Below are 1,115,076 nucleotides of genomic sequence, written 5' to 3'. Positions count from 1 at the left end.
TTAATCCGCCTCTGATAACGAATACAGAAAAGCTAAGTAACTAATTCACAGGTACCTTAGAATTTGAAAATTCTTCTAAGTATAACCATTATTTTGTTCTTTTTTCCTATTGCAAGGTTTGGAATTCTTTTATTGAAGTCAGAGGTCCAGATCTCTTCATAAAATGCTAGACTTTGTACTCAAAAGAGCATTGACGAAAGTATCACTGTTAGCTACTGTAGGAGTTCAGTTGACAACCTTAGTGGAGAGCAAGACAGCTTCCAGAACGTGGTACCAATACATCCTGTTATAGAATGGGTGAGTTCTGGCTGGAGAATTAAATTTGGTATGTGGGACTGAATGCTGTTCAAATCTTTGTATCAGTGAGAGAAGCCCCTTAAAATGTTGCTCCTCTTAAGCATCTGTCTTGTCTAATTGACATTTTTTATTGTTTTGTTTTTGTTTTTAAAAGGCCAGTGGACAAACCATATACAAATGCATTTAAATTAAAAAACAAGATGCGAGTGAGATCCATGATGTTTAGAGGCCATCTTGCTTCAATGATGCTATGATCTGAGTAGAAAATCCTACCATGTAAGCTTATAAACGCAGCCTGCCGTTACTGTATTTTAAGCCTTTGTGTGATTCTGCAAGTCCAGAACCCACTGTATGAAGTGGGTGTAAACATAAGGCCCCCAAAAGACAGAATGACCGTGGCTTTCCAGATGATTATTTTGCACAGTTATTATGTGTAATTTTTTAAAATGTGGTAATAACCATCATATTTGTTATAAGGGTTATAAAATCCTTAGGATACAATTATTTTAATATAGTTGGGTTTCTTAGCTTTGCATAAATAAGGCATTTCCAAAGACTCAGAAGGTGGCAGTTCTACACATTGATATACAGTAGTGCTATAAAAAACACTACTTTTTAAAGACGTTAATTGCAATGTGTAAGCCAATGTGTGCGCTTAAGTACATACAATTTATACTAGTACAAGCCTCCTTTCGCCCTGTTTTTGTATGAAAATATTTTGGTTTTTGGGCTCATGGTTTGATTGGGAATGAGCTCTAAGCTGGGTAGTGAGATGCTATGGGACAAATGCTGATAAAGAACTTAACAAATTTAAGAGGTAGAACTTGGGTATATTAAGTGTGACCTTTTTCTATTGCGAGCTGTATTAATTTATTTTATTAATGTTTTTTACAGTTTGAGTTGTATTTCATGAGGATATCCCTAAGTCTTGTTTACACAGTGATTTATGTTTCCTGAGAATCCATTCCAAATTCATTGAAAGCTACACTTCAAGGTAGGGTTACACAATCACAAGCAGTTGAATTAGATGAGAGGTAGGTAGTTGACTATTACTTAGTGTTTTTTTTTTTTTTTCTTTCTCCACCCCTGCTTTGTGTGCTGCCCCTTAAACTCAGAATTAGTGTTTTAGTGCTAAGGATGTGAATTTTTCTTTGTCTTAACTTCGTGTTTATAAATTGGGGAAGAAGTCAATGTGCGTTCTTTTGGGTTTAACTATAGATGATGCGAGAAAACTTGAGCTTTAAGAAAATGCAGGTAACCCTGAAATGTATTTGTACATGTAATGTTCTTTGATGCATAGTGTAGAAAAATATTCCAGGTTTTCAGAACAAAAACGGATGAAAAAACAGCCTTCTGGAAAACCATTGACCAGGTACCTTCAAACTTTGGGATGTGCAGGTGTTTCAAGGAAATTGAATCAAGGAAATTCAGTTTCCTTGAGATAATTTCCTTGAAACAGCTCTTTTCTTTTTTTTTTAAGCTTAGCTGCTGTGTCATCTTTCTGGTCATAGATACGTTTCATGCTATTCTTAACTAAAACAAAACCAAAAATATAAAAACCACCACCAAAAACAAACAAACAAACAAAAACAGGAAGATGAAAAGAGAAGTTGCCATTAGCTTGAGATAGAAGCATCTCTAAGTTCCCAGAGCAGGAGACCTGATACAGAAATGGGTTGGAGCTGACCCATCCTCCCAGCCTTGTTTTCCCTTTCACAGCCACCCTGCAGTGTTTGTCTCCACCGTTTAGAAACCTGAACTTCTTTGCACCCCTGTTTTTTGCATAGTGCAGCCACACTGTTGGGGCTTCGTTCTGCTGCTTTCCCTGGTCCAAAGGGGAATCTCTTCCCTATAACTTAGCTTGGCAGTGTCTGGGGGCTCTGAGCACTTCTAAATTCAGAACCAGGATTTCAGGCAATTGCTAGAGCGCACTGTGCTTTGTGAGGTGCAAAGACATGAAGAAAGGGGGAAAGGGTAACTGCTAGTAAAGAATATTTCTAGCAATCTTTAGAATCTCTTAAGCTTGCTGTAGTGGCTCTAGTTAGGAGGAAAGCTTTCAAAAATAATAAGGAGGTTAAGCTTTCTGAAGCTCTAAGTAAATGTGAAAGAACAGCTGTGTATTAAGATTAGGAATCCAAAGTGTAGATATGCTGGGACAAAGTGAGGGGGAAGATCTCAATGTTGTCAGTCTCACTGAATTTGTAAAGAAAAGTTATGTAGCATAGACTGACGTGTATCATGAACACTTTAGGGTGTGGGCAGTGGAGAGAGCAGCCAGATGTACCTTCTGAGCCAGCTGTAGCTAGCTGATAAGCCCTTCCAGAAGAGTTCTGCTAGGAGGAAATAGCAGTAATCACAGTTTGTGGTTACGAGATCATGGATCATCGCCGGGAAGCTAGAAGGATAAACAGTGGATCAGCATCCTTGGTATTAAGAAAACACAACAAAACAGAAGAGGTCTTAAAAAATCCACAAGTTCAGATTGCCACCGGGATATTTCCTAAACAATCAGTGACTTCTCAGCAATGCCGTGGGTTTTTCATGTCTGTGTTAAGCTGTCCACTGTTAACTGTCAAAGTGGACAACAGCAGGGAGAAGCTTGGCTGCACCCTTCTGTCCTCCAAGTTTCACCTCCGGGGCTGTGAGCAAGTAGGGAGGCCTCAGAAGGGAGTGATGAGAAAAATTGTAGTTATTTTTGAACTTGCTAGGCATACTGAACTACTTATTAGTCTAAATTGCCTAAATAACTTATGAGTTTTTTATTGTGGGTGGGGGTTTGTTTGTTTTTTAGTTTGTTTGCTTTTAACACTTAAAGTGTCTCTGGTGTGAGTGAAGTTCCTCAGGGCATAGTTCCAGGCCTTGAAAACTGCATTTGTCAACATGGCCACTGCTGATGAAACCATATTCAAAAAATTCTGAGAGAATCGGTGTAATAGAACAGTGGGTCCACTTCACTTTTATTGACAGATAAATTTTCAAGATGATTTTGCATCTTAAACCTTTAAAGATGAAGAAATTTTGTAAGTGCTTAATAACCTTTTGGAATCATGACAGTTTTCTGTCATGAAGAAGCGTTTTAAGCTTACCTTTGGAAATTACTGTTTGCTGAATGCTCTTTATTTTGCTAGCATGTAAAAAGTGCCAAAAACTTAAGTGTCTGGTCACTCTTTAACTCATTAATAATTAAAATTTGAATTACCTTCAGAATATAGTGGAACTTCTGTGAAGCGAGACATCAAAATGCATGCTGAATATTTATTTACAGGGGTTATATTAAAGTTATGGTGTGGCATTCCTCACTTCAGTCGGGCTATACCACTTTACGCTGGCTGAAAATCTTTGCGCTTGTGGAATCAATCTCAGAGGAGTACAGGCAGTGATCTCTCGTGTTTTTCAGATCATCACAGGTTGCAGTCGCCTTTGCACCTATCTATAGTCCTAGGGGTGAGAACAGACAGCTCTTCCATGCAGCTGCAACTCTTGTGGCAGCTATGAAAGACAGTGGATTATTTGGATCCACTGGGCCGAGAATTTCCCTGTGAACAAAACGAGCATGAGCTGTATCTTAACAGCTCCGCTACCTGAAGAGAAGAGGGCCCTTCTTTCACCCAGGGCTGAGCTGAACAGACAAGGTTCTTTACAAATTCCTCTTTACCGTGCTTATAGCCATAAAGCTACTGCCTGCCTTCCCACTTCCAGTGCAAGTATCAAAATACTCTTTAACCTTTTGAATAGTAGCAAATCAAGAAATTTGTAGTCAAAGACAGTACTTATTCTCTTTTTTTTTGCTGTGGTAGTCTTAAGCCTTGCTTCCTTTTTGTTTAAAAATTAAAATAAAATACGTGTATCACTTTTCTATAGGTGGGCATGTATAGTGTTTTTTTTATGTATTGAAACATTTTTAAAAAAACAGAGCCCATAGTAAAGTATGTCTGCTTGGTTAACATGTGTGAGTCAATTTTTGTAATTCTTATGCCTCAAATATTTGTGCCGGTGCAGTGAGTGATGTGGTATGTAGCATCCTGAACTGCACAGGAATGTAGTTCCTTTACATTAAGGGGTTTGCACTGGAATTGTTTAGATGAGTGAAGATTTTTCATAGGTAGGCAGCAGGTTCTTAGGATTTTGCTGTTGCCCAAGTGGGACGTGAGTTCATTCAGCAGGGACTTCCTTGGTGAAGAAGTCTAGCAAGTCTCCTAGATGCTAAATCATTGTTTCAGGAGGGGGAAGAAGTGACTCTGGAGCACCAGCAGTTTTCAGTAAAGTTATTTTGCATGTTCCTGGGGGCTTGTGGAAATGAATGGGAGGAGCGGGTCCTAATGAGTTCTGTGGTGCTGCTGACGCAGGTGTGTTACCCCCATTTGAGTCTGAGAAACCGAGGTCCTGACCTGGTCTGTCTTTAAATCCATTTAAGTTTACTCATCCAGTTTATCGGCTATAAATTTTTTGTTGACATCCTCATAATATTCACCTGCAAGGAAAACATCCATTAAAACAGCAGGATGGATGTGCCTTTCATATTTTAGTGTAATCGGTTTGGTATGTCCTGCGCTCAGCTGGCAAGATGCCAGGCGAAGCACACCACATCAGTAAAACTCTGAAGCCTCTCAAACTTCCGTCATGGGAGAAACAGTTTGTTACCTCTGACACCGACATTTTGAGGGATTTAATTGCAGGTGTTTAGGGACGAGTCATATGTTGTAGTGTGGTTACAGGTGACTAGTTTGAGACCTCTGAGAAAGGCAAAGCAAGCTGTTTTGTACTGTTGTCCCCGTATGTACTACTGTTTTCCTCTAAATGCCAGAGAATCAGTTTTGTTTCCAGATAACTTTTCAGTAAGTTGTAATGACAGTTCACAGGTAGCTTGGACAGCACCGTGCCTAGTCTTCAGACGGTAACTTTCTGCTCATGAGACGGGGTGAATGGCAATGGTCAGTGTTATATAATCTTATAAATAGATTAAGATTGCCTCAAAATTGTTCATAAACCAAAGAGAATAAAAGCTGGGAGAATTCCATCTTCTAAGGAGGCTGTTGTTAGAAACCTGATCATGCTGGCTTTTAAGATCCTTACACCTTTTGTGCCCGTGCCCTGGAAGGTGGTACTCTGAAACCCGAGTCCTTTGGTTTGATCCCATCTCAAAGCAAGATGCTGTGTAGAGGTAGAAATACAGCTTTTTCCCTGGCATACCTGATCAAATTTAAGGCGATAGTCAAGGTATTGGCTGCCTTTCTGCATATGCAATTTTAAAATTCTTATTACCTTTTTTTTTTTTCTGTTTCCCCTCCATATAGCATTTGCCTGGAGCAGTAGCTTCGCTTCCACATACTTACCTTGAATTGCACATGATTATTAGGGCTGAGTAATTTTGTTTGCTGAGGAAATACCCTTGCAGTGACTTACAGATTTTAAAATAATTATAAAAGAAACTTAAGGCCTGTCACTTAAGTTGGCATTTTGTATTTTGCTCATGATAACCCAGTAAAACATTCTCTTCTAGTGATGTATTAACAGTGTCCTCATCTAAAAGCAATGTTAATTTATTTCCTCATTTTATTTTCAGCATCCTTTTGGGATGGAATTCAAGATAAACATAAAATAACGCTTGAAATCTGTTCTGTCTGTCCATCCTTTACAAATCCATAGCCGTAAGGCTCCCTGCACCGTATTTCCTTTACGCCCGCTGAAAAAGTAACTATTTTGCATAGCAGTTCTCTGTTTTGTAGAGGCAGTGATGAAGCAGAGGATGTGCGTTATGTTGAGGAGCTGCACATAAGCTTTCATGCAGATGTGCTGCACCGTCAGAAGGGATATATGATGATCCAAACACCAGTCCTGTTCTACACCAGTATTTATTCAACAGGTCTGCATCAGTGTTGCTGCATCAATGCAGAACTCCCCAGAGTAGGTGACCCTTCGGTTGTTTTGCTGCTTTGACAAACTGCTGGTGGTGGTGGTGTCTGCAGTGGCGTACAAAAGACCGCAAGCTCCAGCATGGACTGGTGTGAACACAAGTCCTATTTTGCTTCAGAGGTGGTAACCTTCAGCAGAAGAATGATACAGGGTGGACAGGTGGGGGCAGTAAGATCTTAAAGTACCGCAGCCAAATCTGTGAGAACCTGTTTGTTTAAAACCTTTGTGTGAACTCACTGAACTTGAATTTGAAAGAGAAAGCATCTACAGCCTGTCATGATGATAGAGATTGCATAGCAATTGGAAACAAAAGACTTTTGGATTAACACGGCAGAATTTGAGCAGCTTCAATGGAACTACTCTGAATTTATTCTAATATAGCCAAAGGCATGGTTTTATGCTCAGCTTTTTGTCTTAGTTGATAAAGAATATCTGCTTGCAGTCGTGTAAAGTAAGAATCGTAGTAACCTCCTAAATTTGTGGCATTTCAGAAAGATGGAATATGGTACACAATAAAAGAAAGCTGCACAAAAGATCTTGCTGTGTGTCTTAGAAGTTTAACACAGCTTTTCAGACTGTAGTATCTTTAAACGGTAAAAATGTCATTTGCTTAAAAATACCCTCAAACAAATAAACAAAAAAAAAACCCAAACCCTATAACTGAGACATGAAAATGAGACATGATTTAACTTAATTATAAGCCTTGAACAAGGAAGCAGCATGTTCTCAGAATACTTAATTACAGCATTGTTTTTAGTGTTTTTTTGTGTGTTGCCTCAGTCAGTCTTCGGCAGAAAAATAAAAGGCAAAGAAAACCCGGAAGTACAGTAAACATCTTGAAATGCAGTTTCCTTCTTACTGGGAAGATATCACATGACTTGCTGAAAAAGCTTTAAAAAGGGGGGGTGGGGGAGGAAGGAAAAAAGCCAGCTTGCAGTTGTTCTTCAGTAGCATTAAAACTTAATCCTCTATAAATCTGCTTCTTGAGAAATAACATCCCAGAAGATCTCTCAGGCAGCACCACAGTCTTCAAATGCTTTTAGTGTTGTATGAGTGAATTTAAAGAAAATACACTGAATTTCGTGACAGTCCCAAAAGCTGATTTGCATTACTCGTTGACAGATGAGGGCAGAAACAGAACAAGACTTTGTACTGTTGATGTATAATGGATTTATAGTCTGAACTTTTAAAGGTGAGAAGACAGTTATTTATTTTGACTGAATTCTACAACGTGTGAAGCCAGCTGAGGTAACTCAATCTTCTACGACAGTAGTCTTTTTTGCCTATCTTACTAAAAGATGGCTGGGAGTTCAGCTCAAATGGGACCTGGATTTCAATTAGCCAATATATTGAACGCGGATTACTCGGTCTTAAAAGTGCACACAGAGTAACTGTTCTCATAGTTAGATTTCTGCACAGACTCTGTTGTCAGTGTGGGCTCTAGCCGTTCCTTTTCGAAGTTGGTAGCAGAGGGTTTTCAGAGTGACAAAATGAGAATCAGCTGCTGTTTCTTGGACCAGTATTTATTAGAACTGTGCTCTGAAAAAAAATCACCCATGGTTATATTGTATATTTTATACAGGAGATATATGGAAGGGCTGGCATTTTTCTCTTAAATTGAAATGAAGGGTTGTCAGCCCAAGAGGATGTTCTAAATCTTCTAAGGACATATCTAGGGTGGATTCTTAAGGTGTGCTAAATTAGTTGTGTGAAAGCCAGCAGCTAAAACAAATGAACAAACCAACAAAACCCTGGTTATTCCTATTCTTGTCTGTAGTTCGCTCTTAGGCTCCATGCTGTGTGCCAGGAGCAGCAGCATGTTTTCACGCGTCACTCATACTTCATTCTTATGTGACTTGGAATATGAAGCGTATATACGTTGTTGAAGTAATTAACTCAAGCATCCCAAGGTGCTTTACGTATCCCTTCCTCTAATTTTACAGTCCATAATTATAGACAATAAGGAAACATAAGGCTGGAAATGGAAAAACAGAATAGAGATAAAACCCCACAGTTAGCTGAGGTTCCTTTGAATGATATTGGTTAGTTGCATTTCTGTGCAGAATCACACGTATGAACCTACGTGCATTTAGTAGTTTTGCTTGCTTTGGATGCACAATGACCTGACTATTCTGTTTTAAAGAGGGGAAAAAATCATACAGTAACAGGAAGTTGTGATGCTAATGGTAATGTTATGACTTTAGAGCATTTTGCGTGGTTTTCTGTTTTTAAACACATTTCACCTTCTCACTTGAGTGTATTGTGAAACAGCAAGTAACCTACCTGCCTGAGATTCTAACATTGCTCATACATGGAGTAAAAATTGTATAAATGAAAATGCATGGGCAACGTTGGGCTTATTCACATCAGTAGATTTCTGGAAGTTTCATTTAATCAGCTGTGCTTTAAGAAACAACAATAACAACAAACACCCCGAATGCCACAAGGAGTAATCTAAGGCCATGGAGTGGTGGCTGAAAAAAGCATTTTAAATTTCATGTTGAGCTGCGTGAGGGGAATAAAACCATTTGCATCCAAAGAAAAGCAAAACTGCTTTCTAGCCTGCTCACGGCTAAACAGGCCTAGGGGGGAATTAATAATGAAGGTTCATAGGTACTCTATGTTGTTTTGTGGTGCCACAACACTATTTCTAGCAGATAGTACTGGAGTTGGTGATTCTTGCAATTGCAGGGGCTCACTTTTCTATATCCATAAACACGAGATGCAGGGAACTGCACAGCTGCCATCCGCTTACAGTACAGCTTCAGCTGGGGGAAGAGCTCGACAAAGTGCAAATGTTTGGTGGTGCAAAGCATCTCCAAGTCATGGAGGCGAAACGCAGTGTGGGGCAGGCCAGCCTGAGAATTACTGGCACTGTGTGCTTTTTGGTCCCTCCGCTCACGCTTTAATTTATGTTTTTGAGCTGTGACGGAAGGGCCTGAGGTAGTGAGGGCCCGCAGGAAGCCTGCAGTGCGGTTTGGGGAGGGTGTCCGCGTTGTTTCCGTGGAGCTTGCCCTTTTGCTCCTTTGTGGATGACTGTACTCGGCTTTTATAAACAAAACCCACAGCAACCGCCCTGGCACCTCTCCGTGAGAACCCAGAGCGCTCTTTCACGAGCCTTCTGCTTTTCTACCCCTCTGCCATTTTACAGTTAAAAGAGGCGGCAGCTGGGGGCCGCGTAAAACCGGGTGCCCCGTCTCTCGCTGTCAGGGCGGCAGGGGAAAAGCCCTCAGCCCTCCCGCCTCCTCCGCAGCGCCATCTTTCCCCCTCGGCCCCGTTAACGGCCGGCGGGAGGAGCCCGAGGCGCCGCCCCGGGCCTGGCGCCGACGTGGCCGGGCGGCCCCGCTCCGTCCCCCCGGCGGCCATGGGCCGCGCCGCCATCTTCTTGCTGCCGGTGCCGGTGCTGCTGGCGGCGGCGTGGGGCGGCCCCGAGGTGCGCAGCCTGCGGGGCGGCTGGCGGCTGGGCAACGGCAACGGCTCGGTGCGGCTCCCGGCGGAGGTGCCGGGCTGCGTGCACACCGCCCTGCACCGCCGGGGCCTCATCCAGGTACGGTGGGCAGCCGCCAGGGGCTCCGTGCCCGCAGCGGTGGGGAAAGGCCCCGAGTCGGGCCGGGGTGCCCGAGATCCCCTGGTTTGACGCCTGGTAGCCATCGCAGGGCACGAGTCGTGTGTACCTGCAGCGTGGCCCCAAAAGGATGAGTTCCTGAGGGTCCCCTGTTGAAGTTGGACTTGTTGATGCAAGAAGTCCAGGGATCTCAGGCATTGCAGTCCGTTAAAAATCGCTTTCCGTACCTGCAGAGCACGTCAGAAGGGTTGAGATCGCACGTTCCCATGCTGTCTCCAGGAATTATATTCCGAACCACGAGGAAGTTCCGTTGAATAGACTTGTTCCTGACATAAATAACACTTTCCAGAAGCTTTGCCTTTTCTGCTTACCACTGCCTCTTTCAGTTTTTAGCTTTATGAAAACGTAGTGACCGCTCTCCCTGACAAGTGATCAGAACTGCAGTTGTAGATTGGTAGCAGAGTTTCTTCAGATATCAGCATCCTGATATCGTGACTCAGCACGGCAAGGAGCGTGGCACTGAGTCTGGGTCGTCATCGAGATGCCTTTTTATGAGGATTTGTGTAGACGCTAAGTGAAACAAAAGGCATAGAGCACGGTGAATTTAACGGGATCATTTATAAAACTGATAAATAAGCTGCCGTACTAAAAAATCCAAAATAGCATCCTGTTGTCCAAGTGTATCAGACATAACTATATATCATATTTATTAAGGGCCCAGTGTTGCATTTCCTGTACAGTATTTATTTAATCAATACTTTCTGGATGCGTGAATTTTATGTTTTCTATTCTGTAATTGTGATCCTTCGGATTACCATCCTGCTCTGCTCAGACTAAAGTTAGGTGTAAAGGGAAAGGTGTAACAATGGCTTTTCAAAGCAAGTTTCAAAAAATGCAGCGGGCAGGTAGAGAATACGTGGAGGATCAGCGACGAGGGCTGCGCCCCTTCATGCCGTGCAAAGCGCATAAGATAAGCTGAATGTCTCAGATGCTTGGCTGTGCTGTGAGGCATTGCTCTAATAAGTGTGAATAATCATCCGGGAGAAACTGTGACCAATGCACTGACTCATGCACACAAGTTAATGACGTTGTGAAAGACTCACATTTAACTACTCGCACATTAAGTGCTCTTACGAAGTGAGAAAATGTGATTGCTAATTTAGCTGCACTGCTGTAAACCGACTGGTAATTTCAGTCATTTCAAGCAGCAGTATGGTATTTGGAAATGAGGCTGCGATCATGAACTCTGGTGTGCCTGGGCAGGATCCCGAGTCTGCACACAGGTAGGAGAGCTTAGTCAGCCTGCAGCACACCTCTTGTGAATAGGAAGACGGGCACGAGGCTAATTAAATCGACGATGGTTATTTGTGGGCGATTACAACATGTTTACGTGCGTGCAAGTATGGGCTTGCTCCAGGCACGTGCTGGTAGGGCCAGCTGTGAAACCGCAGTGGCGTGGAAGCCGGTGCTCAGCTGGTGGCATTAGGGTTAGCGTGCTCTGCGCGGGAGCCGAGGGGACCGACGTGCCTCGCCAGCAGCGAACCTGGGTTGTTTGGAGGGAGCTGGTGACAAAATTCTTTGTTGCCTTCCTGCTGCAAAAAAGTACAGCTCAGTTGTTCGTCCTGAGTTTTTTTCGTTGTGGTGAAAATGCTTACGGCCAAACATTTTGAATGCAGCTGCCTAAAATCATATTTTTGTATTTATACAAAAGCGTGTACACAGTCTGAATTTTAGGGAGAGGTTGCCCCGTTTCATCAGTGCTTATTATCTCTAGAAATCAGACCGTTTTGGGGTTGTGTCAAGTGTAGAATTAGGAGTTTTATTGCAGTTGTCCAAGTACAAAAGCTTTGGTCCTATTTTTTTTTTCCATTTGCTCCTTTCGCTCCCTGCCATGGAGTGTAGAGCTTTTGTTCATCCCACTGAAAATGTTACTAGGACAGCAATCCAGAATCTTTCTGTTTGTAATCAAAGTGAAGATTGTTCTCAAAAGCTGTACCAGAAAACAGGAGAACAAAACTGGTGGGAATTAAATTCTTCTGCATAGCAAGACCCATATGTTTAGGGGCCCAGTGAGGTCTATTTGCTGTTCTCCTGTGTGGTTTGCACGTGGCAAATAGCACTGCATCCTTTGCTTCCTTAGCCTTGGGATTTTTTCATGGGTGAGCACCCAAAACACAAGGGTAAAATTAATAAGTCTTGGGAATGCCTACACCCATCAGAGGAGCCTGGTGGGTGCCCCACAAATGAGGGGGAGCAAGGCATCAAAAAAAAGCTGCTGGTTTCTAAGCCTGCAAAACGTGGTTTGGATTGCAAGAGTAGGCTGCGAGCAGCTTACTTGCCAATGTGCGGTTTGTTTCAAATTTAGGTTGAGGCGCAAAGTGTTTTTGCCCAGGGATGCTGTAGCTGGTTGCACGTCTGTAGCTTCATGTGAATCGGCTGTGCAGGCTATACATTTGAGTTGAAAGAAAGCTCTGGCACCGAGGGTTTGTTACTCATCCCTCAGGATCCTCTTAGGATTCCTTCTAGAGATGTTGGTACTCTTTGGCTCATAAAATTTGCATTGAATGAACCCGTCTTTTTGAAAGCACCAAATGTACGTATCTTAGAAAACGCTCTTGGAGAAGATGCTTCCAAGGTTCCTACTGAAGTATTATTTTCTTTCTGCATTCAAACAACGTATTTCAGATGCTAGACTAACTGATAAAAGCTCCAAGAGTAGGAGATAGCTTCAGACATGTGTTGAGCTGTATTGTTTTAATAAGATTTCATTAAGAATCAGTAGCTCTTATTACTGTTTACGTGTAAAATTAAAAAAAGGAGAAATGCATTTAAACAAGGGTAGTAGTCACTTGAGTGAAGCCAGTGCAAAGCTTCTGAACATAAGTGCAGACATTTCACCAATTTGCAGCAAACCTACTGCTATCCCCAGATCACTGAAAAAAGATTGGAAGATTTAATTTTTAACTGTGCTGCCAGCCTAGTATTTTCTTTCAGGCACAGTTCTGATAAGCGAGACGTATCAGCAGGTAACTTGTGCATTAAATCTTTGTGCTAGAAATAATAGTCCTCCTGCGTGTACTGTCCAAGTGCTGCTTGATGCCGTTCCTGCTGGCAGGTGACTCCTATAAAGTTTCACTCCTGATGAATATGGCTATTGTAGCTGGATTTTCTCATCTGCCAGCCATTTGCATTCATACAGAAAGGGTGTTTTGTCTTATTAGCTGTCACTTTGATTTGTAAAGAACTATTATAGGGGGTGTGCAACTGTGATGCTAATACAGGGGCTGGATAACAGGGCAGCTTGTGCCCCATTATACGACGAGGGCGTGCACTTGACACAGAAGGTTACGGTGGTCTCGGTCCTACTTGTGTATTAAAAGATATTAGAAGAGACAGAAGCTTACGTATCTCAAGTGGTATTTCTGCAGTTCTGTAAAGCAGCGCGTATTTTCTGTAGCTTCTCCTGCATTCATATGAAATATTATGTTGTGTGTTTTCTGGCACTTCTTCATAGCCCAGATTTTTCAGATCATGCCAGGTAACAATTGGGTTTGTTATCATACGGTTCTAACGGGTTAAATGGCAGTCATTGATGAAATAGTTCATTAATATAAATATATTTTTCGTTGAAATGTTCGTACCCTGGTGAGCAGTGTGAGCATACGTGGAAACGTCCAAAAACCTTGGTGAGACTTAGGATGAGCAGGAGTTCTTTCAAATGCCTGTGAAGTTATAGTAGGTAAAAGTTGTAGCAGCCTTTTAAGTGCAACAAAGTGTTCAAAGAATATTAAGAAATGGCTATTAGCATCTTATCAGTTATCCTAATACTAGTCTTGTAGCTTGACTCTGCCGTAATGTTTGGCTGTGTTCAGCTGTATCACATCTTGACCATGAGGTGACATTCAGTAACAGCTTTGGCAGAGTAAGTATTGAAAACAAGTGGCCGTGGGACAGACTTCCAAAAGGCATGGTCCACGAGCATGGGTCACTCCTCGCTGCCGCTAGGCTCAGCTTCGCTTCAAGCTGGGCTCGGTGAAGAACGGGTACCGTAGCTTGAGGTACTAAGGCGTTGGGGGGTATAGGTGAGCGTCCTAACTGTTCTGCTTCTAGTCTGAAGTTGGCAACGGCAAAATCATTAAATATCTCCTGAAAGTTTTATTTTGCTGTTCTGTGACTTCAGCAGGATTCTCTTAATGGTGTACGTTATAAACTGTCAGCAGAAGTGATTTATGAGAGGAGCTTGCAAGGCAGTTTCAATCTGGATCATAATAACGGTAGGATAACGCAGGAGAATCTGGTTTTTTATTCCTGTTCTTTCATTTCATTTTATGACAAGCTGATCTGCCTGGTGTGGCCTTCAGGTCTTCGTGTCATGCCCCCTGAAGCCAGTCCTGCGCGGGGCCGGTGCGTGCCTGGCACCGCACACGCTGGCTTTGAGCCTCCCTTGAGGTGTGTCCGTGTCTCCTCCGTTTCCTGCCAAACGCAGAGGTTCGTGGCTCGTATGACCGCAGCTTTTCCATATCCCCTTAAGGTCATTGCAAGGAGGAGCTTACATCAGAAACCCTTGGCTGTTTCATACTGCCGGCGCTTTTCATGTCCTGCTACCTGAAGGGAAAATTGCTTCCTTTCACTGCTCTCCAGCAGGGCTTCATCTCGGCGGGCTGTTTGCTGCTTGCTTACAGCGCTGAGGTTGGGAGTAGAGAACAATCAAGCAGGGAGCTTGAGCAGATGAGCATTTTTCCCAAAATTGCAAGGAGCAGGAAAACGCAAGGCTGTCACGTTCGGTGGGCTCTAAAAATAGCTGTAGCTGGCTCCACCCCGTCACGGCTTGCTTCCAGGAACATGTTGAGCTAATGAATGTGAAGTGTGTTTAATACATGTGCAGCCTATTGCTTACCATCTTTCCAGTTCTGCCAGTGCCTTACGAGAGTCTTAAATTTGTCTTTTTCTTCATCCGGTTTTCTGAAATGAACCTTGAATTTTAATGGGAGCTGATGTAATGCGGGAGGAAATTCTATTTCAAATAAATCCAACCAGTTTGACTTGTATAGATACATCTGCCAGCACTCAAAACCAGTTTCTTTGAGTAATGAAGATGCCGATAATCTCATGAGTTTATTGGAGAAGTCATTGTTCTTTGTTGTGGTCCATTTTCCCCAAACCTTGAGAGGATTTGTACACTTCTGTAAGAGCCCATCTGAGGACGTAATTTCTGCCTCTGATGAAACTCTCCTACGTGTCTGTCTGCTGCTAGATGAACAGTTTTGTGTTCTCCAGATGTCAGCTCTGTCTTCTTTGACATCTTTAACATCCAGGCTTCTTGACGCTGGTAAGAGATTGTGGCAGGAGGTTTGACTGATAGAACACAGCATGAGGCAAGGCTACAACTTGCCCTCTCTATGGGCTCAAGGACTGGCATTTATACTGCTGCAGGACTCAGAAGAGATTATGCTGCTGAGAAAAGACACTTAAATGCTGTAATTCCATATTTTTTTTTTGTAATTTTGCTCTGCTGTATAAATAGGCTTGTGTCTGTATTGCAGAGCCTGCCCCTATCACTTGTAAAACAAGTGTGAGATATAAACCAACGTTTTTCAGAAGGATTCAAATCCAGAAGTGTCGTCAGTATTTATATTGACTCCTGAAATGGGAAGAAAAATTGAGTTCCAGCAAAAAAAAGAAAGAAGTGGACAGATTTTCTTCAGCACGGATGTGGATATTTGGAGCAGGTGGTGAGGTGTGCTGGTGCTGCAGAGGACCCTTCCCGAAGCGACCCTTAATGCAGCCCTGCTCTCTCTTCGTAGCTGGGTTTGAGTCCTGTAGTCCAGAGGAGGTTGGTCTTTGTTTGGGGAAGGCAGTTCGGCCGTGCTGCTGCTGCCGAGGATGGGACCGAGCTGTCGGTGGCTGACCCAGGTCCCCACACACGTAGCACATCACCTCTCCTCGCCCTGGTGTGAGGTGTGCGGCAGCAGCCGATACCTTCAGCTGAGGTGAGGAGCGCTGTGACCCGCCACAAGGTAATAATAACACGGCATGAAGCCAGGAAGGCTGAGCACGTAGCTTGTACCAGCTGTGCCTTTATTCTTCCTGAGTGGTGTGACTAAAGGGGAAAGAACACATTCAGTATAAATGCAGCATTATTCTCTAAAGGTAATCATTTAATTTTATGCAACAAACCAAACTGCGATGTTTCTTTTTGCTCTCTCCCTCCTTCCAAACAAACCAATGTCACTTAGTCTTACCACATCAGCACAGGTTGACACGAAACAACTCGAGTATTTGCTATTATTTTAAACTGTAAGATTTGTTCACAGCTGTCCCCAGCGGCCTAAAATGCTGTTTTTTTGCCTCTTTAAAATCCTTTTAATCTTACTTTCTCCATCGTTATAACGGCCATCATGTTTCTATTCCTCTCGTTAAGTCACAAGCTGTCTTGATTTATTTTTTTTTTTTTAATTTCCAGCCCAGTCATTTCTTATATAAAGACAAATCCTGCACCTTCTATTTTCAGTATGAATGATTATGGCAAACAGGATATGACCTATATAGTTAAAGCCAAATATTGCCAGAGCTTTGCTTTCACGTGTTATTTCAAAGGTAAAAAGGAATATCAGAACTAGGTGCGTTTTGCATTTGCAGGCTGTCCGAATTAAGAAGAGCTTTTCTAATGAACATACATGTAGTAACACTATCACTAAATAAGTCATGTCATTTTCTTTTTTTGGTCTGTTATTAGGATCCATATTATAGATTTAATGATGTGATGTACAGGTGGATCTCTCTGGATAACTGGACTTACAGCAGGACGTTCAAAACTCCTTTTGACGTCAGGTATGCAATAAGGCTATGTCTAAAATAGTTTTACAGTATCTTTCATGCAGAATTGCTGGTTAATCCATCAGCTCAAAATCTACATGCTACTTTTGTATCTAATAAATTATGCAATAATGTACAGCTGCAAAGCTGTTGCTAAAGGACGCTGCAGGAGTTGCTTTTTCGCATTTTTTTCTCCATTGTTAAAAATTACTTATGAATTGCTGACTGAGGAAGAAAAATACTTAGGCTAATTGGAAGCCAGCCCATCTGATACTTCGTGGCTGTGCGAACATGCTGTGTTGCAGACTTGAGACACTTCAGCTGTCATCTTAATTTGACTATTGAAAGATATAAAGTAGCCACACTGAGTCAAACATTTTTGGATATAGTTGAGACAACTGCCGCTAACAGTAGTGGGAATGTACATTTTTAAATTATGTGTTTTCTGTTTGCTGCTAGCTGTAGGTATTCTAACAGTTTCGTATGTGTATGTTGTCTTTTGTAGAAAGTGGCAGAAAATTAATTTGGTTTTTGAAGGAGTAGATACAGTAGCACACATCTTGATCAACAATGTCACTCTTGGGACAACAGAGAACATGTTCAACAGATACGTAAGTAATGTGTTCAGTTCTGAAAGTGCTTCTGTTTTTCATTCAAAGGCCTTTTGTGCTGAACACTTTCATTTTTCAAGTACACATGAAACGAGGTGCTTGGTCGCAGAAACTGTTGACCTGAGGGCTGCACAGGGAATCAGAGAAGTGTTGGAAAGAGAACTCGTACTTCCCTTTCAGTAGCAACAGGGTCAGAACTAGAGGTAAGTGTGTCTTGTTCAGAACAAGTGAACCCATGGAAGAGGATCAGTTCAGCTAATAATATAAGTCTTGCTTCTTGGGACCTGTCACAGCTCCAAGAAAACGTAAGCTTAAATCAGTTATATTAGCTGTAAATCTGCTTACTAATTGGTATTAGAATGGTTTACATTTGAATACTGAAATAAAAATGCACATGGTGCAAAGCCCTTACAAGTGTTTCCATACCTTTTGTTATATTGTTTTTGATTTTTGATATTGGGCTTTTGATAACATAGGCTGAGTCCAAAGATGTAAGACTGTGTCAGGATGAGAGTACTCATCATAGAATGATCTGGAGAGTGGCAAGAACATTAAAACTAATTCTGTAGTTTTAAAGTGTAAAATTGTTCTGGGTACTTGCCTTTTTCTTAAAGGAATCCAAAAAAGGAAAAGTCAAAAGAAGAATATCAGTGGAGTCACTGAGTGAAAAAGTAAATCCTGTGTCTTCGTATCTCAGCGTTTACCATTCTGGCAGGTTTTATTGCAGAGGTACTGGACTGAGACATGAGAACTAGATTCTGCCTCCTGGGTCTGTGTGATCTGGGACAAATCACTCAGTTTCTCTGTGACTTAGTTTTGCCATCTGTGAAATAAGAAATTTCACAGGGCTCTTATGAAATTGTAATTATTTAATATTTGGAGAGTATTTAAAGGATTACTGGTAGCAGGCTCTGTAGAATTGGGAAGTGCTATTAGTTTGTTCTTATTTCTGCAACTTCATTCTGTCTCAGATTGTAACAGTTCATGAAATGGCCTTCAGGGTAAAACCAGAGTGAACTGTATTAGATTGAGTCGAGAATTGCTGTGACCCAGACTTCTGCTTTGTTCACAATGTTCCGCGATAACTATGTCTGCAGGAAAGCCTCTATGAAGGCTCTGTAAGGGGATGCTGTTTCCTTTGCAATTTTCTGCTGAATGCTATCGAATCGAAGTGAGTGATGCTAGCTGGGCTGCTCACAAGTTGGAAAAAGTTGCCAAGATTTGGCTTGTCACAAATGAACGCTCTGAAGAAGAAACAGTTTTTAGGTGTTGGGACCCTATTGTCTTGATAGAACAAGACAATTCTGAAACTTAGATGTTTATCCCTCTGTCCAGCCACACTGGCGGTTTTGTGAGCCAATGAGGAAGCCCCCAAATGCTTTGTGTGGTGCAGACACGAATGTGTATCTCTACATTTTAGGCATGGGAGTGGAAGCAGCATGAAATACAGCCTTGCTGCATTCATGCAAAAGGCAGCTCAGTGCTTTGTGGTAGAGAAGCTGGCAGCACAGCATGAGTTGGAAGGACTCCTGTATAGACCGGCTTTCTGAGTTGGAACAAAGTGCCTTTCTAAACATGTAGATGAGCTCTGAGTGAGGAAGGAAGGTAAAGATCCCCTTGCCATCCTCCTCCTTCAAGCAGTTCTGTGTGCAAGCAGACCGCTGCAGCCGGCAGTGGGGGCTCAGTATGGGCAAAGTGGTTTGCCCAGAAAGATCTCCTTCTATCTAGAGTCTTACTGTGTATTTTGTTTTCCAGCTTAAGAAATAACCTTAATTTTCTTTTCCTTCAAAAGCAGACCCTGTTGAGGCTTCAGTTCAAATGCTTTTGAATAACATACGTATGGTATTAAAGCCTCAATGTGACAGCGATTATAGGTCTCATAAATAAGTGTCAGTGCTGTAATGATTTTGTTTTGTTTTCTTGACCTAGAGCTTTGATATTACCAGCGTGATCAAGGAGGTCAATTTTGTTGAAGTCCGTTTCTTATCAGCAATTTCATACGCTGCAGAGCAGAGCAGATGTCACACAGCGTACAGCATCCCCCCGGCGTGCCCTCCACCTGTGCAGAAAGGAGAGTGCCATGCCAATTTCATCAGAAAGGTAGGGGCAGAATCATCTGACTCCGGCTTCGGGCTCAAAAATAGGAATGCACCACGGACTGTCCTTACAGATGTATTCTGAAACCTGCAATGTCATTTTATTAGCAGGGCATAGTTTTCATTGTGTTTCCCTTCTCCTGCATCCCCAAGAAACCTGTAATCCAGCATGCCGATAATACAAGAGGCATGTGAAGGCCAGGCTGAGCATACCTAGCTGATAAGAATGTTTGAAAGGCTGGCTTTTTCAGGGAGTGCAAGGAGATTGGCTGCTAAGAGAGCAGGCTAGCACTGGGAAATGTGTGATCATTACATTTTGATCCACTGGGTGGGTTTAGCAATGTGTACTGACAATAGAGTTCACTATGACAAATACCAGTTTATATTGCCAGAGCTGTAAAAATCTCCGCCAGGCAGCTTTGTGAGTGTTTGCTGTTGCTCGTGTACTGTGCTATTTATACTGGGAAGCTCTGGCAGGTCCTGAGAAGTGTTACCTAACAGAGGACCTGTTCTCATCTTATTATGGTGTTGTGAAGTATGACTTCAGAATGTACGCATTCAGTGAAGCCAACAATGTAATACACAAAGAATTAAACTCAGATTTAAGACATGGCATCGTTGCTGCTAAAACTTCCTCTGTGTAAACTGTCATTCGTGTAGCATCTCATGTATTTCTGACACCTTTGCAGCAGCTAGAAAGTGGCTAGGTGAACTTCTTTGGAATTGCTATTTTTATTTTTGTTTTTTATTTTTCACGTTTGTCTCCACTTAAATGCCTTTCTTGTTAATGAATTTGGATCTTTTTAAGAAAGTCCTTTAGAGGCTTCTCAAAAAACCAAGGTGAATCTTGTTAATCTATACCTAGGTGTAATTTGCTCTAAAACACATTAATGGAAAGGAAGGTAGACTTCATGTTGCCCTGGGAACATCCATCAGTATAAGATGTTGCCTTTTTGACTAGATGCTGCTTTTATTTTTATTACATTTTAGAAAGTTAATTAATTCTTCTGAGTCTATGTGCTGTCTCCATTGTGCTTCTTAGAAATCAGAGCAGGGAGAAACTTAAAGAGAAGAAGGCACTTGAACAGCTGTAGTCTTATTTATAGAGCAAAAATGGCCAGGAATGATTTTATGCTTTACTGAACGATACCTTTAAATTTGTAAGTACCTTAGTTCATTTTCTCAAAGGAATTGCTTGACTGTGCTTGGAAACTTGCTTCAGACTTTTCCAGAAAAATTTTTAGGTCCAAGTACGTGGCAAAAACAGCAGCAATGTCACATTTAAAAGTAAACAAACACACTAGGGCATTGCTAAAGTAAGCTGGCTGCTTATCGTCATACAATAATGGAGAGCTGTACACATGTTTGAGGTTCAGTGTTACATGCAGTAAATGTACCTAAATCTTAATAAGAATTTGTGGCGAAACGCAAACCTTTCACTGGTAATGTACATCAGTGATACGAGTGTATTGTTCTTATGATGTTACTTCTGATAGTCTCTGCAGTGTTATTAGTGAAATCTGACAATCTGTCAGTGATTCATTTATTTATCTTTTATAAAGGGAAAATGACTTTCTATCTGATCTGTTTTCTAAGAATGTATTGTCCCTGTTTTTGCACTTGAAATAGGTGCAGCGCTTGCTTCCTGGAAGGCTCTTTTGCAACTTGATAGGCAGGCTGGCTGACTCCAGCGATGCAAGGGATAGGCCAGACTTGTGCAATGTGGTTTGCCAAAATTAGTATGCCTCGGCTGTAAGTTATTAGTCTCTAAATTTAGAACTGTAGGTCACTGTACAAGACTTTAAGGAGATCTATTGTATTTGCTTTGGGGGCTGGGGCTGTGTGTGAAGCTTGGAGGGCAGCTGAATAGATGTCTTCAAGGGATTTGTTAACTAGAGGTCTGTCCAGGTTTGAAAACAGCTAAATGGAAAGCAGTACTTCTCTGCCTGAGCAGCATTTTATAATTCTGACAGTTTTTCTGATGTTAGAACCAGAACAAAGATATTCCTCGACTGTACTTCTGTTCCCTTTGTTTTTGTATGAAAGAGTCATAAAAAGGGAGAAACAGTGAACAAGACTGAACTACACAATTGCACCAGACATGTGCATCTCTTTCCTTGTACTAATCTATGGTGTTAAAACAAAAAAACAGGGTAAAATATTTTAGATATGCCCACGATGCTTAATTTGATGTCATTCTTTTACAGTACTTCTCTTTAACATTTGTAACCATCAGCTTTCTGCTTACTTTGTCTTTTAGGTATAAAATTAAATACTGGCCTTACAAACTAAGATAATTCAGAGCTGAATTGAAAGTAACCTTCTGGCTTTTTTTTTTTTTTTAACTTTTTTAATGTTGGAGCAGGTGCTGTTTTGCTCTCGCTAATATTAAGTTTTAATATACTTGGATATTTAATACAAATTTGTATAGTTATATAAAGTAGTGGCAGCAGAGTTTTGTTCAAGAAGTAAGAGAAAAGGTATTGTAGGCTATTCTGGGTTGATGGAAATTGGAAAAATTCTTCCAGTGCATGGCAGTATTTCATGTCTAGATAGCAAATCATTTTTATTTCTGGCACAGCATCAATTTCTGTGTGAAAAGTAGGCACTTGTAACATAATCGCTTTGTATTCCAGGAGCAGTGTTCATTTAGTTGGGACTGGGGCCCTTCTTTTCCCACTCAAGGAATCTGGAAAGATGTTAGGATTGAGGCCTATAACTATTATCACCTGATTTACTTTTCTTTAACTCCTTTCTTTGGTAAGTCATGTTACTATCTTTTATTGTTGTTTTACCTTTGGAATACAAACCATTTTATTGTTAAGCTAAATTAACTGTCCATTTAGGAAAGGTCCTGTTGTTTTATGGTGACTTTGTGTGTACTGCTTAGCACAGCACACCGGTTTTGGTCTTGAAACAGTACTTCAGTACAAACAACAGCGATTAAAATGTTAGAACCCAGAATCTTTTTTTACTTGAAGATCCCAGAATGAAAATATGAAATATATATATAGTATATATAAGAAAATGTGAAATACAACTGAGGTTAGCTCCTGTTCTCTTGTTTCAGAAAAAGTTTTTTTGTTGGCACATATTTTTACCAAGACTACCAGTAAATAATTCTCACTTTTGTCTCACCTCCATTTAAAACAAAGGTAAAGCTGCTCTGGGAATTTAGTTCTGTGTTGGGAAGGCAGCTGCAGAGTAAGCAGAGTTTCAAGAGCACCAAATTTTCGGGACACAACACGAAGTCTGAGACAGAAGAGCAGCTATGCTATGCAAGGATAATTTGTTAAGGCTGCAATTTGAGAGGACAGCCTTCTGCATTCCTGCTACCTAACTTACCTAACCGGTTTCTTCCCTTGACATGGCCTTTGATTTTCCTCTCCTTTGTCTAGAAGATCATTGCAGCTGAGCAAAAGTAGTTAATTTTCCTGTTGAAACTTTCTGTAAAAGGTAATATGTGCCTTTGTAGACCACCCGCGTGCTTTCTTTCTCTGCCTGTTGAGCCCAGTCTTCGGTGGAGTAAAGGCTAGCACGTGAGTCCTCCGCACTGGGTTGAATTTCAGCCCTTGGGAACAGAGTTGCTGTGTATGAATAAAATAGGAAGACGTCACTCCCTGGATGCTTTTAAAGCTTCCTGAAATAGCTGCAGGTCTTAGCTAGAATTAACGTGACTGGAATTTCCATGGAAAGCCCCAGCACAGACTCTGCTCTCTAAAATTTAGCTACAGTAAAAATCTTTTCTGGTCCCTCCCACATTCCCACAACTCCACCTTCTGGTAGGTAAAGTCTTAGTCTCTGGATAAGCAGAGAGAGGAAACCTCTTTCATTCAGCAGAGAGTGCTTGTGCTTTGGAACCAGAGCCAGAGCTTTTTAGTATTCAAACATAATAACATTTGAAAAATAAAGAATAAATGAACAACTTGAATTTAAACTACATATGCGCTTACATTGCTCATCAGATTTGGTGTCATAGCTTTTTGACCACTGAGTCTGTGAAAGATGAATTGTTCTTGATTTCTGTGCCTAGGCCCACAGGTCATGCGGTTAAGGAGTGGGCTGGAATTTATTTAGTCCCATAGAGGGGAGGGAAAATGCTCTGTAATGACTGACCCTTCGTGTAGGTTGTTTTTTTCAACCCCATTAACATTTCTGAAAATTGGTCTTGCCTGGATAATGTCGTGAGTAATATAAACTTGCAAACCCCTTTGGTGCTCTTAATTCTGTAAGAGGAGTGAAATCAGGCCAGGACTGAACGTAATTCTTAGTTTTGGAGGGAGCTCTCTTTTTGTCTTGGAAGGAGAGCTAGAATATACATGTGAAAAGAGAAAGTAAGTGGTGAGCAGCTTATGTATACAGGATGTGTCTTAGTTCTAGTTTTCCTTGTTTTCTGTTTAAGTTGCTTTTGCTTGGATAGATGTTCATCTGTAACATGTGAATTACAGGATTACCCAGGCTGTGCTTCTAGATAGATAACTTAATTGCTGAAGTTAGTGGGAAATGTAAACATCAGTCTTGAGTACCCTTGACCCTGTCTTGCCTTATTCAGTAAGTTGTTCTGTAAAGGAGAGGAATCGCAGGTAGCTTTGGGATGTCTCAGGCAAGTAATTAACTTGTTTCCTCCATCGCATTTTGGTGGCAAAAGGGGCATAACGGTACAACCCATCAAGTCTAGACACAATGGGCCCGATTCATCCCCAGCATAACTCCACTCATATTGTGTAGTGACTCTGGGATGAATTGGGCTCGTTTTCTGTTAATACTGTTTTTGTTTCATAGACAAAAGTGGTTGTACTGCCCTGTGATTACGATCTTTCCCAAAGAGTACCATGTTCATATGAGTGCTGACGAAAGGCAAATATAATGTCCGTGGGAGCTGGTGGGAAAAAAAACCCTTTCTAATAATAAAGAGTGACTAGTGCCATGTTCTGACTTTTGTACAGGACTCTGTAAAAGGCCTGGATGGCTTTGGAATGAAAAAAAAGTGAGGTATAAAAGAAAAATCACATTGCATAGTTCCTCTCAAGTCAGCAAATGTAAACACAGATGTCAAATGCACTAAGCAAGATTAACCCTATAGGTCTGGCTCAAACACGGCCCAAAACCTGTTAAATTTAATCTGAGGTATTTAAATTGTTTCTTTGATGGGCGATCATGTTTACTAATAGGTGTATAAACACAATTTCTATATTCCCATTTCTTCTCCCCTTTCACTTAGTAAAGAGCACTCAGCAGTGGAGTCTTGAAATCGAGTCCATCTTTGATGTAGTCAGCTCCAAGCCAATTGCAGGTCTTGTGACTGTGAACATTCCCAAGCTGCAAACACAGCAAACATACAATGTGAAGCTTCAACCTGGAGAAGGCAGCATTGTGCTGCTTGTAAACATCAACAAGGTAAGGAGGTTCGCGTGGAGCACTAACCAAACGCAAACTGTTTTGCCTGGTTTCCAATGGGTCCTTCTGCCTCCATATCAGCTACAGGCCCACCTCCCCTTTCTTTCTTTATTCCTGACTTTAACAACAGTTCTGTACCCCTTGGAGAATAGGAGAGGATTTTTTTCCTCTGTTAAAATTGGTTTCTGTGGAGCTACGTAGTTCAGTGTTAAAAGAGATGGTGAAGCCTTTCCCTTATTACAAAGATCACATCATCACTGGCCACTGTAAGAAAAGCTGCTAAGGCAGATAACTTTTGGATACCATGTGTCACGTCACTTTTTTGTCAATAGGTATCTTGTCTCCTATGCTGTTGTTTACCAGGTTGATTGGGACTAGAATATACTGCAGTATTCATGACTCTCACAGGAAAGAGAGGAAACATTCCCCAAACCTCTCGGTAGATGCCCTTTCAGGTAAATAAACACAAAAGAACCCTGTTAAGGACTTGACTGGCAGTAAAGCTGGTGGAAATTTTGTTGAGTAGTACTTCTTACATTGGCTTTTAGTCCGTTAGGTAGACAAATTTCAGAGGTAAAGGATGCTCTAATGAGGAAATAATCCAACTGAAAAACAATGAATTTGGTATACTCCCCCAGTGATGGAAAAGGGAAGAATTGGTCTGTTCACCTTCAGAGAGTGCTGGGAAATGATCTGGTAGAAGGCTTAATTCACCAACACTTATATCACTTGTAGAGTTTTTGTTTGTGCTTTCTTAGAAACTGTGCTGAGTTTTATAGGTATAATTAAGAAAAGATGCCTAGGCTTGAGAGATGGTGAAGAAAACCAGAGTTATCTGTTTGTGCTAACAAATAGGTGGGTGCCTTGAATTAGCCAGTGAGCCCAGTGCAGTGGTAAGAAGCATGAACTTGACCTTCCTGCTCGAAAGTGAGGCCCTGGTGGAGCTGACAATGCGGAGCTGAGCCTGAGAGCAGCTGAGCCTGCTCCATCGGAGCCAAGCAGCTAAGGGAGCTGCGGTCAGCTTCACTGCCCCAGGGCACGGTTAGGTTTATGGGTGAGGGCTGTGTTGTGAGTGGAAATCTGGGGGCTGTCCTGGCAGGTAATAACATCTGAGGCTCTTCGGTGACCTCTGTATGTTATGCTGGCCTTTATTTTTATTTTTTTTTTTGCTGTGTAACTCTGCATTTGTTTCCCCAGTTTGAATGTGTTGTGCGTGTATTCTCAAGTTCTCGTCAGTTGTTTGAGTGGAGAAAGAGCGTGTTAAAGACGAGCAGGATATTTGTGTCTTAGAATGCATGCTCAGTGACTTGCATACTGATGACTTGGTTTTATTTCGACATGAAAGCATAAAGACATGCAAACATATGATTTTTGTTACTGTTGTCATCAGATGTGCAAGTTACATGAGTAATTACAAATACCCAATTTTATTTCAAACGATCATTAGTCTTTCCAGGGGTTACATTAAGCAGGCACTACAATATGAAACTGCAAAAATGATTTTGGTTTATTTAACCACCCTGTCCCCAACTTCAGAAGAAATCTGTAAGTGGGGTACACGTGCAAGTTTGTGAGGAAGCATATCCTTCAGAGCGGAGGCAACAGCGTTTTATTATTCTTTGTACACAAAGGGCTTTGCTGCGTGAATTCACAGCAGCTGATTTTACAAGAAGCCCTGCAATGTGTTCCTACGTATTGGTGCGCCTAACGGAGCCCTTGCTCTGTGCAACGGCCCCGTGCGGTGCATGTTAAATAGCGAGACCTCGCCAGAAATGTGCTGAGAGTTCATTGCAGATTGCGTTGCAAAGCCAGCAGATGCTCGAGTGGTGCCTGTCAGCTGAGAGGAGTAGCGGGTCTTCCTGCAGTTGCCTCGCAGAGCGCCGTGCTGCTGACATGCCAGCGTTTTGCTGATCAGCTAACGGTGAGCGTGGGGGTGACATCACTCGTGGCCAATGCTCGGCGGCTGCAAACGCGCCCTCACTGCTGGGGCACACGCTGATTTTGTGCTTCCTCCTGCCCCCCTGCCACACAGAGATCGGTACTTCAGCACATGCGGTTATGATAACTCCAGATCAAGGAAGCCGAAATGTTAGGAGATACGTTAATGATTACGTCCAAGTGTGGCTACAGCAAAACGTATTGTTGGGCTGCTCTCTGGCCTCGTTTTATTTGAAAAGATTGAGGCACTCCTTTCATGACTCTATTCAGTGCTGATCCCTCCATTGTACGGTTGCATGCATTATTGCTTTCTTTCCACTGTTTTTGTGTTGTGCATTCAACTGGGAAATGTTGGCAGTAGGACTGAGCAGCAGAAGTAGGCTACTGGAATGAAAATAGAAAGAAGCATAGGAAATTCTTTAGATAAATATTACCCTCAGTGGCTAGAAGAATGGGAAAATTAAATCGTTCTGTCATCTTAGAAGTAGTTTTTTATGTTTGTGAAAATCATGGAGTACCACTGAAGTGATCAGGAAGCACAGAGAAAAAGCAGAAAGCACTGAAAAGGGAACGAAACTTCTAATTTGACTGAAAAGCTTAACATAAATGAAACAGCCTGGTCACAACTGAAAGGTGTCACTTCTGTGTATCAGATGTTACATACAGTAGGTAAAAGGGCCGGTTAGAGGAGAGGCAGAATACAGAGGCTAGTGAGCAGTGTCTACTCCTGAGACTTAGATGTTTGAGTTTTGGAGGAATGTTCTGTCAGTGTACCTCAGCTGAAGGTTAGTGGGTAGATGTGTGTGTGCGTGTTTGTTCTCATGGCCCGTTGTGGACTTAAGGTGAAGTGATAGCCTGGATTTGAGTGGTAGAAATCACACGTTGAATTCTTTTCACCTGAGTGCTGCAGCTGGAGGGATCCCAGTTACCATGGCTCAGCTGAGGCACATAAACTCATGAGGCTTGTAGTAATTCACTCAAAGGCAGCTGTGCTCCTGGGTGCATGTTATGCCTCCAACTCATATGCAACTTTTTGACTTTTCTTCTTCTGTATTCAAGAGTTCTACAGTGGAAGCTTGGTGGCCGAATGGACATGGAAACCAAACTGGATATAACGTGACAACAACTTTCATCATGGAGGCAGGATACCAGATTGAGAAATTTTCAAAGGTGAGCCCTTCGGCTTGGTTCTAGCTGGCATTGCACTGTGAGAACATCTGCTCTGCATATCATGTATCTATAGCTTTAAATTATTTTACTGGATTTTAATATACATATGGAAGCAGTAATGAGAAACAAGAGCTTTTTAATGTCACAGTATATGTTTACCTCTTTTCTGGTAGCATTAGCCCATATGGGTGCCTTCACTTGCATTCGGATTGGAAAACGCCTCACAGTTAGTTGGAGACCTCAGAAAACAAAAGATGTTTACTTATGTTCTCTACCTCTGAAAAAGGCTCTTTTAAACATGATATATCACCGTGATATTGTTGTGTCATGCGTAGAAAAGCCCGTTTAGATTTCTATAGATGATGTGAAGAGGAAGGTTTGTTACCAAGTTTTTTTTTGTTAATTCTTTTTTTTTTTTTTTTTAATTTGCAGAATAGGTATATTCTTAAAAAGCTAACATACGTTCACTTATTAGAATGTGATAGATGTGCTTCAGGTTGTAGAAAAGACAACATTTTAAATGTGACCACGAAAGTAATATTCAGGGATATTTGCATAAGGTTTCCTGCAACGCACTGGCTGCATAATTATCTGATTGTTGTTACTAAGAAGCCTAGAAGAAGTATTTTTCAACCATCTATTGATTAAAAAAAAAAGTCACATAAATTAAACTGGGTCCCTTATGCTATCAACATGTGGAAACAATGACATAAATGTACGTGTTTATTAGGTGGTTCTGATGTGCATTGTTTCACTAAAAGCTGATCTGGTCACCAGGCACCTAAAGCTGCTATTCACTGTCACATTTGTTGATGTGAAAAATCTTACAAAAAACAGTAGCTTCTGGAGTCATGGTCTTTATAGGGCGACTTTGATTATGAAGTCCTAATAGTAGTTCTTTGCTATTATTGGCAAGATAATTTTGAAGCAATTGAAAAAACACACTAAATAAACACAGTGCATTGTGCTTGGGAAAACAGGTTGTAGGAAATATAGCTCTAAAGCCTGTAGAAAGGGAAGCAGTGTTGTTATTGTGTGAAACCTGCACAGTGATAGGGAAATGAATTGATTCCACTAGGGTAATTGCATCAGGGTATTTCATAGAGCCCTGTGGCATATGGCCACAAGGACTTCATGGTCTACAAAAGATACTCAAAAGCCTCTTCTTTTTTTCTCCTTAAAGGGAAAGAGGGGAAGAAAAAAGGCAAATGCACCACACAGCGTGCATTATAAATTAAGCAGCCTATGAAGTGTTTATAGATTTGTAGTGCAAAGTCTGGTCATCCTTCGTGTGTTCTGCGAAGCTCTGTCTTGGATTCTGACACTCCCCTGCTGCAAGCTATATGAGTGGAAAATGGCTCCATAAGCATTTTTTTTTCATTTTCTAGCTCAATTTGCTCTCATGTCAGCAGGACTAGCAATGTTTATATAGCTTAATAAGAACTTGGAGTAGTTTAGGAGATAATAAGCCAGGGATAGAGATTCCTGAAAATTCTTGTGAGATTACTGTTGGTGACCTAGTGCTGTGTTCTAGTGAGATATGTTTTTTTCCCCCCTCTTTTTAAAAAGGCAAATAATAGGGATGCAATGTTTCTCAAGGGGGATGTCTCTGGATGAGTTCTGAGTATCTGTATACCTTTGGACAGGCAAACACTAAAGAGCTGTATGTGCAAGAACATGCAGTGTGAAGTCTTATGTCAGATTCAGCTATCCTTAGCAGGAACTGCTGTCTGGTTTCTGATGTTAGAGTAACCTCAAAACATTAGCAAATCCTTTGGGAAAACTTCTGGGAAGCCTCCCAGTTTGTACTCGTAGAGATCTCTAAGGCTTTAGCCAGCTCTGCCAGGAATCTCTGACTGAGGAAGTACCTACTTACTGTCGTTGGGAGTGGCGGAAAGCCAAAATAGAATAAAGCCAATACCCAGGACAAGGTTGGTTTTTGTTTTGGTTTTCCATTTGAATACTTTGGTTTGGAGTTTGTTTCTCAGAATAATGTGAGACAAAGTCATAGCCAGAAATGACCTTAACGTGAAATGGGTTTTCTTGAGAGAGTTCTAGTTCTGTTTGCTGTTGGTAAGTTCCTTGATGTAGGCACAGCAAGAAGAAAAGCAACTTAATACCTCTTTCGTTGCCTCTTGAGGCATTTATTTGCTTTTGGATTCAGTTTCTTCATCTTTCTGTATGCTTATTTCTACAACACTGCGATCAGAGTTTTTTATTTCATGATGCTATTTTCAGAACTTGAATCTTAACCTTCAGCCATCGTTCCTTCCTTCCCTCTACGCCCTTATCTCCCTCAGGCCTTTTAACATGACTTCCAGAAGTCTTTTAATTTGACTTGGTAGTTTTCATACTGCTTTCATGCTGCTTGCTAATTTATTAGATCACTGAGGCATTCTCTGATCTTATTACAGCTCTGGGCATCTTCATCCCTGTTACTTTTCCGGTTGCTAAATCTGAGAGTGCCAAATGTGATCTACAGGCCACTAGGGTACAAAGCTTTCGTATGTGACTTAAAAAGACGGGTATCCGTCTCTTAATAGTGCAGAGAACCAGCTGATTGCATGGTCTTTGGTGGCTGGAAAGCCTCTCTTGCATGCTCCAAGACTAGGAGAAACATTCAGTCCTTGGGGATCAAAATATGTCACCCAGATTGCAAAGTTGCCAGCCAGAAAGGCACGTGCTCAAGCACGCCAGATCCTACTCGTCTCCCTCTGTCCTTTTTACGCCACGTGGCAGAAGGAGGCTGCAGCAGGAAGAGGTGCTGCGTGACCAGGTGGGTCCCCGGGGAGCAATGGAGCGAGAGCACAAAGGCACTGAGTTCTGGCAGTGTGAGATGGGGTTGAGGAACTTTTCCCTGTGCTTGTGCTGTCCGGGTGGTCCTGCCTGGGTCTTTCAGCCTTTCAAATTGCCTCTGGTTTGGCCAGTTGCTTGAGTTCCACTTGAGCATGAGTAAAACAGTATCACGTTATTTCTGGTAGTAATATAAATGCTCCATTACAAATGTACTCTGAGGCAATCCCAGCCTGTTTGATGACATCCATTAAGAGGACATCCCAAATACTTTGGGAGCCCCAGCTATAAATCCCATTCCATTTTGTGTCACAAAAAAAAAAAAATGCACTGGAGACTAAGGAGTTTTTTTCACAAGTAATTTAATTCGCTGGAAGAAGGTCAGAGATTTTTAGCTAATGCGGTACTCATAATGTAGTTTTTCTTTTGTAGTGTTCGGTAGTTAGGGGAAATGTGAGAGTTGCATGATTATTATTTTTTTTTAATTCAACTTCTCATGTTAAAATAAATACGTGAAATTCTATGAATAGGTGCAAGATTCCTGTCCCAGAGCTCAGTTCAGCGTGCTGGTCTGTATTCAGCTGACCCGGTATGCAACAGGAACGCGGTAAAGATAAGGCAGGACACACTGTGTGCTTTTTCTACGTGCACAGAAATATTGGTCAGGTAGTCAGAAGTGTCCTCTCAGTGGTCTGATTTTGTAGGTTTTCTGTAGGGCAGTGCTGAAGAACACTGCAGGGCTTGGGCAAGTCCCCCCCTTCTTTTTTTTCCATTTAAGTTTCTGGGTTTTGGTCACTGCCATGATGCGGAGGTGTTCAGTTTGAGGTAAGAGATCTGTGGTTTTCACTCATGCTTGTAGTTTGCATTGCATCTGTCCAGGGGGTTAATTAATTATTGTTCAGTTGACTAAGAGGCACCAGAGGAAGGAAAAAAAAAGCAGTGTTTTTTTTTTGTGTGTGTGTTTCTTTCCTGCCACTGGAAATAATTTTCTGTCTATCTGCATGATTTTTAGTAAGCTGCAAACTTAATAGTCACACGGTGGGATTAGTCACTCCCTTGTTGAATTGCAGAATTGTTTGGTGTGTGAAACAAATAATTACATTTTGTCCTAAAGACAGGTATATCAGTTGCACTTAACTAGGTTAATTTTAGCCGGGTGTACTGACAGATACTTGTCTCAACTGTAGCCTATGGCAGAGACAGAACAGCCTGTGCTCTGCGAGTTGACCTTTTGAAAAGGTATAGCAAATAGTCATTTGAGGAAGAAGTGGTTGTTAGCTCAGGGGTAGCCTAGGAAAAAAACCACTCAGGTTCCTGCCCTGATGACCCAGGCTTGTTGCTTAGCGTGTGTGTTGGCTGAAATTTGCTATTTGCTTTCCTTCACTTCATTTAATTTCCCAGCCCTCTCCCTGTGGCAATGAGCAACGGGTACCAGAAGAGAAGAGTTTTATTTCTGGTCTAGATAAGTTGAAGTGCAAGAAGGATGTGGGAGAAGAACTCTTAAACTCTTCCTGAAAGAGAGGTATTCTGTGAAACTTTGCAACTGCTCGGGACCCCAGCACGGCAGGTGCTCTGCACGTGCCCCGTGGCAGGTAGGGAAGACACCTCTGCAAGTAAGGGCTCAGTACAAGGTATTAAAGCAGTCCAGTAAATGTTGTGTCATGACTGCAGTGTTATCTATACGTTGGGACAATAGGCATACCCAACAGAGCCGCACCATCAGTTGGGCTGAAATAAAGTCCCCTAAAATGCCCAGAATGACTTCCTGAGAACTTTTCTTCCACTTGCAGGAAGAAGGAATGATTTTTAGTTTTTAATTGTCTGCAGTGCGCAGTCCCAGATATTAGGCTGAAAGGGCAGCTGTAAAGGATGTGCTTTTATCTGGAATGACCTTTAATACCTTACACGGAGCTAGTGGTGGTTTAGCTGAACTGGTCTCTCTGAAACCTTGTAGCTGAGCATGCTGTTCAAATATACGGCTGTGATGGCCAGAGAGGCCTTCACTTCCAAACCAGTATTTGTATTTGCATGTCTTTTTCTGTTTAATTGCCATACCTTTTAAAAGCTCTCATTTCAGAGCAACAAAAGAAGATGATTTTGCTTTTATTGCATGAACCTGAATAATGCTGTTCAGGGACAAGACCTACAGCTGAGCTCCTGCAGTTTTCTTCCGTAAAGAGAAAATTGCAGATTAAATGGTGTGTCTGATCTAATGCAACCGCTGTATTCCTTTCAGTGGTCCCCAGCTGGAATTTTGACTGAATTTTGCAGGAAGCAAATATGCGTCTGTCTCAAACATGCACACAAATACATGCACACACGCTTGTGTGCATTTGTGTACTCTCTTTCCGTCTCCAGCCTCCTACTTCTCTTTATATGATAGTAACTTTCAGAAGTGAATAGGTTTATCAGAAGAATTCTTTCTAGCCATGCCACAGTGCGTTGCAAGCAGGAATTTAGAGACAAGACCATGTCTTTTGACTTCTTGACAAATTCTTAGTTGTTATTATTCAGCTAAATCACTTTTCTCATAGTTTTCTCGATTTATTTTATTTTTGTCTGCTTTAAACCTAAATTTCATGTCTTTACAGGCATATTTTCGGACAGTAGAACTCGTTCAGGAGCCTATTCCTGGGTCACCAGGTCTGAGTTTCTACTTCAGAATCAATGGCCGACCCATTTTCATCAAGGGCTCAAATTGGATTCCAGCAGATTCTTTCCAGGACAGAGTGACCTATGACAAGTAAGCCACGTTTGATGTTTTCTTAGGATAAAGGGTCATCTTTTCCTCCTTGTGATTCTCTATCAAAGAGTGGTGTGGAGGGCCGGGACTCCTTTGGTAGGACAAATTGTTGCGGGTCAGGGAACTCAGAATTAAGGGTTAATTAACACTGAAGGATTGGAATGATGTCCAAGGTATGGAGGTGCAACAGCTGCTGGGAAGGTTTTTTTTTTTACTGTCTACAGGATACTGGCCTTTCTGTTATTTTTAAGGATAATTCTCAGGCTCTCTGATCCTGTTGCCTGGGACATGTTCATTGGCACTCAGAGGAGGTGCACTTCAGCCATGTCCCACCCCTTCTAGTACAGGGAGAGAGAAATGCACAAACAGCCTCTTGCTCTTCCCATATCTGGTGGAGGCTTCTTGGATTTCACAGACGTGGCACGCCAGAGGTAGGGTGGAGGCCACAGTGTACTTTTGACTAGCTTTGTTCTGGGCAGTTGGAGCACCTGGATGACAGGGCATGCCTCAGCACACTGTGTATCCACATGTAATTTAGAGGCTGCCCGCATGAATAAGGAAAATTAACAGGCCCTGAATCCCTTATAATGAGATTCAGAGCCTCAGTCTTTCTGTTCTCCCCCTTCTCATAATGCATTGTGGACCTTAAGAGGAGAATATAGATTTCCAAACACGTTTAAAAGAGATTTCAACTCAAATGATAGATATTTAAAGCAAGTAATATCTAAGAAGAAGAGAGCAACCTGATCAATAATGGACATTTCCAAATCTGCTTCTGCCACTACTTTTGTAAAAGCACTTTCTTATATGTACCACTCCATCTATTTTGGCTATTAGTTAACAGGACCAAGTAACTTTTTCTACACAAAAAAATTGGTTTTTGAGATCTCTCTCCTAATATACAGGATTAGAAGGTATCAAAACAGTCTGGTTTCTATCAGAGTTATAAATCTTAGATTGCCTGCTAATGATGTACTTTTTTTTTTGTAGAAACTCCTAAGTGATACACTTTCACAAAACATGTATAAATCTTTTTGTATTTGACAGATTATGGCTACTCTTGAAGTCTGCAGCAGATGCTAACATGAATGCACTTCGGGTTTGGGGAGGAGGAGTATACGAGCAAGATGATTTTTACGATATTTGCGATGAACTAGGAATAATGGTAAAACAAAAATACAGACCACGTATTTGAAAATGGACAAGAACTAGCAAATTAAAGTCTACTCTAAATGAACAAAATAGGAGAATTAATGCTTAAGTTCTAGCCATCTTTCCAAAGGATGCATAGATTACCAGCCTGATAGATACATATGTGTGTACATAAATAATTTAAAAGATTTTTTTAAATATATATAAATAGCTCATTAGTGAGGCTGTCTGTTGAAACTGGAAGTGATATAGTAATATTTTGGAGTCTATATTAGAACCCCAACTTGTATTTTCTCTTCTAATTAAGGCTACAACTCTATGTTCCTCACTTTTCCCCACCACCCTTCCCAGCCCAGAACCTCAGTTTCCCATTTTCCCTTCCTTTTCTCTCTACTGTCTTTTTCCTGCACTCTTACATTTTCCAAAATCAGAGCTAGAGGCTTGTGCCTTTAGCTCTTTGTCTTCTATCTCTTCTCAGGCCAAAACCATCATCTATCTATATTGTACCTCTCCACAGTTCTACATTTCCTACTCTCTTGGGAAAGACTGAGAGGAAATAATGAACATCTGAGGGACTGGTACAAGTGATGTCACTTAATGCAGGATGTTGATGTTTGCACTGTGTTGATGAGCATGAAAGAAGAACTTCTGTGGATTATAGGCCTGGAGTAAGCAGCAACAGGGACTTGAAATAGTTGTGAAACAGATAGTGCGTGGGAGGGGGTTATTGACAAGCTCAACTAATATTTTTTGCACTGCAGCCAGACTCTGGGGCCTTTTGGCTGTGTTTAGTACTTACTTGTGTGAGAATAGCCCTACTGAAAAATCTGAGCACTTCAGTATATGCCCCAGGTTGAGAGCAAAGGCCTTGGAATCTGACCTCAGTGAGGATTTAAGTTTTGCACAATTTGACTTCTGTGCTTAAAGCTACCTCTCAGTAATCAAAACACCATGGAAGGTACTCATGTTTTTCCCTGCTGGGGAAATGAATTTTATTTCTTTAAAAAGTATTTTCTCTTTCACAAGGGTAGTCAAGATAAATATATATATTGTACTCAAACTTCTTAAGAAAAAAAAAGTTTCATTTGGTTGTACACCGAGCATGGAAGGCCTTATCTAAAGGACCATTTTTGAACAAGCTATAATTGAGTATAAATGTAGCTGTAAGGGGAACACCTATGGCAAACGTATATAATCCTAGATGAGTACCTTTGATTATATGAGCTTGGAGGCACATGTTAATAAGCTTTGATGAAATAGGGACTGGATGAGTGAAGGCTGAGATGCATCTGGTATTAAAATCCCAAGAAATGTTTATGGTCTTTATCTACAGCATATTAAAAAAAAAAAAAAAGGAAAACAGAATTGACACCTTGCTGCCTTCTCCTGGGTGTGCATGGCAAAAAAAAAAAAATAGTAGTTACATCTATTTTAGTCATCTGAATGAATGCCCTGCTTTTTTCAGGGCTTCTGAGCACTTGCAGTTCTTTCATTTTTGACACTGTGCATCTAAGTAGGCCACGTAGATCTGTGCCTGGGCAGTGCTCAATGCAAGATTTAGATCTTATTTAGCAGCCGGAATAGCAAGTAGATGCGGAAAATCAGACCCTTATTCTGGAGCGGAGCGGTGCTGGAGGCTTTTGGTTTTATTCCTTCTGATGGTCTTGCAAAGGCTTAAAAGAGCATTAGAGTCAAGCTGTGTTTAAGGAAAACCAGTAATAGCTCACCGAGGGAAGTAGTGAAAGAAAGAGTTTAATTTGGTACCGAGAGCTTTGACTCCACACAGTCACTGAAGGATTCTGAGTAGTTTTTCAGCAGTAGCTTTGTTTTTTCTTAGAGTGTGGGACTGTAACAATTATGGATGCATTACATACATACACCCTGCCTTCTTCCATATCTCCAGGTTTTCTGGGGTATGGTACACTGAAAAAGTCATGGAAAAGCATGTTGCCACTGCAAGGAAATCACGACTGTATGAGGAGCTGAGCTGGATCTCTTCATTATATATGTAGTATGGTGTGCAGAAAAGTGTAGTCCGTTGGGAAGGACTCCCTCCTTTAGGTTAATGCACTCCTTCAAGAGATTTTTCCATTAACATTTCAGATAGACAGTACAGAGTTAGGGCATTAAAAAAAAAAGAGGTAAAACAAGAAATCCTACCCATCCCTTTGGGCTTCTTCCTTTCCACTTTTTTGTAATCTCCTTCAAGGTACAAATGACAGAGTTCATTGTTGAATTGAAAGGCTTGCTGTTTTCTGCCAGGGTCTACTTGATCTTTCTTTGAAGAGAAAGAGAAGCATGCTGTTAAAGTTTGTTTCTGCCCCTCTTACTGAGTAAGATTTGCTCTTTTTAAGATCAGTTTGTGCATTTGGTGTGGAAGTGTTTTGTTAAGCAGTACACTTGAAGCATGCATGATACCTCATCAGAAGAATTACTCTCTTCTTTTAACAAGTAATGGGGTTTTAATGTTACATATGCAAAGCATTAAATACAAAATTGCTCTGTTTAGCTGGAGACTGCCCCGTATTAATGTTTGAGCAATGCATGGGTTCTACTTATTCCACAGAAACCTATTGAAGTACATCTTACTGAGAAATATTCTGCTGATCAGTGAAGGCTGTCAGGCTCTAGTTCCTAAGAGTAAATATTTTGTAACTCTTTATATTGAGAAAAAACACGGTACAGTATGCACATGCCGAATGCCATAGGGAATGCGATTGTTTTGGTGATGCTTTCCAAAACTAACGAATACAGCATTTCAGTTTAATTTTCTTTGATATAAATAACTTCTGTTTGAACAAAGTATTGTGTATCCAAATAAACATCTATTTTCTCAAGCATGGAAAATTATTTGCTAACAGATTTTTTTTTTATTTCCTATTTCTCATAGATTTGGCAGGATTTTATGTTTGCATGTGCGCTGTATCCAACTGACCAGAATTACTTGGAATCAGTAAGAGCAGAAGTTTCTCATCAGGTATTTTGTCCATGTGATTTATTTCGCATAACTTGGCTTTGTTTGAGTGTCTGCATAATTTAGTTTCCCAGAAATGCTCACTTGAAAGTATTTGTTAATTTAGGTAGCTGAAACAAAAGGTAATCTTGGTAAATCCTCTTTAACTTACTTGCGGGAGTAGTAGGTGAAGCAGAGGTCCAGGCCTTCCTCACGTGCAAACTGCTCTCTTCTCAAGGATATTAAAGAGCATCCACTGAGAGAGTGAGCTCTCACAGTAGTAACGTGCCTTAGCACAGAATTTACCCTTCACATGTGGCTGAGTAGAAGCGGTTGGAGCTACACGTGTGTGTATAATGAATGTGTGTCGGCATACTAAAAGTTTATGCAAGCATACAAAAGTTTAAGCCTGATCTGGAGCTGGGGGAATAGTGAAGTGTGGATAAAAACATGTGAGTGTAGACTCAGAATATGTAAAATATGCAAGTGGACTTGTAATTCAAGTAATAACAAAGTGATTTTTTTTATTACTTCTAAGAGTTGTATTTTGCTTAACCACTGAAACTGAATTGTATTTCAGGTAAGGCGGTTAAAATCCCATCCATCAATTATTCTGTGGAGTGGTAACAATGAAAATGAAGCAGCAATTGCAAGTGACTGGTTCTCCATACCACGTGCTGACAGAGAAGTCTATATCAAAGATTACGTGCTGCTGTATGTGAAGAACATCCGAGAAATAGTTCTTGCTGTAAGTAATCTCAAGAAACCAGGGGGGAATGTGGCTTGGCAAAAGATTTTAATGTTTGTAATTTAAGCATTTTTTTTTTTTTTAATTCTCTTTGGAAATGAAAAACAGCACATTATTGAGGGATTGTACTTTCCAAGCTTGTGTAAACAACTCTAAACTCAAGGGTCATCTACAAAACAAAACAAAAAAATGACTCTGTGATATGTTAAAGAAGACCTGAAAGTGTAGACAGTCTTGACTCTTTCCTATTTTATTTGCTCCACAAAATGCCTTCACTTGCAATGGACAAAAATCAGCTTGCCCATTAATTGATCTAGATGATGATCAATTTCCGTTATCCTGATTTTATTGAAGCATACTGTATGATGGATTTAACAACCCTAAGCTTTTCAACTGTAGTTGAAAAAATTCATGAAAATACTATTTGTCCAGTGTGCACTTCTAGTACTTGACTGAAGTGTTTGGCTTAAGTATGTTAAACAAAAGCTACACCAAACATTGTCCTTTCCATGCCATTTGGTCATTATATTGTTTTTTGTGATGTGTGGTTTTGTTTTGTTTTAAACAGGCTAATGATGTTTTACAGTATATGAAAGCAAAATAAAATGTTTGAGATAAGACTTAAACTGTGAGCGTGCAAACCAGAAATACCTGAAATCTGTGATGATGCCTACTGTGATTCGGCACTACTCAGCACAGTTCTTGTAGCTTTATTTCTTCCTTCTTGGAAGTATTGCAGTTCTTCATTACGTTGTAGAATCTACTTTTAACTAACTTTTTTTTTGCATATGCAGAGTGAAATTGATTTGAAAGTGCCAAATTGATGTTGCATATGTAAGGACTTATAAACAATGCTTGAACCCAAGTGATATTCTTAGCTCTCCTTTTGGCTAAGAGATGTGTAGAATGACAAAATATTGCAAGTGTTTTGTGTAGTTAGAAATTCCCTTTTCAATAAGAGAGCATGAGGTTTTGTTAACCTAAAAATGTTAGTGGCCTTTTTTTAACCCAGTTATCCCTTGTACAGCTTGATGTTACTGACTTCAGGGTATGATAATACTCCAGGTTGATGGTAACCTCTGTCATTTTGATGATGAGATGCATTTTATGTTTTGGGGCTCATGACCTGATGCTTCCTTTGCACTAAGGCAGGCAAACAGTATGTAGGTGATAGCAATGTTATTGCTTGTTAGAGGCTACTGGCATTGTCAGAGTAGCTGTACTCTGAGAACTCATAGTACCTTTCTACTGGAAAGACAGAGATACAGGGAAATAATAAAAACAAGGGATGGGTTTGAAAGAACCTGCTGAAAAGGATCCTGCTCTGAGAAGTTATGCATGCTGAGTGTTAGTTGCTTCTTAGAATCAAGGTGTCTATCAGGAATGTAGATGCCTGTATTTCAGGTAGTTTCTTTGCACTGAGTGGCCTGTACAGGTATACTGTGGTGTTTCAGTGGCTGGCTGAACAGTTTGGATGGCCAGTGCATGTTTCACAAAGTGAGGTGTTCTGGCTTGATACTGTTTGTCAGTTACAGTCCACTTGTGCATTGTCGCTGTCCAGCAGGGAGCGTTTTTTATTTTAAACACATAGATTAACTATCTTGAGTGCCAGGAAGAACCATACAGTGATGTAATTTCAGGTCCTGTATAATACAAACCAGCTGAGGAAACCCTTAACTACTAGCAGAACTGAACTGTATCACTTAAAGACTTTGGGGAACCTAGAATATCCTGTAATAAATTGTTTTAGTTAATTGTCAATTACTCATATTCAAAAAAAAAAAAAGCACCGGGGTGGTGAGGAGCAGGGCTACTCTTTCTTGAAATGAATTACATGTCTAAGTGCTGTGCTGCGTTAGAGCCAATTGCAGTATGTTGTGACTGGTAATTCAGGCCTCTGTCTTACCAGTAGAGGGATAAATGAATTATACCTGCAGAAGGATTCCTTCGGTACTTTGTAGGGTACTGAGGATAGTGATAGAAGATTTATTATAGCAAATCTGCTGAGGCTATAAATAAAGGCCACTCTGAATAATTTGAAATGTAACCCCTTATATAGTGTCATCTACCTTGACGTGCAGAGCCAGCCAAAATGACAATAACCTGCAATGCTACCATGCAGGCATTAGTAGCAGAATACCTTGGGTTTGTTGAGACTAAATACAGGTAACTGCTTAATAACAAAGGGAAAAGATCATGGCCTTGCTGCTGCAAAAACACTACAAAAGTAATGATTTTACATAAAGGAAAGAAGTTACGGTACTCAAATATTAATGTTCCTTGAGTTTATTTTTCATGAGACGCACTTTAAATAGGTTTCATTAAGAATTTAGAAGCATATAAAGATAGAAAATCTCTTGATGTGAGGAGAAAATTCTTTAGAACAGCAGAGCAAGCAATATCATGCCTAACTGTGTTCCAGGAACAGGAATAAGAAGCTAATTAAGCTAGTAAAGATGATGAATGTCAGGACACAAAAAAGAATGTTTCCTAGGTGGTGACTCAGAATTTTGGAAAAGGCATGTTCTTCCCCTGCATCCCCCTCCCTTTTCAAAATGCATTCTAGATATTTAGACGATAAAAGCCAATCACTTTAAGAGGGGTTGTGGGTTGTTGTTTTTCTTTTCTCTAATCCCAGGAAGATAAGAGTCGTCCTTTTGTTGCATCCAGTCCTACCAATGGCGTGGAGTCAGTTAAAGAAGGCTGGCTCTCCCAGAATCCTTATGATACCCATTATGGTGACACTCACTTTTACGACTACAGCAGTGACTGCTGGAACTGGACAGTGTATCCTAAAACTCGTTTTGCTTCAGAATATGGATTTCAATCCTGGCCATCCTTCAGTACACTGGAAAAGGTAAGGCTGGGCTTCCAAACTTTATTGTTCCCTCTGCCGTCATTTAGTGAGGGCAGTGGGTCTCGTCCCAACAAACTAGAGCATCACAACTGCTGCTGGATTGATACAGTGTTAGGTCTGGTAAGTGGCAGGTGGGATAGAAGTGTGTAGTGGTGAGGAGGAAGGGGATGAAACTGGACTTGGATCCCTCCTCAGTGGTTAGTATATTTGCCTTGATGTTGTAAGAGGAACCAGCTTTAATACAATCAGTTGTTTTATTAGAGTTGCTATTACAGGAACGCCAAAGAAAAGTCATATTTTTTTTCTAATTATCTGAGTTTTAAAAATATCTTTTCCTTTCTTAATGAGTAAGTGACACTTTTTTATGATCTCTTCAGATGGAGAAGCTTGTATTGATTGAAATGTTAAGGCACTGCTTGACCCTGGCTACTAGCTTAATTCCAGATTTACTTGTTTTATGGCTCTTCTTCCATTGGATGTGAACTATAAAAGATAAGCAATATTGTGACTTAGTAATAAAAAGTCAGGTGGCTGTGCCTGGTAGATGAGAGAATGTTAAAGACTATTAATTTTAATATCAATTCTATTTAATATATAGCTTAGTAATGATAGCCTGGCATCTGTTTTCAGTGGCTGTGTTGAAAGATTCTGTGTCAATTAGACACAGAAGAAACTCAACCAATGCTGAATTGTGCTGAACTCTAAAAAGTATTGATTTTTATTCTTTTTTACCTTTTTATTTACCTTTTATTTTTATTTACCTTTTATTCTTTTTTCAAGTTATTTGCTTATATGCAATACATAAAGAAAAAATTAAGAAGATTTGTTTTTGTCTCCTATTAAATCAAGGTACTGTGTATTCTATCTTATTTTTGTAGTTCAAGCAGAGATACATGATGCTGTTTGCCCATTTGTTCGGAGAGAGATATATATAATGTTGATACCTGTGCATGTGTCTAAAAGTTCAGAATGTTCCTTTCAGTTTGCTGGACAAAAAATATTGTCTGGGGCATAATCAGTACAATCATCCAAATTAATGACAATGAAAATTTTTCAATCTATCCAGCCTAAGATGAATGAATTTAAATAAAAGATTTTATAGAGATGGTAATTACAATGAAAGCTTAACAGTCGTAGCTGTGTGACCTATACTGCATTGTTGTTGTTCTTAGTTGGAAAAAAACCAAACCTGTTTCATGATCATTTGTTTCCAGAGGCAGATTGTTGTAGCAGGTTTTGAATGCGTATTATTAGAATTTATAGTCCTCCTAGCTTCTGATATTTATTAAACCTGGAAAGAATGCAGGTTCCTTCCTTCTAAGACACCAAACATGCCTAGATATATTTGACTAGAGTACATGCTTTCATCTTAATGTATGGTGTTTCTGATTTGATACAAACCCAAGGAAATCTTTTGGGGTCCCTCGGTCAAACTCAACCAAAGAACAAATAAACTTCATGTGTAGCCAGTAAGCTACACATTACTCTTGCAGGTTCAACAGCAGTGTCTGTTTTCATGTGTTTGTACGAAGAGTGTTAGCAAAAGGTGTTACTTACTCAAAATTTCTGCATGGCTGCAATACGGAAATGTATTACCAATGGTAAAGGTTTTGGATGACGTCAGCAGAGTGTAATAGAACACCTTTCCTGAATATCTTGTCAGTCATTAATTGCAAAATGTGAATTCAATGCATGTTTTCATTCAGGTATATTACTTTTGTGTTTTTAAAAGGTTTCCTCCTCTGAGGACTGGTCCTACACAAGCAATTTTTCTCTCCATCGACAGCACCATGAAAATGGCAATGACCAGATGCTTCAACAGACTGGATATCATTTCAAGCTTCCCCAGACCACAGATCCCATAAAAAAGTTCAAAGATACGATCTATCTCACTCAGGTAACAGTGATATCTTCAATATAAGGAGCTGTTTGTACTTGTTCCTGTAGATACTGTCAGTGGCTGAAACTGGACCATGGCAGGGGGGTTGGAACTGGGTGATCTTTAAGGTCCCTTCCAACCCGAACCATTCCGTGATTCTTTGATTTTGTGCTGTTACACAATGTTCAGTCACGCAGAAACATTCTGCATTGAACCATTGGAGAGTCCAGTTTAATTTGGAACTAGCTTGTCTCTCCAACAAATGAGAGACTGCAATTTTCATGACAGAAGGGCTGGGATACTTCATGGGGAATTTCCCAGAAATGAGCTCAGTCAGGAGAAAGCCTGGCTGCATGTGCTACTTTGTTCCCTGTCCTCAGGAGGGCACATGCAGGGATGTGTTGGACTTTTCTTGGAACACAATTCTTCCTGGGGCTACTCTGTTTTATTCCCTGTTGTAGACAGGGTATGTTTTGCTTTTCATGTGGCCCCAGTAAGCTTATTATTTCCAATTTTGCCAGAAGAAATACATTAGCTTTCGAAACAAAATTATTTGTAGAGAATGCAGTTGTCTGTGAATGCGACCATTGGTAGCTTTTGTTTTGTTATGAACTCTAATATTTATGTTTTAGAGAATCTACTTCGTTTTTTTCATAAGTAGGTTATATGTTGGTCTTCATCTGAAGTAAGCTTGCCTCATGCTTCTTCTTTCTTTGTGATTTTTATGTGACTAATAAATAACGTTAAGTAACTTTTCAATGTTGCTAAGCAAGATTAAAGTGCTATTAGTTTTTTGTTGTGTTCCAAGAATTTCAGAAACACTCTTGCTGGGAATAACTGCACATTCACTATGTTTTTGATGTTTGAGAGCTGCTGTCAGCAAGTTTTATATAAAAACAAAACAGCTGGGGAACTTTAAGCACTGATGACAGGAGAACAAGGATAGATGATGCTGTGAAATTGAAAACAGGGGTAAACTTGCACTGTGAGGTCTTGACTCAGAACGCTATGAGAGCTTCTGCAGGGTTAAGTCTGTTGAGGCCTCATTAACAGGCTAAACAATTTAAGAATACCAGAATGATGATAGCAAAACAGATAAGGAGAGTAAACTTGGCTCTAATTGTTAACTTAGAAGCGTTCTTTTCTTCTTTAGGAAAGCTCAAAGGTACTTTTTCTCTTCATTTTGAGACTTCCTTTAGTACCTCCTCGGACTAGTAACATTCTTTGTGAAGAAAATAACAGGTTATTTGGCTTCTGTCGAGAAGGTCGCCAATGCAAAATTACAGAAGATGTTTTATTAAAGATGAAGTGGGGAGGCAGGACAGAAGTGGAAGTGCAAGTGAGAAGAGGTTGCTCTTTGGGTGCAGAATGTTGAATGTATACTGGAACCGTGTATTGCGTGTGTTTGAAGTTATGTGCCGTTGCTGCGACGCCTGTTTTATAAGTCAATATATACACATATGCTTTGAAAGTAAAGCACACTAAAAATAACTATTTTTAAAATGTATTTCTTGACCAAGGTGATGCAGGCTCAGTGTATAAAGACAGAAACTGAATTCTATCGTTTTAGTCAAAGTGAAATAATTGGCGGAGAAGGTCACACAATGGGTGCTCTGTATTGGCAACTCAATGACATCTGGCAAGCACCTTCGTGGGCTTCCTTGGGTAAGTTTTGCAACAGTCTGATGAAATGCACCGTCAGTCTTTGTTTTGCTCAACTGGAAATGTCAGGATAAGAAGGAAGGCTCTGCGCTCTCTCTCTGGTGACTTTGCACAATTTAAGCATGTGTCTGTCCATCGTTGAGAAATGCTTTCCAGAAAAGTGTTTTACGCAGGATCATCCTAATAGTCTGTGGAAGAGGGTAATGAAAAAAGCAATTATTTTCCTACGGAAGTTTTGCTCTTTAGGTTCAGATTTGGCAGCCAGCAACTCATAACAATGTTTTCGAAAGGTTTGGTGTAGAGAAGTTAAAATTATATTTAATTCTTAATTCCTGAAAATATGTTTGTCATTTAAGTGGTATTCTGATTTCTCCAAAGAAAATAAGGAGATGATTGAAGAAGGATAAAGCTGCCTACTAGGAAGCAGCAATGGTTAAGAATGAGAGCACAACCCCATTTTCCAGAGAAATTTTGTATTTATTTTTTGCAAAAATTCTTTTAAAATTGGAAATTTCTAAGAAATTTTATTTCCAGAAGGGCCTAGAAATCCCTGATTATAGTAGTTGGCTCAGCTATACTGGTGCATGTGAGCACCTAGCCACCCTGAATGAGAATGGACAGAAAGACAGCTAGTGAGATAAGATAAGGAGCACCTATGCATAAAATAATGACTTCCATAATAATCCGAACAAATTTGGTGATACTGTGTCCCCTGAGGTAAAACGATCAAAACAACTCCCTTCAGTGGCAGTAGCATGTTGTCCAAAACCTATGGAACTGTGATCCTGTTCGAAGCAGGGTGGGATTTATGATCTGATGGTGTCCTTAGCTGTCTCATAAGTGGGATGAAGTTATCTTCTCAATGCACAATTTGATTTTCACCAGAACTTTGTATGATGCCTCTCACCCAGCATAGCTTCTGAGAAACTCTTTATAGGCAAGATGACTAGCTGAGATTTGGTGTCTAACTTAGTGTCAGGTGAGGTGAATCACTCTTTGTGGCTAAATTATTTTGCTAATATGCTATTTAGCTAAACTGCACGTGATATCTCCTTTTATTCTTTTTATATATGTTATTTTCAGAGCACCAAAATGGAGGAAGCAGATATATGAAGAAAGAACTTGCTTAGGCAATAAGAAATAGGAGAGGAATGTGTGGTATGAAGGAAGTGGCTGTGTTTCATGTTTTGTACACTTTAACTCTTAGTGACTTCCAGATAGTGTTAAGTTCTGGATCTTTCCTTATTACAAAATGCCATTTGGTCTTGTTTTAGAAACTTAGCTTGCCCTACCCTACCTGTCTTCCTTTTTAGTTCTCTGAGAGTCATTTGTCCTTCTCTCATTTTTTCTCCATTTATCCAAGCAAAACAGCGGGCACCAAGAAAGGAAAACAAAGTAGTAGAAGTAACAGGCTATTTTATTTAAACATTAAGACAGTGGTCCAGCTATAATGGTCATGTTCCTGGACTTTCTGTTCTCGTACTTGTAGTCCAAGTATCCCAATGTTTATTTTTATGATTCTAGCAGTTACCGATGATCTTGGGCTTTCAGTGCCTCAGAAGAAAAAGATACTTGGAAAAATGCCTCTTTGTAAAGACAGGTGTATTGATAGATGAAGTGATTGTGAAGACCATAAATGTCTTTTTAAGTACAGTGCTGATGTCATTGTAGAAAATACATCAAATACTTGAATTATTCATATGTTGTTGAAGTTAGTTTGCAGAAAAGAAGCTGAGCAGAGATGCAGCTGTCCCTTTGTTTCATTCTGTTCCCTCAGTGGAATGAGGAAAGGTTTAATATTCATTTAATTAGGCACTGTGGTAGAGGGATTTTTGAAATGCTAATGGCTGAAATTATGCAAAACTTCAGGGAAATTAGTTCTACTTGCACTTCAAAAACATGGTTCTGCGTCTTGTTAGATGGCACAGTAGTATCACCAAAGCTGTTCTTATTTAAATCTGTTACTTCACAGGGACCCATGGAGGGGCTTGCATAATTTCCTGTACCAAGCGGAAGTGTTTCCTCATGAAATGGGGAGGGAAAATGATAGCAAATACATCTCACTAACTTATCTTTAAAATGTTAGCTTGGAATTGAATGAAAAGACAGCACAGTACTTCTGCCTTCGGTTCAGAACGAAACATGTTTCACCACAACTGGGATTTTGATTGTTAGCAGCTGGTTATGAAGCCAGTTGTGTTTTAGCATCCATGTAGTGTGTTTTGGGAAGTGCTGCGATGCACGTGGCAATTTATCACCCTCCCACACAACGTCACCTCGAGGTGCCAAACTGGTTGTCATGAGATTCCCTGGAAGAGATAACTAGCTTTTATTGCAGGTTCAATATTCAAACCCCCGGTGAGCTGAAACCACAGGATATTATGGAGAATAATAGATTTGAATTCATGAGGCTGATGTGAGGAAAGAGCTAGCAGCATGTTTCTCAGGTTGCATTTAATGATTTCAAGTGATTAATTTAAAATCCATACCAGGGAGAAGAACAGTTTGTTCTCACTCCTGCTATGAGTGTAAAAGGCTTCGGGGAACAGCCAGAAAAGAGCGTACTAGGGTCTCTTTTCAAACCTAATTTTAGTTTCCTGTTATGAAGTTTGTTATTACAAAGAATACAGACCCCATCTTACTATCAGGAAAAAAATGGGGAACTTGGATTTCTTCAATAATTTGTTTAAATATGTGGGGAGGAGGAAACCACCTCAGGTCTGTTTCAAATAACTTTGGACTGTTGCTTTTGGGTATGCTGGCCTGTTACAGGAAAGTTTAAACCCAGAAATATCTCATGATAACTACTTGATCTCCACATTTCTTGCATCCATTTTAGGGGTGGGGAGAGTATTTTATGTGCAAATTGCCTAGTTTTTAAATCAAGAAATATGACTGATCTTAAGGAAATGAAGGCAACAGATGAGCTGAAAAATATGACTTTTGTAATCAGTGAACTTCAGTCCTCTGTGCTGACTGAAATTACTTTGACAATTATGTTACCAAGATCCTGTTGCTGGAAAAGTTATCTTTGGAAGTCCCTTCCTGTGTGAAACTGCTCCAGCAGTTGAACTTTGTTCTTCAAAGGGGCTGCAGGCTTTTGGGGAAGGGGAATGCCAACCTTAAAAAGCTGATTTCAGGTAAACAGACTAGCGATGTTGTAAACATCCCAGAACAATAGCTGTAGTAGTTGAACCCTAGAATGAGTTTTGAAATGGTAAAAACTTTTAAGTGTGCGGTTTGTTTGCTCTTGTTTGTTTCCTGAGTTCCTTGTTTGGTTGTTTTTTCTGTGTGAAAGTATGTTGCCAAGTTTACTCTGAATGGTTTCCTCCACTGGGCAAGTTTCTTGAGGATCTCTGTATTTGCTGCGGAGGTAGAAAAGCTGTCTTTCCTTCCAGCAGCTGTTGTAATGTGATTATGGAAACCAGTCAGAAACGAAGGCACAGGGAAAACTGAGGGTAGGACCCATTAAAAGAGAAATGGGACTCCACACTACTCTTAGTGACAGAAACTGCTCTACTTCAATTGCGTTGTTCACCTTAGTATTTAAGACAGTAAAAGACTAGATTTTCATCATGTAAATAAAGCTGAGAAAAAAATTCGAGTCGGCAGGCACTGGAACCTCAGCCCATATTGGGTGTCCTGTCTGCAGTCATGGTGGGCTCTGTCTGAGGCCTGCAGCGAGCAGCATCTATTGCCCTGACGACTCAAATTCCTGACAGTCCTGTGGCAGTCCTGAGGGCTTCAGAAAGTTCAGCCTCTCCCAAAGCCTGAGCTTGGGCACAGTGCTTGTTTCTCATACAAGGACTGTTGCTTATAGTTTTTAGATCGGATACAGCCCCACGGTTTGGCATGTTTCAGAGAAGCCATCCCCAGTCCAAATTTCTCATCTTCTCAAATTTTGTGGCCCTGAAAAATAACTGGTTAGCACTCCCTTGTTTTTGGAGTTGTTGTCCTTTAGACCACCAGTGCTTTGTACCAGAAGTTGTCCTTGGAGTGCAACAGCATGGCTTTGTTCGTGTGCTGAACAGCACCAACGTGCGATGTTCATCAGTTTAGCAAACTGTTTTGAAGAAACTCTGCAGCCTCTCCTGAAGTATTCTTTCCGACTTCATCTCTTCAGTTTGCTTCAGTACAGTTAGCTTGAATGCCAGTGTTGTTTTGTTGGCAGCAGTCTGATCTTGTAGCCCAGTTCAATTTTGTACGGGTTGTCCAGGCAGACACAAGCTTTTCTTGTCTGTTCACCCATCTGGCTGTTTGTTAGTGAGCTTGCTTAAAACAAGGTGATGTGCAGGGTGCTGAGCTGGAGCTAATGTGCTTTGTTCTCCATAAAGTTCATTCATGTCTGTGTGCAGTGCAGGCTGAGCATGTTCAGGTCTGCCTGTTGAAAGCCACAAACACACCCTTTAAAGACCTGCATCACTCTGGATATGAAGTCCTTAATTATGAAGTGTTTGAAAGTGCAGAGAGCTCTGTACAAGCACCAAAACAGCAAGGTAATTGGTTCCAACAAAAGCGCGTTACTGGAAATCTTTTTTCAGCATCCCTGAACTCTAAACCTGTTGTGTAAAACAAAGAGCCAGAAACAAAACTGAAGCTGGTATCTAAGTTTTCTTTCCTTGTGAGGTTGTGCAGCTGGCTTGCTGCTTCTTTTTAGTGCTGTTTCAATGACGAGATAACGGCCAAGCAGAGGGTGAAAAGGCTGACAGTGGGTGCTAAGTGCAAAATGAAAAGAGAAAGGAATGGAAATGGTTCCTCTTTCAAAATGTCTGTATGGAAGTGTGGTATCTGGCAAAATTGCCTTTTTTTTTTTTTTTTTGAAGAGGAGACAAGGTTTCCTGCTTTTCCAGCTTGTTATTGACAGACTATCAGGTATTAAAAATAATGAGGTACTGTTTCCCATTAAATAAGCAGAGCAAACTGTTTGGCATGTCTGCAACATGTGCTTAACTAAATCCCATACAGTAAGCATTGTCTCTAGACTTCAGTAAATTAATTTTGCCTAACTTAGAGCTGCCCTTGTTTGAGAACTTGGGCTTCATTGCTCCTGATGTTCTAAGGAAGAACTGAAAGAAAACTGTTGAAAGGGGGAGAGAGATTAGTCAGACTATTGTCCCTTTCTTTACAGTGGTGGGAGTTGGTGGCAGTGCCACCAATGCCTTTGTGTTTGTCCAGATGCTCTAACTGCTTGTTCGCCATGTAGTACGCTGCGTCAGTTCTGTTAACGTCACTTGTGTTGAAGGCTTCCTTAAATTGGATAACAGAATATCAGTGATAGGGCTGAAACTTAAAAAATGTGACTTTTTGGTGAAGACGAAAAAAAGCTTGGAAGAGTATCAAATTCCTTCCAGAGGAGAGCCTTGTCTGGAAGGAAACAAGATTAACTTCAGTTGTTCTCTGCACCTGGTAGAGGTGAAAAAGGGTGGTGATGACATGGTGTTGCTATAGCAGAACTTGAGAGCACAGGAAGGGATACTGTGCCAAGGCAGTGTTGGATTCATCTGAGTCTTTCTGGTCTTTTTCTATCCCTTTCCAGAGTATGGTGGTAAGTGGAAACTGCTCCATTATTTTGCCCAGCACTTCTTTGCCCCACTGCTGCCTGTGGCCTATGAAGACAAAGGTGTGTTGTACATCTACGGTGTCTCAGATCTTCACATGGACTACAAGCTGACTCTGAAGGTAAGGGACACTCCTCCAACTGCCCTTGTGTCCCTCCCTGTAGAACGTCAGCTACTGAATGAACAAAACTGAAATGAGCACATCTTCATATAGACAAACTTCAGTAAATCCATTCCCAAACACAATGGGATGCAATTCATGTCTGTAATATTCTTAGGGGCAATATCGCACTTTGTTGTTACAGTACTGTGCACTGTTTCACAGAACAAGGAACTAAGTGCCTGTAGGTACAGGCCTGAAGCTAACTATTCTGTTGCAATCTTGTAGGGATTTATGGTTAAAAAAACAGTCTGTAAAATGGTACCTCATTACTTAATCTGTTCCTTGGGTGTTAGAACTAGATTGATGAGCTGAAGTAGGGGAAAAAAGGTTCACACCTTCACTTGACAGCACTTAAACTACACTGCTTTGGGAAAATAACTATTTTTTTTTTGCATGCGTGAAATATCAAGAAAACATCTAGGTATACTTTAACTGCAAGGTCACCTATGCAATGTCACCATTTTACAGTTGATGCCTTTACTGTGTTTTCCAACACTGCTATAGAAAGTGGTAGGTTTTATTAGATAGTATTTGGGCTGCTGAGTTGTCTTGTAGAACACAGTCTTTCTTTTCAGTTTCCTAAGTTTTATTGCTGTTAATTATATGAAAACCAGACTCCAAGTAAAAGTAGTCACCATTATGCATTGCAAGATACAGTTCCTGACATAAAGAGCTTCCCGTGTGAAAAAGCTGAGAAGGATAGAAAAAGAGCCCTAGAGATAAGGAGTGACTCACTAGTCAGTTCAGAACTAATATTCTGAGTATGTCTGTTCCTCTTTCACTGCTCTGTCTGGTAGGTTTTGGTGAATTTTCAGATTTATAAGTTTAGTAGGTTTTGTTTGTTTTCAATAAAAATTAAAAAAAAAAAATCAGCTCATATTTCTGTTCTGGAGAGGTTTTTGGCAACAGACAGCCTCCAATATGGAAAATGGTTGACATTCTGGATTGTCAGTTTTTAAATTAGGATTGCAATTAATGGAATTGTTTATTTCTGATCTGAGTTATTGTCACAGACTTAAATTAACATTTTCTGATAAAATCAGAGAAGCATTGGCAATAGGCTAGTTCCAGTGAATATTGCATTTAGCACTTCAAGAGAATTTAGAATGTCAAACTTTTGAGTCAAACTTTGGAGTCAAGATGTGTTTCTTACTGCAGAACTGTGTTAAGGTCCAAAACCAACCTAAAATATTTAAAGAGAGAATTTTGTCATTCTCATTAAGTGCCTGTCTTCCAAATTATGCATTTTGAAATGTAAGGGTGTATTCATAATGCATGTGTGATCTCTGGGAATGTATATTTTACTGTCTTAATAAAACTTCTGAAGTCCCTTTTAAGATGATGCAGCCTGCTTCTGTTTAACAGTGATTGTGCAGAAGCCCTAGATTACCCAGTTGGGTTACATCAAATAACACTGAGCAATTTCAAGAAAATCCTTTGTTTCACTTTTTTAATCAGGTAGAGGAGGAAAAAGAGCCAAGTAATTCCATTTTCCAGCACGCCCTTGAGAGGAACTGTCAATGCCCTCCTCTCAAGGAGCCTGGAGAAAACAAAAAGCCTTGCAGATCAGAAAGAGTAGCAGATCCAGGTTGTTTGAAACAGACTTGCAGTTAGGTTTATATAATGATCTAATTATTATTCAGTATTGATTGTTTAAATCTTTGTGAAGTTTCTTTGTATTACAGTTGAAAATTGGCTGGTACTGTCAGGAGAACATCTCTTCCTATGAGTGATGGGAAACCTAGGGTGCTGGGTTGTTTTCACAGATGTAATTTCTCTTCTGCTAAGCTTTGTGCTCTCTCAAGTACTCTTTGTGCCTGATAGGTCACTGTGCACTCGTGGAGTTCTCTGGAGCCAGTATGCACCCTTGCCAAAGACGCCGTGACTGTTAAAGCACAAAGTGCTGTCCCCATCTACAAGGAGTCCGTGAACGACTTGCTGGAAAGATGCAGAAATTGCACGAGGAAAAGCTGTGTTTTTACTTTTTATCTTGTGGGAGAAGGTGGGCTCCGGAGTCCCACAAATCATCACTTCCTTTCATCCCTGAAGGATGCTGTCGGATTGGAAAAGGCACGACTTAGTGTAAGCGTCAGTCATGCTAAATTGCAGCATTTGGTTCTGCTAATCTCAGTATTTTGAGTTGCTTGCCTGCTGTGTATTCAGTGCCTGCTTTCACTCAGTGTTCTGTCTCTTTAGCTGTGGCAAGTTTAGATTCCATGTAGAGGAGTTCTAAATCGTGCTGTTTTTTTTCCCTCTGTGCCATGATATGCATATCCGAATAACACTTTTTTAATGTATGAAGTTTTTTTTTTTGTTTTTTTTTAAATAATGAAGTCTCCCGTTCATTTGTTTTCACTCTGTCGCCTTACTGCTGCAGCATTGCTCCCTTCATTCTTTTTGTCTCTAGGTAGCAAATACCATTATATCAAGTGCTTTTGCTTTGCAAACAGTAGTGTAGGTCAGTACTAGGTGATGTGGAGTACATTATTGTCAACGGTATTTCTTCCTGAAGTGCTCAGACTCTGAGATCAGTGTACCATTGCTAACATGCAATATTGCATGCTCATTTCCTTCTTCTGCAAATCCCTGCCCTCCAGCGAAGGGGTTCTGATTTGCATAATAGCGATTATTTCATAATATCTGTGAAGTGTGGCAGTCCTCTGAACAGGCACAAAAAGCACCAAAGGGTTGTGTAACATTCACTTATTCCATTTGCTGCTTTTCCTTAGATTTCTTCCATTTCTTGCAGCCATGCTTTATATACATATGTGCAAGCATGCTCTGTGTATGTGTACAGACACATTTGGTTAAGCTTCACTTTTTGTTTGTAAATCTTACTGCAAAATTCTTAATCAGCAGAGTGTCCGGATGGCGACCTGTGCGTTCTCACATGAGGTTTCCAAACTGCAGCTTTGCTTTTTAGAGCTAAACTAAACAAGGGGGGAATAGAGGTCTTTAATCTCTTTAAATCTGGACCAGCATAATTGATTTACAAAAAGAAAATGGGCTAGATTTTCCCCTCTTATCTCTTTCATGGCAGCATGGCCTGCCTCCTCAGTATACAAAGGAAAGAAATCAGCCTGTTTTTTATTTTTTTTCAGCTGGTGGCACAATCTGGAGTCTGAGTCATGCAGGGTTTTTTGTGGATGACATCACCAATAATAAAAGCTCTGCAACTGGAGCACCGTTGGGAGATTTCTCTCCTTTTTCCCATGGCTGTGTTGTCTCTGCAGTAGTAACTAATAAGGATAGCTAGCAAGGATAAATGCAGAGTAGTTATTTTAAGAACATATGCAGCTGTGATTTAAAAAAATAATTCTGTTTCCTGAGAAGCTGGCACTTCTATACATAGTTACTAACAATCTAACTAGACTTTCAGATATATTCCTCATCCAAGTGCTACTTTTCACAGCATTGCTTTAGTGTTTCTTCAGAAAGCACAAAATGCAAAGCACGTGTGTTTTTTTTTTCTTAAAAGTTAATAGTATTGTTTTTCTTTCAAGCAGGATGTGTTTTCTGCACTTGTTTGCTTTCTACATGTAGTCACAGAGTATTTGAAAATGATGTAGCATAATGTTTAATGATGGGGAATGGAGACTGCTCCTTGAAAATGCATCCTGGTTGTGCTTCTAAACCTCAGAGAGATTAACTACTCATAGAACTTAATATAAAGCATTAAACCTTGTCCTGGTATTTTACAACATAGCTGCCTTCTAAACGCAGCATAGTTTTCACTGCCCTGTTCCATTAAGATGAGGTGACTGCCTTTGTTACTGTGACTTTTATCATCTTTTGCATCTATGTGCTTCTGTTACTGATATAATCAGAAAGACCAACTACTTTAGAGTGTGAATTTATAGGTTATGGGTGAAGTACGTTGGCAAAAGGGCAAACCTCTATCACCGCGGTAAGTATAGGATACAAGTACTAGGTACAAATCAGATTACCTTTTATTTGGTTATTTTCAAAAGAAAACAGTGAAGTGATAACAGCTCATGGCATTTTTCCACAATCTGTAGTATTCTGTAGGAAGGCTATAACCAATGTTTGCAGGTTTTGCATGATTCTTATATATTAAACCTGTTGGCTTGACCTGTTGTTCCAGAATATATTTTAATAAGAGAAGTCGAAGAGAAAAATAATTTTGATAAACTTTTGTTTTTTTTGCAGTCTGTTTTACTGACATATAGCCCTTTCCCACTTTGGGAGTAATTGGTTGTTCTTACTTAATGTGTGTGTGTGTGTGTGTGTATATATATAAATATATACATATTTCATTTTTTCTTTCTTCCAGGCTGCTGTATCCCAACAAGATGACATTTATGTATTTGATCTCCAGACCACTGCAATTGCTCCTTTTGTGACTCTGGATGTAGGGAGTATAAAAGGCAGATTTAGTGACAACGGTTTCCTCATGATTGAAAAGAAGAAAGCGGTTGTGTTTTATCCTTGGGAGCCTACCAGTGCTGAAGAGCTAGAAAAGTCGCTCACCTTGACATCTCTGATGGACGTTGCCTGAGGATTTCTTTCTAGTGTGAAAGAAAGAAGTGAAACAGGAGGAGGAAAAACTGAGAAGAATTTGACTCAAGTAGAAGTGATGTATGAGACGAGTTGACTGGAGAATATAATGTCTGTTTCTGTCATGTGTGAATTTTAACTGTTGGTTCAATGTAAACCAGCAACAAAACTTGATTATAATATATGTATGATGCATTGAAAGTAAGGCTTTCTCAGGTAACTGGAAAAATATGTCCCACATAAAATGGGTGGGGTCAGCTGATGCAAGACAGCTAGCTTGAGTCCTCCAATTCCCTTGAGAGGAATCATTAGGTTGTGAATATCTCATAAGTAAGAGGCAGGACAAATACGTACGTCCACACCCTGTTTGTAAAAACCCTTATTTTTTTCCAGTTTCAGTATACTCAGAAGTGAATTTCATGGTAGGATAACCACAAGGTATCCTGGGGGTAAGGAGGAAGGACAGGGAGTGAAGCTGAGACCACCTCCACCGGCATACGAAAGGAGTTGGATGATGCCTTTTTGCCTTTTTTCACCCTTTTCCCCCTTGATTCATCCCTGCTAGTCCTGTCCCTTCGGATCTATGGCAGTCACTCGGGGCAGGTGTTCTGCCTGCCTCCTGCAAGGTAGGCGTCCAGCTAGGCCTGGCATCTGGGCTGCCTGGTCAGACATCAGCAGGATCTGTTCCCGCTTTCCAAAGGGGAATCAAATATAAGGCTTGTTTTCTTCTCTCTTCTCATGCAACATTGACCAATAACCTTGAGAGCTCTGCATCTTGCTTTGTCTGTGACTGCAGCTGTCAGGGAAGAGACTCTGCTGTTGTGTGGGATCCTGGATAATGTGGCGTGGTACGAGGCGTGCCTGGCTGTGGGAAAAGGGAGAGGAGAAGAGTTGGCCAAAAGTGCAAAGAGAAAGGAGGCAGTAGAGAGAAGAAATGGTCATGTGGGAGGATCACAGAGTTATAAATGGCTCCCTTTTCTCTACGACAGGCACAGTGCAGGGGCTGCTGTTGTCACTCACACATCGCTGCACAGCTGTTGTGTTACCTCCTAGTATCCCTCATGTGTGGCCTGTGACTCACGCTGATCCTCCTCTCCTTCCAGAGGGGTTGGCTTCGTTTCATTTATCAAGCAAATTGTGTCATAATTTGGTTTTATGTTTTGTTCTGCGTTCTTTAACCTCTTGTGTGTGTGTTACCTTTAAAATATGATACAGATATCATCAAAGGGAAACCTGAATATCTTAAATATCTCAGTGTGTGGGTTCCCAGTAGAAGACAGTATTTACTCATGATGAGATCTGGTGGCATGTTATGCTCCTTAGGCCATGCAGAGTAACAGTGCTTCACCCTTTACTCTGGTTTTGAACAAGTTGTTTTTTAAATGTTTTGATTTCCTATGGAAATGGGCATTTGATACAAAGAAAATGTGCTTCAGGGTAGGGGGCTGCAGCAGTCTGTGCAGCCAAAAGCTGGAGATGTGGCTGTCATGAAGTCCAGGCTGTGGAGCTGTGCCGCAGGCAGGTTGCTGAACGTTGGCCTTGTGTGTCTGACGTGGTTTGAAATGCAGCTGGGATCTTGCTGGGGTTCCACGGGGAACCTGCCACAGTGCAGCCGCGTTGTCCTGCACAGCACCGAGCAGAATCAGCACTTCAGAACAGAAAGTGCTTGACCAAACTGTGCTGGGGATGTCCGCCGTCGCAGTGAAAGCTCCGTGTGGGTGACGTGTGCTGCTCATGCTGGAGTCTGGAGCAAGTGTGAGGAGGGTGCTTGTGTGTCCCATTTGTTGGTCTGTCCAAAAATCTGAAATGAAGAGCTGCTTTGTTGCAGTGACTGCAGTTTTAATGGCAAACAGATGAGCGTGTTGACTGATGCTTGGTAATCTGTGGCTGTTTTTGGATGGTTCATTAACCAAAACTGACCTAGTCCTGAGCAAGGGGGAAAAACTTGGACATAAAAGGGAAATGATGAATGGAAGTTCTTACAAATGCTTTTCTAGGTAATCAGAACAGCTAAGGAGAGCTTTTCTGATTAAAGAGTTGTTCTAGTTAAAAGAAGACACAAAAGTAATTAAAATGTGCATGTGTGTATGTGCCAGTATTTATGGATTATATAAAATAAATAGGGAAAATGATAGCTGTGAATAAAACAGAACAGTTAGAAAATGCACACACACAATGACAGCACTTAAAGGTTACCCGAGAGGCATCTTGGGCCAACAGTATAAGAAAAATACATAGTTTTTGCAGTGTCCTGGGATCAAGTGGGATCCAAACAACAACAGAGTCCGGATAAGGTAAGGATGGAAGAATGCAGCCACTGTGCAGAAAAGACGGAATAAATATTATTAATAAATATTACTGCAGAGTATTAGGAAAAGAACAGGTTGGTCAATGTCTTTGTCTTGCATTGATGTAGAAATGTCTCCAGGAAATCTAGCTGGAGTTTGAAAATGACACTTAATAGTGTCAAACAAATAAATCTGACAGAATTACTTCAAAGGATATTGAAAGGACTATCTTTAGACCAATGATACTTGTTCTGAGTGCATCTTGGAATAAAAAAAGTTTCAGAGTCATAATAAAGATCTTTCAGATCTGTAGAAGCTGTCAAGGAATTTGGATAGCTGTGAACTTGTTTAACCTGCCATGAATTTCAGGTAAAATCATGAAAGAACATGATGTGGTTCTTCAGCACTGAATGAAGTGGCTGTGCCCATCAGCAATGGTATACAGAAGAGCGTTCTTCTGTAAGATGCTTTTTGCTATTTTTGTTTTCAGTTACTGTATTGGCATAAAAAGGTTAAGAGAATTTTTTATTTGCTATTATTTTTGAAGGTCAGAGGCTCGCTAAAGCCTGTGCCCTTTCTTTCTCACTAGAAAACTTGAATTCACACTGTAATCAAAGGTTTGTGATTGCTTAAGCCAAATTCCTGGTCTGAAAGCAGAATCAATGGGGGAGGTTCCCTTCCATTATTGTCTTAATATCTTTAATATACTCCTTTGGTTTAACGGTGTAGCAGCAGGTTTGCATTTACAGGTGCTATTTCCTTTCTCCCCAGCACAGCAGTGGCTGTAACATCTACCTTGGTTGTCCATTTCCCCTCAGTACTTTTGCTGTTCCATACTGTGACGTACTTAATTACATTGTTCTGCCTTTGTCTCAGGTCAGGGCAAAGACAGGAATGCAACAATGAGGAGATCTTCAGAGTATCCATCATATCTCACATCACCCGTAGCCACCTGAGTGCTGTTGCTGCTGCTCAGCTGTGCTTGTATGGCCAGGTGTATCTGATGGGCTGGGGATCGTCAGCAGGAGGACTAGGAAACACGTCTGGTAAGTGCCATGGTGCTTGTCCTCAGTGTCCTTAGAATATTGGTGGCAACAGTAGAGGGGAATAGCCTAATAGCCTCATTAGTATTCTTTGAAGATGCAGTCTTGCGGTTCTTTGTTCAAGGGGTTGCTGGGTTAGCTCGTGCTGATGGATTTTGCTAATGGACAAAAGGGTGGAAGCTTTTTGCCCACCAGGCTCCCTCTGGGCTGTTCTCTGCAAATGACAAAAGCAGCAGTCAGAGTCCCCTTCAGCAGGAACAAATACCCTTCCACAACACAACTTGAGACAGGTTTTGGTAGAAAGCTCTATGATGCTGATCAGTTCATTGTCCCAAAACTGGTCTCTGGCACTGATTTTGCTCTGAACCCATTCAGGACCTGCAGAAAAGGTCTGTCTGATGGTCAGAGAGCTGCAGAAGGCACCTCTCTGCTGATAATTTCTGCCACACAAGAAGATTTATTTTGCTCTGGTTTACCACAAACACTTGTTTGGAAGCTTTTCTGGATTTTCTGCAACGGGTTTCCAAGAAAGAAGTGTGTATCTAGAATTCCTCCCTAAGTGCAGAGCTCTTAGTCTGTGGTGTTACCTGCTGTTTGCTTAGCTTGGGGCCTGGATGGGTTTTCTGCTTTAGAGGCATGTTTTTCTTCAGCATGTTTTTTTCTTGTAGTGCCCCTTTTGCCTTTGGAGATTTGTAGCAGAGCCACTTCAGTTATCTTCAGTCTGCTCTGGACTTGGAAACTGATCTTGAAATTGCTCTCACTGAGCCCATCAAGAAAAGTGCAGTAGTGCTCTTCCTTTGTGTAGATTTTTACGTCGTGGCTGGCTGGTGACCTGACCTACTGTCAGGAAGTGGCTGTGGTAGAAGGGACGTTACCGCAGGGTAGAAGGGTTGTAGATCTGGGCTGGTGAGTGGCTGGGTGATCCAGCACAGGAGCTCCAAATAACGTAGAGCTGTTGGCCTGGTGGAAGCGTGCTGTTGAGATACCGGTGCTGAAACTTTCTTTAGAGTGGTGAGAAGTCAAAACCTGAAGTGCTGGCCTCTGATAGCTCCTTGCAGACATTGTAATCTTGGGGCTTTTGCCAGCATTGCAGCTTGTCTCTGTTCATTCTTTATAGCGATCCCACGGTAAACAGTTACAGCTAAGCAGTAATGCTCTGGCATGCTGGGCACGCTGCCCCACTGATTTTGTCCGCTAGCACGTGAGTGTACCAGGATTTAAGCACTCGGCCTTGCAGGCTTCAGCTCACTTCCCCAACAGCTGTAAAGGAGCAGCGGTGTGAGCCAGCCCCCAGGTGGTTTCCTGTGAAAGAGCTCCTGGAGAGCTGGATCTCCTGCTAGGAGCTGTTCCGCGTTCGTGGTAGGGCAGGGGGCGGCTGCAGGGGCTGCCTGGCCGGGTGGCTGCTGAGGCGCTGAAGACAGCAGAGGAGCTTCCCGGAGGCAAGCCCAGTGCTCAGGACAGCGATGTGCTGTGCGTCGTGTACCGAGCTGCCTGCTGCTCAGCTGGGAGGCGTTCTGGCCACAGCACCCGGTTTGTGCTGTGGCCAAACGTGTTTCTCGCCTGGGATGGTGAAGACAAAAAGATAGTAAGGTGATCGCACATCTGAAGGAGAAGAGAATCGTTAGTCATGCTCCCGTCTTTCTGGCAAACAGTAGCTGCTAACCAGAGCGTACCAGAAGGGGGTGGAGTGTGTGTGTGTGCGTGCTGATTCACCTGGAGTGTTGGCAGCTGCTGCTCTAGGCCATGGGTAGCTGATGTTGTCAGTCTCAAGTGTTTGCAGGGTGCAGTGGTCCACAAATCTGCCCGCACTCCTCTGTATTGTGAAAGCAGTGAGGGTAAATGGATGGCTGAACGTTTTTTACAGCATTTGGTTTTCTCATTGACTCATTTAAAAGCTCTACAGGCTTTGTACATACTGCAGCATAGCTCTAAGTGGGGCATCAGACTACTTCATAACCCTAAATACAGAAAAGCATCTTCTGGGATTAACTTGTACTGTTTTTGCTTGTAGCAGTAGGAATCTTCTGAATCCAGCAAAAATTTGGACAAAGCCTTTGTTGGTCACTCCAGAACTGCTCTACTTTAACACGAGTGTGCTCCAGAAGAGCTGGAAGCTGTTGGGTGAGTGTTAATCATTGTATCTTGAGCTAATGAATGGTCATCATTGTTTTTGTCACTCCAAGGGAGGGAGAGTTGCTCTTTTTCCTTGAACACAGGTAAACAGCACTTCATGGGCCAAGAGAAGGGAGAAAAGATGCTTCCTATACCACTACATGCAAGTAAGATCCTCTCCACAGTCTACAGAATCTCTGAATGTTGCCTATAACTTTCCACTATCACATTTAGCTTTCAAGTCTCTGAATACATCATAAGACGACACTGGAAACTTACAGCTGTGGCAGTGACTCTAAAAAATAAAGGTCAGTTGTACTTTCTGAATAGTCCTTTATACACCAAACGCAGAGAAGATGTGTAGAGTTCTGTTGTCAGTTTATTTTTGCTCCATTCCACAAGTTTCTGGTGTCTGTTACTGTAGTACAGTAGCAAAATGATGTACCAGATCCCAATTACCACAAGTGCAGATTGTTTAGAATTATTTCCGATTTTGATCCTCACTGTAATTTATTTATACGTTAATAATAAACTTGATTGAGGATGCCCAAAGGTCATGTCTCCCTATGGACCAGGAGAAAAAGCTTAATTAATTAGTCTTTTTTTGGTATTGATCCCTTAGAGCATTGCAAGCATTTCCAGATCAATCTCTGCATTCTCTGCCAAGGAGAAGTGTGACTAGCACTCAGAGGGACAAAACGGCGATGCAGGCTTGTTAGGATCTGTTTGAAGTTGTTGGTTGATGCGTTTTGGCCATACCTCTGGTGTTTTATTTGTGCACAGCAGGCTTCCTGCACAGTGATGTTAGAAGAGAGCTCTGCGGTGTGGGCCTTGTTTCTGTAGCCCAGAACCTCTTGTTTCCTCAGAGGTAATATGGAGTAGATGGGGACAACACCTAGGCCTGCGGGGTGTAGTGAGGTCCACACTTGAACTTACTGTGCCGAGTGAGACAGGTTTCTGTATAACCCAGTTCTAGACAGGAGCACTTGGGCAGTGAGCTCCCGGGCTCTTGCAGGCCTGTTTTTTTGGTTTATTTTGTCACACTTGGGAAACAGGAGTAGCACTTCTTTCTGCTCCAGATGTAAGGATAAATCTGTGTCTGAGGGGAGCGAATGAGGCATATCAGTCTCTCGTAGTAGTTAATTATTATGAGGAACACAGCAGCTTTACATGTTTCTGTTAAGACTTGTCTGCACTGCTTGTACTTTCTCTCGCAGAGCGCGGTTCTTCTGTGTGCTTGCTTCTTCCTCACGGCTGCAAGGAGGCAGCAGGGTGCTCTGGCACTCCCACCCTGGTGTGGTGCTGGCCTCCTTCCAGGTGCCAGCAGCACAAGGCAGCGTGCCCCGTACAGGCTGACCACCTACCAACAGGGATAAAGGTAAGGCAGAAAGCACAAAGCTGCGTGTATGGGCATTTTCTGTTAACTGAGCTGCTTGAGGTAAACAGTGGGCGCTCTGCTAAGTTCCCTCTGCCAGACTGGAACGACACAAAAAGAAACAAATGTGTCTCCTACTAGGTGTCAGGACACTTAGTGTGCCCTGTGCTTGCTGGTGGCTTCTGCCTCCTGCTCTTGCCTGCTCCTGACAAACTGCATGGCTGCAGCACATACGTAAAGTGCCTCCGGTTAAAGGAGATGGGAAAAGCTGCTGTATTATGTGACCTTACTCTGTCACAGAGAAGTTTAGTGTTCCTGTTTGAGTTAGTGAGAATGATTTTAAATTAATATTTTTCTATAGCTAAACCAAAAACAAAAAAAAGGTCTGAAGCCTGTTTTGTTAAATAGACTGAAACAGAGTTGCTTCAAAGGGACTGCAAGGAAAGAAACTAGCATGTCATTTACAGTATGTGAATATAGGGGGCCTCAGACAGCTCTCCTGCTGTTCGTTGCATGATCACTCACCTGATGAATAACAGTTATGCAGCATTTGGCCATGAAGTACGTAAGAAAATACAGACCCAAGCATCTTCTGCTGGTTTAAAAGCAGAGCAGGGCCAGAAGTAAGGCAAAAGGTGCTCATCACCAGACAGCTTGCCCTGGGGACCTGCAAGGTTGTAGAAACCTCGATGGAAGTCTCTGCCGCCCCCCCGAGCTGTGCTGGAAATAACGTGACAGTAGAAGGTACATTGACTCAGAAACTCTGATAGGGCTGAAAAAGCTTTTCCAGTCCCAGGACATGAGATCTTTTACTGTTTCTGCATAAAAAAATAGTTGCAGTTGGAATGCAACAGACAACTACATTCATTGAACAAAAATCCACCCACCTATGACACTGCATCTGTAGGTTATACAGATGGCAATTGAAAGAAAGCATGGTTTTTTCTGCTGTTCTGCATCCTGTTTGTCTGGATGTAATTCAGCTGAATATGAAATTATTTCACAAGTTTTTTTTTCACTGACCATGGCTTAATTCATTACAGCAAATACTGATAAGTAAAAATTCTCAAGGCTTATTTTGATTACTTTTCTCAGGAACTACACCAGGTTACTGAAGACTGCTGTGAACCAAGAACACCACTGTCAGCGCTCCACCTCTGTGTCAAAACAGCTGACTACAAGTAAGTGGTACGGTATAACGGTGCTTTGCATTCTCATAATGAAATCTGATGCCTGTTCTGTATGCTTAGTAGGGCCAACATCTGTAAGCATTACTCACCACCTCACTCACCGCAATTACCATGAAACAAAAAGAAACACTGCTCAGGAACACAGTCATAGAAGAGTTTTTAGATAGCCCAAGGAAGAACCATCGCTATGGTTTTGTTGAGATGCTCCAAAGTTGGTTTCAGTATAAATGGCTCTGTGCTGCCATAATTACGCGAAGAGATCTAACCAAGACCACAAACAGAGGCTTAGTTCCAAAGCACAGATGCTCAGCAGTAGCTGATGCTCCTGGTCTCACCCTGTAAAAGATACTCAAGCTTGAAGACAAGTGGCTTTCTACCCTTCATTTATTTCAGTACTGTGAAATCAGCTTATTTTTATATCAATTCCTAAAACTGAAATGCTAAATCTTCAGTAACTCAATTTGAAAGATGTAAAAATGACAGCAAGTGTAGACAAGGGATTTCATTTTGGGTTTTTATTATAAAAGTAAAATAAAAATAAGCTTTTAAAAAGCACACTTTTTTTTTTGAAAGGAACTGATATAAAAAACTATTTACAAGTAGGAAAATGCCAAACTTGATTTTTTTTTTGAATAAGAGGCACAAAAGTTAGGTTTAAATACATTATTTGAACTATACAAGATTCTTTGCTTTAGCATTCTCTTTTCTCTCTGAGTTGTCATTGCTGCAATTGAAGTCATGATTTTTCTTTGCCAGTCATTCTATGAGTTTTTTTTCAGACAAGTGTGCTGCAAAAATTATGAAGGGAGCAGCTAGAAACTATCCTTTGATTGCTCTGTGTGCCTTACCTCTTTGTGTTAAGTGAGTTGCTATTATGCTTTAACAAGGAGTGACTTTCATCTATAAAAGAAAATCCTCACATGCCAGGAGAGCTCCGTCAGTCATTCAGTGTCTGGTCCCGTGTATTGGTGTGGCAGTAGAGCCCTGGTTCTGGTACGTGGCTTGTTAAGTGGATAAAATTAAATGCACTTGAGGAAGGAAGCAATGGCCAGGCGTTGCACACTGAAGTTCCCATTGGTTCAGATTCGTGTGTGGTTCCTCCAGAGTGTTTTTGGTTGTGAATTTACTTCCCTCTGGCTGGGATGGTGCCGGTGTAATTCTAAATGTCACGTTTGTTCTTGTGTCTGCATATTGCTAATTGAGTATTGCTAGTTAGCTATATAATTGCTTTGCACTGAGCTTTCATGTCCATAGCCGAGGTTGATTTTGCTGAGTGTTATTGATGACTTGCTGTTCAGAGAGTCTGAGTAAGTAAAGCTCAGTTTGCGGAAGGAGGTCTCCACACCACTGTCGCATGTGCTTTCATTGTCTTGAAATTTGCTATTATAAACTTCACCTGAAAGAGACAGAGAGAGAAGGGAAATGCATTACTGTTTGCTTTGCTTCAGCAATGTCCTGAAAAAACAGAGGAATACAACCCACTAGGTTAAAGCTCTTGTATAGGAAAATAACTGTAGCTTTAGATATAGCAATAGGAAAAGCTGAGCTGGATGTTTTTAGTTGACCAGAGCATGTGATCAGCAGCAGCAGTCATTTGTGCAAGATCCCCAAAAGGAGCGTCTGACTGCAAGAGAGCCCTATCCAAGCTGAAGGTGTGATGAGGTCTCGGTATGACTCAAACAGTGGTCACCATATTACAGAGTTCAGTAGTATTTTTCAAAACAGCTGTTTAAAAAAAAAAAAAAATGCAATCCATTCATGTTGCAAAGCAGCAGAACCCCTCTTTAAGGGGTTAAAGAGTCTAAGGGGTAAAATTAAGCTAAAGAGGCAAATATGTACAAGCACAGTTCTGAAAGGTGTGAACATTCATTCCATGACTGAACAAACAATGTTCTATAAAGCGTAAGGTTAGACTAGGATGGAGTTACTGTGTTTGCTTTTTTCCACCAGAACTATCTACAGTATTTGCATGTAGCGTGAATGTCTACATTAGGGTGCTGGCAGCAGAACTGGCCTTTGAACAGGGCATCAGGAGGAAACAAATGTTTTCGTTACTTAACATGGCCAGGCAGGGCGAGAAAAAATGGTTTGAAACTCGTGATGTTTTGCTGTCAATTTTACCTGTGTCCCTCTTTGCAAAGGTGGGTGGAGATGATGAAAGAAGAGCTTCTATGGTGTTGTCCTCCTGGTGAGGCTGCCTTTGCGAGATGGATTGTGCGTTCTGAATGATTTCAATGGCTTCCGTGTGATCCATCTGTCTCAAAGCAGCACTCAGCTCTTCAATTGTACCACCAGAAACCTAAGAGAAGACAACAGCAGATGCTCAGCACCACCCAGGCTAGCTAAAACCAACGGGCCGCACTGTCGCGCTGTGGAGGAGGATGACGCTCAGCACACAGCAGTGTGTTCTTTATAACCTGTAACAGCCACATTACCTCATAGTTATCTAGCAGAGTTCTTGATGGGGAAGGGCACAACCTGAAGGCGTTACAAAGTATGCCAAGACCCAGCTTTTGTGCTAGAGTAAACCAGTTTTTGCTTGGGTCACGTCCTTCCAATACTTTGCAAAGCTGCATCTTGATGCTTTCATTCAGCTCTCTTATATGTCCTGGGGAACAGAGAAATATGTTTATTATTTATACGAATCATGCACCAGTTCATTTCTAAGCAGAAACAAAGCCAAATTAAAGAGCATCTATTTTAGTGTCCATTGGGGTTTACTAATATATTGGTATAATCTTGAAAATTTAGTACCTTGTGTCCTTGTGACCTACCTCTTTACAGAATCATGCTCATTCTAAGGATGTGTGTACGGGGAAGGGTATCCCTCTTCTCCCTCCCCAGCTCACTTACAAGGAATGGTGGGGTTATTTCTTCTGCAAATATGCTTTCAGTACTCAGCTGTTAACTTAACAATATCCCTCTAGTAATTATCTTTACAGATGATACCTTGTGTCAGTAAGTCCTTCGAAACTGCTGCTGCTGGTTTGTAAGGCTTGTCATTTAATATGTCGTACACCTAAGAGAATACATTAAAGTCAGTATTTAGCAAAACCTGGTTATTTGTCCATTATCTTGACAAGTCACAGTGTATTGTTTATACAATCCTGTTCAACAAAAGTAGTCTGCAAAGTGGGGCTTTCTTCCAGTACAATCCCAGTAGTATTTCATTTTTTATTTTCATTTTTATTATTTTCATATTTTATTTTTTTTTGTGGCTCAGTAAGTTTATTTTTGATGTCAATTCAGGTGTTCCCATAGTTTGTAAACATTTAAATGACTGTGGAAGAAATTAAAGGAATTGTGGGGGGGAGAGCTGAACTATCATCTAATACTTAAAAAAAGCAAAACAAAACAACAGAGGAAAGATCACATACCTCACAATTGGACGCCATATCCAGTGGTGTTGTCCCAGGTACTATTCCTTCATCATCATCATCATCTTTCATATCCTCTAGATCAAACAGTGGCTCAAAGTTCTCAATGTGAGGATCTGCACCTGGAAAACAAGTGTGCAAGAAACTCCTAAGAAAATGCTTCAATACTTAAAACATGTATTCTAAGTTTTGAATTGCAAATCTGCTAATTTAGCTACTCAAGCTAAACACAGTTTAAGTCAGCAAACAATGTTTTCAATCAGCTGAAGTTAAATACTATCTCATCCCTGTAAAAATGCTACTTTCTGTTAAACAGATAGGAAAAAAATGGCAAGCAGCATGTTAAGGCCCAAAGAAAGATTTTGATTATATAAACTGACTTCCAGTCCTGTTCTTGGCTCAGGACTGTGTACGTCCTGAAGCAGTGTTGTGATGCTTCTTTTTGTAGTGTCAGAGATAAGTATGAATATTATTAAAAGACCAAGCACACAGTTAGAGCAGTGGGAGGCTTGGACTTCTGCGTCAAAGGAGAAAACTCAGGTATTAAGGGTCTAAAGAGAACTGAAAAAATGCTCCACTAGATATTCAAAATAACTCTACCACAGTGATATGAAATAGAAGACACTAACAAACTTATGTTTCAGTAATCTCTTTCTGTCTTTAAAGCAGTCCAGCCCATATCCCAACTATGTAACAAGGTCTCTGCTTCTTCAGATAGAAAAAAAAGTACACAAGACATGCTTGAAAGCTTTCAAGAGTGCTTGGGAGGTTTTTTTTTTTCCATGACTAACTAATTTGCCTTTTTCAGCCATTAGATGGTGCTAAAGAGTAGCAGAGGACCTGAAAGTAGGACTTCCCCGTGGAGAAACAAACCTCCGTCTTTAATATCTGTCTTCTGCTCTGAGCTCGTTCTTTTCTGTGTGCAGCCTCCTACCCTGAACTGCCACAGTTAAACAAAATGCTCCTGCAAATATCTGATTCCATACCTGCTGCTTTGAGAACTGCTGCCAATTTTGTAGAGCCCCTTCCAGCTGCTATGTGAAGAGGTGTTGTCCCATCATATGTAGTGCTGTTCACGTCTACATCAGTCTAAGTTGTTGTTGCAAGAGAAAAAGAAAAGTGCTATTCATTTATACAATACACTTGCAGAGACTCGTGTCTCCATAAACATTGCTACTGTGCAAATAAGCACCATTCCACACCTGTTTGCATAAAAACTCTAATCATTGTCTGAAAAGAAGGAATTAGAAAGTAACTACAACTCTCTGCACACAAGAATAGATGGTGGTTGTACACTTAGAACTATGGCAGGAGACACGGCGTATCAACCCAAATAGGTCGGGTAGATAAAATTCAAAAGCCACTTTGCATCCTGTAATAATAATCAGATAATAAAACTATTATCTGATTACCTGCAACATTTGGAGGTCGCCGAACTCTGCCTTCCCACTGCCCTTCAGGAGAAGAGCAGACAGGCCAGTAGCAGCACATCTGTGCAGATACTCAGGAGAGCTACCGTGGTGAGCGGTGGGTGTGCACAATTAAACGCACTAAGCTCAAGGTGTTAAAGAGATGAGACAAATATTTATGGATACACACAGCTATCTCTCTGTGCACATCTGTATACGCATTCCACTTGGCAATGCTAAGTGATTCACTTGTTCCTGAGTGGGTTCGTGGGCTGCTGGGGTTACGCAGTGCAAATTAAACATGGCACATGCAGTCAGGTCAGGGTCACAAACTGCATTCCTCAACTTACGCAAAAGGTTCATCGGCAGTGCTCAACAAGTAATAATAACGTCAGCAATAATTTTGCCATTATCCCAATTTAGGCACTCACGTCAATAAACAGAGAAAAGCATTGCTTCTGGTCCACAGAAACACTGGCATATTTTTGTGACTTTTAAAATACATAACTGAAAAGACCTGGGAGAAAGAAATTCTGCCCTCACCTCAAGCAACAGGTAGCCCGCCAAAGGGATGTTCTCTAGTTCAACAGCTAAATGCAATGCAGTTCGTCCAGATTTTTGTTCCTGAGCGTTGACATTAACTCCAGCAGCAATCAGTTGTTTGAGACAGGACATGCTGTTTGCCATCACCACCATGTGAATTGCACAGAGACCTACACAACGCAAAACCCATTCGTCGTGTGCATTAATATTTGACAAGTACAGAAATGTCAGAATTATCAGATTTTAAGTGGTTGCATACCTTAAGAGTCTGTAACATGACCGAGAGTTACTGTAGCTACCTGAGCACAAGTGACTTACTTTGCTTGTCTATGTACTAAAGATGGTGTTAATAAAAATGTTCTTTGTGCATAAACTGGAACTAGTTGTGTTGCTGATGGTGACTCAATGCCATACACAAAAAAAAAAGCAAATCGGAAGGTGGAACAGAAGGGGGGAACTGAAGAGCTCACCTAGACCATCTTTTTGCCTTAAAGGAGATTAAATCCCGTCGAGAAATATTCTGGGGAATAACTGATGCTTCTGTAAGGTCAGACAGCCCTATCACCTCATAATCAACCGTGGTGGCTCAAAAAGAGAATAATAAAGCCTTATATTAAAAAAAAAAAAAAAAAGTAAAAATAAATAACCCTTCTGAGGAACTTAACACAGGTTTTTTTTAAATCACATAATGACACTCTACGTCAGACATCTTACCATCTAGTGCAAGAGTACTAATTTGAAATGACCTGTGCCATTGAGAAGTGGGAGACTTGGGTCTTTGTGGGTATTTTATAAGCTCTAATTCTGCATGGTCAAAAAGTGCTAGGTGTGAAACTTGACACTAGTCCAGAAATTATTTTTGAGGGGATTTCATTCGCTAGAGAGGAGGAACCACTTCTTTTTTGGGGGGCAGGGGGAGGATGTTTAAGCAGTGCTTATATAAGGCATGCCAGAAGGAACACAGTGCTTGAAACTCTGTGAGATTAAAATATTCACAGTAACAAAAAGTTCAAATCCATACTGTATAATATGGACATTATCAATCATTATGTTCTGTGTAACCAGAAAACCTATACATCTCTGTTCTCTCATCTGTGACTGCAGGCATATAAAAGCAAAGGTTACTGTGTGCACAAAGGGGGAAGGTGCTATTTTCAAGCACCGTTCTCAGAAATGGTGGTGTGCTCGTCTAGTAGGTAAGCGTAAAACACAGCTGTCATCCTTCACCTACCTTCACCATTGAAAAGGTCGACCATCGAAGGTATCTTCTTATGCTTGAGGAGTAGACTCAAAATCTTGTCGTCTCCTTCAGCAGCAGCTAAATGTAGGGCAGAATTACCGTGGCGATCCAGAAGGCTGACATCTGCTCCAGCCTTCAGCAAGTCTTCCACCATCTCTGCCTGCTTTGTGATTACTGCCAGGTGCAAGGGGGTCTGGAAGTGACAGAAGTGAGCCATGAGAGGATGAGCAGCAGCCACAACACTGACCAGAGATCTCTTAACCCAACAAAAGCTCCTTGTGTGAGATGTTACTCCACTTTAAAGCTCACACAGGTGAAAAGTTTGTGCACGTACTTTTTTCTACTGTACACTACAGATAGGGTTTTTATTTGAAATAAAAGCCACCTTGCTGCCATCAGCACTCAGACTTTGGGAGGAAGAAAGACGTTGCCTACTCTCTAAGACCAGGGGACTGACCTGGCCCTTAGGGAGTTGCGGTGCAAAGGACTTGGGAAATGTCCCAGGGATAATCCCTGTACCCAGGTGCTGTAACCCTGCTTCCAGCTGCCCTATAGCCAAGCTCCTACTACAGAGGAAGTCCACGTGCTTTCTAGAACCTCTTAAAGTCTGCCTTTCTCACTAAACCATGCTCTAATTTTGTTCCTAAAAAGCAGGTTCTGAGACATGGGTTTAGGATCTCCGTATCCCTTAAAATGACTCTAGACAGAAACTCTTGCTGTTCTGTGCATTTGTCAAAGTGCAGATTACACAGCATCTTGCCTAGCTAGCTGATTCTATTTGCAGGTTTTCCATTTTTGCACAAAGACACCTGCAGCACAGAGAGGATCTCAGGCTGAGAGGTTTCAAGTATTTCCAAATGTTGATTGTATACTGCATTCTTGACCAACTTGCCAGTAAACATCATCATGGGTAACACTGTCAAAGATGTATGTATTTAACAGTAAGGCATTCCAGTGAGGTTTGGGAAATCATATTCCTAACACTAATATAATCTGAAAAAACGCACGAGATTCCATCTCTGTCCTATTATTCTGACATTAACAGATATGCCTAATAAAAAGGACTAATTCCAGCTTCGTACAATAAGCTTGTGTTTGTTAACAGAATTGCCAGCACATTTGCAATTACTGAATTTACAGGATACGTGTAGGATTCATCTTTCAGAATATCTGTAGAGAAGAAAAATCCTGGCTTAAACCTACATTTCCTCCCATCACTGGCCTAAGGTTTAAGTAGAAATAGAACAGCTGTAGAGGTCCTGGCAGTTAGATTTATGTCTTGCATGGAGCACAGCTTTGCTTCCTATTTCTGTTAAACAGAGGGCACACAGAATTCAATTGAGAATCTTCTTGCTTTCATTGCCTTCCATATTTCAAACTTCCTTTATGTGAACATAAAAATGAAATGTGAAAGAGAACAAAAAAGTCAAAATAAACCCTCTGGGATTATCTGTGTAGCATAAAGTCCTGGCTTTGCCATTTACAGCTTGGAGCTGAACAGAAGGAAACGGCACAAATGTCAGGAGTGCTGCCATGCAAAGTCCAGCTGGCTCCCTTTGGGACAACTGAATGGTGCACACACTTGAAAAGAGTTTCTTTTACAGGCAGGTTTCCACAGCTCTTTTTAAAGCCCATCTGAGTTAAAATACAAAAAACTCGGACTGTGTCCTAGATCAAGTTGAGAGAGAACTGTGCCAGGCTGCTAAAAGGTCTTTTTCTACTAGGTAAAAGGTATGGGGATGTTTTCCTTTGTTTTCTGATACACTGTGAACCAAGAAATGAAAGGGAAATGTTGGTGCTCATATGATGGGCACAGGTACCACCCGGGCTACAGGAAGGGCAGAGTTTGTTACAGCTTTCACAGCAACCGACAACTCATCCTGACTTATCCTATGTTGAAAAGTTTAAAAGAGCCCGGAGTTGTCTGTAATCTGTACCACTGGTTTAATAACAGAGAAGCCAAATAATGAAGACATAGTCTGAAGAACTTAGTATTTGGGGTCTACCCTAAAATAAACACATGGAGATGTTTCTCTCAACATCAAGGGGAGTTATGAATTAAAACAGTGAAAACATGCTCCTGTTCTTCCACCACCTTACAACGTGTCACTGTGTTCCTCTGTGAATTTCTCAGCTGGTTTGCGTTACAGTCTGACCTGGGCTCACTCCAATAAACAGAAGAAAAATAAGACGGCAAGTAGCACAATTATTGCTGGCAGAACAATCAACATCACCTATCCCACCACAACAGCATACCTGATAAAGGTCATTCCTCATGTTGATAATGTCGTTATAATTCAAATCTGGGATCACGTCCAAGAGGTTTTTAACCAGTTCTGTATGAAGGTGGATAATTGCTAAATGAAGGACACTGAAACAAAAAAAAAAACAAACAGATTATTTTCAGATATTTAACAGATTATTTAAGTATTTTCAAATGTATTCTATAAAATCTAAGATTTTGTTGTACATCTGACTGAATTCTGATAGAAACATTTGACTATTAGAAGTCCTGAATCCAGCACTAAAAAGCAGCACCTAAAATGAATCCTAATATTAAAAAAGGCTAATCAGATCATAGCTGTGTTTAACCCTTCAATCACAAAAGCAGAATCAGGTTGGATTTTGCGGGTCCTGAGTATGACTTTACTAGTCTAATAAGTAAAATCTTTTTATCATGTAAGAAGAATTGTCTCAGAACTTGTTTGAAATCCCCAGTTTTTGTGCCTTTTTTTTTTTTCTTCATGTTTTGAATTACACAGCGCATGAACATCTCTTACTGTCAAAACCTTCCTCCAGAATTTCCACAAGTCTCTACCACCCAAGCAGATTTTCCCTTGGGGGTTTCCCCAGCTCTGTGGGTTTTTCTTTTCTTCCTTTTCAAACAGAAAATGACTAGGGCCTTGGGCCCGGTGACTAACAGCCACAGGATTTGCAGCAGTGGCCAGAGATGTCATGTTGAAGGAAAAAACTGTTTTAGGACGTGAGTTACTCTGCATAGCAAGGCTCCACTTCTACTGGGCTGACGCAGCAGCCTTTCCTGTTTTCTGCTCTAGAGCCAGCTCCAGCCAGAGTGGCTGGCCATGCAAAACACCGCCAGGAGAAAAGCAGGTTGTGAATCTCATCGCCCCTCTACACAAGAGCTCGATTTGTCTCGTTCCCTTGAGATGTCATTTCAAAGCCATGCTCTTTGTTTTGAAACATACCTTACCAAGCTCTCCCTTATCTGATGTGGCCAGCCTCTAGATTCTTTTTAGCGTAGTGCTGGAGACACGCAACATCAGCACAGGACATCTCACCTTAGAAACAATTTGCTCTTCTGTTGCCTTTACTTCTCTTTCCTGAAGCAAATATTTTAATTTAGCCCCGTGGAGGCAAAGTGTCATAATGCCCTCGGACTTCACGAGATCGGTGGTACTGGTACGAACGCAGTAACAGCGGGTGAGTGCTGCTGCGTGCTCACTGCAAATATATGCTAATCACAGGCTAATGTATTTTGTCTCAGAGCCATAAAACACAACACAGGGTCCCAATGAAGGTATTTTCATTCCCTCAAGACTACTCTGATGAAAGATCAGCAAAACTGTTGTCAGCAACATTTCTTTAATGGCTTAAGCAAAAAATTTATAGTCTTTGCCACAAAATTTTAATGACTAAAATGAATGTTTGGCAGAACTGATTTATGAAATTTGGCTTTTTTTTTTTAACAGCTCCTGTGAGAGAGCTGCAAAGCAATCACCAAAACTTTTTGTTTTGTTAAATAGCTGCAGAATAATTTATATGTATTACGTGCTCATAGACTAAACTCCTTCCCAGGAGAAATGTCACATGAGCTTGAGCCTCGCATACTTGCAGGTACATCTTGAAACTATTTATCATCACGATTAAGTACTTTGACTTTGTTGAAATGCCCTGCAAATCCAAATCTGGGTAGCACCTTACTGATGTTTAAATGTAGGTCCTGCTTGCTAGGACTGAGATCAATACTCCTTCCCCTCCAAAAAACAAATAAAAAAACAAAAACAAACACACACAGAAGCTGTATTGTCCCAAGTGCTAGCAGGCTTTGTTGCTAGCACCTGCCTCATCTATATTGCTGCTTTCCTCAAAGCAGACATTAGGTTGCCAATTGGGAAGCAAAGCAAGTAGCTAGCTGTGATTTTGCACTATTTATGTATGCTGTTTATCAGTAATCTGAGGCCTGTTTTCACCGAAAGCAGAGTGAAAGTAGTAGCCTCTCACAGCATAATCAAACAGTAGGGTAGGCCTGTTTCAGTCACTTATAATTTTCCGTCTAGTTAGAGACCTTAAGGCTTACAGGGCTTCTACTGTACAAAATACTGCAATTTAAGGAAACATAAGAGATTGCACAGGGGCTGCTCAAAGCCTGCCAGCTAAAACAGTGACAATGTGAAAATGTCACTTGCTTACCCAAGAGAGGTTATCTTTGTTTGTGTTCAGAATCACTTCCATTGAATTTGCTTTTAAATAACTACTAATAATCTGATCCTTGCTGTATTTCAGTTCGAGTCCCACAAAATGTGCATAGCTGTAGAGCAGCAAAATGGATTTCTACTCCAGCTCATGTTATCGAAGGACTGGTCAGGAAATATTAGCAGCAAAGCACCCCCCGAACATCCATGCAATCTCGTGGAAGACAACAGTACACTACAGACACAAGCAAGAACAAAATACAGTCCTCTGGGAAGAAACTGGTGTCAGTGGGAGAAAAGCAGCAAGGACCCACTAGCTATTACTTCTACATCTCCCAGCACATCTGCAACTTAAAATTCCCTATGAAAAGTTAAGGATTTGCATGGAATAAAAAGCAGGCCACTCTCCTTCAGCACAAAGCTGATGATCCCCATCAGCTGTGTCTCATGATGTGAGCACAGCACTTCACACTGCGATGACTGGAAGTAAAAAGAAGGCAGGCAGACTCACAACATCTTTGACACACACTGATACTCAGGTTATTTTCTGAGGGGTACAGGATGAACAAACTTTGTGATGGAAGCAACTTTTCTGCAAAAGCAGCACAGATTTCTAAGTTGCAACTGTACCTCTCCCAAACAGCAGAAAGGGGAATGATGTTCATTTGATTGATGTTCATTTGAGTGGTGCTGTAATCCACAACCAGCACCCACAGGAGATGGGACAAACTGACTGCCATCAAAGAGGTGATTTTCAGGCCAGCAAGCAGAGGTCCTTGCCAGCAATGACTTACTTGTCTCCGTTATCATCCTGGACAACGGTGAGATGGCGCTGAACAGCCAACAGCATCTTCACATCTCCAGTTATAGCGTAATCAAAGAGAGCATTGCAATGGCGCTTGGCAAGCTGCATTGCCTTCTCCAGGAAGGGACCATCTGCAAGGCAAAGTTTTATCTTCATCAGCTCGGTTGTCTTCCCTGCAAAACCTCCCTCTTTTGGCAGGGGTTTGTGCTGCCACAGAAATACAAAGTGCAAACCAGAAACATTATTTGCTGATTCACTGAGACAGGTTGTTAACTACTGCTGAGAGGACAGGACAGAGGGAATGAGTCTCTGGGAAGGAAAAGGAGGTGCACTCTGAGCATTCAGGCAGTAGGAACCCTGGGAATGGTGCAACTCTGGAAGCCACCTTCAGTTTGAATGGCACTGAATTCATTCCATTTACATGCATTTGTGTGCAATGAAACAAAAGGAGCAGAAACTTGGATCTTAGATATAAGCAACAGCTAAGGACTCTTGTCCATAGAACACTTAAAAGGTCACCCTAGCTGCTCTGCCAATACCTTTGTGGTTCTGTATTGTCAAGAAACTAGCGAAAATGAAACAGATGAACTTTCAAACCACAGTCGTCATTCTGGGAAGTAGTATTATCCGAAACCAGCCTGTATTCTCAACAGTTTCATGTTTCTATAAAACCATGTAAGGTTCGAAATCACTAACAGCAAACAAGTAAAACAGATGTTGTCATTTAAAGCACATGTAGGGAGGGAATACCCAGGATTTCCAGCTACACATAACCAGGGATTTAGTCTCAGATGCGTATCCCTGGTGAGAATGAACACATCATTTCTGTAAGCCAACAGCTTACTCGGCTATCCATGAAGCTTATTGTTCTGGGCCATAGATCACTGTGGTTCCTATGCTATGTGCCTAGACTGATATATTGTTATTTGCTGTTTACCTCTTAACACTATTAAACACTAATAAATAGATGTTCACCACATATCCAAGGTAAAGGGTGTTAAGCAATTCTGTCTTTTCTCATAAAATATGCATGTCCAAAAAAATTGGATGCTGAACCTCTGCTTTCGCATGGCAAGCACATAGAAAAAATATCCTTCAAAATACCAGAAGATAGCATCTTTTAGTCTAAAAACTATGATGTTCTAACCTGCAGCAGCCATTTCACGGAGCCTGTTCTTTTGCATCTATTCTTTACGTAATCTGGAAACTGAAATTGTCTCCTTTCAAGCAATTACAATAGATAAGGAAAAGTAATAGCCAGCTGCCTGCCTACACAATGTACATTACTCAGGAACAACACTCTCTTTGGTGACTCCTAAAGTGAAATTATTTTACTTCACATATCAGCCAAAGATTTTGCTCTTTGAATCAGTCACAGAATTCATCACAACCAGAACCACAAGCAGAAAGTTCTTCACCTTTTCTCTAGAGCACCATCAACTCCTCAGACCACAAGAAGCTACACCTTGGAGGTTTTTACAAATACAACCCATCTACTATGCAGCTCTGGTTTCCCAAGCCACAGTCTGCAGGGCTGTTAATAGCAAGTGCCACAGAGGACTGATACCCAAAAGATAACATGCTCTCTCCCTGACCAAGGACAGAACAACAGAAGTGGTCTTGATCACGTTGCACTTGCTGAAAGCAAACAAAAAAAAATCCTTACCACTCAATTCTTACCACTACCACGTCTCTCTAGAAGTTCAATCGTTTTTTTTTTTTTTTTTTTTTTTTGAAGGTTTTTTTTTTTTTAATGTGATGAGAAGCATGGTTACTCAAGGCCTTTAAAAAAGTGATTAGCAACTCTTTAGAAAAAAATAGCCTGTAGATGTGCAGGAAAAGGAAGTCTTGCTGCCTGTGAAAGGGTGATTTGTAGTTTTCACTTATTTAAAATCTACTTCTAAACTGTTCTTACTAACTACTCCTGCCTTCCTCCCCTTTTGTTCGCTGGTTTGATGCATAAAAGGTTTGCTACCAAACTGTTATTTTACTGTGTACTCGTTGCATGAAAACAAATACGGTTTACATTTTAAATTTAAACCTTTCATGCTACTTCGCATGCAATTTAACAGCAGAATTACAATGAAGGACTACACAGAAATCACACAGACATTCTTTATACTCATCCATTAAAGCCTGTCAAACATCAAAAGCCAAGTCAACCCGTGAATAGTATTCCAAGTACTGACACTGTTTTCAGTGAACCTCAGACAGCGTTATTACAATGCAGTGTTAAATATGCCCAGCAGGCTAAGCTATCTCATCTCCTTGCACGGCAAGCCGAAGCTCAGTTGGCCAGTGACAGTACAAAGCAAAGGTGGAGGACTATCTACCCAACCATGTGTGGGGAGGGACCTGAGATCTGGGGGAACTGTTTCCTCAAAGAAGAATTATCATATTTTGAAAACAGCAGCAGACGTTATGAAGTTTCCAGGCCTTTAACACGAGCTTTGCTCCCTTTGGCAGTCTGATCTACCCTAAATATATTTACTTGTTCACTTACCGTGCCACCTGCAATCTGCTTCATTTACTTCACCTCTACAGGATGAAGCATCCTCCTCCTTCTCCTCATTAACACCAGAGGTTCTGCACTCATTCCTCTCCGTAGTTTCCATTTTCACGTCATGCTCCATGTTGCATTTGTCACTTGGTTTATCAGACCTCTTCCTATCTTTTTCAGCTGTGCAATTTGACAGTCCTTCAAACAGAAATTAATACCATTAGTGTTCAATACTACTGCTTTTTTATGCAAATGAAAGCTCAGCTAGCCAGAAACAAACCCTGAAGAACTGTGCATAAAATTTACTTTGATATAGGTGTTATCAGTAAACACTCATGAATCATAATACTCCAGATGCCAACTCACAGGGACGGATGGAGCAATGTGACTTGCTCTAAAGTGATTATGTCTTTCCCAGCCTCTGCTTTACAGATAAATTTTTATATACCCACAACAGGAATACCTCTTCTCTGAAAGTACAACAATCCAAGTCTGAAGTATTCCCTGGAAATCTAGCAAAATAATCAGATATACTTTTGCTTTTCTGACAGCAAATTCATCCCTCAGAATTTAGAAATAACTACAGAATATTCAACAAGTAGATTTCATGTGGGTCTCTATTTTAGGAAGACAGGGACATCCTTGTTATTAACTTAACCTTTCCATTGATTCTTATGTTATTTCTTCTGGCTACTGTGTAGCACCAGACTGGCAACAAAGGAAGATACCATTTATCTGGTCTAGTACTTGGGTCATCCCCTAATCAGCACATTCAAGCAAGAGAAAGGGCTGGTGCTTGAAGCATACACTGAATATATAAAGCATGCTGAGGGGTTTTGGTGACTGCTTCTCAGGGGTTAGCAGTAAAAAGGAAAATGCACACAGTGTTTAAGGTGGACTTCGACACAACTGAAAAGAAGCAGAGCAATATAATGTATACAAGCCTCTGTGCTACCAGAAGTTCTAGGAGTGGCTCTAGGGAAAAAGCTAACCTTCCACAGCACGCTTAAGTTAAACATGCATCACAGCACATTGTTAAACACGCATAACCTCAGCTCATACTGTAAAAGAAAAAGACGGTCAAACTCAATTAAACTGTTGCAAGAATGACATCTTTACCATTGCCATGTTTCATTCCAGCATTGGACTTTGTTGTGCCAGGGTGGAAATGCATCCCTCCAAAAGCTGAGTAACCGTACGAAGGATAACTGAACCCTAAAGAAAGGAAAAAGATTAAGAATTAATAGAATGACACCCTAAAACAATGAAAATGCAATCTAGAAGAGCACTGAGACTAAAGAGATGAAATTTTATTTTCTACACATTTTGTGGTTTATTCCATCCATTTCAAACAAATTTTCCAAACTGAAGGTGCACTCTGCCACCCCCCTTCAAAAACCCAGAGAAATTCTAGATGGCTGACTAGTGACATTCTCAGTCCCCAAATCCCTAAGACCTCACACATGTAATATCGCTAGTACGCCGCATTTAAAACTCAACTGAAACCTCACAAGTTGTCTCCATTCTTGTAAATCACTGTGATTACAACAGATTTGTATTTTGGTGTTATGTTGTACATGTGCTGCTAGCAATGCATGTAACGATTTGAAAACTACTGCTCTGCACCCTTCTCTGAAGAAAGGGCTACTTGTATTGTAGTTCAGATGGCATTTGCTGATCTATAGCTCATCAGTGCTCTGCTGCAAGAAATCAGAGCATTGCTCTTATATCCTGCATCTCAGATATGCTCAGGTTTCAATAGATAGAGCACAGCAAGAAATTTACTATAAAGCATCGCTAATTTTATAATAATGCTTTGCAGTAACAGGGTTAATATGCTAAATTCCTCTAGGAATTACTCCTTTATACCAGGTATAAAGATAGGAGAGTCAGATCTCATCTCACTAGAAGTTGATGAATTCCTCATTTCATTTTTATAATCAGAATAATTATCTGCAGGCTCTCAAAGCAGAACCCCTTTCCCTCTTCCCCACAAACCACTGTCTTACCAGAGCCAGCACCGCCGCCTCCCCCGCCATACATGCCACCTCCTCCTGCACTGCTGCCTCCGCCGTAGCCATCTGAGAAGTTTGGCATGAGCTTCTGTCGTTTTCTTTGCACTTCTTCTTTATCTGCGTTTCAGGTGAGAAGGAACAGATGGAAAAAGGAGTCACTCTTAGTAGCAGCCATGCACAGAAAAGGATGAGTATTCACAAATTACTAGTAAAAATTACTAGTTTGTAAGGGAAAATGAGGAGTGCTGTAGAAGAGTAAACTCACTTCTAGCCTCAAACAGAACAATCTTGTACATAATGGAGCAGTGAGAATCAAGCTATCGCTAAGACCCCAGCCAGACTGACAGCATCATTCAGGCCTGCATGGCCTCTGCTGTTCTGTCAGGTGCCTTATGCCCACACTGGGAGGGACACATGCAGAAATGTCCTGGGAGGCTCAGAGCTTCCTTCAACAGCAGCTCCTGTCCAGTGGCCTGCAAATTCTTCAATGTCTACGCGAAGTCATGAATCAGCACAAGTGCCTTGAACCAAATACTTGCTCAAGAAAATTCATCTTTGGGGAATACAGGCACAGGTTCCTCCACTAAACAAATTCACTTCAGAAACAGACACTTATCAAAAAGGGTCAGCAAATCACAAGACACTGATCTCCAACAGCTCAGAGCACCTGCAGTGCCCTTTAAACTTTTGTTTAAGGTTAAGGATGGTGAGAAATGTTGAAAAGAATGTTTGATTGAAATGATTTACTTAAATTAACAGAAAGGCCAACAGAATAAAGACAGCTTATTTTCAGGCAGGATATAATACTGTCAAACCATGCAGAGCAGCAGTAGGCAAAAAAAACTAAGAATTTTATCGTGTAAGTAAAAAATAATCCTTAGATCTACTGGAAAGCAAAACACAAAGGTTTAGAAAAAGTATCCCAGTGACTGGGGAAAGTGAAAATGGCACGACAAGAACTATCTGTATAGGGATACAAAGATTACAAGGTTAAAACCCACTAAAACTGTTAAGAGAAGAATATACAAAACCACCTTCAATAAACGATCTATTAGTTTTCAACAAACATACAACAAAAAGAAATTACATGCACAGCCACATCAGTCAGTGCATCAAACTGGACAGCAAACATGGAACAGTACACTGAAAAGTAGAAGTGCATTATTTCCAGGCATACATGATCTGTAAGTATGTATGCATGCAAGCACCAGGCATACTCACACTGACGAGGAGAGAAAACTCTAGAGAGCAATCTAGTCAGAGAAACAAACAAAAAATCCACAGACACGCGTCTAAGTTCATGTGAACACTTGCAACAGGGGAAAAATACAGACCCTAAATGGTAATTTTATGATTAGACTGTATAGGGCATCCTAAAATGCACATAATATTGAATTAATTTTACTTGAGAGGTTCATAAAAAAAAGTTTGCTTCACATTTGGCAACTTTGTTCTGTAGTTAGACATTTCATCTCCATGAAACTTGGGCAAGAGATTCCTTAAATCATTACTGATACAAGATCTAGCTACTCTGGAAGATTTTGAAAAGGCATGCCTTCTGCTATTTTATTATAATAAGTGTAAAATAGATTCAGCTGTACAACTACCACCTCCCCTCTCCTCAGCTTAGTCCATTAGCACTGATGCACGCACATTTCAGAGTTTGACAGGGTACTGATTTCAGCATGGCTCCAAATTAGGTACTGCAAACTTGCAAGATTAGGACTTAACAGCACAAACTGCAGGCAGGTTAACTGTTAAGGAGATAGACTATTAGTGCAACAAAACACTAATTCTGACTGGGACCTCAAGGTATTTCCGTATCTTTAACATTATTAATACTTAAAAACATACTGATGCTGTCTTTCACATCAAGCTCATTTGAAATGTAGAAGAGTTTTTAATGGGCACAGACTTGCTGGTTAGACTTCTCACTAACAACTCAGAAAGCAGGTCTGATGCCAGCTGTTCTACCTCAGCTAGCTAACATTTTACCCTAAGAGGTTGAAACAGCACTTTCCCTACTCTTACAAAAAGGGTCTTGGGCTCGTTAGGCAGGATAAGCAATTGGAAAATTGAAAAACATCAGAGAAATTGTGAGGCATGATGGTGAAAGGAGAGAACTAGAAAATATGTACTTTTTCCACCAGATACCAACCAATCTTTTGTGTAAGGTTTCAACTGAAAGTACTGACAACAAAATGTCCTCAGATATTATTTTGCAGAAACTCAAAGAAGAGAGTGCCATCTACTGTATGAACAGGCATATAGGAAACTTACCCGGAGTAAACCTCAGTAGAAAGACATAGATTTTCTGCTTACCAGTCCAACAACAACAAAAACCAATAAGCCATAACAGAGGTAACAGTTTTCCTATTAGCTCTGCACAAAACAAGGCGGCAATTATCCTGTTTTCTAAAAATAATAACTACAAAGAATGTTTCACTCAACACATGTCCTATCCTATTAAAAGTATTCCTAGGGACCTTGCAGTTTCTGTTTCTGGGATACAAAGTGGGTTTAATGAATTACCTTTGATTTCCGGATAGTAAAGAAAAGGCTTTGGTTCACTTGTTTCCAGATCAGATTTCCGACGCAGTTGTACAAATACAGAGGCTGGCTTTGTGATATTGACATCTCGATACTTGGGTGTTTTAAACACAATAGCAAACTGTGAAGGAAACAATGATAAGCACATTTGTCACGGACAGTGGTTTTTGGCAACTCTGCATGTACATTTGTGTTATTTTTGTGGGAGTTGGTTCATTACTAGGGAGTCAAAAATTTGCGAAAGGCTTCTACCACAACAAACTTCCATTTTAGTTTTCAGCTGTACCTTTGAGTTAGAGTCCTAAAGTCTTTTGTGAAAGACAGAACCACCAGGAATCACCATGCCATGTATGTCAGTACCACACTGCTTCTCCCCTCATCGCTGAGCATCTACGCTGTGGCTTTCTCAGCATCCTCATAGAAGCTGTGAGAGTTTTCTATATATCCTATCCCAATTTGCACTGGTGTATGTTTAAAGCAAGTGATCTCTCTCCTGCTTTCCTAGAGCTACATTCCTAACTTAGATCTTAGAAGAACAGTTAAGATTCTATTATTATTAGGAAGTAGCCAACAAAAGACAGGGACTGAAGAGGTTAGTATGGGATATATAGGTTCTCACCTAATTTTCTAGTTTTAATATAATCCTGGTTTCTTAAGATCGGAAAACCATTAACAAATGGCAAATGCTCTGTTACTTACCTGCCTATGTACATCTGTAGGAGAAAAGTCTCCAAAGCCTTCCCACATACCACCATTCTCATCCTCCTCATAGAAACGTATTTGAATATCATCTGCAAAGAGTGAAAGAAACAATAACTTTGGGATGTTTGTGCATTCGTTTAACCTTTGGCTAAGTTTATTTCAGATAAAAATCAACACGGTTACTTTTTAGCTGGGTGATAATATTACATGAATAATGCATGAATCATCGTTATCCGTGTTATGAAAACAACATAGATAACCCATTTTTGACATCAATTTTAGATCAGCCTGATTCTAATGACTTGACTGATGTTACTCTGTTTCCTGAGCAGTAAAAGGAGAATTAGGTTCACTACCTCTTCCTATTCAAGGGCTAGCAAACATTCCAGAGGAGCTTTATTTGGAACAAGCGTGTAGGGAGGGGAGAACTTGAAGCGTGAACTGTAGAAACCACCCCCTCTCCTCCAGCAGTTTCAGTTCAAAAAACTGTAGCAAAACCCGAAGTGCCACAGTTCAAGTTCCGCTTGCTGCTGGCAGAGCGCCATTCGGAGCTGCGGCTCAGCGAGACGGCAGAGGTGTGAGCGAGCAGCTTGTCAGCAGCGATCCCTCACCCCCCAAACACAGCACAGGCCACACCATAAACGTGAGATTTGGCTTCTGCTCCTCTAAACAACTTTTCTTTCGTTCTCTATTTGGTTACTTATTAATATATATTTTTAGGAGAGCTTGGGAAATACCACACTCGCATATTCCTTCCCCAGCACCTCTGAGGAGAAAAAACAATAGCAAAACTATTTTCTCGTGAGGTGACTGAAGCAGGACATGCTTTTGGAGCAGGCAGACTGCTTCCTCTGATCCACCACCTGCTAGTCTCAAGATTGCGAACCACCACTTCCAGTCCTGCTGTCCTGCATGCTCAAGTTCCTTCAGGCAGGAGGTTTCTGAGAGCAGTGAGGTCAGGGGAAACCCCACTAGGGCTGAGGGGAAACCCCACCTTGGGGCTTCCACTGAGTCAGACTTTTATTTATTTATTTTGTGCACAAGATTTATGTTTCATCTCAGTTCTCCTGAAAGCAGAAGGTATACACACTACTGAAGAAAACAGTTTTTTCAAAGCCTCCAAAGTGCTCTCTCTTTTCTGATAAACTGGTAGAAGAACATGGCAAGGAAGAGAGGTGGAAGAGGATAGCCTGCATTAATGGAAAACAGCAACACGATTTTAACAACATGAGCAGAGACTCATTGCAAACAGGTGAGAACTGGGCACTTGCTCTGCCATCCAATCTATGCCAGGGAGTCCCAGGTATCACCTATAGCTGAAAAATGCAAAGGATTTACCCCACTCCTTGTTTATTTTTTTCTTTTTAGTTCAGCCCAAATACTACAAACAACCACATAAACCATTAAGAGCCCAATCCTGACACATTCATAGCCACGAGCGGAGATTCCTAAAACAAGTGTGTAAGAAGTATCAGTTTACCCTGAGTAATCTCTACCATTAGCATATACGCAAAAATGAAGTTATTAGCAGCAGCACTGAAAACATTCAGTTCCCATTGGTGATTAATACTGAATGCTCATACCCACCCTTTATAGTCAGAAACTTAATAATAAATCAGAAACTTTAGAATAATTCAGAGCAGGTGTGAGATAATGGAATCAAAGATCACCCAGAACCCATTACCCAAAAAAAAAAATAAAAATAGAACATGGGAAGGGCAGAAATTTGAGAAGAACAAAGTTGATCACATGGTCTCTGGGGAGGCAACATACGCTGAATTTGCTTTGCAAGCCTATTTTGATTTATTCATTTTCTGGACTGCTGGCCTGGCTTCCAGAAAGGCTGAGCACTTACACATCCTGCTGCGCCATCAGAACAGGAGAATAGTAAGGCAGGCCAGCAGGCCTCATGTGTTACTCCGGATGAACCCCCTGGTGTGCCTTACAATACCCAGGACGCTTACCTTTCTGAACCTTGTCACAGAGAAGGTAAATCTCTTCCCCTCCTGTTACGCACCCTGCTGTTCTGTCCATTCTTACAATTTTTAAGTTGGAGGCATTGGGAGCTTCTATTGAAAGGAAAAGATTTTAAAAATGTTTAACTTCACAACAATTTTAGATTACATGAAGTGAAAATAAAAATACACAAATGCCACAGAAAGACAAGCCACCAATTCAACCCACTTAAATTTGTCTATGACTTTTAAAAAGGATGAATCAACAGTTTTTCATCTTATGGGTGTAATCTTGTGTACTCTAAGCTCTGAGTGAACTGTTAACTATAAAATAAGGCCCTGGCCATTCCTGCACAATTACAGCACTAGTACAAAAACAGAGCAGTGAACTGCATCCTGCATTAGCACTAACTTTATGACAAGAGTGCATTACAAGAGAACATTTTCTTTCCTGTTTTCTTTGCAATGTGACACTGCTGAAGGCTGTTACCTTTAAGTCACTAGGCTAATGCAATATGCAATGCTTGCTCTGCACTGTGGCTTACTTGAAAGCAACCTCAGTCCCTGACCAACATACCAGACTGCGATCAAAAAGCTCACCTCCACAGATCTTAGCAGAGGCATCAATGGACACCTATGGGTTCTTGAGATAGAGCTATCAACTCATAATTAAATCATGTGTGATAGACAATTATGCGACAAATTGTGTCCTCTCTGTGGAAAAGACTTGGATGGTTCAAAAAAGGACATTAGGAAAAAAAAAAAAGGGAAAAATCTTTTGGAATCAACAGATAAGAGTTTACCTTGGGAGCTAAAAATCTAGCAAATGAAAGCTATGTAGCAACTTAAACAGCAGAAACATGCATATTTTCCCTTTCTATTATTCTCCTTAGCTGGAGTTAAAATTTTGATGGTCAGATTCGTAAGGATAGGATAACTTCAATAGTTTTTCTATATGGCTTGATAAACACTCTGCCTCTGTTGATGCTCTGTCCTCCTCTTCCTCTTTGCTTTACCAATACTCGCTATCATTATGTACTTAAGAGTAAGAAAACAAATGGAATCTGTAATGGCTAGTATTGAAAATCAGTATTCCTTAAAGACACTATTAGGCAAATCACCTCAACCTGCAGATGAAAAAACTGTCTTCTCATCCAGAAAATAAGGGACACATGTGCCATACGAATATCAGACATCATGTTTTCTCACACAGTGAACAAATACAAAGTAGGCCTGCATTCTCCACCTAATAGCAGGCAACACTCTACAGAAGCTTTAGAACAGCTGCATTTAATACCTTTTCATCCAGACTCTGTCCATATAAATTGACGACCATTGCACAAAGAAAGAAAATGGTACTTTTTCTGACTCATTGAATAATGATTATCAGGAACGTGGCAACCCACAGGTACAGGGAGGAAAACTCAGGAGGAAAACTCAGGCAGCAGAAAGGGTTCAGATGAAATGAGTAAGTATAATCCAAAGGCACAAGGAGAAACAAAGTGAAAAGTTTCACTTAGAGAAGTGAAAATAGAGAGATGTAACACAAGTATAAAAATACTGACGGGTCCAGAGGAAATAAATGGATCAAAAACTCTGGTTGTTTTAGTCTCAGAAAACAAGGGCAAGCAGATGGCCAGCAAAACTGAAAAGTGTGTAATTCTCAAGAAAGACTGAAGTAAAGTTAAGTTTTTCCTCACATCTTGTGTGACAAGGCTTTGCCACAGACAGCAACTGAAAACAAGAAGACAAGTCTGCAAAATTCAAACACAATGTAGGAAGAATTTACAGAATCCTCACAATACAGATGGCAGGATTAAACATGCTAACAGCAAAATAAAAACTTCCTTTAGGGTTACATCAATATCTATTAAAAACAGAATGATACCATGTGTACTTGGATAGACATGGGGCCAATATCCATGGGCTACCTAGCTATAGCAGTATCTACATATCATTTTTGTATGTAAAAAAGCTTGCCCCTTATTGAAAAGGTAATTAAAGCCAAATACACTTACTGCTGTCATATATTGCATCTGATATAACAGGATCAAGTTTCCGTGTGAAACTGCCATTGCTGTCGGGGAGAAAGGCTGTAAACATAAGACGCACCACACTGAGATCCATTTCTTTAGTCTGCTGTACTGCTGCCTGACGAATAATTTCTCTTTCTCGTTCTGGAACCAACAAATAGCACACACAAATTAACACAAAGGGTGGGGGACTGTGCATTTTCCAAACATTACTACCAAAAAGCACCAATAGCAAGGAAACATTTTCATTTAGTATCCATCAGCTTCTATCTTTTTATTCAGAGAGGAGGAGCTGTTCACAATATACTGTATTCATCTTGCAGTTTGTGAGTAAGATATTATTTAAGATAAGGTATATAATTAAGAGACATACAGAAAATGACTATTTTCTGCTCTCAATTTAAAAAGGTTGTGAAAAGGACAGAGGCTGCCCCTAAGGACATTTGAATGCCAGGTATTAAAGTGATAAAGAGTAGGCTGGCCCCTTTATATGATTCCTGAAAGCAATGTAGACCACAGGTTTTACAGGGAGCACAGCTGAACTAAACAGGTATCCTCAAAGAAAGTCTCCATGGTTACTTAAGGATATTGTGTGTCCGGTTCTGGGCTCCCCGATACAAAAAAGACAGGGATCTCCTGGAAAGAGTCCAGCGGAGGGCCACAAAGATGATATGTGCCCTGGAGCATCTTCCCTATGAAGAAAGGCTGAGAGACCTGGGTCTGTTCAGCCTGGAGAAAAGAAGACTGAGAGGGGATATTATCAATATTTATAAATACCTGAAGTGTGGGAGACAGAGGGATTTGGCCATCCTCTTTTCAGTGGTTTGTGGGGAAAGGACAAGGGGTAATGGCCACAAAATTGAGCACAGGAAGTTCCACACCAACATGCGAAAGAACTTCTTCACGATGAGGGTGACCGAGCACTGGAACAGGCTGCCCAGGGAGGTTGTGGAGTCTCCTTCTCTGGAGATATTCAAGGCCCGTCTGGATGCCTACCTGGGCAGCCTGCTCTAAGGACCCTGCTTTGGCAGGGGGGTTGGACCCGATGATCTTTCGAGGTCCTTTCCAACCCCTACAATCTGTGATTCTGTGATATCATGTTGCACAGCGATAACACAAAATGACTCTATTTATAAACTTACTAAACAGGAAAAGAGCAATGAAATACAGGTGTCGAGGAGGGTACAGGCAGCTACGGAAGAAATTTGTTCTGTACTCATGTGCATGTTAACAGCAAAAACTTTCAGATTTCCTAAAACACAGCAACAATACACAACAAGCACGTAGCCATAGGCTGTTTTCCTACCCAGGACCTTTTTCTGGCTAAGAATCTGCATTTTCAGAAGCTAAGTCTGGTTTTTAGTACAAGACCTATTAAAACCAGGCCACCGTTTCCACATACCAGTTAGCTGTCTGTCTCCACATCCTTCTGCCTGCAGATAGCCAAGTTCAGGATGCACCAAGAGTCCTGGGTTGTATCCTTTTTTGCAAGCATCTATCATGCGTGTTTCCAGAGTTTCAAACACCTTCTTCTTTGTGACATGAAGTATTCCAAGGTTTGCAAACCTGACAAATTTTGATTGAGAGAAATATTTTCTTAATGTCTTATGCCAAACCTGCAGCAGGCAGTCTCTCTTACCAGAGGAAGCTGCTCCACTGAACTCCAGCATGAAAATTTCAGCCAACCTTGAAAAGCATGTAAAACGTGTACCATCATATGGCAACGATCATATGGCTGCACAGGACTTTCCCATGGCATAAGAGGTAATCTATTAGTTTTCAGACTTACACTGTGGAAGCAACTAAGAAAACCTTTGAAAATCTGCTTGTCACACTTTGTTTGCTCTGTCATTAATATGTAATTTTATGGCTGTTACGCAAAGCAAACAATTGATCAGAAGAAGTTTGGTCAGTTCAAACTGACTTAGAGAGCAAGCTAAAAACAGTGTAAGTTTTCCAAAGAAAATGTTTTAGGCTGGGCTCTGGGCTTTCAGCGAGACACTTCAGGTATCTCTGAATGAAAATTTCCATAATACAAAATATGCTTTTGTAAAAATCTCCTGGCACATTCAAAAATCAATTAGATCTGGAAGTATGAAAACAAGACAATAACTCAATTTTCATACGGGTCAATTGAGGATACGAAAGCTGTTTCTAAACATCTGATGAAAAACAAGACAGGTTAGGAAATGAGCCAAACTTTTCAAGATGAAAAGGAGCATTTCAAATAAAGCTATTTAAATTGCCGTGCTTGGTAAAGTTAGTGCGCTGGGCTTGGACATCAAAAGTTACAGTTTAAAAGAATCTCTCTCTTCCAACCTCCTCAGCTTTTTAAACTTCTTCTTCTTCACCAACAAAGACATTCTTGAGATCACAGAACTAAAACTCACAGCCAGCATGAAACCTGATCTAAGCCTGAAAACGTAGACAGGAGCCTGAGTTCCATTTACTGATATAAACAATTATTCTTTTAAATTAAACAAGAACAGACCAACTACAATTTCACTATAATCTTACTGCTTTAAACTTAAAAAGTTTGACTCATTTAGTATTTTCATGTTTATACCTGTCTTGCATTAATTTCAAATTTACTAACTTCATTTTCTTAATGCTTTTCTCTTCGCTACATTCCTATTGGTGTATTTCAGTGATGGTAAAATATTGATCAAAAACGTAACAAAAACTTTTGTTCAGTAACATTACGGTCCGGTCTTTCCAAAAAAACCTACTTACATTTTAAAGAATGAGCTTGCAGTACAAATTTGGATTGCACATCGAGAGACCAAAATTCTACAAATTCTAACTGAAAATTATTTGCTCTAATCTATTTGGCCTGCCTAGGCCATATTCTAAAGAGGTAAAACAGAAACCTAGTCTATTTTTCTGTTTAACATACAAAGCACACATTAGAGCATGAAGACTAGCGCTCCACTTAGCTGCTTATTAGTAGAAATTTTGTATTGCTTCTTATAGTGTTTCTAATTGATTCTCTCTACCTTAGTTCAGTTTTACAAATATATTTGACAGACTTACCCTACAACCATATCTTTAGGTCCTGCATTAACTGTGCATACTCCATCTTCACAAAATTTACCCACCAAGCTGTGAGCATGCAAGTGGACGTATTTCCCGTTAGTAACTAACTGGACAATTACTTTTGCAGGTCCAACATAATTGCAAATCTGTAAATAAAGATTAAATCGTTATTATTTTTTTAAAGATGGAACAAGCAATGATTCCAGTTGAGTGTTTTCTGTCAGCTAAGTACAATCAAGCTTACATAGGAGAAATGTGAATGTGTCTTCTCATGAATTCCAAGTGACAAAATAACAGCAACAGACCATCACAAAGTCAACACTTTTTTTGTAATTCAAGTTAATGTACAAATGGCAACAGTGGTGACAAAAAAGTTAAGAAATAAAACAAATGTAAGGGAGAGCGACCTGTTTCCCAAATCATGAACACCAGTTTTACATTCTAGCCAGTTATGCTACATTGCTTTCCTTAAACTTCAATTAGTACATTAAATTCACAATAGACATTGTTAGTCAGTTATGATAAACTGAGTGCCTTAGGAGGCACTCTGGAGGACTATGAAGCTTTTTTTCCTTCATTATAGTTTCTAATCATCATACATTTTTAATAGCTTTTAAAATTGTGATGTCAAGTAATGCTTCAAAAAAACCCCTAAAATTACTAACAATATATCATTTTGGTAAGTTAGTTGCTTTACATATGTTATTCAAACATTATTTTCTTTCCTCATAAGTAATACTCTTCAACTCGGTTATCGGTTATGCATCATTTTCAAATTATGCCAAATATAAAATTATCTCACTTTAAAAAGCAAACATTACCTTCCCTTCCAATTCACTTAATTAACCCTTTTATCAATGTTGTTTTTTTCCCTCCTCCTCTAATTTTTCTTCTAATGTGCCCGAGGCAAAGTTCTTTGTATTACAGCAGCTTATAGATCTAATCAACCAAGGTATTAAAGGATCACGATAAACATTAAAGTGATGAATCGGTGATGAACTGAATACTTAAGGTTATACTGTTGATAAAATGCAGATAACCGGGGATTGCCACGATTTCACCACATTACTAAGTCCTGCCACCTTCCTTCACTCCATTTAACCCCTCTCTTGAATCCCTTCCATCATAGTTGAAACACTCTGCATATATACAACGTGTGCCTTCACCGTCTTCCTATTCGCTGCTACAAGCAAAAAAAAAAAAACAAAACCACCCAAACTATGAAAAAGGTGTTCCAGGAGGAACAGGTGTGCAAAAGTATTCTCATTACTCACTGCCTGCAAGGTAACTGTATAATACTGTATTAATGTGGATTTTGCAAGTGTTGCTTTCTGAAATATGAAGCACAGGGTACTCATGCTTTCTCCTGTTCCCAAATTCTAACCTCTCCTGGACTGAAACTGCACAAAGACACCGAATAATCACTCCTTCACCATTTCCCCAATTATCAGCAGTGAGAAAATGCAAGAATCCCTGTGCAACTTTCACAAAGTGACGTGAAAATAAAAATGATTATGTTTTATGCCACATATCACCTTCATTACTACAATTAAGGCTGAGAGAGGGGCTTTTTAAAAAATATTTTCTTTTCTTCCCTCACTAAACAAGCCTCTCCCTGCTATAAAGTTCCCAGCACATCTATAGTGTTATATTCATTATGAGTAACACGCATGTTCTTGTATCACATCAGAAAAGTTCAAGACAATCCTTCATCAGCTGTAGAAACCACAGTGAAACTGTAGGTAGGACTGCTGCACGTCAAGGACTTTCCAGCCTCTGAAAGCAGAACATATAACTGCAGTGGTAACCAGATTGCAATCTCCCCCTGTTACTCAGCTCAGCATGATCTTTGTAGTCTCTCTCAGGGGAAAAACAAAAGAGTTCTTAAAACGTAATACCTTATATAGGTCATTAGACAAGAAAGGACTATTTTCGTCATCTAGTCTGACATCCTATGCTGCAGAGGCTATAGGATGTCCTTGAACTGTTTCCTACCTGTATGTCTTACAGACAGTATTTCCTACTTGATTTTGAGATATCCAGCTTATCTCAGTGGCCAGCGAAATAGTCCCATTGGTTAACCAGCCTTATATAACATAAACTAAGCCTGAAATCATTTTTGGGTCCTTGAATCATTGATACCACAACTTCAGAATAACCTATTTTTTTCCTGCTATTAAGATATATTAATAACTATCACCTTTTCCTTCATGTAAAGGTGTTAGAAGGTAGAGAGTATATTACAGTGATGAATACCCATACAGAAACCCAATGATTATGGTGTTGACAGGAAAACACATACACAATATGAGGAGATAGCGTTTGGGAGCTGTATCACTCGAAATCAGACCTGTGATCTGAAAAACTAGCTACTGAACACCAAATTAAAGATTGGGAAAAAAAAAGAAAATAAGGAGTTCCTGGGAAGAGCATAGCTGTAATACGTGATTACATCCTGTACTGAAGCAGCATTCAATTGATCTAATCTGATAAAGTTAAAATGCTGCAGGCTCACATTTATCTGCTGTTCCTGTTTGAGAGAGATTTGTCTGAGAGATTAAGAGGACCCTGTGAACTTGAAATTGAGTCAATTTCAAAACAAGAGTTGAAAGGTTTTTCAGTTATTTCACATCTTCCTGAGATCCAGACCCCAACCAGTTTTTTATACTTTCTAAAACTTAGAAAAAAACTTGTAGAAAAACATTTTTCTACTTGAAAGATGTTTTTTTGAGTTACTCGTACAAGCAAGAAGTGAAACCAAGCAGTTAACTAAAGAAAGCAAATGATGGAAAGGACCATGTCAAACATACAAAACCAGCAATGATAAAAATATCTATTTCTCTTTCTAATCACTTTGTTATAGCAGCTACATCCCCAATCCTGCCTGACCTTTTGAGTATGACCAGTGCTGCCTTAAATACTCACATACAAAAAGTGTTCCACAGATGAGGCATCACTCACTCTTCATAAATGCCATGTTTTCAGAGAACAGCATTATTTTTTTTTTTTCAATTGCCAGTTTAAGACAAGACATTTCAGGCTTGTTAGGAACTGTTTAGGCAACTGAATACTTACATAGACCCAAGACCTTTAGGCCACCTAAGAACAAACAATGTAAAGTAACTTAAATCAATGGGAGTTGTAGATCTTTTGATCCTCTGAATCTGAGGTCGCTCTTACACCAAAAATACGGACTTTGGTGCACTGCCTTAGGAGCCCAAGCACAGGGCCCCAGTACTCCATATTCAGCCAAACTAGCCACGGCAGTAAAAAGCACAAATCTCCCTGAATTTAGCTTCGGTTGAATTGGTTCAGTGCAGGTTTTTAAGAGGCATTAAAGATTTATAACAAAAAATCTGCTCGTTTTTGACTAGTGATTATTTCTTTTCTTGGCCATTGAATGAATTAATCTTTAACCCCTAATCAGTGATCTATCACTCCACAAGTTAATTCCTATAGGGAAAAAAAAAGCAAGTATGTTGCTCTTCTCTTCAACAAGAAAGTTCATCAAGTAAATAACTTGCCTAATTTTCCAGATTTTCCTCCTGAACTTGAAGTAGGTGCTGAAATCCCCCTGATTTCAATAAAAAAGCTTATCTCCAAATTGAGGCATAATTTAGGATATAGCCCAAGGACATGTCTGGATGGGCAGTGCTCCTGTATGGGCGCCTGGGCTCGGGACTGCCTAACTGGTACTCGGCTTTGATTCACAAGCTGAACTGCACTATGTCCAGACTCATCGGCAGAAAGACAGTGCTCATTAGCTTGGGCACATCTCTGAGCAACAGTGGTAACCCAGCCTCTGGGCTGGAACTCATTTACATCCAGCTCACAGAATAGGCAACGTGAATTTGTTTGCAGCCACCCATGTAGATTTGCCCCCAAGGAGATGAAAACTCAGGACATTTCCTTCACACCGCTATTTTCAGCAAATTATTTTCACACCCAAAACTGGATCAAGCACTTCAGTGTCAAACATGAATACACTAACATCAGTATGCAAGATCAGGACATACATAGTAAATGTGTAAAAAGGTGAGTGGAAATATTCTATGGAAGTTGTCTGGCAGTTTTCCAAATGCATAAAAACAAGCAACTTATTCAGTGAGCTGCTGATAATATCAGACAATCCAGTTTTGTTCTTTTGGTGGTTCTCTTTTTTTTGTTGTTGTTGTTCTAAAACTCTTTAGAGAGCTTTGGGAGAGCAAATCTGTTGTTATTTAGATATACAATAACTATATCCAACTACAGAAATACAACTGTTTTTTACCTGGACAACAAGCAAATGATGAGGAAACAGCTCAAAAGCTTTAATTTCAGCTGTTCTAGATGGTATTTTAGATAGACTCAATTTTCTAGTGTTACTTTCATCAAGCAGACAGAAATGAAATTTAAACCGGAGAATTTTAGGTGGCTTGCCATGAAATCTTCCTTCATTATAGTATGTTCAATATCTGCAGCTCCTCTGCAAAGTTATATAAAATTCACTAAATCCTCTAAAAACACAACATGTTTTGTACATAACATTAAGACTACTATTAGCAAAGACGGCAGTAAACAAAGGAATACAAGGCCCTAAAGTATGAAGTTGAATGAATCCTATTTTTGATATTACAGGAAATATACTACTGGTAAGCGGACTCCATTTGCTATGACTGTGCTACTGTGTTGTTAAAACAAGAGTTTTTAAATCAATTCCAAGTTGCCAGCCAGTACAGATTTGTCTCAAGTGCAAAGACTCGCTGGCACTGTAGAACTGCTGCACTAACTCCTGGTGTATACCATCTCCTAATATGCTCTACAGGAGGTGGTTAAATATGTAATTAACTACCAAAACATCTTGCTTAGAGACATGGCAAAGTCTTCAGCACTGGAAATGAAAGACACATCTCTATGCTTTCCAGCTCAGCTGGAAGTTAGGGAGTAGGTGCAGGAAAAAAAAAAGGGTGAGGTTCAATAGTCCACATTATGCAAGCAGTCATATCAGATACATGTTTTTCTTTAGGCTTTTAACCCATAATACTAACAAAAGTGGGTAGGGAGACTGCAGTGCTTTTTAGTGCACTGAAGACGTGTATTTTCAGAACATCCCATGGGGGCTACTGGTAAATTGCATCAGCTTCCTGTGCAGAGCTGGCCAAGCACAAGAGAGACCCTGGTGCGAGCTGCACTGACCACCCACCCCATGGCCAAGGTTTAAAGATCTGTCACAAAGCCTCCTTTTTACAGAACAGCCAATGCTCACACTACTGCCCTTTTGCATCACCATGATCAACAAATGGAGGTTTACAGTGAAAGCCTTGACATAATTGTAAAAATAAAATAAAATACAGTAATCTTCAACTGTGCTTGCCTCATTTACAACAAGGTGAGCACCCTTTGACAAAACACAGGAGAGACTTACAGGAAAAGGTGTGAAACGGTTCTGTCTTTACTGGCACCACTTGAATCGAGAACAAGCACTAACAAGCAATGGCCTTGAGGAATTTACTTGTTGTGTTCCTTTGCCAGCCTCTCCCAGCAGGTGTTGCCATGTGGGGATTTGTACTAGAAAAAAACCAGATGCGCACAGTAGGACGAGAGGAAGGGAGGGGAAGGGACACGTGTGTGTTGGGGGAGCTTTAGATGAAATTAAAATCTGATGATCAATGAAACCAGGTTTGATGGAAAGCCAAAGAACATTTTGCTTTCTAGTTTTTCCACAGAGAAATTCCATTCCCTATAGAACTCCTCATTGCTTATCTCGTTGTGCTATTTTGTGTCCCATCACACCTTTGGGAAATACAATAACATAACAAGTATCATCAATAACAACTGATAATTATTTGTATTAATCATCAATACAGATGGAATTGGAATCCAAAGATCTGGCTCAACAACTGAGGTACATTCTTTTTATTTGAAAATACCAGTAAAATTTTATTCAATGGTTCATCATTATCGTCACAATAGGAAAGGGAAAAGCAAGTAGATTCTTTGCCTGGGCTGGTAATTTTTCATAACAGTTTTGCAAGGCTACATGAAATCAGCTTTTTCAGCCTCTTCTCAATTTGCCAGACTAACACCCCCTAGGCTAACTCAGCCAATGCTGATTATTTTCCGTTGAGTCATGCTCATACTGATTCATTATGGACATGCAACTGTTCCAAACTCTACTCTTTCTCAAGAACTGCAAAAGAACTACACGCATACAACAGGGAAAGCTAATGAGTGGCACACATCAAGGCCTAGTCCAGATGCTAACTGCTAACTGCTTGCCAGCCTTCCATGCCTTTATCTCCCTGTAATGGAGTAAAATACAACACCAGAATTAAAAAATATTAACCCTGCTCCTCATGAGACAATCTCTAGCGCAATAAGTTCATCAAAGACATAACACAGCGACATGACTGAGAGTTCATTAAGTTCAAAAAAATGCAGAAAACACGATGCATCTTTTCCCCACTTCTATGCAGAAAGAATTTGCTGCAAGAACCTTAGGCAAAGAAAGTTCATCCCTAATCCTAGAATGATTAATCATCACTGTTATAATCTCCATATTGTGCTAGCACAGAATGTTTCTTTGATTAACATGCTTGAATTTTTCCTGGAATAAAAGAAAGAGATTCAGCGAACTCCTGAACACAATGCTGCTCCTGTTAAAATGACAAAATTTCTGTTGATTTTCAAGTAATCTTGATGAAGTCCTTAAGAACTTAAGGACTCAATACCCTAGAGTAAGGAGTAACATGAATAGAAAAGGAAGGAAAACTTGGTAAATAGCATTTTAGACTGAACTGGAATAAGTGACTGGACTCTAGCATTGTGCTGGTAGTGGTGTGACTGACCATCTTAGGCCTTACATTATACTGAAACTGCACCTTTCAGAAGAGCTCCATTGGTGTGCACAAGGACAGTGAGGTGGTAGATGTAGGAAAGCTTACTGCTTAACTGCTAGCAAATAAGTATGGTGCCAAAGTATCTCCACAAATCTGAAAACTACTTGCTTTTTAAAATCAATTTCACTTTTAAAGTGGGAATTGAAGTGCAGCCAGGCAGAGTAATTTCATACAAAAGTGTGTTGATTTGCAGTAAGGTCCTACATGCACTTGCATTCAGCTTGCAAAATATTAAAGTTTTATGTTCTTACTTTGACTTGAGGGAATGATTTTTTGTTCTTTTCACTGGAAGCACCAGGAAGTCCGCCATGTGAAGGCCCTTCGCATACGTATCGGAATCGAAAACCCCTCTGTGGAAATAAAGGAAAAGAAACTTGAAAGCTCTTTAAAAACAAAACTGAAAAAAGACAGCACATGCACATGTGCATGCATACACACACACACACACGACTTGCCCACAAACAGTAGTTACAACTGCTCATCCCATAAATGTTGTCTGAGCAATGGTTGACAAAGCACCACTGAACTGTAGCTCCAGAGAAATTGTCCTATTCTCACTCTTACACATTAGCAACAACCAGATATTCTTCTTTCAGTAAGTGCAGATATTTTGAGGCAGAGATCTATTTATACTCTCAAAACAAGATAAAAATTAAAAGACAGAATGTAAGAACTGTTGCTCTTTCTCCCACAATAGCTGCTAGGTAGAGAGGGTTGCAACCAATCAGGGAAGTACACAGCACCACAGAAAAAAGAGCATGGATGAAACAGAAATCCTTCCTCCTTGTAGGAAAAGCATGGGAAAGCTGTATCCCTGAGAAGAGTCCAGAGGCAGCACAAAAGATTCAGGGGACATTGAATGACCAAGTAGCAACCGCTCTAGAGTACAAACGTCCATGGATGTCTTTGTTATTACAGGAAATTATATTCCCTTTGCTTTACTAAGTATTCTACACTGTACAGAAGATGCAACTCTTAAGCAAATGTACTTGGTAACTCTACTTAGCTATGCTGTTTTATATGGCCCCCACCTTTGAATACTTTCAGACCTACTCCACAGTCCTGCAATTTCTGGCAAAGTCCCTGTCTTATACAGGCCTCCCGATGTGTCTGTTCAAATAGCACCAGGTAAGTGTTGTATCCTTCAAGGATCATTCGGACTGCAATAGTAGGCAGCTCTGAATTTGAAGTCTGTATTAGCTGACAGTGAACGTCTCAAAAAATTACTCTGTAATCATTAGCTTCAATATCTATCTCACTAAACAAAGCCTTTTCAGTTTAAGAACATATCTCCCAAGCAAATGGAAAGGTCTGTCTTTTGTTCAGATGCTGATCAGACAGTGTAATTAATCCTAAATCATATATTTGCCTTCCTATGGTGACCAAGTGACCAAGTGTATTGCAAGTGAAGTGCCCAACTATGATGAGCTTGTACTCAAGTCGTCCAGAAGGAAAAGCAAATTCCACAGTCATGATGCCAGGGACAACCCAGTCTCTCTTCACCTCTTATGCGTTACGCCCAACAGGTACAGCAGACATCCGAGTGGCCTTCCCCAGCCTATTGCCCTTCCTATGGCAGCTGTGTTTTGACACATACAGTCCTACTCTCCCCCACTGTCTCTTTGCTCCTAAAAAGAACACGGTCACAGCACCGCCTATGGATCACCCTCATTACCCTGTTATAAACCATCGCTCAGCTTGCCACATGCCATTCCACTAAAGAGCTGCTTGTGGAGATGTCATGTATGGAAAAGGGTGGTTTCTCTTTAGGCACTGCACACTATAGGCTCTGCCATGCAAAGACGTGGCCTAATTTGTGATAATCTAAAACAAGGAAGAGGCAGCATATTCTTCCAAGTGTTCACAGTACATTGCTGTTTCACATAAGACACTTAAGTGTCGCCTGTTCCCATAGGGATGCTCAAGTATAAAAATGTCCTTAGTGTGTGCCTGAAACAGATGTTCTCTACAGTCCCCTAGAAGAGTGACTGGATTGTGACATGCGTTTGCAGAAGACCAAGCAGAGGACAGAATGGCTTCTAGACAACCATCTACTTAACAGCTGCATAATGTAGGATTTTATGCAACTACGTGGGAGAGGCAAAAAAAAGGACTTTGTACTGTAACAGCTTAAGGAGGAATACTTGTAATTGCTGATGCCACCAGCCAGAATTACTTTGTACTTCAGTTGCATGAATAATAACCAGTACATTAGGATGAAACTGACACTATCAGAGCAGCATAAGTGAACGTTCGCTACTGAGTCACCAAAAAAAGTTACTTTCAAGTATTTATCTTCATTTGTCTTGGGTTATTCAGAAAAGCCAACTGTGATAAAAGGAATCTCAAAGGACAACAGGATTTCTTCATGATGACAAAACACAAGTCAAAACTTCCTGTAACTTCTGGGAACGGAATGAAATGTTTGGATTTTTTTCTTTCACATCTTTCAAGAAACATGAAACAAATTATAAAAAACTCCCATGATTGGTCTACGAATTTACGTTTCAAAATCCTGGGGTACTATAACACTCATTTCTAAGATGACAAGTCTATATTTAGCAAGACATTTTTTAAAACCCTCCATTTTTTTTTTGTCTTATGACACTTCCAAAGAGACACAGAGATGAAGACAGAACAAAACAGGAAACGATTTAACTACAAAAGTGAGAGGAAAAACTGCTCATGGTTAAATGCCATATTTGTTATTAAGTTTAACCTCTTCAACCCTTCTCTCTCATCTTAAGTCATAGCTTTATTCAAAGCTGAACATAGTGACATAGCTATCCTAAAGATTTTCAAAATGTAGTGTTCTTACCTGTTTTGGCTGCTCAATGATTTGAAGATAAGGTCCGTCTGCTAACATAAAAGAAAGAAGAAATGTCATAATGCAAATTATATTCCTATTACAATGAAACATAAGTTACAGGGATAAAATGGATATCCTTGAATGTCTTGAAATTTTTTGAAAGCACCCACGTATCTTCAGAACTTAAGTAAAATTCTAATAACTAATTTATCAGTTGGGAGTCTACCATTTGTAACCTTTACCAAGACCACTGGAGTAAGAAGGGATTGATTAAATAACAAAAGCTACTTTTAGCTCAGAGGACCTAAAGGAGTAATTCAGATCACCCAGTTAAGACTCTGAGCAGTGAGTAAAAATTGGATCCTCTCCTTGCCACAGATGAGCTGCCTGGCCTTCTTGAGCTAAGGTTAACTTTTGTATTTAAACCCCTTGGGCTCTAAAGACTATATTCACAAGCCTTGGCCCTGGGGCTTCCTACCAACTAGGTGCTTTTGAAAGTTGAGAGCCAATCGGTAGCTCTGAGGTATGGGAATATAGGAGGAATTCAAGCTGTCTCAACATGTCCTAACAGTCAGAGCTGCTTTAAAAAATGGAACTGAGGAGACTAAACCATTTACATTCTTTCGATAATTTCAAATGTACTTCTAAATATACTGCTCTGCTGTGCCTCTAAAACATTGAGCACACTCTATTTGACTATATGCAGACTCTTTAATGAAATCCATCTTTGTGCATGTTGCTGACACACTGGGTTATGTTCTAAGAAATTCTGATTGTTTTTTCAAAGAAGGCTTATTAGCTTCAACAACTTGAAACCTTGCACTATTCCCTGAATCTTAGCTAACTTCACAACACAAACCTCATTCAAAACGCACCAGTTTAAATAGCCTTCGAGCAGACCCTAAATCCAATGAGAACTCGGTGCCACCAGAGCTCAGAATTAATCACCTCGTCAAAGGAAGCTCCAACTCTGATCAATTGGATTATTTACACAGAGAGGAGGAAAGCTCTCTAGGTGGATGGGTGTGAAACGCCTCTTCAAATGCAAGCTATTCCTGAGGCTGAAAACAACAGTTCTGTGAGGTATAATTTCCTTCCTGTCTCTTGACAAGCAAAGAAGAGGATTTGGGTTTCAATGCTAAAAAATCAGTTGTTATCAAAGCAGACCCCAAATGACAGCTTCACTGTGAATACCTGCACAATATATTGCCAGCTATATTCCTGTTGAGTTTATGCATCATCACTTATACCCTACTGAAGCTATTCATGCTGAGGAATCTAGCAAGCTCACTGGGACACATGAAACCTCCAGAAGAGACAAGCTACATCTATACGGCAGGGCCTGCAAGCAAAAAAAAGCATATTGTGCCTTGCCAGCATCCACGAAAAGGTATGGTCAGCCTCTGAACATCTGTACCACCTGCAAGTACCATGCTATCCAGCTACCTCAACCAGGTAGTACTTGGCTTGAGCACAGAACGACATGTTTGCTTCAACTTCAGTGTCCACTGATAATTAAAAATGGCAGAGGATTAATTCATTTACAATTTGCAGTATCACTGTGTGTCCTCTGCTCCTCAATACAACTTTAATAAAAGAGACCTTCACGTCCTCAGACAACACAGTTCGTAACTGATTACTCTCAAAATGAAAAGTTTTGATAAATATGCTAACAGATAGAATTATTATTTTGCTGTCAAAGTCAGCAAAACTGAATTAACTTCATGCTAAAGCTCCATTGCAAATGCCAGTCACAACAATTTCACATAAAAAGATAATTTAGTTCCCAAATCCAACACTCTTCCTGTGAAAAAGTAAACAGTGCTACAATTAAAATCTTTAAAGTCATGTAAAGCAACTGCTTCAAGACCATACACACGTTACTTTACACTAGAAATCAGGAAAAACATTTTGGGCTTTAGAAAGTTTAAAAGACGTAGATTAATTAATTAGTTTTAGTGTGGTTTTATGCTCTTTTTTCTGACTGTAACATGGAGTCAAGATGAGTAAAGTTGAGTTTAAGCATGATACTGGCACTTGAATGTAAGACCGCTGTTCACAGATCTCTAACTCTCCCCATGCATTAGGCACCTAACATTTTATACTTTAACAATCCAGAGGCCTTGTATCTTCTGGGCACTGGCAGAAGCAATTCACTTTAAATACAACCGCGTAGCTCAACTCTCAACCAAGCCTCCAGGTCAGGGCCTGCCAAGCAGTTGTTCTTCGGCTGTCTTCCCCTTAGGAATTCACTTTCAAGGCATATACTTGTGATTAGAATCGGCACAAAACCTTACTGCTCCCTCTTAAGCATGAGCCAGAAAAACTAAGTGCTCTTTTATACAAAAGCTACTACGTGGTTCCAGCAGTCCCCCAGGATGCAGCAGACCCAGGTTCAAGACTTTCCTCCGCATGAGGGAGTTCAAAATCCTAAGAGAGGGATTTCCATTATATTGGCCTAGTGGAAAGCTCAAGGGGAATTGTTTGTACTACTGAGACGGTTTCACCTTGCATGGCATTTGTGAAAACTCTGGAAAATGGAAAACTTAGGACAGTAGTACTAATGCCCCCTTGGGAAAAAAACTTCTAAAAAGCATACAGATATATTAAAAAATAAAGTATTTTACATACCAATACTAAGAAAGTGCAAAAAAGGGTGCAGTCTGCTATCACTAATCAGTGGTAATAGACATTAACTGATCATATACCCATGTATTAAAGACAAAGCTTTGCAAGGTCTTATTTTAGCCTTTGGATTTTATGAATAAACATTTTCTCTTTTCTTACGACTAAGTAATTCTCTGGTACAGCATTTGAAGCAGATCTGAGTAAGTGGACAGAGAAGGCACACTAATACAAGGCACTTGATTATATCAGAAATGCTATCTAGAAATAAAGCAGAAATATTAAAGGTAACTTTCAAGCCTAAGTGACATATTATTTTGACTATGAAATGGATTTTGCTTCGCAAAGGTCTCATCCAGCTGTCTTCCCTAAGCTCTGAATACTTTCCAGAAGTACGTTAGACAGACAGCCTAACATTTGCTGTGTGGTCCCTTCTCTGTCTCTTCCTCTCCCTCTCTCAAATCTTTTCCCCAGGAGGGGGAATGTGAAATAAACCAAGGTGTTTTGCACAGGGAAGTTTTTAATAGTTGATTTCTATTAGTAGGCATGTCTGGTCTAAGCAGATGGCAGGAAGCTGAAGATGTACACCTTGTAAATGGCACGTATAATGACGAGGTTTGTGACGACCTTTTGCACCTCTGTTCTAGGCTGGTCAAGTTGTTGGTGAGGAACCCCCCTTTAAGAGTTACACAAGCAGAAGGAGGAACACTACTAAACACACAGCTTGAGCTCCACGTTTGCCCCAGAGAGGCTGAAGCAGCATACAGTCACGCAGTTGGCCTCCACACAGGGATGACTCCCACAGCTGCCAAGAGCCGAGTTTTGACATGAGACTGCTCACGACTTGCCTGGCACTGCTGCACAACCAGGAGGGCTATGAACGGCAACTCGGTCATGCAGTCCTCCAGCCTGGAGGGGGTTTGGTGCAGAATGCCACATCCTGATACTCTTCAATGCTTCCTTTTCTGTCTTCTCGCCTCGCTTGCCACAGGCCAGCTCACATCCCGCTGCCTCCCCTCCAGCCTGACTCACAGTCGCACTTCCCCACATCTTCTCCAACTGCTACATTTCTTCATTTTCCTTCCTGTCTGAGTCAGAGGCCCTCCTGCATCTTGACACTCCCACCGCTTACATTCTTTCTTCCTCTTGACAGGCCTCACCCTGCGCACACAATTCCCAAAGGAGCACCCACTGAGGTGTGCTCTCTCCACCACAGCCAAGTCAAGAGTTTGTGAGGTTGGGAGGATATAGGCAGCTGTATTGCATCCTGCCCTTGTAATTGCGTGCTGTTTTACCCAGTGGATATGGATGAAACCACTCTCAGCCTCTAGGTCTTGGTTATAAAAACCCAATACCAACTCTCTTGTGTCCATCCTGGAAGTGGTACCTTGCTGCTAAAACCTCAGACTCCAGATCTCTTATCCTTCCTTAAGGCCTGTTGTAGACATAGACCTGTTAGAGCAGGTCTATGGCAGAGGAGAGCCACAAGGATGATCAGAGGGCTAGAGCACCTCTCCTGTGAAGGCAGGCTGAGGGAGCTGGGGTTGTTCAGCCTGTAGAAGAGAAGGCCCTGGGGAGACCTCACGGCAGCCTGCCAGTACCTAAAGGGGATCTCCAGGAAAGCTGGGGAGGAACTCTTTGTCAAGGTGACAGTGATAAGACAAGGGTGAATGGTTTTAAACTAGAAGTGGGGATATTTAGATTAGATATTAGGAAAAAAATCTTTACTCAAAGGGTGTGAGGCACTGGAACAGGCTGCCCATAGAAGTTGGGGATGCACCGTGTGGCTTAACCCAGCAGGCAGCTAAGCACCACACAGCCATTCTCTCACTCCCCCGAGCGTCATCAGGGAGAGTACAAGGAAAAAGTACAAGAACTCGTGGGTTGAGATAAGAACAGTTTAATAAGAAAGGAAGAAGAAAAAAAAAAAAAAGAATTAAAATCCCAAGTGATGCACAACGCAATTGCTCACCAGCTGCCAACTGATGCCCAGCCAGTCTATGAGCAGCATCCGCCTCCCCCCAGCCATTTCCCCCAGTTTTATTTTCAACATGATGCTACGTGGAACGGGACATCCCTTTGGTCACCACGGATCAGCTGTCCTGGCTTTGTCCCGTCCCAGCTTCTTGTGCTCCTCGTTGGCAGGGCAGTATGAGAAGCCAAAAATCCTTGACTCAGTGTAAGCACTGCTCAGCAACAGCTAAAAACATTGATGTGTTATCAGCATTATTCTCATCCTAAATCCAAAACATAGCAACATATCAGCTACTAGGAAGATTAGGAAAATTAACTCTATACCAGCCAAAACCAGGACACCCCATCCCTGGAAGCGTTTAAGGCCAGGCTGGATGGGGCTTTGAGCAACCTGGTCTGATGGGAGGTGTCCCTGCCCACGGCAGGGGGTTGGAACTAGATGGTTTTTAAGGTTCCTGCCAACCCAAACCATTCTGTGATTCATAAGTCCTCCCCCTCAGGGATCTACCCTTACAGGAAGGCTCTGCAAAATTTAAAGTGTGATATTTAAAGCAAGATGTTTAAAGCAAGCAGCACATGGGCTTTGCTTAACCTGTTTCCTCCCCCATTTCACTCTCCAGAAGATTTAGAAAAAAACACCAAAAGCTGTAGGCAATTCTGCCCATGCTTATGGACTAGGGCTGCTGCCGTGGGACCAGGAAATGAACACCCATCTCATTTTTGCTGATGGTCAGGCTTCCCTGAATCTCCCACTAAGAATAACTGTCTCTTTGAGAAAATATGAAATAAAGCTTCTCTCTCTTTTTTTTTTTTTTAAAGGGCATGCTTTATTCTTCTATACCTTTCCTGGTTCTCAACAGCAAGCATTGCAGAATGTTGGGCAGAGGAGGTTAAATAATACAAGAAAATGTAATTTGAGCAGCCTTTTCAGCTGCTGATGGTCCTGCTTCAACTTCACAGGCTTAGTCTGACTGGAAAAAAATTAAAAAAAAGAAAAAAAGGAAAAAACAAACAAACAACAACTGAGAGCCAATGGCTAGTTAGATGAGAGCCCCTAATAAACAAAATAAGTGACCAGTTCCCCCAAACACCCCTCTCTCTCTCCCCCCACCTGAGTACTCTGCAATACGGTTATAGATGGTCTTGTATAATCAGGAGTAAGAAAGAAACACCTAAAATTATAAAATACTTTGCTAAGAGTTCTGCCAATGTCCTCTCCAATTTCAGGCACCACTTTATCCCTCCACTACACAGTGGACATCAGACTGCTGCATATCTGCTTTTACACTGCCTTAATACCTGCTGCAGATAATTCTCTTTCCATCCCCTACATCATCAAGGGTTAGTACCTGACTCTCAAAGGCAGGATGCTTCCTAAGGAGCCAAAGAACCTGCTGACTTCATGCTACACCATGCCTGCTACTGGGGGTATTTTAAACGCACAGCTTGGTCCTACAGCTTGTGCTGTTACCGTAGTTGTTATAAATATAACCTTTTTTCACCCAAGGTACACAGAGACCACTTCTCCTTCTAGTTTTAAATGTAAATGTAAAACTTGAACCAAGTAACTACCTACTACAGGTTTAGAGCCAAAATAACCAAGCACTGACTGTAATTTTTACTTAAAACTGATATACGTGAGACAGAAAAACGTGGGTAGAGAGATCTGAGCACTGACAAATGCAAAGAGAAAATCCTTGCCCCGTCGCCTCAAAGGTTTTCCAGTATTACTGTAAATATTAATGTAACAGCAGAACATCTATCATTAGAAAGTCCCCAAATTCCCCAGCTATTTGTTGAATCACCTACACTGGCATGATAAGGCAATTCAGTTATACATTGAAACTGCCTGCCAGTGTAATACGTCTGACAATGCGCATTTATGAACGTAGAGATTGAAAGATGTAGGCACCACACCAAATCATGAGCAATAATTAATGTCCTTGGATCTTTGTGTTTAAATCATCCAATTGTACTAAACAAAAATCCTTTTTAGAACACTTATTTCACCTTCTCTGTATCTTGACTGGAAGTACTTTTGGAAAATCCCACTTGAATTTGTAACTGGTCTTCTTGTATAGAAAGAAATAACTAGTTCCTGCTTAGAAACAACCAGAACGTAATATATAAATTATTATATTACATTATAACTAAAAAGCTAGCTATCAATACACCATAGTTTCAAGCAGGGGAGGAAGTAAGTATTATAGTGATAGTACTCAAGAAACAAAATCATTAGATAGCATTGAATTGACAACCTTTTCTGAAATTTATGATTGAGCTTTTGTTTGTAATAATTTGAAATCCACACTTCTTAATTAAATCCCATTTTGTACACGGGGAATGTGCCACCTATATTTCAGCAGTAGACAAGAGCAGTGCCGTAAAAAAAAAAAAAGAAAGAAAGAAAGAAAAAAGGACAGTTTCTAAGTAATTTTGCGAATAAAGGATACAGCTAGACTTAGACTTGAAAGAGTTTTCTGTGATTCTAGATCTCAGTGAATTCTTGACTCCCTGACGTGATTTTAAAAACAGCTGTTTTCTAGTTTAGACAGGACATAGATATCTGAAAATCAGTTTTATATATCTGAATAATTTGTATGGAATGAACCTGGCATGAAGAGTACAAAGTAAGCTTAAATAGTAATGTGTAAAAAAGATATAATTCTGGGGAAATCAAAATTCCAATAACCTTATTCGTTCCTTAGAAACTCTGGGAGAACAGTGAAAAAAGAAGCCCTTGGTATATAACTTACAAGCCCTTTAATCTTACACAGACGAATCTTACTGTATAATTATACTGCCTTAATAAAAACAGTGCAAACAAATGATTGCAACATTCATTTGCTGGATGCCTGTCCATATTTGTCAAGAGCTTTGCTCATCGGAACATTTTATCTTGAAACAAAATTATCTGTACCATATGTGTTTCTTGATCCTTCCTCGCTAATATTCAGTCAAGAGAACTTGAAGTATGGTTTAAACCAGGAAGCACTGAAACAGTAAACATGCCTTTATTTTTCAATCAGCATTTATTTTTACGTTAAAGTGGAATTTTACCTATGAAGTAAAAGGCTAATACTGTTTATTTCATTCTATCCTTTACACCTTTGCTGCTGTCAAGTGTATCAAATATATAAAAAAAAAGCAAAAACACAAAGGGGATTTGCTCTTTCAACAAAACAAAGCCATCTGTGATATAGAAGATACTACCTACATCCTTACACAACCAACTCAAACAGATCAAATCAACAAGAGAAAGTTGCCATGTTAAAAGACATTAATAACTATACTGGAGATGGTAAATCAAGAAAAAACTCATATAGTTAAATAGATTTTTAATTCCCACCTCCTTTCCAATCAGCCATTTTAATAAATTAAGCAGGAGAAACATAGGATTTTCTAAATTCAAGCAAAATTAATAAAGAAATTTAATATGCAAAACCAGACCTAAATTGATCAAGCAGCTAATACTGGCTGACATATAACACACACATTTGATATTCTTGTTCTGGAACCATACTGGAAGAACTGCATATCAGGCTTTTGCAGAACACTATTTGGTTATTTTCAGTGTTCGGTTGCAAAATTTGACTCTGAACTTTCAAACTGGTGTTATTATTCAGGAAGTTGTCAGGTACTTTTAATACCAGACAGCCACAGTACAGGAAACAGCGAAGTCACTGAGAAGGAAAAACACATTCGAATGATACAGGAAGTTGAATACACTCTACTTTTTATTAGTGAAAAACAAGCACCTTAAGAATTATTACAACAAATGTTCAAGAGAAAAAAAAAAAGTACATATTGTACTCTGCAAACTGGCAATACAAACATTAGAGGTCACTGATGATGCAAATTAAAAAAATAAATTAAGAAGAGGTCACTCAAAGCTCTTTGGTCACTCAAATCATTTAACTGATTGAAACTTTCAGTTTCTGTACAAGTCAAATGAAAATCACTTTGTCTCACTCTTGAAACTTTCATGAGGTTAAATATGAAGTCAGTCCAACATTAGTCTAGTTGACAACTTTGTATATAGTATTAAGAAATACAATAGTGTAAACAAAACAATCGCTGACAAGAATTTCACACAAAAGAAAAACAAAACTGGAAGAAACAGCATGAAAATAGCACAATCCGATAGCAACAGTTCCTACCTGTTCGTAGTGGTAAGTCTGAAGTGATGTAACCTGTATTATTAAATATTGTATTCATTCCCATGAACTGGTCCATTGCAAACATCTGTATTGAAAAAGAGTATACTCTTCATTACTACACACATAAATAGTTTCATAAAGTAACTTTCAGCAAAGAACTTCAGAGTTCTCTGCAAATATTCAGGCTCCAATAAGTAAACATTTTGTATCTAGTTTATTTCTGCTGGCAACAGCAATGCCAGCAAAGTTGATGGTAGGGACAAAATTTCACGAATCTTACATGACTGCACTGAGCTCAGCACAATTTCTAAGCACGCATTTTGCTTACAGACAGTAACAGCTGTTTGTTCAAAAGATCTTAGAGGCCAAATTCTGAAAATGTGACCTTAGATGTCTTGCACAAGGCCTTGTTGAGAGCCATGTGAGTTTTCATTTCAACTTCTGTGATAAAACCCCACCAGACTACATTCCTTATTCAAATACATTTACAAGCTCTAATGCAAAAAAACGGTATGCCCTGGTTAAATTGCAATTTTTGTTTTGAACATAGACATGTCTTAATCCATTGAAATGTTGTCAAGTATGAATCTTCTAAAGTGGAGCAAGCACAAAAGAGAAAATCATCTATTTTTGGAAATTAAAGTGAGTAGAAATGATCTGTTCTTCATTCAGATAAAATTCTCACAATTAAATCATAAAATGACCTAATGAGATCTGGAAGAGTGGCTGAAGAGCCAGACCTTTTGATCTGTGTAAGTGAAGGGACGTTTTAGTCATCTGTATGAATGCAAATCTCACCAAAAATGACATAAAGTGGCCTTTTAGGGCATAAGGGGCCTCTTTTTCAGATCATGTCCAATGCCCACAACAGAAAGAATTTCAGAGCAAGTGTCCCAGGCAGATAGGGCATAAAAATGAGTATGGTTTTCAACTGCTTCTTGCAAACAGGCCTGGCTTTCCTTCTCACTTTAGCCATTTCACCGGTGGTGAGGTACTTCACAGATCATGTAAAGACCAGCTTAGGGAAAAAAATAAAAGCTAGATTCCCCTCAAATTTGATTTCTGCCAATAGCTGAATGCATTTAAATTTGCATGTTTTGGGGTCTAGGAAATGACAGGACAGCACAACAGGAAGGCAACACAGAGAGCTAGAATAGAATACAGGGATATTGAAAATACACAAATATAATACACTTACTTGGGGATCTGACACTCCCATAATATAGGGATCTTCTCCTGCCATTTTAAGTCCTGAAACACAAGAAGAATTATCAGAACTCTCATTTTTTTTCAGAGTAGAGCAATTGAGAAGGATGAAAACTGTTGGAGCTAAAAGGTTCATCTCTGACCCATCCTGATTTACCTACGACGTTAATGATTTCTAAAACACCCCTAAAATTCCCCAGTATTTGCAAGGGTTAGGGACAGGAGATGCTACAGAGAGGGTCTTCCATTGCCTGCTCCCAAGCAACTCAAAACTCCTGACATTAAAGTCCTGAAGTCAACATTTACTGCAACTTCATTTAAATTAGGAATTAATTTGTTTCTGTCTTTACCCTGGCTATTCTGTTGTTGGAGTTCAGGCAGAATCATCATCATAGTTCAGCAAAGACAGCACTCCGCATTTTCATACAATAAGACAGCATCAGGGCATTAATGAATTAATTGTTTCTTGTAAAGTACTGCTAAATACAAGATTAGGATCCCCAAGAAAGAACATTCAATACCTTTTTCTTTAAATAAAAAAAAAGAGTCAAACATCGACTAACTTTAACGCCTTTATTTCCTGAGGTCCACAAGTGGTTGGCACCAAAAAAATCTTTAGCGCTGACAGTGATATACGACTGTACAACGTACGTAACCCCCTCTCACGGGTCTTGCTGGACCAGTGGGAAATTGTAGCCTGCCTTACGCAGGGGACATAATGGCAAGCCAGTAGCAGAACCTGGAATTTTTCTTAGGAATTGTTTAGGTCTATTATAAAAGATAAGTGTTATTTCCCTGTGTGTAAATATTATTGAAAGAATTACAATTTCATTTGTGTTGATCTTACTGAAAAGGGCTCTCCAAGGGCATATCTGAAAATAACCATAGTGACGATTTCAGGAGACTCATGTCTGCGTACATGCAGACACCCTAAATAAGGGTAATAAGTAATAAAAGATACAAATGTGTTGCTAGCTCTCATATTCCACTACAGTGAACATGAACCACGTTTTCCAGCAAAGCAAAGCAACCTGTGAAAACCTACAGCCCTACGGAAGAGAGTAGCAAGCAAGCAGTAAACCAGTACAGAAAAACTGAGTCACCACGTACCTTCTACAGGAATTAGAAAGGCAACTATCAAGAAGACAACTGGAATACTTAGGTACTTCACTTTGACAGAGACAAAGCTCCAAAGACAACATACAGCCACCCATCCCACACAAGCAGAAAATGGAAGAAAATTTTAAATGGTGAAATAGGAGGCACTTAATACACAGATGACTTCTAGCAAAGAGGTCTGTGAAGGTAAAAGTATTTTTGAACCTAGAATATACAAGCGTTTGGTCATGTATAATTCAAGTTTAGACAGAAATATCTACTAGATAATACTCAGTTGCAGTATTTGAGTAAATATTAAATATTTGGTCATAAGATTTCAGCCAAAAATGGGTAGCAGATATAACGAGCAGCCACACTCACCCATGCTGTACCTCATTACCTAATACATCAGGACTTCAGCAATATAAACACCAGTCAACCACCTTGCTTCAGAAGCACATTATGCACAGCATTATTTTCATGAATAATTTGCTATTATTACCAATCTTTATAGAAAAAAATTAACATCCAAGGCATTTGTAATGAAACCTGCAGTATAGAATGAACTTTACTAATATGTGTTTCATTGACATCTCAGTTCCATAAGAGAAACAAACAAATATATTGCTTATCACCAAGTGACAAGTTATTGAAATCACTGAATCTGTAATTCAGTTTTTGGCAAACACTTCCCGATTAAAGCTGTAGGTGTTATGGTAAATAACCTGAGGACCTCAACAGCCAACATTTCTTAGGAAGTGTCAGGGTATACCCACTGATGCACACTGATTAGGCAACAAGAGTGCAAATGCCGGATCTCTTCTGCACAAGAGAATAAAAACTGGCCCCAAAAGCCTTGTTTTGTGATCTCTTATATTTAATTGCTGTTTCATGGGTCACATAAGCAAAATTGTTTCAAAATACCTAAAATACCTAGATAACAGTAATTACACGTGTTCAGGAAACAAAGCTTCTGAGGAGCCAAGATCAACAGCATCTGCCCACTTCCCAGATTGCTGATTGCATGTTTCTTTGCAAAACTTTCAAACAAAGCATCTCCCAGCTTTAACTTTAAGCCTAACACGATAGATTTCACAACATATGCCACCATCTTTGCCCTATTCTGGTTTCTTGGACTGCCTCGCTCCCGGTCCAGCAGAACCCTGTGGAGGAAGGTTTGCACACCTGCTCTGCTTCCTGGTTACATTTACAACGATGTGCTACGTGACTTCAAAGTGGAAAAATACCGCAGAGGCAGTATTTCTGAAAATTTTTCATTTAAAGACCCCTGATACCAAAATTCAGGCAGAAATGACAGCTTTGTCTGTCAGAACCTGTCCTTCAAAATTCACCTGATCAAAACCGTCTTTTCTGCTTTTTTGGCTAATGCAGTGAACAACAACGTCCCAAGAGCAAAACTGCAGTCACTGGAGATGAGAAGCAGCAGTTAGGTACCTGCACAGTGCCCAGCTGCTGTAGATATGTAGTGAGGAGTTTGTAACGAGATATTAAGCCCAATCTCTCTGGCACCAAAAGCACAGGTGTCTCTTAAGCTCGTTTGTGTTCAGCAGTCAGCTGCAATGCTTCGGGGAAAGGTTAAAGACATTCTCCCTGGCATGACTGCTAAGCCAGTTTAATATAAACATGAGATGATTTAGATGTGCAAATATATGGCTTTGTGTATGTAAACTGACACTCGAGTGCCGTTGCAGGGCCTAGACAAAAATTAACCCAGCAGTTTAAAATGACCCGTCTAAATGACTGAGAGCACTCTCGGTTTCATTACATGCTTTGTCCTCTTTGAAAGCCAAATGACAAAAAAGTTCCAGGAGTACTACTTCCAAATTAGCATTTTTTTTTGCTTCAGATTTATTTAGTTATCAAATCTCTAACCTTCCTCTTCTCGGAAAAAAAATAAAATAAAAATCTAGGAAGGGTCAATAACATGACAAAAAAGAAAGAGAATCAGACCCAAGCATTAAAGACAGAGCTCAGCACACATAGTATAGCTTTCAATTGCCCTCTTCCCTTACTGTGTGAATTTCTACACACCTGCATGAAGTGATAAGATTAGCATCTGCCATGAGTAGCTGTGTTCACTCTCCTTATACAGAGAGCTACACGGGCTGTACTGTGGCTCAGAGATGGTTTTTATCCAAGCTATATGCACCTCAGAAAAGTCAGGTCAAAACCACATCTCTCTCATTTGAAGATGACCCAGATTAAAATTGTTTTGTGGAAGTTCATCTTGTCATATATGCCTGGTCCCCACATAATCTCCTGTTCCCCGAAGCTACACTGCGAACTCGAATCTACATTACGAAAAATACCCCTCCACCTGCAGACCACAACCAACCACAACATTCTCCACCCTGGAGATCCTCTCAAGTCTTTCAGATAATGGGGCCCAGGAAACTAGATGTTTCAACTCACTGTATTTTTAGTGTGACTATTCAACGATGGGTAAAGGAACCTCAGGTAGCCCCTAGCACGATGGGAAACCCTAATATCCAGCTAAATTTGTTCAAAACCACACAGCTGGGCTTGCGGAGAGAATTTAAGTATGTGTAGGCATATGCGTGCACTTTTCCTTTCTCCCTACAGTGGCTCTTTTTCTTGTGAAAAAGGTTAGAAAAAGAGAAATTAATAATAATAAAACAACAAAAACCAGGAAGATATATGTACACACACATGTATGGAAGCTGATGGGATTGCACCGATCTAACCAACCGACCAGGAGAACATAGCGGCAGCTACTTGGCCTCACTGCTCCTCATTAATAACTGCATAACACCAGGCACAAGTAGCCACAGTTGGCAGAACACGAGTTCATTTACTGTTTTCTGAATATTTGTTTTAAAGCCTCATATTGATCAGGCATTTAAATTGGAAATACCATAATTCATGTGGGAACGCTCTCATCCAGGAATGTGATTCCTCATTTCTATTTATCTCCATCATTTGATTTCAGGGCCCTTCTCTGCTGTTCTCCAACGTCCACTGTGTTTAACTACCTTTTTTCCCCAAATAAATAAATAAAGAAAGATAGGCTTCTCAACCAACTTTTGTTAGCACCCTGATTATTTGCAGGCCAGGTCTTTCCCTCTGTTGTTTCTCTTCAACTTTCCAGCCTGAATTTTCCAATAAGGTAAACCATTTTCCTCTTTGATGCCAATACCCAACCTACAAACACAGAACGGGACATTTCCCCTACTACCTTTGCACAGACAAGCATAACCCAATGCAAAATTCTTGGTCAATGAGGAATAAAACTCCAGTGTCTGATCCAGATACTAACAGTCCAGTTATTTCAGAAAACATTTCCACTCATCTCACCCGGCAGCTGCACGCCTGTTAAAAAACTGAGACTTCAGATCTCATTCTTTTTTCTTTCTTTGATCTCCTAACACTAGCTGGGATAAAACTTGAACAGTCTATACACTAACAGTTTGGGATGACTTCTTATTCCTCCCAACAGGAAATAAAATCATTTGAATATTACCCTAAATACCTGCAACACCCCCTGGCTCCCAGCCCCGAAGGAAACTTGAGGTTTAGTCTCCCAAATCTGAACAGTTGTATTTTGAAGTGTGCTAGTGAACTTACACTTGAAGCTAACACTTCGTATGGGACCAGAAAAAAAAAGAGAGATGCTTCCTTTCCCAGACCTTCAAAGAGACATGGTAAGCAGGTCTCTACTTTTCACCTATCTTCTTTGAGTCTGAATTTATTTTTTCTTTAATCAGTTTGCAGAAACAAAGGATGAAGTTTCACCAATATGTCTATCCTACAAAGACTTGCCTTATCATAAGAGGGTGATGGCTGGTGAAAACTCTTAACAACCACTCAGCTCTTAAATTCTCTGTACTTAGAGCCAACCAAACAAAATAAAAGCATAAAAACTGATGTGACGTAATACCCATTATAACCTCAGAAAATGAACGCAAAAGACTAGCATTAAGGTATTTGCCTGATGTGTTTTAAAATACAAAGCATCAACTCATTCTTTCTAAAACTTGCCCTTTATTTTTTTAATTAGTTCATCATCAAGACTGAGTTCAGGACAGATTAATATTCCATGGAAGAGGGTTTGGTTATAGCACTGATCAGATTAACAGGGCAGGAGTTAATAAGACAGTCTGTAAAAGGCAGACTGAGGATGTGTGTGTTAGTGGATCATGATCTTTAATACTCAGAGATTGTTACAGTCCTGAACTGGAATTGGCCTGACAGTGTAAAGAAACTTCTATGTTGAAGAACACCTATCTCCTAGGAGAAATTTTTACGTACAAGATCTACCTCTTCTCACCTTTTAAGGCTGGGATTCAGAAGGCAAAAGCAGCCTCAAAACAAGAGAAACTCAACTATTACACTTAACTGACTTGATATATCGAAAGCACAGTTCTTTCTGCATGTTTTCTAGCAGTGTGTTTTTTCTCTTTAATTTGGCTTTCATTGTAATTTACCTGTTAAAAATAAACTTCAACTGGACACAATGAAAATTCACTGTGGTTATGCTCTTAGCCTGTTTATTTTGTTTATGCAAAATAGAGAAAAATAAGGATGAAGGAGAGGCAAAGACCTTTGTGTTTTATGTGTATTATGCCATGAGTATATTTGTGCTACACCAGGGCGATGAAACACAGCAGACAATGATGGCAGAGAACTGTATTTTTATGAGGCCTCAAGTTTTCTGAAATCTTGTAGCAGCTCTGAAATACTGAGGTAGAAACACTAACAACACTAACCACCTTACTACACATTCTCTACAACATGTTTCACCTGGTATTGTTCACCTCTCTATTTCTTTCTTTTAGTAGTAACTACCCATCCTTGAGCCTCACTTTTCTATCAGCTGCAAACCAATCTGCATTCAGACCCGCATTTCCCGAACAGAGACGTAGGGAATGTATTGCACAATACAGACACTGCAAGCTGCTGGGCGAGGGCTGGAACCGGGACAAGAGCTGCAGTGAGATGATTTTGGCTAGAGCAAGAGCAGGCTGCTCGGACAGACCAGAGATACTGATCTCAAGCCTTCATCGCTGCAGTGCCTTAGAGCAGGGGCGCTGCCTCCTCCAAGCTCCTGGACACCTCCTCCTAGCTTATTTCCCTTGTAACCCAGTATTTTCCCCCAAAATACAGCCCCCAGGGGCACAGCTCAAGGGCAAAAGCCTTTGGGGTAGAACATAGTCTTAGAGAAGCACGGGGTGGGGAGGGGGAAAGGAAGTTTGAGACCTGCTGTCTTCTGCCTCTGCCCAAAATTGTGGCCTGTACATATACACAGGTCTTATAACGCTTCTGAGAGCGGGGCCATGACCCTGCAACAGTTATGTGAACAAGCTTTATTTTCCATAGCTTAAGCCATGTATGTTCTTCTAATCACTTTAAACCTCTAAGGCTGAATAAAATATGTTTTTCTTAACAAATATGGGATTTATTTCTGCTAAAAGCGATGTAACAACAGCAGGAATATTGTACAGGCGGGATTCCAAGCAGTTGCTGGCATTTTGAACGCGTATTGTCCAAACCTGCTTAAAGCAGGTCTACACAGCTAGGCTCCGACAGCTGTTAGCTACCAGCATCTCGCACTTCCATCACTGCTGCCGTGAGCGGAGCCTGCTGCAGAAAAAGTTTCCAAGGGGTGAATGTGGGGGAGCTGGGGAGGGAGAGAAAAAGAAGGGGGGAAAAGCCCCTCCCAATAAAGCAAAACCTTAATACAAAAAAGGTTTTATCAATGGTTATTTTATTTACATTCTCAACTACTTGTTTTGTTTGCCTCCATGATAATAAATTATACTGTTCCTGAAGTCCCTGGGCAAAGGTTAAGACTGGACCAAATATTTATCATTTAGATGAATAATGTCTTGAGGCACATGCATGAAAAATTGGGAAAATGCAAGCTGTAGACATGTACACATTTTTCCAAAGGAGGAAAAAAAAAAAGAAAAAAGAAGTGTGCTACAGAAAAGCAATCCCCTGGATTATTCAAAACCATGGGTGATTAACAGCTACAGTGTTCTGCAACATGCCAAGGAAACAGAACCAAAATACTATGGGAACATCAGGCTTACTTTCACTCACATTATTGGTATAGATGTCAGACAGACAAGAAAGAAAAAGCCTTTTAAAACCTGTGAAAGTAATTGCTGGCTTGCTTGAGTTGACAAGAAGCCCAAACAATTAATTTTATTTATTTTTTAATGGATTTTAAGTCAACAAAATGGACTTAAATTTGAAGTTTGCTTTTAATGTTACAAAATTACTAATATTTCTTTATTTCTTCTCCCACCTATGGCTTCAATAGCGGGGGCAGGCAGGCTGTTCTGAGGAAACTGTTCTCAGTGTAAAAATCATCAATGCTCATCAATTTCCACCAAAGCAGCATATGTAAGCTGTATTTCTTATTTCCCTTCAGCTAATACAGAGAGGTATAAGCCAGGAATACGGATTTCAGTATAAGCTGTCAGTAGTGAGAAAAGGTTTGTGCAGAGGCTTTTTGCTTTGTTGTTACTCACAGACACTACTTTCCTCTGCGGATTTATCTGCAGACTGCTGCAGCAACACTACCTAACGCAAAAGGACACTACAGGACCTGTGGTTTTCTTCCGCTAGTATACCAGCACACATTGCCTCCTCTTGTTATTAATTAGGTCTGCTTATTATTTCCTGTTCCTTATTATTTCCTGGGTGGGACCTGGGAGTTGTGTACATTTTCTCAATTAAAAACTGTTAAATTTTTAAAATATTTTCAAAGATGTATTACTGGGCAACAGTATAAAAACTGCCAAACGCTCAGGAAATGAAAATGAACACAGGAATTAAAGAGATTTCAAATGAGTGTGATGCTTTGAATCAGAAAACTTTGGTGCATAATTAGTGTAGGAAATCTTGAGTGAGAATTATTGACTCAGCTGACCACTATATTTAAAGAAAAAAGGATAGTGTGAGGAAATGTATTTGGCAAATACTAACTGGTCTATGTGAATGGCTCTTTTATTAAGTATATTTATGACTGATTTTTTTTTTTCCATAAGTATTTTAATCATTTACTTTAATAGCAAACTAACATGACAAGAGGAAACAATGATACCCTAAACACAAACTGTTTTTTTTCAGGACACTGTTAGAATAACATTTAAATGTTTTTATTAAAACATATTCAAAGCAATTTAAACCAAAGGAATAAACAGTATTCAAATACAGCAGAGTTTGTTTGTCACATATGTATAATGCTAAGTATATGTAAAACCAGTGAGGTTCAACACAAAACAACTCTACCTACACCGTATTTCAGCCACACGGGGTGGTAAAGTTACTTGAACTAACCTAAAAATCATGTTAAAATGCTGTTACTGTTTGCTACAGATTAAAAAGAACCACTGAATGTTCTGTAGAAATAACTCTAGTGCATACAAAACTGTTCACCTAAGTCGAATTCTAACTTAAAGAGCACATACGCACCCACTTCATAAGCCTTAAGTGCAATGAATCATCAGTATTGAAGGGCAAACCTTTTCCTTTCTGGGGAGAGGAGAGCAGTGTTTCTCAGAAGCTAGGTAACCAGTAAAGCCAGGATTTCAGAGGTCTGGTTCACAGAAGGTTTGCAGCATCACCAGATATTTTCATATGGGTTCTGGCGTCTTACTGAAGACACAGTCCCACATTTAAAGACCAACAGCTGCAAAAGAGAGCTCAGAAAATAGCATGGGCTGTTACCACTGCAGTTACCAAAACAAGTTAAGGGATTCTCAGCATCCCTTTGGTTACGAACAGCCCCTGAAAACACACCACGGCAGAAATGGTCCATGAACTAAGCGACACAGCAGGCAGAACCACCGAGGTAAAACCGAGGGCAGCACCACTGCAGTTATGCCCGAGAGCCCTGCCTTGGAAAGGTCCCAATTCTGCTTTCCTTTTGGCTTGAATCTCCAGCTGCAAAGTGGTCACTAAGGCTTATCAGGTTTGTGTGTTACAAAGAAATAAAACTCCTTCAGTCTTCATTTTTTACAGTAGGCTATAATGTAACAACAACAACAAGACTAAACTAATGAGACTTGAAAAAGTCTGCTCACTTTGTTTTTGTCATTTGTGCTAAAATTTGTCCATAAGTGTGCAAGCACAAATAAATACAATCTTCAAAGCAAAGAAACCAAAAACACGAACACGCACACACCCCAGACCTATTTCATCTGCAATACTGGTACAGATTGCTTTAAGGACTGAACGAAATACACAAGTATTTTAGCTTAGCTAATTCTGTGTTTTAAACGAAGGAAAAAAAAAAAGTCTGGCACTACTTTTCAAAAGAACATAAAAGTTGAAAGGGGAAAAAATGCTAGTAGTAGCAACAGTAACTTCCTCCCCACACATGGTCTGTCAGCTCCACCTAAATCCTACACAAAGGATTTTACCTTGAGACCAGAATCATTTGAAACATCTTTCAAGGCCTTACTTCTAAAACTGTCAACAGTGTTTCAGCAGAATATCTGCTTAGATGAATTCACTGCCGACGATCCACTGGATTATTTCTACACTCAAAATTAGATGCTAACTTAGTGCCTGGCTGACCTAAAGGCACAATTAATGACAGCTGTAATTATGATGTTATCAGTGCAGAACTTTATAAAAGAGTCACAGTTTGTTTACTGGACATCAAATCACAACTTCCGCTTGTAAAAATCCTGTGCCAGCCAGAAGTGACCAAGACCTGAAATTCTTTTTCACCGTTTAACCTGAAATTTTCTCTCCTCTTTGCTTTATAATAGCTGTGTTACCTTGTGCCTGAGAGCCAATAAAAAAGCTACCACTTTGTTGAAAAAAATATCTAAACCAACTTTAGGCTTTCCTTTAGTTGCTTAAGAAAATGAATTTCCTAAACTGAGACTTATTTGTCTGACAAAAGAGTTGGCAAACATTTACAGCACCAAAAGGTAGGAAGATTTTAGGGAGTATTGAAGAGATCCATGAAAACACAAAACAATTAACCAGAATCTCTGAAAACTGCAGAAAGTTCTGAACAACAGCTGCACCAGAAAGCCTACTGTAAGTTAGTAAATATATACATATATTGTTTTTCCACTCTATCTTCACAGCTTCAATGCAACATTTACCATGCATGCATGTAACTATTAAGGGAGACTTGAGCTTTCTAGTCAGCAGAGAGAATCCCTGACAGTGAAGACTCATGGGCCTGCAGACGTGGTTCCTCTCCTTCCAGTGTCACCGGTGATGATAAGAAGGTAACATGAATCCCTAGCTGCACTCATTTTTGGACCCTGCATGTATTCCTGAGACAGCGGCATGGGAGGGTTTTGGGAAAAGGCAGTGATGAGGAAGAGGAACTTTATTTTTTCATGAAAAACCCCCAAAATATCTATTAATCAGCAAAGTTGAATCAGTGGCATTTATTTGTAGGTGCCCACTACTCGAATCACCTAATGCCACCTCAAAAAGGAAGTACATTTACAATTATCATTAAAATGTATTTTAAAAGTGAAATACATAGTAGCATTGAGAACAATTGCTATTTTTCAGTAAGTGAGGCAGAAAATTTTAGAACGTGCATAAAAATGAAGTACTGCTCTCTGCTTTCCCCCCCTCTCGCCCTCTCCCAAGATTAACTTTTTTCCTCTCCCGGCACACTTTTACAGCAAAGTTTCTGATTCCAGAATACAAACTGCAAAAACATCACGAAGACGCTGACTGAACTGAGCATCTACAGCTATGAAGTTTATCTGCTACAACATCATTTTTTTTTAAAAGACACCCAACGTGACATGAAATGAAACAAAGCCATTCAGTTTTACAACCTTAACTCTATTCAAAGCGCTCTCATTACTCACAAGAGGAAACAATTTCATTTTAATGACTGCACTGTTGATTGACGTTTCTTTCTCGAAAAAAAGGGACAGAGGGTGGAAGAAAGAAGAAGGATTTTCTCCTTTCTGCTTCAAAGAATTTAACCTGAAATACTAGCAGGTCTGGCATGTATCTCAGCACTGAGATTCCTTGAAATCTCTACAGCAACCTCTTGAAAACACTCCGCGGCAGATCCTGACAGCAGCATTTCAGCAGGTGTGTCGGTCCAATTAGCGAGCCACAAAAGTTTACAGAACAGAGGGCCTGCCTCTGGATCGCTACAGGCTTCTTTTTCCTCTTTCATTTTCTCAATTAAACTGTAGTCATTTCTGTAGATTACAAAACACTGCAGACAGGATGACGTCTTTGGATGACGTCTGGGCTAATGCTTTCCTCGAATGGGCAGCTACACTCTCTTTTGAAATAATGGGATACTTTGACTAAAATATTATTGCAAAAGCTTCCCAGTGCACGGCCTATGGACTCAACATGAATAAAAATGAAGAGCTGTTAAGACTAAGTATTTTCAACCCTGCTCTTTGAGTTTGACAGCGGTGGCGTAGCACCTTAAATGCTGCACAGCATAGGGCGGTGAGGGAGAGTTAATCCACTTAATATTAAGTTTCTCTCTGAAAAGAGGACTTCTGAAGCATGAAACTAAACATGCCAAAGATGACAGGCTCCTTAAAGTTTTAAAATCGATATTTCTTTCAAAACACGGTCCTTTAGCAGAGACTTGGGGCATTTTTAGACAGGAAAGTGAAACGCGGTGCCAAGCTACGAGGCTCTCCAGCCTACGAAGCCTTACCCAGCGAACGCTTAGGGGCGACTCCTGCTTATTCGCATACAATTACCTAGCAGTGCAGTGATAGCGGCCAAGCAGCCAGCAGCTCATCTCTCGGGGAACAAAGCTCCGTTTCAGGCGAGCACGAAGGAAGCCGAGAGCTCTTCGCTACAAGCACGCCGCACCGGCCGCTCCGCCGCCCTACAACCCCCTCAGCCCGTACCTCCCGAGGCGGACAAGGCTCCTCGGAGGTCTCCCACCCCACACCAACCACTTACCGGGCTGCCGCCTTCCCGATCCGGCGCAGGCACGGCGAGGGCCGGCGCCCTGGGCAGGAACTCCGCCGCAGGAAGCGGGAGGTGCCTCCGGCCCCCGCCTTCCCCTTTCGCCCCGGGGCGGCGGCGACCCCGCTCCGTGAAGGGAAAAGGGTCCCTCAGCGCCGCGCCATGGATCCTCCGCCCCCCCCCGGTTCCCCGGACTTTCCCCCCGCCCCAGCGGCGAGGGCAGCCGAGCGGCACCGGCCCGAGCGGCCGCAGCCTCCCCGCCCCTGCCCGCCGGGCTTCCTGGCTGGAAATTCCCGCTGACGCTCACGGGGAGGGAGGAGCGGGGCGGCCGTTGGGCGGGAGCGGCCGTTGGGGGCGGCCGTTGCTGAGGGGCGGCCGGTGGGGGTGCTGCTTGCCCGCCACCTGCCCGCAGGAGGGAGCTGGGAGCGTAGCCTGCGGTTTGTTTTTTGTTTGTTTGTTTGTTTTTAGGGATTCGTGTAGTTTTCTGGCGGAGCAGGCGTCCTCGTCGGTTAAAGTCCGTGAAATGGCACCCACAGTCAGTAACGTGCTAGTTTTAGTAGCGCGTAGCCGGGTCTCCCAGACGAATCTCGCCATGGTTGAAGAAAGGCAGCCAGCGCCGCGTTTAACTGCTCACAGACATTATGCGAAATAATCCAAACATCCTTTCACTGAGTCTTAAGCCTCCCATTTGCTAAGGGTGAAGAGCATCTCAGATCAACAGCCAGCGTGGCTCACCTGAGGTAAGTTAGTCCAAAAATTCATCAGCACACCAGAGAAGCACCTGTGAGGGGCTCCTGTTATGCCAGGGCCACATAAGATGAGACCTCACCAGTTATTTACCTCAGAATTCAATTAGACTAACAAAGAAAAAATCATAAATGATGAGAAAAGTTAAAAAACAACAAAAATACATACATACAAGAAAAGCAACACTATAAATGAGATGATGCAACTATTTCTTGTATTGAAATACGGGACTTCCATCCAGAACAAAAATGGAGTCAAAAGAAACAAGGTGAAATCATAAGAAACCTGTTGACTGAGTTGAGACAAAAAAGTGTTTTTTTTTATTATTATTATTATTTAAACCAGGGAGTTATTACATGCTTATCTTTAACACCATATATATAATTCAGTCATGTCACAAATGGAGACCGTGCTGCTGACCACCTCCTCTCTGTCCACATGTTAGCTGATTTCACCAGTGGCAAAGGAGTAAATTCAGATGTCAATGCTGTGCACTATATCTCTGGGTAGGAATGGAGACATGCTTGTTTGAAATTGGTACTAAGGCTACAGAAAGAAGCTTAGAAACACATAGGATTTTCTCTGCCTCTGAATAAAAGAACTGAAGTCTCATACAGGTTATACACACATACATATGCAGAGACCCATTTCCTGCATTTGTTGCTCTGTGATGTAGGTCTAAAGATGCATTTGCCCATTCCGTTCCAAGTCCAGGTTTTCATGACTTAGCACTTCTGAATGAAATGTTTTTCCTTTTTAAATGCAATACTTCCTGTACTCTTAAGACCTAACATTAATCAGCTCTATGGAAACAAGTACATTGAAGTAAGCAAAGCAAGTGAGAAGAGAACTGGGCACCAAAGCTTTATAAGAAGGAAGTCTAGATGGATTTAAAACACAAGAATCATTTCAAAATAACATTAGTTTAGAAGAAAAGATGCCATGTCACAGCTAGTTACAGGCATGCTCACAGAGCAAGACCTGTACAAACAAGTACCAGGAAGTCAGACAAGGTGGAAAAGCTCCAAAACTTAAACAGACTTACTTAGTAGATTTATTTTAAAAGGTCACATTATCAAGTACACAGGCTCAGGTTTCCCTGTGAGATCTGAATCAGCTTCCCCAAACATCTAGATTCCTAAAGAAAAGCCTCTTTCTAAATTATATTTAAAATATAAGTTTGTCTTCCTTATAACTCAATATCATAACAGAAATGTTATTGCTATTGAAACTCACAATAGGGTCAGGACCATAAGTCCCCAGACCGCTCTAGATATATAAATTGTTTTAAAGCACATGATTCTCACCTGAAAAGCCAAGTAAGCAATTAGCTTTCAAATCCTGGTTCTACTAGGGGAACTAGACAGAAAACATGGACTCAGGTGTGAGCAGTTTGCAATGGTAGACAATGTGGTCGCTTTCCTGGAGAACACAGGGCTGCACCTGGACAAGATCAGCTCACAGATGAAGAGCAGGTGGTTAAAGCTCAACCTAAAGGAGGACACACTTTCATTCTTGAGCTGAGGGAAATGTTAAGAACCATTTCTAGCTACAGTATAGTACGGTCTCTGGTAAGTGGGGAAGTAGGTCAGAGGTAAGGCTTCCTAATTATGTAGTCACTTAGGCTATCTCACTTAATGAGATTGTATATATTTAAGTTTCTTGATATGGTTTAAAAAAAAAAAGGAGCATCTAGGAGTTGTGTCTTGTCTTAGGTTACTACACTTTCTCTGTGAGTACATATCCTTTTACAAGGTCAGGTGTCTTTGGCCTTGGATTTTTTTAATCCTGTAATTAATACTGTTTCTTCTTAGGAACAAAGCATTATCTCTGAAAACTAGGCTTTTTATTTTTCTTCCTCTAGGGATATCTGAAAACAGATATGCACCCAAGAGCAGCAGAGGCTTTTAAAGTAATTGTTTTTCACTTTAGTTGGTATGCCCAAATTAGAAAAAAAAAAAAAGTCAAAGTTTCCTGCTTTATTTGCTCTGTTTCTGAGGTACTTATTGGAAATGAGGCAGGATCTTTTTGTTCCTTTTGACCTTATATCTGCGGTCCTGAAACAGGAAGAGATGAGGGAAAATCTAAAATAGCTGCTGAGAGATGCTTCCTTTTAAAATGTTTAGCTGCCTGTCTTTATTGGCCTGTTAGGCCATGATATCCAGATCCTTTCCTGGTTAATCCACTTTTTATTTTTGACCCAGAAGTTCCAACTTTAAAGCTGATTTGCCTTGGATAGTAGCCAGTGATTATCCAGCACATGCTCCTGTCCTCAGAGAAAGTTATCAGGATTTAGTTAATGTTTGCTGTGAGCTGTGCCATTATCTCCTGTAATTTGAATCCACAAGGAACATAAAAGGACAATACAGTTAAAAATTGTATGTATATATATATATGTATTTTTTAAATGGTGCTATCATTCTAAGACAAAATATATGCTGAGATCTAACAAGTAGGCAATAGAAATAGTATAAAAATATCTAAATAGCCAAGGTACATATGCAAAGCCAACCAATTTGAAATGCGGCAAGAGCAGTGCGTGGAGTTAAGTGATGCTGCTAAACCTGCACGTGGCAGCATCCACAGAAATACTTAATGTCATCTGCACTACTTTGTTCTGGTGGATGATGATCTGGCCTCAATTCATCATGTATTTCATCAGCACTTAGATGGGCACGAGCAATACCTTGCAAAATTCAAAACAGCATGGTGTCTCCTGCAGTTACACAAGCCACGTCCCAAATATACTTTTTGCTTTATTCCTGCACAGCTGTGACTCAGATTTGAGGTCTCATATTGCCTCCAAAGTGCTTAAGATCTGTAGCTGTGCTAAGACTGATGTTCCAGTGTGGTTTGGCTTAAAGTGATAGAACTGTAGGAGGAGAAAATTTCAGTAGTGAAAAGCTGGAAGGAGGATTTACAGAGTCATCTAGGTTGGAAGAGACCTCCAAGATCACCTAGTCCAACCTACAATTTAGCAGATTTTAGTATGAGAACCATGAGGCTGTAGACATGGCCGATGATGAACATAATTCACAGAGAAAGGGGGACTTCAAGAGAGAGTTACAGGGTAAAAAAAAAAAAGGAAGATTTAAAAGTACAGCAATAATTGTGAAACCTTGAATAGGGTGTTACTAAGCATTTACTTATAAGCACTAATCTGAATAGAAGTGAGAATGAACCTGTATTTCTACGTGAAAGCTAACTTTTGTGCATGAGATACAGATAGAGTTAAATAACTTCACAGGTTAGCTTGGTCTTACACTCAGTAATGGGAAGAAGATCGTCATCCTGAGCAGCTGGGAGTTTAACAGTTTGCGTCTTCTATATTTTCTCTTCCAGGATCCTATAGTTTTCTTGCATTAGTAGCTGATAGACACAGCTATTTTTCATCTTCCATGAAGTAAGCCTGCTAATTTGCTTAGAAAATTAATTTAGTTATAAACACATTAGGTGTTATGGTTACAATCTTAGTTCTGACATCTTCTGCTTTGTTTTAATGTACATCTGTTCAGTACTTCATCTAACGCTATTATACAGCTAGATCGCTTATCATCACTTACCTTCTCTGCTCGGTTCTTTCTGTGTCTGTATGTGATTTTACCTACATCATTTTTAGAATCGTTGGCCTAGCTGCTTGTCGGTATGGCTAAGTAACGCCAGGCCTCCTTCCTTTCTTCTCTCCTATGCAGCCTAATAGCAAGGAGCATTTCACAGCAAACCTCTCAGTTACTCTAAAAATGGTGGCTTGTACGTTCTGTGTGGCAAGGTAGCAGCTCTCAATGGGGAGCTACACAGAGCACTCTAAAAAATTGCCGGTTGGCTGGATTGCCTGGGCCCTGAAGCTGCTTCCTGCAAAAGGTACGGGCCGCTCTGAAAGCATTGCCTGGGCTGATGATAATTATTTGTCTAGGTCAGAGGCTGAGCTGCATAAGAGTGGTGTACAGCAGTACTTATGTACATGTATTCTCAGAACATAAATGGTTGTTTATAGAAATTATTTACGGTGCTGTGCAATGGCGTAATAACGTAAAGGACACTAGTTATCAGAGCCTACAGCAAGGAGAGTCATAGTTAAGAGTTGTGATTTCTGGTAACAGATCTAGTCCGTTCTTCAGAATCCAGACCTAGTACAGATTGTGGTTAATCTACTCTTTTATCACTCAGCTATCTTGGCCAGCCCCTGAAAGCAGAAGGATTTTTTTTTTTGGCCATTTGATTTCAGTGACAGCACGTTCTTACCAGTCCAATGCACTCACTCCCATCTCTTCCCACCTACCCTCCCCATGTTATGAATAATACTGTTCTATGCTCAGTACTTCCTACGTGAGTGGGTCTGGTTTCTCTTCATAGTCTTTTGCATATTGAATGATATATGTTGCTAACCTTTACGTGATTATACCTATCAGAACACAGTTCTGGGGCCCTACTGCCTTTCCAAGAAGTGTAGGTTCTTCCCGTTACGTGACTGCAGCTTTGGAACCTCAGCCACATCTCATGCAACTAGCTAATGCAAACGAGAACAGCTATTTGGTTCTTGTTGCCTTTGTTGCTTTTTATTACTAGTTACTCTCATTAAATATGTGCTGAGTTTGATTTATGAGGTCTTTTTGGGTTGGGTGTACTGAATAGGACTGATTTTAACTCTGTAGAGATAGCAGAATTTAGCCAAGTTGACTTTTTATTACTGCTGTCTTATGCTGTAGCAGCTCTTTAAGGCCACAGTAGAGGAAAGAGGTTCCAGACAGCTAAGGTCTATACAAATACATAGGGAAGAGATTTCCTCTGCCACAGAGCTTTCTCCATCTAAATATATAACAGAAAACAGATTATGGAAGCACAAAGTGGCCCCTTCGGTGCTATTTGAGCTTGTGCAGCAATTTGCTCAAATCTTCCGCTCAACTGTTGGTAGAAAGTAAGTTCTGATTTCCTGAACTGTTCTGGTTACAGACTTTAAGCCTCTACCGTAATTTGTGATATTCTTAAAATTCTGATCTTAGAGTCTCTGGATATGTGGAAAGCTTTCTCTCTACTTTTGATGAAAACTGAAGTTTTACTTTTTTTTTTTTTAAAGTATCAGTATTCAAAAGACGCATTTTTAAAAATCTTGTGATTTACTTTAGGCAAATTCTGTGGTGTTAGCAGACCTTGTAATTTGGTAATGTTGGGGGGATTAAAAACAGTGAGTGGTGAGTCAAGACAAGTCACTAGTGTAATGGATCAGGCCTCTTAAAAATGCGAGATTATAAAAGAAAATTTGGAGGGTAGTAGGAAAAGCAAGTTGTCTCATGGATTTGGTGCCATAAAAGCTCTTTTTCTCAGCCTTTTCTCCAGAGCCATGAGGGCTAGAAAGCTTTTTAAAGAATGTATCCTGTATGTAAAACAGCAACATCTGAAACAGTACCAGTGCTATCTGCGTTTGTGATGAGATGCAACAAGCTGATGAAAAGCAAGAGGATGTGCTATAACAAGAAAAGGAGTGCTGTGATAGAGCAGGGTTTTGGGAAAAGAGGGGAACCTCAGTCTATTTTCTACTCTGCACAAGAAAAGCAATGAGTGGTAGTAGTGGAGGAAGCAAAGTGTTCTCCATATTCTAGTTTCTTTCTCAGTTCCTCTCTTGATTTCCTGATTGGAAGCTGAAACCGAAGGGGTCTGAGTGATGATGGGACAGAGTCTTTTATTCTTTCTTTTTCTCTTATGCTTTTTAAAAGCATGGTGCAGAGGACTCTAAGCTATAAATAAACATCCCAGAAACAAAGCCACAAGTGATGTGACCAAGTAATCGTGTTGCTGTTTCCTGGCACGTTGGCTTGGACACTGTTGTGCTTGCATAGCCTGCCCTGCTCTTAAGGTTAAGGAACCCTGCGCAGTGCTATGACACTGGTGTGTGTACTTGTACAGGCTCAGGGTCCCAGCACTGTGCACTTACAGATCAGGTCTCCATGTGAGTTTTCTGACCTGAGGGTAGGGAAATAGAATTGCAAAGTCTCCAAATGCGTCTATTTACCTAGACATCCAAATAAGAATATGAGACTACTGTTTAAGCCCTTGGGTGTATTTACAGCAACTCTTACCAACTTTTAGTGCTGTGCTGCCAACAATTGGCTGCACCCAAAGACACTCCCTTAGATAGCGCAGTGAAAACTCAGTTCTGCTTGCATTCACATCAAGGGCAAACTCTTGTTGACCTACCTGGGTGCAGGGCTGGCGGCTGAGGAAGGATCTCTGCTTTCCCTGCAAGTTCGGAAAACATCCTAATAGTGGGCCCATGTGGCTGCAAATAGTAAGTCTGCACAGCATTTGCACAACTCTTCAAATATTTCTTGAAGCAAGACTTAGCTTTGCAAGCTGTATATAGGTCTGCAAGAAGGTAAAATGGGAGTCATGGTGATTTCATGAATGCTTCTGGGGAGGTCCAGCTGAGCCTGCTGGAGTCTGACTGTGGTCTAGCCAGGTTAGAAAAATGCTCTCCTTGTGACAAAGATGCTGTTCTTATTCTAAGGATATAGAACAAAAGTCTGGAGAAATGTTGATCAAAGATATGAATGTTAGATTCTCTGTGTCTCAGATTCTTCCTAATTTTTCCCACAGTTTTTATCTCGAGAGATGAATGTGCCCACACTATAACTTAAGATCAATCTGTATGTGCCCTACTTGGACAATTTCTATGGCCCTGCCTCCTATGTCTTGCTCTATCCCATAACAATACTTGGAGGAGGTGGTCGTGCAACTAGAAGACTCACCTGCTATTTGATACAGCAGGTCCTACAGGGCCTGCCCAACTAGAAATGTTGGACACACTGGTATAGTACTTTCTTTTTTTTTCAGATTTGCCCTCATTGACTTCTGTTGCAGATATGAGTACTTTCAGCACTTCTGCAATCAGGCTTCAGTGTCCAAGTCAAGCAACTAGAAAATGAGGAACACAGACTACCTGTGAAAAGTTTGGTTTAAGTGATGTGCCCAGAATCATAGAAGAACTCTGGCACAGCAGAGGAGGCATAACAGCACATCTGGGCAGAATTAAGGAGAAAATCCTCTCTCTTCCAGAGTTACTTGCTTTAATTGCTATAATCCTCCCAGCTGATGCTGGGAAAGTCATGGGAGCCCTATGGAAAGCACTCTCTTGAACATGCAGTTCTTTTCTAGACCATCCCTGTCCTAACAATTCAGATGCCATGGAGTGGCAACTTCCATACAAAACAAAGGAATTTTGGTGAAGTTATGAGCTGAAAATAATCACCTATCAATAAGAAGTGCTCATCAATAGATTGTTAATACTAGCAATATAATCAGCCCCCTTCATAATATAAAAACAAACTTATTGTTAGAGCAAAAGTCTCAGAATCTGGGTTCTATATGTAGATTTCCAGTATAACTTAGAAACTCTGCTCTTTTAAGTCAAAGACTGGAGAAAGAGTCAGAAAAGCTAAAATAAAGGCAATAGCTGGTGACCAATTCCTGTTTAGCAGCACATGTAACCTTTAGTCTTTCCTACTTTGCAAACAAACAAGCAATGTGTCAAGCACACAAGTCTCCAAACAGTGGTTTTGATTGACATAGACAGAAAAACACTTAATCTTATTTTGATCCTTCAATAACATGCAGTAAGTAGTATGTTTTTTCTTTTTTTTTTTCTGGTTGTATGAAATACTGCAACATGTATAAAGATGAAAACTGAATAGCTGCCACAGGTCAGTCTCCTGATCTACCAATAGTTTAATTAAGCTGTGGCTTTAAAACCTTGAAAGAGCATTGAATAAACTTGAAACTGGAAAAGATGAGATTTGATCAAATTACATATGACTCATCTTCTACATTTTCTCAATATTTTATGTGACAAAGTAGCGTCATTAGCCGAAAAATGCTGTCTCCCTAAAACTAGAGCTAGTGATTCCCTCTCTAGAAAATGTTCTGCTGTGAGCTGTACAAACTGAAACAGAAATGCTGAGCAGGAAGGTAACCTGCAAAGTAGATTACTGCACTATAAAACTGATGCCTTTTATCACTGTGACCTACATTTTAAAAAAAGAAATCCACTTCTTCTAACTTTCATCCAATATGACCTCAAACTGTCAGGCACCACTGCATCTCAGATGCTTATTAGTTCTTGATGTGAATAAATCCTATCCTCAGCTTTTTTAAGGGAAAAATATTGCGAAAGTAATTGATGGTCTTTATTTTCCCCCCCCCCCCATAAACATATAACTCCTTACTTGTGACAAAATACTGTAAACGTAAAGTCATAAAATGTTCAGGTAGTACCACAAATGAGGACATTATCATCTCAAGCCACCAGGAACGTTGTGATTTTTCTGAGGACTGCAGCAGAGTTTCTCACTTAGACTGTGATTCATGTTTGTACCAGAACGGGTCAGAGATTTCAGCAGAGAAGCCTGATCACGTGAAGTGCATGTCCAAACCTGTTACAGTTCTTTACCCAGGGGCCAAAACCAACCACGAGTCTTTCTTTTCCATCACGTTACCTCTTAGCAGAAAAACAGCTATTTAGATTTATTATGTTTGTTATTAAGTTGTCTTAATAGCTATGCAAAGTGCCCTTTTTCCATGCATATATCAAAGCCATATCATCATGGAAAAAACACAGTCTGCCTCCTTTTAACTCCTGCATGTGCCCTGCATGTGCTTCAGTGCCAAGACTGCTGTAAGGGCCTCCTCTGGATTCTGTTTAGAATGTGTGCAATCAACAGAATACTTTGCCAAATGCTCGCTGGTCATTTCTATTAAGGGAAGCTCCCACTGGCTTTGATTGCTAAATCTTTTCCATTTTGGCTTGCGTGGAAATGCTTGAAAGAGGCATTACAGAACAGACACAATGGATATAAAATATGTAAGACAGTGGTGTATTTCTGATCTAATTAAAGGAAATCACCCCAAAATTAATCCTGCCCCCAAATCCATAAAGAAAATAGTTGTGTTGTTTTTAACATCTAGCTTAAAAAGGCATATGACAACTTGAACAATTTCCAAAATTTCCAGATTTGGTAATGCTCACAAGTCAGATTTATGTTAGTCAAGTACTTCTCCCGAACTATGAACAGCAGCTCTGGAATCTCCAGACTTGCTAAAATATGTCTTAAAAAAAAGAGGGCAGTGTGTCAGACTTCCTTCATTAATCTAAACTTGTTTAATGAGGACCAGAGAGGTAAAAATAGAGAGGAAATTCTGAGTAAATGGAGTCAGTATTTATCAGTGTCTGTCTTGGCCACATAAGAAAAGAGACAAACTTGATAGAGAACAAACAGAAAAAGCCCCAGTGGATTTCCATCTAATCCATCCCATTAAACACTAACCCACACAGACAACTGGGTACGGTGTGCTGCTTGCCACAGCGTGAAGGGTTTCCACAACAAAACTAAATGCCAAAGAATTGTAGTACACCAGAAGGTCACAGAGCTAAGGAAATGACTCTTAAAATAACAGCTTTCTAAACATTATATAGATTACCACAGAGAAGAAACCGTGTGTTTGAGGATACCAGTAAAAGCACATTGGCACTGCAGTCACCTGATGAAGATCCCATCACCTGATAGGAGGCTAATTAAGATGTCTCATGACAGCCTGAAGAGCCCCAACAGGAGCTGAAAGTTTAGTTTCTCTAGAGCTGCCATAGTGCATGGTTTATGAGGAATATACTAGCAGAAAATATCCTACTTATTTTTTCATTGCATATGGAATTTCTGAGATACTTAACAGCAGGGTGAGTTTAAGTGCTTTTAAGATGCCATGTTTTTTTTTTCACCCCCCTTTTCCTGAGCTCTAAATGTTTTTTATTCAGAGTAGAAGTGTGGAGTGATGAGAAATCTTTCAGAAAACCTTTCTATTTTTGAAGAACTCATGTACTTTGTGATCCTGTGGCAAGGAATCTGGTTCAGCTTCCTGAGGGATGTAGGGCTTAGTTCTGCAGAGAAAATGTTGTGAGCCTGTCTCCTGGTAGAGACGGTCTGTACCCTCTGAGTGTTTTTAGGCTATGCCTTAACAGGATTCACCAAAAGTGGCAGAACTGTGGCACTGTTGATGAGCACTGCAAGCTTGTGATCAAGGAAAGCCCCAGCGTGAAAAACGAGTAGAAGGAGTGAACTAGCAGAAGTTGAGCTGCAGAATGTTATAGATGCTCTGCTTGCCAAGGCAAATGGATAACTGGCTGTGAGAGTCTGGAAAAGACTATTATAAATTGTCTGCAGGGGGTGAAGGCAGGGGCTCTTGTTTCCAGCTATATGGAGGGGCTTTTGAGAAATGCTAGAGAGGAACTGACTCTGTGGTGAAACGGGTAAGAGTGACACGGGGAGGTTCTGCAGACAAGTTTAGGCTGTGACATAGAAAACCAGAAAGCAGAACCTCCAAACATCATTTTCCAAAACGTGCTTAATGCTACATGCAGCGTCCATCAGAGTTGGAGAGTTAGCTTCAAAATCCAGCTGAGAAAATGATGTCAGGAGGAAGAGTTGAAAGTCACTGGGAAGTGGGCACACAAAATGTGAGAGGTTCTACAGCAAGGTGCACACCATGCCTAGGGATCTTGGTCCTCCAATTACTTCAACTGAGGACTGCCTACAGAAACCAATATGCCAGAGGCTGAAAGATTGTGATCTTTCATTTGCTATGGGGTCAGGACGCTTTAGGATGTGATCCACCATGCACAGATTGGGCTGTAGCCAGAGATGTACCAATGGATTTCCTTCGTAAATTTATACAGAGACACTCTTAAGCTCCAACTTTGAGAAGGTGAAGGACACTGAGTTGTTCTTGTATAGCTCTTCCAAGGAAGTTTACCTTTTTCAATTGATCTGAAATGAATATTTATCATCAAACTAAAATAATACTGGTAAAGAGATCTAAAATTATTCTAACATTTGTTACCACTTACAGAACCTGAAATGTAGCGGTTTATATTGAGATCTGCAATCCCATGATTGGATTCACTCTTTAATCGTATAAGTCAAATAGTAGGAAATAATTCACTTAGATAAAATTGGTGCTGAGGGTAAAGAGAGTCAGAGATTGTTTTCCTTACTGAAGCCTGCCTAGTCTGGGGCCAGATTTCCAGGTCTCAGAGCTAGCTTCAGTGCTGAATGCTGTAGTGGGTTCATTACAGTGTGATGCAAACCATTTCACTTTTGGCAGTACTGATACAGATCATCAAGTCCAGCACTACTGACCTGACTGTTGTTTTCTTTGTGATAACTTTGACTGATGCTTTGCTTTTTCCTTTTGTTTTAATACAAAATTTGTTTTAACAGCAGAACTCTCCTTAAGGCCATGCTCTCAAGGTTGTTTTGTTGTTAAGGACTGAATCTAATAATGTCTCCTTAAAGGACATCAATGCTAAGGCTAACCGATACTTAAAAAACAAACAAAAAGCCACCAACAACAGATAGTCAGGACTCTAGTGTATAGGTGGGAGGAAGCCTTGGCTGCTGAAGTATTAGGACTACAAGTAGCTGAGAGGCTGTAACTTTCAACTTTGTTGCGCCTTGACAGTGTTCTCTGGCAGGGGAGGACCAACTCAAAAGGTGATTGTGAAGCTGCATTTATAATCTTAATTTTGTTTGTTTGTTTTTATTGTAGGTATGAGTAACATTAAAAAAAGCAATGGGCACATCAACAACATGCCTCCACCCCCAATGTTACTACGTTTCACCGAACAAGATACAGGAATACATGTGCAGCAAGGAAAATAGAACAAGATACCACTGCTCATCTGGCAAACAGGGACTTGGAGGGGTGAATAAAAGATAATATAATGTAAGTAAAGATAGTCATGGTGTATTTTGGGTAGGGTACGGGTGTTGGTACATAAAATAAAGATATACTACCTACATGAACACTGATGTAGTGTTGCTGAGCCTGATACCACAGTCATAATATTCTTTGTATAACTGCATGCACAAAAATATATCAATTTTTAGTCACTTGTGATGTTTGGGTTACACCTTAACTGTATCAGGTTCATTAAGGAGCTTAGGAAGGATTTGAATTTAGTTTGCTCTTACTAGCTCCAACCCTGTGGAAGCCAGGCCAAATTTGTTCAACTCAGCAGAGAAACAGTTCTATTTCTAGAGCGCTCACCTGTACATGCTATCTAGATTTTACCACTAATCTGGATTTCTCACTGTTTTCACACTGAATATTGAATCACAATCCATAAAACTGAATCTTATGGTTCTAAGTGAATTTTTTTAACCGCCTACTTCAGCTTCTGCCACGTGTCCAGTATTTATCAAACACAAAAGAGAATGATATACTTTTGAAGAAAACCGTACGGTATTGCTTCTAGATATCGAAATATGCCCAGGCGGCCATGAATTCTGTTCTGAAAAAATACAGTGCATCTCCCTTCCCTGAGAAAGATGACTTAGTACACCCCAAAGAGAATTGACTCTACTCTCTTAGACCCAGAGCATGATCAAATTCCAGGGGGTTGGGTATAAAAAACAAACAAACAAACCACCATCCCTTTGGAAACAAGAACATTTTACATCTTAGTGTTCTGACAACCAGAGAGAGAATGCTGCTTTTTTCTCTTCATTCTGACTGTACTCCCACAACCTAGTTTCACAAGAGGCAAAATAAATAACTGTAGAACTGCTGCCACCTACAGTCTGGCTGTAAAAATGTCAGCTTTGGGAAGAACACAGAGGTAGTAGTGATAACAGGGTGTTAGTCACCCACCCAGAGTGATATAATATAATGTAAATAATTTAAGGTACAGTTAGGATTCACATAAGGATCCTGAAGTGCCTTTCTGAAGGATACCTTAATCATCACCTGTTTGCCTAGCTTGCATTACAAGAGTTGATTTTTCTTGCAAATGCTAACAATTCACACCCTAAAATTTCCTCACTTTCTTTTACCTACATTATGCAGTGAACCATTTTTAGAGACACCAGATGTAAGGATGAATGATGTTACTGCTGGTACCCCAGAGGAGAACGTTGTTGCACCAGCTAAGCTGAGGTGAGGCATGCCTTGGGAAGCGGGAGGATTCCAAAAGACTTGGTTTCAGAGAGATCGTGCTCACTCTGCAGTAGCTCTCTGTTCTCCTTGACACCAGGAAAGCTAAAAGTTGAAGCAAGAGGTGAACCAGAAGAGGAGTCCCAATATCATGCAGATAAAAACTACATAGAGTGAGAATTCAAAGCTGTACTCTTTGGGAAGTTCCTTATTGCTGCCAGTAAAGAACATTTTTTTCTCCTCCCTCTGGCCAATGTTTTTTTCTGGTGGACATCATCCAATATTTAAAGGATTTAGTCTTAAGAAGTCAGGAAACAGCATGTCTTTTGGGAAACCATCATCCAACTTAAGGGAGAAGAAGATTCTGAAAACCACTCAGATCGGTTGCAGGATGTATTTTCCTCCTTCCTCCCCTCTTTAACCAGCCAATGGGGTGACGATGTGTTCAAGTGGCTGTATTTGTATTGTATATCACTTCTGAAAGTAACACAGGCACTTAGCTTTTTGCAAAGCCTCTTTATAAAACATGTATTTAACATGCTTTTTCACAACCTGTTTTTTTTTTAAGCTTTAGACTACAGTAACAGTATGTTTAACTCCACGTGATGGCGATATAAATATAAAAAGTATGGGGCTAGTTTTATTCTGTTAATTATATTAGCTCTAGCTTTAGCTGTTTTAAAAGCTTGTCAGACTATAGCCTTCTTTTCAGGTATTTATAAGCATTCAATCAAGTTTGACTCAGGTGGTCCTAAATGGTCAAGGAGGCTTAAATTTTTCACTGGATTTGGAAAATGCTCACTTGCATGCCTGTATTTTTTTTTTTGCAAAATGAAGACCTTTCACGTAATCAGAGCATACAAATTAGAAATTGAAGGTAAGCCAACAGGACAATGTATACACTCTTCTGGCAGCTGCTGCTATTGCCATCATCTAGGAACAGATGCTGTAGGCTTGTGGCTGACTGTAAGTGAAGGAAATTCAAGCTGTGAGCAAGTCTGGCATTGATGGGTGAGATATCCATTGCACTGAAGTGTCTTATTATGGCTCTGTTTTTAATAATAAGTTATATGCTCAGAGAAGGCAGTATTAATTGGGAATTTGGGATGCTTCAGGACTGGATATTCAACCCACATCCTCTCTCCTCTTCTGGTAATTAAATAATTGTAGAGGTTATACATACAAACACAAGGGTGATTACTGCTACAGAACTTGGACAGCATGTGCTACAGTTCTTAACTGTGACAGTGTGTGTGACACGAAGTGTGCAGGCCAAGGCCGATAAAAGGGCTTAGATGAATAATTCTTATGGGAGTGTAATGGATGCTAGACACTTGCATTTCATTGCAGATTTGTCCTTTAATCCATTTGTGTCCATTTACTTTGTCTGAAATAAGGGTGGTATTTCTCTCCCATGCTAGCAGTTTTGCTTTTTTTTTTTTTTAAGCTCTTCATTAAGGCCTTTTTTTCGCCAAGATGTGGAGTGACCAGTAGTATCCTAGTCTAAATGGACAGTAAGATAATTCACAATAATCTGTAGCAGTAGTGATAATCACCACCCCCAGCCACAGAAGAGTGTAAAGATAAGAGCTTTCTCTTCTATGATCGAAACACATTTATTTCACTGACAGGGAGCGGAGGAGAAACTAGACTTACAAGCCTTTCCCAGAAAACACAGGGTTCCCATTACAAACCTGTTGTAGCTTCTGATGGTGGTCTTAGGTGTCTAAGTTCTCTGTGTCTATCAAACAGTAAATGATTGGGGGGAAACAAACTGGAAATGTTTTTGAATTCATATGACTCAAACTCAAATGCAAATAACTTTGGAGTTTGGATTTTAGTGTTTGATATAGTGAATAGGTCACTCACGACAATTTTACTGCATCAGTTCTATGCAAAAAGTAAATAGTAATCATGTCCAGATGTCTTATCTTATTTCATAACTTCTATTTTTTTTCCTGATTAAAAAGTAAAAAGTTAGAGGGAATAGGTCCTGCAGAAAGCTTAAATCTCAGTTAAGTATAATTTGTGAATTTAAGGCATGTTCTTTCTGTCCCTTGTATGATATCAGAAAGATACAGGGAAAAAAAAAAAAAGCTCTGTATTTAAATGTGTCCAGGAAGGAAAAAGCAAAGCTAGACAAAACATCCAAAATAAAACATTTTTCAAATATTGTACCTACTTAACCAAGCAATGAATAAAGAAAAGTACAGTAGTTAACTTGTATCCACTTGGTGAAACTCTTCAAATATTTCAGTAACCATGTAATGAGGATTTAGGGAAATACATACAGTTGATGTGAAACTGCTTACATCAACTGTAGCGTTCTTCAATATTTAGCTTTTGTAATTAGGCAAGCAAGCCACAGTTTTACCAATATTAAAATTACTGATTTTTAAGTATGATTTTTTTTTCCTTCTGATTGGGGAAATTTACCATAAGATACCGTAAGAGAGATCTTAATCTGGCCTCTCATGCAATAGCTCAGTAGCAACTTGGTGGCTTCTTTACTTCTCTCTAGGTAATGTTTTACTTTTAAAAATGAAGGCTTCAGAGACTCAACTGGAAATGGAAACTATATTCCATAACCACCAGTTAGCATGCTTGAGACAGTAGCAGGCTGCTGTACCAGCTCATAGAGGTGATTTTTTCCTCAAATGTGAAAGGAAAAAAGCATGCACAGAGCCTTCAAGTTCTACAGCTTCTGAGTAAAAACCATTGAGTCATTCCACTGTTTGTCTGGTCTACACAGATTACATGGCTTAGAGTAATTAGTGTCCTAGTGCATATTGGTCATCTTACTGGCATCTCTGTTCTTAACTGGTTTCTCTGAAGGCTACTGAAAACAAGCTAAGAAAATCGACTGCTTATTTTTGTTTGAATTCAGAACTTAGATTTGCTACAAACCTGTGAATGAGAACCAGTACATGAGGAGCTTTGCTGAGCTGAGTTCTGAACCTGACCTGTTGCAGCTGTTCTTTGGGAATATGGTTTGTGGCTCCTCTTCTGAACCCCTTGAGGAGGCAGGAAGGGATACATGTTTTAGGTAGTACTATAAAACAGTTGGAAATCGTGCCTACTACAGCTTCCCTGTTACTGACAAAGCAAACATTTCATGCGTAGACTCCATTCTGTCTAATTTTAATCTATTATAATAGGTTACAGACTAGTAACCTTTTACAGAACAGAAGTCTACACGTTAATCCCCTCTACAGACCTGCATCAGTTTTACTCCTTCAATTCCTTCAAGTGTTATATCTCATCATAGCTTCACCATGATTAGACACAGACTCAGATCAACTGGAAAAGTGGTCAAGAATTGTCTCTCTGTGGCAGTTTTGATGCTGCCAATTGGTTTAATGCATGCTCCTCAATGAACAGTTCATGTAAAAAATGGCTACAATTCTCAAACTAGTGCAGGGCTGCAAGCTTACATCGAGGGGTTCTTGGATTTTCATCCTAATCAATTTTAGGAGGTGAACGGACAGGATGAATGGCAGAAAGCAAGTATTGTAACTTGGGTTATAGAAACTCCAGAAACGTCAAAGTGAATGTTACTGGATATAGGAATCTTCTAGAAGGGACCTTGCTTTCATGTAGGAGGCTCATGCTATCCCATAGGCTTTTCTTTGTGAGAAACTTTCTTGAATGTTCAGAAAACACTTGGTGGAGAAACTGAGTCTTCTAAGCTGGGGAGGGTGATTTTTTTAAAAAAAAAAAAAAAAAAAAAAAAAGGGAATCTGAGCGTAACCTAACTAAAGGGCTGCAAGTGCTCTTATTCCTTAGGATTATGTCTCTGATGTACAAAAACTGACAAGCTGTAAGAGTTCGTATGGTGCCGTAGGTTGATGCAGGACTTGATGGAAGTTGGAGTTTGAAACAATGCAGAAAAGTGAAACTGGTGCCGTTTTATTTTCACGGGCTGTCTGTAAACTGCAGTAGTTCAGGTCACTGCTTTATGAGCAGCTTGGCTCTCTACGTTGCAGGCTGTTTGGCAAGATCAAGAGAATCCTGGGGTAGGGTACAGCTGTGCTTTTCTCATCATGCGTTCATATCAGTAAGAGCCCTCTGCACCCCCTCAAGACTGCTGCTGGTCCTTCCAAGCGCTATGAGAAACCAGAATCTGGACTCAGCACAGGATGACTTAGGCTGGTGTGTGCTGGTATCTGGGGACTTCTGTGTGTTTGTCCTATATTTATTTTGCAAGTGCAGCTACCATCCATAATTCAAATGTGATTTTTAGGGTATGGACTGGCCTTGCTCTGTCCACCTTCCAGTTTAATGGGGTCCTGCTCTGGGGTTTTCATATTACTATTACAGTCTTATACAGCACTATTCTGAAGTAAGACAAATCCAGTGACAAAGCTGAAAAAAAAGTAGAATACTTATCATTAGTGAAGTTGAAAATGGGACATTTATTTTAGTGAATAGTTGAACTATTGTGGTGCAGCCACATTTTGGTCAGTGCTCCCAATGTTGATAAAAAGCCACATTTAATATCACTGCACTTACAGCTAGACTGTGACTTCAATTATCCTTGCATTTCAAACCTGGTGTAGCTTGTGATGAAAGTATAACTATGAAATAGAGATGTTAAGAGCAACAGGACCATAAGAAACACTATCTCGCTATCTTTATCTAACCTAATTATTTTCAGCAAACTTCTTCCACGACGACATGAATGTTTTATGGGAAGTTTGTGTCGGGGAAATGCATGCTATTGTTTTAATGCAAATCTAATTAGTCTGTGGGACATCTCACATGCTTAGCAAGTCCTCGTCCAAGGACGATTGCCTCAGCTCTTTAGCAACTCTAACTTTTGGGCATAATGCAGAGCAACTGTTACTGCTGCTTAAGTTAGAATGCTCCCTGATGTAAAGCTGCCAATCCAGCACTATAATTGAGCTTTGATTTGAACAAAAAATGATGGAAATGGCAACAAAACTGTAGGCTCCTGGTATAAAGATGGCTAGTCTCTTGCAGGCGTCAGAGGTAGTCAGAGGTGGTGCTAGCAGAGGTCAGTTAGACAAGGCAACAGGTACCCCTTCTGCCTCCTCTTGGCTTTGCAAAAAATATTTACTGAGCATTATGAATGTCCAAATCCTTTTTTACATGCTGCAAATTATTTGTACCAATGTGTTATGTAGTTATTTGGCTACATACAGCCCTGCTAGTTGCATATTAATCACTGTATTGGTTATTGGGTTTGCAAAATAGATTAGCAAGAGCAAACACAGTTGGCAGTGCTAAAGTGCATGTGCTTGTACTATTCTTTACAGTTCATGGTACCATTCAGAATTATTGAATTTCTTACAGTTGGTGAGAGGAATAAAATGTGATGCGTGTTGCCATGGGATGATAGGAAGATAAAGCACTTGAAATCAGTGAAACGGTGGTAAAACAAAGATAAGGTAAGAGCTCTCTAAGCAGAAAAAGTAATTATCTGAAATATTTCCCATCTTCCAAGTAATTTCCTTACCTCCAGAAAGTATCTGGAAGTTTCTTTCTCCTGAAGCTTAAGATCCCCAACTCAGTAAACCACTTGAGGATATGCTAGGTGCTCTGAAGAACAGGGATGGCATAAACCTGAGTGGTCTGACACCTGCCACATCTCAGGACACATGATGCTACCAAGATTACAATATTAATCCGTAACATTGGTTTTAAAATATTAGCTGTGATTTTAAGGATAATCAACACTTTTGATACTAAATTTTCAGAACAAGACTTAGGTGAAATTTTCTCTGCAGTATCTATTCAAGTATCCCAAATATATTCTGAACTGCAGAAGTGACCATCGAGGTGAAAGTTGTTTTTTTTTTTTTTGTGCAATGTGACCAAATTAAAGATAGAAAATTAGTACCTAGATGGGGCACGTGTTCTTCAGCTGTCTCTGCTTGCTTTAAAAAAATAAGAAGCTAGAAGACTTCTTGTATTTGCTAATGTGGGACTGGCTTAGCTGAAGTGAAGACCTTCAGTGCTTTAAGATATAATCATTTATGTAAAACTATTTTGTGAACAAAAAATTTAACTATTTCACTTACAGAAAAAAAAAGATGGTTAGTTGGATTCAGTTATATTGTCCTTTCTATGAAGCAGAAAGTAATAATGCCAGGATATATATATATTAAAAAAAAAAAAAAGACTAAAGCTATATAATCTCTTGGAATTCTTGCAGAAATTCCTAGAGGGGTAAAACAGGTATGATGAATAAGCAGTAAGAGAAATATCATTGCTGATAGCAAAGACATTTTCAAAGTATATTGCTTAGACTTTGATTTGCTCCAAATTCCATCTTTAAACATCTGTGAAACTTCACAAGTTTCTAAATTGAAGTTAGCTTGTGTCAAAACTCTTGTAGTCCAGTCTTCAGTAGATCTTATAAAATGCCTACTTTGCTGTGCTGAAATGCAAACACATCCTAATAATCTTATAAATTAACTGTTAGCATTTCTGCGGTACTTATATTGTGCATCCACTTATGATCATTATTCTAAATTCAAGGTAATCAAGGTAGTCGTGCAACTTAGCAAACAACAGACACTTTTACTTGCCAGGAAACGTCTCCCCAGTTCATAGATCAGAAAACCTTTGATCATATGTCCTGTTGAAGGCCACTATTATACAAGGTAACTACTTCAATCATTGGGCGGTCTGATGTTTGAACAGGTCAGGGAGTTCTTGGGGAGGAAGCTGTTTTTCTGACGTCTTCCTTAGCAAATCATTAGTCTCACTAGCATGAGTAGATTAGTGCTACTTGCCCCTTTTGGGGCATTTGGGAAGACAAAGGGAATAAAGAGACATTGATCATTTAAATATTTATACAGGTAAGAATATTATGATGTAGTAACGCACAGCTTTTTCCTCGTGACTTCTTATATCTCCTATTTGATCAGGTTGTGATGGTTCTTTGGTTTTGAGGGTCATATCCTAAAAATATTAGTGTTTGTTGTTTGGCAAACAAACATCAAAAAATACTTATGGACTCTCGATCTGCACTGTCTGATTACTAGTTGACAGTATTTTCCACCTAGGAACATGTAAAGGGTTAGCCTGTTTCCTCATGGAAATACTGCTGTTCAGTATTCAAGTTGTTAGAGGAGCCAGCTATGGGTTTCACAGGACATTAAGTGGTTTCATCACTGAAAAGTCTGTTCTTTTCCAAAACTAGAGTAGGTAGATATGTCTGTTCTGAAATAGTGAAGAGGTAAAACGTTGCTTTAAGGTACCTTCCAACCCAGAGCATTCTTTGAAAAGGCTTGAGGGCGAGTGCTGGTGGTAGCAGAGCAAAAGATAAACAGTTTACGACCTCTCTCCCTTCTGCTGCTGCTTCAGTGCTGCTGCTTTGAAGGTTTGTTAGGCACATACATCTCTCAGGGTAAGGGCAATGTAGAGCTGGCAAGCTGTCTGGTTGTTTATAGACTGGAGAAAATCAGAAATTAGGATCCTGTATCTCAGTGCAGGGCAGTGGCTTTAGTAGGACAATCTAATGCTTAGTCCTTGAACTGGGGAGATGCATCAGAAAGAGAAGCTAGATCTTTAAACTGACTGGGAATGGAGAATCTCTTGTGCTGAAATTCTTTGGAAAGCTTCTTACCAGTAACAGCAACTGTTCTGTTGACTGCACATGTGAGCCGGTGTATTCCGTCTGTCCCTTTAAGTCACTACTGGTATCTAGCAGTTGATCTGATCATTTTGGGTTTTAAGTAGTCATTCTGTAGTTCAGTACAATGCTGTTTACAATATCTATATGTGAAAGCAGGGAAAACAGGAAAGTTGTATTGTGTTTGCAGATAAGTCCGTTGTGACCTTGTGGTATAAAATCAAGGAGCACAAGGTGACCCAACCCTTTGTTGTAGGAAGACAGTGGTGAGATACAAAGTGCCTGGACCTCTCTCTCACTGTCAATGGAGAGAAGAAGAAAGATCTGAAGATGAACTAGCATGTTCAGTGTCTGCTGCTTACTTTTCCATGTTTTTGTAGTTGGTTGTCTACTTTGCCTACAACACAAAATGCAGAAAAGTACTGTTTCCCAGAGCTGGTGTATGTGAGGTGCATATCTAGCATTATCATCATCACTTGCAAAAAAGCCTGGAAACACCAACACCTTGTAGCGGTACCTCTCTGAAGCTAAGCTTTCCGCCAAGGTTTAGTTTGAGTGCAGTTGTAGTGACAGTATGGCTGGTGAAAGCTTATGTAGTAACTGCTGAATGCCTACTTAAGCCAGCAAAGCAGTATACCACAGTAGGTATCTCTACTTGAAAATCCAGAAGCAAAATGTCAGGTTCATTTACCTTAACCTGGTAGGAATGCTTTCTAAACCTAGGCATCCATAGAATTCATCTGGAAGTTATGCTTATGCAAGCTGCAAAATATTTCCCAATGATGATGAGGCTTAATCACATCACAGGTGAGGCAGTCATGGCTCAGAGCCCATATGCACAAGTCCTGGCATACCTTTACTGGTTTCTGCAACTAGCAGAACAGCTTGAAGGCACCTCAGAAGCTGTCGACTGAGTCTTCTTGGGATGTCAGTTTTGGTCCCAGCACCCACAGTGTTAGAGTTGGAGGACTGAAGCAACAGCAGAGGAGAAAGAGGTAGCGCTAAGCAGAAGAGACAACAGAAGCCCTGTTTAGGTTGGTAAAGAATGTAGAAGAGTCAGAAAGGGAAAGGAGATGGGCTGAAGGATAGGGTGCTGGGGAGTAGGATGAGAGGAAGCAGAACACTGCCAAATTTATTGAGTAAATCTTCACAACAAAACCAAAATGCATGTTTCATAGTGTTTGTTGAAATCGTTTTCTGCTCCCTGAGAGTTGCTGTGTTTGTGCAGAGAGAAGGCCGTACCAGGGATAGCCAAGTTCTCAGTTGTCCAAACAATTTGAGAAGTTTCAAATTGTCCTTTTAACAGCATGTTTCTGTGGTTTCTTATAAAACATTGAGCACAGTGACATTGTATCACTAAAAACAAATGTACAGTCAGGCATAAAGCTGGAGGGTTAGTTACAGTTCTGGTTTATCAAGAACAACAATACTTTTACCAGAGCTGAGAGAACTGAAATACTCTAGCACTTGGATACATGGTAATTAATGGCTCCTTAATAAGTACTTGTTGAAAGGCTGACGTACTGGGTGTTCCCAGTAAATAACTGAAAGACATATTGCTGGTGTGGCAGAAACTTGGGTCTGAATTCATAGCTGAATTCTTTCTTTACATCCTCGGTTCCTTAGCAAATGTAGTTGTCCCGTGCCTTGCTAGTGTTCGTGTGCATAGTTAACTGTGCCTAACAGAGGATAAAATGATAATGCAGAGGCCGCCTTTATCCTACATGCCAGTATCTGAAGTGTTTTGGAAGTACAGATTTTCTCTCTAACACACTGATGTGAATGTGTGTGCTGTACTTGTGCTTTTTAGAGCCTGGGTTGGGATTAACTTCTTAAAATCAGTTGTAAAAATAAATCAGTGCTCCCCTTCAGAGGCACTCATATGCTGGATTCTAACTTTTATAGCATGGTTACTGGCTAACCAGGGATAGCTTTCTGTGGATTAGAAACTGTGCCATGCCTAACCACAGTGTCAATGAGATACATTAGCTCTTGCCCCAGCAAAGGTGGAATAACTGTTTTTGTGTATGTTTAAATTAAAAAAGAAACCTAACATTTGACGTCTATACTAGTAAAAATAAATAAATAATATGATAGCAATCTGTCTATCTTTACCCCGATTTCTGTTACAGTTCTGCCCCATATACAGTTTTATGTCTCTGAAGTAACTTTAGTATACCATATGGAGTCTCAGGTTGTTGTAGTCAACAAGTTCCATTTCTACTGTCATAAACCTTGCGTAGTTCCATGTTTGTGCAAATTGCATGTACAATTTTGGAATAAAAGCATCCACATTGATCTTAGATCTCTTTGTATTAGACAAGTCTTTCTGCTTTGAATCTTGAAATTTTCAAGTAGCTGCCAATGATCTAATGTGGCTCTGACCTAAGAAGCATGCAGTGCTGTTGCTGGCAGCAATGTGCCAGTTCCTTATAATGCCAATTTTCTACACTTAAGCTCTGCCCAAACAGGCAAAGCTCTGATTCAGAGTAGGATGACAGCACTGGGATTTTTAGGGTGACTTTTGAGAAGCATCATCTCTATGGTTTGGTAGGCTACATGCACAGGTCTCCTGATAATGTATACATATACATATAATCTCCTGATAATATAACTCTTTCTCAGTGTAAGCTGAATAATCAGGGATAGCATCAATTGGTGTGTTAAAAATAGATAAAGTTGGCTGAGGATGCATGAAGTAAGTTCTTAGTCTTTCTCCCTGACTATGGCAACCACACTCTGAGCATTTCTACATATATGTAATCAAGAAAATGAGTTAATAAGCTGACATACAAAAGGATTTAAATGGGTACTACCTTTTCTTGCTTAAGTTTATCCCAAACTCACTGAGGACTGCTCTCATGCTAGCGTTCTGAAAATGTGTGAACAGAGAGGGGGAGGGAGAAGGAAGAATAATTTGTCCTTCTGCTTTGCGTGCTGCTTACGCATGGAATCCTCAACGTTTAAGTGCAATGAACTGTAATAAAACTCAGTTTTGCAAGTGGATTGTCTTTAGCTTTGATAGCAGCTTCAAAGGAGTCCTACCTGGTGATGCAGCACTGACGGCTGTAGGGTCACAGCTGTTAAACAATGGAAACCAAACAGCACTTGCAATTCCAGAAGAACATGAAGGGTCAGATATTGGAGGCTGGAGGGGCTGGACATCATTTAGGGGAAAGACTATAGGTCTGTTGCCTTAAGCCAGACTTGGAGTTGCAAGTAATCCACACAGCATGATTTGGGTAGCTTGAATAATGTGGTCTGTTGTAAGCTGGAAGATGATGAAGGGATATCCTTCTAGGTTTTCTGGTAAATTTCTGGTAAATATTTGGCTGTGCTTAATTTCAAATGATTTTTTTTTCTTATTTATGTTCTAGCTTCTGTAAAAGTGCCTGCAACTACTGGCAGCCAGCATAGTTTAGAGCAGCCTGTGGCAGTTTCAGGACTGTGAAAACACAAAAGGGGTTTAACACCTTTGCATCCTCCAGATCCTTCCATGCTTTGCATGAGCTGGCTTTCTGACTTTCAGCCAAGTCTTCATCTCTCTGCAACTGCCTGTTTGCTGGGAATGCTGCCAAACGCCAGCACCTGTCAGAGCAGAACAAACTGCATGGGCACAACCCGTGCTGTTGATCAGTAGGGCACTGGGATTCAAGGATGGGGGCAGGCCAAGAGGACAGCTGTGAATCTCCTCCTCTTGACAGGAGCTGTGCCATGTAGTCCCTGATGACACCGTGGGTTTGTTGTAACTGGACTAAAAGGCAATGCCCTAACAAAGCAAACAAATGACTTATAGATTAAAGGAAAAATGCAATAGAGTCATGAGCCATCACTGCATGAAATGTTGGATTTCATACCATTTGCTGAGGAAAAAGTGACAATGCTATTTAAGGTAACATCACATCGATTTTCTCAGGGCAATTCTAGTTTCCTGCTCAGAAACACATTTGTTTATTGGATCTTTCATTGATGTATGCCCCTGACTTTCCTCTCTGTCCCTTTTTCTTCTTTTTAGAAGACTGCCAATGACTGCAGTGTCCATATCTGTGCCAGTCCTCTATCTGTGCATCTCTTAGAAATGATGAAACTGATTTCAGCCCTTATACTGCAACTCTGGCCCTTTGTTTTCTAAACAATTTTATTTCTCTTTATAAATTAAAGAGAGAGAGAGAGAAAGCACCTCTTCCTCATCTTGTCCTTATAAGATGAGCTAGAAATCCTGTCACTTCTGAAGACAGGAAGAGTTTTTCTTTGGTTTTAGTGAGGCAAAAACTTACTCTGTTCAGGGTTATAAACAGCTAGGAAAATAGTGTGAGAAGAATATTGATTACTGTAAGCAAACACAGGGCTATAGCTTGTTAAAAGCTAAACACACATTGATAGGATTTGGGGAACCTGGTTATAATGTAGCCATTCCCAGGCATAGTCATGTACTAGTGTAGACTGTGAGGAGTTTACGTTCATCTCCAGCCACCTTGTTGCTGTATGTATTATTTTGTGATTTAAAATATAAATACTCTTCCCCACTTTTTAACAGAATAATTGGCATCCCTGTGAGAGCTGTGCCTTTTTACATTACTGTCTTCTTTTCCTCAGTTGGTATAAAAAAGTAAATTAGGTCTTGTGAGTGTTACATTTCATGTATCTTTAAAACTTGGTACTTCATAGGTCTAGAATTCCTCTTCAACCAAGGCAGCCACATGAGCCACTAATGTAATGCCATCCATTTATGTTAAAAACAACTAAAACCAGTAAATAGCTTTTTTTTTTTTTTAAAAGTATGATCCAGGTTCAGATACTGCTCTAAAAATTTGCCAGAATCCAGAAAAGCAGTGCTGGAGTCCATGGCTTTGCAGTGCAGATCAGGAGTGATGAAGTTTTCTTGCAAAGTTCCCTTCCTCCAACTTCTTTTGATGTCTATTCGGCTTTTTTGCTTCCATTGTTTAACTTTGTTGGTCTGACAACCAGCAAAGCTGATCTGCTTCTGAATGATGCTGTTCTCTAAAGAAGGAATAACGAGGAATCTTTCCTGGCAGCAGTTTGAAAGGGATTCATACAAATGTCGTTAGTGATATCAAATTAAAATAATATAAAATCTGAAGTTTCAATTCAGGAATGCAAAATGATTTTAAAACCAGAGCAACTGATCATTTCTAAGAACTAACATAAATGTTCATGGTAGTTTCCTGATGGAAATTTATTTTGGATAAATCATTTGGAATCATTTCGGTTGTTTAACAGTCTTTTTTGAGTATTGGCAGTTGTTTTCATGTGTATGGAAATAACTTCACATTTAATATTAAGTTATTCTATTCCTTGAGTCTGGTGGCAGGAGATGAAGATTCTTCTCTCTATTTTAACATTATGGCCAAATCCTGTGTGCTTCTGATTTGTGTACGGGAACCATTTCCTTGCCAGATATTTCATAATCAAGAGTCAAGCAAGTCCTATCACTTCCTTAAAAAGGCTAAAAGGGAAATTGTGTGAAATGTGCAATTGAATATAAGAACCTTTGCCTGGCAACATTAGTAACCATTGCACTTGAATAGTGTTAGGGCAGGTGTTAGTCATTGCATTCTTCTGTCATAAGGCTAACACCTCTTTCCTATGCTTGTAAGTGCTATCAAAGTGTCTCAGAAGTCTAATTTCTTTTTCTTAATATAAACAACAGAGTAACTTTCAGCTTTCAGTCCGCTCACCAGAAAGCTCCATAACAAAGTATGGACAAAGAGCTGGAGACAAGGGACCCAGGAATGGCTGTCCTTGGATGACCTCCTTAGTGTCCTCTCCTTTGGCTTTTATCAAAGGGGGGTGGCATAAGGCACTAAGAACAACTTATTTGTCTAGTTGCATCTTCCTCCGCCCCTTGTACTCTCAGGACAAGGAGGTTTTGTTTGCATTTCAAACACTCTCATGTTACTACTGAGTCAAGGACAGAGAGGGGAAGTTTTACGTTATAAACAGCAAGGCAAATAGTATGCCTGAGAAGATATTGAGATGCAAGTATAAGTACATAGTCACAATATTTATGTAGCTGACATTGTGACAGAATCTCTTCTCTATAAACAAAGGTATGTATACTGATCACTAAATGATCTGCGTTTTGTTTGTTTTTGATCACTTAGGTATAAGTGAATCCGTTTTGAACTTGTGTTGTACATTTATTAACTGGTATTGAATTATAGCATTTTTTCATCACAACAAAATCTTTTAAACATCTCAGTGAAGAAAAACTATGATGCTAAATGCCAAAAAAAAATATCTCCTACAGTTTGAGGCATTGCACGTTTGGCATTGTATGGCAGCGTAAGGGTTTAGGCCTCGGAAATTCTTAAAATGTCGTAAAATTGGTAATTTTACAATGCAAAACTCATGTTTTCTTGGGTCTTTAATGATATATTGCGAGGTACTTTAACAATATTGATCAAAGTCTCTAAAAGTTTACAACATATAAGTGCTAGAAGATATATAAGGAAATTAATCTGTTCATAATAATGCTCTCTGTACATTTTAACACCATGTACTACCTTATTCTACTGAGCTTACCAGCCCAGAGCTGACATCTATAATGGGCGCTGTAGGAATAATTTGTCTGGTCTTGCCCTCTTAAACACTTCTGTTTGGGAGCTTCTGATGTTACTGGTCTGTATAACATCATTTTAGATTTCTAAAATACTATCTGAGAGGTTGAGTCTCTGTATTATTATATTTCTTACTGCAGTAAGTATGTTGGAGATGCTAAAAGCATGAAAAAGTTAAAACGTAGGACCACATTTGAGATCCATTATTTAATTTTTGATTCCTCTTGCAATGTAGTTAGAGATTCCTCTTCCCTGTGTCCTCCCACCCCTAAATAGAAATAGTAATCTCATGCTTTCCAAGTCCTTCCCTTCCTATTCCTTCCATGCTGTGAAATCCAGAGATCATGTTCTAATGCTCTGCTTCAGCTGGTCTGTGGAAGAAACCTTGTTTGGCCTTTTGGCAGTTGCTGCTTGACCTGTTAACAGCTATTTCAGTTACGTATCAGCTTTTCCTCATATCAAATCCTTTGCCTGTCATTTATCTCACAGGTGTCAGTGATGAATGTTTCCCTACAAAAGAGATCAGCTATAAGTCTGGAACTGTTATAGAGGGGCATCTCTTGCCAGTTAAGTGATGTGTTGCTGGAAATAGGAGGTTCTAATGCTTCTTCCACATTATTGTTGATTCTATTGTCAACCAATATTTAACCTTGCTTCCTCATCCACAAGCAACAAAACTACAGCACATCCTTAAATGACAGGGTTTTCTGTGTCCTGAGGTGATTTTTTTAAATTATTTTTTTAAAAAACAATCTTGGTAAGGTGCTTAGCGTACTTCTCAAATTTGGGGCTTACTCTTTCTGTTTCTCTCATTTAGGAATTTAATCCTATGCACTGCCTTGCCCTTGCTGAATAGTGTTTCTACAATGCTCTCCTACAGAGTAGGAGAAAGGGTGTGTGAAGTAGGAGCGAAAAGTGGATTCCATTCACTTGTTTGTATTTAAATAATTGAACTTAATTATTTCTAAGTTGCCCTTTCCCAATCTGTAAATATGAATTTTGCCTTTACCCCCACAGAGGTTTTGGGAAGATCAGATCGTTAAACTCAGTGTTCTTGAGATTCTTGGATGAAGGTCACATTTGAGGTGTCTGCTGCTGTTAAACTATTACTTCATTTGCCCTTTTGTGAGGTCTGAAACTGTGTTTACTTACAGGGATTAGATGGTGAATCTTTCCTTCCCAAAGAATCATAAGCAACAGCCAGCAGCTATGTTAGGAATTTCAACGACTCTGGTGTCAAGCAGTAAACTGATAATTGTTTACTTATGAAGCTTTCTCACTGGTTGTACTGTGCTCTTCTGTCTTGCGGTGGTCTACACCCACCCCACAAAATGAACCATAGCTAGGGCAGTTGCATAAGGCTATTTTTAAAATTAGGTTCTCTTACACCTATGGGTATTTGCTCATGAAGTTCTTCCTGTATGTGTGCTAAAAAATTCTTCACCACCCGTTGAATCTTATCATCAGTTCACGCTGGTATAATTTGACAGCTATACAGGTGGATATAGAGAGGCCATTTCCTCATCTATTGCAATTTACTGTCTGCTTCTAAAGTCTGGATCTGGGAAACATGCTGTATGCACACATTTGCCTTACAAGCTGGAAGCAGGCTGACCTAAACTCTTACGTTTTTCCTCTGCTGGATTTGCTTGAGAGGTTGCCTTTTCGTAGGCCCAGCAAATAGTGTGGGACTCTCTTGATTCTCCACCTATAAATTGTGATTCTAATTCATCCTCTGTTCTGCTTTGCCAGGGAGACTCTTTTCTGATTTCTACCAGAATAGCATAAATTGACACAATGGACTTACTGTATTTGGTCTTCAAAGACCTTTGAAAGTATTAAATAACTGTAAATCCTCTACATGGTTTTAGGGTTAGAATAAGGAACCAACATGTGAATTGAGTTGTAAAATTATCAATTATTGAATGCTTCTTCAGCCATCTTCCCTAGAGTTGCAAATCCCCGAGACTTTCCCCACTTTTTTTTTTTAATTTATTTTTTAAATGTGTAACTTGCTCAGGAAATGTTCTCTACCAGATGTTTGTATTGTGTTATCCTTTAGCCATATTAACACTCTCTGTTCCACAGCAGGTAGTGAATATATTTTGAAGGCTGTGGTGGTGTTTTTGTTTGTTTGTGGTGCCTTAGTTTTTTTAAGGTTTGAGTTTCTCATTTCCATGTTTGAGTTTTGATAAACAAAACCAATGGTTCCATGGAGACCCACATGCTGTAACACCCATCTCTAGCACTAAAAACTCTTTAAAACAAGTGTGCCATGACAAAGTTACAAGTGACATTAGAAATTCTGACCTAAACAGTAAGCATTGGTGGGGTGTAGAACAAGCTGGTACATAAGTAAAATCTATTTATTGATTTACACATGTGACTGAAACAGGCATTTGCTCTGTGCTTCTGTTCAAATTGCTGAAGGAAAACCTAGTGTGAGCATTATCCTTTGGCAGGGCTTACTCCTCTCCAGTGATTTCTTGCACACGGGCCTAGGCTCAGTTAAATCCCTGAAGTCAGATGCATTCATGCCCTAAGAGAAAGCATACAGGACATGAAAAACAGTAAGAGCTCTACGAGTTTCACTGAGATGTGTATATCTGCCCTTAAGGGACTAGCATTTTGAAATAATGGCAGTATATGAGTTACTAATAGCTTTCAGGTTCCTGAGATAACTTTTCAAAAAAATATGCAAATTCTATTTACAATAATACAGAGTATAATTATCTTATCTTTTCTTTACTAGATACTGCAGACACCAGGTTTCAAGAGTTGTGCATAGCCTATGAGTGTCCTTGTACCTCTGGCTGTGTATGTTAAAGACTTAACCTATAAATTATCTAGTTGTAGAATATTCTAAATACCTCTCGTGTTTACGTACACTTGTATTTAGTGAAATGAGCATGGAAATGGATTCTGCCATTGTGTGAACTAAGTCCGTAGTAATTCATACACATAATGCTTCAGATTTGAATAACCTAAAGGTGAAATAGGAACTGCCTGGGGTTGATTCAGTGTGTTCCTTCTATGGTATTAGAGGCTTCACCTTGGCATGTGTGAAATCCAAAATTAGATCCAAAACGTATACCTACTGTTATATCTAAGAGTTTGTACCCCTTCCTGTTTCACTTTATAACATCTTGGCTAACGTACCTGAATATTTTGACCATCAATATGAGTATTCAATGCTGTTTTGTTCTTACCTAGCCTCAAAGGCATTCTGTGGCTTTGAATTCTACAGAGCAATTATGAGTCGTTTGCTAATACTTTTCAACAACACTTGTTTTCATGCCAGGCAGGATTCAGGCTTCAAATATTAATTCAGGCTAGAAATACTTATTACAAGTTCCTGAAAACACAAGGAGTTCAAAAGTTGTCATGAAAAACATGCAACTCTGGTGCTCTCTTGTGATAATGTTGCTGGTCTTGCAACAGCATGATATAAAATATCTTTCAAGTGATGATAATGCACTTTGTTACTTGCAGATATCTACACTTAGACGCTGAAGTATATTCAGGATGCAGTTATAACTTGGATGCTTTCTGCTCTCCAGCAGTATACCCCAAGTAGGTGGACTAAAATTTGACTGAGAGCCATATCTCAAATTTTAAAACGGAAGTTGTTTGGGGGATTATTATATGAACAGATTAAAGCACCATGCTTTTAAGTATATTTTGAATTTAAATTTGGCATTGTGACAGTACATACTTAAGAATTCATCCAGGCTTGAGTGTTGTCATCTGTTAATCAAAACTTTAAAAATTTCGGTGTTAGGCAAGTGTGTGGAAGAGAACTAAGTGCCTGGAGGCAGAAAAGGCCTGATTTCTATATGATAAAACACTGCATCCCAAACTAAGAAAGCGTTAGCTGCAACTGTAATTTTCCTCTGAATTAACATCTCCTCTACCCTCCAGCACCTTTTTTTCTCTCTCCCATATTGCTAGCTTAAAAATAAGGCTGGATTCAACACGTGTTTGCCAGTCTCAAGTGCCTGTACAGCACCTGTTCTGGAGACAAGCGAAGCATACTGACATAGTTTGCAAACTCAACAGAGATGAGTTTTCATATTTTCAGAAAGAACTCGCTTATTCAAGCATGTTTAGCAGCTGTACTTACAAGAAATGAAGGAAGGGACAAGTGTGTTGAAGGTCACTGGTCTAGAAAAGTTTCCAGAACAAATAGTTTTCCTCCCAGGTCCTGTAATGGAAACTGGTAACACTGTTATGGTCCCTCTTCAGAAACCCTACTAACTTTTTCCACCTTACTGAATTGTGAGGGGGAAAAAAAATCTAAACGATTCTTGCAGCTGCTTTAGCATTGCTCTCTCACAGGGTTAATTTTGATCCCTGCAGGATCCAGCCTGTAAAATACAACGCCAGCATGTTGTGTCTCAGACATCCTGCTGACACTACTCTGCTTATCTAATCGTACTAATATTGACATATGACTGCTTCTCCTTTATTCTGTGGTAACCCTTGTTCTTTAGATACATACAATTCAGTGCAGATATGTTAATGTAATCTGGACTTGTAGCTTTTAGTCATGTACTGCCCCTCCCCGGGGTCCTTTGGTGAATTTAAAGGCCTTCAGCAGGTAAGAGGTCCCTACTAGACATGTTCCTACAAAACGTGAACACATGAAAACTTTCCTACAAAACATCATTGATTTTAACACTTTATAGTTTTTTGATTTTTTTAACCTAATTTTAGAATAATAGAGAACTTAAATTTAAAAGTATTTTTAAAAGACTTGGGGGAACTAGCTGAAATATTTGTTTGAATTTGTAAATGTAAAAATTCTTTTTTATAATGACGGTTCAGAATAAGTTGAAGAGCTGTAAGTTGAAAAAAAAAATCCAAACTTCTGAACTTCTTTTCTTACAAAATGTTTAACTGATAAGAATGTGTAGTGGCTTTTTGCTTCCAAAAAATAAAAAAATAAAAAAAATAAAAATACCGTATAAAACCTGTATTTTTTCAGAAGATGGCTCTTCTGGCACAGATCATTTGGGCAATGCAAGGCATTGTCACGGTGAACAGTGCTCTCTTTTAAGAATGTTTATTACTTCCTATATTTTTGTGCACACATCTTGGGTGCTTTGAGTCATGATGCGCAGCTGCTATAGGCTGGCTCAGCTCTCCAGGCACTGTCTCACTTCTTACTGTCTGAAGCTGTAGCCCAACAGCTACTGGATTTGTAAGTTAGAGGTCTGTGCCTACCAGCTGAAAATGAGAGATGGCACTTGGCCAAAACATTAGGCTCAAAAAAACTTCGAGCTTTGACACTAGAAATATTATCTATTATTCTATTCTTATATCTCCATACTATCAAATAGTCATGACCCTATGCAAACAAGTTGGGAACAGATAATATATCTCAAGTGTCAGTGGAATTTTATTAAGCTCAGTTTTCCAACGAACAGCTGTGGACTGAAGATCGTTTCGTCTGTGTATCTCTACTAAAAAGAACTCATTCTGGTTGTGGTTAAAGATCCTTAAATATCTCTATATATTGGTATTTGAAAATAAAAGCAGTAAAGCTTTTCATCTTATGTGGTTTATTACAGAGATGTTGTTTCTGAAGATACTTGCTTAAGTAATATTTAATCTCAGGGAGGATGTATCCTACCTCTCTCTTATCAGAAGCAGGGTATTCTACAGTTTTGCAGAGAGAGAGCTAATAAGCTGGCTATAGTGGAAGGCTGTAAAACGGGTAGTGCCTCTAGCTGGGTGAAATATATTGCGTAAAGCTAATCTGTTGTATGAGCTAAGCTTCTCAGGGTGGTAAACAATATAGAAATGTTACCGATAGTGCAGCCTCACCAAAGAAGCAAGTTTTGATTGATTTACCCTAGCAATGCCGTTATACCTCTCATGGTTTGAGGTCCTCATCATGCCTCAGACACTTGTAATTCACTATTAAACCATTAAATTACAGAATGAAAATCTGCAAATCTTGAGACCCCAGTTTTCCCTTTGAATTCATTTTCAGTACTTGCAAGAGCCCAGAATTCATGAGGAAGATTCCTGAGCTGGCAGTATTGAAAACTATCTGAGCATCTACCTTAGCATGCTATTAAGCTGTGATGCACTGGAAGTTAAGATATAGTTGCTGTGAGTATTGTAGTCTGCCTAGCCAAGTTAAAAAATGAACAAAGAGAGCTGCTGGGAGTTCACTTAGTAAAGAGAAATACGTTGCGGGGGGGGGGGGGGGGGAATATGTTTGAGGTGTCAGTCTAATATTTTTACATACCTACTTAGATACTTTCCCCTAGAAACATCTATTGGCTATACATCATTTCATTCACGAGTGTGTAATTACAGGTTATCATTTTTAATCCTATTAAAGTAGTTAATCCAACAAAGAGCTGGGAGAAAAAGCATGCAAATAGTAAGAATGCAAGGGATGGGTGTGTCAGTCTTACTTGCCAAAATACAGGGTTATGATATGATTGTTATTTTCAAATAGATAATTTCAATTAGTTTGAATGAAGGTAGATGCAGAGGGTGCCTCTGACTTTGAGATAAGTAAATAACAAAATTACAAATCATTCTGGCTGTGATGTAAGTAGCTACAGTTTCACCGAATTCCTTAAGGGAAACCCAATTCAGGGAGGGTATGGCCCTTCAGGAGATCAGAGAAGCTGATTTACGTCATCTTGCCCCCACTGTCAGTCACCACCTGGTGTGCTGGCACCTGACAGTGACTTAAATGTGACAGTAACATTACACAGGTGTGAATAAAGCAGGAAACAAAACAATAGCGAATCAGGACCATGAAGTACTATTGGGAAATATTTGGTTTACGGTGTGCAAACAGGTTGTTCTTTCAGTTTGAGAAAGAATTTTGCTCTGTAAGTGTTGGCTAGGCTTTATCAGACTTGAGATGAACCAAGACCACACCTGATGGATCTGTACGTATGTCACAAGGGTATACACAACATCTAAAGTAGTCCTTCCAGTGCTATATATACAGTTGGAAAGGTACATGACCTCCCGTCTCGTTTGATGCCCTTCTGGCTCTTGTGGTCTTTTTCAGCAAGAAACAGTTTAGAAACTTCTTTTAAAGTAGAGCAGTATGAATGCATCACTCCTTGAGGAGAAGTTTTGGCTGTGTCTCAAAAATAGAGTAGGATTTTCATTCTGTAGAGGATTGGCAAAAGAGAGTAATTCTTAATGGAATTATTCAGGAATTCCTTGAACTTTTCGGCATTATGCAAATATAGGCCTAAGATCTAATGCAAATATGAGTTTGCTTAATTACACTAATTTAAATCATCCTTTATATTTATGTTTCTGATTAAAAAGGAAGTCCTTAAAAAATAGTTTTGAAATTAACTCTTTGGCCCTGTACTACAGAGCACTGACAAATCTTTTTGATGCACCAGCAGCCTGTTTTGATTTAACTGTTTTAGCCAGTTTGTGTTGTTTCCAATTTATCTACTGGTCGTAAGGAACTCTTCAAATATACAGACTTTTTCAAATTTCAGAATGCCTTCACGTAATCGACTGTGAGCAGAGCTGTGTTTAGAAATAGGCATGCTCAGTACAGGAGGCCCCAGTTCCGCTACTGGAAGAAATATGTTGTGATTCTGTCAGTAGCAGCAGAAAACTTGCATTGGTTTTTCTTGAAGAGACCAAAAATGCCCATGTAAATAGAGACGTGGGGAGGGTGGAACGTCTTCAGGCGCCGCTGTTGAACTAGGGTGATGGGGTCCATCACTGGGAACAACTGGCAGCTAGGTTGTGCCAGGGGCTGCTTAAGCCTCCACCAACCAAGTACCCGGGAAGCATGAAAGTACCTCAGCCATTCAGGCTCTAAGTCAGAGTTTAGTTCCTTCAGCAGCAGAATTTATGGGATTGCAGTGCTCTGGATTTTTCTGGTAGTTGGTTAATACTGATGGCGCCTTTTTTTGCTTGATGCTTTGTGCACTGTGGTATGAAATCTCTTTATGTGCAGTTTATCCGAACAAGTGTCACTGCTTGTGAAGTGACGGTGCCTCCATCGTGGTGCCGATACCCAGACCGCATGGCACACGGCGTAAATTCTGCTTTCAGAAGATTTGGGATTGAGGAGCACTTCTGCTCCTCTCCTTCAGCATAGTTTCATAGAGGTCTGAATAAGAATGTTTAAATCATGTTGTGTTAAAATATATATTTCTGTAGCGGGTGGTATCCATTTGGAGACAGGTTAAGAAATGTTGTAAGGGGCAGCTGGGGAGTAACTTGTAGCGCTGTCTCCTGAGGGGCAAGTGCTGCTCCTGAAGCGAGGGAGCTGTTGCCTGGGGTCAGTCACACACTTCCCCGCTTGCTTATTAAAAAGGCCGGGTGAAATCCCCCACGCTTCTGGGCTGGATTAAACTCCCCGGGGCGGCCTCACGGGCGGCTCCTGGCGGGACCGCGGCGGGGCCGGGGCCTTTCGGGGGCGGCGTGCGGGGCCCGGCAGGTGCTCGGCGGGGCCGGGCCGGAGCCCGGTGCCGCCTTCGCGCAGCCGCCCCCCGGGGAGGGGCCGCCCGCCTCCCCCGCCCCGCCGAGCCCCGGCCGGAGGGGCCGCGCTCCCGGCCGCACTCGCCCGCTCCTCGGAGATGCTCCCAAACGCGGCCGCCGCCTTCGCCGCCGACGTGCTCCGCGCCTTCGGCACCAACGGGAGCCTGTCGGCCGCCCAGCTCTCCGCCCTGCTCGGCCGCCCGGCCGCCGCGTCGCCGTCCCAGCTCCTGCCCCAGCCGCACCACAACCAGGTAGCGCCGAGGGCCGGCACGCGGGGAGCGAGGAGACGGGGCCAAGGTCCGCGGTGCCCCCGGGCAAAGGTAGCGGCGGGCGGGAGCTGCTCGCGGCCGGGGAGCGGGTTGACCTGCTCGCCCTGCCGGAGCTTCCCTCCGAGAGGTGTACGGGCAGATCTTCGGGGAAAGCGACACCTGGGAGCGGAGGCTTGGCCGCTGCGGGCGTGGAGGAACTTCCACAGTTGTTCACGTCTTTCCCGTAATTGAGCGCTGAGTGTCCCTTCGTCAATTCATCCAGTAAAAGCTTTTTAAAGTGTTTAATTCGCTGACTAAATCTGACCAGAATACCGCTCATTTTTTCATGAAACTGTTTTGCTCTGTCTAGTGTCTCCAAAGAAAACTCAGACCTCGTTGCTATTTTTAAATGCTATATCATTTCGTATCTCCGGAGCATCTTAGAGTGCCTTCCTTTCCCTGAATGGGAGTTCTAAGGCTGGCAGAAATTTCCCTATGCTAAGTCCTGTCAGCCGTGAAAATGAAAGGAAAACAGGGATGATTGCTGTGGTTTGGTTCAACTCCTCGAGAAACAGAGGAGGCATGCTTCTAGGGGCCATGAGGCGCTTTTTATTTACTTATTTATTTATTTATTTATTTATTTATTTATTTATTTTAACGTTTGGAGCAGTAGCTCTTCATCAGTAATGTAGACAAACCTTGGATAAACTGCGTTTGTTTCAGAAACAGTGTGATTCTGGTGTCTGTACCTTGACCAGGGGCTTAATTTGGAGTTAATGCCACCAAAATCAATGTAGTATTCAGTATAAGCGCAGCAATATTTCCCAGAGTCACTGCTTCTCTTTCAAATTTCACAAACTGAACACTGTTCCAACACAGTGTATTTAAAAAACATTTATATACAAACATTTCCTGCCGCACACACTAAATACAAGTTTGCAGTGTTGAATATGGTTATGAAAAGAATCTTTCTTTAAAGGGGCTTAGAAATGAGCAGATTCCTCAGTCCTTCAGCTTCTACCTATGTAAAAGCACGTAGCCCTCGTACACAGGCTGCAGAGGAAAAGAAATGCTCATTTTAATTACTGCCAATGCGTATTCCTCATAAATAATTTGAAATTTAACTGAAACATTTTTATTTTTTTAACAGGCCTGTTTTAGTTGTGTCCTTTTGGAAAAATATCTAGGGTACCATACTGAAACACGTACCTTTTTTGTTGAGTTACTTGTATGTCTTAAAATTGACTTTACAGCTGCTCTATCATCTAGTACCATTTAAGCAAGTGCTCTTAACCTGCAGGCTCTCAATCCCTTGTAGGTGTTAAGTATATCAATGACTTTGGGCAGGTGCTACACGCTAATGTGTACTCATACTAAGTAAGTTGGGTGGCTGTTTTCAAACACTGACTCATGCTTTGCGCTTACAAGCTCATAATTTAGAGGATCCACTGGTTATGGAAAAAAAGATGTAAAGTGGCCTAATCTAATTTTTTATGTTGTAAGGCATCGGAGGCCTGAACTCTGCTAAATCTTAATGGAGAAAAATAAATACCTCGTGTGTTTTTCAGGTAGGCTGGATCATCCATTGAGGCTGCACAGATATATGACTGTAGGAGGAAACAAGGTTTATCTCAGACTTTCAGTTCCTAACTTCATTGTCCAGAGCTAGTGGGATGACTCCAAGCCCTTTCTTCCAGCGAAGATAACACGTCCCTGCTCTATCAAGAGTCCCTCATCCAAGCCTGAAGCCGTTTTAGTGCAGAGCTGATCTGTAAGGGACAGGTGATAGTGCCCTTCAAAAACCAGCAGGAAGGAACAGTCTCTGTTAGTGTTGTCCCAGCACTGGTCTTTAGTGTAAGTGTTTCACTCAGATAAAAATTTCAGTAACCTTACTTATCTCCAAAGATCCACTAGAAGCTGATCCATTTTCTTAAAAATTGAAAGTTTGGATGCGTAAGTCAGAAGGAGAGGAATGTCTGATTTCTGTTTTCCTTTGATACCGAGGTTGACTTGAAAAGATAAGGCCGAAGAAAAAATGCTTTAATTTGTTCATGATGGTGTTTGAACATATACTTGTATAAAATTTGACAGGCGTTTGTGGTAACTTAAATTGTATGATGTCCATGAAGACATGTGTGTGTGTCTTACAGGACAAAAAATAACCAACGATATTTTTGAGTTTTAGAATTCTTGGCTGAGCTGTCTGCATTTCTTATGTTTTAGCTTTCTTTTTTCTTTCATCGTGCATTTTTTTAATTCTCTGTGTTTTGTGTTTGCATTTTCTTTGCTCTTCACTTTTTTTTTTTTTTCTGTTTTCGCCTTTCCTTAATGCATAAGCTAAGACTTCTTTTCAGGGAAATAATAGTAACTGAGGAAACTCAAATAGTAGTCACTGATGTTTTTTCACACTTCACTATGGAATTCCAACACGTTTTAGTTCTACAAATTTGTATAGAACTACTAACAATTTAATGCTTAATGTAATAGATGATGGCATGTTTACTCACTGTTCTACATTATTAGCAAGATGTAAAAACAAAACTATATTTGATCTTCTGTCATCACGTTCATTGTGGTATGATATCAATACATGTGTATGCTGGAGGTTTAAACTACGTGCTCAGAAGTTTTAGTCAAAAAATGCATGGAAAGTAAGTGGGCGTTGGAAAGAAAGCCTGTTAATGTTGCCTTTATTTTATGCTTTGGGGTAGTCAGAAGGTGCTAAAATCATACTCCAGTTTCTTTCTTTGACTTTTCTAAAACTATATTTATGCTGAGCCTTCATGTTATGCCTGAATACTGTCTTAATGTAACGTATTTCGGTTTTTATATCAAACATTTGGACAAAACAAAGTGAAAGTTTTAGCGATCAGCTATCACGCGTTTTCACGTCACGATGAGTCAAAACAGTAACTTTGGTGGTTTGGATGAACTAGAACTAGGCTAGTATCTGCTTTGATTTTTATTTATTTGTTTGGATGTTTTGGTAGTGTTTCACTAGTTCACTAGTGCTTCTTAGAAGAAGGATGAATGGCCTGACAGTGTGTGGCTTATGGTCTTGATCCAGCACCATGAGCTGACATTGCCAGGTCAGTGAGAAGATAAATAGGCTTTTCTGTTCTACCCCCAAAGTAGTGTCTTATTGCTACAATGTCTTCAGTGAGTTTCAGCATTTATGGACATTTTTCAGCTCCCCACATCAGGCTGCCTTGAACATGTTGGGGTGTGTATGTGACATCCCTAAAGCACACAAAGGTGTTCAAGCAGCTTTACATGCTTGGACTCTTTCTCGTAAAGTGCTGCTTATTGAATGCGTGGTTGTCTCCTAGTACCCAGTCCACACCTGGATAAGTGAAAAAAAAAGTATCACTGAATCAGCATTAAATGCTTTGATTTGTTACAAGTAAGTTGGGGAAGACATTAATTTGTCTTTATTTTGCCTCATCCAGCCTCAGGTTAAGTCAAAAAAAAAATATTCATGGTATTCCTTCTTTGCTGTTGTTACTGTGTGACCCACTGCTCAGCCCTGGTGTGGGCTAGGATAGGATTTAATCTGGCAACATCTAGAAACCACAGTGACAGGTTGCTTTTGGTATTTCAGTGCTTCACATGTGCAATGCTACAGATAAAACAGAGGTAGAGCAAAGATAAGAATGTGGCAGAAGGTCAGAAAAGGGAATGAAATGTTTACAAGATGGTTGGTACCATAGCATTTGTTATTAATTTTCTTGTTAGAGGTCTCCTTGCATTATTTTTGTCTGAGCAAGTTATCCCATCCTTTCCTGGAAAGAATGTGGTGAGCTTGGCATATGCTTTTCATTTATATAGATATGTGATACTTGTGTGAAGAGAATCGAGATAGTTGGGCATCGCTTTATTTCATTTACAATCTTAAAAGAAAATCCCATATTGGTCAATCATTTTTTGGCAGCAGCTTACCATGAGAAAAGTAAACGTTTAATTGAGTAACCTAGTTGATGGTTTATTTATTTTTTTTTGTCTGAATACGTTGCAATGCTGTGAATTCTAGTGATTGAAGTCCTCTTTAATTGTGATAAAAGCATTTATTTATGATTTTTTTTAAGTTCAGAGACATGGTCAGTTATATCTTCTTTGAAGATAGGAGTTAAACACTGGGTAACAGTCACGTTGTGGCCAGGTCCAGTCCCTTCACCTTGAGCACCGTGACAAGGCTTACTGAATAGCAAGGGACAGACGGGATGGTAGACTTAATGAGCCAGGACGTCATTCTCAGTCCCCTGTTCCATGACGCTAGATTACCTTTTGGCTGAGGTTATCTGTCAGTCTTACAAAATAAATAGCTTGTGTTTTTACAGAAGTGTGGTTGTCTTAATGTATTTATCCTGCAAAGATAAGTACAGAGTTTTTCAGTGTGCAAACATGAGTTGTTCCAATCCAAGGCTTCTAATAGATTGAATCTTTTAATTAATCCCTTAATTGTGCCAGTGAACTCACACAAGGTTGCTTTTCAGCACATGGATGCATGTAGGAGTTGCTGAGAGGATGAGGTGACTTAAAACAATGAATCATTTTAGGAATTGTTATCCTCTGGGTTTGTCCCCGATCTAAATAATAGTAGTAATTAAATAAAATGCTGTTCCTTGTCCTCATATAAAAGCTCTCTTGTCCGATGGTATTTCTAACATATTTGTTTGTATATAGCCAAAGCTGTAAGTCTCAAGTTTTCTAATTCATGCTGTGCCTGAGTAATATTTTCACTCCATAATCGGTTCTTTTTTTCAACCTACAATGTGGTTTGTGTTTTTGTAAACTAATATTAATTTGTTAGTATTTTAAATTACTTGTCATCCATTCTATATTTCTAGGGAAGAGATGTTAAAGATCAGTTCTCTTAGAGATAGCCATGTTATGAATCTCAGTGCGTACTGGCTTGTTTTTCTATCAGCTTTTCACTGCAGACCTTTAGAAATGGCTGTGGGCCAGTAATGCAAGAAGCATGGTATAGGAACTATTCCTATAGACCACAACTATCCTCTCTTTTTGTTTCATACTGGAAATATTAGCTACATATTTTGCATTATTTCATAATGCAGAGTTAATGGTAAAATGATGAGGCACAGAACCAGTTTAGAAAAGCTCCAGAAGTTCATGTATTGGGCTGTAAAAAAACCTCTCTTCAGTGATGATTTCTTTGTGCACTACTTCCACTGAGATTAAATGGGTCAACATGCTTTAAAACAAAAACAATAATTGTTGCTATCAAGCTATATTTATTTTAAATAAATATATTTTTTAAAGATATATTGAGGCTTTGACATCAGTGTTGATACTGAAAGATGATTCTATATCCACACTGCTTCTAAACTTCTGTTCAGGAAAACTTTTCAGTATATATTTCGGTCTTCAAGGTCTCATGGCCTCAACAAAATTTAGACATTTGTTTAAGTTCAGGTGTGTACGTGAGTGCTCTCCTAGACTGGGTCATTCAAGAAGAAGGGCAGGAGCATTCTGGATGTAATTTGGCTGAAGCCACTCGTATTGGCCTGAAAGCTCTTTTCCTCCAAGCTAAATAAGAAATAGTCAAGTTAAAATGGTATGTGCATGCCTTTCACCTTGTAGACAGTAATATTTATTAGTGGAGATGGAGGCAGCTCTGAAATAAATGACTTGCAGTTGCTTTGGCTTATCTCTAGAAGGAATATACTTTATAAATAATAATCCTGAATTATTGGAGGAGTGCTATGGAATCTGAAGGTAAAACTGAAAAGAACAGGGAGTGACCATTTGTTTGCAATTTGTTAAGGCTTCCAGTGCTCTACTCCTGCAATCACACTGAGACTCGCTACAGTGAATGTCTCGTGCTAAAAGCTTTTCTTCTTTTCTTGAGACTCATCCCTGGTGTGTGTTGTACATCAACAAGCCAAACCACTTTTGTGTGCAGCCAAGAAAGAACACTATTTGCTTATTGATCGTTATAGGAAAACATGAATGTGAATAAATGGAAAGCATTAGATGAAAGACCTCTGTGATATGGAACATTTCATATAAAAGTACTCAATTTTTCTGTGGAGAGATAGTTTAATATATTTTATAGTTCAAGTATTTTGTTTTTTTGGTTGAAAATAACCAAGAGAGCAACCAGCCCTGTTCCCAGCCCGGTTTAGCACTGCTGTGTACATTTGTCCTTGACCCATTAGGTACTGACCCTGAGCTGAAGGCAAAGTGAAGATCCGAAGTAAGAGTGTCTCACAGGAATTTGGGATGGTCTTACAAAATAATCCTTGTTGCTAATAATTTTTGCCATAAAATGAATGAAAAAATGTTGAATGCTGCCATTTGGACAATTTATGAACAGCTAGTTTGAGGAAATATGCAGCATTACTGTGGAGTAGAAGCAGTCATATGAATGAGCAGTCATGGAATTAACAGTCTTTTTCTGATGCTACTCTGACACTAAGATTTTAAGTGTATCTGGTCTGTTCTTAAATGTAATTATTTTGTAATTACATGGGAATTTAACTACTTTGAAGCTATTTTTCCAAATATTTGACTGTCCCGGTTCATGGGGCAGAGGATTTGGAGATGTCAATGTAAAACATGTTTCATTTATTTGTGAGTTATCTTAAAATACTTAAAATCACTTCTGCCTCACATTAAACAATCACCAGGTTTTCACATGCAGTGTACAAACAGTGTGTATACTTCCTTGAAAATGTGTTACAGCATTTCCGTGTTATAAATCTTGTGTTTCTCAGTGTGTGACTTGTTTTTTGTTTTGTTTTGTATTATTGTATTAAGTTGGCAAAAAACCCCTTTTTGTTCCAGTGCTTGACTGGGGAGGAAATCTTTTCTTTGCATGGAATACCGAACAACAGTCGTATATCAAATTCAGACTTCTCTACAATATGTCCTGCTGTTTTGCAACAGCTAATTTTTCACCCGTGTGATCATCAGGAAAATTTTGTGGATACATCTAAACCGCATTCTTTACAAGGTCAGTTATATTATTTCATTGATACTGTGATTAGTGTGCGGGTTTCTTAGCTAAATAGTAACTATTTATCTATACGTAATAGGAATGCCTTGTTTAAGGGGATATAGTTATAAAGTGGGAACATAAGAGGGTGCTTCAGGTCACCAGGGTACATAAACAAATATCCTCTCTCTTGACAGTGATCTTTTCAAAATGTTTTAGGGAAAGGCCAGTAGATAGTTATGGAGTAATTTGTTCATTAAAGAAAAAGTCTTTCTGACCTGTTTTGTTTGCACAGTAGTTTGTGCCCTGAGGCATAAGAGCTCTCACTAATAGCTGGTTAATAGGAGAGAAGGTGGAAGCAGGAAAAAGTTTGTGCAGATGATTTGCAATGGGATGTCAGACTCAGTGGGGTGTGCAAGCATCAGGCTAACTCATGGTAAAATTGCTAGGAGGCTGCATTTAAGTGGAATTATTTGCAATTGGATGTCAGGACACCAAGGAGGCCCGTGACTGCTGTTTTCCTGAGGGAAAGACTCATATTTTTCTGAACTCCCACTCTTGCCTTCTTGCCATCTTCTGTGCTGCTCCCTCTACATGGAACATCATCACATGCCTGAATAACCTTAATCTTCCTTCCTCCTATTTTTCTCATTGTTATTTTTATATTTATTGTGCACAGAACTGTACAGTGCAATAGAAAATATAGGACAGGGATGAATCAGCTGGTTAATGAAGTTACTTGTTCCATTGATAAAGATCAAATTTGTATATTATTTATTTATTTGACTCAGTATTCCAAATTAATTCATTATTCCCAGGGATTCAACTGACTTAAAGTTAAAAACTGGGATATTGGATGAGCAGATTCCCAATGGTAGTATTTATTAGCAAAGGTACTGCAGTGTTTTTTGTAACTTTTGAAATTTTAGAATTAATAGCACCCTGATTGTTGTAAGTGAGAGTAGTCACTAAGAATTACACATCATTCCTAAAACTTACCTGTGCCACTGAATAATTAAAAATATATTTGATTAATCACAACCATGGCATCAATTTACCATGATTGTTTATACCATATGAAGGCACATATTTTCAAGAAATTTACAATACCTACACTACAATGTAAGATCTGTCTTTTTTTGTTGTTGTTTGCTTGTTTGGTTTTGTTCTGGAGGGGGTGTGTGTGTTTAAGTACGGTGATGTGGAAAGCTTGCTCTGTAGTTGATTGCCTAAGCTATTTAGACCACCCCTCCTATTTTTCTTTTATCCTGCCAGCTCAGAAGCAGTGTCCAGTAGCCAGATAAGCAAGGCAGTCTTTTCTCTGCCCCTCCCTTGGCTGCAGCATGAGAAATCTGCGAGGCCCATGCTTAGGGTATTTTAAACCCCAAGCATATGAGGCTGTGACACACAGTGGTATCTGTTTTGAAGGGAGATTCACAGAAATGTCCCGTGCCAAATGAAGGCTTTACTGCAAATGTATCCTGCTGTTAATTTATGTGTTGTCCCCCTCCCCCTGCCCCATCACCAAGTGAATCAATATTGTGGCAGCTTTGGGACCGGCTGATTTCAGTTATTGCCCATGATGCAAAATCCTCAGTGCATGTTTCCAGCTCGGCCGATGTGAGTTTTCTGCTCAGGGACTCCCACACATTTAAGCTCTAAGTCCCTGTTCTCCAAAACATGAACAGACAAGACATAAAGAAGAATTTAATACAGTGAGCTTTACGGGGCAGCTGCTTGCAATAATAATAATAAAAAAATGTTGTGGAAGCAGAGTAAAAGTTAAATGACAGCGGATAGAATGTCTTTTTTCCCTGGGTGTTGTATATGCTGTATATCAAATATCTAACCTAGCTGTCCTTAGGGGCACACTCATGTCCTTCCCTTTCTTGCTTCTCTGCAATGTAATAGGGAGTAGTATAAAGCGGCATGAAATAGCTGGAAATGCCCAGTGGCATTTCTTCTGTCCGAGGCAAACAGAGTCTGTGTGGTCTGCTTGGCTTTTTCAGCAAGGTTTTAACACCCTGATTTCTTCTTCATTCCAGGAAGGGGCTTAGGAGGAGCCTGAGCCTGTCTCAGGAAGGCCCAGAGCAGTGGTCCCCACTTCTTGTGAGGAACAATACTGATCAGTGGTGCCCTGAGGTGGACTTGCTCTCCTGCCATTTATTTTTTGGATTTATCAAGCTTTGGCATCTTGGTGGTCTCTTTGTTGGGGCCAGAGTTGTAGAGACAGGAAGAATAATGGTTGTTGGCAAAAGCCATCCATGCCACCAGCCTCCGGGTAGGCTGTGTGTCAGTGCTTGGCTCTGGTACATGAAGTCAGCCTGGCCAGCTCTCTGGGGTGGATGCACTCAGGGAAAACTTAGTGGGGATGGAGCCCTAGTGAATAAACCCAATTTTAAGACAGCAGTGCGCACATGGTATTGTGACATACAGTCCATAATGCAGCAATGAAGCAACTTTGGCAGCATTGGTTATCTTGGAATTCTATCACTTTCGCTTGTTTGTTTGTTTTCTATTTGTGGTATTTTTCTTGCAGCACCAATTCCCCTAATTGTATAATTGGGGTAATCTTTTTTAAACATTGTTATTTGCAATTGCAGTTCAGGTCAACAACACCTTCCTGGGGAACATATAAGGAAGATCTTAGGTTTATTTTATTCCTTTAAAAGATTTATTAGTTTAAACTAGTCCCCATACTACTGAGGCTCACTGCAGGGCCTGTGGAATGCCTAGGACGGAGAACAATTTATTCCTTCATTATCTGATGTTATTTGATTATGTAGTTTAGTTCTTCCTTTTTCTTCCACTTTGGGTAAATAAATAAGAAATAAAATATCAGTATGCAAAATCCCAAGGACTGAGCCATCCAGATTAGATCAGATTTTTAAAAATAAAATGCATCTGCCTTCTGGCCTCACTTATCTCTGGTAAATTAGGAAGAAGAAAGGCTTTTTTGTTGCTGCTGTTGTGACAAAAGTGGGTACTACATACCAGTGGATTACATCTTTATTTGCAAACATAGGTCCTTTAGTACACTGGGACATGTTCCACTGCATTAAGCATACAAAATGATGAAAGGTGTATCATTTGTAGCACGTACTTCAATTTAAGTGTCCCAGTACATGCTGCTCTTCTGAACAAAGAGTACCGGCATGAATGTTACACCGTTGTTAGTAAAGCAAGTACTATTGTGAGAATTTCTCTCGGCATTTGGCAATAACCTGTTTTTCTGTGCTTGCTTTAAAGCTCCATTCTGCTATCATTTTTGTCACCCACTGATTTATATGTACCATTTGCGAATTTGTCCTCTTTGTCTTTTGTTGTAGAAAGTAATAGTAGTAGGGGTTTTTAATCATAATTTTTGAAATTTGTTCTAATTTCCTGTGTCTGTGGCAAGGTAATTTGGGCTTATACACTAAATATTATATATATATATATATATATGTATATATACACACACACATATGTATTTTAACTCAATTTCAAACGTGTATTTTGCACAGGATAAATGTGTAGGAGTTATCTGTATGTTAAACTGAGAGCCTCCTGCTTCTATGGTAATCCCAAACTACAAACAGCCTCTGTGACTCATGATGACGCTGGAACCCCATTTGTTTACTGTAGACTTGATTTCAAAAATGCATTCACAAGCGTAATTATCTTTTATTGTAATGGAAGTTATGCTCCTGTGTAGCTTAGTGAATCTAACCATATCTAGTTGTATGTTTTTCTTCCTCTCTCTGTCTCTCAGAAATGGCAAGTGAATGTTTTGGTTGGCATTGACACACCTCTTGCAAATGCTTTAAATGCTTCTAATGCTTTCTGTTCTTCCTGTTCTTGACACAATATAAAATTCATCACAAACGAAAATTGTGTCCCTGTGCAAACAAAGCATAGCAATCCCAGTTGCAGGTGATGAATCTGGTTTAGCGTGTTTGCTGACAACGTGTTACAGGAAAGTTGGGCTGCAGATTGCAATCTGATCCGTTTCTGTTACGCAGAAAGGAATTTACGGTAACTTCTCTATGTACATATGGCAAAACTGATAATGAGGCTATTACATGGATGCAACTTTTTGGATTATACCAAACTGTTCTCATATATCCAACACTGTTGGCTTTGGTTTTAATTTGTGTTGGATTTTTATAGACAACCTGTCTATGTGGATATCTTTGTGATTCTGTGGCCTCACTTGAGGCAGTGTTGTAGACTTTTTCAGTGCAACCTTTAAAGCTTTTTTGTACTTACAGGGATTTGAGATGTAACTGGGTAAAACAGTGGACGTGCACAGAGGCAAAACTTTTTGATGCTTGTGAACAGCAAAAACAAAACTCTCAGAACCTGTAGTTCAGATGCCAGAATAATTACGATATGGCTTCATATAAATCCTGGTGTCTGAACTCTGAAAATCTGGGACAATGCTTATGGTGAAAGAAGCTAAATTATGGCCAAACTAGGTGCATATGCCACTTCTTAAATAAATAAATAAATAAATAAAAATGTTCCTCCTTTGTGCCCATCTTTTTGAACCCAGAACCTCTCTTATGTATGTTTTCATTTCTCTGCTGTAGTAGTCTCTACTGTGAGCTATCTTCCACCTCATAAGTGTGATAAGTAGTGATGGGCAGTGTTTTCAACAAAGCAGAAGTACTTTGAACTGTAGGAAGAGGAGGAGTGATAGGAACAGAAAGTTACCACCTCAAGATGATTTGAAGGAGTCATCCTTTATCAGGAAGGATTTTTGGGTGTAGGACAGCCAAGACAGCAAACTTTGTGTCTAGGAGTTGCTCAGGAGTAAATGACAATTGGACCTGCAACCCTGAGATCGGTAACAAGATTTGTCTTAAGCCTAAGCTATAGCTACCTTCATGAATGTTGGCTTAAGCTTTAGTTTTCAATCTTCACTGACTGTAGAGAGAGTTGATTTATACTATCAGCAGATAGACTATCTGAGATATTAAAAACTGAAACTGGGCTTGTATGTGGTCCCAAACAGTATTCCTGCAAATTTCCCCTCTGTGAGTATGTGTCTTAAATATCAGTGCGTATTTAAGGTTTTATATTTGTAAAGTATAATTTCAAGTAAGGAAAAAAGTATTTTTCTCAATTCCATGCCAATTCAGATGTTAGAAAAATCAAAAGCAGCCTTAAGTGGATTTTATACTAAAATATTTTATATTTCTGTTTGTTTATCCACAGTTTGGGGATTTGGGTTCCTGGCAGTGACTATCATTAACTTGGCATCACTCCTGGGATTGATTTTAACTCCTCTCTTAAAAAAGTCATATTTCCCCAAGATTCTAACCTACTTTGTGGGCTTGGCCATCGGTACTCTCTTTTCTAATGCAATTTTCCAGCTCATTCCAGAGGTAAGCAACGGGAATCATTATTTGTTTTGTAAAATAGTTTCTAAAGTGTATTAATTCTAGAAGCTTGCTCCAGTGGATATCTGAGTGTGTGGGTTGTAATCCCCAAAGAATTGTAGGTGGCCACTAGTGCCACTAGCTGCCACCTCTTTCTGTCTGGGTGAGCTGAGTGAGCTACAAGTTCCATGTGTAGCTGTGAGATGGGAAAGGCTAAGGGCTATTTTGCCTCTAGACAGAAAGAGGAACACATTGGGTAAAATTCTAGTGAGTTTTAATGGGCTACAGTGTAGACTTTCTGCTTTGCAATAATTACTATGTTCTGCATGTAAAATTCTACTGTATTAAAACACTGCTGACATTTAATTTAAGTTAAAAAAAGAAACAAATCTGTCAGGGTCAGGATCTTTCATAACTTCAGCCTCATTGAAACTCCTGGCTGGTAGACAGTCCGTACTTTTGAGGAGCATTTGTGTGTGGTCAGGGAATTTGTTTTTATGGAAATGTACTAAGATTACAGACTAATTCACATTGCTTTTGTCTTCAATGTTAGGCGTTTGGATTTGACCCCAAAGTAGATAACTATATCGAGAAAGCCGTTGCTGTGTTTGGTGGATTCTATATTCTCTTCTTTGTGGAAAGGATTCTGAAAGTGATATTGAAGATCTATAACCAGGTAATGAAAGGTGTCACTAACAGTACAAGCCTTTCCATAAAGTACCTGATACCTTTTATGAGATTCTTGATAGTTTAATAAAATGTTGGATTTTTTTTTTCTGAGGATTTCAGCCTTACCATGTGTTCTGATACATCTGTTTAAAATCCATATGGAGAGGGAAAGCAATTTCACTTTTTTGAGGGAGTTACAGGCAGAGCTGGGAATAGAATCCAGATGTGAGTGTGGTCTGCTGTCACTGGCATATGCTCTAGCTGCTCTCAAGGGCCGAATCTTCCCTGTGCTAGCTAAACATATCAGAAAAAAGTGGAAATATGTAAAAGCTGAAGAGAATGGGAGTCTGCCACTGAAGCTCCTATATGGACAGGAGAAATTTATGTGACATGTATATCTTCTTACTTATCTGTAAAGTGTAATTTACCAGGACTGACAGTGCCCAAATCTCACCTGCAGTAACTAGCGCTTTGTTTCCCCATGCTCTGGTACACAGACCTGCTTTAGTGACCCTGCAATTATCCATATTGCGCAATATGGATAATTGGCTCTGCTTAAGCCAGGACCCATACGTCAGAGGACTTTTTTGCGGTGTGCTCACATGAGTGAGACTGAATTTGTCTCAGACAAAGGCCTCTCAAACTTTCTGGAACTCTCTACTCTTGTCTTGCCAAGAAAACTGTCCTGTGTTCCTACTCTTATCTCACTTAGCTGGTCTCTTACCTCACTTAGCTGGACCCTCCCAAGCTGGTCCTCGTATTGAAGCTTATGAAGATTCAACTGTTCTATAGAAAGGTATAAAAATGGAAAATCCCAACAAGTATTCTAATCAGCTGAAAGGAAGAGATGCTTAGATAGGAGGGGAACTTAGATAACTTTGAAGTTCATTTAAAAATTTAAGTATTAAAATGTTTATTGGTATTTAAACATTTACTTGGTGTTGAAAGAAATGCAACATGAATATGACACTCCCTGCATTTTCCTTTTTGGTCTGTATTTCTTATTTTTATTTATTTATTTATTTATTATTTTGCTTTTGCTTTAATGAGCTACTTGTTTGTTTATTTGTCGCCTAGACTGGCCATAATGACTTAGGAAATGGTGAACAGAATCAATGTCAGGATAAGGCTAACCCACACAAACCACCATCATCCAGCAATGGGGTGACCTGTTACGCAAACTCAGCCGTCATAGAGAACAATGGAAATCTTGGTTTTGACAGCATCAGTGTGGTCTCAGCACAGGTATGAAACTTGTGTCTGTTTGTTCATTTTATTCCTGCCTATTATATTAAGCATATCTGGGGAAGGGTTAATATGAATTTTTATTACTTTTGTCAAGTTTTTGTAAATTTGCTTGAGCCCTATGAAAAAATGTGTTACTTTTGGGCAAGCTTACAAAATCTGAATGCTGGATTCGATTACTGAACGACTATACGAGCTAGTAAATATCAGCGTAGGGATGGGGAGGACAGAGATAAATATTTAATCTATTAATTTTGATTTTGTTGTTATTGTTTTGTTTAAAGGGTGTGATAGTGTGTTTTAATGTTACATGATCCATATTGTGTTCCTGACTACATCCAGCCTTAAGTTGGAGAACCTGGTTCCTTTGAATCTATGAGTAATGAGGAAAACTGATACAGTAAGCAATATATTGTGATCACTGGTTGTGCTAGTCCAATGTACTTGGACATGGTGGGAATTACAAAAGTAATAGGTTGAGACAGTGGCTGTTCCTCCTGGTTTAAGTAATATCCTCTTTCCAATTTGTTCTCTGTATTTGTGTTTATTGCTCTACTATAAATACGACCTCCTTCTGTCAGAAAAGAAAATGGAAACGGGAAGAAAAAGTTGGTGTGCTTCTTTACTCTTTTCCCTGTCCCTTATTTAAAAACAACAAACAAACAAAAACAAAATGGAAAAACATAGAAATAATTATCTGATGGCTAAGGAAGATTTTTCGCAGTAAAGATTTCTGTTTTACTACCTGTGCTCTTCACCCAGAAAGTTGTTTGTGGGGGAGCATTGAGGAACAGGAGAGGAAGCAGGACAAAGGCCCTAATTCTCAAACAGAGAATATGGGAGTTCTGCATTGACCCTGCAGGCTCACAGGACACTTGATACACACAGTTTCAAGTACCAAAATTGTACTTGTCCTTACTTTAGATATGTTACGGAGTGCAGTGAATACTGGTTGTTGTAAAGATTAGGAGAAACAGGGGTGATAGCTAAAATTGGATGGGCACCGAAAGGAAAATTGCATTTTAAGTATCCATAAACTGTATTTTGTAGGTTTAGAACACGTACACACATACAAAACCTCCACTGTCTGTGGAGACGGTCCTTTCTAGTAGCACAGGTATTATATTTCTGCCCTGTTTACCGGAAGTTTTATCTGGACTTGTTCCATTATTGCATTTTGGCCAGCCATGTCCTTACATGTAACGTAAAGATAACACAATCATATCACATATATTATAATAATAAAGTGTGGCTATCTAGTATTTATTTATAGCAACTAGGTTACTTATAGTGCTCGTGATCATAAATTATGTAGGTCATTCCAAGATCCTTTGTGGAATACTCATATATTTCCTTTTGCGTGCAGTCTTGATTTTAAGAACTTAAAATTTCACAATGGTTCTTCCTCTATAAGTATTGCATTTATGAAAATTCATGCTTTCCATTCTTTCTTGCTTTCCATTTCTCCAGAGCTAGAAAGAGAATATGTTATATTAAAATCTTCAGAATGTAGCACAGTAAAATTCACTCTGGAGCCAAGAGTGGCTGGAAGGAAGATGGCTGTAGAATAAATCCCAGTGTGGCAGATAACCCACTGTTGATATGGGAGGTAGCAAAGAAAAGCTGTCATTACATTTTTTCCTCCTTCAGTCAGGTTTAAAGGGGCCAGCATACCCTTCAGAGTCATCAGAGAGGAGCTAGGGTAGTGCTAAGAGGGTAGGTATGAATTAAGTTTTACACACATTTGATATTTATGAGGGATCCATTTGGGGTTAGTCAAGATATACATAATAGAATTTTAACGTGTGCTCATAATTTAAAGCTCAGTAAAGAGGGCAACAACAGTGAAGACAGAAAGCATCATGTAGGCTTTAAGGGTGGAGGCTGGAGTCCGTGCAAGTGTGTGCTAGCTGTTTTCAACCATGGAGATGCGATCTTCTTTTCTCTTTGAATGCCTGCTAGAGTAAATGTAAATGTTTAATTAGTTGCATACTTTTAAATTTCACTTGCAGCAGTAATTGCAACCTTGGAAACCCCTTTTGTGCTGACCCAGAATTTGTACCTACTACACGTTAAAATTAAACAGCTTGACAACAGTAACTTTTAAGAAAAGTTACTTCAGAGACAAATTGCTGAAAATGCCTGTAGTCCCAAGCACACAATGTTAGAGTTGTATAATAAAACTTCATGGTGGCCTTTATTCATGCCCTAGGGGCAGTGTCAGGGTTCCTTCTTGTTCCTGGGGACATTCCCAGAGAACACCAAAAGACGCTTTTTTATCTTTCTGTTTTTTCAAGAGCAAAACTTTCATTCCAGTGCTCACTCTTTTGCCTGTATGAAGGAAAATGTTATGAACAGGGTGGAGTTGCTCTGTCCTAACTCCTATTGGGTTTTCCACTGATGTGCAGAATATAAACTTTCTTCTCTGCAAGCATTTAACAGATTGGGGTGCTTGTTCTTTTCTGAGGGAGTCACAGATGCATTAGGAAGAGCAACGGTACCCTGAGGTAATAACATAAGATGAAATAAGAGAAGTCTCTCTATCATTTCTCTTACATTTGGGAACAAAGGAGAAGCCATTGCTTTTAAAGAAAAAATTATGTTCAGAAGAGCAAAAATACCAAGGTTATCTTTGTTTTACCATCAATTGTTGTGATGCAAATAATACAGGACTGTAGTAGTAATTAATAAAAATCTGACCTGATAGACCACTTGAGTGTTCCAGAACTGCTTAGCTGGCATCTCTCCTGTAACATCTCCTGAAGTACCTGTGGTGGTTTCACACTGATGGCCAACTGAACTCCACCACGTCACTCTCGCACTCCCTCTTCTCAAAGGATGAGAAAAAAAGGCTCACAAGTTGAGATAAGGATAATTTAATTTAAGGGAAAAGAAAGAGGCAGAAGGAAAAAAAGAAAAGCTGTGTGGAAGCAAAGACAGAGAAAACAATTATTTTCTGCTTCCCATTAGTAGGCGATGTTCAGCCACATCTTGGGAAGCAGGCCTCAGTACATGTTGCAGTTTTTTGGGAGCACAGACCTTTTCATAATGAAAGCCCACCCCTTCTACTTTCCCTTTCCCAGCTTTTATTGACGAGTGTTAACACCATGGGGTGTGGAACATCCCTTTGGTCGATTTAGGTCAGATGCCTGGTGGTGTCCCCTCCCCACCTACTGACTTTGGGGGGGTTGGAGAAAGTCTTGATGCTGTGCCAACACTGCTCAGCAATAGACAAAACATTGGTGTGCTATCAGGGCTGTTCTAGCTACAAGTGCAGAGCACAATGTTTTATTCCAGCCAGACCCAGTACAGTACCATGACAAAGAGGAAACAGTCCAGTAGAGCCAGGCATTGTTCATTTTTGCCTCAGAATTCTGTATATTTGTAAGGTAAATTTATCAGTAGTCTGCCTTATCTTGAGCATTAAGAATATGTATTAGTCATTCATCTACTTCTGTTGGGCATATGATCTAGTAAAGTTCAGAATGTAAACACAGACAAACAATGTCCTTGTACTTTATATGATTTCCAAAAGAAGTCACAACGTTATCTAAGGTAGATTACAGGGAAGAATTATTTATTATACCTTAAAGCTACACAGTAAATGGCTGTTAGATGTGTATACATATAATAGAAGCCTCTCAGAATCTGATTCCTAGTTTTTAAGCTACAATTTTCTCTAAAGTTTGAAATACTGTATCAAGAAAGTAGTTTTAGAAGTAAATCAATACTGTTTTCCTTATTTAATTGCAGTTACTTAAAAACAAAAACAACACAACAAACCAACAACCAAAACCATAGATAACCCAAACCTAATCTGGTCAGTTCTGATCTTGATGAGTTCAACAGATACTTCGTAACATCATCTTCTTACTCAATCTTAATTTTCTTCATAGAGACATGGAAGGCTCAACATGCATATTTGTAAATTATTTATTTAAACAAAAAAATCCTTGATTGGATTTTTATCTTTGTCATACATATGCAATGATTCGGAGTTTCACTGGAATGCTCGCCTGTGCAACTGGTAGAAGAAAATGAGTCCTTTACATAATTCTATGACTAAGCCTGTTATGCCTTTATAGCACTCAGAAAAATGCAGGTATACATATCATTTCCACTGTGTTTGAACTTGCAGGGAAACTCTGAATGTTTTTATGACATTTTAAATATAAAATCATAGAAGTACAAATCTATGACTTCTTATGTACTTAATAGGAATTATAACTGTGTTTTACGGCAATTGTGCCACTACTTAACCATGGATTTACTAGCTACAGATTCCAAGTAACGTAATAGACTTCAGACTGGGAAACCCCTAATGTGAACTTTTGTCCTGTACCAAGGCAGCTCCAACATACAAGTATATATTATGTCAGATAAGAGTCCGGTGAGCAAAGCGTGAGACGGATCTCGTTGCTCTGTCATTACAGATTTTGTAACCGTTTATTAATCGTTATATTTCCTTAAAGTTCAAACTTCAGTTGTTTGGTAGCATTTGCATTTGATATGACGAAGCTAAAGCCATTTCTGGTGTTCCTTGGAAAATTTTATTGGAATTATCTTTTTGACCCATTGATAGAAAGGAAAGAGGTATTCCTCTACACCCTTCTCTTACAAGAAGAAAGGTGTTTAAATATGTCTGGGTAAACAGATATATATTACTATTTATGTATTCTGGTAGTAAACAGTAGTTAATGCCTTATATGCAAATCCTTTTTTGTATTTTTTTTCCCAATGCTATTATGCTTGCAAATATAATCTAACTACAATGTATGTGTGTACAGAAATTTATCAGAATGGAACATTAGGATTTTTATAGTGGAAATTAGTTTGTACTCCCAGCTGAAATGACAGTTCCTTTTATCTTTGTCAAATTTCTCATTATTTCATGACACCGGATGTATAAATTATTTCCACGTCTGGTAGGAATTATTGAGAGCCTTGGCATGATTGTGCATTGCAGTTTTATATTAGCCAGTTCTAGTTGTGCTCTGAGCCCTCAACTCCCACAGTCAGAACTAGCCACTGCTGTTCTTCTTAAACATGCACTTTGTAAAAACTGATTTCACTAGCTGGACTTAACTGTCACTGCTCAAAATAAGAAATAAAATTAGAGGACTACCTGGATGTGTGTCTGGATTCCCATGTAGGTGTCTGTTGCTGTGGTGGTGGCTGTGTCTTTACGAGCATGATGTACATACAGGCAGCAAGTAATTTATCCAGGTCTGTTTCAGGTAGGAAGTACAGATGCTGTCAATCATAATGATCAAATCCTCCCCACTGTACATGCTTAATAGAGGTGGCTGAGGAGGCTGTGAGGAGCCTTATCAATCCTTGGCAGTCTCTTAATGTGGGGGAGAGACTGCCAGAGAGACATTCAGACATTGTGGTCTGAATTGCTTTCTGTCCCAGCTGAAGGGTATTCAGATAAAGCTTTGTAGTGAGAAGGTGACTGGGCCCTTCACTTTTCAGTTGTTGAAACAGAAAATATTTGCTGCTGCTACCTGTGCCTTCTGCCTCTTGGACCAAGCAATTTGTTTTCTTCATGTAATTGTGCTTTATTTTATACTCAGCATTTGATTAAAGCCAGAATAGTGTTTCATTGACTTCTTTATTCAGTGTTTTATGTAATTGCTTTATTGTATTGTTTTTCCAGGAGGAAGCAACCCAAGGCAACTTATGTAAATGTCTCGGTGGGCACCCACTCTCAAAGATCGGAACTATTGCTTGGATGATAACACTGAGTGATGCCGTACATAATTTCATAGATGGTTTGGCAATTGGTGCTTCTTTCACTTTGTCTCTGTTTCAAGGGCTGAGTACCTCCATAGCCATCTTGTGTGAAGAGTTTCCTCATGAGCTGGGTAAGGAACTTAATTCAACGTGTTGTTTTTGATAGAAATTACTGCTGTAGGAGGTTATGCTTGCAGAAACTTGGCATGGATTGAAAAGAAGTTTAGACTAATAGAAAAAGCACTCATCAAAAAGTTATCAAGTACCATAATACACATCTAGCCCAAGAAGTTCCTGAGTGCAGATGGATGGAAACTAGGAATGTATATTAGATAGGTATTAATTGCCCTGTTCATACATGCCTTTGTATGTGTTTTTTTAATTAAATTTTGCTCATTATGGGTAGTCCTGTGTTCTCAAGCTCTTAGCTATGTTGTGCATCACCTACTTGCTTTAGAATGTTTCAGTTACCTTATTGTTGAAGGGAAATGCTCATCATTTACTTGAATGAAGAAAACGAGCAGTGGGATATAAGCTGTATACAAATAATGTCTTTTTCTTTAGACTTCCATTGAAATCAAAAAATAATCATACTATCATTTGCCGAAGATGGCTTTCTCATTTTTTCTTTCTCTTTTTTCTCTTTTTAGGGGATTTTGTCATCTTGCTTAGTGCAGGAATGAGTACTCGGCAGGCTCTGTTCTTCAACTTTCTGTCTGCGTGTTCCTGTTATATTGGGATGGCTTTCGGTATATTAGTAGGCAACAACTTCGCTCCTAACATCATCTTTGCAGTAGCTGGTGGAATGTTCCTGTATATCTCTCTGGCAGATATGGTGAGAAGGAATTTCATTTTCAATTAGTTTTCTGCAAGAAAGTAAAGACTGCAGTAACAGTCTCTCTGGTGGAATTTAATATTTTTCTCCCTCTCCTGCCAGAGTCATCTACGTCTTATTATTAGATGTTAAATAATCAATTATAACCTTAATGAAGGTGCACAAGTAATTATGCTTATTCATTAAATGTGAAAGCCTTTGATTTCACGACTAGGGCTGGTCAGATTATTGCTGAAAATGAGTTTTAAAGAAAGAGAAGCTTTTCATGAGTTTGGGCTGGTTTCACTGAAGAGTGAAAAGTGTTTAAATACTTTGTTTCAGCATTTTAAAAAGTGACAGAGCATCTCACATTATTGTTATTAAATGAATCATTTGTCTTTTCAAAAATCATCTTCTAAAAGAAAAGCAGAAAAAGTAAGTAAATAAATTAAACTAAATATTCTTTAAGAGTTGAATGGAATATGTTATGTAACTTCAGCAATAATTTTGGAGTTGTTTAGGTGAAAACCCTGACTTAAACTCCAATACTGTTTAAATTAAACAGTACCAGCCCCAGTTTCTTTGTCCAGACTTTTTTTTTTTTAAGTGATCTGTTGAACGCTATTCAAAACAGAATATTTTTTTTTGAAAGTATATTAGAAAACATAAGGCAAAGAAATAGTGCTAAGTTCTAGATCAGGTTTAGATGTTGGGAGTTTAATCTGGCTTCACCAGGCAGTCAGCAATATTCTATAAATTCCTTACAATGATGTTTTATCTCAAAATGAAAGAGAATTTACGAGAGTTTAAAGCTTTATTATGTTTAATTCAAGTGTTGTAAGAGCAGATAAATCTGTAAAAAAAATGTTTCCATCTGTCATATTAGAATCCATCTGAGTGTAGAACCAGAGTGAGGCCTGAATTTGAAAAGATTTGAGACCCCAGTTTGGTTCTACATGCATTTAAGAACTCTTACATGGTTATAAGGACTATAACATTAAATACTAATGTAGTTGAGGTAATAACATAGGATTTCATAAGTAGTAATCTTAGAGTTAAATGAACAATATAAATAGCTTCTTTTACAAATTTGCAGTACCTTAATTGCTAATGCTGTTCATTTGCTTTCACTCTCTTATAATGAATAGTAGTGCACTCAACTATGATGTGCAAAACTCATGGCATAAATTTAGAGTGGCTCATCGTAAAATTGTTCTAATTAAATCCGTCAAAGTAGGTAACATTCTTTTCTTTGTATCTGTTGTTCTGCACTCTCTCTCCCCTCCCTTCCACCATCTGTCTCCTCTCCCTGCATCCCTCTCTTTTTCTAGGTTTTTTGATTGAATCAGCTACCTGTCTCAACTTTTCTCCCCCTGAGAAGTCTGAAATAGGGTATGCAAGTGCTCTGTACAGAGATTTGCCTTTCCACTTTCTGTTACGATTTTCACGTGCTTCTGGTCTGCTTGTAGAAGCAGGTAGGATTAATTAGAATGTCCTTTCCCTTTTCCTTTCTTTTCTTTTTGCTGTTCTTTTCCCTCCCTTTTTCTTCTGGACTCCTGGTGCAGTCCAGCCTCCGTGTCAGTAAGATAACCATGTGATGAGGCTGTGGGTATGCGAGAATATGTACACTGAGGTGTGTGAGCACACATGAGCCTTGCTGTATGGCATGAAGCTAATCTGGTTTGTTGTTGTCTTTGTCTCTTGTGCAAGAGGATCACAGAGCTGTGGAATGATTTCTGGGAAGATTTGGCCACTTCCCACTTATCTTAATCTGTTCTTCAAGAATTGCATTGGCTTCAACAGTTCTTTTTGTCTTATGAGATCAAAGATAAAGCTTCTGAGTCATTCAGACAGAAGGCTTCTAAACTGAGACTGAACTTTAGAGTCTTTGTTGCACACTGGCTATACTACTCTCGCCATAACAGGAGAAGAGTTTAAAGCTTGCTTATGTTTGTCAAAGTCAACTACAGTTGACTTTATCTGCCACAAACACATACCCTGAATTGCCCCATACTAATGGGCACTTTTATCACCAGTGCTCATCTGCCACCACCTCCATTGGCTCTCAGAGGAAGTATCTTTGTTCCTGCAATTAACAGTTATCCTTTGCTATTATGGTGCCATTATGACACCTGTTATGGAACGAAGAATCCCTTCATCACACCCTAACGTAATATTGCATGTATTGCTACCAGTTTCACAATATTCCTATTCTTTCTTCCTTGCTTTATCACTACCTCATCAGCCCAACAGACCTCCTATTTGTAACAGGTTTCTTATTTTTGAGGGGCTGTTTGTGTTTTCAGCTTCACCTCTTTTACTTATAAATAAAGTGGAAGAATCCTAATCTTACATTTCCTGATTGAGGATTTCTCTGTCTGTGTTAGTGAAGAAAGAAACACAATATTTAGCAATACAAGGGCAGCTGCTCCTAGCAACATACAGACTGACAATTGGACCCAAATCAAAAAGAGGAAATCTGCATGAGTGCCAAAAAGGTGATATCACAGCAGAGGAAAGCAAAACACCGTTTCAATTTTTCGTTCTTGATGAAATAGTTTTCAGGATAACTAGGGTGACTTGTTCTGTGACTGCCTTCACCCTCTGTTAGTTCTAATACTCGGTTCAAAGCAGCAACGTTTGTTGTTAAATACTATAAGTTACACACGCTTCCACAAGATGGCAATACTTACCTAAAATTATGCCTTTTTCCAGTTCCCAGAGATGAATGATATGCTGAGAGAGAAAGTGACAGGAAGAAAGATGGATCTTACATTCTTCCTTATTCAGAATGCTGGTTTACTAACGGGGTTTGCTGCTATACTGTTGATTACCTTGTACGCAGGAAATATTCAGCTGTGATAATGGAAGTGAAAATGGAATCGGTATTGAAGGCATCAAATAAACTACGAATGGAAGACACTTGAAATCCATAAAGGGACATTCATTCAATCTTCTTGGTTTTGAAACATTGACAAGTCTTATTTCCCCATTCCAAATGCAGGAAATTCTTTTAGGACTTTCAATTAATCCAAATACTATGAGCTGTTGACTTTTATACTCTACTAAGGAACCGATTCTCATATTTGTGTTTCTACTTAAAATTATCAGACATACCTGAACTGTTATAGAGAAAGGGTGTTACTTGGCCAGTAGAAGTAGGCAGTACATGCAAGTACATGCAACTCAGACCAAATGAAAGCTGAGGTCTTCAAGGAAGATTCTCATTTAAAAGAAAATAATGAAGTCTCTTTTTAAACTGTGATGAAAGCAAGCAGTTTCAAAGCTGGTTAATTTTCATGACTTCTGTTGCAGGATTTGCCTGTGTAATATTCCCTTCCCCCATCAGAAAAAAAATAATCAAACTATTTCAAAGTAGGTACTAATGAAGCTAAGATTTTTAATTACTAATTAACACTGGAAGGAAAGATACCAGTTACTGCTTTTGATCTTTTCTCTTTATGTGTGCACTAGGGAATTGTTGATTTATTTTGAGAACCACTTTTTTTAATTAGAGGGAACCTGTGTTAAAATTATGAGAATTTATCAACTCCATAATGTTTTAGAAACATTGAGTATTTAAAAATTTTTCAAGTATTTTATATTCTATGAAAATAATCTTCTTTTATATACAAGTTCCACAGATATTCCTCTTAAAAAATCAGTATTTTGGGTTAAAATTTTGAAAGAATGTATTGTTAGTTGTACAAAGTGGAACTTAGAGGAAAAACTGCTAAAATCAACATTCCAGGAAGCTTTTTTTTGTAATTTCAATAGTTTTCTTGTGTGCAGTTGGGTGAAAGTTAAGCATTACTAAAATATACAAACTTTTATTGCAGTCTGTTGCATATGAACTTTCTGAAGTCATGCTTATATGTTTGAATTCTTCTGAAATAAACAATTTAGCTACTCTGCTGTTGTAAGATGTGTGCAAGGAAATTCATGCAAATATGTCCTATTTCAGTCACTGCTAAGTTTTGAAAGAAGTGTTACTATTCTGTAGTCAATTACTTTTATTTGCATTGTTTTTTATGGAAGCTTTACAACTTCAAGGAAAATACAGTTTCTTAACGTATTTCTTGCCAGTCAAAAGGGACAAAGCCTTTATTTTTTATTTCACTATTAAAATATATTTTCTATAAGGTAAATGATTTATTTAAATTTTTATTTGAATCTTATCTGTAATTATGTTAGAAAAAATAACTTTCTAAGTGCCTTGATTAAAAAAAGGCATTTTTTAAAGGCAAACTACACAGGAATAGTAAATGATTCTTAATTTAAAATGTGTTATAATCTTTAATATGTAATTATAGTAATCTATGTTATTTACTATATGCAAAAAGATTTATTAGTCACCTTATGCCGTCTGAGTTTCTGTGAAGAAGAGTCCACACACTCCATATTCTTTCCTTCAATCCTTTCTTTTGTTGATCCCTTGGATATAAGCTGCTTGTAAATACTACTCATGTGTCCCAAGAATGTATTGTAGTAACTATGAATGTTCAGTAGCTTTTAAAAGTTATTTGATTATTCCTAGTTCATCAGGTTATTATAATAATATGTTGGCATGGAACGTTTAAACCTTAAATCCAAAAATTTGCAAGGGAGACTTGATTTTTATCATCTCCCTAAGAAAGGAAAAATGAGAAAAACATATCATTGCAATAAATACTTTTAGATCATAGAGCAGATTAGAGATGGAACAACCCCTGATATTCAGGCTAGTGTTTTAGTTACAAACCAAAATGCTGCTCCTGCTAGTGGAATATTTAGTAGATAAGAAAGCTTTTTGATTTCTCTAAAACCTGGTTTGTCTGTGTGAACTTCAGTAAAATGTTTGTCCAGTACATATAAAATGAATCAATTCCAATTCTAGGCCTGCCAGTGATTTCCTCAATTTTGCTGTTGCATTCAGGGAGGAAGAAGCATGAGCAAATACTCAAAACATTGCTGTTTGGTGACAGATAAGACTGCAGTAAGTTACTCCCTAAAAGTTTGGAAATCAGTTGAGAGAGAGATTTTGATATTCCTTTTAATGTTGATGTAATATGTAACACTGTTCATCTTATGTTCTGCCATCTCTTCAGCCTTCTTTTCAACAGTGGTGCAAATTCAGTATATAATGTACTTCAGAGGGCTCTCATCTGCTTTCATATTTGTTGTTTCCATAGATCTAATTATCTGGCTAACATACACTTGGGAAACTATTCTCTGTTAGCACTTCTTAGATCACTGTCATATTTTTCTGTCTTTTTCATGATGTGGATCATGACTCAAGACACAATTTAGTAAATTTCACTAAAGCCAGGAAAAAAACAACAACACACCTATAAAACAGTCTAAGGAGGGAATAGCAATTGATTTTGGAGCAAAAAGTGTATAAAGAGCAACAATATGGATGAAGGATAAACCCTAGAGCACCTCTGGTTGTTTGAAGAAAATAAATGCAGAAAAGTGAAATGGTCTGTGGGATAACCTGTCAAAAATGTAATACGTGATTACTGTCTATGGTTTCAGGAAAAATGAATTGAAAAACTAAATTGGTACTTAAAGTTTAGGGTTATTGCTTTTGACATTTCAATGAGATCTTTACTGAGTAAAGATTTAAAGTTCCTCTTAAACTGAAAATTTGCTCTCAAATTTTCAGCTAAATTAAATATCAGCCCCATTCTAAGAGTAGTCTGGAACTCATTGTGGTCTTCTATGTGTTGAAATATTTACCGTGCTGCTCCATCTAGATTTGCATCCGGCTTGAAGCTTTGTGTTACTTTAGTTAAAAGATCTACCGAACCAAATGTACATAGTTTACAGATGACTTAAACATGCAAAAGTTACATTCAATTATGCTAATGACAGCAGTGTAAATGTCTCCTATTTTATGCACATAGAGAATCAAATGTGTGCTAATTTCTGTATTGTCTTTTGTAAACATTCTTTTAAAATCTTTTTAAGAAATCACTGATTTTACCTGAAGATAGGTGAAGGGATTTACATATTTGCATGTTGTTTTGCATTTTATTGTAGAGTCTTGATAATGTAAATTTAAAGAAGACTGAGATCCAGGGAGAAAAGTCTTAAGTGACTGTTTTTCTACTACATGCAATTCTAATGAAGCTACTTACAGAGGCAAAGAGTGTTGAGCCAAGTTTAACTCTTCCAAACATGCAACTTGTAGGAAAATTGAGAATATGGATTGAGTTTGTTCTTCTTTTAACTCTAGACAATAATGCCAAGGAGTAGAATTTGAGAAGTCTTTCAGATTCCTTTAAATTAAAAAAATAATAATTCAACTACCAGTATAAGCCAGGTGAAAATTGCTTAGACAGAAGTCTAAGAACAAAAGCTTATAACAAGAGAAAGTGTCTTCCCCTCCCCTCTACAGTTATGTGAAGTAGTCAGCTGTAGTTGATCCCTTAAGAGTGTTGCGCCAGCTTCAGGTGTCTGAGTTTTCAGCCCAAGTGATAGGTGCAAGAAGACATGCATGTTCATTTCCAAAAGGATCAAAATTGCTCAGAATTCCCCCGATGGAAGCTCGAATAAGAGAAAATAAGATAGAGAAATGCTGTCTCTAGAAACACGTGTTTATTTCAGATGCCCGAAATACACAAGGAGAAGGACACTAACTTTGTAAACAATCTGTAAGTATTGGTGGGTGTCAGCAACAGCACACCATTTCACGTGTGCATATGCACCCAATGCATATTTTAGCTCTTGACTTTTACAATATCAAATATCCCAGAGTTTCCAGGAACACTGTAGCTGGCTTATCAGTTCTTACAATACTTGATGCACAAGTTATCTCTCTGATATTCTAGAAGAAACTCCCCTCTCCCTATCTTGCAGTTCAACTCAAAATGTACTGGTGTGATAAGTTGACAAAGGTTGTTAAGATGAAAACTAGACAGAAAGCCACGTCTGCTAGCGGTAGATAGAACACATCTGTCAAAGACAGACAGGGTTACGTTGTATTTTTAGGGTTTAATCCATAATACATTTCTTTTGTACCTGATATATTGTCCTCTTTTTTTTTTTTTTTCCAACCTAATATTTTTGAAGAAGATAGTGTAGTTACATGTTTTGTAGCCCCTATTACGGTCACTATGCTTTCTTCTAAGTTTATCAACCCACCCAGTTTCTACATCTTTTTTTTTTCCATTTTAAAATGCAGTTAGAATCATAGAATATCCCGAGTTGGAAGGGACCCATAAGGATCATCAAGTCCAACTCTTGGCACCGCACAGGTCTACCCAAAATTTTAGACCATGTGACTAAGTGCACAGTCCAATCGCTTCTTAATTCAGACAGGCTTGGTGCAGTGACCACTGGGGAGCCTGTTCCAGTGTGCGACCACCCTCTCGGTGAAGAACCTCTTCCTGATGTCCAGCCTAAACTTCCCCTGCCTCAGCTTAACACCATTCCCGCAGGTCCTGTCACTGGTGATAACAGAGAATAGGTCTCCTGCCTCTCCACTCCCCCTATCGAGGAAGTTGTAGATTGCAATGAGGTCCCCCCTCAGCCTCCTCTTCTCCAGGCTGAACAGGCCCAGTGACCTCAGCTGCTCCTCATACGTCTTCCCCTCTAGGCCCTTCACCATCTTCGTCGCCCATATAGATAGTTACATCTATCCCATTCTAAATTACTGTTTTATCATCTTAGTAAGTGCTGAGGAGGAGCCCATCATGATTCTGTTTGCTGAGAAAATACAGTTGGGCTGACAAAGTTGCCAGAATTAGTCACGTGTTTGGTCTTGGCAACGCCCTAGTTATTAAAAAGAAAATAATATCTACTAATCATTTTCAATAAAAGCATTTAGTTATTATAACAGCTTTTTAATTATTTAGAATAGTAGCAGTATAGACAATCATAGACAAAAAAAATCTATATTTATATCTAGCTAATGCTAGCCAGTTGGAGAGAGAGCAGTAGTCATTTCTGAATAGACTGGTTCTTGAGAAGAGACCATGCACAGTGGCATTCCTCTATCACTAAATGGTGAGAAAACCAATCTAATTACAAGAAACATGAAATGAGCTGATATGAGTCAAACATAGTTAGAAAATACCAAATATTTTTATGTCTTTGGCCTTAAAGATACAGAAACTGCACTAAAATCCGCTCTTCCAATTCATTGGTGAAAACCTAATAGAGTTTTTGTCTCAGTAAATACAACAATAAAATACTGTCTAGAAAATGTTAAATCATCTTCAAGTTGTAAGACAAAATGTTACTGCTGCATCACTGATTTGTACTTCTTTGTCTTTGCCATGAATTCCACTAAGCTGACTTAATTGTAATGAAAACCTTTTTAGAGTGTTTCTTTTATATTTGTGATAATCAAATTTGTGTGTGATACTGAGATGTTGAAATTGTTTCTCAGGTTTTCATATACTGAAAACAATTACTTCAAGTAAAGATTATTACAGAATTTGTACCGTCTCTTTTAATCTCTAACTTTCCATATACTTCTTACAGTCTATAGGAAGCTCTTGACCATTTTAATAAGCTGTTAGTTAGATAATACAGATCCCCTCTTGGCCGTAAAAATGTTGGTAGTGATTTGCAATAGTTAAGTGTTCATTAAAAGTAAGTTATGGTGTGATTTGCTTGAAATTTCCTATTACAAACAGCAGACCCGAGTGCAAAAAATGATTTTATCATGATTAATGTTCTTGTGTTTAAAAAAACATGGTTCTCTGTGCCAACAAAGAAATTGTCCTCCATTCACTAGAGATTTTGCGATTTCTCACCTGATTGGTACGTTAGTGAAATCAAAGCTGCAAGTTCTGCTGAATTAGTAAGTAATTAGATGAGGTATATTATGTTACCTGTCCTTTTTCTTCTTTCTCCTTTCTTTTTTTTTTTTTTTAAATCAGTCCATAAAAATTACTTCTCCATTTTTTGCATTTTATTGCTCTTCAAATCATAGCTAAATCTATGGTTGCTTGTCTCAGCATATCAGAGTAATGCCTTTTATTGATGATAAAGCAGGATCTTGTTCATTGAAGTACTTAAATTTCTTCTGTACTTCAGAGGGAGCTTGAGGTATGCAAGGGGCACGAAACAGATTTTGAAATATAACTATACCATATTTTGTACTTGAAAACACATGTTTTTGATTCTGTCTTCTGCAAGTTTGTTTTATGCTCTTACAAACCAATGTGGCACCGTCAGACTTGCACTGTGTGTAACGTCTTGCTTGTTGAAAAGGCGCTGCAGAATGAAGAGTGGTACAGAGAGAGATCTGTGCTAGCTAGCTCAGGTAAATAGAGCGGTATATATTCTTAAATAATGTATGCAGGAAAAAGGGCAGCCATATTGGTGAGGTAGTCAACCCTGATAAGGAAGGGTCATGAGGTGGTATGTCTTCTTGACTTAGTGATAGGGTATCTTCATGAAGTGATAGTATTACACGTTTGCACAGTAAGTATCAGACATAGGATTTGCTGTGTTAAATGTACATAGTCCTGGAGTTGACTGCTACAGACATTTGCTCTGTCATAACTGTGTTCTAACACATTTGGGATAACAGCTGCCTATAGACCAACATCTTCACTCTTTAGTTCAATTTAGCACACTCATCTTTTTATTTTCTTTCAGAGTAGAATGTGCAGCTACAAGGTAGTATGAAACGGTTCTACCAAACAGTGAAAAAGGATGACACGAGGAACTTTTGCTTGTTCATTGAGAGTAAAGCTCCTATCTTTTGAAAGGCTAATGATGATCACAGCAAGCAGAACCTGCATTTTGTATAATATATGAAGCATAATATTTGGTACTCCAGCACCGTGATGTAATATTGATTCAACATACTCTCTGCAAACCTTGAGTCATAATTCTTGAAGACTTTTTAATCCCTTGCTGGATTGCAGCATCACTTCTTAGTTGGTCGTACATCAAATGTGAGACTTAGCAGAGAAGCTTACAAGCTTATGTCCTATTTCCTAGTCTACTTGGCTGTGCTGGGGAGAAAGCTCATAGAGTAAAACGCAGCAGAGAGCTGTCAATCCATTTATAAGGCAGATCTCACCGGTGCAACTTAAGAGTACTTCTTAGCTGGTAACCAGATGCACTTCTGGATATATCTTGACGCCATACTGGGATGAGACCTAGGTAAGTGACACTTGTCCTCCATCCTCTTATCTTTTTGTGTCCACTCCAATTTCCACTGGCAAGAAAGTAGTTCTCCAGCAAATCCATAATTGTTTGCTTTAAGCTACTGGGGTACCTGAGACTGTGACTTACTCTCCAGGACATACTTGCCCTGGGGCTTAGACAAAAGCATAGGTACCAACAGATCTATAGAGCAACAATTGGAACTGTAACCACATTTGACATTTTACTTGTCCTGTGTGCATGTGAAATGCCCACCAAGTTCCTAGCCCGGAGGGCTCAGAGAATATGCTGTGTGTTCATGCTGGGTCTTGAAAGTGAATTCCTGTTTGCAGTTCATGAGAAACTTGAAAATATTGGAGTTGGTAGGAAGTTTAGCCCATAACTACATAATAGAAGACACTCCATGCACCACAAATCCTGCTTTTCCCCCAGCTATATCTACTCTTTTTGTCTCCTGAACAACATACTAAACACGATTAGTGAAGCTGTATTAGCAGATCAGGACAGGATAGTTTTGGCCAGTTGCTGGTAGGTGATGAAATGCTGGTTGTGAGGAGTGCTGCTACAAACTACAGTAAATTAACTTTCCCATTCTTTTTCCCTCTGAAGGAGGAGAAAAAGTATTTAAAGACTAGCCAATACCAGAAATTAAAGTAAGAGCAATCATGATTAGAGAAGGCGTGATTAATAACATAATTGCACCACAGTAACAATAATAATTATAATTACTTTTATTTACATAAATTTAATTGCAGCAGTTAGTCCAGATTTACTGTTATGAACACTCAGTGATTTGTGGCTTGTGAGGTGAAAGATGATTCAAGTAGAGCTTTCCCCTTGCGCTGTGAGTAGTGACTTCCTTTTTGAGGCTAAGAAATGATGTACCTTTATACTTCAAATAACAACAATCAATTTCTTTAAGAAAGCCAGCCAAGGATGGGAGCGGATGGAAGGCACTAGCTCCTCTGGGCACTGTTTGGTATTCACTGAGAGCAAAGGAGATGGAAGCCTGCTCAGCTGATCATCTGAAGTCTCACTGGTTGATGCATCAACAGGAGTCTTCACATAACGTGGCTCCCAGGACCGACAGGCTCAGCTCAGAGTCTGCAAGGTAAAGTCCCCATCAGTGGGTGCAAGGAAGGGAAGATGATGAAATTTCAGTATGGGAAGGGGATGGCACAGCACCTACTGCTTCTGTTGTGGAGGGAACTGAGGAGTTGCTACTTGTTACAGAGAATTGGAGGCTGCCAGAGGGTGAATCCTGGAGCAACTGGTGAGAAACTAATGAAGAGATGCCAGGGCCTGGGGCTGAGAGTGTGGTTGCTAGGAAGATGGAAGTATTTCTTAAGGAAGAGTCAGCTGGAAGGTTTGGGGGCAGGTATACTGAGAAAGCAGGGATAACGTGGCAGTTGGATGATGCCTTGGTAGAAGAAAAAATGGAAAAAGTGTTGATGTTTTATCTAGACTGGAAAAGGGCAAATATAATAGGTGGGTGACTAACGTCTGTCATGCCTGCCCTCTGATTTCTGGTAAACCCACATAGGTTTGGAGTGCACACGGTAAAGAATTGGAAGAAAGTAGCATAAAATATCCCCGATAGTGCGGGAAAGACGGGCTCAGGCACATGACAGACTTACCAAGTTGGAGTATGTCTGTGGGGTGAGGTAATTAAAAACGTATATGCTGCAGCATGTGTTGTAAACATGTAAGCTGTAGCAAATGTGAACTATAACTCGATGAAAGCAGCTCATGTTGGTGTGAACTGTGAGCATAAGCCTAGGCAGTGCCCCCAGCCCAGGTGGTGTGCATGAAACTGTTAGCTGTAGAAATTACCTTCACAGCTTCTCCCAGCTGGGTTCAGGTGGCTAACAGGGCTGTGTGAGGTTGTTGCAGGGCCAGGCAAAAACCTGCTTTAAAAATTGTAATTTATATAGCTGATGAAGATATGCACTAAATAGATTAAAGAAGTACTCTTAAGGGTGTTTATAACAGAACAGCTGGTTCTTACTGGCATCCTGTAGCCACTCATGCTTCCACTGGGGTTAAAGGCAAGTATGAGAGAGACTTGCTAGCCAAAAGCTTTTGAAGGAACACAATGCCTGATTCTAAAAAGGGAGTGACTGTATCGTGTATCACACTGGGAAGCCTCAGAGAGGAGGTTGAACTGCTTTGCTCTTCTGTGTGGATGTGAGCTGAGGAAGGAGGTAAGAGGGGTATTGTTGTGCAGGGTGAGCGATGGGCTAGGGAAGCTGAGGAGCCTCTTGACAGTGGGTGGTATGGAACTGGGTTGTGTTTTTCTGCTTTTCCCAACCTGCACTGGCTGATGCTTTTGTTTCTGAAGTGAAGTGCTGAGGCTGCCAGCCAGAGAGCTGTGCTCCAGCCCAGCATGTGGAAATCCCAAGGGCAAAGGGGCTGCAGTGGCAGGTTTCTCCAGGAAGGAGTACACTGTAGTGGTAGCTGCAGCACAGTGTTTCTAAAGGTCTCGTATAACAAGCTCTTTATAGAATTTTGTTCTGAGTTATTGCAAAAAGAGCTGGAAGATGCATAATTGCTCTGGAGTATAATTTGTGGGCACCATAAAAATGATGGCAGGGGAAGTAGATCCAGGTCACTTGTATTTGTCCGGGTCATGTGTTCAGCTGTATATCAGTGTACAGCTGACTACAGCAAGATGTTGGGTACCTGACACCAATTCTTTAAGAGTTTTCCAGGGACTGTAGGAGGTAGAGAGCAAAGGGCAGAAAAAAATGAAATGTGCATCCCTGCACATACTATGTATCACCTACGTAAAAGAACTTGGAGCAGATCCAAAATATCCTTGGAGCAGAACATTGTGCAGAAGCAGGCACTATTATTATTGCTACTGTATATGCTATTTGTGAGCTGCAGACAACTGTCTAACTAAGCATAATAGCTTTAGTGGTATGCAGCTATTAAACAAACAAGCCCCAAGCACTTTATATATATATATATATATAGTGGACTAGGATGTTCATTAAAAACTGGCCTTTTCTTAAAGCTCTAGCTTCAAACTGCTGGTGTGAATTGGTTTTCCTTAGGATATGCATACCATCATTTCAGTAAGGGCTCAGTTCCTCAGATTTCCAGGCCCTGCTCTGTTACCGTGCTTGCTACGGCTGTACCTGGTGCAGGGCAGAGTTACTCAGCAGAGCACGGGCTGTGTGCATGTAATGCAGCCCGTTTGCTGCTTGAGCTGTCTCAGGAATGGTAAGTGAAATAGCGGGGTTGACATGCTGCTCTGCCTGAGCCAATTAAAGCAAATTGTTTATAGCTTACAAATTCCTATCTTTGTTTTGCTGTTGGGGCTTGTTATTTTTAAGGGTGTGTGAACTGTGATTTCTGAGAAGTGTTAATGAGTTCTCTTGGTTGCTTTCATCTGGGAATACAAAATTTTACTAAAATGTCATTCTTTCTCTTTTAAATGGTTCTGTTCTGTTAGGTGTCCAAACTGTGGTGGTGTTTTTTTTTTTTCTCTTTTTTTCCCCCCTTTGGTTTTGTTTTTAATGCTTTTCTAATGAGGATGATATTCTTTAAGCTGCTGAGTGTTTTCTGTGGGGTTCTAAGCCCCTGGAGGCTGTGGGCATTGAAGGGTGCCTGATATCTTAAACAGCTAGGTCCCTTTTAATGTTAGCATTTTTGCTTACTTTTAATGAATGAGGGTGGATCTTCTTGGAGGTGAAGGTGTAGGAACCAATTTTGATCACTTCCTCTATGCTCGCTACTAAGGGAAGGGGGAAGCAAATCATTCAAAATTAATTAAAAGAAGAAAAGGAAAAGTAAGGAATATACTGTGTTTAAGATGGGGGAAGCAAGGAATGTTGAAAGTTCTCTGCTTTGTGCTTTTGATCTGTAAGACAAAAACTTACTGTCTGTCAGAAGCGGTATAAGCAAAATTCATCAACGTGTATGTGGTATGTTGACTGCTATGCAGAAGATCATACATAACATTTAAATTTAACAATTTCAACAAGTTCTTTTTGTTCTCTTCTGAAAAATATGGGGTTAAGGAGTAAGACTGTGTGACTTGCTGACTACAGATAAATATTTCGATCAGCTTGTAGTAATCCCTGAATGGAGTCATTGGGGAACACAGTACAGAGATGTCCAAGTTCCCTGGGTCTGCAACAGCATGTGTCCAGAATGAGGCTGGCTGTATTTGTGTGATAACATGTTCAGTGCCTACTTAAATGGAGTATGAATTCATATGAATATGGCTATGCTACTTCTGAAATCGCAGTGGTGGGTCCACGTGGCGGTTTGTGATGCAGCTTGCAGATTTGTGGGCTTTTAGACAAAGGCAGAATGAGGTTTTCAAGATGGGTCTGAAAGTCCAACTTAGTTTTCTTTAGCTGCTGCTGTGGTTTTGTGTGGATCACTTAAATCTACCTTTTCCCTTTAGTTCTCCATTTCCCCTGCCTCCCTCAAATGGCAGTAATGGTCCATCTTGTCTATCAACTGAGAGCATTGCTAATTGCAAACTGTTAATGTTTATAAACCACTTCAAAAATGAATAGTCATCTTGGGTGAGATCAAATTGCCACTCTGTTCTCACCATGGAAATAAAAGCACATTGGTGTCTACTTGCCTCAGATCTACTTGTGACCCCCAGGCCTGACAACACCGAGGCCGGTGTCTGGGGAGGCTGTTCGTGACTCATATAGGGGCAGCAGAGCTATTTGCTGTCTATTCTTCAAAAATACATGAGGCGAGGGAAAGCGTTTCAAACCTTGGAGGTAGAACAATGCTTTGCTTCTGTGTTACTCTCGGTAGGTAGTGAGTATCAACAATTGTCTGTTGAAATTCACAAATCTGACTTCCTACAGCTCTTCCTAGCTACTCCAGGCAGGATATTCCTTTCCGCAGATGTGGCACAGTTCCGCAAGTCAGAACCCGATGTTCAGTGAGCAGTCCTAACTAAATCTTGGGTCATCTCACAAGGATTTGGCATGGCTGACTGCTGCTATTAACATTAATTTTCCTGGCAAACTAACTAGAAGTGTCTTTCCTAGTTCCAACTTGACAAGGTGGCAACTATCTAGTCATGCAAGTAAAATGATTAGCTTAGGCTGAATTTTTAAGCTTTCAATTCTTTCAAATAAGGTAAACAGAATATAGAAACACTCTCCCCATGAATAGACAGCTGCAGAAATCCTATCTGGCTGAACAAAATTGTAAGGATGTCTGATCTGTGTAGGTCCATCTCCAGACTGATGCTTTGGTTCATATCATGGTCAGTGGAAATTATATGGCCCTGCTAACAGGAACATTACCAGGATATTTCATAGATGAATCCAGTCAAGGTAAAAATCCACATGTTTAAGTTGAAGGCTGGGATTAAGGTGTCTCCTGCAGGACCTGTAAGAATATACATGGTGTATCTTCTACAGCAATTTCTGTTGGCTTCCTTGAACACCTCCTGTTCACAGAGTAGACCAGATCTCTGTGATGCCCTTTCTAAGTAAAACAAAGTTGGAGGCCCAGACTTTGCGAGTGGCTGTCAACATTTGCAGACTGACTGGGACAGTGTGATGAGCCAAGCCCTTGGCAGCACAGCCTGGCCAGGTTTGCGTGCGTGGGCAGCAGGTCAGAGCAGCTTCTAAGCACTGAGCTGAGATACTAAATGCTAGTGGGAATGCAGGTGTGGGAGAAATGCGTGCCGAATCACACAGCAGTGGGTAGGTGAGGAAGTGATGAGCACGACTTATAAGCTGTGGGATAAAACAGAAAGCTCAGATCCCAGCAAAGATTTGTGCACTGGGAGATTTGTGATAAGGGACCTGAAAAGGCAGTCTGGACCGAAATAGAGCAGACAACATTAGACTGCAGTACTCCCAGCTGAGAGCTCAAACTCTCTTTTAAAGTCTGTACCAATTGATTGTAGAGACAGCTAGTTGGAAGAATGGTGTAGAGTCTCGCAGACACTGGAAGCTCAAAGCAGGGAGACATTTGACTGCTCGTTTGCTGCTGGTATGCTCGTAGTTGCTTGGGCTAGTTGTTTTTTTTTTTTTTTTTGGGTGGGGGGGAGGCTGTGGGTACGAAGTGACAACTCTTCCTCTTTTGCAGCTGGGTGCAACCATGCTTTCCTACAGAATGAACTGAGGATATGGTGAAGCTCAGCCATATGACATCAATTCGGTACTTAAGCCTAACAAAAATATTGCAACCTGCCTTTCTTTTCCTTATTAGCTCCCAAAGCTGTACTGAAATTTTGCAAAATAAATGGGAGCAGAGAAAACTGGAACAGGCAACCTCTTGCTGAAGACAGATGTAGTATGACTTTGCATTCTGGTACCCTTAAGCTGCTAATGTCACTTCCCCCTTTGGTAAATTCAACCCATATTTTTGTTCACTATTTATTGGTTTGTTCCCTCTGTGGGAACTGTTTGATCTCAGCATTGGTACAAAAAGTTTTGTTGAAGTCAACAGTTTATTCTTAAATTTGAACCATGTGCTTTTTGCTTGGAATTAAGATTAAAAAACTTCATCCACCATGGGAATGAATTTTTAGGTCAGGCAACAGTACCATGTGCTGTAACTTCTTGGTGCCAGCTGAAGCTCATGAAATTCTTGTCTGTGGTATGGGCACGCAAATAATGGAGTCTTCAGAAGCCCAAATGTAGTTGAGAGGAATGACAGGAACATTTTAGGGATTTTTTTCTATTCAAGATGTCTGTCCTAAAGCTCTTCCTGGATAGGAGCATCCAGGTGTTCTTCTCAAATACCAAGGTGTGTTTTTGAAAGGCAAGTCCAGTGATAATGTTCCCTATAACCCAGTAGCAACAGGGAAAGTAAAGAACCAAATTTTGCTTATGATGGCAAACTGATTCATTTAGCTCTCGGTCTTCCTTTGGTAAACTCAAGGTGAAAATTCCCTGCTCGTGAGACAGTCTCCAGCTCAGTAGCATAGGAAATGCAGCGCGATACTATGGATTTTTTTTTCTCCCACAGTTGGCCATTCAGTTGTGGTTTCCAAAAGAGGTCAAGAGGCAAGGAGCTGTTATCAACTGTGGTTGAAGCCCTTCTGATCTTGCCTGGCTGCTATTAGTGGCTGGAGAAATGAGTTTCTTAGTCTTGAACTTCCTCTTTGCGATTTTCCCATCTTTGCTACTAACAAAGAATAATGCTTGTCTGTGTTACAGATCAGCTGCTGCTTTTGTAATTTCCTTAGTGTTTTCATTGCCTTTAGTGCTGCTGGCAGCATTTCATGGCAGAATTGCCACTGAAATACCTGGTTAGTGTCTGCAACATCTGCTTGGTTTGGATTTACATATGAGATATTTTATAGAAAGTTAATGCTGATTACACAACTGTGCATAATATACAGGCTGAGGGGAGGAGAGCTCCTCAGTTGGCTTAAATCAGCCTCAGTCTCAAAGCTGTTGTGAAGTTTTGTGGTGTCCCTCCTATAAATACTGCCGGTAATGGAGAAAACACCTAACACCTTCCTCTCAACTGCACCACCCCAGTTCTTAGTCACAAGTGTGTTTTGTAAACTGAGGCTGAGGGATTTTGTGGATCAGAGCAGTGTTCTTCATCCTTCTTGTCCGACTGCTGTCTCCACGGGGCTGTGAGGTAAAGGCCACTTTCCTTCTTCCCTTGGCAAATTCCATCTTTAGTGACTGTCTGCTCACTTCTAAAGGAAATCACATACTGAAACAGAAATTCATTATCCTCACAGGTATGATGAGCTCCTGTTAAGGCACTCTTGAAAAATACCCTTTGGAAATAACTGAAAATGGATTTGTTGTTGTAATTTGCACCACCTTGCAAAATTTGAGCAGGGAATTTGCCAGCAATTAAAACAATGGCTAGATACGACAGAGAAAACAGTTTTTCATTTGGTAGCCTGCAGATATTGGGTGCATATACATGCTGGCTGTTCCTGGTGTTTGGAAATGATCTTCCCCTCTATTGTGAGAGAATTAATAGCAAGAGATAGACTACAGGACTCGGAAGGTGCTTTAGGTTATTGGAAGGCAAAACCAGGTCCGTGAGCTGTCGGATACTTAGCAGTTGTTACCTGTGTCACTTTCTGTCTCAGCATAGCTGCACTGCTGTTATATGGCTCCTGTTGCACAAAACCTGCTTATTTATAGCTTGTATAATTGCACATTTGAATAGCGAGGTAGCAAACCAGTTGCTAGTGGTTAGCTGCTTTCTTCAACGGAAAAAATTATCCCACGGTCCAGGGCAGCAGACCATTGAGACACTGAAAGAAGCTAACTGCAGGGGACCGTGGTGGAAAAATGCTGAGGGAGTTTTAGGGTGCAAAGCAAGGCCTGGCTGCTCATGCTGCTTGCTCTTACAACGCGCGCGTGCAGTGCAATGCTGGCCTACCGTAATTCCCTTCTGGCACATCCCTGCTTTGTGCACACAGTTTGTAACAGAGAATTGGTTTCGGGGCTGCCGGTGGGTGCTCACTTGCGATGACTGAGAGAGATTGCCATGCAGCACGGCTTTAGAGCTGGATTGTTCGACGTAGGAGAAGTGACAGGATTGCAAAGCCTTTGCTGAGCAGCTCCTTTCAAATAAGCCCCGTGAGTTCCTACCTGGCTAGCTCGGTTGTGTCTGTACTTTTCATGTGACATGGATGTTTCAGGAAGTTCGTTATGCTAGGGAGGAAAAGCTTGAAATTTCTTGCAAATCTGAAGCATTTTTGCTCCGATTAGGTGGGAGGAAATCACAGTTTGAGCTGAATTGAAGTAAAATTCCTTTGAAGTGCTGCATAAATAGCATCAACCTTCAGAAGGAAGAAAACTGACAATGCCTGAACTTTACTGACATGTAGAAGACATGTTCTTAGCTACTGGAGAAAAGATGGTGCATGTTTGTTTGTTTTTAATTTCTGCTCTCATCCCTTTCTTCAGACTCCATGTTGCCATGGCCTTTAAGTTTTTTTTTGTATGATTATAAGTGTTTTGACTTCTGTAATTGGACACCATGCAGCCAAATCATTCTGCGCAAGCCTTAGAAAACTTAGCAGAAATACTTGGATGGACTTTGATCTTCAGTCTACCAATAAGTTAAAGAAGACTGCTCAAATAAGTGGAGGCACCACTAGCAATGACTATTGCTACAGTAAATAATTTAAAACTCTTGTACAGCTGCATTTATTTCTCCTTTTCTAATTCCTGAAGCATAGTGTAGAGTATAGAAAAAAAGGCACTTTTATATATCAGGACTGTATAATAAAGTATGGTAAAATACAGGATCTAGAAAAAAAAATCTGCATGTATGTGTGGGCAAACCTTAATTTTGCCTAAAGAATGTAACTTGCTGCTTTTTAATTTGTGGTGCGGATACAGCAAATCTGCAATTAAGCCTTCTAGCAGGTCTGTAGGATTGGTAATTGTTTTGTAATCCTTCTTTGGAACACAATAAATGCAAACAGTAATCACAGGTTTAATGAGTATAATCTATCATAAAACACCTAACAAAACAGTATGTGCAATATTATCTTCTGGTTCGTGCTTCAAATATTCCAGCTGTATTAAAGGAGTGCAGCAGTTCCTTAGTACCTATCTAGGCAGGAAGGGGAGAGAACAGACTTCTAAATAAGTAAACAGTATGCATCTGTATGATAAACAAGAAGGCTTATTCAAAATTCATTTTGCTCTTGTAGAGGTGAGTGGAAGGTTCTTACGGATTGCAGGCGCACACTATCCTGCTGCTCTAAGGTCTAGTTTATCTAAAACCTATTTTGAGAGGTCACACTGAATGTACAACAGGTTATTTAGAAAGGGTTGCTGAATCATGAACTGTAAGACTCGATATTTTCCTTAACTGCACACGTGCAGAAATTCTTATCCATGTCTTCATTCCCTTATGCCATAATCATTTCAGGTTTCTCACCTATGCCTTTAACCTCTCAAAAAATATACAGAATACCCAGTTTTTGACTTCATAGAAATCAAGGGAGAATTACTAAAACTAACCTGCTTTTACACTCCTGTAAGAAACACATCTTGGACCAGTGCTTGAGAAACTGCCTTCCTAGCTCATCATAGTCTTTCCATGTGCATAGGTTATCTGACGTGATCCCATGAACGTTCCCAGCAAACTTTGCCTTTTGACTTCAGTGAATGCTAATTCACAGACTGTGTCTGCAAGAATCTGAAATTAAAAATCTAGCTGTGTGATTCTTGGTGAGGAAACTAGGGAAGCTATTGGCACTACATGACGCTGCACTTGTTTTAAACTGAAGTTTCTGGCCAGAGTTACTGAAAGGGTCAAAACGTGTAAACTTTGAAATCAGGGAAACCTTTTCAGCATGAGATTAAATTGAACCTGGCACTGCACGTGCCTTCAGTCAGACCTTGCTACTTTTAGGTTAACTTAACTGTGTTGCTTAACTGCTCACCACCTTGAAAATTTAGAAGAATTTGTTGCTTGAGAAGCAGTCAGTTGAAAATATAATCCAAATGTGAATCTTGAGGGATTAATACTTTCTCCCAGGACAAATGCATAAACTTAACCTATTTTACTAGTCTCTTCCTGAGCCTAATGAGGAGTTATGCTATGAGTGAAGTTTCTTGCCTGGGTAGCCAGCTGACTTCTGTGTATAAACAGTTTCTACAGACCAACTGCTGTAGTGAGCACTGTGTTTTCTGCAGCATCTGCTGCTGCCACCAGCAAGAAGTGCCCCCTATTCCAAACACACATGTAGCAATCGCTGCTGGTAGTCTCTTAGTCTTTCCTGTGGTGTATGGCAGTGAAATCCATCGTGGAGTCAAGGAAGTGGCTGTTCTAAAGGCTTAATCAGGTTTTATTTCAGCTGGCCCGCAACGCAGCGTTGTTTCCGAGTGATGTTCCAGTCTGACATAGTACTGAATAGAGTATCGCACCTCCTGGACCGACCATCTGATTCATTGTGACTTTTTTTCCCTCTAATGTCTAAAGTTGTAATTGAGAGAGGAAAGTGTGGAAGAGAGAATAAAAATCAAGAGATAAAATAAGAAATGGGCTTGGGAAAGCAAGGAAAGCACTTTGTAATTCACTACTATGAGGAATGTGGGAGCAGTGTTAATGCACATGTAGTTGTATGTCCTGGTTAAAAACAAAAACATTTTGCTTAAATCTGGACAGTTTTTAAGACTTTTTTTTTCTCATATGCTGCTAGAAATTTGGTGAATCAAGTAGTGAGAGGAATAGTGCTCCTTTCAATTTCAGTGGATTAAAAACTCCAGTATGACTCTGTGTGTGTGTGTGTTAGATGTGCCGAGCTGCAAGTGGAAAAGGGGCTGAGTGTCCCAACGCCCTGAGCCTGTACAACCCCAAATCTACATTTTTTTTTAGCCTGAGCTGCCTTCAGTTAGAATAAATTTGGGAGTGATGTCTGCCACAAGTTAGTCCATGTTTTGTAGTAACAGGGCATAAGTTAGCACTTGTTACAGACAGATTTTTTTGAATAATTTGGCTCACCAACAAGCAGTGTTGGTAGATTCAGTTTCATTAGACTAAAGGTTAATTTGGCTCTCAAAACTAATAATTTCTTGGCAACTGTGGCACAAAGAACTTTTGAACACTGAAGCGAACCATTCCCTATAAAAATCCAAGTGAAGGTGTTGAAGACTTCAGTTTATCATCCGTTATGGTTGTATTTTATTTACAGCTATTCAGACTGAAGAATCCTCATGTGGAGGAGAGTAAGTAGGTTGGGGAAGAAGTGATGGGAGATTGCTGGTAGGCAATAGTTTTGCATCCTATAGCTTTACATAAGGCAACAATATGCTGTTGAATGAACTAATTTGGCTTTTTATGGCAGCTGTGGTTTGTATCAGAGGTATTTAAACCTGTTGATCCCTACAGCAGTAGATTCAGTCACTATGTTCCCATCCCTGTCTGGCATGACTCAGACCCAATGGCGACAGGATGACTTTAAATCATAACTAGTGTATGAAAGTGTATGAAATTCCCCTCTCCAGTTCCTAAGCGTTCAGAACAAAGTCATTTACCAAGTATAGCGCCTTTCTTGATAAGAAAGTTTGACATGGGGACTCTGTCTTCAGTAAAGTCCTTGTTAAAAGCCAGTTGGGGTATCCCGTACTCTTATTTTTCTGTCTTGTGCTCTTATTTGGCTGTGTGAGGAAGGCTGGGCTGAATGTCACCCCAGACAGGTCCATACTGTTTCCTAGAACAAACGTGGACAGCAGTGAGCAAACCTGTTGGAGCCATGCCAAGAGCTATGCTGCTGGGGAATCAGCTATATTCTCACAGTATTCCGACTGTCATTCTTCATCCAAGCTAGTTTAGACAGCTTTTCAAAGCATCGTCTTCTACTGTATGACCTTGCTTTTTGAAAGGATACTAAATACTGTGGGTCGCGGTGCTTGAAGCAGGTTGTGGAGTAATCAAGGTTAAGGTTATCAAGGTTTACTCCCTGATAACCTTACCAGAGTTGGATACCTTTCCCTTTGAGCAGAGCTGTGTAGACAACCCAGTCCTAGACTGCAAACTAGGGTGGTGGTGCTGTTTTCAGTGGTCATGGTGCCATGAGCTAACACACAGAGGCAAAGATGCTGTGAATGAGAACTATGAGGAATTTGGTTTCAAGTCTTTCATTCCTACTCCCCTTTTGCTCAGGGGTGCCTAGCAAGCAGGGAGAAGAACTTTTCTTTGAGACCAGTGCTTGTACTGTGACGTGGCATCTTCCGGATCCAGGCTGGTCCAAATCTCTGAAACACAGCCAGCAAATCTCCTGCCGCTGAGAGGATGGCTGTGAAACAACTTTAGATTTGCAGCACGTTGGCTGTTGCTTGGTAATTATTCTGTGTGGGTTTTACTGCTTGGCAAATGAAAGATCACTTGTTTCTCGGTTACTGCTGGGTAAGAGCTGGCACACAGCAAGTACTGTGGCTTTGGCTGAAGGGCTCTGAATCTCGATGGGAGATGGTTGCACCCTGGGCTACATAGCACCAAGGAGTGCTCTGCCTACCTCTGTGCCAGGGTTTGCAGTCAGCAGATGCCTTAAAGATACAAATGTTCAATTCAAGGAGCGTTGTCTCACCTATATGTTTCATTCCTAATATCCTTTGTTCCCCTCCAAACAGGTTGCTTTCATTTAAAGCTCTAATCTCAAACAAGTGAGGCACATCCATATGATAAAGGCATTTTCCTGTGTTTCTGGTCAGGGATCTTTACACTGAATAAAATTTACTATCGGTTATGCTTCCTCTGCAGAGAGATTGACGGTTCCCCTAATGGGACATTAGGTGTGCTTGATTTTAAATCCACTGTGGCCTTGCTTCTTACTGTGTGAAACAACAAATTGTGAAAGAAAAGGCAAACTGGTTGCAAAATCAAATACATATTGAAAATGAAGTTAAGCCTCTAACCAAAGAAACATAAAGCATACTGTGGGAGTCCATATCTACTTTTGTTGAAATAGTCTGTGTTCTGATTATTGCTTATATTATATAAATAAATGGTGTGCTTCCCTTTCTCATGTTGCTCACCTTTTTTCCTGAAGGTAGCTTATGGGACTACAGAACTTCCTTTCTCCCTTGCAAACTGCTTTAGGCACAGATAATCGTGGTCTGGACCCTGACTTTGTTTAGTATAGTCTGATCACAATACTAACGCTTCTGTAGTACAAACAACTATTTTTATATCAAATATGTCACTTATAGAATGATGCTGAGACTTTAGTCACTTGTTAAGGTCATAAAACAACTTCTAAAGGAGGGTTGAAGATAAATCTATGTCTTTGGCAGGTTATTCCAGAAGAACCCTCTGAGTCCTTTACTAACACAGTAATGACAAGTAGCTGAATGGTTTTTGAACTGGAAAAGGTGGACTTGAGGTCTGGACCATTTCAACAGGGCTGATTTTGCTCTTGTTGGATGTTTTGCTTTTTCAAGAGAACCTCAAGATATTTTTTGTCTTCCGAGGGTAATGACAGGATATCATGGGAAATGTTTGTTCACTGATTTGCACAGTGGAACGTGCTGAAAAATATATATTTTTTTTCTTTATGGAGTGGACACAAGAATAAGATGGCTTCTCAGTTCATGCACAGCTGTAGCAGATACAGCATTCCTATAGAAACACATCCCAGCTCTTTGTAAAATGAGGACTGTAGCTCTTCTTGCAACCAGCCTAACTGCCTTTCCGTAATCCCTGGCAATTCACTGAGCTGATTTTTGGGGCATGGAAGAAGAAAAGGAAGAGAAGAGGAAAGTAAGGAAACCATATGCTTTCTTTCTCACCTAAAGCATGGCTCCAAGGGGTGGGAAGGACAGGAATTCCAATGGCAAGGAATCAACCAAACCCCTGTACCACCCTGTATAGTTAAGATTTTTTTTCCCCAATTTCATGCGACTCTAAATTATAATAAATATTGCCCATATTCCATCCTATCACATGATATTCCTGCTTCTCAGGGTAAGTTAAATTGCTGTTCTCTGTAGATAATAACTTATGACAGCAGCAGCACAATTGCTTTCAGTGAAATTGGTGAAACTAGTTATATCATATTTCCAAAGCAACCCTGAGGTAGAGTAACAGAATGTGCCTGTGCTTTTGGAGTGGAAGCCTCTTATCCAGGTAGCATTTCATGCTAATAGTGTTAAATGGTAGGGTGGCTTTTTTTCTCCCACTTCTCCGCAAAAAGTTTTGAAAAGTGTGCCTACAAAAATGCACCGTGTTTTGAATTGACAGGTGAGTGAATGGGAAAAAGTAATTCAGTATTGGAAAAGAGGGCTGGGAAGGGGGCGTAGGAGAAGCAGGCAGAGGTTATAGTATCGTCTCTGTACTTGGTGAGACCTGATTCCTCACCAATTCAAGCAGCAGTTAGGAATAGTGAGTCTGCTTAGGAGAAGCACAGCAGCCACTTGCTGTGAGCTGCATTTCCAGCAAGCAGCTATAGGTAGTGTGAAACACCTCCTGGTAGTCCCTGGAGCTCTTTTGAATTTCCTTGTTGTCAAAGTCAAATGTTGCCGTACAATGCCTTTACAAACCTCATACTGAAGTTCATAATCACCACTAAAATTAGGCAAATTCTTCTGGCTTGTTGCCTTCATTTGAAAAGCAAAAAAATGCCAGTGCCTCACTGTTCATATGCAACAGTAAAAAGAAAGAAAATCACAGCAATATTTTTTTTTGCCAGGCTCCACAACTATGAATCACTATCCAAAATGCAGGATGGAGAGGTTTACAAGTAAGGTTCCACTTAGATGCTTTCATGTGTGTACCAGCTAGTGCTTTCAGAGCCCTTTATAAGGAAAACATGCTTGCAATGTGTCTTCTAGGAGTGATATTATTTTGTCATAAGACATAAGTAATAAACGTAACATCAGGGTAATTCAGAAGGCAGGGACTGCAGATATGCTAGAAATAATCTAGTTGCAAAAGCTCAATGGAAGGAACAAAAAGAAAATGTGAGAGTGAGACAGGTAAACAATTTTATATGACAAAAATCATGCAAACAGGACTTGACTATAAAAGCAGGTGGATGATGCATTTCTACATGTATATTGCATCATTTAAAAAACAAATAAACAAAAACCCACAACCCTTTATCAAAAGATGACAAAATGAATATGAATTACCTCAAGTTTTACTGAAACCACCTTTACACAAATAGCATCACATTCTTGTATACAAAGAACTGGATTCTGTGCTGTAAGGTTACTGACCTGACCTGACTTCCTACTGAGGATTTTGTAGGCCTCTTGATGTTGAGAAAATGTGGGGATGTAGAGTGAAACAGTGAATTTCTTCAATGCTTCCTGACTACAATAAATGGCACTAATTTGGTGGCTTATTCTATGTATAATAAATTATTTGGAAGATCAGTCAAGTTCCTGTGTGTGTATACATCTTTAACCATGATCATAAAAAAAACCAAACAATACCACAATACCCCAAAACCTTAATAAAACTCTAATAGCAGTTGAAGTAGAAGGAAACGACAGTTTTGTCATAAAGGACAGCTATTTGGATCCATCTACTGTTCTTGAAATGAAAACAATAAAAAGTTTCCCTTTGTTTTAATGGAGGAAGTGGGATCTAGATGAAGAGTGTCAAAGCAAACAGAACGTATCAACCACAATTGCAATTTTACTCCTAGTAAATATTCCTTTTCCAAACTTGCTTAATTCTGAGGGATATGTGGCATGGGTACAGATTCCCGAAGTCATGTACTACTGGAGAACAGGTTGGGAGGGATGAGTAAGAGCGCATCACTTAACAAATGCTTAAAGTCAATTTGGAAGAACCTGAAGCCTTAATAGTTAGCACTACTCCTTGTAGCTCTTAACAAGTTTGCTTCACTGCAATAATTTGTTGATTTTTTTTGCTTCTGGGGCATAATGCAAAATGTTAGATGGCAAAGAAATCCCAACGTACGTGTCTTCTGACCATCTGCATATCTGGATTTGCTTTGAATGGGATCTGCTTGTGGGGCTCTGCTAAGCCTTTTCTTTGACTTCCTCTTGGTTAGTACCCAGTGCATTATTTCCAAAGTGCAGAGGTGGGTGCTGTGCAGCCCTTCATGGAATAATGCCACCATGGTGCCCGTTCAGCAGGAACAGCTTGCTGTTCATGCTAGGGCTGTACCGGGAGGAAGGAGATGACCTATGGCCCTCAACTCCTGCTGGTTTTAAAATGTCACTCCCAGCACCGGTATCAAAGCCGTATGTTGCTTCTTACTTTCCAATGGATTTCAAAAGGGCATATGAATGCTTGTGTTCATTACCATGGCTCACAGTGTATGTTTTTTTTTTAGTTAAAACTACAAATGCTGTGTTTCCCTTATCTTTAAGAAATTAGGCTGAAATATGTACACCATAAATAAAACTGTGGATGAGTTTAAACAATGTTTGGGATTCCTTACATTTAAGTGTTTTCTTGGCTACATCTGGTTCCAGAATAAAACGAGAACAGAGTACAGTAGTGGTAACAGGATGAGGGGCGTTTTGGTACCATTAGCTGGGGGTCAGTATGCTGTGTGAGGTGGGAAGAGAACCAGAGGCTAATCTCATGTTTGCTGTAAAGAATAGGCAAGAACACACGAATTGTGATGGAAATAGGTATAAAATATCCATTATAGATGTTTTTTTTCCCTGAGTCCGGTGACTAGCTCATGTCCTGAGGTACGTTTTATGAATGTGTAAATCTAATTAACTATGTGTGTCAAATATCCTTTTACATAAGGGAATTCTCGGCTTCAGCTATATTTTTGGGAAGACTTTCAGTGGCTAATATATAGGTATTTTCTTTCCGTTGCTTCTTAAACTTGCCTTTTGGGTTCACTCTTTTGTATTATGAAGGTACAGTTAATAGGTTTTTCAATTCTATTCTTTCTGTATCTTTACACATGTTCCAGTGTTATCCTTTCTTACTTGGCTTTCTGATCTTAACCCCCCTGGTCTTACACACTTATCCCATAGTGCAAAAGATGGAAGAGAACAACAGATTTGAAGATTGGGTAGGTGGAGGCAGTTTAAAGCATGTTATCTAAAGAGGAAACAACTAAATTTTTAGAAATAGCAATGTGTTTTCACCTTTATCCTCCATCAGTTTCTTACTTCAATATAGATGTCTGTGGATGCTTTAGCAACCATTGCAGATTCAGCAGAATTTCTCATTGAACTAATCAAAGTGATTGCTAAATGCTTCTTCCAAGTTTCTCATCCAGGCTCCTGCAGAATATATGTTTTATTTCAACTGGAAAGAAAAATGTGCCTGATACAAGAATGTGAACTCAGGCTGGCATCTCGTCGCCTTGTGACTTCAGCCCTCCTGAAGCTTGTCACAATTTTTTTTTTCTAGGCTTACTGAGAGGTTTGCTTTATCAACACATCACACCTCAGTGGTGCTCGGATATTATCTGAGCTGTTTGGAGCTCTGGAATCAGTGCTTGCAGGCTGCCCCAAGCGGTCTTAATTAACCCTACCCATGTTTAATGTAGGTTGAATGTTACATTTAATGTGTTTGGTTTGCCACACTTACCTGAGCTGGGACCTGGACTGGCAAGGGAGCGTCTGTAGCATGGTTTTGCATTTTAGGCATGCATTGCAAGCACTTTGAAGAAGAGTTGTAACTGAAGGAGCTCTCCATCACAGCACAAATCTGAAAAGAAGCTGAAGGTACGCTGTGACGCCAAGTAGAAAGTTGGCTATTAGCAAGAATGCTATTGATCAAAAACAATTTGCCAAAATTTAAAAAGAATTTTGGGTGGATATATTAGAGCAGAAGTCAGATTCTGGATGAATGCTAAGACTAGCAAAGAATGTATCAGCTAAAATGTGAATTACAAATGATGCTTTCACCTCCAGTGTTGGGACTGACAAGTGCAGTTTTATTTGCTGAGTTGAACCTTCTCCATTTCTTTATAATGTATTTTCTGGGCTTCAGTTTAGAGGCCTTAAGACTGGGAGGACTTCTTGTATCATCCATCCTCTTTCTCCCCACACCCCACTGCTGAGTACTGGAGCACTGACTCCCCAACTTCTTAGTAAGTTTAAAATAAAAGAACAAAACAAAACAAAAACCAAAGAAACTGCCTGAATCTTTCATAAGTCTGAAATTTCCTGATAAAATCATTAAAATGGCCTTCGACAACACAGATGATGATGATGAGACACAAGTCTCGGCCAGTTTCACTACCATGTAGTTGCCTGAATATGGGGAAGAGAAAGCAGAGGGTGTTTCTGACAATATGATTAATTACAAAATAATTTGCTAGCAGAGCTACTGATTTTGCTCTGTTAAATCCCACTCGGCGGTGAGTACAATGAGAAGCCATTCCATTTAATGCAAGGTACTAATTTAAAGCCTGCCATCCTTAGGTTGTGGATATCTGAAAAAAACGATTCCATTTATGTTGGACCTCTAGGCTACTGTGTCCTAGAGTAACTTAATGAAAATTCAGTTTAGAAATTAAGAACAAACAGTGTAGGTTAATGTAATGTTTCTTTGTCTGCCCAAAGAGATTATCGCAAGGCTGAGTTGTTAGGACATGTTAATCATTGGCAACAGTGGTTCCAAAATAAATGGCTTTTAAGCCTCATTTATTTAAATATCTTAAAGCATCTGAAGAGTGTTCCCCCCATTATTTACTTCCCCTGCTGCTACTAATAAATGTCTTATGTTTGCTAGATGCCTTTCACAGTGAAGTTAGTCTCCAGGAGGCTTGCAGCGGTTACGGGTAACATGAATTCACCCATCCCTGCAATGCAGCCAGCTGTAGAGCTGAAAAAGCACCACACATTTCGACAACAAGTAAACATTTTCAGATAAAATAGCCAAAAAGGGAACTTTTAGGCACCTTGCTCAAGCTCTCTTGTATTCTCTGTCCTGGACAAGACACCAGCATGTGGTATAATGCTGTCTTACGCCTTAGCCTTGGAAATGTATGCTTTCTGTGTTAGCAGCTTTATGCTTTTTGAAGTTAGAGGAAAACTGCTAATTGCCTAGGAAGACCTGAGAAGGCTGGATGGCTGAATGAGCACAGGTTTTATGAGACAGCATGGAGCTTCTAGGTGTTGTGTCCCTAATTCCTTTCAAGTGGGTGTTTGATCCTCCAGAGTTCGGTGTCCCAGAACGGGGCTCAGTTGCTGCTCTGTGGCCAGACCACCCGAGGGAGGCAGCGCACAGCCCTGTCCTCCGGGCTCCAAGTGCCATGAGTAGATTTGGGGTGAATCTCAGAGCTTAACCCCCTCATCCCCTGCAGGAGCTCTAATCACAAGAACAAAACCTTCCTGGGTGCTACGTGCATATGCCTGCGGCAGGGTGGTGACGCTCCTGGAGAAGTGCAGTGGGTGGCTTACAACAGCAACACGGAATTAAGCTGTGGTGGTAACTGCTGCGCTGGGACAATGGGCCTAAATCCCGGCTGGCGCATGAATAGTGAGAGCATCCCTCTCTTTCCTCCTCATTTCTTTTAAAATGAGAGTGAAGTCTGCGATATAGCCCTAGCAGGTAGTCACCACGTTTGAGACTGGCATATTTATTTAATGGCCTGTATAATTTAGAAGCTTGGTTTCACATGTTCAGGGCTGAAAGACTTCCCTTGATAATTATTTTTTCGTGGTTTGCATATCTTGTTGCTATACAGTCTTTTGTGTTTGCTGCTGGTTATCTAGCCGAGTTGTAACCCAGTCCGTCTGCTCCACCGAGACACAGTTCATAAGCAACCCATACCTACCCGAAAACCAAATAGATTAAAATGGCAGTTTCAATCTGCAGCAGCAATGGGGGTTGTTACAGTCTGGTTTGCTGGAGAATTTACTGCAGCCTGTGCCACTGCAATCAGCTGAGCACATCAGCTGATAAGAGATTGTGGGTTTCATCCTGAAGAGATGGTGAACTGTCAAATAATGAAGATAAAGTGAGGGAATTATGCTGTTCCTGCTACTGTGCTCTGTGTCTGTGCCACATTGCGTCTTCCCTTTGCTATTGCGTATATCATGTCATGCTGGTAACACCCAGGTTCATCAAGTGGGCTTCTGAGAGCCTGAAATACTGCTTGCAGGACCGTTTGTATAGCTTGCCGCTGGGCCACGCTGGGCTCTTTGCTTTGTGAGGCAAAACTGTAGCCTGGTAGCTTGTCTTGAACCCTGGGGGAAGAGGGACAAATGCTTCTGGAAAAATGTGAGGAAAAAAGAGTGGGTTGGGATGTGCCCAGGTGTCCTAGTTCTGATGGTGCCTGTAGGAGGTGACTGTTTCATTTCCTAAAACTTTGTTGTATGGAATTTCTTCAGTAATGATCCTTTATTATGATGTGGAGTGCATGGTGAGGGGAATGTCCAGGCCTCCTTCTTTTTAGTGACATGTTTTTTTTTTTTTTCTTTCTGAATAGAGGGAGAGGCGGATAAATCTGTTCCAGATGGGAGAAGAGCTGGACAGTGTGACACAAGAGGCAGTGCTTGACTCATGTCTCTCATCCCCGTCTGATCAAGCGTGGTGGTGTCAGCTCTCTCGCTTGAGGACCCAGCAGCAACCAACAGCGTCTCCAGGTTTGGTCTGTGTCATGGTTCAGGAGCCATTTTGTCTCAGGTGATGGGATGGGGGCTATCACAGAGAAAACATGCAGCAGGAGAAGAGTTGGCACATCCTAGCTCATGCATTCGGGCTGTAGCTGACCCACTGTTAAGGCAATCCCCACAGCCGGGGTGGAAGCACTGCTGGCAGAAGAACAAGCTGCTCAGCACGGGTCGCTGGGCCTGGCAGTGAGAGGCTCATGCTCTGTGTGCTGCTGCTGAGGCCACGAGCTGCGTTGGCCTGCTGCTGGGCATGCAGCACCTATTTGGCCCTGCAAGGGACAGTGTGAGCTGTCCCTGCGCTCCCAGGCGTTGTGGGGCTGCCTCCAGCCTGGGGGCTGCACTGGGGAGCTGCCTTTTCCGTGGCTGTTAAGGCAGAACTCTTCAAGCAGGCCGAGAAGAAGCAGGCATCTAATTCTCGCTGAATTTCAGCTGCCTTCAGCTTCTTTGAAAACTCCACTTCCCATGTTTGATGGTTACTGAGGCTGCCACCGATCTAAAATTAGCAAGTACTTGCTCTTGCAAAGAGCCCCTGGGGGCTGTTTCAGCGGCTTTGCATCAGTTAGCTCGAGCACTGGCACATTACACGAGCGTGTGATGTAAACCTGCAGCGGCCCATGCTGCACAGCCTTTCAGAGCCTGCTCTCTCCTCTGCTTTTCTTCTCTCAATACCAGAATCACAAAAGCAGTTACTGTAGTTCTGAATGCATACGTGCAGCTGGGCTGTCAGCAAGGAATAGATGTGGGCGAGTGGCTGAGGGAGCATGAATGACTGATTGAACAGAGGTAAATGCAACAAAAGCTGTGGGTGGAAAGAGAAGGCTTGGAACTGGCTCACCCACCATTTTAATATATTCTTTACAATGATGTATACAAGCAAGAAGAGGATCGAGAGGTCCTTACTCCCCCAGCCATTTGAATTCGATTTGGTTTTGTCTTGGGTGTAGTTTTGTTTCTACGCTCTCTTCAGGAGTGGGGAAAATACCTTGGATGCTGGCGCTCTTAAAAGCATGCTTGAATTTCCTGAACCAGTAGGCTGCAGCTCCTGTGAGCCCAGGGAATCTCGCTTAACTTACTGCTCCACAGAAAGCTGCTAGATAAGGAGAGCTTGGCTGTGTGAGACTGAGCAACTGACTGACTGAGGGATTTTCTGATACCCTAAAACCTGAAGTGTTTAGCAAACAGATTAGGTCAGTGAAGCAAAACAGACGTGCAGTCATTTCATTAGCCTGTTCAATTTGATGGTATCTGTGACCTGTTCATGGAAAAAGGGAACCTTTCCATCACTGAGATGGCTTTTGTCTCGTAGTTCGGCTGTAGCTGGTTATGTAGAAAAGCAAGGGAGGAATAAACACAAAACAATATGAACAAAAATGCTCAATGCCTGCGTTAGCAGGCATGTTGTGGAGCAAAACATGTCCTTTATGGCCTGCTGGGTCGGCGACCAAGCGGGAGGGAAGCGCGTGGGCAGGATATCTACTGGCTTTCCTTCCTTCAGGCATGTACTGAGCTGAGATGGGAGGAATCAAGGGAAGAGCGGGTGGCAGGCCAAGCTGTTCACAAGGATGCAGTAAGCGTTGGAGCAAGGAACACCAGGAGAGGAACAAGTGTTATTGTCTGGCTTCTCCTGGGGCTGGGGGGTTCGCCTGCTTTCCCGTAGGTGAGGCTGTGGAACTTGCACTAGCCCTGTCTGATCTCCTTAGCTTTGGTTTTCATTTGTGCTAATTTGGTGTCCTGTGGAAAACACCAAACCGCCTACTGTCCACTGCTTGTGGGGAAATGAAAGAACAAAACAAGCCCCCCGAAGCCTTGTACTCTTGGCTGTGGCTTGCTTTGTTGCCTTTGAGTTTTTGGGCAGGACAATGAGCTACAGCAGCGCCCTGCCCTTGGCCAAGCAGCCTCTTTCCAACCTGCTGCTGGTTCTTCTGCGAGCAACCAAATCCATGTGCCTCATCAGGCACACCATCGCATTTTGTACTGCTGCCTTGCTGAGATGTAAGTGGGCTGCTTAAATTAGCTCAGAGAAGTGGAGCCTGCCGTAACTGTACATAATTTGGTTGGACTTTGCTTTGACTTCATTTGGACAGTGGCTAGATGGGCTGTGCAGGTCAAACTTCTGCTTTTCTTCAGAAGGACCATAAACACTTGAAATTACACGCTTTTGCAATCCTAACTATTAATCTGGGTTATTTGGTGCAAGTCAGACATCTCTCATTCAAAGGTGAGCTACGGACTAGTTCCCCTGTACAATTAATAATCTTAGGGCTGTAATGACTGTCAGGCCTGGATAGCTCACCATCACTGCTGTGGCTGTGGCCGTAGCATTTGGAAGAGTCAAATCTTGTGTCTGAAATCTTAGTTCATCTGTGTTGCAAGCAGGCAGCTACCTTTTTCCTGTCACTTAAAACATCAGGAATCTGTCACTGTATTTCAACCTTCATGCAATTAACCCTGCTCCTAACTGGGGACTAATGGCCGCTCGGTCACTGCTCTGGAGGAGCTGGAAAAGGAATACTGGGAGGGAAGATCCCAGCACAAGGGATATTTATGCGCTGAGCCTCACACAGTGGTTAAGCCATCTTGTCTCATTCAGGAGGGGGAAGGAAGCCTGCCTTGCATCCACCAAACGACTGACTGACCTTCTCTGATAAAATAATGCTACCCCTGTTGTCCTTACAAGGCGAAATAGTCAGTGTTTTGCAGCACCGGGCTGTAGGAAGTGTTACTTACTATTTCAAAATAGCTGTTGCTTGCTGGCGTAGGGATGGCAGAAGCAGAAGTGTAGCTTTCTCTGAGATTATATGGGGAAACCAACCCATACTTTAGAGAGCTCGTTTTGTTAGAGTCGTGATCTCAGCTTAATTTTGCAAACACTACGTGCTTTTACTCTGAAATGCCTCCAGTGAGCAGTTTTGTTTATATTACGTATTTTTGCAAGGCATACAATTGGACACAAATCTGACATCCAGTATGTGAAATTGGTAAAAGAAACAGGACCAGTGTTCAGATCAACTGTCGGAATGCAGGATGTTGTTAATAACACTTCTGAAAATAATAATAAAAACAAGGTAATGCATACTGTGTGATGGCAAGTGAGTTCAGCGTTCACCCTCACTTAGCAGGGCATACTAACAAAAAGTATCCAGATAATAAATACCCCCGCCTGAGGAATTTTATTATGCATCTTTTCTCCAAGACTTGTTTTGCAATGTTCACATCTTGTAAACTTCTACTTTAGGTGGGCAGGAGAAAATAAGAAATGATGTGACAGAGCTCAAATGGCACAGAAACGATCAGAACAGAAGAATGTTGCCTCCTCCTTCTTCCCTTTCTTTCTACTCCTACCCCAGGCATGTAATGCTGAAATAGAAAAATACCTCAGTTGTTTTACCACAAGAGGTGAGTTATGCTGGTGTGATTTAGCCTCGTTTTAATAAATTGAGGCAAGTTAAGGTATGGCGTAACGGCAAGGTAAAAGCTGTTAGATGGATCAAGTAGAGAAGAACCCTCTGCAGAGCTGAGGTGGAAGTTTCTTTGGTATCGCCACTTTTCGGTCAGCCTTGCTTACCAGAGCTCTGGTACCACAGATTGACTGAATCCACCTTAAAATCTAAGACTAACGTAGGTTGGTGGCTGTATTGGCTGTGATGGGCTTTTTGAGGGCACACTTTGACAAAGGCAGACAAAGGCTCCCCCCTTGCACTAGTGCTGCAATTTACCCCTTGCCTAACCATTTCTCTTTCTCCATCTCCTTCCACCAGAGCAGGGTGTGTCTCCACACTGCCTTCATGTGCTGTGACCATGACAGCCAACGTGGGCTCCATTTTGCAGCTAGCCAGCTTCTGGTATTTGCTTCTCTGGTTGAAGGCAGGTGGGGAACGGCAGGCTAGGCTGCAGCTTGCATTCGTGGCATAACCACTGGTTCTTGCACGGCTCTTGAATTTTATCATGCTGGAGCGCCCTGCCATTTGTATTGCAGTTGGCTTCAGGACAGCTCTGTGGCACAGGGGAGGTAGGGAGGGTGCCCTGAAGCACCCCCATGTGTGTAAAGAGGCTGTGATACTGCAGTGTTGCGTGCCACATGCCACACTTTCAGGTATCCATTTCCAACAGCTTTCACAAGCTCGTCTGAGTGCCTTGGGTGTCCAGGATCAGAGCTGATTTTGGGTCCAGCTCTGCAGGTCAGTGCCCTGGGGTGAAATGTTCTGGCCTGCCTTGTGCCCGGAGTGAGCCTGCTGGTTCACGAAGAGTCACCTTGGTATTGTAATTTATGAACGTGAATACTGGCAGATTTAAAAACAAACAAAGCAAAACAAAACCCAGCCACATTTGTGTTTTTTCACCTTTTGGCTTTTTCTTTTTCCCCTTCTTTGTGTATCACCAGGTAGGTGATCTGTATAGATGGCTACAATAAATTTTTTTACTGGTAAAAGTTCTCCATGCATGGTTTTATCTGTTCAGACAACTAATGTGGCTTACATATCCTGTATGAGCATGTTTCTTATTTAACGTGCATCTGCAAACAACTGCAGCTAATATATGCATTTTTTACTTTTTAATTCTGGTGCTCTCTTCCAGTGGTTTTGCTGCCCGTGTTGAACGCCTGCTGTCCGTGTGCTACAGGGTCTTTGCAGAGGTGAGCACTGAGACCTGGGTGCTCTGCTCCTGGGTGTCGTTTTCTGTAAGAAGAGGCTCATCCAAGCTTTTGTCGCCACTGTTGACAGCTGGCAGCAATGCTGGATTAGGCCTTCCACTTCCTTGTCGTAGCAGTCCAGCCCAAGGTGACTGCCACTTCCCTGGGACAATCTTCTGTCTCCATTCAGCTCTTTCCTGCCCTTCTCATGCAGTTCTTGGTTTCAGTTACTACAGCCTGATGTGCCTAGAGTGGTGCGAGACAGAGCACGTCCCCCTGCCTCGCTTCTGGGTGGCTTGGGGCCTGCTTCTGGAGTGATTCACTTCAGGGTCGCTTCCGTGATGCTGAAGCTTGTCAGGCCCAATGTTGGTCACGGCGAATGAAGGGGATGAGCAGTCGGTCTGCATGGTCCTGCCTCCCTGCATTAACACCCCCTCGAGGAATGTCAGGGTAGGTCTTGTCATTTGGCTCCTGCTCTTGTCACAGGAGCGATTTCCTACCAGGACTGAAATGAATCTCCCGCATCACTTAAATTCCTGCAAGGACTGTAGGTTCTTTAATAACATGAAGGCAGAACATCAGTTTAATTCTTATTCTGCTGTATATTACACTATTGTTGTTGCACTACAAATATTTTTTCATAGCATCCAGCAAGGGCATACTGCACCCTCAAGGACAACCAGCTACGTCTGAACCGTGAGTTGCCTCAGCAAAAAGTGGAAAGTATTTGAGCATTGACAATTCTGTGCAACCTCCCCTGTAACAAGGCTCATCCAGGCAGAACCGTCCGTGTACCCTTTGAGGTCAGCAGCCTGACATGAGCTGTGGCTTGCTGGTAACTGCAGTCACTGAACTTGCCTGTGGTGCTTGCTTTCTCTTCAATGTTACCAGGTTTAAAATACTCATTTTGGAATGGATTATCATGGATTATCAATGGAATATGTGCTGATAGCTGGAGGGGTAGAGTGGTGGTGGTTTGCTGGTTGGTCAGTTAGTGAATCTTTTAGCTTACAATTTTGATAACGTTGTAGAGCACCTACAACAGGGATCTTGTGTCAGCTAGGCTTTTCATGGTTTACTTAATTGTTCATGCAGTGCTGAAGTGAGACTTGTTGCTGTTTCCTCTCGGTAATGCACATTTGGTTAGCAAAACTTCAGGACTTTCTGCAGAATGTCTGCTTATAAACTTTTCTGAAGCTTTGTGACACACCTTGGGAAGCACATGGAAATCCTGCAGCAGCAAACAGTGTGAACACAAGAGAGGAGAAGGGAACATATGCTTTTATTTTTGAAGAAGTACAATAATTTTACTTGTAGCTTACACATAATTAACTACACCAAAATTCAGAAATTTTCTTTGAAGGAGGTGGGGGGGAAGCATCTGTCCCATCCCTTCATTCCTGCTCTCAGGCCTCAGCTGTCTGCCTCAGAGCAGGGGTGGGGGGGAATTCAAACAAAACCCAAATGAACAAAAGCCCTGTTTTCAACTTGTTGCTTGGAATTTCATACCATAGAAGCCACATTATCATGAATTACATACAATTTAAACAAAAGAAAAAAGAAAAAAAAGATTTTGTACACCAGCACCAATTGATCTGAGATATAGGACATGAAAGATACTGAGTTTTTTTTCTCTTCTACATTAAAATACCAGCAGTCAGAGGAGACATTGGACTATTTGTGTCAAATACTCCCTCAGTTGAAGATCAGAGTGATAAAGGCAAGCAAATCTCTGGTGCTGCAAGTATTTCTTCACTAAAGTGGCACTGTGTGTCTTCCCCATTGATTTCTTGGATCCTTTTGAGACTAGTCTGCACTCTGTAGGATAGCAGTACTTCTGTGACAGTGGCAAAAGTAGCCGTCCCAGCTGCAGGAGCTGGAAATACTATTGCTTTTTGCACATCAGGGCTCAAGATTAAAGTTGTTCCAGTGACAGCTTTAGCTGTTTTAAATATTTACTATTATTATACTTCTGTTGTGCAACAGTGAGACATTGTGCCTGTCAAATGCTGTGTGCACTTGCTGCCTGAAAGAATGATACAGCCTCAGGAAACTGTGGGGAGACTGAAAAAGAAGAAAAGAGTTTGTGTTGGCTGGAAGGGCTAGCCTGAAATTTGTCAGTGTCTTCAGTGGCTAAAGCTTGCTTGTGAAAATTCCCTACTAAGAGAATGCTGCATTGATTAAAAATATGAGGGGGCTCTGACTGTCTTCTGCTGTCCGTCCTGTTCAAGGATTCCTGAAGCTTTTTGTTTTTTAAATCTCACTGATGTTGCTGGGGCTTGTGCTTGTTTTTTTTTTTGAGGGCTGACTTTGGCCTTTGTATTTCCATAAACTTCTTTGCTCTTATTACTATGTAATGATCGTTTCTTCTGTGCTTAAACTTTTAGCAAAAGGGAATTCCCTGGTTGTATTCCCAACTGGAGCTGAAGCTAGGCTTGGAACAGGAACCTACCTGTCATACCTGCTGTACTTGGTGCACCTGGGCACGTGAGTGAAGCAGCAAAAACAGAGAACGTGAGTTGCTTTGTTTATGGGTTAGCCTAAACCACCCTGGGTTGAAGATTGTGGAGTATCATGTACCACCCGTCATAGATCTAAATACTTGTACATAGAACACTTTTACATAGAATACTTGTGCATAGAACTCTGGGGGAATTGCTGGCTTCTAGTTTGGATCTGGAACAGTTGCTAAATTGTTAGAGAGACAAACACGCACACACCCTTAGTAAGCCTAAAACATTTCCTTGATGTAAGTTTCTGTGCTCTGTTTTTTGAAAGTTCTAGTTTTGTTAGTTTCTTACTATTGACCTGAAATCGCACCATTTTCATGGTGCCCTCTTACAGAGGCAAATGAGTCGCTGGGCCACTGCCTCTCACCTGGCAGCCCAGAGAGGAGCTGGATCCGGCCTGGAGGTCCGTGAGGACTGACCCTGGAAAGGTCCTGTCATCGCCTTCACTACAGAAGCAAACTCCAGGTACCCAGTTGAAGAAATTGTTCGTGATTTGTATTATTTTCTTCAGTGTATATTTGGCCTCCTTGGGAATGATTGCCAGGGGACACACTGACTAGCTCGGTTTATAAGAATATATGCTTTTTGGGGGGGGGTGGGAGGATGGGGAATTTCTTAAAAGAAAAAGTATCGCCTTATACACATCTAGATTTTCAAATAATTTTGCCCAGTCCTTTTCTACATGGCCAGTTAAGTCTAAAACCTCAGAGTTCTGCCCCTATAAAGCCTGAAAATCTCAAGTCCCTCAGTTCGCAGGCACTGACTCTATTTCCAGATCTGGGAGACATTATACATTTCAAGGACTTTGCTCTGGCTCAAATAGCTCGAGAGAAGCCTTTGTATGGAATACAAAGCTGTGTTGCCACATTAATACAGCAGTCACTGAATATTTATAACTTCATAGCAATACATCTGCAGTATTTGTGGGAGTGTTTCTAACAGAAATGGGAGGTTTCCCCAGAGAATAGATAATTTCCTGAAAATGTTTAATCAGCCCATTTAAAATAGAATTTTAATTAGCCTAAAACCATATGTGGACGCTAACTCTCCTGTACAAGGTTCTCTCATTATTATAAAATCCCAATATTGTCTCTGGCTTATTTTTATTTGTAATGGGTCTTGGCACAATGAGTTATTGAAATTGAGGAAATGTGACCCTCAGTGCTCATAAGCCTGAACATCAAATCCCGCCTCCCCCCCCCCCCCCCCCCCCCTTCCAAATTAACAGGTAGTTCGGGAGCAAGATTTGTGCATATTTTCAAGGTTTCTGATTATAAAGGAGTTTTCAGTTTTTCCTAACTGAAGTGTAAGTGCAAGCGTCTCTTAGTACATGTGAAGCAGAGATTCAGAGTACTGAGAGCTTGAGGGGAGGCTCGCTATGACCAGCTCCGGTTCCTAAAGATGTCAGTGAACAACATACTACTAATGGACTAGCAAAGACTGATCTCTGTGGGGCTTCTTTGGACAACACTATGCTTACCTGTATTTTAGGACTGTTTTCACAAAGCTCGGATAATGAAGGGGGGAGATGTCTCTTTAAGCTACTGCTTATCTGAAATTTAAAGTATTCTTTTACCCTCTGCAAGTTGCATATGTGATCTTTTTCTCCTTTTTTGTGTATAAGCGAGCCTTCTTGCATCCTCCTTGTATCATCACATGTTCACTTAAATGTTGGAATATAGCACTGTGTGAACGCAGGCTATTATACCCATTAATTGTAGTTTATTCCTTTATTTATAATGTGTAAATGCAATAGAGAGGTTTTTTTGTTCCATTCTGGGTATCATTTATCTTAGGCAACTTATTAAACAAAGCACAGTTTCCTTTAAACACACTTCTTGTAATCACTTTAATGCGGTAGTATATAATTAGTACTGATTTACATTTTTAATTTATACAGTTTGACTTTAGAAATTAGCTTCACTTTGAACATAATTCTTTAAACTTAAGATGGAGTACAATTATTAGTATTATGAAAGACAAATTTATATACAAAGTTTATACAGAAATGTATTAATGAAAAGTAAAAACTAAATTTTGTGTATTATAACTTCATAATCTTTGTAACTTTTCATATTCTTCCTCTTTTGTGCATAAAAATCTCCTTTTAAACAACTCTTGAACATTATTGAAAAACTGAAATGAGTTTATAAACAATTAACCAAAGCACATAATATATCTTCATATATATCTTCAGCTGTCAACCTGGAGAGAAAAATCAGCAAAGAAAGGGTGTTGAATTAGTGGTGACTTTACAAGGAGTCTTACTAATTTGTTCTTGTGATACTGGATTTCTTCCAGAGATGGCCCAGGTGCGTGATTCCGAGACACTGGAAGTGTGATGGGCGCAGCGTTACTTGCTGGAGGCTGAGCTTCTCTGGGGTGCACAGCACTTGGAGACATGGGGATTGCCAAACAGAGGAAAGCTGGAGATTTGCACTGTAAGAAATGATGAGAAATGTTACTGAATGGGCTGTTTGTGGTGTTTTAGACAGATCAAACACAGTATTTGTTGAAATGAGCATGAGGGACTCGCAACAAGAGTCTGCTTCAGATCCACCTGCTGACTATCAGCTCCAGTATTCTCCTCTCTCCTTGCACAAGAAAGTATGGTGATCTGTGGATAGGTGCAATCAACATAGCCCAGAAGTTCTGAGCTGGAGTTGTTTGCAGAACGATGATATTACCAATAGAAATGTAGTATTTGCATGTTTTAGCTGTGTTTTTTTTCTTTTTAATAACCAAACACAAAAATTTCCATACAACTTCTTGTAAGGAAATACAGCAGTATGAAGTTGTTTGTACTGGACTTTCACCAGACTCTTTTTTCTTTAAAATTCTTTATCTGTTCAGGAAATGTCCTGTCCTCCTAAGTGCTGTACGCAGATTGTATTTCATTGCTTTGTCAAAGAATACTGAAGTATTAGGTTTCTACTAAAACCATGAATTTCAAACATGCAGTTTCTCAGAGAATTTTAGACTTTCACCTTAAATGCATATTTTTGGTGTATGCAAATGAACATTTCCTTTCAAACCTTGTTATTTTTCTATTAATACGATATTTCTGTAAGTGGTTTAAAAGAGGGAGGGGAAAAAAATAACCCCCAAACCACCAAGCTTTTTAAATCTTGCCAGGGCTATTCTGCTGCTTTACAGTTATGGCACAGGTGGCTCTATAAGGCTTTGCTTTTCAAAAGTATCTTTAATGCTATTGTATTGTAACTCCTCTGAACCAATCTGGAGACAAAAAAAAACAGCAAGAAAGCTATAGAGAGGCCATATTTTGCAGAAAGGAGGTTCTCTGAATTTGGCGTGGATAATTCACAAGCAATTTATAGAATGTGCTGGATAAATTGTGTTTTGCAAGTTCTCCCACATTTAATTCACCTTCTGTCTCCCACATGATGGTTTTTAAAAGTGACAGAAATCACCTATTCTAACCCCAGGGGTAGTTCCCCCTCCCCCCTTGAACGATTCATCTCACTTTAGCCATCTGCAATTTAGAAGCACCTCTGCTATTACTAAGTTTTTCATCAAAACAGTTCTTTCCAGCTTCAGGGCTGTTAGCCTTCGGAGCTTTTTTAGCTATTTGGTGTAGGTGACTTCAGCCCCACTCAAGGAAAGAGCAGTTAGGAAATCCCATGTAGGAGCAGAGCTGCCTGTTGAAAAGGGAGGGAGTAGATTTTTTTTTCATTTTCAGGTCATGCCAGAGAACTAGGTTTTTTTTTTTCAGTTTTGTAAGAATTTTGGAGAGGCCTGAACAGATTTAGAAGATAAGCAGCAGGAATGGAGGTACCTGTGTTATGGTGCAGGCACTGTACTCCAGTGAGCAGAAGAGCATCAGGCTCCAGTGATGAGACATGGGAATACAGTTCTCATAGGGAGAAATTGCCCTCCCCTCTTACATGAGAGAAGTGCAGCAGCAAAGACCTCACTGAAGCTTATCCATTTTCAGTGCCACAAAAATAATGCTACACCAGCATAATGTGCTGTTCTGCAGACTTGGAAAAGCTGGAGAAGCAAATTGAATCAAAATAACTTAGCTAACAAGCCTTTCTTATATTCGCCTTCAGGGATAAGTTGTATCATTTTGTTGTTGTGAACAAATCCTATTTAGTTCCTTTTATAACTCTAATAGTGAAAAATTCAAAATACTACTCACTGCTACAATTTCCATTTTTAAAGTTTCAGTATCCCTATCAGGGCCTAAACTCATCTAAAGGAAAGGAAGATGAAGAAATATAACTGACTTTAGGAGCTACTCAGTCCAGACTATTCTTGCAGAGATCAACAAACCGAAGAAATTCAGTGCTTATTCAGGTACTATTCAAGGTATCATAAATTTGGTAAAGATCTCAAGGACAAGATTTGCGCATACACTAACAGGATGCAGACATCCTTGTTCTTGGCCTTAAACTTTTAATGGCAATCATCCTTCTATACAAAAGAAAGTTTGTGTGCTCCTTCATTTTCAGAGGGATTATCAAGGTAAATTTTCCAGGTGATTATTTCACTATAGCCAATGCTCAGAATGAATGCAAGGTAATTCACGAGGTCTGTAACCTCAGCTGGTGATCTAAGTTCAGTTCCTGGTAACCTGGTTCTCAGCACAGAGGCTGAAAACAGAATTGATTAAAATATACAAACAATAAACAAGCAAAAATAATAAATGCTGTAAAATATTTATTTACTTTTACTTCTTAGCAGCAAGCCTAATGATGTATTTTCAATGAATGGCAGACATGTAGTTTTAAAACTGCTATGCGATTATATGTGGAAGGACACAGGCAGCAAATAGTAATGAAACTATTAGAGATCTCATTAGGTGCCCGAAAGCAAGACAGTCAAAATCACTAACAAACACCAGAAAATTCTGCTGTTCATGGAGACTGTATCACCACCAGTAAGTTTTCAAGCACTTAAATGACCACTGTCTCTGGGTTAATCAGCGTTTCTGTACAGGTCTATATAACTTCTTTGCATCTGTACAACTTTATTTAAATATTCAGTGTGTTTGATACTGCTAGTGTTCTGTATGTAGGACTACGCTCTAATATAGCTTTTATTTGTAAGCCTTTTAGTGGAGTGTCTAACTGCTTGCAAATTTGCCCTGCGGTATCAAGAATAGGTTGAAGCCTGACAAAAGTAAGTTCTAATATAAACCAGAATGTCTGCTGGTTATGTTTATCTTGTGAAATCAGACCTCTGATTGAGATGCTCTTCTATTCTATTATGTGAATGCACTCTGATGAAAAGTACTTCCACAAGCATTAGTTTCCATGACGAATAATGTCTGTGTGTGTTTGTATACATGCTCTTACCTCTGTTAATTAGGCATCTGTTCCTTGTCTGTTGGGGTCCTTGTCGGACACTAAAAAGAAAGAGATGCAATTAATGAATAGTCATGTATATATCAGTGATAAATTAGGCCAGTACAGAATGTCTTTCAAAGTTGAATAATTCTCAAAACACATACCTAGGGTGAGTCGCCTGTTTTGTGTTTTCCTTCAAATGTGAATACAGCACACGTCCCTGGGAACAGAGGGGTAAGAGAGCAGCCACAAAAATAGGTGAGTGTTGTGTGGGAGAATGACATGAGGTGGGCTTTGTACTTTTAACAGCATGGCTGGCCTCTTTTGGTGGTGTAAAGATGTGCATTTGTGATGGTGAAGTAAATTAGCAAGGCCTGAGGAGTAAGTACATGGAATACCCAGTTGTCTTTCTGAATTCCTTAGCTAACGGTTTGACTGTGGGCTTTGCCTTGTGAAGGCCTGATTTGGTGACAAATGGGCAGGAAACTGATTTTTTTTTTTTTTAAACTGTGAGCATCATATGAAGCTAAAAAATACTTAAGAAAGTGGAAATAAACCAGGCGAAAGATGTCGCTTCACAAGTCCAATGGACAGCATCATAAACTGACAACAAATACATATTTACAAGACTGGCAGCCCTGTTGAGGTCATAAAATAAAAAAAAAAAACTTTTTATGACTTCCACACACTCCAGTGCCGTATTACAAAAGTTAATATATGCTTGAGGACGCTGAGTTATTTCAACTTGGCTAACAGAGTTCAGTAAGGAAGTTTGAGTTCCCATGCATGGCTCCAGATGTCAAAATCAGGGTCTGTCACTGCTCATCTTCCTATTGGCCACCGGGCTCCAGATTAAGTGCTGCTTCGGGGAAATGTCTCCTTAGATGCCACCTGCAAGCTGGAGCGATGTCAACTGATGAATAAGCACTCTGCAGCAACTTGGACTAAAAGCAAGGTGCTGATGAGGGGTTGAGGAATGAAGCCAGACATTGGGGGATAGTGAAGCTAATCAATAAACTGACAGTTTGTGAAAGCTACATAGTGCTCTTCTAGGTGGTTTTTGGATGAGGCTGAGGAAGAGATTTGGTCTTTGGCAGCTGGTTGAGCAAACTTAATTAAACTTTACTGTCTGCTTTACAATCATAGGCATCTACAAATGTGGATATCAGAATCTGTAAGAAGTTCTGTTGGAGGTTGCTTTTACGGCAGGGGATGACCTGGCTGTGCACAGTGCCTTACGGGAGCGGGTCTGTACTCAACAGTCCACAGCAGCAGGCAGGGCAGTGAAGTTGTTCTTCTGGGTATGAAGGCCACTCTCAGTGACAGAGAGACACCAGTAATGACCAAGTGTGTAAGTACCTACTGATCAACAGCTAACAGCTCAGCTATGAAATAAATTGTTTTCACTTCTGTTCCCTGTGAAAAACTCATTGGAAGAAGCTCCTTGCCTTCCACAGCAGACCAGCTACCCTGCCAGTCTTGACAAGGATCCCAAGACTGGAACAGCTGCAGAGTCTGAATGGCCTGTTTGTCCCACAGGTGTATTTGTCACTGAAGGTCTATGCATCTGACATGCCTAACAAGGCCTGCCTTTATTTAAAACGATTAGGTTGCTGACTACTGTATATTTTTTTTAAAGGCCGAGCTTAATATTTGCATAATGTAGTATTAGTTTTCTAAAGTCCATCTGAGTTATCGTTTGCCTTCTGTGGCCTTTGCCTTGCTCATTACCCAGCAGTGAAGCAGTTCTTGCTGCTGTGCTGAGTGGAGAGCAGCTTATCAGTTATTCCCAGTTTTGATGGGGAATCTTATACAATGCAAATCAGTATCCCTAAAACAAGACCTAGTTCCAGGTTCCACAGAGATCAGCTACGAGGGGATAACTATGTACAGGCAATTCAAAGCATCTTATGTAGTTTCTGCAATTTTGTATTTATTTTTAGATGCTGGATGACTAAATCTGTGGGATGTGGCACATAAGGAGCCATAATGTAACTGCGCTAGAAGGCAGATTTTTAAATCTCATTTTCAGAAACAGCTAAGTGAGATTCGTACAGGTAATTCAAATGTCTAAAAGATTCAGGTAGGCACTGTGTAGGTTTTTTAAAAATACGTGTGTGTTACGAATATAGACACAGCATGCATGTAAAAGCTACGCTCTTTTAGGACTTTAAAGGAAACTTGTCTCATCATCCTCATGTAGATGTTATTTATGCTGCTGCCATTTGTTCTGTTCAGGGACAAGCACAAACCCATGCAACTAGAGTTTCGCTTTATGCTTAAGGGCAAGGAATCCGTTACCACGGAGCAAGCTCAAGTCTAACCATGTTTGGACGCTTGTCCTGCCCTTGTGGGACCCTACAGCAGCAGGATGCATCCACCATGCTGTGAGAGCCTTCTGGCTTTCTTGGTTCAGTAACCTGCCTGCCACAGGAGACCTATGGGGACTTCAAATGCTGAGACATAGATCATCAGTTCAACTGTTTCAGTCCTGTTATCCTCTCTCGTCTTTCTTGTCCCGCGGTATTTCACGGTTGGAAAAGTGGCTTTCCAAGTCATGTACGTGCCTAACTTACAGATAGTTTCCCATAGGCAGTAGACTACTTCTAGTTCAGCACTACAGTGGTTTCAGGAAAGGTGCCAAGAGAAACCTTAAATGTCTGAAAAAAAATCTAAGTTGTTCACATTTGAAAATGGAGCTTTGGTCCCCAAATCATTTATGTATTCCCATGAAATTTTACTAAAAATTTGTTGTTGCTGTTGTTCTGTTGGCTGGTTTACATCTCTTCTTGGCAAAAAAAAAAAGATAAGGTATTATCAATGCCTATAGATTAGACCATGTATTTATTATATAGTAGTGAGATAAATTATTGCCTGTCTGTACTTTTCCACAAATGAACATTCTATATGCTTAGTCCTTATAGAGTTGTTCTTAAAATAGTTATTGTTGCCTTTTTTTTTTGGTAGATATTTCACTTCAAGAGTGACAGAATTTCCTTTTGCTTTGCAGTCTTTTTGTATGTGTGTGTTAGGTAGTCCTATATTAAACTGTTGCAAAATGAGATATAGACTTCAGGATAGTATCAAATGTTATAATGGAAGACTAAAATGACTGCTTCTCCCATTAATAGCTTTCATTACAGTGGAAGCAAGATCAAACTTATCAAGAAACTAAAAATTATGTTCCTTATAGCAGAAATTTTCTTCTCTCATTAAAATACAAATCAAATTCCTTTTCTAACAGGCTTTTGCTAGGATCTGTTTAAATGCTAAATCAAGTCTTCAAAACAGCCTAGGACAATGGATCTCCAAATCCTGATTTCAAACATGGAACTTGGAGGTAGTCCCATGTTTTTAAACGTACAGCTGGGGAGTCTGTGTACAGAGGTAAGAACTAGAATTTGTTAAACAAATCTGAACTCCTAGCTATCGTGCATACAGTTCCATTAAATGGCATGTGGTACAAAAAGTCTCTGCAATGAATGCTTTCAGGTCTGCTTTCCTTAGGAATTATTGAAGAGAAAAGAATGCAATTGTTATTTTTGTTTCAGGCAATTTATTTTTGTCTGGACTTAGGTATTGCTTTTCTGAGATCTTTCTTTACTCTTGTCATTAATATCCCTCTAGCTGTAGAGTTCCATCTGTTAAAAGTTCTTAGGTTCAAGAATTTAAATCTCTGATAATACGTGTACTGTTGGACAGGAGAGGGGCCTACATAATTATTCTTCCCATTGTATTTCTGCTTTATATTATATTTCTGCTTTATATTCATCACAGGAAATAAAACAGCATAACAGAGAGGGCAGGGAGGTTAGGATCAGAAAGGAACATAGTGATCATTATCTGAGTTACTGGATAATACAAGCATTATTGTTACAGAAAAATTTAAATTCTGGTGTTGATACTACATTTCTGCTGGTATGATTCACTAACTAACTGGATTCTGGAGAGAGAGGACAGCACCAGCAACAAGATTGATGTGGCCTTAAAATAAAACCCTACAGCCAAATGGTTTCCAACAATCACCCTCGTGTCATGGCAAGCTTTGCTTTGCCTACACAAAACAGCTTTTAGGAACAGATGTGGCAATCCCAGGTCCTGAGGCTCTGAGTGCCTTGTGATGGCTGACGGACTCGGCCCACTCATGATGCTGGGCCCCTACAGACCACGGAGGACTTGGATTAAAGCTGAAATAAATATAAACAGTCTGAACTGCAACTCTGCCACTGGGCCAGCAAGAGTTTCCCTTAATTACAGTATCTAAACTATCAAGTCTATGTAAATACAACACTGCCTAATAGAATAATGAAAGCAGTCCTGTGGATTAGTTTTTGCTCTTGCAGTAAGGAAATAACATTTTTAGCTGGTTATTTAAATAGAAAGGTTGTACTAAGTCCAACGTAAAAAAAGAAACACTACACTTCCCCTCCAAGAACTTGCACATATTAAAGTTTACAGAATTCAAAGGCCTAAAGCCAATGCCATCTAATATTTCAAAATAATAAGAGAAAATCATTTGCAGGAAATACAGGTGATTTATACTGCGCCTCACAAAGGGGAGAAAAAAACCATCTTAAATGACCAATGGCATAACTTTTACTAACGAGTCACAATTGTGAACTGCTGTAGCAATAGAAAGCTCATCAAGAATGTGCAAGTGCAAATTGATAGCTGATTTACAAATAAAATATTGAAGTCATCAAGTAAATTGTCATAAAGAAATCATCTACTCTAATATGACAAAGCAGCAGGAAATAGCAACTACAGAAAAGCTGAGCCACGAAGACTTGTTAAATTTTCTGCCCCATTAACTCTCACTGAGCTCATCTTTGGGATGAAATCTTGACCCTGCTGAAGGACCGATTACACTAAAATAACTTAAATGTGGAAAGATGCAGAATATGCACATTACAAATCCCATGCCTGATCCAAAAGTCTGCCTATGCTTTGGATCAGACCTCTGCAGTGTACTTATTAACAGCTCAAGTCTTTGGTGTTTTGAAAGCCAAAAGAAAGTGTAACTTAACATGCAAGTTTTCCTTTCCAAGTCTGTTTCCAATACTGATGTCTCTAAGGTGGCGCATTGTTTCCTTTAAAAAACAAACAGCAGAAATCAATAACAGAAGTTTGCTGTAGAAATAAGGAGTAACTATAACAAGCTGGACTCTAACATTCCAAACACCAAACTTCTCTCTCCAGAAAAATCATTTTAAAAGGCAGAAAAATATCTACTACGTGCTACAAGTAGATGTTAATTTTAGCATTTATTCCCAAGAGTCTTGTGGAGATTTTTTTCCCCATCAGTGAGTTATATTGATTCTGGGGTTAGATTACAGAGTTTTGGGTTTTTATTTTTTGCTTTGGACAAGTGATTTTTTTCCCCTCAAAATCCCAGTGAAGACCAGACTACTACAGTGCTAGCATGAAGTAAATTCATTATGTTCACACTGGGGTAACGGTGAAAGAGTTTTCTATGGTACCAAACAAACTAAAAGTCAGACATGCAACCGAGGGTATAAACCACGCTTTTTCCCTTAAGCAGTGAAACCAAGCCAAGTAAATCTTCCCTTCAAATACAGGCATCTTCAGGTTAAAAAATAAATAAATAAATATTTGCACAGATTAGACCTCCCCAGGTAACCCCCTGGACTGACAGCGCACTGCCGCAGGTAGACCCAGAAGGGGCCACCCCCGTACCCTTGCACTGCCGCCAAACAGCTCGTGTTGTGCTGCTGGTGCGCAGTCTGGGCGCTGCGCTCCCAGGCTGTTCCAGGGCCCTGCACTTTTGCTATTAAGTGTTCCACTGCACTGACAAAGCTCGTATGATTTCTTCAGTAAATGCAAACAAAAAGGGCATTTAATCTCTCCTTGCAAGCAGCGTCTGATAGCTCTCCCACTCCACTGAGCAGCAGACTAGCTTTGGTTTTTCTTTTTCTACTAATGTACTTAAAAGACAACAAGAAAATATTTTTGTTAATGCATGGCCTCATATAAAATGAGGGCATAACCTCTTCTTCCAGCTGTCTTGTTAGAAGTAATTAACAAAGCTCCTCACTGTGTCTTTCTCCTTAAGCATAGTCTAGCTTTGATGCAATTCTCTCAGTGACTCACTGTGTGGGCTTTTGTAAATCTTGTTTTTGTGCACCTTCATTGACTCCATACATTGACTATAAAGGAGCTGAAGAGCATTTCTGAGAACTGTGAATTTCACCAAGTAGATTCAACACTTTCAGACGGGCATACAGAGTGCTGGAGTTAATATATATTAGCAAAGTATGTTTGAAGTAGTTATGTTTCTGTTAGCTGACACTATTCAATAGCACATTTGTTTTGTTCAGCTACAGAAAGTTGGTGGTTTCATAAAAGATGCATAGACCTATGCATCACTTAACAGCATAAAATAAAAGCCTTAGGAGAACAGATTTAACTCGGGATTTTAACCAAATGCAGCAGCACCTACATTTAGGCAAAATAATGCCAGGAAGCCTCTCGAATAATCAAGTAATAGTGGAAACAGGTATCTCCAAGATTCAGAACCATAAGCAACAAGAGCCTTGGGAGTTGATGGGCATGTCACTCATAACACCAGAAATCACAACCTCCATTTTTGACCTCATATATAGGAGCCAAAATTCATTAGATTGTTTTCCAAACTGATCAAGATTCCCATCAAGAAACCTAAATGTTCAGATTCATACCTGTAGAGTGGACTGTAGTCTCTGGTTTTCATTCTGCCACCGTTTAAATTTGTCAAGGGCTTCATCCACAGAAATTGCCCCCTTTTTCACTTGTTTCTGCAAATGGATAAGTTCTTCCTGTTCAGCAGGGATGTTGTGTTTCACAGTGCTATAAGCTACTGTCTCGCTGGGGCGTCTGTGTGCTGCTACAAAATGTAAAAAGATATATATTAGTAACTCATTTCATTCCTTTCTATTCTTTCTGATCTGATATCAATTAAAATCACACCATCTATAGGGTGGTTTTCCCTGCCCCTTTCTCTCTCTTTCTCCCTCTTTTTTTTTTTTTTTGGCAATGAGGGAAATACAATGAATCAATGAGGTATCTACCATTAGTCATTGGCAGCAGAGTAGCATCTTAAACATTTAATTCCTTACTATTGCCCTGATCCACAGATCCATTAACGTCAGGTCATACAAGAATTTCCTTCCAGTGCTAAAGCTATAGCCCAGACACTTTAAAGGAAATCATTGACATGTTAAGACACGACATTTCCACAATGCCCCCACTCCTTCTTCCCCAACTTCAACCATTACATTTCTCAAATGCTGGGGTTGAAATTTGGTCAGAAAGCATCATGAAATTTCACATGATTTTTTTTTTCTTCCCAAATATAATTACTGGATACACTGCAGTGACAAGAAGCTGTTCCAACCTAGTCCTCCTACAGATTATGATGCAGGTGCACAACTGAAGGGAAACGTCAGGAAGAGGTGCGTTATCAGACGCACAGCTCGGTCCAGGGAGGTGTAGCACCATGTCTATCTCCAGGACATCGCTACGAAATGGCTTCGACAGCACACATCTCTGTATGAAGATGTTGCAAAGGTAACATAAAGCACTTGTTTCAAACTGCACAGAGAGCGCAGCCAGGCTGCGTGTTTAAACCACAGTTATTAATTGGGTCAGTTTTTCTGCTGTGTTGTGCACCGATATCTTTAAGTGAAGAAGGACCAGGCAAAGAAAAATACATTAAGGAAATAAAAAAAACCAGCTACTGTGACTTCTACTCCCTCCTTTTGATCACATACCATACTAAGACAAATTAGGTGTGAGTCTCTATTTTTTTTCCATCTCTGCTAGTTGTTTCTATATGACAGAGGGATAACCCCAATGACGTGCATCTGATACGATAATTTGGAGATCAGACCAGTTTAAGTAAAATTGCATTTTTCTTACCAGCAAAATGATGGGAGTTACTGCGGGGTTCCTCAGACCCATAAAATTTATTCTGTTTTATGTACATATATATAATTTTAGCTGAGGTATGCTACCTATACTCTGTTACTAAAAATTATAGAAATGCAGTAAGACCTAGAAGGTCCTGCACTCTTTTCCTCAGTGGCTTAGTGTTCATGGTAAGTGATGTCAGTAGCATGGGAAACTCCAGTTCCCTTTTGCAGAACTTTATAGGCGATTGCATGCTGCTCTTCATGCTTTAATCCTCATAAGCTACTTGTTGAAAGAAGAGGTAAGAAAAATATTCACTCAGCGTTCATTCATTTTGTCTGTAACATTGTTAGTTATTTTAGGGAACCATTAAAGGAATTTGGTAGCAACGTTTTGATGTGCAACAACTAAATAACAACCAGGCTGCCACCAGTAATTCGTTCTACATAGATCTTGGGGCACCCAGGAGAGAACTTGTGCTCCACTCACTGCTGCTTTTCCATAGCTGGAATTAAGTGAGCGCAGCTGAGCCCTCCAGTCCTTCCTTTTCTTGCTTTTAATCACAATGGAGAAAGCAAACAGAACGGCATAAAGTAACTCTAGCTGTACAAATCTTTCCCAAAAGACTGTAACTTTTATTTTTCTTTATTTAATTTAATCTCTTCATGCTGCAGTAGCATTAAGGATATAAATCACGTGCAGGAAAATAGATGCTAAATCAGTCAAAATCAAGTCACAGCAATTCTCTACTAGTTCTACTGAAAAACATCAAGGTAGTTAAAGAGCTAAATTAAATTCTGTACCGTGCTTCCTGACATTGCAGTACATCTTGTTGTAGTCACTGGGCATCTGAGTGGCCTTTTGCTGAAACACTACAAAGTTAAGAACATAAGGAAGTTAACCGAAACTGTTAATAGAAGACATCACACATTCTGAAAGAAGGATGGAGGCTCATGAAAGCAGGCTGGAATAAATTTCTTATTCTAGCCTTGGGGTACTTCTCAACCCGCTCATCAGTCTAATGTTAATTACTTGAAAAATTGTTCTGTTGCACAGAATGGCAGGATTATTGATATTACAAGATACCATGACAAGAAGCTTTGAAGAAAATAAAATAAAATTATTGCATTAACATTACTTGTTTAGAAAAAACAAAACAAAACAACACGTAATCTTAGAGTTCTTCACATGGTATGGACACGTACTATAGTCTGTATCTTATTTAGGGGAAAAGCTAAGGCAGGAAAAACAATAGTACCAGGCAAGAATAATGACAATGCTTAAGTAAGAATACACACGTGTGTTTCTCTTGCTCATACAGGCACCAAGAACAGCAAGGCCTGCTTACCTGCTCCCTTACCCTCGCCCACCACTCCCCTGCTGTCAGGTGCCTTGAGTACAGACAGCTTGGATTTGCCCTGGAATCTGCTGCTGTCAAACTTTTGCTGGCAACGAAAATAAAACCCAGATGGCTGGAACTGCTTCATTTCTGACTTACCTACTGTCATATATGCCTTGCCCTCTTAAGTCTCAGTTTTGATTTTAGCTAAAAAAAAAACAAAACAACAAACTGATAATGTAGAGTAACTCCTTGCAGTGAAGTTACCTTACTGACAAACGTGCCAGTTCAGTGCAGCAAGTATTTGTTTTGGGACCAAGGCATGGTACAACAGAGCCGTGTGCACGGCACGCTCTGCACACACCCTGCCGTCCCGGCTGCTTGCTCACGCAGAGCACGGAAACCCAGCAGAGCTCAGTTTGTTCCTTGCCTGCCTGCTCAGGCTGCCACGTACGATTCTTCAGTGTCTTTCACGAAACTTGCGAAATGGCGGATTGAGGCCATTCAAACTCTGCGCTTGCTACACAGAGAGGTGGGAAGGAACAATTCCTGAGAGCGTTTTCTAAATGACAGAATGAAGTCTTCAGGCCAACCCTGAGTAGGGAGTATGGGAGGTGATGATGAATGACAACAGCTGGGGACTTCACGTTCCTGAAAATGTTATCAGATGGGTTAAATGGATAGCGTAAAAGAACGAGACAGGCAGCACAATCTGTCGATGTTATGGCCCTAGTTTCAGCCTAACACTGATAGATTTTAACATTTATAATACTCCTCTCTATAATTCCCAAAGAATCCTGCTAAATGTGGCCGCAGTGTTTTCTTCTACACTTGAAATAGTATCCTCTTGTAAGAGAGGAAATTAAAGTACACTGAGGTGATGCCAGCAGCCTCAATTTGTCTGCATAAGGAAGAGGAGGGATACACTCAACAATGTCCCTGATTGGGAAGTACTTTAATTGATAGGCTTTGAAAAATCTGCTGAGTTTTGCAGTGTCAGAGTAATCAGAAATGGAATTACTCTTCCAGTTGTTCAAAGTAAAATTGTTAAAGCCACTTTACGTGCTGAAATGATTTTAGCTGGCAGCAAGTACTCAGTGTGGGTGAAGTAAATGAAAACAAATTATTCCTGTTTCTGGAATGCCTGGCGTATGCACACGCTGCTGTACCACTGCCACAGGTTTAGGGAAGACTCTAGCAATTTACTCCTTCATTCCCACATTCTCTTCTGTCAGCTTTAAGCTGCTGGAATACAGTAAGTGGAATGAAAGAAATGGATAGTTTTGTACAGAGACACATTCTGTTCTTACGGAAGGTAAGAGTGACTATTCCTTCAGTAAAACAATATTAATATAGCAGTTTTTTAGGTGGCAGAATGCCATAGTCCTTCAAATGAACAAGTAGATATATATATTTATATTTTAGAGCCTCTGCTATAGAAAATCTGATTAAAAAATCACAGAACTGCTATTATGCTTTTTTTCTTTCTTTTTTTTAAAAAAAAACACTTAACAAGCACCTTCGATAATATTTGTAAGACTTGTTTTAAATTTTTCATCAGATTGTGACTGGACAAAATACCCGTACATGTTTATATGTCAAACCTAGAAGTTCAGTATCTCCCCCTTTAGTTGCTACAGGACACAGATGAAGTCCTTTGCATGCCCTAAATACATTTTGATGTCTTAGGTAGCAAGAACACTTTTTAGGAATGTAATGCAACCTCAGTTTCTCCAGGAAAGCACAATGAGTAAGGAACTACTGCACTATTTTCCAGTAGGATATGAAACCAGAAAACGGTGTTCATTTTTTTTAAATCTCAGTGAGACTGGTTACTGATGCTGATTCAGGCTGTACGCACATGCAGGTAAATAACACTGTGAGGCTTGAAATGCGATTAATAATTTTATGGTTATCCCCACAAATAGAAGGACTAGAAATATTTGAAATCTAAGCCTCTTGTGCATAATTCTATATCAAGAAGAACATTTTATAATGACACAACTGTACAAGAAACTATGATGACTGTAAAGCACCTAGAAAGAGAGAATGCAAATTTTTACAATAGCCGCAGGTAGACAAAAAGAACAGGAATTTGATTTTCAGAATTGATTGATTCTAACACAGAGCTGTAACGATAAGAATTTATAGATGCACAATGACATTAAAAAAAATGCTTGGTGATGGGCCAGTCAGAAGTACGATAATTAAAAACACAGGCAATCAAAAAAAGTTACATTATGAGAGCAGGCAACTCCTATCAGTAAGAGGCACAGATATGGTTTCTAATTTAGATTTTACTTTACCTGTCTGAACTATGAAGGATGTTTCCCAATTAGCAACGTTGCCTCTCAAACCCAAACAACAGTTCGGCACCTTACACAGGCGATTCAAGTAAAGCCACGCTGATGAACCGACCCCCTCTGGAAGAACACTGAGCTTATCATGCCATCAGCCTAATCCTACTTCCTCAACACTTTCAGCAGAACAAATGCAACAGAGAAGAGAGACAGCAAAACAACCAGTAACTATCACTAATTTGAATTCAGTTTGCTACGGGAAATTCAAGATGCAGCTATTCATCAGCCTCATTCAGCTGGTGTTCCAAACTGAATTATCTATTGCCATGACCGTTTTGTTTAGGAAACATTCAAAATTAAAATCCAGGGGGAACAAAATCTTCATAGAAACACAAGGCAAATTAATTAATACACTAGGGTTGCACTTATTAACAGATCTCAACTCAGTTGCAAATTACAGCGAGTTTGTAAAGCTTCCAGCTTTAGTAGGTTTTTGCTTCACTCATTTTAGAGTTGCCACGCAATTACCTGTCATGATCATGGGAAGAACGCAAAAAGGAGGGCACAGCTGCTAGCTGGGGTACATTGCTGGGAGAGACTCTATCTTTGCCCACTCCATTTTTTTAAACATCTTAACATTTAAACTGTGTGTGCAGAGTACCTAGACAAATAAAACTCACAGATTTGATATAGGTTAGATTGTAAATTGGATGTAGCACAGTGAGAGATGACAAATACATGGAGAATACCATGGAAGGAATATAATGGAATGATGCTTATTATTCATGAGATGACAAGTATGCAGATGTTGGTTCACATCCTTTTAGATCTCACTTTTGTTTTGTCTGTTTTGTTTGCTAACATGGAGCATCACTCAGCAAGAGTCCTAAAGATGCAACACTGAGATGATTAAGGAGCACTCCTAAAACGTACCCAAAATAGTTCACATATTTAAGATTAAAACGAAAAACTCTGGTGATTCATAGCATGAAATCAGCTAAGGCGATGGGACACTAAGTAGCATGGCCTTTTGTATTTTTCAGCACAGCTGAGCACCGAACAGAAGCACGGCAGCACGCCTTATGACCGGCCCAGTCAGGAACACGTGCCGTGGAGAAGGGCAGTGCCTTACCCGTGCCGGGCAGGGTAACGAAGGGGGCTCAGGTCCCAGGTGCTGTCCTGTCATGGGGGCACAGGCGTCCGAATGCACTTACACCATCAGGAGGTGAGGGGAAAAGACTTTTAACTGCAGTGGTGTGGGAAAACCAGGACATAAACTTGTACAGAAGCTCTGATCTGTTCTAAACACATCGGCTGACATTGTGACGACATCTGTAAGGGCACGCAGCAGTCACTGCACCAGAACACAGACTAAGCAACGTCAACAACACTCATGGAAATACCGCACTGCCAGGCTGCTCCATTAATTACAGGCCCAAGGCACGCCGCCTGAGTTTTGCAGTTGCAGCTCCAGATCTGCTCATCACAGCTCATACACAGGCTGTTTGCTGTCAGCCTCTACCTTCCACAGCCGCATAATTAGGAAGTCAAGACTGAGAAACCCAATTTCTCAGATCAAACGTAAAATGACTTTAAAAAGAATCACCATGTAATGACAATGTGAAAGTAACACAAAAAATAAACACATTCACCAGCAATTTTCTTCCCAATTCACAGTCAGATTCTGATTCTGCCGAACACGAGCCCAAAGCTGCTAGAATCACACCTTGGTCAGGGAGGGACCTCCAGAGACTATGCAGAGGCAGCTGTTCCCCTACACTGAGGCAAGACAACCAAAGTAACACTGGAACGCTGTTTACCAAAAGGGTAAAGAGTGAGTGAAAAGGCGGCAGTGGTCAGAACTTGGTGTCGGTGTCCTTGCTGTCCCATACACGGTGAAGAGAACGCTCCCATGCTCCCACTCTTGCTCTTCTCATCATTTTAACTTGGTGGACTATGGAAGGTGGAAGAAGTCTAGCAATATACTCAAGAACATTTGCTCCACTACGTAAAGCATGAATATATTTCTGCAGTCCCATTTTTCTTCAGCAGAGTCAAGCAAAAAGGAGAAGACTACCTGGCTTGACCAAAACCATGCTATTCAGAATGGGTTGCTTTTCAGTCAGGCTGCATCCTAGAAATATTTCCTCTCTGTGTGCTTTATTCAGTACATATTATAATCTACTGGAGTTAGGATACCAAAAAATCTGACTGAATCACCATGACAGATGAAGCCCATATAATAGTTCCTAAACAGATCTTTAAAGTCTAAGGTGTTCTAAGATAGCTGAACAGTGGTTCCTAGTATTTTTTTTTCCATGGAAAAACATCCTTAAGTTGGGGATACATAATGAAATTCATCTGCAGTGCAGTACTTTATCCTCACCATAGGAAAGTACTAGAAAAACCCTCTCTGGGACATAAAGGTTTTGCAGTTTGCATAGGCTCTGAGGCTTCACTTTGGGAACCCCTGCTTCAGAGCATTTAAACCATCTGCATAATAAGAACTTTAAATTCAGGATGTGATCGCTATAGTTCCCAGTAATCAGCCTGATAACTTTCCAAGACACTAGCAATTCTGCAATGGAGATTTTTTTTCCATTGCATTTGGGTTTATGTTGTTCCCATCTGCATACAAAATAGTCTGCCTCCTTAAAAATATCCATTGCCTGCTACTTCCTGTATGCCCAGTGATTTTGATGAGCAACGAAAACGGTATTCTCTTCTGGAACAGTAAATGGGAAACACTTTTTCCACGTCTTCTAACCCAGGTGTGAAGTCCCACAGACAGCTAACATGGTAAAACGTTTCCCGTGCACAGAGGGAAAATGCACTGCTGCAGGGATTTGTGACAGGTTTGTAAAGGACCAAAGGCTGTAGCACATGAAGTTTTATTTCTGCTGCTGTAGGGCAGGTGTCCACGTTGTGGAGAACCCCTCTGGTACTGGTGGTCTCTGACAAGAGGTAAAAGAACAAGCCAGGACAGTAACGTAACCCTCACACCATAGGGTACTCCTGGTAGGTGAGACTTCAGAAATGGTCCCCAGGTGTTACAGATGCTCACGCTTCTGTCCTGAGAACATACTGCGGACTTCGGTTTGCAGCACAGTCAATGTGGTATCAATAGGGAGTATTTAAACTTCACTGTAAACTGAAAGCACAACACCTTCATACATTTATTTAACAGCTGTTTTGGCAGAACACCACTGGAAAAAAAAAACCACTGAAATAACCTCCAAAGCAACACTAAGCACTTAAGGAATGGAAAGTGGGCATGCGAAGAGTGCGCACCATCTGGACAGCAAGCTATTTGGCACCAATGTGCAGCTCCATCGGTTGATGAGCCTTTTCTACATAAAACAAAATTCTTGCAGTGGTCTAAACAACAACTGTACCCACTGTTTGTTAAAGACGCAGTTTGTTGAGCAGTGTCCACTACAGCGATTTGCACATTCATTAAAATTTAAAACAGAATAAATGAAACCACCTCGAACTTATTAGAACACTTATGTTTTACATCTTTCAGCTCACTCAGAGCCTGATTCTTACAGAAATATGCTTTAACAGAACCTGTTTCTTACAGAAATATTCTTTGGTTTAGAATTTAAAAGGTATTTAGTCAATGCGCGGTGGGAAAGGATGCCTCTGGTTGAGTAACTTGAAGTTGCTCTGTGGAACAGGGTTTCTCCCTCCAATAAAGCCCCAGCGTAACTCCAGACAAGTCGTTTAACCCAGCAATCAGGCTCACGAGTCCCTGATACCAGGATGCTATTAGACACACTGAGGAATTTGAAGTTCTAACTACTCCTAGCAGCCACTGAAAACAACGGGATTTCTGCTCTGAGTGAGTAATGTGCTATATGATGGTGCTCGCCTGAAGCACGGCACCCCACAGGTACTTCATACTGGGCACCCAAGACCTCAGTGGACACAGAACAAATCAGAGGGCGTATCACAAGGGGGTCTGAAGCAACACACTGTACCTAGGGGAGGCAGGAATCACGTTTTAAGCAAAAATGGGACTGAACAACACTGAAGAGTTTTGCGTCTTATGCTCACCCACTTTACATACTAGATGAAACAAAGCAGCTGGGATAAATAGCAGCACACAGTTTTATAGTTAAGGATCGTATCGTAATGTTTGTGGCAGGAAGAAAGAAGTAAAACTGCAAAACTCCCTTAATTTCTAACTTTTTCATTGTTTGACTTTGTGTCCTCAGAAATGCTCTTTTTTAACATAATATATCAAAAGAAAACCTGAAACTATCATAAATTTATTTGAGGAATGGAAAACATCTACATGCACTAACCAAAGTGGTTTTATTTTACGCCCAATAAATTAAATGATAAAGCAATGGATGCGAACACATGCAGATTCTAAGGATGGGCTGGAATTAAATTTTCTGGTTCTTACAGATGAAACCATCTTTTCTTTTCTGATTATAAGAAATTTTAATACAATAAACCAGAAACTGGGATATTGCTAGACTGGGTGAATATTTTTTTAACCACTGTGGAGGACAAAAATTGCCAAGACAAGTAGCAAGAGAAATTTTTTGGCTGAATGTACACCACTCCTGTCTAAAATTTCACTACCTTGGGAATGCCTGCACGAAACAGGAGAGTGAGAAACCCCAGCCCTGGAACTAGCATGATGGCCGGGGAAGCAGAGGCCTGAGTGGTCAAAGTGAATCTTTCTTGAAGTGCTTCCACTTTTGTCATTTACTGTCTAAGTAAATGAACTTGAGACAGAGACTGATGTCACAGAACAAGAGGAAAGTCATTTGTCTACCCCCTACTCGCATACAAAAGCAAATCTTAAAACCTTGGGTTAGTATATAAGGTGTAAAAGAACCACGGCCCCATCAAAGCATAGTTTCTTCCTTAGTGAACAGCTAGGGCAGACAAAGCAGAAACACTCTAGTGCAATAACAGTCAGTAAAAGCAGTCTTCCAAATAATGCATCTTCACAGTAACAGCTTTCGAGTCACTGGCACATCTATGATGGAGGACCAAGATCTGAGGTGCTGCTCTAACAATCTCAGTAAAAGTAGCTATTTCAAGACTTTTGTAGTTGTACCAGGCCTCCTATATCCATCCCTTCTTGCCTTATTCTCTAACTACTGTAATGATTCATCCTTACGCTTCCTGAACATGCTGAAGAAACAGCAACTAAATGATGAAGACAATAGCCCGCATATTCTGGGCCTCACCTGGAGTTATACAGCCTGGAGCTAGCTAGGAAGAATAAATCACTGACTGAAAAAGGCATGGCAAAGGAGGTGCTTCTCTGTATGGTAGGATGATTTGGGTCGTATCAGTCCTGTTTTAATGCACGCACTGGATGGAGTAAGTAATCTTCTAGTGTAAGTAATCCGGTGTCCTTCTCAACTTGTTTTTCTACCATTTATTCTTATGCACATTCTTATACAATTGTGAGGTTCTTGTAGAGGAGAGTGGAAATGCAGACTGTATGCATTTTGGAGCTTACACCGAGAGATCCCTGCACCAAGCTCACAGGAATTCCTTCTGTTATTCTGAAATTTGGCTTCAATATGAATTGGTCTAAAAGACACCTGGAAGCTCTTCCAGCATTACATTTCCATGAATAAGCTCAAAAAGGTCCATCAATTTTCAGAGAAATGGTAAAAGGATATAGTCCCTCCCCAGATGGCAATTTCTAGCATCAGAGAAAGGAGATTAGAAAGAGGAGTCTCCACATAGGCATTTCTCCCTACTGCTCTCATCAGGAAAACAGAATATGGCTGAAACCTCTACTCTCAGAATTAAGAAAAAACAGTTTGATAAAGAAACTGAAAGAAAAAGCTACTCAAATAGCACATTCTGTATCATTCCATTGAAATAAATGCACTCACAGCTAGCCCAGTGATTCTTCATCTTCCATCAGATTGTCATATTTTTTGTAAAATTAAACCAAAAAAGTGATGTTATCGTAGATGCAAATTGAAAATTATTAGTCAGAGATGTTCTCAGCTCATTTGAAAAGTGAGAACAGGTAAACTGAATCAACAGGTTTGTTGGTTTGAAAGCAACTGAACAAAGATCTTAGTCTTTAAAAAAAACACAACAAAACTGTTCATCAAAAGGAACAAACACGTCCATATTCTATCAGCAAGTATTCTCAAAGAAGCAAGCACTGACCTTGTACTATGTAGGGAGTGTTCTCATTTCTGGCAGGCGAACATACAGGACGAGGGGCAGGGGCTGGAGGCCTGTTTGTGATAAACGACCTGCGTTCTTTCCTCTTCTCCTCCTCCTTCTCAGCCAGTATCAAATCGTACAGAGATTCATCCAATTTCGCAAAAGTGTATGGGTGCTCCTCCTTGTCATCTTCCTCATATGTATCTTGGTCTTCTCTGTAGCATGCTGTTAGGAGTCCATCACCATATTCTCTGTCACTTCTGTCCTCCACAAAATTCCTTTCTGAAAAAGCACGGAATTGTGTTCCGTAGGTGGGGTAAAGAAAGGAGATCAAGACTTAACTTTAGGCTTTAGATTTTTCTAATGTAAAGAGGAGACCTAATTTCAGTTCTAAACTTAGACATTCTGATTCTCATTGGTTTCTGATCATCTACGTCAGCAGAGAGGATATCCTAAAGGTATAATTTCAGCTTCAGGGCCTCCTCATGATTTCACATCAGATTATCAAAATTAGATGCTAATATATTGGCACAAAGTAAATACTCTTATTTAAAAGCAATGCTGCATACCCCGGTTGCTCCAACAAGAGTCATACGAACACATTCCTTAATGGTGAAGCCAAGCAAGTGGTACCTGTAGTCCTTGGCATTTTGGCAAATCAGGCTATTTGTTAGCTGTTGCAACAATGACTTAAGGAATTAAACTTATTTTAGAAAATGTTGGATTTTGTCTTTCCAACATCTTCAATGTCCCATTTGTCTTTGAGCATTTTACTACAATGTACTGTAGGGAAAAGTGGAAAAAAAATTAAAAGCCCCTTAAAGGATAAATGAAATTTATGACCTCTTATTATCTACGCTAAGACTATCCTAAACCCCACACCCAAATGACTTTGCTGGGTCTCTACTCCCCATGTTTCACCGTACATCTAATCAGAACTTGCTTTCCTTTAGCTTTTACATTTTACAGCTTTTCCTAATGTTGTAATGAACTGCATGTAAATGTGCATTCACTGAGCTAGGCTTTGGTCACTACTGGAGTTTTAAATGCTTTGGTTGCTATTTACAGTAAATTAAACAATTGTTGTATCTGTTTATGGGTTCAGAGGAGCTTTACAATCTTTATGATACATTTGTAAATGGGATGTGTCATTTATAAATGGGCTGTATTATTAATACATATTATCAATATGTATTCTGGCTCAGATATAATTTTAAAAAAAAAAAACAACAAGCGTGATTAATACAGCTGCCATATTTAATATGAAAAGTATTTTGTTTCCATGCCACTATAAAAGTTCCGTTTCTTTCTCTGTAGGATTTTCTTTCTTTTAACTCCCACAGGGGGCACTCTCATGCCACTGCCAAAAGAAAGACTTCAAGAAGAAGGGACTTGCCTTTTAGGTCTTCCATAGCAATAGCTAAACTAAGTGGCTAACTAAAAACACGTAGCAGTGACTCATTAGAGCTTTTTGAAAGCAAATACCATGCCAATTTAGGGAATTCTGATACCCCCATCCCCAGCCCCAAAATAAAGTGAAACGAAACCAAGCCTAGGACTTCAGGAAAATTCACGGCATGTCTTAAGTGACTGATTCACACAGATGCATTCCTAAATGCATTGGTCTTATCAGCACCACACAGCAGAGAAGTTTCCTCTTCTGGGATCCACGTACAGGTAACGGGCATTTGGCAGAGAGGGACACATTGCTACCTGACGGTGTAGCCATGAGAGCGGTCCCAATACAGGCATTTATATCAGACCTATGCTAACAAATCCCGTATGCCAAACCTGTCCCCTCATTTGTGTACATACATACATACCTACATTGAGTATGGCATAGCAAGCAAAGTGCATTTGCAATAGTGGTTTTATTCTGCCCCTCTTCCTTTTGGAATCTGTGACCTGCTGTACGTAGCCAGTTTTTTCTTTCACAGCAGAAAACAGGAAGAAAACCTATCTAAAGCAGGCTATAAGGCTGAACAGCTATTTCTGTGCACTTACATGAACATCAAAGTGCTTGGTGATGGTAATTTAGGCCTCTAATGGGTTATGCCACATTTGAAAAGAGAGTTAACAGTAATAAGCTGTGGAGCAAACTCACAGGCAATTTGTGCACACGCTTATCAGTAGTGTCCATGACAAAAGTTTTTTTTTCTACAAGATTTTTTAAAACTGGTATTTAAGCTTGAATTCTTTTGCATATTTACTTTTTGCCAATGAGAAAAAAAATATAATCACTCCTTTTGAAATAGATGCAAATGGTATTTTGGACTTCTCAACTACAACACTAAATTTTAGATTTTTACTCTGGAGCTGAAATATTTAAAAAAAAATAAAGAAAAGCATTTCCTTAAAGGTCACAATCTCTCTCTCTCTCTTTTCTATTTGTAACACAATGTAGTGTTTTATTTCTAACCACAACATTGGCTAAAACATAATAAAATACTGTTACTTCTCTCCACACAGTCACTTTTGTATTAATTCTACCTGTGAAATTATAAACTGCATTAAATCAAGATAGTATTTAATATTTTTAAATGTAAATATTTAAATCAACTTGAGAAAAATACAAGCTTAGTGCTTTGTTTTAGGCCTCTCTTGTAAAACAAGTATTTTATGTATTAGTTGGTAGCATTCTGAGATGGACAGAGTGAGAAAAACCTGAAACTGTAACCCAGCAGCCCACACCTCTGTATTAGCTGATACACCTGGTTGTGAAGACCTTCATGCAGGTCACAGGCACATGTTTGCTGTGCAGAATTAGGGCCATGCTGTCTAGCTACTACTATTAGAAGTGAGCATACATAATTTCTGCAGCAGCACCTAATCTGAGTTTACATGTGTGTTTGTATCTGGGGTTCTTTTCCTCCCAAGATCATACCTTGTGATAAATTGTGCAGCTCATCCTGCCTTACGGTGCCAGGCAGATTTCGAGGGGGAGGAGGAGGTGGCCTCTTGTAGAAAAATAAGTCTCTTCTGGTCTTTACTGAATCATCAGGTATACTGGCATATAAATTGTTAGGACTGTTGACAAGGGTGTAGGTATCTTCCCCTTCTCGATCTTCATCTTTAGTTTCCTCTCTGCTGTCTTCTACATCATCTTCCTCTTCCTCATCCACCTCAGCTATTTGTTGGCATCTTGATCCAATTCCATATTGATCTCCCAGGTTCAGCTTGGCATTTAATGCTAAAGAATGCATTATTCCATTTAAAATTTGCCATCTGGAAACATTTCCTGTTTCAAGGATCCCCACAGAAGCAATGCAGTGGCTAATAAAACTTTTATGAACTAATACAGTGGAGGAAGGCTGTCAAATACACACCGTCAGTGAACAGCTTTTAAAATATTTACCAGATCAGCAGTGGAAGTTTTTATTATGTCTTGCTACTCTGATATACAACATCCTCGTGCAGACGGTACGTTCAGCTTTTCTGGAGCTCTTGTCAGAATGCAATCACACACACTTACCATACCTCCGTAATTTGTGTTACTTGATTTTCAGTGGAGCACGGTGCACTACTAGGAAAATAAAGCCCTAGCTCACCCATCTGTGTAACTTGTTTTTATACAATGGATTTTGGGTGCCTATTTGGATCTCTCTAAAATAAAATACACATTGCCCTTGGGAGACATGGCTGGACTCCTGTGGAAATCTGGGGTGGTTTTTAATGGCCCACAGACCACAGGTATGTAAAATGATAAATTTTCAACACCGTACAGCATCAAGATTTGGGGGGTGCATGTAAGTGACATAACAGAATAAGCTACGCAGGTAGCTTCTGAGCTACCCTTTGGTGAAGTCTTTCTTCCACCACAGATTAAAATGGGAGGTTAGAGCATGTAGGTGACTACCACGGCCATCTGTTACGATTCACATTCTTCCTCCATGTGCCCACCCCGATGTACTCCATATATAGTGGAAAGGTGACAGAGACAGTGGAAGCGTGTCACGGCTAACCGGATTTCTAGCTCACATTTTCACAGTGTCTATTGTATACCTAGATGTGCCAAAAAGCAGCAGGCTTAAACATTGCAAATAAGAAATATCATGTTCATACAGAATATGAGACAGTTGGAAAGACAAAATTGTCAACAAACAGATAAGATGGAAACAGGATGAAGTTTAGCTTTATAAACTCATGATACTGCAAAATATATGTAACTAAAGAAACTGTCATCAGTAAATGCAAACAAGCAGCTCTGCAGTTTTCAAGAGGAATGCATTTGACCACACAGATTAGCAACAAACTTGTGATCAATACATGCTTAGGTGCATAAAGATCAAGCTGCAAAATGTCTACCCTCTGTGCCTCCACACAGGAACTGCCCACACCTGTAGCCAGGGTCTCCTCTTATATGAAGGCTCTCCTCGAGATCTGGAGCAGAGATCACAACTTTGTAGAATTTACCAGGAGCGCTGGTTGCACCACGGTCTGTCTTACTGAGCAAGACTTTGTTATCACGACTGAATCCCTTGCCTGCCTCCCCTGTCCCCTAGGACACCTGCCTCCTCAGAAGTTGCAGTAACGTGGAAATTGGAAGTATTAAAATAATTTGGCCCCTGTGTTTGTCCATAATCCCACACAACACAGCTTATGATGTGCCGCTGATAAACAACATGACTTACTCATGGCTGGTTGAGTTTCCAAGCCTACCATAACCACGTAAGTGTCGTCATCTTCTGCTTCCTCCTCATGATCGGTGAAGTTATCTGTCATTTCATTCTACAAAGAAAAACAGAGTAGGGTATTGGTTTTGGTAACGTCATGCCCCAACAAAGCCAGGCAAGGTCAATGACGAAACGGTTATCTGGAGGAGAAACAGACACGTTTTCTTCTTCTGGTTCTGTCCAAAAACTGTGCGTGTTTTGCAGAGATTTCTACCTGCACACTCCGCTATTCATATAATTTTTAACATTTTACTAAGGGGAAATCAGAGAGAGAAATGTAATATGTTCACAACTATGTAGTGGTACAGGTACCTGCTACAGACAGAAGGAATGCACGTGTCTGGGTACATAAAAAGGACACGAGGTACTGCCATGAAGTGATACCAAGTTTGCACCAAAAGGATTCAAGCTAACTCATCTCTGCTCAGCACTGCAGCGGGCTGTTCAGACAGTTCCCACCTCTGCTCCCAGCTACGAAGCACTCGTAGGTAATGAGAAAATCTGTAGCAGAAAAACAGAAAGTCTACAGGATGTTACTGAACAGCTCGAGGGTGCAAAAAGTGCAAGCAATCTCTGGAGAAGTCATTATAGCCAGTTCCCCCGTCGTAGTGCTTGGTACCAAAAGCCACATGTGCACTGAAAAATCAGAACCAGGACTGCAAAGCGCGCTAGCATTTTCACTTCAATGCCCAAATGTGGCAAAGCATTGTTTCTTGTTCCTCTAGAAAGCTGTTATATTCACACAGCGCTATTCAAAATTAGGTTTAGGAGGGTCAGAACGATTGGTTCTCTAAAATGTTCTCACTGCGTTTCTCCAAGCAGAAGAAGTACAAACTTGTGCTCAGCCCCAGCCACTAAGAGCAGATTTGTAACTACAGACAGTTCTGTTGTCTTAAAACACACAAAACCCACTTGTTAATTGCTGATTTTCAGAAATAACTGAAATCTTTTTTCAAGGAACCCAGCAGTACCTTGACTCCTGTGGGAGTGCAATACAAAACTACCCTGCATAGGCACAGCTGAGTCCTCAGTAATTATTTAGGAATTCTGAACCACAAAATGTTACCTCTGGGGGGTTGAGTGTACCACCCCAAAAGAGAGTAGGGAAACAGCACGCTCCATATATCATCCAGTCTGCAAGGTTAATTATAAGCAGATTAGTAGACAGAGGAGTCAAGAGGGACACTGGTGGCACCCTTTCACACGGTGCAGACACTGATTCCCATGATCTCGTGCCCGACACTCAAGAAGTTTGTTCCCAGGATCCTGCTACTCCTGGCAGCTACAGCCACTATCCCAGGGACACAGGTCCCAGGCCTTAGATTCATATCATGGCATGAAAGGGGAAAACAATTGGAGAAACTGCTTTTTTTTTTTTTTCTGGGGAACCGAGAATGCTTTCTTCCCTGCTGCTCTTTGCCATCTCACAAGTGCCAGTTCTACAATGTGCAGCCACCAGATGCGCATCAGGAGCATTCCCTGCCCACTTTGCTTTGCTTCTTCAAGAACATTGCCAGGTTCTCCACTGAGCTACACCTGCCCCCCAGCAACCAAGTACTAACCTCTGTCTCCTATGCCCATACAGAGAGTCCCCGGTTCTACCTGAGCTTCCCCATAGTTTATCTGGTTCCCCTATTCTTCACAGAAACAGGATATCTCTAAAAGCCCTGAAGTTGGGAGCTTTTCAACATACTTGTTTTCAGAAGATTTAGGTCTGTATGTGCTAAATGTAGCCGTACATTGGGAAAAAAAAAGGTCTCCTGTCAAGTTCTGTATTTCTTGTGTGACACCGAAGATCCATGCAGAAGAAATCAAGCAAGCGGAGCTCTAGATTTAATCTCTCCCACTATTACAGTGGAAGACCATATCAGAAAAATTCTTCCAAGGTGTTTACTTCTACCTTTGCAAACACAAAGCATGCGTGTTTATATAGTAGTAAATGAGGTCAAAAGGGAGACGAAGAGTGGAGCTGATTATAAGCCTTACTAGTTTTGGTGACCATCCCTGGTAAGTGGAGGAAACAAATGGCACTTTCTGATTTTCTCACTTGATACAGCTATTTCTCAGCTGGAGGAAACCTGCTGACTCACAGAAAACCAACAGAACAGATATGATTAATGGGCATCTTTAAAACCTGAATGTTTCAGAAGACTGAAGGTCAACCTGCCCCACTAGCTTAGCGGCTTCTCTGAAAATGCTGAATTCATTTTGACAATGAATTGCTGAAAACTTGCCTCATAAAAACATTTTTTATTACTTCTGATTTCTCTTGCTAGCTGCGTTTCATTTTGTGCTTTGGTCTTTCTCATAATGTCCTTAAAGTGCCTCTGCTACACTTCCCTGCTTGTCCCTCATTACTTGATAGTTTCCACTTCCTTTGGACCTCATTCTCCTACCTGGGGTTTGTCTCTTACTACACTTCCACTCTTTCCTCCACAAAGAGGTAAGTTAGCACTTTTTTGAAGTCTACCACTATTATTTCCTTTCTCATTCCCATCATAAAAACTGTATAACACATCCTCGACTCCTCTCAATTTTACCTTCTGTCTGGACACCCTCAATGAGTTTCTTCTGTTTGTTTTCAAAGAAAAGAATCCTCTACTTTCTCTTAAATATCAAATCTCACCAATGCATTTAATACCTTGCTGGATAATGCCTCCTGCTGGGTCCCTTTCCAGGCAGATGCTGGTGTTATCCAAATCATTACGATAGCTAAATCCTGTGCTTTTGATGGCCCTGCGAGTTAGCTGCTCACAAAGCCCTCCTCCCCGACGTTTGATGGTCTCTACAGCACACAACCCAGGACACCATCAGTCTGCTTTTCCACTTCAGTGGCCCCCAGGGATGCCCAGCAAGTCTGTCAGACCCTCTCCATGATCTGGACCTCAAAGCAAGCCTATGCATTGCTGGTACACAAACAGCATTTTTTTTCTCTTCCCCTTTTTGTGCTTCATTTCTCTAAATGAAACTGCAAATAAACTTGTGTCTTTCCAGCTTGTAGACCTATACAGATCACTACTAACTGGTATTTGAGATTCTAGAAGAGGGAGATAGCGTAAGAAACCCCCCAAGTCTTGACGTATTTTTGAGAAAAACAAGCTCCCATATGATCATGAGAAGTTCTCTACTCCCATAGCAAAATGGATGGTTTTCATCGATTCTACATCCTCTCTAGAGCAAGGTAGAAACTTTTCTAGACAATTTAAAGAGAAAACTATGAACCTGTTTCCCTAAGTGTCATAACTTTTCAATAATTTCCTTTCCTTTCCTGTGTGGCTTCCTGACCTAACGGAAACCTTATTGATCTCTTCACAAATGGCACAACTGAAAACCATGATTGCCTCTGATAATTTCCAATGGTTAATCCATAGAAAAAGCTCAGCTGATCTTCCCGCAGAATCTACTTTCACGTATGCTGACCCAAACCGCAGAGATGTACAAACAGATTAAACATATTCAAAGTACTGCTACATGTCACGTTCCGTGCCCTATGGTGGTGGTGTTTCTGATCTCAGGAGCACAAAAATATTTTCTTACATGATTCCATCAGTTTGTGTTTCATTGCTGAATCACTTGTTGGTTTTAACCCTAATGGGCTTATCTGAAAACTCAGTTCTCTTCTTTATCTAACCTTAAAGCCTAATTATATTTCTTACCCTTACACTGCTTCCAGGTGCCTTCTACGCAGCCAACTTTGACTGCATTTTAATGTCACCTGGTTCTGGATAGGTGATATTTGATTTACAGGACTAAGTTCTGCAAAAAGAGGACTAAATTCCTATATCTAAGCACCACTAGAATTATGCTTTTAAAGCTAACTTAATTTTGGGGTAATTTTATGGGTTATTTCGGGACAAACATTTTTGACAGCGAAGCCAGCCTTGCCTCCCAGTGAGAAGTGTACCAGGATCAGAGAGGAGAGCCCTTCTCAAAACTCAGAGCTGTCCTGGCCTGCGTGCAAGAGTGGTTGATCACTGCTACATCGCACCAAGCGCTGCTTTCCTCCAGCACCAGCAGCTGAGTGACACAGTCGGCAGGTTAGTTACTCCCACAGGAGGTGAACCTACCAAACCCAAGTGCTCTCTGCCCTCCAGCCCCAGCAGGGTGCTGGCTGCCTCTTAGTGGGATGTTTCCTCCATCTCTCTATCAGGGATGTACCAGGCTTGCTTTCTAATTTGTTTATTCTTGCTTTTAGGATGGAGAAACCGGAACAAAACACAGCAGCTGGATTTTCCATTTTTTTTTCCATTTTTTTTCCATTTGCCCCCTCTGTACCTCTTGAAACGCACGCAGTTTGGCAAACACTTTCCTTCATTCAGTACCACCTGTATCCATGAGCTATAGCCTAGTGACCAACCACTCTGGCTATAAAAATTTTTCTAACTCTCAAGTTTGCATTAAAGCTACTAATATTCACATATTCTACAATGTAAAATATTCATCTAAGTACTGGAAGTGTTTAAGTATTTATTACTTATTTTTCCCAGGGCCCTATAGGAGCACCTGGAGAAATGACTGAAGAAGCCAGCTTCATAAAATTGATTGCATGCACGAGGACAGACCCAACGCTGCTGTTCATTAGCTTTATTAATGCTAAGCGCTTTCACTGCTCTATTGCCTTGCCTGATAACTCACACTTGCAAAAAACAACAGATGATGAGATAACACAGGTTTCTCTAACTCATGAGCTCAGTGAAATGCATTCAGCACAGTGCTACAATCAAAGACAAAAAACACTTGGGAATTAATCTGGTTTTAAAGCCCTGGATTTGCTGGGCAGGTGGGAAGAGAGGGGGCGGAGAGGAGTTTTGCTGCGCACGCTCTGCCATGAAACGCTGAAACAGAGAGCGGTTTTACAGCAGTGTGGGCTGAGTAGCCCGGGGGCTGGATCCAGCCCTTGAAACACTTGAACTTGGCCTCCTGGCCTCAGCGAGGCTTGTCTCAGAGAAAGCCAAGACAGCACAGATTATCCCACCAGCCAAAGCTGCTGCCTTCTCCTGCCTGCTGCCCACCTGATGGAGCAAGCGGTGCGGCAGGCCAGGAACCAGCCTGCTCTGAGAGCACGGCCAGCCCCGATGCATGCTGTGCTGCTGTGCAAGGCGGGCCCTCAGCCCCCTTCTGAAAGGATTTTTTCCATCGATGCTAACGGATGCTATGTTTTCTGTGGTTTCCTTTCAGCTATCCACGCCTTCTCGAGGCTCTGCGATACCAATACAGTGCGACCGCATCCACAGTGCCAGTAGCACCCTGAGCGAGAAGTGGCCAGCCCAGACCCGTGCCACAGAAAGTCAGAGAGCAAAAAGCCCCGGCATTTAAGACCAGTAACTCTATTTTTGACTAAAGCTGCTCATTCTATGAACAAAAGGCAGTGATTACTCCATTACTCAAAACGACTTTCCCAGATCAGCAATCACCATTTATTGCAACCCCATCACGCCTTTCCAGTTTCTCATGCAGCTGTTTACACCACGTGGATTTTGTCAGGTGATTGGACACCAAAAAATGCAGCAGTGCTGTCACTTTCTTAAATATATGACCCCTACCTCAGCAGTACACACAATTTTCTACCAAAGGCACGTTCCTGCTGCGTAAGACTGCAGCACTGTCTTTCCCAGAGCCCAGATTTCTCTTTTTGGGTCATGCATGTGTATAATTTATTTATCTATGTGGATTTCAGCTTACCTGGCCAGTTTTCTGTTTTGCTCATGTTAGTTCAAATCAGGGCTACTACCTGATCTAATGAGCAAGGATATTTATGTGCTGACCAAACTAATCCTAACAAGTAAGAACAAAACAACACACACTAAATTAGGTAGAAAAGCAAGTAGGGAAACAGAGTGACAGTAAAAATGTCAGTAAAAAAAATAATATTGTGACATTCACATTAATTTGTAAAATTCCTTCTGCATGTAGTTTGCCAGAAGCCCCAACAGCTACCATATTTTCTGCAATCCTAAAAGATAATGAAGTGTTAGAATCTCATGTCAATGTGCTGGAAGTATATTAATGCACACGACTGTCAAAGATGCACGATTACATAGAATAAAAGAAATGAGACATGAAACACTCCACTGCCAAAATCTAATGATTTTTGGGATCAGCTTGAAGGAAATGTATGACTCAGATGATTTGCAGCATATTAAGAAAATAAACCAAACAAAAACATCAATGGGTACCCAACTTTGGGCTCGGATATTTTAATACGAGCAAAAAGAATTGCTTCATTTGAAATAATGCATTGTAATCTTATGTAATAGCCTTCTGGGCTTTCTTACTAAACCATTTCATTTGCACGTCTGCCGTTAGCCTCACTACAAGATGATTTACTGCACTGCGTATCAGCCAGCTAGCATCCCCGAACTGATCCTTATTTGCATCATTATTCCGTGTAACTTCACACTTACTTTTGTATGCCTGTCTATCAAATCATAGTAAACTTTCTGCATTTTTTTTTTTTTTTTAGTTCCTCCTTTTAACTGAATTTCTGGAAAAGAAAGCCCTCCCTTTGTACAACTTCACCATCATGGAGAAACAGCCAATAAAGAAAATAAACCAAAGTAAAAGTCGGTGTGTATACCTCTATAACTGCATACCTCTTAGTGTTTTAAATGCCTAGTTATTGTTATAAGGCCTTCAGACGTATGGATTTGAAAGAAAAACACTGCTGCAGGAGAAAGAAAAAGGGACTTCTAATCGTTGAACTTAATTTACTGCTATACACAAAAATGCTTTTTTAAATCAAATCACTGCACTCTCCGTGTGAAGAACTTGTGCCCACTTTCTCTCTTCTAAGCATTTATGCTGTTCTCTAATCTAACTACTGAGTGCCAAGGGATTTTTCTTCTGAGCATTCAAAAATAAAATTCCTCCTCAGCCTCATTTTAGCTCATTTCTCCTTTAACAACAATTCTTGTTACTTCACTTTTCACACACCCACACGACTCTCTGAAAGACTTTCAAATCTTGTAGAGTACTGATTCTGCTGAACAAAATATCCACTGCTGTTTGACAGGCTGTGTAATCACCGCTAGCTCCACAAAAGCACTCCCATCTCACCAACAGGTTAATTTTTCAGTCTAGCAGGAGAAGAATTTTAAGAATTTTTTGTGCTTTTTTTTTTTTTTTTTCCCTGGGCAAAATAATAACCGTTCTCCAAAGAGCTTCTCTTCTACTTGATGACAATCGTGCTTTTGAACTTTCAGTGTAGTTGCTCAATTACTGCTCCCTTACCTGACCAACCGGCAGCAGAGGGAGGAGGTAGGAGGTTCATTAATTACAAGGGGTTACGTACGCTGCGAGGTGAAGGGCCCTTTCCATACGGAAATCTGAACGGGCCGTGCGAATGTGAATATGCTGGGTCTGGCTGGGATGGAGTTAGCTTTCTTCAGAGCACGGTGCTGTGGTTTAGGTTTGTTTTAGATCATGTCATGCTCAGCAGTAAAGACGGACGGAGGAAGAAAAGGGTGGGCTTCCTTGCAAGGTGGCTGCTGTTTGGAGACTGGCTGGGCATCGATCTGCCCGTGGGAGGTGGTGAACGATTTCCTTTGCTTTGCTTGTATTTTTTCCCCTCTTCCTTTCACCTACTGAGCTGCATGCATCTTGACCCACGAGTTTTCTCACTTTTGCTCTCCCTGTTCTCTCCCTCATCCCACCGGAGGCAGGGCAGAGCAGGGTGAGGGGCTGTGTGGGTGCTCAGCTCCTGGCTACGGCCAACCCACCACATTAGCTAAGTATACCCCTCTAAAAAGGGACACACGTGGCATAATCTTCATCTCTACAGCTTTTTCAGGCTATGTCAACATTAGTATCAGCCACCATGCAGTGAATGCTTCCCTCCATCGGTTCATGGCAATTTGCAGAGAACTGCTGTCCAGCCGAACACAGCTCTGGCACAGCTGCATCCAGACCTCTCCCACCTCCAAACCTCACTCCATGATGGAACAAAAAGCTATGCCTACTCTGGAGGTCCCTCTAAAGCTGAAGAGACAGAGAGCTTTTGCAGTGCCTGATTGAGAAGGAGCAAGACAGACTTTTAGGTCTCATACCTATTTATTTCTGCTTTCACCTAGACTGCACATGCATAGATTTTATTATTATTATTTTTATCTCCAAAGCAAGAAAAGCTCATCAGCTCTGAAGAGCTCCTTGATTCTCCTCTGCAACAATCGTATGGAAAGATAAGAATTTGGGCTTTGTAAAGCATAGTATCAACTAGGGGTGCAAAATACTACAGGGGTCCAGCAGCTAAATACTGAGTAGATAGAAATGCATCCGAAATGGCAATCAGCCAGTGGAAGAGCAACACTTGTGGAAACCTTAAGGGTAGCACAACTGAAGAGCTTAATGCTTAAAAGGGAAACAACCTGGTATTTAGAGCAAGGCTTTGGACCAGTGACTCCCCCTGGAAGGAAATGATGGGGCTGGGGAGGGCACAAAGCAGATGCATCAAGCACAGAGCCCGTGAGCCCTTCAAACCCTTTCTACAGCATCAGTAAATTATTCCTCATTTTCTGCCCTGTATTCTAAATATATGCTGCATGGTGTTACTCTACAGTGTTAAGCAGATGCTGAATCAGAAGAATTACATTTCAGAGGCCGATAAAGCCACAGTATTGCTTTTGTTTTGCGTTCAAGCAACAGAATTTTCTAAGCTCTCTGACGGTTTCCAAGATTCAGCTCTTTCCCCTTGATCCTGCTGCATGCCTGGAAATTTTTCTCCTTTCACAGAAACCAGCGGGAGTTTTGCTCTGTCTAGCCAATATTTTTTTTTTTAGCACTGAATTTAAGGGGAGTGGGATAAAGGGCCCAAATCTGTGAAATGCCATGGTATTTCTAGAATATGTTCCACATACATGTGCTATCAATAGCCAGAGTTTTCAGATACAGGCGTTTATATTCAGGTGGTTAAAATCTTCTTTACATTCCCGAACAATAGCTAAGATGAAGAACGAGAACTCTCATTGAAATAGCAGTTATTATCTGTACTGCGCTCAACTGTGTCAATTAAAAAGCTACTGTTTCCGGCCCGTGCATGTACACACCAGCGAAAATTATCTAGTGAAACATTTCTTCTGTGGGGAAAACATTGGTACAGCATGTGGTAAAATTAGGCGCTTTATGAGAAACAAAAGCAGGAAATAAGGTAAAACATAGTTCTCCCTCCGAAACACGTATCATGTAAATTATACCTCTAGTCAATCAGACAAATTATTAGCCTCTGTAGAATTTAGTTTTCAAAGGCCAACCAAGGTCCTCTCTTATTTTTGCTTAACTCTGAATGGATCCAAACTTGGTGCATATAATTGCCTTTCCGAATTATCATACTATTAGAAAACTGTTGCTAATTCCCTGGTGATTCTTTGTTATTGTTTTAGTTCAGGGACATCTTCATGCATAAACTGAAGGGCAATGACACCGTGGTCAAAAAAGCAAATCAGGAGACAGGAGACAGCCTCTGCTTGCGACTTCGTCTCTTCTTTTTGTAAAATGGCGGTGATAATTTACTCACTCTGTAAGCAAGTTTTGGGTCAAAAGAGGCAAAAAATCCAGTCTAACTCAGGTCAGTTTTGCATACAGTACACAACCAGTATGAATTTCATCTTCATGGCTTCCACCACCCCTCTGGTGTTCAAGGGGAGGTTGGACCTAGTGCTTAGGGACATGGTCTAGCGGGTGACATTGGTGGTAGGGGGATGGTTGGACCAGATGATCTTGGAGGTCTTCTCCAACCTTAATGATTCTGTGATTCCAAAGAAGATAACTTAACGAACCCAAATTCTTTACAATGATTTGCTATGTGAAGTAAGAGTAACATACTATTTCACTTGAATGTTTTTGTGGAGAGGAACTCTGATGTTTGAACAGTAAGTGACACCATATGGTATCTGAGTTTAACAGAAATACCACTGGAAGATATACAGGTTTATTTGTCGTAATTTCGTACGTTATTTCTCTCTGACATGCTCCCATATCTTAAGGAACATATCTAGTTGTCTTATCTTTGTTCTAAGAAGAGCAACAAACCAGCAGCGTGCCGTCCTCCCTGCTTTTTTCAGAGAGGAGACCACAGTGGTTTGTACCAGTGGCCATTTGTAGCTTGACTCTTAGTGACCTATTGCAAAATCTGCCACGGTCTGCGGTCTCCACATCAAGACAAGAGCATCCTTCTTGATCTACAGCGATGCAGTTCCTCCATTTTTCCTTCTACCACAGCCTGCTGCCAACTGAAATGCTCCTTTCCATATAAAACCAATCAGCATTTAAATATATCTGCTACATGCACTACTGCATCCCCTCTGAATTTTCTATGAAAAAATAGGGGTTGAACAGCATAATGCATTGAATTGTCTGCACTATACCATGAAATCTGACATAGCTGAAGAAAGGTTAAACACATATAATAGTTTAGCATGAATGTGAAATAAATATAACCCCTGCCTGATGACTGAAATACAATTAGATGCTGCTTGCAGGAAGCAACTGGCTACCTGCTCGAAACCATAAAAATGACACTTAATGGCATGACATGCGTTGACGCCTATTTATACTTCCGGAGGACAAGAGAGAAGCGAAGACAAATTACAGCTTCAAGACACTGATATATGTAATTTCTATAAAAAATCTAATATTTCTTTTTAATTTAAGGGGGAAGAACTGATCACGTGGGTAATCAGCCTTCTTTTATGCTAATGACATCAGCACTAGAAAATGCTTAGCAAGCACAGCTCACCAAAAATGTGTTTGACAGCCATTTTAAAGGCAGCTGCTACTAGATTGGAACTTGATATGAATATGGATCTCCAGTGTTACCTTTTCAGTGAGCACTTTGAGTTCTCAAGACCAGAAAGAAGGCGCTAACAACAAAAGAAAAGCAGAGGAAGACAGAGCCTACAAAAAGAGAGAAAGAAAAAGGGGAAAGCAACTTACATTTGACACTCAGCATGTGGCTTCCCACAGCACCACATCCTTATTTAAAACCAGTAGTGTTAAGTCTACTGCAATTAGCTTTGCTGTCACTTACATTTTTCTAATTCACAGTCAGGATGCAGAAGCACAGTTACTCAGCTTTATAATTTAGAGCAGTGGGCCAAGTTTTGCATTTGGCAGACATACCTGCTGCATTAGAGTAAAACAAGATGCTAATGAACCTGGGATGCAATACATTAGTGGATTGTTTTTTCCTGCTCCCATCTATTTCTCAGACACCTTGCAGCCTCTACTATGAATAATATAACATTGTATAGTAGAAAAGAGTATGAGCAAACGGATATACTAGTGTTAAGAGCAGCTGGATTCAACCTTTTTGACTTTATATATATATTTTTTAAAGTGAATTACTGTTTTTCCTAACAGGATACATATATAATTACTTATTTTTTAAACTCTTTCCAATCCTCCTCTTCCTTTCCTCCAGCACCACACAGGTCAGTAGCAATCAAGTGTAAAGTCTGGGTACCTTCACAGGAGCTCAGGAGCTGGAGGGACCTCGGAGCAGATGGCAAGAGGAAGAACAGTAACAACCAGTTAGAAAAGGGGTCCCACGTTGGTCTTTGCCCTGGGGCCTCTGCCAACCGTGCTGTACACACTTTGCTGCAACATGTGCATGCAGCATAATGCTCTTGGGGCAAATCTTCATGTGCAGTAAAGTGTCTCGCAGCCTCAGGGGAGTTATAATGTTTTATGTGAAACTCTCAAGCCTACGTTTTGTCTAAATACACGTAGCAGGGTAGGAAGAACATCTGAACATAGAGGTCTATAAAACACACCTATAAAAGCTGTTCTGTGGGAATAAAATAAGTTCCAGACAAAGGGACTATACTGCTGCTACCAGCTTACCACTTCAAGGTCACTTGTCACAGCTGACCTCCTGTTAAACGCGGTTATCCTGGCAGGCAGGAGTGACAAAGCAGGACAGAGATGGCACTGCATGAACTGTTCCCCGTAGCACCCTGGTACTGTCTTTCAAAGGACTGCTGAGAGCCTTGCCCTGTCTTCTTGTTTCTCTGTTACAGTGTGATCTCCCTGTTGTGGAAATCTAGTAACGCATATCAACTCTGACACACAATTCTGTGATGGGCAGTCTTTGACATTTGTGTTTCACCGCACAAACTCACAATACATGTAACTTGACACAGCAGCACATGATGCTGAGAAAACTTAGAAATGGGATTTCGTGTGGAGGGTGAAAACTATCTTCAAATAATCTTGAATACTGAAGACAGGCCATTCATTGTCACAGCAGGCAATTGTGGAGCATTAAGAGATACAACTCTGCTGATCTAACAGGAATGGATGAATAGAAAACCTTAAAATTCAATATATTTTTGAATTCAAAACCTTTAGCAGACACCATAAAGAAAAGACAATGCTATTGCAGAGGAATTGTGGTGTAAAGAGTATGAAAAACACCACTACCCAAGTGTATCCCATATCGGTATTTCCATTCCTGCCTGCTGTCCTTGAAGGGTTCATTTCCCCATAACTGCCAGACAAACCGTTGTGCTGTTGAGTGCTGAGGAAGCCAAAAAGTAACCAAAAAAAACAAGCAGCATACCTGGGGCACGAGAGGTACATGACCAAACATCTAGCTTTAACAAACTGGTTAAAAATACCCAAGCACTCCCAAAAAACAGGCAGTCACATGATAGATTAATATGATACTGCAGTTTTGTTCCTTTCCCAGCCTGTTTCTACTTAGCAGCTAGGCTGATAGGGTAGACTGATAGAGATTGATAAGATGAACAAGGAAATGGGGGGCCTGAGTCATGAATTCATTGACTTACTACACTGTGGAGCACCAGGCTCTAGCTAACTGTCACTGAGACAGCGAGCAGCAAAAAGCACACGGGAACAGATAGCATCAGATATCAGGTATTGCTCAATACAGAAGATACAGAGCTTTTACACTTGGTCATGCCCGCGGTGTCCTGTGGGTTACTTGCTGTTAACGCCTCCTACCTCTGGGTGGTTACGGACTATCGCACTCATGTTTATTGTACCTTAGATGTGCTCAGGTTTAAGAAATGAAAAACAGCTCACCAGTACCGAGCAGACCCCAGCTGATTTCATTATTTCTTTACCACCAATTCAGATGGGATGCCTTCCCTTCAGCACAGCAGGTTCTGCAGTCGTACAAGCGCTTTATATGACTGATGCGATGGCAGTACCAAAGGAATACGAGCGCTACCTGCATTTTCCAGCAGAAAGATAAGACAAGTAAAGTCTTGACGCTTCACTGAAAACATTTCACTAATGATGATGGTGGTTTAGCACATCTGGAAGGAAGGGAAACAGAAATGAAACACAAGCAGATTCTCTTGCTTTGGATCTTCTTCCCAAGATCTGTCCAAGATTACTAACCCCCTGCCTTGCTGCCAGAAAACAAATCATGAACTGGAGTCTGTAGCCCAAGGGATGCACCCCTTGCATCATTTTTCCTTCCCATAAGATGACAAAGTAGGAAGAAGTTAAAAAATATATATATAAATAAATCATCCGCTCTGCCGTGCAGTTCAGGTGCACAGTTTTGGAAACCATGGGGTCCTCTGTGCCCTAGATTTGTCTTTCAAGTGAGCGAGCAGAGAAGACGCAATAAAATGTTTAAGAGAAGGCAGAGAGAACAGATGAACACACACTACCAAACTCCCTGTCTAATAACAAATGATTAAACACAAGAGACTAAATTGAGGTTTCATACTTCAGCAGTCCTCCAGTGTAGAAACTCAGTACGGTTATTTATTGACTCAATTAAAATCTTAATAGATGAATGACAACCTTATTTCTGTGACAAGGCACTGGTGTTTCTAGGGAGAGGAAGTTTCAGTACCTAAAGTAATACCACTTTTACATTGTAGCAGATCAAAGGAACTACCAAAGCTTACACAAAAGACTCATATTTTAGGCAAAGGTTACCTGAAGAGATTATTTCAAGGAAATATTACAGTGTTTTTCATCAGAGCCTATGTCCACATACTGAAATAGTGACTAAGACTTTTCATCCTAATTTAGCCTAACAGGCAATTTATAACTTTCAGGGACAACTTCCATGCATGTTTTTAATATTTCACTTTGTTTTACTGAACATGTTTGCTTGTTTAGCCATTCCGGACATTTAGATTTCCTTTTTTTTCCTTTTTTTCTAAATTTCCATTTAACTTTTTGATCATCACACCTAATAAAAGACTGTCAATGTTTAACTGTTCCAGATAAAAAAAAGTGCAGCCTCCACATTGCTAATATAAGAAAAACAAATACAAACCCATGAAAACTAGAGCTTTGCAGAATCCACTAGCACAGGAAGGGCTCATGCAGAGTCCTGTGCCTCCAGACAGCTTAGAGAATTTGTCCTCACCGCACAGGATTGCAGATCCCAAGCTACCAACCAGCGTCCTTGCCTTGCAAGGTAAACTCATGCCAGACAATGCACCCAATGGATTAAAAACCTGGCAGGTAACTAGGAGAAACCTATTAAGATTAACTTATTATGATGGAACAGCAAGAAATTTTAGGGAATGAGCTCACTCTTCTCTTGTGTTTAATAGTCTGAAGGTCCCCTATCTGATCAACTTATCAGAAGATCATTTACCAGGCTAGATTTTAGGCAATGCCCTATATAGTCACAAAAGAAAAACTGGTCAGATAAATTCTCTGTACAAACATTTTTCATTGTAGTTTTCTTGTCAAATTAATCCACCTGAATATGGGTATTACAGTCTAAAATATTGTCCATCTTCAGACATACCCCAAAATAACAGATGGCATGTACTAATGCAACATATTTACAGCAGTTCACCTACATGGGAACGTCCTGAGGAAGACCTGAGTCACACCCAAATCTTTGTAGGGTATATTTGCAAATAGGCTTTCATTGAATTACAAGGCAGAAATTAATGAAGCAGCCTAATTCTCTTCCATTTACAGTAGCAAAGGTGTCACTGTTATCAATTCTTGGTATGTTTAAGTGCAGAATTCCATACTTCAAAGGCATTTTCAAAAAAAGTGAGCATAACCAAAAAAATTAAGTACAAATAATCCATATGTAACTATTTATAAAAAAAGAAAAACCTGCCAAGGATGCCTTTAACTTATATTATAGTAAAGGAATGATTTGTGAAGCTATATCAGACAGAAAAGACAGAATTACCTGCAAAAGCATAAGATACCCAGATTTGTTAAAATTGTAGAGTCTGCTTGTAGTGTAGTACTGGACTTGCTTTTTTCCTCAAAAACCCTTAATAAGGCTTCCCCTCCCTCCTTCAAGGTTCACTTTTGCATTTATAAAGAAAAGGGGAGAACCTTGCATTTTTAAATGCCATGCCATTTTCTTTTTAACTAAAATTCCATGAATGCCAAATGCTGCCATTCTGAGGTCACAGTAATTGGTACATAAAGAAATGGAAGTGTTTGCACGGGAATGGAGAAAATCTGCATCTCTAAAGCAATGTATTTTGTACCCACTGAGGAGGTAAAACAGAGATTAGAAATGATGGTTTTATACCTGATCAGTATACCCCTTATCCACACAATGCTGCCACTCGAACGGCACACTCAGCCTACAAGGAAAGACTCTCTAGATGTAAAATTAACAAAGCATGAATATTATCTTGGTCTCCCAGACAGTCAGAGTATTACGCCTCCTCTCTTTAGGCAGAAGAGATGACTCTCATAACTCAAAATCAGCAAATATTTAATATTTTTCATATTAAAAGACAGTTTAGTATGTACACACACTACTTAAGATACCACTTTGGATTCGTGGCTGAAGGTGAACAGCTGCTAGATTACCTGCAGTACTTCACAAATGTCCCAATTCCTTTACCCTCAGTGGAGCAGCATGAACGTCTCCAGTCTTTAACACTCAGCAGACCCATCTGAGGACAAGGTTTTTGTTTCTTTCATGGGGTTCAAAGAAAAAAAGATATTGAGATTTACTGAAGACAGTAAATTGAGATTTACTGCAACGACTCTTGTAAAACACCTGGAAACAACAGGAATGAAAAGGTCCTCTGGGAGCTCCAGTGACTGAGCAGAAGAGGAACCAAACTGATGTACTGACCAAATTTGATGCACAAGAGCAATACTGTGCCTGCAAAGGACGGGTAGCAGCTGGTCTTTCTTGACCAATAAAATGTGCAGTGGTGTACAGGCCGGGAGGCAACCTCCTGCTGAGACACAGAAGTGCAAGCCACGACCCAGTGCTCATTTAAGTAAACAAGTTTTACAGTGGCTTCAATGGATCTGATTGCACTGATGACATTTTTTACCTTCTGTCAACCACAAACGCCATTTAAACACCCTTCTTAAAACCCACCAAATAGCACTGGACACCTTCTGTAGTGGTAAAGACAAGCACCACTGCTATCTGCTACTCAGACTCTCAGCATACAGAACATCTTGCTGTGTTTTTATCAGCAGACCTGTAGAAAAAGATTCTGGGAAATTGGGAAATATGGACATAAAATGGCTTTTTCTACACCTCTTGTCGTTTAAGACTAAAAAAAAGAAAGAAAGAAGCAGAAATGTATGCTTTTAAGAACAGAAATCATATTAAACTTCTTTTCTGGAAGCTAGAACTCAGGTATCTGTACAAGGTGCTATATGGCCTTGATTACATCCTGCCTACTGACCGCCTGTATCTCTGCTTCGGTGCTCTACAGCACTTTTACTGTTTGCTTTCATTTTTTTCTCAGATCTCTGCAAAAACTCCTGTTCCTTTCTCTAGTGCTTTTGCTGGTTACTGTGAGTTCCCAGGAGTGCAGTACGAGGGCTACAGGAGCAGCGCTGCCTCCTAACACCCTGCAGTTCCTTCGGCGTTCATTTGTCCAGAGCTCCAACCCTGTGCGTAGTCCCAGAGGAGAGTCAAAGCAAAGACAGCCTCTACATTTTTCAAGGGGCCCAGACTCTTAACCTTAAGCAGCAACGTAAGGAATACCTGTAACACAGGAGACGCTCCCATGCCCCACCACACTTCAAATTCCTTGCCATATTTCAGCACTCCTCAGGTTTAGGTCAGAGGTTCAATGCATGGTGTTTCTTGAGAAAAGGGAACCAGCTTCCCCTTTGTAAAGCAGCCTGCTGTCTTTTCTTCCCCTCTGCAAAGCTTGCTATTGCAAGCACCTTTGTTTTAAAATCCCCCCTCGCCTTCACCTGGGGACTCCTCCATCAGCCTCCTTAGGTGATCCGAGCCCCGCCAGCCGCTCTGTTGCTTAGTTACTATTCCGCTGTGTTTCAACTCAAAAAATGATCTGTCTGGGGCAATAGCCAACTTTCTGTAAAATAACTATTTAAATACATGTTAATTGTGGTTAAAATGACCTGTTATTTTTGCTTTCTGGCATTGCAAAAACTCTCCTTCTTCTCCCTGGTTCATTTTATAACAATACAGGGGCAGAGGCTGCCAAGAAAGAAACCAGGCTCTGTTTTCTACGCGGGGCTTGCAGCTTGATGCAGACTCAGTTTCCAGCACTGACGTCCCATAGTGAAGAGAAAAAAATAAGAAAAAGCATTTTGATAGCATCTGACAAAGCTGGAGAACACACTCAAAATACTAGGTTTTGTTTTATGTCGAGCTAATTGTGCCAGCTCTGGGCTGCTGTAGTTAGCGTGCACTTAGAAGATGCTAGCACTGTGCTGCTAGGTGATGTATGAGCTTGTTCTGCTGTTTCCATCAGAACTCAAAGCCGCTGTAATTCTGCTTTCTTACACAGCAACTCACAAAATTCCTCAGATCTCTTTCTTTTCCCTCCCTCAAAATCTGCAGCTATAGACCTGATTCGTGTATGTCAGTTGTTAGCTGTAAGCCACACTGATTCCCCCAGCCTCAGCTGAATTATTCCAGATTCCCTAAGCAGCCATGAGGGGAGAATCAAGAAACAAAAAACGAGAGAAAAAGTTTTTCCCCTCCTCAATTCCTGTAGGCAAACAACTGTCTGTCTGCAACATGAGATCTGATTAGCACCAGGCTCAGTCGCAGCCTGTGTTCTTGGGGAGGTTGTTAGTGGTTATAAAATGTGATATAACACTTCTCCAAACCCTCCGTATGCCCCCAAATGGCTCCTTCCAGCCATGAATTTCGCAAGTGCCATACAAAATATTGGCTTGCTTTGTTTTTGCATTCCCTAACTCTTTTTTTTCCCCAATGAGAACAGCACTGGCCAGTAACAGGGTGGGGTTTATCTCGCAGGTAGACCACCCTCACACTGCACATGCCTCAAAAGTCTCTGCCTCCTGTTCTACAGCTCCACACACAGAAATCTTATGAAAGACAGACAGAGGCTACTTGTGGGAGGCATACTGATGGAGATTTATGGCAAAATCTTGCTTCTGGCCCCAGCTACCAAATAAGTTACGGGGAAGACTTCCTCTGTCTTCAGCGGAAATTTGATGCCACTCTTCCAGCACTGGGAGCTGAGCTTTGGAGACGATTTAGGGAAGAAATAACAACATCAGGGCCTTACATAAAAATGTCAATTTAAACGCCAGGAAAAGAAAATGAATTTAGCAGGCAGCTGGGCCACAGTGTTAGTGCAAGGTTCAATAATGGGGTTATGTTCACTGCAGGAGTGAACCATCTCCAACAACCTTATTTTCGTTAGATAGCGTTATGTTTCTGTATTTTACACTGCAAGTGCTTGCAAGATAAAGGACTACTGACGGCGAATAACGGCATGAAAGCTCTGCCTTCAAGAGTGGAGAAAATCATCTAGCTGATAAAGATTCACAAAAGCAAATTAAAATAGCCCGAAAGCTGGAAGCACATGGAGCAAGCAAGCTTAGCCAGGTAATTGTTGATGCCTTCAAAGTGGCAGAAGAGGTTCAGGCCCGCAGGTTGGTCCGTGGCCCAGAAGCGAAGGGTGTGCTGCATGCACCCAGGCCTGCCGCCACTGGTGCGAGCTGGAGCCGCGTGCCAGGCTGGAACTCGAGGCTACGATCTGCTTCCCCAGCAGTGCTGCTGACATACTCAGAGATCAAGGTGATCACACGTTAAAAGGGCAGGAGGATGCAACAAATCACGAAACTCAGCTTATGCTTAGTACAAAAGTCGCTCTCCTTCCAAAACCAACCAAATTGCCTTTTGTATTTATATTGCACTTATGGCATTTGACACATCTGCATTATGTCTCTGTTGTAGCTGGGCTTCCACTCCACCAAAACCCACCTCACTTTTTTTCATCATTATTGTGAAACAGTAACAAAATTGAAATAAAACACTAAAATGAATTATCAAGATTTTCTCTGAAAAAAAATACGAGTTTCACAAAGGACCTTACTATTAATTCTTTTTTTAATTCTTATTGAAAGCAGGAAGGCAATACGGTAAGGAGTGATGCTATATAAACCTAAAATAGAAAGCTCCCTCTAAGCAACACTTACAGCTTAAAGATTTGGAATATTTGTGACTGACCCCACAACCCTTGACTGCATTATATTCTTGGGACAGATCCTCAGATAGCAATTTGGAGTCATGAAATCGATTTCTGCCAGCTGAGGAGCTCTCTTGTGAGAATCTGAAGCTTAGACTAAATTGAGAATATTTTATTTACTTATTTAGTTCTGTAAATCAGAGGTCCGATAGGGGTCCGTTTATTATTCATGCAATTTATTGGACTATATTCATGTTCAGTGTGCAGTTTTAACTGTTCTTATACTGTATGCATGCCACTTCTACCAGCAGCTGCACAACCCCCTGTTCCAACGCATTATTATTTTCTCAGCTGGTTACATTAATCCCCTGATACACACACGGACTGCTAATTCTGAAATAGCGGAATCATGTTCCCATTGCCATTACGATTTTCTGTTCCCCAAGAAAAACACAGTTTTATCCTGAGTTACTTTCTCTATTAGAGAAAACAAGGAGAACAAATGCACCTTCCCCATGAGATGCCCACGTGTACCTTCTCAGGCAGGTCTCAGAGCTGCAGTCAAGTGCATGCCTCGTGTTTAGTTTCTACAAGCCACTTCTGTAGGTTTTGACAACAAAAGTCATTTCAATGCCCAGAAGAGAATGTATACAGAACTCAGATTTTCTTTGCATTCAGCCTATGTATCAAACTATAATACATACACACGGTCCCTTCTCAGAAAAACAATCATCGAGTGTACTGGAAGGAAAAGCGGCATCCCAGCTGAAGCACGAGAGTAGCAATATTATCTTTTCCTCTCGGTATTTGCAGTTTCTTTAAATGTTATCTCCCACGTGACATTAAAAAAAGGTATTATTGTGTTCTTGCTTTGTCCACAACGAGACCACTTAGAACTCCAAAATCAATGCAAAGTAACCACATACATGCACAGACGTACCACTCCTGCACAGAAACACCCAGATCAGCTCAGTAGAGGCTCATACACAGCACACTCCCAAACACACACCCAGTGCACTGTTCCAGACCAACACAGCACTCCTGAAGCTGTGCAAATATAGGATGAGGTTTGCCTCATCCCCCTAAAACGGGGCTGCCTCTCTTCCCTAAAAAGATTACAGTCTGAAGAAGGCTAAAATCCAGATAAGGGTAGACAAACTTCAAAGACTGAAGCCCTACAGGGAAAAATTTGGGGACTGTTAAAAGAAGAAATGGGAAAAAGCTCTTGTCTCGTTTTGAGCTTAGGAGAGAGGAAATTGCAGTTGTCCAGACCGCTCCACCTGCCTGGGTGCCCACTTTGATGTGAAAGGGGAGCTGTGTTTCCCACCTCTTGCATGGGCTGAGGTACTTTGTATTCAACACGCAATAGTCCACAATACAGGTTTGCTAAAGCTGCTGAAAAAAAAAACAGTAAATCTTAAGAGGTACACACGCATGTGTCAAGCACACACACGTATTTTGCGGTGACAGGAAGCGCAGACCTGCACCCACACTACATTGCCACCAGCTCTTTAAAATAAAGCTCTCCACGCTCTGAACAATGTCCCTTTGTTAACCAGCGATTCAGCAGTTACTGGACCCGGGTTTCATGATTTCCCCATTAAAATGCAAATCTCTACCTTGACATAATGAGACCCAAACTGAAATTCTCTACAAGTAATGGAAAAGCACAGAGCTTCTATCATCGACTGATAACAACTACTTCTGCAATTATTCTAATTGCTTTCATGTTTATAATTTATACGCATTCATTTCCTTAAGGAGAGAATAATTTTCAATATAAAGTTACCAAGAAAGACTAAAAGATGTGAGCTTAAATTAAGTTTTCTGATCTCACGCAATAAATTCCCTGAGAAATTAACAGAACCGATAAAACAAGTAGCAAAAGGAGATTAAGAATAGCAGGATTCTAGCTGAAGTAGGCTTTTTATTCTGTGTGTCTGACAGTTTCAAAAAATAGCAGATGAGAAGAAATAATGGCCGTCATGATCACAATAATTGTAACCTAATAAACAATGTTTTTCAAAGAAAGGTAATGCTGTGAGTGGAATTTTGTACCAACATTTCTTGAGCAAGAAATGGGCTGCCTATATAGTTATCTTTCGCTTCTTGTTCTGGTATGCATGCAAATGAGAAAAGCCACAGACCATAAAACTGAGAGCAAACAGGTCCAGTCAGAGAAGTGACGGAGCCCCCAAACAGCCGTGAGAAACGTTAACCAGGGGAGACCATAAACATAGTAGGCTGTGAAACTCCACAACCAGCACTCACTCTGAGATCTAAATCTTGTTAAGTCCCTCTCCTTCTTTTCAGTTTGGGGATCAAGTGGTCACCTTTGTGAAGGTAAAACTATTCAGGCAAGTTCTGCTGTCCGAGCACGTGAAACGTGCCGTATCAGTGAGTCTGCTCTATTGGAAAGCACTGCAAGTGAGTGCTGCTCTGTCAGAGCGCATTGCCACATTAGCCACTACTGCTGCTTACCTACTCACCCGGAATCCCGGGGCAAACAAACTGCCTCACAACATTTCATTCCACTAGAAAATTAAAAAGAATATTCTGGGTCAAATCAATGCTCCAGCCAACCCAGTTCCAGCAGCAGACATGAGGAAAAATCCCTTTGACTTTCTCATTATCAACTATTCTCAGCTCCAGAGATTCCCTGAGCCAAGTATGTCTTCCCTATACTTACTAACCCTCCGTGATTTTTTCTTCCAAGTGCTAACCCCACAACTCTTTGACCTTAGAGATTTGCTTTTGAAGTCTGAGCATTCACAACACCCTGTGGCAAGGATCTCCAGGGATATACTGCCTGTTCTGCAGAAAATAATCTGTCTTGGACTCAGCTCTTGCCAGTTTCACCCAGCGTTGGCTGGCTCTCGCACCAGAACAGATGCTGGCGGAGGGAGACCTACCTCCCCACGCCAGGCCCCTCGAGATGCCTCTATCCCTCCTTCTCACCGTCCCCAGCAACTCAGGCATTGCTGAAGAACATGATTTATAAGTTCTTCAATTAGCATATATTCTGATAGATCTGCATCAGTTTGGGCCCAAGCCTGATCAAGGAATTCTAATTTTACCGACACTGTTTTTATTGTGATTAAACATTATTTAAAAGATGTCTCAGTGCTCATGTAATAGCATCTCCTTTTCCAAAGCAAGCTATCACCAAGTTAGCTGATATAAACATCCTGCCCTGAGAGCTGCTCCTTTCCCAAGTATATTGCACCAAGCAAATTGTGGATCTGTAAAAATACTTCCACTGCTACAACTTCTTCTTGACAGAATTGTCAAGTTCCTGACAGAAGTTGTATTTTATCCTTCTGAACTTCAAAATTGTGTCGTAAGAATCCTTCTGGCAGTTTCTGAATTATAAAATACAAAAATGCAAACAGTGTTTTCCAGTTCTATCCATGTTAAAAATTCTTGTTCAAAAGATAGTTAATACAATACTTTCCTGGGACTAGGATTATAAAGTATTATTATTTTTTTTTTAACAGTTATAAGATCACAGAGTAACTTTTGTCAACACGGCAGACTTTGGTCACAAACTTTCACCTTCCTGAAAATTTTCTCATAACACGCAGCACTAAGTCTGTCACTTTATGCCATACACTCCTGAGAAAATGCTACGTCTTATTTTAACACGGTGATATGGGAAAATACAGACAAAACACCATTACATTGGTTGCCTTGCCCTTGCAGCCCCTACCTTGAATCTGTATCTTGGTGTTTTCACAGCAGTGGTGAAATTGAGGTTCCAAACAAGAAAAGCCTTTTAAATGCTCCTGCCATTATTCATAGGTCTCAAATCATCATTTTAATGTTCCTCTGCAACTAATGCGTTGCAGATTTCACTTGCTTATATTATTATAGACAAAACGTGTGGCTTTATCTTGTCTGTGTTTTTTTTTCAGCCTGATTCGTAGCTGATTTACACACTGGATAAATCAGAAGCAATTCCACTGCAGACCAAGGAGTTGTAATGAAATCAATACCGGGCCCTAACTATTCACATCATTGGGCTGTCATATCGTATTGATTTTTGCTTCATCACCTTCAAAAGTCCAGAAAGTGTTGAAAACTCTCTAGGCCTGGTTTTCCCCATGAATTAAAACTGAGTAAATCAGGAATATCACTACCACAGTCACCATCATTATGTGTAAGAATCAAAGGACTAACCCTCTAACTCAACTCTTAAAATTCTTCAGTTACTTTTGAAGGCAAAGTGATTCAGATTTCATTCTTATCAGCAAAAAAGAATAAGGTTACAGATCAGCCATCGTGATGCAGTTGGGGAAAGCCTTTCAAACACACTATCATCCCACGAATTTAGATATCCAAATCCCATCAAAATAGCTTAGCATGGTTAGAGTCACAGTTGCTTTTACAAATCCACTGCGTTCAACTAGGCACGAGTTTATGCATTTTGCATGACTCGTGTTAAATTCCAGCAGTCTGTGCTGCAGGGAACTTGGGAGAGACCCTCTGCTGAGTCAGGGTTCATCATTTTGCAGGAAGACGTCCTTTTAGAGCTACCAGTAAGCAATGTACTATAAATTCATTTAAATGAACGCTATTTATCTTGTTCCAAGTATCATAAAAACTGAAACATTAAGTTGACCAGCTGCCTCCTGTGTCAAATCAAGGTTTTGAGAGCAAGAAATTCAAACGTTCCTGACAATCAGAAGGTTGCAAATGAGCTCAGTGAAAGCTCACAATCATATTTTCATTTTCTCATATAGCACCGTCTACACTTTTGTTATCTACCTCATCAAAAACCTGCCACACCAAGGCCTGCTGTGACCCTTAGACAATGCAAGTGAGCTCCATTATTAATAAATACTGTGTGCAATGCAGCTGCTTTTTGGTGCTAGCATGCTCCCAATTCATTTTTCTCCTGAAGCACACAAACAGTATTAAGTATCATTCTACAAGAATAGAGAGCTGCATTAATTTTGCATTTTATTGCGAAATCACATCCAGCGAGAATAAATTTCTTACATTTTTGCCCAGGACAGCAGAACAATGAGCAAATGGATTTCACGGCTGAGACTTCCCTGAATCCAGAAAAGCAGCACCCTGAGTTCTGCCACCCTTCAGTGAAGTCGAGCGCTATGACAGATATACAGTGAGGTCAGAAATCAACACAAGAAAGGAAGCTAGAGCAAGTATTGTGAGGAGTGGAAAGACAAGGAGCTTTCAGAGCCAGTCCCCGTCTAGAATTTGTATATATATATAGACACACACATTATATATAGATAAAATCTTTGATAATGACCTTCATTTTTGAAACAGAATGATCATGTGGCTTTTGACTAATCAGACTGGAGTGTATTCTCAGGAAAAGAGTATAATGAAAAAAATCTTAACTGCATTAAAGTGGTGGTGATTCTGAATGTTAATTCCTAATTATTATGCATTATGGTCTATTAACCATTCCCATTGCATTATTTCGCAGGACATCATATCGATAAAGTAACTCTATAAGAACTGGGAGTGAACTGTTCAAAGCTTTTCCATCTGTTTCATAATTTTCTGATAGACTTAACAGACTAAGGGTAAAAATACCGCTTCAGACTGAAAACAGTCAACACGATCACAACACCTGACAGATTTTGCCATCTGAATTAATCTTTTGCCTTGAGATATCAATGTTTGACTCTTCAATTTTTTGTTTTATTTGCCTGGGCCCTATCGGAAATCAGTTCAGAAGCATTACAATTGCAACCTGGTTCTGACACGAACTTAGTTTTTAAGCATGGTAATTTCACTACCTAGATTTGAAGATGCACCTAATTTGATCCACTCTGCAGAAGGGTTAAGGTCCAGTGAAAGAAACTTTTTAAAAATAACTGGGCTGAATTCACTATTGCTATAAATAATGATTGCAACTAAGTAGAAAAATAGGTGTGAGATGAGGAATCTTGAGCTGACAACGTTCAGAGGGCAGGAAGGAAAAGAGGAGATGAGCTGCACGTGTGCATTTTTGGGCTTTCAGTATTTGTGACCAAACTCCATGTTTGTATCGCCCATTCACTTCCCACTTTAGAGCTGGAGTGTGATTCCCCACCTACGGTACTGCCTTTGCACATGCAAGCTAAATGCAAAAATTAGTTCTAGTCACATTGCCCTCCTGTTGCATTGGTTTTGGCCAACTCAGACCCAATTAACAACTCAAACCATTCACTGACCTGCCCCAACGTTTGTTTTCTCTTACCTTCACATCTAAATTTTGCTCCACTGAAAATTTGCATATGACTACCTCCGTCATACTAGTGGAAATGGATTTAGTTGTGCTCTCTGCTCCTAAAGGCATTGCTTATCACACCAATAGTAAGCCTGCAACAGAACTGGCCACACATCACAGAAAACAGAGAAATCTGGAACAAGGAGTGAACTTTCTGGTACGGTCAAACTTCAAGCAACGTTTTCTCAGCATCAGTGTGTAACAACTTGTGAGAGTGCTGAGTAACAGGGCATGAGCTCACACAGGCTGTTTTCCTCCCTGAGCTCAACCCCAAGGCAATCTGCTTCATATTTGTCATCTCTTCTTACAAAATCTGCAGAAAGCAAACATGTTTAAAAGGCAACGATAGCTAAATTCCTTTATATCAATACTAAGCCTTTTGCCCTTAGTGAATTGCAAATGGGTTTATAAAACCTAAGCCTAGGTTTATTTTTACAGTTATGGCAAAACTCATGTTGAAAAGATTATGCTTATGCATTTATGGGGGATTAACAAAACTATGGAAACTATTGCAAACAATCAGAAAAAAAGACTTTGTACTGAACATCCTGAAGACCCTTAAGAAATGTACATAATACAGCAATGAAAAAGGTTTTAATACATTATTGTTTCCATCTGATTGCAGTAAGGTTCCTAAAATACATATTCTCTGATATTACCTTACGATATTGTGACTAAAATCAACAACTTACACTAAGTACTTGCTGTGCAAGCTTCACAACTTCCCGACCTATCGTATAGCTCGGTTGTTTTAAGTACTTTTTCTAAACAAATGTCTTGAATATGGTGGTATTGTGCAATAACAGTGTGACATGCAAGTCTCTGCACGTAAAAGCGGTTTTAGTTGCAGGTCATTTTCCACACTTCTTCAGCTTTGCCTTTTATAAAAGGAGAAAACCCTTCTCATGCTATCAAGGCAAGTAACGCATGCGATGTCGGCTTTCTGCTGTCACAACTGGTTATGCGCACCGCAACGCTCCTCCAAGCAGCTAGGCACAAAGGAACACGTCACAGCAGTGACTTCGTCTGCAGGTGTTGTGTTCACCATTTATTCTGACACGGAAAACTACCACTCTGTGCGCCGTGTCAGAAATTAATTCACAATGCTGACACTATGGGTGTATTAAAAAGGCAGAAGCAGTTCTAACATTACAACCTTTGCACTGGTCATCGTTGTTTCTCAATTTATAGCTTCATTACACAAGTCCTAAAGATTGTCTATCATTTTTTACTTGCTCTCGTGATATTAAGCCAAGATAGAATTGCTCTTTTTTCCTAAAAATTGTACAACGGAACTGCTTGTGAAGTAAATGTAAAACCTGTAAGTAGTAATTTTGTTACAAAGTCTAGCTTTTTTAGATTATATAACACCAGAGAAGCAGAGAACTTCTTTTTAAACAAGTTTAACACCTTAAGGATTTGACTTTCTACATAACAATCACAAAAACAGTTCTAAGAAAATCCATCTATAGATCCTATTTTCCTTGTGATCTGAAAGCTTGCTATTCTTGTACAATACATATTCTTTGGAACATGTCATTAAAAACACTTGTTTGAACCTCCCAAGACTTTATTCTTCTGTCTTTCAGATTCCAAGTAAGCCACGTAGCTACTTCGGTAAGCACTAAGCACCTGACACAGGAAACTAGCTCCACTGGAAACCAAACAGGTATTTGTACTTATGGGGAAAAAAAGATGTTGAATGCTTAAATCTTTTTTACATCTTTCAAGTACGTCTCACCTAAAATATGTTGGTAGGTCAAGGCCTTACAACAGTGCAATTAAAGTAACAGCAGAGATGCTGCTATCACCCACTAAGCAGAGCAAAAGGAGGATTGGTCAATGATAAACACGTGGGTTTCATGTTGGGTTGCTTTCCACACAGCCTCCAACTAAATTCTACACTTCAAATCTTAGAAGATCCATCACTCATCAATAACATGCAAAGGTTAAAACCCAAAGAATGCAGTTTTAGCAATGGACAAATATCTCAAAGTTACCTTTTCTTCTCCTACTAGAGAGACGTAGGACAGACAGATTATGCTCATCAAATATCGGCACCTGCCTCAACAACACTCAGCAAACACACCTTTCAGAGAGTTACAAACAAAAATACAAATCACAACATGGTGTTCAAAATACAACTCTAGGAGGAAGCGTCCTCCTTACATTAGCAGCTCCCTTACTGCTAGCTACTGCATACAAGTCAAAGGAACTATCTATAAACTGTAGAAGTCCAAGCCAAATGGATCTGTGGTCTCCAGGATGTTCTTGAATGAGCCCTTAACACAGATTCTGAGAAAAGATAGCATGTGTTCTGTGAATGGTTAAATTTTAAATTTATGGTTAATTCATTTTATGATAATTCAAAGTGCTTCATGTTATGTTAGAACATAACTCACAGAAGGAATCTAAAAAAAAAAGAACAAGTAGATGACAAATGGTGAACTCATAATTATACATATTCATGCATTTTTCTTTCTCTTTACAAAACATACCTTGTTCTGACCTATCACACAGGTAATTATCATCCTAGACAAAGGAACAGGATGCAAGGGAGCAAAAGTCCAAGCCCAAAAGCCAAATCTATGTTGTTCTGCATACTAAGCACTGTTGTTATGAATATATGTTTTTTTATTAATCAACCACCCGAACTTTGTTTCCTGTTTTCAGTATTTCTCTTTTTACCAGCCCTCTTTTTACTTTTTTTCCATGTTACCTTTGAGACAACAGTAAAAAGCCAGTACTGGCCTCCATTGGGATTGCCAGAGCACTTTGTTTACACACAGTCAACTTCACATTTTTACCATTAGCAGTATAGCAGTTCAGCTGACATAAACAATACAGACTAAAGACAGAACAGAAAACCAAAAATATTAAATCAATGTAATCAAACCCAATGCTGCGTGTAGAACTATGACATACAAAAAGTTTGTTGGTCAGTGAATAAGAACAATAGGAATAGCCAGTTTCTAGCAGCCTACTTATTGTTCAGTGCTTGTGCATGAAATCAATGCCCCAAAGCCTTCCAAATATGTGGAAGAGAAAATTAAAGACAAGCCTGACATTTAAATCCCAGTGGTATCTAAGTGAAATGTATCATCCTGAAATCTGACTCATGCCCTTTTCATTTGAAGAACATTAGTTTTGGTATGTTAAAACACACTAGTATAACTAATATAAAGTTTGCTAGACACAATAAAATGCTGGAATCATTGTATCATCGTCATTTTGTCAAGCAGCAGTAGTTTGGGGGGATTCTAGAGTAGAAAAGACAAATCCGGTAAGCTGCATTCATTCCCAATGCCAAAAGCAACAGTTTTTAAACAAACTTTGGTCTCAAATTTTGTTCCCTTATCCTATTTGTCAGTTGATGCTTTAAATTGTTCTAAGCCTGCTTTTCTTAACCTAGTGGATGGTGTCAATATTAGTCTTCTTTTGATTGTTTTACAACACCAAGCAAGCTCTGAACATGTCTTACTACAACCAGTGTCAGCTAGAACCAGTTCATCTAACCACCTCCATCTGGAGATGATGGGAACAGAGAAACACACAAGTGCCATTCGGGTGCAGTTGTATCAGTCAGCACCCATGGCGTTTTTCAGGGAGGGGCCCTTCCAATGAAGTTTTGTACTGAATCCTTACTGGAATAATTCATGAGGACCATCTGCCCGTACAGAATTATACTCTATATTGAAGTCATCTAATTATGGTCTTCACAATAGCACACTGAGCATGGCAGTCAGTCCAAATTTTGATGCCACTGCTATCCCTTTTTTCATGATTGCCAAATTAACAATAATCGTCTCTTGGGATGCGTCAGTCTCCCTCCTCTGGCACGTGTTTCAAAAAACCATAGGTATAAAAACTCCTTACCTGCTGCTTCTTACCCCTCCACCAATGACACGAAACTTTCACTTCCTGTTTTGTAAACGTGAACCCATGTTGTGGCTGTTATACGCTTTTTTTTCTTTTAATTATTACTATTGATTTAGTATATCTCAAGACCATTTATAAGGAGAAGTGTATACAGCTGTGGATCATCTTTATGAAAATGAAGGTTCCAAACTACTACAGAAATTTCTAGTCAAGAAAATCAAAAATGGGAGGAAAGATCTTTTCTGCCATCCATTAGGGACTGAACAGTAAGAATCTCAATAAAACTAGCAAAAAATCAAACTGTTAACATGCATTACTGCAAAGCCCTCATCTTGGACAAGAATTCAACGTTCCACATACCGTCACACAGACTAAGGCATTTCTCTGCTCTTGAATCCATTGGTCCACATGGGGTTATTTCTTCAGCTTAGTGCTGCCTCCCAGATTTCCCAACAGTTCTGTAATAGGACTGCATTTTTTCTTTCAGTCAAGTTGCAAGGCAGTTAACGTTCTACCAAATCTGCTCTATGCTTTCTGGGAGAAAAGAATAATTACAGTATCCCATTGTAGCTTTGCCTGTAATCTATTCAAGCATTCTGATGGGTATCAAAATTAAGTATCAGATTAAAGAGTTGTAGGCTTTACTCTTTTTACAAAAAAAATCCAGTGTATTTCTCATTAAGATGGTGAATTACTAGCTGAAAACTGATTTATTTGTTTGTTTAGCTAGGAGAGAGAACCAGTACAGATTTCTCACTCTGCTCTGCCTATAAACTCTGCCTCGGAAGTCCATCATCCAAGAGAATGTGCTTTGGCCTTTCCACTGAGATGTTCAACAAAGATGTCAAGTAACTGTAGTGGTGGTAGTATTCTACAGAAGTAAAGCAAAGGGCAAGAGTTAAAATAAATTTGTTGCTGCCACACTTCAGTCTGTGCTAATATGGGCAAGATTTGAATGGCCATTAGAGAGTCAGCATAGCAGAGAGGAACCACTTAGTTTCCATACAACAAAGATGGATTTCCACACAAGTTTACTTAACATGAAGTAAATTGCTGAAGAACTTGCTGTTTGTACAATAGCACTTGTTTTCCTTCTAGTTTAATTAGGCAAGAAAATGAAACGCCTTGCAATGCAGATATTCTCCTGTAACAGGGTAAAAGGATGGCTTAAACACAGAGCAGCTTAACCCCTTGGGTAACGCACAGCCAATTTCTATTAAAAGTAAGGAGTTTGTTAGCTTTTCAGAAAGTAGGAATAGCTCCCACATTTGGTGGAGTACATCCTCCTGGTGAGATACGTGCTATTCTAGTAATCATTTGTCCACCCCCATCTCTGCTGCTGTCAACACTAGTGATGAATGCCCAGCACTGTGCTGTATAGCTTAGCTAGCACGGAGATTTGAGCTGCTGCTGTCCATCATCTGTTCCTTCTCCTCCTACAAACTCCAAAGTGAAGGAGAAAAAGAAACTTCCTGCCAGCATCCATTTTCAGACTTCAGAGGAAAGAAATCTGAAAATTTCCAAAGCGGCTACGATGCCTTTTTGTGCCCCACCCTTATTCTTGTGGATCTTCTGAGTTTAGATGATTTCCTTTCTGACACAGCTGGAAATTAATCAGTTCTCTATGGGACTCAGGAGAGGAGAAGGGGAATAAATACATAGTTTCATAAAACCTCGATCTTCCTTTTACCCACAGGCTCTATGGGAAGTACTGGCTTAGCACAATTTTTATTTTTTTAAACACAATTGAATTTGGAGAAAGTATATTGCCTTAAACCCTGGGGGCCATATCACTTCCAGAACTAAAAGGTCAGCACAGCAGCACTAATGTAGGATGTATAAACAATGCCGGCTACTTATATAATGAACTCTATCTCTTCTGACCTTCAAATGTGAACTCGGGCTGTACGGTCATATCAATAAAACCCTCTACCACTTAAACCATGAAGTTACTGCATTAACTGGATGTTGTATTACACTTCTATCCACTGAAAAAAATAATTTAGAACAGTCCCCTCCTTTTCTACAGCAAATTGCATACGTTTCCCTGATGGTTAAAACTGGTTCAAGGCCAGGTTGTGTGAGTCTTTGGACAACATACTCTACTGGGAGGTGTCTCTGCCCATGGCAGGGGCGTGGAGCTGGATGGTGTTTAAGGTCCCTTCCAACCCAAACCATTCTGTGATCCTAAATCAATGTTTTCTGTAAAGTATTGGCATCTAAACCAGAAGATGAGCCATACACTCCTGAAGGCAGAACATCATGAACTAGGCTGAATAGCCCACAAGCCCATGGCCAGAAGTCACACATCCACTTCTGCCTTAGCGTTTACACAGAGGCTCAAAAGAACTGTGCTATAGCCCGATGGATGCATGAGTCTGAACCTAACTAGCATCTGATTCCAAATGGTGAAGGATATCTATCCTCTCTTCCCTATATTATCTAAACAGCTCCTACTCCTGGGTCTAATGCCATCAAACAAACTATTTTTTTCTGGAGACAGACCATCTCTAGCCTTTACTTTTTGGCATTCTTGTAGCAGATAGAGAATGTAAAGTGGTGTACAACTTGGCTCTCTCCAACTGTATGCATTGCTATAAACAGAAGTACCATACTAAATACTGAGCAAACATGATGCATGCCTACCTCCTCAGCCATGTTTACAGCATATTTATAGCAAAACCATAGATACATCTATATAAAGAGGACCCAGTTTAATCAGATGAGACATAAAGAGGGTAAGATGCTATCTGTATTCCAGTATTGTATTATGTATGTATTAGAATTCTGAAAGTTTTTTTTTTTTTTCTTCCATACTGCAACTTGTGCAGAGGTTAGAGGAAACTGTCTTATTACTCAGATAAATTCTGACACAGGTCAGGAACTTCCTCATCTCCAAATGAAAAATATCTTCAGCTGATGTTGAAAGTTCCTATGCCATTCTTTCATTTCTAAAAATAGGAGAAATGTAATAAGGGCACTGCTTTACTAGAACAATAATAAAAAATGAGTGCAGAAAATGGTAGTCTCTTAGCTTGTCTGATGGAATGAAAATAACTGCATTATCAGCATTAATCCCACAAAGTAGGATCAAACTAATCAACAATTGAGCTGCAAAAAGAAACGCTTATTTTCAGTAAATTATAATAATGAAATTAAAAAAAATGAAAAAGGGCTTAAAGTTTTGTGAAATCAGCACTAAGTATACAAGGTAAAATGACAACATTTTCTCAGACAAATTTTAACATACATTTTTCCCAATTTTTCTATTATTTTAAAAATACACAAGTAGGGGGAAGTGATAAAAACAACAGATGACAGATGTCTTCTGCCACGTGTCAAGTCAAATTAAATCTATGCTCTAAAATATACTTCAGCCATGAATACTGATGGCTAAATACTGACCTGCTGTCATACCCATCTCTAGAACAATCATGCTGGAGACATTCTGACAAAACTGCTTCCCACATACATATGTCATCAACATATTTGCACCAGTTCAGACTGCACCGCTAGAACTAAGATCAATAGTATTATAAAAACTGGAAACATCTGCTTAGAAAACATCATCAAGTCCTGCAAAATCAGGCTCTGTCCTTCAGCAGTATTTTAACAGTCAGCATCAAATATTTTTAGCTTAAGTCTTCTTCAAAATCATGGTTAATACAGCATTTTAGGCATGTACAAGAAGGCACAGAACTGTAAATAAGAAACTGCTCAAATCATTAAGAGCATTTCAAAACTGTCAAATAGCTTTAAAATTCGAATATCCCCGAGTTCTCTGCTAGCTTGTCTATTCCTCACAAGCTCACCTGTATCTCTGCTTTTGTTTTATTTTAGCCCTACAATGTTTTCCTCAAAGCTTGAGACAAATAAATATGCAAAAGTTAAACAACCATACAAGTCTGGGGAGTGATGTTTCTCAGCTACGAATGGCAATTATTAGTCTCCAGAGAAAGGCTATTCTCTTAAAGAAGATACAGAGTGAGAAAAGGGCTTTACAGAGAACACACTTCTGCTACTCGTGTTTGCCTTGGCTGTAATCTCTCATATGGGTCTAAATGAGGGTCTCTCATGAAGGTCCCATAGCAAATCACGCTGATGATCCCATCACTTTGTGGTTTTCCCGTAACTGTGGAAGTATTACTGTGCTTGAATCCCAACCCTGCTATTTCTGATGTTTATGCATTTTCTGGAATACTCACAGAAAAGGAAAAATAAAAAAGGAGAAAACACAAAACGCTTCATGAAGAACCACAGTAAAAACCTTTTGTGAATACTGATTTCAGTTTTGTATGTTTTTAAAAATGTATATCTATCAGGTTGTCACGTCTAACAGTTCAGCTCTCTCAAAAAGTATCTTCTAAATAGGAAGTTGTCTGCTAATAAGTAAACCTCATGGAAAAGCAAAAAACACTAAGTCTTTACTGAGAAGCCTAATCTCTGTGCTTACCTCCTGCACACAGTGGGCTAAAGACGGACTAACTCCTGGAGTATGGCCAATGAAATTAAAAGAATCACCCAAGGGATTAATTTGTTGAATAACGAATCAGAAGGATAATACATTATCACCGTCACTAATGTCAGAGCGAATTACCAACGACTGGCCATAATACGGTGCTATACTAGTTAAAATTATTGTGGGTTAAGAACTAAAACTCGGTAATTCTTACCATTAGGCTAAAAAAATAATAATTTGCATTTAAAAATCACATTTGTCAAGGCTTCTTTTTCCTTCAGCCTCTTCAACTCCAAACCATTAAGTGGTGCAGATTTTTCCCCAAGCAATTGAATTAGAGACAACCAGCAGCACGCTCTGTGCCATCTAACTCTGCAGAACCTCCGTTGCGATTTAGTTCCCCTTCCAGCTCTAAAAGTGTCTCAACAGACTCACAAACAGAGCGTGACTCCTCTCTGTTTGGGGAACGGGTAACCCAGAACAGAGTGGGGAATCCTAAATCCCAAATAGAGATTAACAAATTCAGACTGGCGTTGGTCTCAAAACTGGATTTAAAACACACATACCGGCATGCAAAAATGAAGCCAGAAAATGCCTCCTGCACTTCTGATACTAACAAACTACACGTTATCATTCCAAAACCCTCAGTAAACACCTGTGTATCAATCTGTGAGTTTTTCCAAACTGTTGTAGTATAAAAATCATGATTTGAGTTGTGCAATTTACTGTGTCAGAAGAGGGTGGTAAAAATCCCATGGGTTTGTCTGTGGGCACCCTTTAGTTTCTCTCGATGGCTGAGTGCAGGCCTTTCGCTGGGACCCCACAACAAGAAGGAGGTTGTGAGCGTGCACCACAGCATAAGGGGAGCTGGGTAGGGCAGCTCCGCAAGGACCAACAGCAAGCCATTCCTCCCCTCAGACTTGAGCAGGAAAATTACAGGGAGACTTTTCTGTCCATTGCTTCATTCACCGGAGACATGGCAGATCCAAAATACTGGAAATTTGAAGTGAAGACACTCCTTAAAGTCCAAAAGGCCTTATCTGGTAGTTTCACCAAAAAGACAACTCCCGCATCCCTTACAAATCTTCAACTCCTACTGCATGACTCCCTGCCAAACTTAATTTGCCTGTTTTGTATGAAGTGTATAAATGATACAGTAACACTTACTGAAACAGCTGGGGATGAATCATCAGCTACAGTAAACACCATTTAGAAAGTCCCAATCAAAACATGTTGGTAATACTGTGAGTTTTGGGAACTGCAAGCACAGGACTAGACTGTCCCTAGACTTACACCGTCTGCTGCTTTCTGGATCCTCCAAAATCTCCCTGAAGAGGAAGAAAGGAGAGGGAAGATGGATAAAATAGTGTCAGGGAAAGCAGCTCCTTTCCTTCGCCTTCAGTTTTCCCTCTGTACAACTCTTCTGTACCAGGGAGATCGGGGAGCAATAGCAGATGTACCATCTCTCCTCAAGCTCCTCGGATGCCGCCTGCCTTCACGAAAGCCCTTGCCATCTCAGCGCGTACATGGCACAGCACACTGTCCACTTCCCCCAGCTTTTTGAAGAACAGCCTACAGTTCCTTATGAAAACGAGAGGTGAGATAACATGCACGAGCCAATTTTGGACATGACTCAAAGGCCAAAAAAAGCACAAGCCTTTCACTACCTTCTTTACTGAGTACATTTTATTGGCGACAGCAGCACAAAACCCAAGCAGGAGCCTTGTCACGTTGATGCCATGGTACGTCAAGTATAGCTTCCAGGACTCATTTTCGTCTGAAGAGTTTCCTTCTGATATTCTGTCCGACTGATTTTTCTGCCCCCCCTCCCCTTTTTTTTTAATAGATTGCTGCTGTTTTTCATCACCTAAATCTAGCTATTCATGGTTACTAGAGAACGACTTGGCAATTACAGAATATACGATGAATCATCTAAATACAAACAGAGGGATAACATACCCCAGTTGTCACTGGATTTTATTAAATCAGTTGCCAATTTCAGTACTGTACACTTAGCAGCAGAATCCATCTACAAAGTGCTTTCGAACTACCACTGCAATACACAGCAGCAGCAGCTCCTTCTACAGGTCCTTCACCCACTTAAATGTCCACAGACATTAGGGCGAAGCACAAAGGGAAACCGCATCATGCCGAACACACTAAGCAAACCCAAAAGTCTGTCTAAACTTTTTCTAAGATCCCAAATGAATTTTACTTCTATTGAAACAGATTTTATTTCTTCAGTCCTTCTCACTTAAAAGTTTGCAACTTTCCTTCTCTCTGGGCCTATCTGTACATGCATTTTCTTAACACAGTTGATCTGCAGACAGAGGTTTACCTAAATGTTTCACCTGAATTCATCTCTAGCTGTTCATCTCCAGCCTACTAGCAGGCTTACAGCAGGACTAAGATCTCAAAGCTCTTAAAAATGTTTAAACTCTTCCTGTCTGCCAGCTTTTAATATTGCAGATTTATCTAAAGTACTTACAATTCATTTTCTGCTTTGTCACTAAGTGCTTAAACTTTTTAAAGGAAGAGTACACACATAGGAATACCTTGCACTTTCACCGGCAACGGAAGCGATCACATGATTGAGGATATTATGTTTATTCAGCTAATTCAGGATGTGAAGATACAGGCCTTCACTGGCAAATCTGTATGTGGAACACTTATTAACCATCCAGAACACTATCGGTTTCACTCACAAGACCAGTATGATCAAAGAAATGCAAGTCTGTATACCACAAGGAACAAGATTCTTCCAAAAAAGGAATTTTTTTTTTGGTGTGAATACTCAGGAAAATAACTACAGTTGACTTTAAATACTGAATTAAAATACTGAATTAAATACTGAATTTAGCAGTCATCTCTCCCTCTTTAAAATGAAGTTGGTTAATCTTGCCAGTCATTTTCTTGTAGGACTCATTCATTTGCTTGGAGAATGCATACAGTTGCTTATTTTTTTTTTAAACAACAACAACAACTGCCACACTGGCATATAAAGCTGCCACAAAATGCTCTTAACTTCTATGTCCTATTAATCTCACCTGTTGTCCACTATTAACCTCAGGATCCCTAATCGTCCTTCTTTTCCAGGCAAGCTGCATTATTCTCCCGCAGCATTATCTGCTCTTCTCTCCCCAGGAAGACAGACACGGCAGGCATCAAGCAGACAAATTTCTTCTCTCTTCAGAACTAACGCTCTAACCTGCACCACTCTCCAATTAGATTATGGCCTAGGTCGAGCCTCCTGAGTTCCCAAAACTATCAGGTCTCTGTTTCTGATCCAAAGATCAAAAACTTGACTGTTTTACATTCCTCCAAATGCAAAAAAGAGACAAAAATATAGCTGTTCTTGTGTAGGAGATCACTGTGGCACGTTGTCACTGAAAATGCCAGACAAAGCTATGCTCAAACCTTTGCTCCAGCCATTTTCTCTTCTCTTCTTTTTGCATGCTGATTAGCAGCACAAGCAATATCGAACAAGGTAGCCTGTAATTTTCAAGAGGCAGACTCGCTGGCTTTCTTCCAGACCTAGAAGCTATTCAGGGGTACTGTACATGGGTTTCGCCATTTACATGTACTCTGTACATCATTTACATGCCCCACTTAGGGCAAGAAATGGAATTGCAAAGGGAAAGAGAAAGAGAAGTCAGAGACGCATATCTTAAGACTTTTCTGATGTAAAGGTGAAAAAAATTGGTCTATGTGGAATAAGAACATAAGGCTGAACAACTCCTCTATCATGTTCCAGGTCCACTGGTCAGCATCCTACCAGCTAAGAGAAAATTAACACTAGACTAGAAGAGCATTACACCCTCTTAACAGATCACCTCATATATAATTAATCCACAAGCCTATTATACAAGCACCATAATTTTATTAGCATACATAATTTAGGCAGCACTAAACAAAAAGCCTATATGCATTATAACAAACAACAAAACCCACACATATATATACAACAGAATTTCCTGAGTTCTCTTCCCTTTATCTTTCTCTAACCATATAAAACATCCTCCTCCTACTGCTGTGTGAAAAATAAAACCTGACAACCCCAATGGCATTCATCTTTTTCCTAACGAGTCTTGTATTTCTCTGATCAATAGAAGAAGGAACATAATTTTGACCAAGGTAAGAGGTGAAATGACAGTGAAAGCACCTGAACACGTCTACAGAGGACACAGAACTATGGAACAAAGTCACAAGCAAAGTGCAACAGCTGTGAATAAATCCATAAACTGAATAGATATTAAAAAATAACCAAATAAATGGTTTACAATGAAAATACCAACCAGTTCTAGCAAGAAATGATTCACTTACACTAATATAACACTTCTGCATTGCTGGTTTATGGAATAGCTTCTAGTAACACTTGCAATTTAGATTTTAGTAATTGTGAAGATACTGTATAAATCACACCTGTTAATTGGTCTGAAAACACATCATTTTAGATGAGTCATTGTAAACTTATTCTACAAATAAAGGAGATAAATGCATCACCAGCCTTGGTGCCACTGAAAGCTTTATGCCTGATGGAAGACACAGGTTCAGAAAGTCACATATTTTCTGTCTCGTTGGGAGGTTTGTACATCTCCCAAGGATAATACCCAGACTCTTCAAAACAGACTCATAAATTAAAGTAACAAATGCAGGTTGATTTTTTTTTTCTGATACTTGCAAATTTTCTGGCTTGCAAAATTCCAGACTTATAAGTGATGCCATTTTTAACATCAGCTCAGAAATTCTGGCTTCATGCTGTTGTACGAAGGCCTTATCTGTAAAGATGAAAAACTGCAACAGGCTGTGAAAGTCAAATTCAACAGCTGTTAAAGCCACATGCACTGAAAGGTGTTACATGCATTTTGCAACAACATTATTCCAAGGTTTAAGGTAGCTATAATAAAAAGCATTTCAGAAAATCATCCAAGTCAATGACAGCAAGTTCTCAAAACACTGCTGCCTACAGAAAATTTAGTGAGCATCATATCTGATCAATAATGCTGCAACATCTGAATAAACTATTAGCCAGATACCTTCACCTACATTAAAAAAAAAAAAAAAGAAAAAAAGGACAAAGCATACAAAATCCCATTTTAAGGAAAAATTATGCAAGATTAAATCTAATAAAGTGTGCCATAATTAATAACACAATTTAAGAGTCTCTGCTTTTGCTAATTACTTGATTTTTCTACCTTTAGCATGCTTTTCATGACTATAGCTCCTTTGGAGCACTGATACACTCAAAGCCTCCATTAATTACATATGAAGGCTGGAATCAAATTCCCCAAGATGCAAACAGGAAAAACAAATCAGCGTTATCTTTCATAAATTTATATTCAACTGGGGGGCTGATTCTTTACCTCCTGAATTCCCTGGGAGAGAATCACCTACTCAGTCCAAAGGACGTCAGCTCACGTCAAGAGCTACTTGTCGCACTGTCACTTACCATAGCTGCAAAGAATTGGGAACACGCCCACAAATTCATCTCAATTACATTAGCCACTTCAGGATGAAGTACTAGAAATTTCGGTATGAGGAAAACAAAACAAACAAAGGGATACCCAAAGGGGGCCTCAGTACCTAAAGGGGGGTACCTTACAGGAAAACAGGAAAAGGTCTCTATCACAGAGTGTAGCAATAGGTCACGGATTAACGGCTTTAAACTAAAAGAGGGTTTAGATGAAATATAAATAAGCTCTCTGTTCTGTTCTGAAGTTCTGAGGGTGGTGAGGCAGTGGAACAGGTTGCCCAGAGAAGCTGTGGTGCCCCATCCGTGGAGGTGTTTAAAGCCAGGTTGGATGGGGCTTTCACCTCTGTGATTCTATGAGATGAACAGTCCCGATTTTACAAATACAGCATGTAATTTCTGCTCTCAGCTAAAACGTGAAACAATACGTGTAAAATCCGTAACTCAAATAATTTGTCTCTATCCCTCATTCCTATTCAGATACAGGATACAAGCTTGATGGGTCAGAGGTAATGAGTCTGTAGGGATTTCTGAACTTAACCTCCAGGGATTTTTGCAGTTCATTCCAGATGATGGAAACAGAAGGGGTCTAATCTGTATAATACATGCATCCACCAAGGAAACTTCAAGCTTAGCTTCTTGAAAAAAGTGAGCACACTCTGTGCATGCAATGCTTACAACATTTTGGAGCTGGACCAAAAATTAAGAATACAGTTTGGTAGTTAGTTGCTGATATATAGGCCAACAAATACTGGCAGTATTTTGTAATTGTAGATAATTCTAGTTTTTATTCACAATAATGCATGTTAATACATGATGTTTTGTGTGTCTGGGCTCTAGGAAACATCACCCTGTACTTTTATATACAAGCTGTACTGATACACATTACATCTACTGCTTAAAGGGTATACTTAAAGGATATAATCAAAAACAGCTTTTAAATTGCAAAATGTTTCACTAAAAGCATATAACTGCAAATTTTATGAGCCAAGGACTAGAATCAGTTTGTTAAATCGCACTATTGACGCTAATTTAGAGATAGGGACGTTCATATACATTTCTTCTCAATGCTGGGACCAAAAATTGAAGAATTCAGTAACCATGGAAGCATTTACTCCCCAAACCACTCAGGGACAATTCTTAACCACGTTCCTATCCTATCTACTAGCAGGCCATGAGCCCGATGCAGTACTGATAAAATCAATAATAGCTATAACACCATTAACATCATTTGTGTACCAATCTAACACAAAACTTCCTCCAATCAGAAAATATCTGCAAATTCATCTAGAGCTATTATCTAAACAAACTAGCAGTATTCAATTAACATTTCACTGCTAACTGAATTATAATGAACACAATAAAATTTCCCAACTATTAAGTATTTGAAATGGAAATATCTGTTAACTAGACAAATCCAAAAGAAAGGTCAAATTACAATTCTGAATATCATAAATGACTCACGAACTTATTGAGGCTGTGATGAATTCAAGTCTCACAAAATATCAGGGAAAATGTTTGAAATGAGCATCATGAAGCTGGGGTTCTTTGCAATTAAAATTCTTACAATCAGTTTATTAACTAAACAACCTAGTAGCATTCAAGTAGTCCACGTCATCCCCTGTAAATGTCAGTAGATTTCCACGTCTTCTAAAATATGCCAATATCACCGCTGTCAGGTATCAACAACCCGCTGCTTCTGTATGGATCAGATCCTGCAGCTGATGCCTCAGCTTTTCATGGTAATCTCCTGCTAGTCTGCAAAATAGTCCACTACTTTTAGTGAAAACACTAATACCTGCAATCACCGAGACTACTCTAAATACATAATTTTGCAGAGAGCTGCTGGACCACAAATTCTGGTGGGTTCTGACTGCTCTCTATTGCTGTAGCCCTTCACCTCTACAGCAACTGTCCTCTGATACCAACAGCACAACTTTCTGGGTTACGGAAGATGACATTCCATAATTCATTTGCATTATTCTGCCAACTTACAGGATTTAATACAGATACAAGTATAAGCCTACCACCACGTCAGCCTGTACCTGCTGTTTAAAATGATTTCTTTCACTGGCCTTCTGAGAATGAAAATAATGAGTAGCAGCACTCATTTTTAAAACCTGTACCTAATTGCAAAGCATGTCTCTCTTGCCCACATAAATACGGTCGATTTTCAGATATTATCAGGTGAAGTATTTTGTTATTCAGCAAAAGCAAATTTGATATAGTATATATTTTTTGCGTGTGTGTATATATATACACACACATATATATATGAAATATATAGTTGATCTACATTTTCTATGAGAGCTATTGAAAGATCTTTTGAAGCTCTCTTAGGGAAATGAGAACAAAAATACCGAACACACGATTCCCCCTGCCCCCGGCAATATAAACAAATCTGTGCCTACTTTTTCTCTAGGGAGCCAATTCTTCATGAACTATCAACAATGAATCTTCTCTCTTGACCTGGCCTATATTTTTGACATGCATGAAAAGCCTTAGCTGAGGCTCCAATCATATGGTTCATTTAAAGCAAATATAAAATGTTCCTGCCTCCCCCGCCATAGATTTTTCTGTTCTTAAATGCATTCCTATCTTTGCTTTGTAATATATTCACCCAAAACAGTTTAAAAGTTTCCAGTCTCATCTTGTTAAAGGAGAGAGAAAAAATACCAACTTTACAGCAGAAATTCTTTTCATTATAGTAATAATTGGGAATATGCAACCTCTGTTGTTTTGTGCTACTGTCATTTCCACAAACCCTCTGCAGCTCTTTGTGCAGCAGTTCACAAAGGTCACTTTCACCAAAACCAATATATATATTTTTCAATTTGTCCTTTGTAACCCGACTGCCATGTACAATGCTCAGACAGCGAACCTACTGCTGGCCTTCCCTTGAGTCCTCATGGACAGTAGAAAAGCACTGTATGATGCACTTCATTTAATACAAAACTTCTCAATAGGATAATAATCTTTTAAAATTTTAGAAATCCTACTAAATCCTCATTTTCTTGGTATAATGGCCTTTTTTGCTAGTGGCCACATTGCTTAAGCCAGAAGCGTCAAATTTTGCAATATGTTTATGAGGGCATGGTGCCACACAGTAAGTATAACTTAGTTTTATAGTCAGTCATAGTACCTCTGAACTTCAGACACTGCAGTGATCATCTTTAGCTTCTTTGTCTCTACTTAAATCAGCATACCTTGTGCAACGTGTATCTTCATTCCCAGTGATCTCCAGTTACTGCTGGAAACAGCCAGATTAGAAAAAATTCCCTAAGAACAAGTTCCCCATTCCAAATAATTCCAAATCCCTGAACAGTCTTCTGTTCTAAATCTCTTGACTTTTTTTTAGCTCTACTCTGGTAGGTGGATTAAAACTTCAGCTCCGATAAAGGTTTCGTTTTGTTCATTTATGCCCTGGGTATGTTATTTCTGCTCCGTGGAATGGATATTTTCATTTAGCCCAGCAGTTCTGCAGTCTTCCAAGGTTGCTGTAAGCCTCTACACATGCACTTCTACCACGTCCTTTTTGTTGGCACCCACTCTTTGCGGACAGAGTTAAAACCCTATCCAGATCTTGACCACTTTTCTGAAGAATTTCACCTATAATAAGTCTTCTAACAACTCTTCCTAGTTGTGTTGCCTGAAAAATGGGCTGCATTTTGCTTCTAACCCTGTGCATTATTTGTTCTTCAGTAATTATTCAGTCATGTATCTGAACGAAGCCTGTTTCAGAGTACCTGAGTTTTAACTAAACGTCGTATTTCACGAGCCACAGGAAAACACAATGCAGTCCAAAGAACTGTGTATGTTTGCTCACCATTTTTTGCTTCTTAGTCATTTAATTTACTAAAAAACTAGTGAGAAGTAACATCCTTCGTCTTGTATTACATGAGCGCACTTAATGGGTGCAGAGAACAAGAACATTAAAATAACACGTTATACTTTATTTAATAATCTGGAAAAAGAAGGAGGTGAGCAGTTCTCACTAACAAGCTCAGTCATGTTTGCTTTCAGAATTCTGAAGTGATCTTTTTTTTGGATATTTCCAGGAGGTTTTCTTCTTGTTCTGTGTGCTCATGGCTAGCTCAGGCCTGCACCTAGGTTTGTCTCGTTTAACTTTTCTGGAGAAGCAAAGAAATCTATTCAAATCGCTACTTTTTTTCTGCTATAATTCTACTGGCTATGTTGTCAATGATGATAGGTGTCCCTAGGACAAGCTGGCCAGAGTTTCCTGCAGATCTATACACCAGCACTAGATTTTGTCACCTTTAACCTCTTTCCCTTGCAAAACAAGGCTTTAATTAATTTGAAAAGCACCTTGGAGTTATACACAGTCTCCATGGAAACTTTTGTTCAATTCTTTGACCCATTTACATAAGACAGTACACGCTATCAACTGGCAGCAGTTTCCTTAAAATATATCTCATTAAAATCAAACTTTCAAAGATCTTTTAAGTGATCCTGTTAGGAATCACACGTACAACTATATTACTTCCGGGTCTGGTACAGATACTGATTTCTGTGTTTTCCTATGTAACCTGAAAGGAACTTGCTAGCGTCTTCCATGTGGCAGGAGGCTCTCTGGCTTTCTGGAAAGTGGTATTCATTAAGAGCAGATGTACTCAGCTGGAATTCAGAAGGCCACAGGTGGCCAACCACAGGTCTTAAGCAATTCTCTAATATTTAAAGGATGGTTCCCAGATCACCCCTGTGACCATGCAGGAGCAGATAAATAACCAAAATCTCAGGAGTAAGTAATATCATACGACTGGCACCATCAGAGAGCACTGAGATCCAGGCACATGCCTCACGCTTGCAGGAAGAGCTGCAGAGAGCCGTTCACTTCTGCTGCCTGAGGAAAAACTGCCAAACCTCTGATATGCATACACTGCTGCTACCAGACACAAAGATTTTGGCATTTAGCTCATGGGGTTGAGGAAGGCTGCCTACGCCTGTTCCAGACAGCATTATAATGACTGCAATGGTTATTAAGCATGTATTATTAAAGGAATCTATTAACATATTGACATCCACCATGAAAGCAAACATATATGTCAATTGCTGCATCCTCTTTGGAGTTTGGTAGAGTATGGGAACCCAGAAACCAGTTTTAAGTTTGTATCAAATAGAAGACAAGCAAATGAATACTGCTAGGTACCCTAGAGTCTTGGTAATGAAATACTGAATCATTTATTGTAGAACAATATATGTGGGTGGGAAGAGAAGGCAAAACAACGAGCGTGCCTTCTGTGCAGACTCCTCAGAATTATAAATGGAGATTTGCATGGCTGTGTTAAACAGAACTAGCAATATGCAGGGCAGGAATGGATTTTTTAAAGCAGTTTTATATAATGGGCTTGGTAGCTTTGAGAAATGCCTTTCCCCAGTGGTCATTCTATTGATGTAGAACCTAAAGACAATTTTTCTAATTAAGCAATAAATTACAGCTGTAGGAAAGTCTCGTAAGTCACTATTAGAGCTGTGCAGAGCTCTGAACCTTCAGACTGCTAAGGACATGGCAAGTCTCGTACCTAACTTTATTCATTAATTCTTCCTTCTCCCCCCAGTTTTTCTTTGGGTTTTGAGATCAAAAATCTCCCTTCGGACCTCACAATATCATTCAAAAGGTAGGTATTCCTGGCACACAATCTATATTACCACAATAACTAACAGCTCCCTTCCTCTTCTATTTTCCCTTCACAAAACTGAAATCCCCTTTACCATAGTTTTGCTCTTTGCGTGCTCTTTGTTTCTGGTTTTCCCCTTCTGAGGGGCTGCAGAAAGGTGACATTGATACGCTTGCTTTCTTTCTGCTCACCAACTTGTAAGATGTGACAGATGTTTGACTCCTTCCCAGATCACTGGGAGGCAGCCGAAGGGCATACTCCACATAGTCTCACTGAGATCATACACTATTTCAAAGTATATTTGCTTTTTGACAGCTAAACACATACCTTCAAATTACTTCATCCAACAGAGGCAATACCCTAAACTTGCTTCTGGTCTTTACATTGGTATGCCCCAGCACTCATTCCTTGTTTACTAAACCTGGAGTTAGCAGACGAGTTGAAATCATTTCACCTTTTCCTTTGCATTGTAAGGGTGTCTGAGATGTCTGTATTTGAAAAAGAAATAGTAGGAAGAAAGAACATGCTCACATAACAATAGAGTTTTTAGAACAGCACAGGAAAGGTGCAAGGAACAATTGCTCTAATGGACAACTATGGAGTAGCTTCTTCCTGGGAAAGCTTCTTCTTTAACTCCTGCAACTGGTTGTAAACCTTGGGTAGAGGATTCTTACTCTCACAATGGAAACAAAGCATTACATACAGTGACAAAAACTTTTCGACATCCACTAAAACGTCTAGCCTTTTAAATCCTTCATATGCTTTTGGCTCCAGTAGTATCTTAACCAGCTGAACAGAGAAATTACATCTCACAGTGAATAGCATTTCATGTCAAATTTGTTTGTTCTCTTATGACAGAGGTTAAGCAGAAGTGGCTTGTTTACTTTGAAAACAGTCATTATTCTGTGCATCTTTACCATGTACCTTCTAACACCTCCTCAGGCTAGTACAGAGTCTCTACCAAAACATATTTATTTCCATCCTTCTTTAAAGATACAGAGGACAGGTTTGGCATAGCATGCCACTGATTTCTATGACAACTTAACATGGTCACTTTTGTTTTCTCTTATTTCTATAAAACACTGTATTTGTATTTTTCTTTAACATAAACAAGTTTGTCTGAATCTTTTTCACATGTTCAAGCAAATTCAGAGCCTAATAATGCAGATGGAATGATTGGGGTGACTCTTTTCAGCCTAGAAACTACTTCTGAAAAAACAAACAAAACCCCCCAAACAACATAACAAAATCCCCTAGCTAAGCATCTTTACTGATGTTGCCCTGTCACAAAACAATCAGCAGGACTCTGGCGATCCCTTGGTTCTGCAGTCATAAATACATTTAAGAACAGAAGGGTTGTTACAGAACCCTTTTTCATTTTTCCTGTTTCCAATTCACAAGCATTTTGCCTAGTAATTCCATTAGTATTCAAGTTGCCCTTAAAAATTGTGAAGGCTTTTTGAATCACTGAATTGCAAACAACTGACTTCCACTGTGCCACTGTTATAACTGCCAAATATCAGAAGATTAGACAAAATACCAGATAATTCTTCGGAGAAACCATCCTAGTTCATTTTAAATTATACAAAAAATGCAATAAGCATCTCATATAGAAAGCTTCCAACTCTGCAGCTCTATTTATCATTCTTTCCAGTGACGACAGAAGACTTGATCCCCGTTAAGGTGCAAGGTTCTAGCCTGAATGAAAGTCTACACGGAAACCTTAAAAATGTGTTTAGTTTCACGTCTTTGATTTTTTTTAAAGAAGAAATCGAGCTTTTTCTCCTTAAAGCGAAGCTTTTCTATGTTCAGTCAGTACCTTATCTTTTCACTAAAACACAAATCGTCAAGTCTGACCGCAGAAGGCAGTATGTGCCAGCAAGTTATTATTACAGAGATCATGTCCCTCTGAGAGTATGTGAAAAGGAAACCTTGCCAGCTAGTAAAATAAAAATAATACCCCCAACCACATCCCATACGACTCCAAGTACTGACAATACAAAACTTCTCCACAAGCAATTTTATGAAAAAAAAAGAGGTCCCTATGAACAAACACCTCACTGAAATCATAGGATGTCATCTGCCTATCATCTGGCAGAAGTTCATAGATTCCTCAGCTCAAATTCCTCAAGAAGTTTAAGAATTTGATTTCATTGCCACGGGTTTGTGAATATCCAGTCACTACAACATATCAAAGAATATATTCAGTTGTTCTTCTCAGTTAAGTAACTTCCAGAATATCAAAGGATGCATGTAACCAACATTTCCGAACATTAAAATACTATTGAAAGAATATTATCCCAGCAGGCTTCACAGAGGAATCACTAGTGGATTAGCACAAATTTTAGAAACCAGATTAATCCCCTTCTCTCTTGCATCCTCTTCCAGCTATTTGAAAGTAATGAGCAATGGCCCAGTGCAACACTATAGTAGCATTTAAAGTAATTAAACAAATACTGATAGCAATCAGATTCATTTCATTTAAGGTTCTTTAATATATATCCACTTCATCTTTCGACATGTGGTCCTTGCCCAGCAGAACGTTAATAGCTCTGGAAGAGATTGCAACCAGATTTGAAAACGTAATAGTTTCATGCTGGGGAGCTCTGCCTTTTCATTCAGCCGTTTCCAGAAACACAAAGCCAAACACTGATGTAAGAATAATAGTTCTGTGTTTGTGAAAGCTAATTCTTGATGACCTGCTAGAATTCGCTATCAAGTATGAGAATCCTTGTTGAAAGAATACCTGCCATCTAAAGATTCATTGCCATTTGGAGATGGCAGCTATGATGCCAGGTAAGATTCTGTTTGCCTAAAACAGTGGAGGAAAAAACTGCCCTCAAGTTCCACAATACAGCATTTCTGTAGATCATTTTCTGTTTTACCAAGTTGAAGACACTTGAAGAAATTCTGGATTCTGGTCCAACCATTTACTTCAAAAAGACAGGCGTGAGAGGGGTGAAATGTACATCGATGAATTATTTGCCAGCCTACACACCTGCCCATCCAGCTCACAAAGATTTATGAAAATACAGCTTGTAATTTCAGGAAGACTTTTCCCAACACAACGCTTATCCAACACGCTTCTTCCATAAAATGGGTTCTGAGGCACTGTCCCAATCTACCTAAATTCACAGGAATTTCACTAAAATCTGCAGAATTAAATGCCTATTATATTTTCAAAAAGAGGTGTCAGGCACCTAAGAGGTGCCTGAAACAGCCAGACATGGAAAATTAAATGAAACGAGAAACCCAGACAGGGTTTTGTTAGTGGCAAGAAGACGACTTTTCCACCTGTCTATTGTTTAGATATGGACTGTCACAGGCCTGGCCAGTGACAGTTGGACAGTTAGGTCTTGGGCAGGTTAAAAACAAACCTGTATTTTCTGCCTCAAATTTTAGGCAACCAATTCAGAAATTTTAGAAGGTATTTTAGAACTCAAAATGAATTTGTGCTGTCTTGACTGTGTGGTGGAACATGAAACAACTATTTCAATTTTTGTATTTAAACGACATTCATGTCACCCCTAGGAATCTGCTTTAAAGGCCAAAGCCAACAATCAGAAGTTATTTGCAATAACAAGCGATAAAACGCCTTCTGAATTGTATTTTTCTTAGAAATGGTGATGTATACTACAAGTGGCACACAGTAATCTTCCTGACTGACCCATTCAGTAGCACAGAAAAGGAAGGGAGAAATTAGCACCAAAGTGCTGGAACAAGGAATTACGCCCATAGCAAAGCTTAAATGCCTAGACTGGCTATCAGTGCGACCTCCAGTTTTAAGCAGTTAGGTCACAAATTGAATATACTCCCCTCATTAGTCACTTAATGCCTGGAAATTTTCTCTCCTCTATTTTTTGAAGTCTTCCTTTGTGTGCTGGATTAGAGCTTCATTTAAGAGATTTCCTTATTTTCTGTAGGCAGAACTTTTATGCAGGCCTGAAAGACCACAGCTGGTAACAAGAACAGGAACCTGGTGTCAAAACGGCTTTCAGAGACAGAGCATGCACAGCAGACAAACATCTGAAGGAGGGCCCCGATATCTGAGCAGACTGCTCTGGCTTAACAAGGTACTTACCTGTCACAGGTACGTAACACCTGACTGCAGACGTGCTTTGAGCCTATGGCTAAAGGGAAGCGAAAGTACTTCAGCCATTCTTAGTGGAGTTTGAGCCATCAGCTGGACCAACCAAGCTCAAAAGGTTCATCGTTTCTCCTCTTCAGATACTCTGAGATGAGGACTCCTGCCAGCATTCCTACTGAATGGCTCTTACTAGTTCTACATTCACACACTTGATTTATGCGATTCAACCTAAAAGTAATTACGGAAAACATTCAAGTACTTGGTTCTATTGAGGATGAAAGTCACAAGACAAAGTGACAACTCAGGATGTTATCGCAGAATGTTAAGCAATATTCCTCCTTTATATTACAGAAGAGAGAATTGAACTTCATTTAACACGAATGAAAATGCCTTGGAATTGGAAATGAGTGTCCATTTACGTGGCTTTGTGCTAAAATGCAGGAAAAATACAATCTGCTTAATAAACTACTGGTATGTCTGAAACTCAGCTTTATCATAATCCCCATTAAACAGATTGTTTCAGGGCTGGCTCCATCAGTTTAGTACCTTTAACACAAACGGATCGAGCCTTGCAATGTTCCCTTCTCGCAAGGGAGATATTTTCAATGAGCTTTTGAAATGCAGGAGTCTGAGAGACAAGGCAGACACTTCTGGTTGTGGGAACATGCATTTATACAGCTTATTAAAGGGTGTGATGTTTTAGCATTTAATGGCCCTGCATGTAACAGTGGTACTAAAAGGTAAAAATCTCTTCCCAACTCCCCCATCCATACAGCTGTAACAACAGAAGCAGGCTACATGCTATGTGAGCCTTCCCTCGTGCTTTGTTTTCACACAAATGAGGAGATCAGCTCCTGGCGTGCCAGCCGAGCCCTCCCGATCTGCCTTCTGTGGCTGTAACGCTCCCCGCATCAACGCCGTTAGTATCCAGCTCCAGAAAGGAGGTTTTTCCTTTTAACAATGACAGGGCACTTGTGCCATAGATGAACCAGTGTGCAAATTAGGTCCTACAGCTCGCTTTGGCCAGAAGAGCCCAGAGCACACATCTGCTGACCACCCACCAGAGAGGGCTGCACGGCAAAGCCCCGGGTTTGAAGGCAGAAATAGCAGCCACGGTGTCGCCCCTTCTCCTTCTGCTGCCTCCTCTCCCTAACCACCTCAGGAAATTCTTATTCCCCAAAGGGCTCCCCAGCACAAAGGCATATGAAAGGCACTTTCAGGTTTTTGGACAAATTGAACATACATCTAATACACTCATTTTTCTGGAACTCTATTGCTCTTTAAGATAGAAGTGATGGATTACTGTGAATATTTTGAGGCTATTCCTTAAAGGAAAGGCAAAACACAGGTACCAATTTTAAAACAGTGAGAGGTATGGCGAGTACAAAAGTACTTCTGTTGTAATAATGAGCAATTTCAATGCTCCAACTGTAACGGGAAGTTCCTGGATCGTGGTTAAACTAAATTCTGCTTGGCTCAGAGCCACACAAATATTTCTTTTCCACATTCCCATCAATTACAGAAGTACAGTAAGTGTTTTTGTTCTTAAGTGCACTATTACAGGCGACACAAATAAGCCATTTTTCTTCCTGGGGTTGGAGCTAACATTTCTAAAATACCATATTACACATTTGGCAGGCTTGAAGCATACTCCAGTTTTCACTTGTGTCGCATTAGTAAGCCATGCCCTTTGAATCAGCTGAAAATTGGAGGTACACTACTTATCCTAACCAGATGTCTTATTCTTACGATGGTAGTAGAGTTGGTTATATTTCAGTCCTGGTACAAGGATTCAGACTTGGGAAAACAGTCCTCATGAGGCAAGAAGTATTATCATCAACAATTTATATGTAAACAATAGCCGACACATACCATGTAGAGACCACTTCAGTGAAAGATTACATTGTATAAAATCAGATTTACCGTTAAAAATCCATGTTATAGATTGATAATTTTATACCAAGGAACCATAAGATGGTTAACTACCCAACTAAAAATGAAAAGTTAATCTGAGATATGCACATATCCTGTTAGGAAAAATTTAGAATTTTAGAGTGAAATCTATCACCCTCACAAACACTGCCTTCCATCACTGACAAAACCTACTGAAATACAAAAAGGCTCACGTAGCACAATGCAATCTCTCAATGTGTATCACTTGTAGTCTGTCTGTACCATACGTGCTTATATCTTCTCTTTCAGTCACCCCAAACTATACCATTATGTCAAATATGAGTGTATTTCTAAGAAGAAAAAGGAAAGGATTCATTTTTCGGAGCCTCCAGTCCTGTGTGGGGTGCACAACAAAGACACACGTCTGAAATGCAGGAGGGAGTATTTCTACAATTTCAGGATAAAAAATAGATGTCCTACAGAATTAACCATTATCATTAACCATGACTAATTAACCATGGCTAACCACGGTTTCCATGGTTAATTTATCAGTGCTCAACTCTTTGACCAACATGACCGCCTTAGCAAAGAAACACAGGTATCTCACAGAGAGTTAGGTATTAACTTATTCATGTTCTGCCTAGTTTTACTAATCCTTTACATACAGTACTGGGGGCACATGAACTTACAAAGAGGACATCTGGCAGTTCTATTCTCTTCAAAGCAAACTGGTAAGCTCCAAAACCTAGAGGGCCTGACCTTGTACATCACACTGCTACTCGCAGGGGCTCTCTGACCAGTGCAAGGTTGACTGTCAGACAACTACAGCAATTAGAAATTGTTAAATGCAAAATTACTAACATGTTAACCCATGAATTTGTCTGCTTTTGTCTGGTTTCATGGACAGCTTTATGCTGGATGGTAAGGAAGATCACATTTTCTTTAGATGAATCTGATCTTAGCTATGGTATCAAAACAGAGGTAAACGCATCATGTCTGTAGTACAATACTCTTTTGCATTACCAGCAGAAAAAGCTCTGCAGTGCTTTTGAGATCAGATCCATTGCCCTGTAAACATAGGGAAATATTCCCTGTCAATTCTGAAAAGACACCAGATCACGTTCTCCACTAGATAGGAACTTCTTGCTTTGTAGATATTTTCCCTCCCCCAGCTTTTTAACGCCTATATCAACAGCCGTTTAACAACAACAAAAAGGTAAATAAAACATTCTCATTCAGCATCTTGATCACTGCCAAAATGTCTTTCTTTCAGGCAGTAGGGGCTGCAATATTTCCCCTGAACTCATTTTAATAAGATCAGCTCTTAACGCATTCCTAAGGTCACCTTTAAGATTCAGCACTGACCACAATAAACTTTTATTCAGTTTTCCCAATGCCTTTCCTTCACCTTTACATTAGATGCCAGCTGTATCAAGTAAAAAAAAAAATGAATCAATCGCTGTGTCCTTGCTCTACTATTTTAATAACTAACGTGATTCAGTGTTTCCATTCTTTACTATATCTTTTTCTATTTTAAATCACCCTTACGTTTCTTGCACTTTCTTCATCAGTTGTGTTAAAAATCCTCCCCTACATAACCTACATAGCTATTATCTTATACTTCTTCAATCCCATCTTTGGTCTTATGTCTATCCATGGTTACATCAAGATGACTGATAATGAACAAATGAACCTTCTGGCTTTCTCACTCTTTCCATTTCTTCTCTTCAGTGACTGTTGTGAACACTTGTCCATGAACATGGAATCCAACACAAAAAAAATAATCACACCATCAGTAAAACTGCACCATGCCTACACAACACAGCCAACTTCCATATCCTGTCCTGATATACAATTTACCTGATTTGTGCTCTAGGCTTTAAAACCTCTGGGGCAAGGCTTATCACCTCATATTACAGTTATCACAGCAAGCACTTAAAATAGGTTAAAGCTCTCAAGTGTCACTACGGTATATTACTTTTTATAACATGAATTCTGTTACATTTTACTGGCAATAGCTTGCTTGCTAGAATGGACAGCATTTCTCTATTATTATCTTTCATGTGGAAGGGCAACTACTGCCCAACCTCCCCTCCTGCATATCCATCTGAAGAAAGATTTAGTCCATCTAACAAAGGGTAGGAAAATTTCATCTTCCTTCACAATGGAGTGGACAGCCAAGGCAGGGCAAGCAATCTCTTTGTCAAATGCTGAAGCAAGACAATGATGAGTTCAAGAAATCATTTTTGAAGTGACTTCTGATTAAGTCTTTATCTCCTACTCTAGATGGTTAGGGTAGACCATTTACAATATAACTACTGGTAAGAGCTGAAAGCACAGACCTAGCTAGGCCATGTGAGGTATTTCTTTTTCACTCTTCTTCTATTACATGCCTAAAAGTCAGGCAACACAGAAACACTTATCTTCATTAAAATAGTGCAGACAAAGTGGTGGAACCCCATCTTGACCCCTCCTTCTGAGACAGCAAGAGTACAGTAATATTTTAAGACAGAAGGACTGTGATGTACTAGGCTTTACAAGAGGAGACAGTATGTTACCCAGTAGTAAAAACATCACGGTGCCCAGGTTATTGATGGCATATGAAAAAGCATATGAACTTACTGACAATTCTTTGATTAATTTTCTTAGTTCCTTGTGTCCATGCTTCTCAGCAAGACTTGCTGGATCATCTCCGTGTGTGTTGGCTATCCTACAAGCCCATGTGGCCTCTGGACACTTGAGTAGAAGAGCTGCAAGGTTCTTTAATCCAAATCTGGCTGCACAGTGAAGGAGAGTGGGAAATTCTTCCAAATGGCTATCTGTATAAGGAAACAAAGTTTTCATAAAGAACAGTCCTGCTCTTATAAAGTATCTGCTACCTTTATTTATTTTAATAAAAGTCTTTTGAATATTAGCACTACTGAATCACAGTTATCAAGCTACCAGTACATAACTGTCCCTGAAAGAACAATTCATCCAAGCAAAAGTTTTACAAATCACATAAATATTTTAATAAAGGACCTTTCAGCATAACTAAGAAATCTCTCACTTTTTTTTTAAGAGGGATTTTAAAGCACTTTAGTTCCATTGAGAAATGTTTCATTGCAAAAGGAAGAAAATTCTACAGCCAAGACATGCTTTTACCTAGGTGTATATTATATAATGCTTTAGAAATATTTTAATCTGAGAAATTTGAAATTCATAGGTTTATGATGCTATGTTTTCATATTACATTTCTGAAAATTTACATGACTGCCAAAGACTTGCAAAAATTTGCTTATCACCTTAAAGAAAAATCAGTGTTAAAAGACAGATGCATCTGATAAAGGTTTCTAGGATTTATCTGAAATAGCACAATATTTATTTGTATCACAGGTTGTATTTTTCACCTTAGAGAACCGGGACAAAGCTAAACAGAGATAAGATTATAATTCCCAGCACTTAGACCTATATTATAACTGCAAGTTACATGTAGAAAAATGAGAAATCAAGTATAAATAGCATTTCCCTCTGCCTTCTTACTCTGCTTTCTAATCGCCTGTGGTTTGTTGTGTTGTGATTTGTCTACACATCAGCACACAATGTCTCTCTTTTCCAAGTATGCATCCAGACTGCCCCAGGGCACCATCAACTTCTTGCACCCTCAGGGTCTTTTGGCAGCGTCTTTAATACTCACTGTGTGAAGTGCATCCTCTGCTCTGTTTTACACCTGGCTCCTGCTAGGTTCAATTGATAGCCCCCCAATTCATTTTATTCTCCATCTCTATCTGCCCCGTCTGCACTTTTAATGACTTACTCATTCCCAGAATTTAGTTCCTAAAGAGCTCCAGTCTACTTAATTGTGCCTTATGGAAAATAAACTCCATCACCCTCACTGCTCTTTTCTGAACCTTTTCCAGCATTAATATAACTATTCTGAGATGATGGGAGAAGAACTGCACATGATACTCAACTTGTAGGTGAACCATGTAATTTAGGCATTGTCCTAATTATGTCCTCTGTTTTGTTCTCTATTCCTTTTCTAATAATTCCTAATTTCATTTGCTTTTTGATCTGCTGCCTAGCAACAAGTTGGCATTATCATGGAACTGCGTGGTCTCACTCCTGAGTGCTAATAGCCTGCCTAAAGCCTTTCGTTTTGTATGACAACACAGGACTCCTTTCTCCACTTGCATCACTTTGTTTTTACCTACACTAAATATCATCTGTCATTTTATTGCATAATTACTAAATCCCATAAGGCCTTTCCCAGGTAGTTCCCAATCAGCCCTCTTCTCTACTACCCTGAATACTTTGTATCAGTAGCTAAGTTTAACTTCAAACAATTACTGACCTGATGAGGTTTGCAGATTCTTACAAATAACCTAGTTAGACTCCACGGTACAGATTTAATATCTTATTACAGCTTATTAATTTGTCTGGCGGAGATAACACATTAACCTGCTTGCAGTACTCAAGGTCAGGTCCCTACCTAGAGAAATTGGGTTTTGGCATCATATTTACAGCTTTTTAGTACTGCAGAACTGAAAAATTGCATACTGTTGTTAGAAATCCCACTACCTTATTCTTAAATTCCCTCAGAGCTCTTCATGAATACTAGTTAGCCCTGATCATTCCCAGTCTTGCCCATTTTTGCTACAACTTCATGACTCTTTCAACTCGACAGTCCCTTTTCACGTGTCTCCCAACCAGGACTACAGCTTGAGAATCTACACAGATCCTTCTAAAGCAAACACTGATACAAATATTTCATTTTATTTCTCTCTATTTTAACTTTCAGTTATTTTTCTTGAGTTCTCCTTTACATCCCAGTTATCAGTTGTCCTAAAGATTATGCAGCATATTTTCGGGCCTTCATGCGCTGGAAGAAAGATTTAATAATAGTTCTGATTCCTTCTGGAAGTCTCTTAGTTGCCACTTCATCTTGTTTTAAACAAACCTTCTGATTTTTACATACTTCCCATATTAAAATTTGGCACAGCAGTGGTGAATTTAGTTACCTTTCCCCCTGCCTCTCTCCTTTTTGCTCCCGCAGAATGTTAACGTGGAAAAGGAGTAAAATCCCACCTCATCATTAGATACAAGGATTCAAGGAACTTGCATTCAGTTCTTGCAGTAGGCATAATGAAGTTATGACTGAACAGAAAAATTGTTAGGACAAATTCTTGACTGCTTTTTGGATGAAGAATATTCCATCACTACTCCACACCAGTATTGTTTTGACACAACATATTTTAGATGAAAGCCACATTAACAAACCTAAATTGATTTTTAAATTGAGTGTTGCCTGACTTTTATTTCCATCAGGCAACCAAGAAACTGTAAATGCACAGCATTTGTGTAAATCAAGTCGCTTATTTTAGGAGTCTTGGCAGACTGAGCTTTTATCAACAAGGGTATGTGTTTGAGCTTATACTAGTTCATATTTGCAGCATGCTTTACAATACTTTGAGTTCTCCTGCTAAGTTAAAGAATTATAATAAGCCATCTTAAAACTGTAATAGCAGCTAAGGTTCTTCAGAGGAATATTTGCTGCACAACGTCTTCAATCCTGACTGCTCAACATTTTGACTGAAGTTCCACAAACTGGACTTGACATCACTAGAAGAATTAGGAATGTTATCCTAAGGTACAGCCATCTGACTTCTTACTCTTGTCTCTACTTCACCATCTTCAAGAAAACAAAACAAAACGTGACAACAATCGTACATATACACTGACTTAAGGCGACATCGCACCAGCAGTAAATGAATATGGAAGTAATTTTAAGGCTTGGACAACAACATCCAAGCTAACTGTACTGTTGCATATTACACAGAATTCTCTTAAAAAAAGTCCAAATGCAAGCTTTTTATCAAAAAACATCCATAGATGTCCGATATCTTAATTCTTTTGCTTTATTTTTTTTTGAGATGTCCAGCAATGAAATAGATGTCAATAAGTAATTTTTAAAAAGAGCAAATAACATGAACTCTAACCAATAGCATGCATCCTGTTAGCAGATTCTAAAAGGTCAAATAGCGTCAGCAAAAAGAGCCTTACCAGAGTATAAAAAGCATACTCTAAGGAGAATTTCCACTCCATGTTAATGAAACCTGAGAAATCTACTAACAGTTATAATTAATAATTTCATCTTTTCTATCTTTACTGCTTCAAAAACCAGCATAAAAGGTAATTTCTGTTTACAGAGTAATTCAAACTGCTTCCTTTCAGAGTATGAATTTCCATTTCATGCTTACACCGGGTACAACGGAGAAGACTGCCATCAAAAGACCCAAGCCTATAGAGAACAAGTAATATAAATTGTATTGTGATTGCACAATTACTGTAACCTATCTCCTGATTTCATTCACAAAATGAGCATCTACTGTTACAAAGACATTTAAATGCTTTGGTGAAATCGATGTCTATAACAAATACGGTTTTACTATCTTTAAACAAACAAATAACTGACCCTGGAATTGAATGTCCTTTAGCACGGCAAAAAGTGATGGAAAATGGCAATTTTAACAGCAATTGCAGCTCTGGAAAAAAATTGCTTTTATACCACTATTGGTATACTCCTAATAAGGAGTAAAATTGGCTGCCTGAAATATTTTATATTGCTAAATATGTAGTTTGTGCTATGACCAGACTTCTTCAGCCATGAACTTCACATGAAATTGAACACAGTTCATCTCCGGTAACATAACTATATGAATTCTTGTGCAAGAAATCTGAACTACACAAGCCTCATACAGTAGGGTGGCTGTATGGATGTTTTCTAGATAAAATGCACATTAGCTGAGCAGGACCATGGTTTCTGGGGCATGCTACTGTACAGATGCATTAAAAGCAAAAAGCTGTCTGAACCTAGCATAGCGCTCGCACACAAGACCTACCAAAGATAGGTCTCTGCTTTGGGCTTCCTTTTGGGCACGACGCTATTCCACCTCCAGCCTAGGCTGGGTACTAACAAAGTTGGTATCAGAAGCAGAAAAAGCTCTGTTCAGACTTCTTTTCCCTTGCCCTCAATGAATTAACGCTTTGCATGGGATTGACCCAGTTGCTTTCTGTGAGGAAGCTGTTGCAGAGTTAGAGATTCAGTGAGGACCAATGTAGGAGGTTAAAGCTTACAGCCACCACGACTGCAGGCTGCCGTGAGGGGTTTCAGACATCATACTGCACTGGCTGCTCCCTCCCACAGATGGTTCACATACCCCATGGGGTGGGGAGGGAGGGAGCCACACAATCACCGGAAATTTATGGGGAAAGCACGTATGAGACTGTCTATTTGTCCTGGGCTTTTAGATTCCCTTTAATTTAATTATCACAACTCTTTTAGGACCATGAGAGTATCTTCATGTTTGAGATAGACAGATGTGAATTGTTTGTTTTCTTTAGATAAGTAGATCAGGTAGGATTAGGACACCCCTGACTTGTCACAAGTTATTGTGGGAACCATCAGATGATCTTAATGAGCTTCACTGATTTGGAACAACTTTTAACACACTGCTTTGCAAAGTCTTTTTAGGCAGCCCCTGATATGATCCCTCTCTTGGAAAATGCTTTTACCAACAGTCCCCATGGCTGCTGTTCCCTTTAGCCACCTCTGCATCACTTTAATGTCCATTTCTGCGGGCAGCTGTGGTACCAGCAGACAATCTTTGCCCTGTATAAGCTAATGGCTTTGCCACCCGTGAAGCAAAGGAGACATTTTTAGACCTGATCTCTCAGAAAATCCTTCCCTAAGCCTGTATTTACCTTAAAAGTATAGTAAGGTTAATGACCTCAGAAAAAATGAGTGAAAGCTCCTGCTATTTTTTTGCCCTCATTCTGAAGAGGCACAAATGGCCATTTAAATGCCTCCCAAGTCGCCTGCTAAAGGTGAAGTGATCTCTTTCTTAGCAACTAAAGCAAAAGCCAATGACAACTGTGGGTACCATTGTCAAAACAACCAATTATGAATAACCCACTGCGAGATCTATTTTTTAAATTATAATTGTTCACTTAATTGCCAGTTCAAAGTTTAGCAAGCTCTTAAGACAAATTAGAAGTTCTACTGTAAATATATTTCTACCACACTGTGTTTAACTCCTTTACCTGAAGCTTTGCATTATACACAGTAGCAAGATGCTGTAACCTTGTGAAAGGACACATGACTTCAGCACGAAAGCATTCAGGAACTTGCAAGCTCATCACACTGAATTTGGGAAAATTACTGGAACTTTTATCAGCTGTGAAATTTGAACAACTGATATATTTCAGTTAAATATATACACAACTGAAGAAAAGTAGTAGTTAACGGGGGTAAGTAGAAGTGCACAGTTTGTAACCAGCAGCAGTCTTTTGATGAAGAACATTAAGGGAGAAAAGCTGCTGTAGTTTTGCAACTACCCTGGGAACTAGATAGCTGGTGATCATAAACAGGAAGGAAACAGTACAGAGACCATGACCAAGTGGCTTATTTTTAAGTGCATGAAGGCAACTTCTTCATCTTTCCACTAACTTTGAAACCATTGCTTGCTCTTAAAAGCTTTAGCTGACACACACAAGGTGAAGAGGGGGTTGCTGTTTTGTCCTGTCAAAGTCCCTTCTCCACTCTTCTCTGCAGGGCATTCTGCAACACCTCAGCTATAGAACAGAGCACAAAATCTATTATTGCTGCATTGTAGCACTGCCTTAGCCTGCGGGAATTTTCATAAAATTGCAGCAAGCAAGCAGAACACCTACAGTTATATTTCTGTAGGTTTTTTAAGGCGTCCTTCTTTTATTTCTGAAATTACTGATACAGGACATTACTTCTTTTAGCAATTTAAACAGACATTTAGCATGATTTCTACAGTGTCAATATCAATTAAACAAAAAAGCGCTTATAGCTCCTCTTGTTTCCCCTCTCCCAGTCTGTCTTTCCTCCTGTTGTTTTACTAGCAGCTGGAAACCCAATACCATTCTTTTGGGACTGATGTTTCTGCTTGAAAGAAAGAATTAGAGAAATCAGGATACAATTTGTTATGTTGCTAGCACTGTTAGGAGACAAAAAAACCAACACTATTTTCTACAAAATAATTCAGGATTTTTCATAAGCCTCAATATATGGGTTTAATCAGAACAATGGTAACAGATGACTTAAAACAAAAAAAATCAAGGAAAATTCACCAGTAGAGGAAAAAGACACACAGGTTTTCCTCAGTTAAGTTGTCTTCTTTGACCTCAGAAATCAACACATCAAGAACTCCCAAACTGAGAATTCAAGAATAGATTCAGAGCTTCACCAGCTCAAGAAGAGCTTTGATCAGTTACTATGTTTTGTCTGGAGTCTTTTACCACACTGTAGAGGAATAATATACATACAAGGTACGCTGAAAGCAGTTTAACACGTAATGTGCAATATTCAGGACAGTACCTCCAGCTTCCACAAGAGATGGAGGACGAGTTACCTCATTGTTCTCATCACCAGCACAAAAAATCCCACATGCCTTGGCTCTGTCTTTCAGTTAACGCTGTGATGTTAAACACAATGCTGTTCCAGTGGCTTCTGCTCAGTCTATTAGCTTTCTCAGCTGATTGGGCTTCTGATATTCTCCTTCAGAGGACTACAGAATAATCTCTTTGAATATCACTCATTCCTAAAACACTCTTCTTCTTGATAAGCTGAAAAAGTCTTTATCTTAATTCTTCTATACCGCTAGGAAGTAATATCCATGCATAATCCTAAATATATTTTGACAATGTTCTTTTGAACATTGTACAATCTATCATTTTAACTTTAGATGTTTTTCAGCTGAACAAAACATATACAACAAAAAAACTAAATTAAAACAAGAAAGGCACAGTTCAAGTCTGAAATGTGCACTTCATTTCTGACAAGCTTTTACACATACAGCAGTTCCAACAATATTCTGCTGGTAGAGACTCCTGCTTTACTTTTTGGATACTACAGTAACTATTAAAATAGGATGCTTCATCAAAGCAACCAACTGAAACCCATCTTATCCGTGGGTTATCATTGGAGATCCTGGTCTGTTAAAAAAAACAAACGAAAAAACCCAAACAACACTAAAACCACCATATACACCATGAATTCCCTCCTCCAATCTTTCAAAAATCAATTTCATTTTAATAATACTGACAAGCTTAAAAGCAGGTCAAACAACAACTAAAGATAGTGTCGTCATTGCCTCCATGTAGGCTGAGATGCAATTTTCTTCCTGCAAGTAATCCAGCAAGTCAGCTTCCACACAGGAAGAACATTACATACAAGTTAAAGTGCTTGCAGGACTACAGCCCTAGGTTTTCATATTACAAGGGACTCCATAAGGTGTGATGTGTTGCTCAAAAAATTCTCTTTACTTAGATGTCATGAAATTCAAGTTTCTAGATAGAATATGTATTTGTGATCCATGACGTCATCTGAAAAACGTCCCTTATCAGAAATCATTATATCCCATGATATACCTGTCTTAAGGAGGTGGAGTTGTTCTGTTAGATATTATGGTCACACAGCAATTTTGTCATGACACCTTGCTTTTTGATTAGGATTTCAAAAAAGACAGGAATAAGAAAAATGTTCTAGTTGAGTTTACCCCGGGGAAATAACAATGGATGATTTTATCCTAAGCATGTGTTTTTTACAGGCATGTTTGCATGTGTGTGTTACTATAAAGACAGGTAACCATACACATTAGTGCGATATATTACATTGATATAACATATGTTAAAAAATACATATGTTAATATGTTAAAAATACATAACATACATTGACAAATCATGTTAAACAAGGGAGTACACATAGGGCCTCTCATAAAGTGCTCCAACTGAAGTTAAGTCTCCAACTTAATTTGAACAAATGGAAGCTGAAAGACAAGTAAGCAGCCTCAGAATTTGCAAGAAAGAAATTCTATAAATATAATAATGTATGCACATAGTAGGAAATATGCAGTAAGAGCTACAGTAACATCATGTACATACTTCGGTTCTCATCACCTGGAAGGATGAAGCTGTATGTTCCGTGGAGAGCTTTTGTACAGAATAAAAATTTGTGTCGTTGTAAGGCAATCTGAAACTACGCATTGAAGAACGAATTCTAGAGTGAATTCTAAAAGATTTTTAGTTGAGAGAATTATTCAGGCATATTTGTAATAGAGGTACTGAAAGTAAAATAGTGAAGGAGTTGATCTTTTGCACCCTTACTGTCCGTCTTTACCTTGCCAGCCTAGACACCAAGCTCTCACAAGTACTGACATTCATCATACTAAAAAGAATTGTTAAACAGCCATTCTGGGAAAAAAAAAGGGGGGGGGGGGGGCAGGGGGGGAAGGAGTGTTCTTGGAAAAATTGTGTAAGCAAACATACATCTGTTGATTTCACGTTCTAAACTACCATTAATACAGCCAAGAATCCCAAAAAGAAACATGCACTCCTCCTATTGGATTTTATATTTAGCTTTGTAGTCCTAAATTTTTTAATCACACAGCTGTACACTTTGTGAGAAGTCAAACCAAGCAATTCTTCAGTTATCCAATAAAACTAATCGTGTTATCTTCATTAGTTGTTCACTGAGTTCATACTGAGAACTCTCAAGCACAGCGATTTATCAGCTGTATCACAGTGTGCTATCTCTGAAGTTAAAATAAAGCATCAAAGTAAAACCAGAGCGGAAAAGGCTTCTCTTATTTGTGCCTCATGGGGCGAGTTTGGCATTCTGTAGTCACACCAACAACTGGAGAGATGAAAAGGCCTCCTAAGGATATGGCTAAAAAAAATGCATGTTTGTTATAGTGTTTAGGTTGAAAGGAATGTATCTGTACTTTGAAAGCATCTAGCTTCCAAGCAGCGCATCTTTGGGTAAAGGCATTATTATTAAGCTAGAGGTCTTACATTATTATTAAGCTAGAGGAAAGTCAGATTAAGTACAGTCCATCAGATGACAGATTCACAAAAAGCTGTCACAAGCTTTTGGAGGAAAATTACATAGTTCATCAAGCTTTATGAACTAAGTGTTTGATACCAAATCTAATCAGAAGCTCTACTTATTGAGTTCAACAGGCTTTGAAGCCTTCAGAAGCAAAGCCTGGAAGTCGGCGAGAACCCTACAAGAATCACTTACAGGCAGTCACTGAGATGTTAAGTATTGGTGTCTGTATTCTGATGTGTCAACGTGCCTCTATTCAACTAAGTACGTCTCAATGCAAAGCGTCTTTCCCCTGAAAATTGACAACTGGAATTCTGGCCTGTTTTGACCACTAGGGGAAAAAGCTGAAAATACAGCAATTATGAAATTAGGACCAATTCTTCTGCCTATCAGAGAGATAAGAATAATTTATCTCAGTGCTAAAGAGCTTTTTGTCAATAGCTTCAATTCCTCCACAGAAGTATTTAATTAGTTTTCATTCTTTGACTTTTTCTCTCTGAAAGAATAAACATAAAAAATGGTACTTGGAAAAAAATGCTATAAAAACAGTAGAAAAATGAGATGCTAGTCCTCTACTAGACATGAACATGTTTAATGCCTGCTTGGCATGCTCTCACAGGGAATCAAAGACGTGCATTTAAATAGCTTTCAGGCAGAAGGGGGGATCAGAGCCCTAGGCCTCCTACACTGAGTATTTCCAGCTCTGCAACCACAACCTCCTTTTATCAAGGATCTAAGCATCCAGCTCCGTACTTTGTTACACCACACATCAAACCAGTTCATTTTAGGAAGGTCCCTATCTGGCTCAAGCTCACAAGCAGTCAGCTTGCTCTTGAACTGCACAGGCCTTTTGGCAAGGGATTACAGGTTGGTAAGCATTATTCCCAGTATTCAAAGATGTGCCTAGATCTAACGAGTTCCCAGAGAAGCAGAAAAATCTTTTGTTCCTCAGAAGAAACACTTCACATTGGGAATGATGCTCTAATATGTCCTATACATCCCTTCCCCTGCAGCCCTGCACAGGAGCATGTCAAGGACAGGTGGCTCAGTTAACACCCTACTTCTTTGCTTCCACCAACCCAGACTCACATTTAAGCTCACTTTTAGAATGCATGAGAAGAGAAATCATGTTTATCTGCTACAGAGGGATGAATTTCATCATAAAAGAAACCTTACTCAAAATGAAAGGAAGCATGATAGTGGTCACAGTAGAGATTACCTTGAAAATTTGTTCTGTTTGGTTATGAGAAGTGTTACATTATACTTGAACACAGTGAGTTTATTTTCTCTCAAAACCACAGTCCGGTTACACAAAACCCGAGTCAGCCAACAACTTGAACACTTCTTTCTTAACTATTTCAGAAGGGAAACATACAGTTTCTTGGTAAAGCTGAGGTCCAACACACATCTGGAATAACATCATAATGATGTTTTCAAAACACAAACTAAATAATCAAACTTGATTTACTGCAATACAATCTGAACCCTTAATGAGTGGCTAATTCAAACAAGACCTTCCACTAAATGGTGGCTTATGGTGGTACGCTACTGGATTGCGCACACCGTGCCCCTACTTCATAGCCAAATCCTATTTTAACTCACTATAATTATACTGTTAGGTATAGATATATATATACACACACACACGAAGAAAGTAATGAAAATCATTAAGCAGAGTTACTAAAATGAATGTAGATGCTTTGTTTTGTTATTTCAAACTTGGAGAGCACAAAGTTTGAGAGTCTTGCAACAAGATTGATTAGTAAAAATATATGCAAATATACACAGATAATGTACAGGCATCATGTATGTCTCTTATTGTGTTTTCTCCATGAGTATAAATCTGCTGAGCTGAGAAGTTGTTAATTTGTGTTTAATCCAAAGCTGATTAAAAACATTCAGATAGACAACTCTAAATACATAGTATTGACTCAAGAAGTTATGTTTTACAGATTTTTTTTCTCCAGTTTTTTGTTTCTTGGTTATGCTGTCCTTATCATGGACTCCTGCATTTCACCAGTGGTCTTAAATATTTAAAGATTGTCATATTAACATTTATAAGTAATGACCAAAGCAGCAGCAACAAAATGAATGCATAGAAGAAGGGACTCACTAGCTTGTTGATAGTGCTGCTCTTCACTCTGGGATATGTGGAATTCAGATGTAATTATTTTGCTTTCCAATAACAGAGTCAGAACACTGTCCAGCTTCTCCACAGAAGAAAATCTAAAAGCCTGTTCAAAAGACAAATAAATAAAGTCAGCACATGTGTTGCATATGTATTTTTAACTTTATCCTCAGGTTGCTAGTGAATCAAATTATTCAGGCAGCATTATTACAAACTCAGTAAGACCAGCATAGTTTCTGAAAGTTACAGAAGAGATATTATGATATACAAGGACCGGGATAACACGATACAATTGAAAAGAAACAGATATTATAATTTACAAAGTTCAGCTGTGACTAAAAATTTCTGAAGGACAGGTAAGGACAGGAAGATTTGTATTTATCTATTCTTGATTTGGATATGACAATGCTGTCTAATAATCAGGAGCTGTTCTAACAGATGCCAGGTACCAAAAAAATCCAAGGTCTCATTACAGCAGTAATTCAGGATGAGTTTAAAGAATACAGTAGCACTGTTACTGGAAAGCTTTATATTAAGATCGTGCACTTTGCTAGGTAGGAAACAGCATCAATTCCATCAGCCATTGGCCTGACACTGCTGCCAGATTAAGAAACTGATAGCAAGCAACCAGTTAGATGAGCTTCCTACCGAGTACTTAGTCTTTAGACAAGGGAAATCCTCACTGACTTCTATGAGATCATTTTTTGACTGCCTAATTCTGCCTGGACAAAAGGCCAAGATTCATTCCTAACGACTCTCAGGGCAGCCATAATTAAGTACTTTTTTCCTTGGTGTGACGAGAGGTATGACTACAGGGATTTGAACGGGTAAGGACGTTTTACACTAAGCACTATAAAGATAGTCTGTGTTGCTCTGGGCACCAGAAGAAACTCAGCAGCAGCAGCAGAACACTCAGGAGTTGGTTTACACTTGACACAACAATAATCCTGGAAGCGTTTAAAGCCAGGTTGGATGGGGCTTTGGGGAACCCAATCTAGTGGGAGGTGTCCCTGCCCATGGCACTGAGGTTTGTGACAGATGATCTTCCAGCCCAAACCGTTCTGTGATAAGTAATGACTTAGGAACAAGCTCAAATGAGTGCATATGCAGAAGCTGTGCCACGATGAAAGAGGCTCAAACCCACTGGTATTCACTGAAACAACCGTATAGCAGAAATTCCCCTATACAGAGGGTAAATACATAGGCTGGCTGCTAAATGAACTAGATCTGAACTAATATTTTAAATTTCCTCTAAAGTGGCAAGGACATCCCATACACACTTTGCTTCCTATCTAGCCCTCACTGTTCAAAATAAAAATGAACAAAAACAAACAAACAAACATAGCAACACCTGTCTCTTACTATCTGTCGAGAAATACCTGAGGAACAGTTTCACAGAGACCAATTCAGACTGTCTTGTATTACAAAAGCCAAATAAATACTCCACAGGCTCCTTTCAGCAAGCGCTCAAGCTAACCTGGCCTTCCAAGGTTCTCTGGAAAAAACAAGAGCAGAGGCAGGAACCTTTCCTTCCCCTTTTCATTTAGGCAGAAATCTGGGGGAGAAGTACCTTGGGAATGTATAGCTCTTACTTTGCACTTAAACAACCAAAGTGATGTGAAATAAAGCAATATTTCTCAGTCTGAGACAGAGCAAGTTCTTGAAATGAGAAGGGCACACAATTTCGTGAACTTGCAGCAAAATTTTCAAGGTCGCAAACAGTTGCATGTTTAACCACATCAAGCTGGTCAGTTTTTACAAGAGGTAAAACAAAAGGTCAGTTTTTACAATACAGGCCAATTTCTGTCTCAGTGTCTGACTTCCCAAAGGGAGCAAATTGAATTAGAGTTAGATTTGTCATGCTTTAACAGGTCTGCCTTCCGAAGACCAGCCCATCCATTCCTAGGAATTTGAAGGCAGGCACAATGTGCTTCTGATACAGTTTTCACAGTGAGATTTGCTTCAAGTTTTCTGTCTCATTTTTTTTCCCTCTTTCTACATGGATCTGAAACCTGAAGGCTCAAACACATGATTTAACAAGCGATCCTGTAAATGAAACCTTAATGACTAGCTTTTCTCTACTACTCTACAACAAAGGCATGCTAAGAAAATACAGTTTAACTATTAAAAATATACCTACATTGATGCCTTTCAGCTCATACACAGGAAAGCCTGTTCCACTAGTTATGTGAAGGTATTAGCCGAAATAAGACTGACACAGAACCAGCAACAGGAATAGTCTGCACTCTCCAGCTAGCAGGAAAGAGCTCCATACCAACACAAAGGTGATCTCCTCCAGGAAGGAATTCACTTTAGAGACATTTACTTTACTGCCCCTTTCTGTTGCAGAATGCTCTCAGACGAAGCACAGTGCATTTATGTATTCTGATACACCCTATACAGATCTCTATAGGCCTGTGGGAACTTGCTGAGAAACCCCACCACCACCACACACCTCAAATTCATGCTGAAAAGCCAACAGGAATAGGACAGTATTTAAAGTTAAGCACGCTGCAAGGAAACGCTGAACCAGTGAGAAGTTTGTGAGAGCCCACGTTTTCTCTGAGAAAAAAAGATTTAAAACCTGACAGAAAAGAAGTAAAAGCATGACTTCCTGCCCATGTCCCTGTAGGCAAGTTCTTCGTTCCAGAAACCATTCAGAATTAAGCCAGTAAGTTTCCAGGCAATACTTCTCCATCCACTCTGCTCTCCCCTTCAATCTTAGTCCTTCTGCAAGTATTGCAAACTACCCCAGAGCTCATCCCCAGAAGCAAGCCCTTGTTCCCTACCTCCTCCCCAGGTATAAGCACCATCTCCCCTCCCTGCCTCCTCTTCAGAGCAGCAGGACACAGAAGTGAGCAACAGAGAAGCCCCAGGTGCTGGCTATCCATCGCACCTGGGCATCACAACAATAACACTCATAAAAAGGAAAAGCCCAAGCACATATTTTGCTACTTTCGTGAATGAGATGACCTACATTCTTTCGTAACTGCTAACAAAGCCCTGAAAATGTGTGCCACTGAAGCAGCACACAGACACTAAATTAACATACTTCTCACTGGCTTTAGCAGTACTAACAAGGTTACATTTACATAAAGATGAACTACTTCAGTAGTTTTTATGTATCAGATACTACTTGATATGCACTTCCATAGCTAGATTACTTCTGCCACACAGTATGGGCTAAGGTTGAAAAAAAAAAATCACGTAGGCATTTCTTACAACTTTAGCCACTGGTGGAATATGGAGAGATTTCATATTTAGGGGAAAAGAAGGAAACATTTTAAAATAAGAGTTGCTAATGTGGCTTAGAAGATTGAAATATTAAAAACAGTTTCAAAGGAAGTATCTTAGGGGACCAGGTGAAGGCGCATACATAATACCTCCCCATAAGGCATATAGCTATTTCTCAGAAGTTTTCACAGAAAAGGCTGCAGTTTATTTTCATTCTTCTTTTTTTTTTCAATATACTCTGTAACTGAAATCCTGTTTGATGACTATGATATAAAAAAATCTCAAAAATCCTCAGAATCACATTATTCAACCCAAGTTTGTCACAAAAACTTTTTGACTCTCTCTGGATACTCTAAGTCACTCAAACTAACAGGAACCTATCGATTTCAGTAATAAGGATATGACCCTACTTTCCACTTTTCTGAAATCCTAAAAAATGTGTACCAAGAAACCCCAACACTAAAAAATTGAATCAATAGTTGCATTTAGTAGAAAGTCTGAGAGAAAAATCAATACAACATGTAAATCCAGGGGAATGTTGAAATGAAAAGTTGATGAGAAGTGAAAAAAAAAATATATATATATATGAAAAGTTTACTTGTGCATTATAAAAACTTTAAAATCAGTCAGGTTACTACTTACAAGACTTTCTTTAATGCAGAACTGTATGAAAGCGAGAGAACAAAAAATGAATGGCCTTTACCCCATGTTCAGCCCTATATGTTCTGACAGCAAGTTTGTTCAGAATTATAATACAGTTGTTATAATCGCAACTCTTCCTACTTTAATATAAATTTTCAGATTGTATTCCTTCAAAAATTTGGGAAAGAAACTCAATTAGTTTTTATTCTATTTATTTTCTTACTCTGTAAATATTTGCTTGGTTTCTTAAAATGTCTTGATAATGTTGCTAAATGCTTTTAGAAATGCAGACAAATACAGAACAGAAAATGATCTCAGAGATGCAGCAAAGAATTTCATCCAAAACCATGATTTGTGAAAATCTTAGAATGCATTTACTCTAAACTATAGCTAGTGTTAATCTTTAATTCCTCTCTAAAAATAAAAAGAGGAATGTATAGGTGCAGGAGTCCCATGCTTTGCTGGCCTCCCATTAATGCCTATGAATTGACCTGACCATCAGTGAAAGGAATGGATAGCTGTAAGCCTATTTATTCGTTGGGTTTGGTTTATCTGTTTGGGTTTGCTGGGGGACAAAGCAGAGAAGGGGACAATAGTCTTCGTGTTGATATCATCTCCAAGTTGCCACAAAGGCCATCAACATGATATAAAATATAATGAAAGCATTTTACCAAAGCATTGTATCTTTGGTATGCATTACTGTAGCAATTTCCTTTCATCAGAGAATTTTAATAAGGATTGCAAGCATTTGTGAAAATCTTGAACTTTTCTTTGAACCACAGAATGATATTGCTTTGATCAATAATTGCTGTAAGCTTTTCTATTTTACTTTAATTTTGTTTTCCATTGTGTTTGATTGTTACTTTGCATAGATAAACCACTGTTGCCCCAGGATACTTTTGCAAATAAGCTGATAGTCTCAAAGGTTTTAATTATCCTGGTTAAATAAAAGTTACTACTACTCCTGCTACTTGATGGGAATTCTAATTAGTACCAAGGCTGTTCTGTTTTTCTTCGTGTGAACAAATTTAAGATTAAGTTAAATCATGTTCTGTAAATTGTATTTTTACAATATATCTTACTGCCATTAAATCAGGTTCACATGAAAGCTTAAAGTATTTTAAAAGTTTGTGGAAATGGCTCAGCTACCTAGCCAGTTAACATACCTCACTCCCTGGCCCAGTAGGTATCATTAAATGCAATGACAAATCTTCCAACCCATGCACGCTTACAAAAGGGTTACCATCAGTATACTTTCTTACACAGCAGTCATCATATTGTGTGGATTGTAAAGCTTGCTTGACTATGAAAATTTTCTCACGACTGATTTTCCAGTTGCCAACACAATAACATTAAGTTCACGGCATAGAGTACCTACTCATTTAAAAGCTTGCTTATTACCCAGATGAGTAAAGGCAAGCAAACTGTTAAACACAGCTGATAGTCATAACACTACAGCTGTATTTCCTGGTGCTACTGCTCTGCACAGAAATATTTTTGCATTTGTATATAATTTGAATCGCATGTGTCTTACTAAATATTAAGCATGCTGGTTAAATGAAGGGTCAGACTCCTGAATAACACAAAGAGATCTCCATTATAAATAGCAGGTGTGTCGTAGGTATCTAGGTTACGACATTAGTTATATTTTTTAATCATAATACATTTCCTATGCATAACATTTTAAATAAAACCTGTTAGAAACTTACGTCCAAGTCCTTCTAATGATGGATATTACAGAGATTTTAAGAATTCACTTGTATTTAAAGTTACACTATTTTTTCTTGTGCAACGGCTTGTTTGCTTAGAACAAAAGTGAAATGTATTTGGAAACAATCTACCCCCATCCTGAACTGAATACAAATAACACAATACATCATTTTTTATTAATCCTTTTTTTTATGTTTATAATGCCTTAGGTGGTAGATAAGGTAGATTTGTCACAGGAAAATGAGACTGTCTGCGCTGGAAACAGAGACTATTATTTTTGTTCTGGCTTTGCAATTACAATATAGACATCATGACAAGTCTGCTCTGGCTACCCACCATTCAACAAATGATACTTGAGGTTCTGTTCTTTCTTAATAAATGTTTTCTTTTCTTACTATTTTGTATGTGCCATCGGCAAACGATTTTGCAGAGTACTGCAGTCTGCTGTGCTGATTTGAAATCCAGCTCAAAATCTGAATTCTTCTAAATATATGCAAAGAATCCGCATGGCAACCAGCAAACCACATGAATGATAATTCAGCAGCTGTAAATGGACTCTGCATGAATAGCAACCTGCCTTTTTCTGTACCAGCTATGCCAAAAAAAAGATCCCATTTACTGGTGAATGAATAATAATCTTCCAAATACAATGTGACTTAAGATTACTTGTTTCTATTGGCTTTAGAACATACTCAAAGGAAGGCTTTCAAGGGAGAGAGACATCGCTACTATTTGTTATTATTTTCATCCTCTGTAATGTAGGATGTTGTTCATTGGGCATATACAGCACCAAGGATGTTTATATCACTCTAAATGAAAACAAAAAAAGGAGAGAAAATCTGTTTTCACTTGCCTGACTTGCTCACAACTAGGTATCTCAAAGACGGGCCTCTTTAATCCTAAGCCTATTATTGAGCCATTATTCATTACTACGCAATCAAAATAAAGTCTTTACAGCACGGTGTATGTTTTCTTAGCTCATATTGGCACTTACATTCTATTTTTTTCATTAACTTAATGCAGAAGTCAACTTACCTGACAAGCAAAAGCTATTGGGTCAGCCACTTTCTGAAACACGCGCTCAATCTCTTCTAGTGCAGTATAATACTCGATCTGTGCTGTGGTCTTAATGACTCCCCCACAGTAGACATTTATATATACAGGGCCAGCAGGAAAATCTTATAAAACACAAATCAGAACAGTAGCTGAAAATATTTTGCAATCCCAGACCAGACATCTCAGGGAATGAGTAAAAGAGCAGAGGAAAATACCACAGAAAATACATAAGATGTGATGAATTGATTGGATTTGCATTTCACAGATGATTTTGTGTAGGCAGTTCTGTATGCAGGCCTTTCAATCTAACATTAAAAAGCTGACAAAAGAAAATACATATCTGCAAATCCGTATGAAACAAAGCTACTGTATTGCTTCACGTTAGAAAGGAGATGAAAACTGTATACTTCCAATTTCCGACTTCCCTTTGATGGACTGATGACCTATAATCAGCTCCCTTATGTCTACAAATTAAGGAAAAGTTCATTTATTGCAAATTGCTATTCATCTTTTGAAACATTTTCTTAATTGCAGGCAAGGTTCTCAAAATTGGACTTGAACTAGACTGCAGAAATTGCAGTATAATTACTTCCATTCCAGTTGTTTACCTAGTAAAAGCAAAGGAAAGAGGCATTTGTACAGTCTGTTACTTAAGTATGACTTGCTCTGTGTATGCAGCAAGAGCCCTCTCTATGAGCTCATTTTATAATTCATTAGTATTCATTGTGCCCGGCATCCTGCTGTACCATACCAGCACTAGCACAGTTTTCTTACAATTCTAACTCTGCCCACTACAGAATGATAAAAATGCGCAACCCTGCAAATGGAGAAGAGTAATAGGGCCAAAGAAACTACATGAACAGAACATTAACTGAAATGGAAAGCTGCCCAAACTTTTTTTTCCCCATTTTTCTTATAATGTTAGATCAGCTAGATCCTTATTATTAAAAGCTATTCCCAAACTTCAACTTCTCCAGTTTTTGTAACAAAGATTATAGAGAAATGTTTTAAAAACAAAAACATTTCAGAAATAAAATTAAACTGCAGCTCTCTACCACATTTTTCATCATATTTCATTTACTTTTCCCAATTTATTTCTGCATCCATTATTGGAACCTCCCTGTGATTAACAATGATCTTATAGAATCATTCTGTAAGAATCCTTTAAGACCTGAGAACAAGGATTTAAGCTTTCCTCTTCTGAAATCCAGTTACTGATGAAAATTTCCTGTTGGCGATGTATTTCCCATTCATGTCTCTAAAAACAGACTCTCTGCACCATCACAGCAGTAAAGAACAGGGCACATGGACAGTGGTCAGCATTAAAAATCAGGCCACAGAGCTACCCAAAAATAGTGCCAAGAAGCCTGTAGCTCGAAGAAAACTGTAGCCTACATATATATTTTTCTTCATACTGTAGCCTAAATATATATTTTTCTTCCTACCTAATGTTGCATTGCAATGGTCATAAAATAAAATATTATGTAAGTTCCTTTGGGAATATACAGCATGCAACAGAGTGGCAAGCTACACTCTGAATGCCTAGGTCGTAACTGTTTTAACTTGTAACTCTCATTAAGTGCATGGGGACAAGCGTGACCTTTAAATTGGCACTGTAGATCTCCTAAGATAAAATGTTGTGGTTTTTTTCCTTTGTTTGTCATGTTCCAGGCAAAATAGGAAAATATGGCAAGTACAATTATGTATGGAACAGTTGAAAAAAATCATTATAAACCAGCAGATCTGAGTGACACAGAGAAATGGCATGAACATGAAAAAAAGAACAGAGAAAAAATATTTCCTATGTCAGTAAGAATTATAGAGAGGAATATAACCAAAGTTACTGCATTAGATATAAAATGAAACATTTTAGTAATAGGGTAATAAGAAAAGAATATTAGCTTTCCATTTTATGGCAGTGTTTTTGAAGAATGTTAATCTGTGACTAATCAATGACATTTTAAGACTGCCACATGCCATTTAACCACACAAAAATAATCTAATAGAGCCTAGTTTCCCATAAATCACACGGCCTTGCTTCTCTGCATTATTAATAAATGTTCTGTATGCAAAACCCATGTACAGGAAACACCTACAAAGCAGTGGGAAGTGAAACTACTTATCAGAAAAAGTGAAGGGAGTTCAAAATTTTCTCCTTACTTAAAGGTAATGATTTTTTTTCTTACCTAAGGCTTTCATATACTTGACCTTCTTACTCCAAGAGGCTGGCTGTGTCCTAATTCGTTGATTATCTGCTATGAATTCAATTTCAAAAGTTTCATCATCTATTTCATCTTTCAACAAAATGAATATTTCACCAGGGTTCTATAAAATTAAAATATGTTCCCATTAGTCAGTCTTTCATAAAATTATACTGAAAGCATAAAATGCAAATTAAAACATAAGTTGGAAGGAAAGTTCCTTTACCAATACGTTCATACAAAAAACAGCACAACACCAAAACATGATGCCATCTCAGTGTTATCCTTCAGTATTTTACAAACAATAAATGACAAAATTAATGTAGCATTTAAAATTCAGCTTACCTACCAATGTTCTAAAGCAGTATTTTAAATGCATATGTAGGTGTAGTGCTACTTCTTCTACAGCTATTCTACTGTACAGTCTAGAAAAACAACGTTCAAGCATGTAAGAAGAACCTACAATACTTAAGACTCGTTTAAACTCTTACAATGAGCTGACAGTAAAGTAAGACAGAAGCAGCAAGTAACCTGAGACAACAGCCCTCCTGAACTGAAGTGACTTGCACTAAAGTGTTGTTATCGTATGTATAGGATATGGCATAAATGGTACATATCAAAATAAAACATCTCTCTTATTACTTGATATTCAGCTGGTAATCTGCCCCCAAGGGCTAACATATGGGCCAGCTCGCTGAAATACAGCAAGCAAAATATGTGACATTTCAACTGCAACCTCCATATCTGACCACAGCCACCCAATTACATGAAGGAATGCAGCACTGGATAATGTATTTCCTCTGTTTACATTTTCACATATTTTCTCACAGCAACCCTGATCAAAACCAAACACACATGAACATTTGTGTCCACTGGACGTGCATGCAGATATGTATACAAAAATATTTCTGATTTCAATTTAAAATTAGGCAAGGCACATGCTCATACGATTGCTCATTGTGTAACTCCTGCGGTACGGGTACATATGTATGTGCCCATTGTGGATTCTTCACAAGAGACTCTCTGTATCTCCAGAAGTCGCTGACTATATGCTCCCTCTAAACTACAAGGTCCTTGTGACAGTAACATCTCTACCCAAGCTGACAAATAATTCTCATAGAAACACAATCCCTCGGAGGCTGTCTCAAAACTATTTTACTTGCAAATCTTCTGGCTGCAGTATGGATGTGACACAAAGACAAAATAAATCCGATTGCAGTCTTCATACACTCTCATTTTGGCCCCTTATCTGAGATTTGTTTTCAAAACTGATACAGTATGAATGAGACTGCAGCAGGAAACGAAGAACACTGACTGTTATCCCGAAGATTTTAGCATCCAAAAACCTTACCTCACATGATATTCTTTCTGGAAGCACCAATACCGACTGCTCATTAACTTCTAATGTTTCAGACAGTACTTCTGGTTCAAAACAGAGATCTGTTTTTTCTGGAGCTCCCCTGGTATCTGGTAAGTTAAAATCATAGTTGGTCTGGTCATCTGAAATAAATAAGGTGAAGTGAGGACACTGTTAATCACTCCAGATCAATAAAACATGGCAATGATTTGGTTTAAAACATACTTGAGAACTTGCATAGCATTTGGAGTCACATTAAGGGCACTGCATGAAAGCTTGGCAAAATTCCCTTTAATTTAAATAAGGTGAGGTTTTCCCCTCTGATAAAGAGCTTGCCTCTGCTTCTGGTCCTGCAACCTTTATTTACATGAACAGGTTCTACTCATATGCTTCATCTCACTAGAGTCAAAGCAGACACGGCCTTTAGACCAAAGTCACCGCGACCAACGAGGTTGCAGAGAAGAGCCCATTTTGCTGTCTCAGTAAAAGAAACTCTCTTGCTGTTAGCATTCACTGGGAGAAACTGTGATTTTTACCACTGCTGCTTTGCTTGTATTTAAAGAAGGACATGCTATGCTCTTAGAACCTCAGCCCGCCTGTCTGCAGGAAGGATTGGTGAGGACAGGGATGCATGGGACCATAAAACCACAACAGTAGACACACATTTCCTTGACACTGAGGCTCCGTAGCCTTTGCCCTCCTTCACGAACAAAAAGATGGCCCCAAAGGCTTACATATTTTTTGTAGGACAGTCTGGGTTTGGATGTGCTACACCAATCATACAGGCAGCTTGTGACCAATTTCTTTTCCGTTTCCACCGTACCAGGAAAGGCCCAAGAGCCACAGTGAATCCTTCACCAAATCACAGAGTTTTAATGAGGAAATATAAAAGAATTGACAACTGTATCTGCAGAGCTCTGACTAAGCCTGTGTTTTAGCAAGGCTATTCCTCACACCTGCTGCTTCTCAGCTGTATCATTACTGCTCGGCTCCAGACACTCTATTACCCTGTACAAAACACTCTTGCCACCCATCTCAAAGGACTGCAGCAGCTCTTCATCACGCAAGATTACCCGGCATATTGCAGACACCTAGTTAGATTAATGACAACATCCCAAGCAGCTCAGAGTTAAAAATCCTGACTGGCTGGTGAGACAATATCCTGAGAGATATCAACAGTATCTTGTATTACTCTAAATTATGGAACATCCACAGCCAATTACATTCTGGGACACAAATAACTTCTTGGGCACATCTTCGCCTTTTAAATAGATGTAGAATGAATATAAATTTGTGATGGGCAGCATACAGAACAGTAGCAATTTGCCTCTGCTCAAACAAATACCAAAGGCATTTTTACTTCTTTCCAGAAGTGCTCAAGTCACTGAGGTACACAAACCACACAGCACTCCTGAGCAGCACAGAACTCTTTCCATTCAGCATCAGTACTGGTAATTTACAATTAGTTTTCCCAGTTCTTGCTTGCCTTTATTTCCCCAGATATATCAGTCTCTCTGATATAGAACGTTCCCTCTCCTTACCAACCTTGCTTTGCTTCTGAAGGCACGGATTTTAATAAATTTCTTCTATAATAAATGCAACCGCTAAGCGAAGTTATGCTGGAGAATGTAGTACAGAAACTTTGGTATGCAGTGCCTGATGGAGAATGCATTTTGGAGATGTGTTTTGATTTCTAAAGAGGTCTCAGAAAAACAAAAAAAACAAAAAAAACACCTATCATTTGTCCACGCTTTGTTGAGGAAGCTAAAGGTTCTGTGAACATCTATGGTGGGCGGGGTACAGTGCTCATCACCAGCTATTAAAATTTCCCCAGCCTACTCCTGTTTATATCATCATGCCTTTAATGCAAACTAATTCGCAATGTAAGTGATGAATTCAGTGCAGACTGGTAAAATTACACTGAGCCTATGTGTAGACGTACTTTCCTGAATTGAAGTAGTTCTCATTCCCTTTGCTTTGGTTTATTTTGAAAGTCAAATAAACTAAACTGAGTAAAGACTATACTGAAAGAGAATCCATGCAGTTTAACTAATCCAGCTGAAAAAGTAAGTTAATTTCTCTGATTATCATGGTAAAGACTAGACTTTATTCAGCACTGCCTTTCAGGAAAGGAAGGGCCTGAACCCTTGCAGGGGAGAACAGTTTTAGCTTTGTGTGCCTAGGATGCTGTATACCCACAGCATGTACTTCAGGAATATTCTATGTTCAGATTTTAAGTCACTCATAAATCTTATGCTAAAGCACACAGAATTTGCTTCAGAAGGCAGCTCATATGAGGTGCATGCTTCTTCTGAAAAATCTTCTGCCACTTTATGCAAAGGAGCCTTGCAAAGACAAGAAACGTTTCATTATCAGCCAGACAGAATGAAAGGACAGAATAATAAATCTGGTAGGCACTGGATTCATAGGTGCCAGCTTCCTGTCATTTATCATTCTTCAAGGATTGTGTGGACACATTCTAATCTATGTGAAGTTCATGATAACTGTATTTCTACAGCCTGCACTCTACTTATCAAAGGTGATGGCCGTTGCTTCCTCGTTTTAATGTCTGCAATAATTCATCTAGTGAGGTCAATACTAGTGCTATCAATTTGATTCAAATTAGGATAATGTTTTCCTCCTACATTAACTGCTCTTCATATTTTTATTATGCGTAGTGACATACATTATCAGGACTCCAGCCCAGCCAAAATTAGGACTGCATTGCTCTACAGTTTACACAAATTATTAAGAAATGTGGCTCTTACATCACAGACTGATATTTAATAGAATGAGGGATTCCCCTGTTGACTGTGAAAAGTGGTTAGCAATTTATTAGCTAAAAATGATCAAGCAAGACCTCTTCCAGTAAATGTCAGGTCTATACTATATATATATATATCAATGAAAGTGATCTACAGCAGTCTAAGAATAAGAGTGATTTATATCATCACTACCCTATATTTAGTGAGCAAACTCTAGAACCACCATTTCCAGCACTCAGACTCCTACCAGCAGTTGCATACTATATATCCTAAAATGGCGTGGAACAAGGAACAACCAAGTGAAGTGTTAGTTACAGATGCTGAACAAGCAATACACCAGGAATTAAGCAAACTATGGACTGGTGGCAGTAGCTAAAGCAATACGGTTCATAAGGGTTTAATATCACAGTAATAATACTCTGTTACAACAGATGGAGCATATGTATAGACATCTTTTGTGTTTACTGTGGGCAGAAGGTGTTATTTGCTACATTCAAATTTTGGACATCTTCAACGTTAATCCTCTTCAGGGTCTTGCATTTAACCAGAAAGTGATGGCTAGGGAACCTCATCAATTGTTAAGGCTTTAAGAAAAAAAAAATAATCATTTAACAAGAATTTAGAACTGGAGGTGAAGATCATCTTAAAAGAAACATAAAAGGAACATCATTATAATCCTGAAATATATAAGAGAGTGGATACATTAAAGGGTAGGTGTAGCTTGGTGAATGTGTTCTTTTAACTTTTTACATTAGTGACCTATCTGTGAGGTTCTTAAAATGTAGCAGTAATGATTAAAATAATGGATGACTAAAAACAGATCCTTTCTTGTAGGGTCAAAATACAAAAAGTTATTAACAATAACTAATGATGCTTAGACAGCACTATGAGCTAGAAGCTAAAAAGAAACCAAAACCTACAATAGTCTTCCATTGACTATTCGGGGTACTCCTGCTGGGAATTATAATTTATTATAGAGAGCAATGCTCCATCTCCTTCAGGCTGTTTTTGTTGGCTTGCTTTTGACGAATATCTATCACTGATCACAACACAGAAAAGACTGATCTTAATTTGAAGATCGTATTTAAATAATCAAATATTTTACCTCAAATTACTGCGACAGATATTCATTTAATTGGGCGGGGTGCTGATGTTTTCAGTTTTACCTCAATCTTTTCTCTTAAGTCGCATAACTTCAAAACATCAGTTTGGTATATTTTACACAAAAAATTTTGGATAGCATTATTGCTTTCAATTCCATGTTTTTATCTGAATTCATGAAATAACTTTGAAATTGCATTCCTCTGCATGAACTGCAATTTTCATGAAGCCCTTTTAGTCTCTTGTGCATTCAACAACTAATGCCTAGCCGAGGCTTCTGAACAACTTCCACATCACATCCGACCTCCTCCAAAAAAAGAATTGTAAATATCCTCTTTAGCTTTTCCTATTGCAGTCTACATGTGGGTTATAAATTGTCTGTCTTTGATTACTTGCTACATGTTTTGAGTCAACAATGTGTGCGACAGATTTGGGGTAATAAAATTAGCAGAAAACAAACTTATAAAAGATTTATGTGTTTTCTAAGGTTACTCATGGATTGAGTTTCACAGCCAAAATTTAGTTGGCTTTACGAAAGCAAAAAACCTGCTACCTTTATGATTTTCAGTCCTCCTTTAGGTCTTGCTAAAGCAATGCCAGCTGAAGAAAAGAAACTGCCTTGAAAAAGGTCCTCATGTATCCTCATGTATCCTAAATCACACAACAAACAAGAGGAGGGAAAATAAGGGGCAAATCAGCTCAGACATGACAAGGAATGGAAAGGTGATTAAGCACATGTGGCCAACTTGCCACGCAAAAGAAAAGACAGGATGTTGCAGTGTCAAAAGATTAAGTGAAGACGACGACGGAAGAGCATTTCGGTCAGATTCAGCAAATTGTTGAGGCATGATCACAGTGGGATCGCTCCCTTGCATGATGTGAGGTATGGGCAGTGGTCATCCTACTTCGTTCTGTGAGGTATAACTAAAGAGAGGCTCATGTAAAACTGGCTTCCTTTCAGTTCAAAAGCTTGAAGCCAAACACATATGAGCACTCATCAGAGATGAGGACTGAAAGTAGAGCCAAACACACACACAAAAAGGCAACCTCCTAAATGTAGAAAAATCAGGAAAAGGACTTAGGCACATCACATTCTCCCTGCAGTTCACCATACGTTTATCATAGATGATCATGAAAGTTAATCCTCTTGAAGTGTGGCTGTTTCTAAATGCTGTATGACCTCTGCAGAGAGTTGCAGCAGAGTGGCAATCAAAGCCAGCTTCTAACCGCAAGGATCACTCTAGAGAAGACCTCAGAAAGGCTGTAAGAAACATGGCAGCAGCAAACATCCACCATGCTGGCCTTGCCATTCAGTGAATCTATCTTACTCAGCATGAACTTGGGATTTATTCATCTTTACTATAAATCTTTGCCAAGATATAATTTCAAAGCAAATCTCCTTTTCTACTCTGTTGAAAAGTCTTCTTTTACTGATGGTGAGGGAGGCCTTGGGAACTGAAAGGTTTCTAAAATCACAGAAAATGATTAAACAAGCTCAAACATACAAACATCTGACTTAATTTCTTCCATTTGTTTTCTGTCATGTATAAATTCCAGACCAAGGTAAATGCATTCATTATTGAACAAGTGTTAAATAACATTTCTCTCTACGCTGAATCATATATCTTTTGTAAAATACTTTGGCGGTTATCTTTGTTTTTCTCAACATCATTCTCAGTCCCAGTTTCTGCTTCCATGGTTGAGTTCTTCTGTCAAAAACAGTAGCTTTCTGTGAGTTGGCCTATTTTGCCCATGTCTCCAAAATGGTTGTTACTTTATTTATAGTGAACAATTTTTCTTGCAAATAAGCATCAAACTGACAGCTTCCTTAAAAGCTACGAGGAACAGCATTTTCTCTTCTGAGAATTCAGACTTGATGTTCATGTTATATTAGCAACGGATGGTGCTGCAATTTTCATTCACGCCTATTTCTCCCCCACAGCATAGTAATCCCCCCACATCTATTGTTTTCTGCTTCACTATGTACATGCAGGCAAAGACTGATTTGATTGCAAAGGTGCGTACCCACCTTTTTTGTATTAATCAGGTATGGTTTTGTACATAATTTACCACTCTGATATAGTTGTAGCCTAATGGAGCCAGCATAAAAGCATCTAAACAACATAAAAGTCATCGTATGTGTATACAAATTGGAAGAGGGGTACAAACAAAAAAATCTTGCCTTCAAAAAAACCTAGAACAACAAAAAGCAATTTACTATGAATTTCTCAATACTTCTTACTTAAGAAGTAATTTGCATGAAATTGCAGGTGTTTGTTCCAATACATACTTTCATATGACTTTAACTGTATATTCAGAGGCAATCCAGAGCTACAACAACTAACTAGCTCCCAACTTGTCTGTGGCCTGGAAAAAAAGATTTGGTAAACTCATTAATCCGTGTTTTGATTCCAACGTATACATTTAGATTAGAGGTTTTTGGGGAGTAAGTCTCTCTCTGCCTGTATATCACATTTTGTGTTTCTTTTTACTGCAATCAAATCCATGATATTCAGTTGTAGCAGTAGCACTAAGAATATGACCACTCTGCTTAGCTTTAGACACACAGAAAGACTTTCCCGAAGTTTCTAAGCTATTAGTCACGCCAATTAGTTTGGAAATCGTAACTACTTGCCTGAGATCATTCAGGTGTGGAGCAGAACTGCTGATGGAACCCAAGCCTGTTATTTCCAGTTTCTACATTGCAGGTACTTCCTTCCTGAGTCTTCTCCTGGGATACGCAAACTGAAGCCTGGCCCTCCGTGAGCACCAGCAGTTCTCAGATATTAAAGCCTAATGTTATTAAATTAATTAATAATCCTTTAATGTTATTAAAGAACCCATCCACCTACTTCAGGGTTACTGGAGTTCTACCACAGTAAGAACATGGGCTTTTTGTTCCATTTCTCTATGGTATCAGCACACACCTTTTTTTTACTTCAGTAAAGGATGATACAGCACCAAACACGACCCCAAATCTGAGACAGTTACAACAAGAATGACAGAGATGTGTTACTCTCCAGCTGCTGACTCAAATTGCCTCTGGAGACGAGAGGACTGTTAGCAGGGGCCTCCAGGGTTGGGAGTAGACCTCCAAAACCTGTTTGTCTCATAAGATGGCCCTGCAACTTTGCTATTATTCTTAAGGGGTTACCTTCAGCTGCCTACTGGCCCTATTATTCCTAAACTACAATCTAAGCCTCATATACTTTGGCCTGGTCCAATCTGCGTGCTGCATTTGGACACAGAAGTGGCACGTGGCTACATTTTGAATGACACAGATATAAAAGAACACAGCTAGAGGAGAGCATTTTCAAACTAACTCATACTTGAGGGAAGCACACCTGGCAGGCAGGCCAAAAGCTCAGATTTCAGGCTGAATCTTAAAGATTTTGCAAACACCATCCCCAAGGAACTACTAGTGAGCAGCCAAACTTTCCCCTTTTGACCATGTCAGAAGCTATTCTCCTGACGAAGAATATCCTTTACAGTCATCAAAATTCAATGACAAGGCAGAAAGGCCATGAAGTTTGACGTAACTGAATAGTCCTTTAACAACTGCATTGGGAGAGATAGAGGGGAGAGACACTGGTAGCTGGCATCCTCAGCCTTCGACCTACTCAAAGTACAGGATATGTATCATGAACAGTATCCAAACACTGACACAAGACAATGTGCTCCACATCACAGCACCCCTTAAATCAATCAGGTAACGGAAGCTAGCCTGGACGGCAGCAACTCATTTATCAAATAGCATAACTTGCTCTGAGTATGACAGCAGAGCTCCAATACCTGTACAGGGCTCTTACCAGTCCCTGAATGAAATTTATGATACTTTTCTTGACCTGTACAGATCTAAGTTATATGGGATATGCCTGTCTAAGAGACCATGCGTCTCCCCATGCCATGCTGCCACAGTTTCAGTCAGCAGAAAGATTCCTACCAGACACATTTGTTAATAAAGAAGAAAAAAAAAGTGATTTGTCAGCAAGACCAGCTCACCAGGAGACAGGCTGCTTTGCAATTTATTCCCGCCTCTGGTTTGAAATAGCTAAAATCTATTGACCCTTAAGGTAGACTAAACAGCACACTGATTTCTCAGGAACACCATAAAGAGCAGTATTTTAGACATGTATGCTTGGTTTCTAACTCTTGATTATTTTCCCTTTTGTTAGATTTATGAATATGAAAGTAAATCTGAGGCCTTTACCTGTTAAGGTACCATCCTTGGACCCAACACCCAGGTGCCAGAATACACAGATTCTACTAAAACAGGATTTCAGACAGCATTATAAGAACTAACAGCAGAGTGGAAGTGCTCTGATAGCCCCTTTACCTCTGGAAGGGATGCCATCTACTTTGCTACCAAGTGCCGGCCTTTCTTGAGTTCAGTATGGTTAAGGATATAGCTAGCAGTGTGCACATATGTTAGTTTGAAAAAAACTCTGGGCAGGACCAAAAGATGTCTGCTAGTAAACTTCATGGGTAGACAGCTATTACACGTTCACATCATATTTCTGTGCTCGGACTGCCCACCCCTAATTAATTCAGTTAAATAGTACAGGATATAAACCTTAAAGGCAAATGTTAAGAAAGACAAAGCTGTTTCACAGAAGGGATCAGCCTTTCTGAAGGTGAGTATCAGCTAATGGGTATTTAAATTTTAGGCTAGTCGTACTTTGCAGGTAAATTAATGAATGCAACTCAACAATAAGGCATTTAAATTTTTTAGCTATATGGTTACAAGACTGCATACCCTGATCCTAGTAAGATTGCTTCACTTCTCCAACCTCAGTACAAATTATAAATAATGAGTCTTTGGAGAGCAGAAAATTTCCTGAGGAACCACAAGGGAATCTCTCAAAATGCAGCTTTCTAGTAATAAATATAAGACTACTTTTCTTATACAGAAACCAGAAATAAAGTAAATACATAACAGTTGTGAGTGGCTAAGGAACTGACTTGTTCAGCTATCACCTACAGGAATGAGCCCTCATAAATTTGTAACATGGTGATTAGCATTCCACAACTGGATCTTTTCCATCACTGGCAGGTACTAGCAAATCAATTGTTTTCACATCTGCTTGTAGCTCGTATTTCCCCAAAGGATCGCAGTGATCATATTGTTTTTCCATCTTCCAGTGTACTCTCTGACCTTTTCCCCCAAGGCCTTGCACAATTCACTTTAGTCAATCACTTCTTATTGATTGTTAGTGCTTGCTCATTCCCCATCTATCTTTGCTTTATTGGATATATTGTTTGTTTTCTTTTTTTGTGTGCGTCTTATCATCCACTCACTGCTCTTTCCACCCTTGTTGCTTAAGATTTCTTATTTTGGTGTTACATTTCTGATCTGTTCAACTTTCATTCCAGTTCAAGTCTAAATTCCATCTTCCCTCAGCTTGTCCCTACTTTTGTGCAATGCCTGTACACTAAAAACACATTTCAGCTTTCAGCATGCCAGTCTGCACCTTACATAAAATGTTGTTGTAGGAAAAATTCTTTCTTGATTTGTAATTTCTCCAGTGATCCTGTGTACTGAATTTAGGCAGCAAGGTTTTAGTAGTGGAGGGCTGCAGGGGTGGCTTGTGTGAGCAGAGCCCAGCAGCTGCCCCATGTTCCATCAAAACCAGCTCCAAAAGGGACCCTGCTGCTGGCCAGAGCTGAGCCAGTGGGCGACGTTGGTTGGGCCTCTGTGAGAGCAGATCGGAGAAAGGAAGAAATTGCACAACAGCAGCTGGGAGAGAGGAGTGAGGAAAACGTAGAGGAAAAACAGCCCTGCAGCCCCCAAGGTGAGTGCAGCAGGAGGGCAGGAGGTGCTCCATGCACGTCGCAGCAGTTCCCCTGCGGCCTGTGGAAAGGCCCCTGGTGGAGCAGGCTGTTCCCCGGCAGCCCATGGGGTGAACAATCTTCCTGTCCTCTCTCAGCCCTTGAGCCCTTTCTCACTGTATTTTCACCCCTCTTCCTTTGTGGAAGGGGTAGAAAGAAAACGGTTGTGGGGGAGTTTAGCTGCCCAGCAGAGCGAAACCACCACAAACCGCCGCTTTTGTTTTGTGTCATCCATACAATTCAGGACTGCATATATTCACTCTTCTTATCAGAGAGAAGCATTTTTCACAACTCATCCAAAGTCAAATCCTGCCCAGCCACCTGAAGGTTCACATACTTTCTGCAGGGCACTAACACTGCTTCATTTGCAGCTGCCATCTTAGTTCCTTGGCTTTGAAAAGACTGACATGCTGAATCGTGGAAACTGCAATCACTTCTCTTCTGGGGGTACTTCTCCCTTTGAAGTTTTGCAGCAGCAGCAGGTAACTGCTCCCCATTGCACCACCAAGAAGAAATCTCGACCAGGCATTTCCTTGTAGTCATTCAGGAGTCAGTCTTAACCACACATACATGAGACTATTACTGGGAATCCCTTTTTTCTAGTCAGCTCTTTTCACTCATCACATCAGCAGAGAATCGATCTGGTCCTCTTAGCGATACCCAGACATCATTAACCAGCAGATACTACAGTTGAGATTACATGGCATCCACTTGGGATCCCGCAGAACTTCTTAGCCATGAGCAGGAAGGCAGCTGCAGTGGGAAGGGAAGAATAATGTAATGCCTATTTTAATGGCATGGTACACGAACCTCCCAAGCGGTGAGAAGGAAGGCAAGTTTGCCATGGAAGATGACAAGTTTTCAGATCTTTCCTTCTTAAGTGCTTCAATACAATCAGTGCTATCAAGGTAGCTGCCAAAAGCTGACCGAAAACTGCAGTCCAGACTGTTCCAGCAAAGATTTCAAGCAAAATTTTTTGCTTTTGATGCAAGTCTTCCTTAGCTGGAAAATCCTCAATTCATTACAACGTCAACCACTCAGCTGATGGGAAACTTGGACTCGAAGCTGCTCTTCAAGTCTCCGTATAAAAGTAGAAAAGGATTCACATGAAAAAAAGGGTCAGGGTTTAAAGGAGGACTTAGAGCTTGGAGGAACATCTCCTCAGTCTTTTCTTTTCTTAGAATTCTGTTTTCCCTAACCATTCCCTCTTTTACTGTCCTTTTTGGGTATCACAAACGTGAACGTAAGGAACAGTGATGCCAGCTTATTGAGCAACTTGGTGATGAGCCAGTAATGACAAAAAGCCATCTTTATACCAGCAAACTTCTTCAATGCACTAAGCCATGGTCCATTCAGCACAGGACCAAAAGAGACATCCTTAGAAACCTTCACAATAGGGCTGTAGGGATAAACAGTGTCACTTTACAGCGGTTTGCTGCTTGAGATCATACCACTACACCTGCAATGCCAAGACAATCCTTGTTGGAGGGGAGGTGGGACTAATAGGAGAAGGTTTAGTAGGAAGAAATGCTTGGTGCTAAATACTCACTTCCATACTACACACATTTCAAAGGGGCTTATTTCCAGCTAGTTCTAGTCTGGACCTGTAAGATGCACTCCTGCTAGTGTCTGAAGTGTGCCGAGCGAGCTTATTGAGTGCACTTGTCATTTTAGTTTTATCTCGGAAGTATCCAGTACATGTGCCCCAAGACTGTTACGCATTGTGAACTAAAGCACGGTAAGCATTTAAAAGCATGTAAGTTAACGTAATGTTTTGAAATTACCTTAAGAAGCTAAAATCCTAAACTCCATAGGTCACCGACATATATAAATATAATTCATGCCAGTAAAGAAGAACCAGTGAGCTGGCAGCATCCTTCAGCCCTGACACCTTGCCAGGGAGACAGACCTACTGGGACAGGAACCTCAGAGTCCAGCAGCACTGAGCTCCTACACGGGGAATTCCACAGTAACTCTCGGCCTCACAAAGCCTTTTTCAGGCAGCACACTGGTGGTGTTAAACCGATCACTTCACAAAGGTGTCAACCCAGAAATAAGTCTGTTTAAGTAAGACGTGGGGACAGGAAATACATTACACAGCTCTTTACTAAGAGTAAGTGGAGATTTTACCCTCCTGTTTTCCCCAGTAAGACTTTTTATGGGCTTTTACAAATGCAAATACACCAGAATGGCAGATGCCAACAGGAGCTGAAGTCTGGATGCAGGGCTTCTCCCAGCCACTGGCTGACAGTGACTGATGCTGCAAGTATGATGTGAGTAGGACTGCTCTCTTTTCTCCACAAGCAAAACTCCATATTTTGGGAACAGAAAAAAAGAAATCTTTTCAGGGTCTTCCTTTTTTCTCTACTCTGAAATTCAAGGAAAAAGGAAATGGCCCTGTTGAATCTCTTCTTCTTTTTACATTCCTCACAAAAACACATGGTATAGATGCGTGGGTGGATGTCTGAGAACAAGGCATGTTCCTCTACACAGCTGTATGCTATGGTAAGATCAGTTTATTGCCTTTCATGTCTGACAAGATGCAAGGAAACAAATTTCATTTACTTGAATAGAGCCACTACTCTTCAGAAAATGCAAGGGGAGTTCAAACTCACCATCTGCAAGAACGGCTTCATATATGTAAGAAAAAGAGGCTCCAGGACTTTCATTCTGTGGCTTACCTAAGAAAGAGAGTAATTCTTTAATGGGTATCTCTTTCAAAACATCTTTAAATTGTCATCAACTTAGGATAGTAATCATCACTGTTGTCAAATTTATTGTTTCACTGAATCTTTATTTTGCCCTAAGGAAGACCTTAGCATTAGAAAACAATCAAAACATTGGCACAGGAAAACAGTTAACAAATGGACAAGCAACTTAGAGCCTCAGAAAAAAGGAAATGTCAATACATTTATTTGAATATTTTTTTTTTGTAAGATGAAATTTTGGATGTTATTCTAAATGGATAATAAAGCTATCTTAAAGCTACAGTTTTTCAGATAGGGAGAAAAAAATCCAAAAGCGAGTGGAAAGAACAAGCCTAGAGACAGATTTAGATGGAACTGCATTTACCCCTTTTCCGCAAACCACCCCATGACTGATCTTTTCACTTTATTTAGATTGCATGAAACCTAACACTCAAAAGCAGTCTCTCTCCGTTGTGGTATACTGCTGGCTATTTCTTTTAAACCGATCTGTACTGGGAGCAGTGCACAAGACAGACCTACTCTGGCACTGACTGGTGGTTTTGCACTAAAAGATGGTGCTGTTTACTTTACTCTGATTCAGTTATTCTTTTAATAACAGGAGTCCAGTGAATGTGGAGGGGATTCCAGTGAGAGGAAAAGGCTAGTGATATCTGCTGACTCCTGCTCCAGAGAATTTAAATAATTTCCTGTTCCAATCCTGGAGTTTTAAGGCAAAAAAGGTAGCAAGCCTTTTAAAACATGGTTTTGAGAAGTTCTCATTAGTTTTATATTCCTCTTTTCTTTGAAAGGCTTTACAGATGACCTGCAGATGTCTGACCAGTCACACAACTGATCTGAAAGTAAAGGGAGTTTGAACCTGGACATGCAAAGTACTGTATGGTGGCAAGTGTTACAAAAAGCCATGCCTCAAAGTAGAACCAGAAGAACTGCTTCACCTTAATCTTGCTAAATACTAGTATGTAAAACGGTGACCAAACCCACCGTTGGGATAGCACTCATAATACAGAAATGAGCTCTACAGAACAGCACATTAGCAAATTGACAATTCTGTTTTCTCAACAGGATTTGAATGGCGTTCAAATGCCATTCAAATGGCATAAGTAATGCAACCACAAACTCAAACACAAAACAAAGTATCAAATAACTGCTAATTAACTGAGTACTACTTATCCTGTGTGCTAATGAGGCCAGCTTCTTGAGAGGGAGAAAAAAAGTATGCACTTACGTAATTAAAGGCAATCAGTGCATATGAACAAGGGGCCTAATTAAAATCTAATAGGCTACTTTGTATCTGCAGCATTCTGACTTTTGAATACTTACGATTGTAACTGTAACAACATTTTTCCGACCAAGCTCTGTCCTCAAAGCCATTTGAGTCAGTACAGGGAAACCCTACCAAGATAGAAATCTGATTCTATATCAAAAAGTTTATTTTTTTCCTATCCTAATGTTAATTTTATTCAGCATGAACTTATATAGGTGTTATACTACTTTGTCAGTGATTTATTTATTTATTAAATTAGGAAAACATAACCCTTATTTTATCTTACTTTCAAGAAATTGACACTGACATAATAGAAATACATTGTGGTGAAACTACAAAGAGCACTTCTGTTATAGTAACCTCTGCATGCCAGAAAATACACAAAGAATGCACTTCCAGAGAACTTCCTTAGATGCCTTCCAATAATAACTTTTCCACAATTGTTACTGGTAACCACAGTATAAAAACTAGAGGGGAGTCAATAATACATTATTTTAAGGACATAAGACTACAGATTCTTGTGCGATAAACAACAAAAATGTGGATAGTGTCCACAAACAACCTTGAAAGAGCAGACTAATGATGATAAAACGATTAATTCCTTTTTAAAATAAAAAAATGCGTAACCTAAATAAACAACAGTAAAATCACAGTACATTAATTTAAAGTAGTACATGCTGTGGCAGCAATGCTTATGTTCTATTAGTTTGACTTTTATTAATAAAAAAGCTTCATGAATTTGTCCTACAGTGAATGTCTTTTAATGGCATTTAAGGTATCTGTACATTCACTTTCCCAGGCGTAAGCAGTTTTCATCCAATTAGCATTAAAAAACAGAGGAAAAATATCACGTACACGATGCACACTTCAGTATCCAAGCATACGGGTCACCTCGATTAGCCAGACAGATCAAAAAATGAGCTGCTGAAAAATCTGACATGATGACTAAGACTGCTTTGGATTTTGCAGGAGTAAGACATGAAGGAACATAGAAATCAAAAAGTTTAAGTAGCAGGGGCAGGCAGTCTCAACAGCAGATCCATGGCTGCCAACAGCAGGCTGTTACTTATGTTTCTCTTCTGGTTTGAAATAGCCAGGAACGGGTGCCTTATGAAACAAGCTAGTGACATTAAACCTGTTTTTTTTTGGTGTAGCAGTCCCGCTCCCAAGCCCCTATCACTGCACTGCCATTCCAGCAGTCATTCTGCAAGGCGGTGGAGAAACACACCTCAAGAAGATGTTGGAGAAGGCGGAAAGAGGGGCAACTGTGTGGTCTCATCTACTGCAACCTCCTCTGGCAGTAAGCAAAGCCAGAACCACCTCTTACCTCCATTTACTCAATCTTGGGCGTCCACGCAAGAAGCTTTACAACCCTGGCTTTAGCTCCTGCACGTACAAAATCACACTGCATTCACTATTCACAAACAAACTCAAAGACCAGGGATTTTGTTTCCTCTTGAACTCTGCTTCTTGCTAGTGCTTAGTAGACTCCAAGTCAACGTTGAAATCTAGGTGAAATACTACTATTTTCTTCAAAGGGGAAAAGTTCCCACTTAAATGAGGGGTTTACTCCATCAGCACAAGTTCTGCTGGCAGCCTAAGAAAACTCACGTTGTCATTAGTTACTTCTATTTGAGTACCAATGTGAATAGGATTTTACAGGAGAAAAACAAAGCACTGGACTCAAAATATGAAGTATTACTCCAGTATTCAAATATTGTACCCAAACTCATGGTACAATTCCAATAAAACAAAACAGGAGACAGATACCATAAAAGCTTGTTTCTCTTTTCTATGACCCACACAATGGAAACTACACCCATATTTGAAGTGGCCTAGAAATTTATCTATGTTAAGACCTTTTTTTAAAGTTCCTAGCCTGTTTGTCCTGCATGAACTAATTAGAGACAAATACAAAATGCTAGTATCTCATTACTCCAGAGTTATACTTTACTACTAGTTGCAAAATCAATTTTCTTAACATTACTCTTCTTGGTGATTAAAACTGTGGGGTGGCACACTGAATACTTATTTGTTAATAGCCAGAAATTAATGGCATGCCGCTGTCTCAGGTGAAAGTATTCCTCCTGAGAATCCTTCCCAGGCCATCAGGGACTCTGAATTCAGCTTTTTTGGGTTGTGCTAATTAACGTACCTTTTCCCACTTTTTGAGACAAGAGCAGATATGAATGGCTACATGTAGGTTTGTTGAGCAGTTCTCAACTACTCATTTTTATAGTGGCAGATTCTCTTCATATGGCAGAAAAGAGCCAACCACTTGCTAGGGGGAAGGCTAGAAATAACAAGAGCTGTTACGTTTTCTTTGAGCTGTAAACAATCAAATCAAATTTTAAAAAGCGAGCAGACTAATAGATACTTACACTCCTGAGCTATACTGAGAGGTCCCACCAAAAAAAAAATCTCAAAAATGTCAACATACTTTAGAAATAGTGACACAGAAAGGTATCTGTATTAGATGAGACCTGTCCTCCTTTCTGCATCATCAATACTGAGGCACAAATAACTGCAGGAGGAATTTAGGACATTTAGAGATCTAATTAACTACTTCTAGCTGCAACTATCCATCTATAAATCACTTGCTCAAGCATATGAATAGCCTGAACTTGAAATACAAGTATTTCAGGACTACACACACAAAAAAAAACAACAACCCACAACTATATCTAGGCTAAAAAAAACAGGGTATTGGATTAATACACTGAAAGTACAACAATTCAATATAAAAAGGGTACACTGTTCAGCAGACCAAAGAGGAATGATAGAAAGAAAAAGGGAAAGGAAAGGATAAATGCAAAGAAAGTGTTTGCTGACCCTACTTTCAGGAATATTACACAGAGCTGTTGAAAAGAGAAGTAAGACTACTAGATCACACTGGGCCATCTTAAAATAACAGAACATAGAATAACAACATTTCTAAATGTTCTAATCTCAGAGATTTATCTTTTAATGACAACAGTCACAGAAAATTCAAAAACAACTCTAAATCTGAACCTAAGAGAGTCAGATAGCATCGCTGTGAAGTATTTTGTGAACAAGTCCTGTTAAAGGAATCTTTTGACAGCAGCAAAAATATTTGCATTCTTCTTCCTGCCTAAGGTGAATATAATAAAACCTTTCACCAACCAGGAAGCATGTCAGAAAGGTCAGCTTCCATACATCTCAGTTCTCCATTCGCTCTCCCAAGATGTTCTCCATTTGCTCCATTCCAACAGGGATGACAAACCCTTCATATTTTGCCTTTGAATTACACTGCAGGGGGAACAAGCTCCCTACTGGATACAAAAACCCCTCGCCCTTGCATTTCAGTTAGTTTTACTAAGCATTTTCATTATGATTATTTGCCTGGAATTTTTGGTACACGTACTAGGAGAGAGGCAGAAGGAAGTTCTAACACTGCTTGCTCCAACAGGATGAAATTGGCACCATCTGGTAGGTGAAACGCTGTTTCAAAATAATTGGTAGGGGCAATACAAAATTACCTTCAGTTTGTACTCTTTCTATATCACCCTGTTCAAATAGTGCAAAGAGATGGCATCTAAGACAGGAAGGACAGCTGAGAACTTACCTTGCCTATGAAGTTTATAGAGCATGGAGAAAGCTGCAGGAGGATGGTGGCTGCTAGCACCTAACCCACACCATTATTAATTCTCTTCAGAACTGTGACAACCTGATTTGGTATCCATATTCAGCGGTTATAACTACTACCAGCCACCCCTGAAACATAGAAACAGTCAGACCTAACACCTCAACAGCCCACTGTCCTTAGGGATTAACAGAATTGAGCTGTGGTGGTGAACAGCGGCGTGGTGCCATGCAATCATTGTCGTTAGAGCACGCTGCTAAATTTTTTAGATTTTGGTAGAGTGACGGCTCTTTATTAACACTGAGGAGACAAGATGACAAGTGTATGGAGGAACAAATTAACACTAATGGATGTTTGGGAAGGAAAAGGAAGGGAAAACGATGGAGAACATACACCACTGTGTTTTCACTGCTATCTCTAAAAGCAGAAATATAAGGGACAAGAGATAAGCACTGAAAACAATTAAAAGAGATAGGACTTTCCTTCTCTTTCCATATGGGTCATCTTCTGAGTGCACAATCCTGAAGAAAGCATTAAAAAAAAAAAAGCTTCAAAGGAGAAGCAATTCAAGTATGCTTAATAACCCCTTAGCAAGCCATTTTAAACCCAAAGGCAAAATGTCTTTCCCAAATGTGTAATCTCTCAAAATTTCCGCCAGAGATATCAAAGTCTAAGAGCTAATACGGTTCTACAAAAGAATGTCATAAATGTGGACATCGCAGCCACCATTATCTTTAAGCAAAGGTAAATTATAAGCAAGGCACACCCTTATTCCTCGGAGCCCAGGTGACGGCATCTCACACTCACAGCTCTTGCACGGCGCACCAGAGAGCGGTGCCTAGCTCTCCTTGCAAGCAGTGACCTGAGCTGGCCTGCCTGATGGCCGAGGCACACCAGGACAGAAAAACCAGGGCCAGAGCAGTTCTCAGCTGTGTGCACGAAGGAGGGCTTACACCCCAAAGCACCAGGCAGCAACACTGCTCCCGGTCCTGGATCTAGTTCAGGTAACAGATCTTGTCTGATCCCAGTCTATCAGGGCAGCCCTGTTAGAGACGTACGCAGTGCGACAGAGGTTTTGGACTCATTAGTTCTTCTTTGTACTGGCATCTGAAGCTTCTAATACTGGGCAACTGCCAAAGGAATGGTGATTTGAGCACCTATTGGGCACCTGACATTGAAGTAAGCAAAGTAAAAAGTAAAAGTAAGTAAAATCCTGAGGGCAGATGCAATAAATATTTCTGTGAACACACAGACCTAAGTAAAGATCTGTCATCTGTCTTCTAGTGAACTGTTTATCTTTTCAGAAAAAGTTTGCAATTTCCTGTGCGTGAGTCAACTGGCTGTCCCGGAGCACAGTTCCTTCCTATACACACACATAGATGGTATAGATTCAGTTTTCATTTCACAGAGAAGATGCCAAGGAACTTCTCTGAAGCTAAATATTAGGCACAGTCAAAAATTTCAACCATTACCTCCTGAAACCATAGCAGGCAACTGTAAATAGCTCCGAAACCTGAAGCCTGAGAGATGCTCAGAAGATATAGCGAGGAAAAGGTTAAAAAATAACAGCAAGAAATGTTAGAATGAGAGATTGTTGGGCAGGAAGAGCCTAAGATTTAGTTTAGCCAGACCGTATCATCACAGCATGTGTGTGCAGAGACATTCAGGGCAGGTTTGAAAGCTGTACAGCATCCTGAAATGTATTTGCTCAAGCACAAGGCAGCAGGGACACCCAGATAGGTCACGCCCCCAGTGTTCAAAAGAATATTGTCATTTGTTCATTTGCATGAACAAATACTTCTGGAGACAGGTTCATTTCAAAGTAAAACTCCCAAACTGCAGGATGTCTTTCTCAAGCACAAGCTCCCATGCCAGAAAAATGGCACCTTGCAGATAAAGACAGAAGCACAACGTTCGGCTTAGCACACACAAAATAAACAACAGAACAGCAGGAGCTGAAAGAAGGCAGGAGACCTAGAGACTACAGAGAACACCCAGACATATACCTGAAACTGATGCACAACCTACGCCATCCTTCCAAAGTGAGCAATGCATGTCTTTCTAAAGCTATTGCTTGGTAACATTTGTGCAGCCTGGCACAAAGAGGTTAAACTTAATGTACACGGACTTTGCCATTTCAGTACCTCTAACCCTCCAGAGGATTGTTCTTACATTCCAGAAGTGCTAATTTTAACATGAGCTCGTCTTTGTTGCTTCCATGGATGTGCAAACACACACAGACTTAGCAATTTTAGACCTTTCAGCACAGGCTGGTTACTTCAGTTTGTAAAAGGGGAAGAGAACTACTGCTTTTACAGCTTGTGTGTGCCACACTGGGAATTATGCCATCCGTGAAACCGGGTCTTGGCCTGTGATCATTTCTCATTGCCAGGTTTACCTGAAGAGATATACATACGTTATCACGTTAAAGCATTTTGAAAGAGATTAAAGAAACCCATAGTTTTGTACTATTTCTGAGATTTGCAAACCCAGGAAAGAGTGAAGCAAGTGTATGCCAGCTCTTCAACCACGAAGCAGTGATGGTAGGCTCAGAAGTGCCAGATTTTGGCAGGCAGATTTTGGCAGGCAGATTTTGGGCCTTCCAAAGCTGCTTTCTTGTGAACCTGAAGCTGTATTGAATGTATGACAGTACTCCCGTAAGTCAGTAGGAAATAATACTGAAGTCACTAAGACTTCAACAACCAACGCATCAAAACATTTTTGCAATACGTCATTTCTAGAGAAAATTCAAATGCTCGCTCTTCTCTCTTTCAAACGGTATTGATGCAGATAGAAAACTCTTAATAATCATACAATGTTTACATTTTAAAATTACCTGGTTGAATAATTCCAGTAACAATTGAGAGATATTCCTCAGGTTCCTGATCAGTGGAGATCTCTCTGATCCTTCCACCTAAGGTCAGTACCTCGTAAAGAATCTCTGAATTCTCCACCCCACAAAGGAGAATCACCACATCATCTGGAGGCTGAAGAACATACTCCAGAAAGCAGCACCTCTCTTGATTTAGGCATTTAAGAAGTCCACACGAGAGTATCAGCAGTTTACATTTATAGCAGTGTAAAGAGAATGACTCCAGGTGCTTGAAAGACAAAGTCTCCAGATTGTAGAGTAAGACTCCTTCTTCATTCAGTATGTGTCCAAACAGAGATTTTAAATACACAGCCCACTCTTCTGCTTCTTGTTCGTATATCACAAGAATATCCTTCATATGTTCTAGAGAAGAAAACATTAAAAAAGAAAATCATTTCAAATCCATTATAAATATCTGAAGCCAGAACGTTAATTTCCCTCCCATCCCACCCCCAAGGACTTGTGATGCTCAAGAAACAGGGCAGGTCATCAGCTTGAAATGACAACCATCTGCTTATTTCTAACCCACGGCAGAAAGATTGTCCACAGAACTGCTAGTAAAACTGCTCAGAATATTCTACATTTAGAATAGATTCAACTAGTATTTCAGGATAAATACTGAAATTTGAGTGTAGAAAGCAGAATGCATTCACATACTCAGCTCGCTCGTATTTTTGATGAATAGTTGATGCTATTCAAAATGCAACAGCTAGCTTTTAATGGGCAGCAGTAAAGAATTGATCAAAACAATTTTGATCAATTGATCAAAACAAGAAACAGGGCCGGTACATTTAGGATATTTTGGCAGCACAGTATTAGGACAGTTGTTAGTGATCTTTCTTTGCGGTCCTTTTTCTAACAAAATCTCTTTTGAACTTAACAAAAATAAATCTAGAACAACACTTACTATCTGCTTTCTCTTTAAGACATGAAATGATGCTAAGACCAATACGCTTCTGTGGTATTTTGCCAACCAACACAATATAGCCTAAAAGGCTAGGCTAGTTTAATAACACAGATCTCCAGAATTCAGGATTATTCCGTTAACTCTTGGACTTTCCCTCTTTTATGCAGAAGTTACTCCTAACCTTCGTTCATTATTTCCTGAGGAGAGATGTCAAAGCTTACCCAGGTGAAGGCAGACTAAGACTTGTACACCAGGGATGCCACAGCCTAGCATCCTGCATTCACTACATGTCTCGAAACTGCTTGGAGGGCAGCTACCCTCTGCTGAAGACCAGTCAATACTCATCCTTTCAAAAGTTTTCTGTCCCAAGAAATCAGACAGGGCTGTGCTCAGTATGGTGACGGATGACATTCCAGGATGACTGAACTCGAGTGTAAAATTTGTCAAAATATATTTGGAACGGTGACTGTTACATTTTCAATGGTAAAACTGCCCCTTTCTGCTTAAATGCTAAAATTTAATTGTAGAAATAACTATTAGTGTATTCCTCAACTAACTTGGAGCAAAATTGTGTGTTTTATGACACTAGGACAAGAAACTGACTTGTGATTTTACAGCACTTAGCTGCAAAAGTATTTGTTATCAGAATCTCACTTGGTTTTCTTCAACTCTTGCAGCAAAAGCAAAGAGCTCTGGAGCTTGCTACCCAGCTTGAGAAGAAGAAACAACATTCACAGAGTCGAAGCTCTTTCAGTCTGGCCAGACTCTGTGATACCACAGGAAGTAGCACCACCAACCAACTTCTATTTTCAGGCCTTAATTTCTAAGAGGACCGTAGTGGCCCCTTAAGGAGGATGCTTAATCCATGAAGAAGACTTAAGAATTTGCTACTTACACTGCATTTAAATTTGCTTAGTTCCATCTTACAAACACAGAATACTTTATCTTTTTTTTTTCCCCCCCCCCTTGCAAGACTTCAGACTCTTAGCCTTGCCTCAGTTACAGGTCAAACTGGGCTTATTATACTTCCCCCTACAAAAGGGGATTTTGTAGAACTCCTACCTCTCTTTCTGCACTTTCGTGAACTCTTCTGGCTTTTCAAAACGCTTTTTGAGGAACCCAAAACTGCATTACAGGCTGGGAGTTCCTTCATATAGTACATGGGGAGAATAAAATATTAATCTCACTTGAGATTACCTTGGTTATGCAGACACAGTTCACACTCAGTCTTTAAATTAAAAGGTCTCATTTTAAGTTCATGCTCAGCTACATTTTCCTATTATAATGTGCTTGGGTAAGGACAAAGCTAAGTGGAATTGCAGGGAGGGATAAGAGAGGTTGGGTGCTGAAAGCATGTGCCAGCTGAAGGGTTAAAAACCTTTCTTATTGCTTCCAGAATCACGGTGTCCTGATTGTGCAGAAGTGGGATCTGCTGGCATCTGCCACAGCACCCCCTGGGCCCAGAGGCTGCGTCCTCTCCCTGTATTCCTATGCGAGGAATGGTGCCCAACTGCACCGCATCCCCACGCAGACTCGGAGCACCCGAAAGGCACTGCCAGACCCTGGATCAGGATGGAATTCCTGGAGCCAAGCTTCCAGGCCCAGCTGCAGAGCTCCCTGTGTGCTGGGTGTGGAGGAGCAGTTCCTTGGGCAGAAATATTTGTAAAGAGCTGGCATTATATAATAATCATAATGAAAGTACACCCAAGGTATCAAGTTCACCCTTGTGCAAATGGACGATACGGGGCTCGAGTACGCAAGAAACTCTAAAGATAAAAGTGAGGAAGTTGCATCGAAATGATAAAAGCGGATGAAGTAACTCTTTTTCCACGTTCTGTATCTGCACCTAAGCCCGCAGCTTTGATCTTAGCTAAGTGTGAATGAGAAAGAATTTTTAAGATGTTTATCGAAGGCTCAATTGCACTTCTTTTAACCAATATTGATTTTTATATGAGAAATGAGAAAGAATGCTTTATTTGTATAAAAGAGAGTGAAATATATCTAATACCACACTTGATGGAAGAAAGGCTCTACAACATCTCATAAAACTTTAATACAGCTGCCATATTTCATTTGTCTTTTCTACCTATATAAAGGGAAGAGTCATACTGCTGAGGAAAGCTTCATACAAGGCATTTTTTTTACTGCAGTTTGGCACAAAGCTTACTGGTCTGAAAACTGCAACTAGTGCTATTAAATTACCCCTGGCAAACCGAATGTGGGTTTGTTTTGAATTATACGCACGAATATTTTTCTGGCCACTGATCTGTTATTATCCAAGGTATCTTTTGAGACTGAGAGTAAACTTTGATACTAAGGAATGCAAGAACTACAGACTACTTCCCCAAAATTGTATTAAAAAAGCAAAATATCACTATTTTAAAATGTCAGCATGATTTTAAATGTAGTCAGAGTTTCTGCTAAGAATGGTTACAAAGTTCCCTACCTAAAATCTACTCCACATGCCTTAAACTTTCCCGTTACGCAATGTTTTGCCTTAAGAAATTTTACTAAAATGTAAATGCTTGAACACTACTTACCTGAAAATCACAGCCCACCCAAAACTCCATCTTCAAAGCACTATCGTTTTTATGTGAAACAACAAAAGCTGAAATCTAGCCTTAATGCAGCACTACCCAGTACGGAATACGCAGTAACACTGCTTAACTTTTCAACCAGAGCTTTTTCCCCTTCATTATTTTCATCTCTCACTGAATATTTCTTTGAAGCTACTGCACTTGGAATATAATGCAAGTTGAGATGAATTTTGTTCCCTTGCAAGTTAATGTAATGGAAACTATCATATCCTGACAAAATTAAGCCATGCTTCAACTACTCCTACTTGGAAACTGACTCAAAGGTAGAAATAAAGTGTATTATTAGTTCAGCAATGAGAAACAGTAAGAGACTTTATGCAGTCATCCATAACATGAAAAGGTTCTTCTGACAAGCAAAACTATTCTCTAGTTACTGATGTGTGGCTGACCAAAAACCTCACATCTCTTGAAACATGCTATCTGCAGCTTTCCTTGAAAAGACCTGCTGAATTTTACGAGAACCAAAAGAGATGAGTGTCTTTGCACACTAGTGCAACCAAAGGAGTCAAGAACTTGCACACACACAAGGCATAAAAAAAACCCTTTTTCTAACAACAACTGAAAAATACATCATGGATGGGGGGGGGGGGTTGGTCTATTCTCCCATGCGCCTGGTGACAGGACGAGGAGGAATGGGTTAAAGTTGTGCCAGGGGAGGTTTAGGTTGGATATTAGGAAGAACTTCTTTACTGAAAGGGTTGTTAGACATTGGAATGGGCTGCCCAGGGAGGTGGTTGAGTCACCATCCCTGGAGGTCTTTAAAAGACATTTAGATGTTGAGCTTAGTGATATGGTTTAGTGGAGGACTTGGTAGTGTTAGGTCAGAGGTTGGACTGGGTGATCTTGGAGGTCTCTTCCAACCTAGACGATTCTGTGAGGAAAAAAAAAGGCAAGTATAGTTTGAAAGCGAAAGGAAATGTATGGAATTTTGCCATGCATTAAACATGTTAGGAAAGCAAAGGAAAGGAAGCAAAGATCTGGGGCTTGTGGCTACTTTTACACATCTACCTCAGTTTATGAATCTAAAGAAAGTCTTGCAATCTTGTAAAACAGATTCTGTTTGCTTAGAACTGAGCAAGATTCAGAAAAGTAAGTCTGGGGTTTAAAAATTGTCTCTACAGCCAACAGAGCCCAAAATTGGCTCTACTGCCTCAGGATACTTTGGTAAGAGGAACTGTCACTCGATCATCGACTCGTACCCAAGCTTCGACTGAAAGATGCATCCCCACAGATCTCAGACCACACACAACACTCTCCAGTTGCAGTACTGGTGAAAGCCATGCCCAGCTGCTCAGACAGCTGGCCAGGAATTCATGAAACCACACAAGCAGCTGATCACAGTCAACCTGATCAAAAAAGTAATTCAAGTCTGTCTGCAATGCTTGCCTCAACCACATCAGCTTTTGATATCTAAGTGAACCCATTCTCAACCACTACGTTGAGAAAACAGGGGATCAATTGCTACAGAAAGAATAAAATTCATCCCTTTTATCTCTTCCTGGAGTGGATGTCCTCACCTGGGGACAGGGAGGTGTTTTTTCTTTTGTTCCTTTTTTTAGTTTGTTGTTGTTTTTTCTAAATGGCAGTCTTATAGACATTTGAGAAAGAAGTGCATGATTTCTGTTAGTATGTAACGAGCTACTGTCCATTAGTAAAAACTCGTTAAAATATGTAGAAGTGCTCTGTGCCTCAAAAGGGAAGTAGAATAGCACAGAGTGAAAATTCTGACTTTCTTCATTGATTAAAACTTAGGGCAACATAAGCAATACTGAAGGACACCTGTGACATCCTTAATTCCTTTGTGAATTGCACACCCCACACCCCGGGATTACCGTGAGTCCCTTCCCATGCTAAAAACTTCCACAAAAAGCACCATTTTTTTAAAGGCAGGAAGGGCCCAGGTAGGGAAATTTAAGAGCCTTGATACCAACCGCACTTATCTGATTGGATTTTTATGCATCTCAAGCTTTTAGTTTCTCTGTCAAAATTGAGCGTCACCCACAGCAAACGCGTAACACTCTCCCATGAGGTCCCATTCCAGGGAACCTTGCCCTTGTCATCTGCAGAGCCTGAAGCCCATGGTTTTCAGACACTTTTCAACCCCCAGGAGTTTTGTTTCCCCCTCCCAAGGCATCTCCTCTCCTTCCCCTCCTCTCCCCACTCCATTCCTTTCAAAATGCAGGCTAAAACTATGGGTATAAGCAAGGGTCATACACAATGACAAAAACACAGCATGTGAAGCAAGAGCATAAGAGGTCCAGACTCCCATATTTGCACAGTGATTTACAAAACATTTCTTGTAATCCCAGGAAAACTCATTTCCATTTGGGCTGCATGTAGGGTGGGAACGAGGAGCATACCTACTAAGTAGCTCTAGCTCAAATGAGACTCCAGAAGCAAAAGATATTTAGACTCTTGGCTCCTATGCAATCTTTTCACCAAGATGCAACCATTCATCTCTTCATGCTGCTTGCTCTGATCACTTAAAATGATATAAGGAAATACAGAAGAACACTTTGCCTAGCACTCTAAACAACTCCTGCAATTCAACATTTGGAAGCAGACTAAGACCATTTAATTCAGTGCTAATCGGCAGCCTTGGCATAGTGAGCTGCCCCTCACCCATCCTGAATGCATCGATTTTCCCAGTCAGCACACCTGACACAAATCCAGTAAACGCATCTCAAAATGCACCTCGAGCCCTGGGTTGCTGGAATTCTGCAAGGCAAATCCCCCGCAGCAAGCCAAAATGGATCCATCGTGGGAAGGACAGCGCAGAGCACTTTAGAAATACTTGCAGATAATGGAAAACATTTTCAAGTAAGTCATGTTGCTTCTCAGAGACTTTCCACTAATGGAAATGAAAATTATAAAAGCTTGCTTGTAAACTTTAGAGCGAGATTGTGAAATAGCTAAATTGCTGCAGCATTGTGGCACACCTGTTTCAATTAAAGCAATTATCTTAAAGCATGGGACATTCCTGCTGTCACTGCATCATCCAGCAGAGTGGCTGCACGTCTATTCTCAAATGCCCATTTAGCTAGAACGCAGTAAGAACATTTCCATCATTTATGCACCTTCCAGTGCTAATTGCTAAATTGTTTGTGAGAACAAGTACTTGCTCTATCAGTACAACATCAGGCCTCTTGTCTTCATCACTCTCCTCATTAAGCTCAGTGAGTCCTGGAGAGGGCAAAATGAAGTTCAAGACAGCAAACAAGTTTCCTACAAATTGAATGGGACAAACTTTGGTGTGATCTTGTAGGCTTTCTCTCTAAAGAAATTCCTTTGACCTTCCCTGCAGTGACAGTGGGAACATGGAGCCAGGCAGGTTCCTGATGCCTTGGGAATACGAACGTGAGGATAATGGCTACCGCTGTATCCTCCCCTGTGGGAGCCTTGTCCATCCACAGCTGAGTATCTCCTGAGGGACAGGTGCTCTCATTTCTAGGGAATGAGACTTAACAAAAACATGGGCTGTAGAAGTCAGAGCTCAATCCTCTGCTTCAGGGTACATCTCCTCTGCTATTACCGCCCCACTGAGTCAAAATTTTGTGTCATTACAGGCACTTCCTTGAGAGCAAATCGCACCATTTGTAGGTTTTAGCAGAACGTAATCAGGTAACTCAGAACTGCTTTAGACAGTAACAAATCACAAAGAGAAAAATATACCATAATGCAGTACAAAGAGCTGAACTAATGCACTACTTTTTTTTTCTGGGGGCTGTGAAGCAAGTCTTTAAGGCTAGACGAAAAGCTGGACAAGCTGCATCAGGTTTGCTTTAACTGATGCTATTGCTACCAGAAACAACCACCACTATCAAGAGTTGTCCTTTCATTCGTTTTAATTCTTTTCCATTGCCAGCGTTCCTTTTATCACCCATCAGGATCTCTCTAGATGTTCCTACCTTGGCTTCCCCCACTGATTTTTGGATTAATGGTCACATTTAAACTCTCCTCATTCAAATTAAATGTCTTTGCTTTTTCTTCTGACTTCTGTTGCTTTTTTTTTCCCCTCTGCCACATTAATTCCATTGTTTCTTTCAAATCCCTGTCTCTAATTAGTTCCAAATAAGAAAATGGGAATTTTGTTCCATTCTTTCAAATAAGAAAATGGGAATTTTCTAATTCATTGAATCAGCCAAAGATTAGCCCAACAGTTCCTAAATCACAGATTAACATTGCCACAGGAAATCTGCTTGGTAAAAACCTCTCTCAGATCACTCAAAGCCCACATTGGTTTAGGTTTTTAAGACTGTATGTTTCCTTTGCCACAAGTCAGCAGAGAATCCGGGGAGGGGTCCTAAGACCCCATAAATCAAACAGCTTGATCTTCTGTTTTTGCAGACAGGTTTTAAATCTATTTTTACACATCTCATTTAGGTAAGTGTTCATCCAGAAATTAGATAAGCTGTGAGAAGCCGTTTCTATTAAATGTATAACATGTTTAAGCTTTTGAGCCATAGTTGAGAGTGTCCCCTGGTTTCAGCTCATTTCTTTTGTCCCTTTCTGAGAAATGTGACAGTCACCAAGCAACAAAGCAAACAAACTAATAAACAACCCCAAACCACCCACAACCCAAGACAAATGTCTAATCGGTGTTGGACAAACACTTTACACTTTTCTATTGGCCTTTTAAATGGCATTCATAGTAATGATGCACACAGAAGGAAATAAGTGAAATAGAAATTAATTCCCTAAATGGGTAGCTTCATAGAATGAGCACCCACAAAACTAACAGTGAGTTAGACCAAGATAAATTAAACAACTTCTGATACGTTCAGCAACAACCTCAATAGAAAGCTGACTTCTCTATATTAAACCTCCCTCAGCTTCCCCTCTGTTGCCTTAAGACAAAAATTCTAGACACCAGCTATATAACAAAGCACTTTTATTTCTGCCCATCAGACAGAATGAAATTGAATCAGTCACATGAGTGCAAGCCTGCCTTTGCACAATTCCTCCACAGTACAGCAAAATTAACTGCAATGCCAAATACTGGTAAAGCTTACTTGAGATTCTAAAGACATTTTCCAGCAAGCTTATCTTCTCAGTGTATGTTTAACACATGCAATTGTGTTTTCCCCTTGCAAAATACAGGTTCTCAATTTTTACCGGTCCTAAAATAAGACCCATTTGGGAAGTTCTCGATTTTGGGTCCTCCCCAAAAAGGACAGCCTTCACAGAAATACTTAACATGTCTGCGGCTGCCTTCTGGAAGTGAACCAGTTGGAAGTTCTGCATGTTCGAGTTCTTGTAAATGGATTTTGCATACCTTACATGCACACCTTACTTCACTGTCACTGACATGCATCCTCAGTGTTGGACAGAAACAGGCAAGCTGCCTACATCGTTACGTAAATTGGAAGAAAAGTATCGCACTGGCAGTTTCAGCTTTTCAAGCACACTATCTTCCATGCCTAGCTAGAAAGGTACAGAAAAGAAAAAAAATGCTTCTTGAACTATTTCTGAAATCAAATTAAACTGTAACTCATTACAGTCAGAGAGTCTGTGTTGTTCATATATAGTAAAACTCAGAAGGCTGAGTGGGATAGGACGGGACCAAGCAATTATGAAGATCGAGCCTCTTATGGTTTTACAAAATCTATACATACAAAACCTACCTATATGACCAATTTTTTATATTTTTCTTGAATATCTAGAAAAAAAAATCTTAAAAGAAAACAGCTTGATGCTGTTATAGATTATCCCTCTTCTTTGTACGGATACTGCATTAACATCTAATCTAAGACTCAACGTACCAGTTTAACACACCACCCATGCCAGCTGCTCAGCAATACCCGGCTGCGTGTTTAATACAGATGTGAAATAGCGTGCAGTCTTACATTCCCTTCTCTGAATTTTATACTGACCATCCTTCACCTTCCACTTACTGCAGGTAACTTCTGTAACTGCAGAAAGGAACACAAAAATTTTACAGCTACCAAAAGCAGCAGCCCTTCACATCTCTACCACACAGCTGTTTATAGACATTGCAGCAACTTATTCACCACTCTGATCAATTCCCCAGCCTGCTTTGCCTTACAGTTGCCTAAACACATCTGTTGACACAAAGGAGAACGAAGCACGGGCTAAACCCAAGCCTCTGAAGTTAAGGTGTAGGGATGACTGCTACTTGCAGCAACAGCTATGGCTTAGAGTGAGTTTATGTTAATATTTATCTTCACTTACCATGCTTTGCTTCATCTCACCAACTGGCCCAGGAGCACAAAAACCTCTCAGATTAAACTAAAGCAGAACACATGCTTCAGGATCACACCCAATGTGCTCCACCTGCTAATGCCACAATAAGCCTGCTGTCAGTGTAAGCTGCGTGGCTCTCAGGTTCCTAATACCCACCACTGGCCTCTACAACCCCCTTTCTGTCGGGAGCACTACTTACCACCGTGGACATCCGCAACAGTACGGCCTGAGAATGCCCACCAGTTTGGTCGCTGCCACTCAGCACTAAACCTGCAGCTGCAGAGCGTGCATCTGAGCTCCCCCTCCCTTGCACAGTTGTACCAAAGCAGGCGGCTCAAGCAATGCTTGTGAACACAGCCACTTCCACTGAAGTCGTAGCTGGTGCAGATGGCTGGGGGGCGGTATCCGACTCACTTGCAGGTATCCAAGTTGGCTATCTAGGACTACAACCAAACAAAACACAGAACTAAATGCTTATTATGACATGAAAATTGAGTGAATAGGGCTTTCAAACTACACTAAGAATGGAATCATGCAGGAAGAAACGTGTCCAAGATTCATTTTCAAAAAAATGACCATCTTTAAATCTCTTGTGAAACGTTTCATTAATCTGATATTCCAGGAGGAAACACAGGGCTTTTACGAGAGAGGAATTCAAGTTTATAAACACTCATCTAAAGAATCCTACTTCTTTAATAAAGACTTAGATTCGTAACTATCATCAGTACCACTATATTAACTACTAGGGTGTTAAAACTTTGCTCTTGTCAGTATAACTAAGCAAAACCAACTGTTTGGGATAGAGTTTGTATATTTTTTGTACAATTTAAATTTTGCAATGGCCATATGTGATGTAATTGTGATGAGAGAGAAAATAGTACAATTTACTTCTAGAATATCTTAAATATGGTTAGTGTTCAACCCTTTATTTCCAATAAAAAAGGATTAGCTTTTCATTTAAGGCTCTGAAACATTAAATCCAATGAGTTTGCTGTCACAGCTTCAGAGTACGTTTCTGCCTTTTTAGGTTGTTGTTAAGGCATGATTTAAAGAAGAGACTGTACAAATTTAATAATGATGATTATACATGTCATCCACAATGAACAGTATGGACTTAGTAGCATGTGGGAGTACAAAATTTATGGTACACGTGATCTGTTTGCAAGCTAAAATCCAGGAATATGGATTGCCTTTTTAATGAATTCTCTAAACTTCTTCAGCATTGAAATATAGGCTGCCACTTTGCCGATGAAACAGCTGTTTTTAAGCTTTTGTAGAAAACCACCTGACACTAATTTGGCAAGAGTGCTACAAGAAAATTAAAATGCATCTGTCCTGAACATACCCTGTAAGCAGACAACACTTCTTTCCAAAATGAAAAATGTAGGATCTGCCTTAAACTTCCACATACAGTATTTTTCCCCTGATTCAGTTACTGCAGAATCTGTTTCATGCATTCAAGCCCAAATTAGATTTGGCCTCCTCTAAAATGGTTAATCTTGAACAGGGAACAAAATTAACAAAGGAGAGAAACAAATCTGGAAGTTTTGATGATAAGATTACAAAGTTACAAAAACAGAATGCAAGTACGATAACCTTAAAACCAGTTGTGATCAAAAATCACTGGCAAAATTCCCTTCCACGGTGTGTATCAAAAAGGCTTCACTGATTAAATGGAGCTACTGTGCCATGCACTAGCTGGGCACTGGCCTTACATTCTTACAGGGAAGAGGTCTAGAGCAACTGGAGAGTCCCTGAAGTGCTCTAGTAGCAGACTAGAGGGTAAAAAAAAAAAAAGGGGGAGGGGGGCTATTGAATTTTATGCATTTTATTAGATTACATTTGTAGATACTATTAAACATCTTTTCCAATCAAGACTTTTTTTTTTGTTCTTTGATTTGATCTTTATTAAGTTTTGTTCATGTAGCCCTACCTTTTAAAATCACTATTTAAGAGTCAGATAAATTTGAAATGTAAATTATCTTCAGGCACTAAAAATTAAGATTAAGTTGCTAGAAATGATGTTCTGGACATAGCTAAAACCATTTAGGGACCCATAAAAAACTCTTGTGGTCTATTTGGTTTCCTTAAAGGCCTAAGCGACTTGCTTTGAAGTAAACGCAGGTCTCGATTCAAATCACACGCATTGCTTATTTCAGTTCCCTTGAACAAAGAAACAGTATTTTAAAAATGATGATTATCAATCAGCTATTTTTCAGAGGACCTTTATTTTTTTCCTTTTTTGTTGTTGTTTGTTTGTTTTTTTTTAAAGTCACCTGTAAAGGTGCAACCACCTTAGACGTGATTCAGCCAGCTCCTCTTTAATTGCTCAGCAAAACCGAGTTTGTAAAGGGAAGAACTGCTCTAGGAGGGTGTAAGCCTGCTGTTGGGCTGTTAGCTGCATTGGCCACCCACTGAGGATCTTCCATACACGTAACTCAAGCACGTACTCCTGGCTGCTGTTACAGGCTTAGCAGTCAAAGCTGATTTGAATGCTATTGCACACACTTTGAAAAATTCTTAGTCACAAAACCTTAGATAAAACACTTACACAAAGGATTTCATACTGCATATCTACCAGTTTCTTATTATATATCATATGTCAAAAGGAAGCTAATCAAAACGGGAAGATACCTGTTTTGCTGTTCATATTGTTTGTTAATTAAAACAGATTTCTGTCACTCACACAAATTACAGCTTATCAAAGAGCAAGTGACTACAATGACTTCTGAATTACAAATCTTAAAATCCAAGGACCAGCAGCATAGATGTGACTTGTGACAAAAGTACTGCTTGTTTTCTTTTACTGCCTACTATCAGTTCAGCATTAAACTGCTTCGAAGCCTGTGCTGTATTTAGCCTTTCCCCCCCCTCACCAAGACACTAGCTTTACTTAAGAGGGGGGCTCTCATTTTCCATCCTCAAATTGCTCTAAATTGTTCTTGTTTGATTCACTCCAGGCAGACGATTAGTTTTTCACTTCAGTTATTTAAATTGTAAATGTTTCATGAATAAATGAAAAGGATGAATAATAAAAGGGTGTACCATATGAAAATATGTTTAACATATATATTGTTCTATTTCTTAGAAGTTCAATTTGTAAACACCATTCAATACATCTTTCAGTGTTTTTCCAAAGGCTGCCATTAGAAAATAAATAACACTATTTCAATCATACCTCTCATCTTATATTAAAAAAAAAGAGAAAGAAAACACACACACACAAAAACCCTTTTCATTGCATACAGTAAAAAAAACCTCCAGTTATTCATTCTCCATGTGTTAACATTCCCCCTGTGCTGTGGACAACAACTTAAAAAAAAGTACTGCTCAGTGTTTTTATTATTTGGAAGAAAGTATAATGATCAATGGCAAGTGAAAATATCATTACTTCATTACATTTTGACAGGAAAATAGCTTGCTTTGTTCAAGAGACTGAACACAGGCACATTTCCACACTGAGAAACTTGAAGGGTAAAGTACAGCAAGGCACCAAGTGCTCCGTGCGTGTATTCTCAGAGAGACTTGAATGCGTTGGAGAGCCTTGACAGCATCTCAGTCAGGCTGGGGGGGCAAAAGGAGGTGGTGTTATCTTTCAGTGGGATGCTATCTTTATTTCTCATAAGAAGACTCTCATCTGGTGAATATAATATGTCTAAAACAGGGGATTTAGGATGAGGTCTTCACTCCTAGGTCTGGCTACGCTATCATCTAGTGGCATCTTAACCTGGTATCAAGGCAACACTTGGGCAGCCATGAACATCTCTTTCCCTTTCCACCTCTGATGTTGTCCAGAGAAGGAAAACAAAAACCAACCAACCAACCAACCAAAGAAAACAAACCAAAACCAAATCAAAACCACCAGGAATGTGAACTGAACAGAAGCCACAGGAGGACATCAGCAGAAAGACAAGACAGCCATAAAAGTCTCTTAGCTGATGACACGCATGCTTTCCTAGCAATTTTAAGAAGTTTTGCTAAATAGAATAAGATGGAGAACGTTAGACCTAAAAATACAGTCTCCTTCCAAATTCCTTACCCCAAAGTCATGTGCAAAACCTGGAGACTGCTAGAGCATGTTTCACGACAGCAAAGAGAAAAGCAAGACATGTATCCAGGAGCTACGGACTTCAAAGGCAGCAGAAGTTTTCTTATTAGCTGGAGGAATTAAGAAATATCAGCTTCTACTAAGACATTCAAGTGGAAAAGCAGAAAATACTTGCAATTCTTTTTTCAGCTATGAAAATCCGCAAAATTCAGGAACTCACTGGAAGCAGTTCCCAGTGGTTTCCCAGTAGTAGGTAAAAGGGTATAAAATAAGAAATTTGACAAAGGCACTGCATTTCAACTTCATAGCCTTACACAAATTGTCACTAGACCTTAAACACACGCTTAAAAATCCCTATTCCCTTTTTCTACAGGATGCACTTAAGTATAAGCACACTTTTGCACAAATACATGCACATCACACTTACCAGATGCAAAGGAGTATTTAAAATGCCAATAGATAACCAGAAAAAATTTACCACTTTACCCATTTTATTCCATTCGCTTTTTTGTTTTGCTTTTGCCTCCCAACAATAACATTGTACTTATCAATAACCACATTGAAACACTGCTGTATGAATCAGTACTCGAGATAAACACAGATCTGAACTGTAGAAATAAAATCATGGGGTAGCACAGCAACAGAGCTGGATATGCTCAAGACACTTTCCAAGAAAAATCCACTGCTCTTAAGATCTGTTTCGAAAAAGGTGCTGCTGCATCAGCCCCAGGGAAGGCAGAATGTGTGCTTGTGGAGCCGTCTCCACTCCGACCCCAGCATCCCCACAGTGCATCTCAGGAGAGGAAAGCATCACACGCTGCACGGCAGCCCCTGCCCAGTTCTGCACAGATGCTCAAAAAGACTGCAGAAATTTGGATAGGCTTTGAAATGATTTTGCAGTTAAAAGCAATCATTACTATCTCACTATTAGTGCTATTATAACTTTATCCTATTTTTTCTTACTTAGAGGTGCGAGTTTGGAGTTTGTAACATTAAGGCACTCATATTCTGGACATCCTTCCTAGTTTTCTATGTGATCTCAAACAAGCCATTTAATTTAGCACATCGTACTCCCTTTATTTTTAATATTATCATAGTCTTAAAATGAGTCATTCAACATCAAGATCCCACAGTAAGTTTGAGTGAGCTACCATAACCACTGAAAAAAACACAAGCTTGTGCAGCATCCCACCCAAGGGAACTCCTGTTGCTAGAACTACCATGTTCTTTCTCTAGATTTAGGTTGGGTCTATCTGCACAGCAAAGAATCGCTCTATAAAGACATACCTTCTGCTTTTTTCACATTATTACAGCACCCTGAATACTTGACTTTTTCTGCCCTTCTCGGAATTGCATTATATTTGCTTGACACAGTTTGAGACCTGTACTTAGGTTTATTTGTACAAATTTTTGTCTGATTCGACAGAAGTCAGATGCATTTTCTACATCTCCCTGAACATTAACAATAATTTTCCAGCACTTCTCTTATAAATAAGATACTACTAAGGACCAAGTTCAAGTAAATTTCATAAATAGGCAGCAGAAGCAAGTCATACCAATACAGAAATAAATAGATTTGGGTTTAATGCTTATTTTCCCTCCAAGTTGATAGATACTGCCCTGAAAGCTCCCATGCTGATGATCAGTTAACATTTAGGATGACTGCAGACCTGCACATTTTCGGTACCCACATCAACCAACCAACGCCTGACTTCAAGAAGACTGAGTACTCACAAATCCACCCAAGTTAAAGCATGACAGCAATTCCTAAGCATTTTGAAAGAAATCAAGTATTTCAAGCAAGGCAACCAAATAGGATCTTTAAAAACGCAGACATTTAAAAAAATCTGTGAACAGTCCATCCCAGATTTTCAAACGAAGCTTACCTCCCCAAAGTAATGGCAACTACCTGGCACTGTGAGCTTTTGAAAAACCGTAGCATTTTGTTTAACACTTGTCATTTACTCATGGTTCCCATATACGCTGGTACTGTCTTCATGAGCAAGAAGAAAGGAGAAGAAAGTTTGCTTTCCTGTTCTATTCACAGCACACATTACTGTGTTCTTCAGGTTTTGAATGCTCTCTCAATGCTCAGTCAGCACAGCTGGGTGACAGGTCTCTGAGGAAAGTATCTAGCTGGGTATCACTGAAGGGTGACAGGCAAAACAGGCTACAGTTAGGCAAAAACTCTGAGTAGTTCTTATGATAAATGAAAACTCGCAAAAGACCCCTAAAAGTGATTTCAAGATATTGCTAAAGTAAGTTGTACGTACTGTTGTAGATTTGTTGTAATTAATATTTGGCAATAACAAATAGTTATCAGTTGGCAATGGGCTGTATAAAATGTAAGCTTGGGGTGCTGAGCAAAGACACGAAGCAGTGAACCACAACCACAAACTGTAGCTATTTTATCTGGATAAAGTTTCGAGTCATTTACATCTGTTAAGCATCTGATGTGAAAGCAAAAGCATGCTTTCCAAACTCAGTTATACCTTTGCTTGAACTATATCAAACACATAAATCTTATCTTAATTGTACACACAGAAATATTGAAAAACAGAGTAATGATGGGAGTACTGTAATGATCAGAGACCTGTTTACTTAAGCGTCAGCCCTGTGATAGCATAAATTATACTCTGTGGAGTTAACACAAAGCCTTGCTTTCTTACTATGCAGGGAGCCAATGGACACTAAATAATAATCAATGATTATTGCATGCCATAGACCCCAGTTTAAAGTTTAGATTATATTTGTGATTTCTGTCTTAACTTCAAGGCAGTTTCAGCATGCCTAGATATTTAAAATATCGTTTTGAACCTACTACAACTTTTGTTTACGTTGAGTAAAACCTAGCTGCTTATTACAGATCATATTTTAATTGCCTGATTTTAATTTACACAAGAGGTCAGGGAAATTTCATTTTCTTCATGATAGCCAGAAATGACTGGACCTCCCAGGAATATATAATTATATATCACAATCTATTGCTGCTGTTTGCACTGTGGCACTCGTGCTTATTGCCTTCTAGAGGAGGTAAAATGTTCTTTACTGCCTACAAGCCAGTAACAGCGTATGTAAACTAAATAAATGCTCAAAGATCAGCTCCAAGAGAGACACTGAAAAGGAAACGGTGACACTGTAGTTCTCCAGTCCCTGGACATAAACCTTCTTCTTTTCAGAAGCTGAGATAATTGCTCTTTCTCTCACCTTTACTGTGGCATCAGTGATACACTCTTTCAAATGTGGGTGGTCAATTGCTTATATGTAAGCTTCAGTAATCAGTGCTTGCAAGAGAAGGGAGGCTGAAGAGGATTCACATAGAGAAACATCTTGTTAGGATCAACTTTTGAACCTGAATCAGCTACCCAACACTTCTGAGGGTCAACAACTGCTTTGTGTTAGTTATTCACAAGGTTCTTGAGTACCAAAGCGTAACAGCAGCTGCTTTTCTTCTTCCTCATTCAGTATCTTTTTAAAACTTTGTATTCCAATTCCTAGCCAACAGACTCATCTGTAAATGTTGCATCTGGAGTACACATCAGAATAACTTCTTTATCACAGTGAAGATTTCCATTTCTAGCTTTTAAGGAGTCAAATTTCAGCTTTAAAGTATCTGAACATTATATTTGTTTCTTTCTGCAGAAATATCAAAATATTTCATCAACAAAATAGGAACTTCCCTTCTAATTAAGACTGTAAATGGAAGACAGCAGTTTCTCCAGTACTTGCTTCTTTGATACTCAGATTGCTAAGACGTTACTATTAGTGTTAGTAATTGACATTATGTTATTGGTGAATCTACTTCAAACCTCTGCCACTAGACCCCTCATATTTTTGAATGATGTCATAGCCTGATGACTATTTTGTCCCTAAAAGCACAGGTCTTTAAAAAACTTTAAGGCTACTACAAATGAGGCCATTCCCAATTCTTAAGAAAAACAAAAATCAAGTATTATTTGTATTTATTCACCATCTAGATTCCCTTGCAGAACACCTGTCATGTAAATACTGTCCCAGAAACAGCTGGAGGCACAGAAATGCACATTGGATACATAAAGAGTGCACGATGGCATATCTCAGTGGTGCCACTCATTTTCATGAGCATGGAGGGAGTGATAACTCAAACATGACACAGCCACTAGCAAGTTATCCTGTCAGTACCTCTCATCTCAAGTGAAGACAGGTGTCATCAAGGATCAGGCATTACGGATGTTTTACCTTTACTAGGTACAGCATGTTCAACTGAATTTGTATGAAGAAGTTCATCTAGACTACGGTTTCCTACAAAATACTGACAAGCAACAAGACTGTCTCACCCACAGTGCACTCCGAAGAGTTTTCAGATTCAAGTGTGACTAAGCCATGGGCAATCCACTCAAAGCAACTTGTACCTCACAGCCAGTAAGTCCATCAGGGAAAAAAAAAAAAAGAAAAGATGTCTTTTCAGTGTGGTATGAAAGCTTTGGTGCTGTCGTAAAGCTGCAAGGGAGAGATCTATGTATGGCCGTCCCAGGTGGAGTATGAGGCTTGTGCAGAGCAATACAAGAAAAAACAAGAGACAAATGACAGCAGAGTAGAAGTCCACCATATCCACTGCTGGCTGAGCCTACAGCTACTTGTTTCCCGGCCAATGTCGATGTGTGGAACTGGCTGCAAGCAGCTGGGAAACCTGCCATGCCTCTGTGGTGCTCTGATGTATTTGCTCAGCAATTATTGCAGCAATTTCACATGCATACCTAGGATCTGACTGCCTTTATTCATCAAAAGCCAAACCTTAAACTGTACATCCCCAGGTCATGCACAATTGTACACTGTCATTTATATACAGCGACCACTAAGAATGTGTGTATGATTATCAGAATATAACTGATCATTACCACCCAGAAATAACTGCCTAATAACTAGGACAGTAAAATGCATTATTTAGAAATGCTATTAAAGATGTATTTTTGCTCATGCATGCTACTTTTTTCTTTAAAATAAGCTTGCAATGCTGCAAGTAGAGTCTAGATAAAAAATCCTATTTATCAAAGGCCAGATCCTAGTAAAACAACTATATCCATTTTACAGCCAGCTTTGAGTAGCGATCAAAGCAGTCCTGAATTCTGGTATTTTATCTACAACTGACTTATTATACAACAGGTTGGAAAGTCACTTCACCTTTCTTCCCATGTGTTTTCATCTGTATAATAAGCATAGTAGGTAGCAACAGCTTGCACTGCTAATATCACTTGAACGTTGCACTTGATAATTAATAAATAATAGGGTTACTTTGATATTATGATACAAAATCTAAGGTACTCTGAAGAAACTGTCTTGACATTTAAAGCACTCATTTAAAAAGGTGAGCCAGAACAGTAAACCAAAGTATTGAGTCACTTTTGCAGAGTCAGGCCTTCAGATCTCTTTCTTGATTCCTCATTCATAAAATTAGGATAAAATATAGTCCTGAGTTGCAAAGATAAAGCCGAACTCCCTGCCACAAGCAAGTCAACTGAGCCAAACCTCTGGCATCTGGCTACACATCTTTCATTTCCCCTCTGAGAGCCCAGCTTTGCTGCCGCTGGTTTGATTTAAGTGTTGCTGAGCCTTGCAAATTTATCTGAAGAAAATGGGAGCAGTAAGCACACAGCATTTCTGTGAATAAGGAAACATGACTGGGAAGAATGAACAGAGGAACTGGGAGCCAGGGGCTCCTGATTCCTGTTCAGGCCTGCCACTGGTTTACGTGTGACATTTGTAAATCATTTGATCTTTTTATCAGCTTTTTCCACTTGTAAATGGAACGGTAACACACTGTCATCTACCAAGGGAGTGACAAAATATACGCTAGCAGTTTTGAGGCACAAAGATAATGTGAAAAACCACTGAAAACATAAATAAGGAAATTAATATTTCTGTGTAAGGCATACCAGGTATTTGCCGTACAGCTTTATACGGCTAGGTACTATAGTGACTGCTGAGAGACTAAAAAAGAGCAATCAATTTTTAAATTAATAACATAGCATGATGTTAGCTAATTAAGACTCTATCCCAGCACGGCCATACATGTAGGACAGAATAAGGGTTGCCCACACAACATTTATTCTGTCATCTCCTAACTTCTTGGTGCTAGACTTCCCGCTCTTCGGAGAAGCTGCATTATGTACTGCAAGACAATAATGGGCACACTGAGGAGTATTTTCAGGGATAAGGTGTCTAAAAGAGGTACTAAGAGCAGCCTCCTCAATAAAAACTTTCACATAATTTGTCAGGAAAACGTACGTATAATTAGCATCAATCATTGGAAATATTCAAAGGGGGAAAAAAATGGTGGGGACTAGCCATATTAACAGGGTATGTAGCAACTATGCACCCACTTTTATCAAGAAAGATCAGGGATGACCTCTCCACTTGCCAAAACAACATGGAAAACGAAGACACCAAGTGCCTCCAGGAGAGCGGCATCTTGTACCACAGAAACCTCACCACAGCCGCCACCTTCACACCCTGCCAACAGCTGCCCACGCCCTCACGGACGACGCTGGGGGAAACCCACAGCTAAGCCCTCCTTTGCACTGGGCAAAGAAAGAAAGAAAGAAAAGAAAAAAAAAAAAAAGGAAAAAAAAAAACCCAACTCCACTCTCCCCCCATGCCCGCGGCTTCACCCGGCAGCCCCACGCTGCCTCCCCTTGCCCCCCGGCCACAAGATGGCGGCCGCAGCGGGGCAGCCTCGTGCCCCCCGAGCCCTCCCGTCGCCAGGCGCTGACCCCAGCCGGTCCCTGCCCCGACCTGCTGGCCGCATGGTGCCGTGGCCGCCTCCGCTCCCTCCCTGGCTGGCTAGCTGGCTGGCTCCGTCGCTTTCCCTCAGGGCACAAGGCGCTGCCCCGACCGCCGAGGTCGCCGCCGGCGGCCCGGAAGCGTGGGGCCGCCCCAGGCTCCACCCGACCGCGGGGCTCCGCAGCCCGCCCCGGCGGCTGGAGCGTGAGGGGAGCCCTCGCTGAAACTTCCCTCCTTCACCCGCTCCCTGTCACCCCAGGGATACACCACCCTGCGTGGAAACTGCCCTGAGGATGGAGATTTCCCATCCCCAGGAAGGTGTTCTGGCCCAGGGTGCTTGAACACCTCCTTTGAATTAACGATATTAACTTTTTGATGTTCGAAGATCAAAAGTTAAAAAAGTGAGACAAAGCAGCTCGTGAGAGAGCTGACCTTCAGACTCAGTCAGGAACCACTGATCAACGCGGCATTTTTCAAGTTTAAAATGAAGGCTAGACCCACCAGGAGTTGCCTCTAAAATGAGATTACAGAAAAGCTGAAAATACCTTCTGGAAAAAAAGAAAAAAAAAGAAAAAAAAGGTTTTTCAAAGAAAGCAAAGTTTTGACTGCGCTTCACCCATGGGTATGTCCTTCTCACTCATCTGAACCTCTGCGTTCCCCTGCCCCACCAGAACTGTAACGCCTCGTGGCTGATATCTGAAAAATTCGTCAAAGGTTTTAAAGATCTTCAAAGGTGAATTTGCTTGGTATTGGTTTCAGGAATGCGGGTGGCCAAAGTGTAGGAGATAAATGCTCGGCACAGCCTGAAGTGAAGGAAATGCAGCAAAGTGAATTCAAGCAGTTAGAGAAAGAAAAATTCACATCCATGAACAGTCTTTATAGATGCCTCAGCACAGCAAAACCTTCACAGTTTGCAATCAACCACAAACCACAAATCTGCAGGAGGCTGGACTTAAAGAACTATTTCTTTAAAGCCTTTGCATGCTGCAGTCCGCAGGTCTACCTGAAATATCTGAAAAACTGAATCATCGTGAGCTGTTCCTGTTTCTGTCATCACACAGGTAGGAATTTGGTTTTTAGTGGGTTGGGGGTTTTTGTTTGTTTGTTTCCGACTGTGTGCTTTTGCTAATGAGTGGGTGCTTTCAGTGAACTTCTGGCCTGTCCTGGCCTACCACATAGAGGAAACCTCTAGCTACATTTGCAAAAGAAAAATCCAGACTTCAGGCCTGTCAGGCTAGATGCACATCAGGATGAGCCTGGAATACTGCCCGTTGTACTTTTATGCTCATTTTTCACTTCAGGTTTTATTTAAGTGACAGGTGTCTAGGTAATACTGCATTCCAGCACTGTATTTATGGACACACAACACTAGAGTGTCAGTGCTCTTGAGTAGGGAGCAGGAAGAATAGGAAGGAGATATCTGATAATGGAGGAAGAGACATGTCAAAGATCAAACATTTAGAAATGTGGTATCTGAGTGTTTTGCCAAGGCAGCACTGCTTGCTGCTCCTAAAAGGTGGGTTAGATGATGAGGGTGGATGTGGTTGGGATATTTTAGCAGTCTGAGCCATGACAATGATCATCATGGTAGAAAGAAAACTTCATAAAAGAAAAAAAAAAAGAAGGTGTGAATATATTTAAATATAAAAATAACCGAAGTGGAACTTGGCACTCTGTCATTACCATAAAATATAAAACAACACAAAAAAAAACACAAAACAAATTAAAGATGGGACACTTGATTAAACCCATTTTAATTCCTACAGTAATATCTGATATCGAAATGAAGTATTTGTGTGCATAGGTAGATACACTAACATGACTACAATGGGAGTCTAAAAAACTGGGTACATAATGCTGAGGGAATTACAATAGTACATTTATTTCCATTTTGAGAGAAAAAATAAGCCTGCACAGTGGAAATTAGTCCTAAAAGGAAAGACTTGCTGTACTCAGAGTTTAACCCAAACAACAGGCAGGCTTCTACTAGTTGTAGAAAGGTACAGCTAGTACCTAGTTGTAGAAAGGTAGAACTAGTACCTCAGCTGAGTCCCAAAGCAAGAAGCTCTACTCCACGTGGAGGCCTCGCTGGACTCAATGCAGGTTGCACGTGTGAAGGCTGGCGATGGTATGGGTGGAAGGTGGGGTCTCATCTGGGGTGAAACAAGAAGGATGATGCTAAGTGTAGGGTGATCAGGGTAAGGCGGTAAGGCTGGAAACAGTCCAGCAGGGAAAGGTTGCTGAGAACATGAAGACAGGGAACGTAACACAAAAGTTGCCTTCTCTGAGGACTCTGCAGCTCTCAGAGGGGCCGCTTGGTGTAACGCAGACCATTTGGCAGGGGGTGGGTGCCTTAACCCCTGCTTGGTGACAGACAGAGTACGTTGGGGCTATGCTTTTAGTTAAACCTGCTTGAGCTTTTGCCACTGTGCCGAGCTGTTGTTGTCTGAATGCTGAGTTTTTCTGGGCCGTGTTGCTGCCATCACAGTTTTTGAGACCGTGGTTCTGGCCTGCCTAGGACAACGATGTACTCAACAGGGGTAACAGGGAGCGTGGTGCTGGGCTCTGACTCATTGCAACTCCAGACGGCCCGGTCATGAAGGTTATCTCTGGTGAGAGGTACTGTGTGCATGTGAGTGGATATTCCTGCCCATGCCAATTCTAGCTAAGACTCCTGCTGGCAAATGAAGTTTGCTATGAAGCCTCTCATGCTGAGGACCTCTCTACAAGCCCAGAAGATGAATCAGGTTTCCCTAGTTCTTTGACTTGGTAATGGCCATGCTTTGTATATACCATAAAGTGAAGGAATTTAACATTCATGCTGGAGATGTATGAACAGTCACTGTTTCTAAGCAAGGAAAACCTAGTTAAATTATTAAGCAAGTTTAGCACTTGTCATGAAGCAGTGCTATCTTAGAGGGAAAACAAACCAAAAAAAAAAATCCATGCTGAAACATGAAAATCATGCCACTGGCATGGTGTCAAGTGTTGTGTTCAGGTTGCCTGGGTGCACTCAATATGAATTTTGAACTTCAATTTCATTAAATTTACTTCAAGTATAAGCTTCCCTCAAAACATCCTAGATTTATAACACTCATTTGGGGATAATTATATGTTTCTGTAATGTTTTTTAGCTTTACTTACTCAGTAATCTTCTTAAAGCTAATTTCTTGCTAATACTGTTTTTGTTTTTCCTTTTCTGTATATACTGCTATTGTTGGAATAGTGGCTTCTTGTTTGGATATAATTGATGTTCAGTCCATTGCCAGTGTATCTTGCTGCATATATTCCATGTTTGTTTCCTACAGGTCTGCTAAGGTTTGAACAACTTTTCAGCTGTTAAAGAGCTTGAAGTGCTCTTGAAAGATTTATTCGCAGTTCATTATTAACACTTCATTTACTCACAGCTTTCATTGTAAATCTCCCTGATAATACTGTTAGGGTATCTTACAGTACAGACAGTATTGCTCTAATGGCTGGTGTAAGCAGTTGGGAGTATTGCATTTCAGCTGATGTGGTTTGTTTTTGCATCTTAGTAGGAGCTTGTATTTATGTGGAGTTTTTTAGATTCCTATTGTAGTTATGTTAGTGTATCTACCTGTGCACATGAATACTTCATTTTGATATCAGATATTACTGTAGGAATTAAAATGGATTTAGCTGACTGTCCATTCTTCTTGTTTAGTAGAGAAAAGGAGAAACTAAGTGCATGATTTATTTCTAAATATTGGTTAAATCTTATGAAGAGATATCAAAGAATTAGGAGAGTGCTAATCAGTTTGTATGATAGCTTTCAAGGAAGCAAGAAAATAGTGCTGGGGAACATCCTTTTGTTACTTAAGTTCATACTTGCTAAAATAATAAAGAAAATGTAGGAGGAAACATGTGAGTCCGAAGGAAAAAGTTGGTCTACACGATGTCTGTCAGTTAAGGAGAAAAACAGGTCATGTGAGGCAAATCGAATAGCTTCCTCCTCTAGTACCACTATGATTAAATTGGTTAATGACAGAGATGAAATATAAGTGAATATAAATATAGGTGGCCTGAAACATAAAAGCACTGCCAGTATGTCACAAGAATGATTTGTAACGATCTTTCATTTCATTGTTATATTAAAAAAGTCTGTTTCCTCCCAGAGTGTTCTTGGTGGTCACAGAAGAGTTTTATATAGTTTTGAAGAAACTTCAGATACACTATAACACATGTGTAGATTAAAAAAAACTCACTGAACAGATATAACTGAGAGCAAGAATGAATTTTTTTAAAGTTTTTTTTTTCTTTTTTCCTCATCTATGCGATACAGTTTTTATTATTGTGATTTAGCTTTTAACATGCATGTGCAGGTAACATTAAACCTCAACATTTTGCTTAAAATTCTACGAGTTGCTTGACATTTAAGTCTTGTAGCAACAAACTGAATTTATCATGCTGTGATTAGAAACAAGTGCAAATGCAGTTTATAGCATAAGAAAGTCAACACCACAATGTAATGCCATGCAGCAGGCTACTTTTACATACTTGTAAAGGTAATACCTGATGTGTCCTGTCTGCGTCTTATGGTAATTGCTGGTAAATATGAATTTTTAATGCTGCCATCATGGTTGTTTTATGCCTTTATTTGAAAATCTGTCTTGAAGAACTACACTGCTAATAAATCATTTGATGCAGTGCCCAACAGGATGTTCTTAGAAAAAATTAGATTGAATTGATTTCAACTCAAATCCCATTAAATAGACAAAGCAGTGGCTGATGGATTATAAGAAAAGCTTGGTCATAAATGAACTGCTGGTTTGTATTCCCCATCTGCAACCCACAAGCAAAGTGATGACCAGAAAGACAAAAAGTTGTTGTTCGAGCCAGTTCAGACCCCCAAGAGCAGAATACCACCTTTCATTCCCTTCACTGAAAGCCTCACTGGATGCAGATGTGCTGGCTTTGTTACACCTAGGTTACTCACTGTCTTTGGGCTGTATTCTTGGCTGATGAAAGTCAAGTTTATCCCTTCTTCACTCTCCTCAAAGTCCGTGGACATACCTTGATATATATATATATATGTATATAAATACATTACTGTTTTTTACTTTGTATGATACAGTATGTTCTTTTCAAAGTGTCAGAATGTCTGCCAGTATGTCTAGCAAAGTAGTGACTGCTTGAAGCACACAGAAGTAATGATTGGGTCATTTATAAAAAAACATTTATTTAGAATGGTCTGGAAGATAAAGGAAGGGGATACTTGAGCCGTGTTCTTGAAAAACAGTGAATGTACGTGTTGCAAACAGAGAAGGACAAATTTAAGACAACTTTGTAGGATTGTGGCAGCATCTGGTGATTTAGAGCTAATGAGGCTATTTACCTCAATGTTTGGGTTTGCAACAGGAGATATCCAGGTTTGTAATGAAATGAGCGTGAAAGTGATGTACGTCCCTAACCAACAGCCAGCAGCCGCTTCTCTTTGACTGAATGTGCCTGGGAGACTGGGGTGGCATTGTTTTCATCTCAGTAGCCATGTAACGTGATTCAGTCCTGACATTTGATTTGTTGGGGACTATATGTAATCATTCAAAGCATACTTATTGGACTGTAATGGCTTCTTAAAACAGTGATGATTTGCAGCCTCCTCCTGTTAATTTAGTAATGAGCACAGAGTTAATCTAGTCCAGATTATGGTCGGTATTCTTCAAGTAAAAAGAATCCTTTTCAGATACGACTCAAGCAGAGGAAACCAATAATGTGCCTATTAAGGAGTATTTTCTACTAACTTGAAGTTTAAGCACTTCGTGGTACAGTTTTCAAAGACAACTTGTCAGGTGGCAAAGGAATTATAAAGCACCTTTCACCGGAATGATCTTATTCACTTTTTAATTGGAGCTACTCAAAACCAGGTTGTACAAAACACTTCAAAATGAACAGCTCAGTCCTGTCAGAACAGAAGAAATAGACCATGCGACCTAAGAGTTTTGCTAAAATTATAGTCTAATTTGCCAATATTTTACTTTTCAACTAATGAGAAAATCTAACAGTTCCTGTTGCAGAAGCAGTTTAGGCATATATCACGTTGCCATTTACCCACAGGTAACTACTTGCAAAGATAGATTTCATATTTGCCTCTGCCTGTGATATTTGCAGGGCTTTTCTTGAGCTTTTTTTAGAATGGCTGATAAACATGATAAAATTGTTGTTATTGTTGTGTCCTGTCCTCCCCCGTCTCTTTTTTACTCTCATTGATTTCATTTCAGAGAAAAAACAAGTTTGTAGCATCAGCCGCCCAGCAAAGAACTGACATTAGAGTCCCATGAAGGAAAACATATGAGATTATTTAAAATAGCCAGTGGTGCAAATTTACAGAACAGAAACAAAGGATTGCTAGCAGGGATAGAAATAATCAGAACCTGTTAACTCCCAAGAGTGGATGGTTTGCACAATTAAAGAATAATATTTCAAAACTCAAGGAGAGGTGGATTTGGGTTGCTGCATTTCGAAGTTCTGTCCCTGCTAAACATACACTGTAATATGCTAAAATTTCATTAAACCGAGACACAGATGATTATGCAGAAATTCATTGGGGTGTAATTACTGTAATCTTCAAAATAACTGCCACGAGTCGGTTGGCAATCCTAGTTATTGAACTACAAATTGTGAAGGGAAAATATGCTATGATTTGAGACTGGCCACGCCGAATGTTCTGTCTGATAACACCTCAGTCTGCTGCTAATAATGTCCCTCAAAAGCCCTTCCATCCTCAAATTGCAGTGCTGAGAGGTAATAATGGGTATTTTGTGGAACGGGAGAGGTAGGTTCAGCCCAGAAATATTTGTGACCAGTCTGTATTTCCACCCCCAACAAACCTGTGGGAGCAGCTTAATGCTTGGCTCTGCTCATAAAGGGAAGAATTGGAGTCTGAAGGAATATTGCTTCTCTTCTTGATTGTTTGCCTATAGGTCGCGTGGAACTGTTTTGCTTTGTTTTCTCCAAAAAAATGTTTTCTCCAAACTCAAATGGCAACTTTCCTGAAGGTCGGCTTGCGAATCTCCGACCTCAGTGCCTCCCTACACACAAATCATCGCACATCCTGCTGCATCCCAGGTATTAGTTAGGTGATGCCCATCTGGAGTTGGAAAACACTGTTGCAGCAGCTGGATTATCTCAGTATTCTGGGGGAAAATAAATAAATAAAGCTAATTTAGGTGCACAGAACATGGAAGAGGGGCAGGTCAGAAGAAGCCACAGCTGGTACCTAAGTTAGTGCTGCATCCAGTGGGGCAGAGCTGCAGGGGCGCGGGCGGCAATGTGACTGGGGAGAAAGGAGAAGAAAATACAGCACCGAAGGCAACTTTAAAGAGTTGCTTGTTCAGCATACATTTTTTATTTTTAGTTTTAGTTTTTTAAGCGCCCATATGTAGGCGGATGCTTTGAAAATAGGACAGTGTGATGAGAATGACTGTTAATATTAAACGTATTAGGTAATAGCTTTGCATAAAGTTGAATTTGAAAAATGACTTTTTTTTCTGCCTTTATTTTGCAAGAGTCTTGTGATATATTATCATGATTGGTTTCAGTTAAGTACAGTTTGGAAACCCCTTATTGTTAAATCATTTCCTTCCCTTTTTATAGACTTCTTTTTCTCACATCACCTGCCTCTCTGCGGGTAAATTCGCACGTAGCCAAGAAATGGTCCCGTCATTTTTAAAAGCCCTTCAGGAGGGAGGGAGAGCTAGAGAGAGATGCTCAGTCGGGAATGCTTTTGCACATTCAGCCTCTTCTGGCAGGTGGAACCCGCGGAACCTGACGTTTTCGAGAGCTGTGAAGCTCTGGGTAGCACTGATCCATTTTGTAGGGTACGTAATAACATCTTAATATACTTTCTGTTGGAAAATAAAAGCAGGAGAATTTTTCTGTCTGAATATATAATGTATGAATGACTGCTTTTGAGACACTGATACATAAATTATAGATAGCCTTTCAGATTCCGCACTATGTATTATTAATTAAAAACTAAAGATCTTCATCTACACCCAAGTTACACCCGGATATTTAGGCCACTGGAGAACATATTGCAGTGTTGCAGACTATGTAGCCCAGGCAGAACGCAATAAAATGCTGCCTTTTTGTCATTTATGGGTAGTGGTTCAGTACACAACATGCCCTGAACCTTCTCCTACTGGAGTGGACAGCAGAGCTTTTGCTTTATGAAGAGGAGGCATGAACAAGAATTAACGGATGTTGTATTTTCTTTAAAATAGTAATAAAGAAAGAAATATTTATATCATGCTTTGCCTAGATTATATAATTTCCCACATGGCACGGTGTGCTCCAGGAGATCTCTTTCTCTCTCCCTTTCCCTCCCTCTCTCTCTTCCCACCCCCTCTTTACGATAGATTTTAATGTTATTTGATGGGTGCTGTACTTGCCTGTTAGATTCTTTCTCACTTGGAGGCTTAGAGAGTAAATGGTGAAGACAATCAAAATTGTCTGATATTCCTAATAGCCGAGGCTCTGAAGTAAAATCAAAGAGATAAGAAAGCACGTAATCCCAGCAAGCCACAGTCTGTGGCGATTCCTTTTACGTTAAAACACAAACAGCCTATCATAGATGACTAAAATGTTGGCTAGCAATTATAGATTCATATTAAAGAACGTATTTAGGGAATGTCCAGTGCTTGTGGGGTTTCTTGTAACCCGAAGAGGATGTGCTATAATTGACAAATAGTCTCAAATTCATCATGTAAGGCAAAATGTAATAAAAGCTGTTATCCAGCATGTCTACAGTCACAAATTTAACAGCTATCAGAATGTCTGCCCAAGTCTGCATGACACTTGAAAACATTTTTTTAACTTGTTTTGTGTGGAGACCTACAGACAGTTGTGTGTTTGTTTACGTTGTATGAAGCAGTGATAAATTCTACAGTAATGTATGTTTTTGTGGTTTTTCACTTTTTCTGGCAGAATTGCTCATGCTGGGACCATTACACAGAAAAGGTACAAATGTCATACAAAAGGAACAGAACACAAATAAAGATAAATGCAAGCTACAAAACACAGCCTAGAATGAGAGCTTCACACATCCTGTAGCTCTTGCAGTGGAAACAGAGAAATTGTTCGAGGAGTGGAGCCCCTTCAAAACCTGTACAGATCTGAGGTGCTTATTGTCTCACGAACCAGATCTTGTCACAGCCTCCTTAAGCAAAATTTCCAAAGACTCCAGGGGAGTTACCACAGCCAGACATAACTCCCTGAAGTGCATACATGTTAAATTAAAATTAGATTTGGAAGAAGATTCAGTGTGAGGGCTGGCAGGTTCAATCATTATTTCTTGTGTATGAAAAGTTTACGTTAATTAAAAGATTTTCTTTAAGGGATTTCACAGCACTGTAGAAATACCCAAATTTAATTTAAGGACAATGACAGAGTTTTTCAATCAACTTACGGAACAGAAGGAAAAGATCTTTCTGCAGTGTTTCTGACAACTGAACTTAGTGATAAAGGTTTTCAAAAGTCAATCTAAAAAAGAAAAGGGAAAGTTATGCATTAGCAAAATAAAAATCATCAGTAATCTCGGAGTACAGCTTGTGAATGTAAGTCTACATCCTCAGTGCACATTGATGTCTTTAAGGATTTCACCTAGGGAACTGGTCTCGGGCAGTGAGAGTACCATCCACTTGTTTCCTTTTAGAGATGAGCAGGTAAGTGCCATGTGCTGGTGACCCAATCAAAGAACATTTCCTCCATTGTCTTTCTTGGAAGCAGCTGCCTTCCTGAGCTCCTCCTTATATGCAAGCATCTTGTTTTGAACTGGAGTCCACGTGGCAAACAGCCCTCAAGTGAATATTTGAATGAGTTTTTCTTTTTTCCTGCTGAATAATCCTGTGCATCCCTTGCAGAGATGAATGAAAACAAGAATGAAAACAGAAGGAGGGATTTGGGGCATGATGCTCTGTCAGCCTGCAGGGGGATGGCTGCTGGGACTTGTAGGTTGCCTAGCACTGCACCCATGTATTTGGCCAGTTGACAGCTGTTGGAACAGAAGGGCCCTAACTGGGCAAAACAAGCGGGTTTCTGAGGCCTGTCTCACCACCCAGCCCAAGCACAGCGGCTGCCTCCATCCCTCGAGGCTCTTCTCCCTTGTGCGTCACCTCCTTCGCTGCAGCCTCCTTCCCCGCCTCCCATACCAGCCATAGGGAAGAGGGCAAGGGGTGGGCTGTGCCAAGGTGAAAAACGATGTGGCATTGTAGGGGATTGAAAAGCACTGGCCCTTTTTCCGTTTCCACGCTCTGGGAAGCCCACCTCACCAGAAGCTGTTCTGGTCGTACCCTGTGAGGAACCCTCAGGGGCACAGTGATTCAGAGCCACACCACTGAGTCATAGTTCAGCGAAAGTGACTTTCACGAAATACTTCTTGTGCATTTTCTAGCTAAGCAGGATGGCAGCAAGGTCAAAAGTTATGCTGATCCAAAGATTAATGGAAACACATCTGAAGTTCCAGTACTTAGAAGCAAGAAGTTTGGAAATGAGATTGAATCTGGGGCATTGAGTTTAGGACAAGACCTCAGATGCAGAGGATGGAAGGTACCTTTCACCTTTATTTTGAACCTCTGATGTCGTCAGGGACAATATTCTGGATGTTGAAAAAATCAAATTCAAAATTACAGTGCCTTTCTTTCCTGCTTCCCTGTGCTCCAGGGGAGAACAAAAGTTAGCTTTCCTCCTCTACCAGTCACAAATCATACCTTCTTCTATCACTTCATACATGCAGGAATGCACACAAGTACTCCTGCATGTGAGAGCAATGGATACATATCTCTCACCTACCTATTTTAGTATCCTGTAAGCAAACAGATTATTCTATTTTCAGTCTCCTGTGCAGAGTTTTATGGTGCATGTGCAGATATGAAATCAAAGGATTCAGGCAATGCTGACATTCCCATCATGTTCCCACGCCTCAGAATAAATTGTTGTGGTTTTTGTTAGCACACTGCAGTTCTGTGGGGCTTGCCTTTTGAATATACTGCTTCAAAGCAGGTTTTTGGAAATAGCTATTGTGGCAGCAGGATGCTGAGTGGTGTGTGGGCTGTGTGAAAGTGGCTCAGATGTGGAACTCCAGCATCATGGCTCACAGGGATTATCAAGCACCAAGCAAGCAATGCAATAAAAGCTGCAAAGTGAAGGCAGACACTCTCTGACTTCCACGGAGCAGAAAACCAACACTTGTTCCTCTGAGCCTTGTCACCCGTCACATTGTACAGAATAGGGAAGATGAGCTGTGGTGCACGGCAACTGTGTACAGTGATGTATATTTGAAAATCCTCAAGGGTAGAGCCAGGTTGTTGTCACCAAAATGAGAATTATGGTGCACACGGAGCAGCCGTTTAGTCGTGTGTTTTTGTCTCTGGTTGTGGTGAGGGCTGCTTTAAGAGGAAGAATAGTGTCGAGGCAGACAGCCTAGGTGAAAGCCATGGTGCAATGTCTGTTTCCTAGTGTTTAACGAAAGCAGCTAGAAACGGAAGGTTTAGCTTCAAAAGCCAGGCAAAAGTAAACCTAAAACCAATGGCATACTTGTATTCCAGACAGCTGCTCTTTCTGGAATTTTGTAGTGTTTTATTGATCTTTTCTCTCTTTTTGAAACCAGTGTAGTTAATCAAGTCCACTGAAACCAGTGGGAAGATTCTTATCAGCATTAGTGGATATAGGATCAGTCCTTTAGACATGGAGCTAGCTTTAGATGTAGAAGGATGCAAAATTCAATGTGGAAATATAGAAATATATTTATATGTATGTACTTAAAGTGTTTATACACAGAGATATATGTGTATATATAAGCTTAAAACATTTCTGAAGCAATCGCGTAGAGTGAATGCTATTTGCAGGACAGTGTATTTCATGGCAGTCATTTATTATGCCTTAATTGCTGTCCTGTTTGTGAGTAATTTGGTACCTTTCTTGCTGTCTAACCCGGTGTGACACCACATATGCTACCTATTTCATATCCAGGCCACAGATATTCAGGTGTGTATACCTCGAAGGTATTGTAGAGCCTTGTAACAAAGTGTTTTCCTCCTCTGTCTTTGATTAACTAAAATCTGGGCAGCTCAGGTTTGAAATACAGTAGAGGTTGTTTTTGTTGGTGGTGGTGGTGGTGGCTTTTTGTTTGTTTGTTTGTCGATTTTGCTTTAATTGACTCATTCCAAGGAAGTTTATATATTTATTTATTCCCTTGTGGGTGTAGAAAGTTGACACCATGTACGTAGATGTATGTATGTGTCTGTGGATACTACGCACAGGATTTTGTTACGCATACTGGTTGTATGTCTCTCTCCTGTTTATTCTTGAAAAATTGAAGAGGAAAGTGGTTTTGGGTTAAGCGGTTAGAATTATGTATATGGTAGACAATTATGTTTAAGCAGAGATCTAAAAATGAGATTGCAGGAAAGCTATAAATATTGGCCATATTTTGAAGTGAATAGACATAGCACTCCTTCCCACATCCAAAGCTGCCACTTTATATTTGGAAAGAAAAGTGATACCTTTATGCAGCACACGCACGCGTTTCCTTTGCTGAGTTACCTCCTTGTTCAGTGAAGACAGTAGTCTCGCAACTGTCCGTGCGGATTAAACTGAATGGAAAAACTCCTGTATTTTTTAAATAGAGCAGGCCTGTTCCCATTATCAGGATGTTGCAATGGAGCCCAGCAGATGTTCTGCCAACAGAACAGTGCAGCTCACTTGGACATTCTTGTATGAACACCAAAAATACATTCGATACATATGCATACTACCATTTGATATTAAAACATAACACATTGAACTATTTAGTCTGCAGGTGGTGCAAAGGTTTTCTCTTGTCTGAGGAGTCAGAAACTCCTACAGAAACTCCAGGCCGAGTCCTGAGCCACCGACACAATTTGTAACGTGAACCTACTGCAGGCCTCGGGAGACTAATCTGATTATTCAGACAGAGCAGGTACGAAAGAATATGAAATTGAAGCTCCAAGTTAATACATTTTTCAATTAACTTCTTGCTGTTTTTTTCCTTTTTGAGCAGCATTGCTTTTTATTTGAGTGAGTTGTATGTCCACAGGAAGGCAGATGGGTACAGATCCTGACCTATGTTATACGGTAGGTGGGACACCGTGAGATGACATTTCAGTGCCTTATTTAGTGCAGGGCAGAGGACAAAAAGACCTTGTAACACATGGTAACCTTGCAAAGAAGAGTCTGGGTGAAGAGTCACAGATGCCTCACTGCAAAGTAGCCATGATGCCAGCTCCAAAATGCGTGGGCTTGTACTCAGGTGATTTAGGGCCCTTAAAATACCTCCTTTCATCATCACGTTTTTCTGAGTACTTTCATTACATGGATTAGGACAGTAAGAGCTGAAGTTACCACAGACTTCTCTGAATCAAGTCTTTTGTCTGATCTAAACAATAAAAGGTCTTCCGATGGAGCAAGTGAAATGCTCACTGCAAAGCCCCTACCTGCTTTTTGTTTTCTGTGAAGTTTTTGAGTGCTTTTCCTCCGTTTGTGCCTGGGACACTTGAAATGTCCATCAGAAAAGTCAGGAACTTCTGTTTCTTTAGAAATGAGAACTGAGATTCTCACTGAATGTACTGACTGCAGTGCCTGAACCACAAGAAAAAATATCAAATACTATGAGATTTTCCAATAACACAGCGAATTGGCTAAGTTGCAGAAGCAATTAAAGAGAGGCACTGCATAAGGGATGTCCTACAGTTAATATGAGGTAATATAGGGCTTTTTTGTTTTTATTTTTATTTTTTTTTTGTAATAGAAGAATCTTAGCTCTCTGCACTACTCCTTATGCCAATCTATGCTGTTGTAGGTGGTGAGAAAATGAAGAATTATGCTTGAAATTACCATTTCCTAACAGATTGAAACTCATAACTGGCAAACTTGCCCATTCATAGCAGCTATTTCTTCAAAAGTGTAGGAATGAGAAACCAAACCTTTCAATTTTTTATGACCTGTGGCAATTTTTCAAATTACATGAGACAGTCATAGTGCAGGATGACATTGGGGAAGATACATAAAGGACAAGAGCACTTATCAAAATAGTGCAAGCAAGCACAATTTCATGGCAGCCTACCAGCAGCTGGAGTCAAAGGTGTAAGTGAAGACACTTGACTCTAAAATGCCCCAGTACTTTCATCCCCACTAATTGTCAGGCCCAAGATCAACATCTTTTGACTCCTGCCACGTGTACAATGGCTGTCGGACAGAGCAGAGACCATAGCCTGGCTGTAGGGCTCATTAGAGCTTAATTGTCCTCTCCGGAAAGCAGGGAGGCAGCACATGGCCCTATGTTCGTTTGCATCTGTTTGCATCTGTTGCATCTGTTGCAGCCAGGAAGCATAACCCTATGGGCACCAAAGCTGTAGTTCGAGAAGCCAGCAGGCCTCCCTGTTGAGGTGTCAGAAGCCACCAATAATTTCACCAGCAGAAGCTGTGCAATTGTTGAACTCAAGATGCAGACATCTCGCATACACATTATCCCCACTGTTTCTTTTTTCACCACTGCACTTAGTTTCTGATCAGTCTGATTACCTGGAGTAGATGGATTCTGTTCCTGACCCCCTGACATTTGCTTCTCTTTCCCTTTCATCCTTCATCTCTTGCCCATCTTCCCCACTTTCCTTTTGATCTTTTTTAATTTGCAGGTCTTGCAGGAAAATACACAGTTACCACCATAACAACATCAATATTATTAGAGAGAGGTGTCTTTGATCTTTTTTCCAATAAAGTCAACGCAGAAAACTTCTAATTTGTGCTGAAGGGGTGTTCCACACATCTTGCCACTTTAATGAACTTCAACTCGGCGTTTTACAGTCTTGTTTAAGAGATCACTGAATACATTTCGAATGCTACCACTACAAAAACAAGGTATCAGAAAGGACAGCGCTCTTCAGAGGGACAAATCCAAGCAGTGGCTGGTGAAAGTTGCAAATTTGTTCTCAGGGCATGTTCAGTTCTCCTACCGTTAGAATAATCAGAAGTATTTGCTGTCGTTCATAAAGACATTTGTTGAAGCAATATCAAATATTTGGAGAAGCACAAGTACAGAAGGTCTGTTGCTTTATTTCATATTAATTATAGCCACATTGTCTATATTTGTGCAAACACAAAATGAGAAAATTCCTTTTCTGAAATGACTTCTGCTGTAAGCAGATTAGGTCCCACACAGACAGAACAGAAACAGGAATATAATGGAATAAATGTTATAAATTATTGTTTTCCTATTTTACTCTTGTTTTATATAAATCTTAACTAGTTAGCTATTTACTGTCCCCTTTCCCATGTTATTACTGCAACCTTTTTCAATGTCTTCATTCCCTTTGAATATCTTCCTATCTTTTCAACAGCAAAGCATCAAACTAATGTCACATTAAGCCTGGTTTCTATGTGAAATGTTTCTGTGAAATCTTATAAAGACTTCACTTATCCTCTTTAGTCCCTGTATAAATAGCATAGCCATTTTTTCCTTTGTCAATCTTATAGTCTTTCTGCAATTTTTGAAGCTGTGCAGGCTCCCTCTGGTGGTCAACTGCCACTGGCAAGCTCAGAAATATTTTCGGTAACGGGGAGGTAGATTGTAGGAGTTTAATAGGGAGATTAATTCTTACATTTTGCTCTTTATTTATGTGGATTATCATTAACAATGTAAGTTAATATAAACATAGAAATATAGTTGTATTAAGTAATAAGTATACATAAATATAGAAGTATAAAACTAAATTTGTCATGATACTCTAACAGTCTTCTAAGTAAAGACTACTATTTCATTTACAAATATTTTGGTACCTTAGTTGCTAACGTGCAAACCAAGCACTGTTTCTTCCTTTCAAAGACTGCAAGATAAGGAAAGTTCCTTTTAGCAGAATTTATCATCAGGCAATGATATCAGGGCTGAATAAGAAACAATCGTCTTGCCCCCGTTTCCATCTTTCCAGATGCTGTTCTCACTTCTTTTCCATTTGTGATTTAGTCCTCCAAGGCTGGAATGGTTAGAGAGTTTGGCCATTCATCCGTCATATCAGCAGGTTTGAGCTTTTGTCATTCCCTGTATTGCAGCTGTGTGGATCACATGCAAACCTTTCTTCTCTTCCCTTCTTGGGGGGGCAGTTTGCAGTACATATAAGACACGCATCATAAAGCCAAGCATAGCTGTGTTGCCCATTTTCCTGATAAAGATATCAGGCTTTGTTTATTAAAAAAAAAAAAAAAAAGCGCATCTTGAATGCTTTTATTTCTATAAGGCATTTTTCAATATTTTGTTATTTTTATCTTGAGTTATGTGAGTTTTAACAGCACAGTTCAAAGACTGAATGTGAACTGTGAACCATTTCTTCAGTTATTTTTTTAGGCTAATCCAGTGCCAACTAAAATCAGTGAAAGCCATGGACTTCATCAGAGGTAAATCTTGCTCTTAATTTACTTGCATTCAGAACATAAAAGATAAAAAATCACCTCTCTTCATGGCCTGAGCGGGCCAAGTGTACCTCAAAACAGACCTTCGCACAGAAAAGATGTGTTTGATGGTTCCTCAGTGGAATAACACCACTCATGGCTCAGCCATGGAAACAAGTCTGTAGGGACTGGATGGCAGAAGAAACCCAACTAGATGCTCTTTACAAAACATCCCGGTTTTAAGCCAACAGCCGTGTTCTTCACCCCACTCTCCCTGTCTACTGTGTGTTGCAAAGCCATGTTGCAATGTCTTCAGAAGCAGGCCATTCGACCAAAACCACTGCGGCCACAGCTGCAAGCATGCACTGCCAAACAGGACACATGAGCTCTATCCATTTGCCATTATTTTGCTGGCGTATGCCTGTCAGTGGCAAATGCATAGCCGGGCAGGGCTGCAATACCACACTTCATTCTGAGGCAGCTGAAGAACAGTCAGAGCCACCCTCCACCTTGCGAAGCCTTCCTGAGAAGGAAATAGGGGGTCTTGTGTGTTCTCTCTGCACGCTGGGAGACAGCTGGGGTCAAGCAGGGAGAGTCACTGCAACAACTCAGCAACTTGGTCATCGTTTATTTAGATGATCAGGGACTTAGGGCTTGCTTGGATGCGCGAAGGTAGAAAGATTTCTTCCATGCTGCATCCCCTGCACATGAATATACTTGGCAGACAAGGACATTTGAAGTACCTCTCTATGGATTTGACACAACTTGGCCCTACAGCCAGAAGAAAAGTTGTTGTTTCAACTACAGGGAACAGTGCACACTGTTTGGGAAGGCAAATTCAGCTGACTGTACACATAATCCCACTGGTTTTGGCCACTGTGCCCCTTCAGCAAGAGATAGGATTGAAGGAGACACTATACCGTCATCTAGAAAAGTGAAAGACAAAAAAAAGTGCCAATTGCCTCTTTGCAATTATCTAGTATAGGGCATAAAATCCTTAATTTCTTACACTGTATTACACAAGTGATCTGAAAGCACATTTTGCCTTTGTATACATTGATACTTCACCGAGTTCATTGGTGAAATGATGCCAAAATTCTGACTGTGGCTAATCAAACTGAGCTAAGAACTGATCATAAGCCAGACTGAGCAATTCTGAGGTTTTCTGAAGTATTCTTGAAAAGAAATCCCAGGAAAAAATAATTGACAGAATATATCTGACATTTTCTTTGAGTATGTGCATGCTGTACTGTTTCTGTAATGTGTCTAGATATTCCTTATGAAAATTCTGCTTAGCTCCCAGACTCCTTTTGAATTAAGCAGGGAGAATTAAAGAGGCAGACCTAGAACTATATTGTTTTTAGAATTCTGATTCGTATTTAAGCATGGGAAATATTTTTTTTGGTTTACAAGGATGCAATAACATTGCTAAAGATCTTAGCATATGTTGACTGAGATTTTTTTTTTTTGTTTCTGAGCATGTTAAAAGGTCTCTGGTCAGTTCCCCGACTACTTTGAAAAGAGAAGATTCTATGAAGCCAATAAGGCTCCAGTGCGTCCAGCCATGTCGAGAATGAAGGAAAAACTTCCCTTAAAACAAAGGAGGCAACTACTGTTTGTGGCAAAGGACCATCTTTGACATTCATGAACATGTTCCTATACCCATGGGAAGTCTGATCCACATGTCTAAATCATTCAGGTGACTTCTTCCAATTATTTCAACAGCATTTGGATAGATCCTCAATTTCCTCAATGGACTTTACATTTTCACAGTAACAGATCCCCAGGCTTTCAATAGTCTATTGGGAAAAGTATAATCTAATATATTTACTTCAATTTGCAAAAGGTTCAAAGAAACAGGCTATGAACTCTGGAAAACTATTGAGCTAAGGACCACCTGTATTCTGTTTGTAGCTCCTAGGTCCACAAAATTTCATCTTGTAGGAAAATGAGCTGTTTGCCATAGCCAAACTATTGGAATCTGAATATGGTCCACAGACCTTAGCCAATTCAGAAGTGAATATACCCAGTAAACTTGAAAGTCTCTTCCACATGCCAACAGGAAAAAGAGATCACAGTGAAGGATTTTATCTAATTCATACTGTTTATGAGAGTGAATGCTGTAAGTTCCAGCTCAGCGAGGTGCGGTAACTTATCTTACCTCTCTTGCAACGCACATCAAATTCAAATCAGAGTCTAGGTAGAGTGGGCATGTCTTCTCTGATAATCTAATATAAAGGTAGTTCTCAGTGGAGATTAGAAAACCTATATACAATTTATAGAGAAGGATATCTCTCTTCTTATCTAAACTATATAAAAACCTTTCTTAAGGAAACCCTGTGTGTGGCCATAGTTGTTCACTCTGCGAGCAGAGATGTAGAAAGAAGAAAGCAGGGGAAGTCACATCAAAAACATCAGGAACAGCAGGAGAACTGAGACAGTTTTTGAAACTAGTTTCGTACACTCATTTCTTTTTTAATTGCTTTGATCTTTTGAAAAGTCCATGTTATGCACTGAGAAAGTGGAAGACAGAACACTCACATTGCTGCATGAATTCAGCTGCTGTACTGGAGCTGAAATAGATGAACATTTTTTTTTTTTGGTGTGCAGACTTTATTAAACAGAAGAGCAAGAAAAAGTAGATTTTAATATATTTTTATTAGAACATTAGAACATTAGATATTGCGTTTTAGGCGGTGTCATGAAAGGTGATTTTTCTGACTACTTTTGTGATCGGTTAGGAATATGGGCTGTTTGGGAATATAAGAGCGGGGATGAGAAAGGGATATAAATGCTATGCTGTACTGGCCCAGTAGTATTTTCTCAGTCAGTGTACCGTAAGAGCACCAGCTGGCTGTTAGTGGCATGTGGAAAAGCACCTCTGGGTGCTGCACAGTCTCTGGATTGGTGCAGGAGAACACTTGGTTGAGCAGCTTTTGGTTGAGAGTATTTCTGTGGAGGGACTGAGCTGATGTATGGAAACTCCAAAACATCATTTACCAAAAATAATTGCTCTCGGGGTGATTTGATGCTTGTTTGCTCTGCTTTTTCCTATAGCCAGGACTTCATCCTTCCCTGAATGAACATGGTATGACAGGAAGGAAAAGGTGTCACCTATGAGGCAGAGCAATGTTTATTGTAGGGAAGGGAGGCTCCTTTATTATTGGTCCCCTTTATTATAGGGAAAGGAAGGGACCAGGGCTCTAGTCCCTCTGCCCAGAATTCTGTATTATCTAATAGCTGTTGTATAGAAAACTGCAAAAATGGTCTTTTCAGCATGGACTGGGCCTGTAACTGCTGTGGGATTGCATTTGGTCTATGTTCTCTTTCTGTATTTTGGAGACGTAGCACCACGCAGAAAGTAGTTGACAGCACAAGTGCCAGGAGCTGACAACAGCACGGTAGTCAGGGCACTCTTAGGAGATGGGGACATCTGACAAACATTTCAGGCACATTCAGCAGCACTTGTGTCAAAATAATGTAGAAGACAATCACTACATTTCCCACGCACAATAAGACAAAGGTGGGAGAGAAGGCTGAAGAGGTGTGTACCATTCAGTGATGACGGGCTTTGGCATTTTCATAAAGGAGAGCTTTTGGCACTGACAGCGCTGAAAGGTCAAAGGCTCTGGAGTTTGTTGACAGACAGCTAGGTTTCAGGACTGTGGTTTTAGCTATATGCTCCTAAATTCTGTTTATAGGCACCTTAGTCAACTAAATCTCTTTTATTTGGTATACAACCCTTTCTCTCCTTTGGCTTCCTGCGATGTCTACCCTCTCCTTCCATGCTGAAAGAGACGTTGCTTACTTACTCCCTGGAAAACACACTGGCATGGCAGCAGGGACAGTAACTAGCCAGGTAGTCATAAAGGAATGTAACATAAAAGCTCTCTGATTATGGCATCTCTATGCCCACAGTAGGCAGTTTAATTTTTTGAATGGTGTGTCCTAGGAGTTTAAGGCAATGGACTTGAATTAATGTCAATAAAAGCCTAGAAATTTGAGTAGAAGTATCAGGCAGATGGTACTTTGTCAAGACTCATCATAATAGCCTTACAGCACGCTTCATACAGAAATTAATAATCATTGAAAATCTTTATCCCACTGCCCTGATGTGAAGACATTTCTGCATCAGCTGAAAAACTGCTGTTTTCAAATGCCGAGCACTGGCTGAAATAATATAACCGTTCAACATATTTTTAGGTTGTTGCAGGGACCCGTAAATCACAGCTCATGGATCATGTGGATTTCTTACTAGAATCACAACCTTTTCACTTGATATAAATCCTCCAACCACATGGTTCCTGGCCAAAGCCACAGAGAACGCGTGAGCCAGGCTTAACATGCAAAAGTTATGAAGGATCCAGTTTCTCTCTTTAGGGAATAAATGAATAAGCGGAGAAAACGACTCAGGAGGTCTCAGGAGAGCAGATCCCGCAAGGAGTGTTACCACCTGTCAGCAGACATCTTGGCTCCCAGTTAGAAGTTGTAGTATATGTGCAAGATCAGCATCGGTAAGCCAGCCTGGAGACCACTTCGTTCTCTGTCAGCAATTAGATCACTTGATTAGCACAAGTAATTTAGCAAGAGTATTTAAAAGGATTAAGAAAACCCTTAGAGGAGCCTTGGATTAGGAGGAAAACAAGGTGAAATGGTGCTTTTATGTGGATTTTAGGCAAAGTACTAAAGGTGTCTTAGCCTGCAAGGTGTACCATATGGAATATGCGCGCTTTGGAGGCCAAATAAGTTGCATAAAAGGAATAATCCCACAGGGAGCAGACTTTCCTCCAGAGGAATGAGGAGGTAAGGACAAAACAGGGTTTCCGAAGTGGTATAGAATAGTTTTCTTATGAAGAAATAAACCCAAAGATCTGACAACACCTCAGGCTGATGTATAAATTTGTGAGACTGCTTGCAGAATATGCAAGAGCATGAGCTAGCAAGAAAAAGAAGCCTTTCTGTGGAAAGGATGCCTTCCTGGGTGTGCCCAACCCCCTCATGAATCTGGAAGCAGTAAGGGGGAGAACTGCTGCTGCCTGCTGCAGGTGGGAAAGGGTCAGTAAGCCTGGGTGTCTCAGTGTTGTTTCCCAATGGCAGGCTTTTCTTACCTCTTCTTTTGTTTGGCTGGGGCAGGATTAGCTATGGAGGCTTCTCCTTGGGCTTGTGCTGGAAATATTTTAGAGCAGAGAATGAAATACTTGTGTTAGCTCAAGTTTTTGGAGGGCTTGAGTGTTTTTTTTTGTTTGTTTGTTTGTTTGTTTTTTAAACTCTGTAACCCAGGCTCTGGTGAAGAGTTTTGGTTCAAGCTACACTGAGGAGGTAACGCTGCAAGCTGGAAGGTGCATGGTGCAGAGGGCTGCGGAGAGATGCCTTTCCCCTGTTAGATAGAGTATGGGACAGGACCTCCCCTGGCTTTAAGGATACAGAGTGGGAGTTCGCACCCTGCTGGATGGCATGGAGGTGTTCCTACCATTTCCCAAGCACTTGTACAAAGAGCAGCCTCTGGGGTAGGCAGAAACATTATGAAGGGTGCAGGTGATGAAAGAATAATCCCATTCATTATGGTTATTCACTCAGGATAGTTCTTTGGTCAGATTTAGTGGTTGTATTTCCAGGTTTGGGAAGGTAATTAAAACTGCAGCCTAGCTAGGCCTAGGTTCCCATATCTTCCAACTTTCTTTGGCACAAGAGATTAGCGATATTAATTAGTTCCAAACAAGGTAAATGTCCTTTGCTTTTTGTGCACTTGGGCAGATCCTGGCTGGCTGCAGGCACTGAGCCTTCACAGCAGCACACACAAAATGTATAGAAGCAGCCCAGGGGGGTTTGTCTTTCTACTCGCCCATGCACTGCAGGATCCTACCGCACACTCTTGTATCATTTTAGATAGATTAGCATGCAGTGCACGGTTTCATCCTGTAAAGAAACAGAGAGGAACAGTTCCTTATATGTAGTTTTAACTATCTTGGTTAATGGTTCACAAAAAGAGAGGAAAGAAATGAAGACTAAATTGAACTGGGGAGAACTTCTTCATATTTGGTTATTAAAAAGGAAAAATTAAAAAGCATTCTTTCTGCAAATGGGTAAAATGATGTTGTAATTTACCACTCATTATTAGGCTGCAGAACAACTTTTATTATAATAAACTTCATAAAGTAGTCCTACTGGAATTCTGCCACTGTTTTAATTAACAAACTCATCGTACATTTTGGTCATTTATGTCTGTTTTATAGATAAAGAAAAATGGGTTTCATATCAAGTTGCATAACTAATGGTTGTTCTGTATAATGATTTGTAGTTAAAACAAGTAGCAGGTAGCTGCACTCTGTTATTACTGTAAATCAAATTATTTCAGCTTGCACACCTTTTGTTCTTGATGGGCTGAAGATGTTTTGGTGTTTTTTTTTTGTTTGTTTTTTTTTTTCTTTCCCCAAAGTGATTTCCAAAAGATCAGATCAGGGGAGGACACGAAACAATAACCTCAGCTGCCTACAGTTACAAAGTAATGTTGTTAAACGTAAAGGAGAAATTCACGTGCGTTTAAGCTGAGCAGTGATTGCAGTTTGCAAAACAAGGACAGGAATTCTTAAGCAAGTTTATAAAAGGCCTTGTTCACTCCTATGGCTTTATAGATACATCCTACTCTGAGGTCAGGATGTTTGCTGACAGAGGTTACTCAAAATCTGTAATATTAGGAAGATATTTTTTTTTTTATGTTCTGGGGCTTTCAAGAAGCTAATAACAGTTGTAAATAAACATAGTATTGCTTATGCAATATTAAAGAGTGAGAGATCATTTCAGATAAATATTCCAATTCTATTATAATGTGCAGATAAAATTTAGACTTGTCCAAAGCTACAATTAAGCTCATGAAGCAAGGAGATGCAAAGCAGAGCCATGATCTTGCCAAGGATTCAGCCAGGCCAAACAGCCTTACAGACGTAAGCATGGGGACCTCTTAAGAATTGTCAAAAATGTGAGCGTTTCTTGCAGGCTTGAATGTGACTTATTTCAATCTCTGCAATTTAAAGCAATCGAGGCTGGCCGAGGCTAGAGGAAAGGGTAGTGTTTCTTAAATGAGAGCGTCTCCAGAGATGCTGAGACCAAGAGTAAAAAGCAGACCTACAAGTCAGTGGCAGTCAGGCTGCAAAAGGTTTCCTAGGGAAGCCATTTCCCTTTCTTCCTCCTGCTTGTCCTCCTGCTCCCTCCCTCACTTCACCCAGGCCTGTTCTGTTGGCACGGCTTAGAAAACCCCACAGCTTACCTGTCCTGAGTGGCGTTGGGCTGTATATGTTTGTTGTATGTCTGTGGTCAAAGGTAAGCATGGGGATGTGATGACAGGTAGAAAATAGACGTATCAGCATGTACAACCTTTGAAGGAAAGGCGGTTTCCTCGGCGGATAAAGATAAAAAGCTGGCATCAACACTGTGCACACTCCTCGGCAAATCGACCATGGTTTATTTGTTTATTTTACTGGAGCTAAAGGGGTATTGAAGAACTGAATACAGCGAAAAGATGGTTTCCCCAGCAACTGTGCCTCCATAAAAGGTTTTGGCTTGTTCCCATGCTTGTGTATTTCACTGTATGCAACCAAATGATCTCACTGGTAGGAAACCTTCCTAGTGCTCTCCAGCGGGCGTCCCGTTGGTGCGAGCAGCTGTGTGAATTCAGGAGGCAAACCCAAAAGTCCTGTTGGAAGCACTGATTCCAGCTCAGCTCAGGTTGTGCAAGCCGACTGCCTGAACCAAAGAGCATGAGCCGGGAAGGACAGATTGTCCATCTCCTTCAGGCCTCAGAGAGCACAGCCCTGGATGCTCCAAAGGGCCCAGTCCACCGAGCGCCACGGTCAGGGTTCAAGGTGAGGGAAATGCAAGCCCTGATGAAGTGTTTTCTTCTGTAGCACTGTGAGTCAGCCTTAGTGGTTTGCTTTAGTTAGGGGAAGCTCTCTAACAGTAGCACTGTGATACAATCTAGGAGATAGAAACCCTAGAGCATTTACATTCTGAGTTAAGTATTTGGGGCAAATGTGACTGTTCACTGAAACACTGAATATCTGCTAAGCCAGAGAGAGAGAGAGAGAGAGAATTGAGGATTATTGAAATAATAGAGAGATTTCCACGCTGTTAGTGTATTGATCTAGGCTACTGAGTTAGCAGCCCAGGCAGAATTGTCTGACTTTACAGACCGGATGTATTTCTAGATTAAAGTGTTAAATGAGAATGAAAGAAACTACACGCTCTGTCATTGTAAATTGACTAAGGGCAGGCTACTGTAAACAGATTGCAGGTATGTCATGCTGCTCGACTAGTCAGGTGAGGAGCTGCTTTTTCAGAGGTTGTGACCTTGGATGCACAGAGTTGGTAAGGACCTATTGGTAACAGCAAATAAAAACATCTTCAGTCTGTTAAGGTAGTTCTTCCAAACACAGTCTGATCGATGCATCTTTAATTCCTAGGCGAGAGCACAGTTTTCTAGTCACATGACTGTACTATCATACCAATAAAACTATCAAACCTCAGTAATGCATGTGACAGGCAGAAGATTGATTATTTATCACCAAGCAGATTGCCAGGCCTGCTGATCTGGGGTTCTGGTTTCCAGCATAGCGGCAGACAATGAAATCTAAAATCTCACTATTGATCCTATTTATTTAAATTGTCTGTACCCACGCTGCCCCAAGCTTCCTCTAGCCATGACATAAGGAAGCACAAAACTAAGCGATGGAGTGAAACAGGGATGTGCGTGTATCGCAGTGGTTTCTGCAAAGGACGTGATAGCCTTCTGTACTGCCTCCAGGGCAAATGCTTGGCCTCTGTAACAACCTTCTCGTGACCATGAGCTGTACTGAAGACACAGGAAAAGGAAGAACTCTTGTGGAAAATGTTCTGGTTCAGCCACCTATTCATCACTGAAAAAGGGAAGAGTCCCTGGGTGGTACACCTAATTTGATCTGATTCTAACAAATCCAGTTCACCACCACAGGAAAACACTTCAAATACCTCCAAGTTTAACCCCTGTACGTGCAGATGCTCAGACCAAGGCAGCCACTGCCATTTTATACATCTGGGTAGGTGACCATTATGTTGCAATCCCTACAAGGGCTCTGTGCCTTTCTAGAATGACAGCTAGAGGCTAGGGGGAATGGATATCCTACAGCATCTAATGTAAAAGGTATCTTTATACAGATCCTTAAATCTCACCCTAGTGATTGGGAAGCTTGACTAGATCATCTGAATCAATGAACACAGAATTGTTACTTATTTTGTGTAATATGTTTTTCCAGTGTTCTCCCACTCCCAAATATGTTTGTTTGTTTGTTTGTTTGTTTGTTTATTTATTTATTTTTAGAGTTAGCATTAACAAATTGTATTTCCAGAGCTTCCCGGAAAAACTGGCTCTTTGGAAGTGCTAATGGCCTTTCCACTCCCTGACTATTTGTTAGAATCAGGAGTGTCAAGGTCTTTCTTCTGAAAGATAGTTTCACACTCTGCAGATGCTGATTTCTGAACCTCTTTCCAGTTAGTGCATATAAGTCAGAAGTACATGGGAAATACTGGACCTCTCTGAGAAATGTGCTCTGCTCTGCTTCCTTCGGAAAACATTTTCTGCTCTGTTCAATCAAGAAGACAGCAGGGTGGAAAGGAATGGTGGGACTGACTTTGCTGTAGTCCTCAGAGCTATAAACTCACGTCTGTAAGTCAGAGAAATCAGAGTTGTCCTCGGAATCTCTATTACGTTGGTGTACAGATAACCCCTTCTTATTCTCCCTTGTGTCAAAGCCTTTTTTAAGACAGGTCTAATTCCAAAGTATAACTCTGTAGTAAGGAGTAAACTACTTGGTAAAATTAACGTCTGTTAATTTGTGAAATGTTCAGGGCTCTGATTATATAAAGTTGTTTAAATGCCACTTGATTTGCATAGAACAGACAGCTGTGTCTCTGAAAACCTTTGCAGTACAGGCTAAAGTGTAATTCTATGAAGGGTGTAGCTATTATATTCTTTCCCTTTTGATTATGCATACATTGAGAGTGTCATTCTTTGTGTCATTTACTGGTTTTTGTTCGTTACAGCCTTAGCACAATTATTGACCTTTTGTGGCTCTGAATCTATAAGACTAGCCCTTGTTAGTTGTGTAGTCCAGTTATAATCTAGATGGTAGGTTTTCTGTTCTGTTGTTGATGTTTTAACAGAGTTAGTCATGTATGCATGACTGAATCCATCTCGTTTCAGGTTAAATGCAACTGATATCACATGAAGGAACTGATTAACATCCCTAGTGAGGGAAAAAATGAGGAATTCAACTCTTTAATAGAATTTCTCTGTAATACACTGAAATTCAAGATAACCCCTTTCAATCAAGTTACATTTGAACAGATCTTTTTCTGCAAATCAGTAGGCGAGTTCTTTATAAGAATTGCATATTTATTTGTCCCATTTAAAAGAAACTAATTTTAACACTGCATGTGTTTATGCTTCGCTGGCCTAGTAAGCATTATTATCTTGCAGTTCAGTGACTTTCAGATGTGTGTTACTCTAGGACACTTAATGGTAGATTTTTGTTCAGTGAACTGTTAGTCCTTTATAAAACTTGCACACATATCCTTATAACTGTCTCGCATCACACACGTCAAGGAAAAGTGGAACATCTTTATGGAAATGGATATTACATACACCCATGGAGTTCTGCAAGAACGGCCAAGAGAAATTAATGTCTGTAATTACTGCTTAGCTATCTGTGGCTTGATATATGGATGGGATACAGGATGGGTCATTTTGTGTTTGTGCTGGTACATGGTTTGCTAGCTGCATGTGCCTGTAGTTTGAAGATGACCATCAAGGGGATGCTGGTGTATATGCCCAGTACAGGCCATATTTGTATTTGGCACTCCATCTAAATTCTCACTGGAAATGGCTCTGGGGCTGTGTTAGCACCTTAAACATCCCTGGATGTGCTTAGAACAACGGAAGCTGGTGCAGGCCAAATCCATGCCAGGGGCAGTTTTAGTAACTCAAACATAGAGACGAGAGAGTGCCAAGCTTGGTAACATACTCATACTAAGCACTGCTTAGTTCATTACCATAGACCTAATTTGGTAACTTGCTCATTGGCCTGACAGGAAGATTATGGAATTGTTGTTCCCCCAAAGAAACCCAGCCTTCTCCACCAGTTTATGGGATGCCTCAGAGAGTCGTGGGAAGATGCATCCCCAACTCATTCTCATTCTTCTTTGTCTTTTTTGATTAACTTGTTGGGCTGACTTGATGAACTGTTTTAGCGTGTACAGCATATGCAGTATAACAGCTAGTTAATCTGAAAAGTTAAGGTGCAACAACAGTTACAAGAGTTAGCCAAGTTGTTCCAAATCTTTATCAATAACTCAAATACTTTTTATCCAGGTAAGGTCACTTGTGTTATGCTGTCTTTTCTATTTCCTTCCCCTTCTCTCCATCAATCAGAAGATAAAGATAGTGGGTTTCTTCCTTCACATTCTGAATTGATTTTTGCAGTCTTATAGGATAGACAGTCTAACAGAGAAACAAGCAAATAAAAAAAAGGAGTGCAATCTTCTTTAAGCTATTTGTAAAACTTATTATTCCACAGCTATAAAAAAGTAAAGCAGTTGTTTAAAATTAGGTGAAACTCTATAAGAAAGTTTATAAAAATACGAAGTAGTTAATATATTTAACCATTAATTCCTTAGGCAACAAACACAGCTACAAGTCTTTTATTTGTTTGTAAAGTGCATACCAAGTAACTTCCCCTAAAATTTTAGGGAAAAAAAGTAAACAAGAATGTTATTCTCTTTGGATAAATTTACAAGAGAAAAGGTCTAATAGTAATAATTTGACCATTTGCCTACTGTGGAACTATTATAAATTCTGTTCAGTTTTGCCCAGGAAGTTAACATTAAAATGTTTTTCATCTGTTCCAGCTTCCTCATTATCTCTGTTCCTACCATTCCCTAAACCATATCTTTTTTTTTTTCTTTTTCTTCATAACAAGAACTGTAGTTTTATGGATGTACCGATATGTCTAAAACTTGTGCTGGGTATCAATTCTGGATGCCATTATTTTTTGTTGTATGGATGTTTCGTATCTTTAATTGGGTACAGTATCTTCCATGCTTTCTCCTATAATGGGATGCTTGACTTGATCACCAGTAGCCTCGGAGTTCTCTCTCTTCTCATTTCTCAGAGATTTATAGGAAGGAATAATGAAGCAAATCTAGGGCTGACAGCTCACAGGGGAAAGCTGGGCAGGAACATAAGCTTGCTCCCTTGTATAACTAGCAGGTCTGAAGGGATACCGTACATTGTTCAGGTACAGACAGATGGACAGTGCCAGGCTTTTTCAGAAATACATGGTTCTGTAGAGAACCAAGTGAAGTATCCATCTCTGCCATCTCTACTCTGTTCCTTTCAGTACATGTATTTGCCCTTTGCTCATAGATCTGGCATTGAAAGCTGAGGTATTTCAGTACCACCTGTGTTATCTGGTTTTCACAAGGCTGTGAGAATCTGTACAGTTGTTGTTTCCTGGCCTTTTTCTGTCTCTGAAAACCAGTAGAGGTCTGAAGGAATGAACAGTTGAACCTCACATTATTTCTGCGTGTGAGGAAGTGAAATACATGCAGCACGGCTATGTGCTGCATGAGGCATGTAAATGACCCCACGCAGGTTTCAGAACAATTGTTAAAAATACTGCATACATACTCCTCATCCATCTCATGGTATTTAAACAGTCATTAGAGGATGTACATGAAAGTCTCTGATAGATTCCAGCCTCCTATTATTGCCAGTTCTGTCTTACAGAAGTTTAGGATAAACGTCCATGTAGTGGGCACCTGAAACAAAGTGGGAAGAAAAGGCATTTTGCAATGCCATCGATTGCAGGTCTCCTTTAAATGTGTAATTATTAATCCTTCCAACATCTGGAGTTCCTGTAACTTACATATGGAGATGGGGTTGTTCTATCACATTAGTAAAGAAGGCTTTTCATTCCAAATCTCAAAAGAATGTTTTTAAATCATACATTTGTTGTTGTTGTTGTCTTTAAATGCTCCAAGAAACTGAGAATGTCCGAAATGTCAAGACCGTAAAGGATGCCATTGTATCATTTTAGGCAAGGGGTTCCCAAATACATTCGCAACGATTGCAAATGGGTTCCTGAAGCAAAAGTTGAAGTCCTGCCATACTTATGCATGTAGTCCCAACCCCACTGGGTACTTATGCAAGAGTGCCAAGTTGAGGAAGGGTGACGAAATCTGGCCTTTGATGGTTATGATTCAATATTGCAACCAGCTCATCCAAGACAGGTTGCATCCTGATCCCACAGTGATGCTCAAGAATGTGCTCAGCTCAGAAAATGGCATTCCAACCTTGCAACTTGACCCAGAGCAATTCTTAAATCATGTGAATCAACGGCAGGGGGAGGCACAAATAAAACTTGAGAAATGTTGATGAAGAGAAATAGTTCTTATCAGAAAAATATTCCTAAACTTTATTGATTTTTCCTTGGTCACCTAGGCTTTAACAGGAATTCAGCACTTGTCAAATTGTAGGGTTTCGTATGGCCTTTAGATTTTCTTATCTACAAAACAACTTAAAACAATCCTCTTCAGAGCAGCCCCTTGAAATAGCGTAGTCAAACCAAGAGGGAGCCTCTCGGGAATTTAAGCTAAGCGACTTTCTCTGTTCAGATTCTTATGACAATATTTTAATATACTAAAAATGCCCAAATGCCCAAATTAAGAGTTATTGGAATAGATGGCTCATAGCTGAGGTAACATTTCTTAAGACCTTTAGATGGAAAATTAAAGCATAAATTAGTCGCATTGCTGGTGAAGTTATTCCTTGTCACTGAGCAGAGCCTTTCCGTTTCTCTTCTCCTCTAAACCACTAATGAACAGTCCAGCTACAGAAGGAGCACAAACATTGTGCTCCCTTGTTCGTGCTTTTGGCGGTTTGCAATATATCAGTGTCTGCGCTGTCAGATTCTGCTTCAGATCAGATGGCCACAGATCTGGCACCAAGAAAAATATGTTCAAGTCTCACACAGGCCAGAGAAGTGGGGAAGTCTCTCCAGGTTTAGGTATGAATACAGCCCTTTCTTCTGCCAGGTGTTTTGGAATTAGAAGGTTTCACTAAAATTACTGGCATAATCCCCGCTGCAAATAGTCTCTGTTTCCTCTCTGTGCTGGTAAGGTGCTACTCCCCGTGTATAAACAGGCAGTGATTCATTAGCACAATGACATAGAACAACAGATGACCTTGCATATTATGAATGGGTTATTCTTCCGCTTCAGTTGTGGTAATGAATCATTTCCCTCTTGTGCTCCTCCCATCACTTCTAATAGCATACATTTTTTATTATTCAGAATTAACTTCTTCAACAAACACTTGGCTGTCCCGGGAGATCGAGAGGGGAAGGATCCTTACTCACAGCAAGCATGGAGGAGCGCAACTCCACCGACTTAACAGGCAGCCTTCAGGTTATCAGTGCCTCTATTCGTGCGTTACATTGGGCCTGTTAACACTTAGTATCCTCCTGACATAGGGTGTGTTTTATGTGCACAAGTGTGTGCTGCACGTGGCAATTCTTATCCCTTCTGTGGGGATCTCTTTGAAATTTGGAAACTAGATGCTAGGAGAATTCTGGGTAAAAGCTCTGAGATTGTTCGTTGGTAAATCCATTAGAATAAATCTTTTTTGTCAGTATTTAGAAAGCAGTAGGCATGTTTCAGTTTTCTTACTCTCCAGCCCACTTGAATATAGAGAAGCCTTGTTCTGGACTTGCTACCCCCACAAGCTCTTCGTGTTTCTTAAAATACTTCAGCATGCAGATTTGCTGAAGGGCTTCCACAAACCAATATTTAGGAATCTCTGGATATGATTTTTTTTTTCCTGCAATTTTGTTGCTTAGGTAAATCTTACAGCAATAATCTCCCATTTAAATGGTCCTTTTGGCACGTGGCCATGCGTCCCTGTTGCATATCAATGGTAACCAGCTGAGCTGGCTGACTTTTGCATGCAAAAACATTGTGTTCTAGCTGGAGCTGTTAATGAAAAGCCTGCTGAAAGACTGTTGGTGGAAGCTGGCAATTGCAACAGTCCTGTTCCTAGAGGTACAATGTCTGTTATTAACAATGGCTTTGTGGGTCTGAACACTCCCTTTAGCACAGGGATATGTGCAGTATACCACCCAGCAAAGTCATGTCTGAAGCGTGGGTTTACACACCTAACCTGTTTGCATACTGCTTACACTTGAGGAGAGTGGAGGCTCACTTGCATTTTTCAAATGCTTAATAACTTTATGCAAAAAGCAATATTTCCATGCCCATAGTGCATATGACAAAAGTAACAGGCTCAAACTGTAAAAGAGGTTTAAACTGGACAGCAGAAGAGAAAAACCCACAACCCTTCCTGATGATAAAGATGAATTAATCATAGAAATAGACTGCCTAGAGGTTTTAGAGCCCGGGTCATTGAAAGTTTTTTGAGAGCAGTTAGACAAACCTTGGCGGAGATACAGCTGATCCTGCCTCTGGGCAGATAGATGGACTTTATGACCTCCTGGGCTCTTTCCTAGGCCTAAGCTCTGTAATTCCATCACTGCTCCAAGTCACACCAGAGCTGTGTGGCAAAGCAGGGAACTGCACTTTCTGCACCAAATGCTGCTACCTTTACAGCTAAATCATCCTTGCTTCGATCAAGATCTGGTGTCCTTGCTTACTCCTAGTGCTTGCATTTCCCCTGGGCAGAAAGTGACTTTTAGTCAACAGGCCAACATGATCTGCTGCTCATACCCTTCAGAGGGTCTTTGCAGCCAAAATCAGGAATGGTACATCTGCATGGTAAAGGCAAACACCCTTCCTGCTGCCACGGAGTGTGCCAGTTATAAGCTGCAGGAGCAATAGGCAGAGAGAAAGGTGTGATCTGCTGACAAATTGCCAGCTGGCCAACTTAAAAAACAAACAAACAACAACAACAACAAAAAGAAAACCACCACTTTAGATTTTTAATAAAATGGTTATCCTGACTTTTTGCTAGTGGACTCTTCTCAAAGCACATAATAATGTGTCTGTACAAACTTAGTTCTGTAAGATTTGACTGTGCTGCAGCTACACTCAAACTTCCCAAACATAGGATCCAGCCAGGGGGTTGATATGAGTTTTTCACTGATCCTCATTCATATTTTTGCATTTCTATTTACTGAATATTGATTTTTATAATACTGCAAGTGCAAGCATGCAGACCCTGAGAAGAATGACGTGCATTTGAAATTAAATTCTTTTTTTTTTTTTTAATTTTAATTTCTGGTATCAAAATTATAATGATTTATTGTAACTGTGGGTGAGTATCTGTCTGTAAAAGATCATAATTACCTACTATAATGCAAAAAACAGAAGGGAAAAAATAGTTCCTCTTCTCTACATTTCGTAAGTCATAAGTAAAGATTATGGATTTATGTTGTACATATTGAAAACGTTTCTCCAGAGTACCAGGATATCATTCTAAGCAGTTTAAATATGTGGCTGTATAAATCCATGAAATTCTTCTGAGAGAAGATTAGTTGTAAAAATGTTTTACTTTTCAAATCTAATGTGCACTCCTTCCAAGTAAAAGAATCTGTGTAAAAAAAAATGGGACTTCCTGAAGTACAGGATTGCTCTGGAGAGAGGTTCCTGAAGAACCCGACGAACATAGACTAAACAAATACTCCTTTGAGTGCCGACACCAGGTCCAACTTCGTGTTGTAATGGTTTTGTCATCATCTAAAGGTGTCTGTGATCGCATGGAGAGCCTCTAGGCAGCTGCTGAACCTGAGATGTGTGACAGAGACACCAGTGGGTGGGCTCAGTCAGCAGAGTCTTTTTCTGGTGATACGTATATTCCTAGAATACCTGCGTCACAGTGTGGAGTTCACAAATCTTTAAGAGAGAAAATCTAATGTGTTCAGGTAAACAGAACAAAGAGGACCATCTGTCCTAATGACATCTCATATTGATCAATAAAATGCAGCTTTTGACCCTGTCATTCGTCTGTTTATTTGTTTGTTTTTCCACAATGAAGAAAAAAATTACAAACTGGACTGAAAGTCCACCATGGTTTTTCTGCAAGGTCATATGGACAAGTATCTAAATGAAGAAGAAATTGAGTAAAAAAGATGAATATGAGAGAAGTGCTGAAGATGAAGCTATTATAATGAGGAACACAGTGCAAAATTATGAAGAGAACACAGAAGTATCCCCAGTTCTGCTTTGATTTGCAACCCAAAAATTGATTTAGTGGAAACATGAGTGGCAGGTTTGTCCTTAGAACTAAAATTTATTTCAACACAGAGAAACACGTTCGAAATACTGTGTAAGCATTCAAGAAAGAATAGGAAGATTTTTTTTCCCTTAAGTTGCCGTTTTGTGCTCTGCAGCAAAGGAGTACCTTCAAAAGAGGAACATGCTCCAACAAGCATGGAATCAATTTAAAAATGAACTTGAGTCATAGCTCCAGCTTTAATAGGGTTCTGATTTAAAATAATTTGACATTTGCTGTGTTTCCAGATTAAATCTAAAAATTTGAGATGCAAAAGAAGATTAACCTTAGGTGCCGCGAGCAGATCTGCACATTTTGGAGGTTTCGCAGTGCTTACCCACTCCTTCTTACAGCTAAGCAACATTTACTACGTGTGTTCCTTTGAGTAACTTGTTCAAAATTCAGACTCTCCCTTTGGTTTTCAAATGCTCTGTAGTTTCTCCAACTGCTGTGACCCACTCCATCAGGTCCCAAACCCATATTTTCATCTGTTTTGTACTTTTCATTTTCATTGCTTTTTTGTGGACCAAAGTCACCGAGTCACCTGGCTTTTGACAGACAAGGAGTTCATTACTGGTAGGATCGGTAGCATATGCAAACTCCAAATGCTGACCATGGCTCAGGTAACTGGAAAACTTCCAGAGGTGCACATGAGTGGGTAGGTGATGACTGGAGAGGGTGCTGGATTAGGAAAATAAGGTGGCAGAGGAATGGCCAGCAGATCTGTCCTCTTATCTTTCTCACATGATGGAATGGAAGACACTATATTTCAGAAGAAGTTCTGGTCATACGGAGTACTTGTGGCTCTATCAAACATCCAGGAATATTCTCCCTGTTGATAATACCACCAATCCTTTGCAGACCAAGCATTAATGTAGGAACAAGAAATGCATGGAAAAAAAAAGCTCATTGTTATGACAAAAGAATTGGAAAAATCTGAAGTAGATAAATATAGCCTCAGTGCTGTGGTGGAATAATAGGTGTCATTCTGGGATGATGAACAGCTACTCGGGGTGCTGCTTAAGATCAGAAAAATTAAAAGAAGCTTGCATTGTGTTTGTCATATCCAAGAGGAGATCAAAGTATATGCTTGGATGTAATCCAACGAGCAATAAAATCATTACAGTTCTTTTTCAAGCAAATCCAGTCAATATGTCGATCAAACAGATTAACACTCCTACGATAGCAGATGACAAAGATGCAGTTGATGAGTTCTATCAACAGCTTGAAGAGACATTCATTAAAAATGAGGCAAAGCTATCACCCCTGCAACTAGGGGCCTAACTGTGGAAGTTTGACTGTCGGATGCATAAGCTCACCAAAAGAAGTAATGGGAAATGACTACTCATCTGGGTTTACTGAATGAAAGAGGCAGTTGGTTGAACTTTGCTGCTTTCGTGTTCTTTCGTTCTTCATTTAAGTTCAAAATTGAATGTCCAAGATATTTATACAAATGGGTTTGACATGATGACTCAGAGCCAAGTGATACTGAAGGATGAACATATTGAGTCGAAAGATCAATTGTTGACTTTTAGAACTTCAAAAGACAGATATTCAGCAGTCCACCGCTTCTTGACCAGCAGCAGAAAAATCTATGGGATGTCTATCCAAAAGAGGTTTGTGGTATTGGCATGGAGAGATAGACAGTGAGCCCAAATGGGCTACGGGATAAAACTGCGAAGTGCAAGGCACCAATGAACACATCCTGGTAACACAGTATTGGGCTCCCAGCATCTCTGAACGGCAGCAGGCAACCATGAATTGTGTTTTTTTTTTTTTATATATATATATATATATTTCATTAAACAGTGTGTGAAACAGTAACGTGGGCTGCCCAGAATTTTTCAGTGGTTATAGAGAATTTGCTAAGTGGTTATAGAGGATTTGCCCTGGCAGGGTTTTTGAACCAAAAAGGAATGGAAGGTCCCTAGACACCCTGCCCTCCCCCCGCCTGGGAAACAAGTCAGATGGGGCGCTGAGATAACAAGGAGAGCTGCAGGCACAGATAATAGGCAGCAAATGCTGGAGTGAGTGAAAACGACAGTAAGGACCTTCATGTGGGAGGGAATGAAATGCCTGTACACTGACTCAGTTACCGCAGATATGATGCAAGCGAACATCACCTAGTGATCAACTGCAGAAGCAATAGATAAATTCAGTTATCTGGAAACCATTATATCCAACCACAGAGATACTGTGAGGGAAGTGAAGGCAGAATTCAGCTGTACCTTCTTGCAGAGAAAAGCACGAGAAACCCTAGAAACATTTAAAAATGTAAAAAACGTTCAACAGGTGAAAAGCTTAATTTTTTTTACATACTGGCTTGTAGAAACAAACTGAGCCTGGTCACAGAAAGAATGGTGAGATGCGAGAACTAGGCTTCAGGCATATTATAGATAGAGAATAATTGAAAAGCTTGCTAGAAATATTGCAAGTTAAAAGTGATCTTTTGTAAGAAATCAGCGGGAGTAACTAAGGTTTGTTGTTGCTTAAGACACAAAGAAGAGAGACTGAGAGATGTACAAAGGAGGGAATGACTGTGCTTTGTACCAGATGGGAACAACTAGGATGATACAGAAAGATGGGGAGTACTGTGCTCTGCTCTGCACTGCAGTCTCTAAAGAAGGCTTCTGAAAAAGTCTGTCAGAAATGTTTCCAGCCAAATCCATTGTGTTTTTTTTTTTTTTTTTTTTTTTTTTGGACCCATCCTGAATTCTCTTGCATTTCTTGTGAGCCCCTCAGTGGCTTACTTTAAATACTACCTTAAAAACTGCTCTTTACTGATGACTCTGAGGAAGAAATTTGGTAATATAGACCATATAGTGGTCTGTAAACCAGTGAATATATATATAAAAAAAAAACAACGTATTGCAACTTTGGTCTTTTGGAACAATAAGAGATTAGTGCTTGTTCTATTTAAGATTTTTTTCAACACATTTTAAGTCCAAGTTAATGAAGAAAAGAACGCAAATACAGGTTTGTTCTTCACCTAATTTTCTTCCCTTTGTACAAGGATCAATACTTCGTTAGCTTAGCCTGTGTTCCAGGCATATCTTCTACAACATCAGCAAAAGCATCGCCACCAGCAGTATCTGCACATCATTTATGTAGATCTCATTCCAAATTACCTAGGCTGATACTGGAAGGAAGTATTAATGTCAGCAGCGTGCAGTATTCACCTCTTGGCAAGTGTCATCCCTAAGTTCAGTTCTGTTCTGTGCTACATGATTAGTGTAGTGCTGGGAGACAAACAGTAGTTAGCCTTAATGTGGAAAAATTCTGTGATTTTAGATCCCTAAGTTCAGTTCTGTTCTGTGCTACATGATTAGTGTAGTGCTGGGAGACAAACAGTAGTTAGCCTTAATGTGGAAAAATTCTGTGATTTTAGATCTTTGGAATCCAGTTGTTCTGTGTTTTTTACCTCAGTGCTTTCACAGCCTTTCTATATTGCTCACTTGTATTTTTCTGAGTCATACCTACAGTAATTGAAAACTAGCTTCACTTATTTGGTGGAAAAACTAGGCAGCTTGAAATACAGCACATTGTGCCTCTGCTCTTAGGTCCAAACTTTGAACAACAGCCATGCAGTTTATCATGCCCATTACATTTTATTATATCTACTGCCATCCAGTTCTTTCCCTTCAAGACTTATTATTTCAGAAGAAAATGTAGGTTATCTAATGTGCCACTTGCAAATACGAATTTCCAAAATGCTCTACATAAGTGCAAGTAGCCACAAAGATCTCTGAACTCAGAACAAGCGATTCTGTAGGATATCTGGACTTCTAGCCCTGTTTTGTTGTTGTTGTTCAAAAATAAAACCCCCAAACCACCTGTCTAGTTTCTGACCGCTGCAGTCTTTCCACCCACCCATTCTCTCTTGCATGTATTTGGTTATACTGTTTCACTCCTTTTGATGCACAGAGAGATCGAATTAAACTAGTCCACATGGAATCAAGGTAGTGTTGGACCTTCTTTTATATGTTTCAGGTAGTGCTGACTCCATATGCATTGCCTGAGGTATGGTTTAGATCATCATTGTTATATTTCTTTAATACAAACTAGGTTTTCATGCTGCAAGGAAAGGAGTTGGAGATTGGCATCCTCCCTCCCAGTCTTCGTTTGGTACATTTTAAGTAGCAGGCTTTGTGCTGATATGACAGGAATAGTTGGAGAGGCTTCATGGTTTCCAGGACCTAATGCTGGAGATTAATTCTCTGCCCATTTATAATTTTTGCAGTCTGTGAAATACAGTGCAGCTTTGCAGTCATGCTGATGCTGTTCAGCCTACCCTCCTGTGTATTTTCTAGAAAAAACAAACAAACAAAAAAACACAAACACAACAAAACACTAAAAACACTTTTTTTTTTTTCCGGATTTATTCTTAAACAGCTAAGTTGAGAATAAGACCAGAAAAGGGGGGAGAAAAAAAAAAAGATGGTGTTTGATGAATAGATCAAATGCGCAAGATGATAACTTGGGGTTTATTCAAAGGACATTTTCCTTTACCCAGACATGCCTTTTCTCCTTGTTGCTGTCATGATTGATTAGCGAAGCACCAAACAATCTATGTAATTATTCACCAACTGCAGTCCATCTGGAGATAGGACTTTGCAGTCTCTTTCTAGAAATGTGTCTTCACTGGGTTTGCTGTACGCTTATGAGCCTAGTACTTAATCACCACATGTGGGAGGTGTTAACTAGGGAATTGCCTTTCCAGTCTAACTGCATTATCATTTATATTGTGCTGTAAATGTCTAACATTTAAGATGCTTTACAAAGGGTTAGGAGTGCACCGCACATAACAGCTCGTACCCCAAAGAGCATGGAGTTGAAGTGCACAAGTGGGCACCATAAAATAAAAGGCAAATGATGAGGGGAGGGTGGCTTCAAGAGAGGTAGGGGAACAGATGTCAGAAATCTTTTGGAGGAGGAAGTGAGTGAGGAGGAGGGAAGCTGTTCCCATGTGAAAGATGATCTAAAATGGGGAGTGGGCGAAGGAAACAATTTGGAGTTTCTTACAAGTATGTCTGCTGTCCTATCAAGAAGTGTTTGCGCTTTTGAAAGCATAGCTAAATTTGACAGGAAAAATACAACCTTTTCAACATACTAGCATAAAAAGAAACGTAAAAACCCTGCCCGTTGAATATTCTAGACATATTATGCACTAAAAAAGTAGCTCTGTCCCCCATATAACGCATGTCTTACAACCAGAATCTCTCCCAAAATCTCAAAATAAATTTCATATCTTCTCCTCCAGAGAGCAAGCAAAACAGCTCAGCCTGCAGAGAGACCTGAAGGTCACCAGCTTGGACAGGAAGGTCGGCAGCCCAGCTTTGTGGACATGAGGCGGGCAGGTAGGAGGCTTGATCCCCAGCTGGGGATAACACACGGAGTGCCAGATCCTGGCCACCTTGTAGCTAAACCTGGGGCTGCCCACACTTTTCACTGCGGTGCTTCACATCTGCCTAGGGATGACTGGGGCTGACATACATACCCGAGGGATTTGGTCTTTCTGGTTAAGGCTTCAGCAATGTATTGTTTGAATATCTAGCAGGGACAGCTCTATCATTACTGTTGAAGCTACAAATAATTGCTCTTAAGGAATCATTAAATATGAAAAGATATCTATGTCTGGGATAATGTTTCCTGGCTGGGGGAACATCCACAGTGCTTCATACACTAGTTAGTTTCTGCAGACCTGGTTTCTACTGTTCTCACGACACGCATAGCGAAGTTACTTTCTATATAGTATGGTAGTAGTGAGGCTATTGTCTATATAGTCTGAACTAACAAAAATCAGCTTGTTTGTCATTATTATTTCTGTACATTATCTGGCCCTCCTTCCAAGACACAACATCCCCTTTATTTTAAAAAGATGGGCAGTGGAAGATTATTGTCCTGTGTGGTTTTTGTACAAAGGCATGTCACAATGCAAACGTATGGCCTGAATCTCTTTATGCTGATAAACATGTTAATGCCAGGGGCTGTTCTCTGGCAGAGGCATATGAGAGCTCATAGTTGTGTGACTAAGGTCTCCTTCTGGTATAATCTGTCCTTGCTACTTACAGAAAATGGATCTTGTGCTACTGCTCCTCCATACAGTGGCATAGTCTGGGGGAGCACTCATTGGTGTGGACCAGATTGCACAAGGCAGCATGCTAGCTATTGAACTGTGTATATGTGGTCATGATCTAGTGCTGAAGTCCGTGCCCTGTTTAGACATTCTTTACTCTTGTACAGACATAATACCAGCATCTAGCTAATTAGACAGTCTAGACATTTTTAGACACCAGGAAGACTATAAACACACCTGACTTTCTCTGTTTTCTCATGAACTATACCCAAGGAATTGGTGCCACTGAGCAGGCATCTCCATCCCCTGTTGTGATGTCAGCTACTACCCATTACTTGTCCTACCGATTGTGTCTGGTTCCCTCTGTGATAGACTTTAATCTGCTCCTTAAATCATGTGTTATCTGTTCGTGGCTTATAGCATCTTAAGTTTGTTCAATACAGTCTCCATCCTGAACCAAATTAATTAAAACTACTCATTAATACCAACCTCAGAACCGATCCCTCTGGAATTAGTCTTGATGTTGGGCTACAGATAACACTGAGTTGATTTTTGTAACCAATTGCATATGGCAAATGAAAGGCCAGGAAAATTAGGTGAGGAATGATTCTCTCAACTGATCCTGTAATTGAGAAAAGGTGAGAAGCAGTAAATATCACCAAAGTTGTCATATAGACTTAGCAATGTTTTGCATTCTATCACACTTATTCCCATTCTGTCTCTCTGAGCAGGCAGCTGCTAGACTTAACTACAGTAAGATAATGTCAGAAAACAGAAGCAAAATATTTTGATCTGGGGACTGCAGAGCTGTGGGTGGTGTAAACTGTGGCCTCCTTGTAGATCAGAGACGAATCAGAAGAACTTATAGAAAAGTGAGATGCTAAACTGTGCTGTTACCAAATTAACGTACTATCCTTGTTTAAGTCAATGGGACATTCAACATAGTCTCCAGTGGAGTCAGGATTTCCTTCTATACTTAAAATTCTACCTGGTTATCAGAAAATAACTCAAAAAACCCCACGTGCGCTACATTTTTGGAGACCATATACATATAGGTGGTGTATCCCACATAGCCACATCCCAGCTGCCTATTGGGATAAGACTTGAGTGTTCATTCATCTCTCCACGACTCGGCACCTTCATTCAAACTAGGTGGGAACCCTGGCATGTGGAATGGATGGAAATCTGGGCTTGTTTCTAGTCTAGGTCATCACAGCACACCCTTATTATGAGAAAACAGATTTTATAACCCACCCTACCAAAAACTTGTTATAGAGGAGGCTGGGAAAAACCTTCATTACAAATAAATGAGGTAATGAGGGGGAAATGCCATCATGTTTTCCTGAAACAACCAGTGCAGTCCTTACAGCAAATCCCATATTCTTACTCAAATTTGTACAGGAGAACTTCTCTTCCCTGCACACAGTAGTATCCCTGGGAAGAAAGAAGAGTTTGTAATCTGACCTAGAGTCTGTAGGTCTGTACTGCATGCCTTGAATACCCCGTGAGCTACATGGGCACCTCACAAAGCCGTGATGTAGCTATATGACCACTGGTGTTTTGTCTGTGCAGTCTCTTAGAGGAGTCTGTAGTTTTCTGTGTCTTCCTGGTCCAGGCACATCAGAGATTGTCATGAATAAGGGAGCAAAGAAGGTAAGAAAAGGTTTTTAAATTGGGACATTTTCCTGCTGCAGTCTGAACCAAGACTAGTTATCAAATTAATTCATAAACACCACCAGTCACTGACAGTTCTTCGCCTTTTCCAGATTAAACAGAATTCAGACCAGTGATCAAGCAGCGAAGGGTCTCTCACTCATTAGCAAACCCCTGAGCCATCACTTTCCCAAGAGCAGTAGGTTGTTAGGAATGTCAGGAAATATGCAGTAGTTGTGGTGTAAAGTATGCTTAAAATGTTAATGACCTTTCTAGCTTAAATATCTTTGAGCTACCGTAATTAGACAGCAGAAGAGTTTTTTAAGATGCTGTCTCGGAGCAAGCTAAGCATTGTTTCCATTACATGTCATTCATCAAAGACAGCACCTGAAATACATATGTGCAGCGTAGCATCTGAACTCTGCTTCATTTACCCCTGACTTCACTGTAGCAGCCTTCTCTGAATTTAATAAGGCTTCATTAGAATGTGCCGTGCCCAGGGTAACCTGAGTCAATGAACAGCAATTTAATTTAGTGTATGGAAGAGGCACACTGTGTCTCTCCCTTCTTTCCCTCCAAATGTAGATTAAATGAAAATCTTTCTTATATATTGAGTGAATGCTTTCTAGGGTTGTGTATCATACTGTGATCTCTACAAAAGCTGGTGTAAATTTGTGTATTTGGGTCACGGTGTATTTGGTCTAAGATGCGAAGATGAACTGAGCATACATGAATGCACTTCTCTATACATACATGAGGACAACTATTTAATTTGCTGAGATCCAATAATAAGAACAAAATAGCTGAGGCACAACTGGTACAAACGGGAAGGCTGTGATAGTCTGTGTATAAATGCATTGCTTTTGTTGTTTGCAGTTCAGTAACACCTCTGATGGCATACATACAGGCCACACACTAGGAAATGCTCTCTCTTACTACACCGTGGAGTTTTGCTCTTTGGTGACATGGTGCAAAGAAATATCCAGGGCTAGTGTCCAAAAGTCGAAAAGGGCTATGTCCTCTGCCATGTGCTGATTTGGATTTCACACTGATGCCAAGGGCCAGTGTATGTGATGCGTTACATGTTGGTAAAGTGCGAGGCAACTGGCGTCCCTGAAATATCCCCATCTCTCCAGCCAAAGATTTTGACCTCGTTAGCCCACAGAAGAAAACTTTGAAAAGATTTCTGCATCCAGGACCAGAGTCAAGATAGATACATGACATGTTCTGCCTGGAGGCTGTCAAGCGTATCCCTTAACTAGTGCTTCGCAAAGCCAGCATGGGACGAGTCCTCTTTGCATTTTTTTAATTTAGGTTCAGTTTCACCTTGTGGAGGATCATCTCTCTCCACTGACTGTAGACAGAGTCTTGGGAGAGACATAGAAAGGGAGAGAAATATCAGAGGCCGAAAGCGTTCTGTGCCTGATGGTAAGCAGTGTAATACCTCTCAATCTACCTCAGTGAGCTCCCCAGATAGAGAAGTGGTGCAATAAAGCTTGACCACAATAACTTCACTTGTTTTGTTTTCTGTCCACAAGAGTGTGGCTATATGGAGAGCAGGCTGATACATACTGCAGCCATTAGTTATGGCTTACGATTGCCTCCAGTTGCTTTGCTGTGTGCTTTAGTGTAACAGCAAATAGAGCCTCTGAATACTGTGCATTAATCAAGACCACCAAGGATGGGGCTCTCCATCACCATGTGGGGATACGGCACAGCGCGTATCGGTGTTCACAGAGTGTTCGCAGAGGTCACTAACAGAAAACATCCTTTGCCACAGGTACAGAAGCTGTGTGTTTTAGTCTCCTTTGAACTGTAAATACTCAGAAACACCACCATGATGTGTGTTGCACTTTTATTTTGTTTGTATTTGATCTCGTCTTTCATGTTTATTTCATATACTCTGTTTTTCACATTAAGCTTTCTGCTAGCAGCTTGGATCTTTTTGAGGCGTAGATGTTAAAACTGAGCGCTTGAATGGGGAGGTCAGTGATTGTTATTCTCTGCTTTGAACTGTATGTGTTAACATTTAACAGCAAAACTTAAGTGCACAGGATGCTGCACTAAGAGTTTTAGTTTTTCTGGCCTAGAGGGCATCTGTACTTCATCTTTCGCTACCAAGGCAACAGTTTAGCTTCAGGCAACAACTCATAAAGTAACTGTATATGCTTAAAAGAGATCAAGCCTCATCAGAAAATAAAACTGTCACCCTGTGATTAGATGTAAGAATGAATTAATACCAGAATTGCAAAGCTAAACATAATCTCTGTAACACCAAATTTACTTCTGCCTCCGATAAACTGAGTTCATGTTTGAGAGACATTAACATCCAACAGGCTTAACTTCTCTTGCGGTAGAGAAAAGGTCAGGAGGAAAGTGAGATTTATTCAAACAGATGTCCATACTCTCCTTACAAGTAGGCTTAGAGGGACAATATATCACAACTGTATTCAGTGTTTGTTTAACAGGAATTATCTCACAATTAAGAGTACATAATTCCAGATGTTGCTAACATCTGTACATACTATAAACATCTAATAGATAGTTTAATGATACCTTCTGCTGTTTGGAATTGTTATGGACTCGGTTTGATCAGCCATGTTGGAAGACATACAAGTTTTCATGCATCGGTTATGCCTGGCCTGATTCTCTATTCTGTTGTGAAACTCAGATAGAAAATGGCAAAAAAAAAAAAAAAAAAAAAAAAAAAAAAAAAGGGGCAGGAGTACTGCACTGAGCATGGAGAATATAACAGTACTATCAACAGTGGTGGTGTGGTGATGGTGGTGGGATGGGTCTGCTTGTTGTTGTGAGATGTGGAAGGATCCTGGTGCAACGGTAACACCCAGGCAGCGTGCTGATGGGGAGTATGAGCCAGTGCTGTGTGCTAGCTGGATTTACAGAATCGCTTGGGTTGGAAAAGACCTTCCAGTTCATAAAGTCCAACCATCAGCCTGACCTACTGTGTCCCATCACTAAACCATGTCCCTCAGAGCCACACCCACATCTCTTTTAAGTACCTCCAGGGTTGTGTACTCCACCACTTCCCCGGACAGCCCGTTTCAAGGCTTGACCACCCTCTCCATGAAGAAGTCCTTCCTGCTATCCAATCTAAACCTCCGCTGGTGCAACTTGAGGTTGTTGCCTCATGTCCTCTCACTTGTCACCTGAGAAAAGAAACAGACGACCTCCTTGCAGCAACCTCTTCTCAGGTAGTTGTAGGGGGCAATGAGGTCTCCCCTCAGCCTCCTCTTGTCCAGACTAAACAACCCTGGTTCCCTCAGCCGCACCTAATAAGTCTCGTTTCCTGGTCCCTTCAGCAGCTTCGCTGCTTATCTCTGCACACCTGTGAGGACAGGAGGATGGAGCGAGCGGGCACAGCAGGGCTGTGGGCCGTGCAAGACCGCTGGGAGGCTGGACTGCAAGGAATGGGGAAATACAGCTGAGAGGTAGCCCTACGGTTGGTCTGTAGAAAGGTACTTGAAAATCCTGTTTGGTTCTCATAAAGGAAAGTATTTCCCCACCCTGCTTTAAAGAGTGTATTTCCATGGCTAGACAGAAGCATTAACGAAGAGCTTTCAAATTTCTGAAGCCTAGTTATGCCATCCTGATAGCCATCAAGGGTTATATGAGCAGCTGTTCTGTGGGAAGAAGCGACTCTCGGTAAGAGAAGGCCGTAGTACAAACCTACTCGCATCCACCCTGGATTATACATGAGCAGAGCAGTGACATCCTCTTAGCATTAGTAAGTACCTCGAAGTTGGAAAGCTTCTTGGGAGTGCAGATTTGTTAGAGCTTCCCCTGAAAATGGTCCTTCAGCAGTGCTAAGTGAGATGGTACAGTCATGTCCCAAGTCAACAACTCCCTGGACTCTTACACAAAAATCACAGTGCTGTGGCCGCCTTCTGTACTACCTCAGCTGCTGCTTCCTTATTTTGTAAGCTTCTGCCTGCATACTCCGTGGAAGAAAGTCTGTGACTTGTAATTTTCATATGCTATTTCAGATAGAGCAAAGAAAGTCATCAAATGAAAGAACACTGTGGTATATACATGTGTATGTGCTTATAATACAAACTTTTATTTTTAGAATCTCTTTATCAAGCTACTGTAGTCTAGAACTAGTACTCAGCTTAATGGTTCCTCTCCTCTTTTACTTTGTCCCATATTTTCTGCAATAAAAAAGCATATTCTTTCAGAAGCAAGCAATACTCCCATCAGTAAAACAACTGGGACAACTCTTCAGTATTGCCAATTCATATCCTGGTTTTCTATCCACTGGGGAAAAAACAAAAAACAAACAAACAAACAAAAACAACAACAGGGTCATACACTTTGGAGCTCATTTTCCATCCTGTTTTACCCAAGAAACCTGAGAAAACTTTGTAGGAGTAGGTAGACAAAAATAATAAAACCTGATAGCACAGATACAATATGAATAGATTGACAACAAAAAAAAAAAGAGGAAGCCAACTTCTGAAAATATACTTGAAATTTGTAATTACTTTAACCAGCATCTCAGCGTTCATACCATCCTTGGAGCCCTACCATTACTTTCTGAGTAATTGTCCTTCTCAGCCTGGCCTATACTGAACAAACCCTGAATAATTCACCTTTCCTCCACCTGAGAGGCTGTGTTAATGTTTTCATCAGTGTGTTTATATGAGAACATGTGTACAGAAGACCCACTGCTCTTCTCAGCTGGGATTTCCCATGCAGAAGCATCTTTAGTCAATCCAGTTCACGTTCATGTTTTCCAACTCAGTATCAGAAGCCTGTCCCGATTTGATTTGTTTCTTTCTGGTCCAAGAACAGTTTTAGCAGAGATTCAGCAAAGACTCTGCACCAAATACTGTCTCCATGCCATCAGATGCAACCCTGTGGACCATACTATACATAAAAAGGTTTTTTTTTGTTTGTTTGTTTCAGATTCCCTTGTCTCTCCTTCAAACCTTTCCTTATTTTGCAAGAAGGACTGGTACGAGTTTTTTAAGCACCACAATTCATAAGTACTCCATGAAGTCCTAGATGTGCTCAGCTTACTGCGGTCAGCAGAAAGCCTTCCACTTTTTAGTCCTTGGAATGAGTCCAACAACACCTCAGGTACCATTTTACCGTATTTACGAGACAAAAAATTGTTAAGGATCTTCGACTTCATAGGCTTTCATTATTTTTGGAAGTACGGTTTCCTGTGAAATCATGAAGTTGGTTTTCAACTAAATGTGCAAGGATTCCAATTTCACTGCAAACGTTGATCCTGCACACAGCAGGAAAAATATAAAAGCAGGGAGGCTGTGTATTCTAATTCATTTTCATTGTTTTTTGCAATCTTATTTTTAGCTTTTATTAAAATATATGGTCTTAGACTGTACACACACTAACTTATGATTCCCTTTTGGAAAAGTCAGTTTTGCAGGTTTTTTTTAAGGCTTCTGAAAAGCATACATAATTGACAACACTAGTTGATCTATGTACATTGTAGATAATTTGTTAAAAGCAAAAACACCATTTAGAGAGGCAAATTGTTTGCAAATTGATCCTGACTACTTTTGAAGTATTTGTCCATGCTATGCAAGCAGCTTAAGTGAATAATTTTCAGCGTGAGTTTGTGACTTACTTGTTTTGGGTATTCCTTGTGTTTTGTGTGACTGAGACGGGGCACCAAAAACTGGAAACTTAGATAAAGCAGCCCAAATCTTTGTCACACAGAAGCAAATGATAGGAAATTTCTAGGAGTCTTAGAGTTCATTCTTCTAAAAATTCTCATAATCACATTATTTTCCTGAGTCCTACACGAAATTCTAACAGGAAGCACGTGACTAGGATAATTTACACTGCCCTTTGGTCCTTGACAAAAAAAGACTACAGTAGAAAGAATATCGAAACATTTGCCAGTGTTTTCTTCTATTTTACCCCTCAGTAATTAGATTAGAGGAATTTGTCTTCCTTGTTAGATCCATCTCTGTAGCCAAATCAGTTGTTCCAGATACGACTGCTCTGAGGATCATAAGCAATGATTCAATTAACCTTCCTTTGAAAAGTTTGTTGATAGCATTAGAAATTAATCTCTAACAGCTAAATTAGTATTTCTCTTCATTCTATTCTAGTTTTGACTTCTAATGAGTCAGAAGTGGCTCTCCTAAATAAATCTATGGATTCTGGATGAAGAAAATATTAAAGTATTTGTTTTTCCTCTTTTGGGGAAGGACATATTTCACTCACTTCTTATCACAAATCTTTTGCTAAAAAAAAAAAGCATTCTCTCTTTTTGGTAGGAGAAAGAAAATGGCTTCAAAGAAGGGCTAAGAAGCTGAATTCCAGAAGAAAGATAATTATTGAAATAAACAAACAAACAAAAGTCCTCATTCAGAAGCCAGAGGTTGTTTTAATAAGCTCTGCTGGGTAGGCTTGGCTTGGGGTTTTATGTTTGTTTTCTCTGTCTTGATTCCAAGACTCTGGACAGTATGTGTATGTTATATATGATGTTGGGAATGAAGGGGAATAATCTTCCTTGTTCATACAGCATGAGGGGAAATGATCTTCCTCATTTAGTTATTTATGTGTATAGTCCTGGTAATATAAGATTTTCTGTGATATGTATCTGTGGTTTTTCTTTTTCCTTTCAAGAATTTAAATTTCCCTCGATGTTAAGCAAGTATGTTAGTCATTTTTTGCATCAGTGTCTGGTTCAGAATTGCACCAACACTGAGAAGTCCTGTTTAGAGATGAGAAGAGTGTCAGACTTTGGACACGAAGGTTTTAGTAATTGCAGTTGCTACTGATTTGCATGCAGAGACAAGATTACTAGAGAAATGAAAACTTGACATTTATCTGTTCATATAAACAGAATGATTTATTCTTTAAATCAAAGTAACCTACTTTAGTTATTTTTAAAGCTTTTTTTTCCATTTTTTTTATTTAGCATCTGATTGAGTCTTTATTTCTTTAGCAAACGAATTTTAATTTTAGCAAGTTCAAATTTACTCAGTCCTGACCTTAGAAACTGCAATTTCTGCCTAGAAAGTTATATTTCTGAAAATCAAGGTTGACTGCCAGTGGAAACCATGGGTAAATCTTAACAGATGGCAGTACATGCTGCGATTTTATGAAATTCCTGCCCGTGACTGTATATACAACTTATCCTGCATAGTTGGTGGGATCTCTGCATTTTAGTATAAATATATATTATGTGGTATTAGTTCTGCCCGAAGAGAAGAGCTTGTGTGGCCTGACATGGTGACACAAATGAATGCTTTCTTGCACGTGCCTCAGCCTTGGACAAAATTGCATTAAGGATGATATTCAATACAAGGGGTGTAAGTTGTACAATGCTTCCTGACATGGCCCGAGCGATAGCGGCTGACACGTCTCTGAGATGATTCACGTACACATGTACATGATCTGAGCCTGTTGCAAAGGTCATTTGTCCTGAGATATATATACAGATGGACAGAAGCATCTGTGCAAAATTTGGTTAACAAGAGAGCAAGTAAAGACCGAGGGATAATTTGGTACTGAGCTATTTGCCCTTTTTAAGGAATGCGACTTGTTCTGTACCGGTAGGATTCTGTTATGTTCTGTGTCCCCAGCAAAAGGTTGGGGTAATGTAAAATTAACTTACATTTCCTCTGCAAAGATTTCTTGGCAACATCTCTGCTGCCCACTTCATTGGCAAGATCCTACTCTACCAGGTATTGCAGCAGATCGACCAGAACGACCGTGTTTCACTCTCTTTTGTTCTTTGGGAACGATTTCTGGCTGGCCACAGAAAGGGTTGGATCTGACTTGCCAAGCTGAACAACTAATCAGTCTTGAACTCCAGAGGCAGCTCGGGTGGATTTTCACAATAGTCTCAATTCAGCTGAACCAAGTGTGTCAAGCTTTTTTTGGTTAGTGAAATATGAGGGAACACTGAATGCAGAAAAGAGGTATTAGGTTGAAAATGGCATGAAAATTCAAATGTGTCCAGGAGAAAAGGCTTTTGTCACCCCTCTGCAAACTAAATAGTTGCTGACCAGCATAAAAGAGTTAATTGCAGCTTGCTTTCCAGTAAGTAAGACCTTTCTAATACCTGCAGGTGTCCAGTGGATTCTTTTGTACCCACCAGCCATAAGGGATAACACGATCCTCCACCATTTCCTTTTTGAGTGGAAGTCTACACAGTTTGTAAGGTAACAGGGAAGATGAATAGCTAGATCTCTGTTGAAAAGAAATTGAACACCGTACCGAAACGCCTTTCAACTTTTTGGAAGTTCAGACTGGGCTCCAGCAGGGCTCTAATCTGCCTCCGAACTCAAACTGAAGCACTCAAATCCGAGCCGCTTTGTACGTTTGGATCATCGCTTTACAGCTGAGTTTCAGCCCCGTCCTGTTGGAAACCCCTGTGCCCCGGTGCTCTCTGCCTGGCAAGGTCAGGCACAGGATCCTGGCTGCCAGGTACAGTAATCAACCTTTTTCTGGCAGCTCTCACAAAAGCTGGCTACCAGCTGTTTCCTGTGACTGAACGAAGCCCATGCTTGCTGCTGCTTTCTTTTTGGCTTTCCTAGCTTTTATCAAGAGGTTTCTTTTCATTAAAAAGACGGTTATAGCAGCGCACATAAAAAATTCAGAAAGCTTTCAGCAAGGAAGAGACTTCAAATGCTCGGTGTCTTGGTGTCGTAATGAGGACAACAACGGCCCGTGCATTCAAAGGCTACTCGAGGGCGATGCTTTCGGTGTTGTACACCCATGAAAGAGTTTGCAGGGGACTCTGCTGGGTCCTCCCTTAGGCTTATGGAGAAAGGAGGGGCTGGTGAAAGAAGTCCTCCTCCCACTCAGTTTGGCTTTTTACGCCAACATTTCTGACCACAAGAAGCTATTCTTGAATCTTCAAATGTCAAACGTTCATAGAAAATGGGTTAATAGCACAAACTAAAACGTGGCCTGTACGCTTTGATTCAAATATGTATTCAGATACAGCTTTACTAAATGGGACTCAGTTGGAGAGTTTGCTATCTGCAAATGGCTTGCTATAGAAATCACGGACCTAAAAAGCTACAAAAAGTAATTTTATCAGTCATTAAGCACTTCTAGGAAGTGATCACATAACAAAAAGCTTACCATTGCTAGGCTGGTCATTCTACATAACAGTGCAGAAAATTATTAAATTTCTTCCTTAGGAAAAGTGGAATCTGAAAGCCTAAAAGAGGGCTGCTTTTTGACTCTGTGTGTCTGCTATCCTTTTGCACTGTTTTTTCAGCCTTTGTAATCTTACAGGGTAAGACATTGTAGTCATTGTGTCTTATCTGTATATACTGAAATACAGATGCTTGCAGAAGCATTTTGTAAAATGTAACATTTTATTTAATTAGTAAGCCAGATTGACTTATATGTACCAATGCTATGTGTATTTTTAGCCTTTGCAAAATGCTTCAGCAAAAATGGGACCAATAATCAAAACCCCAGGCATATTCTCTATGTTGACCCAAATAGCTGCCATGAAAAACCTCCAGACAACTCTATAGCGATGCTTCTCTCTTTAAATGTTGAGGTGCCATCCAAAGACAGGAAACCTGTGAGTAGCCAGGACCTGATCCACAGAAGGCATCTAAACAAGCAGTCATGCAAAGATCTGGTTGTTTCTTCAAAGTAAATGCCAAGATCCAAAGACGACAACATCAGAAGTGGTCACTGAGACTCCAGTTTGTCTTCCCTCTAAAAAACAAAGTCTTAGAACTTCCCCAAAATAATTGCTGTTAGCACTGAAACATGATTTTATGAAAGCCTCAGCTCCTTTTTCAAGAACTGCCAACCATGGAGAATTCAGCACAGCCCTTGGCAAGTTGTTCCAGTGCTTAGCCATCCTCGCTTACAGAAAAAGCACTTTGTTCCCCATCTAGACTGGTCTATCTGCACCTTTTAGACAGTCACACTCAGTCTGCGAATCCCAGGGACCTTTTGCTCCTTATGGAAATACTCAAAGAGAAAGGATAAATTTCTTCTCTTCCATTGTAAGCTAAATGGGCTAAACTTTTACTTTTGGACTGATGCAGGACTTTTCACAACCCTTTAAGCATTCTCATGGCTCTTCTCTACGTGCCTTGCATCATTTTCACTCTCCTCCTGGAGCTGTCAATACCAGAACTGGAGATTAGCATCCCATAGCAGCAGCAGGAATGCCAAATGAAGGGGTTATGCAAACCTTCTGCTCCCACCAGGTTCTCCTCTTTATGTATCCATTAATGCTGGTGTTTTTTAACAGAGCAAGGTTAGAGTTACAAAGCTTTGTGTTTCTGGCTGGAAGATGTCCCTCCTCCATGTAAACTGAAAGCTCTCAACATCTGAGCCTCTGTTCCTTAGCACCATGCCCTTTGCTCGTAAAACGAGGCAGTGAGCCGTAGACTTTGGCAAATGGAAGCGACGCGCACACAGAAGGACCTAACTCTGGCATGCTTTACAGAAAGAGTTATCCAGGGTCTGGAAGGCCATCTTTTCCTCCTCCCAACAAAAAGCTTGATGACAAACATGCATCCGGGCACCCAAGCACCCGCTGGAGCTTTGAGGCCTCAGCATCGCAGCAAATGATGTGTTGTGCTGATGCGAGAGATCGAGCTTGAAAGCGGGGGGGGGAGAAAAAGTGCTGGGGCCACCCTGCTTGATCCCACCACACCAGGTGGCATGGGGCAGGCATGCCAGACCCCGACCTCCATCCCACCTGCAGTGCAGGGAGCTTGCCATGGGGCGCACCGCTGGCTTCAGCCCCAGCTGAAGGAGCATGAGTCAAACCAAGTCCTAAACACACATCCCACATGCACAAGCGCATAGTAGTGCTGATGAAAAGTCTGTGGCTAATAGCAGGTAAACCTCACACATTTATTAATGAGGATAACGGACCCATACCTGTGCCTTGAAAGGAGGCAGTGGGAAACTAAACAAAAGATGGAATAAAGTAGATTTTTTGGTTCTGTTGGCTGGTTTATTTTTGTCTGTTAGTTGGTTCACCCTTTTTTCTCCATCCCTTTTGCCATAGTTACTTTTTTATGCCTCCCACAGTGCAATATCTTCACAAACATAAAAATATATAAAGATAACACAGCAAAATACTCATTTTGTAGCATACATGCATGCGTACGTAACAAGGGATATAAATATATGTGCCTCTGTGTGTGTGTGTGTGGTCTCAAACAAGTTCCGGCATCTTACTTTTAACTTCCCTTCTATCGTTTTCTGTAAAAGCACACTTATTTTAGCAATATTTGGAAAACGTTAACTCGGGAAGAAGCCACGAAAACAGTCTGACGTATTTAAAGGGTAAATAGGAAGTCTAGTACTCCTCTACAGTTAGACTGGGGTGAGGTGACAGTCTGAGAATAAGAGTTAGGAACCCGGTGGGGACACAAGAGGATGTGTCATCCCTGCAGTGAACGTAAATAACGCTCAGTCTGGGGAATAAGGCTGGAACAAAAACCAGAGGATAGGGCCAGTCTCCGAAGAGGGTAGTGCTCAGGAGCTGAAATTAATTCAAACAAACCGATCAGGTTTGATTAATTAAAAAGAGATACCACTCATAATTCAGGAGGGTTGTGGCTGTATAAGCAATTTTGAAGTTTCTGTTTCTCTTTCTGAGAGAGAGGGGATGGGTGAAACTGGCAAGAGAATTGCTAGAATAAAGCCATTTGGAAAAGAAAAGATACAAAAATCATCCTCTGGCCTTTACCAGAGGAATTGGCAAAACGTCTGGGAAAGTGTCATTGTAAATAACCTGAAAGCTCCCAAGTAGATTGTTTTTTTCTTACAGGCTTATGGATTTCAGAATTTCCTTTCATCCTTTCAGTTCTTGGTCACCCCATAAGCACTCAGGTTTCTGGTTTCCCTATGACGACATTCTCACAGTGGCCAAGAAGTAGATTTTAATAATCAGTTTTCTCTTGAATGGTGCAAAGATGGTCTTTGAAGTAAAATAATCCATGAAAGCTGCCCATGTGCATAAAACCCCTGTGCACTGCTCGTGCAGGCGCCTCATGGCCAGCCTGGGGGGGCTCTCATGGCCGAGCTGCTGCCTCCATCCCTGCTGCTTGGGCCATCCCCACGGGTGTTCTCCAGTACTTTCCAACCCAAAGCCCTGTGTCTGGGTCTAAAAATTACATGGAATTAAATGCAATCAGATCCCAGTCCTGCACAAAATATACCCCCTCACAATTACAGCACGAACAGTTCCAGATGTATATAAAGGTTGGTTTGAATTGGCTATAACTTCGGGAAAGTTGATATGGTTTGATTTGTTATGTTATTTTAGAAAACAAATGCAAAATGTTTATTTAACTTTAAGCAGCTCTGAAACTTGCCTACTGTAACCCATAATCCTCTGATATTTTTAGATAAATGTTTTTAGACCAGACACCACGAATGCAACAGATTTTACATAGCCTTCTGTGGTTTCTTCGCACAAAAATAGTCTGGGACCAAACAAACACACAGAAGAAAAACCCAAAACAACAAAACAAAAAACTCATCCAGAAGAGAACTATTTCTACAACATGAAGAATTGTGTCATATCTTTAAAAAAAGTTCATGCTTTCATTTGTATTTGTCATAGGAAACTTTTCTTAGCAAGGATCATCTAACACTACCAGAACTAATGTGCCATCTTGCCTGTAGGATATGAAAATATCTCTGGGTAGCTAAGTACAGCTGCTTCTCACAAAGATTCACACTAAAAAAACAAGAGGATACTTTATCCAGCTTGCATTGAAAAGAGGCTGGACGTGCTCCCTTGAATACCAAGAAGAATATCTAGCAAAATAGGACAAAAACTTATGAAAACACTTCTCACTGCTTGCAGTGCCAAAAATCTGGAGATTCCATCAATAACTCTGTCATCACTGACATGAATCAACAATTCAGAATATTAAAAGATATATTTTATGTATTTCTCATCATCAGTCTTCTGTGCCCTATTACATATATATATATATATTTGAAGTTATTTGTTCTTTGTCCCCTGCTTTGCAGCTCTCAGAAACAAACCAGTCATTATAACATGCACCTTTTTTGTTTTTTGTTTTGTTTTGTTTCGTTTTGTTTTGTTTTCCCCAAAACTTACATTTCTACCACAAGTCTTCTGGATTCCTGTACCTGTATAATTAACTGGAAGTCTCTTTTTTCATTTAGAAAAACAAAGTGTTTCTGCTCATTATGGTTGCTAGAGACATCTTAAAAATATAAATCCGAAAGGCTGTGAGTGTAAGAATATGAAAAGAAAAACCCAATGTACTTTAAGAACTCATATTTTTAAGCGAACCTTGTGATGGTAGGCACCTTTTTTCTCATGTTTTGAATGTTCATATTTAGCGGTACTGCACTCTGTGAAATTAGAGGTTATCAGAGTAGCAGCTCTATGAATAAATGTTAAAAAAAATAAAATAAAAGGAATGCAGAAATATAAACTAGGGCTGTACCAGCCCTGGGATCTGGAATGGGCTTTCTTTTGTTCTACAGATTTGTTTCAGAATCTCTATCCTCCAGGAAGAACAGGTGTAGAAACAGAAGGCACTCTACCCAGAAGAAATTGCTGTCTAACCTAATACATTTATTTATTTCTAGTGAATTTAAAAGATGAGGATCTGTACATATTAATCCAAAAGGAAATCCAGTAAATACATGCTCCAAAAGGGAGAGGAAAGCTTTCCTTTGAAAATACAAAATATGAACAACTTGATCCAATACGTAGAACTGGGGAATTGTTTTCTTACTGTCTCCTCGCAGCATATTTTCATGGCATAATATGCATCTATAAATAACCTCACTTATACTGCTATTGTATATTGCCTATTTATGTTGTAATATCCCTGGAATAGCCACACAATTTTTCTGCCTCGCTGCCCAAACCATACATGATTTCTTCTTTCATTAGCACTCACTGGAAACGCACATTTTCCGTATAAAATGGGCCTGATGTACCTCTTCCGTGCACGCAAGAAGAGTCCAGTTACAGAGTTCAAGTCTACCATATGAAAGAGTGAAACAGTTTAATTTCAAGTAAAATAAGTGGGAATGCAGTTGTAAAACAGCTGTAAATGCACATTGAAGGTGTACAGAAAAATTGTAGGTGATCCAATGATACAGTAGCATGTCTCAGTGTTTACATGGGCACAACCTGTTCCTGGTGTGATTAGCCAAAGCCTGTAACTTGCTAGCTGATTAAGCTGCCAATATTTCACTTCCGTACTGTGTCTTGCATTCCCAGAACCTGTAAGGTACTTCACAAGTTGCTAAGTTTCAAAAACCCAAGGAAATACACTTGCCCCTGGCAGAAGAGAAGGCAGTGAAAGGCCGTGCAGCACATGCACAGCATTTCTCATTCCGGTGCTTACAATACTGCGCACAAAGTCAAAAGGACTTCATTTTGATTTCCCTGGCACAATTATTTTTCCTCATAATTAACTCCACTGGCTATTTGAAAGTTTAGCTCGATTTCCTCTGGCGCGGGACCAGATTCAACACAGATCTGACTGAACAGTCACTCCCTTAGTTACCCAGCTGGATTACAGCAAAGCGAAGCAGCAGCCGAAGATGGATCAATACCATACCCAAGTCCTGTCCGAGCCCCAGCCTGACGACACGATGTATTGATTGAGCAGGAAGCACAGCCAGAATAAAGCAATTCGTTAGCTGAAATCTTGGGATACAATTTCCAGTGTCTTTTCTCTCATCGCTCTCAGACAACTCACTCGTGCTTCTTTTCCGTGGTACACACTCAGATTCTCCACAGTGTTTAGCTGCCAAAGTCTTCGTGAAAAAATACAGCAGGGCTCTGGTCCCTGGAGCTCTCCCCTGAGCTCTTCCTATCCATAACCAAGCATCTATGCACATAACATTAGAAACCCAAATAAAATACTTTTAGTAGTCATGTTTTGGTTATGCCTGACTGAAAATGTACCATTCTAGGTTTGATCAGCAGGGCCAAAGTGCAGCTCTTGTCAGGTCAGCCTTTGATTTATGTATTATTTTTTCAATGGGATGTTTGCATCAAGTTCTTGAGTGGCTTGAAGGAGTAGCAGAGGAATTGCAGCACTCTCTGGAACACTGGTGAGGCATGCCAGTGTCATTAGTGATGCTGTTCCACTTATGCAACGTACTATACTTATAGTCAAAAGAACATGCAAATAAATCATGTTAGTTTACTATGAAATTACTTGTTGAGAAAGTACATAATCGTGACATTTCTGACCTTATTTTTTATCTCAACTGATCACAGAATTCACATCCTTAGAGTTTGAAATGGCTCACAAGATTGTCCCAAAGTGTTTAACACTGTTTAAAAGGCAGTGAAAAGAAAGGGCACAAGACTTGATATGACACTTATTATGTGATTACTTCTAATACTCATCTGTCTTCCAAGAAACAAGGAAATCAGTCAATCACAAGTTGGAGAGGGCGATGTAGGCGAAGCCCACCCTCAGTATCTCTTAAGATTCGACCAAATACTCCCAGCTCAACTGGCGTTACTTGCCTTTGGCTGCACTGGGTTCAAAGAGCAGGCTGTGCTGTCCTGCCCTGCCCTGCCTGGTGGCCCTGCCTCCCTCCCCGCGCTTCCTGAATGACCAAAAAGCTATTAGAAAAGGATGATAATTAAAGCTATTGGACCCTCTTCTGATACTGAGAGATTATAATGGCCTAAAGACAAAGAAACTCCTCATGGACACCTTCCCATGGTGTGGTGGCAAATTTGCTGCCTCTAGAAGTGGTCAGGCAGCTCTGGGTTGTGGAGTTCTTTGAAGCAGTATTTTACGGTCTCTCTTGAAATACGTATAGAAACCTATATAGAGATCGTACAGAAGTCTTGTTCCTTTTGTTATAATAATTTAAGTGCTAAAATTAGCAGTCCCCCCTCTCCCAAATGCAATGTGACTCACATTGATGTGATGATGCCTACAGCCCATCAGACAGACCAATGCACTCAGATGCTCTGCATGAAGAATTCCTTGGCCACTGACACTTCTATAATTACTGCCCTGCTGTAAAACGAGACGGTGCACACCTGTCTAACACGTGAGCCACACACAATCTTTGACTTTTCTAAGCCCTGAGAGACACATACTGCTACTGTTCCCATATCTAAAGGAGTATTGAGGTTATTTAATGTTACACAAGTTATGATTGACCTGGAAAAGTGTCATAAGCATTAGATACATCCCTTTATTTTGCATGAAACAAGGTAGGGCAGGAGTCTTGCTTGTGTTTACAGATATTATTTTTATTCTGTTGGAAATTTTATTTTGGTTGGAAATGCATTGATGTGACAGAAAAAAAAAAAAAAAAAGAAAAAAAAAGAAAAAAAAAGGAAAGTCCTGGCCTCATTAACTGTTGTAGCGTGGTTGTCTTCTTTATGAAAAGGAGGTGACTAACAGAGATATGACACAGGTCTCTAAAACTGTAGATGGTTTGGAGAAAGCAGGTAGGCAGAGATTACTCATTAGTCCTTGCAGTACAAGGCTTGCTCTACACTTCACACTATCAAGCTATTTCAAAACAGACAAAAAGAGATAGTTGTGGTGCTCATGCGTAGTGAATTGATGCATCTTGTGAATTCAGTGTATCATGAAAGCAAAGCACTGAGAGCGCCAAAAAAAGGATTAAACATTCCTATGGGGGACAGGTCGGTCAGTGGCTAGCAAAAGTGTTTTTCAGGTGTAGTCTTCATCTCAGGGTGTTCGTTCTTAAGTAGCTAGTTAGGAAGGTGGCTGAGTATTTCAAGGAATGGATAATTTCATAACTATCCTTGCATTTCTTCCCTGTGTAAGTGCTAATGGCCACCGGCAAAGAGTGCATAGTGGAGCTAGAGGGATTTACACTTTGATCAAATTTAACTGCTTTTATGTCCCTTTTTCCTGAACTTTGCCATTTTCCATAACATAAACCATTCATAACTGTAAAACTACTAATTTTTGTGGCATTTTCTTGGCTTTTGCCAGCTAATGGGATTTGTATTTAGAACAGCACATGGGTTCTCATTTTGCCTAAGCATTGGCACTTGTGATGAGGCAGGGTGGCTGTCCTGTCAAAGTTACTCTTACCTGGACTGCTGGACACCTGCAGTTCCAGACGAAGTCTTCTCATAGAGCAAGAGCTGCGTTTAGTAGCAGGCTCAGATTAAAAAGGGCCACCAGAAATGGACTCAAGCACCAAACTTTCTGTGGATTTTTAAGGTTGTTCTATAAACTGGAGTCATTTCCTTGTCAATTCTAAACCAGGAAGGACTTGAGGACATTCTCTACCTTTTGTGGTGAACCCTTAGTGATGGATACATTTTCTAATGCTACAGCTACATTGCTAGAGTGGGTGGAAAGTTCATCCCCACGTCTAAGGACAGCTCCATTTGCAGCTTAGGGAACCTGCTGAAAATTATCTGAATCACTTGGTAGTTAATAATAGCTTGGCAAGAGGTAGTTTTTAGAGTGAGCAATGGCAGGAAAAATGATGGGAAGCTTGTTGTCACCTGTAGGACTCCTGCTCCAGGCTCCTTCATTGAGGTACAGCAAAATAAATGCTGACTGACTGTGTATGAGATAAATATTGGGTGCAGGCTGGACAGAAAATGCGTTAAGTACTCACTTCCTGGAAAGCTGATTTTTAGTCACTATGCGTGCTTAAATATGAAACACGTGGCTGACCTTCTTCAAAGCTCCAAGTGCAGCTCTGGACACATTTATCAGGAACAAGTTCCCTCGGCTTTGGGATTTAACGCGAGCCCTGCAAATGCTAAATCTGTGTAGTTGCATCAGGTATGTGTGGCCATTAGGCATGAAATGGATACAAGTGACTATAATGCATTGGCTGCCCAATTTATACACCCTGCATACAAAATCTCACTGCATTTATGTCACCACTGAATTTCTCCAAGCTTATGCTTATATTTCACCGCTTTCAACAACGTGACGATAGATCAGAGCAGAGCAGAATCGTAGCTGGTATCATGCCTGAAAGTCTGAAGACACGGTATTAGAAAGCCATAGAATAAAATCAGTTCTGTGGTCAGTAACAATACGCTATAGATTAATTGGGGCCGGAGGCAAGGGTTTAAGCACAGCACAATCCTTTATGCAGTTTAGAGATTCTGATTGCAAACGCAGTTGTAAATTCTCTAAGTGCTCAAAGGTGAAGGTCATGTTGTACGGCGTTGGTGACGCTTGTTTTTCCCCCAGAATTTCAGAGGGGACTCAAATTTCTCTCAGTCTCTGTAAGTAACAAGGTACTTGGGACACTGTGGCCATGTGAACGAAACCTTTAATATTGCCTGTGCTGCTGTGATGTAGAACAGCATGTCATTTGTTTGGTCGTTTGCTTCAGATTGGCAATTACATTTTAGATATTGTTTTCCCCAGATTTATGTCATGATAAATCCTTGTTGTCAATGCGCAGACTCCTTATGAGGGAACCTTTGCCAGCTGGAGTAAGTTCTGCATTATTACTTGTCTATGTGACTTCCTATGGTAATTAGAAAAGTAGTTCTAATTAAGTAGGACCAAAAGTGACAGAGGGATTGATTTGGTTCTGCCTTGAACTGTAATCAGCATAATTTCTGCCTCTGCACCCTACAAGGAATCTCCCACTCTCATCGTGTTGCTCAGATGCAGCCTGCACACCTGCAGTGTTGCAGTTCAATGATCAGTAATATTTTTAATTAACGTGTCAAACTTTTGAGGTTAGAAGCTTTTTAAAATAATAATTAAAAAAAAACAGTTGAAGACTTTTCCCAACTTCCTGCCAGAAATAGTCCCTTTGAAGCAGCGCTCTGTCGGCAGAGCAGCCATCGTTAGAGTACAGAAAAGCATCTACTGTGAGAACCCAAACCAGTGAATGAAAATTCTGATAAAGCAAGTAAAATCCAAGCTGAAAGCACACGGCAAAACCTTCAGTTTCGTGATCATCTTCGTTTCATGGAGAACACCAGCTGCTGCAAATCTAGACGCTGATTGTTATGGCAAACTGAAGGGCATCAAGTCATCTACTGGTATGATCTCAACACAACTAGGAGTAACTCCTTTTTGGTGCTGTGAATGTTAAGTGAATGTTGTGTTCACTGTTGCCCTGAAAGTCATAAATCTCAAAGCAAATGTGAATCCTTAATACTTGCAATGCAGCTTCCCAAAATTGTGTTCTCTGCTGAAGGTTTTCCATAGTCTTTGAAGCAAGACCTCTGATCTGCAGGACTTTTGCTATCAGCACATAGCTGTGCAACTTCAGAGCATTGCGTATCCTCCAGATGAAGTAGAAGCACTTTTATCTTTACACATCCCACATCTACTATAGCTCCAAAATATCTCTCAGTTTACAGGGTTTCTGTAACTATTACTCTTTGTGCAGTGGTTTACAGGTCAAACAGTTCTTTCCAAATAATAAATTAGTTCTATTTTGGTCGAACAGTTATTCATGACCTAGTCTCAGTGTCCTCTGATTCTTTTTGCACTATTTGTAATGCTTATCCAGATATTCCCACTACAAAACTGTGGTTTGTTTGTGAATCACTGTCTTTATCCGTGCATTTTTATTTGTTATCGTAGCTAGTCACCTAAATCTCATGGGATTCTTTCTGTTTTCTGATGAGGTGACTGCAACTTTTTAAGCAAGGGCTTCACAAATGAGCTCTGCTGTGAAAGATGGAGTTATAATTACGCCACCATAACTATGGGGAGGCTAATATTCACAAGCATTTAATTAGCATCCACAAGGATCTCAAGTGCTTCAAAATAACTAATTACTGCATGGCTTACTCCAAACAAAAATTGTTCTTTTGTTAAAAATGCATCAGCATATTGGGATGAGAGTTTTGCTTTTGGGGGGAGGTTAGGGTTGTCAGCCAGACCTGTGACAGACACTGGTACCACAACATCACGGGGTTGCCCAGCGATATCTGAGGACAATGCAGAGAGCACTGAACAAATTGTACCTGCAGCGCAGAAGGTGCCAGAAACCACTCTCAACATAACTGAGTGCATCAAACCAGATTTTTTGGATATACGGGAAAGGAGCAGCATAAATAAAATGTTATTTCCTAAGAGAAAACGTGGAATACATCAAACTCAGAGTGAGAATATAATAATCATACTGCAGTCTCTCCCAGGAAAAGGAAGGGAATTTAGCTGCCCAAGATTGTTGCAGTATACGGCGTTAAACTTTTGTTAGGGTACATTGTTTTCCCCAGTTCTCTTGACGAGTGAAGCAGCTCCCTGGCTCCTTAGAAGCCAGCCTGACTGATGTAGAAATACCCGTCCCTTGCTCCCTGTCTTGCTTTGTTACACAGCACACCTAGTAGCAGTCACCTTTGCTTGCAGGGACTCACTGGAGATCGAGCACCATCCACAGCCCTCAGGGGGCTGATTCCTGTGTGTGGCAATTTGGTCCTACAGACTTCCCTGTCCCATTCACAGTCTGCGATGCTGGAAGTGTGACCAGCTCTCCGTCCCTCTGCCTGTCCTGCCTGAAGCCACCAAGAAGCCTCCACGCTGCAGAATGAACTTTGGTGTGCCCCATTAAAACACTTCACCGGTCCCTTCGTGGCCAGGGGCACAGCTTTCTCCTGGGTCTGTCCCCAGCCTCAATAACCTGAGTGCATGTGTGTCTGGACTCTGTGTGAGGCTTAAAGGGTTTGTGCTGTTCCCAATAGGGCCCGGGGCCCTATTATACTATGGCAAACAAATTTCGCAATGTTAGGGACTTGTCGGAAGTGTGAGAGAGACCTGATTTGCATGTTCATCCACAAAAATGTGCACGCCTTCTCTACTTGCTTGAACAATAATTGGTACAGTAAAATTAAAGCTATTTAGTGGCTTCCTTTGGAAGGTACCATCTGCTTCAATGCAATATTTAACATTCAGGACTCTATTTATAAACAGGAAGAGGTGTAGACTTCAAAGCTGGATTTGCTCATCCCAGCATGATGGCCACCTCACAAGCTATATATACATTTAACATGATACAGACTACAGACCAAGCCCTGCTTAAGTGAAGGAACAGAATGTGAAAGTGAAGGATTAGCCACCCTCCTCCCCAAGCTTAAACTAGAAGCAGTCAGTGGGCGATAATTCTTCTTATCATTCTCCTTTCATTAAATAATCACCAGCACGTGAAAATATATTGGAGAAATAGAAATTGCGTAACTGCTTTGCCATGATACAGATGTATTTATAAATAGATCCTGCAGAAGAATACCTTTTGTATTGATCTAAGAGCTTAGCTTTAGTCTCGCCTTTTAAAATTGTCCTTTGCTGGTCAATAGATAAAATTGGTTGTCCATGAATGGTGTTTGGATTCGATCCAGTTTCTGCCTTAACCAAGCAACCAAACCCTGGTGTATAAAGGAGCGAAAGAACAGTGCAGAGAGGTCTGCGGCTGTCGGAGCTGCCCAAGAGCACCTGAGCAAGACCCGTGAGGCTAAGCAAGCCAGGGTTTGTCTCCTTCCTACAGTGAAGGCAAGCGGGAAAACCCCTTGCTGTTAAAGCCAATGCTTATCAGTTGAGTAGTTCTGCTTTTGTATTTTGCCTTTGTATTTAAATGATAAATTGTTCTATGAAGCAAGGACCTTGAAAGGACACAGTCGTGGTGTTTGCTTCCCCGCTTTGGGACACAGCCTGCCAGGTTACAAGGTGTTTTCAAGTTAAAGGCAGGTTAACATATCCACCCAAATAGCAAATTGTTCTTTTTTTTTTTTTTTTGGTAATAATAATTTCTCAGCATCTTTTCTTTTTCTACAGTAGCTTTGAGTTGGAAAACATGACTACAGATTGATGTTTCATATATGTTCCAAAGAAAAAAGAGTAATTTGTAAGATAGATTTACAAATTAAAAGTTGAATCTTTCATAACCGTGCTCTCACGGTTGTCAGGAGCATCATCTCCATTCCTCTGCCTGCAGTATTGATTTCAGCCATCTTTGGTCAAACACGGCTCCTGGATCCATTTGAATGGCTCAAGCAGTCTTAGTTGTAGTCTTAGTTATATGTTCAAATGGGTTGCAGGTGTGAAAAAACAAACAACAGCAAAAAGAACCCACCTCTTCTATAAACCCAGAAATAAACTTGAGCGGAAATCTGAGCATGAACAACTGCAGTACTTTTTGTGTTAGAGAATATAAAAGCACAACCATCTGAATTGCAAATGGATTTATTTTCAGAACTTATGTTTGACATTCTGGACTGACAATGAAAAGTCATTCTGACATTTCACACTGAAAGGCTACCTTCACTCCGTGCCATGGTCGGCTTCCACTGCCATCGGCGCGTGCTGCAGGAGGCAAGGTACCATGCAGACCTGCTGCTCCAAACCTCCTTCTCATTAGACCCACGGATACCTTTATTTGGATTTTGGACAGGGAATGACACAGAATTTCTTTGTTAAAATACCTTAGTTTGGTGAGTGTCTCAAAGTCTCTGCCATTGAATCAGTGAGAGGGAATTCTTTCCTCTCTTGGAATTTGCTCAGGGTGTTGCCGATCCTAACAGCACAGATATTAAGTTGTGTTCAACTCCACAGGTGTATTAAGTCTGTAGATACATTGGCTGAGGAATAAACCTTTGCACAGGTTGTTTTTCATTTGTCTGGTGATAGATGTTAGCGAGACAAGGCAGGCAGTTGACTGGGTTATTACCAATAATTTCTGAAGCAGACTTGAGACTGCTGAGAGAGAACTGGGTAAAGAAATTGAGCTTACGGTTTGGGAAGAACATTCTGCGCATTATACAGAATTTGGGGGAGGTTATAAATGCTCTTTTATTGAAAGAAGTGAAAAGCAGCAAAGAAAATGTTGTTTGCATTTGGACAAGGCATTTGTACTGCCCTTGCCTTGCTGTTGTTCGAACCAGTGGAGAGAAAGAATGGTCAGCCTTGAAACATTTGTACTAGAGAGCAAACAAATGCATGGATGTATAATTAACAAGAAGGGGGGAAAAAAATAAAAGGTCTACAGAAGGAAGAACTTAATTTACCTGGCCGAGGGTTGAGCAGGGTTTGTTGTAACTGAAAAATGCTAAACTGATGGAAAGGCTGGTCTTTCCATGTAAATGTTTAGTCTATTGGCTTCTGGGAGTCCTGGTGGACAACAGGTTAACCGTGAGCCAGCAAAGGGCCCTTGTGGCCAAGAAGGCCGGTGGGATCCTGCCCCTCTTCTCAGCCCTGGAGAGGCCACATCTGGAGCGCCGTGTCCAGTGCTGGGCTCCCCAGTACGAGAGAGACCTGGAGCTCCTGGAGAGAGCCCAGCAGAAGGCTACAAAGATGGTTAGGGGACTGGAGCGTGTCTCTTATGAGGAAAGGCTGAGGGAGTTGAGCTTGTTTAGCCTGGAGAAGAGAAGGCTGAGAAGGGATCTTATCACTGTATGTAAATATCTGAAGGGAGGGTGTCAAGAGGATGTGGCCAGACTCTTTTCAGTGGTGACCAGCCGTAGGACAAGAAGCAACGAGCACAAACTGAAACACAGGAAACTCCATTTGAGTATGAGGAAAAAATTTACTGTGAGGTTTACGAAGCGCTGGAACAGGTTGCCCAGAGAGGTCGTGGAGTTTCCCACTCTGGAGATGTTCAAAACTCACCTGGATGTGATCCTGAGCAACGTGCTCTAGGTGACCCTGCTTGAGCAAGGGTTGGACTAGATGATCTCCAGAGCTCCCTTCCAACCTCAACCACTCCGTGATTCTGTGATTCAGTAGGAGAAGCTATATTTGGGATCAGCATCTTTATTTGGGTACAGAAGAGAATCTTATTATGTATATAGAAAACAAATATATCCAGAGTTACAGTATTAAATGCACAGAAAGTACATAACATACTCTCAAATTTCAGAGAACAAATGGATTGCAAACAACTAAATATTAGGAGGAAATTTTCTCTGGAGACATGTCTCATAGACTGTCTACTGTATGCTTTTTTTTTATTTTATTTTTTTTGCCTGTATTAATAGCAAAATACTGGACTAGATGCAAAAAAATATGGCTAGATTTCTTTTGGGCCATTGTTTTGAAGTAGATAGGTGCCTTAATGTTTGAAGTCCTTATAAGCCTAAGACTCCTGTGAGATTTTCTTTAAGTGCTGGTGCCTCCAATTAATGCCATCATCAACAAACAGAGAAAGGGATTGTTTCCTGATGATCTTAATATTATGCCTCTGTCCGGAATACCTAAAAATCAGATTAACAGCTGATGTAAATTACTAAAATACTGTAATTTGGACACGATTCCTGCAAGAGCTTACTAATTACTATTGTTTGCTCATGTTCCTATTGTATCTAGGTTTAAGCCAAAGGTATCCACATCCATACAAATATGATGTGTCATCTTACTTGATTCAGCACTTTTCAAATGCTGCATGAAATTCTTTCCCCTTTCTGAAGCCCAGGGAAACCCTCTGACACCAGGAGAGAAGGAATTTACCTTGTTCACTAGTACAGGATGGCAACCGAATGTATAATCTGTTATAAAAAAGTAGCTAATTTAACCTCACCATGGAGAACGCTTCATTCATCTAGCCTGTAAACTTAAACCAGGGCAAAACTTAAAGGACAGAAAGTCCAGTTTCCTTAGGAAACTAGGAAGAAATTGTTACCCAGATAAAATTCTGGGTTCTAGGGACTGTGTTGATGCTGTTTCCTTCCCCAGTGCTGCTGCCACAGTGAGTCCTGCTGCCTTCTGCTCTTAAGCATATACTTGCAGACACAGGTGTCACACATAGGTAGAGATGCGTGCAGATATTTTTTTTTTTGCATAATTTGTTTGTATACCCAGCCTTGTCTCTTTTAAATAAATCCTATGTGAGCTATGCTTGATCATGAGGCAGATGTTGTAAAAGTCGTGTTTGTCAACAGTGGTATATTCACTCAGTTCCACGATGATTACACTTTTAGGGTCAATGTACAGAAAGCACATATAATTTCTCTCCATACACCTTGCATGTGTAGCCTTTTTTTCAGGTTTTGGCAGCTGGGTAGCATCACAGAATAATACCAACCTATTTTTACTCTCTATGCAGCAATTCAAAGTGAGGACTAAGAAGGAATTCCATGTACAAAGAGAACTCGAGTAGAGATTGAGACCTGCAACACAAGCAGAGGATGGATGATTCTGGCTCTTTCTAATTTCTGATCCTGGAGCAAAATTCACTTCCTAATTCAGTTCGACCTAATAGGCACAATCTTGCGTGCCTTATACACCCCTCAGATGTGAGATGTGCAATTTGAGTAGGAATGAAGGGAGGTAGGATCAAATTCCAGGTGAGATATTGCACAGTGCTTCAGCCCATCCATTCCTGAAAGAGATCGTCATGGGCCTTCGACTGAATAACATGGATTTGTGAACACTCTGTACTTGGATGCATAATCTTATTCATATGGTTACAGATCATATTAATTAACGAACATATTTATGAATGATACTAATTGATAAAAACATTTCCTTAGGACAATGTTATTTGCTCCGTCATGTAGCATGCTCAGCTCCTGCTCGTGGTTTATTTGATCAGTTGACAGTCAGTAGCCTGGGAGGGGGCTGTGGCAGATGCACATTTAGTTTAGTTTTAGAGCTGAATGCTCTTTGATACACAATTGGTGAATCTCCATTAAAAAGTCCTGATTGCTAAAGTTATAATACCATCTGATCCTGACAATTATTTTTGCAAACGCTGGCCCTCGAAGCCAGTCAGCCTCCTCTGTCCTATGCTTTCTGGCTGCCAAGTCCCCGTTCTTTACAAAATGTTGACAAAACACTGGTGCTACTGAGTGTCTATTTAATTTTTGACTGATTTTCCTGCTGCATGAGATCACTGGCAACTGCTAGAACACACTCTTGCTTTCCCAAACTTTGTGTTTATTTCCCTGAAGATCTTGCCATCTGCTGTGCTCAGCTGCCCAAATAAGTAAAATTTTCCATGTCTTATATTTTTTTTCCTGAAAACATTATCTGTTCCCTCAATCTTTCCAGCTTTCATCAGGTTCTTTACGATCAGTTCGTCTCATGTATCATAACGCGCCGTGTTACCACAAACAGAAGTATTGACTTTGGCAGTGAGACTGAGGTTACTGAAGCAATGTTCATTAAGTAGCATTCCAGATACTACTCAGAGGTCAGCCAACGTGGACGACACAACCATATATGATGCTCTTTGTGCTGTGCATATTTTGTTGGCCTTACTTATCATTTACACCTCATTTGTTCCAAGTTGCTCACTGTTGCCAATCCTGAGTGTTCAAAATCATGAAATTGGCTCACAAGCGATAACGCTTTGAGCAATAATACGTTTAGAAGTTCTTACGGCTTTTTAACCAGAGTGCTTGCATTTTCAAGCTTTTTCCTGTAGCTAGCAGGAAACATGCTTTCTTGTGGGGAGGGCAGAAGTGACAGCAGATATTCACACAAAGCATTGTGACCCCTCTGAGCTGAGAAAACATCAGATATCTCACTTTTGAGAACTCCTTCGTGCCGGCTGAGTGGCTGAACTACTCTTGGTTTAAACCAGCACGAATAAAAGAGAATACAGCATAAATAACTCGTAAAATGACTCTGTGCAACAAAATCCATGTATTTTTTCACCTGTTAGAACTTACGTGATCAGGGTCCCTCTCTACCTGTTCTGTCTTATTTCTCTTTAAGAATCAAGTGAAGAAAAGCTCTTGGAGATGGAAGGGCATGGCATGCAGTTAGAGAACTGAAGCAGACCGGCTAGTTCTCATGCTGATCTGGTTGTGCCCATCGTCTCTGCCAGTCTGTGGCATCACAGGATCAGTCTGAGCATACTTCGGGTCAATCTGAGCCTTGCTAGAAGTCACTGCATTAGCAAGTGGGAACTGGGCCTGATTATACAAACATACTCTGTTCCTTTGCCTTGAAACGTGTTCAGAAACAGAAATATGGCCAGGCAGAAAACCACCCCAAAAGCCTGAATACCTCACAGTCAGCTGTCTGAAAACTAGAGCTGGGACACAGAGCAGAGATTCTTTGTGAATTTTATCTCCAAATCTATTTTGTCTATTGCTTCACCAAGCAAGCTCTTCACGTTCCTGTACCCTAGACCTCATTTTGTTTTCTCTCTTAGGTGATTTCTAGTGGCATGAGAGCAGGAGGCTGAGGGAAAGAGCAGAATGAAGAATAAACATTTCTTGCACGTCGATCTTGGGGACTCCCATAAAATCTAAAAAAGAAACAGAGAAGGAGGATGTGGCTTGCTGCTGAAATGTTCTGTGGGCTACATCCTGCCTGTGGCTAGGGCAGAACCTGCACAACCTTTTTCCTTCTTTCTTTTTTTTTCTCTTCTGTGTGTCTGTGTATGTTCTAGGCCTTTAAGGATGCCTGCCACTGTGATGCATGTATCTGATATAAAAAGGGAGCCCATGCCTTGGCATCACATCCTTACTGTAGGTAGGCTGATAGTGCGCATGCTTGCTTTGTTAATTATCTGCTTCGTGCAGCTCGGAAGCGAACGTGAACTATCGCAATGTTACGAGGATGAGCTCTCCCCGTGGGAACTCTGTTTTTTATTTCTCTCCAACGCAATCTGAATTTTTGTCCCACAGTGCAGTGTTTTCCCCCAGCTCTGTAAAACTTTTCTGAAATGCCTTTATATCACTTCGTGTAGTTCAGCAGAGTGTAAAATAACCTCTTGGCATTTGCTTTAGTTCTGTCATATTCTGTTTACAAATTCAAAAGGACCTAACATAAATAGCTGTCAACACTTACATATTACTGTGATTCACTGACTTCACCACAAGAATTTTGGTACAGCGGCAGAAAGAGCATCAGTATAAAAATCTTATCTTGAAAGCCATTGCAGTTGTTCAGCTCTTTCAGGGAGCACGAACAGTGAGTCTAATTTGCTACTTAAGATGTAATTACACCGAACAGGACATCCACACAGTACCTCAGCATTAGCATGTGGGCCTGAACCACCTAGAGTAAAGGGCTTGCTTCCACTTGTATGGCTGCGATAGGCACTGCTTTGATCCGCTGGATTTAAAACTCAGGTTAGTAGGGGAAAAGGGGATAAAAGAGAAAAAATAGAAGACATCAGTAAAAACAAAGAATGTATGTTTTTTCTTCTTCTCTAAGTTTGGTTACACATACATCAAATTTTCCTGAAATTCTGCTGATTTTTTTTTTTGGGGGGGGGGGGGATGAATTCTGACAGAATCCTGCTAAGCAGTTTTCAGACCTGAGGAGTTCAGCTTTCAGGAAAGACTACTTGGGGTCTCCAGCTTGTTCCACCTATTTGATACCTAACCACAGACCAGGAAAAACTCGCCGCGGTGATAGCTAGCTAGCGACCCATGGTCCTGTGATCTCTGACATGTCAGGGCTTTCAGGTGAAAAGCCATCAACACACAGCAAACATCACAGGCTAGGATTTAAATCATGCCTGCCGTGGCATGGGAAGGGAAAAGCAGCGAGACTTGTTGATCCACTCTTACACAACCGTGTGGTGGATAAATAGGCTGCTGGCACCTATCACATTTTGAAAAATCACAGAGCTCCGGGCTTTCCTTCACAATTCTTGAGCTGAAAAATGCAGAAACACTGAAGGAGAGTTTGCAATTCAAAATGACAACCAACTCATTTGTGGCTACAGGACTGGGCTGTCTCCAGCTGGTTCGGTTTAGTCCTATTGTCTGGAAATGCAGTTGCAGGGATGCCAGCTTGACGTCTCATCTGAGAGGCCTGGTTTCTCTGAGACCACCACCTCACTTCGCTTTGGTGCGGGCTCAGAGGGCTCTGGATTGCATGGTGACTGATCTGGGCAGTAAAAGGATCCTAGGAGACATATTTAGCTCTTGTGGAGGCTTGTGGAGCTTCACTGAAATAAATGGACTAATTGAGGAGTGAGGCAAAACCGCTGCCTTTAGTGGTTTTCATGCACAGGCTGAACGGGCCGAGTGTCGTCTTATTTTTTTTTTTTTTCCAACCCTAAACAAGGTAAATTTCAGCCCACAGTTCTGGCTAAAATATTCCATATACCTAGTCCAGTTGATGAAATTTATCTGGCAATTGAATAGCTGAATTGAATTTATCTGGCATCTGGATGACTGGCTAAAGTTAAGAAAAGCCACGACAGACTGTGAGCAGTAACTGGGACTAGTAGCACTAGAAAGATGTCACACCGTGTCAGGGCTGTGAAACAGTCACATTAGGGACTTTGTCACTGAGCTGCGAGGAAAAACAGTCTGGTGTTTTCATGCACGTCCTATTTTGCTTTCCTACAGGTACTCGGTGTGCGGTATTTTGTAAAAAGAGCCACCTAGTCAGCAGGCTGGGTTGAAGAATTTGCTGGCATAAAATGCCATAAAGAACGTTTGGAGTTAATTGGAGGTGGCAGGAGGACACGGGACATCCAGCATTCAAATACACAGTTCCTAGGAAGGAGAAGCTGCCGTGGGTTCTGGCTCTCTGGCTAGAAGCCAAATGTTTATGCAAACCAACAAGGCGTGGGCTGTGAGGCTTCATGGCCTTCGTGCTGCCTGGTCTGGGTGACCAGCGCTCCGAGGGAAAGCTCCAGCTGTAGAGGCCGAAGCTCCTTTCTGTTAATTGCTGGTGAGGGCTGGGTGGAGTTTTTCTGTTTACTCTCTCCTACCAGGATTTTGCTTTGCAGGGGGCTAAAGCTGCCAGACAGAACTGTAATTACGCTGAGCTTGACTGTGGCTTATACAAATTAAATGATGAAGACATACAGGTGTATCAGAGGAAATCCAAATTGCAGTGCCTTGGGAGCCTCAGCAGCTTGGTCTTGGCCAATGCAGGGCTACACGGGGTGACTTTGGTGAACTTCTGCCCTTCAGTTCTCCAGCTGCAGCCCATCGGTGTACTGCTGCTTCTGGAGAGCATTTCTTCACTTTCAGGCTATTAAAAAGAACTGAGTAGGAAAAAGAATACAAGAACAAAAGTGTGCAGACACAGGCTTTACATTTTATGGGAATTTTGCCTTGGTTGCACCTTAAGCCGTGCTGTCTCCCAGTTGTACACTTTCTGGTGTGTATGTTGTATATTCTGGTATGAGTTGTGCGGATACCCACAGAAAGCTCATTTGAAGTTCAAGTGCTTGAAATACTCAGCGAAGTGAATTCATAAATAGCGTGTATTACCAGCATTTGTGCAAACTGTGTTTTACATTTGACTGTGTTTCTGTATTTGTTTCCTAGCCACTAAAGCCCTAGGGACTGTCTAGTCTAACCTTCTGCATAACAAGGCCAGAGGTTCCTGCACCAAGCTCAGTATCTTGCAGTCGAAGCGGTCGGCATCTTTTTGTAGACATCCAGCCTTGATGGGAGAGCTCCAAGTGTCAAAGCACGTTCCAGGGCAAACAATTCCAATGGTTAATTACCCACACTGTTAAAGACGTGTGTCTTGTCCCCAGTTTGAATTTTGCTGCGTTTGGCTTCCAGGCACTGCATTTTTGAATGTGAAATGTGAAGCTCTCTTGCTGCCGATTACTTACGTATATCTGTGCAAGGAAAGGAAACGATGCTCTGTGGTTGGTGAGTAAGGTAGAAAGAAGGGTGTTAGTGTTCCTGCCCTTCTGCATAAGCAATTATGGAAGATGCCAAATGGTAGCTTTTAGAGCACTAAAAGGATAAATCCTACCAGGAAGTCGCAGGAATGAAAGGAGATGCCCTGAATTATAATAAATATATACTCTTAGTCTAATATAAAGTAAACAAAAGGCTCAAAAACATCTCTATGCTGCTGAATGCAAGAAATTATAAGCCTCTTTTTCCTCCTTCACTTGGGCATTCAGCATACTCTTAGGAGAAAGTAAATTTAATTTTTTGAGCATTTATTCATAAGAGCTTTCCTATATGATCTTCACATAGCATGAGCATTATGTATGAATGATATATTCTTATATAACATGAAAATATTAACATCATATAGATGAATAGGCTCTCTCTGACGACCAGCAAAATACGCAGAGCTTCAGAGTAAAAAAGGCTGCTGTCTGTCACCGGTGGGTCAGCAGCTGCTTCTCCCTCACTTTTGTGCTCGTATCTGTTCCACTGGCCTGCCCGATTAACTTTATCCAACGCTTCTGCAGTGTCTCCCCACCAATCTTTTGATTATTGCCAAGGCTTAGCAGTTTCTGGAGCGATACCGTACAGCTTGTCTGGGAAATCTCAATGCAGATGGAAGCTGGCTGCTATGTGTGTTACTGTTGGCAGTGACTATGTATTTAGAGCAGTATTAGCAATTTCTTCCTTTTTTTTTTTTTTTTTTAACGGCGAAACAATAGATTTATTAAGCTTCCCCTCTGTTTGTGAGCTATGTGGTCGGATTTTACCTGCAAATGTATTTTGGTAGATACTTCAAAAACATTGGCCAAAGAAAGCCTGAAATCATTCAAAGTACACGGGAGATGGGGAGAAATTGGAGATCACTTGCAGTAATGGAGTTTAAGATTAAGAGTCTCCAGAATACTTTGGAAAGTGTTTCTGGACACTATGAGAGTATATTCTGGGAATGCTGTGAAATGGCTCCTTCCTGGGAAAGAATCTCTGGAAAATGTCACAGTAGGGCCTTCTTCATCCTTCCCTATCACTGCCTGCCAGGGGCTGTAACAGAGCTAAGAAGATGAGGGGAAAGACAAAAAGAAAGGAAGGGAGGGAAAGAAGGAAAAGAGAGAGAGAGAAGGAGAGAGAAAGAAAAAGAGAAGGAGAAAATGAGAGAAAAGGGAAGGCAGAAAAGGCCCAGCAGCCCTAATTGGCCATTACAAAGATTCTTCCAGGAGCAAAGGATTGTGTGTGCACGGTGCAATCTGCATTATTAAGAGGAATCATGCTGTTAGAAAGCTTGTCTGAAATACTCTTCCAGGTACTTCTGAAATGGGGGGATGGGAAATAATAATAATAATTAATAACAATAATAAGAAGAAAAACAATGAAAGGAAAGAAAAAGAAGAAAGGAAAACAAAGGAGGGAGATTTTGAGGACACAGAAATGGAAGGAGGTGGACCAATCATTTCCCACTGCATATTCTCCATCTGAGCCCATGAATATGCAAGTGAATATCTGAGCAAACATTATCACTGACACAGATTCCCTTCCACAGCATATTTGTGTTGCCATGCGTATGAATAATTGCATTAGCAAGGCAGAAGGTCTGGTTCCCATATTTTACATGCATCTATATTTTATCTGTGGCCATGCTTTGCACTCTAATTATATGGTGCTGGAAACATCCATTTGTCTCGCTTCTTTCCAGAAGGAACAAGACCTTTTTTCCAGCTGACCCAACACCTAGAAGAAATCGAAGCAAGAATAAAAAGTGTCAGCTCAAGCAAAGTCTGGACAAGACGGGGCAAAAGGCAAGCATTTTAGTGAAGTGATGGAGGTCATGACCCACTCCTCAGGCCATCTGCTGTCTGGTAGGATCTCAGTGTATTGGTAGACCACATTTAATTGTTTACCTGCATCGCAGCAATCACTTTTTTCTGACTCATCTCCTGCCCCGTGCTCTTTAATGTAAACCTGTGGCCTGCAACGGGTGTATGTGTGGACGGGACATGGCTGCTCTCTCTACACCCTGCTCCCCAGCGAGGGAGAACAGGACCCAGGCACGTGGTGCTAGCGCTCCCTGTTCGGCACCAGCCACAGCGTCAGCACTGCTCCTGGCCTTTGAGTCTCCAGGGACTGCTGTGCTGCAACGACGTCCAGATCCTCCAGCGGGATGGCTGTGATCCTGCTGACATGCTCAAGTGGGAAACTTACGAGAATCGGGCAGGGCCTGCGTCTCCTGGGCTACTCGCTGGGATCTTGGAGCTGGCCTCACCGGTCCCCACACTGAGGCCAGGCTAAGCCCTTGCTAGTTTTTAACTCAGAGCAAACCCATCTTTGCAGATATGAGATGAATTCGCTACCGAGCAGAAGGCCGGTGCTGGAGTACTTAAATATCACTTAGGCCTTATCTGAAGATTTTAATGGGACTTATTTGGTATATGATCTTGGCCTGGCCACGGCTCAAGGGTTATTTTCACCCGAAATGAACTACTGAGGGGCTGACAACATCCTTTGGAAGACAACCAGCAAGAAGTCATTACTCTTGGGATAACTGTGAACTCCAGGAGAGTTAGAGAAATATTTCCTTCTTAGGCAGAACGCAGTGTCATACAAAGCAACTAACACAAGTGCTAGCTTTATTGGCAATGTTAAGATGGCGAGAATAACTGAAAAATATTTACTTACACTCAATAAGCAACATCTTCATAGTTTTGAATAACGTTAATGTCTGTTCCTGGCTTACGGTTTAAATTATTTTCACAAACCATTAAAGTCAAGATGATGAAATTGCCCTATCCTGTAGGGCACATCTATTTATAGAATGGATGTGCCCTGTACCAATAAGGATATTTTAAAAGGAAAATATATTATCTGAGTGCTTTTCAACTGCCTTCCCCAGTCCTGTGCACTTGATTGTCATCATCTAGAGCTATACCAGCCTCTCGGTAACACTTTTTTAGCAATTCAGAAGATTTATGTGTCTGTTGCTGTGCTGAATGCCATTCTTTGAGTAAGCACAGAGCACTGAAACTTTCTTTTGAGGAGTGAGGGAGGAGGAGGAAAGATTAAAGCAGCTCATGTGATTCTTACATAAAACTTGAGAAGCTGAAAAGCAATTTTGATTAAAATATGATTGAAAGGATGTTCTGTGGCGTGCCCGAGGTTGATGTTTTTAAATGACGCAGGTGCACGTGGGAGAAGGGGGGTGCTTGGTTGTTGACTTTGCTGCTGCTGTTTAAGGATATTAACACCTGATCCTGCAGGCTGCCCTGCAGGAAAGCCGTGGGGGACCAGCAGGGCACCGGTGCGGTGCGGGAGTCCCCTTGCAGCAGTTGGTTAAGCCCGCAGCCCTGAACGTGCAGCGCTGGTTGAGAATGTTGGTAGTCAATTAGAAACCTGGTTCTGCCTTACATTAGGGCTGCTCTTCATCACCCCGGGAATATAAAATGGATTTTAAGTGAGTGCAAGTGTAACTTATAACCATTATAAAGCAGCTTTGCATCTTACAGCAATTTAAAGCCTTGGGGTAAGTGGGAGTCTGGATTCTCAGTGTATAAATTATGACCAGTCTGACTGAAAATTAATTGAAGATTTTTATATTTTGTAATGCTGCCACTAAACCAATCTGAATAAGTCAGCTACATTTAATTCAAGACAACAACTGTATTCATTAGAGCTCCTTAAACTGTACGGTAATCTCCAGGTTTCAGTGTTTTGCTTTGTAAATATTTGGGAATTTTATGGACACACGTTCAGAGATCAGGTTGTTCTGTCCTTTCTTTCCATTACAAACTTCCTAGGAAAAGGCATAGCACAGGAGGCCAGTACAGAAAACACGTTCTAGTCTGTTGTTCCTTTTCATATTCACCACGCTGCTTTAAATAATACATCACAAGCCGCTTTATATTCTGGGAGTTTTTGGCAATTAAATTGAATTTTTCAGTGTTTGTTTCTTGGGTATTAACTTATTAGTGATCTCACCCCTAGCACCAGTCATGGTCTGCTTGCTACCACCGAGCCCTCGGTTGGCACCGATGGCACTTGAATAAATCATTTACTCCAGGATGTGTCCCATGCATGTTACCTTTACAGGAGCAGGGCTTTAGCCTGTACTGCTTTCTGGCAGCAGAAGACAGCAAAAATAAATAATAAACCATGGCACCTTTATGAAAACAAATAAGGCTCTACTCCTGCAAAAACAACTACATGCATTCCTCCTCGTCCTTTTGTCTCTGACAACAGCATTGCTCCTGAAAAAGGAGGCAGAAAGGCATCCTGGGTATTACACAGGCTGAGCATCCCATTTTGCTTCAGAATCTCGTCAGCTGCTCCTACGGCTGGTAGTTTTTAATTCCACGCCATAGTTAAATTAACCAGATAGGGGATGACTATAACACAAACTGAACGTGTGTCTCGTTACTTTGCTGTTCCCATTTCCTTCAAATGCTGCTCCCTTCTCTCTAAGCAGGCATCTGTCTGTCGTGATGTTTGCTGCTGCAAGTACATCTTAAAAAATGAATGAGCTTTTCTTCCATTCCTTTCTTAATTTATATATATATATATTATTTTTTTTTCTGGGAGATTTTAATATTCACGGGGATAACATCTTAAGGCCCAATGTGAAATTCTGTATTCTGTAGCCTCCCATTAAGAGCAGCACCTAATTAAGAACCAGAGCCTGCAGGATGAACTCCCTGGGAGCAAATGACTAATTCTTGATAGCAGGACTGTGGTTTTAAGCCGTTGCCAGCATCTTGAGAACGGTTTGATGTTGGAGGCTGCTCCCAAGGGTCCCCTCCTGCAGCTTCTCCAAGTGCTGGCACAGGCGAGGCAGAGGAGGCGGCTGCTCCCAGGCACTCTGCTCCTGGATGCGCAGGCCAGCAGGGGGAGACGAGGGGATGTCTTTCCACTTTTGGGAACCTTGGCACTGCTGCCTGCCATCAAATACATCTATTGCTTCTGCACTAAGCCCTTTCCAATGCACAAACTTGCAGCGTTTAATTAAAGCTATAATTTTAAAGACATTTCGGTGAATCAGGGCAGCGGATTTGCACTGGATACATACACCGAGTTGAATCTGCTGCTTGCACCAGTAAATTTATAGGGACGAGCTACTCCTGCAGGTCCAACTTTAAGCTGGTACACATTTGTCCACACTGTCGGGCTCTGCCTGGGCTACCGTCCCTGCAGCTGGATGCAGTAGGGCGACCGGGACTGTGGCCCAGCTGTGCAGGAGCTAAGGCTTGGCTAATTTCCTCTAACAGCAGATGTGTCAGGCAACTCCACCGGTTGCTCTTGGCAGTCTGCAGTGCCACTTGGCTGTAGTTTTGCTTCTGTCTCTCCTGCTTTTCATTCCTGTTTGCTTAGTCTTGATCCCTGGTTCCTGTCTCCTTTGTGTTAGTCTCCTAGACCTCACCTTGTTCCAGCCCTGACTTATCTTAGAACAGAGATTTTCAAACTTCTGGCTCTATGGCTTTCTGACCATGCTCCTCAGTTTGGTAGACTCTCTGCTTCTCCAGTCTCCTGACTTATTCTTATGCTGGCTTCAGTATTTAGCCCCAAACTTAATTCTAACTTGGTCTTCACCTTTGAGCTTAATACAGTAGTTAGCCCGCTGAAGATATGGGCCTCTTAAGAAATCTGAAACTGCAGGGTAAGAAACCTGCATTACCTGATGTGTCTGCAGTGTTGGAAAGGGGGCAGATGGAAGACCTTGGCATGATTTGTCTCGGGTCTGCATGCTGCTTGGGATGACAGGCACAGCTTGTGGATCTGTTTTGCACCAGAGGCTGAATCCAAATGCAGATTTTCATTCGCAGCCTTGGATGACCATAGCTGTGCTTCTTTTATATTGAAACCTACTGCAAGCAGGCTAGTTTTTGCAGGGGGTATGACTGTTTCCAGGGCTCAAAGTTGTTATCTTTCACTTGTGTTCTTTTTTATTACTATCTGTTGACTCTTTCTAAATGTCAGTTAGGCTCTGTATAATTGCTCATAGCACCATTTGTTACTGTTTTCCATGCAGATTCATCATCTTGGAATTTGGAGCTAACCTGCCTTCCCTCTCCAGCATTCCTGATGCCACTGCTTATATTTTATTCCAGCACGATTCATTTTGGTAGCATCCCCTCTATGACTCTGTAAAATTGTCTATTTTTCTTTGCTTTCTAAACCGGGCACAGTATCGTTAACAGCGTGTATAAATTCTGCTGATAGCTTCAGGACCAAATCCAGAACCTATAGAAACAGCTGAGCCAAATGCCTAACAGATGCGTGCAAGGGGAAAACATGCAAAGCTCCAGAGAGGCTGACCATGCGACACGTTAAGTGCCTGCACTGGATGCATGAGGATCACACACGGGGAACCCAAAGAATGCATTAAGTGATGGATTACGTGACTGCGTTTTGCCATCTGAACTTGCCATCTCTTTGCAAGCTGGGCAGAACGTGTTTAGATGAAACAAAGAACTGTTACCTGCTACAGGCCCTTTATCTAGCTCCCTCTTGTGTATTGAGGTAGAAGAAGTGTGGGAAACCATTTGTCAAGAACACCATCGGATGGTGCCCCTTGGCCCTTTTAAGAGTGATCTACATTGCTGTAAAGGCTCTCTACACCGGCGTGAATTTCCTCTGTTGGACGTAACAGAACCAAATGGCACCAGTAAGTTATATTGGCCTTCCAAGGCACTTGGTGTCAAATTTACTTTTGTCAGATGTAGATGAACGTTGGCCTTTTGGAAGTTTTAGGTGCTTGTAGTCAGCACTGTGAAGTTCAGCCTTGGGTTCTGCATATCTCCTAGAAATGCCCTGTCAACACAGGCTAGTTACAGTTTTAATCTTGTGGACAACTGTGTTGTAGACATTATGGCCTATGCAATAGACTTCGATACACAGGTGTTAAGAATCCCATCACTTTTTATAGTGCAGGGAAGTAAACTGAAACAATTACAAATCTCTCTTATTTAAAAAAATAATCAGGAAAATAATCAGTTAAGGCAACACTGGTATCCAGACTAACCTCGCTGCACATATTTTCCATGCAGCCATCATAATATTCAAGCACACTCTCGTAGTTCCCTTTACTTCCAAGATACTGCCCAAGTTACATTTATCATATGTGAAGCCAGAACTTCCAGGGGCTAAAGCTAATGTGTGAAGGACAGACTCCCTGCAGTTAGAACAGTTTTTCTCTAATAATAATGATTAAAATTTAAAATGCTATCTCTTACAATCAATACTTTTAAACAGGATCTTAATTGGTTGAGTCAGTGTGCAAACATATGGTTACATTTCTAGAGAATAATCTTCAGCTTGCTGCTGAAATAAAGTCCAGGCAACTTGACCACTGATTTTTCATGGGACACATGACAAGGTTTGGAGTCTATTAGCCCGTACATCATCATGAAACACTTGACCTAAAACGACTGCCTTCTCATTGCGTGGTCATTTATTCCTCCTTCCACTTCAGGTGGGTGCTGCTGCTTTCTGGAGCTGCTGTGTGCTTAAAAGAATTGTCACATCTCTGCTAAAATGGAAAAGAATTGCTCATATGAGGCGAAGAGGTAGGGACTGGCTTATTTCAGACTTGAAAAAAATCCCTCTTCCCCTTCTCTGCCCCACCCCCAGCTCTCACAGACCTTGTCTCCAAAACCTGTGATCAGAAGATCAGAGCTTCCAGTTTGTAATGCTGGGCTTGCATTCTACTAGGGGACGAAATGACTAACAGTGCTACTAAGGTTTCCTGATGTGAGAAGTCAAATGTGTTAGAATTTGCCCAGAAATCCACGGACCATGTTGTTTCCATTCAAAGAGGTATCTCCATGTTCTCCTCCTGTTAAATGAAATAAAGGAATCCAACAGAACTCAGATCCCATGAAAAAGAAATCCCTCTATGGTAAAGCAGGTCTTTGTGAGAAAAAGATGAAGGAAGAAGCTGTGCAGATGGGGGGAAAAGAAACATTTAAGTAGTAAGGAAGTTACACAACCTTTACTACTAACATGGATCCGAAATACAGAATTTTTCAACTTTGTTACCATTACAAGAGAACAAAGAAGGCGTTCTGTGATTTTTGTCTCTCTCTTTCCTTCCCTCATGGCAAGGATAAGGAATTTACAAATGCTCCTGAAACAAGTCATGAGGTTAAGACTGCACCAGACCTAGACAAAGTGGTGATGAGGTCTTTTACCTGTGATCTGAATCTTAACTATACCATGTATTGCAGAGGAATGATATGCGGTCCTTGGCAGTGGTACTCATCTTTGTCTTATGTAAACTTATCTGAAAACTTGTTATGAAGAAAATACCTGCAATGGGGATTCTACCTTGGAAAAGAAGACTAAATGCAACAAATGCATAAACAAGACCCTCCCTCCACAAGATAAAATGAGAGAACCTCACCTGGCCTGGATGGCATATTATAACTAAAAACTTTGAAGCAAAGGAGAAATGCTAAAAGAAGCTCTAGATGGCCTTCAGAATTCCTAGGAAGGTGCCGGAGTTGTGACACTAAATGTCCTTATATAGCTGCAACAATAGTCATAATTACTTGCTGAAAAAAAATCGGAGCTGAAGTCTTGTCCTGTGACTAATGGGGGAGCAAGTGTAAGCTGGAGACCCAGAGTCTCTGTTATTGCAGTCTATCAAGAATCCAAATGACTCATGCAAACAGCCTGCAGTCACAGAAGAACGGATCCAAACTGGTCCTCTGCGTCTCATGAAGTTGTGGCCCACAAGGCGTATGCAATACCTGAATTTACTGGCCATACTGCATTCCTGACGTGCTGCTTCTCCTTCTGCGTCCAAGTGCCGCTAAGCAGTGCCTCCCAGCAGCCAGGATGAAGGTGTGGGGCATTTCTGCCCGGGCTCTTCTGTGCGCTTGGTGCTTCACAAAGTATGCTTAGCATCTGGGGAGCTTTATACGTACCTGATGTGGGCTCTGGGGTTTATTTGGGTGTACAGGAAATACCTTGCTTGAACACTGGATTTGTTTCTTATTGTTGTGTTACCGCTGTGAGAGGAATCGCAGATGGGTGCCTTGTTCTCATGTTCATGGGACCAGAGGATGGTGGCACCACAAGGAGCTCACCACGGCTGTTGGAACAAGACTCACGCCGTCGTACTGAAGGCCAGTCACGTACGATGCCTTCTCATGTTCTGGGAAAATACCACAAGGACGGCCAACCAAACATCCCCTAGAACTGCCAGGCAAATCAAAGCTGAGAATATGTGTCATAACTGCCATGTTATTTTCTTTGTGGCTTTCTGAAGCAATAATATCTGCTAACCAAGCAACTCGAACGGCACCCCGGAGGGAAACGGGGAGCCGGGCAAGGTGTCTCTGGCTTCTTGGCTCACCTACACAGGCGTTGTTCAACAAGAGCTCTCTAAACACCCCTCTCCCCGAAGAGGCGCGCCCCGTTTTTCCTCTGTAATTAAACCCCACAGCGCAAAAACCCAACCGGAACCGCTCAGCCCCAAAAACGAGCTCCTCCTCGCCAAACACGCACCAACAAGCCCTACGCGGCGCCCACCGCGGGGCTGGGGGCTGCCGGCAGAGGCACGAAGCCTGCCTTCGGGGCACCCACAGGGACGAGGGGCGGCGGGGTCCCCCCCCCACACACCGAGCCCCCAGAGGCCCCGCTGCGGGGCGCTGCGGCAGGGCCCTGAGGCGGCGGCGGCCCCGGCCGGGGCGCACCTGGGCGGCCCCGCGGTGGGCGGGCGGGAGGCGCTACCTGACAGTGACTGGCGGCGGGGCGCGGCCAATGGCGGCGCGGAGGGGAGCGGGGCCGGGAGGGCGGCGCGGAGCCGGCAGCGGGGCCGGGGCCGGGGCCGGGGCCGGAGCGGAGGGGCCGGGGGGAGCGGAGGAGCGGGGCTGCGGGGAGCGGAGAGGCTGAGCGGGGAGAGCCTGCGGGGCGGGCGGGCGGGCGGGGGGGGGAGGGAGGGGAGACGGATCCTGACCTTAAGGAGGAGGAGGAGGAGGAGGAGGAGCCGGCGCTGCGCCGCGGAGGAAGGAAGCGCAGGGCTGCTGCGTTTGCAACCTGGCCGCCGCCGCCGGCTCGGGGCTCTGCCTGGTGCCGCTGGTGCCTGCTGACACTTGCCTGGTTCTGCGCGGGGGGAGAAGCCGGCCGCCTCCAGCAGCGGGGAGCGGGGGATAATCCGCCGCCGGAGGTCGGAGGAGGAGGAGGAGGAGGAGGAGGAGGAGGGAGGAAGGCAGCGCCGACCCAGCGGGACGCGGCAACTTCGGGCCACCTCGGAGGAGCCGGAGCCCTGCCCGCAGCGGCGGCCGCCGCCCGGCCGACATGTCGGAGCACAAGGCCACCGACCCCAAGCTGTCGACGACGGACAGGGTGGTGAAAGGTGGGTGCCGCGACGGGGTATCGCCCTCCCCGCCGCTCGGGGGGGCTCGCCGCGGGGGTCGGGGGCGTGTGGGGGGGCTCACCCCGCGGGTTGGGGTCGGGGGAGGGGGCTCAGCACGGCGTTTGGGGCCGGGGGGGTCCCCCCCCCGCTGCAGCGCGGCTCCCCCCCCTCTCCTCGCCCAGGCTGCGCAGGGCTGGCTGCAGAGCGAGGGGGAGCTCCGCCGGGTATCCCCCTTCCTCCTCCTCCTCCTCCTCCTCCTCCTCCTCCCGGTGCGGCCACCGAGGGCTCCTCGACGAGGGCACCCCCCGGTGCCGGGCGGCCCGCAGCCCCCGGCAGCCCGCAGCCTCCCCCGGCCCGCGGGGCTGCAGGGGAAGGCGGCCCCGGCACATCGGCGCTTCCCCATTTCCACGAGCCGAAGCCAAACCTTCCATGTAGACGTTATTTACCGTGTTATTATTTGGAGGTTTATATTTACGCTTCCTATTGCCGTTTTCCCCCCTTTTATTATTTTTTTTTACCCTTTTTCCTCCAAATGGAATTGCAGATGTCGTAAGAAATGCAATTGCAACCATGACACGTTTTTTTTTTTTTTTTTTTAAAGTGGCTTGGAAATTTATCTTCCAATACCCGGAATATTTATAACAAGCACTTATATCATGCCAGAAGCAGGCTTCAGAGACCTGAAGCAGCTCTGTTTAGCTGATGCATATCCTCTCTAGGTACAACAAACCCTATTGGGGAGGCTTCGTCGCCGTTATGGGGTGGCTGCCTTCTTTTTTTTTTTTTTTTTGGACTTGCTTTAAAATCTGCCTTGTTCCTGACACATGACCAAACGTCCTGATCGCGTGTGTGACAGAACTTCCTTTGACTAAAGTAGGTGTTCAGCATGAGTAAGAATTGCTGCAGAATTGGAACTGCTATCTCCATATTGACAAACCCCCCCAGTGGTTTGCATCTTAATGGGTTTTGTCAGCAACCACTCTTTTGCATTTTTTTTTTTTTTACACACGCTAATATGTTCGTAATATCTCAAAGCACCATTTTCTTAGAAAACTCAGCAGTATTGCACGAATAATTTTATAATGCAATTAGAAATCGACTTTGTTAAACTGAGAAAGTATTGAACAAAACCGAAATGCTGCTTGGGTGTCTCTTCATCTCCGCTGGTAACTGTTGTCTTGTGTCACTGTGTCACACGAAGATTTGTTTAACCGGTTCATTTTTTTATTAGATAGTGAGTTCTTCTCAAGGTCTTAAAATAGTACCTGAAGAGGGTAGCACACAGTAAACTGATTTCTTAATAGGATTATTCTTTGCTGTATCATAGGCACTCCACACTGCCTTCATATAGACTGTAAGGAAATCTAGTAAGAAAACAATTGGTGGTGATAATGGGGATAGGAAGAGGTTGCCTTGTTTCTTTTCCATGGGATGTCACTTGTGCTTTCTTGAGGTGAGCAGCTGGAATGGGCTTACAATGTTAAAATGAATAAGAAATAATAATAATAAAGGAAATAACACCTTGTTAGCACCTATGCAAATAGCCAGAGAGCCCTGATACTGTAGAAGGCAGACCAGGTTTTCTGATGGTGCTGAGGTAGAACCGTGAAAACAACTTTATTTTTATTTTTTTTTAAGGTTTCATTTCATGTGATATTTTAACTTAATTTGGAAAGGAGATGTTTGTGGCATATGGATGTAAGCTCTGGCTTAAGCTCTTCTCCGCCTGCATGCGTGCGGTTGGTTGTTTTGTTGTTGTTATTTGGCTTGTTCATTTTATTTATTTATGTGTGTGTGTGTGCGTTAAGCCCTTTCGATTTGCTGGTGCATGACAGGAGATGTCTCCTTCTAACAACAGTTCTGAGCTGGCCGGTGAAAGCCCCGGCCAGGCAGCGTTACGCAACGATGGGTGCGCTCGGGGAGGTTCCAGCTCCAGCAGCTGCCTGCAGGTTGCTCGTGGCTGCGTGCTGCCTCTTAGATGGGCTCTTGTGGGCTCCTTGGCTTTTTCTCTGCCCGAAACAATCAAGCATACCGAGGAGTGGGATATTTCTGTAGGCGAGAACTGCATCTCACACTCATTTTGCATTGCTTATTGAATTTTCTGAACTGTGCTTAGACTGATTGCAGTCCAAAATAAAACGTGCTTTTGGGAGAAGGGGAAGACGGCTGAGGAGTCCCTAATGCTTATAAGGTTTTGGTCTTCTCTCTCCTCTGTTATGCCGTTGGTGCACGATTACATCTGACAGTTTGAGTGAAATGTGCAGATCTGGGATGGTTGTGCAATGAGGGGTGCAAAGAAGAAATTCAAGTCTGTGTGTCATGTTAAGTTTTCAGAAGCAAATTAACTCTTGGTAAAGCTGGCAAAATTGTATTCTTTGGAGTTAAAGGGAAAGAGGTTCCTGTATGTGAATCTGCAGCATGCAGTTACAGTTCGAGTAGTACTTTTTTTTTTTGATTTATTTTTGTGCTCTCCTTAATGTAATATGTACTTTGTCATGAAAATTAGACAAATCATCTTTCATCTGTGGATTTATTTTTATTTTTTTCTCCTGTAGAGGAGCAATGCTTACTTGTAGTTATCAGACCATTCAAAGATGACCTGTACATTCAAATGCTTGCAGGATCAAGGCTCAGGACAACATAGTGTTGCAGCAAATGCTGACCTGGCATGTTTACAGATTGAAATTCCTTTCTTTTTTGTTAGAGGTATGATGCAGCCTTCACCCGGACAGAGCTGTTTACAAGTTCTAGTTCTCTTTCAGGATTGGGAAAGCTACTCCTTATCTACACTGCTTTAAACTCCTGAGACCTGCTAGCCAGAGCGTGGGCTCGGTTGCGCTAGTGAAGGTGGGGATACCTGTCCAGGAAAAACTGGACTGAGAATACTAGCTCATTCCTCGTGGGTCACAGAACAGCTGTCTGATGTCAACAGCTTTTGGTCACTACTGACATTAGCGAGATATGAACCCCACTGACCTGGAGGGAAAAGCTGCGTATCAGGTTACTTGACCTCCTCAAAATATTCAGTGTTGCGTTACTGCCTTCTAGAAATACTGCTCTAAAGCAGAGTAATCCTAAATCAAAACTTCAAAAGTGAGCCGTAATCGTCATACGAAGAAATAAAAGCAGTATTTCCTGGAAATCTTTCTGTTAGCTAGGTACAGTGATTGATTCTTCTTTGCAGGTCAGATGGTTGTGTGCTTTTGATTTTGATTTTTTTTTTCCTTCCCCTTTGAAGGAAAGTAGAGTTTTAATGGAATCCGTCCATCTCAGCTCTTCAGATGGGCTGCTGCCATGGCTCTTGATCCTTGGTGTTGGCAATCTCGTTGTGCATTGTGTGCTTAGGTGCACGCAGTTATATCAAGAACTGACACCCCCCAAAACGCCGGACAGCAGCCTCTGCTATCTCTGAATTTCCAACCGTGTCATTGTTAACGATCTCCTAACGTTCAGGCTGTCAGTTGTTTGTAATATAATATGAATGTCAGTTCCCAATCGATATGTTAGCCATCAGTGTTAACTTCAGATTCATGAAAGATAAAACTGGTGTTTATTGCCGTCAATAATAGGAATTAACCATGAAGTTTAGGGTTTCCATTAGTCCAGGGGAGACCTGTATGCGCTCTCCAAAGGCTGGTGTACCAGGCTGGTCTTTATAGGAGTACTGTAGAAGCCTGCCTCTGTCTTCCCGTGAATCAAATACATTTTTCTCCCACCATGCACGTACCCTGCAAGTGCTGGGCTGTCCTGTGTTTTTTGGGTAGTTCCGTGCCATGACCTGAACGTCAGTAGTGCTGGTGCATGTGGTATGTGTTCTGGTGTGAATCTAAGTATCAGGAAATCTCTGCTGAGGACCGGTGCTACTTGGATAGTTAGAGCTGTCCAGTGGCAGGAGATGGAACTGTTTTGTGCCCCTTCTCTGAGGGTGCTGAAAGTTCAATATCTGCCTGATCCTCGTGAGGGAAAGGAGGGAGTTGCGTTGTAGTGGTTTCTATTGGCATAGGAACGCTGACTCTATTTTTGTTTTAATTAATTCAATTTATCCTTGTAATGCTTAAGAATGCACTCAGAGGGAGCCTGCATCTGGGTTTAAGGGATGTTACTGAGTGGAGAACCCACCTTGAGCTGTGTGCTCCCCATCCCCTTTTACCACTCTTCCTAGGGTGGTCCCCCCCTTGGCTTTGCCGCCTTTGTAAGCAAGGACCCCCAGTACATTCGTGAAACAAGCTGTAGGAGAAGCAGTTGAGGGCAGAAAACAAGTGGATGTGCTCGCATAGTCCTTATCTTACAGGTATTTAGAAAAGAAAACAAGGCTGGCTTATTTTCTTACATGTAACTGCTGTGTTCTTGTGTCTCACGGTCAAAACTCAGTTAATGCTTATAAAACCGATGGCTTCTGTCAGCTGGACGCTGCTTAGGTATGGCAGTCTGCGTGTGTCTGACACCTTGTGAACCTGTGTACGTGTGACTAATGTACAGCACTCGTCGTAAAGGATTGTGAACGTAGTAATGAGAAACCTAAATAAAAGCAAAGTACAGCGCTTGACAGTTACGCTTGTGTAATTAAACTGGTGATTTATTTTGATTTGTGAACTCTCTGTACCTCTTACTCATTAAGATAATTTTGTAAATAAGACTGTACTGAAACAAGTCTTTTACTGCATAAGGAAAAACCATGCGTGCACTGGAAGACACCTTTCTTACGCAATTCGCGTTGCACTGCATAGGTGGGAGACTTTCCTCGTGCTTTGGACTGATACGAGGCGAGGGGGGAAACAAACTGCCTTATCTGTGTGTTTAAAACCTTTATGTTTCTGAATTCCGTGTTGGCTAAAGCTGTCTTCTGTTACGTGTTCTTTCTGGCTGAGCCCAGGGAGAGGACTGGTGCTTTTGATACCGGTGGTGGTGGTGGTGGTGAGAAACTTGAAAGAGGAGTTCATGCTGGATGTTATCAGTGTTTAACTTAAGTGGAAAATATGAGCCAGCTGAGGTAATTTTCCATAGGGGAATGTTGTACAGGGCAGTTGTTTCCTCCCTGCTATCTATTCCCAAATTCAACGGTATCTACTTCCATTGCATGCATCCCACTTAGAGATGAGAGATTCCACACGGTTACGCTCGCTTTTCTGTGCGGGTTGTGGCAGGAAGATAAAATACAAAATGTATTTATCTCTGAGTATACAACCTGATACTCTTTCTTATTCTTTGTAGTTCCATGTCTTCCGGAACTCTCATGATTCTTCTCGCCTGGTATTTCTTAAGGAAATTTATCTTGGGCAGTGTTAATACCTCAGCTTGTTGTTTATTTGTTTATTGTAGCTTGTATGCTCCAAATGCATCCTTTTTCTTCAGCTCTTCTGTTTTGCTGAGCAGCTCCTACTTAAAGTACAGAAGAAACACAATTTAGGTTTGGTACTCCATTAAGTATGAATGTTAGTTCATTTAAGGCTTCCCAGTGATGTTGAAGCAGCAGGGTGTGGGGGATAGTTCCTCCTTTATAGCTTTAAAGAATATGGAGAAAAGCACTCCCTTAAGAGTATTTTAAGACACAAAGATACTGTTTTACACTTTTTTTTTTATTTTCTCAAGTATGCCATAAAAGAAGCCACAAGTTTCTGAAGTAAAAGCCACTTCAAATCACCTTCATGAAAAGGTGCCTTCTGATATTGTTTTATATGTGGTTTCACGAGTCAAATGCAAGTTGCTATTACATATCATTTCTTCTGCTGAATGCTTAAATCATTTCCTGTTCTGATAATCAGTCATTTACCTTGACTTTACCCCATAAAAGATCGTTTTATGGCTTCTCAGTCGATAATGGTGAAATGCATCATCCCAGTTCTAAAAAACACTGTAGCGTACGTGTGGCCTAGTTTGTGTAGGAGCGGGGCTCGGTGAATAATCTGCTGCTTGGCTTCCAGATGCAAACGTAGCAGTGTTGTGCCCCGGGTATGTCCTCCTGGTTATTTATTCCTCGCATGGAGGAGGAGATGGAAGAGCCGATGTGGAGAAACAGGGACAATAGATTCTGCGGTGGTAAATTTTATTTTTAAAGATAAAAATCCCAACTACTTTACTCCCCCACCAGAAAGCCAATACTGTTGAAGTAACACCCCCAGAGTAGGATCTCTTTGACAGTCATTTCCATGTGTTTTAAGCTGAGTATGAGACCTATTTTTATTAGCGAGGTTAGGCATGTTAACGTTGATATGGCAACACTGGTGTATGAGGAGAACATGACTGTCTTATTTAAGATTTTAATTATGATGCCAACACAATTTGCAAGTTGATAGCGCTTGTATTTGGAGCTGGAAAGGAGAAATAGTGGAGTGGAAAGGCACCAGAGGTCAAAAGTGATATTTTTATTTAGGAGTTAATTCCTGGGTGTTTCTGGGTGGGGTGTCCACGTTGCACATGCTAAAGGTGTAGATTTTTATAGGGTTTTTCATGAAGCTTTGGAAAACATTTTGCTTAACAGTAATCTTAACAATTAAACCTCTTTGTGCTTAGAAATCAAGGTGTGCTATACTGAACTTCCACTGCAGCTTTCCTTTGTTTTCAGTCTTTTTTTTAATACTTTCTCCCTCTTAAGTTTCAATATGCTCCTTCTTTTCCTGTTCATACTCTGTCCTTATATTCTTTTTAACTTTATTTTTTCTTCCCATTGCACCGTATGTTGAGCAGCTGAAGTGCTGCCTGTTTGCGGTTGGGATGCACTTTACCTAACGTAAGAGGTTCACTGGGTACAGCGTATTGCCTTTGATCCATCTGTAGGTGCCTGGGGAAGCACGTGAGAACAGGGGAAGTATATTATGACTCTTCCTCTGACTTCTGTTGTAATTCTGCAGCCAGCTGCTGACTCTGTGGCTTTCTTTTCAGGGACTAGCTCCACACACCACATCAGTGTGCTACTCAAGCTCTACCCAAGTTGTCCCAGAAGGATGTCTGTATTTTGCAGTTCAGCAGCTGCTTGCAGGTTGCTTAGCAGTAACATTGAAAGCTCCCAGCATGACTCCTGGTTTTAACTCATGTAGCTTGCAAAACGTTATGTGAGGGCTAGTGTGGTCATTGGTGGTTTTAGTTAATTTGGGAAGAGAGGCAGTGTAAGTACTTATGCTTTGGTGTCTCTGCAGCCTGACACAGAAATTAATTAGCAAGGGAAGGTAAGATTTGATGAAGGTGGTAATACTTGCTTGAAAAAAAAAATGAAGTTCATCACGGATGAGTGAACTTCAAAGCCTCCACCTTAAAGTCAAAGTGTTAAAGGTATAGAACCTAGTCTGTATAGAGATTAATCCTCTATGGCAAAATCTCTGTGGCAAAGAAGAAGAAAAAAACTCTTCTAAAATATAGTTGCATTAAGCCTTAGCAGTATTGATATATGCTTATCTGAAAAATGGAAAAACAGATAAAATAATTGAAGTTTGCATTTTGGGGTTTTCCAAATCAAGAAGTTCCCCAATGGGATGAAGCGGGTATTGGTATGAAAATGCTAGTATTCTACACCATACTCTTTTTCTCCAGGCAGTCTTTTAGATACATGCAGCTTAGGAGTTCTGTTGCACCATATTCTTGTTGGCCTTGAGTTGTCCTAGCTCTCACACAGTGTAGAGTTGATGGACTGGAGGGGAAAAAAAGGCAACAGATTTAACCAGAGAATTTATTCAGAATCCTAAAGCCAAGTTACCTCTTCGTGGTGGTGAAGTTCTCACCAACAAAATCAGTATAACTAACCTCCTGCAGAGCAAACTGTGCTATACTGTTGGCTCTGATTCTTGCCAATTACACAAAAATATCAAGCCTGCACAGTGTTGCCACAAGAAAGGAAGTGCACTTTGACCTTGTGATTGGAATGGTGAAAATAACAGGTATTAATAATGGGTTATGCAGATGCGATGTTGCAGACAGTCTTTAGCACTCACTCTGGGCATTGTTCAATAGACTTAATTAATAGAATCCCAACTACAGCTTTCTGGCCTAATTTAGTGTGACTAGGGCTTAATTTTTAATTTAAGCATTTGTGAGTGTCCTTGTGAAGGTAGGTTATACACAGTTGTTTTTTTTTCTTGCAGATAGTGACAGCCAAGTAATTGTGTGGCCAGATAAAAGCTAAGTTCCTGAGTTGTTCGTGTTTTGGACTACCCATCATTTTGAAATAAATCTTTAGTGGTCCAGATAAATAGCTCAAGGGGAGAAGAAGAGGCTCAGCTCCTTGTCTCCTTGGTTTTCCTGTTCTTGAGCTTTCTATGTTTCTTTGCTGGGGCTGTATGTTACTTGTTATAATGTCCCAGATCAGTTCCTATGGAGAAGGATATACGCCATGTATGGTTGTGTGGTAGTCTTTCTGAAGTGTTTGGAGTTCTTCTGGAATTGTTTCTGACATGGAAAACCTGCTGGTGAAGTGAATGCTGGTTTTCTTCAATAAATCAGTGTTTTTATTAGTAACAAGGAAAAAAAGCAGCACAGGGCAAAAAAGGAGCTTGGGATGTGTTTCTGGTCTATAATCCTATATGGGTGATTTTGGAGGGGAAAGCACATGGCTAGAGAGAAACATATGCTGATGTATTTTCTCTGGAAATTACATGAAATTGCTTGAAATAGTATATTCCAGGTTCTGCAGAGGATTTTTTTTTTATTTTTTTTTGTGGGCATACATACTTTTCCCCTAGCTTTCTCTCCATCTGTCAAGGAATAATGTTCCAGTAGAGATGTCTCTGAAAATTCTTTCTTCATCTCTCTCTTTTTTTTTCTATTTTCACATTTTCTTTGCATGTGTGTTTGAATCCTTATGGAAAACTTGATTTGGTTCACATATACAGTTAACAAAACAATTCAAAGCTTCTAGATGGGGAAACCCACCCTCTTGCTGGCCTTGGAGAGAAGATGTTTCATCATCCGCTTTGGACTTGAGATATTGTTCTACTCGGCAAATTTGGAACAAATTTGGAAATTTCTGGCTCATTCCTGCTTTTATTACTGCAGAGACAATTTTAATAATTAAATACCTTTCATTTACAGTGATTTTTTTTTAAGGAATTTAAAATAATGGACAATTTGAATGCAGAGCCATTCAGACAAAAATTCAGAGCCATTCCCCCAAACGCGCACACAGAAAAACAACCGAAAAACCCACAACCAAAACTAAAACATCAAACGCAGCAATTTAAATAATTTTTTTGGTCTTTTTTTTTTCCGTGATGTTTGCCAAGTTTCAGTTTGATGTAGATTACAATGGTCATACTGTGTTACAATCTTTGAAAAAGTGCAACTGGTCATTAGCTACAATGACACGAACAGCTGTAGTATTTTATGATAACAGCTGGGAACAATCTAGTTCTCTTCAATAACTTTTTTTATTGTTCCTTTCATGCCATTTTAAAATGAGAAAGCGAGATTATTGTATTTGTTCTCTACTTTACACCAGGGATTTCTTCGTAGGCAATGGTGGCAATTAGGTATCAAAATATCGCATTGCTGTTTGTGACTTGGAACGTTTCCCTTTGCAGGACCTGTTTCATAACCCGCTGAAATCTGCAGGAGTTGGAATCTTTTCATTAACTTGAGTAAACTGTGAATCAAGTAGTCAGCCTGTGACTTACAGTTTTGCTTTTGCTCTTCCTTTTCAGTGCCTGATTTTTGTCCACTGTAAACTGTGTTGTTATATCCGACCTGATGTGGCTTAGGCAGGACAGCGTTGTCTCTTATTTTCACACTGAGCAAAGCACGCTCCTGTTTGCAGTGCTGTCATCTAGCAAGCAAAAAGTGAGTTGTCTGTGTGGCTCTTCAGCTAAAGCAATAGTTTGTTTTGTTGCTGTGTCTTCAGAAATTGTCTAAAATGTTTTCCGTACATGTATGAATGTTTTTATCACTGAAAAAACACATAGGAGCCATTCTTATATATAAGTTTTTTTTGCCTGTGTTCTGCTCACTTGAAAACGAGTTTTCTTTAGTAGTGAATGCATCTGGGTTGCCTTAAGTAAAAGGTAGTCTGCTTTGCTTAACAATTTTTCCGGCACAATAGAGTATGTCCTAATATTAAAATCACAGTGGTAGTACTGAAGATGGACGTAGCAGATGTGTGTAAGAGCGTAATTTTCCTCATTGGGAGACCTGTAGTTCTGTGCTGCACAAAAATAAGGATATTATGGGGGTGAGAAGAGGGAAGCAGGGTGGCGGTGGCTGGTGTGAGCAGCTGCCTCCCTAGGAAGGAGGCCAGCAGCCTAATCAGGTGTGTTGGACGTGTGGCTGGGGAGACGGGGGAGCAGAAATGAACAGTGCAGTGGGCGAGGGCAGCGTTTTCAGGGCAGCAAAGCATTACGTAGGGAGTCCTAGCTTGCTCAGAAATCGAAAGCACGGAGCTGTTTTAGGAGTGCTTTGCCTAATGAGTTGTTTTGGCTCAGGTGAGTATCTTGGATTTTCAGAGGTGTTTGTGTGCAGCAGGGCGGGAAGCTGTGCGGTAACCACAAGGGAGCTGGGCTGAATCAACAAGGGGAGAACTGGCAAAGGCACTTGGTGAAACTTTTTTAGTGACTCGGATACTTTGTGTGTGCAGCCCTAAATTAGGTTTAAATTATCTGCAAATGGTCTTTGTGTGTGCATGTGGTTTTTTTTCCTCTTAAGAAAAGTTTCCTGAGATAGTGTTTATAGATTTGGTTACAGCTTTTAAGCTGTTTGTCCATACTGTTATCAGTAATAAAGAGGGGAAAGTGACTTTAAGGTGGTGTCTTTTGAGTGTACAAGATGAGGTTACTTTTGGTGGAGGAGAAGGAACAGTGAACTACAAAAAAAAACAAAAAAAAAAACTTTTTTCTTTGCAAATGGGGATGAGGCTGCATTCATTTCAGTTGAGGGACTAGCTTTAGCTTATGGGTGGTCTTCTACTTTAGCAGGTGTGAGTGTATGGTGTTTTTTGGTAACAAGATATCCTTAATTTTAACAATTTATCCTTCATATCAAAGTTCTTTTCTCAGTCACTTGCAACTTAATGGCATGAGCTTTGACAACTTCAGAGTCCCAGGATGGTTGAGGCTGGAAGGGCCCTCTGGGGGTCATCTTGTCCAAGCCCCTGCTGAAGCACATAGGCCCACTTGCCCAGGACCATATCCAGTATCTCCAAGGAGGGAGACTCCAGAACTTGTCTGGGCAACCTATGCCATTGCTTGGTCTGGGGAGCCCAGAGCTGGACACGTGGTGCAGGACTACGCTATTTCACTCACCATTTGATTTTTGAAATGTCAAAGCAGGCAGTTCCTGTGTGAAATTTAAATGTAAATGCAAGCGAATTTATACACGTAAAGCTCTTGCACATGAGAGAATAGCATGTCCTCATACTTTCTAACAAGACACTGTTGCTTCTCCAGAGCTATGAATCCCAGGTGGCACCAATCTCACGCGTAAACAGTACCTGTTTACCACACACACCATATCACAAGAGGAGGGATAGCACCCTTATTAACCAAAGTTTTAACTGTGTGTAACTTTTTGTACAAAATGTTAACTTCACGTCTTGTATCCTATTTTCACAGACAATACTTCACTGTAGGATATTGTTTGTTTAACCTAGGCTAGCTGTAGAAGTACTGCCAGTCAGAAAGTTACTCCACAGATATCTTTTTGGTTATAATCCAGTTGCTATGGTTTCTGAATATGTATTAGACTTCTTTTTTTCCCCTGGCTTTGTGGGAGTTGAAATAGATGGATTTTTTTTAATAAGTAATCTTTGAGAATTTTCCAACAGCCTTCTGGGTTGCATTAGGAGGCATGTTGCCAACAGGTCAAGGAGGTGATCCTTCCCTTTACTCAGCATGGGTGAGGCCTCACCTGGAGTACTGGATCCTGTTCTGGGCTCCCCAGTACACCAGCGACGTGGAGCTACTGGAGAGAGTCCAGCAATGGGCCGTGAGGATGACTGAGGGACTGGAGCATCTCCATCCTGAGGAAAGGCTGAGAGAGCTGGGGCTGTCCGGCCTGGAGAAAAAAAAAACAAGGCTCAGGGGGAACCCAAGAAAACATTTTTGAGTTACTGAGAGGGTTGTCAAACATAGAAACAGGTTGCCTGGAGAGGCTATAGAGTCTCCATCCTTGGTGATATTCAAAAGCTGTCTGGATGTGGTCCTGGGTGGCTTCCTGAAGGTGGCCTTGCTTCAGCAGAGGGCTTGGACCAGATGACCTCCAGAGGCCCCTTCCACCCGAAATGATCCTGTGATCGTCTTCCAGTGAACTCTTTTAAATGGGTAGTTGAAGCACAGTTTATGAGTTCACAGTCCTTTTGACCAGACATGAGATACAGAAATCTTTCTTCCTTTAAAAATGAACAGCTGTGTCTGATAATGAGATCTTCTACAGGAAGAATGCTTTGAGTGATTATGAGGATCCACCATAAAACACTTACTTTGAAATAACACCACGATACGATGTATCGGGGAATCATATATTTTATTTTCATATTTCTACAGAAATTGACACATCCATATGTAGATGGTAGTGTTGCTGGCAAAACACTTGCATAGACCACTTTTGATGAGTTTCAGAACTTTCTAAGCATTGACAGCTCCAACATTTTGTGTAACTTAAAAGGGGGAGCAGGAAGTATGCCCACTGTAGTTTGCTTTGGGCAGCTCTAAGAAGAGTTGGAAAAAGCTTTTATGTGAATTTTTCGTAGTCATTACCAAGGCTTCTGACGTGATGGCCAGAAAGGTCCGTTTTCTTTCAATTACCGGATGGAAGTTGTTATCTTTTACTAGTCTTTGGTTCATCTGATCTTTTCATAATGGCATGAGGATTAAAACTGAGATTGCTGTCAATCAGTTAAAAAGCTTTGAAAATTGTAATAATGAAAAAGGCTTTGTCTTTCAGATCTGAAGTTCTCTTTGCTGCTTTCTCATGCTTTTTTATTTCCCTGTGAAGGTACATGTTGCCATGCAGGGCTAGTTAGGAAACACCTGAGTACTGTATGTATAAACGTAAAATCAAACCTGTGATAAGTGAAGTTCCTGGTACTACCCTTGTAGAAGTTCTGAGCAAGTTCTCTATGTGGAATCACCTTCGCAGATAATTAATCTGGATAATGGCTTTTTTTTTTTTAGTGAAAACGTGGCTTTCTTGCATTCAGTTGACTAGATAGATATATTGGAAGAAAATGATAGGCATTCAAATATTGTAATTTGAAATGAGAATTGCCTCAGTGCTCATATAGATCGTACTGTATAATAAGACACGGGACAACATGTGAAAGAAGTTTAAATACATTTGCTGTCTTTGCAACATGCAGAACAAGAACCAGCAAAGGATTTGCTTGTTCAGCTAATGTGTCTTTGGCCTAGGAATCTGTTATTAGAAAAGTGTATGTCAGAAGAGTCATTGCTATGGGGAATCTTCTGGTCTCCAAAGAAGGATTCAGGATGTTAAGAGTTGCCGTAAAGGTACTTGTTGAGCAAATCAAAAAGGCAACAGGTTGAACACAGGTACTGCAACCTGGAAGGATCTTCCTGGCAACTGAACACCCAAGAAGAGCTGAGGAGGTGCTTTGAATAGGTGGAAATGAAGAGCAAAACAAAAAGCCCAACAACCATCAGGTGCTGTTAATAGTATATACACGTTTACCGTAAGCATGGATGGATATTCCAGTAGTCTTTCTTCTAGCCATGCTGCAAGGCATTTCTTCCTAAATTGCTTTGACAGTTATGCCCTCTTCTTTTGTTGAGGTAGAGGCACGCCAAGAGAAGGCTTGTTATCAAAGTGGGCACCTGTCATAGTCACAAATATTTTACTGGAGGAAATTGTTTCTGTGGGTTATAATCATGAAAAACTTCTCAAGAGTGAACTGATCTGTATCCTGATGCAGTGATATATATATATTGGGCAAGATTAAAAGGTGACTTCAACTTGTGCCCTTTTTAATCTGAAACTATAAAGCAACTCCCTCAGATAAATAATTTTATCAGCAAGTATTAAAAATTCACCAGAGTTTTGCAGGGCTTCCAAAATTGTTGCCTGAAGTGTTAACATAACAAAGTTGTGCAAAGATAAACCCCGGTTCCATAGTGATTCCCCAAAAATAAAGGGCTGTGTGAGGGCAGGGGATTCTTCCTGTGCCTTGATACAGGGCTAGGATTTTAACTGCCTCCCTAAAGGTTTAGCAGAGAAAAACCTGGTCTTCAAAGATGTAAGATTTTGTCTTTGTGCAAAGAAAATAGTTGGTGGCAGTAATAACGCTTCCAATGCGCACAGCAGCTGAGTGAACGTGAAAAGTCAGTGAGATCAGATGGCGTGTCTAGCCAGACAGTGCTATAAGATCCTTTCACAACTGCGTTTTAACTACAGAATGAATTACCTTAGTCTGAATTTTTTAATCTAGTGTCATGGATTATTTTGGTGAAAACTGTTCATTTCAAGGTGTTCACCTTGCCTCCTGAGCATCAGTTTTTAAAAAAAAGCTTTTCTTATTTAAAAAAAAAAATCATCATGGTGCATTTCTAAACAGTAGTCTATAAACATGGGAATAATATATAGCAACCATTTCATTGCAGGAGTCCTTGTTGAAAGAAATGCATTTTTTTCTTTGCACCTTCTGGACCTGCAAAATCGTATTTGTTGTTGAGCATCTGCCAAGATTTGTCAGACTCATTTACTGAGGGATGAGTCTTCTGGAAGTTTCGGTAGGCTGGGGATCCAGGGAAGAGCAGGCTGGATTAGTTCTGAAACTTTGAGTGCTGTAGGAGGCTGGAAAAGAGCAGGCTGAATTTATTGCTGGCGCAGTGCTCAGCAGCGGTCAGAGAGGATACCGCTCAGAGCTAGGGAAAAACACAAGTGGCGTTTGAATTACCTTCCCTTGTCTTCATCGGCCCTTGTCACAAGGTTATCCTTATGCCTTCCATCTGCGAATGCTAATAACATTGTAAATATTTCCTGCAAGCCTAGGAGACTCTGCTTTTGCATATTTTGAATTAAAAAAAGAAGAAAGTTACTTCTGTACTGGCTCACCCCGGAACGCTCTAGTTTGGAACTGTGCTATTTAGAGGCAACTTTACGTGTGAGTAGTTCAAAGGAGAAATCTTTTCATTTGATGTGACCTTCGCTAGTGAGGAGTGCTGAGTATGATAAATGGACTGGAGAGCAGGGTTATTTATTCATGTGTGCGCATCTATATTGCATTGTAGAAGTCTCTGAGTGGCTGGTTTCTACCGAAAGATACCCGAAGAAGAAAACGGGTCCACATAGGTTATGTGTTTGTACCTGGCAGTACTGTAGTACAGTACAAAGCTGTTACTGATATTAGCAGGTGATTCAGACCTTTACTTCAGAACTGGAAATAGCAAACATCCAAACAGTTCCTACCGAGCTGCAAATACCGTCACGTTACTGGTGTGTTTCTGGTAGAACAGCATCCTAGGTCAGTACACGTGAATGCACTTCTCATGTACTGGTGGTGTAGTGAGAGGAGCAGGTGCTCTTAACCAGAACCAAACCAGTGTGTAAGGGAGAGGTAAGTGCTAAAGGCTTTCTGCTGATAACCCACCAGTTCTCTTTTCAGCCTTTGACTTCCAGTTTAGATGGGGAAATGATGGGGGTAGTTGTGTGGCCTGGGAGGTCTCACAGAGGCAACAGCATTAATGCTTTGTGCTGTATACTAGCTAGACTTTGACCTTAACACTTCAGAAAAATACTTGCCATTTTCACCTTAGAAAAGACTCAGGTCTCAGGCTGCTAAATCCTACTGAAAATGAATGATTTTGTTCCCAAGTTAACCAAAATGAATGCCTTTGGTTCCTTTTAACAACAAAAACAAAGCAATCTAAAACCAACCAAACAAAATTGTGTACAGCTGTACAGGATCTCTTTTCTTTGTATGCAAATTTGGACTTGATGAAAAAGAGGATGTTTTCTTGCTTTAGTGACCTTGCTGATATAAAGCCTCTGTTAATATGGCCTGTCTAATGTCGTAACCTTCTTCTTGAACAAGAAAACTGATGACTGGAATGCATGTTGTCAACTTCTGTAATCAGGGTACTTGAAATATTTACAGTACCGTGATTACTGTAAGACTTCTTACATATACACACGCTGTAGCATTCTTAAATATTTTTGCCTTTCAAGTCTACTTCCTGGTTTGTCTCTTACAGTAGATTTTTTTTTTTTTTTTACCTAAGGTGTTTGGCAAAACGAATCAAATACAAACTCCTTGACCTCCTGGCTAAGGTTTACCATGTAGACACTTAAGAGATTTCCTGCTGAAGTAGGTGGGAGGAAGGAGCAACTGTGCAAAGCCTGAAGCTTTCTTACAGGCCTCAAACCCCCTCAAGCACCTACTGAAGCTGCCAAGCTCTGTACCAGGGAGTTCCCTGTCAAGAGATTCAAACCTTTTTTTGTGGATCCAATGAAGGGCATTGAGCAGCAGGGGGATAAATCCTGCTTTGCTGGGGAGGACTCTGTGCTCGGACAGCCACCTCAGGTGGCTGGGGCGACCTATGGGTGACTGCCCGGCTGCGTTACTTCCAGTAGGAGCGGGATGCAGAGGAATTTCAGTGCGGGGCTTGGCAGAGCGATACGTCTCCTTTCCATTGTGTCTGAGCTGCGAACAGTTGGTGTCGTACCTGACTGAAAAAGCTTCGTTCACAGAAGCAGCTTAAGCTGCTTGTTTCAGACCCTGATAGTCAGTCCGACGGGAAGTAATAATGTAGCCCAAAACTATTACAGCTGTAATCTCTCTTGCCTGCAGGGCAAAGTTCACAGAAAAACCTTCTAAAACCTGGCTACAAACTCATTTAATTGAATCTCATATTTTAAACTGGGCATATCTTGGAGTGAGTCCAGGGCATGAAACTGGAGAGGATTTGGTGGCAGTAATAGATGATGTTCTCCTGTAACTGGATTGCCAGGCATCTGTTTTCTGCCCCGGAGGAGGCAGCGTGAAAGAATGTGCCCACCCAGCGATAGGCAAAACTTTGCTCTTGGATTGCTCCTTGCTGGGGATCTTTTAGACACTGCTGGAGTGTCTAGCTCTGAAATGAGGCTTTTGGAAGTGGTTTTAGTCCTCTGGCACAAGAGGAGTACCCACAGCAAAAAGATACGGATTTGCTTTTTTTTTTTTCCTAGTCTGAAATTGTGGAGCCAAGTCCCTCTTTTTCCACTGGAATTAAGGGTGGTCCTAGATGTTATGCTCTGTGTTATCTGTGTAAGACATGTTTATCTTTGACTTTCCCTTCTCTCATGTAATCTAGCAATTTTCTTTATAAAATCTAGGTGCTTTGGTATAACTCCTACCCAAATGAAGCATGCTTTTTGCTTGCCGCTCCCTCTGTGGAAAGGCCAAGAGTTTAGATATCAGTTTGCAGATGCTGATTGTTGTTTAATTCAGCTCAGGTTTTATGGCAAGAAGGATGATGCAAGAAGAAGAAACAGTGAAGAGAAGATAAGTATAAATAGAAACAAGTCATGCCTGGATATACAGTGATCTAACTTCTGTCTTCCTTCAGAGATTCTCTGTTCACGTCTGCCTTGGTCACCTGGTCTTCGCTGCCTGACTGTGGAGTCGGTCTTCCCGAACAGTTTTTCACCTCTGTCTGAGAAATTTCCATTTTTCAGTTTTTTATTTAGCAGTCTAGTCCCTTCTCCAAAACATCTCTTGATGGTGATGTACATAAACTACCTCAAGGTTTTCTTAAAGAATAGTGGAAGCAAGCCCACTAGTTCTCCCAGGAGGAAATCTCAGTGAGGTCAGTCATATTCCTTTAGCTTCTCTTCTGGTTTTGTTCCTTCCTATGCCTTGTTAAACAGTCAGGAAGATTTATCATAAATCACTTTTAATTTCCTCTTGTGCAGAATACAATCCAATATGGACTTTTATTTTTCTTACGATAAATCTACCAGAAATTGTTGTAAGGGTTTAAAAAAAAAAAAAAAAAGCCAGGTGTTACAAACATATCTGATGTTTAACCTCACTCAGACATTTTGTTATTGGTCTTTCATTTGCTTGATCCCTGTGTGGTTAAGTTATTGGCTCATGGAATAGGTAATTAGGGTTCACCTTACCTGTATAGCCATTGGTTATTTTGACCTGATTTAAAATATTATAAATTCAAATACATATTTAATTAACTCTTGCGAGCATCTTTCTTTGTATCTGTTTATGGAGTATTATTCAGGTTTTCAGGCATTTTAGGGTTTTACTGGGGGGACCATGAGATTAACAGAAGTGCTGCATGGAGAGAGAACCTTCAGAAAGGGGGAAGAGGAGAAAGAATAGACAATACAATGTTTTGTTCTCTACCAATTTATTTTTTGTTTTCATTTTAAGCCCAGCAAGAACGGGGAAAGTTATATTTTTCTGTTTCTAGCTACTCTGTTACATGTTGGCATCCTCCTTCTGTTCTCGATACAAGTTACTGAAAGGAGAAATGGATCAGGGGGCCTCAGTGGGAGTAACACGTGCTGGGATCCACAGCAAATTCTGAAAACGCGATGTTAGTTGCTGGAGTTTGTTGTGTGACATTGCACATCAAAGGAAATGACAACATAAATTGTGTTTTGCTATGCTGGTACTCTTGCTAATATGCAGGCTGTTTTTTGTTTTTTGTTTTTTTTCCTTTACCTTCTCTGAAACACAGAAGAAATTCTTATATCTCCAAGTCCACACGTGCTCGGTGGCTTTCCCGTGGTCTTGCAGGGAAACCAGCAGCATTTTGGCCTCCTGAGTTGCAGCCCAGTGCCCCAATCTGTTGTGTCAACGCTGCTCAAAATAGTGGTGTCTGGTGCTACCTGTGTGACAGAACAGTTTGGTCTGGCACACACCCGCTTTGCCTCTTGCCTAAGTCGAAGCACGTATTTTATCCTCTAGGAACACAGTCCTGCTCTCCCCAGCTGGGATTCCAGAACGGAAACAAGGATTGATCTTTAAATGAGAGTCTGAATCATTACAGCAAAGCCTGGACTTTAAATACATTCAGGTGTCCTTGTGTTTTCAGTAGCAAATCTCTTTTCCAGAATGGTCACAGTTAATTTTTATTCCAATTAAAAAAAAAAAAAAAGGAAACTTGCTACTTTTTTAACTTTACTTGACATTTTAGGATGGAAAGCAGTTAAGCTGCTCACAGCGCAGTATTTGAAGATTTACAATGTATATTTAGAGTCTGTTGCTTTTTTTTTTCCACAGCAGCTTTTGTTTTTGATGTCTCTAACTTGGTCCAAATCCAGTCTCTCTGGCACTGGGAAGTAGGTTTGAACGGCAGAGTGTCTCCTTCAGGCAGTGGCTCAGGTGAGCAGTCACTTAACTCCCCGAAGGCTTTCCTGTATCTTAAGGCTGTGTGCATCACTGTCATTTCCTCAGACCTTGAATGTGTTCTTAGGCATTCAGCCAAACACGGAGTATCGCGGCCCTTGAAAACTGGTTAGATCCCAGTATAGTTTGCAGTCTTTCGTAGGTACTTTGTTTTTATCTAGCAGTGACTAATTACAGCAAATGCCGTCTGAAAAGGCTCTTAAAATTTGAGAGAAATCTTTTTTAAAATATAGATTTTTCCTAAGGCAAAGTGATTATTCTGTAGAACCTGACTCGCTTGTGGAGATTTTTCTCCCTTAAGAAAATCTACAATAAATTCATAGAAGAGCTGTGCATAGAGCATATATTGCTCTCTGCTCCTCTAAGGGAGAAATTATTGTTATGATTTGTAAATGCAATCAATTTACAGCATTAAGGAGGACAACTAATAAATGACTTTTTTTTCTAATGCTTTCCTTGGGAGGTGGTGACAACAATTTAGAAAAAGGAGTTTTACTTTTCAAGCAGAAGTTGAAATTGCTATTTGTAAAGTATGTGACTTCTGAAAAGGGATACCAAGATTCAGTGGGTCTGTTCGCAGAAAAAATCATGCTGTGGGTTGGAGATGCTGGCTTGGAGGAGTGGCACTGTCCAGAGAAGAAACCTTGTCCTATTTTATCTTTCTGTCCACTTTGTCTCTCACTTTTTTTTTCATTCTTAACTGAACAGTGTTGATTTGTGACATGATCTGAAACACAATGAAAACAAAGTGCGTTGACAGGTTGGCATTCACTGAGCTTTGATGCCAGGAGGCTTTTGGAAAAACACCTAGTCCTAACACGTACAAAAAGTCAGATCAAATACTGTATGGGAGACTGCTTGCATTTTGGTCACTGCAAAATAGGGACGAGTTGTTATGGGTGTTGTAGCTGAGGTGGGCTGTCGGTAGTATTGTCCTTCTGGGGACGTGGGTATGCTAAAGTGGAAAGGGCTGATTGTGTAGTTGTAGGGTGGGATTCTCTCTCTCTCTCTGCATTGCTGTTAAATTGCAATCATTTTGTGCATTAACCAGCATTTTGTGTGAACTTACTTTCAGATGACTGTAAGCTGAAGGGGATATTTGTGGGTATTTGTGTAAATCACTCCTATGGAGGTTTTGCAGTATTTCATGCAGGAGCAGTATTCCTGAGTGTTAGCATCCTGGATTGGCCATGCATGGAAACAGACCTTCCTTCACTCTTGTCTAATAAAGTATTTGCTTCCGCTGTGCAGAGACCGCTGTGCTCTTAATTCGACTAAGAGCTGATGAGAGCTCTCCAACAGGTAGCAGTGGAAGAAGAAACAGCCTGGCCACGCAACAGGGCAGAGCAATGCCTGCTAAGTACGATGGTGTAGCGCAGCCCCAGCAGTCCATGTGGGCTTCTTGCAAGAAAGCCTCCTCCCTGATAGATGACGAGCTTGCTGTCGAGTCTTCCCAGCCCATAGGCTTGTTATCGAGTCAGCTTATCAAAATGGCAGCTGCAACCTTGTATTTCTTTTCTTTTGTTACTCGCTAACGCTGGCTCCTGGTGTGGCTCTGGAGCCCCTTCCGTACGACGTGCCACGCGGGAGTTTGCTGTGTTGCCCTCCGTATCGGTAGGCAGCCCTGTCTTAATGTATCGGGTAAGCATAACAGTTTACAGAGGGCTGAGGAAATTCACTTAAGGACTGGTAAATATTGTTTGCCTTATCTCTGTTAACCTAAACAATTCCTCTAAATGGCTGCTGGTAAATGATCTCGGCTAGGTTCTATGAAAATGAAGTATTTGATTTTAAATGGGTTTAAGAGGCCAGCCAGGGTTTACTTCGCTGTGATGGCAAGTTCTCAAATAAATCACAAAATCGTGCATGGGTGGTCTCGAGTCAGGCTAATTAACTATATTTGGACTCTTAAACTCTGTGATGCCATGACTTCTCTTCCTTATTTTTGTTCCTAAAGTCTTAGTTATTTTTCCAGAAGTGTATGATCTGATGGCTTACAGAAGCTAGCAGGGATTGTAAGAGTTTTAGCATCCCCTCAGAACAATTTAAGCGCAGTGCTTTTGCAAACATCTGCAAAAGGTTGAAGTATGTTACATTGTCATTTCACAGGAGCAGGGCTGGACCAGAAGTTTTTTTCCTGCTGATGTCTCATTTGCTGCTCCGTGGTCTGCTGAGAGGGTAATTAAGAGATGTGGGGTCTTGGCCGTGAGGAAGATACAGCCCTCGACACATTCTTGCAAAGGCTAGAAGATGGCTTGTTTTCTCAGGGTCTTGCCTAAAGCCAAGTATAAAGTGCTTGTTCAGCAACTTAATGATGTGTTTCTGGTAGTGTTGCCAGGTCTTGTTCAGCTCGTGAAGTCTTGTTGATTATAAAAGAGTTACAGTTCTTTTTATTTTGATTTTAAATCTGTCATCCTCTTGCTTAATCTTTCTCCTATAAAACGCCAGGAACATTGCTAGCCATTTTCTTGCTTTGCTTGATTTGTGACATCCTTCTGTTTTATGATAACTTGTTAGAAGCATGTTTTAAACCTGAAGCCACCTGCCCTTCTGCAGGGATAACAGGTGGCTGCCCAGCATTTCTGAAAGACTTGATACCAGTCACCTGCTAGCCAAGGAAGTCTGAGGTGCTGTTGACCTGATATAGGAGGAAGAGATGCTGCCGGTGGCTTGCTTCCTTCTGTGGTCACCCACCGTTCAGATGGAGCAGCTTCAGCATTTCTGGTGCTGTCGCCATGTCCTCTGTTACAGATTGCAGGCCAGATGAGTTCTCACTTGAGGGTGGGAATGGCCTGGACTCCTCTGTGCTGTAGGGTTCTTCAAAGCCTCTCTGCCAGTTTGAAATCCTCCTGGAGGAAGAGGAGTGAGAAGAGGAGCTGGGTCTTCTGAGCTTCCTCCTCATTTCCAACAAGAAGCAGCTTGCTAGCTGATTGCCCAGACTTGCAGCAGTTGTATCCGTGATGCCAGGCAAAAGTCACAATAACTACTACTCTTAAATATTTATCCTAAAATGAGGGATTTTGAGTCTTATTAGAATATTCGAGATCAAATCTGGAAATCTGGAGCTCCTAAAGTATAGGGCTCTATTTGCTATGGATGTGCTATTTCTTGTCCCTTTTAGTGGTTTTTGTGTATTTGAAAATCTTCAGTAATTTCTTCAAAAAGATTTCATTGGGTTGAACTTTTCAGCTTTAACTCACCAAGCACAATGTATGAAATTTAATGTTCTCCAAAGATGAAGTATATGAAAGAAGTGGTAAGGGTTTCCTAAAATCACTGAAGAAATAAATCTAAATACAATATTTTGCCTTTTTTAAAATTTTATTCCTGCAAAACCTCCCCACTATGCTGGAAAGTCCTGATGTGATGCAAAGCTGTGCTTGCACAGCATCAGTTGTCTCTAGGTAGGGAAGTTGCCTTACAAATCCTTCTTACAGTGTTGTTGTAGCAGAATTTTTCTCTAGCCATGTGCAGAGCATAGGCTATTGTGACTTTTAAAAACAATTCTTACTGCTTATGAATGCAGCAGTAAAAATGAGGGCTCTGGAAACAGATCCAAATCCATGTTTGTGGGTGGGAACACATTTTTCTTTTTTTTAAATCTGGAGTCTTGAGACAAGCAGCTGCAGTGCCTATAGCATGGCTCAAAGGGCTGCAAAATTGAATTAGGCAGAAATGCTTCTCTTACTGATATTTAGAAGCCAACGGCTTCCCAAATGCTTTTTGCCTTACCCAGGGAAGTTTTTTTCCAGCTTATTAAGGGCTGGAGCATTTGGTCCCTTTGTTCCTGGGAATCTTCTGTAATCTTGAAGACGTCTGATTTAGAGGTTGAAGAGTGGACATTTCCTTCCTGCCTCAACTTTTGTTATCTGCTGTTTTCCTAGGAAGAAGAAAAAAATTATGTGGTCACTGAAAAGTGTACAAACAAGGAAGTCTGACAGTTTCACGATAATAGTCTAGATGTTTGCTTGTTTTATTCGTGCAAGTTACAGGTGGAAAAAGCTTCAGTATTGAAGAGTCTGTCCCTGGTTGCAGTTAGTAAAATGGGTAGAGACAGAAACTAACCACTTTAGCACATTGCAATTTCCCCCTAAAGTTTTGAGCAAAAACAGCCAATAGAGTTCTTAAACGCATGTGAAGGTTTGTACACGAAGTTCTCTTAGTTCTGATTTTCAGGAATGCAGACCTGTCCTTCCAGGCTGAGCTTTTTTGCATCGAATTCTCTTCTTAGGGTTCCAAATGACTCAGGCTGAACAAAAGTTACATTAGCCCTAGTGATTTGTACCTCATTAGAATTAGTTTTAATATAGAGCCTATACATAATTCGTATATTTGAAACGATGCATAGGAATGTATGAAATCCCTAAGTTGATGAAACAAAAATGAAGATACTTGGCTATTCACAAGGCAGCTGACCAAAAGTGCTGTTTTCTACTGGATTTACAGTGGTGTGAGAACCTCTCATATTCTGTTCTTTAGTCACTGACTTTCCTTTGAAGTACAAAACAATAATGATAGAGCTTGTGATGTCTACTAGTGCAGTATGAATACATTTCAGATGGTGTTTTAAAGTCTGCTAGGTTTTCTGTGGTAACTTGTCGGGTTGGTGGTGGTCAGGTTTTTCTTGACACTATAGAAAGAAGTATGGATGAAATGCCTGTCTTATTCCTTCACCTGTTTTTGTGTCTGATTGTTAAGTGATCCCTTGGGGTGTGATAACAGCAAAACTACCCAGCTGCCGCCAGGCATCGAGTGGGGCGCGCTGCGGTGCTGGGATGGATGCTCGTGCAGACAGCAGGCTGGTTCGAGGCTCTTCTCACCTGCTTCTGGATGGCGCCTCAGTAGAGCTCCTTGCTTCCTTTATTCTAGGCGTAGAGATATTTGGCAAGGTCACAGAGCTGGAAGGAGGAGATTGTGGCTCTTGGTATGCAGCCCCCTGCCTTGGCTGTGTGTTGGCCCTCACTTACGGCAGGGGAGCAAGAGGAGAGGAGGAAGAGCTGGGGTACAAATGTGGTGCCACGTCTCAGATTGGTGAAATCCTTCTGCTTGGTGTGTTTTAACGTGTGCATTTCATGATTGTGTGCAAAGACCAGGCTCTCGAAGTGACATCCTGAGGGAGCCTTTGCATGAAGCACGTAATGAATGAGAAGCTTGGCTTCATCCTAAAGGTAGAGTTTGCATTTCTTTCAGGATGCCTCTCTTGTTGTTCAGTCTGCATAAATACCAGATCTTGTCTTTGCCGTGCTCAATAAAATCTGAATAATTCATGCAATTCTAACTAGTGGTTGACAAGAAGAAGCAGTGCTCTTGTGATTTTTGTGATTGCTAAGATGACTACTTGCAAAGAATTGAAATGAAGCTTTTGAAAACTGGGAGTAGAAAAAATATTTCAACTAGAAGCATGCTGTTGTTAGCTTTCTTTTTTGCAAGTGGACTTTCAAACCTTGTTAAGCAGAAGTGTAGCGATAAGAAATAAAAACCATTGAAAAGGAAGACAGTATTCATGTGTTTCCTGTTTTATCATTATTCTGAGTTTAACTCAATTTAGCAGTGGCAAGATTCACGTGACCTAAAAACATCCTTTTGAAATAAATTTGCCAACTCACATGACCGTGTTTAGTAGTTCTGCCTCTTGAAGAAATCCGGAGTGCATTTGCTAAGAAGCTTACTTTCATTATGATGCGTTGCATTGCAAATATATCAAATGTTGCTTTAGTCCACTTACGGGAAATGAAGCCTGAATGACCTTAAGTTATTTAGTAGGTGGTCCTTGTATGTTTTGGTGTATAATTTATAGAAAAAGCAATATGTGAACTGTGCAGGGGAAATGTACATTTCTCTTCCTCTATGAATAAAAGCAAGGTTTTAATTGCTGTCCTAAGGAGTAGGGTTTATTTTACAAATGTATTGCTCGCTTTAGAATGTAACAGCTCTATTACTATTTTGTCTCCCTTGGTACTCTTGAATGAAAGAGGGGGAAACTGCACAAAATTTTATTTAAATTATAAAATAAGTATATTGTACAAAGGTTGTTAAAAATACTGGTGTGACTCTTCCAAAGATCGAGGCTGCTTCCTAGGCCTGCATCTGCCTTCTAGTTACACCGTGACTCTGTCTCGGGACAAGACATGACACCTAGCATCTTTTCCCGTGCCGGGGCTCAGTTTTGTTGTGTTTTCCAACACAAAGCAAAGCTCATGGGTGGCGTTGGCAGGGTGCCTGGGTGCCTGCAGCTTGCCCTAGGGTGCGTGGCCAGCAGTGCCACCCGGCTGGGCTTCCCCGCGGGCTCCCCTGGGTGAAGGAGAGGAGCCCAAATGTGTCCTCTGCAGGGAATCACAGAGAGGGGGATACTGAGGGAAGGGCCTGAGCCCACCTTATTCTTGTTTTGAACACAGAAACAAATCCAGGGCATTGTAGAGGTAAGAAATAGTGCCAGTAATAGGCATTGGGGGAAAAAAAGAGCTGAGCGTTCATGTGCAGAATAGAGCAACAGGAAGATATGCTTAGCTTCTGAAAAGGCTGGCACTTGTCCTACTGAAGTGATCTGTATAATGTTACAGTAGCCTGCTGACGCTACAGAATTTTGGTAGATTAAACTGCAGTTTGTTTATATAGATTTTTTTTTTCCTCTAAGGTTCAGTAATTCCAGTTGAAGGTGTAGGTCTTTAATTAAATAAAATCATTTTCATCACTGTTTACGAAGCATGCATGGTGTTCAGGCTGAAGATCAGTTGCTATTTTTGGTCTTAAACAGTAAGTTGTTTTTTGACTAACTTCACAAATATGAAATAGCTCCACAGTCAAGAGAATAGGCTACAAATCTACACAGATGTGCTCTGGCTTTATTTCAAGTGCACGGATCCTTTAGCATAATTTTATTACCTGTGTCTTTTGTGTATTTGGGGCGGTTTTTCTCCCCCCTCCCCTCTGTCCCATCTGGGGGAGCGCATGGTTTCAGGAGAGTTGCCTTACATCTGAAAACTTGGCAAGGAGCCTGCAGCTCACGTCGTCGGTTCCATTCCTAAATAGGGACTTCTCCAGATATCTTTTTGGTTTCTGCTTAATTACCGACTTGCGGCCGCAAGGATGTTTTTAGGACAGTAAATAGGCACACGCATTTAAAAATATGCCCTGTTCAAACTCTGACCACTGAAGTAATGCTGGCATTCAGGAGTGTATCAACAAACTCGGCGAGGGAAAGAAGTGCTCACAGTGACAGGATGAGACCAGCTTGGTGAGGCAGCCGCTGAAGAAATGATTTCTTTCCATTGCCTGCATGATGGCAGGCAACGCACAGTCCACCGAGAAATGAGTCTGAAAGGTTGAGCTAAGCTCAGTAGTTTGCTGTCAGACTATTAAGTTAATTCCTGAAGGAGGCTGGCCCAGGTTGTTTACTAGTCAATATTGTCATTATCGTCCATTTGTTACTGTCAACGGGGATAATTTGAGCATTTTTGGAAGACAAAGCTGGAAGGGATTATAAACAGTTAAGAGGACAGATTGAGAATTTAAGATGATGAATTGGAAAAATGGTCTGAAATCGATGAGATGCAATTTAATAAAGACAACTGTAAAGTGTTACGCTTAGGAGAAATCAAATGCACAAATATAAATGGGCAAGGCAGCATCCTGGCCAGGAAGGACCCAGGAATTGCAGTGGATCAAAGACTGAGTTTGTTAGGGGTGGTGTGTATAGCACTGAGATTTCATTAGTGCTGTGTAGCTGATAAACATGTCAGATAAATAGCTGAGGAGATAACTATTCTATTGTGCTTAGCGCTGTGTGTTTGCTCTCCGTTTTAGACTTAATAAAGAAGTATGTGGTAGACAGAGGGGGCAGGGTTTCAGTGGCAGCAATGAGGATAGGATAAGAGACTTGAAAAACTCAGCCTTTGGGGAAAATTTGAAAGCTCTGAGTTTCTTTAACCTAGAAAACTGAAAGCTTGGGGAACGCCTAAATCTTCAGTGATGTGAAAAGATGGTGTAAGGAAGATAGAGATCAACTCTATTCCTCATTTCTGTTGAGGCTGAGACGAAAACAAATTGTTTTAATTTGCAGTGGAGGTGATTTAGATTATGCAGAACCGAAATTTTCCAGCACTGAAAATGTTTTTAGGACTGAAGGACGTTCTCCAGAGCCTCGCAGATGGATGCATTGACACTATTGCAAAGATGTACAAATTAAAGCTGACCTAAATAGGTAGCAGCCCCTCACTCCCCCCGCCATGGTACGGCGTAGGAAAGGAGATCTCAGCTGGACTCGGAACAGCAGAGGGGTGAGTTAACCCCATTAAGAGCCTGTGCTCTCAGCCTCAGAGCTGCGCTGACGTAGCCAGGGATATCTGGTTCTGTCGATGTAGCTGCCCTGGGTGCTTCTGCTGAGGGCTCTGCTGAGAGTTACGGAGGTGCCCTAAAGATGCCAGAGTCTGCTCTGGGGGCAGGGGCTGGTATATTCAGGGCTTCTCAGCCTTTCTAGTCCATACGCAGCTTTTTGTATTAAAAATTCTTGTCTTGTTATAATGCGTGCTTCCTAGAGTGAGGAAGGGTCTTCGTGCTTCACTTGTCTCCTGCGGTGCTGCGGCAGTGAAGTACACCTTGCAAGTTGGGAGGAACAGGCTTAGACGACTGCCGGAGGGTATTCTGGAGTTCTGGGTTTCTGTCGTTCTGTGTTAAAATGATCAGCTGCGGTTTTCTCTTTGTATAACTCAAGACTGTTTGCAACTGACTGAATCTGAAACCTTAAATCTAGCTCTTTCATTTTTTTTTAATGTTCATGCAGTAGCTTCTTTCAGGGCAGCATCTTTCATCTACCTAGCATTAGCATTAGTAATATTGCTTTTAAGATGTTATTAACATTTATTATATGTTTGTATACAAAGACTATTATTCTCACTTTTTTCTCCAGTGTCTTATGAACTGTGTTTGATAAGCTAATGTGATGCACACTCAAACAGCTCCATATTCATTGTGGTCAATCTAGTATTGAATTTATCATTAAAAAAATATGCTTCTTTTCTACCTCTTTCTTTCTTTCTTATTATACAGATTCTTCGGTCTTGGGATTTAAGGTTATTGGGATTTGTGTTGTCCCTTTAGCTTTGGTAAAGCTGTGTCCAACTAGGCTATGAATTGAAGTTCTGCAGCAAGTGGTAGTTTTATTGCTTCCTTTTTTATTTCTGAAGAGTACAGCATGTACTTCTGGATTCTGTGTGTGTGTGAATGCTTTAATTGGATAGTTTTCATATTCTCTAAATAGTACTGAGTGATTATTTCTTGGATGTTTTTCAGTTTTATCTAAAGGTGCATTTCAAAGTTAGGAAAATGACTATATGAGGATTAGCTTGCGGCTTTAAAACAAGTCTTAGATTCATAAGAAGCGTTTAGTTTACCAACCTAAAGGAAGTAAAACAGTAGAGCAGGCTGTAGTGTACCCATCTGAGTCAATGCGGAGTTAGCTCCTTGGCTAGGTAAATTTGCCTAAATGAGACTTGGCGCTACAATGGCTAAATTACTTCTTGTGCCTGACCTAGCACATTGAGAATTGGCTTGTGTGTCTCCGTAGGGTTGACCTACCTGAGTCTTGGGCATGTTCCCCAGCCCTGCAGCTGCTGTATGGAGAAAAAGGCAGTCTTTCCTTTGATCTGTGCTTGGCAGGATTGCTTCTTTCAGCCAGCCTATGCTAACTAGTGTCTTTGGAGAATTAGGTGGTACCTGGAATCGCAGTGCTTTTTCTTTTCCTGTCCACATCTGTCCAGCTGCGTGGAATACTGGACACAGATAAACTATTTACTCCCTTTTTGCTGTGACTTGTACTAGGAGCTGCTTGCACTGATGAATAAGAGATGGTTTTTCTTTCTTTTTCCCCCCACTGGCCTTAAGCAACAGAGCAGTAGATTAAAGCATTAGTTATGTTTGAACATCACAGGAAATAAAATTCCTGATTATAGATCCTAATGACTTTTGCTTTTTAAATATAGTTGCTATTTTTGAAATGAATGTCTCATCTCTTGCACACAAAAGGGAGGATAAGACAATTTCAGGGAAAATGAGATGAGCTGTTCTATAGAAGCTGTAGAGCTGTATTTTTTTTTACCAAAAAAAAAAAAAAAAACAAAAAACAAACAAGTTTTACTAGAGATTAGCTTTTGATTTCAGTGAAGTCGCTTTCAACTTAGGTGCTTTTTCAAAAAGAGAAAGTAAGTTAAGGAGGGAAGATTAATCTGAGTCTTGTGTGAAGTGATTTTATATCCTTGGGGATGGAGGAAAGTGCATAAAAGTGAAATGATGATACTTAAACTCATTCAGACAACAAATTGGCTTTTTAACTGATTGTGTAACGTGCAGAAGCTAACATTTTGAAACACTTGTATTCATACAAATTTTTCACATGATAAGGGCCTAACTTTCAAAATGTTCTACATACAAAATTTGTGTCTTTCTACAGCACTTGATAATGCCCATGTGTACAAAATCAAAACATTGGCTTTCAATGTTGAGGCCGTTGATCATTTGCGTCGGTCTCAAGGAAATCAAGTTAAAAGGCCTCATGCATAAGGGACGAGCATTCCAAATGATTAATAGGAGGTTGTTATTATAAACTAGCAGTGTCATTTCTAGGCTGCTATCATTAATTCCTCATTCAGGTGCTACTTGAGGAGAAAGGTGAATCTTGTTTGGAAAACGATGTTTTGAACAATTACTTGTAGTGGTATTCAGGCTGCTGATTTGTTTGCATTGTGGTATCTGGGTTGGTTCTCTCTGTGTCTCTTTGCTTCTCTCCTACTCCTGTAGCACATCTTTTTAACCAAAATTTGCCTAACCTTGATCAAACTCAATTAGACCCTGTGCACAAAGGCCTTCCAGTGCATGTTTTATTACTTGTCGTTGATCATGACTTGTCTGTATGACTTGTTGGCACGAAATGAGAAGTAGGCTCAATGCCTCTATTTTCTCTTTAGTGGGGCTTCTGTATCTCCGCTGTGGATGCGATTCAATGCTTCTTGCAGCTGCCTCTTCAACTGATTTAAAGATTATGTTGGAAGTCTATCTCGCTGCTAGGAGTAAAATTAATAGTGGAAAGGTTTTTCCAGATAGTCCCTAGATCTGTTTTGTGACAGTCATCGAGATGAAGCTTAAATGATAAAGTGACAGGAGGCCTCTAATGAGCTGTTTCAGTGCAGTTTGTCAGTAGTAAGGCCGGTTTCAGCAGACCTGACTACTTCATTTAGCGACTTGCATTAGCCTACTGCGTTTTAATTTCATTTCCTTCCTTGACAGAATACCTACACAAGTTTATCAGGCACTTTTCATCAAGTGGAAATAGCTTTGTTAATTTGTTAACGTCACCATTAGGGTTCCCTTTGGTTCTGGTCAGTCCTTCAGTGTGTGAAAGTATTAGCTTTGCTGTTCATGATAGTATCTAAATATTTTTTCAGAAAAACTCAAATATTTAGACAGCTGTTTCCTCTATTCAGTACAGCACTAAAGAGGATATTTTTACTATCCTGACACTGTGCTCTTAAACTAACTCATTAATTCATTTGGCTTGTTATTCTTCCTTCTCTGCGCTAAGACAATTGGTTTATGATAGTCTGTTCTTTATTTCCCCGCACCGCGCTCTGCTTTCGCTGTGTGAGGCACAGCAGGTATTTCACCAAGGGATTTGGCGTGTGTAATATCAGATGGTGTTGGAGATGGGACTTGACTTCCCTGAAAACCCGAAGTAATAATGTTCAGTGTTGTAAATTCGGGCTCTGTACATATTTTGTATGCATCTGAAAGATGCATAAAAGACTGTTGCACTGAAGTGCGAGCAGTGTGCTCTTACCAGCATAGGCAGAGCTTAGTGTTGGGTTTTGCACGCCAACGCTACTGCAAATCCCTCCCAGAGCACACCGCATGCTCTCCATGTTAAGTGAAGGGCATTTGTTCACGTCCAATAGGATTTTACATACCGGCAGTACTTGCTACTCTTGCAAGGTGTAAATAGACTACTTAAATATGGTATATACTACATTATACCTATTTAAATATGATACGTACTTCAGACATGCTTTGTGTCTTCAGCTGGTGCGTCCTTGCACATCCAAGCCCTAGGTGCTCCTGGTCGAGGTTTGCTTGATCTTCTTTGAGAGAAGCACTTGCTGCCAGTCCCACTGTGAACATTGCGTGCTTAATGACAACGTGTAGTCACCAAAGGAGTTACATGGGAGGATTTTTTAACCTCTGATTCTATGTAGGCCAAATAATTCTCTGCAGCATGTGTCCTAAGTTCTCTGAATTGTTAAAACCTTTCGCCGCTTGCAGTTCCATGGAGCTTTCAAAATGTTCTTTAAAGCACGCAAAGCTAGAGTGTGAAATGTATGCAATGGTAGGACATCAGTACAGGGCCCTCCAAAACAAGGCCTTCATGGTTAGAAATCTTTATGTTGCGAGGTTGTGAAGCATGGGTTAATGTTACTTGGCATGCAATATCTGTGTTTGCCAGAGATTTGTTTTTGATAGCAGATCTCTATGATAGAAGCACGTTTATATGAATCTGGCCTTGTATCTGCTCATCTTCTCTTCCCCTTCAGATAACTTCAGGAATGGTAGCAAATCTGGGTGCTGGGCTTTGTAGAGTTATCATATGGCAGAGGCGTTCTCCTGGTGGTTATCTCCTTTTGATAAGAATCTGAAAACATCTGACGTGCAAAGATGACGAAACACTATGTTGGCAGGTTTCTTCTGAGCAAACTGGTGTAAAGCAGTCTCTCTCCTTACCTGCATTTTTTTCCTTTTTTTTAGAGGGGTTCACTGAAAATATATTTTTTTTAAGCCTTCCTCGTTTTATTGTTTTCCTCAGAATTCCTTAACTGCCCGTGTTTTCCCCAGGTGCCTATTTATAGCCAGCGTCTCAGTTACTGGGAAGACTCAGCTGGCAGGGCTTGGGGGGGATTCCTGGAGCTGACATCACCCGCTCGGCAAATCAGCCTCCTGCTGGCATGGCGAGGAGGGAGAAACCCTTCCCTGCAGACGAGATGAGAGTGCTTGCAAAATAAAGAGAATACGTGCAAAGGTGGAACATCTTACCTGCTTCTCACTTCCTGAAGAAATAATGTCTCAAAACTCCCGTTGCAGGCTTGGTCTTGAATTTTCAAACTGTCCACCTACTCCTCCTTTCTTCCTGAAGACTCCTTTGTATTCCTTTTCAAGTGGAACTTAAAAGCTTTTTTTGAAGTGAGGGGAGAATAGATTTTCATTTCCTTGTCTTCCAAGCGGTGGCACATGAAGTGGATGGAACTCGAGACGCTTCATGCTGGCAATAGATGTGCATTCAGTGGCAGGTAGGGCTGAGGGAGATATGGGTGGTGGTGTTGTCTTGTCCTCCTGGATGCTCGCTGCTCCCAGGCTGCCCCTGCCCCTCACATCCTATGGCTAGAGAGTATCATCAGAGGAGATGTACATGAGGCACTTAGGTAGCTTACTTGACATGCATATTTTTATATACAAGGAAGGGAAATGCTTTTTATGGGGAAAGAGGGAAATAAGCATTTTCTCCTATTCATGGACCTTGTTGTCTGGGAAAGTCCAAGTACTGGAGGAGGGAGGATAACCTTGTCCCATCTTGCAGATATGGATTTAGAGTGCATAGAGGCGTGTTGTTTTCTCTTCTTTTTAAAAAATAATTCTCAAACCCAAAACGGAATGGGATCCAGCTTTCTGCATTTGCGGTTTGTCTTTGCTGAAGCCCTGGGTGCAGATAAGTGAGCTAAGTAGAGGGGCAGTGACCGCATAGCAAAAGCAGCACTTGGGCTCCCCAGGATGAATCTTGATTGCAGTGTGGCAGGATTGGAGCAGCAGCTGATGAGCTGATGAAACCTGAGCAGCTGTATCCCCACTTCTTCACTTGCTTGAGTGTCAGAGGACTTGAACTCCAACCCATCTTCCCCCTCCTTGTCCCCCAGTGGTCCAGCAAGCTCAAGTTTAAGGTAGTGCTGCTTGCTGTAGAGATGTCAGTTGTGGTGAGTCAGGTGATGGACAAAGCTGTAGCTAAAATGCAGAGAAAACTATCACTTAAAAATAATATGCCCACAGTGATATGTGCATTTCAGGAATGTTTGTGCAAGAAGAACGGAGTTTGGAATAGACGTTCTAAAGGAAAAAAAACCTGATGTGATAGATATTAGGGTGTTTATTTTTTCTGGCAGGACTATAAGAGTAGATGGTATATATAATCAAATGGGGGTATTTTGGAGGTTATTTACAGTTGCAAGTATGACTTTGCTTCCCTCCCTGATTTGATTATGTACTGAGGCATGATGTCTTAGGCTTAGGTAGGCAAAAAAAATATTAGGGGTATTTCAAGACTTGAAAATACTGACTATATTAGTGTTTGTCATCTTTAAAATTACCAATTCTTGCATTTAATTTCTTGTGCAAGTCTCCAAAACTGTCTGCTGTCTGTGGAGGGGAAGAGGTGTTGCCTGCAGTAGCCTAAGGACTTCCTGCTCCCGTCATTCCTTTTATAAAACCAAGGTGAGGGGAGCGAAAAAGCCAATTTCTTAGCCAAAAAATACATCCTGCCCTAGGAGAGGCCGCTGGCGCCTCACCACGCTTAATGGTGGTGTGGTACCTTCAGCTGGACTGGGTAGCAGCCAGGGGGAGAGGAAAGGGGTGAGGTGTGCTGTTAAGTCCTATTCCACGTGAGCTTGTGCCCAAGGAGGCTGGCTGGCAGCTGAGAGGCTGTAGAAGGAAGGAAATCCCAATCCATGGGTGATACCACTTCACAGAGTAACTTCCATATCCTTTAAATATATATATGTGTGTGTGTGTGTATACATATATATATTTAAATGCCAATAAAAATGGTGCTCTGCTCCTTTTTAAACTCCTTGAAATAAGCCAATTTATTTAGTTGCATAAGGTGATGTATGTGCTCAGGCTCTCGTACTGCCAGTCCTGATTAATTGTCCTCTCTTCGCTTGCTAATTGCTTCAAAGAACATATTAATTCCCATCAAATGTTAGCAGAGGCCTATCACCGTGTGCTCCTAATTTACTTGTTTTCAGGACTGCAGTGGGAGGGAGGGAGAGGCGCCACATCAGTAGGACTTTTGTTATTGTCGCTTGTGTGTTGGCCATTTAAGTCAGTCAAGTGGAATTGGAAATGTATCGCATGCCCTGCGCGCTCTCTGACAGTAATCCCGAGGAAGGAAAACAATTAGTTCCTCTTCGTATCACTGGGCCTTGAGTGCGTGCTTGGGGCTGAGCGCAAGCTGGAATGCTTTCTTCAGCCGGGGCCATTAGTCATACTGTGCAGTTCAGTAATTTGCTCTGTGAAGAACTGATGTTTTCATGAGCCTTAAAATAAAGGAAATAATGCCTGCGTACAGCGTAGCCTCTTAGAATTTTTTTCGTGTAGGCTTTTATCCTATTTCTGCGAGAAGAGGTAGAGAAGCCAAGAGGGATCAGACCGATGAAACTGCCCAAAGCACAGCTTTTGTTGGCACTGGTGCCAGCGCTCCCTAGCTGTGCCTTGTGAGGGAACCTGTTACTATTCCTTTTAGGTAAAACAAAGATCTCCATCTGTGTATCCCTCCATCTGTCTGTGTGGTCCCTCTCTTTGTGTCTCTGTTTCAAAACCGGACCTCAATGGATGTATGTTAATAGATCTGAAATCTTTGCTTCGTGAGCAGATCCTGCTAGGGGCCCCGTAGCCCTCGATGGCAATTCGGTTGATTCAAGATCTTGTGGGTTTGACCAACTTGAAAACAACATGAGCGTAAGGCAGAAGAGAAATGCGCTTGTCAATTAGAAAATGAAAAATATTTTCAACACCCAGTAAAGGTTGCTTTTCACTGCAGCGACTTGATGTTAATGAGGGCGTTGTGCAGGGAGGGTAAAGCAGCTCGTGTTGGTGTCCAAGTGCAAGCTGCTGGGCTGGGACTCCTCACAGTTCAGTCCTGATATGGCATTCGTTTCTGTTCAGAGGGCAGATCCCGAGTTTGGAGATGGCTAATAGGAGGACTTAAATTTCCCAGAATGGTGTGGGTTTTTTTGGGTTTGCTGCTCCCCCTCCTCCACCTTTGCTCTGCTCCTTTTTGTGTGTGTGTGATGTTAGGGGACTGTGTGATGATGGGGAGAACAGGATAAAACAGATAATTCTCAGCTCACCTAACCATTGATGAGATTTTTTTTTCCTTTCTAAATGAAAGCAAATATGAACTCTTACACAAAAACTGATAGAGCGAAGAAAAAACAAGCTTCTGCATGGTGCCAGGACTTCAGGATCGTGCTTTGTGGCTGGGCAGTATGTTGCAGGCAGCAGCTCAGATGTTGTGCTTGTTTGGTAGTCCTGCTTCCTTTGTTTTGGTTGGCTTTTCTGGTTAGCTGCCAGGCTGTGACAGCATGGAAATGAACAGAGAACAGTTCGGGTTAAGTTAAGGCTGGCAGTCCTCTGGCCCCTCAGGTTGCCATGACTCCGATAAGCGCGTTCAGCCTCCTGAACGCTGAGATGCTCAAGTGTCCAGCGCAGTGTAGACGAGGCTGTGGCAGAGGTTGATTTGCAGCATCAGAAAGCTGTCGGCTGCAGAACAAATTGTGAAGGTTTTACCAGCATTCTTAAAGCGCGTGTACTCCAACGATTGTGGAAAGCCTATGTCAGTGGGCTTTGGATTTCCTTCTTGGAGTTGTCCTTTCCATACAACCTGGCTTCTCCAAAGTCAATTTGTTCATGATAATTCCCAGCAGGCCCACACCCCATGGCCTTCAACTCTCCTCCTGCCAGGAGCCTGTGGCAGGGTGGTAGGTGTGAGGGGAGATGCTCTGCCAAGATCACTTCAAGACAGGCAGTCAGTGGTTGCATTTAGACTTCTCTTCCAAGCAGCTCTGGCTTGTCTCAACCCCAAGAGCAAAATTCAGGAATAGAAAGTAATTGAGCCTGTGAAGTTCAAGAGGCTGAGAACAAAGTCCTAATAGAGTATCTCCTTCAGTCACTCAGGAGCTGCCATTTCCTTCTGTGGAAGTCGGATGCCATGCCTGATATCTAATGTGTCTTTTTGTGGGAGGTGGGGGGGAATCCTTGGGTGACCCAGCCTGCTGCATCCACATCATTTGCAACTCTAATTTCCATCTCCACAGAGGTATTGTGTCATGAGGTCTGTATGGCTCCAAATTTAGTGTTTGTGACTACTCCAAATTCTTTGTGCATAGCACAGCACTGAAAACCTGTAATCGGTAGAAGTGTTATATTTTGACATCATTTTTCAACTTCCTCTCCATCCTCTTTCTTTGAAAAGAAAGGGATGCTTTTTCAGCAGAGCTGTTGATTATGCTTACAAAATTGTATAACGTGGTGGATACAAATAGTTAATGGCACTACATAAGCTTTTGAACATTATTCTTAAATGTGTTATGCTGTTTATACTGTTTGCAATAATGAAATACAGCAGCTGACTTCTGACCCTCACACATCTTTGTAGAGTTGGATTTTTTTTTTTGCCATGAGTCAAATTTGCTTTTAGTCAAATAATAGCTGTATTTGAAGTTCTGTAGTCATTATCTTAGCATTGGCTTCTAAGTTTCTACATTTATCCTGTAATATTACATAACTTTACTATTCTTGCTGGGAGGTGAAGAATCTACATGAAACTTGGGGTAATTATTAGCCCACACATTTGGTCAGTCAGGAGTGGTCTTCTTCAGTAAGTGTATTACTAGGATTTTTGCGCATATTGCTGAGCATGTACTAATTTGTAAAGACTATTATTCTAAGTAATTGCTACTAATGTATCTGTATTTAGGTAGTTTGTTTTTATTCTATAATGAGTTTTGCTTTGTATGGTATCTGGCCAAGTTCAATGATTAGCAGTTGACATGTCTTAATGAGCACAACAACACATAATGAGTATTTCCTCTCTATTTAGCTGGGCAAAATGGACTTCTGAGTGCAGACATGGCAAAGTTGGGAGTGCCTGTGTAACACTGATAATGCATGTGGTCCTTCAGACAGCAGATCTTTAGGATGGTCTGGGCAGCTGCTGTATTGACTGAAAAAAATCATGGAGCGATGTTGGAATTCCAGTATGACTGTTATGTATTTGAGGATTTGTAAATTTAGTGCTATACACCTACAGTACTCAAAGAAAAAAAAAAATACTTTGTGGAATTTTTGGCAAGTGCATGGTTTCATGTCTTCTGAGGAAGAGGTGCTATTTTGGTGTGTGCCGCAGTGAGAAAGAGGCCGTCGGAGAGCAACGCTGCTGCTGCTTGCAACAGCATCCTTGAAAAGCTGCACAGCTGAACTCCCAGCAGTTAAAAACCTGTGGTTGTGGGGGGAGAGGGAGCATATCGCTTCCCCTGCGAAGGAAGCGAAGATTGTCTAACAGTGCCACCCAGTGATGCCTGCCATAACAGCACACCAGGGCAAGGTGCTCTGTGTGCATCTGGGAGGGAACCCAGGGCCATGGGGCACCCAGCTGCAGGCATGATCCGCTTTGCATGGGCTAAAGCTGCCTAAAGAGTTGGGTGTGTGAGAGGAAGGAAGCAAAGCTACCTGTTGGCAAGGTGCATCTACCTGCAGCTTGAAGGGGGTATCCCATTTAAATATGTGTGTATGTGATTAAGCTTTGTAACTAGGTTTTGGGAGAGATGATTCTCAGCGAAGGAAATGCATTTTGTTTCATGTCTTACTCATGCTAGTGATATTAAACTGTCAGCGCAGTCCTGTCGCCGTACGTGCAGTAAGCACTCAGTCGAGCTCTTTGACTTGCACTATGTACCCAGAGCACAGTCATTCTGAGACTGGGCTCGGTGGACAAATATGGCAGTAATTGAACACAACGGGGCTGCTGAATCAAATCTCCACTAAGTGCTCCTTCCTGATCTCACCTACCGAGCAGTCTTTTGCAAGCACATTTATCTTTTGTGTTCAAAAATCACCTTCTAGATTTTTTTTTTGAAGTGTTATGAGAAAGAAGAGAGCCTGCGTAATTTCCTCTTTAGCTGGCATCAGTCCTTCTCTTGCCTCTTGCTTTGCCTTCCCAGATACAGTGGTGGAGAACAGCAAATCTAAAAAGTTAGATTTCAACTTGCAAATGCTGAGTCCAGAATTGGAATTAGACCGAATTGTAATTGTTAACCTCTGAAAGCCACCTGGAGAGGTGGAAAGATGCCTGGACTCTGCATGGGGGGGGAGAGGTTGCATTTTAAGACTGTAACAGCTGTCATGACCTGTTTTAGAAAGGTAATGCAAACAAGCTAGAGTGTTTTCACAGACTTGAAACCATTGAGCAGATTACATGAAATAAAAGACTAAAGCATATTTAAAAGAAAAAGGTTCTTAGCAGTGTGCTTGTGGTCTGAAAACTGAAAAGGATGCTTGTTATTATTCATACTATTGATGTACAGTCAGTAAAAGTCTCTCTAAGGCTATGGAAAGATGATCAGTCTCCTATTATTATTTACACTTTTTAATACTGTGACAAACTTTTTTTAAAAAAAAAAAGGTGAAGAAAGCAGTCTGTATACTGATGGTATCATAGGTAGGTTCTGTTGCTTTGCATAATGTAAAATCTGAATTTTATTATTTCAAACTGTGAAAGGTTAAAATGCATTTTAGTATCACAAAGAAGAGCTGAATACTCATGTACAGTGCTTCCTAGACATGTTAAGGAGAGGAGGGATAAGGTAGACACTTTACCACTAGCCTCTGGAGAAAGGTTAAGCTACCAGTAAGGATGTATATGAGCAGTTTTGTTTCAGATTTTTTTTTTTTGAGAGAGAGAGGGTTGGGGAGCAGGCTTGCATGTTGGTAATGTTAAAATAAATAAAACATACTCTGGAAAAAGGGATTTATTTTTTTTTGGCTTGACAATACATATAGAGTTCTTTAAAAATCTTCAGAACCGGAGTCCTAAGGCAGGTGCCTTTACGTAGATCAGGCTTTTTTGTGGTGCACCCTGGAAACGCCCGCACTGGTACCCAACCTGTAAACACTGCTTCCTTGTAAGACAGGGTTAAATCCTCAATTTTGTTTGGTAAGCCACGTGAGTGAAAGTAAAAATTGCTTGTAAGCCCTTTTTAGTCTCCCACCTTTTCAATTTTTTGATAGTGGTCAAGACCTGAAGGGATGTCTTTCACACTACTGCCTTTGAAAATCTACGGGTATAAACTGAGTTTGGCTTTTGTGCTGTCTACTTGGAATTTGCCGAGTCCATTGATAATATTTTTAGACTCTATTTAAGAGAGTCTCCTGCAGTTTCTCCTGCAGCTCACTCAGTTTCCTTGAAGCTGTTTTGTCTACTTAAATTTTTGCAGTAGATGTAGCAGAGTGTATTTAGGTATGCCTTGTGCTTGCTGATTATCATCACTTTAAACATCAGGAAAAAAATCATAAATGCTTAAAAGGGACTGATAGGACAACAAAACCTTTAGAATGATCAGGAACGTTAAAGAAAAGATGCTAAAAGATGAGTACAGTCACTATAGCCTGTCATAGTGGAATGTGGTACGAATTATGGTTTGTTTGATGGATGCAGACACCGTAGTAGGTGGGAGGCTATCGGGAGTCTTGTCTGTATTTCATGGGTCTCGCTTTGTTTTGCTTTTTCTCTTGCTTTCATAGTACAGGGATGCTTTATATTTGTGTTTTTCTGCCTTAGGAGTGGTGGAGTTGGAGCATGTATGTCCATGAACTCCTTGTGTGTTCATCGGAGTGCTGGTAGCAGGGAGGAAGCTCCTGAATTGGATGGGTTTAAAGCTGTGCCTTGAATTCACTGGCTGCTGGGGTGCCTGATCTCCTGGAGTGTGCGAGGGGCCTGGCTTTGTTGTACTTGGAGAGCTTTTCTATACCTGCGTGTACTAACGTAGGCAGTATTTGACAATTTTCCTTTAGTGCTCTGCTTTTGCCTGTAGCTGTGTTAGGGTAGAAGGGAAGGAAGAGCAGTAAGATTATTTATTGCTTGGAAATCCAAAGGGATAAATGAGAGTGGCTCTTGAGTTTGGGTCTTGGCTATGCAATTTCTTCTTTATGAAATAAAATCTTCATTGAAGTGTTATCTGAATTCTTTTCTGTGTAAGCCACTTTACTGGGGATGAAATGAAGTGGAGTGATTACTAACTATTCTAGATGTTAAAACTTTCAGATTATTCACTTTTTTTTTTTTAACTTGGACAGTATGACTTTATGTAATTACTGGTAGTACTGCTAAACTTTGCAATTTGACCTAATTTTGATAACAGCACTCTTCTTAACCCCATTAAGCTTGGCAGTGGCTCCAAGAACAGGTTTTTGTGGTTCATTCGGTGGTTTTCATTTACTTTAATGAAATTAATGAAGAAGTGTCTCAACTTTGCCTTTCAATAATCACCTTCCAAAAAAAGCCCCATGCTGAGCATTTTTGGGATGATGTGATCTCCTCTATATCAATATCAATAGTTCCTCTTGACCTACACATTGATTTCTAATGATTGTCTATGTTGAATCTTGTGTTTGGATATACTGTGGTTTCTGGCATTAGCAAAGTCTGAGAAACATGCCATGCAGAACAAATTGGCAGTCTCCCCACTCCATGTCAAAACATTTGGGCCTCTTGCTTGCAAAGGAAGATGCACTGGGCCACCTGCATTCAGATCCTGTGTGGCTGTCAGGACACCCAGCACGGAGCTCGTCCTTTGGCACAGCTGTTTGCGTGTGGATTTCAGTAGTAACGGCTGCTAAGAGGAAAAAATCTCTTGGTTGTCTCTTGGTAATGAGTGTGTTTTTAATAGAATAATTTTCACAGAATCCAACTTTTAGATTTGCTTGGTCTCACTTTCTGAATTCTAATGCTGAGACTTATTTTGGCATTTGTTCTAATATGTTCCATAACTCAAGTCAACTGATTTTTTTTTTTTCTTTTTTCCCTCTGGTTTCTTAATGTCAGATTTGCAGTAACATGCTGTGCATGTACCAGGACATGAGTGTGTGTAGGTGTTTTGGTCTGTGTTAGTTCTTTACTCAGATAATTGTTAGCACTATTTAAGTATTTGCTTTCCTCGCTTGGATTTGCTTGTTCCTGTTGCGTTGGAAAAAAGTAGTGTGGTGCCATCTGTTAGTTTCAGACTGCTGCATAGCTCGACCTTTGGAGTCCTGGGAAGATGCAGCACAGTGCCTTCTTGGCTGGGAAACATTAACAAGGCAGGTTTCTGCTCCACCCGCCATTTAAAAACTCAACTGGATGACTTTATTGTTTGGGGGTTAATTATTATATATTTTTGGAAAGGCTTTTCCTACCAAAGAGACCTGATTGGTGCATAGGCTCCAAAATTACATCCTGCTCACTGTTTTCTGCTGCACGCAGGCCATCATTTTGTTCTGCCATTTGTTTTAGTTCACTAGATCATTTAAAATATTAGGATATAGGGGAAATCTTATTCGGTTTGTTCTGCAGCAGTACCGTTTGTTTTCCTTTCTTAAATTGGTAAAATGTTAACCTTTCAACACAGGGCACAAAACCTGGAAAAACTTAATAAAAGTCTGCATGTAGTTTTCCTACTGGAAAGGGAGGACAAAAAGGCACTATGGGAATATGTGAATTGTGTAAATACCAAAATTCTCAATTTTGATTGTTTTCTCTATTGCTATCTTATTAACAGACTGATTTCAAGTCTCCTTGAAAGCTCCATCAAAATTTTAGCTGAAAGTGAATTTTCAAATCAGTCTGTGGTGCAGTTTCAAATAGATGCTGCCATTTCAATACTTAGTTTTACTTAGAATTATTTCTGTTATCTATGATGATGATACTGCAATAGCTAAGAAATAAATAAAAAGAAATAAATAAGTCTTGAGATGCCTGCATATTCCGAGAGGAAGGTAGGTGGTGTTTGGGTAATAGTCTTGTTCATGGACAAAAGGTCAGTCTTGAAATAGTTGATAAAGCTGTTCCCTGAACCAAAGGTGTTCAGCATGCTCCAAGCTGTTTAATACATCTCAGCGATAAAAAGAGGAAGACCTGTCTAAGCGGTGTTGCTACCTGAGGACTGCGCAGTTAGCTGCTGGGTGATGCACCGAGGTGAGGACTGCACGCTGCTGCCTGCGGGATGCACAGAGGTGTCAAACCCGACCCACGTTCACATGTGGTCTGATCAACTGATAGATAGTCCTGCCAAGTCATAACACATCAGTTGGTGGCTTTGGTTGGAATAAACAAAACCAGGCTTACGAGTATCTTAACAGTAACTTTACTTTTATCTTTTTTTTCCTCCCCCAAGAATGTAGAGCAGGTTGTCTTGAATTATGGGAAGGAAAATTTTCCTTCACTTTAAAAAAAAATAATAATAATAATAATAAAATACTCTGTAAACCCAACTGCTCTGTCAGAATCATGACTATATGTTTTTCTGTCCAGTTCAGAGCTCTCCATCCTTTCGAGAGAAACACTAGAGCATTGGATGGATTTCTTTTTAAGATTTTAAGCACGCATCTGTTAAAATGGTCATCTTCTTTCAGAGCTAAGTTTTCTTATTTTTTTCAATACTTGTTAAATTACCACATTTCTTTCAGTAATTGAGCTGGGAGATACCAAGCCTCTCAGTTAATTGTGCATTTCTAAGCAAATATATAAGTTTTTGACTAGTAATTAGGTCCTTCACTATTAGTTTATTTTGGATAAATTAGGTTGGGTAAATGATGTGGTAATTTTAGTTGCTGATCTGCTTGTCAGAAATGTGCTGACCTGTGTGTAAGTTAATCAAATTGTTTGGCACATTAACTGGAGAAGTTGACTAATTAATAATTTAGAAATTCTTATGCATCAAGTATTTGAAGTCTTAATGACATTTGAAACGTGTCTATATGCATTATATTTCATAGAGGCCTGAGGAATACTTCTATATATGGGGATTAACCAAGGTGATGTTTTCCTTGTGTGTGAATACATTAAATCTGGTCTTGGTGGAAGAAGAAAGAATTCCCAAAATGCAGTCTTAAAGGTGGAAGCAGTCTAGTTTTATAGATAAACATCTGTAGAAAAATGCTGATCTTAAGACGATAGACGCTTCCTGCCTCTGTGTGTTAAAACTCAGAAATAATCGACTGGATAAAATGAAAGTAACGATTCTCCTCCTGCTAAGCCAAATGAACTTTGTGAATGGTGCCTAATATATAGCAGGATTTCATAATGGAAGCAGTTGCAAGAGGTTCTCAGAGGGTAATATGTTATCAATGGAACAAAAATGGCAGTAATTAGAAAAAATATTTAGCCGATGAGTTACTGCTGGCTGAAAAAGCAAGAGCCTTACTTGGTAAAATGGATTCACTTACATGATGCATTGCACGAGAAGTGGAAAGGTACACAGGGCATGATGTTATTTAAAGCCACATCATACAATTATTCATGGCTTTATACCTAATATTAGGAATTTTTTATGTATTGCAGTGGAACCATATTTTGCAATAGTATTTTCCTAAATATTTATCTGGAGCGACTTTTGAATGGGAACATTTATGTTTTATTTACACATGCAATGTCTATTGTGTATGTAGTACACACATAATAAAATTTGAAGTCATATAAATATGTATAAAGCTATATTAAAATATTTTATTACAGTGGTCACTGGATGAGATCAGACTTGACCAGGCAGTATGGCAGAAATCTGACCCATAAATGCAAATCTGATCTCTGAAGAAAGCCCTGCCTCAAAGCCGGGAGCTGCTGCCCTCTCCCCGCCTTGCCGTTCATCATCAGGGCTCTTCCCTGCGTTTGTGAATATGCAAACTCTTGGTTGATGATGAACTAGCAGTTGCTGCTCAAGGAAATGCAGCATCGTTTCTGCTCTCGGGAGGACAATGCCAAGTGTTGTGCGCTTGAAATGGCTTCCTCTGGGAAGCCGTGGATGTGAACCCTGTGGCTTGATTGAAAAGGCAACCAGCATCTGCATGGCACAGCTGACAGAGCGGAGGAACGTGCCCAGTAGTGATGGCAACCGACCAAGAACCTGGAGGGGGTATACAGTAAATCTCAAAACGAGGAGGTACAGGATATGTGGGCATGGGGAAGACCTCTCCTGGAGCACTGAATCCTCTCACCTGTCACCCTCCAGTGTTCTTGGAAAATTATTTCCAAGAATTGCTCACGCTCCACTTTAACGCTGTTGAGATCTGTTTCCCCATTTGCTGTGTTCAAAGACTAAATAAGAGCTTTTCATGATTCACGTTTGTAAAGTTTATCATTGGCCAGACTTATACCCCCTTCTCTGGTCAGCGTTGCCCACCAATTTATCCCTAGCTCATCTTTCCCCCCTGCTGGATCTGAATTATTTATAGCAGGCAGTCGTCTTTCCCCCTTCCCCCCCTTCCATTTTGCGTAGCAGAACAACGCAAACTCTTGCAGCTTCTCATAAAACAGACCCAGGGCTGCTGTGATCATCTCCCCAGCCCTGCTCTGCACCTGTCAGGAGATGAGATTTTCCTGAACACAGGTGGCCAGAGCTGTACTTGGTGCTCGCGGCCATCTCTCACCAGAGCCCTCCTAATTACTGCATCTCGAACCTGCCTCATGCATCCCAGGGTTGTGCATGGTAAATAACTTGTGCTGTTCTTCCCTCTCCTTTAAATGTATTTAGAGACAAAGACAACGCATGTTGTTTGCAAGGGGCAAGCTGACAGCGAGCTTATAGGACCAGGACGCGTTTTGAAAATACGAAGCTGAAGAAATAGAAACATAAAACTTGGACTAATGAAATGAAAAAACGTGGAGTCTTGCGGGGGAAAAAAGCAAAAGACCCTCAAACCTCCACTAGCCAACAGATATCAGTGACAAGAGCAGTGCAAAATGATATTGCTTAATATTTGTCAAGTCAAACTGCAAAATGTCCTAAATTTACAAATAGGAACAAAATCCTGCCCTGTCAGGAGAACGCTCGGGGTGATGCAATCAGCATTTCCTTTTTTAACCTCTATTTCTGCAATATACCATTGATATTCACTTCAGAAAATCATGTACAGAAGCAGTCTGAAATAAATACTGCAGTGGAAACAGCCTAAAAACTTTCTTGGATGTGATGCACCAAGTCTCTAAGTGCAGTAAGCAGCTTGAGGGGAACTATCAGCTGGATTTTTGCACATCAAAAACCTGCTGTATTGCAGATTTCGGTGTTCAGGATGTAGCACTGGAGACCTGGAGTGCTTGCATTTGGTACTGGGGGAATACACACCTCATTTTTTTTGTCAAGCTGTTGTTTCCTTCTCCTTTTTTTTGTGTGTGGGGGGGGGAGTAGGGGGAGGGGCACAGTTTGAAAGCAAACAAATTTTTCAATTTTTAAGAATTGCTGTGGTCACAAAAGAACAGTCATCACAAATTTCAAAGTAACTCTGGCCTTCTGAAGGCAAAGCCTAGCAAAGATTTGCCTCGACCCTATATAATTGCTGTCATTGTGGATGAGATGCGGTTACTTTTATATAAAACATGATTTTTTTATTTTATTTTTTTAACCTCATTTAACTCAAAAAGCCTCACATCTTAGTCTTAGTTGTTCAAAATTCCTCTGTCGTATTGGTAGCTGTAAGCATTGCTTACAGAAATCTCTTGAGCTTGGTGTGAACTCTTACAGGTGAGAGGGAAAAATCGAGTAGCAAAGCAAACGTTGGTAAAATGAGGTAATAGCCCAGGTTACACAGGTAGCAAGTAGATAGGAACCCCTTGTGTGGCAACACCTGAACCTCTGATCCCAAAACTGGGGGAAGGACTGGGGGACACACAACTGTGCTGTTGGCTGAATTGTTGTGGATGCTCGTGTAGGGTTGGGACTACGAAAACCGCTTTTGACCGCTCCGTTGGAAATAGCATCCTGCTCAAACCTCGCGAGGGTCTCCCGCTGCTGCTGTGGGCTGCGTGTGGTGGGGGCTGTGGCATGCCTGCAGGGCTGAGTCTGAGGAGTTCCTTGCAGTGAAACGGCACGAGGCATTCGTATCTGCCTACATCGTTTCCAAAGAATCGGTTTAGGTACAAGAACTAGAAAATGACCTAGTTTTTTTTCTTCATCTAAGTCCTCACACTGCGACTCCGTGATTTCAACGCAGAATTTACATTGGCAGCAATTCTACTTCGTAAGTGGTGGCAAATCTACTTCTAATTAATCTAGATATTTTTCTCTGGGGGTGAATAAGTCATTCATAGTTAGCGTAGTAGAAGGTTTGCTTGGCAGTTCAGTTCTTTGCAGAATATTATGTCCACAATGAATGCTTCTTGGGAACTTCTCTTGCGTAGCAAGCAAATGTGAAATACACAGGGCCAAAAACTGTATTGCGTGTGTAAATTGAGTTGTGCTTTGCAGTTAGGAGCTGTAGGTTCACAACACGCCCGTGTGTCTACTTTTGACAGGTAATACCCTTCAGCTAAGGAATCATTTAAAGAAATCTGAGAGACTTTTGCAGCTTCCTCGCATAGAGGTTTTTCACCATGAGTGAGTCATTCTGGCTGTGTGGTTCCTCCCCGCCATGGGACCACTGAAAATCTTGGGTTTGGTCTAAACCTTAACGAAATGTGTCAGAATTCCTTCCTTCCTTTTCCTCTTCACCCCCTGAAACTCTGAGCTCAGCACTCTGAGCTAATGGGGGCTGGAACTGGGCAGAGCTTTCAGTTGGTGCTTGCAGCCAAAAATGCAGTTTTAGAAACACTAAAATATTTCTGGAATTAATTTTGATTTTGTGCAGTGGTTTATCTCTTGCAGGGAGATGACATTTCAAAAGTTGAGGGAAACCTAACCTTGACATTTAGAAAGAAATATTTTGATGTACATTTTTCATTGGTTCAACTTCTCTTAGCCTCAACAAAATAAGCTCCACAAATGCTTTGTTTGACCCGTTTCCTGTGTAACAATCCTGTAGGAGCTAAGCTTCAATGAAGTGCTAGTGAACCAGAGCTTGTTTGCTGCCATAATGCTCTCACAGCGAGTTCTCAAATTTTTTATTGCTGGGAAAAAGAGCAGGAGAAAGCAGGAAGACTGATGTTTTCTTGGGACGGGCTTTTGATGGAATTTAATTAAAAAAAAAAAAGTTGGCAATCGACAGAAGTAATCTGTTCCTGGTGTAATTACTGTTCAGTAATTACTTCTCTACCCATCAGCAGCTTCTGTTTGATGGGGAGAGGGGGAGGAGTTTTCCATTTTTCAGCTCATAGACCTCGCTTGTAGACCTCTCCTGCTTTCTCCCTGCAGCTCCCCATCCCTGAATAACTTCTGTGCCCACCTGGCCCACAGCAGTGGGGCTGTGATGTTTGTACCGATGGGTCTCTGGTGACTGAGGAGCCCCTAGCTCCATTGGGGTTGCTCTGATTGCCCAAAGCGAGACAATGGCAGCAGCACCGTGCAGGTCTTGGCCTTGGCACACTGGGGAAGCAGAGCGATGCTCGCAGACCAGCTGGAGGGAGCAAGCTTGGTTTCTGCTCACTGACACAGAGCAGGAACCATCGCTTTGTGCACCTGAATCAGCATCTTGCAAGGACCTGCACCCTTCCAGTTGGTGCTCTTTTGTTCCTCCTTCCCAGCCCTGATGGAGTGGGTGCAGTGAATGGGGGAGACAACTGAAGCAAGGCTGTGGAGGAGAGGGGCTGGGGGCCCGGAGGAGGGAGGGAGATGCTCAAAATGGGCTGGCTCTGGAGAAGGGATGTAGGAGATGTAGGCTGGAAGGCAAGGAGGCAGCCTGCCATCAAGATAGCGATGGAAGAGAGCTGTCACAACCACCTCGCTCTTCATTCACCCTTAGATGTCACTTGCTTAGATCCCTGTGTAATGGAATAGGAAAATTGTTGCAAGCTGACTAAAAATCCTCTCCAGCTAGGATTTTCTCCAACCCCTCCTACAAGGGGTTTTCATTTATAATTCTGTTCCTTGCTGTGGTAGATGTGTTCCTCTTTTCTCCTGCATGCAGCCATGGTATCCTGTTGTGATGGTGGCGTGCTAACAAAGCCGATGTGATTTTTAGTGCCCCGTTATTGTTTCCAGTAGAAGATACACAGGTATATTACGAATGCAAGTTGCGTTGCCCTTGCGATGCTGCAGATTTACGATTGTATTGGAGTGAGTCAGAACCAGCTACCAAAATTATTTATTTACAGTCATAACAGTAAAGAAGATGGCTCTTTGCTTCAACAGTATCGGTCCCTGTCTTTAATCTTTAATTAACTCTCTGAATTTGACTAGATCTGCAAATAGCAGATGGTGAAGTGCTGCCAAATTGCCGCTCATCATCTGCTCCTCACATACATAATTTGTAAGAATATAAGTATAAAGAAAATATATCAAAAGTCCTCAATACAGTATTCCACGATAACAGGGGGATTTGTCCTTTTTTTCTTTTTGCAATAAAGTTTAACAGCAAGCAAGAGATAAAATAAAGCATTTGCACAAAGGAACACTTTTATGATAGATCTTGAGACCAAGCAAATGTGTTGCTACTCTAAAACTCTGCATTGTTCTAAAGCAAGTGAATAATTGATCTTTGAACTGTATAATGTTTGAATGAGATGGGTAGTGACCTACAGATGAAGTATGTTGCTTATTTCTGGTGCTAATAAATAACACCTTCTTGTTACTTGCAGTGATACTTCATAACTTTGTCTGGATTTAGTAGTTTAACACGAAAAGGGAAAGAAGGGTTCATTAAATGCAGGAGTCCCTATTGGGGGCTGGGGGGAGAATTGTGACTAATTTTACCCAGTAAAAATATCCAATATTTCTCCCTTCAGCTCTGAGGAAAACTGGAGACGTAGACTGTTGTCTTGGCAGCATCTTTAAAAGCTCTCCTTGATTACTGAATATCTGCTATTTCCTTTAAAAAAAAAAAACTATAAACATAAATTTAAAAGTAAAATTGAAATGTGGAGAAAAAATGCTGCTTGCCCAGGCACTCATCTCTCAATTTAATGTTATTTCATATGCAAGGCTGGTTTTGCTTTATGTTTTCAAGGCTTTTGTCTGTGGACAGTGCAGTCCTTGCTTGAATTACGGCAAGCGTAACATGAAAATGGGATTGTAGCTGTGGGGTTATGTTTTCAGGTCATACTAAGGAGGTGACTTGAAGCTTAACGGTGTTGGCTTGCCCATATTGCTTCTAAGGATGGCCTCTCCATCCTCTCAGTTGGGGGTTATTTAGAGTCCTGCAGCTGGTGGATGCCTATGTGAAAACTTGCAAGATGGGGTAAAAAATCACTTCTGCCCTTTACAAATTGATTTGGTTGTGGAAGAAGGTACTACCCTAGATTTTTATCTCAGGGGCAGAGCCTTGCTGCATTTAAGCAGTTTAACAAATGGACAACTGAGTAAAATATGTCTGTACAAGCAGCACGGAAAGGCTTGGGGGAAGGAGGGAGGAAAAAATGAGTAGTGGTTTTTTTTTTTTAATCCATTATCTGTACTTTTTGGCAATATTTTATTAATGTTTTTTTATGGCTTCTTAACTTTTCAATTCCATTCTAATTAAGTTTGCATTTAGAGTGTACCCATTACCTCTAACTGATATTTCTCATGCTGTCAGGGCTTTATACTTATTTTTGCTGTCTAGTAATAGACATGTGGAAAGCTACATCTTGAGTATATAGGCTGGAAATGAAGGCATTAATTTTTCCTTCTTCACAGTTCAGTCTGTCAAGTCAATTAAAAAATCTGTTTCAAGAAGAGAGCATTGCTCAGTTACTAGATAACGTGCCCGTAGTAGAGGGAAGAAGGAATTCCTGAAAGAGAAAAGGTAAAATATGTTTTGAGTGTGGTTCAGGAGGTAGGTAGACTTGAATCAGATCGTCTCAGAGCTGAGATGGTGTCAGCTGTGTTCGTGGAGGCTGACTCTCTCCTGTGTTAGGAATTATGCATGCGGGTAGCGTGGCTGCCATCTTCTTCAAAAGAAATTCACAGAAAGAAATGTAGATATATGATAAAAACCTTCTCATTCGTCATTACTTGTCATGTAAGGATTCAAACCAGATGGGCCAGCAGCCCAGCTTTTAGATCTAGAGGTTTACATCTACATCTGCCACATTGTATGTAACCAGAGGGTGGGCCGTGACTGGGGGATTTTTCTTCTTCTCCACCGACTTAAATCTTTTAAATGTGTGGTGGTAGCAGGTAGAGGCCTTAGCTGAAAAGGAGACTGTTTTAAGGGGTGTGTATAGAGACTTAGGGCTGGATTCATCTTGCCCTGTGACTCCATCTCAGCTACTCACTTCCTCCTCTTCTCTAGGTGCTCAGGTGGTCTGGCAGTGGAAATCTCTGTTCTGGGAGCATGTTTTTGCTTTAGGACAGCATCTCAGCATTTGTCACATTAATGGAGAATTCCAGGGGGCTTGAAAAGTGTTTAGTGCAGTTGTGTCTGAGATGGTCATTGAGGTGGTTTTATGATCTGTGTTCACATTTTTTAGGTCAAAATGCAATGTGGGCAAGCAAAGAGTACAGGAAAGCAGCAATATTTGCTTAGAGTCACGGAGCAGGTTCATGACAGAGCCAAGAAAAACGTACCTGACAAGGGACGTCGTCCTGTGGACAGAACCGTTAGGTTCATCTAGCAAAGCATGAATAAATAGGTTGGTCTTGCTTTGATATTCCGTATGCTAGGTCATATCTGTAAGTATAAGTGTGACCTAACCATAATTTTATAACTGGGTCAGGCAGAGCTTTTTGATCCTCGTTTTGACATACTGAGTGTTATGAGGCCTTCAGTAAAATAAGGGAGATCCACCATGTTGAGGATGAAACCATGGATGGGGTGGGATGGGAAACCATTCCCTTAACCCTCTTTTCTAAGTTAAAAACAAACAAAACCCACAACTTAGAATGAAACACAACTTTCTCTATTTTGTATTTTACTTGGAAATGAACGTATCTGAGTGTTTCAGCTGCTTTCTCCTGCATGCTGTGAAAAGATGGATATGCTGCTTATGCTAATGTGTAGATTAGATGCATAATGTCCTATATTTTGTCTCCCAACAGAGGAAAAAAAATGACACTTGCAACTGATAGATGTAAACCAAAACTGGAAACCCACTTTTGCAAGTAAATAACGGGGACAGCAACAAGCTAAATAGATTTACAGTGACAAAAGCATACTGAAACCTATGTGCACCTGTAATTTTTAAAACCTGGCGTTTAATTTCTGCTTTGTAAATTCCTGCCCTTAATGGTGGATAACGAGATTTAAAGCTAGGAAGACTTCTTGGTTGCAGATTCAGTCATAATTAGGGTTTGGGCTAAAGCCTCATTGTCTCTTTGTTTGCTTTTTATTCCAATTCCAAAAAAAATCTGTCAAGGAAAAAGAAAAGTGAAAAAATATGGCTGGAGTTAACAGCATGTTTGTGCTTTTGTGATTTGTTATGTGTTGTAAAGGTAGTTTTGCGTGAGAACATTTAAGAGCAGTTGATGAAGCTGTCCTAGTACCTTGTATGTGCAAGCATTGCAGAAGCGCCTAGGAGGGGAAGAGAGCCCCTGGCCGAGTCATGGCCTGGCGTCAGGGTGCAGGAGGTAGGAGACGGGTCTGTCTGCACAGCAGAATCCTGTAAACAATCGGAGATTATCTGCTTCTCTTCCTCCTCATCCCTCTTCTTCAAAACCCCAAGACTATTTTCATATTTTGACCAACATAATAGCCTTAGAGTTAGAGGAGAGAGGTGGATAATAAGTCTATTGCTGTTCGTGTTACCTTGTAAGCTTGCTGGTGTATGTTTGTGACCATGCTGGGCTGCACGCAATGGCTTTATCTTGGCAACTGCTTTGTTTGCTGTAAGGCAGATAAAAAGCTGTATAACCCTTGTGGCTGGTACTTCCAGGAGACTTTAAAAGCGGATGTGAAGTTGCCGCTCAGGTGAGTGCTGCTGTCCCATGGTGCTAGCAGCACGTTCTCCCCTTCCATGGCTGCTGTGTTCAGGATGGGAGGTGGACGCTTGATGCCTCGGTCTCACAGTGATTTCGGATGGTACCCAAATGAATGGCATGCGCAGGTCTTGGCTGTGAACGAGCAACCTGCTTGGAATTTGTTCGTCTTCCTTTGCCCCTTTTTCCAGTGACAGCAATGTCAGTGTTCAAAGGAATGAAGTTTCTAATGGCTTCTTGCAGCTGCCTCTTCCATTTACAGACATCCATGGCATATGGAGAGCAATATTAAATATGAATAGGAATGCCAGTGATTGTAACTGTTGAAGAGCAAGGACATCAGACGGGCCAAGTACGTAAAGGCCTAGGTATTCAAGTGGTAAAGTCAATCTGTCATGTGTGCGAAGAAATTAGGGCAGCAGTGAATGTGGCTCAGTGAAAGGTGTATTTGTTTTTGCTCTAATTGATTGCAAAAGATGCATTAAAACAGAGAATGAGAAATGCTGACTGGCCTTATTCTAGAGGTAGTAGTATCAGACCTGAAACCTGTCATTAGCCTATTTATATTTCCAAGAACATGCTTGCATACATATTTTAAGAATAACACAGTCCCCACTCCACTCTTCTGTAGGGATACTTAAATCAAAACTTGTGGGCGGTTTTGGTGTGTGTTTGTTTTGTTTATTTTCTTAGAAGAACAAAGGCAGTTTATCATGACTAGGGAAAGCTGCAGAGTGATTTCTCCCTTTCCATCATATGCTAGGCATAAAAAAGATACTGTACAAATCGACAACCAGTTGATCAACATGTGTGCCCTATCTGGTTTGGCTGTTAATATTATGCTCTTTTTTTTTGGTCCTCTTGGAACGAGAGCACAGTAAGCTCTAATCAAAATTTGCTGATGTTTCCTGTTGTTGTAAGTTATTGAAAAAATAGGAACACAGTCACATCTGAGGATTGCACAAACCAAGCACTACTGCTGCTTAAGTTTTTTTTGGGTTGCAGGTTTTTCTATGTTAGTTAACTCCCAATGAGATGTAACATCAAGCTGTGTCGTAAAAGAAACGCCTGATTAGCTTCTGATACTAATCAGGCTGTGCTGCTGCTTTTGTGTACTTGCCCTATATGATGGGGCGGGTAACCTTTCTCAATGTTTTATTCCAGTCAATAACAGACTAGTACTTTTTTTGCAATGGGTGTAGGTATTGCTTTTCCTGCTCTTTTAAGATTGTTTCCTGTGGTCTAATAAATAGTGAGGCCACAGTAGTTCTAGTTTTATTGCTAAGTTTGTGTGTGCATGTTATTTGATGTTTTAGCTATGTGTTGAGTGAAATGACAACCATGAGATTGAATCTACAACTTCGTTTAGCCCTTACTGACAGTAAGTAATACCTTTTGTGACAAAAGAGACTTTAGGTGCTTAGAGGTGAGAATTTTTTTAATAACATTAGAAAACTTTATTTGTAACAATATACCAACAGATGCTTTTTAAAGCGTGAATAATCATGACTGAGTTCTGCTTTCAGAGACTCTCTAGAACAAACTTGCTCAGTCTGAAGGTAAAAATATGATGTTTCTCAGCTTGTAATTGCCAACTCTTCAGTCCTAGCCTAGAGCATGAAAATGGAAGAAAGAAATATTTTTAGCAGATACATTATTTCTGTTGAGTAGAAGTTCTGCAATTAAATTTAAAGAGATCTTTTGATGATGCATGAGTCAGAAGAGAATCCAGCACCTATTTCTATAGGTTTCACTTGCTAATTCTGTATTGTTAGTAAGAATAGTAGGACACAGTTTTGTCTCAAAGCAGGTCATGTAAAATCGGTAGAAAACATTAAAGCTTACAGACCAAGCATTCCTAAAGTGGGAATACTCGTTCAGCTGCTGTTTGCATATGCATCGCGGTACAATCACAACGTCCGTTGTGTGATCACAACTGAATTTCCCGAGATCTTTTTTCAGTCTGCCCTTGTCTCAGTTTCTCGTGTCCTTTGTGATTCACTTTCCCTTTGCCTCTGAATATTAGCTCCTGTTTGTGTGCCATCGAGTAAGGAAGATATTGTTTTACACAGTTGACTTCTTGTAGCTACTCTGCTTTTTATTAAGAAAGTTATAAATGTTCCTTATTGACAGATTTCCTTTGGCAAGCAATTCTCAATGTCAGCAGATCTGTCTTTGTGCGTGTCAGAATATGAGCTGAGGTAGTCAGTTGAGTCAGAGTGCAAATGGATATTCTGGTTAGCCAGAGCGTAGCAAATTCAAACTTAAATCCCTGTTTGTAACTCAGATTTTTGTGCTTTTGGTCACTTCTTGACCAATTCTACTAACTTTCAGGGGGAAACTTCAGTTTGTTGTCTCAGTCTGTGATGACAGTATTCTATTAGAGTGATATTAATTACTACAGGCCAGCAGTACGTCAGATCACTCTGTGCTGTAGGACAACCTATAGTGATTCAGACATATGCTCATTATTAAATATCAACGGGTGTCTTTGTACAAGGTGTGAAACACAGATGCATCTCCACCAGGGGAATAAAGAAAGCAGAGCCAGGTTCTTGTCACTGGTGGCCACTGACAGGACAAGAGGCAGTGGGCACAAAGTGAAACGCTGAAAGTTTGTTTTGAAGTGGTTTGAAGAAATCATTTGACTGTGGTGGTTGTCAAACACTGGCACAGGTTTCTCAGAGAGGCTGTGCAGTCTTCATCCTTTGAGATGCTCAGAAATGACTGGACAAGTTTGTCTGCTTCAGCACTTTTCCTTCTGTGAGAATCTGACAATGGAAATGGAAAACAATGCAGGATTAACGTAAATGTTAAAGGTAGTAAGTTTGGAAAATGACGGTAGTATAGTTTTCTGCTTTAGGTGAAATCATTTAGTCGCATTTACCAGTTCTTGCTATTGCACTGGCTTTTCTGCAGCCACTTGACTTGGGCTGATGGAGGCTGTGGAGCACAGGCTGCCTGCCGCCTCCTCAGCTTTTGTCTTTGCTCCTCCGTTTGACCTCCTTGTGTCCTCCACTGCAGTTCCCTTTGCCATCTTCCCCTTGTTACTGGACGAAAGTGGTGTAATCTTGTCATAACGTCTGTCACAATCCCCGTGCAAGCTAACCACATTAGTGGCTGACCGTCAGAGGCCGTGTGCTTCCAGAGCACCCAGAGAAGTGCTCAGGCACCGCACCTCAGACAGGCCACGGTCTGGATACCCCGTGCTACTCATACCCTTTGTGACAAATGCTCGCAGTTCGTAAAGCCACTCTTGTTCAGGATGTGCCTGAGGACACCTTTAAAGACCAGACGCACAGATTCTGCTCTTCCAGGATACTTGTGTGGTATGTTTTAAAGGAAATGCAAGCAAACTTGGCCTGTGCACGGAAAGCGGCGCCCTGAGCTGAAGCACACGCTCTGCTTAAGCAGGACATTAGAGCAGGTGCCATCCACGAGTGGTTACACGCCTTCCACACGACAGGGCTAATTCACGTCTCACTATGCGTTATCTTACGCATGTCCCACAGACGTGGATATCATCTTCATCTCCATAACTAACTCCACATTGCATCTGTTGCGAGTCTTCTGTTCTCCTTTTCCTTCCTCTGTGCCAAATTATGAAATCTAGGAAGTGAAGCTAACATTTAGAATTTAAGAAAATGATTTCTTCTCCTGTCCTCTTATTACTGAAGTTATGAAAATAAACTACCTAGGAGAATATGCTACCACTGAAAAATTGGAAGAGTGATGTATGAAGAGATTATAAATGATACCATCATGAACCACGATTTAATGGGTTGAAAAGTCAGTAAGATAAATATTTGGGCAGCCAAATGTTTTATGCAGACCTTTAAAATGCTCACGAGTAAGAGAATGAATGAGGAACAAGGTTAAGGAAAAAAGGTACAAGGGTATGGCACCGGTTCTCCCTTTCTGTAATAAGGTAGGGGTAGAGGGAGACAAAAGGAAGTAAAGATTAATTGTGTGGAGAACCCAGACCAAAAACTATCTACCATTTGAAGTGCAGAGTTGCAAAAGGAAAGTAAGTCTTCCCCAAATGCGGTGTTTTAGTTTCTAATTGAGCTCTTGCTCCATGTCTCTTGCATTCTGCTACAATCAGTATTTTCTGTTAAAATCAGAATAGAAAGAGAAAACTGAGAAAGCACTAAGTAAATCACAGAATGAAGACATTTTTCAGAAAATCATTTTTCAGAAAATAAAAGCAACAACAAAAAGTTAGCTTCCAGCTCACACTTGTTCCTGCTGTTTGGTTGCCTCTATTCTGATGAATGATACGATATGGCTACAGTACAGAGCTAGTGTTATGAAATACAAAAAATTAAAAATAAAATATATATAATATAAAAATTAAAAAATAAAAAATAAAAATAAAGAAATATAAAAACTAAAAATTCGTGTTTCTCTGTTTAAGCCAGTTTCTAGCCAGTGTCTAGCTACTAGAGGTGAAGAGCAGTGGTACGGTTAGACCCCAGCCCCCTCCAGTGTAGGCCTCTAGTATTTTCTTCTGAAATGTTTGATAACATCTAGTGTTGAAGAGACTAGGGTAACATGCCAGCATCAGGAACAGCCAGGATATTTCACTGCATAGGGGAATAATCACTCTTGATTTCTTTTGTGTGCTTTGTAATCCCAGACACATGTAGATACCTAGTAAGGCGTTTATTCATGGGCCCAAAACTTGCTTTCACTCAGACGACTGGAGACCTCCTTTTCTCCTGGCTCAGATGCTACAGCACTTAATAAATGACTTTTGATTGTGTGCATCAGGAAGACCTCTTACTGCTACATGGATTGCCAATCCACCACTATGTTTGTGATGAAACACAAGTTTTTTGTTTGTACCTGTTCTTTATTACTTAAAAAAAAACAAAAACAACACAACTATCAGCTGCTGAAATTGATGGGCACAGAGTAAAATCCATTATTAGTTTTACCTATATATTGCATGAAAGCAAGACGTGGCTGAGCAGAAGTTTTATTGGTGGCTTCTGTAGCTGCTGATTTCATCTTCATCTGCTAGGTCTTGCACATAAATCCAAGCCTCAACCAGGTACTTCAAGTGTATGAGATTCCTCCTTTATTAATGTATTAATTCCTGTATAGTCTGCGAATTAGATATGTGCTGCTAAGTTAGATTTCTTTTTGAGTGTAGGCAACCATTTGACTGCTTTTCCTCTCTAATCTTACCAACTACCTTGCTCAAGTGTGAGATATCTCACCCTTTTCGCCAGTCTTGTGTTTTGTTAACTGTTTTCAAAATTAATCCATGTATTTCCCGGGTCACTGGGGGAGGAGGCCCACTTGATTGTTAGTGCATCTTGCAGTGAAATTTCAGTAGCTACTATCTTGAAGCTACTATCTTGAAATTTCATGAAATGGGACTGAGGATCTGTTAGCAAAAGCTAAAGTATTTATTGTAAGCTTGGAAAAAGCTTTTTCTTGTGCTGAAATGACATTTGAACAATCTTATTCTAGTTTTGCAGGGAGCATGGCTTAGCGTACTTAGCCTGAAGTTGGAGTTGCTTGTTTTGCATTCCCTTTGAGCCAAGTCCCTGATAATAGATCAAACTGTCATTCTTAATGGAGTCAAGAGCAATAAAAGGAGGACGAAGTGCAATGTGTTGTAACAGTGTGAAACTGGAATCAGGTCTGTTACTGTGAGACATAATGGCATATAGCTCATTCCTGCATGCAGGCTGCATCATCTCAGGATAATGATCTCCGTGATGAGACAAAGTGTTTCTGAGAGAGACTGCCAAAAATGAAGAGTATGAGTAAGACAGTGGGTTTTTTTCCCTGCAGAAAAGCACTGTGTTCCATAGCCCTAAATGTCAAATTAAACGGTAACTTCCAAGTATAAATACACTTTATAATAGGCACTATCAACTGTGCTTTGGAAAGCTGGAAATCTTGCAATATATATTGGAAAAATGAGACATAATTTCTGCTTACTTTATCATTGGCCATATAAATGATCTGGAAGAGCAAGTGAACAGTGAGGTAATGAAGTCCTAATTCGGTCAGAGTATTTAAGAGCCAGCTCTGAAGAATTGTGCAACTACCCTACAGTGCTGCTTAACTAAGCCACAAAACTGTAAATGGTACTTGATGTAGAGAAAAGTAAGTGCAAGTGTGCACGTAGGAATGGGAAGCATCAAGACATTACAGCTCTGCTGGGGTGGGCTCTGGCTCGTACCACTTTATGCTTACTGTGGGATCATCTTCCTATAGGTGGCTCTGGGAAAGCATGAGCTCTGTGCTCAGTAGCACGTAGTGGTAGTACAAGTCAAATAGAACACCAGGTGTTAGTAGGGGAAAGATGAAGAACAAATGATGAGACGACATTGCACAGCGCTGTGCCAACATCTTAAATATTGAGAGCAGTTCTGGGCTATTCCATCGGAATGGATGTGTAAAAATGGAGTAAAATAACAGGATCAGATGTGTGAAACAGCACCCGTGCACAGGGGAAGCGCATCGTCGGGATCCCCAAGCCTGGGAAAAGATGACTGCAGACAGATAAAAGTCAGCACATGATGAGCACAGTCAAAGGGAACTTCAAATCCCTGTTGCTTCACTTAGCCCCCTGGTGCTGGGGTGGCTTGCCAGAACAAAGACCATGGGGCTAGTTGGGCTGCTGGCTGCGGTTAAGCCTTTTTTTTTTTCGAGTCCTTTTTACAGAGTAGATTGGAAGGGTAATATTTCATTTTATTTAGGGTAGATTGTGTTAGGTGGGTATTTATGTGTAGGTGTATATGTGACTTATTTCCTTGGCTCTGAGCTCTTTTCTTTGTATAGAAGGCACAAACCTCTGTCCTCTCAAGGCTCATTGTAGACTTGATTTTCTTCATTTGTGTTTTGTTGTTTAAGAGGATGTTTTTTCTCCCTCTGAGATGGAGGGGAAGGGGAAAAGAGAACCATTCCAAAGTATAGGTTTCTATTTAAAAAAGTTTTGGTTTGTTTTATTTCTCCTAATAGCAAGTAGTCGATTTCATGTTCTGGATGAAGATAAAATAGCTCTGAATATTGTTTGTGTTTTGGGTGGATCTCAAAAGCCCTGGAACAGAAACAATTGTAGAAATAAAAGCTTAGTTGGGGTGGGGGGAGGAAAACACTTCTAAATTTTTTTTTTTCTTTCCCCAACATTGAGTATGAAATCAGTCACTCAAGCTGTTTTCTGTGTTTAGGGCAAGGAGAAAAGTTACTTTGCTTTGGTTGCTCTAGCCTTTTGTGTGTGCCTGCAATTTGTTTTTTTTTTTTCCCCCCTCCATCTCACCTTCCCTCCCAATTTTCATGTGCATGCAGACACAATCTTTTCCTTAGTTTTCCGTGAGGATCCTAAATTGAGCTTTCCATTTTCCCAACCACGTGTAGCAGTGAGACCAGGAAGGCCCTGTGAGATTGTGCATAGTGAAGTTTGGGCTTTGTAAACCAGAATTTGGAAGGGATCTAGCCTCAGTGGGTCTGCATCTGTGTTTCCCTTCCTCTTTTTAAGAGTAGGTGTTAATCCTAATCTAACAAGAAGCGTGGTTGTCCTGGTATTATGCTGCTGCTGCTTGTTTATATAAATGTGATGAGATTGGTTTGATACCTGGTTTGATCATTAAGAAAGGAAAAGAAAAAAACTGTACCCACACCATGATGGCTATAAAGCCCTGCAGAATGATGCACCATGTTACAAATACTTCTTTCCCTCTTAGGAACAAATGTGCTGATTGGAAACCGTTATATTAGGGAGGAGAAAATTGTTAGGAATTTTCTTGGCGAAGTCTCCAAGCATGAATGTTGCCTCACTTTTGTGGCAAACCTTGGAGTGCTGAGGTAATGCAAGCTGCCAGATGTTGAGGGAGTATTTTCAATTTTGGAAAAGATTAAGCCTTTCCTTGGGCTCTAAGGCTTCCTGCAAAGGAAGTAGGTGAAGGAAAAACATCAATAGCCTACAAAGGAATGCAATGCAGCCTTCTGTTTGAAAGAAGGACTTGCATGTGCGTTAGGTATAAATTTATCTTCAAAGAGCTCTTCAGTACTTAGACCACAATAACTGTTTGGAAATAGCGTGTTGCCTACAGGAGAGGTTACTTCTCGTTTCTGAATGTAGTCTTATTTTGTCTTGTATTTTGAACCAACTGTATCCGCCTGTTTTCAGAGAAACACGTAGGCCCCTGTTCTGTCCTTGCCTCATAGATGCATTTATTCTGTGCGTTGTGGTTTGCCATTAAGGTTTTCTAATCTAAATTTCTGAATGCGGAAAGATGAGGGATAGAGTGCTTTTCAAATATGGTTTGAAACATCATTTCTCAAGTAATCAGGTAGAGTTAAATGGCCTTGATGGCAGCAGACTGTTTCTTAGTGTTTCAAAAAGAGAAGATAGCAGTGTGATTGCATGTCTTGGTTTATTTTGAATTCCAGAGGGAAGGATTCAAAGTTGTCTCCATCAACATATGTATGTATAAGCATATATTTTGCTTTTTCATAGTCATTTTTTCCCCTGTGGCAAGATTTTTGCAATGAATACATCTTCAGCATGCTTCTATATTATGTGTTGTTTTTTTTTTCTTTCTGGAAAATGTGAAAATTAGTGTTACTACCAGTTGGTAGACCTGGTAGACTGGAAAGCAAGCCTTTTGCAGTTGTGCTGAGATGTCTACCTGTAACCCAAGCAAGTTAGGTTTAATTGATTTGTAAGTTGCTGTGTGAGCCTTGCTGGATTTGTGAGTTCAGTATGTTCACTAGGTTAATAGGGAATCCCACAGATGAGAGCACAATTGAATGCAGTCCAATGTGCATCACAAAAATTTCAGGGTGAAGCTTAAAGAGGGACTGCTGTAGAAACTAGTTCAGTTTCTTTTTGCAGGATCTCTGCCAAGGTCATTCCTTTGTAAGAAAAGGCATAATCTGTTTTGTCTACACTTGTGCATTATAAAATATATAATGCACAGCCCTCACATGGAAAAGATGGATATGCAATGTTTTCTTTCTGCTTTCTGGGAGTCTGTGAACCTCAGAAAACACCTTAATCCATTCTCTTGCTTGCATTTGTTGTGAGGAACAACATTTTCTTCTTGCTTACTGGATTAGTCCAAACAATTCTTTCTTCTTCTTGAAAACATAGCTCAATATATAGCTTCCAGCCAGGAAGCATTCTGGGATTCCATTTGGAAGGTCTTAGGCAGGGGGGAGAATCGACAAACAACTTAGCTTGCTGACATCTGCTGCTAAAGTTGATGTGCGTGAATGTGTCAGATCATTTTGGCTGCCTGCGGAATAGGGAAATACTAAAACTGTAAATTCAGTAACGTTTTGTTTGTCCTGTCAGACGAGGTCGCAGATTCAAGCGATGACTGCTGGTTGAGAATTTGGGATGCAGTTTAACAAATCTCCCTGCATATCTGCCCCCGACTATAGGCAGGGTGGATTCTAACAGTGATACTACCAACATATGAAGTATAAGTGTAGGACACAAGTAATTTAGAGCATTTTTGTAAAGCTGAGAATTAAATAGCTTTTTTTCCCCAAAAGGAGTTAAATCAGAAGACATTAACTTTGACCATTAAAGTTTTAAATGAAGAATTTATCCTTTTTGAATTTGCCATTAAGAATTTATTTTAATATTTAAATATTTCAAATGATTAGGACAGTGACATGGATCTTTTAAGATCTTCAGATAATGAAAAAAGAATGGATATCCGTGTACTGTGATTCTTTAAAGCATCCTGCCGGGTACAACCATGAAACAGGTCTGAGTTTGACTTGAAGTCCTTAAAAGTGTGCTAACTGCCCTCCTGTTGTGGATTCCCTTGTTTTGGGGGTTTTTAGGCTTTCTATAAGAGTAAGTCCATGAAAGGTAGTACCCAAGTATGGCTTTGGGTGATGATGGGGTATTTGCCAAAGCATGCAATGTGACGGTGCCTCAGGTGGAAAATGGCAACAAGGCAGAAGTCAAAAGTTAATATTACTAAAAGTTAAACCTTAGAGGCTAAATCATATTATTTCTGACATGCTATACTGGACTAGTATGAGTATGGATGGAATCTATAACCTTACTTGCACCTAGGGAAGGACAGGGTAGTTTATGACGAGTCTTCTAGAACCATGTTATTTTTGGATGATGGTACAGTCAGTCCAGCGATCTTTGAGATTATTGTTCAGACTACTTCTTAAACAAAGGAAGATCTGAAATTTATAACATGGAAATGATGTGATCAACAATGATAATGTGAGACGTTTGAGTTTGCTGGCTTACCTGAATTTGGATAAGAAATGGATTCTCTGCTGCTTTGGGAAATTCCCAGAGGAGGTCTTGGACTTTGTTAACAGACATTCAAGAAATTAAGCATAAAAGATTTTGTTTGTGTCATAAACCCTACTTAGTAAACATTGTAACTTTATGTTCTTAATGCTAAGATAATATTAGGCTTAGAAAAGCCTTTGTGTCATGCAAATGTAATATGTAATAAATACTTGCCTTTCACTTGAGTGACAGAAGGGTAGGATTTTCTACTCTTTATCAAGTTGCCAAGCAATTTGAGACTGCTTCATTCTGCAGAAAATGATTCAGTTGAAGTGCACTTAATTTAATCTCCTCTGTTTCACTGAGTATTTGATAAAAGATAATTGAAAATGCCTCAACTTGTGCTTCAGAAAGTTGTAGTTAAACCAGGCTTTGGTTTGCTCTTTTGTTTTTTGCTCCCTCCTAAAGGTCAGTGGATCTTACTTGTAATGTGAACTGTGCTGGCAAACGAAGCCATTGATGGGCTCGATCCGGAGCTGATGGAGCAGCCAGTTAAACGCGCTTCTAAAACATATTTGTTGCATTATTCACTCTCCTGTGTGTGAACATTGAATTAGTAATTCGTGGAAGTTGTCGCTGGCTATGAGGTGGCTAATAGTTGATTTGTTACCTGGCGATTTCTAGATTTTCATAGCAAATCTCTTTTTGTTCATTTATGAAAGCAATTTGAAAAGGATGTGCGAAGGGAACGTGTAAATGGCTGGGACTGTTTCTGCTGCTTTCTTCACAGATATTGGTTTGCCTGAAGGTCGATCAGGGTGCTGGTTCTGTAACATGAGTTCCCAGCCAGTTGTCATCTAAGTCATTGCAATTGTCTTGATACTGCCGAGAGTGTCTCACTTGCATGCCCCCAGTGCTGCCTTTTCAGCAGAGAGAAACAAGTATCTTGTCCTTTCTTTTTTCCTTATAAAGTTTAGGGTGTTCTGTACTTTCCCCCAGAAGGCAATGCTAGAAATATTACCCCATCCTCAACAGAGCAAATTTTGTCCCTGACCTTCACCATCCTCTTTGTTAAAAAATAGTTGTCTCCCTGTTGTCTAACAAAATGGTGATGGTTTGAAGTCTGTTCTTTAAAGATATTCAGGAAAACAAAATGTCTGATAAAAACAATCAGATATGGTTTATGAACAGAACAGTCTATGAGATTAATAATGTTTGAGGGAGATAAGGGAAGGGTAAAACTTTTAAGCAAATAATGACTGTAATTAACCTACTATTTTTTAGTTTAAATGAAATCTAAAATAACTTCTCAGTTGTGAGGTGAGAGATGTTCCTTCCACAGTCGGTGCTATATTGCTGCTACTGTGCATTGCTTTCGGGGGCATTGACTAAGAAGTAATATAGGAGATAAATGTGGGTTTTCACTTAAAGACAGAGGGAAGTCCAGGGTTGCATGCCATAAACCCTTGTCAATTCAAGCATTCATTTAAAATTATTCAGAAAATGGTTCAAGAAGCTTGAGCCTACCAACCCTGGTCAGGAATTTGAGACAGTGCACTGCAGAGCTTCTCTGTCAAGGGGTTTCCACAGGTCTTGTCTGGTCCCTGTGCCCAACAAAGCAAGTCATGTAAAGATCGTGAGGCTCAGGCAGGGCTAAAATCATCCTAACAGTGCCTTCTCTTTGCTTGCTGCACTGATTCAAGAGGTCACGTAGCAACATTAGCATCATTCATGAAGACCTTGGGGGTAAGCATGTTGGAAAAGGCACGTGGGCTGTTATGCTGGGGGAAGACTGCTGGACAAGCTTTTGCCACGGCTTGTACCAGAGCACAGTCACCTTTCCGAGCAGGGATGAACACGAACAGAGGCTCTGTGCAGGCGGTGGGAGGCATGAGTGGTTAAATGTGCTACTTTCAGCTGGAGTATGCTGGGTTGTGCATTGTTTTCCTGCGGTGGAGACCTCCTTACTGCTTCTGCTGGCTGTGGTAGAAGGAAATCAGCTGTGGTAAAAAAGAAGAGCGAAAACGCAGACTCTCTGGAGCTTAAATATACACTGAGCTGAACTGCAGTACTTAAGTATTCAAAGATGGATTAATTCTTGGATATACTTCTACAGGCAGAAAACCAATAGAAAAACTTGTGTCACAGACGCCAGGAGGCTACCTGGCCACCTGTGGGCGGTAGGCCAGGAGGCACAGAATGAGTTACGCTCGGAGAGGAGGCTGGATTTCCCTCCTGGCTGCCCACCGAGGAGTAGTTTGTTGCACTGTAATAAAAAAGACACAAATTAGACTTCAGTGTCCCGAAGTATACATCAGTGATGTGTTTTCAAGACAAAATTATATGCCAGTCAGCTAGGCCTTTGCAGCTTCTGTTAAGATTTTGCAGGTGTTTGATGACAGGAATTAGTTCAGTTAAGTAAGTCTTGTGCTATACAGTATAAGCATTGTGAAAATTAGTTTTATCCTACGGTAACATGTAATCGAGATTGTGTGTGTGTTTGTGTGTGTATGGGATAGAGGGAGATTCTGCAGTCTTTTTTAGACATGTGCTACTGGAAGCCATTCATAAATGTGAGGTACATAGTAAAATATGTGCTTTCTTGCATGTCAGGACTGGAACCAGATTAATGGACTGGGAGCATTCTGGTCTGGAGCACAGTTCTTTTGATGTTGTTGTTCCAACTTCTACTATGTAGTCTAAAAGAGTGTGATTCTACCAAGTATAGAAAAACGCTGTTGTCTCCAGTCATAACGTGCTCTAGGGGAAGAACAAAGTTATTCCTAATGCAAAGATGGTTATTGAACTCTATCAACTCTATTTATAAATTTATTTCTCCTTAAGCATTTTTTTTATACTGGATTATTTTATCCTTTTGGTAATGTGCATATGATGCGTTGATAATGACAACCGGTGGTTTTGTCTGGTCATACCAGACATTCAGAACAGCTGCATTTCTAAGGAAATAGTGTAGGCCATTAGAAAAAGCTGCCGCTTAGTCATGAAAACCAGACAGTCTACTGTGCCTAGTGTCTCTTATGTTACAAATATGAAGAGACTATAAAAAGGTGTGAAGGCAAATTTAAATAGTGTTTCAGCTCTCCAGTGGCACTCCAGAAGTCCAATTAGCAGAATGGAAGAGCTGGGGGCTGCTATCACCATACTAATTTGTTTTGCCTTGGAGAATTTATTTTAGAAATCAATTTTATTTTAAAATTGGAAATGGGGGTATTCAGTACCTTTTTGATTGTATTTTGAGACCTTCATAACAGGGCTAAAACCTTATCGCTGATCTAAAATTACTCCCAAGGGTGAGGAGGAGACAAGCATCTGTCCCTCAGCCGAGCACTTACCTGCAGTGTATGACTGGTTTAGCTTGTTTGTACAGGCACTTTTTGTGAAATGGAGGCCCTCGAAAGACTCACCTTCTCCCTAGGGCCCTAGAGTTTTCTGGTGGTAAAAGAGGGTACTTCAAACCTGGAGCTACCCACTGGCTGCCCATGGAACGTGAGAGACTCTTCTGTGCGTTCCTCTCAAAGTAATATTGCTTGTGGAGATAATGGATTTCCTTAAGATGCTCTTTGAACAGAGACAAGGCTGTTGGAGTGATTTGGGTCAAAATGAAGGTAGCTGGTACTGAGAAATTCCTTTCAGTATGCACTTTGGGTGTAGTACCCGTTATTTTAGAAGGATCTGAAGGATCCAAATTGCCTGGGGTACTCACAGCTCCAGGGTACATTTCTTTTTTTACATCTTCACTTGAAAACTTGTTCAAATGGAATAGGAATTTCTGGTGGTAATGTGCATTTGGGAGTTTGTGCTTGAATTCGCATCGATTGGAAGTTAGTACTGTTTAGAAGGCTTACAGCTGTTCATTTTGTTTGCTAGTTATGATCCTTGAAGCTTTTGGGAGCATGTGGAGTAGTGTCCATTGCCCTTCGAATTCAGATGGAGTATCTCATTTGAAGTGGTGAGACTTTGACGTATACTTCCCTCAAACTTTTAAAAAAAATTGGTTTAATTTTGGCCCATTTGAACTGGGGCCCCCAGCACAAGGAGGATGTGGGGCTGTTAAAGCGGGTCCAGAGGAGGACCACAAAGATGATCAGAGGGCTGGAGCACTCCTACGAAGACAGGCTGAGAGGGCTGGGGATGTTCTCTTCTTTAGGCTGAAGGCTCTGGGATGACCTCACTGCAGCTTTTCAATACTTAAAGGGGGCTTATAGAAAGGATGGGAGCAACTCTTTGCTGAATCAGGTAATGACAGGACAAGGGGGAAAGGTTTTAAACTAAAAGAGGGGAAATATAGATTAGATGTTGGGAGGAAATTGTTTACTCTGAGGGTGGTGAGGAACTGGCACAGGTTGCCCGGAGAAGCTGTGGATGCCCTGGAAGTGTTCAAGGCCAGGCTGGATGGGGCTTTGGGCAACCTGGTCTGGTGGGAGGTGTCCCTGCCCATGGCAGGAGGGGTCGAACTGAATGACCCTTGAGGTCCCTTCCACCCCAAACCGTTCTGCGATTGATTCTAAGAAATTCTTAGAGTGTCAGTCTCAGAAGTGACCAGTTCATGACGTTACCGTCAGCAAACCTAGAGAAGTGCTCTTGATTTATCAGCTATGTGTGGTGTGATTTTAATTTTTGTGTGTGTGTGTGAAAAGGAACTAAAAGTTGTTATAGGTGCTGGAACTTTTCTCTACATGTGTATAGATAGATTACAGATTCTATCTATTTATCTATATAGGTTTTGTGTGAATGAAAACACAAATACAGGTGTATGAATGCATTATTTCTGTAGTCATAATTCCTTCCTTTGTTACTAGACATGCGAGTGTTAGAAGAGCATAGGCAGTATGTCTTGATACCACTGTGGTATAGATTTTCTTTCTTCAATAGATTGTTATATTTTACATTTAATAATGTTTTATTTAGAATAATTGTGTAGAGTATTCTAAATATTTCATGTCCAGGTGCAGTCTGTGTCCACCTGATAGGTACTTCTGTGGATTGCAGATGGTGCAGGATAACAGAAGTTAAAAGCAGAGAAGTCATTCTAAGAGACATAATCACTGTAATTTTTGCAAATGTTTTAATATTGCAAAGCTGGAAGTATATCTTTATATAGAACCCTGCTGATTTTGAAAATGTAGGGTGAATTACTGGCTGTGGAATATCACTGTAATTTTTAAAGGTGCCTCCTTTTATCACTCCATCCGCTATAGTAACTGTTACTTTGGCCATATCGTATCCAGAGAAATGGGTTTGAGGTACTGGCTGTGTAATTCTTCGCATACCTTTCTAAGGTCTTTCAACTGTATCTTCCAGTTAATGATATTGTGGATATTGTGTCATTTCTGGAATGTCATTCGTGTGCACGTTCAAAGCTAGAAGGGGTTTGTCTCTTCTCTGAACAAACCGCCTTTGCAAAAGCCTTTGTTCTCTTACCTAGGAGAAAACTACAGCAAGCCGCGACAGAGATGGTTTAGAGTGCTTGTGTTGTGCGTAAATATCAGACATCTGCAGGATCCACGGTAGAGGCTCAGCTGAGAGATGAGGCAAATATTTTGTGTTTTACGTGATGTGTTCACCTAGTCTAGTCTGGCTTGCATCAGGGTGTTAGAATGCAGCATTGTCGCAGACATTTTGCTGCATTTATCAAACTTTTTCCTACGTTTTATCCTGCTTGTTCTCCCCCTACTTGTTCAGGCTGTGAATTTTTCTTTCTCCCGGAGTGTCTCTGATCTTCCTGCTGCTGCTGCCGCCTCTCTTGCGCGGGGCTGGAGATCTGCATAAAGCAACAGCCAGTGAATCCTCTTGCATTGTGCCTTATTGTTCCCCCTTGTTCGAGCTGTGAAGTATGCCTTTCATCTGTGGTCTTTATTATACACTTAATGCAAAGCCGTTTTTCAATGATAAAGATAACTGCGGTCTTGGAAGGATGCTTCTTTCATTCACTAGTAGCAGGAACTAGCCCCTTGATATTTGAATAAAAGCACTAACAGCTCCATGTTCCACTTAAGTCAAAGTTGGTTTTTGTGACTCAAGATGATATGCAGAAATGAAGTAACGTATCTAACAAAGTAGAACAGCACAGTACTATCTCTCAGAGGAGGAGAAAAAAAAAAAAACAGCTCGCACATTTGTGATTGTATGTGCTGGGTCACTTCTCGGTGCTAGGCTTTGAAAAAGGCTTGCTGCATTGCTTTATATCGGTAATAGTGTAATAGACCAGCTCTATTATTTAGATCAGTAGTATCAGCTATATATAATTTTGGATAAAAGTCCTGTTTCTTGCTAAGGTCATCTATTCAAAAAAAAATTCTGGTAAACCTTTAGAGGTGAGCTCGTATCTTGGTAACGCAGCGAACGAATAATTTTGAGAGATTAAGAACCAGTGCAAATGTGTAGGCTAGTTTTATTGTTTGCCATCCATTGGTGAATGGATCTGTTGTTGTTATTTCCATGACAACATCATCTGTGGCTTCTCTGCTGGCTAATGATGATTACTTTCATGCATTAGCAGAAATATTACAGAAAACCTGACTTGAGAGCTTTGTTACAACCCTTGAGTCCTATTTGCTGCTTTTGGTTTTGCTGTTCTCTATGTGAAAAACATGTTCATTTTATATCTGTTCTAACGTTCATTATTAATAATTATTTTTATAAATGTGCACACACTGCAAGCCTATCCTGCTGCACCATCAACTTGCACAATTGTCCACCCCTTCTTCTCCTCCTCTCCCTCCCCCCAATTCATCCTGTAGCCATAGCTGCATCCCAAGTTAATTAAAGCTCATCAGTTTAAAGAGGAGTAAAACTTCCACTTCCAGGGAAGGTGCACTAGCACTCTATCTCTTCCTGGAGGAAAAGACAATTTCTTCAGCTTAAAGAAGCTGAAGAAGCTTGAAAATTTAATGCTTGGTGGGGGGTGGGAGCCCAAAAGACCCCAGTCAGCTAAGGACTGGAGACAAGTTCTTTGTGCAGGAGAGGAGCCCACCTTCCTGGCCCTAGAACAGATGAACCCGTTTTTTCTCCAGCAACTCCTGAGCGTTAAATACGGGACAGGCTTTGGAGCAGACGGTGTAAGTTCAGCTTCGTCTCTGCCTGGGGACTGCGCCTGCCTAGGCTGCAGCAGCACGGTTCCTCTCTCCCCGGCTCCCTCTCTCTCTCGTAGCTTTGCTGTCTTGGTGAGCACATTGGGAGTCCCCTTCTGCTGTGCTGATCTCTCCCGGGGCATCCTTCACGCAGCCACGTGCCTGACGCACGCCTGCAGGATGCAGAAGCGAGCACCCCAGTGCTGAGGTCTCTGGATGTAGTCATTGGCAAGTGAAGATTAAATTGCTTGTACATGACAGAGCTAGGAGTGAAGCACACGTCTCCTCCTCTCTCATAGCCTAATAAAGCTGCTTTTTCAAACTCGAACGCTCTGCTTAAGAACAGAATGTTTCACTGAGTATCAGCAAAATGATAAGTTTAGACAGATTTATTTTTATCCAACATGTTTATTACATGGCGATTGAGATTTGAGGGGAGATACGGTTTACAAAAATATAAAAGCATCTTTAGGACAAAAAAGGAGGATTTGGCTTCAATATCCTTTTAAATACGGGACTAGAGGCTTATACCGAGGGCTTTGAAACTGTCTCTGTTTCTGCCACGTATGCCCAGATAAAACACAGCTGAACAACAGTTTAAAAAACAAAACAAAACAAAAAAAAACCACAAAATCCTTTTTTATTTACATCCTGCATGCGTTTTCCCAAGATTTTTTTTAAACTAAAAGCAGCTTTTTACAGCAGTCCAGGTTAGCTGATGGAAATAAATATGGATGCTGAGAGGTGCTACTTTGGAGACGATTCCAGGGGAAAATTTCTGTGTTGACACGCGGTGGTGTAACTGCCAGTAGAGCCGAGCCATGAAAACAGAACAAAAATACCAGGGCTGATTCATGGCCACATTACTTCAGATTAGTGCCAGCGTAACTCAATTTGGTTTGGTAAGTTTTATTTAGACATCTCGAGCAGGCTGAACCCTGTTTCAAAGCTTGCAGCATGATCTGCTAAGGCTGGATTAGAAAGACCATTTGTTTAATGGAATTACAGCGGCATAACACAGTGATGAATGTGGTCCGTAATCTTTAGCACTGATCTATGTGAACTGCAGTAACATCACAAGAAAATTAGTTCTCAAGTATGTTGAAGGAAGAACAAGGAGTTGTTGGGAATTGGTTCATACAATATATTGGAATAGTTTCAATTCTTTTCGTCAGGAGTGAAAGGCACTATTGTTTACAGGGCCAGTGGAGGACTTGTGTACCCTTTCCATTCTTCTTGTACCCTTTCTGAAAATGCTGTGCCGAATTCCCTTAGTGAAGGTTCTCGTAGGTCTTGAATAGACTTTCATAGTGGGGGTATTAGTTTGAACTAGCAAGCAGTATCTCTGCTATCAGGCAAGACAGAACAAATTGTGTTGAGCGTGTGGTGAGTTGATTAAAGTTCAGTTCCAGGAGAAGCCAGTCATTTGAACTGTATTTGAGTATTCAAAGCATCAGCCAGTATGAGTCCATACAGATACACTTTTATGCTGATTTAAAATCTCTGTCAAAGGCAAAAAATGCTACTAAAGCAAAGCCATTTGGGTCCGAATAAATAAATAATCCATCAACTGCAGTTTCCGACTACATTTTAAGGTTAATTTGGCTCTTGGTGCACTTAGGCCAGGCACGTACCTATGGTTGTAAGCCTTTACTCTTTATACAGCTTTGGCCTTGTCTGACTAATGTGAAAAGTGATGTTGTAGATCTACTTTCTGCATTTCTCGTGACCAGCAAAGTAATAAACCATATTGCCATTTATGAATCAACATGATTTTTTTTATTTAGTTCACATGGAGTAGTTCAGACATTAATGTTATAATGTTTTTCATGTCCTGAAAGTTACTGGCTCAGGTAAGGTGTGCTGCTTTTTTTTTTCCTTTTATTCTTTTTCTTTTTTTTTGCCCTGAAGGTTTTGAGGAGAGGGGGATGGATAAATCAAAATTTGAACAATTCAGACGTGCTACTTGAGGGTGGCATTGGTCAGCACTAGTGGCTTAGAGCCTGGAAGAAGCAGTCAGACTAACACCAAGATCTGTTAGTGTTCCTATCCCAGTGTCTTTGTGCTGTTGGCTGCAGGCTCTTTGGGCAATGTGTTGATTGCTAGATGCCAAAACATCCTAAATTTGAAATGTGACAACATAAAGGTACTTTTTTTTTTTTTTAAGGGATTACTTTGCAAGGATAGCAGGAAATTCTATTTCTTCTGCTTGGTAAATAGCTTCACGATTTTCATGTAACAGGGATAGGTGAGCTACTGTTTTGTGTTCCAGGAAGTGACTTTTGTAGTATGATGTTTAACCAAAGCAACTTCTGCAATAAAACATTTAACCATAAATGTTATAACTTCTTCATCTTTCTGTCTAAGACCCTTTTTAACAACTTTATGGACTAATGTGAGATAATGCACAGTGGTCAGTGTTTGCATGCTGAAACTTCCTTGTAGTTGAGCCTTGTCCTGATTGAACAACTTTGGAAAGGAAAAGATGTGTGCTTTGCTTCCCCTTTGCATGGCGCACAGCAGGCTTTCACCTGAACTAAGCTGATTTCTGGCCGGACTTGGTTATGGTACCTCATGGTGCCCAAAATCTGTGAGAGGGACCGAACTAAGATTTTGGTTTCTAGGTGAGGAATTGTCAGCAGTGCTTCTTCTATATGTGTTGCCAGATACGAGACTGAGATAGATTTGTTAGTGTCTATGGACTGAAATGGGTTGAACAAGAAATTCAGAGCAAAACAGTTCCATAATCTGTGTTGATACCTGTAGGTTATTCAGGTCCAAGAATTGATATTTTTTTTCCAATATATTTAAATAATTTCAGTTATTACCCACATGCGATTGCTTCTTAATTGCTTCCAATTGGGAACAATAGTTCAGTCTTACCATAGAAGAGAAGTTATCCATCACTCAAGTATCTTGGGGGATGGAGGAGTACGCCTGATTCCTTATCTGAGTCTTGGAAGATCTTTGGTATTTTCCATTGTTACAGGGCTTTTTTTCCTCTGACTTTGTTTTCTCCAAATGAATTGTTCCTATAAAGGAATTTAAACTGTGGATAATGATTGTTCTCTGTTCCAAAAGCTAATAAAAACAAAGCTCAACAGTATGCAGTTGGAGGCCTATGGAAAAACTTGGGTGTAACACAAAGTAGAAAAACAAACTTTGCTGATGAGGCCAGGAAGCTACAATCACATTTTCCAGTTTTAGCTGTATGTTTTGGTCCTAATTGGAAAGGTTTCCTGAAAAAGTTAATTTTTCCTCTCTCTTTTACTTTGTAGTTGTTTTTTATCCATAAACTGTGGACAGGAGGGAACATTAAATGTCAAAAATATTCATGTATGATCTTGAACATAGGGAAAGGATGTATTTTTATAATATTTTACAGGAACACATGTTGTTTTGTGCTCAGTAAGACTGTTAGGATTTGTTTGTTTATTCCAACAGTTGGCCAAAAGATACTTTGGGAATGCTGTTGCTAAATAACCACACACCCTACAATTTTATATTTCAAACAAACCCAGTTCTTTGACTTTTGAAACGTTCCTTTAAGGCAGCTTTTAAAAAGTGTACCTCTTTCCCTTCCCCTTTCCAATGTGTACTTTTTCCTACGTTCCCAGGGTGTTCTGTGTGATGCGTATGTTGCCTGTAGATGCCTTTCTGTGCCTTTTTAGATTTTTTTCTTGAGAAAATATTTTTTTTTTATTGCTGATTGATAATGATTGTGGAGGCAAGATTCGAGTTAGATTTGGCTTGTAATGATTCCAGTCTAAAAACTCCTTCGCTTCAACTAGCAGCAATGAAAATTTATATTTGTTACTGATACGAAGAATGTTCAGAGCAGTTGGGATGGATACATGTCAATCACTTCATCAGACTAAAATTAAACAACCAAAGCAGTTTTCTGTGTTTATCCAGGTCTTGGTATGTTTTATTACTCTTGATTAGAGCTCTGAGTAAGAATAATGTTTCACTGCTCTAACCTCTTTAAAGAACCCCTATATCTGAATTCATCTATATGGCTTTTAAGGTTTCCCACATTGAATATAAATTATACCCAGTTCTGTACTGGTGGGTGGTTCTGTTTTGTTTTTAATGACTATTTCTTTGTGGTGGCTTAAATTGGAATAGCTACTTATGGTTGTTCTTAAGTAAGATTTTTATGAGGAGTTTATGAAGGCATTGGTTATTTTGTCTTTATTCTTTTGAAGAATTGAAGACAAGGGTTGCTATGTACTTGGTTTATTGTTAGGTCTGGAAGAGGCCAATAATTTGATGAAAAGACCAGACCGATTCTTGAAATTGTGGAAGGGGGTAGCACTGTGACATTTAATCGTCTTGCCTGATAGCTATGAGAATGGGTAGCTTTAATGGAAAGACTGACAGTAATTCAGATCTGAAGTTGCTGAAAATAATCTCTTAGCTGAGCCAAATAATTCAACAGAAATGACAGAATTTCAGCCCTGTTCTGTGGGTTCCAAGCTAATGGGGACTTCTGGTGTCCTTTCTGTCCACTGTGTCACAAATATGCTTGCAGCAGGGGCCATTTGTGCCTATTCAAATAACAGAGGTAGTTGAGACAAGATTATCCTGTCCAAAATGTAGCCTCATCATTGAGAGGTGACAAAAAAGTACAGTCCCTGCTTTGCAGCTGGTGGGATGCGACTTTCTCCTGTAAAGTAGCGAGGGTTAGGTGTTATGGGGGGAGAATGGGTCATTCCTTTGCAAGCTTGAGGGTCATATCCTGCAGAAGTGCTTTGTGTCAAGGATTGTCTTCCTATGTGTATCACAGAGCTATGCTGCATGAGGACTGCTTGTGGTGTGCTCGGGCAGATTGACTTAAGTAGGGCAATGCAAGTGAGGGGTGAGGAGGTGATGTGTACTGGCTAGAGGTGGATGGAGGAGCTTGCACTGCCCCTGTTCCTGTGGCTAGGGATTCCAGTTCATCCTGTTTACAGGATGTGCCACGTGGCCTTCTGGCTCCTGAGCTCACACGTAGCTTCCAACCTCAAGGTGAAAAGTTGCCCAAGTAGTGGAGGTGAAGGAACTGCCAGCGATTTAGTTCAGGGATCAATCTTCTGCAAAAGTGCAATTATTCCAAGTGAAACTGATAACTTAATTCAGAAAAGCACGTAGAGAAAGTGCACAACTCAGCATTTTAATTAGGTGGCCGCTTCAAGAGCCTTCGCGTCTGGAAACAACTTGGCGCTAGGTTGAGGGCGCTGCGTGACGGACTCAGGCCTTCCTTTTACAAACACCTTCCCAGCACAGCCTCCATCCAGAGCTAGGCAAGCTGGTCGGGGGCACTCCCATCGTCGCTGTTGTGTTCTCTAGTTGTGATTGAAATGTCAAAAGGTATTAAAAATAGCGAGCTAACTCCTCAGAGCTGTAATACTTGATGAAGTGTCTTGGCTAGTTATTTCTTTTTTTTTATTTTATTTTTTTTTTTTCTGAGCCTACAGATATTGAGAAATGCTGCTAGCACAACTCATCTCTGTCTGTTTTGTGCAGCAACTTCCGTGCCAACTCGTAGTACCTTTTGGTGATGATATAAGTGACTAAAACTGGTTAACCTCTTCAACAACAATAAAGCAACCCTGCCGTGGTGGGTTTTGTACACGTGTTATGTTAAAAGGACTATGAGTTGACTATTTTTAACACAACTGACTGCTCACTCTACTGGTGGTGGTTAATTTTGTGCTGCAGGTATTATCGCCTCTTCTCAAGTGCCCCACTTTCCATGCTGCCAAATGAGACAGCTGTTTAACGTATCTGTCGAAGGAACTCTCTTCTTCCTATTTTTCTCGTAAGTTCAGTATATGTGGGCTTGACTGGGGAATGACCCTTCCGTCTGCTTCCTGATTTGGTTTGCAGATGCTGTTACTCTGAGGTGACTTCATGTAGCAGCACCTTCTTTTTGATGGACTGTTTCTTGATAGGTTATTGACTAGCTCGCCCCTGGTAACAGGCAGCTTTCTGTGAAGTAGCATGCCTTGTTCTCTGGGAGATTGATCTAATTACATCTTTAAACAAATACATCTGTGCCGAGCACTTCCAACTATGCTGCAAGAACTTCTTGGCCATGGGAAAATTGATGCTAAATTTCTGTAGATAATTTGTAATCCTCATAGTTTATTTTATACTGTAGATACATTTTCCAGACTTCAGTTTCTGCTGTTTTCACCGTATTGGCAATTATTTAGTTTAGTCAAACTGTTTTTGTGAAAATCTGATGAACGTGTTTAGTAAAATAAATAAAGTAGTAGTCCTCAGGTACATAATGTCTTAAAACGGCGCATTAGAGTTGGATCTTTTAGAGATGTGTTGCTAATTCCAGTGATGTTTCAGAGTCAGTAATAGCTTCAAGGTAGGGTTTGCATCAGCTGTGCCTAGCCTTAATGAAACTAGCTATTGTAAGGTGAAACCCGAGAGTTCTTCAAAAATAGCAGAATGAGTTGCACTTGTAGTTCCTCTGAGAAAATTTTATTCTGAGTTGAGTTTTTCACTCTCATACGAATATTTGGATTTTTACCAGTTAATGACATTTTTACTCTCAACTCAAATGGACAAAAAAAAAAAAACAAGAACTTGCATATGTTAAAAGTGCTATTGTACAAAATTTTATATTTAAAGAAATGATGTCTTCTAAGTAACTCACTCTCCTGTTTATTGCTCCTTAAAATACCTGCTAGGAAAATGTGCAGGTTAAGAGAAGATCACAGTGATCTGGTTGGATTGAATGGCTAATCTGTCACTGGATAACTTGTATGTGGAGATAAAAACATCATCCATCTATATGCTGCCTGAGGAAATCTGTGGAAAGGGACGTTTGTCATGTGGCAATTCTGCGCACTTTCTATACGTGTCAGCATTAAGAGAGATTTTGGCAGTGCTTTTTCCCCCCTTTCCCTGCTTTGGTGAGCTCTGTGCTGCCTGGGAGGCTTCGCTCTGTTCCTCTGTCAGCTATCAGTGACAGTGACTCATTCTCTAGCTCCTATCTGTCACCTGAAGTAAGTCGTGGAAAAAAATATTTACTTCGTTCTTTCCCTTTTGGTTCACAGAAACCTTGTAAGCCAGAAATTCACAGGTAAATGTATAAGAACATAGACAATCAGATCACAAAATGTTAAAAGTAGGTCGAAAGGTGATCCGTCTGCTGCTTTATGTATTGGCCAGCGTGACCGTGCACAGTGTATGTGAAATGGGGGTAGACTTTCAAAGTCAGCCTGAAAAAAGTATTTAGGTAGCTATTAAAAATGTTACTGTCCTTGGAAAACGCGGTTTTGTTGGAGTTTCTGAGGTGGCAGGGAGACATTGCATGTATCTGGGTCCAAAGATTATGAATAAGTAGATGGGAGTGGGGTGGGGAAAGCTGCAGCAACCCTTTTGTGAGCTTTTCTTCTGCGTGTGGAGGAAGCATCGACCTGTTCACGAACCCGTGCTGTCACCACTGCTGCTGTGCCAATGTTTCTTGAAGTGCAGAATTGCAAATTGCCATCAAACAAAGGCAATATATTGTAATACTGAGATGATGGTAGGCACTGGTGTGTTTCCCCTACAAATGAAGAAGAAAGCATTTACTTATTTCCCATAGAAGTCCGTCATGCTCTAGCCATAGTTACAAATAGACATACAGCATTAGTTGTATGAAATTACAGGACAAAGTTTGTTACAGAGGGGAGATAAAATGCAAGGAACTTGGATATTGATGAAAGATAGTTTTTCTTACGGGCAGCCTCCTCTGAGAGTATTAATATAGTGTACAGCTTCATTTAGAAATGAATAATATATAAACACAATAATGCATTCTTTGCCGCGTGCTTGTATTTTATTTATGTGTGCGCACATGTTCAACACTAATTAAGCACAGCTCTTTATGGTTTATTTATTTGTTCTGGAGAGGCTGCTTAATATTTGAGAGAAGCAGTAACAATGTGTCTGACCTTTACCGTGGCTGTGTTATCAGTAAGATGGGTTCTGCAGGAGTCTGCAAGAACAGGAAAATAGCAGGTTGATCTTTTTCTCCATTTGCTGGAACACGTTCAAGAGACCGGGAAGCACAAGAAAAACAACTGCCACCACCACCAAAAAAAACAGCGAGTGGCTCAACAGTTTTCTTGTGTTTTCAGGTCTTGGGAGGATGCTGCTGACACGGTGAGGTAAAGGGTTAAAAATCTGTTTCATTGCTTTTTGCTATGGTCTGTGTTTTATTACCACATCCTGGTGATAGTATTTCATATGGCGAGCAGTTTTTCTTGTTTAATGCCACTACCAGGAAACAAATGGTGTGCCTTTAAAAGGTTTCAAACAACTATAAATGGAGGTAGTGACCAGGCCTTATATTTTCCAGAGTATGGATAGCGTGCATGACTTCTTTGTTTAGTGTTCTTGTGGGATTTGTCATCAAACTTCTTCAAAACGTATTTGCTATATGCACACATGTTTTATGGCCTCTCCCTTTTCTTCATCTGAGGTTGCATCCCCATCTTTGTGCGGCAGAGGCCCCAACTCTCGTTACAGAAGCACCCACCGGGGCAGTGCCAGCAGCTCTAAGCAGCCATCACCTCCTTGGGCTCTTCTCCAGGGCTCCTCCAGCAAAGCCTTTGCCAGCCACCCAGTCCTGGCTCTGCTCTCCCCAGCCTCTGCCTCCAGCATTTTCCCTCCCAGGGTTTTTTCCTGCTAACACAGGGGCTGCTGCAGTATTTTTCCTCACCTCTAGATAATCAGAGTATCTAGCAGAGAATTATTCAAGTACCAGAAGATTTTGCTTCACAAAGAGATCAAAACTTAGGTCATTTTTTTTGTAAAGAGGGGAAAAAAGGTTGCAACTGATTTTTTTTTTTTTTTTTTTTGTCTTAGCTACATACTCTTCCCTATTGTGCATGCTGTGTGCACAGTTGCCGTCTGGTTAGGCTCTCAGTTTTATTTCTGACAAATACAAAACCACTGGGGGAGAGAGAGTTATTTGTTGCTTGCACTAATATCATAGGTTTAAGGAAAAGTAGAAAAAGCAAGCAGGTGTGGAGAAGCTGATAGATGTCTGTGTATTTGGATGGTAACGCTGTATAAAGCAATGGAAACTAAATGTTTGTTATATTTATAAGAGGACTGTGATTGATCCTGGCATTTGTTGGCGATTCCAGTAATGAACTCTGTTTAACTGATTTCCCCATGAACATGACCATTTCTTATGTTGTTCTGTGGAAGCGCTGTGTATGTGTATATACAAAATTAATATTCTCATAATGGAAGATGCAATTTGTGCTCTATTCAGTCGCTCATGTTTGTGCTAATTAATCATTAATCATCCGCTGTTGGAACAGTATCTTTTTTTCTTTAATTAGCCACTGGTACATGTTTGTTAGAAATCTGCCTGCAGAGCTTTTCCAGTGCTGCAGTGTGGGCCATATTTTTCTGTTAATCAGTAGGTAACATCTTATAGCTTGCTTTGTTTGTGTGCTTGCTTGCTTGTTTGTTTTGCTCTCTGTCTTTATAAATGTAAAAATCTCCTCGTGGCATGCATTTGTATATGGCGGTTACCTCCAAGAAGCAATATGCTGCATAGGTTTTTATACCGCGATCCCTTAGGGGAAGAAGAGAGGCTGCTGTCTTGCCAAGGAATGCAAGCTAATGGTAGCGCTTCTTCCAGCCACGTGGACTGGAGATAAGCAACAACTTTCTCCTCTCCTTCCCCCATTCAGGAAGGATGAAGGATTATTATAACTAGCTGGCCTTTTATTTAAGTTCTTCTCCAGCAGGACGATAAAGACGTGGAGAACTGCTGAGTTCTCCCTCACCTTCATTTATCTCACAATGATTTGTTTTTTTTTTCCGTGTTGTGTAACGAATTGTACATAGCCTGTGTAGATCGTTGACTTGCTTTTGAGGAATTGAGGCCTACGGTGGGTATACCTGAAAGAGACGCAAAGCACAAAACCTCCTGATTTTTGTGAGTGTCGTGGGCTACGCCTAACCACAGTAGTTGCAGAAAGTAAAATGAGGTTTTGGTCTTTACCAGTTTAACTCTAATTATAGAAGTAGCAGTCAAAGCATGAACTAATTTAAAGCAGTTTAGGAGTTCTTGTAGATTGCGTGAGAAAACTGTAACGGATCTGGGGAAGGCCCTTCTGAAACCAAGGGCTGCGTTTCAACTTCGTTGTTCACTGCACACATGAATCCAGGTGGGGTCTGGGGCTTGACAGCACTTCACCTCTTCCCGATTTTGTTCCCTTTTCGGTCTGTTCTCCGGTTTCAGTGAATTTCATAGACCCGTATTCGTTAGTCCACACCAGAGTATTTCAGTGCATGGACTACTGGAGTCAGGGCAGCAAAAAGTTGAGACAAAAAAAGAAAGTGTTTTCTGAAGGCATGTGTGTTTCAAGTATCAGTGGAAAACAACTGCACAGAATGAAATTGTTTATTATCTGCTCCGCTACTTCTGGTAGAAGTTCTTGGGTCAGGCTTTAAACGATGTGTGTGATCTGTGGGCTGCTTCCAACGCACAGGGATCGTGAAATGTAAAGAAAATTGAAACCAACAGACATACTGGTCTGCTGTGTCTCGTTTCTCACAGTGTAGCAGAGCTCCCAGGAAGAGGCTCGGCAGGGGACAAAGGCCCTTGGCAGGGCCCAGGTTGCTCAGGGGATGCAGGGCCGAGCTCAGCCCTGCAGCTGCCTCTTCCCTCTCGGAGCTCCCCTATAATCTGACTGTCCTGCAGCTGTGGCGGGGAGCAGTGCAATTACCCTGCAGCAGGCAGTGCCTAATGCTGCTCTGACCGAACCGTGAGGGAAAGGGGGTTAAGCTGGGATAACGCTCCAGCCTCATCCTGGCGGCCGACGGCACCACCTCGGAGCCTTCTCGCTCCAGCTGGCTTCGGGAGAGGGGAGGCGTGAGCGTCTGAAGTTTGCTCTAAGGCCGAGCCCGTACGTGACGGCAGTGCGCAGATTGCTAGTCGTTGCCGTGTTGCTAGGGCAACCAGCTGATTTATTAATTTATTTAAAACTCCAGGCCGATGCAGCTTTTGCTGGAGTGGTCTGCTTTGCGTGCAGGTGTGCTTTGGTGGTGGTGGAATGCGTCTCGTGTAACTGATCTGGAGAAGACATCTTCTACCTCCTCCCAAGTCATTACAGAGAGGACAGTCTTGGAGTTCAGCATTTTAATTGGAGTGTATCTGTGCATGTCTGTGCACAGAAATTAAATATCACACTGGTTTGTGCATCCATGTCGATGCTTTGCAGTGCTACCAGAGCACTGGAAGCTCCACTCCCTTCTTTCCCTGAAATCCCCATGCCTTTTTTTGTTTTGCTTGCACATATCTATCTGTAAATGTGGCATAAGTCTTCCTTTCAATTTTGTTATAAACACAAAACAGTTATTCTCGTATGCGTGGATAACTCAGTCTGCAGAATACGTATGCTTCAGTGATATCTTCATTTATGTACCCTTTAACCCACAAGATATAAGAGGCAGTAGAAAATTCATTCCAGTACTGTTCAGCAGTAGAGATGACTCTTTTTTTGAAATGTGTCATGATTAGTAATAGAGGCTTTACTGTAAAAAGTGATGACACTTTTTTTTTCTTCATGCAGCTGTCCCATTTCCTCCAAGTCACCGGCTCACAGCTAAGGAAGTGTTTGATAATGATGGAAAACCCCGTGTGGATATCTTAAAGGCACACCTTATGAAAGAAGGGAGACTGGAAGAAAGCGTTGCTTTGAGAATAATAACAGAGGGAGCTTCAATTCTTCGTCAGGAAAAAAATTTGCTGGACATAGATGCACCAGTCACAGGTTAGTATGGAGTTATGATGGTGGAGGTGATGGTTGTTGTTTTAGGACGCGTTAAATAATACACTAGTGGATGCAGCTTCCTAAGGAGCTGAAAGGAAGCTTGAAAATAACTTACGCTCTTCAATTCTTTATACTCTCTTTGACTCTTAGCGCTAAGATAATGGAGGCCATCAAGCAGCTTGTAAGAGAGGAGATGATCATATCTGCTGAACTCCCAATGTTTCTAAATCAGACAATGTTTTTAGCCTGTATGAGATGATTAGAAGAACTTTCTTAAACTTGAAAAAGGTGTCTGGCCTTTTGTACCAGGAATTAATCCAAAAATGTTATAGATGTCCTTTACCGTAGTGGCACTATTCAGACATACACAGTTTGGCTCTGAAGGAACGATGGTGGTACAGTAAATGGAAATTTTAATTAAAAGTTGAGGAAAATAATGAGTACAGCAAAAAGGAAAAAAATTAACAGAGTCCCAGTTTGTGTTGCCTGGGGAATTAATGAATTGTGCTGGCTTCAGAACCCATTCTGCCCTTGACTATCAAATACTACCACCCACTCATTAATCCTCAGGAAATGCCTTATATTTTGAATTTCCTTCTCTAATTGTCTCCTGCCTCGACTACATTCTGAACGTATGAATGCATTTGCTTGTTCTAATGTGCCTCCTCCCCTGTTTTGTTGCTGTTTTCAGATATTAATACATTTTTGGCACGAGATCTATCTGTGGCACAGAAAGTTAGTTGTGGGGCAAAAGATAACTAATTTTAGTCAGCTTAAACTGTGAAACCAAACCATAAACTTGGTTTAAAAAGGCAAGTCTTTTTGTCACTTGTTTTGTTCCTGGGGAGGCCCCCTCACCTCCCCAAGCAAACAAACAAAAGTCAAAGAAATATTTTCTTTATTCTTTCTAACCTAGAAGGGTTAGCGGTATTTGTCTTGTACTGGTAGCATTCACAAAAACATACATAGAAATAGAAAGCCTTCATTTTCAGGAAAACTTTTCTTCTCACCAAAGAGCATAGTGTCTGGACTAGAATGATGCAGAAGTTATTAAAGCCTATAATTTTTAAAATGACATCCAAATAAGGGATTCTGGGCTGACCTGGAGAGGTAATGTATATCATCTCTTATGTAATAATTAGCTTGTCACGCTGCCTTACAATTCTGATGGAAAAGATGTCAATCATATTGCAGCTCAAGGATGAATAAAGGGAATAGGATGAATAAAAGGATCCCCTGAGTAGACTGAGAATAGTGTTCAACAGACATTTTCTTTGAAGGGAGAATACAGGCTGTTCAGGATGTTAAATGGAATAAGTTGTGGAGAGGCAGTACCGTTGTCCGTAACTGTGTGGCAGACGTGCAGAAATTCTGCCTGCTCTTCTGTGGAATATTTAACCTACTGAGAGACAGAGACTGTGGGATAGGTCTGCTGTGTCCTGACTCATTTCCATAAGTCCATACTTGAAAACAAACAAAAAAAGAACATTAATTTTATTGCTTCTTAAATGCTTTTGAAGGTGTGTGGCTTGTTTTGAATTGCATTTTGGCGATTAATCTCCTGAAGGTTACCCGATTGTATATCACTGGTATAATTTAAGTCTTTGATTCTTTTTTCAGTTTAGCCTACGTCTTGCTTTTGAAATTATTCTTATGCGATGATTGTGGTACTGCAGCATTCTTCAGGGTAGCTGATAGGTATTCTCTTTTAAGCTAGCGTAGGAAGGCTGGACTCCTAATGCTTGTTAGTGGGGTAGCTGAGAAGTGCTAATGTTCTGTATGAACAAACATGAAAGCTGGAGTTGTGAAAGTGATCATCAAAAGAAATAAAAAATATGAAGGGAGGTTGGCAAAGCTTGTGAGACATTGCAAGCCTGACAATTTGCTTTGTATGAATAGCATGACAGCAGATGACTGGCTAATGAGAATATCAGTTGACCGATGGCGTGGTGGAAGTGCAAGGTATACAGGCAATCAAGAAATAACTATGGAATGGAGGAAGGCTTTTTTCAAGCATACAGAAAAATAAAATCACTGATATAGTGGAGAAGAGAATAAATTTATAGATTTTAGACATGGCAGGCAGTCTTGTTGAAGAGTGTCAGTCATTAATCATTAATATGAGATTCTTTGTGGGAGATGCATTCATCTTTTAGAAACATATCCCTGTAGCTGGTTGATGAGATGATGATCATCAAAAAGGGAAGGGGGAGAGAGAAAACTAACTCTTGAAATAAGAGCATTGTGGATTAGTGCAATTGGATACTTGTTAAAAAACATGAAAAGTTTATTTTTCTTGAAGCCTTGTGCAGCTATCCCTTAGCTTGAAATGTCTCTTTTTGTTCATTTTGAGGGGCGAGATAATATTCCTCAGAAAAAATATCATAGTTCTGCTTATAAGTAGTAATATGAGATAGAGGGTACATAGAAGACCCTGATTGGAGGGTGAAGATGATTTGTATAATTAGGGGATGGGGCAGAGGTTCTGCGAAGAGTCTTAATGTGGAATGCATAATCCATTATTTTGTATCTGTGTAAAACTTATTCTGATTCAGTGGTGAGCTGGAAGTACCAATATGATTGTCATTTTGAGTTAATATATTTTATTTTCAAATTTGTCAGGGCTTTCCAAATTCTCCTGATTTTGAGACTTTAGCTCAAATTCCTACCGTTTGCTACACGCAAACTATGCATGTATGTATGTTACAGCTCTGGCTTATAACCAAGGTGAAGTATCCCGCAGTTGTTCCTCAGGGCTGCTGTTTGCTGGTATGAGTCTGACCAGAGCCTGAGCTAAGAAGAGACTCCAAGTCCATGCTTTCAGGGATCTCTTTTTACATCTGGAAAGCATTTAGGCAACTTTGTTTTGACTTTTGAAGGTGAGTTTGGAAGGATGGAGAGAATTGCATCAAAATAATAAAAGCTATGTAGAGGGGAAGGCTGAAAGTAAGTATTAAAAATGGTCCCAAGGACTGCTCAGAAGAGAGCAGGGAAATGGTTGAGACTGGCCACTTGTCTTGGCCGAGAACGTGATGGAGGTGGAAAGCTTGGGAGATGAGGGGAATGAGGAGCCAAGAGCGCTGAGGCAGCAGGCGATGGCTGGTGGCTGTGCAGGCCAAGCAGGAGGCTGGCGGGGTACTGGGGTAGCTGGGCAAGGCACCTGGGCTGGGAGGCGGAGGGGGCACATGGTGGTGTGGGCCTGGCTGCGGTGGCAGCTGCCTGTGGTAGGAGCAGTTACCAGCACAGACCTGTCTCGTGGGCTCCACAAGGGTTGTGGGGGCTTCTAGATCCCTAGCCTGGGGAAGAAGCGAGCCAGGCACCCTGGGCTACCAGGATGCTGTCTGGTGCCTGCAGCACCTTGGAAGTAAGTATCCCTGCCAGCCTTCATCCCCAGGGGAGTGGGCAGCCAGCAAGGGAACGGGGATGCTGCCACCTTCCATGGCTTTGAATTGTTTGACTTCATCTACACCATCTTCTCTTGGAGGCATGTGGTCTTTTTCTTAAGCTCATGGGCTCGATGAGGTTGATGTACCACTAGCCTACAGCTGTTCAGTGTTCAGATGCAAGATGTCTGTATAGCAGCCTTAGAATTCCCCATCCTATATTATGTACTTAGCAATATAATGGCTTGTGGTGAAATTAGCTCCTTTTTAATTGGTTCTTTCAAAAGGCTAAAAGGAAGCATAACTCTGAACCTCCCTGATGGCAATATTACTGGAGTGACACCGAAGAACACTTGGGGATGCCAGATTTAGGATTGCCTGAATAGTTTTATATGGCCTTATTATATGCGTTTCATTGAACGCTCCTACCTGCGTGCTGAGCACTTGCCTCTTTGACTTCAGTGCACAAGTGTATGTGTCGACTTCTGTGGCATTATCTATAAAATGGTAATTTTGGGGAGTTTTGAATGTGTTCAGTCAGGAAAAAAAAACAACTGTAGGTAGAGGCTTCGAAGGGAATGTTGTCTTGCGTAGTCCCAAGCTGTAAAACAGACCCCTTGGCTCGCTTGTGTTGCAAAGACAGTAAGTCATGCGTGTCTTTTTGAAGTAATGAGATACTGTTATGCTGAGTGGTGTTGAAAGGATGTGAGCAAGTTGACCATGCTGTCTTCAGACCAGGGTTTATCAAAGTTTTGTAACTAAAGCATACTTCATGCAAGTGAAGAGACCACAACTTGGAAATTGGTCACTGTCAATGGTTTATTCTGTCCACTGCATTGAAAAAGGTGGAAAGTGACAATATGATGAAGGAATTTGTAGCATATGCGAGAGAGGTTGTACTTGAAACCTTAATTTTGTCACATCCTACATATGGAGGGTTTTTTCTCCTCATCATATTTGTAGTGTTCTCTTTAATTACTTGGTGTATGATTTATTGTCATTAGTGGGCCTCAATTCACAGGTCCTTTTCAGAGCAACAAAACCTTTTGAAACACGATATATTGTTGTTTTCCTACATCTGCAAAAATCTCTACAAAAGGTTAAATGGTGTTATTCCATCCCCTCCAGATTAATAAAACAGAAGAAGTGAACGGTCATATTGCAGGATTTTATTTCAACAGTAAAGTAACTGATGGCAACAGCCAATTCTAACTTTAAAGCTGGATCTAATTTTGAAATTGGCTCAGTTTTGAGTCTAGTGTGTTGCACTTGATGACCTTCCAACCTTAACATTTCTGTGATTCAAATTTATACCTTCTTAAACGACATCAACTCCAGAGTAGACCTAGAACTTGAGTGGTTTGTCTAATATATTTCATTGTGCATCTTTTTCACCTTTTGAGTTGTTTCTTGAAGACGTTGTTAGTTTTACAGATACTGAAAGGAAATACCATATCTTTTGTATATATGATAGCACAAGTGAATAAATTTGTAAGAGATTTGTGTTGGGGTTTTTAAGGTAAGTCTGTTTTTCCTGTTTAAATATTTTAAAATAAATTAGCATGTACTCCATTTATTCCTGTAACATGTGGCATCTCTCATTGTATACTCGGTGTATGCACCTTTTGCTTAGTCTCTGCCCATCATTGCTAAGAAAAGTTTCCTCTAGTGAACTAAGAACACAAAAATCTAAGTCATACATATCTTTATAAACCTGTGCATTTTTGCACATGGTGCTTATATGTAATACACCCACATTACACAGGCAGCTAGCTGCCTGTGTACAGATATTCTCAATTCTGTTTGCCTGGGTACCATCACCAGCAGTAGCAATGACAGCAGTTTCTGGCATGGTGACAGTAGCCAGGCCACGTGCAGGCATGGCGTGGAGCTAGCATCTCTCAGTCTCTCGTTTAGAAGAACAGGAAAATAGAACCAGATCATATATTTGTTTTACCTAAACTTTCACATCCTTTGTTGAGAATGCACTTACCGTGTGCTATCCTGCGTGCAAAGCTTTCTGAAATAGTCTGTTCCTTGGCTATGTTGTTTGCCTCTACAAGTGCTAGTTTTTGGAGTTTGCATGTTTGTAGATGTTGTAGACACACAGAAAACACTGTTGCTTGCAGAGCCTTCCTTGTTATTTGCATTGCATAATTTAAGGTCGGTAAATACACATTTCCAATAGGCATATAAGTATGTTAAAGGATAACGCACACACTTGCAGTTTCATTGTACTGTCTTTGGGAGAGGGCGCACAATTTCATTGGGTTGGTTGAATGTCAGAATGGTACAGAAATATAACTTAAATACTTGTTTTGCTTGCTATGTTTGTATTGTACTGAGGACACAGAGTTTCAGCAATTTGAATGAGAAACTGATTGGCTGGGGGGAGGCTGTAGGCATCTGAGAATGGCCCATGTGGGAACAACCGCAGCAGCTCTGGTGACCGTCAGAATCATTTGTTGGATTGTAGGCTCATAAAAACTATAGAGGGAAAGCCCTTTCCTGCCAGCATGTGCCTTTGTGATCTTTGAGGCTTCTGGATATTCCCCAGAGGCATTATTCCATGGGATGGTCAGGCCTCCTGGGCCTGAATGTTTCCTCATGTTCCACGTACATTTCTCCTTTAAACTGCATCAGTTAGAACTTTAGCTAGAAGCTTTCTACGCTTACACAGTGATGAATGCTAAGATGAGCTAATAAAAGTATTTATGCCCACGTTATAGTAAAAAGGCAATAATGCTTAAAATGGCCTCAAACTGTAGCACACATTTAAATGATCTGATGCAATTGAAGAGCTGAACTAAAACAATTCTTTCTGTTTTTTACGTTTGAAGCAGTTTGAGATAGAATTCCAGCATGGAAAATAAACAAGATCGCTTATTAGCGGCCTACAAGTAATGTAAAGTCTGTCTATATTAGCACAACATCAAAGTTTGTCTGAAATTAACATTTCAGTAAAAGCAATTTTAGTTAAAACTTTTCTATTTCACACTTCAGTAATTTAATTTATACTCTAAACCTAACATACCGTGATTACTGTTGAGGACGCTATTGGATTTCCAGGACACTGTTATAACTAAAATATTTACTTGTCTCGAAGAAAACCATTTGCATGGTCAAATCCTAAAACTTCCTCCCAAGTAGCTGGTGTTTTCAGACGCCAAGCCTAAATGCTTTAATGCTAGTCGGAAGTCTGGATGCTTGCTGCTTCTGAGGGTAAGTGTTAATCACAAGAATTTTTATTTTCCCATCTTTGCCATATCGCATTCATTAAAATTATCTTTAAAGGCTGTCTTTAATGTTGTTTGTGGTGCTATCACAGGGGTCTGCACCCTGAGCAGGGTGCTGGGGGTCCCATGTAACGTCGTTTTCTGTACCTCAGCCAAGTAGTGGTATCTTTCACTTGTGAGTAACTTCAGCTGCTTTAACTGTATTGTACGCTTGCATCCTTATTTAAAACAAATGATGCTACACTGCTTTTACATGGCTGTGTAAGGCAGTTCTTTGACTCAATAAATAAACCAGACGTTATGAAGACGTATTTGCTATAATTTTTGAAGTGGTTAGGTTTACTCTCAGTGTATGCATGAGTGCAGTTTACTATTGTAGCAGTTATTTACCTTTACATATCACTGTTGAAAATGTTATTAGAATAGAGAACCTCCATGTTAAACTTCTGTTAAAAAATAATTTGATATAAACATACTGTTGAACAGCTAAAGTGAACTTGATTAAATCCTTTAATTGGCTTGCTGATTAAAGCTGACACTGCTCCAGCTATTTTGCATGCTTTATTGAGAACTCATAATAAGTCGAATCACTCGCGGCTTAAAAACTGAGACTTCTGAAACAAGGTGAAGATGTAAGGCTGTATGTATTGCAGTTTTTTGATCTGTTCCTTCGCTAAATGCTTCTGTCAGTTCCAGATATGGATTGAAATATGCCTGCCTGCATCCCTGGTAGAACAAAGTGATTGCGTCTTGTAGCTTAATTGAGCTGCCTCAGACATTAGCATCTGACATTTTGGCAGAGCTGATGTTTTCTAGTAGCAGCTGCCTAAATCTATCATTATTGCCAAGGCAGTGGATACTACAGACAGTATTCTTTACAACTACCTCACTTGTTCTTATAAATAATCCATTCATAGTTAACTTGCTGTGGTGCAGAAATCATAGTCAAATAATCCAAAGTGAAATCGTGGAGTCGTAGATTCCCTTCAGGTATGAAGCTTAATTTGAGGCTGTGAAATGGAGGATCAAATCTGTACTGGGCTTCAAGTCAGCACAGAAGTTGTATTGATTTTAAAAATAGGCACCAGTGAAAATACAAAAAACAAAACCAAAAAAAAAACCTGCTTGCAAATACCTAGCCCTTTTAGGCCTTCGTTCTGACCGTTTAACTTTTATTTTAGTGTAGGGATGCTTCTTCATCATGTAAATGCCAATGACTCAATATAGCATGTTGGCGTTTCTTCTAGGGCTACTTCATGAAGACACAGAACAGCACATTATTTATTTTGTTTCTCAAAGATATATTTATTTTGAAACTTGCATATTTGTTTTATGATCATTTGATCAGTGGCACAACTGGGGTTAGCACTCGGTAGTTCTGTAGTTTTACTCCTTGGGTTTCTTTTCAAAAACAAGCATGATGTTTGCACTGTGTAGTGCCTGTTAGAGATAAAGAGATCCTTTGTTCTTGCCTTTTGTGCTTTCTTCACTTCGCCTAGTTATCTCTCCTTTTGATTCTGGCCTCAGGTTAATTTAGCTCCATCTTAGGTCGTAGTTTATATTGGAAGGAGGTGTGGGAATCCAGTGGGATTGCTGCTGAAATCACAGCCACCCACGTTCCCTCCTCCTCCCCCAGTTTGGATTGCAGAGCTGCTGAAATGAGTAAGACAGAAGGGAGTAGAGGGAAATTCCAGCATACGTTTGCCTTTTAGTCCTTCGCCCCCAGCCAACCCAAAATCTAACAGTCGTGCACGAACTGGAGTGTCCCCCCCCTTTGTGCATGTGTGTGTGTACGTGCACGTGAGGAAAAAATAGAGGATAAGGATTTATACATAAGGGAAGGGAAAGGGAATTGATTGTGTTATTCACACCATACCTGCAACTGTAGAGCAGCCAGGGTATAGAAATCAAGCTGGGAACAGTTAAGAGAGAGAAGAAAAGGAACTGGAGGAGTGTGAGGGGGTGGACTAATAGCAAGACAGAGACAAACAGCATTTGTGTTAGCTGATCATTGCCACTTGGAGACTATATCCTGATGAGATAAACCACTACGTTTATCTGATTTGGGAGCTGCTGTGCAGATGCGTGCCCCTATTGCTTAGAATGCTGTTGCATTTTCGGAGCTAACACAAGCTGTCTCCTGTTTTCATCTGTGCTTGATGGTTGTGCAGCTAGCCTTTCACCAAAGCCTGGAAAGTGCAAAGGAGATCACTGGCAGGCTCTTTCTTAAGAGATACTATAAATATTACCTGCCTTCACTTAGGAAGAGCATGACTCCGAGAGCATTAGTATTGGAAGTGATGCTTGTAGAAGGATGTTATTCTGGGCTGGGTTCTTTTTCTGCTTCTCCCTGCCTTTAGACGCTTTTTCATTAGCATTTAAATCATTAAAAAAAAAAATGCTATCAGAGCTGAGATGGATACTTTCTCTATTTGGTTTTCTGCAATTTATCAAGATAAAACATTTATAGAATAATTTCCAAGTGTATATAATATTCTCTGTGAAGATTTTGCCTTTTAAATGGAAAATCTGCTATAGTTCAAAACATTTTAATTAGTTTAAAAGAATCTAGTAGTTCTAAATTGCCTTTAAACTCTGTAAAATCCGTGCTCTTTACATAAATGCACCAATTGTGAAGATTCATTGTGCTGAACAGGAGCATGTTTTCAATCTGCAGTTGATTTCAGAGAATCTTGGCAAGTGTCACTGGTAGGATTGTGGCAGTAGTGTATGTGATTTGTGCTGGTGGTGTGTCCAGCCATATAGTCTTCCGCTGTCTCTAAGGGTCATTATCTGCCTTTTTAGGGTACCAAACTATTAAAGGGTGAATGAGTTTCAAATCGTTCCTTGTTGCTTTTTTTTTTCTTTGCATCCAAATCTAGTTGAAATTTATGCATTGATACCATTCAGGATGCTAATTACTTTGTGAAAATATTCTTGATAAGTGAGGAGCATCTTGTTCCTGGTCCTGAAGCAGGAAGTCCTATGCTATTTGGTTACTGCCTTTCTTTATTGTGTAAGTAATACCTGGAGCTTAGCAGTTGTATTGAACCTCGTGCATCACTTGCTCTGAGTGTTGTGGCTTTCTGTGAGGTTTTTTGAATCCAGCTTGCACAGTCACCTTTAAAAGAGGCAACCTAAGGCAACAACAGCAGTGGAGTAAGCTCCGCTTAAGAGCCTGTGACTAAATTATCTAAAATATTCTTCTGGTGCTTAGCTCAAGGGAAGGCACTACAGAAAGTCCTTCTGGCTTGTTAGGTACATCAGTATCATTGCTTTCAGAGGTTATGTCTGAAAATTGCTATGTTGATTACTGGGTAGAGACTTTTCCCCTCTGCTCCTTCTCAAATCTACCTCCATATGAAATTCTACTTTTACAGGTGGAAAACACCATGAAAAGATTGTTCCAATCAAAAGGCACAGAACTCTGAAACCCAAATGAATTGCTCATGAGAATTCACTGCAGGGGTTTATTCAGCCAGATCAAAAATTATTGTCTGAATAATGAAGGAGATAGAATTGAGTGAACTGTCAGATTTATTCTTTATTAACCCATATTAATAAAGAAAACTTTCAAGTATCATTTTAAATGTTGAAACTTAAAAACCAAGCCAAGCACATTTCAGCTCATCTTTCATGCGTGTTCTCCTGTGTTCCGTGCCCTCTGTACAGCAGTCTGAGAACTGCAGGGTGGCAGCATGGGTGGGAGGCACTGCCGGTGGTCACAGAAATCAATCCTGTGACTTCATCCTTTGGCAAAGTGGCAATGCAAAAACACTTCTATTTTCTTTCTGCTTGGCTTACTTTCTGTCACAGGCAATAGTCGGGGTTGTCTAAAACAATAAATTATGAAAGTTAATGTTGCTTCTTTGTTCCACTTCATTTCATTTTTATTTTTTTTATCGGCTTAGGAGAGAAAAGGCTAGCCTCAATGCAGATAACACAATTAAAAATAAAGAAAAAAAGACTGGAGAGCTGTTTGTGAGGTTAGCCTACATACTTAAAACTTGAGTATATTTTTTCCCTAAAGAAATTCAACAACTGTGGTTGAAAGGGTAAAATACTTTTGAGAATCTTGCCTTCTTTAGATTTTGAACAAATGAGAAAATGTATATTGCTATTAATTATTAGAGCCTAAGACAGGTGATAGCCATTTAACCAAAATTTTACCTGCAATGAGATTAGCATGATAAGCCAGTGTTGAAATGAGAGTAGGCTGCTCTTTAATTATAGCTAATACAATCATTGTTAAGAATTTGAAGGTGGTTTGTATGTGATGCTTGTTATTTTAATGATGGATTGCAGCAGATTAAAAATAGGTTTGTAGTCTGCTGGTACTCTTAGAATCACTTCTTGTTTGTTTTTGTTTTCATTAAGGTAACTACTACTGGAAATAGAGTTTCTAATTACAGAATAAAAACCCAACAAAAACAACAGCTTAATTTCTAAATGCATATAGCAGTTACTTAGGGCCAAAAATGCCTCTTAATATAAAGGATCAGAATCAAACAAATTAAATCCTTTGTAAGTCAGTAGTCCCTCCGTGGCAATCCAGTGGCAATGCACCTATTTTTTTTTTTTGTAAAATTAAAGAGGAAGCACTAAGGACGTGTGGGGAGAAGTCACCAGCGAAGCATGGTGTAGACTATTTGTATCGCTCCCTGAATTCTTGTTAAGGGAACAGATCTATCTATCCTCAGTAAACTGATGACTTTAGCAATACAAAATGACTTGTGACCACTGCCTCTAGTCTAGGCATGTGTAAGTGCCTCTGCTTTTTGTAGTTTAGAGGCTTGAGGCTGCAAAATATGGAGACTATGTCAAATGCAAGATCTTCTGAAGCTACTAGCTGTTTCAAGTGTAACTGATTGCAGATGTCATCTGGTGGTATGCGTTTGGTACATCGGGCTGCCTCCATCAAGGCCATATATTCCTCCATACGCATGAGAGCAGGAATAGCCACAGCCATTATGGTAAGTCCGGAACACAAAGGTCTCTGGCTGTTGGTGCAGTCATAGGCTGGAAAACTCCGACAAGCGTGCGTGAGAATATGAGTATAAACACTTAATGCAAGTCAGCCTTTTATTTTTGAAGTGCAATTTCCTTTTTCAAATTGCGCATTTCAGAGAAGTTTTGGTTATCTTAATGGCACAGGCAGGGACAAACTGGGTTTGTGTTGGATAGAGGTGGCAATGACATGACGAAAATCTGCCACCTTTGCTTGGCACACATTTTTATTGCAGAAGGAAATTTGTTTCAATCGCCTAAGTGGAAATTTTAAGTTTTGACTTTAGTTGATCAAACCTTGTTGCCTCTGAGTGTGTTGTAGTACCTCAAGGGCTGTATTTTTAAAAATCAGTAAGAATATCAGGAATATATCATCTTTCCTGATTTTTATATAAAGCGTTTTTTCTTTGAGAAGTGGTCTTAAAGTCTAATATTAATTGAATGAGTAAAGGTTAAAACGTTGCAGCAGTAGCAGTTCTTCACTGTGCTTTTGAAGCTAAATTACTCACTTAAGCTAGTTTAAACAAAATCAAAGCATTAGTCTGCCGAAAGACATCTATCTTCTGTCACATTTGCAGGTTCTTTTGTTCTCATTTCATCACATGCTTTCCCCAGGCATCATTGACTTATTCTCTAAACTAAGTCTTTATTTTCAGCATGGGATTTTGTTCAGTAATGAAAATGATAATGTTTTTTTATGTTCTTGCTACACAAGCCCTTTCCTTAAAATCACAAAATAATTTAGGTTGGAAGGTGCTTTGGAAGGCATCTGGTCCAGTCCCTTGCTCGAAGCAGGGCCAGCTTCAAAGTTAGGTCAGGGCTAAGCTCTGCTGCTTTGTTTCTCAGCTCCCGTCTTCCGACTTGCATGCATTCCTTCTTCTGACACCATGTTTCTGAACAGACATCCTACTGTTCCAACTGTATAACGAGGGAAGGAATCATATTCTTTAAGCATCAAGCCTATCCTGTGTTATCAATTATCCACATTGTCTGTTTTGCTCCACGAACCGCAGTGACTCATTCTGAGCTCAGACCGTTTCACACTAAGCCTATGAAACATTTCTTTGACTCTTTGGACAAGGAGGACTAATATTCAGTACCCCCACTCTTCTCCCCCCCATCCCCCTACCCCTTGTTTTTTTGTCTTTTCCCTATCCTTGAAAAAGTCTGGCCATGGACAAGTAATTTTTTTCAGCGCGCTGGCTCGTCTTTCTCTTCTGAAGACCAAGTTCTTTCACATGTGCTTGCTGGGGCAGGCAGTGCTGACACTTAAACCGTTGTTAATAGCTACCGCTTTGCAGTGCCTGACTGATGATTATTCACCATTAAGCGTACAGAAGGGTTTAGAGGAGAGCATGTTATTCAGAAAGACAGTCGTGAGTTTCTGTAGCTGTCTTGTCTGTACCTTCCTTGAGTAGCTGCCTCCTCTGTCTGCTTTTGGAGTTGTAAAGCATTGCTTGTAGCAGACTTTGAAGATATTTTAATAACAAAGAGAATGCACCTCTCCGGTTTTCCACAGAAATTCACTATTTCTCTTTTAATAACAAAGAGAATCCACCTGACGGGTCGTTGTTCTAACTGAAACCTTGGCCTCGCTAACAGATAATATTTAAAATTTGAGTTTCGTGTCCTGAGGTGTACTTGGATATGGAATCTGACTTGCAAAAAATCTGACTCATCCCTTTTTTTTTTTTTTATGTTTTAAGGTCATGGCCTAAATCTTTTGAACCTTTGGAAGTGAAGTGTTAGGTTCAACTCCTGTTAGCAGGTTGGGTTATAGGGGTATAAAAACAAGTTGTCTCCTCAAAGTGTGTGTCTACAGGAACAGTATGGGGAGAAGTATTTAAGAAGGGCATGTTTCTAGTTGCAAGAAATGAATTCACGTTGAGAAGTTTGTGGAAAATATAGATGCTAATGTTAGAATTTTTGGTTCCGTGTCCATCCTGTTCCATTTCTTCCTGGTGAACTGGAAGCCTTCTTCCAGTAAATAAGTATTTATATTTACAGGGCATACTATATGTGATCTCAAAGCACGATTATTGTAACTGATGAATGTGCTGTGTGGGTGCTGTATCAGTTGTGAGGCTCTGGTGTATTTGCATGCATACAGGGAATCATGTAATTAACCACATTAAACTGAATAATACACAGCCTCCCCATTGTTCCTCTTTATGGGTGTAATTAGATGCTGAGAGAACTATAGCAGGAAATAGGAACAGTTTCCTCCTGCCACCCCTCAAACAAGTTTTCAGTTCCAATTAAAATAAATTACATTTTCAACCAGAAGAGATTACTCACATGATATCTATGTCATTTAGAAACAGGCACAGAAAGCCTGGTGCAAAGGTAAATATTAGAAAAAAGAAAGCGGAGGAGAACAATTTAGAAATTATAACCAAGAGGAATTCCAAAGCTGACTCTCTGAATTGCTCAGTACTCTCCAATATGAAATTTCTACTAGAGGTTGAATAATGGGGTGGGAAGCCTCGTCATGAAACTTTGGGTACTAGAGATTCCTTTTGGTAAACTGGGTGTTGTGCTTTGATGCTTTGATTGAAGAGTAAAGTTTTATAGGTTAGTATATTTAAAAAACAAAAACAAACAAAAAAAAAGACAACAACAAAAACTTTATTTTGTGAAACTAAGTAAGGAAGAAATAATATATGACACTTTGTGCCCCAAACCCTCCTATTTTGGTCCATCAGATACACCAAGAGTGCATTGTTTCCTGCGCTGCTGCAGCAAGAAGACTTGTAAAACAAACAGAAGAAAACCCTTCACTATGATGCAGTTAGATGAAAGAATGTTTTATTATTACCATTTTTTTTGCCGAGGCATCACATTTCATGTCACAAATAAAGCAGATGTTTGGTTTAAAAGCATAAATAAGAAATGAGAGGGAAAAACACAGTGAAAATCATATGAAAGAGGAAAAGCCTAGTCTTCGGGCTAATAAGCTATGCAAGGGAAAACAGCTGTCTACTTAAGCGTTTTCCAGTGCAGGTAATTTTATTCCTTTTCATGAGGATAAAAGGATGGGTAAGATGGTGCGAGAAGGAAGTTTTGGGAGATTCATAATTCTCTAGTATCATCATGTATTTTCAGTGACTTTTAAATTTTTTGATGGAAGTCATGGCAAATGATGGTAGTCCCTTTTAGTTTAAACGTGCAGGAAAACTAGCACTAAACTGCAGGAAAACAACTGCCGTCTCCTGTCCTTTCCTTAAGTATTGTGGCTGTATAAGATGGTTTAATTATGTATAATTAGTATATTAATCTCATTGGCTTGTGTATGTGGAAGATGGCTCCCTAGGCTGTGTCTTCATGGTACCAGCTACCTACAGTACTTCCACGTGCTGATCATAATGTGAACAGAATGTGGTTTGGGGGAGATTCTTGGGCCAAACAGAAGGGAGCAGATATATATGTGTTTTTATTATCACGCTGCTGTATATTTTTCAGCACTTTCTTAGCCTGCAGATGCAGTCAACCTGTGTTTGTGTCTCTGTTGGAGGATGCTATCTGTTATCTGTCCTTTCTTCTTAAGTATGTTTTTGAAGCTATGCGTGTAATGCATCTTACAGTCCAAATTCAGCAGCATCGGAGGATTCTTGCAGGTGAGAGAGCTCCACTGTCAAAAAACAAACAAACAAAAACAAAAAACAAACCATGATCTGAAGCCTGACTAGTAGAGTACAGTCTTTCAGAGGTTATAGCTGAGTATCTTGATAAAAAACGAAAAAATAGAAGTGTTACCTGGTTAATTGTTGTATGGAAAAAGCAGGGAGCTGGAGAACCTGGCCAGTCAAGCCATGCTTGTTACATTTGGGTTAGGAGCAACCTCACCTTGTTTCTGTGAATGTTCAGCATGGCTTATCTTGTGAAATTTATTATAAAGATAGTTTAGATCTGGACTGAAAATCTGAGCTGCATTTGCAAGATTGGGTAGCAGTTCATGTTTCTGCAGTTGTGTGGTAAACTCTGAAGTACAAGCATTGCTATGACAGTTCAATTGGAAAACTAGCAGCACAGTATGGAAGATAGCTCATTCTCCTCCCACTTCTTCCCCATCTTTTCATCTACAAAAATAGTCTAATTCCTGGCAATCTTCGTATTTTCTCTGCAATTTTCCAGTGTCCTTGATGATATTGGAAAAAGTACAAGGCTTAATTGCTTCCTTTTTTTGAGATATATGAAGAGATTGCTCTTCATATTTTTTTTTTCAATGAATACTGTTACTTTTTTAGGTTTAAAGTTAAAATGCTGAGACAGTTTTGTGAAATTGGCTGTAATAGTAAGTTCCGCTCATTACATAAGGAATTTAGAGCATGTTCTGGTGCAATCCCCACTGCTAGTTTGCCAGCTGCATAACTACAACTCTCCTTTTTGGTCTGATGCAATCCTGGAGCTATTCTAACAACATTATACCTGTTGTTGGTTGAAGGGTGAAACAAGTCCTTCAGAAGCTGCTTCCTCAGGTTAACAGGACTGAGCATCCTGAGGCCTTCATTTTCCCTCATCTGCTGAGGAACTGATGAGCCCGTGTAAGTGACATTTCCTCCAGTGTGGTGGTGACCCCTGGAGCTGAGGTTGCTGCCACCTTGGCTTTCTGGCTCATTTGTGTGGCAGCAGCCTGACCTACCTGCTGGCTGTCGGGGCTCCCCAGGCTCTGGAGCACCTCTGAACCCGTCTGCAGCTATTTCAGTGCGCTAAGCCCGCTGAGACCTAACCTGGCAAAAATTACATAATTAAATATAGCGACTGACTTTTTGTCCTTGAGCTGTGCTGAAATGGTTCATTCTGCTCAAGGGTGGTTGGGTTCAGGAGCCGGAGCAAGGGGGACTACGGTGGCCAAGGGCATGATGAGCTGAGACTGCCACAAAACCTCAGGCTGAAATTACTTTTACTTATTAGGGAAGCTAAAGCTACTGTGTTTCTTTGAAATAAGGTGTTTTCCTGAATGCTTAGGAAAGAATAAATACCAGTACCTCAAATGTGCAAGAAAGTCAAATATATAATCGAGGCTTGTTTAATATGCATAGCCGAAGTGTGTAATGCTTTTCTCATTTTCTTATGGTATGATATTTAAATTATAGGAGAGATTCAGTACTTCTTGAAAAGTAATTTGCTATGGTCCTGTGTTGCTGAAGTATTGCTATTATATGGAAAATCTGCTGATATTTTTCTGACTGTTGTAGAATTATCCTAGACTCAATATTTGAGTCATCCTGTTTCAAATGAGCTGTGATGCTTTTGTCATCAAGGAATTCAGTACAGCATGATGCTTCTTCACAATGATTTCTATCTGGTAAATATGCTGAAATTATACTCGTGAAATTTGCTCAAAAGATGAAAAGGTTGCATTTGGTTTCGCTGAAATAATTCTCTGTGGAACCAATGTAATGGAGGTCAACTCTTCACTTGTAGGCTTAAAGAAAATCTGAAATCAGTATGGGTAGATGAACACACGAGACAGAATTTATTTTGGCCTGGGTTTCATGCAATTGTGTGTGTAAGCACACACACATTACACTTTATCCTAGTGAGGCATCAGAATATATATTTTATCTTTTTTTAAAGATATGTGACGTATTGAAAGTAAATAAGCCTGCATTCGTCTTCAAAAGTAGCAGAGTCACTTGTGCAAGTGCTCGAAATTATGGCTTGGCTTGCAATTGTTTGTAACTTGTATTCTAAATACCAGATAATTATATACTAGATGTATCTTTTGCTGCAGTCTTCCTGGGGTTTTGAATTCTATCCTTGCAAGTTTCATTTTGTTGTACTACAAGGAATATCAATGAGAAAGTAATTTCCGATAGCTTAGCATCCATTCACTACTTTTTCTTGTTTTCAGTCATGAAGTCTGTTTATAGAGATTTTTTGTCTCTGGTGATAAATGATCTACTTCCTCTTGGCTGTGTTGTCTCTACGATGTCCTTAAAGAAGCCAGCTATAACCTTGTGTAAGGTTAGGAATGCCAACACGTAGTTAACTCTGCAATTAGTTCCGGCAGGAAGCTTTTAGCTAGATTCTTCATGTAGGCTGTGGTGACCTGAAGTGGAGATTTTTTGATGTTATCTCCTCCCCTGTGTTTTCCATTTTTGCTGAGTATAAGTAGGTTGATCTCATGCTTGTGTCCTTTTAGGGGCAGGCACCTGGCATTTCATCTTTTCTATTGCATGCTTGGGTGGAGGCTGCTTGAATACTGGGGCCAAGAACTACTCAAGTCTAATTTAATTTTTTGTCCCATTTTGTTTCATCAGAACCTTTTGCTGAAAGCATGGGAAAAAAAAAAAAAAATCTCATGTTGGGGAGAACTTTGCACACTCTCTCATGTGTTCTCTTAAATTAAAAAGCAGCCCCTTTCAAACAAGAAAATCTAAATCACCCAGAAATGTCTGCTTCTTACTGCATTTTGCAAAAACAACTTGTCTTGCTAATTCTTCTTGTTGAAATTACAATGCCTTTGTTTGTCAAAAGCCCGGTGCAAGTTCTCTTCCAGTCATCTTTCCTCAGTTCTCCTGTGAGAGTTTTCAAAGCTCTCTCTGACCTTCTGCTCGCTTCTGTTTTCTCAGCGCATCTGGTCTTGGCTCTTCTCATTGTTTCTTTTTCGCTATCTGAAGCCCGCTTCCTCTCAGTCACATCCTTCCGCAGAGACACGTGAGATCGGTGCAAGTGTTCACTTTATTTTGGCTGTCGTTTACATGCTGTGGCCAAAGGCTGGTATGTGGATTATGTACAACTTCGTTTGAAATTCTTTATCTTAGTGAAACCAAGCCGCACCTTTCTAGGACTAGTATGTCAGTTCTTCATCGGCTGTTGCGGTTCATGTATGAAGTTCAACAGCCTTCTTCCTTCATTTTCAAGGCAATTGCTTGCTTTTTGGTTTGGAGTGTGTGTTTGGTGGTGGTTTTTGTTGTTGTTGAATTTGGTGTGTGTGCCAAGTCCCATTATAAACAGAGCTGAAAGGACTTGCATCTTAAAAACAAAGAAAACCCATTCTAGTTCTGTCTTTAATCCTGATCACTTCAGCAGTCTCATTTACACTCAATCTCATTGAGTTGCCTTGGCACATTGTATTTTCTGCACACAAATATTCAACAAGTTTGTCTGGTACAGTTTGAAAACAAGCTGTATAACTTGCCTCCTGTGTGAGGAAATGTGGAGATGGATTAGTTAATATCGAGTATGTTTGTTAACAGATTTTAGGAAATTCTGGAGAAAGATGCAATGTTGCCTTTAAAAAAAAAAAGCAAAATCTTAATGTAAATAAGCGTCTCTGCTTCTATCTTCTTCAAGGAAAATGGGTTATGCTTTAGATGTCTCTAAGCAGGAGGTGAGGAGGGGGAATTGTGCTTAAAAATAAAAAAATAAATTAAAAAAATTTCTTTGTGAAGGAGTTTGAGTTTATTATAGTTATCTCAGACTTTTCTTACAAGATGAGCAGCTATGACAACTATGGTATTTAAACAGGTTTTAGGTCATTTTTTTCTTCATATCCCATAGTATGAAATACATTTTGTCTGCATGTGGTAATGGTAGTAGTAATAATTCAGCTAGCACTGAAATACTGCTATGGAGCCATTTGGGATGTTATATCCATGTTATATTGCAGTAGTAGATGTGACATTCCTAAAGTACCTAGTACGATATCTCATTTAAAGGGATATTAAATGGCCTTTGTACTTCCGGAATCAGACATTATCAGGCCTCTTTTTCTCTGGAATCGGGCATGAGTGTTCTCTGCTCCCAGCTTAAAAAGAATAAACTTCTAATTCATTTACTGAGAGCTGCTTTTGAAATAAGAATTGCAGCGAGCACTGTTTGTGGCAGTTCTCAAAGGACATGTAAAGCTTGGCTCTCTCTCTCTAATGGATGACTGCTGTTAATCCTGAGTGATGATTCTTGCTGTAGTTAATATTTCATAACCAGGCAGCGTGTTTGCTGAAGGGAGTTTTAATATAGCGGGCCCTGGTTTTGGGAATAGCTTAAGGGCTCTGTACCCGTGTGTGTTCTGACAGGGCAGAGCACACGTTTTCTCTTCTGTGTCACTGCTCGTGTTTGCAGAGCTTTCAGCTGTGCTTTTATTTACTTACTAAGATTTTATTCCAAGTAGTTCATCTTGCAGGCACCTTTTAGGTGCCTCCTAATTTTGTCATAGTGGAGCTGCAGGCAAGGTTGAAGCAGGTAATCTGAAGGTTAATTGCTGTCCCAAGGTACTGCACGGCCTTCCACTTGTGGTGCTTCTAGCAGCAGGAGAAAACTGTACTGAGTTCTGTTTCTTCTTTTTCCATGAGATAGCTAACACAGTATATAGCAATAAATGTCACAGAACTATGAATTAATACTACTTTGATTCCTGCGTTGGTAGCAATTTTTTTCTGGAATCTAATGTTCCTTTTCCATTCCTTATTTTATTTGTTAGCTCATTATATACTGCTTGGGCAGACTGATTGCTCTTGGCAGCTCTTTGCTGTTCTTAGCACAGGCAGCTCACAGGCAGCCACTTTGTTGGGTTTGGGTTTTCTTGGGTAGTAACAATATTGACTATGGAAGCGACCACTCACATTATTGGTGCCTGACATGATTCAGGGCTAGCTGTAGTTCTACTGAGTGTCCTGCTTGCGATGACATCTCACTCACTGGATTTTCTCCAGAAGAAGAAAAAACCAGTTATTTCTGACAGGCTGAGTTAACTCTGCGGTAGCAGGATGGAGCTGTAAGCCCCGAACCCCAGAGGTTGCAGGGGCTGCAGTGTCCAACCGCTGCTGGGACAGTGCTAAGGCACCTTCATGCAGCGGTGTCTGGAGAGGGGCAAAAGAGTGGGCACGGGAGGGCCCTACTGCAGAGCGGTCACTGGGAAACTTAGTGTATTGATCAATAAACTAACTGGGAATTCTTGAAGGAAAGCCTCTTCTAAAGATAAAAACGTTACTTTATTTATTCCGTCGACCTGGGAAGAACACAAGTCCATGTGCTTATTCCTTGGTGTAAACATTCCTGGAGATATTTCTTTTGTGGTTGCTATTACCCTTAACATTTGAATGAAGCATAGTCAGTGATTGCATGTAATATTTTTACAAGGTTCAGTATAGTTGTCTCAGAACAGATGAACCCTAAATGGTATTTAAGCACTGTTCTTAATCATGCCTGTTATGCTACATACACATCTCTCTATATGTATTGATTTTTTTTAATTAGATCTGTTCATTTGGACTGCTGCCTCATCCCAACAGAGATGAGGAGGTGCTAAAGAATGATCTGGTTTAGATGCTCCAATGGAAAATGAATTTGAAAGAGACAGCAGAATGTGTGTACTGTACAGAGTGGCCAGGTGTATTGCTCTAAGCTTTGTGCCAAAGACTTAGGCGCGTGCTATTAAAAAAACAAAACAAAACACCAAGAAAACCAACCACCAGCACCAGAAAAAAAAAAAAAAAAAAAAACTTGCAAGTTGCAGGGTATGGCCTTTTGTGTTCTCTTAGAGTATGTTTTGTTCTTTGGAAAGGCACATTAACTTGATGTTCATCAAAAAGCTTTTGTCAGTAGGTGACTCACATGGAGTACCCCATAAATGTGTGATGGAAAGAGGACACTGAGAAGGCGTGCATTTTGCTTAGTTGTTGTTCAGAGGAGCACAGTATCAAATGGGCAATGCACGTAATAATGGTAACATTCTGGAAAATAGAATATTCTAGGAGTGAAAAAGGCAAAATTGAATGGATTTTGAGCTCTCAGGGAACAGCACTCAAGAAAATGCTGGGATTTGTAGACTGAGTTAATTTTCTTGTGCCTTTTTTCCCTGAGGACTTGTGTATAATGATGTATACAGCAGGTTGTCTGTAGCCAAAGGCTTTTAGAAAGTACTCTGCCTAGGTCTTTGTTTCATCCTACTGAAATGGAAAAGGATTTCCAAGGGACAGAATCAGGCAGATGTTGAAAGGTTTTGAAAAGCTCCCTGTTCCTACATGCTGACTGGATTAACGAGGCGCTTCTCAGCTCAGAGCATAATTGTATATGCTGTTTATCTTTTTCAACTTAAAAAAAGAAATCCTTTTGTTATTACTAGTCTTTGATATAACTATTCCATTTACCTGTCCAAGCTTCATTTTTGACTATTCCTTCCAAATTTTAAATGAATATAGAACCTTCACATACATTTTCTAGATATCTGCCCTGATGAAAAGACAGGAGGGCTGATCTGAAAGAATCCATCAAATTCTGCAGAAGGTTATTGCACTGCTCAAAAATACCCTAAATTGAAACAAAGCAATAAAACCAAGAACTCATTAAATACATGCTATAGTAACTAGGAAGTTAGTATATATATTTAAAAATTATGTATATGTAATGTATTTTAATATACTATTGTATGTGTAATGTATTTTTAAAAATACAGAGAGTATGTTACAGATGTACATCCTAGGTAAGGGGAAGTATGGTGCAGAAGTACTTTTTCCTTTTCTTTTCCTTTTTTTTTTCTTTAATGAAGTTGCTTCCACCCAGGTGGTCAGCATCTTAAACCTGTGGAGCAGATGGTTCTCGCCAGGAGAGTGAAATGCAGAAATGCAGAGTGCAATCTAATGGTGCCAGACCATGCAGGACAATCTGTTGCCTAAGCTTGCCTTAAAAGCAGAACAGGAACAACCCAGAATTCACAGATGAAAAACAGTCACAGTCTAAAGTGGGACAGAATAAAATTTAATGGAGTATTTCCTGGGGAACACAAAGAAATGCTTGAATAGCAGTAGTAGAGAATGGATTTTAAATGTATAATCGTATTTGAATTTATTTCCCTGCTTTTACCTACTTTACCTACTGAGTGGCCAAACTGTACAGTGAGGAAAGATTACTTTTAAGAGCTGTCACCCCCTTTCCTGTGATGAGCCCATAAACACGTGCTTTGCTGACCATCTCGCACATAAATAGATGTAGAAGGAATCCTTCCATTCTTGGCCATATAGTAAGCCCTGCAAAAATCTTGTGTTTTACACTTTCTCCCCTTCTCTGAAAGCAAAGTCAAGTCCTTTTTGCAGTCATGCATTTGTTTATTTGAGGGGCTACATTCCTCTCCTTTCTGTTATGCTCTTTAAATTGCAGAATTTCTTGCAGATAATGTAACTATACCTTGTATCAAAATGGTGGTGCTTCCCATCTCACCATGGAAGCATCTTTTTTTTTATTTTACTTGGCTTTCAATCACATTTTATGTCTCTTTAGCAGGTGCGCAAGCAGAGTTTGAAAGGCCTCTGCATTAGAAATGTGGGCTTGCTCATACTAGCTTTTCTCATCTTCTTCAGTGCATCTGCATCATGTTTGCCTTTGGGAGGCTCATGATGTCCTGTCTGAGAGATGGGGTGGGTTTGCATCTCAGAGAGCAGGCTCTCAAGGCAGGCCAGTGTTAATTTAATGTCTTTGTAGCAAGTAGGTAGGTTTGATGAAAATCAGGCAGCAGATGGAAACTCAACTAGGAATGGAAGTGAGAAGGAATGCAGCTTGCAGCATTGCTAGCTGGAGTGGTTTCTTGAAGTGGTGCATTGTGTTGTTTTTCAACTGATTAATATCTGTTGTTCTGTCTTAAAACTTAAGATAAGTGTGAGGCGTTTTTCCTTTCAATTTAATTCTGTTTGCAGCAACCAAGAATTCTGGGGTGTAACAGTGCTTTGATCTATGCAGTAGTCCTTCCTAAGCAGCTGATGGTTGAAAGAATATAATTAATTTACAAGCACATGCTGCTTCCTACTTGGGGCATATTTTGCTTTTGTACTTCCTTTTGCTGACATACGTGTAAGCGTGAGACTGTCAAAAAGAAGTACAAGGTTTTGTTGTCTTGTTTAGAATAAAAGACTTCTCCCTCGCCCTTGGGCTGAAAGATCCAGGAGACAGCAGGTACTGATATGTGTCTGTCCAGGGAGAGCTCGCGGACCTCTCTGCTGTACGTCAGCGTTCCCTTGGACTCTGGGCCAAGCTCTGCCGATGGTGTCCTGTTCACCTGCCCGTAATGGCTCTGTTTGGCGTAAGGCAAGTGGCTGTGGGGCTAAATACGATACGGAAACACAGGCATCTAACACGGGGGCTTCTTGTACGTGCCCTTAGCCTGCTGCTTTCTCCCGTTGACAAGACTTTTCCTCGTGCAGAGCAGCGGGTCCGCGCCGCCCAGCCCCTGAGGCGGGCCTGTCAGCCACACATCCAGGCAGGAAGCAGCGGTGCGCGTGAAGGAGAGGACAGCTTGGGCTGTCGTCCTGGCCTCATTTCAGCTGCATATCCACTGCCAAGATGGGTTTTTGCTAGGTGTGTGGGTGTGTCAGTACTTGAGCGAGGCAGCAGGCGTGGAGACAAAGCCATAGGGGTCAGCGTCCCTGCTGCGACGTATACATACAGGTGACGTGGAGCAGTTAATTTGGAGAGGGAGGGTCCTGACGATCGGTTAACATACATGCTTGAATCTCTCTGAGAAATCAGATTTGGTCATGTATTTAGCACCCCCTGAACTTACTGCAATATTGAATTATTTTAATCTCTACCGTCTGAGGGTTCATTACTGTAAATTATTATTTAATAAAAGTAGTAGTGAGCCATGCTAATCAGATTGCAGCACCATTATGCCGAGCTGTCTGCAGTCATCTAGAAAAAGGCAATTTCTGCTTCACAAATAGATCACTTTCCCACTCATTCTTGTCCCCTCTGTTTTTGTTTGCCTGCTTGCTTTTGCTTATGTGCTAAGGTGCTAACTGGTGCTAAGGAGTCAAGGTAAAAATTTGAGCTAACCAGCATTTGGAGCAAACTTCATGTGCTGTTACCCGGCACGTTTTTTTTTCAGAGGTACATTGGATGGAGGGAAACGATTGGTGTTTTCCAGTTTTTCATTACCAGCTGAGAGTGAAAATATTCTTTTTTGATCCAAACAATATTTTAAGGCACTGTATAATCCTTTATTTAGAAAGCCTTTAAAGTCTTCTCTTTTATCCTGTGTTGCTCTTGAACCTTTCCTGATGCGATTTTTAAAGTGACATTGGCCTTTGCTTTGAACTCATCATTGTGTGGGCATTGGGGAAGTAGTGTTGAACGGTGTGCCTTTGCTCCTTCCAAAGGAGAGTAAGAAGGTTTATCATTTTGTATGACTTGACATCTTTTATCAGAGTATAAAGAGAAGGGAGAGAGAGATGAGGAATGGAACAGGAAAAGAGTCAGGGTGAAGCACACGTGCCTGATACACACAGTTTCTCTCAGTGTTTCTAGAGAAGCAACAGAAATTGTGTTTTGAAAATCACCATGGAAAAGAAAAGTGGGTTCAAGCTTTAATTTTTTTCTGTGGCTTTCATTTCCATTAAATAACTGTTGTTGGTGATGTTTTGTTCTACAAGCAGAGAACCAAGTCTGTGTGTCACTTGGTAGGTCCAGTCTCAGGAAGACCCCAAGTTGTCTTCCACCCCTCTGAGAGCAGCACCTGTGCATCAGCTGAGTCCTGCCAGCTTTGGGCTGCAGCCATGGCTGGGATGTCAGTGCCCAGGAGGTCAGGCAGAGCACTGAGGGGCTGTTTGGCTCAGCTGGGCATACTGCTTTTGTATTCTGCTAGATACATCTCTAGAGCCTTAATAATTGAGCAAATTTATTCAAATTTAGCCGTGAGTCGGTAGGAATGTATGGTGCATGACACAGAAGAGGATGCTCTGCTTTTAGATAGTTGCATGAAAGAGAAGGATAAACATGCATTAGTATGGAGCCAGAGAAGAGGCAAATATTTAGCACATATGTGACAGTTTAATTTCATGTTTTCTATAAAATACTTTAAGCAATTTTTCCATGGTTTTTGCAATTTCCTTGATTTACAAATATTTCCATTCTCTCAGATTTTAAGTCTGGAGGTTCAGTATGGGTAGTATCAGCTACATGATGTGGAGTTTGGCAACCTTACGACCATTTTGGCTCTACAGATATGTGAGGCAGCTTTTGCAAGTTAGGCTGATACAACTGATTCAGCCCAAGAAGTGAAGAGGGAGATTTGTGAAGGGAGACGAGGTCAGAGAACTACATGTGGGAATTATAGAAATCTTAAAAATTGAATTGAAGGAAAAAATATTTCCAGCTCTTTATCCCCAGGTATATACTGTACTAGGAAGCTATTGAAACTACTGACAGTGTAGAATTAAGCCTCCCAGTTATAATGTGCATCTACAAGCATTATTTTATTTTTTACTAGAGGCCATTGGTGAAGATGGTGGTTTCTACTTACATCCAGATAGGTTAGATTTGTGTAGGGAAATCCAGCAGCTGCAAACTAGGTTGTGAGAAACAAAAGCATAGAGCAAGTTTAGTTTTATTTCTATATAAAATATAATACAACATTAAGTATATGTGAATAAAAGGGGATGAGGAATTGCTTAAATTCAGATTCAGATTTTTATTGTCTAAATGGGATTCTTGATATAGACTGAGTGTTCTTTTAATTATTTTTTTAATGGAGGGAGGAATGGGGAATGAATTTAACCATGATCTCTCTCAATAAAATGAATATATTTAAAATTGACAGTGTGAATTTCTGAATTTAATGGAAAAGTAGGCTTGCTCTTCCTGGAGTATTACTTTACATTACATTCTCTTATGCTAATCACTACTGTGCAGTGTGAATATGTGCACCAAGTTTTGACTGGTCTTGAAATTGAAACAGTAAAAGATGCTGTCTTGGAAAGCTGTCTAAGGAGCATACGAATGGTTGATCGGCTGTTGCTAATGCACGCTTTAAGGGGTAAGTTTTAGTTCCTGGACATGTAGCTGTGATTGCAGGGACATCAGCATTGCTCACATCGGCAGCAGCTTGTTGCCAGGGCAGGGTGCTTTACCTGGTACAGTTAAAGGTGAGGGGTTTCTGGAGACAGGCACTCAATTTACTGAGAGCAGTAACTGAAATGCCAGCAGAATAATCCCTCATCCGTGCATTCACCCGTGGTAAAGCTCTGTTACATACAGTTGCACGCTCCCCAGCAATGTGTTTCCAAGTCTGGCTGAACAACAGGGTTTCAAATAGCATCGTGTTAGCTACAGAAGGGTGTTTTTTCCACAGGAGTGTTGCAGTGGCTTTGTACTAAATGGTATGAAGCAGGGGCCTCGTGTAAATTCTTTATTGCAATGCAAGTTAGTTAGTTTGGGGAAGGGTTAAAATTCTTTCAGAGAGTGAGCTCAGTGGTGTGGGTGGATGGCCCATGCTGCTCACCACCGCCGCTCGATTGTGTGCGCCGGGGGTTGTTCTCGCCGTGGGAGGTGGAGCGCAGAGAGGAGGTGAACAGAAAGTCTCTGCAATTCCTTGCCTGGGTGTCGATGTCAAGAAAAAACAAGCCAACCCTTAATTCCTTTCTTGAGTCGCCTACGGAGGTGTCTGACTCACGTTGCGTAGCTGATGCTTTTGTCAAATAGGTAACGGATCGCTCCCGGCAAACGGTGCTCCCCCTTGCCATGCTAATACCAGGCAGTACTCGGCTGCTGTGCAGACGTTTGCCCCCTTCATATGTGATGGCTGTCTTGTGCCCGCCAGCTGATGTGCTGCGGTAATGTCTGCAGCCTTGCCGTTTGTCTGAAGTTGCACCAAAAAGAGAATGAGGATAAAAGAAACAACCAGCTCTTGAGGCCTGTAGTCAGCTTGCTGCGCAAAGCCTCTCCTCTGCACTGTGTGCTGACAGGATGTTTCATCCTGGGATGCTCTGAAACACTTGGAGACAAACACCTGGGACGGTGGGGGACTGTTCCCCGCAGTTGCTGAAGGTGCCTGCCCTGAGAGGCTGCAGCAGCCTGCAGGCAGGAGACCTCCTTTGAGGTGTTTGGAAGGATGTGGCTTTAGCTGTCCATCTGGACAGCTGAACTTTGGCCATCCTACACACCGTTCCCTGATGGTGGATGCATAGCGAGGCTTCGGGAGGAGCTTTGTCCTCGTGCTAAGAGGGTGCTGTCAGTGCATCTTTCAGAGCTTGCCAGTTTTTCAAGATACAATCAGTGATTTTTGCATGTGGTTTCTATCAGTGCAGCTGAGGTAAAGCAGGTTGCTAGTGTTTTCTGAGATTGTGGATAAAATTTGCAGCAGGCGTATAAGAAGAAAGGTGAACTCTGTTGTACTTCAATGGAGCTGTTTCAGTTCACCAGAATCATACAAGCTGCTAAAGTTTTCCTGAGGTTTGCTTGATATCCCTTTCCCCCAACATAGAAAAAATACACTTAGTCTGTGGTACTGTAGCTCTTGAAGGGATTTGTTGAGCCAAGCTGGGATGACAGCATGGTGTTTTGGGAGACAAAGGGAACCGATGGTCAGTAACTAGACGGCTGCCAGTTGTTACATAGCTCACGTATTACAGCTGTACGATGTTTCTCCATTTGCACTCCCTTGTGCGTTTCTCTGTCCCTTTTCAGATCTTGCAAATGTCCTGCCTCTTGTGTTGAGAAATGGGAGGATGGAGAAATTACCTACTGTCCTGGGAGTTACACAAAGATAGCAAATGCTTACTTTGGGTTATTTTCCCTCTGTTCCTAGTTTTGAAGGCCCTGGATGTGCTTTTAACTGAGAGAAGCAGCAAGCAGTTACTCTGTTGTTGTTTTAATTGTTCTGCATTTTATACAGAAAATATGAACATATATATTACAAATACATTGCCTTTGTCCCAGTTTTTTCTGTCCTCATCCACAGGACTTCTTCCTAAGCATGGGAGATGCTGAAACTTGAAAGTCCTCTCACCACAAGTGATGGAATCTTCTACCATTTTAGAAATCATTTATTTTAAGTTTTATATTTTGTGTCATGGTGTGTAGTTGTTCTTTTTGACTGCGTTCACATTTCTGGATTTAAGGCTGTAATTTAGGGCACAGTGTTTGATTAGAAAACATATTCAGTGCTGCAGACAGTGCCAATAGAGTTCTGCAGCCCTGACCTGCAGGACCAAGCGACATGGATGGAAGAAAGCCAAATGAAGCCAAGTCATGCACAGGCACATCACCATGGGCACGGTCAGCTGTGTTGTGTTGTGTGACTGGAGGACCTTGGCACCTAAAAGGAACAAGGAAGGAGGCAAACCTGTCTTGTAATGCCCTGCAAAAGCAATTTATGCGTCTGAAATTCCATCTTATACTCCCTGTGGTATGATTATAGCTGGCTGTGCATTGACAGTTTTTCATGGTGATGTTAGGTACTGGAGGCTAATCACATTTGAGGCTTGTAAATAGCTGTGTGAATTGCAAGTGCCTTAGCTAGAGTTTCAGAACTGTTGTATTGCTACCTCTTGTGGGTTTTATCCTGATGATCAGTTCTTATTAAGGTATGTACTGAGGAGAGGATAACCCAGCTGTTTTTCACTGCCTACCTGATTGTATTTTCTACTTTCAGTGAACGTGTGAATGATCTGATTTATCTTCTGTTGTTGGACACAGTGGGCATTGCAGCCAAGGATGGTACTGAGGGCAATGTTGGTCACAGATCAGAGGGTCGGGGGAAAGGTATGTGAGTAGGAGTCCGACTGTCAGGTTGCTCCATCACAAAGGTGGCTGCAGCATTCCTGCTGAGGATGATGTGGTCAACCTCTGAATGTGCAACAGGGAGATGCAAGGAAGCTGGTCAGAAAGAAGGGGCCAGACTAATAAAAAACAGAAAAAGGAAGAAAAAAAGTGAGCAGGTACAGTGGCTGATGGGTTGCATTTTGCCACATTGCCTGCTCCATTTTCTCCCAATGGAGCTGCAGCTGCCAGCCTGCATGCGCAGGTGCTGGTGAGGGGAGGTAGCTCTGAGGAAGGGGAAGGGGAATAAGACAAGCTGCTAGGTCACATCCTTCCGAGCTGGAATTTAGCACCAGGGATAAAAGATGAATGCCAGGTGAGTATCACAAGATACCAGAACTTAAGGTAAAGATTTAGTGATTGTAATATTGCAGTCAGTTTGCTCTATGACTGACTGGCCGCGTGAGAGTTTCGGTGTAGGCTGGGCATTGAGTTCATCTGGTCATCAGGCTTGTGATTCTCACTAAAACTCTGTCAGCCTTGTAATGAGGAGATGAGGTGGTATGAGAACTGTTGAAGCAGAAATGCCTCTTTCCAGAAGGCTCAGAGGTTTATCAAGAGACAACTTATGTATAATATTTTCATTGATTATCTTGGCATAAGAAAGAGGGAATGTGCTAATAAAATCTGCAGGGGGACACATTGTGGGAGGCACTGTCAAATAGAGAAGGATTGGAAATGAGGGAAGAACTGGAATGTATGAAAGGTTGCAGTAGTAGGAAAGGGATGAAATTCTTTGGTTTCATAGCATGAAGCTGAGAGTATCTGCTGCGAGCAGGTTGTTCCTCAGCTTGTCTGTGGGGGAGAAAGTCCTGGGTTTGGTGGCTAATGGCAGGATCGTTGTAATTGCGAGAAAGGTGAATTCTGTCCTATCTGGAAAAAACATTTCCAATAAACACAGACGTGTTAAGCTGATTTTCATCTGTGTGTGTGTGTGTGTGTGTGTGGTTCAAAGCTCTGGTGAAACCCTGTCTGGAGTGAAGCACAGAGTTCTGATTTGTTTGTGTTCAAGGTAAAGTTAAGCAGAAGCAGGAATAGTGAAAAGGCCACAAGGACAAATGATGGGGGACTGATGGAACAGGCGAGTCCGAAAACAAAAGGTTAAGGGAAGATGACCTGCTTTATTTAAAAGACAGTGTTGGTACAAGAACTGGTGGTCACCTATTAATAAAGATAACAACTGAGCTGCGAGTGGGAAGAAATGTTCCTCATCTTCACAGCAAAAATGTTCTGGAGTGATTCCATTAGAATTAGTAGAAACAAAAAACGAATTAGTTTAAAAAAATGGACTTGGTTAGTTTTTGGTTTTTGTTTTTTAAACAGATTTTTGAACGCAAAAGGTGTTTGTGAGGTCTGTGGGCTTTGACCATCTCAATCCTATATTGCAGTGCCTATAAGAGTCATAACTGAGTGCTCACGTATATTTAACAAGTCTTGACTGATTAAAGATTGTTTGTTTTTAAATATTTAATCTATGTATGTGCTTGTGGCTTAAACTGGACTGCTGTAGGTAGGCAGCTGAATTCTGACATGCGTAGATCGTCAACTGATTTGTTCTCAGTGCTCAAATGAATTCTTCTCACAATATCGTATCACTGGAAGATCTTTTAATTTTTTTCCTCAGAAAGCAATCTTAGGGGAGAAGTAGCCACATGGTAGTGTGTGGTTTTTTTTTTTAAATTTAGTAGCACATGAGGCAGAATTCCTGTTGGTGGTTCTTGTTAAGATTTCATATTGCAGTATAAAAAATGAAAAAGTATGCAGATTATGAAAAATAAGCTCAAAAGACTTCAGAGTAGCTTTAGTGAGGAAAGAACCTGTTGAAGAACAACAGCAAATAATCTTGAAAGGAAATAAAAATTGCTTCAGAAAAGAAAGAACAGAGAATTATCTACAAAATTTAGAAGCATGAGTCTATTGTAAACACTTATAGTTGTAGCTGCTGGTGGGAATCTGATTTACAGGGGTTCACTGGACACTGAACAGAATTAAAAAGAGGAATGGAAGAATGAAAGAGCTATCTACTTAATCAGTGTTTCCATTTCAAAACATTGCTGGCATACTTAGAGGTTTGAAATCTTATGTATCGTAGTTTAAGATGTTGGAGATGATATGGCAGAAGTCCAAAAGGAATTCTGTCGGGTTTTGCAGCGTGGAGGCTGTAAAGATCACCAGACGGTTCTCACTATATTTAATCTCTGCAGTACAGCATTGGTAGAAGTACCAGGGATGTTAACTTACGGCATCTGGGCTAACTTTAGCTGTAGAGAGAGCTTTAGGCTTCATTACCTCATTCTAATTTCACATGTGTAGCATGAATGAGGGAGCCCCCACTAACACTGTTAAAATGTTGATGTAGACAAGGTACGTGACCATGGCTTTGCTTGTACTTGTAAGAGTTGTGATTCAAAGGCATCCCAAAAGAAAGGACACAAGCAGACGAACAAGTCACTGCAAGGTAATCATGAAGATGTGAGGTTTTCATAGTGCCTCTGCTGTTACTGAAATCTTCCTGTCTGCCCAGGCAGAGCAGAGCAGCCTGCCTGTTGGTGCAGACCAGGTATTTTACAGCTGGCTCTTCATTAGATTTTTGTCTCATTTTGTGGGCTCCCAAGTTGAAACCCTGGGTTTTGATTTTGCTGAATTGCTGGTTAATCATTTCTGCACATGAAGTTGTTAGGGAGTGTGCTTGAGTTCATCAAGGCCTGAATGTTTGTGGTTGTTTTTCGTTTGTTTTCCTTCTAAGAGTTTGAGTTAGCCTTGCAAATATATCAAGTTGATGTGTAGAACTGATAGGTTTTTTGTCAGGAATCCACCTGAAGCCCCCCTTGTGTCTGTTGCTGCACACATTAGGAAGAATCTCTGAGGAAAATGACCACTTCACTGCTTGAATCCTGGTGTGAGAGTGCAAAGCTTCAGCATGGACCCGTGTGTTGCAGTAGGAGAAAAACAGAACATTGCTCTTTGAAACGAGCACGGTCCATCCTTTGCACTCCATGGGGCAAGATGCCTGGGGAGGAAAGGAGATGATACCCTTGTCTCCGATAATGCATGCAAAGACGACTGAACTCTGCTGAATACTTTACTTTGCATTTTTGAAATGTTCTTTTAACTCTTATACAGTGCCTACAATTTAGGACTATTATTTGGGTTAATGCAGACAAGGATTTTAAAAAAATAAAAATCATGAAGTTCCATACTTTCACTTCAAACAGAAGGGGGAAAATTAATATCAAAAGAAGAGGTCAACTGCAGAGAATAAGCCCCAAAATGAAGGTTTCGAGCGCTGTGTGACTCCTTCTGTGGATTAAAAGGAGTTCTTTAAGCTGAAATAGCCACTTTGAAAAGGGGTGGGGAAGCTTAAGCTTCATGCAAAGGAGGATATAAGTTCAGAGGCAGGGGCACCACAACTCCTTTATCTAAGATGGTAAGGAAATTCTTTAAGTCAGACAAAATGTCCAGTATACAGCTAGACAAAAACATCTTATGATGGGTGAATAACTGGCTGACGGGTAGGGCTCAAAGGGTTATGGTAAATGGGGCTGCATCAGGCTGGCAGCCGGTCACCACTGGGGTCCCCCCCAAGGCTCCATTTTAGGGCCAGTTCTCCTCAATGTTTTGATAAACAATGTAGGATGTAGGACTAGAAGGTGTTTTGAGCAAATTTGCCGATGACACTAAACTTGGAGGAGTTGTGGACTTGGATGAGGGTGGAAAGGCCTTGCAGAGAGATCTGGACAGATGGGGGAGCTGGGTGATCGCCAACAGCATGAAGTTTAACAAGAGCAAGTGCCGGGTCCTGCACCTGGGACGGGGCAACCCTGGCTGTACGTGCAGACTGGGCGACGAGACGCTGGAGAGCAGCCCCGCAGAGTGGGATCTGGGGGCTGTGGTTGACAGCAAGCTGAACATGAGCCAGCAGTGTGCCCTGGCAGCCAGGAGGGCCAACCGTACCCTGGGGTGCATCAAGCACGGCATTGCTAGTCGGCCTAGGGAAGTGATTGTCCCGCTCTGCTCCGCACTGGTGCGGCCTCACCTCGAGTGCAGTTCTGGGCACCACAATACGAAAAGAATGTGAAACTGTTGGAGAGTGTCCAGAGGAGGGCTACAAAGATGGTGAAGGGCCTAGAGGGAAAGACATACGAGGAGCGGCTGAGGTCACTTGGCCTGTTCAGGCTGGAAAAGAGGAGGCTGAGGGGGGACCTCATCATGGCCTACAGCTTCCTCACGAGGGGGAGTGGAGGGGCAGATGCTGATCTATTCTCTTTAGTGGCAAGTGGTAGGATCCAAGGGAATGGAGTCAAGCTGTGACAGGGGAGGTTCAGGCTGGATATCAGGAAGAGGTTCTTCACCGAGAGGGTTGTCGCGCACTGGAACAGGCTCCCCAGGGACACAGTCACGGCACCAAGCCTGTCGGAGTTCAAGAAGTGTTTGGACTGTGCACTTAGTCACATGGTCTGAATTTTTGGGTAGACCCGTGTGGTGCCAGGAGTTGGACTCGATGATCCTTATGGGTCCCTTCCAACTCGGGATATTCTATGATTTGAAGTCTCCAGAGTCCGTACTGATGGCCTTTGTAAAAATATGCTGCTCTGATTTTCAGCAAATGATCCCTTTCTGGTCTTTGCTATGCATTTAATTATGGTGGTGTAATATTAGAGGTGCAAGAGAATGTGTACGAAGTTGAATGTTGTATGTTTATCTAAAGCATTTTGGTGATATCTTACTGCGTGCACTAGGGAAGTGGTATCTTCCTTATTTGAGGCAGGGAACAGAGACAGAGATACTAGTGCTCAAGTTGCATTAAACAAGCAGAGATAAATTTCAGTTTGATTTCATGAGAACTGCTCTAGTTCTTTAAGTGTGAATATGGCTGTGAACTTAAGTGGTCTGATAGTGATCGCGCAGAGATCTCTAACAGGGCCAGGAAATAAACCCATAGCCCAATGCCTTACATGTGACATGCTGTGAGGGAATCGCAGCTTTGTGAAGGAGCTGGTGTTACACGCTTAACTGTTCAATGTAACTAGCTTTGGACAACGCATACTTGTTTGTTCATTTTTTGTGTCCTCTTGGGGTGTGTGTGGTCTTGCTTGTGTTATTTTTATTTACTTTTCTATCCTGTGGCATACTAGTGCATCATCAGCAGAAATTTCAAGGAAAGCAGCCTGAACATCCCAAGTCACCAATATTTGGCACCTGTGACACGGCTGAGCAGGCCAGATAACTGCAGTGGGCACTCTGCAAATTGAGCACATGGGTAGTCGTGCTGGCAGCCAAACCTCTATCCCATCGCTTAGGAATATCAAATAGGTTTGGAAGAGGAGGCTGGGGTGAGGGGACAGGAGACTCTGTTGGGAACGTCCATCTGTTCTCCCTGTTGACAAGGCTATGTGCCTGTGATTTCTTGGCTGGAGAAACTTGAGTAAATAAATAATAATAATAATAAAAAGCTTATGTGACTAATAACAATACTTGTGCCAGAAGAGGATGCTATCAGTCTGGGTGGGAGGAAGGAGATAGAGATTAAAGATGTCTGTCCTGGGGATCACTCAGCATCCGTGGGAAACTCAGTTTTTGGTTTTTACCCGTTAAAATCTTTTAACACTTTATCTTATTCAAACCAATAATCGCATGTTTTGGATCTGCTAATGCACTTGTTCTTAGAGCTGCCCTTCCCATGTGGGAAATGCAGTGCTATTAACACAGCCTCCCGCTGAGGATATAAACCTTGCTATTACGTGTTGGAGGACAGGATTGCAGGGAGCCAATTTGGAGGAGATATAGATTCATTTCTGCAAAACTGTACTGTGCTCTTATTTATTTTAGCACCAAATGTCTGGCATGACCAAAAAGATGCAAAGTTGTCATAGCTGGCAAGGCAGACAGCTTTTTGCAAGTCATGTAGCATTACGCAAGGAGTAAATTACACTTCTGGTAGCTAATTTGGTGAGTTGAGTTCAGTAAGATGGAAGACGGGACAGATTCTGTTATGAGATTGCTTACCTGAAATTATTGAGAAGGGAAGTAAGAAGAGGGACACTGATATTTCTGCCTTTTCATGAATTTAATATCATGCATGTTTTTAGGCTCTCTGAAAGTTATTGAAAATATTTTTAAGTTATTTTTTCTTCCTGTGATTATCAACATCATATGGTCACAGAGAGTTTTTTACACTAACGTTAGGGAAACAGAGATTTTCTTTCGTGCTTGTATTTTTCTACTTGCTTTTAGTGGCCTGTCTAGTCATCTGTTTGAAGTCACAAGGCAACATACCATCTTTTGTGACCTTGCAGTGGATGTTCTAGCTTATGCTTTGGAAGGCAGGCAGAGCCTACCCAGTCTTCTCTACAAATCCATCCAGAAGTCATTTGTTGCACAAAGACTTGGGTTAGGTCATGCAGCTTAACAAGGAACTGCTGAAATTTCTATCAGGTGAGGAATAGCTTCTGCTGCCTTTTTTTTTTTTTTTTTAAACTTTAATACAGGTTTCTAAAGAGAAACGAAGGCAAATTATAATTTGTATTGTGTGAATGTCTGCTTAAGTTTTGGCATGATCCACATGATAGAGAGATGTCAATATCTGTAGCATCCGGTGATTTAATCATTTCCTTTCCTGAGAGAGGACATAAACACTCTTAAAGAAAAAACTCTCCTGCAACATACCATACAGTTACTTTACTTGTCTGTATATGTCCAGAACGTGTGGAGGCTTTTAATTATCAGAACCATTTGTTATTATTATTTCATTTGCTGTCAAGGAAAATAGAAAGAAAAAAAGTAAAAAGAAACAAAAAAACACAAACAACCCTTCTTGGAAAACCAAAAGCTTTTTAGACTTGTTTTGTGGTTGACGTTTCATGCTTGTTAACTCCAGGATTTGATTTCAAAACCTTTTTAATAGAGATGCTAATGGACTTCTCCATCTTGCAAAATATGTGGAGAGCTTTTGTGTAAGAGGAACATAAGCTGCAAAAGGTGATACACCATCCAGTAACAGTGTCCAGATTTCCATACAGCTGGTGCTACTGGGATTGGATGGACACCTAAGGCAGAGGAGGTTACTCCCCGTGAACTCTCCGTTTAGTTGTAGTCTCCTGGTCCCTCTCCAGCTTCTAACAGCTCGTGTTGGTTAGTACTTAATCCGATGTGGCCAGTGATGATGTTACGGTTTTACTTGCCGTGTTTGAAAATACAGCCTTACCTTATGGGTCTTTCATTTCCTTTATTTTAAATCTATAGGTGCTGTTACTTAGTGTCTCCTTTCTGGAGTTTTAGTCATCCCAAGGGTAAGAGTTACTAGACCAAGCAAAGCAAACCGATGTTCTAAGGTTAGTTTATTATGTCACGCAGTAGATTTTATTTTGAGCTGTGGATTTCTGCTCTTTAAACAAAAGTTGACTGAAGTGACTATAAGCTCGGATTTGTTTCCTTGTGCTGTCGCTCTGCCAAATGTAACCCCTTGAGATGAATAGGTGAGGTGAGGGATAAGGATCTAATGATAGTTGTTGAAAATTAGTTGTAAAAAGAGGGTGTACTCTGGATGTCTTCCTTAATTCCTGTTCATGTCTAGGCAGTTTAAAAACAGGTTTTGTTTGGATTTTGTGATTTCTGGTTTACATTGTTTCTTTTCAACCAGGAATCCTATAAAGCCTTTTCAAATAATGTATCTGACTATCAAATGTGTTCCCATATCAACATCAGGCACACCCTTTGTACACTTAATAAAACAGAAACTGTTTCCCCTGAAGGTGCAGAGAAACAGAATTAGGTTTGAATGGAAAATCAAATAAAGCAGAATTGAAAAGGAGAGAGAAAGAAAACACATGAATTTCTGAGGTGAGGGTTGAGTGTATTGTATTGTAGGCTGTAAAACTGCTTAATACAGTGACTAATGTAACTGCGGCTACTCAGCATAGCATGGTGCCTACCCCTGCACTCTATTGACATTGTCCTTTACAGTCCTTAAAAATGAATTTGAAGTGCTGCCAGCAGATATTACCTGACTTTATTGTAGGCTATCCACCTAATGTGCCACAGCTGTTCTGCACTGAGTGCTGTGCACTGAGAAACTAACTGCACGAAATCTTTCCAAAGAACTACTTCGCCAGAAGTGCTTTTATTATCTCAAACAAAAACTAAGGAGGGTGCAGATGATTCCTGGGAACAAATGCCACCAACCAACCTAAGCCTCCTTTCCTTGCTTGGCCTGGCAACACGAGGCAGGATGCTCTGGTGCCACACCATGTGGTGCAGGGCCACGGTTCATTTATCACTTGTGATGTTACTTTTGCAGAAGGAGGCTGCAGTGTAAAAGGATGTGGAAGTGGGGGGTGATGTCTTCGTGGTGACGAGACCTTCATACTGAGTCGTACTTAGGAAGTTTGACGACTACCAAACCGGAGTCTGAGCTGATGCAGCTATTTGTGATAGGTAAACTTATGGAAATTAGAGGACCCCAGCAGAGCTTAAAGGCCTGAAGAGATGATAAAACTTTAATGATGTTTTGCAGCTTCATCTGCATTTCTGTATTTTGAAGCTGCTAATTTCCACTTTGTTTTCTTGATGGTTTTCAAGGGAAACAATGAAATGCTTCTTTTGTATTGTTTTCTGCTGAAATAAGCTTCTGTCTAATAATAAGAGGAAAGCCATGAGGGAGAACTGGTTTTATCTGGGATGCAAGATCTGTGTATGACTCATGCCTACGGGTAGCATTAGACTGTTGATTGCAGAAGACATGTTTTCTCTAAAAATGCATTGAACTAAGCATGAAACTTGATATCGAATATAGCTTGAATATATACTTATTTTGTTTGCTCAGTTCCTTTCAGGATAAAGTATGTCTTCCTGGCTTACAGCATTTTAAAAAATAATGGTAGTGCATAGTAGTGGATTATTAGATAATGGTTGTTGTCTCAGGCTTTTTTTTTTTTCAGAAAACCATTTTTTTTTCACTTCTGTGCTTCATTTACTCTTGGCCTTCCACTTAAGTATGGACCTGTTCCCGTCCTGAGATGATGCGAATCAATTCTGGTTGACCCAGATTTTGATGCAGTCCAAGTTTCGGTGCAAACAGGAGCCTTGAAAGGTGCACTCTTTTCCTTCCCTCCTGCAGTAGCACTTTCATCGTTGTCCAGATGAGTTGAAAAATAGGGCAAAAAAAAAAAGCACAAGGGAAAGAACAAAATAATAAGAGTGGGAATTAAAACAGTTGTAAAGCCTTGTCTTTAGATCAATTTTAACATTGTGCTTGTACTTCATTTTGAAAGTGTATCAATACTTTGCGGTCTTGTGTGAAATCGCTCTCTGCTTCTTACAATGGCTAACAGAATGACTTGATGCTGGCTAGCAACTCAAAAACCGTGTCAGTCAGTAATGAATATAAGAATACTGTGTGTAAGAATGATGAGAAACTTAAAATGAGGATACAGGGAGTAAAATATTATATTCTCAAACAGAAATGGCCTTTTAAGGTACCCAATAAACTCTTTTACTGTTGCAATTTTCAATGTAGAAATATTTCTTGATTAACCAGTAAAGTGAAGTAGAAAAACAGACTGGTGTGGATTCTTCTATTACATTCCTGATTCAGCGGAAAAGACGAGTTTTACCATGTACTTGCGTTGTCACTAATTGAGTTTTAAATGTTGCACTCTATTTCCTGTTGTAATAATGATTTATATCTTTGCAGTTAATGAACCCAGGTCGTTAGTGCATCCGTGTTTAATGGCTGCCTAGAAAAGTGCAGCTGTTGTACAGCCCATTCAAAAAGTTATCATATATGATGGCTCCTTACCCTCTTACCTAAAAGAAACTTCCCAGAAGTGGTGTGATTTGTAGGTGGCAAATAGAACCTCTGGCAGTGACAGGACCTCAGTTTGAAGTATTTTGGCTACTCAGATATGAAATGATAGCACAAATTGTAACTATGAGTGCTCTACAGAAAGAATGCAGGGCTAGTCCAGTTCATGGCTGCATCTTGTAGTGCTTCTTCAGTGGTGCTAGACTCTTCAAGTTTCACAACCTCGCCTTCTATGCCTAAGGGACACTGTGATTAAAGAGAGGCAAGTAAGTTGGTCATATTTACTAGCTGTAACTACCAAAAGCAACAAACCAACCAAGCAAAAACAGAAAAGAAGCAGTAAATGTTTGTTTTGGTGGTTTTTTTTCCCTCTTTGGCAAGTATTTCTGGAGATTTTTTCTGAACTGACAGTAGTCTAAGCGAGACCTGTGTGAGTCAGATATTTTTGTAAGTGGATAAAGACTTTCCTTTGAAGGGAATGCTGAACCCTATTTAGTTTCTTGTGTATAAACTACACAGTAATTTTTTTTAATGACAAAAAAATATGTTCTTTAGATGAGACAGTTTTATTTGTATTCAGCTATATACAGCAAGCCGGGCAGCAATCTTGAGAGAAGTTCAGTGAATATTAACAATCATTGATCCAATACAAATCACATTTGTTCCTTATTGTTTACCAGTGTTACTGATGGCTTGCTAAGAACATGCAATTTAAACAGTTTGTTTTTAGCTGAGATATCATGAATAGCTGCAGTAGAACTTCATTTCTACAGGAGAACAAGTGAAAACTGCTTTCTTGACTCCTGTGAGATTTGTTTAATGTCTGGTACCGAAGACTTGCTACACAGCAGAAGCCCACTGGACAAAGTTTCGGGCTTTGGTCTTCCATTGCCTTATTGCTGCTGTTGGCTTGTAAGGATCGGTGGACGACATGGGTTGAAAGGAAGCTGTGATGAAGGTCGGGACTAGAAGCTGCTCCTTTTAGTGGGTGACATTGATAGCAGGGTGACGGTTGGACCAGATCATCTTGGAGGTCTTTCCTAACCCTCATGATCCTGTGATTCCTTGTTCAGCTTGGGAGGGACAGCTCAGGCTGTCTGTATGTTGGAGGAGGATCTTCTAGACTGTCCAGACCATGAGATCCCTTCTAGCTCTGTGTTTGCTTTCTCAGTCCTTGATGGAATGGTTTATAGCAAAGTAGTCCACAGGAGGTTTCTAATCCTCTGACCTCTTAGAGAAGTTGTCTAAACAGCTCTAGAGTTTTAGATTTTGTCATTTGGTCCATTTTCACAGTGTCTTTTAAATAAGAGTTTAATCAAAGCTGAAGACGTGTGTGACATGAACCAAGAGAACTTTTTTCATGTATTTAGCTCTTAGTCTTTTAGACTTAAATAATTCTTAAACAAAGTACTAACATTTATGAAAGGTGGCATTGTCTCTTCTTCTTAGCAGTGGTTGTGGAGATTCGTTTGTAGTCTTGATAAAATGCTATGCCAAGGAATGTGTACTCGTCTTCTATATTGATATTTTCATACTTAACTGGCTCTCTGTTATATAGCTTTTTACTTTGATGAAAAAACTCAAGTATTTCCTAGATCTACATGCTTTCTTTTGAGTTAAAAGAATATTTATTTTTGGATTGTATTTAGAAATCGTGTGTTGTCTGAGACTGCATAAAAAGGAAGGAAAAAAAAAAAAAAGGATTGAAAGCCTATTCTTCCTGAATTGTATTTTTTCATAGCAGATTCATCAACTGAGCTTCCTGTGATTAGAGACTCCCGTGTTCTCTTACACACCAGAAAGACACACCCACAATTACATTCTTTAGTGGGTGATGATCTTCTGAGACCCAATTACCTTACCTGCATGTTTTCTGAAGATAAGATCCTATCTGTATTGGCTCATGTTTTTAAACATGACTATGCGTCCTGCTTTTTTTTTTTTTATATATATGAAGTTTTTGTTTTGGTGGCTCTTTTTCCCCTCCTGATCCACATGCTCTTGAGCTTTCTAGCAAGCTATGTGCAGCAGCAGATCAAACGTTGTCAGTCTAAGGTCTTTAATGATTTTTGTGTACAAAACTTGGTAACAAATATTTCAATTCAAAATGTATATACAGGAAAATCATTAAAATTTCCATGAAAGTATAGGTTGTAAAACCTTTGGAGTCCATGAAAACATTTGGGTGTAATAAATACAGGTTTATGATCCAGGAGGTGGTATTTTTTTATTACCTGGCCGGATAAGAGGCTAAAAAAGAGACTGCCAAGCAATATCTAAAGTTTCAGTTAAGTGCAGACAATCTTTAACAAACATATGAATACATTAGAATTTTATTATTTTTATGTGCCTGTAAGGTTTCTGCTTTGCAGTCACTTCAAATAACCTTGCTATCGCAATCCAGGGGGAGTAGTCTGAAAAGCCACTGAAGTGCAAAGAGTGCATTTTTTTTTCTTAGCACACATTTTTCACTTGACAGTAACAAATCCACGAGAGAATGGCTTCCCTTGAATTGCTGGACTGCTGAGAGCCAAATTTGACCAATCAGTCGTGCTAACTAATACGGCGGAGACGCAGCAGCAGAAACAGTGCTTCATAGAGGAATGTATAATGCGGGCAAAAGATTGCATAAAATCAAGACAGCGTGTTCTTGGGAATAAAATCTCTTGCTTGCTTATTACATCTAGGACTGCAGTAGCTAGAAACATACGTAAAAGATGAGCATAGACAATTTCCATCCTAAAAATGTGTTGTCAATGTAGAAGATAGCAGGTCAGCTTTTTTTTTTTTTTTCCTGTAAGGGAGCAGGTTAGTTAAGGTACATACGCATTGTAGAAAATAAACAAGGCAGATAAAGGAACTAATGAATAAATGAGTAAACAAAGGAAATTTGGTTGGACCTAGTTTTTGTAGTGAAAGCCTATTGAGCTCATCTTGGAGCTCTGATTTCTTACTAGATGCTGAAGCCTGGGCTTCCTGACTTATACTGCGTGGATGGGGATATTGTTCTTAAAACCATGGCTTTACAGACAATAACCACCAGTTTCAACACTTGAAAACATTCCTTGATTTTTTTTTTTCAGCAGTAGTAGCAGTAGTCCTAAAACTTAAGCCTCTGGAAGTTTCAATATACCAAGAAAGGCTTGTAAACATGAGGCAGATGAGGGGGGGGAGCAAAAACATTGTTTCTTGAAAAGATGATGGAGCTTTGTTTGTCGACTGCTTTCCTTGCTAGTGACAGGAGTTTTATTGCACGAGAAATGGTACAGATGCGGGATTAAGTATATTTTTCCTGAATGCATGAGAAAGTTGGCTCTCTTCATTTGGCTTTTTTTTTGCTTGTAGTTTTTGTTTCCTAGTGAACGTTCAGCTCCCCGTAATAATTCACCGTTCTAGTGAGTGATATCGTAGTCTGAGTGGAGGGTGCACTTTTTTGTGGTTTTGCTTGGAGTTGACCAGGTTAGCACAGCTTGATTTTTTTAATCATTTTTTATTCGTCTGTTTATGTGTGCAGGACAAAAGTGAAGCAAACTACAAGCAGGGTTTGGGGTTAGTATTGTAGTAGTTGTAGTTGAAAAGAACATTTTTGGAATGAACTGAAGTGATAATATTATGTTTTATCTTAGCCAGAAGTAGACAATGTTTTTTTCTGAAAAATGAGTCACTCTACAGAGGAACAGAGTTTAAATATATATATATATATATATAAAATAATAATAATGAAAAATAAAAAGAAGAAAAACCTTCTAATGAAAGAAGGGCTCGACTTCTTCAGTCACTGCATTGTGTTGGGTTAACAAACGACCAGTACATAACTTGCATGGAGTAGAAGCAGAAGAATGGTCATCTTTTTATTGCCCCATTAAGACACTGTTTTCTTGTATGCTGTGATAGAACAGTATTACATAAAATATTCAAAGGAGTATATGCATTGTGGTCTGAAATAATGATCACAGAGCACACTTAGCTTTAGTTATTCTAGTGTGTTGTGGAAATACGGCAGATATTAACCCAGCAAGGTTCTGAACGGTAAGCATCTCCTGCTAAAATACGGATTTGTCTTATTGCACTGGGAGTAGTAGTCTTGTAGCAGTACTGTACTCCTTAAATACGTAATGTCTTACAAGAGCTGGAGTATTTTGCTTGTGTCTAGTATCAGTTCGTGCACCATCCTCCAAGAAGAACAAGCACAAGGGACACGTTCAGAAATTATTTCAGTAAGTCAAGAAAAAAAAAAGTTTTCCTTGGCTGACATATTTTAAGTTTACCCGTAATTTCATTATTAAAACCAACAGGTGTAAGAGATTGGAACTTGTCCCTGAACTGGGAAGAGCTGAACTAAGGTTTAGCTTGTTTATACTGTCGCAGTGCTGAGAGGACAACGTGACTTATGGCACTAATACTGACCGGTACATCTGGAAAAAGACAGGGCAGTAGGTAATTCCCAAACTTTTGGAAGCAGTCAAGCAACTTTAATGGCAATCTTTCTCTTGGCAAGCTTTCCCTTGGTCGATATGACTTGACAAAATGAAAATTTAGGAAGTAAGCTGTGTATCTACTCCGATGTAGTTTAGAAATCCCTGTAACAGATGACAGGGTTGTATTGATCAAGTGATCAAGTGGAGCAGAAACTAATTTGGCCTGTGCAGCTGTTGGAAATCAATGCCGGTGGGTGCAGGGTGAAGCTGTGTGTCTTCACATCCCTGAAGTCCACTCTCAAAGATAAGAAAGCAGCAAGGAAATGGGCATTTTGTAGCATTAAGTTGGCCCAAATACTTTCTGGTTTGGGTATTACAGCAGTCAGCAGGGCAGCAGTATGCAGTGCTAGGCACTTCTCTGTAATGTGACATCGATAAAAGGCTTTATTTTGCATTGCTATGGCAGCCTTTTGGTATGGCCATACAGGTCTGGCCACTGCCATCAGGAACACGCAGCTACAATTGCAGTGTAGTTTTAGTTTGCAAAAATCTATATTTGAGGGGTTTCATGCATTTTTTATTTTTTTTTTTGTCAGCAACTTTGAATATTTTTGCTGTAAAGGGTGGTAATTGTTTCTTCTGATGCATAGTGCAGTTAGTTTCTGCTTCTTTCACGTTTACTGTTGGAATTGCTCTCAGAAAAGAGCTGGTGTCTGAGGGAATCGGTTGCTGGTCTCTTGCATTTTCTTTTGTATTTTCTGCTAAAAGCATGTGCTTCTGAATGTTGCTTTAAGAAGGAAAGCATTGTATTATCAGATACTTCCTTTATTGTAAAGGCTTCATTAAAAAGGTTATACATGATATTGGGAAAAAAAATCATAAGGTCATGTAAATACTGTTTCATATTTAGATTATATGTGCCCAGGATTTTGTTCTTTGTAACTAGATAGTCTGGGAAGTGCTATGGAAGAAATAATCACGTAGCTCCTATCAGAATTAATAAACTCTGAACTGCCTGAAAATCACATTGTTGCAATATACAGCATTACAAAAGCTGACTCAGGAGTTTATTTGCTCTCTGTACATACATTTTTTTTATTAAAATACCAAGTCTGTGAGATGATTTTTCTTATGTGGCGCTGTGTTTGGGGGAGTTTTCAGGCCATATGTGTTGTTATTGCCTATTTACATACATGTGATCTGTTCACGTGAGGCTAATTGAAGCAGGCCTTGATCCTGCAAGTCCGAAGAGTAAGATGATGGAGATCCTTGGACAGAGATGCTTAATTCGCATACACTTGATTCGCATGCAGTGTTTATCCTAATCAAATGCCAGTGAAATCCTGTTTGACTGATTGGTAAGATATTTAAACATTTACCTCTATTTGGAATGCTTGGTCTATAATTCTTAAAAATGCATCTGATAACTCTACATCAGAAACCTGAAAAGATCTCACATTTGAAATTACTGATAAGACTACAGACCATAAAGACCAATTCAGTATAATAATTGAGTATTTTTCACCCAATATTCTCTTTGCAAAGTATTTTTGATGGTGACTTTGTCTTCTTTCCTCTGTTTATGAACAGCAGTACTCTGCTCCCTCCCAGAACAGCTTACTGTATAGGGTGTGGTTGGCTGCTATTTGCAAAAAAAAAATACTTCTTCCCTCTGACTGACATACATACATACATATTTATTTTTTCTTCCTCAGCCAGTTCGATATAGTGGGAGTGGCAGCCTAGTTTGCTTGAGGAGCAAGGCACAAGACCTAGCCCAAATCTGCCTGGCTGCCACCCCAAATACTACCGAGTGCTGCTGAGATTGTGTCCACTCTTATATCCTTAATAGCAAGGTTATAGGAAGAAATGTAGTTAAGGTGGCTAATTTGTTCATCAGCCTCGCTTTTTTGGAGGGGCTCATTTTCATAATTGTCATTAAGTAATAAGTTTTTTTATGGGCTAATTTTTTTCAGTGCTATGTTTAAGATGATATATATATATATTTACTATATCATTTGTTTTTAAAGATCATTTCAGGAAAGCTGAAAAATCCAGCTATTACATAATTTTGCTCTTCATCAGTTTCAAATCCATTTGCACAATTTTGTCCGTGCTCATACCAGTCTGCCATAAAGCGTAACATGTCTTTCCTTAATCAGTGTTAGCTTTTTGGAAACAAACAACCTATTTAACATAGTCATGTTGAATTAGAATCAGCATATGAATTTCACCACCTACTCAAGATCATGTTTAGGCATATGTTTTCAGCAAGAAGAAATTAATGTGGTCAACTCTTCTTTTCAATAATTGTAAGATGAGCTTTTACCAGGATAGAAATTAAATTCTGAGAAAAGAGAAAGCTCTCCACAGTAATCTTTTTTTCACAGAGGATTACATTTTCTCAGCATAGTGCAACATCAGTACTTCCTGGATAACATAAGTACTCTATAATCTCTAATAAATGGTTAATTTTATTTGAGTTTTGTATAAGATTTTGGTTGTGGAATTTGGATTCTGTAATTCGAAAAGGCCATCTTATGTGGCTTGAGTTAAAAATGTGAAAATATTTGCTTTCCTTAACCCTATGCAGTCACTGTCCTGGAAGTAGCCTCTTAGCGTATGAACACCTGTAGTACAAAACTGTTGGAATAAAATAATAGTTGGAGCCCGTTAAAGACATGGGTGCACAAGCTGAGGTTAAAGCTCAGTAGGCCCTCACTGCCTGTTCTTTTCTCCCATGGCTCTCAATACAGGTCATTAAATCCGAATGCTGAATTTCACAGCATTCCTTAGAAATTAGTCGTGCTGTCTCCTACCAGAAAGGGTGCATACGAGTATCATATTGATACTGCCAGTTGCTTATTAAAAGCCCAGGAATATGAGAGACGCTATTTTTGTTTTCCTTTAACGGCTGTTTTCTGTGAAACGCAGGCAGAGTGCTACAGATCTAAAGGCAATAAACAAATGCATTGGTTCATGTCGAGCAAATGTTCACCTCCCATTGATAAGACAAACTGTCGTGCTGAAGGAAGAAGGATGCTTTTTGTCACAGAATACTGCTTCTGATTCTTAATGAAACACCAAGTTGGGGGTGGGATGGAGCATAAAGCAAATTTGTTATGGTTTAGAATAAAGAGACTGTGACAACACAATATTCTCTGGTAAAAATGGAAAATACTTATTACAAGCCAACGTGAACATCACTTTTTTTTTTGTGGTTAGGTTTTTAGATGCCAGGCATTGATATATTGAAGCTTGACATGCTAATGCTGCTACCTTTAAAATCTTGTAAATACTTGGGTGCTTGGAAGGTAATTAGATCACAATCTGCTAGGGAAATAATGCTCTGAAATTCTACTTTAAGAAGATCAAACGAGCATATCAGAGCTTTTCTTTTTTCAAAAGCCCTTTCCCCTATTCTGCCTTCCCCTCTGTTTCATTTGGAGCACTGTGCAAGGCTAGTCTGTGCCTGCTTCTTGTGCAGGACCTTCCTCCTCTACAGAAAGGTCCCCATTGCTCTGGTGAGACTGGGTGAAGCACTCTGAGGATGCATTATTCCCTTTCTGGCTATCCCTGCTCTTCCGCTGACTGAGCTTGTGACCTTATAAATTATTAAGCTTCTTCAGGCCTTTGCTTTTCACGTCTGTAAAACTGGGGATAAGAGAATTTCCCTACTGCTATAAATAACCTTGGTCTAAGGATATGAACTGGGAATCCTAGCCCATACACCAGTGAAGCACTTTCCTCGCAAGTCATCCTTTTGATGAGGTTATTCGGGGAATAAGCATTGCTTGCTGATACTGAGGATGCATTAACAAGAGACGATGACAGTGTGCTTGCTTTTCCATTTGCTGTGGAAGGTGCTCAGGGGCAGTGCTGACCTTGGAGGGTGGCAGGGAAAGAGCCAGTAGTTTTTGATGCACATGGGAGTGAATGCTGTTTGCTCCCACCTTGTTTTGTTCCTCTCCCCACAGCCTGATTCAGCATCTTCTGGTGTGTGAGTGAGAGGACCTTTCCCCACTGATTTTACAGCAGTTGGGTGTGGGCTGGGGGAATTCACTAGACTGACATCCCATGTCTACTGCTACATTGCTTTGACTGGGAACTGAAAGTCTCTGTTTGCCACCTCACTGCTGTGGTACCTGCTTGCTCTCCTGAAAAATGCAGGTCGGGTAGGAGTTGGGGCCGAGGGGATTCTTCTCTGCTGGTGTAGGTTTTACAGCAGTTGGTAGAGGGCTGTTTATTGAGAACTGCTGTTTCTGGTGATCTCCTGAGTATAGAAAGGAGCTCTGCTTGCCAGGTTTGTATACCTTTGTTGTTGTTGTTTTGGGACATTGCAAGTAATTTTATGATGCAAATGGGAAAGTAGTTTTGCAGAGCTATTTTTAAAAACTTCTTGCTGAAGATATTTTTGTAGCCTTAACATCTGAAGAGTTTGCTGCAGTGTGTCTTGGGTTTTTGCTTTCTCCTTCCCTAGAGAATGTTACCGACTGCTGTCCTGAAGGTCTTTTCTGATGCAATGTTTTCCCTTCCCCACTCTCTTTCACTCTACCTTCCCAAATCAAGTGTCATTAATTTGTTCTAGCCTTCAGGGGATGGTGGGAGAAAGCTAACTCCTATTACCAAGAGCGAGTGTGGGTTGATCTTTATAGGCACTAGCATTTCAGTTGTTCACAGACCAGAATGTGGTACAGCATCCTCCTCTGTTGCACAGAAAACAGCTTTTCCCAAGGCACTTGGTTTTGCTCAGTACAAAGAAGGAAAGATGGCAACCAAACAGCGTTGTCAACTGCAACATCGATGGTCCATTTGCAGTTTCCTTTGCTGCACTGTAGGGTCTAATGGTTTCTGGCATTATCTTCAATAAGGCAGGCCTCTTTTTAAAAATATTTAATTGCAGTTTTTTTTATTAACGCCATTTCTCCCCAGTAGGATCAACTCATCAGTTTGCATGAAGTGAAAGAAAAAGGTGCACGAAAGCCTATTATAACCGTGTAAGATAAGCAGATAGGGATATGAATGAAATCATGGTTCCTTTGGAAATACAGAGCTATGCTGTTACATACACTTAGTATAACAAACATTCATATGAAAGACCATTGTGTCAAGTCTAGTAGATGTTTTCTTAGGATGATATGTTACCTAGTGAGCTGTCTAAATGCTTCTGACTCAAATTAAAGAACTTGCAGACTTCATTACTTACACATAAAGAGAAATAAAAGTGTGTGACTGTAAAGCAATACAATGTAACCACTGGGCTTGTCTTGAGTATTGCTACAATGAGCAGCTACTGCTCAAAATTTTTGGAGTTCCTTCCTTTATTTTGTACTTTTCCTCATTCTCCAAAAAGTAAAGAAAAATCTCTCAGTCTTTAGCAATAAGAAAATTGCGTGGAACAAATCTGTGGCATTTAAAACATTTCATACTGCTGTGGCAACATAAAATGTTTCTCTGAAGTAGGTACACTTGGAAATGAAGTTCTTTCAAGCTCAAAGATTGTGTTATGAAGGGCACGTGACTTCTATAGAAGTCTTTGTTCTTAAATCTTGGGAAAAATGAGAGCCTTCTGGTTAGCAGTTGAACCCATCAGCAGCAATGCAGTACTTTTCCTTGAAGCAGTGTTTTTGACAATTTAATGCATATAGCTCTTGCAGGTGTTTTTCCTCATATTTATCGGTCGGCTAAGCTGAGTCTTTCACTTCTTTCTCTTCATCTATTTGTTTTTGCTTTCCTTTTGTGTGTCCACTCTTGCTCGTACATGCTCCTTTCTCACTTGGCTTTTCCATTCAGCCTTCAGTAACTTTTTATTGCTACAGACTCCTTCCCTGGAGAAGTGGATGGGGGCATACTCCTCATTGGGGTGTGCAGCCTCTTTACCACGTTATCCAGCAGCCCTGGATGAATGCAGTAGGTTTTCAGAACATCCACAGAGTCAGCTCAGAGATGTGCAGGTTTACAGTGTGCTCGTCCCTTTGTCGGTAAGGCCTTGTAGGTCCTTGGAAAATGGGAAGCTCTTGGAAGCATGTACTGAGTAGTGGAACCATAAGTAGCTACACAGTTCTTGAGCAGTGTATGAAGAAAACCCGTTTGCAGTCTGCATTCTGCAGTGTAACTCAATAGGGTGGTTTTCTCCCTCTAGATTTAAAGAATTGCACGCTTCTTTGCTGAAGCACAATCTCTTTGAGCTCTGTGCAAAGACATTCCTGGCTTAGTGAACAAAAATAAGTTTTCAAGCAATGCATAATACTCCCTACACAGTGCTAGTTTCAAATTTAAAAGGTAGCTTTGTTTCATTATTGTTAATTGTTATAACGATATGAATTTGCAGATGTTGCTTCTGACGCTGATGATGGCATGTTACATATCTGCTGCTAATCCCTGATGCTATTTGAAGAGGCAACATAATCTTGTGGTACATGGAATGTGAATTCATTTGAAATACTAATAGTGTCTTACTATTGGACCATAATTCATACCAATTAAATAATTACATGATAAATGTGAAAAAAAGTGCAGTATATCCAAGCTCGTACATACAGAAAAATTTTGAATTGAACGCGTTCAATGTACTATGAATATACATTCTGTTCTTAATTTTCAACTGCAGTGGGAAACTGCACATAATTGTCTCTGGACTGAGATTGTATGTAGCGAAGAGCATTATTTCTGTGAACTAAGACATCTGAAGAGCATTTGCAGACTTTTATTTGTTCCAATAATAATGCAATCTAAATTGCTACTCTGCCACTTTCTTCTCCAAATAGCGTGGCAATACAACTGCTGAGCTTTGGGCTTCCTCCACTGCTAGTGCAGCTTTAACTCACTGGTTGCCGTTCACTATTGTTGTTCCTTTGACATAATTCAGAGGGACATCCTCTCTGTGAAGCCATCCAAAACATAAATTTATTTGTATTAGGATGACAATTTCTTACAAGAAAAAAAGAGAATCCCTTCTCTCCCTTGTGTCCAATCCCTGTTTTTATATTAAATTGGTATTACGCACCATTTCACTGGACAAGTTCTGGTGGTATAGTGCAAGAAAGCGTAGTGTATTAAAGGACTCATTGTAACAAGTAGGAGACAGCGCCAGTAATGGCATGGACAGTCCTGTACCCCTGGATCTTTTGGAGGGGCCCATTTTATCTGTGAAAACTTCCTCAACAAAGGTAAATTTCTAATGAGTCCCCGAATAAACAGTGTTTCTTAAACCTTTTTATTGCCTCAATGAAGTCAGTAGATGACTGTAAAACTATTTAAAATTAGTTTTCTTCATGTAGCTTGTAGTGCACTTGTGGGCTTGGTGCCACGAGAGGTTAGGTAGGTAGACACTATCAGATTATCCAGATATACAAATTCATGGTTAACAAGCTTGGGGCCAGAACTGAAGCTTGGTGCTGAGAATGGTAAATTGGAGGAAGCGTTGCTTTGTTGTTAGAAAAACTGCTGTTGTGCAGGTGGTAATGGAAGGGCACAAAGAAGGTTGTAAAGCACTTGGTGAATGAAAAAGTCCCTTTTGGGGAGGGTTTAAAAAAAAAAAAGGCACTCAGATTATTTAGTTACAAACTGATGAACATAAAAATCAATTTAGTGTCATGACATGATGGCACTTTCAGGAATCCAGTAATACAGGAAAACATGGGCAGTCCTAATAGAAGACATACCATATACAGTATTCCTCCTTTTGAGGAATTTGTTTTTGTATAAACACAGCTGCTTCTAATGTTAATTCCACTCACACACACACACAAACTGTGTTTTATGTCCCCCGTGTTCGTACTTTAAATCCATAAGTACATTGATCCTGGAGATTTTCATTAAAAATTGAATTTCCTGCTTCACTGTGCTGTTGGAGTGCAGAGGCTTTATTTTGTTATCATTTAATGGAAAAAACGTTCATATTTTGCAGAATAGGTTGTTCAATAGCTAGTGTTCCAATACCAAAAGAGTATACAAAGGGAAGTTTTCAGTAAAACTGAAAGGAACCAGAGGTCCAGTGGTAAGGCTTGTCCAAGAATAAACACAGACCCACAGCAATCACTGGGCTTTCAAAATTTTCGTCTGTAACATGAAGGGGGAAGGTGGTGTGGATGTGGACCTCTGCTGTAGGCTGTTAGTTGGACTGTGCTGCAAGAGTGCGAGCGATCAGAAGCTCGAAGACCTGAAGGGACACAGCAGAGCTATGGCTGATGGATGTTTCTGCCTTTATGAATGGAAATACAATGCTGGACCTCTTCTGTCCCCACCTAAGGAAAGATAAAGTATCGATTCAGCTGCCTGGGAAATCTTCCAAATAGGAGATTTGTATGGGTTTAGAGTTGGAAAAGAAAGAAGGCAAAACTATAGCTTTAAAGCAGTTGATTTCAAACTACATACAGTTCTTAAGAAATCGCTCTTAAATTTATTTCCGAATAAGACCACCCATCAGAACGTGGGTACCCAGACTTCACAGTCAAAGGACGTTTCAGGTCTGTACATTCAGACCTGGAAAGTGTAAGATCCTTAAAGTACTTCACGCTGTTCCAAAGCAAAATATTGGCTTGGGTTGCCTGTATGTAACACTGTGGTCTTTCAGTAGGAATTCTGGGATCTCACTGAAAATTAAATCTGTGTTAACTCTTAATTTTGAGCATCTTCTCTTGCTCCCACTGCTTTTACCTACTGATGTTATGCTTCTATTTTGGAACTACTGCAATTGCTTGGCAAGACTGAGCTCGAGGGCTTTTTAGCTTTCTCTTTTTTTTTTTTTTCTTGGATGTATTTCTGGATCTGTTGTCAAGTCTGGAAAGAATAGGCTGCTGTGTGTAAAACGTCTGGAGTTCCCATCAGCTATTGATTCTCCAGTCCGATTCAGAATTTTTGCAAGCTGTGGGGTTGCAAGGCTCTGTGGTTTTTATTTCTGTCCTCTTCACCGGTTTGCTCTCTGCTTTTCTGACTCGTGACAGGCTCGTGGACGTATAGCTACTTGGAGAAAGCTTTTTAACCTTGCTGGTTTCTCTGTAATGGCCTCGGTGTACTTACCTGTCCACGTACAGAGCAATAAATAAATAACTAGCCTTTTTCTTCGTGGTTTTGGGAAAGAGCAAAAGTTGAATCCATCTAAAATCTTTCAGTCTCGTTCAACTTCAGTTTTTTTTTTATGGTTGGAGCAAATGGGGGCGGGCGATAATTGGGAGAACTGTACAGTTATATAACTAAAAGCTTTTCTGCTGGAAGTTAGGAGAGCAGATTGCCTGGCCATCAATGCGCGACACGTGTTCGTAATCTTCCCACAGTGTCCATGCAGAGGAGTACAGTCAGGCACTGTGCTTTGGTTTCGTGGATGAACATGTTCAAATGAAGACACGATAAAAATATTTTTCCTTTTGGGGTACACATTTTATTTTATTTTTTTAAAGAAATAGGAGTGGTTTTGTACTACTTGAGGATTTAAATAGTATTTATGTTGCATAAATGATGGCAGTTATTATTCTTAGCTAGAAATTCTAGCTGTTGATGGCTTCAACATGAAGGCTGTCATCTAAAACTCATGGGGAAAAAATCGACTTCAAAAAAGAGATTATGCAATGTAATTCAGTGATGATAAGAGCATTTTGAAAATACCCAGTTGCTCTCACGGAGAACTGCTCAGCTAGCCAGCAGTCGTGAATTGTCACCCATTTCACATAAATATTCATGAAAACAGCGACTGCAAGATCAATAAATTTTTTCTGTTTTGTTGATTTTATTTAGTTAGGTTTTGGATGGTATGATAATGTTACATCAGTCCTATTGTTGATGTAGGCATTCAGAGAAAAGTGATGGAAGTTAACAATATAATGCGAAAATGAACTGCAGTGAAAGACAAAGCATGGAGACTGCGCTGCACTGCAAGGCTGTTGTATTTGGTGTTACAACTGTTGCTCTATATCGCCTATACTGTTCTATTGTATCTATGTGGAGATGTGACTTCAGCTTCTCCATGGCATGAAATAAATTTGAGGTTTATTCATCTGTGATGGTACAAGACCTCAGTATTGACTTCCAAATAAAAGCTCAAATACGAGTACTGCTTGAATACAAAAAATAAAAAAAAATGAAAGAAAGCATCTGAAGTCTTCTGAATTTATAGTTAGCAGTAAACTAGTTGTATTGCTGTTGCAAGATAAGGTCCATCTTTGACCCTTGCTTTATTCGGTCTCTTTGTAACCACCCTTCCAGTTGGCAAATCAGAATATTTAGAGTCGCTGAAGGGAGACCCAGTCTAAAAGCGGGAGGAATGAGATTCATGCAGGTGTCTTTGTTTTTACCAAAAAGGCCTGGAGAAGGGGAAGCCACTTTGCTTCAGAAGCTAGTGAAAATCCCCAGAAGAAGCCAATGGTAACAAACCAGTTTTGTTAAACCACGACATGTTGTTCACCTTCGAAATAGAACAGCATTGGAGGAAAGACTTAATCAGGAGCAGCCCAAAATTGGTCTGGATATTGCCATACCTAAGGCTGGTGTTTGACAGACGTTCTTAGGCTAAACTCCTTTGCATCCACTCTCCTGGGGGACCAAGCTGCAGTGCTTCTCCTTCCATCCCTTATCTCTTTCAGTTTCAGGCCTTAAGGCTGTTAACATTTTTCTTTTTTAAAGCTTGTTGCCTGAAAAGGCCTGGGCTTGGCCCTAAACTGGGGCCAAGTTGTTTTGTTTTGTTTTTTTCTCCCCTTCCCTTGGGTAGAGGAAACAAAACAAACCAGGTTTTGACGCAGCATTGTTAGTTAAGCTTCCATGGGGGACTCCAAAAGCTTTGCCTTCCTTCCTGCAGATGTTTGAAATCACCCACCAGTGAGTATGAGATTTCACAAGAAAGCAGAGTCAATCTATTGAGTCTGAGACACAAAAAGAGGCATCTCTGCTTAGCCCTGGCTGCACATCGCTTGTGCTCTGCCTGGCGTCCTGGGAGCTGCTCTTTTTAGAGGTGCTGCTGGTTAGGTTGACTTCATTGTAATGAAGTGAAACAAATCATAATTATGCAAGGTTACATAAAGTGGTAAAGGTTAAAGCATGAAAAATCTGTGTCGTCTTGACTAAGACATGCTTTAGAGAAGCAAGCAGGCTATTTTTTGTATGGTTTCTTCCAGTTCTAAAGGAACCTTAAGTCCAAAATTTGTCAGTTACGAAGCAGTAGCATACACAGGACTGGCATGTTTCATCTTTCCCAGAAAGCTTGACCTTGTTCATCTGGGGCTGAGACAAATAGAGGCATGATGGTGAAAAAGAGTAAATTTGCTTCAGCGTTTTCTTTTTCAGGCCTTCTTTAGCTCATTTTATTCCTATTGCCAGTATTGTGTGCTCTGCTGGGCAGCGGAAGGTGCGGATAGATATCTGTGGAAATAAATATTGGTCAGGTTTGCTTGATAGCTCTCCTCTAATTAGTTGGTAGCATCTTGCACACTTAGGTGGATGCACGTCATAGAAAAACTGCTTCTGCTGAACAGCTGCCAGCTCTCACTGATCATTTAACTAGAGGACGGTGCACAAATTGCCATAACATGTTTCTTATAAGAGACACTGACTTCAGAATGTGGGTGCCTAAGATGATTGTAGCATGGTGAAACTGAATACAGCTCTTTCTTTTCTTTTTCTTCCAGTTTGTGGAGACATCCATGGCCAATTCTTTGACTTGATGAAACTATTTGAAGTGGGAGGTTCTCCTGCCAACACGCGGTACCTCTTCCTGGGGGACTATGTGGACAGAGGGTACTTCAGCATTGAAGTAAGTTTCTTATTTCTTTTTTTGGCTGTGAAACTGCTTGCAGCCTGTTGTGTGTATTTGACATAGTAATTTAACCACTTCAGGAATAGAGGCTCTTTGCGGATACCACTGTGAGCAAAAGAGGTCCGTGTTAAATGTCACTGTTGGGGTTTTCATAGAGGCTGTTTGGTATCCAGCCAAATCCTACTACATCTATGCAAGAGAGCTGATGAAGAACAGTCCTAGGAAGTTATAGCGACCATCCAAATATAGCGCAGAAGGCAGTCTGCTCTGCAGCTTAAGTTAAATAGGATTAATAGACATGAGCTATTAGAAAAGAGATATAGAGGAATAAAGTGACACACAATTTGACTTACTGACTTAGTTGATCTGAGCCTCCTGTATGCAAAATTTTTATGAAGTGGAAGGACTAGATAGAGAGAGAGAGATGATAAAAAAAGCCAGCAACATAACATGCTGTGCTGGAGAGAATGAATGAGTTCTGTTTAAATCTGGGTTGCAGCAGTGCGTGATCTCCGGCACTTGAATCCACAGAGCAGTGATGGGCATGTGCCCTGTTGAAAGTGCTGAGACCCAGTGCAGACGCGAGTGTTAGGATGTAGAATGCGGAGGTCAAACGGTAGCATTTTTAGCTGGCTTGTGAAGGAAAATCTGTGAAGAAAACTGTCCTGCCCAACATACCTACCTTTGACTAGAAGAAAGTCAAATACCAGGCACAAATGCATTGTTAGAGTGCTCATAAAACAAACTGGATTTTTTTTACTTGTTTTGTTGCTTGGTTTTGCAAACTGACAATTGAGGTGCACAGTTACCAAATAAAATCTAATCTAGATTTGCTCATCCAGATCATAGCTGATCTGGATCTCATCTGATTGACCACTCAATGGTCCGTCAGAAACCCTTGCAGCAGCTTTTGAGCTATAGTTTGAGTCTTTCCTTTGAAGAGTTCAGACTTGAACTCCCTCTAAGCCAAGGGAGTTATGTTAGAAACAACATAGGTCCTATGATACATGGTTGTGTAGCAGTGACTAGTTAAGATGGCAGCATACACTGCTGTTTCGTTTTACAAATGACATCTTAGTACACTTCTGTCACATTGATATAAAAACATGTAGTCCCAAACAGCTGAGTTACTTGCAATGTGTTTGTAAAATGGGTCAGTGCATTATCTTGCCAGTTCTATATTTACACTATGCAGAGAAGTTTTTTAAAAATAAGATTCTATAAAACTACTTATGCTTTATTGGCTGACTTTTTAAAAACTTACTTCTAAGTGTTAACAGCATCTTTGGGAGGTGATACATTCTACAAGTAGAAATACACTGCTTCAAGTGCAAAATTGCAAGGTTCTTTAGCCCACATACCATAAATGTTTAATATAGTCAGGATTTAGTCTTACACTAAAGTCAATGCTGCGATCAGGCTTTTTGTTGTACCATGCGTCTGCTTTCTCCCTTCCCTGGTCTTTGGTGAGCTGTGGGCTAAATCATCACTGTGTGGATTGCTGTACGGGACTGCTGGAAGAAGGGTGGGAATGTGGAAGATGCCTTTGCAGGCTTACGTTGCTGTGTGACTGAATCTTGCACTACCGTTTTTCACTTGTGATAGCCTGAGGTTTATCTCATGAAGACTTTGACTGAAGCGAGTTGTATCTGGAAGATTAGAGTTTTGTCTCCATTTCCTTATACCTTTTATTAGAAGAGACTGAACAAGTGATTTGCTTCAGCTTTCAAGCGCCTGTCTGACAGTTTGCCAAAATCTGCTTTAGGGCTATTGCTGGTTACAGACAAGAGGAAGCCATATAACATGGCAAAATAGCTTATGGGTGGGGAACCAGCCCCTTAAAATAATTCATTTTGCAATCTGCACATACACATTTAGCAAGTTATATTCTGCATTTAGACTTTTCCGTTCTGGAACACCGCTTTTTCACTGGAAGCTGCGCTGGCTTCTTCTAGAGCAAAGGAAATACCTGAACTGTCCCTTATATTATTCCTTTTTGTACGTAGGATGCTCAAAGTACTACTTTTCTGGTGCATAACTGATTGTCCCCACCTGTCACCTTGATTAAACAATGCCTTTGAAAGAAGAGGAAGGTTTCTCTTTCATAACTGTGTTCGGATTTACAGCTATGCATTCAGGCATGAACTCAGCAGAATAAGTAGTGACAAGGAGAGGAAAATGGAGAGGCACGCACTTTGGCAGGCTGGGGGGATGCTTTTGGTGGAGAAGGGGTCCTGAGCACGTCTAGCAGGCGCCAGCTCTTGCCAGGACTTTGTGCTGGTGTAGAAGTCATGGTGGAAAACAACCCAGCCTGGCCTCAGTATGTATTTCCACCATGGCAGTCACCCCATGATCTTTATTCCATCTATCTGTTGGCTCTCCTTTCTGCCAATGTAGACGTGACACAATCGCAGTTTTGGGGTCTTTCCAAAAGAATTAAGTAGGTGGTCCAAGGTACTAATCACGAGTAATACGAGCTTTTTAAAAATCCCTTCAACTGCGGTGAGCTATCTAGCGTAAAAGTGACACCATTGAGCCTAAACCTAGCTGAGTTCTGGCAGTGGGCGAGATAATCCCCGTCTGTGGGCTGCAAAGCATTTGGGATTCTTCTGGATGAAAGGTACTATATAATGTAAGCTATTATCATTAAAAACAGAAGAAGAAATTGCATAAGGTAGGTGGAAGGCATTTGATAATGCAAAGGGAAAAAGAGAAAAGTATTTGTATAAGGCACTCAGCAGAAATGACAGTCCTTGCCCCACAGAGCTTTTGATCTAAGGGCTCAATCCTTCACATGTGTGCTCCATTTTTACCATGCAGAGTTAGCTCCATTGCTTGTAGAGGGTGTTTTATGCCTGTAAAATTACTTCTAAGCACAGTGTTGCAGGATGAAAGACTAGTAAAGAAACTACAATAGCTAAAAAAAAAAAATTAAAAAATGCAAAACTGTAGATACAATGAGACAAGCTTTCTTGGCACCAAATCTTTATCCCTTAGCTGCACTCTTTTCCATTTGACCTTTTGGCAGAGCCTGAGCGTTTCTTCTCGCGTTTCTTCTCTTAGAAAAACAGACTTCTGCAACTTGCAGTATCTGATGTGGTGCACTTGTTTCCTCAGCTCTGTAACTGATAACATTTCCAGGCTGTGCTTGTGCACTGTTCCAGGGTTTTGACTCCAGAGTAGAAACCCCTCACTTCTCCCTTTAAAACAAGTTTATGGTCATGGATAAAAGAAATCCAAATGATCAAAACAGAGGGCTATTCTTAAATCCAAAGAACAGTTAGATCGTAAGTGTTTCTGCAGGAATGGATTGTAAGGAAGAACAACTGGTCTTTACCTGAGTCTGAAAACTCTTTTGAAAGTCAGGACATAAATGCAATGCAGCGCAAAGGAGTATGCGTGTAGACTGCTTTTCATCAGTGTTTGAAAAATGACAATCACAGTAAGTGCCAAATGTAATGCATTAATATCACGTAAAGGAACTGTTGGAATTCTCTTCCTGCTCAATCCCACATAAAAACACACAGGCTTAAATTTTAATTGCACACCCTTCTGATCATTTTTGACAGAGCAGACAGTTGAGATATGTACAATTAAACAAAAGTTCAAAACGAACAGAAATGGAGATGTGCTTAATTAAGGTTCAAAATATGTATACTTGTTCACTTCCCAAATACAAAGACTGACATTTCAAAAGGAGAAACTGCTTTTGTGGTGTTTCTGGCAAGAGCGAAGGGAGGTGTTTGGAGTAAGTCTGAAGATCAGGAATTTGACCATCAGACCTTAGTTCAGTTAAAAAAAAATAAAAATAAAAAGCACCTGGCACTTTAGATGCTTACGAACGCTCAGCTTTTAGAATTTGACTGATCTCTCCCAAGAAAAGAGTTGCATATAATAAATTCATGTTAGTAAGCTGTGGGTGAAGTGAATGCTGGCGAAGTCATGCGTTTACCATCTCTCAAGTCTTCATGCACTTCTGAGGGCTTTATTGGAGGAATAAGCACCTTTTTCTCCATAGCTCTAGAATATTAATGTTTCCTAATAAAAAGCTTGAAATATTTTTGGTCAGTCAGAAGTTCATTGAAGTCAATTGTTTTGTTTACTTCTTTCAGAGCAAATCAAGTCCTAGGAACTTCATTATCCTAAATTCCCTTGCCCTTTTCTTTTTTCTGGCAGTACTAGATATGTTTCTGTGTATCAAGAGTTTGCATCTTGTAAGATCTTGTTTTTGCTGGGCAATAATTCTCAGAACCTTGAATATTCAGTAATTCAGCAAATTCAAGTTATTTTTCTCTATATCAGATGCCCAGATTAGAACACCTGTTTGTGTCAGGACTGTCCTCCCAGCTAGCAGCCTGCATCAGCTCTTCCAGAGTGAGCCACCAGCGTACCAAGGACACATTTGGGATGCAGGGAGAGAGCGCAGGACGGTGCTGTGAAGGTCACTTGCACTGTTTTCCCCTCGTTTCTTCCATATCTCTCTGGGACTTTTTTCCACAGAAAACAGCTTGGGCCAAGACACGAGGTCCAATAAAGAGAGCTAGGAGCCAGCACTTAGGTTTTTGTTTAGGAGGTACTACTTATAAGAATTAGTGGAACATTAAAAACAAAAATTATCTGCTCACCTTTTTGGTATAAACTGAAATCCTTCCAAAAGGCTGAAATGGGTGTAATGTGTTTTAAACACTAGAAAAGAGTATAAGGCAAGTAGCGATGTTTTGCATGTGATCATTTTTAATAAAACCATCTGGGAGACCAGCTAGAAGAGTGTGTTTCAGTAATTAAAATCTAGAGGTGCTAAAGTACCGTGCAAGTGTCAAAACAAGCTCCCAAAGCAGCTTGGGAATATTCAGCAGATGTTTAAAAACAATAAATTAAACAAAGGTTGAATGATCAGAACTGAATTCTTCAACAACATTTTGGAACCAGCTGAGACCCTGACCGCAAGGAATGGTTTCACTGTTAGTCCATGAGAAGTAGATTTCCACGGCAGTAGCCTTTTTAATTTTTAAACATGCAACCTCTACGTTTTTGAGCACTTCTTTTTGAAACACAAAGAACTGGCAAAATAAGAGCACGTTGGCAAAGAAGACTTGAGGCAAGAACTGTAAGTTGTCACTGAAGGTGTGGTTGATGTAGGTAGTTCAGAAAAGTATTTGCATCAGTGGCATGTGTATTGGTTACAGATGCAACCTGTCTTTGTCTCTGAAATAATGCCCCAATGAATGGTACTGGTAGTGTGAGTGCAGTTGTGTGTAAAAAAAAAAAAAGGCACATAGTTTCCTTCGGGATAACTATTCCATTTTAGAAAGCTGCATCTGTACTAGGTACTGCAATGATATAATTACTGCAGTGCAGTTAAAATAATGCAATTTTTATATTTAGATGAGGTGTGTGTTAGGTAGAGTGAAGGAGCTGTGCTAAAATACTGTTCAGAGAGCGCCAGTAGAGATCTTCGTAACGTATGGCTCAAATTATCTTTTTGAGTATGAGTTACCTTGTGTTTATTCACATTGAACTTCTTGTGCTGGGGGAGTGCCCAATGGCATCGGTCATTTGGGGGAAGAGTTCATCTTTTGGTACACATACAAAGCTGTAGAGCTAGCAGTGAGCTACAGCTTTTTCTTCTTGGCATCATCAGTGAAAGAGCACACAGGTGGCAGAGGGCTGTGTTGCTGTGGTTGCAATCTAGTGGCAACGGTGACTTTTTCAAGGTTACTTGCTTTGAGCACTTAATGTGAGATTTGTGGAAGGAGGTCTGGGATTCTTGTTTTTCCTTTTCAGAAGGAGCTGAGACTTATAATGGTGAGAAGGCTCCAACTCAGCATGCAACAATGGAGTTAAATCCCTAGCCCATTTTGAAAATATGCTTCTTTGGCTTACATAGCACTTAATTGCGTAGACCTTTTTTCCTGGTGGTGAGGCTGCCAGAGCCTCAGCAGGAAAACAGCTTGACTACTGTAGGAGCTGGGAGCTGGGCAGATCACCTCTTTGTTCTTACCTTAGGGACGTCTGGGTTGCAAAGTCACTCCTGTACATTTTATGGAGAGCCACAGCAAAGATGACGTGTAGTATATTATTAATAATAACAAAACTTGGAGAAAAGAAGAGATTTTAAAGTTTTGCTACTGGGAAGCAACACTACCAAATAACCAGAGATTATAAACTCAGATTTTCAACAGCAAATTGACTTCAGTAAATGTTCATTTTTTTTTGTTCATTTGTTTTAAACGAGTTTGCTTATGCTTTCTGGACTTTACTTTTTTGTATGTAAATGATTAAGTTGAAAAGCCATGAAAAACTGTCACCTTCGTATTTGTTGTTCAGTTTGCAAGGAAAAAAAATCTGCTAATTAGCTCTTGTTTATTCTTACGATATTACGTCAGTGGACTTCTGAACAGAAAAGGGAGACAATTAAAGGAAATATCTAAAGAAAATAAGCCTTAAATATGATAGTACTGAAAACTACACAAATTGTGAAGGCTGAGCTTATGTTACTTGAGGAGTAGCTTTGAAATATGGTATTTTCTGGACTGTGTTGCTTCCACCTTATCTTCTCTAGTTCTCTTGAATGCTTCAAAGAGAACATGGAAAAATAAAAGTATGATAAGCAAACATAAAGTGATCTAACTATAAGCAAGTACCAAATGCAAAAAAAGATAAAAATTAGTTTTCCGTATTTGCCTTGCTTCCTAGACCTGGATGATATTTTAAGTATTTTGTGCTCATTTCAATCTTGCCAAGGCGTTATGAATTTGAAAAACTTAAAAGGAAAATATAACCAACTCTACTTTTTTTCTTAATGAAGCTTTTCATCTAAGCACTAAATGTTGTGCTTTCCTAAATTATAAAGCGATTTGGCAGAACTAGAAGCCCTAGGGTAGCTTCAATGCAACTTTTTTTTATGGTTGGAACTTTTTTTGGATGAATGGAGGTGTCACTTTAATCATCTTGTCTCGCAGCATTTACCTCAAATTTTTGCATTAAACTATAAGTTAAAAGAATTGAATTCTTGGAAAAATGATGAAACCGAGCAGTCATCGTCAGATTTGGAGAATTTTGCTGGTAACGTGGAGAGTCCAGGCTTTCTTGCCTATTGAAGTGAAATCCTCAAAGCCAAGTCTTCCCTGTCTATGCAGCCTTCCCTAGGCACACCCCTCATGATTGTTTTGAGCCACAGCACGTCATTCATAGACTCATCTAGGTTGGAAATGACCTTCAAGTTCGTCAAGGCCAACCATCAGCCTGACCTGCCGCGTCCCATCGCTAAACCATGTCCCTCAGAGCCATGTCCACACCTCTCTTAAGTACCTCCAGGGATGGGGACTCCACCACTTCCCTGGGCAGCCCGTTCCAAGGCTTGACCGCCTTCTCCCTGAAGAAATTCCTCCTAATACCAATCTAAACATCTCCTGGCACAACCTGAGGCCGTTGAAGTCTGCAACCCAACAGCATAATTTCCCACTGGATTAGGTCAACATGATGTGCGTAGTGTTTGGACATTTCTTCTTGCTGCCTGGGGTGGCAGTAACGCCTGGTAGGTGGAGGAGGCAACGTGCAACGTGAGCCTGGGAGCCCTTCCTTACCTTCCCAAGTGGGAGGATTGATTTTTATTTATTTATATATATATTTCAAGTACTGGAGGGGTGCTGCCTGTATCTTCTCTACTTTTTAACCTACCTCTAAAGCTTCTGAATAAACAAACAAATTATGGAGTCCAGACAGAGCATCTAGATGTTTACGCACAATAAATTCAAGACAAAGTGCAGCATTGTAAAACCCCTGCTGCTGTGTAATTATCTACAGATAGTGTGAATTTCAGCATAAATGGAAAAATGCGGCATTATGTTTTCTTTAAGATGATGACTGTAAAGCAAATGAGAGTAGAGATCAAAATGTTCAGATATGATTAACATAAATCTTCTATTCCTTTTTATGAAGACATTCTGAATCATAGAAGGGAATTCATACTGTTCATATTTAGAGGCATGAAACTGACAAAAATGCTGGGTTTCCCCTAGGCAGAAACCACTATTAGAAGTACATTTCCAGATTCCAGGCTGTTGGTTATTAAGGTAACTAAACTCCCCGACAGAATGAAGGGAGGTAATTAGGGGATGGTTGCAAATGAAAGTGTTGAATTTTGACACCTTTTGTTTCTTGTGCAACGATCGCGCAGTTGGTGGGTACTTACGAAAGGAAGGGCTGGAGGAGAAATCGTTCAGACAGTTTTGCAGCTCACTTTTCCCTAGGCCATCATGGTCCTTGCCACGTTCTTCTGAACAGTGGGCTCATCAGCTTGGCAGCAGTGGGAAGGCTGAGCGCATCCAGCAGTCTCGTGGGATGAGATGGGACGTGTCTCGTTTCCATTGGCTTCCCTGGAGCTGCCAGCTTGTCAGCCAGGTACCTGGCCAGGGCCGTCATGCAAGGGATAAATATTCTGTGAAGGTTGCAAATTTATTCATCTGTCAGGAGTTTCTTAATGCTTTGACGTTGGTGCCATGTCAATTTTGTTTCAAAACAACTATTTTGTTCAGATGTTCTCGAGAGGTCTCAGCACAGACTGCCCCTCCAAGTCTTCTTTTCTACCTTTTAAAAACATGTCTGCAAGAAATGTCATCTCAAATCGAAGTCTGGAAAGACAAAAGGCTTTACCTGAAGCTTCGTAGTAACTGCATTTAATGCAAGAGCTTTGTGGATTTTTCTTTCTCGTCCGTTTGTGCGGAACAGCATAAAGCGAATAACAAGCAAGAGTTTGTTACAAGTATTCCTGTAGAAATTCTGTAATACTGGAAGCTAAGGTATTTCCTGAAGTGTGGGTTAAATTGTTCTAGGGCAGCAGCCTTTCTTCAGGCAGGATACGCAGATCTTCCGGTGAAATGGTTTCCAGAGCAGATTTCTGCCTGGCCTTCCAGGTGGAGCGTACATGTTTAGGAGATGCATGGCATTCCTGATAGCTGTAACAACTGAAGGCTGAGCAGGGATTCATTTAGCCCAAGTCAGAGACTTTGATATCAGAGAACACTGATACTAGCTTCTGCCAGTCCGGGTTTCACCAAAGAGAGATGTTTGCACGCAATAAATACACGAACGATGAAGTTTAAGTGTTGAAAACATGTTTCATGCAGAGTACTTTTTCTGCTGCTGCTTCTTTTTGGTGTTGGGGGGGAACATAGTGGTTGAATTTTGTAATGAATTATAAATTATGTTTCTCTTTCTTGTTTCTGCTTTGCAGTGTGTGCTGTACTTGTGGGCCTTGAAAATCCTTTACCCCAAAACACTGTTTTTACTTCGTGGGAATCATGAATGTAGACATTTAACAGAGTATTTCACATTTAAGCAAGAATGTAAGTGTACCTTATAGCCTGTCTTGTCTTTAATCCCTGTTCAACAGCTTCGTTTTGTTATTTTGTATTTGATACTTGCTTTGACTATCAGTAATTTTTATGGTACTCCTAATGTTTACTCTGAGCAATTTTCAATTGCCATCCCTGTTCCCCGAGCGGGCTGTCATGCTGCAGGGGTTGGGGAGGGTGTCTCGGTGGTGGAGAAGGGAGGGGATTAGTCTCTGAGCTAACTTCTGATCAGAAGTGCAATTCACTCTAAGCCAATTTACAGGGCAACGCTTCTTGGTATGCTCTTTTTATAGGAATTCCTTTCTGCATTGCAAGAAAGGATGCAGTGACACACAAAAGCTCATTAGGTGTAGACCTTCACTTGCACAATGAAACTTTTTTCTGTGGCACTGTAAACTGAAGCTATTGCCATACTCCTCTGTTGCCTTTTTAGCAGCGGGTATAAAGGAAATGTTAATTGGCTCAAAGGCTTCATGGTTTTCTGACTTTAATATGCACATTGGTAAATTAACATTTCAGCTTCATTGTACCACCTCATTCATTTCGTAATGGTCTTTCGGTAGATAATTAATTGTAAGGGACTGGGCTAAAGTTCTGATTACTTCGTAGAGAGCTTTGAGTGAAAATGTAGTAGCTGATTACCGTTCAGCAGACTTTTTAAGCCTTGCTGTATAGGTTTCATGGGAGACAACAATGGCATATTAAATTGGTTATTTACAGTTTTTAAGAAAAGTTTAATGAACTTTGCAGAACTTCTGTTAGTTTCACCTCAAACAGTAAATGAAGAATTTTTCCACCAATGAATAACAGTAGCCTTAAAGGTTTTTTTTTGCATGAAGCAAGCTTTGCTGTAGTTCTCAGTGCAAGAGAGAGCAGTGACAGCAAGATTAGGGTTAAGTAGCATTCTATTGCTGTTTTCCTCTTAGGCGTTGGTTGCACTTTTTGATACCATTTTAATCTTTAAAAGGTAAAATCAAATATTCAGAACGAGTATACGATGCCTGCATGGATGCCTTCGACTGCCTTCCCTTGGCTGCTCTGATGAACCAACAATTCCTGTGTGTACATGGTGGCTTGTCTCCAGAGATCAACACCTTAGATGACATCAGAAAAGTAAGTCTGAGTAGTGCTTAGGTCTAATGAGAGAATGGTTAATCACCGATAACTAGAAATTGAATCCTTTCTCGCTTTCATTTGTGTAAGATGCTTGTATGTCATTTTGACATTCACATTGACATTATCGCCTTTTAAAGGTCTTTCTAAATAGAATGTAAGAGGAATTGCTGCAATTAGTGGTGTTTTACTGAGGTGAAGAAATCACCAGCATCCAGTATAACGCAGGATTTATCATCTTTGTGTTCTGAAAAAAAAAATTGCATTAGGAAAATCAGTATTTAGGAACGAATGAACACAGCATTAATTTCTTGTAAGTAAAATCTATTGTCACATTGTGAGCATACCACCTGATGATTCCTTGCACCTTGTTAGGCATTCTGCACTCTTGGAGAGAAGTTAAAAAAATATATATATGTATATATATATATTTCTAGAAAAATCTCACAATACCTAAATAATATAATAAAAAATGTGATATGATAGCAATAATTTATAGTCAAAACATTATTACTTAAAAAAAAAAAGTCAAGAACTTCATTGTCAAAATTTTCTGCCATGGTTTTAATAGTACTGCACTTCGGTGTGCAGTGCTTATAAGAAACTTTTCATAACACAAGAGTATAATATAAGCACCAATTTACTGAGCCCCACTTAGACAATATCAAACAGTATCTTTATGCACTCCAGTGTTGTTGCATGCTATCAAGGATTAATTCTTTTCATGTGTTTTGGTAAAAGAGATATTTAACCCATTCGTTTTTAGTGTTTCTAGCAGTAAAGATTTCATATTTCTTGCATGCAGTTTGAAACTTGTAAATATGGGTATACGCTTCTGAAACTTACAGATACTGAAAGATGAATTGTATTCTAAGGTTAATTTTTAGCCTACTAAGAAATAAATATTGTTTAAAAATATAATTCTTAAACCAGTAATTACATATTCTGATTTAAATGCAATTAGATTAAGATATTGACAGCACTTTCAAAAATTACTGAATACAAAGTTTGGTTTCTGAGTTAAAGGTTCACTATCTCATTAAGCTAAAATATTCTCTGCCTGAAAATTAGCTGGCTTTGCAACAGTGTAATAGCAGAGCAACAGTGTTTAGTGCTTAGATTCTAGATTAGGATCATTAACATCTTCACTTCACCCCCCCCATCATCCCTCCTTCCCCAGCAGGTTTATTCATCTTTGGCAATCAGTAGGAATTGTTTTTGCATATTTATGAATTGTTATTTAATTTAAATGAGTTACAGTTACAAAAGCATTAATTGCTTAGAGGGTTGAAATAAGTTAGAAGTGTAGGCATGCTATGAATATTTCATAATGAGGATGCAAAGATAAAATTGTGGTGGTCTCATTAAGACTTTTTAACTTGGTGTTGCAAACAGGTAAGACCACTTCTTTCTGGTTGAAAATTACTTTTTTTTTTTTTTTTATAATTAACAAATCATCACTTGATCTTTCTGGAGAGAAAGATCCTTTTTCTTTCTAGAGAATGTTTTGGACTGCTGGCTTCACTCTTACAGTCATCTTAACAAGGACTGTTTTTGTATTAAAGGGTACTTACAGAGGAATACTGCTTTTTAATATTTTCATATTTTGTTATACTCTTATATGCAGTGTGATTCTATATAATTTAAATTTTTAATGCCAGTGGTCTTTTAATACCAGGCAGAAACAGTAATTTTTAGCTGCTTAATTAGAGCTAGTATTATGGGAACAACAGGAATACCATGGCAAGATGCTGTAATGCAGAAATGTTTATATATATATATATATGAATGTATTGAAATTAAAATGGGAACTAGCTTTGAAATAACTTGTATTTTTTTCTTGAATTGTCTCAATCACATTAATCAAGTGCAATGATATTTGAAAAATCACAAAATACAGAATTACTATCTTTTCTCTTTTCCATATTCACAAAGAACATTAAAAGAAAAAAAATCACATTGAATGGGAATCCACTGTATCTCTTCATTTTTCATCTATATCTATTACTGCTTCTCTTCGTCAGTGTTAGCAAGGAACATTTTACTGTTATTCAAAATCCAGTGCTTTAAAGCTGAGAGTAACCCAAAGCTGAAAAGTGGTTGGCTTTGGGTGTTAGTTTGGCAACTTATGGAATGAAAAAAATAATACCTTTGCTTCAGTGTTTCTATTGAAAGAAGTTAGTATTTCTTTGTCTCCTATTTTTCTTAGTTAGATCGATTCAAGGAACCACCTGCATACGGACCTATGTGTGACATCCTGTGGTCAGATCCATTAGAGGACTTTGGAAATGAGAAGACTCAGGAACACTTTACTCACAACACAGTCAGGGGGTGCTCGTACTTCTACAGGTGAACGTTACTTCTTTGATTTAATGGATTTCTCTGTGTCAACTTGTTCTGGTTTGGTATAAATGTTTGCTTGAAGTTTACAGTGCTTCTTAGATAATTGGGTTGTGAAGAGGTCTGGCCCTTTTTTTTTTTTCCCTGCAGGCTGGGCTTACTTTCAGGTAAATTCGTCGTTTATTTGTGTCTTGCCTTCTTCACACAACTGTAAAAACCTAAATGACTTAATTTTATTCACCAAAGCCCATGTTTTTCATTTATTTTTCTCCTTGTAAGTTAGGGAATGAACTTGACTCTTTTAAAAAGGGGTAGTTAACTACATTTCTAGTTTGAAACTTAAAAGTTAATTTTGAATGAAAAATACTAGTGTCGGAAGACTCACTACCTATTGCTCTACAGGGTAGGTAAAAATTGATTTCTCCCCACAGGCACGTTTTTTCCAGGTCTATTGAACTTCTGCTTAAATTTGGGACTAGTTCTTCCCATGAAATTTAGTATTTGAACAGTACTGGTTAAATTGGACTTGCTAAGAGCTGAAATGTAGACAACTTGCCTGTAATGTTCTTGCAGAAACATGTATGGATTTAAATGCAAGGACATCAAATTATAATTATCTTTAAGTGATTTCTTTTTATATGTGTTAAAAATAAACCTGAGAATATTACCGAAAAGTAATAGTAGTGGGTATAGATGCAAATCTAAGAAGAAATCTGCGGGTCAGTTTCTGACTGTTTAAAGGAAGCTTTCTGTTTCTTTTCTGCTTAGTAGTTATTGTAAAATTCTATCCTTTAAGCATGGTTTTTATGTGTCTCTATCAGTGTAAAGAGTCGGGAGACTCTAACTACTGTACATTGAAGCAGTGCCTTTCTTTGGGTGCTGGGGAATGTGCCCTTGACAGCACACAGGGAAACCAAAGCAATCAACCAGTTCCCTTTTCTCAGTTTGGTCTGACGGGAAGCTGGTTGCTGCCTTTTTCCATTCCCAGTGGTAGGTTTCTTGGTTTCTGGAGTCCTGTGGACACCAGGCAGTAGAAACCCTGCAGGTGTGCTTGAGCTGCTGGTGAAGAACTACTCAAGTGCTGCTTCCGTTCTCCCTTCATCATAAGAAGAGTCTGCGTTACCTTATGAACAGTGGTGGTGATTTTGAAGTGTACACTGTAGGGGTTTTGAGGGCTTTTTGTTGTTGTTAGGGTAGTTCAGGCAAGCTTGCAAGGAAAAGAGTGGAATGGAACTGACAGAGGGGGAGGTTGAGTGGCAGAATGAGAAATGTATTCAGTGAAATCTTTATTTTAAAAAAAAAAAAAGGGATTCAGTCAAAATGTTAAGAGGTTGTTGAATCTTCTGAAGGGATTAGTTCTACTTCAGTCCATGCTAGCGATATGCAGGTCTAAGTTTTCCAAAAGACATCAGCAGAAATGAGGAATCCAGCTTTTTTAGTGATCTCAGGAGACCTCACCTGGAACGTAGCTGACCCTTAGCTGTTTAGTAACATGTAGAAAGAAATCAATGACTTCCACCAGTAACCAGGAGACAGAGCTGCTGGAATCGGACCCCTAGTTGGTAATGTTAGCAGAAAGGTAACTGATGGGTTGACCTATAGAAATTAGTTTACCTACTCCTTTCTCTGAGCTGTAATTGCTCCAGCATGGGATGGGCTGAGAACAAAGCAGTTTGTACCGCAGCCTGTGCTGTCCACACACACCTTTTGTGGATAAGTAATACCACAGCGCTCAGATCAATAAAGCCTGGAATGTGCTCAATAAATGTGTTTGGTCTCATTATGAAAGAAGGTGTCAAACTGTTGCAAACAATTGATCTGGGGAGAAATGGGCTTATGACTCCGAGGGCTAAAATCATTCCTCTTCCTTTGAATAACACTGAACACTGCGCTTGACGCATGCCTAGGACTCCCAGGCACTGTTCACTACAAGCAATGAGTAATAGCAGTTTCCTCTCATGAACCTCTCTTGAAATGTGAAAAGCCTTGCAGACATGCCTTGTGCTCAGATGCTTGTTATGTACTTCTTCAGAGCACCTTTTAGATTTTAGGGTTGTTTTCCAGGGTTGTTTCTCAAAATTACCCTAAAATTCCCCTAAAGTATATATCCATTTTTCTCCTGAAAATGTGAGATATCAGATCTAGTCTGTATTCTGTTTCGTATTCAGAAAAGTGCATATTCAGGAAAAGATGAAATATTTGCAAGATGCCTAGTGGTGAGGTAACGTGTGAGGGGAAATGGAACTGCGTAACGACGCTAGCAGATGCCTAGCTTGGTGCCAACTTTATCCGAGATTATATAAAAGCAAGTGTTACTCTAAAAAGAAGTACCTAATTGTTTTTAAGTTCACTAATTGCTTACCTAATGATAATTCATGGCAAAAAATAATAATAATAAAAAAAATCCATGATTACACTGTGCAGCATCTAGTTTTGCTTGCCTTTTCTAGTTAGCTCCTAAGAAAAGGAGCATGTTTTCCTAAACTGCAGCTCAGCTTGTAAAGAAATGACTCAATTAGGCAGTCCTTCCTCAAGGCTGTCTGTTGATAGAATGGACTTTGTTTATTCTTTGATAAATAAAAGTTCTTAGCCATTTCCAGAATGGAAAGTTAAAAGATAGCAGTGGGCATTTTGTGGGAAGGTCAGAAAGATTTCAGAGACATGCAAGCCAGAAAAATGATTTCTAGATGATTAAGATCTCTTAATGACAGGAAGAATCAGTAATAAATAGTTGTCATTTTATCAGACATGTTCATGACCATGGCAAATTCCAAGTGACTTTTAAAGTGATTTTAGAGTTATAACAAAGTGCTATGAGAAAGATGCGTTCAACAGTAATGCAGCTTTCCAGTTGTGTACATGCAATGTGTTAATTGGGCTTTCCAGCTCAGTAGTACATTCAGTCTTCTCTATTCATCCACAACTCGTTTGTGAACTGTTGAGCCATTTGTATGAGCTAAATATATATGAGAAATTATAAAGAATGTAGTTTACATTAATCTGACAATCTTTTCACTACTTTCATTAGGTGATCTCTCACAGTCTATTGAATTTCAAACTGATCAAGGTTTTCTTCAAGAAATTTCCTTTTGTATAACAGTCCTTGAAGCTAGTATGGCTAGCACTGTAAAATCTCAGTTCTGGAAATTACAGGCCTAACCTGTCATTTAGAGATGTAAAGAATAGCTTAATTTTCAAGGGTGCTAAGAGTGAGCACTTAATAAATGTCTTTTGTGTCCAGCAACAATTCACACTGTAGATTGCCAAAATCTGTCCGTCCTGGGAAATAGCAGTAACACAATGCTAGAGAAAAAAGTAATTTTTGGAAATGTATTTAATTTCTTTGTACCTTAAAGTAAACAAAGAACAACAGTGATGAGATTTCATTTCCCTTTTCTGAAATAAAAGCTCATATGACCTTTACAGTTTTGGTCATGTTAGTTGATGCAATTTCTTGAAGGAGTAAAAAATAATTAATGGGGTGATAGTTGTGTAAATTAGTTTTTAATTATTAAAGCAAAACTTTTCTTCCATCCTAACCCATAGAAAATTACTTTGTATTCAGGAAATGTTACAAACAAAGGAAGTAATTTTTCCTTGAGTGTGTTGTTTTTGTCTTTTTTTTTTTAACAGATTTTTCAGCCGATTGCCAGTAAAGGTGTTTCCTTTTTGTTTATCAGAGTATGTAGTTTTGCTTTGTATTTATTTAGTGTATATTTATTTGTGCTTGGCTGGTTGCACTGATCTTGCCAATGACCCATTGCACTTACTTCATGGAGAAGGGTTACAGTAACTTGAGCATTTCTGTGAGAAATGCATCTAACGTGACAAGGTATACTGCTACTTACATTGAGAATGGCTTCTGTCACTGAACGGAAAGTTGAAGAAGTCAGCTAGACTTTTTTTCCCCTCAGAAAAATAATACTAACTTAAGGAGAGACAGCCAGTAAGTGGGTTTAGGCAATTGTGAGGCAGGAGGGAAAACTCTCCTTTCCAAACCATACTAGGATCATGAACGTCATTGTTCCCAGGAGATTTATGGGACGGATGAAGAATTAAAATATTCTTGCATCACATTTAGACAAAGTTACTATGAGCATATGTAGTCCTAACCGTGAAAATCGCAATTGGATCTGAGCCCAGCTTGTTTAATTTCCTTTGTGTCAAAGCTCTGGTAAAGAATTTCAGGAGTTTGGTTACACCACTGAGGTAATTAACTGTGTCTTGTCCTGTGGAAAGGGCTTCCTATCAGGAGTAAGCACATGCAGAAGCTTAACACTCGCTTTCTGGGATTGATTTATGTGTATGAGACTTGGTTAATTAATAACTGTTAACAAGAGCACAAGAGTGGCACGAGCCCGGCCCAAGCCAACAGATGGACTTAGAACTAGAGCAACTACTTGGAAATTTTCTGCAGGTATTGCACTCCAGGTTCATGGGTCTTGTTAGTGAGCTTCATATTAGTTCTTAGGGGATGCTGAGATATATAAAGGTATTTGGCTGTTGATTACATTGTTATATTTTTAAAAAGGAATAAAAAAAGGAAGGCAGAGATGTTTAGTGGTAGCAAAGAGTGGCTGGCATTGCAGACCCCTCAACGTTCTTCATTTGCTAGCCTTGGGCAAAAGTGAAATGACTTGGCCTTACAGATGCTGTGGGTTAGAATAATAATTCTAGCCCTGCCAGCACATCATTTCAGTGGCTTACTTTACACATATTTTAAGTTTGTGAGTATGCAAGCACTAGATAAATGTGTGCTAAAAAGCTTTTGAAGATTGTAGCACCTTTCACCTTAAGGTGTGAGGCATAGTTACACGAATGTTTTTGAGCTGTAGCAGCATTTTGAACAGATTATTTTGCCCACCTTTTCATTCTGCCATCTCCAAGGCCAGAAGTCTTATGCTGCCTTCATATTATGCAATCAGCTGTATTAGTAGGATTGCTCATGTACTTCATCAGATCTGGGAACACATCCAGTCTTAAAAAGAATGACTTTGCAGAAAAAAAATATGTATTTATGTGTTCTAATCCAGTGCAGCTCCCTAGTCCATTTCTCAGTGCAGACAGCACGATGAAGGGCAAGAGAAAACAGGCAGAAAGAGCTGTGATAGCAGCTGCCTAGGACTGCAGAGTAGCAAAAGCATTTGCTTCTGACTTCGGCCTTTGATGACTGAAGTGCAAGGTCAATCAGTTTTGATGAAAACCTTTTTTATACCTGCATCTAATCTTATGAAGCTGTTGGGCTAAATTTGAATGCCTTCTTTTTAAGGAAATGTTCACATCTCCTTATTATTGGTATGGTGAAGGATATGAAGAAAGATATTTTTTTGGTACTGGTTCACAGTGGGAGATCAAGCCTATTTCCAAGGCCATGTGTTCCTAAGAAATACTTGATTTACTACTTACTCATCTTTTCCTCTGATGCTTCCAAAGTTTCTTGTGCTTGGCAAAGATTTGTCTTTTCAGTTATTATCGTGTAACACTAAAAGAAAAGAACATGTAAATGGTGTACAACTTTGTAATTATTTGTAACTGTTAAAACTGCATACACAGTTATTTGGCTGACCAGTAGTAAAAATCTGCTGGATGTCATGAGTATAAAAGGGAAAAACAAGATTATCTTAATTAGGATGGGGAATTTTGTCATTATCATTCCTTTAAGAAATTCATTCTGTCTCATACTGAAAAGAGCTTTCATGATTAAACCTTTAATCAAAAGAGCAATTTGTGAATATGTTAACATATATTATCAAGCTCTGAAGTTACCACTATGACACTAGTCACCTGTCCAAGTTGCATTTAGCAAGGTGCACATAGCAGGGTTAAAGGCAGGTTAGTGAAGAGCAGAAAAGTTGCCAGAATGTTCTGCTGTTGTCCTGCTATGTCTGCTTCTACAGCTTCCAAAAAGTCATCTGGGGGCGAACGTGGGGGGAAGAAAGCCAACTGTCTTGGTACATCTTTGTCATTTCCTCCTACCTTCTAGAAAACCAGTATGTGTAGATACCCTCTTTTGTTTGTTTTATGTTACAAACATTTCAAAATATATTTAAAGCGTCGTTATCGAATGTATGACTCATTTTCTGTCCTGTCCATGTCAGATAGGTTGCTTAGCTCTATCTTCACATTTCCTCTAATCCTAGATCTAGCTGAGGGCTCTAGTTGTGCCTGGCTGAAACCTTTAAATTATGCCTGCTAGGAACTGACCCGTCAGGCCATGCGGGAGGTGGAGATCACTGGGCTCTTGGAGCGTAGCATCATTCACTGTAATTTGGGGAGATCTAAAAGAGGCTGAGATGGAAGCTGTTCTTCTTATGTACTGTTGGTATTTTTGTAACTTTGAAAGGCTTCCTGAAGAGTTAGTGCCTTCAGGATATGATGTTGATGCAGAATGAAGGAGAACCATGCTCCCAAGGTGCCTGTGCCTGTTGTCTTAAAGTGTAAGAACATTTCTGGATTCAAAATAAACTTTGTTCAAATAATAATACAGAATCACAGAATGGTTAAGGTTCGAAGGGACCTCTGGAGATCATCTAGTCCAACCCCCCTGTCAGGCAGGGTCACCTAGAGCACATTGCACAGGATCAGATCCAGGTGGGTTCTGAGTATCTCCAGAGAAGGAGACTCCACAACCTCCTGGGGCAACCTGTTCCAGTGCTCTGTCACCCTCACAGTAAAGAAGTGCCCTCCCATATTCAAGTGGAACTTCCTGTGTTGCAGTTTGCGCCTCTTGTTCTGTTCCTGGGCACCACTGAAGAGAGTCTGTCCTCATCCTGTTGACACCCTCCCTTCAGATATTTATACATAGGGATTAGATCCCCTCTCAGCCTTCTCTTTTCCAGCCTAAACAAGCTCAACTCCCTCAGCCTTTCCTCAAAAGAGACATGCTCCAGTCCCCTAACCATCTTTGCAGCCCTCTGCTGGGCTCTCTCCAGGAGCTCCAGGTCTCTCTTGTACTGGGGAGCCCAGCACTGGACACGGCACTCCAGATGTGGCCTCTCCAGGGCTGAGAAGTGGGGCAGGATCCCACGGGCCTTCTTCGCCCCAGGGGCCCTTTGCTGGCTCACGGTTAACCTGTCATCTACCAGGACTTCCAGATCGTTCTCCACAGGGCTGCTTTCCAGCAGGCCAGCCCCCAACCTGCCCTGGTGCTGGACCCTGCATTCGCCTCTGCTGAGCTTCATGGGGTTCCCCTCAGCCCAACTCTCCAGCCTGTCCAGGTCTCTCTGAATGGCAGCACAGCCTTGTGGTGGATCAGCCAATCCTCCTGGTTTTGTGTCAACAGCAGCCTTGGTGCGGGTGTGCTCTGTCCTTCAGCCAGGTTGCTGATGAAGAAGCTGAACAGGGCTGGGCCCAGTAGTGACCCCCTGAGGACACCGCTAGCTACAGGCTAGCTACAGGCTTCCAACTAGACTGTGCCGCTGAACACAACCCTATGAGCTCTGCCAGCCAGCCAGTTCTCAGCCTACCTCACTGTCTCCTGTCATTAATTTTCAAAATAGTTTAGTGTTTTGCTGTATTATTGCAAACATTTATTTTTCTACTCTTATATATGCATTTGTATTCATGCACATGATTTCTGTGAGAAGGGTTGGGTGTTCCCTGACAAAATAAAACCCAAAGCACACGAGTAGAAATTATCGAGGTATACATGTAGCTGAGTGTGCTTGCTGTGCAGTCCATTCAATTTTTTCAGCTGTTGGAAGACCAGCTTGACAGTATCTAACATTTTGGTTCACGTTAGCAAAGTATTGTTTCTATTTCACAATTGTACAGAAGAAATGGATCGTGCAAAAGATACCTCCGAACTAGTAAAATATGCATGAGAAATTTTAATGAAAAAGGGGTGCAGAAGGAAGGAATAACACACACAGTCCATGGAGAATAACATCTCTAGTTTAGCACTGGGGTATTTTGTTTTCTCTGTGAGTCACTGCTCTTCTGTGATTCAGCATGACACATGAAGCGCAGGCAGAGCGGTAGGTTGTTCTGGAAAAGCCTGTTGCGTGGGGGGGGGTCTGTTTGTTTGTTTTCTCTCTTGGCCAACTGTTTTATTTCTGGCTCAGCTGAATTACAGCCTGGGCTCTGCAAAGCAGGGCAAGGAGGAGAGGCTTTCTGGAAGGGTAGCAATCATGAAAAAAAGTTGGGAATTTGCTTACAGGAGGACCGTTTTGATAAGAAAGATTTGAAAATCCAGCAATTTTAATTAGGAAAAAAAATCAAGAATCCAAGTAGAAATTTTCTTCTGTAGAAGCTTGTTTCTATTAACCTTTGCCATAATCTTTGGTTGTTTGGCAGTTTCCAGGGCTTGCTGCTGTTTGTCTGGAGGCTGTGAGATCCTGTCCTCCCAAGGCCCAGAACTTCGGGATTTCATATTTTATATCTCTGGATTTGCTTCTCTAGATTACTGTAGAATGTTTTTCTATATTTTGTGTTGAAGGCTATTATTTAACATGAAATCACATTTAGGCAGGAGCAAGCTCATATTTACAAAGTGCTGAAAATTAAAGTCCTGTATTTGTCAAACTGGTAAAGCATATGTAACAGCTGCATACAGCTGAAAACTTTGCTTCTCCCCAGCCCGCACTTCAGCAAGCAGCTAAAGAAAAAATAAGTCAGAGTTGCTTTGCATTTTTTTTAACTAAAATATTCAGATAGGCTGCTCATCTGCTGAGGTTTGGTAATAGGAGTATTATGCTTCACTTGCAGGAAAAGATGGCAGCCCGATTTTCCTCCATGTGCATGGAGCACTATTTGGCCTCTCTGTCCTTCTAGGTAGTGGGCCCTATAGAATCTGAAAAAGAGCCAAATCCTGCTAATAGAAGTCTATTTTCCATGGTTGTATAAAGAATAAGATAAAGATTTTTTTTAAAAAAAGAACTTTTCTGCTTTGAAATGGAAAGAAGAACCTATTTAGAAGCATTTTTTTTACCACTTCGTTATATCTTCTTTAAAAGCAGTACTTAACACTGGATGAAAAGAATACCATAGAAAAAAAAATAATAGTCTAGACATTTTGAGCAGCTGCACTGATAATGAACATAATCAACTGTCTATCAGATTTTTCATTATAGACCCCAGTTTTCAGAAGTTAATGTAAAAATTTCTAAACAAAATGTACCATAAGTCTACATTTAGTCACAATTAATTATGAAGAGAAATGTATGCAAATTAGATCTCATTTGCCAATGGTTTGAATGGCAGCCTGTCAGCATTTGAGATCACTGCAGTTGCCAAAACCATATCCTATCTAATCTGAGAGTTTAAGTTATTTTATAACTTCTAGTCTTTTTAGACAATTCCATATACCATACCTGTGTCTGAGAATATACAGGAGGTGGGCCATATCTGGAACCAGCAATATATCCTTTGAGTGGGTTTGTAGGCTCTAGCTGCAGAGAACATTTCAGCTTCAAAATGTGCAGGAAGGTTGGAAGAGAAACAGTAGCATTTCCCTTGGATAAACCAAAGAAAGATGATGCATTAGATTATGCTTTTTTTTTTCATGAATTTTCATCTGTTTCGTGCATGTAGCGAGAAATGGATGGAGCTGTTAAGTGGTTGTAAGTAGGCTCTGAAGGTGGCCCGTGAAATCATGGCTGGGACAGCAGGTCTTTTTTATAATTTTTGGTTGAGATATTTTTTTTAAAACTTGGTCATAATATTTAACAACAGTTTTTACTTATGTATTTTGCTTAACCGTGCTACTACTGTATGACTGCATCTTGTCCCTAAGGTTCTGCAAAATAGTGTACTCGTACTAGTCTCTTCGATACTACGTACAGCCCCATAACATAATACCTGTGTGTGAGTTACACGTAGAGATTCAGAGACTCTGCAGGTTGGTTTGTGTTACTTACAGGCATGCCGTGAGCCCATGTGCTGCAGAGCCAGCACTGCAGAGCCAGCACAGAAGTGATCGCGGAGATGCCTTGGTGTCTTCCCCGACACCTTGTATTTCCTCTTTTAAACCTTTCCGCCTGTTCTATTATTCGAACTACAGGAGACGTTGAATCAATACTGGAAAATAACATGGTGAATGGATGTTAATGCAGGGTCTGTTCTGCTTTTTCTTCAGCCATCAGGTGAAATTTCAGAGCTGTTTTGTGAAGTTTACACCATTTGTCATCAGCTTTTTTTTTTTTGCAGCAGGTTTGATTTTTGTTCTCCAGCTTGTCCAGCAGTGAGGCGAGGGAATTGTAACATCTGTGTGCCATATCCTGGGCCTCCATTCCAGGAAAATATGTCTCCTGGATATATCTGCTGCCTGATAATGGCAAGCTGGAAGAATCTCTGGCCTTGATTCCACAAATGGCTCGTCTGCTGGTGCTGAGAAGCACTGCTGAGGGCAGGACAACACAGCACACTAGCACTCTTATCTGGTTATTATGGTATTTTGTCTTTATGTGAGCGTTAATCAAACAGAAGCAAGTGACAGGAGGTGGTAACACTTGCCGTCTCCCCAGGATTAATGTTTTAAATGCGACTTCTTTAGGCTCCTGTGAGCATGGGGCCAGTACCGTGCTGGATCTTTGCCAACGAGGAAGGCTAAATTCAGAAGTGCCTTTCAGACGTAGGGTCACCAGGTGCCGGGATTTGGAATGAGGCTGTCTGCTACCTCGTGGGGTGCCCACTTCCCTGCCAGGATGAACGATCGTGAAAGATACAGCATTTTAACTTAATGATTGCTGGGCTTCAAGGGTGGCAAATAAATCTGCACAAAGCAAAACAAATTGCATAGAATTGACCTGAAGGGGGGAAAAAAGAGAAGAGCCTCTAGATGTCATCTGGATAAAGTCTTTCCCATCCTAGATGCCTTTAATAGGCCTGATAAGGATTTGTCAGATCTGTGAAGCATATTTTTAATTCCATTGCTACTTCTACTTTACGCATTTACAAGCATGTTCTTAGTCCTGTTTTGTTCTTGCTATAGTTGGCTTTTGACAGGGGAAGCCAGGACAGTTCTGCATTAAATTACTAGTGATAGGAGAAGAGATGTTTTGCTTCCTGACTTGAGGTGATAGATGGCCATCATGCTGGTTGTCCTTGAACATGGAAAGTCATCAGTGATTTAAAAGCAAGAAGAAGACAGTCGTTACAGAAGTAAACAACTTATTTTAGAAAGCAGCAATATGGAGTAATTTCAATTTCTGTAACATTTATTTAGGTATAATTTTAAATAAATATCTAAAATAATATTTCGCACTTGGGCTGTCAAAACTGCATACAGGTTGTTTTGTGTTTTTGTTGCACATGCTTTTCATTCATGGTCAGTGTCTTTAATGGTACGAAGGGGTTTCATGGTGCAGAGGTGGTGACAAAAGGCTCTTAATTTTTCTTTGAAAGCAACACTGTTCATGTGCAGTGAAAATGATCATGACAGAGGAATTTGTACATTTCATCTAATGATTTTGTTTACATCCGTGCAGCAGAACAGGCCTTGTGAGGATGTATTTGATGGGCATGCTTTGGGGGTTTTCAGAAGTCATACAATTTACATTTGAAGTTGCTAAGGGGAAAGATAATTCTTGTTTACCAGGGAGATGATGTTCAGAAGATCACAAATCTGTAATTTGGAAGCAGTTCTGCCTTTCTTCGTTCTTTCTCCTACTCTTCTCACATACCACATTGTCTGGTGTCCGTAAGCAGCCTGTGTATGCTGCAGTTAGTGTGTGCAAGGTTGTTTGTTGCAAGCAACCATTGTATTGCTTTTTTTTCTTTTTCTGAGCTCATTGAATCGTAAAGCACAGTGGAAGAAATTTCCCACAAGCTACAAGGTGATTACTGTAATGAATTGCAGCTTTACAGTATTCCTCTCCATGCAATTACGGGGTGGAGGAAAAAAGTACTGCTTCTAGTGTTGTCTCTACAGAAATCTGCCAGCAGAGCAGGGGCTGATTTCATGAATGATGCATTTTGGATGAAACATTTTTTGAAAGCTAGAACTAAATGTGGTGTTTCTGATAATACCATAACAGGTGCTGTTATTTTCTTCCAACAGTTACCCTGCTGTATGTGAATTCCTCCAGCACAATAACTTGTTATCTATACTTCGAGCTCATGAAGCCCAGGATGCTGGGTAAGTGCATGTGGAGAGGGAGAGGGGGCACTAATAATGAATAATGGCTCGTTGTTGTCAGACATGGCAAGGAAAGAAAGAATAACTGAGTGAGAGTGAACTGGAAAACTTAATTTTAATTTGCAACAGCTCTTGCTTTTCATTAAAGATACAAAAGCATACACTGGCATTAGAATGTGCAGTCTTTTACATGATTGCTACTGAGTTACGGGACTTAATGAATCCTCATATATCCCACTTAGCCTTAGCAATTTTAAGTGGCATACAGTGACCCGAAGTGATTTGGTTGCCAAGTGTTGGAGGGAAAACTAATTCAGCTCAGCAAAAGAAATTTTGCAAGTGTGGCTGAGACTTCTGACACACAGACTGCCACAATGCCTAGGAAGAGATTTGGCTTCTGATGGTCAGAACTGTTTTCTCTCAATACGTACATGAATGAAACTTCTGGGCCTACTGGTTTTACATTTTAGCAAGAAAATAATCTAAGGGAACTCAAAATGGCCACAAATTATTTTTGTGCAAGAGTATCAGTAACGAATTTAAGGAGTCTTATTAAAGATACTGTGTGCAAAAACAATCCAGGTCAGGTACTGGGTATTGTTGATAGTTTGGTCATGAAACTATTGCCAGTGTAAAGACAGCATTTCTTTCTGCCACTTCAAAAAAAAAAAAAGAAAAATCAAAAAATTTTCTCTTTGGGGAAATGTACCATACTTGTGAGATTATAATGAAGGATTGGTACCTGAATAAATAGTTTTGCATATCTTGCATAAATTACTAATGTGTTTATTGTGTTTATTTGGAGGTAGAAACTTCAGCCAATCAGAAGAGTAATGAAAGATAAAGTAACAAGTTTATAGGAATGAGGTCGATACTCACTGCGCATATAAAAAGCTGTTCTGAATGCTTGAATTATCACATACTTAAAAACCTCAATGCAATTAAAAGCAATCTATTACTCTGCCAAAAATAACTGGCATAAAATACCCAAGGGTAATGAAATTTCATTTTTATTGTATTGCTTTCCAATAAATGGTGAAAAATAAAATTTTGTAGAAGGGATTGCACTGAGACTGTACAATGGTTTCAGTGCAACTATTGTGGATGGTTGCCAGACTCTTCAGTTTCTTGTCACTGAGGACTAAAGAGGAGTATTTAGTGTTACTTGTCTCTAAGTAAGACAAAAGTACTTCTTGGTTGGTTTGCTTCCAGTTACTTGCAGGTTTAATGCTTGACCGATTGTATGTTGCTCTGTTGGACCAGTAAGCCTTTTATTTTACAAAAGGCAGCAAGGTTAAGTAATGAAAATATGCAAGCATTAATAAGGTGGCTAATAGACCAAATTAGATTAGACATAGCACCGAAAATATCTGACCCTTTGTTTCCCCGTCCTTTCTCATGCTTTCTACCCTGGCCTTGCCTTCACTTGCACGTGCAGGGGGGCAAGCAGCTGGGAGGTCATGGGAGGACGTGCCCTTCCCTTCGGTACAGTCACCTCTGAGGCACATGCTGGTGCTAGCCTTTACTCGCAGTCCTGTGGAAGGCAAAGCCCTGGGAGCATCCCAGGGCGTGCACATGTGCAGGCCACCTGACTCCGGAGATGGGCACTGAGCAAATCCGTAACAAAAAAACAACCTCTGCCATGCTAAATTGCAGACAGAGGTGTACTTTTGAGTATGGTGTGGTTCCCTCACCACCCCAAGTGGAAATAATGAATAAATCTGCAGGAAGAATCTTTTTTCTTGTGATTTTAAAAAGCATATATGCATGCTTTCTGTCTTGGCATTTGTAAAACCCAGTGCAGTAATTTACCAGTTTTTTTTGCACTGCGTTTGGTCAGTGACAAGTGCACTTTCAACACAGGACACTAATACCTTCTCTTTCCTTTAGGTATCGTATGTACAGGAAAAGCCAAACAACAGGCTTCCCTTCACTAATCACAATTTTTTCAGCACCAAACTATCTAGACGTATACAATAACAAAGGTAAGATTTAATTCCTGTTAATATACAGTAGACTGTACTTCTCTTTACTCAAATGTTTTACATTGTTTTTCCTTTTCTTTCTCTTTATTACTTCATGTCCATTTCTTTCCTCTATTTATTAGTTCATGCCCATTCAATTTATTACATAATGCAAATCTAATTAAATTTATTACAGGCAGATGTACGCCTCTGAATATACTGTAGATTCTAATATGCCTTAGGATATTTCTGTATTTTGACTGCAAGTTATTAAGTAAACGTTATACAGGAAACAAAATTAAAAACAGCTCTATTAACTAAGAGAAGTATATTATGAAATGCTGTGGTTGAGGTGTTTGGAGACCAGTGCTCCTTATAATTAATTGTTTGTCCCTTTGCTCCTCCCCTTAAAATTAATGGGGTTTGTACACACAAACCCTCTACCCAGCTAACAAACATTGACAGAGCATCAGTGGATAAGGAGTGGAATACCTGTGTTTTGTTTATTAATCATTTGAAAACTATTATGTAGGAAATAAAATATCATTAGCCAAAAATAAGTTGTTGCATGAATTAGCAGGTCACTGGTCACTCTGTAAAGAGTCCATTAAATACAAGTGCTTGCAGCTAATCTCAAAATCTTCTCTAACGAACTGGAAAAAAAAAAATCGTGTTTCTAAAAATAACACTTTCTAATAAATCTGTCCTCCTATATCTTGAAATGAGCAATAATATCTCCTTTCTCCTATTCCTAGTAAAGCTAACGTTATTGTGTTTGTGAGAAAAGGAAAATATTTTTTTCCCAGTGGTATTATTGAAAGCAGTTTCATTGCAGAGAGATCAATCTTTCTTGAACAGAGACATTTTTAATTTGGATACTTGCCTGCAAAGGGAGTAAGCTTTTTTTTTTTTTCTCCCAAAAGAAAGCTTCCTCAGGCATAATTTTGTATTATAAAACCTTTAACCTAAAAGGTGTTATTCCGCGAACTGTGTGCATGGGGAGAAAACAGTTCAGATAATTCACTGTTAGGTAATGGGTTTTGTACACTTAGTTCTCAAAACGTATGTTAACTTGTGGAAAAAATAATGAGAGTATTCTGTAAAAACAACAACAAAAAAAAACAACAAAAAACACTATCCAAGTAGAGCTTTCAGTAGCTATTTTTGTAAAAGTAAATAGTATAGGGACTTGTTAGCAACACAAGAAGAGCAGAATGAAACAAGGAATGTGTTAACTTTCTTGGCAGCATCGTTGTTCTTGGTGGAAAAGTGTTTGCTTTCTGAGTTGGCTGCTTTGGGTAGAGCACAGGCCGATGACAGGTCTGTAGAAGTAATCTGACATAAAGCATTTGCCTCTTGTTTCATAATACGTGAAGGCAGTTCTATGCACATGAAGGCAATGAGTGAACAACATGAGATTTTGTCATGTCAGCAAATGTTAATTATAAAGTAATGATTTATAATACTCAAAATCTTGAATTTTAAACCACAAAGTTTGGGTGGTAAAAAGAGCTGCCTTTCTGTTATCTCTGCTTCAGAGCAGAGTCATTTCACTTGTCTCGGGTTCTCTGCTGTGGCGGGCAGGCTTTAAAACTGGTGGAAAGTTTTTTCTGGTAAGACGCTGAAGGCCAGCTTCTGAGAGGTAATGACTATCTGCGGTCACAAGTGAAGTTTGGATGCACTGCTGGGCATATCTGGTCTGAGTGAGCTCAGGCGAGATTGCAGCGGTGTGAGAGCAGTGCTGATGTGCCACTTTAATGTATCACTTTTTGTAAATGTAGAGGCTGACCTTTACTGGATTTCTAATGCGTTTCTGTTCAGTTTGACTGCCTCCTTTTCTCTCATTAGAAGTTTTAGATGCGTTATTTCATGAGACCGATTGCACTGTCTCTTGGCTTATAAAGTACATCATGCATATTTTTTCATGCTGCATCTTACTCGTGCATCTTCATCTGGATAGCATTTGGGTGCTTGCTTCCCCGTTCAAGAAAGAAAAACTCGGTCATCCTAAATCAGCTAAAACCAAACCAAAACAAAAAAACGGCCACTTGTTGACTTCCTTGATTTGCAGCAAATGAACTAGCAAAGAACACAGCTTCTGACGGACAGACTGATTTCAGTAAGTGAAGGAAGGCTTGTCCGTGCAGAGGTGTTACAGAACAATTGCTGTAGCTGACTCATTGTGCATTGGTGCAGAACCTGATTGATTTTTAAACCAAATCATTGGATTTTCAGTTACTGTCAGTTTTTGGAAAGGTAGTTACTGTCCTAGTAAGTGCCTGTCATTTCTAGAATACGTTCTTATTACGCTTCTGGTTGTCACTTTAGCTAGTAAAATAACCCTACATAAATTCATGAGAGGCTCCATCTCCCACTGACATGAATGATGTGTTCCAGGGTCATTTTTAAATATGGTGTTGCTTAAAAAATAAAATGAAATTAAAAGCTGCAAGGGGCTAAGAATGCTCATTTTCTATCCTAGGTTGATAGTTCTTATACCCATTAAAGCACATATACTTTTCTGTGTGTTTTCAGAGCACTTCAAGGACTGAGCTTGGCTGCCAGCTTTAAGGGTTTATTCAGTCCTTGCTGGAGGGCAATCACTGGATTCAGATAATCACTCAGAGTAGTAGATAGGGAACATTACTAGAGCAAAAGGGGATTCAGCAGGAATAGCTTGAGATAAGGTACCCAAAGAAGACCACGTTCAGCATATGTGCTGTTAATAATGCTGTTATGGACCCTTTGCATATGCTGTCACACAATACTGATCGGCCATGGGAATGTCTTTTGGCTGGGACTGCTTGGATTCTGGCACTGAAGGGAGTTTTCTGTATCCCTTTGGTATCCCTTTGGCCATGGTGTCTTGAAGGCTGCGTGAGTAATTCATCTGTCATGTGGCTGCTGGTCCTGCTGCAACCCCAGCCCACCCACATACATGACTTCAGGTGCCAAAGTTAGGTTTTTCAATTAGGAGGCTACTGTCAGGGGTTCCTATTGTAGTTAATGGAGACAGATGCTTTCAGAGTATTCAAAGACTCAGAAATGACCTAGGTATGTGGAGTCTAGTGCATCTCCTCTTTCCGACACTATCCTTCTTCATTATTGTTATTAATGCCTTCCATATTCGTTATAATGAAGAACATTGGCAAAGGTGAGGAATGTATACATACGTTTTTGGCAACTTCTGAGCTTCTGTTCATTGTTTCATAGCTTTCTCAAACCTCTGTGCATTATATTATTAAAAGTCATAAAGAAAAAAATACTTTAAGATAATTATTAAAACTTTTTACAAGAAATACAGGTACATTGATTATCTTCTAAGACTACTGTTGTTGGAGAGGATCAAAAATCTTCCTGCTGATCGTGGTAGTTGATTTTGTGATAGTTACTGGTGACTTTGAGGCCTCAGATTAAGGCTGTACTGGTCAAGAAACTTTGAGAAAGCTGCATAAGTACAGATTTACCTCTAGATTTTAGGGCGCCCACCATCAGGAGGAATTCTGTATAGCAACAGAGCAAGAGGTTGCCAGAACGTACTGCGTTGTGTGATCTATTGGCCTTGTACAGCTTTTAAACATTCATTCCCACATTGCAATTTTTAGTGTCTCTTCCTGCCTTAATTAGGGCTTGCTGTAATGCTCTTTGTGCCACAACAACAACAAAAAGATTTTAGAGAGGATCTAGAGTCAGGCAATTTATTTGTAAATTATTGCCAGTACTTAATATTTCAGTGTCTGGCTGTCACGTCAGTGTCATGCATGTATGTGCATGCTTTTTGGCTGAGTGAACAATTTTAACTAGCTGTCTAAAGACACAGACTATTATCTTTTGAACATTTTTAAAAGATTATGTTTCACAGTGACGAGATAACCACCAGAGAATCCAAAGCTATTGAAAAAAATAATGCGGTGTCTCTTCCAACATTCTTCAAGGTACATGTGCTGCTGCTGAAAGGATGCAGATGATGGAAAGAAACAAAGGAAATGTGCAGGGGAGAGGGGGGGGTTGGAAGACTACAAAAATCAAGAACAGATGTACATTGGTGTGCTTGTTAACAAATCCGATAAGTAACACATCAGTGAAGCGTGTGTAAAGTATCAGCATGTGGTATACTGTAGATATATGTTAAGAAATATACCTGATGCAAACGAATCTGATGGGAAAGTTATTTTCTTATTGGAAAAAGGCAGAGCAATGTACCTGGAAGGCAAGGATGATCTGTGAGAAATAACAGCACTTCAGGAGAACGAAAAGCTGTGCAACCTTCTGTTGGCCCTATCAGTTTTCTTGAATGCTTTATCACTGCTTTTGTGATGAGGCCTTCTCATGGAAAAAAAACCTTTTTAAGGGAACCTGCTGGGCTATCTTGGCCGTCTCACTGCCAACGCAGAGATGTTTGTTACAAGTGATTTTTTTGTGGGCAATTCATAAAATCTTGAACACTGTGGCACTATTTCTTTTGAAGACACAATTGTACGTGTAAAATAAAAACCTTCTGATTTCTGTAAGGGAAGATTTTCCAACTGCAATTAGCCCTACTTCGGTACTGTGTTATTTACATCATTACCTTGGCATTGTAAGGCTTTTTTTTTTTTTTTTTTTTGCCTTTGACAATGTTTAAACTCTGTTAAGCATTTTGCTAACCCTTCTCCCCGACCTGTCTCCGGCAGAAAACACGGTGGTTACTTGGCAACTCTGCTGGAGGAGAGAGCGCTGCTCCCTGGTGCGCAGCTAGTGCTGGAGTTAACTTGGCACTAAATCAGAAATTGCAAGTCTTCTTTAAACGTGAAGAAGTTGAGACCTTTCACTGCTTTTATTTCCTAAATGCAGGATGGGTGTTCTGAAAAATGATGGGAAAATTAGTTAATTTGTTTGTGAAAATTACTTTGAGGTTGTTTACCTAAAAACGTATAGTTCATCGTAGGCTAATATTTCTGCCATGCTCAACTTTTTTCTTCTGACAGACATTTTTTCAATTACTGAACAATTACGCAGCAGTACTTGAAGCAGGTTGTGTAATGTACTTCAGTGATTCTGAACTACAGGTCGTACAGTTCAATGTTGTTAACTTTGCCTAAGGCCTTAATTCAGCTCCCAATATATAGGCTTTTAAAGTGCCATTTGAGATGCCAGAAGGACCTGACATCCACTCAGATCTGACAGGTATGACACAAGATGAGTGATCTAGGCTCATCTTTAACAGAGGGAGGCCAAGGAGATCCCCCAGGGGATCTCGGGTGGCACCAGGTGCTTATATTTGACCCTGAGAAGGTTAGAAGAGCTGTCTCTGTTCCTAGCTGAAGGAAGGAGGCTTCTCACCTGCCTATTTTTCACCACCTGTATGTCCAGCCATAGGTACCAAGGTAAAATGCTTAAAGCTAAACAGTATGAATGCCCCTTGTCTGCTGCATTAGTGTTTCATTTCATTCTAATGTGATTTCAGCATCCGATATCTCAGTTTACAAGCATTGGAAAGAGGTATAATGTCATTTGGGATATCTGCACATCTTCACTTTACAAAACATTGGCTTCTAAAACTCATTTACAAGAGCAAGTACCAAAATTACATTAAAATGTGTGTGGCTGTTTAGGAATAATAAAATAAGGTTCTTGCTCTGGTTTGTGATTATAGACTATAAAACTGTTACTGGTGGCTTAGTCTGCTAGCATCTGTCTGAGTACAGCTTTAGAAAGAGAAGTTTAGGGACTGGATAGCGAGGAACTAAACTTGGAAATTAAAGTTTGAGAGAGTTGGGTTTTCCTCAGTTACCAGTTTCATAATCAAAGGAACCCATCCCACTTTTTTATCTCCTCAACCAGCAACCATGTGGCCCGTAGTCATACAATCCTCAAACAATTCTTCCTCCTTCAGGGCCTTTGAGGTCTCCTGTAGCTACTTAGGCATTGGATTAATGTGGACTTCAGAACGAAGAAGAGGTGAAACGCCCAAACCTTTTCTGAGCCAACAAAGAACAGAGCTATGACCAGAAGAAAGCAAGGGACCAGAAAACCTCAGAGAAACTGCTGCTATACCAGAGAAGGACTTTTTTCTTGACCAAGCTAACATTTTCTTCTTCTGACTACAAAGCATCATACTAGTTATTTAATAAAAAAAAACATTTTGTCTACATTATACATATAGAGTAAAGATTTAGAATCACAAATTCATAAAAGCATTTGTGACACTGATAACTAACCTACCTTATTTTATTCTCTTAAGAGTAGAGTTATTTTAGAAGACTTCCTTCTTTGTTATTACACTGCTCTATTGTACAGTGTTATTTTCCTTCAAGTGGCTCTTGAAGTCATTGGAGGACCTGTACAGGTCATTTGCAGAGGGGAAAAGTTTCTGAAATACTGTTGTTGGAACTTGCTTTAGTAGGATATTCAGGTATATAAATTAATAAGATGGTATGAAGATTTTTTTGGACAGTAATCTCAAAATAAATTATCTTCCTTCAGAACAAACCAACCAACCAAATAAAAGCCCTAAAACCATTTAATCTGATTTTTACCAACTGTTCTGTTTACAGATTGGTCCTTTTTAGAGGCTAGTTAATTTAAAAAAAAAATTATAAAATTGAATTATACAACTTTCACATAATTTAGAAATAAACTTGATGATAAATTGAAGAAATAGCGGAAAGGAAAAAAAACTCTACCTCAGCTCACTAAGATGATGAAGTTGAAGTTTTATTCCTAAATGAATCTTCACATCCATTAAATAGTCCTTTTTGTGTGGTTTTGATTCATTTTTACTATAAAGCCACAAGCTATTTATTTTTATTATGCAATTGTGTCACTGTAATGGAAGGAGAATGATTTTTGATCTGCCCTAGGTAATTTCAGCCAAAAAACGATGGAAATATTAAGAGCATTGGTACTAGTTCTCTCATTTTTGCTAATACCAGTATTAAACCATTTTTACTGAAAAGCAGAATGGCTGCCAAAAGAGACTGAATGGGCAAGAGTCAAATGTGGTTTATTTAAATGAAGGGTGTTTGGCAAAAGTTCATGTAAATGTTAGCAAATCAGCCACAAAATGGAAGACCTTTAGCAAGCTATTGAATTTTTGTACTAACCGACAATGTAGTGCATTACAAAAAAAAAGGTTTATTGTCCAATTGAAACACTCTTTAGTCAATGGAAATAGATGAATAATTAAATTGATTGTTCACCCCCTTCAGTCAATGTTGTGATACACGGCATCTCCTATATTATTTGACATATTGCAGTCATACGACTTCATTGCCAGTACTGGTTGTTAAGGAATAACCAGCTGCAGAACTACGTTCCTCCTAGGTGAGGCACAAATGCAAAGGCAGGTGGAAAGGGGAAAACAAGGAATGATATATCTTCTAATCTGTATATTTGATGTGGTATATTTCTGACATACTCTTGATTCTTGCTGTTTCATTTATGATGGTATTATCATACATGCTCCTTCTTTGAGTCATTTTTCTTTGACTAAAGCTGAGGAGAATCGTTCCCAGGGTCACAGGTTCCTAGTTTTCATTAGGATGGTTTAATTCAGAGCTTCAAAAGGCAAATTAAAGCCTATTTACATAGTTACATATGTATTGTCCAATACGTACAGCATGTTGTCTCCAGCATAAACAGTGTTTGATGACAGCTTGTCTACAGCTACAGAACTAGAATTGTGACATGATCAGGTCATTAACAGCAGAACACAGTGAAGTAATTTTGATGTGAAGGTAAGCACTTGAATGGGAATTATGTTCACAGCTATATGTAAATGCTAGTAGTGAGTTGACCAGTGAACTTGATTTTAAGTCCATTGAGCTGTCTTTTAAACTGAAAACCCACTTTTTTTTTCCAGTAATAAAAATGTAAGGCGCTAGCACCTTTTACAATGGATGTAACCTTCAGATGTATTGACTTAGTCCCGTGTTGATCAAAAATCTTGTCTGCAGTCCTGTACCTATATTATTTAGGAACTTTTATTTATGTTGGAGATAGTTATGAGTCCCTTCAGTTTTAGATGGTCATCTCAAAATTACCTTTCTCTCTATGAGCAAAGAAATATTTTCTCTTCTGTTCATAAATGGCTCTGTTCACATCCATGCAGACCATTTATTCTGTGCATGTGCATAATTCTAGAAACTACTGACTTTTAAAAAGCACAATCTGTAAATTAAATTATACGCTAATTACGTTAGAGATGCTGTTATCAGGTTGAGTCTTCAACTGCATTATTAAGATTTTACAAGAAGATTATCAAGGTTTCTGCGAGAAGACAAAAAATAAAATAAAAATTTTGAAGGAGTGGAGAAGGAAAGGATAAGATTTACTGCTTTACTCTTTCCCAAATGGGAGCAGATAGCCCATAAAGCAAACAATAGAAATCCGGCGCTCAGTGATTTTTATTGAAACACCATATTATTGAAAGCTTTCCCTCAATATATTCTTTTAAAGCCAACAAATAGACCTGTGTTCCCAACACCTGTTGCACCCATCCCCATTCTGTGTTCTTCCAGGTGGTCTCAGTAAATGACCTGAAATTTTAGTCATATACAGCAACCTAATAATTACAGCTATTAAAAAATAATAATTTCAAAGTGCATAGAAGTCTAGAAATGCTGTGGAACATGGTGTTAGCATAATGTTGGGCAAACTTTATGCTTCAGAAAACAAGCTTTGATAAGGGCAGTTATCTAGGTTTATTGTAGACTTCGTTTTATGTCATCTGTTGCTTTTTCATTGTTATTACTTTACCCCTTTCTAGCCAAATTGATATTTCCCCTTTCTCTCCTGCTTGCACTCTTGGCCGTCTTAATAATACCCAAGCACTGTTCATGCCTTTCCTCCTTCATCAGACTTTCAGCTGCACTGGGCCTGGGTACCGCGTGGTCTCTTCTGGAAACAATTAGCTGTTTTTTTACTGATGACCTTTGTGACACTTTGTTTTACTTTGTTCTGAGTATTGGATAGACAACTTAAAGTCAATCGGTCCTGTTTCAGGTATGAACCTGAAGTCCATTATCACGAGTTAGCACTGAACTTGACAAGGTGCTTTAAAAAGCTTATAGGTAGCTATGTCATAAATACCTATATTTCTGCCCATTAACAGGTGTAGTCTTTTTTTTTCCCTTTTTCTGTTGACAGTTATTGACAAGAATGATAGGATTTGTCTTGTAGCATTTAAAATTCATATTACTATGCATTTCTATTATAGGGGACACAGTCTCATGTGCATATAGCTTAAATAATGTGAGAAGAAAGTATCGTGTGTTGTACATTAACCGTGAATGAAATATGTGGAAAATGTTCACTGAAAGAGCGGCATTCAAAATCTGAATGATAAACATTTTCATTTATTATCTCCAATGTGGTTGTGAGGAGCTCAGATAACCGTGGAATGGAAGTCTGCCTGATTCCCTTGTGGGGGCAGATCCTAGAGCCTGTGTTCGCGTCTATTCAAAGAGTTATTAATTCACTTAACAATGCGTCTCAGTGCAAGGGAAAGCTGACAACACTGCTTTCAGCTTGGAAATGACTTGTGGCTTCTTTGAGGCTGTATCCTATCATAACTAGTGGTCAAGTGCTGCTGCTGGGTCAAGTGGTTGAAAGCCGGTCTTGCAGCCAGAAGGCTGTGAACACTACCAGCGCTACTGGTCTGGTAGCGAGTCGTACACGTTGCTGACATCTCTTTTGTTTCTTTTCCCCATTTTAGCTGCAGTATTGAAATACGAAAACAACGTTATGAATATCAGGCAGTTCAACTGCTCCCCGCATCCGTATTGGCTTCCGAATTTCATGGATGTGTTTACCTGGTCCTTGCCATTTGTGGGTGAGAAAGGTATGTAAATCTGCTGTGTTCATAGAAGCTGCAGAATGGTTTGCAAGTCACTGTGCATGTGGCCTAGTTTATTTGAACTGACAAGAATAATTTGAAGACAGATCATTTGCTTTTGAGGACAAAGTGGAAGAAACAGGCCATAGGGACAAGCAATTACCAATGGTTAATCACACTTGTCATGTTTTTGATTTCCACTTTTTCCAGGCTATGATATTGTTTCTGCACTGGAAATAGGTTTTTGTGGCATTGCAGGCCAGAGGTGAATTCACTGAATAAAATTCTTACTGCTTGTTACTTTACAAGCTTTTGGGAATTCCCATGGATGTTGTTCAGTGCTTGAAGGACACAGCACATCAGACTTCACTACATAATGGTTTCAGCCTTAGCTTGCTGACCTGTCTCAATAAGATGATGATGGGTTGCTTTTTCGACAGTAAATACAGAGCTGTGTGATGCTAAGACCTGCTCTGGTTTACTGTTCCTTGAGAGCAGAGGGATGTCCAGAAGGAAAACCTGCTTCTCAGCCCTGTCTCCACCCAGAGTGTATGGTGCCTCAGAGGACTCGCCCTAAAACATAGTGGATGTTTTATTGAAACATGATGCTCCTGATCTTGCCTGAAGACAACTTCATGCTATGAATGGCAAGCACATAAAAGGCATGAAAAAAACTTTAGTCTAACGTATTAAATGAATACATAGTGCAAACTGCTTAAACTCCAAGTCATTTTATTCAAGTCCTGAGATGAGACTTGCTTTGATCCATCCATTATAGTACGTTGCTGCAACAGCAATTACTGCCAGAAAACTATAATAAACTCATAAAAGCTGCTTGGAAAAACAGTTCTCTCTTAATAAGCAACTGTCGAAGTACAGCCAGCTCTGGCTCTTACCTGCAGTCATGACCAGCTTTGTTTGCAGCTACTCTTTTGTACTAGGAAAGCTGCTGGTGACATGCCTGAGGCCTCTGTGGGCAGAACAGATAGACAATAAAGCGGGGATTAACGAAGAAGAGACAGCTGTTTCCACTAATGGAGACATTACATAATCCATGCTGATGCATGTTTCAGACTTGTGAGGCAGATAAAACACTTTCATTTCGTTCGGCCATAAATTCAGTCAGGCCCTGTTCTTAGGACAAGCCTGTTCTCGTGACACACTGCAGTTCTGTGAGATGCTCTGTAAGATCATTTCCCATAGGTGGCCTCCTCAGTTGAGGCTGCAGAATGGATAGTCAAGATTCAGTGAGATCCCAAGGCCATGAACACCCTTTCTGGTCTTTTTTTCTTTTCTTTTTTTTCCCCGTGTCTTCTCAGCAGTCATTCTTGCCAATTGCTTGGAAACTTTGAAGCCCCAAGAAGGGAAAGAGGAAGTAAAATTAGTGTTTTCCTTTTTTCTGCAAAACAAAACTCACTGGGTGTAAGAGCCGACGTTCTACACAGCTTTTTATTTATTTCTTCTTTTTTTATAGTTTTTTTTTATTCCTCAAAGGCCAACCAAGGTAGGAAGCAGTTAGTAACACTGGTCAGTGTTAGTGTGGAAAGTCTTTCCACGAATACTGTCAAAGGAAAATGTTAAATCTTTCACTAATTTAGGAAAAATCTGGCCTTGCCCTGCCCTTCAAATGTTTCAAACATCATAGTTGTCACAGAAGAGAATTTTAACAAACACTTGATTTAAAAAATTAAACTTTCAGCCTGTGTAGCTAGTGCAAGTCTAGACATGCCGGCTAACAGTTTTAATGGTGCTTACTACATGTAGATGTAGTGGAGTTTTTATCAATTTGCTAATGATTTTACATTTTACCTCATAACTTTGGCTTTTGATCTCTGAATTCCATTTATTTGATTGTGATTTTTTTTCCCTGCTGTTCTCACTCTGTGTGCCCTCTGGTTCACGTCTCACTCTTGCCGTTTCCAAATGGGCTGGGATTAGGGGTAGCCTGATGCTGACCTTTGCATGCCAGAGTTGCAAAGTAAGCAAGCTGAACATATTCTGAACTTACCAATAATGACATTTGTATTGGTGCTATTTGTCCTAGATTTCTAGGGATGCTGTCCCTTTATAGATATCTCAAAAGGTTTAATATTTTTTGAACAAAAACTACAGTGTCTAAAACCTCTGTAGAAATGAAAGCTTCTGGACATCCTTCTTGCTGTAACTTTTTGATTTGGATTGATATTCCATTTGCTATGCAGGGAATTCAAATCCTACTGCAATGTAGCAGCAAGAGAAGAGCAGTCAATTCTAACTTGACTGAAAATCAAAAATTGACAGAGGGGGAGAAAACAAAAGTTAGGTACTTGGTTGGCAGTCGCAAAAAGAGAGATTGTAAACACTTTTTTAGAAAAAAAAATATTAATTTGTTGCAGTGATCGGTATATTTGGAACAATTTTTATGTAAAATTATAGACTGCCCTTTTAAAAACTACACCAGACAGTTCATGCTTATATTACTACATGCATAAAATAAGGTCCATGTTTAAAAAGCGAGTACCATTTGTGTACTGAATTTTCATTAACGTTACTACAGCTAGAGTTTGCTCTCTGACTGACCAGGGAAGCCTGACATCAACATCTTGCATTTTGTTTTCCATTTCAGTGACAGAGATGCTGGTAAATGTGCTGAACATCTGCTCAGATGATGAATTAGGGACAGAGGAAGATGGTTTTGATGGTAAGAGCCTCCTGCCCTTGGTTGAGATTGTTTGCCTTGAAACTACTTTAAAAGGTTTATTTACTAACCCTGGGATAATTTTCTGGGTCCCATTTAAGTTCTGTGCTGCTGAAAGCAACTGTTGTGCTGGACTCCAATGGATTTGCTTACTGCATGTGTTGGAAAGAATTAATGGAAATTTTGCCCTGTTCTAACCCTAGCCAAAAGTACAAATCTTTCCTTGGTCTCACTCCTTTGGTTTTGATTTTAAAAAATAAACTAAAAATTTCCCCTCCATGAAATCTCGGTTGTGATGTCATGAGGGGATACGGTGTTGATTTTATGCATAATATGCCAGCAATTCCTATAGAAAGTACAATTATATCAATTAAATTATCTTTTTACGATAAAATCAGCATCTTGCAGAGCTCATTCCAAAATGTAGACGCTGTACCTTTGGAAGAATTGTACTTGAAATATTTTGTTCGTCACATCTTTTAATGCACTTGTGTATTTAAAAGGCTTTAAGAATCCATTTAATCAATAAAAATCAACCTGTACAGATGCAGAGAATGTTCTGACCTGACATTTCTGCTACGAAGAAAGGAACGTTCACTTCTGTTATCACTTGGGCTGGAATTTATATGATGATAAGTTGCCATGTTCCTGTTGGTTTGATGGTAAAGGACACTTTATATCTTGCAATTTGGAATTTCTTGGAAGTAAATTTATTTCATTAGCCATTACTTACTCTTGCACAGCTTTACAGAAAATTGCAGCTCTCCAGAATATTCCTTTTCAATCGAGCAAAACTGAAAAAAAAACCCCATGCATCGCTGCTGTTCTTACTATGGATGCTTTCAATATTTAAAAAATAAAAATAAAAATCTAGAGAACAGGAATTTATTTAGGTTTTAGTACGGAAAAATAGGACTACCAAGCAACTACTAGAAATATTCTCATGATGTCTGTAGGTAGAATGATAGAATGGGGAGAATGAAGAGCTATCAAGTAAGACAAATATTTAATGAAATTATAATTAATAATTAAAGTTCCTTCTCAGAGCCTTTATTCTTAATCTTTAGAAGAGGAAGTTAAATCATGGATTTTGACATGTTTCCTTTACGATGGGAAAGAAGGATACGGATTATAGCACTTTGCATTTACTCCGAAAAGCCAATTGGATTCCCCTGTTCTGTAGCCGCCACAGTGTGGACGTGAACAATTATCTTGCAGGACTTGGGACAAAGACTGGATGTACTGAAACCAGTAATCAGTGCAAAGAAGAAAACACCTGTTTGAATATTGTGCCTGAATTTTTTCTCATGAAATTTAAATAAGTAGCTACTGTGTAATTAAAGCAGTGTGCGAAACAGCACAGAGGCATACAATGAGTAAAAACTGTGTCAAATTAAATACAGTAGCAGGAAAACCATGTGCTTAAAATCCTTGGCTCAAGAAAGCACTTAAGCATGGGCTGAAATTTCACTGAATTCGTTGCCAAAGCAAAGGTTTTATGGGAAGGATTTTTAAATCAGTTCAGCATTGGCCTAACATTTTCTCTTAAAGTTGTGCTATAAACTTCCATTGACACTAAACAGAGCATAGGTGGGCCAGTGGCCACAGACCTTTTTTGAAATTTTACTGCCTCATCGTTCCTATGCCTAGGTGGTTACAGCTCAGCAGCAGGTTTTCAAACCCGTGGCCACAAACGAAGAGGCATTAGGGGTCTTTCAGGACAGATGCTCTCGTGGCGGATAATTCTGCAGTGACGATGAGAGGAGCTCTCCCCAGCTGCAGCAGGGCTCTGTGTTTCCTGTGTATTTTCCTCGCTGTGTGCTGTGAGGAGTGTGAACCAGCTGTCTCCCAGGGAGTTTGGCCATGGCACGCTTCCAGGCGTGGAGTTTGCAGCATTACAGGTGCCTAAGCAGGAACGCAGGCTGAAATCCCCTTGGCTTGCATGTGTGTATACTGCATAATTATATCCAGCAGTGTTAAAATTTCTAGATGAGGAATAATTAAACCGTTCCTGGTACTGTAAAGCTAATACCGTTGTCTAAATCTACTTCAAGATTTTTTGGTATGAATGCTTTCTCTATGTAAAACGTAATTTTAAGAAAGTTATTAGCAGTGTCTTCCTCTTTAGGATGTGCAGCCAGAACCGCAGATGATGTACATTCGTGTCTGTTTCCCCAGATAATCCCCTTAGAGCTCTAAAGTGAGATCTGTGGCAGCGGTGCTGCAGCTTGTAGAGCGTGTACTCTTGTTCCTCCAGCCCACTGGGAGCAGTGGGCCTGTGGGGACTGTACACATGGGAGAGACTGAAGGATTCAGGCATAAAAGTAAATTTGGGAGTTGATTTAAATTTAAATAGAGGCTGATATCTGTAATGACTTCCCAGTGCATTCTGATTTATTTTCTGTACAACAAAGGAAAATTATCTTTCTCTCAGAGGTAGTTGTTTCCTCTTTTTTTTTTTCCTCATTTTTTATTTTCATTTATTTATTTATACTTAGAGCATTGCCTTTTAGGGAGGAGAAAGTACAAGGTGTTTTATTTGTGTTCTTGGTGAAGCAAACTGGAATGATTATCGGTTTAAAACTTCCTGTAAGGGCGGGCGGTGTGTTGACCGTCTTGTAGTGGTTCAACATTTCCACTATTCTTTCACAATTTCTGTCCACCTTCCTCAGAGGACTGCAGCAGCACAGTCCTGCTCACCACTGACGTTTTTCTTTAGCAGTATTTCCCATAGAAGGAAATGCCTGATACCTGCAACAGCAGATGCATTTTGTTTGATGGAATGATTCTTTAAAATCAATGAGTATTTTTGCATCATCTGTAGCTTTCAGGGCTCGCTGCTGATTTCCTTTCTCTCCTTGCAGTTTGAACATGCCCTGACCTGGGTTCCCACATGTAGTAAGAATGATCCATCGCTATGGTTTGCACTGATCATTCATTTGTTATCTTCTCTTACACTTCCTTGCCCTCTGTCTTCCCCTCTCACTCACTTTCCCTTTCAAAACAAAGCCCCATCAGTACTGCCTGACCTCACTGCATGGTGTTTGTGAGCCTTTTTTTTTATATATATCTTTTTGTTCCAAGTCATGCATGTTGCATCTAGCCATGAGCAGGATGCCCAACAGCATGTATTCCTTTATTTCCCCCCCCCCTTTTTTTTTTTTTTGCTTAAGGAGATATATCGTGGGGATATGATCAGTTTGTTAGAGGTGGTTTCTGTGTATGCTTAGTAGAAGAGAACCTAAATAGTGATTGCAGTGCCCTTTAGACCATATCTCCCTGGTGGCCTGCATTGGCCTTTTGGTTTCACTTGCTTTAAAAATGAGAGGTTATGGTACGTTAAATTTTCTCATCTCTGATAGCTTCCTCTTGCTGTACCTTTTCTTTCCTGTTCACTACGGTGGTAGCAACATAATCGGATCCAGTAAAAAATGTCTTAGGTGAACATTAGCTAGTGGTTTGTGCATCAAACGTATTGCTTAGCAACAGGAGCTACAAATACTTGTATCCAGCCAGCATGTAGTCAGAATCCTGGTGTATTTTAATTAGTAACATTTCTGGCCTCATGCATTTGATTGAAAAACGAAGCTGCTAATTAAAAGTGTGCAATAATGTAATAGACAACTTGACGCAAATGCTCTCCTTGCTTTGTATGCATCGCTATCATGATTTGGCATAAAGGCACTTCTAAACTACCTGCGTTAATTTCTGTGTTGCCTTCAACATCGTAGCTCACAGCCTCCTTGTGGAAAAAGCTGCTGGCATAACACTAGGTGCAGCATTTATTCCTTGGCTGGAACACAGCTTCCGCAGCAAAGTGCTGTAGTCTGAGACTAAACTGAATTACCGTGTCAAACATGTGCTGTTGATCGTAACCTGGTTCCAATATGAACAGCAGCACGTGAGATTTGCCACAGGTCTTCAGTGCAATAAACTACACCCAGGAAAGCTCTGCAGCAACTAACACGGAGACTGATCAAGTAAAAGTCAAGCCTTTGTCTTTAGGTCACGGTCACTTACCGATGCCTTGATCAGAGCATTCATGATGCTAGCTAGGCAGACAGGAGAGACTTAGCTTTTGAATAAGTTAATTTTTAGCTAGGAAAGACAGGGAGGTTATTTTTCACTGTATTACTCTTGTTCTTCCTGCAAAGCAGCAACGTTGGGCAGCAATGCATACCTCCCCTCTGCGAATTAGTAGCAAAGGGGCATTTTAATGGCATTTTTATTTTTTCCTGGTGGGGTCTAGTTGTTCCGTACCCAAAATCTTTTTCACAAGAGCCAATACAGCACATCGGTGTGCTCCGCATTTGAACCAGCCTAGTAGTATGCGCTAGACAACCCATGTCCCCAAAACACTTCTTATGGTGGAATCGTGCCAGGGCTCTGAGGGGTGCTCTTATCTTGCTCTCAAAAATAGCTGATTTTAAAATGCAGTACCTTGTAGCCGCTTGGATTTGCTAACTGTAAGCTGCTGGATGATTCTGACAAACGCATGGGTACCCTAGATAACACTGATTTTGGTAGAGGCAGCACACGTCTGTGATAGTAAGCAATTCTGTCGGATATCAGATGTAAATAAACTGGAAGAATCAGCTTGATCACTCTAAGAAAAAGAGGTGTCATCAGGCAGGCACACCCCCAAATGGGGTGTGGGATGAGGGATGGAGATCTTTTAATATCTGCTGTTTTTGAGAAGTGATTGAGCCTTATCAAAGCAGCTGCAATAATGTAGAAGAAAATATGCATTCAAGAGATCGTAGCAGCAAGGCTAAGCTTACCTGCTGATCTGCCTGCATGTTAGTTTCCTACAAATCTACTAACAAGTCTTTAACCTGAAAACAGTTGTTTATTTTTTTTTCTTTTTTCCCCATAGTTCTCAATCTGTTTCTTTCCTTTTGGATGTTCCCTGCCTAATTTGTTTCTTTTCTGTTTTTCAGACTTTACTTAAACATTGCGTTTCCATTGATGTTGTCAAATGTTCTTTATTATTTTTTGTTTTCATTCTGCAAACATCACTGATCTTTTTCTTTCCTCCCCCTTTGGAATTCATAAGAAGATCCCATTTATGCACAGAAGAAAGGTATTAAATTGGAAGGCTTAAGTTTAATTAATTTGCTTTCATATCATTTTCCTAATGCTTAATTAGATCATACATAATATATTAGGATATCATTGAGAGATTTATTTTTTGTTGTTTTTTAATCAGTATTATCTATCCATTCAATCCTACCTCTCAGAATATTTTTAGAGTTTACTGTCTTTTTTCATTGTTCTACTTCTTAATCTGAAGGTCTAAATTACATTTTACTTAAGTCCTACATATCCAGCTTGCAAAATACTTGCTTAGATGCTACAAATCTGAGCTCCAATAGAACTTGTTAAATTTCTGAAGTAAGGTTCAAAGCTTTTATTCTACATTCCAGCCCCCCCCCCCCTCCCCCCCATATTTCTCCAATTTTAACCTTGGTTGTGTTCATAATGCTTTTTTGGTTTGTTTATTTTAGTTCTCTTCATCCAAATAGGTTTTAAGGTATTGAAAGAATAGTTTGTTTTTAAAAGTTTATATGGGGATATTAGACAATGTTTGCCAACATGAAAATTAACCATTTTACCCATAGTCAGTTCTCAAGTTATGACCTATTTACTTTCATATACGTGTATGTTTAAGTGTAGCTGAAGTAATTCTTAAAGATTTTCCATAATGGTGAATTTCAGAGTATGAAAATAGAGTAGACGCACTTGAAACATGAGTCTAAGTTTTATGTGTATATAATTAGGGAATCCAGATATTATCAGGTTAGCAGCATTGAGTCAAAACTAGCAGGGCAATGTCACGTGGCAATAGTAGGTGCATTATTTAGCACATAAAGTTTTCTTAAAAAAAAAAAAAGGATAAATAAAATCATCACCAATAATTGAGCAGTGAACATTAAAAAAACCCACACAGATCTATTATAAATTAGGGAATTCAATAGAGACAGAAATTTTTTAGTGTATCTTTTAGTAAAGTATATGTATTGATGAGAAATAAAATAGTTGTTCTGAGCCTGTTCTGTTTTATGATTGAGGGTGGTTTTATTTCTTATTTTTCATTTGTGGGTAGAGCATTGTATTTTACTTCAGTAATAAATTATATTCCTGGTTTCCGGTTCTCAACTCTTCTGGAAATTAAACACTGGTTGGAAAAAGGTCAGAAGTACTTATAAGATCAACTAGAACAGTGTGGGCTAGTAATAAAGGAGTATCGAGACCCGAAAGAAAGTACAAGTTGTGTTTCAATGCTTTCGTGGGGATAAAAAAAAAAAAAAGGATGAAAACCTTGTCTTACATACCTTGTGGTTTCAGTGGCCTTGTGAGATTCTAGGAACTGAGGTAGGAATGTATCCCCTCTATTTCCTGATGAACCTGTTGCTGTTTAAATTAAAATTTTCATTAAGCTCTTACTAATAGGTTTAGATATAATTCAGTTACAGCTGAATTACAGCCCTTTCTCCCACTCTTTATCATCTAGAATGATGCATTTATGCCCCAAACTAGCCTTCTATTTGAAAGACATCGTTCTAAGCATAGTTTCTTTTATTTTGAACTTCAAGAAATGGACTCTTAATTCAGGCAGGTTAGAATGACAGTTAGAAATGTCTGGAAATAACACATTTAATAGCCCCCCTAAGAGATGGAAAGGCAAAAGTAGCATGCATGATTATAAGACAGTTTGTGCTCCTTGACACGTGGATGAAGATACACCAGTGTGTAAGCATAGAGTTACCAGCATTTCAGCGTGCAGATTGTGGTAGCTGCGGGTGCATGCAAGGTAGTTCATGTGTCCCCATTTGTATGCAGGCTGGCTGGGGACATGCAACTGTACAAAGAGCTCTGCACAATTCTCTGTGCATCTATCAAGCTCCCATTTTATAAAATATCCCTTGTTCTGTTAAGGGGTTGAACTTGCTCTCCACCATGATATTAAGAGTTGCAGTGTGATTCATCCCAAGATATTGTGTTGTTACCCCTGATATTTGTTCTTCAGGTTATTTAGCATTCTTTTGAACAGCTCTAGAGTTTATGAGTTATTTTCAGTTTTGAAAGTTTTGCAAAGGATTGTTATTTGTTTTGAAATCCAAGCACAGGGGGAAAAAAAAAAAGTACATCCTTTTCACCTCTTCTAAAATGCCAGAGTATCAGCCAGACCACCTAGTCAGCTGGTAAATAGCATTAAGCAGTCCTTGTGTTTCCAGGAGTTATCTCAAGCTGTTACGAGTGTAATTGTAATTGAGAGATTTGCAGTAGGGGAAGTAACAGCACTTGATAGCGGAACCATGGGGCTGCCATCAGCAGAGAAGTGTGGAGAAAACCCACAACGATGAGAATTATCTCACAGTTGGCCCTGAGAAGTACCCAACAAATCTCCTGCGTTGCACTATCGGACCTCTCCTGCGCTCTGCTAAATGGCTGGAGCCAGTGTTTCCTTCCGACCCCTTCTGTCCGAGGTCACTTCATGTTTTAAATATAGTGAAAGAAGGCCTGCATGGCAAGGCCCCATGTTTTCTGCTGCTTTTCACCTACTCCATCCATCACGGGCATTCAGCAGCACCTTGCTCCTCTGCGGCACATCTCTGCTGCAGCTCTGGCTCCCTGATTTTTGGCTCTTTCTGCTATTTTAGCTTCTACAATGGATTCTGCTTAATAAAATGGAGGGCTTTCCTAGGAACTGAAGATAGGAATTTTCATTTTGCCATTGAATTCTGGCGCAGCAAAGAAGGAAGCAGTATCTTGGTGTGGTATTTTTCTAGTTGCACTCTTGAACCTCTGAGGTAGGAGCTGTCAGCATCCATATGAGCCAAGGTCACCTTTTGTTAATAATGCTTTGGGGAGAACTTCTGGATGTACGTGGTTATGATTCTGATAATTAAGTGAAGCTGTTAACTTAGTATACTGTGGCATTTTCTTGTAGAGTGTTTTACTTTTCCTTGTTAAAAGAAATGGCTAGTTCTGATAACTTAGTTCTACAATTATAGGTTTTCCCCATTAAGGTGGTTTTCTTTTTTTATACATATGTAATATTCTTGGTAGCAATTACACGTGCAAAATCAGCTGAACTACAGTCACTGTTACAGTGTATGATGTTTTTAAGGCAATGTATTTTGTGAGTTCATAAATTTGAGAGTAATTGTAAGTTTGAGCAGGCTATAGCATGATGAGAAGAAAGTTTTATCTAAAAAAATCTGTCAGTTACTACCAGCCAACACTATCCTTACGTTATCATGCTGGTTTTCAGGGCTCTGTCTTTTAGGTTTCATAACCTTTTAAAAGCTTTTCAGCTAGGGATGTGAAAGACGTATTAGGATCCTCTTGGCCTTAAACGTACCCCAATCCCTTTTGTAGAAAATTAAGTGAAACATGATTATTTTTCACTTAAAATAGCAAGTTTAAGAAATAGTTTTTAAAATCCCACTTTTTTTTTTAACTTTATGGTTTGAACACTGTTCATGTTGAATATCTTTTGACATTTTGACAATTTTCGAAGTAACTTGTTTTCAAAATTTTGATCTCTGAAAATGTCTTTTAAATGGAAAATTAGAGTATATTCATGAAAAACATGCTGGTTTAATGTGTAGCAGAAGAAGGATCGCAACTCTAAAGATGCTAATAACTAGACTGTTCAGAAGTGATTAGTCTTGAGCTGTAAGTAATAAAAAAATACTTTTGGCTCTGAGAGCAGATATGGCTTAGTTTGGCAAACTGAAGTACAAAAATGATGTTTCTTTTACTTAGAGTTCAGAACAGTGATGTATTATTTACAAGTCTCTGTAACTATTTTTAATGTATTTTCCATAGGAGCAACAGCTGCTGCTCGAAAGGAGGTTATAAGGAACAAGATAAGAGCAATAGGAAAAATGGCTAGAGTTTTCTCAGTGCTAAGGTAAGGTTTTTTTGTTGTTCTTTTATTTTCTGTTAAAGGACAGCTTTTAATGATTACTTAGAGCTCTACTGTTCATCAAACAGAAAACTTAATATTTTAATCTACCACCCAACTGAGCTTTGCTGGAACCTTTTAAAGACTGTTTTATTTAGACAGTGCTGCTGTTTATTATGGCTCTGAAAAATCTTCCTCAGTGTTTTTGCTGAACTTGAAACCAACAGACAGACAAAAGACATCAACAAAGAAAATTGCAATTACCCTTTTCTGAAGTCCTTTTCTGTCCAGGTGTGCGAGTTAACTCTTTTAGCTTCTAACTGTGAGGCAAGAGTTAAATGAAGAGAAAGAGCATCTTCCACATAACATCTCATTAAAAAGGAAGCCAACTGAACCACTGTCACCTATAGTTATTGCTACAGCCATGAGTAAAGATGATTAAATATGAAAGCATTACGGTCACTTAACTAAAAATCCGGGAAATCAGTGCAAACAACAGCAACTCATTGCCTTCAGCTGCACTCCCCCAAACACATGAACATGAGTAACTAATTGCTAGCCAATGTTTAGAACTTTCCATTTGATGTCTCTGAGTAGAATAGAAAACATGCTGTACTGTGCTGAGGTCTAAATATAGAAAATACAGTTCTTCCTCCCTTTCAGCAGAGGGAATTTTTCCAGGAAATTGTATGTTGCTCTGCTGTAGTCAGTTTATGGCTTCTACAGTTGGTATAAAATTGAGGTTTGGGTTTTTTGGGGGTTTAATTTTTTTTAATGTATTGGTATGATAGTTATGATTGATATAAGAGAATGGAATAAAAATAGTTACTTCAAGAATACGTTCCTGATTTCAGATGAAACTTAGAAATTTTCTTGTTCTGAGACTCTCCTGCAGCGTGCACCTTTGGGCAGGTTTTCACTGGGGCTTCTCATGGACACAGCAGTTCATCTGTGCATTACGGAGTGCAGCAGCACAGCTTTAAATTGCATACTGAGATGGAGAACCTTATACCTGGGGTTCCAAAACTGTTACATGTGAACTGTCAGTTCAGTGGTACCCGTAAAAAATAAAAATAAATAATTTTTTAAAAGTTGGCATAATGCCTTTTCCCTAAACAAGACGGGGGAGCAATCAAATGTTTCCACCTGTTCCTCTGTATTAAATCTGGCAGGGGGCCTGGAGCTGACATTGTCACCACCTTCATAAAACAGCACAATTATTTTTCTCTGGTGATAGTTGAGCAAACAAAGTTTGGGAAACCTGGCTTTCCCCATGCCCTTGAACTGTAGCTTTTGGATCCCCACTGTATTTTGTTCTGGATTGCATTTTGAAATATAGGATGAATTTAACAGAAACCTGGACTTTAATATGCAGAAACAGAAGGGTCTGGAATTTGATGGTCAGCTGATGTTTTTGGGTTTTTTTTGATAATTTGCCAATGACTCTCATCACCTATATGTAAAAGACTTTCAGAAGGAACCATGGGGCAGGAATCATTTCATGCATGGAGTAAGAATACAGCGTAATTCTTGTTTGTGCCCTGTTTTAAGTGACATGCACGAGCCTCATAGCTCAGGGTTTTAGCACCATTTGAAGCTTGGAGCTCTCTTAAATTATTTCATGAAAATCAGTGTAATGTTTTGAGATACTAATGGAAATCAGGCTTTATCTTTTCCTGAAAATCAGCCTAATTCATCTCAGTGTTTCATGAGACTTTTTTTTTCTTACCACTACTACATGCATCCCAACATCTCCAGAAGGCCAGAATGGACTGTATCTGGTAGAGAAGCCAGTGGTTCATTCACTGAAGCTGCTGAGTCTTGGATACATTTTTTTTTGATACTGATGGGCCTTAAAACTTTGCAGGATGGAGTGAAGACAAAGAGTATATTTGTTCTCCCTTAACTTTAACCAGCAAATATAGCACACCCTCACTGTGGTCAGGTATAATAGGCAGATAAATAGGTACATCAAATGGACAATTTTGCTGACCAGTCTTCCAGGTAGATGAGTGCCACTTCATCCCAGCCACCATTGGGTGTACCTATTCTCTTGCCTGGTTAAGGCTGATTCTCCTCAAATTGATGCTAGACTTCTACACAGATAAAATTACGTGAGGTTAATCCTGCAAGTACTATTCCTACAGAATAGCCTGGATTTTGTTTTCAGTCTTGCCAGCACAGTCCACATTTAACACCCGAGTGTTTGATAACGGTGTATAACCCTACAAAGACTGAGGTAACACTGTCGTCTAAAACAACGTATTTCAGAAATCTTTGAGGTTCCTGATTGTCATTGCTGTTCTGTGAAACCTGTTTTCACATTCTTGAAAAGCTTTTCCAAATAATCTTCACCTGATCTGACCGCATTCAAAGGACTCTCTTCTCTGAGCCAGAATGGCCACCTCCCTTGAGATATGTTTTAAATGTAACCTGAATGTAAAGCTCATATCTGAGATCATTTCAGCCACTTCCATCTCAAAATTAGGTATCAAAAAAGCACTATATTCAGTTTCAAAGGTTGTAGATGAGCTTTTCAAGGAAAAGCCATAAGAAGAAAGCCATAAGACTTAAGCTCAGTGGAAGACCTTGTGATTCTCTGTCGTTGCCTCTCTGTAACTTTTTATTTTCCAGTCTAGCTTTTCTTTGGATGTATCTAGACAGGGGGGAAGCAAATAAAATACTTAATCAGTTCACTTTTATTTTAAAAAATTAAATAAAGGAGGTGAAATACAAAATTAAGAACGCTGAAGGCTAGCTAAAAGTCTTTAAAGGTTGTTGAGATGAAATCAGAGATTTGTTGGGGACATGTATTTTAAAGATAATAAAAAATACAATGGATAAACATTTCCTTTGAAGGTGAAGCTAAAAGTGATACTGCAGTTTAATTCAAAAAAGAGAAGAAATGGATTGAATTGAAAATGCAGATTAGACATTTTCTTGTAGAGGCAAATAATCAAGAGCAAGCAAATCTTTTAATGTGTCATACTCTGTAGTGGCATTACAATACCCTGTTAGTTCAGGCAATATTGGGCTATTGCTTTAGTTCAAATTGCCTGGGCAGCTTGAAAACAGTCACAGTCTAATTTTGACTTTTACACTAGGAAAAGTATGTGTACAACAAGAAACCGTTTCAAACTAAAAATGGAACTTGAAGAGTATATGTCATAGATAAACAAGAGTCGTTTGAAATACATGATTAATTCAGGCCATGTAGAGGTCTAAAGAAAATTGTATGTGCTAGAATTGTTGAGAGACAGTTTTGATAGACAAAACCATATTATCCTCAAGTGAATGCGGAACTAAATTCTGCCTTTGTGTTTGCTTCCTCCAATTTAATGTCATTATATATTTCAAAGTAAAACACTTCAAAATATTCTTCTCTTAAAGAATTGGGGTCAATTTTGCTGCTGAGAAAGTATGTCATCAGCATTACAGTAGAAGGCTGTATATAACTTTGTCTGGATAGAGCTGTTGTATTCCTCCTGGCATATATTGAAAACTATATGTATTTGGGGACCTGTAAAACATATTTATATTTCCTAAAATATTTTCCTTAAATCCTGTATCATTTTCAGCATACAAAACTATAAGAGTACTAGCAAGGTTGAAAGTGCTCATTAATTTTAATGAGTTTCTAGCTCTTTTTTTTTTTTAGTGGCTGATGATCGATAATAAATAATGCATCTTAGTGCTAGCATAGACAAAAACAAAACAACAACTTATTGTGTGATCCAAGAATCAACTACTAAGACAGATTTAAATATATTGTTGGCAATAACTGCTCCTTTGGTCTTCCTCCTTTCAAGTTTGTGGTTTCAGCACTGTATTCCAATGTGTGTATTTGCATACGCTGTTTGATAGATGCAGGTTATACTGTTGCTATAGGGGGAGTCTGTGTATCGTGTGGTGCAAAGGTGAAGTACTTACATATATAAAGGAGAAATCCCAAATGTTGTGAGGGGAAACTGCATCAGTGCTGGAACTGCACCAACAGAAGATTCTCTATTTCCTGGTAAGGAGATAGAAGATAAATTATTGCAGGACAGGTGTAGCTAGAACACTTTCTGTATTTTTTGGGTGGAAAAAAATAAATCAACATAAAAAACAGTGATTTTGCTATATTTTTTCTTCTGCAGAGAAGAGAGTGAAAGTGTGCTGACGCTGAAAGGTCTGACTCCAACAGGAATGCTGCCCAGTGGTGTGCTCTCTGGAGGAAAACAAACACTGCAAAGCGGTAAGCATGTTTGCCTCTGTGTGTCATTATGTGTAAAAGAAACAATTGATTTTTAACTGGAGAACCCAAGGAAAATAACCACACTCTTCTCAGAAATAAATAAATAAAGGACAGAATAAAACAGATGGCTTGCTGTACTGGAGCATTTGGAGCAGTTCACGTAAGGCCGTTTCTTAAGACTTATTACGTACCACTGATTTTCAAAGAAGGAGAGAAAAAAAGTCCCTGAAAATCAACTGTTCAGAATGGTAGATCAGCATCACATGTGAAGTGCACTCTTTCCACAGTTCATAGTCGTCTTTTATTTTTCTCAAGAGCAGCTTTTGATACACTGAGTACAGAAGATTCAGCTTAGATAATGACACTCAAACTCTTATTTTATCTGATTTGTTCTTCCTCACAGAGAATCACCAATGAAAATAGTTCTAGAAGTAGATTTTATCTTCTTGCAATTCTAGGTGACAGCATGAGAACAATTTCACATTCTGATTTAAGCCAAAGTGAGGGGAGGCTCTTACAAACACTGTATTTGCCTTGCACACAAACACAATACAGATTGTCAGTTCAGTTTTATACCAAGTGCTTTTTGTTACAGGAAATCTGTAAGTCTGCCTTTGATGAAATATTCCTTGTGGGATAAGGAGCTGCAAAGTATTTAATTTACTACTATAAGCTCTCCTTTTTTCTGTGTGTATTACTGTACCGTATATACCAGGCACGCAAGAATGTCTCTCACTTACTGAGGTTCTATTGGCAGTAGATGTTAGAAATAGAAATGTTTTATAATCTTAACACAGTCTCAGCCTCTGATTTTCTTATTTCCTTCCTGGAGCATTCTTTTCTCTGTATTTTTTCCCCTTTACTGTCTCTTTTCTTACCTAGAAGATTCAGGTATTCTGTGGTAAACTTTTGTTTCCCCTTTTTTCCTTTCCTTTTTTCTTTTTTGACAACTTGTGTGTTACAGACATAGTAACATTCTGCTTTGAAAATGCTGCAATATGATTCCACAGGGTCGCACTTGTTATCTAGGCTTTTCACTGTATAGTTGCTTTATGTTTGTCAGAAAATTTTGTCCGGGAAAACTGCTATTGCTGCCCTAGCAAAATATTAGGAATTGAAATGAATTGGAGAAAATTGCCTACACTTCATGTTTACCATGACTGAAAGTAATATCTCCTCATACTGCAGTATTCTAGCATAGTAAAACATTACTATACACAAGCTCCTGCATTGGTTAACACGTAGTACCTCATTCACTAAATCTGAAATTTACATAGTTTCTGTTAAGCACACATTGTTACGTGTTTTAACAGAAAATATGAGTAGTATGTTCTGTGGAAGTAATACATCTTAGCTGTCTTTTTTTTTTTCCCTAATGTGTCAGTGCTGGTTTGGATCTGGTTATTCATTTTAGTTTCTCATCGTAGTTGTCATGTTTCCTTTTTTTTATGCTTGTATTGGTTTAGTTCCTTGATTTTTGCCGTCTCTCTCGCTCTGTAGCTTGAGAGGCATAAGATTACCTTGATGCATGTGGATTAGCTTCTCTAATTTCCCTATGCAACAAGGTAACGGTATGTATCTTTTAATATTGATCTCAATCCATTGGAGGACAAAAAAGCTTCTCTGTGGAGAAAAATAAAAGAAGAGAAATTCTTAAAAAAAAAAAAAAAATCTGCTTCTTGAGCTATTCTCTACACCAGCAAAGTTCTTGAAAATCAAAATTTCTTTAAATATTTAACAATAGCAGTGCTGTATTAGATCACATTTGCTGATTTGCTTCAGCTTCTAAATCTCTGACTACTGTAGAAACAAATTGAAACCAGAACTGATGGTTAGAATTCAAATGAAGGCTATGTTTTTTAAGAACAATGAAGTTTTCAAAACAGTGGTAACATACGGTGTATTCATAACACTGCAGCAATCTCCTGATTACAAAATTTTCTCTCTCTGACCAGGCTTTGCAATTCTGAGGGCCCAAGGGTTTTCAATATGGTATCTGTGTCCATCAATTGAAAACATTAAAATTATTTTATTTTCAAAGATTAGGTTGCCATAAAGGATGCTTACCGATGGAGCAGACTGAGTGAGGTTGCAAGCAAAGAAAAAAGCTCTCTGAGCAAACTCTTTCCCTATGTTGTGGGGAGGTTTCTTTTAGTCAGGAGAGAGAAAAAACTTTCTTAGAAGTTGCAGATGTGGTTCTTTTGCCCTGTACCAGCAGTGAATACTTTTCAAGCTGACTTTGTAAGTGGTATGAATTTTGTGTGATGGCTTTATGCCATTTTTTGTTCTCTTTTGACAGAGCAAATCAAACCACTCTTATTTAAAACTGCGAGAATTATACAATAAACATTGCAGGTCAGATATACGATATGGAAGACATTTTCATTTTGTAAGTTTTTTTTTTTTGAGTCAAAAGAAAACTATTCAAATATGCCTTTATGAACTTTGTGAATCTTTCTGCTTCAAAACAAACTGTAGCTTAATTCAATCTGCAATTTATTGTTTTTGTGTAGCATTCCTGTGTGTGTCTGTTTTGCCAAAATCCAGCACTTACAGTAACATTAGTGTGTTAGCTCCTTTGCTATTCACTGACTTGTTCTTAGAGTTAAAATCCTCTGCTCATTTTTCTCATTCGTTTTGCTACCCCTTTCTTCTCTTCAGCTACTGTTGAGGCTATTGAGGCTGATGAAGGTAAATTGGCCAGTCCCCTTTCTGTTGGTGCTACAACAGATAAGGGCTCTGCTGGGTGTATTCATTTTGCTGTAGCTTGTACAGATTGTGTGGGTGTTGGGCTAACAATTGTGGCTCGGTATTAACCAAAATGTAATTGCTTTAAAGGGGAAAATGTATTTTTTGTTGTTGTTGTTGTCTGTTTTTTTTCTTTCTGAAAGTTACAATCATGTTGGAATTCTTCCTGTATGTTGAACCAAGCACTGAGTAATGCCACAGTAGGAGATCAGGGGACTTGGATCTCAAGGGACATAACTCGGCAGCAGCTCATAAATACTCTGTGACACATAGCTCCAAAGCTGTACGCAAAAGGCTGGCTCTGCCTCTAAGCATTCTCAGCAATCTCTGGTCAAGGAAAACACACAGCTTTTTTTTAATATTTTTTTGTTGTTTTTTTCTTTTTTTCAGTTTGTTTTTTCTTTTACTTTTAGGTCACTAGTGAAAAATTTTTATTGGTCTTTTGTTAAAGTTCAGCATATTTGTTTCTCTTTAAGTAAAACAACATGACACATTTATCTGTAAGATGTCTGTTTCCTCTGGTAGTGGCAGTTTACACACTGGATATTTATGTTAGAGCAACCATTAACACTAGCACCATTTTAGCTACAAACATAAAGAGAGTGGCTGCCTCAGAAGGTTTCTGAGTGTTTAGTATCAAAAGCTATGGTGCTTTATTGACAGACCTCTAATTTAACCCCTAAGAAATTTTTAACTACACAGCTAAGACCTAAGTAATTACATATTGCAATACAGATGTACAATATTCATTCAGCATTATAAAGTTTTGGAAGAAGAATTTTCATAATTCCCCTTTAAAACAAAATTCTTCAGTTGTATTTTGTTCTTGCCCCTCTCAAATTTTCTGCGGGTATTTTTTTAGTTAATTTAAAAAAAAAAAAAAAAATCTGATGATTGCTGTCCGTTGGTGAGATGTGCCCTTTTGGCCAGTTGAATTTGTTTTTGATTTTTGTAAAGCAGTGAATAAGATTCTAGAACAAATAAGTAAGAGAAAATACAACTGCTTTCTAAATAGCAGTGAGTAAGCTGCTATTTATGTTGGAATTATCTATTCCTATCGGCAATCTCTAATCTGCAGTGTGCATTCTCGTTGACAGTTTGGCTGTTTTCTGTGATTTTCTGTGACTATGTGTTGTGTTTAGTATACTCTCAATGTAAACTGCTAATACTCGTTGTCTGACCAGCAACTACAGCAGAGCACCTTCTTCAGTATTACAGATGATAATGTGTCTGCTTGAAATACAATTGGTTGAACATGATCCTGTTCCAGGAGTATGCACTCTTCAAGTTAATTCTTGATTTGCCATCCTCGCTAGTTAGGCACGTAACCATAGTCATAACGACTAGTCTACACAGACGAAGCTAACGATGGAGAAAATGTTTCCTCCTTTTCTAATTGTCCCTCTGCAGTTTGATTCAGGGCCTGATGACACCAGGTGCTCCATACCTGTAATTCCAACTGGGCTGTGCTACTTGCAAGCTCCAGAACACAGCAACTGTTTCAGCTTCAACATGGCCATCCATTAAACTGTTGCTTTAAGGGATTGGCCTGGGTGCTTGTTAGACATCTTCATTTTTGTGATAGACGATAAAGTACTTGAAAAAACTTACCATAGGGCCTGTTCTGTTTTCACTGCTCCATCCCTGCTCACTTGACTAATCACCATTATGTTGTTGTTGTTTCTCTAAGTTAAAGTATGATACATGTTAAAACCATGCACTTCAAAGTTCCAATATAACATTTGTGAAACTGGTTACAGAACTAAATCCTGAGGCAAACAGGATCTATCCATTTTCACAGGAATGGTTGGCAAAAATGTCAGCATGAAAATGCTTTTCTCACTCCCCACAAAATGCAAGGAGTGGTAGATTGGTACCAGGGATGTTTGGAGGTCTGGGGGTTTTGGTTTTGTTTGCCTTTTTTTTTTGGTTAGCAGAAGTACAAGCTTGTACCGAATTGGGACTTCATATTGGAAGGAGATGAGGGGTACTTTAGGGAAGAGAGGGGAGAAGGTAAAAGGTGGGAAAGAATATTGAATTTGATCTTTGAAACTCCCCTACCACTTTTCTACCCAGGGAGTTTGCAGTTTCCTGGTACTAACACACCATTTCTGCTATATGGCATGTTAAGATAGAGGCATAACAAAAGTGCAACCAGCGTTCTGGAAGTACAGCACACGGATTTGGTGTAGATAAGAGAAAAGCACACAGAAGGCTATTACAAATTTGCTATGGAGCTGTGAGCTGCTGTTTGCCTACAGTGCTTTTTTCTCTTTTACTTTAAATCTAAATATCTTAAACTCATCAATCAAATAAAAAAAAAAAAATAAAAATAAATAAATCACACTCTGTGAATATATTCCTGAGCCTGCGGCTGCCTTCTGAGGTCAATGCGGCCTCATCCGTGCTGCTGCTAAAAGGCCGTTCAAAAGTCCTCGAATCCAGTTGGAACTTTGGTCCTTTGTGAATTTATTCTCAAAGTCCAGTTGTACCAATATGACAAAATAATGATAGCCCTCATCTGCCTTGCACGGCATTACTGCTGTTTGACTCAAACTGCTTTTTAGAGTCCAGGGAGGTTGGGGAGTGACCGACCGGCAAGTGGCTCGCCTGCACTGAGACCCTAGGACAAGCTGTTATAGGGTCAGCCCAAATGCCCTATAGCTTTAACGTGAAGACCGGCCACGTCACATCATCACTGTTTGTAACTGGCCAGTGCTTCCAGATTTTGTCTGGGCTTTGAAAATCAAAGGGGAGTTTTCCCTGAGTAAGGATGTTACGGAGAGGCCTAACGTTGTTCAGGCTGTAGGCCGTGACAACCAAAGCCACCTCACCGGGTCACTGCTTGCCCTAAGCATTGTTCCGACTTACAGACCGGAGCAGCACAGCAGCCTCTTAGTACTTTAAGCTGAGCCTCAGAGGACAGCAAAGTAGTGGAAGTTGGTCTTGTTTGAAAAACATAGTTGGGTTGCAAGAGATGGTGGTGGCTTGCCCCCAGCTCTTTCTGCATACGGTAAGGAGTCCGTCGTGTTGTCAGATCTTCTCGTTGCCTTCTTCGCAAAGAAGGACGTTGCTAAGTTGGGGGAAAAACTGCCAAGAGTTCTACGTTGCTAATTGTACTTTTTAATAATCCTTTATTTAGCTATCAAAGGATTTTCACCCCAGCATAAGATCACTAGCTTCGAAGAGGCCAAAGGCTTAGATCGAATTAATGAGCGAATGCCTCCGCGCAGAGATGTGCCATCTGATGCCAACCTTAACTCCATCAACAAGGCAATCTCCACAGAGACTAATGGCACTGACAGCAACGGCAGTAATAGCAGCAATATTCAGTGACCACTTCCTGGGCGGGGGGTTGAGCTGCAGGGCGCGATGGGGTTGCTGCACATCAGCAGTTGGATGTTCTTGCCTCTGATAATAGCTTACTTGCTCTGGGGGCCAGGTGTTGGATTCAGTTTACAAAATCATCTACGAAGAGATCGTAAACTTTAATTTGGTGGGAGGGGGGTGGGGGATAGACACCTCCTTTGGATATGCCTTTAAAATGCTTGTAGAAAAATGAAAGCTAATGCTGGTATATATTGCAAAGTTAGGGGAATGAACATGTTTTCCTACTGCATTGGGAACTTCTAGATATGTTACTGAAAGGCCTTTTGTTATGTTACTGGACATGAAAACTTTGTTTAATTTCTTACTAACTATTGTACGTTTACAGTTGCAGCACTAAACATGGACAACATCAAAACATTTTTAACAAAATGTACAAACTAAATAAGGACTATTTATTGATAATGTTTTGCTACTCTTGTCAGACAATGGCTATGAAATAAATTAGGCAGTCTTAAAAAATATAGAAAAAAAGAAAAAAAAAGAATGTTGGAAATTTGTTTAAAATGCCAAAAAAAGAGAGAGAGAAAGAGAGAGAGAGTGAGAGAGAGACAGTTTAATTTTGTACAGATTATGCTTACCTCAGGTTTCTTTAGTGTGCTTCAATGCCCTTCTTTAAATATAACACTTATCTTACTAATTTGGCAGCGATTATCCTTTTCTTTGTTTAAAAAAAAAAACTGGAATAATGATAACAATTATCTTTTTTTGCTGTTTATATTTAGGGGGGGTTTGGTTTGGGGGGTTTTCTTTTTTTTTTTTTTGGTAAATCAAGTCTTGGTTGTGGCTTGCTGAATTTAAATATTTATGAGTGGTGCATTTTTAAGTATAGTGAACAAGACACCATATTAAGTGCAGTGAAAAGCATCTATATTCTGTAAAAATCTGCCTATGCATGTTTTTTAAGAAAAAAATGGCTGTATAGGCCTGTATGGGACTGTAATGCGCTTAGTGGTCTGACTTATACTGGAAATGTATGTATACTGGCGTACTTTATATTCTCTAAAAAAAAATGCTTAATGCCTTTGAAATTTTGTAATCGAAAAAAAAGCTTTGAAAAATCTAAGGGGAGAGTATTCTTAAAGTTTTTAACATAAGCTTGTCAGTGCACATATAGATGGGTAGCATGTTTAGCAAACCTTGTGAAATTTAAATAAGTTTGTAGTTACATGTGAAATTCTAAATGCATGATAACTGTTAATGTCATAATGGTTTAGTCATTTTGTTATGTTCTGTCATGTGCCACAAAATGTGTAATTTTTTCACTTTTTTCCCTTTGTATATCAGTTACGGGTTTCGACTGGTTCATTCTAAAAAAGAAAAAGAAACAAAACAACAGTCCATTGATATTTTTTAACAATTGTATAAGTGCCCAAGTAATTCACTACAGCCTACAGCCTTGCCTTTGTAATTTGACTTCGAAATGTTGGCAATCAAAAGCATGCACTTGTAACAATGAAAGAAGCATTTTATATTACTACTCAATAAAAATGTGCATGAACGTAAGTGCTCTTCCCTTTCTTGCTGACTAAATCACAGAAGTATGCGCACACGTACGTGCGTTTGTTGCTCTCTTTTGCTTTTGAACAAGTGGAGACCATCTGTGTAAAGGAAGAAGGACACGTTTCACAGTTCAAGGTCAGTTCTTTACTAAGAAAAATGCATTTCTTACCTAGCTGTACTAAGCTACTGAACGCTGCTTCTGCAAATTCCCTGTATGTCTGATTTTTTCCCCCAAGTTCCAGTTAAAAAGGTGTTTTTTCTCTGAAATGAGTAGAATGTATCCCACTAATAGAGTGCACAAGAAATTGTGTGCTTTCTGTGTGATTTGCTCTCTCATCTACAGTGCCCTGTGATTGTGATTTGCTTTTCTGTCCCCCCAATGTTGTTGCAGACTTTTTTATTAGAAACAAATAATAGATGATTCATACCTGGAAATCTAAACTTACAGAGAAGGCTTGGAATTGGTAGCAGAAAGACTCGTCTTAGGCTCTCACGGCAGAGAGAAAATTCCAGTTCAAATACAGGTTCCTCTTTTTCCATTGTGACTTGTGAATTATGAAGATGTAATTATAGTATGTGACTAGCATCCCACCCTCTGTGGAAACAAGGAAATGGTATGGACAGACCTCACAAATGTTCCTAGCCAGCTCTCTTCCTGTATTTGAAAAGGTGAATTAGTATCATTTGCAATGTTCCTTTAGGAAAAGAAAAAAAAAAATCGATGCTTTTCAGTATCAGATTTCAAATGCTGTCTTTTAGTCAGAGATGAATTGTCAAAGCTCTGTGTTTTTTTTCTCATTTTCTCCCTGACTGTGCTCAGCATCCTTCCACAGTCCATCATCCTGTGAAGAAGTGATGGAAAATGCCAAACGGTGTGACAACGTGGGTATTGCTTTAGTCTTCCATTCAGGTAGCATTATTAAATGTTGGCCTGGTGCCTGTTTTCTTATGTGTTCTTCCCACTTTAGCTCTGTCTTGTTATTTTTGGCAAGATAGGAATGGTGGCAAAAATACAGTGAATTCATAATATCCATGGCTACGAAGTTGGATTAATTTTAGATTTAAAGTTTTATTTAGGCTCATATAGAAATAAAACACAAAGGGGAGACATGCAGGGTCTAACTATTCATCTGATCGGTGGAACTGCTCATCTGGTGAATGAAAATGGTCTCTGGAAGAAGTAATGGTAAAACTGAGTGATTATTTTATTTGTCAAATCAGTCCTAGGGATGTGCTAGCTGAACAACTGTAGGTTACCTTGTGTGAGTTTTTCTGTAGAGAAGATGTCTGAGCTAGCACTCAGCAGCTAGTTTGTACAACATAAAGCCAAGTTGTTTGTCAGTGCAAAACGTTGTCTGGATTCGTTTAACTCGGGCCCTGGCAGTTGCCTAACTCAATTTAACAGGAAGAAAGGAGTTTTTCCATCAGCAGTGGTGGCGTTGCTTAGACCTCTCAATCAGTAAGCTTAACCCAAACTATCAAAGCTAAAAATCAGCAGTGGGTTTGCAAATGCCTGCTGCAGTTGCTAAAGAGCTTAAGAGTAAGCAAGGGAGCCCAGGATGAGTACTGCATCAGGAAATGTACAAGTTCTGTGTGGTCAGTAAGGAAATATATACATTTATTTCACTTTTTCTGTCTTGGAAGAATAGAAAATGTCCTGAGCATATGAAATAGCAGTTTCCCATGGGTCCAGGTAAGATGGCCGAGCTCTGCAGGACTGGGTCCCACTCTCCTAACGTGGGGCAGGTTCTGGGTGAGCTCTGAGGGGTGTTCTACTCCATGATTAAATGTTCTAAAAGGATAAAACCATTTTTCAAAAGTCATCTCTTTCCAGGGCATCCCATTTCTTCCAGCTGTCCTTTTTCCTGCTACAGAAAGAGCCAAAGATGAAGTTGAAGAAAAACCATGGTGCCACTGAAAGCTGAATTTTGGATGGTCTAACTCAGTGAAATGCCACACACTGAAGTGCATCTCCCTTTACAGGTTTCTTTGCATCATGCCTACATCAGGATTTACTGGATTATTATTTTTAACTTCTAGGTTTCCACTGTGGGATATGGTACATTGGATACGTGTATTATATTTTCTGCATGATGATGATTTTCCTTTTCAACAGCTATCAAGTGTGTAAGCTTCTAGTATATGCTCTTCGAAGGAGACAATCTTGATTGTTGTCCAGGGTTTCCCCCAGATTGTGCTAGAGTCAACCCTGCTTAAGGTTGTATCATAACTGCCAGCTGTCACACACAGGCACAAACTCTTCCAGTGTTTTCTTTTACTCCCTTTTTTTATTGCCGACAGAGATTTGTCTGCAACCTCCAGAGCAGTTCAGGCATAATTCTCCTGAGAACCTGGCCAGCTAAACTGAGGCCAGAAAAAAGCTGCTTGTTAATATAGACTTGATCTCTGTCTTCCATAGCTTCAGATTTGTTTTTGGTGAGACGGTGGAGTTCACAGTGAAACTTCAGGGACACTTTTTAGGTTCAAATTGAATTTATACTTTTAGTTCTTAGAAATCTGTTTCCCATCTTTTTCAAGGTACTGTTGCTCAGATTAGTCAGATCCATGAATCGTCCCACTTTTTCACAAAGAGAGGGATGTGAGAATCAGCTATTTCAAATGTTAAAAAAAAAAAAAAAAAAAGGCACCAAAGCAGCTGTTTTGAAAATAGTTTGCAGATCACTTTCTCAGTTGTTTTTGGGAGGGTGTTTAATTCTTCATTTAAAAAAAAAAGTCCATTTTCAGTGTGCAAAAGGATGAAGTTTCTGGAACTTGAGAGGTTTAGAGAAAATGTGCCAGTTTGCATGTGTTCATATGTGTATGTTCGCATGTGTGTGAAAATACAGAGGACTGTACTCATCCCCGTGGGGGACACAAAGGAGGAGGATTTGATGGAGCTAGAGATTGGGTTTTATTAGTCTTGCTGAGCTGACTTTGCAGTATCAAGCCCGCTAAGCGTTTTAAAATATATGGTTTATGAGGCTTTGATTTATTTACGTTTTTTTAAAATAACTTGGGGGCAGTTTCAGTTTTATACAGGACATCATGTTTTATCAAGCTGAAGGATAACTGCGTGCTCCGGGCAGTACTCTGCTCTGACACAAGCCTGCAAAGGGAGGAGGGGCTGGCTCGGCTCTGTCATCCTTGTCAAAAGCTTGTTTTTGGTAACACAACTTGGCAAAGGACGTGCTAAAGGACTGGCTTTGCCGCCAGTGACAAGTCTACAAGCATGGTGGAAGAGGCGACAGTGTCTACTCCTTTGTCACAGGCCATCACTAGCTGTGCTGGGGCTCACCGAGGCCTCCCCCTCCCGTTTGGATGGAGTCTTGTGTGCCTGTTTGCTGGAGGTTCGGGGCTGTGTTCCCAGCTGGGCCATTTTTATGGCAGAAAAACTTGAGCAAGAGCTGGTCATTTCAGGCATAGTCAATGCAGACATCCATTGTGCAATCAAGCAAACCTGTTTTTCTCAGCATTTGGGTATTTAATAGTCTCTTTTTGCTTTGTGTGAGCAGCTGAACATTGTGACTCAGAATAATTTCACGGTTTTAGGTGAGAAGAGATGAGGTGGACCAGACCAACTCAACCGCTCACACAGTGCTGGAGCGGGCTGCTCAGGGCCGCGTCTAATTGGGTTCTGGGCATCTGCGAAGGGAAACTCCACAACCTCTCAGGGAAACAAAACAACAACAAAAAGCTTTTTCTTGCATTTAATACCCTGTACTTGAGTTTGTGCCCGTTGTCTCTTGTCCTGTCATGGGGTCCCACTGAGCAGAGCCCGACTCCCCCTTCTTTACTCCTGGCACCAGGTATTTATGCACACTGATGAGTCCACGCAGAGCCTCCTTTGCTCTAGACTGAATAGTTCCATCTCTCCTAAGTCAGAGGCTCCCATCCCTTAATCACCTTCAAGGTAAAGTTAAATTACCTGCCTGGTTTCCACTGTGTACTATTAAATGCTGATCACGTATGTTGGTGCCAGTAATTTAAGACAGGAGAAGACATTTCCAGCCTTGGAAGTCAGAAAGAGGAGAGCTGTATATCAGAAAGCGGGGGAAGCAGAGGTATGCTGCAGTAGCAGAGCAGGGATGTACTGTGGTACAGATTGAAGAAGGTAAGAAAATGAAGGCCTCACTGGTCTGAGAGAACAGTGGAAGAGCAGGAATAGTATTTATTGACAAATCTGGTAATGAATCGGATCACAGATCATCCAGATAGGTATCAGTGCAAAGGGATCTACTTCACCATCTCAGTACAGTTCTGTCATGCGTTGTGTCCCACCTACTGCTGGTCCTCAGGGCTTCAGAAGGTGAAGAAGTCTGGCCAGTGCTTTACTGAGGGAAACAGTCCCTTCTTGGATTCAGCAGGCAAATGGATGAAGCCCTGAAGCATGTGATTTGTATACAGTCATTATTATAGTGCAGATTTGCGAGTATTATCAGGATATGAGATAAATGAGAGATCTTGTGCCTCCCTGGGGACGGAGAAGTAACCTTCCGAGGAGGTTGCCTGAGGAGAAGGTAATTTGTTTATCTGCCAGTTGGTGGTTTATTGCTTTCTGTGCTTATTTAATAAGCTTTGCACTTGGACTGCATTTTTCTGAAATGAGAAGAAAGTGCCTTCTGAAGGGAATATCGGGCTGACGCTCCAGCTGAGCTGAAATACGGCTGCAGAGCTGACATTTAGGCAAAAGTCTGAGGAAGTCCCGTAACCTTGGACCGTGGAGCCAGAGACAGGACAATGGCAAAGGTAGAGGACACTGGATAAGAGCTGGATGGTGAGAGCAGGGACCGTCTCACTGCTGAGGAGACAGAAGAGAAGGAACAAGCAGAGTCAGAAGGGAAAAGAGGCACAGCTTTGCTGCCAAGAGGTGAGGGCAAGTACAGCTTACAGAGCTGGTTCCCCGATGTGTTTTGGTGGCACGGTGGGCTGTGAAGTGAAGACACAACTCAGTTCCACCTGTGCTTGCTTTGGCTTCACTCGCTGGGGGAGAAAATAGGAGAACGGCAACTTTACAAGCCATACCCAAATCCATCACATCACGCCTGTCGCGATGTTAGAGAGAGAAAGTACCACCAGAAGTTCTGTCTCTCTGGAAGGCTAATTCCTAGCACAAGAACTGATGGATAGGCAGTGGTTAGCAATATTTGGATGCTGTTAATCTCAGATTAAACAGCAGACAAAAGCCTTCAAATTGTAGTCACAGAATCAGTAAGAGGTGGCACTGTTTTGTGTTTGGAAAAATGACCTGGCAGCCAAGCAAGCTGTGGATTGCCAGAAAAGTCTAAGAATACAGTGAAAATCAGCATGAGTCCAGCTAAGCTCCTTTGCTGATCGTGGTCAAAAAGCAGCGCAGAACTTTTCCAGACCCTTAAATAGGAAGAGCAAGGTATAAAGAAGAAGGGAAATGATGCAATAAGGGTAAGGGAAAGATTTAGAGTAAATGTATTGGCTAAAGGACCATGGAAGAAGAGCCAAGAATGAGATTTAGGATATGGAAACAAGAACTACCAGAATCAAGGCACAGGCAAATTCAGCGTTTAATGCTCTTTTTTTCCAGGAAAATGCAGTAGTTTCTCTCCTAAAGCTGCAACAGAAATACCACGTATGCTTACTGGTCAAATGGCAGTGCTCTTTAACACTTCTCTGAGTGGGTGGTGTATTTTGAAAATATACTTGGAGAGTATGTAAGTACAGAAATATATATAAATAAGGAGCAACTGCAGGCTCATTGGTCTGAGTGTAATCATATGCAAAGCTTTAAAGAAAATTTTGAGGGGAACTGCTGACCAAAATGTGCGAGGGGGTGGCTATTTGCTGCAGTGCCGTATGGGCATCAGAAGTAAGTTAGGGACAGTGGGAATTGTCATAAGGACGTTAAGGTGATGCCTCGCAGCAGCAATATGGTAGTGTGCAGTAGCCCTTCACATGATCTCAGAGGAAAACAAACAAAAAAAAAAAAACAACTTGGTGAATTCCACAAAGACTGATCCAAACTTTAGGAGCAACACTAGTGGCTGATCAGTTCCAGTTTTTTATTCCTATTAACAATTTGTGCTACTTTGGAATGCGTGGTGGTTGGAAAACACTGATATTTGCAGGGAGAGGACGAGCTGCAGGAAAATGTCTTTTTTTTTTTTCCTCCTGAGATGAGGAAATAATGTTGGTAACAAAAGTTTTCATATACGTAGTGAGGAGTGCTGACTTTGCCCCAGAAGTAGGTTGGCGTTAGTAAGTGGTAGTGCAGATCCTTCCCAAGGAGCTGGTGGGGAGAAGCACAAAAGGGATCGGGTCAGGAAGGGAGGAAGGGGGGCTTCTTGTGGTCTTTTCTGCCTCCACGTGGCTATTTAATTACAGAGGAGAAAAAGTAACTGTCAGTTTTCCCTTCCTTATCTCCCAGCAAACCATTTTTCATGCCCATTTCACTTCCACAGCTTTTTCTTAGGAGGAGTGATTCATGCGGGTGCTTTCATATGGAAATAGATTTGCGAGGCTGGCCAAAAAATGCACCTCTTGAAAGTGCAGCTGGGCGCTGGCGTGGCAGCGATTTCCCCAAGTCCAGAAAGCTCCATCCAGAAATAACCTCCTCCGTGACTCACGAGTGCTCTGGGGAGGGCAGGGGGATTCCTGTCCCCAGAAAGCCCAGCTGCAGGGAGGGCTCGGCGGCGGCTGAAACACCGCTGAGCTGTCAGAGCAAATGGCATCTGCAGGGACCAAGATTTGGAGGAGACGGGCAGTGAGGGACGGGAGCTGAGGACAGTCTGAAGCAATTCTGCGTGCTAAACATACCCTTTCTCCCCCGAGACTGGAGAACACATCCCAATCACCCTCAGGGCAGACTTTTCTGCTTCAGAGATGAGGATCCTTTCCCATGCCTGGGCAAGGGCAAGGGCATGGGTCTGCAAAACGCCTGCCAGGAGCTTCGGGCAAGAGCTTTCCCGAAGGGGGAAAGATTTGTGTAATCACGGTTGTGATTCACGCAGCTTCCCGGCTCCCATGCCTGCCGTGGCGGGGCTGCTGGCTGCCAAGGGATGCGTTCTCTGTTAAACCGCCTGGGTCAGGGGTGGCTTCTCCGAGGCTTGAGGGGGTTCGCCCTTGTGAAAGAGCTCCCCTGTGCTGGTCTTCCGTGACGAGTGAGGATATGTGCTACTCGGTCTGACATATTATTCCATTAAGGCGTGGATATCCATCACAATACAGATACCCACGCACTACTTACAGAGCACGCAAGTGCTGTGCACCGCTGGGGATTCCTTGCTGGCTTGGTCTTTGGCATCGTTGTGCCTCTGCTGGTCCTGGAGTACAAAGATTTGGGCAAAACTATCCATGGAATTTATTTATTTTTTTTTCCTTCTTCCTATGGGTTGTGCTTTTACTGTTGTTTTTAAACACAGTTAACCCGACTTAACCTTTGTACCTACAGTGTAGGAATTAACTCCCAGCTAAGTAAGGCTCCTCACAGCTTAATCAGGAGTGTGAATTTAGCGTCAGCACAAGGAGCTGCAAGGATATATATATATATATATATATATATATATATATATATATACACACACACACACGTATATAAAACACTGATGTTTTAGAGAGAGAGAGAATATGATATTTTTTCAGCTCTTTAGATTGGATCTGCCTAAGCTAAAAATTTCTTGGGAACCAGACCGCAGCCCAGCAAACAGAGCTTTTGGGCTGAAAAGTGTGTGTCTGTGTAATATTATTATTTTTCTTGCTGTTCCACTGCAGTGGCCACGCAGGCGCTTCCTGCCTGTATTCCACTCAATGCAGCTGGAGCAATGTGCTATAAATTACCCTGTGTACGTGGCTATGTGCTACGGAGGAGCCCAAGCCAACAGGCAGGCCAGGAGCTTGCCTGTGTGGAGTGCGCTGCAGATATTTCCAAAAATCCTGGACCTGCAGGAACCCAGCAGAGCTGCCTGCGCTGTGGCTGGGATTTACATCAAGCTTATGAGAGCATGTTTATTACCGTGAAAATACTCTTTGGCCAAAGCGTTATTGGAAGCAGAGAACGATATAGCACGGAGCAGCAGGACAAAAGGATATCTGGGCCATTTTAGAGCTGGTAGTGAGGTTTAGGTAATATTATTAACTGTATAATGCCTTTTTAGTGAAGCTTGCGGAGGAAAACCTTTGTATCTAATGGAACAACTGTCATTGTTTCCTGGCTCGGAAATATTTCCAGTCTCCTGCAGTATCACATGTACTGGAGAGGTCTTGCGTATTGCATAGCTGCAAGGGCAGCGAAAGGCTAAGGTTGGGGATGCTTAACAAAATAGGAATGGGAAAAAAAAAAATTAAATTTTAACAGCAGAAAACATTTTTCCAAATCCCCATTTCAATTTTTTTTTTCTTTTATCACCAAGATTAATTAAGGATAAAAATCCCTGAAATATGGATCATTTGAAAAGAGATCAGCTGGGAATGAAGCTTTAGCAAAATTGTCAGAAGACTAAATACATCATTTATCTCTACGCCGCAGCTGAGGTGCAGTGAAAAATACATTCTGCTGAGTACTGAAAATTAAATTAAGTTATGCTCATGTGAGCAGTTGTATGTTGTTTGAATGAAACCCTTGGGTTTTGTAATTGGCTTGGATGCGGAACCCTTTGGGATGGCTGTTACGGGGTGGACTTGCCTGGTTGTGCACTGGCGGCTGCTCTGCCAGCAGCTCTGTCCTTCACGACTGTCGGGGATGCGACGGTGTGAGCATTACAGATGAAAAGCTCGTGCTGCTGCTGGACACCACCTGTCTGGGGACCTTGCCACTTTTCCAGGGAGCAATTTTGCCTTCCCTTCTCTCCAGTGGGCTCACAGGCAGGACACGAGCCCTCCCAAAATGCAAAGAAAACAAGTGGAAAAGCCACAGCATGAAAGGTGTCACCCATCTTTCCATTCTGTAAAGCTACGTGGTGTTGCAGTGTGACACCAACAGTCAGAAGACACTGGGAATAATATATATTTTTAGATGTACATTGGTACTCCAAATTCAGCCCTGCTCATTTCCATCCAATGTGATGTCTTCTGCTTGTGCCCCAGCCTTCAAGGCCGTCGGGAGGGCTTTGTGATCCCCAGTGATGAGCATGGCCATTCGTGGCAGCACGATGGGCTCTGGCCATCTACATGGACCTGCCCATTAATGCTGGAAGTGCTGCACATGTGTAGGTGAGCTAAGGTGGCCAGGCTTCATATCTGAAGGCCCCGAAGTCCTGCCGTCCTCCGTCCCCAGCCAGGATCCGGCTTCAAGTGGAACGTGGTCACTTGGGACTTTCCAATTTTGTCAAGCTCAGTCACACCTTCTTAAAGTATTTAAAAAAAAAAACAGTAGTGCTAAAACTCTGCTCCCTCCACGCAGTTGGTGCTGCTGAGTGAGCTGGAAAGCAAGGCAGTATTTCCTTGTGAAGCGCTCAGGTCCTTCTGTGGGCAGATGAGTGGCCAAGGCTGGGAGGGCTTGGAGAAGCCAAAGGAGAGCTGACCTAGATGGTAACAACATGAAGGAAAACCAAGCCCAGCTGGAGCTATCAGTCCTATGGGCTTTTCATGTCAATTTTAATACAGTCCTAAGGGCTGTGAAGGGTGAGGGGCTTGTGCCCACCTATATTCACGCCGATGATGCTGCCAAGGCCAGGCAACCCATTTGAACATCCAGCAAAAACGCCCAGAAAGGCCAAGCCGTTCATGATCGTGGACCTTGACTGTGCTGCAGCAGCCTTGCCACGAGCTCTGCTGTCGTCTCCTTCCTCCCGGGGTTCGGCACAGCCCCTGCGCGCATCTCTATGTGTAAGAGAAACCTGTTTCCATGGCGACTAGGGGCTTTCTAAATTCGGCATGTGATGTCCAAAATCCCCTTCATGTTAACTGTTGAGGTGCGCGTAGAGTCCTTTGAGCCATTGGAGGCCTGCTGCCGGGGCTTGTCGGGAAGGAAAGCGTTGGCACTGGCGTGTGAACGTGCTGAGCTGGTGTTAGCCACGGGCTGTTGATTCCCATCTCCCACAGCACAGCAAGTGCTCTCCAGGCCGGGGCACGGAGGTGCTAGCTGTGGGGCCCTGCACGCTGAGGGCGGTGAGGAGCTACGCTGTATTTATCTTCCAGATACACACGGGCATTTGCGCTGTATTAAGTAGCTGATGTTGCTGGGTTCCTCCTCTCACTTAAAGCAACGCAGCTGCTTAAATGCTTGTCTGATCGGGGCTGCATGGAGGTAAGGAAAGATTGCACCTGGTACAGTTATCAGCTGTATAATTGCATGCAAAAAAAGCCCAAGAACGAGCATCTGAAGCCACCAAGAGTCAGGTACAGGAGCATTAGTGAAACCTGTGTCTGCCCGACCTCTGCGTACACCCTTCAGTAAGAGCTGCAGTGTGAAATGCCACGATGTGTTTGAAGCAGCAGCGCCTGCCTTGCACATTTCTGTCTGTCTGTACCAGCTGGCGTCCTGCTGTCACGTGCCCGAGGGTGAGAAACCACCTTGCAAGGTGTGAGCGCTGTCTGTGTGTGCCCAGCCGCCCCTCAGGCACTGGAGCTGTGTTTCTGGGGCAGAAATCATAGCTTTATGTAATCGCCAGAGACATTTATAGAATACTTCTCGTCTTTGACAAGCTCAGATCCAGGCGCAAGATCTGAGCCTGGTGCATCGTCACCATGAGTGACGGGCTCTGCTCTGCAGGTTGTAAAGACCAAAAAAAAATATCCTGCAGAGTTCCTAAGACCCCTTTCCTCAGTGTAAGGTGTTCTGGGTTCCCCCACTAAGGCTTATTTTAGTGCCAGGCTGTCCTCAGTGTGGGCCAAGGCATCAGGATTTGGCCCTGACCGACAAGACGTTCAGCAGGAGGCATGTACAGGACTTTGCAAGCAATACAAGATGATTTGTGGGGTGAGATGGAGGTGGAAAGCAACGGGAGAGGGCACGAAGTGAGGAGACCACTTGGCATTGCCACAAGAGGAGGAGGACAGAGTATGGCAGAGGTCACAGCTTCTGCTTGATCTGCTTCCCAGAGCTTCCCAGCTTCTCAGAGCAGCCAAAACCTTCATAAATGTCAGATTTCCTGCAAAAGGACAAATAGCTCATATTTGAGGTATGAGGCATGGGGGGGGGGGGGGGGGGGGGGGGGGGGGGGGGGGGGGGGGGGAGTTAGAAATACGATGCCACGAACCTTCCACAAGCCATTGCAGCTAATAAATAATAAAACCAGAAGCAAAGCCAGACAGGGGAGGAATGAAGCCTGTAGGGCAGTCCTGGACTGGTGCAGTTGCTCGCTGGAGAAGCGAAGGGACAGAAAAGGGGGATCATGAATTTGTCAGATGGAAAAAAAAAAAAACACGTACGTACAAAAGAGAGGACAGCAACAGGAATTTTTTAAAGACTAAAAGGACACTGGGGACATCCTCCCTGGGAGGACCACCAGCTTCAGCACTGGGTCTGGTCTCTAGGTTGATCCAAGGCGCATGGCCAAGCACTCATTACCAGGGCTGAGCTGTAGCCAGTGACATCCAAGGGGGCAAAAAGGAGATGACTGCATGTAATTCAGTATGAGGGAGGCTCAAGGATGGCATTGGGACTGCTGTGCTCCCCTCGTGTCGCCCTCGTTTCCATTTCAAAACAGAGGTGAGGAGGTGTCATGTGGAGCTTGGAGGTGGTTTTGCTTTTTGTGTGAAATGTGCAAAATGAAATTGCTCTCAGTCCTACACCCTCGGAATTATTTAGGTTGGTATTTAATCCCATTTGCGTTTTCCTGCCCACTATGTTCTGATTTTCTCTGTGCTTTTGTAAAGCTGCGTGAAAGCAACGCCCTGGTTTTACCACCCAGGGCTGTTTGGACATGCAGCCATGGAGGGAGGTTAAAAATTATACATACGTAAATTAATAGAAAACCCTATTGTCGCAGTAAATCTGGGCCCCAATCTCTTTCCAAAGGCTACTGGCACATTTCCAGGGAGGTTTCAAGTCGCAGGTGGTGACCCCTCGAAGCCCAGCTTGTTTAGGGTTTGGTGAGCTGCAGTGGCTCACCTATGGGGCAGGGGCTGCCAGCCCGGTTCCTATGCCAGTTAAGTAATTAACAGAGCTTCCCCATCTCTTACCTCATCCACCATTTCTGTCGGTTTGTTCTCCCTGCAGCATGTCGTCATCTGTGACTGGTTTTATTCCCTTTCCTTTCTGGCTCCAGGCCCCTCAGCAGGTTGCCTCAGTCCAGCAGAGGTGGAAAGCCCTAAAGGTCCAGCGAAAAATCATGCAAAACATGCACAAAACAGAGGCACAGGTGTTTCCCCTGCCTAATTCTCTGTCTTGCAAATTTGGCTGGCCAAGCTCTCCAGATGACTTCCTTGAGCCCATCTTCCTGACTTGGCTCAAAGCAGCTGTGTTTGATCTTGGGTCGAGGATAAGTATTTTATATTTATCACTAAAACAAAAAATTGAGGCGTGCTCTCTGTGCAGTTGGTCGCCAGGGCCCTCTGTGCTTCAGGTGCCCACAGAGGTGGCACTAGCACCGGTAGGGGAAACCTGTAGGCACCTCCTGGGGCTGGGAGATGCCTCCATGCAGAGAGAGGTCCCCTCTCACGTGGGCTTTGCAGCAAAGCATCAGCTGAAGAGGGGCTTGTGGGGAAAGCTCGATGGGGCCAAGGGTACCCCCAGGTTATTCAGGGCTTAAATAACAGAACCCCCCCGCCCGAACCAGCCCCAAGTAGGAAGCATCAGCTGGCTGGTGGCAGCTTTTCTCATCCTCCTCTTCAGCAGGGCTGTCCTAGGCAAACACTTTGGTGTGGTCGCACAGCCTGGGGGCATGTAGAGATGGAGTTGAGAGGTGGGATTAATCCCAAGACCTCGGGGACGTGGCTGAAAGGGCGATTTGGAGCTGGGCAGTGCACCAGTCAAGGTGCTTGGTTTCTGTAGGGTCATTTGGCTTGACTTCCTTCAGTTGCTGCGCAGGTAAGCCTCACATCAGTGAAGATGACGATTTATGAACGAGACAGCAGAGCTTTGTCAGGATGCCTTTTCCAGCTGGAGTTAATTTCTGCAAAAATTTGTGTGGAATTTTTCAGCTCACTGGCCCTCGTCACGCCACGCTTGCCTCTTCTGTCTCCTCCATTTGGCTGGCGAAGGCCTAGCACAGTAACCAGAGACATATCTAAGGATTAATTAATTTAATTTACATTAATTTATTCCAACTTCTGAGACGGAGCCCTAGAGACTGCTTGCAGCGCTTGTGCTGAACGTAGAGTCGGCACCAGCGGCCGGTGGATGAGGGGAGAAGTGCTCCTGGCATGGTGTTTGCAGGATGCTGCCGGCTCCTCCATCTGCAGGGAGCAGAGCCAGCCCCTCACCAGGCTTTTGTGGCTAATGGGTTATTTTCTTCCTCTGCCCAATAGCTCCTGTGGGAGTAGCCTGTTCCTTCAGTGAGGAGGTGTACAAAAGCTTGGCCACACACGGTAGCTTCAGGATCTGGGGCACCTTTGGGATGGTCTGGTGCACATTTCCACCTCTGAATCCACACCAGCTGCAGAGCGTGCTTGGGCAGGGGTCCTGCTGCCTTTAAGTTATCCATTTGGTTCACCACAACAGCATTTCCCTGTTTGATCTCTTCTTGTGTCAGCTTGCCCCCCAGACCGTGGTTTCCGCAGCCACCATCATGGCCCAGAGGCCCAGGCCTGGCTGCAGGCCTGCACCTCAGAGGCCTGCGTCACCTCTCCGACATCGGCAGGCAGAGCAGGAAGTCACAAAGGTCAAAGAGCAAAATATGAAGAGGCAGAAAAGTTTGGCCTGTGTTTGAAAATGAAGCTATATTTCCTGGTTCAGCGTCCACCTGGGAGTATTGGATCATTACTTCATAGTCAGCCTTTGCTTCTTGTAGAGGAAAAGGTGTTAACCCAGAGAAATGGGAGTAGGTGCTTGGATTTTCAGCTGGAGGAGCCAAGAGCTTACATTCCTCTGACCTTTGCACACACAAAGGTCTGCTCTTTTCCACAGAAAATCTCACAGTCTTGAAAATACTAGCATTTATGGTCATTAACTTTGTTACTAATTACTTGTCTTCCATCAGGTACTAAAAATGCGGTTATGGTTCCACCTTCTGCGGTGTCCAGCACGAGGAAACATCCTTTCCCACTGACCAGGACCCTGCTTTTTCCCATTGCCCAACAGCTCAGGTTGCCCTTGCATCAGCTGTGCCATTACGGGCTCCTGTTTGAAGGGTTTCCATGTGGTCGCAGACTACAAACCCCAAATCTCTTCTCCTGCTGTCTTCCTTCTCCACCACCCCACTGGGGTCCAGCAGGCCTCGCCGTGCACGACAGCTGTGCGCACACCTCCTGCTATGAGTGTACTTGCAATGCCCTGATTAGACACCAAAATGAAGGCAAGCAAGGCTGAGCAGTGCCAAAATACCCTGTATGCGAGGCATCTACTGTTCTCTACCCCAAAACCCTTCTTCCAACCTTGGCGTGAGTGCAGGGGCTGCCGTTTCCCAGGGCGGGCTCTGCTGCTGTCCAGGTACCCTCACCTCAGCATCTGAGCTGACTTGGGAAACAGCCCCCAGGGCAGCGAGCTCAGGGTATTTCCAAGCAGTTAAGTATTCCTGGGTTTAAGTTCAAGAGAGAATTGATATGATTTAAAAGAAAACAAATTGGCCTTGAAAACGGCAGATTTATATTCTGGGCCATGTGAAGAAACTCGGGGATTTAGCTAACTCGCATTAAAAAAAAAAAAAAAAAAAAAAGAACAAACCCCTAAAAACCCTGCTGCAAGCAGTATTAGCTGCCAAAACTATAATAGTGCAAAACTGGAAATCCCTTGCTCAGCTGAACCTAGCACATTGGTATAGCAACTTAAGTGAATTAGCTGGCATTGGAAAGCTAGGATTTCTTATAAATAATAAACCAAATATTTTTTCAAGTCATCCTGACAGTCTTCTTGGAAATCTGTGAATACAATGCTTATTCTAACCAGCTGTGTCATCTGGATCAGCATTTTAATTTTCTGATGGGGAATTAGAAAAGTCAATATTTGTAAAGCAGTACAATTCCTATTGAGTATAAAATACTGTCTATAATGCAGTAATAGATCAGCTATAAAGTGATAATTTAAAAGATATTATACCTGTAATTTATAGATGTGTTTATATTACATTGTAATTTATGATGTTACTTTGCTCCTTTTCTTGTTGTTATTGTTTGGCTTTTATTTTTCCTTGTTAGTCTTCGATGCATAGGAAATTTATTCTGCTGTGTGCCCAAGAGCTTGGCGCACACCAGGAAGAGGGCTAGGAGGAGTTGCTGTAATGAGCACATTCACCGTGTCTTTTGCAGCACAGGCAAAATCCAGTGCAGGTGTTCAGTATTAGGGTGCAACTTAAGCCATTGGGAAAGATCACCTGGGAAGGTAACGGTTTCTGGAAGCCTGGGGACCTTGGATCAGGACTGTCACTATCAGCAATGTCCATGCTGTAGTTCAGCTGGGTGGGAAAGCCTCATCTGTGCTATGGGGATGATGGCTTTGGGGCCCACAGTCCCTGTAGGCTTTGATGCATTTGTAAATATTAAGAGTAGACAAAAAAAAAAAAAAAGGAGGAATGGTCAGCGCAATCATTGTGTTTACTGAAGGAAAACTGTTTGGCTTTGTTCTTCCAAGTGATTTTAGACTGCAGTAGATAAGGAGTGAAGCCATTTTGCTAGTCTGGCTTTCCTTGAGGGACATTCCTCCTACCACCAAAAATTTTGTCATTCTCAAGTCCTGTCTGAAATCACTGGGCATTAAAATTTCGACACATTGAGAAGCAACGAATTTGCCAACACCACCTCCTTTTGGTTTGGTCTCATGAAGCTCAGTGAAAGGCTTTTGTAGAAAGCTGGTAGGCAATCGACGCCTGTCTGACGAGCACAGCAGGATGACTGTGCACACAGATGGGAAAATGCTGATCCAAGGCATTTGGGAATACGTAACATCATTCCCAGCCCGGCCTTGGGAGGACTGGGAGTTACAGTGGATGAGTAGTTATGCCTTGGAAGTGGTTTCTTGCGAGCTTCAGACAAATAGCACGGCTGTCATCTGAACTCTGTGGTTGAATGGTTTTACATACAATGTGCCATTATGAAGCCATGCAGTATCAGCATCAAAGACAGGCTGCTGGTTGTTTGATCCCCCCTCTATATCTAATAGGGGAGAAGTGTCCTCCAGGACATGCCCCATTCTGAGTAACTTTGTGAACTCATCTCTCGTGTCTGCATGTCTCAAACCACAGATAATAGGTTTGAAGAGGGAAATAAAACAGAAAAACATCAAAAAGGCTTATGGTGTGTCTTGGTCAGGCTCTTACCTCTAATCTTCTAACCAAGAGAAGCCCCATGGCCAGATAGAGGTCCCAGAGCATTGTGTGGGTGAGTGTGGTATCCATGGCCTGGATAGAAGAACTGGTGAGATTCATGCACTAGGATCCCTTTTAAATATCGAGATGGGAAGAACTAGCCACGGAAAGGGAGGCCCCAAGGCAAAGTGTAAGGTTGTTCTGTGTGGGGTTGAGTGGTGAAAGCTTGGGAGCATGGGCAGATTGGGAAGAGGCTCTGCTCTGCCTGGTAAGCAGCACAACTCCAAGTAACGTGACTTCTGATCCCCAAAAGCATGTACAATAAGGGATAAGTAAAAGCAAGCACCCAAGAAATATGGAAGTCTTTCTTCTCCCTTGTATTTCAAGGGGTGGCAGATAACACACTATGTTGTGGACCAGAGGGGCTGTAAGGGTGCCAGTGAAGACCTGGTTGCTGCTGCGCTGGCGCATAACCACTACGAGCACTGCCTAAACAGCATTCACCACAGCACGAGGATGGATGGGCCCTGTCCTGCAGCGAGGGGAGGCCTGCAGAAAACCCCACGCAGGTGAGTGACTTTGGTTGGCTGCACCTTCAGAATCATTTCAGGTATGAAAACAGCTCTGGATGGCCCAGTGGTCGGTGATGCTGGACCTGGTGGTTCTCCATGCAGGCCCCACCTCCTGCAGGCCTTGCCTGCTGTGAGATTTAGCTGGCTCTCACCCGTGTTCTGCACAGCATTGCTGACTTTTGGGATATGGACAAGCGTCGGCACGGACATCTTAACATGTCCAGTTACCATGGTGTTGGGATGGTATGGGTGCTTTACTTTGTCAGAAGAGCTTAGCTATATAGCTGTTAGCAACCATGAAAGATTTAAATTTAATTCCATACCCACGTACATTGTCACCACTCAAATTAGAACAGTTATCCCACAGGGACATGAGAAATCACAGGTTTTTAAAAATACATGGTAATTAAAACTATTAGAAATATTAAACATTTTTATAACCTCGGCTTCCCAGTTCTCCAGTAGGACTGTGGTGTTGGTAATTTAAGATATGGGGTAGGAGAAGATGTGCAAATCTTGGAACTTTAATTTGGGGCTGAAGTGCAGGAATCCATCCTGAGTGATGAAAATTGTCAACAGCTGCAGCTGAAGGAGGCAGAAACAGCTCTATCCCACTTGTCATACAACTGCCCATATGGAAAAGCTTATTTGGGAAGAAATAATTGAGAGCCTTAATACGATAATCGTTTTAGATTTGCCTCAAAATCAAGAGGTCGTTCTCCTCAGAGACTAAAATTTCGCATTAAATATTAACAAAAGAACAAAGGCAATTTCTGCTGAGTGTTCATAGTGCGCCTGTGAAGCAGTCAGGAAGGCGTTTGCAGGGCAGGAGCATCCTGGCCTGGTTGGAGGCAATCAGGCAGTTGCTGCTCCCTTCAGCAGGGCTAAGACCTCAGCCGTGAGTTCAACCTGGCCCAAGCAAGGTGGAAATTAAAGATCAGTTCCAGATCAAAGAATGATAGAAAGCTGGCCTGTCTCCTCGGAGGTTTGTAATTAAAACAAAGCATTTTGGGGTTGAACCCTTTGTGCTGGTGAAAATCTCCGTGCACTTATGATTCTGCAGGCGGCCATCACAGTTATGTCTCTGTCAGGGTTCAGTCTCCTCACTTCCTACTCCTGCTGCTCTGAGGAATAGATGTTGTAAATAATTTAGGTTTGTAGATTGTCCAAGTCAGTAACTGCCTTTTAAGACAAAGACTCTTTAAGTGCACTAATGTAACTCAGCAGATACCGGTTATTATTTTATTTCAGGATGTTTCTGGCCAGACTAGCCTGCCTACTGGAAAAGTTACCAAAGCACACTTCCACCTCTGCAGAGCTAGTGGTGGCTTCTTGTGTCAGACAGGACAGCTATTTTATTCTGTCCCGTTTCCTGGTCTGCCTTCGCCAGATCTGAGTCCTCAATGTCTTTAGTGAAATGCTCGTAACATAGTCAGAATTAGCATTTAGAGACTTAAGTGATAGCTGCACTTCAAATGCATACAACCTGGATATAGGTTACAAATATGGTGGCCATAGATTACAGCAGCTTCTTCCCTTTAAGCACTTCTAATTAAATGGGGGGGGGGGGGGGGGGGGGGGGGGGAGAATAGGATGAAGGCCCTTTGGGAAGAAAAAAAAAAAAGAAAAAAAAAAGATTGCTTTCGAAAAAAATGTTACGCAGCAAATATCTGAAGCTATGAGCAAAAAAGCATCGGGCACACCATCTGCCTAATGCCTATAGCAGAGCCATGGCTTCTGGTATTTGGAGCAAGGGATACAAGGAAGTATTTATTTATCGATTGAGAAACAACCCAGTGTTCCTCTGATTCACTATTGGTTTCCAAATCTGATTTAAATAAGCTCTTACAGTGTATAAATCCAGACAAAATGTCATTCACCATATGTTTATTACTGAAACTTGGCACTTGCTTGCATCAAAGTATTTTTCACACACAGGCTGTTTGTTACAAAACCTCTGCGAAGCAGGTATAATTAGCATTAGCACTTTAGGGGGAAAACTGGGGCTGAGAACAGAGATAATAATTTCCTTGCTGCTGCAGAGGGACTCAGTGCGGGGATTTGGATTAGAAACAGTCTTTCATAGCTTCCAATTTCCTGCATGCCGACGACTCGATTTGCATCTTTTATTAATTTTTATAGCAACTGGACAAATAGTACTTTGCTAATTTCTTAAAGAAAGTGCTTAAAATGTTTTTAAGATTAGCTTGTAAATATCCAGATAAATGGTCTTCCTACCTGGATGGTGATTACTACCTTGCAAGGAAGATATGGGATGAGTTGCTGTATGCCATTTTGCATACAATTAACTTTTATCAACTAGAACAAGAAATGCTCTCCAAGTGCATCATTTATGAGCGCTTTATAAATGACCCACTCTGATACTGCTGGCATAAGTTGCTTCAATGAAGCCACACAAAGAGCCTCAAAGGGATAACCAACTAGCACAAGATGTTTTTGCATGAAACTTCTCCAATAATTTACATATCACCACTAGGATTATTAGGACGTGCTTGGAGACTTTGGGCTTTCAAACAATGTTTGAGAGCCCTAAGGATGCAAAGATAAATGATCTTTTTTTTTTTTTTTTCTTTTTCACTTCAGTGTTTATACATGAGCAAACCAAATTATAGGCTGGTTTTGATGTTTTCTTGGCTGCAGAACATACCAATCAAAAATCAAATTCACATGCAGGTTTCCCTTTTTAGTTAAATTCCAGATAAATATGAACTTGACATTTTGTCTGAAAGTAATGACATTAAAAATTTAAAATGTTGTAAAAGTTATTTCTCCTAACATGTGGAATTTGGTTTTTCTTTTTCTGGGAGCCAACGTCAGACCTCTTCACAATGGAAACCACAGATCCCCTTTCACCTTCTCACCCAGCCCATACAGATGTCGGGTTCTACCATGACCTTTCATGATCTCAAATCTCCTTCCCTGCCGATGCAGCCATCACTCCTGGCTGCTGAGTGCTCATTCTTCAGCCTATTCTGCTTTACTGTTTGAAGAACCACCAACAGAAGAGCTCAACCACAGCCAGCAAGCCTCCCCCATCTTCCCTGCGATGGCCCCATCAAAGTGAGATGAGATGCAGGGAGCTGCTCCTCAATACCTTGTGTTGTGGCTTTCCCCATCCCATCCTGATTGACGAAATGCAATGAGTGATAGTTGGGGCTGTAACCCAGACCTGTCTGCCGTGTTATCTGGCTGGGGATGGGATATATAAAAAATAATGTCTTGGTGGGGATTGGCAGGGTGCCTTAGGTTGGGTGCAGTGAGTGTGAAACTGCCGACCCTGGGGTGACAGCTGGGTCTGAGCGCACGCTTCCTCAGGAGTGCATTTAACTGCTAGGGACATCAGTGGGACAGAAGGGAAATCAGTTAAAGATGTCTCTGTAAAAAACAGAAACAGAAGGGTAAAAGGAGGTGCTAGCCTCCTAGGGATGACTCGTAATTTTACAAAGAAATTGCATATTTTATGTAATCCACGAAGGTAATTGATTTTGAGGTAGCATACTGAGGCAAAATAAAATGGCATAACCCTTTGTCAAGCATATGTCCTGTTTAGTGGCACTCAGAGAAGATGTAAATAAAGGAAATGTCACCTACTGCACATACCATAGCTGTCCTCCAAGCATAAGCATGTGTTCAGGGAATTAGAGCTTCTGATCTTTGGTTTAAAAACGTACCTGTGCAATGCCTACCCTGTGTTATATTTTGTGTATTTAAATGTGAAAGTAATCTGTTGGGTGCTCCCGTTGAGTCTAGTGGGATGGCCCCTGGGATAATGCTGAGATGGAGGAGAGGTGTCACGGCCTGGAGTTAATTGGTGAGACTGTGAGTACTGAAGGGTGATGCGAGTGGTGTGAACCATATGTACGCAACGTCATGCAGCCAGGCGTTTCCCTGGGTCTTAGTACAGTATCACAGTGAAATTAAGCCAATTTTTTCTGTTCCCCAAATTGTGCTGGTAGATGGAAGGTTATGGGTAAATGCTAGGAACATTACACATGCTGCTACTGTGATTTGGTGATAGGGCATACTATTTAAAAAACCCTTATGGCAGTAACTCTTTCGCAAAAGCATTTTTAGTGCATCAGAAGAGCTACTCATACCTTCAAAGACGGTATGTTACCAGTCTTATTTTCATTATCATGCAAAAAAGTAGTAGTAAAAGCTGAGTTTAGCCCTGGGGAGGGATGACGGGGTGATTTTCGGAAGGCCATACAGAGCTGAGCTGCAGTACCGGTGCCTTACATCCCTCTCCACAGCAGTCCCTGGCCACACGTGCTGCTTTGCTCTGGAAGCCAGCAGCAGGGAAATGGCGAGCCCCAGATGTGCCTGACCAGATTTTGGGACTGGTCTGCACCTGCTGAGCCTCCTTCAAGAGGCTGTATCTGTCAAACACAGCTTTTGGGGTGATGGGGAAGGCAGCACAGCATGAATGAAGCTGTCCTTGCCTTCATGTCTTGAGAATGCTACTGCTGGAAGTTCGCCCTGAAATTTTAATGGAGGTAGTGGTTAAAATAGTGTACCTCTTTGATTCAGTTCAAAAATAACAGCTCAGGAATGAAATGGGAAAACAGAACCCGGATCCAGAAAACAATCAGTTTTTCTAACCCACGTAACTCAGCTGGGACCATTACAGGAGATGGGGTGATTTCAGGATGGCACTCTATGGAAATCAGAGTTTTATTCAGTCTAGAAGGGGAGGAATCAAGAAACGTGGAAAACATGTTGAGTTTTTTCATTGTTATTTGGTTATTTGTTTTTAAAGTGTGTCTCCTGATGAGAATCCAGAATTTGAGAGCAAGGCAGCTGATCTGACCAGAGACAGTTGTGGACAAGGCTCCTGCATCTCCCTGGGGTGGGCTCTTCTCGTGATGAGTGCCAGTGCAGGAGAAATGTGTGTGTATGTGTGGTGGGGGGAGCTGAGGAAACCCTGACACCTTATGGCAACGTTTCCCCAAGCAAGGAAGTTGTTTCGAAAAGAAAATGAAATAAGGTCAGGTTACAGATGATGCATTGAAATGCAAATCTCTTGTCTCTACCAGGCTCTCGGGGACGAAATAACAATTGTACATCTCCAGGGTCAAAGAACAGAAAGTTGAAAACAAAATCAGAACTGGGTCAGGCAGGAAGAGGGCAAAGGCCGTTAAAATAAGACCTAACAGCAGACCTGGAGTAAGCGTGAATGGAGATGAAGGTAAACTGAATGGGATTAATTAGAAATGCACCTTTGCATACAATCAGGTTATTTGCTTAAAACTCCAGATACATGCATTTAAGCTTATTTCAGTTGCCATAACAACCTGATACAAGCGTCGCATCATCTTTTATCACATTATTTTGGCTGTGATTACATTATTTTACAACTCCGGTTGCTAGGAGAGCGCAGCACCTTTTTGCGTGCCTGAAACAATTCTCACTTTGCAGAGGCATTAGCTTCTTGTTTCTGGCCTCCGAGGTAGCTTATGTAATCATTAGCGAGGCAAGGAACCTAATTACAAACGTAGGAGTGAGTTGCGCTGGGAAAACTCAGCACGAGGGTGGCTGGGCTGTTCTGCTGCCGCTGCAGGGCTGGCAGAGGCGGCTGCTGGAGGAGGAGAGCTGGGACGTGAGGATGCCGTAGTCTGGGTGCAGGCGTAGAGGCAGAGTTAGCTGAGAGGTGGCTTGAGCTGAGGATCCTCTGGTGCTCTTGTTTTGATGAGGCGATGGTATTTCTGTGCTACAGAGCACAAGTTGCGTTTCTTACTATCAGATTCCTTCGGTGGAGGAGCTAATAAATGTGGAGTTATAACTGAAGTCTTTTCTAACACGACAGCGTAAGGCAATTCCCAGTCCCTGAACTGCACTTCTGTCCACAGAATAATCTCATGTACACAGAGCAAAGATGGAAATAAGCCGTGGGGCGACTGCTTTACAACCGCAGGGCACCGCAGGAATGGAGGGAGTGCTATTTAGGGTACAATAAGGGGCATTTCTCTGCTGCAGGAGGCGGTGCTGAGAGAGAGGGTACAAGGATGGAGGGAGAGGTTCCTCTGCCTGAGACCAAGGGCAGTGGCATAAGGGGAGAGCTGCTGATTTCAGTGCTTTATAAAAGGATTTATTTATTATTTTTTTTTGGTCTGACCCCTAACTTCCCTATTAGGTATTTATTTTCTTGACATTCCATTGCAGAAATGGCTCCACAGAAACATTTGTTTTTCTTCTTCCAGTAAGAAAAACGACTGGTTTTGGTGGACATTATATGTTGCTCAGAGTATGTGTTCTCTGGCGCCATGGGGGTTCGGAGCAGCATGCTGCATGGGCAATGGATGGAGAGAGGGGCACCTGCAGGAAGAGCTGGGGAGGGCACCACCAAGCTGCAGGGAGCCCGATGAAGGTCTAAAGTGAGCAGGGAGGCCAGAGGAACACCGACATCTTTTAAAAGTCTGTTTAAAAGCCAGGAGAAGGGTTTTTCTGTTTTTTCTTTTCTTTTTCCTTATAGATGCATTTATGCTCTCTGGGAAGATTTTGTTCTTCAGCCACACCCAATAGTGTGAAATGAAAGAAAATCCAGGCGTTTTTTTTCTCCCTCCTCAATCTTCTTCCCTCCTGTGCCTTAAACCAAAACCACAATTAAAAAAAGCCCAGTTGCCCAAGAAACAAAACAGAAATTTGCGGAGTGGCCTTAATATCAGCCTTTTCTTGTTTTCCTCTAGTCTTTCCCCTCGAGTATTACAGCAACCGGACAGTGAACGCAGCAGTGTCGAGCAGCAGATTTGAGAAGCAGCATGCATGTCTTGAAATGAAACCTCGGCCATGTCACGGTCACCATTTCTCACGATGGCCGCGCGTCCCCTCGGAGGCGCGTGGGGCCGGGGTTTGCTGGCAGGGCCCCACAGGAGGAGGGATTTGATCTCGCAGAGAAAAGCTGCAAAACGAACATTTCTCCCCGTCCGCCCTCCGCCGCTAAATGTCAGGCGTTGGCATCTGCAGAGCACCTTGCTGCTTTGAAATGACAGCCCGGCGCTCCAGAGCGTCACCAGCAATCCGGTCCCCAATTAACGGCGCGGGTTTGTGGGTTTCTGACACTATTCTCAAAGCTTCTGTGGGCTGCTGCAGCCTACGAGCCAAGGAGCGTTGCTGCTTTGCAAGGCTCAGAAGAGAGGAAGGGGGAAAAAAAAAAAAAAAGCTGGGAAGGAAAAGCTCTGGTTTCATTATTCCATGCTAGCAGGATAACAGAATACATTTACTTTAATACTAAAATGTATCATTTGAGAGAAAATCCTGCTGTCTGATCAAGCTCGCCATTAGTTATTTTTGCATGTGCATGCACAAATCCAGCAGCTAAGCCTACAGCACTGCTGTATATTGGAAACCAGAAAGTGCTGCAGGGTGTTTCTAAAGAATAGCAATTTGGAGGTTGTGGGTGGTTTGTGGGTGTAATAAAAAAGGCTGCATACCGAGGCATCTGAATTAGGCTTCTCTTTAGGCTGCTTACAGCATCTCTCAAGATTGTTAAGAACCCAATTCTGCCATCCTTATCCTCACCTACTGGCGTTTGCTCATGTGAACAATTTTATTAAAGTGCTACCCATTGTATACAGGGCCCTGGCTCAGAAGCTGGGCATCTACGTGACTGAACCCAAGTGGAAAAACACTGAGCTTTGCCGTACGGATGGACTGGTGGCCCCTGTGTTCTTAGCAGCTAATGAAAGCTGAGGTCAGTCAGTCACCGAGCCACGGTGCGTGGTGGATACACTGGGTCATCTCTCCACGCTGCTCCATCCCAGAGGCTGCCAGGGCCACCCTGGTCAGCCTCAGCAGAGGATGGTCCCCACGTGCCTCTGACTCATGCCGTTCCCCTCCGTGGTGGTCAACCACAGCCACCGCCGTCTCGGGACCCTCAGCAGCTCTTTTCTTCCTGTTTGTGCTTTTTTTGCTCGTTCGTTTTATTTTTGGCAGGTTTTCTCATTGGGCTGTGGGGGTTGTTTTGCTAAATTCCCTCCTCTTCCACCCGTGGTTCCTCCTCCTTGCTCAGCTTGCAAGGGACGTTGCCTAACCTGGCTTATCAGCCACCACAGGGGAAAAAGCAGTCCCTGTGCTCCCTTGAGCTTAAGTTTTGTCTGGCTTTTAACCGAAGCAGTAGCATGCTTTATAACCCCTGCTCTTCCTCTGTGCATCAGTGCTGGAGCCAGCTCAGCCCAAAACGTTATTTCAAGAGCACGCCTAGCAAGTTCTCTCGGTGGTTTATGGCCCTTATTTTGCTAATGGAAAGTTAATCATTGGCTTGAAACTGTGCAAAAATGTCAAGGGAAAGAATCACAAGATCGCAGGAAGAACTCAAATATGTTTCCTAGTACACCGCTCTCATTTGCCTCCGTGGATTTCGGCTCTAAATAACCTCAGGGTGAAATGTGTCTGTGCATTTCAACACCTGGCAAACATTAACTACCTCGGGACAGACCAGAACAAGCAGGCTTGGTCGTGCCCCTGTGCTGCAGCCCACAAAGACTGAACACTGAGGGCTGTAGAAATAACCACTTCTAGGCACTGCCCTTTGCTTCTGTCTTTTTGTGAAGGACAGGCGCTGGAATGGAGTAATAAGACAAAAACAACTCGGAGCACCCAAGGACCTTAATGTGCTTGACAAACGTTGATTCATTAAGCTTTCTGATGCCCTTCCAAGGAAATTATGGCGTTGTTATTCCTTCCTGCCTTTAGAAATGGGAAAGATAAGGATTCTCAGAGAGCAACGCAGAGACAACTGACTTGCGATGTCCATCAGTTTTTTGGAGGTCCTCTCGTCTCTCCTGAGCAGGTCTGACCAGTGGTATAGCGTCCACTTGCAACCTTCAGCCAGCAGAGCTAAAGATGCTGTCAACTGAGTGGTAGCTATTAAGAATTCATTAAATCCATTCATAAATCCTAACTCATTAATCCAGATTTCTTTCTAAAATCCAGTTTTCCTGCTCAAAAACCGTATTGCATTGGCTGACCATTGGAAGAAAACACAGCAGTCTGAACAGCAACCAGCAGGTGAGGAAGCTGACCAGGTAGGGTTGCTCACTAGGGTCCTATTTCTTATTTCCTGAAGGTCTTTTCCTAGCATTCATTACTGTCCTTCACAGGGGCAGGGTAGTGGGCTGGGTGGACTTCACGAACACATATTGTTCTTAGTGACTTCTTTGGCCAAAGGAAATACAAAAAAAAAAAAATCTGCAAAGACTGGAAATGTGCTTCTGACTATTTCTATGTAATGGATTTTCAGCAGTGCCTGGCTACCTGCCTGCGCCTCCAAGCACTGAATGGCCTGTATGAACTCAGCACCGGAGCAGGGTTGGAGCAGTGTGCATTTGCCAGCAGCACTCGCTGCTCTCCCTGCAGACAGATTTTCCTCTTCCAAACAGCAAGGGTCAAAATCTGGGCTCCACGTTTTCGGGGCAGGCTGTTGCATCCATTTAGCAGTCAGCTGTAACCCACGGCCCTGGCCCTCAGCCCCTGCTCCACCTGTGGTCTCACGCCACAAAAAGGCAAACCACACCATCTTACTCTGGAGAAGGCAATGAAACACAGGCAGGGAAGGAGCTGTGATGTGCTCCGAGTGGTCCTCTTTAGAGGACCAAGGGAACTGGGCCTGTGCGTCACACCTCATAATGTGTCCTGCAGTAAAAGGGAAGTCTCTTTGCACACTCTTTTGCTTTTGCCTTTTTTTTTTTTTTCCCCCAAGGATTTTCTATGGCAGGAATGATACACAGCTGGTTAAAAATGCATATGGCAATGAGAGAGAAAAATGAAATTTTGATGTTTATGCAGAGCTAGGAAGGGGAGTGTGTGGAAGGGCTACATGCCTTGTTGTGGTTTAACCCGGCCGGCAGCTAAACACCACACAGCCGTTCACTCACCCTCCCCCCTCCCTCTCTGGGATGAGGGAGAGAAACGGGAAAGTGAAGCCGGTGAGTTGAGATAAAGACAGTTTATTAAGACAGGAATATAATAATAACAATAATAATAATAATGATAATAGTACTACTAATAATAATGTGTACGAAACAAGTGATGCACAATGCAATTGCTCACCACCCGCTGACCGATGCCCAGCCTATCCCCGAGCAGCCGGCCCCCCACCCTGGCCAGCCACCCCTATATATTGTTTAGCATGACGCCAGATGGTATGGAATACCCCTTTGGCCGGTTTGGGTCAGCTGTCCTGGGTCTGTCCCCTCCCAGCTCCTGCTGCACCCCCAGCCTGCTCGCTGGCAGGACAGAGCGAGAAGCCGAAAAGTCCTTGGCCTGGTGTAAGCACTGCTCTGCAACAATTAAAACATCAGCATGTTATCAGCACTCTTCTCATCCTAATCCAAAACATAGCATCCTACCAGCTACTAGGAGGAAAATTAACTCTGTCCTAACTGAAACTAGGACATGCCTGCTGATAATTTATCTGTGAGGTTAGAGGTTTTTGTGTGTTTTAGAGAATATAATCTGGCCACCCATAGAGAACAAACACAAGTCCTGGTGGGTGGGATCGTTTGCCTCACAGCCATGCAGCTGTGTTCTTTAAGGAGCAGCATCCCATAGGAATATGGCCCACAAAGCAGAACAGGCTGGCCATTTTCCTTCCTCAGATTTGAACCACTGAAAAAAAAAAAAAAAGGATACAGGCAGAAGAAACTGATCTAGAGAGAGGGTATTGCACACCGCTGTTCAATGGCTGGAGCAGCAGCTCTTCTGCAGAGGACAGAGTATATCCTGCGCTGTGTGTAGTAGTGCTCGTGCCCACCATTGCCTTGTGTCACCTCTCTGTCCCTGTTTTGCAGCCACGTCCCTTCCTGTGACACCTCAGCGTGTGTCCAGCGGGATGTTTGTCGCCAAAACCACACAGCCTTGGAGGCCTCCCTCGCTCTGCCTCAAGCAGCCCATTTTCTGTCTGCGGCAACGTGCAATGCAGCAGCGAGAGTGGCTCTGATATGTTTGTGTTTCAGCTTTCTCGCTTTACTGCTTTAGTATAAATTACGCTGATTTCTAGCAAACCCAAATGCTTACAAAATTAATGAGGCAAGAGAAGAGCGCTATATGTAAATGCCAGAGAGCAACCTGCACTTCTGCTATTTACGATGGTGTTTTACTGCATTATGAAAGCTCCCATTGAGGTACAAACTTCTCCATGCTGTACAATTTTAAGACCCTAATAAAAATAAGATTGAATACAACGGCCAAGAACTAGACACTTAAACAAACTGGAACCAGGCACATACTCACAAAAGAGTAATTATCTTCTCCACACCGCTGTGCTCCTGTCTCTCTAGTGAGTCACGCAAGGTGGCATGAGAGCAATCATCTCATTCTCTTGCTGGATTTCATGGCAGTCTCCCCAGATAGGACTTCAAAGAAACAATTAATGGGAAGCTTATCCCTAAGAAGGCTTTATTTGCTGCTGAGCACTGGGGGCTGTCACTGCTTGAAGCTGGCAGTGCCTCTTGTGCGGCATGATGACACTGTTAGGCGCAGGCCCCCAGGCCACTGCCTGCATCCTGAACCGAATGGGCCAGAGCGATGCAGAAGCCATGGGGCTGTTACCTGGGGCCACCAAGGGACTCCAGGATTATCCATTTTAAGCCACCCCTGCAGTCCGTGAGAAGTAAGCAATCCAGATGTGCTTACTCTGGGAGTGAACCAGACAAGACGGTACAACAGCATGGGGAAAATAACCGCAGAGGACCACCACCTCCAACCACACGGCACGAGGCACCAGGTAGGTCCTTCTCTAACCTCTGCCCATCCAAAGGAGCCAAAGCAGCATCAGCTGGTGGGCAGAGTGACCAGCTGGTTGTAAATGAACGCACCTAAGGGCTGCTGGTCTGGGAGGGATGTGGTGTGGTCAGTGGTGAGCTTGGAGGTGGGCTGAGAGCCCAGGCCTCTCTATCTGGCACACCTGCCTCCAGACAAAGGAGCTCTGAGGAGATCCCAAGCCATGTGGATGCTCCAGATACACTCTGGCGTCTGTGGCACTGTGATGTCCAACTGAGGCATCCACCAGGCCCAAGGTAGCTATTCATATTTTGTTTCAGTGTTGGCAAAAAGATTCTTGGATCAGGTAGGGCTTGGGTCTAAAGCAACCAGGCTTTGACAAACTATCGTTGCTTTTTAATTATGCCCTCTTTGTCCTGACTTTCTAGAGATTTTTGTCTTTTATTTTACGGAAGGGTGTGAACTTTACTATGCAGGTGGCACACCTACATCTTTCTTTAATTTGTTCTAATCTCATAATTACATCCCAGAAGAAACACTGAGCGTACTACAGAAACACAAGGTTTAAGTCACTCTTCCAGGTCTGCCACATAGTCTGGCAAAAAGAGCATTATGAGGGTGTTCAGTCACCCCTCAGCGCCCAAATTATCACTTTTGTCTGATCGCAGCTCCAAATCCTTCTGCTTAAAGGCACCTGATATTTCTGGCACTTGCAACAAGCCGAGTACGGGGAAAATGGTGCTTTTTTTACAGTGTTCTGAGTGTTTTTCACTCGCCGAGGTGATCGGCTCCGGGACAGACGCATTGTGCAGCGGAGCTGTGGGATGGAGGTGGGCAGGGCTTTTTTTCCGGCATCGAGGCCACTCGAGAGAAGCCCTCACGAGGGAGGCGGAGGAGATGTGGACGGAGCCAGCAGCGCCCCCTCCATGTTGTACAAAGGCAGCTCCTGGGGAGCGCGGCCGCCAGGCCGGGCAGGCAGGGCATGGCGCCTCAGGCAGGGCATGGCGCGTCAGTGTGCACAGGCAGGGCGCACTCGGACAGGGCAGAGCGTCCTTCCCCGCTCAGGAGAACAGCTTGTCTACCGGCTGTCTGCCTGTAGCTACACCGCCGTGGTCTGCACTAGGCAGAAAGCTCTTTCTAGAAAGTCTGTGGTGACCCAGACTGAGTGCCTGCTCAAAAATGCGGCAGTTCAGGTCTCTGGGTGCAGGGAGTGCCTGAGCCTGTTGCTGCCATCTGAGGGTGGCAGAGACACCGTGTGTGTGAGGTGCGAGCAGGTGGATGGCCTGCTCAGCCTGGTGGCAGAGCTCGAGGAGGAGGTGGAGAGGCTAAGGGCTATCAGGGAGTGTGAGCAGGAGATAGACTGGTGGAGCAACTCCCTGCCAGGCCTGAAAGAAAGGCACCGGGGTGAGACACCCCAGACAGTGGTGGACCCCCTGCCCTGTCGCTGTTGGGCAGAGGGAGGGGACCTAGGAGATGAGGAGGAATGGAAACAGGTCCCTGCTCAGTGTTGCAGGGAACCCCTCTCCGTAACAGACTTGCCTTCCCAGGTGCCTTTACACAACAGGTCTGAGGCCTTGGAGCTTGAGAGACTTGTTGTCTGTCCTTGTTGAATAGGGAACTGTTAATCCCTCAAACAGGGAGGTGTTAATTATTGTGTTGTTGCAGCTGTGGGTGACTATTTTGAGCTGTTGGCAAACAGACTATCACCTGATGCCTTCTGCCCTCAAGACTGTTTACAGGGTCCACACAGATTGTTACAGCATGGAAACGTTCCCTGTGGTTAAAATAATTAAAAAAAAAAATCCAAATGAGACAGAAGGGGAATGAGTGGCCATGGAGGTGTGCTGGGTTGGTTTTGGCAAGACATGGTTGGCCAGCCAGAAGGTAGCTGAGCCCTCAGGGGAGCAAGCTGCACTGGCACCCACCTCCTAGAGGATACACAGGAGGTAGTGACCTCTTGTGGGGGCATCCATTTTGCTTTGATGGAGACAAGTGGTGCAAGACGTTTGCAAGACGTTTGCAGGGCTCTTGTAAGAAAGTGCAGGGAGTGCTGCTCAGCAGCCTCATCCTGCCTCTGCAATTTAACCTGCGTATGCTGCTTTCATCGTGTTGTCCTCTCCGCTCTGCTGTGACCCCAAAGCCAAAACCAGCAGAGCACGCTCGAGGTGTCTGCTTTGTCTTGATGGTTTCTTAATCCAGGATGCGGGTGACGCACTGAAATTACAGGAGCAGCAGGGTCCTGTAATTTTGGACAGGGTTAATTAAAGATCCAGTCTGTGTTGTAAGAAACAGCTTTTTAAAAGAACAAGCACATGCTGACAGAAGAGCCATCCCTGAGCAAGGAGCCGATCAAGAGTGAGTGCTAACTGGGAACTCCGCGGGGAGCTCGCTTGCCTAATGATCTGTCTTGCAAATTTGGCTGGCCAGGCTCTCCAGATGACTTCCTTGAGCCCATCTTCCTGACTTGGCTCAAAGCAGCTGTGTCTGATCTTGGGTCGAGGATAAGTATTTTATATTTATCACTAAAACAAAAAATTGAGGCGTGCTCTCTGCGCAGTTGGTCGCCAGGGCCCTCTGTGCTCCAGGTGCCCACAGAGGTGGCACTAGCACCGGTAGGGGAAACCTGTAGGCACCTCCTGGGGCTGGGAGATGCCTCCATGCAGGGAGAGGTCCCCTCTCACATGGGCTTTGCAGCAAAGCATCAGCTGAAGAGGGGCTTGTGGGGAAAGCTCGATGGGGCCAAGGGTACCCCCAGGTTATTCAGGGCTTAAATAACAGAAGCCCCCCCCCCGAACCAGCCCCAAATAGGAAGCAGCAGCTGGCTGGTGGCAGCTTTTCTCATCCTCCTCTTCAGCAGGGCTGTGTCCTAGGCAAGCACTTTGGTGTGGTCGCACAGCCTGGGGGCATGTAGAGATGGAGTTGAGAGGTGGGATTAATCCCAAGACCTCGGGGACGTGGCTGAAAGGGCGATTTGGAGTTGGGCAGTGCACCAGTCAAGGTGCTTGGTTTCTGTAGGGTCATTTGGCTTGACTTCCTTCAGTTGCTGAGCAGGTAAGCCTCACATCAGTGAAGACGACGATTTATGAACGAGACAGCAGAGCTTTGTCAGGATGCCTTTTCCAGCTGGAGTTAATTTCTGCAAAAATTTGTGTGGAATTTTTCAGCTCACTGGCCCTCGTCACGCCACACTTGCCTCTTCTGTCTCCTCCATTTGGCTGGCGAAGGCCTAGCACAGTAACCAGAGACATATCTAAGGATTAATTAATTTAATTTACATTAATTTATTCCAACTTCTGAGACGGAGCCCTAGAGACTGCTTGCAGCGCTTGTGCTGAACGTAGAGTCGGCACCAGCGGCCAGTGGATGAGGGGAGAAGTGCTCCTGGCATGGTGTTTGCAGGATGCTGCCGGCTCCTCCATCTGCAGGGAGCAGAGCCAGCCCCTCACCAGGCTTTTGTGGCTAATGGGTTATTTTCTTCCTCTGCCCAATAGCTCCTGTGGGAGTAGCCTGTTCCTTCAGTGAGGAGGTGTACAAAAGCTTGGCCACACACGGTAGCTTCAGGATCTGGGGCACCTTTGGGATGGTCTGGTGCACATTTCCACCTCTGAATCCACGCCAGCTGCAGAGCGTGCTTGGGCAGGGGGCCTGCTGCCTTTAAGTTATCCATTTGGTTCACCACAACAGCATTTCCCTGTTTGATCTCTTCTTGTGTCAGCTTGCCCCCCAGACCGTGGTTTCCGCAGCCACCATCATGGCCCAGAGGCCCAGGCCTGGCTGCAGGCCTGCACCTCAGAGGCCTGCGTCACCTCTCCGACATCGGCGGGCAGAGCAGGAAGTCACAAAGGTCAAAGAGCAAAATATGAAGAGGCAGAAAAGTTTGGCCTGTGTTTGAAAATGAAGCTATATTTCCTGGTTCAGCGTCCACCTGGGAGTATTGGATCATTACTTCATAGTCAGCCTTTGCTTCTTGTAGAGGAAAAGGTGTTAACCCAGAGAAATGGGAGTAGGTGCTTGGATTTTCAGCTGGAGGAGCCAAGGGCTTACATTCCTCTGACCTTTGCACACACAAAGGTCTGCTCTTTTCCACAGAAAATCTCACAGTCTTGAAAACACTAGTATTTATGGTCATTAACTTTGTTACTAATTACTTGTCTTCCATCAGGTACTAAAAATGCGGTTATGGTTCCACCTTCTGTGGTGTCCAGCACGAGGAAACATCCTTTCCCACTGACCAGGACCCTGCTTTTTCCCATTGCCCAACAGCTCAGGTTGCCCTTGCATCAGCTGTGCCATTACGGGCTCCTGTTTGAAGGGTTTCCATGTGGTCGCAGACTACAAACCCCAAATCTCTTCTCCTGCTGTCTTCCTTCTCCACCTCCCCACTCGGGTCCAGCAGGCCTCGCCGTGCACGACAGCTGTGCGCACACCTCCTGCTTTGAGTGTACTTGCAATGCCCTGATTAGACACCAAAATGAAGGCAAGCAAGGCTGAGCAGTGCCAAAATACCCTGTATGCGAGGCATCTACTGTTCTCTACCCTGTTTCTTAATCTGTTTCTTAATCCAGGATGCGGGTGATGCACTGAAATTACAGGAGCAGCAGGCAGCTCTGCCCCCAATACCTCAAGGTACTCTAAATTAATGCTGATAAAGCTGGCAGCCTCTGCTAATCCCCAACTAAATGCATGAAAACTGATTAATAAAACAAAGCTTCAAGCTCCAGCAGCTCCTGCATTCAGGTCACTGACCCCATTTTAAATAACTGGCTTTTGTGCTCGTACATGGCTCCTGCTCCCGGGGTGGAGAGGCGGAAGGGACGAGCAGGGCCATGCTCTCTGGCATGGCCTGGCTTGGCTTGGTTTCTCCCAGGCTCTTCTCCCCTGGACAGAAAATATTTCCCATTACATAGTCTTTTAACTAAATCTTCCACTTATGTCCTATTAAATGCTTCCTGATGTTTTGTACTAATGGTCTCATTATTTAGCAGTGACAAAAGAATATATTTTGTTTCCAGGAGAGCCAAAGCCTTATTTTCTAACCATGTTTACCTCACTTGGGAGTTTATACTAAATGTGGTGCTATTAAGACTGCATAAATTTAAGCCAGGTGTGGTCTATGACATGCTTAAAATGTATATCTAATTTGTTTATACTAGTCAATTGGGCAGGAGGTAAAAAGCATATTACTTCTGGACACAAACAGAGGGCTTAGCTGTATCTAGTTCAGCTGAAGTTAATGAAACATTTCAGCCCGAGGGGCAGAGACCTCTGCCCGAAGGAGCTGCCCTGCCTGTGCTAACGCCTTCAGCGTGAGGGGTTTGAGGAGCGGGGCAGCAGCTGGGTTAGAAGAGATGGCTGCAGGTCTGCCGTGTGGTGCATCCATCGCACAGCCTGCAGAGCGGCCCCGGTGGTTGAGCACTTTGCCGTGATTAAGCCGCCAGGAATTTGGAGATCCCACTGACTTCAGCGCTGGGATTTGCCTTTATCCTTTTAAGAGGGCTGTTATTACTATTGTGCTCTTTGCCAGGATGGATTTGGTCAGAAGATTGCAGGCTGCCTTCCCGTCCCAAACAGTTCGTGTTTGCTGCCCATAAGCGGGCACCCTCTGTGCACCCCTTGGCTCCCCCTCGGGGCCGGCCAGAGCTGGCGAGAAGATGGGGCACGGGGAGCCCTCCAAGGATTAAACACTGATGTTTGCTGGCCAGAGCTTAAGGCCCGAGCTTGCCTTCATCAGCCGTAGTCTCAGCAGAGATGCCCTGCCTTCTAGAAACATTTGAAGGCGTTGCATTATTCCCGAGCATGGGAATTCACAGGCATTTTCATTAACCTTCATGAGGAGCTGTAAGCTGCAATTTGGATTCTGTGCAAAACCCTCTGAGCACAAAGCCTTGTGACAAGGGCTAATGTTCGCTCCTGCTGCAGACTGAAGGGTACATTTGCAAGCAACAAAGGAGGAGAAGGCATTCATCTCCTGTGTGGTTTATAGATGCCACTTAGCATCCCAGTCTCTGACTTCCAAGAGCATTCTTGCTTCACTGCAAAGCCTGTGACAGAAAATTGGATTTCTCTGAAGTATGGGATGTTCAAAACACTCATTGCTTCTGTCTCACTTGAAAAACATCTCCCTCTCAGCCCCGAGATATATTAATATCCTTCCCCTGTCACTTCTCCCAAGTTCAGCTACAATAGGAATGAAATTCAGTGGAAGCTGCAAGCACCAGATCAGCCTTGTCAAGAGATGGCAACAAATCTTTTTGGAGCAAGTTGTATTTAATCAGCGTTTTTTTTGGAGAATCACAGGCGGTTTTCTTTCCCCTGTCTTCTCTCTCTAAAGTGAAATTAAGTTCATTTCAGGACTGAATGAACCTTCTGTGTTTGCTTAGTCTAGCGTTGACAGGGCAAGCTGAGCTAGGGTAGGACCGTGCTGGTCCTCACCTTGAACAAAGAAAATGGAGAGACCGGCAGAGCACAGGTGTCTGTGATGGAGGGAGCACATCTCCTGCTAGGAAGCCGTGGTGCATCTCACGTTGCTTTGTCAGAAGCAAAATCTAAATTAAGGTGGAGGAGGTGGTGGGTTTCTCTAGCTGAGGAGATGAGCAGGAAGACTTGACTTCAGGAGGAGCACAACCGGGAGGGCACTGCGGAGTGACTGTAGGATTTGCCAGACGTTCCTTTTTTAAACCTGCAAAATTTGAAAATCAAATTAATAGGCTCTTTGAGTCATTCTGTGAAACCTGTAGCAAGCTGTGAAATTTTACTCAATGGATAAACTTCTGTGCTTGTTGTTTGGGCTATTTTTCCCCTACAGAGAGGGGAAAAGAGAGAAAGGGAAGCTACAGCCTAGGAAAGACCAATGTCAAAGTTGGATTTCATTCGTCTCCAGCAGTTCGGTGGAAAACTCTTGAACAGCTTCAGTCCCAAAAGATTTAAGTAGGCCATAAGTTCTGCAGCCATTTTGTGGTGTGCAGCTACGCAGGGTGGTGAAAGTCATCTCACTAAACTGGCACCTGAACTGGGGGGGGCAACAACATGGAATAACTCCTGTGCACATGTGGATCTGCTGAGAAAACTGGGGTGGTGATAAAAGGGGATCTGGGTAAAGAAAAATTATCTGATTCATTGGTGTTTTGTCTCTGTTTTATGCTGTTTTAGCTCATAACCCCACAGTAATATTTGGACTATTTTATAAGATCAAAATTTTGAGTTCCATATACCATAAACCATTTTGCTTAAATTCTACAGTGATAACATTTTTGCTAGAATGGGAAAAGTAAAATGGTGCATGGAGGTGAGTCCTTGTGAAGGATCTTCTTATGTTTTCTTGGGATACACAAACAGAGCCAGGGAGTAGCCCCCATTCCTTACATCCTTTTTGTCTCTACACTCTCCCTTGTTTCAGGGAATCAGGCCTACCTGAGGGTCACTAAAGCGTTCTTGTTTAGAGCTCTTACAACCCACAAGACTCCTTTTGCCATTTCTTCCTTTCTCCTGGACCCTTCTTCCACTTTAAATTCACTGCCTGCCATGAGGTACCTCATGTTTTTCAGCAAGGCTTTGTGTAGTGGTTTTTGGGCTAGCACTGACAGCAAGCCTCTGATATTCAAAACCTCCCAAGGGGCCTGGATGTTATTTCATGGGGAGTCTCTATTACTCAGGATCTGTAACAGCCCAGCCCAAGACCTACATATTTTATTATTATTTATTTATTTGTTTGTTTTTAGGAAATGAAACTGTTTTCAGAAAAAAAAAAAAAAAAGATCTGTTCTCTTACTGAAGAGACAAAGTAACATCATCCGTCCTCAGGGCAAATTCCTACTCTGGACCACCATGCCATATCACATGTGGGGCTGTGTGAGGCTCAGGCATATGGGGAAATGGGGTTGGGACTTGCTTGCCATGCAGGGTGCATGTAACCCTGCAATCCTGGTGTCCATGTGGCAAACCAGTAGCCATCCCCTCGAGGTTTAAGCTGAACAAAAATTCAGCAACTTTAGTGAGCATTTGAAACTCTTGAACCAGCTGAATTAATGTGGTTTTTCAACCTCCACCCCCCTCAAGCTCATGCATGGGTTTGCTGGTACTCGTTATGCCCTGTGCTGATGGAACACAACAAACAGGCACAGCCCAGCCATCACGCCGTGACAAGGTCACAGAAAGCCAAGGTGAACCCCACACTTTTACATAAGTGAAATTCAAATTTAGTTTTTTTTAAAAAAAAAAAAAAAGAGCCAAGGTTGGAGAATACTTCTGTTCTTTTTCTCTGTCTTGTTTGTCCCACTATACTCATTATTCTGCTTTCCTACATGACATCTGTAGGAGTCCAGCTCCTATCCCAGGGGCACAGCAAATCTTTCCTGGCATGATACAGAAACGCTGTTGGAGGACTCTTTAAGCCAGATGGAATTGGTTCAGTTTTAAATAAGTCTGAGGAATAATGCTGTTTGGTTAACATGAAAAACAAAAACAAAACAAAACCCCAAACTTTTGTCCTTTGCTATCACTAGCTCTGTCCCTTTCTCAAATATCACTGCAGGATTTCTGTGCTGTATGCAAGGCTCTCCCTTACACATGGGGAAAAAATAAATTCTTCTAGTAAGAAGTATATTTTATTCCACTTGTGTCCTCCAACTTATTCTAATAAGAAGAATTAATGTCGTGAACAGTGTATGCTGTGGAGTTCAAGCAGTCAGTATGAAATGCCACATAGGCGCAGGTAATTGGGTCCAGGGCACTGGCAGCCCTGCTGGTGACTGCTGAGATCCTGAAGGTTAAAGGAGTGTTCGCCCCTGATGCTCACTCGTTCCTGAGCTCCCTTCGTGTCCCACCGGGGCTAGAAAGGAGAAGGGTTCCTTGTTTAGCTGAACGAGAACACGCAGCCCATGGCTACTGCTTTCCAGCTAAAGTTTTACCAAAACTGGTGGCATAGTACGAAACAACTGATCAGTGGTTCGCATCACGCCAGGACTGTGAACCCAGGTGGCCAAAACATGCTCACACGGCTTGTTTTGCTGCTTTTCCTGTGAGAAAAATAATTTTCGATAGGGTGGCAGCTGGGGGAGGGAATACCTTGAAGCCTTGCATCTACATCACTCAGTCTTCGGCTTTAATCAGTCCTCCAAGGGGCTGAGACGAAAGTTAAAACAGCTGGAGCAACAGTTCCGGTGGTATTCCTGAAGGTAATTAAGCTCTCATTTGCAGGATTTTAAAAGTGCCTAACTATATCCTCTGATAATTTCATAAATTTGGCCACGGTGTCCATTGCAGATGAAGGAAAACATTTTTTTTTTTTTCTTTTTTCCCCCAAACCCAGCTGGTCCTTAAATGAGAACAACCACCATGACAAGTTTGCATTTGAGGGGAAAAAAAAGAAATGCATAATTCAATTATTGCAGGAAAATACTGTCTTGGCATCACTTTCCTCTGGGAAACAGCACCTGAAAAGCCCAGAGATGCTTTTGTGCAGAAAGATGCTGCCATACCGATGAACAATGGCTTGTAGGGAAACAAGTCTGAGAGACAAGTCTTCAAATTACCCTGCATCTTGCGCTAAGAAAAACAAAAAGTAGCCTCAGGTATTTCTGAAAAGAAAAAAAAAAAGATTGAAATTTAGTGGTAGGGAAGGTGGGAGTTGGAGATGAGGGCTATGAAATGCACTTATTTCAGTCTTGTGAAGTACCATAGCGTATCAAAACACTTCATTGAAAATCAGGAGAGATGGATTTTGACACAAATGTGTCTTCTGAATCATCTAGATGCACTTCTCCCTGCCGACATTATTCATAGGTGAACTTTGAGAAGTGCTAGCCTCATCAAAATGAAAAACCAGATCACTCCTTCCCAGCTCCAGACAAGCTAAGCTCTGAAGCAAAATATATGGTTAGATGCAGGAATATGAACTTTGATGAACTTATAGGACTGCATGGACCTCCAGAGATCAGCTACTGATTTTATTTTTTTTTTCTAAGAGTCTGTGTAGCTCTACAAGGAAAATGTAATTTTGTGTTACTGAAATATAATAAATTTCTTAACATTTCACGCAGGCCCTAACTTTACCAGCTACTATTGCAGAAATAACTAGAGTGCTCGTAACTGAGAATTTGAATGGGATATGAGTTGTAACCATTCAGCAAACTCAGCTTTTCTTTCATGCAATGTATGAGATATACCTAGAATAGAGGCAGAGCTCTCTTCTAATCTCACCAGGAGTCATGGTGGCCCTGTAAAACTAAGTTATTCCCAACAAAGTAACTACGTGGTTTCTGGTGGTGTCAGGCAAGGCTTTCATCTTCTTATTTTTTTCCTTTTGTTTTCCAAATGGGTATCTTCCGTGGAGCTACTACCGAACGTGACCTACACCAAAAGTGATCAAGATGCTGCTGTGCTGCTCCAGCTGCGGAGAGGATTGTGCCAGTGGTGCACAAGAAGATGAGGGAGGGAACTGAGGAGATGGAGATCGAATCATCAGGAGCTTCAACACCATCTAAAGCTACTCTGGCCTAAGGGGACGGCCACCTAGATGAAAGGTACTGTATCTTCACCTTTCTGTATTATAATGTGATGTTGCAAGGTTTGTGTCTATTTGTCTGCATTTATAACAACAATTTTCTGTTGTTTTTTTTTTTTTTGGATGTGTCTGTGGAAGGATTATAATAGAGAAAAATGAGGAAATATAGGATTATCTTTTGAGCTCAGTCCTCAAATCAACAAAGGAATAAATCTGAAAATGATTCAGCTAGATTGTCAGTCGGCAAAATAACCTATTTTACCATGAAAACTCTGCAGAGCATTCCCTGAATATATACATTTGATTCAAAATCCACAAAATCATGCTCTGATCTGGTACAGGAAAGGTTTTTAAGACTCTCTTTTCTCCGATATCCACGTCTGGAGTGGACCCACAGGTACCTAACGTGTAGGTGAACAACCATCTTCCTTGGCTATCTGCTCAATGGGTTCATTCTGACCTCCGGTGTGGCTCTTTGGTGCACTCCATCCCAGTCAAACCTGGACCCTAAATCTAAAATTTAGAAAGCTTTAGAGTCTTTCACCAAACCTACAGAAAATCCGCGTTCTTTGTGAGTAGTGTAGGACCTCTGTTCCTTTAAAACCACAGCTAGCAGCAATGCACCAGTGCCCCTGCCTCTGCTGACACTCATGGTAAAGAAGAAAAAAAAACCATTTCTCTGTTGACATCAGTGCAGCAAGGAGTGGGCCCAGCTTTATTCACACCCACACAATATGCTTAATTAGAAACTATTTTCCTCTAAGAGCAGACACTTGAATTTTCTGAGATGTTGCACAGAGCTTCAAGAGGGAGGTACCAAGGGGTGGGGGTGCTGCAGCTAGGAGGAGGCAGATAGCTGTTGGAGAAGAAATTAGGGCCTCGGATCAAGGTAATTTTGTAATGATCCATAATCAAAGGCTATTTGAACGTTCTTCAGATACCTTCAGAAGCGTTTTCCATCACTTTCAAGATGGATTTGTCTATTTTCTCTCCAGAGGTAGCAGGGGCCTGAATTTCCCTGCATAAGGGAAGCTACCTGAATGATGAAGAGAAGCCATCTTGTGCTGAAAGTCGCTTTCCTCTAGATTTCTATTTTTTTAGCCCATCATGAACATTTTCCATCAAGTGCTTTCAGCCCTGTTCCCAGGGAAATGGGCATAGTTGTTTATTAGTATTATAAAGAACAGGTTTATGCTTGACTGAATTAGCAGAGCCTGTGTCCACAGCCTACTTACAGCTCGGCCATCAGGATTTATGGAGGAGACATTAACCACTTGCCTTGTATGTACAGTCGCATGAAATTACTGCAGATCGCAGTCCATATGTGACAGCTTAATGGCAGTGGTAAACTGCAGTTAAAGTCAGAGACTTCACAAGGGCTGTCCTAATTCATACCCTAATTGCGTGCTTGGAGTTTTGCACTTGTAAGTGCTGTCGTGGCTCGCATGAAGGCAAGCAGCTGAATGTCCCAGCGCGTCCGTCCCAGCTCTTGGAGCACATGTGGGATGAGGAAACCTGACCAAGTGCAAGCACTGTTCCTTGTTTAAGGTGTGAGAGGGCCTTGCTGGGGCCTAGTAACGCTTTAAGCCTTTTTATTAGACTCTTCAAAGCACATAAACGCAGGCACGCATGCATACAGACCCACAGCTATTTCTGAAGGTGTGTGTTAGGTGTGGTGGGAGAAGCTGGCTTCCCGGTGGATGGGAGTTGCCTAAGGGCAGCAATGGGGAATCCGCAGCGATAATGAAGAGAGGGAGCTATGCGGAGGCTCCCCGAAGCGCTCGAGTGCCCACTGCTTTATTGGAGCCAAGCGCAGTCCTTCCTTCTGCTGCTTAATCCATTTTGATTACTCGATAGCTGACTAAAATTGAGTAAAGCTGTCACTACCGGCAGTGAAGATTAAGATGTGCTGTGCTACTCATGGTTATTTTCGTTTCAATTTGGAGGATAATGCAGTGCCTAGGCACACTGGGGCTATGCCTAAACCGCAGCCTCCCCTTTCCATCTGTCTTTCCCTTGGCTTCACCTGGCTGAGCAGGTGAAATGTTGAAAACACTTGGATTTTTGCATTAGAATGTGTATTTTAAAGTTAGTTTAGTAAAGCATACTGGCATACTGAAATTTCTTTTTGCAAAGAATTCAGAGTTTTGCTCAAGCATGACTGTAAGCATTGATGATTAGTTCAAGATATGGAAAAACAGCAATTTGCAGAATGTAGTATCTGTAGTTAGTTACAGGCGTGGGTTTTTTCAGGGAAGGCTATTTTTTTCCATTATAGATTCGATGCTCTTATAGTGTACTTCTTTTCTCAGTGGTTCTAAAGATAACATGTCCAATTAAAATAAATAAATAAATAAAAACATTCCCAATTTTACCGAACCCTTAATTGCTATACCTGGGCATATTAAAGGGCACAGTATCTGAAGTAGTTTTTTACTTTCAGCAGAGGGAAACCTGAGTAATTCACGTAACGTTCAAATTCATAAGCATCAATTGATGGGATGCATACTAAGTGCATTATGTAGCTAGAGACTCATCTAATTGCTCACAAATAACGTGTTTGTATTTTGTAGTATGAAGAATGTACACCTATCTTATAAGGCAAGTTACTATATGTTTTGCAAAGACAAACTCACTTCCAGGAAGATGACTTCTAAATGAGGAGAGATTATTTAGTAGTATCTTGTGTCTGAAACCTGGCCAGTGTACGAGCCTAGTGCTGGATTTCTGGCCCGCTTTGATTTTTTCTTTTTGCTTGGCTTGGAGTTGTTCTCTTCCTCCTGACTACTTATTAGGCTTTATTTTTTCTGTTGTGCTTTTGTCTAACTACTATTTGAGGAAGGGCACTGTGAGTCCATTGTAGGGTTTCTGGCACGAGGGGAAGCTGAGCATGACTGCAGCTTTAATATGCTATCATATTAGAATGAGGGTTTTGTAATCGGGACCCTATTACAGAGAGATTTTTCAAGATACAGCTAAAAATGTCCAGGTTTCAAAGAAGCTTAAAAGCAGAGTTAAGGCAGTCTGCTGGAATTGTACTTTGGATAGCATTAACTTCATAGTGACGTATTTTGGCTTGTGCCTCTTTGAAAAAGGCTGAACCAACAAACCCATTGCAAGGGTCTGGGGAAGTCCAGGACAGCATTCTCATCAGAGACGTGTATCCGCTTCCAAGCTACCCGACAGCCAAGACCAATAGGGCCTTTTTATTTTGGGGAACTATATAATAAAGGCTGTAGTAGTTGATGTGCTGTAGGAGCGAGTTGTGTCCCTGCGGTGGCAGCCTGTGATTAGGAGGAGCTGGGTTTCCTCCTCAGACAAGGAGAGACCAGAAGAAAGCCCTGCTCCTCACGCAGCGTGATCAGGTTACTGGCTGTGCAGCACATCCATGACTAAGTAACCGCTCCTGCTGATGCTGCAGTCCCAGCAGCAACCCAAAATGAAACCCCAGCCAGCAATCAATGCATGAATCAATGTAGCTAATTTTCTTTTATTATTATTATTATTATTATGCAATGAAAACAAATAATCGGATGCCAGGAACAGCTGCTTGATCCAAGGGCTACACTTTCTTCCTCCTGATAAAGATAACAGAGGCTCCCCCCTTTTTTTAAGTAGTTATTGAACAGCTCAGTGGGATGCTCTGAATAGTGCTTGCAGTAGCAGGGAATTTATTCTACTGGAAAACTTACTATTCCTAAAGACTGGAAGTGTAGCATTAAAAAATTACTAAACCAGCACCAGTTACCCAAGACAATGGGAGTAGTCAAGTGTTCCCCTCTGTTCCTGATGAGCAAATTCATGCAGAGATGTTAAGGGGCCTGTCTAATGTGCCTTCTATGGGGAGCAAAGCTTTGTGGGCCACTCTATCTTCCCAGAAATAATGATGCTCTCTAAAGATGTAATAAACAACGAGAAGGTCCTAATTCCAGTGAGTTATGCTTGATTTTGTTCCTGATACTTACCATGAAAACTCTGATTTAAAGGATTACTGGGAATGTGGACAAGGGGAAAAGTCCTGAATAATTCTAAACTGACTCAATGCTTGGTTAAGGCCAACCTGTCAGTTGGATAGGTTGCTATCAACTGAATCTTAAGCTGATTTACAATCTTGGCTCCTCCTGTGCTTCAAGAACTGGAAAAAGCAGAACTTGAAGCTTACTGCTAAAGCTGGCCTGCTGAGTTACTGAGCTTTGAGGAAGATGGTAACGGGATAAAGGATTGTTTATCTTCTTCTTCATCAAAGATTTATGAAGGTGGTTTTGTAACAGAAGACAAAATTACTAGTGGGAGTTAAAAATACAGTCATCCTCAAATAGATTACGAAATTGCAAAATCCAGAGATGGATAACCTGAGTGTAGGTTGGACAGATTCTTGAAATAAATTAAAAAAAAAAAAAAAAAAGGGGAAGGGAAGGAAAAGGAAGGGAAGAGAAGAAGAAAGGAAAAGAGGAAAAAAAAAGCATTTTTAGACTGATGGGGGTGCTTCAGAGTAAAATGGCTGAAAAAAGTAGTGGAAAGAACAAAGGATATGAAAGGAGGATGGCTGTAAAGTTCAGAGAAAAGGGTCCTTTAGGCAGCATTTATGTTTGTATATCAGATGAGGTATAGAAGATTCATGGGACAAAAATTACTCCTTTTTTATGTTTTTCCAAATTCAGAAAACACAGATGAACATAGTAATTGCTCCAAGTGAGCTGCAAAGAATAGATATCAGCCAACTGTGTAAGATGAGGAACTTGACAGTGCCGTTTCCAGTCCGAGAGAGGAATGAGAAAGTAAGTTGGGGATGCTGTGGGGAAGTATTTGTTTTATGTGGTAGTTAGCTCTTCCAAGCATGGCTCTAAAGTGGAGTTTTCCATAGGACGACATCCCAGACATGAGAGTTTCCAATCTATTTTGGTTTAAGTGGCAGTGAGTTTGTCTGTTGTGGGGGTTTTGAAAATCTCCATATCAGAAGGTAGATCTGATGAGCAGTGTGTGGATATTCATGAATGCAAATGAGAGGTTCCTATGTCTTGCATGAGTGTCCTTCCAATTGGCAACTGCCTGTTCTGTGGAACACCTCTCCCCTTCTTCAATTTCATATAATTTCGGTTCAAGACCACAGAAATGCTGCCAGTGAGGGTTTCACCACAACCAACGTTCCAGCACAAAGGGTCACTTTTGACTCATCATGCAATTTTGATGAAAAAGGTAGGTAGAAAATTCCCAAGCCAGCTGTCATTTCAAATGTCATTCTTTCTGAAGTGGAAAAGCTTTTTGGAAAAAGGATTATATTTTTGTTTTACCTACAGCCTCTGAATGTGTGTGTGCTTCCAGAGATAGATCCCTTCAAATGAGAATTCTTCTTGTGAGCCATCCCAAGCTTCATCCTAGGTTGTATGGACTGCCTTGTTTCAGAAACATGCAGCAATTGCTGGTAGAGCTATACTGAAATCCAGGCTTTGGCACAGCAGGACATTGAGTTTAGAGCCTTAAGCATGCGTTTGAAATCTTTAATGATTGTGAATTATTGAGGAGAAAGGTGGGCAAAAACAGATTTTATTAAAGACAGCCATAGAAATTGTTCTGTTCTGCTACCATAGGCAGAAACCTGAGTTACCTTCCCATTGGGTACTGCAGCATCAGGTGGTTGATAGAGCAAAATAGAGTGAGTCTTCACATCACACTTATGTGGAAAACCCATCATAATTTTTGGCAGATCTTGCTGTTTTAAAAAGAAGGAAAGAAACAAAACAAAACACACAAAAAACATGTTGACTTAGTACATTGTAATTTAGAGGACTTCCAGAGAACAGGTCCAACAGTTTCACAAATTCAAGCTGCCCTAGCTGTTCATTAAGGACAGTACTTGGATCACGGACGCTGCCAGAGGTACAGTTTTGGATATGAAGGTGCTAGCATAATTTTAGGAACAGCTGTAGGGAGAAATGGAAACCTTTATTTCTGCAATCAGTGCAAGTATATAAGTGGATGTTGGAGTCCTGAGTGGAAAACCACAATGTTTTACTTGCTTGTCCTCTTTCTGCTCCTTTCTTGGTTGTGAAACTACCCATAAGTCTTGGTTTAGCAGCTAGTGAATAGGGCTCTATGAGTACAGGCAAAGAGTTTATATATTTTTTAGAATTGTAACTCGTAGAAAGGAAACATAAACCTGGCTAATTATTAAAGAATATATTGTAAAATGTCCAATTGTTTTAAATTACAAATTTTATCAGTTACCAGTGGTTTAAACTGAGTTTTTTCAAAGGGGCAGAAGTAGAGACTGGAACAGGAGAGGAACAGATTAAAGAATATTCAGATAAGATGGATGTAGTGCAGTCAGCAGGGCCTGATGGAGTTCACCCCAGAGTACTTAAGGTGCTGTCTGAAGCAATCTCTGAGCCATTAGTGATTATCTTTAAGAACTCATGGAGGAGAGAGGAGGTCCCTGAAGACATGAGAAGGGCAAACACAGTGTATTATGCTTTAAAGAGGGGAGAAGGAGGACCCTGGGAATTACAGACCTGTCAGTCTAACTTAGGTCCTTAAAAGATGCAGGAACAAATCATTAAACAATCAATTTGCAAGTAGCCAGCTGATATGGTGGTGAAAAAAAAAAAAAGAGAGAGAAAAAAGAAAGAAAACGTAGACTTGTCAGGAATGATTGATGTCAAATCAATCTCATTTCCTTCTTTGTCACAGTAGCTTGTCTAGTGAATAAAGAGGAAGCAGCAAATACAACAGTGCTTGATTTTAGTAACACTTTTTGACATATATGACAGGCTAAGGAGTATGGTATAGATATAATTACAATGGGATAGGTGCATAGCCTGTTGAAAAATAGCTCTGTAGCAACAGCTAGTGCTGGATCACTGTCAGGGAGGATATTTCAAGTATGTAATTCAGCAGCTTGTCTTATACCCAGGTTTTAATAAATATTTTTTCTTGGAAGCTGAACAACAAGCAAACAAGTGCAACCTGTGGATGGCACAATTAGGAGACACCGAAAGACCAAAGAGGCCAGGATCTGAACTTGAAATGATCTTTACAGCTTGGGGAAATGATTCTGAAATATTAAAATGAAATTCTCTCAGGAACAGTCCAAAGTGCTGTACCTGGGAAGACGAGATGCAGAGACATGATGTGGGGTGGTGGTGGCTGGGGGGATAACTAGGCAGCAGTATGTTTGTAAAGGACTTGAGGATTGCAGGGAATCGTGAATTAAATGTTCTGGGTTGTATGAGGAGTGCCATCCTTGAGACACAGCCTATGATTGCTTTCCTGTCTTTGCTTCACCTGTGGTACTGCATCCACTTGTGGGTGCCACCTTTTGCTGCAAATGAAGAGGAAACAGAGAAAATACAAGGAAAACAGTCAGCGCGTAGAGTGCTAAGAAGCACGAACTGCGAGGAGATGCTGAATTGGGAATTGGGTTTGTTTACTTCAGGAAAGGGAAGGCTGAGAGAGAAATATGATAAGACTTCCAGTATATATATATGTGTGTGTATATATATACATAAGTGGTGGCTATAAACAAGACAGTGATCAATTGTTCTCTTTGGTCACAGAGAGGATAACAAGCAGAAATTATCTTAATTTGCCACTTAATATCAGGGTGAGAAGAGTTGGCGCAGTCATGCAAGGATGCTCCTTGCTGTTGTTTTTTTTTCCTTTTCTCTCTTTCAGACAAGTCAGACAGTGCCTGTTGGGAGGCCCTGGCTCTGTTTCAGTGCAGGGAGCTCATTCCATGAGGTTTCATACAGCCTCACATTTCTGCTCAGGAAAAAAAAAAAAGGAAAAAAAAAAAGGCAAAACTGTTCTTATCGCTAGAGTTTCCATTTTAACACTGCTTTGACTATATGCCAGAAATTGTTTGATTTGATGGTCTTACATTGCTCACCACGAAAATGTCAACATTTATTCTCTGTTACCATCCTCTGTACTGAAGATACTGCAGTATTTTAGTTCATAATAAGCCAGCTGGTCCATTACACATACTCTCTTTGTGAACATCAATTACTGCCTGCTTTAGACTCTCCTTCGTTCTCCATGGCAGCATCACTCCAAACCTTATTTCGTGGAAGATAAGAGACAAAACAGGCTTATATAAATATTAAATGAGAATGTTGTGAAAAGAGATTATCCGAGAATCTGTCCCTTGGAGAGAGAAGCAGAGCAGACCCTCGCATTAAAAACATCTTAATGCAGCTCTCCAGCAGAGCACAGACACCCCTGAGTACTCCAGTAATCAGATTCTGACACAGGCAAAGACCCAGGGCTTTTTTGTCGTGTTGCTGGCAGGGATTTCAGTAGCCAGCTCCTGGCTGACCCCAGGGCGAGCAAGAGACGAGGCTGAGGGATCTGTGGGACCAAAATCACTCTGATGGAGGCACCAGGGAGAGCACGGGGACGGCCCCGCTCAGGTTGACACCGTGGTTCAGCAGTGTTGACAGCTACCTTGGCGACTTTTTTTTCCTCGTGCCGTCACCTATTGCAACTCAGCCGGTCCCTTCTTTAAATGATACATAGGCTACGCCACCGCCGGGAGAAGTCATTGATTATAGGGTACGTTAGCAATAATACCACGGTTAACATGGGGTGGTTTATTAGAGCGGCGAACACCCTCCGCTTTGCTTTCAGTTATTAATTAACCAACCAGTCATTAACTGCTGCTAACAATTGATTTACAGGGAATTATTGCTTAAATAGCAGGAGGTATTTAAGAGGAAAATAAATTAAAACAAAGAACTGCTGGATCCTTGGGCACAGAAAGGACTCCTTGTAATATAGAGAATGGCTGCTACAGCCCTGTAATTACAGAGTGATAAACAGTCATTGGGAAGTGCGTTCCTTTCCAGAGACAATGACATTATGTCTCCTGGAAAGAGCCCCTTTGTCTGCGCTAATTGAATGATCTGAAATGAATGATGTTATCAGAAACCTAACCCAGGCAACTAATGTTATATTTATGGGTTATCAAAAATATTTAATCGCAGCCACGGTCTCTCCAAGATGTGTCATGGACACTGCAGCGTCCAAAAGTATGATTGAGGGCTGGTATGGCACATTATCTTAATTATAAAGCAGAATTACAAGTTCTTTCATTGGTTCTGCCTCCCTCCACACTGGCAGAACAAATGAGACCTATTACCCCAAGTGCAAGTGAACACCGCCTCCTAATGACATTTTTTCCTCTCTGTGGGCAGAGAGAAAGTGGTTGCATATTTTTTTTTTTTTTTCCCTGGGAAATAGTGACACAAATCAATTTATGGTGCTAGCAACACGTGCGAACCTCTCTTGCAGCTCCTCCCGCTGAATCTGCCCACGCCGGTGCCACCAAGGTCAATGCCTGGGTTGACTTAGCAGGCGTCGCTGAGCACTTCAGTGTGCGTTTGCCATTTCCAAGTTTAACCGTGTTTCACTGCCCTCTCCTGGAACCAGAGGTTGAATGCTCGGCTGCATTTTAGGCCCTTTACTGCAGCATTAGCAAAGATTTATTTCATATGATGGCAAAGAGAGAAGACTGCTGCTCCTTCAGACCTGAGGCTGTGAGACAGACAGGAAAGAGGTGGGAAGGTATTGCTGAAAAAAAAATCAAACATGCCCTGTGCTTCAATTTTTGGGATTGTTTGGTTTTGTGGATACGTGCCAGTTTTCCTCTTCCACATGTCTTTTTAGGATGTGATTTCTGTAAACAGGCTGGCAAAAATTTGACCTGCCCCAGGAGATGAGTAGTGGTATGGGGGTTCTGGGGTAACTCCTTGAGGGGCTTCTCAAATCTTCGATCAAAATCTCCATTTTTGTTTCCAATGTTCATACATGCTGCAGGAATTTCCTCAGTCCTTCAGTGAATGCAGGCATTTCTGACTAAAACTTTAAACTCCCAAGGTTTTTTCTTGTTTGGCTCCTGCTAATTTGATTGCCATTTTTGTTTTGGGTTTAGCTGTGTTACGAACACCTCGGAAAGGAAAGTCCATAGTGACCTCTTGCCTTTGACAGCTCCTCTGCCTTTCCATTCATTTATAGGTACAAGAATATTTAACTTTTTGATTACCTGCAAAATAAATAGCTGCTTATGAAAGGCTGTGGAGAACAACAGAAATTGAACGTAACTTGGGGTGTGGGACATTTTGCATTTCCTTATTCTGGCATTCCTACATGGCTGGATTTCAGTACATTTCAGTACCAGGAGGTGGCACTGGCAATCACAGGGATCTGCAGCAGACCTAAAAGGAAAACCAGTTGGTAAAAACCTCTGTTGATGCAAAGTATGACTACAGCTGTGTGAGTCTTCGCAAAGGTCTATACGTCTCTTCTGGCTTTATTTAGCAGCCTGCAGAAGAGTGGGAGACAGTCCCTTTCCAGCCAAAATTCTCAGTTCAGTCCCAAAAAGGCAATGCAGGATTTTTATAGGTTATATGATGTGGAAAGATGAGCTAGCAAGGAGAGTTTCAGTATCGTGATTCCCTACAGTATTTGAGAACATCAGCAAGCTGTTATCAGGTCAGATGTACTTAATCCTTCCAAAACGCACCTGAGATCATTTCGGCACTCCTGGGGCAGGAAGAAATATGTAACTCTGGCACATTTTTTAGACTGAGAGATCTTTTGTGGTGGTTGTAGAGCTGGAGTCAATCAACAGCCTAAATGCCTTCATTTACCTCACAGGACAGCAGTGCTTGGTGTCTAGGTTCAAGAGACAGATACCTAGGCCTGGGACAGGGTAGGTGTTTGGTACCTCGGTGTGGATAAATAAGTCTTTTTGGACTCTGGTTCATGGACTGTTGGTACCCTGTCAGACGTCAGGAGGCATCCTGTCTAAGAACTGAAAAGTTATTTTTCAACAGTCATGCATGCAAGCAAAGAAATGAGCCAAACTGGAGAACGGAAGACACGAACCATTGGGTGTCGGCCTACCTCAGTTTTGGGTTCTGAGGCAAACCATCATGGTGACCCTGCCCAGAACGGTCGTGGGGAAAAATAGTTTGTATCGGAAGATCTGGAATCACTGTTACGTGCAGGTTCCTCACTTGGGGCTGTGAGGAAGGCCAGCAGCTGCCCGCCTCTCCTGAGGAAAATGGTTTCTCCTCAGTCTTTCAAGGAGCAAGGAGAGAGACATTTCTTTGAAAAATACGAAGGGTACTTGCAGTAACTCTCGCTTGAAGGCATTTTTGAGATATTGGGAGTACCTTGTCCAAATCTCCCCTCAGCCTAAGAAGATTTAAAGCTAAATTTTTGATCTCCAAAGAGAGTTTCCAAGCTGTCAGTGTGAGAACAAGAGATGTCTTCCTCAAAGCTCACACCAGTGTTTCCTGATTTCATTTCCTAAGACCAATGGGGCATAAACATGAGGTGTCAAAATAAGACAGCTGTGCACATGCCCAGATGTGGACCTTTCCAACACGAAAGCTGCTTCCAGCAATTGGTTTGCTTTGGGCAGACTGAGCCTGGGCATCTCAAGCACAGTCTTCCACGAGGCTTACCCTGATATGCCTGAGGAGTAAGACGTAGCAGGAAAACTAAATAAATTGTGGGCTATTGGAGGACACAGTATTTTTAGGCAGTTGTTGTGATGGGTTTTGATTGGCTACAAAGCCTGTTTCTCATTACACAGCCTGCCCAACATGTGGTGCAAACTGCCTCAGGCCTGGGAGTAAGCAGGTTCTCAGTTTTCCCGTTTTAGCTCTCTGTGAGAGTATGAAGGAACCAATACAACTAATAAAACATTGATTGATTTAGTCTGGCTGGTGACGGTTGTCTCTGATTGTATCACCAGCTCTTCTCAAAACAGTTACCATAGTAATGAAAAATATCTGCAAGGACTTGGAGATTTGTAGGCACAACAAATGGACAGTATAGTACAAAGAGTATCCAAGAAAGAAGTCATTAGGTGGAGGCTGTGCTGGATTGCTTCTCTGGATGATGTCTGTCTTAGAGAGAAGTAACTACAGGCCCCATTCATTTGCACACCTGATCTTTGCTTTATCTACATCTCCCAAGATGGACAGGGATTGCCTGTTGAACAAATTTGCTTTCGTTTTTAGATAGGTTTTTAACTTAACTCAGAAGAGAGTGCCTTGCCTAAACATTCAGCAGAGTTCATTTTTTATGCAGTAGGAACTGACCTGCCATTTATTTAATGTCATCTTTTTTTTTTTTTTAAACATTTAATCAATATTAATTGATCTTTATTGTTCTTAATTCAACTAAATGAAGTATTGTGTGTTTGAAAAAGCCATTTAGTTGATGAGGTAGATATAACAATTACTTTGTTGTTTTTCTCTGTTGTTATCTAATTAATGCAGGGTGTTGGTTTTTTTTTGTTTTGTTTTGCATTTTAATTTTAGTTTTACTTTGGGAGTAAAAATTCAAGGGTCTTAATATTGGGAGAATGAATACATTGCTATGACGTTGAACAAAAGTATTAGGAAAGCTGCTAAAACATATGCCAGAGAATTAGTAGCAGCATTTAAAGGAAGCTTATTTTATGTTGCCTCCTGTCAAATCAGGGCTTTTGGTGGATATTGGAGAATTTCGGTCAAGCTACAGCAAAGACAGACTCTGAATAGAGTTTTACAGCAGTTTTAAGACCCCAGTTAGTCTGTGGGCTTCAGATCCTCGAATGAGCCTTGTGTGAGGTGTTGCGAAACCATGGATAACTCAGGAACTGGTCAGTGATTTATGTTATCTCCTTTCCTCGTTTGTTATTTGAAACACAAAAAGTATTTGTTCACCCTTTCCATTATTCTTGGAGGCTTGATATGTTTTTAAGTCCCTGTTTACAAGTATGAATGTTTCAAGGGTCTGGTCTCGTGCCCTCAGTAAGGACCATGAGCAGGAAGGGGCTGTGGGGAGGGTTGTGAGCATCTCTGAAGACGCCTGCGAAGAATTTCCTTGCTCAAAGCTATGTGAAATATGTGAGAGGAGTAGAGAAGAGAAGGCTGACATTTGGATTAAGAATTGTTGATCACCAAGTGTTTTTGGGACTGAATATCTGGCAGCAAATAAGGTGAACTGAAGTGTAGCTTATCTGTTTGGCTGGGTTTCCAGGGCTAACAAGTCACTCATCCAGGAAGCAGACTGATTGCTGAGGGAGGAGTGGGGCTGGAAAAATATTTTTTTACTGAGGATGCTTTCAAAGGTGTTCTTCCCTTTTGCTGATTATTCCCACACTGCTTTTTTCCCCCTCCATCTGTGTAAGGCTCACCTACATCTGGGTGCCTGTGTTTGCTCCTGAAGGGTGACATTTTGATGAAATATCAGGGCAGAAGGCTTCGCCCTAGCCATGAGATTGGTCCATAGCTGTCTGGTCTTATCTAGCACCTCACATCAGAAACTGATTGTTTCACCTACAGGATTTGTTCAAGCTGATTTTATTGGTGCAACTATTGAGGCATTGACAAATAAAAAAGAATAACAAAGAAACACAGATTGAAATAACAAATCTTTCCCTCAGCTGGTTTTATTTGAAACATCTGAGATTATTTCTGCACAAATGGAACTCTCTCATGAAGAAAACATTTCTTAAAGAACAAGAAACATGGTGGGGTATGACAAGGAGCTTGAATCTTCAATCCATGCTGGAAGAAAGGCATACATGCACACTAGTGGTCTCTGTAAATTCTCTGTAGAAAAGTTTTTTGTAATTTCGTAAGGGATGGAAAAAAAAGACAGAGAGAAATTCAGCTAAAGAGGATTTAATAGAATGCAAAATATTTGTAGGATTTTTTTTTTCAGCCATCTCACAGCATTCATTTACTATGCTCTTACATTTAACTTCTGTATGCAGAAAATACCACTCTTGGGAGTGATCATTTGCTTTCTACGGCTTCTGTCCACAGGGGCTGGGCAGCCTCGCCGTACAAGTAATCCAGCTGCACCAGGTCAGTTTGATATTTCAGCAGTAGCTTAAATGGTTCTAGCAGCAGCAAAGGAGCTGGGGGGAACCCCACTCCACACCTGGTACTTTATCCTAAAACTGCTTGCATAGAGAGGAATGATCCTTCAGAGAGTTAACACTTGCTGTTAAGTGCATAAAGGCGAGGGGGACCTTTTAAACCCAATGTTCACATCTCTGTGCACAGATTTTTTTCCCAAGATTAAGATCTTTTGGCCTCGATTGCAGGAGGCTTCTCCTGTCACCTAATGAGCAAGTGTGAAATACACACGGAATACAAACATGCCCTGGGAATTACCAAAATAAATAAATAAATACATACATGCAAGCAATGGAACCCTGATTCAGGACAGTGCCCAGCTACCTGTAATGACTGCTTGCTTGAAATAGCCTTGCAATGCTATGAGCTAGCTGCCTGTTCTTTGTTTTTTTTTTTTTGCAGAGCCACACCAAGACTTGCAAAGCGTTGTTTTGAAGTGCTGCTGGCTCTTCCTACAGTTCATCACGGATCTTGTTAGGAAATGAAGGAGAGGAAACTGGGCAACTGCGCTGCTGGGCCATGAGGAAACACACAATGAGCATAATGAAGCCAGCAGCTGCAGGACAATGGGAGCAGGCTGGGGCTATTTTTGTTAGATGTGAACAATCAATCGAACGTGTGAGACCTTATCATGCTCCCTCCCCGCCTTCTCCCCCTTTCTTGAACACTGGAAATTTTCCCAAAGAGCTTTCCTTTTCTCTTAGTAAAGATGATTACCATCATAATTTTCTCTTTCATCTCCAAGCAGGTTTCTTTTGGAAGTCTTTGATGGCTTCCTCTGAGCGCGGTTATATTGTCTTGCTGTAACAGAGTGATTTGCAGCTGGGTCGCGCTCGGCATCAGGAAACCTGGAACAGCATTCACCAGCATTTATGAGCGGGTAAGGGTCCCCTAACCTCTCCTTGGCTGGGTGCAAAGGCTGGAAGCATTGCTCCCAAAGTTATCTTTGCAGGAAAAAAAGGGAATTTGGACTGGGCATAGCTCTTGCAGATGGAAAATAAACAGCAAATGTTTGCATCCTGAGACGCAATGAGAAGAAATAAATACATAATTAAGATAGTACTCATTGCTCCAATGTCTGAATTCTCCGTCTTCATGACTCCCTTCTAGGAGCAGGCCTTTTAAATGTCACAGCAATATTAGCTCCAGCTTACAAATGGAAAAAAATGGAGGGACATAGACCAATGATTTATGACGTTAAGTGAGATGGAAAGAAAAAGCGTATTTTGTGCGCTCTCTCTAAACAGAAATACATTCTTCCTTTATGCTCGGATTATAAATGTATAACCCCTCCCCAATACACTTATGTCTAATTTAAATCTTTTCAATGTCCTGTGCGCCAATAACAGATATGCTACCTTAGATTCTCATGCTTCATAATTATGAAAGGAATATTAATTTGGAAATGGGTTTTTCTAACATTTGATATTTCATGCATGCACTGCAGCAGCACTTACAGGTTTGCTATTAATACTTTTTATCTTCAGTTCTTCAATGTGTAAGTCTTTCTCCCTTTATGAAACAGCCTATTAGTCACACACAATCAATACTTTCTGCACTTCCACCTATTATCTCAATGTCACTGAGATCTGGCTAGGGCTTCATACCACAATTCTTGCTACTACTTTAATTTCATTATAATGACGTGTTTACATTGGTAGCAGTTTAATCAAAACTGGATGTGTTTATAACACTTACTGCAGTTTAGAAACAGCTTAGTTTTACTTTACTACAAAGAAACCACTAAATTGACTGCAATTCCTAATCAATATAGCTATAATTCTTGGAATTTAAATAGGATTTTAAATGGCCTTGCCTGTGCTGCTAAGGGTGACATGGCTGTCTTGTAATTTGTCATCTACAGAATCCATTTCCAAACGGTCTGTTGTTTCATCCCACTTCCAGTTATCAACCCAGCAAGATTTACTTACAGATTCTTAATATTTTTCCCCCTCTCATTTCTACCACCTTTTCTTCACCTGGACTTGACTGAATGAGTGGTGACACTGTATCATGATGGCAAATTGTGAAACATCTTGTGACTGAATCCATCGTTGTAACCCACGTATGGTATGGCAGAGGAGGAGGTGCTGGTGGGCCTCGGCTGGCAGACTTCTTCCCATTTGGATGAGTATTGCCATTCGCTTCAGTTTCCAAATATGCTTTTCTGTTCCAGATTTATCTCTACTAGTTCTCCCAACGTTTTTTTTTTTCTCGAGATCGAGCTCAATTTCACTGTAAAGAGCTTCAGGTCAAACTCAGCTCATTCCTGAAAACTCAGATTGCAGTTTTCTCAGGGTGACAAAGTCACTGCTTTGACCTCACCGGTCACATCTGAAAAGCCTTGAACAGTGCTTGCGATCTCAATTCACAATTTAGGCAAACTGTTTGTTCTCCATTTCAGACCGGTCTGTAACACAGTGACCCAACTTGCAAGCATTGCAGTGTCTTTTTGGCCTTCCATCCCTGAGCAAAGCTTTGGACAGGCAAACACTGATTGATTCATCAGATATAATATGGTATCCTGATGCAGACCAACGCTTTGTAGGCTATGCAAAAGCTCCCAGTGAAATAGATGCCCATCTTGACTGCATTTCTGTGGCTGCTTGGTTTGGTAGTGATGGAGGCTTTCGAGGAGGTGCTGGGCCAGGCCTGGCTAGAGGTGTTTTCTTTGTGGATGTAGATCCAGTGGACCAAACTGCTAGAAAATTGAGCTTCTAGCTAAATAACCCAAGTCCAAGTGTTACAGAACTATGCTTATTCTTACTGTGCTCTTTTATCCCCTAGCTGACTCTTTCTGAAGAGAATAAAATAAGTTTCAGGAATGCCTTTTAACAGCCTACGTACTTCCATAATATGGTTTCCCTGAAATAGCTGGAATTGAGCTTATTTCTAGGCCTTGTGACCCTCCCTGGAAAGATTGCTGCCCTCTGACTTTGGTGCTGAATTGCACAGTTGCTTGCAAACTGGAGCCCTGTTTCATCGGTGCTCCTGGGTATTTAAGAGCTCTTTCATCACGGAGAGATGACAGCTTTCTTTTCAAATCAACTCACTTAAGGGGAAAAAAATAAGAGAGGATGGGGAAGAAAAAGCTCTCAGCTCACAAAACACAAAACTGCTTTTATCGTGTTGTTGGATACGGGCAATATTTTTAATTTCTTTCTCACAAGCGAGCCTGAGCTCAGTAAACCCAGGATGCCTCCTGAAGACAGAGGTAGCTAACCAAAAGCATTTCCAGCTTTCTCCCGGGACGTGTGGAAGCAGGGGGGCCCCTGTTGCTGTGAACACCGGGTGCCTGGGACGGCAAAGACAAGCCTTTTTCCCAGGGAAGAGGCTTGACAGGTTAGCAATGGCAGGTTATTAATACTTCTGATGGCTTCAAGTGCAATATCGGATTTGCTGCCCGGCTGGGGTTTTGTCTAGACGGGCTGTTTTATTAGATAGCAGATGGTTTGGAAATGGTGTGCTGTGACAGGGCTAACTGACTGGAATGTGAATTCTCTGCTCCCAGATCAGAAAAGGAAAGGGCTGGGGTGGAGGGCGAGGAGAGCAAAACTCCCAGGTTTCCCATTCAGGATGGAAATTGCATATATATTTTATGGGAGGAAATGAGTTTAACTGCGCCGATCATGGATCCTAAAGCAACTCTGATCAATTGCAGAATGGATTTCCCTAATACCCCCTCCGTGCCAATATTGGGAAAGAGAATTTACGATCTTTGACTGTTTAATTTTTGCGATTCTGATCTAGATAAATAAGCAGCAGCAGGGCATATTGGCTGGACAAAAAAAAAAAAAAAAATTGCATCGATCCAGATTCTGCTATCAGGTAATTGGATCTGCTCTGTGTTTTTGGACTCGTGGGCAGAAGTTGAGGCTGCCTCTATTGCAGAGAGGTCTAAGAATAAAGCCTTTCTGGCGAGGATTTTGGATTTCTGCTTCGTTCCAGACCAATCTTTGCGCACCCAAATGAGTTCATTTGCAGGGGAGGCAGCAGCTCTCTCCCCTCAGCAACAGCACGTGGCTCTGCAGATGGGCTGTGTGTGTCAATATGGACCTAAGTGTGAAGTCTGAAATGATTTCCCCTCCGTCTTTCGTGACACAAAGGTCTCCTGGGGAAGAACTGGTTACCGAGTCGAAAAAAAAAACAACTGTAAATCTTGTGAAGCAGAGCCTGTTCTCTGAAGAGAGGTGAAGCTTTTGTTTCTGGCTGCGCAGGATTGCAAAGCCACGTTTCTGAGCAGAAGCTGGGCCATCTGCGCTTCCAAGCACTTCAGCTTGTATCCCTGGAGCCAGGCTATGTGCTGATAGGAAAAAAAAAAAAATTAAATCCATGGCAGGTTAAAATTGACAGACCACAGCCTGGGTTGGTGTAATGGAGGTAGCACACGAGCACTTTTTGGGATTACGATTCAGGACTGAGAAGTTCTTCTTGCTTCCTAATGATCCTATGGGATATCTGCAGGGGGGGGGGTTGCTGTTTTGGTGGCAGGGATGGAGGGACAAAAGCTGGGTGCCTGTTTCTCAGGGGATGGCATAATTGTACACCAGCCTGTGTTTCTATTGTTGCAGGCAATAATGTTTTTAGAGAGGCTTGTGCACCGATTAACTATTCCTAACGTTGTTTAATCACTGCATCTGCTGAAATGTGACTGTCAACTCTCAAACTCTTAAAGGTCATGGCTGTTTTGGGGAGGCAAAACCTGGCAGAGTTTCTACATCGCTATGTTACACTGGAGCTTGGCCACCAGACCTGGTGGGATGATCTTGGAGTGAACTGTTTTGGACTGGATTCTGTGGCAGTGAACGACCAGGTATTACCAAACTTTTTAATGTCAGAGAATGCATATCATTGACATCAGTAGTGGTGATCATTCTTGTGATTGTTTTCTGTGCAGAATTATGCTGGTGGCAAGCTGCTTTCTTGGGATTAGAGTAGCCAAATTTTGCAGTGACATGCCAAGTAAAGTATTTGCTAACACTGACTGATGAGTGCCCTGGTGCTGAGGGCATGCAAACTATGTGTTACTTCAATCTCTGAATGGTTTAAAGAAAAATATAGACCTTATGCTATATTATATGTATATTTAATTTATAAAGGCATCTTGCCTGACATCGCTTTACCAGTCTGTGGCTACTATTCATTAAATAATTGACTAAATGGTGGCACCCAAACTTCACCAACACCTTAGTTCCCAAATACTGCTGCCTTTTTGACTGGTGTGAGCTCTGACATGATTGGATGTGCATGATGAAGGGATCTCAAGGTTTATCAGTCAATAATGCAGTGGCATCAGGATGTCTGGAGTGAGTACTGTTAATTTATTTAATGCAATTCCCCAGGATGAGTAAATGCATTTTTTCTGCACACTAGAAGATAATGCTTGATGATAGCTGCACATTGCCATAGAAACTAGGACAGGTTCAGCTGTAAGTCAAAGGTTAATTCATAATTATTTTAAAAATCATCTCACTAAAAGGCATCAGTTTAGATAGAACTTGTCCAAAACCTTATTCCTTAAAAAAAAAAAAAAATAATCTATCCCTCTATTCTAGCTCTTCCAAAAATACATTAACGTGGTTCCTGTTTGCTTAAGGCAGATTCTCCATAAGGTGTTATACAAGATAACTGTCTGGTTTTGAGTGTTTGTAGCTATGTTTGCAAATGACAGCGTGACTGACAGCACAAGCTCTCCGTGGGATGGCTGGGGACCAGAGCACGGATGACTCATTGTGTATGATGTTGTTTCACACCAAAGTGTTTGCTCTATATACTGAACATGTGTGCGAGTCAATAGCAAAAAGTTCAAGAGCAAACACAGCTTCGGTGGAAACAAATTCACGGTGCCTGAAATCATTACGCCCGAGTCAGAAAGCTAATTTCATCGAGGGCAGCTGAGGAGCAAACACCCATTTAAGCTCCTTTTTAAAGCAGGACGCTTACATGGGATGGGTCCCGTGTCCTCTGCAGATGCTTGAGGGCCAGGCAAGATGAGAGGAGAGGCTTGCCATTTCCTTGCAGCGAAAGCCTGTTTGCTCCAGGTATGGGCAGGAATGAGTTCAGGTCCCTGCTCAGATGTCCCCAGTACAGCAGCAATAGCCAACAATCAGATAATATGTTTCTCTTGCAAGCACAGACTTCTGACAAAGGCTTTCTCCCCTCCCCAGCTGCATTTTCAGCAGAGATTGGAATAGTTGTTTTTATATCAGGAGCTATTAAATCGTTCTGCTGCCAATTAACCCTCCCCTCCAGCCCGTGCAAGTCTATAAGGCATAATTAAAAAACAAACAACAACAAACCACAGCTCTTTTTGATTTGATGATGCTCTTAAAGTCCTCTGGGGAGCAGCCCCGGCCTCAGGCTGGCTCAGCAATGTGGAGGTGCTCCCGCAGCTGGCTCGTCTCTTCCCAACCGAAATAATAAGGGTCCATGAGAACAACATACGCCAGCTCAGTGCCTCAGGGGAGCTGATGGGACCTCTGGGCCACCTCTCCTCTCGGTAGGAAAATCCCTCCACAATGTAAGTTGGGAGAATTTAAATCCCGAGGGACGTCTGACTAAACATATAAAGGCAATTTCAACCGTCTTTGTGCCCCCTCACATGAAGATTTCAGGAGGCCTTACTGGGCTTTGAATTTTGTTCATAAAAGCCTGTTTTAGGTGAGGGACTGGTTGAGACAGCGTTGTGTGATAGGGAGCAGAGGGGTGAATCTCTCACCAGTGCTTGTATGGATGCTCTCATGTGCTGGAGGACGCCTTCAGTCAGAAATCCTTAATCTCTCCCCACATTCCCTGGCAAATCCCTTATGCAAAGCCTACTGCCACATCCCACACCTTCTCTTGCAGCCATGGTCTTTCTGGAGCTGTGCAGCTGATGAAGCGAGGGGCTCGTACCTTTATGGGGTGACCCGAGACACAGGCGAGCTTTACCCGCTGCGAGGCTCCAGGTATGAGCAGGACCCATCAGAAAGGGAGCGTCCATCTCCCGGTGCCACAGGCAGGCCACCAGGCTGCAGCACCATCCCTCTGCTCCGAGCTGAGCCAAGGCAGGCGAGCCACCTCCTGGGGAGCTGGGACCAGCCAGGGGGACAGGAGCAGCCTTGAAACACAGCCAGCAGGATGTCCTGCAGACCAAAGGGGTGTTACAGAGCGCAGCTGAAAGAGGTCCCTCAGTGACTCTTAGAGCATTTCAGTTCACCCTTAACTTCCTTAAAACGGCGCACAGGTTCTCTCCGGGAAGAGAGAAAAATGAAATAAAAGCAGAGGCAGGGACGTGCCTTGAAAAGCACAGGCACCTGGGGACCGCTGCCACCTTCTGCAGCCCTGCCTGCGCTGCTTGCAGGAGGCTTGTTATTGCTTTCCCGTCTTCCGAAATGTGACACTGCAAAGCTAGACGGCTGGGAAAACTGCTTTGTGATTGCATTTAAGCATTTTAAACGTGGCTTGTGTATGTGCAATTTCCCACGAGGCGTGTGTAATGTGTATGGGTGTGAAAGAGCCTTCTGAGGAGAGAGAGGTAGAGCAGTTCTTCCAGCATTTCGTGTGTCTTGTTCAATTTGTATCTAATGATAGACAGAGTGTTTTTTCACCGTTTCCATTCTCTAGACCAATTTGTCTGTTCATCAGTGGGCACACACATAAGTGCACAGAGGTATTTGCATGTCAGTAAAGATTTCAGAAAATGTCCAAGCTGCGGTGAGCCTTCATATCTTGCAGTTAAATTCCATGTCTCTGATGGATTTCCCCACGCTGTTGCTAGGAGATGAAGATACTGCCTAACAAAGGATATATTGACAAAAAATTTTCCAGAACAAATCTATCTTGTTATGGTAAATACACTCTCGCATAAAATGGATATTGCGGGATTTATTTCCCCATTGGTGGCAGCGGCAAAATTGCACACATCAAGTTAAGGTGAAATTGTCTCATCACAAATGCGTTTTTGTTTTGTTTTGTTGACATGAGGACTTTCAGTGTGTTTAATGCTGAAAGTGCTGTTGCCTTCCAGTGTGTTTTGTTGCTAGGCTAATAGCATGAACACATCCTACATTGGTATTTTTCCCTCTTCCCTTCTCTGCTACTTTTCCCTTTCAGGAAGAAATGTGGCTTATTATAAAGGTTTCCTTTTTTTCATGACTCTTCTGGGAAACATGGATTCCTTTGTTTATTTTAAAGCAGGGAAGAAGCATGCATGACTCTGGATGTGTTAGGATTTGGCACAGAAGCAGCTGAGTGCAATGGAAAAGATCAGCCTCTTGCTTTACAGCTTTAGGAATCTCTACATTGAAAAAAAAAAAAAAAAAAAGCAAAAGTGCAAAAACAAACAAACAAAACCCAAAGCAAAGTCAAAACAAAAAGCCGCAAAGTTGAATAAAGGGAAGAACTTCAGGAATTCTCACAGAAAGACTGAATTTCTAGAAAGTGATGACTTTTATCCCTTTCTTGTGGTGACATAATGACACCCAAGAAACAGATCTGAGCAGCAAAAGCAAATGTGGCTTAAACCACACAAAATGAAAGGTTCCTAGAGAATAAGTCTAGCTCCGGCATGATGATTGTACTCGCTCCTCCCCTGCCATCCCAGCAGCTCCTATGCCACCACAAGCATCCCTGGCCCTCAGCACTCGTGTAGACAGCTCAGTGTCCAGGAAGATTTGAAGACTGGGAGTGAGGTTGGCTCTTACGCTGCAGGAGAAAGAAAGAGGAGGCAAGGGGAACATCGTCCCCTTCATTTTCCTACATGCATGGTTGGGACAGACAACTTGAACTTGTGTCAGTGCTACTGCATCCCTTCCTCCAAAGCCATGCGTTGGGCTGGTGTCATCTCCTGCCTGCATCAGCTGGCCCAGGTGAGCCACCAAGGTGAGGCAGCGGTGCAGACAAGGTCTCCTCTTGCCCCACTGGAGAGCAAGTGGTGTGGAATGGATTTAGGGCAGACATAGCCACTTCTTTCCATCTCGTTCCCTTGAACTACTGGGACAGGCTGCTACCTCCTGCCTCATATTGCAGTGTAAAGGTGAGCCCACCAGCTAGGCAGAAAAACGTGGGTGCGGAAGGACACGGCACATCCAGCCTGGAGCTGCTTGATGGTCACCCATCGTGGCCAGTCCCCTTTTCATGAGAGGAGGAAACGCTGTTTTTCAGGGTGTTGATGGGAACGCCTTTGAGAAGCACTCTTTCCACCGCAGTCCTGGTTGTCCATGTCAATTTTTGCAGCACTGATAATCACAAACAAAACTTGCTGGAAGCCAGAAGTCTGCATTTAATTTGTCTATGAGCTTGTGCAGGATTTTAACTGGACACAAACGCATTCAGATATTATCTCCACTTGTTCTGATGGGTGGGGAAGAGGAGACAACGAGGGAGGGCCTTGCAGCTCCCACTGTTACTGTGCTTATCCGGTTTTCTGCTGTAATATCCTGTTTTTAGATGCTTATAGTTTAGCCAAGCATTAACCATTTAGGACGAGACTGACCATCGTGGGATGGGGCAGCCCATGCAAAGTATAAGTCAAAATCAAGCAATGTATTTTTCCTCAGCTCAAAGCCAAGTGGGAGGAGTATTTTATTCCATATTAAAAGATCACTGCAATCGCTTTGCTTTGAAAGTTGGCATGGCGGTAGCATTTAGGTCACAGTGCTGTTTGCTGAACATATGGCAAACCGAGCACATTTAGCCAACATTAAAAAAAAAAAAAAGCAGTAACAATAAGCTCTTAAAGCACAAGCAGAACACACTTATGTCCAGCAGAGACTTTGGTTCTGCATTTCTTCAGGATTTTCTCTTGCCAGATGTGTCCTGAGGTGGAACTGGTGAGGGTTTCCCCCCCCCTGTGCTGCTCTGCATCCCCATGGAGCCCATACTCAGGGGCCCCTCTGCTGTGGGCCATTGGTGTGGTGTAGGAGGCACCTCGCAGTGACACATGGAGGTGCAGGTGGAGGGGTAATGGAAAAAAAAAAAAAAAAAAAAGATAGAAAAGATAGCCCAAGATGACAAAGGTGATGTGGGGAGGAGGAGAAATTTACAGGGTAAAAGCTGAAGGCTGGTTATGAAAATCAGGAGCTCTGAGGAGGGGTAAGATGTTGCATGTTAAAAGAGGAGCATGGCAGAGGAGCAGGAACTATCAGGGAACAGTGAAGTAACTTCAAGAAAATAGAATGGGAAAGGAAAAATAGAAGAGTTTTTTTCTTTTTCTCTAATGTTTATGCCAAGTGTTTATTTTCTTTACCCAGCACAGTGCAGTTCCTGTCCAAGGGTGCATGGGAGTGGTTAAAAATCAGTGTGAAGTTTTCGTCACCTCTTTCTTGCATTAGGCTGGGCAAAGAAGAGCTCACTTCACCACGCAACCTGCACTCTGCCATCTGTGCAGCATTGGTGACTTCTTTGAGGAAAGGCAAAAAACAGGGAGGTGTTTGTGAAGCTCCCAACTTTCTACTGCTCCCAAGAGCCATACCCACACCATTGCGCAGCTCCAGAGAGTCTCCAGTGTTGTGCAGGGCAGCGCTCCAGGCCCCTGCTCTCCACCCTTGCCTATGTCTCCTGGGTGTCAGCCAAAGCTGAACAAGGGCTTTTAAAGCAATCGAGTCTCTGTTTGTTTCACCGGAGCTTAGATCAGAGCATCAGGTGCGATGACTGCAAAGTGTTGTGGAGATGCTGGGGACTAGGCTGCATTCTTAATGGAAAATTTTTGCTTAACGAGGAGTTCATCTGAAAGATGCTTGTATATAGCGATGACTCTGCACCACTGGCATCGGCAGGTATTTACTGAACTTCAAAAAACTGTCTTCAGCAGGCTTGAATCAGCATGCGGTAAGTTGGTCAAATGTGGCTGAACTCTGTGGCCCCTTAACTGTGAGTTAAATATATTTTTTGTTCCACTGAGTGTTATTTGAACAAACATATTTTCCAGCATGCTCCCTGTAGGATAGGGGCTGCCATTGCCCACGTATTTATTTAGCTCACACGTTGGCAAGTTGAAGTGGAAAAAGCCTTTCCACAGAAGCTGCAAATAGAAGAAAATCCTAGCTATACACAAAATCCCATTTCTTCTGTGATCTTGCCCTTACAAAGAATAGCCACAATTATTTTTCCCATCAGCTATCAACTGCAGTCCCCATTTTTCTTATCCATACCAACTTAGATATTTTTTGGTATCTGAATATAGTGTTCATCTGCCCCAATTAGCTCCTGTGTAGCACTTCACAAGTGACCCTTGTGAAGAAGAGCTGGCCCATGATAGCAGGGCGTACTCCTCTGAACATCTCAAAGCTTGCTACTCTGCTTCAGTTCTTCCTACTTTCCTCATGCTACTCTCCCAACTTCTCACTTTATTAAGGTTGCTTCTTGCTGGGGTGTTGTCTCTCTCTTCTCTATTTCCCCCCTCCCTGGATCACTTGTAAGTGCCATAATCCTGCAAAGGCCCAGCAAAGCTCAGGACGATACCTGTTGCAAACCAGAAACCTGGCAGCTGGTTTTCTCCCAGCTCCCTGCGGCCTCCAGCCCCATGGGATAAGCACTGGGCTGAGTAGTTCTGCAGCAAAGATCAGCTGCAAACCAGTGCTTGCTTAAGCGCTCCTAAAAGAAGGTCTGCTACCTACTAGCACTACTGTTACAATGAGCATGTTTGCTTGGACAAGTACATGAAAGGTAAGAGCCAATAGTGTCTGCATACTAAGGGACGTTTTAAAGAAACTCTCATTTCATGTAAATTTATATGTAATTTTTCCTAAAAAATGAAAAAAAGACACTCTTTTCTAATATACATCTGAAGACAGCCATCTTAAGTGCATTACTGAATATGAGGGTTATTAATTTGAGTATGTTTCAGGTACCTCTGCTCACTGAAACCAGTTTGTGGTGCTCTTTACACAAATGGTTGGAGATGACAACTCTCAAAGAATCAGTATTTAGAAGATTTCTGTGATCTATTCAGGTATGCTGAAGTAGGTTAAAAGATTTGTTATATTGTATAAGCAGGGAAATCTCTAAAAACATAGAAAACTAGTTTATGATTTTCTATAGAATGTCAGACCATTTCTTGATTCAAGGATGAGTGCATACACACATTATATACACTGCACAATATCATTAATACAGACACTACTGAACTCTTAAAAGCTGTTTTGATGTCCTATTTTTTTTTCTCAAAAATAAATAAGTAAACAACTATTAAGGCAACTTTGTTTTTCCATAATTAGATAGGAAGTGTTTCATTGGGGAAAAAAAAAAAAAAAAAAAAAAACTTTACTAGTTTTCCTGCTTCATTATGAGGTTTTTTTTTTTTTTTCCAAAGAAAGAGTATATTTGAGGAAGTGATTTGTCATTAACTTTTTGTTGCAGTTACCTCAGTCAAGCCATTAACGTGAACTTCAGCATGTATGAGGCTAGCCAGTCTTGTTTGTCTGAGCCATGCTATAGAATCCTTAAAGAAAGTTTTGAAAGAAATTTTGGTTGTGTTCCATCACTGTAAAAGTTTTTTATCATTCCATCTTCTGCATTTTGAATTACTTAGAAACTGCAATTGCATAATCTTTATCTAATGTAAAATATCGTATCTAATAAAAGGAGCATAATGAAGACCATCCAAGAGAAGGATGCAAAGTTAACGAGGCTGTGGGAACATGCACACAAAGCAGACAGAATGGGATGTCAAATATTCTGAAATTTCTTTGAGAAGATAAGGAAAGATATTTGAAAGATTTTGTTACAAACTTCCGTGATCAAACAATGACATATCTGTGACCAACTATCTATTTCACTGGGTAGGAACTAAGAATTAGCTGGAGGCAAATATTCATTCTTGTTTATCATTCATGTGGAGACATGCTGATGGTTACTGGAGTTAGCATTAGCATTATCAGCTGCAACTGATTATACGTTGGTAAAATTCATACCCCTTTGTTGCATTACACTTTAAACATTTCCAATACTTTAAATGGGATTTCACTTCTCTTCATCAAAATAATCAAGAAGCCAATGGATTTTTTCCCCCTTCAGTCATGTATGAACAAAACTAATATACGTAATGCACTAATAAAAAAAATATTCCTCTGAATTCAGGCATTAATGCACGTGACAGACTGTGCCTTTGCAAGAAAAACTTTATTAAGGGAGACCAAGCGTACTACTGAGATATACATTGCTTCTAGATTGCTTCTAGTACTAGAATTATCACTTTAGCTATAGGGGAGTCCTTGGAAAGTACCATTTAATTTCTTACAAACAAGTGACATATGAGTAGAAATAGGAACACTTTATTAGCTCTGCAGCAGTTGCCTTGGTCTATTCTGTTATGTTTTTCACTTTTCCTAGAACCAAAAATATTTTCAAGAGTTTTGTTCTGCAGTGCTGTATTTAAATTACTGCTCTTATCCTCTCCATTTGCGTGCTGTCTTATATCTGACAATCCATTATCATGAGCACTGGAAGAGTTTCTACAGTGACTACAGTAAACCTTTGATAACCGTTCCTATATTGGCTGTGCAAAACCACCTCTCGCTCATTTCAGAAAAGACAAAACATCATAGTCTATAGCAGAGAGTCTTGAATTCTGAACTGGACATCACTCCGATAGCAATGTTGTGGTCTGGATCCAAAAGGGATGTTACAATTAAATAAGAATTCACAAAGGCTATAATATTTATTACTATTAGAATGCATTGCATATTATTAGATCATGATTTTCTTTCTGCCTTGCGTTTGTGTCCTGAAGATGCTGTTGTCCTCCCATAAGCCCCTCTCTAACTCATCATAACACACAGGATAAAATCATCTGTGGATACCAATGTAGCATGCCGGGTAATCTAGCTGCAGTGCTTTTAATTAGACTAAAGCTGTTTTGCGTATCGAGTATATCTGTTTGAATTTCAGCAGGAGGTGATGTAATTTAGATACAAAGACTGTAAAAAAATGCGGAGTCCTTTGTGTTTAAACATAATGCCCAAATGTAAATCACTACTCTTTGATATCAAGTGCACAAGGCTTGATCAACAAAGAGGTCTGGGGCACGACAGCAGTGTTCAGCTGAGAATAAGTCACTTGGGTCCTTACCTAGGAGCAAGCAACCCCTCCCCTTTTCTTAGTAGGTCCCTGTTCAGAGGCACCTTGTTCAGGTCAGGGTCCCGAGAGATGGATCTCAGTGAGAATCCAGCCATGTTTTAATGAATTTTCTACCTTTGTAGAATTTTCTGCTTCTCTTTGCTTCCCACCCAGTTGTTGCTGTAATACAAAGAAAACCGTCCTTCGAGTACACTTCAAAGTCCTCTGCTGGACCTAGCTCATACTGAGCCCTCACACAAAAACCATACCAGCACTGCTGTGTGGCAAACAAAAGCTTTTTACATAGCCGTTAATTACTAGAACTTTTCCTTCTCGTTTGCCATTTCCTTGCCAGGTTCACAAGTGCAAACACAAAAGGTCTGGGGAAATACTGTGTTTAAACCAGCAAAAATGCAGAAGATGAAGACACGTCTATGACTGCACAGGTCAGTAGGGCAACACAAAGGGGAAGCTCTTCTCTCTCTCATTTGCTTTTGATTTTTTTTTCCCCCCAAATAGTTAAATTAGATGAGGTGCTTTAATTAACAATTGCACTGTTTAGGTTTGCTCTGAAGAGATTTGAATGAATCGAGCCTTCCCTTTCCTTCTGCAGCAAGTTAGTAATGTTCGGACGGTTCGTTAACTAAGGGGTAGCTAATCACTCTCAGCAACAGCTGAAAACGAAACCTGAAATCAGAGAGCAGTAGCCACAGCTAGCTGCTGGCTTCAGCTCCCTGCACGTTGCCAGGGAGGAGGCAGCATGAAACCGGGGGAGGGGGGTGGTTTAAGGTACCAACAGGCACCGTGCCTTCATTTTTTGGCATGATACCTTCTGCAGGAAGGCCTGGTGGCTCTGCCCTGCGCCCTGCGAGCAGATGCAGCACGGCTGCCACCTTCACTACACGCTGGTGCCACCTGGTGTGGCCTGGGGGAATCGGCAGCCATCTTCTGCCCACCTCTTCTCCGTGAGCTGCTGTGAGGAAAAATCACACTCTGCGGTTTGGTAGCCACTAGGCCTAACGCTGGTTTAATGCCCTCGGCAGGGCTGCATCCATCCTCGCACCCAGCTCCAGCTGGGGGTTTCGAGCCCCCTTTGCAAGCTGGCCGTGAAAAAGCGGGGATCTGTCATTGGGAAGTGGAAGAGGAAGGAGCATGATGGTGGCGTGCTGCTTCCAGCGGAGGTGGACATCTCTGGGACCATGTCGATTGCAGCGTTCACCCGCCCCGCCGTGCTTCCTGCCACCAAGGTGTCCAGTAAGTCCTGAGCTTCTGCACCTGGACAGGGAGAAAATTCAGTCCCCTTCTTCTCCGTCGGCGTACACATAGGTAGCAGCAACGTGTCCTTGCCCCACGCTCCTGTTTCTCCTCCTCCCTGTCAACACCTGGCTGCAGGCACCACCTCTCACTGACAGGGATGTCCTCGATTTGCCAAAATTATTAAAATTTGTCAGCACCCTGAGCTGTGGAGGGCCACCAGCCATGGGCAGGGATGAGGTGGGGGACACCTGAGATCCCTGCGAGCCACCCACCTCCCCACCAACACAGGTCCCTGGCCAGCTGGCCACGGAGAGGGTGCGGTCTCCCCAGTGAATCCAGGAGGTGGTTTCCACTCCTGGCACCATGAGTGTGGGTAGCTTCTGAGTCTCTTCAGAAGGGCAGAATTACACCATCCCACCTCACACTTGGCTTTTGTCCCTCTTCACTCAGCTGCTTCTGAATTCATTGAGTCTCTTCAACCATAACTGGCAATGAGGCAAAGACCAGATGAAAAAAGATGAAAAAATTCATGAAAATAGGTGGCTCGGTAGAGGACAGAGACCTCCAAATAGTGTCCCTTGAGAGAGAAATCAGCATGGTGGACCCCATACCTTGCCTTCTCAGCTGCCCAGCCAGTGCATGCGCTCTGAAGGGAGGCAGAAAAGATGTGCCCAGGCAGATGTCATGAAGGTAAGAGAGATGTGGCATGGTGGAGGTGCACAGGGCAGGGACTGGAGCAGAGGAAATAGAAGTATTGCCAGGGTAGGGTAAGATCATGGGAGATGGAAAAGGAAGCGGGGAAAGACTCAAATCCTTGGAAGACCAAACTTCGTTAATACATCTGCTGACAGAACAAGTTACTTGTTTCCCAGAGTTAAGCCATCTTTGCTTCTTGCTTTCTTAAATGGAGCATAGCTTAATTACTACAATTGCAAAGATTTGGTTATTACTAAAGCTTCTTTTCCTCTTGACCTCTGTTTCTGTCCTGTCTGAAAATTTACTGGCATAGCCGCATTTCACAGATTTTTGTTTGTTTGTTCTTGAGAATTATTTTTACCATCCAGACAATTTGGGATGTACCAGGAAGGCAGGCAGTGGTATTGCTTTTATTTTGCCGACAGTTGTCATGATGGGTGGTGACAGCAGAATTTCCATCTACTGTGTAGATACTCCAGTTATTTGAGTGTGACATGACCTTCAGATTAGATAATCATGGGCTGTTGTTTTTATCAGATCTGCCAGGAAAAAAATTACTTCCTTCAAAAACAAATTAGAATTCATGATTTTCTCAGGGAAGCTGCATATTTTGTGTGTGTATAATAGGGAGATGTTTTTGTGACTAAAATTCTTCTTCTCTTATGTGTATGAAGGGAGTAGAGTAAAATATGGCCTTGACATTTCTTAATGATGCTCCGTACATGTGAAGCTGTACAATACAGGGGTTCCTGGGATCCTGCAGCTTTAGATAATGTAGGCACAGGCTTGTACTTTATTTGCTTTTTAATCCGCCGGGCAATGTTATACAAGGAAAATATTTATTTCACAAAATAGTAAAAAGCTTGTCTTCATTCGGGGATTATTGCAATTCATTTGTATGCAAAGAAAATATCCCAGTAGTTACTGTCACTGGTTTTGGAACAACAGCCCACTATTTGCTTGGGTTGTGTCTAAGCCTTCTCTCTTCTGTATTGCACATTTTGGTGCATGATTTGTCAAAAAAATAAGAGCTTAGCCAGTATTTCTGAACATTGTAGACCCTCACAGACCGTGTTCAAGCTGTGCCATGGTTTACTTTGGGGAGTATGTGCTAACTGCCAAATATCATATTGACATCAGGAAGTCAGCCTTCCGCTACTGGAAATGTGCGCTGCCAAGTATAGCATTCCTAAGTAAATATGGAAGCAGGGAACATTGTTTATGGTCTGCGTCTTCACCCAGCCGAACCGCTGTACCCTGATGTCCAAAAGCAGAAGGGAGTTTCAAGGTTAAAAGTGCATGAAACCACTTTTCTCCTGGGTTGACTTGGGGCCTGACCAGACTCCTCTTGAAAGCAGAGGGTAGGGGCTCTGCCCCTCTGTGGGATTTCTTCCAGGGATTTCTTACCTCATTGGGAAGCGTGATGCAATTTAGCAGCCATCTCAGAGCAATGGACCTCAATGGGAGACAATCTTCAGCCTCATCCTCACTCTGATTCCACCAATTTAAGGCAGGCCAGGCCTGACCACTTGAAAATCTTTGCTGCCGTAGTATTTGTGAAGGGTCATGTGAATGTTTATGAAAGGTGCCGATTTCATGGGAACGGGGACTGATGCGACAGCCCACACACTGCTTACGTAGTAGTAACAGCCACCTTCCTGACTTGTCTCACTATGAATATCCATGTAATAGCTTTACATTTTCACATATCTGTGTGTGTGTATGCAGTGTGGTGTGTTATTAATATAAAACTAACATATATTTGACATAGCATATATCTTAAAATAGACACCACCTGAATCAGGCAGATGCTTAACTTAACCAGTACTGGCTCATTTCTTGCCCTTGGAGAAACTCCCACTAGCTTTGCCTGAGTCAAGAAGGAGCAGAACAAAACCCAAAAAAGGTTGTGGAAGGCAATACACGTCTGTAGTTATACAAATAACAGCTTTGCTGGACGCTGCTCCAATCTGAGACTACATATTCTAGGTTTATTCAGGCTTTGGTCCACATGACTCAGTCGCCAGCAACACTTCCATTTAAATACACAAGGAGGTCAGTACAGAGAAACGTGCTGACTTCACGTGGAGTGGTAACTACACCCACGGGGATGCTGTTTGATGCATGATTTGGTTCATTGGTCCGAAAGGACCCAACCTTAGCTGTGAGAGGCAAGGCGTCCTGTGTCAGCATCTGGTGGCAGAAAAGAGTCCAGGGGGCTCTGGGCATGGAGCAGAGCAATGTCAGAACCTCTCCAGTGACTGCCAGGAGCTCCCAGAGAGGGGAGCTGGGCTGGTGCCACATTTCCTTGCTTTTCCTGCTGGGATGGGCACCCAGCACAGCTCAACCGATCTGAAAGATGTGGGTTGCTGTTTCAGTTCATATCAGTCTCTGAACAATTGTTAACTAACATCATTTGTTTACATGAGGAGGTAGAGTGTCTCATTGTGGCTGCTATGCTGTTTATGTCCTATCTGGAGATGTTGCAGGCTGTTCTTCAAACAAAAGGCTTTGACCTTTTCTTACTGAAAGTCTCTGTGCAAAACGAGCTCTCAGACATTTACATCTTGTGCTCATCCATGTTGCTCTTTCTCACATACTAATTTATGCTTTCGTAAAAAGTGTTTTTCATCATATGTTTATATAATATGTTTATACAGACATTTCTTTTATACATTTAATACGTATGTAAGCTTATATCCATAAATGCGTAAAGCCGTTACAGCCCTTTTCCTCTTGGGAGCTATTACGGCTTGCATTTCAATAGACATTTAATACACTTTAAAGGTCCAATTAACCAGCTCTAGAAGTCCTGGCGCTTTACAGCTGTTCTGCCACACTTTCTAGACAAAGCTTTGTGAGGTAGCTGTTACTGCACTGTACGACTTGGTAAGTGCAGCTGAGTGCAGTGGGAGCCAGGGAGGCTGCATTTTGATCATTATATTTTAATAGTGTCTGCTTTTTCTATGGAACTCACGTACCCATAGCCCCTCTGCTATACATCGTGTACCGCCATAGTCTGAGCTTGGGCTTAAAGTGCTTAAATCTCCAATCTGTGCTTAACGGCAGGATGAAGAACGATGTTTTTCTGTCTGTCCTCGGAAGAAAGCATATCAAAGGTATTACTTGCGGTGGCAGCATGCGTACTATAGACGCTTACTATCTTAGAAATTACTTGAGAGAATTATTAACTATGATTTATGTTTGTATGGCTGGAAAGAAAGAAAATCAATTAGTACTGGCCATTACATAGCCCTGAGCTAGTAATATATAGGCAACAGATCCTATCAGTTCTTTTGGGATTGCCAATTATCCAGCTTGGACGATACTAATGCTATTAATATTTGGGACACAATTCTGTTAGGGAAATTCCTTCAGGAGACGTCTTGACATCTTTGATTTCAGAATGGAAGGGTTGCAACAAGAAAAGAAAAAGGAAAGAATGAAGCTTAACTACCATTATGAAATGAAAAATAATGCCTTTGAAACAGAAATGGCAGCATTTCAGTGTTGAAACATTTGTTTACTTAAAAATATATCAACATAACATACACATTAACATAATAATGATGCACATTATAAATGTGATACCCCATCCTGAACGTCATGTAGTGAGGGAAGTCAGTGGAATTTGGAAGAGACAGAGTTTCATTGACTCAGGAGTCTCACACGTACAGATTGATAGTGTTGCTACTGGTAAACTTTAGCAAGTTTTTGGGAGGATGGTATCAAGCAACTAACATACATAAATGAGGAACCCTCCGCTCCGTTTAGAGGAACAAGTAGACATGTTTTTTCTCTCTATAAAATAGCTAAGTAAGGGAATTGGAGCAGACAGAAATCTTATTGAGTAATTTAATTCAAGTTGTGTCAGTCTGGAGTAAGAATAATGTGTTCCTTCCCAGGAGCTAGGAGCTGCAAAACACAAGGGGCCATACAGTTACAGAGTGCCTTTTGGTCTGTATGTCCCCTTCAAGAGCTCCAGTGGCATCATCTTGATCCCTGCCACTCTGCTAGACCTGTGATGGACAGCAAGTCAGTTGTGAATCTCAACAAAGGCTCCTTCTTGTTGAGGCCAGAGCTGTGACTACCCTTCACTTCCACAAGCACAAAAATAACTCTTGTACATAGCTAGTTCCAGTATTTCAGATAGTTATTTGGAGGAAAATACGTGGAAATAATACCTGACAAGGAGATGTGATCTGTAATCCACAGAATTACACAGGACCAGAGGCACCACTTACCTGTTCTGGCTTGGTAGCTCCTATCTTGCTCACAATATTGCTCCAGTGGCCTCTGTTTGCAAAAAAATTGTCTCAGATGTGTTGTTTTTTTTTTCCTTTGCTGTTTGGTTGCTCTGCCTAAAGAACCTTGAAGAGCTGCAGGGAGGAATATCATTTTATCGGTTTTGTTTTGAAAGCTTTGGAAGAAAAAGCTGGGAGGATTCCTGCCAGGCTGCAGGAATTCAAGGCTGAAGAGCAGAGGAACCAGGGAGGAAGGCTCACAGTCATGGATCAGTGTCCAGTTCACATCGCTGGGATCTCAATGGAAACGGTTTTCCCGATTCTGCTGAGAACTGAACCGTGTACTTTTATTAGGTAGGGTGGCATTATGCCGCTGCAAATGGGGAGATGAGTGAAATTATATATACAGAGCTTTGGATACAGGGCAACATCTGGACATGGACAGGTGATTGATCCTGTTCAAGAAAGGGCAAATGTAATAGGGCAGATAGATCATTCTTGCAATGCAATAAAGGATCTAGGAAGTTAAAGGTAAATCTAGGTTCCATTAAATTCAGTAGCTGTTTTGCCATGGCTCTTAACAGGGCAAGTGTTAGACACACAAGAGCCCAGATTTACCCCTTTCAACAGCATTGAGAAAATTCCAATTGACTTTACATACAGAGGAATTATGCCTCTTATTCTGTAGCACAGAAATAAAGTCTAGTCCATTTGTTTTGTGCAAAAACTTCTAAAATAAAAGAGCCAAGACATAAAAGGAACAACGAGTTGAAAAGGCAATCCACTGAAACTGTGGAGCTACTTTTAGTGTTTGTATGGTAAAACTTTCTTTCATTTGAAATAGTCTCCCTGAGCTTATGTGCGTTGTTTGAAGATAAAAAGAAGCCTGCGGGTGGCATTTTCAGTAGGGACTTACCCTTGCTCCTCCTCAAGTCAGTTGGATTTTCCCACTGACAGGTCAAGATAGCACTGTATAGAGAGTATAATCTAAACCAAAGCCCACTTAAAGCCCCCAGCCCAGCGGGAGTCCTTCTCCAGTGTCAATTGATTCAGGCAAGAAGTTTAAAGAAAGTCACCATTTCTGTAATTTTCTGTGGCTGACTGGAGTGATACTTCTAATTACTGATGTTATTCTGATCAGTAATAAAAACATACTGGTAGTTAAAGCTCTGTGCACAAGAAGCTCGAAAAAGTTAGTCCAGCCACCTCAAAGTGTTTCTAATCTTGTTAAAATTATCCCACGAGTAGTTAAGGACTTCCAAAGACACGGGCCAAAAGGCAGCAGCTCAGTTCCAGCCTGCAGGTGACTCGAGGACAGAAGCACGCAGCTGGTCCGTGCAGAAACCTTTCAGATGGGACATGAGGGTCCTGCTGTGGTTCACGGTCATGCAATACATTGTGAACCTTGCCTGATTTTTCTTAAGCAGGTATTGGGGTCCAGTTGGAGAAATCAGCTGGAGAACCATTCAGGACAGTTTCTAATGGTGTTTCATTTATACTCTTGTAAACATCACAAACTCATTTAAGCCATGTACCTGTTTGAGTTCCCCTAGATTGATTTACTGAAAGAGAGAAAGGGAGAAAGAGAAAGAAACTAAGAAAGAGAGAGAGAGAGAAGGAAGGAAGAAAGGACAGAAGGAAGGAACGGAAAGAAAAAAAAAGAAAAAAAAAGAAAAAAAAAGAGAAAAAAAGAAATAAAGGGAGAAATCAGATTTCCAGAGCTGCTTGGAAGGTTAGGTCACATAGTAACATCCTAACAGGTACCTCAGATCTAACTGGAATAGGGGAAACCTCTTGGGAAGCCAGGGCTCAGTGGGAGGCTGTTACTGGCTTTATCTGTACTAGTGCAGCTTAGAGACACCTCGGAGAAATCCTGTGTGACAGCTCAGAGAATAGAATAGCTTCAGATGTATTTTAAACTTATGTTTTCTTATTCTGCAACTTGCTTTTGTAGTGGGGTTTCTGAGCTGGTCATCAATCACCTTGTTTCTCAGAAACACGATACAGAGACGTCTGCCAGGCCATGAAAGCAAGAGAAGGCTGGCAACCACGCGATTGCAGCGTGCCTGTCTGTTGCAGAGGAAGGCAGAGTACCATTTAAAATGAGAGGTATTCCTCAGGGGGAACCCTACGGCTCACCAGGAGGCAAGGGGTGTCTGGAGGACGGTGCTGGTGTCACCACTGGTGGCTGGTGGCTCTGTGCTGGGCATTACAGGACTGCAGCACTCTGCACGCTAGCGTGCTGGCTCGTCCTGTAAAGCTCTAGCTGGGGATGGGAGGAAGGAAGTCAATGAATCACTAGGAATCAGTGCACAGCCCTTCCTGCTAGCTTTTGAGAGGTTTCATTAAGCCTCTAAAAGTTATGTAGGAGCTAAAAACATACATAAGGCTCTGGTAATTACTGTTGGGTTCTGCTTTAAGCCCATCATAGGCTGTTTTCACAGCTCTTGTAAGGTTTGCTTATATAATTTCCTTTGCTGCCGTATCAAACTGGTCGTTAATCTCCACCACATCAGCCACATTATCTGAGGACAAGCTCACCCTGCATCTCAACTACTGCAGTTATCTCCCACCAAGTAGTTCTCACCAGTTTGCTAACTTTGTTTTACCAACAAGGCTGGTGGAACCAAAGCTGGGATGTGGCCATCCCTGAATTCATGACCTGAGACCTGTGTACGTGGCAATACACCAGCTCCAAGGGGAAGCCCTTGAAAAGTGATCTGCAAAGCTTCGCAGCTTTGCACTTGGGCACAGGTGCACACTAAAATCTGGGGAGCACCTGTGTGTGGAAGAGCTCTTGAAAATACAGCTTCAACAGGGCGTTGCATTAGTTCATTTAAATTACATTGTCTTACATTGTCCTCTTCACCTCCATCCGCTGCCAGCTCTTTGCTGCAGTAGGTTTCAGAGGTTCAGCAGTTCTAGGAGGTAAATCCAAAGCCTTCCTAAACACAAGAGACCTCCACTCTCCTGTGGAAGTATTTTTTCCTTTTATTTAAGGGATATTTAAACGTTTACACTCCCAACACATGCCTTTTATTCTTTGCTTTCTGACAACAAAAGCATTTGCCCCCTTTCTCTACTCACTGTGTAAGGTGGCTGTAGTCTGCTCAGGCTTCTTCCTCGTGCTGTTTCAGTGTCCCTTCGGATCAGTTCCCTACCTCTTTACAACCAGCCAACACCGCTGTCCCACAGTCCGTGTTGCAATCCCACAGAGGGTGCCTTACATGAATTCCTTTAGAAATACATTAAATTCAGTTAAGGATTTCAGAAAGATTCTTACTCTTTGTCAAATTATTCAAATAGAGTCACTAAAATAAATCTGGACAGAAAAAAAATATATCGTATGTTCGCTCCGAGGACTCCAGAGACAAAAGCTGCTCTGTCTGTAAGGAATGAATTAAGACAAATCAGTGCAAGGTGTTTTGAGAATAACCCAAAAGGACATAAAAAGGCTGTCCTAATTAAAATAAAAATCAGCTTCTAAAGGGGATTAGTAAAATGGTTACAGCTTTCGTGTATAGGCGAGGCTTGAGAAAATAAGAGCATAATTACATTTTATTTGAAAAGAGGATTTTCTAGGAATAGAGTTACACATTTGTTTTTGATTTGTGCTTCTGGTTTGGCTTTGGCTTCTGCTAAAGATTTAGCCTAGGTTTTGGTTTCAAGTGTAGCCATACCCTGGAGTTATCCTTTCTGTGCTCTGGAGGGCTTTCACAAGGCAAACAAAGCCTCTCTAGAACCAATTCAAACAGCTTGTTTTTACTTTTATCTCCCAATTCCCTACGGGGCGTCCTGTTACCAGTCAGAGAGCGGAGAGGAGCCCAGGAGTCCGCTTCTCCATCAGCCGAGGGCAGGTAGCACGGGGAGGTGGGAAAGGTGCCAGGGCACGGGCTGGTGAAAGCTACGTGAGAGCCTGCGGAGCCTCACGGGAGGCTGAGAAGGCAGATAGGGCGAGTGGCTGCTGGGCAGATAAGGAGAAGGAAGGAAGGAAGGAAGCAACGGGGGGAAACGCAGCGAGACCTGAGACGGCTTTGGCAGGCAGCTGGCGGGAGGGAGGGAAGCAGGGCTGCAACCCTGGGGGGTTCTGGTGCACCACGGGGCCTCGCCATGGGCCCCACTGCCCTCCCCTCCTCCAGCCACAGAGCAATGCCAGACATGGTGGGATCAGGGAGATCTCCTGACACTGGAGGTGGAAAACTAGGCCCTTTCTGAGTTTTGTGTTTGACCTGGAAGTAAAACTCTTAATTGCAATTTAAGATCCAGGTGCCCTTATTTGTCCTTAGTTGAGGATGCAAGGCCCAGATTTCAGACCTGAGAGACTAAATTTAGGTTCCTAAACCCCACGTTTAGGTGCTGAAATAAGCTGCTTTCCCAGAGCCTGCTGGGTGATTACCAGTAGCAAAGATCAAGCTACTAATCTTGGTGGCTAAAAAGGATTTAGGAGCCTAACATTAGACACCTGCTTTTGAAGCACACTGACATCGAGTTTTAGCCCATTCCAGATTTATGTATTTTTATTTCCGTGAAGGTTTTTCCAAGTGCAGGCATTGGACTCCAAGGTTTTCTTGATGTCCTGTGTTATGAGAAACTGCTTGCAGAAGTTTGCCCTTGCCCACCCACAGCCTAAGCTGTAGAGGGGTGTTACAGGATTTGGGATGTATGGGCGGGGGGCTGTCAGCAGATCTCCCTGCTTCCAAGGAAATGCATTTGGCAAAAAAGGTGACAACTGCATTAAACTGAGGGAGGGCTTTACCTGGGAAATATCCCCAGCTTTTCCACATCTGAAGTAATTTTCCACGGTAACCGGAGAAGGAAAGTCAATCAGCCGCAGAAGTGTGAGCACTATCTTCATTTTTCTTTCCCAGCCAATTATTTCTCATGTCATTTTTATGGTCTCCGAGAGAAAAAATTGGCCAGTAAGACCTTAGTTGTGTAGGTTTGCCAGATAGTCATACGGTCAGAGCCCACTCCAGCTGAGCATATACTGCATTGCTTGCTGAAGAAATGAGGAAAAACATATTTGTTAACAGAGCAGGTACAAAAGGGAGAAATGAAATTTGAATGTATGAAGATGCAACAGAGGTGGGGGGGAGGAATAAACAACAGAAATAGACATGATGCTCTTTGCAGGGAAATGGAAGACACATCAGAAGTGTTGAGACCTATGTAACAAAATGTTAAATATCTTGCAATAGTGAGAGCAAGACAAAGTAAGCGTTCAGCTGAGTTCTTAGCTCCGTGGTGTTACAGGAGGGGCAAAGAGCAGGGAGAACAGTCCAGGCTAGTGCAAGTGTCTTCGCTGTTAATTACTGTGACAAGTCCATTTGCAACAGGGTCCTCTTTTGTTACTCGGTCAGCTGGGCATTAGTTAGGTCATATGTTGGAAGTGACAGCTGATTCCTCTATGAGGAGCAGCTGAAACACACAAGGGCAATATAAGGTGCGTTGTTTGAAGTGTAGATCACATCCACCTTACCTGTTAAAACAAATCCTTGCTACCTAGTACTGCCTGTACTGACTCACAGAGAAAGTCACAGGCCAGTGGCTCAGCAAGTTCACACCTAATTCAATCCTAGATCTAATGTGACAGAAGCTTCCTGTTGTTGGTGGTATTGTTTCCAACTGTGAGTTCCGTTCTGTCCCATAAATTGGGCTAATGCCCAACGAAAATAAAGATAACCCCTGATTCCGTGCAGTTTCCGCTCTGAGTGAGGCCGACATAGCGATAGGCAATGGGAATACAATATGGGGCCAGAGTAGGATGCAGGAGCTTCACAGAACATAGAAATACTGGACTCCTACTCACGTGGGCATGATTATAAATATTTGCATGTATAACTTTGTATGTCGAATGTCCGGCTGAATGTAATAGGAATAATCATTACACACTCAAGGGACAGATTTGTGAACCTGTTGCTGAAATAGGCGTAAATAGGTATGAGCAGAATTTTCCAAAGTAATCTTCTCTAATGCTGCTCACTGAAGTTGGTGGAAGGTTTTGTTGTTGCTGTTGTTTTTAATTGACTGCGCTGGGAGCAGAGGTAGGCCGGTCTGGAAGGGTCTGAAGAATCTGCCCTGTAAGCTTGACATGAGGGCAGATCTGGCCTCACTGAACAACAGAAAACTTTATTTTCAGTTAAATTCCTTAGCAAGTCCTGCTATTTACTCTCCAAAACATATACTGAAAGAATATATATGGCCAGCTCTGAAGATGATCAAATGCTCAAAAAATCCTCCATCAAATAAATCTTCTAACAAAAAGTAGCAAAACTCACAAAACAGTCAACTTGACAAATAGCCTTCCATCAGCCCTACTGTGACTCAGTGCTTGAAAGATTTTTGGGGAAAAAAAATCCATTCCAGAAGAGAGCATAAAATGAAAAATATGGCCTGAACGAAGCATATTTCCAACACACTTGCAAATGTTGTCGTAGCCAGCAATCCACCCTGGATAAAGACACCTCCCAGCCATTGTTATTCTTGAAGGATTTTGTGGCTCTTCCTGTTGTTTTGCAGCAGGTGGCTTGGTGACTCAGCCCGGGGCCTCCCAGCCAAACAGCAGGATCACGGGGAAACGAAAGTCTTTCTAACACCAACCTAAAACCGAAGGACTGAAGTGCAGGAGCCTCCCCACACACCCAACAAGCGAGGGGTGGCGGCCGTATAGCAGCTTGGTCAAAGGGAGGAGGCCACGAAGGACGGGTTGGCCGTGGATCGTCAGCCAGGTATCGCTCCCCTCGCCCCTGGCTCATTGGTAATCTGCTGGAGCAGCGCTAATGTCTGGCTATTACTTCCTGAAGCACTTGCATCTTTTCCGATGTTTTATGCTTTCAAGTACTGACCTGATCCAAGCGGCCTCGGTTACGCAGCAGACCCAAGCATCAGTTCATGTTGGTGATTCCCAGCAGCTATGAGCTGTGTCGAAACAGTCTCTTCTTGTAAGGCTCTGTTGCGCAATGAAGATCACAGAAAAGGGTTATACCAATTAAATTAAAAAAATACATATCTTGGGTTTCCTCAGTGAGCACGCGAACGTTTGCTGGTGCTTTACATTCCTCCTGACGTAGATGAAGTTTCTCTGCAAAACTGAACTTTCTGTCAGTGTGGTGCTACCCCCACTGCCCCACCTGCAAAGGAGCAGTTTTGTTCTGTCATTGAACCGACTGCAGTAAATGCGATGATATAACACGCTACTTCACAGCTTTTGGCTGTAAATTTGTTAACGCATGGGTTTGATCGGTTGTGTTTGAGGAGCTGCTACCTCAGCTCACTCTGCATGGCATGCTGTGACCCTTGTGGACTGACCCTAGCTGTGGGCAACACCTGCAAGCTGAACAGGGCTCTGAAAGGGGCTCCCCGTGTCCGTGGGTGATGACAGAAGTTAAATAACACCTGGGTTAATCAAAAATTTGGATTAGTATAAGCAGGGATGGATGTGAATTGGTATATTCCTGATGACAAACTGCCCAGAAATACAACAAATCAGCAAAACCATGCTTGTGTGAAAATAATCTGTGAGTTTTCCAGTTATCTGTAGGTAACCTGAAATACCTGCTTTTAGCAGGCACCCAAGATGCTTTTATTTTCAGTCAGCCAGTTGCTGCCTAGCTATTACATGCCATGGAAAGAATTGAATCCCCCCTGTATTTCTGAACAAATCAGAAAGTGGAAATGCAGAGAACAGGAAAATGTTTATGGTATCTGTAGAGGGGCAGATATGCGGTCTGCAGGGAAGCCGAAATACTGGGGGTATATTTTGGCGCACCACACAGGGATTTTACCCCCTTCTCTTGCCGGCGCAGTTTCCTTATTATCAGATCGGACTTCAGACCGGACGCGCATTGTATTGTGCATGTGTCAAAAAATGCCTGCCAGCAAGGCTCGCCCCGATGGCAACAACAGGATGTCTGAAATACAGCAAAGGAATGAGAGCTGGGGGAGCCGGGCGCTGCGGAGCAGCAGCAACAGCCCTTCTGCACGCAGCGGTGAAGCCACAGAGAGCTCAAGCCTGCGGATGCTGAGGGTTGGGGTGGACGAGACGGCAGATGACTGCAGAAGGAGCATGAGGAGAAGTGGCAAGCAGAGAGACGCTGCCTTAAGATCTTGGCGCTGCACAGCAAAGCATCTCCTATGAGTTATCTTGGAGTGTAAGTTGGCCTTGTTTCTGTAATATGTGAATTCTGGCTCCTTGCTGTCAGGCTGGTGGGGAAGTGCCTGCTCACTCCCTCTCTGCCCTACATCAAATCCTGCACAGCTGCCAAAGCCCCTGTAATGTGCCCTTTCTCCAGCCCCGGTCCCCACCTCAGGAGGTCCCCAGGTGCTGTGAGCAGCGGCTCAAGATGCTCAGGTCTCACAGCACTTATGGACAGAAACAGAACTGGGAGACAAGGAGCATGGACACATTTTTTACCCAGCGTCTCCTTTTACGAGTGGATGAAAACATGGATTTGTAGCAGATGCCGGGTTACTGGCGTACCCACAGTGTTGGCTGCTGAGAAAGCCATAATACTGTGTTGTGTTTAGGTACAACGGGCTCTTTATAATCAGATATTTTATAATGCTCTAAGATGTTCTTTTCTGGCACTAGTGGTCTGAAAACAAAGCTGAGGCAGTTAAACCTATAGCTGACACCAACCAACATGCAGAGTATCCCCTTGCGGGACTAACATGAAACCCAATGCATTTTTCCACCGCTTGTGCAGAGGAAACCAAATGGAAAAAGGGAAGCCACAGAAACTCAGCTCGGCAGAAGGTTAATGTCCTTCAGCATCATGCCCAGGAAGGCTGACAAGTACAGCTGGAACAGAAGGTACTTCTCGCTTTTCAGCACTGAGGACCACTGCAGCCTTGTTCTGCTGAGTATTTTCTAACCGGGCCCAAGAAGGATGAGCTCATTGCAGTTTACCGCAATGAAGGCGAGGTATGCATCTGGAGAGATAGTGGCTGGATTTATTCAGACTCTTGGAAAATTAAGGCATGGTTCAAAAGCATATTTCTGTTTTGTTTCCTCTGAGACAGCCAACAGTGTAATCACTCCATGCGTTTCAAATAACATGAGAACCTGAGACTGACTCACTGTTTCCCATTTCGCTAGCTTGGGACAGGATGCGAAGCTTATAAACATATTCCGTGTGAGTCTCTACATGACATGAAGTTCCTTGCTCAAGTTTGCAAGCCCACATTTTTTTTTAATCCCTAGAATGACTGTTTGTGGTCTCCCCTCCAGCTCTCCTCCAGCCCATATGTAAGGACTTGGGGCAGCAGTATGTTTCCCCCCATAGCCTTCTTCTCTCTATTTCTGCAGTTATGCCTAAGCTTCTCTCTGACCCGCAAGATGGAAATACCTATACCTCGGTAACTCACAAAAAGAGAAGGAATGGACCTAGAACTGGATCATCAGAAGGACCCTTGTTGTTAAGGAGCACATTGCATCTCCAGGTAGGGACCTCACAAAGTCAAGGGACAACGACAGCCAAAGGAAACAGCCAAGTACAGCCTTCACGCATGTTGGTGGGATTTTAGTAACTCCTGAAGCCAGTGAACCTGGTCAGCAGGTGTAGGGTAAATTGCTGCCCTATTAAAATTGCATTGTCCGCTGGCTTAGGAAAATAAGGACTGGGCACAAAAATTGGACTGTTTTCAGTGATACTCATGATTCACGAGACTGTGAAATAAACATGGCTCAGGATGGAAGTATGGTTTTCAGGGACAGGATGGTGAACAGTGTAAGTGCAGAGCCCTCTTTCTATCTCAGGCTTGTCTGGCAGCAGCAATGGGAGTGCACAGTAAGAGAGAGGTGCACAGAGGTAGCTCAGGAGCACAGATCTGCTGTGCCCGCTGACAGTGACGTGTATCCACATCACACATATAGCATCCTTTGAAATCTGGCACTCAAACAGAGTGGCAACTGCATTTGTTCAAATATGTTCCTGACTTGAATCAACTGCAAGTGAATAAACATTGAGCTAGTTCCTTCAAGCACATTTTCACTCCCTGTAGTACATCAGTAGAGTTCCAGGTATGAAAGAAGAGGAAAAACATGCTCAGCAGTAACGGATATCCTTACAGAGGCTGTCGGTATTGGGAAAAAAAAATACACACACACAAAAACAAACAAAATTCATCCCGCAATACTCAAGTGTGATAGCTAGTAATTATATTAGCTCTGGCCTTGAACATATCTTTTGTGGAAAGAGTACTGAAGGCTGAATGTGTTTTGGTCTTTAGTGCCTACATAAAGGGATCCAGGCACTTAGAGATTTAGTGGAATTTTTCACATTATTGGCTGGCTCTGAATCAAATCAGTGACATTTAAACATTTCTGTGCTACAAAGGAAAGGTGGCTATCTTGGTTTTTAAGCACTTAAATATATTTGCAAGCCTGATCTTTAATACTTGGCAGTTGGGCACTGACATTTCTATTCCCTGGTATGTTCCAGTACTTTCATAAAAGATTCAGAGCAAAATATCTACATTTTAAAATGTCCCCTGGCATGAATTTTCTGAGTAACTTCTATATATGACCATCAAAATATCTTGGTTTAGTACAGCTATATTCAAGATCTTTAAAGTTCTACTTTATATTCAAATATTAATATATGTAATAGACTAAAACAAGTACTGTCCAAAATGATTTTTAAAAGAATGGAAACTAAGTAACGTATTGTGAAGGTATTGAATGGAACTAAGTAATGTATTTCTATACTGTTTACAACTGCATTTTTCAATGTAAATTAATCCTGCTTATGGGAGTATAAACAAATACAGAGGTAAGTAATAGGTAAGTCATAGGTAATTTCTGATAAAATATCATTTTTAATATATCTGCTGAAATACAAACGTAGCAAAGCAAAAAAAATGTGATTATCTTACTTTTTTCAGTGGAAGGAATAATAAGCATCAGTGAGAAAGGCTGGCAAATTTGGTCACTAGGTTTGTTTCTTCACTTTAGAAAATCATTGAAGACCGTGTATCTTTTTACTTTTGCTTGCGTAAAAACTTTGACAAATTTACTCTTTGTACCCACACTGGAAATTGCCCATAGCCCAAAGCAAGGCAGCATGGCTGTCCATATTATTTCCTGTTTTACGCAGCCGTGCTTCGAGAATATTGAACAATATGTAAAACTTTTACATTCGCTAAATCTGAAGGGGATTATTTGAGTCTCATACGAGAACTGTGCAGAAGAAGGCAATGTTTTGCTCCAAGCAATGTGAACTAAGAAAGAATATATAAATACAGCCTGAGACCAATAAATCTCTAACTGCAAATCCACTGTGGCAGTAAATGGTTTCCCTTTAATAATGAAATACCACACTGGCAAAAATAAATATATAACGTAGGCTACCCAACCATTACTGGACTACAAAATAAAAAGACTTTAAAACAGAGAATCCTTTCATTCTCTAGAGTAGTCTGTGGTCATGTTTCAAGTTTTCTTCTGCAACTATGAGGGCTAAAATCTCACTTGAAAAAGTGTGGAAACTGAGACTGTCACACAGCCACTTGTACTGGGGCTCTAAGTGAAACTCCAGATAGTCCAAAGCTGGCAGTAATACCACAGTTGGCAGCATTACCGATGACCAAATTTCTCTTTATAAAACAAAGAACACATTGGCACTGAAGCTAAATTTCTCAGTTTGAGGAAAGAAAGAAAAACATTTATTCAATCAAGGAAAACTTATTTGCTGTTAGGGAGGAAAAGAGAAGTTTTTTTCACTGTACACATAGAGGAATAATCTTTTGCTACAAAGATCTCTGGAAGATTTTTAAAACCTTTTAAAAAATAAAAAGTGTTCTTTTTTCAAGAAAAAAATATGTTTCCATTGACAAGAGCAGTGAGAATCTCTCTTCTACACCTCAGATACTTCAAGACAGAAGCTGCAACTCAGCTTGGCCAGAGTTTTTCTTTTGGTGATTTCTTTCATCTGCTCCCTTTCTATTCCTATTATTATTCCTTCCTGTTCGTGCCAATGCTCGTCCTACCAAGTTTGATCTTGCAAATGCTGTCTGCCTTTGCTGTTGATGTCGGGGGGTCTCTTAGGGGGCCACAGTTCTCTTGAAGCTGCCTTAGGATCCTCTGAGGTCCAATTCAGGTTTCTTGACTCAGTGGAAGACAGCTGTGGTCCTTTCTCTCCCATCCCCTTGCATGAGTTTGGGGAGCTTGCTCCACTCTGATACACACAGTATGGGTACCTACTGCAGAGATGCAACACTTTTTGCCCTCATTGAGTTGCAGGTAACCGCCACCATCAGCATCAGCTTTGAGGACTCCTTCGGATGCTGCTACTCAACATGAACACCACTGAAGCAAATCAACGCTCTTAGGCACTCAGTTTCTCTGGGTCTCAAAAAACAGGGGAGGCATCCTGTCCTCAAGCCTCTTAGATTTTGCTGAGGAAGTTTCGTTACAGCCAATAAAATTCCTTTCTGTATCATTCTTTAGAACGAACATTTCAGGTTCTATTTTGGCAGCGCAGTAAGTCTAAGGTTAGAGCTCCTCTTACCACATCAGAAACATCCCTACCCTGGGATGAGTTAATTCTCCAAGTTCAGATTTACCTTCTTGGTTGAAGGCTTTCTGCTGCAGTGGTTACTGCTTTCTGGGCCATGCTAACTTCATGTCCTATGTTGGCACAAAACGAGTATAAAAACAGCATGCTGGCTCTAGCTCCCTGCCATGTGCTCCAACCCCCTTGAGAAGTGTCATTGTGTGCCCCACCTCTGCTCTTAGTCACATCTGTATTATGGTGAGATCCTTTCCAATGATGGAGAAAGCTCAGCCTTGCTAAGGACAACTTGCAGATTTTCATTTCTCCTAGAAGCAAATACTTATCCAGATGAAGTGCCAGAAATTCAGTATCTACCATCAGATTTCTACTGAGCACCAGCTTCTGCCATCTGCAATAGGCAGAGGATGTGTCACAGTCTTAAGATGTATAAATGTAATTTCTTTAACTAAACAAATGTTGTTCCACACACGAGGCTGATCTGCTACTGTTTTCCTCATCACATGAATAAAACAGCACCGCTGTTGGAAGCACTGGCTTAGCTCCTGGGAGTTCCTGCATGTGAAACTGTTCCAAAACTTCCCTTATGGTGAGCAACAATCATAAGGGAAAACAAAAACAAAAAAACAAACAAAAAAAAAACCTAAATTACTACAGTAAGTAGAGTTAGTAGAGTTGACTGTTTAACAAGTCAGGCTGTTTGTGAGGTCAGGTTTTCCTCTTAATTTTCCTGAGAGCTGACAGAGAGGGAGATGAGCACAGATGCTGCAAGGTGTTCTCATTGGGTTTGAAGTTTTGTCAGTAATTATTGTCAGCTGCATAAAGTCATTAAGGCACAGTATATAAGAGCACTGCAAGACCATGTTTTGATAGCTATTGACTTCAGAGCTCTGTTGGGGACTCTTCTGTGTCCTCTATGGAAATGGCTGGGAGAAAAAGGGATGCCACAGTTTCCTGGGTCAGCTGGACCTGAGGAGAAGACACGGATCCTACATGGGTTCCCTAGGGGAACTTTGAGGACTTTATTTTCACCACATGGCACAGCAAGTCAGCATTGCAGGTACCTCTGCAGAAAATTTATATATATATATATATCTTTCCTTTGCTAATGAACCAGAATCTGTTACAGCTAGTTGAAATTCTTCACATTTTAGGAAGTTGTTCAAAGAGGTGTGTGGGGGGGGGGCTAATAACAGGCCCGGAGCCTGTCCCTCACGGGGCATGTTGCTCGGGGCCTGGCCTTGACCTGTGCTGGTGTCCCCTCAGGGCTGGCAGCTCTCAGGAGGCACGTCCTCTGCTGGCTGCGTTGTTGCCCTTAAAAGGACACGAAGAGGAGGCAGGTGGGGGCTTTTGCTGCCTGCTTTGCCCCTCCATCCCCAGTGCATTATCCCCTATTAACCAGGCTCCTTTGCTGCTACTAAATGTCCCCTATAAAAGTGCCCCCAGGTACAGTATGAAAGGCAGTGATGTATAGCCTATTCTAAAGAAAGTCTTGCCTCTGTTGAGAAACTTTCCTGACCTCTTGGCCGAAGAAGAACAAAATAATGTATTAACAAAAACACAGCTGGCTGCCAAAGAAAAGGAGTTCCTGTAAGGACTGAAACAATAAATCTCCTCCGTGCTGAACTCCCAGAGGGAGTATGCTGTGTTTCCTCCTGTTCTTTATCAAAGTCCCCAAAATAAGCAGGAATGGGCAGTGACTAGGCACAGGCTCTACACACCTTTTTCCATGGAGTAATTAAGGCCTGCCGCAGAGCGAGAGAGCACTCCCTGCCCAGCTGCGTGAGGGAGAGCTGCCCGCACCACTGCTGCCACCAAGCATGAAGCTCCGGGGGACTGCCTTCTTTCTCCTAGCTGCGCTCTGCGTCTGTGCCCTGGGACGTAAGTTTTTGGCTGTTTTAACCTCAGCAGGCTGTGAGCAAAAGCTTTTCTTTCGTTAGATGGGGGTTCTCTTTTTTTTTCCCTTCTGATTTTTTGTTTGGTTGTTTTCTGTGAGGTGTAGTGGTTGAAAGACTGCGTGCTGGAGGAGGAGAAGGTACTAGCTAGGACCTGAGTTTAGCTGTGTTCTAGGAAAAACTTTCCTGCCATCGTGCTTCTTGCCATAGCCCTCTTTCTGGGCGTCATGAAGCTCCTCTATCTGAGAGGAGTTAAAAGCGCTGTATTTACAAAGGTTTTCTGTTCCTTTTTTTTTATTCGTTGAATTGAAGCATCCGTTGGAGAGAGGGCTTTAAGGGGAAACTGAAACGTCTGTCAGGTTTGGTGAACGTTTGGAAGTCAAACCTGTCCTGATGGATGTCCCTGGCTCTGTGCCAGCAGTAAGTTTGGCTGGGGGTGTCTCTGAGAAACAAGTTTGGGCTTGCCCCAAAAAGATATGGGGACTTAAGGCGTTTATCAGGTGCCAGATAATAAGGGATGCACGCCTGGGGGCAATGTTACTTTCTGAGTGCAGTATCTTTTTAAAGTGATTCTGAGATTCACAGATTTAATCAAGCTTCACTGTGTTCACATGGTCATTGAGCTGCTGTTTTCATTATTCATCAGCCTGGAAGATCGTGCTTTTAGAGGGGAATTAGCTAGAAAATCCTGAAAGGGTGAGAAAATCTGTAATAAGGACCAGAATCTATCACCACCTTTGTCAAAAGATGCATTTGAAGTCAAATCTGCTTTTTACCTGCACTTTAATTTGCTGGTCCTCTGGCGTGCACACTCAGAACCAGAGCTTCCATAAATGCCCGTAGATTGCCTCTAAATGATTTTATGAGTCAGAAGTAAAAATAGATAAATAAAATAATACCAGGTTAAGTGATCAATTAATGAACTTTTGCTCAGATTACGTGGTAAAATCTAGACATGTCTTTTGTGATGTAGCTAATGTGAGCCTGGGCTCACAGCTTTTTGAAAAAAAAAATCGATACAGGAGATTAAAAATAATGTTGTGCCAAAGAAAGAACTGCGTTTAAAACTATGTTAAGTACAAGCCACAAAAGTCTGTGTTGAGGTACTATTTATTCTCTGTCTGCTACTCCTAGTAAAAATAGCCTTCCTGTCATTGTTGAACCTTTAATTTCACAACTTCTGAAAAGCGAAGCGGAGTTGGATCAAAAGGAGCATATTTAACACAGAAGTCCATAGAGCTTATCAGAAGGCAGCACGCAGGGGTGGGAGGAATTCTGTCAGTTTTACACTACCCTTTCTTTAAAAAGGATTTTCCCTCCTCTGCGTGATGTGAACGGGGCAGAACTGATGACAGAGAATAAGCAAATTGCACGTAGGATACATTTGCTCTGAACAATTTTGGTTCTGTAGAAGTATTTTTGAAAATGCTTTATCAAAAGGTAAACATGGTAGTGAAATTCTGTTGGCAAACTCACGTTAAGAAATGAAGAATATGTGTTTGGATTATGTGTCTCTGTCTGTGTTGCCCAAGAAAAAGAACATAATCTGGTCAAGCTTCTGTCTTTCTGTGCGGTCTCTAAAAATGAGTAATTAAAAGCAGGTTACCTGGACTTTTCCTACACGTCACCTGTTAAAGCAGAAGCAGTTTTACTGTCTGATATATGAGGCTGGACCGAAGTCTTCAGATTTCCACTATTTGTGATCGTTGCAGCGTTCTGTATATCTGGGCTGTAACAGCAGGCTCTGATCCTCTGAAGATCACAAGGAGGCTGATATCAGCCTCCTGCGTGTTCAGGCTCTCTGTTTTGAACACTGGAGACAGCAGCAAGGCATTTCTCTGGTTGCTTAGAAACACCTTTAGTATTTTAATATTAAGCTCAGTAAAATATAGAGAAGGTCAAATCACACCCCAGTGTTTTAATACTCCCTCTACCAGGTTTTGGGGTAGTTTGTCTCTGTCTTCAAAGTTTACCAAGACAAGTAATATGTGGGTTTGCAGCCTCGTCATGTAATGCACACAAGCTGCCTGCCCCTGCTTCTTTTTCAAACCGTGCAGAAGGGTGTTTCCGTCGTGTTTAGTAGAGACTGTGCCAAGTCCCCTGCAGGGCTTCCAAACTTTATGCCTTACCTTCAGCCTGTATGTGGGTGCTGCTTTCTTGGTAGTTTTCTAACTCATCTTGGGAACTTGCGTCCTCAGAGTCCCTACTTTTTGGTGGGATCTTTCCTCTGCCAGCAAATTACCGGAGGCCAGTAGAGACCAGTATGTACTGGAGACCAGCCTCCAGTATATGTGGAGGCTGATGGCCTCCTGACAACCTGCCTCTGCTCTCCAGGCTTTCATCCACCCTTTTAGAGCTAAATGATGTGCTGAATGTAGGACTTCCCTCATGCTCATCCCAGGGTTCTCAGTTCCAGCATATTGCCCTCTATTCTTCCCTGCCCCGAAACGGATCTCAAATTGAAATGCTTTCTGGGTTGGTTCATAGCATTTCCAGCTTTAAACAACAGACTGCACTGGAATGGGTCTTTATCACGGAAGGATAGTGATCCAGTGTAAATGCTTCTCTCCCTTTGTGATGTGTCCGTAGCATACCACATCTTCCTTCCAGCCTGGGCACCCAGGTTTCTCTCCTACAGAAACGACAGCAGAAAAGAAGGGGCTTGTACCCCTCTCAGCATCAGTCTGGATGTGTTCAGGTTATGTATGCTGTATCGTGCCGCCTGGCATCGAGGATGCGCTACGGGTGAATCTATTGATGTCTGATTAGTGACCTCTGTTGACAATGAACAGCACCTTTCACTGTCTCTAAAACTGATGGCACTACAAAATAAAACAAGGGTGCTTTTCACTTTTTTGGGAGCAAAACTTGGCATCGAGAGCCTGGTCCAAATGCCATGATTTGGAGCTGCTCCATTACAGCATGGAGCAACCTGAAGCTAGGCGCTTCCCAACCCCTTCCTCATCAGGGGCTTGCTGTAGCACCTGGGGCATCATCCCAGCCCTACAACACTGTGGTTTATGATAGCCTGAGGGGATGTTTCACCAAAGCAGGGTTCCTGTAGTGATCATACACATTTGCAATCACCCTAACTCTGCTATTGTCAAGGTTAACTAGAGGAGATGGATAGTCTTTCCCTTTCCTGCTTCCCTTGCTCTCAGGTTACAAGTCTTCAAGTCCTTTAAAGAAATAAATTTTAAAATTAAGCACTAACTTAACCATTCTGAGCAGTTAAAACTTGATTGTGGTCTCCCCTCACTCTGGGTTATTATTCATGGCTGTGCTCTGGCAGACACCAGCAATGCACAGGCTCTCACAGTCGGATCACTCTCGTCTCTGAAAACTTGGGAAACGTCAATAGGGTTTAGATAACCTCCTGCCTTTTCGTGCTTTTAGCTTGCTTGAACCCAAACTCTGAACGTCTTGGGAGTTTTCCTGTTGTGAAAAAATCTTTTGGATGTTTCCACCCCTCCTAGCAGTTTGCAAGACTAGCTTTCTCAGAAATCAAATTGTAGTGCTGGAGCTTATCGTAGCCTTTAATCGAGTTTTTGTTCTGGTACAGACTTTTTCCCTCCCTCCAATCCCCCCCCCTTTTTTCCCCCTTCCTCCCTGCTGCCACATCTATTTCATTTCTTTGAGCTGTCTCATGGTGGGCCAATTTTGCCTAATGGGTTTTAAAGGTGCATTTACTACTGGACAAAAGAAAACCATTTATTTTAGCCCCACACTGGAATGCAAGTTTACTGCATTTACTGAGGTTAGGAGCAGATGGCTTAATACCTGCTTGATAAGGAGATGATGATTTGCAGCCAAAATAAATAGAAACTGAATTTGAAGGGCATGTTGCCTGCAGCTCCAGACCTAAGGACGCATAATGCCGTATAACAGAACCAACAAATGGTTGTCTCATCTGAAAATTTACCAGACTATTTTCTTTATCTATCTTTTTCTTTCATCTGGTTTAAAACCAAAATTTCTTATTAATCTTCAGACCTTTACAAATTAGGATAAAAGATCTGCTGAGGCTTATATTTTGTTTTGCTTTCCTAAATAGGAAAGGACCTTGATTACGGTGTCCAGTCATTTTTATATCTGTCTGATCTGTGTGAAAAACCTGCAAAAATACACATGAAAATAATCTTTAAGAAACTTTCAACCCAAGGAAGAGAGCAACTTTAACTGGTACCCTTCGGTAGCCAAGCTAACACGCCAGGCCAAAGATGAGTCCCCAAAATCATGTGGGGACAACATCATCATTTCTATTGCTCATGCTGGGGGGCTGTGTCTTCTGCTGAGGCAAACTCGAGAAAGACCCTTTAATGGGTCTTTAATTTGGCGATTCTGTAGATGGAGAGAATGTGTTGGATTTGTGTGTGTGTAGCAGCTGTTACTTCCAAATACAAATCAGGAATTACAGACTGGGCTCCACTAGAAGGTAAACATTTACTTTTGGGTTCAGCTAGAGCTCTAAAAATAGGTGTCCAAAATTAAACAGAGGAGTTGACACCTGGAGTCGCACCATGCCCTGCCACACAAACCACTGTCGTTGTCCCAGCACAGTGGTGATACCTAGGCATTTGTCTTGCCAAAGTGGACTCTTGGGTGCCCTACCAACATCACAGACCTACCTGCCAGAGGAAAAGAGGCTCGACAGAATGTTATGTGATGCAAATAACAGGGAAGGGATTTTCTAACTGCTTTTAAGTGGCCAGCAGATGCTTGCCTGACTTTGGTACAGGTGAAAATCCTGGTCTATTTATCAACAGAGAATTTTTACAACAACTTTTAATCTCTTTTTCCAGTAGCACTACGTGCACCTGGGTGTTAGCTGTGCATTGTAGATAGCAACGTGTCTCAGGTTGCTGAAACCACAGAGCTGGTGGCACATGGTCGTGCATCATATTTATCTGCTGCAACCTTTCTGCCTTGTCTTATCTCTCTAATGAAATTAAACGTTTTGCCAGGATAGGAGCAGTACACCAGCCTTGCTCTCTGAAGACTTCTCCAAGATATATAATCATTTCAAAAAGCACATTCAGGTTGTCTTAATGCCTTGAGTTCTCAGGGTCGTACTTGGTTTGAGGAATGTCAGTGTAATCAAAATTTTAGGGTTAAATTAATTAAATCCCTGATTATATTAATGAGATGCTTATGCTTCCTGCAGATGTCTTCTTTCGTAATCTTTAGCAGGAGATTAATATCATATTTGGGCTTGACAGGCTTGGTGACTGAGGCAACAACTGATAAGAAAAGCAAAAGGTTTAGATTTTAGTTAGTCTGAGGAAAACAGTGCCAGCGTATTTACTAACCTTTCTGGTCAAGAATTTGCATTATTCTCCTCTATAAATACACTACTTTTTTGTTGAGGCATGTTTTCATTGCATGATAATTATTTGCAGTGACCAGGGTAATTTTTTTTACTAGTTTTCCCACTTCACATTCTCAACATTGAGTCTAGGCTTTTATTTGAAATACAGCGTTGATAACCTTCTAAATGTTAATATGCAAGCTGTTATTTATCCCAGTGTGAGGACACTCTGAAGTCATCTTTCTTTGATAGATGAATTACCCCTCCTCATCTCAGCATGGATTATATATCACACCAATATAGGTGAGGTAAATATCAGAGTTTGTGAACTCATTCAAAGGCTGTGGAAGCAAAAATATACCACCAAGGGTTGCGAGATGAAATGGGGAACGAGTCAAGGATTGCTCTGACAAAAAGTGAAAAATTCAAGCGTTTTCACCCCAGATTCTAAGCTGTGTCACATCTGGGAATGAGTAGTGGCTTTGGGCAGGATTCATGACTAATCTTCCACTGTTATTCAGGGTCTCCAGAAGCCAAAATACTGCCCTAGAATCACAGATGCTCTGAAACTCCTACCCAGCTGTCCAAAACTCATCTCATCTTGACATCTACAGACCGTCATAAAGGCAGAAGTCTGTGGCACGATGAAGGAAATATTTGGGGCCAGCATACAACTTGGTAAAAGTTACTCATTTATGCACCATACTGTTGAAATTTCTTTCTGGAAAATGCTTAATTCTTTCAGTTATGGAGCTTTTTGGGCATTCTGCAGAATTAAACTCTGCTTTGCCAAAAAAAACACAAGTTTTGGAAACGATAGATGTTTGGTTGAAAGGCTGCTACAGTAGAGCAGCTTTAGGTTCACTTTAGGAAGTTTTTTCTGACTTGAGCAAGTAGTTACAGTCTATTAAGGTCTTTGCTGTGGTTCAGAAGGCAGCAATGTATTTACCAAACTGTGGGCTTCGCTTGGAACAGGCTAGTGTAGCTTTCAGCATATAACGAGAGGAAGAACTTATTGAAGATGGATGCCAAATAACCCTACCCGCGAGACATGCTGATGACAGAGAGGGAAATGCACAGCACAGGTATTAGAGGTGAGAGCTGCCCAGTGCAGGACTGTTTTTCTTTTTTGTTGTGTTCAGCACATTTTTTCTGCTCTTTATCTGCTCTGGTTCCTGTGGCTTCAGAGGAACCCATTATTTCCTTTGCATGCTGCTCCCTGTGCTAATGGAGTGGTGTGGCTGGTGCATCTCGGTGCTGCTGGACTTAAGTGAACTAGTGCACTATTTGTCTTACAGCAATGCTTCCTTGCAGTGCATTGCATCCTCCCAAACTGCTCTCACCTTGCCTTTCCACGAACTGGCAGAAAATATAATTTTCAAGGGCAAATACTGGAAAATGAGGATTGGTTATTCATGGAAGAAATGGCCAAAGGAGAAGACCAGAAGGATCTGAGTAGGAAGTGCAAATTGATCTGCAATAGTCATAATCTTCAGAGGGAACTAAATTGCACTTTTATGGGCAAATAGTACAAGAGACACCTACAGATGTTCAACACCATGAGGTGATCAGCTCCCAGCTCTCTGTGACTTCCCAGTGCACTGACTGGGACCCAGAGTTTGGACAAGCCTGAGCACCCCAAATAAGCTATACTAGGAAGCTGGTTGTAAGTGTGGGTGCTGGTGGGGCTGCCGCTGCAGTTCCCAATGCTCTTTGATAGCGTAGGTCCTCCGTGCTGAGCCTTGCCTCAGGTGTTCTCCTACTAAGAACTTCATTTCTGAGTTCCTGCTTCGGAATCTAAAGCACGTGAGAAAAACACTTTGGTTTGGCATCCGAGCTTAGCTGTTGTATCAGATTGAACACCCGTGTTATTTTGGATTTCCATCAGTCAGCTTTGTGAGATGTTTGCAGATGAAGGGCTCTTTCTCATCTGTGTGTGTGCCACTTACAGAAACCAGATCTTTCCAAAGCACATCTTTCATCCTTGCCTATAATGTGACTCCTGTGAGACCATACTCCCATCCCCATTTTGGGCTTTCCTTTTGGGATATTTCATACATTTGGTACCGTCCAGCCTGCCTACTGGACGTTGTGATAAAGGTGAGGGAGGGCTCAACTGAGCATGGAATTACATTAGTGACAGAAGCAACTCACCGTGTTTCCACAGGAGCTTTCTCACAGGAATGGGTTTTTGATGCTCCGGATGCTTTCAGACATTTGTCAGGACCGGGTGCGGCTGGAGTGAGTGCATGGGCTGGGCCCGGATGTGCTAAAAATGAGTACATCGCAGCAGCAGACGCTGCAGTGGCCCTTTCCTGAATTATACAATTAGTCACACTGCTGGGGACGAGGTGGGATCTTAGCGCAGGGCTAAGAAAGCCCAGAGCAGAACAGCCACGGTTTTACCAGTGGCTGCACCACCAGCACATCACAAAGGAGAGCTGCCCGTTAGCTGACCTGGGCTCAGCTTCCCCCCGTGCTCTCTGACATCTGCTCTGCCCAAGCACGCTCTTTTCTGGGAAACAAAAATAGGCTTGCAAATAGCATGGTAAGGAAAAAGCACTGAGAGCATTACCCAGAGGACATCATTTGCTCTCTGCTCTCTGGGCGGGGGTGGCTCGCACCGATGCTCCTGCTCTCTTTCCTGTGCAGGGAAGGGGCTCTCCTTTTATCCTTTTTCCTTTTCTGCTCAGCAATGCACAACATGCAAAAAGCTCTTTCTTATATAAAACTGCACCCATTAAAGACGTTTTAAAATTGATTTGGCATGACTAATGCAAGGGGGGTGGCAGTTTGTTTTTCATCCTATAACATAACCCTTAGGAACTCCTGCCTTTTATCTTGCACACGGACAGGCAAACATATCACCATCAAAGGGTGACAATCTGGTGGCTTAAATAGCTTTAAAGAGTTTAATTAAAACCTACTAAATAGGTTTAACAGGTTTAAATAAAGAGAGCTTGGAGCCTTTGTCCAAGGCAGGCTGGGGTGCTGATGATCATGCTGAGCACAGTTATTACTTTATGGAGCGCAAACAACGTGCTCATCCCTCTTTAGCACACAGTAATGAAGATATCCACCAGGTTTCGCGCAGGAGCAGAAAGCGTACTGAGGAAAGCTGCAGTTAGGTGCGCTCGGTTGGGAGTTTGCATTTCTTCTGAGGTTATAAAAGAAGCGATGAAACTGGCGCAGATTTTGTTGGCCGCATGTTTGGGGAGGTAAAGCTTGGTGTGTGTTTGGCTTATTGCAGGTGCTAGGTAAAACACGGGGGCGCTCAGTCAGTGCTTTCCACTGTTGTTCTCGTTGAGGAGGAACTCCTTGATAACCTACGGCCACGTTAGCCAAGGCCAGTCCTCATCAGATGCTTTTCTGGTGGTTTTTGGTGGGGTGAGTGTGCGCAGGAACTGGCTGCGGGGTGCTTTGAGAAAGCTTTATGGAAACTGTGCTGCTTGCTTGGGTAACTAATCACAGAATCACAGAGTGGCTGGGGTTGGAAGAGACCTTACAGCTCGTCTAGACTAACCCTACCACCACGGGCAGGCACACCTTCCATTAGACCCCGTTGCCCAAAGCCCTGCCCTACCCAATGTTGAACGTTTCCAGGGATGGGGCATCCACAGCTCCTCTGGGCAGCCTGTGCCAGTGCCTCACCACCCTCATGGTGCAGATCTCTGCCACCACGGTGTAGCTACAGCCTGGTGCTGGGTCATGCTTGGTGCTGCATGCGGGTGAGCAGAGGAGCACCGGGGCAGCGCTGGCACCAAAGTTTCATTTCCTGCCTTCGTCCTGTTCCCGGTGGGAGAAATTGCAGCGGCTCCCTCCCTTTCCTTCCTCTCCTCTGCTCTTGCTGCCGGGTGCCTCCAGCCGGCGATACCGGCCTGCAGCCCAGGGGCAGCAGCAATCCTGACTTGGGGCAGCGTTGCGCTGTTGGCGATCCAGCATGGGGCCGTCATTAGGGACACGGCTTTTCCTTCACCAAGCGCTATTGTGGTGGGGATAGTTGCGTGCAGGTACCTTTACGAACACGTCCTGTGTCGTGTATTGCTTTAACACACCAAAGACATAAAAAGCCATGAAGGTTGTGCGTTTTTCTCAGGGCTTACTTCAATTTCATGAAATTTGCAAATGGTTTTATTAAAATGGTTTTATTAAATTGAATACCACCTTTGTTGCACACTGTTATCAGCTCTGGCCATCCACTGGATTGCATCAGAACCTGAATTCCTACAAAGAAAACAGCCGATATGGCCATCGGGGAAAGATGTAAAATATGAGTCATGAAGAGCTGTATGTATGAAAAGGGAATTAGCTATATGAAATTAATTATTTTTAAAAAAACATTTTCATAAGTTCCCATCTTCTGTGTTTTTAATTCTTGAATGTTTAAATTATAGATTTTCTTAATCTTGGTCTTAGAGGTACTGAATAGGAATAATGGAATTGATGTTTTCAAACAATACTGTTAAGATTGCCCCTAAATCTCTTCCAATGGAAGGTTTTGTGTTTTGGAAGCACCTATGTTTCTTCTAAAAAATTTCTGCTTGCTGTTTTCTTTTAGTTAATATTCATAGTATGGACTAGCTATTTATAGACAACCAGCAACTAACCTATGACCACAATTCAGCACTGTTGTTTGATTTTTGGGAGGTTTTGTGTCCTAGTTTCAATCTTAACAAAATACTTCAGATAAAACTGGAAGTACTGCAGGGAGGATTTTTCTTAGGATTTATCCAAACAGAGTGGGTAAAATTCTGTGGTCGTAAAACCATGCCTGACCTGAACCTGCAATTTTCCTGACAATGCATTTCTCTTGGTACTAGGTAGCTCTTATTTGTGCAATTTGAGTGGGGGTTGGGCTGCATCTAGTGGAGTTAAAATAATTTACAGAAATGCTGAGGGAGGACTGAAATAACAGCAGTTACTGAAAATGAATCCCTTTCCTTGTGCTGTCCTCAGTTACAGCTTTCTGCAGTATTTTCAGAGGCTTGACTCTGTGCTGAACACATGCTCCAAACAAAGCAAAATATTGAGAAAGCTGTAAATGCAAACCTTGCAGCTTGTATCCGTGTTCTTACTGTCTATTCAGGAAGATCCACAGATGCAGTTGAAATCTTGAACTGCAGATCTCCCCGTTTCTTGCAAAACTCCTTTAATGCTAGCATGTGGTGCCACTGGGTGATGCAGTTTGTAGCTGTCTAGAAAAGAAGAGCGTACTGGTATCCCTTTTTTTATTGATTGGAAAATGGGGCATAGGGCCCCAGTGGGGCTGGCGTCAAAATACCACTGGAAAACAGCCACAAGCATCAGTGGCAGCTACTTTGAAGATACTTTCGATGTATCTTGGCAGAACACTACCCTGAAACGTGCAGGAAGATGTGCCCAGGGTTCCTAAAAACCACTTAGAGTACTCAGTCTGAACCCTGGGACATTCCTGAGGAGGAAAGCCCCAAACCGTGTAGCTGCTGAATCTTACCAGATAGAAGGCCCGTGTTGAAGGCCTGTTGGTACACCAAGAGTTAAAGCCTAAGTTTGACCCCTAAATTAATACATTCAGGTGCACTTGAGTTCTGTTTGGAAGGGTTGAGCAGTACCCAAAACTTGTTTTGGCTGTGAGCGTGTGAGAGTGATGTTTGTGCAATGGGCAGTTGGCAGAAGATGAGCTACTCGTTTAGGTAAAGCACTTTTTTCTTTGGAGGATGTTACAGAAAATTTCATTACAAAAGAAGAAAGAAATTTGTCTCAAGATTTAGGGTAGAAGGCAGTGAAGCAGGAAAGAGAAATGGGTAGGAGTGAAAACAGAAATAAGAAGTGCAAGAACTACGCCAGGCCTGGGGAAATACCAGGTAAGAGAATAAAGAGATGAAGCAGCAATAAATGAAAACGAAAGAGGAAACGTAATAGACAGCAGAGCTCCGAGGTAAGAGTAAGCAGGTTGTGTACATCGTCAGGCAGCAGCAATTCATGGGTAACCCTGAGAATTATCAGCACCAGCTCTTTTTGCAAGGACAGCTGTGCCTTTCTGCAGAAGGGATGACAGGTCAGATGAAACGGACAGCCTGCCCGCAGGCACTTACAGGGGGCTCCGCAGTGGTAGTGGGACTGGCAGGACTATCTATCGTTTGCTTCCTGGAAAAAGACCACAATTTATTTCTGCTGATGTGGAAAGACAGAAAGCAAGAAAGCAGCCTGGACTTTTCCGTGTCTTGCACGCAATTTAAAGGCCTGGGTTCACACAAGCAAATATAATATGGGAAACACCACTTGCAGATTCTGCTTATGGCCTTGAAGTAGGGAAATAACATACCCAGCACCAAAAAAAAAAAATGGAATGTTTCTAGTCCAAAATTCCTCTATCTGTTACCTCTAGTTTCATTCCCAGCAGATGTAATGAGAAGCTTGCTTATTTTTTTTTCCTGTTAGAACTCCTCAGTTATGTGAGCGCTGCTGTCACTGCCTCCCATTAATCTTTTCCTCTCTAGGCTAAACAAATGCAAGTCTTGTAGTCCTTCCTGAGAGGTCATTTTTTTCTAAACTCCTGGTGACTTTCGTGGTCCTCTGTAACACCCCCACCTCCAGGCATTCATGCTCTTCTCAACGTGCTCCCCAAGCTGGGCTGAGTGCTTCAGCTGTGGCCTCACCAGGGCTCATCTGCATGGAGGGGGTTCAATATCAACATATCCTCCTGCCTGCCTACTGCAAGGTCAAGTTAAAAAATGTTTAAAAGTTAAAAGTCAAGTTAAAGAGGGGCCATTTCACCATTTCTGTTTATAGTTTCTTTTCCAATAGAAATCATTTCTTTTCAAAATCAGATACTGATACGAAAGTGGCCAGCATTCATCAATTCATATAATGAATAAAATCAAGACGTATTTTGAATAATCCATTTATCTCTAAAGATGTTTACATTTTACTTTTTTTTGGCATTCACTTCTGTATTAGCTGTTGTATGTGGTGTTTTAAACTCACTTAGTGCTTTGTGCTAGTCTGTAACGCATAAACAGAACTGCTGATGAAATATCATGCAGTCCTTTCTGCCTTTTTTTTTCCTGTCTTGATTATAGCAGTAGCAGGCACCTAATTAACACAAGGTCAAAACCCTCTTATCTTAGTCTTCCCAGTGTAAAGTTTAAAATAATGAGACAGAGAGAGGGAAGAGATGATGAGAGCTCCAGGCTCAGACCTTGGAGATCGAAGCCTACATCAAAAACTTGCATTTTTAGGACAACTGTGGCTGTCGGTCAGTTCTGGCTGAACTCAGGGATTCCAGTGGAATTTTTAAAGAAAGTTCATTTAGTGTTTTACTTGGATCGTTCTAAAATCATGCCTAAAGACCAGATACAATTGAATTTACTACTGTTTTAATTTTAGAACAAACGAACCATTTAAATCCAAGCCAGAGAAGACAATAAAGGCACATCCTGTGAACCTGAAAGGAAAAGAAAAATAACTTACATTTTGTCTTTTTTCATTTTGGCCTCATGGTCAGGGGTCAAATGCTTATCAGCTCTTCTTCATTCATTCATATCTTGCCCTGCTACCCTTATTGTCTCACTGTCTCTGGACCTTCCTGCCTAGACCTCTCATCTTCTTCCCATCCTGTTATCTTTCTTGCCCTTCTGACTTCTCACTCTATCTACTTTTAGACGTGTTTTTCCTTTTCTTTGTGGCTCTCCCACCTGGCAGCGCCACCACCACCCTCCTTTATTCAGCCCAATGTCATGCCTTAGCACCTCCCGGCTCCACGCGTGTTCTCCAGGCGCAGGGATGCTACATCACAGGTCACCCACGCTCTTTTGGCTGAGCTCGCTGCCAGGGAGGATGGCAAATAGGAGAGGGTTGTGTGAAGGAACTGCTGCCAAGTAGATTTTGGTTACTCCCACAGCAGAGTGGCTTTCTCCATATCAAAGGAATCACTGCATCTAAATTTGCCCAAAACAGTGCAGTTGTAGCTTTGGTTGGTTGTCCTTCATCTTATACAGCAGTCAATCTGACATGAACAGAAAAAACAAATCTTTCTCTCTCTCTCCTCTTTTTTTCATCTGGCAACAGCTTATAGTAGGTCAGAGTTTTGTTCTCAATCTCTTTTAATCTCCTTCTTCTATCCCCCCCATCCCTCTTTAGTCACAACTTAACATTGCAAATAAGAGCATAATAAGCCACCAGCTGTATCGGTGCTTTTAATCAAACAATTCTCCCAAAATCTTGGCTAGTTTTAAGCATTTTTGCATGCTGCTTTCAACTTGTTCTTAAAATGATGGATAATTAAGTACACTTTAAGGCAACAATTAATTCATAAAACTCCACTTTATTCTACTCTGCTAATCCAATTTATCTTAGTTTATCTCTAGACTGTGATAAAATCAGCAACTGGTGATTCATAACAAAACTGACTTAATTTCTCATTTTTATTTTTTTTAGTTTTGAGGAAATCCCAGCCCATCAACATGGTTATTAACTGGAACACCTTTAAAGGATGAATAATGAAAGTGTTACAATGGGCTCTCTACAAAGTTTTGTCGACTTAGGGAACGAGCTAATTGGGCAACCAGTGCATTTAGCTGGTGTTACAGACACTGTAGTTGCTGGGAGATGTTATAACAAACCATATGAAATGTAGGCACTGTTGAAAAAACATTCTGTCTTAGTGCTGTGGCCTTGTGGCACGGGGAATTACACGAGCTTTGTCACCAGATCTTATGAGAATGGAGAGATGGAAAAATGTTCAATGTTTAGGGAGGCTCCCCAAGCAAGGCCGCTTTTAGGTCTGTTTGGGTAAGATTTGTCTTCAAAGTATTTCAGCTGTGGGTTATGAACTGTTATTCTGGCTGGGTACCTAAACAGCAGGAAAGAAGAGTGTTTTAGATGCCCTGTGCGAGGGGCTTAGCCCAGCCTGACTGCATTCGTGTGCACGGGAGAGCAGAGCTGGGGCAGTCCTACAGGGGACTGATGGGCAAGGTCTTGGTAGCCGTGTGTGACTCCATTGTGTTGGACCCCTTTGGTGGCACGGTGACAAAATTTAATGTGGCTTTTGGTGAGAAGGGGTAGGAGTTTTGTGCTGAGACTGCTGGAGGTAACGAGGCTGGAGCGGAGGTGGGTAGGGCACCCTTTCGGAGATGAAGCCCACGAAGGGACAAAGATGTGCCCTGACCAAACTGGGCCAGCATGTGGTGCGATGCGACATCATGAAGGCAGCAGCATGCCTAGAAGAGACACCCACGAGAGGAGGCTCACTGGGAAGAGACAACATCCCAGCTGAGACCCACCAGAAGCACGTAGGTGCCGAAAGGGCTGATGGCACCATATGCTGCTTGAAGTGAAAATGCAGGGGCTCATCTGCCTTGACCTTAAAATGTGCCTGCAGAGCTAGCGAGTGCATTCTGTAATTTTTTTCCCCGTGTTAGATCTGTGACTCTGGCAGGCCTTGGATGGAGCTCGTGAAATGTTAACCGTGGCGCAGCGCACTGAGCAAATGGAACGAAGCTGACTGTTCTGCCCCGCAGCCAAAAAACAGGGAGCACCAGCAGATATTACCGTGAGTGGAGCTGCACAAGAACACTGACATGCCATCCTGACTCAGTGTGGCGATGTTACGGCTTCCTAATGTCACGCTCCAAACCTGACAGCACCGGGGGATAAGTCTGTGCCGCTCTTCCTTCTCCGCTCAGCTGCAGAGCTGTGCTTTTCCTCCCCACGTGTAGCCCTTCCAGGCCTCATAGTGGTGTGCAATGCTTGTGAAGTGCAGCTCTTTTTGACTCATTGTAGGCTTTTTCACTCCTTTCATCACCCCCTTAGCTTTATTTTTTTTTTAGTAGAAGGATATGGACACCCCAGAAAGAAGACTGAAAGTCTTATCTGAAACCAAAACTCTAGTTGAGTCGATCTGTCGTGTAGCAGTTGATGCTGTTATATTTTTTCTGCACAGCCAGGAGATCTAGAAATTGTTTTGCTTTTGTTATGATGATTTTTGTCTGTTTTATAATATAATATTTTATAATATATTTATAATATATAATAATATAATATTTCATCTGTTAACTTGACCTAGGATATTTCAAACTGCCATCACTTATTGCAATAAAATCCCTGGAGCTGGAGCACTGCCCTGAGGGCAATGTAGAAAATCAATCATTGCTCAACCTGGTGCTTCCTGAACCATGTTCTGTGAATTCTCCTCTTACCCTCACATACAGGGATCACTTTCATGCCGAAGACCCCTCCTGAAGTGTTTGCATTAGCCAGGGAACCACTAACTACATTTAATTGCTTACAGCAGCAATTCTCCTGCCCTAGGACAAGAGACTGGGTGCTCACGTCTGCAACTAGTTATTTTAGTTAACCCTCCACCCTGAAGACTCGGAGCAACTATGGCGGTACTCAAGAAGAAGAGGAGATCAAAAACCTTCAATTGCTCCGGTATTCTCCGCACCAGTGTTAAGAGAAGCTAACACTTGTTAAAAAAGCAACCTGTGGCCCAAGGAGGGAGGCCATAGTAGATGCTTTCCATTGGATCAGTGAGGGCAAAGCTAAGAGTCTGAGGATACAACTTGTACAGGTTGCAAGCAGAGTTGTGTGACTGGGTTGTTTCTGTTAACAAGCTTCTGAACTTGATTTTCAATGAAGTCCCATGCTGCTCTCTGCCTTGTATGCCTGTGTAATACTAAATAGATCCAGATGATGACTAAACTAATGTTTCTTTTTTTGTTTTTTTTTCAGAAGCTGAAATTCCACACAGTACCGTCAATGCTCATGTATCAACATTAAAATCTGGTAAGAGTCCAAATTCTCTGTTATCTGGTGTTCTGAAGGTCCTATTGCCTCTCTAGCTTTCATCTTTTCCAACTGCTGGGACAAATCAGGCAGATTGTTTCCTCTATGGTGATTGCAGAGCAGTGTATTTCCATGGGGGTCTTACATAAGTCTGTTGAGAAGAAGAAAGGATTGAGGAATCTTAGTGAGGAGGGGGTTAACTGGGGCAGGCTGTATTTTTTTTTTTTTTCAGATAAAAAAGGCTTAAATTCTGTGAGTCTGTATGCTTGGGGAGTGGTTAAAACATGATCAGACATTAGCAAATGAGTTAAATATTCATAGTTCAAAAAGTTGTCAGAATAATTTGGGAAATAGCATCAGTTTGGGATATGGTACCAGGGAGTATTCAATTTGATGGGTGTAGACTTAAGAGGACATGGACTTTAAGAGTAAAGAACTAGACAGTGTGTCTGTGTTGGGCCTCGGTCAAAAGATAATATATGTGCATAAAGCTGTCACTTCCAGAAAAAGTTATCGGTAACTTCTTGAGACTATTAATGTTGAGGTTGACGTTATGGGGCGAGGAGGTGGAACCAGTGCTCTCAGTTTCAAAAGACTGACTCTCGTGATTTTTTTTAACTAGATCAACCGTAAAGTCCTAAAGCTATGAATTAACAGAGAAAAATCTGGTTCAGAAGGTGAAGCCTGGCTTAACATTTTAAACTACCGTGTTAAATTCTCTTTTCTCTGTAGCTCTGTAGTTATGAAAGTTCACTACTGACTACATTGCATTCATGTGTGCTAAATACCAACTCTTTTGTAAGTTCAACTGTCAAAGATTGCTGCATTTAAAGTGATGCACATGAGGAAGAAAACTTGGAATGGGACTATGTTTCTTGCTAACTAAACATACTAAATAATTTGTTTTGGAGCTGAGAGTACTGATATAATAAAGATGAGTACACTTAAAGCGCTAGTAATGGAAGCGAATAAGGTGCAGCCAGAGGAGTTGTGAATGTTATGTTCATGACATGAATTAGTCCTTTTCAAATTGTGCTGTAGTTCTTTCATGTTTCTAAAACCCTGATGTTTATGCCTGTTCTAAAAACATTTAATAAATGCCCGACACCTCTCGGTGAATGAGCTCTTCAGATGTTTCACTGAAATTTCTCTTACAGCTTTTTGCCACAGAGGAGAAAGCAGTACTGCTATTTATGCCTATGAGAAAAGCATCAGAAGCCCACTGTGAGGGCACCTCCGTGTGCCTTCCCACAGGGGTTGGCTGGTGGGCACCGCTGCTGACTGTGTGGGCACAGGCCAAACCCTCCCTCTGATACAAACCAAGTGTGCTCTGAGCCCTCCCGAAACACTCACGGGCAAGAAAGGTCTCTGAGGGCCAGACCCCAAAGGGGCAAATTGACTGCCTTTGTGGGAGTTGGCAGCTAGAGGCATGCGATGCTTATTTAAATGTGATAAAATGAATCAATAAAAATGCTTCTCTTGCAGTGGTGGAAGCTGTGACCACGTCCACTTCACGAGTGACAGCACTGCAGTCCTCAGTGTCAACGACCACTACAGTCAAAGATACGACTGTGTCTGTCACAACTGGTGGTGAGTGACAATTTCTTTGTGCTAATTGCTGAGGCTGTTCCAGAGGTCAATCAAGGGACTGAGCAGCAGTGCCTCTTGGCCTGGGGACTCATTTACACGTAGTCACTTTCTCGAAGCCTCGAGAGCCATCAGGGACCAGGAAGCTCCAAGCCAGGTCTCGTAACTGCGCTATTGCAGGTTTAGGTTCAGGGGGGTTTTCATTAGAGAGAAGGGAGCCCTGTCCCCGTTGTTCTTCAATTTAAAATCAGTATTTAAAACTAGACTGCAGGCAAGGCAGGATGTATGTTTTGTGTGTTTGTGCATGTGTATGTATAAAACTGAGGAACTATTTTGAATGTCCTTCCTTTAGTAGGCTCCACGCCTCCTCCAACTACAGCTACACAGAAAACAACAAAAGGTACAACAACGCAGCTGCCTGCAGAAGTGGTCCCTACAGCAAGAAATGAGGATGACAACACAACAAGCAGTAAGTGATAGTTTCACAGAGCCATTTCTGATTCGTCATATGCTACATTTCTGTAAAACAGTGTGGAGTGATTATTTAAAAAAAAAAAAAAAACACAAACAAGTAGCTTGTGTAATGGGTTTGGATCTTTGGAGAGGTAGAGCTCTTCATCCTGCCCACGGATTACATATCTTAATGAATCTTTCCCCAGAATCTTACAAGCAGAATATTATACCTTTAATTTGTAGTGGAGATGATCTGAAACTATTACACAAGATTTGAATCTCCCTGTGCTTGGGAGAGATGTGCTTGGAAGGGTTTGCAGTTTTTTCTTCTGTTTTTTTAATAAGTTATTTCATCAAAAATAAATGATTCTATGTGATCAGAACAGCCCTTTAGTTTTTTATTTTATATATATGTATTCAGCGTTACAAATAAGTATGCTCTGTATTATTATGAGTCATCATACTGAAAGCAGCGAGATGTTACTAATTACCATGCATCAATCTTCTACATAAATCTTTAGAATGATGTGTGTGTTGAGCCAGTACATCAGATAGGGTTTTAGGGAAGGGGAAAAAAAAAAGAGAAAAGAAAGAAATCCTCTGCATCTAGCAAGTAGTTGGAATAATTTAAGGAAATATAATAACGTACAAAAGGAGCTCAGTAAAAAATGAAATTTCATCTCCCTTTTTTGTCTGTGAACTACACTGTAAATGTTTGCTCAAGCCTTTTGCTGAACCAGAGCTTTGAAATACTCCATTTTTTATATTTAATTGAATCAAGCTAAAATTAAAAATAATTACAGAAAGTATTTAACTCAGCAGTCAGTGATACAGTGATGTTCTCCTAGCTAATGTTTAGAGCAGACTGAAGCCTGTGACAATTGATTAAACCTTCGCTTCTCTTCCTGGGGTTGCCTCCTGGTGCCACTCTGGCCCACGCACTGCTCTGAACCCCAAAAAATCCCAAAGCAGGCCAAATTGCAACCCTCCCCTGAGTAGTGTAAGAAAGAAAGGGTTTTCCTGTGGGTGGAATAAGCCACCATGAAAATACACGTGTCTAGAGCACCAATGCTTCTTCTCTGTTCCTCTCCTCTTCTCTTTCCAGCAGTTAGCCTTCAGTCTCTAGCTGCTTGGATTGAATTGTTTTGAAAACTCCCCATTTAACCAAAATAATAATAATTAAAAAAACTACAAAGCTTGCAACAAAAATGGTTAATGGACCTAAAAGCAAGCCCTACTTGATTCTAACTCCCCTTAAATAAACAGGAAAATTAAAGACACTGATTAAAACAGCAACTCCTCACAGCAGGACTGGGAAGTTGCTCTCCCTGGAAAGAAATCTTAGCAAGACTTTGCTATTAAAAATGGGTAGAACGTAAAATTTGGCTGCTATCTCCTTGTTGTTGTTGTTATTGTTATTGTGTGTAGTTTTTTTTTGTATTATTATTTAGCAGTCAGCTTTCCCCCCCTTTTTTGTTGGCCTCAGAGAACTGAGGCAGGAGTTGATGGTGCCTATACGAAATTTCAAATTTTCCTTTTACTGCACCTGTTTTCTAATGAAAAACAAGCATCTCTGTTGTTCTGTAATGCAGGCCATCACTTTATCTACTTCAATCCTGGCTAAAAGCTTCAGCAAACAATCGCATCCTCACAGCAGAGATTTGACAGGGCTTCCTGTTCCTGCTGCAATTTCTGTGGCTGTCACCTTCTGTTGCAGATTCAGAGAAATACCCCAGTGCTCCATAAACAGTGAAGTCATGCAAAGGAGTTTGTCTTTTATTCTTTTTCTTAAGTCTTCAGTATTTTTTCCTCTGCAGGACATAAATACAATCTCCCCTCTTTCTTTCCGTGCCCTCTTACCCGGTATATTATATAGGAAGCCAACAATTAGACTTGCCTCCTTAGTTTTCTAGTAGAAGGGGTCAAATCCAACAGCTCACATTTAGTCAAAAAAGTGACCTCACTTGTGCAGTCCAGGCCCAAACCAAGAATTTTAATCGGTGTCACACTACATCAAGTCACACCTGCATGCAGGACTTCATGTCCTGGGACACTGGCTCTATCAAAGAGAATATGAAATGAAAGGCAACACAGGATTGTGTTCTTCCTTCCCTGGCCGTGGAGCAAGTGTCTTGGGCAAGGTCAGCACTCAAGTTATTAAATCACAAAGTAAGAGTGGGTTTTTGGCTGTTGTGTTTCTGATTTATCTCGTGCCACTCTCCTGGAGGATGATACATCACAGTGCAATGAAATATGAAACATTAAAAAGACAGAAAAGGAATGAATGGAAGAAAGACTTTTTCTCTCTTTCATATCAAACTGCTGGTAATTGAGAGGGAAGCTTCACGAGGAGGGATAAGCTAACAACATGTTGCTTGGTTGTCCTCAGGTCACTGCTGCATGCTGCAGGTGTGCTCTGTATTTATAAAACATGTAGTGTAGTTGGCTGCAGAGATGTGACCGTCAGGGAGGGAAAGGTTTCCTTTGGTATTCATGCTCTGCAATTTTTCAACACTTTCATCAATGCAGTCACTAATGCAAGCAGTTTCTCAGGCTGCTGATTTCAGGCAGAGACTTACATGTGAGTTTATGTTCAAGATGTGAGCTCTAGGGGAAGGTTTAGCCTTACACCCAACAAAGTCCTTGCGCTAGGGTTGTAATGTGGTCGGTGTACCCTGGGTTCACTGACTGGCTGAGTGATGCTTTTACACACGTGCAGATGTCTGCACTCTCTGCACTGCACATCTGCTGCTTGTTGGAAGCATCACATGATGCCAGAGCTTGTTAGGCAGCAGCCTGCTGCAAGGAAGATTTAGAGTACTGTTGGGAAATGCTGAAATGCTCGTGGATTATATATAGGTTAAGTAGAAAATCCTGCTAAGATCAAGCGAGGATGCGCGTCGAATTTCAGTTGGTTAAAGAAAAGGAAGGGCTCTGGGAGGACAAAAGCAGGGCAGTAGCTGAGGCTCAGGCAGCAGCTCTGCAGAGCAGCTCCAACTTGTTTGAGTAAGCCCCCTCGTTGCTTATCCCTTTGACCAGTGTGTACTAAGGCACCGTCATTTATCTCATCACAGCACCCGTGAGGAGAGCGGCGTCACCTCTGGGGAGCTCTGCCACGCTGCTGGACAGCAATGTTACGATCTTTACCATTTTATTTTTACTTCACCCTTTTATCCATCATCAGCTGTTGGCAGCAAACACACTACGAGGTTATGTGAGTGCTTTCCCTTGCTGCAGCCAGCTGTGCCGGAGCGCAGTGGGTCGCTGCGGGGACCTGTCGGTGGGGACATGTCCACTGCCTCTGGAGCATGGGCACCACAGCCAGGGCTGCACTTTCTCCTCCTCTCAAGAGCAAACCAAACCTCGTGTGGCTGTGAGTTGTGGGCTTTCCTGATTTCTGGCACAATACAGTGCTGCCCCTGCTGTGTGTGTATGCGTGTGGCAGCTGGATATGGATGCTGCTGTCCCCGTAGGCTTTTGGCACAGAAGCTATTGAGATCAGCTCATGATACACACAGTACTGATAGTACACAGTTGGTACTGTGTTTCGGGCATGAGGCTTGTCTGCTTTTGCCCTTCTGCAGCAGGAGCCTGTTCTGCAGACTGCCAGAATAAATGCAACCAGCTCCACGATGAGCCCTAGGCACAGACGTATCCGTCCCTGTGCTTCCAGGAGCCGCGTGAGGAATTTCACCCAAGCTGAATGAGCCAAACAAGACACAAACGCCATCATCCCTCCCCTCAATGCCCTGACGCGGCGTTCCCAGCTCCTGCTCCCGGGAACAGCCTGTGCTGGCAGCTCCCAGGCAGGCGAGGAGCACCCGGGGCTGGGCTGCTGCCAGCGCCGATAGCACCCGCCTGGTCCCCACGGGAAAGCAGCACCGCAGGGCCACGAGGCTGCCTGCCTCCCTCAGCTCTCCCATGTGCACAGTGAGCTTTGCATGGCTGGCAGAGCGTGTTTGTGTACCAGCCTCCCTGCACGGGAAGGGTCACTGCTATTCTGGCTTGCTTCTCACCCTCCCGTGCAAGCTTTTACCGGCTTGCCCTTACGATAAGGGAGCCACAGGACAGTGGCTCTTACAAGCCCATGTGTCAAAGAAGGAGGGAGGCTCTTTGTGTTCTGGTTGGTTTTTTTTTTGTTGTTGTTGTTGTTGTTTTAAATTGGTTTCAGATTAAAACTCCACATTTAAAACTTGAGTCTGCAGCCACCACAATAAGAACCAGAAGTGGATAAAGCTTGCTAGAGTTTCATCACTTCTTCAATGAGAATGTGGAAACGATTCACGCTGGTAGATCTTTGCTTTACACCATGGTCAAAAATGGTTTACAAGTTGTGTTTTTCATTCATGTCTGCTGCTGATTAGACTTACGTATTGAAGGTGCACAGTGCTGAGGTTTCTGAAGGGAGCTGACAGAAATGATGCCTCTTCTCACTAGAATCCTAGCAAAACTTTTAGGTATTTAAGCTTGTTCTGCATGAAATTCATTAGTTTCCTTCCCTCCCCAATTTCCATGTTTGCATTGAACCCCCAGACTCCTGTGGCTTCAGCTCACTCTCCCTCAGCACGTTGATTTTTGAAGCCTGCCTCTCCAAGCTATTGCACTTGCTAAACAAAAGGGGAAGGAAAGGGATGAGTTAAAGGTGTATGGTACTAGGAAAGGGAGCTTTGGGTGTTGGTTTTATTTTCCCTGAGTAAAGGACTCTCTGGGGATGCCAAACCAGAGGTAATCAGAGTTTCTGAAGCAGGCGTGTGATGAAGCATTCCCCAGGACTCACGTGCTGTGTATGCGTGGCGCTGTACTTGTTTGAAAAAAAAAAAAACACAAGTCGTGCAGTAGTTCTGGTCCTGCTGTGCGCCATCCATATGACAAGGCACTGGAAATGGCTTACAGCCCAATTGCATCTCAGGTTGGTATCAGAAAGGCAGCGCAGGGTTAATCTTGAGCACCCCGGTGGTTTATTTGGTAGGCACTGTCTTGCCTGTTGTTACGCTGGGGTCTGGGGAGGGACACAGAAATCACCTGCTGTACTGAAATCGCTTGAACTCTCCTGCACCACGACTGTCACCTTCACTTCCTTGGCCAGATGGTGCCCTGCAGCTGGGCTCACCCTGGACTGCGAGTCTCATGACGCAGATGGCCTCGATCCTCTATTGACTCTGCGAGAGCAGCAATAAGGCTCTTCAATTTTTCATATGCTAATTTTCGTGGCTATATTATTTCCCAGACCTTAACAGCACAGGATGAAGTAATTAACTCTACACTTAATTGCAATACCTAAAACTTTCCCGAATATTCCATTATGTGACTGTTGCGGCTAAAGTTTTTTTAATTAATTTATTTATTTTAATGAAGGTAAGAGAGAGGTGGCAGTAAGCCATCTTCCGCTCATGTCGCCATTGGCACAAGACTGCCTGGTCAGTCTGGGCTCCCTGGCCAGTGCTCTCATCTGTCTTCTGGCACAGGCTGCGTTGGATGTGAAGGATGTGCTTTAAAGATGCCCCAGCTATGCCAGTAGTAACAACCCCATAGGGATTGCTTGCTGCTTGACGAGGGGTTACGAGAAGGCATAGTGCTTTCTGACATGAGATCTGTGATGGAGAGTGCATTTTTCTGCAGAATGGCCAGGGATCTAAGGCAGCACTTCTCTTGCTGTATCTTACCCAAATGTGTGTCTCATTTCCAGCTGCTCAAGTGAGTGGAACGCAAGCAACACAAAATGAGAGTGTGGGTGCTCCATCTACTAAGGGATTGACTTTGTCTCCTACAACCTCTCCACAAAAAACCACTTCTGCTTCTGAAACCTCAGGTAAGTCTTGAAAATATACACTCCGTTTTTCCTATGCAACTTGTTCAAAAGATCTTGAATCTCTCCTTCATTTGTTGCTTGTTGTCCTAGGATGGGGGCCATCTCCTTATTCATGCAGGGTACAATGTGTTCATGTCATCCAACTATGAAGTTATGATGAGTGATGGGCGAACTTCAAAAGATTCAGCTAGAAAACTCAATGTCATTACAGGAGGATATAAATTAAGATAATAGAAATCTTTATATATGCTGTATGTGGTCATTGTGTAGCACTGACTGCCAGAGGAGGTCATCGAGATAAATTCTCTGGCTGCAAAGCAAAGGAGAAAACAGCTATAATTTTTACAATTGTTAATAAATCTAGAGGGCAAGCTAAGGCATATTACCAATTAAATGGCATTGTTCAAAGTACAACATGGTCACACGCAAGGTCAAAAAGATATCAATCCTTCTCAATGCCTGTCTAGCTATAATGTTTTCCTGGGTGTGTTTTGGTGTATTTAACCACTAAGCAACTCTGTGGCGAATGTAGATGCTGGGTCGTGAGAGCGATCATTTATTATGTGTCTACCAGGCTTAATTTTCCCAGATTTTGAAGAATCATTTACTTAGGTCTTCTTAAAGTTCCCTGAGCTTTCACTCAATACTATCAGCTACACGTATTTAAGCCTAATAGGCACTCTGACTTTGTTTGCATTTCCCTATTAATATTAATGTTTAACATTTCTAGAGGAATAAGACTCTTTACAGCACCCTGGATTATGTTTGCAGGAGATAACTATGAGTGCTCAATAATATTTGTTTGTGGTAAAACAGCACAATGAATGGGATTCTTCTTATGGAGGGTGGGATTGGATATAAAAGTGTTGTAATATCATATGCTCAGTACATACTGAAATGCTTAAAAGCATGCAGAAAGATATAATAATAAGCATTTTAGGGAAGTTGGTGTGTTTTCATTTTTAAGCCATGGCCACTGATTTAGAGAGGAATCTTTCATTATTTTAATAAGCTTACGCCCCATAATACATACGCTGTGAGCTGCAGTTACTTGACTATCCTGTCACATTGTGTGTCTTTTGGCAGACACGTGCACAGTGTGGAAACCTTACCATTGGTACACTGCAATAAACCAATAAATTGCAATGCTTTTAAAGAAAGGTTCTCTCACGCAGGTAAATTCTCCAGGTTAAAATGAAGCCATAATACATATATGGCCGTGGATCCTACGTATTGAATTACCTGTTACATTATTTGTACAATTACGCTTTACGCTTAAACCTTGCCCTGAAAGGTTTACATTTTTCCTTGGGTCTGTTTGTGAAAGTCATCGTCTTACTCAGCTCACTTTGCTGTAAAGCCAATAAATCTTCTTTAGCTCAGGGACTACCCAAGGTGCCAGGGCTGTAATTGCCTGGCTGAGGAAGAAAGGGCCCATCTGTCCTGGGGGATTCAGCCTCGGTCCTTGGCACAGCCACTGCTTTGAGTTCCCATAAAACTGCCATTTCAAAATCATTTCCTCCCTCACCAGGGTCTCATCCTTGCACCTTCCCTGCCTCCTCACAGGACCAGCTCCTTGCTGCTTTCTTGCAGCTTAAATATGCAAGAAATCCCATTGCTCACCCTGCTGAGTTAGGTAGCTCATCCCTTATGGGTGCACCTTTACGACACCCTTACTCCCTGTTCCATGTGCGATTGCTCAGGGCCAAGGGAAGCCACAGGCTGCACCCTAGTTATTTTTAAGCCATGGCAAGCCTGAAGCCAGTCGTTTCAGGCTGTAGTGAGACTAGAAGAAATGCACACTCTTGCTGCCATTGGACTCCTTCTTTGCAACACAGAAATTTCATCTTCTGTAGGGTCTGGATACCTTTTGTTCGCCAGAGCAGAGGCTGGTACATGAGGTGTGGCTCATGCTGCAGCCCACAGGGGATCACAGAGCTAAAAAGCTGAAGGCACCCAAGCCACAGCTTCTGTGTGGGAAGATAAATTAATGTGAAATTCATCCAGAACAGAACGTTTCTATTTGGTGTGCTAAACCAAAATAATTCAGATGGCTAATCTCAATCCAAAACAATAGGTTTTTTTTGAGACCACCCATTTAAAAGATAAAAATAAAACAAAATGCCATTTTTGTGAAAAACTCCTTTCTTGCTGCAGAAAAAGAGGAAGAAAAAAAGAAACATTTTGAAGAGAAATTTCCAGTCAGCCATATCAAAAGATCAGGGTGTGGGAGGAGCGCCACAGAGAGCTGGAGAGCAACTGAAAGGAGTATGGGGGGGGGGAGCCTGGGAAGGAGCTTGGAGAAACATCAGAGAGCAGCAGTGCTGTGTTAAGGAGGCTTGAAGCCAGCAGCTGCAGAGGAGGGGCTGCGTGGTGCTCACCCAGGCTAGCGGAGGGAATAGGGGCTGCTTTTAGCAAAGAGAGCAACCGGCATGCGTGCCACTGACACGTACACGTCTTCAACTTTGGCTGTCATGTATAATACGCCTCCTACTCCTGCTCCACCTCCGCAAAGGATTGCTGGCTAATATTTAATTTTTCTCCTTCTGTTTAATTGATGAAGAACTGGAGATTTAACGGATCAGTCTAAATACCTCTGAGAAAGTGCAGGTAGCGTAGCTTTTTATTCTCTGACCTAAACAACGAGAATCCATAAGGCAGCGTGAGCTGAAGTCCATCCAGCAGGCTGGTGAGATCAAATGACCTACTGTAATAAGCTGACAGGTGAATCAACCTGCTGCATCTGTTGACGCCTTTATTGCACTCCTCAAATTATAAGTCCTACTCACTTGATTCACAGGAGGAATCTTCCTAAGAAAAATTGCTAGGAGTAAGACAGGGAGGGTATGACTCTTTCTGTGCACAAACTATAGGAACACTGGATAGTGATATTAAGTAAAAATTGCCCTTCAGCTTCTTCACAGAGAGAGAGACAGAAATTGAAGCATTGGGGAGACGGAAAATACAGTGAAGCCTCGGTTAACACAATTGTAGAACTACAGCACAGTCAGGGCAAGGAGGGTTTTTTAAGGTTCTTAATTTCGCTGTGATTTATCGTGTGGTATCCCCTCTGAGTAATCAGCCAAATTTATTCGCCTGTTTTGCCAGCGAGCGCAGTTCCACGTGGCTGCCCTCCAAAACCAGAAGCAGCAAGCTGCAGGGTGTCCCGGCTGTTCAGGTAGCGGAGGTTTGGGAGAGGTGAGCTCTCAGTGCCTCTCTCCATCTGCCAGGCTCCTCACCAGCGCTGCCTTGACTCGGGCAGGTATTGTCAGCTCACCTGGTCGTACGCCAGGCTCTTTATCCTTGCCTTCTGTATGTACAGCCAGTGCTGTACACCTCTATCCTCGTGATGGATCTGGAAATCTTCCTGGTTTATCTATGCAGAGCATCTGCCCCCCAGTTCACAGCCCCAGGGGACGTGGCAGGGGCCAAGCAGAGAGCCAGAACAGCACGATAAAGGCCTTAGCAAGCAAAAGGCTGCCTGCCTTTCTGTCCTCCTCTTTCCCTAGAGAAGCAGTGCACGGCCCCACCACCAGAAAGGGTGCTGGATGATTATTTGGGATATGCAAGCTGAAAGCAGCTGCTGAACGGCTCCAATGAGCACAGCAGTGTTTAGGTGGCAGGGCTGAGCAATCTGAGCAGAGGTGAGCTGGCACCTGGCTTGCTTACTGGAGACCGGGGGGGAGAGAGAAGGGTGTGTAGTCTTCTTTCCCTGGCTATTTGATTTTTCACACTCTAGCAGAACCCCAGTGAGATATCTTTGGAAAAGAGGTTTGTGGTTTCACTGCATGTAGATGTGTAGAGATTTTAAAAAGAACCAAGAGCTGGGCGGCTTCTCCAGCCCTTGAGGGAAGGAGCTGCTGCCTCGTTTTCTACCTGGGACCCTCTCCGCCCTGCACTGAAGGGGCCGAGGTCAGGCCAGGACAGCACAAGGGCTCTGGGTGGCCTGTGGGTACTGACTGTCCTGAGGTTGCCTGACCATTCCTCCTCCCAGAGCCTAACATCACCTGCATGTGATGTTGGTGAACCTTACGTCTTTGGGCTGAAATTGGGTATCAGCCTTGGGCTTGACCTACTTTTTCTGTTTGCTTATTTGCTCTAATTTGAGCCAAGATGGTTCACTTTGTTTACAAAAGCAAAGTTAAGGGAAAATGTTACGTTAACATCTTGGGTATTTTCTTAGAAAAGCTCAGCTCCTCTCAGACTTGGGAGGGCAAGGCTTGGCCTTTCATAGAGACATGACTTACCTGTAAGAACTGACAGGGCCTTCTGCCTATCTCCATAAATGTGCACACACATGGCTTTACGTTTGCTTGTTCAACCATCGTTGTGTGCTCACATGGCATTTGTTCCACGGGATCCCACTCACAATAAGAAAGGCAGGATTCAGGTAAGAAGAAATCCTGTCACATTTGGATGATCCCTTAATACCAGGTGGGTGTCCTGCTGCTTTCTGTGCTTTTCACCTTTCTTTGACAGGAGAGTTGTTAACTTCCTGAAAGCTTTTCCTAGGCTCTTGTCATTAATGTTGCCCAAACATGCCACAAACATCAGCTAATGAGTCATCACAGAGATCCTCTCTGAGCGAGGTGATGCTGCTTTGCAGCTGGATTGATGAGATGGTAAATAGCTTAGGAAAAACATCTCCTCTGAATTTTGGGAAGCCAGTATGAAATAACTGTGTACCCTCAGAGTACTTAGCATTGCTAATATTTAATATGTTCAAGAAGAGCTCTTGCTGCTGACTTTTAAGTACTTGGCTTTTCAGCTCGAACATGCTTTTCACGCCCGTTTGTGATTAAAACGTCGTTTAAGCTCTGTCACGTAGATCACTAGCAAAAGTGGTTGTTTGCACGCCAGCGGCTCAAGTGATCCGTGTTTTTAATTGGTTGTAGAGAGGAGGGGAAACAGCAGCAGCTGTTCTTGTTCCCAAAAACAGCTCTCAGGGTGGTAGGACAATGCATTTAACTGTGCTGCAGCTCCTCTTGCAGGAGCTGCCCCTACAAAGCACAGAAAGCGCCGTGGTGGGTCGCGGCCTCCTGAGGAGCTCTCAGGGCAGGGCCAGATGAGCCCCGCTCCTCACGGACACCACAAGAGAAGCCAGCCCTGTATGGACCCAGGGAAAGGTTTTTTTTTTTCTGGTGCCATCCATCCTGGAAGAAGCCAGGCAGATGCTGTGAAGTACACCTCAAAATAGGGAGGAAGTGCTGAGGATATAGCACCTCAAGGGTTTTCCTCCGTGGTAGCTCCAGTAACCCGGTGAGAGCCCGCGCCAGCAGCCGGAGTGCCATCACTGGCCCCTGGTGAGAGGCAGCCTGTCTCGGACAAGGTGTTTTGTTGCCACTACATGTGGGTGCATGATTTCAAAGACAGGGATGTGTTAGGTGCCCGGTTTCCTTTGACCTCAGACTGATCGCGGAAGAGATTTAATGTAACGTCACTGCGGGAGTGATGCTTGTCTGTGGCTAGCCTCCAAGCGTGAAACGTTCACAGCCTCCTCAGTGTCCGAGCATGCTACGGTCTAGATGTATGCGAGCAGCGACACGCTAACAAACGCAGGAATTCTGCACCAAAATCTTCTGGAGTGAAGGGAGGAAGCCGCCAGCAGCGGGACCACGAGTCCTGCGCACAAGACACTGTAAAGTCCTTTTCTTCCTCATTACCAAGGCCTCTCCCTGCTGCTCAGCAGCCTGATAGCCAAGAGCACTGGGGTAATTAGCGAAGATTCATTTTTGAGAGGTTTCGTGACACTTGAAGACGTGTCTCAATTAGGCACTTGAGTTTCTTTTATTACAATGCTTAGTTGTCAGCTAAACGCCAGCTATTTGCCCCAGGGCACTTGCTTGTTTTTTGGCAGGAAGATTTTTATTTATTTATTTATTTTTCTGTGTACTGATTAATTCAGGATTTTCTGCCCTGCCCCATCCTGGGAACAGTTTCTTGTGCAGCTACTGAGCCCATTTCTGGAGTCTCAAGACCCCCCTTGCTTTCCTCTCCAGTAAGCAAGGACCTCTAGCCCTAAACCAGTTACTAACAACCCTGCTCTTCTGTTTTATTGCAGACCTCCACGGGAGCACCCTGACAGAGTCAGCAAGTAAGAGCAATGGCCAAGCTTGCTCTTTGCATGCTGGCTGAAGGGCTGGGGTGGGGTGGTGAGGGGCAGCCTGGGGAGAGGAAATATTTGGGGAACGAAGGGGCTGGTGGGGGTAGAATGAACCTGACGTGCGGTACGGAGAAGCAGGTAAGCGATGCTCAAGCCATGGCAATAAGTAACTTTGCCGTGAATGCAGGTGAATGCCCGTGGGACCAGGAGATGCCGTAAAGCAAAGAGGGTGGGAGCGTACTGTGTGATGCAATGGGCAACTGATACAAAAATAGTGTTCGCCAAGGAGCTAGTCCTTGTCAGTGGTTCTCCTGCCTCGTCCTGTGGTTGGAAGCAGCAGGTCCTGGGCTAAGTCAAGGTCTTCCTGTGCTAGTGAACCAGTATTGTCTTATTTCCCTTCCTCTGGGCTTGTCAGGAAGCAGTGGCTTCTGTGCAGCTTGCTGCAGCCCTTGTGTCTGCCACCAGCAGCCTGTTCCTCATGTCACCGCGAGGTCTATTGCTCCAATTGTTATCTGGATCCCAGATCATTCCCTAGCTGGAAAACGTCTTCCAGATCCAATTTTCAGATCCAAAGAAAGCAGACAGGATGGGCTGGCTTGTGAGAAAACTTGAGTGGGTAACTGAGTTAATGTTTTTAATTCCTTAGTCCATTTCACTCATTCAGCAGTGCTTCTTTTCAGCTCGTGTTTCTCATTGATGGTTTCACGTAGTTAAAACACTAACCTGTGGATTTGTCTTTCCTGCATTATTCTCATCTTGGTCATTTAATAGACAGCTAGGAAGATAACCAGTGCATTTGAATCCTCAATTTTTCTCCTGGGGAGACACTGCACAAGTGTAGAGATTCACATTTTTCTGAGTAATTTGTTTCTGTTGACATTTTTGGCCAGTATGCAGGATAAGTCATTGCTGTGATAATTGCCTGCCTTCCCTTTGTATCCTGTATTCGATCAGGTAAGGTAGAGAAAAGGGCAGTAGTATTTCTCTGAAAAATACAAAGCAATCACATGGAATCATGAATTCATGAGAACTATTTCATTCACTTTATGATGGCTCACAGTTTCCATCCTCATATTGTTGCCCCTCAGCAGACAGACACCATGGAAGAGAGAACTTTAAAGAGACATGGTGATTTTTCAGGGAAAAGGGTCAGAAGCAATGATGGTTTCGATGCTTGGATGCATCCAATGCTGTGGTTGCATTGAGCAGGCCCCATCCAGTAAGTAGTAAGTGAGGCCAGTCTTTGGCTGTGAGGCCAGTCTTTGGCTAAACAAAAAAAAAAAAAAGGAAAGGAAACAGAAGCTAAACAGATTGTCTAAAATTCACACAGCTCTGCAAAAGCAGAACAAATTGAGAACACAGCTCTCAAAATCTTTCCCTTTGCACAACCACACAGTGTTTTAAGTGGGACCCTGTGGCTTCTCATTATCTGGAAAACCAGTAAACTGGCATATCTGGAGGAGAAGCTGGCCCCTGGCTTTTCTCTTCTTTGCTTCTTTTGCATCAGGAGACAACATACTCTTACATAGCAGAGTTGAGCAGGATGTTGTGAGAATGAGAATATGGGCAACAGGAGAATAATGGAGAAAAAACAATCACCAAAATATTTTTCAGGACAGGATCTGAGTTTAAAATCAGTACAGCAAGGAAGAGGGAGCCCTATAGGCTTGGAACCAACAAATATTGCTGGTCACTAATTCAGCAGATGAGAGTTACAAGTGTTGCCCACATGAAAACTTCTGTAAAATACACGGACCTGTCATTCTGAGGTTTAGCAGATCGAAACTGTATTTTAGCCCTCAAAATGGCTCTGGGGAGTTGATTGACACTGTGAATTTCATAGCTTCCACCCATCAAGCTGAGCCCCCTTCTGTCCTCTGGAAGAGGAACTGCACATCCCTGCGGGTGCAAGGGGTGTAAACATGTACTGGAGCGGTGGGTCGGAGCCTCCCTCCCTGCCTATTCCTGTGCTATTGCAGCTTGTACACGGAGCTATACCTCTGCTGGTACCCCTGCTCGGCAGGCCTTCTGTCTTTACCTCCTAAAAGTGAAAATGTAGCTCATAACCTGTAAGCAAGAAAGCAGATGATCCCAGAAAAATGGCTGTACGACAGCAAGTGCAAAGCACGTGTTTCTCTTAGGCCACAGCAGATAAGCTTTTCCACCCCTTGTGCCAAATTTTTCAGGTGTTAACTGAGGACACCTATATCCACGAAGCGTACCATGGCTCCAGAACTGGGGACTCCAAAGTTGCTTAGGGAAGGTCATTTTGCAGAGGTTGAGAAGGGGAGTTGTTTGGGGAAGTGCTGGCACTTGTATGTTGACCTGAAAACAATATTTCTTTTGCAGCTCTAGATTTTGTCGTCACCGAAAGAAATTCTGGAAACACCAAAATGCCAGAGGATACTATCCATTACTCCAGTGAGTATTGCTACCCCGTTGTCCATCCTCTGAATTTTCAGTAGATCAGTATGGTTTTAGATGAGCGATTGGAGTAGCAGAGAAGTAAAACTGGCGATGTTATTTCTGTCCATACCAGGCTATGTACCCTCTTACAAGCCCAATTTAACTGCATGTTATTAACCTCATCCCAAAGAGAAAGAACTTGGCAAGTTGACACTTCTCTCACTGGAGAGTGGTGCAATTATTCGCAAGGACTGAAGTAAAAGTGATAAAATGGAAAAAAAAAAAGTGAACAGAGTCATCCCCTGTGAGAGGAGACAAAAGGAAACACATGGAAATGTCATTCACATACCAGTATGAATACTTATTACACAAATATATTGTTATGACTATACTATATGAATGTATTGCCCATTTTGTCACGGGAGGGTAGGTGGAGAGAGAAGGACTGGGAGTCCTCTGCAAAGTCTTCAAGCAGTCGGTATTTACATGGTGCATGTCACTTAATTTTTTATTTTACAATTACGTACCTCTGAGGCAAGAGTGTTACTGCAGATCCACTATTTCCTACAAAAAGCACTGGCTCAGCAAAATATGTTTGATGTTTTTCTACTCTGAACTTGTCTCCAGGTTCTCCCTCTGGTTCCTCAGACACTCTTCTGTATGAGTATTAAATATTATTTGCATCAAGAACCAGTGTAGATGCCACTTCAAAACAGGAGGCCAGCAGGAGGGACGATGCTAAGGCTTTGCAGCTTCCCCAGCATGGGACGGAGGCCACCAGGCTAAATACAAATGTGGCCAATCGCTGCCAGGAAAAAAAAAAAAAAAAGACAAATGGGGAGAAACTGGGCTTTGATATTTCCCCAGGAAAGCTTCTCTTCATGACATAATTCTTTCCTTTTTGCTTCTTGGCTGGGAAACACCTGTCAGGAAATGGCAGATGGTGGGAAATAATAAAAGGGAAGAAATGTCCTCATTTAAAAAGGAGATCTTGCATTTTCTCTCCCTGGTTGTTAGTGCTGTGGGGAATGTTACTGAATTATGTAACTCCTTGGTGTCTTTCTGGGCACACGATGCTAAAAGAGAAATAATAGCCTTAGTCACTGAATTTCAGAGCAGTCTCGCTTTCCAAAAAAAAAAAAAAGAACACCAAAAACCTTTGCGTGCATCAAAAAATTGTTCCTGCAGCAGGGCAGTTTCACAAAAGCCTTTGGGGGGTGATCAACACCAGGGGTGAACGATGCGGGTATAGATCAGGATGACTGATCCCACCAGGGCAGATGGTGAACCCTCACTCTCCTACCTGGAGATCACCCAAATCCTCCCGTGGGTGAAACCAGCACCATGGGGTGGAGTGGGTGCTGGAGGTGAGCTGAGGAAATCAGTGGCGTTTGGTGAAGGGGATGTGGCAGGAGGTGCTGGTGGTACCTCTCACCCAGGTGCAAAAATGCCAGGGCAGAGGCGAGCAGCAAAGTGATGTTTTCCTTCTTTTGCAGGCGTTATCTTGCCAATCGTCATCGCGTTGATAGTCATCACCCTTTCTGGCTTCTCACTGGTGGCTTTGTACAGAATGTGCCACAAGAAAACTCCAGGTATTTGGTTTGCTTTCTCTCAGCAGTAGGAGGAGAAAAAAAAAATCAGTATGCTTCGTATTACTCTAAGATCTCTGGGGGCTCTTTAGATTACTGTAACCATAGATGCTGCAGTAGTCTGACAGGAAATCTTGTATTTCAAACTATTTTGCCTAAAGTGGGAAAGTAGCACTTTATTTTCAAAATCACTAGGAATAACAGAGGGAGCAAAAATGTCTGTGATTTTCTGGAGAATATATAATGCTGTAAAGCTTTTTGTTCGGCCCTTTGCAGCTGCGAAGAGCTAACAAACAGCTATGCTAACACAATCAGTCAATCAGGTAGAAAAAGAGGGTGAAAATAAGTTTGGAGATACTGTTCAGCAAAATCACCTTATGTTCATTTTATCTCTGCAAGTACAGGCAAAGAAACATCAATGCTTTCTTTTAGGAAATACCTGATATACAAGTATAATTTTTTAGTTACAGTATATGCATGGGTACAAAATCGCTGAGCAAACGGTACTTTTGGAAATAGTAATTTTTGACAGATAAGCTAAAACCAGCACAGGCTTCACTGCTGTCCATGAAACATTTAAGGTAATAGGGACATAATCCCGTTAAATTCCATTTGCCAAGTTTTTCAAATTGTTGCCAGAGTCGGCCACAGGAGAGTGCAATTTTCTATTAAGTGGGGGGAAAAAAGAAGAAAAAAAAAAAAAGGCAAGCATGTCTGAATCCAGACTGTGAGCTGGCATGAGTTAGGAGATCTGTGCAGAGCCTCAACAGTGAAATCACTGGGGTCTGGAAATACAAAATCACAACGGGGTGTGGAAGCTGCAGAGCAAGGTAGGCAGCGTGCTGCCGCCAATTTAGCCAATGGCACGGAAAACCAGAGCCAAGCAGGAAGCAGAAGGTGTGATGCCCACTGAGGAAATTACCGAATATTCCGAGGGAAGGAGTAAAGACATGAGGTGAAGGAGGTTTCCTTGCCAGCCTCCCCCACGCGCAGCCGCTAGCACTCGCAGTGCTAGCAAATTCTCCTGTAAAGGAGAGGAGGCAGCTATAGCTCTCTGTGGTCCTTCCCACAGGGCTCGCTCAGCCTGGCTGGTGCGCAGCCCCCCGTGCCTGGTGCATGGGGATTAGAGCTAGCTCCACGCCTCCCATGTCACCAACCCCTGGCCCCATCCATCTGCCCGCATTCGGGTGTAAGAAGAAAAATTGTTCGGTGGATGATTCATTTTGGGGAGAAACGTGTTCCTTGCTGGCTGGGATGACAGACCGCGTTCCCAGGGGTGAAAGCCACCAAGGGTGGGCAGCCCCCCCTTCACCCTCTGCCTTTTAGCTGGGTTGTTACATGCTCGAGAACTGCTGCCTGCTCACCTCCTCCGTGCCCGCAGATTTGGGAGCTGCAGGGAAAAACGTGATTTCTGCAGCTCCTCCACCTCCACCAAGGGGTTTTCCTCTCCCCACACAGTCACCACACTGATGATACAGGGGGCACGGTGATCTTTCGGGAGGGCGCCAATTACCATCCAGGCTGGCTGATTGCGTTCTTTAAGTACATTAACACAACACTGCAAAATCACAGCTAAGCCTTCTGCCAGCAATAGCAATAGCTGCGTCTAAATGTTTTGCTTAACTGAGTCCCATCAGCCACAATGACCCTAACTCTTATTTCTTCTTCCAGAGAGACAAGAGAACGGCACTGAACAGTAGGTTGAATCCTGTCTCTGCCTTGCTGTGAGATCTGCTGTGGGGCGCTTGTGAATGCAGCAAATTCTGCATGTGATTCTCTTTGGTCTTCCTCTGCTTAAACATAATAAGCAGTTGCTGTCCAAAGAGAAATATGCTGTTGAGAGATGTGCTTGCAGTTGCTGTACACCTGTATGCATGATAAGCGGCTGTTCCAGCATGGACAGAAATTGCAAGGGATTCTTTTGAAACGGATAAACTTACCTTGTGCTGTGCCATCTTTTTTCCCTTTTCTCTCGCTTTATTCTGGATTATTTCTCTTTCTTTCTCTCCTGTTCCCCGTCATTTCATATTCCTCTGTCCCATCTTCTCTCCACCTGTCCATTTGCACAGGCTCAGTTAAAATGGAATTGGCATAAGCAATGTTAGGGGAGTGAAACTGAGAAAGGTCCATTAGAAGATATATACCAGAGGCCATTGGGTCTGGATGTGGCCTCTATGTTTTGTATGACTAAAAGCATTTGCACTGGCGATTTACTTGCTGACCCTGACTCCCTGGACCTCTGAGGTGGTCCTTCTTGCAATGTGACGTGGCTAAAAGCCTTGCACTGGCAGAGGAAGACGACTCTCTTTTCCCACAGCTGTACTTCTGTGGAGCACTAGATTGAACCCAGAGTCATAGATTCTATCACCTATTTTAAGAGAGAGATCTTTTCAGAGAGATTGGCGTGCAGTGTTTGCCATCAATAAGATGATCCCAGGCAAAGCCCATTTCAAGCTTCCAGATCGTGATCTTAGAGCTGTGTTTAGCTGACCAACTTCCCAGAGCTGCATGCTCACTGTGCCTAAATGTCTCTGACTCCAACAGGGCCCAGTCGGATAAAGAAGGTGTCAAACTTCTGTCTGTGAAGACAACCTCTCCCGAGACTGGTGAGTGTTTCTTCTGTGTGTCCATGTGTGTGCCTCAGGGCCTGGAGAGGAGCAGTTCTGGGGTGTCATTTGCAATAGCAAAACCATCTTCAGTTCCTCTCAAGCCAATCACTCAAAACAATTCCTCCACAGTGCAAAAGCAAAACAAAACAGGCTGGAAGCCTGCCAAGCTGCAGTGCACCTGCACTGTGTGTGGTGTCAGTATTTGGGAGTGAGAAATAACACAGTTATAGGGAAAATCATTTTATTAACTCTTCTATGGTAAGTGACCTACAGCTATGCACATTGAGGAGTAACTGAGATTGTGACATTTAGCAGCTGGATCTGGCTAGACAAGGGTGTTTAGGGACTGTTAATGTTCCTGCGGCCAAAAGGTTTGGGAGCAAGTGCTGCCATCCTGCACCCAGCCACCCTGTGTATTCAAAATCCTACTCTTGTTACAAATTCCTCTCTCCTGTGCTTGACCAATCCAGTTTCTTACAAAATGTGTGTGTAATAAAATAAAGGGAATAGAGGTTATAGTTAACATACACAAAAGAAATCAAAATCTCATCTCTAGTATCTAAGAGAAGGAGATAGATATCGGTTCTGAAAGAAACAGAGGAGCACAAAATAGGACTGAGGTAGAACAAAATTCTGACTAATCTGATTCACAGCTATCTAAACAACAAATCTGAAACTTCTCATGGTAATTCTTCTCATGGTAAAACCCATGGCAGCTCGCTTCCTCAGCTGCGTAGTCTACCCTTGCTCCCACCTCACCTGTAGAAGTCCTCCGGGAAAAACAGCCTCTTACTTTATCCATCTTTTTAAGGTTTCTGCTTCCCCAGGTGACATTTCAGAGGTTGCTCCATAGATGCTCTCGTCTTCCTCTAAATCCTCAAGAAGTCCTCTGAAACACAAATGTAAATGACTCTCTGGTGGATGCACTTCGTAGTTTTATGATTTGGGGAACTAAATATTTTTTCGGTATATGTCTTTGGGAATTGATATTTAGTTCTGTTTTAAGGGGTATGAAGTTGTGGGCATGTTTACACTAAAATCATACGTCTTCTGAAAGCTGAATGTAGTCTGAGACTAGAATTCAGAGACGTTTTTGGACTGATTCTGCCCTCATACAGCTTTCAATGACAAAGTTAACTTCACTGGCAGCAAGAAAGTTACTGTGTTTTGCAGCAGTGTAAATGAGAGAGCACCCAGGCACACTGTTTTTCACAAGATGAGGTCTGGTGCCTGTTAATCAGCTGCTGGTTCACCAAGTATCTGAATTTCTTCCATCCAGAGGATGCTTGATATTCTTCTTTACAGAAGTGTGATGTATGCATGCTATAATTGGAAGGTATGAGTCAGAGCCACTTACAAGACAAGATTCTTGCCCTCTTCTCATTAATACAATTCATATTTAAAACAGCTACCATTTTCTCTTATTCTTACATCTTTATAGATTTCAAAATTAAACATGCTTTCACTGAAATTGAAGTTCTGCTTTTGCACAGCTTTTGAGAGACACTCAGCTTCTTAAATTAAAAACACTCTGAAAGAAAGGCCTGTTTCCTTCCAGAAATATCCCTCACTCATACAGATATTTTCAAGTTATGTTAGGGTGCCTACCCATTTGACTAAGATTTACTTGATTCGTTAAAAGCTCAGGGAGAAAAGTAATCATTTCTTAATGGTACAGGTGCACCAGAACATGGGAGATGTCCGACTCATCTGGTCTCTCTTGTAACTAGTGAAACAACCACTTCTCTACATATGTTCCTCTTTTTCCTTTTTAGATGCATAAAAACCAGCTCAACTGAAGGGTGAATTCATAGCCTAACTATTTTGGAAGTGTTATAGCTGCCTCTGGCTGTATGTACGAACAAAATTATAAAAGGTTTTGACTAAAATGAGTAATTTCTTAAGAAAAGCCTTACCTTCACAGCTAGACCTTCATCATCCTCTTGCCATCAATAGGCTGCTCCGTTTCCTGAAGATGAGCACATACACAACAAAGGTCTGCACTGTCATGTACTCAAATGAAACTTTATTAACCGAAGCTGTATTTTTTAATTTTTTACTTTATTATTTCAACAGAAGGCTTTGTTATTGTATGAACGTTCCAAAAATGTTTAGAAAAGACTTATGTACAAAACATACAAGGATGTAATCAGCAACTATGCTCAGACAGGTAACCTGGAAATACCGTGTCAGTGATGTGTGTGGCCTAGCTTGGTCAAAGCTTGTGGCAAGTTTAGTCTTGCCTCACCTAAAAACTGATTTAGCTGCACATAGTCAGTTGAAAGAGATGTATGTGTCAGAAGGGCTATTTATCCCATCTGTCTTGGACATGTACCTTGAACTGGAATGAGGTGACCTATGGAGGTCCATTGCCTACTAAAGGATCCTATTTCAGGACTTCTAAAATTAGGTTCTGACTATAAATTAAAAGAAAAAGAAAGGCTCCTTTTTCAGAAGCATAGCTGAATTAAATTTAATCAAGGATATTATTTCAAATACCCACAAATAATGTGAAAGAATACAGGAAAAGAACAGGGTCCAATTAAGGCTTGGCCAAAGTAATGTATTTTAGTGGAGCAATGTCATCAGGCACATCACTAGGTAAAAGTGAGCTTTATTATTCTCATTGCTTAAAACTCGTGTTAGGAAGATGGACTTCCTGATGGCTATGAGTTCTAAGGCACTACTGGTTAAGAAGTGATGTAAAGCAAAAAACCAAAGAGACAAAACTAAACGCTTTGATTTTTATTTTTTTCATGCACTTTTGCCAGTGAACTTCAGCACCAAATGCAAGTGCCTGTACGTTCATCATATGTGAAAACTCAACTTGGATGAAAATGCTTAGGATACTGAATCTTCTTGAAAGTTTTACACTAATGTGCAACTATAGGACTTACTACAGCCATTCCGTGTTGACTATATAGGCAAATTTAGGGTGGCTCTTTCTAGGGAAAATAAATGGTCTTCTACGATACTGAACTCCAAAAAAAAAAAAATCTACCTGAAAAAATAGTTCTTACTAAGGATTCATAGCCCACAGTCCTGTGTGTTTGGCTTACAAGTGGTAGATATACTTGCTGTGAATGTAAGATGAAGGATTTTACATGATGACTAAGAGATCAATGTCATTGTCCATGACGTTAATGATAAAGTATTGCCTGTCACAGAAACATACCTAGCTTTTGCTGTAATGTTTTTCTGTATTTCACTGAAAAACAGAGTAGGTATTGACTACCTTTTAGGACTTACACAAAATGCTGAGGAACAGAAATGAGGCTGAGGAGTAAAATTGGGGAAAGGCTACTCCATATGTATGAATTATCTACAACAGAAATATTGCTACCTGAGTAATGATTTGACAACTTTCTTTTCTGGCCCTTACCTGGAGTACCCATTCTGAAATGTATTAAGGGCAGTATAACAGTTCACTGTTCAACATAAAATCTCACAGGAATGTGGCAGGTAGCATAATGTTTTGGAGTTGTTAGGTATAATCCTGGTGCCTATGTATAAGGTGATTCATTAGGACATGTTTTGTAATCAACGTGAGTTTGGTTGTTGTAATTGTAAGATGTGGCTTACTTGGCTTGTAGGGATATTATCTGTTCTGTGTTGAACTTGCTGGAAGGATATTAAAAGTGTGCCAAAGCTGATGTGGCTTAGATTTCGGTGAGACACCTGCAATGGAAGGTGGTCCTTTAGGCTCACCAATTGAGAGGGGTCTTTGTTATGTCATGGGATAGAGTTAATTTTCTTTATGAAATCTGGTGTGATACTGTGTTTGGGATTTTTGAAAACAGTGGTGACAACACACTGCGGTTTTAGTTGTTGCAGAGCAGTGCTTGCACAGGGCCAAGGACGTTTCAGCTTCTCATGCTGCCCTACTAGCAGGGAGGCTGGGGGTGCACCAGGAGCTGGGGGGGCACAGAAGCATGACAGCTAGCCCAGGCTGGCCAAAAGGATGCCCCCATACCATGTGGTACCATGCTCAGCAATAAAAGCTGGGGTAAGGAAGGAGGAAGGGAGGGGGATGTTCAGAGTGATGGTGTTTATCTTCCCAAGAAGCCTTTTCACTTGATGAGCTCTGCTTTCCTGGAGGTGGCTGAACGCCTGCCTTCCAATGGGGAGTAGGGAATGAATTCCTTGTTTGCTTTGCTTGTGGGCATGGCTTTTGCTTTACCTAGTGAAGAGTCTTTAACTCAACCCATGAGTTCCTGCACTTCTACCTTTCTATTTCTCTCCCCCATCCCACATGGGGGAAGTGGGCGAGCAGCTGGGTGGTGCTCAGCTGCCTGCTGGGTTAAAGCACAGCACCTCAGGAAGCATTAGGGCTTCTCAAGACACCTACTGTAGACACAAATAAAAAGTTCAAGTGTCACTAATAAACAAAGCTGAGAAAATGTTCCAGGAAAACAAGGGAATTTGAGGAAAGGCCTGGCCTGTCACATGTGAAAAACCCTTATCTTACTGTAATCACGTTGGAGAGAAAGACCAATCTCCAGAGGCATGCTCCGATGGAAGCACAGTATAAAATACTAGGAAATGAGGTTATAGAACAACCAGCATTCACACGTGCTCTGTACCTCTTCCAAACGGTGCTGCTGGTTAACAGTAATACCACTTCAGATCTGTTTCTGTTGCTTCAACTGAGTGTACTCCCTGCCCATAACTTTTCATAATGTTTCTTGGGTGTGTTCCTTGCACAAGACGAGCTACCCACCTTGAAGATGGTGGAACCCATGACATAGATTAACTGGACCCCATCACTTCAGCCACTTTCGAGATGGCCCTGCATATGCCTGCAGCTGTTCACAGCGTTCCTCTGCACTCCCTGAATTTCCAAAGCCCCCTCTGTCAAGGCTTTGAGGATTCCTAACCTTCCCTGTCAGCAGATGATAGCTGTGCCCGAGCACCAAAATCATCACAATACAAGGAAAAAAAACCCTTGTTCTCATTCTGCGCAAGACCTTGCCTTTGCCATGGAAACACACATGAAGTTCAGCACCTGATGAGACACCCCGCTGTGTTGCTGGGGTTTGGGCCTCAGAAAATCCCATGGTCTTCTGATGATGAGGTTGAATGATGACATCTTCATCAACGTTCTCCACTGAGCCTGCCTGAGTTCAAGAAGCTTTTGGACAATGCTCTGAGACACACGGTCTGATTTTTTGGGTGGTCCTTTGAGGACCCGGGAGTTGGACTCAATGATCCTTGTGGGTCCTTCCCAACTGAGATATTCTATGAACTCTATGAATGCTGAGACTGTTTAATCATGCTATCTCACACATCAAACCATACGTTTGGCTGTGGTAGAACAGGAAAAATCTCAGCAGAGAATTATTCCTCCTTGGTTTCTGTTATGCTGAGTACATCAGAGCACGACTGTGGCTTTTAAGAAGGTAAGAAACGTTTATTTTTGCCTCATTAGTGACTCAGCCCAGGGAAACTTACTCCTGCCAGAGGGAGTAGGACATGTGTAGGGCATGGCTCCACAGGGGACTGTGGGGTTTCTCTGCATGCATTGGTAGTTTCATCTCTCTCTCTTTTTGTCTAGGATCCAGGTGGATGCACCTAGGAGCAGGTGAAGAAGCCAGGTCTCTAGGTCACAGAAGCTTCCCTTGCCGTCTCCTCTCACTTGCCAGATAAGCTAAGCAGGTCAGCGGAGAGCAGCCTGCTGGTATGCTGTGTGCTTGGAAGTGGTAAGAGCTGATGTTCCTTCTCATTTAAGCATATAATATTGATTATTTCTTTGTCATATTATCAGCAGTACTCTGTGTCCTATTTTTCCCTGCAGGTAGAAAACCTAGAAGCTGCTTCATAGAAAAAGGTCCCCTCACAACAAAAAAAAATAGAGCAAGTATCTGCTTCCCTTTCCTTCTGTTTCTCATTTTCTCACACTTGACTTTTTAAACCTTAAATTGTGCAGCGACCTGAAGTTGTGATTTCTTTATTTATAGAAATGGAAGAATAAACTTTCCCAGCTTCTTACTACTCATGGCCTGATTCAATGTGTGTTTACTTGCACCACAAAGCTCCGACTGCACACAATTCCAGCTGAGACTTTTGGGCAAAACTGTAGTCAGAAACATTAAATACCATACACTTCCTTCTCTGGTTACAATTCTAACCCAGTTTGCGAGCTATGGATATTTGCAAGAGTTTTCCAGGCAGCCTCTTACAGTCAGAGGATGCTGAGGGTCTGACGATATTTGTGTCTGTGGAGCATTTGTTAGCTTTGCATGTTGCTTTCCAAGATGTTCCCCTGTTGGGGAACAATCTCTCACCCCTTCCAATGGCACAGACCCCTCTGTCCTGTTAAATGTGGCCAGGCCAGCTTGCAGGTAGCAATGGGGAGCCCTGCCTGCCCTCCTGCACCACGACTGCACCCCGACTCCTCTTAGTTCTGCACGGTCAAAACAAACATCTCGATTACTGGGCCTGTTGAGGTAGTTTTATACTTTTATGAAAAATAGGACTTTTCAATTGAATTTTCTTCAAAATGAAATGCGTGCTTTAATTCTTTGCTCCGAACCAGATTGTCACTTAGAAGAGATTTCTCAGCAGCAGAAATTACAATGAAATTGCAGTGTAACTCATTTTTTTCATGCAATGTAATCTGAGATGCAGTGCAACCTATTTTTTATGTCAAAGCCTATTTTTTATATCCTTTATTCCAGTTTTCAAAAGTCAGAGGGGCCTTTGCCCAGGTCAAAGTCCTTCTCTACTCATGAAGATATGACCTGTTACCTCTCGTTTATATCACCCTGCTCCGCGGTGTATGTGTATTCTGAATATTGCATTCAGTTTCTGAGTCTAATGGGAATAATTTTAAAAGTGTGGGATTAATAAAACAGCCTGCCCCAAATGTGAGACAGAGAAATGTTTTTTCAGGGTTTCAAAGCTGTATGCAATCCGTAATTTCAGCTGATTATATGCCCAATAGTTTATCACATATACTGGCATCAGGAAACAACATAGTGAGAAATCAGTACATTTGTGAGAGTAAATAAAAATAATAATAAAAAAACACACGAAAACAAACAAAACTAAAAATTATGCATAAGTGAAATTTTAATTTATCAGAAAGTCTTGCATTTTCATTGGAGTGCTATTACTTTCCTGGTTAAAAATTTAGCTTTGCAGAGGTCTAAGTATCTGTGTACTCGGTCTTCTTCCTGTGCACTCAGAACAAGTATGTTGAAGGATCAGGAGCTACAAAATTTTTCCTATTCCATGCTCAGCCTCTTTAGGGGTGACTCCTTGGAGGAGGATGTATGCAGAGTGCATCTGATTGTGCCCACTGATAAGACTGTCAGCTTGCCTTGGTGAATCCAATGTCAGGTCTCCGGGAGAAATATCTCCCATGGGTGCCATCATGGGAGGCTGTGTATATGCAAACCCCATCTCTGACAGCAGCTAGCATGAGATGTCAAAGGAAGATAAGGAATAGAGCAGAGGCACATTGATACATCCTCTGCTGCATCCTTGCAGCAATCTGCAGCTTGGGAACTTCCTGAATCAGAGGCTGTATCTCTTGTCCTTAATAGTTCTCGATGGCTTTTACTTCCATGAATTTATCTTATCCCCTTTGGCATCTACAGCATCCTGTGGCAATAAGTCGGACAGTTTAACTACAGTTCTGTCTGTGTTATATTATAGTAATGTTTAGAGACTTCACTGTACCTATGTCGTTGTGTTTACAATCCGATTTCAGACAAAACTCTACAAATGGATGTAACGTTGGAGGATGAGAGGGAGAATAAAAGGTTTAATAGAAGGGTTCATTTGTCACTTGTCAAAAGAAACTTCCATGTTGGTATCAGTATAATTTCATTTTCCAAATATTCTGTTGGAGGCCTCTTTCTCAACCTGTGTATCATGTCTTTCAGTTTTTGTAGAAGCGCGTGATATATTTGAGGTTGGCTTCTCACTGCCCTCTGCCAACCTCTCTGAGCTCACAGCTCCTCCTCCGGCAGGAGAGGTCTCACAAGGCAGGACCGCAGGTAAAGGGGGTTACGTTGGGCTTGCAGCTCCACAGCTGCCAGCACGTGGTTAACTGCACCAACCTCTTTCTGATGGGTCCCTTCATCTCTCAGTTACTCAATGGCTTAGCAGAGTAGACAAACGTGCAGTGTCTTTTTCAACCTGTTATCATAAATTAATGACATAGTACGCATATCAAATTGAATCAAGTGTCTCTAGGCTACCTTTTATGCAAGATACTGTATAACCATATTGTGAGAAGCTGGTGGTTCATGTCTCTCTTGATACCTTCCATCTACTGATGTGCAACACTACAGTTTGTGGGTGTCACCCTCCCCTCAATGCATAACCCCAAATCAACAATGCCGACTTTCCACTGATTTTGGTGTCCAGCAATTATGCTATTGTTGGAATATTTTGTGCAATTCTACCCTTTGTCTCTCAGCAACAACCTTCAAAGCGTGCAGGCAATCTATTAAGCCTAGTTGAGCACCCTCGCTGTGCTGCGTATTTTCTCCATCAGCTACACAATTTGGTGTGAACTAATTCCTTTGGTCGATTTAAATATCATCTGTTCTAGGAAAACACTAAACACAAATGTTTGCTTTTAATTTCCCTTGTGGGAAACAAGGTCTAATCCATTGTTTTTAGTGGGTGATGGTTTGGGGTCAAGTTTGTTTTTCAGCAGTCTTGGAATTTATTTCTGTCACTTAAGGCTATTTTGAGATCAATAAAAACGTCTTCCCACACGCAACTAACCTGAATGTTGTTCTTAATTTGCTGTTTGTGCTGCAGCTGGATATTTAGCACAGCATCAAACTGCTGAGCCATTAGACTCCAAAATTGTCCTAGACACCTCTCCGCACAGTCTCAAGGCGTACTGCAGTCCTATATCGAACACAGTTTGTTACCTTCGTTACTCTTGGTCAGGGAGCATTTGTGTGACCATTTCCTCCCCTCTACATCATCATTCTGTCTTCATCACTGAGTTGTTTGTTGGCTCTAATTGTTGTAGACACCACGATGCAAATAGACACATTGACGTCGGACAATCCCTGATAATATGGGGAGACATTGACCCCAGCAGTAGCTGATGGCTGTTCACCCTTTCCATGAACTATGCATACAGCACCACCAAATCCAGGCAGGATGTTGTAGCCATCCCTGCCTCACACATTTTATGCTCTGGTCCAAAGCCTGTTGATATTGATGGGAAGTTATCCAGGGAGATGAGCTGGCTCTGGAGCCTGTCCTTAGATGTGTTGCTTGCGGCTCAAAGTACGCATCTTCCGTGGAAGTCTACCTCCTTACAGCCCAGGCAGAGCAACCAGCTGCGGGTGGGACTGATAACAACTTACTGATATTTATTACAGCTATTGAATATTATCTTCCCCGTGGTGATATATTTCCAATTAATTTCTCCTGCACGCTTTTAAAAAGAAATTTTGCCAATTTCTACTTTTTGCTCCCTATTAAATAATCTATATCTTTATATTGAACATGAAAGGTTCAAACATGCAGAAGGAAAAACTAACAGACAAAAAATATTTAAAAGACATGAAATAGAAAATATAATTTGTTACTACAAAGCAGTACAATAATTGGAACCGGTTCACTTTGTTTTAGCTTTTCAAAATAAGATTTTTTTCTAATAAAAAAAACTTTTCACCTTCCAAAAATGTATCAACTTCTTGAAATGTTTCTTTTTTTTTTTTCTACCAGAAATTTATACTTTCTTGTTCTATGAAAATGTTAGGAATTATTGAAGTAGTTGCTGAATGCCTTTTTACCTGAAATTTAACATCATCAAAACTTCTGAAACACTAATTTAGCAGCACTTTGTAATGTGTTTTGAAATAATTTTATCCAAAATTGAACACTTGGAAAGTGAGCACCATTCCAGCATGTTATCATTGAACGATTTTCAGTGTTTCTCATTGAACCCTATTGTGGTAGCAGCACAACAATGAGAGCAAGTCATGGGGAGAATAAGCCATAAAACACACAGAGTAGTGAGGATCAGTTTTTGCTGGCTAAGTAAACCTGACCAGGAGACAGGTTAGTTTGTGCCGTGGCCAGTGATGTGCTGCTGCTGGACTCACTTATCCTCTCTTCATGTTTGACTGAAGCACAATGTATTTTGTTTTTTAGGAGAACAATCATCTCAGGGGAAGAATAAAACTCGGCAGTGTGATGATTCCTCTTCACACCTCAGCAATAAATACGTAAGTTGATTACTTTTGTCTCATGTCATGTAATGTTAGTCCTTGTTAGTCTCAGTAACACTTGTTAGTCTCAGTATTGTGCCATGTAAAGGGGTTAAAAATACAAAACAGAGTGAGCAATAATGTCAGCTGAGGCAGCCTCAAGGAGCAATGTCTTAAACAAAGCTCAGCTTGAACCAAAGTCTCAGGCAAACCGAGGCTGCAGAAGCCCATGGCAGCTGAAGAAGCTGCCACCTTGCAAAGGCAGACTTTTACAGATTTCGCATTTGGCTTTAACTGTTCAGTATTCATTTCCTGGTTGTAATTCCCTTGGCAAATTTCCTTTTTTTTTGTGCTAGAAGTAAGAGATTTCTTAAGACAGTTGTCTATAAGAAGGAACTTGATACCCAGAAGCGTTCAGCTCCTTTTTTTTCCTGAAAAGGTTTTGTCTGTTCCACATCATGCAAAAGCAAACACTCTTATTGAGATGGTTTAGTATGGCTTAAATTTATTGATTGCCAACATGCAGAACTGGCAGGTGTTGGACAAAGTTTTTGTATGTTCAAGGGCAGGGACCATCAGAGCACCTAGGAAAGCCACTGTTTGAGGTAAGGGTGTTGCATTTTCCTGCACGCGTGAAGCTTTCTGAGGCACCACAATCTGTCCATAGAGTTGCTTCCCCTGTAGAGGAGGTAGAGGAGAAAGATAGCTTGAAGAAACAAGTATCAGATCATACTGTCGGATGGACTGGACAGAGGCAGATATGCTGGGCCCAGACAGAGCCCAGACTTGCACCACCGTTGTGGGATGAAGTCCCCCTAGAACAGGTCCCATCATTGTCTACTGAGAGAGCTACGGTTGAACAGAAACATGGAGAGACCCTTTTGCAAAACATCTTTGAAGTTTTCGGCCTGTTCTTATTTCCCCTGGGAATGCCCAAAATGAGCTTTCCTGATGCCAACAACAAGGAAAAAATAAACTAATTTTTCCCTTGAATTAGAGCATCAGAACCCAATCTTGCCTACATTACCAAAAGGTCAGAGCTTGCTCAGTGTGAATGCAGGACAATGTCCTGGATGATGGATTTACTCCTTGTTGTCTGCTCCACATAGGATTTACTCTATGTCTGTCATCTGTTTCAATTTAGTGTTATGTTTTTGACCAGCCTTACCTGGAATAATAATCTTGAGGTATTGTTGTCATTTCAGATGTGAAGCAGCCTGTTTTATCACAACGTGCAGGAATGTCCCATGAAGGTTGCAATGCTGCAGGAAATGTGGAGTAGCTGAAGCTTTTTACCAGGCAGGACACTTGTGTTAATGACCAGCCCTTGACTTCTAAACCTCGAGTGTCTCCTGTCCCTTCTGGAATGACGTGCTTTTTTGATGGCTTATTAACTGGTATATCATATGTATTTATTATTTTCTTATATAGTAAAAGCAGGAAAGCTTTCAAGAAGGTTGAAGAGCGTGTTTGCATAGTAATTATTAAAAATGTTCTCTGCACATACAGGAAGGAATATGTTAGCATACTTTGTTGAACTAATGGTAGATAGGGTTCTTTTAATTGTATGTAGCAAAATACAAACAGGGCCTGACCCTTGAAACAGTACTGGGCAAATTGCCACTATGAAAGTTAATTCAGTGATTTCCATGAGACTCCTCGCTGTAGCACACACTTCACTTGTCATAAATGTTTACAGGACGGGATGCCTGGGTGAAATCCTGAAGTGTGTGCTTTATTTCTGTGAAGGGGGGGAATATACCTTGCACTGAGGGGTTTTAGTTTTTTCGTTTGTTTTATTTTTTATTTTTTAAAGTTCTGTAAATCGCTGAGTATGGTCCTTGTAATGTAGCAGGCAACATAGTTTATTTTCTGCTGTTCCTTGGCTAATCGCTGCATTATGCATGCTATAAATGTCTCTCCTACAAGCTGCGGTGCACAGTGGGGATCAGCAGGATAAGAAATTCTGCAGCTGAACACTGTGTTCAGAGTAATGCATGGGATTCCCGTTGGCTATTGAATAACTCCGGAAGTTTAAAGAGTGTTTCAAGTGATAATTACAGACACTTGATTTGTACAGAGCTGGCACTTCAAAAATATCAAGTAGTGCTTCTACCTGCATGTATCCTACTTTGCTAGAACTATAAATGTTTGAAAATTATATTCTTTTGAGCATCTGCTCTGTCTCAATCCACTGACTCTGGCAGTGTGCTGAGAAGCTCCATCGTTTTATTGGGGAATGGAAAGGAGACAATTGGTGGTGTAAGTGCAGGACCAAGAGCTAGGACAGTAATCTGAGTTTTGATACCTACTGATACAATGCTTCTGAGGAACTTCTCTCTCCAGTTTCCTTCTCTGGGGCAAGAAAACTTACCTAGCAATATGTTAAGAAATCGAGCAGATTTGTTAGGTCATGTTTATTCACAAAGATAAAGTGTTTGATTCCCTGTGTTTGACCATTGCTCTTATTTCATCTATGATGGATCTGATCCTCTGTCTTAGCAGTACCAAGATAAACTTTTGATGAAGTTTTGTAAAAGATGGGGAACCAGCCAGGGTGCTCCATGATGCAGCTGAACTTCTACGGTTTGTTCAGGTGTTCCTGAATCACTTGGGTTGCTCTGGAGAAGAGGAGTCTTGAATGCCTGCTTTGGAAAAGTCAGGCCACTTAAAACACGCTATTTAGCATCTGCACCTAGTCAGATTCCTGATTGCTGAAGTTTCCTGTGAAAAAAGCAGTCATTGTGGATTTTCATATTGGTCAAAAAAAAAAAAAGAAGTACTTCATAGAATATTGCATCCTACTGAGAGTAGAAAAGAGCAGAGAAACATTGTGAAAAAATGTGTATGTATAAAATTTGTTAAGAAACTACCATGACGCGTCAAGAAAAAAAAATATAATAAACACTTCCTATTAAAAGTTATTCTCTTTATTAAAAGGCTCTTCTTTTTCTCTTTGCAGAAAGGCAATTCATTATGCATACCTAGTACCAGTATCAGCCATTACACTGCACTGCTGTAGCAAAGGGTGAGCTGAACTCATTCTGGAGAGCCCAGAGAGCAGGTTAGATGTTTGGGGCACTGTGGTGGTGGGGGAAGCATCAGGCCTTGCAGAAGACTTGCTGGGGGTGGAGTGGAGTACAGAAATCTCCTTACACGAGTTGACAGGGAGAGAGAAGGGCTCGCTGCAAATCCAGGTACTAGAAAAGTGAAAAACACAATGGGAGGGGAAGGTGCTTGGGCTTTTCATGATGCAGCGCACAACAGGTGACCAAGCTCTTGCCAGAAGGCTGGGAAATGTGCCACAAAGTGACTGGCTTGTGTGAGCCCATGTGATGCAAAAGAGGTGGATTTAGTGGAGAGCAGAAATGAAGAACTTGAGAGCCTCTTAACCCCTGAGGTGACAGAATTAAACTTGAAACCCAAAATGTTTCTACAGCTGCTGCTACTGATAGTGTTAGAGTTAAGCTAAGAAAATATTTAAACATGGGCTACACTTGGAAGAAAAAGATTTTCTATGCCTGTGATGCAAGAAAAGTGCTTGCAGTATGCCAGTAATTTTCGATTTTTCTCTATGCAAGCTCCTAAAAATGTTCCAATGGAGATGAAGACTCTCCTACAGTTAATTCAAACTTGATGACAGGGACCTTACTTTCTTCTCTTTAATTCACTTCTGTGATGTCCTTAGAAACAGTCCATGGTACCTTGAGGGTCTGCAATTCCAAGCTGTAAAAGTACTCTACTGTGTCATTGTCAGAAAGGAGCACAAAAGTCTAATGATTATCCTTATCTCAGAGGCATTACAGAAGTCTTGTCAGTTCATTAGGTTGCCAAACCAACTACAAGGGGTGGGAGGAGGGACAAACAGGGACCATTTCAGTACTCACTAAACAATAGCCTAGAAAAATCTTAAACAAATAATCTATTATCCCTTATGAGTAGAAGATCTGGTGGTGAAATGACGCTTACTGAAGTTTTTATAGTTCAGCTGTATTCAGTGAAACAGGAAATTGTAATACAATATAATACAAATAACTATCTTTCCAGTCCCAGATTTCTTTTGTTAGTAGGAGCAAAAACCATACTTGTACTGAAATAGCACACACCAGGTGGCAAAGGCTGCCCAGGAAGGCTGAGCCTTGGGCCAGGCGAGGCTCCATGGCACCTCTAGAGCCCTGTGGCAGAAGGCAAAGCTTCTCCAGCACCATCAATCACAGCTCCTCAATTTCTTCACATTAGGACGCTATATCTAATAAAATAAATAAGCTTAAAGATTACTCTATCGATTCCCAATTGAAGCTTTTTTTTTTTCCACTTCTGGCCAAGGGCAATCCATAAAACACAAGCTTTAATTCACCCCGGCAAATGCAGTGGACGTGAAACACTGATGCTCATAAGATGCACACCATGCACGGCTGAAGAATCTTCTCAGCTCCCTCTCGTCCACCCTGCAGTATCGCCAGCACCTAGAAAAGCAGTAAGAAACCTTTTCTGAGGTCAACAAAGATGGAGCTGCCAGCTCTACACTGCAAGCCTCTTCTAGCTCCTCTACATAAAAGTTATTCTTTTGACAGCTTTAATGCACATGAGCACGTTGCCCGACTGTAGCTGGTCAGAGAGGGAAGAAGGGTGAGGAAGAGTGTGCCAAACACAATCTACCTGGCTGGGGGACATTTGGAGCCAGAGCTGAGCTCTGCCGCCCAGCTCTGCCCTGAGAAAAACCCATGGGAGAAACAAATCCATCTCCATCCTTCAGCCCCCAGGTACAGGGGGTCAGCATGAGCCCCATGCTGCCACAGCCCCCAGCGCTACATGCTCCTTGGTCTGGTCACCCTTGGGTGCATTTGAGCTGTTTTCACAAGCTCCATGAAGGCACAGCTGCACCTTTCCAAAGAGGACGTAGGCCAAGGGAGTGCAGCAAAGAGCTGCTACTATCCAGAAAATAACAGTAATAATAATAATGTGAAACTGGAACCTGGGATCTGATGGTCAATACTACCTCAATACTACCTGACAGAAAGGGCAGAAAGGAGGTTATCCAGCCCGCCGTTACCCCCCTGCCCTTCCTTCAGGAGCCTCTGTAGCAGGACCGTGCTTGGCCCCAGTGCTTCACAGGGACACTTCTTACTGCTGTGGTTGGTTTTGCTCCCTCTTGCACTGAAATAGCACACGCCGGGTCACCAGGAGGAAGAAAGCAGACCTATCAGCTGTGGAAGGATGCCTTCCCTCAGTTCCCAGGTCTAAGGTGTGCCCTCAGGGCTCCCAGTTCCAGGCCTACCAGCAGAGTGTGGCAGGCAGACACAGTTAGGGAGGGCGTAAGGCAGCTGGGCATGCACAAGTCCAAGGAATTAAAGGGGGACGCATTCAAGGGTGCTGAGGGAGGCGGTGGAATTCACTGTGAGGGCTCCTGTCTGTCTTCTTGGAGAGGTTATGATGATCAAGGAAAGTTCCTGAGCAGTAGAAAAAGGCAAGCTTTGCGCCCATCTTCAAGACAGGCAAATAAGAGGATCCAAGAGGCAACCAGCTGCTCACCCTCCCGTCATTATCTGGGAAGACTCGGGCCCCCATCTGCCAGAAGATCGCTGGGTGGCACACGAAGGACAAGGTGACCTCTGGGAACATTTGAGGGCAGCCCTGAAGAGAAGGACCTGGGGGTGTCAGTTGATGAGAAACTCAACATGAGCCAGCAATGTGTGCTTGCTGCCCAGAAAGCCAGCCTGGGCTGCATCCAAAGAAATGTGGCCAGCAGGACGAGGGAGGTGATCCTCACATACTACTCAGAGCCTCCTGGAGTGCTGCGTTCAGCTCTGGGGGCCCCAGCACAGGAAGGACATGGACGTATTAGAGCGAGTCCAGAGGAGGGCCACAAAATAGAGCAAAGGGCTGGAGCACCTCTCCTGTGAAAGCAGGATGAGGGAGTTGGGGTTGTTCAACTGGAGAAGGATCCGGGGAGACCTCCCAGCTAGCACCCTTCTAGTACCTATCAGGGACCTCCAGGAAAGCTGGGGAGGAACGCTTTGTCAGGGACTGGAGGCATAGGTCAAGGGGAAATGGTTTAAAACTAAAAGAGGGTAGATTCAGAGTAGATATTAGGAAGAAATTCTTTACTCTGAGGGTGGTGAAGCAGCAGGATTGTGTCAGGTACGGTGACATTTTCCATCCTGATACAGGCCGTAAATCCAAACAGAAGAATGAGGAGGAGGAATCCAGGCACCGAAAAAAAATCAGTGGGATTGCTGCCTCCTTGGGGAAGGCATGTGCATATTTATGTACCCACATGTAGTCAGAATAAAAGTAATGAATGTGGCCCTATATATTTTCCTGGTAACATTGCAACCATCTCTCCCAGTTGGAAGTGCAGATACCATTGCAAGGACAGAGGTGTGATTTGGAAAGAGGAGAGAAGGATCATTGTTTTCTTGCACTCTAAAAAAAAAAAAATCCTAAAAGCTGCAACTTTCTGACAGTTGCCATGGACTGCAGGGTGAAGGTGACTTCAGATCCAGAAATATTTGATAAAAATATTCTGGGTGCTTTTTTTTATTATTATTATTATTAAATGAGGGCACCTAACCAGCTGGTTTACTGTGCCAGTTTTAGGAACATGATCATTAGGATTCAGCTGCAATGCTAAAGCAATGCACTAACTTTAGCTGAGCCTCAGTCATTAAGCACATAGTTTTTTTTTTTATTTTCCGTAGCTGGGTCTGACATATAAAATAAGTTATTTTGCCCGTGTGTGTTGGAAGCAGCAGGAATTAATGCGGAATATAAACAGCTGATCTGACAGAGCAAAATAAGGACAAGTTAATGGATGTAATTACTGGAGAGAGCATTCCAGGTATTCAAGGTGGCATTCAGGGAAGAAGAAGAAGCCCTAATTACAGTGGATAAAATAGTTTCCAGGCAGATATCCCTTTCACTCATCTTATGTGACCCTGATAAATACTTGAGCAGCACCTGGGTGATGCCCAGAGTAAAAGCTGACCTGTGAATGTGTTGTGCCAAATGCTATGTCCGTTTGTTCAAAAGAAAAAAAAACAAAGAAGGCCATGAAAGGAAAACAGGAAAACAAAGGCCAGTCTAATGGTGGAGAGGGGAATTTGGAGAATCCATCTCTCTTGACTTTGCATGAAATGAATCTGCTTTGCCCTCCCATCGGTACTTTTTAGCTCTCTCTCCTTTAGGAGAACTGATCACAAGCAGTCTCTGACAGCCTCCATGCACTTGCATGGGAAAAACATTTCCCCATCAGCATCTGCTAGTGATGGCCCCAAAACCCTAGCAGATGAGCCTGCAGCTTGTCAGGTCCGGACTCTCAGTCAGATTGATTTTTCTTAATTACGTGTTGGGTGTTAAGCAACACACAATCCATAGCTAAGAAATACTCTGTTGCTAAACACCCGATGCGTAACAAAGACCTCAGGAGCAAGTCACAAACCCGGGCACCCTCTGTCCTCCAGCAGACAGAGGGGAGGGAGAGCACAGCAGTGGGCTGTTTTTAACATGAACCAGAGCAGTTCCAGCAATACTTCCCTCAGTGTGCCAGTGGCGATGCATGGGTCCCAGGGTTGCTGATTCCAAATACACGGCCCTGAGCTGGGGCGACTGAAGCTCTGCTGGCTCTGGTGTGTAATGTTCTTACACAGAGCACCACCAAACTCCCCAGCCAGATTTACGGATGCTCGATGAACCGACAAGTTCTTGCCTCGGTGTCACTGTGCCGTAGGGAAAGGCAGCCAGGGCAGGATTTCATCTTTGCAGGCAGAGACCAAGAGCAGTCACATACCGATGTGCTGTCAGGTTGTACAGGGCCAAAAACCAGTGCCGTTCACTTTGGCAATGTGAGGCATGTGTTGCAGCAGGTGCATTCGGGTTTTCCCAGCCTGTAAGCTGCTTTGGAAGGGCATTAGAAAAGACTGCGCACTAGGAACCACCGGGACACCCAGAGTGGAGGGAGCACCAATCTAGATATTCTCCATCAGTCTGGGTGGTGAGCACCACAGGAGCACGTGAGCTGCCCAACGGCGATGTCCCCACGGGGGTGTCACCGGGGCACGACTGGGGATGTGTCCGTCTCTGGCCCCTGACTGTCCTGGTGGCTTCTCTTCATATCGGCTTCATGCTTGGCACCATGGGTTTGGCAAACACTTGTTTGCATCACAGGCTGTTAATGAAATGGGTTTAAAAGAAGCAAACAATTGAAGCAGTGGTTTTGATTTAGTTTCCATGAGATCTGTTGGAAGAAGTGAATGTACAACTTGCTAAATACACAAACTATGAAATGCATAAACTGTAACAGAGGACTAAATCATTCCTATCCCCAAAATACCTCTTAACAAGTTACTTTATGGAGGAAAGCAGTGCTTTCTATACAGCACAACTTGCAGCAAACTCGCATCTTTTAGATCAGATTACCAATAGACCAGAAACATCGGTGTAACTATACCACCATCCTCCATTTCTGTTTCTATCAAAGCAGAGAGAAATTTGGCATTCTGATTGCAAGTGCCCTTTATGCCAGCCCTCATCATGGTGCATCCAGCAGTGGTGGGTAGGCAACAGCTTCTGAAGTCCCTGTTGGTTTACTTTTCCCTGAGAACAAACGTATCCATCCCCAGTACATTAAAACCCTATTGATGTAACAGAAAAAAAAAATAAAATTAAAGGAGAAACAAAAAATGTAAAGTGAAGCGAAGGGCTCCCAGACAGGAAGGCTATTGCAGCAGCTACAGCCCCTGAGCCGCGAAGTGCCATGGCCAGCTAACAGATGGAGATGTTCACAAGCAGCTAAACCAGATCTTGTGAAATGTGTAGGTCTCGCTTAGCCCTGCAGGCAATTGGAGATAAGACCTCTGCTTTCAGCGTGGTGTTTCCTTCCAAAAATACAGAACAGTAGATGCTGTTGTAGCTGTAGCTCCCTGTGACTGATGGGACAGCTTGCTGCCAGCCCACGTTATGAGCACCCTGGGTCGTGAAGCTCCTGCTGGCTCCTTGTTCCCTCTGGAAATAATTCCCTTTTTCAGTAGGAAAGGTAGCTAATGGTGGTGCTGCTGGTCCTGGTGCTGGTGACAACCCAGCCAGCAGCCTACCACCAGGGAGACGCCAGAAATATCTAACCCTAGAGAGAAAGCTCTGGAGAAAGGTGCACCTTGTTTCCATTTGGCGTGGTTTAAATCTCAGGCAATGCCATCTTTCCACCTAACAAAGCCCTCCAGGCCTTTTCGGCCTCAAGATCCTCCACATTCCCCTTTGATAGGAGAAACCAGGGGTGAGTTTCCATCAGGGAGCTGGCAGGATCAGCCCAGCTCTTTGCCCTGCCGTGCTCCCCCATGGGTTGCTTGAGGGTTTCCCTGCTTCTTCAGTTCAAGTTTCCTCTGTTTGGCATCCTAAGTGTTGAGCACACCAGTTCATACCATTATAACCTTGTGACTGCCCTTAAGGTTATAGGCTTTTTAGAAGGGGAAGAGCTTCACGGGAGCTGGCTGCACTGTCTCAAGGTAAGTATTAAGCTCATGCTTTCTAAATACACAGATTTTGGTTTGGTAGCTAAAAGAAAAAAAAGATAAAGATAAAGATAAAGATAAAGAAAAAGAAAAAGAAAAAGAAAAAGAAAAAGAAAAAGAAAAAGAAAAAGAAAAAGAAAAAGAAAAAGAAAAAGAAAAAGAAAAAGAAAAAAAAAAGTAAAAAAGAAAAAGAAAAAGAAAAGCCCTTCCTTATCCCTTCTTATGGATATTTTTTTCTTCTACATTTATTATTTTCTTCTGGATATTATTAGAGTCTGCTGCTGGAAACTCTTAAGAGACTGTTCTAACTTTCACCCTACTAAATAGCAATTAAAATGAAATCAAAGGATTTGATATTTTATTTTTTTTCCTAACTGGTGAAAAACTAACGCTATGTTCTTACTGAGAGTCTGACACCTTGAAGAGCATCATTTCCAGCTGGAAGACCGCTCCTCTGCCCATGCACTGTGGCTTGCCTTCCACCAGCTCTTCCAAGGGTGTTGGAGGAGTTTGTATGCCCCTGTGGGGACAGTGCCCTTCCTTCTGCCTGTAACCCTTCCCAAAATCTGCCCATTGGGTCAAAAAAAAGGGGCAGGAGACGCTCCAGGGACCCTCAACCCAGGAATGTATACATTCAGGCTAATGTTATTCTATAGAAATGGGATAGGGCAGGAACAAGTATTGTGAAAGTCCTTGCATGGTTACTTGTGACCTGCAATGGCTTGATTTACTAAGACAAAGATCAAATATTTCAATATAATTAATTGTAATTAGCACTCAGTGGTTTTAGGAGTTCATTTCCAGCCCCAGTGATCAATCAGCAGTCACCGGGACTCAGCGGGGCTGCCACAAGATGTCCTTTGAAGCCTTTCCAAGAGACAGCTTCAACCCCCTTGCACAGACCATACAGTAATTGCCTTCTCTTTTCAGTGCGGGAGATATGCTTTGCTTGAAGGAGCTCCTCTGCCATGCTTTTTTGTGGGATATTTAATGGAAAAACGCTCCGCAGCACTTTTTGGGAGGAAGCCTACAGGTGCTGTCTTTCACGGTGAAATTTTTGGAGGGTGGCTGAGAATTTTTTCTTCCTTTTTTCACATCCCTCTTTGAGTTGCATGCTGACACAGGTGAACTGCAAATCTCACTGCCAACAGCTGAAAATACTTGGTGGTTTGTGCTTCCAGCAGCTCAGAAAGGAGCTCCATTTGGTGGCAGCAAACAATTTGGCTTCATGAGGTGGTGGAGGTCCAGAGAAGTAGCCCAGTACTTCATCCCCAAAGCCTTGCCTGTGGTTGACCCAGGGAGCCTGGCCAAAGGTAAGTTGGTTGGACTACAAGGGGGACCCAAGCAAGAAAGTTCTGTGTGGCTGACAGAGAAGTATCTACTAGGAATGGTTAAAGTAGAATGAGACTCTTTTAAAGCCCTCTGATTGTAGGCAACAGTGAGTCAATTGGTCTGTGAGACAGTTATGTCTCTGATCTCTTCTTTTTTTTTCCAGTTCTCCATAGGAGCTTGAAGCATTTCTGTGGAGTCTACATCGGCTCGGAAGCCATGCAAGATCTGTAGTATGCACCAAATCCGAGACAACTTCTGTGAGTATACTTGCAGGGAAATGTGTGTAAAAGGCTCTTTGGGCGCTAACCAAAATTGTATTATTTTTCTGTAAAACCTATATTGCTTTTTCATACACAAAGCCTAGTGTTTGGAAAACTCATCTTCCCTAAATTGCTTTCTGTGAAAGCAGGTATCATACAGTGTTTTATACAGCGCTGGGCAAAATATATTTTTAAGGATCAGGTCACTATGGTAACCACTTCTTATCTCAGAATCAAAAAGCAGTTATGATTGTAATTAAAAAAAAATGTATGCTGTCTACCAAGAATTACTCTGAATTATAATTCATTTTCTGTCACATATTGGAGATATTTTTATTGCTCCCAAAGGCATCAATTTTTATTATAATTCAGCAATGCAACTCTTCATACAGATAGACTATACCCTGCTTCGAGTAGACTGCCAGAAATCATGGTCAAAGACTTCAGCCTCAGAAATATTTCAGCAAAACACCAGGAACACTTTGTGCCCTTACGAAGGGGAAACTGTGAGATAAATACAGCCTCTTTGAAAGCTCATGCTTCGTTGCGAGTGGCCGCATGTCCCAAGACCAGTGATGATGAGTTACAGACATGAAAACTATGAACTAAGAGCTCCCGCCTAGTTATTGATGTCTGCTGTTGCTGGCAGCTGGTGGAGAATTTCCTTCAGCTTGCTCAGAAGAGTTCTCCTTTAAAAAAAAAAGGGGGGGAGGGGGAAATAGATGGAAAAAAAAAATGATGAGAAAAAAAAATAGAAAAGCCTTTCTCTGCTTTTCTTCCTCAGGCATTTGTGCCCTTCACTTCTGTTCCCAGCACCAGGGCCACGTGTGGAAGACTTGGTGAAATCGCTGCGGCTGCCTTTAAGAGCCATAAAGTAAGTAACACAAGCATCGTGCTCCAAATGGTCCCGAAGGAGCTGCTTGGGAGTTCAAAAGTGCGTCTTGAATTCGACAGGAGCAAAACTGGGCTCATGAGTAGGTGACCTGCTCCAGCTGGCTCTCACAGGGCTCAGCCCCACGCTGCTTTGTGGAGGAGAAAATTACATTTTTTATTAGATTATTTTAACCATTTTCAAATAGCACCAGGGTGGCCCCATGGCTTCCTCCCCAGTTTGGGTCTGCTCATGGCTGGAAAGCCAAGAGATTGTTAGCAGGATCTCTGGCACTCACCCCAGTATTTCATTTTTTTGGACTACAACCTATTCATCCTTCAGCTAATATGCTACAGAGCAAATATCTGCTACATTTTATGTAAGCAGTAATAGAATTGTTTGCCTAAATTGTTTTCTTTTTTTCACCCTTTCCAAGAGGGAGGCAGAACAAATGTTTATCTTCCCCAGACCTGTAGCTTTAAACACTTTTTTTTTTTTGGTCTCATTTCTCCATGATACAGTCAAGCGTCCCCACAGATGACCAAGCACTTTCCCTTAGAAATGGATTTACTGCTTGGTGTCTGCAATTCTTCTAGAAGCGCACCCTGGAAAGCCTTTTTAGTGCCAAAAATGTGGGATTTACTCATCCCGGTGTGGGGAAGTAGGCTCCCATGATGGGGCAGCCTCCCAGTTAGGAGTAATCAGTCAGGTTAATGAGCCAGGAACTAATCCTTTGTATTCTTTTGGAGCTGCTCCTGCACCCCAAATGATGTGAGGTGAATGGGAGGTTTTAATGAATTAAGGCCCCCCTTTCTCCTTCCTCCATCTTTTCATCCTCCTTTTTCCACCCCTCCTCCTCCTCACCAGGCCCTTGCTTCATGGAGAGAGCAGAGGAGTTTAAACCCCCCCCTAAATCCCTGATGCCCTAAATTCCTCCCAGAGCTGGCAATGGCAGGGAAAGGTTTGGGTGTGGTGATGGGATAGGGTGGGGTGGGGAGGACCTGCACAGGTGGGAAATGAGGGTGGCAGGGTACAAGGAGCCGTGGCTGCAGGGTGGTGGTGATGCTTGCTCTGTGCTTTATCTTCATGGGTTTTGTGTATTTATTTTTTCTCTGTTAAAATAGCTCACTTCCACCAGAGCAGAAAGTGGTTGTTTGTATTTCCCTGTATTGCAGCAGTACTTCTGAGAAATCTTGGGTGTTTTTTCCCTCCAGCAGGTAAGATGAAACCATACGCTTCATCTAGGCAGGATTAACCCACTCTCATCCGCTCCAGAAGGTCTGTCTGCGTAAAAGGAGTGATGTGCTTTCCTTTTAGTAACCCAGAAGAGCACAAAGACCCCCTCACCAACACCATGGCTTCCTCAGGTGGACACTGAGAGAAGAGAAATGCTTCACAGTGGCTATAATGTAGTTGAATGGCAAATGACTTCATTAAGCCAGCAGTGATAATTAGTTTAATCAGCTGAAGTGTGGCTCAGCGCAGAACACTTCAGAGGTGCGTGGCATGGCAGGGCTGCTGCTGCTGGGCGGGAAATCATCCTCGGCCCGATGCGTCTTCAGGCAGGGGGCCGAGCAGGGGGTCTTCCTGCTCCTCCCGTCATCTTTGCAATTAATTTCCTGCTTTAATTAATTCCCTGATGCCACTCGGTGAGGCCAGGCTGAGCTTCTGGGAAGAAATCGCAGCTTAGCTGTGAGTCAAGCTACAGGAAAATGTCCCGTTCACCCCAAAACCCCAATGACTTCTCTGCCTGAAATCCCACCGTGCTGTGAGCCCACCCCAGGCACCTGGTGTCCCCGAGCCCCACCAGGGAACAGCATGGGTCTGTGGTTGTCTTTCTCTTGAAGGGGAAAAAAATACAGAATAACAAACACTGTTCTTCTCTTACTTCTTTTGGGACCAGACCCAAAGGAAATATGCTGCTTTGGGAGCGGCTGAGGCAGATGCCCTTCTTCGGCATGAAAACTAAAGGGGTCCCCTCGCGTTGATGTTCAGATCTCTATGAAAACTGCTTCAGTACCAGACGTCACAACCACATTAATGTATCAATGCAAGTGTTTCGACCTCTTGTACCTATCCTGTTTGTCTTTTTTTTTTAAAAAAAATTATTTTTATTTCACTTCTTGTTTGTAAAGGGTGGAGTGTGTGTACAATACTCATAACTCTCAAGGGCATTTAGATTTGCAGGTTTGCAGAACCTCCCTAGCACCTGAGTCTGTCTTGCTGGGATCTGGCTGTTGTAACTTGCCTTGGGTTTTGTACCTGTGATGGTTTTAATGGCCATCATCGCCTTCTAGTCTAGTAGTGCTTGTGGAGGTTGGTCTCCAGCACCACCATGGGAGGCTGGCATCCTCTGCTGCCCTTTTGTCTTTCTAGATCCGTGACGGCAATCGCTTGCTGTTGTAGCACTACCCCTAATACACAATTTTATAGAATGAAAGGGGCTTGTCTGTGTCGAGGATAAGGATCCTATTTTCATCTTTCATTGTAGGGAGCCTGCTGTGAAATGCTCCTTACCATGAAGACCGTGCATTGTGGTCCCAGACAGTGGAGATCTCAACTCCTCCCTTCATGAACCGCTTGGTGAGCAGTAGAGATGAGATGTGCTGCAGATGAGGGCAGAAAGGTGCCCCAGCACCACAGCTTCAAAACAGGACGGCTGGCCAGGCTGCTTTCATAAAGCAAAAGGTGGCTCTCAAGCGAGTGTAACTGCCATTGCTCTTGAGCAAACTCACCTGACAATGCCTGTGCCATCTCACGCCAAAGAGCCCACCATTTTGGGCGGCCTGCTCCTTCTTGGAGCCACCGCAGTAGGTGACCCACAGCAAATTCTCCTGCTCAGAGGGAGGACACTCCGAGGCAGCTGCACCAAGCCCACATGGTGTCACACAGGCTGGACGGAGCCCAGGGACCTCCCTTTTACCCACCAACCCCTCTCTTTCAGCAGGAACCTTGTGCAGTACCGTGGCTCCAGCCATCCTCACGCTAAGCCCCGAGGAGTGCTTGTGACTGATAATTATTCAAGATTAGAGGCTACAGCAATCAGAGTGATGCTGAGCTTACAAGAGCCTACTTCAGCTTGAAGTACAGTAACGTGCCTAGTGCTGGAGAGCAGAAACCAGCGTGAAGCGCCCAGCCTCGCTTCGCAACATGAGGAGCAAATCCTGCTGCTGGAGCTGGCTACTGCGATAATCAGGCCATCCATCTGTTTTCTCAGCCTTGAATTCATTTCCTTATCCTCTGGAGAGGGTAGGACATGATCGTCTTTGCCCATGAGACCTCAGAAAGAAAATGACCTCACGGAAATGGGAGGGATTCACTTACAAGACAGAAGTAGCGTGTTGCTAAGGTAGGACTAGAGCTCCCTCCAACCCATCTGTTCTCCTCCAGCAAACAAAACTAATAAAAAACCCTCCTGGAGTTCCAGATCCACAGCTCTCATCCTCTACCTATGGCTCTGAAGCTAAGTATATATCCTTGAGAGCCTCTGTGTGCAGGAGGGCCTGCCCTGCAGCCTGCTGGTGGAGTAGCTCAGAAGGCCAGGGTGTCACACTGCTCGTACTTCTCACAACAACCTCCTGTCATGCCACTGCTTTGTGGAGCAAGCTGGTTAATGGAGTCAGGGGAGAGGAACCAGGCCGAAAGAGGTGGTCAGGAGATCCAGGCAATGAAGTGTTGTATCAGCAAAGTCTTTCAAACAGGAGCCCTCGTGGATGAGAATGGAGGTGTGGAAGAACTGGATGCAAATGCCTTCAGCAGATGTTGTGTGTGAGCAGATTACTCGCTCTGAGAGGTAAGCACCTGGAAGAAACAGCCTTTCATGGTTCTCTGGACAAGTTCAATTTTCCAGCCCTGTAAATCCACCCTGTGAATAAAAATGAGGCAGAAATCCTGTGAGGTCATGAGCTTCGTGGTAGAGGTGGCCAAGGAAAAGCAATGCTTACACAAAGCAGGGACAGCCCAGTCCCACCTCCCTGCTGCTCCCACCATGTGCTGTGACATGGGATCCTAGGTTGATAGGTTTCATCTTTTCTTCTTTTCTTTATTTTAACCCTGCCCTTCCTTCAGAGGATCACAAATGTGGAAGAAGAAGGTTTTCTAGTGCTCAGGACAAAACTGTTGAAAAATAACAGTTGCATTGCTGACCACAAAGGCTTCCTGTGTAATGGAAACCTCCACTCCAGAAACCCATTGGGCACCTTCTTTGCAATAAAAGAACAAACCCACCCATCACCAGAGCCATGGTGCACCTAGGTGATGGAGCTGTGATATAGAAAGAGGGATGCATGCATGTCTTGAAAATAGTTTCAGGAAGCTTCTCTCTGCTGGGCTCCCCCCAACTCATAAGAAGGGAAATGTGTGTGCCTTCTTTTTTCCCCTCTAAGATGTGAGCTGTATGACAGCTGTGGCTGCTGTTTTGTGAACAGGCTGCGGGCATGCCACCTGAGAACAGCTGGAGGTGCTCTGCAGACCAAAGATCCCAAGTCAGTTGCTCGTCCTGCTTTATAAAATAATTTAATACAAAGTAGTTCAGGCAGGGACTCAAGTGCTTTGCTGAATTGGGGCTTCAGGGCAAAACGTGCTGGATTTTTTTCTTGTGATAAAATTCCTCTTATCTTAAGCAGGTATTTATCAGAGGTTGGGCAAAACCGCTGACATTTTGCTTGGAAGTCTTTCACAAAGATCTCATTGGTGATAACCTGGACACCAGCATGCGGGCATTTGGGGAAAAAAAGAGCATAAACCAGCGCTGTGTTGGGTGAGTTAAATGGGAGAGGGAGAAATCATCCAGTTTAGCTATTTTTAGGCAGACAACTGTGCAGATGTGAGACACAAATAGAGGAGAGCCGGGTGAGAGCCAGCTACGGTGGAGACCTTGATGGCCAGCTATTCATTTCAGAGGAAAATTGGCAGTGAAAGGGATCTGGTCAGCATTAAGCTCCGGCAGCACTTGCTCTAATCCTGTTGAGCTGACTTCTTGCTGCCACTCAATTAAATGGCTGCTTTACGGGGAGCAGCAGATATACCAGGTGGAGGCTGCTGTCCCACTTTTGGGTTTTCTTTTGAACACCAAGATTGGTTTTCAATAGCACCCAGGCACTAACCTTTTGCTAAATAACAACTTAATTCTGGACCCATCTTGGGTCTTCAGAAGATCTTATGGCAATCAGCTTCTCAGTTAAACTCCACGCAGTGCAGAGGGAAAAAAAAAAAATATATATATATATATATATATGCTTCCAGATTGGCAGCCTGATTATTTCATTGCATGCTCCTCACTTCAACAAGAGTCACCGACTGACTGCTTCAGGCAGTAGGTAGATTACCTTTTAAATACAGGCAATGAAGTTGCAACTGTATATGTCTCTACCTACTTTTGGAGGAGACTTGGATGGTGTATTTGTATGTTAATGCCTCTCATTAACCCAGTATCAAAAGGCAAACATAGTAAAGTCATGGAAGAAAAGTGGTAGTTCAACCACTTTTTCCCCAAGTTTCTGTTTTCCTGTGCCTGGATTTTTCTCAGGGTCTCAACCCATTGTGTTCTCCATCTCACAGTGCTCTTTCAACAGGATTAAAAGAAACTTGAGAAGTATGAGAAATGTGGTTGTTCCCATCTTTACACCACTAAGATACAACGTTGACTCTACAGAACTTAAAAGCAATGTTTTGGTAAGTCACGTCTATGGTTGGTGGTGTAAATGGGGCTGGAAAGGCAGGGCTGGAAGGTGGGTCAGCAGCTAGATGTGAGTGCCTGGGCATCGGTCACAGCTATTCTGGATCTCATGTTTGTCTCTGTCTTTAAAATAAATTAAATATCTCTTTATTGTGGCTGGCAAGCAGCCAAGGATGGCTCAGCTGTGATGCTCCCTAGGATGAGCTGTGTGTGGATGGTTTTGTTCAATAACCCCTAAGCAGAGGAAGAAAAAATTGCCAAAGCCTGGAAAAATGGGACTTGTTATCTGTAAGACCCCTGAGCTAAAACATTGTCTTCCCTCAGCAGCATTATCCAGGCTCAGCAGAGGAGACTCATTGCTTTAAAGCAGGATCTCCTCAGCCCTAGGCTCCACGAGGGAGGACGGGATGGCCTCTTGTCGGCAGTGACGGGTTACTTTTTGCCACGGGATTATTTTATTGGGAGGCTCAATCCTCAGCAGGTGCCGTGCAACATGACGGCGTGTGTGTCCGGGAGGTAATAACGCTGTGCTGATGTTCTACCACGCCGCCAGCCCCGGTGCGGTGAGGTGTTACGAACAGCATTCATCTTCCTTTCTATCACTGACAACGCGCCCTCGTGCCGGGAGCCGTCTCACCCGAGCGGTGATGGATAGGCAGCGGGGAGCGGTGTGCTTCCCAAGGCCACAGTGATTTATATCACTGCGTTGTGCTTCTGTTTCGGTAGCGTGGGGTCTCGCACCAGAAAGTGGAGGCTCTGGCTATGGGATGGGGCACGGCCTTGTTTTGCTGCTGTCTTGTTGCATGTCTTGTAGGGTCTTGCATTTTCATTGCTACTTCTGCCTCTTTTCTTTGTTAGACTTAAGAAAGATAAATGATAAGAAGCATCATGGTTTTCTGAAAGAAATTTCAATCATATTCCATGAAATGCTGCTATAGTTTCCCCCAAATCTACTACTAACCTTCGCGACAGAGTCCCGTTTGGATGGACCTGTAAAGATGGACCTGTAAAACATTTCCCATGTTGGAAGTTTCCCATTGAAACACTTCCCATGTTTCCTTCATACTGCACAAGTTGCATCTCCTTGGTTCTCTGCTGGCCAGTGAAAACCGTGGGGCTTCAGCTAGATTTCAGTAGAGGGAAAGGAGCAGGATTAGATGCATTCGGGTAATGACTTGTATATGCATTAAATATTTTCCTGATTATGGTTTTGGATAATTGGGGAAAATTTCAAAGTAATTAGAAGCCACTAAAGGGACATGATGTTGTTTCATGTAGTAAGCTCTGATTAACTGAAGTGTGGAAAATTTCCGCTGAAGAAAACAGCCGAAAACTTAGGGTATGTCTTTCATACTGAGTGGGCCATTACAGCACTCACTGCGTTGTAGCTTACACACCCAGAGGTCATCTGTAAGAAAACCCCAATGCTGGAGGCCCTACTGTCACCCTTGGCAAGTCACTGCTAGGGCTGCAATTCACCCCCAGTCCTCCATGTCTGGTTTTTGTCTTAGTCCTGCTGCCAGCAGCTTGATTTTTGTCAGTCACCTGAGGCTTGTAGAAGTCTTCCCTTGGGTTTGTGCATTGCCCTGACTCCTTCAGGAAGACGCCAGCTGGTGCCCTGGGTCTCCATTCACACATTGGTTAAATATGTTAATAAAAATGTTGGCATCATGAGACCACCAGTCTACCAACAGAGCCAACGGTGGGATAATATATAATTGCAGAACAATTACATGGCATCTGTGATTACGCAGATGTCTGTGTGTTAGTAGTTGTGATAATAAAAAAAAAAAAAAAAGGAAAAGAAAGCTGGCCTGGCTCTTCAATGCCCATAAAACGGGAGAGGTTTCTGCCTGGAAGTGGTGGGATTGCTGTCCCTGGAGGTATTTAGGAGATGTGCGGATGTGGCACGTAGGGATGTGGTTTAGTGGTGGGCTGGGTGATCTTAAGGGTCTTTTCCAACCTGATTCTACGGGTCTAGGTGTCAGCACTGTCCCCAGAGCCACAGCCTCACTCCCCGAATGTTGGAGGTGAAATCCAAATGACCCAAAACCGAATTTATCCCCAAGCTGTGCTGGCAGTATGAACCGCTGTGCTGCTGATCACCACGTGTCTTTTTAGCTGTGCCTGTTCCTAAGGCTTCCAGCTGCGGTCATCCATTTCCCCTGTCACTGTGCCCAAAGCAAACCCACGAAATCTCCCAGAGAGAGTCTGGACCCAGGCCATCCCGAAAGCACTGGGGTTTTCCCTGAAAACCCTGAAGACCAAACTGAAATAGGTAGCTCTGTAAGGTGCTTTTTCTGCCTGCACTTAAGAGATTTCCCAAAAAGATTTTGGCTTTGAATGCTCAGGAGCATGCATTTACACACGGAAGAGCTGTAATGTTCATAGAGCAAGCTATCACGGATGGCCTTTGGGAATACCCCAGGGGTGACTGAGTTTTCCATTAATTTCCATCATTTATTTTACTGTCCAGTGACAAAGTCCAACAGCAACGTAAAGGTGTTTCGGCTCTCTGTGTTGCACGTTAGGCTGTAGGTGAAGGAACTGACCATCTTAAGGGATACCTGGAAACTTGCTGTAACGGGGGGGGATGCAGATGAAAACCTCATTCAGAGGCATCTTGATAGCATCAGGGAAACTGAAACAATCAGAAATTACTTGGATTTTATTTATTATTATTTGGATTTTATTGCCTGGGCATCTCCTGTGCTGTGGTTCCTTGTGAGCCACGGGCATCCCCTGCACTAAAAGTCCTAAATCCTGTTTTAAAGCAGCTGCCAGAAAGTGCTCTATGCAGAACACCAACAAAGCATAAACACAGTGTTCACTTTGTGTCTGTCTCACGTTAAGCATTTCTTAAATACTAAAGGTACAATATTGTATTTTTTTTCCCCCTTTTTAATCCACTGGGGAAGGGATGTGGCTTATCACATGTAATAATCTGCAAGCTGAATATAGAGCTGTCAGGTGCAGGACATGGAGGTGGCAGCCCTTTAAAGTGCTGTAATGGTTATGTTGGATACCTGCATCAAAAAGCATTCATTTTAGCCTCAGAAAGTCAAATCCACCTCGTCTTCCCTCTCTGGGGGGCCTCCTTAATTCAAAGCATTGATATGCAGCAGTGGGATATGTAGCAAAAGGGTTTTCCTGACATTGTCTGTGCTGTAGGTAAAATTACCTCCCCTCTGTGACCTGAATCAGCGCAGTGCAATACCCAGCGGTGTGAAGCCGTGTTTCTAAGAGGGTTTTTGCAGGCTCCGTGCCCTCCGTAAAATGCTGATCCTGTGGGATCCTCGCGGGATGCTCTGCGCAGACCAGCTTGGGTTTGCATCTCCTGCCAGCCCAACCCTGCAGCATCCCAGCCCCTCTCAGCACCTGGTGGAGGTCCTGGGGGAAAATTACATAAGAAGGAAAGCCCCGATGACAGCACCCATTGCCTCACACATCTCGTGGTCCGTAGCCCTGCTCTGTGCCCTTGGCGAGGCACGGTGGCTTCTGCTCGGCTTTGTGTCAGTGCGTTCCTGCTGCTTTTTGCCTCTGGTTTCAACAGAGCCTGCCTGGTGGGTGGGTGGGTGTGAGATTTATGTTGCAAGGAAATTCAGGGAAGCTTGAGAGTTTCTTTTTTTTTTGTTTCTTTTTTTTTTTTCCCTTCAAAGCTTTTGAAAGTCCACTGGGGACCCCTAATGTTTGCCTGCCGCAGAAGCACACGCCTCTGAGCTGAAGCTGCAAGAGCCTCTTTGGGCATCCCTGGGTTTGGTTGTTTTGGTCGTTCAAAGGAAGAGCCCCGGAATGCTTTGGGGTGCAGAAATCTTCGTGCTGCCCATGTAATGTATGGGAGTCCCTTGTGCCCTGAGCCATGACAGCAGGAACGTATAACATGTCCAGCAGAAGGAAAATAGTGTGTGCTTTGCTCCATGGCAAGACATCATCCGTTCAAGCGAGCAATCGTTAAAGGGAAAAATACATTCATAAAGTGGGTGGTATGGCAACAGGACTTATGGTCCTTGTCAAAGGCAGTGGGAGGAATAACCCTATCAGTGTTTGTTTTTTTTTAAGGCCACTCCACAGCCCCAAGATCAGCTTTATTCTGAGCTCTCTGAGTCCCACCTCATCCAAAAATGCTGCTGTCATCTTTCCCAGACCAGAAGCATCGTTGTTATCTCCCACCCTCAATGTTACAGAGGAACCAAACCTATCCGAAGCTTTACACAGAACAACACTATGCTTGCAACGGGAATAAATTGCCCTTCTCTCTTTCAAGCCTCCAGCCCCAAAGCCAAGTAAATCAGCAAAACCTGGACTTTAAGTGGCTTCTAACGTACTGAAAGTCAATTAGAGTGATTAAAATGGAGCTGCTAACCACAGGTCTTCATCACCGATGCCGTGCTGAACATCTATTCTGTGTGGTTTGCAAGTAAAAGCGCATGGAGAGGAAAGGATTTTTTTTTTTAAAGCAGCCAAATTGCCTCTAATTAGCAACACAACTGTAGTCAAAACATAATGTGAGGATAATAAATTGATATTTGCATAATGGAGACACTACCAAAATGTACTTCAAATAAGCTGAATTGGATTATAATTAGAGCTGTGTTTTGGGAAAGAAAATCCTCCTAATTGCCTCCGTACCGACAGCATCAAGGAAGAGAGGGCTGCAGGCATAGGGCATGGCCCCGAAACAGCACGGCAGGGCTGGGGGCCTGCGGGAGTGGCTCCAAAAGGCAAGGCAGGCTGCCTCTTTTCCTTTTTTCCTTTATTTTTCCGATGTTGGGAAACATTCCCAAAGCAGCTGCTGATGCTGGGAAAACCCCACGAAGCTCCTGGCTTATTTTCTACAGCCAAAACAGCACAGCTGAGCTGATGGGTGCAAGGCATCGCGTGCCTCAGCAAATGAGGATGAGTTTAGGAGCCTGAGACTGGGCGGGTAGCAGCGGCAAAACCTCCTCCTCCTTCAACACTGTGCTTCGTGTGGTTGTGCTGAAAGAAAACCTGGGGGAAAGCGTGTGGGGAAAACAAGCTGGGTGGGAGAAACGTGCGTCTCTGGGGAGGCAGTGCAGGGATAACAGCGCAAGTGCTATTTCTGTGCCTCGCGTGAAGCCTGTGGACGAGGGGAAGCATTGGTGCTGCACCAAGTTGCCATAGCCTTCTTCCAGCTTTAGTCAATCAGCAGTTACTTGTTTCTGTTGGTATGTATGCAAGTTGGCGCTTATTTCCCAACCATTACCAAATTAAATAAATAAATAAATAAATAAAAAGAGGCCAGCTGGAAAGCACTGGGTGACAGGACGATAAGCCACCAGGGGGTTGTATGGGGCCACGGGTACCAGCAAGGCAGAGATCGTGCACCTACACGGGAGTCCCCAGGGAGCTGTTATTGCCAGTAAGGCACCCTGGGGCTCTGCGTAGTGAGCGAGCTTTCCATCAAATGCAATTGCTCCCACTGTGGTTCGAATGAAGGCAGTTTCCATTAAATTTAATTACGTTCCCCCCAAGCTGGTGCGGTAATGGCGAGCTTGTTAAGGAGAGGCAGCTATGCAGTGAGGGCGTTATTTATATTTTCTATTAAGCCATGGTTATTTCTATTACAAATGACGTCACGCATGTGTGTCATGCTGATTTATGATGACAAAGATAAGCTGTGATCATTCATTGCAGCACATAACCAGCACATGAAATACACGCGGCACAACTGCACCTACAAGCTAAGGTCAACATCTGGATCTAGCTTAATACAGCAGACGAGTTGGTACAAGACGTGATTACCAGCTGGCAATTAATTATTGGTAAAGGAGAGGTGGATCGCTCCCTCTCTATAACATGAGCAGTTCTTGTTCAGCAGTGTGTGTAGGTCCATTGTCGAGACAACCCTGAAGACTGTTCACCTCCCTCCCACCCTTCCAGAGATGTTCAGACAGAAAGCACTGATGAAACCAGATTCAGCCCCGATCCCACTGGAAGAGATGTCTGTAACTTTTTTTCTTCCTCCATCTTCGAGAAGTCACTGCCATAGACCTGATCATGGTGGTCCAGTGCAAAACAAATGTAGTCTCCTATTAAGGTTTCAGATACCTAAAGGTAAGACACAGCACGGACAAAGCAAGGCCGCCAGATGCAGAAGAAGGCAAAGCCAGAAGAGCATTGGCGCAGGCATTCAGGGCAGGTTTTGGCTCTTGAGGATGTTCTCCAAAAGCTCCTGAGCTTCTTGGAGCCCATGGGCTGCAGCCACACCGAGGAGTTTCTCCACTTCCCTGAAGGACATGAAATCTTCATAAAGAAAAACTAGAGAAAGGTACGGTTCGCTCCTATCTGAATTTTATTTACCCAGATTTTTATTAGAGGACCATGATTACTCGATCTGAAAGAATCTGTGGTCAACTCTCTAATATTCAGAAAACGATCTGGTTTTCTTTTTGCTTTTCCCTGTGGTCTGGGCATGCGTATTTGGGGTTTGGTGATTTTCCCAGCCTAATTAAACTGAAGTAGAAATGATTTGGAGCTCTTGAAATACATACACCTTATAAAACCGAATAAACGAGTCTGCCTGTCTCGGGAGGAATTGGGCCCTCATCTGCAATGGAAAGGGGCAGGAGCAGCTGGGGTTACCCTTCCTCCAGCGCCGCCGTCATGTTTCGGAGAGCTCCCAGCGCCAGGTTGAAGGAGGAGTGAGGGTGGCCCTGTCCTGCTGCCTGCCTGAAGGGAGGAGAGGGGGCAAGGAAGGCATAAAGGAAAATACAAAAGAAAAACCTAATTCGACTATTTCCCCCATGCACCTGCAGTCTCGATCTCAAGATATTTTTTGGCCTCCCACTGGCTTAAAATAAACATGAGAGGACGGGGAAGGCAGAGCGAAGTGTCTTGACCCCAAGCGAGACTCAGGGAGGGCCGGGCACGCACCAGCGCCGTGGGATGGTGCAGCGCATCTCTCCCCGCAAAAGTATCACCAGTTCTTTTTCCTCCTCCCACACCCCGACAGACTTTCCCAGAAAAGAGCCATGCACCGTGTCAGGAGTTATTTTTTTGCACCTCACCTGAACCAGCGCATGGCCAGGGCCTCGCTTTTTTCCACTTCAGCTCCTGAGATGGAAACAAAGCAGCAGAGTCATGGTGAGGATGTAAAAGACGGTGCCCAAAGCCCGGGGTGCAGAGCCACGTTTGTGTTCCCTGTACACAAACGTCCTCTGACAGGGAAGGTTACCTTGCAAATACCTCTGCCCCACGATGTGCTGGGCATGGGGGTACCCCAGGCGAGCGTACGCCTGCGCCACGTGGAAATGGAAGTCCTGGTAGCACAGCGCGATGTACAGCAGCAGCAGGCCGGCCGCAGCCACAGCCAACAGCTGCAAAAGAGGAGGTGCGAGGAGAGAGAGGAGCTGACGACCAGCTAGAGCAAACACTTCATCCAAGCTGTAAAGCCTCCCGAAGCTATTCCCCAAAGAGGAATGGGCGGAGAGCCTCACGGACCCACAGAAAATCAAAGTAACCTTTGATGCAGAGCCGCTTCCAGCACCCATTAAAGCCAACAGGAAAGGCTCCGCTGGCTCCAGATGGGTCCCAAGTCAATATCACTTCATTTTCCAGCAACCCTCTTGAAGTAAAAAAAATAAAAAATAAAAATCATAAGCTCGGCACGAGACACTGGTCTTTGAAACTAACATCAGAGGCAAGAGCTCTTCAAACTTCTGGTGCAAGCCTGCACCGAAAGACGCCACAACGATGCTGGTCACTGCTCATACCTCATCCTTGAGTTAAAATGCTGCAAATCACAGTAAGACTGAGCTTCGGGATCCTACATCAACATCCAGGCCAGGAACTGAAGCAAGCCCGTGTCCTGGCCCCCACCTGCACAGCCAGGACAAGTCTAGTTTTTTCTTTGTGTATCATTTATTGCTACGGGCACTTGCAAATAACAACTGGTTCTGGCCATCGCTAAGTGGGATTAGTGGGTGATGAGACTGAAAGGAGCCCTGCTGGCTAGTTAAGCTAAGTAGTTAAAATAGGTGAGCTATAATTACACACAAATGCCCCAGCATTTGATTTTCCGGCTGATGAGCTTAAGGACGTAATGACGGAAAAAAAACAGCTATGGCTGGAAATACGGCAAGACTTGCCCCTTGCTGGAGACACAGCTGCTGTAAAGGGTCCAGCCCCAGCAAAGCTGAGCAAAGATCTCCAGGAAAGGAAAAAAAAAGCATTTCTGGCAAAGAGCAGGGGCTGCTGAGTAAGGTTTCGCCCAGCGGCTGTGCACGACCCGGCAATGTCACTTCGCAGTTTGGCCACCTAATTTTTAGGCTGCGAGAGATGGTGGTGGGGGTGCTTTCCTTCCCTGGTGACTCCCTCTGAAAGCCCCCAAGCTCTGCTCATACTGCAAAATCTTTTGCAAGCCCTTCATCGTGCTCCCTGTGCCCGTGAACACACAGCCCTGGGGACTTTGCAGAGGCTGCGCTGCCAAATTCAACGCTGCCACCCCAAGCCCCACGCTTACCTCCCAGGTGCTCCACGCCACGCTGGGGGGCTCCCCCCCTCGCGGGGAAGGATTTTCCTGACGGGTGCCAGCGCTGCCCCTTCCCACCCATCGCCGCCGCGCCGGGGGCTTGGTGTCCCCCATGGCTCCCAGCCGCTGGAGCTCTGAGGGCTGCCCGCCCCCCGTCTTCCCTCGCCGCAGGTCCCCCTGGTCACCTTCTCCCAGCTTTGCTGCTGATTTATGGTGGTAGCAGCCCAGCTGCTTGGCTGAGATAAGAGGGATGCATAGGCGTCCCCCAGGGCATCACAGAAAAGAGGACCAACCTCTGCCAACACCCTTTAAAACTGCTACCACTTAACTCCGTGCTGGATGCTTCTCCACCTTCAGACTGCGCCAGGGCAGGTAAACAGTTAAATTTGACAAAGTTGAGGAAGAAATTAAAAATAAAAGTGTTTTCTTCTCCTGCTTTTCCCACGAGAAGGCAAGTGCTTCGCGAGCAGTGATGACGCCGCTCAGTGCCACAAATGTTCAGCAGCTTGTTATCTCAGTTGCTTGGGCTCCGCAGGCTCCTGTCGGGCTTTGAATGAGCGAGATAAGATGCGGGCCCACCCCCAGGTGAGAAAATCAGAAAGGGTGCAATGAGGTATAACCAGGGAATTATCAGAACGCACAACCCCCCGCCCTGCCCCAAAGTTTGATGGGATGGCATTATTATTATTTTTTTAAGCTGGAAGAGGGCTTACATGCTAAAGGCAGTCATTTTATAGCTGCGTAATTGTGCCTTTATTCATCTGCAGTAACTCCACCTAGTGAATTTCAGACGGTAAATCATGTTTTGCCTTCACAGCTGAGCAAACGTCTGTTTTTAACACCAGGTGCTGCCTCCTGCATGTTGCCTTTTCTGCTCTGGATCCCTAGCCAAGGACCTTCACTGAGTGGCAAGGCAGATGAGATGCATCTCATGCAAAGGGCTGACCTTGCCTGGTTGCCTAAGAGTAAAAAATTACAAGTTTTTTTTTTTTTTTCTTTCCAATTTTACAGCAAGGGGAGTGCCATGCAGTGGTTTTGAAGGCAGTGATGACTCAGCCTAAAACCCTTACTGAAGAGGAAACCCTTCATTCTTCTGCACTGAGGTCAGGTTCTCATTTCTGGTGTTGTGCTGCCATCATGGGGCCAATCTCATTTGCTTGGTCACAGCCACATTACAGTCTGAGGTCCATCTTCATGCTCCTCATCCTCTTGATCAAAACGCAAAGCATTTTCACGGTATATAAAGCGAATGGGACATGAACAGTCGTACCGTAGGGTCAACTGCTTCTAAAGCAAACCCTGAGGAGAAGGACCTAGGCTGCAGTGTCCTTATGCTCATTTACCTTTTTTTTTTTTTTTTTAGCTACAATTATTGGAATTTAAAGACAAAAAAAAAAAAAAACTCATGGAGTCATTCTACTTGGAAATGAACCAATCTGTAGCTGCAGATCCCAAATTTTGGCAAAAGTAAGCGCCTGAGCTACTGTTACCATTGCTCATAAAGGATTATCTGCAGTAGATGCATCCTGACACCTGACCTAGCTCAATGAAATTATACTTTTCTCTGTACAGTCAGGTCCTGGTGCTTGCAGTTCTTCATTGCAGGTGATGGCAGTGATACTTGGGTAAGTGTTATTACTTGCACATTAATTAATTGCACGTTATCAGTGAGGGGCATGCTGCTTGTGCTATAAGCCAGATGTGGCAGTGGTTCTCATGCCTGCAGTGAGCTTGAGCTGCTTCTCTGCAAAAATCAGCCTTCAGCACAAGGAAAAAGTAAATCGGGTTGTCAATGCAGCAGCCAGTGATGGCTGTAGTAGCTGCCTCCTACCAGCACAGAAGAGTTGGATCACTTCTCTCTGCCATGGCTTTGGCAAGGAAAGGACAAGGGGCAGGTGGCGTTTCTATTTCCCCTTTCATCTACAGCAAACAAGTTCTGAAGAACGACTTCCATCTCGTACAAATGAGCATTTTGATTGAAAACCTGGAGCCAGCCACGTTCAGGAAAACACAATTTTCCTCACGTTTCTTTTTCACTTGAAGGCTTTTGCTAATCATGTGGTTTCTCTTTTCCTCCTTGCTGTGTCAGTGTGGTTAGGGCTGGAAGCACTTAAATGCTCCATTTCAGTTGAAAGGTGGAGATTGAGTGCTGGAAGAAGACTGGGTGGCTGTGACTGGAAGGAGTTAATAGGACAACATCACTGTTCGGGACAGCTGGTGCCTAGACTGAGTCCCAGAGAGACAAGAAAGGAAAGAAGAATAATGGATTGCACTGAAACCCGTATGTGAACACTGTGTTCATCCCTTCTCGTTTGTTTTCTTGAAGTTTGCTGTGCTTTGTCCCGAATGAAGAAACATATAATTGTTGAAAGAATGGTAGATGAAGGCTACGAAACCAAAATAGGCCATGCCCTTAGCACATTGCCAGTTCAAACCAAACACATTGACCTCGCCACCTCAGACAGAGAGTCCAGGCGCTGCCTAGGAGTGTCAGTGGCGGATCAGCCTCAAGGAGTTTTTCCAATTCACTTTGTTAGGAAAAGAAATGGGTATAACCAAATCGATATAACTGGTACGAGTCTGTTTAATCAAAGTGTCCCCTAGGCACCGGTAACATGGGGCAGATTGGATTCACCCTACTTGTTCGCCAACTTGAATGTGGTTGAGTGCGTACTCACATATGGCTTTACAGCACAATATAAAACAGTGTGAATACTCCTTATCTCAGTTACCCTGCTGGATGGAGCTCAAATGGAGGTAGCAAGGGGGACCGAGGTGTGCAGCAGCAAGGCCTTCCTTGCAGGGCAATGGGCAGGAGGTGGGCAAGGACTCGTAGCTGGCATAGTCTCTGACAGGCTCTGGTTTCATTTTGCCTAACTCTCTACAGCCTCCCTTCACAGCTGGCTAAACAAGAATGAGATAAAAATCTATTCAGACCTGTCATTATGGCGTTATTAATAGCAGACAGAAGAGTGTACAATAAGCAAGACCATAGGTATAAGGGGAGCTTGAGTCTCTCTGATAATCAGCATGCACACATTGTCTGCAGCTCTATTACGGAGATATGTGAAGCTGTTTCCAGATACCAGATTAACAAACGTATCTGTTAAACCCAACAATTGCCCCCATTCATCATCACGCACAGCACCACAGTGCTAGCAGAGAGCAGGTGATCCTCCTGAACCCAGGCACGGCAGCCAGCAGGGAGACCTGACGGAGACCGCCCTTTAAGGTGCAGCTGTGGGCACCTGTACTGCTTCTTCGTCCATTTTAAATGGCAAATAATTTTGCCCAGAGGTCATAGACTTGTGATGTATCCAGACAACACCACATTCATGGCCTGGTGGTTAGTGAGGGGTGGGAAGGGGTCCCTGCTTTACAGGATGTGTCCATGCTTCAGGGGTGAGTGAAAATGAGTGTTAGCCCCCAAGGTAATCAGATTAAGTAGCAGACAGAGCAGAAAGGAAAGCGGCACTGCATCCCCAGTCTCCAAAGAGGTGCCAAAAAACAGAGGGGAAAGCAATTACATTTTGCAAGAAATCATCAGTCCCCAGGACAGGCCTAGGCGAAGCACTGGTAAGTCACATCTTCCCCCGAGCATCGCCCAGGTGTGGGGGTCAACTCTTACACAGTGACAAACTGGGGAACTACTTTTTGGGGCATAGCCTTCCCTGTGAAGTCCATAGGGAGCTTCAGCCTCTCACGCAGCGTGCCCCTGGAGTTCATCCAATTTCCCTAAAAGTACCTTACAGGCTCCTGTCCTTTATTGCGTTGGACATGCTACACAACAGAATAAAGAAATGCTTCCCTTGTGACCTGGTGTGCTCCAGCTAGATGTTTGAAAACCAGAAATGTCAGAAAATAGATCTGTAAATCCATACGGTAAGCAAAACCTGTGTCTACCCTATACTTTGCAGACAGAGGAAAATTAAACCTGCACATTGTCCAAGCTGATCAGAGGGACCTATCAATGTTAATTGGACCAACAAATGCCAATTTACTGTGCTCTGCCCCATTGAAGCGTATCTTCCCACCGCCACCACAAGGTGGTTATGCTATAAAAGCCATCTGAGTTAGTTTTAATTTCTCTCTTCTTAAATATTAGGCAGGGAGTTGTGGCAAGAGGCTTATTAGCTAGCATGGGGTGATCCGAGACTAGTTTCACATACTGTGGCATGTCTCTAACCCTATATATACTGCATTCAATACATACACACCTTTGCATTGGCTTAGTAGCTACATGCCCTGGTCTGTGGTGTGTGCTGAACGGGGCTGTGCTTGCTGGAAGCCCACTGAGCAAAGCAGCACCTCAGGTGTTACGCTGCTTTGCCCACATAGTCCAGGCTGTAAGGGACCCGGGTGGCTGAAAGCACACGGCCGCAGCGAGCTGCTGGGGAAGCGCATGAGAGGCCTGTGTCAGGGATCATCTCCAGCTGGTAGGAGACGGACTCCTTCGTCTGCTTTCTAGCACTTCCCTGTACAGAAAACAGGGAGAAAATCAGCTTTCTCCTCCTACGTCTCTGTTGCCAGAGGGTCGTGTGACAGGAACTTGGCTTCTGTTGCCCCTAAGGGAAAGGGCGAATCAAGCCTTGCTAGAGGCACTTCGGACAGGTCCCGTTTTTTAAAACAGCAGGTGGAACGAGACTTTGACTTCCACAGGTTTCTGTAAAATCTTTATTTTTTTATTTTTTAAACTCAAAAACCCACAACTCTTCTTTCTTGCTGAGGGGAAAGCACAGGCAACTAATGCTTCAAATAGAGGCACCAGACAGTTACATAAAATGCCAGCCTCCTGCAGGTAGGAGTGTCTGATCCCAGCTTGGCCCTGCCTCTCTGTGCTTGTGGAGGTGGGTTTTTACCCCAAAGCCGCATCAGCACGTTGAAAGTAGACAAGTTGTGTCGGGAAGAGTAGCCCTACCATAACTTTATGCGTTTTGAGTATCTCCTGTTAAATGTCTGTCTGCCAGAGTACTCCTCGTGCTTGGGACCTTCGATACTGAGGCAGAGGACATGCGTATCATCTCCTACTGAGGTGACTGAAGTGTTTTGTGACTAGGTTGGTAACGTGCGTGGCTCGTGGTTAGGCTGGTAATACTGAGCTACTGGGTTGGCAGGCTGAGCCGCTCTTCCCTCCCAGAGCTGCCCAGTTCATGAGGTTTTACTGGGATTTCCCCCTGGATACGCGCAGGGGACCTGTGAGGTGTACGGTGTCGCGGAACACAGCACAGTGTGCGGTTATTGACTTGGCGCTGAGGGAGGCAGATGAACTGGGGACCCCTCCGAGCGAGCTCTGAGGTGAAATGGCTTGGCTGCTTTTTTGTGAAGCAGGGATGACGGCGCCGTGCTGGAGGCGGCACCTGAGACAAGACACGGGGCTAAGGGTCCTTGTGAGGGGGACGCGGCCACGGGCGTGATGTTAATTAACTGTTACGCAGTTAATAGACAAAGGGGCGCGACGCTGAAGCGATGTCCCCGGGGCCCCCCCCCGTAAGAAAAGGCGGGCGCCTGTCCCTTTAAGCGGGGGCGGGGCCTCTCCCGCAGCGCCGCAGAGGGCCGCAGAGCGCCGCCGGCCCCGCCCCGCGCCGCCATTGGCTGTCGCTGGGGGAATCGCCCCGCCCCCGCGCGCTGCGATTGGCCGGCGGCGAGGCCGGGGTTCCCGGATGCGGGCGGCCGGGCGGTTATAAAGGGCCGGGGGAAGGCGGGAGCGGGCGCAGTTTGAATCGCGGCGGGCAGGGGCAGGTCGGTGCTGTGGGCCGGGCTCGGTGCGTGCGGGACGCTCTCCTCATCCTCTTCCTCCTCCGACGGCACCCGCGCGGCGCCGCGCTCCGCTTCGCGATGGTGAGGAGACGGGGAGGTTGGGGGGCGGGGAGAGGGGCGTACGTGCGGCAGCGCCGCCGGCCCATGGCGGGGGCCGAGGGGGGGCGGCCGTTGGCGGGAGAGGAGGGCAAGGCTGGCGGCGTGCGCCGCGGGCCGTTACCTGCCGGTAGGCGGCGGCGGGGGGGGGGGGGAAGGGGGAGCCGCATGCGCAGTGGTGGCACCGGGGAGAGGGAGGGGCGGCCGCGCATGCGCCCTGGGGCCGCTGGATGTGGCGGGCAGCGCGCAGGCGCAGGGTGGAGGGGAGGGGGGGAGGAGGGGAGCGCATGCGCGGCGCAGCGCTGCGGCCTCCCTGACGCGTCCGCTGTCCTCGGCAGGCTGGTGGCAAGGCCGGGAAGGACTCCGGGAAGACCAAGACCAAAGCGGTGTCCCGCTCGCAGCGCGCCGGGCTGCAGGTGAGCCGAGGTGGGGTGGGTACGGCGAAGTGGGGCTGGCCTTGCATCTGCCCCCCCCCCGTACCGTTTTGAGTCCTGCTGACAGCCTTCGGACTGCCTGGAGTGGTGTAAGGAGCTGTCCCCCTCTGTGCTTTTAAGGCATGTCTGTGCTGGGGTAACAGCATGGCCTTGCTGCCGACGTGGAGTTGAGAATCTAGCTAGGGACGCTATGCAAAGCACTGAGATTGCGTTATGTACAGCAAGGCATCTCTGGTGTTACAGCTCAGCTCGCTTCGGTTGTGCATGTTCTACTAGGGATCTGTTGCCCAGCATCTGTTTCAGGGTGGTTTATTTCTTTCGTTATCTCTGCAGTCACAGCCTGTTCATGCTTCTGTTACTTTTCTAGTTCCCTGTAGGCCGCATTCACAGGCATCTGAAGTCTAGGACTACCAGCCATGGGCGTGTGGGAGCCACAGCTGCTGTGTATAGCGCTGCGATCCTGGAGTACTTGACAGCTGAGGTAAAACGTCTGCCAGGGGTGCACGCAAGCTGTTCGGGTCCAAAATGGCACAATGACCAGAACCTCCTGTCTCTTGAAAATCTGGACTGGGGTGTGAACTCTTCACTCACTTTGAGCCAGTTTTAGCCGTGTGCTTCCTCAGGAAGTTGCAAAGCACGCGTGGAATTTCTTGCTTTGTGTTTTATGAGGTTCAAATAGCTGTGATTTACAGCCAGGATGGAAGCGTGAAGTACTTGATAAAATGTGTAGCTGCAGCACTTCACGTCTGCTGTAAAATATTTTTTTCCTGGGGAAAACTAAAGCCACACCTTGAAAGGAGGAACCCTTAAAGATGCATTGTGTGCTGTCTTGGTGGCAGTAACAGTGCATCTGATGTAGAGAGTAAAATTGGTAATGCCATGCAGTTGGTCTCACTTGATTTGTGTAACTCATCTGAAAAACATTCTTGTCTCAAGGTTCTTGAGCTGGCAGGAAATGCATCCAAAGACTTGAAGGTGAAACGCATCACTCCCCGTCACTTGCAGCTCGCGATCAGAGGAGATGAAGAGTTGGACTCTCTCATTAAGGCAACGATTGCTGGCGGTGGTACGTAAACTGCTCGCGAACTGCTTGTGGCGAGGCCTCTAACAGATGTAGAGGTGGCTTTTCTTGAAGTGCGAAAACTAGCAAAATAGTTGAGAAATAACGTTATCTTATTTGTTGCTCTCCTGTAGGTGTAATACCGCATATCCACAAATCTCTCATTGGGAAGAAAGGACAACAGAAAACTGTCTAAAGGCTACGAGGATCCCTTGTTATCTCAGGACTCTAAGTACTTATTGTCCAGTGTTGGTGATTCCAGTGGACTGTATCTGTGAAACACAACTTTGCCTTTTTGTAACTTTAAGAAGCTGAAGCTCACCTGAGCTTTCTAACAAACCAAATTTCTGCATTGAAGTCTTAACCGTATTTAAGTGTTACCATGGCTTCAGAGAAGCTATTGTATTTGCAGTGGGTTTTGATTGAGCTGACTGTTTTTAGATTGGTTTGACTAAGTAAATGGAATTTGACTAAGTAAATGTTTTGGTTTTGTACAGACTTTTCATCCACTAGAGTGGAAATATTCAATAAATGTTATATGAATACTGACCGTCTCTTGTCCACTAACTGAAAAATGGTTGGGCTCTGCAATGCTGCTCTTGGAGAGCACGTGGCCCCGCAGCCTGTGAGCTGTACCTGAGGTGTGGGAAACGCTCTCCTTGTGAAGTACCACACTTAGTAAATGTCACCGGTAGAAACGGTGTGCATGTTCTGGCAAGAGCTGTTTTAACTTTGCATACCCCAGTCGTGTATCTCAGTGTGAGTTCCCTTCAGCGAGGCAGCTGTAAGGCTTCTGCTGCTGGAGGATGGTTTTGCTTGATGGCAGCCCTCACAGAGGGAGGGGTCTATCACGAAGTGGGGAGAAAGGTGAGCCGAAGGGATGGATGTTGGTAAGTAGGTGGTGTCAGCCACTTTTCTATGGGAGACCCTAACCTTTTTTGCCACTTTTTGTAAAAGACTGTGAAGACATCCATGAAAAGGCACGTACTGCAGCAGTGTCTGCTGGCTCTTGATACACTAACCCTGAGGAAGTCTAAAACCAAAGCAGCAGCAGCCAAGTACCTCCTCCTTGACACTTGTTTTGTTTTCCCACAGCCAAGGCAAAGCCTGCCTGGCTGCAGTGGTGTGGGCTGGAAAGCGTTCCCTCTGCCTGCAACCCTACAGTTAGGTGCCAGGCTCCATGACTTAAGGACACGGGCACAGCTGCGGTTGGAGCTCACCGCGCGGCAGCAGCACCCCCAGCGCTCGGGCGCTAACGGGGCGCTATTCGCACCCCTGGCTCCCTGCGAGCCCGCTATTTAAGGACGGGCCGCGCTGGGGGCGGGGAGCTCGTGCCCCCTGAGGCCGAGGGCTGCAGCGGCGGGGGGAGGCGAGCTCTGCGCCCCCCCCGTTCCCGTGCGGGCAGCCCGGTGAGGTCGGGCCTCCAGCGCGGTGCCCCCCCCGCTCCGCCCGTCCCTGCCGGTCCTTCCCCCGGTGCTGCCGGGGCCGGGGGGCGGCGCATGCGCGGCGCTGCCCCGGAAGCAGGCGGCGGGCCGGGCCGAGCCGAGCCGAGCCGTGCCGGGCCGCGGGGCGCCGCGGGTTGGGCCGGCAGCGAGCGGCACGGCGGGGCGAGGGGCGAGGGGCGAGGGCAGGGCGAGCCCGGCCCGGCCGAGCGAGGGGACCCCGCCGCCGCCGCCCCGCGCCCGGCCCCGCTCTGGCTTCGGGCCCCTTCTCCCTGCGCTGCGGCGGGCGGAGGCGGCGGAAGGAGAAGCCCATGGAGGGGAACCGGGACGAGGCGGAGAAGTGCATCGGCATCGCGAGGGAGGCGCTGGAGGCCGGCGACCGCGACCGCGCCCTCCGCTTCCTCGGCAAGGCCCAGAAGCTCTACCCCACCGACACGGCCCGAGGTGAGGCCCCCGACCGGGGGGGGGGGGGGTGGGGACCGGGACCGGGGCCGGCGGCCTCCCCGCGGCCCGGCCGCTGCTTTGGGCCCCGCTGCGGGCTGGGGGCTGAGGCGGCAGCCGGGCTGTGCTGCCCTGGGGGAAACGGGGCGCCGAGCTCCCGGTTCTCGGGGCTGCCACCCCCAGCTCAGCGTCCTTCTCGCCGTTGGAAGCCCTCCCGGGCAAGGAGCACGCTGGGCTTTCCGCGCTCACCTGTCCCCCCCCCGTGCCTTCGGGGAGCGCGGCGACGTGCGGCGCTCCTTCGGTGCTCGCTCCGGGTGTCCGCGCCGCTGGGGAGGCAGGAAGGGCTGCCCCTAATGCCCTGCCCTGACCTAAGGGCCTGGCTGCGGGACAAAACACATCCCGGAGTGCTTCCAGTTGCAGTTTCGCCCCAAAGCCACGCTCCAGAAATGGTAAACGTGAGGCCTTTTTTATCATTAGATGTCAAGCGAGGGGATTCAGTGACCATTTTCCATCCTCTCTTACCTCCCAACTCTTACACATAGGCAATAAGCTAAGGTGTCATCCGTGCTCTTCTTTTTTTTATAGCACGTAGGGTTTGTTTGTTTTCCCTGCAAGACCGGATGGATGTGGCTGGTAAATCAGCAGAAAGAAGGTAACTCTGCTGCCTTGTTTGGATCAAGCATGTGGCACTGTTTGTATTCTTGCCGCTTTACGTACTCCTCAGAAATGAAAGCAAACAGAAGCTTGCTGTGTTCCCCTAAATTTCTGTAGCGTGAGATGATGACATGCATGGAAAAGTGTTCAGCTTTTTGGAATCTGTGTGGGCCACAAAGGCTGAGGGTTCCAATTCAGCCTGTTCCACCAAAGGGCACAACTGGTTTTGTCTGCTTCACGTACCTTATTACTACCCTTTGCCTCCAAAATGAGATAGAGTAGCTCTTGGGAAAACAGAAAGACATCTCCATGTGATTTGTTTTGAGATCTTGTGTTTTGTTCTGTTTTTTTTTTTTTATTTTAAGTAGGACCGCTACTGCGTAACCACCATTGCAAAGTATTCAGAGCAAGAAATAGATGGCTAATTAGGCTATTGTCTGTAGGACACTTGTTTTATTCGCTGTGGAAATTAGCAAAGTGTGTCACAAATGAGGTACGGATCTGGTGAAAAGAGGATGGTCCTGGGGTTGTGGTAGTGGCCTGTGATCTGGGGAACTGTGCACTAAGTGCCTCACAGCATTTCTCTGCGAGGTTAAGTAAGTCACTCCGCTCTGTTTCCATTAGTGGCAGCTAATTGTTTGTGCTTCGTTTTCCAGGTATTCAGCTTGAAACAAGGGCCTGATTTGTGGAACTGGTGGGCAGTTAAAGCTCCATCTGAAGCTAATGAGAATTGCAGATGCCCTAATACCACTGAAAAAATCAGGCCCTAGGCTAAGTACTTAGAAATTAGGGGACGCTGTAAACCTATAATATCTCTATGCTTCAGTTCGCTAGCCGTGGAGGTTGGTAATTCTTTTTTAGTCATCCCATTTCCTCCCAAAATAACACCAACTCGTTGAGTTTGTTTAAGTTTGTCAGGCACTGAAACTGGCCTGTTAAGAGTGCAGAAAGCTGCAAAGACACAGAATATCCTGTTCTCAGGACGGGAACTGGAAACTGTGCAGTAAATCAGGGCTGGAATTTTACAGGGACAAAGAATAGATGAAATGCCTGCTTCATTATCTCATTGTCCTTTTAGATAAATTAAGTTAGGGGTCCACCTGGAAAAAAAAAAGAAAACAGTAATTCATTAGATAATTAAAAATTGTGTCATAGCATATACACAGGAGAAGAAAATAGTTGAGGTTTCTGACTTAATTCTAACACAAATTCTTATTTTACAGACGTAAAACCCCATAAAGGGTTGGTTTTCTATGGTGAAAGGATGATACGACAGCCCTGGTTGCCCTTGTGCTCACTTGTTCTCTCTCTGGGATATGTATTAGGAGGTACTTCTTTCCAGTTTCTCTCTGAAGTCACAAATTCACCATAGGGCATACCTTTAGTGTCAGTTTGGGAATAATTGCCCACCGTTCCATAAATGATGTTCCATCGGTAATACAAGCAGCGAGAATGGTAGCGCTGAGTTGGCTTTTGTTTTTTTACTGGTGGGACCTTCCTCCTCCTCGTGTTACAGTTGATTGCGAAAGGGCGTAGAGCAGGTTTTAACTGTTATCTCTAAAACTATATTACATGGCTTATTTTTGGCAACATTTGCATTTAAAGTTCGGTCCTCAATGAAGTTTAGCTTTGCTAAACAAAGCCTGAAATGCGCTGACTGCAGCGGTGGTGCTATTTTAAGGCTTTACTAGTGTGAAGTGGAAGGTCAGTGTTTATTCAGTGGCACTTAGCTGATGACTTCATAGGAACCGTTCATGTTGACGTCACTTTTTGCTAGAAAATTGTTGTACAATTCAGCTGCTCAATCAAAATATTAAGTTTGATTATGATTTTGATAGTGATTCATCTTGCAACTGAATGGAAACTAATTGCTTGTCTGGAAAAGATTTGTAAGAGTGGATTTAAAGATAACAAAGGATGATCTCCTTTTCAAACATATGCGCCATTCTGCTTGGAGCTGAAGGCACCAGATGACATTACGGACAGCTTTATTTTTCAGGGCTTCTCAAGATTTCTTGCACTGCTTCTGATGCTGCCTTTAAAAGCAAACCTTTCTTTTCAGGAGTATGTGAGCTTCATTTTTTTGGGGGGTGGTGTTCTAGTAGAAGGAAGTTCAGCTGTTCTTTCCATTAGTGAAACAGGAGTCGTGTTTGATCCACAGTGGAATCAGATGCAGTGCGAAGATCTTTCATTCAGAAATGAGTAACAGTGCATGCAAGAGAGCCTTCGTACACTTGGAGGTGAGATTCATCGTCTTAACCTGCCAAGAAAATAAATCATTGACTCCTTGCATATCCTATTTTAAAACACCTGTGTGCACTCTGAAATTTCTCTTTCATACACTGTTAGTAGTGCCATTCTAACATCTGGTTTTACCACCACCAGTTTATGGATGAGTCAAAATTTGTTGTGACTATATGAACTGAATATTTTTACCTGAAGGAAACAACAGCTCCAGACCCTTTGTAGGATTTTCTTTTTCAGCGCAGAGCAGTAGCATGTTTGTGTGTGCTGTGTCCTGCTAGCTTGCAAAGTTAACGCTTACGGATTTGCCTTAATAACGCTTACTTTCTGCGAGTGTCCTAGATTGTCTCCTCGGCACTGCAGCTCCATTACGTAGATGAGAGCTTTGGCAAGGTTTTTAGGAAGTAGTGGTGTTGAAAGCATAGCGCAGGCAAGGCAGCTCCTGAACAGACTTACCGCCTGGATTTGCTCTGAGGAGTTGCTGGAGGTTAGAAATGCAAATTGTTGCCTGTATCTGCGTTTCTACCATTATTAGTGCTTCTGATACTGCACAAGCGTTAGCGTAGGGATGGGGATTTTCTAGAGGAATACAGGTACAAAGACAGGCTTTGCAAAACTGTTCATTAAGCATTGTTTATAGAGGGTAAGTCAGGGTGGCGTGATCGGTAGCATCCCACATTATACCATTATTAAATATTGAAGGTCACAAAATAGAAAAAGAATAATTTTGCTTTCTCTTATCGCTTATCTGGAGCAAATCCGGTCTGCAAGCGCTTCATTTTGAGGGCACTTGTGTTCACATCTCTATTCTCGATTAGTTATTACTTCACTGACCTGAGAACTTTAACTGCTGTACCAGATGGTATTAGAGGCAGCTTGCAGCTACTCAGATGTGTGCTTCAGTTATAATCCTTTTTGCAACTATAGCTTTCCTGTTTTCAAGAACCTCACTTCGTCTGTGGTGAAAACATCCCCTGAGTGTACAAACCAGCATATAAATGTGAGCCTCGTCTTTATTTCCGCAGTGAAAAGCCTGACCTGACCATTGATGAATCGTGCTGAGGCAGGCGCGAACGCGAGACCGGCGCTGAAATCAGCTGGCTGTCTTGGTCGGGCCGCGTGGGGCTGTCTGCCTGCAGACCTTCGGGCTGATGCTGCCAGCGGGTCGTGAGCAAAGTGTTAAGTAAAAGCAAACGGGAGCTCTAAGAAGCACGTCTCAGAAAAGTGCTTCTTTTCCTTTTAAACAAAGCTCTGCTTCCTTTTCCTTCCTGTGCTTCTCTGAGGTACAAGCTGGAACATGTAGGATCCCAGTTTGCTGCTGCTTTGGGAGAGACCGTGCTAAGCAGAAGAGAATTTTTTTAATTAGATCTAGGAGAAAGTCCTTCGGGCTTCTTCTCATTAGCTTCTAGAGGAAAATGCTTTTTAACAGTAAAGCTACAACATGCTTTCACGATGAGTGGGATCTTTTTTAATGACACTAAATCCTGCTTGTTTATGAAATGCTATGTAGTTTGCCATCTTGCTCTGGAAGGCTGTCTCTTCAGTAAAGAGAGGCTATTTAATAACCTCTTATCTACGTTATGTTTCTTGTGCAGTCCCCTAGGTTAGAATGGGACTGGTTCTGATTTATTGATAAGATGGATGCCCCCAGAAAGCAGGCTTATATCCAGAAAGAAGAAGGCAACTTCATGTCTGATGATTTGTTAAAATGACTGTATTTGAGATCTTTCCTTCTGTGATCTGAGAGAGGATTTAAAGATCTAGCAAAAGTACACTGGCTTTCAGGATTGAGGAATCAAGAGTTGGGTGTAGTTGACTGGTCCCAATTTACCTGGGGCAAACAATAGTTGAAATTTCAGCTAGTGTTGTCTGAAGGGGGGTATAGAACATCAGTTTGTGGCCACTAACGGCTCAGGTTACAAATACCTGTATGATGCAGCAGCTGACACGCTGAAGAAACCCCTAGTAGGGTGTGTTGCAATTTTCCAGTCTGACAAAAACGTGGGTTCATCTTTCTGGTTCTCATCACTCTTGCCATGACGAGACGTTATCAATGCTTTTCTGAGATGTAGGGGTTCTTGTTCGCTTCCCTGGATAAGCGTGGGCTAGGTTGTGAACACTAGTCAAGTCATCCATCCTGGGGCTCAGGAACTGAGCCCATGCCCTAAGCCATTCTTTGTGCATTGGAATAAGGATGCTGCCTTCGTGTTGTCTGAAAGCATTAACACCGGTGTAATGAAGCAGCCTTTATTTTGGAGTCCAAGATGGCTGACATTCACGTGAGGCCTGCCCCTGTTCCACAGGCAGGGAGGTACTTCAGTCCCGCTACCTATTTTCCGTTTCCTCTAAGCGTGTATGTGTTCTGTCACGCTTGAATTTAATCAGGAAGTCTCTTGTTTGTGACCTTACTAGAGGTAATGAGGTAACCCCAAGGCTGCTTGTTGGGAAAGACGTGGAGCTGAACAGCCCTGTTTTCCTTAGCAGCTGCCAACAGAAGCCTGCACCTTCAGCGCAAATGAAGCCCAGAGTTTGCCGTCTAGTTTGGATTAGGTGCCACGGCCTTTTCCCTGGGACATTATACGTTACTTATCTTTTTTTATTTTGTTAAAGAAACAATGGAAATGAATTGTCAGTTTTGCTGTAAAGTCCATAACTCTTGGTTCTAAAGGCTGTTAACCAGATAAATATCACCAAATATTATTGTGTCATAAATATCAATAAATCTGTTGTCAGGACAAGTTTGCCTACTTAGGCAAACCAGGAGCTGGGTTTGGGCTCTGGGTGGAGTAACTGTCAGGTTCTTTAGGGTGTTATATTTGTGCCTCTTTTCTGTTTGCAGTTGCTTATTCAGGTACTTTGATGTTTTCACCCCAAAGAATGCGTTCAGTGCCTCTAAGACACATGGAGATGGAGTACCTGGAGATACTCTCTCCAGTATTAAATTACCTTGACAGAGATTGAGAGAATTCCAACCATGAATTTTGAAATGCTTTTCCATAGTTTTGCCATGAAAAGGAGTTGCAGACTGGTTTCAGATACGTTTGTGGTACAAAGTGATGATTGAAAAGAAAGGAGAATATAGCAGCTAGTCTTTTACGATGTAGTGCTCCCATTTAAGATACTTGAGAGCCCTGACTTAATTACTAATGCCTGTAATGACACTACGATATCCTGTTGTTTTACAGTTTTGTTGGAAGCTATTACGAAGAATGGAAGTACTGCTGCGGGAGGCGCCTACTGCCGAAAACCAGCCGGTAGCAATGATCAAAGTAAGCCCAATAGCACGAAGGAGAGCAATGCATCTGCTGCGAGTGAAAGTGGGAAAGGCTACACCAAAGACCAAATGGAAGGAGTATTCAGGTATGGCCTTGCTTAAACACACCGCTGGTTTTCATTCTGTGTGTTGTGTGCTTACGTTTTCAGAGGTAGCATCAAGAGAAGGAAAAGAAAATTCAAGCATAGCTGAGAATAGTTACCTGTACTGAACCGTAACTAGAAGGGAGAGTTTTACTGTGTTCAAACACAGCGTGATACGCTGTCACTTTGCAAGAAAGGTGATGCCCATCTACATAAAATAACCTTGATGAATTAAAAAAAAAAAATACTCAAAATAGTTATTAAGCAGATCTGATGGTAAATGGAAGTAGTGATGAAAAGTCTGTAGTACAACTTGCAGGACAGTGTTTCTATTAAATATTTTTATACTCAGCTACCTAAGTTTGCATTACGTACTTACTCTTAAAAGTCTGTTGTCAAGCTAATCTTGCTGTTCAGGCTGGTCTTAGAACAGTGTTAAAAACTATTTTGTTCTGGAAGTACAGATACCTGAGAAACATGGAAGCACATAGTCTAAACACCGTTTGTAAACTGTCTGGACTTCATGTAGCATGATAGTATTAAGATGGGACAACAGCAGAAAAGGAGGATGTGAGAAAAGAAACAAAGATCAATAGAAATGTCCTTCTGAGGCGAGTAACTCTTATGTTACGTGATCATTATACGCTCGTTGTCAGTAGGAGTGAGAAAAACACTGTTTGAGATGTGCTCTTTTTTTTCTGTGCTAAAGAGATGTTGATGTGGCCACTCTAAAACTGCACACCTCAAAAAACTGCACACCTCAAAACCCACCTTTATTTTCAGATAAACAGAGCCCAGATATTTTCAAGGGAGTTCAAAGAAGGGAAATCAAAGGGTCCTCATCTCCTAGTTTGTGTAGATTGACCTATTGTGCAGAACACAAATCTGTGTGTTAATTTTTTGATGTGAAATGTATGTTGCTGTTAATATTGTCTTGGGATCTTTTCCTGACGTTCAACAATCTGTTCAGCTGTGCTGCCAATGAGGAAAAACTCGCCTTTCTTTGTTGATACAGCAGCACTGTATTCAGGCAGGTAGAAAACAGCATCTCTCATGATTATCCTCTTGTTGTGGCTATTTACTAAAACTTGTCATTTACCATCATCTCCCTGGTTGATTGATATAGTTGACCTTCATGGTACATCTAAAGTAAACTCTGAATAAGCACATGGATTTTCAACCACCTTGAGATACTGGCTGCGGTATGTGTGCATGCAGGTGAGGCCGTGGACACGTTTGTGAGCCAAAATATCCAGAAAGTAAATCCTCCATAAAATGGGGCTTAGATCAGATTAAGACATGTAACACATTTCCAGAAAGCTGCTACAAGTAAGGCTGTATTACTGCCAGTATTCACTCCCCCGTGACACGCCATTCTGAGTTGCAGTCTGCTTTGACATCAGGCTGCCTGCAAGTTGTTTCTTGTTTGCTTGTTTATTTGTTTTACGAGAAAGTAATGTTCTCTACTTCGTCTTGCCTAAAATGATGCTATAGAGCCAGCTTTTCTCCATGGTATGCTTTTATGGGATTGTTTCCTTGAAGGGCCTTACTAGATACCAGACAAAATTATTCCAGTTTGGGGAGATCAGAACCAGAGGTATTCACCCACGTCACACTATTAGTGTGACTATTTAGTGACTATTTCAACAATTTATTTTGTGAATAAAAAATTTGGGGTTTTAACACCCCCCCACGCGCACACACCCCCAGGGGGTGGTTACGAATAAGCAATTGTACTAGCTTGCAGAGTAGCCCAAGTTTGTTTATATTTTACATACAACATAGAAAATCAGCTGTTAAAACAGTATCTTGACGTTAGTCCGAGTGATGCATCCTTTAGTAGAGCAGTTAATAAACCTTTGGAGAAAGACTGCCTTTTAGTTTAGATGTGCAGTAATCAGCAGAGCAAATCTCTAGTCTTGCTGGAACATCTGAAGAGTTTGTCACGTTGTCTGTTAGTGACATCAACACGCCACTTAAAAAATTTGTGGTGAAGAAGAAGAAAATGTTTTCCTTGCCAAGGAGAACAGTATTAAATACAAACAGTGGGCTAAAACCTAATGGAAAAATATAACACATTCAGTGATGATAGCTGAAGGGAAGCTCATATTTAAACCACAGCGAGAATGAGCTTTTTAGTTGGAAACATGACAGGCTGCATATGTTATTGCTTCAGTCGGGCCCCAGACTTTTCCAGTTAAATGAAACATGCCCCTCTGGGAAGGGTATTCTTTAGAGAGTCAAGCTTGTCACCACCATATGCTTCTGCCTTACCACAGCTGAACAGTTTTCAGAGCTTTGAATTGGTTATAGAAATGCTGTGTGAAAAAAAGGTGGGTTTAATTTTGTTTCATGCCTGATTTCTGTTTTTTTCCTGTGAAAAACTATATTTTTAAATAGCAAGGTAAGCAATCTTCAATTCTTTGTTAATTCTGAACCTTACAATGAATTTGAGTCCATCAAACTAAATTGTTCTGTATGCTTGTGATTTGAAAGATGGTCATTATCCTCAGGTATTCTTCTCTCTAGGAATTTTTGGTTCCATGTTAGTAACTCAGTATAGACTTGAGAGGAGGTGTTCCAGATGTAACTACACATGCCATGTACAACCCTTTCTTACAGGCACTAGTGAGCAGTAGGACAGGGATGGCTCTGAGCTCTCCAGCTTGAATCACTGATTGGCATGCCTAGAGTTGCCCAGAAATCTTAAATTTGCTTTAGATTTAAGAAGCTTAGTGAAGACACTTGGATCAGTATAACTAATTAAACTGCATTGCTTTTCAGGGTTACTCTAATAGTGTGGGCAGATACGAGTACAAACAAACACCTGAGTGCTGTTTTTATTTTTTCATGTACACAGGGGACGCTGATCACTACTAGCAAGCTATCATAACACTTTTCTAGAGCATTGCATGAGCTTGCAAACAAGTTACTCGACAGGGAGAAGCCTAAGATGCAATACCTCCCCACTGATTGCATAAGTGCTGGGTGATGCTCTGATCTCTGTAAGAAATGAGCTTACTGTTGCAGTGGGACAATTTGAAGGTTGAGATATTCAAAAGCACCTTGTTATTTTTGAATTGAAATTCTGTGGAAACACCATCTGCATGCATGCATCTTTTTCTTAATGGTGGTTATCTTGTCACCGGGGGCTGGATCAAGTTGCCATTACAGTTTAGGTGGCCTGCATGTCATAATGATTGACAAGAGGCGAGCAGAAATCTATTAGGACCGGCAGTAGGTTTAATGTGTTTTCAGAGCAAGTGCTCTAGAAGTCTCTAGGCAATTGAATCCTGTCTGAGCAATGTCAAGATAAGTGCGTGAGAATCACACGCATGGCAAAAAAGGGAGATTTGCATTTGGCTTCTGCAGTCTATACTTAAAGCAATTCCTTAAATGTTCAATATAGGTTATTGGCACTTTTTACTGAGATAAAGAGATGAAACATCTGTGTAAGAAAGAAAATGTAAACTTATTTTTCTTTTACTTAACTGGAAAAGTGTTGATTATTACAGATTACAGTTGTCAAAGAGCTGTTAATCACTTTCAAGCAAATTCTGTTCATAGTATATCTGCCTTCTTATACCAAGTGTGCAGATACTTTGGAAAGGTTTTGTGAACTAGCATGAAATTAAAAATAAATAAAAGAAACAATTGCCTGCTGAGTATTAATTTTTCACATTTCTTTTTATGCTGTTAAATGTGTGTTATCTTTTACTACATAATTTGAATAAAAATGTTTTGGAGCTGTAGATAGGTCATACGCTTTATAAAGATTCCCTTTAAATGATCTTAAAATTCATGTGACGTCCAGCGCCTCTTTAGTAAAGAAGCTAAAGCATACATTCCAGATTACCTTTCTGAGAACTGAAAAATAACTTCCATGAGTAGTATATGTTGGACTTGGTTTGCTGTCTTGTGAAAGCTTTGTTGGAGTACTGCTTCTCCTGCACTGCTAGTGCCTGCCCCTTGGAAGAGAGCACAGGAAAGATTTATTTATTTATTTATTGTTTGGATCTTTGAGCTAGAACCAAAACAACCTGCCAGAGGCATGAGTTCTGTAGGAACCGTGCAAGGCAGGATTAAATTTCATCCAGCACTGGTCAACAGTTAATCAGCAACTTGACTTGAATTCACCGAGCAAACCAAAAAATTCTCTCTACGCATTTCATGTAAGGAATGTAAGCCATGTGACTTTTTGCAGGCCTTCTGCAGAGACTTCTGCAAACTCAGCAAAAAGATATAGCGTTACTTTTTTTAACACGGGGTCATGAAGATAATTAAAATAGAATAATAAGAGCAGTCAACAGGTCTTTAAAAAGAAAGAAATCAGGGCATGCCTTTAATTAGGCTTCTAGAACCGCTGTGAATCGTTGAAACATGCAGTTGAATGGTTGGGAAAGTCAAGGTAGAAATCAGTTACAAGGTCTGTCATGGAGAAGTGGCACAGAAGATACACTGTCAGAAAGCTTTAATGTACACTTTTTACAGTTAAGCCACACCTTACAGTTAAGAAAAGAACTTAAAATCTGGAGGAAAGTATGCTAATGTGAGCATGGAGTTGAATATTTCATTTAATACACACAGGAGAAACAAACTGAGTGAGTGTATCAGAGACTAAGAGTAAGTACAGAGACTAAGTACCAAGACATGCACCCTAACGTGGTGTTGCATCTGTAAGAAAAACAGGGAACTGAAATGTCTGGGACGTATTTGGGGTATGCTGATAACAGCTTGAGCTCTGCAACAGCAGCACGAAGATGCCCCTCTTTCCAATGTAGAACACCTGTTGCAGACCACACTTTTTTCATCCAAACTGTGACTGGCACATTCCCAATTCAGCTGCAAGATGCCATTTGCTTCAGGCTCTCCGTCATCTTTGGAAACTTGAGCCTATGTAGAAACTGGTTTGTGCTTTAGTACATTTTTCTGCTAAACACTGGGATCAGTAGTCAGCGTAGCTTTCTTTTGCGCAGTTCTTTATCTCTGGCATTCACATTGCTGCATGCTGTGCTGCTCAGTTTAGATTACCATCGGGAGAAATAACTGTGACTCCCAGCAGGAGCTTTTGGAGATTGTGGTCAAAGTATTTGTCTTTGGGGCCATCCCTATGCGTGCACGCAGAGGTTTTGGAAGGCCCTATGAAGTATGTAGTAGTAACCAAAATCCATAGCTACTGATCACTGCAGGTATTTGATGCAGAAATGCAAGCAGGTTTGGTTAACCTGATAAAAGCTGTTGACCTAATCTGAATTGTAGATTCGAGCAGTGGAACAAGGAGCAAAGCAATAGGATCACATCATTTTGTAGGCACAGGAGAAGCAGAGGTGGTAGCCCCAGAACTTCTGCGGATGAAAGCAGACGTCTCTGGACCTGCTCTGCCATCAGAGCAGGGCGAGGAGCGCAGCAGCAGGCAGAGCTCGCTGGGCAGTTCTGCCACAGGTGGCTTGTCTACTGCAAGCAGGAATGGTGGAGGTTTGCAAGCCATGACAAGATTCCTCTGCCAACAGGCTGTGAATGAATGTAGGCCATTGCTTACTCTGGTGCAGTTTGAGAAGACCGCTTTCAAAAAAGTCAGATATTTTTTCAGGAGCATCCGGCACTCGTGCCCTCCTAAAACAGACAGTGAATCTGTTAACCAGAAGGATATTGCCAAGGTGCTGGCAGGGGGCTAACAATTCAGCAAGGGCAGAAATCAGCTAAAGAGCAGAAGGAACTTCAGAGTGATTCTGAAATAGAAGTAATCCAGCCAGAAATGAAAAATACAAGAATCACAGTTCACAAAAATAAACTGACACTGAAAGCAACAACTTTGAAATAAGCCAGAAATAAACAAACAAGCAAACAAACACCAGTTCAATACAAAAGGGTGCAGTCCATAAGCAAGTTGCAATTTTAAAAAGAAACATCTGTGTGGGGTTTACATATGCAAGTAAATAAGCACCGCGGATTACTGTGCCTTAACTGCAGCAAAACCAAACAAAAATAACAGTTAGAAATGCAGCTTTTGGAAAACTACTAGTTCGTGCTGCAAGTGCTACAGGACCGGGGTTTCAGATGCGGATAAAAGCCACAACTAACATCAGCGATTGGCCTTTTCTAAAACATCCACTGGTTTTCCTCTCACTTTTCCCAGCCTCTGCTGGCCTCTGTTGCGTGACTGGGAACAGGAGACAAGTGGGAAGACAAGTGGACAATTGCTCCCTCCGTCCCTCATGAGCCATATTTCCACAGGACAGCTCAAAGTTCAGGCGAGGGATTGTGGCAGCGTGGGATAGTGATGCCTCAGCCTACAATATCAGTTGGCTTGGAGACAAGCGGTGAGGAGTATGTCCGAAAAGGCCTGCTTCTACTAAGGAGCAGGGGTCAGAAGTGGGCCATGGCTTCCAACAGCTCCCAGCAGCTGGAGAGAAGTTTCTTACAGGGATGGTGGCAATCTGAGGGAAGAAGGCTTAAGTCTCGGAGAGCCTTTGCCAAGCCCACGGTCCCCGTTTCTTGAAGGTAGAGGCAGGAGGAAGCGGTGTCAGAGAAGCCTGGTGACTGCACAGCCCATGTGTGACAGGAGGGTCTGGTGCCTTGCCCTGGTGATCCACTGCAGTTTGTCCTGCTAGTTAAACCAGCTTACCAGGTTGGATTTGCGATGCATTCAAGTTTTGCCTCTCATGGGTACACCACAAACACTGATAAACTTGTTTAATTGGAAAGCACCTTCTGATCATCTTCACTTGTGCTGCCTTCCCCAGTGCAAAGCTGCTGTGGAAGGAGTTCTGGTGCAAAACTACTCGGACTTTGCTGAGGGGGCAAGAACCGAGCCATTACCCTGTAAGGATTGCTTTTTGCCTTGAAGTGACAAAAGAATCATGCAAGACTCTTGTGTAATGTCAGGGTGTAGTGAGGGTTTCATAGCACAAAGTCATTGCTGAGAATTCCAGGTACAGGCACAGTTTTTGGCCTCTGTGTATTTACACAATCATTTGATGTACTTTAGCTTTAAAGTTTGATCTAACTAATCCAAAGTCCTGCTAAACTCTGCAAAATTGCCTTGCGTGGTCCACGTGCTTCACTATGAAGTGACCTGCAGCAGTGCTCCTCGGGCTGTCCGGCAGAGTACCTGCAGACTGCGTTTGCTGCTGGGGTTTGTAAGAGCCAGCACTGACCTGCTTGAGATCTGAAGATGAAGGTCTGAAGGCCAGGCAGTGAACAGGAGTCGCATATCTCAGGGTTCGTCCTGTGCAGCAACGAGGAGGGCAGTGTACCCGGTCTGGAGGATCAGTGGCAGGTCTGTGGCAGGCAGTGTTCCTGTGAGCGGGCCCATCCTGACGTGAACCCACAAGGAAGAATAAAAGTCAGGGGTGGCCATCACAAACTCACAAAGGCTTCTTTGTTTAAGGCTGGCTGTTTAGCCTGGGCTAGCCAGTCAGGGTATGAGGGCAATTTGGAATGAGGTGTGCTCGAAATACTAAGTCATAGCTTCATACAAAATCAGGAATGTTGGAATGGAAATATTTGTGCATTTGCATATTTTGTTTGACAAAGCAGACGTTAACAAAGATATGCAAAGAGAAAATAGAAATGTGTTATACCTTGGCAGAATGTTTATTTCTTGACACGTAACAGCTCGTTTGTGTGCCAGGTTCGGGATAGCAGTTTCATTCACCTCTTCTGAGGGCAAGCTCTGTATGACCCACCCAGCAGGTTCCTGCCTGCACATCCTCAAGACGTAGCTCTGGTTTGGTGCACTGGCTCTAAGCAGTTTGTGGGGTCAGAAACTGGTGAGTCATGTACTGACCTGCACATCTTCTGATCAGTAACTGCCATTCCTACTTTACCCATCAGGGTTGTCCACCACGGGACTTCCACTGGCCGTGAATGGGAGGAAAGTCTGGGGCAAGTTTTTGAGGATTAGAGCAGGTTGACGTTCCTTGGGTTGGTTGTTTTTTTTTTCTCTGCTTTTCTCTTCATCCTACAGTGTTATGAAATATGTGCATATCAGATCTGCGCAGAAGTAAATTTTATTTTTTTTTTCCCATGTTTGTTACTTCCATGAGAAATGACCATATGCTTTTGGGGGAGGAAGCTGAGGTGAAGAACTTAGACCAGATGCTGAGATAGCAATTTCTTGAAATAAATCTTAATCTGATACTGTTAGACTTTCAAATAAAGCTGTTTGTTTTGATACAGTTCATAAGTAATCCAGATCTTGAGGCTGAAGATGAAGGGACCAAAATTTTTGCTAATTGTACAACTTAACAAACACAAGTTTCCAGTACTCAGAGTGTAATTTAATGTATTTTCTTTCCATTACTTCTTGTTGATGGATTTATTGTATTCTTTTTAATTAGCTTTATCAGCTTCCTAACTGCAGCTTATTAAACACTACTTCAATATAATGAGCTATATTTATGTCACAGGATGTTCGAGTTGGCGGCTGCCTGCATACATTCAATTCAGTGCTCTTGTGAGCACTGCACCGAGACAGCCGTAAAAGCTCGTGTTGTTCCATTACACCGGAAAAGGGATCCCTCAAATGCAACCTGGTTTGATCTATCTGAGAGCTACGGAGGACCACACACGGTGTTGTGGTTGTACTTCTAATGCTAGCATTCCCTTAATTACAGGGTCCCCATTCTTCATTCACGAAACTGCCAAAGGCTTGCTTACTCCCTTTTTTTCCACTTGGCTACTCTGTGTATAGTCTTTGTAACACTAAACCCATATTTACCTAGAAATGTGTGCATTTAAAAGAATGTGGACACAGTTATAGCCATGTGAAGAGACTCACATTAAGCTTTTAAAGTATTTCTGGATGTAATTTCTATTTCTTGCTCAGACCAGCTCTTTTCTTTTGGTATTCACCAAATGTTAGTGTGCCTCATTTCCGCAGCGCAGTTCTGTGGTTCAGCCTTATTTTTCTCTGTTTCTGATCTCTTATGATGAACTCTTTAACTTTTTATGAAAAAAAAACCCAAAACCTAAAACTTAGCAGGATTGATTTTAAGGTGTATTTATTGGTTTGATAAGTTCTTCCTACCTACACAGAATTAACGTTCTCTCAGTCCCTTGCAACTGCAGTTTCTCTCTTCTGGCTATTGTAAAGTATACAAATCATCAAATAATTTCCAGATTTTGCTGTTCATCTCTGGGTGAGACTGCTTGTAGTATAGACTGCTATATATAACATAGACTGCTTATACTGAATATTTCCAGGTTTTCAGAGTCTTCACTGAACATTTGAGATGAGTTGAGTCTGTAATTGCAGGAACTGTGTATGTTTTTTTAACTTACATAAACACGTACAGAAAGTTTGTTAAGATCCAGGTGCATTCCCAGCAACAGAGGTGTTCTCACATACCTTATTTCCCTCAAAAGTGAATGTTTGAATGAATTGTGACTTCACTTTTGTTTGGAGAAAGGAAGGTATTGTTTTGTTTTATATCCTGCAGAACAAAATACATTTGCTGTTGACAGTCAAAACTGGTCTTTCTACCTGCTAGCTCTGCAAAGTAAATTTGAAATCCTCATTTTATGCATTATTAACAGCAATATTCACATAATTGGAGATGAGGAAATTCTACAAAAACTGCAAACAGAAACCTTTTCTTACAACGGTAGTAGTTTTACAATACAAGTAGTGCAAAATAAATGTATCTAGTAAGTAATTTCAAATACAATAGTTTATTGTGCTCAGTTTTGAGCTTATTGTGAAAAATGGCTTTCTTATTTGTTTGTAGGGTGGAATTTTTTGTTTATTTTGTATTAAAAGTGAGAGTTGTAATGTTTTCCATCAGTGCAACGTGTTACCTCATTTGCAGCTGTGTTCTAACATACTACGATTACATCTTTTTGGTTACAATATTTTATTTCATTTTCTTTTGCAGTATAAAGAAATGTAAAAATTATTATGAAGTCCTTGGGGTGTCAAAGGATGCAGGTGAAGAAGACCTAAAGAAGGCTTATAGAAAACTTGCTTTGAAATTCCATCCAGACAAAAACCATGCACCTGGAGCAACAGAGGCTTTTAAAAGTAAAATTTTTACTTAAACTTTCTTTTATGATTGAACTCTGTCCGTTTAAAAGCAATCCATCTGCATTGTTTGATTGTCATTCTATAAAATCGTCAGTGTGGTATTTTGTAGCTAATATTAAACTGACCTTTTTAGCCAAAGAAATGTTTGACCTTTATTATTTTGGCATATACCTAGAAGTTGAGATGAATAATGTGGACTTCTGGAGAGGGTTCATTTTAAGAGGATTGACTGTAATTTTCAGGTACAGAGAGAGAATACTAATGCTTGCTTTGTGAAATCCAGTTGCACTTCGTTGCTGTCATCCATTTTGACTGAATGCAAGTCTATCGCTTGAAGTTGGTTCAATGTAATATCGGTACACACGATACAATTATTCAGGTTTTTGAGGGGGGGTTATAGCATTTGCCATTACTTTTGCTTCTGGAAAACCTGTATCAAGAATGGTGATTTGAATGAAGAGCAGTAGTTACATGGAGTAAATATTAACAGTCCTCATAAATATGCTATTTTTTAGGATGGGAGTAGTACACTTAAAAGGACAAGTGACACTTACTGGTTGGTGCGTTGCTTTTACTGGATATGCAGCTTGTAGTGAATGATATTATATTATGAGATAAGTAAATTGATTTCTAGTTTAAGCATTGATGTAGCCCTCTAAAACATCCAGACTGAATACACAAAATTGCCATGGGCATATTCATTTTTATATTGCTGAAATGAATAGAATTTTACTAGGTATGCATTTGAATCCATGACATTTGCTTTTATTTCAAGCTCAAATAGCAAAGTAATAGTTAATAGCAAAAGGCAGTTTTTACTGAATCATGTGCTTTGCTAAGTTACCTTTTCGTTACAATTCCTCCCATGTGTGTACTTTTGTTACTTCTTCCATACAAAAGCATTTATTGAGAAATGCCCATTAATAGTTGCCTCTGACTGTTTCTTTGGTCAAGATTTACAATCTAATCTGACCCGAGGCTGCCAGGTTTTGCACACTGCAAGGAGAATTGTTTTGAAGAAAACTACTGCTTCATCTCAGACATAGATGAAAAGCAATATGAATCTGTCTGAAATGGTCATGCGGAAAGAAATGATCTATGGTACTTCAGTATTTTTTCCTGCGTGAGGTTTATATTCAGACATTTGAAAAAATTTATCAGTTACAATTCTTACGTTGGGGAAAAAAAACAAAAAAAGGAAAAAAAATGCCAACAAGACTTCTCATACAGATTTTAAGGGGTAATTATAATAGCTTGTTAACAATTACAGAGAAGAGTAGATGTACCATAGCAGGAAAGTTTATCAGTGATTGTTGTTTTAATAAGGCTATGTGATGGCTTTATTCTAAAAAAGGTGTTGTTCTTATAAAATTGTCTCCAGCCCTAGAAATTAAATAATTCTTCCCTGTTAATAGCATTTTAAATAATCTTTGAAATCTTGGAAATTGGTATCTTATTATTTAATCTTTGATTTAAAATGAGCACTTTGGTCAAGTTGGATTTCTTGGACTTAATTTCACTTTCTGGTTCTTAACTAGATGAGTGCATGAACAGAAAATCTTGCTGACTAAAAATCTAAATAATTTTAAAATAATTATTTTTAAATATTTAAATAATATCAATTTTTAATCTTTAAAGAAGGCTAGCATTTTTCTTGCATTGAAATGATTGTCATCTCTTTGTATGGCTCAGTAAATGTATCATTTAGTTTGCCTTTAAAGGTGCCTGATGAATTTCTGACATACAGTTGAGAAAAGGAGTTTCATAACAAAATTTTAAGAAAATTTACTTTATTTTAAGGAAAAGTTACATTAGAAAACAGAATTGAGTTTGGTGTCAGGCAAGGTACTTAGGTCTTAAAACTACCTGGTACTACCCTTTGTTGTATTAAGCAATCTTCCTTGAGGTTTTATTTTAGGTTAGAAGTTTGTGATTTCTTCAAATATAATCACTTTTAATCTCTTGGAATCCCTTTCATTTTTATGTCCTTTATTTAAAGATAACTCTATTTGGATCAAATCTGTTTTGAATTAGCATCAAATAATCAAAAGCAAATAGTAAACAAATAGTCAAGAAAGCTTGCTGACCATAATGTGACAGTATGGTGTCTTCACTTTATTTGCTCACCTGATTAATGTCGCCTTCAATTTTTAATTGTTGAAAAAAAATCTAAGTTTTTACCACAAGTTTTATCATTGGCTGAGTAACAGAGTAATCTTGTAGCAGTATTTTCTGTCCTTAGTGTGTATCTCATACTCTCAGGCTTAATTTCTTTGAGTTTTCTTCTCCACTTAAAGTAATTCTTAATTATTATTGTTTCTAAGGGCATCTTAGGTTTAGTGAAGATGTGACTGAGTGAAGATTGTGCATTAAGTGTCAGCAGAAGTTTTCCTTAAATCTGCAAGAGCTATGTGTGTGCACAGCAGCAGGGGTCAAAGCTTGTAAAGCCGGGCAGACCTTGTGGTCTTTTCACACTGATTCTTTCCATGCACACCTAGCTGAGCTTTTCCCCTTCTGCTTTCAAAACTGAAGTTGTTCATTCATGGTAACGTAGCATGAAGCGGGACAGGCATCCAGGCCACACTCTAAATGCTAAGGTTGTGTCAACAGCCTTAGGAGCGCACAGGTTCCTGTCATGCATGCACGTACTCCTCACGTTACGTCGTGCAAAACTTTGTGTTATTAATGTACTCCATAAGGAATCTTCAGAATCCTGAGGAAAAATATCATCTGCAAGAGTGGGAATGTAAAGTTTACACACTGAAAGAAGTTACCACTCACCACATGCAACCAAAGAAACCTGCTGAATCTATGATGATTTTAAGTTAAGCTGCTAGAGCTGACTGAACTTTGCAATTGCCCAACTTCAGAGCTTTTCTTGTAATGCTCGATTCTTTTTTCTCAGTTGCAGGGAGAAAGAAAATTTCCACAGATGTAGGTGTTCCCCTAAAAAAAGGAAGAAAACTGCCCCACCTTCTGCCTAGTTCAGCAGGTTAAAAGGCCTGGGAATAGCGTTTTTGGGAAGCCTGGTAAAAACCATGCTACAAAAAGTAGAGATGTTTCTGGACCCTGTTGTACTATAGGTGATTTGTAACACAGTAAAGGACATCAGTCTCTGCCTATTCTTGACTTTGAAATTGCAGTTTTCCTGCTGGAATAGCTCCTATCTTTCATTTATGAGAGTTGTCTTTTATTCCTTGCCTCAGAAATCGGAAATGCCTACGCTGTGCTGAGTAATCCAGAAAAGCGAAAGCAGTATGACCTTACAGGCAGCGAAGAGCAAACTTGCAATCACCCTAGCAATGGTAGATTCAACTTCCACAGAGGCTGTGAGGCAGATATTACTCCAGAAGATCTATTCAACATGTTTTTTGGAGGGGCATTTCCAACAGGTATTTGTATTCATCGGCGTAATCATGGGAGTGGTACACTCTGAGCAGTAGTATTCTGAGTGGCATTAGAGTTTGTGACATTGTAAAACAACAAAATTACTCTAAACATCCTCCATCCCCAACTCTAATCCATGTCACATTTTAAATTTCCTCTAAGTGTTGCTAAATCCCTAAAATGTGAGTTTGATTGTTTGGGGTTTCTGTGGTGATCCTACAGTATGTGAAATAGTAAATCAGTTGGTTTAAAGCTTAAAATATTTATTTTAAATGACTTTGGAATTGTGAGTTACCTTAAAGTTGGGTTATTTTATGCATCATCATGTGGTAATGTTAAATTCTCTATGTTGTTGCTCCTGTTTTGACCTCTAAATAGTTTCTGTTGGATTTTAAATATGGGTATTTCTTTTCTTAGGTGGTGTACACTCATTTTCTAATGGTCGTGCTGGCTACAGTCATCCCAATCAGCACCGTCAGAGTGGACATGAGAGGGAGGAAGAGAGGGGTGATGTATGTTTAAGCACCGTTGACTTTAAACTGTGGATTGTGGAGTTTTTTGTAGTCATTTTCAGTGATGTGATTGTACAGCAGCTCTGTACTGTAGAGGAAGATTTGTACTTGCCAGTTACATACTTAAAAACTTTGGCAGGTGGTAGTCTTACTGATGTGGTAGATGGACATGCAGATTTGAGAAGATAATAGCATGTTTTTGTAGATCTATTGCTGTATGCCACTATCATGCCAGTGACTGGTCACTAATTCTTGCTTGCATTTAAAAGTTGATTTGGGCTGAAGTAAGAATTGTACTTATGAATTATATGTGGTCCTATGTAATTACATATGACTGTATTGATGAGTCTAAAACATGGAGTACTATGTGACTGAATTCAGCTATTAATTTAACAGTGTCTTGTGGCTACATGCTAACTTATGAACGCTTGCAGCTTCAGCACCCTACAGATACTGTGTATGCATTGGAAAGTTAAGATAACACTACAGTGTTTGCAGATTTGTGGTTATAGTTTCAAAGTGGCTTTTGAAACTTAAAGTAGAAAAACATGCTTAGAATTAAATTATGTCAAATGTACCTGCTAAATTGATACTATTTTATGAGATACCTGAATCTGTTCTTGTTTTTTTTTTGTTTTGTTTTGTTTTGTTTCCTTAGGGAGGTTTCTCTATGTTCATTCAGCTGATGCCCGTTATCGTGCTGATCCTTGTCTCCTTGTTGAGCCAGCTGATGGTATCTAACCCTCCTTATGCCTTATACCCAAGATCGTAAGTAATTTTGAATCACATTAGTTTAAAGCAGAGGGAAGGATGTTGTAATGACCTTTTCCCAGTCAGAAGCTTTTAGAGAGCCTTCCATTAGTTGGTCCGTGATTTCCCACAGTGAGGAAAGGGAGAGAAAGTGTAGATGAAGTGAAGCAAAACAAAACTTTTAAGGCGTGTACTAAGAATATGCTATGCAAATGTAACGGAGAAAAGAGATCAACAATACTTGAGTTTAGGAGATCTTTTAATATGACATAAAGGTGTTTATGTATCTCCAATGTATTTAATCAAATGCTGAAACCTGCTAAGGCTCATTATTCTTTTGGGAGTCATCTGTGCTTATAGCAAGCAAAGTGCCTGAAGGCAAACTTACTCATCCTTATCAAGTAGATACGGACAAGAGAAATTGCCTGTTCTAGATGATGATAGTCTATCTCTGTTTTCTTGCAAGGGATTTTGATAGTGAAACTTACCTGTTTTGTACAGAAGGATCCGTTTTTTTCCTTAAGAGAAAGAACTTTTTAAAATGCCAAGCATGCAACTACCTAACACACTTGTCCCACTCGTCACAACTATTTTAACAACCCTCAGTTCCATCTAGAGCTCTCAGCTCCGCAGCAGAAGGGCTTTTTTTCTCCTTTATTATTTTTCCAGAGTTCTTTATTTCCAAAGTGTGTTGTTGTTCTTTTCTGCATCTAAGTTACTGTGATATGTATAAATACTTACCTGCTAAAATGTTTGTGCATGCTCCTTGATTTTTAATCTGCAGAATGCCACCAGGAAAACGGATTTGTCAAGGGTTGCAGAAAACAATTTAGAATGGAGATGCCTGTACTGGGTTGTCACAATAGTGACCTGTTTTGTTTTTTCTTCTGTTGTGTTTAAATGTAATTTTCTATTATCAAAGTTTATATGTGGCTAAAGAGGTATAAAACAAGTGTCTTACTAAAGTGTTTTTTTAAAGATTAAGGATGAAAACAGCAAAAGTTTAATGTTCAGGTGAAGGTAGTATTTTCTTCTCTGGCAGATGGTACAGCCATTCATTTCACTACTTGTCTTGAAATGGCAAATTCAGTGATGTGCTGTTCTTCCGTAATAACAATATTTTTAAAAGTATATTTGTGTTATAAAAAAGATCAAATAAACATCTAGTCTCTCTCTCACCCACCTCTTTTTTTTTTTTTTTTGCAGAAGTACAGGTCAGACAATTAAAATGCAGACAGAAAATCTGGGTGTTGTTTATTACGTCAACAAGGACTTTAGAAATGAATACAAAGGCGTGTCATTACAGAAAGTGGAAAAGAGTGTGGAAGAGGATTATGTGTCCAACATTCGTAATAACTGTTGGAAGGAGAGGCAGCAAAGTAAGTTTGTTAATATGTTTAATTTCATAAACACATGCATTACTAAAAAAAATTATCATAGGCAAGAATGAAGTGCTTATATTATTAATATAACTGAATGAGAAAGCAAGGGTAAGGTTCCACACCGTTTCTCACTTCTTCAGACTGTCCCAGCGAGTGTCACTTAATTTTGCTGTGACCTAACCACCATCTGAAAGTCATCAGCAATTTTAACCTAACATTTTGTTATCTGTGACCATTTCTTAGAAAACGACTACAGTGAATTGATAGTGAGAAAGGAGTTGCTCTAAGTTCAGGACAAAAGCTGAATATTCTAATCTCTTCCACATCATTTTATCATGGCATCATCTTTTATATTGTGTATCATCCTTAGGTGCTTTAATATAAATAAAACAAAAGCCCAGATAGATGTTTCCAGTGAGAGAAAAGATAATCTGCCTTGGACTACAGTACCAATGACACTGCTTTTCCAGGCAACCGAGGACACCCAACATGACATGTCAGAACACCATAAGCTAGAAATCAGTGCTTAATATTTTGCCAGTGCTGAGTGATTTTTTTTTCCTCCCTGGACTTGGTTCCTTGGCTACATCAGGCTTTGAAAACAATCTTTTTAGTTCACCAGCTATGTTTCCAGTCTAGTTGAATATAATACAAAGAGCAATTTCCTTGAAGGAGATGCAGCATAGAACTTAGTGTTAAAGCTGAGTACTGAGTAGCATCTGCCATCTCCAGATTATCAACCTGTTGTTCTATTACCTGTGACCAAATGGTTTGAACTTTCAGCTGGTAAACTTCAGTAGTATCCTACCAGAGAAAAAGTTCATTCATGAACTGTCAATTGCTTACTGAAAGCAAATTTCACTCATTACCTGAGTGTAATTGTCTGTTTCTGCATAACGTTACTCTCTGCAGACCAGTGATGCCCAGCCTTTCTGCTGAGATGGCCCCTTAGCTTCTCCAAGCTGTAAAAGCCAGACAGACATCACAGTTAGTCAGATGCCTGCACAGGACTGCATGCATTCATTACAGTTGACCTGTGTGTATACAAATACAAACTACTGCCCATGCGCCGCAGGCCCACTGCTTCCCAGAGGCATTACTCTCCGTATTCATGAGTACATATTGCGTATGCCCAAGTAAATCTCTAAAGGTTTACAAATTGCCCACAGGAAAGAAGAACTGTTGGCAGAAAACTATGCCAATCAGTCACATGTATGCAAGACAAACACCCGTCCTTTTGGGGGAGAACTACCAGATGATTGCCCTGACTACTAGATTTGATCAGAATAATTTTTTCCAGATTTTTCAAATACAGGAAATCGTCAGAGTATGTTTGGGTATAAAACAAATAAATATCAAAAACTCTTGTATATTTTCCAACTGTATTGTCCTTTGATTATCTTGAAATGATTGAATATGCTCACTCTTCAAGAAATTAACATCTCATTTGCCTTCTACAAGTGGCTGCTAGGTGAATGATTGGTAGTCATATGTTATGAAATGGTTTGCAATAATGAGAGATGGTTGTTAACAAAAATTAAACACAAGAGCGAAGCCAGCACAAGAAAAAGGGTACATATTCTTTGTACGTTTTTTTCAGCAAAATGTGGATTTGGTAGAACAGTTTACTTTTAGTGATCTAGTCATTACACACAGGTTTTATTGGTATATGGTATGTGTGTCACCTGTCACATATATGTCTTCTATTTTTACTGTCTAAATACCTTTGAAAAGGTAGATGTTTAGTTGATACACAATCTCCACCTGGGTAGGGAAAGAGGGAAAAAATACCTTTCCCATTTTTCAGCATTTGTCCTTGAAATGCCTACTTTGTTAAGCATGAGCAGATTCCTTGACTACACAAAGAGGTCTACCCTTCTGTATGTAAATACTTAATGGAAAAGATTTGATGACTGGAGAAGCATCTGACCCTAGTGTAAAGAAGAATAACAACCTGAAGGTGGTGACTGTCACGTTGTTTGCTATTTGCAATTTATCAGATTGTGAAAACTACCCTAACTGACATTCAAGAAAGCAGCCCCTAATAGATCTTCTCTACTTATAGAAACAGCTGACTTATATTTTTAGAGATTTAAAACACCTGTTGTGATTCTGATTTTTTGACAGTTAAATTCTTCTTTCCAACATTGATTGACACTTAAGAATGAATTAAAATGCTGTTGAACACCAGTATAACAGAGAGAGCTCTTTTAATAATTCCTCTGAACACTAGCAGTCTGAAGCAGCATCAGTTGAAGTAATGAGCTTAACATTCAGAATGGATTTTTGGCACAGAGAGGATGCTAGAGCTTTCAAGAACGTGCAAAATGAGTGCTGTATATATTTGGTTTGTTCAACGAGACCTGATGCAAGTAGTAGCTTTTGCTTTTGTTTTGTAATCAGGTACTACTGTATGAAATGTGAGGGTGCTGGAAGGCTGTTACCACTTTCACTGCTGAAAAAGATGAAATGTTTGGGAAGACCCAGTGAAGGGAAGCCTGTAGCAGTGCTGTTCAGGTGGTGTCCGTGTGTAGTTAGAACAGACAGAAAGAGAAAAGGGTGAGGATTAAACCTGAGGTGTTTTGGACAGCTCAGAAGAGGAATGCATCATGTGCAAAGCGTTCAGTTTCTAACCTGAAAAATCTTCTTTCTTCTTTTCTTAAAGAAACAGACTTGCTTTATGCAGCAAAAGTTTATCGAGATGACCGTCTCCGAAAGAAAGCAGATTCCATGTCCATGGACAACTGCAAAGAACTAGAACGGTTGACCAGCCTCTATCGAGGAGGATGAGCAACAATTGTACACATACATCTTTACGTATGCCGTTATTTCTCTTGTAAATTAAGAAGAGATTTAGTTTCACCATGAATGCTGGAAAAGAGGGGTGGATGTAAAACTCTACTGTGTAGCTGTTTCCAGAAACCTTATACTGAAATATCATTTAATGGCTTCTTTACCTACTGTGAAATATAGGTAACTTTAATTGTCTAGATTTTACTTCAAAGCTTCTGTGAATTCTTTCAGCAGAGAGAACAGCTCAGAAAGGATGCTATACTTGTAGAGACTTAGTCATAGTGGTTCTCCTCTACCATATTTGCCATGTAAATATCTGTGGAAAGAACACTTTGTGTATATACGAGTTAAATGACTTTCTATTTAAAATCTCAGAAATTTAGTTCCATACAACATTTTGTCTCACTGATGGAATAAATAGTATGATTACATCACTCCTATTCAGATGTCAAGTGTGTGGAGTTGAAACAAGATTTTTTAATATTTTATCTCTATGTAAAATCTTTAAGGTTTGTCAGCTTAGAAGAACTTGGTATTTTTAAATATAATAGCATATATTCCTAATTATCTGTTGGGGTGTATTGATCTGGTGTAGAGTAGCAGTTCGCTGTTGTAGTTTTTTAGTGTTTCTAAGCAATGCAGAGAAAACTAAGAAAAACACTAATCTCTTTTCAAAGTAAATATTTGCAAATTCTGTACAGACCATTGAAAGCATTGCTTTTAGTACTTGCAACAGTTTACAGCAGCTCTCCCATTTGGTATTCCAGCAGCAGTAAATCCATATGTATGGATAACACGCATCTATAGCTTCCTTAATTTTCACTGGAAAGGTAGACGAAAACACGCAATAGTGAATCTCAAAAGCTCTTAAAAAAAAAAAAAAAAGGCAGCCTTTTTTTTTTTTTGCTGGGAGACTTCAATTTTCTTACTATTTTTTTATTTCAAGCTAGGTCCTAACAGTGATTCCTCAATGGGCACCACAAGTGGAGCATGGAAATACTGCTAAGGACAAGCTTTGTGCCTTTCTACACTTTTGCCAACTGTTTAAATGCTTGATGGCTTGCAGTATGCTCCTATGGTCGGAGCCATGTCACTTGTCCCGGGCCAGGAACTAGAAATGCGCAGAATGATGCTATTACTTTCAGAAGCATAAAGATTAACCTGCTCTAAATATGGCCTGCAAACATTCTTTTAATATTTCAAGTGGGTGTTTCTCTCCTCGTGCTTTTCTCAAGTCTTTTTTCTCAAGTCTGAAGGTTTTTTTCTTCAGAAATGTTACTGTCTTCCCTGGTCTTGCTAAATGGAATCTGCTGGAAAATTCAGAACAAGTTTTCTTGTGAGCAAGATGCTGATTGAAGAGTGTGGAGTACTGGAATCTTTTCAGATGACCTTTCCTCAGAAGGTGAAGTTCGCATTAAAATAAGATATTGGCAAGAAAAGGGAAAAACTAAATTGTGTTTTTGAAAATCCCTCAAGTTTACTAGCTACTAAGAATTAACTTCTTACTCTTTTTATTTCTTTATGACCTGTGTTGAATCTGGAATTAAAGATAGCACAAGCATGGGTTCTTGATCTCTTCTTTAAAAGAGCAAGCAGGAAAGTCCTGCAAAAAGTAAAAATCTTGGCATGATGTTTTGACATACCATGATGAACATGAGAGATGATTTGCATCTGCTGAAATGCAACATTGGTATCTATTCGATTTATGGAGCATCCTGAGTCGCAAGCAAGTTCAGTGTTCAGATCTGATCAACATTTCCCTGCAAGTTCTCTAACTGTTCAGGAAAAACAATTAAATTTGGGGTTTTGACTTTTTTAAACAGTCTTGATTCTTTTACAAGTTTCCAAGAAAAGGTGAAAAAAAATGTCATCACTAAAATGTAACAGGTGCATTTGAAAAGGCAGCAGAGACAACTTTAAATTATAGATGTTTTTAATATAATTTTATAGTGAATGCCATAAAAGGATTAAAATGGGTGGGCGAGAATATGTTTTGTAAGGTTGTTTGCTCCATAAATTTCCTTTCATCCCCTAAGCAGTTGTAATCCTTCCTTCTGGTAGAGCTGTCAGAGAGAGCAGAGGGAAAATGCAATGGTAAAACCAAACGTTTAGTTTTAGAAAATGTTTTTAGTTTGTGCAAATTCCTGAAACTATACCTTAAATAAGTTACCTTATTACTTAAATAAGATACTGCCTATACCAGATACATCTGGTAGATGCAGTGCAGTCAGCAGCAGCAGAGGAAGCTTGGTTGTTCTGAAGGCTGGCTGACAGAGGCCCTGGTGCCGTATCCCCCTCCTGCCAGCGATTTGCTGCGCCGTGCAAGTATTGATCTCGGTACACTGCTTGTCCCACGTTTCCTTGTGAAGCCTCCTGCAGAGCCTACTGAGGTGTAACAAATGTAAAAATGTGTGCCGCATTTGGTGTATTGTCAAAATACTTTGGGGAGCAAACAGTACAAGGTAATAAACATGGGAAAGAAATACGCCTCCTTCCTCCCCGTATTTCTCTCGTCCAGGGTAACTGTGAGGCCGTTGGGTATGGCAGGAGCTAGATCTGGGCGCCAGGTTTCTCTGCATTTGTAGAAGGGACGTGGGAACGCCGTGTTTTGCTACGGCGTCGTCCTTCGTGCAGAACACACTTCTCCCCTCAGTGACATTCGGGTTTGCGCACAGGGCCGCTGAGTGTAGAAAGGCTGTTTGTTGTTGGCTCTGGAGACGAAATCCCCATTACTGTTATCAGTGCAGGAGCAACCTCACAGACGCTCCTGCGCCTTCGGCCCTGCTCGGTGTGATGGAGAAACGGGTAAAATCAGCTATTCCGGGTCGTGCCTGCACAATTTGACATGTTTACACGTTTTCGGTGTGTTAGGGGCTAGCGCAGTAAGTGAGCGGGCCAGGGTTTGAGGAGGAACGGGTCCCAAAGCCCCACAAGAGCTGACGGGCAGCGCCTCCCCCGTCGCGCTCCGACTGACTGACTGACTGACTGACTGACTGACTGACTGACGGAGCCCCGCCGGGCTGGCGGCGCTGCGCCTCCCCCAAGCGCCGTCCCCTCCCTCCCCTTTTCGGCCCCGCCGCCTCCCCGTAGCGGGGCGGCGCTCCCGGCTGCCATCACGTGAGAGGCGCTGGGAGCGGCAGCGGCGGCTCGCCGACCGGCAGGTAGGGCGGAGCCCCCCCCCCCCCCCCCCGGGGCCGCGGTGGTCCCGCCCGGCCGCCGCCCCCGTCCCGTGAGGGGAGCGCACCACGGCGGCGGGGCGGGGGGGGGGCACGCGCGGGGCTGACCGTTGCGCCTCTCGTCCCGCAGGCCGGCGGAGGTGGCAGCAGCGCCGGGAGGCCGCCGAACATGGCCGACGTAAGCGGGGCGGCCCTCGGGGTTGGGGGGCGGCCGCTGGGGCGCGCGGGCGGTGAGGGGGGGGGGTGCCGGTGCCGGTGCCGGTCCTGGTCCTGTCACGCCGCTCTCTGTCCCCGCAGGACCTGAAGAGGTTCCTCTACAAGAAGCTGCCCAGGTAAGGCGGGGGCGAGAATATTTCTCCTCCCTCGTGCGCTTACTTCAGATAAAAATAGGATTTTTCTGGTAATTCTTGTGTTTTTGACGCCGTGTCGCTTCGTGTCCCGCAGCGTGGAAGGCCTTCACGCCATCGTGGTGTCGGACAGGGACGGGGTGCCCGTCATCAAAGGTAACCGCAGCGCCAGGGGGCGGCAGGTGCCGCGGGACCCCCGCCCGGCGCCTCAGCGCCACGAACGGCACCGCTTGTGCTTCCTCTACCTCAATAGTTCCTTATGCGTGTGTTTAAACTGACTCTAGGCACTCCTCAGTAGTTGTAGGCTGGGGGAGCTTTCCTCTTTTGCCTCGTTACTAAATAGAGTTGGTGTGGTGCGAGGTGCTCGCATCTTCACGTCACCCCCCAGCAGATACAGGGCACTTACCAGTGCTTTGTTGATGCTGAGGAGCAACTGAATCCACCTTTTACATGCCATACAGTTTGCTTTGCTTTTTAGTACTCTCAATTTTATCATATCTCTGCAGTCATTGTTTCAGGCATTTTTATACTGCAGGCAAAACGACTTAAGAACACAAAGATTCAAGTACTGCAGTTTTATGTGTTTTTTGTTGTGGTTGGTTGGTTGGTTTGTTTTTTTTTGTGTCCCAAAGTATGTAAGCAGCTAGCAGCACTTGCACGTTTTCATCCGCTTCCATTCAGGTGACTGGAATTTGCCATTAATCACTTCGTTTAGCACGTGGGTGTGTGGGATGTGGAACTGAAGTGCCACCAGCACAGGCTGTGTGTTGTGAGGGGGAGGGCAGGCAGGGGAGGGTGCTGTGTAGCGACTGTAGGTCACTTACAGAGCACTGAGCGATGCGCTGCTCTTGAGGATTTTCCTGTACTTGTTGCGGAGGCGCAGATGATGCGTTACATGTACACCAGCACCAGATCTGCTTCTGGCACTGAGAAAGACAAGGATTTGTGATGCGGTCACAGAGAGAGTATAAAAGCAAAAATGTGCTTGTTCTGTTCCAGTTGCCAATGATAATGCTCCAGAACACGCCCTGCGACCTGGCTTTTTGTCCACGTTTGCCCTTGCAACAGATCAGGGCAGTAAACTGGGACTTTCTAAAAACAAAAGCATCATCTGTTACTACAACACGTATCAGGTGAGTAACCTCAGCACGGCTTGTTCTCGGGGACTAGAGCTCCTCGTATGTTTCACTGAGTAAGGGAGAGCGTGGTTTGAAGCACGCTAGGCTTCCACTTGGCTGCTATTTCTGTTTAGTCACACTGCTTAAAGCTGACTAAGCTAAACTTTTGCAGTATTTGTTGACTTCTCAGTTTTGAGAAACATGTAAGAGAAGAGCATTCACTGGTCAAAAAAGGTGAAGTTTCTGAACAGACAGCAACCAGGTATAAGCAGCAGGTGCTACTGATGTGGCTGGCCTTGAGAGTTTGCTGTGAATAGTTTATGTTCTTTTGCAAAGGATATTTGTTTATAATTAGCGATGCCTACAGTTAAATAAGCACGAGCAGCCTACTTCATAGTTAATGTTACTGCTGCAAATATGACTTCCAAGAAAGGTTTGAAATACTCATAACTTCTACAAACTGGTTATTTGTGTCCTGGAATCTGTCACCTACTGTGCTTCTGCTCCTTCTCAAGTTCTGGTGGCCTTGAGAGCTTTATGTTTTGGCTGCAGTAAACCAGCCTGCTGTTTAGCCCCTCGTATTTTGTTTTGTTTGGAGGATAAATGGTTGAATGAATCAGTTTGCATACACGAGTACGTTGCTGCGATTCTCTTGATGCTACTAGGTTGTTGGTGTGCTTAAGACTGAAGTTCTCTATCAATGGAAGAAAAAAACATTGCTGTATATTGAATCGTATTTCAAAACAACAACCCTGCCAGCCCTCCTGTTATCTCCTGTTAGAGAGTGGTTCCCGCAGAGAACTCTGCAGCTTTTGCAGCTGAGGTAGCTTTCAGGCGGGTAACGCTGGAGAACACCAGAGGGAAGGGAGTGCCCGGCCTTCCACACGCAGCCTCCTGCACTGCGGTGTGAGCCCCGCTGGTGCTTGTGACTATGGCATCCATCATGTGAACACTGCTGCTGAACGCTGCTCTCGCTCTCTCTCTCTCCTTGCAGGTGGTGCAGTTCAACCGCTTACCTTTGGTAGTAAGTTTCATCGCGAGCAGCAATGCCAATACAGGTATGTCTTACGGTGATTTTTTAAAAAATATTTTGGTATTTTAAGCCCCAGGTGTTTGAGTAATTGAAAATTAATGTACCTTGATGTAAATTCAGGTAATTTACTTTTCTCCTGCAGTGAATTTTGTCCAAGTATTGTGAAGGGAAATGCGTGGGTAGAAATTCATAGCTTCTGGGTGACTTGCTGGGGTTGTTACTCTGCTAGAAACACCTGACTTCTCCTGTGCTTAACCTTGCTGCGTGGGCAGTGACTGCACAGCACGAACCAGCTGCTCGGTCTCTTTCCATCAGTCCCAAGTTGCGTTGTGCAGTGAGACGTGCAGCTCCGTCCTCAGTTCTGCACGACAGGGCAGTCCTTCAGCAAGGCACCCGGGCTCGTGCGCCAGCAAAAGGGATGGAAGGGAGGAGGGGGGAGTTGTGCTGCGCCGGGTGTTCCTGCGGGGGCTGCGGGCACTGCCCAGCAAGGACAAACGGCTCAAGTGAAACCTGGCAGGGGAGGGAGCCACGGGTTTTGGAGAGGGGCTTCTCTCTGTTACGTCACCTGATGGGACGTCCCATTTATTTTCTTTTCCCAGGGCTGATTGTAAGCTTAGAGAAGGAGCTCACACCCTTGTTTGAAGAACTGAGGCAAGTCGTTGAGGTTTCGTAGCCCGGTGGTACAGTCGGAGCGCAGCATTCCTCTGCTGCCCGGTGGGCAGAAAGGTTCAGTGATCCTCAGTGAAACAGCACGTCTCGGAAGAAATACCACAGCTCCTTAGTATACTAAATAAGAGTAAATTGTACATAGTACTGAATCTGAAATGATCTACTAGTGTGTTGTCGGTGGATGTTACTTTAGACCACGCTTCTTGTATCGCGCAGTACCGGAGAGACCACTACACAGCTCCCATGGAGTTCAGTTCAGCCAGCGAGGTGCTGTTGGCTCAGATGAGTGGCCCCCAGACCCCCCTGCCTTACAGGGAGCCAGGCGCACGGTGGTTCGCCCTCAGGTGTCATCAAAGGTGTGGCTGAAAGCGTTGTGAGGGCCAGCGTGCTAGCGGCGAGGTATCAGTACAATCAGCCAGTACCCCATCTTTCTTACATTGGTGATACTTCGGTGAAAGAATCTTACTAACCTGGGTGCTGGCTGCACCCTGCTTTCATTAAGAACGCTATTTCCGTGAACAGTGTTGCTTTAGGGGTTTTCCTATTGCCCACATAAAAGCACCTGAACAGTGATTCACATCTTTTTTTGTTTTGTGTGTAATACGTTTGTGAAGTTCTCATGTCTCTTAGTTTTGTGTGGGTTCATCACTGGTGACACTCAGCTCATTCACCCTTAGGTTTTCCTAAGTAAATATAAATAAAAATCAGTATTTTTAAATGACAGAGCCTGGTCTGCTCTTCTTTTGCACCGTAACAGTCTACAGCATCTTGCATCACCTTTTCTGTGTAGAGAACAGGTCTCGTAGTTGTGTGTAAGTGTACAAAAGCCAGGGGTTTACAGGCTGAAAGCTCACCGGTGTGCACCTCGGCTGGGCTGTGTGGGTGTCCAGTCCTGCGTCAACGTACAGGTGCAGAAGTTCCCCGTTTGTAAGACCGCGGGGGCTCCATCCCGCGCCTTCACCTCCCCTCTTCTCCCCTTCACGATGACTCCGGTGCAGACGTTCAGCTCCAAATCCCACCAGCGCTGCTGAAAGACGCCCGCTGCGGCGCCGTGTGCCGAGCCTGCTTCTGACGTTTTGTGCCACAGCCTGTGCGTGACGAGGAGCGGTGCTTTGCGGCTGCACCTCCCGCTTCGTTTCCAAGCCGCTCGCGCAGAGCAGTGGTGGTATTGGGCAGCACCAGATCTCTCCTCCCCGCACGCTGCCTTTGCCACAAGCAGTCACCACAGCTTTGTAGCTGAATCGGAGGCGCCGGTGTGTTAGCCGACTTCTTTACGGCAGAAAGAAGGACAGGTGTATTCTGCAGAGCTTTAACAATGCAGTACGGAAGACGTGTGGTAGTTTTATAATGACATTTTATTCAGAAAACAGTCTGTATAAAAAATATTTACATATATTTTGAATTTCTAAGTTGAAATAAAATACTATTCCTATGTCCAAATCTGCATTTTCTTTTTTCTTACAGTGTGTTTTTCCCCTCTCCAGTTTTCTGACATTACAGGCATCTACGGAATGCTGCTGGCCTGCTGCGTGAGCAACACCCGGCCCTTTGCCACAGCGTTTTGCCCAGCAGGGGAGGTTTGCATGTGGTGTTTCAGCAGAAATGTGACCGCTGCACAGGGAGAGCAGGATCCTGCAGGAGCAGGATCACTCGGGCAGACAGCAGGTCTGGCCTGGAGAGCCCTCAGGGTGTCAGGCTTTGCTTCCAAAACGTAACACTTCTTTTCACTACAGCACCAAAGTACAGGGCTTCTGCTTCTGAACTCTGGTGAACCACAATGCTGTTACATGTGCCCACGTCTTCCAAAATACGGAAGTTTTCATCAGGTTATGTAGAAGATGAATTCTTCTAAATTCATATTTTTAGAGGACATCATGCTTTCCTGTTACTATTGCTCATCTCATTCAATTTAAAGCAAGCACCTCTTAATTCTAGAACGCAGTTCTGGACAAAGCCTCCTGTTCTGTATGCTGAGTTCTCTGCCTGAGGAAAACGTACAAAATCCAGCCCATTTTCCAAGGGGTAGCATAAGGGACCGAAATGCAGGTGGCATTCCATTGCTGTGGTATAAATCTAAACTGTACAAAAATACATTTGACCAGAAGTGTTACTCATCCATCGCCTTGAAATACTGGGTTTAATTGTTTGGATTGTAATCTAGGTATTATTTACAGAAGTGTAATTAGCTCTGTCATTGTTCTTCTGATTTAGACCCTAAACAGGCCATACAAAAGAAGTCTTTAATGTTTCCAGAAGGCCTGGTTTTAAGTAACAGGCTCAAGGTTACAGACTCTGCTGCTAATGGTTAGTACTGATGGAACTTGCAGTAAATTCTCAAGAGTGCTCTGAATGACCACAAGGTTTTGAAGTGATTACTGTGACTAGTTAACAGGCGTCTGAACTAGGTGTGCACCACGGACGTAAATCACACATATCAAACCGACACTGCGATTTTGCAAGTCTGCACACGCGACTCAACAGCCTGAAAGCACTCGGCTGTACAAATCCGCGTGCAGAGCTGGATGCAGACATCTGTGTGTGGCAGACACACGTGCACAGGCCCTCTGCAAGTCATGCAGACATTTGAAACTGTCCCCTTGTAGCCAGGCGCCTTCCCCTCGGCAAAGAGGCGATTCCTGCCCAGGGAGCAGTACTGGAGGTGCAACTAGGAATTGAGGGCGGAGTTACGCTGCTCCAGTTGCTTCCGTATTTGCGACTAGAACAGAAAAACAATCCGTTACCATTTGTCTGCATGGATGTGGGAAAGTAAACACGAATCCAAATACTGATTTTTTTTTTTTTTTAAGGAAGTAACATTGTCAAGCCTTTATGTTGTCGTGTCATTGCTCCCTTCAGGACCAACACATGCAGTCTGTGCTGATGCTCAGTACCGTCCACTATCTACACAATGACATCTTTGAAGATGGAAGTCATTTCTTCTTCGTAACAAGTATCCAAAGGGCATCCCAAAAATGTAAAGTAGGTTTGCAGACGTATACATCACATGAAAACTACGTATTCTGGTCTAGCTGGCCCGGAAGCCAGAGCAAGCAGTCCTCGCTGATACTAGCACGCTGTAATACTGGGGCTTATTGCGGCAGTACCAAGGGCACTGTTTCCTGAGACGCAGTCATTTCACACCACACATCACCTTACCAGTTTCCATCGCAGTATTTTAATCCACTCGTCCGCTTCTATTCCAGTTTTTGCGCATAGGTAGTATGTCCTCAGTGGGAACACTAAGCTGTAAGTAAACAATCAGAACTATTTCTTAAATTGCTGGAACAACCCGGTGGCTCCTCCAAAAACCGAACCCATCTGGCCTGTATGTCACGTATAGATATTAAAACAAAGCAGGGCAGTGATGTTGAGAGGCTAGCTGGCGGTGGCTCACAGCCCTTCACAGCTCATGGACATGCTGGCCTAGGCCCACGTGGCCCCAAGACTCACATTCGGGCACAAAAGCAGTTACTGTGTGACCTGTAGCAATATTTGATCTGGCAGCTGGGCCTTCCCTCACTGAGCTCCATGAGTCTAGGTGGCAATTACACACGCTTACAGGATTAGGAAAAGAAGTGCCCACAATATACAGGCCTACCCTCTTGCTCCTCACCAAGCCAAAAAAACCTCTTGCCACTGGCAATGAGCCAATGCTGTGCGGGACTGACAGAGGATGGGTAACAAGAACAGGCTCACGAGCTAGGGGAAGATCAGGGCTGCAAGGTCAAGGGAGCTTTCAAAAGCACCCAGTGGCTACATTTAAAACTCCTGGCTATTTTGGCCTTCCCAGCAAGGTGCAGAAAGAACAGCAACTTACCAGAAACAATTGACTCTTTCTTGGGAATAGTCAAATTGCACAGCTGAGCATTCAGTTAAGTCAAGTGCCCGAATTGGTTCTGTAGCCTTGAAAATAAAGTGGTTTTAAAATGGGAACACATGAAAACAGAATATAAGGCTAGTTCAGTTCCTCTTCAATGCGCATGGACCCTTATACACACTCCAGGTTTCGCTGGGTGTAGGTGCAACAGGTACAACACTGGAAACCCAAACTAGCAAAATCAACATCGGTGCGAATGTCAGATGAATGCAGCTAAATGTAAGATACGGGACAGTAAGCTCAAATCTGGACAAACAGCAAACTACTGCTGCAGGAAGTCAGAATTAAATGCAGACTGCTGAGGGTACGTTTGATTCATCATAACGTAACGGATGCAGTAACAAATCAGGTGTCCAGCTGAGGCTCACAACAAGGAGATAGTTGTGAGTCTTACCAGGTTTAACCAGCTGTTGGATATTTAATTAATTCCAAAGTGCCCTAAAAGGCTGAAGCTGAGTAGGGAGAAAGGCAAAAGGAGAGCTCAAGCAGTGTGTGTATGTAGCTTTCTGGGGACAGGCCTGGAAGTGCTAAGGTGCAGGGATGCAGAGTGTTTGCATGTGACTGCAGCCCAACACCCTTAAGAGTTACCTTCTCTCTAGGTGTGAGTCCTTTTGACTTGTTTCTCTCAACCTCACCCTGTTGAGCACCTCATAAGAAGTGGCTGAAGTGGAAGAGCAGCTGCTCCCTGCTCAAACACCCTCAGCAGCTCCCACAGTCCTTTGTCCAGCATACAAAGTGTTTTCTCACCTTTCCTTATGTTTTCCTCTGGCTCATTGTCTGTTAGTTGTGCACCATGTTACAAGGAAGCTGCTTGCCCGTAGGTATCTACAGCAGCAGAGGGAGTGCCAAGACCTGCTGTCAGGGAGGAGGCTGTGTTTCTGCCCAAGATGCATTCTTCCCTGCTAAGTCACAAATGCAGCTCCAGCAATTGGGGTGCTGCCCTTACAAATGTCACGCTGGAAGCCTAATTCAAGGTGGCTTAACTGAAACGAACACCGATGGCAAATCCCACAAATACTATATAGTTGTTTATAAATGGGAATGTTTGGGATGAGAGGGCAGGTACATGCTGTTGTGTTAAAATCTGTTAGGCACTTGAAATAGGGCTGGGCAGAGGTAAACCATTTGGCTGCACTTATGGAGGAACTCGCCCTAAAGGTCTTGCAAGGATAGGGAAACTCTAGCTGTATTTTTACCAAGTTTAAGACAAAAATGGAACAGCAACTGAAAGGGTGAACTTTTTCCCAGCTCCAATAGGTGAAACTATGTGCTAGGTGGCGTGCTAACAAAGAGTTTTTTTTTTTTTAATGAGCAGTTTATGTAAACTGTGCAACCTTTTGAACTAAAAGGATGAAATCAAGGAATGCAAAACATACTTCTGGTATTTGCAGAAATATTTTAATAGCACTGCTCTCCGCTAGGCTGTATGTCAAAACTACCAGTGAAAGCTGTGCTGGTAGCTTGAAATCCACTAAAAAAAATGTCCTGTAAAGAGCAACTCTAACTAGTAGGTAAGACTGACAGAGCACAGATGTTTTCTAGCTGTAAAACTTACTAACTTGATCGTTAAGGTCATCAGCAAAACTCTGACTTTGAAAGGTCTGACCCCTCTGACAGCATGGGAAGCTGTAACTTGGTAAGCCGTGGTAGATACGCAAGAAGCCAGAGGTAGGAGGAGGTTGCAGCTGCCTCTACAGAGGTTTAAAGAGTGGAACTGGTGTTTGCTACTTACTGTCTGGTCTTTGAAATATTTAAGTTCGTTCCTATGCAATGTAAACCACCTTGTCTTCCAGTTCTGAAAGATTAAGAATGGATGGTAATCACTTTGTGAGAATTTAGTGTACCGCTTCTTGGGAAAGAAAAACACAAATTGTTCCTCTCTGTAGGGGAATTGAGGTCGAGCCATTCCAGCTCTGCATTCTCTATCTTGTGTGTGTGATTACAGAGTAGAAGCAAGGAGTAAGAGGTTTTCTTACCTTGACTATTTTGCCTTGTTTTACCAAATATCCCTCTTTCGTACCAAGCTGTGAAGTAAGAAGGAAAGGGATCGGGATTAGAGACAGCTCTGCTTCCATTTCCCACGTCCTCCTCTTTGCCTACATCCATGAGATGGAAGAGCAGCCTATTCTCAGGAAACTTTCCCTCGCTGCTTGCACTATCCTCAGCCCCATGTGCCCTGCTCCCCTTGTGAGGCTGGATCCAACATCGGGATAAACATGGACCTGTGCTGGCTCTAGAGGCAAAATCTTACACCGTGCCTCCCCATTCAAGCTTCTGGCCTACATCTTGTCAACCAAATGAAGCAAAATACTTGCAGTTATGGTTGATTTTTATTTAGTACACTTGGTTGGTTGTCCCTGTGCATGTTATAACCAGAAGTACCCATGGTTTACCAGACAGTGGAATTACCCACAGAAATTGCTGTTGAAATGCAAGAAATTTCTTCTTTCAAGCAGCCACATGTTTTAGAGGAAAGACCTGTTACATTCTATGTGCTTACTGAAAAATTATTTTTTGAACTGTTTTACTGGTACCATGAGTGACTCTAGGAGCCTGTGATTTCTCAGATAGTCGCTGAAACTTTCTGTAGGGACCTCACTGTGAGACTGCTGACCTCTAGAAACCAGATTCTTGGAGAATTGGTTACTGTTTGCTCTTGGAAAAAAACATTGCCTTTTATGTGCAAGCCAAGTTTCTTTGAAGGCTAAGTGGAACTCAGACATGAATAGTTAGTTGTAGGATACAAAGTGTTTCTTTCATGGACTTAATTAGCCTGTATTAATGTAACTCTTCCTCTTTTACTCTCAAAAGTTAGTTATTAATACACTTTCCTCTGTGTTTTGAGCAATAGTGTTCTGGACAAACCACCTGTCTCACTTAGATATGAGTTACTAGGGATTTAAAGTCTCTAATTACTGTCCAAGTGAGTCACAGATGTCAGAGCAGATGGCCCAAATGGATATGAAGATGTTCTCTTGTTTCTCACACCAGGAAGGCATGGCTTCTAACATGACACAGCTTTTTACTAGGGCTGAAAGGGTCGAGGCTCTCCTCTGTCATATTGCTCTTTCTATTTTGGGTGCAAGTCTGTGTTAGAATACAGTAAGCCATCTTTCTTCTTATCATAGAGTAAGATAAGATGATTCTAAAGTAGTAATAAGTTCAAATGAGAAAATGCTAAAAAAAATCTTTCAAATAATGTACCTATCAGGATACAGATACACTCACTAATTTGGTTGTACCACACTTCAGTCTGGGGTTTCCTTTCATGAATGTGTCCCTGCCTGTCTTTTGAATGTTTTTTTTTGTTTGTTTGGTTGGTTGGTTTTGTTTTTTTCAAAAGCTCCCTTTTTAAGTGACTTAGGAAGTCAGAGTTGCTCTCTTCCTTCCTTCCAGTTAGGAAGGGGTCTGTATATTGCTAACTGAGTAAAAGAATTCTGCCAAACCAAGAAGGATACTCAAATAATGAGCAACGAGTTTCTGTCTAATCAGGACCACTGTTCCCTGTCAATTAATCCCCATGTTCACTGAGTGAGACAAAATATCACAGATCCTGTAGCTATTCCTTGTTTTAGTTATTGTGTGTTCCTCCCCACACCTGTGGAGAGAGGAATTTCTCACTGACTGTAAAGGTTTGCCCAAACCAGGGCTGAGTGCAACCTGACAAAGGTATTGTAGCATACAGCCTGACAAGTTTGTCAGAAAGACTTGAGAAGTGCTTGTCTTCTGTGTTGTTTTTTTAATTCCTGATAATGTTAGTGATAAGGTGGCATTTTAAAGGGAAGACAATGCAGGAGAACTAAAACCCTCCTACGTGCTTTGTTTCGATGGCCAGACTCACCTAGACCAACTGCAGACAATGTTTTCGCACTGACAGCATCGAGGCTCTTAGAGAAAACAGTTGTGAAAGGTTTTGTCTGTACCTAGCAAATCTGTTTTGACTTGTTTGGCGAAGGCCTCCTGTATGTCAGAACCCGTAAAGGGATGAATTATTGGTGTTATTTCATAGCTCGCTCCAGCAATCATACTAAACTCAGGCCACCAAACACCCCTCACTCCAGAATGTGACTTACTGAGGGAGCACTTGGGACAAGATCACTCTCTGTCCTTCCCGTCTGCATTGCTGTGTGAACTCGGACAGACTCATAAATGGATGGTTCTTCCACTTTGCATGGATAGGGATGCTTCAAAACAATTAAGGTTCCTGGAGAGAAAAAGAGCAGGAGTGAGTAATCTGGTAAAATAGTCTTAGAAAATAACTGGCAGTAGCTGCCTGCTTGTGGAATGGTGAACTTGACCTTTTCTTAAAAATGGAAAAGGTATAATGACTCTCTCATGTTGATAAATCCAGTCAGATATTTCAAACCTGCACCATTTGAATAGTTCAGACTTTGTGAAGGATGTCTTCTACAAGAATTCACCCATGCTACAGAGAGGCACTTGTTACTGGATTCACTTGCCCAGTCTCACCCTCTTAGCTCTACTGTGTTGCTCAAACAGACTCCACAATGACTTGGGCACCTGGATCTTGCTTAAATACATTCCCTCATCCCTGTACACATCCCTGGGTGTGGATTTGTTCGTGAAAACCCTCTTCAATTCTTCTAAGTAGTAGATAATTAAAACAATCCTGTAATGCACTAAAAAAAAAAAAAAAGTGGGGAAAAAACAAGGTGGCAATCCTCAGAGGTAAGTGTCTCATCCTGCCTGAACCTTCTTTCCAGTCATGGAGTAACTAGGTAGTACAGAATAAATAAACTGAATCACGGATTTCATAGTTAGTGAATGCTTACAGACGAAATGCTGACCTAAGCATAGTCAAGATTTGCCTTGTGACTTTCTTCAAAGTACAGGCATCTCTTTCACTGCGTGCACAAAGATATGACTACAGCCGTTATCATGCCTGTTTATAAGCATCTGTGAAAACTGTAAATAAATGGTGCCTCTTTAAAACTTTTAAACTTACTGGCGTTCACACTAGGACATATTAAATTCTCTTCCTGTGCATGAGACTGGGTGAGTAGGCAGGATGCTATATTAGATATGAGATCATAAATTGTCCTGGTTTTGCCAACTCCCCACACTTTGATTCTGCATAAATCCTTTAATTCGTCAAAGATAGACTTCAAAACAGTAAGCCTGCATTACCATCAACTTTTATTATTTTGCCATAGTTCTTCCTAGTTAGTAACATTTTGATTAGAGTGATTCTTTATTCTCCAAATAAATTTTTTTTCCCCATTTTCTGCAAAAAACTGTGTTCACAGTAGTGAATCTATCTCACTATTCACCACAGTGAAGAACTTCCTCAAAAAAGGAACTGCTATACCTTTTAATCTCGTTTAAACACAACGTCGCAGCGTACTAAATGCTGCTGCATTTCCATTTTATGCTGGTATTGTTAGCTGTTGAGGAGGAGGGATGCTAGAGGTGGCAAGGACTTGGACTTGAAACCCGGAGGTGATTTGAGTAACTTAAATGTGAAATAAGGTTTAAATTATGTTTTGTAATGTGAAGAGCTGCAAAGGGAAGTGGAACCATGACATCTGAAGTAGCCAACTGAAATCTGCTCACCGGCGTATGTATGGGTGTATGCAAATACGATACATTCAACTCGCAATAGGTAAAAAGTCAAGATCAGTTTAATTCTCTCTGACCTTACAGGAAGAAAATGTTGTACATAAAAAAGGAAATTGAGACACACCCCATCACCAGCCTACAGAAACTACTCCTCAGCACAGACTCTGAATATTACCATACGTACATCATAGATGGAGATCCCCATGGCAGAACTGGCAGGACTAGTTTAACATTTCATACAATACTTGTTTTCTAGTAATCTCTCCGTGTTTTTTCTCCACAAAAGATACTTGTCCAGAGTCATTTGGTAAATATATAAAAGAACTAGTAAAAGCTGTACTGCAGCAAGATTCTGCTGTTTGTACACAGTATCTATTTCTAAGGAAGAAGATAAATCAGCCAAGCTGTTGGAAATGCTAGGTTCGAATGACTTTCGCATTCTTGTCTGAGTAATGACTCTATGTTTCTGTATGTTTTAAAAATAATTTAAAGGAAAAACTGTTAAACAAAACAGACAGGAAAAAATAACATTTTGACCTTGTCCCTTTGAATAAAGACAGAAATATGGAAATATTTGCTTTAACGTCATTAATTAATAGGTTCAGCTTGCCTGTTCGAGAAACAATCTCACTGAGCACAGTAGCCTCAATTTCCTTTTAATCATCTGTACTTCAGGAGGAAGTATACACGTTGCACTGCAGAAAAATAGGTTAATCCATGCAGCAAGCTGAAATGGCAAATGAAGCTGTAGCAAGACAAGGTTTGTTGGCCTTGGAGCACAATCCTGCAGCTGTCCCAGTACGAAAGAACCACTGTGCTCCACTGACCAGTTTGCAGGGCTGCGGCCCTCCATGTTCAAGTACTGATCAAAGAGCCTGGTGTACCTCTTCAGACACACAACTAGCTCCAGTGAGACAAAACCTGAATGGAAAATAGAGGAAACTATTACATACTCTTCCGTATTCTCCTGGAGAAGCTGGCAGCCCACGGCTTGGACAGGTAAACGCTTTGCTGTGTTAAAAACTGGCTGGATGGCCAGGCCCAGAGAGTGGTGATGTAAGCCCCTGCTCCCTTTCTAGTAGAGATCGGTTATCATCCCAGAGAGTTTCGACATCGGCATCTGAAGGAATGTTGCCTGAATGCAAGCACTCTCATCCTCTCTACTGCTATCCATAGTAAGAAAAGGCAAAGGATTTTTTGATGGGATGTTCAAATGTTTTTTTCCTGCGCTGTATCATGTTCAACTTAAATAATTCAAAGAGGCTTCACAGAGCCAGCAGAATCTGATCCGGGAGCCTTAAGGTGACAAGCGAGCCCATCCTTCAGCACTGTTGATTCTGTCCACAGAGATCACATAACATCGGAGCCTTAATTACTACTGTCTGCAACACATGTACTGAAGGAATGGGGAAATACAAGCTTTATGTCATCTGAAATCTTTACAGTTAGGCCTGTGGGTGCATGTCCGATTTCACAGGAAAAATTGTTTACTGGCACAAAAGGTACCACTAGAAACTCTGTTCTAAATGCAATACTGAGTTTACTACTGCATTGTTTTGTAAAATATTTTGGAAAGCGACCCTTGAATTTAATGCCTGTGATCCACTTCTGTTAAAAGAGCACTGATGTGTATTTGTGTGATATATCACAGTTACTGCATATGGCAGCTATTATTTAACTGGTCACTTGCATATATGATTAATGCGTCTCAGAGTTATTTACATACACTTTCTACGCAGGATATTAAAATTTTTGGCACTAATCTGTTTTGACTCATCTTCTACTCTTATATCTGAAGCTTATTGTTAAAACTGTCACTTTCATGCTAACACACACCTGTTTGTTGTGGGATTCCAGTCTGGCAGTGCTCATCTCACTTGTAGGAATAGAGTTTAATCTTTTGACTCTTAATTCAGACAGTATGCTGGCTGCTAAAGAAGCCTATGTTTTTCTCCTGTTCTGAAAAGCTACACAAATCACTGTAATAGCAAATGAAATCAGCAGACTGATCTGCTGTAGACAGAAAGAGGGAGAAGTCACAGAGAGCACATTTCCTACAAAAAGGCAGAGCATATCACTGTAGGCTTGCTTGGATGAGGAATTATGAAGCTAAACAATTTCAGGTCCTTTTTCTACTTATTCTTATTGGGGGATTTCAGCTTCATATATGAACACTTATTTCCTCACTAGTTAAAAACTCTGCTTTGGTTTTGCCCTTTTTTCAGAAGATTCTGCTCCTCCCATTACATGCGTATTTTGAAATGCTGCTTTCTCTGGGAGGCCAAAAAGAGCTCATGTCCCTAGATAGCAAAAACCCAGTAAGTTTACATGTAGTTTGTCTTCATCATAACTTGAGTTTTTGAAGAGGGATATCTTAGATACCTCAGGTTAACACAAACATAAATTTCTGAAGAGGAGCACTTCAGCAGTAGATCTACCTTTTATCATATCAAAAGTTCCTTTTACTCAGATCTGTGTGAAGCATGACTGTAAGCATGTTGATACAAACATACGTCTCTCCTTACCTGTTTCACTTCCAATTAAAGGCTGATTTGCAAAATGCATGACTAATTCCTTCAAGCTAGAAAATTCATTAAATCCAAATTTGAATGAACTTCCTGTGTGTTCAACATGGAAGTGTTTCACAGAATCTTTTCCCCTAAAACAGAAAAGAAAAGTTGTCAAGGCATAAATACCAAGGGCATTTGGCATGTAAAATCCTTAAGTAGCAGCTTCCACTACAGGAAATCAGATCACAGGCTGAAAATCATTGTCCTGGCAGTAATAATGCTGCTATTACTAATAGGCACTAGTAGTCAACACATCTGAGAATCAGATTTATTAAGAAAATATAATTGCTGCTTTACAGATGAGGGATAGTGAGAACCTAGAAAGGCCAAGTAAGTTAAACTAATTATTGTTGCCAATGTAAAAAGACTTATAAACAAGGTTTCCAGCCTTCTGTCAAAGCAGGATGACACTCTTTGTTCATCTGGCTTTGGTCATGATGCTGTACCTGGATCACTCAATGTATCTTATTTTTCAGGTGTCATCCCAATCTCACTGAAAACACTTTGTTGCTTTTTCAATCGTAGGCTGCATCCTTTTTGCACCCAAAGAGGGATTTAATAGCCTAACTTCAGACAACTAAGGCTTTAAAATTTGTCTGCTTTGTCGCTGTCCTCAGGCAAAGGGTTCCTCTACAGTGGGTGCTGTCAAACATGAACCAGGGTCTTTTTCCTGTCAGGGAAGTAACATTATTTGTTTATGAAAGCTGATGATATTTAGAGAAGTGTGCAAGGCCTCACTTCCTGGATGGGTACTTATTTTGACTTCAGAAGTCAGTGAAGCACTTAGAGCGAGTACCTCTTCTCTGAAAAAGTTACTTTTGTTAATATTACTAGCATCCAAAGGAGTCCAGAGAAAAATCTGGCTCAGGAAAACTGTATGTAGCAAATACACAGACAAATTCTGCAGAAGAAAGGTATTTGTCTTTTCTGTTGTTTATTGCCACTCCCACAGGAGACTAAACAGTACTCAAGACATCATATTGTAGAATGTGCCTCTATCAACCTCTCACGTGCTTTGCCCTACAGCCAGCTCAGATACAAAGCGTGCAAGTCAAGTGCAGAAGCCCTATCTACCAAATAGCCACTACAGCCGTTTGCTATAATGACAGAGTTTTTATCTTTTCATTTCATTTCACAAGAAATACAATGTTGCAATGAGAGTAACTTCTACTCTATTTCCTTGTTCCTTTCTAAAGTTAGCTAATTTAGCTGGGGAAGGGAGTTTCAGGCAGCATGCAGTCTCTCTCCCTGTTCTTACAGCTGTCAGTTAAAACCCCAAGGGACGTTTGAGCACGGTTTCCTTTTACAAATTACAATAACGACTGGTGAAGTTTCTTCAGAGGCAGAAGGTAAAGTAAAAGCTGTAGAAATAATTTTAGGAGAGAAGAAAATGGCAGCTATAACTTCCAAAATAATTCTACAAAATAAATCAGAACAAAAATGAATTACTTCTTCCAGAATGAAGTTTTAGTATTAGTCAAAAAATGCAAAGGAAAAAATGCAAAGGAAAACTTAGAGTAGAAAATGGACAAATGTAGTATTTTAAAATCAAAATAAGTATTTCAAGGGAGTTGTACCACCACAAAACTGATGTAACAGATTAAAAGACCAAGCTTCAGACTCAGGTCTGTGCATACAGTGATGCTGTAAGTGACTCTTATCTTATGTCAAGAGATGAATAGAAGAAGATTGGAACTGGCCCGAAGTAGACTTTTCTAAGTATCATAAGCCTAGAATTTGTTAAAATGGCAAATATATTTTCACTAACACTTTAGCTTGCATTTCATATTAAAACAACTACTTAAATTTCATTTTGTTATGATGAATTGTTTACGAGTGCCCTTGAAAACTAGTTTCACAATTTTTTTTTAAAACTGAGGTAGATTATTCCAAATAATGTTTGATTGCATTTTATAGTCAAAAAATACTAACTAGCAAGATATAGGTTCTTCTGAAATTACTTCTTTAAGGCAGGCTATTATACATACATGCTACCATTCTACTTTCCAACACTTGCACTAAATTCAGACATTCCTACTCTGAATATCTGTTCTGTAACATCAGCTTCAGATCTCAGTTTGGCACCCCTCAAGCTCCCTCTATAAATGGTTGTCTATAGCAGTAATAACTTCAGCAGTGTGTGTGTGTAGTCATACTTGCTCCAGAGCCTTCTACCAGAAGTCAGCGACACAACTGATATTTGCTTTTCATACCTCAAGGGATCAGGACATGGGCAAAGTGCACTTTCCTCGGGTTCTGAGTGACTACGCTCCCAAATCGTAACAGCTCCTGGTACTGCACATAGAAATTCACAATTTCAAGTGAGAATGCTGTGTTCCTATCTACCAGGGTCATGAATAACTAGCATCGCTGTATCTATCAGAGTGACTTTGGCTTAAAAAGTTACTGTGATTCAGCTGAGCTGTGGTTCAGAGGCTTAATCTGAGGCAGAAATGAGCATGAATGCAATAGCTTAAATGTTCACTACAGGCTGATAAGATAAGAACAGATACTACACTTGATCTTAGCCAAAAGGCCAAGAAGCAAGGCTTGATATACCATACAGTTGCTGAAGGCTATGGATGTAATTAGGGTTGGTTTCCTCCGTGCAGCAACCACCTCATGTGTCTAATGTGTGTCCCATGCTGACTGTCTAAAATACTTTGGCTTCTTTGCCTCTTGGGTTTTTGAATGTTATTCAGTAGCGACTTACTCAGGCTAAGCTACACCAGCTTTGTATTGGCTGTGTCCTGAACTGATGTAAATTTCTGTAATTCTGATGATACAGTCAATCCATGGAATAATGTTTTCTCCAGTAAAATTAGTTCATAGTTTGGAAAAATGAGAGCAATTTCCAAACCCAATGCACGTTCAGGTGTCATTCAACAGGATTACATCATTAGGAATATAAATTAAAATAGTTTGGGCCTTAGAAAGAAATCTGAAGGTCATATCAAGGCACGAGATGCAAAAAAACATAGGAGCAAGTGAGACTAAAAATGCCAGTTATGCAGCATTAGATGAACTCACTTCTGTCTGTACCTTACCTTACAGAGAGGGAATACAAATCTTCCCTTTCATTACTCTTCCTCAAGAGATAGCTTCCATCCTGCCCGTTGGAAAGAAGCAGCGCTTCTGCTGCATGTCGGGTAAGATTATCATGATACCACCTGGGAAGACACAACAGGGTTAAAGCATCATTCATTCTGCTCTTAGTTAACAGCTTCTGCTGAGTTATGGAAAAAGGAAGCATTGCAACTAACACTGCTACGATTCTACATTATTCTTCTCACAGGCTCACACAGATTGCACAAAACTCGGCCTCTTAAGGAACCTCCTTTTGACAAGCTCAGAAAATGATTTTCGTTTTAATGATGAATATGCGTTCTTCCACAATTTACAGTTGATAGCTTGCTGAATCTTTTTAAGAAGCCTGCAAATTCTACCTGTGTAAGCAACAAGAAATACCCAGACCTATTCTGAGAAGGTGAAAGCAATTCTGGGGGGCATGCAGGATTCCTTCTCTAATTTCAGAATCTGTACTTCCTGCCGTACCTACACACTTAGGTATGCTTTCTCTTTTGGGGCAAACACACAGCACTTCACAATAAAAATCTCCTCCCAAACTCCGTATTTCTCACAACTCAGTTCACCTGCACTGCTACAATCTGCAATTTAGCAGATTTGCCTAACCTTAAATTTTTAATTTGAAGCATAACCTTTTTTGGAGGACGGAGCAGAGGGAAGGAGCAAGCTTAACCAACAGAATTTGATGTGAAAATTTAGAAAATATTGCCATCACTGCTGCTCGGCCGTATGTGGTCTGGGGAATGCAGTGAAGTATCTGAACACTTGCTGCATTTAACTTCAGTGAATATTCATTAATTTTTCAACACAAAAAATTCCATAAGGAATCCACATGGAATTCTGTGGAAAAAAAAATCCTGCAATGAAGGCCACGAAATGCTGTTCACAGCCTCATATGTGTCCAAAATGATTCAAAATAGAAACAACTGATTTGTTTCAACAGAGAAGGATGTCATTAGAAACATTCCCCAGACTGAACACAGAAAAAGGGCCACAGCTATAAAAGGCTGGAGTGCCAACCCTGTAAGAGACGCTGTATGCAGATATGAAAATGGCTATATACACACACCAGAACTTCTGGTGCAGAAGAAGGAGAGAATACAGTGTCTCTGGTACTTCTCCCCTCCTTTGTATGGGGGTGGTGCTGTTTCTCCTTCCCCTTCCTTTAAAGAAGGCTCTTAGTGTGTGCCTGTAGTTTTGGGGTCAAAGTCCATTACTATTTCAGCTATTGAAATATACTTTGAAAGCAGAAGGTTGGATCACAGCACTTTCTGGCATTTGTATCACGACAGTCTCCCAACTGAAGTGATGTGTAACTATACACTCTTTCTCCTTATCTGTTCATCACAAGTTGCCACTAAACTTGGCATCTCCCACAAAGTTTTAACTCTGAATTTAGCTGGTTGCTTATTTGAAAGGCCAGCTGGTTGATAAATTGCTTTATAAGAGACCTCAGACCATTAACCCTGTGCAAGACAAGTTCCATGTGAAACTCAATACAGGCAGAGTATTGCTGCTTTGGCTCTAGAACGTGCTCTGTGGACCATCTACACAGTAGAATAAAATAATGAGTATTTAAAGATCAAAGTGTCATCCTCTGAAACACCTGTCAGCCAAAATCTGCTTTGGGATTAACTGCCCAAGTAACAGTCAAAGGTCAGATCTGTTCTGATGTGATGAGGATCACAGCAGCTTGCAGGGTTGGCTGGATCTACAGCTGAGAAGACAACGCTGTGTTCTGGGTGGAATGTCATCATGTGTTTTCTTTCACGTCTGTGCAAAAGAAATATATTCAGAAAACGTCAAAAAGTGGTCATTTTCGTAAAGAAGGCATTTTCGGTTTGAGGTTGCTCATAAGTGTGCTGTTACCTTATTTCCAAAAAGCCTTTTATTTGGATTTTAAAACAGATGCCACCTAAGTTCATAAAATGTTCTGTTTAAATCTCTTTACACACAAGAGTGACAAATGAAATTCTGCCACTATGGTAGCAGAGCCTGGGGGGAGCACTTGGGAAAGTAACTTTGGCATAAAGTGGATATTTAAATCAGCTGGAAAGGTTGCACCACTCTTCTCACATAAATATGCTATCTCAGACAAAAATCCCTCAAATATTACCACGGTCATCTTGTTCAGCTTAAAAAATAGAAGTCAATGTGAAGCAATAATGCAGCTTTCACTGCCAAAGTGGCTGTGTTACACAGCTATTTTATCCCCTCTGTTGTCACAGATGGCTCAATCAGTAACAACTGTCAGGTTACTTGGCTATTCCACTCTGAAAATGGTCATCAAAATTCATTTCAATAACATGAAAGCAGGTACCATTTAAAAATCCCGTGGAAAATTTAGCATTTGAACGTGGACCACCAGTAAAGTAAATACACATCCATGGAAATATCTGAAGGTCCTTCTGCTCTCCTCACCAAGTCTATCTGATGACGCAAATAAAAGTAAACAAGGCTAAAAAGAAACCCTAATAACCTTGTACTTGGATACTGCTAGATGCACTTCAATTGAATTTAAGTATTTGTTGGGAGGGAGAAATCCTTCTTTTTTTTCTTTTTTGGAAAAAAATCTTGAAGGCAGTTCTTGAAATTTGCAGTCAAAATGCAGGATTATAAAATAAATACATCATGGTAATTTGACAAATTAGCTGTTGTATGCTGTCTGATACCAACTGAACTTTTAAGATAGCAGACTGAAGCTCAGTCTTTGTGGGTATCAAGGAGGGGAGACATGGCTCATTCAGCAGCACATTATAAAGGGCCGTCACCCTTACCTTAAGTTTTGTTCTTCTGAGTGATAACTGGAAGAGGAAACTGTAGATAGAAAACATAATATATCTACTTCCCTGACTCCTTAAATCAATAAATTAGTTCAAGTTGAAAGACACTACAACTACCCATCTGTTTGAGGTCGTTAGGAAGCTCTACTTCAAAAAGCTGAATTATCTGGTCAACATTTTCCTTTTGAACGACAGCCCATGCCTTGCATATTGGGATCTCCCTAAAGGTCCTTCAAAAAGTCAGTTCTATTTGACGTAACTTACAGAGCTTGCATTTACTGCAAAAATTTTGGAAATATGCTTTGTACTCTGACACTTGCCAGACTGAAAATCACCAGGAGAGCAGAAATTGTCTGGGACTCCTGACACAGACCTCTCTGAAGAATACGGAGGGAAAGAGAGAGAAAAGTCCTTCCCTGCCTCTGAGCCTCTTCTGCTGGGTGCCCTTGGCCTTGCACGTGCTCCTGTCTCAAGTACAAACTTCTGGGAGGTGTTTTTTTTGTTTGTTTGTTTTTCCCAGTTACTTTATTTCTCCTATCAAAAATCCTGCATGCTCCACAATGCTATTCCTCCTGCTCTTCAGGGTGGAAGCATCTGCTGGGCCCATCGACAGCACGTGTTAAGACAAGCACACATCATACTGACATTACCTTTGTTTCCCTCTGGAAAATAACACTTTTTCAGAAATCAGACTACCCTTTAGATGAGATTGCATCAGTGACAGTGTAGGACGGGCTCTGCTGTTGTCACTGTTAAGATGCGGAGGGGGCAGAAGAGAGACAGTGCCCCAGGGAGCCAAAAAGCCATCACAGCGCACGGCCTTCTCCTCAGGATCTGCCCACCAGCGGGATTCCCCCGTGGTGGCTGACACACCACAAACCACATCTGTACCAGCCATCTGTGCCATTATCGGTATGCCAGCTGGTACAGGCCCAGGATAGGGCACTTTGACATGAAAACTTATCTATTTTTTTAAGATCTCTGTGTAGTTAATGCAGTGACTAGATCTCTCACCATAGCAGTGTTTGGGGTGGGAAGCTCCCTCCTCAGATAAGAACAGCATCCCCAAAATGTGCATTTGTTCTTTAATAACCCAAAATACTTCAAAGAAAAATGTTACTGAAACATCATTTCTAGGTCCCCTACGGATCAGGCAGTTCTTATGCATGTCATCTGCCATTTCCAATAATGTCGTTGGCAAAGAAACGATATGGGTATTTTTCCAAAATGTTTCTTTTCAACCCATGGGGCTGGTGAATAAAGCTGCAGTTGGCATCAGATGGATTAACTTTTTAACAGTATTGGAATACACAAGAAACACAAACACTCATCCATGGCTGACATAAGGATAAGTGCTGAGAGACTTGGCTAATCCTCTTCTCAGACATTTCTATATGCAACTGTTTCATGTCCAGCCGCAAATCTCGCTTCTCCTCTTCATAAAAACGACAGATAGCTAGTAGCTGCACAGAGCACAGCAAGAAGTTCTGACTGCCGTTTGCTTCTCATGTCTGAAGTGATACTTAACTCTGAGGTATGCCTCGCTATCAGAAAAATGCAGTAGGGCTTATTTTTTGCATCCTTATCAGATTATGTTCCCAGGTAGTTACAGCCTGGATAGAGTTAGATACTCTTTGTACTTTTGGGTCACTTCTGTAAACGCTCAGGCAATTTCAAGTTCCTTCTTTGAAACCGGAAGGAGATTCTCAATATTCAGCTGAATTTCAGCTGAAGCTCCCTCCCCTGCTGCAGTAGGTGCACTACTGCTTGTTCTCCGCGGGTGAGCGTCCCTGCGGATAGCACTGTGGCTGCCTGAGCTGCAGGAGCCAAGCAGAAACGCCACAAACTAAGTCACCTCTCATCCAGCTCTGAAAGTGAACGGAGATACACGTCAAGGGGAGACGGTCTAGAAGTGCTCTCAGTAGGACTTCATTCCTAAATTATTCAGAGCAGCTATTTACCCTGGTTGCTGTTTGTTGTTATGGTGGTGTCGGTAGATCTTGGCAGGTTTTGCACCTTTTTATGTATAAAAGGTATCTTCTACCACAGCCAGTTGAATTACTTTATACTTTGAAATTATATACTAGCCTCAAAGATGTATTCCAATCCTTAGTTTAAAGGAGTAGTATACTGTAGTGCTTGATTTATCTCCTTTGGCTGAATATGATGCTCTTCGTGTGCATTTACCCCAAAAATGACTCTACAAAATGGCCTCACTGGTTCCTCTAGTCTCTGCATGCTGCATATTAGCAACTTCAAAATCAGACACGTCAATTTCTTTTTCCTATTCAGAAACCCTACAAATATTACCTATCACCATCACGAAGGGCTCCTTGTATGTCACGTCAGTGAAAGCAATGATCTGGCAATGTCTTAATTGCACGAGTTGACAGAGCTCTAGAGAGCCTACAAAAGGCTGAGAATGTTGAGAGAGGAATTACGGGTGCCAGACAACCAAAATGGTATTTAATAGACATCCTTTCAATGTGTCACACTGAAACACTAAGTTTCAGTGTGTCACAGTCAAGCACACACCCATGGAAAGTACTTTGCTGGAATACAAGGGTGCCACCTCACAGGAACATTAATTAAAAAAACAGAAATATAAGGAAGTGACGTCAGTGCATCCAACCTTAAAATTCACATCTTCTATCTGCAGGCTTTCACTAGTTCAGCTTCTGCTTCTCACTTCCATTTTCTCTCCTCCTTCTCTCAACTGACTTTGTTCTGTGTTTCACACATTTCTTTGGCCCACATTCTAGCTGAGTTAATTTTGACCTTGTTTACATTAGAGATATAGATGAAGAAAAAAAATTATTCTGACCATTTCCTCTGCCCTGGTCATATCAGTTCCTCAACCCAGAACCAAATTTTATCATAGTCTGATTCATGTCTGTGGTCTGATTTCTTTTCTCTTACTAAAACTAAGCATGAAGTTGCTCATGCTTAGACTTATTCAGTCTTACAAACACTGTTTGTCACTATATTGTCAAACCTGGAGCAGGAGAAACATAAAAACTGTGCTACAAGAGATGACAACGCTGGAGCTACACAGGGAAGAACGCTACAAAAACCTGGCTCCTCTTCCCACATTTCTTTCACCTCTCAAAGACAGAAAATAAATCAGCGTTGCCAAAGCTGTATTATGTTGGGAACAAAGGTGCATTACCAAATCAGTCTGTAATTACTGAGATGACGAGATATTCCACATTCTCATCGCTTGCGCAAATAAAAGAACCACAACGTGGAGTTCCCCAAACTCACATTATACGTGATCGGCTACTGGAGTTTCACACTGCAGTACTCAGGCTGTCCTTTTAGCAAGAGTAACAGCAATAAATGCAACTGGAAAAAGTGCTGACTCCAGGAAGAGCCCGAGACCTCTTGAGAGAAGAATCATAAAGTCAGTTTCCTTTTCCTTTAAACCAAGATACGTCTCTTTTGACAAACCTCAAAGCTCCCTTTCAAATATTTTTGGAACATTTAGGTAAAAATTTAATGAATGAGGTAACATGTTTTTAACTTACGTTCTGGTTTTGGTCTTCCTATTCATTCAGCATTAGTTACATCTATAAACACCCTGACAATGGAGCTGACAGGATTCTGGATGTCCACTTTGAACTCTTGACTGCCTGACCACCAAACCTACCAAATAGTTTAGATGGCTTCAAATAAACAAGCAACCATCTTCCCACAGACTGAGCGACTGAAATAAATTGTTTAAAATAACAACAAAAAGCCAAATCCATCACACTTGCTGTGATGTAAAGGGCTAAAAAGTTCTTCTTTATAAATACGGAGGCTTTGCAGAACTACTACCCGATCTGAAAAACAGCTTTAGATATGCCTAGACCTCTCAGTGCCTATGATTATCCCTGATAACAATTTGGATTGTTAAATCTCATTTCCTGATTTTTATTTTTATTTTTTTTTATTTTATTTATTTATTTATTTATTGGTGATGGGTGATATACCTCTAGCAGGAGCAAAGTAACAATGAGGTTTGTGTATATTGACTTTTTTTTCCTCTTCCCTTCTGCATTGCTCTCAACAATGTACTAATTAAAGTGTAATTACAGGAGCATTAATCTAGACAAGCCCAGTGAACACCAGGTCCTCCAAACCTAGCAGAGTGTCTGATAGGTTTTGTACTGTACACCCAACTGCACTGTTGTCAACTTTCCATTTTGATAACCAGCTGACCTGGTAAACTCTTAAATTATTCTGGTACCAATCTCCTTTCCCTTAAAAGTTAAAAAAAGTGCTTCCCATTTCACACTTCTTCAAACCTTCTCCAACTTCTTTGATTTTTGCACAACAAAGCAGAAGCTGTAAAATAACCTATTTCATTTTTTCCCAAAGGCATGTGAACATCAAAGTTGCTCCTCATTTGAATGAGCTTTTTCTCTATTGGCCTTTAGTACGGCAATGACATATATTCCTCACCAGAATCGGGTCTCAGCTGTTCTAGATGCTACACTGGATGTAAGGAAAACTCATCACTGCCACAGCACCAGGGACTAAGATTAAGGGAAAAAAGTTGTGGCGGCTGAGAATTGGATGTTATGGTCTGGCGAGTGACATGCTTACTTCTTACAACTGAAAAAGTATTTACATTAAGAAATCTTTTAGACAGTGCCACCAGCACGATCATACTGATTGCCTCTTTTCCTATTACTTGAAACTTTTTCCTCTTTAGGAAAAATAAAAAAAAAAAACAGTGGACTTAGTACTACCCCCAAAAAAAGAAGTGCTTTATTTAATGATTTGAAGGGAGTCTTTGTTTGGCATTGATTATTCAGCTTTAGTTCATTTAATTCAACACACTGCCCTGAAGGAAATGCTTAGTATTTTGGAGTAGGGTGAGAAGTTTAGATCTTGCCCCTAAAGCAGAAATAAAATAAAGAGGCTACAGCTTTAAAAAAGCATCTTTGTAGCTTTCTCATTTGCAGTCTTCCATTCTCACTTGTACCCAAGCAGGTTGCTGTCCTATGGGACCATCAATTAGGATGAACTTCTTGCCAACCAGCAAAGTCATTTATGAGCATAGGTCACTGGCATAGATCAGCTCAGGCCATATAGTCTAAATAAATGAAAGTCTGGCAACTTGGAATCATGTTTTCTACAGCAGCTGAAACTCACTTTTTTTTTCCTGTAGCCTTTTTTTAGGATGAGAGTAATCTTACAATTGTACAGGGAAAGAAGATAATACCCACTCTGGCCACCATTACAAAAGTGACTTTACTTCATTTTGTAAGTTAGATGCTTCACTAACAAGGCACTTCATTAATAGGTGCTTCCAAATATGCAAACTTATTAGCTGTATGGAGATAGTAATTCCAAGCCTTTGTATTCCAACCTCTTCACTAAGTGAATTAATCCCTAAAATAAATGGTTATTCAGTCCTCACCCGTAAGTACCCAGAAAGCAAAAGTTTTGATTTTTTCTTCTTTTTGAATGCAGAGATGACGCCAGAGCCTGTTTGCTTTTTCAATATCATCACTGGTCTTTTTTTCCTGCTTTGTCTCCCCTCCAATTTGCTACCACAGCCCCTTCCCTCCCTGGCCTTATGGTTGCCACCTCTGCTGCTCCACCAGCCTCCATTTCTTCCTATCTACAGCAACGCTGCCTGTGGAAAAAGCAACGCAAGCCCTCCCGGTGTAAAAAGCAACACTAGCTAGAGCAGACAAAATGGGCGAGACACGTCAGACTGCCAGCGGCAAGGAGGGAACGGGGTCTGTGGCAACCTGCAGCCTTCCTTTTGCTCCTGGGGCTTTGTTTTGGGTCGAGGACGGCACCTTCCAGAGGGCTGGCAGCTGTCCACTGCCTGCTCCTCTCGCTGCCAAAGCCCAAGGTGCCCAGCGAGGTGTGGAGTTGGGGTGGCCTGGGTCCAGGTCAGGCTGCCCGCTGGGGCTGAGGATGCTCAGAGGATGGGCTTGGTGCTCCCTTGGGATGAGGCAAGTAAACCAACAGCCAGAAAAAAATCCATCCCCTGCTCCTACATGGGGACACCAACATAAAAAGCAGCATCTTCCTGATGGAGAGGTCTTAACCAACGTAGATATGCCCCATCCTGGAAGAGCTGTAACGCCCTGGTTATATCTGAAGCGCCTGCCTGCACTCTTGATTTTTCTAACTATTATTTATTCCCCACCTGCTGTGCACCAGCATCCTCTGTACACCTGTTGCTCTCTCGGACCCCATCACCTGACAGGGTACCAAGCCCCTCCAGCGGGCTCGTTAGAACAAACCACTGCTTTTCTTACTCCACGCTTTATTAATATATATATATTTTTTACCCCACGCCTTATTATTAAAGCTGGCACTGCCGGCCCCGCGCTGCCCCCCACCCGGCCCCGCCGCGCCCCAGCGCCGCCATTTTGCGCGGGGCACCCCGCGCCCCTCCGCCGCCCCGCGGGCCGGGGGGCCGCCATTTCGCGGCCGGACCCCCGCAGCCTGGCCGCCTCTGCCGCCGCCGCTTACCCCAAGGCCTGCAGCTCCTCGTCCAGCCGGGCGGCGGGACGCGGCTCCCGGCGCTCGGTCATCGCCTCCGCCCCGCCGGGGGACGCCGCCGGCCCGCGGTGGCCTCCGCGGGGCGCTGGGGAAGTGCGCGGACGGGCGGCCCCCGGGCGGGTGCCGGCCTCTTGGCGGCCGCCCTGCCGCGGGGAGGGCCCGGCCGCGGGGATGGGGCACCCGGTGCGGGCTGGCGTTGCGGTGCTGGAAGCGCTTTTCCCAGAGTGATTCAGCCTTGAGAGCACACCAGGGGTGGTACTTGCTGTCCTCATGAGCGCCCGCAGTGGGTACCCCGACCTGTTTCGTGTACACGATGAATAAACCCGCACAGATCTTTTCCTTCATTTCGTTCACGTTTTATCTCTGACTTACGATGTTACATCTCTGACTTCTGATGTTTCTTCAACTGCCCCAGTAATAGGTTACAACTTGTTTTTTCCTAATGCAGATCAGGACTGACAGATTCAGCATGTGTGAAAGTCAATATACATACACACTGCTCACTCATTATAAAGGCTCTTACATTCAACACACTGATGAAACATACTTTTATTATTACTTTCTGAAGCTGCTGTCTCTTTTTCTTTCTTTTATCTATTTGCTTTCTCAGCTTCCTGAGCACTCTTTTACACTCATAACTGCAAGTTCAGGGATAAGTGATTTCTGCAGCAATTGTCATCCCTCTCCATGTAAATTTTAAAGAGATCATACTGATTGCCTGTTGGAAACAGTAATAGGAAAATATTGTAAAAGATTGCCAAAAAAATATTAATGTAATATCTAACAGGGAATGAAGTTTTGTTAGATGATGACTGAGCTCTGTGAAAGAGAAATTTCTTAGTGTTAGCTAGTGCCCATCCTTACAAATGGTTAAAAGACTTGTTGGATAATAGAGGATATCTGTAATCCCTAATACATCATGGGCAATAATTATTACAGTTCTGGCAAATTCTTATCTTTATTAAACTTCTTTGACAAAAAAGCAGGGCTCTGGGGAGGGGAGGGAAGATACAACGCTATTTTCCAGTCACACACCAAAGTTTTCACTGGGTATCCAGCACTGAAAACTAGTTGTTTCTATAAGAACTGATATTTCAAGAGGCCAGAACAACTATCTATTTTCTCATAAGTAGTCATTTGAACAGTGTGCTCAGTGTGGAACTAAGATTAATTTGGAACAGGCTCATTAAAATCCTACTGCTCCTGATGCTCTCAGTGAATCGGTTTTGGAAAAGTTTTTTCTAGCCTCCTAAATGGGAAAAGCTTGACAGACTTTCCGTACATCAGATCAGACTGTCCTGCTCCTGGAGCTTCTAATTGTGCTTTTCCTGGTTGCAAGCTGCTCATCTCCTTTACTTGACCATTCATCTCAGCAGTCAAGCATTCAACTGTAGACAAATTTCATAAATTAGCTGTTTTTGTTTTCTCCTTCCTAGCTCTGCCTGCTTTTGCCCCTTCCTCTATCACTTTTTGATAGCTTGTGACCAGGTATTGTCTTTGCTAATCTGGTCCTGAGATCCACGACCTTCAGATAAATAGTTGTTTTTGACATCTCCACAATTTGCTTGTATTTATTTATTTTTTTTCTCCTGATCTGAAAGCTGCTTGCTTTGTTTTCAATAATGCTTCTGCTTAGTCCGTTTCAGGTTATCACGTTTGCTTGTGTTACTAATATAGGAAGAAAATTAAAGAGACTGGAAAGAAATCAATTAAATTCCAAACAATGAAGAGCCACAACTGAATTTTAGCAAATTCTAATTATATCACAAATTGTCGTAAAAGTTCAGCTTTGCAGGCCAGAAGGTAGTTTCCAATCCTCCTTCATGTTTTGTGCACCAGTGGCTGCGGTGGGAGAGAGTTCCCATCTCAGAGCAGATGCTTCCTCTTACTCTGCACCTGGGGGTGCACTGTTTCCTCTTCATTTACAGAAAAAAATGAAAGCAGAAACTGAACTCTCTTACAGCATGGATCAGCCTTCCCTTTAATCAAGTCCACTTAGTAGTTTTTTACACACTTCAGCCACGGAAAAGAAAGGCTACAGATTCCCAGGTTGCATTTCCCAAAAGCCAACAGGCTCTAGTGATATGGTGTAGGTCCCTTTCCCAAGACAAAATCCCCATGGATTGGATTTGTGTGTGTTTTGAGCACTGTGCAGAGCAGACCTGTAGGTAGCAGCAGTGCTCCAGCGCTTGCTGTGCAGTCCAGAGTGCTGCTGAGCACAAAGCATCCCTGCAAGAAACAGCAGAATAAGGTGCCTCTTTGGAAATCAGTGTATAGTTTTCGTTTGTTTGTTTGTTTGTTTGTTTTTCCATCTCCTCATACCTTTCAGTGATTGTAAACCAAAAAGTGTGATTTAATTCAAGCCTTGAAGTCTTGCTTGAATTGCTGTCCTGCAGGAGAAAAAGAAAAAAAGAAAAACCTATCATTTTAATTTCAGGTCATAATTAAACAAAAGGAAAACTATGAGGAGGAAAATGGGGGGGGGAACCAATAATGATACCTATGTCTATGTATTTATTCCTTGTCTTCTGTGTCACTCTAGGCTATTACAGAATGCCTTCATTACAGAGAGACTTTAAACGCCACTGAACACATTGCAGCCACCAGGTCTGACAGACTGACAGGTGCTTTCTGTTAGGACAGTGCATTTTGGGAAGATGTGCCTGTGTTAGGGCAGAAATTGTGGAATCACTAGGTATTGCTATGTATCTCCTGGGTCCTACGAGCAGTCAGATCCCAGCATCATGATGGTTCTTCTGGGTTTTCGAGTTTTTTACAGAGCAACTGCTTAAAACTGTCTGAAATAATTTTGATTTATTCCGAATTTAGGCTAGGAAGCCACCGTCTTCTATTCAGATAAGTGTAATTCTGTGCTTAGGTTCCCAGATATGTTAATGTAATAAAGGAGAATTTGGCTAAAAGAGCTGTGCAACTAATAAAGCTGATAAAGAGATGTAAGTGCTGCAGAAGTATAGTTAAAGAACTCCAAATACTTTACGGAACTTGACAGGAAAGAATAGAAAACTTTATTTTGTTTTTCCATTTATTATTTAACCTCACCTTCTAACAATCTGAGTGGACAGCTATGAACCAACCAAAACAAATGCTAAAGGGAAATCCAGGAATTACAGGAACTAGAGAAATCCTTTCAGTGTGTTCACAGACACACCAACAATTGCACACCAACACCTTCTGCAATTAACTTGGTTCTTCCCTTCTGATTGTGTCACAGATTGGCTTGGAGCGCTTATTGAAAAACATTTATACTGTTTTCTTGGTTGGAAGGCACTTGATGCACTAGGTATCAACACATTAATGACTTTTTCTTCACACATTTTGAGATGCCCGAGGCTTATTTATTTAATGTGTTCCCAATTTATGTGGCACATTTACAAAAGGTGCCAACTAACCCAGCTTTGTCTGTGGTATATTCAGACAGGAGATGCAGAATAGAGGTGGGAAAAAGGATGAGAAATTACCGAGGTTCTTAGGGAAAAGGGGCTTGAGGAAGTGTTGGGCATGAGGAGGGGATGTTCTTCCTGCAGTTTTCACTGGCCATTGCCTTTGTACCTGAAGATCACTGTAGCCATGTCAGCATGAGGGCTCCTTAGGTGAGGACTGCATCCACCTAGGTGCAGCAAGGGATGTTAACAGCCATGTCCTCCCAGATCTTTGCAGAGTTCCATCCCAAGAAGGTTGGGTACAGCCAAATCATCTGTGAGTATGATTAAGTATGGGATCCCAGAAATAAGTATTTAATAATTCAGCTTTTTAAATCTCTTAGTTCAGCCCTTAGTAAAGCAAACCCAAAACCAAACTCACATTCCCCAGCCTCTTGAAGATGCAGCTCTTGGGACCACAACTGGTTAGCGTTTCGAAACACATTACACCTTCTCTTGTTTGATTAGTTCTAGCAAATACAGCTACCCTTTCAGAGGAGAGTAAAGAATGATCTTTTTCTGATCCGTGAACTTACACGGGGACATGAAAATCAGTACAGGAAATTTCTGATGATGTTTGTTCATTTTTTCTAGTCCTTGCTTGCTGTGTCTATAACGAAGAGCTAGGGCACGTGTATTCTGAGATAACTGGAAATTAAATACCTGTACTCAGAACAGATGTTGTTGCACGTGGCTCAGTTTCTACAGGTTTGATAACGTAGATCATGATGTGAAGATTACATGTTCCCAGTTTCAGTTCTACAAGAAAAAATTTCTAGGAACTTTCTCAATCCACTGTTCAATGCACATGTGTGCCTGAAGCCTTCAGCACATTTTCCAGGTCTCCTCAGAAATGGCCAGAGTCTCTTTAAAGCTTCCCGTGTTAGAGCAATATTGTTCTCTCTAAGTAGAAGGTGTGTGTTGCAAATGCTTTTTCTATCCAACCAGTCCCCAAGACAATCTCAAGAAGCAAACTTGGTCTGTGCTGTAGCGATCTGGGAGCTGCAGTAGGGTAGGAGACTGAACGTCCTCACACCAGGAGTCCCACCAGGGATGGGATGGGGTGCTTATTTCCAGTGTAAGAGTACCTCCCTGCAGGAGAAAGACAAAACTGATGGAGATTTAGTGTGTGCTTATAGGCTTGGGTAAAACTATCTTAAAATACAGAATGAAACTTTTTAAATTACAAAGGAGGTTAGGAAAAAAGCCAAGACTAGTTTTGCTTGCCTGTTAAAGGAATTCAGTTTCATGCGTAATCTTACTACAGCTCCTTTATATAAGTTTTTTCTTTTCATTTTGAAACTTGCCACATTAGCTTTATTTAGCATAAAAGTCTAAGTTCAAATAGCATACAAACTGTATGCATGCACTGGCAAACTCACTAGCCCTGCCCCTTTGTGCCTCTACATATGGATATAGGGACAAACTTTATGAGTAGCACTGAGAGCTAAGCAGAAAGGAGCTCAAATAAAATTATGTTACATCAGTAGCTCCAAAAGCATTTGATTTTTTTGTAATTTTGTATTTTAGGGTGCCATTACTGAATAAGCAGGGTACTGAGGATCTGGGTCAAAATGGGGATGTAAATTACTTTCTAAGGATAATGATTGTAATTGTAATGCTTTTCGATTGCTGGGGAAACATGGGTTAATAGGCTGCTCACATCTGTGTAATGGACACTCAGAAGGCATCTTGCTGGAGTTACGGATGCCAGGCATTTTCCACAGCCTTGTCAAAAGCTCAGTACATTGCCAGTTGCTAATTTAAAGCTGCATATGCCCCGTGGCAGGACATTTATTATTTTTTTTCTAAAAAGGATAAAAACCTAATCTTAGAAAGGGTGCAGATGCTTTATGATTAATATTTCATGGACTTTAATCAGTTTAGCTGGTGTTTGATGCGCTGCAAATTCTCGGTATCTATTGCTTCTTCTCTTACTAGCAAACGGCATGAATGGCCATTTTCAAGCCAGCAGCGGTTTCATCTTCCATTCTGTGTTGAGGCATTTCAGCTACTCTAAAAACCAATACTTTGTCACATTAACACCCAGGACCAGCCACCTGTCGGGGGCTGGGTTATAAATAGAGATCCTCTCCAGAAGCCCGGCCTCACCTGAGACATCCCTCCATCTGTGAGCGCGGCGAGGCGCGAGGCCTGCGTGTCTATTGCTTGGCAGCCCTGCTAAAGGAGGAGGGAGGAGGCCCAGCTCTGGTTATTGCACACATCGTGCTCTCCTGGTTCAGTGCTCCTGCTCACAGACACGAGAGCAAGCGCTCTGTCAATTTTACTGAGCAGAAAGTCGTGTCCAGGTAATCTAGGGAGGGCTGCCTGCAGGGCAGGGTGGGAGAGGGAGGCAACCATGCCACGTTCTCACCCAAACCTTCAAAACACACCAGCATTGTTCTGGCATGCACTTACACTGCAGACACGCCTGGTTTTTAGCAAAACGAACATAGTCAGCCAAGTAGCACAGTAGGTGGTGTTAAAAAATCCCGGGTGGCCGTGCAGCTTCCCCATAGCTATTTATTGTAGCATGGGCTACAGCAGCTGCTCTTGGATTCCACGTGACATACATGTTTGGCCTGTGCCAACATATCAGTCAGCCCGTCAGGTCCTTTTATTTATGCTGCGACTTTCATAGCAGCAATCTCACCCCACTTCGCGTGTTATAATTAGACCTCGAAAAACCAGTGCAGCTGAACATAACTCAAATGTTAAAAATCTGCCAACTGATTGACACAAACAAGTCAGGTAGCAAGGGGCTGGGGAGTCTGGGTTTGCCGTGTCCTTGCCAACGTGACTTTGGCACAGCGGGCCAGCTCTGTTTTGAAGGGGGCAAAATACAATTTGGGGGCAATGGTTTCACATCGAAGCAAAAAATGCTTTCCTTCTTGGCTAAACTGAAGAAAATGAGTTATGCAAGGAAGGACGATTGCTTGGCATGTTTGCAGCATGGTGGTCGTTGGCTTTGGTCATGTAACCTTACAGCAAATCAGGGTTTGCTTAGGTTTATCTTTTGCAGAGTGAGCGTAGCTCAGACCTTGTCAACACAGTGGATGTGCTCCAAGCATAGCCCCCAATCCAACTTCATTGCAGATTGGCAAGCGTGATTAGAAGACAGTTGTAACCCTCAACAGAGAAGACTGAAATATAAGCTACACTTGAACAAAAGAGGTAATTTGCCTATGACCCAAGAATGAAGCACTGGAGATTTTGGTCTGTTTGAAGAGGGAGAATTAAGGAAAATGAGATTTGAGACACGGACCTGATACTCTAAGAAAACAGAGGAAACTCTTAGAAGCATGGGGGTCATGTCATTATGGCCTGACTTGAATTCAGAAAGTTAAGAATCTCCTCTTCAGATTCAGAAATTCAGTTGGCACATACTAGATGAGTTCACTTTCTTTCCAAATCTTGACAGATTTGAAAACCTAGCACTGGAATTTGGGAGCTCTTGTCAGTCACCTTCAGTTCTTGGCATTTCTCCAATTTTTACACTTTTGTGTGTGTGACACGGACTGGAATCAGCGTGGGCTACATGTGGGCTCCCAGAAAATCATGAGTTTGAGGCAAGAAGCTCACGAGGTGCTTGCTCTCAATGTCATTATTTTTAAAAGCTTTCCAATTTAATGAACTGCTTCCTTGCTTTGCAAGCATTTGGCAGTCCACAAGTCTGTTTGCTGGAGGTAGAATAAAAATGAAAACTAAAAAAATAATAATTAAAAAAAAGCACAGTCTACAGTCTCTTGAGAAGTGCAGTAAATGTGTGTAAAGGAAAAAACAAAAACAAACAAAACGACCACCACCTACACCTGGGAAATTTTAGTTATTTAATCCATATTTCTTGCCTATAGCAACCCAAACCTTTCAAGCCTTAAAAAAAAGACATAGATTGTTAGTTCAGCTAGCACTGGCCAAAATAAATGTGTCGTACCCACAGGAGACATTTTACTAACTGGTTTAAAAAAAACTTATATTGTACATATATGAGGTGCTATAATTCAATCTGGATGTAGCAAAAATTGTGGCCCCTGAGAAGCTGGGCACCATTTAACCTGTGGCATATTTTGCAAGTGATAAAAAAGCATTTTAATAACAGATGCATGTTCATAATCACATTCCTCAAAGGAGAGTTGCCCTTGCAACATACCTTAGAGGTGTCTCACTAACATACAAATAGGGATCACACTCACAGCATCTCCAGAAAGAAAAAAAAAAAAGAAAAAAAAAACAACTGTAGAGTCAGATGCATGGACGGGGCGATTTGGTTGATGCCAAGAAGGAAAATGTCACTTTGATTCTTTGTCTGCTCTCATGGTTACAAGAAATAACCTAGGCAGCAGCAGCAGCACCTGTCAGCACTATGAAAAATGAGGTTTTGCTGTTTGGGATTCAAGGTGATTTTGGGGGTATTGAGTGATAGATTCTGCTCACAGCTTTGTGTTGCTCCACGACATGGGCTGTGGACCTGACTGGCTACTCTGTGCTACCGATGTGTAATTACGTGCTGAAAGTTTCCTTTCTGATCTGAAGTACAGAGAGTGTAAACTGTCCTCCTTGCAAATTCAACTGCCTGACATCAGAAAGCATCTTATTTTTCTGCTCTGCTCTTAAATTCCAGTTTTCTTTAACATCAGAACATACAGTAATAAAATACACCGAAGCTGAGCTGTCTCCGGGATGTCTGAGCCCAAATACATATGCCACTGGGGAGTAACAGCAGCAGGGGAGGAAAGAGGAAATCTCATCCAGGAGAGGCTGGCACATTGCTGCTACAGGGGCACTGTCAGCTCCTTCAAACTGATCCAGATCCGTATCTACAGGATAAATATATCTACAAATAAAACTGCAAGGAAAATAAAGCCTGCATCAAATCTTTCATGATCACAACCCAAGGCTTCAGGAAGCCCCTGTATTGCCACGCTGATACATTTCTCTTATTACCGGCTTGTTCTTTGTGAAGAAGTGCCGTCCACACTGAGGAGCTTGGAGTGCCAAATTAGCAGGGAGACAGGGTCCTCAACCTTGCTATAAAAGCAACCACATTTAGATGTGATCCCCTAATTTATGTGACAGCGTGTTTTGGTAGTATTTTTGCAGCTAACTAACGAATCACAGCAAGTAGGTAGGCTGCTGCATCCGTCCCAGTTCTTCACAACAAATACATTAAAAGTACCTTATTGAGAGGGAATTTCTTATGAATCTCATGTTATTCCATGTTTCCTGAAAGTAGAACTGGAAAACCCAAGCAGCAGTCTAGCTCCTTGTCTTTACATGAGGGAATCTTTCCTACTTGTATTTTATTCCCAAGGTTTCATCTGGGAATAGAGAACTGCTATTTATTTACAGAGAAGAAAGAAGTCAACATGCAAAGCTCAAATTTCAAATTCCCACTGATTTCACTGCTTGAAGGCCCTATTCAGAGCCAGCTGAACATACTCGCCTTTAATGTATGTTGGGAAGAAGCTATATATATGACTGAAAATGCATACCCAGGGTTTTTTCTTAAACAACCATTTCCATTCCCCTTTGATTGTTTACCCTCATATTTAAATAGGAATATGTTTTGAGCTATTGTCTTAAAAGCCCTGTGGCTAGATTTTTAGGTGAGACCTTGCACCTCTAAATTCTTCTTTACATGTTGTTTCCCCATCGGTAAGACAGGATCCAGCATCATCTGCCTCATTTTACTGTACGTAATGCAAAATGTCATGTCCAGGTGCTCAAATGGAGGACCCTGTGGACTTGAATGAAGCATGACTCTATAGGGGGAACAAGACACTATAGAGAACAAGACTCTATAGGGGGAAAAAAGAAAAATCAGCTCTTTTAGCTTTCCTGACCTCCACTTGGTGGAACCCTGCCGTTGAGGACAGCTGAAGGAGATGCCCTGAACCTGCATGTCTTGTCAGCTGCCTTGGCCACTCGCCCTCCTCGCCCACTCTTTGGGCTTCCCTGGCTATCGCCCTGTCTGTATTTATACCGCGCTCCCCAAATGCTGCAGTGGTCGCAGGGGTATAAATACTTCTAGACAGCTATACATCACCCTTGTCACTGCCGTGCCCAAGTCTGGTACAAATACAATTTAGCACATGGGTCTCCTTGTTGCAAAAGAGGGGTTTTAGGATTCTTTTTGACACCAGGACCTCTTCCATCACTGTACCCCCTCTTTGGGACTTTGTGCCTGCATGTAGATTGAGCGGAGCTGTGGTAAGCTTGGGACAAATCCCTTTCCTTAAAGACAGCCTTGCTTAGAGCTATTCTGTGGTGAAAGTGCGCTGCTGGGCTTGGCGTTGCTTGGTTTTCACTCTTGGCAAAGTCAAGCTGTGGAGAGATTAGTGAAATAGGAAGGAAAGTTTTAACAAGTAAGGTGCTTATGACACATGTTTTGCACTTCCAATTTTATTTTGTTTCATTTTTTCAGAAAAACACTTTTTTCCCATTTTGATATATGTGTGGGACTTGGCATAACTTTTTTTTGAAATGCTTGGGCTGCTTTAGGAGTCTCTACATAGGAAAATGTGTAAAACTTAGAACCAGAGGAAAAGAAATAGTAGGCTTCTACTTCAGAGGTCCATGAACCTCCCTGAGGGAAGTGAATACAAAACACCATGGTTTTATTTTGGAGGGAAGTTTCAACATCAGAGCTGTTAAACACAAGAACCCAAAAGGTTGATTTTTCTTTTATCAACCAAACATCTGAAACTCCTCTGTCCACTGTCACTAAAGTTGGTTGGAGTATATCATCCACTTGTTTTTACACTGAGGCATCTGTGTGCATGTTGGACCATGGTAATTTGATTTCTGCTTTCTGAACTCCTTTTTTTTTTTTTTTTTAGATTTAATCAGGATTTCAAACAAAATATGTACATATGAAGGCACTTACTACCTTGTGAGCAATCCTGAATATATAAGTTTAATATAGTTATATGGAATAAAATAAGCACAAAGGGAGTGGACAGAGAAGAGAGGCAGCAATGACAGCTTGTAATTTCTGTGGAGAGCATGAAAGAGACTTGAAACTCTTCCAGGCAATACTTAAAAGCTCACCTACTTAGTAATTGCCCTGAACCCTCTTGCTACCACTTGGGATAGCCTTGCAGCTGTCCAGATGAGCTGTTGAGGCAGCCTGTCACCTAAATTTAAAGACCAGACTTAAATTTCTACAGCTGGGGTCAGCACATGATATCTGAAGGCAGAGGAGTGGAAAAAGTGGAACTGTCTTTCTTGGCAGGGCTTAGTCCAATGGCTGCAGAGTTGTCCGGTTTATCTCTTCACCTAGTCAGGAGCTTTTTTTACTTATTTTTTTTTAACAAAGAGGGAAAGGTAGATGGGATTTCACCTAGCAGTTGCACTCTGTGTGCAGTTGTTATATTGCATCTATCATGCCTCATCCCCGTGTCGGGTGAACGGGAAGAGAAAATCAAGGTTACGTACTGCAGATGCAATGTATGTAACTTAGCTGATGCTGTTCCTGACTTCACATACAGACCCCCAAGCTGCATTGCTTCGGGCCGTGGGAGGCTGAGGCTCAAAGGGAAACATGGGTGTCTCCTGGTGTCTTGCAGATTAGCCAAAGGCTCCTTGTCCACCTCTTTAATGAAGTGTGAGCAACCCTGTTTGTACCGGGCTGTGCCCCTCCACTCTCCCTGCAGGCACCATGAAGCCTAGGAGTCCAGCCACTGTAAGTCATTCATCGAAAACCCCACAAGCACCAGCTTAGCTGGCGAGGGAGGAACATCTCACTCTCGACTTTGCACATAAATTTTCTTGGAAGAAAATACCTGGCTGGCATTTCAAGTGTGTCCAGGAAAGAGCAGCGAGCGGGTGCCAGCACGGGATTCTCCGCGTTGCTGGATTGCAGGGCTCTGAAGAGCCTCTCACAGTAAGGACTCAGCAGCACGCACAGTTCCCATCCCTGCTACAGAGCGAGACCAGGGGATTTTCCTCCCGTGGCCCTGCTTGCAGTCTTATGGTAGATTCATCTTTTTTATTTAAAAACAGTGGTAGCATTCTTAGTTATTCACAGTTCCAATTTTAGCTTAACAAATCAATTCTTCCCCTAGCTTAAAACAAGTGGACAGTTATTTTCACATCAAAATATTTTCTTCCAAATATCTTTCCATTACTTCTTTTGCTCTCCCTGATGGCTCATCAAGCTCCTGCAAACACCTGTGACCTCTCTGGATCACAGGGTGTGCCACCATCATGACAACAGACCACATTTTGAGCTGTGAGCAGCTCTGTCTGAAAACACAGAGCAAGAAGCTCTCCTCATTGTGTGTGGGTGAAACACAAAACCATGAAACTTTTAAGGGCACCAAGAAAATAATAGTGGCAGGAGAGGAGTCAAAGAATGTGAGGGCAAAAAGTAATGGGATTGCCAAGAAGGGAAACGGAGAAATGGAGACCAACCATGAAATTTAGTAATTTAGTTGTATACTGTGCGAGAGAGGCTGTGGTATTAGTGTCTGTTAGCATATAAAACTGCAGGAGCTTGGAAAAAAATGGATGAAGTCACAGGTAGGACCTCAATAAATTCACAACCAAACAACAGTGATAAGAGCTGAATGTTCTGGGCTTTCAGGGGATCATTTCTAGGGCTGGGTTGGGTCAGGCACTAAAGCAGTGTTCCCGCTCGCATGGGGTCTCAGGCACTGGGTGCAGGTTTTGAGCTTTTTTGGAGGTCTGAGCTGACAAGGAGGAAGCTGAGGTGGCTTTTTCCAGCACAGGACATGCCCTGTTTTATTGCAAGCAAGCAGGCAGGAGCCAGACAAGCTAGTGAAAGAGTAATTAAGGTGTAGATAGGAACTAAATACAAAGTACTGAACAAGGAGTGGTTGCAGAAAGAAAAGCCTTGACTGGGGAGATGAGAGGCAGGTAGTAAAAAAGAAAGCTCGGAGGATAGCTGTAGTCCTTGCAGGCATTTTGTCCAGCCTGTATTTAAATAGCTTCAGTATTTGTGGGTCACGGTATAAATAGCTGCTGCTCCTCAAGGGTAATGTCAATGAGGATAAAAGCATAATGTGAATTTGTAAACAGGTGTCGATCTGTGGGTTCCTAACGCAACTTAGAGTATCAGAAGGATTTCCTTCTGGTTTTGAGTAGGGATTCGTAGCACCTTTTCTACAACAGCAGTAGGGAATATATACGTTTATGGGCTTATTTAAAGAGATATAGGTGTTTAATCCTGAAACCAGGTGCCTTTGGAGCACCACCAATGTCTTGTGTAAGTGATTGTGTACCACCATATGCAACAGAGGAACTGGGGCCTCTGCTGCAGGTTTGTAGCTTACAAAATTACCTTGTTTAACAAAGAAGTCCCTGTGTGGGTGTGTATATGTAAGCGTATGCAAGACGAGGATAACGCTGATAAGAAGGGGCCATGGGGAAACTGGTTGAGATAGGTACAGACAGACAGACAGACTGACTCCCTGCAAGGCGCTGCCTTGGAGCTGGGCAGGTAGCAGGCAGATGGCTGTTTGGGAGATGGCTGTCTGATATTTTTAGCGAGTTTAGGTCTCAAAAGAGGCCTGTGTGTTGGAAAACACAGGGACTGTTCACTTTGGGAAGCAGGACAGGGATAGCATCAGTTTAATATGATATAAAACCAGTACGCATCATTTTCTGTGTCATGCTGCAGAAGACCTGATCTGGGAAGAACTGCTTTTACCAGAGGAGAACAACCACCTTGCTTTTCTCAGTAGTGAAGTGCCAGTGGCTTGTCTTGTTTTTTCATGGGCTCTGAGGACAGGAGCAGACAGTGGAGGATTTCTGAAAGGCAAGGAGGGCAGAGGCACACACAGCAGCAGCACTGCAGCCAAGACCAGCGACCTCACCCTCCCTTTCCCCCCGAGGACAAAGCAAGGGTTTTGAGAAATCAGCTCCTTCTGAGGATTATTTCAACCCACTGTCTGCTGTGGCCATGCATCCACCCGCCCAGACGCTACTGCTTAACACCGTGAGGCCGGGGCTTGTGTGATATTTAGAGGGCAGCGTATCACCTTTCCTTGGAGCTGGGTCCAGCGAGGCACAGGAGGTGATCTAGCAAGAGGAGCTCTGGCCTTCAGGCCCTGTCTGCCCCATGGGGGTATTTCTGTTTCCATTAGCTGACAGGCAGAAGGGTAACGTTAAGTGTTGGCATATAAATGTATGTGTTACGAAGCTGTAGGAAAATTAAGGTCAGAGGGGACCTCTGGAGATCATCTAATCCAACCCCCATCTATAAGGCTGTTGCCCACCTATCTGTGTGCCTCTTGTATGAGGTTTACAAAATAGTTTTAATCAGTGTTGTAATTACACTGTAATTATCTCATCATATAGCCAAGGCAAGCAAAGATGATAATAAAAACTGAGAGGAGCAAGGAGACAAAGTGACATCAGAGTTCTTAGCTCTTAACCCCCATCAATATTTGAATTAAACCAGAACTTGAATTAGTGTTACCTCTGACATGTGTGTGTTTACATCTAATCTTTTGGCTAAGTATTCCAAATGTTGTGTATTCAAAATTTGTTATGCAGGGAGAAAGCATACCGCCTTAGTGAGTTAATTCGAGCTTGTTCACACTGGATTTGCAGACATTTTCGAAATAGTGAAGAGGGCTTGGAAAAACATTAATTTTTACTGTGATCACTGAAAGCATAACTGCAGAGCATTGAACTGCGTGAGTGATATTATAATTGTTTTTGGAAAGAACTGGGGGTCAGACAGCCTTCTGAGACAGGAAATGTGAGACAACAGATAACCAGCATTGTTCACAGGACACAGGAACAACAATAAAATAATGTTAAGGAAGTCTTGCAGAAACTTTTTTCTTTCTGCATAATCCTTCTCTGTTCCCGTAATACCCATATATTCAAACATCCTTTTCTAAGACTCTCGTTCTTGCTGTATAGAACAAGCTTCGTTGCTGACATATGGAGTGGCTTTTTTTTTTTTTTTTCCTTTTTAATGATTCCTACTACCCTCTCTGTCCTGAATGCTATCAATCTTGCTGGGGTCTGGACACCTGAAGGAGGATTTTGCCTTTGAAATGCCATGTGCAGAGCAGCAGGGACGGCTGATGTCACACACTTTAATTTCGTCGTGAGTTTAGCAAGGGGCAGGAGAGGGCTCAGCACAGAGCAGCACTGAAAGACGATTGAATAAAAAGCGTCAGAAAACATAACTTCAGCAGCAAGCAGTCATAACTCAGGCTCAGACCTTTGCACCCCTCTAGTGGCTGACCCACTACAGGGGTTTAGGAGAGCCTTCACCCGCCTGTGACTACCCAGACCTGCTGCTGTGGGATGAGCACCCATCCACCTTCACCCTTGCTACAGGATAGCACATACTCAGAGTGTGATTACCCCAATAGCAGAAAAGTAAAAATAACAACCGAAACAACAAAAACACATGCTCTAGCAGGGAGCATGAAGCACACCCCAGGAGCAGCCTAAGGAGCCAGACAGAGCTCTGGTGGCTGCTGCTTAAACCAAGGTACTGGGCCAAAGAGCTGCGTGGGAAGGTGATGTCTAAACCCAGCAGAATTTTGGAAGGCATATGTTTCCCATAAGTTCACTGGTGCCTGCAAGAGAGGCAGCATTTCCTCCATTTTCTCTGTTCCCTGCCTTACACCTCTATCCCAGCCAGCAGTTTGAACCCTGAGGAAGGAGGCAGTTTGGCACATAAATTAAAAGAAAATGTGGATGCCTGAGAGACATGAGGGAAAATGTAGCCCCTGATTTGGGTAGGTAGGCATTTCAAAACTTCCGCAGGAAATTCAGTGACGGTGCCCGCAGGTAGCTCTGATTTATGTGTGACATAACCGGTCTGGTTTCTTCCCCGAGGGGATATCTGGAGATCCAAAAATAATCGTGGCATGCTTTGTGTTTTTGGCAAGATGACACAAATACCTTTCAAATTACTCTGTTCGCTAGAAAACAATCGCCCTTAGGGCTCTGACAGCGCCAGCACCTGCTGCCTCCCCAAGTTTATGTGCAGCGTCAATCATCAGCAGGCCTCGCAGTGACACCGGTCCATGTTAGGCCCTGGAGACCTGGCACATGTGAAGGCCTGGCCTTTTATGGGCCCCACCTGGAAGCACATCTTCTGCTGGTTGTCTTCCTCACCCTCCGTCCTTCCTATAGGAAGCAAGGGTAAGGTGCTTATCCCAGCCAGCACCGCTGTGGTTCTTGCTCCCTCAGGGTCTATGGACACTGAGTGGGCACTGCCCGCCTGGGTGCCCAGGGCCTCGTGTTTCAGCTCTCCTTTCACTGTCAGGAGCCAAGCACCACGCAGTCTTTGCCACCCTGTGGTCTGTAAAGGAAGTGAGGGAAGCATGATCACATCCATGGCCTAAAAGAGCAGCGAAAGGCTATTTCTGTGCAAAGACATATAAGATTTTCTCATCCAAAGCACAGCAATAGCTGGGCTGTTGTCCTTCACTAGCAAAGGAACTGTGTATGTTACACTGTTCTCCAAACTGCCAGCAGCTTTGCAGCCATAATCTGCTGTTTAACTTTTACTGCCTGGGTTTCAGCATCTTCAACATTATTTACAGCATAGAGCTGGAAATATCATTATAGATTTCTGTACCTCAAGAGCTGCAGAATCTTAGTAACTCTGAATGCCCTTGGATGTGAACAATGCTAAGCAGCAGGCACGAAATGTTTTTATAGTAGCAATTACATAGCTAGGCTGGCTTGTTTAACAATGTAGGACTTGTTAAGAAATATCTTGGTACCGTGATTTCCTTAGTAAAGGGAGTGGAAGGCAAGTCATGATGTGGTGTGGTTTCATAGGCTGTAGGAAGAAAAGCTGCGTAAGGATGACGGTGTCTGTTTGCATTAAGTGTGTTCCAGCTTTCCTACGAGTGAAAAGCACACGTGCAAAGCAGCAGGGCATCGAGATACTGAAGCCAAACAAGCTAGCTCTGGCATCAGAAGCAATACAGCCATGACACTGAAGTGCTGAGCTGGAGGTAAGTGCCTCGGTGGAGATGGATGTGACTGCAGCCCATGCAGCCCTTCCTGCGGGGCTCTGCTGCTGTGCAGTAAGTGCAGCCATCTGTAAGGGTCTGGGGAGCCTCAGCCCATGCTGCGCTGCACAGCGTGGGGATGCTCTGGGTGTCCTTGCGTAGCTCCAGTTATGCGCGCCGTTCGCATGTCCAAAGCCAGAGCCTCTCAAATAGCTCCCCGAGAGCCGGACACGCACCCGCGGCTCCTGTCCTGGAACAGGACAGCTGCAACTCGTCTCTGTTCCCCCTTGCCACCTACGGCAGTGAGGCATGGCTGGCAAGGGTTTAACTCTCCTTGAAATTCCCAAATGTCTCCTGCCCTAAATGAATGTGACCCATCTAGACCTCGATCAGACGTCTGCCACCCCCGATCCTCCTGTGTGCGGCATTTCAACGTGATTGACTTCACCCCCCGAGGGCTTTGAACCTGCTCTTCCTGACATGGATTAGTGCTGCTAAAATATGGGCACAACAGATGTCTCCTCTGCTCCGTAGGTGCCAATCTGCCCCGTAGGTGCCCCTCAGCGCATCTCCCTTGTTGCCATTTAGCAAGGGAATCTGGAAGGTCCCTGTAGACGCTGGCCCCATCTCAGAGATCTACTAAAATTATGCAGCTAAGTATGGGCTCGTCTGAAGCCTGGTTGCAGCATGTAGCCCTGCAAACACTTGCCTGTAAAAGGCAAGCATCTAAGCTGAACACAGACAGCAAGTTACATCTGGGAGATGAGAAGGTGCTGCAGAAATCTACAGCAACCCACTTATTTTCATTGAGTCATTGAAACAACACTGCATTTCTTTATTTTTTTCCTTCTTTTTTTTTTTTCCTACTAAAAAGCTTAATTAAAAGTTACAAAAGGAGGAACTGGGTCAGATGAACTAAAGCCAAACCTCTTCTGTGATTTCTGGACTCTGTTTTTAGCACAGCTGGGACTCTGTTCCAAACAGAGCCTTTGCTGGGACCATAGCATGGGCAGTAACTGTAACAGAGCACCTGTTCTGCTTAAAATGGCAAAGATGGGTAATTTTGTCTTTATGAAAAATTGCCAGTTGTTCACCTGATGTGCAGAGGTACTGCGTGAGTTTGCTGCACTGCCATTCACATTAGTAAGCTATGATACATGCGGACAAAAAGGAACAGAAAAGCACACGTTGTTTTGCAAACCGCCAAATCTGTATTTCAGGTGTTGCAGACGTCAGGGCTGCCTGGATTCAGGATTTTAGTTCAGTTCCTTTAGTCCAACAGTACAAATCTTAATTTCCACTCCTGAGCAAGTATTTCAAACTGAATCTTGAAATTCCAAAGCCAGGTGCCTTGGTTTTGGCTGCGTTGTCTTCCATCTTCAACCACTCTCTGATTTTATGATATCAGGTGAATTTGATCAGGTTGCTGGTAAAGTTATCTTCTTCAGGCTCACAGCTCTAAGCATGTCTAACAAAGGTCATGATATCCTCCTCCTTGTTGGTTATTAATGCTGCTTGTCAGGTGTAATGATCAATCAGTGAACGCACAGGCTCTGTTCTTCTCTGAAGGCTACAGTGAGAGGAGCAAAGGTATTGTGCTGGGTATTTCCTCCCATCCGGCAGCTCAAAGAGAGCACTCTCCATGGAGAGCTCACTTTCCATATAGAAAGGTCACGTGAACTTCACACTTCCCAGATTTTATTACCCAATTTTTGACATCCTTCCTGATGGCTCTATCACGTGGCTAGCTTGAGCATTTCATCCTTCATTAGCAGTGATCACCATGTTCATTTTTGCTCTTTGTTCCCTGTTGCTACAAAAAGTCCTTGACCCTGTAGATGCCCACTGGCTGCTCAGCCCCTGCAGTGCTTGCACTTGTGTGCAAACATGTTGCCTATATTCATCCTGTGGATTAGAGCACTCTGAAAGAGCTTGTCACTTATACAGCAGAGCCAGGAAATTAGGCAAGTTTCTTTAGCAGCTGCAGGCACTAAACAGGGCTAGGTAAGATACATCCACCTTCAAAGATAAAACTGATAATTATATTTTTATAATGATGTAGCTGAAATTTACTTTGGGAATATTTTGCAGTCAAACTCTCATCAAGAATGTGCCTTGTTTTTAAAGGGATACTGCTGTGTATACTTAATGCACATTTTAGAAAAAAAGCATGGCTGCATTGTAACATCTTAATGACAGCGGTAGAAACAATGTTGGGTTTTGGTTTATGGTTAATTTTCCATTGTCAGCTTTTATTAAAAAAATACCCATGATTTAATAGTTGAGTTTGAGGGTGACCAGTGCGGACCCTAAACCAGTACATCTACCTACACTGTTTTCAAAAAAAAAAAAAAAAAAAAAAGATGAATTTTGCATTATAAATGTTTGGGATTGGTAATATGATTAACTAGTAATCTAGTGCCAAGAATTTAACATCTGCCTTCTCTGAGGCGTTACTACGAATTGGTATTATTGTTTTCTCTAAAGATCTGACTTCTCTCCTAGAAATTTTTGCACATAACCAGTGAAGTGCAGGGGTGTTCTGAAGCCATCTGCTGATCTTTATACAGTGTCTCTATAAATAGCCAGTGCAGCCACTGCATCCTCTGCTTAGTGCTTATGTCAGCATTAATGTGACATAAAATAAATTGTCTCTGGAAGATACCAGGTCCTTAAGGCAACAGATTTTGGATGTCTTGTTTCACCTTCCTATCTTTTACTAAAATACATTTCAGTCATGTCCAGCTGATAAAGGGTGATGAATATGATTTTTATGGTAACCTGCACTTAAAGTTAGACTGAGGGGAGCTGTTAAAATGCTGCTTGATCCATACAAACCCAGCTGGGTACACTGCCATGCTCCTTCATGTAGAAACTGAAATCACCTTCTGCTTGGGGAATAGCAATACTGTTCGGTTGGGAGGAATTCCCTTTCTCATGCCGAGTGAAAATGTTGGAGCAGCACTGCAACTGGTTCAGCAGATGGAGTGAGCAGTTGATTCTGCTTCCACGCTGGTGTAAATCTGGAGTTATGCTGTAAAGCCAACAGGCCAGCCACTCCTCTGGTCAAAGCAGGAGAAGATTCACCTTGTACTGATGTCAGGGGCACCTGATCAAGGTGAAGCACCCAGATATGAGCTTGGTGCCTAGTTCTGTTTTTCTAGTTTTGCAAATCAAAGATCAGGATAACTTTATTTTAAGAGGCAGTTGCCTTCTCTCTGTGATTTATAGGGGAAAAAAATAATTATTTTAAATGTTAATTTCCATTACTTTTATTTTTAAGGTATTCTGTTCTGCATTGCCAGCCAGCCAACACAGCCATAAAGTACTGTCAGAACACTCTGTATTAAGGAAGATCAGATAATCCATATTCTGGTAGGTCATCTGATCAGTCAGGAAATGATAACCAGATTCTGTAATATTCATATCCAGGGAGACACTGCACAGGAACAGCAGCAAATTTATACAATTGCAGAAAACTTTTAAAAGCACTGTCAGGAATATGGATAGCTGTGCTGACTATTCTTACTGCTTTTTTTGTGTTTTTTATTTCCCCCCTCACACAAAGTAACAGTATTTGACCTAAATGATATACCATAGTACCCTTTGTTTGATAAGCACAAGAGAAAGAGCTATTTCTTCAATTTTCAATGTTTTCCTTTTTGGGATGCTCTTAAAAATAACCTAGGTTTATTTTTAAGATGTTCTTACTAGGCACTTGTTCACTACTTCTGGCACTTAAATTTATAAACATGATATCTGAACATAAAACCCGTGCAGAACGTGGTAAAACCTGGTTACTAACACAAATGTCTTTTAATCTCTTTTGCAGCAGCGTACTATGACGGTATTGAATTTTCAGTTGCCCAACCATTTCCTGATTAGCAAAGCTCAGGAGCAAAGCTCGTTTGTTAAAGAGGAGAATGCAACGAGCTTCCTTCACACTTGCATGCTGAGACCTCTCTGCTGGTCTGGTTATGGCTCGTCTTCAGAGGGCATTAGTGCACGCGGGGGCGAGCAAGCTTTTGTACGTGTATCTATGTCTTGTCTGTTTGGCTTTTGTGCCAACTTCAAAGCCATCTGCTCTGGAGTAGAAAAGCCTGCCTAACAGACTAAGGCAGCTGCCATCGAAGTTTTTGCGTGCTGATCTCTCAGCTACTCCTCCTGTAACCTTGGATGACCATCTCTTCTAGGTAAAGAGGGAGAACATTAATCTCTGGCTTAGAATCTGATAAATTGCGGGTTTCCCCTAAGTATACATGACAAGTTATATCACTCCTGAGTGAAATTGTGTGACTGAGAACCTGGCAACATGCATTAGAGATGGGCACTGGTCTGTTCAGCTCAGCACTGTGCTATCATACGGGCTGTACTCCCTCCGTCGCTGCATGGCTCTTCTCGAGTTGCCATCCTATCCCTGGAACTGCTTTTGTGCTGCTTCTGATCATTAAAACAACTGTGCAGCACAAACAGGATACGTGTTCGTAGAGCTTTATCATCAAGTGCTGCTTGACTTTAGCCCCAGTCACTTCCCAACATAGTCACAGTAAGATGTATGGAGATTTCAGCTGAGAGTAGAAATTTGTCCAGAAAGACCAACATATGCTTCCCTCTATTATCCAGTGATAGAAAATTATTACTCTGTGTTTTACTCTTGCTTCATATTCACATCATATGATTTACTGCATTGGAAAGGCAACTAGCTTAGACGCCAGTGTACCAGAGTAAGACCTTCGTGGACCTTCCCCCGCAAGGAGGTGAACATGCAGTAGCTAGATGTATGTGAATCAGGGCTCGAATGTTCACTCAAGCTAAATATATCACTGCAGTGTTGTTTGAGGTGTCAGACACTAAGCTTATATGAGACTGCTTTTTTTTCTATACAAATCCATTCGAACATTTTCATCAGGCTTGCCACCATTCACAAAAACAGTCAAAGCACAGACTTTCCTTTGTTTTCCCTTTAGTGACCTGGACTTAGTGAGACCGCTGATTCCAGCTCAGATGGAGTAACCCATCTCACAGGGCTTCATACTGAAAGACAGCAGTGGGTTTCCAGTACCTCACTTACCTCTGTGAGACCCCAAAAGGCTCAGTTGCTCTGGAAACTTTGCTTTTCCTTACAAGTGGGAAGTAAGGTGGTTATTTTATGGCCACTCAGTGAAGCTTGTTTTACATACCCTCATGCACCAAAGTGACTTGTCTAAAGTAAGAAGCGAATTATTGTAGGCCTCCCTGCCTAGTGAGAGATGAACAGAGGAACTGAGACTTTGGGTGGATTTAATACCCTCTTTGCTGACTATGCAAGGAACCCGCACTCCTAGTTTAAGCAGCTCGATCACATTTCTGGCACTAATTGGGATGAATTGGTGAGTGGTAAACTTCGAAGTCTGGCCAGAGAGGCATTCAACTGCTTTAATGAGTCTACCTTGAGTCTTTTCAGCGTGAGAAATCAGGCAGGGAGATCTATAGAATTTCTCTGACAAAGCAGACATTCTGGGGTTGGGCCCTTGGGGATATTTGCTGTTGCAGAGATGACCACAGTGGGATGAGATAAAAAGCACAGGCAAGGATACCTGGCTCAAAAATTTAAAGCTAGCTCAGGTACCTCTGTGCCATGTGCTGCCCTGCAGCCACAAACTACTATAGGTGTTACTAGTGTCACCGCACAGCACTCTTTTCTGTCACTTATACCTGCATTAATAGCATCGGAAAAATAGCAATTACCAGAGTGTGGCCAAAAAATAATTCCAGCTGGTTCCTTATTAATTGAACACTTCAGTAAGTTTGTTAGTTTGGGTAAAATTCAGCAAATAGTTTAGCCTGGAAAGGAGGAGGAGAAACAGTTGTTAGTATTTAAATTTTCTGAAATGGATTTTTTTTTGTTTTGTTTTGCATTTAGATCTCGATTCACCGGGAAACCTGGAAACCATGCACAGACAGGAGGGAGAAGTCCTTCCCTCAGGTTCCTCTCCTCATAGCGACTCCCCAGAGCAGAAGATGACCCATGCTCAATTCCTCCATGCCAGACCTGAGCAGAGACCTCAGCCCGTGGTCCCATCTGTCCTGAGAGTGCCCTTTGCACCAGCCCACTCTGGCTTAAGCCACTCCTTGTCTCCCAGACTAAAGTTGCCCCAGTTTTATTACCACCCACAGGGCCAAAGAGGACATGTTGGGAGCAGTGGGTTGGGTTGCTGCCCTTTGGGGTGGAGGACCATCAGTCAGGTGCCTGCGTCACACTGGGCCCTCTCATCCTCACAGTAATGTCTCAGTGTCAGCAGGCATTTGGTACTTCAGCCCCAACTAAATTTCCTTTCCTCTGATGTAAATGCAGCTTCAACATGCCAAGATCTGCTTGCCAATGGAGAGCAAAACGTTCCACGTCAGGGCAAGCAGATCATTTGCCTGGCGCAGCAGCGCTTTAACACGTTCCAGTGCTTTAACGTTTCAGCTGGAAGAAGCAATGTTTGGCGTCTTCCAACTGCCCTGGGATGATTTTTCCTCCCTCTGCTTTCTCAGCAGGAAGCTCTGGAGCAGCAGAGGGACACACGGGGCTCAGGGCAGTGCTGCAGGGCTGAGGCTGGCCTCTGGGGCCTGGTCACTTGGATGCGTGGGGTCTGAGTCGGGGCTGTGCCAAGCTTTTGGTGGGAACCCCTTTTCCATCTCCATGTATTTTTGGCCTTCATTTCTTCACAGTGGTCTCCAGAGCAGCTGGCACTTGCCCCAAATGCACCGCAGACCACGTGCCATGGACAGTGTCATAGGCAGTATGAGCAGGTTACGAGCTGCGACCCTCCTCGGAGGCAGCCCTGGAAGACGTGGCTGTCACAGACTGCATAGGGGAGGACTCACAGAATGGCACGGGGAGGGATGTGGTCAGCCCTGCCTGGCCCGGTGGCCCAGATCGCAGGGATTTGTGAGAGCTCATCGCTTCCCAGGAAGCGCTCAACACCTCGCAGGATCAGGTCTGCCTGCAGGGAGCCCTCCGAAACCCTGCCGAGTGCTGGAACACCACAGGTGTTTTACTGATACTGTGGTAGAGGAAAACAGTAGACTTAGAGGGTTTCAGGCTCCTTGGAGAGAATAAAATAGAGGATGTAAGATAATCCTATTTTTTCCTGAATCACTGTTGATTAAAGGAACCGTGGAAAAGACAGAACTATAAGCAAAAACCCAGCATAGCTATAGGCAGAGCGACAGATCTTGTATGCTTTGAGGCTGAAGCTTGAAACTGCAATTTAATGAAAACTGCATTATTTTTCAGCATGAAAAGAACTGCCTGGTTGATGACGGACGTGTCCAGGAGATTACAGTCTCCTAAAGACTGAATTCACTCATTGCACAAGATTTAGGGCAAAGTCAAAAAAACAACAACAAAAAAAAAACCAACAAACAAAACAAACAATCGGACCTGGTGTTAACACTGCTTTTCAAAGCAACAGTATTAAGTTGCAAGAGATCTTTACCTTCCAAATGAAAAAGTACTTTTGCTCAGGTTAGGTACACAAATGTCCATCCTTAGTGTGCCCCACTAAGATGGTAACAGGTTATGTTTGTATGCATTTATATTAAGAGGACACCTCTGACTATAAACTCTTTTAGACAGGTTGTCCTCCTGTATCACGGTAGAAAAATGCAGTTTCTCTAAGACAAAATTGTGTAAAAATTTGTGTAACAACTCTACCATTTCTCCTTCTGAGGCTAGCTGTTAGGAGTTGATGTCTTATATGTATATATTTGCAAAACATAGACATTCATAGACATTAAAAATGGATATAACCTTTCGATTGTATATGAGGGGAAAAAAACATGTAGAAGTTTTTGAACATAAGATTACAGAGTAATGCCTTAGTTATCTAAATTACCTTTTCTTACCTTAGTTGTTCAGCTGACTGGAGGGGGGCTACCCACACAAGTAAGGATTTCTCATCTCAGTAAGATTTGGCAGGATCGAGGACAAAATTCAAAATAAAAATAAATTTTAAAAAAAGTTGTCCAATTTAAATAAACCCCTTGCTCTAATATTACTCAGCTTGAGCCAGGCTATCATTTTCCAGCCTCATAAAACTGTCATGTCATTAGTGTTTGGGGATGATCTCCTTATAAACCTGACCTTTACAATGGATTTTACACCTGGGTTTAAAAACCTCATTCTTGCTTCCCTCTGCAGTCGCCTCATCTGCTGGCTAACGTTGGTTGTCAGACAGTAGCTGGTTTGATTTATATTGACTTATTATGCAGCCAACGTCTCACGTGTAATTGTTTAATTTGTAAGCCAAATGAGCCAGTGAAGAAGCACAGACCTACAGAGAGTGCGTGACCTTAATTCTGGGCAGGCAGATCGCAGGCAGTTCCTCAGGGTGTTTATTGAACTCCTCTATATATAGACGCTCCAGCCTGGAAGAGGCTTCACCCTGGGAGCTGCGTGATCCTCCTTTTCATCACCACGCGGTGCAAGGCACTTTAGCTGGCTGTTACTGTAAGCCCGGGGAGAAATACCCACGAGTTGCTTTCGGCACGAACCACTGCTCAGTGACCAAACATAGGCCCCCTGGCAGGGAGGTGGGTGCGATCAACAGGGATTGCTTTTCACCTGCTCCTCCAAACACGTTGCTTGAACCCTGCGAGAAAATTAAGCCCAGCCCGATGCTGGCAGTTCTCCACGGCATGGCAATTTCATGTTACGGGCTCATGGTACGAGATGCACGATTTACGGTTTAGGTGCACGGTTGCCTGTAGAGGCTGTTGTATGGAAAAGTGTTGTTGCCTTCTGCGATGTAGTTGATTGCACAAAGGACTGATATTATCCAGTGCAAAAGCAGCCCAGCTCCTTGTGTTTCTAGTTCTAAAGTGAGGGAAAACGAGCAATACTGCTTTATGTTTCCATCTGATGGCCACCAGCCAGCTGATGGCCACCAGCCAGCTAAAAATAGATATTTTTTAAAAATATGCATTTAATGCTGTTATGTTCATGTTGCGCCAAGTAACTATTCCTTCTTCTCCCACGTCCAAACATCTTGAACTAGGAAGAAGACTGGTTTTGAGCCTGAACCTCTCAGTTCGAGGCTACCTCTATAAATAATTGGTTTAATGTAATTTTAATGAATGGCCATAAATCAGTTCTGTTACCCCCCTCCCAAGCTTGGCTGATAACACTCATGGAAAGGTCACGGTTTCGGGTTTTGTGGCAATCGTTTCCACAGTTCCAATAATCAGATACATCTGCAGGTCTCGAGTTACCCGATAATGCTGCACAAAGAATAGGGTCACTGCTGAAAGTTCAGCTCCAAAGACGGGCCCGTGATGGGCAACTTTAGTGAGCTGGAAGATGTGATCCTATGGAAGTGAGACCCCGAGAGACCTGGGAGAAGGAGCAGCAAAATTTAGATCAGTCGATATATTTTCACTTATATTGGCATAAACATGCAGTCCGTAGGCCCTGAAAAGATAAGGAAGGGATAAGTAACAGCCAACGTGAGTTTGGTATGGTTTGTTCTTGACAAGTCCATCTAATTTCCTTTTAAAACAGAGGAACAAGGCTTTGCAGAGAGAGCAGAGATGGCTTTGGATTTGGTCTGGTATGACATTCTTCTTTCAGCGAGCTAGGGAAGCAGTGTACAGATGAAATTATGAGGTGAGAAATGATAGCTTGGGTCGTGCTTAGAGATCAGTTACAAATACTGCATCGCTTATACTGACAGCAAACTTGGGGGCTCAGCACAGTCACATTTGTGGGGAATTTTAATTAAAAATTGGATAATGAAGGGAGAACATGCTTGTAGTAGGGCATGCTTGCAGAAGGGCATGAGCTGAAGGACACGGCCACGCCAATGTGAAGGAGGCAGATGATACTCAGGGATGTGTACGTGGGTCACAAAGTCATCCTTTCCTTCTCACCATGGATGAGGATCCACCTTGCACCTTGTAGCCACTTCTTCGCACCGCGCTTACAAACTTGCTGAAGAAAGTCCTAAGTGCAATGATGGGAGACCTAGCAGGTATGTCCCACGGGTAAACATTAAGTGAATCAGAAGAGATGAGGAGCGAGGAAAATACGCCAGCCACGCTGAAATATGCAAGAGGCTGCAGCACGGGGAGCGGGAGTCACCTCTTCTTCCACCCATGGCTGAAAATACGGGCTTACAGCAAGGAGGAGGCAGATCTGAGGACAATCTCTCAGGTGGCGTGGGTGAAGCACTGGAGGAGATCACCTGGGGAACCTGCAGAGTCTCTGCAAGCAGACGTTTGTCAGGGCAGGCTGGGCACACACCCTTCGGGATGTTCGTGAGGGCAATAAGCTTTTTATAAGCAGTCTTATTCAATGCAGTCCTTCAGTTCGTACGTGCGATTGCTGTCTAGGTGTAGAATATTCTAGCGTATCCGTGACACTGGAGACACAGTTTATCCTGCCATTTGTAAAACTCAGCCTGGATTTAATTTAGTTCATCTGGGTAGCAGACACCCCATATAAATACACGAACTCATATTTAGCCTGTGTTTGCAGCATGGCTGTAAAATACCTAAGAAATCTAAGCTTGTTCTGGGATTACTTTCACGCTTGTTTGTTTTGGCACGAGATTTTGGGGTCTGGAAAAGAAGGATGGGTAGTGCGGGGGTGGATCTGATTTAAAAATATATGCAACTTCTGCAGACCTTGTAAGGTAGCCAGTGTGAGCTGCCTATAGCTAGGGCCAGAGAAAGGTGGGTTGGTTTTTTTTTTTTTTTGGAGGGGGGAGGATTTGGTTTGTTTAACAAGTGCTTCAGCCCCCGATTCTGCAGGGGCTCGGTTACACAGGAGCACATCACAAAGCACAAGCCCCCACTTGGTTTACATTTGCAGGTTGAGCCCCTAAATCTCTCCAACAGGCTCGGGATGGGAAGGAAAAGATCCCCTTGGCTTGCACAGCCCTGTGTATTCGCAGGGGCTGCCCCCTACACATGCTGATTTTCACTTAGGGCTCAGCACTGTGTCAGCCAGGCCCTCTCTAAATGCAAAGAGACAAAAGTTTTAGTGCAAGCTCAGGAAGTCTTGGGCTTTTTCCACTTGAGTGCATTAGGAAGTTTCCATACAAAGTGCATTCGTGGGTATTGTATTTTCTTTTAATGTATCTGGTAGCACTTGGAGATTTATAACGTGCGCTGGGCTTTGCCGTTATTGCTAAACCACAGGCGCTGTTCTTTCTCAAAGTGGCTCTTTTTCCCTCCTCCCCAGTCACTATTTCTGAAGGCAAATCAGAATGCTATTTTTGGTTTTCTTTTCTCTTTAAGACATATCTAAACTCCAGCCAAAACAATTTGTTTTGATTTCAGAGAGAAGAAAGATGATGCCTACCATGAAGCTCATTTTGACAATGTACAATGTGACCGAAAAATTGCTGAGAGAGAAGTCAAATCCAGCAGTATTCAAATTATCCAAAAGAGATTACCCTGCTAAAAGGAAAGCTTCTTCCTGTATCATTCTTTACCTCTCTCCAAACCTACAGTGAAATGAAATCTCTTGCTGTGTGCACAGCAGGCAGCAGAATCCTTCTGCGATTTCATTCTCTGCAAAACCCATCATTTCTTTCCATGTGAGAAACTTAACCTCTTCTGCAGGCCATCTTCCCTGCTGGAACTGCTTCTTCCTTCTCTGTGCAAATAATATTCTCATTTTCCTTCTCCATTGACCTGATTTTACTAACTTCTTTGTTATTTACATTTCTACTTCAGTTCTTAAAAACTGTGACAACACTGTAAGATCTAAAATGTGTAGCGTGGTATTACCATCTCTTACTGTTAACAAACCAATTGATATTTTCCCTTACCCTATTCAGGGCAGGCTCAGCTAATGCATTCTCCTCCCTTTACTCTCCTGCCCATATGCTGGCTAAAAGAACAAACCACGATGCCTTCTGCACAGCCCCCTTTAACCTCTTAATTCCGCTTTCATGTCCCTCTTCTTAAATCCCTTTTCAATCCCACTCCGGCCCCGCTTCCCTGAGTGATGTATTTTAAGGTACACAGATAGCTCAGTCTGCCTGATTTTTTTCCATCACCTTTACAGTGGCTCAGCCACGTGCGTTCTCGTTTTGAACGAAGAACTGAAACGTGGTGTACCTGTCACACTGAGAAAGACATCCCACATACGGATTTTATTTGTCTTTTGGGACAGCTTCATGACAGATTTGGATGTAGAAATCGTAGACACTGGCACCATTAAGGAGTCAGAGATAATTTAAGGTGAAAACAAAAGAGTAATCAGTGTTAACGAATGCCTCCTAATCACCAAATGTGATTAGGAGCGTAAGGATGACGTGCATTTATTACTGATTTCCAACACTATTAGGTAAAATTGTTCAGACTATTAATTTGAGATTAATATGTGATGTTTTTCCAGCAATATTGAAAGTGAGATGCTTTGCCAGAATAAAGCAAGAAGTTGCTATTTGCAGGCACTTGGGATGGAGACACGGCTTTCCTGGTTAATTTTGGTCAGGAGCAAACAGCTCTGGCACTTCACTTGGTGTAGGGTTTGTCCGGCAACTCTAACAGATGCTGAAGACTTTTCAAGAACCAAATCCACAGCTTTCCAAAGCTGTTGAAGAACTTTGATCCTCAGACACAGTACAAGAAATTCAGCCTGCACTGACTCCCCTGAACTCACCTGTTTGGCTTGGGTCGGACTGTGGAGCTTTCCACTAGAAAGGATACTTGCTCTGTGCTGCCAACCTGATAAATAATAATCCGCGGAACAAACCACAAACAAAAACAAACAAAAAGGAGAGAGAGAGGAAGAAATCCTCTTTTTCTTTCTTTCTTTTTTTCTTTTTTTCCCCTCCTGCAATACACATGCAGCCATTAGGGCACTTAAGCTGGGTGTTACAGGTTCTCTTTTTTCAATGGGAGTTAGGACTGGGGTGGCACCATAGGGCCCCACAACACCTTAGGGCCGGGGTAAGGATACTGACCTCAATGCCTCGGGCACACAGAGGCCGGCAACTCCCCTGTGGGCAACAGGTGCGGATTTTGTGAGCGTATTTTTGTCATCAGGGGCATAAATGCCCTGTGGTGGAGCTATAGGAACGCAGTAGGGGTATGTGCATGTGTGCTCCGCGATGGTCTCAGCCTCGGCTGTGAAAATCCTCAGCCGGTTTTGTAAGGTTGAGCTGAAGTTATCGCCACAAGAAAATAGCAGGGAAAAAAAAACAAAAAAAAAGGTTTCTGGACCGTATCTGGAAAGAAGACCGCGGAAATAGATAAATAAAGAGTCGGGTTTCAGAGCTCGTTTCGGAGGGGAGCTTGGCCGGGGATCTTGGCAGGGGTGCCCGAACAGCTGCTCCAGCTAAAATCCCAATTGTGCGGGGCTCGGAGGCGAAGGGCTGATTTATCGCGCATCCTTCGGGCGCGGAAACCCAGCCCCGGAGCGGGGGGACCCCGCCGGGAGGGGGGACGGGGAAAGGTGGGGAGCGGGGTCTGCAGGGGGGTGCTCGCAAGACCCCCTGGGGACAAGGAACGATCGGGGCTTCAGACCTGACCCCCCCCCCCCAGTCTGAAAGGCCGGGGTTTGGGGATCTATTTGTGTCCTGCCGCCAACAAAACCCGAGGTCTCCCTTTCCAGCGAGGGGCTAAAAATACCGCTCTTCTCCCCCAGCGCCGCCGCCTTTCGCTCCGGCTGCCGGGGGCAGGGGGACGGGGGGGGGGGACGGGGACAAAACCCCGGGGCTCCGCGGGACCCCGGGGCGGGCGGCAGCGGGGCGGCCCCGGGAGCGGGGGGAAAGCGGGGGAAACCCTCGTTTTAGCGCTCGGGGGGCCGGGCGAGCCCCCGCCTCGCCTCCCTGCCCGCCCCGCCGAGGGGAGGGGGCCGGGGAGGGCGGCCCGGCCGCCCGCCCCCTCGGGCCACTGCCGCGCCCCGCCGGCCCCAGCATGGACGCGGCTTCGGGACGGGGCCCCGGGCCGGAGGAGGCGGCCGGGAAGGGGAAGGAGGAGGAGGAGGAGGAGGAGGAGGAAGAGGCGGCGGCGTACGTGGAGGTGTGCGGCTCGGCCCGGAGGCACGGCGCGGAGAGCGGAGCCCGAGGGAGCGGGGATGCGGGCGGCGGCGCGGCGGGCAGGGCTGCGGGGGCAGCATCCCCCGAGGGGACGGGCGCCCCGCCGCATCGCCCCCAGCGCCAGGACCCGGCAGGATGCGGCTCCGGCTCCGGGGGGGCGGCCGGGACCCCCGGCGGGCGGCCGGAGCCTTCCTCCTCCTCCTCCTCCTCCTCGTCCTGCTGCCCCTGGCCGGGCAGCAAGGCGGGCGGCCGTGCCTCCGCGGGGGAGCCGGCTCCGACGGAGGGCAAAGCCTCCTCCTCCTCCTCCCTCGGGTACGAGAGCGAGGGGGAGGACGGCGCGGGGCGCGGGGAGGCCCTGCCCGGCCGCCCCCCCGGGGCGCCCCCCGTCGGGGGGGACGAGGCGCACTACATCAGCACGCGGGAGATCCAGCTGAGCGAGGTGGACCACGACATGGACTTCGACGCCGGGCTGGCCGCCCGCTGGGACTTCGAGGACGACAACGTGATCTACTCCTTCGTGGACTACGCCTCCTTCGGCAGCGCCGAGACGCCGGGGGACACGCCGACGGAGGAGGACAATAGCTGCTACCTCAGCACGACCACCAGCGAGCCCAACAACCCGACGGACAGCGCCGACAACGCCAGCGGCGCCGAGATCGCCAGCAGTCGCTCGGAAAACGATACCCCCGGCGGGGACAAGTGCGACGGCTCGGAGGCGAGCCGGCCCCGGCGGCCGGGCGGCCCGGCAGAGAGCCCCGCGGGCCAGCTTCTCCTATCAATCAAAGCCGCTTCCCGGGCTATAAATGAGTCTAGCAACGGGCAGGAAAAGCAAAACGCCGTCCACGCTGCCAAGCATGAAGGCGACATGAGCCTCCGTGTCCCCACCGCCCCTGAACGCGAGGCGAGCCGCGGGCAGGACGCCGTCCACCACCACCACCACCACCACCACCACCAGCACCAGCAGCACCAGCAGCAGCAGCAGCAGCAGGCGAAGAAATTCATCGCGGTGCCGGCGCGGCTGCAGAGCGGCTGCGGGGCCGTGCGGGCGAAGGAGGTGGGCGAGTACTCGAGCGGCGCCTCCAGCGCCGTCAGCGAGCTGGACGATGCCGACAAGGAGGTGCGGACCCTGACGGCCAGGGCTTTCCGCAGCCTGGCGTACCCCTACTTCGACGCCCTCGCCCTCGGCTCCCGAGCCTCCTCCGCCTCGCTGCCCGACCATGCGCTGGGCTCCAGCCGCTGGTCCACCTACCTGGACCTCAAGTGCGGCAGCCTGGGGCCGAGGGCCGAGCCCGGCCTGCCGCAGCTCTGCCTCCGCTCCGGCAAGGCGCAGCCCAAAGCCCTGGAGTTCGTGGTCAGCAAGCTGGACGGCGAGATCGCGCACGTCGAGGCGCCGCCGCGGGTGCTGAGCCTGCTGCAGCCGCCGGGCCCCGGCGCTGCCCCCCGGGCCGCCGCCGTGCCCCCCGCCGCCGGGCCGCCCCCCGAGGCTGGCGGCGGGGACCCCCCGCGCAGGGACCCCCCGCATCCGTCGCTGCCGTCGGAAGGGACGAGCAAGAAGTCGCAGTTCGCCTCCAGCCTCCTCAAGAACGTCATCTCCAAGAAGATGCAGCTGGAGCACGAGTTCAAGATGGAGCGCGGCGAGATCTCCGACACCTCCTCGGCGGCGGCGGACCGGGACCGGGAGCGGGACCGGGAGCGGGACCGGGAGCGGCCGCGGGAGGGCGGCGTGCAGCGGCAGAGCTCCCGGCACTCGGAGGGCGGCTCGGAGCCGGGCGTGCAGGCGGCCGAGGAGGCTGCGGAGGGCGGCGGGGGAAGGTCGCCGGCATCCAAGGCCTCGACGCCCCGCGAAGGGAGCCGCAGCCTCGACAGGGCGGCCGCGGAGGAGCCCCGCGAGGCTCGCCGGGGAGGCTCGGAGGCGGCCAGGGCCACCACCTTCCTCCGCAGCCACAACAGCGCCTTCAGGACCTGGAAGGAGCGGGAGGCGGAGAAGAAGGAGGAGCGGGCGCCCGTCGGAGGGCCCAAGCCGTCCCCGCGGCGCGACCCCCCCGGCGGCAGGGCCACCAAAACGTCCCGTCTCTTCGTCCCCGCCGTCCAGCCGGCCGCCGGCCCGGAGCCCAAGGAGCCCGGCGGCCCGGGGGGGGTCTCCGCCTCGCCCCCCGCCGCCAAGCCCCGCGGCGCCGAGCTGCAGATCAGCCTGGGGGGCCGCGACCCGCCCTTCCCCATCGCCGAGCTGCTCACGCCGCAGCTGGGGGGCCGCCCCGTCGAGGAGGGCCGGGGCCAGCCGCCCAAAGCACCCAAGGGCGACGGTGCCGACAGGGTGCCGCAGTTCCTGGTGCGCGACGTGCGGGACGGCAAGGGCAAAAGCCAGGCCCCCCTGCACCAGGTGCGGGACGTGCGGAAGCTGATCAAAAGCTCCTACAGCGGCGACTCCGGGGATAACAGCAGCGACAAGGGCAGCGTCGCCTCCGACCAGGGGGGCGCGGAGCACAAGCCTCGGCAGCTGGTGATCGCGGGCATCCCCCGAGCCCTGTCCCCCGTGGTCATCACCTGCCAGGCGCTGGGACACGCCGGGGCCAAGGCCACCGACGGCGGGGGCAAGGCGGCGGCGGCGGCAGCGGGGGGCCGGGCGCTGGGCTGCCCGCCGGAGGGCACCGTCCTGGTGCACCGCACGTCGGGGCGGCTGCCGGTGGCCACCATCGCCCCCAACAAGAGCGACCCCCGGCAGCCGGCCGTGCTGAAGATCGTCGCCAAGGCCGGGGCGCCCTGGCGGCACCAGCAGCCCCCCGGGGCCGCCGACAAGGGCCGGGGGCCGGCGGCGGCGGGGGGGGGAGGCGGCGGCGAGGAGGACCCTCGGGAGGAAGGCAAGGCGGCGCCGGTGCAGAACGCGCTGGAGAAGCTGACGGCGGCGGTGCGCAGCATGGAGGAGCTGTACAGCTTCAGCAAGCGCGAGTGGAAGCGCAAGAGCGACCCGCTGCCCATCACCGGCAGCCACGTCCTGTCCCTCATCGCCAGCCAGGAGCGCGACGCCGGCCCCCGGCCGCCCCCCGCCCCGGAGCCGCCCCCCAAGGCGGAGGAGCCGCCGCCGCCCCCCAAGGGCCCGGCCCCGACGGGCGCCGAGCGCCTGCCCCGCCGCCCCGCCAACCCCGCCGCCGCCTCCGACAAGGTGTCGGCCAAGGCGGCCGCCTTCGAGAGCCTGGCCCGGCAGCGGCAGCGCGGCCCCGCTCCCCCCCGCGCCCTCCTCGCCCTCCGCGGCCCCGCCGCCGCCTCCGCCGCCGCCCCGCCGCCGCCCAAGGCGCCCCCCGACGTGGGGCTGCGGGGCCCGGCGGCGCCGCGCTCCCTGCTCCGCCTGCCCGCGGCCGGCGGCGGGGGGCGGCCGGCGGGGGAGCCCGAGCACGGCCCGGACTGCGGCAGCTACCTGGCCCTGCCCCTCAAGGCGGCCGCCGGCACCGCCGCCCCCCCGACGGCAGCGAGCGGCGGCCGCCCCTCCGCCGTGTCGTCGGTGGCGGCGGCGGCGGCGCTGCGGGGCCTGCAGCCCTTCGGCTCCGCCAAGCCCTCGGGCAGCCCCGGGGGCCCGGCCGCCACCACCGAGGCCTCCGCCGCCGCCGCCGCCGCCGCCCCAGCGGCCGTCGAGGCCCCGCCGGCCGCCCTCTTCCCGCCGCCGCTGCCGCCCTTCGCCGCGCCGCCGCCGCAGCTGCTCTGCTTCTCGCCCTCCGTGCCCGCCGCCGAGCCCCTGCCGCAGCGCAGGGTGCTGCTGGACGTGAGCAGCGGGCAGTACTACCTGCTGGACGCCGCCCCGCAGCAGCCGCCCAAGCGGCGCCTCTTCGACCCCGAGACCGGGCAGTACGTCGAGGTGCCGGTGCCCACGCCCGCCGTCGCCCCGCTGCCGCTGCCGCTGCCGCCCTTGGCCCTCAACGCCGGCGCCTACGGCGCGGCCTACATGCTCTACCCCGGCCTGCTGCCCGCCGCCGCCGTGCTGCCCGCCGCCGCCCTGCCGCGCCCGCTCTCCCACCCGGGCAGCGATGGCAGCGCGGCGGCCGATCCCGGCAGCCCGGCGGTGGAGGCCGAGGGTCCCTACTTCGTGCCTGGCGGCGAAGGCCCGGCCACGGCCTCGACGGTGGCCTCGACGGCCGCGGCCAAGCCGCTGATCAGCATCACGGCGCCCGCCGGCGGCCCGCGGCTCGTCGCGCCGCCTTCCTTCGACGGCACGACCATGCGGCTGGTGGTGGAGCACCGGTAGGCGGCGGGGAGGGGGCCCACAGGGGTCCCCAAAGGAGGCCAGGGGAGAGCAGTGCCCACACAGTGGCAGGATCGTGCCCGTGGCCCCTTCTTGTCTTCCCCATCGCGCCTGGGCGTGCAAGCGCAGCGTTGCCATTCACCTGCATAACGCCCTTCTCCCTCGGCGGCTTTGTTTCTGTACTTCTGTCTTTCAGTAGCTGCTTCCTCGCAGCTCCCTCTCTTTTCCTGCGTCCCCTTTGCCTCCCGTGCCCCGGCCTCACCTCTGTGTTTGCTTGGGGTCGGTTCTCGCCCTGAAGCAGCATCAGTAGTTTCATATCCATACTAATCCGAGGACAAACACTTCACCGTTTTTCATTCCAACTGCTTTCAGATCGGGTGTTTTCATTGCAGCAAAGCTGTGCAGATCAGGGCACGGCTGTGAAAATCCAGCCGGGTTTCACCGCTTAGCCACAGGCCTTGGGCAGGGCGAATGAAACGCCGTCCTTCCCAGGCCCCATTTTCTTCTAGCCAGAGCCTGCCTTGAGCTCTCCTTTCTTTCCGCTCCTGTGTTTCACCCCATGCTGCACATCATCTCTGCCTTCCTTACTTGTTCTCCTCCTTTCCCACATCTTCACTCACAAGCCATGCCGCTGTGTCAGGGGCTCGTCCCTCTTGGCCTTTGTCACCTGTCGGCTTTCGGCAGCGCGGTTCTTGCCTGGGTTTCCTGCCACCCTTTTCCTTTCATACGGAGGGAAAAAACCCCAAGGGATGCTGATTTCCAGTTGTAGCAGAACGTACAGCCTGCACTGTTAGGCAAAAACGTCAGCTGACACGGAGAGGTGCTGCACGTTGGCTTCTGATGCCTTCAGGGACGGTTCAGTGAAGCAGCAGGCCAGCTTCAGCGGCAGTGGGGACCGGTCTGTGGGGAACTGCAGGGAACTGAGGATCGTTTCACACCCCAAGCGTTGGGATGGGCTCTGCTGACAGCATAAGGCTGCCTGACCACTCACTTAAAAAAGCTGGGATGCTGCTCTTTCATTCTTGGCAGTAGATTAGGAAATGAGTATCCAGAACATCGTGGCAGAGAAGGAGGTGCTGTGCGCTTCTCTGGAGTAGTGAGGATTGCTTAAATGTTTGTGGCAGCTCTCGAAGAATCAACTTTTTATTAGTGACCCTTGAATGTAATATTTTTAGACCCCAGTTCTAAAGGAGAAGACAGCATTTATTTCTCTTTAAGACTGCAGTCTCTTCTGCAAAAACTGATGGTTTTGCTGCCAGCAACTAGTTTGTCTCAATAAAAGAGAATTACCAACACGAGGGTGAAACTAAACTACACTAGTGTGTTCCTTGCCCCAAATTTCAGCTCAGAGAAGCACTTTGGGAAGCCCGTAAATGTAAGATCAAGCCTAAATTGTTTTACGTAAAGCTTTCTTGAGGTTGAAAATTTAAGATACTAACGCAAATCCTAAAAGTCTGTACTTGAGGGTTTGCCACTTGGGAGGTTTTCCTGCACCCGTTTCTAAATCCTTCCTGCATATCCACCAGGTCTGCCTCATACACCTTCAGAGATTTGCTCGTATTTTAGCCATGCTGATCTATTTTACCTGGCAAAGTGTTTTTTCTGCATTCAATTTTCTCACTGATGGAAGCTGGATTCCTGAGTGTGAAGGCTTTGCTGGGGCTTTCTTCACGTTTTCATTGCTGTTTTATAAACTTCACGATAAATTTCTAAGTTGTTTTTTAAGACCCCATAGGCTGCCTTTTTTGTTCTTTGAGGTGTCCAAATCAAAAGGGGATACATATGTAGGTCATTAAATAAGATCTTTACACCTTGTTTTGTTGCTCAGATAAGGAGAGTGGCCAGAAACAAATATGTTTGAGGAAGGAATTGACTATTCAAAAATATTTCCCGTGTCTTTCAGTTGTGTTCAGGGCCAAATTCCTAATGTTTATTTAAAAAGAGCGTTAAATTGGCCAGGTTTGCAAAGCAGCTCCAGTTCACTGAGGCTCCAACATGTGAAGGTAGGGCAGGCCTTCCCCTGATACTTGTACAGTAATGGGGAAAAATGCATTTAAGTAATCAGAACCTCAAATTTCTGCTGCAATAATAACAAGGTTTCTGTAAATGTGTATGTTTTTTCACACGGAGAAAAATAACCTGCTTGCTGCTAAGGAAGTTTCAGGGTTTTCTCTTTTTAAAGAAAACCCAAGGTTTTAATTTCCATGAGTATTTTGCAAGATAGAGAGAAATCAGCTGCGACTGTCTTCATATGTGTGAGGTTTTGTTTCAAGGGAGTTTATTTGTCCAAAGGCACAAATTGAAATTGCCCTCAGGATGAAATGCACGGCAAGTATACAGACAGTGAGCGATTTAACATACATCTTCTCATTTGTCTTCATCACTGTGGAAATTTAATGCAAAAAACAACACCCTGATCCTTTCTAAGAGCTTGAAGTGCCCAGCCAGAGCACACAGCGTGTGAGCTTGACTCCCTGCTCCTCAGTCGCGTGGTTCGCAGTTGCAGGCCTTCGCTTTCTGCCGGGATTCTGGCTGAAAGCCTCTTAAAGAAAATGAATGCTTCTTCCCCGTTTTCACAACAGAATAATTCTGTACGCCTTACAAACAGAGCATCAGCGTTAAGCAGAACAGTACTTGGGACTGCAGGACAGTGCAGGTACCCGAGTAGGTTGTCCACAGGGACAGCAATGTGTACGGTACGTTCGTTGCAATGCCAGCATCTGTATTCAAACAATATTTGCCTCCTGTCTCTTCCTGTATCGGTGCTCGGAGCGAAGTTTCACATTGCAGTTTACAAGATACAGGTTTGCACGCACAAACTCAGGGTTTACAGTTCCACCCGGTGTACTTGAAAGGAAAAAAAAAATGCCTAGAAAACAAGCGCCCAGGATTTCAACATGTGTTTGTTGGAGGAAGATTTTGTAGGGACTTTTTTTGTTCTTTAGCTGCCTGTAGAGATGAGAGCAAAGAAACGAGGCAATACCAACAGCTTTTTATTTTCTCAGGGGAGATTTCTTCAGGGGAGTGTGTCCCTTCTAATGTCAAACCATGTTTGCTTGGCTTTGTCGATGACTGAACAGACCCCGTGTTTGCATGGAGGAGGGTCGGTTTTGCAAGGAGCTGAGCTTCCCAGACCCAGTCCAGCAAAGCCCTCACATGCACCCCAACTTCAGACACCCACGGGGATTCCTGGGGGCCCTGGTGGTTGCCCACCGGTGCAACGCTTCGCTGAACTCGGCCCAGGGCGCTGGGCGCCTTGCAGACCCGGGTACCCGATCACCTGGGTGAGAGCAGCCAAAATTCACCCCCTGTGCTCAGCAGGGCAAATCCCGTCCGCCACTCGAGCTCCGGGTCTGCGTCTCCCCGAATTTTAGGTCGGCATCGGTTTAAATGACGTGGCAGGACGGGAGGGATGCGTGAGTGTTGTTCTGGCCCTTTGCAGTGGGGCCGGTTTCACTTGGTTAAAATTACTCCTTGGTGAATGATTTAAAATGTATTTATGGGTTGTGTGTGTGTGTGTGTGCGTGTGGTTTTTTTTTTTTTCCTGTCTGCATTCAGAGGTGCCTTTACTATCTAGTGTTGATGGCCAAGTGTCATTCCTTATTCTCATAAATTACTTGTGGCTACCCCAGAACACGTAGAGTATTTTAAAAATGCTTGTGTTTTTTCCCCCTTTTTCTGTGTTATTATTTTTTTCTTTTTGTTTTCCTTTTTTTCCCCCCTGTTTAAGGGGGTGGGTTGTCAGTGTAAAGACATTTAAAAGTGCACATGTGAAGTAAGGACAGCGACTGTTAAGGGAATGTGGGTGGTGTGGCTGATGGGAGAGCGGTGGGTTATAAGGCAAACAGGAAAATGCCGTGAAAGCAGTGCGTGGAAAAAAAAGAAAAAAAGCTATATAATCGGAGAAAAATGGACTCTTTGAGCTGCTTCCAACGTCGATGACACTGTGGGGAGCGTGCAGCCGAAGCCTGGAGCGGTCCCACTGTGAGGACGCCGCGCGGCTCCAAGAATTGCACTAGCGGCGTGCTGCACGTCGGGGACGCTTCGTGACGCCGGGATCGTGTGAGAACAGACTGGGTGGAACCGCTGGGTACCAAAGGTTGTAGCGGAATGAGTAAGCATTTGTATTATTGGGTGGGTTTTTTTGTTTTGTTTTGTGTTGTTGTTGTTTTTTGAACATTATGGCAAATAAAATGTATTTTTCAGTAAAAGACACACTGCAAGTAAGCCTGCTTGGTCGTATTTTTGAGTTTTCCTTGCTGCTGTGTAGAACAATAGTAACAGCGGCGTTACTTACCTGAACACATAAACAGTAGTGAAGAAAAGATTTCACTGCAGAGGGAATGCAAAGCCTCACACTGAGTCTCCCTGAGTTTGTTTCTGGCCTGACCTCACTCTGCTTGCCCAGCCCTTTGGGAACAAGGGGAAGCCGGGCGCATGGTTTCATTTGATTTTTGTTCTTTTCCCAGATATAAATTCAACTGAAAAGGAACTGCACTGTTTCAGTGCAGTAACTTTCACTGGTACATCGGTTTGGGCATCCAAGGAACTGTGTCTTTTTCGTGGTCTGTTGGGACAGCAGTTGGTAAAGCAAACAATTTTTTTTTCTGGTCATCCTCTTTGCTATTTTCCTTGTCTTATATTGCCATATGATCAATAATAAGATCACCTCATTGCTAGAGAGCAGTATTGCTTGAATTATTGCTAGGAAAAGCCTTTTGCTGCTTTAATGTGTTGCTTTTACCCCTGCAGAGAATGAGTAGCTCTCTGATGTTAAGCCTAAATGCTTAGAAAAGCATGAGTCAAACACCAACAATTCACAAAACGGACTTGAAAATTTTAAGATTAGTCCTTCAGTTTAGAAGAATCCTTTCTCTTCTCAGTTTTCAGTATGTAAGAGGCAAACTATATCATCCTTTATATCTATTTTATTGTATAATTATGTATATTATCCTTTTAACCGCATGCCTGAGATACTTAAAGGAAAACAGATTTTCACCTCATCATTTATTTGCAAGTAATACAATTTGAAGTAAGGCACCTATTATCAGTCTGCCATATTATTTCAAGACATTCTCTTCCTACCATGCTGAAAAACCAAGTTTAATGGTAAAACAGCAGTTTGGTGTTTGTAATATTCTCTCTCTCTGGGTTCTTTGAAATGTGTATCTTAGCTTTGCATCTAAGATAGATGTCATCAACGACTTAACTGCCAATGTATAGCTAATGATTCTTACCTGTATCTCTTTGTATGTACGGAGATACAAACCGACTAAATGAGAACAGGTGGAGAAAGGAAGAATTGGGAAAAGGGGAAACGAACTGTGGGAGAGCGGAGCCATGCAGCCTCATCTCAGCAGGAGCAGGCTGGGTGATCCCAGGCTATCAAAGGGCGACCAAAAGAGAATCAAATTGTGGGAAGATAGTGGAGAGAAGGGCCTTAGATCGCCTTGTTCAAACGAGAGGAGTCTGAAATCACAAAGGGAACTGGGGTTGTCAACCGGGAAATTAGAGACCTGCTCCTTTACTTTTTACCAAGAAGAGTCTCCAGAGCCTGGAGCCTGCTTGCCATGCAGCTCTGTGAGGAGCAATTCCCATCACTGCTAGCTTCGCCTGAAAGATGATTTAAGCAGAAAACTCTACTAAACAGAGGTCCACAGTACATGTGTTTAGAGAAATGAACTCTCCCCTGTCCCCAAGAAGCCCAGTCTTGCAGCCGGTGTCCATTTGCCAGCAGCATTTGCATCTTACACTGCAAGAATCCACTGAAACTAAGATGGAAGAGTCGCTTAGGCTGCCTCAAATGAATCTGAAATGTCAGGTGAAATATATCTGGGATTATTAAGGGTTGGTGGAGAAAATCTTCACAAATAGTCTTCAAAACATCACTGGTAGGAATGATGTAGGAAAGGTAGAGGTACAGCACTTTTTGTCAGAAGCGGTAGGAACAAGGCAAAAGGAGAAGAGATTCCCTGATATCAAATCCAAGCAAGCAATCCAGGATAAAACAAGGCAATATGGTACATTTGGGGAAAAAATAAATAATAAAAACAAACAAACAAACAAACAAAACCATGCCTATTTTACAATAGTTATCATCTTGGATTGTTACTACGGAGAACAAGCAATTGGCTTGACAATCCCAAGCTGTATCCCTAGTGTATCCACCTGTTTTATTTTTGAGGTACCTATCATCTAGTTACCGAATTAGAACCTGACGCTGCGAAATGCTGCCTGCCAGCCCAGCACTGCGACTGCCCTGCTTTCCCTTGACCTCAGCCGGAGCAGGCACGCATTTCAAGTTGAAAATGCAGTTAACAGCCTTGCTCAATCAGGCCCTCTGTTTGGTTTGCTATTTTTAACAAATCCCCCTGCATGCTAAAGTACACGGACACTGCAGCGTGCCTTATGTGTGTTCTTGACTCCTAAAAGTGTTCATATTTAAGGACTTTTATTTCCTTCTGTTCTGTAATCCCCATGTAGCCAGACAACTCAGCACCAGATGCCCTCAGTGAGCTGGAGCTGATCCATCGGTAATGTATCCCTTGAAATCTGGGCTAAGTATTTTACAGGTTGCTGAACGTGTGTTCAAGTAGCAGCATTCGGCAAGGATTGATTCATTCTAATAAAGAAAATAATCGAAATTAAGGTCATGGTCCCTCTAACAAGGGAAAAGGAAGGTGCTGCCAGCATGCCTGAAGGCTGGTCTGAGCCCACACCATTTACACCCAGGCAGCTCTGGTCTGTGTCTATTTTTGGCAGGAAAGGACACATTTTGCCAGTAGTTGTTTATGCTCCAGTTATTTATGATTTACAAAAATCAAGATGTTTAGTCCTGATATCCGCTAACCATCAACATCATCGATGGGTTAATTCATAATAATTCTCAGGGATTTAAGTACAAACCCAAACTGTATTGCATGATCTTCTGTGTATTTCTTCATCTGGCAAAGGGAAACAGGCCTCTCTGTTTATTTTGCTTACAGAACTTTGTGTTTAAACATTGCACAGAGCCCCTAAATTATTATTTCATAGAAGACAGAAATGAACTCTCTGTCTCGGAGGAGGACTGCCTTCCGGTCCACTGATCTTTATCTTCCACTGTGCTCTGTGCATGAGATTATGTTTAGGAGTGGAGCAAGACGACTACTGAAATTCAAATACTTTTTGAAGAGTATATGAAAAACGTTCTTTAAAGAAAAGTTTCAAAATCTCTTTTTCAAAGGGTTACTTTTTGGAGTTACTATTCCAATTCCTGAATTATTATTGTGTTGTTCTTTCGGTGTCTTTTGATTAGTAAGGATTGAACATTTGTTCTTCATATACTTCAGTGTGAGATATTATTCAATTGCTACCACTGCTGATTATTTAAAAGTACATGTAATAGACATTATTAAAATGTATGTTACATATTCGCCGTTAACCCTCCATGGTCTGATAAGCATCCACAGTGTTTGCTTTGGTTGTAGCCCTAAGTGTGTTTTCTCTTCAAATGCAGGATTAAGCAACGTATTAATTTCACCTTATTTTTAGAGGATCATCAGTTTTGTTGTTTCCGTAGCTATGGAGCCCACATAAGTAAGCCATTGCCTTCCATTACCCAGCTGTTGGCCTCAGACCCTTCTGGCATCCCCATTATGTCCAGCTGTTAGGGTCAGATAACTTCGGACACAAGTGTATTGCTGCCGTTCCAGGGGGAAGCCTCGAGGACATTTATCTTTTCTGAAGGAGTAACATGGGCCTCGCAGGCTCCATTTGATTTAGTTTCAAGGGATGCTGCCAAAGCTGTGGAAGCCCTAATTTCAGAATGTCCCATTCTGAAAGAGCTCTTTTCAATAATTCAGATGGACATAGGATTTTCCACAAGAAGATGTGCCGGGGCTTGATGAGTAAATAAAAAAACAAAGCACACTGATCAGTATCTCCAGGGGACTTGACGCATTTATGTAAAACAGACCTGTGCACGTTCACATGGAAGAAAAACAAACTTGGTGCTGTTGGCCAAATACTTGGCAGTGGCCAAAGTGCCTTTCATAGTCAGAAAATACTTCATCTCTACTAAGTGTCGATGCAGAGGAGGGGCAGGTGTGTTGTACCTCTCCTCCGGGTGCAGGCGGACGGGTACCTCCAGCACGTGGTTCTTCACGCTTGGGCTCTACCACCCATTGCAGCTACCACCACCTCTTGGCTAGAGTGGGGGAGCCCCAGGTAATCGGGTGTCCAGCTTACGTTGTTGCGTCCTGCGTGGTGGGGAATGAAATGGTTCCTCTTGCCCCCATCAACGCCACTCCTTCCGGCTATCCCAAGCCCAAAGGTAACAGACAAAACCAAGACTGAAAACAAAACAATTTTTTCATACTGTATTTTTGCCTGTTTTATTTGTACTTTGACTAGAAGAAGTCAGCATCATCAGGAAAGACAGCAAGCAGACTGTTTCATCCCATTGATAATGTGATTTCCGAGGATTGGGTACTTTTGGTCTTTTACAACATGAAAGGATATGGGATTATTTTTTTTTCATATTCCTGTAATACATTGTTTCATGGCAATCTATGAGCTTTTTTTTTTATAATTATTATTGGTTTTTTTTTTTGAAAAAAAAAAAACATTCTTCCTGCCTTTTTCTTTTATTTTTTGTTATGAGCACTCACACACCTTGTCCTATAAAATTAAATCAGATGGATCATGTCAGAGATCAGCTAAGCTGGGATGAGGTACATTTTTTTTTTATCTGCAATGCTGTTGTAAATGTAAAATGTTTTCTTCTTCTTTTCCACAGTTCTAGTGAAGCCACTACTTGAATGAGCAAAAAGGTACTAATGTAAGTTATTTTAATTGGATGACTGGCATGAGTAGCTATTACTTGTACTTACTCAAATATGAGCCTAACTTAGCTAGAAAAAAATTGTTCTGGCTCTGCACAGACTTTGCTAGACTGTGCATTCAAAATTGATTTCTTTCAGGACCTTTTCATTCATCATAGTTCAGAATTGCCTTAGTGGGTGGGTTCAGTTTTTGAACTATACCTGCCTTGATTACACACGGTGACATAATTTTTCAGAAGGCAACTTTGAAGAGCAATTGGTGTTGGCTTAACTCTGCTCCTGCTGGTAGCTACAGAAATTATACCATTGATTTCAATTGGAACAGAATTGAGTCAACTGTAAGTACTTCTGGGAACATTACCCCACATTTTTAATCAATTGTATTTAACTGCGGCAGTGAATACAAAAAAAAAAAAAAAAGAGAGAGATAAATAATAATAATAAGCAAGTTCTGGCTGCTTAAAAAATGAAAGATCCTGTTAAAATTATGTAAAATAAAACCTGCTCTTTTTGTAAACAGGCAATACTGAGTAAGCAGGAATTCATGGTCCCATCTAGATGCTAATTGTATTTGAATATTGGAATGAGGATTGGTCATAGGCCTAAACACCTAAATACTTTAAAATATATTCATAAATAATCATTCTTTATACATCATAATTTTTCTTACTGCATGTCAAAAACATGGACTTCTGTATTCCATAAGAAAGAAAAATGAGGGATTATTTTTGCTTTTGGCACAAAAAAGTAAAAATAAAGAAGTAGCACCACCCTTATGGGAGTGCATGGTACACTACCAAATTGGTCGTTATTTGCCCTAGCTTTTTCTTTTTTTTTTACAAAAGTCTTAAATATAGGTTAATATGTAAACACTGTGCACGCACTGGGAGTCTGATCCTGGCCTGTTGAAATCAATGGCAAATTTCCCGTTACTTGCAGTAGTGCAAGATCAAGCTCCGAGTTGGTACGGTACGTACAAGCCTAAGGCATTGGGGAAGCCATGGATTCAGGATAGCAAAAGCTCAGGTGCTCATTTCAAAACCAGCTGCTGGAGGAATCGGATGCAGTGCTGAAAACCTTCCTGCACATGTTGGAGTTCTCTTGATGGAGAGGGTATTCACAACCTGCCAACGGTTCTGCTGTCCCTTTCCTGGCGGTGTACCGTCTGCCAGATGGTAGACTTTCATACTTGGTCACGGAATGCCTGTAAAGGTACAACGTGGTGGTCTGGCATTAACAAATTCATGCAAAACTGTGCCCCGTAGGTGAGGCCGGAGACAAACACTTTACATAGGCGGTTACACTGCCACAATGTGTAGGTATAATCAGACAATGTTTTAGCAACTTCAGAGTAACAGATACTTAACAGAATCTTAAGATTTCCTGGAGATCCTCAAGTTCTTTAATTCCTCTCAGGATTACCACCTTTTGGATCAGAAAAGACTGAATGGAAATCTGGCACCGGCTCTGCAAATGTTATTGCCTTTAGGTCTTAGCAAATAGGGATTAGGAAGGAGTGATAAACCAGACTTCTCACATGGCTAATGCAGTCAATATGTTTGGCTACTGGAAAGCATCTTTACCTTATCGTCCAGTTGTTTAGATCGCAGGAATGCTGATGCCTTAATAAAATACGGTAGCACACATAACAGTTGCAGCAACTACATGCAACAGGTACCTTTATCAACTACAGTAAACAGCAGATCATGAGGAAATCTTTCAAGCTCAGCTGGGTTGTGGCTATGCACTTACTCTCTCACTAGTGGAACAGACAACTACTGCCGGCAGAGTTTCAGAACTGATCATATGCTCAGGACCAGTCTCCTGCCACATCGGTTAGTTGACTCATAAAACCAAATTAGAAAACTGGACAAAAGTGCACAGTCAGAGCAAATTCACTGATCTTCTGAATCTCAGGGGTCAGGGACGTGGAAAAATGGGTTAGCAAGAGGCTGGTGTGCATGACAGCTTGCTCTGCACCTGCTTGTGTTAGGGTGAAATTTGGCCTCTGTTGTTAATCTCTCCTGGCTGTGAACACCAGAAGTTCCAGATAGAGCAGCTGGCTGGAAGGACACCTCATAAGCTGTGTGCTCTTCATCCTTACCTGAATGGAGACTCAACTCTGTCCATCTGCATACAGACTAAAAATGGGTACTGCGAAAACTGCACGGTGGAGATGAAGTCCAATGTTGTTTCTACTTCCAAAGTGGTTTCCATGCCAGTTTTTATAAAGAAGGAATCCACCTCTGTGTTACCAGATATAAACATGGCTACCCTGAAAATAAAGGTATTACTATTAGTTCAAAACATATCAAGAAAGAGGGAAATAAATTATATACATTCCTAGCATCCATTTATTAAATCTGCCCCCAAAGGAGCCCGTTTTTCAGCTAAAGGTATATAAATTCAGAATAAACCAGGAAGAACTGGTATTTCCCAGGTGGAGATGAAAAGAGAACAACCAGTGTTCTCCCATACACGTAACTTTTCTTCAATTTTAGCTCAAATACAAGGTCTTTTATATTTAAATTCTTCTCATTGGGACTACCAGGGCCCAGGAGCCTGAGCTCTCTAAAGCTACAGCACACACGGGGGGTATCTCACCTGTTCTTGACGTTGGTTTTGGACTCCCTGTACCACAGGCTGAACTCCATCCCTCCCGAGATGTCGATGGCCAGGCCGCCTTGGAAGTCTGCGCTGGCCCTCGGCCCAGACTGCAGCTGAAACTCCTGGAGCCAAAAGGAAGCACATGGACACCCCCGTTACTGCCTGCAGACCTTGTACTGCCATCTGTACTGCTGTCAGCAGGCTCTGCTGGCAGGCCAGCACAGTCAGAGTGAACTCCTCTCTGGAGCACCAGCATCAGTGCGATGTGGTGCCGCTTCTTCAGCACACCCAAAAGTAGCACAAATTACATCTTCGGTGGCTGGCCGGCCAAGCCCATAAGCTAACGCACCTTAATTGCCACAGGTATTTTGCATTTAATGCATTTTCCATCAAACGTCAAGCATGCTCGTGGCTTCTTGAAACCTCTGTGGCTCTATATGATTACTTCACCTTTTAGGGTATGAAACGATATTTGAAATAATCTCTTTGGTAGGGCCAACATAGCAGTAAGTTGCTGCTGAAGTGGCTTGAGATTTAACTCAAGAATGCCGTGGGCTGGCCCCAGCTTACAAACCCAGCACATCCCCAGCAAGCGTGGATGCCGCGTGCTCTGCTTTCTTACTTTCACCCAAGTAAAAAAACATGGGTTGGGAGTGCTGTCCTTCCAACATCAAAGGGTGTTTTTGTACTGACTGCAGTGGGGGAAGGAATACTTCCTGAGCTCACTAAAAAATACATGTTGGTCTGTTTAGATGTGGAGATAAACACCTGTTTTACTTTATTTTACTTTGCTTTTAATTGGGACTGAATTGGTCAGTAGTTTTTAATGACTGACAAGGTAACAGTATACATTCTAGCAGAGACATGTATACACAACCAGAGGAGAGGATATTTTTAAATGTATTGTCAAATTGCACCCAAGAATATCAGAGTATGATTGGTGTGCGATGGCTGCACACTTTTAGGCTTTAAAGGCTACCTAGAGTGAAGTCAAGTTTGTCACTGAAACTGACAAGAGAATCTAAGGAGCGCTTGTCTTGTGTTTTACTAGCTCATCTATTTCCTTATTTAGAGCTCAGTCCTGTCCTTCATCTCATGTGCAAATCCAGTCCAGGCTAATGGGAGGTGCAGATCACGGGGACCAAGCCTTCTCAGGAGCAGTATTTTCCTTTCCCTTCCTATTTTAAGCTTTGTGTGTCATTTGCAGTGGAAAGTGTGATCTGAAATATCGGAATCGTTAGTTGCTGTTTGACATGCTGACATGTGGTCTGTTTCAATAAAAACAGTTTCTTTATGTATTGCATGGATAGTGCTACTGTAACCCAACGCAGAGACTGCTGGAAAAGGCACTCCTTTGGGAACTGGCTATCTTCCACTGGGGTCTGGCTTTCAAATGGTTTCTCTGACCTATTAATAAAGTATTTAATTTCTCTGTGCCTCTGGCAGGTGCGTTGCCTAGGAGAAATATTAACACTACTGAACTTTAACGCAGGTGACTTTAGAGTCTCAAGAACAGTTTTATGAGAGTTGTTTGTTTTATAGAGGCAATTATAGATTCTGGACTGTTATTCTTAGCCCTCAAACAGCACTGTGAGAACTGGCAATGGCTGTGAAACACACTCTGACTTCAGTTTGTGAGGTTAGGGGAGAAAAGATGTTACAGACAGTGGGTGGGAGCACAAGGTTCAGCAGCAATACTATTAACTTGGAAACCGCCTCTCTCTGAAATGTGCCTATTGGGATTACTGCTGTTGTAAAGTTAATGAAAGGAAGCGATTTTCCGGGGGAGGTTATTTGGTGGATTTGACAGCACTATAAGTATAAATCAGTTTCAGTCTTGCTATGCAAAATGATCCTTATAAACATCAGTGAGGGGGGTCAAAACTCCAAGATTTAAAAATAGCTTTTCTCAAAATCAAGCTGTGCCAATGCAATAATTGCAAACCAAGCATTACATCAGCTCTTTTCTGATAATTCATTTTTAAGCTCACGTCTTGGCTTCCAAGCCATGCTTTGGGTGTTTGGTCTCGATTGCACTGTCCCTACCTTATGCACGTTTTTTACCTGTTCTGAAATCAACATTGCGGTCAGCTGTGGCACACTGAGTTGTGGTATCAGAGGGTGAGCAATGTTTCACATGCCTGGTTTTCATATTTGGAAGAAGAAAAATCCACATTTGTCTTTGTTGCCTTTGTCTGTGTTTGTTTGTGTTGTAAAGGGGCTTATGTTCTGAGCAAGACCTGGCCAAGTTGGCCAGGGAAAGCAGAGGTGGTACTCAGCAATCAAGAAGCTAGTTTAATTATGGCTTGCTTGCACTGGTTTTCCTCAGTTTCAGTGTTACGCCACACACAATTCCAGTCTAACAATGTTTTCTAGTTCAGTTGCAGTCACAGTTCAAGGATTTGACAGGTGGAAGCATTTCTAATGAAGCTGAACTGGGTTATGTGTAAGTGTCCAAACACTGCTGATGTTGCTGCTGACCTGTAATGCTGATGTAAAACCAGTTTTAGAAAAATGTGTCGTTTAAAAGCAGCTCAGCCTGAAGCTGTTTTCAACAGTGTTTTAAAGAGTTTTTGCCTTTGTGGTGCTAGAGGTAAGAACTACAAAAGGTAACAGCCTTTTGGGTTGTAAATGCTCACTTTTGGTGGTGTCCAATGCTCGAATCCCAAAGAGCTTAAGCAGCAACTGTGCTAGTGGTAACTCAAGAGAGAAAGCAGGGTGGGATCCCATCTAATCACAGCACTGCGCAGGCTTCCAGAGAGTCAGTGTCTGACTGAAAATGATACACCCTGATACTGTTAAAAATGGCACCCAATCCCAGCACTGGTGTGCTCCAGACTTTTATGAGGTTCTCCAAAGATGAGGAGCAGAGAATCTGTTGGCTGGCAGAGCCCTCAGGGTGCTCGGCCAGCTGATTCTGCCAGGGTATGTACGGAGCTTGGTGCACGCACAGCAGTTGGAAATACTTAATTCTGTAAACACCATGCTCGTACAACCATCTTTCTCATCTCTGCAGTTTGTTAAATAGCTCATGGTAAAGTTTTTGCCCATAGTCTACATGTGGAATTGTTGTTGGAATGAGCTTTACTTTGCCAATTTGTGCTCTACCTGGGAAGCCCTCTAGACTTATGATACCATTGTAAAGTGGCTGAGCTGGGTTCAGGATGGGGACAGCTGTTATGTGCAGGGGGTGTTTATGTGTAATTTTGATCAGAGTGGATTTTCTCATCATCTGCTTTTGACATTTTCTTTTGCCAAGATTTAAAGGGGAATCAACAGCCCTCTGTCAGGTAAAAGGAGGTCATCCTTCTGCAATTTCGCATATGAATGATATTGCCAACAACTGTCCTGAAGTCAAGCAATTCTTTGAATACTCCAGTTCACAGAGTTAAAATGCTGGCCCTGAACTTTAACATGTCTAGACATTTAGTCCTCCGAAAAGATAATTACATTGTCAGTTATATTTGTGTATGAGTCTATATTTAAGTATAAATTGAACTGCCATTACGGGTGAAAATTGCATAAAAACTGTATAACCCCCATTTTAATTCCTGTTTTAGCCTGGCTATAAGCATATGAATTTTCCTCCTCTTAGCATTGTTGTCTGCAGGTTAGTGACCTGGGAAAGGCTGAGTACCAGTGATTAATTCACTCCCTACCTGACAGATATTGCCTCATTGGATGTAAGGTCTCTGGACAACTTCTGAAGAGTAAAACTGAGGTGGTTATGTGGGACAGTACTGTCTTACAAGAAACTGTGGGAGAGGAGGTAATAGTAATAGGAGTTTTCTACAGGAAGCTCAGTTGTATCTGGTTTTATTCAGTGTTACTTTGTTTTCTAGAATGATATGTGTTCTCACCTTTGTCCTAGATAGCTTTTCATGTAGTTTCATTCTAGTTTCATACTTGTGACTTTTCTATTGTTCCCATAGTAAGAGAAGCCTATGGAGCATTGGTCAGATTTATCAACATCGGAAAAAGAGAAAATAAGATGTCCTATATGGGAGAGAGAGCATCTGCATTTAAGAGACAGAAAAAGAAGAAAATAGTGTGCTACTAGTACCTGTGAGTAATCTGTCAGGAGGAGAAGTCCTTTCACCACGTTAATGGGATCTCCAGTTGCTGAGAGCATTTTAGACATTAAGTCACCATAGCCTTGGAAAAATGTAACTGGCCTGAGTTGGACATCGAACAAAATGGCTGACATGCCGGCAAAAGAGTCCAGGTTTTCCTCTCCTTCATCGGGAGTTGCAGCTATTATGGTCTCTAGACCTTGAGCTTCGATCACCACCTAAGAGGCAACAGTAGTACAGAATCAATGAAAAGCTCTGCCTGAACAAGGCTGTTAACGACCTTTCACGTTTTCTTAATGTCTAAGAGCCTAACTCTAATTTATTTAGTTGTAGGTGAAAAAGTATGAAGTTATGACTTAAGGGAACAAAGTAGAGCAACTAGAAATACTGAAATTAAAATAATCTCACAGCATGTTTTTTTCACTTTAGATGAAGGCAGAATTTGCCGACAAGCCCGGTCTTAGTTTCTCAGTTTCTTTTCGATCACATTTTCCTTTATTTGTATGACTGTTTTCCGCAGGCATTCAGGAGGAAAAAAAAAAAAAAAGATTTTTGGTGCAATTTTTGTCCTGCAGAAACTTAGAAACTTAGGGGGATTATAGTATTGAAGGCACTTGCCAACATTCAGAAAATGCCAAAACAGAAGCATCTCGCTTAAATCTCTTTGATTCCTAGGTTTGAGCCAACCCTTGTATTTCCATTCCACATTATACTCATATCATGGGACTTGATTTTACAAAATTGCAAGGCTTTTACTAATTATATCATATAAACAATATAGGCTTTAACCAGAGACAGGACATGGATACATCATAAAGGACAAAACACCTGGTGATGTGAAGGCGTACAATTGTCTTATTGTCTGCTGCATTGTTTTTTTCCCTCTATTCGCATGTTCTCTGTCCAATGCAGCAAACTTTATAGTCTTAAGCATTAGCTGAATTGATTTAGAAGTTGTAAGAAGAATCCCACATCCTGGCTTAGCTTTTTAGTACCGTGTAGCAGTTACCTGGCCGGCATGAAGTTGAGTGTTTCTATCGAAAATATGGATGTTCAAGTTACTTCTCCTTAAAATGCCAGAGCCTGAATAGAGGATGTCAAGGCTGTATGTGGACGATATATCAGGACCACCTTAATTAAAAGAGACAGAAGGTACCTGTGACTAAACTAGTGGATTAATCAAATGTTTGGGAATACAAACAGGGTTATAAGGCAGTTTCCTGGTTACATACGTGTAATATAGCCAGAGTAGGCAGAGGAAGAGCCTGGCTTGGAGAAGCGCTCATAGTTATGAGAACGCATGTCCTTCAGAACTCGCCGAATTGTTTTGCTGTGAGGTTTCAAAACAAACGAACAAACAAACAAAACAGAGAAACAAGAAAGTTATGGTGACAAATTATTACCCTTCTACAGAAACATCAAATCTGAAAAAGGGTGAATTTCCCAGTAGGAAAGATGCTCTCATTTTTAAAATTAAAATTATGCCTCTAAGCCTCCCTTAATTCAGAGCTTCTTCTCCAATTTGAGCTACTCCTGCAGTAATAGGTAGAAAGGCAAGCAAATAAAGGTCTTGCTGGAAAATTATTATTCTTGAGAAACAGAGACATTTTGATTATTTTCCTTCTAGTATTGTGATGTTTAAATTTTTTCTTGATCATTGGTTCTTGAAAATCTAAAAGCAAGGGCCACACTGAACAGATAAAATTAAGATCAACAGAAGAAATTTCCTATAGTAATGCAGGTTGGATGCCTAATTCTCATTTGTACCTCTGAAAATGTAACTAGCTATCAAATGAATGTCATTGAAATGCACAAATTTGTTCTGAAATATTGATACCTAAAAGTAGCACAAAGATCAAGCATCATCTTTTTTTTTAACTGTCCTTAAATTTTACAGTAGTTCTCTAATGAGAATCTGTGTTTCTTCACATTTCTGCAAAGGAGTGCAAAAGAACTGTATATTTTATAGTGAATTTAATGTACCTTGAAGGCATTTCAAACTGAAGTATATCCTGGATCATGGAGAGCATATACTTGTTCATTTCCAGAGGCAGTTCGCCTATGGAGAGCAGGATGTTTTTCACTTCCATGTAGGTTGGGTTACTGTTTAAGATGACAGCAGCTGCAGTGGTTCGCACTGTCTTTTCATGGACTTTACGATTCTGGTGGTATATCCTGTTCATTGTTTTCTTCACCTGGTCAGGAAATAGATTTATCAGTCACTACTCAACTCACATGATGACTGGGCAAAGTACAGCTTGGAATCTCGTTTATAATGTCAGCTTAAGCTAGGCCCATAACTAAGGCTAATGCATTAGGATATATTTTCAGCTCACTGTTCTTCATGGTTCTTTTGGAATGTAAGAGATGTGTACAGCTCAGTGACCACATGGGGATGTGAGGAATCTGTTATGCTCTCTCAGCTGCAGTCCAAATACAGTCTTCCACACTGATTATGACAGTGGGACTGTAAATAAATAGGAGTACTAAGATCAAAATACCATGTCAGTGATAAGATCCAGACAAAGATTCTCTTGACTGTTAAGGGAAGATGTACTAAAAAAAAAAAAAATCTTGCAATTTTCACTTTCTAAATAGTGCCTATGGTGGCCCCACAACCCTGAGAAGGTTATAACACATGTTTGTTACAGATAAAGCCATGGAGAGGCATGTAGCCCCGGGGACAGAATGGTCTCTGGTACATGCACTGCCAGAGCAGCACCCTGACATACCCAGCAGGTATGAAATGGGATGCAGGAAAATGCAGCCAAGGCAGGACCTCTCCTATTTTATGCCTCATCTGTTAGCCTTGGAGACTGCAAAGTAAGATGCAGCTATTTCAACTTTCTGTTTTATCATGTATTTTCCCTGACTATGTGAAAGAACAAGAAAGAACAGGGGTTACACAGGTTTCCATCTGTTTCTAATGACTTCTGTATGTCACAGAGGAGAAAACGCTCTTGCAAATGGAGCTCCAGTTTGCCCTGCAGACTTGCCTGCCACCTTTAATGGCTGCATCTGACTCTGGAGCCAAAGGTTGAGTACCATCGGCAGATTGTGAGCTGGGGATGAAGGAACGTATGGAGTTTTCTGGCTAGAACTAAAGTACATGTAATAAGGTTCTGATGGAAAAAAATACTTGGGGGCACCTTGAAGAGTGGGATTGACAAATGTAATCTGTTTAGTTATACTTTGTTCAGTATAGTCTCTTGCACTTCTTTTTTTAGGCAGTATCTATTCTTACCTCGTTGGTGAGGAAAGAGGGATCATATCTCTGTATGGCGGTGGCAGCAGTGTTGCTGATGTGCCCTTCTTCTGACTCGGCATACTTCAGAAGCAGTGGAATTGCTTCAGGAAGGAGTGCGTTCTTCAGTGCCAGCAGGTACATCTTCACATTGTCACCTTTTTTAGCCTTCTCCAACCTATTTAGAATCAGCTTTTTGGCTTCCAAAACAGCCTAAAAAAAATCAACAGCATGTTTAAGTGGTGGTCATAATTTTACCCTCTCTCTCCTGAGAAACAGGAACAGCAGGGCTGGGTTCTAGTCCATTTTTGGTTTAGCACAACATAACACAGAGCTAGTAAAAGTGTCCTTAGTAAACTGCATGTTGCTGACTTCCTTCAAACTATAACCTGTGTGGCCAGAGTGACATGTGGTTCCATAGACTTATCATTCATTTCACTGGGAAGATATCAAATTAAAGTATAAAGATGGCAAAATAGATGACGTTATTAAAAAAACAAAAGTTTCTCTATTAAACAAAGGAGTTTATGGGCTTATTTTAAAACAGGTAGGAATATGGTGCCTGTGTCTCTCATGCTCTCCTGGTAACATCAGCAGGGTTCATTTACATGTCTTGCAGACCAGAACGTGGCCAGCAGTGAACAGCAAATACTCACTGGAAGCTTGCAGCCTTCTCTGTCACACAACTTTCTGATGAGCGCTCCCATGACAATGACAAGAGTTTCTCTGATTTCTTCATTTGCGATATCACCCTTGAACTTAGACTGTTAGGCAAAAGCAACACTGTTAGTACTTCCGTCTAAATATGATGAACCACATGAAACCCATCTGGACTGAATGCCTTCATTTCCTGTGGACGTTAGTGTGCCACAAAGGCAGTGATCACCTTAATGGCCTGGGCTCAGGCTAAGCACTAACTGCTCTAGCATTACACATAAAAACTGAGTGCCATGTTTCACCTGAGTTACACTCAGTGTCTCAAGTAGTAGAACTACTTTTGTAGCCTTTTTTAAAAATATTATTATTTTTTAATAATATTATTGTGTTCAGTTCTGGGGCCCCCATCATAAGAAGGACACCAACATATTAAAATGAGTCCAAAGGAGGGCCATGAAGACGATCAAAGGGCTGGAGCACCTCTCCTGTTAAAGCAGGCTGGAAGAGCTGAGGTTGTTCAGCCTGGAGAAGAGAAAGCTCCACGGAGACCTCATAGCAGCCTTCCAGGAAAAGGCCTCCAGGCCTCCAGGAAAGCTGGGAAGGAACTCTTTGTCAAGGAGTGGAGGGATAGGACAAGGGGGAATGGTTTTAAACTAAAAGAGCATAGATTCAGATTAGATATTAGGGAGAAATTCTTTACTCTGAGGGTGCTGAGGCAGTGGAACAGGTTGCCCAGAGAAGCTGTGGCTGCCTCATCCCTGGAAGTGTTTAAGGCCAGGTTAGATGGGGCTTTGGGCAATGTGGCTTAGTGGGAGGTGTCCCTGCCCCTGGAAGAGGTTTTGGAATTAGTTGGTCTTTAAGGTCACTTCCAAACCCCATCTTATGATTCTATGATAAAATGGTGTCCGGACTTTAATAAGGCTTTTTATCTTTAATTGTTTTGCTTGGAATTATGTTTGTTTTCCATGTAGTAAATGTTGGTACCATTTTACAAAGTACATAGAGCTTTGGTCTGGACCTGTGAATTTTGTGTGTTTCCAGGCTATATGCTCCTGGTGCACTTAAAGGAGACCCTGGAAGGGATAAGGAAAGGAAAATTGGAAGTATTGTATTGGTTTTGTCCTTCGACTTACAGTTAAAGATTTCAGGAGCATTTCACTGGGGTGAGAAGCAAATCCACAGGCATACAGGAATCGCTCCTGAAGGATGGAAGTACTTGCATCCTTAAAGTCCAGAAACTCCAGTATGGCTTCCAGTGACTCTGGGGTCTGAGCAGAAGTTATAGCATCCACTATCTGCGGACTACAAAGATGTGGAAATGAACATATTGCAATGAGCTTTCATTTTGTAATGAAAATACTGAATGCACTTTGTTGCACTTAGAAAGAATGAAGCTATTGTGCTAACAGATCTGTTTTTAGCAGGTAAGAGAGAATTATTCTTGTTGGCCAAAACTGTTTTTGAACACAGTTCAAAGTGAATTCTTCCATCTCAAAATAGCAAATGGACTCCAGAAAGTATTCATATCCATGGACAAAAATATTTGACTTTACGCAAATACAGGAAAAAAAATGCATTCAAAAACACAACTGTTTAGAGTGTCTTTAAGTTCACAGGGCAAGGTTGTAAATGGAAAAAAAAAAGTTTTACTTCTACAGAAGAGGTAGCAACTAGAGAAAAAAAGGGTTCTATACTAACTGAATTACTTGCAGGTTTATCTTTGTTGTTACCATCTGCTCTAATTTGCTTGAAAAATCCTGACTGTAAAGTGGAACTCAGAAATGCTTTCCAACTCCCTAGTCTAGGTGCACATGCTGGTCATACCCAAACTCCAGTCTAAGGACAACATCCAGCCATGAACCATTGCCTTCTCTGCTGCATTTCCATTTGAAGGAAACCAATGGGCAAGTCAAAAACAAATCAGAGAATGTTTCAGAACAAGCAACTGTGATAAGAAACTCTGCCTAAGCTACAAAACATGTTTGCTTTGCATTCTTACTGGCTGAATAATATGATGCAAACATACTTTATTACAAAAAAAAAACAACAAACGAATAAACAAACAAAAAAACCTCCTTTTTCCTGTAGACAGTAGTGAATACTGTTTTTGGATTGCTAGGACATCAGCAGTAGAACTGAATGTTTTCATGCTATTTAGCCGTTTGCAGGTTTCAGAAACTTAAACCTTCTGAAAGCTTGTTCATGATGACTTACAGGAGTTCTTTCTTTTCACTTTTAATGATCTGCAGAATCTCCTCTTTTGTAGCTTTTCTGATGTTCTGAATGAAGGACAAGAAGCTTCTTGCTGCTTCAGCTTTGGAAAGTTTTTCAGGATGCATGTATTCTTTGATGCTCTGCCAGTGTTCAGAAAGCTGCAAAATAATTCACATTATGTCAAATCTCTCAGATCATGGTTTCGGTTCTCAAAATCAGACTTGATAAATGCAGATATGTGGGCCAGCTATTGCTCAAATTAGCTGAAATCCAATATATTGCTAATCCTTTAGCTAAGTATTATCTAACTTGTGATATCCCAGTCCACGTATCTTCAAGACCTTTCTCTCTCTCTCTCTTTCTGCTCTTTAGTATTTTCATAATAATGTACATTGCCTTAAGTACAATTTGTTTTGAAACAAAATGTAGTTATTTAGAATGTCCTGTCACCTGAATAAGGTGAACTTCCTTATCTTGCAAATTTACTGTGCTTTCTGGTGAATATGGTGTTTGCCTTCTGTTTCCATTTTCTTCTAAGTCAGATTTTTTAATGCGGGAGATGCAAAATCCTCATTTTATAAATAAATCACAAATTCTCACAAGATGGTAATTTTCGAAGTGGTTTTTGTGGAACAGGAGTAAATGACCCACAAGTAATTTGAATTTCTTACTCATAAAACTGCATAAGATATGCAGTTATTGCAGATTTGTGTTTATTGTACGAAATGGTAGTTAAGAAGGTATTAGAATAGGTACCTGCTTCTTCATCTGTTGTTGCTATATTTACTCCCCATGCCACATTTCTGTCCAGAGTGAGCCAACATGGTTCCAAAGTACCTATATCTGTCCTTCCAGCTGCGCTCCTATGAGAAGCTGGTGCAGGTATTTTGACCTTTCCTCTCTCACTTGTCTTTGCCTCTGTTATCTCAAATTATCAAGAACATTCCTTGGTGAAAACTCAGCTGTTCTCTGCAGGAGTGTTTACTGCAGTTTTCCTGAGTGGGAAATGACACTAGCACCCATTTGACCTTTACTAAAATACTTCCCCTGTTCATGGGTTTTGTATTGGGCAATAACACTTGAACCTGCCATCAAATAGAAGTGTCATTCAACAGTACAGAGTGCAACCTCCATCAACTGTAACAAACAATAATTAGGCAACCATGATTGAGACATAGGATATTTCCTGGGGATTAACAACCAGCTGGGAGGAGCTCATGTTCTGAGGCACAGATGGGTCTGTTAACCTCAACTGGTGATTAGTGCACCAAGGTCGGTGTGACTATTATAAGCTGAAATTGGATAAACATATGGGCACTTTCTATTCCCACTATTGAAGTTGCACCGTAGCCCAGCAAGAATTCTCTGACTTCATTAATCCCTTTATTTTCTCCTGTGCAGAGCCCAGTTCTATGGGTTTAGCCTACACCCCAGGGACAAGCGAGGTAGGAGATGTGAACTGGAGCCATCACAAGCAAAAGAGAGTGGAGACCAAGTCTCCCTCGTTTGGGGGTGCTCTAAGCACTCAGCTGCTGCAAGGAGCAGCTGCCTTCTCCTGCAATGATCATGACTTTAAAAAATAGCACCCACAGTTGAATTTCACTAGGGTTCTTGTTCTCCTGATGTGAATGTCAGGCTGTTTGGATTGAACAACCCAGGGATTCAGGCACAGATGCACGCACTGCCCCATGGCAACTCAGCCAAACTCAGACAGGAATTGGGTTCCCTCTCATCAGACCACAGCACTTCTGGTCTCTCTGGGAAAATTTGAGCCAAATCGAGAGATCCTAAATCAAGCAAGACTTGGTTTTGACTGCCGGTGCCTGTCAGCTGCCTTACCAGCCTACACAAACGTCCCTCAGGTTAGGTGAGCCCAACCCGTGAGTCCATATGGCACATGAAACTGTGTGGATTACTCGTGGCTTTCCTGCAGTGCTGCACCTAAGCTCGTCAGCTTGCCCTGTGTGGGGGCTGCCAGTGCCAGCAGAGTGCTGTGAAATGCAGCTGGAGCTGGCTGCTGTGGGCAATTAGGAAGCATCTCTGCTCCATCAGCAGGATCCATCATCCAGCATGGGCTTGGCCAACATCTGGGTTGGTATTTAGTCCCTCATCTGCAAATCTGCAGCTGCCTGCAAATCTTTCTCCTCCTCCTACTAAAAGTCATGTCAAATAGATAAGGGAACAGTTGCAATGCAAAGGTTGCTTGTTGGACATTAAGTACTTGAGCAGTGAGAGGCACCTCCTCTTGTCAACCACTGCATGGCTTATCCTGTAGCTCTGGGCACACAGAGCCCAAAGCCAAATTTTTCAGAGGTTGTCTACACAAGGAAGAACAGAAACAACTCCATTTCAGGAGGGGCAAGCATCTGTTTCTGTAGGAAACATGAGTATAAAAAAGCTGTAGGAGCCATGAGCTCTTCTGAAAAGAGCATGCTTCATGTTGATGTGTAAACACAGAAATCTAGGTCTAAATTTAAATGTAGATGTTGGCCATGACCTCACAGAAGCTAGTGCTGCCACCTGTGACATGGGGCTGATAATGGTTATTTTACCAAATTCATAAAGCTAGAGACAAGACTTGTTACAATTTGAAACGGGTTTTGAAAACATAAAAATGTACAGCACACCATGTCAGCATGGCATTAATGTATACTATGATATATAAGTACCAAATGTTATGTTGCTGCTTTGGATACAGAGTTCTGTTTATAGACCCCATCTTTTCATAGCAGTTACTGTAAAATACAGTGAGAAAGCAGAACTTCATTCTCATCGTGCCATTAGGTTTATAGCTCAGTCCCCAGGCACAGCTCTGGAATTATACCCTATGTTTGTTATCTTGGTCTGGAAATTATCTCTATAACCATTATAAGAAACTCAGTTCCAAGTGACAAATTGGTCAGCACAAACCCCAGTGGGCAGAGTCTGGGGAAGAGCACCTGTCTCTGCTCTGTTTTAGACCCCTTGATGTTCCCTACTCAGAACTGCTTCAGCACGCATGCAACATAAATTCTAATTCATTTTCCCCAATATATTTTTTTAATCTTCTCTGCGGCTCTACATGCTTTAGACAAGATAAATTATTGCAGTGCAATGTTACTTCCAAATAGCTAGAACAATTTCCAAAATAGTAACGAATTTACGCTCACCAGAAATAGAGGACTCAAATTATGTGTGCTGAATAGACGCCTTATCCTGCTTATCAAAAACTGACAGAGAATAATAGTCTTTAAAATAATATTCCCATTCACTACTAAATTCGTTCTACAATGGTAATAGCATTAAAGCTGTTTGCTAACTATCACTATTGCAATTTATATTAGTGCATATGATGAATATTATCAGTAAAACAAAAGATGATGTATTTAAAGCAAGTTCTTACTGTACCAAGGTCTTAGTAGATTTTAGATGTTTTACATATGAAAAAAAAAAACACTTTTTTTTTTTTTCCCAGGAGGGGAGAGATGAGAAGAGTACTGGACTTGCTGATAATATTAAAGCACAATTTTATATTTATAAAATACCTATAGAGTCTTTTAAATAAAAGTCTTCCTTCATGGTCAAGCAGTTAGAACAGGCAGATATATTCCCACAATTTTTTTTCCTGCCTTCTGAATGGCTATCTACCTTTAATTTCTAGGAGCAGTTCAGCTCCTCCATGATAGAGAATTGTTTATAAATACTGGTCATCCATCTTTGTAGTCATTACACACCCCATTAACCAGAGGATAGAAGTTTCTGCCAACTCAAGGTTGGTAAAGATGAGACAAAACAAAAAGGTGTTGCATTTCTGAGAAACACTGCACTTAGTTTTTGAAAGACACCAAAAAGGTTGATACTTTTAGAAGTAGATCATAAAACACCCTCATGTGGTGGAAAACCATTGCAGCACTACAGTACTGCTCCCTGCTCTGGGGAGTTAAACATCTCCTAGTGGACTGCTTGGACAGAAACTTCTATTTCACGCTTCTTTTGCTCAGCAAACCAAACTGATGTCCAACAAGTCTGCGTTTACTTACCGAAGGACACTTTTTGCATTCGGATTTGACTGTCTCTGCTACTAGGGGCATGGACACGTAATTGGAGTCCAAAGTCTTGACAACACCAGCAGCGTGCTTCCCAGCGATCAGTCCAGGGCCACCTTGTACTGACTTCAGTTCCAGTCTCTGCCTGTGCATCCATACATTGAAAACACCATTAGAACTCAAACATTTCAAAGAAATGCAAAAATCACAGGGAGAGGAAGCAAAAAGAAACCCTCCACAGATGAAAAATACAGAACAAAGAATTACTAAAGTTCTTGGACTTGTTTTAAAATGTTCAGATCATGGAAAGTCTACAGCTTTTTAGGTACTAGAAATATTTAACCCTGGTGGGATTACTGCTAGAGGAGCATGATATAAAATACCTAAATAACAAACTTTATAAAGTATGGATCTATAGTGTCTGATAAACAGCCTTCAGTAACCATAGACATTCTGAAAAGTTTCATGTATTTGTTCATAAGAAGATCTGGAAATTGGGTTTTTGAATGTATTTTTTTTTTTAGATAGCATAATGTTAAGGAGATGCCTGAATCATTTGTCTTATATGAATATCACCAAGCTTTCAGTGTTTTACAGTCTGGAGTTGTACACAGACGTAGCTTCCATTACCGTTTCCTTTCTGTGCAGGTGATTTTTTTTTCTATCCCTCTGATTTCTCACACATAAGAAATGAAGATCCATTTGGAGTATTTCTTAAGCAATGAGAGAATGCAGAAACAGAATTCCTACCGAAGTAATGAATTGCTTAAAATGTTTTGGACAGTTGCAGCTGTTTTAATTGCATTTCCTATGAGTGCCATTATTTATTATTTGCATCTATTATGGTAGAGCCATTAATCAACATTGGACTAGGTACCACATGGATATGAAAGAGATCTAAATTCTACCTGACGAGTTTACAGTCTTAGATCTTAATGCTGTAAGACATACACGTGACCTGACTTGAACCACGAGTTTCTGCTACCATCAATAACAGTCAAATTGTCCAACTTACTTTGAAACTATTTTGGCATTTGTTTTTCGTCGGGAATTCAGAAAGAAAACATAATTCTCTTCTGCCTTAATGGATTTAAAGAAACTGTCTTCCAGCACATAAATTGTGGCAGATGTGGCTTTTGTGCTGACATCCAAGATCTGAAAGTAATTAAAAAATAAACCAGAAGAAAGGCTGGTCAATAAACAACAATCTAGGAGAAGACCTCACAGTTCCAAGTCACAGCAAAACTCGTAAAAAATATAGTGAAATGAAGAAGGTGCACGTGGGTTGACAACATCTTAGGCTAAGCCTGCAAACTAGGATCTCCCATATTTTCACATATTCCCTCTACAAGAAGAGCCACTCACTTCTGCACCGTGTGTTTCAAATTCAATACTTATGAGAAAGGAAAGTGTGGTGGAGAGGAAATTATGGAACAGGCTGTAGCTGAGAAAATGACTGATAATTTATTTGAAAATACATTTTATATAAGATGGGAAGCTTTTCCAGGAAAATCTCATATAAATGAGATTGTCATGTTCACAACTGAGAAGAAAACCAACCACCTTGCTTGATCTGTTTGCATATAAATTGAAGTCTTTATGGCAAGCGTGAAAATCAGGAATTCAGTCATTGTGTTAAGTCAGTTTATGAACAGAGCATATGCTACCTTTGTACTTCTCTGAGCTGAGGAATGTCAGCGTCTGACATGGAGAATCCCAGTGCCTGCAGCATGTGTCCAGCTTGCACTCACTAGTAACCACTTAGAAAGACATTTACTAAGAGTGAAGGATCATTAAGGCCATAGTAGGGCTTCAGGAACCTCTGCAGCATATCTCCTACATCACACCTATTCATAGGGAAGCCTTTATTTCCTACGCAAACCCTACAAGGCTCTACCCAGGAGTCAGGATTTTGTTCGGCATTTATTGTGTACACTGAATGCTGTGACTTAGAAGCTGAGAAAAAGGTAACAGTTGTCACTATTTGTTCAAAGCGATGTGAATTAGTTTGCTGGACTCAATGTTGCACAAGAGAATCCATTTCCTGTTCTCCCTGTGGGTACCACATATGAAATTTGTACTAGTAATACTATAAATGCACATGTGGAATTTGCTCTACGCAATGCCAGAAAGACCTTTTGAGAAAATGACTAATAGCTAATAAGGATATATTTTAAACAGGCAGAACAGATTTTACCTTGTAGAAGAAATCATACCTTGTTGTGGCTGGTAAATCCCGTTTTTTCTATTTCACAGGAGTCCAGGGCTTTTATTTTAGTCACCTGATCTTGCCGCACCTGGTAAGTAGTATTGCATTTCCCAGATATGTCCACCTTGAAAAATAAGAATAAGATTAAGACTATTTCTTGAATTTTTCTTCTGGACCCCAGAACGCCTTCCAAAGATGAGCCATATTTTCTACTGTTGACAGCTCATACATGAGATGCTGTGCTGTTTGTGTTTGGGTTTACTTATCAGTTTTGAGGGTAAAGAGAGACTACTGCTTTATTTTTCCTTGTATTGGTGTTTCTAAATACCTGTCTTAGATACCCAGGGGTACTTTCCATTATACGGCTATGAAGGAAAGTAACAAAGTTTATTTAAACATAAAAGTTTGGAAACAACTGGCAGGTGGCACTAAACATAAGAATTTGCATTAAATTCCAGCTTTGCTCATGTTGACAGATGCAAAAGTTTAACTACGTGATGCAGGTTAAATGGTTGTGGCTAAACCATTGCTAACTTTGTATGGATACTTGGTTTGATTTAAAATGGTTTTATCCATTGAATTGAACTTAGGAATCAAATGAATTTAAACATCAGTATTATCTCTTTTATAGTGACGTGGTTTGAGTTGGTTTATTTCCAAATCCTGCTAAATTGATTAAAGTACTTTAAATCAAATGGATTTCACCAGTTCTTTAAGTTAATTTCAACTTGACTTGTGTCAACAGATATTCAGAAGATTGCCCTTCCACCCCCAACCTCAAACACAATCAAGGGGCTGATTTCTGCCACTCTTTGTTCTCTCTGAAGCCAGCAGGAGCCACAGCCCTGCCTTTTAGATCAGACTGGGCTCTGCCTGTTTCTCTGATGATGGTTATCTTGCCAGATATAGCACCATACCTCACGAGAAGTACCAGAGTGCAGCTGTAGCTGGAAAAGGCTAGCCAGACCTCTCTTAAGATTTTGAGTAAAAGCATGTTCATTTTGATATGAGTAGAAGTTTTGGACCTGTAGGAATAAAAAACAAGTATGTAACCAATGTGGTTAAATGAGAGAGAGCAAATGCGGGTCATTTCCATAAAATCCCCTTTACTTTTTCTGTCCGGGAAGTTGAATTTGGACCTGTTGTCCTTATTTAAGCAAACTACAGATGCTGGAGAGCCTGCTGATACGACTACAAAGATTTGTTAAGCAGCTGTATCTAAGACTGTTTCAGTGTGGTGAGCATCTTTCCTGCCTGTTAATTGAGAATTTAGAAGTAAAATGAAAAACTTTGCATAATTTCACACGACTTCTTTTCCTGCATAATCTTCAAATAATCCCACCCCATGTGCACATAATATCTGTTGCACTTTAATCACAGGTTACAAAAACTAGAATGAATCATAGATAAATCACAGAATGACTTAAACGTGTCAAACATATCACAACCTTTGAACTTCATGGGCCAACTGTTGTGCTTCAGCCTCTCCTCTGGCAACAAAAGACTTTGCTCCTCCACCTGGCATTCAAGGTGCTTTAAAGATACATTTTTTTCAGAAACTGTAAGCCAAGTCAGCGTGTTATCTTGGGGCAACCCTGGAAAGTGAACTCACTGTGCCAGGGGTAAAAGTATCAAAGCACAGAGAAATCATAAAAGGAGTGTATAGACCCTATTACCTGAGAAAAAGCCCAGGTTTTTAATACTACATCTCAGTCTTAGCATGTGAACTACTTCTGCCAGCGTATTTGCAATGTACTGGGAGCAGATGTATTTTGACTGTGTTCCTCCGACACCCCAGCCCTCCTTTAGGGATGTGTACAGTTGGGAGCCAGTGCTGTCCCGTTTCTTTTTCTGTTGTGTAAAACTGATGACAAGGCTGAGTCTGAAAGTTACTGAGTAGACCTGATAGCAGCTGCAAAGCAGTAGGCTGAGCCGGTGGCCAGGGTATGTGCTCAGTGCCTATTTACAGCAGGAGGTAAAGATTCTGCTGGGATAGGGTGTCACAGCCCTTGCTCTGCTCTGCAGAAAAGAAAAGAGAGCATGACCTTCAACCTTCCTCCTTTCTCACTGCCCCTCTGCTCATTTCCCACCTGTTCGGGCAGCAGAAGGGAGAGCAGAGCTGTTGGCTTAATGCTCCCAGCCACAAGCAATGGGAGGGTGGAGGAGCATGGAGAGGAGGCAAGAGGAGCTGTTGCTCAAACCTTGGTACTCCTGGCCCAGAGTGCAAGGAGACAGAGGAGAAGCTCCACAGAAAATAATAAAAAAATTAAAAAAAAGAGGAGATGGGTTTGCTTCATTCCCTTTCCAAGCAAGGCTGAGATGCTGAGAGCTACAATTAGACATCTGTGCTCCTACAAAGAGAGACTGCTTCAGTGCTCTTTCAGGGCAGGCTGCAAAACCCTGGCACCAGTCGAGCCACACTTGCTCACAGTCCCTTTCCTTCTCATTTTTGGAGACAGTTTCCCAGTAGATGAGCAACATGAAAGGTTGCAGCTCTTTCACCATCAAGCTCATTAATGTGAGACCATTGAAACATCGACAGGTGACACTGAAGTCAATAAGCAAGCCAGAGAAGTGGGTAAAGCAGTCATGCTAAAACATCTGTTAAGGGTTTAAAGAGATTAACACTACTCCTCATAGACTTGGTGTAACTCCCTCATGACAAACTGTACCGCCCTTTCTGTCTTCAGACCTTGGATAAAATCCTGGCCTCACTGAAGTCAACAGAAAAAATCTTACACAGCAACTGTGCATATATCTGCATATGTACCCAAGTGTTTGTGGCCAAGATGGTGTTTACTTACATCTGTACAGTGTCCTCAAGCCACAAGAGGCTTGGGATAGAAGGGCCCCTTGTACAGCTAAATTACAGCCTGCTCCAAACTACTGTCCTTTGTACAGAAAGATAGGACACAGTGGCATATCGAGAACACCAAGAGGATAGTGAATTGTTAAATTCTCCAAGTCTCTCATTAAAGATTTGCCTCAGGTGTCCTCAGAGATTGAGTGTAAATTTTGAAAAAGGGAGTCTTACTTTTCCACGGGCTAACTCAAGCACCATGGGCCTCTGTAAAGCTGCCAGATATTCTTTCCCGATGATCTTCTCTGTGTTTTTTCCTTTGAAGATGTTTTTAGCAGCTGGACGTTCATTCACATTTTCAACTTGGACATTCTTTATCTAGCAAAGAAAAAGCAAAGAAAATTCAGTCTGGTATTGGCCTGGGGTAGGCTGGGTAGACTAAATCTCCTCGAACCTAAGTACCAAAACGAGTCTCTAGCAAATGTCATTTTTTTTTCAAAATGTTCAAAATTTTTTCAAAATTTCTAGCAAATGTCATTTTTTTTTTCATTTTTTGTCATATTTGTGGCTAGAACTGAGGACTTCAACCTATTGCCCCTCACATAGGTGCTTGCACAAAAGTCGTTTGAAGCTATAGAAGCCATATGAAGCAATTTCAAAACACAGGAGATATTTTGAAGTTCTGGCTTAGGATGTTAGATACATTCTTGTGAAGTTTTATTCTACAGGAAACAGCTAATTGAAGAAGCCATTTTTAGTTGACGAGACTATGAGAGAATAAAAGATTTAGCTTATCTTCCGAAAACAAGTACTTCAAGGTAAGATTAACAATTAGATAAATGCAGAAAAGGTTGGACATGTAAGTTGTGTGATGGCATTAATTACCGTAACTTTCACCAACTGGTCATCATCATTGTCAGGATTTCTCCATAAGAGGTTGACATCCACATCAGAAGAAATCCGGTAGCCTGCACTTTTCTTCAGGGATGCTTTAGCCCGATCAACATAGACTTCAGCAGTGTAAGAAAATGCATATATTTTGTCATTACTTAAGCTTGGTCCAGTAGTGTGCCCTGTTTGGAAAGCAAAAACAAAGTTGTTTTAGACATGATTAACACAATCTGTCATTCTCTCTAAAAAACACCTTTAGAAAAATTAAAAATGCAATTGTCAGCAAAAGATTATGGGACTGAACTTGCTCCCCTTGCTTACAGAGACTGTCCTACCGCAGCAGTAGTTTTTAACATCTGTTTAAGTTGACACTAATCTCATATACACAAGGTAAGAATGTTCACAAAATCCTTTGTTTCAGCTCTACATTTAAATATACAAATAGAAGAGAGTCAAAATCTTTACTTTGGCTATGTTATCATTAGAAATGAATACAATATGATTTGCAAATCAAAATATTGTAATTAATCACGCAATCTGTCTGCTTAGCAATTTGAAATATACTGAAACCATTTGTTGGAGCCAATGGAAATTGCTCTCTGCACCTCTTGCACATTTATTGGGAACCTTTTCACTGAGAGCCTTGCCCAGGAGTGACATGAATGTAATGAAGACACAGAGAAAATATTTTTAGATGCAGTAATTAAGCTCTTGTTCTTCAAATTAAATGGCTGTCCCTGTAGCTATGCTTCTCCTGTGAACGGATGTGTTTTAAGGGATATAAAAAGACAAAATCTAGCATAAACGAAGCTTGCATACCTAATTTACAGTGCCATTTCCATTTGCATTAGGAACAAACTGGAGATGCTGTTCCCTAGGGATTCAGTTTCAGTGCTGTTTGTGTAAATGATATCTGTAGTACACAAATGGCTTATTTTTCTTTTCCTTTGCAAAATCACCTAGGGTGCCCTATCTCCACATCCTTTCCTGTCTTCTCTTTCTCTGCTTTCACGCACAGTTCTGGGGGGAACATGTAGTGCTACGACACCAGCCTCAGGCACAGGAATTAAGACCATGCCCCTAAAATATGGCTAAGGAAAATCAGTTTCTTCTTGAACACCCCTTAAGGACTGTGTTACTTAGGATATACATGACATCCCTTTTCACTGTTTCCAAGGGCTTCCCTCCTGTGCTCTGGATGGCTACAAAGGTCTCTTCCACACAAGACAAACTGATGAACTCAGTTTGCAGAGGGAAGGGAAGAGAAGGGAAGGGAAGGGAGGAGAAGCTGGCTGTACACATAGTGCTGTTACATCCGCAAAGTAAACACACATGCAGTGACCTTAGGTGCTATCTGTAAGTGTCACAGAACTAGTCCCTTGCACCCGAGTGCTGCATTGCTGAAACCAGCAGGAAGTCCTACTTTTGTAGGTATGAAGCAGAAAAAAAAATGCACAATAGAGTTAATCTAAGAAAAGAGAAGTCCTTAGGGAGATGCATCTCACTCTTATAAGTGCAGAAAAGAAAGAAAGAAAGAAAGAAAGAAAGAAAGAAAGAAAGAAAGAAAGAAAGAAAGAAAGAAAGAAAGAAAAGAAAGAAAGAAAAACTCTACCAAAACACCTCAGACAAATTCTTAAGCATGCCGTAATGTAATCAGTGTGTTCAAAGTCCCTCACAGAGAATCAACAGGCTATCTTGATTCATATCATGTTCCTCGGTGTTTTATTTGACTCTGTTAAATAAATTTCAAATCACTGCATTAGTAAAAAGGAAAAACAAAGTATTTTCTTATTCAACCATCAGAAAAAAAAATCCCATCTAATCCCAGTTAGGTGGATAGTGCAGGGCCATCATGGCTGGGCAGATACATTCTGCAGTGCTCAAAGAATCCAAAAAGCTGTGTTTTTAAGGTTTTGCTCGCTTCTCTCCCCTGTTCACCTTGACGTCACAGCAGTACGTCAAGGTCAGCTTTGAAGAACCTTTCTCTGAGGAAAACAGCAGCCACACTGAGTCTGGCCTGCAAATTGTGAAAATTGGCACAGCTACACAGAGGTAAACTGACTGAGGATTTACGCCAGCTGGAGATGTGGCACAGCAGGTTCAGTAATCCCAGGGGAAGCAGCCTGTTTGTGTGTGGGACCTCAAAGCTATGGCTACTGATTTTTTTGCAGGGACACTAAAGCATCAAGGCTGGCATGCGGTTCTGCCAGTTTTGCATTTTGTGTCTGTGTCTGCTTTAAAAAAAAAAAAAGAAAAAAAAGAGGTGTACAAACCTTCCTTCAGGTTGCTGTGTATTTCCTAGCCCCCTCCCCTCACACTCCTATCACCTTTGAAACCACGTTGCCTTTGAGAGCAGAGAGCATTCAGTTTGTGCCCAGGGAAGAGGAGCACCTTTCTGGAACTGCCCTGCTTCCTTGCAGCAGCTCCTAGCAGGCTGCTTCCTGGTTCAAAACGTCCTTCATTCGCAGTAGAAATGGCAGCACTGGTGATTTAGCATTCACTGAGGTTTGGCAGGGGCCACCCGCTATGTGCTTTCTAAAGGCAGAGGATGACACAGTCCCATCTAAAGATAAAAGGTGGGGGAAAAGCATATCCAAGAAAAATGATCTGGGTGCTGAGAGACATAAGTCTAATTAGTTATGGTGAGTGGTGGTGCTTTTGCTCACGCTCTCTTTTCAATTAAAGGCAACTTTCACCTATCTTCTTCCTTCTCCCACAGTTCACCCCACAGATCTTTTTTTCTTTTGGCAGCAGTTCCTTCCATCTTCCTCTCTTTCAACAATTGCTTGTCCCCGTATACAAATACACTGTTCCCTCCTGAAGGAAAGAGATGAAGAAAGGACACGGGCAGGCAGCTTCTTGCAAGTGTCATGGAAGAGATGAGTAATTGCAAAGTATTTCTAGGAGCTAGAACACTACTAGCTTCTGAAAGCTTTCACCATTTCACATGTGGAAAACGTTGTTCCCTGGGCAGAAGAGGCTTTTAGTTGCAAGACGGGCGTCACTGAGAGCAAAGTGTGAGCCAGTGATGGATCATGGTAAGAGAGGAAGCAGGGATGAGGCAGTATCGAAGGCAGCCCCAAGGAGATAGCACTTAACCTGGTGGAAATGGGGAAGCCAAAAGAGACAATAGGATAGCACAGTCAGATTGAGAGGTAAGGAGGAAAATTATGCCTGAGGGACAAAGGCACAGGTTTCACTGCCCAGCATCAGCTTTCAAAATAGCATTACTAAATATTCATGCTATCTTTCATGAGGAAAACTCTGGTACTATCTCAGAAGGAATATTCCTATTCCTTTCTAATAGAAACCTTAAAAAAACAACCAGTTATCCGTACTGCCTTCACAGGCTCTTTCCTTTGTACCCAAGGCTGTGATCCTTGAGGTCCTTATAGCCATTTCCATTTCAGCTGGTGGCAAACATCCCACTGCCGGAGAAGGGAGGAGGATCAGACATAAGGACCATGTTCAGCCGCTCTGTCTTAGGGTCAGAAGTGCATGCTTTCAAGGTGGAGTGCATAACACATGGTTTGACTAGTTACGTTAAGTGTCTGTCATTAAGGGTAACATGCCAATTCTATAATTAAATCATGATACTGTATAATACAGAAGGTTACACTGCATGGGTAGAGACAGCTGTCAAGTCCTGTGCCTTTTATTAATACATATGGCATGCACAGCATGCGTGCCTCTAACTACTAGCTGGCTCTACCTTCATAAATCATATTTGCCACTGTTTCTGATACTGGATAGCTTCAAAAAGCAAAAGCCAGCCATTTATTTGAAAATTGGAACTGCAGTAGGAAAGTTTCATGTGTGTTGATCTAGCTGACTCAGAGCTGCTAATTTCTTTAGCATTTCTAAAAGGTAGGTGGACTGAAAGGCAAAACACTCGTCCTAATCCGAGCTCTGTCACGGAGGCACTAAGTGGCCTTTGGGCCGGTAATTTAGCTCTCAGTCTCTCTGCACAAGAGATAGATGAGACCTTGCAGACCTGAATGGGGGATAAACTAATGAGAAAATGCTTGCACAGTGCACTGGGGGTGTAAAGTGACAAACAAATAGCACTTCACATCAATAAGTTTTGTTTAACTGACATGATGGAGAAGCTGGGAAGAGTAGGCCCCAGAAACGTGGCACATCAATATCTAGCCACAAATGTTGCTTGGCAGTTTTATGAGGGTTTTCTGCTGCTAGAGGAACTGCCTGCAGACTTCTTTGCTGTATAACTCCTGTCATGAGGGATAGGAAGGCAGGCAGGAAGGTTGCTGCTCTGTGCTTCCCCAGAGGCAGCGTGTGAGGCACACTGAGAGCACCTCTGCCACCTTTTTAACAGTTTAACTCAGGCCCGGGTGCTCCCCTGCTTCCCTTCCCTCCCTGCAGAGGACATCCATGTTAAACTAAAAGAATAGGTGTTGTCTAATGTTGCAAGACTGCTGCTCCTGTAAGTTTAACGTCAGATTGTCCACAGAGGGCCTCTACTGAGAGGCACTTTTCCTTCCTTCAGTAGGCTGGCGCTGCTAAAGCGGGCAGTCTCCAGATTTGGTACCCTTGACCTTTGTGCAGGACACCTGAGTAAGGCCCCGCTCTTAAGGCCTGTGCAGACATCCAGGTTTTCATGCCTTACTGCAGATCAAGCTTCCAGTGAAATTAATGGGATGCTTGTTACTGACTTCAGTGGTAGCTGAGTCAACTGCTCAGAAAGAAACCTGGAGAGCCCAAAGCACTTCCTGGCTCTGATCCACCGGAGCACTTCTGTGTGCTTAACTTAATAGCCCCTCTCCAGCTGGTGCCCCCACAGCATGTCCTGACTAAGCAAGGTCAAGATCCCCAGTTTCCTGGCTCACATCGCCGGTCCTGTGCACCTGAAAACATCGTCTCTTCCCTTCCCAGTGCTGACACGAATGTTACGAGCACCTAAACTTTTGTAATTAACCACTGCGTTTGGCATTACTCAGGCATGGCCGAGGAAAGATGTTCCTTTCTGATGCAAAGCATACATCTGTGCACGCACACTGGCTGTGCCATGGCTGACCTACCTTTCACAGAGGCCGAATACGTGGAAATGATGCAAAGGAACAGCACGGTTAGAAGAATCATGTTGGACTCCCCCGAGCTCCTGACTGCAGCATGAAGTGTGAAAGCCTCCAAGAAGAGAACTGCTGAGAGTGGAGCTGCGCTTGCAGAGGGAGCCGCCGCGCCGGCCACTGTGTTTATCTAGATGTAGTAAAGGTCAGATTCCAAATTCCACACTCAGGTACTAAGTTCATGGAAGGACTTCCAGTTAATTATTAAGAACTAAGGTAACTAGGGGTTTTTACCCATTCTACTGATTGCCTCAGCTTTCATTTTTGAATACCAGTGCTGTGCGGCCACATTTCTGAGCAGTGGAGGTGGCCTCCAGGCCTGGCAGAACCAGAGCTCCCCGCACTCCTCCTCTGCTTTAACGAAGGTGTGCTGGGGTCTGCTGCTGCCAGGGGCCAGGTTCTGCCCACTGTTCTCCACCCTTGTATATCAACTCTGTGGGCAACCAGAGGAAGATGCTTTATAAGGGTCTGGGAGCAGTTACATGGGATTCTCTATTAGCAGCCCCTGTATTACATCACTCACTCTCAGACACATGGTCTGAGTTTTTGGGTGGTCCTTTGGGGACCTAGGAGTTGGACTCCATGATCCCTGCGGGTCCCTTCCAATGTGGGATATCCTATGATTCTATGACCACTGCAGCAACAGGTTAGAGACTGAAAAGATGAGACAAGCCAGCCGCTCTGCCCCACCCCGATGAGTAACAGCTGCCGTGCTCAGTCAAGCAACAGGGCAAACCACGTCCTCCTTTTTCACCTGTATTTTCCCCTTTCCTCACGTTCACTTTATCTCCCAATAAGCCCCAGCCTGACTAACCCAAGCGTTTTCCCATTTCCTCTGAGAGCAAACCCCAGCCCATCCCTCACTAAGCCATGCTGCCACGGGGCTCGTTAGGGAAACCCTTGTCCCTCAGATAATGGCATGGCAGCGAGTTAACCCCCAGCGCTCCTTGGCACAGCCTGTGTGCCAAAATCTGTGCGAGGGCACACTCTCCCCAACTAACAAAGCCTCCCTCATTCTGCACAGGGAAAGATCTGCTCCTACACATGTAAATAGGAATAAGAGAGAGAACCGTGAGCCATCACCATGCTCTTTCTCTTCATTTTCAGAGGTTGTTTTACCTATATATATATATATATGTACACATATATATTTTCCTTCAACAAGCTAGGTCCTCTGAATAGCTCTTGGTCACAGAATAATTTTTCCACTATAGCCCAGAGTGCTACTTGCATCGTCGTCGCATTACAGCCTTAGGACTTTTGGCTGGCTGCTAGCTACTAATATCTCTAGTAAAATGGTGCTGCCCCAGGCTGTATTTAACTGCTAGCAATAGGCCATTTCTGTCATCAGCTCTTCTGTATTAGCGAGGAGCTGTGAGGTGACAACAGCCTTGGATGGTATAAATGCCTCCTTCATTGCCTTGTGCTGACAGAGAAGCCGAGTATGGTGGATGTAAAATGTCATGCAATGTTGGGAAGCAACAGGGCTGCAACAGGTCCCCTTGCTCATGCTTATTTCCACACATGGTGGAAGCCCCCTGGAAGCTCTCTGTGCACTGTGTGTGTGCTTTGAGAGGGAAGGAGGCAGGGAAGGATGAACAGAAGAAAACCCTGGGGCTGCACCTGCTGCTCCTCAGTTTATTGTTACGTACACTGCTTCCCCAGTGCAGGCTGTGAAATGCTCCTAACAAAAGGGACTGGAGGCAGGGCCTCATGTGGACACCAGTGAAGGAAGCTGAACAGAGCCCAGAGCACGTATGGACCAGACGTGCTCCAGGAGGCACCCCCCAGCCTCTATGGACGTCCCAAGAGGCAGGATCTCCCTGTTGATTTGAGTATATTCCTGACTCCATAAGCCAAGTCTTGCACTCACCAAAGTCCACTACACACAGAGGTTGCAGGATCAGTCCCTTAATGGATGCCTTACGCCATGCTGGCATATGTATTAAGGTCAAAGTATTACTGTTGCTGTGCATTTTCCAGAGTCCAAACAATAAAGCTCATATCTTTATATGACCTAATAAAACTAATGAGATTTCCTCACATCTTCTGGGTTCAATGAAATAATTTTGTCTTTTCTTCACAAACAATGGCGTGAAGCTTGTGGTTTTCACCTCAAAATTTCAGCTGTGAGCACCAAAGCATCCAAGTCTGTCTTTGCCCTGCAGCTAGCACCTGCATGCCCTGACACTGGGTGTTTTGGTGAATGATGCTCCCAAGATATCCCCATTTCTGCCCTGGGGGAAGGCAGACACACAGTCAAACCTGTCTAAAGGTGAGTCCTGCGTGTCACTCACATCCTAATCCTCGCCTCCCTTGCCAGTCCTCAGTCTACCTAAGGAGGTCAGCAGAAGGCATTTCTTCCCCCGTCCTCCTTCCACCCACTCGAGTGCTGCCAGACGTTATGGTGTGCAGCCAGCTTGCTGTTCGATCTCGAGATGTCACGTTATGGCTACGTCAAAATAATAAAATTCAGCTGGGCAGCTCTTTCTGCACTTCTGCAGCTGTTCAGGTCTTTCTTTTGCTTTGTCATCACTCAGGAAACGTTGCATGAACCTGTGTTGGTGTTTGAGGACGTAGGGCTCTGGATGAGCAATACTGCCACTTTGGAAAGCGCAATATGAGAAACAATAAATAAACGTGTAAGCAGTTTCTCTGCTCTAAGACACACAAGAATATTACGTGGATTTGTTAGATGTGGGTTTGATTTTTCAAAAAGGAAAGCAAACAAATGGACTTCTCTCAGTAACTGATTGTCAGCCATTTAACGATCAAATGAAAATGAAGGATTCTTCAGAGGGTCAGCAGTGCATTTGGACTTGCTGAGTAGTCTGGTGTGCAAATCTAGATATTAATAGCAACACGAGTGAGGTTTTAAGGAGTTATTTTTAAAGTAACGCAAGAAACAACCGCAAACGAAACCAAATATGACAGCAAACATCCAACACGAACAGTTAAAGGTCAGCAGCGTACTGTAGTGACCACATACAGTTTGTTTAATATAACTGTAGTAAACCTGAAACTGGGGGGAAGGGGGAGGCGCGACAGGGGCTCCCCTCAGCTACGTCACGGCCCCCTGTTGCCCGCCGGGATTTGAAGGCGCGGCGAGGGGTGGCGGCGTGCGCATGCGCGGCGGAGGCAGCCGCTCCTTCCCCCGCCCCTCCCTCCCCGGGCGGCGCGCGCGGGGCGGCTCGCGGGTACGTTACCCCCCCCCCCCCCCCCCCCCCCGTCACGCGCCCCCCACGGAGGGGGCTCGGGGTGCCGCGGGGGAGGGAGGGGAGGAAAATGGCGGCCGGCAGCACGCTGCCAGCGGGGCTCCCTTCCTTCCCTTCCCCTTGGGCACCCACGGCTCGGCCCTTCGGGCCTTGTAGCGCCCCGTTAGGGAAACTGATGTTAGCCGGAGCTCTGCCGGTTTTCTGGTGCGTGTTTCGTGGCTGTGCGGCTGTTAGCTGTGGAGGTGCGGTGTTTGCCAGCCGAGCAGGTGTCTTTGGGAAATTGCACGGCTCTTGAGCACCGGGGAGGTACTGAAGTAATGTATGAAAGAACAGCAGTGCATAGTGAAAAGAATAGGGTTATCGTTTTAGTTAATTTAGGTACAGAGCATTTTGCTGAGTAACGCTTCATTTTATTCCTACCCTTACTGGTAGCGTTGTGTCTGCTGGCAGTGGTCAGTGTCATTGATCGGTCAGCGGTTTTGGTTTGCAGAAGAAATAAAAAATAATTTTGAAGGGGTACAGCGTGTTCACAACATGTTTTTTCGTTGTTGTTTTGCCCAAATAGCTTTTATCTCTTTATAGTTTCCTAAAGTGCTGCCATGGTTACCATGCAAGATACTTCAATTTTTTTGTTGCTTTGTATATTTGAGAATAGTTTGTGATGCATAGCAGTACAGCTATTGGTTTTTTTTTCCTCTTATATTTAATCCAGTATGATTCCCTACTTGTGTGTGGTTGTGTGTTCACAGTTTTTCATTAGAAACTGCTGAATAGCTGCTGATAATACGCAGAATTCTAGATGCATTCAGAATACAGGTCACCATCTCTAAGTCTTTTATATATTAGCACTTGCAAAGGCACTAATCTTACTTTAAACAAAAAAGGTCCATCTCTTATTTATGCTTTATTCAGGTTTGTGATAGGTGTAGAGTGATATTTGTCCTGATTGAACTTCTTGCTAATAAATCTAATATCTACTTTTCTATTTTTTACAGAATTGGTGAAAGAAAAGCAACCTTTTCATGAAATACCCAGCACGTTTTTAGATACAAGTCAGTAAACCCAGCCAATAACTAATGTCATCAGAAATGCTAACAGAAAGTCCAGAGGTGCCAACAGAAAACACCATGCCCTGCGACATTCCTGATGTGGAAGGAAAGGTGAAGTCTAGTGACAGTCAAGTAGACAGACAGGTGGAAGGCTCAGATGAGGTAGAATGTCTCGAGCCCCTGTCCAAGAGGCAAAGGAAGAAACTACTGAAGCAGAAACAGTGGGAAGAACAGAAGGATCTACGTAGGTATGGTTCACAAAGTGTCTTTCCTAGGATTGTGTGTAGTAATGACTTCTAACAGTAACAATGCATCAGCAGAATCTGTGTGTAGATTGCTTGAGCAAATCAAGGCAGTTGAACCAGTTTTCTCCCACACTAGGTTTAAAGCAGTAGTCACAGGCTGCTCCATCTGAGTATGAAGAAGCTTTAAAGGTAAGCATCCTCCCTTCATACTAGAAGTGTTCCTCAGCTTGAAGAAGGTACCAGGAGGGATTCAAACTTGCATATTATTGGCTTGTAGGAAGGGAGAAATGACATGTAGGCTGTCCCCCATTCCTTGTTGCTGTCAGACCTGGAGAATCTTGCAGAACACTGAATATATTTTATCCATAAGTTATGTTGACTAACAATCTGTTAAAAAGTTTTTGGAAGATGGTGGGCTTCGGTGTTGCTTTGTTGTTGAGATAAAACATACCTACCTGCAAGTGGGCTGATCGTGGTGTATCCTTGTTCTGCTGACAACAAAAGTGTTCCTTGCTGAGGTAGCAGCTGGTAAGAGAGACCTTAAAGTTGTCTGAAATCTACCAACTGCCTGCTCCACTGGGAGAACAGGGTGGGAAGAAACAATTGCTTTGGAAGTCTTCTGACAAATTCTGCTTAGTGAGACAGGAGGTAAATTGTCCTGCACATTTTTATTGCAATTTTGTGAATGTTTTTGGTTGTTTCTGTTAAGAGACCTGGTTCGGAGCACCATTAAATCCATGAGACTGTTGATTTCACTTGGATTTGTCACAGATGTCTATCTCTGTAGGTATATCCAGAACATCACAAGCAACGCTGGGGTACATGTTTCATTACACTGTTAGCAAAACACAAATGCAAACAACAGAGAGAAGTTTAAACAACCACAGTTATGGGCCATCCACCTTGCTCACAGAAGTATGCGTTCGTGTACGTAATGTGTACCTCAGGAGATTTGGCTGCACTTTTTAAAGATTAATTTGTTCGTTTGTTTAGGCAGAAACGAAAAGAAAAACGCCAGAAGAGAAAATTAGAACGTCAGTCAAAATTGGACTCCAATAATGAAGGGAGTGGCAGAAAGCGTATGCGAAGGGAAGTTGTTCCCAGTACGCTTCGCCTCATTGTGGACTGCAGCTTCGATGACTTAATGGTGCTAAAGGTAAAAGAAATATACCTACCAAATACAAATGTTGACGGGTTCTCCAGTGATAGCGTTGATGCAGTAGCAGAGGATAGTTAACATATTTCAGATTGTGATGACTTCTAGACTTGCTCACATCAGTTGCTGAATTTTTCAGGGTTTTAAATATACCTTTTTGTAAGATGGCTAAAGATTTTGTTCACCTTCATGGAGATGTGGTAAGTTAGCTTGGTTCCAAAAACAGGAGTACAGGAACAATTTGTGCAGTGTGTTCAGCCTGATGATACATGCAATTCTACCTCAAAATGGTTTTGCTAGAGGGGCTGCAAATGCCACAAATACTGTTTTGAAAGGGACCTGAGGCTCCCAGCAGTGTTAGCAAGGATCCACTGAAGGTAGAATTTTTAGCATGAGTCTGCTGAGCTTTTTCTCTCAGCTACACCATAGGCAGTTGGGACAGGACAATACAATTCAGCCCATGTCTGAAATTTTAGAGTGGATAAAAGTGTGTGTGAGATGTTCGCAGGATAGATGAAAATGAGAGAGATCAGCATGATACGCAGCCGCTGGTCAAGATGCTTGGCCTGCCATTTTGTCATCAAACACCTTTACCTCTACAAGGAACAAGTTAATCTGCAGCCTCCTGTAATAGTGCAGTGTTGGAGGCAGATCTCTCTCCTTCCATATTGCTGCTGCCAGGGACTTCCCCACCCTGCAAGAGTACTTGAATTCAGGGTTTTGCAAAGCCTGTCTTGCCTCTTGTTGACTGTAGGGTGGAGCATGTCCAGCACCGACTGAGTGTTGTTGCAGAGTGGTAAATCTACTTGATTCCTCAGATGAATTCTGAGTTGTGTTTTAATATGTAATTAAACCTTGGTGATTTTTATGTTTTGTTTTGTTCATTTCATCGAACTATGCAAATCAAGCACATGCCTGGAGGTGTCTAAATATACTTTCGTACAAGATGCATGTTTCCATGTCAGCATAATCCCTGTGACAAGGGCTCTTTTGTCTCGTAGGGTCTGATGTCCACTCTCTTTCCATAGTCATTTTAGCCAGTTAAAAGCCTCCTTTTTCTCTCTTTAGCTTCTGACTGGCTCATGGTAAAGCATTTTGTGGTGGTCTGTCTGAAGGACTATGTAAAAACAAATTGTGTTGTGTACAGGATGTTAAGAAGCTTCACAAGCAAATTCAGAGATGTTACGCAGAAAACCGCAAAGCATTCCATCCTGTGCAGGTATGTTTAACCAAGCTGGGAACTGGCTGGGTTGCTACGTACAAAGTTTAAGAGGACAGCTGTGCCACAAGTGGAGGGGAAAAAAATGAAGCTGCCTTTATTTAGTAAGAAAATTACTTCTGTTGTACCTGATTAATTTTCAGCCCACGTGTTACAAAAATGCACATTTGTAAAAGTATGTGCATGTCAGTGACATTCGCATGCTGCGGAAACACAGTTGATAGTCAATTTTGTCTGACAGATACAGAGGGGGAAAAAAAGTGACTGCGTGTATTTGTCTTTAAAATTGTCCCTAACTGTCTGAACGTGGTCTTAGTACCACTTTTAGCTAAATAGTAAGAGTTTTTTTCTACCCTTAAGTATTAGCTAAAAGTTTTGTACAGAGTGGAAAAACATTGGCATATTAACATTTCAGTACTATGTACCTTTTTGTTGTTCTTTTCTAAGTTTTACTTGACGAGCCATGGCGGACAGCTGAAGAGCAACATGAATGAAAACGACAAAGGATGGGTGAACTGGAAGGTGAATAATTGACTACTTCTGTTAAGAAAGGAAAAAGAAATCTTCATCGTAATTGTTAGCTAGGTTGTTTGTTATGAAGGATCAGTGTAGTTGTTTTTTCTTTTTTTTCTGTGGCATCAGAGCAATATATTAAAAAAATCTAGTGTGGCTCTTTGTGTTCTAAAATAATGAAATAAACCAAGCAGTGCTAGTCTTGAATCTAGATTTGGTTTTTGCTTTAAAAACGCCACATGTATAGTCTTCACGTGTTCTTATTGAACAGATACCATTCTCTGACAGAATAGGCAAGCCTACTTTATTTAAGCATTTTAGACAGTCATCTGTCTTGACAGTGCTGTGTGTTTTTATTGGGAAAATACCACTTCAAATCGTGATGTGACTCTCCTGCTGGCACCTTGCTATTATATTGCCTTTCAACACTGAAGTGTTCTTTAGAGAAGTAGTTTGACTCAGCGTCAAGCTCATGCTGGTTTTCCTTGTGACTCCCTGTTAAATAAGCACTCTAACAAGTCGAAATAAGAATGCTTTGCATAAATGGAAAACAGTTCTACTTTCAGCAGGTTTTATGTGAGAACTGCTGTGCAAAAGCATAGCATACGCCTCTCCTACCAAACAAGGAATGTTAACTTAGCATTTACTTCTGGTCTTGCCTTTTAGAAAGGTAGACTTGAAAATGGTTGGGATCCCTTAGGGGATGTACTGTAAGATCTGAAGGGAATCACAGGAACTTAAGGTTTTACAAAGTTCTCTTGGGTTTTCAGAAAGGTTCCCGATGATTTTTACAAGCCAGTACATTAGGGAGCTATAGGTGAGGCTGTGGATTATTTATGCAGAACTCAGTCTGCGCTGTGCAATGTACTTAGACATGAATGAGAGGCGTAGAATGACTGCATACTCTCTTATTTTTCCTGCTTCTGTCTTGGGTCTGTAATCTTGCCCAGCAATTCATCAGTTGGATGTAACTTCTTTTAACTACTTTTTTTTTTTTTTTTTTTTTTTTTTTTTTTTTAGGATATCCAAATTAGAACAGAGCATTACAGTGAGCTAATAAAGAAAGAAGACCTAGTATATCTTACCTCAGATTCCCCAGATGTTCTCAGCGAGCTTGATGAGAAGAAAGCATATGTGATTGGAGGACTGGTGGATCACAATCACCACAAGGTAAACTGTGGGTATGGTTCTTTAGAGCTCTTTTATTGGCATAAATGCTGTGCGTATATAAACTAACAAAAATAAATAATAAGGCAACTTCTACAAGAAGATTTAATTCAAAAAAACGTTTAAGGAAAACGGGGAAAAAAAACTTGTCATGGTAGCAGTGGCTTGTGTTCCAGAGTACAGACATGCTGAGACTTTTTGGGATTTTATCTTTTCGTTTTAAATATAGGAATGGAATTAATAACACTGCTCAGCTTACTGAGGGCCGTATTTTCAGACAGAAGGGTTTGGTTTCTGTTCATGCATTCGTGTGTGTGCTTGTACATGCACATGCCCAAAAATAGATGAAGAACAGCGCTTGAATCTTGAATGTCCTTTTTTAATGAGTTTGCTTGTCAGGAGAGTTTGGCTATGTAATGCACATGCCTCAGGGATCTGGTTCCATACCTGCACGTGGGATCGTGCTGTGTGGACCTGGAATGTCATGGAGAATGCAGCTGGGAAATTAAAGCACTGCTACTGCTTTTCTTCAGGGGCACTCCTATGTAATTTCTGGTGACGTTTGATACTTCAATGTAATGCTAAAAAAAGGGATGAATCTTAAGCCTTACCAAATGATACTTCAGCAGTTAGTCCACAGTTAAAGGCTAGGAGGGAGCTAAAGCATATCCTTTATATATTTATTGTGGTATAAACTGTTTACTCACTTTTCCGAGTGTTTTTTCCCTTTACTGCGTACAGAATTTGCTGGTTTTAAAAAAGAAAATTATTTTTCCTTTATTCTTCCTCTCAGAAAAATACCCAGTTACTGTAACCTGAGTAATTTTTTATTTAAGCTCAGACTTGCCTTTAAAACAGGCTATGGCTGACATGTTCTAGAGCTGCATGACCAGATTTTATTTACAGTCCTTCTGACCATTCATCAAAGTGTGACGTATTCAGGGTAGGAAGGTTTTCAAAGGTAGCCCTTGAAGCAGGTATGATCTTACCTGGATGTGTTTCTAAGTATCTTGTAATGTAATAGCATGGCAGCGCTGGCGAGACTCTTGCAAGAAAATGATAATTGTAGTAATCTGTATGTGCTGATTCAAAATTGTGATTCTCAGTCAGCTTTGGTGTCTCTCCTGCAGGGAATTACTTACAAAAAAGCTGTAGAGCAGGGAATTGGCCATGCACAGCTCCCCCTTGGAAACTTTGTGAAGATGAACAGTCGGAAAGTGTTAGCAGTCAATCATGGTAAGTTTTAAATCACAGGATAATTATATTATTATAGAATATACTTGCTATGTTAAGAATTCAAACCCTCAAAATGTGCACTATAATGCAGATACCTAATTCTTTATTGTGCTGATATTTTTTTTGAATCTAATTGCCTTTGGGAATCCGTAATTGCCCTAACCGCTAAATATTTTAGGTACCGTTAAATACAAATGTAGCTAAGGAAGTTCCTTATCCACTTAGAAGTGCACCTCCTATTCTGTTAACTTTTCCCGTAATTAGTATTGGCGTTCTTATCATCGCAGCCTTGTTTTTAGACTTAATGTGTAAGTGAGTAAAATGTTGGAAACCATCCCGTGGATTGTATCCCCTCGGGGTTTAAGTGTATGTGATGTTTATTTTTCCCCTCTTCTGACAGCTTTGCTCAGCACTAGCTGCTTAGGTAGGTGTAGACTGATCTGTGGAATAAGCAGTGCTCCATCTGCTGAGCTTTTCTAACTGCGTTTTTAGCAGGTTTCCTGGTTCAGATTGAAGTATACAATGATGATTAATCAAGTCTTGACACACATACCCCCTTTAGTTCTTCTGTCTATTATTAAATTATCTTTTTGTCATTAAACAGGGGAAATGGGGTCATCTCAGACCTTCGTGGGAACTACTTGTAGAAGTCATTTTTTTCCTCTCTTCGTGTTCTTTTATTTTGCCTTGCTTTGTTTCAAGTTTCTTTTATTATTTAACATGTTGCTTGATGATAACTTCAATTTCTTGAAAGGCCACTGATTAATTAGATGTGCGTTGGCATGATACATGAAACTACAGATTATTTAAACATAGAGGAAAATACACCTTATAGCTTCCTTTTAATTGTATGTCCCCAGAATTAAAAGATACAAGGGATTGGATAATTTGTTTCTAAAACATGATATTTAAATGTTCTTTATATGGACCAGCAGGGCTTTGTGTTACTCATCAGAAGTTATGATAGCTGTAGAGTTTTACTGGAGTACTGGATTTTTTCTGCAATAATCTTATACTGACCTCTAGTGTCAATGTTTTTGGAGGTTGTCTCCTACAGGTTTGAGCATTGGGTATAGATTGGATTGCTTACATTGAGACTTTCATTTATATGCTTTACGGTCTTGCACGTGTTTCCTGTGCCAGATTCTTAGGCACCTGATTTCACTGCAGTTTAGTTGCTGAGATTTCATATTATGTGAGATAGCCCTTCTAAAGCCCCTGCCCTTCTAAAGCATTCACATCAGTGGTTTTTTTTTCTCAGTTATTTGCACTGAGATTTTCATATTTTCCTGCGAACATGACTCTCTCATTGCTTTGTGTATCGTATAATTGCACATGGTTTCTGTTTTATTTTGATTTCTGGATGGCCACTCTTGGTGCAGAAGTTGAAGCTGGCAGAGCACAGTATGGAGCTTGCCAGATGAGACTTTGGGACCTGCCTGCTCAGTATGGAAATACTTTAAATAGGTGTGAATTTGGAAAATCCTGCAGAAGAAGAAATTTGTTATTAACTGCCTTGTTAGTCTCTGAAGCACTTAATTAAATGGGGCCCTCTAGTGGTGGGAGATTGACAGCATTGTTAGCAGTGGAATCCACTTGTTGCTTCTTATTTTTTGATTTTTTTTAACCTTTCTTGGGATCACGTCTCCATATACCTCCACAGGCAGTTCAGTGCCTGCCTTGCCACGTTATAATGGCACGAGGAATGCATACACGTGTGAAATGTGCTAGAAAACTGACAAACTGTGAGATGAAACTGTTTCCGACTTGATGTGGAATGTTAAAACTTGGAAGATGTGAAATCAGGGCAAAACACAACTGCCAGTGTAGCTGAGAGAATTTGTTTTAATCTTCAGCTTTCTATCCCAAGCCTAATACTTTGTAGTGTCTGTTACCGGACCATTATTGTTCCATCCCAGTCTGCAGTGATGTCTGTTAACTGTTTGCACTGCCTGTTCCTGTCCTTGCTTCGTATTTTTGTTGCTGTTGCAGCCCCATATCAAAGCCCCTGTTGTTCTCTTGAAGCCACCCTCTTTCTATCAGTTCTGTTTTTGCTATGCAGGTAAAGGAAGTTCCTATGCAAAGAAGATTACTTTCTCCTTGTACTCTTCTTGTTCCTTAAGCAACTGTTTTTGCCACAGGTGCTTTCTGCAGTAACTTAGAATGGTGTTAATACAGTCCTTTGAGAGATCATATCTTCACAGTAGTTCTGAGGTGAATAACCTGCCTAATAAAATTGCCAGCTCTTCAATATCAGTGTCACAGAGTCTTGTAAACTGTGGATCCTGGCTGGCTGTCCAGTAAGCCTGGATCCAGGAAACCTCGTGTAAATGTGACACTTCTCTGTAACTTGACTCTCCGTGAGTATGAGAGCTGTGCAGCTCCTCCCTTTCTGAATGCTTGCCTAACTCTGTAGGTTTTTTTCTCCCCTCTGTAATTCCTTTGATCCTTTCTAGTATTCTGTCACTTGGCATTGAGAACACTTGAACTGGGTGCATTCTCTGAAGTCAGCATTCTCCAGTGGTGTTAATGCTATTCCTGTAGCCTTGAGCCCGAGGAACGACCCTTATGCCCCAGATTTGTCATCCATGTCTGGTTTACTTACCAGCCATAGGGCCTCCTCCTGCCTTCCCTGCTACTGCAGAGCCCCAAGCTACGTTTTTTTGGGTAGCCTGGGATTTTTCTAAATAACCAAATGCACGTAAACCTCAGTAAAAATGAATCTGGGGGTGTGTTCCTATCAGCAGTTCAGTTACCTACATGTAAAAGAGCTGATGGTCTTTCTTGACGTTGCAGTGTTTGAAATCATCCTTGCGTACCTGGAGAAGAGAGACTGGAAGGAGGCCTTTTTCAGCGTCTTGCCGCAGCGGAAAGGCGCTGTTCCTCTGGGAGAAGCCAACGATTCATCCGCACATGCTCTGTCTGAAAAAGAAGGTGAAGACAATGACTCCGACAGCAACTAGCCTTCAGAGTGAGAAGATGGGAAAGATGAGGCATGCAGTTCACAGGATGATGCTGGGGCATGAAGTAGTTAAGCTCTGAAGATCATCTGCTGCCCTTGCGATACTGAATTGTCTCAATGCTCAGTAGTTGGCTTAGAGCTGTTCCTGGACAGAAAGGGTAAAGACACGTGCAGTTCTTACCCCGAAACTTCCATATTAAGAGCTTTTAAAAAAATAAATGAATGGCAAATGCAGAATTTATTTCGTTTCCCAAGGAAGCTTATTTATTTTCATTTTACGGTTTGTTTGTTTTTTTTATACTTACAAAGTTGGGTGTATTACCCAAAAGAACAAGTAGTTACTATTTTAATGTGTGTACTCTTCTCCATATCAATTCTAAGGTTTCTTAAAAGCAGTGCATGACAAATATTCCTGTGACCTCAAAACCTGTACCACTAGTGCCTGTTGCAAAGTGTGCATGAACGTTAAAAAAAAAAAAGTTCTAATTTTCCTGAGCATCTCAACAGATGGTAACAAGCAACTGAGCTGCCTTTGTCTGCTGGGCTGCTCTCACTTATACATCTGCATCTAGTTAGTTGGGGTCAGAAGATGAAACACGAGTTGGGGGTTAAGCCAGTGGTTAATGCCTCAGTTTGAGTGGGATGGATGTCTGCACAAGTGCAAATCATGCACCTTGTTTGGTACCTGGTTTGTGATGAGTTGAGGTGATGCAATCGCTTTTGATGATTTATTGATCACCTTAGCAAAATTTAACCTGCAGTGTCAGAATCTACCAGGAGTCAGGAACTCCTAGTAAAAAGTCCTTGCTTTTCAGTTTCAGTATACCTGTTCTGTCCCATGGTCATGTATTAACTGGAGTGTCCGTCAAATACTTTTTCTTTAAAAAATAAAGGCATAGTTTGTCTTAACTGTAATCCAATTTATTTTTATCTGATTTAAGAACTTTTGCAAAGTGCTGAAATGGACGTCTTGGAGGCGTGGCTTCACTTCTCACCTGTGAGCCTGCCCCATCCCCTCTGTAGGGCTAGCCAGGTAGCGGCAGGGGGCGTGTTGGATCGTCAACAAGTGCAGCCTCACGTAGGTTGACCGAACAGCTTAAAAACGTCGTCATAACTGTCTGCTGAGCTGGAATCAGAGGGGTGATACAAATGTGGCTTAGTTTGTATCCGTTTTTATTCCTTCCTCTGTTATTACTGCTTTCAAATTGAGAGTAAAAGTGGGGTCCCTACGATGTCCCTATGGTCTGTAAAGGGTTGGCATTAAACTGGTCTTGAACTTCTATACATGGTATACTTCTACCTATACTTCTTAAATTACCAGATAAAGGTCTCTTCTGTTAAAAGCATGGATTGTAGTTTTTCCCTCAAATAGTTTTTTTTATTGTTTTGTTTTGTTAGGCTACACAAAAATGTCATTTCTTTTGTTCCAGAAACTAGATCAGCTTTTTCATGCAAGCGCTTCTGGTTTTATTTCTGTAACAAAAAGTGCTGTGTAAGTATACCCAGCATGTATTGTTACATATAAATGTGTGTCTCACATAAATGTCACACATAAACGTGTGAAGTGGTGAATTACAAGGAGGTACATCTTTACAGCTAAGGTACTGCATGTTAATGGTGCACAGCACCTATTAAACCTGATCTAAGACTCTTCAGTCTCTCAAAGGTTTTCTTAAGGCTATTTAATGTGAGTGCCTCATTTTAGTAGACAAAAAGGGGACTTTGGAGACACTCTGAAAGAGTCCAGAGGCATTTTTATGGAATTCTGCTGACAAAGCGTTTTTGTTCTGTGAATGAATTGTGTTGCAACCTAAAACACAGCCTGTCTTGCATATGCAGCAGCAAAGTTAGGTGAACACACATGCATGCGCATTTTTAAATAAATTTATTTTTAAATAAAACCGTTGCAAATTTGAAGCTTACCTACCTATGGAAAAATTTGGAACGTAGTCTTGTCTTTGCTTTAATCTGCAGGATGTATGAATGATCGTAAGACTGACTGATGACTGCCTGAGGGGTTACCAAGGATTTGGAGGGAATAAGTACCTGCAACTTTTGAGGCCTGATACGGTAGTCGATGCAGCATGTGTGTCTGCGGGGATCATGGCCTGTGGTACCGATGAGCAGAGAAAGCTCACACGCAAGTTGTGACTGACCCAAAGGAGGTGGAAGTACTGGGCTTGTGAGAGACCTGGGCAGTGCTTCCCACCAACCTCTGGGGTCAGTAGAATTTGCATGGTGTTACAAGGCAAGGTAGCACTGCGAGTGTCTCTTGGCTCCCACTTTCCTGTCTTCTGATACATTTAAATTGAAATTAAGGGAAAGATGGGCTGGCATGCTGCTTTTGGAAGGCTCCTAGTGTTACTCCACAATATCACAGCAGCTAGAGGACTAGTCATTGTCTGTTCATACCATTGCTTATTTAAATCACTTGGCCTTCATGTCCTCTGGTCCCTTTGTGTTTTCCATTAGTGCTGTGTTTTTCTCTCTGTTCATGCTAACCTAACCAGTCACACTAGGCTGCAGCCTGTGCATCTTGCCATGAGCTGTCTCTGCAGGATGCTGTCCTCAGGGTGTGTTAACTGGTGAGAAGGAGAAGTGACTGAGAGCAGACTGGTGTGACTGGTGTTTTGACGGGCACACCCTCTGCTTTCCCATCTCCTGCAGTTTTGCAGCCGTTTAGAAAAGGCCTGTTCTCTGTGGACCTGGATGTATACTGACGACACCTGTAGCCCTTTTCTAAATGTGCTAGCTACTTAGATAAAAAATACTTAGATATTTCACTGGTGGAATCAGCAGCGTGGGACATGATTGTACTGCAGTAAATTAGGGATTTGCTTTCAGGCAGCATATAAGCTCTGCAGAAGACCTCAGGGAGAAGTGACAGTTCAAGAAGTGGAGGATGGTAGGATGGTCGTTTATTGACATCCCTAGGAAAAGCATCCTGAGTGAGCAGTCTTGGCCTCATGCTGTATTTCACTCTGATGCTCTAGCTGTGTCCTTTTTCATTCTTTTTTCCCCCCCCCCAAATGTCTCCGGCTGCACCTGTGAAACAGAGCATAGGCTTCCCCAGTAATACCTCCTGCCTCTGCAGCAGGGGGCAGAAAACAATCCAGTGACCAAAAATCTGGATTTGTGAGAAGTGGTAGAATCTGAGGGTGGCTTCCCAGCTGTTCGACTTGTAGTGAGGGGCCTCTGGGGGTCCTGCAACATGGCATGGCACGCATCTGCCAGTTGTGCAGCAAAGAGCCATGACAGCACAGTTGCTCACAGTGAAATCTGGGCACGTCACCTGGAGAAAGACACCCAAACAGAAGCAGCGATCCAGCTGTTAAATGGGAAACTGCTGCTGGGGTCCCAGGTGAGAGGGAAGTAAGTCCCCGGTAAGAGACAGGTAGTAGGTCTGAGCTGAACGCAGTGAATGGTGAGCCATGAGCTCTACGTACTTGGCTGCTTAATGGGGCAGAAATCAGAGTTGTACAGAACAAGGTTTGCAGTAGTTAAGGCCATGAAATTAAATTAGAGCTTTACATTAGCTTGTATTTGTAGTTACATTTACCTTGCAGCTGCTGGAAAGCAGAGCCCATGTATGACATGCATCTGTGCCCTCTGCTGTCTTGCCACGTATCTCATATTCCACTTTTCAGTATTTTTAGTCTATTTTTATCTTGATGAAGAAAATACCCATTATCTTTATTTTCCTGTAGTTTGATATATAACTGGTGGGGGTTGGGCTGGGGAAGACAATTCAACCCTGATTAAATCGTGCAGTCCAGGTGTTCAGCGTATGGTTTTGTTACTTTCAATGAACCTGTTAGTGTGTTCCTCCTGGCTTCCTTTTTTTTTTTTTTTTTTTTGTTAGATAAAACTAAAATGTGCCTTTGCTTATCTGCAGTGAATAAGCAATATTGCAGAGCTAACAATACTCAAATGCATTAGAATACTAATGCATTTTATTCTTAACTGCTTACTGAAATCGTTTTAAATGGCTACACAGCCTCCTGAACCTAGCTCTTCTTTTTCTCCTGAAGACTTGCCCAAGTTTAGTTCAGGTAATGTGTATAACTCAGTTCTGGTTTTACTGCATGTTGCAGAGATTTTGCATACTTATTGTATGGGCCAGGTCTGCAGCGCCAGGGTCACCTCTCTGAAAAGGGACAGAAATGAAATACTTGCAGAGGAAGATCGGTCTGCTACCCGAGCACTTCACAAAGCATTTAGAAATACTTGACGTTGATGCATGGGCAGTTAAATTATTGTACTATCCGAACCTTCTCAGTAACAGCAGGCGGTTCCAAAAGACTGCAGCCTGCCAGCTGTTAGTGGCAGGGACAAGTGATAGTTCAGAAGATGGGGCATCTAATTATATTACAGAATAAAGAAATGCAGCTGCCTCGCCAGAACAGTCGTACAAGGATCTCCATCCTCGCTGCACCCTGGTGTGTTTGTAAGAACCTGCTTCAGCTCCTCCTGTTAGAGAATCCAGTCACTATCTTTTTTGCCATCCCCTATCTTCCCAACATAAATGGCTTTTAATCTGGTCTTGAGGTTCACACATTGAATATAACCTTGTTCTCCCTTCACTAGGATGGGTGAAGCACCTTTGAGGGAGATTTGTTTCCAGACATCTAGCAAAAGTGTTAACAGATGCTTTGGGAAATAAAGTACTGAGAAGATGCAATGACTTCGACTGACCTCGCGAACTATCCCACTTCTGGCCCTAACGTGTTTGCTCAGTAGCCTGTCAGCTTCATGGAGGAAATGTAACTGTGCTGTTGAAAGGCTGTGTTAACACGGTGGCTTTCATTTTGGTTCTCTTCGGTAATGAGTCTCCAAGGCCTCCGAGATGTAATTACAGTTTTCAGGCTCAGCTAATGCAGCGTGATGCTAAGAGACAACTGATATGAAACGCTCAGGACAGAGATTTATACAGAATTAAGGCAGAATGAACATGGCCAGAAGTGCACATGCGGTTATTTACCGCAGCTCAATGTATGGTCGCTCAGCCCTGCTGTTGATTTTGCTGCTGTTTGCTTTCCATCTCATTTTGTAGTGTTTATACCGAAGACACAAGGGAAGTTTCAAAGCTCTGCCAAAGTGAAGGGCGTGCATCTTGTAGCAATAGCATGTTTGCCAGCTCCTCCCATTCGAAGCCTTGCCTCCATTTACTGTGCCCTACGGGCTAATGCTGTTGCGCAGCTCTAGAGAAATTACATATCCCAGAAACCGAGGCCCACTTCGATCGTTTTGTACAAACGAGTTTCTGCATCCGTGGTATGAGTTGGCAAGCGTACCTGAGTAAAGGACCACTATAAGTGCGTGGCTTTCCACTGGCCACTCGGGAACTTTTGAGATCTTTTGAATGAGCCTGGCTTCACTGAATAATCTTTCTCTGGAAAATTAATAGAAGCGTGCTTGCTTTACCAACTTGCTTTGGTTTTGTGAGAATGAACAGAGGCATGTTTAAAGCAGATAAAGTCCAATTCGTCTGCCTTCGCAGTTCACTCACAAGACCTGAGATGCTTTTCTGCCATTATTGGCCTGTATTTTAATTGTTTACATGGTGGTTTTAATGTTTGTTTCCAACCCCACACCGTGGATGCTAAAGTTTGTGATGCTTTTATACTAATAATGGAGATATGGAGGCAAATAACTGTTTGCAGTGAGGCAGATATCTGCAGTCACTCTGCAGGCCAGATTTTGAGAATCCAGGGTCTTTTTTTCTTCCCTTTTTTTTTTTTCACAGTGCCTGGGGCTTGACATGCATCTCTTCAGATTTTAAGTGTGCCCCACTCCTTACCCCAATATGTCTGTGGCTGTAGAGTCAAATCTGCCCACAAGAACTCTTTGTGCAGGCCTGGCTGAGACATTCAAAAAGATGAATCTGCTGCCAAAAGTGTTGTCTCTGTCTTTTTTTTTTTTTTCACTCACCCTACTTCACATGTATTTATGCAGAATGGTTTGGTTGAATCATATGAAGATCAAATTTAATGAGCAGAAAATTATTTTAAAAGAGAGTCTGAACAGCTATCTTTACATCTCTTATAATATTCATATCTGTAAGTATACTTTTCTGTATGTGAAGGTGACTAGCAGCTGCTTTAGTGGCTATGAGGAGGTGGGACTGCCCTGGAAGGGAGGTGTCTGTTGTTTGGGGGGGTGTGAAAGCAGGACTCTCTCTTGTTTCCACTTCCAGCTCTCTGTTGGCCAAGGTTCTTCCCTGGGGACAATGTGTCTGCGTGTGCTGGACATCTGTTTCTCAGCCTTGAGAATATAATACGTTCTGCGTCTTTTTCTGGAAAAGATGGTGAAAAAGAAAGCTGTAAATTCCCAGACTAGGCTTAGGGTTTTGGTATACTGATTTGGTTTTATGTACGCAGCTAAGAGTATAGAAGCCCATTCACTCTTGAGCAAGGAAGCCGCCCTCCCCTCAGATACCGTTTTGAAAAGGAGAAATCATTGCTTTGGAGATTTTTCCTTCGTCCTTCTTGTACTTGCATAAGGTCACACTCCTCCACTCCTTCAGTGGGGTTACAAACAGTAATAAATGCTGGTAGCATTAGAGCTGTCCTGAGTGGCTTTGTTAAAACAATAACGTACTCTGGCTGACTTTTGTTGTCTCTTTGTGTTTCGGAGGGGACACAAAGAGGTGATGGTAGTCTCTGTTTGGAGTGCCAATGCTGATTGTTTGCCCTGGCTGGCTAGAGGATGCAAAAGTGGGCTTTAAGATTTACGTGAATGTTGTATCGAGAGAAACCAATTGAGTGGCTGCAAGAATAGAGGGTCTTTGAATATCTAGCTCTTAGAGAACTTAAATTCAGATTTTAAATTTAATTTCTCATATTGTCACTGAAGTTTGGTCTTCATTGCTTCTGAGCATTCACAGTCCCTGTGCTGTTCAGTAGCATCCTAGGCACGTGGTGTCTTAACATTTACAATTTCCATTACTTACCATGCTTCATGTTTTGACTTGCTTCTGATTCTTTAGTTGAAGGCCTGAATGAAAGAGGAAGAAAGTCACACTTCTTGAATAGTATAAACTGAGAACTGCAATGTACAGGAGGCTTTTTTTAAAAGGGGTTTCAGGTGCACCTAAAGCTTTGTTCTGCTCCTGCAATAACTAAATCTGTATCAAAGTGCGTGGGGTTGATTGTAGTTAGGAGTGTCTTTGATTCAAGTTCTGCCTGATAAAACTTCAAGCACAAAGTAGCTTTCTTTACAAGATTCACAGGTGAAGAAACCAAAACTTGCTGGTTATGAGGCTTAGCCCATCTCTAATCCTGACAGCATCACTGCAGATTTTACCTGTTATTCATTTCCCTTTCTGGACCTCTCCAAGGAGGGGGGTGAGGCTTTAGCAGACAGTGGATATTCGTGTTCTCTGCTGCGCCTTCCTTCATGGCGGGGGGCTGATTATTCAGCACGTCTTTGTCAGCCAGTTCTGAGTAAATCAGGTTGGACATTAAGTCTTTCTCTGAAATTTGAAGGTAGCAGAAATTTTATTTACGTTTCCACCTGCTGATCTGGATGTTTAGAGGTGATGTTTTGTTTGCTTTCTGCCTTCCCCCAGCCCACAGCAGCCACTGGGAGAACATTTTCCCACCCTGCACTAAATCTGAGCGTGCTGAGGTCTGACTGACTGATTTCTGTTCAGAACAGCCCCACCTGGGCCGAGCACACCTCACTGGGACCTAGTCCTTCCTGCTCAGCAGTCCCACTCAGTTCAGCTCTGAGGATGTCAAATATAAAATATATTACAAATATACACAAATATAAAAGAGAACTTTCCTTTCAAACATGGATGCATGTACATAAGTTCGTTACCTTTTAGGCTTGCCCTCAAGAGCCAATTCTGGATCTCTGTAAGCGAATCTGTCTGTAAAACTTTGCTCAGTTTTTCCAGCACCTGGAAGATGTATGGGATAGCTACCATGAGAGAGAAGAAGCTGAATGACAACATAGTTTTTATGTATTTTAGTTTATCTCTATCTGTGTGAGTGTGCAGAGTTTTACAGCTGCCTAGCAGAGTAATTGCTAAATACAAAATTAAGCAAACGGAATCCACACTTTGAGAAAATAAGTTCATCAAATAACATCTCACACTGTCCTCAAGAGAAATAAAAATGTATAACATCACAGGGGGCCACTTACCGCAGCACTCATGTCTTACCTTTATTTCCCGATCCAGGTAGCTTGGGATGAAATTCACGTTCTCCTGAACGTAAGGACTGTGAGTCAAGTTGGCAAACGGAGAGGAAGGCTGGGTGAGAGACTCGTGGGCTCCCTGCACAGCTGCAGGTTGTGCAGAGGTTTGGGATCGCTTTTTCAAAAGCTTTTCCAAAATAGAAAACAACACATAAAGAAAGGGCGTGACTCCATTTAAGCAGGAATTAAAGGCGATCTGAAATATGTCTAACACTGGTCCCCAACAAGGGTATACAGTAAACACATGTAAAACTGTTATTTGACTGAATATGGCCAAAAATAGGAAATGCATAGGTTGATGGTTACAGCTTTTAGCACTGTCACCAGGAATAATAACACATATGCATAGCATAATATGTAACATTGGATTTTTCCCTTTATTGCTGAAGAAAATGTGTAGAACTGTACATCATGCTTTGCTTTGAAATGTCTTTCGGAATAGCTTTTTTTTTTTTTGGAAAGATCTGGATTTTGGTATAAGAATGAAAGTGATGCTGGTTAACAGTTAATGGAAATTAGATCAGTAAGGAATTAAATCTGGGCTTCTACGTTCTGTTTGCTTTTCCGTCATGACTTTGTAGTGTGCTCCTGAGCAACTCTTCATTTCTATGTGAGCAAGCTTAAGCAGTCTATTAAAAGCCTGGGAATCAATATGTTTGACAGAAGGTTTTGTTTGTAAGCTCAGAGGGGAAATGTAGAGACAAAGCAAAATGCACCCAGCAGAGTTCTTAACAACAGTTGTTTACTGCGTGGTGCTGTATGGCAGTATCTGGCCATTGTATTATTATTTTGCAGCCAAAACACAGTAAATAGTTTGAAGAACTGTGATCTAAATGTATAGGTGAACAGTAAAAGTAATACACGTTTTTTACTATCTTCAGATTGGGGGCAAAAGAGCAATATTAAGACAAAAAATAAAAGAAAATAGAAAAATACATAAAATAGAAAATAAAATTTTTAAGAAAAGGAAGAAAAATTATTCCTTATTTTTAGCATCTTTACTGCAAAACATCTCAGTAGTGTCCTCTGGTGTTCAGTACCAACACAGCACCATCTGCATTTCATTTTTAAGCAATCCTCCTTGTGATGCGTTGTTTATAATAGAATAGTAACTTAGCTCTCGGTTATTGTACAGTCGCAATAGAGGAGATGAGAAAGTGCCTGCAACTTGAGACTAAGGAGCCACTACAAGGAGAATCTTTTACTGGAATTTATGAACACAACTGCAAAGCAGGATCTAAACCCCAGCATGCTGCTTCTGCAAAACAGCATCAGCAAAAGTAAAGCTGTTGGCAGTAAATAATCTAAAGATCCTTTGTGTTGAGAGGGCAGGCTTTTTCCTGTACTTGCTTGGTGTATAACATGACCATTTTTTCCCCAGCAGTCTGAGACAAAGTGAGTTTTATTGCCATCTTCATTGCATTTGACCACTTTTCTTAGTAGCAAAGTATAGTTACAGGGCAGAAGGTGATGGAGGTATAGCTTAGTCATCACCCTACCATATCCCTTCCAAGCTCTCCTCATATCCCTTTTCTGGATCTGTGTTGTCTTCCTTAGTGATCAGAGACAGTCAGTTTGCGTTACAGTGGTCAGAAGTGAGAAAGAGAGCGCTTAAATGAAAAACTACAGTGTTTTTTTCCCTTACCTTTTCAGGTGAAGTAGGGTTGCTTTGGGTCCTTTTAGGAACATCTGCAAGTCCTTCTCTGTTTTCTGGAAATCAACAGGCAGAGTGTTTTATCAAGTTGAAAAATAACAGGCATAAAATACACCTTATGCTGTATCGGGTTGGGGGGGGCATTTTTAATTACAAAAATGTGCTAGCCATATTTTAGAAGCCTGTATTTCCTTTTTTTGTTTGCTTTACTACCTCACATGGTATATTAATGCAATTATTAGCCTAACAAAGCTGAAGAAAATCCTGGAAACTGTATGTCACAGGTGCATGCTCATGGTGCTGTGTAACAACCACTGCAGAATGTTGCTCACAGATGTAATTGCTGATAATTGTGAAATTGTTAGATGGCTAATGAGCATGGGATCTTTAAAACCTATAAAGAGACAAGTGGAGTCAGCAAGGAGAAATCTTTTAAGATGTGGTGGTTAACAGAGAGAAGGGAAGAAATACTTGCCTTTTCAATGGACATTTTTTAGACTAATGGACTAATTGCCCTATGTTCCCTTTACCTGGACCCGAGCTGCTATGACACAGCGCCCTGGCTGAGACCTGGTTCCACCTTTAGCATTTCAGGTTCCCCTTCTGCTGCCGTGTAATGCAGCAGCGTGGTGCCCCCACTCACGTGTCACAGACTGTGAAGAGCCTGGCGCCCTTTGCACGACAGCCTCGAGCCTTGGAAGGTAGCTGCTGGCAAGCGAGCTCCCCGCGGCGTTCCCACTTAGCACACGCTCTTGACTGGCTTCTCGCTTGGGGATGGCGGTTCCGTCAGCATGTGCTTGTTCTTGTAAAACGCTGTTTCTTACAATGCAGACTGGAACATTATTTAAGCCTGTCCAAAAAAATAATAATAATAAAAATAAATATATTATAATAATATAGGGCTTGTGGAGTGACTCAAAGGGAATTTCAGAAATCTGGAAAGCCTGACAGGAAAAATTGCTACTCAGCTGCAAGAAAATTTGCAAATACAGTATGACTTCGTTACTGCGTTAGGTCCGTGATTGGCCCCTCACAATCTGCTGCTAGACCAGAAGCATGTTAGGAACAGAGCTAGTAGCACATGCAAAAAAAATAAAAAAATAAAATAAAGGATACTTTCTGCCATCTGAGAATGAGCCTGTAGCCAGCATTACAGAGGCAGAAACAGCCGAGCTTGCTGTGTACTCTTTCATGTGTCCAGCGAGATTGCCCTTATATTTTCCTCATTTAAAACAAATTTTAAAAACAACCATTAGTTTTATCATTGGTCCAACTGAATTTAGCATGGAGAAAAAGCAGTTCTATTAAGTAGCTGATGAGGATTTTCAGAACCTCAGTTCTATTAAGTATTTGACATAAGACCAAGCTGAAGCAGAAAATAATTACAGCTAAACATTACTCTGCTGAGACTACAAAGTTAGCCACCAAATTAAAGTTCATTTGGCTGAGTAGTATAAGAGTTTGATCTTTGCTGACTGTTATCAGCTTGTCTTTTTTGCCAGGTTCTAGGATGAGAGAGAGAGAGAGAGAGAAATACATTCTATATTTCTGTATATTTTATATTCTTATTTATCTAGATTTCTGTATGTACGTGTACAGAGAGAGACACAAAATTTTAGACATTATAATCTGCGTGGTCAATGTGAAAGAAGTCTTGTTTTGCTCCTTCAAAGGTATCCATTCTGAATTGAAGGCTGAAAGTAATTCAGCCTTTTCAGAGCTAGTTTGGTTTACATCACCCTTCATACCTTATTACAAAAGTTATATCACAGACTCATCGACTAGCAATACAAATCCTGTAGCAATATCTGCTCATCCTAATAGTTCTCGAGGAACTCAGTAGAGATTGTTTCCCCATCATGAGCTTTATTTACCTTCTGCAATGTAAATCTGGCCATGCATTAACAATTTTATTTCAGCCACTGACAGAAAGATGCCTTTGTACAAACTTACGGGTGCAGCTTTAGAAACAGAAGCTCATCCCTAGAAGTGTTATTTCTTTTGCTGATGCAAACGGTACGCTGATTTGACTGTCTTCCTTTCAGGTGTAGAAATAGTAATCATTGTTAGCATGCAATAAAGCAGCACAGTGTTTTTAGAGCACCAGGTTAGTATGAAATACTACATTGCATAATATATTGCCCCTGGAAAGGTATTACAATTATATGGTGAGAGTGAAATAGATTAAAAAAAAAAAAAAAAAAGAAAGAAAATGTCTCTAAGCAGAGTCTCTGCCACTTGGCATACACTTAGATATAGAAGGAAAAAGAAAGAAATTATTTTAGCTGAAACAAAATCTCAGACAGTTGTCTTAGTGAAATAGTTACTGGTAAAGATTTTAGCATTGCTAACCTTTACATTGTCAGCCTGAGATTGTTCGCTGCTGAAAAATGGGTAAAGATGCTTAGTGGAATGAAATGAAGGTAATGACTTTGCGTGTGCATAGTGGAGAGTGTTTAGGGTAGGTTGTCAGCAACAAATTTATACTGAAAAGGGTTTTAAGAGAACTTTTCAGTGTTTACTTCTGAGCAAGCTTCACTCAGAGCGAAGCTTAGTGCTTCGCTCTCTCCAATGAATGCCATGCTATCGCGCAGGGGCACTGCATGTCCATATTGCCCCCTTGAGGTCTCAGTATTTTGGCCATGACTGATCGTGATTCTGAAAGCGGGATCTCTTACTGAGTGAAATTCACTCATGCTGGTGAAATGCTTCTCTTAGATACAGGAAACGGGAGCATGGGGTGTTTTTTGAATAAAACTGCATTACGCTCGCATTTCTCTATGTGCTTGCCAGGGCAGGCATGCAGACTATCCGTGTGGTCCCGAACAACTCTCACCTGGGATGTGGCAGACCATCCGAGGGTGGGGGATGTTCCTGGAGAAGTAGTACTTTCCCCCCGCGCAGCTGGAGTCCGAGTAACGGCGGTGGTTCCGTGGCACGCTGTGGTTGAGCTCGGGTTCACACCCCAACCTGAGGATGGTATTCATCGTGTGACCGTCCTTGTTCTCCTGCAGAGCGTCTTCCTGCAGGGCAGGCTGGCTCTTCTGCTCTCCAGCTGAGGCCAAATGCTGGAGGTGAAGTAAAGAATAGGAATTGACATTGAATTTTCCGCTACTTTTCTGTCTATTTCTATTTCTCTTTTAAGCACTTTATCTCTTATTTTTACCTCTTCCATAAGCATTTTGGAGAAGCTGTAAGCACAGGGCGGTGCCCACTGCTCCGTACCTAGGTAGTTACCTCAGCCAACTACCAGTTACATCAGCTCAACCGCTGCTTGTGGTCCCTTTAGAGCTGCCTTTATTTCCTTGCTGTTTCTGCTCAGGATCTCAGCTGCCCAATGCCATGTGTATTCTGAGATGTCTTTTTGTAGAAATAGATACATGGGAGTCGAGGGAGAAGATTGCTTTCTGATTGTGGAGAGAAGTGCAGGGAAAAGTAGTGACAGCAGAGGAAATGTCTGGGCCTTTTGGATTTCCATCGTTACTAAAGGTTGTGCATCCAGAGAGGAGGTCCCATGTCTCTTAATACTTGGTGTCTGCTCTAGATTTTATTCTTAGATGTTGAATAATAGACTTGTAGCCATTGTTACTGTTACCTTGACTATTTATTCCTTCCATGCAGTAGAAATCACAGATGTTCACACTGTTCTTTGCCTCTGACACCTTTGTCAGGATACTCAGTACCATAGCCTTGAAGGCTGGGGCCATTCTAAGAATGGTGGTTTATTTAAGGCATCTTGCAAAGCTCACACAGCGGGTTTGTCTGATCTGTTTTGTGATGGTCTGGAATCAAGTTAATCAAGAAATTAAACTGTAGGTCCCCTGGCAGTAAGAGTCTGCACAGGCTGAGAATGGAGTAAGTGTTCATCAGTTACCTGTTAGGGTCAGGAAGCAGTGTGTGTTTGTTGTTAGTATTTTAAGGAATATGTGGACAGAAGAGGTTTGGAAAAGGAAAGGACTTCTTTTCAAGCAACTCTTAATGTTTTGCAAGGTTATTTTTATTCCATGACTGTGTATGACTCTGGAAAAAAACTCCAGTGAACTGACAGATTTTGCAACATGTGCAGAAGACCACTGAATGCGATGGGTGCCCATCTGAAAACAAAAAGTGCAAATTCTAGAGTTGAACGTCCTGCATTAAGGTCATTGTATGCCCTGACAAACCAACTGATGAAAGGTCAGTGTTTGTCTTCTGTTATCATACCATCCCAGTGCAGCTGTGCTAGGATGGAAGCAACTGTTTATATAAATGTTTTGTAGCTAACAGCAAGCTCTTTTTATCTTTTCTTTTTTCCTTTTTTTTTTTTTTTTTTTTAAATTTGAGAATGCCTGGAAGCATACAGAATAACTCAGGAAATAACATGACTAATAAACAAAAGCTGAAAATAACAAAACAAAATACAGGGAAGGGCAGGTGATTAAAGCCAATACTCGATTACGTATGATTTGAACTACCAAATCATTTTAGTTGCCATTTTCATCCCATACAGCAATACTGGCACATTGCAGGTGTCCTGGTGTTATTCCTGCAGACTGCTGCCCTGCAGAAATTATTCTTGATTAAAAAGACCAGGCAGCCTGCCAGATGCTCTGTGCTCTTCAGTACCAGTTAGAGTGCATTCAGTAATTTTCTCTGATATTTCGGATGTTTAATTGTTCATAAATTGAATGATAAAGTCAATTTTCACATCACTACCAAGTTTTGTACTAATGGAACTCTACTGGCTTGTTCCCAATTTAAATGAAATTAAATTTGAAGTCAGAGTTTTGGTTTTGGAGAAAAAAAATAAACCTGAATGCTAATTTTAAATAGCAGCTCTAAGGAAAGCCCTGCTTTGAACTGTGAAGCAAGGTTTGAAGCAGTTACCAATTAACGCTATCTTTGGTTGTGATAAGTAAGTTATATGATGGGTTTGTGTTATTCTCTGTTATTGTAAGAATACTTAGAGGAAATATTTTGGTTTTAGTGGATAGAAATGGTAGGTTGCAGGAAAGCTGTGGAATGATGGATTAATCACCACAGTGAATTCAAGGTTGCAAAGAGATGTCATGATTTGTGTATTTTCAAGAAAAATTTTGACTCTAAATTGTATAGTTCACTGAACTTTGTGTTGTTGTGTTGTTTTTTGTTTGTTTTGTATTTAATCACATTTAGTAATACTACATGAAATGAATGTTGATCAAAACATTTTGTTGGGATTTTTGACCATCAGACATCTGCCTATCCAACGGCTGCTTTTAATGCTGCAAAAAGAATGCCATTAAGCTCTGATGTCTATGCTATCACAGTAGTCCAGCCTAGCTTTCATCTACTCTAAACACAATCAAATACCAAAATACCAAAAGTTGATAGGAGACTTCAATTAAAAGAAAGAAAGAAAGAAAGAAAGAAAGAAAGAAAGAAAGAAAGAAAGAAAGAAAAAAAGAAAAAGAAAGGAAGGAGGGAAGGAAGGAAGGAAGGAAGGAAGGAAGGAAGGAAGGAAGGAAGGAAGGAAGGAAGGAAGGAAGGAAGGAAGGAAGGAAGGAAGGAAGGAAGGAAGAAGGGAAGAAGGAAAGAAGGAAGAAGGGAAGAAGGAAGAAGGGAAGAAGGAAGGAAGAAGGGAAGAAAGAAAGAAGATAGCATAACAATATAGAAATAGACTTTTTTTTACAGATAAATATAAAAATAGACTTTGTAAAAAGTAATTCTTTATAATGATGGGATGTATAGGATATACTCAAAGTTAAAAATATCTGTATCTGTTTAAAAAACAAAAACAAAAACACTTATCTCCTGTTATTGGTTGTAGTGGATTGATGGAATAATTAAAATAATGGAAATGGCTAATTTGTGTAACATCTGATAACTTGTATAACTTTGATTAAAAAGAGAAAAAAATAATTTGGAGATTAGCTTTTCCAAAGATCTATAATTTTTCTAAAATGTGTAGTACTTTAACATATGCTGTCTCTATGTTTAAGATGAAATGCTTACTAAAAAATAGTGCATAAGGTAACTTGTAGGAGCAGAATATACTTTCTTTTTCTGTGGCTTCTGATTTTCTACATAATTCTACTTATGCTTTTACGCTGGTTACTTATAAAGGACTAACTACGCCTAACTCAAGTTTTCTGAAATTCATGTGGGAGGGTTTTCTTCTTTACTGAATTGTTTAGTAGATTTTCTTGGGTAATCTAAACCGTCTTGTGAAACACACATAAAATCCCACTAGTTATTTAGAAACATCAAAGTATTACAACTCAAACTCTAAGTATTACCTCAAGGTATATATAGAAAGTATAAAATTATTGTTGGCACAGCGTGTTTGGGGGATTTTGGGTGTGTTACTTTGTCACGATGCTGTGTTAATATTTAAATTAGTAAAATGAAATGCAGTAATTTCATGAACAGTTGGATGTTTGACAGAACTATGCTACCAGCCAGCACTATTGTTTTCACACTGTAGATGAAATCACACCCCAAATGTTATCATCGCAGTATTCAAAAATACTTCAAAGGCTTCCCATTTCCTTATGGAGGATGCATACAGTAGTTACCTAGAGCAGTCTGTTATCTGGCTCTGTTAATGGGCTCTCGAGGGACAATGTAATTTACACTGTTTATTGCTTTATTTGCCAGTTCTCAACTTTTACCTGGAAAGCGTGTCAGAAGTCCCAGAGGTATAATGGATGGAAAGGCTGAGCTACCTGAGAAGCAGTGCTGCAGAGGGCTTCCTTCTCAGTAGGATGCCAGGCTGGCGTGCCTTTTTTTTTTTAGCTACAGCAGGTAAACGTCCCTCTGTAGCAGGCAGTAGTGTGTTCCCTTGGGCAGGGGTTTTCAGCTGAGCAAGTGGAAGCCCGGCTTCTTTGCTCTGCTGAGCAGCCTGCAGAGGGCAGGGGGCTGGTGATGGATGGATGGAGACTCTAGAATCCCCCTGTTCCTTGTGACACCATGACAGAATGCCACCACAGCTCTTGCCTCTCATGAGCTGAGAGAAATGCTCTTGTACCACCGGTTCACCCATCACATTTTTATCACTCTTCCTCTTCAATGTGAGAGGAATATTAATGACCAGAAAGAACTAATTTATGTAGAGAAGTAATGTCTGCATGTGGACGCTGAAAAAATAGATGCACACAGGACTGTAAAATCACCTGACCTTGGTTTTGTGTGTTCATGAAAATTCACACTTTTGGAGAAGACTTCAGGGTTGAATTTTTCTGAAGTACAAAGTGCAGTGCTAAATAGTTTCCCTGTTCATTTTCAACACGGGAAATTGGAAAGGAAATCTAAGAAGGGGATTGATGCATTATGAAGTAGCCACTGTTTTTTACCCAAGATGTCTCTGTCAGTGTGTCTCAGATTTTAGGCTCTTATGTCACTGCTTATATTCCAGAAGGCACAACTATCAGAGAGGACTTTTCCCTCCCTTTGAAGGTAGACCACAAGTTTAGTCCCACTGGGGTGCCTTAGTAATCTGTTATCCTGTGATCTCAATTTCAGGGCATTGTACCTGCAAGTGATTTCTACTCATTTAATTTTTGGTTTTGTTGGTTTGCAAGCCATTTTGGAAACAAAGAGGAAGATAAAAGCTTTGGCTGAGAGGTCACCTATAAATTAGGTTGTGGTTTCTTATTGTGGCTTTAAATTCTTCAGCAGAAAAAGGCGGCACACCCCCTCTCCCTTTTTGTGACTCCAGGAGTGGGAATATGTGGTATTGTGCACAATAAATGGGAGAATTTAAAAAAAAAAAAAATTTGCTTGTTTGTTTACATTTGGAAGGGAAAAAGGAGAGTTCCTGGTGTGACTCTTGTATTAATCACTTTGACAAATGTTTGGATAACTTACAGGCTATCAGGCTAAGACGCAATTGAATCTCTTCAAGAAAGAAGGCAGCTGAGAGCAGAAGCTGTCTGAGAAAGGGTCCATGCAGCTCCTAGCTTTTGATCCTGCAGCCCAAAATGGCCTGTTATCATTCGCTTTGTTGTAAGGCCCATGTAGAAAAGAGGCTGTTGTAGAAGCACAGAGGTAGCATGAAGCGTAGGCTGATTCTGAGTTGTCACATGTGGGGAGGCAAACTGCCAGAACCCCAGCGCATGTGTTAAAATGTGTATTCTGTTCCTGAAAGCACTCGTATAGATTCTCTTTAAATCAAGCCAGGGAGAATGGCATGAAATTGTGGATCTACTTCCTCAGGAACTCTCTGTGTCTGTGGGCTGGGGGAGAGCACGAGAGAACCAGAGTTAACAGAAGACACCTGCATCTTTGCTACACGTAACAGGCATTGTTGTAGGGAGGAATTCAAGAAATTCAAAGGATGTGGAAGGCACTGCAAAATAGGACTCTTTCATGCTGCTCTTCAGTTAATTTTCCATCAATGTCCTATATGATAGTCAAGTAAACTATGTCAACAAAATGGCTTCCCATGGACCATGGCTGTCTGCCTACAGAGCAGAGTTCAAGCTGCAAACCTTGTTTTCCCAGTGAACTGCAGCTTTTTACAATTGCTTGGGGTTTACAAGTAGTTGCTATAAAAGCAACTTAAGCAAATAGCCAGTTGAATTCATTAAAAGGTATTTGCTGTTAAGATCTCAAATAGCGCAGTATTGTCTTTATCCAAACACAGCAAACAAAAGTGAAGGTCTGGAACAGCATTTTAGTGCGATGCAGTACAAGGAGCTTAACCCTGTCTGGTAAATTGATGAAAATGATCATTTGGGAAAACTTCTTTTCTTTTATAAAGCAAAGAGTAAATTCGTAGACTGAAATTCAGTGTAATTCTGTGACTAGGATGCATATCAAGAGCTACTACTGCAAAATAACAGTGCATACTATGTTAAATGTTAGAGACAGTGACACACCTAAAAGAAGAAAGAGTCGGGTAAAGACCAGTAATGTTAGTTGCCAAAGTTATGTGTCTTGGGAGAGATGGATAGTCTACAGTTCCTTTGTTCAGCTTAGCCTGTTGACTACAGTGGAAAGTTAAAGGACGAGGCATTATTAAGGTATCAGAATCTGCCAGTAATTCTGGCACTTTGCTTTTTCACACTTTCCTTTCCCCAGATTTGACCTATATTTCAGCCATTACAGTGCTATAAAAATGCTGAGATTTTTTTTTTCATTTTTAAGGGAATAGCTCTTATGGGTCTGTATTTTGTTGTGCTATGAGAAACCTAAGTCCAATTTTCCAAATGTTAATTAATTAAGATAACTTTCTCAATGCCAGATGTTCTTCAGGCAAAGGAAATAACATCTCTGTTTTAGATCATGTCCATGGCAGTTGCTAAAACAAGTTTCCAAGCAGAACAGACTCGATCAATAAATAGCAACGGAGAGTAAATAATGAGAAAACCAACAGAAATGCTGGATAAAGCCAAGTTGAGAAAAGTCTGTGATCTTTCTATGTTCAAATATCTTCAGAATGTGAGGGGAAGGGCTTCCATAAAATTTTAAGGTCTGGATCCTTTCATGAACTGCCAGCTGAAGACATTGAGAGGCAGATCTTATCAGTTCTTACTATGGGCAGGGAACCTGCTCCCTTCTGGCTGAATTCCATGTTCTTATCACTCCTTCCAGGGGTGAGTTTAGTATGTTCCATAATGCCAGATATGATTACTTAACAAGTAGGAATATTTATTTAGCAATTAATTTCCTCTCTTGGTTCTAATTTCTGGCTAAAATCAGGCAGTAAGTCTCTTTGATTCTCTGAGCTTTTTCTTTCCACTTATTTATCTTACTGGTATCTGATAACAATAATTGCATTTTAGAAAGGCAGAGATTGTATATCTCTTGTTTGAACTGGCCAGGGCTTATTGCAGCAGTTCAGGTGATTGCTTCCTCAACACCTATCACTTGATTTCATGCTTGAAGTGTGTAGCTGCTTGTTTTCAAGGAATAGTTGGGTTTTGAAGTATATGAAGGCAACCAATTTTTTGGAGTTGTATTGACAGCGAAAAGCATTTCTAATGAAAGACCAATTTTGCTTGGTAAGGTTCTCTCTCATTCACACTTCTTTGGTTGGGTTATTCAGAGAAGCATATGCTTATGAAATTCCCACAAATGATTTGAAGGCAGTGTTATTGGCAGCATTTCATGTTCACATGAGATAAATGTGGACAAGAGATTAAACAATACCTTTATCTCTGTAATTTTGCTCCTGCATTTCTGTGAGGAGACTGGTAACTGAACAAAGCTGAACTGAAAGCCTAGGAACTGAACATATTTATCATGAAGGAATTAACTGACAAATTATTGTTTTCTTCCTTTGTGTTTTGAAGCAACAATCGTTTGGAGTTAGAAGAAGGCTCGGTCTCTAAACCAATTCACATCATTTGACTTGCTGCTAAGTCTGACTAATAACTCACAAATGTGATCGTAAGCTGTTTCTCAAGCTGTCCTGATTGTGAGGATTTGGACCAAAACTATTTAACACAGCCCACAGAATAGCGATCATTAAACATAAACGTATGGCATTTATGAACACTGTGGCAGTAGCATGGTTGTATTGCAAGGTAAACTTGGTGAATTACACTAAACTCTCACTCTCACTGAAAGTCCTTTTACCCATTTTGTAGAGGAAATACAACCCCAGCCAACGTACTCCATTTAGTTTCTGGATATGCAGGTGTCCAAAAAACGCTCTCTCCAGGGCAATTTGCAATACCGCTGTAGGAAGTTACAGGTCTCAGACGTAACTTTGCAATAAGGATTCCCATGTTCATCTGTACCTGCCTTCTGGGTTTTCTGCAGGTTTTTCTTTGCCAGCTGGTCCCAGGAGGAAGGTGGGGGTCTCACAGCAGAGGTACAGCTGTGGGTGACAAAGGCAAACAAAGGCACCCAGGAGCGCTTGTGCTGTGCAGTGAACGGGTCTGAGCAGCAACAGATCTGGTGTGGGGTACGTGATGCTGTAGCTGTCTGAGCAGCTACAAGGTCCTGTGAAGAGACAGACTTTTGGAGGCACAAATAATTTTGCCTCTTGTAACACCACCTCTTGCGTTGTGAGGATGTTTACCCTTTGTCACTGCCACTCCTGTAATGTTTTTATCCAAAAATATGCTGGTGGTGGACATAGAGCTTCCTCCACTTCCACTTGCACAGTGCTGCACACAGAAAAGGTGAGGTGGGCTTGAAAAGGAAAGCCAAAACAGCTCTACAGGCAGCATGTACCACTGGCTTTGGAGGTTACTAAGTGTACTTTTTTAAAAAATTATTTTCATTTTGGATTTATATATAGTATGCAAGTTGTAGCACTGTTTGGCACTCTGGTGTTCTAGCTTGTAGCTTGTGTTATTTAAGAAAGCACATTTATCTTCTGTTTGTAATCTACAAACCTGGCTGTATTAAGATTTTCCTTGGACACACCTGAATATTTCAGGTGTGGACCACTGAATAAGAGATGGAAGCAGAGATGGATTCCTGTACTTTTTTTTTTTGTAATAAAAAAGGACAAGGAACTAGTTTTAGAGGACAGTATTAAATATTTATACTCCTATTTACATTTACATATACACTTACATTTATACCTACTCAGGCATTTATTAAAGCAAAATCCTTCTATGAATCCAGCTTCAGCTGTACAAAGTTAACAAAGCTGTAGAAAAATAAGCTGAGAAGTTATGTGCTTCACCCTGCTGTCCCTAGGGCAGATCATCTGTGGCATGATTATCTAACCCTGTCTTACAGAGCTCCAAGATAATAGCTCCACACCACTCACCATCTCTAATGTAATCCTTTTTTTTTTTTTCCCACCCATACCAAGAAAAAACTTTTTTCTGAAGTGTAATTTGAATTGCCCTTGATTCAGTTTAAATCAATTCTTCACTTGTCTGCCATGGTGATGGAGAACAGAACATTAAAAAGAAAAGCTGCACAGAAGTGCTACAAGGCTATGATCAGTGTTTCACCATCAGGCATCATTGCTCTGCTTAAGAAAGACATGATTTTCATCACAAGGTTTGTAAAATTTCAGGTGCCGCCAGAACTATTACTTAGCAACCCTAAGCAGCTGCTGAACAGCAGAAAACATCCAGAGATATTTACACTTTTCCCTTCCCTTCCCTTCCTTTTATGACAGATATACCAGATTTCTGAAGCTTGGAACCCCAGTAGTGTTCATCTGTGCTGTGGCAATTTCCCAAACACTAGTACACTACCGCAGGTTAGTGTACTAGCCCCCTGTTTGTTCTTTTCTTGGATTCAGGTCAATTTATCTCTGATTTAATTTCCAGATAGACTCCTGTTACATGTCATATAAGTTCATTGTGACCCTCTGTTTGCTTATGGAGCAATTCTGTTCAATTCTAAACTTGACTCTGCAGGAGGACGTCTGAATTATTTGACTGGAAAAGTGCACAATGTAAACTGAGAAGTAGGTTCAACCTACAGGAAGGTTTTAGCTTTTAGGGAAACTAGAACAACCTAAAGTGAAGATGCTGTGGCATGTCACATTTCAAGTATCTAGGTTCTGTGTCAGACACAGAAACTGACATTCAGCATTTAAAACTGTTGCTGCATATCACACACCCTCCAAAAAGAAAGAAAAAAGTGAGAATGTTTTGGTTTTGACTACTAAACCCAGGTCCTCTCTGCATACCCCATCTGAGGGCTTTCAGTCAGGATGGCCACGGGTGGTATTTCTTGCCTTGCAAACCAGCCTGCAGCACAGGGGTGCAGCCAACTGAGAGGGTCCGCCCCGACCAGTTACTCCAAACACCTGTGTCAGCACCTTGGCTTAGGGCAGCTGCAGCCTTAGCTGCAGCCAGGAGACAGCCTGTGCCTGCCCTTTGCACCCCAGAGCCCAGGAACCAAAATAGAAAAAATACCCGAGTGCAGCGGAGGACTGCTGGGCTTCCCTTTGAAATATGGTTACCTCTTGCCATCAGTCACTTTGTTGAACTGACTCAATAACCTGATATTCCTTTGCTGGAAACTTGGAGAAAGATCGGTTATCTGCTATTTAAATGCACAGGTAGCTGGAAATCTATAGATAGATGATGAAGTAAACACACTTTTTTTCATAGGTACACCCACAGTGTTGATGGACGCTTTACAAAGATGTAGGCAGCTGTAATGGCTCTTTTGGAGATTAATTTGTTCTGATTTGGCAAGGTGGCAAGGATTTCTAGGGGGAGATTCTACTGTGCATTGGGCAGATTTAGGTGGCTTGCATGTATTAACAATGCATTTACTTATTGATATATTCGTAAAACAGACCTTGAAGATGGCGTTTCTAAAATCCTCTGTGCATAGAGATAAGGTGGGAGATGGTTGAAGAGTGCCAGCATTTCTTTGACTTGTCCCTAGCAATAGAAAGTTCTGTTTATGTTGCAGGTCCAGTATACAACTCATAAGCTAAGCACGCTGAAGCTGATACTTTCACTGCACTGTTACTTGTATTGGTTCACATTGTTGGAAAGTATCGGCTTACAGAACCAGATTTTAAAAGAAACTTTAGGTAAGCGCACATTCTTCCTGTGATAATTTATTTCAAAAGGTAGAGGTGAACTTCAGTATGATGGCGAAATCTAAGGCTGACTAAACTTTAGCTCGTCTTTGAAATGTATGGCTTAAGTGTCTCTCTTCCAAGAAGGTGGCTCTATCAGCTGAAACATCAGCATCTGATGTCTTGTGAGCACTCCTAAAGGCAGTAGTTAATAAAACTGTTGATTCATACTCATACCCTTTTGCTCAATTTTTACTTTTAAAGTAGTGTCAGATATCCTTTATTCTTCTCATCTTTTTTGTAACTAGGCTGCAATGTCTCTTTTTATTATTTTTTTTTGAGATCTAAAGGGAAGGTAGAAGATATTATTTAAAAAAAAAAAAGCATTTGTATTTGAATCTCTGCTCTCCTTAGATATTATTTTTTGTCTTCAAATTACTTTAATACTTGCTCTAAACCCGCAAACTTTCATAACTGGTGTTTAGCTAATTTGCAGCTTCCACCTTTGGCTTTAGTTCTTCATCTTACTAAAAGGAGTAAGGCATTGTCCCACGAACAATTCCCAGTTGACTTATTACATATTATCTTTGTGTTCTTGAAAGGTGCTGCTGTTTATTTCCAGAAGTCTTTGGTTATGTTTCTCACAAAACCAGATGTTGTAATTCTGTGCTTGCTTAATCCAGCTCCGTTGCTGTGTAATCCACATTTGTTTAATCTTCAGATATTCACTCCAAGCTGTTTGAACAGATCTGATTTGGCTTGGCCTGTGTGGTATCTGAATCTTACCTGCTGCTCAATTTTAATTCCATTTTAGTATTATACTAGTGATCACCTGCAGTGTTTCATGTACCTAATCCTTTGGACATCCTGAAACATGTAGGTGGAAGAAGTACAAAGGAGGTGAGCATTCACAGCTTCCATGCTATGCAGGATGGGGCTTTGGCAATGTTGTATTTTTTTTCTATTTACTTTTAACGTGTAGAGTCTAGAGCTGAATCTTTTGTGTTTATCATTTTCTGAAGAGTAAGAAGTGACTTGTAAAAAAGTAACTTGGAAATTGCTATCAGGGAGAAGAAATACTGAAGTTTCAACTTAAAGAACCTCAGTGAGAGCAGAACTATTTACTTATTTAGTTGTGGACAGTTAAATCATGGTTTGAAAAGAAATATAAATGTACCTTAGTAAGCTTAGAAATAATATCAACAGCATAGATGTGGGAAAAAGGAACCTATGTAAAAAAAATACTTAAGTATTGGCTAAGGTTAATATGCATGTTATTTGTATGACAATGTTTAGTTACCACTAAAAACTGTAAACCATAATTTGCCTTAAAAGCATTTTCTATGAAGAGTTAAATTACTTTAGCTGTGATTATAATTTCATCCTGTTAAATTAGGTCAGGTTCAGTGCAAGAAAAAAATTAATCTTGTGTATGTTAAATGAAGGTGGTTGCAGAAATAACTAGTGCTTTTCACCTGGAGTCAACTTCATGCAGCAGTTCAGGAAAGCAGGTGATGCAAGGCTGTTCAGCCCTGAGGGGAATGAGGAGTGAAAAGCAGGCTGTAATGCCTATGAAGTGGGAGTAAAAAAGAATCATCCCCCATTACATGCTCCAATAGTTAGAAACTGCAGATATGGATACCATCCGCTGAGCACGTTCAGAGTTGTGTCCTTTGCACAAGTAACAGTCCCAAAATGAAAATGTCATGGAGCCATAGAACCACAAAATGGTTTGGGTTGGAAGGGACCTTAAAGACCATCCTGTTCCAACCCCCTGCCATGAGCAGGGACACCTCCCGCCAGACCAGGTTGCCCAAAGCCCCATCCAACCTGGCCTTGAACACCTCCAGGGGTGGGGCAGACACAGCTTCTCTGGGCAGCCTGTTCCGCTGCTTCACCACCCTCAGAGTAAATAATTTCTTCCTAATACCTAATCTCAATCTACCCTCTTTTAGTTTAAAACCATTCCCTCTTGTCCTATCCCCCCACTCCCTGACAAAGAGTCCCTCCCCAGCTTTCCTGAAGGCCCCCTTTAGGTACTGGAAGGCCATTAGGAGGTCTCCCTGGAGCCTTCTCTTCTCCAGGCTGAACAACAACTCCCTCAGCCTGCTTTCACAAGTGATGTGCTCCAGCCCTTTGTTCTGTTTCATGGCCCTCTTCTGGACTCGCTCTAATACGTCCATGTCCTTCTTGTGCTGGGACCACCAGAGCTGAACGCAGCACTCCAGGAGGTTCTGAGTAGAGGAGAATCACCTTCATCATCCTGCTGGCCACACTTCTTTGGATACAGCCCAGGATATGGTTGGCCTTCTGGGCTGCAAGTGCACATTGCCTGCTCATGTTGAGCTTCTCATCAATTTACACCACCAGGTCCTTCTCCTCAGGGCTGCTCTCAAACAATTCTCCGTCCAGCCTGTGTTTGTGTTTGGGATTGCCTCAGTCCAGATGCAGGACCTTGCACTTGAAGGGCATTGTTGAACTTCATGAGGTTCTCACAGGCCCACCTCTCAGGCCTGTCCAGGTCCCTCTGGATGTCATCCCTTCCCTCCAGTGTGTTGACTGCACCACTCGGTGTGGTGTCATCAGCAAACTTGCTGAGGGTGCACTCGATCCCACTGTACATGTCACCGAGAAAGACATTAAACAGTACTGGTCCCAATACCGACCCACGAGGAACACCGCTCATCACTGGCCTCCACCTGGGCATCAAGCTGTTGACACAACTTAGGGAATATTAGTGCCATGTGTTGAGATGGACAAATTAGATAAAAGGCTGGTAGCGATTACTTATGTTTTAATTGCATAAAGAGGAATAGATTAAGTAGATAAGCTTAAAGAAAATATACTTGTGTAGTTAACTGCCCTAGAGGGGAACAGGATGGGGTCTAGAGAGCAGTTATGTATTTTGTGGCAGTGCCAAATCAAAACATTGAGCAAGAGCAAACCAAAAAGGGGCAGCACTACAGGTTCCCTGCATCCTGGGGCTGCTGCATGCCTTGTCCCCAAACCCCACTCCCAGCATCTTGAGCAATCTGGCAGAGCAATGCAGATAAAGCAGTTTCTGCAACACAGTTATGCAAGTCGGCTTGCGTTTCACTGGTTCCATGTGCAGTCCTTTTTCTTGACACTTTTTTCCTAAAGACTGTGCCACCTACACCTGCAGACAGGATCCACTGCCCAGTGCTCCCAGCAGGAGGCATCCAGTCTGGCAAAAGGAGATGGTTTCCAGGTGGCTTCCACTCCATTCCCTGGAAAAACATTTCAGGGAACTGGCATGCAAAAAGGTGAGGACATGAGGGGAGTTTTGAGGGGAAAGGAAGCACAAAGGGAACAAAGAAGAAACTGATAATGAAAAATAGCTGGGAACTTTGGAAGAAAGGAAAAAGACAGCTGTCAAGGGATAGACTGGATTAGAAATTCTTCATTCTGTTGCAATTTTTTTGTTTTTTAAAGTAAAGTCACTAGGTCCTGCCTCCCGAGGCTTTGTGAAAGAAGTCATCACAGTACAGGAAGGTAAGCCATGTTGTTTTGGGTTTATTTCTACGCAGAGTACACAGAATGTATCTTCTACCTTGAAGGCCTCAGTGGGAGAACTTGGAGGCTTTTTCAACACATTATATTTGTGCTGACATTTTGTGTTACAATACCAATTCTCTAATAGCACCACATCTCAAAAATTTTCAACTTGACAAAACAAGGCAACATATAAGATTGTGGTATCGCTTCAGGGGCTGAGAAACTGAGGCATTCCAAGTTTTGCCTTCAGTTTGGGCCCCTCGCTACAGGAAGGACATGGAGGTGCTCGAGCGAGTCCAGAGAAGGGCGACCAAGCTGGTGAGGGGTCTGGAGAACAAGTCTTACGAGGAGCGGCTGAGGGAGCTGGGGTTGTTCAGCCTGGAGAAGAGGAGGCTCAGGGGCGACCTTATCGCTCTCTACAGTTACCTTAAAGGAGGCTGTAGCGAGGTGGGGGTTGGTCTGTTCTCCTACGTGCCTGGTGACAGGACGAGGGGGAATGGGCGAAAGTTGCGACAGGGGAGTTTTAGGTTGGATGTTAGGAAGAACTTCTTTACCGAAAGGGTTATTAAGCATTGGAATGGGCTGCCCAGGGAGGTGGTGGAGTCACCATCCCTGGAGGTCTTTAAAAGACGTTTAGATGTAGAGCTTAGCGATATGGTTTAGTGGAGTACTTAGTGTTAGGTCGGAGGTTGGACTCGATGATCTTGAGGTCTCTTCCAACCTAGAAATCTGTGATACTGTGATACTGTGATCGCCTGCCCTTTCCTACAGGTGCCCAGCCTTCTACTTTGGGCTCTTCAGCCATCACCCCACTCTCAGAGATGTATGGTTATGTGGGGTACACAGGCAAGCTGGGGAGCAGATTTCCCTTTAGCTGGGTGAGGAATGAGTCTTTTTTGCTTTTTGAGGTTGGCCATCCATGTGCAGAATCTTTCCCAGCTGACGTGTCAAAGTTGTAGCATGAAGTCTCTGTTGGCTAGCTGGCGGAGCTCAGAGCAAGGTTGTTACAAGTCCATGTTCAAGTGCCTTCTTGAGGAAGAACGCAAGCTAACCTGGCCCGTTTTGTATGGCAACCAAAGAGCTGCAGCCCCTTCTTTCAGACATGGTGATTTTCTGCATAATCTTTGTCTTGGCAGTGAGTTGGTGTCAGTGCCTTGCTGTAAGCAGTACACAGGAGAAAGCATTTGTTGCTTACAGTTACATAACGGGTCAGTCATAGTGTCCATGTGTGAGCTTGGCCAACGCAGGGCTTATCTGAGATTCCTTTGCCTTAGATGTGCCACGAAGATTACACAGCTAACAAAGCGTGTAAGCACATCATGTAGCATCTGCTATACTGCAAGCAGTCATGGCTGATCAGCAGCATTATTGGAAATCAATATATTTATGGAACTAGGTTCCCTATGAACTTTGCTGAAAGCAAATGAAATTTCTGTGCCATCTGTAGCTCTGTATTTTCAAGAAGCATCCATTGAGATGAATTATGACCACTGCTGTATAAAGCAGAACTGTTATACTGTAAAAGCACTGGGGAGCGGGGAGACTGCAACAGCAGAGCAGCGCCTATGGATGAGTACCCCGAGGTCTGCCATTCCCTGGAGGTAAGCCAGGTCACCTCCTATGGACTCTGTGAGCCTTTTTTACATAGGAAGCCTCAGGTCACACCCCCTCTTTTTTAATCTGTGGGTCTTGGAAACAGTTTAGCAGGGGCTCTTGATCTCTGCTTTTCTAGCCTGGGCCAAACATGGTTTGCATCCCTAGCCGGCTGGACCTCTTCAGCCTCTTGCACTCTGTTGTCATCCCCAAAGCATTCACCTGACATTACATATACCTGCCACATTTCTCCCAAGCTCCTCTTTCTGTACACCTTCTTAAAATAATTAATCATACAGGTAATTCTGAGAGACTGATGTACTTAGTACTTATTACTTAGGTTATATGCAGTATTTTATTTCTTTTTTGCTTGTTTCTGAGGGCAAAATCTTGATTTCAAAGTGTTGGAAATAATTTGAAAATAGATGAAGCTTGAAATCCACAGCAAAGGCATGTGGTGCTGACCACCACCCAGCCTTTCGTTGTGTTGTAAAGGTAGAAATCTTAAAAAATAAATAAAATAAAATAAAATAAAATAATTTTTAAAAAATCTAGTATTTGGAAAAAAAATATATTTATATATATTGAAATAGAAACAAGCCTTGAGGAGCTCCCCAGCCTGTCCATGGTGAACCCTGCTTTCAGGAGATGTCCTGCCCTTGCCTATTGGTATGGGAGCCTTAACCTGATTCAAAGGAGCACGGAGCCCTTAAATGCACCTGCACCTCCGTTTTCCACTCGTGATCCGTGGGCAGCACAACCCCTAGATGTTGTGTCAGGAGAGGGTAAGTGTGTGGGTGCCTGAGGAGCAGAGGGACCTGGGCTTGCTGGAGCTGGCAGATCCAACAGGTCAGGCGGTCTCTTGTGAAATCAGCAGTGTTGCACGTCGTAAGAAACATGCATCCTCTCAGTTTCTGGCCAGCTTACTGATTTTTGTTTTCCCATCAGCATGATCAGCTCGTTGGCCTTGGTCAGTGATCACTGAAAGCCAGTCCAACAGATTAATGAGTAGCCAGACTGTAAAACTAAGGAATCGGAGGAGCAATTAGGGCTGCAGATTGACAGTGTATATTTCTTAAGCATCTTGCACAATAACATGTTCTAATTCATCAGCTGAGCTCTTAAGAGTGTCAACAAAATAATTCAACAAAGCCTTCGTGTTCCCATGACCCTGCCTCTGTGAGATCAAGAGCAGCACTCCCCCTTTCTCCTTGCTCCCACAGTTGCACTGAGAGCAGCAGGCTCGGAGGGCAGCCTCCTGGCGAGGTGGAAGGAGGGGACAGCTTCCAGCTGAGGCCAGCCACCGATGGGATGTGAAAAGGGTGGGGATGAGCCTGACAAAGGAATTGGGAAAACCAAGATTTCAGCAGACGGGTGGCTTATTTTCTTTCTAGTGCATTGGATGTTTAAGGGGTGGGACTCTGAGCTTGGCAGCTTGGCTAAAAGGTCGGAGCAATGCACTTGCAGGAGCACTTTGCTAGACAAGCTTCTAGTGTATTGGACAGGACCTGCGGAATCAGCAACCTGACCACTTCGCAGCTGACCCAATCCTTGGCACAAGAAATCAGTGGTAGCAAGATCTGAAACAGACACGCCAGTCAACATGAGCACAGCAGGCAAAGTAAGCAGAAATGTTTTTAGAAAAGTTTTTTTTTTCTTTTTTTTTTTTCTGCAGCTAAGTAATGTATTTTAAATGCAGTTTCTTTGCAGGGACACCACAAATACTGGTAGTATGGCATAAATGACAGTTTCGGAGAAAGCTTTTATGGTAGAGCTGCCTTTCCTTGCAGAATGCTGTACGCTCCTAGGAAATGGTTATTACACTCTTCAAGGCAATAATTATTTATGTATTTATTTTAAATACTGAGGCAACATAAGCTAATGGTGCTAGAATGAGAATTAAGTCACCCCAGGGTGAGCAAGCTAATTTTAATCTCTGATTGGATGGGCTAATACAGAATATAATGTAGTGAGTGTTCAGATAAATAAATGTATTTACCAGCTGTGTTGATTTCCATTCTGAGATCCGAGGCTGGTTCAAACTATTATTAGCTTCTTGACATTTCCTATCAGTTTATTAATGGTTTGTCTTCAGAAAACATTGTGTTATATTTCAGGGTTTGTTTATGTTAAGACAGTCATTAAGTTTGAATACGCATATAATGAGTTTAAGGGTTAAGCTAATGAAGACTGAAGTACGTATCACATGCAATGCAGTACTGAGCTGGGACTGAAACGAGTATTTACATCTTTGATAGAAAGTGATGAGAGACAGTGAGGTTGTTACCGCTGCTGATGTCAGTGTATCAAGCTTCTCAGGCTACCTGAGAGATGCTAAAATACACTGAAATGTGGCAGAATGGTCAATGGACAGGAAGCCATACATGGAAAATGACTGAAGGAATGCACCTTGCTGGAATGTGCCTTAAGAAAGTACCAGGACTGTGTGCTGCTCCTGCCAGCTGTCTTTACTACTCCAAAACTGAACAAAACGAGAGAGGGGAAAAAAAATAAGGCTTTCTTTAACTCTGAGATACAGCAAGTGCAAAATTAATTTTAATTCATGTGGAGGTAAAATCAGCAAGTTTGGCTCTCCATTCAGCCTTTGACTGAGCAAGATAAATAAAGTATTGAGGTGGACCTAAACCACTTTGTTTTCACCGTGTTTGTCTTGGAGTTAATACATGAGTTACCGTGCAGATTACTTGGTCATGCAGCATGATCTTTATCCTTTGTAAAAGGGTGTGTTTCTGCAACTTACTCTCCCTCTGCTGCACTGACTTGTCAGGCTGGTGGAAAACAGGAATAGAAAAAAAAAAATGAAAATGCTGTGACTCCAGACAGTTCTTGCTGTAGTAGATCAGTTGGTTGAGAACATGCATATGTTCTAGCTGACAAAAGTTCACAGGGAGTCAGCCATCACAACAGAGCGGAGTTAACCAATGCCTAATTGTAATGAGAGATATGTTTGTTCTCAGCAGTCCACAGTTATTGGCTACTTTTTGTTCTTTAAGCTTTGCATTTGCAAGTTGTGTAATCATTATCGTGCGGTGTGCAATAGAGTATAAACATAAAGCCCTTTTTTCCATTAATGGGCCCTTTGCCCATTAAATGTTGCCCTTTAAAATCTGGCTTCACTTGTAAATTTTTTACTGATCACACTTGCACTTGGCACATGAAGCATTAAATTTAGTGCAGATGTCTCCTGAGCCTCTTTTTCAAAGCATTGTGCTCATTCCCACTTCGTGTCTGCCTGCTCAGAGTGTGCTATTTTATTTCATATGTCTATTATTTCCTAGTGCTTGTTTTCTTCATTACCAGTTGACAAGTCCTTGCTAATTAGACGTCTGTTTTTTCCTCAAAAGCTTTGATATGAGAAGGTTGCTATTGTTCTTCACCAGAATTGTTCAGCACAGTGGTGCTACACTGCAGGAGAGTCCCCACTCCCCCGGGTCATGCAGGATGCTTAGGCATGCACTGAACTTCTTGCATTGTCAAGATGATTCCACCTGAACACTTGCAGCCAGTAGAATTTAATGGAGTCACTCTTCCCCATAAGGGAGACATGGAAAACCTTATTCCATGGCCTGGAGTCCTTTAAAGCTGTGGGATGAGCAGACACCACAAAGAAAGAGGAGGACTGAATGTGGGAGCAGAGATATGAACAAAGTCAGGCGTGATCTTGGTGGGAAAAAAACATGGGCTTACATACAGTTACTTTGGTATTGGTTGTGGTTTTTGTTCACTTGTTTTTTTCTCTCTAGTTTTCCCTGTACCCAAGAAATGAGCAGGAATTTTGCATGTCGAAATGTAAGAATCTGTCTTGGTGTGGTGACCTTCCCAGTGCAAGTGCCATTCCCTTTTCCTTTGCTCTTTTTGCAGGTTATTAAATGCAAGGCAGCAGTACTGTGGGAAGCCAATAAGCCATTTTCTATCGAGGAAGTGGAAGTTGCCCCACCAAAAGCACATGAAGTTCGCATTAAGGTACTTAAAAATAAGTGCTATGAATTACGTTCAATCTTGCTGTTAGTCACAATTATTTCTAGAGATTATTAGGATCCAGTCTTGGAAAATATTCACTAGGTGAGTAGTTACTGTTCAGGGAGATACTATGGAACATACTTCAAGTCCTAAGTGTGATCACAGGTCAGGTTTTTATTTGTTTGTTTTTTAATAACACACCTGCAACAAGGCAAAAATCTGAATCCCCAGGAAGCAAGAATTTCTCCTTTACTTTCTTAGAATATGTGCTAGGAAATTGCTCAGCATGGCTGGGTGCCTCCTTTTTTGTCTGGGTGTTGACCATCTGATACAGTCAGATGTTTTCATTTTAGAGCAGTTTCAAGTGTTGTTCAAGAGAGGTTTCCTCACATGGTGTCAATGGCTGCACTTGTCAAAATAAAAGTTGTAAAGGCATACTTGAAAGTTTTAAAAGAAATACGGCTGCGCTGAATGCAAGAAAAGGCAAAATGCACTGTAGAATACTACGTATGGCTGAAATTTTTTGGCTGAAACAATACAAATGAGGAAAATCATGAGTCACATAATCAAAGGTGTGAATTTAGATTAGTTTTATTGTGTGCACATGTGATTTTGGAGAGAAGCAAGTGGCTGCTCCAAACATATGACATATGTTGACTTCTGTATGTGACGTGACATAGATAAATGCTGAAGCATTCTTGTTGTTCCTCTAAATCAGATCTTGGCCACAGGGATCTGTCGCTCCGATGACCACGTGGTAACTGGAGGACTGGTTATGCCTTTTCCAATAATTCTTGGGCATGAGGCGGCTGGTGTTGTGGAGAGTGTTGGGGAGGGAGTAACTTCGTTAAAGCCAGGTATGAAACAGCATAATACTGAACACAAACCTTGTGCTGAGTTTTCAGACTCCTGTTTATGTCAAGATTGTTATGTGCGTGAATACTTGTATCGCTGAGTGTGTGCCAACTTTGAGTCTTTTCAAGGATATCTTAAAAAACAGTATGTGCTGTTTGTTCACATCTTTCTGTGTTCCCAGTCTCGATTTATTTTCAGATTTTTTGCATTCCATTTCATTTTCTTTTGACAAAAACATCTGCGCCTTGCTTTCCACCGGTATCGTGCTTTTCCTGTAGGTTCTCTGCTCTTGGTCAGAGGAAACCAGGTATTGGCTGAAGGTTTTGTAATCACAGTTTATACAACTAATCTCTCTCAAGAATAATAAAAGTATAGTTTATCATACCTTGGGAAAAAGCATTAGACAACATGTTAAAGCACCTTCATTCTCCTAACATCTAAATAATCTATTAACTTTAGTAGATCAGAACTTAGGTCTTTGTGTTTCATTATTTCATTTTAAGAGTATCAGGACACAACTGGGATGCCCTCTCTGCTGCAGGTTTGCTTGGGTTCAGCGTCAGTGCTGAAGTGAGCAATGAAGACAGTGCCAGCAGCACTGTTCACCAAGGGCTCTCTCCTTGTGCTGGATGGCTCTGAGCACACATCCCCACAGGATAATCCTCACACTGCATCCTCTGTGAACCACAGACAGTAGATACAGAAGTCAGCAAAAGGTGTTGATTTTCCTCTAACCTGCTGCAAGATTCGACAGGGTTTCACTACAATTTTCCAGGATTTAACAAATTCTAACAAGGGCTAAGAAGAAATATGCAGTGAGCTAAATCTGTGTAGCAATGCTGAATTTTATCCAGGAAGTTTGTTAAACTACCTAAGTAGTTCACTTTTAACACCTCTGTACTTCTACTGTCTTTGTTTGTACTGGCTGCAGGTATGAAGTCTGTCCAAAGCAGGTTGGTATGTGTGATGAGAACAAATTTTATTTGAGATCTCTGATTTGTTTTAACTCCAAAGAAATATGTGTATTTCAAAATTCAGTGATAGCCCTGGTTGCTTTTTCTCTTAAGTTTTGGTTCAAAAACTTGATAAATCACTCTGTTGTTTAATGCTAGCTGCCATGTGTTTCCAGGTGAGCTGAAACAGCAGGTCTGAACACGCACACAATCATGTTTCTCTGACGGTGCTTAATTTACAACTCTGATTTCTAAAAAAGACATGCTAAGCTGTTTTACCAGAATGATTACTAAGCTTACAACAAAAAGTTCTAAATAAAGTGGGGGTTGTGGTGTGTGTGCATGCATGTGCATACATTTTATGTTCTGTAGGTCATTTTCCACTTTTTAGTGGAAATCAAAGATTTCCTTTGACTTCGAAGACATCAAATACTAGCCACATTTCAAAACTGCCACATCACAAATTGATCTGCATTAGGAATTATCAGTCTAGGGATTGTTCTGGATTTACCATACTTTATTGTTGTGGAAAATGTACAGCAGTAAAAAATTGCACTGAGGATGTAGCAGCTACTTTGCTATTCACATTGTGCTAGAGAATTACAGATGTCTTACCTTGTGTGTATCAGGGCTTCTCTGAAAAATATTTTACCTGCCTTTACTCCAAAGCAACAGTAATAGGACTGCAAATAAGAAAGAGACACAAGAGGGCTGGGAAATTAATAATTTCCTGTTCTTTCTACATGCAGTTTACAGCCCTGTTATCTTAGCATGTCAGCCTCCTGTCCTAATGGATGTCAGTTTTATCTCCATTTCCTCACCTGTGTAGCATTATTTTTAAGTAGAAGATGCAAAAAACTGCTGAATGAGTACTTGGTGAATGGCAGCATCTAGCAAGATTTTATATCAGAGCTAAGACTCAGTTTTATGAAAGACACCAGGGATATTGCATGTTGAAAGTAGTTGTCATAAGTGCATTAATGATGTTGTTTACATCAGAGAGATGGTTTATCTTCCAACAGCATGTGGGCAGATGAAGGAAATAAGTTCAGCACTGCACTACTAGTGCACATTTTTCTATGGATAAAATATGCTTGTTTTATGTTTTTACCTGCATGCTTCCTGCATGCCTTTTGTCTTTTTTTCTTTCTTTAACACCCCTGTCATCCCTGTTTTCTTTCTAGGAGACAAGGTCATTCCCCTCTTCATTCCACAGTGTGGGGAATGCAGCGCTTGCTTAAGCTCCAAGGGTAATATGTGCATTAAAAATGAGTGAGTTTCCTGGGTTACCTGTGGCCCTTATTTGATTTTAATTTACACAGAACTGACCGCATCCAACAGATCTCATTTGCCATTATTTCTGGTTATCTTTCAAACAGCATTGGTTCAGCTGCTGGCTTAATGGCTGATGGCACCAGTAGGTTTACCTGTAAGGGAAAACCAATTCACCATTTTATTGGTACAAGCACCTTCACTGAATACACAGTAGTGCATGACACTGCTGCAGTCAAGATCGATTCTGCTGCTCCTCCAGAAAAAATTTGTCTGATCGGCTGTGGATTCTCTACTGGTTATGGAGCTGCTCTGCAGACTGCAAAGGTAAGTACCACGGGCATTTCTGGGCCATTCAGGATTGTGTGGCCTGCAAACAGGTCTTCAGCATGGCAGCCAGGAAGTACAGGCTCCTTTCGCAGAGTTCAGGCTGGAAAGAAGATACTAGTTCTTTGCCTGCCTACGTTTCTCTAAGGTACTTAGGAATCTTAAATTCAAAATCCAATTAAAAAAAAACTTACTACCATTTTTTAGGTTTTCTCTCAGAACTCTAGCTGTATTACCCCTAGAAAAATGTTATGAGATGATTTATTTTATTGTAACTTAAGTCTAGGAATACAGGGAGCCTATACATGGAAAATTCATGATTTGTAGCAGTACACGAACGTGACTTTTTACAGCTGGCACTACCCCCAGTGGAGTGACACTACAGATCTTAACACCACTGGAATATAGAGCATCATAAAAAAAAACTGGTTATAAGCCTGAAGCTGAGTGCTGTAATGAAGACCTAGTCTCAGACATGTATTTTAGCAACAAATTACCTTAGTCACAAGTAGGATTATAATAGCATAGTTGGCTACTAGACTTGTAGGGTATGCATATGCAAATTTCTTTTTAACGTGTGATATCTAAGTTACAAGAATTGGCTTAGGTGAGTATGTTGATAGTAAGAACATGCATTGCACTTTACCTGGGCTGTAACAGGATAAGAGGATACTGTGTTAATATGGTTACCATAGGTGGAAGCAGGCTCTACCTGTGCTGTCTTCGGCCTTGGAGGAGTTGGCCTCTCTGTTATCATGGGCTGCAAGGCGGCTGGAGCTTCTCGCATCATCGCCGTTGACATCAATAGTGACAAGTTTGCCAAGGCCAAGGAGCTGGGAGCCACCGACTGCATTAACCCTAAAGATTACAAGGAGCCCATTCACAAAGTGCTGATTGGAATGACTGGCTATGGCGTGGACTACTCCTTCGAGGTCATTGGCCGTATCGAAACCATGGTATGTAACCAAAAATGTCAAAAGAGGCATTAGCTTGTTAGCTCTCTCTTCTCTAACTAACTAAGCACCGAGGGTGAGGGGCTGAGAGCCACTGGCAAATTGTGAAGCTAACTTTAAACGTGAAATCTGGCTATCTGCCACTAAGACGTAAGGACAGAAGGACACTCACAAACTTCGGAAAGGGAGCTTAAATGTAGTCCCTCTATATTCTGGTAGAAAGGGAGCCTAAGGAGGGTGGCTAAATTTCACATAACTCTGTATCTTCTTTCCAACAGTGTCTTATCATTAATGAATAAGACAAAGCAAGGAAACAGAACAAGCTAAAACATGACAGCAGACAAAGGACGTGAGCTTGAGAAATTGTTTGATGTGACTGCAATAACAAAACATGAAGTGCAAGCTGACTCCTGAGAGGAGAAGGGACCAAATGTTTGTGCTCCAAGTGGCAGGTCTTGCGTGACCCTGGCACGTCCCTCTCTGTTTTCAATGCAGGTTGCAGCCTTGGCCTCATGCCACTACAACTATGGAGTCAGCGTGATTGTGGGAGTGCCCCCTGCAGCACAGAATATCACTTTTGACCCCATGCTCCTCTTCAGTGGTCGCACCTGGAAAGGGTCTGTCTTTGGAGGTAAGAACTTGGAAAGATGCAATTTAACTGGCTTGGGAACTTGTAAATCATCTTGAATCAAAGCAGATGTATCTAAATTCACTGCTTAGCTTGTCTTATTATACTACCGATAACTGGACATACTACTGATAACTATTTTGCTGACAAAGTAGCACAAAGAGAATTCATTAAGGAGACTCACTTATCAGAAGTGGTTACTGGAGAGAGAAAAACAGAGAGGAAGGGGAAGGGAGGAAGAGAGAAAGAGAAGGGAAGAGATTAAAAAAAATACAGAAAATGGGAGAAGGAAGGAGAAAAATGAAAAGGAGAAAAAAGGCAGAGAGAAGGAAAGAGGGGGCAGGGAGAAGGGGGCAGGAGGACAGAGAAGGGGGGCAGAGAAGGAAGGGGGAACAGAAAGAGAAAGGGGGCAGGAAAAAATGTAAAGAAAAAAGGAGAGAGGAGGAGAAAGATATGTGAGAAAAGGACAAAGGGAGAAAAAGTATTAAAAGAGAAAAAAAGGAATGAAGAAAGGATGGAGAAAGGGAGAGGAAAACAGAAAGAGGGGAGAGAGAGGAAAGGGGTAAAGGGAGAAAAAAAAAGTGAAAAAGAGGAAAAAGCAAAAGAGTGTGGGAGGGTATTAAGAAAGGAAGAGAAGACCAAGAAAAAGACAAATGGAGAATAAGAGGGATAAAAAGACAGAGGAAGAGAAAAAGAAGAGAGAGCAGGGGAACAAGATGGAGAGTCGAGAATCTCGGAGGACTCAAACCAACCTGATTGCCATGAAGGTCAGGCCCCAGCAAGCTGCCATCACTCCCAGTTCCTTCTCTTTTCTGGGCTCTTCCAGAGGATTCCTACACTCAGTGAGCCCTAGATCACTGAACACAAAACTGAAGGCCAGAGGAAGCTTAATTCCAACAAGAGATTTTCCCTTTTGCAACCAGTTCCTCTGAGAGATTCAGCAGACACCTGAATAAAATAACAAAAGACAAATTAAGTTCTTCTGGAAGGGGATCCTGCTGTTAGAGAGAGCTCTATTTAGTACTGCTTCTAAGAAAAATAAATACCTTGCTGCCCTATTTCGTCTAGGCAATCAAATTTCTAGCTACCAACATAGATGTCATCACTGTGGCTTTTTTTTTAATTATGTGTTACTGAGGGCATGAAGTATCAATAGACAGCCTGAATCAGTATTTCATGTGGGAAAAAGTTTGGATTCTTTCAAGATTCAAACTTCAGAAGCTTAGTCTTGTATCAGTAAAGCACTTGCTGGGTTTATCATATGCATTGCACTCCACTGTAGATTAGCTGCATTTATATACAGCATCATGTTTCCTCCTGGCACTCTGTATTACAAAGGTAAAGACATACTGCAACATTTCATCATGCTATTCTGCTGTAGAAAGTTTATCTAAGAATTTAAGTCCCTGTTTTTCCCATTTTCACAAGCATTTAATGGTTCATTATACATTGCCTGTGGATTTCTTTCAGGCTGGAAGAGTAAAGATTCAGTCCCCAAGCTGGTTGCTGACTACATGAAGAAAAAATTTGTTCTGGACCCATTAATAACCCACACCCTTCCTTTCAGTAAAATCAATGAAGGATTTGATCTGCTAAGGGCAGGGAAGAGGTAAACACTGCTTAATTATAAAAGTTCTGTATAAATAAGAACTGTACCATAACAGAACATGACCGACTTCATGACAGAGAATGGTGAAAGCAATGCACCGTGCCCCTTAATCTTGCCCAGCATATTGTGTGTCCGTGAGCTGCAGCTGTAGTAACAAAGGCAGCAACACCTTAGTTTTTGAAATGTAAGGGATGTTTTATTTCCTTCCAGAGGAACTTTTGGATTCTGCTTCCTGTCTAGTTTGAGCAAAGAGTCTGAGTGGCAGAGGGAGAAAAACACACACAGATCAGCAAATCAGTGCCCACCGTGCTTTGAAAAAGAGCAAGCAACCCAAGGAAACTGAAAATGTCAATCTGCAGAGCGCCAGAAGTCAGTTACCTCACATTCCAGGAAACATTTTAGGATGAGGAACAGGAACAGAGAAATAACCTACATTTACTGGAAAAGCAAAATACCATTCTTCTTATGAGTTAGGGAACAGAGTCCCAGTGCAATTAGTCCTAAAGTCACTGGGTAGCTTGCCCTAAACTTTAGAGCTTTTCAAAAGGGAAACTACTTTGTGTATATGCACAACTAGTATTTGCAAACTCAGAATTTGGTTCTCATGCATTCTTCAGATATTGTGAGTTCAACTCAGACTATGTTTTCACTGGATGTTGAAATCAGAAATATTGCTTGCCAGAGATGTTTGACAAGGATTCACCACGGCAATAATTGAAAATTCTTGTTGGCGGAAGTGGGAAATACTTTTGTGTATTTCAATACATGTGGGGGCTACCTTTTTGAAGGTTCTAGCTCTTTATAACTTACACAGTCTGGAGAATGATATTGATGTTTTCTTTTCATTGTCAGTTGCTAGCAATTTTTTAGGCATTACTTGCTCTAAACACAAAAATCATGTAGCAGATGAAGAATTTTGCCCCTGATGCTTTCTTTTAGGTTTGTTCCCAGGTTTTAACTATGCAGCACTTACTCCGTTTTTTGACTGTCCTTATTTTAGATGTGCTGCAAATGTCACTTTTGGATTTTAGTGTGGCAAACAGGGGAAGTGGCGAGGACATAGACAACATCAGTTTTGCTAAAATACCGACAGTCAACCTGAAGACAGAGACATGTTGCCCCTGATCATTTACTCAGTCAAACATTTTAGTGTTTACTAAATGAAATAGTGTTCACAGCGTTCTGCATAGAGCATGCAAGAATCCCACTGCAGTGTACCTATGATAGTTTAGCCAAGACCATTAGAAAGTTCAGATTGTCCTTTTAAACACTTGCAAGAAAGGGAATTAATCACCTTTCCTGATTATCTCTGATCTATGCACATTGTCCCCATACCTCAGGCCAGCTGCACTCTAACAGATGAGGGGATGAAAGCCAAGCCCTACTTTTGAAAAAATGAAATTTCTGGCCCCTTTCATCCATCATCCATACCAGAAATCAACATATCCTGCTTGAGAAAGGAGCCACAGTAGAGCTCAGTTAATTATTTTATTGCATGTTGTTCCTGATCAGAAAAAGAAAAAGAAAGAAAGAAAGAAAGAAAGAAAGAAAGAAAGAAAGAAAGAAAGAAAGAAAGAAAGAAAGAAAGAAAGAAAGAAAGAAAGAAAGAAAGAAAGAAAGAAAGAAAGAAAAAAATGCCTCAAAAAGTGAATGGGAATGCTTATACCCTGGTGGTATTTTTTTAGGTTTACTGTAGCAGGTGTATCTCCACTTACAGGCTGTAATTTGAGGGGGTTTTAGATCAAATTAACCCCTTCTAATGGAAAGAAAATGCTTATCTTTCCAATGCTGAAGGTTCCACTACCCTCCTGGCAGCCTTCAGATCTGCTCTCCTACCCCCTTTCTTTCCTCATTTGATACCAAGTATATTCAGCTTGCTGGACCTTGCTCCATCACTTTCCTACAAGCTGAGGCAGGGGAGGTGAGGAGTACCCTGGTTAAGAGTAATAACCTAGATTTTCAGAGGAAACAGCAGTATTGTGCTGATGTTGTCACAGGGGTTTTCTACAGTCACTAACTTGTCATTTTATATTGCAGTATTCGCAGTGTCCTGACGTTTTAGGATTCCCAAACGATAAACAGCAGATGGCTTAGCAGCAGCACAAACTTCATTATCCTCCAATACAACAGATACAAATTGTGAAATAAGACATTTCTGAAAGATCCGCCACCACCACCCTTGAATAAAAGGATCAAGCTCAACATCCAGACTTCAAGCACAGCATTTAGAAATAAAATAATCTTTCCTTCTACTTCAAAGCAGGAATCAGGAAAAATCTCTGTATCGTGCAGCAATTTTCTTTTAATAGCCAATGATACTACCATACTTGCTTCTGTCACAGGTGTTGTGAAAGGTTTGGCTTTATTTAAACAGCTTTTAACTGGCAATCTTTTAATAAAAGAAAAAAAAAAAAGCAAGCCGTTTCTTTGGATTTTAATAAAGCTGCAAGTTTAACAGCTCACACACCAGGAAATTGAAGTACTGCTCAATAAAACTCTAGGTTGGAACTAAGTATCCTTCCTGAATGATTTTAGCATCCTCTTATTCCATTAACTGATAGGCAAGGAAAATACGGCAGAGATTAGGATTTCTGGGTGATGTGTGACCGTGTGTTTGAACTAACGATTTCAGTAAATCATAAACTGATGTACTAGAGAATGGCTCACCGCTGAATATTTTACCAAATTAATACTTCCAAGCATTTTATGAAGAATGGTTGTGTTATATTTTGTTTTTTAAATTGTCTACCTTTTCAGTTGTTTTAGATCTGTTGCCAATCTACACAGGCGTGTCTGATGATTGGAAAACTGAGAATAAATATATGAATGTGCATCAATTATTATTTGTTTCCATTAAACAGAGGGAAGGGTGCCAGACCTTTAAGTGTGAATACAGAAGAAGAAACAGGAGACAGGTAGCAGTGTGATAGAGATCAAAGAAAGAATCATAATTCTTTCTGCTTCTGTAATATGGAAACATGAACAGAAGCTATTTCTGTCTTGGAAAACATGGTCAATATTGACTTATCTTTTAAAAGAGATGATAGCCTCTTACAGCACTAAACGGAGCTTGCATGGTAGCTGGGTAAAAGAGCCTGTGATAGAAGAGGACAGTGTGCTAATGATGACTTAGCTGTTTGTGTCAGCAAAAAGGGGCTTTAAGCAGACCAGCAAGGTTAATGATTTGAAGACACGTTTGCCAAGAGATTAGACCTTAACAAAAAGAACTGCTTAAATATGTGTGCATATCATAAACTCAGTTTACATTGAATTAAGACCCAAATTCCAATCATTTGTTTCTGTGTGGTTACCTGTGCAGTCAGGTCTCAAGGCTTTTTTGTGGACCATAAAATAATTCTTTTTAGGTGCAGTTCAGCTAAATTATCTCTTCCAGGGCAGGCTGCGTGTGAAACAGCATCATGAACTGGATCACTGAAACATTCGAAACAGAGAGGAGTTTTAGTTCTACTTTAACTGATCTCATCTGGACTAACATGGATTCGGTAGAAACAAGAGTGTCTCAGTTCTCAGGGTAACACAGAAAACATTTTCTGTGGGGCCAAAACTAATTTACTGTATCAGCTAAGAAACATCTAACTCATGCTCTAAACAGAAGAAAAAGAAGGTTTGTTTATACTTAGCTTGTGGGGCTAGAAAGTACAGAGAGGTAAATTATCCCCCCTGTGCAACATACATGGTGTTTCTGCGGCATTCCCTATTTCTTGAAGTTTAGAAAATACAATAACAGCATCCAGAGTGGAAGATGAAAAAAAAGCAAAACAAAAACTGAGCTAGGGGATACGGTACAACAAACCTCCTTGCCTCCGTCCTGTTTGAGAGCGTGCAGAGTCCATTTCTATTCCCTATCTCCCAAGCATAGTAAACATCTGCTAGTAGCATCTTTACGGGTTTACTGGTTGGGGTCTGGAACAATAAACTCGGAAATCATTCTGGTCTGAACTCCTGCTGTTGACCAAGCCCCACACCTCAGTGTGCACTTCCCCTTGCTGGATCCAATGAAGTAGACAGGTTCTGCCTTTGCAAAGCTAAGAAACAGCAGTTCAACCCCTGTGACAGGCCCTGCAGCTGTTCCAACCCCTGCAACGGGCCCTGCAGCAGCCTTTCCTTGTGGCACAGCCACAGCCTTTTCCCCATCCACTGAGCGCATTACCTTGTTGTAGAAGGAGATCAGGCTGTAAAGCAGGACCTGCCTTTGATAAAGCCACGATGACTGGGCCTGATCACCTGGTTGTCCTCCAAGTGCTGCGAGATGGTACTTGAGATAACAAGCTCCATGAGCTTCCTTGGCACCGAGCTCAGACTGACAGGCCTGTAGTTTCCTGGATCCCCCTTCCGGCAGTTCTCGAATACATCAATGAGTGCCCTTTGGGCAGATCCTCTCAGAGACTTTTTTTCTCCAGGCTGGACAGCCCCAGCTCTCTCAGCCTTTCCTCACAGGAGAGATGTTTCAGTCCCTCAGTCTTCCTCATGGCCCACTGCTGAACTCTCTCCAGTAGCTCCATATCACTCCTCTACTGCGCAGACCAGAACTGGACATGGCACTGCAGCTGTGGCCTCAACAGTGCTGAGTAAAGGGGAATGATCACCTCCTTCAGCCCTTTGGCAACGCTTTGCCTAACACAGCCCTGGATACCATTACCTGCCTTTGCTGCAATGGCACATGCTGTCAGCTTAGCTATGGTGTCCACTGGGATCCCGAAGTCTTTTCCTAAAAAGCTGCTTTGTAGCTGGACAACTCCCAGCATGTCCTGGTGCCTGGGGTTGCTCCTGCCCAGGTGCAGGACTTTGCACTTCCCCTTGCTGGATCCAATGAAGTAGACAGGTTCTGCCTTTGCAAAGCTAAGAAACAGCAGTTCAACCCCTGTGACAGGCCCTGCAGCTGTTCCAACCCCTGCAACGGGCCCTGCAGCAGTTCCAACCCCTGCAACGGACCCTGCAGCCATTTCAGGCCCTGTGACAGGCCCCAAAGCTGGGCCAGGGAACCAAACTGGGCCAGTGTCAGTTGCCTTGTATCCAAGATGAAACAATGGATGAAAAAGTCAGGTATTTTAGAAAGCGGAGGAACTCCTACTCAGGCTGGGGAGGAAGAAGAAAACCAGGCAGGCTACTACAAAGTGGCTGGGCCATCAGAGGAACAGGAAGACAAAGAGGAAGATATCATAAAAGCATCAATAGCTACCCAATGCCTGTCCCAGGATGAGCTACAAGATATGCAAAAAGATTTCATTGTCCAGGTGAGCACCTTGTCACCTGGCTGCTCTGGTGCTGGGACAGTGGAGCCAATACCCTGGTATTACATGCCAGGCAGCTGGGATCCCTCTCTAGGGAAGGGGGCATTGACAAAGCGATTGGAGAAGGAGCACAAATCTTCACCATCCTCTAGAGGATGCCTCATCCTGGAAGTGTTTAAGGCCAGTTTGGAAGGGGCTTTGGGAACTGTGGTCTAGTGGAAGCCTTGTGCAGTCAAGGTCAGCTACCCCCAGGACAGAGACCCTGCAGCCTTTCTGGACACCAGAGCTGTCTGAGCACCCCTGTGGGGACAATCGCTTCCTTTTTGCTGCCTGGGCTGTCTCCATCTGCAAGTGTGGGCCTGGTGCTGCTCACGTTTCTGCCACAGAGCCCCTCAGAGAAGACGCAGGCTTCATCTTCTCTACTCCCTCCCAGCAGGCAGCTGCAGGCAGCTGTCAGGTCCACCCCTGAGCCTTCTCTCCTTTGTGCTGACCAAAGGAGGTCCCTCAGCCTGCCCTTGTATGCCGTGTGCCCCGGCCCCTCACTCCCTCATGTGCCCTGGGCTGGGCCCACTCCACACCCATCAGTATCTTCCCTGTCTGGGGGAGACCAGAGGGGGATCCCGGAGTCTAAGTGCAGTCGCAAAAATGACACCAAAAATCAGAGAGGAAAGTGGATTTACCGGTTTTTATTGTTGTTTTTGTGGTTGTTGTTGCTATGTATTTTGTTTATTGTTTTTATTATGATTATTTTATCAGTTTGTTGCCCCGTCCTGGGAAGAGCTGGTAACAAAGCGCCTTGAAGGGTCTTTACGCTGCACTCCTGCGCTGCTTCCTGGCAGACCTGAAGGCTTCTGCTTCTGCAGAGGAACAGCTCTCTGCGTGCCCGTTTCGAGGGATCTGCTGCTGTTCTCTGTGCACCGCCATGCAGGGCGCGGGTTCGTCTTCAAGCACCTCTTGGCAGCCTTCTTGTCCTCAGACCGAGACAGCCCACGCCAGGCGTGGCCTTCGGAGGGCTTCTCCTGTCACCCGGTGCAGCAGCCCAGAGGAAGCCGAGTGCGCTCTTGCCCAGCGCTCGGGACTCCATGCAGAAGGGGTGACACCTCTCCAGGAGAGGTGGGGAGGGGGGACGGGGAGACGGGGACAGGGGGTGGGAGAAGAGGCCATCGTGCAGGCAATCCTGCGTGATGGTTAAGGGATGGCCTCTTCCCCCTATCTGCGGAGGCGGAGGCAGGGCCGGGAGTACGGAGCGGTCCGGGCGGTTCTGCGATGGCGATGGTGGTGCCTCGCTGGTGGGAGCCCTGGCACGATGGTGTTGTGCCACACCAGATGGGCTGGAGGTGGATCCACCTCCATCGGCTCTTCCTCCTCCACAGGTGGATCCACCTCCATGGGCTCTTCCTCCTCCACAGGTGGATCCACCTCCATGGGCTCCACACCAACCGCCACGGCCGCTCCGTCTCCACTGGCGCTCCTCCGCCTACACTTCTGCTTCGGATCCATAAACGAATTGGACCCACCAAAAAGCGGGCAGCTGTCGCCCCAAGACCTCTTAAGTCCAACCATCGTTGGCAGTCGCTAGAGATCTTGGGAGATCAGCGAGCGGTGTGCCAGGCGCAGGGGCTTTTATAGGCCCCAGAACAAAGGGGGGCGGGCAGATGCCCTGTGACATCGGGAGAGTTCTGTGATGCCCGCCATGATGGCGCGCCACGCCCCAGGCCCAACATGGCCGTGTTGGGAGGGGGCTTCTGCGGCCTGAAAGAGGCCCTCGTGTGGAAGGAGGATGGTCGGGGGGCTGGGGGCCCCTTTCCTGGGGATGTCTCTCCCGGGCCATTTTGCTTCCCAGAGAGACAGGCTGCCCCTTGGGCACTGTGACTGCCCTCTGCCTCCCCTCGTGTGCCCTGGCCTCCAGCCCCCTCCTCATCCCATGCCTGGCGTTCCTGTGCAACAAGATGGTGGCAACAACATTTCGGGAAGGGCAGCGGTCCTCCATTAAAACCCAACCTGTTACCGCCACCTTTCCCAGCAAGTGGCACAGCCCCCCATGCTTGACAGGAGCTTGGATGGGGCAAATCATGCAGATATCCCACATGTGGGTAAGGGTGGCACGGCCAGCCTGCACCAGGTCTGCCAGCAGTCAATCAAAGCCTTGCTGGTATTCAGTTGGTGTGCAAGCCCTTCCTTGCCGTCCACAGCACCTACCCCTGCCCCTGGAGTGTGAGGAGGTGCCTTGAGCCCAGTGGGAGAGAGGAGCAGAGGGACTTGCCTTGTCTAGGCTGCTATGCCAGCACAACTCAGGGAGTCTGCTGGAGGGCCACTGAGGTGTTTGGGGACTGGAGTGGGGGGAAGAAAGATGGGAAACTCTGAGGTCCACCCTTACTCTCTTCTCTAGTGCTAAGAAGAAACCTTCTCACCACTTGTGTGGCTTCTTGCTTCCTCCTTTGGAGAAAGAGCCCTCCCATCTGGCTTGAAGTCTCCCAAGTAGCTTCTGAATGAGAGCCTTCAGACCGATTTGCAGGGAGAAACTCTTGTCTGCCTAAGACACTGGCCCAAAGATGCCTTTGAGGTACACAAAGGACACAATGACATCTGGGAATACCCAGAACAGCTTTACCGTGGTCAACCTGTGCTGAGGTCAACATGAACTATGCTTGATGGAGATACATAAGCGGCCTTGTGGGATGAGGGGAGAGCAGCAAATGCCACTGACTGCCGTGAGGGTTTTGGAAGAGCCACTTGAAACTTGTACCTTCATGAAGAGGCTGCTTCCATGACATGGAGCAGGAACCTGGATGCTGAATGTCAGACTTTTTGATCAAATGAGTCAGTCTATTTAAACCATAACCAAACCAAGCCAAAAAAGAGCAGTGCTTTGGCAGGCCCAAGCATTTTGGAGCTGTTCTGCGTTGAAAGTGTAAAAGGAGTCAGCCCCATCCACGTTCTCCTAGGAGTTTCTTCAGAGTCTCTTCACAGGATCACAGACTGAAAGCCAAAGCCCCGTTAGAAGTAAATTTGGCCAGGGACAACAAGAGTAACAAGAAGCTTCTAGAGGTCCATCTCTAGGTGATAAAAGGAAGGCAAAAAGGAAAAGGAAAACTGTGGGCCCTCTCCAGAAGGAAACGAGACACCTGGTCACCTGGTCACCCAGGATATGGAGAAGGCTGAGGTACTCAATGGCTTTTTTTGCCTCAGTCTTCACTGGCAAGAGCTCTAGCCACATAGCCTGGGCACCAGGAGGCAAAGGCAGGAAGTGGAAGAATGTTCAACCACACCCTGTAGCAGAAGATCAGGTTTGAGACCAGCTAAGAAACCTAAAGGTACACAAGTCCATGGAACCTGATGAGATACATCCACAGGTGCTGTGGGAACTGGTGGATGTGATTGATAAGGCACTATCCATCATATTTGAGAAGTCATGGCAGTCTGGTGACGTTCTCACTGACCGGAAGAGGGGAAACATAACCTCCATGTTTAAAAAGGGAGAAAAGGAAGACCTGGGGAGCTACAGGCCAGTCAATCTCACCTCTGTGCCTGGCAAGATCACGGAGCAGATCCTCCTGGAAGTTATGCTAAGGCACATTGAAAAAATAAAGGGGTGAATGGTTACAGCCAGCATGGCTTCACTAAGGGCAGCTTGGGCCTGACAAATCTGGTGGCCTTCTACGATGGCGTTACAGCATTGGTGGATAGAAGAGCAACTGACATCATCTACCTGGACTTTTGCAAAGCATCTGACGCCATCCCCCATGATATCCTTGTCTCTAAATTGGAGAGACACTGATTTGACGGATGGACCACTTGGTGGGTAAGGAATTGGCTGCATGATCACACTCAAAGAGTTGTGGTCAACAGCTCAACATCCAAGTGGAGATCAGTAATGCGTGGTGTTCCTCAGGGGTCGGTATTGGGACCGGCGCTGTTTAGCGTCTTTGTCAGTGACACGGGCAGTGGGATCGAGTGCACCCTCAGCAAGTTTGTTGACGACACCAAGCTGTGTGGTACAGTCAACATGCTGGAGGGAAGGGATGCCATCCAGAGGGACCTGGACAGGCTTTAGAGGTGGGCCTGGGCAAACCTCGCGATGTTCAACAAGGCCCTTCAAGTGCAAGGTCCTGCATCTGGGCGGAGGCAACCCTAAACACAAATATAAACTGGGAAGAGAATGGATTGAGTACAGCCTTAAAAGAAGGAGCTGGGAGCGTTGGTTGATGAGATGCTCAACATGAGCTTCCAATGTGCACTTGCAGCCCAGAAAGCAAACCGTATCTATGGGCTGCATCCATCAGGACATGACGACACTGTGACCCACCGATTTCCTACGGGTATACCTGTATATAACTTGCACATTCTAAAAATCCTTATTCACAGGACCATCAGCATCAGCAGGACCTACACCATCAGCACTCAGGCAGACCACACACCTCCCCAGGAGGCTTCACAAGTGCAGAAGTGGCTCCCAAACCTGGAACTGGCTTCTTCACCTCAGCTGCTCCCTTGGTTGCCCATCCTTGCTTGGGCCCCCAGCAGTTCCCACACATCCAAACTCCTACACTTTGAGCAAGCCCCACACCTCAGTGGAAACAGATCTGAGAGAATGGAGGGCGCTCGCAGAAGGGAAACTGCTTGCACAACTGGTTGCAAAGTTACATCAATGTGTCCTTGGAAAATCCTCCCTTCCTCACATGCTCTTCTCAGTACCCAGGGGAAAAGAGCTGCGAAACCACAGAGAGCTAAGACTTACTCCAAAGGCCAGGCGTGTTTATTCACCATACCGTGTTTTCGGGGTCTTCTTTCCTTCTGTAATTATTAATCCTTTCACAAATAGCTGGGGGTGAGCTGCTGCGCGGCCAAAGGTTGCCCCTTGGCAAGGAGTGGAAGCCCGAGCGGTGCTGTGAGTCTCCTCCCTCCACCCCGGCCACCAGCACCTGGAGGCTGCGCCTTTCAGGGGGCACAGGACTCCCTGCTCGCAGGGGAACCTCCCGCTCTCCGGCGAGCTCTGGTCCCTCGCCAGGACGCCCGCCGCGCTCCCTGCTTCACCCTTCAGCCGCAGCCGCGGGGCCAGGAGCGCTCGGGGCCTCGACGCGAGGTGCAGGTCCGGCCAGACAGACGGCAGCTCACCTCCAGCCTGCGCCGCTGCCAGCTCCTCGCACACCACATGGCCACTTCTGGAAAAGTAAGGACACTCGCTGCTTTCTCCCTTTCCCCCTTCCCGTGGAGATGCTCTGGGAATGGCTCAGCCTGCACACGTGCGCTGCGCACCACCATTGCCCTGACTCCCCCAGCTCCCCCAAACCTCTCGGCACCGCGCGAGCCTCGGCTTTCATTCAGCTGCAGCTTGCCAGGACCTGAGCGAGGTTCTGGGCTCTGCGTGTCTTCTGCCCCTCAGCTCAGGGCTGAAAACACTGAACCAGGAAAGCACCCTCCTGCTCAACCCCACCCGGCACTCCTGCTTTAAGGGGATACAAAGCTCTTTGGTGGGGGAATAGCCAGCCACACTCGGCCCCTGCCTCCTGTAGCGCTGGGCGGCTTCCTAGACTAGACGGCCTGTGCCTGACGTGGCTCCAAATCCTGCAGCAGCATCTCTTTACCTGCTTCTGCTCGCTGCCACACACGGTGATGCTTTCAGCAGGGGTGGGCTTTCCAGCAGCCTTATCCCGGGGAAAACCAGGCAGCTGCTTTGCTGTGGATGCACCCTGGGTGCCAGCTGCCCCCCTGCTCCAGACCCCTCGCTAGACACACGGGGTGGGATCCAGTTTCCTTCCACGCCTATTGAGCGTCGCTTGGCTTTGCATGCAGTGGGGCACTGCCGTGTTCCCGCTCTCCCACCGCCCCAGCAGGTCCCCAGGGAGCGCCCAGGGCAGTTGTCCAGCTCTGGCAGCACGTGTGTCAGCGTGCTGCCCTGCACCGCTTTACGCGCTCGTCCGACAACCTTCCCCGCCCCAAGCCGAAGGCAAAGCTTCCCAGCAGCCTCACCCCCCTCTCCTTCCAGGTTATCCGATGCACAGCTGCTGTTGCCTGGGCAGTGGGCAAACCACTCTCTCTCGAGGAGGTGGAGGTTGCACCTCCAAAGGCGCGTGAAGTCCGTGTCAAGGTAAAAGCGAGGACTGCCAAGCACGAATGCTAGCTGCAGTTTCTTTTAGGGAAAAGACCGATAATCTGATAAAATGCAAACCATTTTGGAACGTGACAGCTTGTAGGTAAAGGCACAGACCTATGCACGGCAGTGCTCTGGGCAGGTGGACTGCTCACACCTGGCAGTAGCTGTCCGATGCCCTACCTGTCACAAACATCTCCCCAGCTTTTGGCACTGATGCTATTCAGGTCAACAGAAAAGGACAGTCTTCACTGGATTATCAAATTCAGTATCAAAACAATGCAAAGGACCCACCAACCATGGTGATACCCAAAGAAATCAAAAAAAGTCTACTAACAGACTACAAAAAAGACGTGGCTCCCTCTATAGCTCACCTGCTCTTTCCTCTCCAAACAGATAGTGGCCACAGGGATCTGTCGCACAGATGACCATGTTCTGGAAGGCAGCGTTCCTGATATGGATTTCCCAATCATCCCTGGCCATGAAGGAGCTGGGATTGTGGAGAGCATTGGAGAAGGAGTGACCTCTGTGAAACCGGGTAACCAGCTCACACCCAGGACTCAGCTCTCAAAGCCCATGGGGCTGCCCAGAGCTCGGAAATAGCCCCCAGCAGCCTGCAGCCATGACTGGCTGCACACCAGTAGCACTGGACCACCACACACACTTCCCTCATCTGTCCCCCAAAGCGCCCGAGTTGGGCTCTCAACATTTCCTGCGGACAGAGAAAGCAGAGGGTCCGTGCCAGGCTGCTGCCATCAGGCGCTGTGACAGGCAGCACCCTCCAGGCTGCCGAGCGAGAGGCGCCTAACGCTGGCTCTGCTTTGTTGCAGGAGACAAAGTCATCCTCTTTGGCCTTCCTCAGTGCGGGGAATGCTGCTTCTGCAAGAATCCTGACTCCAACTACTGCCTGAAGTCACAGTGAGTTTGCTTCCCTTTTCCCGTTACCCACGCAGGCTCGGCTGTCAGCAGTTCTGCCACACGTGAGTGCTTTGTGTGATGAGCGACACGTGCACGTGCTCCCAACAGCCTCTCCGTGTCGCAGTGCCTGCTGCCCGACAAGACCAGCAGGTTCACGTGCCGAGGGAAACAGATCCACCACTTCCTCTGGATCAGCACCTTTGCAGAGTACACTGTTGTGCCGGAGTTCACCCTTGCCAAGGTAGCTGCCGCTGCCCCTCTGGACAAAGTCTGCTTGCTGGGCTGCGGTTTCTCCACAGGCTACGGGGCTGCCATCAACACCGCCAAGGTTGGTATTCAGCCGTGTCAAGAATGAGCACCCCGCAGCCGCCTCCGCACCCGCAGAAATGCTCTGCCACAGAAACCTCCTCCTCCCGCGGGAGGCTGACCCGACCCCATGTCGTGCAGGTAAAACCGGGCTCCACCTGCGCCGTCTTCGGCCTCGGAGGAGTTGGCCTCTCCGTTGTCATGGGCTGCAGGGCGGCCGGGGCTTCTCGCATCATCGCCGTTGACATCAACAAGGAGAAATTTGCCAGGGCCAAGGAGCTGGGAGCCACCGAGTGCATCAGCCCTCGGGACTTCAAGAAGCCTGTTCAGGAGGTGCTCACCGAGATGACCGGGTACGGCGTGGACTACTCCTTTGAGGTCATCGGGACAGCTGATACCATGGTATGTGGACTTCTAACACAGGTGCTCCTTTCCAGATCATTCACAGCATCCCATCCGGGCACATTTCACCACAGCATGAGCTTTCTTGCCTGATGCCAGCACTTCTGGCCTTGTCTTTGCCCAGAAAGGCAATCTTCTGGCTTGGGGAGAAAATAATGTAGGAGTCTCAAGACAGGATGGTGCTTTCATAGTCTGTTACAGAATAGAGAGTCGGTTTTTAGATAGCAGTGAGTGGCAGACAACTGAAAAGAAAGAATGCATTTCCCATAATTATGTCTGATTTCCTTGCCTGTCCCATCAGCTCGCTGCCCTGGCCTCTTGCAATATGAGCACTGGTGTCTGCGTGGTGGTTGGTGAGGCACCTTCTGGTTCAGTGGTTCCCATCGATCCTTTGCTTTTCCTAAGTGGCCGAACCTATAAAGGGACTCTGCTTGGAGGTATGAAAGTAAGGGACAGATTTCAGACATTTCAGTCTTGTCCTTCCACAGGAATTCCCGAACTGTCTGTAGAACAGTTACCCTCTAAGGGCAAATATATATATACATATATATATATATATATACAAATAATAATAACAGCATTTCTCCAGTCACTCACTGCGGGTGCTTTCTCCCCCTTCTCTAGGCTGGAAGATGAGAGATGCCATCCCCAAACTAGTCTCCAGCTATCTGGAGAAGAAATTTAACTCTGACTTGCTGATCACGCACACGCTGCCGATGGCTAAAATCAACGAGGGCTTTCAATTGTTACGCGCGGGCAAAAGGTGAGGATCTGACTCGCAGGAGCGAGGCGCGGCGAGCACGGCCTCCGTCTGGCAGGGCAGCGCTCCAGGACTGCGGGAGGCAGCGCCCGGCTCGCTGCCCTCACCCAGCGCCCAAGCACTGCCAGCAGGCAGGGCCCTGATCCGGGCGGTGGGAGGCCCTGCTGGAAGACGGAGGGAAGAGGCTGCCCTGGGCACAGGGACTGCTCCTCCCCGGGGTTCAGCTCAGCAGAGACCCTGCAGCCCCGGCACAGCCCCTCAGACCCCACGCCTCGCTGCGGCGTTCGAAAGCACGGGGCAGGCAAAGCGGAGTGAGGAGGAAGGGGCGTCCGTGGGGACCTCGCAGCAACCGCAGAAGGGGGGAAGACTGTGCCTTCACACTGACGCACAGGAGCTGCGGGGCGGGACGGGGGGCCTTAGGCGCTCCCTTCAGCACCCTCGCTGAGTTCAGAGAGGCTGGGCGAGAGCTGAGGTGGCCGGACCCAGCCGCACCCGCCTGCCCCTCTGCCTGCTCCTGAGCACTGCGGCAGCACCTCCCTTAACTGCTCCCTTCTTCCCCCTTCCAGCATCCGCACCGTCCTGCTCTTCTGAGGGACGCGGCCGAGGGAGGACGAGCGCGGTCAGCAGCCCAGCAGGCCCTCGTGGCGCAGGCCCTGCTCTCGCACCGCCTCCCTGCGCGGGGCACAAGGAGATGAGCACGAGGACCTCGACGGCTCTGGTGCTGCTGCCTGTGCTCTCACACCCTGCGAGAGCTGCAAGGCCGCCTCTCCTGAGGAAACACGTGCACAAGTAAAAGCTTTCCTCAGACGCTCCCACGCAGTGCTGTGAACAGCAGGGGCCCCAGGGGGCAGGAGGAGCTCTGCCTTGCACCCCAGGCCCCGCCATCTCACCCCTCCTCTCTGCACTGGGCAACTTCCTTTGCCCCCTCCCCTGCGGATGCCTCCGAGCTGTAAACATCTTGCATGCAGACACAGCAAGCACCTTGCATGCTGATGCATGAAATGCCTTGCACGCTCACGCACCACATGCCTTGCACGCTGACATAGCAAATGCCTTGCAGGCTGACACGCCAAAATGCCTTGCATGCTGATGCACCACATGCCTTGCACGCTGATGCACAAACCAGCTTACTTAACATCTTGCAAGTTTGTTAAAAACTGCTGTGGGGGAGATAAAATAAATAAATAAAGAGTATCAAAGTAATTAAATCACTTAAAAACAGAGCTCGGATTATTCTTGAGAGACCACGTACATTAGCTCTTTTTCCCAGTGCAGCATCAATTTTCTGGATCATTGCTGAGAGAGAACTTGTGCTTAAAGGCCTCCAAGTGATGATCTATTCCATTATCATTTCAAAGTGCAACATACTGTTAAAGTATAACGTCCTTGGAGAGAACACACCTCTTGCTCAACCTCATAGCCACTTTTTATGGCCCCAAAGACCATTATTACGTCCCTCTCCCTTATCCCCATGAAGCACTTCCTTGCGTCCTGACAACTGCATCCCTGTTTCCACAGCCAAACCGCATAGCAGGGGGTTGCCAACTCTTGCTCACTTTGTCATCCACTACTTCTTGCGGGCAGTTTTCTGCATCCTACACTGGTAGTGTAACATCGTTACACTTGCACACCTAGAATTTCGCAATTACTGCTATTGAATTGCATCCCAATTCTTTAAAAGCACCTCTTTCCGTGTGCTCGGAAGTCTCTTGCTATCTGCATGTTTAATGAGCATACTCCAGTCTGACCTGGAAGTCACTCGGTAAGAGATATTAACTAGGCTCAGACGACAACAGAACCTTGACAGACCCCATCCAACATATCCTGTGAATCAGACTAGCAGATACCAAATAACTAATCTCTCAGTAAGGCTTACCAGCAATAATTTCCCCAAGTGGCCAGAATCGTAGCATGGGGAGCACATACAGAATCCTGACACAAATGCTCTTCAAGATGTACTTCAGGATGCAGATTCTGGCACAGGGGGACACTTGGGTTACCTGGCATCACATGAGGCCATCAGTCAGGCTGACGGTAATCTCCCTTCACATTTTTTAAAGCCCTACCACAAAGCAACCTCATGTTTGGTTGATCTGTTGCCAGTGTGCAAGTTTTAGCTTGGGGTTTAAGTTATACACATCTCTCATCAGACCACATTTCTACCAATCAATAAAAATTATAACGATTCTAACATTTCCTTATTAATACTTCCATAGCTGGACCTGTATTGGATGGGAAACTTTTAACATTAGAAAGATCAAAATGGTCAGAGATGACTGCACATGCTCTTACACATCTGCAAGTAGAAGCGTCCTGTTTTTACTTCAGTATATATGCAAACAACAACAAGTTCTGCCCAATTCTCTTATTCTGAAATGAATAAGACAGATAGTAAATCCACACGATCTCCTTAAGACAGCAAAGTTCTCTCCTGCCTCGTGAATCACCCATTCCTAACTCCCTCAGTGTCCTGACATGTACCACGCATTTCTTAGCACTTCAAAATTTGGCACATGAAAATAAAGTCACCTATGAGCTGTGACAAACAAAAATGGCTTCTGACCATTACTTCTGTTCCCAGTCCGCTGCTTATGGGCTGTACTGCTCTGAACTTCAACTAGGAAAGTCTGGGTCTAGCCTGAGAAACACGTACTCCTAAGTAATTACACCACTAACCTGCAAAGCAGCAATCTTTTGCGGTGGGAATTATCTCCCTATGTGGACAGAATTTTTATTCTTTGATAGCCTCACAAGACTATACATTATACCTGGTTCAAAATCAGCTGAAGACAAAGAGCTGTAATTCCATTCAGCATTTTGGAAGCGTTCAATTAACTGCTGACCTTACTGAGTGACTGTGCTATGCTTGCAAGTTATACCACACTGTTGTCAAATTTCAGCACCGTTTGTGTGCCTTTTTAGATCAACACAGCTTGTAAGATGTTTCCAAACTAATAGTCTTTAGTCTGAGTGAGTTTTCTGTGACATCCTTCAAGTTAACAAACTCATCTTCAAAAAAGAATGGAGTATTGGTTTGTAGTCACCAGAGCCATACATCCAAACCAAGAAACAAGCAGTTCAAAATAAATATTGCACGGGCATTTGTGTAAGAACAGCAAAATTGTGTTAGTACAACTTCAACGTTCAGTTGCACAGAGCCTGCCTGCAAGAGAATTTATGCACATTTTCTCTTGTAACTACCATAGGTCTCAAACACTCAGTCTTGACTCCAAAATGTGCTTGCGCCAGAGCTTCCATGTGGCTACAGATGTCCTTCAGCATACGTGCCCTGCAGAGCAGGCAGGGAACACACCGACTGAATGGCAGTGGGACTGTTCCCGGAGTCCACAGTGGAAATTGTACTGGGAGTCACTGTGGCTTGCTTTGGAGAAAAATGCAAACAGTAGCAGCAAAAATCGCACGATCCCCCTTGCATTTCTCAGTGATCCAATTCTTCTCCAATCCATGGCACCACTTTCATACTCCTCACATACCGGTGTGGTTGGCTCCATATGTTCCATATGGTTGTGCCACGGCACGTTCAGGTGTATTGGATGGATCACTGCCAGAGGTGATGGTGCCTCCTTTAAAGCCCCTGTTACTGCCACCCTTGACTATGGCTTGCCTCAGATCCTTCCCTGCCACTCCTCTGCCACTATCCCTGGATATGGCATCTGCCTGTTCTGCAGCCATGCCTGGTGAGCCTTCTCATGGACTTTCAAGCTCCCTCACACCTGGCACACACAGTACATCATACAGGGCAACTCAGGATATATTGTGGAAAGAGTTATCATGAGATGAACAACCACTCTTTATCTGACTTTTGTTTTCTTGGGCTGCATGATTCTCAAGGCATTGAAAATTAATATCATCTGTTTTGCACAGCATTCCCTCCCAATTTTCATAATAATAGTAAAAAAAATAGACATATTAGTCACCTCTGACAAAGAAACTTGACAAACGTGTTGACTGTACGCAACAACTTTAGGGAGAGAAATCATAGAATCTTGGAATCAGAGGGTGGTCTGTGTTGGAAGAAACCTTAAAGACCATCCCACTCCAACCCCCTGCAACGAGCAGGGACACCTTCCACTAGAAAACCTTATTCAACGCCGCATCCAACCTGACCTTAAGCACTTTTGGGGATGGGGCTTCTCTGGGCAACGTGTTCCACTGCCTCACCACCAACGGAAGTGTTTAAGGCCAGGTTGGATGGGGCTTTGGAAACCATTGTCTAATGAAAGCTCTCCCTGCTCATCGCAGGGCAGTTGGAACAGGGTGGTCTTTCAGGTGCCTCCCAACCCCAAAACATTTTGTGAGCCCAGGACACTAACACCCAGCCTTGTGCACTCAAGGTCAGCTACCCCCAGGACAGAGACTCTGCAGCCTTTCTGGACACCAGAGCTGTCTGAGCACCCCTGTGGGGACAATCGCTTCCTTTTTGCTGCCTGGGCTGTCTCCACCTGCAAGTGTGGGCCTGGTGCTGCTCACGTTTCTGCCACAGAGCCCCTCAGAGAAGACGCAGGCTTCATCTTCTCTACTCCCTCCCAGCAGGCAGCTGCAGGCAGCTGTCAGGTCCACCCCTGAGCCTTCTCTCCTTTGTGCTGACCAAAGGAGGTCCCTCAGCCCGCCCTTGTATGCCGTGTGCCCCGGCCCCTCACTCCCTCATGTGCCCTGGGCTGGGCCCACTCCACACCCATCAGTACCTTTCCTGTCAGGGGGAGACCAGAGGGGGATCCCGGAGCCCAAGTGCAGTCGCAAAAATGACACCAAAAAGCAGAGAGGAAAGCGGATTTACCGGTTTTTATTGTTGTTTTTGTGGTTGTTGTTGTAATGTATTTATTTATTATTTTTATTATGATTATTTTATCAGTTTGTTGCCCCGTCCTGGGAAGAGCTGGTAACCAAGCGCCTTGAAGGGTCTTTACGCTGCACTCCCATGCTGCTTCCTGGCAGGCCTGAAGGCTTCTGCTTCTGCAGAGGAACAGCTCTCTGCGTGCCCGTTTCGAGGGATCTGCTGCTGTTCTCTGTGCACCGCCATGCAGGGCGCGGGTTCGTCTTCAAGCACCTCTTGGCAGCCTTCTCGTCCTCAGACCGAGACACCCCACGCCAGGCGTGGCCTTCGGAGGGCTTCTCCTGTCGCCCGGTGCAGCAGCCCAGAGGAAGCCGAGTGCGCTCTTGCCCAGCGCTCGGGACTCCGTGCAGAAGGGGTGACACCTCTCCAGGAGAGGTGGGGAGGGGGGACGGGGAGACGGGGACAGGGGATGGGAGAAGAGGCCATCGTGCAGGCAATCCTGCGTGATGGTTAAGGGATGGCCTCTTCCCCCTATCTGCGGAGGCGGAGGCAGGGCCGGGAGTACGGAGCGGTCCGGGTGGTTCTGCGATGGCGATGGTGGTGCCTCGCTGGTGGGAGCCCTGGCACGATGGTGTTGTGCCACACCAGATGGGCTGGAGGTGGATCCACCTCCATCGGCTCTTCCTCCTCCACAGGTGGATCCACCTCCATGGGCTCTTCCTCCTCCACAGGTGGATCCACCTCCATGGGCTCCACACCAACCGCCACGGCCGCTCCGCTGGCGCTCCTCCGCCTACACTTCTGCTTGTTATCCATAAACGAATTGGACCCACCAAAAAGCGGGCAGCTGTCGCCCCAAGACCTCTTAAGTCCAACCATCGTTGGCAGTCGCTAGAGATCTTGGGAGATCAGCGAGCGGTGTGCCAGGCGCAGGGGCTTTTATAGGCCCCAGAACAAAGGGGGGCGGGCAGATGCCCTGTGACATCGGGAGAATTCCGTGATGGCCGCCATGATGGCGCGCCACGCCCCAGGCCCAACATGGCCGTGTTGGGAGGGGGCTTCTGGGACCTGGTGACATCAGGAAGCCTCTGTAATGGCGCGCCACGCCCCAGGCCCAACATGGCCGTGTTGGGAGGGGGCTTCTGCGGCCTGAAAGAGGCCCTCGTGTGGAAGGAGGATGGTCGGGGGGGCTGGGGGCCCCTTTCCTGGGGGTGTCTCTCCCGGGCCATTTTGCTTCCCAGAGAGACAGGCTACCCCTTGGGCACTGTGACTGCCCTCTGCCTCCCCTCGTGTGCCCTGGCCTCCAGCCCCCTCCTCATCCCATGCCTGGCGTTCCTGTGCAACAAGATGGTGGCAACAACATTTCGGGAAGGGCAGCGGTCCTCCATTAAAACCCAACCTGTTACCGCCACCTTTCCCAGCAAGTGGCACAGCCCCCCATGCTTGACAGGAGCTTGGATGGGGCAAATCATGCAGATATCCCACATGTGGGTAAGGGTGGCACGGCCAGCCTGCACCAGGTCTGCCAGCAGTCAATCAAAGCCTTGCTGGTATTCAGTTGGTGTGCAAGCCCTTCCTTGCCGTCCACAGCACCTACCCCTGCCCCTGGAGTGTGAGGAGGTGCCTTGAGCCCAGTGGGAGAGAGGAGCAGAGGGACTTGCCTTGTCTAGGCTGCTGTGCCAGCACAACTCAGGGAGTCTGTTGGAGGGCCACTGAGGTGTTTGGGGACTGGAGTGGGGGGAAGAAAGATGGGAAACTCTGAGGTCCACCCTTACTCTCTTCTCTAGTGCTAAGAAGAAACCTTCTCACCACTTGTGTGGCTTCTTGCTTCCTCCTTTGGAGAAAGAGCCCTCCCATCTGGCTTGAAGTCTCCCAAGTAGCTTCTGAATGAGAGCCTTCAGACCGATTTGCAGGGAGAAACTCTTGTCTGCCTAAGACACTGGCCCAAAGATGCCTTTGAGGTACACAAAGGACACAATGACCTCTGGGAATACCCAGAACAGCTTTACTGTGGTCAACCTGTGCTGAGGTCAACATGAACTATGCTTGATGGGGATACATAAGCGGCCTTGTGGGATGAGGGGAGAGCAGCAAATGCCACTGACTGCCGTGAGGGTTTTGGAAGAGCCACTTGAAACTTGTACCTTCATGAAGAGGCTGCTTCCATGACATGGAGCAGGAACCTGGATGCTGAATGTCAGACTTTTTGATCAAATGAGTCAGTCTATTTAAACCATAACCAAACCAAGCCAAAAAAGAGCAGTGCTTTGGCAGGCCCAAGCATTTTGGAGCTGTTCTGCGTTGAAAGTGTAAAAGGAGTCAGCCCCATCCACGTTCTCCTAGGAGTTTCTTCAGAGTCTATTCACAGGATCACAGACTGAAAGCCAAAGCCCCGTTAGAAGTAAATTTGGCCAGGGACAACAAGAGTAACAAGAAGCTTCTAGAGGTCCATCTCTAGGTGATAAAAGGAAGGCAAAAAGGAAAAGGAAAACTGTGGGCCCTCTCCAGAAGGAAACGAGACACCTGGTCACCTGGTCACCTGGTCACCCAGGATATGGAGAGGGCTGAGGTACTCAATGGCTTTTTTTGCCTCAGTCTTCACTGGCAAGAGCTCTAGCCACATAGCCTGGGCACCAGAAGGCAAAGGGAGGAAGTGGAAGAATGTTCAACCACACCCTGTAGCAGAAGATCAGGTTTGAGACCAGCTAAGAAACCTAAAGGTACACAAGTCCATGGAACCTGATGAGATACATCCACAGGTCCTGTGGGAACTGGTGGATGTGATTGATAAGGCACTATCCATCGTATTTGAGAAGTCATGGCAGTCTGGTGACGTTCTCACTGACCGGAAGAGGGGAAACTTCCCCTGGGTACTGAGAAGAGCGTGTGAGGAAGGGAGGATTTTCCAAGGACACATTGATGTAACTTTGCAACCAGTTGTGCAAGCAGTTTCCCTTCTGCGAGCGCCCTCCATTCTCTCAGATCTGTTTCCACTGAGGTGTGGGGCTTGCTCAAAGTGTAGGATGTGTGGGAACTGCTGGGGGCCCAAGCAAGGATGGGCAGCCAAGGGAGCAGCTGAGGTGAAGAAGCCGGTTCCAGGTTTGGGAGCCACTTCTGCACTTGTGAAGCCTCCTGGGGAGGTGTGTGGTCTGCCTGAGTGCTGATGGTGTAGGATTTCCTGTGAATAAGGATTTTTAGAATGTGCAAGTTATATACAGGTATACCCGTAGGAAATCGGTGGGTCACAGTGTTGTCGTGTCCTAATGGATGCAGCCCATAGATACGGTTTGCTTTCTGGGCTGCAAGTGCACATTGGAAGCTCATGTTGAGCATCTCATCAACCAACGCTCCCAGCTCCTTCTTTTAAGGCTGTACTCAATCCATTCTCTTCCCAGTTTATATTTGTGTTTAGGGTTGCCTCCGCCCAGATGCAGGACCTTGCACTTGAAGGGCCTTGTTGAACATCGCGAGGTTTGCCCAGGCCCACCTCTAAAGCCTGTCCAGGTCCCTCTGGATGGCATCCCTTCCCTCCAGCATGTTGACTGTACCACACAGCTTGGTGTCGTCAACAAACTTGCTGAGGGTGCACTCGATCCCACTGCCCGTGTCACTGACAAAGACGCTACACAGCGCCGGTCCCAATACCGACCCCTGAGGAACACCACTCATTACTGATCTCCACTTGGATGTTGAGCTGTTGACCACAACTCTTTGAGCGTGATCATGCAGCCAATTCCTTACCCACCAAGTGGTCCATCCGTCAAATCAGTGTCTCTCCAATTTAGAGACAAGGATATCATGGGGGATGGCGTCAGATGCTTTGCAAAAGTCCAGGTAGATGATGTCAGTTGCTCTTCTCCTATCCACCAATGCTGTAACGCCATCGTAGAAGGCCACCAGATTTCTCAGGCCCAAGCTGCCCTTAGTGAAGCCATGCTGGCTGTAACCATTCACCCCTTTATTTTTTCAATGTGCCTTAGCATAATTTCCAGGAGGATCTGCTCCGTGATCTTGCCAGGCACAGAGGTGAGATTGACTGGCCTGTAGCTCCCCAGGTCTTCCTTTTCTCCCTTTTTAAACATGGAGGTTATGTTTCCCCTCTTCCGGTCAGTGAGAACGTCACCAGACTGCCATGACTTCTCAAATACGATGGATAGTGCCTTATCAATCACATCCACCAGTTCCCACAGGACCTGTGGATGTATCTCATCAGGTTCCATGGACTTGTGTACCTTTAGGTTTCTTAGCTGGTCTCAAACCTGATCTTCTGCTACAGGGTGTGGTTGAACATTCTTCCACTTCCTGCCTTTGCCTTCTGGTGCCCAGGCTATGTGGCTAGAGCTCTTGCCAGTGAAGACTGAGGCAAAAAAAGCCATTGAGTACCTGAGCCTCCTCCATATCCTGGGTGACCAGGTGACCAGGTGACCAGGTGTCTCGTTTCCTTCTGGAGAGGGCCCACAGTTTTCCTTTTCCTTTTTGCCTACCTTTTATCACCTAGAGATGGACCTCTAGAAGCTTCTTGTTACTCTTGTTGTCCCTGGCCAAATTTACTTCTAACGGGGCTTTGGCTTTCAGTCTGTGATCCTGTGAACAGACTCTGAAGAAACTCCTAGGAGAACGTGGATGGGGCTGACTCCTTTTACACTTTCAACGCAGAACAGCTCCAAAATGCTTGGGCCTGCCAAAGCACTGCTCTTTTTTGGCTTGGTTTGGTTATGGTTTAAATAGACTGACTCATTTGATCAAAAAGTCTGACATTCAGCATCCAGGTTCCTGCTCCATGTCATGGAAGCAGCCTCTTCATGAAGGTACAAGTTTCAAGTGGCTCTTCCAAAACCCTCACGGCAGTCAGTGGCATTTGCTGCTCTCCCCTCATCCCACAAGGCCGCTTATGTATCTCCATCAAGCATAGTTCATGTTGACCTCAGCACAGGTTGACCACAGTAAAGCTGTTCTGGGTATTCCCAGAGGTCATTGTGTCCTTTGTGTACCTCAAAGGCATCTTTGGGCCAGTGTCTTAGGCAGACAAGAGTTTCTCCCTGCAAATCGGTCTGAAGGCTCTCATTCAGAAGCTACTTGGGAGACTTCAAGCCAGATGGGAGGGCTCTTTCTCCAAAGGAGGAAGCAAGAAGCCACACAAGTGGTGAGAAGGTTTCTTCTTAGCACTAGAGAAGAGAGTAAGGGTGGACCTCAGAGTTTCCCATCTTTCTTCCCCCCACTCCAGTCCCCAAACACCTCAGTGGCCCTCCAACAGACTCCCTGAGTTGTGCTGGCACAGCAGCCTAGACAAGGCAAGTCCCTCTGCTCCTCTCTCCCACTGGGCTCAAGGCACCTCCTCACACTCCAGGGGCAGGGGTAGGTGCTGTGGACGGCAAGGAAGGGCTTGCACACCAACTGAATACCAGCAAGGCTTTGATTGACTGCTGGCAGACCTGGTGCAGGCTGGCCGTGCCACCCTTACCCACATGTGGGATATCTGCATGATTTGCCCCATCCAAGCTCCTGTCAAGCATGGGGGGCTGTGCCACTTGCTGGGAAAGGTGGCGGTAACAGGTTGGGTTTTAATGGAGGACCGCTGCCCTTCCCGAAATGTTGTTGCCACCATCTTGTTGCACAGGAACGCCAGGCATGGGATGAGGAGGGGGCTGGAGGCCAGGGCACACGAGGGGAGGCAGAGGGCAGTCACAGTGCCCAAGGGGCAGCCTGTCTCTCTGGGAAGCAAAATGGCCCGGGAGAGACACCCCCAGGAAAGGGGCCCCCAGCCCCCCTGACCATCCTCCTTCCACACGAGGGCCTCTTTCAGGCTGCAGAAGCCCCCTCCCAACACGGCCATGTTGGGCCTGGGGCGTGGCGCGCCATTACAGAGGCTTCCTGATGTCACCAGGTCCCAGGAGCCCCCTCCCAACACGGCCATGTTGGGTCTGGGGTGTGGCGCGCCATCATGGCGGCCATCACGGAATTCTCCCGATGTCACAGGGCATCTGCCCGCCCCCCTTTGTTCTGGGGCCTATAAAAGCCCCTGCGCCTGGCACACCGCTCGCTGATCTCCCAAGATCTCTAGCGACTGCCAACGATGGTTGGACTTAAGAGGTCTTGGGGCGACAGCTGCCCGCTTTTTGGTGGGTCCAATTCGTTTATGGATAACAAGCAGAAGTGTAGGCGGAGGAGCGCCAGTGGAGCGGCCGTGGCGGTTGGTGTGGAGCCCATGGAGGTGGATCCACCTGTGGAGGAGGAAGAGCCCATGGAGGTGGATCCACCTGTGGAGGAGGAAGAGCCGATGGAGGTGGATCCACCTCCAGCCCATCTGGTGTGGCACAACACCATCGTGCCAGGGCTCCCACCAGCGAGGCACCACCATCGCCATCGCAGAACCGCCCGGACCGCTCCGTACTCCCGGCCCTGCCTCCGCCTCCGCAGATAGGGGGAAGAGGCCATCCCTTAACCATCACGCAGGATTGCCTGCACGATGGCCTCTTCTCCCACCCCCTGTCCCCGTCTCCCCGTCCCCCCTCCCCACCTCTCCTGGAGAGGTGTCACCCCTTCTGCACGGAGTCCCGAGCGCTGGGCAAGAGCGCACTCGGCTTCCTCTGGGCTGCTGCACCGGGCGACAGGAGAAGCCCTCCGAAGGCCACGCCTGGCGTGGGGTGTCTCGGTCTGAGGACAAGAAGGCTGCCAAGAGGTGCTTGAAGATGAACCCGCGCCCTGCATGGCGGTGCACAGAGAACAGCAGCAGATCCCTCGAAACGGGCACGCAGAGAGCTGTTCCTCTGCAGAAGCAGAAGCCTTCAGGTCTGCCAGGAAGCAGCATGGGAGTGCAGCGTAAAGACCCTTCAAGGCGCTTGGTTACCAGCTCTTCCCAGGACGGGGCAACAAACTGATAAAATAATCATAATAAAAATAATAAATAAATACATTACAACAACAACCACAAAAACAACAATAAAAACCGGTAAATCCGCTTTCCTCTCTGCTTTTTGGTGTCATTTTTGCGACTGCACTTGGGCTCCGGGATCCCCCTCTGGTCTCCCCCTGACAGGAAAGATACTGATGGGTGTGGAGTGGGCCCAGCCCAGGGCACATGAGGGAGTGAGGGGCCGGGGCACACGGCATACAAGGGCAGGCTGAGGGACCTCCTTTGGTCAGCACAAAGGAGAGAAGGCTCAGGGGTGGACCTGACAGCTGCCTGCAGCTGCCTGCTGGGAGGGAGTAGAGAAGATGAAGCCTGCATCTTCTCTGAGGGGCTCTGTGGCAGAAACGTGAGCAGCACCAGGCCCACACTTGCAGGTGGAGACAGCCCAGGCAGCAAAAAGGAAGCGATTGTCCCCACAGGGGTGCTCAGACAGCTCTGGTGTCCAGAAAGGCTGCAGAGTCTCTGTCCTGGGGGTAGCTGACCTTGAGTGCACAAGGCTGGGTGTTAGTGTCCTGGGCTCACAAAATGTTTTGGGGTTGGGAGGCACCTGAAAGACCACCCTGTTCCAACTGCCCTGCGATGAGCAGGGAGAGCTTTCATTAGACAATGGTTTCCAAAGCCCCATCCAACCTGGCCTTAAACACTTCCGTTGGTGGTGAGGCAGTGGAACACGTTGCCCAGAGAAGCCCCATCCCCAAAAGTGCTTAAGGTCAGGTTGGATGCGGCGTTGAATAAGGTTTTCTAGTGGAAGGTGTCCCTGCTCGTTGCAGGGGGTTGGAGTGGGATGGTCTTTAAGGTTTCTTCCAACACAGACCACCCTCTGATTCCAAGATTCTATGATTTCTCTCCCTAAAGTTGTTGCGTACAGTCAACACGTTTGTCAAGTTTCTTTGTCAGAGGTGACTAATATGTCTATTTTTTTTACTATTATTATGAAAATTGGGAGGGAATGCTGTGCAAAACAGATGATATTAATTTTCAATGCCTTGAGAATCATGCAGCCCAAGAAAACAAAAGTCAGATAAAGAGTGGTTGTTCATCTCATGATAACTCTTTCCACAATATATCCTGAGTTGCCCTGTATGATGTACTGTGTGTGCCAGGTGTGAGGGAGCTTGAAAGTCCATGAGAAGGCTCACCAGGCATGGCTGCAGAACAGGCAGATGCCATATCCAGGGATAGTGGCAGAGGAGTGGCAGGGAAGGATCTGAGGCAAGCCATAGTCAAGGGTGGCAGTAACAGGGGCTTTAAAGGAGGCACCATCACCTCTGGCAGTGATCCATCCAATACACCTGAACGTGCCGTGGCACAACCATGTGGAACATATGGAGCCAACCACACTGGTATGTGAGGAGTATGAAAGTGGTGCCATGGATTGGAGAAGAATTGGATCACTGAGAAATGCAAGGGGGATCGTGCGATTTTTGCTGCTACTGTTTGCATTTTTCTCCAAAGCAAGCCACAGTGACTCCCAGTACAATTTCCACTGTGGACTCCGGGAACAGTCCCACTGCCATTCAGTCGGTGTGTTCCCTGCCTGCTCTGCAGGGCACGTATGCTGAAGGACATCTGTAGCCACATGGAAGATCTGGCGCAAGCACATTTTGGAGTCAAGACTGAGTGTTTGAGACCTATGGTAGTTACAAGAGAAAATGTGCATAAATTCTCTTGCAGGCAGGCTCTGTGCAACTGAACGTTGAAGTTGTACTAACACAATTTTGCTGTTCTTACACAAATGCCCGTGCAATATTTATTTTGAACTGCTTGTTTCTTGGTTTGGATGTATGGCTCTGGTGACTACAAACCAATACTCCATTCTTTTTTGAAGATGAGTTTGTTAACTTGAAGGATGTCACAGAAAACTCACTCAGACTAAAGACTATTAGTTTGGAAACATCTTACAAGCTGTGTTGATCTAAAAAGGCACACAAACGGTGCTGAAATTTGACAACAGTGTGGTATAACTTGCAAGCATAGCACAGTCACTCAGTAAGGTCAGCAGTTAATTGAACGCTTCCAAAATGCTGAATGGAATTACAGCTCTTTGTCTTCAGCTGATTTTGAACCAGGTATAATGTATAGTCTTGTGAGGCTATCAAAGAATAAAAATTCTGTCCACATAGGGAGATAATTCCCACCGCAAAAGATTGCTGCTTTACAGGTTAGTGGTGTAATTACTTAGGAGTACGTGTTTCTCAGGCTAGACCCAGACTTTCCTAGTTGAAGTTCAGAGCAGTACAGCCCATAAGCAGCGGACTGGGAACAGAAGTAATGGTCAGAAGCCATTTTTGTTTGTCACAGCTCATAGGTGACTTTATTTTCATGTGCCAAATTTTGAAGTGCTAAGAAATGCGTGGTACATATCAGGACACTGAGGGAGTTAGGAATGGGTGATTCACGAGGCAGGAGAGAACTTTGCTGTCTTAAGGAGATCGTGTGGATTTACTATCTGTCTTATTCATTTCAGAATAAGAGAATTGGGCAGAACTTGTTGTTGTTTGCATATATACTGAAGTAAAAACAGGACGCTTCTACTTGCAGATGTGTAAGAGCATGTGCAGTCATCTCTGACCATTTTGATCTTTCTAATGTTAAAAGTTTCCCATCCAATACAGGTCCAGCTATGGAAGTATTAATAAGGAAATGTTAGAATCGTTATAATTTTTATTGATTGGTAGAAATGTGGTCTGATGAGAGATGTGTATAACTTAAACCCCAAGCTAAAACTTGCACACTGGCAACAGATCAACCAAACATGAGGTTGCTTTGTGGTAGGGCTTTAAAAAATGTGAAGGGAGATTACCGTCAGCCTGACTGATGGCCTCATGTGATGCCAGGTAACCCAAGTGTCCCCCTGTGCCAGAATCTGCATCCTGAAGTACATCTTGAAGAGCATTTGTGTCAGGATTCTGTATGTGCTCCCCATGCTACGATTCTGGCCACTTGGGGAAATTATTGCTGGTAAGCCTTACTGAGAGATTAGTTATTTGGTATCTGCTAGTCTGATTCACAGGATATGTTGAATGGGGTCTGTCAAGGTTCTGTTGTCGTCTGAGTCTAGTTAATATCTCTTACCCAGTGACTTCCAGGTCAGACTGGAGTATGCTCATTAAACATGCAGATAGCAAGAGACTTCCGAGCACACGGAAAGAGGTGCTTTTAAAGAATTGGGATGCAATTCAATAGCAGTAATTGCGAAATTCTAGGTGTGCAAGTGTAACGATGTTACACTACCAGTGTAGGATGCAGAAAACTGCCCGCAAGAAGTAGTGGATGACAAAGTGAGCAAGAGTTGGCAACCCCCTGCTATGTGGTTTGGCTGTGGAAACAGGGATGCAGTTGTCAGGACGCAAGGAAGTGCTTCATGGGGATAAGGGAGAGGGACGTAATAATGGTCTTTGGGGCCACAAAAAGTGGCTATGAGGTTGAGCAAGAGGTGTGTTCTCTCCAAGGACGTTATACTTTAACAGTATGTTGCACTTTGAAATGATAATGGAATAGATCATCACTTGGAGGCCTTTAAGCACAAGTTCTCTCTCAGCAATGATCCAGAAAATTGATGCTGCACTGGGAAAAAGAGCTAATGTACGTGGTCTCTCAAGAATAATCCGAGCTCTGTTTTTAAGTGATTTAATTACTTTGATACTCTTTATTTATTTATTTTATCTCCCCCACAGCAGTTTTTAACAAACTTGCAAGATGTTAAGTAAGCTGGTTTGTGCATCAGCGTGCAAGGCATGTGGTGCATCAGCATGCAAGGCATTTTGGCGTGTCAGCCTGCAAGGCATTTGCTATGTCAGCGTGCAAGGCATGTGGTGCGTGAGCGTGCAAGGCATTTCATGCATCAGCATGCAAGGTGCTTGCTGTGTCTGCATGCAAGATGTTTACAGCTCGGAGGCATCCGCAGGGGAGGGGGCAAAGGAAGTTGCCCAGTGCAGAGAGGAGGGGTGAGATGGCGGTGCCTGGGGTGCAAGGCAGAGCTCCTCCTGCCCCCTGGGGCCCCTGCTGTTCACAGCACTGCGTGGGAGCGTCTGAGGAAAGCTTTTACTTGTGCACGTGTTTCCTCAGGAGAGGCGGCGTTGCAGCTCTCGCAGGGTGTGAGAGCACAGGCAGCAGCACCAGAGCCGTCGAGGTCCTCGTGCTCATCTCCTTGTGCCCCGCGCAGGGAGGCGGTGCGAGAGCAGGGCCTGCGCCACGAGGGCCTGCTGGGCTGCTGACCGCGCTCGTCCTCCCTCGGCCGCGTCCCTCAGAAGAGCAGGACGGTGCGGATGCTGGAAGGGGGAAGAAGGGAGCAGTTAAGGGAGGTGCTGCCGCAGTGCTCAGGAGCAGGCAGAGGGGCAGGCGGGTGCGGCTGGGTCCGGCCACCTCAGCTCTCGCCCAGCCTCTCTGAACTCAGCGAGGGTGCTGAAGGGAGCGCCTAAGGCCCCCCGTCCCGCCCCGCAGCTCCTGTGCGTCAGTGTGAAGGCACAGTCTTCCCCCCTTCTGCGGTTGCTGCGAGGTCCCCACGGACGCCCCTTCCTCCTCACTCCGCTTTGCCTGCCCCGTGCTTTCGAACGCCGCAGCGAGGTGTGGGGTCTGAGGGGCTGTGCCGGGGCTGCAGGGTCTCTGCTGAGCTGAACCCCGGGGAGGAGCAGTCCCTGTGCCCAGGGCAGCCTCTTCCCTCCGTCTTCCAGCAGGGCCTCCCACCGCCCGGATCAGGGCCCTGCCTGCTGGCAGTGCTTGGGCGCTGGGTGAGGGCAGCGAGCCGGGCGCTGCCTCCCGCAGTCCTGGAGCGCTGCCCTGCCAGACGGAGGCCGTGCTCGCCGCGCCTCGCTCCTGCGAGTCACATCCTCACCTTTTGCCCGCGCGTAACAATTGAAAGCCCTCGTTGATTTTAGCCATCGGCAGCGTGTGCGTGATCAGCAAGTCAGAGTTAAATTTCTTCTCCAGATAGCTGGAGACTAGTTTGGGGATGGCATCTCTCATCTTCCAGCCTAGAGAAGGGGGAGAAAGCACCCGCAGTGAGTGACTGGAGAAATGCTGTTGAGAGGGAACGACGGTGGCGTTGTCTGGTGCCAAAGTCTATCAAGAGTCCTCTGGGATGAACACAGGAGCAGACAAGGAGTTCAGCATCTCCACCAGGCTTTGCTGACCTTTTAGCAACAACAACTCAAAGAGAGTTTCTGAGTCTTTCCAAGCTCAAAACGTTCCCAGTGACCAAGGGGCTCCTGGATAACAACTACGAGGGAAAGTTTCTTCTGCCCTACCGCTGAGTACATTGTGACTTGGGAAAAGGAATTGTCAAGGGAGGGGTTCTTTGTATATATGTATGGTTTTATATATGATTATTTGTGTATATATCTATATAATTTGTTTTTAGTTATTATTATTTATTTTATTTATAATTATTTCTGTATATATATATATATATTTACCGTCAGAGGGTAACTGTTCTACAGACAGTTCAGGGATTACTGTGGAAGGACAAGACTGAAATGTCTAAAATCTTTCCCTTACTTTCATACCTCCAAGCAGAGTCCCTTTACAGGTACGGCCACTTAGCAGAAGCAAAGGATCGATGGGAACCACTGAACCAGAAGGTAATACTCCAACCACCACGCAGACACCAGTGCTCATATTGCAAGAGGCCAGGGCAGCAGTCTGATGGGACAGGCAAGGGAATCAGACACAATTATGGGAAATGCATTCTTTCTTTTCAGTTGTCTGCCACTCACTGCTATCTAAAAACCGACTCTCTTTTCTGTAACAGACTATGAAAGCACCGTCCTGGTTTGAGACTCCTACATTATTTTCTCCCCAAGCCAGAAGATTGCCTTTCTGGGCAAAGACAAGGCCAGAAGTGCTGGCACCAGGCAAGAAAGCTCATGCTGTGGTGAAATGTGCCCGGATGGGATGCTGTAAATGATCTGGGAAGGAGCACGTGTGATAAAAGACCACATACCGTGGTATCAGCTGTCCCGATGACCTCAAAGGAGTAGTCCACGCCGTACCCGGTCATCTCGGTGAGCACCTCCTGAACAGGCTTCTTGAAGTCCCGAGGGCTGATGCACTCGGTGGCTCCCAGCTCCTTGGCCCTGGCAAATTTCTCCTTGTTGATGTCAACGGCGATGATGCGAGAAGCCCCGGCCGCCCTGCAGCCCATGACAACGGAGAGGCCAACTCCTCCGAGGCCGAAGACGGCGCAGGTGGAGCCCGGTTTTACCTGCACGACATGGGGTCGGGTCAGCCTCCCGCGGGAGGAGGAGGTTTCTGTGGCAGAGCATTTCTGCGGGTGCGGAGGCGGCTGCGGGGTGCTCATTCTTGACACGGCTGAATACCAACCTTGGCGGTGTTGATGGCAGCCCCGTAGCCTGTGGAGAAACCGCAGCCCAGCAAGCAGACTTTGTCCAGAGGGGCAGCGGCAGCTACCTTGGCAAGGGTGAACTCCGGCACAACAGTGTACTCTGCAAAGGTGCTGATCCAGAGGAAGTGGTGGATCTGTTTCCCTCGGCACGTGAACCTGCTGGTCTTGTCGGGCAGCAGGCACTGCGACACGGAGAGGCTGTTGGGAGCACGTGCACGTGTCGCTCATCACACAAAGCACTCACGTGTGGCAGAACTGCTGACAGCCGAGCCTGCGTGGGTAACGGGAAAAGGGAAGCAAACTCACTGTGACTTCAGGCAGTAGTTGGAGTCAGGATTCTTGCAGAAGCAGCATTCCCCGCACTGAGGAAGGCCAAAGAGGATGACTTTGTCTCCTGCAACAAAGCAGAGCCAGCGTTAGGCGCCTCTCGCTCGGCAGCCTGGAGGGTGCTGCCTGTCACAGCGCCTGATGGCAGCAGCCTGGCACGGACCCTCTGCTTTCTCTGTCTGCAGGAAATGTTGAGAGCCCGACTCGGGCGCTTTGGGGGACAGATGAGGGAAGTGTGTGTGGTGGTCCAGTGCTACTGGTGTGCAGCCAGTCATGGCTGCAGGCTGCTGGGGGCATTTCCGAGCTCTGGGCAGCCCCATGGGCTTTGAGAGCTGAGTCCTGGGTGTGAGCTGGTTACCCGGTTTCACAGAGGTCACTCCTTCTCCAATGCTCTCCACAATCCCAGCTCCTTCATGGCCAGGGATGATTGGGAAATCTATATCAGGAAAGGCACCTTCCAGAACGTGGTCATCTGTGCGACAGATCCCTGTGGCCACTATCTGTTTGGAGAGGAAAGAGCAGGTGAGCTATAGAGGGAGCCACGTCTTTTTTGTAGTCTGTTAGTAGACTTTTTTTGATTTCTTTGGGTATCACCATGGTTGGTGGGTCCTTTGCATTGTTTTGATACTGAATTTGATAATCCAGTGAAGACTGTCCTTTTCTGTTGACCTGAATAGCATCAGTGCCAAAAGCTGGGGAGATGTTTGTGACAGGTAGGGCATCGGACAGCTACTGCCAGGTGTGAGCAGTCCACCTGCCCAGAGCACTGCCGTGCATAGGTCTGTGCCTTTACCTACAAGCTGTCACGTTCCAAAATGGTTTGCATTTAATCAGATTATCGGTCTTTTCCCTAAAAGAAACTGCAGCTAGCATTCGTGCTTGGCAGTCCTCGCTTTTACCTTGACACGGACTTCACGCGCCTTTGGAGGTGCAACCTCCACCTCCTCGAGAGAGAGTGGTTTGCCTACTGCCCAGGCAACAGCAGCTCTGCATCGGATAACCTGGAAGGAGAGGGGGGTGAGGCTGCTGGGAAGCTTTGCCTTCGGCTTGGGGCGGGGAAGGTTGTCGGACGAGCGCGTAAAGCGGTGCGAGGGCAGCACGCTGACACACGTGCTGCCAGAGCTGGACAACTGCCCTGCGCGCTCCCTGGGGACCTGCTGGGGCGGTGGGAGAGCGGGAACACGGCGGTGCCCCACTGCACGCAAAGCCAAGCGACGCTCAATAGGCGTGGAAGGAAACTGGATCCCACCCCGTGTGTCTAGCGAGGGGTCTGGAGCAGGGGGGCAGCTGGCACCCAGGGTGCATCCACAGCAAAGCAGCTGCCTGGTTTTCCCCGGGATAAGGCTGCTGGAAAGCCCACCCCTGCTGAAAGCATCACCGTGTGTGGCAGCGAGCAGAAGCAGGTAAAGAGATGCTGCTGCAGCATTTGGAGCCACGTCAGGCACAGGCCGTCTAGTCTAGGAAGCCGCCCAGCGCTACAGGAGGCAGGGGCCGAGTGTGGCTGGCTATTCCCCCACCAAAGAGCTTTGTATCCCCTTAAAGCAGGAGTGCCGGGTGGGGTTGAGCAGGAGGGTGCTTTCCTGGTTCAGTGTTTTCAGCCCTGAGCTGAGGGGCAGAAGACACGCAGAGCCCAGAACCTCGCTCAGGTCCTGGCAAGCTGCAGCTGAATGAAAGCCGAGGCTCGCGCGGTGCCGAGAGGTTTGGGGGAGCTGGGGGAGTCAGGGCGATGGTGGTGCGCAGCGCACGTGTGCAGGCTGAGCCATTCCCAGAGCATCTCCACGGGAAGGGGGAAAGGGAGAAAGCAGCGAGTGTCCTTACTTTTCCAGAAGTGGCCATGTGGTGTGCGAGGAGCTGGCAGCGGCGCAGGCTGGAGGTGAGCTGCCGTCTGTCTGGCCGGACCTGCACCTCGCGTCGAGGCCCCGAGCGCTCCTGGCCCCGCGGCTGCGGCTGAAGGGTGAAGCAGGGAGCGCGGCGGGCGTCCTGGCGAGGGACCAGAGCTCGCCGGAGAGCGGGAGGTTCCCCTGCGAGCAGGGAGTCCCCTGTGCCCCCTGAAAGGCGCAGCCTCCAGGTGCTGGTGGCCGGGGTGGAGGGAGGAGACTCACAGCACCGCTCGGGCTTCCACTCCTTGCCAAGGGGCAACCTTTGGCCGCGCAGCAGCTCACCCCCAGCTATTTGTGAAAGGATTAATAATTACAGAAGGAAAGAAGACCCTGAAAACACGGTATGGTGAATAAACACGCCTGGCCTTTGGAGTAAGTCTTAGCTCTCTGTGGTATCGCAGATCTTTTCCCCTGGGTACTGAGAAGAGCGTGTGAGGAAGGGAGGATTTTCCAAGGACACATTGATGTAACTTTGCAACCAGTTGTGCAAGCAGTTTCCCTTCTGCGAGCGCCCTCCATTCTCTCAGATCTGTTTCCACTGAGGTGTGGGGCTTGCTCAAAGTGTAGGATGTGTGGGAACTGCTGGGGGCCCAAGCAAGGATGGGCAGCCAAGGGAGCAGCTGAGGTGAAGAAGCCAGTTCCAGGTTTGGGAGCCACTTCTGCACTTGTGAAGCCTCCTGGGGAGGTGTGTGGTCTGCCTGAGTGCTGATGGTGTAGGATTTCCTGTGAATAAGGATTTTTAGAATGTGCAAGTTATATACAGGTATACCCGTAGGAAATCGGTGGGTCACAGTGTTGTCGTGTCCTAATGGATGCAGCCCATAGATACGGTTTGCTTTCTGGGCTGCAAGTGCACATTGGAAGCTCATGTTGAGCATCTCATCAACCAACGCTCCCAGCTCCTTCTTTTAAGGCTGTACTCAATCCATTCTCTTCCCAGTTTATATTTGTGTTTAGGGTTGCCTCCGCCCAGATGCAGGACCTTGCACTTGAAGGGCCTTGTTGAACATCGTGAGGTTTGCCCAGGCCCACCTCTAAAGCCTGTCCAGGTCCCTCTGGATGGCATCCCTTCCCTCCAGCATGTTGACTGTACCACACAGCTTGGTGTCGTCAACAAACTTGCTGAGGGTGCACTCGATCCCACTGCCCGTGTCACTGACAAAGACGCTACACAGCGCCGGTCCCAATACCGACCCCTGAGGAACACCACTCATTACTGATCTCCACTTGGATGTTGAGCTGTTGACCACAACTCTTTGAGCGTGATCATGCAGCCAATTCCTTACCCACCAAGTGGTCCATCCGTCAAATCAGTGTCTCTCCAATTTAGAGACAAGGATATCATGGGGGATGGCGTCAGATGCTTTGCAAAAGTCCAGGTAGATGATGTCAGTTGCTCTTCTCTATCCACCAATGCTGTAACGCCATCGTAGAAGGCCACCAGATTTCTCAGGCCCAAGCTGCCCTTAGTGAAGCCATGCTGGCTGTAACCATTCACCCCTTTATTTTTTCAATGTGCCTTAGCATAATTTCCAGGAGGATCTGCTCCGTGATCTTGCCAGGCACAGAGGTGAGATTGACTGGCCTGTAGCTCCCCAGGTCTTCCTTTTCTCCCTTTTTAAACATGGAGGTTATGTTTCCCCTCTTCCGGTCAGTGAGAACGTCACCAGACTGCCATGACTTCTCAAATACGATGGATAGTGCCTTATCAATCACATCCACCAGTTCCCACAGCACCTGTGGATGTATCTCATCAGGTTCCATGGACTTGTGTACCTTTAGGTTTCTTAGCTGGTCTCAAACCTGATCTTCTGCTACAGGGTGTGGTTGAACATTCTTCCACTTCCTGCCTTTGCCTTCTGGTGCCCAGGCTATGTGGCTAGAGCTCTTGCCAGTGAAGACTGAGGCAAAAAAAGCCATTGAGTACCTCAGCCTTCTCCATATCCTGGGTGACCAGGTGACCAGGTGACCAGGTGTCTCGTTTCCTTCTGGAGAGGGCCCACAGTTTTCCTTTTCCTTTTTGCCTTCCTTTTATCACCTAGAGATGGACCTCTAGAAGCTTCTTGTTACTCTTGTTGTCCCTGGCAAAATTTACTTCTAACGGGGCTTTGGCTTTCAGTCTGTGATCCTGTGAACAGACTCTGAAGAAACTCCTAGGAGAACGTGGATGGGGCTGACTCCTTTTACACTTTCAACGCAGAACAGCTCCAAAATGCTTGGGCCTGCCAAAGCACTGCTCTTTTTTGGCTTGGTTTGGTTATGGTTTAAATAGACTGACTCATTTGATCAAAAAGTCTGACATTCAGCATCCAGGTTCCTGCTCCATGTCATGGAAGCAGCCTCTTCATGAAGGTACAAGTTTCAAGTGGCTCTTCCAAAACCCTCACGGCAGTCAGTGGCATTTGCTGCTCTCCCCTCATCCCACAAGGCCGCTTATGTATCCCCATCAAGCATAGTTCATGTTGACCTCAGCACAGGTTGACCACAGTAAAGCTGTTCTGGGTATTCCCAGATGTCATTGTGTCCTTTGTGTACCTCAAAGGCATCTTTGGGCCAGTGTCTTAGGCAGACAAGAGTTTCTCCCTGCAAATCGGTCTGAAGGCTCTCATTCAGAAGCTACTTGGGAGACTTCAAGCCAGATGGGAGGGCTCTTTCTCCAAAGGAGGAAGCAAGAAGCCACACAAGTGGTGAGAAGGTTTCTTCTTAGCACTAGAGAAGAGAGTAAGGGTGGACCTCAGAGTTTCCCATCTTTCTTCCCCCCACTCCAGTCCCCAAACACCTCAGTGGCCCTCCAACAGACTCCCTGAGTTGTGCTGGCACAGCAGCCTAGACAAGGCAAGTCCCTCTGCTCCTCTCTCCCACTGGGCTCAAGGCACCTCCTCACACTCCAGGGGCAGGGGTAGGTGCTGTGGACGGCAAGGAAGGGCTTGCACACCAACTGAATACCAGCAAGGCTTTGATTGACTGCTGGCAGACCTGGTGCAGGCTGGCCGTGCCACCCTTACCCACATGTGGGATATCTGCATGATTTGCCCCATCCAAGCTCCTGTCAAGCATGGGGGGCTGTGCCACTTGCTGGGAAAGGTGGCGGTAACAGGTTGGGTTTTAATGGAGGACCGCTGCCCTTCCCGAAATGTTGTTGCCACCATCTTGTTGCACAGGAACGCCAGGCATGGGATGAGGAGGGGGCTGGAGGCCAGGGCACACGAGGGGAGGCAGAGGGCAGTCACAGTGCCCAAGGGGCAGCCTGTCTCTCTGGGAAGCAAAATGGCCCGGGAGAGACACCCCCAAGAAAGGGGCCCCCAGCCCCCCTGACCATCCTCCTCCTTCCACACGAGGGCCTCTTTCAGGCCGCAGAAGCCCCCTCCCAACACGGCCATGTTGGGCCTGGGGCGTGCGCGCCATTACAGAGGCCTGATCATCCCAGAAGACGGCCATCACAGCCAACGGAATTCTCCCGATGTCACAGGGCATCTGCCCGCCCCCCTTTGTTCTGGGGCCTATAAAAGCCCCTGCGCCTGGCACACCGCTCGCTGATCTCCCAAGATCTCTAGCGACTGCCAACGATGGTTGGACTTAAGAGGTCTTGGGGCGACAGCTGCCCGCTTTTTGGTGGGTCCAATTCGTTTATGGATAACAAGCAGAAGTGTAGGCGGAGGAGCGCCAGACGGAGCGGCCGTGGCGGTTGGTGTGGAGCCCATGGAGGTGGATCCACCTGTGGAGGAGGAAGAGCCCATGGAGGTGGATCCACCTGTGGAGGAGGAAGAGCCGATGGAGGTGGATCCACCTCCAGCCCATCTGGTGTGGCACAACACCATCGTGCCAGGGCTCCCACCAGCGAGGCACCACCATCGCCATCGCAGAACCGCCCGGACCGCTCCGTACTCCCGGCCCTGCCTCCGCCTCCGCAGATAGGGGGAAGAGGCCATCCCTTAACCATCACGCAGGATTGCCTGCACGATGGCCTCTTCTCCCACCCCCTGTCCCCGTCTCCCCGTCCCCCCTCCCCACCTCTCCTGGAGAGGTGTCACCCCTTCTGCACGGAGTCCCGAGCGCTGGGCAAGAGCGCACTCGGCTTCCTCTGGGCTGCTGCACCGGGCGACAGGAGAAGCCCTCCGAAGGCCACGCCTGGCGTGGGGTGTCTCGGTCTGAGGACGAGAAGGCTGCCAAGAGGTGCTTGAAGACGAACCCGCGCCCTGCATGGCGGTGCACAGAGAACAGCAGCAGATCCCTCGAAACGGGCACGCAGAGAGCTGTTCCTCTGCAGAAGCAGAAGCCTTCAGGTCTGCCAGGAAGCAGCATGGGAGTGCAGCGTAAAGACCCTTCAAGGCGCTTGGTTACCAGCTCTTCCCAGGACGGGGCAACAAACTGATAAAATAATCATAATAAAAAAATAAATAAATACATTACAACAACAACAACAAAAATAATAATAAAAACTAGTAAATCTGCTTTCCTCTCTGATTTTTGGTGTCATTTTTGCGACTGCATCTGGACTCTGGGATGCCACTCTGGTCTCCCCCTGACAGGAAAGATACTGATGGGTGTGGAGGGGGCCCAGCCCAGGGCACATGAGGGAGTGAGGGGCCGGGGCACACGGCATACAAGGGCAGGCTGAGGGACCTCCTTTGGTCAGTACAAAGGAGAGAAGGCTCAGGGGTGGACCTGACAGCTGCCTGCAGCTGCCTGCTGGGAGGGAGTAGAGAAGATGAAGCCTGCGTCTTCTCTGAGGGGCTCTGTGGCAGAAACGTGAGCAGCACCAGGCCCACACTTGCAGGTGGAGACAGCCCAGGCAGCAAAAAGGAAGCGATTGTCCCCACAGGGGTGCTCAGACAGCTCTGGTGTCCAGAAAGGCTGCAGAGTCTCTGTCCTGGGGGTAGATGACCTTGAGTGCACAAGGCTGGGTGTTAGCGTCCTGGGCTCACAAAATGTTTTGGGGTTGGGAGGCACCTGAAAGACCACCCTGTTCCAACTGCCCTGCGATGAGCAGGGAGAGCTTTCATTAGACAATGGTTTCCAAAGCCCCATCCAACCTGGCCTTAAACACTTCCGTTGGTGGTGAGGCAGTGGAACACGTTGCCCAGAGAAGCCCCATCCCCGAAAGTGCTTAAGGTCAGGTTGGATGCGGCGTTGAATAAGGTTTTCTAGTGGAAGGTGTCCCTGCTCGTTGCAGGGGGTTGGAGTGGGATGGTCTTTAAGGTTTCTTCCAACACAGACCACCCTCTGATTCCAAGATTCTATGATTTCTCTCCCTAAAGTTGTTGCGTACAGTCAACACGTTTGTCAAGTTTCTTTGTCAGAGGTGACTAATATGTCTATTTTTTTTATTATTATTATGAAAATTGGGAGGGAATGCTGTGCAAAACAGATGATATTAATTTTCAATGCCTTGAGGATCATGCAGCCCAAGAAAACAAAAGTCAGATAAAGAGTGGTTGTTCATCTCATGATAACTCTTTCCACAATATATCCTGAGTTGCCCTGTATGATGTACTGTGTGTGCCAGGTGTGAGGGAGCTTGAAAGTCCATGAGAAGGCTCACCAGGCATGGCTGCAGAACAGGCAGATGCCATATCCAGGGATAGTGGCAGAGGAGTGGCAGAGAAGCATCTGAGGCAAGCCATAGTCAAGGGTGGCAGTAACAGGGGCTTTAAAGGAGGCACCATCACCTCTGGCAGTGATCCATCCAATACACCTGAACGTGCCGTGGCACAACCATGTGGAACATATGGAGCCAACCACACAGGTATGTGAGGAGCATGAAAGTGGTGCCATGGATTGGAGAAGAATTGGATCACTGAGAAATGCAAGGGGGATCGTGCGATTTTTGCTGCTACTGTTTGCATTTTTCTCCAAAGCAAGCCACAGTGACTCCCAGTACAATTTCCACTGTGGACTCCGGGAACAGTCCCACTGCCATTCAGTCGGTGTGTTCCCTGCCTGCTCTGCAGGGCACATATGCTGAAGGACATCTGTAGCCACATGGAAGCTCTGGCACAAGCACATTTTGGAGTCAAGACTGAGTGTTTGAGACCTATGGTAGTTACAAGAGAAAATGTGCATAAATTCTCTTGCAGGCAGGCTCTGTGCAACTGAACTTTGAAGTTGTACTAACACAATTTTGCTGTTCTTACACAAATGCCCGTGCAATATTTATTTTGAACTGCTTGTTTCTTGGTTTGGATGTATGGCTCTGGTGACTACAAACCAATACTCCATTCTTTTTTGAAGATGAGTTTGTTAACTTGAAGGATGTCACAGAAAACTCACTCAGACTAAAGACTATTAGTTTGGAAACATCTTACAAGCTGTGTTGATCTAAAAAGGCACACAAACGGTGCTGAAATTTGACAACAGTGTGGTATAACTTGCAAGCATAGCACAGTCACTCAGTAAGGTCAGCAGTTAATTGAACGCTTCCAAAATGCTGAATGGAATTACAGCTCTTTGTCTTCAGCTGATTTTGAACCAGGTATAATGTATAGTCTTGTGAGGCTATCAAAGAATAAAAATTCTGTCCACATAGGGAGATAATTCCCACAGCAAAAGATTGCTGCTTTACAGGTTAGTGGTGTAATTACTTAGGAGTACGTGTTTCTCAGGCTAGACCCAGACTTTCCTAGTTGAAATTCAGAGCAGTACAGCCCATAAGCAGCGGACTGGGAACAGAAGTAATGGTCAGAAGCCATTTTTGTTTGTCACAGCTCATAGGTGACTTTATTTTCATGTGCCAAATTTTGAAGTGCTAAGAAATGCGTGGTACATATCAGGACACTGAGGGAGTTAGGAATGGGTGATTCACAAGGCTGGAGAGAACTTTGCTGTCTTAAGGAGATCGTGTGGATTTACTATCTGTCTTATTCATTTCAGAATAAGAGAATTGGGCAGAACTTGTTGTTGTTTGCATATATACTGAAGTAAAAACAGGACGCTTCTACTTGCAGATGTGTAAGAGCACGTGCAGTCATCTCTGACCATTTTGATCTTTCTAATGTTAAAAGTTTCCCATCCAATACAGGTCCAGCTATGGAAGTATTAATAAGGAAATATTAGAATCGTTATAATTTTTATTGATTGGTAGAAATGTGGTCTGATGAGAGATGTGTATAACTTAAACCCCAAGCTAAAACTTGCACACTGGCAACAGATCAACCAAACATGAGGTTGCTTTGTGGTAGGGCTTTAAAAAATGTGAAGGGAGATTACCGTCAGCCTGATTGATGGCCTCATGTGATGCCAGGTAACCCAAGTGTCCCCCTGTGCCAGAATCTGCATCCTGAAGTACATCTTGAAGAGCATTTGTGTCAGGATTCTGTATGTGCTCCCCATGCTACGATTCTGGCCACTTGGGGAAATTATTGGTGGTAAGCCTTATTGAGAGATTAGTTATTTGGTATCTGCTAGTCTGATTCACAGGATATGTTGAATGGGGTCTGTCAAGGTTCTGTTGTCGTCTGAGCCTAGTTAATATCTCTTACCGAGTGACTTCCAGGTCAGACTGGAGTATGCTCATTAAACATGCAGATAGCAAGAGACTTCCGAGCACACGGAAAGAGGTGCTTTTAAAGAATTGGGATGCAATTCAATAGCAGTAATTGCGAAATTCTAGGTGTGCAAGTGTAACGATGTTACACTACCAGTGTAGGATGCAGAAAACTGCCCGCAAGAAGTAGTGGATGACAAAGTGAGCAAGAGTTGGCAACCCCCTGCTATGTGGTTTGGCTGTGGAAACAGGGATGCAGTTGTCAGGACGCAAGGAAGTGCTTCATGGGGATAAGGGAGAGGGACGTAATAATGGTCTTTGGGGCCATAAAAAGTGGCTATGAGGTTGAGCAAGAGGTGTGTTCTCTCCAAGGACGTTATACTTTAACAGTATGTTGCACTTTGAAATGATAATGGAATAGATCATCACTTGGAGGCCTTTAAGCACAAGTTCTCTCTCAGCAATGATCCAGAAAATTGATGCTGCACTGGGAAAAAGAGCTAATCTACGTGGTCTCTCAAGAATAATCCGAGCTCTGTTTTTAAGTGATTTAATTACTTTGATACTCTTTATTTATTTATTTTATCTCCCCCACAGCAGTTTTTAACAAACTTGCAAGATATTAAGTAAGCTGGTTTGTGCATCAGCGTGCAAGGCATTTTGGCGTGTCAGTCTGCAAGGCATTTGCTATGTCAGCGTGCAAGGCATGTCGTGCGTGAGCGTGCAAGGCATTTCATGCATCAGCATGCAAGGTGCTTGCTGTGTCTGCATGCAAGATGTTTACAGCTCGGAGGCATCAGCAGGGGAGGGGGCAAAGGAAGTTGCCCAGTGCAGAGAGGAGGGGTGAGATGGCGGGGCCTGGGGTGCAAGGCAGAGCTCCTCCTGCCCCCTGGGGCTCCTGCTGTTCACAGCACTGCGTGGGAGCGTCTGAGGAAAGCTTTTACTTGTGCACGTGTTTCCTCAGGAGAGGCGGCGTTGCAGCTCTCGCAGGGTGTGAGAGCACAGGCAGCAGCACCAGAGCCGTCGAGGTCCTCGTGCTCATCTCCTTGTGCCCCGCGCAGGGAGGCGGTGCGAGAGCAGGGCCTGCGCCACGAGGGCCTGCTGGGCTGCTGACCGCGCTCGTCCTCCCTCGGCCGCGTCCCTCAGAAGAGCAGGACGGTGCGGATGCTGGAAGGGGGAAGAAGGGAGCAGTTAAGGGAGGTGCTGCCGCAGTGCTCAGGAGCAGGCAGAGGGGCAGGCGGGTGCGGCTGGGTCCGGCCACCTCAGCTCTCGCCCAGCCTCTCTGAACTCAGCGAGGGTGCTGAAGGGAACGCCTAAGGCCCCCCGTCCCGCCCCGCAGCTCCTGTGCGTCAGTGTGAAGGCACAGTCTTCCCCCCTTCTGCGGTTGCTGCGAGGTCCCCACGGACGCCCCTTCCTCCTCACTCCGCTTTGCCTGCCCCGTGCTTTCGAACGCCGCAGCGAGGCGTGGGGTCTGAGGGGCTGTGCCGGGGCTGCAGGGTCTCTGCTGAGCTGAACCCCGGGGAGGAGCAGTCCCTGTGCCCAGGGCAGCCTCTTCCCTCCGTCTTCCAGCAGGGCCTCCCACCGCCCGGATCAGGGCCCTGCCTGCTGGCAGTGCTTGGGCGCTGGGTGAGGGCAGCGAGCCGGGCGCTGCCTCCCGCAGTCCTGGAGCGCTGCCCTGCCAGACGGAGGCCGTGCTCGCCGCGCCTCGCTCCTGCGAGTCAGATCCTCACCTTTTGCCCGCGCGTAACAATTGAAAGCCCTCGTTGATTTTAGCCATCGGCAGCGTGTGCGTGATCAGCAAGTCAGAGTTAAATTTCTTCTCCAGATAGCTGGAGACTAGTTTGGGGATGGCATCTCTCATCTTCCAGCCTAGAGAAGGGGGAGAAAGCACCCGCAGTGAGTGACTGGAGAAATGCTGTTGAGAGGGAACGACGGTGGCGTTGTCTGGTGCCAAAGTCTATCAAGAGTCCTCTGAGATGAACGCAGGAGCAGACAAGGAGTTCAGCATCTCCACCAGGCTTTGCTGACCTTTTAGCAACAACAACTCAAAGAGAGTTTCTGAGTCTTTCCAAGCTCAAAACGTTCCCAGTGACCAAGGGGCTCCTGGATAACAACTACGAGGGAAAGTTTCTTCTGCCCTACCGCTGAGTACATTGTGACTTGGGAAAAGGAATTGTCAAGGGAGGGGTTCTTTGTATATATGTATGGTTTTATATATGATTATTTGTGTATATATCTATATAATTTGTTTTTAGTTATTATTATTTATTTTATTTATAATTATTTGTGTATATATATATATATATTTACCGTCAGAGGGTAACTGTTCTACAGACAGTTCAGGGATTACTGTGGAAGGACAAGACTGAAATGTCTAAAATCTTTCCCTTACTTTCATACCTCCAAGCAGAGTCCCTTTACAGGTACGGCCACTTAGCAGAAGCAAAGGATCGATGGGAACCACTGAACCAGAAGGTAATACTCCAACCACCACGCAGACACCAGTGCTCATATTGCAAGAGGCCAGGGCAGCAGTCTGATGGGACAGGCAAGGGAATCAGACACAATTAGGGAAATGCATTCTTTCTTTTCAGTTACCTACCACTCACTGCTATCTAAAAACCGACTCTCTTTTCTATAACAGACTATGAAAGCACCGTCCTGGTTTGAGACTCCTACATTATTTTCTCCCCAAGCCAGAAGATTGCCTTTCTGGGCAAAGACAAGCCCAGAAGTGCTGGCACCAGGCAAGAAAGCTCATGCTGTGGTGAAATGCACCCGGATGGGATGCTGTGAATGATCTGGGAAGGAGCACGTGTGATAAAACACCACATACCGTGGTATCAGCTGTCCCGATGACCTCAAAGGAGTAGTCCACGCCGTACCCGGTCATCTCGGTGAGCACCTCCTGAACAGGCTTCTTGAAGTCCCGAGGGCTGATGCACTCGGTGGCTCCCAGCTCCTTGGCCCTGGCAAATTTCTCCTTGTTGATGTCAATGGCGATGATGCGAGAAGCCCCGGCCGCCCTGCAGCCCATGACAACGGAGAGGCCAACTCCTCCGAGGCCGAAGACGGCGCAGGTGGAGCCCGGTTTTACCTGCACGACATGGGGTCGGGTCAGCCTCCCGCGGGAGGAGGAGGTTTCTGTGGCAGAGCATTTCTGCGGGTGCGGAGGCGGCTGCGGGGTGCTCATTCTTGACACGGCTGAATACCAACCTTGGCGGTGTTGATGGCAGCCCCGTAGCCTGTGGAGAAACCGCAGCCCAGCAAGCAGACTTTGTCCAGAGGGGCAGCGGCAGCTACCTTGGCAAGGGTGAACTCCGGCACAACAGTGTACTCTGCAAAGGTGCTGATCCAGAGGAAGTGGTGGATCTGTTTCCCTCGGCACGTGAACCTGCTGGTCTTGTCGGGCAGCAGGCACTGCGACACGGAGAGGCTGTTGGGAGCACGTGCACGTGTCGCTCATCACACAAAGCACTCACGTGTGGCAGAACTGCTGACAGCCGAGCCTGCGTGGGTAACGGGAAAAGGGAAGCAAACTCACTGTGACTTCAGGCAGTAGTTGGAGTCAGGATTCTTGCAGAAGCAGCATTCCCCGCACTGAGGAAGGCCAAAGAGGATGACTTTGTCTCCTGCAACAAAGCAGAGCCAGCGTTAGGCGCCTCTCGCTCGGCAGCCTGGAGGGTGCTGCCTGTCACAGCGCCTGATGGCAGCAGCCTGGCACGGACCCTCTGCTTTCTCTGTCCGCAGGAAATGTTGAGAGCCCGACTCGGGCGCTTTGGGGGACAGATGAGGGAAGTGTGTGTGGTGGTCCAGTGCTACTGGTGTGCAGCCAGTCATGGCTGCAGGCTGCTGGGGGCTATTTCCGAGCTCTGGGCAGCCCCATGGGCTTTGAGAGCTGAGTCCTGGGTGTGAGCTGGTTACCCGGTTTCACAGAGGTCACTCCTTCTCCAATGCTCTCCACAATCCCAGCTCCTTCATGGCCAGGGATGATTGGGAAATCTATATCAGGAAAGGCACCTTCCAGAACGTGGTCATCTGTGCGACAGATCCCTGTGGCCACTATCTGTTTGGAGAAGAAAGAGCAGGTGAGCTATAGAGGGAGCCACGTCTTTTTTGTAGTCTGTTAGTAGACTTTTTTTGATTTCTTTGGGTATCACCATGGTTGGTGGGTCCTTTGCATTGTTTTGATACTGAATTTGATAATCCAGTGAAGACTGTCCTTTTCTGTTGACCTGAATAGCATCAGTGCCAAAAGCTGGGGAGATGTTTGTGACAGGTAGGGCATCGGACAGCTACTGCCAGGTGTGAGCAGTCCACCTGCCCAGAGCACTGCCGTGCATAGGTCTGTGCCTTTACCTACAAGCTGTCACGTTCCAAAATGGTTTGCATTTAATCAGATTATCGGTCTTTTCCCTAAAAGAAACTGCAGCTAGCATTCGTGCTTGGCAGTCCTCGCTTTTACCTTGACACGGACTTCACGCGCCTTTGGAGGTGCAACCTCCACCTCCTCGAGAGAGAGTGGTTTGCCCACTGCCCAGGCAACAGCAGCTCTGCATCGGATAACCTGGAAGGAGAGGGGGGTGAGGCTGCTGGGAAGCTTTGCCTTCGGCTTGGGGCGGGGAAGGTTGTCGGACGAGCGCGTAAAGCGGTGCAGGGCAGCACGCTGACACACGTGCTGCCAGAGCTGGACAACTGCCCTGGGCGCTCCCTGGGGACCTGCTGGGGCGGTGGGAGAGCGGGAACACGGCGGTGCCCCACTGCATGCAAAGCCAAGCGACGCTCAATAGGCGTGGAAGGAAACTGGATCCCACCCCGTGTGTCTAGCGAGGGGTCTGGAGCAGGGGGGCAGCTGGCACCCAGGGTGCATCCACAGCAAAGCAGCCGCCTGGTTTTCCCCGGGATAAGGCTGCTGGAAAGCCCACCCCTGCTGAAAGCATCACCGTGTGTGGCAGCGAGCAGAAGCAGGTAAAGAGATGCTGCTGCAGGGTTTGGAGCCACGTCAGGCACAGGCCGTCTAGTCTAGGAAGCCGCCCAGCGCTACAGGAGGCAGGGGCCGAGTGTGGCTGGCTATTCCCCCACCAAAGAGCTTTGTATCCCCTTAAAGCAGGAGTGCCGGGTGGGGTTGAGCAGGAGGGTGCTTTCCTGGTTCAGTGTTTTCAGCCCTGAGCTGAGGGGCAGAAGACACGCAGAGCCCAGAACCTCGCTCAGGTCCTGGCAAGCTGCAGCTGAATGAAAGCCGAGGCTCGCGCGGTGCCGAGAGGTTTGGGGGAGCTGGGGGAGTCAGGGCAATGGTGGTGCGCAGCGCACGTGTGCAGGCTGAGCCATTCCTGGAGCATCTCCACGGGAAGGGGGAAAGGGAGAAAGCAGCGAGTGTCCTTACTTTTCCAGAAGTGGCCATGTGGTGTGCGAGGAGCTGGCAGCGGCGCAGGCTGGAGGTGAGCTGCCGTCTGTCTGGCCGGACCTGCACCTCGCGTCGAGGCCCCGAGCGCTCCTGGCCCCGCGGCTGCGGCTGAAGGGTGAAGCAGGGAGCGCGGCGGGCGTCCTGGCGAGGGACCAGAGCTTGCCGGAGAGCGGGAGGTTCCCCTGCGAGCAGGGAGTCCCCTGTGCCCCCTGAAAGGCGCAGCCTCCAGGTGCTGGTGGCCGGGGTGGAGGGAGGAGACTCACAGCACCGCTCGGGCTTCCACTCCTTGCCAAGGGGCAACCTTTGGCCGCGCAGCAGCTCACCCCCAGCTATTTGTGAAAGGATTAATAATTACAGAAGGAAAGAAGACCCTGAAAACACGGTATTGTGAATAAACACGCCTGGCCTTTGGAGTAAGTCTTAGCTCTCTGTGGTATCGCAGCTCTTTTCCCCTGGGTACTGAGAAGAGCGTGTGAGGAAGGGAGGATTTTCCAAGGACACATTGATGTAACTTTGCAACCAGTTGTGCAAGCAGTTTCCCTTCTGCGAGCGCCCTCCATTCTCTCAGATCTGTTTCCACTGAGGTGTGGGGCTTGCTCAAAGTGTAGGATGTGTGGGAACTGCTGGGGGCCCAAGCAAGGATGGGCAGCCAAGGGAGCAGCTGAGGTGAAGAAGCCAGTTCCAGGTTTGGGAGCCACTTCTGCACTTGTGAAGCCTCCTGGGGAGGTGTGTGGTCTGCCTGAGTGCTGATGGTGTAGGATTTCCTGTGAATAAGGATTTTTAGAATGTGCAAGTTATATACAGGTATACCCGTAGGAAATCGGTGGGTCACAGTGTTGTCGTGTCCTAATGGATGCAGCCCATAGATACGGTTTGCTTTCTGGGCTGCAAGTGCACATTGGAAGCTCATGTTGAGCATCTCATCAACCAACGCTCCCAGCTCCTTCTTTTAAGGCTGTACTCAATCCATTCTCTTCCCAGTTTATATTTGTGTTTAGGGTTGCCTCCGCCCAGATGCAGGACCTTGCACTTGAAGGGCCTTGTTGAACATCGTGAGGTTTGCCCAGACCCACCTCTAAAGCCTGTCCAGGTCCCTCTGGATGGCATCCCTTCCCTCCAGCATGTTGACTGTACCACACAGCTTGGTGTCGTCAACAAACTTGCTGAGGGTGCACTCGATCCCACTGCCCGTGTCACTGACAAAGACGCTAAACAGCGCCGGTCCCAATACCGACCCCTGAGGAACACCACTCATTACTGATCTCCACTTGGATGTTGAGCTGTTGACCACAACTCTTTGAGTGTGATCATGCAGCCAATTCCTTACCCACCAAGTGGTCCATCCATCAAATCAGTGTCTCTCCAATTTAGAGACAAGGATATCATGGGGGATGGCGTCAGATGCTTTGCAAAAGTCCAGGTAGATGATGTCAGTTGCTCTTCTCCTATCCACCAATGCTGTAACCCCATCGTAGAAGGCCACCAGATTTCTCAGGCCCAAGCTGCCCTTAGTGAAGCCATGCTGGCTGTAACCATTCACCCCTTTATTTTTTCAATGTGCCTTAGCATAATTTCCAGGAGGATCTGCTCCGTGATCTTGCCAGGCACAGAGGTGAGATTGACCGGCCTGTAGCTCCCCAGGTCTTCCTTTTCTCCCTTTTTAAACATGGAGGTTATGTTTCCCCTCTTCCGGTCAGTGAGAACGTCACCAGACTGCCATGACTTCTCAAATACGATGGATAGTGCCTTATCAATCACATCCACCAGTTCCCACAGCACCTGTGGATGTATCTCATCAGGTTCCATCGACTTGTGTACCTTTAGGTTTCTTAGCTGGTCTCAAACCTGATCTTCTGCTACAGGGTGTGGTTGAACATTCTTCCACTTCCTGCCTTTGCCTTCTGGTGCCCAGGCTATGTGGCTAGAGCTCTTGCCAGTGAAGACTGAGGCAAAAAAAGCCATTGAGTACCTCAGCCTTCTCCATATCCTGGGTGACCAGGTGACCAGGTGATCAGGTGTCTCGTTTCCTTCTGGAGAGGGCCCACGGTTTTCCTTTTCCTTTTTGCCTTCCTTTTATCACCTAGAGATGGACCTCTAGAAGCTTCTTGTTACTCTTGTTGTCCCTGGCAAAATTTACTTCTAACGGGGCTTTGGCTTTCAGTCTGTGATCCTGTGAACAGACTCTGAAGAAACTCCTAGGAGAACGTGGATGGGGCTGACTCCTTTTACACTTTCAACGCAGAACAGCTCCAAAATGCTTGGGCCTGCCAAAGCACTGCTCTTTTTTGGCTTGGTTTGGTTATGGTTTAAATAGACTGACTCATTTGATCAAAAAGTCTGACATTCAGCATCCAGGTTCCTGCTCCATGTCATGGAAGCAGCCTCTTCATGAAGGTACAAGTTTCAAGTGGCTCTTCCAAAACCCTCACGGCAGTCAGTGGCATTTGCTGCTCTCCCCTCATCCCACAAGGCCGCTTATGTATCCCCATCAAGCATAGTTCATGTTGACCTCAGCACAGGTTGACCACAGTAAAGCTGTTCTGGGTATTCCCAGATGTCATTGTGTCCTTTGTGTACCTCAAAGGCATCTTTGGGCCAGTGTCTTAGGCAGACAAGAGTTTCTCCCTGCAAATCGGTCTGAAGGCTCTCATTCAGAAGCTACTTGGGAGACTTCAAGCCAGATGGGAGGGCTCTTTCTCCAAAGGAGGAAGCAAGAAGCCACACAAGTGGTGAGAAGGTTTCTTCTTAGCACTAGAGAAGAGAGTAAGGGTGGACCTCAGAGTTTGCCATCTTTCTTCCCCCCACTCCAGTCCCCAAACACCTCAGTGGCCCTCCAACAGACTCCCTGAGTTGTGCTGGCACAGCAGCCTAGACAAGGCAAGTCCCTCTGCTCCTCTCTGCCACTGGGCTCAAGGCACCTCCTCACACTCCAGGGGCAGGGGTAGGTGCTGTGGACGGCAAGGAAGGGCTTGCACACCAACTGAATACCAGCAAGGCTTTGATTGACTGCTGGCAGACCTGGTGCAGGCTGGCCGTGCCACCCTTACCCACATGTGGGATATCTGCATGATTTGCCCCATCCAAGCTCCTGTCAAGCATGGGGGGCTGTGCCACTTGCTGGGAAAGGTGGCGGTAACAGGTTGGGTTTTAATGGAGGACCGCTGCCCTTCCCGAAATGTTGTTGCCACCATCTTGTTGCACAGGAACGCCAGGCATGGGATGAGGAGGGGGCTGGAGGCCAGGGCACACGAGGGGAGGCAGAGGGCAGTCACAGTGCCCAAGGGGCAGCCTGTCTCTCTGGGAAGCAAAATGGCCCGGGAGAGACACCCCCAGGAAAGGGGCCCCCAGCCCCCCTGACCATCCTCCTTCCACACGAGGGCCTCTTTCAGGCTGCAGAAGCCCCCTCCCAACACGGCCATGTTGGGCCTGGGGCGTGGCGCACCATCATGGCGGCCATCACAGAACTCTCCCGATGTCACAGGGCATCTGCCCGCCCCCCTTTGTTCTGGGGCCTATAAAAGCCCCTGCGCCTGGCACACCGCTAGCTGGAATCCTAGCATCTCTAGCGACATCCAACCATGGTTGGATTTAAGAGAGCATGGATTGAAAGGTGCCCACCCTTTCGTGGGACCAAAGTGAATTGGGTCACCGCACCCAAGAAGGGCAGGCGGAGGAGCGCCAGCGGAGATGGAGCGGCCGTGGCGGTTGGTGTGGAGCCCATGGAGGTGGATCCACCTGTGGAGGAGGAAGAGCCCATGGAGGTGGATCCACCTGTGGAGGAGGAAGAGCCGATGGAGGTGGATCCACCTCCAGCCCATCTGGTGTGGCACAACACCATCGTGCCAGGGCTCCCACCAGCGAGGCACCACCATCGCCATCGCAGAACCGCCCGGACCGCTCCGTACTCCCGGCCCTGCCTCCGCCTCCGCAGATAGGGGGAAGAGGCCATCCCTTAACCATCACGCAGGATTGCCTGCACGATGGCCTCTTCTCCCACCCCCTGTCCCCGTCTCCCCGTCCCCCCTCCCCACCTCTCCTGGAGAGGTGTCACCCCTTCTGCACGGAGTCCCGAGCGCTGGGCAAGAGCGCACTCGGCTTCCTCTGGGCTGCTGCACCGGGCGACAGGAGAAGCCCTCCGAAGGCCACGCCTGGTGTGGGGTGTCTCGGTCCGAGGACCAGAAGGCTGCCAAGAGGTGCTTGAAGACGAACCCGCGCCCTTTATGGCGGTGCACAGAGAACAGCAGCAGATCCCTCGAAACGGGCACGCAGAGAGCTGTTCCTCTGCAGAAGCAGAAGCCTTCAGGTCTGCCAGGAAGCAGCATGGGAGTGCAGCGTAAAGACCCTTCAAGGCGCTTGGTTACCAGCTCTTCCCAGGATGGGGCAACAAACTGATAAAATAATCATAATAAAAATAATAAACAAAATACATAGCAACAACAACCACAAAAACAATAATAAAAACTAGTAAATCCACTTTCCTCTCTGATTTTTGGTGTCATTTTTGCGACTGCACTTGGGCTCCGGGATCCCCCTCTGGTCTCCCCCTGACAGGAAAGATACTGATGGGTGTGGAGTGGGCCCAGCCCAGGGCACATGAGGGAGTGAGGGGCCGGGGCACACGGCATACAAGGGCAGGCTGAGGGACCTCCTTTGGTCAGCACGAAGGAGAGAAGGCTCAGGGGTGGACCTGACAGCTGCCTGCAGCTGCCTGCTGGGAGGGAGTAGAGAAGATGAAGCCTGCGTCTTCTCTGAGGGGCTCTGTGGCAGAAACGTGAGCAGCACCAGGCCCACACTTGCAGGTGGAGACAGCCCAGGCAGCAAAAAGGAAGCGATTGTCCCCACAGGGGTGCTCAGACAGCTCTGGTGTCCAGAAAGGCTGCAGGGTCTCTGTCCTGGGGGTAGCTGACCTTGACTGCACAAGGCTTCCACTAGACCACAGTTCCCAAAGCCCCTTCCAAACTGGCCTTAAACACTTCCAGGATGAGGCATCCTCTAGAGGATGGTGAAGATTTGTGCTCCTTCTCCAATCGCTTTGTCAATGCCCCCTTCCCTAGAGAGGGATCCCAGCTGCCTGGCATGTAATACCAGGGTATTGGCTCCACTGTCCCAGCACCAGAGCAGCCAGGTGACAAGGTGCTCACCTGGACAATGAAATCTTTTTGCATATCTTGTAGCTCATCCTGGGACAGGCATTGGGTAGCTATTGATGCTTTTATGATATCTTCCTCTTTGTCTTCCTGTTCCTCTGATGGCCCAGCCACTTTGTAGTAGCCTGCCTGGTTTTCTTCTTCCTCCCCAGCCTGAGTAGGAGTTCCTCCGCTTTCTAAAATACCTGACTTTTTCATCCATTGTTTCATCTTGGATACAAGGCAACTGACACTGGCCCAGTTTGGTTCCCTGGCCCAGCTTTGGGGCCTGTCACAGGGCCTGAAATGGCTGCAGGGTCCGTTGCAGGGGTTGGAACTGCTGCAGGGCCCGTTGCAGGGGTTGGAACAGCTGCAGGGCCTGTCACAGGGGTTGAACTGCTGTTTCTTAGCTTTGCAGAGGCAGAACCTGTCTATTTCATTGGATCCAGCAAGGGGAAGTGCAAAGTCCTGCACCTGGGCAGGAGCAACCCCAGGCACCAGGACATGCTGGGAGTTGTCCAGCTACAAAGCAGCTTTTTAGGAAAAGACTTCGGGATCCCAGTGGACACCATAGCTAAGCTGACAGCATGTGCCATTGCAGCAAAGGCAGGTAATGGTATCCAGGGCTGTGTTAGGCAAAGCGTTGCCAAAGGGCTGAAGGAGGTGATCATTCCCCTTTACTCAGCACTGTTGAGGCCACAGTTGCAGTGGTCTGCGCAGTAGAGGAGTGATATGGAGCTACTGGAGAGAGTTCAGCAGTGGGCCATGAGGAAGACTGAGGGACTGAAACATCTCTCCTGTGAGGAAAGGCTGAGAGAGCTGGGGCTGTCCAGCCTGGAGAAAAAAAGTCTCTGAGAGGATCTGCCCAAAGGGCACTCATTGATGTATTCGAGAACTGCCCGAAGGGGGATCCAGGAAACTACAGGCCTGTCAGTCTGAGCTCGGTGCCAAGGAAGCTCATGGAGCTTGTTATCTCAAGTGCCATCTCGCAGCACTTGGAGGACAACCAGGTGATCAGGCCCAGTCATCGTGGCTTTACCAAAGGCAGGTCCTGCTTTACAGCCTGATCTCCTTCTACAACAAGGTAATGCGCTCAATGGATGGGGAAAAGGCTGTGGCTGTGGCCTACCTAGACTTCATTAAGGCTTTTGATACCATTTCCCTCAGCATTCTGCTGAATAAGCTGGCAGCTCAAGGCCTGGGCAGTTGTATGCTTTCTTGGATTAAAAACTGGCTGTGTGGCCAGGCCTACGGAGTTCTGGTGAATGGAGTGAAATCCAACTGGAGGCCGGTCACTAGTGGTGTCCCCCATGGGTCAGTGTTGGGGCCACTTCAATATCCTTATCATTCATCTCAGCAAGGGGATCAAGTGCACCCTCAGTAAGTTTCCAGAGTGCTACTCTGCAAGTTAGGCGTGAGTGTTGATCAGCTCGAGGTAGGAGGGCTCTGCAGAGGGATCTGGGTAGGCTGGACCATCATACACCTAATGCCTTTTGACCTTTTTTGTGCAACTCTTATCCCAGTCAACAGCCCTTTGAGCTTCTGGAAACCCCTCAGTACGGTCAGCAATTACACAGCACATCATGAACACACAAATGAGTTATTAAAGGTTAACAAATCCCATCTTGCTGCCAGTTTACAGTCATGTTTGCACACAGAACTCACTTTGTCCTGCTGTAAAAGTCACCTTTAATTCTCTTCATTACTTTTTAAGTATAAAACATTAAGGCTACAGGTAATTAAGATGACACCACAAGAACTCATTATGTTTTAACTGAGCTTCAGCAGTCCGCTTCCTAGAAAACACTACAAGTTCCTCCAAATAAACTTTGAGGAAACAAAATTTGATTGCTACAAAATAAGTCTGCCTTGAGTCAATTATAACTTGCACTTTACCAGTTATTTTGTACTCTTCGTGTGAAAAATTGTTAAGCGCTGCAGAGTACTGGTATTATAGCAGTGCCACCTGGCGGTTACCTCCTACCACTTTCTCTGTGTGCTGCTGATCGACTTTTTCTGGCCAGGCAGGAAGCTCTGGATTTCCACGAGGACCACCATTTGCCCGCAGCAGACGTCCGTGGCTCAGGCTCGCCCCGGGCACGGGCACTAACAAAGGACTAACAACGACATTTATATGAATGTATCAGAAGAAGACGCTGTCAAGTATGAGCAAGGAATTATCAGCATAACCCTTCCCCTATTTTTATCCTTCTGATTTCTCTTGAATGGTATATGCATCAATATACTAGAATCAACCCATAAAAGAACCATCCTTTGTGGTTTATTTTATTTTTATTTTTTTGGAAATCAAAGAGCTAAAAATATTAACCATGAACATCCCCAGATGACTCATTTTCGTTCCTAAAATACTAAAAATCATTCACTATCCCAGCTTCTTGCATCTCTACTGAAAAAAAATTCATGATTATTTTAAACATTTCAGTATTTAAATACACTACATTAGCATGGACCTTTGATTTGAGAAGTTATTTTACTTTGGCATGCTTTAGTATTATACTTCACTATAGTGAAATTACTCTTCTAAACATTCCTTTCCAAACAACCATTTTTTTTGAAGTATTAGATAATGTTTTAAATTTATATTTGTATTTACAAAAGCAGAATTTTATAATTCACTCGGGACTATCCAAAGAAATATCAACCAGCTTTGAGTATTTCACATGAAAAGAATTTTTTTTTTATTTTTTAAATATTTCCATTTTCCAAGCAGCTATGACTTGCGGAAAACGGACTCCACAATCAGTAAGATTGTAAAGTAAGTATGTTTATTCAGCGCTGGGCAGCACGGGGGGGGTAGTCCTGACACAGCAACTTGCCATAGTAATATGCAGCAAAGAGTTACATATGCATGAAGTTCCACAATATGCCTATACATATTCATAACCTGTCCTGCTTCATATTAAAATTAGTTCCAAGGAGTCATTTCCATAAACTCCTCCCATCTGCACTTGGGCAGTGTCTCCTGGTTGTGGTCGTTGGGGTTCGTGGGGATGAAGGTTGATGACTCTTCCTCGTCACCGCTAGTTGACCTCTTGTCTTTCTGCAGACTCAGTTGCTCCTTGGCTCTTGTCCATCCGCAGGACCAGTTTCTACCAGTTTCTTAAGATAGGCTCACACTCTTATTAGGAGACTGACCTTGGTAAGGGGCCCATGGCTTCTTGCTTTAGTTAATTTGCACAATGCACCATAGTTAGCAAAGACACTAAGTAGCATCCTAGCTTAATACTGTCAGCGCTCTATCTCTACTTGATAAGATTCTCCTAACTCCCTCTCTCAGCTATAGATGTATTTTACAGAAATAAATTGTTGCTTTGAAGAACAATAGGAGTTTCTAATTCTTTTGAATGCTAAAAAAGTATCTTCCAGTACTTCATAAGAGAAGGTAGGAGAGCCTAAATCAAAATTCAGAAGGCTGGTTTGGAGAGCAATGCCCCACAAAAAGACTGCTTTACTCAGGTAGTCACAGCTGAAATTTCTAGATCTGCCCTGTTCCACTTGCACACGGGAACTTGCAGAATGAGGGCACATGTTATCACAGGTTCAGCAGGGTTGATCTAATGAAATATATCAAAACTATTAAATCACATTGGTCTTATTTGGGAAATTGTGTTAATGGGGGAAAAAAATACCTCTGGGGCAATCTAGCACTGATGCTGTTTGTGGAAATGAACCAGGTGATGTTTCCCTGAGGGCATCTCAGCTTTTCCAGCAGGTAGGTGTGTCGGTCCCCTCCTCTCCATCCACACCTCGCCACTCTGTTCAGCAGTGCGAGGTGGCAGGCAGCAGTTACAGTGCCGCCACCTTCCCGTTCCAATGCTGGCACACTCCTTGTTTCTCCCTTTGGCACTCGGGCTGCCCAAGGATGAACACCTTGGCAGATCACTTGCAGTTTCTTCCAGCACATACTGTTTGCCAGGCTTGCAAGAGACTTCTTTCCCTGGATCTCCTTGCATTTCAAAGCCAAACTAAGGTACAGAAACACCTTGCTAAAAAGCACTGCCTCCAGGAGATGAACAATAATACAATTCAAAAAATAAAAATAATAAAAAAAGAAGTCATGCAGATCCCTAGCTGTTTTGGGCTCCCTCCCCCTTGCAACATGGAAAAGAGAACTCCCTCCAAGCAAAAACACAACTGCCAGGCCTTTCTCCCACATGCTCACAGTGCGTCCAAGCCCCCCTCTTTTCCCAACACTGACTAGTGCGAAACATCCACCAGAATAACATATGAGAGACCAAGACCAACCCAACATAGGAAATAAAATAGCACTGGGAGCCCTTGCCTACAGACCTTTCCCATATAAACCTGAAACATACATGACAAAGCATATATAGTTCAGTCAACAGCTCAGTGCGGTGACCTGATTTACTTGCATGGTTCAGAGAATAGAAAGAAAGCTGCAAAACCATATACCACATCCACGGGCTTCCAAGAGTAGAAGGCAACCCTAGAGACAACATGACAGAACAGCAAGGGAAGGGGAAATGAAAAAAAACAACACATTTATCTCTGAAATTGGACATTGAGCATTAAGAAGTTATGATTAATGGAGTTATGATTTAGGTACTTATGCTTTTATCTACCAGAATCAGCACTTGCAGTTTCCAGTACATCAGTGATAGGGCCACTAACAAAAGCTGAGCACCCGTGGAGTTGAGCTAACCAGAATGCTTGGAGGCTTTTTGGAAGCACTGACAAAGCAGGGGTGATCAAGAGTACACGCTCTGGGTGCAGAACCTTTCCCTAACCCCCAGCCTGACCCTCCCCTGTCCCAGCTCCATGCCGTTCCCTCGGGTCCTGTCACTGTCCCCAGAGAGCAGAGCTCAGCGCCTGCCCCTCTGCTCCCCTTGTGAGGAAGCTTTAGCCTTTATAGACTTCCTTTGGACACTAACAGTTTTATGTCTTATACTGCGGCACCCAAAACTGCACTCAGTTCTTGGGGTGAGGCCACACCAGCGCAGAGCAGAGCAGGACAATCCCTTCCCTCGACCGGCTGGCAGTGCTGCGCCCGAAGCACCCCAGGGCACGGCTGGCCCTCCTGGCTGCCAGGGCACGCTGAGGACTCATGTTCAACTTGTCATTATGTCATTAAATACTGTAGTTATTATTTACGCCATAAAAATCCATGCTACCTTTCAGCAAGCTGGTGCCACTGCCTACCAGTGGCACTTGCTGATTCCTGGTACTTGGGGGGGGGAGGGGGGGGAGGCTCAGCACCCCCCCCGCAACGCCTCAGGGGCCGGCGCCTGACGGGGACCGGGGGATGGAGACCCTCGCCCTGCCATGGGGTCTCAGCGAAGGGACGGACGGAGGTACTGAGGGAGGAACCCGCCATCTCCCCGCCCCTCCTCAACCCCCCGCAATGGCTCTCAACGGCCATGCGTGTGCCCGCCTCGGAGGGGGGCGGGATCGCCCTCCTTTTCCGTCCGGAGCGATGGCGAGCGGGGTGAGGCGGTGCGCGGGCCCCCCGTCCCCCCCCGGTCCCCCCCCGGTCCCCCTCCATTTCTTGTCACTGCGCTTTGGCGGGGTCGCGCTGTGCCACCCTCACACCCCCCCCCCCCCCCCCCGCCCCAGCACCGGGAGGCTTCAATTAACGACAGAAATAATGGGATTTGGGGCTTTGGGGGGGCCTCGATTAGCAACAAAATTAATGGGATTCGGGGATTTGCGGGCTGAGTGCACCCGCGGCCGTCGCCATCCCAGCAGCCAGTTCAGATTTCTGTGGTGAAATCCCCAGCGTCGCGCCTGGTGCGGTTTTGCGGCGTTCGGCCAGGTAGCAAGAAGCAGAGCAAAGGGGATTTGGCCCCAGTTGGGCCGGGAGCAATCCCTGCTTACTCTGCTGGGGTTTATAAGGTTTCGAGCCTTTTTGGGTCGGCAGCAGTCGTTTCAGCGATTTTTGCACGTTGCTCTGCTGTTTGGGGTGCAGTGAGGCTGGTAGCCAGCTCTGGGGGATACCGTCCCGTTGTAGGACAGGAGTACCCAAACCACTGGGTGCTGTCCTGGAGTGGATCACCGAGGGTCTGCTCCAAGACAGGTGAGGCAGGGATGGCGTTCCCTGCTGGGGTTTGTACCAGTGAGGCCGTCAGCTTGGTCCCACGACTCAGCCGAGTGGCCAGCAAGAAACCATTGCATTTGCAGGAGAACATGCCCGGCAGAGGGCAAAGCCCATTTTCTTCGGCGGGACAGACCTGGAGCTGTGCTTCTTACAGCTGACATCTAGCAATGGCAGCTCCAGAGCCTGCTCTGGGCTACATGGCTGTGATGCTGGCTCTTACAGCCACCCCGGGGCATGCCTGGCTGGTGATCGGATTGGGCTTCCCAATTCCACACGCTGCAGACTCTGCACCGTTTGTCTTGAAAAGCTTCCTGGGAGGTCAGGAGTGGTTGCAGAGCAGCCTGCTGGGAGCAGTGAGCACCAGTTTGCTCGCAGAAAGCTGTGCGGGCTCTGTGGAGGTGCTAGCACACAAGAACTCACTGCCAGAAACCCTACGGCAGGATCTCTCCAGTCCCTGTGCCCCGCTGTCAGGCTCTGCACGCCAGCCATGTGTGTGCACATGTTCTTGTTGAAATCCTACTCAGAAGCCATCCTGTTATGGAACAAGAAGCCCACCTTTAATATGGGGGTCTTGGACTGTTACGTGAATTCCAGTTTGCTTTCCAAATTTCTAAACGAGCACTCTGTGCTCAAGGGCCACCTCTTACATGAATGCCTGTTTTATTTTAAACCACAGTTTTTATTATGCAATCTCTCCATTCCTATTGTTCCTTTCACTGCAGTGTTTGTATATGTCCCAAACGGTCCTGGGTTTATTATACTTTTGCTCAATAAGAGAATAACATTCAAAGTTCAGATCTTGGTTTATTCACTCGGCTTTCTGGGAGCAAATGTAGACCAATTAAGCCTTTGTACTGAAAAGATGTAGTTCAGATCTGGGATTCTTTCCAAAAGCCAGTAGCCTTTCTCTCTTTTCCTTGCCTGGTTGAACAAGAATTATTTTAACAGATGTCCTCTCTTTTTCTTGTTGATGTCTTTTAGGTTATTAAATGCAGGGCTGCTGTTGCCTGGGAGGCAGGTAAACCTCTCTCTCTTGAGGAGGTGGAGGTTGCTCCACCAAAAGCTCATGAAGTCCGCATCAAGGTAATTATATCAATCTTTAACTGTATCCATTATATTTTGGGAGACTGAGTATTAAAGCTGTTTACCAACAGAATACACATTGAATGGATAGCATTAGTTCATTAGTATCTCAGCGGTTTTACAGAGAAGAAAATTATGGTATTTAGATCTTCTGTTTATGGAAAACATTTTTGATTTCTGTTGGTCTCAGTCCAGAGCCTGATCTAAAGTTCATAGCTAGTCTTGGGGGTTGATTATTTCAAATCTGGGAACCCAGCCTGCATTGCGATGACTTGGATTACAGATTTCTTGCCTGAGGAAACAAGATGACATCATCTACCCCTTTCAACAGCAGGGCATAGTTGGTGGAATAAGAAAAGATGCACTATCCCCCAAATTTCCTTTTTTTCGAAGTGTGATATATACTTTGTGCTGTGCAAGGAGTGAAAGTATGCTTGCTGTATCACAAATGTTACTAGGATTGGCAAACTCCTATTGGCGATTTTTCTGAATGACCAACCAAAGGGTAATATTTAAATCTATGCTACTATTCTATTCTTCAAGATACCTCGGCTTATATATATATATATTTATATATATATATATTTATATTTATTTACTTATAGATAGTTGCCACTGCTGTCTGTCACACTGATGCCTATACACTGAGTGGTGCTGATCCTGAAGGATGCTTCCCTGTGATTTTGGGTCATGAGGGAGCAGGAATTGTGGAGAGCGTTGGGGAAGGAGTAACAAAAGTAAAGCCGGGTAAGAAAATACCTGACATCTTACAAGTTTTCTGACTTCCTTAAAAGTGTGACTTTACTATAATGGCAACTGTCAAATTGGGCCACTCGCTATATTGCAGGATACAATGTTTTATTCTGAATGTCTGCATAAATTTCTTTTGTCTGAGGAATAATACTAATCTATTCAATGTACACTCAGTTTAAAGAAAACTCCAGATTTCTTGCTTGAAATTGGATCGATATAGTTAGAAGATTTTTTTTTTTCAAATAAAAGTTGTTACCTGTTCTTTTAAACAACTTAAACAATTGTGTTACTATTGGTTTGAGGTTGTTTTGTTTTACAGTAAGTTCCTATTTGTTCTGGAATGATAAACTTCTGATTGTCTGTCTGCTCAGACATGAGAAAAAGTGTTTTATCTAACACTCTCTATAAATAGCGCTACTCTGGACTGTAAGCAGACTGTAAAAAGAAATGAACAGTTTTAAATGAACAGTTGCTCACATAAAAGCCATACAAATTGAATAACTCCACTTCTCTCTTTATGCCTTGCTTGACTCAGTAATAGCCAGATTTTTATTTTTTTTTTCTCTAGGGGATACCGTTATCCCTCTATACATCCCCCAGTGTGGCGAGTGCAAATTCTGCAAGAATCCTAAAACTAATCTGTGTCAAAAGATAAGGTCTGTATGCTTTTTATCTTGACACACAATATAGTATTTGTTCAACGTATACCTGTTCTAGTTATCAAAAGGAAGAAAGTACATGTTTTAAGGAGTCAGACACTACTTTCCATTCTTCCTTAAGATTTCTTCTTAAATAAATCTGTTTCTTTGTTTGTACGTTTGTAAAGGTGTAAGCTGGTAGCTTGTTTCCACAGCTTTGAAAACATAAATGCTCTGACTCTATATTTAATCCATACTTAAAGGAAATACTTCAGGGAATTTAGCTCTTGCTGCAAACACTGAAGGCTTTGAGTGGTACAGAGTTATAGAGAGAGCTCTTTTTCCTTAATACATGCTTCTCTGCTGATTTTGCAGCTGGGTCCAATAAGCAATAGGGATGGTAAATCTCAGCCAGGAAGGATTCTCCATTGCTGGGACTGATATACCATTAATACCGTTTAATGGGTTGTCTCGCTTGCATGCACTAAGTGGATCCTAGTGGTACTTTGATGAGTCTCTGTAATCAAGGAGAATATTTGGCTTTGGTCACTGTCTTCAGCCCCCAGGAATATTGCATCTCCTTTCATTAACTAAGAGCTATCATTCATACCTTTCGCCTGTAAAGTTACTGTGCCCCAGTTTCAGCTGGAGGTTCTCTGTTTCAACCCAATTGTGCTGCCACTCCGCCAGCAACAGGCCATAGTAGTAATGTGACCGCTGTTTGGACATACTATTTAAATCACTATGAAAAAGTAAGTGTGATTTAAGCATAGATCCCATTCTGAAGAAAACGGTCTCGCGAAACCAAAAACCCAGGGACATAACTGATGGCTGCTGCTCGAGGGAAGTAGACTAAAGGAGGTGAATGAAGACGGGAGTGTGGTACCGTGGCACAAGCAGTTAGCACTGGTAGCTAACAGGGTCAACGTGCTGATAAACTCCCAATTCTTTCCATGCTTCCTTGGAGGAATTAACACCGTGAAGTGTTTGTTAGGAGACTAGTGTCTAATTTCTGTAAATTCATGGGTTTACTGGAATGTTCCAAAAATTACGGTGCAATTATGCGACTATATCCCTGTGCTACTTACACAATACTGTCTAGTGAGAGTAATTACTGCTTAAGACTGACTCTACTTTCCTGTCTTTGCCTTAAGAGTTACTCAAGGGAAAGGACTCATGCCTGATGGTACCAGCAGATTCACCTGCAAAGGAAAGCAGATTTACCACTTCATGGGAACGAGCACCTTCTCGGAGTACACGGTGGTTGCTGATATCTCCGTGGCTAAGATAGATGCTGCGGCACCTCTCGATAAAGTGTGTCTGCTGGGCTGCGGCATCTCTACTGGATATGGGGCTGTTGTTAACACTGCCAAGGTAAAAGCTGCGGTTGTCTCTGGCTTTTCTGTGTAACTGTGCCTGAGCCAAAGTACACTAACAGTTTAGGGTCTAGATTACAGACTAGATACAGACTGTAGCCATGATGTACCAAATTTCTGGGTTTTTATGCTCTTTAGCTGGTGAAATTAAACTAAGAATTTCAAACTTCCATAAAGGGCAGATCAGGTCAGGAGAAAATTAGAGGGTGAGACAAAATCCATGTAGAAGATCCTGCATCTCTTTTAATACCAACTTCACTTTTCCTGAAATTACTTTTCCAACTCATCTTAATCTTGGTGCAAGTCATTCTGGTAGTTTTGAAGGTCAGGGTGAGAGAGAGAGACAGTAGGTCTCATACGTGAGGCTAGGGCAGGTTACAGAAGTCAAGTCTTTGGGCAAAAAGGAAAGCCTAGCACGTAAAGAGGTTTTCTATAAACTTTCCACAGAGTTTGCCTTATCTAAGCGATAAAGTCTTGTAGCCATATATATTTACCCCCACATTTTCTTCGTAACAGACTTGTGTTTTTCACTCATGTGGAAGAATTTTCTCTGTTGCTTATAGCTTTTTCTTCCCCTAGGTGGAACCTGGCTCCACTTGTGCTGTCTTTGGTTTAGGAGGAGTGGGGCTGGCAGTTATTATGGGCTGTAAAGTTGCGGGAGCATCCCGGATCATTGGCATTGACATTAACAAGGATAAGTATGCCAAAGCCAAGGAGTTTGGAGCTACCGAGTGCATTAACCCTCAAGACTTCAAGAAGCCCATCCAGGAGGTGCTGGTTGAAATGACCGACGGTGGCGTAGACTACTCCTTTGAGTGCATTGGTAACGTTGGAGTCATGGTGAGTGAGCGCGTAACAGCAGCAACTGGAGGGAGGGCAGAGCTGGTTGCCACTTCAGTGTTCAGCTACATAGGAAACCGAGCTGCTTGCTTGTTACAGGAAACGTGCCATGCTATTTTTGTTTTAATAGTAGTGATAACTGCTGTGACTAAAAAGGACAATTTACATCAAACCCTAATTATTAAATTATTAACAATTTTTTAATTATATAATTATTAATTAACTAATTATAAATTATTAAAATTCTGTTTCTTCACATAAGTTTTTCTGTCTTTGAAATCCTGAGTATTCAGCTGCTGAAAAATTAACAAAAAACACATAAAATGTATTGTACAACGTACAATATATAATTTACTTATAATTAATTTGCTTATAATAATTATGATAATTAACAAATGTAAAATCTCAAGGACTGCTCAGAATCTCCCTTCTCCCCCAGATAATGAATTTAACTTTTAGAATCACAGAAGTGTTGCTGAATGTAAGGCGAGGCTTTCGGGAATGACGATAGCAGTTCTAATCTGTCAGTAACATGGCCTACATTGTCTCTGCTTACAGTTTATCCCAGCTTCTAGGGGAGTGGCTTTTTTGGAAGCCAAATGGGATATAAAAAGAGCAATCCTTAACAGTATAAGGAGTCTGAACCAATGGGAAACTTAACATAATTGTCAGGGGATTTATTGTTCCTTAAACACTAATGTGGCGATTCATTAACTGGGGGAGAGGAAGTGCAACCTGTGCCGGTCTAGATAGCATAAACATTAGCAGTAAACAATCTGGTTTTGTCCCGTTCTTCTGTGAAGAGGGCTGCCTTGGAAGCCTGCCACAAGGGCTGGGGAGTCAGTGTGATCGTTGGAGTAGCTGCTGCTGGTCAGGAGATCTCTACGCGGCCATTCCAGCTAGTAACTGGGCGGACGTGGAAAGGGACCGCGTTTGGAGGTAACTCTTTTGGTTTGGGGATAAAAGTAATTTGCTCTGGGTTAAATGCGGGAAGGACATAGAATATTCCTACAGACCGGCTACAGATAAACACATTGAAATAAACACATGAAATACAAAATCTCATGTATTTCAAAGAGAGAACATAACCACCCGCTAGTCAGTTCTATAGCAGTGGTATAGTGGGATTGCTTTCTTATTAGCACAAGGTTTGGGATGCAGTAAAGGACCTGGTCTTTGGGGAGATGTGAACTCAAAAGATGTTTTTGTTGCTTAGTCAGTAAGCAAATTGCGGGGCTAAAATGGGAACTTATAAAAGAACTTGAAAATAAAAAGCAACAAAGTCTTGATAGACTTTTTCTGCTGTCAAACCAGAAACCTGTTGAGACTTTTAGAGCCACAAGGGGCTGATAGAGATGCTAGTGCATGCTTTCCCAGGTGAGGGCTGCTCTATGCCAAATGTGGAAATACCTAGTGAAAGGTTAGTGCACGAATGTGTCTGGATAATGTGTGCCCTTGCCAGATCTAACTGCCCTCATACATTCCTTATTCACTGCCTGAGTAGAGCAGGAGTAACAAACACCAATCTCGGTTCCTTTTCACATTTATCAGATGATAACCCGTATAAGGGTTGTATGTTTTCCTTCCTCTTTGTACAGAGGTGGGTGGAAAGGGCAAAAACAAATGCACACTCACTGTCTTTCAGGCTGGAAGAGCGTAGACAATGTGCCTAAACTGGTGACTGACTACATGTCCAAAAAGATCAAAGTGGATGAATTTGTGACTCACACCCTGCCTTTTGACAAAATTAACGAGGCCTTTGAGCTGATGCATACAGGAAAGAGGTAACGTTCATAATACTGAAAGGTGTAGATGTTTGTTGATGGGACAGTGTCAAAATACAGGTTCCCTGCCCACTGTCATGTTTTAAACAGGTAGGATAAGAGCTGACAGGTACCATGCACTTTTATTCTGAGACAAATGCACATTCTCTGAGCTCCTAGCCGCATGCCAGAACACAGGCAGAGAGTGAAAAACAAGCAACAATGTCTAAGGGAAATATGCAGGTCGGTAAAATGGATAAAGGGGACAAGCCAGTCTTAGCTTTCCATTTCCAAAAGTATTGCTTAAACATTCCTCCTTAAAAAAATAAATGTAGAGAGATTGAAGAAGAGTTATCACAAATACATCTTTACAAGTCATTAAGCTTTTAGTCTAATTTAGCTGTTAACTAAATAGTAGATTTCAGTGTATTTTCAAACAATTATTTAGGACAGATTACCAGCAGAAACAGTCACTTACAATGATCTTCAAATATACTTTTTTTTTAATACACTTTTCTCTAGTTTGAACTGGGGTAGAACACCAGCGTGTCAAGTTTGTACTTCCTAATATGGCCAGATTGCTTTTACAGCAGCTTCTGCCTTCATTAAGGTTAACAGCAGTTTAGACTGTTCACACTGCAAACTTCTGCCATCCACTGCAGATGGTGAAAAACCTGCTGGATGCTTAGTGAGCCTTGCTGCCCTCATAGCAGTAGACTACGTAGCGGTTGTGATCGGCTTGCAGCAGTAGCACAAGGCTCAAAGCGTAGGGTATACCCATCAGAGGATATATTGGGTGACGCCTGTGAAGCCCTGTACAGATACAGGTGTGGATGTGCTTGAGGGAAAACAGAGACTACCTGGGGATGCTCTGGCAGGATTTGCATCTGCAGGTTAAAATCCAAGGCGAAAGGATTAGTCAGTTTTAACCTGAGAAATGTTAAAGTTTGTTCTGCTGTGTCAAGTGCAGGCCTCTTTGAAATAAGAATTTCATTGAGATGCTCTGTAACTTGTTGGAAATTCATAGACTGGCATAGCTACCGGTGTCCCTTAGAATAGAAACCAGCTTATCAGCAGTCCAGGTTGCATCCTTCTTCAGAAGGTGTTTTCAAGAAAGAATCAGATAGTGGACAAGGAAGTGCTCTAGTAAAAAAGACTCTTCCTACGTATTTACATGAATGCAGGAATCTCTGCCCATACTTTGGTTTACCTGCACGTGGGTAAATAGGTACCAGCCTTACTGCAAGAATCCACTACAGTCTTTCTGTCTGACCTCAATCCATATTGATATTATAACTTCCTCAAAAATTACTTTCTCTGCTTTATCTGATACTTTATCTGATACTTTATCTGTGTTCCTAATTTGGATAAGTCAGTTAACATTAACCACATTTGTACCTTTTACAAATTTGAAACACTGCATCATCTATGCAAATTTATTCCAGCAGTTGATCCCCTCACCCAGTTACAAAATCTTATGCTCATGCAGGAATAAATCATCAAAATGATTATGTCCTATGAAAGTAATAATGAAAGCTACTTAAAATTCTCCAAGCAGCCAAAAGAGGGAAATCCTGTAAATATTGATTTTTCATAATCAATATTCTTGGGTAGTTACTGAAAACTGACACACGTAGTTTGAAAAGGCTTACATTTTAAGTACAGCTTTTTGGGGGAGGAACTAAAAATGAATAATGAGCATTTAGCAACACATTTTTAGGCAGGATTTTAAATAAATATTTATTATAGGTATAATTTCATTTTTATAAGAAGTTGAAGTTAAGTGAGAGTATGTCTCAACAGTGAAGGGGAGGGAGGGGAGAAAAAGGACATATTTGTAATTCTTTTTTTTTTTTTCATTTTAAGCATTCGAACAGTCCTAAAGTTTTAGAGACAAACGTGGACCTTCCTGCCGGCCAGCCACATGATAACTGTCCTTTTATAATGGAGTTTCTGATAGAGGGTAGAATCAGGTAAATGCAAACTCACCAGGACAAGGAAGATGATACGTTTTAGGGTGATCACGATGAATATTAAATAACCATTTCTTCTGAAAAAACAATCAGTAACCACTGGGGAGCGTTACATAATTAACCCTGATGTTGGAACTTCTATTTCTGTACCTGCTCCTCAAATTCAGTAATGCTTAACTCAATCTACTTAATAAAAGCTTATTGCTAAACAGAGTGTTGGAATTACAGAGCATAAAGACACTGAAGGCTGTGTCACTGTTTCATTCTTGTGGTTGTTTTATTATAATAGAGGAAGAGCATTTTTCAGAGTCAGTAGCAAATGATGGGGGGTTCATTACACCAGGCAGTTTGCTGTGCACAGCTGTGCTGAGAAGCAGCACTCGTGTGCTGCAACTGCAGTGCGAGAGGGGCAAGAACTGCAACAGCCCTCAAGCTTCTGAGGCTGTTCTAGGACTGTGAAGGATCCAGCTCTCCCTGGAAGCCACCTAGCAGAGCAGACAGGTTGGATGCATGACCTAAATGTCCAGGTGTACCTGTGTTTGCTTGGGCACTCAAGTCCCTGTTCTGCCTTATTTGCTATCTGGCTCCTTACGCTGGCTGCAGGCAGGCCTGTTCTGAAGATGAGAGCAGAGGAGCACTCCACTGGCTTGCCTTAGTGGTGTCCCCTCCAAGACTTCAGTAGCACAGAGAAAGTTTTGTCATTTCCTTGAACTTACTGGCAACTGAAGAAGCCTACCGACAGTACTGCAAAAACAAAAAAACAAATCTAACTTGGGATTGTTATCTTTAATTGGTCAGAAATAGAATCAATCCATTGAAGGAGGGAGTATTACTGTTAGAGCAGCAGTTTCCTCGTGAGGATCACGGGAAGAAGAGTAAAAGGCCTTGACTGAGGAAGGCTTCAGGGTGGGTTGTGGTGTGTGTTTTTGTTATTAGCGTTGTGTGTTTTAATTTGAAATTGCAGGGCTTTTTTTTTTTTTTCTCCCCTTAACTATACTTGATGTGACCCGACTGGATCAAATGTCTTAGCATCAAAACCTGGAAGAAGCAGCATGGCAGGTCCAGAAAAATGGGAGGGAGAAATCAGGCTGCAAACAGGTGGAAAAACTACCCCGTTTAAAATACGGTTGCATACATGAAAAGCCAAACATACTCATTAAGGGAGGGATTTCATTTCTTAAAGGGAGACTGGTCAAAGCAACTGTTCAGAAAACTCTCAAAGCAAACAGTAATCACGTTAGTGGTGAGAGGCAAATTTTCTTCTAATAATTGCGTTGCCTCAAGACACTGCTATACAACTGGGACACTTACATCTTTTCCATTTTATATTGGAAAGTTACCCTGAGAGCACTCTGAAAATAGTTGAGGTAGCTTTATTCCTAACTTCATTTAAGTCACAGCAAACAACAAAAATCTAATTCCTGTTGAATGTCTTTGAAAATTGAATGTTAAGCAACTAGAAGAAATAATAAGGGAATTTCTACCAGGAAAGCAAAGCCCTCCCACGCAGCAGTGAGGTGATTCTCAGTATCTCATAAGCTCCAGAAATACTGGCTGAGCATTAGAGAATTAGGTAAAAAAACCTTACTGTTAATAAGCAGTTCCCAGTAGGGCACTCCGTAACTACAGGGTTATATCAATACGGTATTAGCTCAGCACCTTCGCAAAACCACCCTCCCAACTGGATGCAACAGAACTTAAGTACGTGCACCGTAACAGTTGATCCTCTGGGTTACACATACTAAATCATGACCATACCATTATGCTGTCTGGATTACATTCTTACTCTGGAGAACCTGCAGCTTAGCCTGTTCATGGAGAGCTAGTTTTGTAACACCAGGGTAAGAAAACAAAGACATTTAGCAATATAAGAGTTCAGTTCAAAGACTTAAATTCTTCCCAGGCTGAAGAATTGATGTCCTAGCTGTTGGGTTGCAGACTTTTCAGACTACTTTGTTCTGCAAAGCTGTTGATTAAATGAAGCGTCTTTGAAGTAATCTCTTTGTAGTTGCTCAGCTAACAGAGGGATTCATTAACACAAGTGCTCTTCCTTACACCTCATGCTTGGCGATTGAGGTACTGCATGAAATTGTACTATCTTGCCACATGCGAGGACTTCAGTGACCAAAAGTTTCCAACAAATGACTGCATGTGAAATGCATGTATACTCTGCTGACTGTCACGTGAAAATGCAGCAGCACTGAACTAGCACTTGTTCCCTGGCCTCATGCTGTTACTTTTATTCAGCATTACCTAACACATCATCTTTCCTTAAATATTCATGCCAATTTGCAAAAACAGCATGAACGGTTTTCACACTATAACGTGTAATTTTGGAATTGGAGATGATAGTAACGGGAAAATACTTCCAGAGGTTGTTTCGGAACAAATTGCACACTTGTGTTTTTGGTAAGAGTGAACGACTTCTAAAAAGCACCATCAGAAAGTTAAAATTGTGTTGCTTTTTCTTTTGAAGTAGATAGGAATTCCTGCAAAAATCAAACACAATTTCCCACATCCAGTCAGCACAAGTGCAATATATAACGTTCAAGCAAGGCTACAGCTAGATAGGTGAAAAAGGTCTTTTGTAATATTTTTATTAAATAAGTTCTGTTCTCCAGGCTGATGTGTTACCTCATGTTCAAAGAACAGGTGTAGATGTTCATCAAACTTTTCACTTGTTTAAAAATACCGCAATAGTATGAACTCAATAGAAACAGTTTCCTTGCTGTGGTTTCAATTTATAGGCAGAAATGCATAGCATCGTAGATTACCTGTGTTGAAAACTTGCAGTGTTGAATTTGGTTGTATCGGTGCAACAACAAAGAGGTATTCAGGTTACACATGCACAGGTTGAAGACTGGTTTTGAACTGGCTGCATGCATCTACGAGTAGGCTTGCGCTAGTGCAAGCAATCCTGGATATAATTGAGAATGCTATATCCGGTTTTGGATCACGAAAATGTAATTTCTGTTAAAAGCAGCTGCAACTTTTATTTTATAGACCAAAACTGAAGTCCCCCATCACGTGCACACACACGCACATAGAAAAGGCAAGACCGCTGTAACCATTCAAGTGAGTGATATGGTAGGCAAACCTCCAGGATAGCTATCACCTCAGTACATGACATTTCATTCAACACAGGTAATTCCACTCAGAGTACTACAGTCTGTTTTGTTAAAATCTATACACACACACACGCATACGCACACGCACTCTATATGCATCATTTCAGGTCACTTTACTGCATAATTAAAAATAATAATAAAGGTAATGAAAACATTGCAATGGAACTCTTACAGCAACGGAGGTCTGAGGCACTCAGGGCAGAGAAGACATTTTCTGGTAAATTTGGTATTTGGTAGTACGCGTGTGAGTCCAGTTCTGTGAAGCACTAACCCCTTTTCCCCACCTAAATTCTGCAGTGCCAAGGGGAGCCAAGGGGATCCAGTACCTCATGCTTGGGTCTAATGTGGCAACAAATTCACCAGACACCTTGGTAAAAGGTGTGTTTTATGCCCGTGATGGTATGATTTTATGTCTGCATTGGTTTGACTATTTCTTGCATTACAGTGGTGTAAGACTTCTAAGTCTGCAATGGGGTCTGAAAAAAAATTCATTACGATTCAGAGAAGAAAAGAAAAAGTAATCCCCTCAGCAAAGACAATGGAAAGGAAATGGGCAGGGGAAAAGAAAAAGTAGAGAGAATACAGAGGCTTAATCCACACTTGTTAAGGTGACAGTTCCCAGCTCATTGTGACCCACCGATAGAGAAGTGTATGTTGATTGTAAGATTGCCCACTCTATAAAGTCTGAGGAAAAAGATCTGTTTTCCTGTGTCCCCCTAAGACTTTCCAAAACCACGAAACTCTCTCAATTGCTTGACTGGGGGAAAAAGACCTGTTTTAGAACTACCAAAAAAAAAAAGAAAAAAAAAACAGCGTTGAAGATGTTTTGTCTTCTCACACTCAGCCTTTTGAGATATATACTCATCTCACTGTAAGTCTTGCAAATCCAATCCCCCACAGCTACTGTGGATGTACCTTTATAAAATGTCCCACAGCTGACCCACGCAGGGATCTCATTTCTCGTGGGATCTTTTTGGTTCTCGTTTCATTCCTTTCCCTAGCCAAGTCTGATACATCAGTTTCACCAAGCGTTCGGAGCAGGAGACTGCCTGCAAGCACTGCTCCGCAGAGAGGTGGCTTGTTCCAGGGGGCTGCATTTAAGACTGAATTCAGTAATATTCCGTGTAGGAAGCCCATATTATCAATCTCCGGTAAAAGAAGCCCTGCCATTAACATAGCGTGTCAACTACAGTCATAATAACCACAGAGGCCATCAGCAGAGAGATGGGAACAGAATTAAAGGTAACAGTCACCTACTCTTGGCAATATGCATGTCTCTCTCCCCTCACCCACTTCTCAACTGATAAGCAAACAAGGCCCAGCCCATTAGAACAGTATCTGCAGAAGAAGGAGCAGGTCTTTGGAACTAGAAATGCTTAAAATCTCAGGTGCCGCTCACACCAAGAGAGACAGGGCACACTGAAGTAGTGAAAAAAAAACCTGGATCCCAAAGTCCCAGTGGGAAAGGTTACCCACGCTTTTCTAGCTAATATCATGGCGGCAACAGAAGCAACTGCAGGTCTAATTGGAAGAAAGGTGCAAAAGAGATAAATGAAGAAAAAAGAAAAATATAGCACGAGTGTTGTAGGTAGGAGGAAAGCAGAAAATTCTTTAAATTCTTCTCTGCTTTAGCAGACATTGGGTCAGGTTCTTCAACGTATTCCTCTCTTATCTACAATCAGTGAGAACAAAGTAAATGATGAAATTCCTCTCTATTCTGTACTCTTAAAAAATGCATAGAACGGAGACCAAAAAAAAAGAAAAAATGTATCGTTCAGATCCACCTGCTCAGTCTAGACTATCACTGGGACATGAAATGGGGACGAATACTATCCAGCCGCCGAGTGAGGATCTCACAGCCTGTATCGGTGACCAGAAGAGTGTGTTCAAACTGGGCAGAGCGCTTTCCATCTCTTGTTACCGCAGTCCAACCATCGGGCCATGTTTCATCTTGCCAACCACCTAGAAATATTAAACAAATCAAAAATTCATCATTTAAATACCAGATATTAGTTCCCCCAAAAGAATAGGACCAGCATCCTGTTCCATCGCTTCTTAAGAGTAAATATGAGTAACCCTTTTACTCTATTAAGGCATTATGCAGAATCAGTTTAATTTAGTGATTTTTGGCTTTTGCCAAATTGCTTACTGTAGTGGGTTTACGTGGCAAGGTTTTGGTAGCAGGGGGCCATAGGGGTGGCTTCTGTGAGAAGAATCTAGAAGCTGCCCCATGTTAGGTAAGGGCTCCACTGCTGACTAGAGCCAAGCCAGTAAGCGATGTTGTTTTGCGCCTCTGTGAGAGCAGATTTAAGACAGGGAAAAAAACAAAACGCTGCGCCACACAGCAGCTGGGAGAGTGAGAGGAGTGAGGAACAGCCTTGCAGGCACCAAGGTCAGTGAAGAAGGAGGGGGAGAGGTGCTCCAGGCACCGGAGCAGAAGTCCCCTGCGGCCTGTGGTGAGGACCATGGTGAAGCAGGCTGTCCCCCTGCAGCCCATGGAGTACCATGGTGGAGCAGGGTTCCACGCTGCAGCCTGTGGAGGAGACCACTGTGGAGCAGGTGGACCTGCAGCGACGGAGGCTGCGGCCTGTGGAAGACCCCTGCCGGAGCAGATTCCGGGCCGGACCTGTAGCCCGTGGAGAGGAGCCCACGCAGGAGCAGGTGAGCTGGCAGGAGCTGCTGCCCGTGGGGGACCCAGGTCGGAGCAGTTTGCTCCTGAGGGATGGACCCCGTGGTACGGAGCCATATCTGGAGCAGTTCTTGAAAAGCTGCTGCCCGTGGGCAGCCCACGCTGGATCAGTTCAGCGAGGACTGCATCCCGTGGGAGGGACCCCACAGCACAGGGGACGAGAGTGACCGAGAAGGAGCAGCGGAGAAGAAGCGCTATAGACTGACCATAACCCCTGTTCCCCTGTTACCCTGTGCCGCTTGGGAGGAGGAGGTGGAAGAGGGTGGGGGGGGGGGAAGGTGCTTTTGGTTTCTTTCCTTTGTTTCTCGCTTCTCTAGCTTGTTAGTAATAGGCAATAAATCTTACTATCTCCCTATGCTGAGTCTGTTTTGCCCGTCACAATAATTACTGCGCGATCTCCCTGTCCTTATCTCAACCCTTGAGCCCTTTTCATCGTATTTTCTCCCCGTTCCTCTTTGAGGAGGGGGAGTGAGAGAGCGGTTGTGGTGGAGCTCGGTCGCCCACCCGAGTAAAACCACCACACTTACCTTCACAGATCATTGGTTCGATTGTAAATACATGACCTGGCTTCATGACTCCAACCGCCTTATTTTCTGCAATAAAGTAAACAATCAAGTTAGAAAATTTATCCCATCTTAGGTAATAAACGAATCCTTGTCTTAGAGAAGACAGGAGGAACAGTGTGAAGCTCTTCAAAGATGAAAAGAGAAAAGCTCTTCAAAGATGACCAGTTCACTTGTCCATTAGTTTTTATAATAAAATTTCCATTAGTCCTTTTTCCTTCTCTCCATGCTCTAACACTGCAATATTTACTCAAGGAACTTGAAATTAATTGTCGTCTTTCTCTAGAGTTCAGCCCCAATTGTGTAAAAACAGAACAGTCCTGCATACTTCCATGATGAAACACATCAATTTAGAAATTCAGGAAAAATATGAAGTATTTCAGATATTCAGAGCAGGCTTGAAGACCTCTTAACCTGGTTCCACTGAACCATTAGTTCCAATCAATTTCAAAATAGGCTAATGGTCAAGTAATCCCATGATTCCGTTTATGAAAGACATTCTCATTACTCTGGAATACTAAAGAAGTCCTGGTAGTCTTGGGATGATAATGCTACATTTCTTTAAGTAACATTACTTTAAGTAACATTAAAGAAAAAAAAAACAGTTTCCAACATTGGAACTTTCTGATGTTAGATTCACCAAAAGCATTTGTGTGGAGGCATAAAATGCTTCTCCATCTCCAGAGTCCAGATTCTCTTACAATTGTAGGATGACTTGGGTTGGAAGGGTTGGAACACTTCCAGGGATGGGGCATCCACAGCTTCTCTGGGCAGCCTTTTCTCTTCTTTTTACATCACAAAACTTAAATAATATGAATTCATACCTGTTGATTAACAGATTCTCTCTGTTCTCTGAAAAATCATTTATTACAGAACTGATTTTCAGCAATCCCTGATAAGCCAGGGATTGCTGAATTATAATCTACAATTATAACGTGTTAAAATTCATTGGGATATGGGAAGATGGAGGCATCCATCACGTCTGAGGAAACAGAGGTTCTACCAGGGGAGCTATGCAGCTGAAGCAGGTGTGAATTGTTTATCACTGTTTCACAGCATTTCTCCTATCCTTAATAGTCCACTCATGTTTAAGCTTCTCTCCTTTGTCTCTGTGGATGCTGTCTCATAGTCCTGCTGCCAAAATCATAGGGACATTGCCATTTCCAAAAACTAAAGCAGAGAACCTGTGGGGGCAGCAGGTCCCTCCTCCACTACCACACACTACAAAAGTTTTCCAGGAACACCACAACACTCAAATAGAGAAAAGCAAAATATAACAGGATCCAGACTCAGGCACACCACCTGCCTACACCATTCAAAACACTTATTTACATCTGGAAACGGCATTAAGCTTTTACTTACACCTTCTGGCTGGAAACATTTGCCTATTCAGGGCAGACAAGGGCTGATGTCTGAGGGATTAGTTGGGAATTCATGCCAGAATGTTGACCACTAACTAGTTCAGGTGAGGGCTAATCATCAGCGTAGGCACAGATTGCCTCAGTACGTGACACAAGACACCTTGCTTAGTTTCATAAAGCACTCCGTGGTCCAGAGTTCAGAAAAATATCTCACAAGTGCACACATGCTAACTTGATGGCTGTCAGGCAACATGCTATTTTATTAAAATGTAAGCAAGAAATAAATTGGGTGCGCTCATTGCAAAGCATATTCTGTCTGCAGGACAACACAAAGGAAATACTCACTGGCATAGTGTGGCACATTAGGGGCTGTATGGAAAAGTTTATGGATTCCATGCCCACAGTAGCTCCGAACGACCGAGAATCCATTTGCTTGAGCGTGTTTCTGAATAATGTTTCCCAGTTCTCTATACCGAACACCAGGTTTTACTGCAAAATTAAAAAGATACAGTTACAAGTTTATAGAGCTTTCTTTCAACATAAGTAACCATCTAATACCATTCAGGCTAATATCACCTCTGTAACACTCCTGGCTTGCCTGCCCATCTGTTCTAGTATGCAACCTCCCCCCTCCACTATGTTCACTTAATTCACCAAGTACGTGAGTGAGTGTAATAACGTGAAAAAGGGAGGAAACCGTCTCATATAAAATAGAAAGTGAGGGAGAAAGAGAGAAACTCCTTCGCAAGAACACTCCTTTTTTCCTTTCATGGACATAAGAGCTCATATATTAAAAGGATGTTGAAGTTTGAAATTAAAGACAAAAGATTTTCAACATGCTTGGCAACTTTTCATATCCAGAGTTTCAGTGCTTCTTTCAATGAATGTATGAACTGTATTTTAATATGTACTTATCTCTCCATTATGTGAAAAGTGCACACAAATTAATAGGGAAAACGATTATAGGTGAAGAACCAAGAAAGGAAAAAAGATAAAACGGTTATCTCTACTCTCAGGCTCGGTTTTTAATGGCAAAGCTACAGCAAATAAGAATGTTCATATGCAGGGCTAACATTTTTGATGGTCCTTTAGGGAAGCCTTGAAAATTAAGTAATTCGCCACTGATGAAAATGGTGTGAAGAATTCGCTTCGAGCACAAGGGATTGATAGTACCATAAAAGCAACGATGCCTCATCTATCAACTAATGAAGCTGCACACTGAAAGCAACCTTGAGCAGCTAAAAAAGAAAAAAGAAAAAAAAAAAAAGGAAATTTTATTTCAAGATCATTCACAACTCCCTGAATATATGCTGTTCTTTCAGGAGCCAGACCTTGGGTGGTTAAGTGGAGCCATGTTAAGCAGAATAAGCCTGAACAGTTCGCATACACAGCTAAAAGCTTGCATAAAGCAAGCCACGTAGTTCACTTCTCTGCTAATGTGAACAATTATAGCTTATAAGTTCAGCTTACTGAACTTACAGAAAATAACAAGAAATTTGGCTTACTATCGGAATGTGCATGCTTTTCCCAAAATATAAGGCAGACACGGTGACGAAGACAAAAAGTTAATCTGTTGGTGTTATACTAAACAGTTGTGAAATAACTTCAGGCCTCACAATTCCAAGCAGCTCAGTGCAACGCAACAAGGAGCTCTCTGCTGTGCTCTCTGACACAACTCCCTTAGTTAGGGCTCTGCTGGTCCAACACCCCAAATTTACGATGGCGTGACCAGGACAGAGGCAACCCTCTGCTATAAATGAGACATCTGCTGCTAGAATTCCTATTAGCAGGGAATGGCTGAAAGACATTGAAAATTGTTACATCATCTGAAAGGTTAGTAAAAAAAAAAAACACTTATACTGAGAATTTACATATCGGTATAACGAACGCAAGACTGAACCGCTGTAGTTTACACATCAAAGCAAGGATATGAAAGATAAGAGACAATGTATTTAACATTTGCTATAAAAATAAACTACAGGAGCAAAGATAAACAATCTAGGTCTAGCTCTGGAAAATTAAGTGTTCCTTCCAGAGCAGTAATCCCACATAAATAATCTATGTCCTTCACAGCTCAACTCTACAGTATTTTCTCACTCACACAACAGGCGTGCAAGATATCTTTCACATGGATTTTTGTCTTTGCAGTTTAGTTCGCTATCTCCAAATTATTAACCAAAGTAAGCTCACTATTATTTTTTTTCATTTAATTAAATGCATGTTTAAAGCCTTCAGATATAGTAACGTAAACTTCAGCTTGCAGAGACCATGAAGTGAGTAAATTTTACTGGGGATTCTAAGAAGCTACAGGATATATAATATGCAGAGGATACAATTACTTGCAGGGGCTTGAGAGATTTTAGTTTTCCCTGTTTGTCCAAGAGAACTTGGTATATTCATTTGTGAATAAAGTGGAACACGGCATTCTCTAACTACCTTTCTATCTCTGTGTGTGTCTCAGTGAAGGTGTCCCAAATTATATTTAATATATTTAATATATTTATAAGCAACATAATCAAAGTCCTGCAGGTACTGAAGGATATAGATCTCTCTTCCCCAGCACACTCCCGAAGTTTAAAATCTAAGCACCTAATTAGCTTTATAAAATAACCATCAAGTTTATGGGAGTAAAGGGTTGAGTTTAAAAGTCTTCAAACAACGTTTTATCTTATTGATTCACTTTACAATGCCATGTGTGTTAGAAAAGTAGAAAACCATACTCTGGTTTTCCAAAACATACTTTGTTGTTTACATTCCCTAAACAATTCAAATCAAGGATGTCTTATTCATCTAGTAGCCCAAAAAGGCTATTTCCATGTAAATATCAGCACACATGGATCACCTCAGCATCAGTTACATTTCCCTTGTCAGCCCACGTTTCAAATAAAAGTTGCAACCACCACCCACAGAACCGTACGGTTTGAACAATCACTGTGTTATACAACATACATCATCTGCTAGTGACGCACACTAACACTTCTGTGTTCTGCAACAAAATTCATTCCCAGGGGATAACACATGTGAGCACTCGAGCTTGAGAACCAAAACCATAATCCTTCAGGCCTCAGCAAAAGCATTTACCTGCATCGATGGCTTGCATTAGGCACTCATACGTTGTTTGGACAAGCCTCTTTGCACCCTCATCAACTTCTCCAACGTAAAACGTCTCGTTCAGATCTCCATGGTAGCCATTACGATAGACAGTAATATCCACTGCAAAGAATACCAGACACGTCATACTACTACCACTGTATTTTCCACTGCTTCTCTATTTGTGAAAAGACAAAAACCACATACAATGTGTTACTGTAATTGTGAAGTTATTTCTCTAATTGTGAAGAATTCCGCATATCAACTCTTCCAGCAGATTAAATTCTGACACTTATCCTGTAGAATTTATAGAATTAACTATTAAGATAATGTTTCACTGCTCAGTGATTTAAGAAAAAATAAAATGGAAAAAAAAATCCACCTGTGCAATACAGCCATGGCAAGCTTATGATTGGTTTTCTAGGCAAATATAAAAACAAGAAACAGATGCTCTTTACTCCATGGTGATTTACCTGGCTAAAATATTTCCTTAGAACTAACTCCAGCACTAACAGGAGGAAATTAAATTTAAAGTAGGAATGTAATCATGTTTTAAGCCATATTTTAACTTCAGTACTTTCAAAGCACATTTAAAATAATAAGTCACATATTTGCAGTAATCGGAATGCCAAAACCCATTGTTTCCAGCCAAAAAGGTAAAGTTTTTTAGTGAACATTAAATACAAAGAAATTTTCCAATATTGTTCCTAAGAAAAAATACACCAGATGGCTTAAAACTTTTTTCTTTTGAATTAAATTATTTAAACATTCAGTATCAGGCAAACAGCAAGAATGAGAAGGGGTATGCTTAAAACAGCTTAAGTTTAAAAACCATAAAATTAGAGCTTATAACTATGTTGCAGCAAAACTTACTTCCTTTGCATGTAAAGTTGGTCATCAACTTAAAGTTATAAACTTACTCTTGACAAATATAAATATAACAAAGGTATTACTAAATCCTCTTATAAAAGGTGTTTTCTAGTGCTGAGGTGCAGCCCTGGCACACAAACTGCTAGAAGGTAGAAGTGTGGAAGGTTAAAAATGTAGAAGTTAAATTTTCATAGCACTTACCATTAACAATATCCCCCTCCTGTAATGGCCTCCTATCAGGAATTCCATGGCAGATCACTTCATTCACTGATGTACAACATGACTTAGGGAAATTATAATAATTCAGAGGGGAAGGATAGCAATTCCTTGCAATACAAGCCTAATTTAGAAAATACAATTACACATTGTATTAGCGAGTTTTGTACAATGAAAAAACATAAGCACAACAGACTTACAGTAAGAATGATACTTTGAAATGCTGTGGCTCCTGAAAATAAGACTTTTTGAGCTTTTTTTTTTTTTGGCATTAAGGTATTTTGTTCTGCTTTGCATTTCTTAACAGGAAGACAGTAAGGCTAGTTTCATTTTGTTTCTATTAATTTTTATGTTCAACTATGAATGCTGAAATATTCAGGTTCAAAACAATGCATGGGAATATTTATTCAGGTAGAAAACTGTCATTTTCAATGATTGTTTTTAAGCACCTGACCTAAGATTTTTTAATGTTTTTGCAAAAGCCACAGTCTTGACAAAACAATATTAAGCACTATTCTTTTACTCCCCTACTTTAAAACCCTAAACTGCTTCCTTTGCACTCACTTTATTAACCTGTGATTTTTGCAAAACTGACATATACATACTAAGAGACATACCGAGCAATTATGGAAAAATAATACTGTCTTAAAACTGCAAAATTTCAGTCAGTATCAATCTCCTACGCAAAAGTTTCCAAAAGTTGGAGGGAGAGTATATTACCATTTAAGTTTAATGCAGCTCCAGAAACCTCAGGCCTAGTTAAACCGTAGGAAGTGCCTCAATCTCAGCTCAACAGTTGCAAATGCAGACCTATCTACATCAAAATCCTGGCCTTCTCCACAATGCAGATCGGTATCCCTCAACCATCAGTTTAAACACCTTCTAGAAAGCACAGCTAAGAAAAATGAATATTACACAACTCAACTTACCTATGGCAAACCACAAAAATACTTGAATATGCATTTCAAATAGTTTGCTAGACTGGGGCTTTAGTTCACCTGACTGCATCAAACACCTCATCCCAATTCTATCTCAGGCTCTGCAGTTCTGATTCCCAATCACAAATAACTGAACTTTCTCCTCTGTACTTCTTAACTAACAACACTGGGCACAAAAGTCCATGACGTACATATGATGCTCTTTAAATAGTGGTATCGGGAACCCAGAAGGGTTTACAAGAAAAAAAATACATGATGTTAACAGAGAAAACACATGAGGAAACTCAGAGGGAGCCTAAAGCTGGAAATCATCTAAGGAGCTGATCCAGAGCCCCAGGAGTTCCTAACTGGGGGCTTATTTTGAATCTAGCATTGTGTTATAACATACTTCTAACATCTGCTCTACCTATTAACTTCAAAATGAGAAACAGTTCAAAATAAAGAAGAGGAATTCATGCAACGAAGAAAACCCCACAACACTCATTCCAAAACAGAGAGAGAGAAGAAATCACTTAAAAACACTAGAAGAACAGTAAAATAACCTTACTAAATGGACAGCATGATCAATTTCTTCAGTAGTCACACCTGCTTTCACCATCATGGCAGCAACATCCAATACTTCTCTAGCAAGCTGCAAATAAGGAAACAAAAAATACTGATTTAAAAATGAGACCAGGGCTACTCCTTGGAAGGTTAGCAACTCATTTTCTGCAGCTACACTGAGATTGCTAGGAAAGGTGAGTAGACTGGGACTACAGAAAGTCTTCAAGATGCCTGCAGTTTATACTACTGAGTCACCTCGGTGACATCTGAAAATATTTTGAAAACACCCCAGTTGAAAACACCCAGTTAAGATTTCTATTAAGATTTCACAGCATCACAGAATTGTCGAGGCATGTAGGAACTCTGGAGGTCATCTGGTCCAACTCCCCTGCTCAAGCAGGACCACCCAGAGCTGTTTGCCCAGACAACACTGGATCACAATTTTGTCAAACACCACATACATGAACGACCTAAGTACAATTCAAAGTTTGATCGGTTTTGATAGAACAACTCTTTTTCCAAAATTATCAGGAATGGGGCACTGTTTTGGTTTTGCTTTTTAGTTTTTACTTGGCACTAACTCTAGGAGAGGAAAAAATTCTGTTCTCATTCATGCACTATAAAATATATTCCTAACGGTAACAACATTTCAGCCACAGACTATTTCTCACTAGTAACAACAATGCCAGAAAACAGATAAAAGTCATCTTTCTGCTTGCAAAATAATTCACTGCAAGTTGGAGTCACAAGGAGAAAGAAAATATGAGATTTCCCAAACTATTTTTCAGTGCTCAAAAATGGTTTGAAAGTCTGAACTCTGAAGTATGCTGTCACAAACTGGTAAAATAACTATATATTTTTAAAGAATAAAGGCACTTTGTAATGAAAACCAAAACCTCCTTACCCTACACACTACTCGCATCCCTTCTATATCCTCAGGTGAGAGTATTTTTATTTGAGAGGTTCCTTTTAAAGCCTGTTCTGATTCAGACATTCCTAGGGAAAGAAAGGAGGGGGGGGATAAACAAACAAACAAAATTACATGGAGGAACGATTGCTACACATGTCCAATCAAGGAACTTAATTAGCTTACCAACGGCAATAAAAATATATACTTTCTCACCAGAGACTAAAATAAGAAACCCACCAGTTATAGCAGAATCAACATTAACCAGATTAATTTGAATTCATAAGCCTTCCACAACATCGCAATGTCCAAACGTGTTCAGGATGCCCAGTCACTTACATTCACTTGCCCAGTCAGTCAAAACACTCTCAAAACACAACTTTAAGATTACACTTTCAAGGGAAGTATTTTATTCATAGAAAAGTCTTTTTTTTTTTTTAGCTACCTTGGAGATAACAAGTATTATCTATAATAAATAATATTATATTATAATAAGTAATATTATAATAAATATAATAAATAATATTCTAAAGCAGCTATTAAAGTATTATATAATCATATGACTATATCTAGTTATCATAAAATTGCTTGGGTTGGAAGGGACCAAGTAGTTCTAGCGCAATAATCATGTGATAAATACTTCTAAAGTTCTTCCTATGAGATTCTGTGCAAATTCAGTTTTACAGTTGAAGGACCTCCAAAAACCAATACTTTGTGCTGTTTAAATGTTTACATTCTATAAAGTACAATTAAAGACCCATTGAAGATTTAAAAATAATTCCAACAGGCTTTTTAGCAGTTTTTTGAGAAACACAAATCACCGACACCAATGCAAAAAGGGGAAAATACCCAAACAAACCAATAAGCAAGTGATTTTGAATCTATCCTCTCTCTGCCTAAAAACAGCTGGAAATGATCAGTTTTCTTTTGGGTGTTGCTTACTGGGGTTTTGTTTGTTTTAGTTATTTTACAACACAGTTCCAAAATGCCACTGACAATGGCTTATCAAACCTCATCTGTGTCAGCCAACTTTTGCTATCTTTGCTGTTTGTTATGAAGTTAAACACAGGAACACAGCTTGTGTATTTTTGTCTTTTCTTCCCTGAACACCTCTGAAAGACAACTCATTACAAACTTCAGACTTAAAAAAAAAAAAAAAAGAAAAATTTGTAATCATTTTTAGTTTTATTCTTTTAAATCAGTAAGTTAATGGAGGGGGCAGGGAAAAGAAGTAGATGAGAAGAACATACAAAAGAAGAGATTCCCTTCTCCAGTATCTCCTTCATGCATTAAAGGCTTCTTCAATCAAAGGAAAGATAAAAAGCAAATACGACACGCCATAACTGTGATTTGTTCCATGTTACCTAGTGGATGATCAGCATAATCTGGTCTCTGAATATAACTTGGCACAGGTCTCGTTGGTGTCTAAATAAATCATAGTCAAAGCTAGTTAGATTGCAAGAATACATACTAGAGCCACAAAAGCAGCGACCCACACAATAAAATCAAACACACTGAAACATGGCTAATTCCACACAGAAAAAGACGCAAGTATGCAAACAGTCCAAAACAGCTCCAATCTCCATTTCTCAAAGAATCTCCTGTTACTCTTTACTGCTTTTATATGATACACCCTCTAATAGCCAACTTCACAGCTTTACAAAACCAAACTTGTGCCTGTCAAATAAATAGTTTCGTAATGTATTGTAGCATTTATTCTGGCACTTCCCAGACTGCAAACGTAGTTGTTCCAGGCACATCCTTCCTCTCTATGATTATTAGTGTATTTTAACAAGATTGTTATTTTTAATCATCACCCTATTTATTAGGACTTTTTATTATAATTTCGTATACATCAATCCTACAGGAGTCAGGAGACAAAAAAGCAAATGCTCAGCAGTAACACTAGTAAATTACTTGGCCAGTGACGTATCCAAAAAAAAAAAAAACAAAACCAACATTCTCCAATGACACAAAGACACACACATGGGCTCAGGTTCTGTTAGTCTCTTCTCTGACCCTGTAACAGATGCTATGGAGAGGATGCCACAGGGGCAGGATTTCTAATAGAGGCCAATTAGAAAAGACACATGTAAATAAAATGCCATTAATTCTGTAAAAGTTTTGACTTATTCCACTTGCAAACTTGTACTAATTTAAAAATACAGCTATACTGAGGCTGTCTTCTAAACCCACCTTTCAACTCTGAAGATGTTACTGACCTCAGCTGTCCTTCACCATTCCAGTGCTGGGAGTTACTGTATTCTCTGTTTCATCAGCTTATTCACCGGGTTATTTCAAACCATTTATATACAATTATATCAAACTATTTATTTAAATTCTAAATTAACCCACTGATTTTTTTCTGAAGCAGACTGCTCCATTATTGGTAAGAGCAGCAGACAGCTAGAAGACACCATCTTAACTATCAGCAGCTTTTTGCAGAACAAATGTCAAAACATGCAGCCAAAAGGCATGAACTGATGCACGTCTCTCTCACTTTTGCTTCATTTTAAAATATACCGAGACCTAGATCAAGTTAACTAAAAATGAGCCACAATAATAACAGTCATACATGTCCTTCCCATAAGGTTCAGACTGATAAAGAAGCTTTCCTCCTTCAGCTAAAATATGGAAGGCGATCAGGTCAGGAATTCTGGTCCATCAGTTGTTACAGAATGTAACCTGCACCTTTTCCTCCAGTGCTGGAGTACAGAGTGCCACTTAACACTTACCAGGGGGTAATGTGGCCTGAGTTTCCCAGTATATCGATAACCAGACCAGGGATTTGTGTTAACGTCACCTTCCAGGGTCCAAGAGGAAACTTCATGTTTAGCTTTTTCATCTTCTGAAAAGAAAAAACAAACAAAACAAAACAAACAAACAAAAACGACAGCATAATCAGTCCTACCAAGAACCGTGGGGTCCAAAGGCAACCTACAATAGATAAAGCTGACATTCATTCTGGTGTTTTTTGTTGGTGGTGCTGTTGGTTTTGATACTACTGATACATAAAAGTGTAGGTAGTAGTTCTCATTTTATTTTTTGATTAAGTTTTTCACATTCCAAAAAATCACAGCCTGCCAACCTTATCTTTTCTCATTAGCAAACTGCGGATTGTTGGGACAGCAGTACTGTAGGCACAAAGACAGTGTAATAGCTATTTGAGTCGTTCTTCACTTGTAGCTCTAAAACATAGTTCTGTGCTTCTTTTCATTCTTGGGAGATGAGCATATTTCTACAGAAACGCTCATTATCCCTTCAATTAGCAACCCGGCACTGCAGACGAAGACTGCTTTTCTGTGATTTCTCCTGGCATTCAGTGACAGAAATGACCTGGGGTGAGCGGGAGGGTATCCAATAACTAGTTTTAAATTGGGAGCCCGCTACCCCTCCAGATCTTTTACAGAAAGTGGAGGTGCAGCCCCTTCAGGCAGTATGTGCACCTTACAAGATGGTTCCAATCTGCCGCAGGTGCCGGCTCTCTTAACCTAGTGAAACTCGCATCTGATTCAGTCCAGTGACGGCGTTTATTCACTAATAACACTAACCTAACAGAGCAGATTGATGGTTTTTAAGTGGAGGATTGAAGCAAGTTGATCCTGGGCATTTCCAAAAGGGGAAAAATAAAAGGAAAAAAAAAAAAAAAAGGATTTACTTGGAAAGAGGAGGCAAGGGTAAAGGAAGAGTATGGCAGCGTTAATCTTTAACTCATAACCTGATAGCTTAAGTTTGTTTTCCCTTTTCATATCTCACAAGAACGAAGAAATGGCAAGAACTCTAACATAGCAAGCCCTAGTATAAATTTCTCAGTCTCCATGGCTGACTTCTGAGCCACCTGCCTACATGACATTCAGTTTAGACGAACCACTGAGAAATAATAATTTAAAAATCTAAAGTTATCGCGAAGGCATATTTGAGATGCTTCAGTAATTTGTGACACTGAGGACTTGAGGGCTACCAGAACCAAGACCACTTATGCTGAGCTTATCCTGCGGTTATCCAGGAAGCCAACAAGACCGTGGATTTGGTGGTATCATCAAAAAATTCTCTGTCAGATAAACAACAGCATTAGAGGACTGCACCAGAGGATTACCAGAATTATTATATTGAACACAATTTCATGTTCATGCAGGTGCAGAGTAATGTCATACAGAACGCAAGTGTGAACTATGAGAACTCTACAACAGGAAGGCAGAAAGAGGGAAAACATTTGTGTCTGTGCTACTCCTGGCTATTAACCGTATGCAATATTTATCACAGAAAAAGGGGTTTTACGGGGTTTTAGGAAAGAAGGAGGTAAGTGACATGAGGACTCGGCTTTTTGCCAAGCCACTTTTTAATCTCAGCTCTCCTTTGATGAAGGTGGGCTGGGGAGGGCAGGTGCAGAACTGGGGTCTACTTTCTCTTTTGTTCAGGTTGGTTTTAAACTTATGGATTATTTCAACTCCTCAAATAAGAGAGAGACTACCAGTCTAGCAGTATTTCCGTACCAGAGCTACCAGCTGTAACTAGGACATACAGATAGATATTCTTATGATTTTCAACTAAACTGAACAAAATCCTTGCTACAATACATCCTCCTACCAATTGTAGCATCAGTGCACAAAACCATTTTCATTTTTTTCCCCAGAGGGGAAACACCCCAAATATGCAGACTGGCTGCACTCTGACTGGCATGCTTGCATTCCAGCAAGCACCGAATCAAAAAGCTTCACTAAAGCCTTTTGAACATTACTGCCTCTTACTCCATCAGGCATCAAAACGCTATGATGGTACAAGTTTGGTACACGTTTACAGGCCTCACCGTCATGATTTATTGTTCTCTTTGTCCTCTGTGTCAGGATCTCTCTTTTCCTCTTCACACAACTGGTAATTTGGCTCAAGGAATGTGTTAGGCAAAAATGGAACAGAAATAGGGATTTCTGTACCACATGTGGTCTCAGATACATTTCAGAGTAAAAATGTAAAATTTCAAATCTGCAGATTGCCAGGAACCGAGCACAATTTCAGATATGCAGAACACTATGCCAGATATCTTGGAAAAATCCTTATCGTTTCTTGGCACAGAATCACAGAACGTTGAGGTTGGAAAGAACCTGTGGGGGTCCTCCTGTCCAACAGGAGCAGGCTGCCCAGGACCACATCCAGGAGGCTTTTGAAGAACTCCAAGGAGGGAGACACCACAAGCTCTTGGGGTAACCTTTGCCAGGGCTCCGTCACCCGCACAGCACAGAAGTGCTGCCTGGTGTTCAGGGGGAGGTTCTTGTGTTCTGGTTTGTGCCCCCTGCCTCTTGTCCTGGCACTGGGCACCACTGACAGAGCCTGGCTCCAGCCCCTTTGCACCCACCCACCAGGTATTGATACACATGAATGAGATCCTTCCTGAGCCTTTTTTTTCTCCAGGCTGGACAGCCCCAGCTCTCTCAGCCTTTCCTCACAGGAACGATGCTCCAGCCCCTTGGCCCTCATCACGGCCATTTGCTGGACTCTCTCTGGTACATCCACACCTCTCCTGTACTGGGAAGCCCAGGACTGGACACGCTATTCCAGACACAGCTGCACATTTACGTGTGGAAAGATACAAAGCAAATTGCACTGTGTTGCTCTACCGCCAATACTCACACACACGCGCTTTATTGTGAAACTGCATTAAATAAAACACGATGATGCTGAATTAGAAGGGGGAGTAAATTCACAAAAAGGAACAGTTTTCTATAGGCACAGTCAGAACAGAATATTAAAACAGACAATAAAAAAAAAACTTACTTGCTTTCTTGTGTAATAACTTGTGAGTAGCCCAGCTTCCCTTAAAGCATTCCTAGAATTGCAAAGAAAAAAAAATATTTTTTTAAGTAGCCTTATCCTGGACAGACACATCATTCCCACGAAACTGAGAAGCAACTGTATTTTAAAATACTAAAATATGGAATTTACTAACCTTTGTAGCAACATGCAGCAAATGCCACTTTAACTGCCAGTCTCTGCACTAGAAAATACCACTTTCAACAGCTAATGAGCCAAAACAGTCAGAAAGCACAGACAAACAGATGCACCCATCCAAATGAAACACGCTGTTCTAATCCTATCTACTAAATATTGTCCCCTTATCAATTTGAAGAGTAATTAAACAGCACGGTTGGCCCGCGTTGGCTGAGACGTTGTGCTGTTCAGGGACACAGAGGTACGAGTTCACCTGGTCTATCTCCACACCTAATGCGATGGCGTTGCAGTGGGTAGGGTGATCCTCCCCTGGCTCCTACAAGGAGCCATCTCCTCCTGCTAATTGCATCCCTTCTGCCTCCTTCCCCAGCATGAGAAAGCAACGGAGGTCAATCAGCGTGATCACAGGGGAACAAATTAAAGAGATTAAGGTGGGGAAAAAGACCGAGAGCTACTGAATGGAAATGGGAAATGTTACTCACAACAACAGAAACAAAACGAAGTTGAAATGGAAAGCAAGGAAAGAGCGCACGTGAAGGAGTTTGTGTTTTTCCCTTTTTCCCCCGAGCACGTACAGAGCAGTTCATGCAGTGAATAATGAATGAGCAAAGGGGCAGGTGGAAACGCCTGGCAGCTGGAGGAGAGTAAAGGAAGATTAAGGCGAGGGAAAGACATGAAAAATGAGAGATGGAAACAGAAAAGCTGCTGAAGTAGGCATTTAAAGGTGATCCTTTAAGATGCCAATTAGGAAATTGATTATTTTTATAGACAGAAGTCAAATCCGATGGCTACGCGTACACAAAATAACTGTTAGAAAACTGCTAATTCTGGTTATTTACAATAATGCTGAACTTGTTCTGAAGAAACAGGCAGGAAGTTTACCTTCAATAGGAAGGACAATACTAGAGGCTGAAACATCATCATAAAAATACTGCCCAGAGCCAACGAGTGATTGAGCCTAACATACACAACACCAGCCCAACCCAACACAGATCTGTAAACTAAGCCCAGTGTGCCAAACTCTGCCCCAGCTTCACGGCTGCTCCCGCAGAGCCATCTTCTCCCCACCTTGCCTGCAACCAGTGGTCATCAAATTGCGTCCAGAAGACCGCAGTAAAGCGGTGCACAAGCGTGCCAGCGTTCAAAGAAACCCTGCTGCCCTCACGACCAACACCAGATCTTCGCTGTCTTCTGCAGCAGCGTTTGAAGTTGCCGCTATCGTCACGGTGCTGCGTAATGGGTGGGACAGCGAGAGGCCTGGAAACCGACGCGTTAGGCTCACAGGGCTTCTCGCTGAGCAAGCACTGGAAGGTTTTATTGTCGCGCTCGTATAACCTGCTGCACACGCAGACCTTTGTGCCGCGCTTGCTGGAAAGCTGAGGGAAAGGGGGAAGGTTTTAGCCAGACATCCCAGACACGCGCACTACCTGCGCGCCCGCCAACTGCAACCAGCACACGCGGCGAGCCCAGAACATTTCCGTGAGCACAGGCCGTGCCACGCGCAGCGTGCCGTCAGTGAATGCCTCTGCGTTGGGCTGACACTCCTGGAAGGCTCTCGGAGGATGCCCTGCGCACCCACCGAGCCATCCATTTTGTGTAGGCTCGGTCACACGCCGCCCGTGAGCGCCGGACTGAGCAGGTACACACGAACTATTTGTGTTGGACAGCTTACCGAGCAGGCGCCACCCCGCGCGTGTCTGCACAGCTCTGCCTCGGTGCTTTCAGATAAAAACACGGCAGCTGTCACCTCGCAGGCTGGAGAATCGTAGCTGGGGCTACAAAGCACTACCGACGTGCCACCGCGTGCTTCAAACACCCTCACCTTCTACACAGCAGACTTCCTGACAAGCCACGGAAGAAAGCCACTCTGCCCCACCATCCGGGCCACTTTGTGGAGAGTTTTCTGGAGAAAATTCTGCCTTTCGCTGAGCTTTCTCTGCTGAGACACTTACTTCAATCTTCCTATTATCGTTCCTGCCTCTAATGAGTCTTCCATGTTCCTATGCCACATACAGATCAAGACAGAAATTTGTCAATGACTAAATAAACAAAATACCCAGGGTGAATTTCAACATTAAAATGAAGAAGTGAACACGACTCTTTTCTAATATTGCCAAAAAGAAAGGAAGACATGGCTTTGTATGGCTACGTTTGAAAACATTAACTAGCTTCCGAGGGAAAGCACACAGGAATAACATGACTTTGGCCATGAGCCATGAGGAAGACTTCCTGGATTTGATTTCAAACGTTACAATATCCATTAGTATTTCTGATATTAATATCCCACCCCTGTCACTTAGAGCACTGATCTTTCTATTGCATGTGTTTTTCACGTAGCAATCAGGACAGACTCGGAAACGCTGAAGAGGACTGTGCAAAGCGAGAGGCCAAACGCATGGGACAAAAAAAAAAGCGGTGGCAGGAGGGAAGTGGGCAGGGGAGTCCTTCATTTGTTTAGAGCAATCTTGCGTACAGCTAGGCTGTCAGCAAGAGAAACTCGATTGCAATTTTTAGCTAAAGCCCATTAACATATTTAAACCTTTAACAACATTTCTGACCTCAAGCCACGCTGAAACCAACCCCGCTGATTCTGTGTTCAGAGACGAGCTCGATCCAACGTTCGCCACAACCTGTGCATTTACCGAAAGGTAACGCAATCACGTTACACTCTGGAAAGGCTCCTCCTGGATCAGCTCGTGGAAGCCAAGCTATTTCTCTATGATTTTCACCTTAAGGACTCAGTCCAACACCTCCTGGATGACATATTGACAGAAGCATGCAGCTTGGTGGAATTTGTTTTACAGTAGAGGGCATTTTTGTGCGAACACAGAGGTCACTACCAAATGCCTTCGGCTTAAAAAAAATCAGCCATTGAAAGAAAAACAACAAAAAAAACATCCTTTAAATTAGTTACTGAGCTACTTTGCAAGATTTTTTTTCTCAAATTTTAATTGTAATTTTTACAGTACCAGCAGGAAACCAGGAATCCATGCAACTGTATTAAGAGGCAGAAAAACATAACGAATGTCAAATGCCAGAGAAGAAAAGGGGGGTTAACGGACCAAGATTAGGCTATATCTACACTACAAACCTCTGTGCGGCACAGACATACCCGAACTAGCTTTAAATAAACTACCCAAGTACAGGAAGCAGCGTAGGCAACACAGAATTCAAGACATCCTCATTTCTTGGGTTTCTGAACAACCCTTGCAAGGCAGCAGCTCGCCCGAAGCGCGCTCTGCCAGCTCCCCGGCAGCGATTTCCATCCTTAGGGCTGGTGCTTTTCTCCCCAGGCTCCCCGTCCCCTCGGGTACTGCTGCTTTACACAACCTGGCATCCGATGCTGCAGACACACCTGGCAGCAGGTACGCCGAGACTGCCCAAATCCCGGCGCCGGACAGCTTCTGGGAACTCCAGCTCATTCCTGACTTCACTGTGCTCACCATTTAGAGGCACGGAGCTGAATTTCCAGAAAGACATATTCCAGAGCAAAAAAGACAGCTGGAATTGAGACTGTGGGGACAGACTGGCTGGCACTCTGCATGTCATTATACCCTGAGTTGTAATAGTTAGGCAAACGTCTAGGAAACGGTGCCAAGCAGTACGGTGCATTTAAAAATATTCCGAGCGATTTTTTTTTTTAAATACAATTTTAAAGTGCCCTTTGGAACGTAAAATTGTCTCGGGCTTAATCCAAGATCGCGTGATTTTACTTAACGAGAACTAGTTTTTAACCAAACCACCTTTAAGGTATGCAAACCAAACAAAACAAAACCCTTAAGTGTGGCATTTAGCTTAAGAAAAATATCAGGTTATCGGTGCTGTGTATGTAATACGACACAGATTAGCCTTACATCTTATCCGTAAATACAAGTGCCTCGAGGGGTGCGATTGCTACTACGTTGGATGTTGAAACAGGCGCCTTTTAGCACGCCAGGCTCTGTTCTTCTAGGTGCCGTACGAGACCAGAAGATGCTGCCGCTGGCCTGAAAAGCTGCCTGCAGAACTCCACACACCTGGGCAGCACTTGGGACTAGTCTGTTTTCCAGATGAGCTGAAAGTATGCTTGCAGGTTCGAGGGAAGCACCTACACACAGCATCATGGTACCAGCAGAGCTTGCTCTGCCTTTCATCTAAGCTCGATCTCAGCCCGAGACTCCTGGCTCCCAGGTGACAGGATTTCAGCCCTTGCTTGGAGGAAGGGACTGGATTTCACAGCTCTTCAACCACTGAGGTACACGTGGGGCTTCTGGGAGCAGTGAAGGAACAACCAGCAAGAGAAATTCAAACTGGACGGGCCTTTCGGTCCATCGAACCCAGCTCAGACAGCCTGCCTGGGAGCCTGAAGCTGACCTTCAACAAGTTACGAGCGCTCTGCATTCGTGTCTCAACAATAACCAGGCGCTGACCACAGGCACAGGGATTTCTGGTGATTTACAAGCAGATAAAAATGTCAGCTTCCTGGCAACGGGAATCTGTCAAAAGACCTAGAAGGGAGCATCTGCAGAGTGCCATTTATACCAAAAGAAAGCCATATCTGTTGCAGTTGGATCCAAGCAGCAGGTTCTAGCCTATTTTAGGCGCAGCAAAGAACAGCAAACCAAGAATGAAATATGGCACTTATGTCCTATGGTCTGACATGAGAGAGGGCAGAAAATACTTTCCTCCAGGCCCACAGCTCCCTGCTGCCCAACCCAAGCACACTGAAGGTGAAAGGAAACAGCAAAGCGTATGTGGGGGGACCACTGCTCTCTTCTAGATCCCAATTTTTCTTAAATTACTGTGACCTTGAGAACTCAACGCTGTCAAGGGCCCAGGTCTGAATACCAGTGACAACATCCTTCCCAGAAAGGAATAAGCCAATAAGCAAAGCCACCAAGGGAACAAAGCAGAGCTTCTTTCCCATCACCGAGATTTAAAAAGTCAGCCCCTGTCCCAGCTGGAAGGAGCACCCCAGCGGGTACCCACCACTGCCTGAGAGATGCTGCAGGGTGCACGGCTCAGAGAAGCCGCCTGTGGCCTCCACATCTCAGAGAGGAAAAAAAGGCAGCACGGGGCACTGAATTTACAACGGGGGAAGGATTCCATTTTGTGCCTGGAAATAGATACTTCTGAATTGGGATGGGGAAACCGCCCCGCATCAGGATCCCGTCCATTCCGACAGAAAATCTCAGGCGGCTCTGTTTAGTCCGAGACACCTACACAGACACAACTAGTATGAGAGAGGAATTTTTCATCAAAGCAACACAAAATTATTAGTAAGAGGTCAATTTATAAATAGAAGGTTCATAGGAAAGTAGTAACTGGAGATCTCAAGAATTGTTACTACTTCTCCATTTATCATTCAGCAGCTTGCAGAAGTCATGTAAGAAATACAAATTGTGCATTTAAGCACCAACTATTTGTGTATGCTACATATAATTTACACACAAATGACACGTACCTAACAAGGCAGATTTTGCAACTGCAAATTCATCTTACTAAGAGGAACACCACACTTGAGATGCCACTCTGGACATCTGTGTTATTTCCACATTCAGGAGATACAGTAATTGAGTCTATTAAGCTGATAAACCCATGCAATGCTGTTGCAAGTCTCTACAAAAGAGAAAGCAAGACAGTGAAAGATAGCTGGTGGCGACAGGACCTGATTTACTAGGCTAAATGAAGACGATATCAAAGGTTAATAGCAGACAGAATTCCTCAGTAGAATATTCCCTCTCATTATCCCTTGGACTGAAAGGAAGAAAAAATAATGCCAGCGTTCAACACACTACTAAAGCTCCTCTGCTACTAAGAGCTGTCTTTACCTCGCCTCTGTTACCAGTTCAAAACCCCACTGTTAGGGCAGAACTCGGCATCCTCAGCCCCTTTTCCACCCCAACCCACCCCAAGCCCAGCATTCAACAGCGTGCCCAGGTGACAAGGTGCACAACACCCCACTCCCAGGTCAAATGGCGTGGCTCGAAGGCTTTTCCGATAATGTCACATTACTTCAGAGAAAGCATTTCCAGGGCATGTTGTTGAGATGTCCTCTTTTTGATATAGAAGGGGGAAAACAAATGACTAGAATAATGCCCTTTACCGAGGAAAGGATAAGCACAAATGATAAATCCACCAGGGAAATCGCTGTCCTGGTACAATTTACATGAAAAGTTCACTCCAATTCTCTATGTGCAGTGCTGAAAAATAATGTTTAATAAATCCTAAGATTACTTCCTCACTACACTAAGATTCTCAGTCCTATGCTACCCACTTTAGTTCTTCTTAACAAATTGCTACTTACAATCCAAAACATTATCAACCTTTTAGAGTAGTTCACACTTTTCTATAGTTTATTCTCAGCACTAGAGAAATGAACTCCCACAAATTTGATTTTAGCTCTTATCGGAGCTTTGGCTGTATGAACAAGCTATTGCAGGCTTCAAGCAGGTTAATTACCGTAGCACGCAGTATGGGTGTAGCTGACACCTCTGTGTTCAAAAAGGAGGGGCTGACTTTCCAGCTATGCCAAACTGGGTGCAATGGACATGCCTGCCCTCAGGCTGCACCGTCCTGAAGCACCGGTGTTCTCTGATCCTGCAGCACAAAGCCGTGGGAAGCTGAATTAGCAGAAAACTTAATGCAACTGCTGTTGCTCCATTAAAAAAAAAAAAAAAGTGAAATCCTAAAAACCCACGTAATGGCTCACCAAAGACTCAGGTCCAGCTTAATGGAATGGGTGGAAACCTGCAGCCTTGGAGGGAGGGGACAGGAACAGGCCTTTAGGTATGCAGGCTGCGCCATGGAGTTAACATCCCAGTTCCACTTACTAGCTTATCAAACAGTTTTTCATGTGTGTAATGCCTCAATGGAAAGGAAACCGCTTAGGAGAAACCTTTGGAAAAGTTTCCCAAACGCTAACCATTCCAGTACTATTGGCTGAAACTCGCTGGAAGTTCAGAGAAAATTTCCTGGTTTTGAAAATTTCCTGCTGAGCGATGATAAGCCTCTCAGTGCGTGTATAAACAGCCAGCCAGTTGTCAGCGGCACCTCACCTACCTTCCTGATGGTACCTAGTGCCCCCAAGATGACATCTCCTCCATCGGATGATACAGAAGACTAAGGGGGACCGAAGCTCCTCACTGTGGGCTGAACATGAGGACTCCTCTCTTCGTGCGTGACATCTTTTGCACATCGTGGAAACGGACAGCTGTTAGCTTCCTTCTCTCTTCTATGAGACACTTCACCCCAAAATTTCAAAGTACCTTTCATTTGGGGAATAGCTATGCCTCCCTACTTGACTGATCAAGGGAATGAGGAGAAACAAAACACCCAAGGTCTCCCAGAACTAAGAAAAGCGGGATTCCCAGTTCAGTATTTTATTGCCTAGGCAAGACAGCTTTACAAGTAGTCAGTTATCCAGCAGCCTATTTTAACAAGCCAATAAATATTTCCGGTAATTTTACCTTACAGCAGTAGCAGCTATTTCAAAAGAATTAAACCTAATACATAGACAACCAGAATCTCCACGTTCTGTATAAACGTGCTGAGCTGGGGACGGGATAGAGGGGAGTGAGGAGATCACTAGAACTTCCCACGCAGGCCTGTTCAGGCTGTTGGAAGTGGCAATGTCATCACCAGCTGACACCTGCACGTGCTGAAGGTGCGTTTACGACGAGCTTTACGTCAGGCACGTCAAAACGCGCGGTGAAACGCCCAGCAAACCCTACCAAGCGCCCAGAAGCACCACGCGGGAACCGAAGGTACAGAACCGCCGCAGCAATTTGGGGTTGCAGTCGGTGCAGTTTGGGCTCGAGGGGGAAGTCCCAGGAGCCGCGCAGTGGGCGTGTGAGGTGCACGTGGAAAGCTCTCCCCAGGTCCTATGCAAACGCTGACTACCGGTTTGTGTCCTGACTCAGAAGTGACTTTTTTTTTTTTTTTTTGCTCAATCAGGAAGTTACTCTAGCTGATGCGATTAAACGCTTCTGATATCTACAAAACTTCGATGGTTTTACCCCAAATTATACTTCTTCCAGGGAGCTGCACCGTCGATCTCTGGATCGTAGCTCCTCACTTGATGCTGAGAGGAACAGCACATACAGAAGGCTCAAAGTCTTGAGATATGTATTTTGCTCTGCGTTTTCAAGTGATTAAAATAAAATAAATAAAAAAGACATGCTCAGACATCAGGCAGCCCTTTCTCTTTAAATAATGGACCTAACCATATCACCACCAAGGTAATAATGAGGATAGCTGAGGCCTGCAGAACACATTTAGCAGAAGTTGATGGTTAAATGACAACTGGCCTAACCTGAATCTCCCCGTCTGGCAGCCTTAAAGCAAACCATCCAGAGGCGCTTAAAAGCACATAAAAAGTAGGGCACCGAACCGCCTCCCTCGGAGCCCCTCACCTCGCCAGAGGACACCGAAAATATGCTCGGCAGAGCAACAAGTCTCTGCCACAGCCCCGCGACTCCCGAGCCGGGGCTGCTGCAGCCGCAGAGGCACACGGGGCGGGACGCCAGGAGCACGCCTCGTTTCGCCCCGCCGAGCCCCCAAAACCAAGGGGGGACCCCCGGGGGGACCCTCCGGGGGACGAGGAGGGACGAGGCGCCCCGCTCCCCCAGCGGGAGCAGCCCCGGGGCGGCGGCGAGCCCCGAGCTCCCGCACACGGGTCCCCCCCCCACCCCACACACGCACACCCTCACCTCCATATTCCCCCGCCGCGGGGGGAAGGGGGGGCTCTGCCCTCACCTGAGAGCAGAAGTAGGAGCCCTGGATGCCCAGCTTGAGGCAGGTGGGGCACTGCAGCTTGGCCTCGCTGCTGCAGCCGGCCGTCTCGCAGACGCGGCTCTCCACGGCCGCCATGCTGCCCGCCTGCCACAGGCGCGGCGCGGCGAGCTGAGGGAGGAGCTGCCGGCTTGGGGCGGGCGGAGCCGCCGCTGTGCCGCCCTCCTTCCCTTCCCTTCCCTTCCCTTCCCTTCCCTTCCCTTCCCTTCCCTTCCCTTCCCTTCCCTTCTCCTCCCGGGGTCGCCCCACGGCGGCGCAGGGAGGTAACGGCCGCGACGGGCGGCCCTGAGGGGCAGGTAGGTGGTGGGGTTAGCCCACGGGGGTCCCGCCGTGCGTGCGGCCAGGTGCCCCCGAAATAACGAAAAATAAAAATAACTGGGGGTGTGTGGAGGTGCTGCCCCTGTGTGTCTTGCAGGTGGGCTTCTGGAACCGCAGCGACTGGCGACTCAGTGACAAAATCACCCAGCAAAGCGGTGGCAAAGGTAAGAGCAGAAGCCAGGCTCCCACATCCACACAATTAATTTGTAAAGAGCATTTTTGATAAGGGATGGTGTTGCCATTCCTTACTCATCAGGATCCAAAGATGCGTGTGCTGGACATTTTGTATAGCTTCTCCTGAAACGTGCGCTTGAGTCAACTGCATGTGTTTGCAGCTCTGAGGAAGAAGGAGGCTCCTGGCCCTTAATCCTTGTGTTTTTCACCAGTGAGGCTATATTTTCGGTTTGATTCTTTGGTCATAACTTCTTAAATTTTTTATTATGGTATGTGATTTTAGTCTGTCGGACTCTGTAGTCTATAATAATTCCTTGTGTTCGTAGCTCTCATTTGGAGGGAAAAAGCTGTCGCATTCGATATTCAGTAGGGCAGTAATTAAAATTAGAAAAATAGTCTGCAGAGTCACAGCGGTATTACCAGAAGAATTCTAGTTTTCTTCCTGGAAAGAGAAAGATTAAAGATAAATGATCTGTTTATATCACATAAAATCTTTGACTAATACATATGTTATTATGTATTAGTCCCATCTATTCTCCCATTTACATGAGTTGATCTCAAAAAAGATACCACCTGTGCCTATAGAGCTAATCGTGTTTATGTTCTCTGAATATCAATGTCAAAACTATTCTCCGTATGTACTAAAATATCTCTAACATCAATGGGAGACACTTCTTACTGGTTTGTATGTCAAGAGGAAGTTGCTTTCTATAACGAACACAGCGAGATGTCTGTTGAGTAGGAGAATCACTGCAAAAGACTTCAGAGCACATATTTGCTAGATCCAGCCATTAGTGCTGGGATCCCACTCCTTGTTCAAATCTCTATTGTCTTCCCACTAGCTGGCAAGCACAGCCTGTTATTTCAGTCAAAACTGCAGGATCAGATTCTCTTGCGGTGTAATGAAGCCTGCTTCAGCTTCACTGAGTTCAATGAAACGGCAGTGATTTATTTCCTGATCTTGGTACACAAAATATTCCCATTTCCTGGCATCCAGATAACTTCCCAGACAGTGCAAATCAAAATCCAAGCTAGAATTTCAGGATTTTGTGCAATTATACTGTGTTCTATTCCCTTTGGTGTTCTGGAACTGTTTTTTTTTAATAATAATAATAATAATAATAATAAAAGCATAGGCATAGAGGTTAAGTGAAAGTTTTCATTTACTAACTCCAAAACAAACAAACAAAAAATCATATCCTACTAGTTTATCAGAGTAAGTATATTCACACAGATGTACTTGCTTTCTTATGTCAGTAGGTAAAAATGGACTAAGTAGTCCAGCTGGTTACAGGACCAAGCGACAGATAGCACAGGATTTAATCCTGGTTTGCTGTGTGATAAATACTTGCGCTAGCACAGTCAAACTACCAAAGGAATATCCTATTACTGAGCTGTAATTGCAGGTGGGCACTTGTCTTTGTGAATTCTTCTGACAATCCTTGCCTTCATTTCTCTAGCATCGATAATATTTATATCAGCCTATTTTTTTGTGGAAAGAGAATAGTGTGAGAGTGAATTAGTAAATGTTCCTAGGAAGCTTTTAAAATACAAAGATTACAACTCTTATTTTCTTCAACAGGTAGAAATAGCTATGTATTGATTTATGCAGCTCATGTTGTGCCAGCATTTAGGTCCAGATTCTGGAGATTGGCTACCAATGACCAACCAACGTCATGAAGTATCTTTAAAGGACACATTCACAACCCGACTTCGCACATTCCAAGTCGAAACCATTATTAAAGTCATGGTTTAACCTTTTTAAAGCAGAATGTTATTGATTGGGCAGAATCACTCTTACATGATAAATGTTGCTAGCAGGTATTGCAATGTGTACAGCCCATGAAAAATCAGTGCTCCTTTGCCAAGTAACCAGCAAATCAAGCTATCAAGCAACGTAGGACAGATGCCTTTGTACACCTGAGTTGCCACTTCATGCCATGTAAAGAACCCTAAGGACCTGTAGGCATCGTTTACCTGGCTAAGCAGGGTTTACAAGTACTGTAAGTCACTGGCATGGTATAAAAAACCTGAAGCGCTCTGATTGATCTAGTCCAGTGTGCTCCGCTCAAATGCCATCTTTTGCTTCTTGATGAGATTTCACTATAATCATCATTAGTAATTTTGCATACTTCACTACGTCTTATGAGTATTTAAATCACATTTAATTTCATGTCTGAGTATAACTTCACAAATGGGAGTAAATTGTATCTCTCAGTACCCTTACTGGGATCATGTCAGTGTATGCTTGTGCTGATTTTGTAGCAGTTGACAATGATGCAGGTTAGGAAAATAAAAGAGGACCCCCTTTCTAGCTAGTAGACAGGGTTCCTTCTGCTACTTCGTTTCATTTATTTCCTGCATTTCTGAAGCTCAAAATAAAAGCATAGTGTTTCACTGCTTACTTGGAGAAGCCAATGATGCATAAGTTAATAATTTTTAAAATGTATGTAGTTAGAACAGTGAGCTCCCTCACTGAGGAACTGATGAAGTTACTTATTTGTTCTCCTCAGTGTTTGGAGATAACACAAACCACATTTGTGGATCAACCTTGAATAGCAAATTCTGAAAGATTTGGCCTAAGATTTTTTTTTGTTGTGATTTTAGGGCTTTTTAAACAGCCCTATCTTATTTTCCCCATACAAAAATTATATGGCGTATGTGGTGTTTCAGTGCTTTTGATTTCCCAATTTGGCCCTGATTTTCTGATTTGATAAGTGAACTGATTCACGCCTCCTGGAGGCCCATCCACTGCCGTTTCCCGTTATCTGGTGGTACGCTTACTCTCACCAGGGAATTTCACTGACCTTTGCTGTGACCCTACTTGAGCACAGCTCTTTTTTCTCTGTCAGGCTTTTCATGTCACCTTCTAGCTGCCTGTCCCCCGGTGTCACGCACAAACACACACAGAGGTGCGTGTGGGTTGGAAATTGTATAGCCCATTCGTGATCCTTGATTTATGTCCACGCTGTATTCCTGCCGTCCTCAGAACTCCTCCGAAGTGGTGCAGGGCTGGGTGAGTGAGGTTAGCAAACAAGGGCAGGAGGAGAGGTCAGCAGTGTCTCATGGGTCACATAGTCGCTGCAAAAAAGCAGGCGCAGCTGGCAACTGAGACAGCTGCTGGTTAGGAAGAAAATGGCCACTGAATTTGACATTACTTAATTAAGAGAGTGCCTTAGCTCATGGATCCCCTTGTCACTTTGCTTCTGTACGTTGTGGTAGTAGGGGGTGGGCAATTGTGCTTTCCCACTGAAGCTCTTGGGTATAGTAGCAGTCTTCTGTTTAGGCTCACTGAAGACCCAATTAAATGACTCTTTGTTTAGTGATAGCTGAAACAATGAAAAAAATACCACCCAGGCACTAGACCACATGCAAATATGAACTATGGCTTGGCCAGATGGCTCAGGCACTTACTGGGATTCCCATACCAAATGCAACAGTTCCACGTATCCGTATGTGCATGTAAGAAAGAGAAATAGCAAAACCATCACAAATGCACACAAGCACAAATATTTGAAAGATGACCACAAAAAAAAAAAAAAAGACTTTATAAACATTCTTTGTAAATTAACGGAGTTGCATTAAAAAAGTATCTGTCTCCGTTTTTTCCTTTTTAAAGAAAAATGATGTGGGATTTCAAAGTCTGCCTAATTCTGTGGGCCAAAAGATGCTGCCATTTATTGTAACCCCCTGAATCAATCTTGTTCCTTCCATTCGAGGAGATGCAAATTAAGTTACTGAAAGGCCCACTGCAACCACAATTCGTAATGGAGCAGGTGTATTCAGAGGCAGTTCCAAGAGTGTCTTCTCTAGTTGTGGTTGAAAGGAAGATCCTGCACATCCTTCAGTTTCATTATGTTTGAATAAGTAAATGCTGCCTTTTGCAGTGTTCATACAGTGAATCAAAATTTCTGCTGTGATTTAAGAATGGTTTTCTCTGAATTCAAGAACACTTTTCTGGTATCCAATAAGCTTAGCAACTTTCAGTCTATGTATATGAAACCTGTTGTTTCTCATATAACAAGAACAAAGGAAAACAAGTTACATCTTTTTTAATAAAATGATACTTTATAAAAAGCATTCCTATTTAACCACCAAGTTAAAGGTTTTAAAGAGAACAAGTCCACCGCTGATGATATTTGGAAGAATCCGTAGATGTTTCTTGAGGTGAAAAAGACTTTTATTCTGTAGTATGGTAATGTAAGAAAAGTCTTGGAAGTTCTGGTCCAGTGAATTCAACAGGAATCTTATACTGATAATCAATGTGGATTTCATACAGCTTTTGTCACTGAAGTCAAGGTCATAAAGAAAAAGACTTAGCAGCATACTAATGATATTTATACATGAAATGAATGAAATACTAATGATATTTTCTTTCCACTTTAGATAGCATGGACAATGCTTATGAGACATTACAACTTTTTTCTATTTTTAGGTTTCAGAAACAAACTAAGATGATGAGATCAGTGATGTGAGTGATCTGATGCATTTCCACTCAAATCAGTGAGATACAGGTGTGAAAGTCAATTAGAACTTACGCTTGCATGCCTCTGACTTTGATGCCATGCTTTGCAGAATGAAACAGAAGTTCCTAACGGCTACTTAAATTCCCACTGAAAACTGATGGAGCTCTGAAGTGCGCAAGGATTAATGAAGAGGCATTTAACACTTCTTTACTTCAGACCATTCTTTTGTTTCCTAAAGCAACGTCAAAAGGTATGATTTTGTGGATGTAACTATGATACCTCTTTGCCTTGTGTGTTGATTTTCCTTTTAGTTTGAAGACGATGTCACTGTGCAAGGTAGCCATGCCACTTTGAGGATCTTGCTTACGTATGTCAATGAATTCAAAGAAAAGACTACTGTAATTCATAATCCTCTCATTGCTATAAGTTGCTGGATAACTTCTGTTGTCATCTTTAGAGGCATTGCACCTCTTTAATTCAACAAATCGAAGAAAAATGTGTACCAAATCACAACATGTGCTTACTTGTTTGCTTGGCCATGTTCTGAACTCCGTTGTACTATATTTATCTATCTTATTCAAAACTGCTAGTATGCATACCTGTCTTTTAGGGGGCTTTATATGGTTAATGCTGCATTCTCATAAGAAAAACGAACACAGCCATATGCAATATGACATCAGTATCATTTGGTGGTTACCACACATTCACATTTCAGTAAAATGATACTTAAGGCTCTAAACCATAGTTCTGTACACTTGGTTCACTGAGAATGAAAACACAGAGTTAAACGAAGCTGAAGAGAAAATGATCAGCAAGGAAGAGGATTCTGGATGGATTATCTTTATCTATGTTAAGAGGCTTAAAGGCAGGATTAAAACAGAGGCAGTCAAAGCATGTGCATGGTTGCCAAACAAGTAAAATGGAATATCAGATCTGTCTAGCAGCATATTAGGCAAATATATAGGAAGGCTCATTAATTACCATATTCATGTTAAACAGTCTGTAAACAATTACTAGGAACCAAACATTATAAAGCATATAAAATCAAGAGCATGTCACAAGGCGAGAAATTAATGCTTCTGAATGTATTGACATACCTTCTAAATGTACAAAGTTAATAGGTAATGTTCTTTTGCCACCATGAGTTAACATTCTACCTCATACAGAGAATTATTTTTGTACTAGATTTCTGTTTTATCACTAGGAAGACATGCCCAAGTTATTTTCTTGTGAAATTTCTGTTCAGTATTTATTTTTAAAACAGTATTATAAAAGATTAAGAACGTCAATATATTTTTGTTGTGTTTTTATTTAGAGACACCAGGTGGCAGATAACACACTACTTCATTGAGCCCTCTCCCTTGATTAAATAAAAACCAAATCATAACACTAACGTGAATTCAATGGCAGAAAGAATGCAGCAGAAAACTTACTGTTCCAAAACATTTTGATGATAAACGATGACTATTCAGTGATCCACAAGGAAATATAGGAGAAGACAGCTTTATTGCTTCTCCTAGTAATAAAGAAACAGCAATCAAATATGATACCCTAAACCACCTTTAGGTATTGAATGTTATACCCTAAACTAACCTTGACTTGGAGACCATGGCCTCTCTTCAGGACTGTGTACTGATTTTGCTAGTGATAGGTATTTTTTTTATTAAAACATACACATACACACCCTCTGTCTGGAGTCCCATAAAGAAAATCCTTAGTTCTAAAGCCAAGGCATTTGCCTGAGTACTTTAAGCCCTTCCTGGTACTTTTCTGCTGGCACAGTGTATCTGTGGACTTGGATTTACTTGCACTTCTAGAAACATTCTTCCAGAAACAGTCTCAAAGTACCACTGCCCCCATGGGAGTTAGAGCCAGGCAATTTTTTTTTGTCTGTTGTCAAGATATTGGAGTGACAGGAAGTACACCTCCCCGTAAAAAACAGTTTGGGTTTGGAAAAGCAGCTCTTCCGATCAATCCAATTAACAAACTCATTATTAGAAATGAAATTGTATCTGCAGAGATTAACATCAGGCCTAAAGAGGGAGATTATAGAAGAGTACAAAAAATGACTGAGTTGTTCTGTAGTTAACTAACCCAATGTTGGGTCAGTTTTACTAATAGTGAAATGCCAAGGAAAAGCGGCTTGTTCAGCAAGAGAAGGATGTACAACATGTACAGGAGACTTCATTGCTTGTATGTAGATTGTACAAATGTTATGTCTAGATATAAAATACATGTGTTGGAAACAAAAGGTCTATACACGCTTGGATTATTAAGGAAGGGTTGAGAACGCACAAAGGGGAGACAGCATAGGTAAACAGCAGGATAAGGAAGGTTGTTAGACACAAGAAGACATCTTTTAAAAATGTTCAGTAATACTCCAAGAAAAAAAAAAAAAGTAGAAGGACACATAGATTCCTGCAGATTAGATGTAAGAAAACAGTAAGATTGGCTCCTTCCAAAAGGAATCAATGCTAATAATAAATCTTTCTTCAGTCATTAGAGACAGGAAGCCTTCCAGAATTCTGCTGTACAAATCGATAACCATGGTATTAACAGGAGTACTCAAAGAAAACATGCCACTGCAGAGAAGTTTGTAAACTATTTGAGTCAGTTTTCACCAGGAGGAAACTGGAAACCTTGGTGAGAAACTCACCAGTAGTTTCACCTTCCTGGAAATGGAAGGGATTTTGAAGACAGAGTGGACAAATCTGATAAAATGAACGGTAAGAAACCATTAGGACCAGAGGGAAGTTACTAGCAGGTGTGTGTAACTACACTTTTAAAAATGGAACGATACCCGTTGTATGCAGGATGCCAAATATAACGTCAACTTGTAAAAAGAGTTGCATGGAAGATAGGGGGCCTGACAGGCTGAATACCTGGATAAGTATGATTGACTTGGTAGAAACGTGACTTCATAGAGGAAAATTCTGCCTTACAAATGTACTGAATTCCCTGAAGTCAGCCTGCATGTTGAAAAGAGTGGCTTGTATAGCCTCACTGCATGTACAAGGAACTCACCTGCTTGGAGCAGATAAGGGAATGCAAGCCTAGCTGCAGCATCTGGAGTATTTATTTCCAATCTCACATTACTTAATAACAGCTAAACAGCTGTTTTTCTCACCTATTCCCAACACCTTCCTTAAATACCTGTTTCTAAGTCATAATGCCGAGTAAAGTGCAGCTCAGTCCCTCTGTAACCTTCCTTAACCTACTCTTTTCTTAACACTGTAATGTCTTACTTCCTCTCTCTCATGAGACGAGCAATACTGTGCTAGTTCTGGAAAGTGATTTCAAGGCAGAGGGCTTTCAAAGGTATATTTCTAGGGGGAACTGAAAGCATTCTAACCACTATAATTACAAACCCTCTGTTCCTCTAGTTGTAGCTCCACTTCTAGGTTCCTGAGAAAAGGGATGCTGCATGAATGTGCATGAATGAACTTAGTCTCAAAGCCTGAAAACACCCTACTTGCTAACAAAGTCTAGCAGGTAAAGCAGAACAGAGATGTGCAGATCCTATACCAGACTTTCTGTGACAGGAACATTTTGGAAGGAAACTGAAATGTCTCTCTCTGGAGGCTCACAGGAATTCTGCACTGCTACAGACTTTTACCATGGAACCAACTCAGAGCTCAGACAGTGTTATCCCTCTCATACTGCTGTGTTTCCACTGTTCGTCTGATTGGGTGTCATTTTTAATCATGAATAGCAGTCTAAAATATGGGCTCTGCTGTATTGTGTGAAGATCTTATTTCTAAAAATCGTTCCATTTAATTTTTAGACCCTCCTTGTAAATTAGGGGTGCTGGAACCTTGACATCTTTTGATCTCCTGTGAAACCATCAAAAATCTGAGCTGTGGTAGGTCTCATTTTGTGAGAACCTGAACCCTGCTATTTGCACACAGCAAAGCAATGTTTTTCTTCCACAGCGGTTGGAATAAATTTCTCAGGACTCCTAATTTATTTAATCAAGGGCCAAGGGGTGGGGAAAATATAGCTGCTGCAACCCCTGTAGTTGTGGTTAGAAATACACTTCTAACTGGCAGTGGAATGGGACTGAGACAGCTAAAATAGTGGAACAAAAAGCAAAACATCAGCAAAATACCAAGACCTTTCAGTTTTTAAATGAGAGCCCTTTCACCTATGTCTTCTCCTCTCTTTAAGAGGACCCCATCTCTAAGGATTCTGTATTTAGACATATTATCTTCTGAGCACAGGAACAAACACGATTGCTCTCCCAGAAACACAGCCCTTTAGTAAACTAGCTTTATGGTTGTTACTGACACACAAATGCTGGATGTCAGCCTGCCTCTGTAGTTTCAGACACCAAGGGAATATGACACATCTGTAAGACACAGCTCATGTGCAAGCATGACCTGCTAAAACCCAAAATGTTCGGTGGCCCACCAAGTGGTAGACATGTGGCTGGAGGACGGCATGCCCCAGTGTGCCTCGCAGTACTTTAAACTGCCGGAGGGGCTTAGGGATACAAAGACCAATGTCCCCAGGAGGGCGGGAGCCGTCTGGAGCTGTCCTTAAGCAACGCAGTGCCCTGGCAGCCCGTGCCCCTGTGCAGGCACGTCCGTGGAGCTAGGCACGATTCCTGACACTCTGAATTACTGCGGAGAGTCTGTTTTGTGCCAGACAGAGACACATGTCTGCCAGCCGTGATTTTCTGTGCTTCATCTGCCAGCAAAGTGCTCAATTGGTAGCGTTATGTGCCAGTGCCTTCCCCGCCTGCACACCCTGGGCACATTTCATTTCTGTGCTGGGAACAGAAGTGGATGGACATTGCTGGCTTCTGTTCCCGTGACACACGAGCTTTGGGGGACCTGCAGCATGCTTTGACCAAGTCCCTGATCTAGGTGATCGGACCAGGTGTCCAGGGCTTGCCAGCTTACTCTTAACCTTTAAGCATCCAGCATCCCTAATTGTCAAACCTGGCTCATTCTTTGGGTGGAAAGCACTCCTCCCTTCCCTTCTCCAGCACACCTCGGCCTCTTCTCACAGGTAACTAGCGATAGGACTAGAGGGAATGGCCTCAAGTTGTGCCAGGGGAGGTTCAGGTTGGAAGTGAGGAGACATTTCTTCTCAGAAAGAGCAGTCAGGCATTGGGACGGGCTGCCCAGGGAGGTGGTGGAGTCACCATCCCTGGGGGTGTTCAAGGAAAAGTTGGACCTGGTGCTTAGGGACATGGTTTAGTGGGTGATGTTGGTGGTAGGGTGACGGTTGGACCAGATGATCTTGGAGGGCTTTTCCAACCGTAATGACTGATTCAGCGAGCCCCACCATGTTCGTGCGCATCCACCATGTGGAGGAGCAAAAGGCAGAACAAAACAGCGCACGTTGGGCACATGGAACAAATGAGGCTCGCAGAACAAGTGAGGCAGGCGATCCAAAGCACTGGGCTGGCCTCCGCTGAGCGATTTGTAGCACCGGGCACCTCAGCCGGGGCTCACGAAGCCCTCACCCCCCCCCCCCCCTTCAGCCCCCCGGGCCGCCTCCCGCCTCTCCCCACGCGGCAGCACGCGGGGGCTCCGCGCCTACAACTCCCATCGGCCACCGCGCCGCGCCCGGCTCCCGGCGGCGCCAGCCTTCCCCCCTTCCCCGAGCGGCCGCCGGGCCCACGTGACGCCGGCCGGCCAATGGCGTCGGGAGCTTTTTTTTTCCTCCTTCCCCCTTCCCCGCCCCGCAGGGCTGGTGCGGCCGGACCGACCTAAGATGGCGACCGTGGAGCCGGTGAGCGCTGCGCCGCCGCGCGCCTCCCTCCCTCCCCTCAGCCTCCTCCTCCTCCTCAGCCTCCTCCTCCTCAGCCTCCCCCGGCCGCCGCCGCCGCTTCTCCCCGGTGGGAGCCGGGGCCGGGGCCGGGGGGTGCGGGCGGCGCCGGGCGGCTCACGCGGCGCGGCGGGGGTGGCCATGTTGCGGCGGCGGCGGGCGGGCGGGCGGGCGGCCCCGCATGGCAGCGGGCGGGGGGGGGGCGGGCTTCGCGTTGGGGTCCCCCCGCCGTCTGGGGGCACCCCGGGATGGGGACCCCCGGGTGTGGAGAGAGGGGGGGGGTGGGGGCTCCGTCAGTGCCGCTCTTACGTAAAAATTTATTACCTTTTGTAAGGGAGGTGGTCTTGTGCTCCAGCGGGTTGATTCTCACGATTTTCCCCCCGTAACAAATAAAGAGCCCCGATTTTTACTTACGAGAAAGGTTGAAGTTCGCCAGCGTTTGTAAATCGCTTGACAGTTCTCAAAAGGATCGTTATGAGTCGTCCCCGCAGTGAGGTAAATGGCCAGCAGCAGCCTTCCCCTGCTCGCCGGCCGGGGTCAAGCGCTTGGTTTTGTGTCCAAAATGCGATCGGTGGGTTATGGCCCCCGTTCCCAAAGGTGAGGCCTTTGCGGCAGCTCGGTGCTCAGCGATGGTCGTGGAGCTCAGCAGGTGCTGTGGTAAATAACTCGGAAGTTTGATGGCCATAAGAAATTGAAGTGACGCTAAAGGCATGGCTTTGACTTTTCTTGGCCGGGGTGCTGGCACAAGCCTGTCTCCACACTATTGTCTGCATTGATTTTTACACAAGTATGTGATCGTATGTCAAACTAGACCTGGGGCCTTATTTAGCCCAAAATAATTAATTTTACTAAACAATTTCCCAACAAGTTTGCTTCCCCAGATCCACTTTATTGTGCAGTAGTTGCTGTGCTGCCCCAGTAAAACTAGAGGATAGGGAAACACTTAGTAACATAGGGGTTGAATATTCTGCTTTATTTAAAGTATACTCGAATTAAAGAAACAAATATCAGACGTACTTGTTTATTTTCAAATTTACTTAAATAATTTCTGTTTATTATCCTTTCAGGTGGCTCACAAGTCTCCTACGTACGCTTCGAGTTAGACCTACATTGTAACTGAGATCATAGATGCTTGATGTTGCAAAAATACTGTGCGATTTTCAATTGAACAGCTTAGTTGTGTGTGTGTTTAGGGATTTGATTACCATGTGATCACAGGGAGCATTCTTGCAGACCTTCAAAATCTGGACCTAGGTTCGTAGAGATGACTTTTTTAGCGAACGTGATAGAAGTTACTGCAAGAAGTATTTTGTGCAACTGCAAGGTAACCTCAATTCGCTAATTAAGTTAAAGGGGAAAATAGGCTAGGGAGTGAAAGAAAAGGGCAGTATCAGCTGTCCCTCTTAGCCCTCTGTAATGCTTCCCTAGTGTGAAGATGTATCTCTGCCAATGGAGAGCACTCATTAATGCATTTCTTTTTAAATGCAGGGTCCTGCTAAAATCAGCGATGTTTATAGAATGTGCGTGTTCTCAAATGTAACATGCATTTTATGTCTAGTTAAGAGGCTGGAAAAACCATTGAAGCTATTTAGGAATATTGAGACTTGAGGTTAGGGTACTGTAAGGAATTCCATGGAAGTTGCGAAGAACAGGAAGATTGTTCTAGGTAAATATAAACCCACTGCAGAGGGGTTTATATCCCCACTGCAGGGAAAACTTGAACCTCTGCAAAACTGAAAGGTTAAGGCTGTCAGCTTATCTTGTGCTATCCAGATGATTGCTCTTTTAAGACTATTCCAGATTAATTTGCCAGAATATGCAGAAGTGTCTCCTATTAGTGTGCTTGTATTTGTAGCCTTTGAGGAGTAAATGTGATAAGATAACACCGTGCAAAAGTCCACAAAGTCAACAACAAAACCAATAGTAACACTTTAGTAAACAGTAGTTTACCAAAGGTGATTCTAAAATGTAGCCATGCGGAGGCTAACTTGCAAGTGGGGATAAATTGCGTGGAAGTAACTCAGATGGGAGCACCTGATCCCTTATCGCTCACATTGGAAATGGGCATCGCGCTTATTTGCTTTGTTTTGTGACAGTTACCTTTACACCTGGGCAAGTGCAGTTCTTAAGAACTTAATTCCCCATTTCAAGGCTAAGGTATGCAGGTGAAACTCAAGTTACGTATAACTTGAAAAGTGCTTGTTTATACAACTAGTCATCAATAGGTAGGGCTGAAAGCTAAACTGCTCCTTCTTTAAACGAAATAATACTACTTCTGAGGGGTTACAGACATAGTGGCGTAGAGCCTGGACGTTCTAGGAAGTTCAAAATAGCTCCTGAAACACAAGGTATGCTGAAAGGTATTTATTTTGTATTAGTGACAGACAGTTAGTATGTAAATTAAATGCAGGTCAGGTTGAACTTCAGACTTATTCTTAAGCAGGTCTTTCTGCTGAAGTGATGTAAGTGACCTGCTGTGGCTGAAATCAGTACAGTATTCAGGTTTAGTACAGTGAACACTTGTTCCTGCATGTTTCTGAAATGCAGGATAAATGTATCTCGGGTGCTGGTTGAGAGTTTCAATAACAAGCTGACTTCCTAACTGTAAATTCCCTTTCTGACTGAATACGAAGCTTCCTATAGTACTGTAAAAGAAGGAAGGCGTTAGATGATTTGTAACCGAGATAAACATTTTTCTGAAAGCAATTCATGAACAAGTGTATTTCACAGAGCATATAAAATTTCAAACTTATTTCAAGCTAATGCATAAAAATAGCATATGAGACTGAATCGTGTTGCTTCTTCTGATACTACCTGCAGGTGTGGAGGGCATGGGAAATTTTGGTGACAAAATGTGACCCCTTCAGCAGCTTTGTAAAGATCAGTGTGAATTTTGAGGGGACAGAGGGAAATCAGATGCAGGATGCTGGTAGACGGCCTGCAGCGTGAAAGGGAAATACAGATTTTAAAAGGGAATTAATGACTTTTTCCACAATGAAATGAATCTTTCTTTAAAGCTATTTTTAAACTAGAAACTTTTAAGTAGCCACTCATTCCTAAAGTCCTAAAACCTAGTCTGTTTTAAATTGTTCGTGCTGTAAAGGTATTACAAGCGTGGTCTACAGATATAAATGTGCTGTGTACTGTAGGTGGTTTTTTAATGCCTGCAAATGACACTTTGTCATTTATTATATAGTGGATGTAAGACAGTGAAGTTTTACCGTTTTAAAAGTGTTTTTTTCTAGATGTGCAGAACAGTTGTTCAAATGAATAATCTTTTAAATAGCACTCAGTTTTTCTCGCATCCAGTGCTGTTTGTCCAGGTACCTTGTGTACATTTCATGCTTTACAGTAATCGGGCATACCAGTGATATGTCCAGGACTTTGTTTTTCTTTTTGTGGTTGATGAGTGATCTCCTAAGCATCCGTATGCTATAAAATAGTTTTAAATTCATTTCTGAAAATTGATTGTCTTAATTTTTCAGCCAATGTACAATTCCAGTTGGTTGTAAGAGTGGCTCGGTGTGCTCACAGGAATTTGGGGTGCTCTTGTGTCTGTTGCAGAAGTGGGGATGAAGGGAGATGAGAAGTTGTACAGATGGCCCTTGTTCCTCGAGTGACCTGAACTCTTCTCTGCATTTTTTTTGGAAGCTTTTGTTTTCTTGACTGATTGTCTCATATAATTTAGTGTTAGGTGTTACAAGTCATCTTATTCCACCTGTAGATTTCATGTTCCAGTAGCCAGGGCAGCAGCAGTGTGCAGACTGGCATGAGATACGGTAGCACAAGGGCAGCCTGCTTATACAGGTAGAAAAAAAGACACCGAAATGTTTTGATCTACGGTGTAACCTTTCGACTAATTCCAGTCATAAGATTGTGAGTTACACGTTGAAAATCTGATGGATACTTTTAAGTATATGTAACCACTGTTTCAGAAGTCGAAAGGGCTGTAATCTTTCGCTGCTTTTAAAAGCCAAGATTATATTTTCTGTAGAACAAAGCGTGTCCTTCGAACTCTGGAGGAAGTGTGTGACTCTTCTACTTCAGTCTCTTGTTCCTGTCCTCCTGTACACGTGTTGCATTTCTGTTCTAATTTGGTGGGATGTCACTGTTAAAATCATGTCGTAATTTGTGTTCTAACAGTGAATGCCCTTCTAAAAATCCGTGGTGTTCAAAGTAATAGCGTAAGCTGTTAGGATAGTTGCTCCCTATTAGGCCTTGGTTATGTCATGCCTAGAATTTATTTGTCGTGGTGTCTGGAAAGCTATTTAACAGTGCTTAATTTGTTAGTAGGTTGCTGTTGGTACCTTTATGCCATCTAGTAATACGCATACCACATAGGATTTTTACCTCTGTGTATTCATTCCTAAGAGTTGGGTATCAGTCCTTCGGTTCCTGTTGCTCGTAAGAATACAGCGTTTATTTTGTGTTTTCTTACAACGCATACTTATTTGTGGGTGGGCTTAAATCCCTTTTTTTGTCCAGAATATTCGATATAAATAGGTCTCGGTTTTTGTACTTTGTGAATTGTTATCCTAAGTGCAGTGTAGTAGCAGTTATCTGCAGTAAGCACCAGGAGATAACTGACGTGCTTTTGCCCTAGACGCCTGCTGACCGGAACGTGCATTTCTCTTGTTCTGCTGGAAACCCTAAACAAGGAGGTGGAACCTCTTGGGTGTAACTTATCTTGGTTTAATGCAAGAAAACTTCACAGGCTTCTTCCACAAGCTGAATTCTCTTAACTTTCAGCAGGAATGCCTGGCAGTGCGAAGTGGCATCCTGCTGGGGCACGAACGTCTCTTCTAACTGGACTTCCTGACCAACGCCTGTAGGTTGTTAAACGACCAGAATGAGGTCTGGGCAGCACCTGAAAACACGGGGTGAGACCTGGTAGAGCTAGTCGATTCTCTTAAATAGCCAAACCTGATTACGCAGCTTTTCAGTAAGTAGCCTTACTTCCTGTCCCCGTGACACGCACACCTTCCTTTGATATGTTGGCCATTACGCGCCGCGGAGAAGGAATGAGTAACAGCAATTAAAGCGACAAGTGTCAGAAGGCAAGTAACGTGCAGATACGCACAGTCATTAAATGCTGAGTAGGCGAATGTTTCATAGACTTCTGCAGGCTCATTCCTACATCAAAAAACATGTGGGTAGTGAATAAATGTCACTCTTAATTACGTGCTGTATTGTGCGTGAGGAGCAGGATTGGCCGTATGAAGCTTTCCAGTTTAGCTGGTAATGCTACCTGTTTTTATTACGTCTGCTTTAAAAGCAGCAAACCCAGTGATGGCTTAGCTTAATAGTAGACGCAAAGTCAATTTTAGGTTAAAAGATGCATTGGTTATGAGCAAGAGTAAAATATTACGAATGAATTTTAATCTGGAAATCCAGAAACTGCTGGTAGAGATGGTCTGGCTTTAGGTTAGTAGTGTAGCAGCTGCAAGATTTCAAGGTATGAGTTGTTAAAAATGGATACAGCATAACTAAGTGATGCTGTCTCCACAGAATCATTGAAAACATGTGTTAGGTGCTTGCTTGGGGCTTGCTGTTGAATTTCAGTGCCTGGAAAGAGGTTGGGCGCAAGGAAGGGACTTTGCCAGTTAGTGAACTTGCATGCTTTGTATTTGATTAATGAGAAATGCTTTGCTGTACAAATATTTCTGTTTGGTCAGAATGAGGAGATAAATGCGAGATGAAAAGGCATGGGAGCTGGTATGGTTAAATAGCTAAAAATTGTTTTCTGTTTGACAGCACAGGGAAATAAGTGGTAGCACGAATTAGCTGCTTTAAGCTTCTGTCTGGGACCAACCAGAAAGCTCTGCTTGCAGCTTCACACCTGTTCCTGAGTTTATGGTGTGTGCAGCTGTGCCTATCCTCAGTGGGCAGCCTGGTCTCAAAAAATTCCTCCTCTGGCTGGCTCTGTTCTTGAGGGGAGCTGCGTAATCCTGAGCCGTGGCAGCAAGCTGTCATGTGCTGTTTTGGGCAAGAGCCCGAAATGTTCACCTGTGAAGGGTGACCATCGGTACGCAGGGCAGGCACTGGGGCTTGTCAGGTTCTCGTGTTGTCTGCACGTGCTACCTTAATTCTTTCTAATACTGCCTTGTATTAAAAAATGTGAAATTGAGCATGTTCAGGGCTAATAATATATACATGGCGATAGTTTTGTATCGATTCTTTCAGTTTAGATTGTTGTACTTCTAGAGGAGTGACCAGGGAGACATGAGGATCCACCCTTTGTATGGTGACAGCTATCTTCTGAGCAAATGTGAGTGAGATTTTCAACTGAAAGCGTTTTTTGGAAGTTGCTCTGCACCTGTCAGAGTCCTTGGGATGTAAATCTTCAGTGCAATAGGACTTCTAAATCAATTCTAAATATTAGATGTCACACTGAATGAAAACAAGCATTATCACAAAATCCTGTGTTTAGTTTACTTCTAAAACACCAATAAGATTCTTCTGATTTTTTTTTTTACACATCTATTTTCTCTAACTCTTCTAAGTCACAGATGGGGCAGCACTTAACCTGTAGTTATTGGTAATGTCTTGACCTCTTGTAGTATGATGCAAGCTGTAACTGAAAGGGAGGTACTGAAATACCTCTTAGGTGTATTTCACAGCCGCTGTGCATTGACCATCCCGTGTGCGCTTAAGGGAGAAGGTGTATATCTGATTGCATCAAATTAAAATAGACGGGGCTAACACTAGGAATTTTATTCAGATAGAGCGTCAGCAAGTGCTTCAAATTTTAATTCTTTTTTGCAGAGCTGTTTAGTTTTTTATAACACTGAAGATTTGACAGATTGCTTAACACTGTGCGTCTGTGGGTTTGTCAGTGATGGCTCTCATTAGGGAATCTTAAGAAAGCATTTCTTCTCGTAAGAGGCAGGAAACATTACTACCTGCCCCTTGTACTGAGTAAATCAGAGCAGTATCCTAATTGTCGCTGCCCCTGTTAGGCCCTTCTCATTTCAGTCTTTTCACTGTGAGCATGGGGGTGTACGAAGGCATTCTCAAATGTGACAGAAATTATGGTTAGCTTTTGAACTGAGATCTTTGCTAGTTAAACTAAGCATGTTTGGGTTTTCTTTCCCGAGCTTAACAGTGTAATTTCTCTGAAGTAAAACATACTGCTGTGCTTAATTAATGGTACTTGATACATTGATAATGAAAGGAAAATTCGTGTTAAGCCAGATCTCTAGATGTGACCTGAAGAGTTTGCCAACTGGTCCTGTGAAGGTTAAGAAGTGTTGGTTTTATCACTTGAAATCCGTTCCACTTTTCAGCAGCTTCGGTGATGATAAACTGGAAATTGCTCCCTTAATTAGATGACTGATTTAATCCGCTAATTTCCTTAATCCACTCGTATGCTGCTTTATTCTTTTAAGACCACAAAGATTAAGTTCAGTTTTAAGTACTACTTTTGTGTTGCTGCTCTAAGGAATGTCTAGAGTCTTTGGACCTGCTGTAGTTAATACTGGCTTATATTTATATATACCGAAGTGGTTTGTGTGCAGCTCTATGGGCTTTTTTTTTTTTCCTGGTAGCTGTAGGAAATGAGCTTCATTCCTCATTTCTTGTCGGCAATATTCTAGTGCGGACTGCAGATTAGGGAGAGATGATGGTAACTGGGGGAGCGTTGGCCTCACAAAAACGCTTTGTTTCCTGCTCTGAAGGAATGGCATTAGAATTTCAAACCTGACACGGTGGTTTCTCGAGTGACAAGCTTGAGGGGTTTCACATGCAAAGGGAATATATTATTTCACTTCTTCGTGTTAAAGTATATTTGACATCTCTAGTACTCTCTGGAGATTTGAGAAAATAATACATGGAATCAGCCTAATCTGTGGTAAAGCATATGTGTAATTAAATTTCAGTTTGATGTTCAAGAGCTAATAATTTAGACACGTATGTTTGGTGCCTGAAGCTTTGTTAGCAGTGATATTGAAATAAAGATAGCTACCTGCCATTTTGTATGATACCTGATTTCAGACCTGAAAGTTCTGGTCACGTCTCAGACTTGTAATGACATGTTTTTTTTTTGCTAAATAAGCAAGGACTGTATGTCTGTTTCCAGTGATGCTTTGTCTGATCCGAAAATTCACATTTTCATTCTGAAACATGATTGTTCTGGGAATTAATTTAGAGGCGCGTATTCTATATAACGTACCATACTGTGTATTCCTGAAATAACTCATCTTAATTTGAGACAGCGCTAAGTGTGTTAAGTAAACAGAGATGGAAACGAATGGTGTAGGAAGCAAGTCAATGGAGAGCAGAGCGTGAATTCGTGCAGCTAGTATTATTGGACCCGTTCAGATGGCGAAGAATAAAGGGATGCAAATTCTGCTGCTGTGGTGTGATTTGTCCCCCCCAGTCCGAGATGAATTAGAGGGAATTTTTAGCTTTAGCAGTCTTAAAGTTACTTGAAAGAACTGAGGTACCTCAATAAAAATTGAGAAGGGACTTATTAATCTCCTTTCTTCAAACAGGAAACCACTCCCAACCCTCAGCCTTCAGAAGAGGAAAAAACCGAGCCAGCACCTACTCAGGAGGTTGCCAGCCCTGAACAGTATATTAAGCATCCACTACAAAACAGGTAAATAGTACAGAAGCGTGACGGAAAACTTGCCAAAGATGGAAGAATGTCTGTGGCTTTCCAAATGTCTTGTTTACCTTACTTGTTTTCTAGCAGCATTTTGAGTGTGTTTTGAAGATCTTTGCAATGAATGAGGGTGTAGAGAAAATGTAATCTGATCCTGTTTGAATTTAGAGCCTTTTCAGAGTGCTACCATGGAAGTTGAAATCTTTTCTAAGTTTTCATACTGCAGCAAGGAACTTCTGCAGCAGATAGGTAATGAGAAAGTACAGGCTTCCTATTTAGGCGGAGGCAAGTGGAGATCTTGCTGCTTTTGTTGTCTGATACGTTTTAAGAAGCTGATGCCTGAGATGAAGTTATTGCTGAGCAGACCTGAAGGTCCTTCTGTTCTGCCTCATACTTCTGGCAATTAAGGTGCAGTTGTAAAGGCTTCTCATATTTCTTCTTGGGCTGGCTTCTTCACATCTTACGACTTTTCTCTCATTTAGAACAGGAAGTTGTAGAAACTGAGTCAGCCTAAGAGCTTATTATTAGCCTTGGATCATCTGCGTGGTTGGTGTCTGCAGTTACAATGTCATTACCTGTAGGAAGCTCAGCAGAAGAAACCCTGCGAAGTAGTAATGCATGCGTTTGTGTCAAAGTCTCATTAAAGAGAAAGCTGCAAGGTACTTGAATTCTCCTGTTTAATGAGGAAAACATGGAGCAGCAGTTGAAAGTAAAGATGCTGAAAAATCTAAGCCCTCCTTACTAAATTCTGTGTTCAGCATGCAAAAACAGGTGCTTCTTAAATTAGTAAGCTGCTACTGCTTTATGACTTTGCTGTAGAGACAATGAGGACTTCTCAAGTACAAAGCTTCTTGATAAACCTGCACTTGGACTATCTTCCTGCAGGAAAGCAATCTCTTTAAGCTTAACAGGGTGAATTCCTTTAAATGTGCGCAGAAGCGACTCCAGGAGAACGTGTACACTTCAAGCAGAGCAGCTAGGAGGTAGTTTTCCCCAAACTGAAGTAAGCTGCAGAGCTGAGGAGCTGCTGTGGAGTCCTCAGTACTTACTGTTGATAAGTACTGCCCCGAACTGAGCATGCTGCCAAGTGGCCCCCTTACTCATTTCTCTTCTGTAAGTGTTGAGCAAACGTGGAGAATCATGCTGCACTACAGTGCTGTGCTGCGTGCGTTTCATTTTTCCCTTATTCTCTCCTGTCTACTTTTATCCTTCCTATTTTTCCTATAAATGCTTTGCTTAAATTGTCGCTGACACTGTCTTATAAGTGGTCATGGGGCTGTTACTAGAAAGTGGTAAACTTCTAAGACAAGGTTTGAAGTGTCAGGAAAGGCCACAAAACAACAGATTGACAGCAGGTAACTTCAGGAGTACTCTGGGAAGATAAATCCACTCTAGTGCTAAATTGAGTGAGCTCAAGACTACTGAAATGATCAAAATGAAAAATAAACCTGTTTTATTAAATGCCTCTTCAGGTATCCTGTTCCAGCATTTTAGACAGCGCTCTTTAGATTCTTAAAGAACATCTTTGAGTGTAAGGGTTCAGTTTATGCTACGTGTTGTACTCAGTGGAGATGATGTTGAAGAAAATGGGGTGGAAATGTTAATTTAATCTTCATGTCTATAATTCTAAACTCTTGAAATAGAGCTAAAGTTGGTGATTTTGTACAGATGGTTGCCGTTAGCAACGAGCTTAAAGCAGATTCCCTCTTTATGTTCTCCTAGTATATGAGTGCTTGGGAAACTTTCATGTCATATTTAAAACTATGGAATTATTAAAATTATGTTTTGTAACTTCCCTAAAGAAATTATGGGAAAGGGAGCTGTGTTCCTGGTTTGACTAGTTGATGGTGGTTTAGATCATAATTGGTTATTTGTGGTAGGAGACTGTAGTTAACCAGTGGCAATGAGGAGAAACATCTGCGGCTTAGAAGTTGAGTCACAGAAATGATCCAAAGGTATTTGAAGTACATACCTGAATGGGAGTGATCAATTCTACCATGATTCTCGTAACTTGAACACAAATACTGTTGACTTGCAGAGTTAGATTTGAGAACTGAGGTTTTTCATGTAGCTTATTGATGAAAATTGGCTTCCACGCTAATCTCTTGAGATTTGGATATAATAATACACAATACTGAATTTTATTTGTAATGTGCTTAAATTTCTAGATGCTATTTTTTTATGTTCTTTTCCCCTTTAGATGGGCACTCTGGTTTTTTAAAAATGACAAGAGCAAAACTTGGCAAGCAAATCTTCGTCTGATCTCCAAGTTTGATACTGTTGAAGACTTCTGGGCGTAAGTAAAGGTTTTGCAATCTGCACGCTGCTGGCATATATTAGCAAAGTTTTATACCAAAGTCAAAACATACAAAGAAAGTACTCCATTAATTGCAATTCCTCGGATATAGATGAAATTTGTTTACAAAGTTGAAGGTGGGGTCTTTGAACTAAGTGCAGTTGGAGAAGTTCTTTATTTCAAATGCACTTTGTAATGCTGATAACACTGCTTACACATGGTATACGTGACGTAAATAATACACACATGATTTTCTACATACTAACTTGAATTTGTAAACTCATTAAATTCTCATAGCTGGCTCACCTCAAATATGCAAGAATTTCTGAATCTGGAGCATAGTGCTTGGAAGACTGAAAATTAATGGCATCCTTGAAAGAACTTTATTAGAGGTTAAAGAAGAAGCTACTTTCATTCTGAATTGCAAGTCTGCAAAAACAATTAGATAGGCTCAAAGAGCAGGAACAAAGCCTGTGAAGGGAGCACTGCGCTTTCCAAACGCTTGCTTCAGTTAAATTCAGGTGGCTGACTTGGAAGGCGTTGCCTTCCGAAATGATGGAATATGGGAAAAAAAATCTTCTGTGTAAGTGGCGTGAGACTGAGAATAGAAAAATGTACTTCATACTCTATCTTCGTTAGGTGCTATGTGCTACCTTGAGTGTTAGGGTTCCTAAGGCTCTTGTTGCGTATGTTCTTTCAGATGCCATCAGTAAAGGAGAGAGGGTGTCTCGAAGTGTGGAATAATTAAACTCATCAGTGAAATTAGCACCATCAGGGAAGAAACAGATGAAGATGTTGAACAAGTATCAGTGTAGTCAGAGGGAGAGCAGTGGGATTCTGTTCTTGCAACCAGCTTGTGCATTCCTGCTATGGGGGAGACTGATGGTTGTGTAAATAGTAATTTGCGGGGTATGTGATGAGAGGTCAGATCATTTAAGTTCATCAGTAAAGTTGGTTACGTGTAAGTTTTTGAGGTCATAATCAAGACCGCTCTGGAAAATTAAGGTTTTAGATAACTCTGGTCTAGGTATAAAGTCAGTCACCAGCAACTGAGAATTTATGCCTCCCTAGTGGTCAGACTGGGAATTAGGTGTGTTTTGGGGAGAAATTAAGGTTAATGTGAACTTAGGAGGAAAGCTGGTAAATCCCTAACTTGCTCTTTAAATTCCTGTGCCCGATTCCTAGTTGTTAGGATATCACAGCAATTAGTTTCCTTTTTAGCGCTGGACCATGACCGAATGTTAGTCGGTCTTGGACTGCAATTTGCTGTGATGTGCACGGGCCTTTTTCTGAAGTCAGACCTTAACAGTGCAGGAAACAAAAGCATGCTACTCCTTGCTAGAAGAAGAGACTGTATGCCCTTTTGGCCTTTTTGCTCTGAATTGTATAGCTGTGAATTTAATTTTGAGTATCCTTTGGTTTGTTCATTCAGTCACCTGTTCTTGCCGTTCGAGTTATTTCAATTTGAACTCTCAGACCTAACCTACAGTCTTCAACCAGAGATCAAGTTGAATGTTCATCTTAAAATAACTCTGCAGAGAGAGTAGCCTTAGAAGTGTACATTGTTATCCTTATTTCATCTATGGGTATAGAATACGCATGCACACAGAACTTTCTTTGTTGCCGTGAAAGTTCAGTGAGTTAAGTTTCTAATAATCGTCAAAAGGAAGTTTAGAAGAAGGAATGGTACTTCTGGAAAATACTATGGTATAAGAACCCAGCAAGTGCTGATAAACCAGGTTCCATTCTGCTTCTGTAAGCCCAGACCATCTTAGAGCTAATGCTTTTATACTGCTGAAAAATACTCAGGTAATAGTTACGTCTGAAATAACCATAATGATGTTTAATTCTTGTATTTTATTCTTATATGTCTTAATTTCTTCTTAAAATTTTGTATTTTAAAGTAATGCTTAGTTTTTAATCCTGCTTTTTTCCCTCCAATAGTTTATACAACCATATCCAGCTCTCTAGTAATTTAATGCCTGGTTGTGACTACTCGCTCTTTAAGGTATGCTTGCTAACCATTTTTTTCTTCAGTTGTGGATGTTGGTCGATAGTTTTGCAACTAAGCAAGACACTGTTGAAATGTTTTCAAATGTTTTGCTTCAGACATGTAGGAGCATAGCTGGAGATGTCCTGGAAGTGTTACTTTTTATGAACTCTCAAACACATGCCCTCTGAAAATCAGATGGTTAGTCAGTGGTTCTGAAAATGCAAGTAATTCCTTTAACATTTAACATGAAGACTTTTTAATCTGCAGCTGTTTGTCATCACTCTAGGTCTGTTTGTGTGAATAATTAAGTCTCAATTTGTATGATGTGAAAGGATTTTCCAGCTCTGTCAGTTAATGTCACGTGAAGCGAGTTAAGATGTGTGAGCTCTATGCAAGATTGCAATGTTCTATGGTATTCTGCATGAACGCTACTAGCCAGGTGCACAACATTCCTATAATTAATTTTCGCAGCACCTGTTAAGTGCTATATTCCTTATGCATGAAATAGGAAATTGTACATGAGGCTGGCAGTTAAAGCATCCTGACAGTGTTCAAGCTAGAAATAGGAAATGCTGAGGAGAAATTACATGTGAAGTCCTGCCTCTTGTCTGGAGTGGGCATCTTATCTGGAGCTCTAAATTAAATCCTAATCTCTACCAAGTGCTTCTAACATACAGCTACCTTTCTGGATTCCGATACGTAAATGATCCTGTAAGTACTGATGCCTTGTTCCTCCTTTCCCTACGAAACACAGCCACTGGTTGGGCCTCCTCATTAGGCTGTATGCAATTTGTAAATCCCAGCAGCTTGAGGCAGTGAAGAGATGGTGATGCTTGGGTTTGGGAGGTAACAGTGGTTTTGGTGACTGAGAAACGTTACCGGTAAATGTTAAACAGTGGGCCCTTCAGATGGGTCATGCTTATGTTTTTGTCTGAATCCTAAACTTGTCTTTATGTGCGTCTATTCTGTTTGCGTATTATCAGCAAAAACTTAATTATTAACAAGTGTGTGGAACAGGTATAAAATTGGCAGCTGTTGTGGGCTTATGAGTGATCTGCTGTTGTCCTTCAGTGGTGACCTCATAAGAGTTCCTCTTAAAGGTGATGAAGTTTGAGCTCTGCAGCTGCCAGTGAGGGTGTTAAATTTGAGAAAGTGAACTGGCACCGCTCCATCCTGTATGTTGAACACTTAATTGATGTGCAGCTGAAGTTCTGTAGTGCAGCTCTCAATAGCCACTTCTTATCTGAATTTCTGTCTAGACATTTACCTTCTTTTTTAATGACTAACTTTCCTGAAGAGCAGCGTAGCTGCTGGTGTGGGAGTGGCAACTAGCTTCTTTGCTGGATCGGTGCATCCAGAGTCATTAAATTCAGTGCAGGCCATTGGGAAAGCATGAATGAGACTGCGACTTGCTTCTAAATGGTCTGCTGATTTTTTTGTGGTCCTAGCAATTAAAACCCTCTTATTCCCAGCCTGTGTGTGCAGGAAGTCATTGAGATAGCCTGCCAGGGTATCTTTCAGCAAAGTAATCATCACGTAAGTGAAGCACTTGGCCAATGTTGCACCGAGTCCAAGATTTAAAATAAGGACTCCAGAAAGTAGCTGCTAATTTTATCTGGTTTCAGAGAGGACAAAGTAAGTGTTTGACTTTGCCTGTTCCTGCAGTTTTTTTTTAATGCAATACTTTGTGGCCAGAACTTCTGCATGAGCTGTGAATCTTCTGTAGAAACAAAAAAAAAAAAAATCACTAGAGAAAGTGTACTTTTTAAGCTGTTGTGGAGCTTTGGTATTGGTATGACACCATTTTTGGACAGGTATGTAATCTTAAACTATACGCTTCTTTTCTTCTCGTGCAGTTTCAGTTCTCACTGGTCTTTTGGTTATTCCTGATGAAAAATGCAAACCAAATCTGATTTAACTTCTGACTGTTATTTGCAGGATGGGATTGAACCCATGTGGGAAGATGAGAAAAACAAGCGAGGAGGCCGATGGCTAATTACACTAACCAAGCAGCAGAGACGAAGTGACCTTGATCGCTTCTGGCTAGAGACAGTAAGCATTATGGCCTTAAAAGTCACAACTGAGGAAACTTTTATTTATAGTTAACACTTTAACTGCTCTGTTATTGCTGTATGCCACTATGAACTTTGAATTTCCTGCCAGCAGAGCATCCACATGCAGGCTGTATTTTATTGACAGGCTGTACTTGAAGCATGATTTTTTTCCAGTTTTTCCCAATTGATGCTCAGTGTAGTTGTATGTTACTGAATGCTTTCTTACAAAGGGCAGTGATAAGGATGATTGTACTAACTTTTTCCTGCAGAGTATACTAGACATATTTGCAGAGCTATCAGTAATACTTTGTCTTGAACGTAACTCCCAAACTTATTTTAACTGCTCAAGGATAATGGTTTGTTTTACAAATACTCTTACAAGTGGATGGTTTCCAGGTTTTGGTTTTGCTGAAACAAGTTTCAGATTTGTTTTTTCTTCTTTCTGTACTTGTCCTAACACTAGGGTAAGAAGGAATAGCAAAATCTTCCTGTATACTGTAAAAGTACTTCTTTCCCATTGCTACTATCTGTTCTGGGGTAGATTTTTTTTGAAAATTAAATATATTTCTAGAGATGATATGTGTTGCAGTAGATGTATTGTGGAAAAGAATACAACTGTACTATCTAGGAAACAGCTAAGAGTAGTCTAAAAGATGCTAACAAGGTCTGAGTTCTAGGGGCATCTCTTACAGGCAGTATAATGCAAAGCAATTTCATAGAAATAGTTTTGTTTTTTTTTACTCTTCTTCCCTGATTGTTTGTTTGAGAGGAAAGCATTCTACCTCTTGAAAGGGAAGAATGGCCTTCAGGATCAAAGCCAAGATGTCCAAATACAGGAGCTCCAAATACAGGAGCATTTAGGATATTTCTACTCACTGTAATTGTGATTTGAGGAAAGGATGATGGGCATCATACTACTGGGCACTATGATTCTACATGAATAGACAAGGCTCGGGCTATATGCATTTGGGCTTTCCACCTGAATATCTGTCATTCTGACTCTTCAAAGCCACTTCATGTGGATTGGAAACATACAGTCTATATAGACTTAGGCTTTGCTTTTTGTGTACTAACAAGTAATGGCACAGCCCAAATAGCCAGGTGACTGATAAATGCTCTAGATCAATCCTGTCACTCCTAATTCCAGTAACTATTTGTAACTATCTCCAGTAAAAATCAAAGCCTCTTCCTTTACCGCTTCCCTCTGGAACAAATATTTATTAAAATCTAAGAATCTTTACCATTAACTGTAAACTAAACATCACTTGAAGACTTTTCCTCTTGTATAGCGTTCATGAAAAATGTCCTTGACTGTAGTGCTTATTCAGTGTGGTGGTCATCTTAGCGTATATATCTGCCAAGGCTGTTGATGAGTATTTTTGAATGTTTATGAGTGGTTTAGCCTTAAACATTTATGGCTTTCATTACTCAGTGAATATGTGCATGCTGCAGTTGGGTGTAACATTTAAAGTGTGTGTAGTTAAATGTAACTTTCTGTTGCCTGGATGAAGTCAGCCATTGCAGCTCTGGGGTGCTGAAAGACCTGCTTTGTTCAATATGTTGCAAGAGTGTTGAATTTCCAAATGTCATAAGCAATTCTAGAAAATGAATGTAATGGCAGTATACTTAACGTGTAATGTGCGAGTGAAGCAAACATGTATTCGTTTGGCGATAAATACTTCAGTGTGCAGAAGGATAACTACAAGAAGTTCAGCTTTGAATATCTAAAAATTGCTTGTTGTATGATTTGAAAGGTGAAAACTTTAAGCATCGCTTTCACAGTTGCATAGTGACATAACTTAATCTGAGGTTCCTGAGGTGTTACCGCCTTTGCCGTTTCCAATGCCATTAGAAATCTGTGGGGATATTCTTGTGTAATTCATATACTTGTATTGTTGCAAGTGCACTACGCTGTTCACAATGACTGATGCCCACTTCAGAGTCTGTGGGAGCGTTGAAGCTTCTTCAGTGTGTTGATAGGAAATAATGCTTCATTAGATTGCAACTTAGATGAAAAGTGGTGTCTGACTCTGCCTTTGAATTGATACATTTCAGAATTGAAGTTGGATCTTGTATAGCTGCCACATTGCCCAAATAGTTTTACACAGGTTCTTCCCAGGTAATGAATGTAAACTACTAAAACTTCAGATTTGTCTACCTGTGTGTCAAGTGTACTTTAGAAAGAAGAATATATTCCTTTAATTCTTAATGTTTTTGGCTTGGGAGAGTGGAGACATAAATGATCATCTCTCAGAACTTGCAGGTGTCAGGACAGGAGAAAAACTTGAGGAAGATACCCTACTGCAACTGAGTTAACAATTGCTTGTAATGCTTGAAATTTTAATACGATACTCTGATAACTGGAAGGTTATTGTTCCATGGCACGTGGCTATGAGCAGTAAAACATAATATTCCTCGAAGTCCTTCCTGTACACAGTGTTTTGTCTGTGAAGTGGGATTCCGACTTTGAACTGCTACTTTAATGGTTAATCTTTATTTTGTAGCTGCTGTGCCTTATTGGGGAGTCATTTGATGACTACAGCGATGATGTGTGCGGTGCTGTTGTTAATGTTAGAACTAAGGGTGATAAAATAGCAATATGGACAACTGAATGTGAAAACAGGGATGCTGTTACGCATATAGGGTAAGTAATGCCACTTGCGTCTTGGATAAATGTGAAGTAACAATGCATTTAAAGCCAGTTAACTTGGTTAAATGTGTGCTTTTGGCAAATGTAACCTGAGCAGAGCTGTACTCCAAATTCAAGTAACTCAGTAAAAAATTGCTTGCTTTCTGTAGTTTTTATGGGCCTACATAGGAACTTTGCACCACTGTACTCTATTTGCTGTAGCTTAGAAATGATCAAGAATTGAACACAAACCTTAGCAGAAGATTTTTGTTTCAGAATGAGGCATCATAAGTAGTGCCTGTAAATAGTGCAGATTCTGTTGCAGCATGCAGTGGCTAACAACTAACTATAGAGCGTTGGTAAGCTTATTATTGGGAAAGCAATGCTTGGAAATAGGAGATGAAGGTCGCTGTAAGTCTTAAACTTACCAGGATGTCCTTACATTTGAAGGAGGAGAATAGCTGGATAGTGATGTGCTAGAAAACTCTACAGATGTTTTCCTGTCTCTTTTGTCTGTTTAAATATAAAGCAAATAAAATGATGCTGGGTTTCATAGGTTATTTGGCATGTGTAATAGTATGCTCTAGTCTTTGTAGGTAAAAGACCATACCCATCTCAGATTATCATGTATCTCTACTATGGAAGATACATGCTATGGTATTCTTCTATTTACTAAGTATTGCTAAAGCCAATGGATTCCTTTTCCTGTGGTATTAATGCTTCAAAGTTAGCTAGTGTTAAATTTGTCATTGAAGGCCTCTTGAATATTTCCAGTGGCTCTTTCCAGTTCAGCAAATCAGTCTTAGGCCAAACTTTAACTGTCAGGCATAGCAGCTTGCTAACACTTCTCACGTATTGGGTGGCTCTTCTGACACATCCCTCCTTGGGCACCTCTGAATCTGGTGAGGTCAGTCTCACAGTGACAATTCAATGGCAGTACAATCTTGTTCAGACGTGAACGGTAATTAACAATATTAACAATAGACAAACTACTGTGGTACACCTCTTCTGCTGGTAGAAAATATCTGCGAGGTTTGATGTAAGGTTATCAGAGTGCACTTTTTAGAATGGCATTAATGATTAACAAAACAGCTAAGATACCTCTGTTAGAGAACGAACTGCAAAAGTTGAGATTTTTGCAAACTGACGCAGACTTGACACTACACAGTCCACTACCTGCTGTCACGTTGCCAAAGACGCTACATCTAGCTTTTATTTAACAGTTAAAATTGGAGTAGGTTATGGTCCTGTAAACTGCCCCATTATGATCAGGGTAAGTTAAAATAATTAACTTTGTGTATAACTTTGTTAGAACAAGCCTGTTCAGCTGCAGACTGTGGTTTAGTCAGAGCTTGCAACCTAGAGCCATTAGTGGCTTGCATCTCTTACTCTTTTCTAAGCAACACAGCGTGTAAGGGGCTACTACTGCCTCTGTCTCTGAAGTCCAAAGATCCAAGCTGAGCTTTTTCCTAGAGCTCGTTGGGTAGCTGCCCATGGCAGTGCTGTAATGAACTGGAGGCTGGGGGGGGAGGGTCCTGCTTTCTCTAGGTAGTTAAAGAAAAGACAGCAAGTCTGTTCAAGTGATGTGTATAGTGGTAACAAACTGTGTTCCAGGGAATTGCTTTTTAATTTGGTTTAGGTTACTTTATCACCTCTGGAACTGTGGGCCTTGACTTTTTCATAGCTCTTTTGCTTGTGTGTGTGGGATTATGGCTTGATGATACTAATAATATTCACGTAAATGCAGCAGAATCCCTGTGCTTGATATTTATGTAGCATATTTCTTTTGACAAGAGCTTGTCCTAACTTATATGGTAAGTTATTGTTCATACAGAACTGTAAGCTGATTTTTTTGATGCAACAAGCTAGAAAAATTGTTTAAAGTCTTTATACCTGAGAAAATGATTCTAAATAGGTAACTATTTTCTCATAGAAGTGTCAGCAGATCTTGAAAGCAGGTGTCCTGTTACTAATTCCTTCCTGAGAATTGTGTTTAAACTGTTGTTCTGTTTCTGTTCTCCAGGAGAGTATACAAGGAAAGATTAGGACTTCCTCCAAAGATAGTGATTGGTTACCAGTCCCATGCAGACACAGCTACTAAGAGCGGCTCCACCACTAAAAATAGGTTTGTTGTTTAAGAAGACACCTTCTGAGTATTCTTTCATAGGAGACTGCGTCAAGCAATCGAGATTTGGGAGCTGAACCAAAGCCTCTTCAAAAGCAGAGTGGACTACATTTAAATTTGATTTCCATCTAAATGTTGCTAAGATTTGTGAGAAGTCTCATTCGCCTTTGTCTTGTACTTCTGTGTTCAATTTTTTCTATTTTGGCTGAAGTAACCATTACCAATCAGAATTTTAGTACACTTCACCCCCCTGAGTCATAAATGTTTTCCTGGCCCACTCTGTGATAGCTTGGTAGAAACATTACTATTACAAAAAAAAACATTTGTTTATCCACAGTATTCAGAAAAGTTGCATTTCTGTACCTGCAGGAAATTACTCTGTTTTACATTTGCATTGTATGCAGTAACATTTTGCTGGTTTGGAAAAGAGTATGGTGCATACAGTTTTCTAGCATTTTTTTATACAGCATCACTTTTGCTGTAACCTATGCTGATGGCTGCTAGATTAATTTATTTGTTTTCCCTATTTGATAACATTAGTGATATTTTGATTTCAGTTGTTTTTGCTCATGTAACATTGGTGAAGAATCTGGGAATATGACAAAGGTGGAATAAACATTAATTTTGTGCATTCTTTGGTAATTTTTGGTTTTTTGTAACATCAAAGCTTTGATACAAATTCATGCATTTCAGTCAAATCAGTGATCTGTTTGTGTGATTTCCTAAACATAATTGTGGATTTTTTTAATGTAACACCATAATTTACATTCCTTACTAGAAATAGTATGTCTGTTTTTGTATCTTATGCTGTATTTTAACACTTTGTATTACTTAGGTTATTTTGCTTTGGTTAAAATGGCTCAAGTAGAAAAGCGGTCCCATTCATATTAAGACAGTGTACAAAACTGTAAATAAAATGTGTACAGTGAATTGTCTTTTAGACAACTAGATTTGTCCTTTTTTTTCCTCCATCTGTACAGCAAGTATTTGTACTTCTTGTGACAAGGCGGTCTCTGCTGTGGCTTCTGTTGTAGTGTCTTCCAAGAAAGATAAGTCTGGAGCTATAGTTTATTGAAACTTAATAAATCTTAGCTAGCACCCTAAACGAAAGTGAAATGATATTGATGTGGCTACTGTTTTTTCTTAGTGGTTGGTCTAATTGATTATGGTTTGCGCTGTTTCTCTTTTGACT

The 1,115,076-nt window shown here is 42.1% G+C and overlaps 22 protein-coding genes, 7 long non-coding RNA genes and 1 pseudogene across 68 annotated transcripts; 19 read left to right on the top strand and 11 right to left on the bottom strand.

The window, feature by feature from the left end:
* The first annotated feature begins 9,527 nt into the window (after positions 1 to 9,527).
* Positions 9,528 to 55,030, top strand: MANBA (mannosidase beta). Its single transcript, XM_013195756.3, has 17 exons — positions 9,528 to 9,757; positions 16,512 to 16,606; positions 17,097 to 17,202; positions 19,132 to 19,302; positions 21,935 to 22,058; positions 24,520 to 24,695; positions 27,693 to 27,803; positions 33,188 to 33,339; positions 34,387 to 34,504; positions 37,382 to 37,468; positions 38,025 to 38,192; positions 40,831 to 41,049; positions 42,782 to 42,946; positions 44,449 to 44,593; positions 50,127 to 50,269; positions 52,136 to 52,393; positions 54,606 to 55,030. Exons 1-17 carry the CDS (start codon positions 9,575 to 9,577, stop codon positions 54,828 to 54,830), a joined length of 2,646 nt encoding a protein of 881 aa, XP_013051210.3. The 5' UTR covers positions 9,528 to 9,574; the 3' UTR covers positions 54,831 to 55,030.
* An 8,296-nt stretch (positions 55,031 to 63,326) lies between these two features.
* Positions 63,327 to 121,332, bottom strand: NFKB1 (nuclear factor kappa B subunit 1). 2 transcript variants are annotated; one of them, XM_048066390.2, is made up of 24 exons: positions 121,109 to 121,332; positions 109,080 to 109,132; positions 107,882 to 107,966; positions 99,132 to 99,172; positions 96,565 to 96,663; positions 89,433 to 89,581; positions 87,802 to 87,965; positions 86,385 to 86,543; positions 84,376 to 84,480; positions 82,409 to 82,500; positions 81,692 to 81,830; positions 79,154 to 79,276; positions 78,264 to 78,359; positions 77,148 to 77,342; positions 74,634 to 74,775; positions 71,663 to 71,777; positions 69,398 to 69,599; positions 68,167 to 68,336; positions 67,201 to 67,303; positions 66,215 to 66,336; positions 65,787 to 65,856; positions 65,273 to 65,445; positions 64,959 to 65,136; positions 63,327 to 64,233 (listed from the first exon to the last, which is right to left on the bottom strand). In XM_048066390.2, exons 2-24 carry the CDS (start codon positions 109,122 to 109,124, stop codon positions 64,046 to 64,048), a joined length of 2,955 nt encoding a protein of 984 aa, XP_047922347.2. In that variant the 5' UTR covers positions 109,125 to 109,132; positions 121,109 to 121,332; the 3' UTR covers positions 63,327 to 64,045. The 2 variants fall into 2 exon arrangements, with proteins under 2 accessions (XP_047922347.2, XP_047922348.2); XM_048066391.2 differs by having other exon boundaries at positions 99,132 to 99,169.
* Positions 121,333 to 121,680: 348 nt separating this feature from the next.
* LOC106045326 (uncharacterized) lies at positions 121,681 to 140,107 on the top strand. Of its 2 annotated transcripts, none has more exons than XR_007164207.2 (4): positions 121,681 to 121,854; positions 133,451 to 133,627; positions 134,750 to 134,839; positions 137,724 to 140,107. It is a non-coding gene; the product is annotated as an uncharacterized lncRNA (long non-coding RNA). The 2 variants fall into 2 exon arrangements; XR_010831577.1 differs by lacking the exon at positions 137,724 to 140,107 and adding an exon at positions 134,914 to 135,958.
* Positions 140,108 to 157,388: 17,281 nt separating this feature from the next.
* SLC39A8 (solute carrier family 39 member 8) lies at positions 157,389 to 219,244 on the top strand. 9 transcript variants are annotated; one of them, XR_010831564.1, is made up of 16 exons: positions 157,479 to 157,764; positions 164,569 to 164,737; positions 169,922 to 170,091; positions 170,639 to 170,761; positions 171,832 to 171,999; positions 177,659 to 177,866; positions 178,386 to 178,570; positions 188,147 to 188,659; positions 189,418 to 189,506; positions 189,585 to 189,773; positions 209,487 to 209,648; positions 212,906 to 213,066; positions 214,246 to 214,303; positions 216,688 to 216,814; positions 217,145 to 217,275; positions 219,112 to 219,244. XR_010831564.1 is itself a non-coding variant. In XM_048066400.2 (8 exons), exons 1-8 carry the CDS (start codon positions 157,612 to 157,614, stop codon positions 181,409 to 181,411), a joined length of 1,323 nt encoding a protein of 440 aa, XP_047922357.1. In that variant the 5' UTR covers positions 157,389 to 157,611; the 3' UTR covers positions 181,412 to 182,461. The 9 variants fall into 9 exon arrangements, 2 of the variants coding, with proteins under 2 accessions (XP_047922357.1, XP_047922358.1); XR_007164204.2 differs by lacking the exon at positions 189,418 to 189,506 and adding an exon at positions 183,426 to 183,524 and having other exon boundaries at positions 157,480 to 157,764; XR_010831563.1 differs by lacking the exon at positions 189,418 to 189,506 and having other exon boundaries at positions 189,589 to 189,773.
* On the bottom strand, positions 219,113 to 360,580 carry BANK1 (B cell scaffold protein with ankyrin repeats 1). Of its 7 annotated transcripts, XM_066996835.1 has the most exons (15): positions 360,429 to 360,578; positions 339,866 to 340,264; positions 332,069 to 332,134; positions 319,753 to 319,901; positions 318,387 to 318,525; positions 316,180 to 316,322; positions 309,544 to 309,664; positions 298,159 to 298,355; positions 244,463 to 244,559; positions 242,716 to 243,021; positions 239,832 to 240,113; positions 230,834 to 230,902; positions 228,821 to 229,005; positions 222,132 to 222,181; positions 219,113 to 219,249 (listed from the first exon to the last, which is right to left on the bottom strand). In XM_066996835.1, the coding sequence occupies exons 1-14, from the start codon at positions 360,439 to 360,441 to the stop codon at positions 222,137 to 222,139; spliced, it is 2,211 nt and encodes a 736-aa protein (XP_066852936.1). In that variant the 5' UTR covers positions 360,442 to 360,578; the 3' UTR covers positions 219,113 to 219,249; positions 222,132 to 222,136. The 7 variants fall into 7 exon arrangements, with proteins under 7 accessions (XP_066852936.1, XP_066852933.1, XP_047922354.2 ...); XM_066996832.1 differs by lacking the exons at positions 219,113 to 219,249; positions 222,132 to 222,181 and adding an exon at positions 226,700 to 227,212 and having other exon boundaries at positions 228,821 to 229,002; positions 360,429 to 360,580; XM_048066397.2 differs by lacking the exons at positions 219,113 to 219,249; positions 222,132 to 222,181 and adding an exon at positions 226,700 to 227,212 and having other exon boundaries at positions 360,429 to 360,579.
* A 765-nt stretch (positions 360,581 to 361,345) lies between these two features.
* On the top strand, positions 361,346 to 435,433 carry LOC125183078 (uncharacterized). Its single transcript, XR_007164209.2, has 3 exons — positions 361,346 to 361,477; positions 399,407 to 399,503; positions 434,071 to 435,433. It is a non-coding gene; the product is annotated as an uncharacterized lncRNA (long non-coding RNA).
* LOC136790835 (uncharacterized) lies at positions 367,399 to 369,677 on the top strand. 2 transcript variants are annotated; one of them, XR_010831585.1, is made up of 3 exons: positions 367,399 to 367,502; positions 368,186 to 368,254; positions 369,363 to 369,677. It is a non-coding gene; the product is annotated as an uncharacterized lncRNA (long non-coding RNA). The 2 variants fall into 2 exon arrangements; XR_010831584.1 differs by having other exon boundaries at positions 367,399 to 368,254.
* A 6,868-nt stretch (positions 435,434 to 442,301) lies between the features above and the next one.
* Positions 442,302 to 639,187, top strand: PPP3CA (protein phosphatase 3 catalytic subunit alpha). 5 transcript variants are annotated; one of them, XM_066996852.1, is made up of 15 exons: positions 442,302 to 442,722; positions 523,728 to 523,928; positions 578,922 to 579,046; positions 588,285 to 588,396; positions 589,373 to 589,518; positions 591,728 to 591,867; positions 603,857 to 603,934; positions 605,825 to 605,919; positions 615,596 to 615,721; positions 618,321 to 618,395; positions 623,452 to 623,475; positions 627,231 to 627,315; positions 631,449 to 631,546; positions 634,208 to 634,237; positions 637,437 to 639,187. In XM_066996852.1, exons 1-15 carry the CDS (start codon positions 442,665 to 442,667, stop codon positions 637,628 to 637,630), a joined length of 1,587 nt encoding a protein of 528 aa, XP_066852953.1. In that variant the 5' UTR covers positions 442,302 to 442,664; the 3' UTR covers positions 637,631 to 639,187. The 5 variants fall into 5 exon arrangements, with proteins under 5 accessions (XP_066852953.1, XP_066852952.1, XP_066852954.1 ...); XM_066996851.1 differs by having other exon boundaries at positions 623,449 to 623,475; XM_066996853.1 differs by lacking the exon at positions 623,452 to 623,475 and having other exon boundaries at positions 442,304 to 442,722.
* Positions 639,188 to 657,683: 18,496 nt separating this feature from the next.
* Positions 657,684 to 686,102, top strand: LOC125183083 (uncharacterized). 2 transcript variants are annotated; one of them, XR_010831284.1, is made up of 3 exons: positions 657,684 to 671,873; positions 671,965 to 678,322; positions 682,965 to 686,102. It is a non-coding gene; the product is annotated as an uncharacterized lncRNA (long non-coding RNA). The 2 variants fall into 2 exon arrangements; XR_007164213.2 differs by having other exon boundaries at positions 657,684 to 678,322.
* A 1,714-nt stretch (positions 686,103 to 687,816) lies between these two features.
* LOC125183084 (uncharacterized) lies at positions 687,817 to 699,271 on the top strand. Its single transcript, XR_007164215.2, has 3 exons — positions 687,817 to 695,567; positions 696,901 to 697,038; positions 699,072 to 699,271. It is a non-coding gene; the product is annotated as an uncharacterized lncRNA (long non-coding RNA).
* Positions 699,272 to 707,351: 8,080 nt separating this feature from the next.
* On the top strand, positions 707,352 to 776,626 carry EMCN (endomucin). Of its 8 annotated transcripts, XM_048066425.2 has the most exons (14): positions 707,352 to 707,516; positions 707,970 to 708,209; positions 742,888 to 742,941; positions 744,427 to 744,531; positions 744,881 to 744,997; positions 750,668 to 750,790; positions 756,852 to 756,884; positions 759,243 to 759,314; positions 760,796 to 760,891; positions 762,560 to 762,584; positions 763,433 to 763,494; positions 771,387 to 771,500; positions 773,632 to 773,705; positions 774,893 to 776,626. In XM_048066425.2, exons 2-14 carry the CDS (start codon positions 708,185 to 708,187, stop codon positions 774,896 to 774,898), a joined length of 906 nt encoding a protein of 301 aa, XP_047922382.2. In that variant the 5' UTR covers positions 707,352 to 707,516; positions 707,970 to 708,184; the 3' UTR covers positions 774,899 to 776,626. The 8 variants fall into 8 exon arrangements, 7 of the variants coding, with proteins under 7 accessions (XP_047922382.2, XP_013055376.3, XP_013055375.3 ...); XM_013199922.3 differs by lacking the exons at positions 707,352 to 707,516; positions 707,970 to 708,209 and adding an exon at positions 725,901 to 726,031; XM_013199921.3 differs by lacking the exons at positions 707,352 to 707,516; positions 707,970 to 708,209 and adding an exon at positions 726,498 to 726,852 and having other exon boundaries at positions 744,884 to 744,997.
* Positions 776,627 to 784,532: 7,906 nt separating this feature from the next.
* On the top strand, positions 784,533 to 803,017 carry LOC106048119 (uncharacterized). Its single transcript, XR_010831282.1, has 6 exons — positions 784,533 to 784,782; positions 785,570 to 789,449; positions 790,282 to 790,415; positions 791,230 to 791,329; positions 800,836 to 800,927; positions 801,188 to 803,017. It is a non-coding gene; the product is annotated as an uncharacterized lncRNA (long non-coding RNA).
* LOC125183082 (secretory immunoglobulin A-binding protein EsiB-like) lies at positions 796,373 to 800,101 on the bottom strand. Of its 2 annotated transcripts, XM_066996410.1 has the most exons (5): positions 799,816 to 800,101; positions 798,529 to 798,670; positions 798,362 to 798,407; positions 797,937 to 798,023; positions 796,373 to 797,581 (listed from the first exon to the last, which is right to left on the bottom strand). In XM_066996410.1, the coding sequence occupies exons 1-5, from the start codon at positions 799,936 to 799,938 to the stop codon at positions 797,485 to 797,487; spliced, it is 495 nt and encodes a 164-aa protein (XP_066852511.1). In that variant the 5' UTR covers positions 799,939 to 800,101; the 3' UTR covers positions 796,373 to 797,484. The 2 variants fall into 2 exon arrangements, with proteins under 2 accessions (XP_066852511.1, XP_047922385.2); XM_048066428.2 differs by lacking the exon at positions 799,816 to 800,101 and having other exon boundaries at positions 798,529 to 799,647.
* Positions 803,018 to 805,468: 2,451 nt separating the features above from the next.
* H2AZ1 (H2A.Z variant histone 1) lies at positions 805,469 to 807,720 on the top strand. Its single transcript, XM_048066429.2, has 5 exons — positions 805,469 to 805,662; positions 806,016 to 806,093; positions 806,479 to 806,592; positions 807,048 to 807,177; positions 807,306 to 807,720. The coding sequence occupies exons 1-5, from the start codon at positions 805,660 to 805,662 to the stop codon at positions 807,365 to 807,367; spliced, it is 387 nt and encodes a 128-aa protein (XP_047922386.1). The 5' UTR covers positions 805,469 to 805,659; the 3' UTR covers positions 807,368 to 807,720.
* A 975-nt stretch (positions 807,721 to 808,695) lies between these two features.
* DNAJB14 (DnaJ heat shock protein family (Hsp40) member B14) lies at positions 808,696 to 834,600 on the top strand. 2 transcript variants are annotated; one of them, XM_048066416.2, is made up of 8 exons: positions 808,696 to 809,057; positions 815,138 to 815,312; positions 825,188 to 825,333; positions 828,543 to 828,728; positions 829,141 to 829,235; positions 829,894 to 830,003; positions 831,192 to 831,364; positions 834,033 to 834,600. In XM_048066416.2, the coding sequence occupies exons 1-8, from the start codon at positions 808,925 to 808,927 to the stop codon at positions 834,155 to 834,157; spliced, it is 1,143 nt and encodes a 380-aa protein (XP_047922373.1). In that variant the 5' UTR covers positions 808,696 to 808,924; the 3' UTR covers positions 834,158 to 834,600. The 2 variants fall into 2 exon arrangements, with proteins under 2 accessions (XP_047922373.1, XP_066852505.1); XM_066996404.1 differs by lacking the exon at positions 808,696 to 809,057 and adding an exon at positions 809,664 to 809,706.
* Positions 834,601 to 837,224: 2,624 nt separating this feature from the next.
* On the top strand, positions 837,225 to 841,226 carry LAMTOR3 (late endosomal/lysosomal adaptor, MAPK and MTOR activator 3). The gene is made up of 7 exons (XM_048066430.1): positions 837,225 to 837,321; positions 837,467 to 837,514; positions 837,634 to 837,668; positions 837,781 to 837,839; positions 838,683 to 838,816; positions 839,796 to 839,859; positions 840,434 to 841,226. Exons 2-7 carry the CDS (start codon positions 837,506 to 837,508, stop codon positions 840,505 to 840,507), a joined length of 375 nt encoding a protein of 124 aa, XP_047922387.1. The 5' UTR covers positions 837,225 to 837,321; positions 837,467 to 837,505; the 3' UTR covers positions 840,508 to 841,226.
* On the bottom strand, positions 840,963 to 865,903 carry DAPP1 (dual adaptor of phosphotyrosine and 3-phosphoinositides 1). Of its 3 annotated transcripts, XM_048066426.2 has the most exons (9): positions 864,884 to 865,431; positions 855,578 to 855,700; positions 852,486 to 852,619; positions 848,454 to 848,584; positions 846,357 to 846,404; positions 846,113 to 846,175; positions 844,321 to 844,406; positions 843,660 to 843,747; positions 840,963 to 843,219 (listed from the first exon to the last, which is right to left on the bottom strand). In XM_048066426.2, the coding sequence occupies exons 1-9, from the start codon at positions 865,183 to 865,185 to the stop codon at positions 843,169 to 843,171; spliced, it is 1,026 nt and encodes a 341-aa protein (XP_047922383.2). In that variant the 5' UTR covers positions 865,186 to 865,431; the 3' UTR covers positions 840,963 to 843,168. The 3 variants fall into 3 exon arrangements, with proteins under 3 accessions (XP_047922383.2, XP_066852507.1, XP_066852508.1); XM_066996406.1 differs by lacking the exon at positions 846,113 to 846,175 and having other exon boundaries at positions 864,884 to 865,437; XM_066996407.1 differs by lacking the exons at positions 840,963 to 843,219; positions 843,660 to 843,747; positions 844,321 to 844,406; ... (1 more) ...; positions 846,357 to 846,404; positions 848,454 to 848,584 and adding an exon at positions 850,007 to 850,881 and having other exon boundaries at positions 864,884 to 865,903.
* Positions 854,962 to 855,078, bottom strand: LOC125183102 (U2 spliceosomal RNA; annotated as a pseudogene).
* A 29,149-nt stretch (positions 865,904 to 895,052) lies between the features above and the next one.
* On the top strand, positions 895,053 to 899,714 carry C4H4orf54 (chromosome 4 C4orf54 homolog). Its single transcript, XM_066996403.1, has one exon. It carries the CDS (start codon positions 895,215 to 895,217, stop codon positions 899,568 to 899,570), a length of 4,356 nt encoding a protein of 1,451 aa, XP_066852504.1. The 5' UTR covers positions 895,053 to 895,214; the 3' UTR covers positions 899,571 to 899,714.
* Positions 899,715 to 907,915: 8,201 nt separating this feature from the next.
* MTTP (microsomal triglyceride transfer protein) lies at positions 907,916 to 936,307 on the bottom strand. Its single transcript, XM_048066415.2, has 18 exons — positions 936,152 to 936,307; positions 931,107 to 931,294; positions 930,456 to 930,599; positions 928,339 to 928,446; positions 927,429 to 927,545; positions 926,228 to 926,367; positions 925,207 to 925,357; positions 921,188 to 921,345; positions 920,107 to 920,275; positions 918,973 to 919,080; positions 918,317 to 918,529; positions 917,056 to 917,267; positions 916,305 to 916,402; positions 916,082 to 916,203; positions 915,063 to 915,290; positions 910,997 to 911,121; positions 910,497 to 910,667; positions 907,916 to 909,596 (listed from the first exon to the last, which is right to left on the bottom strand). The coding sequence occupies exons 1-18, from the start codon at positions 936,210 to 936,212 to the stop codon at positions 909,428 to 909,430; spliced, it is 2,682 nt and encodes an 893-aa protein (XP_047922372.2). The 5' UTR covers positions 936,213 to 936,307; the 3' UTR covers positions 907,916 to 909,427.
* A 2,975-nt stretch (positions 936,308 to 939,282) lies between these two features.
* Positions 939,283 to 949,202, top strand: TRMT10A (tRNA methyltransferase 10A). Of its 3 annotated transcripts, none has more exons than XM_048066421.2 (8): positions 939,283 to 939,396; positions 940,410 to 940,711; positions 941,702 to 941,864; positions 943,012 to 943,083; positions 943,531 to 943,605; positions 944,617 to 944,766; positions 945,894 to 945,999; positions 948,796 to 949,202. In XM_048066421.2, exons 2-8 carry the CDS (start codon positions 940,491 to 940,493, stop codon positions 948,960 to 948,962), a joined length of 954 nt encoding a protein of 317 aa, XP_047922378.1. In that variant the 5' UTR covers positions 939,283 to 939,396; positions 940,410 to 940,490; the 3' UTR covers positions 948,963 to 949,202. The 3 variants fall into 3 exon arrangements, with proteins under 3 accessions (XP_047922378.1, XP_047922379.1, XP_047922377.1); XM_048066422.2 differs by lacking the exon at positions 939,283 to 939,396 and adding an exon at positions 939,455 to 939,618; XM_048066420.2 differs by lacking the exon at positions 939,283 to 939,396 and adding an exon at positions 939,455 to 939,720.
* A 5,700-nt stretch (positions 949,203 to 954,902) lies between these two features.
* C4H4orf17 (chromosome 4 C4orf17 homolog) lies at positions 954,903 to 965,646 on the bottom strand. Of its 2 annotated transcripts, none has more exons than XM_048066419.2 (9): positions 965,507 to 965,646; positions 961,657 to 961,888; positions 959,464 to 959,670; positions 958,812 to 958,876; positions 957,132 to 957,293; positions 956,786 to 956,867; positions 956,267 to 956,435; positions 955,914 to 955,957; positions 954,903 to 955,256 (listed from the first exon to the last, which is right to left on the bottom strand). In XM_048066419.2, exons 2-9 carry the CDS (start codon positions 961,805 to 961,807, stop codon positions 955,063 to 955,065), a joined length of 1,074 nt encoding a protein of 357 aa, XP_047922376.1. In that variant the 5' UTR covers positions 961,808 to 961,888; positions 965,507 to 965,646; the 3' UTR covers positions 954,903 to 955,062. The 2 variants fall into 2 exon arrangements, with proteins under 2 accessions (XP_047922376.1, XP_047922375.1); XM_048066418.2 differs by having other exon boundaries at positions 965,453 to 965,592.
* Positions 965,647 to 978,522: 12,876 nt separating this feature from the next.
* LOC106029566 (alcohol dehydrogenase 1) lies at positions 978,523 to 989,993 on the top strand. The gene is made up of 9 exons (XM_013170849.3): positions 978,523 to 978,970; positions 981,232 to 981,333; positions 982,049 to 982,187; positions 984,323 to 984,410; positions 984,518 to 984,737; positions 985,433 to 985,693; positions 986,186 to 986,321; positions 987,789 to 987,927; positions 989,965 to 989,993. The coding sequence occupies exons 1-9, from the start codon at positions 978,953 to 978,955 to the stop codon at positions 989,987 to 989,989; spliced, it is 1,128 nt and encodes a 375-aa protein (XP_013026303.1). The 5' UTR covers positions 978,523 to 978,952; the 3' UTR covers positions 989,990 to 989,993.
* LOC106029567 (uncharacterized) lies at positions 982,750 to 992,858 on the bottom strand. Of its 2 annotated transcripts, none has more exons than XR_001203276.3 (5): positions 992,099 to 992,858; positions 991,239 to 991,359; positions 987,071 to 987,266; positions 985,450 to 985,595; positions 982,750 to 982,862 (listed from the first exon to the last, which is right to left on the bottom strand). It is a non-coding gene; the product is annotated as an uncharacterized lncRNA (long non-coding RNA). The 2 variants fall into 2 exon arrangements; XR_010831283.1 differs by lacking the exon at positions 982,750 to 982,862 and adding an exon at positions 984,720 to 984,840.
* A 4,886-nt stretch (positions 992,859 to 997,744) lies between these two features.
* On the top strand, positions 997,745 to 1,003,045 carry LOC136790758 (alcohol dehydrogenase 1-like). Its single transcript, XM_066996402.1, has 9 exons — positions 997,745 to 998,349; positions 999,166 to 999,267; positions 999,667 to 999,808; positions 1,000,101 to 1,000,188; positions 1,000,297 to 1,000,516; positions 1,000,636 to 1,000,896; positions 1,001,198 to 1,001,333; positions 1,001,521 to 1,001,659; positions 1,002,223 to 1,003,045. The coding sequence occupies exons 1-9, from the start codon at positions 998,332 to 998,334 to the stop codon at positions 1,002,245 to 1,002,247; spliced, it is 1,131 nt and encodes a 376-aa protein (XP_066852503.1). The 5' UTR covers positions 997,745 to 998,331; the 3' UTR covers positions 1,002,248 to 1,003,045.
* Positions 1,003,046 to 1,016,812: 13,767 nt separating this feature from the next.
* LOC136790757 (alcohol dehydrogenase 1-like) lies at positions 1,016,813 to 1,022,575 on the bottom strand. The gene is made up of 9 exons (XM_066996401.1): positions 1,021,850 to 1,022,575; positions 1,020,931 to 1,021,032; positions 1,020,390 to 1,020,531; positions 1,020,011 to 1,020,098; positions 1,019,683 to 1,019,902; positions 1,019,303 to 1,019,563; positions 1,018,866 to 1,019,001; positions 1,018,196 to 1,018,334; positions 1,016,813 to 1,017,632 (listed from the first exon to the last, which is right to left on the bottom strand). Exons 1-9 carry the CDS (start codon positions 1,021,865 to 1,021,867, stop codon positions 1,017,608 to 1,017,610), a joined length of 1,131 nt encoding a protein of 376 aa, XP_066852502.1. The 5' UTR covers positions 1,021,868 to 1,022,575; the 3' UTR covers positions 1,016,813 to 1,017,607.
* Positions 1,022,576 to 1,029,955: 7,380 nt separating this feature from the next.
* LOC106029685 (alcohol dehydrogenase 1-like) lies at positions 1,029,956 to 1,035,186 on the bottom strand. The gene is made up of 9 exons (XM_048066504.2): positions 1,034,778 to 1,035,186; positions 1,033,860 to 1,033,961; positions 1,033,319 to 1,033,460; positions 1,032,939 to 1,033,026; positions 1,032,611 to 1,032,830; positions 1,032,231 to 1,032,491; positions 1,031,795 to 1,031,930; positions 1,031,125 to 1,031,263; positions 1,029,956 to 1,030,561 (listed from the first exon to the last, which is right to left on the bottom strand). Exons 1-9 carry the CDS (start codon positions 1,034,793 to 1,034,795, stop codon positions 1,030,537 to 1,030,539), a joined length of 1,131 nt encoding a protein of 376 aa, XP_047922461.2. The 5' UTR covers positions 1,034,796 to 1,035,186; the 3' UTR covers positions 1,029,956 to 1,030,536.
* A 10,007-nt stretch (positions 1,035,187 to 1,045,193) lies between these two features.
* On the top strand, positions 1,045,194 to 1,054,671 carry LOC106048949 (alcohol dehydrogenase class-3). Its single transcript, XM_066996395.1, has 9 exons — positions 1,045,194 to 1,045,391; positions 1,046,982 to 1,047,083; positions 1,047,689 to 1,047,830; positions 1,048,405 to 1,048,492; positions 1,049,629 to 1,049,848; positions 1,050,430 to 1,050,690; positions 1,051,494 to 1,051,629; positions 1,052,336 to 1,052,474; positions 1,054,320 to 1,054,671. Exons 1-9 carry the CDS (start codon positions 1,045,209 to 1,045,211, stop codon positions 1,054,342 to 1,054,344), a joined length of 1,296 nt encoding a protein of 431 aa, XP_066852496.1. The 5' UTR covers positions 1,045,194 to 1,045,208; the 3' UTR covers positions 1,054,345 to 1,054,671.
* A 2,323-nt stretch (positions 1,054,672 to 1,056,994) lies between these two features.
* On the bottom strand, positions 1,056,995 to 1,083,704 carry METAP1 (methionyl aminopeptidase 1). Of its 2 annotated transcripts, none has more exons than XM_048054720.2 (11): positions 1,083,411 to 1,083,704; positions 1,074,501 to 1,074,552; positions 1,071,467 to 1,071,576; positions 1,070,096 to 1,070,156; positions 1,068,729 to 1,068,820; positions 1,067,829 to 1,067,912; positions 1,066,329 to 1,066,467; positions 1,065,249 to 1,065,380; positions 1,062,513 to 1,062,656; positions 1,060,771 to 1,060,836; positions 1,056,995 to 1,059,516 (listed from the first exon to the last, which is right to left on the bottom strand). In XM_048054720.2, exons 1-11 carry the CDS (start codon positions 1,083,522 to 1,083,524, stop codon positions 1,059,356 to 1,059,358), a joined length of 1,155 nt encoding a protein of 384 aa, XP_047910677.1. In that variant the 5' UTR covers positions 1,083,525 to 1,083,704; the 3' UTR covers positions 1,056,995 to 1,059,355. The 2 variants fall into 2 exon arrangements, with proteins under 2 accessions (XP_047910677.1, XP_047910676.1); XM_048054719.2 differs by having other exon boundaries at positions 1,071,467 to 1,071,579; positions 1,083,411 to 1,083,700.
* On the top strand, positions 1,083,620 to 1,114,819 carry EIF4E (eukaryotic translation initiation factor 4E). Of its 2 annotated transcripts, XM_066996398.1 has the most exons (9): positions 1,083,620 to 1,083,742; positions 1,083,862 to 1,083,928; positions 1,088,514 to 1,088,654; positions 1,102,675 to 1,102,781; positions 1,104,988 to 1,105,083; positions 1,107,028 to 1,107,091; positions 1,109,015 to 1,109,128; positions 1,111,635 to 1,111,774; positions 1,113,783 to 1,114,819. In XM_066996398.1, exons 3-9 carry the CDS (start codon positions 1,088,589 to 1,088,591, stop codon positions 1,113,895 to 1,113,897), a joined length of 702 nt encoding a protein of 233 aa, XP_066852499.1. In that variant the 5' UTR covers positions 1,083,620 to 1,083,742; positions 1,083,862 to 1,083,928; positions 1,088,514 to 1,088,588; the 3' UTR covers positions 1,113,898 to 1,114,819. The 2 variants fall into 2 exon arrangements, with proteins under 2 accessions (XP_066852499.1, XP_066852500.1); XM_066996399.1 differs by lacking the exons at positions 1,083,620 to 1,083,742; positions 1,083,862 to 1,083,928; positions 1,088,514 to 1,088,654 and adding an exon at positions 1,094,015 to 1,094,146.
* The last annotated feature ends 257 nt before the right edge of the window (positions 1,114,820 to 1,115,076 follow it).

This window comes from Anser cygnoides, chromosome 4, assembly GCF_040182565.1.
Source record: "Anser cygnoides isolate HZ-2024a breed goose chromosome 4, Taihu_goose_T2T_genome, whole genome shotgun sequence".
NCBI classification, from domain to species: domain Eukaryota; kingdom Metazoa; phylum Chordata; class Aves; order Anseriformes; family Anatidae; genus Anser; species Anser cygnoides.
The sequence above is the reverse complement of the archived record's forward strand: the minus strand, read 5'-3'. Positions and strand labels throughout refer to the sequence as shown.

Coding starts and splice junctions, on each gene's coding strand:
- MANBA (XM_013195756.3), top strand. CDS start 9,575: ATGGGCCGCGCCGCCATCTTCTTGCTGCCGGTGCCGGTGCTGCTGGCG. Junction 9,758..16,511: donor ACCGCCGGGGCCTCATCCAG/GTACGGTGGGCA, acceptor GTCTGTTATTAG/GATCCATATTATAGATTTAA. Junction 37,469..38,024: donor GAGCAGAAGTTTCTCATCAG/GTATTTTGTCCA, acceptor ATTGTATTTCAG/GTAAGGCGGTTAAAATCCCA.
- NFKB1 (XM_048066390.2), bottom strand. CDS start 109,124: ATGGCAGGAGAAGATCCCTATATTATGGGAGTGTCAGATCCCCAA. Junction 107,967..109,079: donor TGGGAGTGTCAGATCCCCAA/GTAAGTGTATTA, acceptor TTTTCAATACAG/ATGTTTGCAATGGACCAGTT. Junction 69,600..71,662: donor TGAGGAATGACCTTTATCAG/GTATGCTGTTGT, acceptor TGTCACTTCCAG/ACCCCCTTGCACCTGGCAGT.
- SLC39A8 (XM_048066400.2), top strand. CDS start 157,612: ATGCTCCCAAACGCGGCCGCCGCCTTCGCCGCCGACGTGCTCCGCGCC. Junction 177,867..178,385: donor AGAGTTTCCTCATGAGCTGG/GTAAGGAACTTA, acceptor TTCTCTTTTTAG/GGGATTTTGTCATCTTGCTT. Junction 178,571..181,264: donor ATATCTCTCTGGCAGATATG/GTGAGAAGGAAT, acceptor GCCTTTTTCCAG/TTCCCAGAGATGAATGATAT.
- BANK1 (XM_048066397.2), bottom strand. Junction 332,135..339,865: donor TACTGGAATTATTCAACCAG/GTAATTTTAAAA, acceptor TCTCTTTCTTAG/GTAAGCCACAGAATGAAAGT. Junction 230,903..239,831: donor CACTCCCTACATAGTACAAG/GTCAGTGCTTGC, acceptor TTAACTTTGTAG/TGTTTCAGCAAAAGGCCACT.
- PPP3CA (XM_066996851.1), top strand. CDS start 442,665: ATGTCGGAGCACAAGGCCACCGACCCCAAGCTGTCGACGACGGACAGG. Junction 603,935..605,824: donor CATGAAGCCCAGGATGCTGG/GTAAGTGCATGT, acceptor TCTTTCCTTTAG/GTATCGTATGTACAGGAAAA. Junction 631,547..634,207: donor AAAACAAACACTGCAAAGCG/GTAAGCATGTTT, acceptor TCTTCTCTTCAG/CTACTGTTGAGGCTATTGAG.
- EMCN (XM_048066423.2), top strand. CDS start 726,792: ATGAAGCTCCGGGGGACTGCCTTCTTTCTCCTAGCTGCGCTCTGCGTC. Junction 742,942..744,426: donor TGTATCAACATTAAAATCTG/GTAAGAGTCCAA, acceptor CTTCTCTTGCAG/TGGTGGAAGCTGTGACCACG. Junction 744,532..744,880: donor TGTGTCTGTCACAACTGGTG/GTGAGTGACAAT, acceptor TCCTTCCTTTAG/TAGGCTCCACGCCTCCTCCA.
- LOC125183082 (XM_048066428.2), bottom strand. CDS start 798,844: ATGGGTGCTGGAAGCGGCTCTGCATCAAAGGTTACTTTGATTTTCTGT. Junction 798,408..798,528: donor GGGGCAGAGGTATTTGCAAG/GTAACCTTCCCT, acceptor TTTCCATCTCAG/GAGCTGAAGTGGAAAAAAGC. Junction 797,582..797,936: donor ACGGCGGCGCTGGAGGAAGG/GTAACCCCAGCT, acceptor CATGTCCTTCAG/GGAAGTGGAGAAACTCCTCG.
- H2AZ1 (XM_048066429.2), top strand. Junction 806,593..807,047: donor TGGAGTACTTGACAGCTGAG/GTAAAACGTCTG, acceptor TCTTGTCTCAAG/GTTCTTGAGCTGGCAGGAAA. Junction 807,178..807,305: donor GGCAACGATTGCTGGCGGTG/GTACGTAAACTG, acceptor GCTCTCCTGTAG/GTGTAATACCGCATATCCAC.
- DNAJB14 (XM_048066416.2), top strand. CDS start 808,925: ATGGAGGGGAACCGGGACGAGGCGGAGAAGTGCATCGGCATCGCGAGG. Junction 809,058..815,137: donor CCCCACCGACACGGCCCGAG/GTGAGGCCCCCG, acceptor GTTGTTTTACAG/TTTTGTTGGAAGCTATTACG. Junction 831,365..834,032: donor TTGGAAGGAGAGGCAGCAAA/GTAAGTTTGTTA, acceptor CTTTTCTTAAAG/AAACAGACTTGCTTTATGCA.
- LAMTOR3 (XM_048066430.1), top strand. Junction 837,840..838,682: donor CGGGGTGCCCGTCATCAAAG/GTAACCGCAGCG, acceptor GTTCTGTTCCAG/TTGCCAATGATAATGCTCCA. Junction 838,817..839,795: donor GTTACTACAACACGTATCAG/GTGAGTAACCTC, acceptor CTCTCCTTGCAG/GTGGTGCAGTTCAACCGCTT.
- DAPP1 (XM_048066426.2), bottom strand. CDS start 865,185: ATGAGGACAGCAAGTACCACCCCTGGTGTGCTCTCAAGGCTGAATCAC. Junction 846,405..848,453: donor TTGTCCCAAGTGCTCCCTCA/GTAAGTCACATT, acceptor CTTACTTCACAG/CTTGGTACGAAAGAGGGATA. Junction 846,176..846,356: donor AACAAGGCAAAATAGTCAAG/GTAAGAAAACCT, acceptor TTAATCTTTCAG/AACTGGAAGACAAGGTGGTT.
- C4H4orf54 (XM_066996403.1), top strand. CDS start 895,215: ATGGACGCGGCTTCGGGACGGGGCCCCGGGCCGGAGGAGGCGGCCGGG.
- MTTP (XM_048066415.2), bottom strand. CDS start 936,212: ATGATTCTTCTAACCGTGCTGTTCCTTTGCATCATTTCCACGTATTCG. Junction 927,546..928,338: donor ACTCTGGTACTTCTCGTGAG/GTATGGTGCTAT, acceptor TTATTTTTCAAG/GTGGACATATCTGGGAAATG. Junction 926,368..927,428: donor GATTTACCAGCCACAACAAG/GTATGATTTCTT, acceptor AATTACTTTCAG/ATCTTGGATGTCAGCACAAA.
- TRMT10A (XM_048066421.2), top strand. CDS start 940,491: ATGTCATCAGAAATGCTAACAGAAAGTCCAGAGGTGCCAACAGAAAAC. Junction 943,084..943,530: donor AAGCATTCCATCCTGTGCAG/GTATGTTTAACC, acceptor TTCTTTTCTAAG/TTTTACTTGACGAGCCATGG. Junction 946,000..948,795: donor AGTGTTAGCAGTCAATCATG/GTAAGTTTTAAA, acceptor TTGACGTTGCAG/TGTTTGAAATCATCCTTGCG.
- C4H4orf17 (XM_048066419.2), bottom strand. CDS start 961,807: ATGAATACCATCCTCAGGTTGGGGTGTGAACCCGAGCTCAACCACAGC. Junction 958,877..959,463: donor CTCTTCACAGTCTGTGACAC/GTGAGTGGGGGC, acceptor GTTGATTTCCAG/AAAACAGAGAAGGACTTGCA. Junction 956,868..957,131: donor ACCTGGATCGGGAAATAAAG/GTAAGACATGAG, acceptor TACATCTTCCAG/GTGCTGGAAAAACTGAGCAA.
- LOC106029566 (XM_013170849.3), top strand. Junction 984,738..985,432: donor CTGCTCTGCAGACTGCAAAG/GTAAGTACCACG, acceptor TGGTTACCATAG/GTGGAAGCAGGCTCTACCTG. Junction 987,928..989,964: donor CTGCTAAGGGCAGGGAAGAG/GTAAACACTGCT, acceptor TTTATATTGCAG/TATTCGCAGTGTCCTGACGT.
- LOC136790758 (XM_066996402.1), top strand. Junction 999,809..1,000,100: donor AGTGACCTCTGTGAAACCGG/GTAACCAGCTCA, acceptor GCTTTGTTGCAG/GAGACAAAGTCATCCTCTTT. Junction 1,001,334..1,001,520: donor TAAAGGGACTCTGCTTGGAG/GTATGAAAGTAA, acceptor CCCCTTCTCTAG/GCTGGAAGATGAGAGATGCC.
- LOC136790757 (XM_066996401.1), bottom strand. Junction 1,019,903..1,020,010: donor AACTACTGCCTGAAGTCACA/GTGAGTTTGCTT, acceptor TGCTCCCAACAG/CCTCTCCGTGTCGCAGTGCC. Junction 1,018,335..1,018,865: donor TAAAGGGACTCTGCTTGGAG/GTATGAAAGTAA, acceptor CCCCTTCTCTAG/GCTGGAAGATGAGAGATGCC.
- LOC106029685 (XM_048066504.2), bottom strand. Junction 1,033,027..1,033,318: donor AGTGACCTCTGTGAAACCGG/GTAACCAGCTCA, acceptor GCTTTGTTGCAG/GAGACAAAGTCATCCTCTTT. Junction 1,031,264..1,031,794: donor TAAAGGGACTCTGCTTGGAG/GTATGAAAGTAA, acceptor CCCCTTCTCTAG/GCTGGAAGATGAGAGATGCC.
- LOC106048949 (XM_066996395.1), top strand. CDS start 1,045,209: ATGGAGACCCTCGCCCTGCCATGGGGTCTCAGCGAAGGGACGGACGGA. Junction 1,047,084..1,047,688: donor CTCATGAAGTCCGCATCAAG/GTAATTATATCA, acceptor ATTTACTTATAG/ATAGTTGCCACTGCTGTCTG. Junction 1,047,831..1,048,404: donor AGTAACAAAAGTAAAGCCGG/GTAAGAAAATAC, acceptor TTTTTTCTCTAG/GGGATACCGTTATCCCTCTA.
- METAP1 (XM_048054719.2), bottom strand. CDS start 1,083,524: ATGGCGGCCGTGGAGAGCCGCGTCTGCGAGACGGCCGGCTGCAGCAGC. Junction 1,068,821..1,070,095: donor TTATGCTGATCATCCACTAG/GTAACATGGAAC, acceptor TTCTTTCCCTAG/GAATGTCTGAATCAGAACAG. Junction 1,059,517..1,060,770: donor CGAACCAATGATCTGTGAAG/GTAAGTGTGGTG, acceptor TAATATTTCTAG/GTGGTTGGCAAGATGAAACA.
- EIF4E (XM_066996398.1), top strand. CDS start 1,088,589: ATGAAGAGGCATTTAACACTTCTTTACTTCAGACCATTCTTTTGTTTC. Junction 1,102,782..1,104,987: donor AAGCATCCACTACAAAACAG/GTAAATAGTACA, acceptor TTTCCCCTTTAG/ATGGGCACTCTGGTTTTTTA. Junction 1,105,084..1,107,027: donor ACTGTTGAAGACTTCTGGGC/GTAAGTAAAGGT, acceptor TCCCTCCAATAG/TTTATACAACCATATCCAGC.